Source organism: Bos javanicus, chromosome 1 (assembly GCF_032452875.1).
Source record: "Bos javanicus breed banteng chromosome 1, ARS-OSU_banteng_1.0, whole genome shotgun sequence".
In the NCBI taxonomy this organism is placed as follows: Eukaryota; Metazoa; Chordata; class Mammalia; order Artiodactyla; family Bovidae; genus Bos; species Bos javanicus.
Genome location: NC_083868.1, coordinates 135,804,101 through 136,672,749, shown reverse-complemented (window position 1 = coordinate 136,672,749; position 868,649 = coordinate 135,804,101). Strand labels below are relative to the sequence as shown.

General features: G+C 41.3%; 2 protein-coding genes and 3 pseudogenes across 10 annotated transcripts; all 5 read left to right on the top strand.

Moving 5' to 3' along the window:
* Window positions 1-241,228: 241,228 nt before the first annotated feature.
* Window positions 241,229-242,123, top strand: LOC133254822 (sodium/potassium-transporting ATPase subunit beta-3-like; annotated as a pseudogene).
* A 134,987-nt stretch (window positions 242,124-377,110) lies between these two features.
* Window positions 377,111-761,838, top strand: TMEM108 (transmembrane protein 108). 6 transcript variants are annotated; one of them, XM_061421259.1, is made up of 7 exons: window positions 377,111-377,245; window positions 383,723-383,837; window positions 471,201-471,263; window positions 590,717-590,798; window positions 745,839-747,272; window positions 756,062-756,216; window positions 761,486-761,838. In XM_061421259.1, exons 4-7 carry the CDS (start codon window positions 590,759-590,761, stop codon window positions 761,606-761,608), a joined length of 1,752 nt encoding a protein of 583 aa, XP_061277243.1. In that variant the 5' UTR covers window positions 377,111-377,245; window positions 383,723-383,837; window positions 471,201-471,263; window positions 590,717-590,758; the 3' UTR covers window positions 761,609-761,838. The 6 variants fall into 6 exon arrangements, with proteins under 6 accessions (XP_061277243.1, XP_061277237.1, XP_061277236.1 ...); XM_061421253.1 differs by having other exon boundaries at window positions 590,713-590,798; XM_061421252.1 differs by lacking the exon at window positions 471,201-471,263.
* LOC133254819 (small ribosomal subunit protein uS5-like) lies at window positions 724,616-725,707 on the top strand (annotated as a pseudogene).
* Window positions 761,839-765,282: 3,444 nt separating the features above from the next.
* Window positions 765,283-843,528, top strand: BFSP2 (beaded filament structural protein 2). 4 transcript variants are annotated; one of them, XM_061421250.1, is made up of 7 exons: window positions 765,283-765,975; window positions 814,421-814,503; window positions 820,744-820,900; window positions 821,865-822,026; window positions 838,272-838,403; window positions 840,598-840,818; window positions 843,245-843,528. In XM_061421250.1, the coding sequence occupies exons 1-7, from the start codon at window positions 765,352-765,354 to the stop codon at window positions 843,246-843,248; spliced, it is 1,383 nt and encodes a 460-aa protein (XP_061277234.1). In that variant the 5' UTR covers window positions 765,283-765,351; the 3' UTR covers window positions 843,249-843,528. The 4 variants fall into 4 exon arrangements, with proteins under 4 accessions (XP_061277234.1, XP_061277232.1, XP_061277233.1 ...); XM_061421248.1 differs by lacking the exon at window positions 843,245-843,528 and adding an exon at window positions 842,862-843,216 and having other exon boundaries at window positions 765,384-765,975; window positions 838,278-838,403; XM_061421249.1 differs by having other exon boundaries at window positions 765,386-765,975; window positions 838,278-838,403.
* LOC133254812 (transmembrane protein 254-like) lies at window positions 793,493-793,866 on the top strand (annotated as a pseudogene).
* Window positions 843,529-868,649: the final 25,121 nt, after the last annotated feature.

The following is an 868,649-nucleotide window of genomic DNA, read 5'->3' as shown; positions in this document are numbered from 1 at the left end:
TTATGAGATTGCACCCAAGTTCTGCATTTCAGATTCTTTCTTTGACTATGAGGGCTACTCCGTTTCTCTAAGGGATAAGATATCATGGTCATCTGAGTTAAATTCACTCTTTCTCATCCATTTAGCTCAGTGAATCATAAAATGTTGATTTCACTCTTGCTTTTGCTCCTGTTTGACCACTTCCAATTTACCTTGATTCATGGACTTCACATTCCATGTTCCTATGCAATATTGTTCTTTATGGCATGGGACTTTACTTCACCACCAGACACATCTACAACTGGGCATTGCTTCTGCTTTGGCTCAGCCTCTACATTCCTCCTGGAGCTATTTTTCTGCTCTTCTCCAGTAGCATATTGGACACCTATTGACCTGGGGGCTTCATCTTTCAGTGTAATCCTCATCCATCAGAGGGAAGAATGAAAACCATAATCACAGAAAACTAACCAAAATGATCATGTGGATCACAGCTTTGTGTAACTCAATGAAACTATGAGCCATGCTGTATAGACTCACACAAGACAGACGGGTCATGGTGGAGAGTTCTGATAAAACGTGATCCACTGGAGAAGGGAATGGCAAACCACTTCAGCATTCTTACCTTGAGAACCCCATTAACAGTATGAAAAGGCAAAAAAATATAACACTGCTAGATGAACCCCTAGGTCGGTAGGTGTCCAATATGCTCCTGGAGAAGAGTGGAGAAAAATAAAGGAAGGAAAAGAGGCTAAATTGATTAGCAGGAGAAGTTGAGCTTTGCAACAATCTCAGCAGAGGCCTTAGCCAGTCTACAGGAAGTTCTGAAGCTGGCCCTGCAGAATTTTTCTAATTTTTCTAAACTGGGACTTTATACCCCTATACCAGCTAGTTATCATCTTTCTTCAGCCAAAACAATCCCCAGGAGACTGATGGTGGAGGACTGTCTGCTGGCGTCACTCCCAGTGGTTGGAGAAACAAGTCTTTCAGGCATCACATCTACCACAACAGAAGACACAACCTTCGCCCCCAAGAACTCTGGAAATGCAAGCCAATTCTCAGTCCTTTCATCAAAGTAGCTAGTCATCTTTTCTTTGACCCTTTAGATTTTCTTAAGGTGGGAGTGCAGACACCAGACCCTTATGTTCTTCAAACTCCAAGAGATATATATTAACTTCTTCAAATAATCTCCTTAGATAAGGAATGGGCATCAGCTGGAGACTTCCACTATTATGCTTGAATAATAAAGTAAAAGGCCGTCACTCATTTCCTCCAAACCAATAGCAAACTTCCCATAGCTTGTGAAGTAAATTCAGATTCTGCAGCCTTGAAACAGTGCCCTGGAGCAATGGCTCTCCTCACCTCACCTCCAATTTGTCTTGTAACATTCCTTTACCCATGTTCCTCCACACTGCTGCTGCTAAGTCGCTTCAGTCGTGTCTGACTCTGTGCGACCGCATAGACGGCAGCCCACCAGGCTCCCCCATCCCTGGGGTTCTCCAGGCAAGAACACTGGAGTGGGTTGCCATTTCCTTCTCCAATACATGAAAGTGAAAAATGAAAGTGAAGTCGCTCAGTCGTGTCCGACAGGGCTGATTTTCTTCTGGTCCTTATACCAACATAGTTTCTATTTCTTTTCAGTACTCTGCCAACCCTCATTTCTTTCAAAGTCTAACTTCTTTGCCCAAGAAACTTTCACTGGACAATCATACCTTTCAAGAGTTTATCTTATCAATAATTTCAATTCAATAATCTTCATCTTTGTGCAAAGACCTGTACTTAACTTTTTCTGATCTTGTTCTCCATTAATTGTGTCTCCATTCTATCTATCTTGGTTTTTGGTAGTTGTTACTGTTTTGAGGCAATTTATTGCTTAGATTCATCACCAGCAACCTTACTGGACTCCTGCTGAGAATATAATGTAGCACGATGACCCAAAGAAATGTCAAATGTGGCTGGGGTTCTCCAAAAGCATAGGAGTTGTCACTGCCTTCTCTAGTAACTTTTACATAGTTTTGCCTCCAAAACAAATCCATGTTTGCTGAGACTTCTTTCTATTTAGTGATTACTGGCTACCTTCTCATCAAGGACAATATACTCATCAAGGACAATACATTTCTCATGAAGGACAATACGCATCAGCACAGATACTGACCTTGGATACCTGTTGGTTAATGCCTAAGTGACCTAACTGAATGAGTGGGCCCAGAGGTGATCAGTTAAAAAGTGTTAGCAGATACTCAGTGTGGTTGGTTTCCAACATTTTCTAATCCTAAACTTATCATAGCATCTGTTCCAATTTTCAACCTCATAATTTGTTTCCCTTCTTTATACTGAATTTATGCCACAAACCTCAGTCTGCATTTTGAAAGGATAATTTTGAATACAGAATGATGGTAAGGATTAAGGAAGCTTATGGCCAATTAAAGATGGCCAAAAAATGTTAAATACTCTATCCATTGTAAAGTGAGGTTTATGATGAAGACAGGGTACATAATTTGTGGGTGGCAGTGCAAAATGAAAATCTAGTGACCTTCATTCAAAAATTATAAAGAATTTTAAGATAGCAATAAATGAAGAATGGAGTCCTTTTTTGTGCATGTCCCTATGCAATTGCCCTTGAGTTTTTCCAGAGGGCTGTGTGCCCATTACTCTACCCTGTTTATTGACTCCTCTCCTTGAATCTGGTTGGGCTCTGTAACTGCTTTGACCAATAGACTATGGCAGAAATGACTGTGCCAGTTTCTGAGTCCAGACCTTGAGAGAATGGCAGCTTCCACTTCCTGTGTCCTGAAACATTCTTGAAACTTTGAGCTGCCATGTAAGGAGATCTATTACCTCAGCAAAACTACCAGACTGGCGAGTTTGTGTGTAGGTATTCCAGGCAACAGTTGCCCAGACTCCCAGCCAAGGCATGTGAAGTGAAGCCATCTGGGACTCTTCAGGTCAACCTATTTGCTAGTTGGATACTACTAAGTGACTTGAGTTGGCACCACAAGGAAAGTAGAAAAATCACCCAGTCAACCTCTGCCCAAGTCCTGATCTACAAAATCATGAAATATATATAATTGTTGGTTTAAGCCAATGAATTTGAGGATAATTTCTTCTTATACCTAGAGCAAGAGAAAAATTTCCCCACATTTGGTGAAGGTAGCTTGTAAAATTAATAAATAATGCTGCCATCTTTTAAACAATGTGATTTGTAGAGTAAATATCAGTTGTGTAGGTTAGTATAGGTTTGGTCCCCAGACTATGAATCTCAAAATCACTTGGGATGTTTATTAAGAATTGAGATCCACTGAGGTTTAATTTCTGAGACTGGAGCTTGCAAATCTGCATGTTTAGTTATCTCCCAAGTGACACATACTTTAAGATCTCATAACCACTGAGTTTGCATAAAAATTGTGTCTAGTGGCTAAAGATGATCTAATTCATTCCTACACAGAGTGTGGTCCAGCAGCAACATCACCTTAAAGCAACACCCCCAACCTTTTTGGTACCAGGGACTAATTTCGTGGAAGACGATTTTTCCATGGACCGGAGGTGGGGAGGATGGTTTGGGGTTGATTCAAGTGAATGACATTTATTGTGCACTATATTTCTAATCTAATGCTGGCACTGATCTGACAGGAGGTACCAGTCTGCAGCCTGGAGGTTGGGAACCCCCTGCTCTAAAGCTTATTAGGAATCATTCTCAGGTTTCATCACAGACCCACTGAATCAACGTGCACATCTGAAATATCCCCAGGTGATTTGAATATACCTTAAAATTTGAGAAACTGCTATAGAACAGTAATTCTTAACCTTGCTATGCTATGCTAAGTCACTTCAGTCGTGTTTGACTCTGTGTGACCCCATAGACGGCAGCCACCAGGCTCCCCCATCCCTGGGATTCTCCAGGCAAGAACACTGGAGTGGGTTGCCATTTCCTTCTCCAATGCATGAAAGTGAAAAGTGAAAGCGAAGTCACTCAGTCGTGTCCGAGTCTTAGAGACCCCATGGACTGCAGCCTACCAGGCTCCTCCATCCATGGGATTTTCCAGGCAAGAGTACTGGAGTGGGGTGCCAGTGCCTTCTCCGAATTCTTAACCTTAGTTGCACAGAAAATCACTTGCAGAACTTAAAAAAAAAAAAAGCACTGCTGCCTGTTAGGTCATAATATGTGGGGCGTGGGGAGGAAGGGAGGGGTCGAGGGCCAGGGAGGATTTGGCTGTCATGTTTTTAAAAGCTTCTTGGAGAATTTTAGTCAATAGTCAAGGGGGAAAATCAATGGTTTTATCCTCTGCTAACTCATTATTGCCAACGTGTGTGCAGTCCCCCTTGGAAACCGCTTTGGCATGTTTGTATGCATCCAGATTCCTGGTTAAGCTTCCCTTCCTTTCATCACATAGTGAGTGCTCATGTAATTTTGACCATGTTGATAGCGTTGTTCTTCAGTTGTGGTGATGACCTAGCATCACACACGGCCAAAATGTCCCCAAGAAAATGTACCACCTTGGGATAAATGACTGTCTAATTGCACATACAGAGAGTTAATAGTCTTTGAAGAGAAAAGAATTTCACAAAGGGAAGACATTCTAATTCTTATTAAAATTGCCAGCCTTCTCCGAGGCCATTTAGTTCTACTCAGTTCTACCACGTGAACTGATTCCTAAAGTCCTTGTTACCAAATCTAGAGACTGATTTCAGGAATTGATTAACAATGGGGAACATCTAATCTGATTAAACATCTGTGATTTAACATTTCTACCATCAGGGGGCAGTGTAATTCAGGAAAAAATTTGGCCTGTTACTTGTATATATTAAAAAGAATCATTTTTCCCATGTGAAGATAAAGATTGTAAAGAATTCAGTCCAGGTATTATTGTTTTCAATAGTGATAAAATACATTGCCTTACTTAGTTTCCACCACAAGTAATAACATGACTTCTGGAAATTAGTCATGAAATAGACAACAGCCAAGGGTCTGTGAACTTTTTCTATACAGGACCAGATAACAAATATTTTACATTTTATGGGCTATATGGTTCCTATCTCAACTTGGCCATTACAGCATAAAAACATCCATACACAACACAAAAATGAATGGGCATGTCCACATTCTAATTAAACTTTATTTACAAAAATAGATGGCAGGGGGCTTGAGGCCTATAGTTTGCTGATGCCTGAATTAGAGGGGTAGTTTTCAAACCTGGATAACTTTCAGAAGTACCTGGGGAGCTTGTTAAAAATTTAGAGTCCTGGATTGTACATCGAATCTACCAAATCAAAGTATTTGAGAATGGGGCATAAAATTTAAAGTATCTGAATTTTTTTTCTTCCCTACATGATTCTGAAGCAAGTCCTAATTTAGCAACCATTAGGACTGTGAAGAAAGCTGAGCATTGAAGAATTGATGCTTTTGAACTGTGGTGTTGGAGAAGACTCTTGAGAGTCCCTGCTCTCTTGCATGCTGCGATTCATGGGGTTGCAAAGAGTCGGACATGAGTGAGCGACTGAACTGAACTGAACTGAACTGAGGCCCAAATAGGAGCTTCCCTGGTGGCTCACTTGGTAAAGAATCTGCCTGCAATGCAGGAGACCCGGGCTCATTCCCTGGGTTGGGAATATCCTCTGGAGAAGGGAATGGCTACCCATCCAGTATTCTTGCCTCGAGAGTTTCATGGACAGAGGAGCCTGGGGCTGGCTACAAGGGTTGCAAATACTTGGACATGACTGACCGACTAACACACACACACACACAGGCCAAAATAAAGTTCTCCTTTTAGGGGACTATAAGGTCCTCCTTGGCATATTGTAATTATTTTCTATATACATGGTATAAAAGATATAGATGTAGAGCTTAAGGTTCAAATCATCTCTGTGGGCACTTTCAAAGCATATCAGTGAAGGTCTCATTCCCATATAAATGTTTTAAGCGATTGGTTTGAGGGCTTTTTGTACTGTAGCACATCCCAGCCTGTCCTGATTGATAGAGGACCATACTGAATTAATTTGAACAGGGAAGGGGAAGAGATTGAAGAAATGGAAAAATATAAGGAAGAATGTAGAGAGATGATGGAATGTGCAGTGCTTTCCTGCTCATGGTAAGTTGCTGCTAAGTCGCTTCAGTCGTGTCTGACTCTGTGCGATCCCATAGACGGCAGCCCACCAGGCTCCTCTGTCCCTGGGATTCTCTAGGCAAGCATACTGGAGTGGGTTGCCATTTCCTTCTCCAATGCATGAAAGTGAAAATTGAGAGTGAAGTCGCTCAGTCGTGCCTGACTCTTAGCGACCCCATGGACTCCTACCCTTCCTTCCCCCCTAATTCTCACTTTTGATAGAAAGTTGGTTACAACCTTGTAAGTAATGGAACTTCTCACCAAGAAGGGAAATCCTAACCTAACCACAGAATCCAGCACCCCTGTTCCCCACTCAGTAACCACTCAGAAAAAGTCCTCCCCATCCCTTCACAATGACTGGGCTCTCTGTCTGGAGAGCTATGCCTACTGGACAAACACTCCTGATTAAATGGAGCAGTGCTTTCCTAGATGTCCCAAATCTTCAATAAACTTCCACTTTCACAAAAAACTTAACTGTGACTGGATTTTTTATTTTATTATCATTATTTTGAGGTGGGGGCAGAAATTGGTGAAGGGGAGGGGTTTAATGCTTAAGTAAGTACAAGAGTGAAAGAAAGGCAGGGGAGAACAAGATGGTGGAGGAGTAGGTGGAAGTGGAGTACATCTCTCTCCATGGATACATCAGGAATATACCTCCGGACACAGAGGCGAATGTAGAATACCAGCTGAGAGAGGACAGAAATACCTGACCAATGGAAAAGAATATATAGACCCATGTAAAACTCAGTAGGACAAAGGAACTAGAGGGAAAAACAGTAGTGTTAGTAGGACTGGACCTGCCCAAGGTGGGTCGGGGAACTGAAGCAGGGGTCGGATTCCCACAGCGGGGCAATTGTCTGAGTCAGAGGAGAAACAATTTAAGGCTGACAGTGAAACCGCTGATCTGTGGCAGCCTAAATGGAGTGAGAATCAGCAGTCCTTGTGCAGCCACACATACCCCAGACAGGGACGCAGGTCCCCTGGGAAGGCACAGCAACTGGGAGTTGGAGTTCAGGGATTGTGGGGCAATCCCTGGGTGAGAGCTTCTGATGACTGCGGAGAGACAGATCGAGGGGATGCGAGGGAGGAGACTGTGGTGGGAAATACCTGTCGAGGAAAGCTGGGAAGCCATGAAAGCAAGGCAATACTGCTGAATCATGCATAGCCGGTGAAGCCACTACTATAGCCTCTCTCCCCCGACACACCAGCATTGGCAGCTGAACAATATAGAGAGGCTGGCCCATCGAACGCCTGATGCACTGAACTACAGAGTAGGACCCCAGCCAGGGTGCCCCTTTAAGTGCCTGACTCACTGATCTACAGAGTAGGACCCCAGCAAGGGATACCCTTTATGTGCCTGACATGCAGAACAGAGAAGGACCCCGGGCAAGGGAGCCCATTAACTGTTTGAATGGGCCAAGCTACGGAGAAAGACTGGCCAAAGAGGCCTTCTGTTTGCCAGCTACAAGAGGCTGGAAAAAAGACTCTGATAGAGCCATAACTCCTGTGGTGGAGGCAGTCCGTGTCCCTGCACATTTGGCACCACCAGGGTCACTTCAAGCCAAGCAGCTGTGCTACCTTCATGCTCAACACTCACTGGGGCAGAGCTGCCACAGGCAAAAAAAAAGGCTTGCATGTATGTGCGTAGGGTCGCTTCGGTAGTGTCCGACTCTTTGCAGACCTATAGACTGGTCTGCCAGGCTTCTCTGTCAGGGAGGGATAGGCTATCTCCAGGGAAGGATACTGGAGCGTATTGGCCAATACTGGTTGCCATATCCTTCTAGAGCACTATATTTCCTGCTGCCCTAGCTGCTAACTCCTCTGAGTACCTGGTGCTGCCAGAACCCCTGTGACCCAAGCAGCTGCACCACCTCCACACTTGGCCCTCACAGGGGCAAAACCAAGTCCTCCAGGGCAGCCTCAAGGAGCAAACCCCAGTGGACAACCCACATGCAGAAGTGGAAATAAAATCACAATAGAAATCCAGGGACAGTGTGACTAAGGAAGAAGACCCAAAACCTTCCCACCAGCTGTACAAGCTGCAAATTAAATCCACACGATCAACTAGGCAGATTCTGTGTCTATGGAATATATAAAAGGGCATTGAGAGCTCCTGCAAAAGAAAACGCACTCGTTTTGATAGTTGTGGATCTTCAAGGCAAGAACAAGAGGAGTAGGACCAGATTAGAATCTGATTCTTTTGGATTGTTTTCTCCCCCCACCCCTGCCCCATTGTAGCTGTCAATTTTATTAGCAATGTGAAGTCTAATTAAACTTTTGAGCTTTTCCTTTTCTTTTTTTTCCTCAGTCACATTTTTTATTGTTATAAATTGTTATAAATCCCTGTCTCAACGTGGGCTTTTGCAGTTCTGGGGCATTTTCCTTTTTTCTTTTCTCTTGTTTTAATGTTTTAAACCTATTATTATTTTTTCTACATTTATTCCTTTGTTTGCTTTTCCTATTGTTCTTTTCACCTTGCAGTTAATCTGTAATGTATACAAATCTTCTTTATCTAACTCTATTTAACTTTGCACATCTATTCTTTCTTTCTTTCCTTTCCTCTCAAACGTATTTGTTAATTTTATTTTCATTGCTTCATTCCTCAGTTGGCACCTTGCATTAGTTTTGTTTTCCAGTTTATGCTTTACTTTTGTATTGGTAGACATAAATTTTGTTTTCCTTTGTTCGCTGGGTCGATCTACTGTACTTTATTTCTGTTGGACTGCTTTTATTTTGCTTATGGGTGTGTATGTATATGTGTATATTAAGTCACACTTTTTATTGTTCTTATAAATCTCTGCCTCTATGCTGGGTTTTTAAAGTTCTGGGGTGTTTCCCTTTTTTCTTTCTTCTTCCATTTTTTCCTTTCTTCTTCCATTTTTTTTCTTTCTTTTCTCTTTTTTATAATTTTAACTTTTAATTTTTTTAAACCTATTATATTTTTTCTACATTTATTCCTTTGTTTGCCTTTCTTGATGTTCTTTTCCTCTTGCAGTTAATCTTTAATGTATATAAATCTTCTTCATTTACCTCTATTTAACTTTGCATATATATTCTTTCTTTCTTTTCCTGCTTTCCTTTCCTCTCAACATATTTGTTAGTTTTGTTTTCATTGTTTTATTTCCCCATCTGGCACCTTGCTGTAGTTTTGGTTTTCACTTTCTGCTTTAGTTAGTTTTGTTCTGAACTGGTAAATATAATTTTTGATTTCTTTTGTTCTCCAGGTCAATCTATTGTTCTCCAGGTCAATCTATTGTTCTTTATTTTTGTTGGACTGTTTTGACTTTGCTCATGGGTGTATATGTATATGTGTATATTCCATTATTTTAATTATTATTTACCTGATTTTGTAACTGCCATTTGTCTGGGGTTCGTCTTTGATTTCTTGTTTTTGGATATTTGTTTTAATCTCACTTAATGCCATAACAAACCACTTGTGGAATCTTTTTCATGACCAGAGATCAAGCCCTGAGCCTTTGGAGTGGGAGCACTGACTCCAAGATCCTAGACTACCAGAGAACTAACCCTAGGGTGTATCAAATAGTGAGAACTCACACAAAGGAAACCACTTGAATGCAATACCAGATATCACCCAACCACCAGTAGCACCCTGTGCAGTCTCATCTAAACAACAAACAAAGCAAAAATGCAAACCTAATCATTAGCAGACAGGATTACTACCTCACTCAGCCTTGCCCATCAGAGGAAAAACAAACAAACAAACAAAAAGCTTGGCACAAATCTTACCCTATATGAAGCTTACACAAACCACTGCACCAACCATAGTAGGGCAGAAACCAAAAGGAAGAAAGAATTCAACCGTGAAGCCTGGGGAAAGGAGACCTCAAACACAGTAAGTTTAAATAAAAATAATGAAATGGCAGAGAATACTATACAAATGAAGGAACAAAGTAGAAACATAGACGTCCAAATAAATGAAGAAGAAATAGGCAAACTACCTGAAAAAGAATTTAGAATAATGATAGTAAGATGATCAAAAACCTTGAAAACAGAGTGGAAAAAATGCAAGAACCAATTAACAAAGAACTAGAAGATCTAAAGAGTAAACATACAGAGACAAACAACACAATTACTGAAATTAAAAATACTCTAGGAGGAATCAATAGCAGAATATCTGAAGCAGAAAAGAGAATCAGTGAGCTGGAAAATAAAATGGTGGCAATAACTTCTGAAGAGCAGAATAAAGTAAAAAGAATGAAAAGAACTAAGAAAAGTCTCAGAGACCTTAGGGACAATATCAAACACACCAACATTTGAATTATAGGGGTCCCAGAAGAAGAAGAGAAAGAGAAAGAGTATGAGAAAATTTTTGAAATGATTAGAGTTGAAAATTTCCCCAACATGGAAAATGAAATAGTCAATCAAGTCCAAGAGGCATAACGAGTTCCACACATGATAAACCCAAGGAGAAACATCCCAAGACAATCCTAATCAAACCGACAAAGATTAAACACAAAGAAAAAATATTAAAAACAGCAAGGGAGAAGCAACAAGTAACATATAAGGGAAACCCCATACGTTTAACATCTGATCTTTCAGTATAAACACTGCAGGCCAGAAGGGAATGGAAGGATTATATTTAAAGTACTGAATGGGAAAAACCTATAACCAAGATTACGGTACCTGGCAAGGATCTCCTTCAAAATTGATGGAGAAATCAAAAGCCTTTCAGACAAGCAAAAATTAAGAGAATTCAGTACCACCAAACCAGCTTTATAAAAAATGTTAAAGGGACTTATATAGTTAAGAAATACAAGAGAGGAAAAAGATCTACAAAATCAATCCCAAACAATTAAAATGGCAATAGGAACATCAGTTCAGTTCAGTTCAGTTCAGTCTCTCAGTGGTGTCCGACTCTTTGCAACCCCATGAATCGCAGCACACCAGGCCTCCCTGTCCATCACCAACTCCTGGAGCTCACTCAGACTCACGTCCATCGAGTCGGTGATGCCATCCAGCCATCTCATCCTCTGTCGTCCCCTTCTCCTCCTGCCCCCAATCCCTCCCAGCATCAGAGTCTTTTCCAATGAGTCAAGTCTTTGCATGAGGTGGCCAAAGTACTGGAGTTTCAGCTTTAGCATCATTCCTTCCAAAGAAATCCCAGGGCTGATCTCCTTTAGAATGGACTGGTTGGATCTCCTTGAAGTCATATACATCAATAATTACTTTAAATGTAAATGGATTAATTGCTCCAATCAAAAGACACAGACTGGCTGAATGGATAAAAAAACAAGACCCATGTATATGCGGTCTATAAGAAACCCACTTTGGATCTAAAAACACATATAGACTGAAACTGAGAGGATGGAAAAACATATTCCATGCAAATGGAAAACAAAGCTGGAGTAACAATCCTCATATCAGACAAAATAGAATTTAAAATAAAGAATATTACAAGAGATAAGAAAGGACATTGCATAATGATCAAGGGATCAATCCAAGAGGAAAACATAACAATTGTAAATATCTATGCATCCAGTATAGGTGCACTTCAGTACAAAAGTAAACAAGTGGGACCTGATTAAACTTAAAAGCTTTTGCACAACAAAGGAAATTATAAGCAAGGTGAAAAGACAACCATCAGAATGGGAGAAAATAATAGCAAAGGAAACAACTGACAAAGGATTAATTTCCAAAATATACAAGCAGGTCATACAACTCAACACCAGAAAAACAAACAACACAATCAAAAAGTGGGAAAAAGACCTAAAGAGTCATTTCTCCAAAGAAGACATACATATGGCTATCAAACACATGAAAAGATGCTCAACATCACTCATAATCAGAGAAGAGCAAATCAAAACTACAATGAGATATCACCTCACATGGGTCAGAATAGCCATCATTAAAGTCTACAAACAATAAATGCTGGAGTGGGCATGGAGAAAAGGGAGCACTCTTTCACTGTTGGTGGGAATGTAAATTGATACAGCCACTATGGAAGATAGTATGGAAACTCCTTTAAAAACTAGGAATAAAACCACCATATGACTCAGCAATGCCACTCCTAGGCATAAACCCTGAGGAAACCAAAACTGAAAAAGACACAGGAATCCCATTGTTCATTGCAGCCCTATTTACAATAGCTAGATTATGGAAGCAACCTAGATGTCCACCGACAGATGAATGGATAAAGAAGTTATGGTACATATACACAATGGAATATTACTCAGCCATAAAAAGGAATGCATTTGAGTCAGTTCTGATAAGGTGGATGAACCTAGAACCTATTATACAGAGTGAAGTAAGTCAGAAAGGGGAAGATAAATATTCTAATGCACATATATGGAATCTAGAAAAATGGTACTGAAGAATTTATTTACAATGGAGAAACAGACATAGATAATAGACTTATGGACATGGGGAGAGGGGAGGAGAGGGTGAGATGCATGGAGAGAGTAACAAGGAAACTTACATTACCATATGTAAAATAGACAGCCAACGGGAATTTGCTGTCTGTCTCAGGAAACTCAAACAGGGGCCCTATATCAACCTAGAGAGGTGGAATGGGGAGGGAGAAGGGAGGGAGGTTCAAAATGGAGGGCTTATATGTATACCTGTGGCTGATTCATGTTGAGATTTGACAGAAAGCAACAAAATTCGGTAAAGCAATTATCCTTCAATTAAAAAAGAAATTTAAAAGAAAAAACAATTTAAAAATAGTGAAACTAAGGCAACACACAAAGATGCAGCAGAAGGGGAGTTAGTAAGAGTATTTTAAATATGGAGTGTCCATTCCTTATGAAGTGTGTTCTCTAAAGGTTGGCTCACCCTGGGCCCTTTAGCCTTGGACTAAGGAAATGTAGTGCAACTTTGGAAAACTCAGCAGTGGCCACAGGACTGGAAAAGGTCAGTTTTCATCCCAATCCCAAAGAAAGGCAATGCCAAAGAATGCTCAAACTACCACACAATTGCACTCATCTCACATGCTAGTAAAGTAATGCTCAAAATTCTCCAAGCCAGGCTTCAGCAATACGTGAACCATGAACTTCCTGATGTTCAAGCTGGTTTTAGAAAAGGCAGAGGAACCAGAGATCAAATTGCCAACATCCACTGGATCATGGAAAAAGCAAGAGAGTTCCAGAAAAACATCTATTTCTGCTTTATTGACTATGCCAAAGCCCTTGACTGTGTGGATCACAATAAACTGTGGAAAATTCTGAAAGAGATGGGAATACCAGACCACCTGACCTGCCTCTTGAGAAATCTGTATGCAGGTCAGGAAGCAACATTTAGAATTGGACATGGAACAACAGACTGGTTCCAAATAGGAAAAGGAGTACATCAAGGCTGTATATAGTCACCCTGTTTATTTAACTTATATGCAGAGTACATCATGAGAAATGCTGGACTGGAAGAAACACAAGCTGGAATCAAGATTGCCGGAAGAAATATCAATAACCTCATATATGCAGATGACACAACCCTTATGGCAGAAAGTGAAGAGGAACTTAAAAGCCTCTTGATGAAAGTGGAAGAGGAGAATGAAAAAGTTGGCTTAAAGCTCAACAGTCAGAAAACGAAGATCATGGCATCCGGTCCCATCACTTCATGGGAAATAGATGAGGAAACAGTGGAAACTGTGTCAGACTTTGATTTTTCTGGGCTCCAAAATCACTGCAGATGGTGACTGCAGCCATGAAATTAAAAGAGGCTTACTCCTTGGAAGGAAAATTATGACCAACCTAGATAGCATTTTCAAAAGCAGAGACATTATTTTGCCAACAAAGGTCCGTCTAGTCAAGGCTATGGTTTTTCCTGTGGTCATGTATGGATGTGAGAGTTGGACTGTGAAGAAGGCTGAGCGCCAAAGAATTGATGCTTTTGAACTGTGGTGTTGGAGAAGACTCTTGAGAGTCGCTTGGACTGCAAGGAGATCCAACCAGTCCATTCTGAAGGAGATCAGTCCTGGGATTTCTTTGGAAGGAATGATGCTAAAGCTGAAACTCCAATACTTTGGCCACCTCATGCAAAGACTTGACTCATTGCAAAAGACTCTGATGCTGGGAGGGATTGGGGGCAGGAGGAGAAGGGGACGACAGAGGATGAGATGGCTGGATGGCATCACCGACTCGATGGACGTGAGTCTGAGTGAGCTCCAGGAGTTGGTGATGGACAGGGAGGCCTGGCGTGCTGCGATTCACGGGGTCGCAAAGAGTCGGACATGACTGAGCGACTGAACTGAACTGAACTGAAGGAAATGTGTGGACATATAGATGGCCATGCTTTAAAAAGAGCTGCAGATAATTTTCTGGCAGTCCAGTGGTTAGAACTGTACGCTTCCTCTGCCGAGGGCCCAGGTTCAGTCACTGGTCGAGAAGCTAAGACTCACACAAGCTGCATGGTGTGGTCAAAACAAAAAAATAAAAAGAGCTGCAGTGAGTCTTGTTAAGAATATGCTATCAAGTAGGTCTGCCATTATACTCATCATTAATAAAAATCAATGTGTTCTTCCCTGGTGGTCCAATGGTAAAAAACCCACCTTCCAATGTAGGGGACATGGGTTAGATCATTGATCGAGAACTAAGATCCCACGTTCCTCTGCGCAGCTAAGCCGGCACACTGCAACGAAGAGCTATAGCACAGCCCCCCTCTGCCCAGACAATAATAAATTTAAAAAAAAATTTTTTAAGTCAATGAACATTAGACTGTCATTTCCATGTATCAGTAATTCACTTAAGGGAAACTTCACCTATGAGAAATTCCACCCAAAACCATAAGTGGAAAAGGAGAAAAGTGATGTCTGTAAAAGTCCTTGCACTTTGCATGGCCAACATTCAATAACTCAGAGGAGAGAATCTGAGGTCTCCATGAAGATCCTGTACACTATTATTTTAGATATTGACTCCAAAATTTACAGCAGATTACAGGATGGGAACATTGCAGTACTGAAAACAGCAGCTATGGCCTGAAGTCAAGGAAGAAGCAGGGAAACTAGAAATTAGGAGAATTTTTTTTTAAGTAGGTAGTCTAGAATTTTTAAAAAATGAGTTTACCATTCCTGATGTCCCTTTTCACATTATAATATAATATAATATTTAATGTCAATAATAATTATTCTTTCAGTTCAATTCAGTTGCTCAGTCATGTACGACACTTTGCGACTCCATGGACTGCAGCATTCCAGGCTTCCCTGTCCATCACCAACTCCCAGAACTTGCTCAAACTCGTGTCCATTGAGTCAGTGATGCCATCGAATCATCTCATCCTCTGTTATCCCTTTCTCCTCCTGCCTTCAATTTTTCCCAGCATCAGGGTGTTTTCCAAGGAGTTAGCTCTTCGCATCAGGTGGCCAAAGTATTGGAGTTTCAGCTTCAGCATCAGTTCTTCTGATGAATATTCAGGACTGATTTCCTTTAGGATTGACTGGCTGGATCTCCTTACAGTCCAAGGAACTCTTAAGAATCTTCTGCAGCACTACAGCAGTTCAAAAGCATCAATTCTTTGGCGCTCAGCTTTCTTTATAGTCCAACTCTCACCTCCGTACATGACTACTGGAAAAATGATAGCTTTGACTAGATAGACCTTTGTCAGCAAAGTAATGTCTCTGCTTTTTAATATGCTGTCTAGGCTGGTCATAGTTTTTCTTTCAAGGAGCAAGCATCTTTTAATTTCATGGCTGCACTCACCATCTGCAGTGATTTTGGAGCCCAAGAAAATAGTCTGTCACTGTTTCTATTGTTTCCCCATCTATTTGCCATGAAGTGATGGGACTGGATGCCATTATCTCAGTTTTTTGAATGTTGAGTTTTAAGGCAACTTTGTCACTCTCCTCTTTCACTTTCATCAAGAGACTCTGGTTCCTCTTCACTTTCTGCCATAAGGGTGGTGTCATCTGCATATCTGAGGATATTGATATTTCTCCCGGCAATCTTGATTCCAGCTTGTCATTCATCCAGCCTGGCATTTCACAGGATGTACTCTGCATAGAAATTAAATAAGCAGAGTGACAATATACAGCCTTGACCTGCTCCTTTATCAATTTTGAACCAGTCTGTTGTTCCATATCTGGTTCTAACTGTTGCTTCTTGACCTGCATATAGGTTTCTCAGGAAACAGGTAAGGTGGTCTGGTGTTTTCATCTCTCACAGAGTTTTCCATAGTTTGTTGTGATCCACACAGCCAAAAGCTTTAGCTTAGTCTGTGAAGCAAAATTATATATATATATTTTTAATTTTCTTGCTTTCTCTATAATCCAACGAATGTTGGCAATTTGATCTCTGGTTCCTTTTCCTTTTCTGAATCTAGCTTGTACACCTGGAAGTTCTTGGTTGATGTATTGCTGAAGCCTTTTGAAGGATTTTGAGCATTACCTTTTTAGAATGTGAAAAGAACTCAATTGCATGGTAGTTTGAACATTCTTTGCAATTGCCTTTCTTTGGGATTGGAATGAAAACTGGCCTTTTCCAGTCCTGTGGCCACTGCTGAATTTTCCAAATTTGCTGGCATATTCAATGCAGCAATTTAACAGCATCATATTTTTGGATTTGAAATAGTTCAACTGGAATTCCATTGCCTTCATTAGCTTTGTTCATAGTAATGCTTCCTAACACCTATGACTTAACACTCCTGGATGTCTGGCTCTAGGTGAGTGATCACCCCATTGTGGTATTCTAGGTCATAAAGACCTTTTTTGAACCATTCTTCTATGTATTATTGTCACCTCTTCTTATTCTCTTCTGATTCTGATCACATGTTCAGAGCCTTGTGTAATTCAATGAAGCCCAATAACTAAATGAAGCTATGGTCCATGCCATGCTGTGTGACCCAGGATTGGAGAGTTCTGACAAAATGTGGTCCACTGGAGAAGAGGATGGCAAACCACTTCTGTATTCTTGCCTCTGGAACCCCATGAATAGGATGAAAAGGCCAAAAGATATGATACCTGAAGATGAACCCCCAGGTTGGAAGGTGTCCAATATGCTACTGGAGAAGAGCAGAGAGATAGCTCCAGAAAGAATGAAGAGGCTGCAACAAAGTGAAAATGGTGCTTAGTTGTAGATGTGTCTGGTTGATAGATTCCAGTGAATGGTGTCGGATTTGTGACCTCTGGAGGAGAAAATTTCAACCTGAGGCCAGAGAGAATGCTTGATCACTCAGAGCTTTTGTGTAGCAGAGTTTTATTACAGTGAAAAAGGGATAGAAGAAGCTTCTGACATATACCTCAGAAGGGGGCAGAGAGTGCCCCACTCGCTAGTCTTACCAAGGCCTTATATACTTTTTCTAACAATAGAAAGGTCTTACCAGACCCACTCCCAAAACATGCATCTTAAGATAGCAGGATTAGTCAGAAGGTTCCTATTAAGAAGGAGAAACATGTCCTCGAGCAAGATACATTGTTATTTTATAATCATCAGTACAGAGCTTAAGGAAAAACATAATCTTGAGAAAGATGAGTTGTTTTGTTGTGTAATCAATAGCTCTAGGTTTAAAGAAAGTTAATCTTAGGCAAAATATATTGTTGCTGTAACAACTCAGAGCTTAAGAAAAAAATATATTATGTTACTGAGACAGAAGAATGTAGAAAAAAGGTTTGTCCTTTTCTCTTCCTTGAGGGCCCCAGACCCCTTCCTCCTCTTCGAGGGCCCCAGACTCTGTTTCAACCTACCTAAGAAATAACTCTCTCATGGTGGTCAAAGTAAGGTCTGATGCTATAAAGAACAATATTGCATAGGAACCTGAAATACTAGGTCCATGAATCAAGGTAAATTAGATGTGGTCAAGCAGGAGATGGCAAGAGTGAATATCAAAATTAGGACTCAGTGGACTAAAATGGATGGGAATGTGTAAATTTAATTCAGATGACTATTATAGCTACAACTGTGGTAAGAAATGGAGTAGACCTCATTGTAACAAGAGTGTCTGAAATACAGTACTTGCATGCAATCTCAAAAATGACAGAATGATCTCAGTTTGTTTCCAAGGCAAATCATTCAACATTTTAGTAATTCAACTCTGTGCTCCAATCACTAATGTTGAAGAAGCTGAAGCTGGAAGGTTCTATGAAGACCTATAAGACCTCCTAGAACAAACACCAAAAAGATGTCCTTTCATCATAGGGGATTGGAATGCAAAAGTAGGATATCAAGAGAGACTTAGAGTAACAAGCAGTTTGGCCTTGGAGTACAAAATGAAGCAGGGCAAAGGCTAACAGTTTTGTCAAGAGAACACACTGGTCATAACAAACAACCTTTTCCAACAACACTAGAGATGACTCTACACATGGAAATCACTAGATGGTCAATACCAAAATCAGATTGATAATATACTTTGTGTCCAAAGATGGGGAAGCTCTATACAGTCAGCAAAAACAAGACTGGAGGTAACTGTGGCTCAGATAATCAGCTCCTTATTGCAAAATTCAAGCTCAAAGTGAAGAAAATAGGAAAAACTTCTAGGCCATTCAGGTATGATATAAATCAAATACCTTATGATTATACAGTGGAGGTGACAAATAGATTCAAGGGCCTAGATCTGATAGACAGAGTGCCTGAGGAGCTATGGACGGAGGTTTATAACATTGTACAGGAGGTAGTGACCAAAATCACCCCCAAGAAAAAGAAACGCAAGAAATCAAAGTGGTTTTCTGAGGAGGCCTTACAAACAGCTGAGAGAAGAGAAGCGAAAGGCAAAGGAGGAGGGGAAAGCTATGCCAAACTGAATGCAGAGTTCCAGGCAATAGCTAGGAGATAAAGAAAGCCTTAAGCGAACAATGCAAAGAAATAGAGGAAAGCAACAGAATGGGAAAGACTAGAGATCTCTTTAAGAAACCTGGAGATACCAAGGGAACATTTCATGCAGATAGTTGCTTGTTGTAGCTTCTTATGATCCTTTGTATTTCTATGGTATCAGTTCTTAGTCTCCTTTTTAATTTCTAATTTTATTGAATCGTGTCCTCTTCCATTTTTCTTCATGAGTCTGGCTAAAGGTTTATTAACTTTGTTTATATTCCCAAAGAACCACTTTTATTTTTATTGATTTTTGCTACTATTTTTTCATTTCTCTTTCATTTATTTCTGCTCTGATTTTTGTAATTTCTTTTCTTCTGTTATCATTTTTTCTTCTTTTTTGTCTAGTTGCTTTAGGCATAAGGTTAAGTTGTTTATATGAATTTTTTTTTTTTTTGAGATAGGATTGTATTCTAAAGCTCCCTTTTAGAACTGCTTTTGCTGCATTCCATATATTTTGGGTCATTCTGTTTTCATTGTCATTAGTTTCTAGGTGTTTTTGATTACCTCTTTGATTTCCTCAGTGATCTCTTGGTTATTTCTTCAGCAATCAATGCAAAGAAATAGAGGAAAACAATAGAATGGGAAAGACTAGAGAACTCTTCAAGAAAATTAGAGATACCAAGGGAACATTTCATGCAAAGATAGGCTCAATAAAGGACAGAAATGGTAGGGACCTAAAAGAAGCAGACGATATTAAGAAGAGGTGGCAAGAATACATAAAAGAACTGTACAAAAAAGATCTTCATGACCCAGATAATCACGATGATGTGATCACTTACCTAGAGCCAGACATCTTGGAACATGAAGTCAAGTGGGCTTTAGAAAGCATCACTACGAACAAAGCTAGTGGAGGTGATGAAATTCCAGTTGAGCTATTTCAAATCCTGAAAGATGATGCTGTGAAAGTGCTGCACTCAATATGCCAGCAAATTTGGAAAACTCAGCAGTGGCCACAGGACTGGAAAAGGTCAATTTTCATTCCAGTCCCAAAGAAAGGCAATGCCGAAAAATGTTCAAACTACTGCACAATTGCACTCATCTCACATGCTAGTAAAGTAATGCTCCAAATTCTCCAAGCCAGGCTTCAGCATTATGTGAACCGTGAACTTCCAGATGTTCAAGCTGGTTTTAGAAAAGGCAGAGGAACCAGAGATCAAATTGCCAACATCCTCTGGATCATTGAAAAAGCAAGAGAGTTCCAGAAAAACATCTATTTCTGCTTTATTAACTAGGCCAAAGCCTTTGACTGTGTGGATCACAATAAACTGTGGAAAATTCCTCAGGAGATGGGAATACCAGACCACCTGACCTGCCTCTTGAGAAACCTGTATGCAGGTCAGGAGGCAACAGTTAGAACTGGACATGGAACAACAGACTGGTTCCAAATAGGAAAAGGAGTTCGTCAAGGCTGTATATTGTCACCTTGCTTATTTAACTTATGTGCAGAGTACATCATGAGAAACACTGGGCTGGAGGAAGCACAAGCTGGAATCAAGATTGCTGGGAGAAATATCAATGATCTCACATATGCAGATGACACCACCCTTATGGCAGAAAGTGAAGAAGAACTAAAAGAGCTTGTTGATGAAAGTGAAAGAGGAGAGTGAAAAAGTTGACTTAAAGTTCAACATTCAGAAAACTAAGATCGTGGCATCCGGGCCCATCACTTCATGGGAAATAGAAGGGGAAACAGTGGAAACAATGGCTGACTTTATTTTTCTGGGCTCCAAGATCACTGCAGATGGTGACTGCATCCATAAAATTAAAAGACACTTACTCCTTGGAAGGAAAGTTATGACCAACCTAGATAGCATATTCAAAAGCAGAGACATTACTTTGTCAACAAAGGTCTATCTAGTCAAGGCTATGGTTTTTCCAGTGGTTATGTATGGATATGAGAGTTGGACTATAAAGAAAGCTGAGCACTGAAGAATTGATGCTTTTGAACTGTGGTGTTGGAGAAGACTCTTGAGTGTCTCTTGGACTTCAAGGAGATCCAACCAGTCCATCCTAAAGGAGATCAGTCCTGGGTGTTCATTGGAAGGACTGATGTTGAAGCTGAAACTCCAATACTTTGGCCACCTGATGCGAAGAGCTAACTCACTGGAAAAGACCCTGATGCTGGGAAAGATTGAGGGCAGGAGGAGAAGGGGATGACAGAGGATGAGATGGTTGGATGGCATCACCAACTCAATGGACATGGGTTTGGGTGGACTCTGGGAGTTGGTGATGGACAGGGAGGCCTGGTGGGCTGCAGTTCATGGGGTCTCAAAGAGTCGGACATGACTGAGCCACTGAATTGAACTGAATAGCATATTTTTTATCTTTCATGTGTTTGTGATTTTTACATTTTTTTCCTGTAATAATTATATTTTTAAAGATTTATTTATGTGAACCATTTTAAAATTCTTTATCAAACTTTTTACAATATTGCTTTTGTTTTGTATTTCAGTATTTTGGCCTCAAGGTGTATGTGATCTTAGCTCCCAGACCAGGGACTGAACCCACACTTCCTACATTGAAAGTCAAAGTCTTCACCATTGGACTACCAGGGAAGCCCCCCTGTAATTGATGTCTAACCTCATAGCTTTGTGGTTAGAAAAGATACTTGATATTTGGCAAAACTAATACAATATTGTAAAGTTTAAAAATAAAAGAAAAAAAAAAAGAAAAGATACTTGACAAAATTTCAATTTTCTTAAATTTACTGAGGCTTGATTTGTGGCCCAAGATATAATCTCCCAGAGAATGTTTGTGTGCACTTGAGAAGAATGTGTATTCAGCTGCTTTCAGGTGGAATGTCCAGTTGTTGTTGTTTAGTTGCTAAGTCATGTCTGACTCTCTGTGACTCCATGGACTGCAGCATGCCAGGCTTCCCTGTCCTTCACTGTCTCCCAGAACTTGCTCAAACTCATGTTCAACAAGTTGGCGATGCTATCCAACCATCTCATCCTCTGTTACCCCCTTCTCCTCCTGCCTTCAATCCTAACCAGCATCATGGCCTTTTCCAGTGAGTCAGCTCTTCATATCAGATGGCCAAAGTATTACAGCTTCAGGTTCAGCATCAGTTCTTCTAATGAATATTCAGGGTTGATTTCCTTTGTGACTGACTGGTTTGATCTCCTTGCAGTCCATTGACTGTTCTATAAATACTTATTAAGTCTATCTTGTCTAATGTGTCATGTAAGAATTGTGTTTCCTTATTAATTTTCTGTCTGGATGATCTATTCACTGGTGTAACTGGAGTGCTGAGTCCCCCAGTATTATTGTGTGACTATCAATTTCATCTTTTATGTCTATTAACCTTTGCCTTATGTGGAGCTTCTCTGTTGGATATATAAATATTTACAATTTTTTGATTTTCTTCAAGGATTGATCTTGTAATCTTTATGTAGGGTCCTTTCTTGTATCTTGTAATTGTTTTTATTTTAAAGTTTATTTTTTATGACATGAGTATTGTTATTCCAGCCTTCTTTTGTTTGCCATTTGCAGGATATAACTTTTTCCATCCCCTCCCTTTCAGTCTCTATGTAGGTCTGAAGTGAGTCTAGAATACAGCATATACATGGGTTTTTTTTTTTTTTTTAATCCATTCAGTCAGTCTGGGTCTTTTGGTTGGAGCACTTAATTCACTTTCATTTAATGTAATTATCGATAAGCATGTTCCCATCACCATTTTCATAATTATTTTGTTTTTGTAGGTCTTTTTACCTCTCTTATGTTTCCCACCTAGAGAAATTCCTTTAGCATTTGTTGGAAAAATGGTTTGGTGATGCTGAATTCTTTTAGCTTTTGCTTGGTCTGTAATACTTCTTTTCTCCATTGAATCTGAATGATATCTTTGCTGGGTAGAGTAACCTTGGTTGTAGGTTTTTTCCTTCCCTTCACTTTACATATATCACACCACTCCATTCTGGCCTTCAGAGTTTATGATGAAAAAACAGCTGATAACCTCATGAGGTTTTCCCAGTATGTTATTTGGTGCTTTTCCATTGTTGTTAATATTTTTTCTTTGTATTCAATTTTTGCTGGTTTGATTAATATGTGTCTTGGCATGTTTGTCCTTATGTTTACCCTGTATTGGACTTATTGCATTTCCCAGACTTGGGTGACTATTTCCTTTCCCAGGTTAGGGAAGTTTCCTGCTATAATTTATCCAACTCTTTTCTCAGGTACTTTCTCTTTTTCTTCTTCTGAGACCCCAATAATTTGAGTATGGATGTGTTTAATGTTATCCCAGAGGTCTCTGAAACTCCTCATTTCTTTTCATTCTTTATTCTGTACTCTGCTCTGCAGTAGTTATTTCCAGTATTCTATCTTCTAGCTGTCTTATCCATTCTTCAGGCTCAGTTATTATACTATTGATTCCTTCCAGTGTATTTTTTATTTCAGTTATTGTGTTGTTAATTACACACAATAAACATATTGATTTTTTTGTTCTTCAGTTCTCTAGGTCCTTGTTAAACATTTCTTGTATCTTCTTGACCTGTGCCTTCCTTCTATTTCTGACAGCATGGATCATCTTTACTATCATTACTCTGAATTCTTTTTCAGGTAGAGTTCCTTTTTCCTCTTCATTTATTTGGTCTTATGGGTCTTTACCTTACTCTTTCACTGGTAACATATTTCACTGTTGTTTCATTTTGTCCAACTTACTGTGTTTGTGGTCTCCTTTCTTCAGGCTGCAGGGTTGGAATTTTTCTTTCTCTTCTCTTCCCATGGTGGATAAGGCTGGTCCAGCAGCTTGAGTAGACTTTCTGGTGGGAGAGACTGATGCCTGCACTCTGGTGGTTGGAGCTGAATCTTCTCTCATGACCGGGCCATGTCACGTGGTGTGCTTTGGGGTGTCTGTGAGCTTAGTATCACTTTAGGCAGCTTGTCTGCTGTGTTCCTGTCTAGCTGGTTGTTCCACTAGAGGTATCTTGCACTGGAGCCTGCAGGCAGTTGGTAGAACCAGGTTTTAGTGTTGTGATGGAAACCCTAAAGAAAGCATATACTGATTACTATTCCCTGGGCCCGGGAATTCTCTGGTGGTCTAACATCCTGGACTTGGTGCTGCCATAGAAGGCCCAGGCCCAAGCCCTGGCCAGGGAATGAAGAGCCCACAAGCTATGCAGTGTGGCCAGAGAACAAACAAACAAACAAACAAAAAAAACCCCAAAACAAAAAAAACCACACACACACACACACACAAATAAATATAACTGAGGACAAATAGCAAAAACAAAAACAGATACCAACAACAGCAACCCACAAAAAAGAAAACAAACAGACAAACCAAACCCCAGACAAATGATAAAAACAAAATCATTCTGTTTATAAATAGAAACAAAGAAATAGGATTAAAAAAAAAAAAACCAAGGTAACAAAAATTAGAGAACAAACAAAAGAACTCAAAGATGAAAACAATCAACAAAGAGTAACAAACAAATGCAAAACAAAAACAAAAACCAGAAGCCAAACTTAAAAAAGCTAACATAAACAAACAAAAATGATAAAAATACAAAACATAACACAACAAAATACAAAAGCAAGGAAAAAAACCACAAAATGACAAAAGTAGAAATATAAAAAAATTAAAGCATAAAACAACAACTTTTTTTATTTGCTAATAAAAATAATGGCAATAGGAATAAAATAAAGCTTAACAATAATAGCAGTAAGAATATTTTCCTGGGGCCTCCTCTATCAGTGCCCTTACTTCCACAGTGAGCCAAAACCAACCCTCACCTTCCCAGGAGGCCCTCCAATACCTCTAGGTAGGACTCTGAGCCTATTGAGAGCACTGTGTGGGCAGCTCAGACTCTGACCTGTCCCAATTCCTGTGTGTACTTGCTCCCAAAATCCATTGCTAAAGTTACACGGATCTCAGTTGTGAAAGATTTGTTATCTATTCTGATATTCCACAGATTTACCACAGATTTAATCTGTGGCTTGTGCAGCTGAATGGGGAGATTTCCTTTCCTTTTCCTTGGTTTCACCCTAGGGGTTCAACTTTGGCTTTGGCCCCATCTCTGTGGTACAACAACCTCAGACATCTGTTCCTTGCCCAGGTGACAGGGAGTGAAAGCGGCAGCTAATTGGGGCTGCTCAAGCTGGGGAAGGGTATGGTGGCCACATCTGAGGTGTGTGTGCAGTGGTTGAGGTGGCACAGACTGGCAGCAGTTGTAACAGACAGGGTCGTGCTTGCTCTGGTGGGAGATTCTCCAGCTCATGGAGGCAGGGGCTGCTGTGTGGGTGCAGTGGTAGCCCTGCCCCTGGTGTGCCTAACAGTGGCACCTCATTTCCCAGGCCGACCATGTTACCTCTATGGGCATTCCTGGCTGCAGAGCCTCTTACTCCTGTCCTCTCTGATGTACAGGTTTTTTACTCTGTGCCCATTTCAGAGGTGAATAAGCTTGACTTTGAACAGAGAGTACTCATGAGTTCCTTAGAAGGACAAAAAGGTGTCAGAGTGCTCTGCATCTAGAATTCAATTTCTGGCACCTGGTCCAGGGTTCCCTCAATGACCGAATGCTAAGAAAGTGTTCCATCTGTAGAAACACTATCAAAATTAATACTGGGTGTTTTCATTTTGTCGCATATTTCTTAATGAAAATGGAAAGAGAGATGTTGTTAAATAAATTTAATGGACAGTTCTTTTTCAGGAGTTAATTCAGTAGGTGAAGGGAGAAATATTCCATAGCACTCAGCAGATTTTTGAAGTATGTATCACAACTCCCAAAAGAGAATTATAAAACAAGAAATATGATTGCTTAAATAATAATTAGAGTGAAGAAATGAACTCTATCTTAACATTCTAGTGCATTGCCAATGTGGCTTTGACACTGTTGATATGTGACTCAATTCAGTAGAGTAGATGCCACAGGATTATTTTTTAGCAATATGCTTTAAGATGCTTAAAGAAAAGAATAATGTTGACTGCATCAAGAGTACAATCAAGGGCCTTTGGAGCACAGATCAGTAGAGTGGAATGAGGACACATATGTTCTACAGGGATAAAGATGATCCCTGACAAATGTTGAAATAATGTGACCTCTGCATGGTAATTACTTTGCAAATTTTGCCCCTGAACGGGGCTTCTTGTTAAATTAGGAAAGACAAAATTTTCAAGCATAAGGCTGTTTAAGATTTTAACTAAAACTCCTGTGAGAAATAGAAATGCAAGCAGGATGACAATAATCATTCAGGTTGGTGACTATCTCCTTATTTCTTGATAATTATGTCCATTATGTTGAAATTTTTACTTGTAGTCTTTGAAATTTAGCAACTAGGAAAGACCAGCTGTTGGAACCAAATCTATTTCTAGAGCATTAATCAGAGACCAAGTCAACATTTATTCACAGCAAAGCATTAATTGGTATTTTCTTTTTTTATTTTATTTTATTTTTTAAATTTAATTTTATTTTTAAACTTTACATAATTGTATTAGTTTTGCCAAATATCAAAATGAATCCATCACAGGTATACATGTGCTCCCCATCCTGAACCCTCCTCTCTCCTCCCTCCCCATAGCATCCCTCTGGGTCGTCCCAGTGCACTAGCCCCAAGCATCCAGTATCGTGCATTGAACCTGGACTGACATCTCGTTTCATACATGATATTTTACATGTTTCAATGCCATTCTCCCAAATCTTCCCACCCTCTCCCTCTCCCACAGAGTCCATAAGACTGTTCCATACATCAGCGTCACTTTTGCTGTCTCGTACACAGGGTTATTGTTATCATCTTTCTAAATTCCATATATATGCGTTAGTATACTGTATTGGTATTTTTCCTTCTGGCTTACTTCACTCTGTATAATAGGCTCCAGTTTCATCCACCTCATTAGAACTGATTCAAATGTATTCTTTTTAATGGCTGAGTAATACTCCATTGTGTACTACAGGGTTTTTATTTAACTTCTGAATTATGTGAGTGAGATAAATGAAATCTATATTTGTGATGCAAAGGATGATGTATTGATCATCATCTTGTTTGTTCTGTAGTAGTTTCCTTCTTTCAGTCTTTGATATTTTATTTAATAGGTTATGCCGATGTGTGTATGGGAAGTGTGTATGGGAAAACCAGACCCTCAGCAACTCTACCAAAAGTTGGTTAACAATCAACAATTTAGCTTGTTTATGTATTAATTGTTCCATTTCAGACTAATGTTTTATTTAACCAAGGTTATTGCTATTAATGGATATGACTTTGAGAAATTTGTTTAACCATTAGTATAACTTTTAATATTTTAATCAGTTTTTAAAATGGTAAAAGAGGAACAGAAACATAGCTTGCTCCATAAAATTGTAGTGGGGGGAGGGGATAATATCTGCAAATTGCTCAACCCAACCCTGGCACATAGTAAGCACTCAGTAAATAAGTTATGTTAGTATTACTGATGATTGGTGATACATTGAAACTGTTATGGTATGTATATCTATCTGTGTGGGTGTGTATATGTAAATATGTGCTTTGCCTATAAAAGTGTGTTTACTTTTCAGTAGCCTTGGTGCTTCAAAACAAAAACGTTCAGAATTTCTAAGAACACTTAAGAGCAGACTTTTCATTCAACAGAGAAATATGGATGTTAGAACCATAGTAGTATGGAAGCATATTGTGCGTATTTATTGTGTGTTATTTGAGAATGTTGAGTTGGTATACTTCTCTCCCTCTTCCTTCCTGTAACAAAGATTTGGAACAAAGGACCACTTGTAGCTCAAACAGGCAGGATTTTATTAGGCAGACAGTATGCAAGATTAACAAGAACAAACTAGTTATGGCTCATCTGGGAAGTGAGAAGCAGGCAGACAGTGGGAAACAGGCAGGCAATGGGAAGCAGATAGTATGCAGCAGGCAACAGACTCTTAACACATACTTGAGGTCTCACCCTGGGAGCAATCCTGAGGCCTCTTGGCTTCCCTTTTCAAACTTTTTTCTCCTCCGCCTGGAGCCTGATTGGCTACACTCTATGCAAAATAGGTGATGGTACCAGCATGTACCTGGTTGGTTACACCCAGGACAAATCAGGAAAGAGGATGCATATTTTCCCAGGTTAGGCCCCATGCAAATAGGGGATGGTACCAGCGTTCACCTAATTAGTTACACCCAGGACTAGAGGTTCTCACTCAGGTCCTCAACTTCCTCTTTTATTGGCTTTTTCTCCCTCTGTACCATTCTGTCATCTGGGACTCCGTCTTTTTAAAATTTATTTTTTCTAACTACCTGACAAGAACTCTGCATTCAAATAGGTATATATTTCCTTTTCTTATTTGTCTTTCACTTCTCTTCTTTTCTCAGCTATTTGTAAAGCCTCCTCAGACAACCATTTTGTCTTTTTGCATTTCTTTTTCTTGGGGATGGTTCTGATCACTGCCTCCTGTACAATATCATGAACCTCCATCCATAGTTCTTTAGGCACTCTGTCTAGCATATCTAAGCCCTTGAATCCGTTTATCACTTCCACTGTATAATCATAAGAGATTTTATTTAGGTCATACCTGAGTGACTTCCTACTTTCTTCAATTTAAGTATGAATTTTGCAATAAGGAGTTCATGCTCTGAGCCAGAGTCAGCTCCTGGTCTATTTTTTGCTGACTGTATGGAGCTTCTCCATCTTCGGCTGCAAAGAATATTATTAGTCTGATTTCCATATTGACCATCTGGTGATGTCCATGTGTAGAGGCGTCTCTTCTTTTGTTGGAAGAGGGTGTTTGCTATGACTAGTACGTTCTCTTGACAAAACTCTGTTGTCCTTTGCCCTGCTTCATTTTGTACTCCAAGGCCAAACTGTCTGTTTCTCCAGGTATCTCTTGATTTCCTACTTTTGCATTCCAATCACCTATGATGAAAAGGAAATCTTTTTTTGGTGTTAGTTCTAGAAGGTCTTGTAGGTCTTAATAGAACCATTCAGTTTCTTCAGCATTAGTGGTTGGGGCATAGACTTGGATTACTGTGATACTGAATAGTTTGTCCTGGAAACAAGCTAAGATTGTTCTGTGATTTTTGGGACTGCACCCAAGTAATGCATTTGGGAGTCTTCTGTTGACTTTGAGGGATACTCCATTTCTTCTAAGAAATTCTTGCCCACATAGTGAATATAATGGTCCTCTGAATTAAATTAACCCCTTCTGGTCCATTTTAGTTCACTGATTCTTAAAATGTCGATGTTCACTCTTGCCATCTCGTTTGACAACTTACAGTTTACCTTGATTCATGGACCTAACATTTCAGGTTCCTGTGCAATATTCTTTACAGCATCGGACTTTACTTTCACCACCAGACACATCCACAACTGGGTGTTATTTCTGCTTTGGCTCAACCTTTTCATTCTTTCTGTAGCTATTTCTATGCTCTTCCCCAGTAGCATACTGAACACCTCCTGACCTGGGGAATTCATCTTTCAGTGTCATATCTTTTTGCTTTTTCACACACTTCATGGCATTCTCAAGGCAAGAATACTAAGGTGGTTTGGCATTCCCTTCTCCAGTGGACCACGTTTTGTCAGAACTCTCCATCTTCATCCATCCATCTAGGGTGGCCCTACATGGCGTGATTCATAATTTCATTGTTAGGCAAGGTTCTGATCCATGTGATCAGTTTGTTTGGTTTTCTGTGATTGTGGCTTTCATTTGGTCTGTCCTCTGATAGATGAGGATAAGAGGTTGTGGAAGCTTCCTGATAGGAGGGACTTGCTGTGGGGAAAATTGGGTCTTGTTCTGGTGAACAAGGCCATGCTCAGTTAGTCTTTAATCCAGTTTTATGCTGATGGGTGGAGCTGTGTTCTCTCCCTATAGTTTTTCCTGAGGCCAAACTATGGTGGGGTAATGGCAACCTCCTCCTTATGCCTCATGCTGCACCTCCCAAGACTGTTGTACTCAGTGCCCCTCATCCTGCGGCAGGCCACTGTTGACTCACTCCTCCATCAGAGTCTCCCAAATACACAGAGGTAAGTCTGGCTTAGTCTCTTGTGGGGTCACTGCTCCTTTCTCCTGGGTCCTGCTGTGTGCAAGGTTTTATTTGTGCCCTCCAAGAGTCTCTGCTTCCCCAATCCTATGGAAGTTCTATAATCAAATCCCGCTGACCTTCAAAGTCAGATTTCCTGGGAATACTCAGTCCCTTTGCAGTTTCCCAAGGTTGTGAAGTCTGTTGGGCCTAGAACCTTTGCAACAGTGCGAGAATTTCTTTGGTATAATTGCTCTCCAGTTTTGTGGGTCACCTCCTCGGCAGCTCTATGGTGGGGCTAATTAATGACAACCTCCTTCAAGAGGACTTAGGCCACATGCTGTGCCTCCCAGGACTGCGGCTGCCAGAGCACCTGTCCCCACAGCAGGCCACTGCTGACCCATGCCTCAACAGGAGACCCTCAAACACTCACAGGCAGGTCTGTCTCAGTCTCTTGTGGGGATCACGGCTTCTTTCCCTCAGTCCTGGTGACACAAGGTTTTGTGTGCACTCCCTGAGTGTCTCTGGTGGGTAAGAGGTTTGATTTTAAATGCAATTGCACCCTTCCTACTGTCTTGCTGTAGTTTCTCCTTTGACCTTGGATATGGGGTGTCTTTTTGGGGTGGGTTTCAACATTCTCCTGTTGATGCTTGTTCAGCAGCTAGTTGTAGTTTTGATGTTCTCACAGGAGAAGATGAGTGTACGTGCTTCTACTCTGCCATCTTGAAAATAGATCACTTTCCTTTCCTCGAGTGCTCTGAGAGCTATCAGTTAAGTGTTTGGATATTGGCCCATCCAGGTGTTCCCCGAATTTGGACTACCACTGCATCTGACTTCTTGGGAGAACATTTTAATTTCTTTAACAGAGTTTTAGTAGGAACTTACCTTGAATTTAGATTCTGAAGTTGTATTCTCTGGCCCCACCCTACACCTAATTTCCTCCCTAAAGTTTCCTCCCTCACTGGCCCCTTTGTTACAACAAGGGCTCTCTATTCTTCCCCACACAGAGTTGCCTTGAGCTTCAGCTCACTGGTGGAGTATTATCTCTCTTACACTTCCTTGAGCTAGAGGTAGAGATAACTTCTGGAAGTCCTATCCTCACCTCTGGTCCATTTCTTTCTAACCTATCCAACCTGTCTGAGGCATATTCACTAGCAGGTGACTAGGTGTATTCTATGTATTTTATATTTTATATTTACCTTTGGGTGGAGGCCTAATTGTTTGAGAAAAGTTTTATAGAAACCCCCTATTTTGAGGTGCCTTTCAGTTTTCCATTGCTTCTCAGGTAACTCCAGTACAGACTTTTTGTTTCACTCTTTTTCATCTAGAGCTACTTAGTAAACCTCATGGCAAATTCCTGTTTCATGTCAGGAAGTTCTTAGTTCTCTTATTGGTAGAACTGGGAATATTGATAGGTTTTGAGCTTGCTTATAATCCTAAGTTCTATTTCAGGATGTGTGCCTCGAGTAATTACTTCAAAGTCAATTTCTAGAATGCTGTAACTTCAATTTTATTTCTATAGTTAAATAACTTGAAATGTATAACTGACTCAACAGTATTATATGTTTCAGATGTACAGCATAGTATTCCATATTTTCATACACTAAAAAATAATCACCACGGTAAGTCTAATTGCTATGCAAAGTCTGTCACCATGCAAAAGTATTGCAATATTATTGACTACATTCTGCCTGCTATCCATGTTCATCCCCATGACATTTGTTTTATAGCTCTAAGTTTGTGCTCTTAATCTCCCTCACCTATTTTATTAGTCTCCCTCAACTATTTTATTAATTTCCTTCTCCAGCAATCACCAGTGTGTTCTCTGAATTTATGACTCTGTTTCTGTGTATTATGATTATTTGTTTCATTTTTTAGATTCCACCTTTAAATGAAGTCATGCAGTATTTGTCTTTCTCTGGCTGGCTTATTTTCACAAATGGCAAGATTTCCTTCTTTTTATGACTGAATAATATTCAATTGGCAAAACTTGGCAAAACTCTATTAGCCTTTGCCCTGCTTCATTCTGTATTCCAAGGCCAAATTTGCCTGTTACTCCAGGTGTTTCTTGACTTCCTACTTTTGCATTCCATTCCCTTATAATGAAAAGGACATCTTTTGGGGGTGTTAGTTCTAAAAGGTCTTGTAGGTCTTCATAGAACCATTCAATTTCAGCTTCTTCAGCGTTACTGGTTGGGGCCTAGGCTTGGATTACCGTGATATTGGATGGTTTGCCTTGGAAACAAGCAGAGATCATTCTGTCATTTTTGAGACTGCATCCAAGTACTGCATTTCGGACTCTTTTGTTGATCATGATGGCTACTCCATTTCTTCTAAAGGATCCTTGCCCGTAGTAGTAGATATAATGGTCATCTGAGTTAAATTCACCCATTCCAATCCATTTTAGTTGGCTGATTCCTAGAATGCCAATGTTCACTCTTGCTGTCTCCTGTTTGACCACTTCCAATTTGCCTTGATTCATGGACCTGACATTCCAGGTTCCTATGCAATATTGCTCTTTACAGCATCAGACCTTGCTTCTATCAGCAGTCACATCCACAACTGGGTATTGTTTTGCTTTGGCTCCATCCCTTCATTCTTTCTGGAGTTATTTCTCCACTGATCTCCAGTAGCATACAGGGCACCTACCGACCCGGGGAGTTTCCCTTTCAGTATCCTATCATTTTGCCTTTTCATACTGTTCATGGGGTTCTCAAGACAAGAATACTGAAGTGGTTTGCCATTCCCTTCTCCAGTGGACTACATTCTGTCAGACCTCTCTACTATGACCCTCCCATCTTGGGTGGCCCCACATGGCATGGCTTAGTTTCATCTCGTTAGACAAGGCTATGGTCTGTGTGATCAGATTGGCTACTTTTCTGTGATTATGGTTTCAGTATGTTTTTTCCTCTGATGCCCTCTCGCAACACCTACTGTCTTACTTGGGTTTCTCTTACCTTGGACGTGGGATATCTCTTCACGGCTGCTCCAGCAAAGCGCAGCTGCTGCTCCTTACCTTGGACGAGGGGTATTTCCTCATGGCCACCCTTCCTGAACTTGAACGTGGAGTATCTCCTCTCAGCCCTTTTGCGCCAGTGCAGCCACCACTTCTTGGACATGGGGTTGCTCCTCTTGTCTGCCTCCCCTGACCTCGAGCATGGGATAGCTCCTCTAGGCCGCCGCCCTGACCTCGGATGTTGGGTAGCTCCTCTCAGCTTCAGCAGTACATGAACCATGAACTTCCTGATGTTCAAGCTGGTTTTAGAAAAGGCAGAGGAACCAGAGATCAACTTGCCAACATCCGCTGAATCATCAAAAAAGCAAGAGAGTTCCAGAAAAACATCTATTTCTGCTTTATTAACTAGGCCAAAGCCTTTGACTGTGTGGATCACAATAAACTGTGGAGAATTCTGAAAGAGATGGGAATACCAGACCACCTGACCTGCCTCTTAAGAAACCTGTATGCAGGTCAGGAAGCAACAGTTAGAACTGGACATGGAACAACAGACTGGTTCCAAATAGGAAAAGGAGTACGTCAAGGCTGTGTGTTGTCACCCTGCTTATTTAACTTACATGCAGAGTACATCATGAGAAACGCTGGGCTGGAAGAAGCACAAGCTGGAATCAAGATTGCATGGAGAAATATCAATAACTTCAGATATGCAGATGACACCACCCTTATGGCAGAAAGTGAAGAGGAACTAAAAAGCCTCTTGATGAAAGTGAAAGTGGAGAGTGAAAAAAATTGGCTTAAAGCTCAACATTCAGAAAACGAAGATCATGGCATCTGGTCCCATCACTTCATGGGAAATAGATGGGGAAACAGTGGAAACAGTGTCAGACTTTATTTTTATGGGCTTGCAAATCACTGCAGATGGTGATTGCAGCCACGAAATTAAAAGATGCTTACTCCTTGGAAGGAAAGTTATGACCAACCTAGATGGCATATTGAAAAGCAGAGATGTTACTTTGCCAACAAAGGTCCATCTAGTCAAGGCTATGGTTTTTCCAGTAGTCATGTATGGATGTGAGAGTTGGACTGTGAAGAAAGCTGAGAGCCGAAGAATTGATGCTTTTGAACTGTGGTGTTGAAGAAGACTCTTGAGAGTCCCTTGGACTGTAAGGAGATCCAACCAGTCCATCCTAAAGGAGATCAGTCCTGGGTGTTCATCGGAAGAACTGATGCTGAAGCTGAAACTCCAGTACTTTGGCCACCTCATGTGAAGAGTCATTCAAAAAGACTCTGATGCTGGGAGGGATTGGGGGCAGGAGGAGAAGGGGATGACAGAGGATTCGATGGCTGGATGGCATCACAGACTCCATGGATATGAGTTTGAGTGAACTCCGGGAACTGGTGATGGACAGGGAAGCCTGGTGTGCTGCGATTCATGGGGTTGCAAAGAGTCGGGCACAACTGAGCGACTGAGCCGAACTGAACTGAATATTCAATTGTATACATATACTACATCTTCTTTATCCACTCATCTATTAATGAATACTTTGGTTACTTCCATAACTTGGCTGTTATGAATAATATAGTGAACATGAGGGTGCATATGCCTTTTTGAATTAGGTTGCTTTGATTTTGGGGGGGAAAATATCCAGAAGTGTAATTGCTGGATCATAAGTGATATTTCTATTTTTAATTTTTGAGGGAACTTCATATGTTTTTCATAGTGGTTGTACCAATTTGCCTTCCCACCAACAGTGCTTGGTGGTTCTCCTTTTTAAACATCCGGAGAAACAAATTGTTTGTTATATTTTTGATAATGACCATTCTGACAGGTGTGAGGTGATTATCTCACTGTGGTTTTGATTTGCATTTCCCTGACTTTAGTGATGGGTGATGTTGAGTATCTTTTCTTGTGTCTGTTAGCCATGTGTGTGTCTTCTTCAGAAGAATGTCTATTCAGATTCTCTGACAATTGTTTAATCAGGTTGCTTGCTTCTTTTTGATGTTGAACTATAGTTCCTTGTATATTTTGGATATTAATGAAGTATCAAGTCTATCATTTGCAAATATGTTCTCCTACTCAGTTGGAATTTCCAATTTTGTTGATAGTTTCCTTTATTGTGAAAAAGTTTTTTAATTTGATATAGTCCCACTTGTTCATTTTTGCTTTTGTTTCCCTTGCCTGAGGAGAGAGATCCAAAAAATTGTTGCTAAGACTGATGTCAAAGAGCAGATTTCTTATGTTTTCTTCTAGGAGTTTTATGGTTTCAGCTTTTCATTTAAGTCTTTAATCCATTTTAAGTTTATTTTTCTATATGGTATGAGGAAGTAGTCCAGTTTGATTTCTTTTGCATATAGATGTCAAGTTTTCCTAAAACCATTTATTGAAGAGCTTCTCTTTTCTTTGTTGTATATTCTTACCTCCTTTGTTGTAGATTACTTGACCATATGAATGTGGGTTTATTTCTCGATTCTGTTGTGTTGATTTATGTGTCTGTGTTTGTGCCAGTACTATATTGTTTGGGTTATTGTAACTCTGAAGTATAGTTTGAAATTGAAAAGCATGATACCTCCAGCTTTGTTTTTTCTCAAAATATTTTTGACTATTCAGAGTCTTTTGTATTTCAATACAAATTTTAGAATTCTATTTTCTAGTTCTAGTTCCATTGGTATTTTGATAGGGATTGCATTGAATCAGTAGATTGCCTGGGTAGTATGGTCATATTTTAGCAATATTAATTCTTCCAATCCATGAACACAACATGTCTTTCCATTTGTTTGCATCATCTTCAATTTTTTTCATCAATGTCTTACAGTTTTCCGAGTACAGGTCTTTTACTTCCTTGGTTAGATTTATCCCTAGGTATTTTATTATTTTTGATGCATTTGTAAATGGGATTCTTTTCTTCATTTGTCTTTCTAATAGCTTTTGATAGTATATAGAAACACCACAGATTTCTGTATATTAATTTTGTATCCTGCAATTCATTTATTTTTTCTAATAGTTTTTTTTTTTGTGGTGTATTCAGGATGTTCTATATATAGGATTGTGTAGTCTGCAAATAGTGACAGTTTTACTTCTTCCTTTCCAATTTGGATTTTTAAATTTTATTTTTCTTGTCTGATTGCTGTGACTAGAATTTCCAACACTATGTTGAATTAAAATGGCATGAGTGGGCATCTTAATCTTGTTTCTTAGAAGAAATCCTTTAAGTTTTTCACCACTAAATATAATGTTGGCTGTAGCCTTGTCATATATGGCCTTTATTTTGCTGAGATATGTTTCCTTTATCCTCATTTTATTTTTTATCATGAATGGATGTTCGATTTTGTCAAGAGCTTTTTCTACATCTTGAGATGATCATATAATCTTTGTTCTTCAGTTTGTTAATGTGTTATATCACATTGATTGATTTGTACATATGAATTAATTCTTGCATCTCTAGGATAAACTCTACTTGATCATGGTGTATGATACTTTTAATATATTGTTGAATCCATTTTGTTAATATACTGTTGAAGATTCTTACATTTATGTTCATCAGGATTGTTGTTGTAGTTCACTCTCTAAGTCGTGTCTGACTCTTTGTGACCCTATGATTGCACCAGGCCTTTTTGTCCCTCACCATCTCCTGCAGTTCACCCAAGTTCATGTCCATTGAATCAGTGATGCCACCCAACCATCTGATCCTCTGTCATCCCTTTTTCCTCCTGCTTCAGTCTTTCCCAGCATATCAGAGTATTTTCCAATGAGTTGGCTCTTCCCATCAGGTGGGTCAAAGTATTGGAGCTTCAGCTTCAGCTTTGGTCTGTCCAATGAATATTCAGGGTTGATTTCCTTTGGGATTGACTGGTTTGATCTCCTTGTTGTCCAAGGAACTCTCAAGAGTCTTCTACAACACCACAGTTTGAAAGATCAGTTCTTTGGTGTTCAGCCTTCTTTATGGTCCAGCTCTCACATCTGTACATGACTATTGGAAAAACCATACTTTTGAGTACACAGACCTTTGTCAGTAGAGTGATCTTTGCTTTTTACTACACTGTCTAAGTTTGTCATAGCCTTCCTTCTAAGAAGCAAGCATCTTTTAATTTCATGGCTGCAGTCATCATCTGCAGTGATTTTGGAGCTCAAGAAGAGAAATCTGTCACAACTTCAACTTTTTCCCCATTTGCCATTAAGTAATGGGATTGGCTGCAATGACCTTAGTTTTTTGAATGTTGAGTTTTTCCTTTTCTTTTTTCTTTTTTTTTTAGTATTTGTTCATTTGGCTGCACCCAATCTTAATTGTGTTATGTAGGATCTAGTTCCCTGACCGGGGATCAAGCCTGGGCCCCTTGCATTGGGAGCACAGAGTCTTTAGCCACTGGACCACCAGGAAGTCCCTGAATGTTGAGTTTTAAGCCAGCTTTTTCACTCTTCTCTTTCACCCTCAACAAGAGGCTCTTTAGTTTCTCGTTGCTTTCTACTATTAGAGTGGTATAATCTGCATGTCTTCTGAGGTTGTTAATATTTCTCCCAGCAATCTTGATCCCAGCTTGTGAGTCATCCAGCCTGGCATTTCACATGATAGTGGCAATATACAGTCTTGTCGTACTCCTTTCCCAGTGTTGAAGCAGTCAGTTGTTCCATGTAAGTTTCTACCTTTGCTTCTTGAACCTCATGCAGTTTTCTCAGGAGACAGGTAGGATGGTCTTGTATTCCTATCTCTTGAAGAATTTTCCACAGTGTGTTGTGATCCAAAGAGTCAAAGGCTTTAGCATAGTCAGTGAAGCAGAAGTAGATGTTTTCTGGAATTCTCTTGCTTTTTCTATGATCCAAAAGATGTTCTGTTGTTATTGAGATTGCATACAAGTACTGCATTTCTGACTCTAGTTGATTATGAAGGCTACTCCATTTCTTCTGGGATTCTTGCCCACAGTGGTAGATACAATAGTCATCTGAATTAAATTCACCCATTCCCGTCCATTTTAGTTCACTAATTTCTAATAGGTTGATGTTTCCTCTTGCCATTTCCTGCTTGACCACATCCAATTTACCTTCATTAAATATCACTATCATCAGGGATATTGGCCTGTAATGTTCTTTGTGTGTGTGTGTTGTTTGGGGCTGGTTTTTGTATCAAAGTGATGCTGATCTCATAGAATGAGTTTGGAAATATTCTTTCCTCTTTGATTTTTTGGAAGTCTGAAAAGTATAGGCATTAACTCTTCTTTAAATGTTTGGTATAATTCACTGATGGCATCTGGTCTTGGAGTTTTGTTGGTCGATTTTAAAAAAATTATTAATTCAATTTCTTTACTAACAATCCATCAGTTTAGATTTTCTCTTTATTCCTGATTCAGTCTTGGAAGATTGTACATTGTTAGGAATTTATCCATGTCTTCTAGGTTGTCCATTTTATTGGCATATAATTTACAGTAATCTCTTGTGAGCCTTTGTATTTCTGTGATGTTAGTTGTAACTTTGCCTTCACTTTTAGTTTTGTTCATTCAGGCCCTCTTTCTTTTTTTCTTGATGAGTTTAGATAAAATTTTATCAATTGTATTTTTCTTTTCAAAGAATCAGATCTTAGTTTCATTATTCTTTTTTATTTTTTGAGGGGCCTTTATTTCATTTATTTCTGCTTTGATATTGGTGATCTTTTTCCTTCTACTAACTTTGGGTTTTGTTTGTTCTTTTTCTAGTTCCATTAAGTGTAAAGTTAAATTGTTTCTTTATTTTTCTTATTTCCTGAGGTAGGTTTAAATTGCTATGAACTCTTTCTTAGAACTGCTTTTACTGTGTCCCATAGATTTTCAATTGCTGGGTTTCCATTTTCATTTGTCTCCAGGTATTTTTTTTTCTTCAGTGACTCACTGTTTAGCAGAACTATGTTTAGCCTCCACATTTTTGTGTCTTTGCAGTTTTTTCCTTGTGATTTCCAGTCTTATGCCACTGTGATTGGAAAAGATGCTTGATATGATTTCAATCTTAAATTTATTGAGACCTGTTTCTTGGACTAGTATGTAATCTGTCCTGTAGAATGTTCCACATGCATTTGAATTTGTATTTTGCTGCCTTTGTGCCAGGGTCTAGCTCCGGCTGATCCAGGGTATTCGAAGGGGAGACGGCGTCAGTGGCTATTTAAATATTAATTAGAGATATAAAGAGTAATAGAATGAGGATAGCTCAGTAGGAAAATTCAGTGGAGAAAAGAGGCTGAGTAGCTTGGTTTACGCAGAAGACCAATAAAACTTCAAGACAAGAAGTTTGCACCACTTACGTAGGCCGCAGGCATCCTTCCATTCTCCCGGAGAGGAGACACTGAGGCCTCCCCGGTCGTATTTTAGAAGCCCAGGCAAAATTAGTAAGCTTGGTGGGTTCCATGCTCCAGATGGAGACTCAGCCAGAGTTTGAGAGAGAGAGAGACATGGGGAGACCAGTATTTCGAGGAACTGATCCCAATTCTTTGTTTTCCAGAGTCTGTTTTTATACACTGAGATGTTATACAAAAGTCATGTGGGGACAGCAGTCCTGACTTTTATTAAAGTCAGGTGCTTCACACAAATGTATACAGAGGTCTTAGGGGTGTTACATCATCTTCTGGCCAGGGGGGTCTGCTGACAATTTATGACCCTCTCCTTGTGACAGTGGTCAGTCAACACTTATCAACCAGGGGTGATTATTCTTAAAACAGACGTCACTCAAATAAAGTTACATTCCTATAGGATGTAGTGGGTTTTAGTTAAGGAAAGAATTTACTTGGCCTAAGGTCTAATGTGATTTATATCAAAGGTTAATACTTATTTCTTCTATATATTCATTAACGTGTATAAGGGCAGGGGATGTGGAGACTTAGCAGTAAACATTGGCTCAACAAATGAAAAACCCTTCACCAATACAATTTCTAATCAGCCCACTATACTTATACTAATAGTTTTCTAACTTCTCTAAAGAACCTGTTTTTAGAAGGTTTAAAGCATCTCGTGCCTCTCACGGTTGGGAGACTGTGAGCAATCACATGTGGCGGGACAAGCCTGTCAGGCAGGCTAGAGAACCTTCAGAGAAGTTTGTAGGTTGAAACACTCCTGTCACGCCCAGGAATTATTATTAACTGGAGCTCTAAGTTAACTCCTTCTCCGAAAGAGGTGGTGGGGGACAGCCCCCTGTAAAGTCAGAGGTGTAAGTGAGAGCACAAAGTAGTAAAGTAGGCAGGCTCTGGTTATGGGGGTAGATGCTCGAGGATTTCCAGGGGGACTCCTAGGCTCGATCCCGCCTTTGCATATGTCGAGCCTCCTTCCTCGTGACCTTTGCCATGGGCGGAGTGCCTCACGCTGGCCCCCAACACCTTTGTATATATCTATTAAGTTCATTTGGTCTAATATGTCATTTAAGGCCAGTGTTTCCTTAATGGTTTTATGTCTTGTTGATTGATCTGTCCATTGATGTAAGTGAGTGCTAAATCCCCCCTACTATTATTATGTTACTGTCAGTTTCTCCCTTTATGTCTGTTAATATTTACTTTATGTATTTAGGTGCTCTTATGTTAGTGCATATATATTTACAATTGTCATATCTTATTCTTGAATTGATCCCTTTACATTTTGTAATGTCCTTCTTTGTCTCTTGTTAGTCTTTGTTTTAAAGTATATTTTGTCTGATATAAGTTATGGTACACCAGCTTTCCTTTCATTTTCATTTGCATGGGATATATTTTTCTATCCCCTCACTTTCAATTTATGTGTCTTTAGATTTGAAGTGAGTCTCTTATAGGCAGCATATATGTGGGTCTTCCTTTTGTGTTCATTCAGACACTCTTTGTCTTTTGATTGAAATATTTAGTCCATTTGCATTTAAAGTAATTATTGCTAAGCGTATATTTAGTGCCATTTTGTTTTCTGGTTATTTTTTAGTTCTTTCTTTCTGTTCCTTTCTTCTTCTTTTGTTCTCTTCCTTTGTGATTTCATGAGTATCTTCAGTGTTATGTTTGGCTTCCTTTCTCTATTTTGTCTCTGTGTGTGTATTAATATTATAGATTTTTGGTTTGTGGTTACCATGAGTTTCATATATAACAACCTATACTGAGCGACTGATCTGATCTGATCTGATGTATTACATGTAATATATATCTATATATATTATATCTATAAGGTTTACCAGGTAGAGTATTTTTGGTTGTAGAGTTTCCTCTTCATCATTTTGAAAATATCATGCCACCGCCTTCTGGCCTGCAAAGTCTCTGCTTAACAGTCAGTTGATATAGGAGTTCACTTATATGTAATTAGTTGCTTTTCTCTTGCTGCTTTTAAGATTGTCTCTTTATTTTTTGCCATTTTAACTACAGTGTGTCTTGGTGTGGATCTGTTTGTGTCCATCTTATCTGGGACTCTGTGTTTCCTGCACCTGGATGTATTTTTCCTTCCCATGGCTAGGGAACTTTTCATCAATTATCTCTTCAAATAAGCCCTCTGCCTCTCTTCTTCTGAGATCCTTTTTAATGCAATGCTAGCATGTTTGATGTTGTCTAAAATGTATCTTAAACTGCCCTCGTTTTTAAACCTTTTTTCAGTTCAGCTTGGGTAATTTCCACTTCTCTGTCTTGCAGTCTGCTGATTCATTCGTCTGTATTATCTAATCTATTAATTCATTCTAGTGTATTTTTATTTCAGATATGTATCCATTAGTTTTTAAAGGTTTTTTATATTTTATAACTCCTTGTTAAACTTCTCATTGTGTACATCCATTCTTCTCCTGAGTTTGTACCTTAAACTCTTCATTAGATATTACTTATCAACACTTCATATAGTTCTTCTTTTGAGGTCTTGTCTTGTTCCTTCATTTGGAACGTGTTCCTCTATGTCCTCATTGTACTTAATTCTCTGTGCCTATTTCTGTGTATTAGGTAGGTCATTTCCTTGATCTTAGAGAAATGGCTTTAGGTAGGATACAACATATGGGGCCCAGTAGCTACTCACACTTGGGCTTTCCCTGTGGCTCAGTGGTAAAGAATTCACCTGCAGTGCTGGAGACACAGGAGTCATGGATTTGATCCTTGGGTTTGGAAGATCCCCTGGAGGAGGGAATGGCAACCCACTCCATTATTTTTGCCTGGAAAATCCCATAGACAGTGGGCTACAGTCCATGGGGTTGTAAAGAGTTGAACATGACTGCAAGTATACACACACACACACACACACACACACACAGCTACTCACCTTTGTCACTAGAGCTATGTGCTCTAGGAGTGTTTCCTTTGTAAGTTATGTGGGCCCCTGTTGTGGTGAGGCTGACTTGTGGGTGAGTTGATAGGACCAACTTGGCCTTACTGGCTGCCAGCCCTGCCTTCTGCAGTGGCTACCATCCACTGGTAAGATCCCTGTGTAGCTTGAGAGGGGACGGTCCCAGGTCTGGTGCTGGACTTCTGGTGGGCAGGTTATGGTGCCTGCCAATGTGAGTGTCTTCATGGCAGACAAGACCCCTGAAATGGCTTCTGCCAGCATCTATGTCCTTAGGGGGAATTTTAGTTGCCTTCTGCTTCTCCAAGAGGCTCTCCAAGATCAGCAAATGGGTATGACCCAGGCTCCTTTCAAATTGCTGCCTTTGCCATGGGTCTTGGAGCATGTGATTTTGCATGCATTCTGTCACAGTGGAATCTCTCTTTTCAACAGCCTTCTGGCTCTCATCTATACACACCCCCACTGGCCTTCAAAGTCAGCCATTCAGGGGGCTTATCTCTGTGTAGGACCCTTGAGTTGGGGAGCCAAATGTGGGATTTGGACCCCTCACTTCCTTGAGAAAACCCACACAATTGTGATTATCCTTCTCTTTTTGAGTTACCTCCTGCGAGTGTGGGTTTTGACTATACTGCATCTCCACTGTTTCTACCAATCTTGTGGTAGTTCCTTCTTTGTATTTTTAATTGTGAAAAATCTTTTCTGCTAGTCTTCAGGTCATTCTCATAGATATTTGCCCTTAAAGTAGTTATATTTTTGGTGTGCTTGTGTGAGGAGATGAACTCAGGGCCTTCCTAACTCTGCATTCTTGGCCATACCTCCTGTAATTTTAATTTTAGAGAACAAAAATATTTGAGGAAAAAAAAACAGTACTAGTTACAGATCATTCCTTTAAAAGAGAAGGATCATGTTCAGCCTATAAATGTCTGTTTTTTTCTTTTTTTAAAAAAATTAATTAATTTTGATTGGAGCATAATTACCCTATTGTGATGATTTTTGCCATACATCAACATGAATCATTCAATTACTGATTTATTTATATGACAAATATTTCCTGGGCCACTTCTCATAGGTAGAATTGGATGGAAGAGTTCCTCCTACATCTGTCACTTAGGAATTGACCAAGGAAATCTCTTTTGTCCAGTTAACATAGGGGAAAAATGGTTCAGATGCTCCTGGCAGCAATGGAATTAATTATTTTTGGCCTGATTAAAAAAAAAAAAAAAAGCAAACCTTAATTCTCAGAAAAAAACTCTTATTTCCTTGCAAGGAAATAAGAAGCACTTTACTGATTTATTTCTCAACATCCCACTCCAGGTACATTAAAAATGCTGACTGAAATGTTTAAAAACCTGTAAGCTTCATTCACAATTCTGTGTGAATCTACCTTGTCATAAGATTTTTATTTTTATCTGTCTTAAGTTTAGGCTGCAGAGATAAGCTGACTCACTGGGCTATTTCTTAATTATCAAAAATAAAAAAATAATTATCATAGATGTGTCTATGACATATGATTTAAATTTATCTACATTTTATCTAAAAAATGGGGTATTTCTTAGTTTTCCAACTGTCACCTTGAGATTTATATGAGACAATGAGTATGATTTTCAGTTTCATGAATGAAGAAACTGAGTCACAGAGTAATGAAATGTCTATTAAAGATCAACCATGGCCTGAGGTTGCAGAAACTAATAAATTGTCTGGTAGGAAATAAAATGGCACAGATGGATACAGGTATCTCCAATCAACTTCTCTAAACACTTCCCATTCTCATATTATTTTTGTTCTAGTGCAGTTGATAAATCTTTTAAGTTATTTTTCATGTATGTGTGGTTTTGATTTTAGACTGTGGCTGTTGGAGAGCAAGGACCACAAATTTTATTTATTTTTTAAAATCTCCTTAGTGTATGGAGTGTAGAGATAACCATATATTCAGGGAGGGGAGGGTGGCAGTGGATGTTTAGTCAATTGTCGCTCTGTATATTCCATCCCTGGTGCTTGGGGCTTCCCTGGTGGTTCAGCACTAAAGAATCTGCCTGCCAAAGCAGGAAACGTGGGTTCAATCCCTGGGTCAGGAAAATCCCCTGGAGAAGAAAATGAAAATCCACTCTAGTACTCTTGCCTGGGAAAATCCATGGACAGAGGAGCTTGGCGGGCTACAGTCCATGGGATCACAAAAAGTCAGATAGGACTTAGCAACCCAACAACAACAACAATTTTCTATCTTATATTGCTTTGAGTGAAAATTTCCTAACAAAACTCTTCTTATTGGTGGTCAGTGAAATAACCCAAGATCAAAGAGATCTCCTGCTTGAGTCTTATCACCCTGCCATATCTGTGAGCAGATAATGCAAACAGAAGAAAAAAATACTTTAAACTTGCTGTGTTAAGGTTTAGCCAGCATATTAGAACTCAATACTGGTCTTCTGACTTCAAATTCTATACTTTGTCCACCTGTTTCTTAGTCCTTAAAAACCACAAAGTGGACAGTTTAGGTCCTGTGTAAAACTCTTTATAATTATGGGAATGTATATTTCATATAGAAATATTTCCTAACATTCAAATCAAGAAATAGGAAAGCAAATAATTCTTACCCAATTAAAGCACTTTTATGTTAGTCCATAAACTTAAAAAGACAATTAATGTTGAGATATTCCAACAGTGAAACTGAAAACAACAGTTCAAAACATTGACTTAAAAAGTTCTTGCCATTTTGGAATTTTTTTCTGTTGTTATTTCTGCACGTAAGTATTTCAGTGTATGTTCCAGTTTATGAGCAGCCAGTTGCTGAAATACTAGTCTCAAGTCAAGGTCAAACATCTCATTAAAGAATAGAATTTCTCTAACATGTAATGCTTTGTGCACCTGGAGTATATATTTCATGAGCAGAACTAATTTGATCTGATTTTATCGTATTCACAAAGCTCAGGCTTATTTTGCAGTGGTAGAGATGATATTCTGTAACAAGTATGGAGATACAATTCTTTAGACATAATCTCATTTGGCCCTATTAGTTAGGCAGAAGAATCATCATTATTATTAACATACCCACTAGAAACTGAAAATCTCAAACCATGGTCAAACAAGTTTTGTTACAAGGCACAAGCTGATATGTAACGAGAACGTGAAAGTGTTAGTGGTTCAGTTGTGTCTGACTCTTTCGAACCCCATGGACTGTAGCCCACCAGACTCCTCTGCCCATGGAATTCTCCAAGCAAGAACACTGAAGTGGGTAGTTTTCTCCAAGGGGTCTTCCTGACCCAGGGATTGATTACAAGCCTTCTGCACTGCAGGCAGATTCTTTACCATCTGAGCTACCATGGAAACCCAATATGTAGTGGAGGGGGCATTTAATAAAGTGATTATCATGCATTAGAATGATCAGTGGGTATTAGATTTTTAGGTTAGATTATATGAAATGAAGTATATTGATTAAGAACATGGGTTCTGTGTTCAAATCCCAATTTTATCACTTACTAATTCCATGACTTTAAGCAAATATAAACTTTCTCAGTATCACCTACTACCTAGAAAATTAAATGAGTTAAGGAATACAAAACTCTTGGCACAGCATTTGGTGCATATTAAGCACTCAATAAATAAAGCTCTTATTATTACTCCAACAAACCTCATACACACACACACATCACCAGCATCAACAACCCTATGAGTGGAGCAATATTTTCATATTTCTTTAAAATCACTCTTTGAATTATCTCCTCCAGTTTTAGGACTCTGAATACTACTTATTCATTGGTAACTTCCAAACATTTATCTCTAATCTGCACTTCTTCCCTGAACTTGTATATCCAACTGTCTACTTGACATCTACTTGGGGATCTAAAACATGATGTACCCAAAAGTGAATTCTTGATATTTCTTCTCTTCTGGTACCTCCTGCAGCTTTCCCCATCCTAGGTAACAGCAGCTCCATTCTTCCAGTTGTTCCCTACTTATCCCTGTGTAACATACTATACATTATGCTATTTCATCCTGTTTATTGTCTGCTTCTTGTTGTTCAGTCACTAAGTCGTGTTCTACTCTTTGCGACCCCATGAGCTGCAGCACACTAGACTTCCCTGTCCTTCACTATCTCCCTGAATGTGCTCAAACTCATGTCCGTTGAGTCAGTGATGCCACCAACCATCTCATCCTCTGTCACTCCCTTCTCCTCTTGCCCTCAATCTTTGCCAGCATCGGAGTCTTTTCCAATGAGTTGGTTCTTCACAACAAGTGGCCAAAGCATTGGAGCTTCAGCTTCAGCATCAGTGCTTCCAAAGAATATTCAGGGTTGATTTCCTTGAGGGTTGACTGGTTTGATCTTCTTATTGTCTGTTTACCCTGTTAGAAGGCAAGCTTCATGGGAATAAATAATTTTTATTGGATAGTAATAGTCTCTCGCATATAACAGGCACTCAATAAATATATCTTAATGAATGAATAAATAAATGCTTATTTAATAGACAAGGACAAGGAAACTGAGATTCACAGAAGTTCATGAACTTGCCCAAAGATAGGAGTGGGTAAGTAAAGACACCTAGGTTTATATGACTTCAAAGTCCATATTTAAAATTACTACACATTTTGTCAGGGTTAATTTCTGGATGTTGGTCAAAATCTAGATGTGGCTTCAGATACACATTAATGTAATGATGTCTCAGCACATCCTTGGGAAATGAAGATTTCTTAAACAAATTCAGCAAGTGTTTTAAAAAGTGTTTTTCAAAGGAAAATGCTTACTGGCCTGAGCACAGAGAGGGAAGGGAGGGTTGAGAAGAGTGGGGAAGGGACTTCTGATCTTGTTTCTGTTGCCTTGACTCTAGTCCTGCTCACGTGGTGGGTCCCTGCTTGGCCAGAATGCTGTGATTCCTGAGACAGAGGCAAATTTGCTCAGGCTGGGAAAACATCCCTTCCCTCCTCACCCTCTTTCTTCTCTCTTCTTCTCTCCATCTTGTCTTTCCACATCTCCACATCTTCCTTCACACCTTCCCATCTCTCCTGAGCTCTGTCTCCATACTCTTGTCCCAACACTTCAGCCCTCAAGTATGATATCAGGGCAGTCTACTAGGGTGTAGCACCTAAGATTCATAAAAGCTAAGGTTTATACATTAGAATTAATTAAATAAGAAGGTCTGTTCATTAAAACACACTGAAGAGAATGAAAATGTAAGGCAGAGACTAGGGATATATGTGTTTGTTGTATACATATCTAACAAAGGATTCATATTCAGAATATGTAAATAGCTCTCTTGAGTTCAGTCACTCAGTCGTGTCTGGCTCTTTGCAACCCCATAAACTGCAGCAGTCCAGGCTTTCCTGTCCATCACTAACTACTGAAGCTTGCTCAAACTCAAGCTTGAGCTTGAGGTCGAGTCCATTGAGTCGGTGATGCCATCCAACCATCTCATCCTCTGTTGTCCCCTTCTCCTGCCTTCAATCTTTCCCAGAATCAGGGTCTTTTCCAAGGAGTCAGTTCTTTGCATCAGGTGGCCAAAATAATGGAGTTTGGGCTTCAGCATCAGGCCTTCCAATGAATATTCAGGGTTGATTTCCTTTAGGATTGACTAGTTGGATCTCCTTGCAGTCCAAGGGACTCTTAAGAGTCTTCTCCAATACCACAGTTCAAAAGCATCAATTCTTTGGCAATCAACTTTCTTTATGGCCAAACTGTTACATCCAAACATGACCACTGGAAAAACCATGGCTTTGACTAGACGGACTTTGTTGGCAATGTCTCTGCTTTTTAATATGTTGTCTAGGTTGGTCGTAGCTTTTCTTCCAAGGAGAAAACATCTTTTAATTTCATGGCTGTAGTCACCATCTGCGGTGAGGCCAAGAAAATAAAGTCTCTTACTGTTTCCATTGTTTCCCCATCTATTTGCCATGATGTGATGGAACCAGATGCCATGATCTAAGTTTTTTGAATGTTGAGTTTTAAGCCAGCTTTTTCACTCTCCTCTTTAACTTTCATCAAGAGGACTTCAGTTCCTGTTTGCTTTCTTTCTGCCATAAGGGTTGTGTCACCTGCATATCTGAGGTTATTGATATTTCTCCCAGCAATCTTGATTCCAGCTTGTGCTTCATCCAGCCCAGCGTTTCTCATGATGCACCCTGCATATAAGTTAAACAAACAGGGTGACAATATACAGCCTTGATGTACTCCTTTCCCAATTTGGAACCAGTCTGTTGTTCCATGTCCAGTTCTAACTGTTGCTTCTTGACCTGAATACAGATTTCTCAGAAGGCAGATAAGGTGGTCTGGTATTTCAATCTCTTTCAGAATTGTGATCCACACACTCAAAGCCTTTGGTGCAGTCAGTAAAGCAGAAGTATATGTTTTTCTGGAACTCTCTTGCTTTTTCCATGATCCAATGGATATTGGCAATTTGATCTCTGGTTCCTCTGTCTTTTCTAAATCCAGTTTGAACATCTGGAAGTTTACATTTTACATACTGTTGAAGCCTGGCTTGGAGAATTTTGAGCATTACTTTACTAGCATGTGAGATGAGTGCAGTTGTGCAGTAGTTTGAACATTCTTTAGCATTGCCTTTCTTTGGGATTGGAATGAAGACTGACCTTTTCCAGTCTTGTGGCCACTGATGAGTTTTCCAAATTTGCTGACATATTGAGTGCAGCATCATATTTTAGGATTTGAAAGAGCTCAACTGGAATTCCACCACGCCCACTAGCTTTGTTTGTAGTGATGCTTCCTAAGGCTCACCTGACTCCACAGTCCAGGATGTCTGGCTCTAGCGAGTGATCACACCATCGTGGTTATCTGGGTCATGAATAACTTTTTTGTATAGTTCTTCTGTGTATTATTGCCTTGTCACCTCTTCTTAATATCTTCTGCTTCTGTTAGGTCCATATCATTTCTGTACTTTTTTGTGCCCATCTTTGCCTGAAATGTTCCCTTGGTATTTCTAATTTTCTGGAAGAGATCTCTAGTCTTTCCCATTCTCTTGTTTTCCTTTCTTCCCCGCCCCCCCCCCCCCGCCTCTATTTCTTTGCATTGATCACTGAGGAACCTTTCTTACCTCTCCTTGCTTTTCTTTGGAACTCTGCACTCAGATGGAAATATCTTCCCTTTTTTCCTTTGCCTTTTGCTTCTCTTCCTTTCTCAGCTATTTGTAAGGCCCCCTGAGACAACCATTTTGCCTTTTTGCATTTCTTTTTCTTGGAGATGGTCTTGATCACTGCCTAATGTACAATGTCACAAACCTCCATCCATAGTTCTTCAGGTACTCTATCAGATCTAATCCCTTGAATCTATTTGTCACTTCCCCTGTATAATCATAAGGGGTTTGGCTTAGGTCATACCAGAATGGTCTATTGGTTTTCCTTACTTTCTTTAATTTAAATCTGAATTTGGCAAGATGTTCATTGGAAGAGGTTAGAATTATTAAAACTTGGAAACCCAGACAATGGTCCTGGAGGCTGCAACCCAAACCTCTGAGGAAGTGGTCAGGCCTCCTTGTGCAGGTGTTTCTCAGGCTAGTTTTAAAAGTGTCAAAGAAACTACAAACTAGATTCAACTGTTGCCACAGGAAGAATCTGCTAATGTTGGGGTGAGGGGCATTTCTGGGGTAACAGAGTAGTGGGAAGCAAGCTCAAGAAAGTATGTTCTTCTTAGGACCCCCAATTGGCATTACCTCATAGTGAGCAGCTGGAAAAACCAAAATGTTGATTTGCAGAGTCGAAGCTCCAGTCTCATAAGGCATAGTGAATAAGGGGTGAGGGGGAGAGTGAAGTTGAGATTGGGCCTCGAGCAATTTTGTATTTAAATCCCAGCTTTGCCCCTCACTTGTTGTGTGACTTTGGGCAAGTTACTTCACCTGTTTGAAGCTCAGCTCCACATGAGTAAAATTAAGGTAATATTCCCTTATGAGCTCATGGTAGTGAGCTTTCAATAGATGGACTCCAGTATTTAACTTCTTTGTTGATGTAGCACTAGCTCCCGCCTCACGCACTCCTCTGAATCATTCCTAGTGTTACAGCCCAGTCACTTAGTCCTTGAGATGGCTCTGCTCAGTGGTGCTCTGTGCACTCCAGTTCCCTCATGAAAAACTCCCTTATGATTCAAGATTCCTAGAACTAAGTTGTGGCAGTGTTGGAATGCAGTCTGTTGTATCACTTGGCTCTCAGTTCTCGGGGTGGGGGGGCGGTGGGGGGCAGGGAGAAGTTAAGCAGCTGGCCCATCATCCTTTCTCTCCTGTAACCATGTGGAGACTCCTGGGAGACAAAAAAAGCAAGTGACCCAATGTAATCTCTTCATAAACATGCTGATAATTGGCCTCCTGGTAAATAAACTAATGACACTTACTAGCAGGAGACACCCTGTCTATGGAATGTTTTTACAGAACTGCTCCTGGATTAGGATTGCTTATGGAAAACTAATTTAGAGTCTATGGAGTTATGAACCATGGCTCCCTAGAGGAATCCATTTAAGTCACATAATGATCTGGGTATAAAGTGGGGGTTATTAATAACATAGATAGCATATTCAAAAGCAGAGACATTACTTTGCCAACAAAGGTCCATCTAGTCAAGGCTATGGTTTTTCCAGTGGTCATGTATGGATGTGAGAGTTGGACTGTGAAGAAAGCTGAGCGCTGAAGAATTGATGCTTTTGAACTGTGGTGTTGGAGAAGACTCTTGAGAGTCCCGTGGACTGCAAGGAGATCCAACCAGTCCATTCTGAAGGAGATCAGCCCTGGGATTTCTTTGGAAGGAATGATGCTAAAGCTGAAACTCCAGTACTTTGGCCACCTCATGTGAAGAGTTGACTCATTGGAAAAGACTCTGATGCTGGGAGGGATTGGGGGCAGGAGGAGAAGGGGACGCCAGAGAATGAGATGGCTGGATGGCATCACTGACTCGATGGATGTGAGTCTGGGTGAACTCCGGGAGTTGGTGATGGACAGGGAGGCCTGGTGTGTTGCGATTCATGGGGTCGCAAAGAGTAGGACACGACTGAGCAACTGAACTGAACTGAGCTGAAAGTCTCCTTGTTATGTAAGGTAACCCACACATCTATTTGTAGACACCCCCCCCCCCACCCTGCCCCCAACCATTGCCATGAGCTGCAGAGTACATGTCTGATACAGGAAGAGAGGACCTGGGGAGCCACACTCCAGATCCTGGCCCCCTCCCTACTTCACCTTTTCCTTTTAATTGGTAGTTCTGCTGGTAAAGAATCTGCCTGCAATGCAGGAGACCCTGGTTCAATTCCTAGTCAGGAAGATCTGCTGGAGAAGGGATAAGCTACCCACTCCAGTATTCTTGGGCTTCCCTGGTGGCTCAGCTGGTAAAGAACCTGCCTGCAATGTGGGAGACCTGGATTTCATCCCTGGGTTGGGAAGATCCCCTGAAGATGGGAATGGCTACCCATTCCAGTATTCTGGCCTGGAGAATTCCATGAACTTTATAGTCCATGGTCTTGCAAAGAGCTGGACACCACTGAGTGACTTTCACTTTCACTTTAAAATGATTAGTGAAGCTTGATACTAACAGAAACTCACACTAACCCAGAGAGTTGTTGGCATGGTGCAGCCACTCTGTTTCAGTGAACAAAGTATTGTTTAAACTCTAAAAACAAGGAGCTACAGGCTCTTAGCAACATGTGTCAGATTCACTGGATTTTTAATTCACTAAATAATATCCATATTCTAGAGTCTAACTCAGATATTTCTCTGGCTGTTATAACTTTCTTCTCTCTAAAAGTGTAGAGGTAGAATGAATGCTAAATTTCCTTAGAAAATAAGTGTTCTGGCCCTAGCTCTGCCACAAATGGACTGTGACCTGGGATAGAACCCTCAGCCTTTCTGCACCTGTTTTATCTTTGAGTATCAGGGAGGGGGTGCCCTTCATTGTGCAGTGTACAATGGGGAGGGTGATCATACCCTTCCCCCACAGAGTTGTCATGAGAATCAAATGAAAGATACAGGAAAATTCTAAATAAGCTCTATGAAATATGGCCATATTTCTAGAGCAATGATTTTTAAAGAAGCAATGCTTTTCATCTCTTCCAGGGCTTTTACTAATACTAGCCTAAATATGTAGTTTAAAAAAAAATCTGAATTCTCTTACTTACATTGACACTAACAGATTCACAATTCATCTCTGCTTCTAAAAAATATTTTGTTAAAGTATACTTTACATGAATTAAAGCACAGGAGTCTTAAATATACAGTTCAATCAATTTTGACAAATGCATACAACTATGTAACCTACACTTCCATTATATACATACAATGTACATAACATTTCCAACACCTGCAAAGATTCCACATGCCTTCTTCTAACCTATCACATCCTTCAGAAACAACCATTGTTCTGATTTCTATTGTTGTGTGTAGTTTTTCCTGTTCTAGAAATTCATACTTTCTTATGCTTGGCTTTCTTTCATTCAGGATAATTTTTTTTTTTTTTTTGAAGCTTAGGCACATTGTTGTGGATGTAAGTAGCACATTCTTTTATTGTTTTTCTGTATAGGATTCCACTGTATGAAAATACCATAATTTGTCCATGCTTCTGTCAAAGGCCATTGGGTTGTTTCTAGTTTTTAGCTATTAAAAATGGGTAAGAGGACCTTCCTGGTGGACTAGTGGCTAAGACTCCACATTCCCAGTGCAGGGGGCCCAGGTTTGATCCCTGGTCAGGGAACTAGATCCCACATGCCACAACCAAGACTTGACATAGTCAAATAAATAAATAATTATTTTTTAAAAAAGAATGGACTAAGGACAGTCTCATATAAGATGTTGTACAGATATACCCTTTCATTTCTTTTGGGTAAATACCTAAGAGTAGAATTGCTGAAACTCAGTAGAGTTGCATGTTTAAGTTTTTAAGAAACCACCAAATGGCTTCCCAAAGTACGCAAAAATTCCAGTTTTTTCCATTTCCTTGCTAATATTTGGTGTTGTCAAAGTTTTTTTTTTGTTGTTTTGTTCTGTTTTGTTTTACTATAGCCATGTGTGTGTCATGGTATCTCTGGTTCTTTTTTTAAGTTTTTGTGGATTCTTAAACTTATTTTCAGAACCCTCTTTGGGGTATATTCACGAAATTATATGCAAAAATGTATGCCTGCCTACATTTTCAGGAGGATAGAATCTATATAAATTTCACCTTCTTAAACACAGTCCCTCATTTGCTCAAATGTTAACAATTACACAAACAGCAGTCTCTGAAGATGTGATTTTTGATCAGTCTGATAGACTAGGTCGTAATTAACTATCTGCAGTCAACTATTTATGTTCTCACAGCTCAAAGATTTTGTTTTACTATAATGTGAATTTATGTATGGCAAAACCAATACAGTATTGTAAAGTAATTAACCTCCAATTAAAATAAATAAATTTATATTAAAAAATTCTTATTAGCTCTTAAAGTCTTAAAATACCATTTGACCCAAATTTCTAAAATATCCTCATGTATACAAAGCCCTTTCTATAGTGAAAATCATGTCCTCTGGCTCTGTGCTATTTATTAGGAAAGGAAATGTGCATTCCTGATGTGATTAAGGGAAAATTAGTCATGGAGACATTCACAAGGAATGTCTTTTGGTCTACCTGAAACTTTAGCAAATAAAACAGGTAGGGATAATTGCCATAGACTTTTGGCATGCTCTGAAAGTCCAATTTGTTTTGTGATTAGCCTCATCAATGTATCTTTTAGGAATCTGCTTTCTATATTGCTGTTTATTTTCATGTGCATAATTTAGCAAAAGTTTTCAAAACACCATTTTTGTGTGTGTAACTTAAAAAGACAATGAGCTTCAGAAGACATAAAATTTCCTGTTTGCAACTCTACCACATTTACCTTTAGAATTCACACTGAATGAATTCAAGGATTTAAAGAAAGAGTTGAGAAATATTTGCTCATTTTGTAGATGTTCTGTTTATGTCCAATTCAAAGTGTGCCAGTAATTTGCAAATGGTCACTTCCAGTATAATAATAAAAAGCCAGCTTCTAGCATTTATCTTTGTAAATGCTTTTTCTTAGGAGTTTAGATTTGAATAAAAGTAATAAAATTATCAAGAGGTGGTCAGTCCACACTACATCCAGTACTATTTCTTGAGTATTGAAATAATGAATTAAATAACAATAGGATGGTACTTCTTTCCACACTATTATACTCATAAAGGGATTAGTTTAGTCTCACTGATGGTCATTTGATATGACAAGGGGAGAAATAAAGCAGGAGAGTATGTTCTGATATGCTTTTATTTTTGGTAACAGCTTTATTGAGACATAATTCACCTACCATATGGCTCACCCATTTAAAGAGTTCAATTCAATGGTTTTCTGTATATTCACAGGGCTGTGCAAACAGTAGTACAATCAATTTCCATTTTTTTCATTAACAGTCACCTCCCTCTCTCATTTCCCCTCAGCCTTTCCAGCTCTGCTGCTGCTGCTGCTAAGTCACTTCAGTCGTGTCCGACTCTGTGCGACCCCATAGATGGCAGCCCACCAGGCTCCCCTGTCCCTGGGATTCTCCAGGCAAGAATACTGAAGTGGGTTGCCATTTCCTTCTCTAGTGCATGAAAGTGAAAAGTGAAAGGGAAGTTGCTCAGTCGTGTCCGACCCTCAGCGACCCCATGGACTCCAGCCTTCCAGGCTCCTCCATCCATGGGATTTTCCAGGCAAGAGTACTGGAGTGGGGTGCCATAAACCTACTTTTTGTATCTATGGATTTTTATGGATTTGCCTATTCTGGACATGTCATATACATGAAATCATATAATATACAGTCTTTTATGACTGTCTTCTTTCGATAAATATAATATTTTTGAGGTTCATCTATACTGTTACATGTATCCTTACTTCATTCCTTTTTATTGTTGGAGGATATTCCATTATACAAATTCTTCACATTTTATTTATCCATTCACTGATGGGTGCTTGTATTGTTTCCACTTTTGGCTATTTGGAATAATGCCGCTATAAACATTTGTGTACAACTTTTTGCATAGAGATATGTTTTCAGTTCTCTTGGTATATACCAAAGAGTAGAATTGCTGGGTCATATAAGAAGTCTATGTTTGTCTTTTGAGAAACTGCCAAGCTGTTGCCAAAGCTGCTACACCATTTTACATTCCCACCAGTCATGTGTGAAGTGGTATCTCATTGTAATTGTGAGTTGCATTTCTCTGATGGCAAATAATATCAAGTATCTTTTCATGTGCTTATTGGCTATTTGTATATCTTCTTTGGAGAAATATCTATTCAGATTCTTTGTTCACTTTTTAACTGGGTTGTATTCTTATTATGAGTTCTAAGAGTTTTGATATGCTTTTGAGTAACAGCATGAAGTGGAAAAATATGGGTATCTCTGAAAATGATAATAATATACATATTGATTGAGATGCTTGGAATTACATAAGAGCTGGAGGGCACTGTAAAGATGCCCAAGGTCAAGCCTTCCTTTTATAGATAAGGAAACAAGCTATTATAAAAATTAAATGATTTCCTGAGAAGCACAGCCAGAAGATTAGAGAATGGAGATTCAAGCACAAGTGTTTATACAGAATTTGCCACTCTAGCTGATTCATTTCATTGCTTGGAAATGCAAAATGATGCTCTGTGATGGCAAGAATTCTTAGATCTTTCTTTGCCTCTTGTTCTTGTTTATATTTATTGCTGCGGATCATACCAGGTTTCTGTTTGCCAGGGCAGGACTAATGGAGAATGAGTTCAAGAATGAGTTAGAGCTCAAGTTAGACTTCAGCATTCATCAGAACTTCTTGGAGAGCTTGTGAAAACACAATCGTGCCCAACATACATAATATACAGTAGTCTATAAATATATATATATTTAAAATAATGACATGTGATGCACAAGTGCCAGTGACAAAGGTTAAATATTGTAAAGCACTTATTATATGAACTCCAAATAAACATTTATTAAGTAGGAACTGAAAAACATAGTTTAATGTGTAATCTTATAGTCATGGTTCTGAAATGAGCATGTACCAGAATCACCTGGAGGGCTTATTAACACACATATCGCTGGACCCTACCTACCAAGTTTCAGGTTTAGAAGAGCTGTGGAGGGACCAATAATTTGCATTTCTGACAAGTTCCCAGGTAGTGCTGATGCTTATAGATCCAGGGACCTCACTCTGAGAACCATTGCACTAGAGGGAAGAAAACATTTCAGTATCAGGGGCAGACATACTGTCATGGAGGGGAGGACCAAATTATAATACAATGCCATATACAAGTGTACAATTTTTCCAGATGTTTTAATTTTAATTTTTTTTTCAGTATATACTTTGAAACACCTGATTTGCTTTTTCTTACACTAGCTTGAAAGGGAGCAAAAATGCCAGTTCTGTTGATTTCCATAATCACAAATTGCAGAACTTTGTACCGTCAAACATTTTATGCAATTACATATATATGTATATAATATATACAAAACATTATATATAATTATGTATACATGAAAACATTTGACAAGGCTATTTGGCTTCATTTTTAATATAGAATGTTTGTCCTAAAACAAGACAGCAAGAGGATATCATTATGATACAGCTGGAAAGCTGATCACATTTCTCTGAAGAGGTTAGTCATGGCCAGAGTGCTTAGATTACTTAACACCGATACTTGTACACTATCGGTGCTCTGTAAATAAAAAACCTAGGTTGTTGAATGGATGAATGCTTTCTCTGCCATGGGTTTTACTTTGGTTCAGACATTATAAATTTCAAGTTGAAGAACGTGGCTGATAAATTTAGTTATATTTTTCAGACTTCCGTATCAAGGTGAAAGGCATAGGCATTTTACTGTATTTCTGAATCCTTGTATATCATCTTCTGTTGGGAGTTCTGAACCATGTCTGAACTTAACCTTTAGGCTTTAGGTATTCAACTATATGATTGGCCCAAAAAATTATTAGGGTTTTCCTGTAACATTTCTAAGAGAATTTTAACATGAAGCATTTGAAAGTTACAAATGAATTAGCCTATACTGAGTATCTTTGAAATCTTTATTTACTTAAAATTAAAAAAAAAGTTTTAATTTATTTTTGGTTGTGCTGGGTCTTTGTTGCAGCATGGGTTTTTCTCTAGTTGCTGTGAGCAGGGGCTACTCTGTAGTTGCAGAGTGTGAGCTTCTCATTGAGGTGACTTCACTTGTTGCAGAGCACCAGCTCTAGGGTGTGCAAGCTTTGGTAGCTGCAGCTTCCAGACTCTAGAACACAGGCTTGATAGTTGTGGCACACAGGTTTAGTTGCTTTGTAGCACATGGGATCTTCCTGGACCAGGGATTGAACTTGCATCTCCCACACTGGCAGGTGGACTTCTCATCACTGGGCCACCAAGGAAGCCCTGTCTGAAGTCTTTAGCATACTTATTGTTTTGGTTGAATCTAGTTTAAGAAGTCAGGAAATTTTTGTGTATAACCTTTGTAAAGATATTAATCATTCAAAATAGTGGATCTAAGATCATAGCATTTGGTCCCATCACTTCACGGGAAATAGATGAGGAAACAGTGTAAACAGTGTCAGACTTTATTTTTGGGGGCTCCAAAATCACTGCAGATGGTGGTTGCAGCCATGAAAATAAAAGATGCTTACTCCTTGGAAGGAAAGTTATGACCAACCTAGATAGCATATTCAAAAGCAGAGACATGACTTTGCCAACAAAGGTCTCTCTAGTTAAGGCTATGGTTTTTCCAGTGGTCGTGTATGGATGTGAGAGTTGGACTATAAAGAAAGCTGAGCACCAAAGAATTGATGCTTTTGAACTATGGTTTTGAAGAAGACTCTTGAGAGTCCCTTGGACTGCAAGGAAATCCAACCATTCCATTCTAAAGGAGACCAGTCCTGGGTGTTCTTTGGAAGGAATGATGCTAAAGCTGAATCTCCAATACTTTGGCTACCTCATGCGAAGAGTTGAGTCATTGGAAAAGACCCTGATGCTTGGAGGGATTGGGGGCAGGAGGAGAAGGGGATGATGGAGGATGAGATGGCTGGATGGCATCACCAACTTGATGGACATGAGTTTGAGTGAACTCCGGGAGTTGGTGATGGACAGGGAGGCTTGGCGTGCTGCGATGCATGGGGTCGCAAAGAGTGGACATGACTGAGTGACTGAACTGAACTGAACTGAACTGAAGGGTGAATAAAACTTGGAAAATTCACATGATGTAAAACACCAAGTGGGCTTCCCAGGTGGCTCAGTAGTAATGAATCTGTCTGCCAGTGCAGGAGATACGGGTTCAATCCCTGGGTCAAGAAGATGCCCTGGAGGAGGAAATGGCAACCCCCTCCAGTATTCTTGCCTGGGATATCCCATGGACAGAGGAGTCTGGTGGGCTCTAGTCTATGGAGTTGCAAAGAGTTGGACACAACCGAGCAGCAGCAGCAGTAGCATCCCCCAATATTTATATTATCCTTTTTAACAACAAATCACTTCCCCACAATTTTAACTGGGCATGGTGTCCAAACCAGATAGAGACCACATTTCCCAGCATCACTAGCTGGGAGGCTAAGGAGGTGGCCATGTGAGTGCATTCTGGTCAGTGGGATACACACAACAGTGATGTGTGGTCTCTGGGTCACACCTTAAAAAGGAAGTTCTTTGCCAACAATTATCTCTCTTCTCCTCACTGCTGGCTGAGATATGACCCTTCCACAAATGAAAGCTGTATATTGAGAATGTTCAGTTCAGTCCAGTTGCTCAGTCATGTCTGACTCTTTGCGACCCCATGAACTGCAGCACGCCAGGCCTCCCTGTCCATCGCCAATTCCCAGAGTCCACCCAAACCCATGTCCATTGAATTGGTGATGCCATCCAGCCATCTCATCCTCTGTCGTCCCCTTCTCCTCCTGCTCTCAATCTTTCCCAGCATCAGGGTCTTTTCCAATGAGTCAGCTCTTCGCATTAGGTGGCCAAAGTATTGGAGTTTCAGCTTCAACATCATTCCTTCCAAAGAACACCCAGGACTGATCTCCTTTAGAATGGAATGGTTGGATCTCCTTGCAGTCCAAGGGACTCTCAAGAGTCTTCTCCAACACCACAGTTCAAAAGCATCAATTCTTCAGCGCTCAGCCTTCTTCACAGTCCAACTCTCACAGCCATACATAACCACTGGAAAAACCATAGCCTTGACTAGACGGACCTTTGTTGACAAAGTAATGTCTCTGCTTTTGAATATGCTATCTAGGTTGGTCATAACTTTCCTTCCAAGGAGTAAGTGTCTTTTAATTTTATGGCTGCAATCACCATCTGCAGTGATCTTGGAGCCCAGAAAAATAAAGTCAGCCACTGTTTCCACTGTTTCCCCATCTATTTACCATGAAGTGATGGCCCTGGATGCCATGATCTTAGTTTTCTGAATGTTGAGCTTTAAGCCAACTTTTTCACTCTCCTCTTTCACTTTCATCAAGAAGCTCTTTAGTTCTTCACCTTCTGCCATAAGGGTGGTGTCATCTGCATATATGAGGTTATTGATATTTCTCCTGGCAATCTTTTTTTTTTTTTTTTTACTTTACAGTATTGTATTGGTTTTGCCATACATTGACATGAATCCGCCATGGGTATACATGTCTTGATTCCAGCTTGTGCTTCCTCCAGCCCAGTGTTTCTCATGATGTACTCTGCATATAAGTTAAATAAGCAGGGTGACAACACACAGTCTTGACATGCTCCTTTTCCTATTTGGAACCAGTCTGTTGTTCCAAGTCCAGTTCTAACTATTGCTTTCTGACCTGCATACAGGTTTCTTAAGAGGCAGGTCAGGTGGTCTGATATTCCCATCTCTTTCAGAATTTTCCACAGTTTATTGTGGTCCACACAGTCAAAGGCTTTTGCTAGTCAATAAAGCAGAAATAGATGTTTTTCTGGAACTAGAGACACCTATCAGCCACTAATTCCAAAATAAGAAATAGATTTTTCTTATTTAGTACCCAACATTTTAGGTTCTTCTTAGCTTATCGCCTAATACATGTATTATCTCATTTAATCCTTATAATTAACATGTCAGGTATTTGTTGGTACCCACACTTATAGATGAAGAAAGGAGTGATTAATTTGTCCAAGCAAATGGGAAGACTGAAATTGAAATACAAATAGCCTGTATTCAAGTCTAATTCTTTTTTCCAAATGGATTGTTTTCAGGAGAGAAAGAAAAACATTTTCTAGTCCAGAAAGTAAAATGTCAAGGAGACACGACTGAAAATTCATAAAATTAAGTATCATCTGAACAAGTCTTGTTTATCAAATCTTATCTATTAGAGCTAACCAAGAGAAGTCACTACCCTAAGAAGAAGGAAAGACAATAGAGTCATTTTAGGGAAATTCTGTGGGTGTTTGGCTACATCCTTAACTTGTGGTTTTAAGTTTTCAGAAGGAACTCTGCCTTCCCCACAAAGGGGCCTCCCTCTGCCAGAAATCTCAGATGGACTTGCTAAAACTGCATGGTGTTCCTTAAATTCTCATGCTGGTGCTAGCACAGCACACCAAGCTGTGAGCAGCTATGCTGCCAACAACTCAATGAGCAAGAAACAGACCATATGCTAAGACATGACCTCTATAAACATCCTTAACTTCACAGTGAGGAAAAAGCAGGTGCTTAATAACCATATTTCAAAATTATGTCACAGTTTGGATTTTGGAAGAACATCAACTCATCCTGTATCCACAACCAAAAGCCTGCAAATTATCTTTGAGTTGGTTGCTCTTGGAAGTTTTCGTATGTGAGGACCTTCAGAACGAAAGAGATGCAAGTTATTCTTTGTATTTGAGAAGGCCATGTTCTCCTACATGTGGTCTCAAGTTATCTGCCTCTTTTCCTTTTCTTCTAACAAGTGTGCTTTGGTCCAGGTAATCCTACTTGGGAAGATCCCCTACAGGAGGAAATGGCAACCCACTTCAGTATTCTTGCTAGGGTAATCCCATGGACAGAGGAGCCTGGTAGGTCCATGGGGTCCCAAAGAATGGGACTCAACTGAAGTGACTGAGCTCCCCACTCAAGCCCTACCCTCCCTTTTCCTCTTACCCTGCTTCTTTGTATTTATGCTAGAGAAAGGAATATCCCTCCTTTCTAAGTCCAGACCCCTTGCCTTATTCTTTTGCTAGGATACTGCTCCATCAATAGTCCCTCTTAATTGACTTCCCAACCTTTCTGTCTGGTGATCCCTGTCCCTTCTTAACACACAAACATCCCCCTTGTGGTGGTTTTGTAATGTGTTAACTTGACTAACATACACACATGCCCCTTGTGGTAATTTTGTAATGTGTTAACTTGAACTGCATTTCCAAGAATTCTCCTCCTTGTGTATTTCTAGTTATTTGGGTCAGAGTGAGATTCCTGTGGGAGACTGGGAGGGTGGAAGTGAAGCAGCAACCATTTTGTAGTTTGTACACGTTGCCACTTATTAGCTGGGCTCTGTTGGTTGCTGTGAGGCAGCAGCCAGGTATGCAACTGCCCTACCTTTTCCTGGACCCTCCTTTCATGCTCCCTTTCTAGACCAGGTGTATGAACTTAGCTCCACGAGGATGTCTCCAGAGTCCACAGGACACAACACACTATGCAGAGGCAGCAAGAACTGACAAGGGTCTTGGTTCATCCTTGTGGGGCTCCAGCTCGTGTTTGTGGATTCTGGACTGTTCTTGATCTCCTCCATTTTACAGCCATCTTCCCTTGTGTTTATCCTGTGGACTTCATGCTCCAACTCCAGACCAAAGACAGCTTCACAGAAACTGCTTGACCAGCTCCCATAATTCCATAAGGTCAAATTCCTGTGACAAATCCCTGTGTGTGTGTGTGGGAGTGTGTGCATACACACATCTCCTAGTGGCTGGCTGTTACATATACACCTCTTGACATCTTTGCCTAACACTCTCAAATTATATACTGCTCACATTCTTCCTTTTTTATCTCAACATTCTCTAGAATGTATATTCAATATCTTACTGCAACATATTCAAGTGTTTCTCAAAGTCATAACACTCGTTTAAAATGCAGATTCTGAGACCCACCCTCCCCACCAATCTCCACACTAACTGATCCACAGTCTCTTGTGATGGACCTTGGAATATGCATTTTGAATAAGGAGTCCCCAGAATGTGATGCACAGTAAAGCTTAAGCACAATATAGTGCTTGACTCCTTGTAAACTGGACCTTTTCCCCTCACTGTCTTCTGTACCATCTGTTGTTGTTGTGTCCAGCTCTTTGTGACCCCATGGATGCCAGCATGCCAGGCTTCCCTGTCCTTCACCTTCTTCCAGAGTTTGCTCAAATTCATGTCCATTGGGTCAGTGATGCCATCCAACCATCTCATCCTCTGTTGTCCCCTTCTCCTCCTGCTTTCAATCTTTCCCAGCAACAGGGTCTTTTCTAATGAGTTGACTCTTCCCATCAGGTGGCCAAAGTATTGGAACATCAGCTTCAGCATCAGTCCTAATGAATATCCAGGATTGAATTCCTTTAGGATTGACTGATTTGATCTCCTTGCAGTCCAAGGGACTCTCAAGAATCTTCTCCAACACCACAGCTCAAAAGCATCAATTCTTCAGCGTTCCGTCTTTTTTATGGTCGAACTTTCACATCCTTACATGACTCCTGGAAAAAACATAGCTTTGGCTATATGAACTATTGCACTTGAAGCTGTTCTCTTGAACAGCATGGATGGCTTTCTTGTTTGTCTTTTCTCTGGTTTTGACCTTCAGGAGAAGTTGACATTATTGAAAAATCCTTTCTTTTTATTCTTTATGTCCTTATAACTGTATGTCTGGATGGGTGTCCCCTAAAATTTTCTAATCTGCTCCAGATACTTGGATCTTAGAAATCTACCCTAACTCTCCTTATTACTACTACTCCTTTTTGTTTTCTTAGCTAGCATTTCCCAATGTGTATCTCAATTCATCTAAGGAATGTGTTGAACAATTACTGTGTGCCCTGGGCTGTGCTGGCCCCTGGGAATAATCCTTACACTCTAGGACCTCACAGTTCAATAGTCCAAGAGATGATTATAATTAAAAGATCAATTGTAATTTGGGGTTATAAGTGCTTCCAGAGTGAGTAGTGAGTGCTAAGATGGAAGAGGCCAGGGCAATATGCCTAGAAAAAATTAAAGTGTTAGTTGCCCAGTCATGTCTGACTCTTTGCAATGCCATGGACTATAGCCCACCAGGCTCCTATGTCCATGGAATTCTCCAGGGAAGAATGCTGGAGTAACCATTCCTTTCTCCAGGGGATCTTTCCTAACCAAGGATCAAAACCTGGTCTCCTGAATTGGCAGGCAGATTCTTTACCATCTGAGCCTCTGGGGAGGTCCAATATGCATTAGAGGAAGACTTAGAGAATTGTCACTCCAGCCAGGTACAGAATTGAATGTCACTCCAGCAAAGAAAAGAGCCTGTCCAAAAGGTAGGAGGTGTGAGGGATCAAGGTACATTCTAGGACCTATAAATAATTTGTCTTGTCATGGGAGGGAATGGATAACATGAAGTTGACCAGGTAAATTAACGGTGCTCACAAAGAGCCTTAACCACCTTATTAAGACATTGGTCTTTATTCTAAGATGGCATTAGGGAGTTTTAAGTAGTAGAGAAAAAGGGTGACAGATTCATGCTTTGGAAATACTCTCCTAGTCAGTCAGTCAGTCAGTTCAGTCATTAAGTCGTGTCCGACTCTCTGAGACCCCATGAATCGCAGCACGCCAGGCCTCCCTGTCCATCACCAACTCCCAGAGTTCACTCAGACTCACGTCCATTGAGTCGGTGATGCCATCCAGCCATCTCATCCTCTGTCGTCCCCTTCTCCTCCTGCCCCCAATCCCTCCCAGCATCAGAGCCTTTTCCAGTGAGTCAACTCTTCGCATAAGGTGGCCAAAGTACCGGAGTTTCAGCTTTAGCATCATTCCTTCCAAAGAAATCCCAGGGTTGATCTCCTTCAGAATGGACTGGTTGGCTCTTCTTGCAGTCCAAGGGACTCTCAAGAATCTTCTCCAACACCACAGTTCAAAAGCATCAATTCTTCGGCACTCAGCCTTCTTCACAGTCCAACTCTCACATCCATACATGACCACTGGAAAAACCATAGCCTTGACTAGATGAACCCTTTCCTGGCAAAGTAATATCTTTGCTTTTTAATATACTATCTAGTTGGTCATAACTTTCCTTCCAAGGAGTAAGCGTCTTTTAATTTCACGGCTGCAGTCACCATCTGCAGTGATTTTGGAGCCCCGAAAATAAAGTCTGACACTTTCCACTGTTTCCCCTTTTATTTGCCATGAAGTGATGGGACCAGATGCCATGATCTTCGTTTTCTGAATGTTGAGCTTTAAGCCAACTTTTTCACTCTTCTCTTTCACCTTCCTCAAGAAGTTTTTGAGTTCCTCTTCACTTTCTGCCATAAGGGTGGTGTCATCTGCATATCTGAGGTTACTGAAATTTCTCCCGGCAATCTTGATTCCAGCTTGTGTTTCTTCCATTCCAGTGTTTCTCATGATGTACTCTGCATATAAGTTAAATAAGCAGGGTGACAATATACAGCCTTGATGTACTCCTTTCCCAATTTGGAACCAGTCTGTTGTTCCATGTCCAGTTCTAACTGTTGCTTCCTGACCTGCATACAAATTTCTCAAGAGGAAGGTCAGGTGGTCTGGTATTCCAATCTCTTTCAGAATTCTCCACAGTTTATTGTGATCCACACAGTCAAAGGCTTTGGCATAGTCAATAAAGCTGAAACAGATGTTTTTCTGGAACTCTTGCTTTCTCCATGATCCAGTGGATGTTGGCAATTTGGTCTCTGGTTCCTCTGCCTTTTCTAAACCAGCTTGAACATCTGGAAGTTCACGGTTCATGTATTACTGAAGCCTGGCTTGGAGAATTTGGAGCATTACTTTACTAGCATGTGAGATGACTGCAATTGTGCAGTAGTTTGAGCATTCTTTGGCATTGCCTTTCTTTGGGATTGGAATGAAAACTGACCTTTTCCAGTCCTGTGACCACTGCTGAGTTTTACCAATTTGCTGGCATATTGAGGGCAGCACTTTCACAGCATCATCTTTCAGGATTTGAAATAGCTCCACTGGAATTCCATCACCTCCACTAGCTTTGTTTGTAGTGATGCTTTCTAAGGCCCACTTGACTTCACATTCCAGGATGTCTGGCTCTAGGTCAGTGATCACACCATTGTGATTATCTGGGTCATGAGATCTTTTTCGTACAGTTCTTCTGTGTATTCTTGCCACCTCTTCTTAATATCTTCTGCTTCTGTTAGGCCCATACCGTTTCTGTCCTTTATCGAGCCCATCTCTGCATGAAATGTTCCCTTGATATCTCTAATTTTCTTGAAGAGATCTCTAGTCTTTCCCATTCTCTTGCTTTCCTCTATTTCTCTGCATTGATCGCTGAGGAAGGCTTTCTTATCTCTTCTTGCTATTCTTTGGAACTCTGCATTCAGATGTTTATATCTTTCCTTTTCTCCTTTGCTTTTCACTTCTCTTCTTTTCACAGCTATTTGTAAGGCCTCTCCAGACAGCCATTTTGCTTTTTTTCCATTTCTTTTCCATGGGGATGGTCTCGATCCCTGTCTCCTGTACAATGTCACGAACCTCATTCCATAGCTCATCAGGCACTCTATCTATCAGATCTAGGCCCTTAAATCTATTTCTCACTTCCACTGTATAATCATAAGGGATTTGATTTAGGTCATACCTGAATGGTCTAGTGGTTTTCCCTACTTTCTTCAATTTCAGTCTGAATTTGGCAATAAGGAGTTCATGATCTGACCCACAGTCAGCGCCTGGTCTTGTTTTTGTTGACTGTGTAGAGCTTCTCCATCTTTGGCTGCAAAGAACATAATAAATCTGATTTCGGTGTTGACCACCTGGTGATGTCCATGTGTAGAATCTTCTCTTGTGTTGTTGGAAGAGGGTGTTTGTTATGCCCAGTGCATTTTCTTGGCAAAACTCTATTAGTCTTTGCCCTGTTTCAGTCCATATTCCAAGGCCAAATTTGCCTGTTACTCCAGGTGTTTCTTGACTTCCTACTTTTGCATTCTAGTCCCCTATGATGAAAAGGACATCTTTTTTGGGTGTTAGTTCTAAAAGGTGTTGTAGGTCTTTATAAACTGTTCAACTTCAGCTTCTTCAGCATTACTGGTTGGGGCATAGACTTGGATTACCGTGATATTGAATGGTTTGCCTTGGAAACGAACAGAGATCATTCTGTCGTTTTTGAGATTGCATCCAAGTACTGCATATCAGACTCTTTTGTTGACCATGATGGCTACTCCATTTCTTCTGAGGGATTCCTGCCCTCAGTAGTAGATATAATGGTCTTTGGAGTTAAATTTACCCATTCCAGTCCATTTTAGTTCGCTGATTCCTAGAATGTCAACATTCACTCTTGCCATCTCTTGTTTGACCACTTGCAATTTGCCTTGATTCATGGACCTGACATTCCAGGTTCTTATGCAGTTTTGCTCTTTACAGCATCAGACCTTGCTTCTATCAGCAGTCACATCCACAACTGGGTATTGTTTTTGCTTTGGCTCCATCCCTTCATTCTTTCTGGAGTTATTTCTCCACTGATCTCCAGTAGCGTATTGGGCACCTACTGACCTGGGGAGAGACGTCGGAGGTCAGAGGCAGCAGCTGAGAGGAGCTACCCTGCGTCTGAGACCAGCGGCAGCAGTCGGGAGGAGCTACCCCTAGCCTGAGGCCAGGGGCAGCGGTCAGGAGGAGCAACCCCACCTCCACGGAGCGGTGGCTGAGCGGGCACAGGAGGGCCTAGAGGAGCTATTCCACGTTCAGGGTCAGAAGGGGCGGTGGTGAGGAGATACCCTTCATCCAAGGTAAGGAGCAGTGGCTGCTCTTTGCTGGAGCAGCCATGAAGAGATACCCCACGTCCAAGGTAAAAGAAACCCAAGTAAGATGGTAGGTGTTACAAGAGGGCATCAGAGGGCAGACACACTGAAACCATCCTCACAGAAAACTAGTCAATCTAATCACAGCCTTGTCTAACTCAATGAAACTAAGCCATGCCTGTGGGTCCACCCAAGATGGGCAGGTCATGGTGGAGAGGTCTGACAGAATGTGGTCCACTGGAGAAGGGAATGGCAAACCACTTCAGTATTCTTGCCTTGAGAACCCCATGAACAGTATGAAAAGGCAAAATGATAGGATACTTAAAGAGGAACTCTCCTAGTTGTGGTGATAAAGGTGGCACTCTCAAAGCCAGGGGAGCCAGTTAGGAGGCTCTTGTAAAAACTCAAGGTGAGAAATTGTGTGTCCCTGAGTCAAGCCTGGTTAGGGTGGTGGAAGATGAAGAGAGATATCTGGGAGATGGGTTTGACAGAACTTGGTGGTTGATTTGATTTGAGGTGTCTGGGGTGTGGGGTGGGATTTGGGAGTGAAAGAGAAAGAGGAGCCTAGGATATGGTGTAGATTTCTGGGTTTAGTGAGTAGGTTATACACCTTTGTCTTAGGAACTCAAGGAGGAAAAACAGGTTCGGATGAGGACAGGGACCAGGAATGAAGAGTTTGTTTCTGTGTCTGTTCAGGCGATATCCAGTAGACAGGTGAACATAAGGATAAACAGGCATACTCATCGGGGCTTGGCCTTGCTGACCATTATTGACTCTGCTTTTTTTGGGGCACCCCAAGTCATTCCTGCTTATCGCAGCTTTTATAAGGATAAATGAGTACCCAACATATTGAAACAATCTAAGAGAATTAATTTGTTAGTTCTGTCCTTCTATAAACTCTGTAACTTAATACTTCTTGCTCCCTCCATCTTTCCTGTTCTGTGAGCAGCACTGAAGGGGAAGCTGTGGAAGGCTGAATATTGGTCCCTCAAAGATGTCCATGTCCTAATTCCAGGGACTTCTGAGTATGCCACCTACATGGCAAAAGAGTTTTTTGCAAATGTCATTAAATTAAACATCTTGAGATGGGGAGAGTAACCTGGATAATGTGAGTGGCCCAGTGTAAGTACAAGCATCCTTATAATAAGGTGGTGGGAAGTGTGGAGTTAGAGGAGATATGATGAGGGAAAAAGTGGTCAAGGTGATACAGGGCCATTAGGCAAAGAATGCAAGTGGCCTCTTGAAGCTGGAAAATGTAAGGAAATGAAATTTCCCCCAGCTTCCAGAAGGAAACAGATCTGTATACACTTCAATTTCAGGCCAAAGAGACTGAATTTGTACTTCTAATCTCCAGAACTGAAAGATAATACATTTTGTTTTATGTCACTAGATTTGTTGTAATCTGTTACATCAGCAGTAGGAAACAAAGACAGAAATTATCAAGAATCAAAGCTGGAGAGATACATGATGGCCTTAGATGTTGGCATGACTAAAATCTCAAATCCTGCTTCATAAGGGCTGAGTTGTGTTTGTGCATGCTAAGTCACTTCAGAAGTAGTTTGACTCTGTGTGACCTTCTGGACCGTAGCCTGTCAGACTCCACTGTCCATGGGATTCTCCAGGCAAGAATATTGGAGTGAGTTGCCATGCCCTCCTCCAGGGGATCGTCCTGACACAGGGATCAAACCCATGTTTCTTAAGTCTCCTGCACTGACAGGTGGGTTCTTTACCACTAGCACCACCAAGGTCTGGGTTATTGTTGTTCCGTCACTAGGTCATGTCTGACTCTTTGCAACCCCAAGGACTGCAACACGCCAGGCTTCCTTGTCCTTCATCAGATCCTGGAGTTTGCTCAAACTCATATACATTGAGTTAGTGGTGCCATCCAACCATCTCATTCTCTGTCTCCCCCTTCTCTTCCTGCCTTCAATCTTTCCCCACATCAGAGTCTTTTCTAGTGAGTTAGTTCTTTGCATCAGGTGGCCAAAGTATTGGAGCTTCGGCTTCAGCATCAGTCTTTCCAATCAAAATTCAGGGTTGATTTCCTTTAGGATTGACTGATTTGATCTTCTTGCAGTCCAAGAGACTCTCAAGAGTCTTCTCCAGCACCGCAGTTTGAAGGCATCAATTCTCCAGCCCTCAGTCTTCTTTATGATCCAACTCTCACATCTGTACAGGGTGAATTTAACTCAGATGTTCATTATATCTACTACTGCGGGCAGGAATCCCTCAGAAGAAATGGAGTAGCCATAATGGTCAACAAAAGAGTTCAAAATGCAGTACTTGGATGCAGTCTGAAAAATGACAGAATGATCTCTGTTTGTTTCCAAGGCAAACCATTCAACATCACGGTAATCCAAGTCTATGCCCCAACCAGTAATGCTGAAGAAGCTGAAGTTGAACGGTTTTATGAAGACCTACAACACCTTTTAGAACGAACACCCAAAAAAGATGTCCTTTTCATTATAGGGGACTAGAATGCAAAAGTAGGAAGTCAAGAAACACCTGGAGTAACAGGCAAATTTGGCCTTGGAATATGGACTGAAACAGGGCAAAGACTAATAGAGTTTTGCCAAGAAAATGCACTGGGCATAGCAAACACCCTCTTCCAACAACACAAGAGAAGATTCTACACATGGACATCACCAGGTGGTCAACACCGAAATCAGATTTATTATGTTCTTTGCAGCCAAAGATGGAGAAGCTCTACACAGTCAACAAAAACAAGACCAGGCGCTGACTGTGGGTCAGATCATGAACTCCTTATTGCCAAATTCAGACTGAAATTGAAGAAAGTAGGGAAAACCACTAGACCATTCAGGTATGACCTAAATCAAATCCCTTATGATTATACAGTGGAAGTGAGAAATAGATTTAAGGGCCTAGATCTGATAGATAGAGTGCCTGATGAGCTATGGAATGAGGTTCGTGACATTGTACAGGAGACAGGGATCGAGACCATCCCCATGGAAAAGAAATGCAAAAAAGCAAAATGGCTGTCTGGAGAGGCCTTACAAATAGCTGTGAAAAGAAGAGAAGTGAAAAGCAAAGGAGAAAAGGAAAGATATAAACATCTGAATGCAGAGTTCCAAAGAATAGCAAGAAGAGATAAGAAAGCCTTCCTCAGCGATCAATGCAGAGAAATAGAGGAAAGCAAGAGAATGGGAAAGACTAGAGATCTCTTCAAGAAAATTAGAGATATCAAGGGAACATTTCATGCAGAGATGGGCTCGATAAAGGACAGAAACGGTATGGGCCTAACAGAAGCAGAAGATATTAAGAAGAGATGGCAAGAATACACGGAAGAACTGTACAAAAAAGATGTTCAATCCCCAGATAATCATGATGGTGTAATCACTGACCTAGAGCCAGTCATCCTGGAATGTGAAGTCAAGTGGGCCTTAGAAAGCATCACTACAAACAAAGCTAGCGGAGGTGATGGAATTCCAGTGGAGCTATTTCAAATCCTGAAAGATGATGCTGTGAAAGTGCTGCCCTCAATATGCCAGCAAATTGGTAAAACTCAGCAGTGGTCACAGGACTGGAAAAGGTCAGTTTTCATTCCAATCCCAAAGAAAGGCAATGCCAAAGAATGCTCAAACTACTGCACAATTGCAGTCATCTCACATGCTAGTAAAGTAATGCTCCAAATTCTCCAAGCCAGGCTTCAGTAATACATGAACCGTGAACTTCCAGATGTTGAAGCTGGTTTAGAAAAGGCAGAGGAACCAGAGACCAAATTGCCAACATCCGCTGGATCATGGAAGAAGCAAGAGTTCCAGAAAAACATCTGTTTCAGCTTTATTGACTATGCCAAAGCCTTTGACTGTGTGGATCACAATAAACTGTGGAGAATTCTGAAAGAGATTGGAATACCAGACCACCTGACCTTCCTCTTGAGAAATTTGTATGCAGGTCAGGAAGCAACAGTTAGAACTGGACATGGAACAACAGACTGGTTCCAAATTGGGAAAGGAGTACGTCAAGGCTGTATATTGTCACCCTGCTTATTTAACTTATATGCAGAGTACATCATGAGAAATGCTGGAGTGGAAGAAACACAAGCTGGAATCAAGATTGCTGGGAGAAATTTCAGTAACCTCAGATATGCAGATGACACCACCCTTATGGCAGAAAGTGAAGAGGAACTCAAAAACTTCTTGAGGAAGGTGAAAGAGAAGAGTGAAAAATTTGGCTTAAAGCTCAACATTCAGAAAACGAAGATCATGGCATCTGGTCCCATCACTTCATGGCAAATAAAAGGGGAAACAGTGGAAAGTGTCAGACTTTATTTTGGGGGGCTCCAAAATCACTGCAGATGGTGACTGCAGCCATGAAATTAAAAGACGCTTACTCCTTGGAAGGAAAGTTATGACCAACCTAGATAGCATATTCAAAAGCAGAGACATTACTCTGCCAAAAAAGGCCCGTCTAGTCAAGGCTATGGTTTTTCCAGTGGTCATGTATGGATGTGAGAGTTGGACTGTGAAGAAGGCTGAGTGCTGAAGAATTGATGCTTTTGAACTGTGGTGTTGGAGAAGACTCTTGAGAGTCCCTTGGACTGCAAGGAGATCCAACCAGTCCATTCTGAAGGAGATCAACCCTGGGATTTCTTTGGAAGGAATGATGCTAAAGCTGAAAGTCCAGTACTTTGGCCACCTCATGCGAAGAGTTGACTCATTGAAAAAGACTCTGATGCTGGGAGGGATTGGGGGCAGGAGGAGAAGGGGACGACAGAGGATGAGATGGCTGGATGGCATCACCGACTGGATGGACATGAGTCTGTGTGAACTCCAGGAGTTGGTGATGACAGGGAGGCCTGGCATGCTGCGAGTCATGGGGTAGCAAAGAGTCAGACACGATTGAGCTACTGAACTAGAACTAATATGTATCTTTGTCAGCAAATTGATGTCTCTGCTTTTTAATACAGTGTATTAAAAATTACTTTAAAGATTGTATTAAAGATTACATTACTCCAAAGGACCCCAGTGCCCACATTCATTATTTCTTGGTTGGATACTAGTAATCCATCTAAGCAATTATACTGTATTGTCTTCTGTTTTGCCAAATCAGTCATTTCCAGACATTAGACTGCATCAGAATCACTTGGAGAGTGGTTTCTAGCTGCGCCCCCTCCACAGTAGGTTTCATATAGGGTATGAGAATTTGCATTTCTAACAAGCTTCTCACTGATGCTATTTATCTGAGGATCACAACTTTGAGAACTAGTCTAATATCTATACTGATCTCTTTGTACTCACTCTAAGAGGTGTTGTATAGATCACTCCCTTCTTTATTACACTGTCAATTCTCTTAGATCTCATTCTACTGTTTATCCTCATAATTAGCAACATGCCTGACCTAGTAGACATTTCATGAATATCTGCTAATCCCCTGGGTAGCCCTTACATTCTCTAAAATCTAGGGACCCAGCTTCTTTCAGCAAAATATTATATTGCACAAGGCCTTCTTTAAGATATAACAATTGTTTACAGCTCCAGAAAATTTCACTGAGATATGAGCAATTGGATACAATCTCCAATAGGTTGAGCATAGTTCACTCTCTGGCACTTTTATATGTCTGAAAAACCAAACTAATTATATTTTGACTTTGGCAAATTCTCAATAAGAGATCTGTCAAGTGTAATACTATCACAAGGTACTTGGTGACATAAAGAAGAAAGAAATTAGAGGAGTAAATATTTCCCTCCACTGGGGGCAGGAGAGGTGGTGAAGAGAAGAAAACCACATTAGTAGTTTCAAATGCTCTTTTCTTATGAGCGCATGGAGGAACAGCAATGTTGGTTTTTACCAGTGAGCACTGGGTTCCCAGAGACGATGCAGTTCTGATTCAGTGCAGCCTTTCCCTGACAGCTCAAAGCTTGGCTTTGCCCCAGAACCATTTTTTAGCCTGATATGACTTCCCAGTTGAGTTCTAAAGAGAAGAGGCTCTCCAAGTAGGTTTTTAATCTTTCATAATGTTTTTAGAATTCTTGTGTTAAGGTGTCTAGAGGCCCTTGTATACCAGATTCTTCAAATAATATTCTTTCTAGTTAGTTGGCCTGAAAAATATAATCAACCATTAGAATATGAATATGATATTTTATAAGATTATCAAGTATAATTATAATTTTCTTTTGTTATTCTAAGTTGGATGCAATCCATATTGATTTATCTTTTAGAATAAGGCAGCATGGTTACAATAAGACAGCTAGAGGAGAGAGATTTAAACCTAGCATCTACTTTTATTTAAATAAGATTGATATATTTTGGAGGCATGCAGTGCTGCTACAGAGATGGTAAATACATGACTGACCAGACTGCATCCACCTGACTTTGCCTTCTTCAACACAAATGCATCTTCAAAATCCTTTTCAACATGTTGATGATATGGTTAGAAGCCTAGCTCTGGAAGACAGAGCTGGGTTGGAATATATGTTGCTATAATTAATGAAGACATGGCCTTGGACAAGGTACTAATCTCTAGGCACTAATTTTAGTTAGTAAACAGTGGTAATGATAGCAGGGATCTTACAAAGCTCTAGTGAGCTTAAATGAGAGAACTTAATCCCAGGGACGGGGGAGTCTGGTGGGCTGCCATCTATAGAGTCGCACAGAGTCGGGCACGACTGAAGTGATTTAGCAGCAGCAGCAGCAGCAACACATTCCTAGGAACAGTGTGTGTGTGTGTGAAAGTTGCTCAGTCGTATCCGACTCTTTGCGATCCCATGGACTATATAGCCCATAGAATTCTCTAGGCCAGAATACTGGAGTGGGTAGCCTTCCCCTTCTCCAGGGGATCTTCCAAACATAGGGCTCGAACCCAGGTCTCCCCCATTGTGGTTGGATCTGTTACCAGCTGAGCCACAAGGGAAGCCCTTTGAGGTCAAAATTAACTTATTTCTCTTTCCAAACACAGGAGAAAGAACAGAAGTCAGGAAGTCGTATACTTTAATACAAAGCCACTGTGCTGCTTTGGAACAGGGCCCTGTACGAAGAGCTCCATAATGTTAACTATCCTTCCTCTTATTATTATAAGCTAGTAAGAAGGGGGCTTCCTAGGTGGCACAGTTGGTAAAGAATCTGCTTACCAATGCAGGAGACTCAAGAGATGTGAGTTCACCCCCTGGGTCAGGAAGAACCCCTGGAGGAGGAAATGGCAACCCATTCCAGTATTCTTACCCAGAAAATTCCATGGACAGAGAAGCCCGGGGGTCTGCAGCCCATGGGGTCACAAAGAATCGAACACGGCTGAGCTCATGCACACACACACAAGAATGGGCAAAGGGTGAATTTATTTGAATGGCACTCACCTCCATAGTGCTTAGATCATGTCTGGGCAGAGACCTTATTTGTTAGGTTTCTAAGTTGCTTACCTTAACAGGCTCTATCCATTCAGCATGATGTCACACCTAAATGAGTACACCCAACTGGGCTGCAACCTTCTGATTCCAAGCCCAGCTTTCCCTGCAACCTCAACCAAACCAATCTGCTCAAATTATGGTGCTTCAGACAGGAGAGGCCACTGCTACTGTCATTTTCCACATTCTTTCAACCTTTCGAGGGCCTAGCTGAGAACTGAATTTTGTACCACTTAATGCTGCTCTTACTAGAATTTAAAGATATTGAATGCAAGAGCTGCACTCCATTCAGCTTCCCAAGCATAGACTAAACTCATCTGATTCTCTCCACATACACACTGACACCCTTCTAATTCAGCACACCATCATCTCCTGCCTGGATTGCTTAAATAGCTTCCTACATTGGCCCTTTTCTTTTCCCTCCTTCCCAACAAGTCTCCATCTTGGTCAGTTTGAGATTTTAAAAATGCAGTCCTGACCACAATCCTTGCTTAACATTTTTCAGCACTTTCCCAAGCTCTTGTAATAAAATTCAAAATCAAGATCCAGGTTTCCATGGGGCAGTATGAATTTGCCTCTCCCTACTTCTCCTTTCCTGTATCATATTCTTCTCCTCTTCTGTATGTCACAGCTATATTTCAGATCCTCAAATAAGCCAACCTCTTTCCTTTCTCAGGGCCTTTTTACATTCTATTCCCTTTGCCTGGAATACTATTCCCCTGGCTTTTAACTTGCTTGGCTCTGACTCCCTCTTAGGTTCAACTGTTCCTTCTTCAGAGAAGCCTTCACTCATTCCCACTCCCTAATATAAATTATACCCACACTTATTTTTGCTCCGGACTATTTGTATTTTTCTTTCATAGAGCTCAGCACATAACTCTTCACTTGCTTGTTGCATATTTCTCTCCCCTTCTACACTGTGATGCTCATGTGCTTAATCACTCTCCTTGCTTAGGGAAAATCTTAAGTAGATTTTGTTTAATTTCACAAATATAAGAGCAGGATGTTTTCCTTTCTCACCATTACACCACATGGTAGATTGTGAGGGCCCCAACTTCACTGAGGGGAGATTGCTTACTGTGTCCTGGTATTTTGCAGTGAAGTGCCTGTCTTCATGTACTAATGGGTAAGGAGTGAACTAAATCCAAAGCCTGGGGCTTGCTTGGAATATTTGTTGAGTAAGCTAAAATTTCTGTAACAAACTTCAAACATTTTAGTGACTTAACAAGAAAAATTAACTTCCGTTCACACAACGCAGATGTCTGTGAATTCTGGTCTGTGTGGGACCAGAAACCCAGGGGCTCTTCCAAGTAGGGATGTGGGAACCCAGGCTTCTTCTATCTTTTGGTTCTGCCATTTTCTCTTGCCTTGAAACGTGTCATTTATATCTGACAGAACAGGAAAGAGGGAGCATCGGGGAGCTCTTTGGAAGCTACATTGGAAGCGTTTATGGACAAGATAGAAAATGGTGTGTATCACTTCCTCCCACACTCCTTTGGCCAGAGCTCCCTGGTTTATGATGCAACTTCATCTAGTTGCAAGGGAGGCTGGGAAATAGAGCCTAACTGTGTGCCCAGGAAGAAGAGGCAAGGATGGAGTTTGAACACCTGGTAGATAAAGACCCAGTGCTCCCTTTGTGTTGGTAAATGCAGTCTGTTTGCCATCTGGCTCCTGGATGATCACAGCTTCTCATGCTGGCCCTGGGCTGAGATACAGCTTGTGCTCAGCCATAGCACTTTTTGGTCTGGAGTGTTCCTTCCAGCTCCCTCGCTGGCCTACCTGTGGCCACTCTCTTGCCCTCCATCTCTCTTCCGCCTTTCAGTGAAGATAAATCTTTGCCATTTCATGCAGTGTCTGTGTAGGTTGAGGTCCTGTTCATGCTAACATAGTGTTTACTCCTAAAGTCATTTCTCTGGAGAAGGGAATGACAACCCACTCCAGTATTCTTACCTGGGAAATCCCATGGACAGAGGAGCCGAGCGAGCTATAGGCCATAGGATCACAGAGTCGAACATGACTCAGTGCATAGCACGTCATTTCTATCCCCCTAAAGTACAAGATGTCTTCTTTTTTTCTCTGCTTTCTTCTTATTCCATCTTTCCCCTGAGGCAATGAGCATAGCTTAGCTACTTGATTGGGAACAGAGAAATAAAAAGGAAACTACTGGGGGAAATAACACTGATTTATATTTCAAAAACATTGCCCTACAACAAGTATAAGCTCAATGAAGGTAGAGACCTTGTTTGTGTGTTCACCACAATATTTCCAGAATCTAGAAAATGGACTCAGTAAATGTTTAGTGAGTAAATAAATGCATGAGTAAGCACATGAGTGTTGTAAGAAATATCATTCCTCACAGGTATTCTCTTGCATCTTGATTCTTTCACCCCTTCCCAGGCTTTCCTTCTCAGGGCTGTGGGTGGTGCTCTGATGGCCCTGACAGTGCCCTGCATTCTTCAGGTTTGATATATTGTCTCATACTTTTTCAAGTGTCATCACAGACATTTGAAGAGAGAAATAATCCAAGAAAATAGGACAGGGAACAATAATAAAAGGAAGAATAAAACACCCAGTGCCTGACACACAGAAGCCCTATAGCTGTTTACTGAATGAGAGGAAAGAAGAAATACCCAGTTTTCCCCATTCAGGGCCTGAAAGAGGCAATACATGAACGTGCATTTAATTTCAACATTCTTTCGATGAAAGTTTATTAAAGAGAGCTATGCTGTAGTCATGTTACTCTTGTCTTTCAGCAATAGACTAGATTTGTTTTTCTAGTTTGTGTCTCTGACTCTCACAGCCAGAGAGAGTACTGTAGAATGCTGGGGGAGAGGCAGGATCAGGAGGCATGAAGGTGGTCCTCAAGCAACATTGAGAAGGAAAGTGATGTGGCTTCATTTGGATTCTAAATCACTGGTCTCTTTGCTATATTTTAGGGAGTGAAGAGTTCAATGCAAAAATTTTTTTAAAAACCCCTCTTCAATTCTTGGAGGCCAGCGTCACAGATTAGTACTTCGACTCTCATATCAGACACCTTCTTTCTGGTCTATGTATATTTTATAGGCTGAAAGACAAAAACATTCCACACCCACCCCCTCTTGAAACCAAAAAAGGCATTTGATACAATTTTGGACAAGGAAATATGGTTACTTTTTTTCTGCTGTGAATGAACAAAATGATAGTCGGTGTAGCTAGTATCTTGTGACCATGAGAGAGAGGTCAACAGACCCATAGAGTGTCAGCCCTGACCTTGATGAACTGCTGAATCAATAGTAGCAGACACCAATCTTCAGACTTCTGTTATATGAAGGGAAAGTAAACTCCCTCTTTGTTTAAGGCACTGAAATGATAGATTCAGTTTTAGCCTAAAGTATGCTTTACTGACAGCGCTTCTTTCATTTTCTTTTTTCAGATAAAAATAAACAAAGCAGCTGTATTTAATAAATACAGAAACATTTTCACAAAATATTAAAATAAGATTTAAAAATATGAAATTGCATAATAGGTGAAACAATTATGCAAAAGAATAAGGTTGGAGAATTTACATTGTCTGACTTTAAGACTTATTCTAAAACTAAGTTTTTGTAAAGTCTTTAAATCAAAACAGTGTATATTGGCAAAATGGATCATTGGAACATGATACATAGTCCAGAAAAGATCAAATTGCAAAATAGTCATCATTGTGGAGCATTACCATATAGAGGAAAAATCTAACAACCTAAATTACCTCTTCTGTCTAGAGCTTCAGGTCAGCTTGATCCATAGTGACTAAGCCTGAGATAAATTGTGATTATAATGAATATCAGTTCAGTTCAGTTCAGTTGCTCAGTCGTGTCTGACTCTTTGCAACCCCATGGATTGTAGCACGCCAGGTTTCCCTGTCCATCACCAACTCTTGGAGCTTGCTCAAACTCATGTCCATCAAGTTGGTGATGCCATCCAACCATCTTATTCTCTGTCATCCCCTTCTCCTCCTGCCTTCAATACTTCCCAGCATAATGAATATGATTACAAGTAAATTCTGCACTAGCCTTTTCTTGGCTAGGCTATACATCTCCAATCTGTGGTCGTCTTGCTATCCCACTCTGATACCCCAGAGGTTTAGAAAAACTCCTTAGACCCTCAGGCAAGCCAGTCCTGGCACTGTCCTTTCCCAGTATCAGCTATACCACCTCTAGTCTGGAGCAGGTGCTGAAATCTTTCTTTCTGGTGTTCCTATCCCCCTTTCCTGTCCTTACTAATTTTCTTCTTCAGACACATCAGCAGTGACAGATTTTATTTTCGTGGGCTCCAAAGTCACTGCAGATGGTGACTGCAGCCATGAAATTAAAAGATGGTTGTTCCTTGGAAAGAAAGTTATGACAAACCTAGACTGCATATTAAAAAGCAGAGACATCACTTTGCTGACAAAGATCCATATAGGCAAAGCTATGGTTTTTTCAGTAGTCATATCTGGATGTGAGAGTTGGTCCGTAAAGAAGCCTGAATGCCGAAGAATTGATGCTTTCATACTGGGTGCTGGAGAAGACTCTTGAGAGTTCTTGGACTGCTGCTGCTGCTGCTAAGTCACTTCAGTAGTGTCTGACTCTATGCGACCCCATAGACGGCAGCCCACCAGGCTCCCCCGTCCCTGGGATTCTCCAGGCAAGAACACTGGAGTGGGTTGCCATTTCCTTCTCCAATGCAAGAAAGTGAAAAGTGAGAGTGAAGTCGCTCAGTCGTGTCCAACTCTTAGCGACCCAATGGACTGCAGCCTACCAGCCTCCTCCATGGATTTTCCAGGCAAGAGTACTAGAGTGGGTTGCCACTGCCTTCTCCACCTTGGACTGAAAGGAAGTCAAACCGGTCAACCCTAAAGAAAATCAACCCTGACTATTCATTGAAAGGACTGATGCTGAAGCTGAAGCTCCAATTGTTTGGCTACCTGATGTGAAGAGCTGACTCTTGGAAAAGATCCTGATGTTGGGAAAGATTCAGGGCAAGAGGAGAAGCAGGCAACAGAAGATGAGATAGTTGGATGGCATCACCAACTCAATGGACATGAGTTTGAGCAAACTCTGGGAGATAGTAGAGAACAGAGGAGCCTGGAGCACTACAGTCCTTGGGGTTGAAAAGAATCAAACATGACTTAGTGACTGAACAACAGCAGACACATCATCATCCCCTTCCATCAATTGTCTTTGTCTCCATTTCCTTCTTTCTTGTTCCTTCCCCTAGACAGTGAATCATATCATATCAGACCCTTGATTTACCATCCAATGGATTCCCCTTTCATGCATTCTTTCAACACAACAGATGCCTTGGGGTCATTGCTTACCTGTTTGCCCACATCTTGGCATGCCCAATCCTATCTGGACATTAAGATCTCCAGCCACATGTTTTTTTTCCTGACCATTCTTCCTCCCGACCCTGCACTGATTGCTTAATCCATTAAAATTTTTTTTCAAAGATTTATTAATCTCAGATTGTCTTTTTCATTATTTTGTTTTCTTTATTTTTTCCATCTCCTGTCACCTAAATCTCCATAAAAGCAAGGACTTTATCTGCTAAATGATGACATTTGCCTTTCGTTTATAAGAAAACGAATTAACCTCCAGGGAAAGGCCCAGGTAGGTTGTCCTTGTTTTCTCAGGACAGTCCAGGTTATTTCCATTCTCAAGAATGTGCCCGTGGGATGCTGAGAATATTTTTCTCTGGGTCTCTTGTCTTTGGTGCTGAGCACTAAAAATTGTCTTTTTTTTTTTTTAAATTGAAGTATAGTTGTTTTACCATGTTTGTTAGTTTTAGGTAGAGAGCAAAGTGATTGTATCATACATATATATATATATATATATACATATATATATATATACATTCTTTTTTCTTATAGGTTATTAGAAAATATTGACTATAGTTCCCTGTACTGTATAGTAGGTCCTTGTTGGTTATTTATTTTATATATAATAGTGTGTTTATGTTAATCCCAAACTCCTAATTTACTCCTCTCCCCTCCTTCTCCTTTAGTAACCATAAGTTGTTGTACCTTTGGGTCTATTTTTGTTTTGTATAAGTTCATTTGTATCTTTTTTTTTTTAATATTCTACATGTGATAATCACATGATATTTGTCTTTGGCTTGCTTCACTTAGTATGATAATCTCTAGGTCCATTCATGTTGCTGCAAATGGCATTAGTTCTTTTTGACAGCTGAGTAATATTCCATTGTAATAAATATACCACATCTTTTTCATCCATTCATCGTCCAGTGGACATTTAGGCTGCTTCCATGTCTTGGCTATTATAAATCGTGCTGCTATGAACATTGGGGTATATGTATATTTTCCAATATATGCCCAGCAATGGGATTGCTGGATCATATGATAACTCTGTTTTTAGTTTTTTTAAGGGACCTCCTTACTTTTCTCCATTGTAGCTGTACTAATTTACATTCCCATCAACAGTGTAAGAGGGTTCCCTTTTTCCACACCCTCTCCAGCATTTACTGTTTGTAGACTTTTTGATGATGGCCATTCTGACCTGTGTGAGGAATTATCATTTTGTGGTCAGTGCTCTTTGTAACCAAGCCTCCCTGACACAAGAAATCCTCAGCTTCAACTCGATTTAATTAGAAGCAGAGAATGGATGTGGGGTAAATATGCAAACTGTAAATATCAGCTCCATCAGTTAACATAAAATTTTCTTTTTAGTATAAAAGCAAGTTTGACTATTTTTGGTAATTGTAGAGTATCCTTGTATATGGATGACTGATAAGTTATCTAACTAATCTCTTATTAACAAACATTTCAATTCTTTTCAGCTTTTTTCCTTGTTAACATATTGTGACAATGAACATTCTTATATATTTTTGTATACATGTGAAAATTTTCATCAGGTTAAATTTCTACATGTGAAATTTCTGAGTTAAGCAGTATGCATGTTAACAAAGCTGATGGTTATTGTTTAAGGCCATTTGAAACAGGAAATTAATACAATGATTACCTTCCAATAAAGCAAACATGTGTTTCTGTTTCCATTTGGAGATAATACATATATATTTTACACATACATGCAAACCTGCTCTCCATAAGGAAGACGTTTTAGATATTCAAACTATATAATTATCTTTCGCATTCCCAGCTTTCACTTTAATGATTTTTAATGAATGCACATGGAGTGAATTCATGGATCTTTAGAAGTGATATGCCTTCTGTGTTAATTTTAGGCTATGTCATGGTCACAGATGGATTCCTAATTTACACATCTCTTTTTTTTCAGACAAGAGTTCCAGAGTCTACAAGCTTAAGGAGATAGTTATATGCCAAACTCTGTCTTTGGATTTCATTTTGAATTGTACACTAAAACCACAGCATATTAGAGCTGTAAGTCATCTTATAGATGTGTGACTGGATTGCCTCAGTTCATAGCTTGGGATGCAAATAAAGCACCACTCAGGTAGGGTCCCAAAGTTGAATGTGGGAGTCCTCACCTGCCTCATGAATGGGAAATACAGTGACCTTTCCTGGGAGCCCCTTCTTCTGACAGGCCAGGACTGAAATCCCAACTCAGGCTAGGGGAATTTGCAGTTCCACAGAGGCTGATGGCTCCAGGAGAAGCTGCTAGTGTAGACCCTTTTGGGGTCACTGCTCTTCTTTAAGGGGCCAGAGAGAAGGCCCCAGCAGTGAGGAGTAAGTTCAGCCAGAGGTGGGCTTTGGGCAAATATGGCTTGGATTCCCATCATTATAGTTCCTTACTTACGTGTCCATTTCTCCAGGACTCAAGCCTGCTCCCTGCTCCTGGGTTTGGTCCCAGTGTGCACTATACTTTGGAACTCCTATGTCATTGCAGAAGCTGGGCAGGTGGTCTTATCTGTTCTCCTTGGTGGTGCGTTTACCTAGGCTTCTCATGGATCCCCTTCTACCCTCACCTCCTAGGAGTGTCTTGGGCTCCAAATGTAAATTTGGTTTCTCCCTAACAGTTGTCTTCATATTCCACTTATCAGTATTTTTTTTCTCTTTCTCTCTCTCTTACAGATATTAAATTACATTTTACCTACCTGTTCTATTGGAGATCATGTAAGTCTAGTCCCCTCATTTTAAAATTGAGGAAACTGAGGCACAGAGAAGTTACCCATGTCACAATAGACCAGAGACAAAAATTCTTGCCTTCTAAATCATAATTCAGGGCTCTGTTATTTCCACTTAGATGTTTCCTTTTTGTGGGTTTTCTTGCTGCGTTTTGAAATCCTAGTCATTTTCTTTCTACATTCTTGGTCACATTCCAAGCTGCTCAGCTGAAGTATACCTAAACACGCTGGGTATCTTTTTAATTCCCTTTCCACAGCTCCCCTCAACTCTCTTTTGGGTCAAACCTTTTCAAGGAGTTTCTGATTCTGTTTCTTTCTAAACATATGTCACAAGATGGACAACTGAGGGAGTCAACTAGAAAGCAGTTGGAGAGGCAAGAATACTATGTAAAGAATAATCTCAATCCACTGAGTTTTGGTTAACCCTGAGAGCTGGACTCCTATCCTGTGGTCTGGAATGCTGGGTGTTCATCCATTCCTCAGGCTGACAGGCAGACAGGTCATGGGTGGAGGTCCTTCTCCTGAGGAATTTGATTTCACAAAACCCAGAGTTTTGCTGAGGATTGGCAGAATACGAGGGGTTGATTTGACTAACATTGGATCACACTGGCAGGCAGCATTTGTCAGAATATCATTCTACAAAGACAGCCTCAAGAACTTTCTGAAAAATACCTTTGAAAGAATCATGTTTCCATCTTGATTCATCTTTATGCTTTAACATGTAGTGAAGATGTCCTAGGTTTGCATCCATAAATTTTACTAAAATGTCACAATTCCACTCTGTCATCCACATTGGCTCATATCTCTAGGAGGGAAGCTTTCAGCCTTGTAACACACTGAATCAGCTGGGGAGGGGGTTAGAAATTTCCAGTAACCTAGCCACTACTCATATCAGTTAAATCAGACCCTCTGAGGGTGAGACCTAGGTATCAGTACTTTAAAAAACTTTCTGGTGATTCTGTTGTGTAGTTTGGGTTGAGAATCACTGCCTAAAAACTGCTCTTTACGGGCAATAATTTGCCTAAAGTTCAAACTCTTAGCTTTGTGAGGGCAGAAACTGGTCTATTTACTGTAACTTATCCTGATACTTCTAATAACTCCTGGCCCATAGTTGGTACTTAATAAATATTTACTGAGTGAATGCATGCTTATTTTGAACTTCATAAAGATGTATATAAAGAAATACTTTTTCTTTTGCCCAGGGATAATGTTATACATCTGCAGTCATGGAGCTAGATCAAGGTTAGAGGCATGTAGTTACCCTGAATTCTTAAATTACCGGATCCTGGAAGTTTTATGGCCCTCAGGGAAAACCCTGGCTGGCTAGGGCTGTGGGGATTCTTAGGGACATCAGCATAGTGGCTGTTTACCAGCTGGAATGAAAGTATTTTGCTATTTTACCCATAGGTCCTTCTGTACCCAAGTATAAGCAGGCCGTGGTGATTTGGGCTTTTCCTTCACCAGTTGTCAGGGATTTCTAGTCTCAGAGGCTGCCTGTGATCCGGTGTTGTCCTTTCTCTGACTTCACCTTCCATCATTCCCCAGTCCTTCTCCCTGCACTCCCACCACATTGGCCTTACTTGTGTTTCTTCAGTCCAGTTCAGTTGTTCAGTCATGTCTGACTCTCTGTGAGAGAGATGGACAGCAGCACACCAGTCTTCCGTGTCCATCACCAACTCCTGGAGCTTGCACAAACTCAAGTCCATTGAGTCGGTGATGCCATCCAACCATCTCATCCTCTGTCATCACCTTCTTCTCTCACCTTCAATCTTTCCAAGCATCAGGATCTTTTCCAAAGAGTCAGCTCTTCGCATCAGGTGGCCAAACTATTGGAGTTTCAGCTTCAACATCAGTCCTTCCAATGAATATTCAGGACTGATTTCCTATAGGATGGACTGGTTGGATCTCGTTACAGTCCAAGGGACTCTCAAGAGTCTTTTCCAACACCATAGTTCAAAAGCATCAATTCTTTGGCGCTCAGCTTTCTTTATAGTCCAACTCTCACACCCATACATAACTACTGGAAAAACCATAGCTTTGACTAGCTGGACTTTTGTCTGCAAAGTAACATCTCTGCTTTTTACTATGCTGTCTAGGTTGGTCATAGCTTTTCTTCCAAGAAGCAAGAGTCTTTTAATTTCATGGTTGCAGTCACCATCTGCAGTGATTTTGGAACCCAAGAGAATAGTCTCTCACTGTTTCCCCATCTATTTGCCATGAAGTGATGGGACCGGATGCCATGATCTTAGTTTTCTGAATGTTGAGTGTTAAGCCAACTTTTTCACTCTCCACTTTCACTTTCATCCTGTTTGCTTTCTTCCATAAGGGTGGTGTCATCTGCTCATCTGAGGTTGTTGATATTTCTCCCAGCAATCTTGATTCCACCTTGTGCTTCATCCAGCCTGGCATTTTGCATGATATACTCTGCATATAAGTTAAATAAACACGATGACCATATATAGCCTTGACGTATCCTTTTCCAATTTGGAACCAGTCTGTTGTTCCATGTCTGGTTCTAACTGTCTCTTCTTCACCTGCATACAGATTTCTCAGGAGGCAGGTCAGGTGGCCTAGTATTCCCGTCTCTTTAAGAATTTTCCACAGTTTGTTGTGGTCCACACAGTCAAAGGCTTTGCATTGTCAAAAAACAGAAGTAGATGTTTTTTTGGAACTCTCTTGCTTTTTTGATGATCCAGTGGATGTTGGCAATTTGATCTCTAGTTCTTCTGCCTTTTCTAAAACAAGCTTGAACATTTGGAAGTTCATAGTTCACATATTGCTGAAGCCTGGCTTGGAGAATTTTGAGCATTATTTTACTAGCGTGTGAGATGAGTGCAACTGTGCAGTAGTTTGAGCATTCTTTGGCATTGCCTTTCTTTGGGATTGGAATGAAAACTGACCTTTTCCAGTCCTGTGGCCACTGCTGAGTTTTCCAAATTTGCTGGCATATTGAGTGCAGCACTTCTACAGCATCATCTTTCAGGATTTGAAATAGCTCAACTGGAATTCTATCACCTCCACTAGCATTGTTCCTAGTGTTGCTCCCTAAGGCCCACTTGACTTCTCAGTCCAGGATGTCTGATTCTAGGTGAATGATCCCACCATCATGGTTATTTGGGTCAGGAAGATCTTCATTTTGTATATTCCTTCTGTGTATTCTTAATATCTCTTCTTAATATCTTCTGAGTCTGTTAGGTGCATACCATTTTTGTCCTTTATTGTGCCCATCTTTGCATGAAATATTCCCTTGGTATCTCTAATTTTTTTGAAGAGATCTCTAGCCTTTCCCGTTCTCTTGTTTCCCTCTATTTCTTTGTACTGATCATTGAGGAAAGCTTTCTTATCTCTTCTTAGTATTCTTTGGAACTCTGCATTCAGATGGGTATATCGTTCCTTTTCTCCTTTGCCTTTTGCTTCTCCTCTTTTCCGAGCTATTTGTAAGCCCTCCTGAGATAACCGTTTTGCCTTTTTGTGTTTCTTTTTTGGGGGGCATGGTCTTGATCCCTGCCTCCTGTACAACATCACAAATCTAAGCCCATAGTTCTTCAGGCACTCTGTCTATCAGATCTAAGCCCTTGAATCTATTTGTCACTTCCACTGTATAATCATAAGGGATTTGATTTAGGTCATACCTGAATGGTCTAGTGGTTTTCCCTACTTTCTTCAATTGAAGTCGGAATTTTGCAATAAAGAGTTCATGATCTGAGCCACAGTCAGCTCCTGGTCTTGTTTTTGATGACTGTATAGAGTTTTTTCATCTTCAGCTGCAAAGAATATAATTAATCTGATTTCTGTATTTACCATCTGGTGATGTCCATGTGTAGAGTCATCTCTTGTGTTGTTGGAAGAGGGTGCCTGTTATGACCAGTGCATTCTCTTGGCAAAACTCTATTAGCCTTTGCCTTTCTTCATTTTGTATTCCAAGGCCAAATTTGCCTGTTACTCCACGTATCTCATGACTTCCTGCTTTTGCATTCCAGTCCCCTATGAAGAAAAGGACATCTTTTGTGGGTGTTAGTTCTAAAAGGTCTTGTAGGTCTTCATAGAACTGTTCAACTTCAGCTTCTTCAGCGTTACTGGTTGGGGCATAGACTTGGATTACTGTAATATTGAATGATTTACCTTGGAAACGAACAGAGATCATTCTGTCGTTTTTGAGATTGCATGCAAGTACTGCATTTCAGACTCTTGTTGAATATGAGGGCTACTCTATTTCTTCTGAGGGATTCTTGCCCACAGTAGTAGATATAATGGTCATCTGAGTTAAATTCACCCATTCCAATCCATTTTAGTTCACTGATTCTTAAAATGTCCATGTTCACTCTTTCCATCTCCTGTTTGACCACTTCCAATTTACCTTGATTCATGGACCTAACATTGTAGGTTTGTATGCAATATTGCTCCTTACAGCATTGGACTTTACTTCCATCACCGGTCACATCCACAACTGGGCATTGTTTTTACTTTGGCTCTATCTCTTCATTCTTTCTGAAGTTATTTCTCCACTCTTCTCCAGTAACATATGGGCATCTACTGACCTGGGGAATTCATCTTTTTGCCTTTTCTTAATGTTCATGGGGTTCTCATAGCAAGAATACTGAAGTGGTTTGCTATTCCCTTCTCCAGTCACCACATTTTGTCAGAACTCTCCACCATGACCCGTCCGTCTTCAGTGGCCCTACATGGCATGGCTCATAGTTTCATTGAGCTAGATGAGGCTGTGGTCCATGGCAGAGAAGGCAATGGCACCCGACTCCAGTACTCTTGCCTGGAAAATCCCATGGGTGGAGGAGCCTGGTAGGCTGCAGTCCATGGGGTCTCGAAGAGTCAGGCATGACTGAGCGACTTCCCTTTCACTTTTCACTTTCATGCATTGGAGAAGGAAATGGCAACCCACTCCAGTGTTCTTGGAGAATCCCAGGGACAGGAGAGTATGGTGGGCTGCCGTCTATGGGGCCGCAGAGTCGGACATGACTGAAATGACTTAGCAGCAGTAGCAGCAGCAGTGGTCCATGGAGCCATTTTGATTAGTTTTCTGTGATTGTGATTTTCATTTGGTCTGTCCTCTGATGGATAAGGGAAAGAGGCTTATGGAAGCTTCCTGATGGGAGAGACTGACTGTGGGGAAAACTAGGTCTTGTTCCGATGGGTGGGTATTATATGATTATAATATGCCCTTTCAATTAATTTTAGAATTTTTGAAGGGTATATTACAAATAAATTAATAAAATGACTGCTACATTTGACATCTTGTTTTACCTATCCCTCCTGCTCATGACAGTCAAACTTGTCTTCTTAAAATACAGCTCTGACCTCAAAGCTTTTTGATGGCTACTTATCACTACAAAAAAAGTTCCATAGCATGGCATCCAATGCCTTTTTGTATTTGACTCCACATCTTTTTGGTAGCATCTTTCAGTGCATCTCTCCCTGCCTTTGTCACACATTTGCCCTTCCTTTGACAGGCTGTGCATCCCTGTGTCTGTTATTGCCAGTAATGCTTCCACATTATTACTCCACAGATCATGCATCTTTCAAAATCTAGCTCAAATGCCACCTCTTCCATGATGCCAGTTGCAATATTTCCCATTGACATTGATCTTTATTATTTTTTTGCTTCTGTCATATCTATGATGCACTCTTCTAGGATATTTAGTGACAGATGTATCTAGACAATGTTTTCCTCAACTGTGTATCCTTACATTGGCTCACATAGGGGTGGCCGATAGAAGCTCAGAAAACAAAGTCTCCATTATGGAAAATATTACTAAACAATCACAGCATGATTTCCCACTAAATGCACTTCAAGGCACCTCAAGACATTATTTCTTTATTAAGTTATTATTAATAACTGCTCTATGCAGTTATTAGCAGTTGATTAAATGAAATCTGCATTCCATCTTTAGCTAAATTTATGACCTCCTTCATAACAAAAGCTTAATGCTTTGGTTAGTTGAAGGGAATTTCACCACACAGACTCCACAGGTGGTTTCCACCAAGGACTAAATTCATTTGGGATAGGATAGAAAGTTAGAGGATTATAGTGGATTATAATGCTATAGCATAATAGCATGTGGAGGAGCTGGTCACATGGAAGAAATCTATTAGCAACAGCAATAAGCTCTTACTGAAGAGAAGCTAGGCTGTCAGATCAATTTTATTTTTTTCTCAAGAAGTGCACCAGGAGACTTTGTTATTTTCTTGGTTTAGAATCCAAGATCAGATAAAGGACTACGTCAGTTCTGTGTAAGGCCATGCTCTGGGAATCTCATGGGCCGGGGTTAGGAGTTAGAGTGTTTCCAAATGTCACAATCCATTTCATTGCTGTGAGGCAAACCTTCATCAGACGTGGCTATACGTTTCACCCCTGGGAACAGCAGGTATCTGCAACACATTGAACTCTTTAAGCCATACAGACTGACTAATGTTCACAAGTCAGTTTGGGAAATTACAGAGCCATCAGGGGTTTGTTTAAAGACAAGGTCAGTCTTAAAGGCGTGTCTGTTTCTTTGAAACCATTCTAAGGCTATACTGTCCAGTACGATGCCTGCTAGCCACACTTGGTTATTTAAATTTAAATTAATTAAAATTAAAACTTCAGTTCCTCAGTCACACTAGCCACATTTTAAGTGCTCAACTAGCAACACGTGGCTTGTGACTACCACAATGGACAGAACAGAGAGCATTTCCATCACAACAGAAAATTCTAGTTGACAGCACTGTGTTAACACCTCCTGAAACAGATCTGAACTCCTCTGCTCTGTACTTAGTTTTTGCAAAGGTTTTTGCTTGCGTGCACCAGTTACATTCTTTAGTATTGCCATTATTTATATCATGTAACTATTTTATTTATGTTTCTTTCACGAAAATAAATGCTTTTCTTTTCCAAGGCCTTTCTGTTTAATGTCTTATTTGAGAAAAATATCAAGGAAGTTTTATCTCCTATAATTAGAGGCCTGTGTGGTAAGCAAGATTTTATTATTTATCTTCTGCTGTTTTCTTTATGGTGGTTAATATCGTCCCTGCTTCCTCTGAATTCTTTTTTGTGACTTGCTAAGTTGGCTATGTCCTACATGGTGTTTGAATTTAAATTACCTACCATTTTGCCTTTCTAAGGAAGGTGTAGTGAATTCAGTCATTAAAGGAAGGGGCTTTTGGGAAATAATGTGCCATAAGGCTCCTATCTATTCTGTGACATTTTTATTCTTGCCTCTTCTCCCATGTTAAATCAAAGCTATTGTGTATAAGGAGGTGTGTTAAAAATAGGCCACAGAATACAATGTGGCTAAACCTTCCACATTAGTTTTAAATGGGATTCATTTGAAATAACTTTAATTTTGGTTATGGTGGCTATCCAATATAATGCTTATTCTTTGTTACAATTCAAAGTCATATGCTTATTTTATTCCTATGATGATAAGATTAAAATTTTTTTTTAATTTTAAGTAAGGTGAAATATGAATAAACAGAGATAAGATGTATTGTAGTATGAGACAAAATCTAACCATTCCTATCCCTATGGCTCACAAATTATCATTTTCCTCGCAATTTCCTACTAACATACCTCTTTGAATAAGGTCTGGACTGGCTACTTAGTATTCATATATTCTCTTTTTCCACATGATGCTGAGGCTAAAGACTCGGTATTTATGTGAGGAAAATGAACCCGTACTTCCCTTTTCCAGCTTCATTGTTGTCACAACAAGCTATCTTAAGAGACAGCTTTAGTGGGGGGTTAATTACATCCCACTAGTGTTTGAATCCTAGTTCTACTCATCCTGACTGTGTGAACCACAAAAATTACTTAAGCTTCTTCATCTTGGAGATGAGTTTGATTTCTGAACCGACATCATTGGATTTTCCCAAGGATTAATAAAAGTCCTTAAAACAATGCCTTTATTTTTCACTCAGGTTGAAAGCCTAAAAAACCCCCTAATTTTCTATGATAAAACTTTAAAAATTGCTATGGTTTGAATGGTTTTGTACTCTCCTTCAAGTACATAGAGCCTTTATGAATGAGATTAATGCCATTATAAAAGAGACTATAGAGAGAGTGCCTTTGCCCCTTCTACTACTTGAAGACATAGCCAGAAATCTGGTGCCCATAAGGAGACCTTCACCAGAACCCTACTGTGCTAGCAATGTGGGCTTCTGCCTCTAAAACTGTGATAAATAAATTCCAGTAGTTTATAAGCTGGACTTCCCAGGTAATGCTAGTGGTAAAGAACCCGCCTACCAATGCAAGAGACATGAGACATAGGTTTGATCCCTGGGTTGGGAATATCCCCTGGAGAAGGAAACGGCTACCCACTCCAGTATTCTTGACTGGAGAATTCCATGGACAGAGGAGCCTGGCAGGGTACAGTCCATGGGGTCACAAAGAGTTGGATGCAACTAATGCTTTTATTTTTTCTTTTATAAGCTACCAGCCTTAAAGCAGCTGGTACAGACTAAGACAATTTATGTCCAATGATGCACAGATCTTAAGTATACAGTTTGATGAGTTTTGACAAATGTATTTACCATATAACTCATTATCAAGGTATAAGAGATTTCTATCTCCTTGTTAAGTTCCCATAGTGGAAGTGAAAGTCGTTCAGTCGTGTCCAACTCTTTGTGACCCCATGGACTATACAGTCCATGAAAGTCTCCAGGCCCAGAATATTGGAAAGAGTAGCCTTTCCCTTCTCCAGGGGATCTTCCCAACCCAGGGATCGAACCCAGGTCTCCTGCATTGCAGACAGATCTTTACCAGCTGAGCCACAAGGGAAGCCCATAGCCCCTTCTCAATTAATCCCTGCCCCTGCCCCAACACACACAAGGTAATCACTGTTTTGAATTTATCACCATAGCTTATTTTTGTCTGCTCTAGAATTTTATCTTAATGGAGTCATAGAATATGTATTCTTTTGTATCAAGCTTTTCTCATTTTCTATGAATTTTAATTAGATGTTTCATCTTCTTCTGTTATACCCTTTTCATCCACATTTATGTGGCCCACCTGTCTTTAATACATTTAAGAATCACTGGTGGAGAAGTTTGATTTTTAAAGTCCAAGAGTATGACTTGGTGTTTTGGAAATGGCCTTGTAATTTCTAGCTACCTGACCAGGGTAGTTTTGGTAAGTTACTTAAACTCTCTGAACCTCATTTATCACTTTAATGTGATTTTTGTAATATTAATACTTACCTTCCATGAATTTTTATTAGGATAAAATGAAATAATGTATGTAGATTACCCATCACTTGTGGGTATTAAAAAGTTGCCCAATTCCCTCTCCTTTTAGACCAGTAAGTCTCACATAAGTAACCAACCAGTCATTTTGGCCTTTTCTGTGACTAATCAGGTACCCATCAGTTACACTGAATATGTGACTCTGCTTTAATTACTAAGTAGGCTCAAATCTAAGAACCCTGTATGGAACAACTGACTGGTTCAGGATTGAGGAAGGAAGACAACAAGGCTGTTCATTGTCACTCTGTTTATTTAACTTATATGCAGAGCACATCATGAGAAATGCCAGGTTGGATGAGTGACAAGCTGGTATCAAGATTGCTGGGAGAAACATCAACAGCCTCAGATATGTTAATGATCCTACCCTAACAGCAGAAAGCAAAGCGGAGCTAAAGAACCTTCTAATGAGGGTGAAGGAAGAGAGTGAAAAAGCCAGTTTAGAACTAAATATTAAAAAAACTAAGATCATGGCATCTGGCCCCCATTGCTTCATGGCGAATAGAAGGGGAAAATTTGGAAGAAGTAGCAGATTTCCTCTTTATAGGCTCTAACATTCACTGAAGATGGTGACTACAGTCTTGAAATTAGAAGATGCCTGGTTCTTGGTTGGAAGCTATAACGAGCCTAGACAGTGTGTTAGAAAGCAAAGACATCACTTTGCCGACAAAGGTCCGTGTAGTCTAGGTTGTGATCTTTCTAGTAGTCACCTATGGTTATGAAAGCGGGACCATACAGAAGGCAGAGCACCAAGAATCGATGCTTTCAAACTCTGGTGGTGGAGAAGACTCTTGAGAGTCCCTTGGACAGCAAGGAGACAAAATAAGTCAGTCTTAAAGGAAGTCAACCCTGAATTCTCTTTGGAAGGACTGGTGCTGATTTGGTCAAATGACGTGAACAGTGGACTCATTGGAAAAGACCCTGATGTTGGGAAAGATTGAAGCCAGAAGAAGCGGGTAACAGGATGACATGGCTGGAGAGCATCACCAATGCAATGGACATGGACCTGGGCAAACTCTAGGAGACAGTGAGGGACCAGAAGGCCTGGCGTGCTGCAGTCCATGGGGTCATGAAGAGTCAGACACAACTTAGTGACTCAACACAACAACAGGCTCAAGTCAAGGTTGTTTTCTTACATAATTACAGCTTTTATTTTTATTTGCTCATTTATAATTTATAGACTGGGCTTCCTTGGTGGCTCAGACAGTAAAGAATCTGTCTACAATGCAGGAGATCTGGGTTCAGTCCCTGGGTTGGGAAGATCTCCTGGAGAAGGGAATGGCTACCCACTTCAGTGTTCTTGCCTGGAGAATTCCATGGACAGAGGAGCCTAGCAGGCTACAGTCCACAAGGTCACAAAGAGTTGGACGTGACTGAGTGACTAACACAACAGCAATCATTGTTTCCATTATTAACTCATTTAATCTTTATTACACCAGTTATTAAAAATAACTGCTATTGTTTTATTTTACAGATGAGGAACCCAAGACTCAATGTGGTTAAGTAACTTGTCCAGAATCATCCAAACACTTCATGGATTTTAACACCAGACCTCTGGGTAATAAAGCTTCCACTTTTCATAGAGCAAAGCTGGGCTGAAGACAAGAGTGACCCAAGACCCTCAAGTCTTGCTACCATCACATTGCACTCAGGAGAATTTTCAGAGCACCCTGGGGACCCAGGAGCTGTCTAGGCAGATGTGAGCATTATCCAGAGCTCTCCATGTGCCTTCTGCCTTCAGCACAGGTGGTGCTTGGCTGTGAATTGACTATGGTCCAGTTGTTCCTTTGTTTGTTCATTCATCAACAGGTGTATGGTACTCTTGCCATTTATGTGACCATTATATGCCAGAAACTATTCTGGGCACTGGAAATTCAGTCATATACAAAATAGACTAAAAAAAACTTTGCTTTAATGGAGCTTACATTCTAAATTGGGAAGATAGGCAGTAAGTGAATGAACAAACATATCTGTTTATTTAATTACTTTAATGTTGGGGTGTAGTAAGTTCCTTGAAGATAAAAAAAAGTAGGGAAGAGGAACCTATAAAGCATGATATTTGTTTTTTTAAATATGGTGGTGAGGGAAGGCCTTGCTGATAAGGTGAATGAGGTAGGGAATGAGCCACACAGATATGGTGTGGGGTTGAGGTTTGAGGTGTTCCTGGCAAAGAGCAAACCCAAAAGCACCAAGGTAGGAGAGTGCTTGTTGTCTTCTAGGCACAGTCAGGAGCCTGGTGAGCCTGGATAGGGCAAGAGAGGAGTAATAAGGGACCAATCATGATGGGCCTTATTTGACATTTTAAGGATTTGAGCTTTTATTCTGAATGAGATGCAAAGCCTTTAGAGGAGTCCAAGCTAGGGAAGCACATGATTGGACTTACATTCTTAGAGGATCATTCTGGTTCCTGGGGTGAGAAAACAGCATAGGAAGGAAAGGATGAAGGCAGGGAGACCAGTTAGGAGGTGATGGCAACAATTTTCTAGATGAGAGTTGATGTTGAAGGTCGTGAGACTGTTTAGATTCTGGATATGATCTGAGGCTAGAGCCATCAGAATTTGCTGATAGGAGGGCTGTTGTTTGTGAAAGTGAGGTTAAAGTGATACCATGGTTTTTGTCTTGAGCCATTGGAAGGGTAGAATTTCTATCACTTAAGAGAGAGGAACAGGTTTGGGGAGGGACATCAGGAGTCTGTGGAGAAGTTGAACTAGAGATGAGTATTAGATATCAGGGGGAGATGCTGGGAAGCAGAAGGTTGTGTGAGTCTTGAGTGTAAGGACAAGGTCTGGGATGGATATACAAATTTTGGACTGTGAGAAAACAGGAAGGATTCAAAGCTAGAGGCTAGATGAATACCTGAATGGTGTGGGAGAGTAGACAGAAAAAAGAAGTTCAATTTGAGTTTCCTTGTAACTGACGAAAAACTTAGTTAAAATGAAAACTGTCTCTCAATTACAGAAAGGTTATTGGAAAGGTTTTATCCCTTATTACTATTTAATATTTCCATGACATTTCTCACTTATTCCTCACCCACTCTTTTTCCTTACTAAAGAGGTTCTTACTTATTTTATCATTATAGCAACCAGCCCTGCAGGCCACTTTCTCTGGCTCCCTCTCAGATTAATGGGCACTGAAGTTACTATTGGTCTCTTTGAAACTGCTGTCCTCTCTTTCTGACTTTAGAAATTAAAGGAAGCCAAGGAGACACTAAAATAAATACTATATATTCTATGGACTCAAGGGCCTTATCAATATGAAGAACAGAACAGTTTTAGTTTGAAAAACATTCCCTCTTCCAATGAGAAATAAGGATAAGAAACATTCCAACTGTTTTAATTCTTGACTTTGAAAATTGCCTTCATTTTATAAATGGAGAAACAAAACCCTATTTTACTGAAATGTGGATGGATAGAAATAATCCTTTCACTACTCTAGATGTTATCATGTAATTCTTATATTGTTTGTTAAAGTCACTCTGAGAGTAAAGATGAAATGAGATAAAATATCAGGAAAGATTTTGTTCCAGTTACTATGGCTGCATAACAAATTACCCAAAATTGAGTGGAATAAAATAGACATTTATTATGCTCTCGAATTCTGTGGGTAACAAATTTGGGCAGGACACAGCAGGGCTGGCTTCTCACTCCATGTTGCTTGGGGCATAGCAGGTACAAGACATGAAGCTGGGAGCAGGAATCACAAAGGTTCATGCACTCAACTAGCAGTCAGTACTAGCTGCCTCTCCATTTGTGTTATCTCCATGTGGTCTCTCTGCATGAACTAATTTGGCCCTATTTGCAGCATGGTGGCTGGGTTCTAAGGGTGAGTGTCCTGATAGAGAGAGGCAGGTGGATGTTGTCTATTTTGTCTGGCTTAACCTCAGAAACTTCGTCTGTTGGTAGGGGCAGTCTCAAGCTCACCCAGTTTCAGTGGAAGGAATAGAGGTCCTGCCTCTCAGTAGGGGGAGTGTCAATCACATTGTAAGAGGAGCATATGGAATGGGATATATAAATTGTTGCATCCATCTTTGGGAAAATACAATCTGCCAACGATTTAGTGACTATCAGGAACATGAGCTATTATATTCACAGAATTATTGAGGAGGGAAGTAGAGAAGAGATAAACACCTTTAAGAAGAGATTAGAGGTTAACTTAAGAACTTTGACATAAGAGATTAGAAGTTGACATAAATTCCATCAGTAATTTTAGGAATGTTTCATTCCTTTTTTTTTTCCTTTCTGTTTTGCAGGCTGAAAAATGTTGCTTCAGGAAAAGGTCTGTCTACATCTATATCTCAGGTTTACAGTCTCATTAGGATCATATTGGTACAGTGTGCTGGTGAGAAGCTTCTCAGTAGGGCACAGGGAAGTGACATAATGGTAAGATGCAAACAGTTACTGAAGGCCCTTAGGCGTTTGCAGGCAGCACCCATATGAGAAATGAGAGAAGCTTTCCTATGAGGCTGCTCTACTCCCTGACAAAAGACCAGTGAATTCCCTGACCACTCTGTTCTTAACTTCCACCAATTTCCCTGCAGACATATACAAAAAGAATCAGGCTAAATGATACCCTTTACCTTTGTAGTTTTAGATCTGGGAGAAGTCAGCACCATGAACCAATTTTTAGTAGAAATTGTTGTCTTGATCCAGGTTAGAGGATAGTTTGAAAAGGTTTATAACCTCTAGATAAAGACAGAGAGGGAAATGACATAAATAATTGGTGTTGTGGAAGCTCATGGTAAAGAAAATGCAAATATGTAGGTGAATTTGGGGACTTATTTGGAATGATTTCAGATTTTCAAGCAGTGTATATGCTAGGGGGACAAACATCAGGGTGATGTTTTCTGACTTTGCCCATGTACTATTGAATCAGAGGAAGTTCTAGGTTTCACATCAGCCCTCATGAGTAAGGTGACACAAAGCCAGAAGAAAGCTTAAAAAAAAAAAAAAAAAAACTAAAAAACAACTAGGTCATAAAATACTAGAATTGATCTCAAATCTTAATGCAGTTTAAATGGACCAGATTTTTGCAATTTTCAAAGTACCAGACAGCTGAGACTGAACTTTATTGATTAGTTCTATTTTAATGAGCCCTTGACTGTTGGATGGCATCACTGTCTCAATGGACGTGAGTCTGAGTGAACTCTGGGAGTTGGTGATGGCCAGGGAGGCCTGGCGTGCTGCAGTTCATGGGGTCGCAAAGAGTCGGACATGACTGAGTGACTGAACTGAACTGAACTGACTGTTGGAACCTTGGGATGCTGAACTATTGAAGTCCTACAAATGTTGGGATTTAGCTGCATGGGTGCCGCAGAAGCAGAGGCATCTGTGGGAAGAGTGGGTGCTATGAGAGCATTGCAGGGTCCAAGTGGACTTGGTAAAGATCAGGAAATGTTTGGATATCAAGGGAAAATGAGGGAACAAAGAAAAGAGTTTCCCTAGGAATGGGTAATTTCACGCAGGCACTGTGGAAAGGATTTGGAAGGAAAATAGCAGTGGGAGAGTGGGTTAAGGGTGAAGAAGCTCAGGCCAGTTCTGAGATAAATTTGAGAAAGAAAAGATGACCTGGGTGGATGGGATACTTACATTTTTAATTCTGGTCAGTAACATGAAATTTGGGTAATTTAATCTTTTTAAAAAGTAATTTTTGTATTAGGGTAAGACTATGTGGTAGAGATTTCACTAGCATTAGCTCACCTTCTTCTGTTCACTTCTCTTCTTGGCCCATGGAGATTACTCTTGTCCATCTGTCTTCTGTCTGGATGGGGCCATGTAACTGGTCTGACCTGTGGGCTGTGGGCAAAAGTAACATGTGAATCAAAGTATCTAATTACTGCTATAAGAACCTCTACTTCTCTCTTCTTCTGCCAGAAGAATCCGAAATATTCCAAATGATGGAAGCTTCACTCTTTTGGATTCTGGAGTGAGGATGACATGGACTAGAGACTCCTCAACCATTGATATAAATGGACATGCTGCATGAGCAAGAAATAATTGTGTTAAACTACTGGAACTTGGGGGTTATTACCTCAGCATGATCTAGTCTATCATTAATGACACAAATCAGATGTGCAAATAGTATTATCTACTATAATTTTTTTTTTCATTTTTCTGTCAAGTCTACATCTTATTGGAGGTTGACAAGGGGATTTAAGTGTGTCGATTAATTATAATAGTCTCATTTTTAGAAAAAAAAAATATTACTGAATCGGCCAAAAGTTCATTTGATTTTTTTCTTTAAGATGTCTCTGCGGCTCTTAGCTTTCTTTAATGTCATTCAAAACAATTTTGTTAGATTATATTGTGACAGCTGTCATATCAGCATACATTAAAATTTTTTATCAAAATTGAATTTTTGTGTAGCTATTTTAATATTGAAGATGGAATAAAAAAGCAACATTTTGGCATGCTATCCTTTATTATTTCAAGAAAGGTAAAACAACAATTGAAACACACAAAAAAGATTTGTGCAGTGTATGGAGAAGATGCTCTGACTGATCAAATGACACAAAAGTGGTCTGCAAAGTTTCATGCTAGAGGTTTCTCACTGGAAGATGCTCCATTGTTGGTTAGACCAGTTGAAATTGATAGGGATCAAATCCAGGTATAAATTGAGAACAATCAATGTTATACCACATAGGAGATAGCTGACATACTCAAAGTATCCAAATCAAGCATTGAAAATCATTCATACCAGTTTGGTTTTGTTAATCACTTTGATGTTTGAGTTCCACATAAGTTAAGCAAAAAAAAAAAAAAAGAGCCTTCTTCATTGTGTTTTTGTATGTGATTTTTTACTTAAACATAATGAAAATGTTCTTCTTTTAGAACACATTGTGACAGGTGATGAAAAGTGGGTACTGTACAATAATGTGGAAGGGAAGAGATCATGGGGCAAGTGAAATGAACCACCGACGACCACACCAAAGACCAGTCTTCATCCAAAGAAGGTGGTGTTGTGTACATGATGGGATTGGAAGGGAATCCTCTATCATGATCTCCTTCCAGAAAAACAAATTATTAATTCCAACAAGTACTGTTCCAAATTAAACAGACTGAAAGCACCACTTGAATGAAAAGCATCTGGAATTAGTCAACAGAAAATGCATAATCCTCCATCAAGATAACACAAATGGCATATTTCTTTGATGACCAGACAAAAACAGTCATATTTGGTTGAGAAGTTCTGATTCATCTGCCATATTCATCAGACATTGCACCTACAAATGTCCATTTATTTGTTTTTACAAAACCCTCTTAATGGAAAAATTTCCATTCCTTGAACAAGTGTAAAAGGTACATGGAACAGTTCTTTCCTCAAGAAGATAAAAATTTGGGGGAAGATGAAATTATGAAGTTGCTTGAAAAATGGCAGAAGATAGTGGAACAAGATGGTGAATACATTGTTTCATAAAGATCTTAGTGAAAATGAAAAAAAAAATGTCTTTTTACTTAAAAATCCAAACTTATTCCACCAAACTCAAGTTTATAAAGTAGTCTTCCCCAACCAACATAGTATCTAGATATAGAAGATAGCTCATTCATCTTTATGGCAGAGGGGAAGAAAGAGTTTTATGCTTTTTCTGGTGACTGTGTTGACTTCACTGAAGAAGTTATTGGCTAAGACTCCAGCTGACTCAGTTTTTCCCAGGTTTTCCTAGGTTCTGCAGATTCTCGGGTCTTGACTAAGTCCCACCCAGTAAGTAGCCCAGCCAAGGATATCCACCCCCAACCCAGTCTCTACTGGGGAGTTATGGCCTTTCCATGGAAGGGCCATGCAGACTTGAAAGTCTTTACCCTCAGCTACATTTTTGGGTCCCCACATTGGCCTACTGAGAAATATGTATGCAGGTCAAGAAGCAATAGTTAGAATTGGACATGGAACAACAGACTGGTTCCAAATCAGGAAAGGAGTGTGTCGAGGCTGTATATTGTCACTGTGGTTATATATGCAGAGTACCTCATATGAAATGCCAGATTGGATGAAGCACAAGCTGGAATAAAGATTGCTGGGAGAAATATCAATAACCTCAGATATGCAGATGGCACTACCCTTATAGCAGAAAGCAAAAAAGAACTAAAAAGCCTCCTGATGAAAGTGAAAGAGGAGAGTGAAAAAGTTGGCTTAAAACTCAACATTCAGAAAACTAAGATCATGGCATCTGGTCTCATCACTTCATGGCAAGTAGATGGGGAAACAATGGAAACAGTGACAGACTTTATTTTGGGGGCTCCAAAATCACCACAGATGGTTACTGCAGACATGAAATTAAAAGACGCTTGCTCCTTGGAAGAAAAGCTATGACCAACCTAGACAGCGTATTAAAAAAACAAAGACATTACTTTGCTAACAAAGTTCCATCTAGTCAAAGCTATGGTTTTTCCAGTAGTCATGTATGGATGTGACAACTGGACCATAAAGAAAGCTGAGCACTGAAGAATTGATGCTTTTGAACTGTGGTGTTGGAAAAGATTTTAGAGAGTCCCTTGGACTGCAAGGAGATCCAACCAGTCAATCCCCAAGGAAATCAGTCCTGAGTATTCATTGGAAGGACCGATGCTGAAGCTGAAACTCCAGTACTTTGGCCACCTGATGGGAAGAACTGACTAATTGGAAAAGACCCTGATACTGGGAAAGATTGCAGGTGGGAGGAGAAGGAGATGACAGAGGATGAGATGGTTGCATGTCATCACCGACTCAATGGACTTGAGTTTGTGCAAGCTCCAGGAGTTGGTGATGGACAGGGAGGCTTGGCGTGCTGCAGTGCATCGGGTTGCAAAGAGTTGGACAAGACTGAGTGACTGAAATGAACTGATTAGCCTACAGGCACATCTGAGTCACTTAAAAAAAAATTATTTGTTGGAGGCTAATTACTTTGCAATATTGTGATGGTTTCCACCATACATCGATACTAATCAGCCATGGGTGTACACGTGTCCCCCATCCCAAATCCCCCTCCCACCTTCATCCCCATCCCATCCCTTCAGGTGTCCCAGGGCACCAGCTTTGAGCGCCCTGTTTCATGTGTTGAACTTGGACTGGTCATCTTGCCTCCTCTTTGTCTTAGATTTCTATCCTTTCCTGTCTGTTCCCACTGCCTGAGCTAAAGATCAGAGAGACAGGAATGCTTGGGCCCTTATAGGACCAGAAAATTCTTCCTCCTACACATTCCCCTGCCCCCAGTCTTTTCTTTTTCCCTCCAGATGGGGTATGACTTGCCCTTTCAGTCTGATGGGGACTTCCTCTAAGTCATTTCCTTCTTATCTGTAGGTATCTTTGTTCTAAGTGGCCCTGCCTCCTTCATTAAGGCATTAAGCCTTGTGACTTGGCCTTAATGGTGAACATGATTAATAGGGAGAATAAAAAAAAAAAAAAAGCTTAGGCTTACATTTAAGGTAATTACATTAGCATTCATAAAGCACTTCTTCCTTAGAAATTCTGCCTACTCTCCTGACATTATTGACATTTGCTGGCTCACTTGGAGGAGAATCCAGAGGCCTTCAGTGTGTGGTAAGAGATGTGGACAGCCCTGGTGTCAACCCTCTTGGTTCAGGTTGGTGGACTGACTCAGGGAGCTCCTTCGACTCTGTGAAACACTATATATAAAATTTTTGCCTGCTGCAAAAAATAAACTGAATTTAACCTCCAATTCCCATAGAAACCCTAAGAGAAAGACAGTTTTTCTGGTCTGCCAGCTATCTTGTTTTCCTAAGCACATAGCCTAATTTTCATTAGGGTCTTACTCATCATGGCTTATTTTAATACCAGCAAGGTTTGAATGAATAAATGCAGACTTTAATTTTTTTTTATTTACTTTTTGTCATATCTTTTGTCTATGCATGGAGATTTTGAGTGAATTTTGCCTTATTAAGAGAAATTTTCATTTTTGTCTAATTGTGTACCTCTCTTATGGGATGACCACATAAATATGATACCCAGAGATCATTTTAAGCTGAACTTCAGGGAGTCTTATTGCTTTTGAGCCTCGAGAATGGTTTGTCTTTGAGACTCAGTTATTCTTCATGAAAAATAATGATTAATCATGAGTTTTCACATTCTTTTTTTAGTTTGTTGCTGAATAATTTTAGCCATGCATGATCTTGTATTTGTTGAATTCATGATACTTGTCTTTTATCTCTCCACCAAACAATCAAATCATGCTTCAGGAGTATGACATACGTCTTCCTTGCTGAAAATTTGTGCTAGAAGGAATTGCTACATTTCTCTCTGGTGGCAGGGACAATACAGAGGAAATTCTCTTTCTCTTTTTAGTTGATGTAAGATGTTTGGAGCATGTTCATGAGCAGATGTATAGCATTTGGACAAGTAACGCATCCCTGAAAGTTGCCTCTTGGTTTCAAATCCTATGACCTTATTTATTTGTGGTGGACAGCTTTGTGCATTACTTAAAAAATTTGTCAAGTCTATTTCTTACTTGAGCTACTTATATGGCAGCTAGTTCCTGTAGACTTTAATCTTTTCATGCAGAGGAAATTAGACTGAGACTTTCTCTGGGTTCATGCCGTGATCACACACACCTCTAGTTTCTTACCCTGTGATTTCTCTGATATCACATCATTGAATACTGCTCTGCACTTAAAACCCCCAAATTCAGAGGAATAAATTTGCTCCAGCCACACTTGACCAATGGGAGAGAAGAGCAGATGTACTCACCTGCGTCCTCAGAATGGAAACTTCTGAAATAAGGCTCCTTGGAAGGTCCTAGTAGATCAAGAATTGGCTGCTCATGGTAAAGACCAACCTGGTAACACAGCCTTATGTTGGCCTTGTCTTCTTCTTGTTTGGCTTTTCCTGTCCTGCAGTCTTGCTTTATGGAAATGTATTCCAAGAGAACCTATCTACAAGGAAGTTTTTACCTCGGGTTCTGTTTTTGGGGGGATGCAAGGCTAAGATACTACTCTTCTTTATAAAATAGGAGCTAGTGTTTTCTCATTGAAGCCTACCAATAGAGTCAAACATATAGAGAAGAAGCATATGAGAGTTTGTTGAATGTGTGTGTGTGTGTGTGTTGTTGTTGTTCTTCAGTCTCAGTCACGTCTGACTTTTTGTGACCCCATAGACTGCAGCACGCCAGACTTTCCTGTCCTTCACTGTCTCCCAGAGTTTGCTCAAACTCATGGCCATTGAATCAGTAATGCCATACAACCATCTCATCCTCTGTCATCCCCTTCTCCTCCTGCCTTCAATCTTTCCCAGAATCAGGGTCTTTTTCAATGAGTCAGCTCTTCTATTCAGGTGGCCAAAGTATTGGAACTTCAGCTTCAGCATCAGTCCTTCCAGTGTATATTCAAGGTTTGATTTCCTTTAGGATTGACTGATTTGATTTCCTTGCGGTCCAAAGGATTCTCAAGAGTCTTCTCCAGCACCACAATTCGAAAGCATCAATTCTTTGGTGCTTAGCCTTCTTTATGGTCCAACTCTCACATCTGTACATGACTACTGGAAAAACCACAGCTTTGACTAGACGGATCGTTGTCTGCAAAGTAATGTCTCTGCTTTTCAATATGCTGTCTAGGTTGGTCATAGCTTTTCTTCCAAGGAGCAAGCGTCTTTTAATTTCATGGCAGCAGTTTATATTTTTGTACATATTGTTAGGGGTCAGCCATTTTTAATGATCTCGGATGACCAAACCAGCCTTCGGAGCGTTCTCTGTCCTATTCTGACTTTACTTGTGGTGTGACCATGTTCATTATAATCTCAAAGGAGAAAAAAAAAACCTTGTAAAAAAAGCAAAAACAACAACAACAAAAAAACAATCTTATTCCGAGCATTCCAGTAACTTTTTTTGTGTATGTACTTAGCTGTACTATAAGTAGTTGGTTTGTATGAGATGGTTAAAAAGGCCAAAGATAAAAGGTTTCTTTTTTTTCCTTTTTTTGTCTATGAAGTTGCTGCTTATTTTTTTGGCCTGTTTGATGTATGTGTGAAACAATGTTGTCCAACAATAAACCAGAATTTTATTTTGCTGAGTTGTTCTAACAAAAAAAAAAAAAAAAAAAAAATGAAATCCAGCATGTGATTTTGGAGCCCAAGAAAATAAAATCTGTCACTGTTTCCATTGTTTCCCCATCTATTTGCCATGAAGTGGTGGGACTGGATGCCACAATCTTAGTTTTTTGAATATTGAGTTTTAAGCCAGCTTTTTCACTTTCCTCTTTCATCCTTATCAAGAGGCTCTTTAGTTGCTCTTTGCTTTCTGCCATTAGAGTGGTATTATTTGCATATCTGAGGTTGTTGATATTTCTCCTGGCAATCTTGATTCTAGCTTGAGATTAATCCAACCTGGCATTTCACATGATGTACTCTGCATATACGTTAATAAGCAGGGTGACAATATATAGCCTTGATGTACTCCTTTCCCAAATTTGAACCAGTCTGTTGTTCAATGTATGGTTCTAACTGTTGCTTCTTGACCTGCTTACAGGTTTCTCAGGAAACAGGTAAGGTGGTCTGATATTCTCATCTGTTTTAGAGTTTTCCACAGTTTGTTGTGATCCACACAGTCAAAGGTTTTATCGTAGTCAATGAAGCAGAAGTAGGTATTTTTTCCTGAAATTTCTTTGCTTTTTCTATGATCCAACAGATGTTGGCAATTTGATCACTGGTTCCTCTGCCTTTTCTAAATGCAGCTTATACATCTGAAAGTTCTTGGTCCACATACTGCTGAAGCCTAGTTTGAAGGCTTTTGAGCATTACTTTGCTAGCATGTGAAATGAGTGCAATTGTTTAATTAGCAACTCCTGAAGGATACATTGTCAAAATAATTAACAGATGGATGTTCAGGGTATTAAAAGGAAAGGGAGTTAGAGAAACACCTTCTTAAGTATAAAGTTATGCCCATTCCAAATCTAGAGCCTCATGACTGTGGAGGGGAATCCTGGTAACCATTTATATAATCAATGTCTTGAGAAGGAAACTGTTCCTCTGTTATGATACTGTGATTTATAATAAACATACATTTGGTCTCCATCCCATTCCTAGTATGGAGCTCAGAAAACCCTTTGAATTTACTAAGTGAAGATAGAGAAAGTTATGTTAATGGTGTGATATTTGGAAAACCCCTAAGCAACCTAAGGATGGGGGTCAGTTTCCAGGGGAATCATCTTGTGATTAGAAGGTTGGAACTTTCAATCTCCACTGCTGCTGCTAAGTCGCTCCGTCATGTCTGACTCTGTGCGACCCCAAAGACTGCAGCCCACCAGCCTTCTCCGTCTCTGGGATTCTCCAGGCAAGAACACTGGAGTGGGTTGCTATTTCCTTCTCCAATGCATGCAAGTGAAAAGTGAAAGTGAAGTCACTCAGTCATGTCCGTCAGATCCCACTACCCACCCTCAACCACCGCCCCCCCCCCACCCCCGTACTACCTCACCTCTGGAGAGTGGAGAGGGACTAGATATTGAACTCAGGTCACCAATGGCCATTGATTTAAACAACCATGACTATGTGATGAGGTCCCCATAAAAATCTGAAAGGATGGGGCTTAGAGAGCTTCTTTACTGGTAAACATATAGAAGTGCTGTAATAGTGGTGCCCCCAAGAAAAAGCTAGGAAGCCCTGAACCCCTTTGTGAGTACCTTGCCCTATGTGCTTCTTCATCTGACTGTTCATTTCTATCTTTTACATTATTCTTTATAATCAACTAGTAAAGTAAGTAAATTTCTCTGAGTCTTATGACCTGATTAATCAAAATACCTGAATGCAAAGAGTGGGTGATGGAAATCTCTAATCTAGTGGGGCAGAAGCCCAGGTGACAGCCTGGACTTGCAATTGGTATCTGAGCTGAGGGGAATGAGGTGCAGTCTTATAGGACTGAGCCCTTAACTTGTGAGATCTGACACTATGCTCAGGCAGACAGTGTCAGAATTGAGTTAAATTGTAGGACACCCAGTCAGTGTTTGCTGAGAACTGCTTGATGTTGTTGGAAAGAACACACATTGGACTGGCCCAGTAGAATAGGAAAATAGAATTCCATCAAAATCACAAAGGAATAGACATGTTATAAGAGAGCGTTGGAGAAGGGGATCCCTAAAAATTTGCTGCCTACTAGGATTGTTGAGATTGGGGTGCTAGTCACTTGATTGTAGTCGTTCAGTTGCTTAGTCATGTCCAACTCTTTGTGACCCCATGGACTGCAGCACACCAGGCTTCCCTGTCTTTCACCATCTCATGAAGCATGTTCAAATCCATGTCCATTGAGTCAGTGATGCCATCCAAGCGTCTTGTCCCCTGGTGTCCCCTTGTCCTCCTGCCTTCAATCTTTTCCAGCATCAAGGTCTTTTCCAATGAGTCAACTCTTCACAACAGGTGGCTAAAGTACTGGAGTTTCACTTCAGCATCATTTATTCCAATGAATATTCAGGATTGATTTTGAATGTTGAGTTTTAAGACAGCTTTTTCACTCTCTTCTTTCACTTTCATCAAGAGGTTCTTAAGTCCCTATTCATTTTCTGCTGTAAGGGTGGGGTCATCTGCATATCTGAGGTTATTGATATTTCTCCCAGCAGTTTTGATTTCAGTTTGACCTTCATCCAGCTCGACATTTCACATGATGTACTCTTCATACAAGTTAAACAAGCAGGGTGACAATATACAGCCTTAACGTACTCTTTTCCCAATTTTGAACCAGTCAGTTGTTCCATGTCTGGTTCTAACTGTTACTTCTTGACCTGCATACAGTTTTCTCAGGAGGCAGGTAAGGTGGTCTGGTATTCACATCTCTTTCAGAATATTCCAGTTTGTTGTGGTCAAAAGCTTTAGTGTGGTCAATGAAGCAGAAGTAGATGTTTTTCTGGAATTTGCATTTTCTATGATCCAACAGATGTTGGTAATTTAATCTCTGGTTCCTCTACCTTTTCTAAATCCAGCTTATACATCTGGAAGCACTGTTGAAGCCTAGCTTGGAGATTTTTGAGCATTACTTTGCTAGCACCTGAAATAAGTACAATTGTGGGCTAATTTGAACGTTCTTTGGCATTGCCTTTCTTTGGGATTGGAATGAAAACTGACCTTTTCCAGTCCTGTGGCCGCTAGGTTTTTCAAACTTGCTGGCAAATTGAATGCAGCACTTTAACAGCATCATCTTTTAAAATTTGAAATAGTTCAGCTGGAATTCCATCACCTCCGCCTATCTTTGTTTGTAGTGATGCTTCCTAAGGCCCACTTGACTTCACAGTCCAGAATGTTTGACTCTAGGTGAGTGATCACACCATCATAGTTATCTGGTTCACTAAGATCTTTTTTTTTTGTCTAGTTCTTCTGTGTATTCTTGCTACCTCTTCTTAATATCATCTGCTTCTGTTAGGTCCATACCATTTACATCTTTTATTGTGCCCATTTTTGCATGCAATGTTCCCTTGGTATTTCTAATTTTCTTGAAGAGATCTCTAGTCTTTCCCATTCTATTGTTTTCCTCTATTTCTTTGCATTGTTCACTTAGGAAGGCTTTCTAATCTCTCTTTGCTATTCCTTGATAGTAAGTCACTTGGTAGTCACTGGATAGTATGCTACAAAGGATTTTTGTCTTATTAGTGCTCATTTCTGAGTAACTGGTAGATATTATGTGGCTCTGGTTTCTTTATCATTTTCCTAAGAAAGGGAAAAGTAAGAGAAAAACTTGCCCCCTTTCTTGTGGTTGCTTTATGTGGGTAACTAAATTATTTCCTAAAATCTTTAGTTTTCTGTTCAATTTTGATAATTCTATTTGCTTTGGTGAATCATAAGCAACCATGATTACTTACATGTTCCCTTTTGAGACCTTTCAACAATATACCAGTTGAATAAAGAATTTCAGAAGTCGATCATAGTAATTAGGACTATTTTGGCTACAAACGACAGAAGGTCTAGTGACAGTTGTTGAAGCAAGGATATTGTAGTGTTCACAGATCTCAAGGGCAGGTTTCTCTCTTCATCTTTTGCCTATTAATGTCTTTATTTCTGTATTTCTGTCTTCCTCACTCCTTCCCCTGGGTTGTTGTGCTTGTATGTGAAGAAAAATTGGTGGTTGGTAGCACCTACCTAACCTTTTCATTTAGAGTTTCAGTCACCTGGGATGAGATGGACTCTTTCATTTCAGTTAAGAAATCCCTGGCAAGGGACTTGGAGTGGCCCAGCTTGAATCAAATGCTCACTCTGGAACCAATCTGCTGGCTAGGACAGGTTTTGCTAGGTAATTGGCTCAGATATCTTCTCCTGGACCAGCTAACTCTGGCCAGGGTACATTTTATATAAGACGATTGGTCCAGAGATTATCATGTTGATAAAACAGAGAGGAAGAGGGAGAAGAGGCTATTCCCAGTAGAAAGCAGGGCAGGGGTAGAGGTGGTTCCATGTATTCCATGCAATAGTTGTTCATTACACTGACCCCTTAGAGTCAATTTAAGGTAAATTTCACATAAAGAGGGCTTACCTGGTGGCTCAGACCATAAAAAATCTTCCTGTAATGCAGGAGACCTGGCTTTGATCCCTGGGTTGGGAAGATCCCCTGGAGAATGGCTACCCACTCCAGTATTCTTGCCTGGAGAATTCCATGAGAGGAGCCTGGCAGGCTATACAGCCCATGGGTTTGCAAAGAGTCAGACACAAATGAGCGACTAACACTTTTACTTTTCTCACATAAAATAACAAATATTTTTGGTGCTGGATATATTAAACAGTTCCTTTAAAAAAACAGAAGATGTTTTAAAAATAGATAGTTCTTACCTATGACATGGATAAAGATACTGTAACAATTCAGTCATAATATCTAGCATATTAAAACATATACATATTGGACCTTGAGAACTTGTTTGGAGGTTCTAGAAGGGGAGTGCAGCTACTTGTGTACCCTTGACTGAAGACTGTTTCTCTTCTATTGGGGATGGTTGTCCTTTGACTGAGTGCACAGCTTTGGGAGGGATGCACATTGAGCAGTGAGGGAGGGAAGGGACAACTGCCTAGCCAACCAGATGAGCCAAATCAACAATATTGGAACAATATTGGAATGTTGATGGAGTACTGGAATGCAATGAAAATGAAATATCAAATAATTCCCCCAGCTACTGAAATTTTCCTTCAGTTGAATATGTATTTAGTTTTATTTGTTATTTGTTAATTGTCTAAATAGTAAGTGATGAAGCAGTCTAGCTCTGGGAGTGTTTTGCTTGGTTTTCACTTACTAATTGCATCGCCTTGGAAAAATTACTTAATTTCCCTATGGAACATTCACCTGTAAAGTGGGAATAATAATTGTGGCCTTTTCATAGGTTTCTATGAGTATAAAATTAGTTAATATGTACTATGTGCCTGGCATGTAGTCAGCATTCAGTTAACATTTCCTATTATTATGAGACTACTCTAAGAATTATTACTTTCTTCAAGACTATAAGTGATTGACACAAAGGGACTGTCTTTCATACTTTCAAAAATTTCATTGAAATGATCACTTAAAATGGGCTCTTTGCAGAAATTTTGTGAGTTCTATCTTTCAGAAAAATACAAAGTAGAGGCCACTGGTCATGCTTTGAATACTTGAGAATATTCTGCACAAATGTTTCATTTCTTAGATATTCTGGCACCCTCTTCTTCTGAGTACAAAATAGAATTTTATTTTCCACTTACTGGAAGTTAAGTGACCTGCCCTGGCAGTGATTTCTTGGTGGACAAACTCTGAATCAGGAAGCATGTTGCCTTACTCTCTTTTCCTTCTACCATGACAGCTGGCAACTTCTAAGATGAGGGCGTCTCCATTAGCCTGAATCCCTGATTGACAATGCTCAATGGACATACAGTATGAACAACAAAGAAACTTTTGTTGTTTTAAACAACTGAAATTTTGCTATTCAGATTTCAGTGCAACTCAAGGCTTCCAAATAAGGCCTCTGAAAAGGATGTTATCTTCAGGCATTAGATCCGACCGGGCTCGTTCTTCTTTGGCTATATTTCATCCAAGAATGAACATCTGCATAATTAGGATATAAATTTCAAATAATATCACATTACAAAGAGTGAATGTTTTAGTGCAGTATAAAAACCCCACATTTTTTGCAACGATGCTGTTATTATTTAAAACTCTGACATCAACTGAAAATTTATATTAAAGTAATAAATTTCTAACCCAACCTCTCAAAAGCAGAGCTCATTTTTAAGGCTGCCATCTCTGTTTGCTTGGGAAAGCCCATACACACATCATTACAACAATTCCAAATACTACTACTGATCAACCACCTTTCATTGGTTTTTGTAGTTTGAACTATCTGTTTCATCTATCTTTTTCTTTTACTGCTCTAATTTATGAGAGACCTGATTTTTTTCTATCCAGAAATTCTTTCAAATTAAATCATTTGGTGTTTTGTTATCCATCTTGAATCTTAAGAAGCACAGTTTATTTGACCCTTTAAAATATCATCTCTTATTCCTGGGCTAGAAATGAGTGTACAGTTAGGTTAAGAACCAGATTCAACTTGTGGAGATTTTGTTTTATTGAGGCCTGAGTTTTACTGTACATTTCCTCTACAGTCAACTGGCCAACAAAATCTTTTTTAATGTTTTCCCTCAGAAACATCTCTTAAATCTGCTCACCCTTTTGCACACTGTAAGCAATATATTGTTCAGCTTTTTCTCATCACTTTTTTCAAGCGATGAAATTTCAAGCTTCCTAACTGGTTTTCCTGGCACTGGTCTCATTTACCATCAGAATTACTAATCTAGAAACCAAATCCTCATTATCTACCCAGAGGACAAAAATGGATGCTTAAGAGACAAAATGAATGCTCTTCCACCTTCACTTTTCCTACCTCCTGTACTCCAGTACTCATAATTCTTCAAAACACATTTTCACTATTTACCAGTGTCAAAGCTTTTCATGCCCTGAGGCTCTATGTTGATTTCCCTGATCTAAAATAACATTCTCATCTACCGTGTATTTATTTTCTATGGTTGCTATAACAGAATACCACAGATTGGGGGTTAAAAAACAAGAATTTATTTTCTAATAATTGTGGAGGCTGGAAGTCCAAGATCAAGGTCTTGGAAGGATGGTTTCCTCTGAGGCCTCTCTGCTTGTCTTGCAGACAGCCACCTTATTGCTTTGTTTTCACGTGGTTTTACCTCATGCTGCCATCTGTGTTCAAATCTCCTCTTCTTATTAGGAAAGCAGTCTGTTTGGATTAGGGCCCTGAAGGCCCCATTTTAACTGAATGAGCTCTTTAATAGCACTATCTCCAAATATAGTCACATTTTGCGGTATTGGGAGGGAGTGGAGCTTCAACATATGAATTTTGGGGATGGTGTGGTGTGTGTGTGTGTGTGTGTGTGTGTGTTCAGTCATGTCTGAGACCCCATGGACTGTAGCCCACCAGACTCCTCTGTCCATGGAATCTTTCCAGGCAAGAATACTGAAGCAGATTGCCATTTCCTACTCCAGGGGATCTTCCTGTCCCTGGGATTGAACCCCTTTCTCGTGCATCTCCTGCACTGGCAGTGGATTCTTTGCCTAGGCAGCCTTTGGGGATGGGGAGACACAATTTCATCCATAACATACCATAGTTTCCAACTGCTTATCCTTCAAGATTCAATGTTCTGGGAAAGCTTTCCCTGGACCCTCCAGTTATTAACTCCCTGATGCTCCCATAATACTTTACTTAGCTCAATTTTCACACTAACGGTACTGTAATAATTGATGGCATAGATTGGCAAATTTTTTCTTAAAGGGCTGGGTGTAAATATTTTAGGCTTTGCAGGCCAGACAGTCTTTGTCACAATTTCTCAACTCGTGCCATCATAGTAAATGAAATTCAGAGCTGCCCAGGTGCCAGTCTATGGTGGCATCATAAGTGCTCAGTATGAGAATTTTTCTTTCAATTTTACTGAGTGTAAGAATGGTGAACTACAAGAAAACATCTTCTTTTGCCTTATAATCATTTATTTCTCATAAAAATCTAGTGCAGCCTGCAGAGCAACAGGACAAATAACATTTTACCATCCAGCTGCCATTTGGCCTTTTACGCATGGTCTAGGTAACTTCTTCAGCTATGGAATCCAGAGCAGGTCACTTAATATTTTTGAAAGCAAATTTCTAATTTTTAAAACAAACAGTTGGACAGAAAGTATTTTCAACGGGGAGCAATTGGCATTCAGGCAGTTTAACTCTTCCACATGTGAGACTCTGGTGCACACTGCAGGATGTTTAAAATCTCCGGTCTCTGACTAGGAGAACTTCCTAGTCATTATGACAGCCTCAAATACCCCCAGATATTTCCAAACAATCTGAGTTTTAAACACTTTGCATAACCTCTAACATCTCTTTTAATTCTAGAATTCTATGGCTTTTATGTGTTTTTTGGCAATTAAATATGACAATTTCTGTTTATCTGACATCTAAGCTAATCATAAAGCTCAGGCAGCAAATTTTGTTTAGTGTGTGTTGAGGAGTAGATATTTTGTGTTCTGACTTTATTTTTGTTTTGAAAAGGCAAATGATAAATACTTCATGTTGAATTAATTCTCAAATGTTGCATGCCGAGGTACATCATTGGGTTGCTTCATATTTAACATAATCTCTGATCCTTTTGCAACTCCCAAAATGATAGCCACTAACCACATGTGGCTATTTAAGTTTAAATTCAAATCAATTCAAATTTTTAAAATTAAAAATTCAGTGTCTCAGTTCTAGTAGCCACATTTTGCTATGCATGTGGCTGCACTTGTGGCTAAAGGTTACCATAATAGCACAGATAAAGGATGCCTCCTTCAACAGAAAGTCCTAACAAAGTTCTAACGATCTAGTGTGAGTTATAGCTGATTCAGTTTATTTTATATAACATTTTATATTATTCAGCTCATTTTTCATACTGAGAACGCTATTATATTTCATTTGTTTAATAATCCAGACACAAAAACCTTTCCCTTACCCATTCAGGAAGCTTGAAATCTTACTGTAATAAGTAAAACACACATTGATCAATTAAGATATTTAAAATTTTTATGTGAATGTTATTAGAATCTAGAAGAACTGGCAGAGGAGATTTTTATATATGGAGCCTTAGTGAGACCTGCTTCTCTGTTTCCAAGACCCTTGTGAATATAAGGATTTCCATAGGCTCCTCTTCCTTGTTTTACAAGTTTGGGGTCATTAAAGACCAAAAAAAAAAAAAATGACTCTGATTTGGCACAAGTATTTTGATTGTGTGAGTTCCCTTGCTGAAGGAGGTTCTCTCGCTGCTTGATGTCAGACTGAAAGAGGACATTTATGTTGGAGGAGAGTCTCTCACTTGTTTTTCTGTCCCGGAAACTTACATGTCCATATCTTTTCCCAGAAGGCAGGACAAGGGCTTGAAATCGCAGAGTAAGTAATGTGAGTGTAAGATCACAGGTGGGCTAATGAGTCTCTCATGACTACTTGTGCTATGTTTTAATTAGTGAAGCTTTTCTTATCTCCATGCCTGTATTTTAATTGCCCATGGGGCAGCCTCACTTCCTAGATGAAGGTTTACAGAGTCCCTTGGAGGCCCAAGAATGATTCCTTGCTGCTTATCCAAAGGTTCCAGATGGTGTTCTGTTACTACAGCTTTAACTCAAATCATAGTTGTAGGAAAGAGACCTACAGTGAGAAGCCAATCTGATTGTCAGGCCCTTTACCAACATCTAACCAGGAGAATCCTTTCCTCTTTGGACAGCCCTTTCAATGGGTAAATACTTTCTTGTATGTGGGCAGTAATCAGAGCTGGCACTGATGAAATGAGCTCATTGCACAAGGAAGTGGGCTCAGATCTTTCTTCCCAACTAGATGAGGAGGGTTCTACTAAGCTCTGGTCTCAGAGATGTTAAGTAACCTATTGAAGGTCACACTGTCAGAAAGGTGTAGGGTTGAGATTTGACCCTCGGCAGTCTGATTCCAGAGTATACATGAGTGTGTGTACACTATTCTATTAAATCCTTGGTGGACATTTCTATTCCATCTTCTTCACAATCCTACAAGGTATTAAAGGGACTAAAATAAAGCCAAAATATAAAGATCCCAATACCAGAGAAGAAGATCTGTCTAGTCAAATCTATGGTTTTTCCAGTAGTCACATATGATGTGAGAGTTGGACTATAAAGAAAGCTGAGTGCTGAAGAATTGATGCTTTTGAACTATGGTGTTAGAGAAGACTCTTGAGAGTCCCTTGGACTGCAAGGAGATCCAATCAGTCAATTCTCAAGGAAATCAGTCCTGAATATTCATTGAAAGGACTGATGCTGAAGCTGAAACTTCAATACTTTGGCCACCTGATGTGAAGAACTGACTCCTTGGAAAAAACCCTGATTCTGAGAAAGATTGAAGGCAGGAGGAGAAGGGGATGACAAAGGTTGAGGTGGTTGGATGGCATCACCAACTTGATGGACATGAGTTTGCATAAGTTCTGGGAGTTGGTGATGGACAGGGAATCCTGGTGTGCTGCAGTCCATCGGATCACAAAGAGTTGGACACAACTGAGCAACTGAACTGAACTGAACTAGGTTCACTGTAATATTAAGCAGGAGGTACAAAGATTTCCCACATGCTCCCTGTTCTCACCCTCTACAGACTCCCCCATTACCAAGAACTCCCACCAGAGAGATTTGTTTCATCTGATGAACCTACATTGATACATCATTATCCAACAAAGTCTACAGAGTCGGACACAACTGAGTGACTGAACAGAACTGAACTGAATACCAGAGAAGTTAAATTCACAGCTCCTGAACAAACTGACCTTTTTGTCCTCAGACAAGATCATGCCCATTACATGCTATGACAGCTCCGCCTGGGGAATGGGCATAAATGTGAGGGACAGGGGAGAAGTTCCCTCTCTGAAGGGAAGTCTGTATGTCAGACTACTGCCAACTAGATTGCTCTCTTGGTCAAGAGGAGCAGAGATTCTGGTAACTTAGAAATGTGGTAGTTTTTCTAAACCTACATTTGGGGCAAATGTGGCTATGGAATTTTCTGAAAATACACCTCCTCCAGGAAGGTGTATTTAAAGTAGTTCTTCCCCTATTTCCAATTCCAATAACGAGAGGAACTCGGATTAGTTCAGTAGATATCCACCATGTCTGTTTGGGCAGAATGCCCCAGTGCTATAAGAGGACTTGCTATGGTCACATGATTGGTGCTCACTTTGCCCTAGTCGCTTGGCTAGAGGGGCAGGACAGGGTAAGGGCAGGTGGGGCAAAGTGAGCAGACTACCTTGGTATCAAAACTTCCTCAGAGATAGTTTCCTCAAGAAGAGGCTGGGATTCAGATGCACTGTCATTAATGTACCTTCTACAGAGAGAAAATACTGCACTTAATTAAAATTCTGTCTAGTGGGTGTTTTATGTTTCAGGATGTGATTTGTAAATATTCTCCAGGTTACATAATTCCACAGTAACCAATCCAACCCTCTCTAGCAAATTAGATTAAGGGAAAATTCCTAACATAAAGTTTTTTATTTGGAAACTTCTGAGACTCTTAAGTCTCCCCAAAACATAGCGCCTCATAGATCCCATTAGGGATTTTGGTTGAGTCTTTTAGTCCTCAAATTCTTATTCTTTATTTTCTTTTCTACCACACAATTATTCTCACATGTATTCTGAGAGTTACTAATGTTTTCTGCTGGCATTTACCCTACCTGGTGGTTCTTAGCTCTGGTTACAGGTTGGAATCACCTGGGAACTTAAAAAAAACGCTGTAGCCTGTGGCATTCCTCTGAAAATTATGATTTAATTGTTTTGTGAAGGTCTGGGAATGTTTTAAAAGGTCCCTTGGTGATGCTGATGTGTACCCAGGGGTCATAACCACAGTGCAGTCCCTGACGGGCAGCATTACCAGCATCTGGGAACTTATGAAGAATTCTAACTTTGGGGCCTTTATCCCAGACTTGCTGATGTAGAAACTTTTGAGGTGGAGCTCAGCAATCCATGTTTTAACAAGCCCTTCAGGTGATTCTGCTGAAGGCTCAAGTTTCAGAACCACTGGTCTACATTGAGCTGCTTAATTTACTGTAATTCTTCATAAAACCCTATCTCCAGCCTTTGAACTACGCTTTTGGATGTGGCCTCTTGAATCACATTTGTCACACAACTTAGCTGACTGTCTAAGAGCTGCATGGGCTGTCTATGGCTTGGCAGAAGGTTAATCATTTTGATAATTTTGGCAATCCTCCACTGTTTTATTTAGGATTATTAGTTACAAAAATAAAACAGCTAAGTCTAGTCCTCTCAGTGGGTTCCCTTTATTATTTCTTTTTAAACATGATTGAGTTAGACAAGCCATGCCCGTGGGGCAACCCAAGACGGGCAGCTCATGGTGGAGAGATCTGATAGAATGTGGTCCACTGGAGAAGGGAATAGCACACCACTTCAGTATTCTTGCCTTGAGAACCCCATGAACAGTATGAAAAGGCAAAATGATAGGATACTGAAAGAGGAACTCCCCAGGTCAGTAGGTGCCCAATATGCTACTGGAGATCACTGGAGAAATAACTCCAGAAAGAATGAAGGGATGGAACCAAAGCAAAAAGTATACCCAGCTGTGGATGTGACTGGTGATAGAAGCAAGGTCTGAAGCTGTAAAGAGCAATATTGCATAGGAACCTGGAATGTCAGGTCCACGAATCAAGGCAAATTGGAAGTGGTCAAACAAGAGATGGTAAGAGTGAATGTCGACATTCTAGGAATCAGCAAACTAAAATGGACTGGAATGGGTGAAATTAACTCAGATGACCATTATATCTACTACTGCGGGTAGGAATCCCTCAGAAGAAATGGAGTAGCCATCATGGTCAACAGAAGAGTCCAAAATACAGTACTTGGATGCAATCTCAAAAACAACAGAATGATCTCTTTTCGTTTCCAAGGCAAACCATTCAATATCACAGTAATCCAAGTCTATGCCCCAACCAGTAATGCTGAAGAAGCTGAAGTTGAACGGTTCTATGAATACCTACAAGACCTTTTAGAACTAACACCCAAAAAAGATGTCCTTTTCATTATAGGGGACTGGAATGCAAAAGTAGGAAGTCAAGAAACACCTGGAGTAACAGGCAAATTTGGTCTTGGAATACGGAATGAAGCAGGGCAAAGACTAATGGAGTTTTGCCATGAAAATGCACTGGGCATAACAAACACCCTCTTCCAACAACACAAGAGAAGACTCTATACATGGACATCACCAGATGGTCAACACCGAAATCAGATTGATTATATTCTTTGCAGCCAAAGATGGAGAAGCTCTATATAGTCAACAAAAACAAGACCAGGAGCTGACTGTGGATCAGACCATGAACTCCTTATTGCCAAATTCAGACTTAAATTGAAGAAAGTAGGGAAAACCACTAGACCATTCAGGTATAACCTAAATCAAATCCCTTATGATTATACAGTGGAAGTGAGAAATAGATTTAAGGGCCTAGATCTGATAGATAGAGTGCCTGATGAGCTATGGAATGAGGTTCGTGACATTGTACAGGAGACAGGGATCAAGACCATCCCCATGGAAAAGAAATGCAAAAAAGCAAAATGGCTGTCTGAGGAGGCCTTACAAATAGCTGTGAAAAGAAGAGAAGCGAAAAGCAAAGGAGAAAAGGAAAGATATAAGCATCTGAATGCAGAGTTCCAAAGAATAGCAAGAAGAGATAAGAAAGCCTTCCTCAGTGATCAATGCAAACAAATAGAGGAAAACAAGAGAATGGGAAAGACTAGAGAACTCTTCAAGAAAGTTAGAGATACCAAGGGAACATTTCATGCAAAGATGGGCTCAATAAAGGACAGAAATGGTATGGACCTAACAGAAGCAGAAGATATTAAGAAGAGATGGCAAGAATACACAGAAGAACTGTACAAAAAAGATCTTTACGACCCAGATGATCAGGATGGTGTGATCACTAACCTAGAGCCAGACATCCTGGAATGTGAAGTCAAGTGGGCCTTAGAAAGTATCACTATGAAAAAAGCTAGTGGAGGTGATGGAATTCCAGTGGAGCTATTTCAAATCCTGAAAGATGATGCTGTAAAAGTCCTGCACTCAATATGCCAGTAAATTGGGAAAACTCAGCGGTGGCCACAGGACTGGAAAAGGTCAGTTTTCATTCCAATCCCAAAGAAAGGCAATGCCAAAGAACACTCAAACTACAGCACAATTGCCCTCATCTCACATGCTGGTAAAGTAATGCTCCAAATTCTCCAAGCCAGGCTTCAGCAATACCTGAACCATCAACTTCCAGATGTTCAAGCTGGTTTTAGAAAAGGCAGAGGAACAAGAGATCAAATTGCCAACATCCACTGGATCATGGAAAAAGCAAGGGAGTTCCAGAAAAACATCTATTTCTGCTTTATTGACTATGCCAAAGCCTTTGACTGTGTGGATCACAATAAACTGTGGAAAATTCTGAAAGAGATGGGAATACCAGACCACCTGATCTGCCTCTTGAGAAATTTGTATGCAGGTCAGGAAGCAACAGTTAGAACTGGACATGGAACAACAGACTGGTTCCAAATAGGAAAAGGAGTACGTCAAGGCTGTATATTGTCACCCTGTTTATTTAACTTATATGCAGAGTACATCATGAGAAACGCTGGACTGGAAGAAACACAAGCTGGAATCAAGATTGCCAGGAGAAATATCAATAACCTGAGATATGCAGATGACACCACCCTTATGGCAGAAAGTGAAGAGGAACTAAAAAGTCTCTTGATGAAAGTGAAAGAGAAGAGTGAAAAAGTTGGCTTAAAGCTCAACATTCAGAAAACGAAGATCATGGCATCCGGTCCCATCACTTCATGGAAAATAGATGGGGAAACAGTGGAAACAGTGTCAGACTTTATTTTTCTAGGCTCCAAAATCACTGCAGATGGTGACTGCAGCCATGAAATTAAAAGACACTTACTCCTTGGAAGGAAAGTTATGACCAACCTAGATAGCATATTCAAAAGCAGAGACATTACTTTGCCAACAAAGGTTCATCTAGTCAAGGCTGTGGTTTTTCCTGTGGTCATGTATGGATGAGACAGCTGGACTGTGAAGAAGGCTAGTGCTGAAGAATTGATGCTTTTGAACTGTGGTGTTGGAGAAGACTCTTGAGAGTCCCTTGGACTGCAAGGAGATCCAACCAGTCCATTCTGAAGGAGATCAGCCCTGGGATTTCTTTGGAAGGAATGATGCTAAAGCTGAAACTCCAGTACTTTGGCCACCTCATGTGAAGAGTTGATTCATTGGAAAAGACACTGATGCTGGGAGGGATTGGGGGCAAGAGGAGAAGGGGACGACAGAGGATGAGATGGCTGGATGGCATCACTGACTCTATGGATTCTTTTTTTTTGATTTGATTCTTTTGATTTGATTCTAAGATCTGTGTCTGTTTCCATTTTGTAAGTTCATTCATTTGTATAATATTTTAATTAGGTTCCACATGCAAATGATATCACATGATATTTGTCTTTCCTTGTCTGACTTACTTCACTTAGTATGATAATCTCCAGGTCCATCCATGTTGCTGCATATGGCATTATTTTGTTGTTTCTCATGGCCAAGTGATATTCCATTGTAAAATAATTGGATTATTTAAGATGATATTATGGGAGAAAATACTGCCTCTGGGATAAATCTGCATTTCTGTTTAAACTTGTGAGATATAATGGTGAAGGATAAATGGGATAATACACAAAATACTCAGCATCCTGTCTAGAGCATGGAATGTGCTGAATAAATGGCAGTTCTTACTATGTAAAATCCTCCAAAGTTCCTTTAAAAAAATCATATGAAGGCACTGTCACCAGGAAATAGCCTTATAAATGCACAAAAATATTAGGAAGTGCCTTCATTTTAGGGACGTGTTTATTAAGTAGCTACTCTACCAGAGTTTGATCCCTGGGTTGGGAAGATCGCCTGGAGAAGGCAATGGCAAGCCACTCCAGTATTCTTTCCTGGAGAATTCCATGGACAGAGGAGCCTGGTGGACTACACAGTACATTGGGTCAAAAAGAATTAGACGACTGCCGGGGACCAGCCCCGGCTGATCCAGGGAGTTCAAAGTGGGGACGGCGTCAGCGAGGATCAAGATACAATAGCTTTAATTAGATATTAATTAGAGATATAAATAGTAAAAGAATAAGGATAGCTCGGTAGGAAAATTCAGTGGAGAAAAGAGGCCGAGTAGCTTGGTTTACGCGGGAGACCAATAAAACTTCAAGACAAGAAGTTTGCACCACTTATGTAGGCCGCAGGCATCCTTCCATTCTCCCGAAGGAGAGGAGACACTGAGGCCTCCCCGGTCGGATCTTAGAAGCCCAGGCATAATTAGTAAGCGTGGCGGGTTCCGCGCTCCAGAAGGAGACTCAGCCAGAATTTGAGAGAGAGAGAGAGACATGGGGAGACCAGTCTTTTGAGGAACTGATCCCAATTCTTTATTTTCCATGGTCTACTTTTATACACTGAGATGTTATGCAAAAGTCACACGGGGTCAGCAGTCCTAACTTTTATCAAAGTCAGGTGCTTCATACAAATGTATACAGAGGTCTTAGGGGTGTTACATTATCTTCTGGCCAGGGGGACTGCTGACAATTTATGACCCTCTCCTTGTGACAGCGGTCAGTCAACACTTATTTCTCCAGGGGTGATTATTCTTAAAAAGACTCCACCTTCTGAAGGTACCAGATAAAGTCACATTCCTATAGGGTGAGGGTGTAGTGGGTTTTAATTAAGGAAAGAATTTACTTAGCCTAAGGTCTAACGTGATTAATATCCAAGGTTAATACTTAATTCTTCTATATATTCATTAATGTGTGTAAGGGCAGGGGATGTGGAGACTTAGCAACAAACGTTGGCTCAACAAATGAAAAACCCTTCATCAATACAATTTCTAATCAGCCCACTATACTTATACTAATAGTTTTCTAACTTCTCTAAAGAACCTGTTTTTAGAAGGTTTAAAGCATCTCGTGCCTCTCACGGTTGGGAGACTGTGAGCAATCACATGTGGCCGGACAAGCCTGTCAGGCAGGCTAGAGAACCTTCAGAGGAGTTTGTAGGTTGAAACACTCCTGTCACGCCCAGGAATTATTATTAACTGGAACTCTAAGTTAACTCCTTCTCCGAAAGAGGTGGTGGGGGACAGCCCCCTGTAAAGTCAGAGGTGTAAGTGAGAGCACAAAGTAGTAAAGTAGGCAGGCTCTGGTTATGGGGGTAGATGCTCGAGAATTTCCAGGGGGACTCCTGAGGCTCGATCCCGCCTTTGCGTATGTCGAGCCTCCTTCCTCATGACCTTTGCCACGGGCGGAGTGCCTCCCTACGGCTCCCCGCCCACGACTGATTGTCTAACACTATACCTGGAGAAGCCACTTTTTTTTTTGTTTCATGGCATCTAAGTTTTAACCATTCTGCCATTTTTAAAATAAGCATTTGCCACTGATGTGTTTTCAGAAAAGAGGATAGTGGAAATGTCAGCAACCTTACTAAAGAACACATCAATTCTTCATTTCTTTGCTTATTGACCAGAGTTTTGCACTGGAAATGCCCAGGGAACTGTTGAAAATATTGATGTCTGGCCTCTATCTCCAGAGTTCTGGTTTCAGAGGTCCAGGGTGGTGCTAAAGCTTCCCAGGTGATTCTAATATGCAGCCAGGACTAAGACTATCAGTTAAGAGGCATTCAATACTTGTTCTGAGAGACTAAATATACAAACAGATAGTGGCCAGATCATATATAACAAAAAACTCTGACCCACAGCCTCTGCAGGAACTGACATAGAAGGATCAGGACTTAGTCAATAACTTTCAGCTTCCCAATTTTTGCCTTCTGCCGGGAGCAGGAGCTCCACCCATGACAAAGGTCATGAGGAAGGAGGCTCAGCATATGCAAAGGTGGGATCGAGCCTCAGGAGTCCCACTGGAAATTCTCGAGGATCTACCCCCAAAACCAGAGTCTGCCTACTTTCTGCTTTGTGCTCTCACCTACACCTCTGACTTTACAGGGGGCTGTCCCCCATTACCTCTCTCTGAAAAAAGAGTTAGCTTACAGCTCCAGTTAATAAAGTTCCTGGGTCTGATATTGTTTCAACCTACAAACTCCTTTGGAAGTCCTCTAGCCTGCCTGAATAGGTTTTTCCAGCCACATGTGATTGCTCAGAGTCTTCCAACTGTGAGAGGCATGAGATGTTCTAAACTGTCTAAATACAGATTCTTTTGAACAGTTAAAAGATTGATTAGAAATTGTATTGGTGAAGGGGTTTTCACTTGTTGGGCCAATGTTTGCTGCTAAGTCTCCATATCCCTTACTTGCTGTGTCCCTGGCAGTGTATTGATTAATATGATTGGTGTAAGTAGTAGTTTAATGTTTGTAACCTTGGACCCTTGAGTTAATTCTTTTACTTGTTATAGCCCACCACACCTTTGCCCTATAGGAATGCAATTTTATATAATGCTTTTGAAGGGTGGCTCCTGACTAATCACCTTTAGAGAAAAATAAGTTTTCTGAAGAAAGGGTCTTAAAATGTTAACAGGCCTCCAGGCCAGAAGATGATGCAAATCACCTAAACTTTTGCATATGATAAGTTTGCAGGAAGAAAGCCTGGCTTACTGCATGACTCTACCCCTTCCCCCATTATCCTCTGTGCATAACTTAAGGTATAAAAACTACTTTGGAAAATAAAGTGCGGGCCTTGTTCACCGGAACTTGGTCTCCCCATGTCGTTCTTTCTCTTACCTTCTGGCTGAATTATTCAGCCTCTTTTCTCCAGTGAATTTCCTCACTGAGCTATCCTTATTTAACCACTCTTTATAGCCTTAATTAACGTTTTATTAAGCAGTTGTTTCCTGATCCTCGCCGACGCCATCCCTGCTTCGAATTCCCTGGATCCACCGGGGCTGGACCCCGGCAGCCTTCCCCATCCCACTCCCTGCCCCCAACTCAGGACCAACCAGAGTAAGTCAAATATACTCCCCAAGCAAATTAGGTAGGACACACTGCTTCTAGTTGGCCCTCTAATATTCCCTTGCTGCTGCTGCTGCTAAGTCACTTCAGTCGTGTTCGACTCTGTACAACCCCAGAGACGGCAGCCCACCAGGCTCCCCCATCCCTGGGATTCTCCAGGCAAGAACACTGGAGTGGATTGCCATTTCTTTCTCCAAGGCATGAAAGTGAAAAGTGAAAGTGAAGTTGCAACCCCATGTACTGTAGCTTACCAGGCTCCTCTGCCCATGGGACTTTCCAGGCAAGAGTACTGGAGTGGGTTGCCATTGCCTTCTCCCATTCCCTTGCTAACAACCTCCAAACAGGACAAAGCTGATGTCTCCTCTTTTCTTCACTGTAAAGCTTTCCTGTTTCTCTGCTTGTGTTTGAATTTCTGACAAAATGCAAGTGATAGTGGCTGATTCCCTTGCTATATCAAACTGAGAATAGTCTCTTGGACCTCATTTAGGTGGTCATCATTTATATTCACAATGCTGTTTTTTGTTACTGTAACTAGATCTCCAGGGGATCTTCCTGACCCAGGAATCAAACACAGGTCTCCTGCATTGCAGGCAGATTCTTTACCTACTGAGGAAGCCCTACTGTAACTAGTATTGCAAACGAAAATAGCGTATTTTGGCATCCCTTACAAACAAGTGTGTGCAGTTCAATTCAGTTGCTCAGTCGTGTCCAACTCTTTGCGCAGCACACCAGGCCTCCCTGTCCATCACCAACTCCCGGAGTTCACTCAAACTCATGTCCATCGACTCGGTGATGCCATCCAGCCATCTCATCCTCTGTCGTCCCCTTCTGGATCACAATAAACTGGAAAATTCTGAAAGAGATGGGAATACCAGACCACCTGACCTGCCTCTTGAGAAACCTGTATGCAGGTCAGGAAGCAACAGTTAGAACTGGACATGGAACAACAGACTGATTCCAAATAGGAAAAGGAGTAAGTCAAGGCTGTATATTGTCACCCTGCTTATTTAACTTATATGCAGAGTACATCATGAGAAGCACAAGCTGGAATCAAGATTGGCGGGAGAAATATCAATAACCTCAGATATGCAGATGACACCACCCTTATGGCAGAAAGTGAAGAGGAACTAAAAAGTCTCTTGATGAAAGTGAAAGAGAAGAGTGAAAAAGTTGGCCTAAAACTCAACATTCAGAAAACTAAGATCATGGCATCTGGAACCATCACTTCATGGCAAATAGATGGGGAAACAGTGGAAACAGTGGCTGACTTTATTTTTCTGGGGTCCAAAATCACTGCAGATGGTGATTGCAGCCATGAAATTAAAAGATGCTTACTCCTTGGAAGGAAAGTTATGACCAACCTAAACAGCATATTGAAAAGCAGAGACATTACCTTGCCAACAAAGATCCATCTACTCAAGGCTATGGTTTTTCCAGTGGTCATGTATGGATGTGAGAATTGGAATATAAAGAAAGCTGAATGCCAAAGAATTGATGCTTTTGAACTGTGGTGCTGGAGAAGACTCTTGAGAGTCCCTTGGACTGCAAGGAGATCCAACCAGTCAATCCTAAAAGAGATCAATCCTTAATATTCACTGGAAGGACTTGACCACCTGATGGGAAGAACTGAGTAATTGGAAAAGACCCTGATGCCAGGAAAGATTGAAGGTAGCAGGAGAAGGGGATGACAGAGGATGAAATCGTTGGATGGCATGAGTTTGGGCAAGCTCCAGGAGTTGGTGATGGACAGGGAAGCCTGGCATGCTGCAGTCCATGGGGTTGTAAAGAGTAGGACATGATTGAGCGACTGAACTGAACTTATTCCCATTTTTCTCTGTGCATCTGCTTAATTCTTTCTAGTTGGTTTAGATCACCTGTATCTGTTTTTCTAGCCCATGTGGCAGAATAACCACTATAGCAACTCCCAGATTTATATCTCCTCAACTGGAGACAAGAAAGCTAGACCAATTGGAATCTCTTATTCCATATTTCCCAGGAAGATCTCATTGATCCAAATGGAGAGGTTCTCTTTCCTGCTTCCAAACTCTAACCATGTGCATTGCTGGGAGGAGATGTGGCTGAGGGGAACACTTGAGCAATACAACCTTGATAATACAAAAAACAGTTGCATTTAAATTCTAGACTTGTACTGACCCCTTGGTTCAGCTGTTTCTCAGCTCTCTAGTGAATTCAGTCTCCTCTGGTAAGTCTTCCTTTGTATAACTTGTACCTGCAGCTCCACTCTTGAGCATTTTAGAGTTGTTTGAACATTATTAAGGAAAATTGCTCTTGAGAGACCATGGTGCCTCAGGGGACCCTTATGGATGCCTCTGTATGTGCCCACAGAAATATGCCAGGAGTGTTCATGCTCCTGACATTTCCCAGTGTCCTCTGGAAGTCTTTTTCACCCATTATTTGATGAGGGATGCTTCTGCCTAAGCAACTGCTATGATCCATGCAATACTTGGAGGGGATTTATGTTCTAGAATAATCTTGCCCAGGAGACCTAGGGTTTGGAGCCCCACAACTTCCCACTGCATCTAACTCTACTCATCCAAAATGAAATTCTTCTCCCTCACTTACCCCTTACTTCATAAACTCACAGAGATGCAGAGTCAGCAGGAAAGTCCTAGGAATAGAGCTAGAGAGGATTTCTTGACATCAAATGACATCAGAGCCATCCAGTACTAATCAATTCACATTCTAAATTCTGAGCAACACAAAGAGGCAATTAAGCATAAGTGTGTGCCATTTTGTTTGTATGTGAGTATAAATTGCAGAGACTAGACATTTTGAGACTGTGCTCAAGCCAAAACTAGGGATACTGTGTCTGCATGCTAAGTCGCTTCAGTCATGTCTGACTCTGTGAGACCCTATGGACTGTAGCCTGCCAGGTTCCTTTGTCCATGGGATTCTCCAGGTGAGAATACTGGAGGAATCTCTAGGGGATCTTCCTGACTCAGGGATCGAACACACATCTCTTATATCTTCTGCATTGCAGGTGGATACTTTATTGCTGAGCTACTAGGGAAGCCCTAGGATACTGCGCTTCTTCCATCAAATCACATAGTATAAGTACAGAGGAGCCTATAGGATTAAGTCCAGAATTGATACATCAAAGGAAGCTTGGAGAGAAGTGCTGCTTCAGATGTTCCAGCCACCATAACCATGGAGCTCTGCCCCGAGTCTTGATATTAAAGATTTATTGAAAATCTGACATACTTGTCATTATACAAATAACATATTTTTACTTTTTTCAACTGAAGTTCAATTAAGATTTTATTATGTGAAGTCAAACAGTCGCCTATTTCTTAAACTTCTAGCTTTAAACAAGCAGCAATATTGTCAGTCTGCTTTGATGTCTTTTAAACTTTAAATTGAAAACAGGAACAAAGATATCTTCAAGTTTTGCATTGACTGTGTAATTGCAGGGTTCATTGTCTCTCTGCCCTTTTCAAGGTCTTGGGGACTATCTGATCTGACATATCCCAAGCTAGATATTTGAGGACACTTTGTGAGAGGTTCCCTGGTAGCTCTGCTGGTAAAGAATCTGCCTGCAATGCAGGAGACCCCAGTTTGATTCCTGGGTCAGGAAGATCCACTGAAGAAGGGATAGCTATCCATTCCAGTCTTGGGCTTCCCTGGTGGCTCATATGGTAAAGAATCTGCCTGAAATGCAGAAGACCTGGGTTTGATCCTTAGATTTGGAAGATCCCCTGGAAAAGGGAATGGCTACTCACTCCAGTATTCTGGCCTGGAAAATTCCATGGACTGTATGGTTGAAGGGGTTGCAAAGAGTCAGACATGACTGAGCAACTTTTCCTTTCACACTTTTACTTGTAAGATATTGTCTCTCCCTTTTACTTCCCACTCACATCCTGCAATGTTTTATGTGAGTTTGCAGTGCATCTGACCCTTCACTGTGAAGGCCCTTAGAGCCAGAGGCCACTGAGACCCAGTTGAGAGGGACTGAGTTTCCATTCCTCTACTTACTTATATAGCTGAGCAAGTCACAGATGTTTTTAGCCTCAATTTCTTCTTCAGTCAAATAGGAATAAGGGGGAAAACAGAGTATGTTCTGCCCACCTCATATGGAATCAAATGATAATCAAGAGATATCTCAGTGTGGAAGTCCTACAACCATTCATTGAGCACCTACTGTGAGTCATGTATTAATACTCTACCAGAGCCTGGGGATACAATGATGGAGCAAGTACAGACATCATTTCTTCCCAGATGAGTTTACTTGAGTTGACTGGGGAAATTAGATTTTAAGTTTTGAAAGCCACACAAGCAAATGTAAACTTTAACTGTTTTTAATTTTCCAAGACAGAGGTAAATGGTGCTGAGAGGCTGTATGAGGGAGATCTGACCTAGGTTGCAGGTCAGAGAAGCCTTCCCTGCTGTTGTGATAATGGTTATATCATGAAGGGAAAATAGGGAGTAACAAGAGGCAGAGATGGGGAGAACATTCTAGGCAGTGGGAACAGCAGGTGCAAAGGCCCATAAAAAGAAGATACAGAGTGTACACCAGGGTCTGAAAGGTCACATAAAAGGACCCCTGGCATCTTGCCCTTACATCATTATAGTTAAGGGAACACAACTGCATACATGATCAGAGGGGGAAGTAAAGGCATCTCTGTATCATAAGATGACCACAAAATCAGAAACATCCCATCCAATCCTAGTACTTGAACTGAATAAAGACTTGAGCCCCTTTCTGCGAGTTGAATAAAACTTTATCTCTGACTTTTACAACTTTCATGTCTTCTGAAATCTAATGATCCTTGCAGATATGATAATCACGTGAGGGACATCCTTTTTGAGCAATGAAAATAATAATAGGACTGAGTATAACTTCATGGTCAGTCAGTTCAGTCACTCAGTCATGTCTGACTCTTGCAACCTCATGGACTGCAGCATGCCAGGCCTCCCTGTCCATCATCAACTGCCGGAGCCCACTCAAGCTCCTGCTCATCAAGTCGGTGATGCCATCTGACCACCTCATCTTCTGTCATCCACTGCTCCTTCTGCCTTCAATCTTTCCCAGTATCAGGGTCTTTTCCAAGGAGTCAGTTCTTCACATCAGGTGGCCAAAATGTTGGACCTTCAGCTTCAGCATCAATCCTTCCAATGAATATTCAGGACTGATTTCCTTTAGGATTGACTGGTTTGATATCCTTGCAGTCCAAGGGACTCTCTAGAGTCTTCTCCAACACCACAGTTCAAAATCGTCAATTCTTCCATGCTCAGCTTTCTTTATGGTCGAACTCTCACATCCATACATGACTACTGCAAAAACCATAGCTTTGACTAAATGGAACTTTGTCTGCAAAGTAATGGGGAGGGAGGTGGGATGGGGGTTCAGGATGGGGAACACATGTACACCCGTGGCAGATTTATGTTGTTGTATGGCAAAACCAATACAATATTGTAAAGTAATTGGCCTCCAATTAAAATAAATAAATTTATATTAAAACAAAACAAAACAAAATTGGAACCTAAAAAAAAAGTCTCTGCTTTTTAATATGCTATCTAGGTTTGTCATAGTTTTTCTTCCAAGGAGCAAATGTCTTTTAATTTCATGGATGCAGTCACCATCTGCAGTGATTTTGGAATCCAAGAAAATACAGTCTCTCTGTTTTCATTGTTTCCCATCTATTTGCCATGAAGTGATGGGACCAGATGCCATCATCTTAATTTTCTGAGTGTTGAGTTTTAAGCCAACTTTGTCACTCTCCTCTTTCACTTTCATCAAGATGAAGAGCCTTCGCTTTCTGCCACAGGGTGGTGTCATCTGTATATGTGAGGTTACTGATATTTCTCCCAGCAATCTTGATTCCAGCTTGTGTTTCATCCAGCCTGGCATTTCACATGAGGTACTCTGCATGTAAGTTAAATAAGCAGGGTGACAATATACAGCCTTGACGTACTCCTTTCCCAATTAGGAACCAGTCCCTTGTTCCATGTCCGGTTCTAACTGTTACTTCTTGACCTGCATACAGATTTCTTTTCATGGTGTTTTTCTTTAAATACACACTTAATCCTTTATTCAGGTTGTCACATTCTCTTGACAGTTGGATTCTCTTGATTTAAGACTTGAAACCAAGCGGAAAGCTATGCTGGAAGTAGGGGCATTATCTTGCCTGCAGAGTGATGAGTGCATTAGAGAGACAGAGTAAGAACAGATGGACAAATTTGGAGGCCCCTGTAGTAACCAAGTTGAGAGAAGATAGAGGCTAGTCATAGGATGGTGACGGGGTGGTGGGATGGAGATAAGAGAATGAAATTGCAAGATATTTAGGTGATAAAATGAAGAGGACTTGATTCTGGCCTTTGAAATAGTATGATGATGAAGTCATTTCCTGAACAGGGAAGTGCTAGAAGAGGGACCAGCTTGAGTCTTGCAAAGTTCCATATGCGTGTAAAGTATGCTTCATTCCAAATCATACAGTGCCTTCCCAGCATCCCCGAATTTCAGTATGTAGTCCATTAAACCCTCAGGTGAAATGAGCAGAATTCTGTCCTTGGTCAAAGCCACTATTACATCTCCTTGGAGAATTCATCTAAATATATCTAACCCTCGGGGCCAGGAGAGATGAGGCATTAAGCCACCATCCTTCTCTATTAAAAACCATTATGTTTGCATGACATTAAAAAATTCACAAGGTGTTTTATCACAGTGCTGCTCAAAGTGTGGTCTCCAGAAGGCAGCATCAGCATTACATTGGAGCTTGATGGAAGTCCTGATACTGAAACCTTCTGAATCAGAAACACGGTGTATATGTCTTGGGGGAGGGGAGTTAGCAATCTGTGGTTGACAAGCTCTCCAGGTGATTCTGATCCACACTCACTCAAGTCTGAAAAGCATTGTATATCATACAGTGCTTCCTAGGTGGCTCAGTGGTAAAGCATGCTAATAAAAGAGACACAGGTTTGATTCCTGGGTTGGGAAGATCCCCTGGAGGAGGAAATGGCAACCCACTCCAGTAATCTTGCCTGGGAAATCCCATGGACAGAGGAACCTGGCAGGCTACAGTCCGTGGGGTTGCAAAAGAGTCAGACACAACCGAACACACACACACACACATCATACAAACTATCTTCCTTGCTTAGCAGTAATTGTGGAAGATGGATATTATTACTATCTCTGTTTTACCAAGGAAGAAATGAAGCTCTGAGAGGTTAAGTGTTAAATATGCAGTAGGTGGTGGCAAATGCAGAAAGCCGGTCCACGGATCTTCTGAATCTACATTTAGTGCCTATCACAGGCTTTTTACTTGAAATGAATGCAAAGACCTTGAGGGAACAGAGGTGTAAGTTTTGATGGGGACTGAGAATGGGAAAATGGGTTTGGAAAGAGGGAATGATTTCTTTGTTGTTTAGTCACTAAGCTATGTCTAACTCTTTTGTGATCCCATAGACTGTAGCCTGCCAGGCTGCTCTGTCCCAGACAAGAATACAAATAATTAACCACTAGATTATATTCTGCTTAGGGAGTGTCTCGAAAGCGGGAGCAGGGGTGGGCTGGAGCCAGCTAATACTAGCTCATGAGAGCCAATAATGCACATCTCTTCTAATCTCTGCATTCAGTTGACAACTGAATTAATAGGTTATAATTGACTAGGATGGGAGTATTTATACCATAGAAAATGGCACAGGCTACAAATCAGGGCTCCTTATCCCCACTCTCAAGAACTGGTTGTTAAACATTTACCAGCATACCACTGGGTGAGAGTCAGAAGATCTCAGAGACAAAGCATCACAAAAGAGGGAAGGCATTGATAGAGAAGTGGTGCATGTCACTCTGATGCAGGTAGTGTTGCTGATGGTAATTATAAACCGTGTAGATTAAGTTAATTGGCAACAAATAAACAAATCTTAAATCACATGCTTCTAGCTGAGTTTACCAAAGTAAGATAGGAAAAAACTTATTTAATGCACTTATATTTAAGGCAAAATAATAAACATCTTAAGATAGGAGTCTCTCAGTTCAGTTCAGCTCAGTGGCTCAGTCATGTCTGACTCTTTGCAACCCTATGAATCGCAGCACGCCAGGCCTCCCTGTCCATCACCAACTCCCAGAGTTCACTCAAACTCATGTCCATCAAGTCGGTGATGCCATCCAGCCATCTCATCCTCTGTCGTCCCCTTCTCCTCCTGCCCCCAATCCCTCCCAGCATCAGAGTCTTTTCCAATCAGTTAACTCTTCACATGAGGTGGCCAAAGTACTGGAGTTCAGCTTTAGCATCAGTCCTTCCAAAGAACACCCAGGACTGATCTCCTTCAGAATGGACTGGTTGGATCTCCTTGTAGTCCAAGGGACTCTCAAGAGTCTTCTCCAACACCACAGTTCAAAAGCATCAATTCTCGGTGCTCAGCTTTCTTCACAGTCCAACTCTCACATCCATACATGACCACTGGAAAAACGATAGCCTTGAGTAGACGGACCTTTGTTGGCAAAGTAATGTCTCTGCTTTTTAATATGCTCTAGTTTTCATTAAATACAAAAAGCAACATGAACCAGATTTTGATAACAGAGAACACTTATTCCTTTTCCCCAGCATGGGCTTGAAGTCACTCTTAAGAGCTCTTTAACAAAATGATAATGGGGCGCTAGAGGTAAAGAACCCATCTGTCAATGCAGGAGGAGACATAAGACACTTGGTTTGATCCCTGGGTTGGGAAGATTTCCTGAGGAAGGCATCACAACCCTCTCCAGTATTCTTGCCTGGAGAATTGCATAGACAGAGGAGCCTGGCAAGCCACAGTCCATAGGGTCGCAAAGAGTCAGACATGACTGAAGCAATTTAGTATGCATGCATGCACACTATCAGCAAGACCTGCCAAATCTGAAAAGAAATGAGGTTTTGTCAAGATGAGGTTTCTGTTATATCTCAGAATTCAAGTTGAACAAAATTCTATGAAGTTTTCTAAAAACCTCAGTGAGAGTAAGTGTAATTATATTGAAACATACATTCATTCTGGAGTATTTGTTTTAAATGGAACCTATCATAGCTAAAATTTGAATACATTTTGGTTTAGAAACACAAACTTATGATTTGGGTATTTAACTCATAATGTTATAAAAATTGGCTACTGAAGCCAATTTTAAGAATAGCCTAGAAGCCCTGTAGTTCCATGAGTGTCAACTTGGGTTACACATTAGAATCACTGGACAGCTTCAAAAAATACCGATTCTTCTTTAATAATAATAATAACTAATTTATTTAATTAATTAATATAAATAGTTAATTAAAATTAATTAATAAAAATAAATAATTAAATAATAAATAAATAAAAATATAAAAACCTTCCTGGAAACAAAAGTCCAGAACCAGATGGCTTCACTGGTGAATTCTACCAAAGATACAAAGAAGAACTTATACTGATCCTTCCCAAACTCTTTCAAAAGGCTGAAGAGGAGGAAACACTCCCAAAGTTGCTCTATGAAGCCACCATCCTGATACCAAAATCAAAGACACTACCATTGACTTAAAAAAAATGCACAGGTTGCAACTTAAGTTTTATCTGAAGCAAAATGAGGACTGTAGCCTGGGAGATAGCACTTCAGATAGCTCTGAGAAACTGCTCTGAAGAGGTAGGGGGAAAGGCTATCTGTGATTTTGGTGAAGGGAGAGTACATGCAATCAAGTATATTTTTTTTTCAGAAGGTTTTTGCTAGTTATGAGGAGCAGTCATCACCATGAGGGATTTTAGTGCTTTCTAGATGTGAGGAGATACAAGAATTGGGCTCACAACATCAGCTTCTGAAAATACCTATCTGAAGACCTGTACAGCCATTTCCCCACCCTGCCCCTGAGCACAGAGTACCTAACTTCTGCTCTCCACCCTGAACTCCTTTTAGGGGGTGCTGAAAATCAGCAACTGGAGCAGCACATGATTTAATCTTTGTAGAGGTATATGGTAATTCCCAATGGCAAGTGCCAATTTATGGCTGACACAACCAAAAAAGAAAATTACTGGCCAGTATCTTCGATAAATATAAAAGCAAAAACCCTCAACAAAATATTAGCAAACTGAATCCAAAAACATAGTAAAAGGATCACATGCTACAATCAAATTGATTCATCCTAAGGTCACAAGGATGGTTCAACATGCACATATCAATCAATGTGATACACTACCAAATCAACAAAAACCAAAAATCGCATGAGCATCTCTATGGATGCAGAAAAGCATTCTATAAAATTCAATATTCACACAAAAGTGAATATAGAGGGGAAATATCTCAATGTAATAAAAGCTACTTATGACAAACCCATTGCCAACATAATACTCAATGGTGAAAAGCTGAAAGACTTTTTGTTAAATACTGGAACAAGACAAGGATATCCACTCTCATCCCTTCTCTTCAACATAATACTGGAAGTCCTCGGTTCGGTTCAGTTCAGTTTAGTAGCTCAGTCATGTCCGACTCTTTGCGACCCCATGAATCACAGCACGCCAGCCCTCCCTGTCCATCACCAACTTCCGGAGTTCACTGAAACTCATGTCCATCGAGTCAGTGATGCCATCCAGCCATCTCATCCTCTGTCATCCCCTTCTCCTCTTGCCCCCAATCCCTCCCAGCATCAGAGTCTTTTCCAATCAGTCAACTCTTTGCATGAGATGGCCAAAGTACTGGAGTTTCAGCTTTAGCATCATTTCTTCCAAAGAAATCCCAGGGCTGATCTCCTTTAGAGTGGACTGGTTGGATCTCCTTGCAGCCCAAGGGACTCTCAAGAGTCTTCTCCAACACCACAGTTTAAAAGCATCAATTCTTCGGCGCTCAGCCTTCTTCACAGTCCAACTCTCACATCCATACATGACAACTGGAAAAACCATAGCCTTGACTTGACAGAACTTTGTTGGCAAAGTAATGTCTCTGCTTTTGAATATGCTATCTAGGTTGGTCATAACTTTTCTTCCAAGGAGTAAGCGTCTTTTAATTTCATGGCTGCAGTCACAATCTGCAGTGATTTTGGAGCCCAGAAAAATAAAGTCTGACACTGTTTGCACTGTTTCCCCATCTATTTGCCATGAAGTGATGGGACCAGATGCCATGATCTTCGTTTTCTGAATGTTGAGCTTTAAGCCAACTTTTTCACTCTCCACTTTCACTTTCATCAAGAGGCTTTTGAGTTCCTCTTCACTTTCTGCCATAAGGGTGGTGTCATCTGCATATCTGAGGTTATTGATATTTCTCCCGGCAATCTTGATTCCAGCTTGTGCTTCCTCCAGCCCAGCGTTTCTCATGATGTACTCTGCATGTAAGTTAAATAAGCAGGGTGACAATATATAGCCCTGACATACTCCTTTTCCTATTTGGAACCAGTCTGTTGTTCCATGTCCAGTTCTAACTGTTGCTTCCTGACCTGCATACAGGTTTCTCAAGAGGCAGGTCAGGTGGTCTGGTATTCCCATCTCTTTCAGAATTTTCCACAGTTTCTTGTGATCCACACAGTCAAAGGCTTTGGCTAGTCAATAAAGCAGAAATAGATGTTTTTCTGGAATTCTCTTGCTTTTTCGATGATCCAGTGGATGTTGGCAATTTGATCTCTGGTTCCTCTGCTTTTTCTAAAACCAGCTTGAACATCACTGCAGATGGTGACTGCAGCCATCAAATTAAAAGACGCTTACTCCTTGGAAGGAAAGTTATGACCAACCTAGATAGCATATTGAAAAGCAGAGACACTACTTTGCCAACAAAGGTTCGTCTAGTCAAGGCTATGGTTTTTCCTGTGGTCATGTATGGATGTGAGAGTTGGACTGTGAAGAAGGCTGAGCGCTGAAGAATTGATGCTTTTGAACTGTGGTATTGGAGAAGACTCTTGAGAGTCCCTTGGACTGCAAGGAGATCCAACCAGTCCATTCTGAAGGAGATCAGCCCTGGGATTTCTTTGGAAGGAATGATGCTAAAGCTGAAACTCCAGTACTTTGGCCACCTCATTCGAAGAGTTGACTCATTGGAAAAGACTCTGATGCTGGGAGGGATTGGGGGCAAGAGGAGAAGGGGATGACAGAGGATGAGATGGCTGGATGGCATCACTGACTCTATGGACGTGAGTCTGAGTGAACTCCGGGAGTTGGTGATGGACAGGGAGGCCTGGCGTGCTGCGATTCATGGGGTCGAAAAGATTCGGACACGTCTGAGCGATTGAACTGAACTGAACTGAATATACCATTGTGTGTGTGTGTGTGTGTGCACATATATATATATATGCATGTACCACATCTTTATCCATTCACTTTTTGATGGACACTTAGGTTGCTTCCATATTTTGGCTATTGTGAATAATTCTGCTATGAACATAAGGATGCATGTATCTTTTTGAATTCATGTTTTTGTGGTTTTTTTTAGATCAGTTCTATAAATTTAAAAACATGTATGGATTTGTTTTTTTAAAAGGATATTTTAAAATATAAATTCAATTTGTGTAACAGTTATATAATAGCTATAGGTCTCATCAGGTTATCTATTTCATCTTGGATAAGTTTTAGTAGTTTGTAGTTTTTGAGAAATTAATCCATTTTATTTAAATTGTTGAATTTTTGTTCCTAGTGTTGTTCAGAGTATTTTCTTATGATCCTTTTAATGCCTGTGAGGTCTGTAATAATATCTCCCCTTTTCATCCCTGAAGTTTTCCTTCACCTGAGAATATCTTCATTTTACCTTTATTCCTGAAGGATATTTTCACTGGATATAGATTTCAGTGTTGACAGTTATTTTCTTTTAGCTTGTTAAAATTGTTGTGCTTCCTTTTCCTAGCTTCCATAGTTTCTGGTGAACAGTCTATTGTCCTTTAAATCATTGTTCCCCTATAGATAATATGTCCCTTTCTCTAGCTGCATCCAAGTGTTTCCTTTAATTTTAGTTTACAACATTCTGATTTTTATGTGCCTAGGTATGGATTTATTTGTGTTTGTGTGTGTGTGTTTTTCTGTATTTGTGTGTTTTCTAGCTCCTTGAATCTATAGTTTTATGATTTTTGAAAAACTTGAGAAATATTCAGCCATAATTTCTTTAAATATTTTTTTTTCAGCAGCACTATCCTCTTTACCTTTCCTTATGGGACTTCAATGACATGTCTATTAGACATTTCTTGTTTTTTAATCCCACAAGTCCCCAAGACCCTGAAGTTTTTTAATCTGTTTTCTCATGAATAATTCCTATTGATCTATCTTCAAGACCAGTGACTTTTTTCTCTGTTACCACCTCTATACCAGTATTGACTCTATCCCATGAGGTTTTTATTTTTATTGTATTTTTTGTCCTATAATTTCCACTTGGTTTTTCTGTCTTTCTGTCTTGTTGTGGTTGATACTTTCTATGTTGTTCTGAGTGTTCACAGTTTCTTATTTAAACATTTTTTTATAATATCTTGATTTAAGGATTGTCCAATAATTCAACCTCTGTGGCATCTTATCACTGGTGTCTTTTCCCATGTATGTTGAAGTTGTCAAGGTTCTTTGTGTGTTAGAACTATATCTTGGGCAACTTCAACGTTATAAGATGCTGGGTTTTGTTTAAGTCCTAGAATCTTATTGAGACTTTTGTTTTAGACTTTTGTCTTGACCTCTTTAGATTCAGGCTGCAAATTCCAATCCAGGCTGTGGTTGCAATATCGCCTTAGTTTTTAAAGACTTTACAGTGTTACAAGGGTCTGTCGTAAGTGTGTGCCATTCAGTTTGGAATCTAGATGAGAGCCTCTCTAAGGCCAGATCCAGAATTTTCAGGTCGGGTGAGCCCAGGAGTTCATCAATAGTTGTACGGAATTGCTTTCTGAGGTCCTCTCCCTCCTCTATCTCTGAGAGACTTACTGGTCCCTAGGGCTCCCCTTTTTGGTTCTCTGGCCAGAAATTGCTATTTATCCTATTATGTTAGAAGGGCAGAGAGAAAGGGAAAAAAATCACTGGGGCTTGGATTGGCCTGCTCTCTTGGACTTGTAGTTTCACTGATTTTAAAGGAAGATTCCTCTCCCTTAGGATATGATCTCCTATAGTTTTCCTTTATTGCCATGCACATGCCACTGGATTGCCTGGGATATGAGGTAAGAGGGCAAAGGTAGAGAATAATTGAAGAATTTACCTAGCTATCTCTGAGCTTTAAGAGATCTCTTTTATATTCCTTGCCCCCAAGACAGAGTCTTAAGGTGCTCTCTTGCTGTTTGCATCACAATGCTCACATTTGTGTTTCTGCTGCATTTCCTTTCGGGTTACAATTTCCTTCCAACTTTTAGCCCAAATGCTTCCAGAGAAGTTGGTCTCACTTATGGCTCAGGAAACAGCAAGTAGTTCATGCCTAAAACAATTCACTCAACACATTTTCCTGGCTAAAACTGGACATGAGACCCAAGCAGAGCCAAGGAGATGGGAAAAGATTTCTGCTAGAATTTATAGAAACAGCACTAGGTCTTCCCCATCCCTAGATTTAAGCCTTCAGCCCTTGGAGCTGCTGGCAACTGTGTGGGGACCATAGGAGAGACAGTTCCTAGGAATGTCACCAACACCAAGGATGCAGAGCAGAGGAAAGGAGAGGAAGACAGCAAGAGAGAGAAGCCACATCCTGGTATCACTTAAGCTTTGGATTAATTATCTGAAACCAGTTAGATCTCCCCATGCACTATCTAGTAACTAGAGTCAGTGTATGCCTTTTTATTTCTTATTGCATTATGAGTTGGTCTTTCGGACACTTGCAATGGTAATGTTTCTCACTTTATCAGTACTATCATTCTGTATTTCCTCACATATTGAAAAACTCTAATTAGTTATAACCTGTATTTTCTCTTACAATATTTGCCTTTATCTTTTCTTTGTGGACCTGGGCAATCTTGTTATCCATCTGTCAGTTTAAGTGATGCTACTAAGTCACTTCAGTTGTGTTCGACTCTGTGCAACCACATAGATGGCAGCCCACCAGGCTCCTCAATCCCTGGAATTCTCCAGGCAAGAATACTGGAGTGGGTTGCTATTTTCTTCTCTGATGCATGAAAGTGAAAAGTGAAAGTGAACTTGCTCAGTTGTGTCCGACCCTCAGCGACCCCATGGACTTCAGCCTTCCAGGCTCCTCCGTCCATGGGATTTTCCAGGCAAGAGTACTGGAGAGGGGTGCCATTGCCTTCTCCGGTTTAAGTGATGAGATGTCAGTAAACTCTCCTATGACTGTGAACAGGCGTTGCTGCTGCTGCTGCTAAGTCACGTCAGTCATGTCCGACTCTGTGCGACCCCACAGATGGCAGCCCACCAGACTCCCCTGTCCCTGGGATTCTCCAGTCAAGAGCACTGGAGTGGGTTGCCATTGCCTTCTCTGGAACAGGTGTTAGATATTATCATATACCAAGAGTTCATAAAAAGACATTTCATCTGCTGGCTTCTCCAATGTTCCTGATGTAATGTGTATTGTTATGGGTAGGGAGAGGTTGAAACAGAGATGAGTGTATACAATTGCAATACTGGCAGGGATTGGGGGCAGGAGGAGAAGGGGATGACAGAGGATGAAGTCTGAGTGAACTCCGGGAATTGGTGATGGACAGGGAGGCCTGGCGTGCTGCGATTCATGGGGTCGCAAAAAGTCGGACACGACTGAGGGACTGAACTGAACTGAACTACAAACTTTGGTTAAACTGTATCTGTTCAAGGTAGCCCAAAGACATTTTTAACTTTTCTTTCATGGAGGGATAAGCCTAATGCTGAGAATAAAATTTCCCAAGATGCTGCAAAACCCAACCCTTAGCTCTCATGTACATGCTATCCTGGGCTTATCCTGGTGGCTCAGTGGTAAAGAATTTGCAGGAGATGCAGGTTTGATCCCTGGGTCAGGAAGATTCCTGGGAGGAGGAAATGGCAATCCACTCCATTATTCTTGCCTTGGAAATTCCACGGACAGAGGAGCCTGGTGGGCTATTTAGTCCATGGGATCACCAAAGAGTCAGACATGGCTTAGTGACTAGAAAACAACAATATGCTAGCATGGAGTCCAAGGGATTTGGACCCTCTTGGGGAGGGTTAGCCTGGATTGGTGACAAAGTATGCAACAAATCAATGGAATTACTGGGATTTGAACCTGTCTACTCCAGTGCCCTTTATTCACCCTCAAGGATACATGATCACTCAGAACATCATCATTTAGAGGCACCCATCTGAGCAAGATTTCATGTTTACCTGTTGGGAAATAACCATGTTGTCAGTTCTCATCTCCTCCTATGCTATAGATTATTGCATCAACATCATGGAAATCATTGTCTACTTCATGTTAGTCAAAGAGACAATAATAGATTAAATATGCCTACACCAATATTCCTTGCTATTTCTTCTACAAAGAGGCAGACTGGCTGACCTCAGCTACTTGCTTAGCCAAAGAATGCAACAGAAGTGATCTTCTGGGACTTTGGGGACTAGGTCAGAAAAAGTCTTGCAGCTTTTGAGAAGGATTCTTTTGCAGAAGACTCTCTGAGTGCTCTGAGCTGTCATGTAAAAAGATCATCTACACTGAGACTACCATGCTGGAGGGGCCAATGTATATAGGTGTTCCAGTTGACAATCCCAACTGGACCAGCCACCAAGACACCAGATGTGAGTGAAGTCATCTCTTGGCTGTTTCTTGCTCTTCTGTGAGATATTCCAACACAGGAATCTTCTCACAGATTGAAGTATCTGTTGTGCCCAAGTGTCCTGGACCCTAGGACATACCTCAGTATGAGATATTGGGTTTGTCTACCATTTTCAGAAATCCCCCAAGCTCTCAGGGAAGCTCCTTCTGCCACCCTTCCTCACATTTTACCCAATTCACAGCACCAGACTCTGTCCATTCCCCTCTGGGATAACCCAGCTTCATTCTCTTCAGTAAGACATGTTTGCGTTCTTTCACAGTAGAGGTGCAGGTGGTGGTCCTGTGGTAAAATGCAGACTTCTTGGAAATACAGTGGTTTGGTGAGAGAAGGGGCTGGGTCAGAGGGCTGCTTTGTTCTCCTCTGATGAGTCCACAGGAAGAGGACAAAGCAAAACAAAATAAACACAAGCCACAAGATCGGTTTTCCTCTGATCTCTCAGTTCTTGACATGGGCACCTCAATGTTGTCTCCAAGTCCTTGGAATATTCAGAATTGAATTACATGTTAAAGAAAATGCCACAAATGCCAGAAAACTGTTAGTCATATTGGAGAAATGGGTCTCATACACAAATCAGAATATTTCATCAAGGGAAGAATTTTTCATTCAGGTGAGGCATGGTTAGATCCATGATTAAGGTGCAGTCCAAAATCTCAAAGAAGTTAAAATTGTATTTTGGCTATAAGACATTAATTCAAGAAAATAAAAATGCAGTACACGCCATTGGGTGGTGATTCAATGTTAAAATGTTGTGGGAGAGACAGTTATGTCTGTCCTTGACTTATAGAAAAGCTATTCTGAAAACCACGTCACAAAGGGAATGCACTTTCTACAGCTGTTCTCCAATCACCACTTTGCCCAAATTGACCTCTTTATGATCTAGAGACAATCTGCCCATGAGAATTTGAATGTAAAGTTTTCACTGAGTAGCATGACAGACACCCCTGTGGTGTGAGAGGACAGACTAGCAACTGACAAGGGGGAGAGGATCAAGGTGTAATTCTTGGCTTGGTCTGGCTTTGTCTATTAATTGCGTGATTTTGTTTAACCCCAGCAGGTCCTCTGAAGGGCCTACAAGCTATAAGACGAAAAGTCCTGGGAGCCTTTCAGGGTGGGGAAAGCTTTGTCCCTTTGAGAGGGTGTATAATGAATGGTTGAATATGTAAGCTCTTGTTCAGGCAGCTTGAGTTTGAATTTCTGTTCCTCCTTTTATTAGCTATGTGATTTTAGGCAAGTTAATTAATAGCTCCATATCTCTTCTTCAAAAAAAGTGCATAAACATTCCTCTATCATAGGATTTCTTGAGGATTAATTAATATAAAGGTACTTAGAATAGCACATCAGTTCAGTTCAGTTCAGTCACTCAGTCGTGTCCGACTCTTTGTCATCCCATGAATCGCAGCATGCCAGGCCTCCCTGTCCATCATCAACTCCTAGAATTTACCCAAACTCATGTCCATCAAGTTGGTGATGCCATCCAGCCATCTCATCCTCTGTCGTCCCCTTCTCCTCCTACCCCCCAATCCCTCCCAGCATCAGAGTCTTTTCCAGTGAGTCAACTCTTCACATGAGGTGGCCAAAGTATCGGGAGTTTCAGCTTCAGCATCATTCCTTCCAAAGAACACCCAGGACTGATCTCCTTTAGAATGGACTGGTTGGATCTCCTTGTAGTCCAAGGGACTCTCAAGAGTCTTCTCCAACACCATAGTTCAAAAGCATTAATTTTTCGGTGCTCAGCTTTCTTCACAGTCCAACTCTCACATCCATACATGATCACTGGAAAAACCATAGCACATAGTAATTGCTCAGTGCATTATTCTGGTTATTTCCTCTTCAAGGATATCTCTAAAGAACAAGCAATCTGTGATAGGTTTGGAGGCTAACCTCTAATAAATAACTAATGAAGAGATGAGGTAACTTTTAGAAGCTTAAAGGAAGTAGTATTGATGTGTTATAAAAAAAGTATTTATTAGCTTACCTGGCAAGTATAAAACTTATAGAATTTACTCTCCTAGGAGGTTGTGTAAGTCAGAAATAGATTCATGGAGGGATGAAATAAAGTTGTAAGTGGTAAGGACCTAGATTTAGGACATACTGAACTTCTGAGAGCACAGGAAGCAAATGCTGTTTCCCTAGCATCCCCATTGGTGCCACCATTGGAGAGAGTGGGCTGAATGAAACATGGGCTGGCCTTGTGGGAAAGGAGTTTACGTAGAGCTTGAAGAAGTAAGTGGTCTGATGGCTGAAGCTTTCCAGAGCTCACAGTTGGAGATCCCACATTTGCTTGCCCAGAGGAGATGCTTTCTAAGACTGTTAAACAAAAGAGATCCTCCAACTTTGGGACCCATCCTGGCCCCAAGGCAGTAAAAGAAACTTTTTTTATTTTCAGGAGTTTGGGAGGTGGTAACAGTATTTTGGGTTTTATACCCCACAGTTATCCTCCCTTCTTCCTTGCTGACAAGGCCCTGAATTTGTTCACATTTTGAGACACAGTATATCAATCCCCACAGCTTGCATCTTGATTGTTCTAGACAATTGTGATCATCCCATCCCTCCTCCCAGTGACTAGTTTAATTGTAGTCACTTGATCTAGTTCTGGTCAAGGTGATACAAGAGGAATTCAACTAAGAAGTTTTGGAAAGGATTTTTCTTTCAGATAAAAGAAGGCATACAAGTTACTTTATTCTTTCTTACTTTCAATATTATTATGTGAGGGTGTGATTTGTAGGCCTACTGCAGACTCCTTGTAGCCATGAGGTAAACTAAAGAGGTTCATCCTGAGTCCAGATATTAGTAAGTGACTTAGGAAAGCTTAGGACAGCCTACCTCAAGACTTGGTATGCGAGATTACCAGTCACCCTCTATTGTTTAAGTCACTTTTATTCGGGTGTTCTGTTACTTGCAGACAAAAGCATCCTGATGTGATCACCATGTATGTTTTGTTTACCACCATCAATTGGTGCAGTGCTTGGCACATTGAGCCAGGACCCCATAATATTGGGTTGGCCAAAAATTTCATTTGAGTTTTCTATAACATCTTACGGACCCTGTTACAAGAGACTTGAATTAATTTTTGGCCAAACAGTTCATTGAATTAGTAATGACAGCACTTTTCAACCTTACTGCTGATTCTACTCTGTCCTATTTCTGGTGGTAAGGTCCCAGGAGGCTACCTGAGCCTTTGCTTAGGTAACCTGCCTGGAGCTATAGACACTTGTCCATTGAGTCTTTTTTTCATTTTTGCTTTTCTCAGTTCTTCCAGTGGAGTTATGCCCACAGTCAGTAGTGCCTCTCAGATCTTCTTGAGCTCAACCTCTGCCCAGATTGTGAAAGGATGGCCTGCTTTCACATCTTCTGTTGCTGAGTTCCTTCTGAAGAGGAACTGTGTGTTACCTTCTACTGAACTGCCCAGCCATACAACACTTGCCTGGATTGCCGAATTTTGTCTATTTTTTCTTTTGTCTCTGGAGACCGCTTGCCTGGAGCACTCTCCCTACTCCTACCCCAACTACCATCACCATCCCTTGCATCTTGTCTAGAACTCTAAGCTTCCTGTGGCTCCTGGCAGGTGTGACTTGTTCCCATCACCCAGCATCCCCTGAGTGAGTATGGCCTGTTCAATCAACAGACTTCCTGAAGCCTGAAAGGCTTTCCTCCTGATATACTCAAAAGCTTTTTCTGTCATTTAATAGAGTTTGGTCAGATGTTAATAAACAATGACAATTGCTTCTTCTATAGACTAGAAATCCTCACCTGTGATTGTGAAATATCAGGTAGAAGTTGAGCTAGAAAAAAATTCTCCTCTGCTCACTGTTCACCTGTAGGACTGAAGAAAGAGTCCAGGGACATTCTAACTTACATGAAATCAAAAAAGTAAATATTTTTAATCTTACTAAAATTATTAAGTATTAGAAATGGTGGATATTTTTAGTAAATTATAAAATTACACGAGCAGCCAAAAATGTAACCTAAATACCCATAGAATGGTAATTTAAATGTGGTATATTTACACAACAGAACACTAAACCAATGAGAATGAATGATCTACTATTCAACCATGTGGATGAATTTCAAAACACAATACCAAGTTAAAGAAGTCACATGCATATATACTGCATGATTCTATTTTGTTTACAGTTAAAAAACAGGCAAACCTAACATATGGTATTAAAAGTGAGGATAGTGGTTATTCCTGTGACACTCTCACCAGGGTAACCACTATCCTGACTTATATGGAGACAGTGGCCAGAATGGAGCATGAGGTGGGATGTTCTTCTTTTTGATGTGGGAGCTGGTTATATAAATGTATTCAGCTTGCAAAATTCACTGAGCTGTTCACTTATGATATGTATGTACACTTTTTTATACATGTTACACTTTAATAGCAAGTTCAAAAAAGTTACATTGACATGGAAACAAAGCCTGGATCAAAAACAAAAATTCACAGAGTCCTAGTGCCAAAAATGAAGTTCTTCATTTTACAGAGGGGTGGACTGAGTGCTCAGAAAGTCCAGTGAAAAATCAGTAAGCCAGTGGTCAAGTTAGACATGGCACTCATGTCAGATTCCAGCCTGATGCTCTTTCATTGAATGGGCACAAGGGAACTTAGACTGTAACCAATAGCCTAGTGATATTTCCTTCTGTGCATCTTTATTTCCTTTTGTTGGATTTACTTGAGAATCGGAGTTGGGGGGACATGTTCAGGCATATTTATTGCTAACAGATGCTTTGTTGTTTAACTGAGGTATATACTAAACAGCACAGATGACTAAGGTTGGCAGTTTGCACTGGGTCCCCCATTCAGATGAGTCCCATTCTTTAGGTAATGCTCTACTATTGCCATCTTGAAATTCTGGCTAATTTTTAAACAAAGGCCCAGCATTTTCATTTTAATTGGTTCCCATAGGTTATGTAGTCAGTCCTGCAGATAACTGTTGATTTGTATAATAAGGTGGCATACAGGTCAAGAATTTGTAATCAAGGTTCATCCGTCCTGATGCTGCTGCTAAGTCACTTCGTCAAGTCCGACTCTGTGCGACCCCATAGATGGCAGCCCACCAGGCTCCCCAGTCCCTGGGATTCTCCAGGCAAGAACACTGGAGTGGGTTGCCATTTCATTCTCCAATGCATGAAAGTGAAAAGTGAAAGGGAAGTCGCTCAGTTGTGTCCAACTCTTAGCGACCTCATGGACTGCAGCCTACCAGGCTCCTCTGTCTATGGGATTTTCCAGGCAAGAGTACTGGAGTGGGGTGCCATTGCTGGGAAAGATTAAAGGCGGGAGGAGAAGAGGATGACAGAGGATGAGATGGTTGGATGGTATCACCTACTCAATGGACACAAGTTTGAGTAAACTCGTGGAGTTGGTGATGGACAGGGAGGCCTGGCGTGCTGCAGTCCATGGGGTCACAAAGAATCAGACATGACTGAATGACTGAACTGAACTGAACTGAAGGAAATTTATTATTTAAAGTTAAATCTTACACAAGAACAAATTATTTTTATATGAAGAATAACCCCCTAATTTATGTATATTACTGTTAAATTTCTGTACCATCAGTTGACTTAAAACATGAGATCAAATGGAACATGAAACAATAAATAAGGTTCTTGAAATAGTCCAATTTAAGAACTGGAAAGAAATATTCAGTTCAGTTCAGTTCAGCTCAGTCGCTCAGTCATGTCTGACTCTTTGCAACCCCATGAATCGCAGCACGCCAGGCCTCCCTGTCCATCACCAACTCCCGGAGTCCTCCCAAACTCATGTCCATCAAGTCGGTGATGCCATCCAGCCATCTCATCCTCTGTTGTCCCCTTCTCCTCCTGCCCCCAATCCCTTCCAGCATCAGAGTCTTTTCCAATGAGTCAACTCTTTGCATGAGGTGGCCAAAGTACTGGAGTTTCAGCTTTAGCGTCATTCCATCCAAAGAAAGAAATATTAAGACTCATCTAATCCATTCCTCTTATTTTGCAGATAGAGAAAATGAGGTCTAAAGGCTGGAGTGATTTGCAAAGGAACTGAGTCAACTATGTATGTAGAAGTCAATGGAAATTGATCAGTGTAAGGCAATATTTGAAAACTGAGTGATATTTGGGAATTTTTGGCAAGGTTTCTGGAGCACTTCTTTTCCCATCTAAGAAAAAGCCTCTTAGCCAAGCCAAAACATTAGTTTGCTTTATGCAGAATCATTTGCTGGAGAGAAAGCACACAGGGAAATTGATTACATTTTGTGTAAAATAATTACCTTAAAGTAGCATCTGCTACATGCAATGTGCACTGGGAAAGAGAAATAGCTGTCAGAATGGCTCTCTGTCAAACAGTTTGTTAGCATCAACTTGACCCAACTCAGTATCTACCATAAGTAGATACCAGTGTCCAACAAAGACCCTGGCATCTGTCTGCGCACTGGGCTTGCATCTCAGCCCACTGCTGCTTTGCTTTACTGAACAGATTTAGGTGGCTGGGTAGTGACTGTGTTCTGCTTTAGATCAATGACATTTCTGGGCCCAGAGAAATAATAAATTAGTTAAATTTTTTTGGTAAAGGATCCACCTGCAATGAGGGAGACCTGGGTTCAATCCCTGGGTCGGGAAGGTCCCCTGGAGGTGGGCATGGCAAGTCCCTCCAGTATTCTTGTCTGGAGAATCCCATGGACATGAGAATCAGAGTTGGGGGGACATGTTCAGGCATATTTATTGCTAACAGATGCTTTGTTGTTTAACTGAGCTATATAGTAAACAGCACAGATGACTAAGGTTGGCAGTTGCACAGGGTCCCCCATTCAGAAGAGTCCCATTCTTTATGTAATGCTGTGGCAGGCTACAGTCCATGGGGTCACAAAGAGTTGGACATGACTGAGAAACACAAGTAGCTGGTATGGGCCAGAAGTTCTCTTAGGTGACAGGGATAAAATATACCTCTGTTCTCAGGGAGTCCTCAGCCTAGTTATGGAGGCAGGCACAGTTACAGTCAAGGCAGTGAGTCCTGCAGCACACACAAAGGGAATGAAATAGTGTGGCTATCTGGTAGAGCCTGGCAAAAGGGTGGGGAGCAAAGATGTGCTTTCAGTGTCTAAAAGAATGAGTAGAAGTTATCCTGGTGATGGTCCAGGAGGGAGATCACATGGCAGGTGGGCAAAGATCTCCAAAAGAGTGTGAACACATGTTTTTTTTTTGTTGTTGAGTATGAATGGTTTTGAACAAGGAAGTGATTGGTGTTTCAGAAAGATTGTTTCTGCTTTTATTATCTATAAATCTGTTGCTGTTTTGTAAATAAGTTCGTTTACCAATGGGGAAAGATGGGATGGGAAGAACAAAGCAGGAGCTTGGGAGACACACACACACACACACACACACACACACAACTATATAAAATAGATAAGCAACAAGGACTTACTGTATAGCACAGGGAGTTCTACTTAATATTCCTTGATAACCTATATGAGAAAAGAATCTTAAAAAGAATGAATATATGTGTGTGTGTGTCTGAATATATATGTATATATATATATATATATATATATATATATATATAAAACGGAATCAGTTTGCTGTGCACCTAAAGCTAACACAACATTGCAAATAAACTATTCTAAAATAAAATTAAAATGAGAAAAAAGAAAGAATTTCTACATCAGGGACAATGGTTTAGTGGATGATGGAGGGCAAGACGGCAGGCATGGTCCAGGTAAGCAAAGTGCTCTAACCTGTGAGCTTCCCTTACTCCTTCTTAGGTGCCCCAAAACTGGGGAGGTTAATTTATCGGGACCTGGTAACCTATGAGTGTGGAGGGTAAGAGACAAGACAAAGAGTCTCCATGTTGTAGCCAAGGTGGTACTGGCACAGTGGAGCCATCAGCTGACATAGGTGTTGTGGAAGAAGGACTTAGAGAGAAGAATGATACATTCTTGGGGAAGCTGAGTTGGAGGTGACTGTGAAACATCTAGGTGGATAATTTTAGCATTTTAAGGAGAAACACTTGAACCTTTTCTTAAAAGTTGTCTGAAAATGTGTTTGTGATCATTGGATAAATGAACTCATGTCTCATGTGTGCACACAATATGCAATATCATGCATCTTCATTTCAAGTGAACATATCATTAGGCAATCATTTTAAAACCATGTCTAAATAGCAGAGAGTAGGGAAACTATCTTACAATTTTATTGCTAAAAGGAGCCACAGTGACTACATTCCACACGAATCAATTAGAGCTCAGTGAGACTGCCGTCTCTCAGCTGATGCAATTCACCTATCTGAAGTGGCCCATACCACCCTCCCATTTTAAAGGAGAGCTTTGAAACACTTTATTCTTCCAGCCTCTACATCTGCCTGCCACCTAATTATGGTTTTAATTTTTCCATCCATCTCAGGTCCCAGCTTTATCCCTGGCTTCTCTCCCATTTTCTTTAAAACTTCTTTGAGAAGAGCTTTGGAGAAGCACTTTGGTCATGCTAGTTGATTCCATGGTCTCCAGTGAAGTGGGAAGCCCATGATGCCCTTGGTTGTGGTGGTCTGATTGCCTTCACTTGCCCTAGGCATGATCAGGGTCTTGGATAGTTAGAAGCACAGCAGAATGCAAAGCAGGGAGCTTTGGATCAACTTTTCCTTCTAATGGTTCTTTTCAGTAAGAGAAACAGTATTATAAGAATCTAAGTCAAGCAGGTGTTAGCATCCCTGAGGAGGACTTTTCAACTAATTTTAAGCAATAGTTTTTGAATAATTCTGCCTGGGTCTTTCAAATCACACTCCATTCTAAATTTTAAGAAGGCAAATTATTATGTGTCATTACCAAAGCTTCATTTTACATCAAATTTATGCTTACTGGGGCCCCCTTATACCGTCAATGTGTACAGCAGAGTTGTATCCTAATTATTGAAGTCAGCCCAGACTCTTTCTAAAATTATGACAGTTTGATAGTAGACTATTTGTATGGGGCATCACTTTCTCTGTCAAGACTTTCTTCTGGTGGAGAGAGGAACTTTAAGTATAATACAGAATCAAAGTTAGGCTGTGAGAAGTCATCAATATTGGCAATATGTATCTGTCTTCTTCTGTTCCACTCTGAACAATTAAAGCCTTGAGCAATGAGATTTGTCAGCATAGCAACCATGGAGATTGAAGTAGGTGCCCCGGGCCAGGAGCAGAGGAAAAGGAAAAAGGGTAAGAAAGCAAAACTTCTCACGTGAGCAGACCTTAGAATAAAAAGGGAGTTGTGAAAAAATATTTCAACACCTTGGCTCCCAGTGTTCCAGATTTGTGTTGAGTAAGATGGGACTCCTGGTGAAGGTACTCCCGGTGCCTGCACACTTCACCATGTAACACAGCAGGGTTCTAGTGGCTTTTGTGTTGGTAAGGGCCATGATATTTGGAGATGCTGAGTCCTTGGTCAGGAATGTGTAATAATAATGAAAATTAGACACTATCATTTACTGACCATCTACTGTGTGCGGAACACCAGAGTAGGTATGTAGCCTGAGCAAAGCATCATATCATGGGCATGGTGAGCAGAACAGAACACAGGTTGTAGGCTTGCCTTTTTTTAAAAATTATTTATTTTTTAATTGAAGGATAATTGCTTTACAGAATTTTGGTGTTTTCTGTCAAACCTCAACATGAATCAGCCACAGGTATACATATATCCCCTCACTTTTGAACCTCCCTCCCATTTCCCTTCCCATCCCACCCCTCTAGATTGATACAGAGCTCCTGTTTGAGTTTCCTGAGACATACAGCAAATTCCCATTGGCTATCTATTTTACATATGGTAATGTAAGTTTCCGTTTTACTCTCTATATATATCTTACCCTCTCCTCCCCTTTCTCCATGTCCATAAGTTTATTCTCTATGTTTGTTTCTCCATTCCTGTCCTACAAATAAATTCTTCAGTATCATTTTTCTAGATTCTGTATATATGTGTTAGAATACGATATTTTTCTTTCTCTTTCTGACTTACTCTGTATAATAGGCTCTAGGTTCATCCACCTCATTAGAACTGACTCAAAGGCATTCCTTTTAATGGCTGAGTAATATTCCATTGTGTATATGTACCACACTTCTTTAACCATTCATCTGTCTATGAACATCTAGGTTTCTTCCATGTTTTAGCTATTGTTAGTGCTAATAGTGCTTCAGTGAACAATGGGATACATGTGTCTCTTTCAGTTTTGGTTTCCTCAGGGTTTATGCCTAGGACTGAGATTGCTGGGTCATATGGTGATCTTATTCCTAGCTTTTAAAGGAATCTCCATACTGTCTTCTATAGTGGCTGTATCAATTTACATTCCCACCAATATTGCAAGAGCATTCCCTTTTCTCCACACCCCCTCCAGCATTTATTGTTTGTAGACTTTTTGATGATGGCCATTCTGACTGGTGTGAGGTGACATCTCATTGTAGCTTTGATTTGCATTTCTCTAAAAATGAGCAATGTTGAGCATCTTTTCATGTGTTTGTTAGCCATCTGTATGTCTTCTTTGGAGAAATGTCTGTTTAAGTCTTTTTCCCACTCTTTGATTGGGTTGTTTGTTTTTCTGGTATTGAGTTGTATGAGCTGCTTGTATATTTTGGAAATTAACCCTTTGTCAGTTGTTTCCTTTGCTATTATTTTCTTCCATTCTGAGGGTTGTCTTTTCACCTTCCTTATAGTTGCCTTTGCTGTGCAAAAGTTTTTAAGTTTAATCAGGTCCCACTTGTTTGTTTTTGTTTTTATCTCCATTACTCTAGGAGGTGGGTCATAGAGGATCTTGCTTCGATTTGTGTCATCGAGTGTTGTGGCTAAGTTTTCCTCTAAGAGTTTTATAGTTTCTGGTCTTACATTTAGGTCTTTAATCCATTTTGAGTTTATCTTTGTGTATGGTGTTAGGAAGTATTCTAATTTCATTCTTTCACACGTATCTGTCCAGTTTTCCCAGCACCATTTATTGAAGAGGCTGTCTTTGCCCCATTATATATTCTTACCTCCTTTGTCAAAAATAAGGTACCCATAGGTGCGTGGGTTTATTTCTGGTCTTTCTATCTCGTTCCATTGGTCTGTATTTCTGTTTTTGTCCAGTATCATACTGCCTCGATGATTGTAGTTTTATAGCATAATCTGAAGTCAGGAAGCTTGGTTTCTCCAGCTCCATTCTTTCTCAAGACTGCTTTGGCTATTCAGGATCTTTTGTGTTTTCATATGAATTGTGAAATTTTTTGTTGTAGTTCTGTGAAAAAATGCCATTGATAATTTGATAAGGATTGCATTGAATCTGTAGATTGCATTTGCTAGTACAGTCATTTTCACAATATTGATTCTTCCTACCCAGGAACATGGAATATCTCTCCATCTGTTTATGTCATCTTTGATTTCTTTCATCAGTGTCTTATAATTTTCTGTGTACAGTTCTTTTGTATCCTTAGGTATGTTTATTCCTAGATATTTATTCTTTTTGTTGCAACAGTGAATGGGATTGATTCCTTAATTTCTCTCTCTGATTTTTCATTGTTAGTATATAAAGATGTAAGTGATTTCTGTGTATTGATTTTGTATCCTGTGACTTTGCTAAAGTCACTGGTTAGCTCTAGCTCTGATGGTTTCTTTAGGCTTTTCTATGTACAGTATCAGGTCACCTGTAAACAGTGAGATCTTTACTTCTTCTTTTTCAAACTGGATTCCTTTTACTTGTTTTTTTTTTTTCCTCTGATTGCTGTAGCTAGGACTTTCAGAACTATTTTGAATAATAGTGGTGAAAGCAGACACCCTTGTTTTGTTCCTGATCTTAGGGAGAATGCTTTCAGTTTTTCACCATTGAGAATAATGTTTGCTGTAGGCTTATCATATATGGCCTTTACTATGGTGAAGTAGGTTCCCTCTATGCCCATATTTTGAAGAGTTTTAATAATAAGTGAGTGTTGAATTTTATCAAAGGCTTTTTCTGCATCTATGGAGAAGATCATATGATTTTTATCTTTCAATTTGTTAATATGGTGTATCATATTGATTGATTTGAGTATATTGAAGAATCCTTGCATTCCTGAAATAAACCCAACTTGATCATGGTGTATGAGCTTTTTGATGTGTTGCTGAATTCTGTTTGCTAAAATTTTCTTGAGGATTTCTGCATCTATGTTCATCAGTGATATTGACCTATGGTTTTCTTTTTTGCGTTGTCTTTGTCTTGTTTTGGCATCATGGTGATGGTGGCCTCATAGAATGAGTTTGGAAGTGTTCCTTCCTCTGCAATGTTTTGAAATAATTTCAGAAGTATAGGTATTAGCTCTTCTCTAAATGTTTAATAGAAATCTCCTGTGATGCCATCTGGTCCTGGGCTTTTGTTTTTGGGGAAATTTTTTTTTTTATCACAGCTTCAATTTCAGTGCATGTAATTGGGTTGTTCATAATTTCTATTTCTTCCTGGTTCAGTCTTGGAAGATTGAGCTTTGCTAAGAACCTGTCCATTTCTTCCAGGTGTTCCATTTTATTGCCATATAATTGTTCATAATAGTCTCATAATCCTTTGTATTTCTGCATTATCTGCTGTAACCTCTCCTTTTTCATTTCTAATTTTTCTGATTTGATTCTTCTCTTTTTTTCTTGATGAGTCTGGATAAAGTTTTGTCAATTTTGTTTATCTTCTAAAGAACCAGCTTTTAGTTTTATTAATCTTTACTATTGTTTCTTTCATTTCTTTTTCATTTATTTCTGCTCAGATATTTATTATTTCTTTCCTTCTACTAGTTTATGATTTCTTTCCTTCTACTAGCTGGTTTTTTTTTTTTTTTTTTTTTTGGTTGCTGTTGTTCTTCTTTATCTGGTTGCTTTAGATGTAAAGTTAGACTATCTATTCAATGTTTTTCTTGTTTCTTGAGGTAAGACTGTATTGCTATAAATTTCCCTTAGAACTCCTTTTGCTGCATCCCATAGGTTTTGAGTTGCCCTGTTTTTATTGTCATTGGTTTCTAGAAGTGTTTTGATTTCCCTTTTGATTTCTTCAGTAATCTGTTTGTTATTTAGAAACATGTTGTTTAATTTCCATGTGTTTGTGTTTCTTACAGTTTTTTTCTTTTAATTGATATCTAGTCTCATAGTGTTGTGATTGGAGAAGATGCTTGATGCAATTTCAATTTTCTTAAATTTACTGAGGTTTGATTTGTGACCCAAGATGTGGTCTATCCTGGAGAATGTTCCATGTGCACTTGAGAAGAAGGTGTGTATTCTTCTACGTTTGGATGGAATGTCCTAAAGATATCAAGAGATCCATCTCATCTAATGTATCATGTAAGACTTGTGTTTCTTTATTAATTTTCTGTTTTGATGATCTGTCCATTGGTGTGAGTGGGGTGTTAAAGAATCCTATTGTTATTGTGTTACTGTCAATTTCTCTTTTTATAGCTGTTGGTGTTTGTCCTATGTATTGAGCTTCTCCTGTGTTGGGTGCATGCTGCTGCTACTGCTAAGTCACTTTAGTCGTGTCTGACTCTGTGCCACCCCATGGACTGCAGCCTACCAGGCTCCTCCGTCCATGGGATTTTCCAGGCAAGAGTACTGGAGTGGGTTGCCATTGCCTTCTCCTGTAACTGCATAGTGATACACTAATTCAAACTTACTGCTATGGGGGAAAAACACCATTTAATGAAACATGAAGACAAAGCACAAACCCGACTAAGGGGACACACGCTGTGAACCACAGCACTGCTATGACCAGAGCAAAAGGGAGGATGGGGGAGGGGAGATGGATGGGTAAACTACAGCCTCGGGGGCGGGGGAGGGGTGGGAGGCTGGGGTCTGGATTGAGCAGACAAGAGGATGAGACAGGAAATCAAAACCAGTGACGAAAGCAGACACATCGTCAGAGAACTCCAACAGCAAGGAAAACATATACAGAACTGTTCTTTTACAAATACTCGGAAAGAAATCAAGCATAAAACCACAGAGAATTGTCAAAGAATTTTAAATATCAACTAATTAGCCAATGATGCAAATTTGTCAAAAGACCAGAAAATGGACTAGTTACCACTTCACATGCCACTAAAATGATTCGTGGTTAATTTAATTATATGCTGACTAGCAATGCAGCTAACATGAAATGGGTGGTAACAGAAAAAAGTGATAATACAAGTGCAGTTACAAAGCAGAGTGTTGTACACGTGATTTCATGGGGTTGGGTGCATAGATATTTACAATTGTTATGTCTTCCTCTTGGATTGACCCCTTATCATTATTTAGTGTCCTTCCTTATCTCTTGTAATCTTTATTTCAAGGTCTTTTTTTGGTCTGATATGAGGATTGCTACTATAGCTTTCTTTTGCTTCCCATTTGCATGGAATATATTTTTCCATCCTCTCAGTTTCAGTCTATATGTGTCTTTAGGTCTGAAGTGGGTTTCTTGTAGACAGTATATATATGTATCCATTTAGCCAGGATGGATACATATATATACTGTGTCTTTTGATTGGAGCATTTAATCCATTTACATTTAAAGTAATTATTGATATATATGCTTCTATCGCCATTTTGTTAATTGTTTGATGTTGATTTTGTAGATCTTTTTTCTTCTCTTGTATTTCTTCACTATATAAATCCGTTTAACATTTATTGTAAAGCTGGTTTGGTGGTACTGAATTCTCTTAACTTTTGCTTGTCTGAAAAGCTCTTTATTTCTCCATCAATGTTGAATGAGGTCCTTGCCAGGTACAGTAATCTTGGTTGTAGATTTTTCCCTTTCAATACTTTAAATATATCCTGCCATTCCCTTCTGGCCTGCAGAGTTTCTGCTGAAAGATTAGCTGTTAAATGTGTGGGTTTTCCCTTGTATGTTACTTGTTGCTTCTCCCTTGCTGCTTTTAATAATCTTGTTTTGTGATTAGTCTTTGCTAGTTTGATTAGTATGTGTTTTGGTGTGTTTCTCCTTGGGTTTATCATGTATGGGATTCTTTGTGTCTCTTGGACTTGATTGTATATCTTCTTTTCATACTGGGGAAGTTTTCAATTATAATCTCTTCAAAATTTTTCTAATATCCTTTTTTTTTCTCTTCTTCTTCTGGGACTCCTATAATTCGAATGTTGGTGCATTTGATATCATCCCTGAAGTCGCTGAGACTCTCCTCAGTTCTTCCCATTCTTTTTACTTTATTCTGCTTTTCAGAAGTTATTTCCACAATTTAATCTTCCAGTTCACTGATTCTTTTTTCTGCTTCAGATATTCTGCTATTCATTCCTTCTGGAGTATTTTTCATTTCAGTAATTGTGTTGTTTGTCTTTGTATGTTTATTCTTTAATTCTTCTAGGTCTTTGTTAATTGATTCTTACATTTTCTCCATTCTTTTTTCAAGGTTTTTGATCATCTTTACTATCATTATTCTGAATTCTTTTTCAGGTAGTTTGCCTATATCCTCTTCATTTATTTGGACTTCTGTGTTTCTAGTTTGTTCCTTCATTTGTGCATTATTTCTCTTCCTTTTCATTATTTTTATTTAAACTTACTGTGTTTGAGGTCTCCTTTCCCCAGGCTTCAAGGTTGAATTCTTTCTTCCTTCCTTTTGGTTTCTGCCCCACTATGGTTGGTGCAGTGTTCTGTGTAAGCTTTGTATAGGGTGAGATTTGTGCCACTTTTTTTTGTTTGTTTGTTTTTCCTCTGATGGCTGAGGCTGAGTGAGGTGGTAATCCTGCCTGCTGATGACTGGGTTTGTATTTTTCTTTTTGTTTGTTGTTTGGATGAGGTGTCCTTCATAGGATACTACTGGTAGTTGGGTGATGCTGGGTCTTGTATTCAAGTGGTTTCCTTTGCAGGAGTTCTCGCTGATACTCCAGAGGGTTAGTTCTCTGGTAGTCTAGGGTCTTGGAGTCAGTGCCCCCACTCCAAAGGCTCAGGGTTTGATCTCTGGTCAGAAATGAAGATTCCACAAGTGGTTTGTTATTGCATTAAGTAAGATTACAAACAAATACCCAAAATGAGCAATGAAAGATGAATGCCAGACAAATGGCAGTTACAAAATCAGCAAAAAATGATTAAAATAATGGAATATACATTTACATCCATAAAAAAAATCAAAGCAGTCCAACATAAATAAAGTACAATAGGTCGACCTGGCAAACAAAGGAAATCAAAAATTATATCTACCAGTTAAGAACAAAACTAACTAAAGCACAGACTGGAAAGCAAAACTAAAGCAAGGTGCCAAGTAGGGAATAAAGCAATGAAAACAAAACTAACAAATATGTTGAGAGGAAAGGAAAGAAAGAATAGACATACAAAGTTAAATAGAGGCAGATAAAGAAGATTTATATACAGTAAATGTTAACTGCAAGGGGAAAAAACAGTAGGAAAAGCAAACAAAGGGATAAGTGTAGAAAAAATAATAATAGATTTAAAAAATTAAAATTAAAAAAGAGAAAAGAAAAAAAATAGGAAGAGGAAAGAATTTTAAAAAGGAAAAGAAAAAGAAAGAAAGAAAGAAAGAAGACTCCTCAGAACTATAAAAGACCAATGTAGAGGCAGAGGTTTATAACAACATTGAAAAATGTGATTAAAAAACAAAACAAAACTCAAAAGCTTAATTAGATTTCATGATACCAATAAAATCAATAACTAAACAGAGGAGGGGGGGTGGACAAAAGGGAAAAAAAAAAAGGAAAATAATCCAAAAGAAACTACAGAACAAGTCAAAAAATAATAAATGCTTTACTTGAGTCACTGCTGTCAGGGTCATTTCCCTTGCTGGGAGTCACAGTCCAGCTCTCCTACCTAGGATGCCCTCCAACACTGTGCTGTTCTCTGGACCTGCTGTAGGGGCAGCTCAAATTCTAATCTGGTCCTACTCCTGTGTGTTTTTGCCTCCAAAGTTCACAGCTATCAGAAATAGAGTGTTTTCTTTTGTGGGAGCTCTCAAAGCCTTTTTATGTATTCTGTAAACAGAGTGCCTAGTTGGTCATGTGGATTTAATCGGCAGATTGTACAGCTGGTGGGAAGGTTTTGGGTCTTCTTCGTTAGCCACACTGCCCCTGGGTTTCAATTGTGGTTGTATTTCCACCTCTGCCTGTGGGTCATCCACTGGGGTTTGCTCCTGAGGCTGCCCTGGAGGACTTGAGTCTGCCCCAGAGAGGGACAGGTGCAGAGGTAGTGCAGCTGCTTGGCTTGCAGGGATTCTGGCAGGACCAGGTACTCAGGTGTGTTGGCAGCTAAGGCAGCAGGATATAATGCTCTAGAATGGTATGTCAACCAGAATTGGCCAATACACTCCAGTAGTCTTGCCTGGAGAACCCCCTGACAGAAGTCTGGCAGGCCACAGTCCACAGGGTCGCAAAGAGTTGGACACGACCAAAGGAACTCCACGTGCATAGATGCAAATTTGTTATTTGCCTGTGGCAGCTCTGCCCCAGTGAGTGTTGAGCGTGAAGGTGGCACAGCTGCTTGGGTTGTGGGGACTCTGGTGACACCAAGTGTGCCGAGACATGGGCTGCCTCAGCCGCAGGAGTTATGGACGTATCACTATTTTTTTTTTCTTTTTTTTGAGCCTCTGGTGGCTGGTGATCAGAAGGCCTCTTTGGCTAGTCTTTCTCCATAGCTCCGTCCTTTCAGGCACTTAGAGGGCTCCCTTTTCTGGGGTCCTTCTCTGTGTTTTAGTGCATCAGGCACCTAGGGGGGCCCCCCTGGCTGGGGTACTACTCTATAGATACCTGCGTCAGGCACTTAAAGGTGCATCCCTGGTGGGGTAGTTCAGTGCATCAGGTGCTTGATGGGCCAGCCTCTCTACTGTTCAGCTGCTGATGCTGGCATGTGGGGAAAGAGAGGCTATGGTGATGGCTCCACCCTCTATGAGCAACTCAGCAGTGTCACCTTTCCATGGCTGCCTGGCTTTCCTCCACAGGCATTTCCCACCAGAATCTCCTCCCTCACAGCCCCTTGTTCCATCTCTCCACAGTCAACATTTGCCCTTGCCCTGGGATTGCTCTACAATCATAGGGCTGCCTTTTTTGAATTCTTTCCATTGTACTACATTTCCCAGTGTTCTAGACTAGTATGGAGCTGTGTGTGCACATAGAGATGGAAAAGCTATTAAGACTTTTAAGAATGAATCTCAGGTGGTGAAATTTCAAGCATGCAATAAGAGTGCAACTTTGACTAGCTTTCTGAAAATAGATAAAATGGCTGTTATAGAATGTGGTTGTTGGGAAGGTTCAAGATAACAAGTGATAAAGAGCCTGGCACATGATGATGATTAATAAAATATATACACTGTAGAGGGTTTCTCACACTGAAGCCCTTTTTTAAAATCCTCCTTCCCTACTGCCTCATCCCTGAGAGCCATTAAACAGAGTACTTACTGCTTTTTTTTTTTTTTTTTAATAAATAAAAGGTTTTTATTGCAGTTTTGTGCTGTGCTTAGCTGCTTAGTTGTGTCCGATGCTTTGTGACCCCGTGAACTATAGCTGACCAGGCTCAGACTTCGGAGAGCTCACCTTCCTTGGGAATCCTGGAGAAGCCTTGTTTGAGATCCATGGGGATGGATTTGTGGCTGGCCCAAATCTGCTCAACCCACAAAATACACCAGGTAGGTCCTGAACAACATTTCTTGGTCTTAAGGTCCTATCCTTCCCTAGTGGTATTCCCACCCAAACCTGGGGCAGAAAGCTTGCTACCAGATGCAACTTTTCAATCCCAGACCACAGATGGGGCAAGGTTTTATGAACCCTGGCATTGTGCAGGGAATTGTTCTGGCTGCCTATCTCTGACTCTGCATTCTGATCAGTTCAGTTCAGTTGCTCAGTTGTGTCTGACTTTTTGAAACCCCATGGGCTATACCATGCCAGGATTCTTGGTCCATCACCAACTCGCAGAGCTTGCTCAATCAAACTCATGTCCATTGAGTCAGTGATACCATCCAACCATATCATCCTCTGTCATCCCCTTCTCTTCCTGCCTTCAATCTTTCCCAACATCAGGGTCTTTTCTAATGAGTCAACTCCTTGCATCAGGTAACCAAAGTATTGGAGCTTCAGCTTCAGCCTCAGTCCTTCCAATGAATATTCAGGACTGGTTTCCTTTAGGACTACTTTTTCAATCTTGCACTCCAAAGGACTCTTAAGAATCTTCTCCAATGCTACAGTTCATAAACATCAATTCTTTGGCACTCAGCCATTCTTATGGTCCAACTCTCATATCTATACTTGATTATTGGAAAAACCATAGCTTTGACTATATAAACCTTTGTTTGCAAAGCAATGTTTCTGCTTTTTAATATGCTGTCTGGGTTGGTCATAGTTTTTCTTGCAAGTGTCTTTTAATTTCATGGCTGCAGTCACCATTTGCAGTGATTTTGGAACCCCCCAAAATGAAGTCTGTCACTATTTCCATTATTTCCCCATCTATTTGCCATGAAGTGATGGGACCAGATACCATAATCTTTTTTGGTTTTTTGACTGTTGAGTTTTAAACCAGCTTTTTCACTCCCTTCTTTCACTTTCATCAAGAATGTCTTTGGTTCATCTTCACTCCCTGCCATAAAGGTGGTGTCATCTGCATATGTGAGGTTATTGATATTTCTCCCAGCAATACTGATTCCAGCTTGTGATTCATCCAGCCCAATATTTTGCAAGATGTACTCTGCATATAAGTTAAATAAGCATAGTGACAACACACAGCCTTGATGTACTCCTTTCCCAATTTGGAACCAGTCTATTGTTACATGTTTGGTTATAACTGTTGCTTCTTGACCTGCATACAGATTTCTCAGGAGGAAGATAAGATGGTCTGGTATACCCATCTCTTTAAGATGTTCTACAGTTTTTTTGTTATCCACCCAGTCAAAAGTTTTAGCAGTCAATGAAGCAGAAGTAGATATTTTCCTGAAACTCTCTTGCTTTTTCTATGATCCCATGGATATTGATAATTTAATCTCTGGTTCCTCCACCTTTTCTAAATTCATCTGAAACATCTGGATGTTCTCAGTTCATGTACTGTTAAAGCCTGGCTTGGAGAATTTTGAGCAATTTTTTGCTAGCTATTAGATGAGCGAAATTGTGTGGTAGTGTGAACATTGTTTGGCATTGCCTTTCTTTGGGATTGGAATGAAAACTGACCTTTTCCAGTTCTATGGCCACCGCTGAGTTTACCAAATTTGCTGGCATATTGAGTGCAATACTTTATCAGCGTCATGTTTTAGGATTTGAAATCGTTCAGCTGGTATTCGATCAGCTCCACTGGCTTTGTTCATAGTAATGCTTCCGTTCAGTTCAGTTCAGTCGCTCAATCACGTCCGACTCTATGTGACCCCATGAATCGCAGCACGCCAGGCCTCCCTGTCCATCACCAACTCTCGGAGTTCACTCAAACTCATGTCCATCAAGTCGGTGATGCCATCCAGCCATCTCATCCTCTGTCGTCCCCTTTTCCTCCTGCTCCCAATCCCTCCCAGCAAAAGAGTCTTTTCCAATGAGTCAACTCTTCACAGGAGGTGGCCAAAATATTGGGGTTTCAGCTTTAGCATCAGTCCTTCCAAAGAACACCCAGGACTGATCTCCTTTAAAATGGACTGGTTGGATCTCCTTGCAGTCCAATGGACTCTCAAGAGTCTTCTCCAACACCACAATTCAAAAGAATCAATTCTTTGGCACTCAGCTTTCTTCACAGCCCAACTCTCACATTCGTGCATGACGACTGGAAAAACCATAGCTTTGACTAGATGGAGCTTTGTCAGCAAAGTAATGTCTCTGCTTTTCAACATGCTATCTAGGTTGGTCATAACTTTCCTTCCAAGGAGTAAGTGTCTTTTAATTTCATGGCTGCAGTCACCATCTGCAGTGATTTTGGAGCCCTCAAAAATAAAGTCTGACACTGTTTCCACTGTTTCCCCATCTATTTCCCATGAAGTGATGGGACAAGATACCATGATCTTAGTTTTCTGAATGTTGAGCCTTAAGCCAACTTTTTCACTCTCCTCTTTCATTTTCATCAAGAGGTTTTGAGTTCCTCTTCACTTTCTGCCATAAGGGTGGTGTCATCTGCATATCTGAGGTTATTGATATTTCTCCCGGCAATCTTGACTCCAGCTTGTGCTTCTTCCAGCCTAGTGTTTCTCATGATGTACTCTGCATAGAACTTAAATAAGCAGGGTGACAATATACAGCCTTGACGTACTCCTTTTCCTATTTGCAAGCAGTCTGTTGTTCCATGTCCAGTTCTAACTGTTGCTTCCTGACCTGCATACAGGTTTCTCAAGAGGCAGATCAGGTGGTCTGGTATTCCCATGTCTTTCAGAATTTTCCAGTTTATTGTGATCCACACAGTCAAAGGCATAGTCAATAAAGCAGAAATAGATATTTTTTTGGAACTCTCTTGCTTTTTCCATGATCCAGTGGATGTTGGCAATTTGATCTCTGGTTCCTCTGCCTTTGCTAAAACCAGCTTGAACATCTGGAAGTTCAAGGTTCACGTATTGCTGAAGCCTGGCTTGGAGAATTTTGAGCATTACTTTACTAGCGTGTGAGATGAGTGCAACTGTGTGGTAGTTTGAGCATTCTTTGGCATTGCCTTTCTTTGGGATTGGAATGAAAACTGACCTTTTCCAGTCCTGTGGCCACTGCTGAGTTTTCCAAATTTGCTGGCATATTGAGTGCAGCACTTTCACAGCATCATCTTTCAGGATTTGAAATAGCTCCACTGGAATTCCATCACCTCCACTAGCTTTGTTTGTAGTGATGCTTTCTAAGGTCCACTTGACTTCACATTCCAGGATGTCTGGCTCTAGGTGAGTGATCACACCATCATGATTATCTGGGTCATGAAGATCTTTTTTGTATAGTTCTTCTGTATTTTCTTGCCACCTCTTCTTAATATCTTTTGCTTCCATTAGGTCCATACCCCTCTGTCCTTTATGGTACCCATCTTTCCATGAAATGTTCCCTTGATATCTCTAATTTTCTTGACGAGATCTCTAGTCTTTCCCATTCTATTATTTTCCTCTCTTTCTTTGCATTGATCACTTAGGAAGGCTATCCTGTCTCTCCTTGTTATTCTTTGGAACTCTGCATTCAAATGGAAATATCTTTCCTTTTCTCCTTTGCCATTCACTTCTTTTCTTTTCTCAGCTATTTGTAAGGCCTCTGTGGGTAACCATTTTGACTTTTTGCATTTCTTTTTCTGGGGGATGGTTTTGATCAAGGCCTCCTGTACCATGTTACCAACTTCTGTCCATAGTTCTTCAGGCACTCTGTCTATAAGATTTAATCTTTTGAATCTATTTGTCACTTCCATTGTATGCTCATAAGGAATTTTATTTAGGTCATACCTGAATGGTCAAAGCTTTTGACTGTGTGGATCACAATAAACTGTGGAAAATTCTGAAAGAGATGGGGATACCAGACCACCTGACCTGCCTCTTGAGAAACCTGTATGCAGGTCAGGAAGCAACAGTTAGAACTGGACATGGAACAACAGACTGGGTCCAAATAGGAAAAGGAGTACGTCAAGGCTGTATATTGTCACCCTGCTTATTTAAGTTCTATGCAGAGTACATCATGAGAAACACTAGGCTGGAAGAAGCACAAGCTGGAGTCAAGATTGCCGGGAGAAATATCAATAACCTCAGATATGCAGATGACACCACCCTTATGGCAGAAAGTGAAGAGGAACTAAAAATCCTCTTGATGAAAGTGAAAGTGGAGAGTGAAAAAGTTGGCTTAAAGCTCAACATTCAGGAAACTAAGATCATGGCATCTGGTCCCATCACTTCATGGGAAATAGATGGGGAAACAGTGCAAACAGTATCAGACTTTATTTTTTTTAGGCTCCAAATCACTGCAGATGGTGACTGCAGCCATGAACTTAAAAGACACTTACTCCTTGGAAGGAAAGTTATGACCAACCTAGATAGCATATTCAAAAGCAGAGATATTACTTTGCCAACAAAGGTCCATCTAGTCAAGGCTATGGTTTTTCCAGTTGTCATGTATGGATGTGAAAGTTGGACTGTGAAGAAAGCTGAGCACCGAAGAATTGATGCTTTTGAACTGTGGTGTTGGAGAATACTCTTGAGAGTTCACTGGACTCCAAGGAGATCCAACCAGTCCATTCTAAAGGAGATCAGTCCTGGGTGTTCTTTGGAAGGACTGATGCTGAAGCTGAAACTCCAATACTTTGGCCACCTCATGCGAAGAGTTGACTCATTGGAAAAGACTCTGATGCTGGGAGGGATTGGGGGCAGGAGGAGAAGGGGACAACAGAGGATGAGATGGCTGGATGGCATCACCAACCTGATGGACATGAGTTTGAGTGAACTCCGAGAGTTGGTGATGGACAGGGAGGCCTGCCGTGCTGCAGTTCACGGGGTTGCAAAGAGTCGGACACGACTGAGCGACTGAACTGAACTGAACTGAACTGAATGGTCTAGTGTTTTTCCCTACTTTCTTCAATTTAAGTCTGAATTTGCAATCAAGAGTTCATGATCTGAGCCACAGTCAGCTCCAGGTCTTATTTTTGCTGACTGTATAAAACTTCTCCCTGTATAGTACAGGGTCATGCTCAGTAAATCTTTAATTCAATTTTCTGTTGAAGGTTGGGGCTGTGTTCTCTCTCTCTCTAGTTTGGCCTAAGGCCAAAGTGTGGTAGGGATTATGGTGACCTCCTTCAAAAGGACTTAGGGCAGCATACCCCAGCATGCCCCAGGGCTCCCAGGACTGTTGTATTTGGTGCCCCTGACCCTGGGGCAGGCCACCTACTGTCGACCTTCACCTCCACCCAAGACTTCTAGAGACTCACAGGCAAGTCTGGCTTAGTTTCTTGTGGGGTCACTGCTCCTTTCTCCTGGGTCCTGGTACAGCAAGTTGCTTCCTGACAGGCATTAAAACCCTCTCCTGTCAAGTGTATTTAATAAGGCTCACATCTTGTGGGCTGCATAGCTTCAACTTTCATATTCTTCACTATCTAAAGTCTTCTTCTTTTCTTCTGACTCCTGGCAATTACTCTTTCTTATTTGAATGTGTATTAAAGAGAAACTTTGATGAGAATTCTCAGCTTAAGCCTTCCGCTGAATGACTCCAAGCCCATGGGAAACTTAGGCAACTAATCCCAAACTTGTTTGAAACCAGACTTCCCTGTATCAGAGACACAAAAAGAAAGAATTTACATTCTGCCTCTTGGCCAAATTCTTTTTGTTATATAAGTTCTTTCAATTTCTGCTTAGAGAAACCTGCTTATCTTACACCTGAGTGCAATAGTGTGGCTCTCCCTTCCAGGCAAGTAGTAAGGCTAGCTTTCTTTCCACCATCTTTCCTGGTCTTTTTTTCCTCACTGCCCAACACATATCTATTTTTAATTAAAAAATATGTGGAGGGTCCAGTCTTTCTGCATATTTGGAGAAGAGTTTGGGGTGGAGTTGGCCTACACACTTGTTAAGCCTTCCACCAGGTCTAGAAGTCTGGGTAACTTCTGCAATGTTGACTCACATTGTGATAATGCCACATGAAGGCCCTCAAAGTCAGGGGAATGTAGACACAAGTAACTGAACAAGGAGGGAGCACCAGAAGCATTTTTTCCCTGGGATATAGAAAGGCTCTCAGCTGCTCTGGCCAAGGACAAACCCTGCCCTTCAACCCCAGAGTCTCGGATGCAGGAGGCCACTTTCTGTGTAGTCAGGAATTCGGGTTCTCACCATCAGCAGCCATATGGTTTTGGAAACATTCATCAGCTACAGAACTCGCTGATCTGGAAAAACAGACCTTTCATCAGACAGCCCAAAATATTTATATGGGAAAACGGAAGACTTTCTTTGTGTGCAAGCTGCTGACAAGCATTTTTGTTTGAATATATACCAGGCAGAGGCTTCCCTGGGGGCTCAGTGGTAAAGAATCTGCCTACCAATGCAGAAGACACAGGTTTGATCCCTGGCCCAGGAAGATCCCACATGCCGTGGAGAAACTAAACTTGTGTGTCACGACTACTGAGCCTGTGTCCTAGAGCCCGCAAACCACAACTACTGAAGCCTGCACACTCTAGAGCCTGTACTCTGCAACAAGAGAAGCCACCACAATGAGGAGTGTGAGCATTGCAACTAGAGAGCAGCCCTCACTTGCCGCAGCTAGAGAAAAGCCTGCTCAGAAGTGAAGAACCACCCAGCACAGCCAAAAATAAATAAATAAAATTATGAAAAAATACCAGGTGGAAAAATAGAATGTTTCAAGGTATATTTCAGTGGATAAAGGTTGGCCGTTCAAAGTGTCACTTGAAAGAAAAGTCACCCTCAGTGACTGAGAGATGGGTGCTGCAGCCCAGGAAGAGGGCAGCAACAGTGACTCCTGCATAACTCTATTTCAAAGCCTATTCCATGCACTTTTTTTTTTTTTTTTCAGGTAACTCAGCAGATTCCTTAGACCATAATGCAGTTGATATCTCCATTTGATTCTTAGTCTTGAAACCGGCTCTATGAAATATGCACTGAGGCAGAGCAAGTTTCTCTACCCAGTTTGTGCAACTACATTGGGCCTGATGTCTATCATCCTTCTTTTTGGAATCCAGTGATAATGCAACATAGCACACACATATATTTTCCTATTCCTCAGACTAAGAAACCATGTAAACTAAAGTCTTATGCATCTCCAACATTTGTGGGTTCCTATGCTGTACTGTGCTTAGTTACTCAATCGTGTCTGACTCTTTGTGACCCCATGGACTGTAGCCTGCCAGGCTCCTCTGTCCATGGAATTCTCCAGGCAAGAACACTGGAGTGGGTAGCCTTTCCCTTCTCCAGTGGATCTTCCCAACACAGGGATCAAACCCAGGTCTCCTGCATTGCAGGCAGATTATTTACCATCTGAGCTACCAGGGGAGCCCAAGAACACTGGAGTGGGTAGCTTATCTCTTCTCCAGGGACTCTTCCCAACTCAGGAATTGAACCAGAGTCTCCTGCATTACAGGTGGATTCTTTACCAGCTGAGGTACCAGAGAAGCCCCATGGATTCCTATAAAGAACACACATGGAGGCCTACCTACATACTGTATATCAAAATATTTAGAAGGTATGAATCAAATGAACAAACTGTTAAATAAATTGTATCTTTCTGCATTGCCATATATGTCTTTATAAAATCTTGGGAGGCCAATTTTGAGTTTTATTTTTTGAGTTTCTTGAGGTTCCATGCTGAAGTGAGATGGTGGTGGAGAGTAAGCCACCAACCTGTGTCTCTCCTTCCCTCTTCCTTCCATCCCTTGTTCTAGACTGTTCTGTGAGGGACCTTGTGCACAAGTGTGTGAATCTACTTAGGCTGCCATAAAAAAATACCACAGGCTGGGTGGATTCAGTAGCAGAAATTAATTTTGTCACAGTTCTGGAGGTTGGAAGTCGGGATCAAGGTGCCAGCTAATTTGGTTCTTGGTGAGTTTCCTTCTTGTCTTGCGCATTCTACCATCTTATTGCATCCTCAAGTGGCATTTTCCCTGTGGCACGTGGAGCGAGGGAGTTCTCTCGTCTCTTCCTCTTCTAAGGACATCAGCCCTGCTGGATTAAGGTCCTACCCTTATGGCCTCACTTAATGTGTCCTACCTCCTTCTTCGGCCCTTCTTCAATTGCAGTCACGTCAGGGGTTAGGGTTTTAACATATGAATCTGAGGGGATGCAATTCAGGACATAGCAGCAAGCTTGCTGATATTGCAGCCTGGATATTTAAGCTCTATCTACAAAGCCTGCCAACCATCATTTTGGGTCACCCATCCAGGCCCTGAACTGCTAATATCAAAATATGATCTACATGGATTTTTGAGGTCTCTGAACTTGACCTAGATCAGTGCTATCCAAGGCAGTGATGGAAACATTCTCTATTTGGGCTGTCCAGTATGATAGCCACTAGCCATTTGTGGCTATTGAGTACTCAAAATGTGGTTAGTGAGACTGAGGAAATGGACTCTAAATTTTATTTAATTTTAATTGATTTAAATAGAAAAAAAACACATTTAGATAGTGGCTAACATATTCATTGCAGGCTTAGAAGTTGGGGAGCAGGTTTTATGCAAGCATGTCTCCTAGCCCCACAGACTCCTTGTCCAGAGGGTAGGGAACTGATTGTATTTTTCAAAAATGACCAAACCCACATATTTACCCCATCTAGGATGCTCTTCTTTCATTGTTATTGGCACATCTCTCTACCAAGACAGGTGATCTTTGTTCCCCTTAGGTGAGGGATTGTGACTACCTGCACCAAGGGGGTATGGTGGAAGTGATAATTTGTGACTTCCAAAGCTGGGTCATGAAAAGGACACAGCTTCTGACCACTTCATGCTCTCTCTTTCTCAAACACACATACACAAACACACAAACTTTCAGAATTTCTGAAATTGTGTAAATAAGCAAATACCACCCACATTAGAACAAGAAAAACCTATTTAATTCAGAGTTTGTGTAGTAAGGGAGTCAGCCACCATCATGTCTTTTTGCAGAGATCCAAAAGCAGCAGACTAGGGGCATAGCTCTAGGTAAATAGAAAGCCTCGGGTGTGCCTAATTAGAAGTGTGTGGCCTGGGGAAGCTGCAGGCTGGCAGAATGGAAGTAGGCCATTTTGTGTGATTGGTTGCTGCTGCTGCTAAGTCGCTTCAGTCGTGTCCGACTCTGTGCGACCCAGACACATAGATGGCAGCCCACCAGGCTCCCCCATCCCTGGGATTCTCTAGGCAAGAACACTGGAGTGGGTTGTCATTTCTTTCTCCAAGGCATGAAAGTGAAAAGTGAAAGTGAAGTCACTCAGTCATGTCTGACTCTTCTCGACCCCATGGACTGCAGCCTACCAGGCTCCTGTGTCCATGGGCTTTTCCAGGCAAGAGTACTGGAGTGGGTTGCCATTGCCTTCTCTGGTGTGATTGGTTAGGGAGGGCAGATTTTGCTTTCTTTAGTTAGTTTTAAGTTGGAAATGGAAGCAAAAATCAGAGAAGCTATCAGTAATAGATCAAGTCCTGGCCATTTGGGGCTTATTGATATGGAAGTTGTTGTTGGCTTCACTGATGGGGCACATTGTGGTTCAGGGTTCTATTCTCATGTATGATCTAGCCATTGTCCATTTGTATGTTTGGCTTCAGAACCTAGCCACCGTCTTGTGAGGGAGCTTCCCATGCGGAGAGGACACAAAGTCTTCTGACAGCAGCCAAAATCAAATTCCCAGTTCTGTAAGTGAACACCTTGAAAGCATTAATATATCCTCCAAAGTCAAGCCTTCAAATGACTACAGGCCCAGCTGACTTCTGACTACAACTTCCCATGAGAGACCCTGAACCAGACTCACCTAGCTAAGAGTGCTTGGGCTTAGTTGCTCAATAGGGTCTGATTCTTTGCAACCTCATGGACTGTAACCTGCCAGACTCCTCTGTCCATGGGGTTTTTCCAGGCAAGAATACTGGAGTGGGTTGCCATGCCCTCCTCCAGGGGATTTTCCCAACCCAGGGATTGAACCCAGGTCTCCTGCATTGCAGGCTGATTCTTTATCATCTGAGCCACCCTTTCCTAGCTAAGCTACTTCTTAATTCACAACCTGCAGAAACCATGATAGACGTAAATGATGATTGTCATTTTAACTCACTAAGCTTTGTGATTTTTTACGCACCCTTAGTGAAAGTGAAGTCACTCAGTCATGTCCAACTCTTGGCGACCCCACGGACTGTAGCCTACCAGGCTCCTCTGTCCATGGGATTTTCCAGGCAATAGTACTGGAGTGGATTGCCATTTCCTTCTCCAGGGGATCTTCCCAACCCAGGGATCCAACCCAGGTCTCCTACATTGTAGACAGGTGCTTTACTGTCTGAGCCACCGCACCCTTAGATAACTAATAAAGGACAACAGTGTAGCAGGAAAGGGGCCATCTCAGAACCCTCAAAGCTATGGGGCCTAAGAGAGGGGCGTCTTTCATCTGGATATAAGGGCAGTACTGGTGAAAGTATATGGATTTAGGATTTAGTTAGTTTCAGTCAGTATCTAAGTGTTTCCTAGGGAAGGATGGGTTTATTTATATAAAAGGGAAACTTGAAGGACTGGTTAGGGTGCTTGAGACCAGGATAAGTTTTTATAAGAGCCTTTCATCTGGAGTACAAAAATACACTAAAATGTGATGGTACCATTTATTTGCTTGATGTGTAAACACAAAAAATGTACACATTTTGGAATAGTCACAGTGGAAGGAGAGCTGCTTATACTGATGATGTGGTCTATCACTTTTCAAAAATGCCTGTGAAATCTCTTTCAGAATTGCTACAAAGCTTGATTATGAGCTTCCCAAGAAACCAGACTCATCACTCAAACTGAGACTTGGTTTGTGACCCCAGACAGCATTTCCCAGCTTGATTACCCAACCAACTCTGCAGATGTAGCTCTGAATGATTTAGAACTGTTTCTAAATCTCACATCACCCCCTCTGAGGACACTTATTGTCAGAATTATCTTTCTAAAACACATCTTGGATCATGTGCTTCAGTGGCTCCTGGTTGTATAGAGAATTAAGCCTCAGCTTTTCAGCCAGATTTTCAAAACTTTCTACAATATGCACTCCCCACACAGCCTTTCAGTTCTGTTATCCAAGAACACAGAATTCCCTCTTTCCTTACTGATGGGTACCATTTACTGAGCCCTTATCATGTGCTTAACACTGGGGTAAGAGCCTTACAGAATACTTGAATTTTATCTTTATATGATTTTATAAGGTAAATGTTATCTTTATAGTATAGATAATAATAAAAAGTGACCACTAATGTTGTGTACAATGCTTACTGTGTACAGAGCCACTGTACAATGGAAATAGAATGTAATCCATATATGTATCTTAAATTTCTAATTGCCACATCAAAAAATAAAAAATGGTGAGATTTATCTTAATAAATTTTTTTAATTATGTGTGTATAATCAGTATAAAAACTTACTAATATACTTCATTTTTTGGTATTGTCTTGGAAATCCACAATGCATTTTATACCTATAACACATCTCAATTTGGACCTAACTTTTCACTGCAAATATTTGATCAGTATTTAGATTTCATAAAAAATAAACTGGAAAATTAGAATCACAAACTCAAGTTGATCTAAATTTACTTAAAAGGAGTTTAATACTTGAACTAGTAGCAAAAATTATTTCTTTTTTTATTCCCATTCATTTTAACCAACTACTTCAATTTAAACATTTTAATTTCAACCAATTAAAATGAAATAAAATTTAAAACTTATTTTTTCACTTGCACTAGCCACATACCAAGTGCTCAGTGGTCACATGTGGCCAGTGACTGCATATTAGGCAATACAAGTCAAGCACTTTACTTTCAACATGAATGTATGGGATAGGTGCTGTCGTTATTCTCATTTTACAGGTAAAGAAACAGGCACAGAGGCAGGAAGTTGCACTAGTACACAGCTAACAAGCTGAAGCTCAGAATGGTATTTAGCTAGTAAAAGTTGGAGCCAGGATTTGAACTCGGGGTTAGGTCCAAAGCCTGTTTTCATTCATGCACTAGTTTCCTCACACCCATCTGAATGCAGAGTTCCAGAGAATAGCAAGAAAAGATAAGAAAGTCTTCTTAAGTGAGCAATGTAAAGAAATAGAGGAAAACAATAGAATGGAAAAGACTCGAGATATTTTCAAGGCAATTAGAGATATCAAGGGAACATTTCATGCAAAGATGGGCACAATAAAGGACAGAAGCAGTATGGACCTAATGGAAGCAAAAGATATTAAGAAGTGGTGGCAAGAAAACACAGAAGAAATATACAAAAAAGATCTTAATGACCCAGATAACCAGGATGGTGTGATCACTCATCTAGAGCCAGACATTCTGGAGTGCAAAGTCAAATGGGCCTTAGGAAGCATCACTACAAACAAAGCCAGTGGAGCTGATGGAATATCAGCTGAACTATTTCAAATCCTGAAAGATGATGCTGTTAAAATGCTTCACTCAATATGCCAGCAAATTTGGGAAACTCAGCAGTGGCTACAGGACTGGAAAAGGTCAGTTTTCATTGCCCTTCCCAAAGAAGAGCAATGCCAGAGAATGTTCAAACTACCGCACAATTGCACTCATTTCACGTGCTAGCAAAGTAATGCTCAAAATCCTTCAAGCTAGGCTTCAATATGAACTGAGAACTTCCAGATATACAAGCTGGGTTTAAGAAAGGCAATGGAACCATAGATCAAATTGCCAACATCCATTGGATCATAGAAAAAGCAAGAGAATTCCAGAAAAACATCTACTTCTGCTTCCCTGAGTAGGCTAAAGCCTTTGACTGTGTGGATCATAAAAAAACTGTGGAAAAATTCTTAAAGAGATGGGAAAACCAGACCACCTTGCCTGTCTCCTGAGAAACCTGTGTACAGGTCAAAAAGTGACAGTTGGAACTGGACATGGAACAATGGACTGGTTCAAAATTGGGATAGGAGCGTGTCAAAGTTGTATATTGTCACCCTGCTTATTTAACTTATATGAAGAGCACATCATGCAGAATGCTGGGTTGGATGACTCACAAGCTGAAATCAAAATTGCTGGGAGAAATATCAACAACCTCAGATATGCAGATGATATCACTCTAATGGCAGAAAATGAAGAGGAACTAAAGAGCCTCTTGATGAAGGTGAAAGAGAAGAGTGAAAAAACTGGCTTAAAACTCAGCATTTAAAATGCTAAGATCGTGGCATCCTGCCCCATTACTTTACGGCAAATAGATGGGGAAACAATGCAAACAGTGATAGAATTTTCTTGGGCTCCAAAATTACTGTGGATGGTGAGACTGCAGCCATGAAATTAAAAGACACTTGCTCCTTGGAAGACACTTGCTCCTTAGGGCTTTCCTGGTGGCTCAGGTAGTAAGGAATCCACCTGTCAGTGCAGGAGATCCAGGTTCAATCCCTGGGTTGGGAAAATTCCCTGGAGAAGGGAATGGCTACTCACTCCAGTATTTTTGCTTGGAGAATTCCAAGGACAGAGGAGCCTGGTGGGCTATAGTCCATGGGATCACAAAGAGTTGGATACTACTGAGTGACTAACACACTTCAGTGCTCCTTGGAAGAAAAGCTTTGACAAACCTAGATAGCATATTAAAAAGCAAAGACATCACTTTGCCAACAAAGGTCCTCATAGTCAAGGCTATGGTTTTTCCAGTAGTCATGTACAAACATGAGGGTTGGGCCATAAAGAAGGCCAAGCACCAAGAATTGATGCTTTCAAACTGGGGTGCTGGAGAAGTCTCTTGAGAGTCCCTTGGACTGCAAAGAGATCATACCAGTCAATCATAAATGAAATCAACCCTGAAAATTCATTGGAAGGATTGATGCTGCAGTTGAAGCTCCAATAGTTTGGTCACCTGATGTGAAGTGCGAACTCATTGGAAAGGATCCTGCTACTGGGAAAGATTGAGGGCAGGAGGAGAAGGGGGGTGACAGAGGATGAGATGGTTGGATGGCATCATCAACTGAATGAACATGAGTGTGAGCAAACTCTTGGAGATAGTGAAGGACAGGGAAATCTGGCATGCTTCAGTTCATTGGGTTGCAAAGAGTCAGACACAACTGAGCAATTGAACAATATCAACATTCACCTAAAATTCTTCCTGTTTTATTTCTGTTTTTTTTTTTTTTTAATATCAGACTCTTCCCTCTGTCTTTAATATCTTGCAAGTGTCAATAATTCACTCAGACAGTCATTCAGTCAATCATATTTTCAACAAATACTGGCAGCTATTTTTCAAATGTCTCTGGTGTAGAGCAGAACAGTGCTCAAGAGAGACGTAGCATGCTCTGCCAAAGCTTAGAGTTTACAACAGCAGTTCTCCAGCTTTGATCTTAGGACCCTGTAACACTCTAAAAGTTGAAGACTGAAAAAGACTTTTGATTATGTGGGTTACAGTTGTTGGTATCTATTGTATTAGAGATTAAAACTAGGAAACTTGAAAAGTATTAATTCATTTGAATATAGCACAATGAACCTATTATATGTAAGCATAAATAATATACACCTATGAAAAGATAACTACATTTTTTCAAAACAAAAAATTTAATGAGTGGCATTTGTTTATAATTTCGTTAGTCTCTTTAATTTGTAATATTTTATAATCTGGATTCTCACTTCTGCTTCTTTCTTTAATTTGATGTGATATGTTATTTTGGTTGAGGTATATACAGAATATCTGGCATCACCCAGATAAGTAATTGGAAAAGAGAGAAGTATCTTAAAAGTGTTTTCAGATAATTGTGGAAATTATTCTTTGCTTTAATACTATACCAAAAATCAATAAATGGTAATTTCTTAAAGATTACTACAATATCAAATCTGAAATCACACCAATGATAAATACATGAAATAAACTTTGCATGTTAAAATTCATTAGTTTAGTTTGTACTTTCAGTGGATCTTATTATGATTTTGTAACAACATGCATTGTTTAAGAAACATTGATTCACTGAGTTATACCATTCTTTCAAATGTTGACATATTTCATTACACAATATATAAAAAATCACGTTTATTAGTAGCAGCACTGATCACATCAGAAAAGTCTTTAAGTGTTGGAAATCTGTTGAGCTTGTGGTGACAAATACAATTTTTCCAAAATTCTAACTTGTGTGTGAATGCTTGAATTTTACCATTGGCCATACATAATATGAGTTGTTTTTCTTTAAATGACGGACTTTGTTCATTTTTGAGAGAATGTCTGCCAAATACCCAGGTTGAATAAGCATAGTTTAACTGCCTGTTGTTCTTTCAAGTAAAAATGGTGTTCCATAGAAAATAGCATGTAACTCAGCTTACAGTCCAATCACACAAATGCTTTTTCTTGGGATGACCATCGTATTTCATCATATTTCATCAGAAGAGCTTGCATAGTTCCCATTTTGTCATGGAAAATATAAGACAGATATGTACTCAAGGGACATGATTTAATAAAATTAATCATTTTTATTGCTTAATCAAGAACATTCTTAAGTAAAACTAGCATTTTTTTTTCCCGTGAATGAATGGAGGAAGAATAGAACAGTTAATGCTATAGGTTGTTGTCCCAGCCATGATTCATCTTAAGGCACCAGTAGTTTTACCTCCATTTCTTTTGTACCATCAATGCAAATGTCAATACAGTAAAAAAGATAAAAAACAGTTTTACCTTGAAACTAGTTTTGATCTTGTGAACCCCAAGGGTCTGAAGACCACACTTTGAAGACCAATGGTCTAGAAAGAAAAATAATTACTCAAGTACACATGTAAACTGACCCACCCCAAAGGGTCAAGGATGGCCTCATGAATATCTAACGGTAGACCAGAAATGCACATGCCAGTGACCCAGACAAACCAAGGGCAGAGTAGGGGAAGTGAGTGTCAGGTATAAGCAGTAGGGTGTGTGAAAGCTGGAAAAAACAAGCAGGCTGGAGGAACAAGTGTGTTTGGCTGAAACTCAAAGAATCACAGACAGAGTAGGAGGTGATGAGATCAGATATGTGGGGAGGTCCAGCCTGTGAACAGCCCTACAAATGTGTTGAGGGCATCACATCACCTCTGTTTGCTCCTGAAAATGTTTAACCTGAATCTAATCATGAGCAGACAACCAGAAAAATCCAATTTAAGATGCATTCTGCCAAACACTCTTCCTGGATTCTTAAAAAAAAAATATCAAGGGGTTGAAAGACAGAAAAATATGAAGGAAATGTTCTAAATCAAAGGGAATTAGAGCTATGACACCTAAAAGCATTACATAAGAACTGATGTTGAACCTGAAACTCCAATACTTTGGCCACCTGATGCGAAGAGTTGACTCATTTGAAAAGACCCTGATGCTGGGAAAGATTGAAGGCGAGAAAAGAAGGGGACGACAGAGGATGAGATGGTTGGATGGCATCACTGACTCAATGGACACGAGTTTGAGTAAACTCTGGGAGTCGGTGATGGACAGGGAGGCCTGGCATGCTGCAGTCCATGGGGTCGCAGAGTAGGACACGACTGAGTGACTGACTGACTGAATCCTTAATTAGATCTTGATTTTAAAAAAAAACCTACTACCAACAGCAATAACTATAAATGACATTATTGGGATAATTAGGATAATTTGAATTCAGATTCTATGCTGTATCAAGGCTAAATTTTCTTAATGTGACAATTGTATCATGGTTATATAGGAAAATACCTTTAAAGATATTTAGGGGTGAAATATTAAGATGTCTCTGACTAATTCAGTTCTCAAATTATTTACTCAAAATTATATGTATATAGAAAGAGAAAGAGATAAAACCAATGTAGCAGAGTACTAATAATTGATGAATTTAGATGCAGCCTATTTTATTATTCTGACAAATTTTCACTAGGTTTGCAAACTTTAAAATAAACTGTTGTAGTATAACAAGTTTGGGCTTTATCCTAAAATCAGTGGAAGCCATGGAAAGATGCTAACCAAGGGAATCACATAACTAGGACTCTTAGGTCACAAGGGATCAAAACCCAATTAAAACAGGAAATGTACTGACTCACATGATCAAATATGATGGGTGATGCTGGTCTCTGGATTTCAGAATCTGCGTCTCCTCAGGTCCTACCACTCCACTCCCAAACCTTTCACTCCTTTCTTTTACTCTATAATATTGACCTCATTCTTTGCAACTGTAGACACAGTTTCCTCTGCCAGGAACCATGGCCTCAGGGGAATGTGAGTTTATTGCCTTACTTCCTGGGAATCCTCTGCTCCCACATGTTTGAAATTGACTAATCCCCAGCAAAATATTCTGATTGGTCCTATGCAGGCCAATCAAAGGTTCACCCCTTTGACCAATCACTGAGGCCACAGGTGATAATTGGAACCCCCAGATTCTGTCCTTGCCTCACTTCCTTCTCTTAGAAGCAGATGCCAAGATGAGATTAGATTTCCAAGAGATTTATTGGGGGAAATGCCCATAAAAGATAAACTGAAAGGAAGCAGAAGTAGTTGGGGAGACCCTTTAGGCTGTAACACAGGCCTAATGTCTGTGAAAGAAGAGAAGGAAGGATGGACGATTAGGAAGAGCCTCAGGCCACTGCATGGTTCTGAGAGTCTTCACCAAGCAAATAGAGAATTCCCAAGAAGATTGTCATTGGAAAAGTACTACATCCAGGTAGGACTGTCCCAGCTCTAGATCCCCATCATGCTCAGTCATTGGCTGAAAACAGCCTGGAGGAAGCATGGTCTTGGTTTAAATACAATGGTGGATCCCAAAGAGCAGCCGCTGGAGCCTGTCAGTCAACTATGTGGGCTTTTTAGACAATCTGAACTGTACACCTTATGGTTGCCACATCCTGATGATCAGAAAGGGAATAGGGGAATGGAGGAAGAGATGCTGTGCAGAAAAATGATAAAGCAATAGCTGTTATGCTGGATTTCTCACAAAGGAAAGAATCTTACCTTTTCTCTAAGTCCTCAGTTCTTTTAATCTGTTTGTTCTTATTCAGTAATTGGTGTTTAGTAATTAAATTTAGATTTTTGGAATGATTACAAAAAAAGAGGAATGAAACAGATATTATGAAATAACAGTATGATCTTACTCAGCTGGAATGATTCCTTTGAGGCTAAAAAATGTGCGTTTGATGTGCGAAGTCTGGTGTATTCAAATTTGCTTATTTTATCACTCTAACTTCCTGTGATTTCTAGTTAAACTTCAGGACACCTGTGTGGGTTCTTGTTTCTTGTTTAATAATTGTGTGAATTAGTGGCAGTAGAAATAGAACTAGGTTTCATCCACATTCAACCTTTGTTCCCTACCTCGGTCTCATCACATAGATAACCAGGGCTGGAACATACAAAGGCTGGACTGTCACCAAAAGTGGGATAAGACGTTGAGATGAAGGACCTGATTTTGATTTGGAATAGAAAACTGTTCAAATGAGATGGGATGGTATAGCTGCAATGGAAAAGAGTGAGAGTTCATTCTTAGGTCGGTTGGTGAGGAGTCTGGGACCCTCTAGGAGGAGAAAGTGGTCTGGGGCCCTCGAGGAGGAGAAAGGAGCAACGTTTTTTCCCTACATTCCTTCGTCTTAGTCACATAAGACATTTTTTTCTTAAGCTCTGAGCTGTTATGGCAACAATAAATCCTAAGACCAACTTTATTTAACCCCAGAGCTAATGATTACACAACAAAACAACTAATCTTGCTCAAGGACATGTTTCTCCTTCTTAACAAGAACCTTCTAATACTATTATCTTAAGATGTATGTGAGAGTGAGTCTGGTAAGACCTTTCTATTGTCAGTAACCAACTGAAAAAGTGGAATTTTTAGCTCCACCCAAACTAGTGAGTGGGGCACTCTCTGCCCTCTTCTGTCTAGGTCAGACAGACCTTTTTCACTGTAATAAAACTTTTGCCACATGAAGCTCTGAGTGCCCGAAGCCTCATCTCTGGTCCTGAAGCTAAATTATTTTCTTTAGAGATCACGAATCTAACACCGTTCACTGTAAGCTATCAAGAGTATTGTGGTTCCTCAAAAAATTAAACATAGAGTTACTTTATGATCTGGAAGATCTATTTCTAGACTCCAGAGAATTGAAAGCAGGAACTTAAACAGGTATCTGTACATCCATGTTCATAGCAGCATCATTCATAATAGCGAAAAGGTGGAAGTGTCCATCAGTGGACTGATGAAAGGATAAAGGAAATGTGGTATATACATTTAATAGAATCTTATTTAGCCTTAAAAAGGAAAGAAATTCTGTTTTTCTAAAATAGTATAGTTGATTTACAATATTGTATTAGTTTCAGGTATACATTATAGTAATTCAAGATTTTTATAGATTATACTCCATTTAAAGTTATTATAAAATAAAGGCTTGTTTGTATCTCTCAATTGCCTATCCCTTATTTTGCTCCTCCCCACTTCCTTCTCCCTACTGGTAATCACTAGATTTCTCTGTGTATCGGTGAATCTGTTTCTGTTTTGTTATATTCATTGTTTTATTTTTGTTGTTGTTGTTCAGTCACTAAGCCATGTCCAACTCTTTGTGATCCTATGGACTGCAGCATGCCAGGCTTCCCTGTCCTTCACCATCTCCTGGAGTTTATTCAAACATGTCCATTGAGTCAGTGATGTCATCTAACCATTTCATCCTCTGTTCCCTTCTCCTCCTGCTTTCAATCTCTCCCAGCATCAGGGTCTTTTCCAATGAGTCTGCTCTTTGCATCAGTATTGGAGCTTCAGTTTCAGCATCAGTCCTTCCAATGAATATTCAGGGATTCCACATATAAGTGATAACAGAGTATTTGTCTTTATCTGACTTGTTTCACTGAGCTTAATACCCTCTAGGTCCATCCATATTGTTGCAAATGGTAGAATTTCTTTTTTTAATGGTTAAGTAATATTCTATTCTATATGTATAACAGCTTCTCTATCCATTCATAAGTTGATAGGCACTTGGGTTTCTTGCATATCTTGGCTATTGTCAATAAAGCTACTGTGAACCCTGGGGTTTGTGTATCCTTCTGAATTATTGTTTTTTTGTTTTTTTTTTCAGATATTTATTCAGGAGTGGAATTGCTGGATCATATGGTAATTCTATTTTAGTTTTTTGAAAAGTTTCCACACTGTTTCTCATACTGGTTTCACCAATCTACAATCTCATCAACAAGGTACTAGGGTTCTTTTTTCCATATGCCCCCCAAGATTTGTTATTTGTAGACATATTTGATGATAGCCATTCTGACAGATGTAAAGTGTTATCTCATTGTCATTTTGATTTGCACTCCTCTGAGGATTAGTGCTATGGAGCATTTTTTCTTGTGATTGTATATATTCTTTGGGAAGATGTCTGTTCAGGTCTTCTGCCCATTTTTAATTGAGTTATTTATTTTTGATATTGAGTTGTATGAGATGTTTATATATTTTGGCTATTAACCCCTTATAGCTCAGTCACTCAGGCATGTCTAACACTTTGCGACCCTATGAACTGTAGCTCGAAAGATTTCTCTGTTCATGGAATTTTCCAGGCAAGAATACTAGGGTGGGTTGCCATTTCCTTCTCCAAGGGATCTTCCCAATGCAGGGATTGAACCCACATATCTTGTATCTTCTGCATTGGCAGGTGGATTCTTTACCACTGAGCCACGAGGGAAGACTTGTAGGTTATATTATTTGCAAATATTTTCTCCCATTCAGTGGAGCTATTTTTAAATTTTGTCGATGGTTTCCTTAGTTGTGAAAAAGCTTCTTAACTTAATTTGGTATTGTTTATTTTTGCTTTTGTTTCTTTTGTCTTAGGAGACAGTCCCCGCCCTACACCCCCACAAAAAAAACCCAACCCAAAATACTTCTATGATTTGCAAAGAGTGAACTGCTTATATTCTTTTCTAGGATTTTTATGGTTTCATGTCTAACATTTAGGCTTTGATCCATTTTGAGTTTATTTTTACGTGTGATGTGAGGAAATATTCTACTTTTATTCTTTTTCATATAACTGTCTAGTTTTCCCAGCACGACCTGTTGAAGAGACTGTCTCCATTGTACATTCTTGCCTCCTTAAAAAGGAAGGAATTTCTGACATATATCACCACATTGAAGAATTCTGAGGACATTCTGCTAAGCGAAATAAGCCAGTCACTAAAAGGCAAATGCTATATGATTCCACTTATATTAGTTACCTAAAGTAGTCAAATTCATAGAAACAGGAAGTAGAATGCTAATGTTAGGGATCATGTGGAGGGGATAATAAAAAATGAAGTGGGACCACTTTGGAAAGCCATGAGAGTATATCAAATAAAGATGAGTTTAAGTATATTCTGCTGCTAAGTCGCTTCAGTGATGTCCAACTCTGTGTGACCCCAGAGATGACAGCCCACCAGGCTCCCCCATCCCTGGGATTCTCCAGGCAAGAACACTGGAGTGGGTTGCCATTTCCTTCTCCAATGCATGAAAGTGAAAAGTGAAAGTGAAGTCGTTCAGTGGTGTCCAACTCTTAGCTACCCCATGGACTGCAGCCTACCAGGCTCCTCTGTCCATGGGATTTTCCAGGCAAGAGTACTGGAGTGGGGTGCCATTGCCTTCTCCAAGTATATTCTAGAACCCAGCAATCACAATCATTGGTATATATCCATGATAACTGAATGAATTTGTTCATCAAAAGACAGGTGCAAGGATGTTTATACCAATACTATTCATCTGGTCAGAAACAATCAGATGTCCACCTGTGGGAGGATATGTAATTATCCATATAGTGGAATGCTATATAGCAATGGAAATGAGCATACTACTGCTACACATAACTTCAATGAATCTCAGAAACGTGAAGTTGGGCAAAAGTGATTCCATTACAACGAAGAGAAACTAATCTCTGGTATCAAATGTCAGAATAATGCTTACTTCTGGGGAGGAAGTGGAGGGTCGACTTGGAGGGAGCATGAAGGTGACTCCTGGATACTGGTAGTGACCTATTTTCTGATCTGGATGGTGGTCACATGGGTGTGTTCACCTTGTGAAATTTAATTGAACTCTACATGTATCATACTTTTCTGCATCTTTACCTTCACTTTTGAAAGTTTGTTAAAATAGTGGATCAGGAGTAATTAGGCTTCTAAAGTCACTGTAGAGTTTGAAATTAGTCTTTACGTAATTAGCAATCAGAATTGATATAGTGGAGAGTTTTGGACCCAACTGTGGGAAGACAGAGAGCTTTTCTGCATAAAGAACATATTGGCAAAACCAATACCATATTGTAAAGTTAAAAAATAAAATAAAATAAAAAAAAGAACATGTCAACTGTGTGACTATGTAGGAGTTAGCATTTGAAAAATATGCTTCATGTTAAAAAAAAAAAAAAACGTTTTATGAACATTCACTCTTTATAATAAATCTGAGTAGCAATTGTTACCATTGCTACCTTCCAGGTGAGAAGCCTCGCATTCAGAAAACTTAGTGACCTACAAAAATGTCTCAACCAGTAGGCAGTAGAGTCAGAAGTAAGCCTAGGTAAGCTGCCCCCCCAGCTTGTACAGGCTAATCCTCTCCACTCTGCCTCCAAGTATCTTGTAGTATCTGGCAGTGTCCCCTCATTCATGTGATACTGTGCTTGGGGAGTGTGGTTCTGCCTTTATTATCTATATATTTCTATTGTAGAGAAAGAATTCTGTGATTTCCCTTGGTGCTTACTCTATTTACCAATTAGATTTAAATTATTATTGTTTTAATTTTTAATTGAGTGCCTTATTAGAATTTCAAAACAATAGTTATTTTTATTTAGACTTTCGTATTTCATTCCAATCCCAAAGAAAGGAAATGCCAAACAATGCCCAAACTACTGCACAATTGCACTCTTCTCACACACTAGTAAAGTAATGCTCCAAATTCTCCAAGCCAGGCTTCAGCAATATGTGAACCGTGAACTTCCTGATGTTCAAGCTGGTTTTAGAAAAGGCAGAGGAACCAAAGATCAAATTGCCAACATCCGCTGGATCATCAAAAAAGCAAGAGAGTTCCAGGAAAACATCTATTTCTGCTTTATTGACTATGCCAAAGCCTTTGACTGTGTGGATCACAATAAACTGTGGAAAATTCTGAAAGAGATGGGAATAGCAGACCACATGATCTGCCTCTTGAGAAATTTGTATGCAGGTCAGGAAGCAACAGTTAGAACTGGACACGAACAACAGACTGGTTCCAAATAGGAAAAGGAGTCCATCAAGGCTGTATATTGTCACTCTGTTTCTTTAACTTCTATGCAGAGTACATCATGAGAAACGCTGGACTGGAAGAAACACAAGCTGGAATCAAGATTGCTGGGAGAAATATCAATAACCTGAGATATGCAGATGACACCACCCTTATGGCAGAAAGTGAAGAGGAACTAAAAAGCCTCTGGATGAAAGTGAAAGTGGAGAGTGAAAAAGTTGGCTTAGAGCTCAACATTCAGAAAACGAAGATCATGGCATCTGGTCCCACCACTTCATGGGAAATAGTTGGGGAAACAGTGGAAACAGTGTCAGACTTTATTTTTCTGGGCTCCAAAATCACTGCAGATTGTGACTGCAGCCATGAAATTAAAAGACGCTTACTCCTTGGAAGGAAAGTTATGACCAACCTAGATAGCATATTCAAAAGCAGAGACATTACTTTGCCAACAAAGGTTCGTCTAGACAAGGCTATGGTTTTTCCTATGGTCATGTATGGATGTGAGAGTTGGACTGTGAAGAAGGCTGAGTGCTGAAGAATTGATGCTTTTGAACTGTGGTGTTGGAGAAGACTCTTGAGAGTCCCTTGGACTGCAAGGAGATCCAACCAGTCCATTCTGAAGGAGATCAGCCCTGGGATTTCTTTGGAAGGAATGATGTTAAAGCTGAAACTCCAGTACTTTGGCCACCTCATGTGAAGGGTTGACTGATTGGAAAAGACTCTGATGCTGGGAGGGATTGGGGGCGGGAGGAGAAGGGGATGACAGAGGATGAGATGGCTGGATGGCATCACTGACTCGATGGACATGAGTCTGAGTGAACTCCGGGAGTTGGTGATGGACAGGGAGGCCTGGCATGCTGGGATTCATGGGATCGCAAAGAGTCAGACACGACTGAGCGGCTGATCTGATCTGATTATAAAAAAGTGTAATGACTTGGAAAGGAAATTGAGAAACTAAGAAGTCAACCATAATCCTGCTATCCCATTTAAATGGTAGCATTCCTTCTTAGATCTGCTTTTGTGTATTTATTTTTCCAGCCAGCAATACATATCTTAGAGTCTATAAAACTACATTTATAGAAATAACTTTTAGTGGTGAGAGTAAAATTATTATTAAAAATTGCAAACTGCAAAAACATGAAGAAAAAATGAAAATTAATTTAATTGTACAACTGAACAAGAACAAATACTAACAACTTCTTTCCTATGAATGTATAGTATTCATTTAGAAATTGGAATTGTACTCTACATACAAAATTGTATCCTGCTTTTTGTCTCGCTTACTTTCTCCCAGGCCACCAAATATTCTTTGAAACCACAAATTTAAAAATATCATTGGAATATAGTTGATTTACAAAGTTATGTCAATTTCAGGTGTACAGCAAAGCGAATTAGTTATACATATACATATATCCACTTTTTAAAGATTCTTTTCCAACATAGGTTATTAGATAGTGTTGAATAAGGTTCTTTGTGCTATATGAAAGTGAAAGTGAAGTCGCTCAATCGTGTCCAACTCTTTGCGACCCCATGGACTGTAGCCTATCAGGCTCCTCTGTCCATGGGATTTTCCAGGTGAGGTGCTGGAATGGATTGTTGTTTCTTTCTCCAGGGGATCTTCCCAACCCAGGAATCGAACCCAAGTCCCCCACATTGCAGGCAGACGCTTTACCGTCTGAGCCACCAGGGGACCCAATAAGTAAGTGCAGTCACTCAGTCATGTCCAACTCTTTGCGACCCCATGGACAGTAGCCTGCACCAGGCTCCTCTGTCCATGGGATTTTCTAGGCAAGAGTACTGGAGTGGGTTGCCATTTCCTTCTCCAGGGAATCTTCCCAACTCAGGAATCAAACCCAGGTCTCCTGCATTGTAGACAGACGCTTTACTGTCTGAGCCACCAGGGAGCTATATAGTAGGTTCTTATTAGTTATCTATTTTATTTATAGTAGTGTGTATATGTTAATTCCAATCTTCCAGTTTATCACTCCTTTCCCCTTGGTAGCCATAGGTTTGTTTTCTACATCTATTACTCTATTTCTGGTTTGTAAATAAGTTCATTTGTATCATTTTTTTTAAAATTCCACCTATAAGTATTATCATATTTGTCTTTGTCTGACTGACTTCACTCGGTATGACAATCTCTAGGTCTATCCATGTTGCTGCAAATGGCATTATTTTTATTCTCTTTTAATGACTGAGCAATATTTCATGGTGTATATATATGTATATATGTGTATATATATATATATATAACACCACATCTTCTTTATCTTTGAAGTGAAGTGAAGTTGCTCAGTCATGTCTGACTCTGCGACCCCATAGACTGTAGCCTACCAGGATTCTCCAACCATGGGATTTTCCAGGCAAGAATACTGGAGTGAGTTGCCATTTCCTTCTCCTATGGACATTTAGGTTGCTTCCATGTCTTGGCTATTATAAATAATGCTGCAATGAACATTGGGGTGCATGTATTTTTTCAAATTATAGTTTTCTCTGGGATATGCCCAGAGCAGGATTGCTGAACCAGGTGGTATTTCTGCTGCTGCTGCTAAGTTGCTTAATTTGTGTCCGACTCTATGCGACCCCATAGATGTAGTTTTTTAAAGAAACCTTCATACTATTCTTCATAATGGTTATACCAGTTTACATTCCCACCAATAGTGGAGGAGGGTTCCTTGTTCTCTATAATCTCTCTAGTATTTATTGTTTGTAGATTTTTTGACATTGGCCATTTGGATCAGTGTGAGGTGATACTTCATTATAGTTTTGATTTGCATTTCTCTAATAATTAGTGATGTTTAACATCTTTTCATATGCTTTTTGGCCATCTGTCTTCTTTTAGATGTTCTGCCCATTTTCTGATTGGGTTGTTGTTGTTTTTTTGATATTGAGCTGTAAGAGTTTGTATATTTTGGAGATTAATCACTTGTCAATTGCTTCATTTGCAATTTTTTTCTCCCATTCGGCAGCTGTCTTTGTTTTGTCTATGGTTTCTTTTGCTGTACAAAGTTTTAAAATTTAACTAGGTCCCATTTGTCTATTTTTGTTTTTATTTTCATTAAGGACGTAGATTAAAAAAGATATTGCTGCAATTCATGTCAAAGAATATTCTTCCTATGTTTTCCTCTAAGAATTTATAGTATATGATCTTAAATTTAGGTCTTTAATCCATTTTGAGTTTATTTTTTCTATTACTATTAGAAAAATATTTTTTCTATTACTATTCTATTAGAGAATGTCTTAATTTCATTCTTTTAACATGTAGCTGTCAAACTTTCCCAGCACCAGTTACTGAAGAGGTTGTCTTTATTGCAATGTGTATTCTTGCCTCCTTTGTAATATAGTTCAGTTGACCATATGTGTATGGGTTTATCTTTGGACTTTTTATCCTGTCCCACTGATGTATAATTCTGTTTTTGTGCCAGTACCAACTTGCTTTGATTACTGTAGCTTTATAGTATATTCTGAAATCAGGGAGCCTGATTCCTCCAATAAAGTTTTTCTTTCTGAAGAAATTGCTTTGGCTATTCAGGGTCTTTTCTGTGAAATCGTAATTTTAATGGACCATCACAGCTATTGTATACAAATATTTTAAAGGAATTTTCCTGCATAAGTTTTTCATTATTAATGTTCTCTTCTAGTCTATTACATATATGCAGTGTAGTTTTTATAGAATTTCAAAGATTACAAGCTTACTAAGGGTAGAAAGCACTTGAAATAAAGTATAGAATCTAGCCTGAACCAAAATGATGCTGCATCAAAGGTGTTCACCAAAGTGGGGAACAATCCATGGAGAATTTTGGATTGTGGTTATCTAATAGTTCTAGGCTAAAGAATCTATGGAAACTGATATATATATATATATATACACACATATATATATATATTTATAAAGATAAAAGAATCTTTACATATCAAAGCAAATAGTCTTTGGCTATGTCCCAGTTATTTTCAGATTTACTTATGTACCCATTGGGCTTCCCTAGTGGCTCAGCTAGTAAAGAATCTGCCTGCAATGTGAGAGACCTGGGTTCAATCCCTGGGTTGGGAAGATCCCCTGGAGAAAGGAATGGCTACCCACTCCAGTATTCTTGCCTGGAGAATCCCATGGACTATCCATGGAGTTGCAGAGAGTCGGACACGACTGAGCAACTTTCACTTTCACTTTCGCCCACTGGCCTACTTTGCCAGAAATTTGCCCACCACCAGTTTCTTTGTGGCATCCCATGGTGGATGTGGGTCCTAGTGCTGGCACAATTGCTGGGCTGCCACTGGCATACAGAACTCTCCAGCTCCTGGCTCACCCTGTTCCACTGAAACTGCTTTAAGTTTCCCCAGGGCTCTGAGTCAAAACCAGACAGAAGAGGAATTCCCACTCTTTTCCATTCCAAGAAAAGTCCAATTTCCTCCTTCCCACTTTCCTACCCCTCTTGCTAGGGAGAGGCTTTGTTGTCTTGGCCTCAAGAAAACTCCATCAAATCTTGGTCTACCTCCCATAGTCTGATTCATTCTTTCTCATCTAGGATTTTCATCTAGAGTGACAGATGCCCCATAGTGTAAATAGGTCAAATTGATCTCACCTAAAATTAAAAAACAAAAGTGGGTTGGAACAATGAGCCACAACTTGTGTTCTAATGAGGTTCAGGCTGCTCACTTGGGAATACTGAGGAATAGAGGAAGATAAAAATTGTAAAACCAGGCCAAATAACACTTGAAGTCCAAATAACAATCTCCTTGCCAGTCTCTACTCCTCTAAATTCACCATAACGAGGAATACCTTCCAACTTGAAAGCAAAGATTTAGTTAAAATAGCTGGCTATCCAAACAAGTTACATTCAGCAAGTGGAGCAGTGTTTGGCTTCATTGCTATTTATTTTAGGCCTAAAATGAGTGTTCAGAAACATAAAGACTCTAGAGGGTATTGTATATTCAGTTCCACATTTAACAAATTATGGGTGTTCCGTATGTTGTGGGTTTAGCAGTTAAAGGGAGTTTAGCAGTCTCAACATAAAACTGCATCTTGTTGGTGGCACCAATGGAAATAAACAAATACACAGCTGCTTCATTAAACTTAAATATTATTTATGACTCTGTAAATATAAATAAGATTTTGTTAGAATTGTGTGCCGCTGCGGTTGTAGCTTTCTATAAAAATGACTCAGAACTTCATACCTTCTAAGATTATCCTACCTTTGCCATGTTTGCCTGAAAAATCAAAAAAGGAAATTTTAATTATGGGAATGAGCTCTACTGTGAATGGCAAGAACTCCATACTTGCCTTCAACTACCCACAGTATCCTTTATTTCTTCCCCAGCCCTCCCGCTTCCTCTGAACTCTTTCACTCCCAAGGCCCTGGAATCCATTATTTCCTTGGTATATACTAGAATTACTAGAATTAAGTGCCCTGTAAATATCTGTACAGCAGGGGAGGAAAGAACTGGAGGAAAAAACACAAGGCATGTTAAAAAACAACTTGGAGGAAGTAAAATAAAAGTGTTCCACAGAAATCAATATGGTAATACAAAGGAGAAGCCTGTTCAATAGTGTTTTAAAAATCATAGAGCCTGAGATGTTTGGAGAGAGTAACATGGAAACTTACATTACCATATGTAAAATAGATAACCAATGGGAATTTGCTGTATGGCTCAGGAAACCAAAACAGGGGCTCAACCTAGAGGGGTGGGATGGGGAGGGAAATGGGAGGGAGGCTCAAGAGGGAGGGGATATATGTATACCTATGTCTGATTCATGTTGAGGTTTGACAGAAAACAACAAAATTCTGTAGAGCAATTATCCTTCAATTTAAAAAGAAATAAATTTAAAATTAAAAAATCATAGAGCTTAATTTAATTTAAAAGAGATTAGATCATTGCCAGAATGGCCGCATGATTATAATGTGTGTATCCTCAAATGAAAAATAACCAATGTCTTAGCTTTTTCTGAGTCAAATGTAATTTCTGATTAGACACCTCCTGAACTCGCTAACAAATTATGATCAGAAAAGAAGCCCAATAAATTTGGAGTTTGGTTGAGTTTAAAATCTGATTTTATGATTCATTTATACTTAGAGATGTTGTTGTTATTTCTCTCCTCTGATTTCAAATAGAACAGCAACCAGGGACTGAAACTAATGTTATAAGTAACAGTTAAGTTATAACAGTGAAGTTTCCCTATTAAGAAGCAAGAAGATCCTTCAGTCTTTGAATAGAATATAAATCATGTCAGAATAATAGAGTGAATAATGTCTCTTCTCAATAGCTAAATCGATTGCCGAAATCTTGAAACTTTTCCTGAGATAAAGAATTAAACGTTTGAAATATCTGTCCTAGTTATTATCTCTTAGGTTAGAAGTCCAGTCACCCATCCCTGCTTTTGAGAAATGCACCCCCCGCCCCCATGATCTAATGGCACAGCCGCAGTTGATTAGACTGGGGGCAGCTGGGAGACCTGATCAAACAGGAATTTGGAATTAAGACTGAGAGCAAGTAGGATTAAGGACAGTGAAACTAGTAAGGTGTTGACTCAGAAGTTATTAATAGTAGCTGTTAAACCATGAGGACTACAAAATAGAAAAAGCTGGGAAACAGAATAGAAGAGAATTTGGAGGCTTCACCAGAGCATTCTGGAATAATCTCAGGTTCCAGTGTGTTCCTGAAATCCAGTTACAGTTTTTTTTTTTTGTTGTTCCATTACATAGGTTTTCTTTTTGTTGTTGTTGTTGTTCCATTATGACCACTGTCATCTTTATAATAAACTCTCTTTTCAACTAAAATTAAATCCAAGGGGCTCCTCTTACTTTCAACCAAGAAAGGTCCTAAACAACTTTTGGAAATAAACTTTTATAATTATTTATTTAAAGCTATTTATTTAAGACCATTCCTGCTTTAAATACAGACAGGCTTGATATGAGCATTAATATTAATTTTGAAATTTTTAAATGATGGCAGATAATTAAAAACATTATGTTCCTCTACAAAACAATAAAATAAGCTTATTGAAAACAGGGAAGGAAACTTTATGTCTTTCCTTAAAAACTAATTGATAATTAAAAAAAAATTTCATATTCATCAGTATTTCCTAATGTCTTCAAAAAGACATTAGGAAAAAAGTCTTCTCTACTTGTGTAGCAAAATGTATTGCTATGACTCTATCATAAATATATCATAATACATAGCAAACAGTTATCATTCCACACAGTCTATTTCATCTCTACTCTGAACTCTGACACTGGGGATATGAGGTTGGAGAGACTACAAATGCAGTCCTTGCTGCTGCTGCTAAGTCACTTCAGTCATGTCTGACTCTGCAGCCCACCAGGCTCCCCCGTCCCTGGGAGTCTCCAGGCAAGAACACTGGAGTGGGTTGCCATTTCCTTAAGGGAAGACAAACATAATGTGTCACATTGGACTCTCTCTATTGCTTCCATGAGCCTACATATTAGAGAGAGGGCCAGGGCAGCCTCCACAGGAATTGCTGAGAGACAGCACAGTCAACCCTGTGACTCCTAGTCTTTCATCTAAATTCAACATAAATAAGAGAAGCCTAGATTGATTATTTTATTGAAAAAGAATTCCTTTGATGTTAATTTATAGGAGTAGTGAGTTTTATGGTTATTCCCCTCAATTCCTACTCCTTTCCTTTAAGAAAAGTTGGAGCTGTGAGGACTAGGAAGACAAGAAATATGTCATATTCTCTGTGTGAACACACATAGAGAATATTCTAAGTCTCATTTGGAGGCTGGATGAGGTAACAGCATTGTTCTTCAAAATGAGAGATGGTTGTAATTTGAATGTCCCATAATTCCAGAGTTTGCTGGGGCAAGAGTACAAAAGTGTACTGCTGGGCAAAGCAGCCTCTGCAGAAGGGCAGCCAAGCCAGAGTCATCCTGCAAGGATCCAGTGTCAGAGGGCTGGCCCCACAGCATGAGGGAATCTGAAGTATTCTGCTGGAACACAGAAGTTGAAGAGAGAAAGTGTTCACAGAATAATGAATGTCTGGATAGTGAGGTCCTGTCCAAGAAGTGAGGTCATGTCCACGAAGATTACTGAAGAATCTACCAATGTGGTTATGAAAGAGCCAGCATTTGAAGGTGGGCATTCAATAGTCAAATGAAAGCTACAAATAGCACCAGCTAGATTCACATCCCTCCCCAAGCCCAATCTTGGAGGTGCTATAAGTGGAAACAGAATTGGATGAAAGATGGAAATGCTGACATTGAACGTGACTACCATTGGGCTATCCAACCATCTCATCCTCTGTCATTCCTTTCTCCTGCCTTCAATCTTTCCCAGCATCAGGATCTTTTCTAATGAGTCAATTCTTGAGATGGTTGGATGGCATCACTGACTCAATGGACATGAGTTTGAGCAAGCTCTGGGAGTTGGTGACGGACAGGGAAGCCTGGCGTGCTGCAGTCCATGAGGTCACAAAGAGTTGGACACAACTGAGTAACAGAGCTGAAATGTTGGGCTGCACCTTGCAGATCTGCAAGATTTGTCACTGCTAGCCTTGAGACTGAAGAAAGAGCACAGAGACAGCAACAGAGACATAAAATGTTTATTGGATAGGGAACCTTACAAAAGGGAATCAGCAAAATTCCTGGAGTGACACCCCACCATGTACAGCCAATGGCAAGCAGTATATGGTAGCAACCTTATACTTTGGGGAGAAGGAGGCTACTGTTTATACGGGGGATTGATGTCAGGTTGGTTCACATTTACCAGGCAAACCATCAACTGGGGTAGGTGTCAGGAAGTTACTGATTAAGCCTTATAATTTAGAGGATTGGATAGTCATGTGAGTGAAGCAGGGCCTGGTCAAGCAGGGGATGTACAGAGATCAAGGGAACAGCCATCTTGAATGACCTGACCTTTTAACTGCATTTCTTAATGTCTGAAAGCAAGACTGTTATTTAATACCTGAAGATGTTAAAAGCATATGCCTCAGATGTTACAAGGAAGAAGTGAGATCTACCAGTGTTTAAAAGCATTGGTGGGAGAAAAAGTCAAATTCAGCTAATTCAATAGACCAGTCAAGCAAGTAAAGAGATAATTATGAGAACTGTCTAAGTGTTGCTATCCAGGTGAATATGGGCTGTCATAGAGAAAACATGGGGGCAACTGAGTGAGTTTCAATGAAACAGAAACTTCTTCCCAGAATTACTTCCCAGAACTAGTGAGTTGAAATAACAAATAGGAGTTTGCCAGTAAAAAAATGAAAGATTGGAGGGGAAGGGCAGCTGAGCAAAAGGAGAGGCAGGTACAAATTTCTAAAAGCAAGAGAAACAATGGCTCTTTTGAGAAATTACAATTAATTATGCTTTGAATATAGACTCTGGTGGGGGAGAAGTGCAAGGTGATGAATCATATAATATAGTAAGGAGCTTTCATGTAATCCTGGAGTCTGTGGGAATCCATAAAGTAGCATTTTTAAGTAGGGAAGGAGTATTGTGAAAGATCATTTTAGCTGCTGTGTTCTGAGACACCTGGAGCTGCATCCAACGTGTTAAGGAGCTCTGACAATAATCAGGATGAAGGATGCTGATAGTTTAAACTAGAATTAAGGGAATGGCAATGAGAATGGAGAGGAGGTACCAGATATGAGAGCTCTTCAGGGAATATAATTCGAAAGACTTGGGGATGGACTGAATGAAGGAGTAAGTAGAAGGAAGGGTTAAGGATGCATGTTCACAGCATGGACAACCAGAGTTATTCAATTGTTGGGGTACAGACATTGTAGTAATTGCCAAGGTAATTGGATTGTATGGGAAATTGAAAGAGTGAGTGTAGACAGCTCTTTTTAAATAATTTGAAGGTTGTGAGGGGATAAGAAAAGAGAGTAGTTAGAGAGAAAAGGAAGCTGGGAGCATAAAGAAGGCTGAGCGCCAAAGAATTAATGCTTTTGAACTGTGGTGTTGGAAAGAGTCCCTCTCCAACTTGAGAGTCCCTCTCCAACTCTCCCTCTTGAGAGTCCCTTGGACTGCCAGGAGATCAAACCAGTCAATCCTCAAGGAAATCAGTCCTAAATATTCACTGGAAGGACTGATGCTGAAGCTGAAACTCCAATACTTTGGCCACCTGATGTGAAGAACAGACTCATTGGAAAAGACACTGATGCTGGGGAAGGTGAAGGCAGAAGGAGAAGGGTGTAACAGAGGATGAGATGGTTGGATTGCATCACTGACTCAATGGACATGAGTTTGAGCATGCTCTGGGAGTTGGTGATGAGCAGGGAAGCCTGGTGTGCAGCAGTCTATGGAGTCACAAAGAGTCAGACACAACTGAGTGACTGAAGTGAACTGATGCTTTGACCTAATAATACTACTTCTAAAATTTTATTTAAGGAACTGATTGAATAAAAGCATACAGGCATATATGCAATGATATTCATGGGAGCATTATTTTTAGTAATGAAAAGTAGAAAGGTGAAATGTCTAATGATGAGTACTAATAGTTATCACATATCCATGCAATTATTAAAAATAATGATAAAGAGCTATAGTGATTGACAGGGAAAGATGACCATGGTATATTAAGTGGAAAAGCTGGTTAAAATAAAATAACTTATTTTCCCAGAGTTGAAATATATATGCCTAGAAAAATACTGAAATTAATTATTTCTTGGAGAAAATGTTTTCAATGGCTTTTATTTTCGTCTCTAATTTTTTGGTATTGATGTATTTGTTTTACAGTTAACATTTTTTACTGTTAACTGCTCATGAAACAATAAAACTGATGCCATTTTTGATCTACAAAATTTTAAGAAATTACCACTTAGGGAAACTTTTCAGTTGCACTACTGCTTTGGGCTGAATCACGAAATAACAGTTTAATGTGCATCTTCTGGCTCTCCTATGTACTATGTGCTATAACATGTGGTTGCTAACCTACTGACAGATAATATGGGGCTCTGGCTGGATGAATAAGGAGGGTTTTCATCATTGCAGGATCTGGGTTAGACAGCAGTTTCAAGGAAGGCAAACCCAAACTAAACCCGAGAAATTGTCAAGCCCAACCAAAACCCATATAAAAACTGCCTGGTGGTGTGTGGAAAGGTCCATGGTAGTTGACCTGATGCTGATGTGACTTGTCTTCCCACCAAACATAGATGTGCCAACTACGGTTTCTAAGCTGGACTTGCCTCAGCAATGCAAGAGATTTCATTTGGAGTTGGGAAGTCACTGACATGGATTATGGCTCTTGCCACTCATTTTATAAACCCAGCTTGCTGCCAACTAGGTCTGCATCAATAGTCACAGTTTCCAGTCTCAGGCATTTCTCTTACTTTTGGTGTTATAATTTTGTAAAATAAATAACTGATATACTTTAATAATGTGGTATCTTGGTTGAGCATGAGATTTTGGGAGCTTTTCTGAAAATTCTTTTATTAGGTCAACAACATTCACACTTTTAGCAACTTCATTTTGAATTAATATAATTCAAAGTGACATCAATAACTTGACAAATACAAGATTGCAAACAATTTTTGTATGATTTAGCAACTTAGAAACTAAAACAATGACTCCCTAATCTGTTTTATTGCAATGCCCATTTTGGATGCTTTTATTTTATAATAATTTACTGACAAAGTTTACTGCCTAAGTGTCAGCCGTTCCTGTCATGATGCTTAGTCTGGGAAGTTAACATTTGTGTAGGTGATGTAAAGATGGACAAGTAACCTGTTCCACTGCAAATCCTGGTGCTGCTCCCAAGTGAAACCCCGCCTCTCTTGTGCTGCCACCATCGCTGCTGCTTCTGCCATCACTGCCAACATACTGGGCCCCAGTCTCCTGGCCACGGGTTCTTCTTTGGGGGGGTCCCACAGCAGGTGTGGACACTGGACAGTCAGGCCAATTGATTGCTGCTTGCCACGCTCATGGACCTGAGCTCACACATACACACAAAGATATCTGGTGGATCTCCTCCGCTCTTATACATGTTTCACTGCCTATTAGTTTCACTTAAAAAACACAAGTTCAAAGATCAAATTATTAAGAAGTTCATGATGACAATAGAGCATTAAGCCAAGTATGTGGTCTTTTCAAAGACCTGTGTCCTCTGCAACTAGCCCTGTTCACAATGAAGACCCATGTAGCCCAACAGAGAGGCAGTACCAAGGGATAAGGACCTTGCTATAGATTAATTTTATCTGAATTTCATGTGAATGGAGTCAATCTGTAATTTCAGAGTCACTTTTTAATTGTAAGCTAGCTTTATTGAGGTATAATTTATATACAAGTAAAACCCATCCACTTAACAAAGGCACAGAATTAGGTAACTGACATCACTACAGTTCAGATACAGAACAGTTCTGTTACAACCCCTCCCCCCACCCCTGCAATGTCTCTCATGGAAATCAGAGTTGGTAGAATAGAGATCTGCTGTTTGGGAAAGATGAATTCTGATTAATGCAAGAATCCTCAGCATGATATGAAAATTGATTTGGGAGTTTAATAAAAAAGATGGACAAACTAGTGAGATCTGGCCTGCAGAAGGGGATGTCTGTTAATGGTAAGAGGAAATCTGTGAGGAATTGGTCAAATATTTTTAAAAAATTTAAGGACATTGTATTTTGAATATTCTGACTATATAAGGATCTAGAGTTTTCTGAAATACTAGAGTTGATTTTCATTCAGATTCAAATTAGGACTATTGAATTTACTTCTGACTGTTACCTCTGAAATTACTTCCTTTTGTGTAATTGAAACAAAATAGCATAAGGGGAGAGATGTATGGACAGAATACATGAACACAGACACACACAAACTGCTAGCATGCACCATTTATGTGCCATAGCCTGAGGGAGGTGGGGATAACTTATCATAGAGGAAGTTTGTCATGGGTGCCCTTTTTGCTTCAAACTGGTGGAAGTCCTCCAGGTGTAACAGACTGATTTTCTGTCTTGATTAGATGAAATGCTCACAAGTGCATAGATTGGGTATTTGAAGGCATCACATAGTTTATTAATAACTTCTTCTCTGAAGAACAAAAGAGAGAACAAACATAACTCTACAATATGAAAAAAAGTCAATGTAGGGAATATATGTGGAGCACCAGCTTCAACACTTGATTGCATGAAAAGGCAGGTTGGCAAAGTAAGTCACAAATGTCCAGACCAATTTTTTCCTATTACTCTATCATGTAGGCCAACTGAATGGGGCCCACATTTTACACAGCTGAACCTGAAAACTCTGGCTCTCCAGGCTGCATAATTGGAGTGGGCCAAAACATTTCACATCAGTTCTCTGCAAATTCCCAGAACTGAGTATACTCAAGAAAAAGTTTTGTGTCTATGTGTGCAGAAACCCACACTCCCAATCTGTTATTAAAATAGGCATCCTGTAGATGTTTATAGAGTGTTTGTGAGGTGGTGTGTGAATAAAAATTAAACATGCATATGTTTTTGTTATACAGACCAGAAACTTGATTAAATGATCAAGGCTTTGCTTACTAAACCATCTTATTGACCATCTATTTTTCTTCTCTGTGATGCTTAGATACTGGCTTGCTGAATAGTGAGAGGAAATTTTCAAGGTAAAGAATGTTTGCTTCTAGATACACTGAGATTATCATGAGGGGCATAATTGCAGAAAAAAAAGACACTGGGATTTGAGGGTTGGGAAGGCAGGAAAAGAATGCAACTAGAAGCAGAGTGAGTGCTGGATAAGTGATCATGAGTGATGGCAAGCACAGACAAATATTCACATCAGAAATATTTCTTAGACATTACCTTATAAAAGACTGAATTGAGGTAGGATACATAACATATTAGTTTGATATTCAACATCAAATGCACCTTATTTTTCTTTTAGGGCATACATAAATGTATGCACTATAGCTTCTAATTTGATTTCTGAAAATAACTGAGATACAACCACCCAACCCCTCTTTCCCTTTGTAATTCATGAGTGCATGGCCTGTGAATAATGCCTGGGGCTCTAAGAATGAATTCATCAAGTAATGATATGTCAACCTTAACTTGTTTTTATGGCAGATTTTATAGAGAAGGAAAAAATAACTGTATTTATTAAACTGAGAGCGACTAGAATTATCATTGACTGAGTTTCTTGAAATGCAAGCACTAGCACCACTCTAACACATGTGCCTTTTGTGTAGGATTCTTTTGTTATGATATGATAAGGGTTATATGTTTTTGTAAGTTATTTAGGTTAAATCCAGAGGGTGTGATGCAGCATTCAGCCTGGGTATGACTTCAGTCTAGGGACACTAAACACCAGACCAAAGTAGGATTTATCATAAGGTCTAGTCTGTTCTTGAATGTTCTGGTAAACTCTGCTATTTAAAAAGAGTGGAAAGGAAATACAAAAAGAGGTAATGAAGGAAACCATATATAATGAATACCTATCATGTTTGGTCAGTGGTCCTCAGAGTCAATGCAGTCAGTCCAACACTAAATGGATTGCCATCAGTCAGTTCAGTTCAGTTGCTCAGTCCTGTCCGACTCTTTGCGACCTCATGAATCGAAGCACGCCAGGCCTCCCTGTCCATCACCAACTCCCGGAGTTCACTGAGACTCACGTCCATCGAGTCAGTGATGCCATCCAGCCATCTCATCCTCTGTTGTCCCCTTCTCCTCTTGCCCCCAATCCCTCCCAGCATCAGAGTCTTTTCCAATGAGTCAACTCTTCGCATGACGTGGCCAAAGTACTGGAGTTTCAGCTTTAGCATCATTCCTTCTAAAGAAATTCCAGGGCTGATCTTCAGAATGGACTGGTTGGATCTCCTTGCAGTCCAAGGGACTCTCAAGAGTCTTCTCCAATACCACAGTTCAAAAGCATCAATTCTTCGGCGCTCAGCCTTCTTCACAGTCCAACTCTCACATCCATACATGACCACTGGAAAAACCATAGCCTTGACTAGACAGACCTTTGTTGGCAAAGTAATGTCTCTGCTTCTGAATATGCTATCTAGGTTGGTCATAACTTTCCTTCCAAGGAGTAAGTGTCTTTTAATTTCATGGCTGCAGTCACCATCTGCAGTGATTTTGGAGTCCCCCCAAAATAAAGTCTGACATTGTTTCCACTGTTTCCACATCTATTTCCCATGAAGTGATGGGACCAGATATCATGATCTTTGTATTTTGAATGTTGAATTTTACGCCAACTTTTTCACTCTCCTCTTTCAGTTTGATCAAGAGGCTTTTTAGTTTCTCTTCACTTTCTGCCATAAGGGTGGTGTCATCTGCATATCTGAGGTTATTGATATTTCTCCCGGCAATCTTAATTCCAGCTTGTGCTTCTTCCAGCCCAGAGTTTCTCATGATGTACTCTGCATAGAAGTTAAATAAGCAGGGTGACAATATACAGCCTTGACGTACTCCTTTTCCTATTTGGAACCAGTCTGTTGTTCCATGTCCAGTTCGAACTGTTGCTTCCTGACCTGCATACAGGTTTCTCAAGAGGCAGGTCAGGTGGTTTGGTATTCCCATCTCTTTCAGAATTTTCCACAGTTTATTGTGATCCACACAGTCAAAGGCTTTGGCATAGTCAATAAAGCAGAAATAGATGTTTTTCTGGAACTCTCTTGCTTTTTCCATGATCCAACGGATGTTGGCAATTTGATCTCTGGTTCCTCTGCCTTTTCTAAAACCAGCTTGAACATCTGGAAGTTCACGGTTCATGTATTGCTGAAGCCTGGCTTGGAGAATTTGGAGCATTACTTTACTAGCGTGTGAGATGAGTGCAATTGTGCGGTAGTTTGAGCATTCATTGGCATTGCCTTTCTTTTGGATTGGAATGAAAACTGACCTTTTCCAGTCCTGTGGCCACTGCTGAGTTTTCCAAATTGGCTGGCATATTGAGTGCAGCACTTTTACAGCATCATCTTTCAGGATTTGAAATAGCTCCACTGGAATTCCATCACCTCCACTAGCTTTGTTCGTAGTGATGCTTTCTAAGGCCCACTTGACTTCACATTCCAGGATATCTGGCTCTAGGTGAGTGATCACACCATTGTGATTATCTGGGTCATGAAGATCTTTTTTGTACAGTTTTTCTGTGTATTCTTGCCACCTCTTCTTAATATCTTCCGCTTCTGTTAGGTCCATGCCATTTCTGTCCTTTATCAAGCCCATCTTGCATGAAATGTTCCCTTGGTATCTCCAGTTTTCTTGAAGAGATCTCTAGTCTTTCCCATTCTCTTGTTTCCCTCTATTTCTTTGCACTGATCGCTGAGGAAGGCTTTCTTATCTCATCTTGCTATTCTTTGGAACTCTGCATTCAGATGCTTATATCTTTCCTTTTCTCCTTTGCTTTTCGCTTCTCTTCTTTTCACAGCTATTTGTAAAGCCTCTCCAGACAGCCATTTTGCTTTTTTGCGTTTCTTTTCCATGGGGATGGTCTTGATCCCTGTCTCCTGTACAGTGTCATGAACCTCATTCCGTAGTTCATCAGGCACTCTATCTATCAGATCTAGTCCCTTAAATCTATTTCTCACTTCCACTGTATAATCATAAGGGATTTGATTTAGGTCATACCTGAATGGTCTAGTGGTTTTCCCTACTTTCTTCAATTTAAGTCTGAATTTGGCAATAAGGAGTTTATGATCTGATCCACAGTCAGCTCCTAGTCTTGTGTTTGTTGACTGTATAGAGCTTCTCCATCTTTGGCTGCAAAGAATATAATCAATCTGATTTCAGTGTTGACCATCTGGTGATGTCCATGTGTAGAGTCTTCTCTTGTGTTGTTGGAAGAGGGTGTTTGCTATGACCAGTGCATTTTCTTGGCAAAACTCTATTAATCTTTGATCTGCTTCATTCCATATTCCAAGGCCAAATTTGCCTGTTACTCCAGGTATTTCTTGACTTTCTACTTTTGCATTCCAGTCCTCTATAATGAAAAGGACATCTTTTGGGGGTGTTAGTTCTAAAAGGTCTTGTAGGTTTTCATAGAACCATTCAACTTCAGCTTCTTCAGCATTACTGGTTGGGGCATAGACTTGGATTACTGTGATATTGAATGGTTTGCCTTGGAAACGAACAGAGATCATTCTGTCATTTTTGAGATTGCATCCAAGTATTGCATTTTGAACTCTTGTTGACCATGATGGCTACTCCATTTCTTCTGAGGGATTCCTGCCCGCAGTAGTAGATATAATGGTCATCTGAGTTAAATTCACCCATTCCAGTCCATTTTAGTTTGCTGTTTCCTAGAATGTCAACATTCACTCTTGCCATCTGTTGTTTGACCACTTCCAATTTGCCTTGATTCATGGACCTGACATTCCAGGTTCCTATGCAATATTGCTCTTTACAGCATCGGACCTTGCTTCTATCACCAGTCACACCCACAACTGGGTGTTGTTTTTGCTTTGGCTCCATGCCTTCATTCTTTCTGGAGTTATTTCTCCACTGATCTCCAGTAGCATATTGGGCACCTACTGACCTGGGGAGTTCCTCTTTCAGTATCCTATCATTTTGCCTTTTCATACTGTTCATGGGGTTCTCAAGGCAAGAATACTGAAGTGGTTTGCTATTCCCTTCTCCAGTGGACCACATTCTGTCAGCCCTCTCCACCATGACCCGCCCATCTTGGGTGGCCCCACAGGCATGGCTTAGTTTCATTGAGTTAGACAAGGCTCTGGTCCTAGTGTGATTAGATTGACTAGTTTTCTGTAAGGATGGTTTCAGTGTGTCTGCCCTCTGATGCCCTCTTGCAACACCTACCGTCTTACTTGGATTTCTCTTACCTTGGATGTGGGGTATCTCTTCACGGATGCTCCAGCAAAACGCAGCCATCGCTCCTTACCTTGGACGAGGGGTATCTCCTCACCGCCATCCCTTCTGACCCTGAACGTGGAATAGCTCCTCTAGGCCCTCCTGCGCCTGCTCAGCCACCACTCCTTAGAGGTGGGGTTGCTCCTCCGGGCCGCTGCCTCTGGCCTTGGACGTGGGGTAGCTCCTCTCGGCCACCGCCCCTGACCTCGGACGTAGGGTAGCTCCTCTTGGCTATTCCTGCACCTTGGCAGCCTGGCACTCTCAGCTGCTTCCCCTGACCTATGACATGGGGTAACTCCTCTTGGCCGCCTCCTCTCGGGCATGGGTTCCTCCCAGCTTCTGCCCCTCGGACGTGGGGTAGCCGCCAGCGCTGAATGAATGATAGTAAAACAAGAGAGTATCCCTGTGAGTCTAGGAGGCTTGGAAACACCAAAAACAGCAATCACAGTTATCCAGCAGTCATCTCAAAGTGATAAAGGTACAACGTGATTGGATATTTTTTAGCAAAAATTATTTACTTTGTATAGCCTCTATTAGAGAGAGATTAGAGTGAACAGAAAGGAACATTTTTAAAAGGAAAGCAAGAGGCAAACACTGTTAGGGCACATGTAAGCACCATAGCAGAAGTAGAACCTTGAAGATCACATAGGGTTTTTTTTTTTTTTTTTTTTTTAAGAGGAAAGGAGTTCTTAGCTAAGTGGCTGTGAACTGTACTGCGTCCAGAGCAAGAGTTGCCCACAATGAATTTGGTACACATGAAAATGTGACATCCAGCTTCTTCAGGTCTACCTCCATGGCAGAGAGTAGCCAGTCCATGGTCTTGGCCTTCTTGGGCAGGGCATGCTCAGTGATGTGTGAGACAGGAATCAAAAGCATGCTATCTTGACACAATGGTGACAATGTAGATGGGTAGGATTTGTTCCAAATTCCTTGTTCAATGGGCTAGGGTTTTGCTAGGTCTACTTCATAGTTTACCTTCTCCATTTAGCTTTCCCCCTTCCTTTCAAAGGTTTGATCTCTAACAAGTGCAGAGCATCCTGAATTGGCTCAGCATAACTTCCTGAGAACCCAACCTGCAACAGTCCAATTATATAATAGTATCTCAGATTACTTTAGTGGAGAGACAGCTTAGAATGTCTAAATAGTCAAGATACATAGTACTTGAAACACTTCTCAGAGAATACCTTCATGCTCAAAAATTAATTTTCTACTACCATGTTCAGTTCAGTTCAGTTGCTCAGTCGTGTCCGACTCTTTGCAACCCCATGAACCGCAGCATGCCAGGCCTCCCTGTCCATCACCAACTCCTGGAGTTTACCCAAACTCATGTCCATTGAGTCGGTAATGCCATCCAACCATCTCATCCTTTGTTGTCCTCTTTTCCTCCTGCCCTCAATCTTTCCCAACATCAGGGTCTTTTCAAATGAGTCAGCTCTTTGCATCAGGTGGCCAAAGTATTAGAGTTTCAGCTTAAACATCAGTCCTTCCAATGAACTGATCTCCTTTAGGATGGACTAGTTGGATCTTCTTGCAGTCCAAGAGACTCTCAAGAGTCTTCTCCAACACCACAGTTCAAAAGCATCAATTCTCTGGTGCTCAGCTTTCTTTATAGTCCAACTCTCATATCCATACATGACCACTGGAAAAACCATAGCCTTGACTAGATGGACCTTTGTTGACAAAGTAATGTCTCTGCTTTTTAATATGCTGTCTTAGATTGGCCATAACTGTCCTTCCAAGGAGTAAGCATCTTTTAATTTCATGTGGATTCCCTAAAAGGAAAGAATGTACTAGTCAGGCCATTTTAAGCATCTAGTTTACTTGACAGTTATATTTTTTTTTATTATAAATGAGTAAATTAGCTTTCTGTTAAGCTCAATCTCTGAGAACGTTATTAATATGAGTCTGCTCCTGGGACATGTTCTCAGTCTCAAAGCACCCACAAAATCAGGATTTGAAATAGTTCAGCTGGAATTCCATCACTTTCACTAGCTTTGTTTGTAGCGATGCTTCCTAAGGCCCACTTGACTTCCCCTCCCAGATGGCTGGCTCTAGGTGAGTGATCACACCATTGTGGTTATCTGGGTCATTAAGATCTTTTTTTTTTTTTTTTTTGTATAGTTCTTCTGTGTATTCTTGCCACCTCTTCTTAATATCTTCTGCTTCTGTTAGGTCCATACCTTTTCTGTCTATTGTGCCCATCTTTGCATGAAATGGTCCCTTGGTATCTCTAATTTTCTTGAAGAGATCTCTAGTCTTCCCATTCTATTGTTTTCTTCTATTTCTTTGCATTGTTCTTAGGAAGGCTTTCTTATATCTCCTTACTATTCTTTCAGATGGATATGTTTTTCCTTTTCTTCTTTGCCTTTCACTTCTCCTTTCTCAGCTATTTGTAAGGCCTCCTCTGACAACCATCTTGCTTTTTTGCATTTCTTCTTGGGGATGGTTTTGATCACTGCCTCTTGTACAGGGGTGGATCTCCACTTCTAGCTTGACTGATGAAGTTCCTTCTCCTGGAAATTCGAATCTCCAGTGAAGGTGTGCATGGAGCAGAAGGTACTTGGAACTGAGTCATATGATGGCAATGCTCAAGAGATTGTCCTTGAATTTCTAGTGCTATATTTCCTAAAACTGTCCTAGTTTGTATACTCCCAAGCTTTCTTTGTTCAGTTCTCCATTCCTTTTGTAAGTGACTCTAGCAATCATCTATCAAATGCCTTTTACTGTATCATGCTAGTCAATGTACTAGCCACATCTAAGAAAACAGAAACTACTTAAGTGTTCTACAATCAGATGCTTGTGGTCATTCAGTCGCTAAGTCATATCTGACTCTTTGTGACCCCGTGGACTGTAGCACATCAGGATCCTCTGTCTTCCACTATCTCTTTGAGTTTGCTCAAATTCATGTCCACTGAGTCAGTGATTCTATCCTCTACCACCTCCTTCTCTTTTTGCCTTCAATATTTCCTAGTATCAGGGTCTTTTCCAGAGTTGGCTCTTTGCGTCACGTGGCCAAAGTATTGGAGCTTCACCTTCCACTTAAGTCCTTCCAATGAATATTCAGGGTTGGTTTCCTTTAGGATTGACTGGTTTGACCTCCTTGCTGTCAAGGTACTCTCAAGAGTCTTCCCCAGCACCACAATTAGAAAACATCAATTCTTCAGCACTCAGCCTTTTTATGGACCAACACTCACATACATACACGACTACTGAAAAGACCATAGCTTCAACTATATGGACCTTTGTTGGCAAAATGATTTCTTGGCTTTTAAATATGCTCTTGAGATTCATCATAGTTTTCCTTCCAAGGAGTAAGTATCTTTTAATTTAATTTCATGGCTGCAGTCACCATCCACAGTGATTTTGGAACCCATGAAAATAAAATCTGTCATTGTTTCCACTTTTCCCCCTTCTATTTGCAATGAAATGATGGGACCAGATGCCATGATCTTAGTTTTTTTGAATGTTGAGTTTTAAGACAGCTTTTTCACTCTCCTCTTTCACCTTCTTCAAGAGGCTCTTTAGTTCCGCTTCACTTTCTGCCATTAAAGTGGTATCATCTGCATACCTGAGGTTGTTGATATTTCTCCTGCAATCTTGATTCCAGCTTGTGCTTCATCCAGCCTGGCATTTCAGATGATGTATTCTGCATAGAAGTTAAGTAACCAGGGTGACAATATATAGCCTTGTTGTTAGATTCAGGGGTTAGATGCACTTGTTAAAAAGTGAGCGATCTGTGAAGACAACCCTAAACTAGGAAACAGTCCAGAGATTAACTATAGTAAGCAGTTACTCTCACCCTTAGGCTGGCGGGACCACAGTTCATATCAGAGCCCAGGGGCCTGAATTACCTGAAAGAAACTAATACCATAGTAGACCTGTTTAACGTGAACTAGAGCAATGAAGGATACCCAGCTGCACTAGGAGAGGCTATTGGATATAGAGAGGAAGGGGAGAAATATCCTGGCTTTTTGCTTCTTGCTGCCCTCTTAACGCCTACCAATACTTTCCATTAGCCAAATCCAGCTGACTTGGAGCCTAGGAATTGAAGCCTAGGAGGGTACCCCAACCACGATACTGAGCCCAGGGCCATTGCTGTCAGGATACCCTTTAGTCACCTCCATGAGAAACCTCCAGCTGATACAGCCATTTGGTGAACCTTCAAGAGAAGACAGGCTATATTTCTTAGCTGGCCATTTAGACATGAATTATGCACCTTATTGGAATGCTAATTATATAAACCAAGTACTGTTTGCATTCTTTATTATAAAACATTTCTGAATATCCAATATAAACCCACTTAGCTCGAGGGAATTGGCATTAAGAGGGATTGATTTTAAATCATATCCATTTAAGACTTTTCATATACCACCCAATAAAAGTGAATTTAATAAAGGTGAATTTATTCTGTTAATAATTTCAAACTGAGGATACATGCTCCATATGAAAAAGGTATACAAGACCTTGTTAATTAAGTTTCAGAAATGGAGAATGAAGAACCAACTGTCAAAACCTCAAGGAGTACATTTATTTGTGGTGTTTTGTAGGGGAAAAAAATAAAGCTGAAAAGTTACTGAATAAACATTCATTTTTCTAATAGTATGTTTGAAAAATGTCAATTACTCTGCACAGATCCCTCCAGAAAATGGAATGAATTGAATTTCTGTTTTCATTGTTGTTGTTTTACCTCTAATGCATGCTTCCTTTGTGCTTCATGAAAAGAGACTGTCTCACTGTAGGGCATGTGTTCACTTATTTTTGTAAATATCCAGCAGAGAAATTATACTTTTTATGGCAAAAATATTTTTAGCAGGTGTTCCAAAGCAAGCTGCTTGTATGGTTTTTTCCCTGGCGTGTTGGCATAACTATACAACTTTTTTAAATTGCTGAGGCCAATAGATTTCCAATTTCATTTTTGCCTATGGAAAATTACAAAAGACAATAGATACTTTTAAAAGAAAAGCAAGTCTAACCCTCAGGTTTGATTTGTGGGAAAAAAATTAGAATAAATCTTTTAACAGTAACAGGGACTTAAAATATGCTATAAAGGAAATTTGGCTCAAACACCAACTTTGATTCAAGGCTATCTCTTAAAGAGTAAATAATTTGAGGGTACTATGGCATAACACCACACTCCACTGAGAACTAAATAAACATGATTTTCTACTAAAAATTTATAAAAAGTGATAAGATTTAGCTTGGATCAAATGATCAAAATTACCTAATGGTAAACCCAACCAAAATGGTGGTGATTTAATTTAGTGCACCTAAGACATCCAAATAGTCAGTGACTTCCATGTACCTCTGGTTTCCAGCTTTACCAAAAGAAAATCTGAGAAGAATTTAAAGTTTCAGAGATTTATAACTGTTCCAGTTTCCAAATATAGGATTATTGGAAAGGAAACAAAAGTTTGCATAAGATTAAGACTTTTCCTGAAGGTTGTGGAGATACTTGTACTGCAAATAAAGTTAGAAAAATTGCAAATTTGAAAAAAAAAAAACAAAAAACCTCTTATGACTAAATTAAGATCTCAAAGTATCCTAGTAGTTTATCAAGTCAGTCACAATGGTCCAGTTTCCAAAGTAATGGACTGCAAGAGATGAGTTTCAAGAAAGTAAAGATATTGAGATATATCTCAAGCCCTCTCTTGTCTCTTACAACATTGTTGTTATTCATTTCACTCATCCATATCTTATAATCACTCGGTACATTTTTCCCCCAATACTACTTCAAAGAATTACCTATTAGATCAACTAAGAATAGGAAAAATAAATCATGCTATTTTACCTTCACTTATTCCTTCTCCAATGTTCTTTCTTTCTTTCCTTAGTAAATCCAAGTTTTTGACTCATACCATATTCAGCTTTCTGAAGAACTTCTTTTAATAATTTCTTGCAGTGTAGGTGATCTGGCAATAAATTCCTAAATAACTTTGTATGAGAAAGTATTTATTTCTCTTTTGCTTTTGAAGGATAATTTTACTGGATGTGGACTTCTACAAGGGTTATTTTTTTTCTTTCAATACTTTAAATATTCTATTTCACTCATTTTTGCTTGCATAGTTTCTGAGAAAAAGTCCCCCGTAATTCTTATACTTGTTTCTCTGTAGGTAAGGTGTTTTCCTCCTTTGGCTTCTTTAAATATTTTTAATTTTTCTGAAGTTTAAATATGATATGCATAGGAGGAGTTTTTAAAATTTGTTGACAGTAAAATTTTAATGAATCCCTTATAGAATTTTGTTTTTGAACTCTTGAAAAATTTTTACTTATATTATTTGTTGCTAACATTCAAAACCTGGCATGAATTTTAATTATCCTCAGGTGTAGATAAGCATTTTAGAAAATCATTAACTTATTTTATGTTATTTCATTATATTATCATATGTGAGTATGAAGAAAAAGTATCAGTAGTTTGCTTTATTAATCTTGGCAATAAATTTTTTGTTATTTTAATTTTTATTTTATATTGGGGGCTGGAAGAAGCACAAGCTGGAATCAAGATTACAAGGAGAAATGACAGTAACCTCAGATATGCAGATGACACCACCCTTATGGCAGAAAGTGAAGAGAAACTAAAAAGCCTCTTGATCAAAGTGAAAGAGGAGAGTGAAAAAGTTGGCTTAAAGTTCAACATTCAGAAAACAAAGATCATGGCATCTGGTCCCATCACTTCATGGGAAATAGATGGGGAAACAGCAGAAACAGTGGCTGACTTTATTTTGGGGGGCTCCAAAATCACTGCAGATGGTGATTGCAGCCATGAAATTAAAAGACATTTATTCCTTGGAAGGAAAGTTATGACCAACCTAGATAGCATATTGAAAAGTAGAGACATTACTTTGCCAACAAAGGTCCGTCTAGTCAAGGCCATGGTTTTTCCAGTGGTCATGTGTGGGTGTGAGAGCTGGACTCTGAAGAAGGCTGAGTGCCAAAGAATTGGTGCTTTTGAACTGTGGTGTTGGAGAAGACTCTTGAGAGTCCCTTGGACTGCAAGGAGATCAGCCCTGGGATTTCTTTGGAAGGAATGATGTTAAAGCTGAAACTCCAGTACTTTGGCCACCTCATGCAAAGAGTTGACTCATTGGAAAAGACTCTGATGCTGGGAGGGAATGAGGGCAGGAGGAGAAGGGGACAACAGAGGATGAGATGGCTGGATGGCATCACTGACTCAATGAACATGACTCTGAGTGAACTCCGGGAGTTGGTGATGGACAGGGAGGCCTGGCATGCTGTGATTCATGGGGTTGCAGAATCGGACACAACTGAGAGACTGAACTGAATTGATAGTTGATTTACAATGTTGTGTTAGCCTCAGGTGTACAACAAAGTGATTCAATTATCAGATCAGATCAGTTGCTCAGTCATGTCCGACTCTTTGCGACCCCATGAATCACAGCATGCATACACATATATCCATTATTTTTCAGATTCTTTTCCCATATAGGTTATTGCAGAATGCTGAGATCCGTATGCCATACAGTAGGTCTTTGTTGATTATCTATTTTACATGTGATATTGTGTATATGTTAGTCCCAAGCTCCTTATTTCCCCCAGCCTTTCACCTTTGATAACCATAAGCTTGTTTTAAAAGTCAGTGTGTCTGTTTCTATTTTGTGAGTAAGTTCATTTGTATCATTTTTTTAGATTCCATATATAAATTATACCATATAATATTTGTCTTTTTATTTTTATTTATTTATTTATTTTAATTGAAGGCTAATTACTTTACCGTATTGTAGTGGTTTTTGCCATACATTGACATGCATCAGCCATGGGTGTACATGTGTTCCTCATCCTGAACCTCCCACCTACCTTCCTCCCCATCCCGTCCCTCAGGGTCATCTCAGTGCACCAGCCCTGAGCACCCTGTCTCATGCATTGAACCTGGACTGGCAATCTATTTCACATATGATAATATACATGTTTCAATGCTATTATCTCAAATCATCCCACCCTCACCTTCTCCCACAGAGTCCAAAAGTCTGTTCTTTACATCTGTGTCTCTTTTGCTGTCTCGCATATAAGGTCATCATTACCATCTTCCTAAATTCCATATATATGCATTAATATACTGTGTTGGTGTTTTTCTTTCTGACATACTTCACTCTGTAAAATAGGCTCCAGTTTCATCCACCTCATTAGAACTGATTCAAATGCATTCTTTTTAATAGCTGAGTAATCCATTGTGTATATGTACCACTGCTTTCTTACCCATTCATCTGCTAATGGACATCTAGGTTGCTTCCATGTCTTGGCTATTATAAACAGTGCTGCGATGAACATTGGGGTACACGTGTCTCTTTCAGTTCTGGTTTCCTCGGTGTGTATGCCCAGCCATGGGATTGCTGGGTCATAAGGCAGTTCTATTTCCAGTTTTTTAAGGAATCTCCACACTGTTCTCCATAGTGGCTGTACTAGTTTGCATTCCCACCAACTGTGTAAGAGGGTTCCCTTTCCTCCACACCCTCTCCAGCGTTCATTGTTGTAGACTTCTGAGTAGCAGCCATTCTGACTGGTGTGAATGGTACCTCACTGTGGTTTTGATTTGCATTTCTCTGATAATGAGTGATGTTGAGCATCTTTTCATGTGTTTGTTAGCCATCTGTATGTTTTCTTTGGAGAAATGTCTGTTTAGTTCTTTGGTCCATTTTTTGATTGCATCATTTATTTTTCTGGAATTGAGCTGCAGGAGTTGCTTGTATATTTTTGAGATTAGTTCTTTGTCAGTTGCTTCATTTGCTATTATTTTCTCCCATTCTGAAGGCTGTATTTTCACCTTGCTTATAGTTTCCTTTGTTGTGCAGAAGCTTTTAAGTTTAATTAGGTCCCATTTGTTTAATTTTCCTTTTATTTCCAATATTCTGCGAGGTGGGTCATAGAGGATCCTGCTGTGATTTATGTTGGAGAGTGTTTTGCCTATGTTCTCCTCTAAGAGTTTTATACTTTCTGGTCTTACATTTAGATCTTTAATCCATTTTCAGTTTATTTCCGTGTATGGCATTAGAAGGTGTTCTAGTTTCATTCTTTTACAAGTGGTTGACCAGTTTTCCCAGCATCACTTGTTAAAGAGATTGTCTTTAATCCATTGTATATTTTTGCCTCCTTTGTCAAAGATAAGGTGTCCATAGGTGCGTGGATTTATCTCTGGGCTTTCTATTTTGTTCCATTGATCTATATTTCTGTCTTTGTGCCAGTACCATACTGTCTTAATGACTGTGGCTTTGTAGTAGAGCCTGAAGTGAGTCAGGTTGATTCCTCCAGTTCCATTCTTCTTTCTCAAGACTGTTTTGGCTTTTCGAGGTGTATTTCCATACAAATTATGAAATTATTTGCTTGATTTCTCTGAAAAATACCGTTGGTAGCTTGATAGGGATTGCATTGAATCTATAGATTGCTTTGGGTAGTATACTCATTTTCACTATATTGATTATTCCAGTCCATGAACATGGTATATTTCTCCATCTATTTGTGTCCTCTTTGATTTTTATCATCAGTGTTTTATAGCTTTCTGTAGATAGGTCTTTTCTTTCCTTAGGTAGATTTATTCCTAAGTATTTTATTCTTTTCATTGCAATGGTGAATGGAATTGTTTCTTTAATTTCTCTTTCTGTTTTCTCATTGTTAGTGTATAGGAATGGAAGGGGTTTTCGTGTGTTGATTTTATATCCTGCAGCTTTACTATATTCATTGATTAGCTCTAGTAATTTTCTGGTGGAGACTTTAGGGTTTTCTATGTAGAGAATCATGTCGTCTGCAAACAGTGAGAGTTTTACTTCTTTTTTTCCAATTTGGGTTCCTTTCATTTCTTTTTCTTCTCTGCTGTGGCTAAAACTTCCAAAACTATGTTGAATAGTAGTGGTAAGAGTGGGCACCCTTGTCTTGTTCCTAACTTTAGGGGAGATGCTTTCAATTTTTTCACCATTGAGGATAATGTTTGCTGTGGGTTTATCATATATGACTTTTATTATGTTGAGGTATGTTCCTTCTATGCCTACTTTCTGGAGGTTTTTTTTTTTATCATAAATGGATGTTGAATTTCGTCAAAGGCTTTCTCTGCATCTATTGAGATAATCGTATGGCTTTTATTTTTCAATTTGTTAATGTGGTGTATCACATTGATTGACTTGCAAATATTGAAGAATCCTTGCATCCCTGGGATAAAGCCACTTGTCATGATGTATGATCTTTTTAATATGTTGTTGGATTCTGTTTGCTAGAATTTTGTTAAGGATTTTTACATCTATGTTCATCAGTGATATTGGCCTGTAGTTTTCTTTTTTTGTGGAATCTTTGTCAGGTTTTGCTATTAGGGTGATGGTGGCCTCATACAATGAATTTGGAAGTTTACCTGCCTCTGCAATTTTCTGGAAGAATTTGAGTAGGATACGTGTTAGCTCTTCTCTAAATTTTTGGTAGAATTCAGCTGTGAAGCTGTCTGGTCCTGGGCTTTTGTTTGTTGGAAGGTTTCTGATTACATTTTCGATTTCTGTGCTTGTGATGGGTCAGTTAAGATTTTCTATTGCTTCCTGGTTCAGTTTTGAAAAGTTTTACTTTTCTAAGAATTTGCCCATTTCTTCCAAGTTGTCCATTTTATTGGCATATAGTTGCTAATAGTAGTCTCTTATAATCCTTTGTATTTCTGTGTTGTCTGTTGTGATTTCTCCATTTTCATTTCTAATTCTGTTGATTTGATTCTTCTCCCTTTTTTTCTTGATGAGTCTGGCTAATGGTTTGTCTATTTTATTTATCTCCTCAAAGAGCCAGCTTTTAGCTTTGTTGATTTTTGTTATGGTCTCCTTTGTTTCTTTTTCACTTATTTCTGCCCTAATTTTTATGATTTATTTCCTTCTGATAACCCTGGTGTTCTTTATTTCCTCTTTTTCTAGTTGCTTTAGGTGTAGAGTTAGTTTATTTATTTGATTTTTCTCTTCTTTCTTGAGATAAGCTTGTATTGCTATGAACCTTCCCCTTAGCACTGCTTTTACTGAATCCCATAGGTTTTGGGTTGTTGTGTTTTCATTTTCATTCTTTTCTATGCATATTTTTATTTCTTTTTTGATTTCCTCTGTGATTTGTTGGTTATTCAGAAGCGTGTTGTTTAGTCTCCATATGTTTGTATTTTTAATATTTTTTTTCCTGTAGTTGACATCTAATCTTACCACATTGTGATCAGAAAAGACCTTGAAATGATTTCATTTTTTTTTTTTAATTTACCAAGGCTAGATTTATGACCCAGGATGTGATCTATCCCGGAGAATGTTCTGTATGCACTTGAGAAAAAGGTGAAATTCATTGTTTTGGGATGAAGTGTCCCATAGATATGAATTAGGCCTAACCAGTCCATTGTATCATTTAAAGTTTGTGTTTCCTTGCTAATTTTCTGTTTAGTTGATCTATCCATAGGTGTGAGTGGGGTATTAAATTGTCTCACTATTATTGTGTTACTGTTAATTTCCCCTTTCATACTTGTTAGCATTTGCCTTACATATTGCGGTGCTCCTATATTGGGTGCATATATATTTACAATTGTTATATCTTCTTCTTGGACTGATCCTTTGATCATTATGTAGTGTCCTTCTTTGTCTCTTTCATGGCCTTTATCTCAAAGTCTATTTTATCTGATATGAGTATTGCTACTCCTGCTTTCTTTTGGTCTCTATTTGCATGGAAAATCTTTTTCCAGCCCTTCACTTTCAGTCTGTATGTGTCCCTTGGTTGGAGGTGGGTCTCTTGTAGACAGCATGTATAAGGGTCTTATTTTTGTATCCATTCAGCCAGTCTTTGTCTTTTGGTTGGGGCAGTCAACTCATTTACATTTAAGGTAATTATTGGTATGACCTTGTTGCCATTAACTTTGTTGTTTTGGGTTCGAGTTTATAAACCTTTTCTGTGTTTCCTGTCTAGAGAAGATCCTTTAGCATTTGTTGAAGAGCTGGTTTGGTTGTGCTGAGTTCTCTCAGCTTTTGCTTGTCTGTAAAGCTTTTGATTTCTTCTTCATATTTGAATGAGTAATGTCTCTGCTTTTGAATATGCTATCTAGGTTGGTCATAACTTTCCTTCCAAGGAGTAAGCGTCTTTTAATTTCATGGCTGCAGTCACCATCTGCAGTGATTTTGGAGCCCAGAAAAATAAAGTCTGACACTGTTTCCACTGTTTCCCCATATCATTTTTTAATGTAAAATTTTTTTAAATTTTTAAGTTCTTTATTACTCCTTTAATTTTCATTTTTATAATCTACTATTACCTTGCCAAAAAGACCTTATTTTTAAAGCAAATTTCATATATACACTTTTTTATATTTTTTGTGATTTTGCTTTGATTTTTTAATATTGTATTTTTGAGAGTCTAACCTTTACTCTAGATTTTTAATCTTTGATTTTTGGCATTTGTTATCAATTTTGTACCTTTACGAATCCAATATTCAGTACCCATTTTTCCTTAGGAGTGTAATTACTGGCTTGATTGGTGTCTCCCCTTTTGAGTCTCCTATTTCTCCCCCAGGTCACCTCTATCTCCTCCCTCCCCCTTCTCTTCTCTCCCTAACTCTGTGAATCTATTTGGGTGTCCAGGCTGTGGAGAACACTTAGGGAACTGATTATTGGCTAGATCTCTCTCTCTCCTTTTGACTCCCCCTCTTCTCCTCCTTTTAAATGCAAAGAAATAGAGGAAAGCAACAGAATGGGAAAGACTAGAGACCTCTCCAAGAAAATTAGAGATACCAAGGGAACATTTCATGCAAAGATGGGCTCGATAAAGGACAGAAATGGTATGGACCTAACAAAAACAGAAGATATTAAGAAGAGGTGGCAAGAATACACAGAAGAACTGTACAAAAAATATCTTCACAACCAAGATAATCACGATGGTGTGATCACTCACCTAGAGCCAGACATCCTGGAATGTGAAGTCAAGTGGGCCAAAGTTAGTAGAGGTGATGGAATTCCAGTTGAGCTATTTCAAATCCTGAAAGATGATGCTGTGAAAGTGCTGCACTCAATATGCCAGCAAATTTGGAAAACTCAGCAGTGGCTAAAGGACTGGAAAAGAGCAATTTTCATTCCAATCCAAAAGAAAGGCAATACCAATGAATGATCAAACTACTGCACAATTGCACTCATCTCACACGCTAGTAAAGTAATACTCAAAATTCTCCAAGCCAGGCTTCAGCAATACGTGAATCATGAACTTCCAGATGTTCAATCTGGTTTTAGAAAAGGCAGAGGAACCAGAGATCAAATTGCCAACATCCGTTGGATCATCGAAAAAACAAGAGTTCCAGAAAAACATCTATTTCTGCTTTATTGACTATGCCAAAGCCTTTGACTGTGTGGATCACAATAAACTGTGGAAAATTCTGAAAGAGATGGGAATACCAAACCACCTGACCTGCCTCTTGAGAAACCTGTATGCAGGTCAGGAAGCAACAGTTCGAACTGGACATGGAACAACAGACTGGTTCCAAATAGGAAAAGGAGTACGTCAAGGCTGTATATTGTCACCCTGCTTATTTAACTTCTATGCAGAGTACATCATGAGAAACGCTGGGCTGGAAGAAGCACAAGCTGGAATCAAGATTGCCGGGAGAAATATCAATAACCTCAGATATGCAGATGACACCACCCTTATGGCAGAAAGTGAAGAGGAACTCAAAAGTCTCTTGACAAAAGTGAAAAAGGAGAGTGAAAAAGTTGGCTTAAAGCTCAACATTCTGAAAACTAAGATCAGCGAATCTGGTCCCATCACTTTATGGGAAATAGATGGGGAAACAGTGTCAGACTTTATTTTTTTGGGCTCCAAAATCATTGCAGATGGTGACTGTAGCCATGAAATTAAAAGACATTTACTCCTTGGAAGGAAAGTTATGACCAACCTAGATAGCATATTCCAAAGCAGAGACATTACTTTGCCAACAAAGGTCCGTCCAGTCAAGGCTATGGTTTTTCCAGTAGTCATGTATGGATGTGAGAGTTGGACTGTGAAGAAGGCTGAGTGCCGAAGAATTGATGCTTTTGAACTGTGGTGTTGGAGAAGACTCTTGAGAGTCCCTTGGACTGCAAGGAGATCCAACCAGTCCATTCTGAAGGAGATCAGCCCTGGGATTTCTTTGGAAGGTATGATGCTAAAGCTGAAACTCCAGTATTTTGGCCACCTCATGCGAAGTGTTGACTCATTGGAAAAGACTCTGATGCTGGAAGGGATTGGGGGCAAGAGGAGAAGGGGACGACAGAGGATGAGATGGCTGGATGGCATCACTGACTCGATGGACGTGAGTCTGAGTGAACTCCGGGAGTTGGTGATGGACAGGGAGGCCTGGCGTGCTGCGATTCATGGGGTCCCAAAGAGTCGGACACGACTGAGCGACTGATCTGATCTGATCTGATCTGAATAGTAAAATATATCTAGGAATTTCTCTGGAGCTGTGGAGGGCAGTGTGGGGTCAGTTCAGTTTCAGATAGTTTTTCGTTCCAGCTTATACTTCTTCTCAAGGTCTATAGGCACCTTCCAATGTAGTCCATGCTAACTACTGGGTTTTAATCTGTTACACCTGTCACTTCCAAAGCTATTCTCTCATTATTTTGGCTTCTTCTGTTTGCAAGTCTCTTCAGTGTCTAATTCTCATCCTGATATACAGGGGTGAAGTGGTCACTTATGTAGGTTAGCTTGCTCAGTTGTGTTTTGTTGGGGTGGGGGGGAGGAACACTGCAAATAAATATCACTGGTGTGTGTGGGGAGTTCTCACAGTTTCTGGGCCACACTGGGTTTGCCCCTGCTCATGGCATGTGTGTTTTCCCTGTCTACACTGCTCAGGCTCCAGGTTGCTCTGCAGGGGAACTGTCTAAAGCCGGCCCTGGGTTGTGTGCACTCCCAGGTCTAAGCCACTCAGGTTCAGGTTCTTGGGTACTACTCAAAGGCACAGACTCGGTTGGGTCTGTGTTTTGTGCCCTTCCCAGGTGCAAGCAGCTCAGGTGACCAGGTGCTTGGTGAATGCACTCTCCCAGGTGTGCAGTGTGTCTTATCACCTCCCTGGTCGCAGCCGCTCGGTTTCCTGGGTGTGCAGTGACAGTGTCGTCTCAGGTCTGCCGTGTGTCTCCTCTGGGGAGCTGATCTTTGACTGCAACCCTCCTGGCAGATGTCAACTGTCCAGGATCCCAGGAAGACTTGGTTAGCAACTGGGAGCCTGCTCACAGTTTGGTAAAGGATGCCATCTCTGGGGCCAAGATTGCCCCTCACCTTCCTGCTCTGGCTGTCGCCTGCCTCTCTGCTTCTAGCGCAGGGAGGGGCCAGTCCTCAGTTGGCTAGCTCTCCTCTAGTATTCGCTCAGTCCTTTGTTCTGTGAACAGTCCTGGCAGTTCCTTAGGTTAGAGCTTTTCACAGGAAAGTTTCTCTCTCTCTCCCCTCTCTCTCTCTCTCTCTCTCCCCTCTCTCTGGCTATCCCACAGTTTGGGTTGCTATCTCATGTTAGGTCCCTCAGATTGTCCTCAGGGCATTCAGGCCTGGTCCTAACCCTAAATGTGCAGCACACTCACCTCCCTGTTCAGCCCCCGCTCACTGCTGGTAGACAGGAGCATCTGGGCTACTTCTCCGCTGGGAGTTGCGGTTAGCAGAGTATTCTGTGGGTTTTGTTTTTTTTTTTAATTTTTCCCTCCCGGTTAAGTTGCCCTCTGAGATGCCAAAACTCTCCACAGACCTGCCGGTGAGAGGGCTCCCTGGTTCTTGGAAACTTCTCTCCTTCATGACTCCCTCCCTGGGATGAGTCTCTCTCCCTTACTCTTTTGTCTCTCTTTTTATCTTTTATATTCTGTCCTACCTCCTTTTGAAGAGAATGGCCTGCCTTTCTGGATCCCTGGTGTCCTCCGCCAGCATTCAGAAGTTGTTTTGTGGAATTTGCTCAGTGTTCAATTGATCTTTTGATGAATTTGTGGGGAAGAAAGTGATCTCCCCATCCTATTCCTCTGCCATCCTAGGACCGCCACCAATATTTGTCTTTTTCTGACTGACTTTAGTTCGCTTAGTATAATAATCTCCAGGTTTATCCATGTTGCTGAAAATGGCATTATCTTGTTCTTTTTTAAGGCAAAGTAATATTCCATTGTATATATTTACCACATCTCTATCTATACATTTGTTGATGGACATTTAGGTTGCTTTCAGGTGTTGGCTACTGTAAATAGTGTAAATGAATTTTAAGGTGTATGTATATTTTTAAATTATGGTTTCCTTCAGATTGGTTGGCCCAGGAATGAGATTGCTGGATCATATGGTAGTTTTATTAAAGTTTTCTAAGGAACCTAATACTGTTCTTCAGAATGGTTGTATCAGTTTGCATTTTTACCAACAGTGTAAGACAGTTCTCAGTCCTCCACATGCTCTCCAGCATTTACTGTTTGTAGACATCTTCATGATGGCTAATCTGACCAGTGTGAGGTGATACCTCACTGTAGTTTTGTTTTGTATTTCTCTAATAATTAGTGATGTTAAGCATCTTTTCATGTGTGTTTTAGCCACCAGTCTGTCTTTTTGGGAGGGATGTCTATTAAGATCTTCTGTTCATTTTTGATTCAGTTTGTTTTTTTCTGATATTGAGCTGCATGAGTTTTTGTATATTTTGGAGATTAGTCCCTCGTTGGTCACCTCATTTGCAAATATTTTCTCCCATTCTGTGAGTCGTCTTTCTGTTTCATTTATGGTTTCCTATGCAGTGCAAAAGTTTTAATTAGGTCCTATATGCTTAATTTTGTTTTTATTTTCATTACTCTAGGAGGTGGATCAAAGAAGATTATTGCTGTGATTTATGTCAAAGAGTGTTCTGCCTATATTTTCCTCTAAGAATTTTATAGGCTCTTGTCTTACATTTATGTCTTTAATCCATTTTGAATTTATTTTGTGTATGGTGTTTGAAAACATTCTAATTTATTTCTTTTACATGTAGCTGTCCAGTATTCCCAGCACCACTTATTGAAGAAAGTGTGTTTTTGCCATTGTATACTCTTGCCTCCTTTGGCATAGATTAATTGACCATAGGTGCATGGGATTATTTTTGGACTTTATATCTTGTTCCATTGATCTGTAGTTTTGTTTTCATGCTAGTGCCATGTTATTTTGATAACTGGAGCTTTGTGGTATAGTCTGAAGTCAGGGAACCTGATTCCTCCAGCTCAGTTTTTCTTTCTCAAGACTGCTTTGGCTATTTAAGGTCATTTGTGTTTCCATACACATTTTTTAAAAATTGTGTTCTAATTTTGTGAAAAAGTACCATTAGTTATTTGATAGGGATTGCATTTAATTTGCAGTTTACCTTGGGTAGTATAGTCATTTTGACAATATTGATTCTTCCAACGCAAGAATGTGGTATATCTTTTCATCTATTTGTGTCATCTTTGATTTCTTCCATCAGTTCCTTATAGTTTTCAGAATAGAGATCTTCTGCTTCCCTGGGTAGGTTTGTTCCTAGGAATTTTATTCTTTTGATGCAATAGGAAATGAGCTTGTTTCCTTAATTTTTCTTTCTGAACTTTTGTTGTTAGTGTATAGAAATGCAAGAGAGTTATGTGTATTAATTTTTTATCCTGAAACCACACTGAATTCATGAATACAGTCAAGTAGTTTTCTGGTGGCATCTTTAGGATTTTCTATGCATAGTATCATGTCATCTGCAAACAGTGAGAGCTTTACTTCTTTTCCAATTTGGATTCCTTTTATTTCTTTTTCCCTTCTGAATGCTGTGGCTAGCACTCCCCAAACTATGTTTAATAAAAGTGGCAAGAGTAAACATCCTTGTCTTGTTCATAATATTAGAGGAAATGGTTTCAGTTTTTCACAGTTGAAAATGTTTGCTATGGGTTTGTCAGATATGGCCCTTGTTATGTTGAGGTAGGTTCAGCTTGATATCTTTGATTTAAATTCAGATAACATATTAGTATATGTGTTCCTACACTTCCTTCCCATCAGCCCTTGCAATGTGATTGAACATATAAGTAAAATGATTATTCCCTAATTGAACTTAATTTTTGCATATTCATGGTAGCGTTTTGTTAAAATTTTACGAGGAATCTGAGTTTTTGCAGATGTTAACTCCTTATCCACAGACTTACTGTATAGTGTTAACTAACACTTATGTGACAGTGCAAGAGTCAGTCACTGCTCTAAGTATTTTACAAACATTAGGATATTTAATCCTTACAGCATACCTTGAAGATACTCTTATCTCCATTTACAAATGAGAAAACTGAAGAGCTAGAGATTAATTTACATAACCAAAATTCAAGCATTTCAGATGTCAATGTTATTGCAGATTTGGTTCCCCAGACAGTAGATCTAGAGATGAAGCTTAGCACGAAGAAAGTTTAATAAGAAGTACTCTCAGGAAAACACCAGTAGAAGGCAAAAGAAGAAAGGGACATTGGGCAGAAAGAGAATTTGGACCAAGTGCAATCTTAGCAACAGTTTCTGTCAACACAGGGGAACTTTGAAAATGTGGTGGCCTTCAGAGTAGTTCCAAGTAGGGTCAGGAGCAAAGACCTTCACAATGACCAGTCATTGGATGAAGGCTGCCTTTGGAAAAGGGGTAATGACCCTGGTAAAGCAGCTCTCACCATCAATAGCATTTTTCAGATAAGGACAGCCTCCTCAGTCACTGGGGGAGTAAGCATCTCAGTCCTAAAGAGGGAACTGGGAAGTTCATCCAGCAGCCACTATATAATCTGCCTATTCAAGTATCTTGAAATGCGGATTCTGGGCCAGGGTTGAGAGTCTGCATTTCTAACAAGGTCCCAGGTGATGGCAGTGCTGCTGGTTTATGATTACAAGATCCTGGTTATGCAGCTCCAATGCTTTAAAGTTAGGAATAGAACCTAGGCTCTTTGGTTATGAGTCTGTGATATTACCACTTTGTGGCACTGCTGCTTAGAGAAATTTTAACAACCAAAATTTTAATTCTAAAGAATTAACTTGATATTCCATGCCAGATGACTAGCTTTAAAGCTGTACAAATCTCCTGGCCTACAGGAGACATGTGTGTGTCTCTAGAGGACATGTTATCCCCTGCATGTGTTAATTGCTGCAGTTTATCATTGCTGGCTTTCCTAGTGACATTTCATCACTAGGAAGAGAAGGAAATTTTCTTCAGCTAGCCTGACAGTTTTTCAGGACCGACCTTTAAGCAAGTGTATCAAATATGAGAATGACCTTAGCTACTTGGTATTCATAATTTGTGGCATAGATTAGCTGTTATTATTTTTATCAGAAAATTACCATTTTCTATTTAAATGGTTTATTATAGTCTTAGGTATGCCTTTATTATGTGTTAGAGCCATTCCCCACCCTCCCCCAAAGGAGCCTATGTTTAATTCTATGATGAGAACTAGTAAGAGAATTGGATTTGACATCAGGTTCATCTATACTTAATTTTTTTAGAACCACATTTATTATATAAAGTCAAACCTACACTAAGAATTTCCCAGGTTACAATATCTTGTTAATTATATGATGATATTTTTCTCACCATGTACTCCCCACAAGCACAAAGGGAAGAAGATAAAATGTTATGCAATTTTAAAATGTCCACACAAAGGACAAATGTGAGAATCAGTAACATATGTGTGTCAGCCTTTACCTTGTTTTAAATTCTTATATAAACCATGATTTAATTATTTTACTTTTCATCTTTTAAAAAGAGGAATGTGATAAGAAATATACATATACTCCTGTATAGAAATTAAGTAGCAGAGACCTGGAAAAGAGAAGTGATCTACTTGAAGATATGTATTGGTTTATAGGAAATAAAATCTTGAACTGGGGAACACTTTGGTTAAGAAACCTCTTCCAGCTCAATCTGTTCCCTAGGCAACAAAAATCTGTGTTAAAAAAGAAACAGCAAAAAAAGGATAACACTTAGAGTAGTAAAGGTTTCAGAGTTCTTCATTCAGAAGATTCACAATGGAAAATCATTTGTTTGAATACTGCAGTTTAAAATGGTGACTCTAAGAATTTGGGTCAGCAGATAGAGTAGTCATTCTTCTAGAATGATGGTTCTCAAAGTGTAGTCTCTGGACCAGTATCATGGACATGAGCTAGGAACTTGTTGGAAATGTAATTTCTCTGTCTCCATCCTAGATCTGCTAAATCAGAAACTGGGGAGGGGAAGGAGGCGGGTAGCAATCTGTTTCACAAGTCCTTCATGTGTTTCTCAAGCCACAAAAGTTTGAGAAATACTATGATGCTTCAAATCTGTTTAGAACTGATTCTGTTCCAGAACATTTTTCTATACACACAGAAGCACACATGTAATATACATAAAATCTTTAAACCATTAGTTTGAAGGAACTCTTACTAAAACAGTTGCATCAGAAGCAAATTCCTTACTTGAAAGGATTAGAATAGAAGAGTCTCTAAAGTTCATTTTAGTGTCTTTTTCTATGCCTAAACTATAGAAGTTGCAAGTTCCATGGGCAATTTCAACAGTAAATATGCCTCCCATTGAATTTAATTTCAAGCAACATCTGGAAGAGCAGTTAGCAGCAGGAAGCATCTTTCAGGAGGAAAAAGATGTCTTTATTCTTTAAATTAAGTAGACAATGACTTCCGTCAGGTTTGTGGAAAGCAGCCTTCCTGTTGAGGAGGAGCTTCACTTTGCAGACCTCACTCCTACCTCTCTGCGGCTGGGAGAGGTCAGGGAAGATGGGAGCAGTGAACAGCGGAGGAAATACTGTATTTTGTCCCTGGTTTTCTTCCTTTTGCTGTTGATATAGGAAAGAGAGCTGTAAGATCAGTAACCACTTTTTGAGAAGAAAAGACTATTTTTAGAACTATAGAAGAGATAATCTAGAGTATTCACAGTCAAAAACCACGAAAAGAATTGAAAATTTCTGATAGCATGCTTATCCCAAATCCTATAGTTATCTATCTTAGCCCTAGAAACAACTGAGTACAAATGAATCAGTTAAAAAAGAAAAAAAAAAAAAAAGCATATCTAATATGATTTGGAGACAAGAAAAAGTTGGATTAAGCTTTAATTTATATATATTAAGACAATGTGGCAAGAGTTATATGGGCTTTTAAAATTTTGCTAACATTTACTGAGTGTCTATTAAGCACTGAAATACAAAATCCATATTTAAAGTTTTAGACATTTTTTTACTTTTATTTGCATTTATTATTATTTGCTTCATTTATTCCTGAGCCATAAGTTTTTGTTTCTTCAATTTCTTCTGGGATATCTTTTTCTTCTGTGAAATATTCTCTTCTGGTTTAGGAACGATCTTCTTTTTCAGTAAGGATCATCTCAATGTGGTGAGGAGAGCTCATGTATGGGTTTATTTGACCATGAGCTCTGTAAGTTCTGCACCACATCTTGGAGGCTTTGTCATCTGGCTGTGTTCAATGACCAGAGACTCTACATTTACATCTACATTAAGTTCAGCTTTGCATGCTAAGTTGCTTCAGTTGTGTCTAACTCTTTGCAACCCTATGGACTGTATAGCCTGCCAGACTTCTCTGTCCATGAGATTCTCCAGGCAAGAATACTGGAGTGGGTTGCCATTTCCTCCTCCAGGGGATCTTCCTGCCTCAAGGATCAAACTTGTGTCTCTTATGTCTCCTGCACTGTCAGGCAAGTTCTTTACTACTAGCACCACCAAGTTCAGCATTACTCTCTGCACTTTTGAGCATGTTCAGTAATAATTCAGTAGTCTTTTTGGGCCACCAACCCTGTGTCCAGCCCCACTAGTTGGCCTGTATACACCTACCAACTCCACCACTGTAACAACGAAATGGCACATATTGCTTCTATGAAGGGACATCCTTCAGATACGTGGTGGCTTTTCGGATATGCATACCCTTGATGGCCTGGATGGTTTCATGAGTGTTCTAAAAGTGAACACGAAGATTCAAAGCTCTAGATTTGCATGATTTGGTGGGGTTTTCTGGGTCAAGTGAATAGTGAACCATTTCTAGAGGTCACCTCAGGCTGTTTACCAGGAAAAACAAAAAACAACCTCTAAAACATATTTTTAATAAATGGGGAAATTACTTTTATATCACTCAGTAATGGTTCATAGCTAGCATTTATATGTGTTTCCAAAACATGGTCTCATTTAATTCTGACAATCCTTTGAGGTTTGCTTAATCTTCATTTTGTATGTGAACAAACTGTCATCTAGAAATTTAGTCAATTTTACCCATCAAGTAATGGAAATGGAGGCAAGGTTTGATCCTTAGTATATCTGACTCCAAACCCTGCTCTTAATCTCTGCATTCATTGGCCTCAATCAATTAGTCATGATCAACTGCCAGCCAGCATGCACATTATTCTCTTGTGGTCTCGTAAGTCTAGTTCTTTGACAGAATAAATATATCTTTCTAAAGTTCACTCTATATGTGTTGCATATTCAGAAATCAAGATCAGTTCAGAAAAAGTAAAATAAAAATGAAGAAAAATTTGAATTTATTCTTTTCAAAAATAAATTTATTTTTGTAACCAATAGAAGCAAGTTTTATATAGTATATAAACTGCCCATTTTAAGTATATTTCAATGATTTTCAGAATAAATTCACCAAGTGGTGCAGCCATCTTCATAAATCGGTTTTAAAACATTTCTTTTACCCTGATAAAATTCCTTATGCCTATTTACTCTTAATTCTCCTTACTACCCATCCACCCAGGCAACAAATAACTGCTTTTAGTCTTCATAGATTTGCCTTTTCTGGAAATTCCATTTAAGTAGAGCCATGTAATACGTGGTCTCATATTAAGTGGCTTCTTTCACGTAATGATTTTTAGGCTTAATCCATGTCATAGCATTTATCAGTAGTCCATTTCTTTTAAATGTTGAAGTAAATCAGAAAGAGAAAGATAAATGCCATATTCTAACACATATATACAGAATCTAGAAAAAACGGTATTGAAGAATTTATTTACAGAGCAACAATGGAGAAAGAGACATAGAAATTGACTTATGGACATGGGGAGACGGGAAGAGAGGGTGAGATGTATGGAAAGAGTAACATGGAAACTTACATTACCATATGTAAAATAGATAGCCAATGGGTATGGCTCAGGAGACTCAAACAGAGGCTCTGTATCAACCTAGAGGGATGGGATGGGGTGGGAGATGGGAGGGAGATTCAAATATATGTATATATATGTATACCTATGGCTGATTCATGTTGAGGTTGAACTGAAAACACCAAAATTCTGTAGAGCAATTATTATTAAATCAAAAAAAATTTTTTCAAGTGTTGAATAGTATTTCATTATATGACTGTATCACCTTTTATTTATCCACTCACTTGTTGATGGATATTTAGATTGCTTTCAATATTTGGCTATTTTTGAATAATTTTGCTAAGAAAAATCATGTCCAAATCTGTGTTTTTGTTTCACTTGGGAAGATACATAAGAGTCTACAAAAAATGGAATATGGTAAATTCATAGTTAACTTTTTAAGATACCACCAAGCTGTTTTCCAAAGCAGCTACATCATTTTACATTCCCACCAGTAATACATGAAGGCTAGGTTTCCCCATGTCCTCACCAACATTTGTTATTATCTGTCTTTATTACTATAGCCATTCTAGAGTGTATGAAGTATAAGGTCGCATTTCTCTAATGACTAATGATAACTATCTTTTTGTGTGCTATTAGCCATCAGTATATCTCCTTTGATGAGGTGTCTATTTATATCTATTTTATTAGGTTATTTGTGTTCTTTTTATTGAAGTATTTGAGTTATTTGTACATTATAAGCCAACATAAATTATGTTAGTCCTAATCCCATATCTCAATAAATTCTGGCAAGACTGAATATTACCCCAACCTCTGTACACTTCAAGAATACTGAAATCACACCATATCATTTCTATAGTGATTAACAGATTCAGTAGATTGAAGTGTAAGATACTTGCAAACACCCTATTTTCTCTTTATTGTGTGTGAGGTCTTATTCTTCACAGCTGGAATCAGTGAACACAGCCTGCTCTTGAAAAGAAGCCCATTATTAGCACATTGTGATGATTTTAAAGCATGGTGTCAAATTCTTTGACATTCCTCCCATAAAGAGATGTGTTCTATCTCTCCTCCCCTGTATTCTGTGCTGGCTTGTAAGTGCTTTAATGAATAAGGTACCATGGAAGTAGTGTGACTTCCAAGCCTAGGTTGTAAAAGGTTGTACATATTCTGCCTAAATTGTTGGAATACTTGCTCTTGAAGCCCTGAACTATCACATAAAATGTATGTTTATTCTGAGGCTGCTATGTTGTGAAGTGGCCCAAATCATTTGGAGAGGTTGTGTGTAGGCATTTCAATTGACAATCTCAACCAAGGCAACATATTATGTGAGTGAAGAAGCTTCCAGATCTTTCCAAGCCTTCAGATATTCACAGCTGAGGTCCAATACTTCAAGGAGCATGAAAAGGAGACAGGTCATTCCTGCTGAGCCAAATCCTAATTCCTCACCCACAGAATCTATGGTATAACAACACGGTGGTTGTTTTGTGCCACTACTTACTCATTTAGTCGTGTCCAACTCTGTGGCTCCATGGACTAGCCTGCCAGGGTCTTCTGCCCATGGGATTTCCCAGGCAAGAACACTAGAATAGGTTGCTACTTCCTTCTACAGGGGATCTTCCTGACCCAGGGATGAAACCCATGTCTCTTGTATCTCCTGCATTGGCAGCCCGATTCTTTACAACCAGCACCACCTGGGAAGCCAGTGCCACGACTTGGAAGCTTGTGAATGAATATTGTGAATGAATATTCACTGCTCCAGTGACTACAAGAGAACGAAGGACCTCACAAGTACTCAAATAAAATGAAGTTTATAATGTTTAAAAATTGTCTCATAAACTTGAAAGACAGTAGAATAACCATTAGAAACTGCAGTCACATTCCACCTCTCAAGAAGATCTCCCTGTTCTCCTCTGCACACCTGCCTTTCTCCCCTCTCATGGAAGATAGGATTCCTTGCTGTACTTGTGAGTCATTTATGACCCCATGGATTCTTCACCTTGGCCCCATGTATGTCACCACTCTGTTGCTTTATGTCCGACTGCAAATCGATGGTCAATTTGATGTCTCAGTCCAAATTCTCAAGGAGGAGAATCTAGAATAGTCTAACTATTTATTTGAACTAGACCACTCAAGTTATGAGTGAGCTTGTATTGGCTGCTTTGGGGTGAGGTCTGCACTCCTGGTGAGCAGGCATCTCTACTTATAGAGATCTCTACTTGTAGAGAGATGCTCTTTTAGGAACTGTGGGCAAGGAAGAAACCATGAAATTTGTGTATATCACCAATAACCATATAATATGATGAAGACTATGGGGAAAATATATACAACACACTATAAAATGACAAAAGGAGAGTGATTAGTTCTGCTGGAGAGGTCAGATAAGCCACCCCAGAGTTGCTGGAATTTGAACTTGGTCTTAAAGGGCAAGGAAGATTTATTAATTTTTTAGGCAAAGGCAATAACTCAGGGCACAGAAGCTGGCATAATTAGGAAATGGCAAGTACTTTCATGAGATTAAGTTGCCAGAGAGCTTGGAGACACGAGGTCAGAAAGTTAATATGACATACCTGGAATGTCCCTTTTCATTGTAATCCTACTCAGAGTAAGAGTAATCAGTGTGACAAGTTATGTAAGATTTAGATTTTTATATATAGCTCTGAAACTAAAGTTTGTAGCAGCATCACCTAAAGGCTTAAAAAAAAAAAAAAAAAACAGTTTAACGGCCCCCTTGCTGAATTTCTAATTTAGTAAGTCTGAGGCAGACTCTGAGAATTTACATTTCTAACAATTTCCCAAGTGATGCTGGTGCTGGTCCAGGGGCCATGCTTTGAGAAACCACTGCTCACTTCAGATGTCCTTTAGGGCTCATGCTAATTTAAGACCAGGATTTATAATCCACAAATTTCTGTCTGGCTCTGATGTAGACTCACATTTCTGAAAGACTGAAATTTCCCCCTACTTCCCTCTACATCTACTAGTTGATGAATGGCCCGGATCTGTGAATGTTTTACAACAGGAAGTAAATAGTTGCCATAGTGATTATGTCTTATTGTAGGGATATATTTGTACAGAACTTGGGATTAGGGTTGAAATGAAATCAATCACTTGATAACTAAAATGAGTAATCACAATGGTGTCTGCCAATCTGACTGCACTCATGAGGGCATATGAGCCAGAGGGCATGATTAGTACTAAGGATGTAGAAATGTCACTCCCTGTTTTTCTCCACCACAGAAGCATGTTTTTTCCTTCTTGGTACTCATTATACTTGATAATTATTTATTTTTTGTTTGTTTGTTTATTTCTTGGGTACTTGATTATAAGCTCCACAAAGACTGAGATCAAGTGTGCCTTGTTTATAAATTTGTCTCCAACCTCATTGTAGTTGAATAAATGAATGTATGATGACATATGGCCTTGTTTTCACAGTCTGGTAGATACATGGTTACATTACAACTGATATGCAGCTAAATAGCTGAATATTGAATGAGCTGTAGGATACTGTAGTGGTAGAAAGTAATTTTGCCCCAGGGGTGTCAGGGGAGTCAGAGAAGATGTCACCGACAAGAGGATACTTTAGATGGAGGCTGCAGGATAAGTAGGAATTTAGAAAGTAGACAGGAGTATTGTAGGCTGACATTCAAGACAGAGTAAATTTTTTATGAGAAAACATGGCTGTGATAGAATGTGGCATGCAGGAGTAGTTGGGGCACAAGTGATGGGAGAAGGGTGACTTGAGATGAGACTGGAAAAGTTCTGGGACCAAAGTGTAAAAGTCCTGAGATACCATGCCATGGGTTTGAACCTTGCCAACTTTGATAGGAGAGCCACTAGAGTCATGAGAGTGGTGTCATAAGATTGTAAGAATATGATCCTGGTAGTCAGTAGGAGGGTAGAAGGATGTCTAATTGATCTGGATTATAGTCATCCAGGCAAGAAGTGATGAAGTCTCAGACAAAACAAGAACCGTGGGAGTCAGAAGGACAGATTTGGAAGGCATTTAGAAAGCAAAATCACTGTGGCTCAGACAGTAAAGAATATGCCTGCCAATGCAGGAGACATAAGAGACAAGGGTTCAATCCCTGGGTCAGAAAGATCCTCTGGAGAAGGAAATGGCTACTCACTCCAGTATGAATGAGGAGCCTAATGGACTACAGTCCATAGAGTCAGACACAACTGAGTGACTAACACTAGAGCAGCAAACTATAAAATAAACAACAAAAAACAGACAAAACCAGAACCCTGGGAATCAAAAGAAAGGGACAGATTTGGAAGGTATTTAGAAAGCAAAATCAATAAGACTTGGTAACTGATAGACAATGATGAATTTCTGTGAGGGCAGAGTAAGGATTTATTTTATACAACAGTTATTATGTGCCATGTAAATATTTGTTGAATACTGTTCTAACTACTTTATAGATAATAACTCATTTAATCTTAGAAACCTTGTGAGGTAGACACTATTGAATATCATTAGCCCAATTTTACAGGATTTCTCTGGTGACTCAGTGGTGAAGAATCCACCTGCAATGCAGGAGACACAGGTTCAATCCCTGGGTTGGGAAGATGCCCTGGAGAAGATACTGGCAACCCAGTCCAGTATTCTTGCCTGGAAAATCCCATGGACAGAGGAGCCTAGTGGTCTACAGTCCATGGTGCTACAAGAGTTGAACAAATTTAGTGACTAAATTACCACCAGCCCAATTTTACAGTTGGGGAAACCTAGGTACAAATGTATGAGATTAACTTGCTCACCATCACACAGTTATGAAGTGGTAGAGAGAGGATTTGAACCTAGAAACCCTGGCTCCAGGTTCATGCCGCTTAACTCTAAATGAACAACCTCATAGTTGCTGTGGCTCTAAGGACTTCAGGGTACTGGGAGCAGTGCAAAGCATACAAAAGGAGTAAATTCAATTCCTGAAATTTTTGAATGATTTGGTTCTTCTTTTGTCTTCCAAACACTAACAATACAAACTTCTCTTTCCAATATTAATGATTTCAGTGATTTTCTGAATGAAGTCAATGGAGTTGAAAGGAGAAACCATTGGTCCTGAACACATGCCAAAGGGCAGAACAAGAGCCTGATTTCCAGAGCTTCACAATGAATGGTGGCTGATGGGTTACAGAGAAGTGTCTCTGCATCTGAGGGAAGACCCAGTCAAGCTTGTGATGATGGGACTTCAGATAGTGACCAGAGCCTCTGAAGACCATCTCTGCCTGCCAGAAACCTACTAAGCATATAACAGTGGATTGTTGTTTTCCTGTAATAATAATAATAACTTTCCTTAAGTCAAGCTTTTTATATGAATTGCAGTGTTGTTGTTCAGTCACAAAGTTGTGTCCAACTATTCACAACCGCATGGACTACAGCACCTCAGGATTCTCTGTCCCTCACCATCACCCAGAGTTTGCCCAAGTTCATGTCCAATGAATCAGTGATGCCATCCAACCATCTCATCCTCTTTCATCCTCTTCTCCCTCTGCCTTCAATCTTTCCCAGCATCAGGGTCTTTTCCAACGAGTCAGCTGTTCACATAGGTGGCCAAAGTATTGGAGCTTCAGCTTTAGCACCAGTCCTTCCGAAGAGTATTCAGGGCTGATTTCCTTTAAGATTGACCAGTTTGATCTCCTTACTTTCCAAAGGACTCTCAAGCACCACAGTGAGAAAACATCAATTCTTCAGTGCTCTATCTTCTTTATTGTCCAGTTCTCACATCTGTACATGACCACTGGAAAGACCAGAGCCTTGACTATACGAACCTTTGTCAGCAAAGAGATGTCTTTGCTTTTTAACACACTGTCTAGCTTTGTCATGGCTTTCCTGCCAAGAAGCAATTGTCTTCTAATTTCATGGAGTCACCATCCACAGTGATTTTAGAGCCCAAGAAGAGGAAATCTGTCACTGCTTCCACCTTTTCCTCTACTATTTGCCATGAAGTGATGGGACCAGATGCCGCGATCATAGTTTTTTTAATATTGAGTTTTAAGCTGTCTTTTTCACTCTCTTCCTTCACCCTCATCAAGAAGCTCTTTAGTTCCTCTTCACTTTCTGCCATTTGAGTGGTATAATCTGCATATCTGAGGTTGCTGATATTTCTCCCAGCAATCTTGATTCCAGCTTGTAACTCATCTAACCCAGCATTTCACATGATGTGCTCTATGTGTAAGTTAAATAAACATAGTGACAATAAACAACCTTGTAATATTCCTTTCTCAATTCTGAATCAGTCAGTTGTTCTATACAGGGTTCTAACTGTTGCTTCTTGAGATTCATATATATTTCTCAGGAGACAGATAAGACGGTCTGGTATTACCATCACTTTAAAGAGTTTTCCACAGTTTGTTATGATCCACACTGTCAAAGGCTTTAGCGTAGTCAATGAAACAGAGGTAGATGTTTTCCTGGAATTCCCTTGCTTTCTCTATGATCCAGTGAATGCTTGTAATTTGATCTCTGGATCCTCTGCCCTTTTCTAAACCCAGCTTGAACATCAGGAAGTTCTCAGTTCATGTAATACTGAAGCCCAGCTTGGAGGATTTTGAGCATTTCTTTTTCTTTGGGATGGTTTTGTTTGTTGCCTCCTATACAATTATTATAGGCCTCCATCCATATTCTTCAGGCATTCTGTTTACTAGATCATATCCCTTGAATCTATTCATCACCTCCATTGTATATTTATAAAGGGTTTGATTTAAGTCATACCTGACAAGCCTAGTGGTTTTCCCCCACTTTCTTTAGTTAAGCCTGGATTTTGCTATGAGGATCTGATGACCTAAGCCATACTCAGCTTCAGGTCTTGTTTTTTCTAACTGTATACAGCTTCTCCAGCCTCAGCACGAAATAATGTAATCAACCTGATTTCAATACTGATCATTTGGTAGTGTCCATGTGTAAAGTCATCTCTTGTGTTCTTGAAAAAGAGTGTTTGCTATGATAAGTATGTTCTCTTGGCAGAATTATTTTAGCCTTTGCCCTACTTCATTTTGTACTCCAAGGCCAAACTTGCCTGTTACTCCAGGTATCTCTTGACTTCCTACTTTGGCATTTCAATCCCCTATGATGAATAGAGCATCATTTTTGGTGTTAGTTCTAGGAGGTCTTCTAGGTTTTCATGGAACTGATCAACTTCAGCTTCTTTGGCATTGATGGTTGGGTCATAGACTTGGATTACTGTGATGTTGAATTGTTTTCCTTGGAAAGAAACCAAGATCATTCTGTCATTTTTAAGGTTAAAAAATGCATTTTTAATGCAAGTACTGCATTTCAGACTCTTTTGTTGATTATGGGGGCTACTCCATTTGTTCTATGAGGTTCTTGCCCACAGTAGCAGATATAATGGTCATCTGAATTAAATTCACCCATTTTCATCCATTTCAGTTGAGTGATTTCTAAAGTGTCAATGTTTACATTTGCCATCTCCTGCTTAACCACTTCCAGTTTACCTTGATTCATGGATCTAAGATTCCAGGGTCCTACACAATACTGTTCTTTATAGCATCAGATTTTACTATCATCACCAGACACATCCACAATGGAGGGTCATTTCTGCTTTGGCCCAGCTGCTTCATTCTTTCTGGAGCTATTAGTAGTTGTCCTCCACTCTTCCCCAATAGCATATTGGACAACTTTAGACCTGAGGGGCTCATCTTTCGGTGTCAGATCTTTTTGCCTTTTTATACAGTTCATTGGGTTCTCACAGCTAGTATACTGGAGTGGTTTGCCATTCCCTTCACCAGTAGATCACATTTTGTCAGAGATTTCCACTATCACCTGTCCATCTTGGGTGGCCCTACATGGCATGGCCCATAGCTTCATTGAGTTACACAAGCTCCTTTGTCTTGACAAGGCAATGATCCATGAGGGGAAAATACAGTGTAGCTCTTCAATAAATCTAGAAGTTAAACCACATGGATGTGAAGTCACCTTTCAAATCCACATGCTATTAGGAGGGAAAAGACAACTTTTTAAGGAATAACCTAAAATATGACTTTTCCAGTCTTTCATCCATATAATTTCCTTAAAATCTGGCCTAATTTTTCTAAACAAGGAAGAGGGGATGTGGCCCTGGCCCAGTGAATTTGAAGCAGTGCCACCAGGAAGTACAAGAGTTAAGGAAAATAGTCCTGAGATGTACTTGAGTAGTGGCAAGTAGGTGATTATTGGAGAAATGTTTGAGCCCTTACTGTGTGCCTTCAGTGTACTGTTCCACTGATGGAATCTGAATCTTAGTGCAGCCTCTGTTCTGTTATGTGGGCAAACTTTTATAGTAAGTCTGTGAATAGAAGTTATTTACTAGTAGTTCCAAGGACTACTGAGAGGATCACTGCTTGTGCTGGGTGATTTTAAATAGAAATCCCTAGTTGTCTTATATTAACACAAATATGAATTCTTTGGTTAAAAATTACAGTTTGTTAATGAGAGTAGTACATTTGGCAAGTGTAGTTGATGTACAGGTGAGGAGTTGAGCAGCAGCTACAATGTCCTTTCTGTAGCCTGGAGTCATTATAATCTCTATTCTGTTGTAGAGGGCTGACTTGACTTGTAAAACCTAAATTTACTGATATCATTGCATGACTAAGTGCACACACACACACATTGCCAGGGGATGATAAATATTTCACTCATATTTTAAAAGTACCTGCTAATTTTCATGCTCAACATAATTGAGAAATGACATTTTTCCTTGTAAAATTTGTTTTGTTTTGTGATGGAGGGCTATTGCCTTAGTGTCAATTTTTTTTTTTTCTTATGTGAATGTCAGAGGCAATACCTGAAGTTAAGAAAGGAAAAATAAATATTAATTTTTAAAATTGTAATGAGATATAAAGAATGTAAAATTTATCATTTGAGCCATTTTAAATTTACGTCTTGGCAATATTAAGTATGCTGACATTGTTGTGCCACCATGATGACCATCCATCTCCAGAACTTTAATTTTCTAAAGTATAAACAGCAATAACCTTATCATATGTATTATTCATTATATTCAAAGGGCCCTCAGGGTAGACTGCACTCCCCAGCCTCCTTGTGCTATAGGAGGCCTCACCATCCTGGAATTCTGTTACAGAGTTAGGTAGGTTGTAAATTTGAATGAATGAAGACATGAATAAATTCTTATCAACCTCTCCATCCCGTCTCTTCTGGGAAAATGTGGATGATGCCTATTGTTCAGTTCTGTTTGGTCCTAGTGAATAGCTTCTTAGTATTTAGAATTCTTTAGTGCTCTGGTATAAACTTCAATTGTAGCACCAGAGTATGTAGGACTCAGTCACCTACCAAGGACCTTCAACATTAGGTCTCATGGTAACAAGGTGCATTTGTTTACATACTCCCCTTAGTCTGTGGTCCATATGAATAGAAATGTAAAAAATATGAAGAGACTATATTTCTTCTCTGTCTGCCCTGGAGGTTTTGCTATTTTTATTAGACTTGGCCCAGTCTCATTTCTTAGTAACTCGGGGTTTTGAAATTGGTCATCTGCATTCCTGTTAGAAGTAGCTCACCTTACCCACTTCCAGATGAGTAAGGACATAAAAATTCAATGAGAATAATAATCATCATATAATATTATGAACATTTACCATGTGCCAGACTCTGTGATATGTGTCTTAGATGTGCTATTTCAAATAATCTCCCAAATCACCCTCTAAGACAAGGGTAAGGTTTCCATGTACAACTTCTGAGTTTCTGTCTATGAATACATGCCATCTCACTTAATCCTTAAAGCCACTTTGTAATGTACTTCATTTCACTAATGAAGAGACTGAGGTTCAAAGAGGTTAGAAATTCTTGCCAGTTACTTAATTCTAAGTGATAAAGCTGGGATTCAAATTCAGACCTGTCTGACTCCTAAGTCTATTATTTCTCTCAACCCTCTTTAGATTTCCTCTTCAAGTCATCTGATTTTGATTCCTGCTTGGACAGCTGATCTTTTGCAGGCTGTTTTTGTTGTTGTTGTTGTTGTTTTTATGCATCTTGTCTCCTTCTTGCCATCCATTAATCATGAAGATGGTGAATCAGATATTCAGAGTCGAGTCTTTCAGGAGAGATTGAAGAGATAATTTGCTTCTGTGAAAAACAGTCTTGTCAAGGCTTATGGATTGTTTAAAGCCCTGTAATTACAAAAGGCTTTACATCAAGACCAGGGACTGGCCAAATGGACTCAAACATATGAATTGACCTTCATTAACCCTAACCCACTCCAGTATTCTTTCCTGGAGAATCCCAGAGAGAGAGGAGCCTGTTGGGCTGCTGTCTATGGGGTCGCACAGAGTCAGACATGACTGACGTGACTTAGCAGCAGCAGCAGCAACACGATTTGAGAAGAGATGGGGGATGCTGACAGTAAGGAAGAATACCTCAAGTTCTCCCTGAAGTGTTCTTTCATCTTAAATGAACAGAAGGAGATCAGATATGGCATAGCTGTAGTTGTTTTATCACATTAAAAAATCAACATTAACTTTTAGCAACTGGTTTTTGACACTGTTTATATTTTGGGTTTTAAGAGACTTTACTAAAATAATTCCATAGTCCTGTCCTTTTCTTGCCTGTCCCCCCACCCCCCGCCCCATTTTCATTGTTGAAAAATTGTAAAACATAGACAAGCAAAAGAAGAAATGAAAAATGACCCTTGGTTGGCCTCCTTGCTTGATGTCACAGGAGAAAAGACCTTTAATTTGGCATCCTGCTATAAAATGTTCTTAAGGTTAAACTTCTCCCTCTGATTTAAGTGTAACATATAGATTTCCAAAAATTCAATCCAAGAATAAACTCATGTTGTATAAAAGAATGAATGTACTTGTTAACAGACCTCTTATAGTTTGCAACTAGGTCTGATTCTGTTGTTTCTATATCTTAGGGATAATTGATCACAGAAAATTAGTAAGCCTCTTGTTGAAATTTTATTTGTATTTGCAAAACAAACATTTACCTCCTTGATAGAACAGAGAGACCTCTATGGCATGTTTTCAATTATTCACAAGGCTGAAAAAAGTGCATCTTAGAGAGAATGAGATAGCGTTCATAAAGCGCCCAACACAGTCTTGTATCTTGAAAGTTCTCAGTGTATATCAAATGCTGATAACATGTACATCTCATTCAAACGTTGCTTATGCTGCTTGTGAATTTTCTCTTCTGTTTTTGTGACTGAAAAGACTGAAGTAGGAATCACAGCTCATTCCCTCCCTCTGTTCATTGCATGTTCTTTGTGCTGCCTTACAGGGCTCCTGAGGGCAGAAAGCACATATATTTTTAACAGTAGATTAAGAGGGAGTGCTTTAATAAGGGGACAACTGTTAAACTGTAAGGCTTGTTCAAGAAGTAAATTTACAAGAGTAATTTAAAGTGTATTGCTCATGTGGTTCTGTCTGCCTGAGGGCCATTTGTGAATTTTTCAGGTGACTCTGGCCAGATATTCCATTGCACTGTAATCTGGACAGGTAAAAATAAAAATTATCTTTGTTCATTTCTCTGTTCCCAGAGCGTAAAATAGAGCTAGGCATGGTGAGCACACAATAATTTATTCTACCCCTCTTTCCATTTTCTTTCTTTATGAATGAACTCAACACCACAATCATCTTTGATTTCATCTTCTCCTTCACACCTATCTTAGTCTGTCTATGGTTGGTTTATAAGCAGTGGAAATTTATGTCTGACAGTTCTGGAGGCTGGGAATACCAGTATTAAGGCACTGGCAGATTTGATGTTTAGTGAGAGCCTGATTCCTGGTTCAAGACAATCATCGTTTCACTGGTGGTAGAAAGGTCAAGGGAGTTCTCTGAGGTCCTTTTTCAAAGGGCACTGATCCTATTCATGAGTATGTTACCCTCTTGACCTAATCACTTCCCAAATTTCCCACCTCTAAGTACCATCACATTGGGGATTAGGTTTCCACATATGAATTTTGGGGAACGTAAATAACCTACATCAACCCTATATCCATTTTGTTACTATGTCTATCAATTCTGCCAGTTCTATGCTTAGAGAGTCATTCCCTCATCTCTAGTATCACTGGCTGAGAATAAATATACTCATCTGGTTAACATAATGTGGAATTCCTTTTCAGAGTTGGGGGTACGGGAATATCCGGGGAAAGAGTGGGAGAGATAAGACAGCAAGTCCTTTGGAGCCAGCTCTTACTCATTGGTATCTCTTGCACAAAGGAAGGGAGCCCATGGCTCTCAGATATTTTTATGAAATCAAAGGCAAGATTATGACATATTATCTTGGTCCCCAAGGTAAGTATCACAGAACTCCAGTTCCGTGAGGTACAGTAGGTATTTTTTGAAGAGCAGGAGTCAGAAATAAGTTTGGGAAGTTTGGGGTTAGATGATGTTAAGCCAAAGATTTCTTACTGTTTTTAATGTGCTTACATTGGATTGTAAAATAGTAAAGGGAGTGACGGTGCACACACTGTCCAGAATTACTTGACAATACAGCCCTCTATCCCCATACTTGGTTGAGAAACCCTGGCAGGAAGACAGCATGGACTTTTCAAGGCACCAAAATACAGGAGAACAAGATGGAGGAGGAGTAGGTGGACATGGAGTACATCTCTCTCTGCAGATACATCAGGAATACACCTCAGACCCAGAATTGCTTGCATAACACCAGTTGAGAGCAGGCAGGAGTACCTGACCACTGGGAAATAATATATAGAACCACCCAAAACTCTGTAGGATGAAGGAAGTAGAGGGGAAAAGAGGAGAGTTAGTAGGACTGGACCTGCCCCCAGCAGGTAAGGGAACTGAAGCAGGGGTCCGATCCCCACATCAGGGCAATTGTTTAGAACAGAGGAGAAGCATTTGAGGCTGAGAGTGAAGCAGCTGATCTGTGACTTCCTAAATGGAATGAGAATCACACAGACAATCCTTGTCACAGCCATACGTACCCCAGACAGGGACATGGGTCCCTTAGAAGGCACAGTGGCTGGGAACTGGAGCATAGGGATTGTGGAGCAATCCCAGGGCAAGGTCTGCTGTTGACTATGGGGAGACAGCCCAAGGGGAAGTGAAAAGGGATATTATGGTAGGAAATGCCTGTGGAGGAAAACTAGGCAGCATGGAGGCAAGGCAATATGGCTGAGTCATGCGTAGGGGGTGGAGCCATCATCATAGCCTCTGTCTCTCTCCATACGCTAGCACCAGCAAGTGAACAATAGAGAGGCTGACCCTTCAAGCACCTGACATGCCTGAACAACAGAAAAGGACCCCAGCCAGTGGAACCCTTTTAGTGCCTGATGTTCTGACATCAGAGCAGGACCCCAGTGGGGTGGGGGTGGGGGGTGGCACCTTTATGTGCCTGGTGTGCTGAACAATACAGGACCCCAGCCAGGGGAGTCTTCTAAATGTCTGAATGGGTGGAGCAATGCAGAGAACCAGTCAAAGAGGCCTTCTGATTGCCAGTTGCCTGAAGCTAGAGAAAGACTGACAGGGCCATAGCTCCTGTGGCTGAGGCAGTCTGTGTCGCTGGACACTTGGTGCCTCCAGAGGACTAATCCCTGCCTACCCACCCGCACCCCCTCCAAGCAGCTGCATCACCTTCATGCTCAATTCTCACTGGGGAAGAGCTGCCACAGGCTAGAAAAAGCCTTAGTAGTACCATATCTCCTGTGACACTAGCCGCCGGCCCTCCTGTGTTAGCAGGTGTTGGGAGGCACAGTGCAAAATAGCCTTGAAGGAGAAGGTCTTTGGGAAAATGGCGAAGGGCCAGAAGTACCCAGGCATTGTGTACTGATAGCTGAAAAACATTTCCTGCCTTTGGCTATGCTCGGCACCAGAATTTAACGATTAAACTTTAAAAACATTGCTTGAGAAAATGGGTCAAGGGATAAACACATGGGTCATTAAGAATGCACTGGTTCTTGAAATATCTTTTACTGATTATATCTTAGCCTTGTACGTGCTCTGCTGGCCGTATGCTCTGAGCTCTTTGTTCCTTGCTCCTATAAAAAGGCTTGACTGCAGAAATAAACTTGTCAGTCCTTGCAGAGACTGTCCGAGTGTTGTTCTTTCAGGTTCGCCATTTCCGAGTCCCGAGAGAAAACTCCCACAGCAGACGTTGCCAGGGTCCCTGTGATCCAAGCAACCGTGCCAACTCCATGCATGATCCCCACTGGAACAGAGCTGCCAGGGGCTAGAAAAAGTCCTGTGTATGTGCACATGGGGTCATTTCAGTCGTGTCCAGCTCTTTGTGATCCTGTGGACTGTGGCCTGCCAGGCTTCTCTGGGAGATTCTCCAGGCAAGAATGCTAGAGTGGGTTGTCATACCCTTCTAGAGCACCGTATTTCCTGCTGCCCAAGCCACAGGCTCTCCTAAGTACCTGGTGCTGCCAGGGTCCCTTTGATCTAGGCAGTGTGGCTAAGGAAGAGGACCCAAAACATTCCCACCAGCTGTATAAGCTGCAGATTAAATCCACACGATCAACTAGGCAGACTCCGTGTCTATGGAATATACAAAAAGACAATGGGAGTTCTCAAAAAAGAAAATGCACTAATTCTGACAGCTTTGGACCTTGTAGGCAAGAACGCACAGGAATAGGACCAGATTAGAGTCTGAGCTGCTCCCAGAGCAGGTCCAGAGACCAGCCCAGTGTTGGAGGGCATTGTAGGGAGGTGAGGTGGACTGTGACTCCCAACTAGGGAAAGAATGCTGACAGCAGAGACTCAAGAAAAACATTTATTTTTCTTATATTTTGACTTGTTCTGTAGTTGCTTCTGGATTTTTTCTTTCTTTTTTTTCTACTTTTTTCCCCTCCTCCCCGCCCCCCCCCATTGTTGTAGTTGTCGATTTTATTAGTACTATTAAATCTATTTAAGCTTTTGAGAATTTTTTTTTCAATCACAGTTTTTATTTCTACTATATACTTCTGCCTCTACATTGGCCTTTTGCTGTTCTGTGGAGTTTTTGCTTTTCTTTCTTTTTTATATCTTTTTTTATTTTAATGTTTAAAACATTATTTTTTCTATATTTATTTCTTTGTTTTTCTGGCTGTTCTTTTCCCATTGCAGTTAATCTTTAATATATACAAATCTTCATCTACCTGTATTTAACTTTGATTTTCTATTCTTCCTTTTTCTCACCATATTTGTTAGTTTTGTTTTTGTTGCTTTATTCCCCAGTTTGCACCTTCTTTAGTTTTGTCTTCCAGTTTGTGCTTTAGTTAGTTTTGTTCTTAACTGGTAGATATCATTTTGGTTTCCTTTGTTTCCCAGGTTAATCCATTGTACTTCATTTTTTATTTTTTTGACTGTTTTGGTTTTGCTTACATGTGTCTGTGTATATTTCATTATTTTAGTTATTATTTGCCTGATTTTGTAATTGTCATTTGTCTGGTGTGCATCTTCTGTTTCTCATTTTTGTGTGTTTGTTTCAATCCCATTCATTTATTAATGCCATAATAAACCACTCATGGAATCTCCATTCCTGGCCAAAGATCAAGCCCTGAGTCTTTGGAGTAGGAGTGTTGACTCCAAAACCCTAGACTACCAGAGAACTCCTAATCCTAGGGAATATCAAATAGAACTCCTACAAAGGCAACCACTTGCATACAAGACCCAGTATCACTGAACTACCAGTAGCATCCTGTGCAGGACGCCTCATCCAAACAACAAACAAAACAAAAATACAAACCCAGTCATCTGCATAAGGATTACCACCTGACTCAGCCCTGACAGTCAGAGGAAGAAAAACAATTCATCTCTTCCTACCAGAACACAAGCACAAGGCACACCCTACAAGAAGCTTATGCAAACCACTGGACCAAACTTATGAAGGCAGAAACCAAAGAAGAAATAATTCAACCTCAAAGCCTGGGGAAAGGATACCTCAAATATAATAAGTTAAAAGAAAATAATAAAAAGGCAAAGAAATACTGTTCAAATGAAGGAACAACCTAGACACCCACAAGTCCAAATAAATGAAGAGGAAATAGGCAATCTACCAGAAAAAGAATTCAGAATAATGATAGTAAAGTTGATCCAAAACCTTGAAAATAAAATGGAGAAAATGCAAGAATCAATTCACAAAGACCTAGAAGAAATAAAAAATAAATATACAGAGACAAACACACAATTACTGAAATTTAAAATACTCTAGAGAGAATCAGTAACAGAATATCTTAGGTAGAAGAATGGATAAGTGAGATGGATGATGAAATGGTGGAAATAACTTCTGAAGAGCAGAATAAAGTAAAAAGAATGGAAATAACTAAGGATAATCTCAGAGACCTCTGTGACAATATTAAATGTACCAGCATTCAAATTATAGGGGTCCCAGAAGAAGAAGAGAAAAAGAAAGGGCACAAGAAAATTATTGAAGAGATTATAGTTGAAATTTTCCCCAATATGGGAAAGGAAAGAATCAATCAAGTCCAAGAAGTGCAAAGAGTCTCATACAGGATAAACCCAAGGAGAAATACACCAAGACACATACTAATCAAACTAACAAATACTAAACATAAAAAAGAATATTAAAAACAGCAAGGAAAGGCAACAAGTAACATACAAGAGAAACCCCATACATTTAACAGCTAATCTTTCAGCAGAACCTGCAGGCCAGACGAGAATGGCAGGATATATTTAAAGTACTGAAAGAGAAAAATCTAAAACCAAGATTACTCTACCTGGCAAGGATCTCATTCAAAATTCATGGAGAAATCAAAAGTTTTACAGACAAGCAAAAGTTAAGAGAATTTAGTACCACTAAACCAGCTTTACAACAAATGTTAAAGGGACTTATATAGTCAAGAAATGCAAGAGAAGAAAAAGATCTACAAAATCAAACCCCAAATAACTAAGAAAATGGCAATAGGAACATATATATCAATAATTACTTTAAATGTAAATGGATTAAATGCACCAACCAAAAGACACAGACTGGCTGAATGGATTAAAAAAAAAAAAACAAGACCCATATATATGCTGTCTACCAGAAACCCACTTCAGACCTAAAAACACATATAGACTGAAACTGAGAGGATGGAAAAATATATTCCATGAAAATGGAAAGCAAAAGAAATCTGGAGTAACAGTCCTCATATCAGACAAAATAGACCTTAAAGTAAAGACTATTACAAGAGATAAGGAAGGATACTTCATGAATGATCAAGGGAGCAATCCAAGAGGAAGACATAACAATTGTAAATATCTATGCACCCAACGTAAGAGCACCTCAGTACATAAAACAAACACTTACAGACATAAAAGGAGAAATTAACAGTAACACAATAATAGTAGGAGACTTTAACCCCCCCATTCACACCAATGGACAGATCATCAAAACAGAAAATTAATAAAGAAACACAAGTCTTAAATGATACATTAGATGAGATGGATCTTCTTGATGTCTTCAGGACGTTCCATCCAAATGCAGAATACACCTTCTTCTCAAGTGCACATGGAACATTCTCCATGATAGATCACATCTTGGGTCACAAATCAAACATCAGTAAATTTAGGAAAATTGAAATCATGTCAAGTATCTTCTCTGACCACAATAATCATTTTAGAGTATAAATGATTATGTTTAGAATAATTATATTACTACCCAAAAATATTTTCCTTATGGTTTTTTATAATGTGAGATTCTGTATTCTCCATTTTAAGAATACAAATTAAGAGACTTTATTTTATCTTTAAAATTTTTATTGGTGTATAGTTGATTTACAATGTTGTGTTAGTTTCAAATATACAGCGAAATTAAACACTTACGTATATACATATCTCCACTTTATTTTAGATTCTTTCCCCATATAGGCCACTACAGAGTACTGAATAGTTTCCAGCAGGTTCTTGTTAGTTACCTATTTTATGTATTTAGTTCAGTTCAGTTGCTCAGTCGTGTCCGACTCTTTGCAACCCCATGAATCGCAGCACGCCAGGCCTCCCTGCCCATCACCAACTCTCGGAGTTCACTCAAACTCATGTCCATCAAGTCGGTGATGCCATCCAGCCATCTCATCCTCTGTTGTCCCCTTCTCCTCCTGCCCCCAATCCCTCCCAGCATCAGAGTCTTTTCCAATGAGTCAACTCTTCACATCAGGTGGCCAAAGTACTGGAGTTTCAGCTTTAGCATCAGACCTTCAGACTTCCCTGGTGGCTCAGATGGTAAAGCGTCTGTCTACAAGGCGGGAGACCCAGGTTTGATCCCTGGGTCAGGAAGTTCCCTGGAGAAAGAAAAGGCAACCCACTCCAGTACTCTTGCCTAGAAAATCCCATGGACGGAGGAGCCTGGTGTCCATGGGGTCACAAAGAGTCGGACATGACTGAGTGACTTCATTTCCAATGAACACCCAGGACTGATCTCCTTTAGAATGGACTGGTTGGAGCTCCTTGCAGTCCAAGGGACTCTCAAGAGTCTTCTCTAACACCACAGTTCAAAAGCATATAGTAGTGTGCATGTCAGTTCCAATCTCCCAATTTATCCCTTCACCCCTTACCCCTGGTAACCATAAATTAGTTTTCCACATCTGTAACTCAATTCCTGTTTTGTCAAATAAGCTCATTTGTACCCTTTTTTATTTTAGATTCCACATACAAATGCTATCATATGATATTGTCTTTCTCTGTCTGACTTACTTCAATCACCAATGATTTCTAAGTCCATCCATGCTGCTGTCAATGGCATTAAATAATTCCTTTTTTATGCCTAAGTAATATTCCATTGTATATACATACCCCATCTTCTTATCTAGTCCTCTGTTGATATACATTTGGTTGCTTCCAAGTTCTGGCTATGGTAAATAGTGCTGCAATGAATATTTGGATACATGTATCTTTTTGAATTATGATTTTCTCTGGATATATGACTAGGAGTGGTATTTCTGAATCATATGTTAGCTTATTTTTATTTTCTTATTCTCCATAGTGGCTATACCAATTTATATTCCCACCAGCAGTGTAGGAGGGCTCCCTTTTGTTCATGTCCTCTCCATATTTATTGTTTGAAACTTTTCTGATGATGCCATTCTGACCAGTATGAGGTGATACCCCATTATTGATTTGATTTGCATTTCTCTAATAATTAGTGCATGCATGAGTGCTAAGTCACTTTAGTTGTGTCTGACTCTTTGAAACCCCATGGACTGTAGCCCACTAGGCTCCTCTGTCCATGGGATTAACCTGGCAATAATATTAGAGTAGGTTGCCATTTCCTACGCATCTCTTACATGTCCTGAATTGGCAGACATGTTCTTTAGCACTAGTGTCACCTGGGAAGTCCCAGTAATTAGTGACCTAAATCAAATCTCTTACAATTATACAGTGGAAGTGACAAATAGATTCAAGGGATTAGATATGATGGAGAGTGCCTGAAGATCTATGGACAGAGTTTTATAACACTGCACAGGAGACGGTGATCAAAACCATTCCAAAGAAAAAGAAAAGCAAAAAAGCAAAATGGTTGTCTGAGGAGGCCTTACAAATAGCTCAGAAAAGAAGAGAAGTGAAAGGCAAAGGAAAAAAAGAAAGATAGACCCATCTGAATGCAGAGTTCCAAACAATAGCAAGGAGAGATAAGAAAGCCATCCTAAGTGAACAATGCAAAGAAATACATGAAAACAGTAGAATAGAAAAGACTAGAGATCTCTTCAAGAAAATTAGAGATACCAAGGGAACATTTCATTAAAAAGGTAGGCACAATAAAAGACAAACAATATGGACCTAACAGAAGCAGAAGATATTAAGAAAAGGTGGTAAAAATACACAGAAGAACTATACAAAAAAAGTCTTGGGGGCCTGAACAGCGCAGGGATTGGCTCCGGAGGACGGAGCTGTAGTCCAGTAGCAGCCCAACTGGGCGCAGTTCAGCACAGGCGGTTTGACTGCTCTCCACAGCCAGGAGGTTTCCTCAGCCCCGTTGTCTTCCGCTGCTGGCGCTGGGCTGTGTGGCTGGAGACTGGACGTGTCTCTGCGCTCCTCGCTGCTCCACCCCCACGGCCGCAGCTCCGCTTGTCAACAGCACACACACCATGATGAAGAAAGACAAGAAATCCTTCTACCAGAGCCTGGCCGAATGGAAGCTCTTCGTCTCCAACTGGACCACCAAGAGCTGAGGTTTGATCGTACTCTTCCACCTAGTCTGTTATGGGTTCCTGGCTGCACTCTTTTCATTCACAATGTGGACCATGCTTCAGACTCTGAACGATGAGGTTCCAAAATACCATGACCAGATTCCTAGTCCAGGATTTACAGTTTTTCCAAAAGCAGTGTCGGCGTTGGATTTTTCATTCACTCTGTCTGATTCAGAATCCTATCAAGGGTACATTGATGACCTTAAGAAATTTCTAAAGCCATATGGCTTAGAAGAATAAAACAATCTCACAGACTGGAACCTTTTTTGAGCAGAAGATTCCAGAATACACAACATGTCAGTTTCTTCTCGCCTTATTTGAAGGATGCAGTGGTGTGGATGATCCCACGTTTGGCTACCAAGCAGGAAACACTTGTGTTCTTATGAAAATTAACAGAACAATTGGATTACAGCCTCAAGGAGAACCAAGGATAGACGGTATTGCAAAGAGTGAAAGCACAGCAGTTCTATCAACTTATTCTCCCAATGGAAAGATAGATTTAAAATATTTTCCATATTATGGAAAAAAAACTGCATGGGAGCTACCTGCAGCCACTAGTTGCCATCCAGCTCAGCTTTGGTAGTGATGCTGAAGTAAAAGAAGCAATGGTTGAGTGCAAGATTGATGGATCACCCAACCTAAAAACCCAGAATGACCATGACAAGTTTTTAGGACGAGTTACATTCAAGATCACCATGCATGCATAGTAGGAGTTAGGATGTCTCCACAGAGTAAACGTTGTGTTGTCTGGCTTCATTTTGTATCAGCCAAACCTGTCATTCCAGAATTATGAGGCCACCTTGGAGAAAGGTGGAGTGGGACATGACACTGGGGTAACATAATGTGCTTCCAGATGATAGTGGTCCATGTCTTTCCAAGTAACTGTGTGTTGCCTCTGTTGCTTTTTGAACCATGTACAGTCACTAGATAGCAACTGTGAACTCCTGATTCTGAACATGTAGGTTGGGAATCTTCTCCAATTTTTATGTGGTTTAGTTGCCAAGTGTCTAAAGCTTAATGTGCTGTGTTATGTAAATACTTTATAGATTTAACACTGGCTAACTGTCATATTTTGATGCTAGCAAAGTTTTAGGGGATAAAATGGTATCTGACCAAAATCAAATGACTTTATACCTGCAAGAAAATCAGCTTGTGGAAAACTTCTGTGCATGAGGAGGAAAAAGGAAAATAAAAGTGGATTTGAAAGGTGTAAAAAAAAAAAATTCTAATGACCAGATAATCACAATTACTCACCTAGAGTCAGACCTCCTGAAGAGCGAAATAAAGTGGCCCTTAGGAAGCATCACTACGAACAAAGTTAGTAGAGGTGATGGAATTCCAGCTGAGCAATTTCAAATCCTGAAAGATAATGCTGTTAAAGTGGTGCACTCAATATGTCAGCAAATTTGGAAAACTTAGCAGTTGCCACAGAACTGGAAAAGGTCGTTTTCATTCCAAAACCAAAGAAGGGCAATGCCAAAGAATGTTCAAACTATGGCACAATGACACTCATTTCACACGCTAGCAAGGTAATGCTCAAAATCCTCCAAGCTAGGCTTCAACAGTACATGAAACTGAGAACTTACAGGTGTACAAGCTGGGTTTAGAAAATGCAAAGGAACCAGAGATCAAATTGCCAACATCTGCTAGATCATATAAAAAGCAAGAGAATTCCAGAAAAACATCTGCTTCATTGACTATGCTAAAGCCTTTGACTGTGTGGATCTCAAAAAACTGTGGAATATTCTTAAAGATTTGGGAATACCAGGCTACCTTACCTGCCTCCTGAGAAACTTCTATGCATATCAAGAAGAAACAGTTAGAACTGGACATGAAACAATGGACTAGTTCCAAATTTGGAAAGGAGTATGTCAAGGCTGTATATTGTCACCCTGCTTATTTAACTTCTCTGCAGGGTACATAATACAAAATGCCGGGCTGGATGAAGAAGCACAAACTGGACTCAAGATTTCCAGGAGAAATATCAATAACCTCAGATATGCAGATGACACCACTCTTATGGCAAAGAGGAATTAAAGAGCCTCTGGATGAAGGTGAACGAAGAGAGTGAAAAATTTGGCTTAAAACTCAACATTCATAAAACCAAGATCATGGCATCCAGTCTTATCACTTCATAGCAAATAGATGGGGAAACAATGGAAACTGTGACAGACTTTATTTTCTTGGGCTCCAAAATCACTGCAGATGGTGACTACAGCCATGAAATTAAAATATGCTTGCTTCTTGGAAGAAGAGCTGTGATCAACCTAGACAGCACATTAAAAAGCAGAGATATCACTTTGCAGACAAAGGTACATCTAGTCAAGGCTATGGTTTTTCCAGTAATCAAGTATGGATGTCAGAGTTGGACCATAAGGAAGGCTGAGTGCCGAAGAATTGATGCTTTTGAACTGTGGTGTTGGAGAAGATTCTTGACAGTCCCTTGGACAGCAAGGAGATCCAACCAGTCATTCCTAAAGAAAGTGAACCCTGAGTATTCATTGGAAGGACTGATGCTAAAGCTGAAGCTCCAATACTTTGGCCATCTGATGTGAAGAGCCAACTCATTGGAAAAAAAAAACCCTGAATTTTGGAAAGATTGAGGGTGAGAAAAGGATGGGACAACAGAGGATGAGACGGTTGGATGATATCGCCAGCTCAATGGACATGAATTTGAGCAAGCTTTGAGAGATGGTGAAGGACAGGGAAACCTGGAATGCTGCAGTCCATGGGGTCGCAAAGAGTAGATCATGACTGAATGACTTAAGAACAACAACAAATATTTAGTGAGCATCTCTTCATCTACTTTTTAGACATCTGTCTCTTTGGAGAAATGTCTATTTAGTTCTTCCGCCCATTTTTCAATTGGGTTGTTTGTTTCTCTGTTATTGAGCCACATGAGCTGTTTGTATAGTGTGAAGATCAACCCTTCTTTTCTCTTCTTTTCCTAGCTATCTATAAGGTCTCCTCAGACAACTTTTTTGCTTGTCTTTTCTTCCTAACACCATACACAAAAATGAGCTCAAAATGAATTAAAACTTAAATGTAAGGTCAGAAAGTATAAAGCTCTTCAGGGAACACATAGGCAGAACATTTCTTGACATGAACACAGCAAGATCCTCTTTGACACACTGCCTGGAGTAATGGAAATAAAAAAATAAAAATAAATGAATGGGACCTAATCAAACTTAAAAGCTTTTACACAGCAAAGAAGAAGTGGAGTAGCCCTCGTGTAGTCAACAAAAGTCTGAAATGCAGTACTTGGATACAATCTCAAAAATGACAGAATGATCTTTGTTCATTTCCAATGCAAATAATTCAATATCACAGTAATCCAAGTATGCCCCAACCACTAATGCCAAAGAAGCTGAAATTGAATAGTTCTCTGAAAACCTACAAGACCTAGAACTAACACCAAAAAAAAAAAAAAGATGTACTTTTCATCATGCTATGCTATGCTATGCTATGCTATGCTAAGTCACTTCAGTCGTGTCCGACTCTGTGTGACCCCATAGACGGCAGCCCACCAGGCTCCCCCATCCCTGGGATTCTCCAGGCAAGAACACTGGAGTGGGTTGCCATTTCCTTCTCCAATGAATGAAAGTGAAAAGAGAAAGTGAAGTCGCTCAGTCGCGTCCGACTCTTAGCGACCCCATGGACTACAGCCTACCAGGCTCCTCCATCCATGGGATTTTCCAGGCAAGAGTACTGGAGTGAGGTGCCATTGCCTTCTCCACTTTTCATCATAGGGGACTGGAATGCAAAAGTAGGAAATCAAGACATACCCAGAATAACATGCACGTTTGGCTTCGGAGTACACAGTGAAGCAGGGCAAAGGGTAACAGAATTTTGCCAAGAAAATGCACCGTTCATAGCAAACACCCACTTCCACCAACACAAAAGATGATTCTACACATGGACATCACCAGATGGTCAATAGAAAAATCAGATTGATTATATTCTTTGCAGGCAAAGATGGAGAAGTGATATACAGTCAGCAAAAACAAGACCAGGAGCTTACTGTGGCTTAGATCATGAACTCCTTATTGAAAAATTCAGACTTAAATTGAGGACAGTAGGGAAAACCACTAGGCAAACAGATATGACCTAAATCAAAACCCTTAAAATTTACAGTGCAAATAACAAATAGATTCAAGGGATTAGATTTGATAGACAGAGAGCCTGAAGACCTGTGGGTGGAGATTTGTAACATTGTACAGGAGGTTGTGATCAAAACCTTCCACAAGAAAAAGAAATTCAAAAAGACAAAATTGTCTTTTTGTCGTCTGAGGAGGCCTTAAAAAGAGCTGGGGAAAACAGAGAAGCAAAAGGCAAGAAGTAAAGGAAAGATATACCCATCTGAATGCAGAGTTCCAAGAACAGCAAGGAGAAATAAGAATGCCTTCCTAAGTGAACAATGCAAAGAAATAGAGGAAAAGAGTAGACTGGGAAAGATTAGAGATCTCTTCAAGAAAATTAGAGATACCAAGGGAATATTTCATGCAAATATGGGCACAATAAATGACAGAAATGATATGGACATAACAGAAGCAGAAGACAAGAAGAGGTGGCAAGAAAGAATACACAGAAGGACTATACAAAAAAGATCTTTAAAAAAAAAAATCTTAATGACCCGATAACCACGATGGTGTGATTACTTAGCTAGAGCCAGGTATCTTGGAATGTGAAGTCAAGCAGGCTTTAGGAAGCATCACTACAAACAAAGCTAATGGAGGTGATGGAATTCCAGCTGAGCTATTTCAAATCCTAAAAGATGATGCCATGAAAGTGTCACATTCAATATGCCAACAAATTTGGAAAACTCAGCAATGGCTACAAGACTGGAAAAGGTCAGTTTTCATTCCAATCCCAAAGAAGTGCAATGCCAAAGGATGTTCATACTATGGCACAATTGCACTCGTTTCACACTCTAACAACAACAACAACAAAAATGCTCAAAATTCTCAAGCTAGGCTTCAACAATATATGAACTGAGAACTTTCAGATGTTCAAGCTGGATTTAGAAAAGGCAGAGCTCAGAGATCAAATTGCCAACATCCCTTGGATCACAGGAACAGCAAGAGAATTGCACAAAAACATCTACTTTTGTTTCATTGACTACGCTAAAACCTTTTACTGTGTTTATCTCAACAAACTGTGGAAAGTTCTTAAAGAGATGGGATTTAAGGTCTGGTCTAGACCAGACCACCTTACCTGCCTTACCTGCCAGACCACCTTACCTGCCTCCTGGGAAATCTGTATACAAGTCAAGAAGCAATAGTTAGAACTGGACATGGAACAATGGACTGGTTCCAAATTGGGAAAGGAGTATGTCAAGGCTGTATATTGTCACTCTGCTTATTTAACTTATGTGCAGAGTCCATCATGCAAAATGCCAAGCCTGATGAAGAAGCACAAGCACAAGAAGAAGATTTCCAGGAGAAATATCAATAACCTCAGATATGCCGAGGCCATCACCCTTATGGCAGAAAGCAAAGAGGAACTAAAGAGCCTCTTGATGAAAGTGAAAGAGGAGAGCAAAAAGGAGCTGGTTTAAAATTCAACATTCAAAAAAGTAATGACTGGATCATAGCATCCAGTCCAATCTCGCCATGGCAAATAGATGGGGAAACAATGGAAACAGTGATTGACTTTATTTTCTTGGGCTCCAAAATCACTGCAGATGGTGACTGCAGCCATGAAATTAAAATATGCTTGCTCCTTGGAAGAAAAGCTGTGACAAACCTAGACAGCATATTAAAAGGCAGAGACATTACTTTGCCAACAAAGGTCTGCATAGTCGTAGCTATGGTTTTTCCTGTAGTCATGAGTGGATTTGACAGTTGGACTGTAAAGAAACGTCTTCAGTTCAGTTCAGTTGAGTCACTTAGTCATGTCCAACCCTTGCGACCCCATGGACTGCAGCATGCAAGGCCTCCCTGTCAATCACCAACTCCCAGAGCCTATTCAAACTGATGTCCATTGAGTCGGTGATCCATCCAACCATCTCATCTTCTCCTCCCACCTTCAATCTTTTCCAGCATTGGGGTCTTTCCTAAGGAGTCATTTCTTCGTATCAGGTGGCCAAAGTATTGGAGTTTCAGCTTCAGCTGAAATACTTCCAATAAGTATTCAGCACTGATTTTCTTTAGGATGGACTGGTTGGATCGCTTTGCTGTCCAAGGGATTGTCAAGAATCTTGTCCAAAACCACAGTTCAAAAGCATCAATTCTTCAGCACTCAGCTTTCTTTATAGTCCAACTCTTACAACTATACAAGACTATTGGAAAAACCATAGCTTTGACTAGATGGACCTTTGTTGGCAAAGTAATGTCCCTGCTTTTTAATATGCTATCTAGGTTGGTCATAGCTTTTCTTCCAAGGAGCAAGTGTCTTTAATTTTATGGCTGTAGTCAGCATCTGCAGTGATTTTGGAGGCCCCCCAAATCTGTTTCCATTGTTTTCCCATCTATTTGACATGAGGTGATGGGACCAGATACCATGATCTTAGTTTTCTGAATGTCGGGTTTTAAACCAACTTTTTCACTCTCCTCCTTCACTTTCATTAAGAGGCTCTTTAGTTCTTGTTCACTTTCTGTCATAAGGGTGGTATCACCTGCATATCTGAGGTTATTGATATTTCTCCTGGCAATCTTGATTCCAGCTTGTGCTTCTTCCAGCCCAGCATTTCTCATGAGGTGCTCTGCATATAAGTTAAGTAACAAGGTGACAGTATAGAGCCTTGACATACTCCTTTCCCGATTTGGAACGAGTCTGTAGAAGAGGTTGCAAGAATACACAAAACTATACAAAAAGATCTTCATGACCCAGATAATCATGATGGTGTGATCAATCACCTAGAGCCAGACATCCTGGAATGCAAAGTCAAGTGGGCCTTAGGAAGCATCACTACGAACAAAGCTAGTGGAAGTTATAGAATTCCAGTTGAGGTATTTCAAATCCCAAAAGATGATGCTGTGAAAGTGCTGCACTCAATATGTCAGCAAATTTGGAAAACTCAGCAGTGGCCAAAGGACTGGAAAAGGTCAGTTACATTCCAATCCCAAAGAAAGGCAATGCCAAAGAATGCTCAAACTACCACACAATTACACTCATCTCACATGCTAGTAAAGTAATGCTCAAAATTCTCTAAGCCAGGCTTCAACAGTATGTAAACTGTGAACTTCTAGATGTTCAAGCTGGATTTAGAAAAGGCAGAAGAACTAGAGATCAAATTGCCAACATCTGTTGGATCATCGAAAAAGCAAGAGAGCTCCAGAAAAAAACATCTTCTTCTGCTTTATTGACTCTGCCAAAGCCTTTTACTGTGTGGATCACAACAAACTGTGGAAAACTCTTCAAGAGATGGGAATACCAGACCATATGACCTGCCTTCTGAGAAACCTGTATGCAGGTCAGGAAATAACAGTTAGAACTGGACATGGAACAACAGACTGTTTCCAAATCAGAAAAGAGTACATCAAGGCTGTTTATTGTCACCCTACTTATTTAACTTATATGCAGAGTACATCATAAGAAATGCTGGGCTGGATGAAGCACAAGGTGGAATCAAGATTTCTGGAAGAAATATCATTAACCTCAGATATGCAGATGACACCACCCTTGTGGCAGAAAGCAAAGAAGAACTACAGAGCCTCTTGATTAAAGTGAAAGTGGAGAGTGAAAAAGTTGGCTTAAAACTCAACATTCAAAAAACTAAGATCATGGCATCTGGTTCCATCACTTCTTGGCAAATAGATGGGGAACAGTGGCAGGCTTTATTTTTTTGGGCTCCAAAATCACTGCAGGTGGTGACTGCAGCCATTAATTTAAAAGATACTTGTTCCTTGGAAGAAAAGTTATGACCAACCTAGACAGCATATTAAAAAACAGAGACATTACTTTGCAGACAAAGGTCCATCTAGTCAAAGCTTTGGTTTTTCCAGTAATGAAGTATGATGTGAGAATTGGACTATAAAGAAAGCTGAGCACCAAAGAATCGATGCTTTTGAACTGTGGTGTTGGAGAAGACTCTTGAGAGTCCCTTGGACTGCAAGGAGATCCAACCAGTCCATCCTAAAGGAGATCATTCCTGGGTGTTCATTGGAAGGACTGATGCTGAAGCTGAAACTCCAATACTTTGGTCACCTGATGCAAGGAGCCAACTCATTAGAAAAGACCCTAATGCTGGGAAATGTTGAAGGCAGGACAAATGAGAAGGGGACAACAGAGGACAAGATGGTTGGATGGCATCACCGCTCAATGAACATTAGTTTGAGCATCTCTAAGAGATGGTGAAGGATAGGGAAGCCTAGTGTGCTGTAGTTCATGGGGTCGCACAGACTTGGGCACAATTCAATGACCGAAAAACAACAACAAATGAAACAATAAACAAGATGGAAAGCAACCCTCCAAATTGAAGAAAATAATTGCAAATGAAATAACAGCTCGTACAGCTCAATATCAGGAAAAGAAAAAGTTCAATTAGAAAATGAGCAGAAGACCTGAACCGACATTTCTCCAGAATCATATAGATGGCCAATAAACACATGAAATGATGCTCCACATTGCTTATAATTGGAGAAATGCAAATCAAAATTACAGTAAGGTGTCACTTCACACCAGTTAGAATCAGATCAGATCAGATCAGATTAGTCGCTCAGTCGTGTCTGACTCTTTGCAACCCCATGAATCGCAGCACGCCAGGCCTCCCTGTCCATCACCAACTCCCAGAGTTCACTCAGACTCACGTCCATTGAGTCAGTGATGCCATCCAGCCATCTCATCCTCTGTCATCCCCTTCTCCTCCTACCCCCCAATCCCTCCCAGCATCAGAGTCTTTTCCAATGAGTCAACTCTTCGCATGAGGTAGCCAAAGTACTGGAGTTTCAGCTTTAGCATCATTCCTTCCAAAGAAATCCCAGGGCTGATCTCCTTCAGAATGGACTGGTTGGATCTCCTTGTAGTCCAAGGGACTCTCAAGAGTCTTCTCCAACACCACAGTTCAAAATCATCAATTCTTCAGTGCTCAGCCTTCTTCATAGTCCAACTCTCACATCCATACATGACCACAGGAAAAACCATAGCGTTGACTAGATACCCATCATCAAAAAATCTACAAACAATAAATGTTGGAGAGGATATGGAGGAAAGGGAACCCTCCTACACTGCTGGTGGGAATGTAAACTGATACAGCCATTATGAAGAACAGTATGGAGTTTCCTCACAAAGCTAAGAATAAATCTGCCATATGGCCTAGCAACCTCACTATTGGACATACATCATCAGAAAACCACAATTCTAAAAGACATATGTACCCCAATGTTCATTGTAGCACTATTTATAATAGCCAGGACATGGAAGCAACCTAGATATCCACTGACAGATGAATGGATAAAGAATCTGTGGTACATATATACAATCGAACATTAACAGCCATAAAAAAATGCATTTGAATCAGTTCTAGTGAGGCAGATGAACCTAGAGCCTATACAGAGTGAAGTCAGAAAGAAAAAAACAAATATCTTATATTAACACATATACATGGAATCTAGAAAAATGGTATTGATGAACCTATTTGAAGGGAATGAATGGAGACACAGATGTAGAGAATGGATATGTGGACACAGCTGGGGATGGAGAGACATCGAGGGACAAATCGAGAATGTAGCATCAAAATATAGGCACCACTATGTGTAGAATGGATAGCTGGTGAGAAGTTGCTGCATAACACAGGTGCTCTGTGGTCACCTAGAGGAGTAGGATGGGAGGGGATGGAAGTTCAAGAGGGAGGGAATATATTTATAATTATGGGTCATTCACGTTGTTGTATGGCAGAGACCAATACAGCACTGTAAAATTAAAAAACAAAAAAAACTAAAAGATTTTATTATAGATTTCATTATGTATTTTCAGGACAGAATTGTGCAGGAGGAAAACATCATTTGGGATATAACAAATCTTTGAACAAATTGCTGGCTGCAGTTTGAGGATGGTTTTTCAGTGCCTGTGTAAAGAATACAGTGAGAGATTCTCCCAGAACATAGACAGCATCAGTGACCAGGAATTCATTTAACATCTCCACATACTTAAAATGACTTCACTCTTGATAAACCTGTTTCAAAAATTACTCATAAGTATAGATTTAATATTTTGATTCTCAGAGTTTTCTAGACTTGTTTATAAGGTCCATGAGGTCAGGGACTGTTTAAATTCATCCACTTGGTAGTGATGCAGGGCCTGTTAGCAAAAGGTATAGACTTCTTACCAGATCCCACCACTGCATAAGCCCAAATTCCCACAATGAATTCCTCCTTCCCATCATTAATAGTGGTTCTACTTCCCTGACTGGATTCTGACTGACACATTTCCTATACAACTTTGTACCTAGGAACTTTTAAAGAATTCATTTTACTGCATGATCTTACCCAGGGATAAATTACCAGTTCTTTGCCCTCACACGAGATCAGATCCAGAGGTGAGGTCAAATTTACAGCAGTATAGAACAGTTGTAGTTAACAGACACAGCTTCAAATGTCAAGAAGATCCAAGTTTAAATCCAAGATCAGCTACTTCCTGGCACATATGGGCCTGTTAAAGTCAAGGAGGCTTAGTTCTCTCATTTGTAAAATAGACACAGTAACATGTATATCCCATGGTGGTTGTAAGATTTAAAGAACCCAAGGTACATTAACCTTGGTGACTCAGATGGTAAAGAATCTGCCTGCAATGTAGGAGTCCTGGTTTGATCCCTGGGTTGGGAAGATCCCCTGGAAAGGGAATGACAATCCACTTTGTATGCCTGCCTGCAGAATTCTGTGGATAGAGGACCCTGTTGGGCTGAAATCAATGAACTCTCCAAAGAGTTGGATACAACTGAGCAACTAACATTTTCACTTTTTCAAGGTACATTAAGCACTTAGTTAGCATTGTAAGGGGCACAAAGTAAATAAATAAATTCTAACTATTAAACCAGAAACACATCAATGTAATCATTTTCCATCTAGAAATAAAGAGATATCTTTTGTGGGGTCATGAAATAGAAATATTAGCCAAGTCTTCCACCAGTAAATCTATTTTAAAAAATCTTTTTATCCTTAGGATAATGTAAGGATCAAGTAACCTTCTCAGCATTCATTATGATTTAAAAACATCTCTATGAAGAACACTGTGGAGAGGGGGCTGCTGAGGAGAGCATGCAGAGCAGAGGAGGTAAAGAGCTAAAGGACCTGTTTTCGACTGCCATCAGCATGGTTGATGAAATGGACCCAGACTAAGAGAAACGTTGTCGCCCACACAATTTCTTATTCAGTTATATGACAGATGAAGCTGGGAACCCCCCTCATGAAAGATAAATGCCTCTGATTTATTTGATTTGTTGAGCTCAATGGAGAAAAATTTCCGCATGCTTGCATAGTTTTCACTTGTTGTTTCCTTCTTGTTTTGTAGAATTCTGTCTGTACTTATCCAAGCTGTAGATTGCTTATTAAAGGCATAAGGTAGAGGAAATCCCTCTATGTGAGACATACCAACCTAACCTTCAGCACCAGGAGAAAGGTGTTGCACAATGCATTGCCCTGACATTTGGTTGAAGGACACTGGTGGCTCTCTACAACACCCCAGGGTACTATTGTGCTGTACAGAGCTGAAGCTGAGCGGTTTCCTTCAGACAAGGAGAGAAGAGATTTCAGGCCAAGTTTAGACTTTGGTACAAACTAATTAAAAAATTACCATAAGAAAGAGAGGGTGGAATCCTAATCAATATGGCTATAAGGGAATTCATTCACTTCTTAAAATTGTGTTCCGATGTGACTGGTTCTCTAGAAGAAATCATATTTCATAATTTAAATATCATGAAATTTTATCAAATGCTCATGTGCATTTTGGGGGTGAAAAAAGTCATTTTAATAGTATAGTCTAATGATGGAATTAAATAATGGCTCTGACTCCAAAATGCAATTGCCTTAGGTTATCATAAGAAAGATGATAATTTTCTTTGTAATTAGTCTGAGTTAGAGGTAAAATTGGAGAAGGAAATGGCAACCCACTCCAGTATTCTTGCCTAGAGAATCCTGTGGACAGAGGAGCCTGGTGGGCTGCTGTCCATAGGGTCTCACAGAGTCGGACATGACTTAGCAGCAGCAGCAGCAGCAAAGGTAAAATTTAAAAAAAAAAAAAAAAAATGGCCTGTAGCTTTGAAATAATGGTTTAAGAAGGATGCCTTCAACAAAGGTGAAAAATGCACTCTGTTGAATAAAGACCACAAAGTAATGAAACATGGCTACTTCACTAACTTGGTCTCCAAGTTTCAATTTGTCTGCAAGCAAAAATTGCCAATTAGGGCTCACACTGTTTAATCACTATCCTATGTTTATTTTAGCTTTCACATAGCCAGCAGTTCGAAGCCAGAAATTAAACTGCTATCTGATTCCATTGATTATTTCCCAAAAAGTAGATGGTTATTTCAAACTTGGAGAGGGTATGGGAAGTTGAGTGGAGATTCAAGATGAGGAAGAAATCAAAAGACTTAAATTTTTTCTGGATTTAAATATTTACAGGTTGGTTTAAAATGAATTTCTAGGACACTAAACATATCCAAACCCAAATATGATTTTTCAGGGATGATTTCTTGGTACCATGTCTCTAAAGGGCAAATTGGTGATATGTATCAACAGCCTTAATAATGTTCATAGATTTTGATGTAGCCATTCCAATTTCAATTGGAATATTGAAATATTCAGGAAATATTCAGAGATGTAGACAAAGATCTATGTCCAAGGAAGCATTGACAGTATTATTTATGAAAACAAGAATTTAGAAATAGCTTAGGTGTTTAGGGGGGAAAAAGTGATGGGTAATTAAATTAATTGCATCCATGCAGTGAATTATTTGAAACTATCAAAATTTATGTTTACAAACAAACAAACTCATAGAAAAAGAGTTCAGATTTGGAGTTACCAGAGGCATGAACTGGGTGTGTGTGGGGCGTGTGGGGCAGGGGGGGTGCTCGGGGAGGGAGAAACTGGATGAAGGCAAAAAAAGAAAACTTCATTATGATATAACCTCTTATAGGGTAGAAGATTCCATTTAACCTACATTTATTGGGTATTATTTTGTGTTCAGCACTGTTCTAGGCACTGAACTTATTTAGCACTTTTAAAATTCTCAGCACTACTCAAAACCCTGCACAGTGCTTTGTAAATTCCTGTTGAATTATATTTTAATGCCAAAGAGAAATACATTTGGACTTTGGTATCAACTGAATGACATCAGTCCTAGCTCTTCCTCTTAATAATTTTGAGATAATGATAAAAAGGAGCTAGTACTACCTACCTCAAATTGCTGATAGGGAAATTAAGTATTGCACATAAAATGTCCACCATAGTATCAAGCAAATAGATGACCTTAATAAGAGGTTTTTTCCCATTCCTTATCTACAGGTTGAACTATATGTACTTAGTGCTATTCAAACTTTTTTTTTTTTAAAGTATAACTGCTTTATAATGTTGTGTTAGTTTCTGCTATACAATGAAGTGAATTGGCTATATGCATATATATGTCCCCTCCCTCTTGAACCTTCCTTGCATCCCCACCCCATCCCATCCTTCTAGGTCATTACAGAGCACCGAGCTGAGCTCCCTGTGCTATACAGAAGCTTCCCACTAGCTATCTATTTTACACAAATAGGGTACATATGACTCAGACATATGTAAAGAATGGATAATGACCCAGTGGGGAGAGGGAGGGCGAGACAAATTGGGAGAGTAAGATTGACATGGGCTTCCCTGGTGTCTCAGATGGTAAAGAATCTTCCCATAATGCAGCAGATGCAGGTTCTATCCCTGGGTCAGGAAGATCCCCTGGAGTAGGAAATGACAACCCACTCCTGTATTCTTGCCTGGAGAATTCCATGGACAGAACCTGGAGGGCTATAGTTCATGGGGTCACAAAGAGTTGGACAAGACTAAGTGATTAACACAATGCTATATGATAGGGCCTTTGATGAATTATATATAAAAGCTATAACTGCAGATTAGAACAGAGAGAAAGGGCTTGATATAATTATGAAATAGTTCAATGAAATTCTGAGAACTTAAGATGTAACTTAACTTTAGTCTGGAGATAGCATCATAACAGCCACATTTTAAAAACAGAAAGATCAATAGTATCTAGGAAACCATATCAGAGAAGGCAATGGCTACGCACTCCAGTAGTCTTGCCTGGAAAATCCCATGGACGGAGGAGCCTGGTAGGCTCCAGTTCATGGGGTCTCGAAGAGTCGGACACGACTGAGCGACTTCACTTTCACTTTTCACTTTCATACATTGGAGAAGGACATGGCAACCCACTCCAGTGTTCTTGCCTGGAGAATCCCAAGGACGGGGGAGCCTGGTGGGCTGCCGTCTATGGGGTCGCACAGAGTCGGACACGACTGAAGCGACTTAGCAGCAGCAGCAGCAGGAAACCATATGCATTTCTTTTTTTTTTTTCTAATTTTATTTTATTTTTAAACTTTACATAATTGTATTAGTTTTGCCAAATATCAAAATGAATCCGCTACAGGTATACATGTGTTCCCCATCCCGAACCCTCCTCCCTCCTCCCTCCCCATACCATCCCTCTGGGCCCTCCCAGTGCACCATATGCATTTCTGACGGGTTCAGTTCAGTTCGTTCAGTCGCTCAATTGTGTCGAACTCTTTGCAACCCCATGAATTGCAGCACGCCAGGCCTCCCTGTCCATCACCAACTCCCGGAGTTCACTGAAACTCATGTCCATCGAGTCAGTGATGCCATCCAGCCATCTCATCCTCTGTCGTCCCCTCCTCCTCCTGCCCCCAATCCCTCCCAGCATCAGAGTCTTTTCCAATGAGTCACCTCTTCGCATGAGGTAGCCAAAGTACTGGAGTTTCAGCTTTAGCATCATTCCTTCCAAAGAACACCTAGGACTGATCTCCTTTAGAATGGACTGGTTGGATCTCCTTGTAGTCCAAGGGACTCTCAAGAGTCTTCTCCAACACCACAGTTCAAAAGCATCAATTCTTCGGCGCTCAGCCTTCTTCACAGTCCAACTTTCACATCCATACATACTGACGGGTAGGAGAGGTCTTAACTCAGATTGGAAACCCAAAAGTGCTATAAGAAAAGTCAGACCTATGTGACCACATAAACTTTAAAATACCATGAATAACATGAATTTATTTATTGCTTGCATTTCATCCCTGGAATGTAGGATTCTAGAGGGAAGGAATTTTTGTCTATTTTGTTCACTGTTAAATCCTCAGCATATAGAATAATGTGTGGTGCATAGTAGGTATCATTACAAAAAAAATACTATAAGCTAAATCAACAATTTCTTCCAAATCTAAGTAAGATATGTGGAAGAAATATTTGCCATAAGAGAACAGACAGACAGTTACTATTTCAAATGCAAAAGAATCCTGAAAAAGTAACAAGATGAGGTCTTAAAACTCATAGGAAAATAGAGGTTCCAACATTAAAGGACTACATTACTACTTCAGAATGGCAAAAGTTAAAAGCACTGACAACCTATATTGTTGATAGGAATGTGGGGCAAGTGTACTACCACATAGAGCTAGTGAAAAAATAATGAATTCTGTTAAAACTTAAAATGCATACACATTTTGAGCCATAAATGCTTCTTTCTGGTCATCTGTTCCATTGAAATGAAAGCAAAAGTATCATTATAGTGTATATACAGAGATGTTTATTGCATAATTATTTTAGAAGCCCAAAAGAAAAAAACTGAAACAAAGTGATGGTTCGTCAGTAATAGAATGTTTGAAATTACAACACACTGGAATATAAAATTCTAGGCAGCCATAAGGAAGAAAGTCATTGTTCACAAAATGCAAGATTCAAAAATACGTGCTTCAGTTTTTGCAAAATAATGACAAAACCTCTCTTTGTGTGTTTCTATATATTATGAATACATATGTATGTTATGTGTAGTTATTTATGAACACATGAACATAAGGAAAAATATGAAAGCATATACAGTAGGTTGTTACCATGGGTAGCTTTGTGTCTATGAGGAGATAATGTAGATTGAGAAAGGGGTATATGGAAATGAAGAGCTAAACCAAAACAAAAACTACCTTCAAAAAACAGGGTGTATTATATGATCACATATCTTGAGTTTATATAAAATTATATGTGACTACATATACCAATATTAAAAATAAAAAAGTATCAGAATAATGGAAATGAGTTCCATGGAGTCTCTGGGCATTTCAATGCAGCCTACATGTTTTGGTGCCACCTTAAACAGCACTGTAAGTTGACATTGACATGGAAAATAACACAAGGCAACACTGCCAAGCCCACTGTGAAAACAACCGAAAAGAAGATAATAAAGACCACCTCTGTAAAGCACATTTCTTAGAGGCCAGATGCCATACTCTAGTTAAACTCAGTAACAAGAGAGAAGCCCTGAAAAGTAGTGAAGACTTGAACTATGTCTTCCACTGGCGGATTCCTAAGGTACATTCAAGCTTGGTAAGTCTGTGATTGCAGAACTGTAATGAGAATGATCTAACACTTAAGATACATACATAGAATTTAGAGCTGGATGGGCTTTGAAGGATTGTCTAATAGTAGGTCCTAAAGACAGGAGGAGAAGGAGACAACAGAGGATGGGATGGCTGGATGGCATCACTGACTCGATGGACGTGAGTCTGGGTGAACTCCGGGAGTTGGTGATGGACAGGGAGGTCTGGCGTGCTGCGATTCATGGAGTCGCAAAGAGTCGGACACGACTGAGTGACTGAACTGAACTGAACTGAACTGAAAGGTTCTTTAATTAAAAAAATTTTTTTATTGTGGTAAAGTATATCTGACATTAAATTTAGCATTTTTATCATTTTTAAGTGTACGGACGAGTGGTGTTACATTCATTCACATTGTTGTGCCAAATGTCTCATTTCAACAGGCCTGTTAGGGGACACTGGGTGAGCAGACAAGACCTTTCTGTGTTAACTGTGAAACTCCCCCATACATTTATAATTATTTCAAGATTTTAAATGTTTTTAAATGGGGTGCCTGTGTCTTCTTTAGGAGCTTCCTTGTAGGTGTGGGAGAGGCAGCACAAGGAAGATTCCAGGTATGGTCTCTACATCTCACCTTCACTTGGGATGCCACCACTTCATCTCCTTCGTGTGCTGTGCTTCTACAGATTTCTGAAATTTCATGTTAAAAAGCATTTCCAGCATAAAAAAAAAAAAAGTAGTTTTGGAAACTACTGACATCATTTTACAAATAAAAACAGATTAATTTAGTTTTCCAATGTTTCTAAGCTAATATATGATGGCTAGGACATCATTTCAGATCTGCTGACTCCTGTCTGTTCCTCCCTACACTGCACTATCATCTCCATTGAAAAGTAAAGATTTCTGATTCCCTTCCAAGCTCTGTCAACATTTATAAGAAGCAAAAATTAACATCTTCAGATAGCAACACAGGTGATATGTGTATAATAGACCTGGAGGAAACTATGTCGCTATTGTTTAGTTGCTCAGTCATGTCGACTCTTTGCAACCCCATGGACTGGAGCCCACGAGGCTCCTCTGTTCCCAGGCAAGAACACTGGAGTGCGTTGCCATTTCCTTCTCCAGGGGATCTTCCCAATCCAGGGATCAAACTCACGTCTCCTGCATTGGCAGGTGGATTCTCTACAGCTGAGCCACCAGGGAAGCCCGGAGGAAACTATAGTTGAGAACAAATCTAGAGACTCATAAACTTAGCATATCAAACAGCAACATCTCCAAGTTTGTAACCTGCAACAGGTGGGTGTGTACACACATGCCCTTAGTCTCCTGAAAGTTTGTGCAATGAAAGATAACATATCTGACATGAGTCTCAGAGAAATTTAAGAGAAAAAGAAATGAATGCCCACTTTTCAATTCATTTAGCAACTGTTTATAAACGTCTACTAAATGCCAGGAACTGTAAGAGACATTTGGGATGTGATGGTAACAAAGCAAGACAGGGCCTTTGCTCTCATGAACTCGCTGCCTGAAAGGGTGGAATACAGTTATTAAACCACTAATAAAACTAATGAATAGATGCTTCAACTGACTTGGAGGAAAGAAAGGGATGAAATGTAGTACAATGAACATGTATAAATAGAAAATGACCCAAAAACAGTCAGAGGAAGCTTCCCTGAAGTGGTTTGACCTGAGTCCACAAGTAAGAGTTAACTGGATGTGTTTGTGAAAAGCTACTTGTAAATAAAATAACTTGAGTTTTCTTTGTTGTTGTTCAGTCACTAAGTCATGTCCAACTTTTCTGATGCCAGGTTCTCCTGTCCATGGGATTTCCCAGGAAAGAATACTGGAGTGGGTTGCCATTTCCTTCTCCAGGGGATCTTCCTGACCCAGGGACTGAACCCACAGGTCACAAAGAGTTGGACACGACTGAGAGATTGAACTGAATCCTGTATCAGCAAGCAGGTTCTTTAGCACTGAGCCACCAGGGAAGCCCATTTGCTATCTTATGTATAGTGAGAAAATATCTTTGGCCTCACATTTGAAAGTTCTGAGTTGTAACTGCATGGCTTCAACTAATGATATAAGGGGACCAGTCAACCTACAGACCATTCACCTCAGTTTCTGTGGGGGTTAGCTTCATGTGTCAGCTTATCTGGGCTAAGGGATGCCCAGATAGCTGGTAAAACATTATGTTTCTATGTCTGTGATGGTGTCTCCAGAAAAGCTTAGTATTTGAATTGGTGAGTTGGCATCATTCAATCCACCTAAAGCCTGAGTGAAACAAAAAGGCTGGAAAAAGAATGAACTTTCCCTATTGGCTTGAGCTGTGACACACATTTTCTCCTGCCCTCAAACATCAGCACTTCTGGCTCTTGCACTCCGATTGGGACTTAAACCATCAACCCCCCAGTTCTTAGATGTTTGGACCTTGAATTCAGTTACATCACCTGTAATTGATGTAATTAATTGTTTTGGTTCTCCAGCTTGCAGATAGCAGATTGTGGGACTTCTTGGTCTCCATAACCATGTGAACCAATTTCTATAATTAATACAAATTTCTTACTGGTTATATTTCTTTGAAAAACCCTGACTAATGCAGTCCCCAGAGAAACAAATACTGCTTCCCCATCTTATAAACTGCATGAAAGAGTCTATGAGGTGAACTCTTGCAATTCCAATCCTCAATTTATGAATAGGAGTGTTAGCTCAGAAAATGTGTTCTTGGGCAGTACCATTTGTGAATTTACCTGGGGAATTACAAAAGTGTTTTGCTGAGACTTCTAAAACTAAAACCAAGAAGACTTACAGTATCAAAGGCATTAAATTTCCAGCCAGAAGACCTGATATTAAAAGTTTACAGAGATGTTGACTGCACATAACTTAAAATTTGTGGGCACTATCACCTCTTTGGTGTAGTCAGTGAAGCAGAAGTAGAAGTTTTTCTGGAACTCTCTTGTTTTTTTGATGATCCAATGGATGCTGGCAATTTGATCTCTGGTTCCTCTGCCTTTTCTAAATCCAGGTTGAACATCTGGAAGTTCTCAGTTCATGTACTCTTTATGAGTGGGAAGTTTAGCTCAGATTTTGTTGGATCATCAAAAAAGCAAGACAGCTCCAGAAAAACATCTACTCCAGCTTTATTGACTACGCCAAAGCCTTTGACTGTGTGAATCACAACAAGCTGTGGAAAATTCTTAGAGCGACGGGAATGCCGGACTACCTTACCTGCCTCCTGAGAAATCTGTATGTAGGTCAAGAAGCAGCAGTTAGAACTAGACATGGAACAACAGACTGGTTCCAAATTGGGAAAGGGGTATATCAAGGCTATATATTGTCACACTGCTTATTTAACTTATATGCAGAGTACATCATGTGAAATGCTGGGCTGGATGAAGCACAAGCTGGAATCAAGATTGCTGGGAGAAATATCAATAACCTCAGATACACAGATGACACCACCATTATGGCAGAAAGCGAAGAACTAAAGAGCCGCTTGATGAAAGTGGAAGAGGAGAGTTCAAAAACTGGCTTAAAACTCAACATTCAGAAAACGAGGATCATGGCATCCAGTCCCACCACTTCATGGCAAATAGATGGGGAAACAATGGAAACAGTGAGAGACTTTATTTTGGGGGGCTCCAAAATCACTGCAGATCATGACTGCAACCATGAAATTAAAAGATGCTTGCTCCTTGGAAGAAAGACTATGACCAACCCAGACGGCATATTAAAAAGCAGAGACATCACTTTGCCAACAAAGGTCTGTCTAGTCCAGTAGTCACGGATGTATGTGAGAGCTGGACTATAAAAATGCTGAACACCGAAGAATTGATGCTTTTGAACTGTGGTGTTGGAGAAGACTCTTGAGAGTCACTTGAACAGCAAGGAGATCCAACCAGTCAATCCTAAAGGAAATCAGTCCTGAATATTCACTGGAAGAACTGAAGCTGAAGCTGAAATTCCAATACTTTGGCCACCTGATATGAAAAACTGACTCACTGGAAAAGACCCTGATGCTGGGAAAGACTGAAGGCAGGAGGAGAAGGGAAAGACAAAGGATGAGATGGTTGAATGGCATCACCAACTAGATGGACATGAGCTTCAGCAAGCTTCGGGAGTTGGTGATGGACAGGGAAGCCTGGTGTGCTGCAGTCCATGGGGTTGCAAAGAGTTAGACACAACTGAGTGACTGAACTGACCACCTCTTCAGGTCACAGCACAGTAGCAACGTTCTCAAAAATGGCAAAGAACTGATTATACCTCAAACTCTGGTTGATTTGAAGTATGGCTGCTTTTAATAACTTCTGTTTATTTCAACTTTTTGAAAATGGGTATTAACTCCAATTTTACAGTTTTTCTCCTAACCCCTACTATCTGTAAGAATGTGTACTTGCCAACTTAAGTTTTGCCAATCATAATACTCCAGTGGCTGGCAGAGGATTATTAGATTTCAAAAAATTTTTTTCTTTTTAAAATTTTTATTCAACACACGGTAATATTTTTAACACTGGCTGTGTATCATTGAAAAAGAAAAAAAATGAAAGAGTCTGAAAACTTAAAAAAAAATAAAGGATCTTGCTATGATTTATGTCAAAAAAAAAAAAAAAGATGCTTTGCATATCCCATGCTCTCTTTAGAGCCACCCTAGTACACTTTCACCTTAATACCTTTGTTACCATCAGCATACGCCTAGTAAGATGATCTGTGAGCTCCAGAATGAACTTGTCTTCAGTTAGTCTAGTTGAAGAGACAGACACGTGATTCAGGATGAAATCTTGTGCTTTTCACTTCTATAATCTTATGATAGATAATTGGAATTATGCTAATAATAATGTTTTTAGCATTTGATTATAAACCTTACTCAGTTACACATTCTTTGACTGCAGTTTTTCATATCAGTGCCAAACTTTATGAGAGTACATAGGGGATTTCAATTTAATAAGTGTAAAGGATGCTAATCTTAATTTCACTATTTAAGTATGTTGGCAACTGAGTCAAAATGACACAAGGAACTCTGGATGTTGGCAGTTTCATTTACTCCAAAGAAAAATGAAGGCTGTATCTTCTGTTTACCTTTTGCTCTTCTTATGTTTCTCTCCTCCCTTAAGCTCTCAGTTTGAGAGGTGTAGAGGGGTGGAAAGACAAAAGTTAGATAGTGGTGCTCATCAGCTTTTGGACGTGAATATATTAATAGTATTGCTTTAGGTGCATACATCAGGAGTGCCAATGCACAGAGGCAGAGCTGAACTACTCCTGTGGCTTACATACTTGGGAAGCTATATCTGCATATGTGTGTTTGTGTGTGGTGAGTATATATAAGTGTGTGTGTGTATGTGGTGGCTATGTGTATGTGTGGTTGGTATGTATATGTATGAGAGTGTGTGTGTGGTGGGTATGTGTGAGTGTGGTGTGTGTGTGTAATGAGTGTGTGTTGGTATGTGAGTGTGCGCTATGTGTGTGGTGGGTATGTGTGTATATGGTGGGTATATGTTTAAGTGTGTATGTGGTGAGTATGTATGAGTGTATGTGTATGTGTGTGTTGGGTATGTGTATGTGTGTGTGTGTGGTGAGTATGTGTGAATGCATGTATGTGTGTGTGGTGCTCTTTGATCTGATCACTTCTGCTTGCTGATCCATCTGTCGTATTCCCTGCTTTGCTGTCACTGTAGCTTAGGCTACAGAAGTGTAGGGAAGAGTTGTTTCGCCTCTTCTGTCCGTTGCTGCTCCCATTAGCTCACGACTGATCAAACCTTAGGGATGTGAAAACATGTATTCCTAGGGCATTCTCAGCTCCCTATGGTAACATGTTGCAATGAGAGACTCATCAATTGAAACCTCAGACAGCTCTGCCCCTGTGAGAGGCAACCCTCCAAAGTCCCCACGGATGCCTTTGTATAGATTCTTCTACTTCCCTTCCGTTTCAGGTTTGGAATGTATAAAGATCCCTGGGAAGGAAAGGCCGTGGTGATAGTACCCTGGCTCTACAGTAAGTTATTCTGCCTTCTGTTGGGAGTATCTGGTATCTCTGTGAGAGCTTCTTTGGGTGACTGGTAGGATTTACATTTTTGAAAATCAGTGGTTTTATAAAGTACATCTTTAAGAAAGAGACAAAATAGTTTTAGATTTTAAGCACTCTAGAAAACACATTTCTATGGTGTTTTAACAACCTCCTGCTTTCAGGTCTATTTTTAATGCCAGGTGTGTGACTTGGGAATGCTCTCTGGACCTCAGATTCAACTATAAAATGAAGGATTTTAACCACTTCAGTAGTTTCCACTCAGGGGCCACCTTGGAGGTCAGAGAAAGGTTCCTATACTCCACCATCCACCTGAGCAGCTCAACTTCTACTTGGATTATGCTTTGAGATTCCTCATAAGATTTAAATTGAGAGAGAGTGAGAAAAGAAGGAGGAGGAGGAAAGGCAAGAAGAAGAAGAGGAAGATGAAGGAGAGAAAGAGAAGAAAATAAAGAAAGTGGAGGAAGATAAAGGAAGAGAAGAAAGTAGAAGCGAAGAAGGAGAAAGAAGAAGGAAGGGGTGAAAGAGGAAGAAGAAAAAGCTTTCTGTGGCTTAAGGTTGTTTGAGAAAGCAACTGAATAGCTTCTAAAAGGTGTCTGTCATAACTTGATGGAAATTGATAGGAGATATGAGGAGTATTGTTTCTCAATTATTAAAATCCTATCTTCTAGGGCTTTCTCTGTATCCTTTGACCTTTTGATTGCCTTCTTCTCTGTTGTTTTCTTGACCTTCACCCAAAGATTTCAAAGGAAATATGAAGGAACTCCAGCCACATGGGGTCCCACTAAGCAGGCAGAGACGCAAGGATGAAGACTAAAACAGTATTCTCCCATGCCTAGTAGGCAGACTCCAAGAGGTGGGTTAGCTGAGAATTATTTGAAAGGGCAGAATCCCTCGAGAGTCCTCCCTCTAAGCCTCTCTCCCAGAGTCTCCTTGTAGTCTGGCAAGGCCCCTTGGAATCCCCATACCGTCCCCATGAAGCACATACCAAGCATGGCACTCCAGCTCTTACCCCTAGTCACTGAATATATCCTAAATTTTTCAAAGAAATCTAGATCTAATCCTTGTGACTAAAAATAAGAAAATTATTTAAAAGTATATTATGTTAAGCAAGATGGTTAACTTGCACTTAATTTCCAAATAACTATCATTTTATTTCATATAATTTTTTCCAGCTCTTAAAAATGTCAGAAATTGGGTGGGATAATAAAACAAAGGACTTCCCTGGTGGCTCAGTAGTAAAGAATCTGCCTGCCAATGCAGGAGATGCAAAACACATGGGTTCAGTCCCTGGGTTGGAAAGATCCCCAGGAGGAGGGCATGGTAATCCACTTCAGTATTCTTGCCAAGAAAATCCCATGGACAGAGGAGATTGGCAGACTACAGTCCATGAAGTGGCAAAGAGTTGGACATGACTAAAGTGACTGAGCATGCACACAATAAAACAAAATGGACAAAATATTAATAATTATTGACAGTGGGTGGTATGTATATGCTGCTGCTGCTGCTGCTGCTGCTAAGTCGCTTCAGTCATGTCCGACTCTGTGCAACCCCATAGATGGCAGCCCACCAGGCTCCCCTGTCCCTGAGATTCTCCAGGCAAGAATACTGGAGTGGGTTGCCATTTCCTTATCCAATGCATGAAGGTGAAGAGTGAAAGTGAAGTCGCCCAGTCCTGTCCGACTCTGAGCAACCCCACGGACTGCAGCCTACCGGGCTCCTCCATCCATGGGATTTTCCAGGCAAGAGTACTGGAGTGGGGTGCCATCGCCTTCTCCGGTATGTATATGGGAATTCACTAAACTATTTTCTCTACTTTGGGATATAGTTGAAGTTTTCTATAATATGAAGTTTTTTGAAAGTGTTATGGAGTCTGCTGGAAGGAGCATTGGGCCAGGAGTAGATCTCATTAGCAGGAGAAGTGCTGGGCTTGTCAGAGGAGGAGCTGGATGAAAGCAGGGTGTGGAAAGTCTTTGGAATCTCCTTATGGTGGGGAATTGGGAACCAGGAGGTAACCTTCCATGGATGGAGGCCCCCAAAGAAAGCCTTGGAAGGCTGAGTGGACAGATGTGTGCACCTCTGAAACCATGCTGCCAAGGGTGGGGAGTACAGATAGGAGTGGGAGAAGGGGCCATGCTCTTTCTGATGTTTCTTCTCCTCATATCCCTTTTTTCCCCTCCTCCCTGGAACCTCTTCCCACTTGAGGTCCCATTTCTATGCCCAGCTCCTGGCTTGTTCTCACCTTCTTTACACCCACTTCCCCTTCCTCATCTCTGATTCTTGACATCTCCTTCTGCAGATCTGGGTGGCCAGGTCTGGATATACACCAGACAGATACAAGACTGTTGAATGCTGCTTGGCTATACACAGGATAAATACTCTGAGATTTCACAAAAGAAGGTACTTGCTTTATAAAATTTAAATAAGAGAAAGATGTCTATAACGAATATGAAAAAAAACTCACCAACTTGTTAGCATGCTGATTTATAAAAAATCTCTCTACTCTAGCAATCAAAAATAATGTGTTTAAAACTGCATGTCACCACACCATCAGTACTTTATTAAATCAATTGGTAAGTCCAACCAGCAATTTTGTTATTTTGTTTTGTCGCTAAGTTGTGTCTGACTTTTTGAAACCACATGAACTGCAGTACACCAGGCTTCCCTGTCCTTTACTATCTCTCAGAGTTTGCTCAAACTCATGTCCATCGAGTGGGTGATGCCATCCAACCATCTCATCCTCAGTCATCCCCTTTCTCCTCCTGCCCTCAGTCTTTCCCAGCATCAGAGTCTTTTCCAATAAGTTCACCACTCTTTCCCATTCAGGGTTTTTTCCCAATGAGTTGGCTTTTCACATCAGGTGACCAAAGTATTGGAGCTTCAGCTTCAGCATCAGCCCTTCCAATGAATTCAGGGTTGATTTCCTTTAGGATTGATTGGCTTGACCTTCTTACTGTCCGAGGGAGTCTCAAGAGTTTTCTCTAACACCACAATTCAAAAGCATCATTTCTTTGATGCTCAGCCTTCTTTATGATCCAACTCTTACATCTGTACACGACTACTGGAAAAACCATAGCTTTGTCTATATGGACCTTTGTTGATAAAGTGATGTCTCTGCTTTTAATACACTGTCTAGTTTTGTCATAGCTTTTCTTCCAAGGAACAGGCATCTTTTAATTTCATGGCTGCAGTCACTGTCTGCAGTGATTTGGGGGCCCAAGAAAATAAAATCTGTCATTGTTTCCACTTTTCCTCCTTTTATTTGATATGAAGTAAGCTTGGAAGAAAAGTTATGACCAACCTAGATAGCATATTCAAAAGCAGAGACATTACTTTGCCAACAAAGGTCCATCTAGTCAAGGCTATGGTTTTTCCAGTGGTCATGTATGGATGTGAGAGTTGGACTATAAAGAAGGCTGAGCACCAAAGAATTGATGCTTTTGAACTGTGGTGTTGGAGAAGACTCTTGAGAGTCCCTTGGACTGCAAGGAGATCCAACCAGTCCATCCTAAAGGAGATCAGTCCTGGGTGTTCATTAGAAGGACTGATGTTGAAGCTGAAACTCCAATACTTTGGCCACCTCATGCGAAGAGTCGACTCATTGGAAAAGACCTGAGGCTGGGAGGGATTGGGGGCCGGAGGAGAAGGGGACAACAGAGGATGAGGTGGTTGGATGGCATCACTGACTCGATGGACATGAGTTTGGGTAAACTCCAGGAATTGGTCTGTGCTGTGCTGTGATTGATGGTTGCAAAGAGTCAGACACGACTGAGTGACTGAACTGAACTGACCTGATGGGACTAGATACCATGATCTTAGTTTTCTTAAATGCTGAGTTTTAAGCCAGCATTTTTACTCTCCTCTTTCACCCTCATCAAGAGGCTCTTTAGTCCCTCCTCATTTTCTGCCATTATAGTGTTATCATCTGCATATCTGAAGTTGTTGATATATCTCCCAGCAACTTGATTCCAGCTTGTGAGTCATCCATCCTGGCATTTTGTATGATGTAGCCTACATATAAGTTAAATAAGCAGGGTGACAAATACTTTGTGAAATCAATTAATAAGTCCAAACAGCAATTTTATTATACAATATAATTAAATAGGACCAAACAAAAAATACAAGGAGCATCACACATAGTAAGAAAAATATTATTACCTGAAAAATTTGATTCACTTAAATGTATACAAAGGTATGAATGTTTAGACAAGGATGCAAAGTATCCTACAAAGGCAAGGATGTATTTTCAGTGCTTAGCAACTATGAGTTGTTGGTATTTTTATTCCTTTGTATTACTTTCATCATCCCTGACAAGGTCTACTTCAGATGTATAGTTCTTATCATGAGAGGGAATTATGATCATGGATGGTTTAGTACAAAATCTCTCCCATTTAAGAACTAAATATCTCAGTCTGTGTTTTCTACTACTGGGTTATCAATGCCATTATTTAAAAATTTTCAGTGTATTACATCAAAAAGAAGGAAGTGATGTTGTAAATGCGGCATAGATAGTGAAGCCTTCCCAGGTCCACCTCTGTCCCCCAAATCCTGAGTAACTTGGATTCTCTGAGGAACATTGAGTAAATTTACTGTTTCAGAGCATAGGCATTTTAGCATCTTCCCCTAGAGCCAAATTTTCTCACAATCTTTTCATCAAGCATTCCAGCAATAATCTTTTTTATTTCTCTCCTTCCCACCTTCTAAGACTTCTTGAAAGAAAGATTTCTAGTCACAACCTCACCTCCTGTGTTAGTTAGGGCACAGGCTAAGTAAGCTTCTGTGACAAAGATATCCAAAAATACAGTGGCTTATGTAATTTAGAACTCCTTTCTGGTCATGTAACATTCCGGCAGTAGGTGGTCCAGACTGTACGACAGCTCTAGTCCATTTAGGAACAGAGGTTCCTTTTATCCTGTGGCTCCACCATGCTCTGGAGTTTTGTCTTTATCTGAGTGATGAGAGCAAGGATGATGTCAGGGATTTGACCTGCCATCAACAGACTGGTGTTGCCATTAGCTGAAATGGAAGTTGGTTTAGGAGACAAACATGAGGACCTCACTTAGGCTTGTTAAGTTGTGCATCCAAGTGAAAATATAAGTAGATAGTTGGATACACTGAGTGAGAATTGAAAGAAGAGGTCTAGGCTGTAGACATGACTTGAAGAGTCACCCATCATGGACCTTGATGAAATCAACAAGGGAGTGAGTATGTATAAAGAAAAAAGGATTAAATACTAAACCCAGGGTTACAAAAATGTGGAGGTTAGAAGCATGAAGGATCAGCCTGTGAATGAAAAGGAGAAAATGGTCAGAGAGGGAAACCAGGAGAGTACAGTGTCCTCAAAGCTAAGAGAGGAACATGTGTCAAGGAGGAGGGGACAATCTCTTGTCAAATGCTGCTTATGAGTCAAGTAATGTGAGGACAGTGATATGACAATTTGATTTAGCTTCAAGTGGCAGGAAACACATCTGCAGAGCAGAGGAAATGGAAGAAGGGCTCCTGCTTTATTGAGTCATTTATTTTTTTATTCATTAATCCAAGAAAAATTGAATACATAAAATACTCCTATGTTCATGACATGTACCTTTAGCTGGATATTCAAAAAGGACTGTTCATAAATTATGCCACATGTCTTAGATTCAAATCTCTAAGTACTGCTTTTTTCTCTCTAAAGCTCTCCTCTCCTCCTCCTCCATAATCAGCTGCCTGGGTGACCAGCCTGTGGCAAAAATGGTCACTCTGCAAGAGGAAGACCCTAAAGATAAACCATAAAATACAACAGTCACAGTAGAGATAAACCACTACAGGAATCTGGCTGAATGTTGAAAGGGAAAATGTGCAAAACTCTGGGAGCACCTGGGCTGCAGCCGAAGTCCTCTCCAGGGTCATGGGTCAGAGACTTCCAAGAGGATGTCATCCCAATGAATGCGCGCAAGTGCTCACTCCTGGAATGCTTTAATGAAGTGGAACAAGGGCTTAAATGAGCCAAATCAGCTTTGAAATCATGACATGTGCTTATGTTTGTACTAAAACAAGTTCACTTATTTGAAAACATATCCCCATGGAGGGTGGGCCTGTAGTCAGGGAGGGTGTCAGGGAGATGATAACAATGCAGGACATTGAAATCCACCAGAGAAAATCCACAGCACAAAAGTTAAAGAAGGGGGTATAATCATCTAGCTGGTATTAGGAAGGCTGCTCTAGAGTAAACAGGTACACTGACTGAGGGCACAGAAGCTCCTGGCTCAGAAAAAAACCACCACTATTTATGGAGCTTCCTCAGTAAAATGAGGGAGTTGGACAAGATTGTCTCTGAGATCTCTTCCACCTCTTACATTTTGAAACCAAAGTCTCCCAAATGTGTGAAAAGATTCACTTTGTTGATAATTAGGAAGTGACATTCCAGTCTCACTGTGAGTTTTGACCCAGATACATGCATTACTAGAAGTGTTAGTGATTTTCTTCTTGTAAGAAGCCACATATGTACACAACTTTTCAGACTCAGAGGCCTGAAGGTGTGATGGGGATAGGAGGGGGCATTTGCTGCCTGGAGCCTACAGGCTCAGAATTTGTCTCCTATGTAAAGGGCCAGAGCAACACAGTGGACTGGCTGTTTCTGAGAAGTGAAACATTGTTACTCAACACACACAAAAAGATGACAGCAGATGTTTAGAACCAGCCCTGTGGCAGGGATCTGACAGGATGATGCTCCTACCAAGCGCAGGCAAACAGCTTCCTTTTTCCCTCTGTGATTTCTTGCACAACCTTCCAAACTCCTTCTTGGCATGCTGTGTGGACAAATGCGTTATTCTGTGCTGGGCTCCATGTCCACTGCCTGATTTATATACAGCACAGTGGAATTGTTCTTTGTTAATCAAGTTTATTACACAAAGCTATTCTAGCACATCTTTCTATTGTGGAAACTAAATGTGCCTAGGGAAGATACAGTCTTGAATATTAAATGAGGAGATATATATCTTTCCTAAATGACAGTCACAGCCTGTTAGTTTATCTCATGTCCAAATGGGGTGGAGAAGTGATCATATGATGACATGGATCTCAGGCCCTTTGCAGGGGACTGTCCCCCAAATTCTCAAAAACAGACATTGCTCCCCCAAATTTACACATTGACAAGTGGTAAAATTTGAATTTGAGACCTGTTTTATTAACTTTAACTCTTTCACACATCTCAAACCACAATTATGAAACAACAATGGCCCAATTCTTAGGCAGCTAGCATTGACACCATTTGAACTTTGTATGTAACCAGGCTCAAGGTGAGCTCAACCTTTGGGTTCCCCCGTTAAATGAGCTGATAAATTGCCTTCTTTGCTCCAGCTACTTGACATTGGTTTCTGTCACTTGTCAATAAATTTTCATAGTGATTTACGAGCTTTCCTATTCTGGAAACAAGTCTGTGTGCTTATTTAGGACCGATGACTACACGTGCCGTTGGTAACCCACATGTACAATGCTGTGCTGAAAGTTTTGTATGTGTATTCATTTACCCTCAAAACAGATAGATATTTTTAATCTTCTAGATAAAGAAACTGAGGCACAGAGGGGTTAGATATATTTCCTAGGACCATGTGTCTAGTAAGATTCAGAGTCAAGATTTAAACCCTGGTAGTCAGATGCCGCAATCCCCACCCAAAACCGTGTTGCCATACAACCCCTGTGTGTGTGTGTGTGTGTGTGTGTGTGTGTGTGTGTGTTTTAATTGTGGTGTTAACCTGTGTGTGTGTGTACACATGTGTCTTAACTGTGGTGTGAAGAGGTAGGCTAATGGGGAAGAAGTAAAGCTTCTAGCTTGCTAGTCGTTTTCTGCAGAGCAGACTCTGACTTCAGGATGCCTGGCCACACAGAACACTTAGAACACCTTCTGGGGAGAAATCAGCAAGTTGAGATAAAGCCACTGGACAGTGGATCACAGTAAGGGCATGTAGGGGCTTTAGGAAAATGGTGGCTCATAGCATATGGACGGAACAGGAAGTTGAACACGAAGTTTGAGTGAAGTGAAGGAACTTCTGGAAGCAGAATCCAGCCCAAGGAAGGCAAAAAGGATTAAACTGACAGAAGGGTCAGTCAAGTCCCCTTGTCCACACACCACCCTCCATATGCACCTAAAACTTAAGCAATATTTAATTTTACACCTTTTCAGTACTTATCAACCCTTTTAATCTTTGAAAATGTGAAAAAAAAACATATTACTATCTGATGTTAAATTGTTTTTTTCCCCTCTGAGATAGTTCTCATGGTTGGGAATTGGGCCACTAGCCATTTAAAATTTTTTCTTTCGTGGCTTGTTAATCAACAAATATATTAAGCTATACTCCTGGGTTGGTGCTAGGGCTTCCCCTGTGGCTCTGCCAGTAAAGAACCAGCCTGCAATGCAGGAGGGTGGTAGGAGCCATGGGTTTGATTCCTGGATCAGGAAGATCCCCTGGAAAAGGAAATGGCAATGGCAACCCACTCCAATATTCTTGCCTGGGAAATCCCATGGACAGAGGAGCCCAGCAGGCTACTGTCCATGGGTTGCAAGGGTCAGACACGACTTAGAGACTAAACAACATTGCTGCTGCTGCTACTAAGTCGCTTCAGTTGTGTCCAACTCTGTGCAACCCCATAGATGGCAGCCCACTAGGCTCCTCTGTCCCTGGGATTCTCCAGGCAAGAATAATGGAGTGGGTTGCCATTTCCTTTTCCAATGCTTGAAAGTGAAAAGTGAAAGTAAAGTTGATCAGTTGTGCCGACTCTTAGCGACCCCATGGACTGCAGCCTACCAGGCTCCTCCGTCCATGGGATTTTCCAGGCAAGAGTACTGGAGTGGCTTGCCATACATTAGGTTAGTGCAAAAGTAATTGCAGTTTTGCATTGCTGAAGTTTGTCATTTGATAATGGAATGCATTCTTAAATAAATGTGGTTATGTTATATATCATAAAAATGCACATTTCTTGCTTTATGTTTTTTGCTAATGGATTATTACTTGCTGTTTATTTTACATGTATTTTAGACTATGGAAATGATGTTAGACAAAAAGCAAATTCAAGTAATTTTCTTATTTGAGTTCAAAAATGGGTTGTAAAGCAGCAGGGGCAACTTGCAACATCAACAATGCATTTGACCCAGGAATGCTAATGAACTTACAATGCTGTGGTGGCTCAAGAAGTTTTGCAAAGGAGACAAGAGCCTTGAAAATGAGGAGCACAGTGGCTGGCCACCGGAAGTTGACAACGACAACTGTGAACATCATCAAAGATGATCCTCTTACAACTACATAAGGAGTTTCCCAAGAACTCAAGGTTGACCATTCTGCAGTCATTTGGAACTTGAAGCAAATTAAAAAATGAAAAAGCTCAATAAGTCAGTGCCTCATGCTGCTGCTGCTGCTGCTGCTGCTAAGTCGCTTCAGTCATGTCCCACTCTGTGCAACCCCATAGACAGCAGCCCACCAGACTCCTTCATCCCTGGGATTCTCCAGGCAAGAACACTGGAATGGGTTGCCATTTCCTTCTCCAATGCATGAAAGTGAAAAGTGAAAGTAAATTTGCTCAGTCGTGTCTGACTGTTCAAGACCCCATGGACGGTAGCTTACCAGTGCCTCATGAGCTAACTGCAAATCAAAAAAATTGTCATTTTGAAGTGTCATCTTCTCTTATTCTACTCAACAACAACAAACTATTTCTGTACTGGATTGTGATGTGAAACACACAATGGATGGGGAAACATTCAGGCATCAGTGTTTCCCCATCTGGAAAATAGATTTTATATGACAATCAGTGATGACCAGCTCAGTGATTGGACTGAGAAGAAGCTCCAAAGCACTTCCCAAAACCAAATTTGCACCAAAAAAAGAGTCATAGTCACTGATTGGTGATCTGATGCCAATCTGATCAATTATAGCTTTCTGAATCCTGGTAAAACCATTACATCTTAGAAGTATGCTCAGCAAATCAATGAGATGCACTGAAAACTGCAAAACCTACAGCCAACATTCGTCATCAGAAAGGGTCCAATTCTTCTTCACAACAATGCCGGACCACATGTAGCACAACCAATGCTTCAAAACTTGAATGAATTTGGCTGTGAAGTTTTCCCTCATCTGCTGTATTCACCTGCCTTTTTATCAACTGACTACCACTTCTTCAAGCATCTTGACAATGTTTTGAAGGGAAAATAGTTCCACAGCCGGCAGGATACAGAAAATGCTTTCCAAGAGTTTGTTGAATCTAGATTCAAAAACGAAAGGATTTTTATGCTAGAGGAATAAACAAACTTATTTCTCATTGGCAGAAATGTGTTGATTGTAATGGTTCCTATTTTGATTAATAAAGGTGTGTTTGAGGCTAATTATAATGATTTAAAATTAAGGGTATGAAACCACTATTACTTTTGCACCAATCTAATATTTGATGGCAAATTACAGAAACCTAACAAAGGAGTTATTAAACCTATTGAGGAGTTATTAGATTTTATAACTGGGAAACAGGTGCAGCTACTTTTATGCAAGTCTAGATCCAAGACCTCAAACCATATAATCATGAAATCACCTCTTTCTCTCCCCCTCTCTCTTCTACTGTCCCTCTCTGAAAGTTTGTCTTCTTAGAAGGAGGGGTTCCTTTTATATTATAGCATATGTAACAGCCTCTACACCTGCAAAAGATTGACTTATTGGGAACGTACCAACCCCTGAACTATCAGCACACCTGAGGGGTGAGGTAGTTTGATTGGTTACATGTCAGTTCTTGAGGTGGGGAAGGTGAAAACAAGCTCTTGACAGTTTTAGGAGATAGTAAACGGCATTTTTGGAGAAGGCAATGGCACCCCACTCCAGTACTCTTGCCTGGAAAATCCCATGGACGGAGGAGCCTGGTAGGCTACAGTCCAAGGGGTGGTGAAGAGTCGGACACGACTGAGCAAATTCACTTTCACTTTCACTTTTCACTTTCATGCATTGGAGAAGGAAATGGCAACCCACTCCAGTGTTCTTGCCTGGAGAATCCCAGGGAAGGGGCGGGGGCTGGTGGGGCGAGGGGAGGCGGGGGGAGGCGGGAGGGGGGGAAGGGGGAAGGAGGGGAGGGGGGGAGAGGGGGAGGGGGGAGGGAGGAGGGGGGATGCGGTGGGGCCGGGCCTGGTGGGCTGCCGTCTATGGGGTCGCACAGAGTCGGACATGACTGAAGTGACTTAGCAGCAGCAGCAGCAGCAAAGGGCATTTTCCCAAAGCAAAATTGTGCAAAGTAGAAGGAAAGGCTGGCAAAACAAATCATCATTAAAATACTCTTTTCTATTTCAAAATGAGGTATTTAAGTTTTGATTTGAAAGAGCTCTTTATATATTAAGAATGTTAACATTTGATTTTTACTATATAAACTGTATGTTTTTCACAGTTCGTCACTTGTCTTTTCACTTTGTTTATGGTGTACTTTTTCTTTTTATAGTAATGAAAGATTTTTACATAAGCCCCCACAGTTCAGTGAGTTTCCTCAGAGCTGCCACTTGAAGGGATACTCACCCATGTCTCAGGACCACTCACCACCTTACTCTACAGCCTTGCACAGTTAGTGTGCTAAAGCTCCAGCTCCCTACCTTCTTCAAAGAGATTTTCAGTGTTTCCCCATCTGTAAAATGGGAAACAATACTACCAGCAGGATATACAGTTATGCAGCAGAATGTCTTTATTTTTTGGAATTGCATGCCAAAGTGTCCAGATGTCAATGGTTTATTTTGAAGTGATTCACTTACAAAAATAAATAATGAGAGAGAGAGAGGTAGGTGAGGCAAATAGTATAAACTGTTAATAGTGTTATATCTAGGTGGTGGCTAAACGGATGTTCATTGTATAATATTTCTACTTTTCTTTATCTGAATTTTTTCTAATTAAAAAGTTACAAAGGAGAGTGAGAATAGGGAGTTGTGGAGCATGTGTGTTCTTTATTATAAACATCCTCTGCTCCACTGATGGTGCATCCCAGTGGCAATGTGTGGGATCCAACTGCAACTCTATGGAGTGTGCACTGCAGTTTACACTCTAATACAGCCTTTGTTGTGAAGGTAGATTTGGGTGGGGGAATGTTGGTGCCACAGAGGGGCTGTGAACCTCTAAGAAACCTTACTCCCAGCTAATCTTTGGAAATCTGTGCAAGGCAGTGGCCTTGCTGACTGATGACTTTGTCTAGACTTTGAATTGTACAGCTTCTTGTGGGAGCTAGACTCACATTTTTTTTTTACAAGTCCTATATTTTATTCCTAATATCAGATCCTATAATTTGACCCAAAGAACCTCGAGTCTTCAAATACAGTCCTTTCAAAGTATACACTATTTGGTATTCAGTAGTGACTGAAGCTATTGGGCCTGGTAGGCTCTGTTCATGGAATTCTCCAGGCAAGAATACTGGAGTGGGTAGTCATTCCCTTCTCCAGGGGATCTTCCCAATCCAGGGATCAAATCCAGGTCTCCTGCATTACAGGCAGATTCTTTACAGCCTGAGCCATCAGGGAAGCCTCAGTTTATTAGGCAGAATTCCCAGGTGGCACAGTTGTAAAGAACCTGCCTGCCAATGGAGAAGCTGCAAGAGATGAAAGTTTGATAACTGGGTTAGGAAGATCACCTGGAGTAGGAAATGGCAACCCACTCCAATATTCTTGCCTGGAAAATTCTATGGACAGAGGAGCCTGGAAGACTACAGTCCATGAGATTTCAGAGTCAGACACAACGGAGCATGCAGCACATATTTTGTTCAGAATATTTAGGTCAAACAAAAGCTGGCTTTTTATTTAAAAGAAAAAACTTGCCCCAGAGCATGCTAGCATTGATTCAGAAAATACATGAACTCCTTGATGGCTTAGCTCTGTTCAAAAAGAATAAGAAAAGATGGAGTCATTTTTGAAGACTTCTAGCCTAGAGAAAGAGTCATCAGAAATCTGAAGCCTGGAGGAAATTGAAAGTTTAAGAATGAAGTAATTTCCTGAAAATAAGACTTGAAAGAAGAAAGCCCTACATGCACAGAACAAGTGAAGTTGGTGGCTGAACTTATAACATTGATCCATTCAATAGAAAATGAATTGAGTAATCATTCCACAAGCAGTTTTCCAACAGAATATGAGGCCAAGAGCAAATCCCCACCTAATCCTGCACCAGCAGCTAGAGCTTCCTGTTGAAATCAGAGCTTTCCTCTCTCCGCCACTAGCATCTCATGTTTGCTATTAGACTATGTCCATCTATCCAAATTCATTATTGCCAAGGGGATATATATTGATCCAAGGGGACAATTTCTGCAAGAACGACCTTTTCACCTTCTTCCCTTTCTCTGTTTCCTTCTCCATTTTCACCTCACCCCTCTACCATCCTAATATCCTGAAAATAAAAGAGGATTCATTCTAGATTAACTCAACTTTCAAACAAACCAAATATTTCAGAACTGTGCTGATATCCAGACTATACTGAAAAACTTTTGTCTCTTTTAAAAGAAATAGTTTGGGATTATTTATCTTTTGCCATTAGTTTAAAAAACTGCTATTACTTAAGAGACAAAATTTTTGCTTGAATTACATTTTGATAGGACTCTGGTTCTTAATGTTTTGAAGATAATATTATCTTCAACTTGTGGGGCTTCCCTGATAGCTCAGCTGGTAAAGAATCTGCCTGCAATGCAGGAGACCCCGGTTCGATTCCTGGGTCAGGAAGATCCCTTGGAGGAGGGCATGGTAACCCATTTCAGTGTTCTTGCTTGGAGAATCCCCATGGACAAAGGTGCCTAGCAGGCTACAGTCCATGTGGTCACAAAGAGTCAGACACGACTGAGTGACCAAGCACAGTACATCAATTTATGAGTAATATTTCTATTTATCTTTTGCATGCATGTGCATGCACTTGTCTGCCTCTTTGCAATCTTATGGACTGTAACCTACCAAGTTTCTCTGTCCATGCAATTTTCCGGGCAAGAATACTGGAGTGGGTTGCCATTTCCTCCTCCAGGGAATCTTCCCACCCCAGGGATCGAATCTTCATCTCCTGCCTTGCTGGTAGATTCTTTACCGCTGAGCCACCTAGTTAGTAAGTAAACTGGTACTTTAATTTTTAATTACCATCATTATAACCTGAACAGCAACAGGAGCAATATATGTGTAGCTCAGATACAGGAGTTGTTTTAAACTGCAAATACAGTTTTTGTTTGCTCAGAGGTGTGTTGACTATAGTTATAAATCAAATATAACAGTTTATTTTTACCTAAATAAATAGTGGTTAGTGGTCAATTTTGAAGAGATAACTGCACTCCCATGTTTACTGCATCATTATTCACAATAGCCAAGATATGGAAACAACCTAAATGTCTGTCAATGAAAGGATATGAACGTGGAATATACAGAATGAATAAACAAAATGTGGTATAATTATTATAAAATATAATGTAAATAATATATATGTATAGTGTGCATAACATAATCTTATTCAGCCTTAAAAAAGAAGGAAATCCTGATGTATGTGACGAAAAGGATGAACCTGGAGAGCATTATGCTAAGTGAAAGAAGCCAGTCATAGAAGAATAAATATTGCAGGATCCCACTTCTACGAGGCAATAAAAATAATCAAATTCATAGAGACAGAGTGGAAAGTCAGTTGCCAAGGGCTGGGGAGAGGGGGAAATAGAAAACTTCTGCTCCGTGGGTATAAAATTTCAGTTGTGAAAGATGAGTAAATTCTAGAACTCTGCTGTATAACATTGCATCTATAGGTAACAACACTGTTCTGTACACTTAAAAATTTATTAAGGGGGTAGATCTCATCATAAGTGTACTTACCACAATTAAATAGTCATTGGTTTAAAAGAATTGTACGTAATGAAATCTATTAAACATTAATGTATGCTTTTGTCTCTTTTTCCATGCTTAGAAACTTCTTTTCCATCTCTACATCATAAAATCTTTCTTGTAAATTGTGTTCTAGAGCATTTATAATTTTATATTTTAATCCATGATGTTGCCATTTTTGTTAGTTAAGGTGACACTAACCACAGTAACAATAGCCCTCCAAATCTCAGAGGCTCAACACACTAAGTTTTGTGTTTTTTTTCCCACAGAATAGTCCAAAGCAGGTGTTAGCTATGCGGCCTTCTGTATGGACATGCAAGGACCCAGACTTCTTGCATCTTGAGTCTGTGCTCCCAGTTAGGTCAGTACAGTACTGGCCAAGAACCTATAGGGAAGAACATGGCAGAATGTTATATTTATAGCTATATGGGCCAGTCCTGGAAGTAGCATACATCATTTATACCTACATTCCACTGGTCAGGATTCAGTCCATGGACACAGAAAACTGCAAAAGAATCTGTGTAATAGGAGGGACTCATCTTTTGGTTTCATATCTTTTTGTCTTTTTATACAGTTCATGAGGTTCTCATAGCAAGTATACTGGGGTGGTTTGCTATTCCCTCCTCCAGTGGATCACTTTTTGTCGGAACTCTCCACTATGACCTGTCCATCTTGGATGGCCCTATATGGCATGGCTCATAGCTTCTTTGAGCTACACAACCCCCTTTGCCATGACAAGGCAGTGATCCACGAAGGGGGTGTGAGCTAGACCATAAAGAATGCAGGGCATCAAAGAATTAATGCCTTCAAACTTTGTTGCTGGAGAAGAGTCCTGAGAGTCTCTTAGACAGCAAGGAGATCAAACCAGTCAATCTTAAGGGAAATCAACCCTGAAAACTCATTGGAAGGACTGATGCTGAAGCTGAAGTGCCAGCAATTTGATCACCTGATGCAAACAGTCAACTCATTGGAAAAGTCCCTAATGCTGGGAACGATTGAAGGCAGAAGGGGAAGAGGGCATCAGAGGATGAGATGGCTAGATGGCATGACTAATGCAATGGACGTGAACTTGGGCAAACTCCAGGAGTTGGTGAAGGACAGGAATGCCTGTCATGCTGCAGTCCATGGCGTCTTAAAGAGTTGGACACTACTGAGCAACTGAACAACAACAGGAGGGGAAGAAAAGAGGCTTTGAGAAGCACAGAGAAGTTTCTGCTGCAGTTTTGCACAATTTTGTTGTAAGATTAGAAATAGAGCCCCTTATCATTTGAAAATTTGGGGTCATGTTGAATTCTGAGCACTGTCCACTTCCATTGTCCACTTCCTCCATTATCTCCATCTTCAATTTGCTTTAGCTGTACAATTTTACCTTTCACACTAGATCTTTGTTTTTAATTTTTGTATATCTTTGCTTTCTTTTTCTTGTAGTGTGAAGTACAAATCCAACTTTACTTTTCTCTATTTGGTGAACTCAGTTTTTCCAGCACCATCTATCTATACAAAATAAGTTATAATTTTAAAAGCTTATTTAAAAACTGAGATGCCAACACATATCAAGTTCCCACATGTACAAGGCCTCTCTGTGCTCCTCCTGTGGCCTATTTGTCTGGGTTTCTGTTCAGAAACACGCTGTTTTTATTGCGATAACTCTTGTTACTATAATAACATGTCCTACAGGTCTAGGTCTGGGGAGAGCTACTAGCAGCCTAGGTTACTCCATTATTGTTTCTGGATTGAAAAATCTCTAAACTTGGTCTTAAATTATGACACCATTCCATTAGTAGAGGAAGATGAAGGCAGGTGAGATCTAACCATAAGGTTTGTAAGCTATATTGTGATTATATGTCCTCTAAGGCAAAAGACAGTTATCCTTGTTAAGTCTAGACCATGACAGCCAGGATAAGGATGTGCTTATGCCAATAGTATGGAATAACATCTCTCTTGTCAATTAATAGAATCCAGAATTCTCAGTAAATTTTCCTTTGCCATCTATCTCCAGCCAATTATTCTACTCTCACTGACAGAGATAGCATTGTGCTTATTTCATCCAGTTCCTTACTTTATCCTTGTGAAAGACAAAACATTGTATTTTTTATTTTTTTAATTTATTTTTAATTGGATGATGATTGCTTTACATGCGCTGGTTTCTGCTGTCCAATGTGAATCAGCTATAAGCTTACATATATCCTCTTCCTTTTGAGCCTCCTTCCCACCACCCCCATTCCCCATCTAGGTCATCAGAGAGCACGGAGCTGAGCTCCCTGTGGTATGCAGCCTCTTCCTGCTAGCTATCTATTTTACACATGGTAGTGTAAATATGTCAATGGTACTCTCTCAATTTGTCCCACACTCTCCTGCTCCCACTGTACCCATAAGTCTGTTCTCTATGTCTGAGTCTCTATTCCTGTCCTGCAAATAGGTTCATCAGTACCATTTTTCCAGATTTCATATATATGTGTTAATTATGATATTTGTTTTTGTCTTTCTGACTTACTCTGTGTAACAAGCTCTAGGTTTATCCACCTTACTGTAAGTGTCTCACATTCATTCCTATCTATGGCTGAGTAATGTCCCATTGTATGTATGTGTCACAACTTCTTTATCCATTCATCCGTCAGTGGATATCTAGGTTGCATCCATGTTTTGGCATTGTAAACAGTTCTGCAAAGATGCATAGGTATATATGTCTTTTTCAATTATGATAATCTCAGGGTATATGCCCAATAGTGGGATTGCTGGGTCATATGGTAGTTTTATTCTTAGTTTTTTAGGAATCTCCATACTGTTTAAAGAACCTACCTCAACATAGTAAAGGCCATATACAGCAAACCCACACAAACTTTATTCTCAGTGGTGGAAAACTGAAAGCATTTCCTCTAAGATCAGGAATAAGACAAGGGTGCCCATGCCTGCCACTATTATTCAATATAGTTCTGGAAGTCCTAGACACAGCAATCAGAGAAGAAAAAGAAATAAAAGATTCAAAAAGAAGTAAAATTCTCAGTTTGCAGATGACATGATACTATATGTAGAAAACCCTAAAGATGCTGCCAGAAAATTACTATAGCTAATCAATGAATTTAGTAAAGTCATGAAATACAAAATTAATACAGAGAAATATCTTAGTGTGTTAGTGTGTTAGAGAACACACTAACAATGAAAAATCAGAAAGATAAATTAAGGAAACAATCCCATTCACCATCACAACAACAACAAAAAAAACCACAATACATAGGAATAAATCTACCCAAGGACACAAAAGGGCTTCCCTGGTGGCTTAGCTGGTAAAGAACCTGCCTGCAATGTGGGAGAACTGGGTTAGATCTCTGGGTCTGAAAGATTCCCTGGAGAAGGGAATGGCTACCCACTCCAGTATTCTAGCCTGGAGAATTCCAGGGACTGTATAGTCCATGCAGTTGCAAAGAGTCGGACACAACTGAGCAACTTTCACTAAGGACACAAAGACCTATATGCAGAAAACTATAAAAAACTGATGAAAGAAATCAAAGATGACATAAACAGATGGAGAAATATACCACGTTCCTAGATTGGAAGAACCAATATTGTGAGAATGACTGTACTACCCAAAGCAATCTACTGATTCAGTGCAATCCCTACCAAATTACCAATGGCATTTTTCACAGAATTAGAAAAAAAATGTCATAATTCATATGGAAACACAAAAGACCCCGAATAGCCAAAGCAATCTTGAGAAAGAAAAACAGAGCTGGAGGAATCAACCTTCAGACTATACTATAAAGCTGTAGTCATCAAAATAGCATGGTATTGGCACAAAAACAGAAATATAGATAAAAACAACAGGATAGAAAGCCCAGAGATAAATCTACACACCTATGGGCACCTTGTCTTTGACAAAGGAGGCAAGAATATACAATGAAGAAAAGACAGCCTCTTCAACAAGTGGTGCTAGGAAATCTGAACAGCTACATATAAAAGAATTAAAGTAGAACACTTCCTAACACCATACACAAAAATAAGTTCAAAATACATTAAAGACATAAACATAAGACCAGACACTATAAAACTCTTGGAGGAAAACATAGGTAGAACACTCTTAGACATAAATCGCAATAAGTTTCTCTCTGAACCACCTCCTAAAGTAATGGTAATATTATAAACACAAAAATAAACAAATGGGTCCAAATTAAACTTAAAAGCCAAAACACTTTAAGTCATTTACTCTCAGATTATTCATCAAGTTTTAGGAAATGCCAGAACAAGAACTCAAATCTCCCTTACTGTGCTTCCCAACACTGTCAACATGGATTCTGCAGGGAAGCTGTCTCTATAATCTCATTCCTCTTCCTAAACACTTGAGAAATATTGCATCAGCTGATCATAGATGCTGAGATCAGGGAACAGGGCCTATTTTTCTTCTCCTTCCTCCCTCTGAGTGATTTTCAATTGTTGGGGGCCAGAGTGAGGTACTCCGCCCATGGCAAAGGTCATGAGGAAGGAGGCTCGACATACGCAAAGGCGGGATCGAGCCTCAGGAGTCCCCCTGGAAATCCTCGAGCGTCTACCCCCATAACCAGAGCCTGCCTACTTTACTACTTTGTGCTCTTACCTACACCTCTGACTTTACGGGGGGCTGTCCCCCACCACCTCTTTCGGAGAAGGAGTTAACCTAGAGCTCCAGTTAATAATAATTCCTGGGTGTGACAAGAGTGTTTTAACCTACAAACTCCTCTGAAGGTTCTCTAGCCTGCCTGACAGGCTCCTCCGGCCACATGTGATTGCTCACAGCCTCCCAACCGTGAGAGGCACAAGATGCTTTAAACCCTCTAAAAACAGGTTCTTTAGAGAAGTTAGAAAACTATTAGTATAAGTATAATGGGCTGATTAGAAATTGTGTTGGTGAAGGGTTTTTCATTTGTTGAGCCAATGTTTGTTGCTAAGTCTCCATATCCCCTGCCCTTACACACATTAATGAATATATAGAATTAACCTTTGATATTAATCACGTTAGACCTTAGGCTAAGTAAATTCTTTCCTTAACTAAAACCCACTACACCCTCACCCTGTAGGAATGTAACTTTAATCAGCCCTGGAGAAATAAGTGTCCTGGTTGACTGACCGCTGTCACAAGGAGAGGGTCGTAAATTGTCAGCAGGCCCCCCTGGCCAGAAGATGATGTAACACCCCTAAGACCTCTGTATACATTTGTATGAAGCACCTGACTTTGATAAAAGTCAGGACTGCTGACCCCGTGTGACTTTTGTATAACATCTCAGTGTATAAAAACAGACTCTGGAAAATAAAGAATTGGGATCAGTTTCTCGAAATACTGGTCTCCCCATGTCGCTCTCTCTCTCACTCTGGTTGAGTCTCCATCTGGAGCGAGGAACCCACCATGCTTACTAATTATGCCTGGGCTTCTAAGATCCGACCGGGGAGGCCTCAGTGTCTCCTCTCCTTCGGGAGAACGGAAGGACGCCTGCGGCCTACGTAAGTGGTGCAAGCTTCTTGTCTTGAAGTTTTATTGGTCCCCCGCGTAAACCAAGCTACTCAGCCTCTTTTCTCCACTGAATTTTCCTACTGAGCTATCCTCATCCTATTACTCTTTATATCTTTGATAAAATATTTAAATAAATAGGTCGCCGACGCCGTCCCCGCTTCGAATACCCTGGATCAGCCGGGGCAGGACCCCGGCACTCAATTATAGGAAAGAGGTGGATGAACGCATGCAATATTCCTCATCTCTGCTTCCTCCACTACGCATGGAAGTGAGGTTGAAGGCCAGCTGAATGTGAAAGTCTGTGAAATCTGCATGTCTTTACTCCAAAAATACAATGGGAGGTCTCATGATCACATCAGTGAAAATCAGGTGCTTAACCCCTTTATTCCTCTATCTTATCACCATTCCTCTGTATATGGCTTGGAAAAGTGGGTACTGAGGTGGAATGTATTATACTCAGGATCCATGTGAATGATATGCCAGTTGAGAACATGGTGTCCTCTTTGGAATAGCATTAGTGTGTAACTATGAGTGGTCTGGAACTCCTAGGGTTGAGTAAGACTGGGATGGAAGGTCTATGTGATGCCTACATCCTCTTACCCCTTAGAAATTTTTGAAAATTCCCTGTCTAATCATTTGAAAAAGGAGGTACACATTGAGATCTAAGAAATATATTGTCCACTTAAATTCTCTCTGATAATCCCAAGTAGAGTTAGATAAGAATTAAATCTTGCCCCAGGTATTAGATGGGTAAAAAATTTAGGCATGAAAAATGGAAGCAGAGAGGCAGTGACATGTCCATAGCTATATGAAAATGGAATTTTTGAGAACTTTTTCACTCTGGTATAATTTTTGTTAAAGCCAGAAGCTTCAAGTCTTTATATCTTGTTTCCAAAATGTAAGGTCTGTTTGGGGGGAAATGTAGTCAGGATGGAGAGTCCCCATACTGCTCCTAATGCCAGCATATATTGCATATATTTCTTGAGACATTATTTAACCTTCTCAGGTGAGAAGGAAAGTGATTTTGTAGCAGTTACAGTTGCTGACATTCAAGTGCTCTTCTTTGCAGATTTACATTAAGCATCTTTCAACTAAGGAGCCTTAAAACTCCTTCTAGCCATGAATCTGCTAGATTATGGTCTCTGAAAGCTTTGGCCTGTTTAAGGAGGATTCTGAGGAAAAATGACACAGAGAAACATGTGGGTCAGCAATCTTGGGCTTTACAGAGGGGTGTGTCACCAGCATCTGACACTATTTTTAGGAATTTCAGCCTTCTAAATATTCCTCCACATATGATAGCCATCTCTGCATCTGTGCACATTCCTCTGATGTGACTTAAAAGTCTAAAATGAAATCCATCTCCTTTTGTACTCACTGCTCTTCTGATTCTACTACTGTTACTGCAAAAAAAAAAAAAAAAGCAATGTTATGCAAATTCATTTTTAATAATTCCCTTAAAAGGGAGGTCAAGGGAGTTTTCCTAGGCAGCTCCTTGAAAGTTGCCATGGATAATGCTTTATCTTTCTCAGACAACAGCAAGAATGTGGAGGCTACTCTGTCAAGTTTTATGAAGTGAATGATTGTCCCCATTCCAGAATATCTGTAACAGGAATAGACTCCCCATCTTTCAAAAGTATGGTGGGTACCATTCATAAGAAAGATCACTTAAGTCAAGGGTCAGACATCCCACCTTTTTTTCTTTTATACCAACAAGCAATTTCCTCCAATTCTGAGAAATGTCAAGGAATATAATAGTGAGATCATAGACTTTTAAGTCAGAAAATTGGAGTTTGAATCTTGAAATTGCCATCCATTATCTGCGGGTGCTTAGACGAGCTAATTTTTCTGAACTTCCCTTTTTCATCATAAAATGGAGTTGCTGGGAGAATAAAGTAACTGGGTGTTCAATGAGTAGATGATAGGGCTTTATAAACTGTATTTTCTCCCTACTTTCCAGACCAAATTTAAGAAGTGCCAAATAACAAAGTCAGAAGTGGAAGTCAATGTAAGTGGTGGAACAAAAAAACTCAGTTGAAATAATCTACACATTAATTCATTTAATTATTCATTCAGTCAATACACATTGATTGTGTGCTGTCTTGGTATTGTCCTGAGCGATGGGAATTTGACGTGAGGGGGAGTGAGACTTGGACACTGACACCCGATCTCCAGCCGCAGCCCTGGAGAAAGTGAGCAGCAGGGACAGATGCTCCTCAGCAGTCCCAGACATCAAGTTAAGTGCTGAACAGATTCAAAGCTAAACTCGAGCTCATGCCCCAAGGCCATTTGTGCTGGTCAGCTTCCTCAGAGCCCCTCTGTCCAGGTTCTTCCGTCTCCGGGTGATGACACAGGACCACTGTTTTGCTGACTGACACACATAGGGTTCATAAGATGAAAGTGGTTTAATACTGCTCTGGTTTATTGAATGGACCGTGGACACTGCTGAGACTTTCTTCTCTTTTTCCCTTCTCTTTTCAAAAGCTTTAGAGGGCAACTAAGATGACTTCAGACTAAAGATGGGAGACCTGCTGGGTCTACATGAAATATGTTTGTCTTCTTTGGCAGACTGGGAATCAGTGGAGCAGGCATACATATGGACTGTGCTTTTGCCTGTGATATGGAAAAAAAGCAAACTTTCCCTTTGACTCTGAAATCCTTAATTCAGAGCATTCTTTAAACTGTCTGTTTTTAGAGTAATAATTTTTGTTTCAAACCATTTAAAATGTACACGAAGTAAATAGCATCATGAATTGTTTGTAAAGGAAAGGCTTTCATCATAATGATAGCAGCAATTTTTGAATATTTATTTAGCTACTCATTGTTTCACTATTTACCTCGATCCTCAATACAAGTGTATGAGGTAGGCATGTAAGTTAAAATAGGATTTGAGAGGCAATACTTTGTTCAAGGTCGCATACCTAGTAAATGGCAAACCCAGGTCTGATTTTGGAAACTTATAACCTACACAGTGCTTTCTGCCATGGCACTGGCTCTGTATAGCGTGAATAAAATATGTGTGTAATATAAGTGATATTTACAAAATGACTGTGTACAAAGTGCTGCAGAAACTCCGCCACGTGCCTATGCTCAGTTCCTCAGTTGTGTCCAGCTCTTTGTGACCCACACACTATAGCCTGCCAGGCTCCTTTGTCCATGAAATTTTCCAGGCAAGAATACTGGAGTGGGTTGTCACTTCCTATCCCAGGGTATCTTCTCAACCCTGGAATCAAACCTGCGTTTCTTTCATCTCCTACATTGACAGGGGGATTCTTTATCACTAGTGCCACCTCCACAGAAATCCCACCATACAAACAAATTATTCCCCTAAGGAGGGCAAAAGAAACGCTTCACAAAACAATCATCTCATTTTAGAAGAATGAAAATGAAGCAATGAAACTCAGAGAGATTGTGACTTGCCCACAGTGGCAAAGTAACAAAGTTAAAGCAGAACCAAATGCTTAAGCAGTGCTTTTCATACAAATAAGAACATGCAATCTAACTATGCCCAGGTTAGTAAGGTTTGGGGGCCCAGTAGCAGATCAAATAATTTATAAGGTAACCAAGAGTTAAAAGGCAGAAGTTTAGATGTGCTGGGGGGAAACTGGTCCCCAAGTTATTTTGTTAACCCAAGACTGATCCCTAATGATAGTCCTCCCTGCCCTGGATCAGGTGTCCAGTTAGAACTTAAAGGTGGCTATGACTGAGTGATGTTCAAAGAAGAGTTCATCTGTTCTCAGCTCCAAGACTAGGGTGAGAAAGTTTGAAAAGCAGGTGGAATGATATGGTGGGTGCTAGATAGAGGGTAGACTAGTTCCTCTGTGCTAATACAGATGTTTTCTGCACCATCGGATGTGTCTGGCTGTTCAAGTTATTTATGCATGACCAAAATACTCTAAAACTTCATTGTATAAAAACCACTTTTTATGACCATGGATTTTGTGGATCAAAAATTCAGACAAAGCACAGGAGGGATGGATGGATCATCTCTGCTCCTTTATGTCTGAAGATTCAACCAGGACAACTCAAAAGGGTGCTGCCTCATTGGACACCTCTGTCTCCACATGACCTCTCCTTGTGGCTAGCCTGGGCTTTGTCAAGGGCCAGCATTCTCAGCGTAGTGGAATTTCTTATATGACAGCTCAGGACTTCAAAAGATCCAGGCAAAAGCTACCAGCCCTTTAAAAAATCTAGTCGCAGATCACATTTGTCTTAGCACTCAGTACACACATTTGTCACACAGTCATGGGTCAGCCCTGATTCAAAGGGAGGGTATACAGACTCCAGCCTTCAGTGGAAGGACTGTCAAATAAGTTAGGTCTATCTTTAGTCTATTACAGTATCTCAGGAGAAGGGAATGAAGTAGACTGTCTTCACCTCATTCACTGCTTTGATAAAAACCTAGATTTGGAAAACATAGCAAGAGAAAATAATAGGAATATCAATTCTTTACTTTAGTTGAAAAAATTCAGTGTATTTCTTCTAAGTGAAGCAATTCAGGAAATCCAAAGGCAATTAAGAGGTGAAAAAGAAATAAGACAAGTTGTTTCTTTGAGGCAATATAATATAGCAGAGAGAAGACTGGTTTGAAAGTTGAGTTAGGTAGTTAGTAGTGTTAGTCACTCAGTCGTGTCCAACTGTTTGCAAACCCATGGACTGTAGTCTGCTAAGCTCCTCTGTTCATGAAATTCTCTAGGCAAGAATACTGGGGTGGTAGTCATTGCCTTCTCCAGGGGATTTTTTCAACCCAGGGATTGAATCTGGATCTCCTGAATTGCAGGCAGATTCTTTACCATCTCAGCCACCAGGGAAGACAAGTACAATTATGATGTGATTGGGGGCAGTCCTTTCAAAGCCAGAGTTTCCATAGTTGTCCTCCCTGCCTTGGAGAAGTGGTTGTGAAGGTTAGATAAGATGGTGTCTTAGACTGGACCCCTGAAACTAATCTTGAAATTAGAATGTGAAAATCATTTACTAGGAATTAATATCAGTAAAAACTAGCAGTAGAGAAATGGGAGGGCTTCCCAGGTGGCATTAGTAGTAAAGAATCCACCTACCAATGCAGGAGTCACAAGAGACGTGGGTTCAAGCCACGGGTCAGGTAGATCCCCTGGAGGAGGGCACGACAACGCACTCCAGTATTCTTGCTTGGAGAATCCCATGAAAGAGGAACCTGGCGGGCTACAGTTCATGGGGCTGCAAAGATTCAGACACAACTGAGTGGCTTAAGACACACACACACACACAGAAGTGGGAAATTGAGACAGGTAGGAGAAGGGGGCCACATAAGAGTGAGTTATCATGTATCACCGAGAGCAATTTTGACTCAGTCCCACAGTTTCTTTACAGGAGAGTGTAGGTATTGAGTCAGAGGAGGGGGAGAAGCAGGGAATTTATTTGTTGTTGTTTAGTCGCTAAGTCATGTCTGACTGCTTTTTGAACCCATGAACTGTAGCCCACCATGTTACTCTGTTCATGGGATTTCCAAAATAAAAATACTCGAGTGGGTTACCATTTCTTTCTCCAGGGGATCTCCTCAACCCAGGGATCGAACACTTGTCTCCTGCCTGAGCAGGCAGATTTTTACTGCTGAGCCACCAGGGATGCCCAGGGAATTTATACCCCTTTGCTATACACTACCATGTGTGTGCTAAGTTGCTTCAGTTGTGTCCAACTCTTTGTGACCCTATGGACTACAGCCCACCAGGCTCCTATGTCCATGGGATTCTCCAGGGAAGAATGCTGAAGTGGATTGCTGTGCCCTCCTCCAGGGGATCTTCCCAACCCAGGGATCAAACCCACATCCCTTACATCTCCTGCATTGGCAGGTGGGTGCTTTACCACTGGCACCACCCGGGAAGCCCCCATACACTACCATATCTGTGCCATTAGATAAAGGATACCCAAGGGAGTGTAAATTCCAAAGCACTTCCAGTTCCCACTGTGGCCCGAAAAGCCAGTTATAGCAAACTGGGGGCAGCCAGCCAACAAAAGGATGCAGTTTTAGGGGCAAAACTCTACCAGACGTCAGTGTGCTAGGAAACAATAATGGAATTGCCAGGGATATAAGCAAAAAACTGTAGCAAAGCTATAGATGGCCTAGATAAACTGCCCCTCAATAAGTAGTAACAATTCTTGTTTTTTTCTGATGCTGTTATTGGTAAACAATGTAAAATGCTTTGTATCCCCCTAAATTCTGGAGGAAAGGACACTGGTAGATAAGGTAGAGTATAGTTTTCCTCCAATCTAGGGCTCCGTCTAGCTTTGCAGAAGTCCACAGTCTCTTCTATCTCTGCCTGAATCATCTGCTTCACAACACTGTTTTGGTGGAAGGGAAAGCTACCTTTCATGATTTGAAGCTATTACTAAAAGAGTGTGTGTGGGTCTGGATACTTACTGCTCAAAAGCCAATAAACAGACCATGTTGGTAGAAAGAAAAATTTGCTTTATTTCAGATGCTGGCAACTGGAGGGAGAGGGTGGTGGACATCTGGCCAAAGGCAGATTTTCCCCAACTAGCAATCAGTGGGGCAAGAGCTTTCATAGACGTAAGTGAGAGGCAGGGGACTACATGTAGAAACAGTACAGTCATCTCTGACAGTCTTCTTCACATTGATCATCGGTGGTCTGACCAGCATCATCTTGATTGTTTTAGATACAGTTAATCATCAGTTCCAGGGTCCATTTTTTCCCATTTCTTAGAGGTGAATTCTCAGAACTGTGGCAGTTCATGTCCTGGGTACAGTCTGGTCATCTTGTTGTTAATTTCTCCACCTGGGGTTTTAGTAGCTATAAGACAGCTCGCAGAATGTGGCTCAGATTATTATCTGTAGCCCTTGAGAAAGAACTAAAGGTCCTTACCTATGCTTCATGACTGTATTATTATTTAGTCTCCTGTTCTCCTTTGTTTCTACATTTCTTGCTTCTCTGATTAAACTTATTCTTTTATTAAAGTTTTTTCCACAGACAAAAGACAGGCAGAAGATATGGTGGTGAAGGGCGAGTTCAGAACCATAGGGTTCTGCCCCATTTCAAAGCCAGGGTTCATATCCCACTGCTGGGCATACACACCGAGGAAACCAGAATTGAAACAGACACATGTACCCCAATGTTCATCGCAGCACTGTTTATAATAGCCAGGACATGGAAACAACCTAGATGTCCATCAGCAGATGAATGGATAAAGAAAGCTGTGGTACATATACACAATGGAGTATTACTCAGCCATTAAAAAGAATACATTTGAATCAGTTCTAACGAGGTGGATGAAACTGGAGCCTATTATACAAAATGAAGCAAGCCAGAAAGAAAAACACCAATACAGTAAAATAACACACATATATGGAATTTAGAAAGATGGTAACAATAACCCTGTATGCAAGACAGCAAAAGAGACACAGATGTACAGAGCAGTCTTTTGGCTTCTGTGAGAGAGGGTAAGGGTGGGATGATTTGGGAGAATGGCATTGAAACATGTATATTATCATATGTGAAATGAATCACCAGTCCAGGTTTGATGCATGATACAGGATGCTCAGGGCTGGTGCACTGAGACCACCCAGAGGGATGGGATTGGGAGGGAGGTGGGAGGGGGGTTCAGGATGGGGAACACATGTACACCTGTGGTGGATTCATGTCAATGTATGGCAAAACCAATACAATATTGCAATTAGCTTCCAATTAAAATAAATAAATTTATATTAAAAAATTAAAAAATAAAACAAGCCAGGGTTGAAAGAATAGCTTTTCTGTTCAGCTATTCATCTCCTCTACAAACCACCTCTGTTTTTCAGTGGATTGTATCAGTTTCACTTAAGTTCAGTTGCTCAGTTGTGTCCGACTCTTTGCAACCCCATGGACTGCAGCACGCCAGGCCTCCTTGTCCATTACCAACTCCTGGAGTCCACCCAAACTCATGTCCATCGAGTTGGTAATGCCATCCAACCATCTCATCCTCTGTCATCCCCTTCTCCTCCTGCCCTCAATCTTTCCCAGCATCAGGGTCTTTTCCAATGAGTCAGCTCTTCACATCAGGTGGCCAAAGTATTGGAGTTTCAGTTTCAACATCAGTCCTTCCAATAAACACCCAGGACTGATCTCCTTTAGGATGGACTGGTTGGATCTCCTTGCAGTCCAAGGGACTCTCAAGAGTCTTCTCCAACACCACAGTTCAAAAGCATCAATTCTTCTGTGCTCAGCTTTCTTTATAGTCCAACTCTCACATCCATACATGACCACTGGAAAAACCATAGCCTTGACTAAATGGACCTTTGTTGGCCAAGTAATGTCTCTGCTTTTTAATATACTGTCTAGGTTGGTCATAACTTTCCTTCCAAGGAATAAGCATCTTTTAATTTCATGGCTGCAGTCACCATACCATCTGCAGTGATTTTGGAGCCCAGAAAAATAAAGTCAGCCACTGTTTCCACTGTTTCCCCATCTATTTCCCATGAAGTGATGGGACTGGATGCCATGATCTTCGTTTTCTGAATGTTGAGCTTTAAGCCAACTTTTTCACTCTCCTCTTTCACTTTCATTGTGTCAGGTACTGGGGCCCAAATTGCTTATGAAGTTTAATCATCACCCTTCAGACATGAGAGAGGGGGAATCTAATCTCTGTGAAGTCTCCAGCATCTAATCTCTGTGAAGTCACTGAGATCCTTTCTGATAGCACCCACTGATCCCCATTTATGTTTGTCATGAAAATGTTTATAACATAAACATTTTCAATGTGTTTCAACAATCCCAGTCCATTTTTCTCTTAGAACACCTTCAGCACTTTGGCCCAGGCTTGCTGGCCAGAGAAATTCCCTCAGCATGGCTGTTGTATGTGCTTCTAAATTTACCTTAGAGTAAGTCTCTAAGTTCTCTTCCCATGGGTTTCATAAAAGATGGTGCTCTGGGTTGAATTGTGTCCCCCCCTCCCCAAAATAAAAACTTCCCTGGTGACTCAGATGGTAAGCGTCTGTCTACAATGTGAGAGACCTGGGTTCGATCCCTGGGTTGTGAAGATTCCCTGGAGGAGGAAATGGCAACCCACCCCAGTACTTCTTGCCTTGAAAATCCCATGGACGGAGGAGCCTGGTGCAGGCTACTATCCATGGGGTCACAAAGAGTCAGGCACGACTGAGCGACTTCACTTTCCCCAAAATATATGTTGATGACCTAAACTCCTCCTGAAAAGTAAAAAGTAAAAATCTCTCAGTCGTGTCCAACTCTTTGCAACCCAATGGACTACATCCTCTGTCCATGGGATTCTCCAGGCAAGAATACTGAAGTGGGTTGCCATTCCCTCCTCCAGGGAATCTTTCCAACCCATGTATCAAACCCATGTCTTTAAGTCTCCTGCACTGGCAGGCAGATTTTTTATCACTAGTGACAGCTGGGAAGCACTACTCCCTTGCCACCAGTTCCCCCCACCCCCTGCATTGCCTACTGTGACCTTACTTGGGAATAAGGAGCAGAAGGATTCCTTCCTTTGCAGAAGGAATAGGGTTAAAGTAAGGACATTACAGTGCAACTTAATCCAATATAATTGGCATCCTTGTGAAAAGGGGAAATTTGGACACAGAGCTAGACATGCACAGAGGGAAGACATTGTGCAGATATACAGCGAGGATGCCAAGCTGAGGATGAGGCAGAGATTGGAGTGAAGGGTCTACAAGTTGAGGAACCCCAGGAAGATTTCTGAGAACCGCCAGAAACTAGGAAGAGGTCAGAAAGAATCCTCTCCTAGAGCAGTTGGAAAGAGCATGGCCCTAACTGAAACCTAGCCTCTGGAAGAGTGAGAGAATAAATTATTGCTATTTAAAGCCATTCAGTATGTGGAATTTGTTACAGCAGCCATGGCAAAATTGGGTTCTCTAAGCATTCTGAGAACTAACTGCAGGGTCTTTGCAAGCCACTTCCCAGGTTCTTAGAACTTGGTGTCCTCATCCCAAAAATGTGAAGAATAAGTTTAACAGCTGTGGCAGACTGTGTTTTCCCAGAACATCTGCAACTATATTTCTTATCCCATATACTTTTCTACAGTTGATCATGTTGACACTCATTCAGATGAGGTTCATATCCTCTACCCTTAAATATGAGTGAGCTCATGACTCAGTTATAACCAACAGAACGAGGCAAAAGCAGTACTGCATGACTTCTGTTTTAAATTTTTATACAAATTTTAACATTTTTCACTTATGGTTATTACAAAATACTGGCTGTATTCCCTGTGCTGTACAATACATCCTTGAACCTACCTTGCAAGCCGTGGTTTGTATCTCCCCCTCCCCAGTCCCTACACTGCCTTTCCACCTCCTCCTTGTGGGTGACCACTAGTTTGTGATCTATATCTGAGTCTGTTTCTTTTTTGTTACATTCACAAGTATTGTCTGGTATTTTTTAGATTCCACATGTTGTTGTTGTCCACTTGCTAAGTTGCGTCCAATTCCTTGAAGTCCCATGAACTGCAGCACACCAGGCTCCTCTGTCTACTGTCTCCCAGAGTTTGCTTAAATTCATGTCCACTGAGTCAGTGATGCTATCTAACCATCCTCTGCCACCCCCTTCACCTTTTGCCTTCAATCCTTCCCAGCATCAGGGGCTTTTCCAGTGAGTTGGCTTTTTGCATCGGTGGCCCAAAGTATTGGAGCTTCAGCTTCAGCATCAGTCCTTCCAATGAATATTCAGGGTTAATTTCCTTTAGGATTGACTGGATTGATCTCCTTGCTGTCCAATGGACTGTAGCCCACCAGGCTCCTCCATCCATGGGATTTTCCAGGCAAGAGTACTGGAGTGGGGTGCCATTGCCTTCTCCTAGCTTTTACTATATGCAAATTTGTAAGCAAGGTGATGTCTTTGCTTTTAAATACACTGTCTAGGTTTGTCATAGCTTTCCTTCCAATGAGCAAGCGACTTGTAATTTCATGGCTGCAGTCACCTTCCACAGTGATTTTAGAGCCCAAGAAAATAAAATCTGTCACCATTTCCACTTTTTCCCCCATTTCACATGAAGTGATGGGACCAGATGCCATGAGCTTAGTTTTTTCAATGTTGAGTTTCAAGCCATCGTTTTCCCTCTCCTTTTTCAGCCTCAAAAAAAAAAAAAAAAAAAAAAAAAAGGAAATAGAACTGCCTTATGATCCAGCAATCCCACTGCTGGGCATACACACTGAGGAAACCAGAAGGGAAAGAGACACGTGTACCCCAATGTTCATCGCAGCACTGTTTATAATAGCCAGGACATGGAAGCAACCTAGATGTCCATCAGCAGATGAATGGATAAAGAAAGCTGTGGTACATATACACAATGGAGTATTACTCAGCCATTAAAAAGAATACATTTGAATCAGTTCTAATGAGGTGGATGAAACTGGAGCCTATTATACAGAGTGAAGTAAGCCAGAAGGAAAAACACCAATACAGTATACTAACGCATATATATGGAATTTAGAAAGATGCTAACAATAACCCTGTGTACGAGACAGCAAAAGTGACGCTGATGTATGGAACAGTCTTATGGACTCTGTGGGAGAGGGAGAGGGTGGGAAGATTTGGGAGAATGGCATTGAAACATGTAAAATATCATGTATGAAACGAGATGCCAGTCCAGGTTCAATGCACGATACTGGATGCTTGGGGCTAGTGCACTGGGACGACCCAGAGGGATGGTATGGGGAGGGAGGAGGGTTCAGGATGGGGAGCACATGTATACATGTGATGGATTCATTTTGATATTTGGCAAAACTAATACAATTATGTAAAGTTTAAAAATAAAATTAAATTTAAAAAAAAACATACAAAGAAAAAGAAAAAAAAAAAAAGAGGATCTTTCATTGCTCTTTGCTTTCTGCCATTAGAGTGGTATCATCTACATATCTGAGGTTGTTGATATTTCTCCCATCAGTCTTGATTCCTGCTTGTGATTCATCCAGCCTGGCATTTCCCTTTATGTACTCTGCATACAAGTTAAATAAGCAAAGTGACAATTTACAGCTTTGTCATATTCCTTTTTCAATTTTGAACAAGTAAGTTGTTCCATGTACTGTTCTAACTGTTGCTTCTCAACCCTCATATAGGTTTCTCAGGAGACAGGTAACGTGGTCTAGTATTCCCATCTCTTTAAGAATTTTCCAGTTTGTTGTGATACACACAGTCAAAGTTTAGCATAGTCAATGAAGCAGAAGTAGACATTTTTCTGTAATTCCCCTGTTTTCTCTATGTTCCAGTGAATGTTGGTAAGTTGATCTCCAGTTTCTCTCCTTTTCTAAATCCAGCTTGTATATCTGGAAGTTCTCAGTTCATGTACCTCTGAATTTTGAGCACAATCTTACTAGCATGAGAAATGAGCCCAATTGTATGGTAGTTTGAACATTCTTTGGCATTACTTTTGAGGAGCCTGGTGGGCTACAGTCCATGGCGTCGCAGAGAGTCAGACATGACTGAACAACTTCTCTCTTCTTTGAGATTGAAGTGAAAACTGACCTTTTCCAGTCCTGTGCCCACTGCTGAGTGAGCCCCGTGCAGCATTTTAACAGCATCATCTTTTAGGATTTGAAATAACTCAGCTGGAATCCCATCACTTCCATTGATCTTGTTTGTAGTAACATTTCCTAAATCCCACTTGACTTCACATTCCAGGATGTCTGGCTCTAGGGGATTGACCTCACTATCCTGATTAACCAGATCATTAAGACCTCTTTTGTATAGTTCTTCTGTGTACTCTTGCCACCTCTCCTTAATTTCTTCTGCTTCTGTTAGGTCCTTAACAATTACATCCTATATTGTGCCCATCCTTGCATGAAATGTTCCCTTGATATCTCCAATTTCCTTGATGAGATTTCTAGTCTTTCTCATTCTATTGTTTTCTTCTTCTTCTTCTTCTTCTTTTTTTTTTTTTTGCATTGCTTATTTAAGAAGGTTTTCTTATCTCTCATTGCTAGTCTTTGGAAATCTACATTCAGTTGGGTATATCTTTTCTCTTTTCTCTTGTCTTTTGTTTCTCTTCTTTCCTCAGCTATTTGTAAAGCCTCCTCAGACAACCATTTTGCCTTCTTGCATTTCTCTTTCTTGGGGATGGTTTTGGTCACCATCTTCTGTACAATGTTACAAATCTCTGTCCTTTGTTCTTCAGGCACTCTGTTTACCATATCTAATCCCTTGAATCTATTTGTCACCTCTACTGTGTAATCATAAAGTATTTGATTCAGGCCTTACCTGAATGGTCTAGTGGTTTTTCCCACTTTCTTCCATTTGAGCCTGAATTTTGCAATAAGGAGCAGATGATCTGAGCCACAGTCAGTTCCTGGTCTTGTTTTTACTGACTGTATAGAGCTTCTCCATCTTTGGCTGCAAAGAACATAATCTATCTGATGTTAGTATTGATCATCTGGTGATGTCTATGTGTATAGTTATCTCTTGGGTCTTTGAAAATGGTGTTTGCCATGAGCAGCATGTTTTGGGGACAAAACTCTGTTAACTTTTGCCTTGATTCATTTTGTACTCCAAGACAAACTTGCCTGTTTTCTGGGTATGTCTTGACTTCCTATTTTTGTATTACAATTCCCTATGATGAAAAGGACACCTTTTTTTTTTTTTTTTTGGTATTAGTTCTAGAAGGTGTCACAAGTCTTCATAGAACCAGTCTACTTCAGCTTCCTTGGCATTAGTGGTTGGAGCATAGACTTGGATTACTATGATGTTGAATGTCTTCCTTGGAAACAAACCAAGATCCTCCTGTCGTTTTTGAGATTTCACCCAAGTACTGCATTTTGGACTCTTTTGTTGACTATGAGGGCTATTCAATTTCTTTTAAGGGATTCTTGCCCTTGGTAGTAGATATAATGGTCATCTGAGCTAAATTCACCCATTCCCATCCATTTTAGTTCATTGATTCCTAAGATGTTGAGGTTCAATCTTGCCATCTCCTGCGTGACCATGTCCAGTTTACCTTGATTCACGGACCTAACATTCCAGGTTCCTATGCAATATTGTTCTTTACAGCAGCAGGCTTCCCTTTCACCACCAGACATATCCACAACTGAGCATCATTTCCACTTTGGCCCAGACATTCCTCTCTTAGGAACTATTAGTGATTTCCCTCCACTCTTCCCCAGTGGCATATTGGACACTTTCTGACTTTGAGGGGGCTCATGTCCTGGTGTCATAACTTTTTGCCTATTCCTACTGTTCATGGGGTTCTTGCAGCAAGAATCCTGGAGTGGTTTGCCATTTCCTCATCCAGTGGACCATGATTGATTGGAACTCTTCACTACAACCCGTCAGTCTTGTGTGTCCCTGCACACATGGCTCATAGCTTCATTGAATTAACCAACCCCTTTGTCACCACAAGGTTGTGATCCATGGAGTGGACTCCACATATAAGTGATATCATACAATATTTATCTTTCTCTGATTTATTTCACTTAGCATAATGCCCTCCAAGTCCAACCATGTTGCTTCAAACAGCAAAATTTCATTCCTTTTCATGGCTGAATTATATTCCATTGTATATATACCATATTTTCTTCATCCATTCATCTACTGATGGACACTTAGGTTATTTCCATGTCTTGGCTATTGTAAATAATGATGCTCTAAACATTGGGGTGCATTTGCCTTTTGGAATTGATGTTTTTGGCTTTTTCACATATATAGAATCATAGGTAGGTCATATGGTAGCTCTAGCTTTTTGAGAAACCTCCATATTGTTTTCCACAATGGCTATACCAATTTACTCAGGTGACGCTAATGGCACTTGTGGTAAAGAACCCACCTACCAATGCAGAAGACATAAGAGACGTGGGTTTGATCCATGAATCAGGAAGATCCCCTGGAGAAGGAAATGTCAACCCACTCTAGTATTCTTGCCTGGAGAATCCCTTGGACAGTAGGGCTTGATGGGCTACAGTTCATAGTGTTGCAAAGAGTTTGACACAACCAAAGTGACTTAGCATGCATGCAACAGTGTACAAGAGTTCCCTTTTCCCCACTTTGTGATGCTGAGACATGAAAGTTTCCACTCTGTCTCCTGGGATACTTGCTATAGACCCCTAAGTCACCATATAATAAACTTATTCTGAAGCTGTTGTGCCAGGAGGAAACCCCAGCCACATGTGGAGGCCATAGAACTCTGGTCAACATCAGCAGGTAGTCAGCATCAATCTCCAGACATGTAAGTGAGGATGTCCCCAGAGTACAGTCATATCTTATTTTATTGTGGTTCACAGATACTATGTTTTTTTATGAATGGAAACTTTGTGGCAACCCTGTGTTTTCAGATGATGGTTGCATTTTTTAGCAATAAAGCATTTTTAAATTAATTAATTTATTTTAATTAGAGGCTAATTACTTTACAATTTGTGGTGGTTTTTGCCATACACTGTCATGAATCAGCCATGGGTGTATAAGCATTTTTAAATTAAAGCATGCATATTTTTAGACATAATATTATTAAACATGTTTGACTACAGTATACTGTAAACATAACTTTTATATGCTCCAGAAAAAAAAATTGTGTAACTCACTTTATTACAATATTTGCTTTACTGTAGTGGTCTGGATAGAACCTGCAATATCTCCCATGTGTGCCTGCATTCTAGATCTCACCCAAGAAGTCTCCTCCTGTCATGGAGTCTTCCTAGCTGAGAGTCCAGACATCCACAAACAAAAGCAAGTCATTTCCACTGAGTTCTTTCTGAGTTTCTGACACACAGAACCCATGAATATGATAAAATGTTTGTTGTTTTATGTCACTAAGTCTGAAGATAATTTGTTGAGCAGAAATAATAATTGGGACACTAGCTTTTCAATATTTCTGCCTGGTGTTACTGCTTAGAGTCTAAGTACTAATCCAAAGTATTCTGAGAAGAGGAGGAAGAGGCTCTGGACAGACCAGGCTATCTGTAAAGAGACGGCCCTGGGACAGGCCCTCTTCTCCTGCTTTCACCTCTCTATTGCCCAAGTTGAGGAGCCAATACCAAATAAGTGCAGCTTTTCAGGGCACCTCCAGTTAAGTCTTAAAGCATTTGCACAAAGTTGGTGTGAGTCTGCTTCTCACCAGCCTTTACAAATATCTCAGCCCAAATTCCAGTCAATCCACAGATCTGCAATGACTTTCATGGTGGTTGGGCTCCCTCTGTGCTACTTTCTAACCCCTGCCCTTTTACCCATTGAAGATCATTCATTTGACAAAATTACTGTATGTCATTTATGTATAACCATTGTGCTAGGCTTTGGGAACATCAGAAAGGTATACGGAGATGAATCAGCCACTTAATCAGCAAGATGACCTTGCTCTTAAAGGACTTTATATAAGAATCAGAGAGTTAAGACATAGCCAAAGAACTCCCATTCAAGGTAGCGGTGGTACGAAGACATACAAGAAAGCAGGCAAAATGCTGAGAGTACTGTGCAGAGACAGGTCACTACCTGGTGGGCAGGTTGTTTGAGTTACTGTCTCTCAGTTCCAAATATGCCCTTCCATAGTCTGCTTTTTGGCACTGAGGTTGCTGCTGCTGCTGCTGCTGCTGCTGCTGCTACTAAGTAGCTTCAGTCATGTTGGGACTCTGCAAACTATACATACATTTCTGCTCTATTAGGCTCTGCCATAGGGGGCGCCAGGGGAAGATTGCAGGGCTGGAGAAAAAACGGGCTCACTCCACCAGTTCACTCTCTCTTCCCGAGAGTACCACTTTAGCAGTGCTTCTTCACCCTGGCAGCAGCACTTTGGCAATGGCAGTGCATTCCTGTAACAGCAGCTGAATCCAGTTTGCAGTCTCTTCAACACCGTTGAACCAGCCTCACTGTTACCTCTCAGAGGGACCAGAACCAAACAGCTTGTGACCACTTCCCAGGGATCTGGATCCCTGCCCAACAGAACTCTCCTCTGTTTTTATATTTTAATAAATTCTACCTCTTTCCTTTGTACACTCAGCCCGAGAAATGTTAGTTGCCACATGTGTTGTTACTTCCTTCACTTCAGTTCAGTTCAGTCGCTCGGTGGTGTCCAACTCTGTGACCCCGTGAACTGCAGCACACCAGGCCTCCCTGTCCATCACCAACTCCTGGAGTCCACCCAAACTCATGTCATCGAGTCGGTGATGCCATCCAGCCATCTCATCCTCTGTCGTCCCCTTCTCCTCCTGCCCTCAATCCTTCCCAGCATCAGGGTCTTTTCCAATGAGTCAGCTCTTCACATCAGGTGGCCAAAGTATTGGCGCTTCAGCTTCAACATCAGTCCTTCCAATAAACACCCAGGACAGATCTCCTTTAGGATGGACTGGTTGGATCTCCTTGCAGTCCAAGGGATTCTCAAGAGTCTTCTCCAACACCACAGTTCAAAAGCATCAATTCTTCAGCACTCAGCTTTATTTATAGTCCAGCTCTCACATCCATACATGACTACTGGAAAAACCATAACCTTGACTAGATGGACCTTTGTTGACAAAGTAATGTCTCTGCTTTTTAATATGCTGTCTAGGTTGGTCATAACTTTCCTTCCAAGGAGTAAGCATCTTTTAATTTCATGGCTGCATTCACCATCTGCAGTGATTTTGGAGCCCCCCAAAATAAAGTCAGCCACTGTTTCCACTGTTTCCCCATCTATTTGCCATGAAGTGATGGGACGGGTTGCCATGATCTTAGTTTTCTGAATGTTAAGCTTTATGCCAACTTTTTCACTCTCCTCTTTCACTTTCATCAAGAGGCTCTTTAGTTTTTCTTCACTTTCTGCCATTAAGGGTTGTGTCATCTACATATCTGAGGCTATTGATATTTCTCCCGCCAATCTTGATTCCAGCTTGTGCTTCTTCCACCCCAGGGTTTCTCATGATGTACTCTGCATGTAAGTTAAATAAGCAGGGGGACAATATACAGCCTTGACATACTCCTTTTCCTATTTGGAACCAGTCTGCTGTTCCATGTCCAATTCTAACTGTTGTTTCCTGACCTGCATACAGATTTCTCAAGAGGCAGGTCAGGTGGTCTGGTTTGCCCATCTCTTTCAGAATTGTCTACAGTTTATTGTGATCCACACAGTCAAAGGATTTGGCATAGTCAATAAACTTCCTTAATAAAACTTCACTATTTCCTTTTTACCCTTTCAGTTACCTAGTAAGTGATTCTTTATATTAGATTTCCTCTGTTCAAAAGCATGCATGGTAAGACTACTGAGGATGTGAAATTGGACCCCTTGTGCACTGCTGGTGAGAATGTAAAATGGTGCACCTATTAGGGAAGATGATATGAAGGTTTCTCAAAAAAATAAATAAATAAATAAAAATAGAGCTATCATTGTGTGTGAAAGTTGCTCAGTCATGTCTGACCCTTTGCGACCCCATGGACTATCCATGGAATTCTCCAGGCCAGAATACTGGAGTGGGTAGCCGTTCCCTTCTCCATGGGATCTTCCCAACCCAGGGATCGAACTCAGGTCTCCCACATTGCAGGTGGATTCTTTACCCACTGAGCCACCAGGGAAGCCCAAGAATACTGGAGTGGGTAGGCTATCCCTTCTCCAGGGAATCCTCCTGACCCAGGAATCGAACGGGAGTCTCCTGCATTGCAGGCTGATTCTTTACCAGCTGAGCTACCAGGGAAGCCCTAGAACTACCATGTGATCCAACAATTCTACTTCTGGATATAAATTCACGTAAATCAAAAGCAAGGCCTCAAAGAGACATTCGTACACCAGTGTTCATAGCAACATTGTTCACAATAGCCAAGAGGTGAAATCAACACTTTATGCATATAATGAAATGCTATTTCACCTTTAACAAGTGAAATTCTGACACAGTTTGCAATATAAATGAACCTTAAGGACATTATGCTGCAAAATAGGTCAATCACAAAAAGACAAATATTATACGATTCCATTTACATGAGCTAGTTAGAATAGTCAAACTCAGAAACAGAAAGTAGTATGGTGGTTTCCAGGGGCTGGAGAGATGAAAATGGGAGTTGTTTAGTGAATATAGATTTCAGCTTTGTAAGATGAAAAACTTATGGAGATCGGTTGCACAACAAAGTGAACATACTTAGCAATACCAAACCGTACACTTTTAAGCAGTTATGATGGCAAATTTTATGAGTATTTTACCAAAATTCTTTAAAATGTTATGCTTTCTGCCTCCTGAGCAACCCTGAATAATGTGGCAATTAAAACTTTCTATTAGTTTTTGGGCAGTTGCAGGGAGTAAGTGAGTAACTAAAGGAACAAACAACTTAAATCCTAGTGGTTTCACACAATAAAAGTTAATTGATTTTGTCATGTTTCAATGTGGCCAACAGGGTGGCTTTCCTCCATGGGGCCACTCAAGGACTCAGACTCTTTCCATCAAGTGAACTCAGCATCTTGGTCATATGGTCCCTGCAGCCACCACAGAAGGTAACAGAGTATGTAGAGAATGTCCCAGAGGGTTTATGGCCAGGGTGATCATTCAGATATCACATTTGCCAGATCTCTCATTGGCTAGAATTTATTCACATGGCTCAAATTTAACAACAAAGGAAGCTGAGAAGTTAGTTTTCCAGACAGCACAGAAGGAAAATAACATGAATTGGGTGGCTACACAGCACTGTTCCTACCACAGTTTTACAGAGAGAATGGTATTTGGGCTGAGTCTTGAAAAATGAGTCTTGTCCAGTCTTCATTTCTATATTTCTTGCCCTTAGCACAGAGCCTGGTGTAGATTGGTCTCTTGATAAATGTTTATTGGATGGATAAATAGACATGCAGCTTTCTATAACCATTGAATTACAAGAGGACTATAAAGAATCTATTCTAGAGAATTCTATTTCTAGCAGAATGATTGCTAAATTTCCTTTGGGCCCTGAGAACACAGGACAGTGCTGATTGCCAACATTCAGTAAATTTTTTCCTCTTATTTCAGCATGAAAAATAGACTCAGAAGTTGGTAGCTTACTACCATGGCTCAGGGATGGAAGATGAGCCAAGAATTATGATACCAAACTGGAACATAGCCTGGAAGAGGATCTTGAATCCATACACTGCTCATCAATCAGTGTGAACCCTTAGTCCCTCCCAATTTCAACACAAGTACTGAGTATGTGAAGAGTAAACCATGCCTATCTTGAGACACACCTAGTTTGTTTCATTGAGCCTGTGGAAGCTTGCCCATGTATGAAGGCATGTATTCTTTTTTTTGGCTTGTTTGAGGAGATATTAATAAAAATAAAGCCAATAAAAACAAAATGATCATAATTAATGCTAATAAAGGGAAGAACCAGATTGCTGACTGCATCTGTTCAATCTAGCTTTTCAAGTAGTTGGCAGTGGTTTTATTATTGGTAAGTGGGAGATAGTTAATTCAGGGCCATTACCCATTCCTAATATGCTTACACAGATAATGATGGCACAGTTTCTCTTGCTAGACCTTGGACAGCTTCCCAGTGGGTTTTGTATAACAGTGCGACTGAGTGTGATCTGGGTGAGGAGATTATTCTTGATGTTCTGTACTGCAGATATCCCATGTGGAATCTGTGTTTTGGCTATCTACCCCAATGTGACACACTTGCTAAACTTGGTGACTTACAAGTTGTTTATGCTCATAGATTCTCTGGGTCGGGAACTCAGAAGGGCACAGTGGACATACTTATCTCCTCTCTGTGATGTTTGATGCCTCAGCTGGGAAGACTTAAACGATTTAGTGAAATCTTCAGCAAGCTTCTTCTCCCTGGTACCTGGGTTGGGCTCATTTGAAGGCTGGGCTCAGCTGGGACTGTCAGTTGGCACGCCCACCTTAATTTCTCTATATTCGTGGACTTCTTACAGCATGAAAGCTGGGGTCCAAGAAGGAGGCAGGCATTCCTAAAGACCAAGGATAAAAATGAGTGGCCTATACCAACCCACGCCTCCACTGGACACTCCTGGGCAAGTCTGGGTCAGTCTCTTGTGGCTCACTGCTCCTTTCTCCTGGGTCCTGCTGCAGGGTTTGGGGCACTAAGTGCAACAGTACATGCATGGGAACTTCTGTAGGAGGTCAGCATTATCTTCATTACCTTCACCAGAGTTTTAGATCAGATCAGATCAGATTAGTCGCTCAGTCGTGTCCGACTCTTTGCGACCCCATGAATTGCAGCACGCCAGGCCTTGCTGTCCATCACCAACTCCCGGAGTTCACTGAAACTCACGTCCATCGAGTCAGTGATGCCATCCAGCCATCTCATCCTCTGTCGTCCCCTTCTCCTCCTGCCCCCAATCCCTCCCAGCATCAGAGTCTTTTCCAATGACTCAACTCTTCGCATTCAGGTGGCCAAAGTACTGGAGTTTCAGCTTTAGCATCATTCCTTCCAAAGAAATCCCAGGGCTCATTTCCTTCAGAATGTACTGGTTGGATCTCCTTGCAGTCCAAGGGACTCTCAAGAGTCTTCTCCAACACCACAGTTCAAAAGCATCAATTCTTCGGCGCTCAGCCTTCTTCACAGTCCAACTCTCACATCCATACATGACCACAGGAAAAACCATAGCCTTGACTAGATGAACCTTTGTTGGCAAAGTAATGTCTCTGCTTTTCAATATGCTATCTAGGTTGGTCATAACTTTCCTTCCAAGGAGTAAGCGTCTTTTAATTTCATGGCTGCAGTCACCATCTGTAGTGATTTTGGAGCCCAGAAAAATAAAGTCTGACACTGTTTCCACTGTTTCCCCATCTATTTCCCATAAAGTGGTGGGACTGGATGCCATGATCTTCGTTTTCTGAATGTTGAGCTTTAAGCCAACTATTTCACTCTCCACTTTCACCTTCATCAAGAGGCTTTTGAGTTCCTCTTCACTTTCTGCCATAAGGGTGGTGTCATCTGCATATCTGAGGTTATTGATATTTCTCCCGCCAATCTTGATTCCAGCTTGTGTTTCTTCCAGTCCAGCGTTTCTCATGAGGTACTCTGCATAGAAGTTAAATAAACAGGGTGACAATATACAGCCTTGACGAACTCCTTTTCCTATTTGGAACCAGTCTGTTGTTCCATGTCCAGTTCTAACTGTTGCTTCCTGACCTGCATACATATTTCTCAAGAGGCAGATCAGGTGTTCTGGTATTCCCATCTCTTTCAGAATTTTCCACAGTTTATTGTGATCCACACAGTCAAAGGCTTTGGCATAGTCAATAAAGCAGAAATAGATGTTTTTCTGGAGCTCTCTTGCTTTTTCCATGATCCAGCGGATGTTGGCAATTTGATCTCTGGTTCCTCTGCCCTTTCACCATAGTTTGGTCCCAGGTAAATAGCAGGGAGGGAACACAGCCCAGCCCATCAACAGAAAATTGGATTAAAGATTTACTGAGCATGGCCCTGCCCATCAGAACAAGACCCATTTTCCTGCTCAGGCAGTCTCTCCCATCAGGAAGCTTCCACAAGCCTCTTATGCTTCTCCATCAGAGGGCAGACAGACTGAAAACCACAATCACAGAAAACTAAGTAATCTGATCACATGAACCACAGCCTTGTCTAACTCAATGAAACTATGAACCAGGCCATGTAGGGCCAACCAAGATGGACAGGACATGGTAGAGAGTTCTGACAAAATGTGGTCCACTGGAGAAGGGAATTGGTAAATCACTTCAGTACTCTCAACTTGAGAACCCCATGAACAGTATGAAAAGGCAAAAAGATAGAACACTGAAAGCTGAACTCCCCAGGTTGGTAGGTGCCCAATATGCTACTAGAGATCAGTGGAGAAATAACTTCAGAAAAAATGGAGATGGAGCCAAAGCAAAAACAACACCCAGTTGTAACTGGTGATAGAAGCAAAGTCTGATGCTTTAAACAGCAATATTGTACAGGAACCTGGAGTGTTAGGTCTATGAACCAAGGAAAATTGGAAATGGTCAAGCAGGAGATGGCAAGAGTGAATGTCGACATTTTAGGAATCTGAGAACTAAAATGGACTGGAATGGGTGAATTTAACTCAGATGACCATTATATCTACTAGTGTGGGCAAGAATCCCTTAGAAGAAATGGAGTAGCCTTCACAGTCAACAAAAATTCCGAAATGCAGTACTTGGATGCCATCTCAAAAATGACAGAATGATCTCTGTTCATTTCCAAGACAAACCATTTAATATCACAGTAATCCAAGTCTATGCCCCGACCAGTAATGCTGAAGAACCTGAAGTTCTATGAAGACCTACAAGACTTTCTAGAACTAACACCCACAAAAGATGTTCCTTTTCATTATAGGGACTGGAAGGCAAAAGTAGGAAGTTAAGAAACACCTGGAGTAACAGGCAAATTTGGCCATGGAGTACAGAATGAAGCAGGGCAAAGGCTAATAGAGTTTTGTCAAGAGAATGCACTGGTCATAGGAAACACCGTCATCCAACAACACAAGAGAAGACTCTACACATGGACATCACCAGATGGTCAACACCAAAGTCAGATTGATTATATTCTTTGCAGCCAAAGATGGAGAAGCTCTATACAGTCAGCAAAAACAAGACTTGGAGCTGACTGTGGCTCAGATAATGATCTCCTTATTACCAAATTCAGAGATAAATTGAAGAAAATAAGGAAAACCACTAGACCATTCAGGTACGACCTAAATCAAATCCCTTATGATTATACAGTGGAAGTGACAAATAGATTCAAGGGATTAGACCTGATAGAGTGCCTGAAGAACTATGGATGGAGGTTGATAACACTGTACAGGAGACAGGGATAAAGACCATCCCCAAGAAAAAGAAATGCAAGAAAAAGCAAAATGGCTGGAGACTTCCCTGGTGGCTCAGATGGTAAAGCGCTTGTCTACGATGCGGGAGACCTGGGTTCGATCCCTGGGTTGGGAAGATCCCCTAGAGAAGGAAATGGCAATCCACTCCAGTACTATTGCCTGGAAAATCCCATGGACAGAGGAGCCTGGTAGGCTACAGTCCATGGGGTCGCAAAGAGTCGGACACGACTGAGCGACTTCACTTTCACTTTCACTTTACAAATAGCTGTGAAAAGAAGAGAAGCAAAAAGCGAAGGAGAAAAGGAAAGATGTACCCATTTGAATGCAGAGTTCCAAAGGATAGCAAGGAGAGATAAGAAAGCCTTCCTCAGCCATCAATGCAAAGAAATAGAGGAAAACAATAGAATGGGAAAGACTAGAGATCTCTTCAAGAAAATTAGAGATGCCAAGGGAACATTTCATGCAAAGATGGGCTCAATAAAGGACAGAAATGGTATGGACCTAACAGAAGCAGAAGATATTAAGAAGAGGTGGCAAGAATACACAGAAGACCTATACAAAAAAGATCATCACCCAGATAATCATGATGGTATCATCACTCACCTAGAGCCAGGCATCCTGGAATGTGAAGTCAAGTGGGCCTTAGGAAACATCACTACGAACAAAGCTAGTGGAGGTGATGGAATTCCAGTTGAGCTATTTCAAATCCTAAAAGATGATGTTGTGAAAGTGCTGCACTCAATATGCCAGCAAATTTGGAAAACTCAGCAGTGGCCACAGGACTGGAAAAGGTCAGTTTTAATTCCAATCCCAAAGAAAGACAATGCCAAAGAATGCTCAAACTACTACACAATTGCACTCATCTCACATACTAGTAAAGTAATGCTCAAAATTCTCCAAACCAGGCTTCAACAATACATGAACTGTGAACTTCCACATATTCAAGTTGGATTTAGAAAATGCAGAGGAACCAGAGCAAATTGCCAACATCCTCTGGATCATGGAAAAAGCAAGAGAGTTCCAGAAAAACATCTATTTCTGCTTTATTGACTATGTCAAAGCCTTTGACTGTGTGGATCACAAAAAACTGTGGGAAACTCTTCAAGAGATGGGAATACCAGACCACCTGACCCTCCTCTTGAGAAATCTGTATGCAGGTCAGGAAGCAACAGTTAGAACCGGACATAGAACAACAGACTGGTTCCAAATTGGGAAAGGAGTACGTCAAGGCTGTGTATTGTCACCCTGGTTATTTAATTTATATGCAGAGTACATCATGCAAAATGCTGGGCTGGATGAAGCACAAGCGGAATCAAGATTGCCGGGAGAACTATCAATAACCCCAGGTATGCAGATGACACCACCCTATGGCAGAAAGCGAAGAAGAACTAAAGAGCCTCTTGATGAAAGTGAAAGAGGAGAAGGAAAAAACTGGCTTCAGGTTCAACATTCAGAAAACTAAGATCATGGCATCTGGTCCCATCACTTCATGGCAAATAGATGGGGAAACAATGAAAATTGACAGACTTTATTTTTCTGGGCTCCAAAATCACTGCAGATGGTGACTGCAGTCATGAAATTAAAAGACACTTGCTCCTTGGAAGAAAAGTTATGACCAACTTAGACAGCATATTAAAAAGCAGAGACATTACTTTACCAACAAAGGTCCATCTAGTCAAAGCTATGCTTTTTCCAGTAGTCATGCATGGTTGTGACAGTTGGAGTATAAAGAAAGCTGAGCACCGAAGAATTGATGCTCTTGAACTGTGGTGTTGGAGAAGACTCTTAAGAGTCCCTTGGACAGCAAAGAGATCCAACCAGTCTATCCTAAAGGAAATCAGTGCTGAATATTCATTGGAAGAACTGAGGCTGAAGCTGAAACTCCAATTTTTGGCCCCCTCATGTGAAGAACTGACTCATTTGAAAAGACCCTGATGCTGGGAAAGATTGAAGGCGAGAGGAGAGGGGGACAACAGAGGATGAGATGATTGGATGGCATCACTGACTCAATGGACATGGGTTTGAAAGGACTCCAGGAGTTGGTGATGGACAGGAAAGCCTGGCTTGCTGCAGTCCATGGAGTGGCAAAGAGTCAGACACAACTGAGCAACTGATCCGGACTGGTATGACCTAGCCTCAGAGGTCACCAAACACCACTCTGTTGATCAGAAATAGTCACAAGCCCATGTGGATTCAAGGAGCGGAGATATTGACCCTCAAGATGGATAGAATATCACAGGATTTTCAGCTTTTTTTTTTTTTTTAATACCACCACACTTAGGTTCACTCTTTTTGTGGGAACCAAATTCTCTTTGTTGTAACTTTAAAACATATCTTAAATCCTATCACTTCTCACCACCTCCATTGTCATCACACTGGTCCCAAGACTCTTCCCCCAAGAATAGTCTAAGAATCCTTGCCTCCATCTGACCTGCATAAAGACTATTTTCAACAGAGCTATCAGAGTGATCCTATTAGTCATTAGTCATATCATAGCATTCTTGACCCAAACCTTAAGGGAATCCCCATTGTTCTCAGAGTATAATTAAGTTCTATGGTTGCACCTATAGCACCTCTCTTCCCTCCTCCCCCATTACTCATCCCTTTGCTGCTTCTGCTGTAGCTGCACTGGTTTCTTGCTAGTCCTTGAACATACTAAACAGAGTCCCAACTCAGGGCCTTTGCACTTGTTTTTTCCTCTGCCAAGAATGACTTCCACCTAGATATCTGCATGTTTACTCCTTCACCTCCTATAGGAGTTGGCAGTGAAAACTTTGCTCACCTATCTCAAAAGAACACCTCATCTCACCTCATGCTCTGCTTTTTCCATAACACCACCATCATCTAACACAATGTATTTTCTTACTTGTCTTGTTTCTTGACTGCCTCCCCCAGTAGAATGTAACCTCTATGAAGACAAGGATTTTCTCTTTTTTGTTCACCATTGTATCTCTAGAACATAAGCATACTTGGTACGTAACAGATATTCAACATATATTTATTAAGTGAATGAGGGAATGAATTAATGAGGGGGAAAGTTATGCACTGTCAAATTCTGCTCAAAAATTGTTCTTTTTAAAATTTAAATTTATTTCTTTTAATTGGAGGCTAATTACTTTACAATATTGTATTGGTTCTGCCACATATCAACATGAATCCGCCACGGGCGTATACGTGTTCCCCATCCTGAACCCCCCTCCCACCTCCCTCCCCGTACCATCCCTCTGGGTCATCCCAGTGCACCAGCCCCAAGGATCCTGTATCAAACCTGGACTGGCGATTCATTTCTTATATGATATTATACATGTTTCCATGCCATTCCCCCAAATCATCCCACCCTCTCCCTCTCCCACAGTGTCCAAAAGACTATTCTATACATCTATGTCTCTTTTGCTGTCTCACATACAGGGTTATCATTACCATCTTTCTAAATTCCATTTATATGCATTAGTAGACTATATTGGTGTTTTTCTTTCTGGCTTACTTGATTCTGTATAATAAGCTCCAGTTTCATCCACCTCATTAGAACTGATAGTTGTTCTGATATAATAAAATGTTTTAAATAGGCTGATAAAGGAACAGGATTTGACTCTATGGAGAAAGTATGGGAGGTTTGCTTCCCTTTTATAGGGACAGTGTGTCAATGTTTCAACATAGCTGGGTTTTCTCCTCATCCTTAGATATGTGTGTTGGAAGGGCAGAGGGGAGGCACTGCTGTGTAGCAGAAAGAGGTATGCTGCTGCTGCTGCTAAGTCACTTCAGTCGTGTCCGACTCTGTGTGACCCCATAGACGGCAGCCCACCAGGCTTCCCCATCCCTGGGATTCTCCAGGCAAGAACACTGGAGTGGGTTGCCATTTCCTTCTCCAATGCATGAAAGTGAAAAGTGAAAGTGAAGTCGCTCAGTCCTGGCTGACTCCTAGCGACCCCATGGACTGCAGCCTACCAGGCTCCTCCGTCCACGGGATTTTCCAGGCAAGAGTACTGGAGTGGGGTGCCATCGCCTTCTCCAATTAATTAGTGGTATGATCAAATATAACTCACTTTATCTCCTTAGCTGATTTCAGTTGTGGTTATATGGTGTGTTCTGTATATTTTTATATCTTTATATGAATCTCTCACTTATGGTTACTGTATGTTTCCATATTTATGTTACACTTCAATTTAAAAGTTCACTGAAAAGTTTCCACCTAAAGAATTTATATAGATCCCCTGGAGGAGGAAACGGCAACCTACTCCAGTATTCTTGCCTGAAAAATTCCATGTACAGAGGAGCTTGGCAGGCTACAGTACATGGGGTGGCAAAGAGTCAGACACAACTGAAAGAGTAATACAAAGCCTTTTATATATCTATACATCTAAATATATATATATATATATATTTAGCCTAAGGAGAATTTGGACATTTAACCTGACTAATGACCTGGATAAATATGAGAGGAAAGAGGCAAGGTAAGTGATAGGAACTGGCAGGGGGAGTTCAACTCATGCCTTGAAACAAAATTAGGATGATGAGCTTCAAAGTGGTTGAAATTTGACACAGGGGAGCCCTCAAATATGAATTCTTCTTGTTTTTCCTAGACCTCTCTAAACTCTCTGGTCTATGCCAAAGGGTGAACCCAGAATGTTTCTGGAATTCCGAATAAACTACTGGATTCATTCTTCTTCTAATTTCTCACAGCATCATTTCCAATCTACTCCAGAAGGTGCTTTCTTTCATACAGTCTATTTTTGTGACTTTTTTTTAATCTGTCAAAAGCCTTCAGGACTCTAAAGGGCCATGTGAAAAATCAAGGGAGGACCATTTACAGATGGTGAGAGAGGCTGCATACCATATTTCAGAAGAAGTCCCACAAGTTGAAAATCATAGCTAGTCTTTTTGAAATGGTTGTCCAGGCAGGATTTCATGACTAAGAGTGAAGTGTTTGAAGAAGGTAGTTTTATTTCCCGCTGTGAGGCACTCTGAACAAAATAAAGACATTCTAAGCTCAGGGCTGACATTCTACACCTCACCTATTATCCATAGCAGAGAGAAATCCCTTTCACAGAGTTCCCAGGTATAGAAGCTAATTGCAGTAGTTCCCCTGCACTTCCTTTTATGATTGAAACTTGGAGCAGTACAGTGTGCTGATTATTGATAATCACACAGTGGTTGGGTCTGCTTTAAGAATGGAAGATCTATGAAAAATAGATCTCATTCGTGTTACTCAGTAAGATGCCTCACCCTAATTCTCACAGCTCATCTTTGGTGCTGCTGATTTTAAGGTTTATATTAGTTAATTATCACATCAGTTATCTATTGCTATGTAACAAACTACCCTTTCCCCTTTTATTTTGCTCATGAATTTGAACTTTGGACAGAGCTTGACAAGGATCATCAGTGGGGCAACTTGGGGGAAAGCTGGGTGATGCACTGTCAAGCTGACCCACTCAGCTGACCCACTCACATGACAGGCATGTGATGCTGGTTGTTGGGTGGGAATTCAGCCAGGGCTATAAGTCAGAGGGCCTGTTCCTCTCCACATGGACTCTCCATAAGCTGCTTGGGTCTTGATCTTGGGTATTTAAGACGGACTGTCCCCAAAAGACAAGATGAAGTACATGACATTTTTATTATCTATCTTTGGAAGTTAGAATGCCACCCTGCCATACCCTACTCATTAGGGTAATTGAAAGGCCATGCAGATTCAAGAGGAAGAGACATGGACTCCTCATTTCTTGATGAAGGAATGACAGGGTTCTGAAGGAACATGTACATGGACATATTATTGTGGCCATCTTTGGTAAACAGGATGTGCTGCAGATGTTGAAACAGTAGCTAACCCAGAGGAGTGACAAGATGCTTATGAAACAAACATGTATGTACAAGTGTTTGTGACATGTGTATGTGGAAAAGAACCTTTGGGCCCTCTTCTACATACATCCATGAGAGACTGTCTAAGCTGATCATCCAAAAGAGGTAGAATCAAAGGACTACCTGTGATCTCTCACTCTACTCTCCACTGTCCTTTCCTCCTCAAGGAACAAAGTATGGGTAATTTCTAGGGCCATTGCACTGAAACTCAGACAGGTCTGAGTTTTTCTTCTTTAAAAGAAAGCCTAAGGCAAAATATGTATAATAGTTGGAGTTTGTGTTTTTTGTCTTAATTAGAAAAAAAAAAAATCAAGTAGAGCTTCCATCAGCCAGATTACCATCTTCTAAATTCTCTATTTATATCTGGATTGATAAATTGGGTTTTGTAAATCCCTAGATAAAGGGAAGAGAAAGAGGAGGATTTGCCAGGTTCTTTAATCCAATCTATAGTTCAGTGATAAAGAATCTGCCTGCCAAGCAGGAGACTCGAATTTGATCCCTGGGTCAGGAAGATACCCTGGAGAAGGAAATGGAAACCCACTCCAGTAATTTTACCTGGGAAATCCCATGGACAGAGGAGCCTGGAGGGGTTACAGTCCACAGGGTTGCAAAGAGTCAGACACAATTTAGTGATCAAACAACAACAATGAGTAAAGAGGCAGATGTTGTTCAACGGTTTACTTAGCTCCTTGCCTTATCAACTGATTAAGAACCCAAATTCATAAAGGGTGTAACTAGTATCCCAAAACTTCAAAAATATATGTAAGTAGAGTTTAACCTATGGTTCAAAATTAGTAACTCATTTAAAGACAATAGAGTTTGGAATAGGCTGCAAGGCACAGATTGGAGCTCTTGAGTTAATATTGAAGAGGAGGAAAGGCAAGTTAAGAAGAGGATGACTGGTTTTGTCTGGGGGCTTTGAAGAAATTGGCCAGTTTGAACTTTTCTTTTAGCCCTGTCACATCTATTGGCAAGTAGACTCCAGACACCTGCAGACTTGCTGCCACTCATTCTCAGAACCCCCAATAGGTTGCCTGAGCTAGATGTCCAGAGTACTAACCCCACCTCCTTTATGGTTTCACAGTCCAGGATTGATGTACCCAGGGAATTCAGCCTTCTTCTTTGGCTCCATTTTTCCTGGAACATTTCTGCATCAAAGATTTTTTCCAGCTCACCGGGCTGAAGTTATAGCTTTTAGAGTAAGTCTGACCTATACCAATGGGCATTCAGCCAGTCAACATTATGTATTGAGTATTGAATTTCACTATGCCAGACATGGTACTAGACACTGGCTATAGTTTGTGAGCAAAACAGACCTAGTCCTTGGATTAACAGAGTAAAAACTTAGTGGAGGAAGCAGACAATAAACCATAAATAGACAACATTCCCAAATAATATGTACTTACAAATTGTGACAAGTGCCTTGAAAGAACTAAACAGGTTGCACAGCCATAGGATAGAGCTAATGAAGCATCAATCTGAATAGGCCCAGCATCTTGACTTTTTCTTGCAAACATTTTTCTATGTGATTACATCCATATTTGCCCTAAGCAATAAGATGTGTATGCAGGTCAAGAAGCAACAGTTAGAACTGGACATGGAACAACAGACTGGTTCCAAATCGGGAAAGGAGTACGTCAAGCCTGTATATTGTCACCCTGTTTATTTAACTTATATGCAGAGTACATCATGCAAAATGCTGGGCTGGATGAAGCACAAGCTGGAATCAAGATTGCTGGGAGAAATATCAATAACCTCAGATATGCAGATGACACCACCCTTATGGCAGAAAGCAAAGAAGAACTAAAGAGCCTCTTGATGAAAGTGAGAGGGGAGGGAAAAAACTGGCTTCACGTTCAACATTCAGAAAACTAAGATCATGGCATCTGGTCCCATCATGGCAAATAGATGGGGAAAAAATGGAAATAGTGTCAGACTGTGTTTTGGGGGGCTCCAAAATCACTGCAGATGGTGACTGCAGCCATGAAATTAAAAGACACTTGCTCCTTGGAAGAAAAGCTATGACCAACCTAGACAGTGTATTAAAAAGCAGAGACATCACTTTGCTGACAAAGGTCTGTCTAGTCAAAGGTATGGTTCTTCCAGTAGTCATGTATGGATGTGAGGGCTGGACTATAAAGAAAGCTGAGTGCCAAAGAATTGATGCTTTTGAATTGTGGTGTTGGAGAAGACTCTTGAGAGTCCCTTGGACTGCAAAGAGATCCAACCAGTCCATCCTAAAGGAAATCAGTCTTGAATATTCATTGGAAGGACTGATTCTGAAGCTGAAACTCCAATACTTTGGCCACCTGATGCAAAGAACTGACTCCTTAGAAAAGACCCTGATGCTGGGAAAGATTGAAGGCAGGAGGAGAAGGGGATGACAGAAGATGAGATGGTTGGATGGCATCACCAACTCGACGGACATGACTTTGAACAGGTTCCAGAAGCTGGTAATGGACAGGGAAGCCTGGCATGCTGCAGTCCATGGGGTCACAAAGAGTTGGACAGGACTGAGTGACTGAACTGAACTGATGCTGAATAATAACAGCAACAGTGGTAGTATTGCAATAATAACAATACTTGACACTTGTATACCCCTGACTAAGTCCAAGGCACGTTTGTAAGTGACTTACATGTATTGACTCATTTAATATAATATTGGGTAATGGCTCAACTTGTACCAGAATGTAAGGTCTGCTATTACCCTTATCTCTCAAATCCATGAATCACTGTCTTGCTCCTTTCATCCTATCTCACACACACACATCCCTGCCCTTCTCCTTCAGCTTCTTGCAGCTGAGATGTGTGAATGAAGGATGGAGCAGCATACCTGTTTGGTGCATGGTTTGTCTTGGCTGACCTCCTCCTGGGGCCGAGCTACTGTTCCCATGTATGTTCTGCACCATTTCCCCACTCCCTGTTGCCTTCTTCTCACTCAGTGTTCCCAAAATACTGCACAGTTGCAGCACTGATCAACCCTTTCAAAGAGGCAATGCTATCAATATCCAACTGGAAAGAAAGATGACTACTGCAAAAATATGGGAGACAATGTTGGGTCTGGAGATTTCAAAATCACTCATAGAGATAAACTTGTGCATATTAATTTTCCAACACACTTTTAGGAGCTAGGTTCCTTTTAAAATGAAATATTTGGAAATTCCAATATATAAGACAGAATTGGTGGGAGCTCCATAGTCTAGGTTTACCCTTTTTTATCCTTATGGAACCCAAGTCAGCCACGTGAAACTTGATAACTCTGTAGAACTCAGTTTTAAAACATTGCACTTAGCAATTACAAGGACCAATTATGAGTAATTGAGTAGAGGATTACATTTTTTAAAGTGCAGTTTTAGGAAATTAGTTGGCAGTAATATACAGCAATAATTGGATGAGGAAAATGGAGCTGAAGAGATTAACAGATTGCTCCTGATCTCCTGATTTGAGATATATTAATAATGTCTCATCTTCACATAGAATGTTCTGATAATTAGAAACTTATCATACACATTATCTTACTTGCCTCCACAACACTGCCATGTGACATGCAAGAGGACTGTCATTATCTCCATTTTATAATTGAGGAAGACTCATTCATTAAGACCATATGAAAATATGTAAACTGAGAAATACAGTTCTTGGTTTGTAAGATAAGATTTTTCTTTAATTTCCAAGGCAGTAACTTCATAGATGTGAAGAAATGGAATGCAGGACAGATATATTTCAATAGGGAAAGGAGATGAGTTGACCCAAAGCAGTATTTCCCAGGATGTGTTTTTGGGATGTTATAGGTATATTCATGGATGTTATTTGGAGAAACTGAATCTATCTTCAAATGAAGTTGGGTAACACCAGGTGCAACTTATGTTTTTAAGTTATAGTATTGCTCAGATATTTAATAATCTGAAGTGCATTAGCTCCCTCTAAATGGAGGATATAATATAAAGAATCTCCCACTTTTTTTTTTTTTTTTGACACAGTACTGTCTATTCTTAAAAAGACGGAGTACCAGACCACCTTACTTGTCTTCTGAGAAACCTGTATGAGGGTCGAGGAGTAACAGTTAGAACGGAACATGGAACAACTCATTGGTTCAAAATTGGAAAAAGAGTATATTGTTCTCTTAATTATTTAATTTATGTGCAGATCACATCATGAGAAATGCTGGGCTGGATGAATCACAAGCTGAATCAAGATTTCTGGGAGAAATATCAACAACCTCAAATATACAGATGATACCACTCTAATATTTTGGCCACCTGATGCAAAGAACTGACTCATTGGGAAAGACCCTGATGCTGGGAAAGATTGAAGGCAGGAGGAGAAAGGGACGACAGAGGATAAGTTGGTTGGATGACATCACAGACTCCATGGATATGAGTTTGAGAAAGCTCCTGGAGTTGGTGATGGACAGGGAAGCCTGGTGTGCTGCAGTCCATGGGGTCACAAAGAGTCAGACATGACTGAGTGACTGAACTGAACTGATTACTCTAATGACAGAAAGTGAAGAGGAACTAAAGAGCCTCTTGATAAGGGTGAAAGAGGAGAGAGAAAAAGTTGCCTTAAAATTCAACATTCAAGAAACTAAGATCGTGGCATCCAGTCCCACCACTTCATGGTAAATAGAAGGGGGAAAGTGGAAACAGTGACAGATTTTATTTTCTTGGGCTCCAAAATCACTGTGGATGGTGACTGAAGTCATGAAATTAAAAGACACTTGCTCCTTGGAAGGAAAGCTATGATAAACCTAGACATCTGCGTATTAAAAAGCAGAGACATCACTTTGCCAACAAAGGTCCTCATTAGCCAAAAGCTGTGGTTTTTCCAGTAGTCATGTATGGATGCGAGAATCAGACCATAAAGAAGGCTGAGTGCCAAAGAATCAATGCTTTTGAATTGTGGTGCTGGAGAAGACTTTTGAGAGTCCCTTGGACAGCAAGGATCAAACCAGTCAGTCCTAAAGGAAATCAATCCTGAATATTCATTGAAAGGACTGTTGCTAAAGCTGAAGCTCCAATACTTTGGCCACCTGATGCAAAAGAGCTGACTCATTGGAAAGACTCTGATGCTGGGAAAGCTTGAAGCCAAAAGGAGAAGAGGGCAGCAGAGGATGATATGGTTAGATAGCATCACTGACTCAATGGGCATGAATTTGAGCAAACTCTTTGAGACAGTGGAGGACAGAGGAGCCTGGCATACTACAGTCCATGGAGTCACGAAGAATTGGACACAACTTAGCGACTAAACAAAAGCAGCAACGTTTTGTCTTTAGGGGCGTTTCATAGAGTTTGATAAGTTTCTATGAAATGAATTTTGGGAACTGTGGTCTAGACAATGGATTTGATATACACTTTATGTAAAGAGCTTGATAGTAAATGGTTTAGGCTCTGCAGGCTCTATGATCTATGTTGCAACTACTCAACTCCACCATTATAGCAGTAACAAGCACACAAATGAGCATGGCTGTGTTCCTTTAGGGATACTGAAATTTGAATTCCATATAATTTTCATGTGTTATGAAATATCCTTCTTTTGATTGTTTCAAACTATTTGAAAGTGTAAAGTCCATTCTTAGGTCTTAGGCTGTAAAAAAAAAAAAAAAATAGCCAGCAGGTTGGATTCTAGAACTGAGGGCACTACCTGTGGAGGACTGGCTTCAGGATGGAAGAATGCATGCAGAGACAGCTGTGTTGAGACATCTGTGGTATATGGGAAAGAGAGCGGATGGTGGTGAAGGCTGGCCTTAATGCCCTCAGAATTCTGCCCAGGACTTGGCACTGTTGTGAAGTGTAGCTTGGTGAGAACTTCAGTTCATCTCAGCTTCTTGTTTAGCCTGGGCCATTTATCTGTGGCAACGATATTTGGGGTAAATTCACCACGTATGTCTTAGTCAAAAACAATGACTGAAACAACAGTAGCAAGACAGCTCATTGACTCTCATGTCTGAAGAAATTTTGTTAACCTTTGTTTGCCATCTTGCTCCTTGGTGAGCACTAATTTTTCCTGTCAAATCCCCTCCTCGATGGCAGACAATTGTATTTTGGCCCTCTCTTGGGATTATCACGCTGTAAATACCACAAATACCACTCATTTATCTCAAGGCAGTGTTTGAAATGAAGTGATTCTTTTGTTAGACATAATTTCTATTCCTTCTGTCTGACTGAAAAGAAAAAAGCATAATGTGAGAGTTGTGAGTTAAGGTTTATTTGGGGCCAAATGAGGACTACAGCCTTTGAGTCAGCTTCTCAGATAGCTCTGAGGAACTGCTCTGAAGAGGTAAGAGGGGATGTCAGTACATACATAATTTTGGTAAAGGGAAGTATATGCCACCAAGCACATATTTTTTCAGAAGATTGCTGCTGGTCATGAGGAGCAGATGTCTCCATTAATGATTTTAGTATTTTTAAGATATGAGACTATGCAAGAAATTTGGCTCAAAAAAATCTCCTGAAAATATCTAACTATGTGAAGACCTGTTATGCTAGCTTTTCTAAGACCACAGAGTGCCTCATTCCTGATCTTCACCCTGAATTCATTTCAGGGCATATTGAAAATCAGAAATTACAGTGGCTAACCTAATCCTCATAGAGGCAGGTCACAAGTGACAATTTTTAATTGGTGGGGTTCCCTCATGTCATATATTTGATCATGGTTTGGGAAGCACTTCATCACCATTTTGTCTTATGGTACTAGGAATGCCCATTCCTAGGTCAGTTAAGGATTTCTTTGATGGGACTTTCAATGTGCTATTAGTGGACTAGGCCTTATTAACCGTAGCCAAAACTCTCTGGACCCCCTATGTTACTAGTCTGTTTTGGTTCAGGAAAGTATTCCCTCTTGTTGTTTCTTCCCTTATCTAGAGTTATGGCACCCCACTCCAGTACTTTTGCCTGGAAAATCCCATGGACGGAGGAGCCTGGTGGGCTGCAGTCCATGGGGTCGCTAGAGTCGGACACAACTGAGCGACTTCACTTTCACTTTTCACTTTCTTGCATTGGAGAAGGAAATGGCAACCCACTCCAGTGTTCTTGCCTGGAGAATCCCAGGAACGGGAAGCCTGGTGGGCTGCCGTCTATGGGGTCGCACAGAGTCGGACACGACTGAACCGACTTAGCAGCAGCAGAGTTACACTATTATTAATCTCATCCCATTATCTAATCATTAATCTCATGTAGAACTATATATCAAGTCAACTGCTTCAAGTAACCTAGTCATCATTTTTTTGAAGGCTCAACCACACATTTGGTAATGTAAGAAACAATAATTTTGTTAAACAGGCAAAACACAAATAACATAGCTAGTGATATTAACAAGATTAAGAACACTGGTAAAGTTTCCCTGCCCTCCTTCAGGGGATCTTCCCAACTCCTGGATCAAGCCCACATTTCTTATGTCTCCTGCACTGACAGGCCAGTTCTTTACCACTAGCATCAGCTGGGAAACCCAATAGTAATATCATAAGTAAGAATTTTAGCCAAGAACTTCTAGTAGGTGCAGCTCAGAATATCCACAGGTTGTCTGACTTTGTTCTGCACCAATCCTTCTCTTTAAGAGAGATTATATTTTGGGATTGTTAATAAGGCATCCAGCTCAATTTCACAGATTTTAGTCTGAATATCCTTAGTATGGTTTAATTGTTCCTAAAATAAAGAAGACTTTAAACTTAAAGGACAGTAGCTTGGTGTTAACCACATAAATTCATTCCATAATGTGAGAGGCTTCATTTTTTTATTGAAATAATATTTATTTCTTTTAATATTGTTTATTATAATACTCATTCACATTTACATAATGTTACTGCATTATATGCAGAGTACATCATGCGAAATGTGGAGCTGGATAAAGCACAAGCTGGAATCAAGATGGCAGGGAGAAATATCAGTAATCTCAGATATGCAGAAGACACCACTGAACTACAGAGTAGGACTCCACCCAGGGTCCCCCTTTAAGTGCCTGCCTCACCAATCTACAGAATAAGACCCCAGCCAGGGGGGCCCTCTATGTGCCTAATGTGCTGAACAACAGAGAAGGACCCCAGGTAAGGAAGCCCTCTAAATGCCTGAACAGGCAGAGCTACGGAGAAAGACTGGCCAATGAGGCCTTCTGATTGCCAGCTACAAGAGATTCGACAAAAGACTCTGACAGGGCCATAACTCCTTCAGTGGAGGCAGTTCATGTCCTGAACACTTGGCACCGCCAGGGTCCCCGCAAGCCAAGCAGCTATGCCACCTTCATGCTCAACTCTCACTGGGGCAGAGCTGCCACAGGCCAAAAAATCTCACATCTATGCATACAGGGTGGCTTCGGTCATGTCTGACTCTTTGTGACCCTGTAGACTGTAACCTGCCAGGCTTTTCTGTCAGGAAGGGGTGTTCTCCAGGCATGAATACTGGAGTGTATTGGCCAATACTGGTTGCCATACCCTTCTAGAGCACTATATTTCCTGATGCCCTAGCCACCAACTCCCCTGAGTACCTGGTGCTGCCAGAACCCCTGTGACCCAAGCAGCTGCACTCCATACCTGGCCCTCACAGGCTCAAACCCAACTTCTCCAGGGCAGTCTCAGGAGCAAATCTCAGTGAACAACCCTCATACAGAGATGGAAATAAAACCACAATTGAAACCCAGGGGCAGTGTGGCTAAGGAAGAAGACTCAAAACCTTCCCGCCAGCTTTAAAAGCTTCAGATTAAATCCACATGATCAACTAGGCAGACTCTGTGTCTATGGAATATAAAAAGGGCATTGAGAGCTCTCACAAAAGAAAATGCACTAGCTCTGACAGCTGTGGACATTGGAGGCAAGAACACAGAGGAGTAAGACCATATTACACTCTGAGCTGCCCCCACAGCAGGTCCAGAGTTCAGCACAGTGTTAGAGGACATACTAGGGAGGTGAGGTGGACTGTGACTCCCAGAGAGGGAAAGAACTCTGACAGCAGTGACTCAAAAAGAAATTTATTATTCTTATGTTTTGACTTGTTCTGTAGATTTTTTTGGAATTTATTTTTCTTTTGTTTCCTCCCCCTCCCTTTTGTAGTTGTCAAGTTTATTGGCACTATGAAACCTAATTAAGGTTTTGAGCTTTTATTTTTTTTTCTTCTGCTTCTTTTTTTCCTCAGTCACATTCTTTATTGTTGTTATAAACCTCTACCTCTATGTTGGAGTTTTTCGGTTCTGGGGAGTTTTCCTTTTTTTTTTTTCGTTTCTCTTTTTTTAATTTTAATTTTTAATTATGTAAACCTATTATTTTTCTACATTTATTCCTTTGTTTGCTTTTCCTACTGTTCTTTTCCCCTCACAGTTAATCTTTAATATACATAAATCTTCTTTATCTACCTCTACTTAACTATTCTTTCTTTCCTTTCCTCTCAACATATTTGTTAATTTTATTTTCATTGCTTTATACCCAACTGGCACCTTGCTTTATTTTTGTTTTCCAGTTTGTGTTTTAGTTAGTTTTGTTCAGGTAGATATAATTTTTGGTTTCCTTTGTTCACCAGGTCACTCTATTGTACTTTATTTTTGTTGGACTGTTTTGATTTTATGTATATGTGTATATTCAGTCACAATTTTTATTGTTGTTATAAACCTCTGCACCAATGTTGGGCTTTTGCAGTTCTGTGCAGTTTTCCCTTATGTTTTTTCCTTTTCTCTTTCTTCCATTTTTTTTCTTTTCTCTTTTTTATAATGTTAACTTTTAATTTTTTAAACCTATTATATTTTTTCTACATCTATTATTTAGTTTGCCTTTCCTACTACTCTTTTCCAATTGAAGTTAACCTTTAATGTATGTAAATCTTCTTTGTCTACCTCTGTTTAACATTGCTTTACTATTCTTTCTTTCTTTCCTTTCCTCTCAACATATTTGTTAGTTTTGTTTTCATTGCTTTATTCCCCACGTGGCACCTTGCCTTAGTTTTGTTCTCCAGTTTGTGCTTTAGCTAGTTTTGTTCTTAACTGGTAAATATAATTTTTGATTTCCTTTGTTCACTGGGTTGATCTATTGTACTTTATTTATTTGACTTTGCTGGACTGTTTTGACTTTGTTCATGGGTGTATATCCATGTGTGTATATTCCATTATTTTAATTATTATTTGCCTGATTTTATAACTGCCATTTGTCTAGAGTTCTTCTTTGGTTTCTCGTTTTGGGATATTTGTTTTAATCTCACTTAATGCCATAACAAACGACTTGTGAAACCTTCATTCCTGACCAGAGATCAAGCCTTGAGCCTTTGTAGTGGGAGCACTGACTCCAAGACACTTGACTACCAGAGAACTAACCCTGCTGCTGCTGCTGCTAAGTCGATTCAGTTGTGTCCAACTCTGTGCAGCCGCATAGATGGCAGCCTATGAGGCTCCCCCATCCCTGGGATTCTCCAGGCAAGAACACTGGAATGCGTTGCCATTTCCTTCTCCAATGTATGAAAGTGAAAAGGGAAAGTGAAGTCGCTCAGTCGTGTCTGACCCTTAGCAACCCCATGGACTGCAGCCTACCAGGCTCCTCCACCCATGGGATTTTCCAGGCAAGAGTACTGGAGTGGGGTGCAATTGCCTTAGCAGGTATCAAATAGTGAGAACTCACAAAGAGGAAACCACTGGAATACAAGACCCTGCATCACCCAATCACCAGTGGCACCCTGTGCAGGACTCCTCATCTAAACAACAAACAAAACAAAAATACAAACCCAATCATCAGCAGACAGGATTACCACCTCACTCAGCCTTGCCCATCAGAGGAAAAACAAACAAACAAATAAACAAAAACTCAGCACAAATCTCACCCTATAGGAAGCTTTCACAAACTGCTGGACCAACCTTAGGAGGGCAGAAACCAAAAGGAAGAAAGAATTCAACCTTGAAGCCTGAGAAAAGAAGATGTCAAATACAATAAGTTAAAAAAAATAATGAAATGACAAAGAAATAGTGCACAAATGAAGGAACACAGAAGTCCAAATGAATGAAGAGGAAACAGGCAAACTACCTGGAAAAAAATCCAGAATAATGATAGTGAAAATGATCAAAAACCTTGGGGAAAAAAGGGGAAAAAATGCAAGAATCAATTAGCAAAGACCTACAAGAATGAAAGAATAAACATACAAAGACAAATGACATGATTACTGAAATTAAAAATACTCTAGAAGGAGTCAATAGCAGAATATCCGAAGCAGAATAACGAATGAGTGACCTGGAAGATAAAATGGTGGAAATAACTTCTGAAGAGCAGAATAAAGTAAAAAGAATGAAAAGAACTGAGGATAGTCTCAGAGACCTCTGGGACAATATCAAATGCACCAACATTTGAATTATAGGGGTCCCAGAAGAAGAAGAGGAAAAGAAAGTGTATGAGAAAATGTTTGAAGAGATTATAGTTGAAAATTTCAGCAGCATGGAAAACACAATAGTTAATCTAGTCCAAGAGGCACAAAGAGTCCCATACAGGATAAACCCAAGGAGAAACACACCAAAACACATACTAATAAAACAAACAAAGACTAAACACAAAGAAAGAATATTAAAAGCAGCAAGGGAGAAGCAACAAGTAACATACAAGGGAAACCCCATACACTTAACAGCTGATCTTTCAGCAGAAACTCTGCAAGTCAGAAGGGAATGGCAGGATATATTTAAAGTACTGAAAGGGAAAAAATCTACAACCAAGATTACTGTATCTGGCAAGGGTCTTATTCAAAATTGATGGAGAAATCAAAAGCTTTTCAGACAAGCAAAATTTAAGAGAATTCAGTACCACCAAGCCAGCTTTACAACAAATGTTAAATGGACTTATATAGTCAAGAAATACAAGAGAAGAAAAAAGATCTAAAAAAATCAACATCAAACAATTAAGAAAATGGCTATAGAAACATATATATCAATAATTACTTTAAATGTAAATGGATTAAATGCTCCAACCAAAAGACATACACTGGATGAATATATGCTGTCTACAAGAAACCCACTTCAGACCTCAAGACACATATAGACTGAAAGTGAGAGGATGGAAAAATATATTCCATGCAAATGGGAATCAAAAGAAAGCTATAGTAGCAATCCTCATATCAGACAAAATAGACCTTAAAACAAAGAAGATTACAAGAGATAAGGAAGGACACTACATAATGATTAAGGGATCAATCCAAGAGGAAGACACACCATTGTAAATATCTATGCACCCAATAGAGGAACACTTCAGTACATAAGACAAACACTAACAAACATAAAAAGAGAAATGGACAGTAACACAATAATAGCATGAGATATTAACACCCCACTCACAGTAATGTACAGATCATCAAAACAGAAAATTAATAAGGAAACACAAGTCTTATATGATGCATTAGATGAGATGGATCTCATTGATATCTTCAGGACATTCCATCCAAATGTAGACTACACACCTTCTTCTCAAGAGCACATGGAACATTCTCCACTATACCACATCTTGGATCACAAATCAAACCTCAGTAAATTTAAGAAAATTAAAATCATATCAAGCATCTTCTCTGACCACAACACTATGAGATACTAGATACAATTACAAGAAAATTACAATTACACTAGATACAATTACAAGAAAAAATTGTAAGAAACACAAACATAAGGAGATTAAACAACAACACATTTCTAAATAACCAACAGGTTACTGAAGAAATCACAAAGGGAAATGAAAAAACTAGAAACAAATGACAATGAAAACACAACAACTCAAAACCTATGAGATGCAGCAAAAGCAGTTCTAGGAGGGAAGTTTACAGCAGTACAATCCTACCTCAAGAGACAAGAAAAGCATTGAATAGACAGCCTAACTTTACACCTAAAACAACTAGAAAAAGAAGAACAAAATAACTCCAAAATTAGTAAAAGGAAAGAAATCATGAAGATCTGAGCAGAAATAATTGAAAAAGAAATGAAAGAAACAATAGTAAAGATTAATAATACAAAGGAGTATAAGAGACTATTATGAACAACTATAAGGCAATAAAACGGATAACCTGGAAGAAATGGACAGATCCTTCAAAAAGTTCAACCTTCCAAGACTGAACCAGGAAGAAATATAAATATGAACAACCCAATTACAAACACTGAAATTGAAGCTGTGATAAAAAATCTCCCAAAAAACAAAAGCCCAGAACCAGATACCTTCACAGGAGAATTCTATCAAACATTTAGAGAAGTGCTAATACCTATTCTTCTAAGACTCTTTCAAAAAAATTGCAGAGGAAGGAACACTTCCAAAGTCATTCAACCATCACCTTTATACCAAAATTAGATAAAGACAACACACACAAAAAAAGAAAACTACAAGCCAATATCACTGATGAACATAGATGCAAAAATTCTCAACAAATTTTAGTAAACAGAATTCAGCAACACATCAAAAAGCTCATACACCATGATCAAGTTGGGTTTATTCCAGGAATGCAAGGATTCTTCAATATATGCAAATCAATCAATGTGATACACCGTATTAACAAATTGAAATATAAAAACCATATGATCATTTTAACAGATGTGGAAAAAGCCTTTGACAAAATTCAGCACCCACTTACGATTAAAACTCTTTAAAAAATGGGAACAGAAGAAACCTACTTCAACATAGTGAAGGCCATATATGATAAGCCTACAGAAAACATTATTCCCAATGGTGAAAAACTGAAATCATTTCCCCTAAAATCAGGAACGATACAAGGGTGTTGACTTCCACCACTATTATTCAACATAGTTCTAGAAGTCCTAGCTAGAGCAATCAGAGAAGAAAAAGAAAGGAAAAAAAATCCAGATTGGAAAAGAAGAAGTAAATTTCTCAGTGTTTGCCGATGACATGATACTGTACATAGAAACCCTAAAGATACTATCAGACAATTACTAAAGCTAATCAGTGAATTTAGCAAAGTTGCAGAATACAAAATTGATACACAGAAATCACTTGCATTTCTATATATTATCAATGAAAAATCAGAAAGAGAAATTAAGGAATCAATCCCATTCACCATTGCAACAAAAAGAATTAAATATCTAGGAGAAACTTACCTAAGGAGACAAAAGAACTGCACACAGAAACTTATAAGACACTGATGAAAGAAATCAAAGACGACATAAACAGATGGAGAGATATTCCATGTTCCCGTGTAGGAAGAATCAATATTGTGAAAATGACTATACTACCAACTGCAATCTACAGATTCAATGTGATCTCTATCAAATTACCAAGGTATTTTTCACAGAACTAGAACAAAAAATTTCACAATTCATATGGAAACACAAAAGACCCCAGTAGCTGAAGCAGTCTTGAGAAAGAAGAATGGAGCTGGAGGAATCAACCTTCCTGGCTTCAGGTTATACTACAAAGTCACCAAGACAGTATAGTACTGGCACAAAAGCAGAAATACAGACCAATGGAACAAGAAAGAAAGCCCAGAAATAAACCCATGAACCTATGGGTACCTTATTTTTGACAAAGGAGGCAAGAATATACAATGGGGCAAAGACAGCCTCTTCAATAAATGGTGCTGGGAAAACTGGACAGCTACATGTAAAAGAATGAAACTAGAATACTTCCTAACACCATACATAAAGAAAAACTCAAAATGGATTAGAAACCTAGATGTAAGACCAGAAACTATAAAACTCTTGGAGGAAAACATAGCCACAACACTCGAATGCCATAAATCAAAGCAAGAACCTCTATGACCTACCTCCTAGAGTAACGGAAATTAAAACAAAAGTAACTAAGTGGGACCTGATTAAACTTAAAGGCTTTTGCACAGCAAAGGAAACTATGAGCAAGGTAAAAAGACAACTCTCAGAATGGGAGGAAATAATAGCAAAGGAAACAACTGAAAAAGGATTAATTTCCAAAATATACAAGCAGCTCATACAACTCAATGCCAGAAAAACAAACAACCCAATCAAAAAGTGGGGGAAAGATCTAAACTGACATTTCTACAAAGAAGACATACAGATGGCTAACAAACACATGAAAAGATGCTCAACATCACTCATTACTAGAGAAATGCTAATCAAAGTCACAATATGGTATCAACTCACACCAGTCAGAATGGCCATCATCAAAAAGTCTACAAACAATAAATGCTGGAGCGGGTTTGGAGAAAAGGGAATGCTCTTGCATTATTGGTGGGAATGTAAACTGATACAGCCACTATGGAAGACAGTATGGAGATTCCTTAAAAAACTAGGAATAAAGCCACCATATGACCCAACAATCCCACTCCTAGGCATATACCCTGAAGAAGTCAAAACCGAAAAAGACATATGTATCCTGTTGTTCACTGCAGCACTATTTACAATAGCTAGAACATGAAAGCAACCTAGATGTCCACTGACAGATGAATGGATAAAAAAGTTGTGGTACACATACACAATGGAATATTACTCAGCCATAAAAAGGAACACATTTGAGCCAGTTCTGATGAGGTAGATGAACCTAGAACCTATTATATAGTGTGAAGTGAGTCAGAAACAGAAAGATAAATATCATATTCTAATGCACATATATGGAATTTAGAAAAATGGTACTGAAGAAATTATTTACAGGGCTGCAATGGAGAAACAGACATAGAGAATAGACTCATGGACATGGGGAGAGGGTGAGATGTATGCAAAGAGTAAGATGAAAACTTACAGTATCATATGCAAAATAGATAGCCATCAGGAATTTGCTGTATGGCTCAGAAAACTCAAACAGGGGCTCTGTATCAACCTAGAGGGGTCAGATGGGGAGGGAGAAAGGAGGGAGGTTCAAAAGGGAGGGGATATATATATACCTACGACTGATTTATGTTGGGGTTTGACAGAAAAAAACAGGGTTCTGTAAAGCAATTATCCTTCAATAAAAAAACTAGATTTAAAAAAAAAAGATCATGGCTTCTGGTCCCATCACTTCATGCAAATTGATGGGGAAACAAAGGAAACAGAGACAGACTTGATTTTCTTGGGCTCCAGAATCACAGTGGACAGTGACTGCAGCCATGAAATTAAGACACTTGCTCCTTGAAAGAAAAGCAATGACAAACTTAGACAGTGTATTAAAAAGTAGAGACATTACTTTGCCTACAAAGGTCTGTAGAGTCAACGCTATGGTTTTTCCAGTAGTCATGTACAGATGTGAGAGTTGGACCATAAAGAAGGCTGAGCACCGAAGAATTGATGCTTTTTAACTGTGGTGTTGGAGAAGACTCTTCAGAGTCCCTTGGAAAGTGAGGAGATCAAACTAATCAACCTGAAAGGAAATAAACACTGAATATTCACTGGGAGGACTGATGCTGAATCTGAAGTTCCAATACTTGGCCACTTGATGCAAAGAGCTGACTCATTGGAAAAAAACCCTGATGTTGGGAAAGATTGAAGGCAGGAAGAGTAGGGGACAACAGAGGATGAGATGGTTGGATGGCATCACTGACCCAATGGACATGAGTTTGCGCAAACTCTGTGAGATGGTGAAGGACAGGGAAGCCTGGCATGCTGTTAGTCCATGGGGTTGCAAAGAGTCAGACGACCTGAGCAACTGAACAGCAACAATAACAACTGTTTTATGAAGTTGATCTGTATTCAATTTTTACTTTTTAAAGTTTTTCTTTATTTTTTATTGGAATATAATTGCTTTATAATATGGTGGTCTCTGCTGAAAATCAACATAATCACTCATAATTTTATATATATATATATGGCTTTTATATGGCTATATATATATTATGGCTATTATATATAAATAAGACTCCATCATAAGCGCTACCCAGTTCTACCCTCTAGGTCATCACAGAGTGCCAGACTAAGCTTCCCGTGTTATACAGCAACTTCCTATTAGCTATCTGTTTTACACATGATAGTGTATATGTCAATACTACTTTCTCAATTTGTCCTAGCCTCTTTCCCCCATTGTGTCCACAAGTCTGTTCTCTTTGTCTGCATTTCCATTCCTTCTCTCTAAATAGGTTCATTAGTACTATTTTTTCTAGATTCCATATATATGCACTAATTTATGATATTTGTTTTTCTCTTTCTGACAATTCACTCTGTGTAACAGGCTCTAGGTTCATTTGTCTCAGTACAACTGACACAAATTTGTTCCTTTTAATGGCTAAGTAATATTCCATTGTATTTATGTACCATATCTTCCTTATCCATTCTTTGTCAATGAATATCTACATTGCCTCCAAGTCCTGGTTTTTGTAAATAGCATTGCAGTGAACATTAGGGTACATGTGTCTTTTGAATTGTGGTTTTCTCAGGGCATATCTCCAGCAGTGGGATTGCTGGGTCATTAAAATAAATAAATTTAAATTTAAAAAGATAAAAAATAAAAGAATTGCCATACTGTTCTCATTATGGCTGTATCAATTTACATTCCCACCAACAGTGCAAGAGGGTTCCTTTTATTCCACATCCTCTTCAGGATTTATTGTTTGTAGTTTTTTGATGATGGCCATTTTGATTGGTGTGAGGTGATATCTCATGGTAGTTTTGATTTGCATTTTTCTCATAGTAAGTGATGTTGAGCATGTGTTTATTGGCCAGTGTATGTCTTATTTGGAGAAATGTCTGTTTTGCTCTTTTCCCCATTTTTTGAATTAGCTGTTTGTTTTTCTGATATTGATCTGTATGAACTGCTTATATATTTTGGAGATTAATCCTTTGTCAGTTGTTTCATTTAAAATTATTTTCTCCCATTCTGAATATTATCTTTTAATCTTGTTTATTGTTTCCTTTGCTGTGCAAAAGCTTTTAAGTTTAATTAGATCTCATTTGTTTATTTTTTTATTTATTACATTACTCTAGAAGGTCGATCAAAGAGGATCTTGCTGAGATTTATGTCAAAGAGTGTACCGCCTATATTTTCCTCTAAGAGCTTTATAGTTTCTGGACTTACATTTAAGTCTTTGATCCATTTAGAATTTATTTTTGTGTGTGGTGTTAGGAAGTGTTCTAATTTCATTGTTTTACATGTAGCTGTGCAGTTTCCCTGCATCATTTATTGAAGAGGGTGTCTTTTCTTCATTGCATATTCTTGCCTCCTTTGTCAAAGATAAGGTGTCCATAGGTGTGTGGGTTTATCTCTGGGTTTATTTATTTTGTTCTATTGATTTATATTTCTGTGCCAGTGCCATACTATCCTGATGACTGTGGCTTTGTAGTATAGTTTGAGGGAAGTTTTGTTCTAATAAATGAGAAGTATTATTTTTGACTGAGATTCACCTCATTGTTTTGGTGAGTTTGCTGCTGCTGCTAAGTCGCTTCAGTCGTGTCCAACTCTGTGCGACCCCATAGACGGCAGCCCACCAGGCTCCCCTGTCCCTGGGATTCTCCAGGCAAAAACACTGGAGTGGGTTGCCAATTCCTTCTCCAATGCATGAAAGTGAAAAGTGAAAGTGAAGTCGCTCAGTCGTGTCCGACTCTTCGAGACCCCATGGACTGTAGCCTACCAGGCTCCTCTGTACATGGGATTTTCCAGGCAAGAGTACTGGAGTGGGGTGCCATCGCCTTCTCCTTGGTGAGTTTGAGTGACTCTAAAAGAAAATTCAGATTTATGGCTAGGGAAGATATTATATTCATAGTACAGCAGATATTATTAATTGGCCAGGGCAAAGGATTCCACCTAGTAATATCAATAGTGACCTGAACAGGACCATAATTTCTTCTCAAAGAAGTTTTCTAAGGGCTATACAATGAGAGCTTTGCAGTGGAGAAAGCAACCAAGGTAATGCATAAGTACTGTCTACAGGTAACTGATAATAAACCTAACAACTGTATTAACTTTAACTCTGCATAAGATTGTGAAATACATTTGGTTCATAAGCATGAATGTGAGCACTTATCAAAGTGATTGGTATACAGGCTTGGTCTAGCATCAGGTCAGCTGTCTCCTTCAGATATCTTCTTCTCATCCTGGTCTGGTAGTTTCTCCTCTATGTAAACATTGTTTTAAGATTATTTTAAGGTCAGAAATCCTCTCTGTAGGCCAAACCAGTGCAGAGGGCCTTTCTAAGTGGAAATATTAATCCAAGAATCAATTCCCTTCCATTTCACTGCGCATGAGCCAATTAAGATTTCCTTCCATTTAGGTAAGAGGTATTTCTTTTTCAAATTGAAGTATAGGTGATTTACAGTGCTTTGTGAATCTTTGCTGTACAGCAAACTGATGCAGTTTTACACGTATATATTCTCTTTTTAAATATTTATTTCCATTATGGTTTATCCCAGGAGATTATACATAGTCCCCTGTGATATACAGTAGGAACTTGTTGTTTATTCATTCTAAGTGTAATAGTTTACACATACCAACCCCAAATTCCCAGTCTATCTCCCTCCTTTCCCCTTGGCAACAACATTCTGATCTCTATGTCTGTGAGTCTGTTTCTGTTTTGTAGACAGGTTCATTTGTGCCATATTTTAAATTCCACATCTAAGTGATATCATATAGTATCAATATTTGTCTTTCTTTTTCCTGACAATTCATTTAGTATGATGACCTCTAGTTGCATCTATGTTGCTACAAATGGCATTATTTTGTTCTTTATATGGCTATTATTCCATTGTGTATGTGTGCATCTCTTCTTTATCTATTCATCTGTCAATGGATATATAGGTTGCTTCCATGTCTTGGCTATCGTGAATAGTGCTGTTATGAACATAGGGGTCCATGTATCTTTTTGAATTGGAATTTTGCCTGGGCATATGTGCAGAAATGGGACTACTGGACTATACGGTTATTCTAATTTCAGTTTGCTAAAGAAACTTTGTGTTTTTCATAATGACTGCACTAACTTACATCCTTACATCCCACCAAGGGTGTAGGAGGGTTCCTTTTTCTCCACACCTCTCCAGCACTTATTATTTGTAGACTTTTTAATGATAGACATTCTTACCAGGGTGAAGTAGTATCTCATTGTAGCTTGATTTGCATTTCTCTGAATTATCAGAGCTAGTCCCTTAAATGATGTATTTTCCAGTATGCATAATGCCCTGGTTGTAGGTCATGGGGTATCTGATCTTCATCCAAAGATAGATTACTGAGATAAGCTTCAGAAACAAGCTTAATGGATCCTTCTAATAGTTCAATTAAACTTATAATAATATAAGATTACAGCAAGTAACTATCCGGGAAGTGATTCTCAGTAAAAACAGACTTCAAGTAACAAAACTAAAAATTACTATCCACTGAAATACAACCTTTTTTCTCTCTAAAATTACTCTCATTTCTACCAAATATAGCTAAACTAATTTGTTTGCAAAATAAGTCTGGTTTCAATACAATTGGCCTGATGATTTATATAAATGTAATTGATCATACAGTCTTTTTTAAAATTGGCCTTGCTGGAACATTTTATAAGACATTTCAGATTGAATTTTTGAAACGTCTCTGAGGGGAATTTCCTGGTTGTCTAATGGTTAGGACTCTGTACTTCCACTGCAGGGGACACAGGTTTGACACCTAGTCAGGGAATTAAGATTCTGTATGCCATGCAGTGTGGTCAAAAAGAAAAATATAAAAGTATAAATACATAAAAAATTTAAAAAGCTTCTAAGGCCAGTAAAGTCACACTTAGGGCTTGTCACAAATTTCATCTGTGATATCTACAGATTTGGGGGAATTTCTTCCTTTTCAAAACCCCCCCGGATTCCTGAGATTCCTGCACCTGTTAGGAGATGGCCTTTCTAATATACCTGACAAAACTGTGAGGAACTTAAAAGTCTTCAGCCTCTGGAGAGATCAGACTGAGAGAAAAGACAAAGGTTTCAACTCTGCATAGCGAGTGAAGTCTCTCAGTCGTGTCCAACTCTTTGCGACCCCATGGACTGTATCCTACCAGGCTCCTCCGTCCATGGAATTTTCCAGGCAAGAGTACTGGAGTGTGTTGCCATTTCCTTATCCAGGGGATCTTCCCAAACCAGGAATTGAACCCAGGTCTCCCGCACTGCAGGCAGACGCTTTACCATCTGAGTCACCAGGGAAGCCCAGGGTGCTGCTCTGCATACAAAGGTATAATTTAACAAATTCCTCTAAGGTATAAGTACCTTGAGGGGAAGGGTTTCTTTATATCTGGTAAACACAGATTAAAAGCTAGTAATGCTTCAGACAAAGCCCATAAAAATTATAACCATATTCATTAGTCCTATATAACTAATACTTTTTGTTAACAGTTTTTGAAGCCATCAGGTTTTCCATTAGAACTCTTTAGTTTCTAATCCAGTCCTCCAGAATGATCTGAAAGTTACCAGAAACCTGTAACTTGCTATGAGTCTTCTTGAAGAGAAAGCGTTTTTGCAAAAGCATCAGAGTAAAAATAATAACTGTCTATGAATGATGAAAGACTTAAGAAGATGTGGTTAAAGGCCTGATTACAATGCAATTGATAAAGAAATTTGGTTACTACTGTAATGATAGCTTATAGTGATAGCTTATGTTGGATTTGCGATCTCTGAAGAAGATTTAGCTTCAGGACAAGGGACCAGACTTGATCACTCAGAGCTTTTGTGTGGCAGAATTTTTATTACAATAATAAAGGACAGAGAAAGCTTCTGACACAAACATCAGAAGGGGGATGGAGAGTGCCCCCCACTAGTCTTATCAAGGCCTTATATACTTTTACCAGACCCACTCCCACAACACACATCTTAAATTAATAAGATTAGAACTAACAATAGAAAGGTCTTACCAGACCTACTCCCACAGCAAGATAAGGTTAGTCAGGAGGTACTTGTTGAGAAGGAGAAACATGTCCTTGAGCAAGATACATTGCTGTTATATAATCATCAGTAGAGAAAAACATAAGGAAAAACTTAAGGAAAAGCATACCCTTGAACAAGATGAATTGTTTTGTTGTGTAATCATTAGCTCTGGGCTTAAAGAAAGTTAGTCTTAAAGATTGTTGTCATGACAAATCAGAATTTAAGAAAAAAATGTCTTATGTGACTAAGACAAAGCAATGTAGGAAAAAAAATGTTTGTCCCTTTCACCTCCTTGAGAGCTTGAGAGCCCGAGAGCCCTGGATTCTTTTTTCCTCTTCAAGGGCCCTGGGCCCCTTCTTCCTTGAGGGCCCTGGACTCCTTATCAAACCACCTAAGAATTAACTCAGTAACATATAATAGTTTAAGATAATAGCTAGAATTATGACTGGTAACATTTTATCAGGACATAGCAGATTTTTAGAAATTTCATATAATTTCTAGAATATCTGTATTAATAATATTTATGCATAAAATATAACCTAAGAAGATTTATTACTCTTTGATAATGTTTCCCATGTAATTTAATATATCAAATCAACCTAATTAGTTTAAGATCTCTCTTTGGGATGTTCCAGGAAGCATCCCAAGTTTAGCTAAGGGTCAAAATAAATTCATTAGGATTTGATTTGGGAAGTTTGTCAAAAACATCAAAAAGGTTTCAAATGCTTGGTCAAATAGAATCATAGTCACTGTGAAACAATACTTACCCACTTAACCAAATTGACAATAAAAGATTTCAAAGGAAAATATAGGCATTTATAACAGATTACCAGTTAAAGGTAAAAGAAAATTTATCTGTTATCCAAAGCAGATCAACATTTTAAGAAAATGTTTTCCTCTGAAGAGAGAGAGAAACCAAATTCAGGTTTTGTACCAGCTTATTTTAAAATTTATTTCTTCAACTAAATATTTTCTAAACTTAGCCGATCTTGACCATACACAAAACTCTCCTCTTTTTGTTCTTTTGCCACAAACCTTCCATAAATTTATGTATTCCTATTAGTTTTTCCATCTAGAAACAACCAGCTCTAGGACAAAATTGCTTTTTTTTCCCTTAACAAAATTCAGTTCCATTCCTCATATCTTCTTTTATGGAAACACATGTCCTGTTTTCGTGGTATACTGAAATGTTTCCTTTATTATTTCTAGTAACTTTAATTACAAGTTTGAATTAGGATCTTCAACTCTTAAAAAACTTACTTTCCAGTGTATACTAAGAAGTAAGCAATTATGAACTGCCTTTCACATTAGCATTCTAGAGATTGGCAAGCATAAGTACCAATAATAATTTCTAAAAATAAGTTCTTTCTTATAGAAAATATCTCAGTGTGGCACAAAATGTATTTATTAACAGTCCTAAATGCCTTTAGTTTCCTGTTTCCTGAAACAATGTTCAGTACTTAATGTTTTGGCATCTTGTTTTATTTGAAAATGACCTAACTGTTCAATAAACTTCCATCATTTAACTTAATTTAGCACAATTCTAAAATTTCAAGTTAAAAAATATCAAGTGAGATTATTTATAAGTAGACACTACTAAAACAATTATTCCATAAACAGTTCAAAAAATCTCATCTCATTTACATTTATTTATAAAATATTTCATCTACCAAGTTCTGTTTGCTTGCTGACAAATTTGCAACAAATATAACAAGATCTTATTTGATTTTTATTAATCCTAGGTACAATAAAGATATGATACTTAATATTGATGACTCTAAAGATATGTCTATATTAATTAAATCAACAAACTTTAATACCATATATTAATTTAATATTGAATATTTCCCAGTTCCCACATGAACCTGAAATTCATTCTGGCTAGTTTACCTTTATATTTCTGAGCATTTGTATAAATGCTTAATTTCCTTTAAGTCAATTTAAAGCTTATTTACAAATTAATTTTAATAATACCATACTCACAGATATGTAGATAGACACAGCCAGAAATCTCATGCTTTATTTTAAAACTTAGTCATGAATCAGGTATTACAAATATAAAACCTACTAGTTTATAAATAACAGTTGGAATAAGTTAAATTTTAAAAGGCTTCTTTCCCACCTGTTTTTACTTCTGGTTCTCAGGAATTAGAGATGGTCTAGATAAAATAAGTGTTCCTGAGAGCCTTGATCTCTAGGCACAGGGAGAAAAAACTAAGTTCTCCTAGAGGGACTTGTTCTCTCAGGGTCAGAATTCTGAAAAGATGTTTTATCAAGCCAGGTTTCTCTAACAACTGTGTATGCAATAAAAGAACCCATCTTGGCCATTTTCATGGCAAGATTTTCCTTTAATTCCTGGTTAAGTAAGTGCTTGTATGTATAAGTTTTGGACATACATCAAATTGACTGAGTTGGAGGTTGACTTTCTGATGCCTCTCATTTCTCTGTTCGAGAGGCTCTATTTCCCACTTTAAAGTTGAATTTGCAAGGATAAAATCTGCTAATGAAATTGTGTGGTGGCCAGCGTGCTTCTTGTGAGCTTAACTCCTCTAGGCATCACCCTAGAGTCATTTCAGCCCTCTTACATGTCTTGTTACTCCCTTTGGTGGTCTAAGACCACCATGGATGGTTGGATCACTGAATGGCCAATTCTTACACGTGATCCCTGGATGATCAAGTCTTTTAATTAAAGAGTGGGTCTATGGAACCACTCCATAGTACAAGGACTCTGTCTTCAGCATTTCTGGTAAAATTTTTAGTCTCCTGAGAAATCCAGTATTGACTGGGAGAAGTCTTGTCCTTCTTCTTTAGTGCAAAGCTTTTGTGTAATATATTTATTTTTATCTCAACAAATTCTATTAAAGCAGTTGAATTGAAGTAAGGCAGCAGATCATCCTTTCACTCACTCACTCAGTCCAGACCACTCAGTGTCATTCAACTGAACAAACCCCAGTGTCTTCCAACCAGCAATCCCCAGTATCTTTCAACTGAGGGGAGCAGACAACCTAAGAGCTGTTTTAGGTTCATAGCTAAATTGAGAGAAAGGCACTGAGATTTCCTATATACCTCCTGCATCGACACCTGTGTAGCCTCTCTCATTACAAGAATGATAAACTTGTCATCACTGATGAACCTGCACTGATGTAGTAGAATCACCAGCATAACATTTTAAAAACTTTTGGTAACGCTTGCTTACATTGTGCTTCTCAGCACGTCTATTCTGTGTAGCACTAATGTTCATAGGCATCATATTCAGAACGTATCAACAATATGACAAATTCTAGTCTCAAACTTACCGTTGACTCACTACTGGTGTATAGTGGTCCACAGCACAAAATTTTATTTTCATATTATCCTAGCTTCATAGGTATATACTTGGGGTTATTTTTACATAGTGTCATGAGACCGTTGGGCAAAATGGAGGACAGGACAAATATCAGAAGATTGGCCATTCCCAGCCTCCTTCTGAGACACTTCTTCTAAGTCAAAGGTAGTCAAAGCCAATTAGCTCAGAGGAGAGATGCTGACCCTAAGAGATACCCTCTACAAGGACAATGATCACCTGAAGGAATCAGATTCGGAAAGCTGGACTGTAATGCAGAGTCAGTGAGCTGATGATATGAGTAGACGCACAGGCCAAAATGCAGGTAAAGAGACTAGTAGAGTTGCACAAGCGGGAGCAAAGCTGAGGGAAAATACGCAGGTATGTGTTTTTGGAGATTTCTGAGGCCTAAATGAACTCCAGGGCCCCATTGCTCTAGAGCTTCAGATCTTTAGTTGAAGGGTTGCAATAGGTGGATGGGCTTCAGCGTATCTGTGAATCCTCTGACAGTGTATGTAATATTTTTTGCCTATGCACATTTTTATTGGGTGATGTACCATTCATAACTTTCCATAGACTCTCAAAGGTGTCTCTAATGCAAAAATGGTTATAGATAGAAAGAAAAATCTAGGCCTGTTTGTTTTGGAATTTTTCTATAGATCAAATATCTTGATTCTCTATATTAAAATATTAGGGTTTCTTATAATGTCTCTGAATCCATTCTGCATAGCTATTTTCCTTGGATCTCTCCCAGCTTGACAGTAATACTTTAATCTTGAAAGAAATGGAAAAGTGTCTCTGTCTAATGCATAAATAGCACTGGAAAAAAATATAGAAAGAGTCAAAAATCTCATTTTAATTTGTAAAGTGACAACTTTTTATGGTCTTCTGTTGTCCTTTCAAGTTGACAGTACATCGACCTATAAAACTGTTCTCTGTGCTGGTTTTGTCTCCTTCACTCTTGCTCTGGTTTATACTCTCTTTCACCCACCAAATGTAATTCCAAATTCCATGGGGTGTAGGAAGAAAAGGGAGAGATCATTATCACTTTGATAATGAATGAAATAATGAAAGTCTTTGAAAAAGTGCCAAAACCCAGCTAAAGCTAAAAAACAAAACTGTTTCATTATAGTGTTGAAATCTACCCATAAGGAGAAAGGAGAAAGCCAGTGAAGTCAGTTTCTTTAAATGAATACAAGAATAAAAATCCTTGAAAAATGCCAGAAACACAAAAGCTGAAAAATAAAACTCTCTCATGAATGTGTTAAAATCTACCCATAAAAGAAGACATTTTCAACTGAAATTAATTTTTTTTGGACCTTCAAATATTGTTTCCATATACTGAGATAGCTGCTGCTGCTGTTAAGTAGCTTCAGTCGTGTCCGACTCTGTGCGACCCCATAGATGGCAGCCCACCAGGCTCTCCTATCCCTGGGATTCTCCAGGCAAGAATACCGGAGTGGGTTGCCATTTCTTTCTCCAATGCATGGAAGTGAAAAGTGAAAGTGAAGTTGCTCAGTCATGTCCGACTCCTAGCAACGCTATGGACTGCAGCCTACCAGGCTCCTCCGTCCATGGGATTTACCAGGCAAGAGTACTGGAGTAGGGTGCCATTGCCTTCTCCGACTGAGACAGCAAAGCAGACTAAAATCATCACCTCGATTTATTGGAGAGAAAAAGAAAATATGAAGTCAATGTAACCCATGGGTGCTCGGTAAGGTGGTAGCTCTCCTGGGTCTGGGACTCAGAATGTTCCTTTCCAAGGCCCGTGATTAGATCAATAATCCATATACCCTCATGCTGGGTGCCCACAAGACAAAGGGCAAATAGTGGATTAGGTGATTTGAGATGAATGATCAACTAAAGAAGGTCATACACAAGAGCTCATGATCTCACAGGTTGGTCCCTGTTGAATAGTCTAGAAATGTAAATCCTTGGAATGCTCCAGTGACAACTTCCAAACATTATTTTCACTTTTTTTCCCCATTTGGCTCAAAGACAGCGCTAGTTTTCTTTTTTTTTTTTATTCATATTTTAATTCTGGCCTATTAATTCTTGTTTGGAAAATGTAATCACTTAGAGAATAGGAGTAAATAGAAATTTTCAGTGAGAATTGACAAAGTGTGCAGTGTTTCAATTTTAAAAATACACACACATATTAAATCCAGCAATAGATTTATTGTTGAATTCCCTTGACAATGTATAGGGCAAAAATAATCTTGTCAAGAAACCTAAAACATATTATTCCCATTTTTCTTGCTTAAAAAAAAATTAAATGTAACAAACATACTAAAATGTGTCTAAAATATCTTTCTTGTGTGGTATTCCATTGTGAGACTATGTCACAGGTTATTTATCCATTTCCCTGTTAATGGACTGTTTCCATAAAAGTTATTACAAGAAATGCTGCTTGCTATGAAGATTCTTATATTAAGTCTTTTGGTGCACATAGCATGTGTTTCTGCAGAGTTTATGCCTGGGGATGGATTGCTGGATCATTTAAGTATGTGTATCTTTAGCTTTATTCAATACTGCCAAACTTTTTCCAAGTAGCTATACCACACTTTGACATTTCTATTTTTAATTATTATAATGATATGCCCAAGTTATGTGCTTAAGGACCGCACCTGGTTTTCCTGGCAAGAATAGGTTGGTAAATTGGTTTGGGAACAATTCTGTTTGCCATCTCTTGTTTTCCTTGATTAAATTTCTCCCATTGATACACTACTTCAGACACTGTTTTTCTTGCATTTGCCATGATAATACAGTCATTTTTAAATCAACCTTTGACCTACATCAATATAGCTATATAAGATGAGATTAAGAGACCCAAAAGAAAGCCAATACCAGGGAAACAATTTGCAGAGGACATAATTTCCCTTGGGCTTAGAGCATTTGTATTAAAGCTGCTGTGATATGTAATACAATCTATTTTTTAATTCCTTTTTAAGGCTATTTAAGTGATGCCAGTGTAACAGAATGATTTAACACAGTTAAATGCCAAACTGGGATTTTAAATACCAATGTTTTCTTCTTTAAAGTTGGATCCGTCCAGGATATTATGAGAATGCAGGCATCTTCATGGCAGTCTGTCACCTTGTGGCTCCAGAAATTGAAAGCTCATCATCTTCATGGATCTGCACCAGTTTTACTTATTAATATTTTTAGTGTCTGCCTATAAATCAGGCACAAAGTAAAGGGTGTTTAAAAATAGCCTTCTCAGTCTACTCAGGTTTGATACACTCTGCTAAAAGGAATTGTTGAAATCAGCATCTCCCTTCTTTCCCTTGCTGACTTTTCCCTGACTATGGGATGCACCTGTGTTGGATCTGGGCCCATCAGGATCTCCAAAGGTTTACATCACTGACCTTTGTTTCTGAAAAACTCTTCTGAAAATCATCATCTTATTATTTCATCCAAGGGCAGGTTTCAATAATTCAAAACTGGGAGCCAGAGTTTGGCTTGTGGCTTAAGTTTTGGTTCAGTTTACCTAAGCACTGAGCAATAAAGAGATCTCACATTAAATGAAGTAAATCGTTTGCATGATCAAAGTGAAGTCAAAGACAGTTTGGTTTGTGACAATTATGACAATTATACAGTATTAAGAGTTTAGGAGGACATACAGGGACCAAGATATTTTACAAATTTGTCATTTTGTTTTTGTAAAGGGAGATCAAACTATAATTCAGGAGATTATACAGATACAAGGGAAATAAGTGAAGAGTGAGTGTTAGAATTACAGAATAACATAATAGGATTTTAGGAATTCAGTAAGGACTAACTCCACAAAGTCAGATGCTAAAGTGAGGACGAGAAGAGAGTTTGAAGGAAGTTAGGAAGGGTAAGAGCAGAGTCAGGAAAAGCACCTATGAGACATTGTGAAGATGGCAGAGAGGCTGGATCATGTCTGAGAGCTATGAGAAATGTGTTGGCTTCCTCGTGTGGAGACCCATCCATGGAGAGTTTTACATGCAGGTGGAGAACTGGCAAGGGGTGCCAGTGAATTTTCTTAAACATGACAGAATAATGATGGGAGTGACTTCTGAAAAGATGAAGTCATCATGATTAATATCAGGGAATGGACAGGCAAGAGGAAATATTCTGGCCTCACTGAAAAGGAACTGGTTAAAGACATTCATTGCCACACACAGTTGAGCAGATGGTGCATCATGATATAAATGGCACCAGCAGAGCCGTGTGTGTACAATCTGAAAGATATTTTGTCTGGGGACAGAGGAATCTGGGAGAGTAAAAAGCCATCTCATATTTCATGGAAATCATAGTATTAGAGGCTTATAAAATGCCCCTCCCAAATCAACAGAACTATATTTGTGCATTAGAGCTTGATATATACACTAACATTAACATCTGAAAAGTATATTGTTTATTTTTTGTACAAGTGCTAGTCCCAGAGTATTCACAGAAGTATTACTCACAGCAGCCCAAGACTGGAAACAACTGCAAAATTTATCAGGTAAATGGGAAAAGAAACTAGAGCACACCCACCAGTGGAGTAGCTCTCTGCAATAAAGGAGAATATGTTTCACAGACATTATGCTGAGTAAAATGAAGCCACAAGAAACAGTACACACTGTATCATTTCATTCATACAAATCTATAGAGACAGGAAGCAGGTCGGAAGGGGCCTGGAGGCCAGGGACTGCAAAGTTGCATAAGGAAACTTTGGGAAATGAGGGAGTTCTTTATCATGATTGTGGTGATTTCAGGAGTGTATCTGTTAAAAAGTCATTGAATTAAACACTTTAAATGTTTGCAATATACTGTACATAAATCATAAGAGAATAAATTCAATTAAAGAAAGAAGCTAAGTTCCAAATATTTTCTTTAAAATATTATAGAGTTAGTTAGTAGTGATTTCTTTGTTTTTAATCCTTCAATGTATTTTTAAAAGATCTCTATGTTTTAATCATTGCTATTAACAATTTTTTAAAATGTAATCTGGTTCTTTTGGAGAATGGGAGAAAACAGACATTAGTATGAGTCTAGAAATCAAAAGCAACTAAATTACGAGAATTAAAAAATTCTTTTCTCACTCACATTATCTGATTTTGCATTTTTAAATGCAAATACATTTATAAATTTTATAAAAGAGTTACTGTTACTACTTTTCCTGATCTTTCCTGATATCATAGAAAATTCAAGTTGAATCAATAAACTGGATCATTTCCTAGACAGTTTTTCTCCTATTAGGTATTTGCTGGTTTAGCTCTAGTGAAAGCAAAGACAGCTTCTGACACACTTGTCACAGGAACCAGGGAAGCTGAAGAGTGACAAGTAAACTTTAAAGGGCCTTCTTCACAGGAGGTGGCGGTGGCTTTCTTTCTTTATGATAATCTTTTCTTTTTCTCCATGGATGGTGAGCCAATTACAGTCATAACTCAACAGGAAGGTGTTCTTACACCTTTGATCATAAAGATATTAATCACCATTCTGCTAGTGAGTCTCTGTGGTTTGGTCACATCAATTACTAATTTGTGAAGTGTGAGTTTGTCATTTCCTACTGAAATACTGGCTATACAGATTGGTATACAGTGAAATGGAGGCTGAGCAAGGAGGCTGTCCCTTCACCATTAGGAATATCAGACCCTGTTTGAAAAAAAAGTGCAGTTTAGAAAATGTTTTGCTTTTATACATTCAGCTATTACCATCCAGGACTTGAGCCTTAAACCTTTTAAACATGGCATTTGTAAAGTCCATTATAATACATTTAGAGCAGTGGTGTTCAACCTTGGTTGTGCTTGTGAATCATGTGAGAAGCTTTTTAAAAATGTCAAAGCTGGGCCCCACTCCCAGAGATTCTGACTTCATTGGTCTAGGATAAGGCCCAGGCAAAGGTTTTTTTAAAAGCAACCCAGGTGTTTCAAGTGTGCAGTCAAGATGGCACACCACTGATTTAGAGACAGGACAGTGCTTTTTAAATGTTCTAAAGAAATGGAATACATATAGGTTTTTATAGGCCATATTAATTCAAAAAGGCATTAAAATAGGTTCTAGAAATAGATTCATCTAAAGATTTTTTAAATAAATTAAAATTATAATTATAATCTGAAAATATAATTAAATAAATGGAAATTAAGACAAGAGGTACCATTTTCCCCTATTGGTAAAAATTTAAATGATTGATGATATCCAATGATAATGAGAATACATGGAAATGGAAACGCTGATAAAATACATATAGGAGTATTAATTTGCTGCTAGTTTCCTGGAGGACAATTTAGCAACATCTATCAAATCCTTCAAGTCTTATACCAACTTGTCTCTCAATTTCAATCCTAGGAATTTACTTGCAAAATTTCACCAAGATATAGGTTTGTGGACATTCATTGCAAAATTTTTTGTAATAGTGAAAGCCTGTAGAAAACCAAAGTGTTCATTCTTTAGAGGACCAGTTAATTATGTACATTAACAAGCTAGACTATTAGGGAGATATTTAAAAAGAAGTGCTTCTATATGTGCTCAGACGCTCAGTAGTGTCTGACTCTTCGCAATCCCATGGACTGTGGCCCACCGGGCTCCTCTGTCCATGGAATTCTCCAGGCAAGAACACTGGAGTGGGTTGCCATTTCCTTCTGTACCCTCTATATATGCTGATATCAAAAGATCTCTTAGACATATTATTAGGTAAAAAAAAAAAAGGGGGGGTACAGAAAATTATGTACAGCATGATATCTTTTGTGTAAATGTAAGCAAATGTAATCTTAAATGCTCACAGATGCACTTTTTTTCCTTGAAGGAAATGTAGTTATCTTTGGGAGAATGAGCTTTAGTAAAGGCAAGAAGCTTTTATTTTCATTTTGTACCTTTCTGTACAGTTTGAAATTTCTCACCAGTTACATATAGATATAGGGTTTCTCAGGTAGCTCAGTGGTAAAGAATTTGCCTGCCAAGCAGAAGACGCAATTTCAATCCCTGGGTCAGAAAGATCCCCTGGAAAAGGAAATGGCAACCCCACTCCAGTATTCTTATCTGGGAAATCTAATGGACAGAGCAGCTTGGTAAGTTACAGTCCGTGGGGTCGCAAAGAGTCAGACAGGACTTAGCAACTAAAGAACAACAACAAGTTATATACATACATACATATATATATATGGAGAAGGCAATGGCACCCCACTCCAGTACTCTTTTGCCTGGAAAATCCCATGGACAGCGCAGCTTGGTAGGCTTCAGTCCATGGAGTCGCTAGGAGTCGGACACGACTGAGCAACTTCACTTTCACTTTTCACTTTCATGAATTGGAGAAGGAAATGGCAACCCACTCCAGTGTTCTTGCCTGGAGAATTCCAGGGATGGGGGAGCCTGGTGGGCTGCTGTCTCGGGTCACATAGAGTCAGACACGACTGAAGTGACTTAGCAGCATATATATATATGTGTGTATATATACATATATATATATATATATGTGTGTGTGTGTGTGTGTGTGTGTGCTTTGCTCAGTCACTTTAGTCATGTCTGACTCTATGGATTGTATACACAGAGAAAGAGATAGGTAGACCACAGAGCTATTGCAGATTTGGTCCCTGACCACCTCAATAAAGCAAATATTTCAATAAAGTGAGTCACAAAAATATTTTGGTTTTCCAGTACGTGTTAAAGTAATGTTTCAGATCAGATCAGATCAGTTGCTCAGTCGTGTCCGACTCTTTGCGACCCCATGAACCGCAGCATGCCAGGCCTCCCTGTCCATCACCAACTCCCGGAGTTCACCCAGACTCATGTCCATTGAGTCAGTGATGCCATCCAGCCATCTCATCCTCTGTCGTCCCCTTCTCCTCCTGCCCCCAATCCCTCCCAGCATCAGAGTCTTTTCCAATGAGTCAACCCTTCGCACGAGGTGGCCAAAGTACTGGAGTTTCAGCTTTAGCATCATTCCTTCCAAAGAAATCCCAGGGCTGATCTCCTTCAGAATGGACTGGTTGGATCTCCTTGCAGTCCAAGGGACTCTCAAGAGTCTTCTCCAACACCACAGTTCAAAAGCATCAATTCTTTGGCGCTCAGCCTTCTTCACAGTCCAACTCTCACATCCACACATGACCACGGGAAAAACCATAGCCTTGACTAGACAAACCTTTGTTGGCAAAGTAATGTCTCTGCTTTTGAATATGCTATCAAGGTTGGTCATAACTTTCCTTCCAAGGAGTAAGCGTCTTTTAATTTCATGGCTGCAATCACCATCTGCAGTGATTTTGGAGCCCAGAAAAAGTCTGACACTGTTTCCACTGTTTCCCCATCTATTTGCCATGAAGTGATGGGACTGGATGCCATGATCTTCGTTTTCTGAATGTTGAGCTTTAGGCCAACTTTTTCATTCTCGACTTTCACTTTCATCAAGCGGCTTTTTAGTTCCTCTTCACTTTCTCCCATAAGGGTGGTGTCATCTGCATATCTGAGGTGATTGATATTTCTCCTGGCAATCTTGATTCCAGTTTGTGTTTCTTCCAGTCCAGCGTTTCTCATGATGTACTCTGCATATAAGTTAAATAAACAGGGTGACAATATACAGCCTTGACAAACTCCTTTTCCTATTTGGAACCAGTCTATTGTTCCATGTCCAGTTCTAACTGTTGCTTCCTGACCTGCATACAAATTTCTCAAGAGGCAGATCAGGTGGTCTGGTATTCCCATCTCTTTCAGAATTTTCCACAGTTTATTGTGATCCACATAGTCAAAGGCTTTGGCATAGTCAATAAAGCAGAAATAGATGTTTTTCTGGAACTCTCTTGCTTTTTCCATGATCCAGCGGATGTTGGCAATTTGATCTCTGGTTCCTCTGCCTTTTCTAAAACCAGCTTGAACATCAGGAAGTTCACGGTTCACATATTGCTGAAGCCTGGAGTAACAATATATACTGTAGTCTAGTAAGTGTGCAATAACATTACATCTCAAAAACAATGTACATGTCTTAATTTAAAAATTCTTTATTGCTAAAAATGCCAACCATCATCCAAGCCTTCAACAATTCATATTGTAACACAGCAGTAACATTAAAAGTCATTAATTCACCATAACAATTGTAATAATTGTTATGTATATCACCATAACAATTGTAATAATAATTAGAATGTTTGAAAGATTGTGCAAATTACCAAAATGTGACATAGAGACAAAAAGTGAGCAAATGCTGATGAAAAAACTGCACCAGTAGATTTGTTTTGATGCAGGGTTATCACAAACCTTCAATTTGTGAACAATGCAAAATCTGCAAAATACAACAAAACAAGGCATGCCTGTATATACATGGCATATAATTGAGTTTTCTGGGAGCTTAGATAGTGCTCCATTTTTCCTTATCGCATAAACTTTTAAAAGTGAGGAAACCAGAAACAAGAGTTTTTCGAAAGTTTAAAAATAAAAGTACAAGTAATTTAGAATAAAAAATACATGTCTTAAGGTCTCTGTGACTGCCGACTGCCACACATTTGGCTCTGATCTAACAGCCTATAAGATAACCACCACCAAATCAACTGCTTGACTCATGATGCCTGTAAGATAAAAAATGCATTTGTAGGGGAAGCCTAGCAATTCACAAAACGTAAGTGCAAGTTTTTAGGTGAATCTTAAAAAAAAGAGAGAGAGACTGCTGCTACTGCTAAGTCACTTCAGTCATTTCCGACTCTGTGTGACCCCATAGATGGCAGCCCACCAGGCTCCCCCATCCTTGGGATTCTCCAGGCAAGAACACTGGAGTGGGGTGCCATTTCCTTCTCCAATGCATGAAAGTGAAAAGTGAAAGTGAAGTCAGTCATGTCCGACTCTTAGTGACCCCATGGACTGCAGCCTACCAGGCTCCTCCATCCATGGGATTTTCCAGGCAAAAGAGTACTGGAGTGGGGTGCCATTGCCTTCTCTGGAGAGAGACTACTGTGTGCAATTACAGGGAAATATCCTCAACAGTTATTCACAAATAGGTGGGAAATTTTTATCTATTTTGTAGAAGAGAAAGCTCAGTTACTGGCCCTCTCTACTGAGATAGTAGTGCTCTTAGTTGCAACAAATGGCCTCTTTAGGCAGTGTTGCTACCAGCCACAGACACCATAGATAGCATTGGCCATGCTGAGCATTGGTGCTAGAATGCCATCTTACTGCTCCCAGAAACCAAACATCTTCACTGCCACCCTCCCCAAAAAACAGACCCCCTTTGTTCTTTTACAAACCAAAGTGTCCTGCATGACATTTGATTGGTGGACCTGAAGTCATCTGACTTGCCATGGCCACAAAGATAGTTGGAAAGTGGGCAGGTCTGATAACGTGGTGTTTCTCCCAGTATGAGGGCAGGATATTCCCATTCACAAGAGGCAAGTTGGTCAGAAAAATGATAAACACTCACCAAGATTCCAAAGTTGATACAGGATGAGGGCCAAACAGCTCTCAGGATCTGCGATTATGCTTTGCATTATGTCTCTTGTTTTGCTATCAGGAAGCTCTACTTACACTTGGTCTTAACTCTAATGTCTTTACCAGTTCCAACACATATCACAACAAACATGTAAACTAATATGAGCTAAAGGTTTGAGGATGCCTTCTTCTCATCGCTCCAGATGCTTGATAGACACTTAAATAAAAACAAATTAAAGTTCAATGCATAATGAAATCTGGAACCACCCAAATACCTTTCAATTGGGAGATGGATAAGCTACGATAATATATACTGTGATACAACATACAGCAGGAATGAGCTGCTGTTGCAGCTCATATGCATCAACATAAAAGAACCTACAGAACATTGTGCTAAGTGAAGCAAGCCACAGTCAAAAGGCTACATAATATATGATTTCATTTATAACATTCTTGCATAAATGAGAGGGCAGGGGAAGGGCTTGACTATAAAAGGGCAAGGGTGAAGTTAGAGGATGGCAAAATGGCAACCCACTCCAGTGTTCTTGCCTGGAGAATCCCAGGGACGGGGAGCCTGGTGGGCTGCCGTCTATGGGGTCACACAGAATCGGACATGACTGAAGTGACTTAGCAGCAGCAGCAGCAGCAGACCTATTATATATCTTGATTGTTGTAGTGGTTACATGACTGTAAATGCTTGTCTTATCTCTCAGAACTGTATACTAAAAGGATAAGTTTTCCTGCATATAAATTATACCTTAATTGTTAAGTGGAGGAAAAAACCCAATGAAAAATACCTGCATTCACTTTTCAACAAATACTTACTCATCACCTACTGTGTGCCAGACACTTTTAAATGACCATATTTTTAAGCAAACTAATTTCAGTGTCTATAGTACATTGGAAATGACCTAAATTATGCTTCCGATTCCTTAAACTTGATTTACAGCCAAAAACAATGCATGAAGAACTTTAGCAGTGATGGGAAAGCATGGCAAGTAGTTTCTTTAATCCATAACTGACAAACTACTGAAGTCTGGTGTGAAGACATATTGCAGCCAATGGATTTGACGCCCCCAAGTACCAATTTAGAAAATTGTTTTAGGTGATAATTGGCCGTGAGAAACTCACATTTTTGGTGCAAGAAGGCTTGGAATTCCTGGTTGAAAGAAGTGGGGAAGGAAAATGGTGAGGGCGGCCTGAAGTAGGGAGGTGGAGGAAGCAGAGCACTAACCTGGAGATCTCACTAGTCCTACTTCTGACTTGGGTAAGATTACTCTGCCTTTCTGCATTCAGTTCCCTTACCCATAAAATGAATGAACTGGAAAAGTGGGAAAGCACTGACTCCTCAATGCAGGGCTCTTTCAGGAACCACCTGTGTGACCATGGACAAGTCAGTTTTAATTTCTTACTACATCAAATGAGAGTTTAATGGTTGCACAAGAATGTTGATACCACTAAACTGTACACTTTAAAATGGTAAATTTTATGTTATATTTATTTTACTACAATAAAAAAAGTTTTAATTGAAAAAGATTTAGACAAAAGGATCTTTGCGGTAATACTGTTTGATCTTTCCTCTTTCTTTTGGCATTAAGTCCAAATTCCTTAACAAAGCTGCCCATAGAGTGTGCAGACTCTGGGCAAATATCTCTTCTGGGATCTCTATCTATATAAACAGTTTGAGTCATCCAAAATCAGTTTGTCATCACCATTCTGATGACCTAAGCTCACGTGATCTCACACAAGAAATACTGCATCTTCTAGCAGGAGCAATCTGCTTGCCAGACTGACATTCTGAAGCCATTACTTGGCTCTTGGGCTCCAGGAAAATCCCATAGTATGAGTCCTGGGGCATCTGGTCAACCCCCCAAAAATGGGGTAGAAGATTAAGAGCCACACAAAGGAGAGACACGGAGAGTCTGTGCAGGTCCCAGTCTGGGCTCTGATACTGTCATACTCAACTAGTTCAAAACACTAGACAGGGACTTGGAAATTTTTGGAAAAGGCCCTCCAAAGCACAGGCTCTTGAGTCATGGGTCCAGGTTGGGCTCAGGGTGATAGGGATAGGAGTAGGGGTGCTTAAGGAATTGCCCATGTCTAAGTGTGGTACTTCTTAATTTGGCTTATAAACCCTCTCTCTTCTATGTCAAATGTGCCAAGGAGCCTCTCATCCTTAGACTATACACCTGTATAGGGTTTCTCTGCTCGGAACACAGATTTCACCTTCTGCTCCTATACTAGTTATCCTGTTTATTTAAACCTATCCATCTGGGAGCCTCCCAGAAGTCTTTTCTGATCCTTGATCCTGAGTTAGTGACCCTGACGGGCTATGTTTTTAGGTAGATCTAGGATTTTGGAAACTGTCTTCTCTTTTTCTTTCCAAAATCAATTCACCAGAATCTTCAAAATAAAAGATAACAAAATTGCTCAGGAGTAGAATACAAATTTTAAATATGCTTCATCTTTCCAGAGGCTGGAGAGGAATGAAATAATTCTGTGTTGACTCCTCAGGGGAGAAACCTGCATTTAGAACAGGGAGATTGATATTAGCCCTTCCCAAAGGTATCTGAGAGAAATTCCCAGTGGCTTGGTGGTAAAGAATCTGTGGGCAATGCAGGAGGCACAAGAGACACAGGTTCAATCCCCTGGTTGGGAAGATCCCCTGGAGAAGGAAATGGCAAACCACTCAAGTATTCTTGCCTGGGAAATTCCATAGACAGAAAGCCTGGCAGGGCTACAGTCCATGGGGTTGCAAAGAGTCAGACACAACTGAACATGCTTGCATGTATATAAGGTATCTGAAGCCTGTTTCTTGTAGACTTATACAGCTTTCACTCATTCATTAATTTATGCATCCATCCATCCTTCATTCAATAAGTAAACAAGCATTTGTGTCTCCTTGCTTTATTTATGGCACTAAACTAGATCCGGGGTTAGGTAGGAGTTGGGGGAGAGTCAAATAAGACATGGTTCCTTCAAGATGCTCATAGTATACTGGACATAACCCACTCTGGGATGTAGTTAATAGTGGTATGCCAGGGACCATTGGAGAATCCTGAAGATGTGTCTGGGGGCTTTCCTGACAATTTGCCATGGTACAGGGAATATGTCACTTATGAGCACATGAATTCAGGAAACTTGTTAGGAGAGAACAAGACTTCAAGGATTAGACCATGCCATGCCCTGGAAGCTGAAGGGAGCATGAAGAAGCATGGAATACTCTGCTTTTAGACATTAGATTCCAAGACTGTCTCTATGCTTGCTAGTTTGTAGCATATCCTATAAACAAAAACAAAAACAAAAACAGAAACCCAAATAAGAAGCCAAGAATCATAATAGGAGGTCTTCACTGTCAAGCACTCTGAATAGATAAGACACTGAAGAGAAAGAAGTAATGACAAAGTCATGTCTACAGGACTTAACCACAAATAAACTCCTTAATTTGCTCCTCCAAAGACCAGGGGTCAATCAGGAAGTGCGGTGGCTCCTAATATCTATCCTTTGCAACAGCTTGACAGTTAAAGGAGAGAAACTTCACCCACAGAGGTGCTGAGAAACCAGTGTGGGTGATTTCTGAAATTAAGAGGCTTTGCTGAAAAATCTTTCTGACTAATGTCCAACTCTGTAATTGATTTTGGACTGATAAAGAAATGGAAATTTCTCCTATTTGCCCCATATTTCCCTATCCAGAAAAGTTCTAATGCATTTGTTCCATGACTGATATTTCTTCTGTCCCTAAATAGAATAAGCAGGAAAGATTAACAGACTGCCTGGTGTTTTCTCAGTGCCCTCTGCTTGGGAATGAACTATTTTGAGTCTATAGCTCCTTTTAGAGTGAGATGAAAGCTATGGGCCTCCTCCCCAGAAAAATGTACATAAGCCTAAACACAAAATTTTCCATATAATTTCAGTGGATTCAGAGACCCACTTGAAAAATATCCATATAGTCTAGGGAATCTGTGCTCCAAGAAATATTAAAAATGTAATTTGTTGCAAAATAGAGCTTCCATTTAACAGCATTAATTAACAAGTCTCCAGAGATACTGGACAGTGCTTCTAAGGTTAGAGGTTTGTGGGATAGTTCCAAGTGAGGAGTAAAGTCAGTGGCTTGGAAGTCAGTATGGAAATGGGCACAGTGACAGACTCTAACCATGTGACAGTGACACTACTCCTCCTAGTTAGGGTGGCCTGATAAAATTCAGGATATCCAGTTAAATTTGAGTTTCAGATAAACAGTAAACAAACTTTTAGTATGTCAAACATATTAGGGATATTGTTTTTGTTTGGACTACTATAACAGAATATCATAGATTAAGTGGCTTAAACAACAGACACTTATTTTTCACAATTCTGGAGACTGCAAAGTCTAAGATCAAGACACTGGCAGAATCAGTGACTAGTGATAGCCCACTTCCTGGTTCAGGTATGAACATCTTCTCATTGTAACCCCATTTGGCAGAAGGAGCAAGGGAGCTCTCTGGAGTCTAGCTCAGTTGGTAAATCATCTGCCTGAAATGCAGGAGACCTGGGTTCGATTCCTGGGTCAGGAAAATCCCCTGGAGAAGGAAATGGCAACCCACTCCAGTATTCTTGCCTGGAGAATCTCATGGACAGAGGATCCTGGTGGGCTACAGTCCATGGGGTCACAAGAGTCAGACACAACTTAGCAACTGAACCCGCACCACCACAACCTCATTCATGAGGTGAGCTCTATCCTTGTAACCTAATCACCTCCAAAGACCCCCACCTCTAAATCCCATCACATTGGTCATCAGGATTTAACATACACATTTCAGGCGGATACAAACATTGCTTATACTAAAACTTATTCTCTGTTTATTTGAAATTCAAATTTAACTGAGTATCTTCTATTTTGATTTGCTAAATCTGGCAGTCCTAGTCCTGATAAATTCTTCTTTGGCAGGTTTTCCTATCTTGCACTTGTTATATCTCTGTTGTTTGTGTGTTTCTTTTGACAAGGTCTTTCTTCTTCCTTATCTCTAGATGTACCTTAATTTGATGCAGCTCTGACAAGAAGCTAAAGATGATTGTTTGTTACCATCTCTCCCAACAGCACAGAAATAGTGAAATTGTGTATGTCTGTATACACGGATGCATAAGAGAGAGAAAGTGTAAAAGAGAAAAGTGATGGAGCATACAGAAAGAAGTTTAAGAGTTAGTATTTTGAGGTAAACATGACTATTAGAAAAAGAAGTCAAACCTCCAGTGACTACAGAGAGAGGTATTAGAATATAACTAGTACACGATTAAGATAGAGAAGTGAGTTCTTGTAACAAAATATGAAAAAATTCCTTGAGGAGTCATGAACCGCTTGACGATAGAAGTTAAGTCTTCTTGAAAATCAAATAGTTTAGGAGAACTGTTAGTTGCTAATGTCAGTATCTATTTTCTTCTTTTCCTTAAAAAACCTCTGATCTCTGATTTTGGTCAAAGCAGTAGTGTGTCTGGCTAAAACACATCTTTCAGCATTGTTTGCAGCTAGAATAGTCATATGACAACAGTTTCCAGTGAGACAGAAGATTGTTGAACATTTCTGGGAAATAGTTGCTTTTCTGATATAGGTGCTACCTTTTCCTCCTTTTGGCTTCCTTCTTGCTCCTACCCAGAGAACAGAAATAAGACTAGGGGTGAAGTAGCTATCTTGAGATCATGAACCGATCATGAACCAATCATGAACGTAAAAGGACATGCTTAGAATGGCAGAGCAGAAAGGAAAAAGGAGCCTGGGCCATTGACATCTGCGGTGGATATTGTGCTGTAACAGCATAAACTCCCCTCAGAACTGGTCTTTGATCCCCACTGCCGAGACTCTTGATAGCAGGTGTCCCTCACCTGTTAGCCCTCACTGGAAATTGTCCTTACCTGGAGACAGACCCCACACCGCATCTCAGGCCCTTCTGATGGTCAGCCAGCATCCAACGATGCTGGTTGAGAGGAGGGTATAAAGCCCTGCTCTCTTGTTCCAGCACAGAAAACTCTGAAGGGCCAGCTTTAGAGCTCCCTATATGATGGTCAGAGATCTGTTGTGACCACATCATGGCCCAGCTTCTTCCTTTTACCTAATTCTGTTGCCTTTCCTTACCCCAAAGATGTTAATCCCAATAGAACTCCTCAACATTCAGTCTCCATTGCAGAGTCTTCTTTCCAGAAGACCCTGACCTGCTGCAATGATCTTGCACAGCTGCTATGTCAGCCTACTGCTGAACTTCTGGTGGCATGAGAAGTTTTTTACACACTATTGGATAAACCCCAGAAGCTGTTTATATATATCCAGCCCAAATCAATGCCTGTCCAAAATGGAGGGGTGTTTTATATCTTGAACCATGAGCTTAAAAGTCTACAAAAAGGATTGAGTCACAAGATTAGCACGTGTTTCTGAAGGCTGATGTAATATAAGTGAGACTTCCGGATTGACAAAGAAAAAATAATTCTCATCTGATTTCTGCTTTGGAAAATGGAGATGAGGAAAAGTCATCCCCTAAAACTGTAGGAAAAGGCAGGGCCTTGACAGCTCTTACTGGAAGGCTAATGAAGGATGAACTCCTAAGAGACTTGGCTAGATTGAAACACAAATATTGGCTCTACAAAAGCTGGCAGCCCTCTTTGACAAAAACAGATGAAGGCACAGGAAGAGTTGGTCGTATGGCCCAGAGTAAACAATTTTAGCACCAAAGATTTAATGTTCAAATGCAGATTTGTGTTGTTATTGAGAAACTCCTCAGACATCACTAGTACTTGAAAATCTTGATAACTAGAGATGTTAAATCAATAAGACTTCACAAAGGTATCCAAAAAAAGCCCCACAAAATTAAAAAGTAAACAAATCTAGAAATTAATAAAAAATGGAAGCAAATGACTTCTCTTTCTTCCCAGTGAATGGCATAAAAAGATAAGTACACATTTGAGTATCATAAAATCTAAAGAAAATGAATTCTAGGTGAAATAAACAGTGAATCCAAGATCTCTTGAAAGTATAGAAAGCCTGAAATTGGTATTTTTCTTAGTGTCTCAGTTAGATGCATTATGATTATGTTGTTTAAGGTGAAGTTAGAAAATCTAAAATCAGGAAAAAGTAAAGTAGTCCTGAGAGCTTAATCAATCCTTACCCAAGATCACTGCATCATTACTAATAGATCACTGCCTTTTCTTTCTGGGTTTTAAAATTAGCACAATAGACTCTTCAAATAAGATAGTCATTGACATGAAAATGAGAAATGTGTACTTGGTGCATATAGGTTTTGACTGCAAAGATATTTCCCAAAGTAATTTAAATCTAATGACTTCTCAGACATTTGCTTGCCTTGAAACTGGGGCAATGACAGAGAAGTACATCTGTCATCTCAAGAAAGTCCCAGCAAAAGCAGGGATTCAAGTTTTAATTTGTGTGCCTGGAATTTTTAGCATAGCTTTTCTTTCCCATTTCTCTACTTTACAAAAATCTGTACTATATTGAAAATGGCCACATTTGGCACAATAATTTCAGTCCTTTAATTTAATTTAGTTCTATAAAACAGTTCAAGTCACTTTATACTCAGGCTAACAGATTGACCTAGAGACCTCCAAAGATCATTCAAGAGCTGGGAGAATATCTCTGGAATTCTCCTGACCTAGTGTTTCAAAGTATAGCACATATTTCCTCTTAGGATATGTGGCCTCCTTTCTTTTTTAGTCATGGAATCCAGATTTTATCCATGACAACAATGTACTCTGCTAAAAAAAAAAACAACCCTACTGTTCCCAGCTTCCCTTGCACTTCACAGTGATCACATAGCACAGTTCTGAGAAGGTGTTGGGGAGATTTCAGGATGGGAATTGACCATGTTAGCCAAGGGATATATCTGTGGCCCATATCTGATTTACAGATATGTTTAGCTTTGTCCATACAGATTTATTTTAAAAATGATAAATTCTCATAAAAAATCAGATTTCTAGATTATTAAAAATTTATGAGATATGATCTATTTGCATTCCCACATTGCAGTAATGGGTTGCAACTCAGTAACAACATGGCCCCTATGTCTTTCTATTGCCTGCTATATTCCTTTCTACATTCAACCCACTCCAATATTTTTGCCTGGAGAATTCCATGAATAGAAGAGCCTGGCAGGCTACAGTCCATGGGGTTGCAAAGAGTTGGACATGACTAAGTGACTAACACACATAACACATACACCTGCCTCACTGCCAGCATTTGCTTTGTAAACTTGCTTTAAACCATAGTCTGTCTCTCTCGTTCTTTTTCCCTTCTGTGTCTTATGTTTTATCTGTCTGTGCCTTGGCCCTGGATGACAGATCTGTCCTAAAATTCACACAGGGATCATGCCTAGGGAAAACTTTCTCAAATCTGCCACATGCATGAATGAATAAATGGGATTATTATTCACTCACTTTAATATTTTAGTTACTGGTCTTAAACTTGGATCACAGGCCATATTCCAAGGTGAAGTGGATCACATGAAGTCTAAAGGTCTCAAATCACTTAGGTGGCCTTAAGGATTAGAACTGAATTATAAGATCAACCTCAGGGAGTTTTTACCATATCAGATCAGATCAGATCAGTCGCTCAGTCTTGTCTGACTCTTTGCGACCTCGTGAATTGCAGCACGCCAGGCCTCCCTGTCCATCACCAACTCCCGGAGTTCACTCAGACTCACATCCATCAAGTCAGTGATGCCATCCAGCCATCTCATCCTCTGTCGTCCCCTTCTCCTCCTGCCCCCAATCCTTCCCAGCATCAGAGTCTTTTCCAATGAGTCAACCCTTCGCATGAGGTGGCCAAAGTACTGGAGTTTCAGCTTTAGCATCATTCCTTCCAAAGAAATCCCAGGGCTGATCTCCTTCAGAATGGACTGGTTGGATCTCCTTGCAGTCCAAGGGACTCTCAAGAGTCTTCTCCAACACCACAGTTCAAAAGCATCAATTCTTCGTGCTCAGCTTTCTTCACAGTCCAACTCTCACATCCATACATGATCACAGGAAAAACCATAGCCTTGACTAGACGAACCTTTGTTGGCAAAGTAATGTCTCTGCTTTTGAATATGCTATCTAGGTTGGTCATAACTTTCCTTCCAAGGAGTAAGCGTCCTTTAATTGCATGGCTGCAGTTTTACCATATACTTTTTACCAAAGGCAGCACCAGGGATATGTGATAAGGGAGGTAAGTGGTCCTCCCTTCTATAAACAATGAAAAACTAACAATTTATGGTTTTATTCACCCACTTGCCAAAAACACATTTTGATTATCTTTATTTTCCTTACTCATATCATTCTCAGGGGTTGTGGTGGTGGTGGTTTAATCACTAAGTCTTGTCTGACTCCTGCAACCCCATGGACTATAGCCTGCCAAGCTCCTCTGTCCATGGGATTTCCCAGACAAGAATTCTACAGTGGGTTGCTATTTCCTTCTCCATGGGATTTTCCTGATCCAGGGATCAAACCTACTTCTCCTGCATTGCAGACAGATTCTTTACCTCTGAGCCAGGGAAGCCCCCTCAGGAGTTGTGCTGTGCTGTGCTGTGCTAAGTCACTTCAGTTGTGTCTGACTCTTTGTGATCCCATGGACTGTAGCCTGCCAGACTCCTCTGTCCATGGGATTCTCCAGGCAAGAATACTGGAGTGGGTTGTCGTGCCCTTCTCCAGGTGATCTTCCCGACCTAGGGATTGAACTCTTGTCTCTTAATCTCCTGCAATGGCAAGTGGGTTCTTTACCACTAGCGCCACCTGGGAAGCCCCCTCAGGAGTTGAGGGTACCACAAATTACACTCATTGAATAAAGTAGTACCTTTTTCATAAACTTCCCCAAGCTCAAGTTTCACAGGACCTTCTGCATTCCAATATTTCAAGATTGAGTGATCACTCTATGTATACAGTTCTTGATATTAGAGGTTAGTATTGTCCTACTTCTTAGCTTCTACCATTCTGAAATGAAAAAAAAAAAAAACTCCCCCTTTCATTTGGCCTTAGAAGGCAACTTTCTGTCTGGTGAAACTCCTGCTTGCAATCAGGCTAGCTGTTCTTTCTTGAAATTTTTTCCATTGTAACTTTCTTGAATTTCAGTAACAAAAGATACATAAAGTTTTATGGAATGAAAAAATACATTTCTTTTGAATTATATTCAACAACTGGCTGATCATTTGAGTTGCAGTGCCACACTGAATTGACATCCTGGAATGATGTTACTCCTTTGGTCATAACCAATCACAGCAAGTAATTACTTTCATACATGGAATACTTATTAATTACATTTTCTTATATTGTTTGGGGGTTTGTTATTTAATGACATAGTAGCAATTCTAAATTGTGGTCCTTAGGCAAAAGCATCAGCATCCTCCTCGACCCTGTTTAAAATGTACATTCCCAGCATTCACAGCAAACTTACTGAATCAGATACTCTTGGGGTAAGATCCAAGAATTTTGTTGTCTTGTATTGATTACAAGCCTTCTAAGTGATTTTAATGCACACTCTAGTTGGAGACCCACTGGCATAGTGTTCTGTAAGTGACTATGACATAGTGACAGAGAAATTAATAAGAAAGGAACTTTCTGAGAAAAACTGGAATGTAAAGGAGTGGTAGAAAATGAAGAACAACCAAAGAGCCTCTTGATGAAAGTAAAAGAGGAGAGTGAAAAAGTTGGCTTAAAGCTCAAAATTCAGAAAACAAAGATCATGGCATCCAGTCCCATCACTTCATGGCAAATAGATGGACAAACAGTGGAAACAGTGGCAGAATTTTGGCAACCCACTCCAGTGTTCTTGCCTGGAGAATCCCATGGATGGAGAAGCCTGGTAGGCTGCAGTCCACGGGGTCGCACAGAGTCAGATACGACTGAAGCGACTTAGCAGCAGCTTAGCAGCAAAATCACTGCAGATGGTGACAGCAGCCATGAAATTAAAAGATGCTTATTCCTTGGGAGAAAAGCTTTGACCAAACTAGACAGCATATTAAAAAGCAGAGACAATACTTTGCTGACAAAGGTTCATCTAATCAAGGCTATGGTTTTTCCAGTAGTCATGTATGGATGTGAGAGTTGGACTGTGAAGAAGGCTGAGTGCCGAAGAATTGATGCTTTTGAACTATGGTGTTGGAGAAGACTCTTGAGAGTCCCTTGGACTGCAAGGAGATCCAGCCAGTCCATCCTAAAGGAAATCAGTCCTGAATATTCATTGCAAGGACTGATGTTGAAGCTGAAACTCCAATACTTTGGCCACCTGATTCAAGGAGCTGACTCATTTGAAAAGACCCTGATGCTGGGAAAGACTGAAGGTGGGAGAAGAAGGGGACAACAGAGGATGAGATGGTTGGATGGCATCAATTACTCAATGGACATGAGTTTGAGTAAACTCTGGGAGTTGGTGATGGACAGGGAGGTCTGGTGTGCTGCAGTCCATGGGTTCGCAAAGAGTCAGATACAACTGAGCGACTGAACTGAACTGAAAGGAGTGGAATATCAAAAGTATTGTTTTGTAATTTTTTGTTTGTTTGTTAGGATTTATGGCTATTGAAGCAATCACTGGAAATGTGTATGAGGTGCCCATGCATCATAATTGAAGTAATACTATCTAGATTTGACGATCTTACTATAATTAGCAAGGGGAAAGGAAGAAATTCAAGAATGGAGAAAAGTGTTTAACCTGAGAGGAACTTAAATGTTTATACACACTCTTATTAGCAGAGAGAATACAAAACCTGGAAAGGAAATGAAACATAAATGAACGGTAATAATAAACCCTGCTAATAGGTAATGGCAATTGCCCAGTTTAGAGTAAAATCGTCAGAGATGCTCACAGAAGTAGAGGGAGAATTCTAAGATTGAGAGCTTCCATTCACTTCATAAATGATTCAGTTCAGTTCAGTCGCTCAGTCGTGTCCGACTCTTTGCGACCCCATGAATTGCAGCACGCCAGGCCTCCCTGTCCATCACCAACTCCTGGAGTTCACTCAGACTCATGTCCATCAAGTCAGTGATGCCATCCAGCCATCTCATCCTCTGTCGTCCCCTTCTCCTCCTACCCCCCAATCCCTCCCAGCATCAGAGTCTTTTCCAATGAGTCAACCCTTCGCATGAGGTGGCCAAAGTACTGGAGTTTCAGCTTTAGCATCATTCTCTCCAAAGAAATCCCAGGGCTGATCTCCTTCAGAATGGACTGGTTGGATCTCCTTGCAGTCCAAGGGACTCTCAAGAGACTTCTCCAACACCGCAGTTCAAAAGCATCAATTCTTCGTGCTCAGCTTTCTTCACAGTCCAACTCTCACATCCATACATGATCACAGGAAAAACCATAGCCTTGACTAGATGAACCTTTGTTGGCAAAGTAATGTCTCTGCTTTTGAATATGCTATCTAGGTTGCTCATAACTTTCCTTCCAAGGAGTAAGTGTCTTTTAAGTTCATGGCTGCAGTCACCATCTGCAGCAATTTTGGAGCCCCCCAAATAAAGTCTGACACTGTTTCCCCTGTTTCCCCATCTATTTTCATGAAGTGATGGGACCAGATGCCATAATCTTCATTTTCTGAATGTTGAGCTTTAAGCCAACTTTTTCACTCTCCTCTTTCACTTTCATCAAGAGGCTTTTTAGTTCCTTTTCACTTTCTGCCATAAGGGTGGTGTCATCTGCATATCTGAGGTTATTGATATTTCTCCTGGAAATCTTGATTCCAGCTTGTGCTTCTTCCAGCCCAGCGTTTCTCATGATGTATTCTGCATATAAGTTAAATAAGCAGGGTGACAATATACAGCCTTGACGTACTCCTTTTCCTATTTGGAACCAGTCTGTTGTTCCATGTCCAGTTCTAACTGTTGCTTCCTGACCTGCATATAGGTTTCTCAAAAGGCAGGTCAGGTGGTCTGGTATTCCCATCTTTTGAAGAATTTTCCACAGTTTATTGTGATCCACATAGTCAAAGGCTTTGACATAGTCAATAAAGCAGAAATAGATGTTTTTCTGGAACTCTCTTTCTATAATAATAAATAACTCTCTTGAAATAATAATAAATGATTATTGAGTACTTATTCTATTTCAGGCATTGTTCTAAGGGCAATTGTCTTGTCCAATGAAGGACAAGATAGAAATAAGTTGCCCTCACAGAACTTAGTCTAGTAGGGGTCATGAGATACTGAATGGCCAAGTTTGATACATTTTGATTGAAGCCATATTAGCGGATGTGCCAAGTAGCTGTGGGGGCTCAGAGAAGAGGCTCTGAATTTAGATAGGAGAGGGGAGTCTTGGTAATGGCCATTACCTAGAGCAGAAGCATAGCATAGGAGCAAATTGAAGGAGATTAGTAAAGCACTTTTCTGCAGCTCATTTCAAATGATCTCTCTGAGGTGGAAAGCATTAGTCCCAGCTTGAGGTTTTAATAGAAAATGTGTGTTAAAATGATATGTGACAGAGAAGAGAGATTTAGGACTATGGATATCAAAATCCTTGGCAGAAGCACAGGACTGGGTCCAGATTCCTCTTTGAAATGATTTCTAACCTTAGGAAGGTAATCGTCACACTGCAGGGAGGGCTCTAGCCAAGAGGAAATGAATCTGTTTAAAAAAAAAAAAAGTCTTTGAAAACAGAAGACCTGAATAGCAACCCTAATGGTTTGAGATCTCAGAAGTTTGAGCCATATAAGCTCTTTAGCAAAAATAGTTATAAGAATATATGAGGGTCACGTTTGGGGACCCTTTATTAGTAGTAACTTTTGTCAGAGGACTGTTGCTGATGGAGCAGGAAATGGCTGATGGAATTCCAGGGAAATCTCAGTATTAAAAAAAAAAAAAAAAGGCAAATAAAGGCAGGAGAGAGGGAGAAACAAACAAGTCTTATTTTATTTTTATGTTTATATTTTCATTTATCTACTGAAAAAAATTTCATTTTAAAGCAGGTAACACTTACTGAATGTTTATTATGTGCCAGGTTTTCAGTTTGTTTTAAAGTTGTAACTTTAGGTGTAATTGGCCAAGAAAGTCACAAGTGGTAGTTAATGTCAGTGTATGCAATACGGGAGACCTGGGTTCAATCCCTGGGTTGGGAAGATCCCCGGAGGAGGACATGGCAACCCACTCCAGTATTCTTGCCTGGAGAATCCCCATGGACAGAGGTTCCTGGCGGGTTACAATTCACCGGGTTGCAAAGAGTCAGACACGACTGAGCGACTAAGCACAGCACAGCACAGTTGATGTCAAAAGAGATAAGAAACAACAGAAAGAACAGGGTTATATATAATTCTTATCAGCTTTAATCAAATAGCCATTTCATTAAGTTATTTTAAGTCAGGCAAAGTCAGGAGACTATAATTGAGGTTCAAAGTATTTGAATATTTAAGCCAAAGTAAATTTTGTTTGGGATTATCTTTTTTCAGGTCTCTTCTGAGTTTTTTTGTAAGAATGGGTAACAGTTACATATTTCACCCCTTCAGTTATACAAGTCAGCGCTTTCAGTGAGCAGATTCTCTCTCAGTCCTTATGGTTTGTGCACATTGATTTTGTTCAACTTCGTGCAGTGTTTTGTTTACATGGTCACTGTTACAGTCGAATAATTCTAACTTGCCTGTCTTTGTGGATAGTCTAGTGAAGGAAGTCACTATATTACTCTTTCAGTATCTTAATTTGCAGCAAATAATTCAGCCTATGAAATAATGCTCCATTCCATTCTTGAACAAATCCTTTATCTCACCAAGATCAAAGGATTCCACTTATTCTTGAGTGACTTCCTCCCTTGACATGTTAAAATAAGCTCCTTTTATTGGTTTCAGAGACATTTGTAAGGTGCTCGTCAAAGTGTTTTTGTTGTAGTTATTATTCTAATTTATAATTGATTGGTTTCTTTATTTACTTTACACTAATGCCCTTACCAATTTAGGGGAAGCGCCCTATTTTATCTCTGATAATTTATATGGAACTAGAAGTTCTCTTTTTAGCTCTTACCTCTAATTCTTATTTTGGTTCCTTGGTTAAATGCTTTTCATGAAAAGCAAACAGCAACAAAAGAGTATAGTCTTTCTTGTGGGTTATTGACTTTTTAAAGTCCTTCCTTTCAACTGTCTCTTAAATGGGGCCTGCATTTATCACATTTCCCTTTAAAAAAAAATCTAGAGTGTATGGAATGGGATTCTTGGTTTTCACCTGTCCCATGAGGATGTGAAATTTAATTATGTTATTAATTTTTGCCAAGTGTCTCACCCACAGCAATCTCTAGGGTCCATTTCTGATCCTGTTTAGGATGAAAGTTCTCTCCATTTCCCTTCCTTGTGGCATTTAGAAAGCGGTCCTCAATTTATTAACATCCAGCCTTCTACCCTCACCCCCATCTCCCATCCTGATTGAGCAGTTGGTTACTTTGTGTTTTGATAACTCAGCTGGTAAAGAATCTGTCTGCAATTCAGGAGACCCTAGTTTGATTCCTGGGTTGGGAAGATCCACTGGAGAAGAGATAGGCTATCCACTCAGCATTCTTGGGCTTCCCTAGTGGCTCAGCTGGTAAAGAATCCACCTGCAATGTAGGAGACCTGGGTTCAATGCCTGGGTTGGGAGATTCCCTGGAGAAGGAACCAGCTACCCACTCTAGTATCCTGGCCTGGAGAATTCCATGGACTGGAGAATCGGACATGACTGAGTGACTTTCATTACTTTGTGTTTGGATGATTAAAGCCTCCCATTATTATTATTTAGATAAATTCTTCAGCTTCCTCATTTAACTTCTCAACATTTCACCTGTTGCTGTTCTTCAGTTGACTTAGTCATGTCCAACTCTGTGATCCTGTGGGCTGCAGCACTCCAGGCTTCCCTGGCCCTCACTGTCTCCCAGAGTTTGCTCAAACTCAAGTCCATTGATCGATGATGCCATCCAACCATCTCATCCTCTGTATACTATTCTCCTCATGTCAATCTTTTCCAGCATCAGAGTCTTTTCCAATGAGTTGGCACTTCACATCAGATGGTGAAAGTATTGGAGCTTCAGCTTCAGTATCAGTCCCTCCAATGAATATTTAGGATTGATTTCCTTTAGGATTGACTGGTTTGATCTCCTTGCTGTCCAAGGGACTCTCAAGAGCACCACAGTTCAAAAGCATTAATTCTTCAGTGCTCAGCCTTCTTTGTAGTCCAACTCTCACATCTGTACTGAAAAAACCATAGGTTTGACTCTAAGGACCTTTGCTGGCAAAGTAACATCTCTGCTTTTTAATATGCTGTCTAGGTTTGTCATAGCTTTTCTTCCAAGGAGCAAGCATCTTTTAATTTTATGGCTGCAGTCACCATCTGCAGTGATTTTGGAGCCCAAGAAAATAAAGTTTCTCACTGTTTCCATTTTCCCCCATTTACCATGAAGTGATGGGACCAGATGCAACAATCCAAGTTTTTTAAATTAATTAATTTTAATTGGAGGCTAATTACTTTACAATATTGTGTTTTTTTGCCATACATTGACATGAATCAGCCATAGGTGTACATGTGTCCCCCATCCCAAACCCCTCTCCCACCTTCTTCCCCATCCCATCCCTCCGGGTTGTCCAAGTGCACTGGCTTGGACTGGTGCATCAGACTTGGACTGGTGATCTATTTTACATATGATAATATACATGTTTCAATGCTATTCTCTCAAATCATCCCATCCTTGCCTTCTCCCACAGAGTCCAAAACTCTGTTCTTTATATCTTTTTGAATGTTGAGTTTTAAGCCAGTTTTTTCACTCTGCTCTTTCACCGTCATCAAGAGGCTCTTTCATCCCTCTTCATTTTCTGTCATGAGGGTGGTATCAGCTGCATATCTGAGGTTATTGATATTTCTCCTGGCAATCTTGATTCTAGCTCATGATTCATCAAGCTCAGGATTTTGCATTATTTACTCTGCATATAAGTTAAATAAATTTAATAGGCAATATACAGCCTTGAAGTACTCCTTTGGAACTGGTTTGTTGTTCCATGTCTGGTTCTAACTGTTGCTTCTTGAGCTGCATACAGGTTTCTTAGGAGGCAGGTAACATGATTGGGTATTCCCATCTCTCAAAGAATTTTCCACAGTTTGTTGTGATTCACACAGTCAAAGGCTTTAGTGCAGTCAATAAAATAGAAGTAGATGTTTTTCTGGAATTTCCTTGCTTTTCCTATGATCCAATGGATATTGGCAATTTGATCTCTGGTTCCTCTGCCTTTTCTAAATTCAGCTTGTACATCTGGATGTCCTTGGTTCATGTACTGTTGAAGCCTGGCTTGAAGGATTTTGAGCATTAGTTTACTAGCATGTGAAATAAGATCAATTGTGTAGTAGTTTGAGCATTCTTTGGCATTGCCCTTCTTTGGGACTGGAATGAAAACTGACCTTTTCCAGTCCTGTGGCCACTGCTAAGTTTTCCAAATTTGCTGGCACACTAAGTGCAGCACTTTAACAGCATCATCTTTCAGGATTTGAAATAGCTCAGCTGAAATTCCACCACCTCCACTAGCTTTGTTTGTAGTAATGCTTCTTATGGTTCACTTGGCTTCACAGCCCAGGATGTCCGGCTCTAGGTAAGCAATCACACCATCATGGTTATGTGAGTCATTAAGACCTTTTTTTGTACAGTTCTTCTGTATATTCTCATCATTTCACTTGAGTAATCTATAAAATACATTTTTTCAACATGGGGAAGTTTAAACATGAAATCCTTTTACTATGGAAAGTTTTCATATGAAAAGTTATAACACAAATCTATCCTGTGAAACTGGGCTTCCCTGGTGGCTCAGCAGTAAGGAATCTGCCTGCAATGCAGTAGCCACAGAAGATGCAGGTTCAATCTCTGGATGGGGAAGATTCCCTGGAATAGGGCATGGCAACTCATTCCAGTAGTCTTGCCTGGAGAATCCTTTGGACAGAGGAGCCTGGTGGGCTATAGTCTCTAGGTTTGCAAAGAATTGGATACGACTGAAGTGATAGCACACAGGCATGCACACATCCTGTGAAGTTTATTCAAATAATGCTTTTTGTGTGTCTGTTATATACCAGTTCTAGGCACTTGTGATAAACAGAGACTGAATCAAAATCCATGTCCTTATATTCTAGTGAGGGGTAAGGTAGGGAGACAAAGAAATAATTTGTCAGCTGTTGATAAGAGCTAAAAAGAAAATGTGTGTGTGTGTGTGTGTGTGTGTGTGTGTGTAGGGCACTAGTTTAGAACAGCCCTTTTCTACCACTTCCACCAGAGGATTAAGCTCTGGTGCCCAAAGGTACCCTTTAAATACGATGAATTAACTTCTCCCCTATGTAAGTAGAATGATACCAGCTGGTACCATCCTTGGGAGATGGGAGAAAACAGTCACTGAATTCATTTTCTATGGGGCTTAATACCTTCATGGAATGCTGGTAGAGAAAGTCGGCATTAGAGAGTCACAGTTGTGATAGGGAGTGGGTGCTTTGGATCATCTGACCAGGGAAGGCCTCTCTGACAAGAAGTCTCTTGAGCAGAGACCTGAATTTAGTGAGGGAGGAGGGCCCTGCAGAGGCAAGGTGAGGGTGAGGGGTAGGGGGTCGTGGCCAAGTATTCCAATCAGAGACAAGAGTGGATTTCATATATTTGCGGAACAATTAAGAAGGCCAGTGTGGCTGGAGATGAGTTATCAAGAGACAGAAAGGTAGGGATAAGATCAGAGAAATGGCTGGTGAAGGGTGGAGATGGGGTGGTGAGACATGCCAGAGGCATTTCAACTTGAGTTAGTTCACCAGAAATTTACTGAGCTCCAACTGTGTGTGATGACCCGGGGGTTTCAAAGATGAATGAATCATGGTTTCCATCCTCTTGCAACTGGCAATATAGATTATATCACTTGACTCACACTAAGTAAAATAGTGTGATAAATGCTATAGCTTAACAATAAGCAGACAGGTGGCTATAGGTTGAGTCCTTCCAGAAGCAGAGCCTGAACCAGGCACTCAGGTGTTAGTGATTTATAAAGGAAATATCCATAAGGAAGAACTAATAAGAGCCAAGCAAGGGTGGGATTTCAAGCAACAGACTCAGCCCCATCTATGGGGAATACTGTACTGTAAATTACACTGCAGAGTTTGTCACATTTTAAAGCAAAGGAGTTGTTAGTCATTGACTATGGGCTTCCCAACAGGGTGGTGTCACTCTCAGGCATTTTGGATTTTATATAAGTGAGATGGCTCCAGTTTCAAAATAATCTCTGAAGATTATTACAGAGGGAGTGGAGGCTGGGGATGGGAGTGGGAACACAGAGCTAGTGAAAGGGATCCAGGGGTATCTTGGGGCACCAACAGTCTCCATTCTAGGGCTAACAAAGTTTCTCAGCCTAGAGGGTAGGGCTTGAAAGATGGGCAGAGGATAGCAAGTTTTTCTCTGGTGGAAACCATGCCTGCTTGCTTGGTGTTATGTCCTTAGCATCCAGTTGTTGAGAACCTCAGAGGTGTTTCTAAGTGGGAATGAATGCATGCATGAAGAGCATCCCTGGCTCAGGATTTGGTCTTGAGAATTTTTAAGAATTATTTGGTGGAAACCACATATGCCAATATTACATCTTCATAAAGGATGCTAAGCTCTTCTGCCTAGGAATGGAAAGGTGGTAGACATATAGTTCAGCAACTTGGGAGATAAAGTCATAAAAATGTCATATACTTGAGTGTGAGTAAGAAGTAATCCATCAGAGGGACAAAAGTCCAAACTACTTAGAGTATGATGTGTTTTATTTAAAGTTACAAAGAAAAAATCAATGAAAACAATCTCTAAATCATCAAGAAAATATTTTATGTGTGCCAGCAGCTAGTTTTTTGTGTGTGTGACTTGGTGTTGGGGACTGAGAGGGTCTTTTAAATCACAGAAAACTTGCTTAAATGTAATTAAGAATCAGTATAGGTGAGTGGCACAAGGATGCAGAGCTCGAAATCGGAGTTGTGTCAGGTACCAGAGAGAGATGAAAGGTTCCCCCAGGTGCCAATTCTGATTGGCTGAAGTACCATTGTTTTTGTTCAGCCACTCAGTTCTGTCTGACTCTGTGACCCCATGGACTGTAGCACACCAGGCTTCCCTGTCCTTCACTGTCTCTAAGAGTTTGCTCAAACTTATGTCCATTGATGATGCTGTCCAACCATCTCATTCTCTGTCATCATTCCATTCTCCTCTTGCTGTCAATCTTTCCCAGCATCAGGGTCTTTTCCAATGAGTTGGCACTTTGCATCAGGTGGCCAAAGTATTGGAGCTTCAGCGTCAGTCCTTCCAATGAATAGTCAGGGTTGATTTCCTTTAGGATTGACTGGTTTGATCTCCTTGTTTTTCAAGGGACTCTCAGGAGTCTTTTACAGCACCACAATTCAAAAGCATCAATTCTTCAGTGTTCAGACTTCTTTATGATCCAACTCTCAACTGTACACGACTACTGGAAAAATCACAGCTTTGACTATAAGGACCTTTGTCGGCAAAGTGATGTTTCTGCTTTTTAATACACTGTCTAGATATGTCATAGCTTTTTTTCCAAGGAGCAATCATCTATTAATTTCATGGCTGCAGTCACCATCCACAATGATTTTGGAGCCCAAGAAAATAATATCTGCCACTATTTCCACTTTTTCCCTATCTATTTGCCATGAAGTGATGGAATCAGATGTCATGATCTTAATTTTTTGAATGTTGAGTTTTAAGACAGCTTTGTCACTCTCCTCTTTCGTCTAAATCAAGAGGCTCTTGAGTTCCTCTTCACTTTCTGCCATAAGTGTGGTGTCACCTGAATATCTGAGGTTGACATTTCTCCCAGCAATTGATTCCAGTTTGTGATTCATCCAGCCCAGCATTTTCCATGATGAACTATGCATACAAGTTAAATAAAAAGGGTGACAACATATAGTCTTGAAATACTCCTTTTCCAATTTTGAACCAGTTCACTGTTCCGTGTCTGGTTCTAACTGTTGCATCTTGACCTGCATATAGGTTTCTCAGGAGACAGATAAAGTGGTCTGGTATTCCTTTAAGAATTTTATCCATGTTTAGAAGAATACTGTTAATAATGGCTAACATTTATTTAGCATTTCTTACATGACAAACATTCTTTAAACACTTTGAAAGCTTGCTTGCTTAGTTGCTCAGTTATGGCCTAGTCTGTGTGATCCCATGAGCTGTAGCCCACCAGTCTCCTCTGTCCATGGGATTTTTCAGGCAAGAATACCCGAGTGGGTTTCCATTTCCTCCTTCAAGGGATCTTCCTGACTCAGGGGTCGAACCCGTGTCTACTGTGCCTCCCTCTTGGCAGGTTCTTTACCTGCTGAACCATTGAGAAAGTCTGCTTAAACACTTTATATTGTTTAATTAGCTATTAATAGCTGTAAGAGGCAAGTAGTTGTATTGCCATTGTATTTCCATTTTACAGATGAGAACACTGTGCAATCATTTATTCAGTACCTTCCAAGAGATAAACTCTCCAGGTTTCTACAGCTGGTAAGTGGAGGAACTGGGATTTGGTCTTGATTCTTCTCACAAGGATAGAGTTGAATCCCATGACTGACTAGAAAAGAGAGGAAGGTCATTTGCCATCCTTGCATTCTGATCTTTTCCCCATCTTTCAGTCACCTTCCTTCTCCTTTCACAGCCAGTCAAATTAAACACCTTTATGCTCACCCTCTGCTGGCTTTTACTGGTGCTCTGAAATTCAGTTCAGGAATTGCTTCTTGCAGAAAGTTTTCTCTGATCTCATCAAGAATTGGTGTTCCTTCTTTCTTACAGTGAACATGCCTCACTTGTAACATAAAACTTTTTATTTTGAATTGTGATGCCTTAAATTTAACTTAAAATGAGTTAAAAGCCAGGTTTCACATAGTATTTTTGTTGAATGAATGAGACTTGATTCCTTTCCTTATTTCTGTTGCACAATACTTATGTAGTCTTCTAAAAGTTACCTGCATAGGAGTTGTTGCTGTTGTTGTTCAGTTGCCCAGTCATGTCTGACTCTTTGTGGGATAGGAGTTGAACCACATGGAATGGAATCACAGAAGTTGAACACATGGGATTTCCAGCCCTGTTATTCTTTTATCAGTTTGGAACTTCTAAACATTTTATTTAGTAAAAATTATGCTTGTGTTTTCTATTATATGCATACATACGGTGTTTTCCTCCATAAATCATTCTCTCTCCTTTGTGCCTAAGCTTGCTAAGTGTGGTATCTCCATCTAAAGAATTAACTTGTTGGAAGGGGTCCATGGCGTCTGTATTAATAATGTTTTATTTCTTAAGGTGGGGAGGTATAGATGGGCATATCACATTTTAAGTATGAAATACTAAATAGAACATTAAAAGGAATACTTATAAATCTTTATAGATAATATTATAGATAATATATTTGTCACCCTGCTTATTTAACTTATATGCAGAGTACAGTATACAAAATGCCAGGCTGGATGAATCACAAGCTGGACTCAAGATTAGAAAGTGAAAGGAAAGTTGCTCAGTCATGTCCTACTCTTTGCAACTCCATGGACTGTAGCCTACCAGGCTCTTCCCTCCATGGAATTCTCCAGGCAAGAGTACTAGAGTGAGTTGCCATTTCCTTCTCCTGGGGATCTTCCTGACCCAGGGATCAAACCCAGGTCTTCTGCATTCCAGGCAGACGCTTTAACCTCTGAGCCACCAGGGAAGCCCAATCAAGATTGATGGGAGAAATATCAATAATCTCAGATACACAGATGACACCACCCTTATGGCAGAAAGCAAAGAAGAATTAAAGAGCCTCTTGATAAAAGTGAAAGAGGAGAGTGAAAAAGCTGACTTAAAGCTCAACATTCAGAAAACGAAGATCATGGTATCTGGTCCCATCACTTCATGGCAAATAGAAGGGGAAACAATGGGAACAGTGACAGACTTTATTTTCTGGGTTCCAAAATCACTGCAGATGGTGACTGCAGCCATGAAATTAAAAGACACTTGCTCCTTGGAAGAAAAGCTATGACCAACCTAGACAGCACATTAAAAAGCAGAGATATTACTTTGCCAAGAAAGGTTCATCTAGTCAAAGCTATGCTTTTTCCACTAGTCATGTATGGTTGTGAGAGTCGGACTATATGATCCAGCAATCCCACTGCTGGGCATACACACTGAGGAAACCAGAAGGGAAAGAGACACGTGTACCCCAATGTTCATCTCAGCACTGTTTATAATAGCCAGGACTTGGAAGCAACCTAGATGTCCATCAGCAGATGAATGGATAAGAAAGCTATGGTACATATACACAATGGAGTATTACTCAGCCATTAAAAAGAAAACATTTGAATCAGTTCTAATGAGGTGGATGAAACTGGAACCTATTATACAGAGTGAAGTAAGCCAGAAGGAAAAACACCAATACAGTATAGTAACGCATATATATGGAATTTAGAAAGATGGTAACAATAACCCTGTGTACGAGACAGCAAAAGAGACACTGATGTATAGAACAGTCTTTTGGACTCTGTGGGAGAGGGAGAGGGTGGAATGATTTGGGAGAATGGCATTGAAACATGTATAATATCATATATGAAATGAGATGCCAGTCCAGGTTCGATGCACGATACTGGATGCTTGGGGCTAGTGCATTGGGACAACCCAGAGGGATGGTATGGGGAGGGAGGAGGGAGGAGGGTTCAGGATGGGGAACACATGTATACCTGTGGCGGATTCATTTTGATATTTGGCAAAACTAATACAATTATGTAAAGTTTAAAAATAAAATAAAATTTAAAAAAATAAAAATTAAAAAAAAAAGAAAAAAAAAAGAAAGCTGAGTGCTGAAGAATTGATGCTTTTGAACTGTGGTGTTGGAGAAGACTCTTGAGAGTCCCTTGGACTGCAGGGAGATCAAACCAGTCAATCCTAAAGGAAATTAGTCCTTAATATTCATTGGAAGGACTGATGCCTGGCATACTGCAGTCCACGGGGTCGCAAAGAGTCAGACATGACTGAGCGACTAAACTGAACTGAACTGACAGGTAATATAAAGAACGTAAAGAATGTAAACTTATCTTAAAATGTCCAGTGTTTTAGGCTAAATCTACACACGTTTACACTGTAAAGTGGAGAAAAGATAGCAGCTATTAAAACAAAGATACAGACAGAAAATCGTTATCCTGGCTAGATTTATACGATAGACAGGGACTAGAATCTTGGGTAATCAGTGGGTCTTCATGAATGAAATAAATGAAGTTTAGAGAAGCTATTTATTGCTAGAGAGATGAAAACATAATTAGCAATCATAAAACAGTCCTGTGGAGGTTCTGATTATCATGGAGCAATGGGTGGATTTTTTGGAGACTTGGCTATTTATATCTTATCTTCTTCTTTTCTTTTCAAATATACCTAAATCTCTTACTAAGCAATTTCGGGTTGGGGAAATGGGGAAGGGGGATTGCATAAGCTAACGCCTGATTTATATCAGATACTAACATTTCCATTTCCTGAGACAGAATAGCCAGGTTATACCTGTGAGGCGAGCAGACAGAAACAGAAAATGAATGACAGCCTGGATGTTCCTTTTTTTTTTTTTTTTCCAATTTTTATCCTCCAGCAAGAATTTCTTTTGTTTCTTGATGCATCTTTTTGTAATGATGATATTCACAAGATAAAATAAATGCTTTTTTTCTAGTTAAAAATTTAAATTACTGATGCTAGTTAAATATCAGTGAAAATTGTCCTTATTTTACCCAGTGGATAAAGCTACAAGTTTATGAGGTGATAAAATTTTCTCCTCCATTTAATGCTGTGAAATATATTTTTAAAAGTGTCAGAGCAGAAGGAAGTTAGATTTCAGACTTACACATCGGATTCCATATTTCTAATGTGGCAAATCAAGTCATTTTTGAGCAAGATGGCTGTTGTTGGCAGAGTGTTCTGAGGGTACCTCACTAATTCAGTTAAAAACGAGGTCATATTCCACTACAGCAAATATCACCCCATAGAAAAACTCTGTGCAACAACAGTTTTCCAAGGTCCAGGCACTAATCATTTTATGTCACAAAATATAAGAATTTGGTAAAATCTCAATAAAGAGAATTGAGACTCTTTCAGAATACCTTAAAATGGACTCAGCTTCATTTAGCTATCATGGCAAACTGAACTAATAGCAGAGCTTGAGAGTTTGAGATGTTCTGTAACAGCAGATACAACGTAGTTTCAAGTGTAACTAGCACTGGCTTCAGAATTGTTACAGGAGGGAGCCTAGAGGAAGTTTGGGGTGTGACCCGGGAATCTGTGTTTTCACCAGGACTCCAGGTGATTCTGTTGCAAGTCTTGGGGAAAGCCTCAGAGAATAACTTCTCAATAATGCTCAAATAGAAATCTGCTTTTAGTTAAGAAGGACACAAAACAAGTCAAGATAGCACCAGAGATTTCATTAGTTTGGAGTGGTTGTCAAAAGGTAATAGGTTTTTTGGGCAATATTTACTTAATCAACTGGAATTAAACCTAGTTGTGAACCTGGCTTTTAAATTTAGTCTACTAAATAGTTTTTGGAATATTTATTACCCATGAATTATTTTTTGGCTTTAAAAAAATCTGTTCTCACAAATTATATGGAAGCTTTCCCTCTGTTTCCAGTCTTTGTATCGTTAGTGATTTGTGTTGCAGAGTTGATTTCCCCTGTTAAAAAATGAGTGCCTCAATCTAGCAGCTTGTATAGGTATTCTCAAGCATGGCTGGATACAAATCACTGGTGGAACTTTTTAAACCTATTGGTGCCCAGGCTCCACTCCTCACTCCAATCAGAATCTCTAGGCACAGGAACCCCAAAATCTATTTCCTTAAAAGCACTACTGTCTTTTCATTTTGTTTTTAGCTTTCTTTGCTGTGCAAAAACTTTTAAGTTTAATTAGGTCGCATTTGTTTATTTTTGTTTTTATTTCCATTTTGACAGATGAATGGATAAAGAAGTAGTACAGGTATGTACAATGGAATATTATGTAGCTGTAAAAAGGAATTAATTTGAGTCAGTTCTAGTGAGATGGATGAGTCTATTACACAGAGTGAAATGAGTCAGAAAGATAAAAACAAATATCATATATTAATGCATATATATGGAATCTAGAAAAATAGTACTGAGGAGCTTATTTGCAGGGCAGGGATAGAGAGGCAGACAGAGAGAACAAACTTGTGGCCACAGCAGGGAAAGGAGAGGGTGGGATGAACTGAGAGAGTAGGACTGAAACATTTATATTACCATATATAAAACAGATAGCTAGTGGGAAGTTGCTGTATAACACACGGAGCTCAACCCAGTGCTCTGTGACAGCCTAGAGTGGTGGGATGGGGTGGGGAGTGGGACGGAGATTCAAGAGGGAGGGGACATATGGATACTTAACGACTGATTGACATTGTTGTATGGCAGAAACTAACAAAACATTGTAAAGCAATTATCCTCCAATTACAAAAAAAAAGTGTTACTGTATACCCAAGCTTGAGAACCACTGGTTTAAAGATAGCAAAATAAACTTTGTCTGAGATTTTCAAACATATTCTTCTTGCTTAGACATTTCTTTACTCTTGCTGCAGCCAGAACCATTGCTGTGCTAGATTCAGTGCATTCTTATAACTCTTGAGTTTTGTGCTATGCTACCTCTGATAGAGTTACTGGTGAACAGTAGCTGAGATTATTAAGCAGGCTTTCACTTCTGGGGCTGATAAGCCAGAGGCCCAAGATACACTGACAAGGATAGAAGTTTTCTCTAAGTGACATTTTGATCACCTTGAGGAATAGTGAGAGAAAACTGCTGAAGCAGTGTCACACCACCTGGCCTGAAGTAGGAAGGTTTTGCAGACTGTAGCACTTAGACCTTAGAATCACACCGGTACACTATTGCGTAATAGGACTATGCTGAACAATAGTCTAGCCAGTCTGAAAATACTCAGATTTAGGTCAAGTTTGAGAGATGACAGAGGCACTGGGCTTCCTGATTTCCAGACTCTGGAATTACTGACAGAAGTCTATCTGGGCAATTTCAAAGATTCCTAAAATAGGATATTACAAACTCTGTCTTATATTGGATAGTTCTGACCTGAATTGTCCAAGGAGCTGCAGCAATTATGTCCCTGGATTTTATTCCTATAATGCTTCTTCCCGAGTTTGCCTGTGTAGTTCTGTGACAGACAAATTTCCAAAAAGCAGGAACCACTTATGCTGCTTCTCTGGCCAAGAATACAGCACAGTGACACGTCCAATATTTCAGGATGACTTAGTGTTCTCAATGAGGAGCGTCCACCAAATTAGTTACTGCCCCATGAACAAAGATGCTAAGTCACTTCAGTCGTGTGCGACTCTTTGCGACCCCATAGACGGCAGCCCACCAGGCTCCCCCGTCCCTGGGATTCTCCAGGCAAGAACACTGGAGTGGGTTGCCATTTCCTTCTCCAGTGCATGAAAGTGAAAAGTGAAAGTGAAGTCGCTCAGTCGTATCCGACCCTCAGCGACCCCATGGACTGCAGCTTTCCAGGCTCCTCCATCCATGGGATTTTCCAGGCAAGAGTACTGGAGTGGGGTGCCATTGCTTTCTCCGCAACAAAGATGGGTGATATTCAAATCAAACACGCCTTCCCTCAGCCTGTGCCCAAACTACAAACGTCACCAGAACACCCCTTGTTCAGTCAGTCACTGGAATACTTTATCAGTTGAGGAAGGAAGAGGTTTTGAAACTTCTAAATAACATGGAGTAGGGGGTTATAACCATCATTTTTAGACAAGTGCCTTTAAAATCTTGCTACCCAAAGCGTGGTCCTCAGACCAGGAGCATCATCACTGTCTAAGAGATTGTTGGGCAGAATTTCAAGTCTCCGTCTCAGGCTTACTGGATCAGAATCTGCTTTTGAATAAGATGCCAGGTCATTCTAGTTCATATTTAGAATTTGAGATATCAATAGATCTAGTAATTGATCAATCTAGCACCAATCAGAGCCCAAAACAGAGATTCAACCCTTTGTACACGCCTCTCACCAGATCCACTCTGTAGCAACCGAATCCCCGGAGACATCGGAACCGGTGCAGCCGAGGGCAGCTTGGTGATTGGCTAGTCCGACCACGTGACCGGCGCTGGCCCTCCCGTGCTTGTGGATTGGCTCTCGCGGACGCTGACGGACAGGGCCGGGGCGGGCCAAAGCCAGGTCGGAGGGGCGCGCGCGGTGGCGCGGAGAGGCGAGGACGCGAATGCGCGTGCGCGAGCGGCGGGGCTCTTTCCCCGAGCCGTCGGAGGGAGCGGGAGCGCTTCTCCCGAGGTAAGAGCTGCCGCGGGGCGGACTCCCTGCCCCTCCGCGGCCGATTGCGGGCGAGCGGGGCGGGGGCAAGTCTGAGGTCCGCCCGCCCGGGGAGCCTCACTTGGGAGAGGATGCCGACCCAGGCTCAGTCATCCCCCTCGGTGCCTCGGTTTCCCTTTTCTGCCCGCTAATGCATCTCCGCATCCTCTTCACCGCGGTGACGGGTCCACCCGAGGGGAGTTGCCTACCTGGTAGCCTCGCCTCCGCCTTTGTTTCTCTCCCGGAGGGATGCTGGTACCGACCCCCTCCCCAGGTAGAGGGTGAAGGGTGGTGGGGCAGGGACGTCTCCGGCGCTAGACCTGGCCTAGAGCCGGGGAGAAAATGGCTTTAATGCAGTGGGATCTGTCACATGTGAGAAAGAAGAAAAAAATGTAGTGTCACTTTGGCCAAGCCACGGGACTCGAACTAATCCGGCGGCGGCGGCGGCGACCAAAGCCATATTCCTGGCGCAGCCGTGCGGGCAGGGGTGGGGGCAGGACCCTCGGGCCAGCCCAGGTGCGCCGGTGCAAGGCTTCTCCGGACCTGCCTGGAGCTCTCACCCCAGAGTTGCACCGAAACGCTTTCAGCCTGCCGAAGGGATCAAGAAATAAGGGGAAAAAATTATTTTAAAAGCCGCTGGGCACTGGCGGAGAAGGTCTAAGTGAGAGGCTACAGTGAGAAATTACAGCGAAACTGATGGCTGGTAGTTGTGAGGGGGAAGATCCCTGCAGTGAACTGCAGAGCAGACCATCACACGGATATTCTCCTTCAAGAAAATCTGATTTTTTTTTTTTTTTTTGCGGGTTTGGGGGGTGGCTGGTTATCTCTGTAAACTGAGGTTTTTCTGGGCTGCCGAATCAAGTAATGACTTATTTTTAGCATGTTAATGGGTGCTAGGGAGAAGGGAAGGCAGGTTACACCCGTTTAGATCTCCTTAATTCTTTCAAAAGTGCGTGTTAAAAGAAGGCCTTTGGATGTCAAAAGCTGCGTGTGTGTGTGTGTCTGTGTCTGTGTCTGTGTGTCTGTGTCTGTGTGATTATGGTTTGGGGGTTGGGGGTGACTCCTTGAAGTCATACTTTACAAAAGGCATCCTCTGCCTCTTTCCTTCTCAATTTCCCTAGACCTGAAATAGCAAGAGCTATTATATACTGTACAGCTCATAACAAAGTATAAAAAGCCCCTTCAGTTTTCCACTAGTTAATTTATTAGCTATACCTGTTAGTCTGCTTGGTTCGGAACGGTTTAAACGATCATTAGGAAGATTTTACTGTATTCTGGAATTCCACTATAATTCATTTACAACTTATCCTGGTAGGAAATGGACAGGAATCTCTCTACCTGGTTCCTCAGAGACATCCTGACAGGGTTCCAAGGCTTTTTATTACTCTTACCTTCCCCATACAAAGTTTTGTTTCTTTAGGAAATGATGTGATTTTTTTTTCAAACATCTAAGACACACCGCATGCCTGTGAAATGCCCAAACTTGTTAAGAAATCAATTTACTTGGCAGGTTCAAACTAACTAAAGAAGGAACACTTAAATTTGTTAGGGGGAATCAGAATTAACATCAACTGTAGCAGATCAACTTTTGGTGGTTTTCTGGGGTGAGCCAAAGTAAAAGAAAAGGTGTTGCAAAGCTTGTTGGGAATGTAACAGATGACCTCATAAAGTAAAATATAGATTGTCACCTGACAGATTGGTACATAAAGCAAATTAGAGTAATTTTAGAACTTGTCAGTGATTTGTTTCTAGCTGGTATCAGTGGGGAGAGGAAGGAATTCTGAGGCTGGGGTAGGGAGTGTAGTTTGAAAAGGTATATGCTTTTGTGTTTAGAGAGAAAACGTCGATTTTGTTATATAAACTACACAAAGGACATGCAGTGTTTATGTTTAGTCTTTGAAAGGGAGGCAAGGGTTTTGGAAAGGTTGAAAAACACTTATTAGGTTAAACAAGGGAAAGCAGAAAGATTGGCAGGCTTAGTTCATCTTAAGGGAAGCAATGTACCTCAGTGACCTACAGGACAAGGTTTGTTCTCTGATTCAGTAAAAGCCCACTAATGTTGCTTCCAAAGCAAAAACAAAATCATTTCCTTTCTGTCGTTTCTGTCCCCTGGGTCAGGGAGGGAAGAGTGAATGAGAGATTAGAGTCTGACCTGCATGCCTAAGCAGTACTGTCCTTTGAGCAGGATCTGTGTCACACTGTGTAAATCTAAGAGCTGTCACGTTGATAGAGGTCTGAGCACCTTCCCTGGACTCTTGCTGTAAGATAGAGTGGGATAACATTGCCACAGGTGGAAGCAAAGTGAGAACATCTGATACGGAAGCCCTAGGGTGAGGAGAGCCAGGAAGTGTTTAATTCACTGAGGCTCTGCCTTTGGAGCTTTGAGAAGGCAGAGCTGCCTCTCTACTGGCTTGACTGGCTGGGTTTTATACGGCTTCCCAAGGACCTGCCCTTCACGATGGGGTCTCCTGTGGATTTCTGTGTCTCAGGTTGTAAGCATCAGTTACGCTTGTAATGTGCTCTAGAAAAGAAAGGCTCACAAAAGCACAAATCTAGGCTGCCATTCTTTCAGGCATGTCAACCGCAGGCTTCCAGAAAACAAGTTATGCCCTCCCTACCAGTAGATGGCACTGCTGTCTCTGGGAATTCCTGGAGGAGATTAAACAGGAGCTGGCAAACCAGTGATGTATAGCCTCTGGTCTAGAAGATTTTGAAAGGCTGTGTCAATTCCCAAAGAAAATCATTAAAAAAAAAAAGAAAGAAAGAAAAAAGTTACGAAAGCCAGAAATATTGATACAAAGTAGGAATGATGGTTGTAGGGGTTGAGAATGGGTGCCATTACTTTGCTGATTGTGTGTGGGAAATGGAGAGGGTAAGCTGACAAGCGTTGAAACACAGGTTTTGAAAGCCCTTGCATACATATTGTTGGCTAATTGAAAATGAGGTTGAATTCATGATTCAATCAAATTTCCCAACAACTTCTAGCGTCTACGTCTTTGCTTATAAAACTCATCTGTATACAGGGACGGAACTATGGAAATACACATATAACTTTGAAGCCTAATCAATATCCAATAATTATGTATCTGAAGATAGTGGTGAGAGTATTAGTAAAAATAATGCTCATGCTTACTATATTTTAGGGCTGTCCATAATATTCTAAAACTTAAAAATTCCTAACAAGTATTCTACAATTTTAAGATTTTATTAGCAATTCACATCCTGAACTTTGGTTTTATTGACCTTATTAGCCAGGGTTTGTTCATTTATTTCCCTCTTTTGAACTACCTTTTCTTTCATTTTTTAAAAAAAATAATTGACTGTTTTGATATGAATTTTGTAGCCATATATTTGAAGGAGATGATACTGTTGCTAGTGAGGTTACTGTGCATAGCATATGAGCTTTGATCTTTCTGGAGGCATAGAACTCTGCTCCTGGGAGTCATTACCCGAATCACCTGCTTCCTCATGCAGTCCCTGTGCTATGGCTCAGCTTTTTGGAGTTTATTTCCATTTCTTTTCAAGTGAACTCATGAGCTGATTTTTATTACCAATGCCAAATCCTAAAATCTTGCTGACGCTAGACAGCAGTAGTCACAACAGTTTGCTAACATTACCTCATTATGTGACCTCAAATACATTTCTTTGCCTTTGTGAAACTCACTTTTCTCACCTGGGTCATTGGAATTGGGTGAGATGTGATGCATGTCTCTTGAAAAAAATCCTAAGTCAAAAATTCTACGCCCAGCTGATTCTCATAAAGGGTCAACATTTCTGAAGCCCCTGAAAAATTCTCATCTGAAAGGTATTTTCATGCAGTGAACCTAGAGCAAAAAGAAATCTCACTCATATTTCTTCTCAGAGAATCCTAATAATTCAGAGTTGTAAGAAACCTTAGGGATGGTTTAGCTTGACCTTCTCATTTTATAGACACAGAGTTTCACCTCAGAGCTGAGTGATTTGCCCAAGCTAACAGAACTAGAGAGTGGTAGAAAACTGGGACCCAAGCTCAGGTCAGTCCTGCCTTTTCCAGTGTTGAATTTCTTCACCTGCCATCAGTACGAAGAAGATGCTGTGTCTACAGGGCTGGAGCCGAGAAAATTCTGAGTAATTCCTTAAAGTAGGGTTTTTAAACCATAGCGTGAATAGTATCGTGTTGGGCAGAAATTCAAGGTCTGACTTCTTTTTTGCACCTCATTCTTTTCTTCACTGACTGTTCTTGAATAGTATTCTTTACTATACATCCTTGTGTTTTTTAAAACTTTCCTGCAGGAGAAAAAAAACTTTCTTTACCCTGGAAGAGTCACTCCCCAATCAGATGTTTTTAAATTGGGTCCATGAACTCTCTGAAGGCTATGTGACTAGAATAATTTCCATATAACTGATTTCCTTTTTATTCTTATATATATATATTTTTCTCTGCATTTAAGAGATTATTCTGAGGAGTTCCTTAGGCTTCAGTAGATTGCCAAAAGTACGGGAGGGTCCATGGCACAAGAATAGGTAAAACTTCTAGGGTCGAGAAGAGGTTCTGGGAAATTGCCAGGATGGGAGAGTTTTGAGGTGCTAGTGACACTATGGGAGAAGCGAGTTGGGGGTGGAGTACAGAAGTAAACCTGTAGCAGTTCTTAGAACATTTTACCTTTATTAAAATGCTTAAAATTACTCACTAAATGAAGATGCTGATAATAGCATTTTACTCAACGATGGATATGCAAGTACTGATTTCCATTTATCATTTCTTGTTCATTAAGTAGCACCTCCTAATTTTGCCAAAACACTTTCAAATTTATATCTCTTTATCGGAGACATGCATATTAAGAGATTCCATTCTTCCCTTCCTGATTTAGGACTTTGAATTTGGACTCCTGTCTTTCATTGCTGAGGCCCTATATTTTTACTTTCTGCTCTTAACTTCGAGGACTCACCATGATCTCAGAGATGCAAAATAATTTAAGTATCATGGATAAAAAAATCTTGAGATTCCTTTATTTGTCCCCAGGATTGGCTATGGAAACCTCTGTGCCCCCTCAGCTAATTATTAATATTTCCTTTCCCTTTTTTATTTGCAATCTCAAATTCTCTTTTTCTAATTGTTCCCTAATAGCAATGACTCAGTGTGTATGTATGGAAAATAAAAATTCTTGTTTTTGCCAGAAGGTATACAGAAGTTAATTTGTGTTCAGGTCACATTTTGGACTTGTGAGATATAACTTTGGTGGTGATCACTGTTTCAAAGAACATTTGCTTGAAAAACTTGGTCTGCCCTGTGACCCCCTTCCCTTACTTTCGGTATGATGGTGGTCCACGCTGGTGAATGCTACCTTCTGGTGCCTTTTTAGATTTGGGCCAGAGTAGCCATTTACTCTCACTTTAGCAGAAGAATAAGAATTACCGTTTCTTCTTCAGCAGCTTATCGATTTAATTTATGTAATAACAGAAGAAAAAGTCCAATTTCTGTACTCTGATTCCAGCACACTGAGTTAGTATGAGATGAGATTTGAGGGACATTGTTGACTTCTGAGTTTGTTTCCTTGTCTGGAAAATAAGAGGGGAAAGCAGTGACCACTTAAATTCTTTCTAGTTCCGAAATTTTGTGACTCTTTGAAATTTTACCTGGTATCCTGAAAATGGGGAATTTATGTATAATCGAAGTTGGTGCCGGTTCTTTATATCTGCAGATCACTTTGTGGAATACAAAAATATTCTCTAATTTTTAAAATCTCTTTTCTACTTCAAGTGTGGTCAAAGAACAACATCTGGGAGTTTGCAGCTCAGCATTTTGTCAAGATACCCAGGAGCTATGCATGCTGTTTTGTCTCATTTCTGAGTCTCACATTGACGCATAGGTCAGTGAGGGAAGCAGAGTATTTCACAGATGAGGAAACCAGATCTCAGAGTCATTAAGTAACTAAGTTAGATTTGCTATTAGCGTCTCACCCAGAACCCCATACCTTAAAGCTAACATCATCTTTGTTGGGCTGGAGTCAGGCTTGTATGATACTGATTATTAGCTACCCAGCAACCCACGGATTTAGGTGTGGCTGTGTAACTAAGTGGAAGTAGAAAAGTATTGTGGTCCATTTCTAGGGAAAAAAGAAACAAAAAGAGAGCGCCCACGCAAATTCCTCCATGCTGTTTTATACTCCTTGTAGGCTGGAGTGGAGAGGGTCCCTACGAGATCTTGGGATGCTATGTTAAAGGATGGCAGGACTTTTGTCAGCCTGGTTGCCTGGATTACTGTTAAGGGAGACTGTTCAATTGTGCAGTATGTATACAGGAACAAGAAATAAGCTTTTATTGAGCTTAAACCATTATATATGTTTGGGTTTATGTGTTAAGTAAGTACTGATAGTTAGCCTATGCTAGCAAATTCACCTAAGGAGCGGTGGCTTGGAACTTGAAGTTATGGATCTTCTGGCCTAACGTATTCATTCATTCATTTTTCATCTTTGGTAGTTGGTGATCGATTGGTTGTGATCCACCATGCAGAAGTGAGCGATGAAAGGCAACAGAGCTGATGGGTCATGAGGATGTAAGTGCATTTGAAGGCTCTCACACCCTCTACTCCAGGGTAAGTCAAAGGCATTCTTTGCCGTTGTTGTTCTGGTTTTACTCTTGTCTTAACAGCCTCTTGGCATCACAGACAGGGTGCCCTGTCTGTGAAAGCTTCCCAAAGCCTTTAGTGATTCAGGTCATAAACATTGTTAAGGTCAGCACTTACAAAGCTAAAACCATGATCAAGGTGATGGGATAGAATCTGCATGGGCATATCTCAACATAAGAATTTTTTAGTGAGTTTGTATGGGGTTTGATTTACATAGGGGGTGAGGGTGTTGCTGGGCCTTCCTGAGAAGGGAACTAGGCCTGAGTGTTGTTTTCCTGTAGCCATATCATATTGTTGTCTCTGCTGACACAAATTCCCCTCTCTCAGCACTCTACTCTTCCATGGATCACTATGCTTCACTTTTCCTGCGTTAATCACTTTTTTTGGCGGGGGTTGGGGGGGGTGTTGGGGGGGGAGGGGGATGGGAAACTGCTTACCAGAGAGTTGATGATTTCCAATTTGGTAGATAATAGTGGTAGCAAAGCACATGGTTCTGCCCATTCCATTTTATTTTATCCAGTGTCACTGGAAGTCACACGTCCATTCCCTCCTCATTTGTTTGCAGTCCTTAGTGCAATGGATGTAGTCACTGGGAGCATTATAACTAAAGCTGCTTTGCATTTTCATCTGTCGTGAAGACTTTGAGACCAAAAGGAGATTTGGTGTGCCCTTCTCAGAGGCAGTGGAGGGCTGAGAGGGAGGAGTGGAAAGGACATCCCATCCTTTCTGAGGTCTCTGGCTTTTAGAGCTTAAACTAAAACCAGACTCACTACAGAGAAAATAATAATACAAATCTAAGCAGAGCTAAGACGGGTTAGGAAAAAGGGGGACAGGAGGTTATATTTAGAAAAAAAAAAAAAGTACTCAGCTGAGAAACTGAATGGAGGATTGTTTTTAAGCGTCTTGGTTCAATACTGTGGAGTCCTTGCTGATTATGTCCCATTACCCACGCGCTGACAGAGGGCACCCAGTAAGGCTGATGTCCTTCTGTGCCTCACATGGCTCAGTAATGAGTACAATTTACTGAACAAAATAGACAATTAGGAGCTGTAGATCTCTGGAGATTCCCATAAGCATGCATCATTACAGCTCTGGAGTGATGCATGTGCTTAGAGATAAGCAAAGCAGAGGACAGGGAGCTGTAGGGCACAGCAACAACTGAAGGGTCTAGGTGAGCAGCCAGACACAGACCCCGGCTCGGCGCCTGGGGGTCACTAAGGAAAGGACCTGGTCTCTGCTAAGCTATCTCATTAGAGGAAAGGAGCCAGACTTTGCCAGCTTTTCCTCATTTTCCTCTGTGGCGCCAAAAAGTATAGCATGACAGAAATAGCACTCAACTGGTATGTTTCCGTGTAAATGCTGTATGAGGATCAAATTACAGAGGGAGCCATTCTTTATTGATTAGGAGCCAAAGAAGCTAGTGCTGGATGCCAGAGGATCAGGGGTTCTCATCCTCAGCACCAGTGGCATGCTGAGCCTGGTGCTTCTTTGTTGTGGGCTATCCTGTGCATTGAAGCATGTTCAGCAGCAGCATCCTTGGCCTCTACCCTCTAGATGCCTGTAGTTCCCCCGACCCCTACCACAATCGCGACAATCAAGTGTCTCCAGACATTGCCAAATGTGCCCTGGGGAAAAAACTGCCCCTGGTTGAGAACCACTGCTGGAGGTGATTTAATTTTGCTCTTGAGTTTCTCTGGGATGGCATGTCAGTAACTTGGTCTCATTATGCTTGTTTCCCTACCTGTGAAATAGACACAGCATTTGTAAGTCAGTAGCCTAAAGAAGGGATGTACAAAGCACGGTGTGATTACTTGAGAGCTCTATAATGCTAAGAAATACCTGTATCCTCAAATATCCAGGACCCAGGGATCACTCTTAATCCTTATGAAGGCAGTAGCTGAGGAGCAAGGGAGTTTGAAGGGTCAGTGGTGTGGGAAATGATGCATAGTGCCAGACTCTGATTTCACTTGGCTTCATATTCAATTCATTTCAACAATATACTCTTGAATAAAGGCTTTTTTTTTTTGTAAAGGGAAAAAATGGGAGAGTAGAGGAGAGAGAAATAAGCCTGTTATAAGAGCAGTCAAGGAAATTGCTTTTAAGTAGGGATGGGAGATTGTGGTAATTTCTTAAAGTGACTTGTATAATTAGTGCTAAGTTGCTTCAGTCATGTCTGATTCTTTTCGACCCTATGCACTGTAGCCCACCAAGATCTTCTGTCCATGGGGATTCTCCAGGCAAGAATATTGGAGTGGGTTGCCATGCCCTCCTTCAGGGGATTTTCCGGACCTAGGGATTGAACTTGAGTCTCTAAGTCTTCTGCATTGGCAGCTGGGGTCTTTGTCACTAGCGCCACCTAATAATGAAGGTAAGTCACTAGGACATAAAGTCACCAAAGGACATAAAGAAGTAACCCTCCCAAAGAAAAATATCCTCCCAAATTACTATGGATCCTAGAGCAGATTTTTTGAGTAATACAACAAATACCAGAGAATGTTTGGAGAAATCTGTTTTTATTCTATAGCTTTTCCATCTATTTCTTCTCTCCTTTGAAAGTATAGAAAAGGGGTTGTCTTCAACCCATGCCCTTTGAATGATACATAAAATGTTTTAGGATCTCAGTTTTACTTCTGCTCATCTTCTAGAACTGTGCTGGAATGGTGAAAAGGGCTATCACCCTGGCTTGGGCCTGAAGCAGTCATGTTATTTTACTAGAAAACCTCAGTTTAGGAAGAGCAAGTGCAGGGATTAGATGTAAACTGTCCTGGCAGGTTTGAGTTCAGCCTTGCTGAGGTGTTGGTCTCTGTACCTATTAGATACACTCACCAAACTTACACCAAGACCATACTGACACAGGCACAGTGTGGACAGAGAGTGTGGCCATCATCAGGAAGTTCTTTTGGACAGCACTGCTTTAGTCTGTAAAGACTATGTGTCAGAAATCCGTACTTGTAGTGACAGTGTGTGTGTGCTTGTTATAACAAGACCTTACCTCATTTAAAACAGAATTGTGTTTTGGATTTCTCCATCCTGGTCACTTTTCAGTCTGTGAGAGAATCTTGCTGAACTTTTTAGCTGCTGAAGCACCTGTCACAGAAAGTGCCATGAACCTGTCTCTCTGACATAACTGAGTGCACTGCCTCAAAAATATCTGTGCTTTAATCCAAGACTGCTGAGTTGTCTCTTTCCATTTGGTATCTCCACACCCTGACCCTCGGTGGTGAAGCTTGTTTGTGCAGGATGTCTCTTTTGATACTGCCTAGAGCAGCAGAGCTTCACAAAGCGTCTGGGACAGGTGGTGAGACAGTTTTCACCTTCCTTCCTTCCAAACCCCAGCATGGCTCAGAAAAGTGTTTCATAAGAAGGTATTAGTTCACAAGCTTAAGCTCTGAGGCGTTATCCCCTAAAGGATTAGTTTGTAAAGTAGTATAGGACATATTTAGTAGTTAAGCCCTTGAGCAACATGAAAGAATTTTCAGGTGATATTATCTCTTTCTAGTACCAATATTAGTTGCTCTGAAACTATCATAATTAGAACAAATGAAAAGATGTAGAAATAAAGACACATATTTTAAAAGATGCAATTTAAGTCTAACTGAGCCCAAGACTGTTTTGCATGGTAGAAGGAATGAGAGCAGAGGGTTTGCATGCTGTGAGCAGTGTTGCAGGAGACAAGGCATGGAGATGGCTGGGCTGAGATGATTCTTTGACGGCCTTCATGGACTGCCTCTCTCCTGACTGTGGTACCAATCCTTGTATTGCCCTCTTCTCTTCACTTTGTGTTTCTGTTCTGCTTGGGGTGTTGGAGGGGTCTTAGTGTTTCTCAAGGGAGGTGCTCTTAGCATTTTGATAGAATGACTCATCCCTGTGTGAAACTTTGCTGCCCATTATAAGACATATAGCAACCCTGGTCATTGAATGTTTGTATTACTCTAACCAAGTCATCAAGTCAACCAACAAAGCCCCCTGTATTTCTAAAGATGGCCTCTGATTGAGAATCACTGGCTGCTAGAGCGTTGGGGGGTTTTAGAAAGGGGGAGTATTAGAGTTGCAGAAGGTGCAGGTGCTCGGAGGGGCTGGCTCATTAATTTCTGATATGACCTCACCTATTCCCAGTGCTGGAACTGCTTTGGGAGCCAATATTATTCTATAGAGACTAGAAGAATCAGGTTTTGCCAGTGGAAAACTTGGTCCCTGAACCTTGAAATCAACCCAGAAGTCACAGGGGGAAGTCTGTTAGGGCCACAGAGGGTGGAGAGATTACTGAGGCTCCCAGAGCATGCTGGTTTTTATTCTTGACTGGGAGAAAGAATGCAGCAAGGGAGATTTAAAGACAATCCAAGAGAAAGGGATTTTGCCAGCCATTTCTTTTCTTTCTCTGTGATTACAAAAACTGGCAAAGTAGCCCTAAATTTGTGAGGTTATGTGTAGACTCTCAGATGGGAAATCTGAGGTTGTTTTATAGTTAGTAAAGAGAAAAAGAACACTTTTAGACGTCTTGCTGTGGGGCATCTATAAATGTCTCTGATTACAAGAACAGAAGCTCATTCAAGTTACTTTAAGAAATGGAAGGCTTAAGTAAGAATACATGGGAAAATAAATGTCAGGCGTGTGGCAAGTTGTGGGTAATCCCAGAGGTCTTTCAGGATGAGAAAGAGCCATCATGTGGCCAGACCTCACAGTGACAGGACCTAACTCAGGACCAGGAGGATTATTGCCTGATCTGTTGCAACTCCAGGATGTGTCTGCACCAACAGTGCTTGATCAGTCATTTACATGGCTCAAGATTCCTGTTTTGGCTTCTCTACTCATGTCTTCCTGTCCCCACAACCTAACTGGTGGTCTATGTATGGACCAAGAAGGAAAAGAATATGATAATTCTGTAGTAACTATCAGCCCTCTGGTTATAGAGAGCTTTCTTCCAGGCAGTCTCAGAGGTACTGATGTCCTCTTTTGGTCCACACAGTGGTGGCCTGGGTCTTCTTGGTTCAATAAAGACTGTGGTTTTTCTGGAAGGGAGCAGTGGTAGGGTCGACAGAATGTGAGACCTCTCTTGTGTAAGGACACTGAATTCTTAACTCTTAGAATCAACATAAACAGTATTTATGGGTTATGTGTATAATAAAGAATTGGAAGATGAAGCCTCTGCATTCAGTAGCAATTATGAAAAAGCCTGAATCTGTTTTTTTAGGAGACTAGCTGCATCATGCATTGGGGAAGGAAATGGCAACCCACTCCAGTGTTCTTGCCTGGAGAATCCCAGGGACAGGGGAGCCTGGTGGGCTGCCGTCTATGGGGTCGCACAGTGTCGGACACTACTGAAGCGACTTAGCAGCAGCAGCTGCATCCCAGAGCAGAATGGTAGGGAAATTGCTGGGCTAGATGATTGGGAAATCAGCAGTTATATTTTCCATATGGATATTTTATTTTTTTGCATCTGTCAAACGTGATTCTCTCAACCACCCATGCATCTTGTAGGAATAATGGCTAGGTAGCTGTCTAAATGTTGAAAGACATTTTGATATCTCTGACAAGTGTTATTCAACGGCTGGGTGTGTAAGATTCCAGTTCTGACAAAGTAAAATAATTTGGCTTATTACTCCAGAAATAAATTCCATATAGATGGTGTCATTTTGGGAATTACTACCTTAAAGGCAGACTTTAAAATGTTTTGTGTTGTAGTGTGTTCTGTTTATTTACCCCCAATCTTGGAGAGCTAGTTTCATTTGAACCAGTGATTGAATATGACTTTACAAGGGAGTGCATCCTCATATTTGCAGAAGGCTCTGTCCTTATTTATGATTCTGTGATAGGGTAAGATGATGGTCCTGGCTTCATGGGCCATCACAGCTGTGAAGGGCCTGCTCTGTGACGTCACACACAGCCCAATGGCTCGCTGAATTCATTTAAGGCTCTTACTCTTTTCAAGCAGCTGGAGCATGGGAGTGACACACGCAGAGTTAGTTAGTATTTCCTTAGCTGCAGCTTCTGTTGAAGGCGGCAGAAGAGAAGTTCAGTGGGGCTTCTTCAACTGCTAGTTGAGGAAAGAATGTAGTCTGTTACTGAAAGATGATTGGGATCAGCTTTCTCACTCAGCTGCTCAAAGGAGCAGAGATGAATCTTTTGCTTCAGTTTCTCTTCTTACTCTAGGAAGATCCCTATCCCTTCTATGGAATTTTTTTAACAAGAAGGGAAAAATAGAGAATTGTATCCAATACATTTTAACATACAAGATTATATTTCTTCTGAAGAAGGTTTGTATATAGTAACCATATATCACCAGATTAAAATCCTCAATTTTAGTTTTAAAGAAAATCTAATCTTACAGTATAAACCAAACATAAAGTCAAATTTTTGCATATATAATTTATTTTTTATAAAAATAAAACATAGAATTCCTGTTCTCATAGAATCAGGAACTAATTTGCAGCCCTTGCATGAAGATTCTGTAGCAATGGTAAAGACATCTGCTCTCTCCAAGGTGTAAAGAGATGAAAGATGATGCCTGAAAGATGCCTGAGAGTCCCAGGTCCTGAATCCTGGGATTTTGTCCTACTCTAGGCCACTTCCTAGATAAGTGTTGGGGGATAAGTGTGATAAATGGACATAGATGCTTGAGGGGAGGGCTGAAACCTCCAGCTTTGATGAAGTGTCCTGTGCTTCCCATGAGCCACAGGAAGGAATAGATCCTACTCAGGCCTTTCCCTCCTGAGCCCATTGTTGAATCCTGGCCTTAGCCTTTCTAGGAAACAAAGATATGGCTGAAGTAATATCCTCAGACTTGATTTCTTATTAGCACATCCCTTTTAAAAGAAGCTTCCTGGACGAGGACGAAGGCAGGCAGATGCATGCTTCCCTTAGCTATCAAGCTATCCCCTTTCTATTGGAAAGTAAAAGAGAAAGTTGATCTGTCCTGTCTGACTCTTTGTGACCCCATGGACTATATAGTCCATGGAATTCTCCAGGCCAGAATGCTGGAGTGGGTAGCCTTTCCCTTCTGCACGGGATTTTCCCAACCCAGGAATTGAACCCAGGTCTCCCACATTGCAGGCAGATTCTTTACCAGCTGAGCCAGAACGCTTATTAGATCACTTCTGAAATTTTTAATTATTGACATTAGTAAAACATTTGCCAGACATTAAACAATAGAACATTAATAGAGACCCTCAATTAGTGTCTTTTAATTTGAGAGCCCCAAATCCCATGTTAATATGGTACTAGACTTAAGCTTCTTGTTCCTTCTGGTGTTTCTCTAAATGTGTTTCCATCTTTTCCCTCCTCCCACTAACCCTGTTATCTAGTTTAGATCCTTTGTCTGTTTACCCTCTTTCTTACGTCTTTCTTGATTTCCAAAGTTCTGTGATTCCCAGCAGTCTGAAGGACAATGTGCTTCTTAACTAGGCATAACGACAGTCTGCAGTATGACTCCAACTTACTGTCTGACTTTCTACTCTTTCTGTTCACAAACTGCTCCTTACTCAGACTGGGCCTTGGTCCAGTTGTCTATTCTGTGCATAGAATGCCCTTTCTTCCAGTGACCATATCTGTTTGGTAGCATTGAAAACCTTTGTCCCATTAGCCAGATGTGCATTTCTATCTTGTCTCTATCAGATTTTAGAAAGGTGACTTTGGGAAAAATATTTAATTTCTCTCAACCTCAATTTTATTATTTGTAAGAAGGGACTCAAAACAGCCCCCTTATAAGATGCTTGTGAACACGGTACCATGTCCTTGCTTCTGACTGCCCAGCACCAAGCTGTGTATGTAGGCTTATCATCTGCACTTGCTGACGAAGTTACTGGTCAGATTTGTCCAGCTGATCTGAATCACATTTTTTGATTAGCCATCCTCTGCCTACAATTGCTGCACCTTCTGTAAACACATGTTTCTTCTCCAGTACCCCTAACTTGATCAGTAAGCACCTGAAAATATACACTCCTAGGGCATGATGGAAAGGGGACCCTCCCACACTATTGGTGGAAATGTAAATTGGTGCAGACACTGTGTAAAACAGTACTGGAGCTTCTTTAAACTATATGACCCAGTAATCTCACTCCCAGGCATGTATCCAGAAAAGACAAAAACTCTAATTGGGCTTCTCTGGTGACTCAGCGGTAAAGAATGTGCCTGCAGTGCAGGAGACATGAGAGACACAGGTTTAATCCCTGGGTCGGGAAGATCCCCTGGAGAAGGAAATGGCTACCCACTCCAGTCTTCTTGCCTGGAGAACTCCATGGACAGAGGAGCCTGGTGGGCTACAGTCCATGGGATCGTAAAGAGTCAGACGTGACTAAGCGATTAACACTTTTTCTTTCTTTCTTTCTAATTTGAAAAGATAACATGCACCCAAGTGTTCATAGCAGCACTGTTTACAATAGCCAAGACATGGAAACAACCTAAGTGTCCATCAACAGATGAATGGGTAAAGACAGTGTAGTGTCTTTACTACACACACACAGACACACACACACAGACACACACACACAGTGGAATATTATTCAGCCATAAAAAGAATGAAGTAATACCATTTGCAGCACTGTGGGTAGACCTAGAGACTGTCATACTGAATGAAGTAAGTCAGAGAAGACACATATCATTTGATATTGTATGTGGAATCTAGAAAAAAATACAAACGAACCAATTTACAAAACAGAAATAGACTCACAAACATAGATAACAAACTTACAGTTATCAAAGAGAAAATGGGGAAGAGGGATAAATTGGGAATTTGGGATTAACAGATACTCACTACTATATATAAAATAGATAAACAAGATGTTGCTGTGATTTATGTCAGAGAGTGTTCTGCCTATGTTTTCCTCTAGGAGTTTTATAGAGTCCAGTCTCATATATAGGTCTTTAATCCATTTTGAGCATGTTTTTGTATATAGAGTTAAAGAATGATCTAATTTCATTTTTTTTAACATGTGGCTGTCCAGTTTTCCCAGTACCATTTGCTGAAGACATTGTCTTTCTAACATTGTATAGTCTTGCTTTATTTGTCTTAGATTAGTTGGCCATAGGTGCATGGGCCTATTTCTGGGCTTTCTACCCTATTCTATTGATCTATATTTCTATTTTTGTGCCAGTACCATACTGTTTTGATGAAAGTAGCTTCGTAGTATAGTCTGAAGTCAGACAGCCTGATTTTTCCAGCTGCATTTTTCTTTTCTCAAGATTGCTTTGGCTGTTTGGGGGTCTTTTGATCCATCTCCCAGAATAATGAAAAGAAAAACAAACAAATGGGACCTACTTAAACTCAAAAGCTTTTTCATAGCAAAGGAAACAATAAACAGAACGAAAAGACAATTCACAGATTAGGAGAAAATATTTGAAAATGATATGATCAATTAGGGATTAGTCTCCAAAATTTATAAACAGCTATTATGTCACTTAACACATCAAAACAAACAACACACTCAAAAAATGGACAAGAGACCTAAATAGATATTTCTCCAAAGAAATAGATGGCCAATAGGCACATGAGAAGATGTTCAGCATCATTAATTATTTGAGAAATGCAAATCAAAACTACAATGAGATATCACCTCACACCTGCCAGAATAGTTATCATCACAAAATCCACAAACAATAAATGCTGGAGAGGGTGTGAATAGAAGGGAACCCTCCTACACTGTTGGTGGGAATGTAAATTGGTACAGCCACTATGGAGAACAATATGGAGGTTCCTTAAATGGCGCTAGTGGTAAAGAACCCCTCTGCCAATGCAGGTGATGTAAGAGACTCAGGTTTGATCCCTGGGTTGGGAAGATCCCCTGGAGAAGGGTATGGCAACCCACTCCAGTATTCTTGCCTGGAGAACCCCATGGACAGAGGAGACTGGCAGGCTACAGTCCATGGGGTCACATAGAGTCAGACATGACTGAAGTGACTGAGCACAATACACATAAACTAAAAACAGAGCTACCATATGACCCTGCAATCCCACTCCTGGACAAAAGCATGGAGAAAAGCATGGTCGGAAAGGATACATGCACCCCAATGTTTATGGCAGCACTGTTTACAATTGCTAAAGCATGGGAGCAACCTAAATGACCATCAACATATGAATGGATAAATAAAATGTGGTACGTAAATAAAATGGAATTTTGCTGCTGCTGCTAAGTCACTTCAGTCGTGTCCAACTCTGTGCAACCCCAGAGATGGCAGCCCACCAGGCTCCCCTGTCCCTGGGATTCTCCAGGCAAGAACACTGGAGTGGGTTGCCATTTCCTTCTCCAATGCATGAAAGTGAAAAGTGAAAGTGAAGTTGCTCAGTCGTGTCCGACTCTTCGCGACCCCATGGACTGCAGCCTACCAGGCTCCTCTGTCCATGGGATTTTCCAGGCAAGAGTGCTGGAGTGGGGTGCCATTGCCTTCTCCGCAATGGAATTTTACTCAGCCATTAACAAGAATGAAAGAATGCCCTTTGCAGCAGCGTGGATAGACCTAGAGAGTGTCATACTGAGTGAAGTAAGTCAGAGAAGGAGAAATATTGTATGACATCCCTTATACGTGGAAACTAAAAAGAAAGGGTACAAATGAACTTACAAAACAAAAAGAGACTCACAGACTTATAAAACTTATGGTTGCCAGGGGAAAGGGATAGTTAGGGAGTTTGGGATGATCATGTGCACACTGCTATATTTAAAATGGATAACCAACATGGCCCTATTGCATGGCACATGGAACTCTGCTCAATGTTATGTGGCAACCTAGATAGGAGGAAAGTTTGTGAGAGAATGGATGCCTGTATATGTATGGCTGAATCCCTTCATTGTTCCCCTGAAATGATTACAATATCGGCTACACCCCAATACAAAATAAAAAATTCAAAAGTAAAACAAAATAAACAATAAGGACTTATTGTATAGCACAGGAGACTATGTACAGTATCTTGTAATAGCCTATAATAGAAAAGAATCTAAAAAATAGTATGTGTGTATGTGTGTTAGTGTGCTCAGTCGCATCCAATTCTTTGTCACCCCATGAAGAGGCTCCTCCGTGGGATTTCCCAGACAAGTATATTGGAGTAGGTTGCCTTTTCCTCCTCTAGGGGATCGAACCTGCATCTCCTGCATTGCGGGTGGATTCTTTACCACTGAATCACTTCTGTATGTATAGCTGAATCACTTTGCTGAACACCTTCAACACTGTGAATCAAGTCTACATCAATAAAAATAAATAAATGAAAAAAAATGATTGAATAAACTTGTTACTTTGGGAAAAAAAGGATACTGTTCTCCCTGCATCTGTTATGGTGAAAATTATCCTGGGTCTTCATAATGTCCTGATTTATCTCCCATATTAGAAATTGAAGGCAGTTTTAGGGTCACTCCGTACAACCTGAGCACTGGTTCATTATCTTCACAGTTGATTCTTTTATGTATAGTGAGATTATCATGAAGATCAATGGTATGAGTATAGCTGTCATGAGAAGTTATACCTCTTTAAAACAAAGTTTTCTCGGGCCCAACTGACAGGCTTTTTATTCCAAACATCATTTAATAAAATGCAACATGACATTAACAGGATTGCTTGTACAAACCTTGTACAAACCCTCGGAGTTCATTTAAGCACACTCTGCCCCATATTGACTCTCAATTATAGCATGTTTAGCATGAATAAACCTGCTGGTGTTCTCAAACAATGGTAATGCTGTCCTGGCAGTTCTGCCCTCCTGACTGTGGAGCTGAAAGCATATCAGTGTTTCTTTTGTTCACTCTTTAAATTATGGTTTTCCACGTCTTGCTCAAATGATTTAAGCCATACTTTAGGCTTATAAATTGTAGTTTTTAAAACGTATCTCCTTCTGGCCCTTCTCACTCTTCCTTTATGTCTCCATTTTTCTTACTGTATCATGGAGAAAATAAGACTTAAAAAATTTTTTTCTACTCAAGGTGAGAAAAATTTAAATACTTGTATTGCTTTTCTGGTTTGAGCTTCCTTTTTTTAGTTATTAGCATTGGCTGCAATTTCATATATACTTGTGGGTCTCTCACTGCATTAATTTTGTCTCTTGCTTGTTTTTTTAAAAAATTTTATTGGTGTATAGTTGATTTGCAATGATGTGTTACTTTCAGGGGTACAGCAAAGTGATTCAATCATTCTTTTCAAATTCTTTTCCCATATAGGTTATTATATAAACTTGATTAGAGTTCCCTATTCTATATAGTTGTTGTTGCTGCTCAGTTGCTCAGTCCTGTCAATTCTTTGTGACTCCATGGACGCCAGGCTTCCCTGTGCTTCACCATCTCCTGGAGTTTGCTCAGACTCATGTCCATTGAGTTGATGATGCCATCCAACCATCTCACCCTCTGGCACCTCCTTCTCCTCTTCCCCTTAATCTTTCACAGCATCAGGATCTTTTCCAGTGTGTCAGCTCTCTGCATCAGGTGGCTGAAGTGCTGGAGCTTCAGCATCAGTCTTTCCAGTGAATATTCAGGGTTGGTTTCCTTTAAGATTGACTAGTTTGATCTCCTTGCTGTCCAAGGGTCTCTCAAGAGCCTTCTCCAGTACCACAGTTTGAAAGCATCAATTATTCACTTCTCTACCTTCTTTATGGTCCAACTCTCACATGTATACGTGACTACTGGAAAAATTGTAGCTCTGACTATACAGACTTTTGTCTCTGTTTTTTAATATGCTATCTAGGTTTGTCACTGCTTTTCTTCCAAGGAGCAAGCGTCTTTTAATACTACATAGTAGCATTAATGCTATATAGTAGGTCCTTGTTAGTTATCTAGTTTACATATAGTAGTATGTATATATTAATCCCAGTCTCCTAATTTGTTATTTCCCCCATATTCCCCCTTTGGTAACCATAAATTTAATTTAATTTTGAGGCCTGTGAATCTGTCTCTGTTTTGTAAATAAGTTCATTTGTATCATTTTTTTTAGATATAACCAATGTCATATGACATTTGTCTTTCTCTATCTGACTTATTTCACTTAGTATGATAATCTCCAGGTCCATCCATGTTGCTGCAGGTGGTATTATTTCATTCTTTTGATGGCTGAATACTATTGCATTGTGTGTGTATATATATCCCAAACCTTCTTTGTGGACATTTAGGTTGCTTCCATGTCTTGGCTATTGCTGCCATGAACACTGGGGTGGATGTATCCTTTTGAAGCATGTTTTTCTCTGGATATATGCCCAGGAATGGGATTGCAGGGTCATATGGCAGTTCTATTTTTAATTTCTTAAGGAACCTCCATACTGTTCCCATAGTGGCTATTACCAATTTACATTCCCACCAACAGTGTAGGAGGGTTCCCTTTTCTCCACACCCTCTCCAGCATTTATTTATTTATTTATTTTTGTGGATTTTTTTGATGATAGCCATCTGACCAGTGTAAGGTAATAGCTCACTGTAGTTTTGATTTGCATTTCTATAATTATTAGTTGGGGCTTCTCAGGGGGCTCAGGGGGCTCCTGCCAATGCAGGAGATGCAGGTTTGATCCCTGGTTTGGAAAGATCCCCTAGTGTAGGAAATGGCAATCTACTGCAGTATTCTTGCCTGGAAATTCCATGGACAGAGGAGTCTGGTGGGCTACAATCCATAGGGTTGCAAAGAGTCGGACAAGACTGAGCATGCACGCAGGCAGGCAATAATTAGTGATGTTAAGCATCTTCTGATGTGCTTTTTGGCCACCTGTCTGTTTTCTTTACAGAAGTGTCTATTTAGATCTTCCCCCTTTTTTTTTTTTTTGATTGGGTTGCTTGATTTTGAGCTGCATGAGCCATATGGGAGAAAATATTTGCTTGAATTTATTGATGAGAGGTATAAGTACAACTGCATGGATTTTTCTGCATTCTTTGGTGGTATGAGCAGTATCTCACTGAACCCTTAACAATTGTCTAAATTTTGTGGGCTTTCTCTCTTTTTAGACTTCTGAGGGAAATATATAAAAATCCATGAGATTTGTGGTATGAAAGGATCCATTACAGTATACAGTCAGCCCTTCATATCTATGGTTCTGCATTCATGATTCAATAAACTGTAGATAGAAGGTATTTGAGAAAAGAAGTTACACAAAGTTCCAAAAAAGGGAAAACTTGAATTTGCTGCACTAGCAACTATTTACATGGCATTTACATTGTATTTATAACAATTTAGATAGTATTTTGGAGAAGGCAGTGGCAACCCACTCCAGTACTCTTGCCTGGAAAATCCCATGAAGGAAGGAACCTGATGGGCTATAGTCCATGGGGCTATGATGAGTCGGACAAGACTGAGTGACTTCACTTTCACTTTTCACTTTCATGCATTGGAGAAGGAAATGGCAACCCACTCCAGTGTTCTTACCTGGAGAATCCCAGGGACGGCAGGGCCTGGTGGGCTGCCATCTATGGGGTCTCACAGAGTCGGACACAACGGAAGTGACTTAGCAGCAGCAGCAGATAGTATTTACATTAGTTTAGGTAACATAAGTAATCTAGAGATTACTTCGACACTGATGTTTTATATAAGGGGCTGGAGCACCTGCAACTTTTGGTATCTACTGGGGAATTAACTGGGTCCAGTTCCCCAGCAGATACCTATGGATGATTGAATTTTTCTTTCCAGATCCTCTTTTTGGAGAAGATTTGTGATAGAATTATTTGTTTGTTTGGGGTTTTGGGGGGCTTATAACCCGAAAGATTATCTAGTGTAACTTCTTTGAGTGGAGAGATATTATAGGCATGCAGCAGGAGCCTCCCACCCTCTTCTCTCCATGAGCACTGATGGAGGAAGTGCCTATGTGTGTGTTTAGGGTGACAGAAAGGGAGGGTGGTAACAATAAACTGGGAGACTCTATTGTATGAAGTTGCTTGTTAATCCTCCTGAAGGGGAAAAACCAGTGTTTTCGGCCATGTGTTCTTCCTCACAGAGTTATTCATAGTAGGAGGAAGCAAGAAATATGTAGCCTCTAATCAAGCTGGATTTTCTTTTAAACTGTTGATTTTTAGTTTTTTAAATTATGGGCACTGGGATGAGAACAGCAACGGGAAGATGAGGTGTACAGCAGCTGATACGTGGCCACTTTGCACCTTGTGTTAGGTTGAGTCTCATACTCTTTCTTCAGTTTTAAAAAAGCCTCTCAATTTCCTGCCTGTGAGCTAATGAGAACTTTCTCCTACTGGAAGCTCTCCCCTGTTCTCTCAGAATATAGGAAGAAGAGCAGATGGGATTAGATCTTGCCTTGGGAGGATGATAGCCCCACTGTGGGTTTGTTGCTGAGGAAGGAAAAAGAACTCACGTCTTAAATTATTTCCAGGCACATCCTGCGCAGCCCTCAGAATCACCACTCGCAGGTGTGCCCTCCGTGCCACAGCCTGTCTGCCTGGGTTTCTTCCCTTTGCAGCTGGGCAGACCACTAAATGTTGGGGCTACTCCCTTGTGCCCACCACGTTTCTTCCCAGGGTGGAGAAGATGCGAGAGGGATAATCCTCAGGGGTGAGAGGCCCAACAAGAAGAGACCAAGAAGTACCAAGGGCAAAGCCCTGTTTCCCAGCTCCACTTCAGGCCTTCTGCTCATCTAGCTTTGCTGCTTTGGGCATTATAATTTGAGGCCACATTTTGGAACTAGGAGACTTTGTTACTAATTGGAATTGTTTTCCTCATTTACTTATTTGTCTCTGGAGTTAGACAGTGAGGTCTCCTCAAGCGTGGACCCTGCCAGGAACGTCTTGTGCATTCTTTGCATGACCTACCCTACAGGAGGCACATGGGTAGGGTCTCAAAGAAGGGGGATTGCATGGCGTTAGTAGTTTGTAGCCTATCTTATTCATTCCCGTGTGTGTGTATGTGTTAGGCGCTCAGCTGTGTCTGACTCTTTGTGACCCCATGGACTGTATGCCACCAGCCTCCTCTATCCAAAAAATTCTCTGAGCAAAAATACTGGAGTGGGTAGAAATTCCCTTCTCCAGGGGATCTTTATGACCCAGGAATTGAATCTGGGTCTTCTGCATTGCAGGCAGATTCTTTACTGTCTGAGCCACCAGGGGAGCTTCATTACCATTTTAATGTATTTTCTCAATGTCCACTTGCTTGTTTCTCCCTGGAATGGCATTTATTTTTCCAGGTGGGTGAAACTGTGAATGCCTCCAAAGCTGTCTGCAGTAGGATTGATTTGGTCATATCAGACTTCATGTGTTGTTGAGCTGAATCTTACTTCTCTCTTGTAACCCTGTTTCAGGAACATGAGCCTCACTTTTAACGTAAGAGATTTCCTTAACTACCAGAAGATGGAATTGTCTGTGTGGTTACAGAGGACTCAGTTCACTTCTGTGTCATGTACTTTAATAATTAAGAGTCCATCCAGCTCCTCTTAGTCATATCTTACTCTGTTATTTTTGTTTTCATTTAAGTTGTCCTATTCCTTTGTCCTTTGTTGTTTAATGTAGTCTTTTTTCCTTAGCCAAACCCATTTCTTTGAAGGGCAGGGACAAGACCTATTTCTCATGCATCCTTGGCTACCCTTTTTCTCCCTATAGACCAAATATAAGACTCTATTCAAATTAGGTGATCCATAAATGTTTTAACCTAATTAAACCCAAGCATTTATAGCATTCAACAGGAAGAAATGCCTTTAATACATTAAGATCTAAGCACACCTTAGAGGTCTTCTGGTCTACCTCTTTTTTGGATCAGTTTATTGATTCAGTTATTTCTTAATTCTTCCCTCTATTTTGTGCCAGGCCCTGTATAAGGAGCAGGAGATCTGAGGTGAATATAGAGGTGGAGCTTACTGTCAAGTGGAGAGGATAGGCAATGAACAGATGATTAAATCTGAAAGCTGTAAGTACTGGGAACTCCAGAAGCCCACCACTGGGAAGCTGCCTTAGGGTCCAGGGAAGCTTTTGTGAGAATGTAAGGTTTAAACTGGAGATTATCAATCCAGAGAAAGGAAGTACTTGCCCAAAGCCAGTCAGTAGCTCCTGTGTAGCAGAGCTCAGCCTGTAACCCAGGTTTCTACCCAGATTTCTTAGCAGAGGTTTGCCTGTAACCCAGGTTTATTCCTCTGAATTTTGTGACAATTATGTGAAAGCCCTAATTGTTAAAGTACTTTAATCTTCTGAATTTCATTGAGTACATACCATTTAGCTATTATATAAATAGCTTACATTTTGATGAGAAAGCCTTGTGTATTTTTTCCTTCCTTGCCATGTGTGAAACAATATACAGTGGAGGAGCCTGGTAGGCTGCAGTCCATGGGGTCGCTAAGAGTCGGACATGACTGAGCGACTTCACTTTCACTTTTCACTTTCATGCATTGGAGAAGGAAATGGCAACCCACTCCAGTGTTCTTGCCTGGAGAATCCCAGGGACAGGGGAGCCTGGTGGCTGCCTGGTGGGTTCACACAGAGTCGGACACAACTGAAGCGACTTTTGATCCTGTGATAACTTATCTCCTTCATAACTTTTAAGTTTTATTTAATTTCCCCTAACTTATTAGGAGATTTTAAAATTTATTCTACAGGGTGGTAAAAATTAATACAGGAATTATAAAAATTGAGAATAGCTAAACGATAAGTGATAATAAGAATTTAATAAAAATTTCAAAATAAACTTCGGAGGCTCTCTGAGATGATCCCAAGAAGTTGGAAAGGGATCTTTTTACCAGTTTTTCTTAACTCTTCAAAGCTCATTACATATGTGGGCTTGGCCAGAGATGGCAACTGGCAAATCCTAAAGAGAACTCTTCACATATTTACTCACAAGTATTTTTGTTTAAGATGCATGGGAAGAAGACCAAGGTAGTGGGAATGAAGCCCTTAAGAAGAAAGATATTAGAAAGGGGCCCACTTAACCTATAGATATAGTGAGTATTTTGAAAATTTATCATTCCATGTTAGTTTGCAGAGAAATGCATAAAATATGATTACCACAAGATCACATATCAGGTTAATGAAGGCTTAAACTGTGTGCAATTATCTGCAAAATGTTTACATTTAAAAGCTTTTTTTCTGGGTGGTTCTGGTTTCATTAGATTCTCCAACAGGGTTCTCATCACAAAATGGTTAAGAATAATGGTACTAGCAGAAAATACTGATTTTAAAAAGTTTGGAGTGATAGAATCTTTCCATATGTGTCATGAAAATCAGAAATTGTTTAAAAAATTATTCTTTCATAGTATAATAAAACTTATACATGACAAAAAATCACTATAAACAAGATTGAAAGATGTGACTAACTGAAATAGTTAGAGCATGTTTATTGTTAATGTCTCTTACATGTAAGTAGAAACACATTGGCAATGTGTTTCAACAGCATAATGGTGTTGGCAAGAGTGAGGACTTCTGGAGGGCTTGGGTCAGTGTTGTTATAACCAGTTGGTTGGTTGGGTCTCTGTTGTTACAACCTTTGTTTCATAGCATAGATGCATTCACAGGGATACCCACTGTAGGTTTGTATTTGATAAGAAAAAACTAGAAATAACCTATACCATGGAATACTATACAGCCATTAAAAATAACACAGTTCTGAACAGAAAGCCCAGAAATGAAGCCACATGTATATGGTCACTTAATCTTTGGCAAAAGAGGCAAGGATATATAATGGGGAAAAGAAAGCCTCTTCAAAAAACAATGTCAAGAAAAATGGACAGGTTTTTTGACATGCTAAAGAGTCAAACTGGACTTTTTTCTCATACTGTGTGCAAAAATAAACTGAAATGAATTAAAGACTGAAATATGAGACCTGAAGCCAAAAACTTCTAGAAGAAAACATAGGCAATATTACCAATATGTCTTTTGATCTGCCTCCTCAGGCAAGAGAAACAAAAGCCATAGTAAACAAATTGGTCTAGATCAAACTCATGGCTTTCTTGGTGGCTCACGTGGTAGAGAATCCTCCTGCAGTGCGGAAAACCCAGATTCGATCCTTGGGTTGGGAAAATCCCCTGGAGAAGGGAATGGCAATCCACTCCAATATTCTTGCCTAGAGAATTCCATGAACAGAGGAGCCTGGAAGGCTACAGTCCATGGCGTTACAAAGAGTCAGACATGACTGAGTGACTAACACAACACAACAACAAAACTCGAAAGCTTTTCTCTGTGGAGGAAACTATTAACAAAATGAAAAGACAGACTGCTGAATGGGAGAAGATGTTTGTAAGTAATATATCCTATAATGGGATTCATATCCAAAATATACAGAGAACTTATACAACTCAACATAAAAAAACCAAAAACCTGTCTTAAAAAATGGACAGATCTGATTGGAGACTTTTCCAAAAAAGTCATGTAGATGGCCAACAGAAATATGAAAAGATGCTCAACATCACTAATCATAAGGGAAATGAAAATGGAAATCACAAAACCTCATACCTGTCAGAGTGACTGTCATCAAAAAGGCAGCAAGGAACAAATATTGGCCAGGATGTGGAGAAAGGGGAACCCTTGTACACTGTTGATAAGACTATAAATTGGTACAATCACTATGAAAAATAGTATGAAGGTTTCTTTAAAATCTATACTTATCATATGATCCAGAAATTCTACTCATGAATATATATCCAAAGGAAACAAAAACATTAATTCAAAAAGATACACGCACCCTGATGTTCATAGCAACATTATTTACGATAGCCAAGACATGGAAGTAATTGAAATGTCCATTAATAGATGAATGGATAAAAAAGACACATATACATACACACAATGGAATATTACTCAGCCATAAAAATGGAATCTTGTCATTTGTGATAAAAGGAATGGACCTAGAGGATGTTATGCTAAGTGAAATAGGTGAGAGAAAGACAAATACTATGTGATTTCACTAAATATTTAGAATCAAAAAAAAAATTACCAAATCATTTGGAAACAGAGTCATAGATACAGAGAATAAACTTTATGAGCCCCAATGGGAGGAAGGTAGCAGGGTAACTGAAATAGGTGAGGGAGATTAAGAGGTCCAAACTTCCAATTATAAAATGAGTCATGGGGATGAAATGTACAGCATGGGGAATATTGTCAATAAAATTGTAATCACTTTGTATGGTGACAGAGGGTAACTAGTCTCATTGTGGAGATAATTTTGTAATGTATAAAAATATCAAATCACTATGTTCTAACATAACTAATGTAGTGTAGTATGTAAATTACACTTCAATTAAAAAATACTTTATTTTTATGGGAAGCTATCTGGCAAATTAGTAAGTTAAATTTAGGTTAAAATAATTATGATCACAGGAAAGCTTAAGTAATATGAGTCCCTTTATATAAAATTGTTTTTATATATGTACTTGAGCAGAAGGGGCTTCCCCAATGGTTCAGTGGGTAAAGAATCTGCCTGCAGTGCAGGAAATACAGGAGACACAAATTTGATCCCTGGGTCAGGAAGATGCCTGGAGGAGCAAATGGCGACCCACTTCAGTATTCTTGCCTGAAAAATCCTATCGACAGAAGAGCCTGATGGGCTACAGTCCCAGGGGTTGCAAAGACACAACTGAGCGACTAAGCACTTGGGCAGAAGGACTATTGAATAACATCTTAGTAGTGTCAGAGAAGGCGATGGCACCCCACTCCAGTACTCTTGCCTGGAAAATCCCATGGACGGAGGAGCTTGGTAGGCTGCAGTCCATGGGGTTTCGAAGAGTTGGACACGACTGAGCAACTTCACTTTCATTTTTCACTTCATGCATTGGAGAAGGAAATGGCAACCCACTCCAGTGTTCTTGCCTGGAGAATCCTAGAGACGGCGGAGCCTGGTGGGCTGCCATCTATGGGGTTGCACAGAGTTGGACATGACTGAAGCAACTTAGCAGCGGCAGCAGTGTTTTTTCCAAGTGATTTTATTTTGTAGTTTTTCTGTGTGATTTATATGGTTATACAATGAGCGTGCCTCATTAAAATTCCTAACAATATTTAAAACCTGCTTGATCCTACTGATCAAGTGTTTGTAGCACCATCCAAACAACGTAGCATGTTAGTGGGCGGAAAGGATTGTTTTTATAGAACATCTATTAAGTTCAACTTTATATACACCCAGACATTAAGTGTTAAGGATACAAATGAGTGTCTTTGTGCCTAGGAACTTAAAGTCTAGCATAATTCTTAAATGACATGTTATTCTGTAGGTATGCAGTTCATTGGCCTGGAATACATAAGTATCTGCAAAGGAGAGCTTTTACGATGGATGGCATGTGTATTCAAATTCGTCATTTTACCTTGAATGTTTACCCACACGTGAAAGGAAAATCAGTGAGTGTTTCACTTTGAAAGAGATATTTTGACACAATTTTATGGACCTCCAGAATCATTTAAGTGAATGTTGCTACTAGTTTTGACACTTACTTTTAAAAGGAACTAGCAATTTCTTTCATTGGCTTTGTTAGGTATTGTAACCACCTACAATTTAAATCATGGACCCTGATTCTTCTTCATGGCAGTGCTGGAAAATCAGGATGCATATTCTAGGTGAAAAGGTCATTTATTCACTTTGCAAGTAAAATGAGTGCTTAGTCATTCCTTCATCCGATTTTTATGTCTCTGAGATGGATGGTTTGCTCTAGCATCGTCATATTATTTTTCCATATTGGAAAATCATAGACTCTTGAGTGAAGGCAGAAATAATAGCCATGAAACTTTTTTAGAGTTTTTGGTAATTTTATTAATTCTCCATTAACATCTCATTATTTAAAACTTTTAATTTTCTGTGGGCTTAGAAAGTAAAAACATCTCTCTGCTACTAATGGACATTCTTTTGGGCCAAAAGCTAGGAGAGTTTCAAAGAATCTGTTTTAAGGGAAGTTGGTTAACGTCCTCTGCCATCCAGTCTCCTCTTTTACTTTTATGGAAATTTGTGCTGAGGGAAATCTTTGTGAGCATTTTCTAACTCAGGATGTGTATATTGCCTGGGAAACTTAAAACAAGTCTCATGGCACCCCACTCCAGTACTCTTGCCTGGAAAATCCCACGGACGGAGGAGCCTGGTGGGCTGTAGTCCATGGGGTCGCTAAGAGTCGGACTCGACTGAGCGACTTCACTTTGACTTTTCACTTTCATGCATTGGAGAAGGAAACGTCAACCCACTCCAGTATTCTTGCCTGGAGAATCCCAGGGATGGCGGAGCCTGGTGGGCTGCCGTCTATGGGGTCGCACAGAGTCGGACACGACTGAAGTGACTTAGCAGCAGCAGCAGCAGCAGCAGCATGTGAAACTTACTTTCACAGAATTAAATTTGTTTCATTCTAAATTCTGGTGACATTAATGCCAGTTCATTTTTGCAAAGATATACCAAGCCCCTATGGATTCAGGGAGAAGAAGGATGAGACAGAACACTTTTGAGGACTTTAGCCAGTCCCTTGAGCCATGCTGAGGGCTCACTGGAGATCTTAGATTTAGAGTAATAGCATTTAGCAGAATTAGAATTTTGTGACTTTATTCTCTGGGCCTGTGTGTGAAAGAGTGGAGAGAGGAAGTCAACCAGGGTGTGGCTTTACCAAGTGAGCAGGTCCCTGTGAGAGCAGGAGGAGTTTTCACTCAGGGAGGGAATGGTTCTGACAATTGAATGTGGAATTTACGCTGGTGAAGGAGGTGAAGCCAGACAAGAGGAGGCTGATGGAAAGTGAGAAGTGGGAGGATCGGTGGTTATCAGGTCTCATTGAGGTTGCTGGAGTTGGGGTACCAGAAGTGGAAAACTGACAGGATGGTGGTGGTTGGAGATGAATGTGGAGGAATTTCAGTTAAGAACTGGTGTGTGTCCTTGGAGTTAGGGTGGAGGACAGAGAAGTGGGGGATAAGAAAGTTTATCTGTGTGGACACTGAATTCACCTAGAATCGTGGCCACCATAGTGGTGGAGTGTGACAGGATGCCAGGAAACCATTTCTTCCTCGACTTTGGGGGAGTGGATGGTACAGTCTGATTTTGTATGATTCAGAACTCAGGAGTTTTTATGGAAGAGGAGAGGAAGGACTGGGCCAGATGTGGTAAAGAGAAGCAGTAGGACCTCCACCCTACCTCTAAGCCCTGTGGTTTGAGAATGTGGGAGAAAATAGACACCACTTGAGAGGGCTGGAGTGGGGGAGTAGTGTCCTCAGGGAACAGCCAGGTAGAAAGACAGAGGAGCATTCAGAAGGAAGGGGGGTCTTCCTGATGGCTGCCTGTGAGTCCCAGAGAGCACAGGAAAAGGGCATCAGACACTGAGAAGGAGGGGAGATAGAAGGTCAAGAAAAAAGTATGAAAGAGGCTGTTTGGGTATAAAAATTGGAGGAATGAGAGGTGACCTGGGCATCTCATTGTGTCTACTGTCAATAGGAGTAACAGGTGTAATGAAATGAGTCCTGATAGTCCAGAGGCTTTAAGTGTAGGGAGTGGGTTGGGAGGCAGGTAGTGTGGATATTAGAGCATCTGGGGTTCTGGGTCTCCAGACAGATTCCTGCTTGAGGGGTCTTACACCAAACACAGAGGGCTCCCGTTTAACCCCAGCTAGACAAGTGTGTGCATGCTAAGTCACTTCATTTGTGTATGACTCTGTGACCCCGTGGACTGTAGTCCTCCAGGGCCTCTGTCCATGGTATTCTTTAGGCAAGACTATCAGTGTGGGTTGCCATGCTCTCCTCCTGGAGATCCTCCTGACCCAGGGATCAAACCCATGTCCCTTAGGTCTCCTGCATTCACAGGCGGATTCTTTACCACTAGACTAGAGGAGGGACGATCTTAATTCTGAGCACTCAGCTCATCCTTATTCCTGCCTTGGGAAGGGTAAAGAGCTGCAGAGGAACATGAAGGCTGTTCTGCTTTATTCAGCTTTGTGAATCACTTATTTCACACATAACATCCCTTTGGCTATGACATATTTCTGCTAATCACTTTGTGCCTGATAAAGAGCCCTCATTCTTTTCTTTTTTCTTTCCTTTCCACTTACCCATTTGCACTGCTATGTCTGGACAGATGAGGCTGTAGTGGGTGCTAGTCTGAGGGCAAAGCATTGAGATGTGCCTATAGGACTCTGCTCAGATACTGTCTGCAAGAAGGCATTTGGTTTAAAACCAGGGATCACTTTTGCTAACCTCAAGGGTATCAGTTCTGTCTTCTGGGCAATCCAAAAATATTCCATAGTACAAGCCAAAAGAAACTAAACAACTAAATGTATGAACTGACCTTTAAGTAATCTATTTTGGGAAAATTAATTTGTGTTTAACTCTTTTAAGCACTGGATTTAAAATTCAAAATGAACTCCTTGATAAGTCCTGATTGTCTTACCTGTGGACATATGGTAGTGTCTTAATTCTCACAGGAAGAGATCCAAGAGAGATTTATCAAAAGGACCTAATTTTAATTCTAACTCCTCTTTCTAGAATCCTGCTACGTTTACAAGGATATCACACAGAAATGACATTTCATGAAACATTTGAGTTGTTTTAACATTTCTCTTCTAAAGGTCTACTTTGTATGTAAGGGGACTTCCCATAAATTAATCATAGATTTCAAAACAAAGGGAGGGAACAAACATGAATATAAAGTTTGATTAGAGAAGGAAACTAATTTTTCTTGTGGAAAATTACAGTATATGGTAGCGGTTTCGACAATGGACTGAAGCAGGGGAAGATGGCACTAATGAAATCATGATTTTAAAGGTACCCCTGCCCTCCTTAAAAAGAAATCTCTCCTACAGATCCATTAGATGATATGTAAATAGTAAACACAACGCAAGCTGATTTTCTGGCATTTTTTTCCAACTTTGCATTGACACTTCCTTATATCTGCAATAGTCTTGATCATAGTTTAGTCCCTGAAAGATTCTGGAAGTCCTGAAATAGCAAACTTAAATCAGATCCCTGCCAGGCAGTAAACATTTAGAAAGCAGGACAAGACCTTTTATGTCTCACACACTGACTTTGGGAAAATGATCTCACCCTTTGAGGCGTGCTAGATGCTAAAGCCACAATGATATGATGTTTAAATGAATGTAAATGTGTTCAATGTATATTTATTGAATAAATTAAACTATGGTCAGTGTATTATTTAGTATTGTATATTCTTTTCTAATTCTGTGTTTGCTAGCAATCCAAATCCAAATGTGTAAGGAAATGTACAAATATATATATATGTACAGGTACACACAGGCATGTTCCTACACAGGATATACCTGCATATACAAAGAGAACCCTGACTCTTTTTTAAAATTAATTAATTTATTTTAATTGGAGGCTAGTTACTTTACGGTATTGTGATTTTTGCCATACATTGATATGAATCAGCCATGGAGACACCCTGACTCTTAGCTAACAGATTTTTCAATTAGCCAGAATGTTGCATTTTCCAACTAGGTATGTACATTAAGCTTACTGTAAATGTAGTTGCATTTTGCCAGTTTTAAATCTTTTTCCTCATAGAGAGAACAACCATGTTTAGGAAACCATGTCTTAGGAAATAAAAATAAGCTCAGGGAAGGGAATGTGTAATTTTGTCATCTCTTGGTGGCTTAAGCCTAATCTCTCCACCTCTGACCTAGTTTTGACATTTTCTAAGCTCTAGTTTATACAGATGAAATCCATTTTTTAAAACATGGTCTGTAAACAAACCATTCTTTATGAAAAAAGTGAAAGGGCCTCAACACAGGGTTATATTCCTTAATTGAGAGCTTCTATGATGGCAGGGAAGATCAAGATTGGTGGGATAGGAGGATGTGGAATTCACTTCCCCCGACAAACACATAAAAAATACATCTACATATGGAACAGTTGTTACTGAAAACCAACTGGATCCTGAAAGAAAAATTCCTATACAACCAAGGTTGTAAGAAAGATCCACATGGAGTTGGGTAAGACAGGAAGAGAAATGTGCCCCAGGGAGGGGACTCTGAGGAAAAGGAAGATTTTAAGGGCAGAGGTACTCCTTGGGGAGTAAATGATTTGAGCAACATATTGGACGCTCCAGTCCTGCGGTCCAACACAGGGAAGACAAATGCTCTTCATTCGTCGGAGGACCAGTGAGACTAACAGGAGGGCTGTTGGAAGCCTGGCCTCCACTCCTGGAGGAGTGCACACCCACTTGGTTGCTCCCAAGGCAGGGCAAGGATGGCAGATTGAAACTGCCTGAGCAGAACAAGTGCTCCAGCACCATTTATTATATCATGTCACAGCTCCACAGTGGAGTGATGGTTATTATGGCCAAGGAAAGAGCTTGACTGTTAGTTCCAGAGGTGGCCCAGACCCAAAGTGACGTCTCAGCAGGTCAGGGACAGCCATCACTGGCATTTGCACAGGCAGTGTATCAGAAGAGCCCAAACTCTATGACTGGACCTCCACAGCCTGCACCGCATCACATGCCAAGAACTTCACATGCTGAGAGCCTGCTTGGGTCCTTCTTGTAACAGACTGCTTCCCTCTGGGGCAAGGTGCCGTTGCTAGGATGTGGGAGAGCTCACACTTAAAGCTAACAGAAACAGCTCAAATCCGAGCCTCAGGGCTTCTACTACAGCAACCTGGGACCCAACCCTGCCCCTTGATAGGGCAGTGATGGCCACTAAGCAGAGGGGAAGCTCTGGCTCACACCTAGTTCAAGCCCTAGCCCCTCCTTCTCCAGCATTACCTCCTACCTAGGTGGTAGCTGCTCACACACTCTGAGGAAAGATGTGACTCCTGTTCACATCAGATCCAAATCTCCCACCAAAGCCACAGAGCACATGCTTTGTGCCCACAAGAGAGCACATGTTCCTAGAAGACACGCCTTCAAGACCTCAATAGGTAACTGTTTCACCTAATTTCACAGGGAAAGTTAAGCAAAATGAGAAGACAGAGGAATTGATCTCAATTAAAAGTAAGAGAAAACTCTTAAACAACAACAAAGAAAACCACAATGAAACAGAAATAAACAACTTACCAGATAGAGAATTCAAAGCATTAGTAATAAGAATGTCAACTGAGTTAGGGGGAAAAGTAGATGAACATGGTGAGAATTTTAACAAGGAACTAGAAAGTATAAAAGAACCAGTCAGAACTGAAGAATACAAAAACAAATCAAGAAAACATGAGAAGGATGGCAGAGAAATAAGACAGGGAGATCACATCTCTCCCACAAATACATCAAGAATTCATGTGCATTTGGAACAACTCCTACAGTACAGCTTCTGAACACTGGCAGAAGACTTCCAAAAAGGCAAGCCAGTCTCCTTAGAACAAGGTAGGGCAAAAGATAGATACAGGATTTCAGGGCACCTGTGAGCTGGGGAGGGAGTCATAAAGGCAGAGAAGTTTCTGCACACTCAGAAACCCACTCATGGGCAGAATCAGGGGTGAGCCTCAGAACTTCAGAGGGAAATGTAGCATCAGGTGCTCAAAAGGCAAAAAAAGAGAGAATTCACAACAGAGATTGTTGCTGACCAGAACTTCCCAGCTGAGAAGCAGGTTGCACGCCTGCATCCGCAGCCTGAGTTTGCTGAGGCTCAGGCTCAGGGATCAGGCCCCAGGTAGGAGACTGGGGTTGGCTGCCATGAGGGCTAATACAATGCAGCTAAGGGAGTCCAGGAAAAAGGCTGGGTGTCCTTGCTGGGACACTAACCTCGCACATTCGCAGACAGCATCTGTGTGCCTGGTGGCAGCTGCCAAAACTGGCAAAACCAGCAGAATTAGACATGACTGCAGTCTATGATCCCAGAGTGGGAAACATAAGCCACTGGCAACTGCCAAAGCCAGGAAGAGTGCCTGAGGCAGTGGATAAAACGCTGCAATGGCCCTGACCCAGAGGTGGCAGCAGCTATCAGGCTGTGAGCAGGCACAGGTTACTGCCCACACCTTGCTGGGACCCCAAGCAGCTTGGCTCTTCCTAGGGACCCAAGACCCTGGTCCAATTTCTCTGGGAGAGGTCAAGACCCTCCTCAGACTGTAACAACATTTGGCAGGTCTCTATTATAGCAGGCATTCCCTGGTACATCCCAGTTGTGTCGCCAAACCCCTCTTCACATTCCCATTGAGCAAGTGAGCCCTCATACTCCTTGGCCTTCACCCCCTCTTGTCTGGGTGGGGAACAGACATCAAAGGGCGGCCTGCAAGCAGAGGCAGGGCCAAAACCAAAGCTGTGCCGCCAAAGAAAAGGAAGGGAATTAACCCCTGCAGCTTCAGGTGCAGTGGGTTAAATCCCTGCAGTTAGCCTGAGATTATGGACTTTGGTAGGAAGTACAATCTGGAGTAAGGCCAAACCTGAGACAGAGCAGATCCCATAATACCCACAACAGGTCCAGAGACCTTCCTAGAAATATTGGAGGGCTTTCTGAGTAAGCAGATTGACTGGAACGTGTGGAGTGGAAAATGGAGGAATCATGAAGGTGTTCCTTTCACTACCACTCTATATATAATTTTCTCTTTTTTTCGTTTTTTGTATTCTTTCTATATTATTCCTTTAATCTTTATTTTTCATAACCTACTTTTTCCTTTTTAAAACACTTTATTTTTAATAAATTCATTTCATTTTATTTCCCTATATTTATAGTACCCTTTAGTTCTATTGCATTTTCCCCAGGTTTTTGATTTTGTATTCTTGCTAGTCTAGTCTTTAGTATTCATTTTCACTTATGGGTTTGTTTATTGACTTGATTGCTCTCTTCTTTTTTGACTCCTGTTTTTATCCTTTTCTTTTTTCTCTTCTCTTTTTGTAAGACTGTGAGTCTCTGCATTTTCTCAGCTGTTGAATGTTGCTTTCACCAATGGAGTCTTGTCTTCTGTGCTATGTGGCATGTAGTCTTGGTGCTATAGTAAGGGATTTAGCCTGAACTCCCGAGGTGGGAGACCTGAGTCCAGGACTTTGGACCACCAGAGTACTCCCAACCCCATGAAACATTAATCAGTGAGAGATCTCCCAAAGGCCTCAATTTAAACACTAGGACCAAGCACCATCCAAAGATGAGCAAGCTTCAGTGCTGGATGCCCCATGCCGGTCCTTCAGCAAAGCAGGAAAAGAACCCTAAACATTATCAGACAAGCTGACCAAAGCCATACCAAACCTATAGACACCCCAAAATACACTACTGGACATGGCACTGCCCTTCAGAGACACACGATCCAGCTCCATCCACCAGGACACAGACACAGTTCCCCTCAACCAGGAAACCTTCATAGGGCACTGGTCTAATCCCACCCACTGAGGGCAGACTCCACAATTAAGAGGAACTATGACCTTCATCCTGGAGAAAGGAGACCCCAGACTCAGTAAATTAAACAAAATGAAAAAACAGACAAACATGCAGCAAGTGAAAGAACATGGTAAAAACCCACAAGACTAAACAAATGAAGAGGAAATAGGCAATCTACCTGACAAAGAATTCAGAGTTTCGATAGTAAAGATGATCCAAAATCTTGGAAATGAAATGGAGGCACAGATACATAGACTGGAAGCACGGATCTAGAAGACACAAGAAATGTTTAACAAGGACCTAGATGAAATAAACAATAGACAACCAGCAATGAACAACATAATAACTGAGGTTAAAAATAACACTAAGGGGAACCAGTAGCAGAGTAATTGAGGCAGAAAAATGAATAATTGAACTGGAAGAGAGAATGGTGGAAATAAATGAAGCAGAGCAGAATAAGAAAAAAAGAATTAAAAAGTGAGGACAGTCCCAGAGACCTCTTGGACGATATTAAGTGTGTCAACATTCAAATTATAGGGGTCCCAGAAGAAGACAAAATGGCATGAGAAAATATTTGAGGAGACTATAGTCAAAAGCTTCCCTAACATGGGAAAGGAAATAGCCACCCAAATTCAGGAAGCACAGAGTCCCATACAAGATAAACCCAAGGAGAAACACACCAAGATATATTAATCAAACTAATAAAAATTAAACACAAAGAACATATTAAAAGCAGAAAGGGAAAAGCAACAAATAAATTACAAGGGGATCCCCAAAAGACTAACAGCTAATCTTTCAACAGAAACTCGGCAGGCCAGAAGAGAGTGGCAGGATATACTTAAAGTGATGAAACAAAAAAACCTGCAAGGAAGTTTACTCTATCCAGCAACGATCTTGTTCAGATTTGAAGGAGAAATCAAAAGCTTTACAGACAAGCAAAAGTTAGGAGAATTCAGCGCACCAAACCAGCTTTACAACAAATACTAAAGTAACTTCTCTAGACAGGAAACACAAGAGAAAGAAAAGGCCTACAAAAACAAGTACAGAACAATAAGATAAATGGTAATGTTGTTGTTCAGTAGCCAAGTCATGTCTGACTCTTGGGGACCCCATGGACTGCAGCACACCAGGCTTCGCTGTCCCTCACTATCTCCCAGAGTTTGCCCACATTCATGTCCATTGATTCTGTAAGGCCATTCAACCAACTCATCCTCTGTCACCATCGTCTCCTTCTGCCTTTAGTCTTTCCCAGCATCAGGGTCTTTTTCAATGAGTTATCTGTTCACATCAGATGGTCAAATTATTGGAGCTTCAGAAGGTGTCCAATAATATCATGTGTAACAATAATTACCTAAAATGTAGATAAATGCTCCAACCAAAAGGCAGATTGACTAAATGGATACAAAAACAAGACCCCTATACAAGCTGTCTACAAGAGACCTCCCTCAGACCTAGAGACTCATATAGACTGAGGGTGAGGGGCTCAAAAGAGATACTCCATGCAAATGGAAATTAAAGCGGGAGTAACAATTCTCATATCAGATAAAATAGACTTTAAAATAAAGATTGTCAGAAGAGACAAGGAAGGGCACTACATAGTGATCAAGGGATCATTCCAAGAAGGAGACATAACAATTATAAATGTATATGTACCCAACATGCTGCTGCTGCTGCTAAGTCGCTTCAGTCATGCTCGACTCTATGTGACCCCATAGACGGCAGCCCACCAGGCTCCCCCGTCCCTGGGATTAGGAGTACCTCAATATACAAGACAAATGCCAACAACTATTAAAGAGGAAATTGACACACAATAATAGTGGGGGACTTTAGCAACCCCCTCATACCAATGGACAGATCATCCAGACAGAAAGTGAATAAAGAAACACAAGATCTGAATGGTACATTAGACCAATTGGATCTAATTGATATCTACAGGCATTTCATCCCCAAACAGTGGATTTCACTTTTTTTCCCCGAGTGCACAGGAAACATTCTCTAGGATAGATCACATCATGGGTCACAAATCAAGCCATGGTAAATTTTGAAAAAAATTGAAATCATTTCAAGCATATTTTATGACCACAACTCTTTAGGATTAGATATCAAATACAGGAAGAAAACTATAAAACACAACAGATGGAGGCTAAACACCATGCTTCTCAATAACTAAGAGGTCACTAAAGAAATCAAAGAGTAGATAAAAAAAAAATACCTAGAAGCAAATGACAATGAAAACATGATAACTCAAAATTAATGGGATGCCCTAAAACCAGTGCTATGAGGGAAGTTTATAGCAATATGAGCCTACCTCAAGAAACAAGAAAAACATCAAATAAACAACCTAACCTTACACCTAAATCAACTAGAAAAAGAAGAAGAAGAAGAAGAAAAAAAAAAAACATAGTAGAAGGAAAGAAATCACAAAGATCAGAGTAGAAAAAATTGAAAAAGAAATGAAGGAGACAATAGCAAAGATCAGTAAAACTAAAAATCTGGTTCTTTGAGAAGATAAACAAAACTGACAAACCATTAGCCAGAATCATCAAGAAACTATGGGAGAAGACTCAAGTCAATAAAATTAGAAATGAAAAGGAGGAGTTACAACAGACAATGCAAAAACAAAAGGATCATAATAGACTACTACATGCAACTATATGCCAATAAAATGGACAATCTCATAGAGGTGGGCAAATTCTTAGAAAAGTATAATCTTTCAGAGCCAAACCAGAAAGAAAGAGAAGATATGGACAGGTCAATCATAAGCACGGGAATTGAAATTATAATAAAAAAATCTTCCAACAACAAAAGCTCAGGGCCAGATGGCCTCATAGGTAAATTCTAACAAAATTTTAGAGAGTATAGGGCTAACAGTATAGGGCTAGCACCTATACTGTTCCAGCTCTCCCAGAAAATTGCAGAGGAAGGAAATCTCACAAACTCATTCTGTGAAGCCACCATCACCCTGGTACCAAAATAGGACAAAGATGCCACACACAAAAAAGATAAATACAGGGCAATTTCACTGATGAATATAGATGCAAAAGTCCTCAACAAAAGTTTAGCAAATAGAATCCAACAATACATTGAAAGGATCATGCATCATGATCAAATGAGCCTCATCCCAAGGATGCTAGGATTCTTCAGTATATGCAAATCAAACAATGTGATACACCATATTAACAAATTGAAAGATAAAATCCACATAGTCATATAAATAGATACAGAGAAAGCTTTTGACAAAATTCAACACCAATTTATAATAAAAACTCTCCAGAAAGTAGGCACAGAAGGAACCTACCTCAACATAATTAAGACCATATATGATAAAACCACAGCAAACGTTATTCTCAACAGTGAAAAATAAAAAGCATTTCCTTTAAGATCAGGAATATGACAGGGGTACCCACTCTCACCACTGTTATTCACCATAGTTTTGAAAGCCCTAGTCACATCATTCAGAGAAGAAAAAGAAATAAATCCATTTTGGAAAAGAAGAAGTAAAACTCACTGTTTGCAAATGGCAAGATACTATACAGAGAAAACCCTGAAGATTCCACTGGAAAATTGCTAGAGCTAATAAATGAATATAGTAAAGTTGGAGAATATAAAATTAATACACAGAAATCACTTGTATGCCTATACACTAACAATGAAAAATGAGCAAAATTAAGGATACAATTCGATTTACTATTGCAACAACAACAACAAAAATACCTGGGAATAAACCTACCTAAAAAGACAAAAGACCTGTATGAATAAAACTATAAGATACTGCTGAAAAAACTTAAAGATGACACGGATGGAGAGATATACCATGTTTGTGGATTGGAAGAATCAATTTTGTGAAAATGACTATTTTATCCAAAGCAATCTATAGATTCAATGTAATCTCTATTAAACTACCAGTGTTATTTTTCACATAACTAAATAAAAAAATTTTACAGTTCATGTAGAAACACTAAAGACCCTGAATAGAACTTGAAAAAGAAAACAGGAGCTGAAGGAATCAACCTTCCTGACTTCAGACTATACTACAAAGCTACAGTTATCAAAACAGTATGGTATTGGCTCAAAAACAGAAATACAGACCAATGGAGCGAGATAGAAAGACCACAGATAAAACCACGTACCTATGAACACCTTGTCTTTGACAAAGGAGGCAAGAATATACAATGGATAAAAGACAGCCTCTTCAATACACAGTGCTGGGAAGACTGGACAGCTACATGTTAAAAAATGAAACTAGAATAACTCCTAACACCATACACAAAGATAAATTGTAAAAATGGATCCAAAGCTTAATGTAAGGCCTAAAGCTCCTAGAGGAAAACAGGCAGTACATTCCTTGACATAAATCACAGCAAGATCCTCTATGACCCACTTCATAGATTAATGGAAATAAAAATAAGTGGGGTCTAATTAAACTTAAAAGCTTTTGTACAGCAAAGGAAACTACAAACAAGGTGAAAAGACAACCCTCAGAATGGGAGGAAATAATACCAAGTGAAACAATTGGCAAAGGATTAATCTCAAAAATATATAAGCAGCTCATGAAGCTCAATACCAGAAAAACAAACAACCCAATAAAAAAGTGGGAAAGAAACCTAAACAGACATTTCTCCAAAGAAGACATACAGATAGCTAAAAAACACATGAAAAGATTCTCAACATCACTCATTAGAAAAATGCAAATTAAAACTACAATGAGATATCTCCTCATACCAGTCAGAATGGCCATTATTAAAACAATCTACAAACAATAAATGCTGGTGAGGATTTGGAGAAAAGGGAACCCACTTGCACTCTTGCTGGAAATGTAAACTGTTACAGCCACTATGGAGAACAGTATGGGATTCCTTACAAAGAAAAAAAAAAAAAGACAACTAGGAATAAAGCTACCATATGACCCAACAATCCAACTACTGGGCATATACACTGAGAAAACCATAATTGAAAAAGACACAGGTACCCCAGTGTTTATTACAGCACTATTTATAATTGCTGGGACATGGAAGCTACCTAGATGTTCATCAACAGATGAATGAATAAAGACGTTCTGGTACATATATATAATGGAGTATTGTTGGTGGCTGTGATTTAGTCATTAAGTTGTGTCCAACTCTTGCCACCCATGGACTGTTCAGCCAAAAAAAGGAACACATTTAAGTCAGTTATAACAAGGTAGATGAACCTAGAGCCTATTATACAGAGTAAAGTTAGAGAAAAACAGATATCATATACTAACACATATATATGGAATCTAGAAGGATGGTACTTATGAACCTATTTGCAGGGCAGCAGTGGAGGTGCAGAATTAGCAAACAGATTTGTGGACACAGTGGGGGAAGGAAAAAGAGGGACATGTTGAGAGAGTAACATTGAAACCTATAATACCATATGTAAAATAGACAGCCAGTAGGAATTTGCTGTATGATACAGGGAGCTCAAACTCTGTGCTCTGTGACAACCTGGAGGGATCAGATGGGATGGGAGGTGGGAAAAGGGTTCAAGAGAAGGGACATATGTATACCTATGGCTCATTCATGTTGATTTACGGCAGAAAGTAACACAATACTGTAAAGCAATCATCCTCTAATTACAAATAAATTTATTTTTAAAAGCACATAAGAAGGATCAAGAACAGACCAGATAATACAGAAAAACGCATAAGTAATCTAGAAGATAGAGTGATGGAAATCACCCAATCAAAATTGCAATAAGAAAAACAAATTTTAAAACATGAGCCCTGTTTAAGAGATCTCTGGGATAAATGAGACATGCCAAAATTTGCATTATAGGAGTCCCCAAAGGAAGAGAGGGAGAGATGGAGATTAAAAATGTATTTGATGAAATTATGGCTGAAAAATTCACAAACCTGAAGAAAGATTCAGGTATACAGGTACAGAAAGCACAGAGGATCCCCAAAAAGATGAATACAAACAGATGCACACCAAAACATGTCAAAATGGCAAAAGCTGAGGGGGGAATTCTAAAGGCAACAAATGAAAATGCCATATAAAAGCCTGTAAGGCTATCAGCTGATTTTCTTTTTTTTTAATTTTTGGGCCAGAAGGGCATGGCGTAATATATTCAAAGTGCTGAAAGAGAAAAAAAAAACCTGCAACCTAGGATACTCTTACTTATCAAGATTATTTAAGGAGAGATAAGGAACTTCTCAGACAAGCAAAAACCTACCCTAACAAATGTTAAAGGGTGTTCTCTTAGTGGAAAAGGCTGTATCAAGAAGTAAGGATCTAAAAAAAAAAAAAAGAAGTAAGGATCTATAGCAAAAGAAAATATCCTACTAGTAAAGGCAAATATATAGTAAAGACTGAGGATCAACCACTTCAGTAATCTGGCACCAAGGTTAAATGGCAAAAAAAAAAAAAAAAAAATGTGGAAGCAACTCTAATGAATAATGAATAGGTATTTACACACAAAGATGTGAAATATGATATCAAAAAATAGTGAATAGATATTTACACAGGAAGATGTGAAATACGGTATCAAAAAACAAAATGTTGGGGAAGGGAGTAAACATTTCCTTGGAATGTGTAAATGACTGCCAATTTAGAACAAGTAGATATAAGTTTAGGTCAACATGGTACTTCCTTGTGAAACCATTGTGGTTACCCAATGGTAACCACAAATCAAAAACCCACAGTAGATACACATAAACTGGAGAAAAGGGAAAATAAACATACCACTAATGAAGATCATCAAACTACAAGGGAAGAAATTGAAAGAAGAAGAAAACACAGAACTGGAAAACACTTAATAAATTGGCAATAAGTACATGCCTATTGCTAACTACTTTGGATGTCAGTGGACCAAATGTACAATTAAAAACATAGGGTGGCTGATCGAATTAAAAGAGAAAAATAATACTCATCTATATGCTGCTTACTTAGCTCACTTCAGAGCTAAGACACACACAGAGTGAAGGTGAGGGATTTCCATCCCTCATGCCACAAAGGATGAAAAGTTCATCTATTTCATGCAATAAGGAAGTGACAGGAAAGTGGAGGTAGCTATGCTCATATGAGATAAAAAAATTACTTAAAGACAAAGGCCAAAAGAAAAGACAAAAGAAGGGTGTTATATGATGATAAAGGGATCAATACAAGAAGAAGATATTACACTCATTAATATATATGACCCAATACAGGCACATCTAAATATATAAAGCAGTTGTTAACAAACATACATGGAGAAGTTGACAATAATACAAGGAGACTTTGACACCCCACTGACATCAATGGATAGATTATCCATACAGGAAGTCAACAAGTCAGCAGAGGTTCTAAATGATACAGTATATCTGTTGAACTTAATAGAGATCTACCAAACATTGCATCCCCAAAAAGCAGAATACACATTCTTCTCAAGTGCACATGGAATGACCTGCAGGATAGACTACTTGCTAGACCACAAAACAAGTCTCAGTAAATTTAATACTAAAGAAAGTATATTAAGAAATGTCTTCTAATGACAACAGTATGAAACTGGAGATCAATTAAAGAAAAATGAGAAAAGCACAACCATTGTGGAGACTAAATAACATGCTAGTAAAAAATCAATAGGTTGATGAAGAAATCAGGGGGACAATCAGAAAATACCTCAAGACAAATTAAAATGGAATACATTTCAAAATCTATAGGATGCAGCAAAAACAGGTCTAAGGGAAAACTTTATAGCAATGAAGGTCTACCTTAGGAAACAAGAAAGATCTCAAATAAGCAACCTAACCTACCATCCTAAAAAAAAAAAAAAATATATATATATATATATATATATATATGAAAAGAACAACAACAAAGCCCAAAGAGAAATAATAAAATAGAGACCAAAAAGCAAACAAATGAAAACAATAGAAGAATAGAAACCGAGATCTGCTTTTTTTAAAGGCAAAATTGATAAAACTTTAGCCAGGATCATCACAAAGAAAAAAGAGAGGACTCAAAATAAGAACAAAAGAAGGGAAATAACACCGCAATACCAAGAAGCAATTACATGCCAGCAAATTGGACAACCTAGAAGAATAGGGCAAATTTCTAGAAACCTACTATCAAGCAAAACTGAATCAAAAAGATATAGACAATATGAACATGGCATTTATTCCAGGGATACAAGAATGGTTCAATATCCAAAAATTGATCAATGTGACCACTTTTACAAAAGGAAAGATAAAAATCACATGATCATCTCAATAGATGCATAAAAAAACATTTGACAAAATCCAACATCACATTCTGTGATATATTTGATTACTCCTCCATCTTATTTCTAACAAATTGTGTTATTCATCACGCAGCCAGTTTTTTAAGTGAGAGGGTTTTTTTTGTGTGTGTGTCCCTATGGTATTCATGTGGTTATAAGTATTTGTTTGTAGCATTCTAAGGATAAAAATAAATTTTAAAATGAAAATTTCAGTACTAGCATGTCACTATTTCTACATAGTTGAGCCACTTTCAAGGCTTAAAGTGAGTAGGATCCCATAAATGAGTTTGTCAGTGTAATTAGAATGTTAATAATGCTTGACAGTTTTGGGTCTTTGAATAAGGAATGTACTCTTCTGGAGGTTCTTCTGTATATTCTCTAAGTTAAGTGTAGAAATCCTCAACTACCATAGTAGCTATGAAAAGCTACTCATTTACTTCATTAATGTGGTTTCTGTGAGTTTTTACTGTGATTATAATTCTTCACATGTACTTACACTCCCATTACTTTACTGTGCTTGGCAACCCAAGCATGACATTCCTCACTGAATTTTCATTGAGTTACTTACACTCATATTTTATGTGAAGTAAGTATTTTCCTGAACTTGTATTTTAATTGGTATTATATTGTCATAACCACCAAATTTATTGCTATTTCCATGTAGAACAAGCCCCTTTAATGTTTTGTTGGCCTGATTGCAGGATGATCCCTTTAATTTGCTTTATATTATGATATTATTTCAATGTATGTCTCATTTCATACCATATCTTGCTGTACAAAGGATTTAGAATGTTGTCAAAAGATGCATTAAAATATAACAAGTTAAAATTTAAGACTGAATGTGAAATAAGGGGAAAAAAAAGGTAAGGTAATAAAAAGATAGAACCTTGAGTGAAGCTAAGGAAATTGCAGTTTTAGGCACTGTTTTTCTTGTTTTTAAAGGGACAGATACATGGCCTTGGGCTTTGTAGCACCCATTTTGCAGGAGTCTGTGCTACATTACACAGTATCCTTAATATAAGAGCAAACCATCTACTTCTCTTCTGTACTTTGGTCAGTGTTTATTAATTGTTTGAAAAGAGTCAGTTGATCATATATAGAAGAGTAGTTATAATGTATATGTAAGTTATGAAAAGTACCTCTTGTACCTCCTGTGTACTTTGTGCATAGTCAAAAAATAGAACATTACCATTTCCTTTGAAGCCCCCAATATGCTCTTTTCCAACTGCATTCTTCTCCTTTCCCCTCATTAGATGTAATCAGTATCTTAAACTTCACAGTTATTCCTTGAGGTTTTAAGGTTTTTATATTATTTACATACAAAGTAAAAAATACTGAAAGCATCATGTGCATGTTTTTTGTGACCTTGCTTCTTGTCCACAGCATTGTTTGAGCTTCCTCCATGTTGAAGTTTGTACCATAGCTCCTTTGTTTTCCCTTATGTGAGCATGCACTCTTTATTCCCTTTGCTATCAATGTTCCAATTTGTGTCTCCAGGTTCATGTCCTCCTTATGTATGTCTTACATAAGTCCCGACATGTGAGACTTTCTCTAGGCTCTATAATTATCAAACAGTTGTGTCATATGTGCATATTCAGCTTTGCTAGACAATGTGAAATTATTTTCCAAAATTGTCATACTATTTTATAGTCCAGCTAGTATAATTGGAACTCTCAAGCTTCATATCCTGATAATACTTGGTCTGACTCTTTAATATTTGCCCATCTATGGTGGATGATTTATGCATTCTTTATAAAGGTATTGTGAGGCTAGAAGAGGTGAATTTCCTGCTCACTGGATCAAAATCACTAATGTTGATAACCTGCTTAGATAAAGAATTTAGAACATTTTTCAAACGTTTTCAGTTATTATTTTCTCAGTTAACACAGAAATCAGTAATTACTTGGCACTGTACCTAGTATGTGCCGAGATACGTGGTCTGCTCTTGGAGACCTTGTGTGTCCTATTAGGGTGTGGGCCAGCTGGGCTGCAAATGCTGTGCAGGAGGTGTCAGGTGCTGAGATGGGGATTAATACAGGAAACACACTTCAGGAGGTGTGTCAGAGACAGTGTCTCACACAAGTGAATTTAGTTGAGACATAATGAGTAGGAAGAGATTAGCTGGGAGATGTAACTACAGTTGACTCTTGAATAGCACAAGGGTTCATTTGCATTCACCTTATAGTCAGCCCTCTGTATCCATGGATCCTCTGCATCTATGAATTCAACAAACTAAGAAAGTGTAGTACTGAAGTATTTGCTGTTGAAAAAGTCTTCATGAAAGTGGACTCATGCAGTTCAAACCTGTGTGTCCAGGGTCAACTGTACTGTGTGTGGGGTGGTTGGCAGAAGGAGAAGGGACATTTCAGGCCAGAAGGGAACTGCGTGCACAAGGAACTTGAGGCAGAGTAAAAACCCACATGTTTATGAATTGTAAGAAGCCCTATATGGTGGACGGCAGAGGCTGGGTTTGGAATATTGTGGTAAGAGATGAGGTTGGAGATTAAGAGCAAGCCAGACCATATAGAACCTTCAAGGAGGGTAAAAAGTGTAAATTCACACTTAACTGCAATGAAAGGCTGGTGAAGGGTTTGAAATGGAGGGGGTGGGGGAGGGTGACATGATATAGTTGAGCTGTTAAGAAGACTTTTGCTGATATCTGAAGAATGAACTGAATGACCTCCTGTTGAAGCATGTAAGAAAATTGATCATACTAACTGCCAGGTTTGCTGTACAAGGAAAATAGGCCTTAGAAACTCAGAAAAGGGAGAGATCACTGTGGAGGGAGCCACCAGCAAAGGCTTCCAGGGGCAGCTGTCAGTTCAGTGTGGACCTGGAAGCATGGGTAGAAGTTAGACAGCAGAGAATAGGGAAAGCATTCCAAGCAGAACAGAACAGCGTAGACCTCTGGATAGAACAGAGAAGGGCTGGAAGGTGAATTTAGAGAGAGGGAAAGCTGTTCTCGAATATCTTCCTTACTAGTGGAGTAGTAAACTGATAGGCTTTGTGGCTTCATGAAGATGTAGCTGAGACAGCTCTAGTTTAGAAGATTTCACTAGGAATACAGTTTCTTTATGAATAGCACCACTTCATCTTTGATTGTGGACTGACTTTGTTGGCCCTGGATTACTATCTTATGGCACTTCACTAAGTCACATGGTTGATTTTAGTTTGTCACTGGGTTTTTGTATAGAAGAACCAATTCTGTTTATATAACCTAAGAAGTAATTGGGCTTCCCTGGTGACTCAGACCGTAAAGAATGTGTCTGTAATGCAGAAGACCCAGGTTCTATCGCTGGATCAGGAAGATCCCCTGGAGAAGGGATCTTCTCCACTCCAGTTTTCTTGCTTGGGGAATTCCGTGGACAGAGGAGCCTGGTGGGCTACAATCATGGGGTCACAAAGAGTTACACACGTGAGTGACTAACACTTAAGAAGTAATTAGACAAGTGCAGGTTTAGCTAATAAAGGCACTTCTTTTACTCCCTCAAGGTTTTCATCTTTTTTACAATAGTGGGAGGAAGTGGTTGAGCCAACATGCATCAGCAGGGTCAAGTCAAGTCTGTTGTTTTGAAGGATTGTAAGGTTCTATTCAGTACAAATCCTTCTGTTTATCATCCAAAACCCTTCCCCTCCATATCTCACCTTTTATTCAATGTCCATACTCCTTCCTAGATCTGCTCCTAAGTTGGAAATAGCCGGACCACCTGGTATTTCATCCTGGATTCTGTCTTCATTCATTTATGCGAAGAGCTGGGAGTGGTGTGTGGTCCGTTCAGTCTTTTGTCAAAGTCCAGCTGTATAACAATGTGTGCTTTCTTCAGTCTCCTTAACTTACCCGCTTTTTCCTCAGCGTCTTTATACCTGTATAATCTCTTGAATTTAACAATTTAATATATATTACTTTTACTCGCAAAACCTGATAGCTATCTCTCCTCCAGAATGATAAATTTCTCTTTGACTGATGCTCCTCAGCCCCTTCCACCTTTAACAAGTGCTTCTAAATTTACTCCTGTAAAAGCCCACTGCTGCATTTTTGCCCATCTTCTGATTTGGCTCAGTACCCCCATCATACCTCGTTAAGTTATCCTCCTGGGGCACGGAGTGGTGCCGCCCGTATAACAGCTGTCATCAGTCCTTGCTTAGCTTCCCATACCTCTTCTCAGGTGACCCAAGCTATTTTGGTACCTGCCAGAGTCAGCAATTCAGAGGGACCCTTTAAGTGCCCAGTGTATGCCCAGTGTAACACTGTGCCTGGCTTCTGGGAGGCCTGCACTCTTGGGAGAAGAGGGTTTATACATGTGAGGAGTGAGCCAATAATGCAAGACTGGCTTCACCAAGTGGTCAGTCATCTGTGTTGAGCAGCCCAGCCTGGGCATTTGCAGGACTGTGGTTCTTGCTACCACCATCCCCCATCCTCATAGCTTATGGGCAGTGAGCTGCAAAAACTGAAGAAATTTAAAGTGAGTTTTCCACTGGAAAGGGTTTTAGACTCTGATGTGGCTTATGAGGAACTGCTATGAATACAGATGTAAAGCAAAAATATAGTAAACCGTGAAGACTGATTATTAAGAAGAGAGGAGGATTTAATCTCATTATAACATTTTATTATAAGGACTCATTCTCTATAATGAAGCAGTATCTGTGATGACCTGTAGAAAAAGCTTTTTGCTGTTCTGATTACAATAAACTTTGCAGTGAATACTTCCTCTGATTCTTTTTCATTTAACAGCCTTTTGTCATTAGAAGTAACTTGTGTTCTGAGCTACAGATGGGTTTCTGGGAGACAGGCTACTACAGTGACTCAGAATGTTCTAGTGCACCTTCCCTTTTAAACTCAATATTTACTGCCCTCAGGGAACTCTCAGTGGGGAGGTGGGGACCCTGGACTGCAGGTCTGATGTCCTTGAGGCAGGAGCCCAGTACCTTGTACAGTGCCTGATACGCAAAAAGTGCTCAGTAAGAATTCACCTTTTTGTTGTTGTTTGGAAATAATTTCAACTTCTATAAAAGTTGAAATGCAGTACAGAGATCACCCGGGTACTTACTACCCTGGTTCAGATGCACTTACTGTTTTGTTGCATGTGCATGCTCATGTACAAGTCTCTCCCTGCCTCTCTCTGTATACAGGCGGGTTGTTTCCACTTTGGGGTTATTATAAACAATGATGCTGTGCACATTCACATACAAGTCTGTGCATGTGTATACTTTTTCACTTCTCTTGGATAGATACTTAGCAATGGAATCATGATGCATTTATGTTTCTTTGTGCTGCTGCTGCTGCTAAGTCACTTCAGTAGTGTCCGACTCTGTGAGACCCCATAGATGGCAGCCCATCAGGCTCCCCTGTCCCTGGGATTCTCCAAGCAAGAACACTGGAGTGGGTTGCCATTTCCTTCTCCAGTGTGTGAAAGTGAAAAGTGAAAGTGAAGTCGCTCAGTCGTGTCTGACTCTTAGCGACCCCATGAACTGCAGCCTACCAGGCTCCTCCGTCCGTGGGATTTTCCAGGCAAGAGTACTGGAGTGGGGTGCCATTGCCTTCTCTGTGTTTCTTTGTAAGAAGCTCCTAAATTCTTTTCTAAAGTAGCTGTACTGTTTTACTTTCCTACTGGCAATGTATGAGGGTTCCAATTCCTCTATGTTCTCACTAAAGTGTTACTGTCTGTCTTTTTAATGACAGACATCCTAATGGGTAAAGAAGTATGTCATTATTTTAATTCATATTTCCGTAATGACTAATGATGTTGAACTTTTTTTTTTCCATGTGTTTATTGACCGTTTGTATATCTTCTTTGTTAAAATGTCTATTCAAGTATTTTGCCCATTTTCCTTTGGGTTTTTTGTTATTTTCTTTTTAAAGTTATTTTTATATTCTAGATGTGAGTCCTTGTTAGATATATGATTTTCAGGTATTTTTTTGTGACTTTTCATTTTCTTAATGCTTTCTTTTGATGTACAAAAGTTTTAAAGTTTGATGAAGTGCAATTTATCATTTTTTTCTTTTATGTTTCATACTTTTGATGATTCTAAGAAAACTTTGAATAAACAAGACCATAGAGATATTTTCTGATGTTTTCTTACATAGTTTATATTTATGATCCATCTTAAGTTAATTTTTGTGTAAAATGTGAGGCAAGGGTCCAAATTAATCTTTCTGTAAGTGGTTATCCAATTGTCCAAGCGCCACTTGCTGAAAACAATATTCTTTCCACATTAAATTGCCTTGACACCTTTGAAAAGAATCAGTTTAACTATAAGAATTTATTTGTATACGTTCAGTTGACATTCACCTTTTTGAAGAAAACTGTGTTTCCCCACAGCTTTTTTTTGTAAATAAACAAATCCAAAATGAAGAACACTATTATGTTTTTTCATAATTAGATTCAGGTTGTGGCTCAGATGGTAAAGCATCTGCCTACAATGCAGGAGACCCATGTTCAATCCCTGGGTTGGGAAGATCCTCTGGAGAAGGAAATGGCAACCCACTCCAGTACTCTTGCCTGGAAAATCCCATGAATGGAGGAGCATGGTAGGCTACAGTCCATGGGGTCACAAAGAGTCAGACACGACTGAGCAATTTCACTTGGTCACTTGGCTGGGACCAGATGCCATGATCATGATCTTAGTTTATACATTCCTGGCCAGGGTACTAAATAAGCTATATTGGATCCTTCTGAGATCATTACATTTAGAAGTACTTGATGTCCACCTGTCCTACATTGGTGGGGTAATTTTGGTCACCTGGTCAAGATGTCCAATTTCTCCACTGTATAGTTACTATTGGAAAAATCTTGCTTCTCATAAAATACTTTCCTGTACACATAGCATCCATTGATAATTCTTGCCTAAATCAGTCTTTCCTGGAATGGTTGCAAAATGATTTTTCCAGACCTACCCACCTGCACTTTGCACGTTGAACAGTCATCACTAGACATTCTGCTGTTGTTAAGAGCTCTCCCTTTTCTACCATTTATATACTTCTCCATCTGTTTATGATTGGTGTGGACTGAAGGATTACTGTTTTTTTCAGTAGTTTATAATTCATTACAATCCTTAATTATTTTGGTGCTCAAATGAGCAGATTTGGCTAAATGGACATTATTTGTGTTGAAGGTTTATATAAGTTGCATGAAACTGAGTAGACTCTTGTTGAGTCACAGTACAGTTTCATATCCAGAAATAGTCTAACATCCAGTAGTCAGAAATCATCTGATATTTAAACACTGATACCAGTGAAAATAATTTAAACCTTTGCTGAAGTTTCTTAAACAAGAACCAAAGGAAAATTCCTACCATGATACACAGTGCCACTTACCATATGCTGCTTCCCTGTCTGTCTTCACTTGCCCCACAGATCATGTCTCACCAACTGATCCCCCATCTCTTCCCTGTCAAAGCTCATGCTTTCGTGTCTTCTGTCTCTATGTCCTTTTTACCTTGAACTTCTCTGTCTTCAAGACTCTGCCCATTTTTTATTTGGTGGCTTGTGTTTTGATGTTAAGTTGTGTGAGTTCTTTGTACATCTTGGATAGTAACCCCTTGTTAGATATACTGTTTGCAGATATCTTCTTTCATATGATAGGCTGCCTTTTCATTTTGTTGATGGTTTCTTTCACTGTGTGAAAACTTTCTGACTTCATGCAGTCCTATTTGTTCACTGTTCCTTTTGTTTTCCTTGGCTGAGAAGACAGATCCAAAAAAACAAAATTGCTAAGATTGATGTCAAAAAGTGTACTAAAGCCTCTTTTTTAAAATAACAGCTTTATTTAGATACAATTTACATATTACTCCATTCAGTCTTTTAAAATATATAATTCAGTAGTTTGTAGTAAATGCAGAGTTGTATAGCCATCCCCATTCTATAGTTTCAGAATATTTTCATCATCTCTAGGAGAAACCTCATATTCTTTAGCAGCCACACCCTACCCTCTTGACCCCAGCCCCTGCCAACCACTAAATTTGTCTTCTGTTTCTATGGATTTACCTGTTCTAGACATTTCATATAAATGAATTCATTAAATATATAAACTTTTGTGCCTGGCTTCATTTACTCAGCATAATGTATTAAAGGTTCATGTTCTTAGTACTTCATGTTGTTATTACTTTTTATGTCTATGTAATATTCCATTGTTGGCATATACTGGATTTTGATTATCCATTGATCAGTAGATGGACATTTGGGGTTTTTTTTTTACTTCTTTGGATATTATGAATAATGCTATTTGTGTACAAGCTCTTGTGTGTGTATATGTTTTCATTTTTCTTGAGTATATGCCTAAGAGTGGAATTGCTGAGTTGAGTGGTAACTCTCTGTTTAATCATTTGAGAAATTGCCAGGCTGTTTTCCACAGTGGCGTTACACTTTGACAGCAGTGTATGAGGATTCCAGTTTCTCCACATACCTGCCAATACTGTTATTATCTGACACTTTAATTCTAGCCACCTTTGTGCCTAGAATTTTTGATTTGCATTTCCTTAACGACTAATAATGTTGCTTTGTATGGTGGTTGTCCTTGTTACACATAGACACTTTAAGTTCAGAACTTTGAGAGCATAGCAAAAGTAACAACTAATTTTGACTGATCTATCATGAAGGTTATTTCAAATCGTAAAAGATGATGCTGTTAAAGTACTGTACTCACTATGCCAGCAAATTTGGAAAACTCAGCAGTGGTCACAGGACTGGAAAAGGTCAGTTTTCATTCCAATTTCAAAGAAAGGCAATGCCAAAAAATGTTCAAACTATCGCACAATTGCATTCACCTCACACACTAGCAAAGTAATGCTCAAAATTCTCCAACCCAGGCTTCAACAGTACACAAACCATGAACTTCCAGATGTTCAAGCTGGATTTAGAAAAGGCAGAGGAATCAGAGATCAAATTGCCAACAGCCACTGGATCATCAAAAATACAAGAGAGTTCAAGAAAAACATCTACTTCTGCTTTATTGACTATGCCAAAGCCTTTGACTGTGTAGATAATAACAAACTGTGGAAAATTCTTAAAGAGATGGGAATACCAGACCACCTTACCTGCCTCCTGAGAAATCTGTATGCAGGTCAAGAAGCAACAGTTAGAACTGGACATGGAATGACAGACTGGTTCCAAATTGGGAAAGGAGTACATCAAGGCTATATATTGTCACCCTGCTTATTTAACTTATATGCAGAGTACATCATGTAAAATGCTGGACTGGATGAAGCACAAGCTGGAATCAAGATTACCAGGAGAAATATAAATAACCTCAGGTATGCAGATGATACCACCCTTATGGCAGAAAATGAAGAAGAACTAAAGAGCCTCTTGATTAAAGTGAAATAGAGTGAAAAAACTGGTTTAAAACTCAACATTCAAAAAACAAAGATCATGACATCTGGTCCCATCACTTCATGGCAAATAGATGGGGAAACAATGGAAACAGTGACAGACTTTGTTTTCTTGGGCTCTAAAACCACTGCAGATGGTGACCACAGCCAGAAATGAAAAGAAGCTTGCTTATTAGAAGAAAAGCCATGACCAACCTCAACAGTGTATTAAAATGCAGAGACATTACTTTGGCAACAAAGGTCCGTCTATTCAGAGCTATGGTTTTTCCAATAGTCATGTATGGATGTGAGAGTTGAACCATAAAGAAAGCTGAGTGCTGAAGAATTGATGCTTTTGACCTGTGGTGTTGGAGAAGACTCTTGAGAGTCCCTTGGATTGCAAGGAGATCAAACCAGTCAATCTTAAAGGAAATCAGTCCTGAATATTCACTGGAAGGAGTGATGCTGAAGCTCAAGCTCCAATACTTTGGCCACCTAATGTTAAGAACTGACTTATTGGAAAAGACCCTGATTCTTGGAAAAATGGAAGGCAGGAGGAGAAGGGGACAACAGAGGATGAGATGGTCGGATGACATCACTGAATTGATGGATATGAGTTTGAGCATGTTGGTGCTTGGAGTTGGTAATGGACAGGGAAGCCTGGCATGCTGCAATGCTTGGGGTCACAAAGAGTTGGACACAGCTGAACTGACTAACTGATCAGGAAGGCCTAAAAGGTGAGGGAGGTGCTTTTCAATTTTTCTATCATTGTAGAGTACTACTGCTTTCTCCATCCGCACTCCATACCACCTGACTACCCAACACATACTCTTCCTGAGTGCCTATCTGCATTAAGTTCCATAGTTCATAAGTATATCAAACTCAAGCCTGTCCTCTTGGAGCTCATATACCAACAGCCTAAATCCAGTCACCCATATAAATGGCACATGCATGAGGCAGGATAGAGTGTGCATGGTTCCGCCTGCCTGGATATCTCAAGACTTTTGTTTCTTTTCTTTTACTAATTCATAGTAGAGGTGACCGAGAAGGCAATGGCACTCCACTCCAGTACTCTTGCCTGGAAAATCCCATGGACAGAGGAGCCTGGTAGGCTGCAGTCCATGGGGTCACAAGGAGTCAGACACGACTGAGCGGCTTCCCTTTCACTTTTCGCTTTCATGCATTGGAGAAGGAAATAGTAACCCACTCCAGTGTTCTTGCCTGGAGAATCCCAGGGACAGGGGAGCCTGGTGGGCTGCCATCTCTGGGGTCGCACAGAGTCGGACACGACTGAAGCGACCTAGCAGCAGCAGCAGTAGAGGTGACAAGTATCAGCTGATTAGCTGTTATCTCTCTAGACTGTCTGAAAACAGTACTGCCATCAAAGTGTCTTTTGACTGTGTATGAGTATTTCTCTGGGTTATATATATATATATATATATATATATATATATATACATACAAAGAGAGTAAAACTGCTGGGTTGTACTTAATTTTACTAAGTAGTATTTAATTGCTGTTCAGAATAGCTGTATCAAATGGCTGAGCAAAACTGCTGGGTCATACTTAATTTTACTAAGTAGTATTTAATTGCTGTTCAGAATGGCTGTATCAAATGGCTTCCCTACCAGCACTTCTTGGAGGTACTAGTGGCTTCTTTGAGATTTCCTCAAGTCCCCAGCAATGCTTGGCTTTATCCAGCTTTCTAATCTTTGCTGGGCTAGTATGTGTGAAGTAAAATCTCACTGTTTTTTGCATTTCTTTGATCATCAGTGATTTGAACATTTCTTGCTGTTTTGCTGTGGTTTCTAGCAATATAAAGCACCCTGAAAGTGAAGAAGTGAAAGTTAGTCACTCAGTTGTGTCTGACTCTTTGTGACCCCATGGACTATAGCCCCCAGGCTCCTCTGTCCATGGAATTCTCCAGGCAAGAATTCTAGAGTGAGTTGCCATTTGCTTCTCCAGGGGATCTTTCCAACCCAGAATCAAACCCAGGTCACCCACATTGCAGGCAGACTCTTTACCAACTGAGCCACCATGGAAGCCTTATAAAGAACCCTATTGAATAGTAATCTTAATTTTCAAGGAGTCTTAATTCTTATGATAATCTTTAATCATTATCCTTGCCTTCATCACTCTTCATAACTAGCACATCCCTGTGGTTTTAACTTCTCCCTTCTCTGTATCCTTCTCCCTTGTATGTTATTCTTTATGAGGTTATAGGAAAGATAGGATATTATTTAGTCCACTCTGTGTTTTGTTTCTGGGGTATACAGGGAACTTTCTCCTGCTTTGTACCAGCAGTGAATCACAGAGGAAGAAACAGATGGCTTGAAGGGTGAGAAAAAACCCACATGGGAATAATGCCTCCTTAAAAACCAGCATTCAACAGGAACCAAGGAAGGAGGTTGAAAGAGTGAGGAAGACTGAGACAGGTGTCTAAGGAAGGGGTTGGTATCTGGAGATTCTGTGGTCCAAAGGAAGGAGGAGATGATCTATAAGGGAATACAGCTTTGGATGATGAAAGACATTATTTTTCTTTAAGTCTTTTTTTTTTCTTATACTTACAAAGTATTAGAAAGAACACATCTGAGTATCATTCTATTGTTGATGACAGTTCAACAATACTCATAAACTGTAACTGTTCTTGCTGCTAAGTCGCTTCAGTCGTTTCCGACTCTGTGCGACCCCATAGACGGCAGCCCACCAGGCTCCCCCGTCCCTGGGATTCTCCAGGCAAGAACACTGGAGTGGGTTGCCATTTCCTTCTCCAGTAACTGTTCTTACATAATAGTAAAAATAGTAACTGTTCTTACATACTATTAGAATAACTAATAATTATCAAAGTTTCTAATTTACAGTACTGAGAAGTATAGAGCAAAATACAATTTTTGGAGGACAGTTGCTCTACAATATTGTGTTGGCCTCTGCCACCTATCAATACAAATCAGTTCAGTTGCTCAGTCATGTCCAACTCTTTGCAACCCCATCGTTTGCAGCACACCAGGCTTCCCTGTCCATCACCAACTCCCGAAGCTTACTCAAACTCATGTCCATTGAGTTGGTGATGCCATCCAACCATCTCATCCTCTGTCATCCCCTTCTCCTCCTGCTTTCGATCTTTCCCAGGATCAAGGTCTTTCCCATTGAGTCAGTTCTTCGCATCAGGTGGCCAAATTATTGGAGTTTCAGCTTCAGCATCCACCCTTCCGATGAATATTCAGGACTGATTTCCTTTAGGATTAACTGGTTGGGATATCCTTGCAATCCAAGGGACTCTCAAGAGTCTTCTCCAACACCACATAATTCAAAAGCATCAATTCTTCAGTGCCCAGCTTTCCTTATAGTCCAAATCTCATGTCCATACATGACTACTGAAAAAACCATAGCTTTGACCAGATGGACCTTTGTCGGCAAAGTAATGGCTCTACTTTTCAATATGCTGTCTAGGTTGGTCATAGCTTTTCTTACAAGGAGCAAGCATGTAATTTCATGGCTGTGGTCACCGTCTGCAGTGATTTTGGAGCCCTCCCAAATAAAATCTGTTGCTGATTCCATTGTTTCCCCATCTATTTGCCATGAAGTAATGGGACCAGATGTCATGATCTTTGTTTTCTGAATGTTGAGTTTTAAGCCAACTTTTTTACTCTCCTCTTTCACTTTCATCAAGAGGCTCTTTTGTTCTTCTTTGCTTTCTGCCGTAAGGGTGGTGTCATCTGCATATCTGAGGTTATTGATATTCCTCCCAGAAATCTTGATTCCAGCTTGTGCTTCATCCAGCCTGGCATTTCGCATGATGTACTCTGCATGTAAGTTAAATAAGCAGGGTGACAATATACAACCTTGATGTACTCCTTTCCGAATTTGGAGCCAAACTGTTGTTCCATGTCCAATTCTAACTGTTGCTTTTTGAACTACATACGGATTTCTCAGGAGACAGGTAAGGTAGTCTGGTGTTCCCATCTCTTTAAGAATTTCCACAGTTTGTTGTGATCCACATAGTCAAAGGCTTTGGCATAGTCAATAAAGCAGAGGTAGATGTTTTTTTTGGAACTCTCTTGCTTTTTTGATGATCCAGCAGATGTTAGCAATTTGATCTCTGATTCCTCTGCCTTTTCTAAATCCAGCTTGAACATCTGGAAGTTCATGGTTCGTGTACTGTTGAAGCCTGGCTTGGAGAATTTTGAGCATTACGTTGCTAGTGTGTGAGATGAGTGCAGTTGTGCAGTATTTTGAGCATTCTTTGGCAACACAAATCAGCCATAGATATACATATGTCCCCTTCCTCCTTGAAGCCCCCTCCCATCTCCTACCCCCTTTGCCCCTCTAGGTTGCCACAGAACACTGGATTGAGCTCCGTTTCATACACCACATTCTCACTTGCTATCTATTTTACATATGGTAATGTATATCTTTCCATGCTGTTCTCTCAATTTGTCCCACTCTCTCCTTCTGCCATTGTGTCCACAAGTCTGTTCTCTGTGTTTGCATCTCCACTGCTGCCCAGCAAATAGGTTCATCAGTACCATCGTTCTAGATTCCATAGGCATGCATTAATATACAGTATCTGTCTTTCTCTTTCTCACTTACTCCACTTTGTACAATATTCTCTAGGTTCATCCACCTCATTAGGACTAACTCTAATGCATTCTTTTTTATAGCTGAGTAATATTCCATTAAATATATATATATGTACCGCAGTGGTCTTCCCTCGTAGCTCAGTCAGTAAAGAATCTGCCTGCAGTGCGGGAGATCTGGGTTTGATTCCTGGGTTGGGAAGATCCCCTGGAGAATGAAATGGCAACCCACTCCAGTATTCTTGCCTGGAGAATTCCATGGACAAAGGAGCCTGGCAGGCTACAGTCCATGGGGGTCACAAGAGTTGGACACAACTTAGCGACTAAACCACCACTACCACCACAATGTCTGAATCCATTCATCTTTTGATGGATTTCTAGGTTGCTTCCAAGTCCTACCTATTGTGAAAAGTGCTGCAGTGAATATTGTGGTACATGTGTCTCTTTCAGTTATGGTTTTCTAAGGGCATATGCCCAGTAGTGGGATTGTTGGGTCACATGGTAGTTCTAGTCCTAGTTTTTTAAGGTTCTTTTTAAAGAATCTTGATCATTTCAGTTCAGTCTTTCAGTTGTGTCCGACTCTGTGACCCCACAGGCTGCAGCACGCCTCCCTGTCCATCACCAACTCCCAGAGACCGCTCAAACTCATGTCCATCAAGTCGGTGATGCCATCCAACCATCTCATCCTCTATTGTCCCCTTCTCCTCCTGCCTTCAATCTTCTCCAGCATCAGGGTCTTTTCTGATGAGTCAGTTCTTTGTATCATGTGGCCAAAGTATCAGAGCTTCAGCTTCAGCATCACTCCTTCCAGTGAATATTCAGGACTGATTTCCTTTAGGATTGACTGGTTCTCCATAGTTGCTGTATCGATTTACATTCCCCCCAACAGTGCATGAGGGTTCCCTTTTCTCCACATCCTCTCCAGAATTTATTATTTGTAGGTTTTTTGATGATGGCCATTCTGATCAGTGTTAGGTGATAGCTTGTTGTAGTTTTGATATGTATTTCTTTAATAATGAGTGATGTTGAACATCTTTTCATGTATTTGTTGGCCATCTGTATGTCTTCTTTGGAGAAATGTCTGTTTAGATCTTCTGCCCATTTTTTGACTAGGTTGTTTTTCTGATATCGAGTTGCATGAGCTGCTTGTATATTTTGGAAATTAATCCTTTGTCAGTTGTTTCATTTGCTATTATTTTCTCCCATTTGGAGGGTTGTCCTTTAATTTTATTTATTGTTTCCTTTGCTGTACAAAAGCTTTCAAGTTTAATTAAGCCCCACTTGTTTAACTTGTTTTTATTTCCATTGCCCTAGAAGGTGGGTCAAAGAGAATCTTGTTGTGATTTATGTCATAGAATATACTACCTATAGTTTCTGGCCTTACATTTAAATTTTTTATTCACTTGAGTTCATTTTTGTATATGGTGTTAGAAAGTGTTCTAGTTTCATTCTTCTACATGTAGCTGTTCAGTTTTCCCAGGACCCCTTATTGAAGAAGCTGTCTTTTCTCCATTGTATATTCTTGCCTCCTTTATCAAAGATTAGATGCCCATGGGTACGTGGGTTTATCTCTTAGCTATCTCGTTCCATTGGTCTGTGTTTCAGTTTTTTTTTTGGTTAATACCACATTGTCTTAATGACTGTAGCTTTGTAGTATAATTTATAAAGTCAGGAAGGTTTATTCCTCTAGCTCCATTCTTCTTTTTTAAAATTGCTTTGACTATGTGGGGTCTTTTGTATTTCCATAAAAGTTGTGAATTTTTTGTTGTTGTTGTTGTTGTTTTAGTAGGGGAAAGCTTTAGATGTGATGCTGGTCTGACACTGAAAAAGAAAGCAGGGAGGAAGGAAAACTGGGTAGGAAGAACCTCACACTTCGGTACAGCTCTGAGAAAGTCTTGCCTGACCCAAGAAGAAACTTTGAGTCAAAAATCACCTATAGGGTGTCCCTGCTGGTGAGGAATGGTAAGCCTTGCTCAGTCATTAGCTGATACTGCCTGAAGAGAGTGTAGCCTCAGCTTGAAAGTCGAGGCGGATCCTTAGGACACACACAGCTGGGAGCTATTGGTTCACTGTGCTCCTTGCAGCAGATTCTTCCTGGAAAATAAATCTGAGCAGCACACCTGTGACCACCACAGGCTACTTTGTATTCCCACCTCTACCATGCCACATTTGTGTAACCATCATTCAACACATAGGAGTGCCTTCTTAGTGCTGGTGACCAAGCTTGCTGAGCAAAGCCAGGCTTGTCTGGGCCTGTGGTCTAATGCGGGAAACTGTGCAAGTCAGATGTTCACACTGGCAGGGGCATGACTACCAACCACAACTGGAAGAAATGAAGACCTTTCCATGGGAGCAGGTGACAGATTTTGCCAAGAATTTCCACTCAAATTTGCGAAGAATTTGCACTGTTCTTGACATTTATATAAAATATGTGTTTTATACTCATATGCCTTTTGGAGAAGGAAATGGCAACCCACTCCAGTGTTCTTGCCTGGAGAATCCCAGGGACGGGAAGCCTGGTGAGCTGCCGTCTATGGGGTTGCACAGAGTTGGACACGACTGAAGCGACGCAGCAGCATATGCCTTTAAAACAGTAACTTAAAAATTTTTTTTTCACTGTGGAACTGAAACACAGGTTAAATTACTCCACCAAAATCACAGAGCCAGTGATGCTGAGATTTGTACTGAGGGAGTGTAACCCTGAGTCTGTGCCAGACAGGCTGTTTTGCCTTTTTCATAGCTTTACTTGGGAAGCCCTCCTCTGATGCTCTTTTGCACCCCTCAGCCTGGCCTAGCTGTTTGTGTATAAGTCTCTGTTGTAGTACATTGTAAGGGCCCTGGAGACTGCCTCTCACTTCTCACCCCCTCACCCCGAACACCTCACACACTCAAGGCCTTTGGAAGTCTGTTGAATGACTGGATGGAGACAGTGAGTCGTTGATGTGTGCCATGTGGACTATTAACTGGAACAGGCTCCTGGATGAGTAACTTTGCTCCTTTTCAGATGTTTTTTTCTCTTTACTCAACCTTCAAACATTATTTACCTTCTCTTCCTGGCTGAATATTATCCCCAGACCTACCCACTTTAGAGCACTGGGGACTAAAAAGGGGCTTCTTTGAAAGAAGTATATTCCAGAGATCTTTGTTTTCTTTGTTTTAATTCTTCTTGTGGTGTCACATTCGTTGGGGAATTTATATTTCTTTTCATGTCCTTGAAGTAATGCTTTATTTTTAGATAGTTCTCATCCAGAGAGCATTCTGAAGACAGTGATATTTCTGGGTTTGTTATAAAGGAATATATAATTAAAACTCATGTTTTGCATTGTGCTAAGAGACTTTCAAAGAGATGAAACAGTAAAACAATTGGGAGATGAAGGTGTTGGCTTTATTACTTTTCCTCTCACCTTTCACAAGGGCTAGTCCTGGGGTAGTATAGAAAGGGGACATATAGTAATTCTAAAAAGCTTCATGTTCCCTTTGTGTTCATAGCTAAGACCTTCCAAGATAATAAAATTTCTTAACATGTTGAAGTTCTGAAGTTCCTGACATGGTTGCAGAAAGCAGAGAAAATACATCCAAGAGATCACTCTTTGTAATGGCCTTTCCAGGAAGACCCCTCCCTTATACCCTCTGATGTAGTGATTCTCTGAAGTACCCAGATAATAGGATCTGGTATATATTCCCTGAGGTTTTCAAATGCTAAAAACCACCACCAAATGAAAAAAATTAATGATGATGATCATGAGCATGTAGCCCCTAGACTTTATGACACCTAAGGATTGATCAGTTGTGTCCTACTCTTTGAGACCCTGTAGCCCACCAGGCTCCTCTGTCCATGAAATTCTCCAGGGAAGAATACTGGAGTGGGTAGCCATTCCCTTCTCTAGGAGAGCTTCCTGACCCAGGGATCAAATCCAGGTCTCCTGCATTGCAGGCAGATTCTTTACCATCTGAGCCAGTAGGGAAGCCCAAGGATTGATCACCATCAGCCAATCAGAGGATTGTGCACAAGTTAATCACAGACCCTGGGACCCCGTGCCCTCACCTTGCCTTTAAAATTGCTTTGATGAAACCCTTCAGGGGGTTCGGGGTTTGGGGAACACAAATCACCTGTTCTGCTTACTTGGCCCTATAATAAGCCTTTGTCTGCTCCACATTCTGGCATTTCAGTTTGTTTGGCCTCATTGTATTGGATACAGGAACACAGTTCTATAATATCTTCAGTCAGGAAGTTGTCAGTCAACTGTGCATTGCATACCCCAATATCATGGAGGATGAGATTTATTTCCATTAGGTTTTTAAAAGTTTCATAGATTGAAAAATCATTAGGAATTTTCAACTGATAAAATCTGGAGAGAACAGTGTCGTGAACTGCATGCCCCCGACTTCAGCGTTCATCTGCCCTCTGTCGCCCTTATCACCAGACTTGCTGCCTGAGTCATGAATGCCATGCTCTCTGGTCTGTCAGTTTTCTCCCAGTGCTTAGTTTCCCTTTGGTTAGGCTCCGTTTACTCTCACTGAAGAAATCAATCTGTTAGACCTATTCCAGTTACTCTTCCCTTCTCTTCCTACTCTAGATAAAAAAAATGATCTTACAGCATGGTTTGGAGCAGGATGTTGTAAAGTTAACTCATCCCCAAATGATATAGACTTCCAGGAGTTATTGAAAGAGCCACAGTGGCAGAGAAGAACAAGGGAGGCAGATGGGGCAAATCCTGCTAGAATGATGAAAGCCTCAGAACTGGTTTTTGAAGTATTATTAACTTTTGGAGAAGACTTTGGATGGATAACAAAAGAAATAATACTTGTGATTTTTTATTACCATAATGACAATAGTAGATACCTTGTTTGGGATGCATACTACATGCCAAGCACTCTTCCAGGCACTTGACGTATATTATCCCATTAATTCTCACAGCAACAAACTGAGGTGCAAGAACTGTTAATGTTACCATTTTACAGATGAGGAACCTGAGGCACAGGGGAGCTAGTTCACTCCAGGGTGCACACAGCACGTGGAAATGGAAGTTCAGACATCCATGGGCTCAGAGTGTGAGTGAAGGTCATGAAGACTAACTCCTTTGTGAAGGAAGCCATGACTTGAGGAGTAGGAAGCTTCTCCAGGACACATGGCTGGTGGGTGAGCAGGGCTGAGACTCTTCTCCAGGAACCAGACTTGGGCCGGGTGTGTTTCACTGGTACCACACAGCTATCTCTGCTGCAAGAAGCTCCCCAGGAGGCCTCATGATACCAGTCTCTAACTTTCAGCATTTTGGGGATTGACTCTTCTCTTTCTGTCTTTTCTTTCCAGGAATGTTTCTTGCTTTAGATAATTTTTTATCTTGACTCTGCAAAATACTAAACCTTGGAAACATTTAGAGATACAACTTATTCAGGGTCCATAGTACAAAGTCAGTGTAAAGTTGGGGGAGGAATCTCTTGCATCCTTATATGAAACTGTAAGCATAATGAATTATTTCTGTTCCTTTTTTCCATTTCCTCCACCTCACAGTCTCAAAAATGTCTGGAGGATAATTTTTTCTTCCTCTGCCACAAAAAGCATTGCCTACTGTATGCTTATTCACTTTATTTTCCTTTTAGAATGGAAAAGGGCTATACAAAGCAAAAATACAATGGGAAAGGAATACAGAAGCACAGAACTGATTCTTAATCAGAGGCTACAACAAGAGATGGGAATATAATTGAAATATAAGGGTTTGCCTTTTTCTTTCTATTTTTTAATGCTTTATACTCATGAGTTGTATCTATTCACTATATTACAGTAATAGCCTTTTCCCCCTAAATTTGTCTTCTAAAAGTCTCTTTAATCTTGTTTCTGTGTCATTTTGACATAACCCTATTAATCTTTGAGTTATTGTTGCTTGCTATTTGTGGCAATAAGATGTCCCAATAAGATGTCTTGTTGAATGTTCTTGCTAGATTTTTTCTTTTTTGTAATTATTTTAATTTTTTATTTTGTGGCAGAATAGAAGGAATGGTGTAGATTATGTGGATTTTAGAACTCCTTGGAAAAGTTTGAAAGCCATTAGTTAGATCAGTGTGCCATTTGTGTGTGTGTGTTTTTTAAAGAATTTCAGTCTCCATCAGAGCAATATTTTTGGAGTGGAACATTACTTTGGAAGTAGAATTTATAAGTTTTCTAAATCAAGTGTTTCTATTTTTAACTAATTTCATCTTTTCTCTTTTTCAACTCTTTCACTCGTCTCTTTGCTGAGCTACATTTTTAAACGAGAGAAGAAGAGAAAGAATACACTGATAATTGCTTACTGAGGACATTTTACATGAAAAGAGACAGAAAGAATTCTCAAATGCTAATCCTGCCCAAGAGCAGTGAAAGGGATGACATACCAAATATTTGCTGTCCTTGGAAACAATCTCTGTTCCCTGCTCCTTGAGGCTGTTCCTCTGTCCTGGTCCCCACTGGCCTGGCCAGGGTTGGCTAGAGGTAAAAACAACTTACTTCAGAGCCAGATGTGCCTAGAATCACATTTTAGCTGTCTTCTTAGTTAATTTCTGGAGCATTCAAGTCGCCCGACCACCCCTCGCCAAGTATAAGGTGAAGCCAAACCACCCTTGTAAGCTGGAGGTGAGGATTAAATGAGAAATTCTATACATTGTAAGTGCAAGATCTGAAGCATTGCAAGGGTTCAGCAGCTGTTGAATTCTATCTACCTTGCATTCTATTTATACATGAGGGGTGTGTATCTGCCTAATTTCTCTAAAGGTTTTTATTGTTAAATATAAGATGACTACATCAACAGTATAAAATAGTTACAGTTTAAAGAACTGTCATAAGATGAGCACCCTTTGACATCATCCATGTGAAACAGGTCTCGTCTTCCTCCATTGGACAAGGTACATGCCAGAGTTCAGGACGCAGTCTTGCTTCCACAGAACGGATGAGTCTAATAGCACCTTGCACTGCCAGAGGTCAGACATGGTAAATAGAGAGAACATTTCATTTAGCTAAATTAAGTTGGCCCAAATCCAGCAAAGATCATGTTAGCAGAAGGGAGAGCTCTTTATCCAGTACACTGTGGTCTGGGGATTACTGTGGGTCAGCTGCTTGATTCCACACTCCACATATATGTCTGTGGAAAGAGTGGCCTGCTTTGGAGTATTAAAATTACAAAATGACTAGGAAAAATCTAGATGTGTAGAAATCCTTATACTCATCCCAGGAATCTCAAGTTCCCACTTGTAAAAGGCAGTTAAGAACATTGGGATTCCCTGAGGAGGAAGACTCAACTTTAGGATCTTGGCTTTCTCAACCTTCACTCAGTGGTGACCTTCACTCACCAGTGTTTGGCTGCAATCCTAATAAAGATATGCCTGAATCACCCTACCTACCTCCCTCTTCTCTGGGTTTCTCCCTGTTGTACCCTCTGCCTGTGACTCTGCTTTATATATATATATATATATATATATCCCTGACCTGCTCTCCACTCTACAGGACTCTGGGTTGGATAGAAAGTCGTGTTGAGTTATGAACACTGCATTTAGTAGTCCCTCTTACCATGCCGTCCCACCATGACTCATCTTTCAAATTCTGTCCAGTTTGGATCTGGTAACCCTGTGAGGTACATATTCTAGAATGTGTCCCAGGCTCCGTACCTTTTAACCACAGAATGTGGCCACTTGCCAACTTGCTCTGTTGCCTAGTCCTCATCTGAGATCCGATCAGACATTGGTGGTTAGGGGTTAACCAAGGGAATGTCTTTTTGTTTTTGTTTTATGCTGGCCCTTAAAAGATGTGGTAAAGCTGTGGCATTGTGACAATTAGCTCTTGGCATTGTCTTTTGGAACCAGATGAGGGAAACTTTCTTCTGTCATTAAGACTTCTTGTGCCAGGCTCACACTGTCCACCTCAAAGCACCCTTCTTACACTCCCTGGCCTTGCTAATTAACTTGCTTTTGACCTTGTATTTCTAACAAGATTGTAGATATCTTGAGAGCAGGGACCATGTTCCTCACACCTGAGCACTTGGTGTTATCCATATTCCATGTGTGGTGGCGGCAGCCAGAGAAGAGCCTTGGATTTACCATTTTGTTTTGTCCAGTCATCACGTAGAAGATCAGGTCATTGCCTGTTATGTCATTAAAGTCAAGATGGAACTAGTGCCTTTGAGAAATAAAGCCTTCATTAGAAAAATGGTCTCCTCCCATTAGAAAGCTTTCAGAAAGCTGGAGAAAAATATCATAATCTTGGTAGTGTACCTTTTTGGTGAAGGAAATCAGATTGTTACTGGAGTGTTGAAATTGACTTCAGGATTTTCTTTCTTAATCAGGGCCCAAATATTTTAGATAGGCATTTGGAACAGTACAAGAATGGCCATGGTCATTGCTCTCATGTTGTCGGTACCCTTGTTGGAGAGACAAGATCCAAAGTAAGTTAACCAGCAATGCGAGGGCATCTGAGAAGGGTGCTGTGGGACAGACAGCATGTGCTACAAGGTTGACAGTGCAGAAAAGACAAAGGTGGTAGAACCTGAAGGTCTTTAAGTTGGAGTTTCACAGATGGGATGATTCCTAAGAGCAGAGAGGCTGAGAGGGGGTGACCCAGTTGTGAACAAACTAATGTGCAGGAGGTATCTGAAGGAACTGATGTGTCAATTAGCTGGAGTAGAAAGACGATGGGCTTCCCAGGTGGCTCAGCAGTAAAGAATCTCCTGCAGTGCAGGAGACCTGGGTTCAATCCCTGGGTTGGGAAGATCACCTGGAAGAGAGCATGGCAACCCACTCCAGTACTCTTGCCTGGAGAATACCATGGACAGAGGAGCCTGGCGGGCTGCAGTCCATAGTGTTGCACAGAGTCGGACATGACTGAAGCGACTGAACAGCAGCAGCAGCAGAAAAAGGATAAAACAAAGAAGTAATGGTAGGTAAATTGAACAGGGTTCATCATAAATCACAGGGGCAAAAATGCCAGCCCAAAGGGTTTGGAGGTGAGAAAAGGTGTTTTAGTGGAAGTGATGTTCTCAGATTAGCCTTGGAAGAGCCTGTGGGTTAGTAGGGATGGAGTGATGCTGAGAATAGGGTAATTGTGGGGATACATTGCTTTTGGGGCTGTTTTTTTGAGTATCAAAGCTTAGGCCACTGTGTTCTCCTCCTAAACTACTTCCAAACCATTTTTATAGATCTGTGCTAGCAGTTCATCACACAGAGAGTTCTTGCATGATTTATGGTGTCAAGCAGTATGTTAACACTATATTGAAGTGTTTGGCTTTGAATAAATGTTGATATTAATAATTCTTGTTAAGGACATTTCTGACTGATAATAGACATGTCAATAGCTGCTTACTAGATTGAACCCAGAGTTATTTTGCTGTGGCATTATGACAGCCCTTGACATTGCTGTTTGGGACTAATGAGGAACGATTACTCTGTCATTAATATTGGTTGTTCCATGGCCACAAGTACCAGGAGATACCATCAGAAGTGTGCAGAGCCCTGCTCATTGTACACATTGATGCTTAGAAAATCAGAATGATGTCAGTTTTTTGGTAAATTTACCAGTTTACATTCTGTGCCTTTTCAGTAATTTCAACATATTATATTTTGAATTTTTATTGAAAAGAGATTTTAGTTTGTTTTTTTAATAAAATGCATATGAATCCTATTTTGGGACTGTAATTCATTCATTTTTATAGCTTTTTGGTCCAATTTAATCTGAATGTGCCTCGTGACCTTTTATGGTGTCAGACTGAGCAACTTCACTTTCACTTTTCACTTTCATGCGTTGGAGAAGGAAATGGCAACCCACTCCAGTGTTCTTGCCTGGAGAATCCCAGGACAAGGCAGCCTGGTGGGCTGCCATCTATGGGGTCGCACAGAGTCGGACATGACTGAAGTGACTTAGCAGTAGCAGTAGCATGGTTAGATGAGGGCTTTCCTGATATCTCAGCTGGTAAAGAACCCACCTGCAGTTCAAGAGACCCCGGTTCAATTCCTGGGTTGAGAAGATCTCCTGGAGAAGGGATAGGCCACCCACTCCAGTATTCTTGGGCTTCCCTGGTGACTCAGATAGTAAAGAATTCTCCTGCAGTATGGGAGACCTGGGTTTGACCGTTGGATTAGGAAGGTCCCCTGGAGGAGGGCATGACAACCCACTTTAGTATTCTTGCTTGGAGAATCCCCGTGGACAGAGATGCCTGGCGGGCTACAGTCCATGGGATTGCAAAGGATATGAGTGACCAAGCACAGCATGTGGTTAGATAAACTTGATGACACTAATATAGGCTGTCATTTCATATGGAAAGTGACTGAGTAACCAATCAACTTGACAAGGAAAGAGAAGAGAAAAGTTTCAGGGGCCACAGAGAGCCTACCTTCTTTAATCTCAGATTTGTACTAGACCTCATGGTTCAGAGGTGCAAATTAGCTTTCATTTCCTGACTCTTCAGGGGAAAAAGGCGAACAGCCTGGTTAGAAATCTTGTTCTTTCATAAACTAACCTGCTGAAGGTAGGTCTGAGTATCTTGAAGAGATGGAAAACAGGTCAGTTGACTGGCTGCATACCAACATTGGGTAAACATTCCAAGATCAACCAAATGTCAGTTTAGCATGTGTTCAATATGTAGATTAAATCCCAAACCAAAATGCAGAAAAATGAAGGGTTCAACCTAATGGAATTTAAAGGCAAGTTCACACTCTGCCAGCTTTGTAGGCTGAGCATAAGCAGAAGATTAAAATGACACCAACAAAGATGAAGGACATGGTAGGGATGGAAGAAGTCACCAGTGGGTCTTACTTTATTTTATTATGTTACTGAAACCCTGGAGAGCTTGTAGCAAGTGCCTAATTAGAAAATGAAACATTCATTACTTGAGAAGGAGATTACTGCTTTTAGAAAAAACATACAGAGCCCTTTTATCCTTTCTATCAAACCTCAGGAGCCAAACAAAAAATTTGTCATTGAGTATTTCTGAACTCTCTGGCATCTCAAGGCAACGATATGATTCTCATTGCTTGATAAATACAGCAATTCTTCAGGAGAACCTTTTCCCCTGACTTAATTTTAAAAGGAAATTTCACATACCTGCTGCTTTGTTAGGGTCCAGTCTATAAAAGTTTATAAGGGTTTTGAAGTCCATCTACCATTGGCTCCTTCCTGTGTCAGCTCTGGGCAGGACCACTTTGGGAAAAAGCTGTCAATATGCATCAATAAGTCACTTCCCAACATTATAAAGATATTATATACTCATGTATTGCCAAATAAAGCTTGATAAATCAATGCATCACCTCTCTTGTACTGATTCTGTAAGAAATTTCAGTTTCATTGTAAGAGTGAGATGAAGCAATCTTCCATGCAGCCAGCATCCAGAGAAATCCAATGATTAACAGTTTGGAATTTTTCCTTTCAGTATAATTTACATGCATATAGAAATGTACTTTTTATTTTATAAAATTGGAATCATACTGTTTATAATAATATGTCCCCTAAATTTTGGAGAAGGCGATGGCACCCTGCTCCAGTACTCTTGCCTGGAAAATCCCATGGACAGAGGAGCCTGGTTGGCTGCAGTCCATGGGGTCGAGAAGAGTCGGACACGACTGAGTGACTTCACTTTCACTTTTCACTTTCATGCATTGGAGAAGGAAATGGCAAACCACTCCAGTGTTCTTGCCTGGAGAATCCCAGGGACGGGGGAGCCCTGTAGGCTGCAGTCCATGGGGTCGAGAAGAGTCGAACACGACTGAGTGACTTCACTTTCACTTTTCACTTTCATGCATTGGAGAAGGAAATGGCAAACCACTCCAGTGTTCTTGCCTGGAGAATCCCAGGGACGGGGAGCCTGGTAGGCTGCCGTCTATGGGGTCGCACAGAGTCGGACACGACTGAAGCGACGTAGCAGCAGCAGCAGCCCTAAATTTCTACATGTCATATAATTTACCATGTCATTAAATGTTCTTTGAGAACATGAGCATTTAAGGCTGAATAGTTTCCTATGGAAGTCCCAGAATTTACTTGCTATTTTTCTCCTTTAGTTAAATGAGCATTGTCTACTGTATTTTACTTACATAAAACAATGATGATTATCCTTGCAAATTCAACTAGTGTTTGTGAATTTTTAGAATTCAGTTCAGTTCAGTTGCTCAGTCGTGTCCAACTCTTTGTGACCCCATGAACCACAGCACGCCAGGCCTCCCTGTCCATCACCAACTTCCAGAATCTACCCAAACCCATGTCCATTGAGTCGGTGATGCCATCCAACCGTCTCATCCTCTGTCATCCCCCTCTCCTCCTGCCCTCAATCTTTCCCAGCATCAGGTCTTTTCAAATGAGTCAGCTCTTTGTGTTAGCTGGCTTCAACATCAGTCCTTCCAATGAATACCCAGGACTCTTCTCCTTTAGGATGGACTGGTTGGATCTCCTAGCAGTCCAAAGGACTCTCAAGAGTCTTCTCCAGCACCACAGTTCAAAAGCACCAATTCTTCAGCACTCAGCTTTCTTTATAGTCCAACTCTCACATCCATACATGACTACTGGAAAAACCATAGCCTTGACTAGACAGAACTTTGTTGACAAAGTAATGTCTCTGCTTTTTAATATGCTATCTAGGTTGGTCATAACTTTCCTTCCAAGGAGTAAGCCTCTTAATTTCATGGCTGCAATCACCATCTGCAGTGATTTTGGAGGCCCCAAAATTAGAGTCAGCCACTGTTTCCCCATCTATTTGCCATGAAGTGATGGGACCAGATGCTATGATCTTAGTTTTCTGAATGTTGAGCTTTAAGCCAACTTTTTCACTCTCCTCTTTCACTTTCATCAAGAGGTTCTTTAGTTCTTCACTTTCTGCCATTAAAGTGGTGTCATCTGCATATCTGCTGCTGCTGCTAAGTCACTTCAGTCGTGTCCGACTCTGTGTGACCCCATAAATGACAGCCCATCAGGCTCCACCGTCCCTGGGATTCTCCAGGCAAGAACACTGGAGTGGGTTGCCATTTCCTTCTTCAATGCATCATAGTGAAAAGTAAAAGTGAAGTCACTCAGTCGTATCCAACTCTTAGTGACCCCATAGACTGCAGCCCACCAGGCTCCTCCATCCATGGGATTTTCCAGGCAAGAGTCCTGGAGTGGGGTCCCATTGCCTTCTCAGCTGCATATCTGAGATTATAGATATTTCTTCTGGCAATCTTGATTCCAGCTTGTGCTTCCTCCAGCGCAGTGTTTCTCATGATGTACTCTGCATATAAGTTAAATAAGCAGGGTGACAATATACAGCCCTGACGTACTCTTTTTCCTATTTGGAACCAGTCTGTTGTTCCATGTCCAGTTCTAACTGTTGCTTCCTGACCTGCATACAGGTTTCTCAAGAGGCAGGTCAGGTGGTCTGATATTCCCATCTCTTGAAGAATTTTCCACAGTTTATTGTGCTCCACACAGGCAAAGGCTTTGGCATAGTCAATAAAGCAGTAATGTTTTTCTGGAACTCTCTTGCTTTTTCGATGATCCAGCAGATGTTGGCTATCTGATGTCTGGTTCCTCTGCCTTTTCTAAAACCAGCTTGAACATCTGAAAGTAAATTAATGTAAATAAAGTTATTGGTTAAATACATACATTTTAAATAAATATTACCAGAATGCACTGACTTTAGTTTATATTTCATCTATGAGAGGTTGTCTGTTTCAATATGCTCCACCAATGCCAAGTATTACTGTTAAAAATTATTTTGCAGATTCATAGGTAAACATGGTATCTTAGTTTTAATTTGTATTTCTTTGTACAAGATGTTGGATTTTTCCATATATTTGTATACATGTATTTATTATTGTTTTGGCTTATTCTGCACTCTAGAGAGTGTTCCTCTTTGCATATTGGCTTCCATATGAGATGAGTGATGGGGCACTTATAATTTATAACTTACCACAAACCTAGGCAAAGGACAGCCATTTTTATGGATTGGTTGATTAGATCAGTCAGTGTATCTACTTTTATAATAATCTACTTAACGCACATCTGTCGTAACTTTCTGTTCCTTATTCTTTCCCTGACATTTATTGATTATGGTGCATAATGTAGTAAGTCATTTTAAAAACTATCTGATGAGTGGTATAGTCTTTTTTATTACAAATTTATGAATTTATTAGTATCATACCTTTAAAACTGCCTATTTTGTTAACTACTACTCTTAGCTTATTCACCACCAACCTGATCAAATTCTTTGGCTTGAAGAAGACTATAAGATTATCAAGATCATTTTCTCCTCTTATGTGTGTGCTAAGTTGCTTCAGTCATGTCGACTCTTTGTGACCCTGTAGACTATAGCCTGCCAGGCATCTCTGTCCATGGGATTCTCCAGGCAGGAATACTGGACCGGGTTGCCATTTCCTCCTCTAGGAGATCTTCCAGACCCAGGAATCAAACCCACATCTCTTACTTCTCCTGTATTTCCAGGCGGATTCTTTACCACTGGCTCCACCTGGGGAGCCCTTGCCCTCAGGCAAAGCCTAATCAAATTAGGCTGAAAAAGGCAGTAGAAAGAAAGCACCATGTTAAATCTGAAGGTTTAATTTTGAACTCTGGCCTTTTGAGTGACCTTGGTCAAGCCAGCTTCTCTGAGCCTTGGAGTTTCCATCTGTAAAATACAAATAATAATTGCAGCTTTATTGGCCATAAAAAATATTCATTAAAAAATATATAATACATAAAATAGTTTGTAAACTTTTATAAAATGTGGAAATATAAGGAATTATATAACTTATTCTTTTTATTTCATTAAGGAGTAGGCTTCCCTGGTGGCTCAGACAGTAAAGAATCTGCCTGTAATGCAGGAGACCTGGATTTGATCCCTGGGTCAGGAAGATCCTCTGGAGAAGGGAATGGCTACCCAGTCTAGTATTCTTGCCTGGGGTACAGACCATGGGGTAGTGAAGAGTCAGATATGACTGAGCAACTAGCCCTTTCTTTTTATTTCATTAATAAGTTCAAATTCATGGGCCCAGCATGCTTCTGCTGTGCTGCTCTGCTACCTGGATTCAAATTCATGAACTGTATAAACATTGACTGTTTTTTACATGGCCTTCTGGTTTACAGGCCCCAGTTTTATATGAAGTTTGGCTCATACCTGAAAGAGCATACTACCTAATTCTCTATACCTATTAATCTTGCTTCTGAAAGCTCTGATAAAGTGCTACTTCTTTGGTTTGAGAGTCATCTAAGAACTATCATGGTAGCATAAGAACACAAATGTTTGTTTTGATCTTCTCTGAAAATACACATTATTTGGTGCCTTCACTTGCTGTTTCAACTGGTCTGTCCCTATCTAATAATAAAATACTAGTCTATTAAGTATGGTGACTTCAGCAATACTTAGAGCTTCAATATTACAAGGCTTGCCTTAGGAGGAGGCTTGCAGGTTTTTTCCTCTGATGCTAAACTAATGCATTCTTCTTGATGACTGTTGAAGTGGCACAGAGGGGAGTCCATCATTTGAGCCTTAAATTTATCAACAATTAAGTGGTATAAATAAATCAACTTCATTTCAGATCCAGACTGATAAGAAACCAGCGATGAGAAGTCAGCAGATTTCTTTCTCATTGATTAGTTGACACACTCAGAGGGCTGTGAAACATCTCCATTATTACCTGAACTCCAGGGTATGGGACCTGCAACTGATAGAATTCTGAAGTCTCTTTTACCCATTTCAGTTTAGTCGCTCAATCGTGTTCAACTCTTTGTGACTCCATGAACCGCAGCACACCAGGCCTCCCTGTTCATCACCAACTCCCAGAGTCCACCCAAACCCATGTCCATTGAGTCGTTGATGGCATCCAACCATCTCATCCTCTGTCATCCCCTTCTCCTCCTGCCCTCAATCTTTCCCAGCATCAGGGTCTTTTCCAGTAAGTCAATTCTTTGCATCAGGGGGCCAAAGTATTGGAGCTTCAGCTTCAGCATCAGTCCTTCCAGTGAATATTCAGGACTGATTTCCTTTAGGATTGACTGGTTTGATCTCCTTGCAGTCCAAGGGACTCTCACTTGTCTTCTTCAACACCACAGTTCAGAAGCATCAATGATTAGTCCCTTGTCAGATACATAATTTGCAAAATTTTCCTTTCATTCTATGGGTTTTCTTTTCATTTTTTGGTGGTTTCCTTTGCTGTGCAGAAACATTTTACATTGATGTATTCCCACTCATTTATTTTTGCCCTTATTCTTTTGCATTTGATGAAGATTCAAAAAATCATCACCAACACCTTTGTCAAGAAGTTTACCACCTATCTTTTCTTCTAGGAGTTGTATGGTGTGACGTCTTACATTCCAGTATTTTATCCATTTGGGGTCAGTTTTTGTATGTTATGAGATAGTTGTCCAGTTTTATTCTTTTGCATATAGTTGTCCAGTTTTTCCAGCATCTTTTATTAAAGAAATTGTCCTTTCTGCATTGTGTATTCTTGGGTCCTTTGTCACAGATTAATTTACCATCTATGTGTGGATTAATTTCTGGGCCCTCTATTTTGTTCCATAGATCTATGTGTCCTTTTTACACAAATACCATATTGTTTTAGTTACTACAGCTTTGTAATACAGTTTGAAATCAGAGAGTGTGATACTTCCAGCTTTATTATTCTTAAACTTACTTTGTCTATTTGAGGTCTTTTGTGTTTCCATACAAATTTTAAGACTATATTATTTCTGTGAAAAATGCCTTTGGGATTTTAATAGAGGTTAGATTGAATCTGTATGATCCTTTTGGTAGTATGAACAGTTTAACAATACTAATTCTTTCAGTTCATGAGTATGGAATATCTTTCCATTTATTTGTATCTTCTTCAATTTGTTTCATCAGTGTCTTGTGGTTTTCAGTATAGAGATCTTTCACCTCCTTGGTTTATTTCCTTCCTTGGTATTTTATTGTTGGATACAATTGTAATTGGGATTATTTTTCTAATTTCTCTTTCTGATAGTTTATTATTACTGTATAGACGTGCAGCTGACTTTTGTGTATTGATTTTTTATCCTGTCTTTACTGAATTTGCTTAGTAGTTATAATAATTTTTTTATATAGTTGCTAGAGTTTTCTATATACAGTATCATGGCATCTGCAAATAGAAACAAATAGAAAAGAAGTTTTACTTCTTCCTTTCCAATTTGGATGCCTTTTTTTTCTTGCCTAATTTCTCTGGCTAAAATGTCCAGACACATTTATTAAAATGTGTTTAATAAAAATGACTGGAGTGGAATCCTTGTCTTGTTCCTGATCTTAGAGGAAACACTTTCAGCTCTTCACTGTTGAGTATGGTGTGGTGTTAGTTTTGGGCTTGCTAGATATGGCCTTTATTATGTTTGGGTATGTCAGAAGATCAAACAATTCAATCCTAAAGGAAAGCAATCCTGAATATTCATTGCAGGGACTGATGCCAAAGCTGAAATTCCAATACTTTGGCCACCTGATGCGAAGAGCTGACTCATTGGAAAAGACCCTGATGCTGGGAAAGATAGAAGGCAGGAAAAGAAGGGCACAACAGAGGATGAGATGGTTGGATGGCATCATCAACTCAATGGACATAAGTTTGAGCAAGTTCCAGGAGATGGTGAAGGACAGGGAAGCCTGGCATGCTGCAGTCCAGTGGGTCACAAAGAGTTGGATGTGACTGAGTGACTGAACAGCAACAAATGTTCCTTCTATACCTGCTTTGTTGATAGTTTTGTTTATTTTTTATCATAAATGGATGTTTAACTTTTTCAAATGCTTTTTCCTGCATCTAGTAAAATGATCATATGATTTTTATCCTGCCCTTTTTTAATGTGGTGAATCACAATAACTGACCTGCAGATGTTGAACCATTCTTGTATTGCTGTCATAAATCCCATTTGATTATGGTGTGTGATCCTTTTAATGTATTGTTTAATTCAGTTTGATAATATTTTCTTGAGGATTTTTCATCTATGTTTTTCATGGATTTGGGCCTGTAGTTTTCTTTTTCTTATGCCATCCTCATTTGGTTTTGATATCAGGGTAATGCAGACCTTGTAAAATGTATTGGTATTAATTCTTTAAATATTTGGTAGAATTCACAAGTGAAGCCATCTTGCCCTGGACTTATATTTTTTGGAAGGTTTTTTTAATTACCAATTTAGTGTCCTTGCTAGTAATTGATCTGTTCAGAGTTCCTATTTCATCATGATTCAGTCTTGGTAGATTATATGTTTTTAGGAGTTTGTCTGTCTTCTAGGTTGTCCAATTTATTGGCACATAAATGGGACTTCCCAGGTGTCTCAGTGGTAAAGAATCTACCTGCCAAACAGGAGACATGGGTTCAGTCCTTAGGTCAGGAAAATCCCCTGGAGAAGGATATGGCAACTCACTCCAATGTGTTCATACCCGGGAAATTCCATGGACAGAGGAGCATCATGGCCTGCAGTCCATGGGGGTCTCAAAAAAGTTGGACACAACTTAGCAAACAAACAGCAACAATTGTTTATAATAGTCTCCTAAGATTCTTTGTATTTCTGTGGTATCAGTTGTGACATCTCTCCTTTATTTTTTTATTTCTTTGAGTCCTCTCTTTCCCTTTTGTTGAGTGTCACTAAAAGATTGTCATGTTTTCTTATCTTTTCAGTGAACCACCTCTTAGTTTTATTGTTCTTTTCTTGTCTTTCAGTTTCTATTTCATTTATTTCTACTCTTATCTTTGTTATTTCTTTCCTTCTACTAATTTTGGGCTTCTTTGGTTCTTCTTTTTCTAGTTCCTTGGGGTATAAAATTAGGTTGTTTATTTGAAACTTCTCTTGTTTCTTGAGATAGGCATTTATTACTATGAACTTCTTCTCTTAGAAATGTTTTTCCCACATCCCATAGATTTTGGATTGTTGAGTGTCCATTTTCATTTGTCTCCAGGTATGTTTTGATTTCTTCTTTGATTTTTTCACTGACCCATTAGTTGTTTAGTAGCATATTGTTTAGCCTGTGCATGTTTCTGGTTTTTGTTTTTTTTTTTGCAGTTTTTTCTTGTAGTTGATTTCTAGTTTCATATTGTTGTGGTCAGAAAAGATGTTTAATATGATTTAAATCTTCTTGAATTTATTGATACTTGTTTTGAGACCTAGCATGCTATCTATCCTGGAGAATGTTCCATGTGCACTTGAAGAGAATGTATTCTGCTGCATTTGGATGAATTGTTTTATTTCTATTGATTGTCTGTTTGGTCTAATGTGTCATTTAAGGCCAATATTTCCTTATTGACTTTTTGTCTATGTAACGTATCTATTGATGTAATTGAGGTGTTAAAGTCTCCTGGTAGCACTGAGTTGCTGTCCATTTCCCCCTTTCAGTTCAGTTCAGTTCAGTTGCTCAGTCATGTCCAACTCTTTGCGACCCCATAAATTGCAGCACGCCAGGCCTCCCTGTCCATCACCAACTCCTGGAGTTCACTCAAACTCACGTCCATCGAGTCGGTGATGCCATCCAGCCATCTCATCCTTTGTTGTCCAATTTTCCTCCTGCCCCCAATCCCTCCCAGCATCAGAGTCTTTTCCAATGAGTCAACTCTTCGCATGATGTGGCCAAAGTACTGAAGTTTCAGCTTTAACATCATTCCTTCCAAAGAACACCTGGGGCTGATCTCCTTTAGAATGGACTGGTTGGATCTCCTTGCAATCCAAAGGACTCTCAGGAGTCTTCTCCAACACCACAGTTCAAAAGCATCAATTCTTCAGCGCTCAGCTTTCTTCACAGTCCAACTCTCACATCCATACATGACCACTGGAAAAACCATAGCCTTGACTATACGGACCTTTGTTGGCAAAGTAATGTCTCTGCTTTTCAATATGCTATCTAGGTTGGTCATAACTTTCCTTCCAAGGAGTAAGTGTCTTTTAATTTCATGGCTGCAGTCACCATCTGCAGCAATTTTGGAGCCCCCAAAAATAAAGTCTAACACTGTTTCCACTGTTTCCCCATTTATTTTCCATGAAGTGATGGAACCAGATGCCATGATCTTCGTTTTCTGAGTGTTGAGCTTTAAGCCAACTTTTTCACTCTCCTCTTTCACTTTCATCAAGAGGCTTTTTAGTTCCTCTTCACTTTCTGCCATGAGCGTGGTGTCATCTGCATATCTGAGGTTACTGATATTTCTCCCAGCAATCTTGATTCCAGCTTGTGCTTCTTCCAGTCCAGTGTTTCTCATGATGTACTCTGCATATAAGTTAAATAAGCAGGGTGACAGTATACCGCCTTGATGTACTCCTTTTCCTATTTGGAACCAGTCTGTTGTTCCATGTCCAGTTCTAACTGTTGCTTCCTGACCTGCATATAGGTTTCTCAAGAGCCAGGTCAGGTACTTATCAGTAATGGGTAACAATGTTATGGGATTTATCCCTCCCCTCCAGGTTTCCCTTTTGGAAACCATAAGTTTTTTTCATCCTGTAAATCTGTTTCTTTTTTGTAAATAGTTCACTTCTATCTTTTTTAAAAGTTAGATTTCACATATGAGTGATATTATATGATATTTGTATTTCTTTATCTGACTTCACTTAGTTTGATAATCTCTGAGTCCATCTTTGTTGCTACAAATGCCACTATTTCATTCTTTTTTTAATGACTGAGTAATATTCCATTGTATATGTGTACCACATCTTCCTTGTGTGTTCCTCTGTTGATGGACATTTTGATTGCTTCTGTGTTTTGGCTTTTGTAAACTGCGCTGCCATGAACACATTGAGGTGCATATATCCTTTCAGTTTATGTTTTTTTCCTGGTGTATGCCCAGGAGTGGGATTGCAGAGTCATATGGTAGCTCTGTTACCATATAGTAATATATGTGAAGCCACTTTGTTTATTATCAGCTACTTTATAAATTTATTTTATTATAAAGTGAAAATATCATTTCATGTGCAGTTTTGTCACTTTGCCTTTCTGTTTATTGAGTAATGACGTATGTATATAGGTGGCACTGAAGAGGTTGCTTTAAAATTACTTACATTGTTTTCTTAACATGGATTACATTTACTATTACCTATTTTATTGTTTTACTTCTGTCTAAATGTTAGATTTCTATGTAGCTTTATTTGTAGTTTGGCATCATTTAGTAATTATCCAATGAAACAGACATGCGGCTTACTATTATTTTCTAATGAATAGATCTGTTAATAAAGGAAGATAAGCCTTATCATATCCATTACTCTGTATGGATGCTGCAATGATCTCATCCATGACTTTATAAAGAACTAGCTGTGGAGTTCCCATTGTAAGAATATTTAATTTAGGTTTCTTACCAAACCTTCTGGTTAGAGTTAGAGTCAATCTGAGAAAGACCAAGTAAATCAAGGATAGAGCAGGATTGCTCTGTGAGGATGGACTGAAAAAAGTGAGAATTTCAGCCTGCTGCTGCTGCTGCTAAGTCACTTCAGTCAGGTCCGACTCTGTGCGACCCCAGAGACAGCAGCCTACCAGGCTCCTCTGTCCCTGGGATTCTCCAAGCAAGAACACTGGAGTGGGTTGCCATTTCCTTCTCCAATGTATGAAAGGAAAAATGAAAGTGAAGTTGCTCAGTTGTGACCGACACTTCTCGATCCCAGGGACTGTAGCCCACCAGGCTCCTCCATCCATGGGATTTTCCAGGCAAGAGTACTAGAGTGGGGTGCCATTGCCTTCTCCGAATTTCAGCCTAGATAGACACTTATCAATGGGGCCATGTGATGTAATCAATAAAATGGTGAAGCATTAGGATTTGCTTAAAACCCTCAAAAGAGTCCTTTTGAAAATTATAAATATGCAGAGTTCGAGTCCCCTATGCCAGATATTGTCCGTAAGATTGCAGTGACAGCTCCCATTGCCATAGCACTTCACCATTGTTTTACCAGCTCACCAGGTACTTTACCTCATGCACTGACTGCAAAGTTTGTTCCTCTCACTATATCAGCCTCAGTTAAAGCTTCATCATTTCTTCACAGATTTACTTCAACAGCATCTAGTCTTGATTCCCCAAAGCATTCTCCATGTTTCCCGTATGATCTTTATCAACCAGGAATCTTATCACATCAGTGTCTCTTCTATGTTCTATATGTGAAGCTACATGTTCTTGCACGTGTGCAGAGCTTGCAGTTATATTGCCAACTTCTCTAGCCTCATCTGTTGATACTTGCCTATTTATAATCCTGGCTTCAGTCTTCTTAAATTACAGTGGAAACCTTCTGATCTGAGACATAATTTTTAATACAAATATTGGTTAAAATAGAGACCTAAAAATGATACATTAAAATTTTTTATTTTAACTTAAAACATGTGTTCACATTTGTTCAGCAGTCTTTTGATATAGGGCCAAAGCCTTTGCCTTGAATGTGGCTCTACTTGTCAAAGTACCTCATCAGTTTTCTTGTGTAACCACACCCATAATATCTCTCTTGATTTCAATTGAGTTTCTTTCAAGTAGAGTGAATGAAAGAGCAGAATCTTCTAGGTTGCTATGTTATATTTTCCAGTCTTTTATAGCCATCTCACTCACTTGTAATTTGACAGTAACTTTTTGGCAGCTAGTCTTTTTGACTTGTTTTGAAAGAGTCAACCTAGTTTTCTTAGAAACAGTAACTTTTTTTTTTCACACTCATATTTCACTGACTTATATAATATTTAATTAAATAATATAATGTTTAATTAATTTGATTATAAAGCCAAGCACAACTGGCATACACAACATATGGTTCCCATATGTTGGGAACCAATACAAGTGACTCTTACAAACATTTCCCTCACCTGGGTGAGACATCAAGTGCCCTGGCCCACTGGAGAGAATCCATTAGTATTTGGCTTGAGTGTCAAGATGTCTTTCAGAGAGAATGGAGAGTGTTAATTCAGAAGTTAGTTCAGTAGAAGTCAGTGAAAGGAGTTTTTCAACTGTGTTTACAGCCCCTTAAATAAGTCGTAGCCTCCTCTTTTTAAAATCTTGGCCACCTCTTTGCTCTCAGATCCTTACAGATTGAATTCTGATAGCATGGCTTCTTCCAGAAAGCTTTTCCTCATAGCCCGTCCCCTTCCAGCTAGTTGCTCCTCCAGTTTGCTCACTTAGTGTCACATGCTATTGGCTAAAGTGTCCCTGTGAGTCCAGTGAAACCAGGACTGTGTCATTTATCTCTGACTCCATAGTCTTGGCTTTTAGAAAGTATTGGATAAATGAACTTGAATTTGTTTTTTCAGGAGGTGGTACAAACTGGAAAATATAAATACGTATCCTTATTATTGACACTCTTAATATTTCTGAACTTTGAATAGGACTTATAATAAATGTGTTTGCTTATAACCTCAGTAGCTATTATTGAATTGATGGTGTATCTTAAGCATCAAAGCAATGAAGTAGGTAAGAAAAGCAAGATAGATCACTTCAGGGACAGCTAAACCTTAATAAGCGTAGTCATAGAGTGTAACAATGCTTTTCTATAAACACCCCTCCATGCTGCTTCCAGAATCTCTCTTCTGGGCCAGTGCAGCATTTCTTGTTGACTCCTAGGTCTTAAGGGTGACTCAAGGTAGGAATGCTGTGCAGCCCATGGGTAAACATGAAGACTGGAGTCAGAGTGCCTGGGTTCAGATCTTGGCCCTGCCTCTTACTCTGTGTATTCAGAGAAGTCAGGGCCTCACTTTTCTCATCTACAAAAAGGAGAAAATCATAATTTTTAAATGATCCACAAAAGCCACTTAGAGCTGCTTGGCACGTCTGTGCTTTCAAGATAAGTTAACAGATGCTATTGCTATTATTGAGATACCAAAGAATTCATAAAAGTCGTCTTATAGATAGTATAATTACAGATGAATTTATAAATGCTTTCATAAATAGTAGCATCCCTTCTGCACACTCACTGAAAGGAATTCAAAGAGGAAATACTAGGTGGGTAGATATTTGAATCTGGAATCTACCATTTGCCAGTTGTCACGTTCTGGACTATTTTCTTCATGTCTCTTAGTCTTGGTTTCTCTACTTATGAAATAGAGATGATAGCAGTGCAAGGCTTGGAGGGTTATTATGGATATTAAATTACAGGATGAATGTGAAGTATGGCTTTTGGAAGATAATAACTTTGATAAATGGCGTCTGTCTCTGGCAATTATCATCAGTCACAGACTTGGTATACAAAATAAAACTTTGTTTATAACCGAATTTTACCTCTTGAGTCTCCATTTTTCTCTTTTGGCTGAAAATGAAATCTTGACAACTTAATGGTAAATTCAGAAACTTCCAGACACTTCCCCTCATTCTCTAGTTTGAGCAAACACTCAGTTGATTTTGGGTTTCTTTCCTTCTGCTTTCCACTTTGCTTCTCCCTCAGGGTAAGCTTCTTGGGATTAGGTGTTATTCTGAGATCTGTGACACTTCCATTCAGATGTAGGGTTTCCAGTGGTCTTTGGGTCTGCCGAGTGCACAGCTGAAAGTTTTCATTCTGTCTTCCAGGCCCCAGACCCTGCTGATACCTCAGGCCTTCCTCTCTGATACTATGAGGGAAACTCTTGGTTTTCTCTCTCATCTCGCTAGAAAGCACAGACCTGTATGGTGGCCCCCATGCATGTCCCTGCTCTCCTTGTGCTGCTGGCTCTTCCATCCTTCCGGATCCTGCTAGGTGCTAAGCTTCTCTCAGCTTCTGAACTCACCTGAGGTTTCTTTTGCTTTATCCCCCATCCACATAGACTTGGTTCAAAGTGCAGATAGGGAGAGAAGGCTGTTTTATTTTCAGAAACCCTCTTACTCTTTGGATTAGTTTTCCATTGCTGCCATAACAAATTACTGGACATTTAGCAGCTCAAATAACATGCATTTTATTATCTCACAGTGTGTGTTAGGAGTCTGGGGTGACTTAACTGACCTCACAGACTTGGATTTTATAAGACTGAAATCAAGGTTCACTTCAGGCTTACTAGGTTGTTAGAAGTTCCTAGTTTCTTGCCTTTGTATGCCTGAGACTCCCATTTCTTTGCTGCATGTCAACTGGGGGTTGTTCTTAGCTTCATGTGGCTCGCCACTTTCCTTGGCTCATGGCTCCCTTCTTCCGTCTTCAAAGGCAGCAATGGTGGGTTGAGTCCTCACATTTTTAATCTCTCTGACCTTTCCTCCTTTCTCATCTTTTCTGCCTTCCTTTTCCTGTGCCTCTCCCTGACTTCTCTGACTGAGGTAATTACATTGGACCCACCCAGATAATACCTCTGTCTTAAGGTCAGCTTATGAATAACCTTAATATCATCTGTGAAGTCCCTAAAGAGCAATACCTAGATTAATGGCTGGATTAGTAGCCAGGAACAGGAAATGTCAGGGGAGGTACATCTTTAGAATTCTGCCTGTTGCACTCTTATCCCAAAACTCCTCTGACTCTCCTCTGTCAGTGGAGGGATAAACTGGCTGGGCATGTATTCCCCAGTTCTCCAAAAATCATCATTTATCCTAGGAGCTCAGCTTTTGATATCTGAGACATGTTCCAAAGTGCCAAACTATTTTCTCCATCGTAGGTGTCAAGATGCCCTGACTGTCTAGAATTAAAATTAACCTTTCTCCCTTCTATCATGTGTATCCCATGGACTGTGTGTGCAGAAAGGCCTTCCTGTCTCTTTGGATGGTGATTAAAGGATAAAGGCATGCTAGTTTGATTAATCAAACATTTATTGACTATTTTGTAATAGACAGTGATATGAGAGATTTTGACCTGAAGAAATGTATAAGCTAGTAGGAGTGAATTTCATGTAAACAAGTACTTATAATAAATGCACAATGTGAGAAGACTGTGTAGGAATACATATGGTGCTGTCAGAACTGAGAAGAGGACACTGGGCCTTTCAATGGAGAGGAGAACGTTTAAGAAACAGTGGTGTACAGGCAGGCCCAGAAGGAAAGTGGTGGTTGAGAAACAATTTTACTTATCTGCAGTCTACAAAGTAGTTTTCTATACTGAACTTCATTTAGTAACCACACTTACTTTTTTCAGTAGGGATTATAGTATTTCTGTTACAGATATAGGAGGTAAAACTAGGAGATTTGCTCATAATCAGACTCCAGGCTTTGACTGACTGAGATTGAACCCAGTTTCACTAACTCTAGATCATGTGCTTTTTTTACTAACCATTTTAATATGAGCAGGAGGCAGAGGGGCCAACTTTGTGGCAAAATGGCAGAGTGTGGTGGCTGGTATGGTGCATACAGTAGCTAGCCTCCAATAGCCTCCTACAATCCCCACCTACTGGTATTGACACTTTTGTATAGTCCCCTACCAAATGGGATTGGGCTGGCCAGTGTTACCAATAGGATATTACAGAAATGATGATGTCTGATTTTGAGGCTAGGTCAAAGCAGACCTTGTAGCTTGAAGCTGGCTTTCCTGAGTCTCTGTTTTTGAAGGGAAATAGCTGCCATGCCCTAAGAGACCAGCATTTCTTTGGGGAGGTGCCCTCAGCAAGGCTATGGGAAAGCCATCTTGGCAGCAGATCTTCCACTTCTAGTCAAGCTTTCAGGTGACTGCAGCCTCGTGGCAGATCCTGAACTAGAAGCAGCCATAAAGCTACTCTCAGATTCCTGACCCACAGAATCTCTGTGAGGTATTTATCGTTGTCCTAAGCCACTAAGTTTTGGGCTAATTTGTTTCACAGTAATAGGTAGTTAATACAGCATGGGTTTTACAAGAGCAAGTAATATAGTAGTATTTAAATGGTGTTAAACAGATTATAAAAAACCTACTGTGCAGTCTAAGAACTTTAGTTTTTATTCTGTGTAAGGGAGACACTGTAGGGTTTTGAACAGCAGAGCCCTTAGAAAAATAGATTATTGGTGAGCCTCTTGAATATGGAACATTTACAGATTAACTGACTTTCATGCCGTTTGGGCCTGGAAGGCAGTCACTGAGGAATTAAATATCTTATAAATACTTCTGTCTCATCTTTTTCTGAGTTTGAAAATCTTAAAATCTGTATCTGACTCTTTGAATCCTAGGAATCATAGTTTATTTTTATTTTTCTAATTGGTAGAGAGCTTCCTCCTTGCAGCATCCCTACAAGGCTAGTACAAGCCCCTGAAAGAAAAATGTCTTGTCCTAAGAGTATGCTCAAGGCAGATCTGTGAGTCACCACCTGAAGAAGTGTACATAGTTTAAGTGTGTGATGATTAGATTTCAGCCAAACACAGACACAGAGAGAAGTATGTAGTGGGAAAACTCTGATCAGGAGCTTCTATTCTCTGGCCTTCTGGTGCAGTCAGGTCCTTGGTTAGCTCTATCTGAAGGCTAGGGGCAGAATGATACAGTGGAAAGAACAATATATTAGAGTCAAAGGGAAAGTGCTAATTCTCACTGAGCCATTGGCAAGCTGTGTAATCCTGGGCAAATATTAAATCTCCTGAGTCTCAATATCTTTGCTCATAAAATGAGAAAGGGTTGGATTAGATGATTCCCAATGTTCATTCTCATTACAATGTTCCATGACATATGATTCCTTTTACGTGATATTTCTGTCAAAATTGAGATAATATGTATCTCTGGGGAGAGTTTAGAGTGATAATCTAACTGTTCTAAAGGGACTAAGACAAATATTATAACCAAAAATATTCTTTGGAAATTTTTGTATTGTTATTAGACACAATGTATATCCATTTGCTTGGTTTTATGTGTAACATGAGTATTCCTCTGTAATTATAAGAATTACTTAATTTCTAAAACTCATAAAGATTATGGTGGAAAAAATTAGAGATGCTGCTTGCTGTTGAATGAGTTTATACATAAGTCAGTAAGTCTGTGCCATAGGTATTTTTCAGTGTGTTTTATGTTCTGTCTGGTAAATGCAGTTTTAATTGATTGTTGTGACTTTTACAATCATCTTAACACCTTGCAGGAGGAGCAGCCTTCTGCCGGTGAATATAGAGTGATCTTAGCTTTGGTGCAACATTAGCATACAATAGGAGCTCTTAGGCATTGCGATTTGTAGTTATTACGGATTTTCTTTCCAGGTTGGTAAGTGGAGATGGCACTCCTTATAGAACAGTACAGGATAATGAAATCTGCCCATTAGTCACAAATACTGTATTTTAGCTTCCATTGTAATTGTAGCTCTTCTTCACCAAGCCTATTTTGCCCACTTTTTTTTTTCTTTCTCCTTTTTCTCCCATCCATCTCTCAGAAAACTGGGGGGAATTCAGTCAGATAAACAAGCAAATAAATGAAAAGGAAGAAAATCAAGGGGCCTAGATGTTGCAAGAGCTTCATAAACTCAAACTCTGGTAATTCTGGAGTTGATTTGAGTGTAGGGCAGGAGGTTGGGGAGAAGGTCACCAGGTAAAGTAGCTTGCCCTATTTGAGTACGTAACCCCAATTTCAGACACTGGCAGACAGGAAGACAAGCAGAAATAAGTATTTGGTGCTGGATATGTAAAAGGATGCATTTTCACGTCATCCTTCCACTGTGGACCTTATTTACACACTCCAATAGGGGATTTTTTCTTTCTCCACACTCCTTTCATTCTAAGAGGATTACACCATCCATTGCTTTCTGTCCACAAATCCTCCCACGTGATTTGATCAGCATGTTTGTGACATTTTTGGTTGTATCAGGAATTGAGCATACCTCTAATGGTCTGTGGAGAAGGCAATGGCACCCCACTCCAGTACTCTTGCCTGGAAAATCCCATGGACAGAGGAGCCTGGTAGGCTGCAGACCATGGGGTCGTGAAGAGTTGGACATGACTGAGCGACTTCACTTTCACTTTTCCCTTTCATGCATTGGAGAAGGAAATGGCAACCCACTCCAGTGTTCTTGCCTGGAGAATCCCAGGGATGGGGGACCCTGGTGGGCCGCTGTCTATGGGGTCGCAGAGTCGGACACGACTGAAGCGACTTAGCAGCAGCAGCAGCTAACGGTCTGAGGAGGCAGCAAGCATTGCCGGAGGGCCAGAATAGCCAAAGGGTGTGAATTCATTACTAACTTATAGAGCAGGGCCAGATGGATACTGGTATTCTTTTTTTATTCTTTTCAAAACTCTGACTTGAAACAGATATTATGCAAATTCTTGAACTTAATGAAGCAAAACTCTTATCTCCTAAGGCTTTGTTTCTTAAACTTGAGTTGCCAACCCAGACACTCAGACTTCCTGATTCAAGGTACATGAAATAAGGCCTGATAATTTGTATTTCTGACAAGTTTCTAGATGGTGTGGATTCTGCTGGTCCCATTTTGCAAACTGCTGTCCTAATGGTTCTTCCAACCTGGAGCGATTGGAAATCAGGTTACAGAGCCCTGGGGTTTCTCAATTCTTTCACTCCTTTGAGGCCAGCTTGTGTCTGTCCCACTGCTGCTTGGGTATGGGGTCATGGGTGTGTGCCCATATTCTGTCCTTCAGAGCCAGAGTGCTGAGAACTCTGGGATGCCCGACCATTGGAATTTCTGAACATGGTATAAAACCAGAGCTCTGGTGCAGAAGTTGTGATCCCCTTGTGACCTTAGGAACATTGTCATTTAATCTGGAAAATAACACTCTAGGTGGGAAGTATTCTCACTTTTATCTGTGAGGAACTGAAACTTGAAAAGTGGAAATTACTTGCCCAGAAGTAAATGGCAGAACTGGTATTTGAACCCAGGATTAGGACTTCACTGCCTGATTTTCCTTCACCTAATCTCTGTTTCTCCTGTGTTCCATTTTGATCTCTTTCCTCATTATTATGTAACCAAGATTACACATTACACAGATTCTCTTTAATTAGGGTTTGAATTATGACTTACATATACATATGTGTGTATTCATATATATATATCATATATATATGGTATATATACATACACACATGCTCCTTGGCTTCATTTTTATTATTTTGCATGTGTATCTAGTATAGTATGTAATATGTGTCCTTGAAGTTGTCCTAAAGCAGATTAGAACAGGGCAAGAAATACATATATGCCTAGTGCACATACATGTTACTATCCGCACACAAACTAGCTTTTCCTCTATGCCTCACATTAAGTCTAAGAAAATCTGCCTCTTTGATTGCCATTGATTTACACTAAGTTCCAGCCACACCCTTGACTGCCATCAGTAAATAAATGGAGATGAAACTTTCTTTGCTGCCCTTCCCTCCCCATGTTCTCCCCAGTACTTCACCAAAAAGGAAGAAATTTAGGGCATCGTTTAATTCTGGGGAGATGGTTGGCAGGTCTGTATCGACAGATCCACTCTGTTGGAAAACAAGAACAAGACCTGAGGGCTTTGGAGAGTATGTCTGCAGTGAGAGTTTATATACTTTGTTCACATTAATAGCAGTGCAGGTATTTTCCTTTCCTGTAGAAAACAGCTCTTTTTCCACTGAGAGGTGGAGCAGGGGAACAAACCAAAAAAACAAAAAATGCTGGTGTCTGCTGTTGAAGGCTGTAGGGAACAAGGAACTGGGTTACAGGAAGAATGGTTATAGGGAGGAAAGATTGATCATCGTAGGTACCCCCCCAGGAACTAAATGACTGGGAAATATAAAATCACTTGTTTTTTAAGTTTACTTGTGGAAGTGGGTGTTGGAAAGGTTGCAGCTTGTAAGTTATTGTGAGTAGTGAAGGAGGGTTGTTTGGAAACTGAAAGGAAATTGTAACAGCAGATGTGGCTGGGTGGTACGTTATCACCGGGTGAGCCAGGTAGCTGGTGGGTGTTGGAGGTACATGCATGCTTGTGAGGGTACTTGGGTTCAGCTGTGTGTGGTTTTCTGTACTCTCCTAGTGTTTCTCATGGTTGAAATTGTTCACAAGCAAACACAAGATTTGCAGTATGCTCTAATGGTTCCCTAGTATATCACTTGCATTGAAACAAATTTTTTGTTTTCAAAGAAGCATTATAGCACAACTGACTTTAGGTCAGTTCTCAGATGATTCCCTGTTTCCCTTATTAGAATACTTCATGGCCATCTGTGAGACGAAGGGCATGTGAAAATGCCTCTTTTGTACATATTTTCTTTCCTATCTCTTATAAAATTTTGTTGTTGTTGTTCAGTCCCTAAGTCACGTCCTACTCTGTGACTCCATGAACTGCGGCATGCCAGGCTTCCATGTCCTTCACTTTCTCTGGAGTTTGCTCAAATTCATTGAGTTGGTGATGCCATCCAACCATCTCATCCTCTGTCACCCCCTTCTTCTTTTGCCCTCAATCTTTCCCAGCATCAGGGTCTTTTCTAAGGAGTCAGTTCTTTGCATCAGGTGGCCAAAGTATTTGAGCTTCAGCTTCAGCACCAGTCCATCCAATGACCAGAAGCCATGATCTTTGTTTATTGAATGTTGAGTTTTAAACCAGCTTTTTCACTCTCCTCTTTCACCTTCATCAAGAAGCTCTTTAGTTCCTCTTCACTTTTGGCCATTAAAGTGGTATCATCTGCATATCTGAGGTTGTTGATATTTCTCTTGGCAATCTTGATTCTAGCTTGTGAGTCATCCAGCCCAGCATTTTGTATATTGTACTCTGCATATAAGTTAAATAAGCCGGGTGACAATATACAGCCTTGATGTACTCCTTTTCCAATTTGAACCAATCCGTTGTTCCATATCCAGTTCTAACTGAATATTAAAAAAATTAAGTAATGAGTAAATCCCCCTCATTTTGTGTAACATCACAAAAAGGATGTTAAATTTTGGGGGGAGCCACATAAAAATTTCCCATGTAGCAAAATGGCTTTGTTAAGGTGATCTGTTCTCACTCCATCTCCATCCCGACCACAACCTTTGAGCCAAGCCACGTGGGGCTGAGTCACTGATGACTGAATGTTTGTTTTCTCCCTGATGATTTTCTTTGACTGATAGCCCAGAGAGGTGCCTGTTGAAGTGGCCCTGTGTTTTTTGGTGAAGTGTGTGTACTCATTTGTTCTAGCTCTCAGAGCATTCCCCAGGGTCACATTTATTGGTTTCAGGATATGGCTGTGTGTATTAGACACTTCTTGACAATTGCATGCACAGTATTTGTGATGGTTAATTCTGGGGTACACTGGGTGTTTTATCCTTTTCAGGTCCATCTTGGGAAAAAGGGAAAATTCACATGGAGAAAGAAGCAGCTTCACATCTTTGAGCCTACATTTGCAGGGGAGTCATGTCTGGCAAAAATATAGATAAGACAGTGCTTTTGGAAGGAGTATCTGGTCATTTTCTTCAAGTTCAACATCTCTCATCCAATTAGATGTAGCAGCTGGATCCTCGTTTGTGCATTCCAATTACAGAGAGAGAAGAGTTGAACCACTTGTGGTGGCTCAGATGGTAAAGAATCTGCCTGCAGTGCAGGAGATCCAGGTTCAATCCCTGGGTCAGGAAGATCTCCTGGAGAAGGGAATGGCAATCCACTCCAGTATTCTTGCCTGGAAAATTCCATGGACACAGGAGCCTGGTGTACTACAGTCCATGGGGTTGCAAAGAGTCAGACACGACTAACTAACTAACACTTTCACTTTCACTAACATAGTGTTATATCTGCTGGGAAAGGTAGTATCATTATAAACATGTAGGAAATTTTAAAAAATTTAAATATAGGTCCTAGAATTTAGGGTTAGAAGGAAATGGGAAGAGAAAGGATTTTTTTGTGCTATGCTTCACCTTACAATAAGGAATTTGAGTCTCATAGAAGAGGCATAATAAGCCATCAGATCCTGTCTTGCTATAACATAAAGGAACCAGGACTTAAGACACTAGCTCTTCTTGTACCATGATGCTGATTTTTGTAATTCAGTGAGTTCTGACCACTTACGTAAGAATCCAGGAGCTCTCATTCTGTTGTTGCTGTTCCCTTAACCCTAGTGTTTGTAACACATGCTTGATTTGATTCCCCTGCTTTACCCACTTCAATTTTACTTTATATTTTAAAGCTGAGAAAAATGAGGGTTGCTTTTATTTAGGCCATGGCTACCACTAGTTGCTTTGCTTTGGTTGACATCCTTTCTTACCTCAGCGGATAGAAATATGAGTAAGAATATCCTTGTACAAGGAGGACAGAAGTGCTAGCCTTCTCCTTATGGAGGCCTATTTTCCAACAGTTCTGTTTTATCTAGTCAATCCTTGAATGTGTTACTAGAGATATGAAGACCTAAAAAAAGAAACCCCCCAGAAAATTTCTAACAAAAATGTTTACCTCCTCAGGATAATTTTTTAAAGCCAAATTGGAAAAAGGTGTATTATGAAAAATGTTTAGAATGAAATGCAGTATTTCAGATATAAAGTGTTCATATGCTATGTTGCCTTTAATCCTTCAAAATGAATTCTTACAAGCTTATAATTGGAGGGTGTTTATGAAAGACCATTTATGGTGTCAGTTTAGTATAGTCTCCATACTCCAAAGACAAGCTAACGTTCACTAAGTACTCATATTCACTAAGCACTTACTGGGTGTCATGCACTATTCTGCATGGCTCACAGGAAATCATTCATTTAATCCTCAGTACAACATCTTGAGGAAAATGCCGTCATTAGTCATTTGACTAATGACTAATGGCGTAAACTGAAGTTCAAACAGTGGCTTGACTTGCTAAGGCCACATGCCGGTAAGTTGAGGAGATGGAAGCCTCCACTTGTGTCCAGGCTTTCAAGCTTACTCTCCTAGTAGAAATGAGAGGAGAAGCTGGAAGCACCTGCGTTACTCATGCTTCTCACACTTATCAGGGCATCCGCCCAGGCAGTTTTGTTCTCCATTAAAGGGGACTAAAAATAACACACAATTCTCCTGTTCACAGATTTGTTGTGGTAATCCAAGAAGATAAGGGAGAGAAGTCAGGTTTAATGAACATATACTATGAGCCAGGGACCACAGGAATGGATGTGTTTCACATAACATCAGCCATTGCTGCTGTCCCTGTTATCACTGTTGTGCAGTTATCAAATTCTCTGTTGACTACTGAGTCACTGCTATTTTCAGAAGATGGATTAACTGCCATCTGTTCTCACGTTTGGGTCTTCTAGTTGCCTCTCATGCCTGTCTTATTCAGCCGATTTCACTGGAGGCAGGAGATTATTTTTAAAGTGATACATGTTATTTGTAGAAAATTTGGGCAAAGGATTAGAAAAGGCAGTTAATGAGGAGGAAACTCAAAAGGCTATCAAAGTATTAGAAAAGATACTCCAAGTCACTAGTGCTGAGAGAAATGCAAATTAAATTGATAATGGCATGTATAGTGTTTTAGAGATCTCAGTTATGCCCTGTGTTTCTGGGACTTTGGGGACCTTCATGCATTGTTAATAGGAGATAGACTGATGCTACCATTTTGGAGAGCCTGTGACACTACCTGTTTGAATTAGGGCCACTCACACCCATAACCCAGATATTCTACTCTGGAGATATATGAAAATGTCTTTGTCTTATATATATATATATATATATACACACACACACACACACACACACGTATATATACATATAATATATATGTATGTATATTTAAACACATGCATATATATATGCATATACACGTGCATATACACACATATATATATATATATATATGTGTGTGTGTGTGTGTGTGTGTGTGTGTGGAGAAGGCAATGGCATCCCACCCCAGTACTGTGGAAAATCTCATGGACGGAGGAGCCTGGTGGGCTGCAGTCCATGGGGTCACTAAGAGTCAGACACGACTGAGCAACTTCACTTTCACTTTTCACTTTCATGCATTGTGAAGGAAATGTCAACCCACTCCAGTATTCTTGCCTGGAGAATCCCAGGGACAGGGGAGCCTGGTGGGCTGCAGTCCATGGGGTCACTAAGAGTCAGACACGACTGAGCAACTTCACTTTCACTTTTCACTTTCATGCATTGTGAAGGAAATGTCAACCCACTCCAGTATTCTTGCCTGGAGAATCCCAGGGACAGGGGAGCCTGGTGGGCTGCCGTCTATGGGGTCTCACAGAGTCGGACACGACTGAAGCGACTTAGCAGCAGCAGCATATATGTGTGTATGTATGCGTCTGTGCATGCTAAGTTGCTTCAGTCATGTCCAACTCTGTGCAACCCTATAGACCGTAGCCTGCCAGGCTCTTCCAGTATTCCCAGGCAAGAATGCTAGAGTGGGTTGCCATGCCCTCCTCCAGGTTATTTTCTCAACCCAGTGATTGAACCTGCGTCTCTTATCTCTTCTGCATTGTGTGTATGTAAAGCACCATACTAGGACGTGAGTGTATTCACGCAAGGTTATTGTGATGGTAAGAGGGAGTCTTACCGCTGAAGAATTGATGCTTTTGAACTGTGGTGTTGGAGAAGACTCATAAAAGTCCCTTGGACTGCATGGAGATCCAACCAGTGAATCCTAAAGGAAATCAGTCCTGAATATTCATTGGACAGACAGATGCTGAAGCTGAAACTCCAATACTTTGGCCACCTGATGTGAAGAGCCAACTCATTAGAAAAGACCCTGATACTGGAAAAGATTGAAGGCAGGAGGAGAAGGGACGACAGAGGATGAGATGGTTGGATGGCATCACTGACTCGATGGACATGAGTTTGAGTAAGCTCTGGGAGTTGGTGATGGACAGGGAAGCCTGTCATGCTGCAGTCCATGTGGTTACAAAGAGTCAGATACTATTGAGTTACTGAACTGAACTGAACTAAAGAGGGACTTGGAGGTAAACTGGTTGTCCTTTACTAACAAAGTGGTTAGTTCAAATTTAGTTCAAAGAGCATAAAGGAGTATGGTGCATTGATAAGATGAACATTTATCAACATGACTGGATCTTAAGGGCATAGTGCCAAATGTAAATAGTAAGAAAAATGAGATGCAGTACAAGTTAAATTACATGCCCACAAAATGATACTCATTTCTGTAAGTGCACAAAATGAGGCTATCTGCTTTCAAGCTTATAGTCTTAGTAGAAATGAAGGGAGATACTGAAGAAGTACCAGTTCAACCTGTCAGAGTTGGTTGTGTGAGGGATGAGGGCTAGAAGTGGGGAGATAAAAAGGGAAATAATAAATAAAGCAAAAGAGAACCTTGCAAGAACAATGATAATAATATGCCATAAACAGGGTAACAATAAATTCAACTCCTTGTAAAGGAAGAAAGTCAGAAAATACAAGTCAAAACACGAAAATAAAATTATGTGTAATTCTGTTTACAGATAACTGTTAAAACTTCAGTGAACATTCTTTTAGTATTTTGTATGTGTATATGTATATGTGTATTTTATGTTTATCACACATATATTTGTCTACTCAGTAAGTGAAATGTATATATTTTTTTTCATATCCTAGCTATGAAGATGTACTAAGTTATCTCTAAAATGCCTTCTAATTCTAAGACATTCTGTCTTCAGGGTGAATACCATATCATCAAATTCAAATTTTAAACTGACTTATGTTCAGCATATTTACTAAACATTCTTAGTATTCAACCATGAGATGCTAGTACATTCAAAGGAAAATATATCTGCATATGCTTTTAACTCAAATAGTACTTATTTTGGCTTGATTGTTAGAGATCATTTAAGTGCATTCAGATCATTTCACAGTTTGCTGACAGTTTGCTCTAAGTTTGGATCACAGTATCAGATGAGCATTGATTCCAAATGGAACAACTTGGTCTAATGTAGCAGAGAACCTTCCCAGTGAGTGACTGGATGGCTTTTAATAGGCTAGAGCTGAACACATGCCTTGCAGGATCTGAGTTCCCCAACATGGATCAAACCTAGGCCGTGGGAGTGACAGTGTTGAATCCTAACCACTAGACCACCAGGGAACTCCCTGAACAATTTCTGTTCAAAAACAAGCAAATTAGTGAATAATAGAGTCCTGAACTTTTAGTTTCAGTTTTATATGTGGACAATGAGCAACCTTTAATAAAGAGTTCATTCTTCTCTGCCAGGGACAAAAGCAGACCAAAGTCTATCCTGGCCTCTTAAAACAAGCCAACAGAAACCTCCCACAGGAGACTGAGATCTCAAATCATTGCACTCGTAACAATGATGGAGTTTCCATTGGCTGTTGTTGCTATGGTAATCATTGCTGACCTCACAGATCCTTTCCTAATGATGTTCTCAACAGGCTCACTTGTAGCATTTGCTCTGTGTGTATGTATCTATGTCTGTTTGCTTGTGACTAAGTTGTCCAGTCTTACTCTGAATCCAGAGTCAGAAGGTAGCAGGCACCATTGCCTTGCCATTAATAATAAATGCTAAACAAAGATTTGTGAGGCTGGATTCAGTGCACTGGATTTGGAAAAACAACCAAAGTTATAAGGAGTTTCAACAAATCTCTACAGTTCTCAAAGTGTAGTCTTGGAAATCCATGTTGCTGGCTATTTTCTCACTTGAACAGTTTCGGCTGCTCATTAGAGTAATCAGTAAACATATGAAGTTTGCAACTCTCGGCCTGCAGAAGTTCCCCCATCCTGCCCCCCAGCTAGGAGGGAGTAGTTATTTTAAAACTACCCTTCTTTAGAATTTATCATTAAACTTTTCTGGGAGAAGAGCAGCATGGACTTAACAGGCTACTGGCTACTCACCAGGTTTCTTAGTCTCTGGGGTTGGTTGATAGTGGTTCTCACAGCCTGCTGAGTATAAGCCCTTCTTGAGACTCTGGTGCCGTCCAAATGTGGGAAACACTCAATGTTATAATATCAAGACTGTTTAAAGACTTCCCAATTCTGACATTTCCCCAAACCTAAATTGATAAAATTTTATCAGATTTTTGCTCTGCCTCCAATGAAAAAATAATCCTCCCATGATAATATAGTATTTGTGGTTATAGAGTACCATGAATATTAAATGGAATCAGTTTTTCCAAAAAGAAGGGATTGTTGTTGTTCAGTCGCTCAGTCCTGTCTGACTCTCTGTGACTTTATGGACTACAACATGCCAGGCTTCCCTGCCCTTCACCGTTTCCCAGAGCTTGCTAACCTCATGTCGATTCAGTCAGTGATGCCATCCAAACATTTCATCCTCTGTCGTCCCCTTCTCCACCTGCCTTCAATCTTTCGCAGCATCAGGGTCTTTTCTAGTGAGTCAACTCTGAATCCGGTGGCCAAAGTTTTAGAGCTTCAGCATCAGCATCAGTCCTTCCAATGACTCTTCAGGATTGATTACCTTTAGGATTGACTGGTTTGATTTCCTTGCAGTCCAAGGAACTCTTAAGAGCCTTCTCCAACACCACAGCTTAAAAGCATCAATTCTTTGGTGTTCAGCCTTCTTTATGGTCCAACTGTCACATCCATACATGACTACTGGAAAAACCATAGCTTTGTTTGGATGGAGTTTGTGGGCAAAGTAATGTCTCTGTTTTTTAATATGCTGTCTAGGTTTGTCATAGCTTTTCTTCCAAGGAGCAAGCACCTCTTAATTTCATGGCTTCCATCACCATCTGCAATGGTTTTGGAGCCCAAGAAAATAAAATCTGTCACTGTTTCCATTGTTTCCCCATCTATTTGCCATGAAGTGATGGGACCGGTTGCCATTATCTTCATTTTTTGTTCTCGGTTTACATACTGTTGAAGCCTGGCTTGGAGAATTTTGAGCATTACTTTGCTAGCGTGTGAAATGAGTGCAATGGTGCAGTAGTTTGAACGTTCTTTGACCCCTTTGTTGGGGTTGGAATGAAAACTGACCTTTTCTAGTCCTGTGGCCACTGCTGAATTTTCTAAATTTGCTGGCATATTGAGTGCAGCATTTTAAGAGCATCTTTTAGGATTTAAATAACTCAACTGGAATTCCATCACTTCCACTACCTTTGTAGTGATGCTTCCTAAGACCTGCTTGACTTTGGACTCCATGATTTCTGGCTCTAGGTGAGTGATCACACCATCGTGGTTATCTGGGTCATTAAGATCATTTTTGTATAGTTCTTCTGTGTATTCTTGCCACCTCTTCTTAATATCTTCTGCTTCTGTTAGGTCCATACCATTTCTGTCCTTTGTTGTACCCATCTTTGCATGAAGTGTTCCCTTGCTATCTCTAACTTTCCTGAAGAGGTCTCTAGTCTTTCCCATGCTATTGTTTTCCTCTAGTTCTTTCCATTGATCACTTAGGAGGGCTTTCTTATCTCCCCTTGCTGTCTTTGGAACTCTTTATTCACATGGGTTTATCTTTCCTTTTCTCCTTTGCCTTTCGCTTCTCTTCTTTTCTCAGCTATTTATAAGGACCCCTCAAACAACCATTTGCAAAAAGGCAAATGGTTATTTTGCCTTTTTGCATTTCTTTTTCTTGGGGATGATTTTGATCACCACCTCTTATACACTGTCACAAACCTCTGTCCATAGTTCTTCAGGCACTCTGTCTATCAGATCTAATTCCTTGAATCTATTTCTTACTTCCATTGGTAGTCATAAGGGATTTGATTTAGGTCATACCTTAATTGCCTAGTGGTTTCCCTACTTTCTTCAATTTAAGTCTGAATTTGGCAATAAGGAGTTCATGATCTGAGCCACAGTCAACTTCCAGTCTTGTTTTTGCTGACTGTATAGAACTTTTTCCTCTTTGGCGCAAAGCATGTAATCAATCTGATTTTGGTATTGACCATCTGGTGATGTTCATGTGTAGAGTCATCTTTTGTGTTGTTGGAAAAGGGTGTTTGCTATGACCAGTGCATTCTCTTGGCAAAACTCTGTTAGCCTTTGCCCTGCTTCATTTTGTACTCAAGGCCAAACTTGCCTTTCATTCCAGGTATCTCTTGACTTCCTGCTTTTGCATTTCAGTCCCCTGTGATAAAAAGGACATCTTTTTTTTGTTGTTCTAGAAAGTCTTGTAGATCTTCATAGAACCATTCAACTTCAGCTTCTTTGACATTAGTGGTTGGGGCATAGTCTTGGATTACAGTGATATTGAATGGGTTGCCTTGGAAACAAACAGAGATCATTCTGTTGTTTTTGAGACTGCACCCAAGAACTGCATTTTGGACTCTTTTGTTAACTGTGAGTGCTACTCCATTTCTTCTAAGGGATTCTTGTCCACAGTAGTAGATATAATGGTCATCTGAATTAAATTCACCCATTCTGGTCCATTTTAGTTCACTGATTCCTAGAAGTTTGATGTTCACTCTTGCCATCTCCTTTTGATCACTTCTGATTCACCTTGATTCATAGACCTAACACTCCAGGTTCCTATGCAGTATTGTTCATTACAGCATCGGACTTTACTTTCACCACCAGATATATCCACAACTGGGCATTGTTTCCAGTTTGGCTCAGCCTCTTATTTCCTTCTGGAACTGTTTCTCTACTCTTCTCCAGTAGGATGTTGGGCACCTACCAACCTAGGGAGTTCATCTTTCAGTGTCATATCTTTTAGCCTTTTTGTACTGTTCATGGGGTTCTCAAGGCAAGAATACTGAAGTGGTTTGCCATTCCCGTCTCCAGTGGACCATGTATTGTCAGAACTCTCCACCATGACCTGTCCATCTTGGGTGGCCCTATATTGCATGGCGCATAGTTTCATTGAGCTACACAAGGCTGTGATCCATGTGATCAGTTTGGTTAGTTTTCTGTGATTGTGGTTTTCATTCTGTCTGGCCTCTGATAGATGAGGATAAGAGGCTTGTGGAAGTTTTTTGGTGGGAGTGACTGGCTGTGTATTCAACTGGTTTTTGGTCTGCTCTAGCCGGCTGGGCCATTTTCAGTAAATCTTTAATCCAATTTTCTTCTGATGTGTTATGTTCCCTCCCTGTAGTTTGGCCTGAGACCAAACTATGGTAGGAGTAATGGCAGTAATGGCAACCTCTTTCAAAGGACTTATGCCAGCATGCCGTGGCTCCCAGGACTGTTGTAGTCAGTGCCCCTGACCCCACAGCAGGCCACTATGGACCCATGCCTCCACTGGAGACTCCTGGACACTCACAGGCAAATCTGGCTCAGTCTCTTGTGGGGTCACTGCTCCTTTCTCCTGAACCTTGTGCCTACAAGGTTTGTTTTGTCCTCCAAGAATCTGTTTTTCTGGGGGGGCTCAGTCCCTTGCCAGATCTCCAGCTCGGGAAATCTTTTGTGGGCCCTAGAACTTTTGCAACAGTGCAAGAACTCCTTTGGTATAATTGTTCTCTGTTTTGTGGGTCGTCTGCTTGGTGGCTCTGTGGTGGCACTTAATGGCGGCCTCCTCCAATGAACTTATACTATATATCACATTTCCTAGATCTGCTGAAACCAGAGCCCAAGTTCCCATGGTAGGTCACTGCTGACCTGTGCCTCTGTAGGAGACATTCAGACACTCAAAGGCAGGTCTGAGTCAGTCTCTTCTGAGGGTCACTGCTCCTTTCCCTGAGTTCTTGTGTGCACAAGATATCATTCGCACCCTCCGAGCATCTCTGGTGGATCTGAGGTTTGATTCTAAACAGTTTCACCCCTAGTACTGTCTTGTTGGGGTTTATCCTTTGTCCTTGGATGCAGGGTATCTTTTTTTGGTGGGATCCATCATTCTTCTGTCTCTGGTTGTTCAGCAGCTAGTTGTGATCTTGATATTGCTGGAGAAGATGAGCGCATGTCTTTCTACTCCGCCATCTTGGAGGTAATTTATAAGCATTTATGTTAAATTTTATGTTTGCAAAATACATTTTAGTTGCCTCTCAAATTAGAGACCTACAAACCTAAGCCACTCCTGCCCCCATTTGATATCTCAGCTTTAGTAAGAAGGGCTCTCCAGGTGGCACTAGTAGTAAAGAACCTGCCTGCCAATGCAGGAGACATAAGAGATGGGGTTCAATCCCTGGGTCAGAAACATCCCCTGGAGAAGGGGATGGCATCCCACTACAGTATTTTTGCCTGGAGAATCCCATGGACAGAGGAGCCTAGCAGGCTCCTCCATGGGATCTCAAAGAGCTAGACATGACTCAAGAGACTTAGCACAGATGCAAACTTTAGAACAGTAGGTAATTTTCTTTGGACATTGCCCCCAAACCATGTTTTTCACTAACAGAAGAACACATTTTAACTTTAACATAAGTTAAAACTGCTTAACATCTGAAAAGTGGCTGTTTCAGAACATAATAAGTCCCGTGTGAAATCACAGTGAGGCTGAGGGCTATGAATCCTTCCCCACCCAGGATTCTGTTTCCTCTGGATATAACAGATGGATGCTAGGTGTTGTCAGTTTACCATAGGGATGTGCAAAAAGAAAAAAGGTTTGTTACGTTCTAGGCAGTGTGGTGTGGGGCTGTTGCCGCAGACCAAGAGTGAGAGGATTGGACTTGACAGTGGAATCTATCATTTCTAACAGTGTGGCCTTGATTGCATCAGTAACCTCTCCTACTTGTAAAATGAAGACATCTGCCTTTCTTGTCTCACCAGTGGTTGTATCAGATGAGTAACATGGATCATTCTTTGCAGCTTCTGGAGTGCTTTGGACATGTACTAACTCATTCACCAAAGTCTGATCATTCTGCACAGGCTGCAAAACATGTTTGCACGTGTGCCTTTCCTGAGTCTAGGCTGTCAGTTTGCACAAGCTGACAGAGTGTATCCAAGAGTACCAGATAGGGGAGGAAAGGAAAATAACAGAGAAAAGAAGAGGAAAAGGATAGGTACTCCCCTCCACCTACTCTCCTGTTCCATTCAGCACACTGATTTAATTCAGTTCTTTCCTGCTTTGTATGCATGGACAGAGCCTCTTGTGATAATGTGCATGAACAGAGGAGTCGTTTTTTAAAAATAACTTGAGATGTAGTTGGCTGCAGCCATCTGACAGAGCCCTGGATCTCTCTCCAGCAGTATCATGCATTTGTAGCCCATTGATTCATGATCTTTAATAATTTTTTTGAGGCAAATCTGAAGTTTACTTTATCTATCAAGAAGGGACCCACCAAGCAAATGAAAGTGTAAATAAGTTTGCTAGGAAACATACTAACCTGCTTAAGAGAACGGGCTGTTTTCATATGCCTTACTTGCATCTATTTGTATCCTAACTACATACTGATTATGAGTGATTCTAGTCATTAAAGTAGTCCTATGAGGATTTCTACTTGGCAATATTTTATAAGCATTTAATTTGAATTACTCTAATAAAACTCCTCTTCTTTAAAACTCATCCGTAATTCAATATTGTCACCCAGATCTTCCTCCAACAGGATGAATTTGTTGTAAGGTATTATTGTAATTAATTACATGCTTCTAAATCCCTTGGAAACTGTCTGGTACAATTATATCCTTTGAATAAGACTTTCAGTTTCCTTTGGTTTCCTTAGATATTAATGCAAATGTCTTGACACTTAAATGGCATTGCTGAAGTTTGGGTACCGAGAAGAGTGTCCTGTAGAAGCCAATTAGAGAGATTGATAATTATTTATGTCCTCTATGACTAAACTCTAGTCCAAATAGGAGGCCAGCTTCTTCCTGTGAAAAGTTGGTTAGATTTCTGTAATTACATACACAAACCTTTATTCATAAAACAGCTTCTGCATTGTGCCTTACCTATAGTGAACATTGAATAAATACTTAAGGAATGAAGGTATAAGAATACATACATCTTTGGGACTTTGCTTTTTCTTTCATATAGACTGTCTTAATGTTGACCAGCCTATATTATGATAGACACTCTGTAAGAGGATTGTGTTGAAAGCACTACCTGTTCATCCCATCCCCCCTTTTGCCCATCTTTCAAATATTTGGGGGGAACCTATTGTGGAACCACATTAAAAAGCAGACACATTACTTTGCTGAGGTTCATATAGTACTTTACTAAAGGTTCATATAGTCAAAGCTATGGTTTTTCCAGTAGTCATGTATGGATGTGAGAGTTGGACCATAAAGAAGTCTGAACGCTAAAGAATTCATGCTTTTGAACTGTGGTGTTGGAAAAGACTCTTGAGAGTCCCTTGAACTGCAAGGAGATCAAACCAGTCATTCCTAAAGGAAATCAATCCTGAATATTCATTAGAAGGACTGATGCTGAAACTGAAGCTCCAATAGTTTGGCCATCTGATGTGAAGAGCCGACTTATTAGAAAAGACCCTGTTGCTGGAAAAGATTGAAGACAGAAGAAGAAGGGATGACAAAAGATGAGATGGTTGGATGGAATCCCTGATTCAGTGGACATGAATTTGAGCAAGTTCTGGGAGATGGTGAAGGACAGGGAAGCCTGGCATGCTGCAGTCCATGGGGTCACCAAGAGTCGGACACAGCTGAGCAACTGAACAATAACAAGAACTTTGGAGCCAGTCAGGCACAGAGAAGAGACAGACTCTCTGCCCCCATGCATGTCATATTTAGTGTACAAACTATTTAACCTTTAGTGGAGAGATTTGCCTTTCATTGTACTCAGAGCTGCTGTGTGCTTGGTCCAAGTCCAATCTCAGCCATCCTTCTGTGGTTATTGCTTTGAGCCTAACTGCACCACTGGTTACAAGGCAGATGCTATGAGCAACGGCTTATTCCTTCTTAATATATCCCAATTTTTCACTTTATGCTATGATTATGTAACCTCTAGGGACTCTCCAGTACTAGGGATCCACAGTTCTAAATAAATAAAGTAGTTTTGTACTAAAGATTATAGCTAATGTTTTTGAGCATTTACTCTGTCTATGCCAGACACTCTTTTAAGAATATCTCATATGTTCTCTCATTTAATTCTCAGAGTATCTATGGAGTGTTATTTTCATTTTACAGATAAGGAAACTTGAGTCATGCAGGAACACATTTGTATTTGACAGTTTCACACAAAGGAACCCTTGCTCTTTCTAACAGTAAGACCATTTGGCATCTTGCCCAATTTTTTCAGCTTGTTTCCACCTCACTTGATCTGTTACAGCTGTCCCCATTTATTTACATGGGAGAGTGAGGCATATGAGACTGTCTCTGAAGTTGGCTTAAAACTCAGCATTCAGAAAACGAAGATCATGGCATCTGGTCCCATCACTTCATGGGAAATAGATGTGGAAACAGTGGAAACAATGTCAGACTTTATTTTTGGGGGGCTCCAAAATCACTGCAGATGGTGACTGCCCCATGAAATTAAAAGATGCTTATTCCTTGGAAGAAAAGTTATGACCAACCTAGATAGCATATTCAAAAGCAGAAACATTACTTTGCCAACAAAGGTCCATCTAGTCAAGGCTATGGTTTTTCCAGTGGTCATGTATGGATGCAAGAGTTGGAGTGTGAAGAAAGCTGAGCACCGAAGAATTGATGCTTTTGAACTGTGGTGTTGGAGAAGACTCTTGAGAGTCCCTTGGACTGCAAGGAGATCCAACCAGTCTATTCTGAAGGAGATCAGCCCTGGGATTTCTTTGAAAGGAATGATGCTAAAGCTGAAAGTCCAGTACTTCGGCCACCTCATGCGAAGAGTTGACTCATTGGAAAAGACTCTGATGCTGGGAGGGATTGGGGGCAGGAGGAGAAGGGGACGCCAGAGGATGAGATGGCTGGATGGCATCACTGACTCAATGGATGTGAGTCTGAGTGAACTCCAGGAGTTGGGGCTGGACAGGGAGGCCTGGCGTGCTGCGATTCATGGGGTTGCAAAGAGTCGCACACGACTGAGCGACTGAACTGAACTGAACTGAACTGCTTTCTGTGCTTCTACAGGTCCAGGACTGTCGTACTTAACCAGGTCTTCTGAATCCTGGGTCAAGACACGTCCTCCTCCTTTCTGCTCATCTGACCAGAGCCCTACTGAAGACCTCTCACTTGTCATGGGAGATTTGGATTCTTGATGACTTTAAGCAGTTATTGGGATAGCATTATAATGTAATGCGTTTCATATCCCCTGCATTTAGTTGAGGCGCTAGTACCAACTCCCAGCTTTTTTTTCCTGCTCCTTTGTTGAATTAACATCTGGAACCTACCTTTAACAGTTCTAGAATGAAAGTGAAAAAGTGAAGTCGCTCAGTCGTGTCCGACTTTTTGCAACCCCTGACTGTAGCCTATCAGACTCCTCCGTCCATGGGGTTTTCCAGGCAAGAGTGCTGGAGTGGATTGCCATTTCCTTCTCCAGGGGATCTTCCCAACCCAGGAATCAAACCCGGGTCTCCGGCATTGCAGGCAGATGTTTTACCATCTGAGCCACCAGGGAAGCCCAATAAAAAACCACTTCTATGCCCAGAAAATCAGTACTACTTGGGAAATAAATCACATTACTCTAGCTGAAAGGAAAAAACTCCCACAAATTTATCTGTCATTTTGATTTTGATCCATTCTTTCACTATTGTAGTACATTTTCAGGGTCTCAGAGAATCTGCTCTTTCCGTGAAAGTGCTTGTTGAAGCATCTTCTTTAACATATGATCAAAATGGAGAGAGCCCTTCTTTTGACAGGAAACTTCACTTCTTGTTACTGAAAACTGTCACAACAGTCATTATGTCTGGCTTTCAGAGACTTCCTGGAGTTAGGAGAACAATAGACAGTTAAAATGGCAGTGTCAAGAACATTCTAGGGTTTTAATAATGAGTACCACAGGAAATTTTTCTCTTGAGTTTGTAAGAAAAAGGTAGGAATATTTGGGAGACTGGCATAGTGCGAAAATGAACTTTAATGCTATATTTTCTTAATGAAGTATTCTTTCTAGCCTTTGGAAGTTGAAAATATTAATTTTATGCCATGGTCTTCATTTTCTTGTTACTGATGTGAAAGTGACTAAGGGAAATTTCTCTTCAGCTGTCCCTCTCTGCATTTTAAGTACTCTCCCCATTTTAAGTACTCTTCCCGAAAAGATGCATTTGCAGCTTTTTGACTTTTTGTTTGATGAAACATCATTTAGAGTTCTTAGATCCAGTTTATTGGCTCTTAATTTTTATGTATATTCAGGGCTTCTGAGGCTTATGATTTCTGATTTAGTAGCAGTACTTATTTATCTGCTTCTTCCACCTTCTCTAAGTCGAAAAAAATAATAACAAAAGACTCAAGTATTAGGAAGAGATGTTTATTTGGGGGGGTGGTTCTCAGATGGTGCTAGTAGTAAAATAATCTGCCTGCTGATACAGGAGATGGGAGAAATGCAGGTTCAATACCTGGGTGGGGAAGATTCCGTGGAGTAGGAAATGGCAACCCACTCCAGTATTCTTGCCTGGAAAATTCCGTGGACAGAGGAGCCTGCTGCGCTATAGTCCATGGGGTACCAAAGAGTCAGACATGACTGAGCTCGCGCGTGTGCACACACACACCACACACACATGCTTTTTTGTGTGTGCACTGCAATGTGTTTTTCCAATTTTTTACCTTAATTTACATAGCTCTAATATGATTTCTTAATTTCTAATAGTTTTGATATATTTACCATGTTCAGCATGTTGAAAGTACAGAGTTTGTGAACAATTTATATGAACTGCTGATTCCACTTCTGCAGTTTCTCACTTACCACAATAGCTGTGGATGGTTTAAGAGACTCCTGTATTAGTTACAAGGTATGCTTAAATGGTAAAAATAAGCTGCAGGCTTTATTTAAAAAAAAACAAAAAAAAAACTAAATGATGGAAACTATATGAAAGCAATAACAAATTATTAACATTTTTAAAGTGTAAGTAAGGCTTACTTTGTTTTAAAATTGATCAAAATTTTAAAAAAACTATAAAGAGAATAAGTCTTCCTGTTCTCTGATTCTAAAGTGTTATTTAAAGGTAACTAGGTTAAAGTGGTGACTGCAGCGATGAAATTAAAAGACGCTTACTCCTTGGAAGGAAAGTTATGACCAACCTAGATAGCATATTGAAAAGCAGAGACATTATTTTGCCAACAAAGGTCCGTCTAGTCAAGGCTATGGTTTTTCCAGTGGTCATGTATGGATGTGAGAATTGGACTGTGAAGAAAGCTGAGCACCGAAGAATTGATGCTTTTGAACTGTGGTGTTGGAGAAGACTCTTGAGAGTCCCTTGGACTGCAAGGAGATCCAACCAGTCCATCCTAAAGGAGATCAGCCCTGGGATTTCTTTGAAAGGAATGATGCTAAAGCTGAAAGTCCAGTACTTTGGCCACCTCATGCGAAGAGTTGATTCATTGGAAGAGATCCTGATGCTGGGAGGGATTGGGGGCAGGAGGAGAAGGGGACAACAGAGGATGAGATGGTTGGATGGCATTACTGACTTGATGGACATGAGTTTGAGTGAACTCCAGGAGTTGGTGATGGACAGGGAGGCCTGGCCTGCTGCAATTCATGGGGTCGCAAAGAGTCAGACACGACTGAGCGACTGAACTGAACTGAGGTTAAAGTTTCTGTAGAACCTTCCAGAAATGATCTAATGTTCTACACACACACACTCACACCCACATCCATGCATAAATATACATAAGTACATTGTTGTTGCTTAGTCAATAAGTCATGCCTAACTCTTTGTGACCCATGGACTGTAGCCTGCGAGGCTCCTCTGTCTGTGGGATTTCCCAGGCAAGAATACTAGAGTGGATTTCCATTTCCTTCTCCAGAGGATCTTCCTGACCCAGGAATTGAATCCATTCTCCTGCATTGGCAGGTGGATTACTGCCGAGCCACCAGGAAACCTACGTATATACATATACATACACATCTGTACTTATATATGTACATATATAGATATCAGTTCAGTTCAGTTCAGTCGCTCAGTCGTGTGCGACTCTTTTCGACCCCATGAATCGCAGCACGCCAGGCCTCCCTGTCCATCACCAACTCCCAGAGTTCACTCAGACTCACATCCACATGCACATAACACACATATGTACTTACCTATGGGTTCTATTGTGCAATACGTTTTTCTTAATATTGTATCTTAGAAATCTGCCCATATCAATACATATATTCTACCTTACTTTATTGGCTATATAGTAGTGGTGGCATGTCATAATTTAAATTACCTTCTATTTATTAACATTTGGGTTATTTCTAGATTTATCCTGTCACAAACAATGCTGCAATAAATATCCTTGGACGTACCTTTTCACCTTTCTTTTTTTGGTGAAAGTGAAGTGAAAGTCACTCAGTTGTTTCTGACTCTTTGCAACCCTATGGACTATATAGGCCATGAGTTCTCCAGGCCAGAACTGGAGTGGATAGCCTTTCCCTTCACCAGGGGATCTTCCCAGCCCAGCGATCGAACCCAGGTCTCTCACATTGCAGGCAGATTCTTTACCAGCTGAGCCACAAGGAAAGCCAAAGCAGGGGAATTAACTAGTGAAGGTGTGTGCATTTTTAGATAATGCCAAATTGTCCTCCAGAATGACTGTATCAGTTCCAGCAACAGTGTTTATATGTTTATATGTGTTACAGTATATACAGTATATGTTTCACTTCAGTATATACTTATTGAGTACTTACTATGTGTCTTCTCTGAAATGGGATCTCAGGATCAAAAACCGTCCTTGTCAAATCATAAAAGTGAATATAAAGAAAGCATTTCCAGGATCGACTTCTAGTTCTATTCCTAGCCTAAATTGACAACTTCCCCTACATCCCCCTTCCTGCATCAGTGGCTTGCTTTCCTTGTGGGGGAAAAAAAAGTAGCTTTTTTTCCCCCTCTAGTACCTACCTTGATGTCAGTTGCTTTTAGGAGCTAGGATGCACTGTTGGCCTCTCTTTGGAAAGGGAAGCATGGAATTCTATCAGCAGAACAGCACAAAGGCAGGAGAAACACAGTTTATTTATTATTGAAACTCCTTCACCTCTGTGGGTTCTCAGAGAAAGTATTTCACTTTAGGGCACTAAAATTATGTTAAAGACACTGAGGGCTTCTTCAGAATTCATTGAGGGGGGAAATGTGGATAGTAGCATTAGTCATTTGGGACCACGTTGGTTTCTGATACCAAAATTACCTAAATGAGTAAAATACAATCTGTAAGTTAAAATATCTGGTTGCTACTATGGCTGATTCATGTTGATGTTTGGCAAAAACCAACACAATACTGTAAAGCAATTATCCCTCAATTAAAAATAAGTTAAAATATCTGGTTGCTAGTCTGTTTAGTAAATGAATAAATAGGAGGGTCCTTAGTACACAACATTGTGGATGGATAAACCTGGTTTTCTAAGTGGAAGCATATATACTGATAATTCAACTCTTATAGCTGAGGATGAACAAGATCTCTGGTTCTCTAAGAACTGAAATTTCCCTGGAGGAAGCTCAGAATGAACACTTTAGAGCTGCCCAGTCTTGGGCCATTACCTTGAGCCTGTGGGCATTATTTTATCCTGGGGTGAAAGGAGGCTGCAATTTGCCCAACAGCTATGTGTGCTCCAGGCCACTACCAAGGGAGGCTGACTCGGCAGCTGCTGTTCCACAGCCAACCCACCAGCCTCTGAGTGTGTTCTAAAAGATAAAGAGAAAAAAGTAAGCCCCTTAGAGAGGCTGGAACAGGCTAGTAGTTGCTAGGCAAGTTATTCGTGGGTCCTTGCCAAATGTCTGCAATGCAAATAGGAAACTTTCTGGGAAGAGGAGTGAGATGGTGGCGCATGTTGGTTGCCATAGGAATGTTTCTCTGATTGGAACAAGACCACAAAGTAGAGACAGCAAGACGGCTGTATCTATGGTTCTTTCTGCTTGGGCATGGGAGCCCAGGGTGGGCCATGGAGCAGAGGTAAGCCATGGGGAGGAAGGGGCTAAACCCAAGAAACGTTCTGTGAGGCTAAGTGTGTGGAAAAGGCAGAAGGATGCTGCATCCTGTGAAGGGAAGAAGGGCCTCAGCAGATGAGTCCCTAGATGCCCTGTGAAACTAATGGTTTCTGAAGCTAAAAACAGGCAAGAGAATTAAGAACAGTTTAACTCTGGGAAATTACATGATGAACCCCTATCCTGTTCTGAAGGTCTGAGACTTGGAGAAGCTACCATCTAGAATTAAGTAAGGGAAAATTCTGATTTGACTCTGGAAAAAACCCAGGTTTAAATTAGATGTAGATTTAAAATAGTGAGATTTAGTTGGAAGAAATATTTAATTTGAAGTTATTTTTTAAGTAAATATGCTAGATTATATCTTTATTTTAATTCATTAAACAAAGGTAGTGATAAAGATTTGTTAATTAATTATGCTGCTATATTAAGTTCTCTTTTTATAGAGGGGGAAGCACAATTGACCAAATTGTGTGTTACTGATGTCAAACCTTAAAAAGACCCTCTAAGATGGGCTTAGTGCTCTGTTAATAAGCACCTTACGTATCTGGTGGCAGCTTCTGGAATGACAGCTCAGGGTCCAAGCAGAAATAAGCAGCTTTTAGCTTTTTCAAGTGTTGAACCTTTATGCTATTTAACTTCTCTGTCATTGATCAATTATCAGCTCTTAAAATGGAAGTGAGAGCTAATCCTTGCCTTTCTGGAATGTTGTGAGCATGGATGCTGCTGTCATTGAATACAATTTCTGGAGATAGTAGATCCTGAGGCGCCTATGATGATAATGACAGGCTTAGTTTGTCATAAGGATTTAGGTCAAAGATTTTGTGTTTCAGGTTTTTTTCTTTAACTTAAAGGAAACTTTGTTTAGCTGATAGTTTTACTTATACATATGAAGTATTTATATATATATATAATTATTATTATCATTTGTGCCATAGATTTGATTTGTGTTCAGAGGGTATTTAAAATAGTCTCATTAGGGTGTATATGTGTGTGTATTAAAAAAAGTTGCTTCTTTTTTAACATATTTATTTATTTCCTTACTTGGCTGTGTCGGGTCCTAGGTGCTGCATGCAGGATCTTTCTTTGTGGTGCACAGGCTCTCTAGTTGTGACCCACAACCCCTCTTCCATGGGTAGAGGGGACAATGAGGCTTCTTGACCCAGTCAGTCTAGAAGTCTGGAGCAAGGGGCTGAGGAGGAACATTTTCTAATTCAAATTAACGTAAATAAAACTATGACCTTAATTAGGAAACACATTGAAATGTGGACATTTGAATCTTCCACTGAAACAGAAACTAGAGCCAAATGTGAAGAATGAAACAATAAGAAAGACAAAGGAGGGCCTATAAGCAGGAAACACACTGACGTAAGTGTGTAAGCAGCCGCGCTGTCGCCTCTGCTCCAGAGAATGTGCTCAGCAGTTGCGGCATACAGTGGAAGTGCTTCTTTTCGTGTGGTTTCTTCTTGGGTCATGTAAAGAAGACTAATAGAACATGATATTTATTATCAAGTATTTGAATTATAGTGATGCATAAATACAAAGGATGGCATAAGACCCAGATTAGAGGTTACTGTATTCTGTTTCAGAATTCACTCCTTCATCAGTGTTTTGGTCTGCACCTTTAGCATCGTTTTTACTTTAATTGATCAGATAATGGTTGATTGACAAATTAATCTGAGGTAAATTTGTAAACCAAATGTCAAATTTTAATTTACCGGAAGAGTATAATTAGAAAAACAATCTTTGGACTCTTCAGATGGTATAATCTTTCTCTAGTTTGATCTTGACAAAGAAACTAAAATGTGTATTGGTTATAATGTTTTTTAAAAAGTGATATTCTTATCCAGACCTACTAGAATTTAAGCAACACTAATAAAAATATAATGTGCACCTCAAATGTGCACTTTCTATGTAATTTTAAATCTTTTAGTAGCCACTTAAGAGTAAAAGGAAACAGGTAAAATTAGATTACCATTTTAACAGTAATTAATATAATTATTAATGAGATATTTTACATTTTTTCATATTAAATCTTGAAATCCAGTGTACATTTTTCACTTGTAGCTGATCTAAATTTGGACAGTACGTTTTCACAGAAAACACATGATCTGTATTTAGATTAAAATTTACAGTTAAAACGGTAGATTCACATACCCAAGTCATTCCACAGTGCATATCAACTTTGCAATAATTGAATCAGTATCTATTTCTAAATTTAAAGCTGAATAAAATTTAAAATAAAATTCAGTTCCTCTGTCTCACTAGCCACGTTTCAGGCACTCAGTAGCGACACTTGGCTGGTAGTGGCTGCCATGTTGGACAGCATAGACAGGCCTGCTTTTCTCCAGCTTCTGTTCTTCACTCCCACATACCTCAGTTGTGAGTCCTGTCTGAGAACTCTAATGGAGAAAGGACCTCACTTTGTAAGCAGGGAACTACAGACAAAGAGTTTACATTTTTAAAAGAGATTTCCATTTAAACTATTAGAACCTGCCTGGCAAGGTTATCTGTTTGGTTTACTATACTGTCCCCACCTTGCTCCCAGACATACCCTCAACAGGTAAAACCATGCCAGTGTACCTCCCTCGGGCTTCTCCGGTCAGCCTCCGCACTGGCCCGGTGCCTTTACATCAGTGTGTTTCCTGCTTATAGGCCCTCCTTTGTCTTTCTTACTGTTTCATTCTTCACATTTGGCTCTAGTTTCTGTTTTAGTGGAGGATTCAAATGTTCACCTTTTAGCATGGTTCTTAATTAAGGTCACAGTGTTTGATTTATATTAATTTGAATTAGAAAATCTTCCTTCTCAGCCCCTTGCTTCAGACTTCTAGAGTGACTGGGCCAAGAAGCCTCACAGTCCCTTCTACCCATGGAAATATTTTTCTTTGGGCAAATCAGGGTTCTTCACTATGGTCACCTGTGATTAGACCTGTTAACCTTTAAGAACCTCTCTTTTTTCCCTAGGCAGGAGGAATTAAGAAATACGTAGGTAGGTAGGTTATGATTTGGAAGATAACCGCCGCCTCCGCCCCCTTAGCCTTGCTATAGATTTTTGCTTTGCATTTTGCTTGGGTCTGAACCTTGTTTGGCATATAGCATGATCACCGAGAGGTTATAGAGCACAGAGTTCATCAGTTCCTATTGGATACTTGCCACTTTCAAGGGACATCATCAATTACAGTGTTGAAATTCACTCTGTGCATTCTGGGACATATAAGGTAAAAAGTACTTCCAGAGCCTTTCCAGGTCTACGGAATAATGTGTTATCCAAGACAGTATACAAGTCCTCCCTTGGTAAGAAAACTAGCTCAGAAATTCAGTCTATTGAGTCATTTTGAACTAATTTGAGTAGGAATGCACATAGTGTGCCTTCCTCATTACCATCAGAATCAAATACTTTTTAAATAGGACTTTGTGGAATGATTATCAATGACAGAAGGAAAACCTTGTATGCTAATTCCTAGTCCATGAGCTGTGAAGGGTGTGATATCAGAAAAGCCATTGGCTTGCTTTGGGCCTCACTTCTCACCTGTCAAATGTTAGACCAGGTGGTCTTGAGGCCCATTTCAACCATCACATGTTTTGACCATCTTGACTGATCCCTCAGCTTCCCAGATAACCAGAGGCCTGTGAAGTCACTTCCTGAGAACATGTAGCAAGTGGGAGGCAGGTCTCTGGTTCTCAGTCATGTGCTTTGTCCACCCCAGAAGCTTCGTCAGGCTCTTAGAGGCTGAGCATGAACCAGATGAAGATATTCAAAAGAATGGCTGGTTCTATCTATCCGCATGGAGAAGGCAATGGCACCCCACTCCAGTACTCTTGCCTGGAAAATCCCATGGATGGAGGAGCCTGATAGGTTACAGTCCATGGGGTCGCCAAGAGTCGGACACGACTGAGCGACTTCACTTTCACTTTTCACTTTCATGCTTTGGAGAAGGAAATGGCAACCCACTCCAATATTCTTGCCTGGAGAATCCCAGGGATGGGGGAGCCTGTTGGGCTGCCGTCTATGGGGTCGCACAGAGTTGGACACGACTGAAGCGACTTAGCAGCGGCAGCAGCATCTATCCGCATAACATCATTCATTTTGTCTGCTGATATTTTGAGGTTGCTGGCCAAAACCTCTAAAACCTCCAGGTTGCCTGTTTTCTGCTACCTTCAGTAATTCAGCTCAGGCATCTCTATGGCATAAAGTCCACCAGTGACCTCTAAACAAAAAATATGTATCAGTTCTTTGTTGCTGAAGAGATATGATGACAAAGGAAAAAGCAGCAGCTGGAATGCAGTTAACTTTGCTCAAATATTTACCATTTAAACAACTATAACAAAGCAAAGCAGAATAGAAGACCCCAGTACAGTACTGCTGTTGAAGTTCCCAGAGTGGGCTGGCGGCCTGCTTCAAGTGTTGAGGTGGCGCTCACAGATAGGAGGCTGAGCCTGACTTTCTCAGGAGGGCAGCTTTTTGCCAGCAAACGCAGGAGCCTTTGTACTCCTGTCATTCAGTTGTTTAAAAAAGACAGAGGTGTCAAGGAAAGTAAGCTTATTAATTGCCTATTAGGTGTACAAGGCATACTAAGTATTTTTTGTGTATTGGCTCATTTAATTCTATAACCACTCTACAAGATAGATAGGTATTATTTCCATTTTACAAATCAATATAAGTACTCAGGAAAGTAATATAGCTTGGTTAGGGTCACAAAGTAAGTGAGAAGGGATTTTATTTGGCTCTGAAATCTAATTATTTTCCACTAATTTCAGTAATATCCAATAGTGGTGATTTCAGTTTGGTTCCACTGAGTTTGAGGAGGATGCTTGATGCCAAATCTGAAGATGCCAACATAAATGGACCAGAATGAAAGGGAAATACATAAATAGAGTAATTCATTTATAAGCAGAGGTTGTTAAACTGCATCTCAGAGATCCTTTGAAGATATAACAAGCAAAAATATTAAATAAGTTTTTAAAATAATAGGACTATAAAGATACTCACTGATAGGATCATTGATCAGTGGCAAAAAGTTTAATCCTAAATCAAATTTAACCTTCAGAGGTGGTGCTTGCTGCTTTTGGGGTGAAATATCGTGCTATCATTTTGGTTTTTAAGAAACTGTGTTGTTTGGGTTGGTGGTTCCTTTGGGGACATGAGAGGATGACATTTACATTCAATGTCCTTCCCACAGATATGAATGACAACAGTTATCTAATGCTGCACAATAAAGTTAGTATCTTAAAGCAACAGCCATGTTTATTTTGCCCAGACATCTGCAGTTTGGGCAGGGTTCAATGGGGACCATTCATCTCTGCTCACTCAGCATCAGCTGGGTTGGCCTGAAGGCTTTAATCATCTGAGCTCACTCTCTCATATGTCTGAAGCCTGGTCTGGAAAGACTGGAAGAGCTGGGCTCCTCTGGCATCTCTCTTTCTTGGTGGCCTCTCCAGCATGAATTGCTGCAGGGTAGCCAGACTTCTGTGCTAGCTCAGTGCTCTTAAAGAAGTGACTCAAAATTCATTTTGATATTTGGCAAAACTAATACAATTATGTAAAGTTAAAAAAAAAAAAAAGAAATGATTTTACAAACAACAAGAAAAAAAAAGATAAAGTCAGGCTGTAACCTTATCTTTTATGACCCACCCTAGGAAATCACACAGCATCCCTACAGTGCATTCTGTTCATTGAAGCAGTTACAAAAGCCGCTCAGGTTCAGTGGGAATGGAAATAGATTCCCTCTCTTGATAGGGAAGTGGAAAGTTTCTGGAAGAGCATGTGGAACTGGAAATATTACAGTGGCCATTTTTTGAAAATACAGTCTGCTGTACAGATAAGCCAGGATATGGGTTATATGCTGATGCCTAAGCCAGATATATCTCTGGGCATTTCTTGCCCATCCAAGGGAGCATATTGGTATGCAAATGAAATATAATTTATTTCCCTATAATTTAACCCGCCATAATTTACACTCTTCAAAAAAGTAAATCATCTGCAAAATTTTGGCACTTTGTCTACCATTAGAAACAAATCACTTGTAAAACATGAGTGGATTAGGCTAATGAGATAGCTAGTATGCTCTTCCTGAATTTTCCATCATTGTTGAGCCCATGCCTGTTTAATGTTCTTGAATTGTCGTCATATTTCTGCTTTTCTACATTGTGTGCAGAAATAAACAGCTGAATATTTATGTAAACATTTTGCATAGAAACCTTTCCACTTAAAACTAAAAAGTGAAGAAGACCGTTACACTTAAAATTGAATGTTTCTGGTAGGGGTTCATTCTAGTGTTTTAAAACATCTGCTGCCTCCTCTTTTGAAGATGAAATGATTATTCAAGACACATTTCTTAAAGTTTACAAAATTAGTATCTTCTTTCAAGTGCTACTTGTAAAATGTAGGAATCCTGGGGCGTGGCACACAACAGACTTAGGTACATTTTGCATTAATTGGGCTTAGTTTGTTCTAGACCTTTTTTAAAACAGTAAAATATTCCATCCATATTAAGAAATATAAAATTTATAGGTACAGTTTAAAGAAAAACATGAATACTTGTGTATACACCCTGCAAGTTAGAAAGTAGACTGTTACCTACCTTATCCCCTGGAGGCTAAACCCTTTCTTTCCTTTATAGTATTACCATATCTGTAGCAAGACTTCCCTGGTGACTCAGTAGGTAAATCGTCTGCCTACAGTGTGGGAGACCTGGGTTCGATCCGTGGGTCGCGAAGATCCTCTGGAGAAGGAAATGGCAACCCACTCCAGTACGCTTGCTTGGAAAATCCCAGGGACAGAGGAGCCCGGTAGGCTACGGTCCATGGGGTCGCAAAGAGTCAGACACGAACTGAGCGATTTCACTTTCACTTTCTTGAAGTCGCTCAGTCGGGTCGACTCTTTGCGACCCCATGGACCGTAGCATACCGGGCTCCTCCGTCCCTGGGATTTTCCAGGCAAGTGTACTGGAGTGGGTTGCCATTTCCTTATGGATCGAACCCAGGTCTCCCACACTGTAGGCCTGAGCCAAGTAAAATCCTTTATTTGTTTGAATCATCACATAATGCTTTTCACTTTAATTAAAAGTGTTTTATATTAAAAAAAAAAAACTTGTACATCTTTCATTAGTTTTACAGTTGACCCTTGAGCAACAATGGGTTTGAACTGTACAGATACACTTATACATGGATTTTTTTCCTAGTAAATATGTACTCCAGTGCTACTCAATTTGTAGTTGATTGAATTTGAAGATGCAGAGCTATGAATACAGAGGGCCAACCACAGAGTTACATTGAAATTTTTGACTGAGTTGCTCAGGGGTCAATTCCCCTGATTCTTGTGTTGCTCAGGGTCAACTGGATTCTTAGGTACTTTATATTTTTGTTGCTGTTGTTAATGGTATCATTCTGATTATTGCCAAGTATGAACCTGCAGTTGATTTCTGCATATTAGTTTTATGAAAATCAAATTTGCTAAATCTCACTACAGGCGTACTTGTTTTTTTCTTTTTGCACTTCAGTTTATTGCACTTCACAGGTATTGCATTTTTTAAAAATTGAAGGTGCATGTAAGCCTGTTTCAAGCATTTTTCCAGCAGCATTTGCCTACTTGGTGTTTTTGTGTCACATTTTGGTAGTCCTGGCATATTTCATACTTTCATATTATTATTGATACTCTGTTTTATATGGTAATCTATGGTCTTTCATGCTACTACTGTAACTGCTTTGGGGCATCACAAACTGCACCCTTATTAGATGGTGAACTTAAGTGATAAATGTTGTGTGTGTTCTGACTGCTCCACCAGCCAGCTAGCTGTTCTCACATCCATCTCCCTCTCCCTGGGGCTCCATGAGACACAGCAATACTGAAATTAGGCCAGTTAATAGCCCTACAATGGCCTCTAAGTGTTCAAGTTAAAGGAACAGTTGCTCATCTCTCATTTTAAATCAAAAACTAGAGATGATTAAGCTTAATGAGGAAGGCATGTCAAAAGCTGATAGCTAGGCCTTTTCCACAAAACATCTGTTTTGAAAGCAAAGGAAGAGGAAAAGTTCTTGAAGGAAATTAAAAGTGAACACATGAGTGATGAGAAAGCAAAGCTGCCTTATTGTGAATGTAGAGAAAGTTCTAGTGGTCTGGATAGAAGTTCAAACCAGCCACAATATTCCTTTAACCCAAAGCCTAATCCAGAGCAAAGCCTTAATTCTCTTCAATTCTATGACAGCTGAGAGAATTGACAAAGCTGCAAGAGAAAAGTTTGGAGGTAATAGAAGTTTAAAGAAAGAAGCTGTCTCTAACAGAGAAGTGCAAAGTGAAGCAGCAAGTGGCTTTGCTAAACAGCAGATTTTCCATGTAGACAAAACGGCATTCTACTGGAAGAAGATGCCATCTGGGACGTTCATAGCTTGAGAGTACGAGTCAGTGCTTGGCTTCAAAGCTTCGAAGGACCGGCTGACTCTTGTTAGGAGCTAATGCAATGCGAGTGGTGACCTTAAGTTGAAACTGGTGCTCTTTGACTATTCCAAAAATCCTAGAGCCCTTAAGAAGTGCTCAATGTACTCTGTGTGTGTTCTAGAAATGGAACAACAAAGCCTAGATGACAGCACCTGTTTAAAACATGTTTTAGTGAATATTTTGCAGAAGGAAATGGCAATCCACTCCAGTATTCTTGCCTGGAGAATCCCATGGACAGAGGAGCCTGGAGGGCTTTAGTCCATGGGGTCACACAGAGTCGAACATGACTGAAGCGACTAAGCTGCAGCAGCAGTGAATATTTTAAGCCCACTGTGGAGACCTACTGCTCAGCAAAGATTCCTTTCAAAATATGACTGTTCATTTACAATGTACCCGGTCATCCAAGAATTCTTATGGAGATATACACTAAAATTAATGTTATTTCCATACTTGCTAACACATTATCCATTCTGTAGCCCTCGAATCACGGAGTAACTTCAGGTCTTATTATTTAAGAAATATATTTCGTAAGGTTGTAGCTTCCATAAATAGTGATTCCCCTGATAGATTTGGGTAAAATAAATGGAAAACCTCTGAAGAAGAGTCATCATTGTAACTGCCATTAAGACATTTGTGATTCATGAGATTTCAGAATATCAACATTACAGAAGCTTAGAAGAAGTTGATTCCAACCCACATGAATGACTTTGAGGGGTTCAGGACTTTAGTGGAGGAAGTAACTGCAGATGTAGAAATAGCAAGAGATGTAGAATTAAAAATGGAGCCTGGAAATGTGACTGAGTTCCTGTTACTCTCATGATAAAAACTTCACAGATGAGAAATTGCTTCTGATGGATGAACAAAGTTCTTGAGGAGGAACCCACTTCTGGTGAAGATGCTATGAAGACTGTTGAAATGAAATCAAAGGATTTAGAATTTTATATAAACTTAGTTGATAAAGCAGCCACAGAGTTTGAGAGGATTGACTTCAGTTTTGAAAGTTATGTGGGTAAAATCTATCAAACAGCATTACATGCTACAGGGAAATTGTGAGTGGAAGCATCGATCGATGCAGTAACTCAGCTGTCTCATTTTAAGAAGTTTCCACAGCCACCCCAACCTTCAGCAACGCACCACCCTGATCAGTCAGTAGCTATCAACATTAAGGGAACATCGTCCACCAACAAATAGATTAGGACTCACTGAAGGGTCAGATGATGGTAGCATTTTTTTAACAATAAAAATATTTTAAAATTAAGGTATGTACGGAGAAGGCAATGGCACCCCACTCCAGTACTCTTGCCTGGAAAATCCCATGGACAGAGGAGCCTGATAGGCTACAGTCCATGGGGTTGCGAAGAGTCAGACACGACTGAGCGACTTCACTTTCACTTTTCACTTTTATGCACTGGAGAAGGAAATGGCAACCCACTCCAGTGTTCTTGCCTGGAGAATCCCAGGGACGGGGAAGCCTGGTGGGCTGCCGTCCATTGGGTTGCACAGAGTCGGACACGACTGAAGCGACTTAGCAGCATGTACATTGTAATTTTAGACATAATGTTATTATGCACTTAGACCGCAGTATGGTGTAAACATAACTTTCTGTTGTGGATCAGTCACTAAGTCCTGCCCAACTCTTTGCGACCCCATAGACCATAGCCCGCCAGGCTCCTCTGTCCATGGAATTTCCCAGGCAAGAATACTGGAGTGGTTAGCCATTGCCTTCTCCAGGAAATCTTCCCAACCCAGGGATCGAACCTGTGTCTCAGCATTGCAGTCAGATTTTTTACCGATTGAGCCAACGGGGAAGCCTTTTTATATGCACAAGAAAACCAAAAAATTCATGTGACTCACTTTATTGTAATATTGATTTTGTTTAAATCTTATCTATCCTTATTGACTTTTATCTGCTGAAGCTGTCAATTACTAAAGCTGTCAATTACTAAAAATATTGCAATTTCTCTCTCTGGTGATTTGCTCATTTCTCTAGTTATCATGTCAGTTTTTTGCTTTGAAAGTTTTCAGGTAATATTAATAGATATACACAATTTATAATTCTTTGTGTGTTTTTCCATGTTTTAGATGTGTCTTTTACAATCAATGCATAGCTAGATTTTTATTTATTGTCTAAAAATATTAATTAGAAAGTGGGTCTTTTGCGTTTATTGCAATTAATTGTATGTTTACTTTTATTTCTATCACTGTTTTATGTCTTTTTATTTGTGAATGTTTTCTATTTCTCCCACCCCCCACACATTTCTTGCGATCTTTTGAACCAATCATTTTTTTCCTCAGTCTGAGTTTTTCCTCCTACTTCTTTTTAGGTTATATGCTTAGTGTCTGCCCCCTTAGTAGCTGTTCTTGCTATTTCTGCAAATATATTCTAAATTAAAGTTTCTATTTGATGAGTATGTTATAACTCATGCTCCCAAACTCAAAAGACTTACCTCTCCTCAGCTTCCTTATTTTTCTTCCACAAATTACGTGTTTTTCTTATAGTTTTAAATAAAGATTACTTGGTTTTATCCGTCTACTTGTCATTATTTTCCCTTGTTACTTTCTTCCATTTCAGTTTCATCTGTAGTCTTTTTCCTTCTTTCTGAAGTACAGCCTTTAGAATTTCATTTAGTGACTTTTTTAATAGTAAACTCTATACTATATGTCAGTAATACAGAGATGAATAAGTAACACTCACATAAATATATAGTTGCAGTGTAAGTACAGAATTCAAGATTAGGACCATGTGTTGTGAGCACAGAGAGGGAAAGCTAAATTTAAGGAGCAGGGGGTGGGGGCATCTCAGGATAGGAAATGTGAAGTGTGGAGGGCTCTGGATGCTTTCATGGAACATTCATCAGCACAGCAGGCTGGAGCTTAGGAGCAGGTTAGTGCCAGATGGAGCTAGAGAGGTTAGCTAGTTAGCGAGTGGATTATGGAGAGCCTTAAATGCCAAACTGATGGCAGCAGAGAGTTGGGGGAGGTTTAAAGCAGTGGGGTGGCATGAGTAGATGCATTATTTAGGAGTGATATGTGTGACGTGGTGGGTCCTGATCTGGGAGGAGGCTGGTAACTAAACCAAGGCAAGCAAAGGTAATGAAGAGGAGAGACAAAATTTTAAGGGACATTGACAAGGTAAAGCTCTGAAAAGAAGATTTAAGGAAGAGAGATTAGGTGATGCACTCCAAAGAGTATAATCTAGAGGGCTAGCAGGATCGAGAGCACGGAGGCGGTGTGCATGTTGGGGGTGTAGTGAGACACCACTGCAAGGAGAAGATGAGGTGAGTCTGTCACTTAAATGATTTGACATCTTTTCAGGAAGATAATGAGTCAGTCTTAGAAGATCAGTGTTTAATAAATTAGGGATATCTCTGTGTTGAGAACTCAGCAACATTTGATTTTGGTGGTTCTGGTCATTACTGTTTTTCCTTCTTTCATTTCCTGAGTTAGAATATAGATCTCTGCTGCAGGATGCAAAGTCTGTTTCTAGCAATAAATAACATATAATTAAATAATCGTTGGATTTCAGTGAAATTTTAGGTCGAGAATTTGACATGTAGAACTATCTTCTCTGCTGTTTGCAAAATGATTGCTGCCATGCAGTGCTTGCTCTTGGCTGATGGGACCTCTTGTTGGGTATCTATTTTTAACCTTAACACTGTCCACAGGCTGGCAGATGTGATCCAAAGTGTCTAAGAGCATCTGGTAAGACAGGAAGGAGTGGAAGGGAAGGAAGACAGAGGCAGAGCAAGGGAAAGGGGAAAAAAAAAACCCTCCATTTAGTTAAAAAAGTATTTGCAACACTTATACTTCCTACCTGCTGTTTTTAGCTGGCAAGATCAGATTGCTCCCTGGAGATTGGCGCCTGGCCTATGAGCCCAAATGCGGGCTTTCTTTTTAATGCATGAGTCATTACAGTGATTCAGTGACTTATTCGTCACTCACACGTAATGATTGCAGTGGACACTGCTGAGAGTTCAAAGGAACTTCTCCCTGTCACGATGCTAAGTAGCTTTAATAGCAGATGTGATGTGTCAGTCCAGAACATGAGCAACTTCTTGCCTTCTACCTGGTGCTATCCTGGAGTGCTCTGGACTTGGGCATGCATCCGTCAGTTCAGTTTAGTCTCTCAGTTGTGTCTGACTCTTTATGACCCCATAGACTGCAGGCCCCATCAAATCCAGGCATTTCTTGTTAGAGGAGGGAGCTGGGAGTTAGGGGGAGAAAATCATGTGCTATAAAATGTTTTCTTTGGGGAGCTCTACTCCATCTGGCAGCATCATGATCTAAAATATTCCTGGCCTTTTTACATTGGTGGCGGTGGCTGACCCATGGGATCCTGATGTGTGAACTGGGTGCTGTTAAAATATCTCATCTTTTAGAAGTGACTCAGGAGGAAAAGTGTCAAGTAAAAGTTACTCATTTCAACCTGGCTGGAAAAAAATTTTGAGTTGTGAAGTTGCAGAATGATTCTTATAGTTCTTGTTGTTGCTATTGAAAACTACAAATATAGATTCTAAAATCCGCTTAGAAATGAGTTTGTCACTATTAACACTTGCCTTTGAATGACGTTGGTAAAGTAGAAAGTTGTTGACGTAGATGAGCTCATGAGAGCAGTATTTTATTGAATTTATCTAAATTTTACCTAAATTGTCTCATTTAATCAATCATGCAGTTAAGGAAACGCAGAGAGTGAGGGAACTGTCCAAGGTACTGTCCAACTGAGCAAATACATGGTGGACACAGTTCAAACCCAGGAATAATTAATTGGTGGCAAAATTTATACCACACTGCCTCTGGGCATATTTTGGTATTTACTTTCGCTCATTTAAGAGAACAGATGTGTTTTCTGTGATAAATTCGACTTACCCAGGTGTTTCCCCTTTATGGAGACACCATTCCTCTCTACCTGCCCTGAGTTCCAGCCTTCAATCCCTGGATGTTGTCTTCAAGTAACAAAAATAGGAAAAAAAAAAAAAAAGCCTAAATAAGGGATTTAGTCCACAGTGCAATGGTTCACCCTACTGTAGTCTTTTCTTTGTACCCTTTTTTGAATGTCCATCACTCTATTTATGATGGTTAAACTATTAAAATTTCTGACTGTCCTTATAAATACAGATTATACGAAGTTTTGAGAAGCAAAGATGTCAGCTGTATAAACACAGGGATTTGTTTCTTTTTTCAAGTGATTTAAACTTGACTAAATGCCAGGGATGAACCAAATGTCAAGCCATCAAGAACAACAGGAACATACAAAGGTTGTCTTGGGAGCAGGTTTCCTTGATACCAAACTGAAGTAACTTCCTGTATCCTACCATGCTTCGGGGAAACAGCCTTTAATGCACATGAGTGTTCTATTGCCTTCGAGAGAACTTATAATCACTTGCTTGAATAAGCAGAATTTACAATAAAAAAAGCTTAAGGACATGCATGGATAGCATTTCATTATGAAAAAAGGCAGTGTTACACAGACAAAAACGTTTGAGATGAGATAATAGTTTGAGGTGAGTCATTTTCCCTGAGAATTACAGGTACCCAGCCAAAAGACTTCAGTGTTTTTAGCGTGGGTTGTCACCCACAAAACGCACAAAATGAAGACCTAGATCCAGGAGTCAGAAGTTACGACAACATGAAACAACAGAAGGTAAGAGGATTGATTAAGAGCAATAACTGTGATAGATCATCACTCATAGGACAGGCATCATCTGTTCCCCAGTGCAGTTTACCACCTGAGAGCCCACAAGGAGTGACTCCTGAGGAGCCCCTTCTAGTCTCTCAAAAGAAAATAAAACAAAGAGAAAGGAGACTGTATGTAGGATAAAGATTGAGGACGATCTTTATGTATATTTGATACAGGTAGACCGAACTTACCTGACTAGCAAGGTAAATTTATTTTTAACTTTATGCCAACTTGTGGCAGGTAAGTGAATTTCTGAAAAGTCCTGTGGAGCCATTTGTACTAACCTCTGTTGATTTTCTATTAACTTCATGGAAACTCGCGTTCTTAAACTGCTCAGAGGCTTTGGTTTTACCACCTGTATAATAAAGGAGGCAATGCAGATGGTCTGTAATGTATGATTTGTGACCACAGTGGGTGGATTTAAATGAGTTTAGTTATCAATTGATGTGCTAGACACATGATGAATGACTTAAGGAAAATCAGCCAAGGACAGGTAGCAAGTAGCTCATCCTGTCTGATCTCAGCAGAGCATGTACAGCTTTCCAGACCACCAGAGAAAAGGGGGCTCTCAGCCAGGCTCTATTTGATTGTTCCTTCCCTGGATCTCCTTATTAAATATCTGGCTTGTCTGCCATGTTATGCTTGTCCCAACCTGTCAAGACCTCAGGCAACTCATGATGTTAGCCTTTCCTGATTGTTTGCCACTGAGATAACTATTGTTACCAACAGTGCCCAGGCAGGAATTTTTCCATAAAATCAACCCCCTGTAGCAGGGAGGTAGAACTGCCAATTCCCACAGCCCTCTCCATCTGCTGAGGCTTGGGTAGAATTTTCAGTAGCATGAAGCTGAGGTGGGAGGTGGCAAGGAATAGGAGCAATCTCTGGCTATAATGTCACAGAATCCTACTCTTCTTACTGAGATTCAGTAGGTGTACTTGAATAAATCTTAATTTATTATATGCCTTTGGTCAATTTCCAGAATTTTTAAATGGTCATTTTGTTTTGTTTTTATTTTTATTGAGATAAAATTGACACATTAGAGTAGTTTCAGGTATGCAATGTAATTTGATATATGTATATATTTTGAAATGATTACCACAATGCTTATTTAATATCCATCACCATACATAGCTATAGTTTTTTCTTATAATGGAATTTTTAAGATTTACTCTATTATCTGCTTTCAAATATACAATAGTGTATTGTTAACTATAGTCATCATTCTGTACATTATATCCCCAGGATGTTTTTATCTTATACCTGGAAGTTTATTCCTTTTCATCACTGTGATTCATTTCTCCCATTCCTACCCCACGCATATACCCTGCCTTTGGTAACCACAAATATTTTCTCTGAATTCATGAGTTCATTTCTTTCTTCAACTTCCATATTGGAGTGATCATACAGAATTTGTCTTTCTCTAATTTCACTTAGCATAATGCCCTCAAGTTTTATTCATGTTGTCACAAATGGCAAGGTTTCTTTTTTTATAGCTGAATAATAATCCGTTATGTGTGTGTGACAACTTCTTTACTCACTCATCCATCGATGGACTAGGTTATTTCCATGCCTTCGGTATTATAGATAATGCTGCAATGAATATGGACATGCAGATATCTTTTTAAGGTAGTGTTTTCATTATCTGCAGATAAGTATTCAGAAGTGAAATTGCCAGATTATATGGTAATTCTATTTTTAATTTTTTGAACAATCTTCACATTATTTTCTATAGTGGCTGCACCAATTAACATTCTCACCAACAATACACATCCTTGCCAACACTTGTTATTTGTTGTCTTTTGATGGTAGCCATTCTAACAGGTGTTAAGTGATGCCTCATAATGGTTTTAATTTTCATTTCCCTTATGATTAATGTGATGTTCAGCATTTTTTAATGTTATCTGTTGGCTATCTGTATGTTTTCTTTGGAAAAATGTCTATCCAGACCTACCCATTTTTTAAAATCAGATTATTTGTCTTTTACTATGGATTTATATGAGTTATTTTATATTTTGGGATAGTAGTTCCTTAAAGATATGATTTGCAAATATTTTCTCCCATTCTGTATGTTGCCCTTTCATTCTCTTGATGGTTTCCTTTGCTGTGCAGAAGCATTTTGACTTTCTGTAGTCCCACTTATTTATTTTTTCTTTCATTGATTTACATTTGGTGTCAAATTAAAAAAAAAAAACAACCATTGCCAAGACCAATGTCTGGAAGCTTTCCCCCTGTGTTTTCTTCTAGCTTTATGGTTTCAGGTCTTACATTTAAATCCTTAATTCATTTTGTGTATGGTATAAGATAGTGATATTGTTTCATCCTTTTTCATGTGGCTGTCCAGTTTTTCCAACATTATTTATTGAAGAGACTGTTCTTTCCCCATTGTTTCATCCTTTGTCATGAATTAATTGACCACGTAAACATTTTTTCCTGGGCTCTCTATTTTGTTCCATTGGCATGTATATCTGTTTTTAATGCCATTTAACACCAGTATTATACTGGCATTTTATTACTATAGCTTTGTAATATAATTTGAAATCAGGAAATATGATATCTCCAGCTTTCTTCTCTCTCTGATTGCCTTAACTATTTGGAATCTTTGATGGTTCCATATCAATTTTAAGACTATTCTGTTCCTGTGGGGGAGGGGAAAATCCCATTGGAATTTTGATAGGGATTGCATTGAATCTGTATATTAATTTGAGTAGTTTGAACATTTAATATTCTTCCAGTCCATGAGTACAGACCCTCTTTCTATTTGTTTCTATATTCTTCGATGGCTAGGGTTTTCAGTATATAGGTCTTTTACTTCCTTGCTGAAATTTATTCCTAGGTATTTTATTCTTTTTGATGCAATTATAAGTGGGACTTTTTAAAAATGTCTCTCTGAAAGTTTGTTATTAATTTGTAGAAGCACAATAGAATTTTGTGTGCTGATTTTGTATCCTACAACATTAATGAATTCATTCATTTTCTCTAACACGTTTTTGGTAGAGCTCAGGATTTTCTATATGTAATATCATGTTATCTGCAAATAGAGAAAAGTATTACTTTTTTCTTTCTGATTTGAATCCCTTTAATTTCTTTTTCTTTTCTCATTGCTATGGCTAGGACTTTCAGTAATATATTGAATAAAAGTGGCAAGAGTGAATATCTTTGCCTTGTTCTTAATCTTATAGGAAAAGCTTTCAGCTTTTCATGATTATGATACTACCTGTGGAAATGGCAACCCACTCCAGTTCTCTTGCCTGAAAAATTTCATGGATGGGGGAGTCTCGTAGGCTACAGTCCATGGGGTCACAAAGAGTCGGACATGACTGAGCCATTTAACTTTCACTTTTGTCATATATAGTCTTTTCTATGTTGAGATACATCCTTCTGTATCTGCTTTGTTGAGAGTTTTTATCATAAATGGATGTTATATTTTTCAAATTCTTTTTCTGTAGCTATTAAAGTGATTATCTGATTTTTATTCTTCATTTTGTTAATGTGGTGAATGACATTGGTTGAATTGTGACTGTTGAACCATTCTTGCATCTCCGGATTAAATTCCACTTAATCATGGTGTGCAATCATCTTAATGTATTGTTCAATTAAGTTTGCTAATATTTTGTTAAGGATTTTTACATTTATGTTCATCAGGACACTGGTCTATAATTTTCTTGTGTCTTTGCCTCGTTTTGGTAACAGTGTAATGCTGGCCTCATAAAATGAGTTTGGATGCATTTCCTTCTCTTCCATTTTTTGAAAGCATTTGAAAAAAATTGTATTAACTTTTCTTTAAATGTTTGGTGGAATTCACCAGTGAAGCCATCTGGTCCTAGACTTCTGTTTGATGGAGGATTTTTGATTATTGACTCAGTATTCTTGATAGTAATAAGTGTGTTTATATTTTCTATTTCTTCATGATTCAGGCTTGGTAGGTTGTATATTTCTAAGAATTTATCCATTTCTTATAGGTTATCTAATTTCTTATTGTATAATTGTTCATAATAGTTTCCTTTGATCCTTTGTATTTTACATCTGTGGTATCAGTTGTAAAATCTCCATTTTCATTTGTCATTCAGTGTATTTGAATCCTCTTTTTATTTGGTGAGTCTAGCAAAAGGTTTCTCTACTTTTTAAAATCTTTTTTAAAAAACACCTTAGTTTCATTGATCTTTTCTATTGTCTTTTTACTCTCTATTTCATTTATTTCCACTCTAATTTTGTTATTTTAAAGTTTCAACAAATTTGGTTGTTTTCAACAAATGTGTCCAGGTTTATCACTGCTCAAAGATTTGCTGAGCTCCTCACTCAAGCATTCAAAAAACCCCATATTTTCTTCATTTATTATACAGTTTTTCTCAAAACCTATTTTAAACAGTTATGTAACTTGAAATTAGAGATACAAAAAGAACATTTCATACAAATATGGGCAAAATAAAGGACAGAAATGATATGAACCTAACAGAAGCAGAAGATATTAAGAGGTGGCAAGAATACACAGAAGAACTATACAAGAAAGACCCTAATGATCCAGATAACCATGATGGTGTGATCACTCACCTAGAGACAGACATCCTGGAATGCAAAGTCAAGTGGGCTTTAGGAAGCATCACTACAAACAAAGCTAATGGAGGTGATGGAATTCCAGTTGAGCTATTTCAAATCCTAAAAGATGATGCTGTGAAAGTGCTGCACTCAGTATGCCAGCAAATTTGGAAAACTCTGCAGTGGTCATAGGACTGGAAAAGATCAGTTTTCATTCCAATCCCAAAATCAGGCAATGCCAAAGAATGTTCAAATTACTCAGTAGTTCAAACTATTGCACTCATCTCACATGCTGCTGCTGCTGCTGCTGCTGCTGCTAAGTCATGTCAGTCGTGTCCAACTCTGTGTGACCCCATAGAAGGCGGCCCACCAGGCTCCTGTCCCTGGGATTCTCCAGGCAAGCATACTGGAGTGGGTTGCCATTTCCTTCTCCAGTGCATGAAAGTGAAAAGTGAAAGTGAAGTTGCTCAGTTGTGTCCAACTTTTCACAACCCCATGGACTGTAGCCTACCAGGCTCCTCCATGGGAGGAAATCCATGGGATTTCCCAGGCAAGAGTACTGGAGTGGGTTGCCATTGCCTTCTCCTCACATGCTAGCAAAGTAATATTCAAAATTCTCCAAGCTAGGCTTCAACAGTATGTGAACTGAAAATTTCCAGGTGTTCAAACTGGGCTTAGAAAAGGCAGAGGAACCAGAGATCAAATTACCAACTTCTGTTGGATCATCAAAAAAGCAGGAGAATTCCAGAGAAACATCTACTTCTGTTTCATTGACTATGCTAAAGTCTTTGACTGTGTGGATCACAACAAACTGTGGAGAATTCTTCACGAGATGGGAATGCCAGACCAGCTTACCTGCCTGCTAAGAAATCTGTGTGCAGGTCAAGAAGCAACAATTAGAACCAAACATGGAACAAACTGGTTCTAAATTGAGAAAGGAGTATGTCAAGGCTGTATACTGTCACCCTGCTTATTTAACTTACATGCAGAGTTAACTTATCATGGGAAGTAGCAGGCTGGATGAAGCACAAGCTGCAATCAAGATAACTAGGAGAAATATCAATAACCTCAGATATGCAGATGACATCACCCTTATGGCAGAAAGCTAAAGGAACTAAAGAGCCTCTTGATGAAAGTGAAAGAGGAAAGTGAAAAATCTGGCTTAAAACGCAACATTCAAAAAACTAAGATCACATGGCATCCAGTCCCATCACTTCATGGCAAATAGATGGGGAAACAATGGAAATAGTGGCAGATTTTATTTTCTTGGGTGCCAAAATCACTGCAGATGGTGACCACAGCCATGAAATTAAAAGATGCTTGCTCTTTGGAAGAAAACCTATGACCAACCTAGACAGCATATTAAAAGTCAGAGACATTATTTTGCCGACAAAGGTCCATCTAGTCAAAGCTATGGTTTTTCCAGTGGTCATGTATGGATGTGAGTTGGACCATAAAGAAAGCTGAAAGAAAGAAAGTGCAGTCGCTCAGTCATGACCGACTCTTTGCAACCCCATGAACTGTAGCCTACCAGCCTCCTCCATCCATGGGATTTTCCAGACAAGAGTACTGGAGTGGGTTGCCATTTCCTTCTCCAGGGGATCTCCCCGACCCAGGGATTGAACTTGAGTCTCCCTCATTTCAGGCAGATGCTTTAACGTCTGAGTGGCTAGGGAAGCTGAACACCGAAGAATTGATGCTTTTGAACTGTGGTGTTGGAGAAGACTCTTGAGAGTCCCTTGGATTGCAAGGAGATCAAACCAGTCAATCCTAAAGGAAATTAGTCCTGGACATTCATTAGATAGACTGATGTTGAAGCTGAAGCTCCAATACTTTGGCCACCTGATGTGATGAATTGACTCATTACAAAAGACCCTGATTCTGGGAAAGAATGAAGGCAGGAGGAGAAGGGGACGACAGAGGATGAGATGGTTGGATGGCATCACTGACTCGATGGACATCAGTTTGAACATGCTCTGGGAGTTGGTGATGGACAGGGAAGCTTGGCATCCTGCAGTCCACAGGGTCATAAAGAGTCGGACTCGACTGAACTGAACTTGAAATTAGCACATGTACACTCTAGTTGTAAACATCTTGAGTCCATTCAGTTACCTCTGTGAGCCTTGCAGGTGCAGTTGATCATGACTTGACCATAAACCATGCTGATTTAATAATATAGTACAGTTTTATAGTTAGTTAGTCGCTCAGTCATGTCCAACTCTTTGTGACCCCATGGACTGTAGCCCACCAGGCTCAACTGTCCTTGGGATCCTCCAAGGAAGGATACTGGAATGGGTTGTCATTCCCTTCTCCAGGGGATCTTCTCAACCCAGGAATCAATCCCAGGTCTCCTGCATTGTAGGCGAATTCTTTACCGTCTGAGCTACCAGGGAAAGGACAAGCAATCAATTATATATATTACCTCATGCTCTATTGGTAAAGTGAAAAATTGTGTCAACAGGCATTATCCTGTAAATGGTAGAATATCTGTGAATTTTTAAATCAGAGGCTAAGTTGATTGAAAAAAAGATATTATTAGCTGGGCAATTTTGTACTTAGTAACTCCAACAAGTTTATAAGTTTTTTGTTTTTGAGAAAAAAGTCTGAGCAGTGAAGAGATGGTAAAGAATTTTAAAAACACCTTTACAAATAGAAATCAAGTGCAAAATTGATTGTTCCTATCTCAGTCTATTCCTTTCGTTTATCCACATGCATTTTCTGCACTGCATAAAGAGTCTTGAGCTATAATCACATTTGAGTGATAGAAACACATTACAGTACCAGATGAAATAAGGCTTTGAGAATGAGATAGCAACTTATCATGATTCATTTATTTTCTTTAATCCTTATGTATTTTGATTATTAAACTTTCCAGAATATTTGTGATATGTACCTTTTCATTCACGAAAATTTTGCATGTTCCGTCTTGAGCTCCACCTCAGTACGTGAAGTGGACTGTGCCTGTCAGAGTGTATTAGAGGAGAGGCACGCACTGTGGAGGTTCACTTAAAGGAGCCAGCTTACCACTACAAGAGTATTGCTCAAAGCTTTTGGAATCAAATAGAATTAAATCACACCATCTATAAGGGAAAGGTCAGTATCCAGGAGGACTTTGAGGACAGGTGGTTTAAGCTGTTGAGGGAAGTAGGCACAAGTCTCTCTGATGGTCAGGCTAGTTTCAGCAGCTCTGATACCAACAGGGCCATTGTTGTTGAAATAGACTTATGCTCAGTGACTGAGGTCCTGAGAGCAGAGCTCATCTCCTGGATAGCTGAGCCTGCGGAGAGTCAGAGGGAAAGGATAGGACCTAAATTTTAGGGTTGAGCCGGAACTCACTTAAGAATCTAGAGCTAAAGGTCATTCATGGGGACTGGGCAAGTCTGGTGGTTAGTAAGAAAAAACTGCAATGAAGTGGGAATGTGGGTGCCCTAGAGTCTTCTCTAGTCCCATAGGTATAGCTGGGTGAGAGCAACAATATCAATCTCAGACCCTACCCTGCTCAGGGAACAAGCTGATAATATCCAGGTTTCTAATCTGGGCTAAGGCTGCTGATAAAAGACTTCAGAGGCTGTAGCTGAGCAGAGATTAGAGACAAGGACTGACCTATATGGTTATCTTTTCAGTGCCAAGGAGATGTCATTGCCATTGTTCAACTCTCACTGTGAAAAATCACTCATGCTTCTGCTACCAAGGTAGCCACAAGGCCCAAACAATATAAATACAAAATATTCCCTCTTGTTTTCCTGGTCATTATTGCTGGTTATAAGGAACCCCATGTCACTGGATATGACCCTGGAATGGAAGTTGAGTTAGTGCTTAGCTCATTGAGATATTATGGAAAAAATCATGAAATTGTTCAGTTCAGTTCAGTCGCTCAGTCGTGTCTGACCCTTTGCGACCCCATGAATCGCAGCACGCCAGGCCTCCCTGTCCATCACCAACTCCCGGACTTCACCCAAACCCATGTCCTTCGAGTCGGTGATGCCATCCAACCATCTCATCCTCTGTTGTCCCCTTCTCCTCCTGCCCTCAATCTTTCCCAGCATCAGGGTCTTTTCAAATGGGTCAGCTCTTCGAATCAGTTAGCCAAAGTATTGGAGCTTCAGCTTCAATATCAGTCCTTCCAATGAACACCCAGGACTGATCTCCTTTAGGATGGACTGGTTGGATCTCCTTGCAGTCTAAGGGACTCTCAAGAGTCTTCTCCAACACCACAGTTCAAAAGCATCAATTCTTCGGTGCTCAACTTTCTTTATAGTCCAACTCTCACATCCACACATGACTACTGGAAAAACCATAGCCTTGACTAGACAGACCTTTGTTAGCAAAGTAATGGGAATGATTCTTATTTTACTGCTGTCTTGCATACTGTTGGGCAAAGTTTCTCATCTGTGGTACAATGAGAAACCAGGTAATTTGAACCGGGTAACACTTGGTTATAAGGGAGGGCAGGCTGTCCTGTGCATTGTAGGTTGTTTTGTGGCATCTCTGGTCTCTACCCATTAGATGCAAGTAGTACCTCACTTTCCTAGTGGTGTAACCAAAAATGCCTCCAGATATTACCAAACGGTACCTGAGGACAAAACCGTCCCTAGGTGAGAACCACTGCTGAAGTCTTCAAAAGAAGCCTGTGTAAGTCATGGCTCTGTTCTCAAGAAATCCAGCTGGGTTCACACATCTAATCTATATGTATAATGTGGTAAAAAGTCGGTTTGGAGTGGTGTGCTTCTTGGCATACATATGAAAAGAGTTAGAAACACAGATCAAGATGGACTGACATGAGGAAATATGTTGAAGGGGAGCCAGAAGTGGAGCCATTCATTTAAGGATGGATGGCATATAACATGTGCAGGGGAAAAGTGCAGCTGGTGAGCAAGGGCGAGCATGTTGGGAAACTGATAACACTGCCCTACTTGGGTGGGGGAGGGTGGGGGCAGGGAGGAGGGGATGGGTTGGGACGTAGAGGGAGGGAGGCTGAGTTAGGAGCTGCTGCCCTGAAACAATCTCATACTCCATGCTTCTCTGCGGCTCCTTAAAAACCACATCCTGGTCATGGAGTTAGTTCTAAGAAATGGATTTTACATGTACTCAATGTGAAGCTACTTTTCCTCTTTCCTCATGTGATTAAATATGATAATAAAACAATTTCTAGTACTTTGAACTAATAACCCATGTCCCCTCATTAGGAACTATACCTGATAAAATTATTAGTGGAATATATTTGTAGCTGACACTAAGCTTTCACTATGTTCCAGGCAGTCTTCTAAGTGCTTTACATATGTAACTTCATTTGTTTTCACAACAGTGCTAGTTGTATTATGTTGTCATTTTCTTGACTACATTTGAGGGGACTGAGGCATGAAGAAGTTACACAAATATCAATAGTAAGATGAATAAACGGGAATTGAATAAAACTGACCTGGCTTCAGGTTCTGTGCTTTTATTCCACACTACACTCCCTTCTCTACCCAAGCTAATAACTTGCCATAGTGTGACAGAGATAGCGAAAAACTATATAGATAGAATAAAAAAGTATATGGCACTTGTGCCCATAGTCTCTGGCCTGTTGGAAATCCAAAAGTGTTGACTAAAGGCTTTGACTGTGTGGATCACAAAAAACTGAAAAATTCTTAAAGAGATGGGAAGACCAGAACACCTCACCTGTCTCCTGAGAAGCCTGTATGCAGATCAAGAAGCAACAGTTAGAACTGGGAATGCAACAACGGACTGGTTCCAAATTGGGAAAGGATTATTTCAAGGCTATATATTGTCACATGCTTATTTAACTTATATGCAGAGTACATCATGCAAAATGCTGGGCTGAATGAAGCTCAAGCTGGAATCAAGATTGCTTAGAGAAATATCAATAACCTCAGATATGCAGATAACACCACCCTTATGGCAGAAAGTCAAGAAGAACTAAAGAGCTTCTTGATGAAGGTGAAAGATGAAAAAGCTGGCTTAAAACTCAACATTCAAAAAACTAAGACCATAGCATATGGTCCTATCACTTCATGGCAAATAGATGGGGAAACAATGGAAACAGTAACAGAATTTATTTTCTTGGGCTCGAAAATCACTGCAGATGGTGACTGCAGCCATGAAATTAAAAGATGCTTGCTCCTTGGAAGAAAATCTTTGACAGACCTAGACAGTGTATTAAAAAGCAGATACATCACTTTGCTGACAAAGGCTTGTATAATGAAGGCTGTAGTGAAATGGTTTTTCCAGTAGTCATGTATGGATGTGAGAGCTGGACCTTAAAGAAGGCTGAGTGCCGAAGAAGTGATGTTTTTGAACTGTGGTTCTGGAGAAGACTCTTGAGAGTCCCTTAGACAGAAAAGATAGCAAACCAGTCAATCCTGAAGGAAATCAACCTAAAATATTCATTGAAAGGACTGATGCTGAAGCTGAAGCTTCAGCACTTTTGCTACCTGTTGCAAAGAGCTGACCCATTGGAAATGACTCTGATGCTGGGAAAGATTGAAGGAAGGAGGAGAGTATGATGACAGAGGATGAGATGGTTGGATGGCTCATGGACTCAATGTACATGAGTTTGAGCAAATTCCAGGAGATAGTGAAGGACAGGAAAGCCTGGCATGCTGCAGTCCATGGAGTCGCAAAGAGTTGGACACAATTGAGTGACTGAACAACAGAAACAACAACTAGAAACATATCTTGCTTTAGTCATTTTTTTCAATGAGATCTTTTGAATTTGTTTCCAAATTTTATAGACTAATATATTCAATTAACACTTCCTGTAATATTAAAGTATGTTATATTCATCTAGACCTGTTATAAAGTAATACCTTGTGTTTATAAAAGCCATTTTCAGTTGCATTATTTTATCATCAGGACAGCTCCAGAAGCAAAATCATTTATGACGCAGAAGAGTTTACACTGATATTTTCATTCCTTTGCCTTTTATTATTGCTTGGTATTGTAAAAAGATGTTGTAAATTGCTTTCCTGATGAGGAAACAGGGCTACAGAGAGAAGCAGAAGTGGGGTTTAGGTTTGGAATTCCCTTCAGCCCCGGGTAGATCCTGTGCTACACTGAGCTAGGAGTAGAGACTCCATGCTCTACCTCAGCCAGATTGGTGCCCTGCCAGCCCAGTGGGTGTTCCTGTCTGCCCACACTCGTATTTCCCAGCCTTTAGTGTTCCTTCTCCTCCATTTGATATGCTCCCAGTTATGAACATTCACAGGGAGGGGAAGGCTTATCTCTTACCAGTATGTTAGATACTGGCCAAGTTCTTGACTTCTCTGACGCCTCATTTTCTGATCTATAAAATGTCCTCAGTATAATCTACTACCACCTGCTTAGAAGATTTTATTCAAAGAAACTCAGTAGACATTTCAGTGTTTTCACCTCTCAGCCTGGCTTGAGACTCACCTATTTTGAGATCTTTCTTTGACTGAAACCTTTCTCTGATTAGAATACCCTCTGCTGTGAGTGTTTGTTGTTGGATTAAAGCTGGATGTAACAATATGAACTCATGTTTATTTTAATGTGTACATGGAAATTGAGTTATCTATGTAGCATGCATGCACGCTCAGTTTCTCAGTCATGTCTAACTCTTTGCAACCCCTTGGTCTGTAGGCTCCTCTGTCCATGGAATTTTCCAGGCAAGAATACCGGAGTAGGTTGCCGTTTCCTATTCCAGGGGATCTTCCTGACCCAGGGATTGAACCTGCCTCTCTTGCATCTCCTGCATTGGCAGGTGGGTTCTTTAACACTGCACCACCTGGGAAGCCCCTTATCTGTGTGTACATGTGTATATTTTCTAGTTCTAATCCCTGAGAGGCCCTAGGGACAGTAATACTCCTATAGCAATGAGCATACCTCATTGCTAACACATGATGCCCAGATCTTGGTTGCTAAATACCATTTTCTAGTAAAATGAACCAGTACCACTTTGGGAAATGGCTGAATCTTGGGCCGATAGAGGAAAATACCAGATGAATCTGGAGTATCCTGTAATGCCAAAAAGTAAGTAAATGTTCAAGAAAAAAAAAAAAGGAGGCCATGTTAAAAAGATACATGATTAGATATATCTAAAAGAAGCTCCAAAGGTCAGTGCTGAAGCAATTTTAGGAAATATCAATGATACCATACTAATATAAATAAATAGGGAGAGGGGATAAATATTTTTTCTGAAAGAATTCTAGGTATTAAATTTAAAAAATATAGAGAGAAATAGAAAATTGTGATTCAAATACCACAATAAATTGCTGTAGGCAGGATTTATCAGTGAATACTAAATTTAGGCAAAACCCTGAGAGAATATTTGGCATAGATTCAAAGTATCTCTCGCAAAATAGTTATTACTGTAGTGGTTTTAATATAAGTTGACAAGTCGTTTGAGACTTCTTCCTCCAACAAATGAAACTTGAATCCTCTCCCCTGGAGGAGGCTGAGCTTAGTGACTCACATCTCACGAGTAGAGAGTGGAAAGGGAACATGACTAATTTTCCAGTGTCTAAGCCTGGCAGACACCACCTCAACCAGGTGATCTAGGTGAACACCACCAGGAAAAAGTTGCCTTGACATCAGGTACACCCTGATTTGATGTGATGAAAAGAATGCTTCACATCTGTGGTATTCTTCCCTGAAATTCACAGGCCCAAATCAAGGAGGATTCGACAAAATACCTGACCAGTACTTTTCTGAAGTATCAAGGTCATGAAAAAGTGAAGGCTAGGAAAGACTGAGAAACTGTAATGGAAGGAAGGAACTAAGGAGGTGACAACTAAATGAAATGTGGGATCCTGAGTTGGAGGCAGGAACAGAAAAGGGATATGGGGTGGGGGGGGCAGAATTCTCCTTTAGGATCTCCATCTGGGCTTAAGAACAACACTGACCTAAGACCATTAGCAGAAGAAAAAGCATACACCCTTTACTAAATTTCTGCCTGTACATGGGGGCATTCAAAAGAGAATGAAGACCTTGAGGAAGTGACCAAAGCAGGAAGCTTTTATATTTTAGACCAAGAAATGATAGATTTGTGAAGAAATGGCAAAAGGGTTTGGGCTAGGGGCAACAAATTATGGGGAAGGCAATAGGACATAAACGGGGTAGGAGGGAAACCAGTGGAAGATAATATCACATCATTAGAGTAAGTTTGTTTGTACAGATCCACTTCAACATTAATTCCCAGTCTCTGGGAAACCAGGATGTTCTTTTCTTCCTGGTACAGAGGATCACCTTTCTCATGAGAAATTTTATGACCTGTTTTTGGGTACAAAAGGAGAGGTCAGAGAGCTCTTCCTGAATCTGCTCCTTCTCAAGTGCCTTTAGTTCATAATAATCAATATGCCAAAGTGGCATATTTTGGAGTCCCATGTCCAGAACTCCTTCAAAGACATTAGTGGGGAAAAAATGAGTAAATTCAAATGACATTGTAGTTTGCATGCATGCATGCTTAATCACTTCAGTCGTGTCCGACTCTTTGCGACCCCATGGACTGTAGCCTAGCAGGCTCCTCCATCCATGGGATTTTCCAGGCAAGAATGCTGGAGTGGGTTGCCATTTGGGGAGTTTAGTCAGTAATATTTTTCCAATTTTAATTGCTTAGTTTATAATTGTACCATGGTTGCATAAGACGTTAACATTAGGGGAATTTGGGTGAAAGGTATACAGGAACTCAGTGCTATCTTTGCAGCTGTTTTGTAAATCTAAAATTATTTCAAAATTAAAAGTTTAAAATTTTTTCTCCTATATTTTTCCTGTTTTGCATATCTTCAGCACCTGCATTTACAGACTTCACGGGGCCACAGTTCACTAACACATCTTAATTAGGAATTCTGTTCTTTTTAAATATGTATGTTGCCCCCATTTTTATATAAACTCTACAAAAATTAACTTTTTGTAACCTCCTTGGTTCCAAGAGAAGGTTATATTTTCTTAAAATTTCTTTAATGAATGGATAAATAAATGAACAGAAACTGAGAAAACTGAAAGATTATTGAAATACACTCAATAAATATCCAGTGTAGGCTAGTTTGTTACCTTTTTTAAAAAAGATATTTGTTAGCCATGCTTCTCTTCGAGCATCAGGTCGGCTCTTTGAAGATATTTTTAAACAAACGGGGCTCAGTTTTCTCAACTATGCTCATAGAATAAACTGTAGAACAATGTCCTCAAGAACTGGGTCTTGGAAGGATACAGGCCACAGTTTATATGTGTTATTTCACTACAGAAAAAAAAAAAAAAAGCACAGCAGCTAACATTTGCCTATGTTTTCCTAATTTTAAAAATATTCAGGGTCTTTTAATTTAAGATGAGCAGAAGCCATGACCTGGTCTATTTGAATTCCTAGCCAAATGTTTCCCCAAGATAGAAAACTCAGCCTCATATTCTGTAATTAAGTTGTGGGGCATACATTGCCTGAAAAGTTTATGGCTACTGCTTTTGTTTTCAGGGCATCTTTAAAAGCAGTAATTTAAGTTTGTAATAAATAGCTGTTTTTCTCTGGGCATTTGGGAAATGCATAGGATAACTTTGGAGCCAGAGTCTGGTTTTTCTGAATTGACAGTTCTGTCCTTTTGTTCCTAGGGGCGTTTGTTGTTTTTGTTTGTTTTATCTTCCATGAAGGTACTGCTTGTGTCATATGATTATGCTTCTAAAGAGATGATCCTAACACTGGACAGAGACCTGAGGCTTCATTTAAAGGTCTTCCATGCATTCAAAATATGAATCTACATTATTAACAGGGCAGGGCTTCACCATCATATTTCTTAGAGTATTACATTCCTAATGAAAATCATTCAAGAAAGCTCCTCAGCTTTCAAAGGTACTGGTAGGGTTAAAAAAATTCACTTAACCCCGCTTATATAGTAATAAAATATGTCTAAATCAGTCAGATAGACTTCACATCTGATATTGTGTAGAGGAATGTCCAATAGGAGCTTGAGTTTTAGGCCTTGCTCACCCTTCAGCACCCACAGACCCTCAGATTACACAGTTCACTTTTCTTAATCTTGGTTTTTCTGTCTAAAAAGTGAGAAGAGTTAGAATGTATGATCTTTAAATTCCCTTCTAGATCAAGAACATGATCAACTAATAGCTTTTCCATTTTAACAAAGATGTTATTTTTTATCAAAGAAAAGTTCATTCAGTGGTTATAAAATGTCTATAATAGTTTATAAAGTGGGGTGGTACTACCGATGTAATGTACAACATGATAAATATAATTAACAGTTATGTATTATACATGAAAGTTGTTACGAGAGTGGATCTGAGTTCTTACCATAAGGAAAGTTTTTTCAATTTAATTTTTATCTATATTAGATGATGAATGTTCACTAAACTTAAATAGTAATCATTTCATGATGTATTAAATCAAATTGTTATACTGTACATCTTAAACTTATACAGTGCTGTAGGTAGCACTAGCAGTAAAGAACCCTCTTGCCAATGCAGGAGACATAAGAGACAAGGTTCAATCACTCCCTGGGTCTGGAAGATCCCCTGTAGAAAGAAATGGCCACCCAGTCTAGCATTCTTGCCTAGAAAATTCCATGGACAGTGGAGCCTGGCGGGCTCCTCCATGGGGTCACAAAGGATTGGACACACTGAAGTGACTTAGGATGCATGTCAATTATATATCAATAAAAATGGAAGAAAAAGAAAACTGAAATGAAACAAGAAATGAAGTCCTGACAAAAAAAATTTTAATGGAAAAAAAAATAGCTGGGCAGGGAGGGTCGAGTGGCATTGTGTTTGAGGAAAGGCTGAAGGCTACATACAGACACATATTCTTAAAGTCAAACACCTTCATTTGGCTTCTACAGCCTTTCGTAATCTGGTCCCAGTTTACCTCTCTTGACCTCATTATCCCAACTCAACTGTATCAACAGTGAATTTTTCTTCTTTTTCTTTCATTTGCCGTGTTCTCTTTCTTCCTAACCTGTATACCTGATACTCCCTCTTCCCAGAACACTTTTCTACTGCTTCTTTAGCTCTTCTGTTTTATCACCATTACTTCCAAGAATTCTTTCCTGAACCCACTCTGGGTCTGGATAAGTGAACCTTCTGGGTGCTCCTTTAGCATGGACCCTCCTCTGTCATTAGCACTTGGCAGGGAACTTGTTTATCTTGTCCACATCCCCCGGTGCCTACCTCAGTTGCTGATGCCAAGATGCTCAATAAATACTTGTTAGGTTCATTAATAAATGAGAAATAATGAATCTGGACCAGATTACTGGGAAGACTTTCCAAAATTCACTTAAGATATATTCAGTGGGAAAACCACCATGGAAATCAAATTATAATCTACCTGTGAATATCATACATCTGTATGATCTTCATATTATATCACTTGTCACTTACATTCCAAGAAGAATCTGCTGGACACTTGGGGTAGGGGAGGATCATAGACATTATTAAGCCCAGGATTTTAAGCAGTGAAATAAATAACGGTAACAAAGAGCCTATTGTACTGCAGTAAAACTAGTCTTATAGTTTGAGCTACTTTAATGAAGTAAGTGCCAAATCTTTTGTGTTTTATGTTTAAATAACAATAGAGTGACTATATAGCAGTTCCTAAATATTTTTAATTGCAGATTGTCATTAAATTTTCTGTTATTCAAAATAGAAAGCCCAGAGATAAATCCATGCGCCTGTGGACACCTTGTCTTTGACAGAGGAGGCAAAAATATGCAATGGAGAAAAGACAATCTCTTTAACAAGTGTTTCTGAGAAAATTGTTCAACCACATGTAAAAGAATGAAACTAGAACACTTTCTAACACCATACACAAAAATAACCTCAAAATGGATTAAAGATCTAAATGTAACACCAGAAACTATAAAACTCTTAGAGGAAAACATAAGCAGAACACTCTGACATAAATCACAGCAAGATCCTCTATGATCCACCTCCCAGAGTAAGGGAAATAAAAACAAAAATTAAAAAATGGGACCTAATTAAACTTAAAAGCTTTTGCACAACGAAGGAAACTATAAGCAAGGTGAAAAGGCAGCCTTCAGAATGGGAGAAAATAATAGCAAATGAAACAACTGACAAAGAATCTCCAAAATATACAAGCAGCTCATACAACTCAATACCAGAAAAATGAACAATGCAATCAAAAAGGGGGCAAAAGAACTAAACAGATAGTTCTCCAAAGAAGACATACAGATGGCTAATAAACACATGAAAAGATGCTCAACATCACCCATTATTAGAAAAATGCAAATCAAAACCAGAATGAGGTATCATCTCACTTTGGTCAGAATGGCTGCCATCAAAAAGTCTACAGATAATAATTTCTGGAGAGGGTCTGGAGAAAAGGGAGCCCTCTTACACTGTTGGTGGAAATACAAAGTGGTAGAGCCACTGTGGAAGACAGTGTGGTGATTCCTTGCTGCTGCTGCTGCTAAGTCACTTCAGTCGTGTCTGACTCTGTGCGACCCCATAGACGGCAGCCCAGCAGGCTCCCCCATCTGTGGAATTCTCCAGGCAAGAACACTGGAGTGGGTTGCCATTTCCTTCTCCAGTGCGTGAAAGTGAAAAGTGAAAGTGAAGTTGCTCAGTCGTGCCCGACTCTCCTTAAAAAACTGCAAATAAAACTGCCATATGACCCAGCAATCCCACTGCTGGGCATGCACACGGAGGAAGCCAGAATTGAAAGAGACACATGCACCCCAATGTTCATTGCAGCACTGTTTACAATAGCTAGGACATGGAAGCAACCTAGATGTCCATCAGCAGATGAATGGATAAAGAAGTTGTGGTACATATACACAATGGAATATTATTCAGCTATAAGAAGGAACACATTTGGTGAGTTCTAATGAGGTGGATGAAACTGGAGACTATTGTACAGAGTGAAGTAAGTCAGAAAGAGAAACACAAATACTGTATATTAACACATATATATGGAGTTTAGAAAGATGGTAATCATGATCCTATATGCAAGGCAGCAAAAGAGACACAGATGTAAAGAGCAGACTTATGGACTCCATTGGAGAAGGCGGGGTGGAATGATTTGAGAGAATAGCATCGAAACATGTATATTACCATAGGTAAAATAGATGACCAGTGCAAGTTCAGTGCATGAAACAGGGCACCCAAAGCCAGTGCTCTGGGACAACCCAGAGGGATAGGGTGGGGAGGGAGGTGAGAAGGGGGTTCAGGATGGGGGGATACATGTGCACCTATGGCTGATTCATATCGATGTATGGCAAAAGCCATCATAATATTGTAATTATCCTCCAATTAAAATAAAGTAATTTTAAAAATTTTGTGTTATTATCTCATTTTGTTTGTTTGTTTAACCATTCAGTGGTATATTGGTTGCCTCACGCATGTTACCTCTTTGAGTGCTAGTGCCAGAGTAGAACATGAGACTGGGTAAGAGAATGGAATGTTGAATGCCATGGTAGATGCCAACAAGAGTAGAACAGACACAATTATTCATATACAGGTGAATGGAAGAAAGAGAGTGAAGGGGCATTTATTTGGTTATTGGAGACTTCCATTGATCAAAACCATATCTGACTTCTCAACTCCATGGGCAAACTTGGTCAGTTGCCTGAGTCCTTCCAAGATACCAGTAGAGTGTTCATTTTAATTAGAGGTTTGTTCAAGTCATACTCCAGATACAAGAGACAGAACAAAATAATTCTCCATTCATTGTCCCTTTGAAGAATAACATTGGTTGCTGAGGAACAACAATAGCATATTCTTGTGCAAACAGCTGGTTTGCTGGGAATTCACATTACTGCTTCAACCAGGTTCTTACCCTAGAAAGAGACAATATCTCTTTTTGGCTTCCCAATGTAATAGCAACATGCTGACGTCACTTAATCTGTTTTGGCCAAGAGGTATCCCAAGTGAACCTTCAAAAGGGCAAAGGAGAAGCTATAATGGCACATCTGTTCTCTATTGAAAACTGATTTGATTCTGAAAAGAAAAAATAGAGGACACCCATCTTTATAGTTGTTTTGGAAATTGCCACCATTTATTTGGGTAATGGCTTTGTCGCATGGCTCCACTCTCTCTCCCCTGGGTTACAAAGGTCATGATTTCTATTTCACAGAAATAAAGAAATTTCAGTGACTTACTTTGGAGGAATTGGAATTTAACTATCAAGTCTGGAAAGCCTGGAAACTTGCAGACATTTCCAGACTCATTACCTGGAAAAATACTTTTAAGTTGTTTTCTGAAATGCCCTTATCTAAGCCTTTTAAAAGAGAGCCAATTCAAATTATTTCACTTTAAAGTGTATTGAAGCACAGCAAGCACTTCTGTTAGCTTTTAAAATCCATGCAGTGTAGCAGTTAAGGGCAACTTAATTAAAAAACAACTGACAATATCGTTAAACTGGTGAGCAAAATAGAACTAATTTCAGACTGGAGTCCTAGCCCTAGGCTGGAAAGAGCTTTGACTTAATATTTGGGTTAGTTTCCTTTTGTTCTTAGGACACAATTTAACAGTGATAGGGATTGATTGTGTTCTATGTACTTATTAAATAAATGGACTTTTAAGAAGAAATGAAAACTAACCAAAGTAAATCAACTTTGGTTCATGTAGAATCAAATAGACAGCTTCTTTACTGTGTCAAACACTGTTCTAAATAAGACAATCCTCCTAAATGTAAAATCACAGTCAAGAGACCCAGATCCTATTTTGGCTCCACCATAAATTCTGTGATCCTGGACAGATCTCTTCAGTTTCTCTGGAGCAGATGGATTCCAAAGTTCCTTCCAGCCCTAAAATTTTCTTATACGTTAATATCTGAGCCCAACTGGCTCAAGTGGAAGCATTTGGCAAAATTCAAAGGCAAGTACTGCAATAAGTGAGACATTTAGTGAGAAACTACTATGCATTAAGCTTGTTCTAAATGTTTGTTGCATTACCTCATTTAATCCCACAGGAACCCTATGAAGTAAGTACCATTATTTCCCACAAACAAGGAAATTGAGGAAACCGTGTCCTAGGGCAGTTCCTTCTGTGGTTATATTAAGGCACATTAGATAAGCTAATGGAGAATTGCTTTCAATATTAGCACCTCTGCTTGTTATTCAGACCCGGGTTCTAATCAGGCAGTTGGTTTTTGAGTCTTCCAATCTTACCCCATTTGCAGGAGCATGGCATTCATTCCAGTGTTTCAGGACACATTCTGCCTATGAGTATCCATGGAAATGGCATTATGACAGCAAAATGGCTCCTAGTGAATTCACAAAGAGAGGAGCTTTCAGTATCAAAATAAAGGTAAACAAGTCTGTGCAAATCTGTGGAGACTGCTCTAAGAGTGATGCACTGTCAGGAGCATGTGGTGTGATTTGATGTGATGAAAATGGGAAGCACGTGCATGTCAAGTTTCATCCCTATGAAACCTGTACCTGTAAAGGCAGGTAGCATCTGGAGGACATCTCTGAATTGAGCAGACTTAAGTTCTCCCTAACAATGAAGTTCTTGATTTAATTTATCTAGTTGGCATCTTTCTTCTCTAATGCCCAAAGCATGGCCTCGGTGTTCAGAAAATAGTGATTCTGTTACAAATTAACCAAGACAAACTTAGAAATATACTGCCTTTTATAAAGTGGGACAAGATGAGATAAGATGTGGTAAGATTCTGTGAAGAACACAGAGTATATGACAATATGTTCTCAGAAAACATAAATTTAGCAATCTGGTACATGTATAATATACATGAAGGGAAGAGTAATATCCAATAATGTAATGAATAAATAGTGCAAATAAATGGCAAATTGGAATGCACTGCTTATTATGGGTGCAGAGATTGTACCATAGTAGTTTTCTAACTAAAAGATTAAGATTTGGAGTTCCAAACTGTTTGATTTACTATCTGTGCGATTTAAATAAGTTTTAATCTCTGCGAGCTTTAGTTATTTCATTTGTAAAAAAAAGAATGCTGGTAGAACCCACACTGTAAAGGTGCCGTGCATGTGTATGCTAAGTCGCTTCAGTCGTGTCCCACTCTTTGCAACCCTATAGACTGTAGCCCGCCAGGCTCCCCTGTCCATGGGATTCTCCAGGCAAAATTACTGGAGTGGGTTGCCATGCCCTCCTCCAGGGAATCTTCCTGGCCCAGGAGTCACACCTGTATTGACAGGCAAGTTCTTTACCACTAGTGCCACCTGGAAAGCCCTTGTAAGGCTTGAGTAAAAATCAAATGAGGTAATGAATGTGGAAGAACTTTGCAAAGTTCTTCAATAATAAGCTTGTCATTTGGTAATAGCAGTCAGTAATGTTCACTGGAAGTGTCCAGCTTAGTGCTTTTCAGACATATGATAGAATTGTACAGCCTCGCCACCTATGAAGTTAGGTAGGGCCGTGTGACCTACTCTGGCCGATCAGGTGGACATTTGTTACTCAAGCGGACATTTGTTACTTTCAGGTTGAAGTTTTAACAGCCTGTGTGTGATTCACTGCTTTCTCCCTTCTTGTTCTTTCACTGTGATTGTGGAAGCATCATTGGGTCTTAAATCAACCTACAGTCCCTTGGGCGGCTATGATGAGCAGAGCCCCCAGACAACTAATGTTGAGCATAGAGCATGGGCAAGAGCATGAGCAAGAAGTATGTTCCTGCCATGTTAAAGTAGTAAGAATCGGGGTTGTTACTGCAGCATAGTTTTTTAGCACGCTGATTAGACTGTGTATCACTCATCTTTAATATTACTTGAGTACCTGTAGTATTGAGAACTCCATGAACAGTATAAAAGTATATTGAGTACCTGTAACGTTGAGAACCCCATGAACAGTATGAAAAGGCAAAAAGATATGACACTGGAAGATGAACTCTCAGGTTGGTAGCTGACCAATATGCTACTGGAGAAGAGTGGAGAAATAACTCCGAAAAGAATGAAGAGATGGAGCCAAAGCAAAAACAATGCCCAGTTGTGGATGTGACTGGTGATGGAAGTAAAGTCCGATGCTGTAAAGAACAATATTGCATAGAAACCTGGAATGTTTGGTCCATGAATCTAGGTTAATTGGAAGCAGTCAAACAGGGGATGGCAAGAATGGACATCGACATTTTAGGAATTGGTGAACTAAAATGGACTGGAATGGGCGAATTTAGTTTAATGGGCAATGACCATTACATCTACTATTGTGTCAAGAATCCCTTAGAAGAATTGGAGTAGCCCTCATAGTCAACAAAAGAATCCAAAATGAGCGCAATCTCAAAAATGACAGAATGATCTCTGTTCGTTTCCCAGGCAAACCATTCAGTATCACAGTAATCCAAGTCTATGCCCCAACCACTAATGCTGAAGAAGCTGAAGTTGAATGATTCTATGATGACCTAAAAGACCTTCTAGAACTAACACTAAAAAAAAAGATGTCCTTTTCATCATAGTTCCCTGGCCAGGGATTGAACCCAAGCCCGCTGCATTGACAACATGGAGGCTTAGCCACTGGATCACCAGAAAAGTTCCCAAGAGTACTTTTAAATCTTGAGGAAGACTTTTGGATAGTGCCTAAGACAACACCACTTTATATTGCACTTTTTCTGCATGATAAAATATCCCAAGCCCTAAGGATATCACTAGCCCTAAGGATAGAATGCTCAAACTACCACACAATTGCACTCATCTCACATGCTAGTAAAGTAATGCTCAAAATTCTCCAAGCCAGGCTTCAGCAATACATGAACCGTGAACTTCCAGATGTTCAAGCTGGTTTTAGAAAAGGCAGAGGAATCAGACATCAAATTGCCAACATCCTCTGGATCATCGAAAAAGCAAGAGAGTTCCAGAAAAACATCTATTTCTGCTTTATTGACTATGCCAAAGCCTTTGACTGTGTGGATCACAATAAACTGTGGAAAATTCTGGAAGAGATAGGAATACCAGACCACCTGACCTGTCTCTTGAGAAACCTATATGCAGATCAAGAAGCAACAGTTAGAACTGGACATGGAACAACAGACGGGTTCCAAATAGGAAAAGGAATACGTCAAGGCTGTATATTATCACCCTGCTTATTTAACTTATGTGCAGAGTACATCATGAGAAACGCTGGCCTGGAAGAAGCACAAGCTGGAATCAAGATTGCCAGGAGAAATATCAATAACCTCACATATGCAGATGACACCACCCTAATGGCAGAAAGTGAAGAGGAACTTAAAAGCCTCTTGATGAAAGTGAAAGAGGAGAGTAAAAAAGTTCGCTTAAAGCTTAACATTCAGAAAACTAAGATCATGGCATCTGGTCCCATCACTTCATGAAAATAGAGGAGGAAACAGTGGAAACAGTGTCAGACTTTATTTTTGGGGCTCCAAAATCACTGCAGATGGTGATTGCAGCCATGAAATTAAAAGACGCTTACTCCTTGGAAGGAAAGTTATGACCAACCTAGACAGCATATTGAAAAGCAGAGACATTACTTTGCCAACAAAGGTCCATCTAGTCAAGGCTATGGTTTTTCCAGTGGTCATGTATGGATGTGAGAGTTGAACTGTGAAGAAAACTGAGCACCGAAGAATTGATGCTTTTGAACTGTGGTGTTGGAGAAGACTCTTGAGAGTCCCTTGGACTGCAAGGAGATCCAACCTGTCCATTCTGAAGGAGATCAGTCCTAGGTGTTCATTGGAAGGAATGATGCTAAAGCTGAAAGTCCAGTACTTTGGCCACCTCATGCAAAGAGTTGACTCATTGGAAAAGACTCTGATGCTGGGAGGGATTGAGGGCAGGAGGAGAAGGGGATGACAGAGGATGAGATGACTAGATGGCATCACTGACTCGATGGACATGAGTTTGGGTAAGCTCCGGGAGTTGGTGCTGGACAGGGAGGCCTGGCGTGCTGCAATTCATGGAGTTCGCAAAGAGTTGTATACGACTGAGCATCTGAACTGAACTGAAGGATCTGAGCCATCAACTAGAATGAGGATTCAAGTGTATCCCTCTAGGTGCAGGTGAGTTGAGTAAATAAGCCCCTCTTAGTTCTTAAATGAATAATTAGCCCATCCTCAGGCAGCAGGAGTCTATTGGAAGACCGGTCAGTGCCAGCACTGGAGGTAGTGAGATGGGCTTTTTAAGGGATTAGTCTTCTTAGACTGAATAGATTAACCCATTTTGGGGAGCAGATTCTACATGCCATATGTCAAGTACTGGAGCAGTCATTTTCAAATGGGTTATCTCCTTTAATCCTTTTGACAGTCCTGTGAGTCTTAGTCAACTTCCTTTATTTATAGATTAAAACAAACACAAAAAACAGAAGTAAGTTCTGCCTTCCACATTTCTCTCTGTTGTGCCTCGTGTATCTTAGAGACTGGTTAGATGCAAAGTAAGTTGGACAAAGGAAGGAAAATTTTGTTCTTTTTTTTAACATCACAAAAATGATGCATTTTTAATAGATAATTAAAAATGCCAAAGAGTCACTAGGAGAATAATTCAACCATGCATGAAGAGTTTTTGTTGAGACTTTGAACAGCCAGCCCCAAGTGTGTGTGTGTATGGAAGAAGAGGAGAGATACCACATCCCTCTTTCAGCAGGGTCATGAGCACTGAGTGTCTCAAGCATGCAGGGCAGGAGAATTGGCTCAGTAAATGGGCAATTGAGAGATGCTATCACAGGGGTGATGTTCCTGGTTACTGTCTCCTGATGACCTTTCCTATGGATGGCTAGTGTCAGCCAGCTGCTAATCAAAGCATGTGAAAAGTTAGCTAACACAGCAGAGTTGAGCTCAGCCCATGGATAGCTTAGCAGGCTGTAAACACCACCAGCATTTCCCCTGCAGGGAGAGTGTGACTGTCATGCTGTATCTGTTGGATCACGTGATGAATCATTTGGGAAAGTACAGCAAAAATGCAGGCTTGCAATACACAAAGGAAAAATGTATTTCTCCCCAGGTTGTATTCACCTCCTCCCCAGATCTTCACTGTGACATCCTGCTTTTTCTGACAGGCTGCCCTCCTAAGTTATCTCTCCTGTAAACCAGTGGTGAGGCCCTCCACATGGCAGAGGTTATCATCCATTTGACAAGACGTGTAGAATCCATCACTCTGGTTATTTTGTGGTCTTCACCTGTTCATTAGTTTTTATTCTGGTTTTCTTAGTTAAGCTAGGTAAATCCCCACGGCCCATTTTCCTGGAATTTAGACATTTAAAAGCATTTATACACCTGTAGTTCTCTTGGGAAGACCCACTGGAGAAGGAAATGGCAACCCACTCCAATATTCTTGCTTGGAAAATTCCATGGACAGAGGAGCCTGGCGGCCTACAGTCTGTGGAGTCACAGAAGAGCTGGACGTGATTTAACGACTAAGCAACAACAGACAGTTCTCCTTGGCTGCATTCATCCATACTCTAAATGGCAATTTTATTTTTCTCTGTCTGTTCAAGAGGATCCATCCGTCTGACTACTTTGAGGATTCTTGTGCGTTACTTTGTGTATTTCTGGTATAATTCTTTCCAAGAGTAGAACCACAAGCTTACATTCACAAGGATGATGATGTGATGGTGATGAGCACTTATATGTTTAACTCTGGCCCAGACGCTGCTCCACATGTTCTTGTTAATTTAATCCTCACAACAACCCTATGAGTGAGTACTGTTGCTATCTGCAGTTTATAGATGGGGAAACTAAGTCACAGAGAGGTTAATTGAATTATCCAGTGTCATACAGCTACCACTGGCGGAGCTGGGGTTCAGACCCAGGCAGTATGACTCTAGGGCATCTCTCCTTTCACTGCTCCTCTGTACTCTTTCATTCTGCTTCCACTTTTCCCTTTTTATGAATGCTTTCTCAGTCTAGATGAGGCCTCTCTCTGTTTTGTTTGGCAGAAGGCATCCTCCAGGACAAGTGGACTTGCCTTAGGGCTTACTTCACTTTAATGGAAGTTAAAGTCCTCAAGCTCGTGAGGGCCTAACCTGCAGGGAAATCAGTATTTGCTGGCTGGAGTCAGGAGTGGCCAGCACTCTATGATGGAGGGGCTGGTTCTGGAAAGTGGAGCTGGTGGGAGAAGAGGAACTGACAGCATTCACTGGAATCATAGGAGGAAACAATTGTGTGTGCTTGGTGGGTAGGTCCTGGGTGGAAGGTTGCAAGAATATATATAGAGTTCCAGTTCTCAAACCCTAGAGAAGAGTTGAAGTCGGGTCTAAACCAAGACTGCACTTTGATTCTAGTTTGTTAATGCAGTCTTAGCAAACAAGAACGCATTTTGCTTAGTAGTTTAGTATCTTTTCATTTCTGTTATGCAGATCCCTGGCACTTGTAGGGCAAGAGGGAGTAGTAACTTTACCACCCTTCCATTGGATGTGTCATCCCTTCCCCCTGCCACCTGCCACCTGGCTTTATGATGTTGTGGAAGAACCTGTGTTAGTGTATGGTCAGGCCGCCCAGGGTGGCTATTTTCTCTCTTTCTGTGCCTGCCTTGTTTGAGGAGTCCCTGCTTCACTTAGACCCTACTCACCTGATTGACCTTCCTTCTTAATCATAGAGCCCCGTCAGTACATGCCTACATACCTGCCTGGGCCCCAGCTAGTAACTGTTGTAATCTTCAGATGAGAACACCTCCACCACGATAGCATAGCAAAGGGGCAGTGAAGGACCGTGCTGCTGGTTTCCTTGGTAACCAGTGAGCCAACCTGACACCAGTTCCCTGTATAACTGATAACTTCCCTCTCCCCTGCCACCCCCAGAACAAAGACTGTTGCTGTGTCCTGCCCACCATCTGCTACACACAGTGGGTTATTACTCCAGGACCCTGCTTCAGACATGGAAGCTCCCCCACCCATAAAAGCACTGGTGTCTCTGTTGCTGACTCTGGGCTCTTTCTTCAGGCTGGGCAAGTGCAGGACTTGCTGGCCTGCATAGTATGTACAGCCCAATAGTTAGAAACTTAAAGCTTAAATAGGAGTGGCTTTACATATGACATATCAAGTCATCTGTCATCTATAATCTTTGTTAAGGTGTTCTTTGACTTTGAAAGAATGCTCAAATCCTTTTGCAGCTGGATTTAAATTTAGGGACCACCCTGGCCTTGGCTCCCTTGTTACATAAACCAGGAAACAAAGGTCTGGAGAGAATTGCTCAATTGTCAGAGCTGCAGCCCTGCTCTTTGGCCTGCCAGCCTTGTGTTCTCTTCTGCTATTTCATTTCTAACTTCTGCTTCTTGCGGGAGGGAACAGATATTACTTGGAATGCTTTGAAAGTTGACAGATACCATTTGCTAGAATTTTTTAAACCTGTATTATATTTTAGCATGGCTGTCTTATTGTGGACAATTTATCCAACCCCTATCCCTTCATTTCTCCACACCCATTTAAACAAGTGTATCTGGAATCCTAGATTGAAAGGTACCTTTTCCTAGAATGCTTGACATTTACTTACTGTTGTCTTAAGGAGAGTGAGAGGAGAGCAAAGAGAAGGTGGCTGAGAGAGAGAGATGGAGACTGGGGAGGGAGGAAGGAGGAGAGAGAAAAGAAAGAAGCAAACTAATAGGTACTTCCAACTTTGTGACTTGAGGAATCTGGTAACTTATCTCAACATCAAATTAACATGCTAGACTTGGGCTACCTCAGTAATTAACTTTTGTTTCATTTACTTGGTGTCACTCATTTAACACTGAAACATGAGCCTCAGCAGGAAGCTGAGATTTTGAGAAAATTGAAGCAATGAAAAGAGAAAGTACCTGAAAGCTGTGCCATGGCCTTTAATCATAGATTTTAGGTTTTTATTAAGTTTTAGGAAGTTACTTGGAAAAAGGGCTGCCACTGGGTACTCTGTTCTGCCATCAAGAACCAAATAAAGCCTCGTTTGTACACTGAGGTTCTAGAAGTCCCTTAGCCCTGAGACTCATTCCAGAGTGTGAACACTGCCCCTTGAGACAAGGTTAAAAATATTTTAGCCCTGGAGCCTCAATCAGAGCAGGGTTGCCTTGGGCTGCCACCTTTGAATGCTTTCCTGTATAGAAAAACTGACAGCTTCTCCCAAGTGGGATCTTCTTAGTTGACCACACCTTGCTGTCACTGCTCACCTGGCCCTGCCTTCAAATCTCGATAACCTTGAAGATGTGCTAATGGCACCCCACTCCAGTACTCCTGCCTGGAAAACCCCATGGATGGAGGAGCCTGGAAGGCTGCAGTCCATGGGGTCACTGAGGGTCGGACACGACTGAGCGACTTCACTTTCAGTTTTCACTTTCATGAATTGGAGAAGGAAATGGCAACCCACTCCAGTGTTCTTGCCTGGAGAATCCCAGGGATGGGGGAGCCTGGTGGGCTGCCGTCTGTGGGGTCACACAGAGTCGGACACGACTGAAGTGACTCAGCAGCAGCAGCAGCCCAGCCATCCCACCCCACTTGTGCACCTAGTCAGTGCAGTACTGTCCTTACACCAAGCCCTAGTCCTTGTGTTTCATTTCGCTCCCTGGGGGGTTGTTTGAGGACTAATGAAAACATGGCATCTGACATTAAGGCTGTACTGTCTCCTGGGTCCCTGTAATGGTCTTCCACCTGGCCTTCCTGCTTTCACCCTGCCTGCCCCCGCCACCCCCAACCCCCACCAAAGCTATTTTCTGTATAAAAACCAATTTGATCTTTTAAAAATGAAGATTCCATCTCATCACTTTCTTGTCTAAAGTCCTCCAGTGACTTCTTGATCCTGCCACGCTGCTCCACTTGCAAGCCTGTGTCGCCCTGTGCCTCAGCTCCGTTCCTCCATCTCGGATGTCAGTTTGTACCATCTCTCCCCATTGATTCAGCCACCCTGACCTGCCTCTTTTACCACTCCAAGTATCTGCTGACATTGGCCCTCATGTAGAAGCTGTTTCTGCTACCTGATATGCTCGCCCATTGATCTTTGTGTGACTAGCTTCCTCACACCATCAGATCCCGGCTTAACATCTTCAAAGAGGCAGTCTTGAATTGTCTAGTCTGAAGTAGCCACACAAATAGATTCTTTGTGTCTCTTGCTTATGTACTTGTTCGTTATCTCTTTATTTCCTTTAGGAAATCATTTCATGAAGACAGGGACCTTTCATGGCCTGATCTTGTTGTTTTCCCAGTGCCAGGACTAGTGTTGAAAACATAGTAGGTGGGCAATTAATAATGAATGACACCTGATAAGTGTTCTATAAATGTTCACTGTTCATATTAATTACATTATCAAAAACCAAAAAGGTGAAACCTTAATATAACTGGAGTTCTATTTTGTCCTGATTCTATGCAGTAACATGTTCAGAAAAATAGGTGTCCAGCAGAAACATATGACTGAAAGAAACTAAAATCTCTGCTCACACCCTCAAGAATATGCCCAAGATGGAAGGGTGTATTTTTCATCTATAGCAAAACTTGTTAAAAATCCCATCTCACCATCTCTTTTGCCCACATTATCCAACACTCATGGCAGCCAGTCAGTCAATTTTCTCTTTCTATCTCCCCGCCAAGTCCCAACCGAAGAACTCTGCTCAAAAACCCATGGCCTGGCTGCACACCTCCAGGAGCTGGACCCATTTTCTAAATCGATATAACAAAAAGTCACAAATCCAAAAGGCAGGCTTGATACATGGGGTTGGAGAGGTGGAGGTAAGGCTGGGGATATCCACAGGTTAACACACACACAGCAAAAAAGGGAAACTCAGTAACAATCTGAGTGAATTCTGAACTGAATGGTGTTGAAGAAGCACTATGGTGGCTCAGTGGTAAAAAAAAAAATCTGCTTGCCAATGCAGCAGACTAGGGTTCAATCCCTGGGTTGGAAAGATCTTCTGGAGAAGGAAATGGCACCCTGTTCCAGTATTCTTGCCTGGTAAATTCCCATGGACAGAGGAGCCTGGCAAGCTACAGTTCATGGGGTCACCAAGAGTCAGATGTGACTGAGCACTACTACCACTACTATACTAAAAAGCTCTACTTGGAGCCTTGACTCTTAGGAACTTTTTATTAGGACCCAAGTACACAGAAGGTATATGTCTTCGTTCTTGGTTTCCTGCTATGGAGCGTTGAACCCAGGACAGGAGGGGAGGTCTCCTATCCCAGAGCTCTTTCTCTCTTAGAATCTTCCTGACTCTGACTGGATGTAGTTATTAACTTGCTGTATTATTTCATTTTTAACTATTGTGTATTAAAAGCTTTAATCTTAAAGGGAAGAGGAACAGTTAGTGGCAGAGAAAAGAATATGATGCCCAGCAGCCTGACGTGAGCAGACCAGGATGAAGCGTGATTTCATTCCCCTGGTCTGACAGCAATCCTGATCTCTCAAGTCCGGCCAGATTCCACTTCACCTCTGAGTTTTTTCTCCAGTAGTGGATTCTGGCTTCGAGAGCCATCTGTTAGGCTCCCTCAGAGCCAGCACACGTTGCAAGACCAACTCTTGAGAAGACAGGCTACAATCAGGGAGGCAGGGCCCTACCCTGCACATTGCCAGGCCTGTCAGAGCAGCTTCCCTGAGCTTACTGTTCCCACCAGCTGACCTCAAGTGACTCATCAGGTTAGGAGAGAGTGGGAATAGAAATCATTTCCCTGGGGGATCCTGGCTATATAATTGCTATCATTTGTATGCAGTTGAGTGATTTGCAGAGGAGCATGGCTCAGAGCTCCCAGCTGCATTCTGCCTGTTTATATCTGGCACCATATGAAACACTTCAGAAGGTGGTTTCCAAAAGGTGATGTGGGCATTATGGTAACATCTGGGGCTGGGGTTTTCTCCCACCCCATCTAGATTCTGGTCAGAGGCCTGCGTACAAAGAACCTAGGTTTAATAGCTGTGACTTGCTTTCCAATCACATGCATGTCAGTTCTCCCTGTTTCTGCCACAGTCCTGAGCCTCTCAGTTGCCCTGCCCCAGAGAGTACCAAGGGAGGCAGTTAGACATAAATATTCATGAGAGAAAGAGAGAGGCTCAGAAGCCAGAGGTCAGGGAACCGTTTTTTCTGAAATGGGCTATTGGCTTCTTACCTTGCTTTCCTTTTTTCCCAATCCATCTTCTTAGAGTAAATTGACATTTAAAGTGGCCATTGTCTCCCGTCCAGTGGGGAAGAGCCAGACAATGAAGGTGACAGAGCCTGGAGTGGTATAGGAACCACACACGATCTCCTGCAGCGGCACTGTGTTTCACAGCACAGCTTATACCAGTCACGGGTAAATTGCCCCACACGTCCTCATTCATGCCAGGAGTCAAGAAGGATGGGATGAGGAGGGCAGAGAATTACAGGTGGCAATGGCTGTCATGCGTGACAGTGGAGGGGTGAGTTGGGAAGACCTGGTCACCTATTTCCCTCGGACTCTGCCTGGGGACAGGCATTCAGGAGCTCACACTGCCACCTGCCCCCAAGGCTTTCTATACCAGGATAATTGGATTAAGAGGATGGAAGGCTTCAGTCTTGAAGGCTGTGGGAGAGGGAGGGTATTCCAGGCCTTTGCTTTCAGGAGGGTGGGGGGTGATGCTCAGTGGCCTGAATCTGTGAGCCTTTGGAGAATTTTGCCCACAGTGGTGCATCCTCCTCTACTCACCCTTCTCCCAGCTCTGGTCACCAGATTTCTAAAGCTTGGGCTGCTGGCCAGGGCCCCACTTTGCCATATACCTGGGATCTCTTCTCTGACAGCTGTTTTAGCCTCAAGTTTCGATTTTTAGTTGTCTCAGTATCCTAAGCTAGGATTTTGCCTATTTCTAGCTACCCTTACTTAAGTTTCCTCTTGTAATTTGCAATCAGAGATGCACAGTTTGATTAACTATCTCTTCATAATGTTCCTTTCCTTTTCCTTGCATTAGAGTTGGCCTCTTGAGTTTATTAGCCATCACAACTATCTGTATGTGCCTGCTTTTGTATGAACTATATTTAATGCCTTTTTCTGTTAATACTGTGTGGCAAGAATAATTTTATTAATCTCAACAGATAAGACTGAGTGTCGAGTCACAGGAAGGGCTGTGGATTTCTCCCTGACTCGATCTAACACTGTGAAGTGTTTCTCGACTCCTCCAAAGGCACACCAGTGGCTTAACACAGTCCTTAACCCACCCAGTCCCATGAGCCATGTATGGAAAAAGCCTGACACCTTGACAGAGGAGGGTCCCTGAGCTTGTTGCAGAAACCGCTAATCGAGAAACCAAGCACCACACACGGAGAGTTGGAGGACTCAGGTTTATTACACCAGTGGGCCCAGAGGAGTTAACACTCCAAGCTCTGAGCCCCGAACAAAGGGGTTACAGAGTTTTTATAAACTTACTATAGTGGGCAACACTAGCTGCTAATACGCTGGTTTAAACTAAGGGATTTTGTGTGTACGGGAACAGTAGTCGAGATGGGGAGGGGGATGCCTGACCTTTACACGCACAAGCATGATTAAGCAGATTTGCAGGGGCTGGGCAATTGCAAAGATCAGGACAAGGATGAGTGAGATAAGCTTCAGTTCCTAGTATTGTAAGTCCCCACTTTCTGAGACTATGTGACCTACGTGATCCAGACTTTGCAAATAGTAAGCTGACTTACAGAGGCAGAAGGTTATGTAAAATTTTAACTTTTCCTCTTCATTCCCCTCTCTTGTTGCTTCTATCACTCATTGTAGAAAGCATCATCTCATGTTTTGGTAGGACATTCAGAGCTCCCTATTGTTTAGGGGTCTATATTGAAGTATTACCATCTGTAACTTTATGGATTCAATTCGAGAGGTTATGAACTGGGTAACAGCATTGAGAATACAAGGGCCAAACAAGAGCGCAGCAAAGAGCATGACCAGAGGACCTGTTAAAGGGAGAAGCCATGATGCCCAGCTCCAGATACTGTTCCAGTTATCCCAGGAATTAGCTAGTTGCTCTTTCCTTTTTATGATTTGTTCCTTTAGCTGTTGGGCCATGTCCCTGACTGTTTTTGATTGGTTTACATAAAAGCAGCATTCTTCATTCAAGAAGAGGCAGAGTCCTCTCTTTTCAGCTGTCAGTAGGTCTGCTGCTACTGCTACTGCTAAGTCCCTTCAGTCGTGTCCAACTCTGTGCGACCCCATAGACGGCAGCCCACCAGGCTCCCCCATCCCTTGGATTCTCTAGGCAAGAACACTGGAGTGGGTTGCCATTTCCTTCTCCAGTGCATGAAAGTGAAAAGTGAAAGTGAAGTCACTCAGTCATGTCCAACTCTTAGCGACACTATGGACCGAAGCCTACCAGACTCCTCCGTCCATGGGATTTTCCAGGCAAGAGTACTGGAGTGGGGTGCCATTGCCTTCTCCAGTCAGTAGGTCTAGCCCTCTCCTATTCTGTAAAACCACCTCAGCCAGGGTGTCTAGTTGGTCCTGTAACAACAGAAGAGCACAGTCGTAATACTGATTAGGGATAGAGGCTGAGGTTGACAGTGAAAATCCATCGATATTTTGATAGCCAGAGCCTCAAGCTTCCGCTGTGTGTTGACCAGCCAGCTACTGGAGTGTGGCTGGAGCAAGGCTGAAGAATCCTCAAACTTCTGCCGTGCATTGACTGGTCAGCTTCCGGAGTGACTAGAGCAGGGCTCAGTGTCCTTTGTGGGTGAGGGCCGTTGTCTTTGGAACCAGACCTTGAGGAGGTTTTTGGGGTCCTAAACTGCTTTCCAGGTGTCCTCATCACAGGAAGTCACTGCCTTCTTGACTCTGGTGTGGTGGATCCAAGGGAATGACACCTATAACTCTAATAGCAGTAGGGGTTGCCAGGACAACCGTGTGAGGGTCTGTCCAAACTGGCTAAAGTGTTGTTTTTTTTTCTAATCTTTAACCCATATCTCATCTCCTGATAGGATGAACCCAGTTGCCCAAAGGAATGGGTGTCCTTTCTAAGGTTTATCAGGTGATATGGTGGAATACCTTTTCCAGGACCTGGAGGTGTTGGGACATCTCCAGTTCAGCTAGTTGTTGGTGGTCTCCCTTGAGCTTTTCTATCAGCTGGGGGTGGTCTCCTGTATAAGATCTCAAAGGGAGAAAGCCTGAGGTCCTCGGGGTGCATTTACAGAGGGAAATGAGAGTACACAGAAAGATATGACAGCTTGTTCCAGCACTGTCTGGGTGTTGGTTGGGGGATATTCTTGTCGTACTACTACTTGGAGAAGCAGACTTAACAAGGAAGTTAAAGATATATGACCCAAAGATTAATAGAAGTAGGAAAGCTGTTGTGGGGCTAGCCAGGAGAACCAGGTCCAGACACTGGTTTGTGACAGTAGTGTTCTCTAGGTATGAGAAGATGCAAGAATTTGCATTTGTAAAAATCTTTACCTGAAAACATCTGACTATCTGAAGGCCTGTTTTCCTGGGTTTTTTCCAGAGCACAGAGTGCCTTATTTTTTTGTCTCCACCCTGAACTCCTTTCAAGGGGGTGTTGAAGTTCAGCATCTTGTGGCAGTCATGATTTAATCTTTGTAGTGGCAATTGGCAAGGGCCAACTTCCAGTCAGCAGGGCCCTTTCAAAGCCACATATTTGACCATGTTTTGGGGGCATTTCATGGCCATTGCTGGAGAAGGCAATGGCACCCCACTCCAGTACTCTTGCCTGGAAAATCCCATGGACGGAGGAGCCTGGTAGGCTGCAGTCCATGGGGTCACTAAGAGTAGGACACGGGTGAGCAACTTCACTTTCACTTTTCACTTTCCTGCATTGGAGAAGGAAACGGCAACCCACTCCAGTGTTCTTACCTGGAGAATCCCAGGGATGGGGGAGCCTGGTGGGCTGCCGGCTATGGGGTCACACAGAGTCGGACACGACTGAAGCGACTTAGCAGCAGCAGCATGGTCATTGTGTCCCATGGTGCTGGGAAGGCTCATTCCCAGGTCTAACAAAGGTTCCACTGACAGGCTACTCAATGTGTTGTCACTGGACCAGGCCTTGTAAGTAGCTAAAGTCTCTGTCTTACTAGCCTCTTGGTCCAGGAAAATATTTCCTCTTGTTCTTTCTCTCCATATATAGAGTTACATTATTACAATTATTGATCTCACATGGAACTGCATATCAGCATTTTATCACAGGCTCAGATAAGAAATTTGGTAACATAAGAAATAATCTTCTGAAGCAGGCTACATAGGAAATAACATAGCTAGCAGTTATTAGTAACAGCACAAGCAAGAATTTAAGTCAAGAACTTTCATTGGGTATAACCCAGTATACCCCAGGTCATCTGACTCAGATAAATGATTATCAGTCAGTTCAATTGGCTATAAATGATTATAGCCAATTGTTAATCTCCTGGTTGTACATCATGGAGCATCTGACCTTTATACAAAGATTGGTTACTGAGATAAGCTTTAGAAGCAATCTTAGAGTGTCTTTTTAATAACTTAATTAAAACTTTTAGCAATATAATATAACAAGGAACTATCTCAGAAGTGAGTCTTAGTAAGCACAGACTTTAATTAACAAAACTAGAACTTAATATTCAATGAAATGTAATTTTTTCCTTTTTGGGAGAACTCATTGTGAGGGCATTAACACTGTAGCCAGGGAAGGCTTTAACCCATCAGATAAAAATGAGGTCTGTCAGGGAGCTGGGAAAGGCAAGCAGCTGTCTTGGATTTCCCAAAGCCCTGGCTCTTTGATTTTCAGCTGTTGTTTATCCATTTTTAATTTCCTGATTTAGGAGCAGACTATTGCCATGTTTTAAGGACATCAGGATAGCAAAAGTCGAACCATAAGGGGTTATTTTTTGTAGAAGCAGAATGAGCTTTGTCTGCATGTACCGTAATCTGAAATAATGTTTATTTACTTTACCAAAGTAACAAAAAGATTTTAAAAACAAATATAAATCACTTAAAGGCAAAGAAATTCATAATCTGTTATCAAAAGTTGCATTCTAAGAAAACTGTTCTCTAAATAGAGAGAAGACCAAATTCCAATCTGGTTCCAGCTTGCTGTTAATAGCATTTGTTTATCTGTTTAATCTTAGAAAGTCTTTTTCATAAATCTTGAAGAACTAGCAGTATTCTTCCAGAGGCATGAGAGTAAAACCATAGAAAGCATGTTTAAAATCTGATTCTTTTGCAGTTGACAGAGAAACCTGGTCATTGTTGTGATATGTAACACTTTAATATGATAACTAGAATTATAATTGACCATATTTTATCAGGGCATATCAGATCCATATGAATTTTACATAATTTTAGGATGTCTATATTAGTAACATCAACCATACGGTATAACCTGAAAAGATTTATCACTCCTTTAACAGTACTTCTCATGTAATTTAACATGTCCAATGAACCAAGGTAGCGTTAATAGCTCTTTGGGATGTCTCGGGGGCCCTCTCAAGCATCCCAAAGTTAGCTCGAGATCAAGTTATTTAGGAAGTTTTGTCAATAAATGTCAAAAGAGTTTGTAACAGTCAGGATCATAGAAGTTACTGTGAAATAATAGTAATCAGATCAGATCAGATCAGTCGCTCAGTCATGTCCGACTCTTTGTGACCCCATGAACCACAGCACGCCAGGCCTCCCTGTCCATCACCAACTCCCGGAGTTCACTCAGACTCATGTCCATTGAGTCAGTGATGCCATCCAGCCATCTCATCCTCTGTCGTCCCCTTCTCCTCCTGCCCCCAATCCCTCCCAGCATCAGAGTCTTTTCCAATGAGTCAACTCTTCGCATGAGGTGGCCAAAGTACTGGAGTTTCAGCTTTAGCATCATTCCTTCCAAAGAAATCCCAGGGCTGATCTCCTTCAGAATAGACTGGTTGGATCTCCTTGCAGTCCAAGGGACTCTCAAGACTCTTCTCCAACACCACAGTTCAAAAGCATCAATTCTTCGGCACTCAGCCTTCTTCACAGTCCAACTCTCACATCCATACATGACCACAGGAAAAACCATAGCCTTGACTAGACGAACCTTTGTTGGCAAAGTAATGTATCTGCTTTTGAATATGCTATCTAGGTTGGTCATAACTTTCCTTCCAAGGAGTAAGCGTCTTTTAATTTCATGGCTGCAGTCACCATCTGTAGTGATTTTGGAGCCCAGAAAAATAAAGTCAGCCACTGTTTCCACTGTTTCCCCATCTATTTCCCATGAAGTGGTGGGACCGGATAGTCCCACCACTTCATGGGATAATAGTTATACATTTAGCCAAAGTTAGAAGATTTCAAAGGTAAATATAGAACAGATCAATTAAGAGGTAAAGAAACTTAAATCTATTATTAAAAGCAGTTCATCATCTGAGGAAGGTATGTCCTCTTAACAGAGAGAAAGGCCAAATTCAAGTTTTTGCACCAGCTTACTTTAAACTCATTTGGGTAAACTTAATTAAATTTATTTTAAACTTAGTCCTAACCATGCACAAAACCTTTTTTTAGGGTCCACTTTCCACAGACTTTTTAATCACTTTCTGTAACAGCCACCTGTAAGTCTGACCCACTTTCTTTTCCCTTTGTAAAATGTAATGTTTTATATCTTCTTTGTTAAAAACATACATCCTACTTCCTTATTAGATTAGCAAACAAACATTAATACTAGATATTTAGTATTGAATATTTCCCAGTTTACATGAATCTGAAATTTATTTAGGTTAATTTTTCTTGTATTTAGAATTGTTTGATTTGCAAGCACATACTTTCTTAGGCCAATTAAATTAGAATTCATTTACAACTTCAACATTATTATCAGAAAAAAACAAAAGACGTACACTGAAACATACATAAATCCAGACAGACAGACAGAGATCTTATAGTTTTCTCTTTGACATTTAAAATACCTCTTTGAGCCCTTTTGTTTTATTCTTTGCTTCAAGTTCTAATTTGCCCAAGGCTGAGGTCTCAGGCAAGGTTGGCTGTGTATTTCAAGGACATGGAAAGGGTTAACTTCAAGCTTTTTCCTAGGCCTTTTAACAAGCTAGTTGTTTGTGTGGATCACAATAAACAGTGGAAAATTCTGAAAGAGATAGGAATACCAGACCACCTGACCTGCCTCTTGAGAAACCTATATGCAGGTCAGGAAGCAACAGTTAGAACTGGACATGGAAAAACAGACTGGTTCAGATAGGAAAAGGAGTACGTCAAGGCTGCATATTGTCAGTCTGCTTATTTAACTTATATACAGAGTACATCATGAGAAACGCTGGCCTGGAAGAAGCACAAGCTGGAATCAAAAATGCCGGGAGAAATATCAGTAACCTCAGATATGCAGATGACACCACCCTTATGGCAGAAAGTGAAGAGGAACTAAAAAACCTCTTGATGAAAGTGAAAGAGGAGAGTGGAAAAGTTGGTTTAAAACTCAACATTCAGAAAACTAAGATCATGGCATCAAGTCCCATCACTTCATAGAAATAGATGGGGAAACAGTGGAAACAGTGGCTGACTTAATTTTTCTGGGCTCCAAAATCATTGCAGGTTGTGATTGCAGCCATGAAATTAAAAGACATTTACTCCTTGGAAGGGAAGTTATGACCAACCTAGACAACATATTAAAAAGCAGAGACATTACTTCGCCAATGAAGGTCCATCTAGTCAAGGCTATGGTTTTTCTAGTGGTCATGTATGGATGTGAGAGCTGGACTATAAAGAAAGCTGAGCGCAGAAGAATTAATGCTTTTGAACTGTTGTGTTGGAGAAGACTCTTGAGAGTCCCTTGGACTGCAAGGAGATCCAACCAGTCCATCCTAAAGGAGATCAGCCCTGGATGTTCATTGGAGGGACTCATGTTGCAGCTGAAACTCCAGTACTTTGGCCACCTGATGTGAAGAGCTGACTCATTTGAAAAGACCCTGATGCTGGGAAAGATTGAAGGCAGGAGAAGAAGGGGACAACAGAGGATAAGATGGTTGGATGGCATCACCAACTCAATGGACATGGGTTTTTGTGGACTCCAGGAGTTGGTGATGGACAAGGAGGCCTGGCATGCTGCGGTTTATGGGGTCACAAAGAGTCGGACACAACTGAGAGAATGAACTGAACTGAACTGAAAAAAGAATTGGTTTTGCAGTTTCCGAAAAGAAAAATTTTTCTCATTCCATTTAGTTATCAGTCATGCACTCACAATCATTCAGAGGCTATTACAATGCCTCCCTTCTCCCAAGTCCCCAGGTTTCCTTAACTGTTGCTCACTTCCTGGGAGCTCCAAGGAGGTGATCCATCTCCTCTTCTATCCGTTGGGACCTGACTGGGGACTGGCCCTGGAGCCTTACCTTATCCTGTGGCCATTCCTGGTGAGTTGGTCTGTCCCTCCAATGAGTCCAGTCAGGGCTCCACCAACCAGAGATTCGGAACACTGGTCCAAAAGAAAACCTAAAATACCATCAGGTGGCATGCCTTCTTGTTTGTCTTGCGGTTCCTTCGCTCCAGCCCAGCTGAGCCACCAGTCCAAAGGCTCAAGGGGCCAGCATGTTTGGAATCTCACTGGGGCCCCCAGAAATATTGCAGAAACCAGTCATCAAGAAACCAAGCACCACACGTGGAGAGTTGGAGAACTCAGGCTTATTACACCAGAAGGCCCAGAGGAGTTAACACTCTAAGCTCTGAGCCCCAAACAAAGGGGTTACAGAGTTTTTATAAACTTACTATAGTGGCAACACTAGCTGCTAATACGCTGGTCTAAACTAAGGGATTTTGTGTGTATGGGAACAGTAGTCAAGATGGGGAGGGGGATGCCTGATTTACACGGACAGGCATGATTAAGCAGGTTTGCAGGGGCTGGACAATTGCAAAGAGCAGGACAAGGGTGAGTGAGATAAACTCCAGTTCCTAGTATTGTAAGTCCCCACTTTCTGAGACTATGTGATCTGGACTTTGCAAGGAGCAAGCTGAGTTACAGAGGCAAAAGGAACAGGAGGTTATGTAAAATTTTAACTTTTCCTCTTCATGCTGAACAGTGAAAACCCAGTAGGCTGTCATTGGTGAGGGTGGATGAAAAGCTTTGTATGTATTGGAGCTTAAGAGGTCAGCAGGAAGCAGTGTGATATAAAAGGAATACTGAACTTGTAGTGAGAGTCCTAGGTTTGGGAGCATCCTCACTCTGCCAGCTTACCGGCCAGACACATGGTCAAGGCCTTTAACCTGGTACCGTTTGGGTATGACTGCTGTGTACCCGGCACCACGTTTGACACTGCTGATACAGTTGTGGGTGTGACAGGATTTGCAGCTAAATGTGACCACCCTGGTTTATTTTTTAGTGGGTTCTTTTGTGAGTGACTTCTTTTGTTAACTCTGTCTTCATATTAGAAGTATTTTCAGCAACAACATTATTTTCAGTAACAAATATATTTTAAAGTTCATGTGGAGATAGCGTTAATATATTCATCCAGGATACCAAATTGAAAAAATAAATAAAAATGAAATAAATAAATAAAAAGAAAAATGTACACAGCAATGTAGATGGAGAATACACTTTATCTTGTGGGAAAAGTTTTTTTATGCATTTATTCCCATAAATAGAAAAATGTAAAAAACACTACTGCCATTGATATAAGGGATATAAGTTGCTTATTAAAGATAATTTTCATGAAAATACATGCAGCCCAGTGCTCATAGCAGAATTATTTACACAAACACATATACATACACACATACATACACATATATACAATGGAGTACTATTCACCCAGAAAAAAAGAATGAAAAAGTGAAATAAGTCAGAGAAGAACAAATACTGTATGATATTACATATATGTGTAATCTAAAAAATACAACAAAGCAGTGGATATAACAAAAGAGAATCAGACTTATAGAGAACAAACTAGTGGTTACCAATGGGGAGAGGGAAGAGGGGAAAGGCAAGATAGGGGTAGGGGATTAAGAGGTCCAAACTATTAGGTATAAAATAAGCTACTAGAATTTATAAGTACCACACAGGGAATACAGCCAATATTTTATAATAATTATAAAAGAAGTAAGGACTTCCCTGGTGGCTCAGATGGTACAGCATCTGTCTACAATTCGGGAGACCCGGGTTCAATCCCTGGGTTGGGAAGATCCCCTGGAGAAGGAAATGGCAATCCACTCCAGGACTATTGCCTGGAAAACCCCATGGACAGAGGAGCCTGGTAGGCTACAGTCCATGGGGTTGCAAAGAGTCAGACACGACTGAGCAACTTCACTCACTTCACTCATAAAAGAAGTAACACCTTTAAAAATTGTGAATCACTATATGATACACCTATAACTTATATAATGTTGTACATCAGCTCTACTTTGATAAAAATAATAAAATAAATTTTTAAAGTAAGTTTTATGAAACTCCACCTGATCCTCTAAAAAGCCATTTTTCTGTGTTCTTATTGAATACTTGGGAATACAGCAGGCTCATAAAGAATAGCCTCTATTTACATAGCTTATTTCCATATCAACTCCTAAAAGTGTCAAAAGCAGCAGAGTAGAGTGGCCGGAAGGCATGGACTGAGGACAGTCGTCAGATCACCCTTTGATGATAGGTGATAAAGAGATATCACCCTCTGGAGATAAAGAGGCTCCAGGGGCTTCTTTGCTTGTTTGGAGCCTGAAGAAGAGCCCCTGGGATCCTCTTGAGAGATAAATACCAAAGGGACATTGGGCCTGGGGAGACTTAGATGAGTATGCAGTGGGTGATTCAGAGTAACTGAGAAGAACATTTTAGAATCACTAACTGTAAAGAGAGTTTACAAATTGGTAAAAAGACAATATCACGTTAAAAACTCCTCATGACGTACTGCTGCTGCTGCTGCTAAGTCACTTCAGTCGTGTCCGACTCTGTGCGACCCCAGAGACGGCAGCCCATCAGGCTCCCCCATCCCTGGGATTCTCCAGGCAAGAATACTGGAGTGGGTTGCCATTTCCTTCTCCAATGGATGAAAGTGAAAAGTGAAAGTGAAGTCGCTCAGTCGTGCCCGACTCTTAGCAACCCCATGGACTACAGCCTACCAAGCTCCTCCATCCATGGGATTTTCCAGGCAAGAGTACCGGAGTGGGGTGCCATTGCCTTCTCCGCATGACATACTAGTAAGTGGAAAAAAAAAGAGTAGACACTGTCTTGTACATATAATCTTATTAAATTTTGGAAAAGAAATATTTACAGGTGTGTCATTGGATGATATTTTTCTGGGCCTACCTTTAGGCTTTTTTGTGTTTTCCAACCTTTCCACAATAAGCATGTATCTCTTTTATACTCTTAAAAAAAATGGTGATTATAAACAAAACCCTGAAGTATTATCTATGCAGGAAGGGGACTATCTGCTGCTCACCATTTCATCCCCAGTGTCAGGGCTGTACATTAGAATCACCTTAGAAAGTGTGTGAACTATGCAGCTTTCTGAGCCTCATTGCTGGAGATACTGACTCAGTTGAACTGGTAGGAGACAAGGCTGCCAAGGAAAGTGGAAGCAGATTCTAGACTAAGTCATACTAAAGAATGTTATCAGAGCTGTCATTTCCCCTGTAAACTACAGGTTCATTGTAACATTGGGTAAAATCTGTACTCCAGTTGGAGACTAACACTCTAACCGTCTGTCCATGTTAGCTCCAAGATCTAGTTCAGTTTTCCCCCCAGATGCCTCATGGGCTTCTGGGACTTGGAAAAGGTAATTATCTCTGAAGTGCCAGATGGCTGTGTAGATTAGCTCTGATAAGTAGAAACAGTGATGTAAACGAAGGATGTGATTAGCTGGTTGAATAACAACAGATCATCTCAAGGCAGATGTACTGGAAACAAGGGTGGGGTTGGATACTAAAGTTTTCATTTTCTTGGGTTCATTAGCAATACATTCATTATTTCAGTGGACATAAAGAGTGGGATAACTTTATACCACAGCATTCTCATTTTTATTAAGGTAACACTTTCCTTAAAACTTTGTGGTAAGAGATGACAATGTTATTTTCCATCCACTTGTAAAGAATAGTAATGTTTTCTTCCTGGGACATCTATCTATTTATTCATTTATTTAAGAATTTCAAACAAAGCATTTTCAGCTCCATTTATGACTGCTATGGAAAACTAATATTCATACTGTCTACCTATACAAACACAGACCTATATTTTATATATAAAAAAAAAGACAAATGAAGCTACCCAAATATTTTAGGCCACCATTCCATTTCTCTTAGTTAAAAGCAACAACAACAAATTGAAAGTTTTCTGGTTGCTGCCTACGGAAAACCATGCTATAGACTCCAGGATCTCCCAGCTCTCAATTCCCTGATGTATAAATGGAGAGAGAGGAAAAATCACAGACAGTTTAAAGCGTGGTTGAGCCAAAACTAGTTGAAATGTGGTACCAAAATTTTCGTTGTAAACATATTTAGTTCAAAGCATGTTTAATATTCAGAAACACATTAACATTCTAAAACATCATCTAAAAGCATAAATAATGTAGGTATTGATTTAGTGCAAGCAACTAAACATTTACTTCCTCAACAAAGAAATGGTCAGAATATTAAAAAATATTTAAAATCAGAGTTTTAAAAAGATCAAAATATTTTAAAATATACTGCTTGGTTTTTGGGTTTTGTTAACTTGTTTTATTCCTGGGTCGGGAAGATCCACTGGAGAAGGGATAGACTACCCACTTTAGTATTTTCGGGCTTCCCTTGTGGCTAAGCTGGTAAAGAATCCCCGTGCAATGCGGGAGACCTGGGTTTGATCCTTGGGTTGGGAAGATCCCCTGGAGAAGGGAAAGGCTACCCACTCCAATATTCTGGCCTGGAGAATTCAGATATGACTGAGCGACTTTCACTTTCAATTTGTTTTATCGAGAAAGAGAGATGTCCCCAAGCTATGATAGGAAATCACATCTATTCATTAGTGTGTTGTTTCCGATAAAGACACAAAGATGAAAATATTCATGCTGAATTGTGATGATTTTATTTTTTGACAGTTTATGTATACCTTTTGGACATGGTTAATCTTCAGACTGATTTATTTTCCAGCCCTAGATAATGAATAGTTAAACCTCATATCACTCTGACCCATTTTCCTAACACTTAGGTAAGTAGTGAAGGTTAGGCAAGTAAAAGTAGTAGGTGTTACCAGCAGATGCAGCTCTGTGAGGTGAGTTGGTCGTCAGTGGATATTTTTTCATTATCTTACTTACTTGTAAGCCTGATGTCACTGGTTCTGGCTTTCTCCTTTCCCTAACATCTGGATAATTTAACACCAGGCAGTGGCACCCCACTCCAGTACTCTTGCCTGGAAAATCCCATGGACAGAGGAGCCTGATGGGCTGCAGTCCATGGGGTAGCGAAGAGTCGGACATGACTGAGCGACTTCACTTTCACTTTTCACTTTCATGCATTGGAGAAGGAAATGGCAACCCACTCCAGTGTTCTTGCCTGGAGAATCCCAGGGATGGGGGAGCCTGGTGGGCTGCCGTCTCTGGGGTCGCACAGAGTCGGACACGCCTGAAGCGACTTAGCAGCAGCAGCAGGTGATGCTGGTTGTGGCTGGCTTTCCATTAATCTGTGCCTCCATGTTGCATTTTATCCACACTTACTAGGAACACACAAGAAATTAACAAAACTGTGGGATAAACAGGTAAATGCTATGTGCTTTTAGAGTTACAATTTTATTTGAGGATGTTGGGGACAAAATAATGTAAACATTTTATTAATGGTAAATAACTTTAAAATTATTTTATATTAAATAAATTGTACATATTACAGAATATAAAGCAAAATGTGGTTTGGTTTTTAAAATGAAACAAGAGACTTGAAGGAAATTTCCTGCTTAGAATACTTTCTACTATACCCTGAGGGTCCAGAATGTAGGGTTAGCGTGGAGGTGGGTGGTATATATATTTTTTCTTATATTAAATGTTCTTCTGTGAAAACATTGAGGAGCACTGCATGAGGTCATCAAGAACAATAGCATAAAATTTATTTAAGTCAATGTCCATTTAGTTATAGTTATGAAAGAATTCCATTCAGTTACTATACTTTCTCTGAAAAAGCCTACCTCTTAAATGCTGCTGCTGCTAAGTCACTTCAGCCGTGTCCGACTCTGTGCTACCCCATAGACAGCAGCCCACCAGGCTCCCCTGTCCCTGGGATTCTCCAGGCAAGAACACTGTTGTGGGTTGCCATTTCCTTCTCCAGTGCATGAAAGTGAAAAGTGAAAGGGAAGTCGCTCAGTCGTGTCCGACCCTCAGCGACCCCATGGACTGCAGCTTTCCAGGCTCCTCCATCCATGGGATTTTTTCCAGGCAAGAGTACTGGAGTCGGGTGCCATTGCCTTCTCCTACCTCTTAAATGAGCCAAGTATAAATCACTTATTATCCAGTTTATGAGGACTCAACATATAGAAAACAGTTTAAAGAAATACAAATGGATAAATTCTCACAATTACCTGATAGAGAAGCAGTAGTTTCCTCATTTACCTGCTGTAATGTCTTGATTACCACTTTGCATGTCAGAAGTCCCCATGACTTGTGCATACCTAGACACTTGCTGCTGAAGATTTCCTGCAGACTCTGATGATGATAAAGATGATGGTGAAAGTATTAGTAGCTGAGTGGCATCCAGCTCTTTGCAACCCCATGGACTATAGCCTATCAGGCTCCTCTGTCCATGGAATTCTCCAGGCAAGAATACTTGGAGTGGGTTGTCATTCCCTTCTCCAGGAGATCCTCCCGACCCAGGGATCGAACCTGAGTCTCCCTTATTGCAGACAGATTCATTACCATCTGAGCCACCCGGGAACCCCCGGAGATGATGGTAGTCAGCACCTAATAGTGTTTACTGTGTGCCAGGCACTGCTCTACGTGTTTTTCATTTAACTCTCACTAGCAGGGATTGGTGGAGAAGGAAATGGCAACCCACTCCAGTGTTCTTGCCTGGAGAATCCCAGGGACGGCGGAGCCTGGTGGGTTGTCATCTCTGGGGTCGCACAGAGTCGGACACGACTGAAGTGACTTAGCAGCAGCAGCAGCAGGGATTGGGGGCAGGAGGGGAAGGGGACGACAGAGGATGAGATGGCTGGATGGCATCACTGACTTGATGGACATGAGTCTGAGTGAACTCCAGGAGTTGGTGATGGACAGGGAGGCCTGGCGTGCTGCAATTCATGGGGTCGCAAAGAGTTGGACACGACTGAGGGACTGAACTGAACTGAACTGAACTGAAGCAACCCTATGAGATACAATTATCCTCCTTTTCCCATTTTACATATAAGGAAACTGAGGCCTGGACGGTTCAAAAAATCTCCCAAGGGCATGTGGCTTAGAAATCGCAGAACCAAGGTTGGCCCTGGGTTATCTGGCTCTAGAATCCAGCTTGTAAACATTAACTTGTCCTGCTTCTCATTATAGAAATTATTAAATATGTACTGTTTACCGGATTAGAATTCATGAAGTTGTTGCAAGTAATGTTGGAGAACAGCTTGAGTCACGTGAACAGCATTAACAAATGAGGAGCTGGTAGGATTGCGCAACCATGATGCAGCTGATGTTTCCAAAGAGAATCATTTGGCTAACAAAGGAAAGAAAATGAAGCCCTGAAATAGATTTTGAAAAATTGCTTTCATTATATTTGTTCTGTGAGCATCTTGTGTGAAGTAAAGAGTGTCATATGGTACTATTGGGCCATTCTGTCTACAAAACACTCCAAAAAACAATTTATTCTTTATTCAAAGAATGTGGTCTTTTTCCAGTTGTTTTCAGATAAAGACAGTCTGTACTAAAGTGTATGCTTGAAAGTTGTCTTCAGGACACTAGGCAGTTATAGGAAGTTGATGGTGCCAAGTGCCAGTAAAGGTTTAAAGGAGTCTCCTCTGTGCTGTCCAGAAAAGAAGAGCCTGGTTGGCCACACCTATGCTCCATCACCCCACATTTCTTTAGTTTTCTTTTATTACAAGAAAAGAGAGAGGCCATCTAGCAGCCATTCAGGGGATACTGTTTCTTACCACTGGTCTGAACTTGGAAGGCATGCACACGCATGTTTAATTTCAATCTAGTTGCCGGCGTCCTTGCTTAGTTCTTGTGCCTTTTGAGGGCAAGATCTGTGTTCTTTCTAAATACCAAATGCTTAAGATCACTTCCTCATCACTGAAGTTGCCCCTCCCACAGCCTGGATTCAGTCAAAGATTGTCGTCTAATGAAGAGACCTCATTGCAGAGAGAGAAACATTTTGAGGCACATTTATGTAGAACATATAAAAGTTTTCAAGGAGTGATTTTGTTCCAAGAAAAGATTTTAGCAGATTCAATCCAGAAGCACAAATTTGAGCTAAGCAGACAATTTAGTTTGCTAAAAGCTTAAGCAGTAAGCTTTTGCCTCTGAACCCCCAGTCTACCTAACCTAGTCCTCCGTCTGGTAGATCTCGCCCTGTCTAGGCAACCCCAGTTGGCTTTGGTTTTCCACCATTTATCTGTCACATGTGTCAATGTCTAATAGTTTCTGCATGTGCTTGACTGCTGGCTTTTTATTCCAGTTTTAATGGAAGCAGATTCCTTTCTTCCCACAGTGGTAGATCAATTAACCACACTGCATTGAGGACAGGAAAGGTTAACTTTTCTTTTCAGGACTGATAGTGCTAAGCAGAATATAAAAGGCTAGATTTTGCTTTTATCTAGGAAAACGCATAGATTGGAGTCTTCCCAGAGAGCTTGTGAGAGTGGGCTCTTTAAAAAGACCTGCTGGGGGTCAACCTTTGGGGAGAACAGCCTGAGATTTCCACATGGATTTACAACTGGGCACATCTGAGCATTAGCAGACCGTGAGAAGGGGAACCTGGGAACCCCACGGTCATTAGATAATGGTATGATCTTATGACGTGGTTTTTATTTCTGCTACTTTGAAGTTTCATGATAATGCATTTCTTTCCATATTTTAATAGTCTTGTAGCCTTAAATATATGCCTTCTGCCTTTATTCACCTATGTGTATGGGAGAAGCTACTTCAGCCAGCAAGCCTCATTACTGTCTTGTCTGGAAGCACAGGCCCTGTTGGAGGTGTGCTGATGCACCTGTCCTTTCAGTGAAGGTTTCTGGAGTCCAGGGAGAATTGTTGTTTTTTGTTGTCATTTAGTCACTCAGTTGTGTCCAACTCTTTGTGACCCCATGGACTGTAGCCTACTAGGCTTCTCTGTCCATGGGATTTCCTAGGCAAGAATTCTGGAGTGGGTTGCCACTTCCTTCTCCAGGGGATCTTCCTGAGCCAGGGATCAAACATGTGTCTCCTGCATTCACAGGCAGATTCTTTTACCACTGAGCCACCAGAGAAGCCCTCCCAGGGAGGATACCTCTTGTGAAATAGCATCTAAACCAAATAAGTCTGATAAGAAGGTGTTTCTGTAGAAGGTACACCTGACTGAGTTGTGGCCTCTCTGGCACCAGGTACTGACTGTAGTATTCAGTCCAGACATCTATGCACAGCAATAGCAGGTGTTAATCCATAGCTAGAGGTAGAGGAGACTTTATAATAATAATAAAAGTATTAGTTGGCAGTGTTTGAACCCTCATTCTGGAATTATAATATATAAATAAAAACAAATGTTTATGTGTTCACAGATATTAAACCAATGCATCTTCCCCTCCTTCCCTTAGAGTCTTGTTTCATTGTAGCTCATCATTTGTAAGGCACAGTGAGCTTATAGAATTGGTGCAGGAGACTGGCAGGATGCTGGGCTTGAGAGCAGGCAGTGAGGAGTGAGAAGTCCCATTAAATTCCCCTACCTGATTCTTAGGTAAATGAAGACCCAGTTCACAGGATTCTCCCACTGTGGAGACTGCAGTCAGGAAGCAAAAAATGTGACATAAGAGAAATAAAAGGCCTGCTGCTATCCCGGCCAAGGTAAGAATGAAGCATTCAGGGAAGTGCCCGGGATTCTATCCCAGTGCTCCTGTTGGGACTGGATTCTATCCCAGTGCTCCTGTTGGGACTGGGGAGCAGAAAGAAGCATAGTGCAGATGCCTCCCAAACCAATATGGAGCAGTTCAGTCCCCATACACCAAGGATGTTCAGGTGAGAACCAGAAGCATCACAGCAGATGTAGGGTGGACATGCAGCCCAGGGCCATGTGGTGCTGGGGCTGCAGCCAGCTTGGAAAAGCTAAATAAACAATAGGGAAATGGCTAGATCTGGCTGGGAGCATTGCTGGAGGTAAAAGAACGGGACTGCCTCATACTTTACTATCAGATGCCAGAGGGCACATGTGACCAGGAAACAAGGTCATTACTACAGACCAGTAGGTGCCAGGCAGTGCACACGTCAGGACTAGTACAATGCTTATGACACTGGGAGGGCCGGTGCTATTACAGGAGAAGAGGAAGCTCTCAGAGAACCTGAATGTTTTCTAAAAGAACTTTTATGATTTTTGTATTGGACTAAGTTTTAAGCTTGACTGGGCATTCAGTTACAATAGAAGATGTTATATCAGACGTGATCAGAACTAATTTTTTACTAAGTGGTTAAAACAGAGAATCATAAAAAATTTATATATGTATCTATCTTAAATATTTTAATTTAATGTAAATTTGCATTCATACAGATATCTTTTAATGGTGACCTAAGACCTTTTCTTAGAGTCCTGCTGCTTATTTCTGGCATAACCCCTTGCCCCATAATGCTTTGTCTACAATTTGTAGTTATATTTTCTATATTGTGTCAATTACTGTTTGACTCTTGCAATGAAATGTGAGCATAGAATCTTTGAGTTTTTATAGGTAAAAAAATATTTTACAGTTGCCTTGACACCGAATTGAAGGCATTGTTAGAGGAAACATATCAGTTACGTCTATTCAAAGCACTTGATTTAGTTTGCATACAGACAGCTGTCTCTTCAGTCCCTTTTTTCTCCTTTCACAGTGTGTTATGCAACTATGTTACTAGTAACTATGTTACTAGTTATTAAGTAACTAACATAACACATAAACTGGACGTAAGCATATTTGGAGACACAACTTATTCTTGAAAGCAGACAATGTGGAGACACCCCAGAAACCTGTTACCTGTGAGTTCTTGGTGTTGCAAGGGAATCAGTCAGTGTGACATGGAGTGGAATGGAGGGTACTGGTTCATTTGCAGGTCAGTTAACTAAGGGTTGTGTAAGAGTGTGAATAGCGTAACATTTTGTCTCTATAACATTTTCAAAGTTTTCTCCCCCACACTTCCAAGTTGCAGGCAGTGTTGGTTACACTTTCAAAGTCCACTGCATACACTCTGCGATAATTTAACCAAACCATAAATGTATGTAGCTAATTTATAAAAGGATAATCAATATAACACTCATTTTTTTCCTGCTGATTCTTTTCCATGATATTCTTGACTCCATGATAGTAAAAACCAGTATGGAGAAGGAAATGGCCAGTATTCTTCCCTGGGAAATCTAATGGACAGAGGAGACTGGCAGGCTACAATCCATGGGATGGCAAAAGAGTTGGACACAACTTAGTGACAAAATAACAACAACAAATAAGGTTTTTCTTTATTGTCTATAAAATTTATTAGGTTGACATAAATGTACTTGGGGATTCAGACTATGAATTTTAAATCATTATAACTACACTCAAACACATCTTTGTCAAAATAGGAACCATTACAGTCAACACATTTTTGCCAATGAGAAATAAATTTATTCCTGTAGTGTAAAAATCTGTACCTCAGGATTCTATGAACTCTTGGAAAGCATTTTCTGCCTCCTGCTGGTTGTGGAAGCATTTTCCCTGCAAAAAGTTTTCGAGATGCTTGAAAAAGCAATAGTCGGTTGGCAAGAGGTCAGGTGAACTTGGTGAATGAGACAAAACTTTGTAGCCCAATTCATTCAACTTTGAAGTGTTGGTTGTGCGACGTGTGGTCAGAAAATGTCGTGGAGAAGAATTGGGCCCTTTCTGTTGATCATTGCCAGCTGCAGGCATTGCATTTCTCGGTGTGTCTCATTGATTTGCTGAACATACTTCTCAGATGTAATGGTTTCGCCAGAATTCAGAAAGCTGTAGTGGATCATATGGACAGCAGACCACCAAACAACAACCTTGACCTTTTTTGGGTGGGAGTCTGGCTTTAGGAAGTGCTTTGACCTTCTTCTTGGTCTAACCACTGAGCTGGTCATCACTGTTTGTTATATAAAAAACACTTGTTGTCATATGTCACAATCTGATTGAGAAATGGTTTTTGTTTCATAGAAAAAGAGAAGATGACCCTTCAAAACGACAGTTTTTTGGAATTTTGGTCAGCTCGTGAGGCACCCACTTATCGAGCTTTTTCACCTTTCCGATTTGCTTCAAATGCCAAATGACCATAGAATGGCTGGTGTTGAGTTCTTCAGCAACTTCTCCTGTAGTTATAAGAGGATCAGCTTCAATAATGCTCTCAGTTGGTCATTGTCAACTTCTGATGGCTGGCCACCGTGCTCCTCATCTTCAAAGCTCTTGTCTCCATTGCAAAACTTCTCAAACCACCACTGCCTGTATGTTCATTAGCAGTTCCTGGGCTAAATGTGTTGTTGATGTTAGGAGTTGTCTCCACTGCTTTACCACCCATTTTGAACTCAAATAAGAAAATTGCTCAAATTAGCTTTTTGTCTAACATCATTTCCATAGTCTAAAATAAATATGAAATGCACAGCAAGTAATAAGTCATTAGCAAAAAAAAAAAGCAAGAAATGTGCATTAAAATGTATAACATAACCATGTTTATTTAAAAATGTATTGCAACATCAAATAGCAAGCTCCAACAATGCCAAACCGCAGTTACTTTTTGTACCAACCTAATAGTTTCTGCTTACCCACCTCATCTAAGGTCTCTTCAAATATGAGCTTCATAGTTGTATTTGGAAGGAAGTTTACTTCCTGCCAGAAATTCTCCAGAATTACAGCTTCCTGATCTACCACTTAATTCAAGTTTGACTTGGCTTTGTTGCCCTGACTCTGTGTATTTCTCTACTCTACATCCTCTCTCAATGCGATGGCCTCATTAACTCTGACTACTGACTAAATAGGAGAGGATATTCTCAGCTGCTTTTGGTTGGAAAAGTAACTTCCTGCTTGAGGGTCCAAACTATTGCCCAAACTCAGTCTCTGTTCACTGGTGCCAAATAGAAATGCGGAGACAGAGTTGGATGAAGTAGAAAAGAGTAGCTTTATTGCTTCATCAGGCAAAGGTGGAAACAGTGGGCTAATGCCCCCAAGACTGTGTGATCCACCCTGGAGGGGTAGTGAGGAGTTTTATAGGTTCAAGGAGCAGGGCATGATCAGCTCATGGACCGTTCTTGGATTGGCTGGCATCAAGATGAAGTTTCAGGCATGAACAACCTTCTTGTTTGAACCAGTCTAGGGTCTGTGTTCTTGTGGTCAGCACTTTTCATCTGGAGGGGGGTCTGCTTCCTATAAGCGCAACTTAGGAATGTGTGTCAGGTGTTTATCTATATCTTTCTGGGAACTAGGAGTTCAGTGATTCTGCTATGTGGCACAATTATAGTCTAAATGATTACCAGTTCCCTAGACCAACAGCTATTCTGTTTCCACGTCTTCACATTTACCAATCCTTAACTCTTGAGTCAGCCCTTTACTTCAAAAGACAAGGACACAGGGCCTTGTACACAGTTTCAAAGCCAGAAACATTTCTTCCCCTGCATTGAATGGACATATGGGTACTTTCTGCTTAACTCTTACATCTCACTCTGCCCTTCCTCCTGCCTGCATTGCTCCCTGTCTCCAAAGGGGTTCCTGATTAACTGTTTCATGTCCAGTGCCAAGCAGGTTTCTCTTGTTCCCTGCTCAGGCACTATTTCCCTGTGCAGTGGTCTAAGGCCCCCTGAGCCTGCAGTAGAAAGGTTAAAAGGAGAGTTGGCGAGCTCTTCCTTGGCATTGTGCCTGAATGTGTGCGCCACTTCTTGTTTGCAGAGCTAGAGATCCTACAGGTGAATCCCTAGCTGTGAATCAGGGGCCAGAATTTCAGCACCTGCTCAGCAATTTCTCCAGCTATAGGAAAATTCTCACCCAAGAGTGAGCAGGTGCCTCGCTGCCTTTGGCAAATGAACTGAGGGCCTTCCCAGTCTGTCAGAGGATGCAGTCTCCAGAATGGGGTTGACCTCCTTCTCAGGCTGGAGAGTCTACAGTAATATCCATTTTGGGGGTTTCATTTGTTACTGTTTTCTCTAGAGCCAATACTGTCCACTCTATTACAAACTGTTTAGGGTTGCTTCACACTGTTGGTAACTATTTATGATCCATTTGTGGCACAATTTTGAACCTTACTTTCAAAACATTGGAGGTGGATGTTAGTTAGCTCCCCTCGAACTGTTTGAGTTGATATTACTGTCCTGTTTCTGCTATTAACACAGTTACTTCTTACTGTCCTACATGCCTGCAAAGCCATGTTGAATAAAATGAGTTTTAAGAGCATCAACTGCAATGCTGGGGTCAATTTTTCATACTCTGAAAAGGCTTAGGAATCAAAACCCAGTTGAAAACTTAGTCTGTCCTGTTTGTGAGTAGAAATAGAAGTGTCAGTCAAGATATTGTGACAAATCTCTGGGAAATGTGTCATCCATTGATTGGTGCAGTTATCCCTGGAAACAGCATGTAAAGAAATAAGTCTTCCCAATCCAAATTTCCTTTTGATAAAACCGTGGCAAGAAGGTTGGCAACAGCTTTTGTAATCCTAGGTTTCAAGATGTTAAGAATAATTTTGCTGGATGATGCATGCTTTGAGGATATAATACTTTAAATATCATCATACTGCTTCCAGACATCTCAGATTTTAATGTGCAAACTGGTATATCATTTTTCCTTTCTCTCTCTCTCTGTGTATGTGTATCCTGTCATATCAAGTCAATCAGTCATATCAGAGAAACAGACCTTGGACAAGTCAGTTAGCCCTTCCGGGCTGTATTGTCACAGTGCAGAGTGAAGGAGTTGCACTATGTTTTAATTTTAAGCGTTCTATTTTTATAACATGTTTTTACTTTAATGGGAAAGCACCTTGTGATCACATGCTTATGTATGTCGTCCATATGCAGATAACATATATTAAGGTTTTATCTCTGAGAGCCTGGACTGATATGATTCACATATGTACGAGGGACTGTTCTCTTAGCCTTTGTCTCATATTTTAATATATGTGAACTGTAAGGAAGGGTTAAAAAAAAAAAAAAGACTAAAATATTTTTTGGCTAAATACTAGATCCACCCCAAACCAGTCTTCACCGGTCAACCTGTGCTCGAAGCCATGTAATAGAATAGTGCTACATGGGGCTACTGTAGGGATGAGAGATGCAGGGAGGAATTCTGGGCCTGGGTCTCCCAAGGCTCACTAACTCACTAACAGGCAGGAGTAGTCTTGAGTGTGGTCTCATAGGCAAACATGGGTTTCCCAGCAACATCCTATCTACATTCAGGTGAGGGTTCTAGTATACATTAAATTTTGCATCTATCAGGGTGCTGACCTCTGGAAAACGAAAAAGATGGAAAAAAATAATCAATAGACTTTAGAAAAAATCTGGTGTCTCTTGTGCCATTTCTTCCTCAGAGCCGTTAAAGTCTGTCTTTTGGACTTAATTCTCTATTAATTGTCTAACGTGCTAACATGAGCACCATAGCTAGTCCTCTTCTCCTTTCTCGATTCTCACACCCCATTAAGACTGAAGCTAATTTGTCACATTGACACTGAGGAATGTTATTATTTAAAGCTGAACTTAAAAGGGAATTTATACAGAATGAAACCAATAAGCCAAGCAGCCTTGACATTTAATTTTCTTGGAAACCTTCCCCATCAAACCAGGAAAGTCTGCACACTACACATTTGCAAAATGGAAAGTGATGTTGGAGGAGGATAATCTCCCCATGGAAATGATGAGTGAATAATCTGAAAGAGGTTGGATGGTATAAATGGTCCTGTCTCCTTCCCTCATCCTCCCTGTCCCCGCCCTGAAGTGACATTTGTGAGCTCCAGCTTCTGGAGCTATTTGTATTATTACTTTTTTCATGGACATGGAGAGTTTGGGGAAGTAACAAGAATGAGGAATTTTATATTAGTTTTTGGCTATGAGTTCTAGGTTTGCACTAAATATTCAGATTTCTTCTTGGTCCTTAAGTTCAGAGGATCAATGAACAGTGTCCCTGTATCAAGAGTTGCCTCAAAATTCTAATATGGATTATTGAAAATTAGTTCAGGACACTGAACTAGGTGGTCTAAACATATAAGAGGAACCATGTTTCAGGATCCACTTACTGCCTTTTTTAATCCAGGTAGGTAATACAGATTGTATTAACAAAAAACCCAAATCTCAGTGTTTTGACATAAAAATTTATCACTCATATCCTGATCCAATGTAGGTTGGCATGAGTTGGGGTGAAGAAGGACCCTTAGCTCCATTTGTGTGCTAAGTTGCTTCAGTCATGTCCAACTCTTTGTGACCATATGGACTGTAGCCCACCAGGCTCCTCTGTCTATGGGATTCCCCAGGCAAGAATACTAGAGTAGGGTGCCATTTCCTTCTTCAGAGGATCTTCCCGACCCTGGGATTGAACATGCATTGCTTACATCTCCTGTGTTGGCAAGTGGGTTCTTTATTACTAGCACCACCTTGGAAGCCCCTGTTCCATTTAGGGACCTAGAAGTTCTCTATAATGCATCTTAGATTCAGCATCCGTCTCCTGCATTCTCTGCATCAACCTGGCAACTAAGTGAGAAAGAGAATAGAGGATCATGCAGTTTAGACATTAGAATTTCGCTACGTGGTCCTACCTAACTGCAGGGGAGCTTTGAAAATGGAGTTGAGCCCGTGACCTGCAGGAGGAAGAAGCAAGTTTGGTGAACCCATAGTACTGACTCCACCTTGGTTTCCTTTCCTTTTCTACCCACATTCTCCTAGTCCTAGGGAGTAACTGTGTAACGACACCATAGCATCTAAATAGACAGATCTAGTGGTTAGGCATGTATCTATTTGATCCCATTTTATTCAATTTACTTTTCTCTGGAAAGAGAAGACTGTTATACATAGAGGATTTTTCTCCTGCCAGGAATAAGCATGTATAAATAGAGACCCTGCTTGAATCACCATATTTTTAAAGTGGAGTGACTGCCGACTTTTGATATACACACATGGAAAGTAAGAGGAGATATCATCCATCCATCTGTTATGTTAGGAAAATCTTTAAAAGATTGTTCCTTTCTACCAAGGTGTTCCTCTGAAGGAAAGAGGAAAACATAGAACTTCAAGAAGGCCAAATGACCAAAAGAAAAACAAAGCCAGAGAGATTTCAGATTAAATGATAATGGAATGGTGTAACACCAAGATATCTAGTAACAGAAGATTACATGATTACAAATTTGAGACATACTGTTCTAGAGAGATACATTTACACCCTTTAAAATTATTCCAAAATTCAAGGTCTAAGAGATTCTCAACTCAACTTGGTTCTTTATTAAGAACCAGTTCAGACATCTGAAGGACTTATTAGATGAGACCCAAAGCACTAGAGAAACATTTGACAAGAAACAGATAGAAATCAGGAACTGGCCTGTATACTCTGACTTTTAGTGAATCCTTCAGCAGAACATGGTAAAGGGATTTTATTTGAGCATTCTGGTATTTTACAGGGGAAATTTCTATGCATTGACATTTAAGACCCATCAAATACGGTTCTATGTGCCTTTGCTTAGAATCCATTCCCCAAGAGGAAAGTATGAAAGTACTATTCCCTTATTGATTATATACAACATCTTCCAGCAAAAGGCCAGCACTGCAAGAAAAATCCCATCTCCATGGCAACAAAGATCTCAACTTTTAACTTGATATCACATGATAAAAAAAATTTTTTTTTTTCTCTCTAGCCTTAAAGATTGCAGTTTCGTGAATGTGGGGAGTTATCTGTGGAAAAAGGATTTTGTTAGAGCATCTGGGCCAATGGGCTAATGTCCAGAGTGAAGGCCTTTTGGACTTTTAATATATCAAGCCTGATTTTATTTACATCAGGTCAAGAAGTGTTACTTTAGCCATGTTAGATATCATTTTCCTACCCAGGAACAATGAGATTTTTTTTTAAAAAAATCAGGAGCTATATCAACAGTGGAAGAATAAGAAATTTAACTTGTTAAACTTCCCTTGATTATTGCCAGACCCCCAAAAATAAGGGAAGGAGGAACTAATTAAATTGGCCTCACTGGATGCAACTGCCTTTTTTTCTTGCTAAGTTCTTCTTAAACCCCTTATGACAGTGGAGCCAGTCCTGTAAGGGAGGGACACCTGGTCACCCTGGTCTAGAAAACTGAGCTTCCCTACAAGCTGTGCTGTAGACAAATTTCCTGCCACCTCTGTTTTAAAGGCTTCCCTGATAACTCAGTAGGTAAAGAATCCACATGCAATGCAGGAGACCCCAGTTCAATTCCAGGGTCAAGAAGATCCGCTGAAGAAGGGATCAGTTCAGTTCAGTCGCTCAGTCATGTCCGACTCTTTGCGACCCCATGAATCGCAGCACGCCAGGCCTCCCTGTCCATCACCAACTCCTGGAGTTCACTCAAATTCACGTCCATTGAGTCATTGATGCCATCCAGCCATCTCATCCACTGTCGTCCCCTTTTCCTCCTGCCCCCAATCCCTCCCAGCATCAGAGTCTTTTCCAATGAGTCAACTCTTCTCATGAAGTGGCCAAAGTGCTGGAGTTTCAGCTTTAGCATCATTCCTTCCAAAGAACACCCAGAACTGATATCCTTCAGAATGGACTGGTTGGATCTCCTTGCAGTCCAGGGACTCTCAGGAGTCTTCTCCAACACCACAGTTCAAAAGCATCAATTCTTCAGCGCTCAGCTTTCTTTACAGTCCAACTCTCACATCCATACATGACTACTGGAAAAACCATAGCTTTGATTAGACAGACCTTTGTTGGCAAAGTAATGTCTCTGCTTTTTAATATACTGTCTAGGTTGGTCATGGAGAAGGCAATGGCAACCTACTCCAGTACTCTTGTCTAGAAAATCCCATGGACGGAGGAGCCTGGTGGGCTGCAATCCATGGGGTCACTAGGAGTCGGACACGACTGAGCGACTTCACTTTCACTTTTCACTTTCATGCATTGGAGAAGGAAATGGCAACCCACTCCAGTGTTCTTGCCTGGAGAATCTGAGGGCTGGGGGAGCCTGGTGGGCTGCCATCTATGGGGTCGCACAAAGTTGAACATGACTGAAGTGACTTAGCAGCAGCAGCAGCAGCAGATGTTTTTCTGGGACTCGATTTTTTGATGATCTAACAGATATTGTCAATTTGATCTCTGGTTCCTCTGCCTTTTCTAAATCCAGCTTGGACATCTGGAAGTTCACGGTTCACATAATGTTGAAGCCTGGCTTGGAGAATTTTGACCATTACTTTGCTAGCGTGTGAGATGAGTGCAATTATGTGGTAGTTTTAACATTCTGTAGCATTGCCTTTCTTTGGAATTGAAATGAAAATTGACCTTTTCCAGTCCTGTGGCCACTGCTGAGTTTTTCAAATTTGCTGGCATATTGAGTGCAGCACTTTCACAGCATCATCTTTTAGGATTTGAAATAGCTCAACTGGAATTCCATCACCTCCACTAGCTTTGTTCATAGGGATGCTTTCTAAGGCCCACTTGCCTTTCACATTCTAGGATGTCTGGCTCTAGGTGAGTGATCATCACACCATCTTTTTTGTATAGTTCTTCCGTGCATTCTTGCCACCTCTTCTTAATATCTTTTGCTTCTTTTAGGTCCATAACGTTTCTGTCCTTTATTGTGCCCATCTTTGCATGAAATGTTCCTCTGATATCTCTAATTTTTATGAAGAAATCTCAAGTCTTTCCCATTCTATTGTTTTCCTCTATTTTTTTGCATTGATCACTGAGGAAGGCTTTCTTATTGCTTCTTGCTGTTTTTTGGAACTCTGCATTCATCTGCTTATATCTTTCCTTTTCTCCTTTGCCTTTAGCTTCTCTTCTTTTCCCAGCTATTTGTAAGGCCTCCTCAGGCAACCATTTTGCCTTTTTGCATTTCTTTTTCTTGGGGATGGCCTTGATCACCACCAGGATGATCTCTGTTCATTTCCAAGGCAAACCATTCAATATCACAGTAATCGAAGTCTATGCCCCAACCAGTAATGCTGAAGAAGGTGAAGTTGAACGGGTCTATGAAGACCTACAAGACCTTCTAGAACTAACATCAAAAAAAGATATTCTTTTCATTATAGGTGACTGGAATGCAAAAGTAGGAAGCCAAGAGGTATGTGGAGTAACAGGCAAATTTTGTCCTTGAAGTACAAAATGAAGCATATCAAAGGCTAACAGAGTTTAGCCAAGAGAGTGCACTGGTCATAGCAAATACCCTTTTCCTGCAACACAAGAGAAGACTCTACATGTGGACATCACCAGATGGTCAATCCTGAAATCAGATTGATTATATTCTTTGCAGCTAAAGATGAAGCAGCTCTATACGATCAGCAAAAACAAGACTGGGAGCTGACTGTGGCTCAGATCATGAACTCCTTACTGCAAAATTCAGACTTAAATTGAAAAAAGTATGGAAAACCAGTAGACCATTCAGGTATGACCTAAATCAAATCCCTTACAATTATACCGTGGAAGTGACCAATAGATTCAAGGGTTTAGATCTGATAGAGTGCCTGAAGAGCTATGGACAGAGGTTCATGACATTATACAGGAGGGATGGGCCACCCACTCCAGTGTTCTTGGGCTTCCCTTGTGGCTCAACTGGTAAAGAATCTGCCTGCAATGTGGGAGACCTGGTTTGATCCCTGGGTTGGGAAGATCCCCTGGAGAAGGGAAAGGCTACCCACTCCAGTATTCTGGCCTGGAGAATTCCATGGACTGTATAGTCCATGGGGTCACAAAGAGTCGGACATGACTGAGTGACTTTCACTTTCTGTTTTAAGACATTAAAGTGACAGTGAGTCTGATCAGACAGATGTCTTCAGTAAAGAGGCAGGAAGGAGACTGGGCACAAGAGGAACTTGACATTCCTTGATCACAGGCTCTGTCCCAGGCTCTGTGCTGGCTGCTTCTGGCACTCAGATCAAAGTGTGTGCAGCCCTCATTGCTCTTGTGAGCAAAAATGAACTTAGGCCCCTGCTGGTTATCACTGGAGGCAGTAACTTCCATATGAGGATCTAAATTAAGAGTTCACCCCAACATTTATTAGCCATTGGTGTCAACGTTTGATTCCATCAGAGTTGTTGATGGAGCTGGTATGTCAATTAAACAGTGATTCACTGCAAAGAACAAAAATATCGTAAATATGCCAATCTGGCTCATTTTCACCCCTAATGAATGAAAAACATTAAATCCTTTTTCATTTAGAATTAATTGGAGGAAGCAGCAGAGTATATTAGTGAGTAGTGCCATTGTGAATAGAATTTGAGAATTGGGAGGGGAGAGCCATAAGCAGTTTTTTTTTTGTTTTTTTGTTTTTAAGAAACATATGGGGCATTGAAGAGGCAGAACCAGAGAAGGCAGTCAGTTTAATGAAGCATAGTCCCCAGCAGAGCCTTAATAACTCGGTTTTAAATGTGCTAATTTTCTCTTCTGCTGTTCACTTTTGTTTAGTGAGCAAACTTTTACCTCTGTTATTATGAAATAGGCCTCTGCTCCTTTGGAGTTGCGAGAGATGTTTTTAAAAGTCATCATGTCTGTCTAGGTAGATAGGCTGATTTATGCTGTGGTGACGAACAATCATGGCAGTTTATTTCTCATTCACACTGTGACAAGGCAACAAGGATGGGCTGCAGCTCTGCTTACTGTCCTTTTTACTCTGAGTTCTAGGCTGATGATGTAGCCTCTGTCGGGAACATTGCCAATTTTGTGGTCAGTGTTTTAATCAAACACTGGCTGTTAAAGCTTCGGTCCAGAATCAACACACATCAAGCCTGCTCATATCTCATTAGCCAAACAAATCACATCACCAGGCCTGGGCCAGGAAGGGAGTCCTTCTTCTCTAAACTTAATCTTATGTACCGTGAACTTAAGGGGAGATACCCTTAGTCTCTTATTCCTAGGTTATTTTGTCCTCATGGGGGCTACCTGAAGCCATTCAGGGGCTTTTTAAAGGTTATGAAGGCCAATCTTTAATTTGGTCCTTGCCCTGAAACTGAGATTTAATTAGCCTTCATTGCTTAAAGGTCTCGTTAGTTTTGTCTGTTGTTGTTGTCCATTCAGTCATATCCGACTCTGCGACCCCAAGGACTGTAGCACGCCAGGCTTCCCTGTCCTTCACCATCTCCTGTAGCCTGCTCAAACTCGTGCCCATCAAGTCGGTGATGCCATGCAGCCATCTCCTCTGTCATCCACTTCTCCTGCCTTCAGTCTTTCCCAGCATCAGGGTCTTTTCTAATGAGTCAGCTCTTTGCATCAGGCAGCCAAAGTATTGGAGCTTCAGCTTCAGCATCAGTCCTTCCAATGAATATTCAGGACTGATTTCCTTTAGGATTGACTGGTTTGATCTCCTTGCAATCCAAGGGACTCTCAAGCGTCTTCTCCAGCACCACAGTTCAAATGCATCAATTCTTCAGGTCTCAACCTTCTTTATGGTCCAACTTTCACCTCCATCCTTGACTACTGGAAAAACCAGAGCTTTGACTATACGGACCTTTATTGGCAAAGAACTATCTCTGCTTTTTAATACACTGTCTTGGTTTGTCATAACCTTTCTTCCAAAAAGGAAGCATCTTTTAATTTCATGGCTGCAGTCACAATCTGCAGTAACTTTGGAGCCCAAGAAAATAAAATCTGTCACTGCTTCCATTGTTTCCTTATCTATTTGCCATGAAGTGATGGGAACAAATGCTATGATCTTCTTTTTTAAATGTTGAATGTTAAGCCAGCTTTTTCACTCTCCTCTTTCACTTTCATCAAGAAGCTCTTTAGTTCCTCTTCGCTTTCTGCATATCTGAGGTTATTGATATTTTCTGTTACAGTTTGGATTATAAAGAAATTGCCTCTTCTAATCCTATAAGACTTGGAATTTCTGGGCTCTCAGTCCTTTTTATTTCTGCTTAATAAAGTTTTCACTTTAAAAAAAAATCATCTCTTTCTCATGGTAGCTTGTCAGACACAGCCAGCAGCAATCAGAGGATGCTATTAGCATTCCATTTTTCACTCTTCACCTAGAGCAACAAGCTCATTAGGTGCATTATGTGTGTTCTAAGTTGTCACAAGTGACAGTTTTAGCAAATATTTTCCTTCTGCAGAATGGATTGCCATCCTTCTACGCTCCATTAAAAGAATTTCTGCATGGGACTACTGCCTGGCCCTAAGCCAATGCCTTTGTTTTAGGGCTTTTTGTTGTTACTGGAGCACCCCATTTCTCATAACAATTATTTTATATATATATAGTCAGGATATATTAAGTTATACTGCAGTAACAAAAGATGTCCAGATCTTAGTAACTTCAAATAAAAAAGGTTTACTGTTCCCTAACATACATCCCCATCACAGATCAATTGTATCTTTATTCCTCTAACAAGGGCTATACTAGATGCCAAAATATGTGAAGCTATATCAAAATTTTGAGTAAATATAAATTAGAAACCTAGCATTGTATTTATACGAAGTCAAGCAAGTGGAATCTAAATGTTATGTATATTTTTAGCTAGGCAAAAAATTCATTAATTTTCATATATATATATATATATATATATATATATACACACATACACACACATACACACAGTGTGTATATATATACACACACACACGCGCACACAAAAGCTTTTCTTTGCCATCTGAGCCAGCTTATATACAGAGTACATCATGCAAAATGCCAGGCTGGATGAAGCTCAAGCTGGAGTCAAGTTTGCCAGGAAAAATATCAATAACCTTAGATAAGCAGATGACACTACCCTAATGGCATAAAGTGAAGAGGAACTAAAGAACTTCTTGTTGAAGGTCAAAGAGGATAGTGGAAAAGGTGGCTTAAGACTCAGCATTCAAAAAACAAAGATCATGGCATCTGGTCTCATCACTTCATGGCAAATAGGTGGGGAAAAATGGAAACAGTGACAGATTTCAGTTTCCTGGGCTCCAAAATCACTGCAGATGATGACTGAAGCCTTGAAATTAAAAGATACTTTCTGTGGAAGAAAAGCTATGACAAACCTAGACAGCATATTAAAAAGCAACGACATCACTGTGCCCACAAAGGTCCATAGAGTCAAAGCTCTGGTTTTTCCAGTAGTCGTGTATGGATGTGAGAGTTGGACCAAAAGGGAAGCTAAGCACCAAAACATTGATCCTTTCAAACTGTAGTGCTGGAGAAGGCTCTTGAGAGTCACTTGGACTGCAAGGAGATCCAACCAGTCCATCCTAAAGTAGATCAGTCCTGAATATTCATTGGAAAGACTGATGCTGAAGCTGAAACTCCAATACTTTGGCCACATGATGTGAAGAACCGACTCATTGGAAAAGACCCTGATGCTGGGAAAGATTGAAGGCAGGAGGAGAAGGGGACAACAGAGGATGAAATGGTTGGATGGCATCACCAACTCAATGGACATGAGTTTGAGTAAACTCTGGGAGTTGGTGATGGACAGGGAGGACAGGGATGCTGCAGTCCATTGGGTCGTGAGGAGTCGGACACAACTGAGCGACTGAACTGAACTGAGTAATATAAGTAATTTCACTGGACATTTCCTTGAGCCTGTTTATGCCAGTTTTGCTGTAAGTGGTTTTCTGTGTTTATTAACATTTTTTTTCAAATTATTTCTCTTTTCTACTGACTAGACTCTCAATCCAGACTAGACAAAGAAATAAATAAGTTCCCTCCTGCTGTATTTTTTACAGCAACTTTCTGAATGTTCAGACTTATCAGCATCAAAAAGGGACATAAAAGCTCCATGATATTTTTGTCAGTGTAAAATCTCATAACTTCATTTTCCAATCAGCATGGAAGCTAATGCTTTCTCTGCAAGTTCATCTATTCTTACTGGCCAGAAAGCTGCCTAGGTATAATGAGAAACAAAATGCAGGTTGGATACAACTTTCGTTTGATGCCAAACTGTGCCAGGGTCCAGTCCCAGTGGATCCAGGGAAATTTGAAGGAGAGACGGCGTTGGCGAATACACTGGCTTTAATTAGATATTAATTAGAGATATAAAGAGTAATAGAATGAGGATAGCTCAGCAAGAAAATTCAGTGGAGAAAAGAGGCTGAGTAGCTTGGTTTATGCGGAAAACCAATAAAACTTCAAGACAAGAAGTTTGCACCACTTACGTAGGCCGCAGGCATCCTTCTGTTCTCCCGAAGGAGAGGAGACACTGAGGCCTCCCCAGTTGGATCTTAGAAGCCCAGGCAAAATTAGTAAGCTTGGCGGGCTCTGCGCTCCAGATGGAAACTCAGCCAGAGTTTGAGAGAAAGAATGACATGAGGAGACCAGTATTTCGAGGAACTGATCCCATTTTTTATTTTTCCAGGGTCTGTTTTTATACACTGAGATGTTATACAAAAGTCACGTGGGGTCAGCAGTCCTGACTTTTATTAAAGTCAGGTTCTTCATACAAATGTATACAGAGGTCTTAGGGGTGTTACATCATCTTCTGGCCAGGGGGCCTGCTGACAATTTATGACCCTCTCCTTGTGACAGTGGTCAGTCAACCAGAACACTTATTTCTCCAGGGGTGATTATTCTTAAAACAGATGCCACCTTCCAAAGGTACCAGATAAAGTTACATTCCTATAGGGTGAGGGTGTAGTGGGTCTTAATTAAGGAAAGAATTTGCTTAGCCTAAGGTCTAACGTGATTAATATCAAAGGTTAATACTTATTTCTTATATATATCCATTAATGTGTATAAGGGCAGGGGATGTGGAGACTTAGCAGCAAACATTGGCTCAACAAATAAAAAACCCTTCACCAATACAGTTTCTAATCAGCCCACTATACTATACTAATAGTTTTCTAACTTCTCTAAAGAACCTGTTTTTAGAAGGTTTAAAGCATCTCGTGCCTCTCACAGTTGGGAGGCTGTGAGCAATCACATGTGGCCGGACAAGCCTGTCAGGCAGGCTAGAGAACCTTCAGAGGAGTTTCTAGGTTGAAACACTCCTATCACGCCCAGGAATTATTATTAACTGGAGCTCTAAGTTAACTCCTTTTCTGAAAGAGGTGGTGGGGGACAGCCCCCCATAAAGTCAGAGGTGTAGGTGAGAGCACAAAGTAGTAAAGTACGCGGACTCTGGTTTTGGGGGTAGATGCTCGAGAATTTCCAGGGGGACTCCTGAGGCTTGATCCCGCCTTTGCGTATGTCGAGCCTCCTTCCTCATGACCTTTGCCACGGGCGGAGGTCCTCACGCCGGCTCCCGGCAGAACTACTTTCTTATATTGAAGGCTTCAGATTTCCTTTCTGGTTATAAACTCAATCTCATGAAATTGTAACATCTTTAACCCTATTCAACATAGCCAAAATCTTGAGAATATAAAAATTTTCATTACAAAGGCCTGTATGTTCACATGACAGTTACCATGAACACTAACACAGTTAAAAAAAAAAAAAAATCCAGCGTCAGACTTCAGTGAACTAGTACTTAGGGTGTGCATGTCTGTATGTGTCAGACAACTATTTAACAGTTTATTATACAAATCGTATATGATCTTGAGTCTGGAAAGAGAAAAACTTGTCTCATTCATACCCAAAAAATTTCCATGTTTGAACATTTTGATCCTGTTTGCTATACATGGAAGAATAAGAAACACGATGATAATAATAAGTTAATTATATTTCTATCTCTATCATTTATAAGAAAGTTCCCCCATGTACTATCTAATTTAATACTTTCAATAAGCAGCCTCTGAATGGTGGTGGTTATTGTTCAGTCACAAAGTCATGTCTGACTCTTTGCAACCCCAAGGACTCTAGCACTCCAGACACCCCTGTCCTTCACTATCTCCTGGAGTTTGCTCAAACTCATGTCCGTTGAATCAGTGATGCCATTCAACCATCTCATCCTCCGTTACCACCTTCTCCTCTTGCCCTCAATCCTTCCCAGCATCAGGATCTTTTCCAATGAGTAGGCTCTTCACATGAGGTGGCCAAAGTATTAGAGCTTCAGCATCAGTCCTCCCAATGAATATTTAGGGTTGATTTCTTTTAGGATTGACTGGTTTGATCTCCTTGCAGTCCAAGGGACTCTCAAGAGTCTTCTCCAGCACCACAGTTTAAAAGCATCAATTCTTTGGTGCTCAGCCTTCTTTATGGTCCAACTCTTATATCGGAAAAGCCATAACTTTGATTCTATGGATCTTTGTTGGCAAAGTGATGTATGGTTTTTAATTCATTATCTAGGTTTGTCATAGCTTTTTCATGGCTGCAGTCACCATCCACAGTGATTTTGGAGCCCATGAAAAAGAAATCTGCCACTGTTACCATTTTTTCCCCATCTGTCACAAAATTTCAATAGATCTAAAAATCCTAAGAGAATGGGGCAAAATCCAAGATTTCTTGTTTACACCCTATTCTTTTCCCCTCACATTGATTGCTTTTTAATCTAAACATTCCTTTTGACATCCTGCCTACCTGTTGAGGTGCAACTGGGTTGTCATCTCCAAGTAGGATTCTCCAGTCTTCCCAACTGGAGGAAATTCTTCATACTCTCAACTCCCACAACCTCACATATTTCCGTTGTTGTTCTTAACCTACAGAGCCTTTGTGTTGTCATTATTACTATAGTATCATAACTACTACAAGATAATGAGCTCCTTCAGTCCAGGGGGTATTTTCTTTATTATCACTTACTAGTGGCAGGCATGCAGGAAAAGTGTGACTGAGTGAGTGAATGAGCATACATGAATGAGTGACATCCCAAGAGTCTGCCATAAAGCAGTGTTGTGATTACTGACCTCACCAAGGGTCTTTCTTCTTAGATCTGCAGATAAGCAGGGGAAATGGCTCAGATATAAGATGAGGCTGAGCTTTGAACCCAGAGCATAGTGCATAGCGAGCCATGGAGGACACACCAGTTTGGCCTGGTCTTCTCTTTACAATTTTTTTTTTAATTTCTCTTTTCAAGCTAGTATTGCTTTTGAGCCACAATAACTCTGGAGCGATCAGCTAGAAGGGCTTCCCAGGTGGCTCAGTGATAAATAATCTGCCTGCCAATGCAAGAGACACAGGTTTGATCCCTGGGTCAGAAAGATCCCCTGGAGAAGGAAATGACAACACACTCCAGTATTATTACCTGGGAAAGCCCATGGGTAGGGTAACTCAGTGAGCTACAGTCCATGGATTCACAAAAGAGTCGGACAAGACTTAGTGGCTAAACAACAATAATCAGCTAGAAATGCCCCACCTTTGTCTTTTGGTATCTAACAGCTCTTCTTTCAATTAGAGCAGTGCAGGGACTTTCCACCTTTTCCTCTACCTTTTGCCCATGGAAGCAGATCTCTTAGCTGTTGGTAAGCCATTACCACACTGGTTTTCTTGCCATCCTCTCATTGTTTTGCCTTTTTTCACCTCTATGTCTTCCTTGACCACTGGAGTCACTTTGGAGCATTTGGGGAAAATTCTTTTCAAAGAAAGTCACACTGGCTGTCTTAACAGTCAGCCTGTAATGAAATCACTGTAGAGACAACATTGTATGTGCTGTTTTTTTTAATGGGCAACATGCTTAGAGTTGATTTGACTAGGGCTCCCACAGCTTTTTCTCACCATGTAGCCTATGAGCCTGAACCCTACCAGTAGTATGAAGTGAAGAAGAAGTGAAGTCGTTCAGTCGTGTCCAACTCTTTGCGACCCCATGGACTGTAGCCCACCAGGCTCCTCCATCCATGGAATTTTCTAGGCAAGAGCACTGGAGTGGGCTGCCATTTCCTTCTCCAGGGGATCTTTCTGACCCAGGGATCGAAGCCTGGTCCCCCTGCATTGCAGGCAGACACTTTACCGTCTGAGCCACCAGGGAATCCCCACCAGTATATTAGACTGCTAATCAAAGTGGAAATGAATTAGCAAGGTAGTTACAAAACAATGTACCTTTCCAGAATATACAGCTTCAAATTTTAAGAGTAGCCATGTATTTTGATGTATTCCTTTTGTAAAATAATTTAACAGTATGAATTATAAATTTATGTATGTTTAATACATTTTTTTTGACCTGGGAATTTCCTTCTGGTTGTCTAGTTAAAGGAAATAATTCATAGAAATATGAATACAGTATACCAGGTATGGGATTGTACTCAGCAGTGTTAGAGAAACCATTATGACAGCTTAACAAAATAGTCTTTTTTTTTTTTTTTCATGTAATAAGAAGTAAGAAGACCAACACTCAGAGCTGCTGGGGCATCTCCATGATCCTGTTGCCAAAAGCTCAGCTTCTCTGTACACTGGTAGTGAGTCAAATCTTGGAGACAGAGGTTTGGGTCAAGTAAAAAAGGATAGCTTTATTGCTTTGCCAGGCAAAGGGGGACACAGAGTGTTCCTGCTTAGAAAAACTATGTGTCTTAACCCCAGAGGATTTGATGAGGGGGTTTATAACAATGATTCAAGGGTGGGGGTCTCTGACAGAATTATGGTGTGTGCAAGATTTGTACTCCCTTAATCTCATCTCTTCCCCTGGTGGCTCAGATGGTAAGTCTGCCTACAATGCGGGAGACCCGAGTTCGATCCCTGGGTTGGGAAGATCCTCGGGAGAAGGAAATGGCAACCCACTCCAGTACTCTTGCCTGGAAAATCCCATGGATGGAGGAGCCTGGTAGGCTACAGTCCATAGGGTCGCAAAGAGTCGGACACTGAGCGACTTCACTTCACTTCAATCACATCTCAGGTGCTCAGTCTCCTAATCTTGATGAGCTTCTCTGCTCCCTTTGATTTTGCCTCAGGGAGTTTCTTGGCTGCTCTTCCCTTGATTAGCACGTGTTGAATCTGCCCCTTGGAACTCAGGGAAGGTCTTGGAGGGTACCTACAAGAAATGGGAAAAAGAAGGGCCTCTGTGCCTGGTAGCTCAGCTGGCAAAGAATCTGTCTACAATTCAGGAGACTCCGGTTCATATTCCTGGGTCAGGAAGATACCCTGGAGAAGGGATACCTACTCCTGTATTCTTTGCCTTCTCTGGTGTCTCAGATGGTAAAGAATCTGCCTGCAATGTGGGAGACCAAAGATCCCCTGGAAGAGAGCATGGCAACCCACTCCAGTATGTTTGCCTGGAGAATCCTCATGGACAGAGAACCCTGGCGGACTACAGTCCGTGGGGTCGTGAAGAGTCTGCACAGCTGAGCAACTAAGCACAGCACAGCCCTACAGGCCCCCTCTCAGTTTTAATATGATTGGATCACAGGCTTCTTAAATGGCGTTTCTCCTCGCTGTCCCGTGTGGTTGTAGGATGGCAAGTTACTCTCATGTCATTGTTCCAGGTAAGAATAGAAAAAGGACAAGAGGACAGGTAAATCTTTCCTAGAAATCTCTGATGGACTTCTGTTTATTTCTCATTAGCTAGAACTATGTCTCCTCTAGCTGTAGGGAGATTGTGATAATTTCCCAGGTTTGGGTTTGGTACATTGTCAGGTTAACCCAAATTGGGTTTTCTTAGTAAGGGAAATGGAGAGAATGGCTATTGGTAAACAACTAACAATGTTTTCCATAGTAATCAATGTACTGAAGATACTAAGTAAAATAATAGAGGCACACTTAATATCCATTTGCAGATCAATGGATAAATAAAATGATCAAATGTGATAGAATATTCTGTAACTATATTAATTATAGTTAGGTCATGAAAACAAAAGCTGGTCTAGGTAGGAGGACTAGGAAATGTTTCATTACAGGGAATTAGAAGCTATACAATCTTTGGACAGCCAGAGGAGTGAATATCAGGAAGACCCCTATCTTAGCTTGGATTCCTCACAAAGCAGAGCCTGAGAAAAGGACTGTGACCAGATAGTTTACTTGAGAAGTGAGGCCAGGGATCAGCAGTTGGAGAGTAAGGGAAAGAAGAATAGCCAACCTAGGTAGGGGTGTGTTGTGGAGGTTGCATTATGATGGGTAGGAGCTTGATTCTGTCAGAACCTACTGAGATACAGGATACCATCCAGAATTGTCTCTCCAAAGATTAGAAGGCAGGGGGATTTATCCACTGGATCCCAAGAATTGTCCCCAGAGATACTGACTTCCTATATTTATGAGCTGCCCATGTGTATGTGAGCCAGCTATCTCTTGTGACTTCTGAAATGTTGGAGGAACAGAAAATGGATATGTGTATCCTGTACTTGAGGCAGGATGCTGCTAGCATGAAGCGAGTTAAAGCTTGTGTGGAACTGTGCAACCATGGCTGAAATCAGAGGTAAAGCTAAGAGGATATGAACCATGGTGCAGAGGCATCTGCTACAACAATATCAGGAAATTTCACATAAAACAGTCCTAGGAGGGTAGTCCCCCATAGAGGTGGTTCTCTGGGAGACACTCAGAAGTCTCTGGCAATGCCTTCCATCTCTTGTCTACCACTCTCCCACAGCTGCTACTGGGGAGGTAGCTTCTCTTTACCTTTATAATGTCATGCAAGTGCTTCTAATTGGTGGGATCTAATGGGAAACCTGATGGCAAGGGCCTCTGAGAAATGCAGTTTCCAGGCTTCATGCCCATGAGGTAAAAAGGAGCGGTCAGAAGGGTGAAGTTTGTCCTGAATATCAGTGAATGATGTCTGGCCCAGCAGCAACTGATGAATTATGTATGAGGAGTTTACAAAACTGGTTTTAATCACTTCTATTCTCTTCACTTATGAAGGAGGGATCCTGCACTAGTGGCTTGGAGATGGCCAAACATACAACATGGGACAGATGAGATCAACAGCAGCTGATTAGTCACATGGACTCATAGCTGGAGGCTGAGGACAGGAGTGCCATGCAGGGCACGTGGGACCTGTCCTCAGAAACAGCATGAAAAACCAAAGGCTGTGGGAAGCAGGCTTTGTAATATCAAGAGGCTGAGGAGCCTCTGATTCATGTGGAGGATGAGATTGGCTTGTCTGAAAAATTCCACTTGCTTGGAGGGAACTGAAACCTCCTACTCAGGGTTAAGTAGGACCTGTGCCTGGTCCTTTTGATAAGGAGAGTTGCTTGGCTAGGAGAATTTGATGACTGGAGCAAAGAGGGAAGCGAAGAAGCAGGCCATTCAAGGCCTTCCCGGCTTTACCAGATGTCAAGGCAGACATATTAATGCACATAAGCCTTATTTGTGGCCTTATACCACATAAATGGACTTCCCAGTTGGCACTAGTGGTAAAAAACCCACCTGCCAGCGAAGGAGACATAAGAGCTATAGCTTTGATCCCTGGGTCAGGAAGATCCCCTGGAGGAGGAAATAGTAACCCATTCTAGTATTCTTGGAAAATCCCATGGAGAAAGCTACAGTCCATAGGACCACAAAGTGTTGAACACATTTTACCCCATGGAGTGCTGCTGTCCATGGGGTCACAAAGAGTCAGACATGACTGAGCGACTGAACTGAACTAAAGCAACTTAATATGCACCCACCACATTTATTTTTCAGTCTCTCAGTCATGTCTGACATTTTGCAACCCCATGGACTGCAGCACACCATGGGGTCAGTCGTGTGCTCCACTTTCCCCTGGAGTTTGCTCAAACTCATATCATTCAGTTGGTGATGCCATCCAACCATCTCATCCTCTGTCACCTCCTCCTCCTCCTGGTCTCAGTCTTTCCCAGCATCAGGATCTTTTCCAGTGAGTCAGCTCTTTGCATCAGGTGGCCAAAGTATTAGAACTTCAGCTTCAGCATCAGTCCTTCCAGTGAATATTCAGGACTGATTTCCTTTAGGATTGACTGGTTTGATTTCCTTGCTGTCCAAGGGACTCTCAAGCATCTTCACCAGCACCACAGTTCGAAAGCATCAATTCTTTGGTGCTCAGCCTTCTTTATGGTGTAACCCTTGCATCCGTACATGATGACTGGAAAAACCATAGCTTTGACTAGATGGACCTTTGTTGGTAAAGTAATATCTCTGCTTTTTAGTACGATGTCTAGGTTGGGCATGGCTTTTCTTCCAAGGAGCAAGCGTCTTTTAATTTCATGGCTGCAGTCACCATCTGCAGTGATTTTGGAGCTCAATAATATAAAGTCTGTCACTGTTTCTGTTTTTCCCCCATCTATTTGCCATGAAGTGATGGGACTGAATGCTGTGGTCTTAGTTTTTTGAATGTTGAGTTTTAAGACAGATTTTTTTTACTTTCCTCTTACCCCTTCCCTCAAGAGGCTCTTTAGTTCCTCTTGGCTTTCTGCTATTAGGGTGGTGTCTTCTGCATATCTGAGGTTACGGATATTTCTCTCAGCAATCTTGACTCTAGCTTGTGATTCATTCAGCCCAGCATTTCACATAATGTACTCTGTATAGAAGTTAAATGAGCAGGGTAACAATATACAGCCTTGATGTACTCCATTCCCAGTTTTGAATTAGTTCATTGTTCCATGTCCAGTTCTAACTGTTGCTTCTTAACTTACATACAGGTTTCTCAGGAGGCAGATAAGCTGGTCTGGTATTCCCAGCTCTTTAAGAATTTTCCACAGTTTACTGTGCTCCACATAGTCAAAGACTTTAGCATCATCAATGAAGCAGAAGTAGATGTTTTTCTGGAATTCTTTTGCTTTTTTTTAATGATCAAGTGGGTGTTGGCAGTTTGATCTCTGGTTCCTCTGCTTTTTCTAAATCCAGCTTGGACATCTGGAAGTTTTCAGTTCATGTACCATTGAAGCCCAGCTTGAAGGCTTTTGAGCATGACCTTACTAGCATGTGAGATGAGTACAATTGTGCGGTAGTTTGATCACTCTTTGGCATCGCCCTTCTTTGGGATTAGAATGAAAACCGACCTTTTCCAGTCCTGTGGCCACCGCTGTTTTCCAAATTTGCTGGCATGTTGAGTGCAGTACTTTAACAGCATCATCTTTTAGGATTTGAAATAGCTCTGCTGGAATTCCATCACCTCCACTAGTTTTGTTCATATTCGTGCTTCCTAAGGCTTACTACAGAGAAGGCAATGGCAACCCACTCCAGTACTCTTGCCTGGAAAATCCCATGGATGGAGGAGCCTGGTGGGCTGCCATCTATGGGTCGCAGAGAGTCGGACACGACTAAAGCAACTTAGCAGCAGCAAGGCCTACTAATTTGGGCAGAAAAAGAAAAGGGCATATCTTTTTTAAAATAGTAAGATTAAATGACTTTTATTTAATCATCTCATTTTGTAAGACAGCCCATTCTTCCCAGGATTTCCTCTGTGACAAGCCCAAGAACCTCAAAGGATCAGACCTTTGTATAGTGTCACCTAACAAAGGATATTGAGAAAAGAGGGCCTGTGTATTAATGAAGATATTGGAAGATCCTTGAATGAGTAAAAATAATCAAATGAATAAACTCATGAACCAGAAAGCAAACTGAGCCAAGAGAAAGACCCAGAACTCATCACTGCCTTTGCTTCTGCAGACGCTAAGTATCATTTGCCGTCCAGTGGTCACTCTCATCTGTTGGGGTGCCCATCGGTTCAGCACCACCTTGTCCCTGATGGGAGAGGAATGCAGTCTCTCCTCCTTAAATCTGAAACCCAGCCTTCCTTGCCTCAACAGCTGCTGCCACAGCCTTTAGTGGTTGAAGGGAAAGTGGGAAGAATCTGAAAACCAGCGACCACCCTACCCAACCTGCCCTTATCTGCACCACCTCCCAGGTCAGAATTCATAAGTAACAAGTTCCCTGCACTACATACTTTTCTTCTGTTTTTTCCTCCACACGTCTGTAGCCTCTATAACTGTGCTGTCCAATATAGTAGCCACTTAGATTTAAGATTTATGTCCCCAGCTACATGAGCCACATTTTAAGCCACCAGCTACAGGTGGCTACTGTATTGGACACTACAACTTACACAACACTTCTGTCATCACAGAATATTCTGTGACAGTGCCACAGTTTTGTGTACAGTACAGTCATTTGTAGGATCGTTCATGCATTTAGTCAATATGCTGGATACCAACCTTGTGCTTGACCCATTTCTAAAGACTGAGGATACAGCAATGGGTAAGATAAGCAAAATTTCTGCTTTCCCGGGACTTACACTTCAACTTACAAAGCCTGCATCCAACTGTCAGTGTGTAGCAATAGCTTGAAGAAGGACAGCCTGGGGAAACAGAGAGTTAATTGTTTTATTTATTTATTTTTTAATCTTGGCTCATCACCATTCTGATTCCTTTAAGGTGTAGCTCTCTGTTTTCTTCTGCTTTTAGACCTCTGAATTTTAGACATCTGATTTGAGCTGATTTGCACAGCACAGATGGCTTACACATTTGATTTACCTTTAAGTGTTGGCTGCCACTATTAAGTTTTTTAGATTCTAAGTGAGAGATTTATTTGAAAGTAGTCGTTCTAGGATTTGATCATTTAAATCAATTCTGGCTGCCTGTGTTTAGAATTTTAATTCAGTGAAAGGTCTCGTTCTTACTGATGGTATATAACTACAGCAGAGACAAACATGGCAATCATTTTGTCGGTTTTCCTACCACAAAGCCCATGTTTTAATACACACACCCCCTATACAGGGGTTACTCACAGAGCATTAATAATACCAGCCTAATAAGTTGAATCATGAAAATGGGTGGTATTTCTAATTTAGCCATTAGAATTCAGACACTGCTAAATGCTCTCAACAAGAGCTGTGAATGCCAACACCAACATTCTGGTTGAACTAAAGAACTGTAAATGTCTTCCCCGCTGATGAACTGATGACTTAGAGTCTGTTGCAGAAGAAAGAGATGCTTGAAATGAGTCTTTCTGCTCCAAATCCCTCTTTCCTCACTATTGCTTCTTTGAAGAGTAATAATTTGTCCAAGCAAGAGTTGAAGAGTAAAACTCAGCTATAGCATGATAAAGGCATCCACAAACTCATCCATGCAAAGCAGAGCTTCTCAGACTTATGTGTGCATCCTGGAGGGTTTGTTGAAGCAAAAACTGCTGAACCCCCTCCCCAGAGGTGCTGATTCAAGGAGTCTAGGTTAGAGCCTGATAATTTGTATTTCTAACAACTTCTTGGATGCTGCTGGTGATCTGAGGTCCACGTTTTGAAAACCCCACTTTGTAAACCCCATGATTATAAAACTGTGGAGTTGATGATGAGCGCCTACACAGCTAGCCTAGAGACCTGAGGATCCAGCTACATGCTCAGCTCTATCCAGGTGTGGACCTATGTTTGGCACCAGCTGGTGGTGACCATCTAGTCCTGGGCAGACATGATGGGAGAAGTTCTGGGTCCTGGGACTCCCAGGACAGTGAGATGCCAGCTATCTCATGGAGTAAGCACTTATTTTGTTGTTCAGATCTGGGAAGACTGGGCCTTGGAGGCCCAGCTTCTGACTCTCTGCTTCCTGACCACTACCTGCTGCTTCCCTGTCGGTCTGTCTTCTCTGTATTTCCTTCGCACCCCTAGAAGATGGAATCTTTGACTCAACCCTACCTAAGAAGCTGGAGAGACAGTTACGCTATATCAAAAACTGCATTGTTTAGGAGTTTTAAAGCAGCCAATAGTAGGTCTTCTATTGTTTAATTTACTCATCCAAACTCCTGCCTCACTGTCCTCTCTCTGCAGCTTTGAGATTTTCCACCTTTACTAGTCAAAATGCTTCTTCACCTTGAAAGTTAGTGTAGATTCCATCTCCAAACACCTTGTCTGGTGCTCTCCAGAAGACATCATTTGTCCTTCCTCTGAAAGGATAGGGATATTATTTTATTCTCAAAACAACCTTGTAGTGTAGGTGTGATACTTGTTTACAGATGAGACAAGAAGAGTAACACATTTTCTACTTTGTAATAATTTGCTATAGTAAAATAACTTGTCTGATAGAGCTGGTAAGGCAAAATCTGGCTGTAGAGTGATTTTTGATCTATTAATCTCTCATCATATATTAATGATGAGTGTAGGCACACATTATTTCATCAACTCCACAGTAGTATAACCATGTGGTTTACAAAGTGGGGTTCTCAAAATGTGGTCAGACTTAATCTCTGACAAAACATAGTCCACTGTAGAAGGGAATGGAAAACCACTTCAATATTCTTGCCTTGAGAGCCCCATGAACAGTATGAAAAGGCAAAAAGAGATGACACTGGAAGATGAACTGCCCAGGTTGGTAGGTGCCCAATATGCTACTGGAGATCAGTGGAGAAATAACTCCAGAAAGATTGAAAAGGCAGAGCCAAGGCAAAAACAATGCCCAGGTGTGGATGTGATTGGTGATGGAAGTATGGTCCGATGCTGTAAAGAACAATATTGCATAGGACCTGGAGTTCTAGGTCCATGAATCAAGGTTAATTGAAAGTGGCCAAATAGGAGATGGCAAGAGTGAACATCAATGTTTTAGCAATCAGAGAACTAAAATGGACCGGAATAGGTGAATTTGATTAAGATGACCATTATATCTATGATGGTGGGCAAGAATCCCTTAGAAGAAAGTGAATAACCCTCATAGTCAACAAGAGTCTGAAATGCAGTTCTTGCGTGCAATCTCAAAAACGAAAGAATGATCTCTATTTGTTTCCAAGGCAAACTATTCAATATCACAGTAATCCAAGTCTGTGCCTCAACCAGTAATGAGGAAGAACCTGAAATTGAATGTTCTATGAAGATTTACAAGACCTTCTAGAACTAACATCAAAAAAAGATGTCCTTTTCATCATAGGGACTAGAATGCAAAAGTAAGAAGTCAAGAGATACCTGGAATAACAGACAAATTTGGCCTTGGAGTGAAAAATGAAGCAGGGCAAAGGCTAACAGAGTTTTGTCAAGAGAACACACTGGTCATAGCAAACACTGTCTTCCAACAACACAAGAGAAGACTCTACACATGGACATCACCAGATGGTCAATACCGAAATCAGACTGATTATATTCTTTGCAGCCAAATATAAAGCAGCTCTATACAGTCAGCAAAAACAAGACCAGGAGCTGACTGTGGCTCAGATCATGAACTTCTTATTGCCAAATTCAGACTTAAATTGAAGAAAGTAGGGGAAACCACTAGACCATTCATTCAGTTCAATTCAGTCGCTCAGCCATGTCCAACTCTTTGCAACCCCATGGACTGCAGCAGGCCAGGCCTGGGTGTCCACCACCAACTTGTGGAGTTCACCCAAACCTATGTCCATTGAGTCGGTGATGCCATTCAGCCATCTCATCCTCTGTCGTCCCCTTCTCCTCCCACCTCCTCCCACCTAGACCATTCAGGTATGACCTAAATCAAATCCCTCACAGTTACACAGTGGAAGTGACAAATAGATTCAAGGAATTAGATCTGACAGACAGAGTGCCTGAAGAACTATGGACAGAGGTTTGTGACATTGTATAGGAAGCAGTGATCAAGACCATCCCCAAGAAAAAGAAATACAAAAGGGCAAAATGGTTGTCTGAGGAGGCCTTACAAATAGTTGAGAAAAGGAGAGAAGCTAAAGGCAAAGGAGAAAAGGAAAGATATACCCATCTGAATGCAGAATTTCAAAGAATAGCACAGAGAGATAAGAAAGCCTTCCTCAGTGACCAATGCAAAGAAATAGAGGAAAACAGTAGAACGGGAAAGAAGAGATCTCTTCAAGAGAATTAGAGATATCAAGGGAACATTTCATGCAAAGATGGACACAATAAAGGACAGAAGTGGTATGGACCTAACAGAAGAGGTGGCAAGAATACACAGAGGAACTATACAAAAAAGATCATCATGACCCAGATAACCACGATGGTGTGATCACTCACCTAGAGCCAGACATCCTGGAATGTGAAATCAAGTGGGCCTTAGGAAGCATCACTATGAACAAAGCTAGTGGGGGTGATGGAATTCTATCAGAGCTTTTTAAAATTTTAAAAGATGATGCTATTAAAGTGCTGCACTTGATATTTCAGCAAATTTGGAAAGCCCAGCAATGGCCACAGGACTGGAAAAGGTCAATCCTCATTCCAGTTCCCAAGAAGAGCAATAACTAAAAAATGTTCAAGCCACCAAACAATTGCATTCATCTGCCATGATTGTAAGTGATGCTCAAAATCCTGCATACTAAACCATAAACTGCATGACATGAACTGAGAACTTCCAGATGTCCAAGCTAGGTTTAGAAAAGGTAGAGAACTCAGGATCAAAATGCCAACATTTGCTGAATCATGGAGAAAGCAAGGGAATTCCAGAAAAACATTTAGTGTAGTTTTTTGACTGTGTGCTAAAGCCTTTGAATGTGTGGATCATAACTGGAAGAATCTTAAAGAGATGGGAACTCCAAACCATCTTACGTGTCTCCTGGGCAACCTGTGCGCCAGTCAAGAAGCAACAGTTAGAGCCTTATATGAAATAACTGATTGGTTTAAGATTGAGAAAGGAGTACAACAAGGCTATTTATTGTCACCCTGTTTATTTAACTTATACTTAGAGCACATCATGAGAAATGCCAGGCTGGATGAGTTATAAGATGGAATCAAGATTGCCTAGAGAAATATCAATAACCTCATATATGCAGATGATACTACTCTAATGGTAGAAAGTGAAGAGGAACTAAAGAACCTCTTCTTGAGAATGAAGGAGAATGAAAAAGCTGGCTTAAAACACTAAGCTCATTGCATCTGGCCCTATCACTTCATGGGAAATAGAAGGGGAGAAGGTGGAAGCAGTGACAGATTTCCTCTTCTTGGGCTCTAAAATCACTGTGCATGGTGAGTGAAGCCATGAAATTAGAAAACGATTTTTTCTTGGCAGGAAAGCTATGGCAAAACTAGACAGTATGTTAAAAAGTAAAGACATCACTTTGCCAGCAAAGGTCTGTATAGTCAAGGCTATGGTCCTTCCAGTAGTCACCTACAGTTATAAGAACTGGACCATAAAGAAGGCAGAGCACCAAAGAACTGATGCTTTTGAACTGTGGAGCTAGAGAAGACTCTTGAGAGTCCTTTGGACAGCAAGGAATTCAAACCAGTCAATCTTAAAAGAAATCAACCCTGAATGAATACTCATTGGAAGGACTGATGCTGAAGCTGAAGCTCCAACACTGTGGCCACGTGATGCGAACAGCCAACTCATTGGAAAAGACCTTATGCTGGGAAAGATAGAAGGCAGAAGGAGAAGAGAGCGACAAAAGATGAGATGGCTGGATGGCATCACAGATGCAATGGACATGAGCTTGGGCAAAGTCCAGGAAATGGTAAGGGACAGGGAGGCCTGGCATGCGACATTCCATGGGGTTGGAAAAGAGTTGGACACGACTTGGCAACTGAACAGCAACAAGGATCCCTGGTTCTCCTGGAAGCTTCTCACGGTCCCTGGGGAGTTTGCTTGATTGATCTCTTATGTTCCTCCATAGTTCTAATGTGCTATTAGAGTCGGGGTTAGAGCAGCTAGATTCAGTCTTGGTCTCCATCCCTGGCTTATCATGAGAGTCAGCTTGAGAACCTTTTAAAATTGTCCCATCTAAGAACCTGGAATTAGAATTCCTGAGGGAAACACCTAGGAATTTATTTTAAAATAGATGCTGACTATCAGCTTGTTTGGGAAACAGCAGTCTTGGTTCTTCTGGATATTTATTCTGGCCTTTGTGGTCATCAAAGCAAGACAGAATTATCAACACAGTTAAATGATCTGTTTAGCATTTTAGGCCCTCACAAGTGAGATTAACTGTATTACTTAATTCATGCTTCCTGAAGCAAAGTGTAAAGTTGAGGAAAAAATTGAGGTATAAAGTTCATCAGAAATGCTTGGGATGCCATGGCTTCCCTGTGGACTGAGCTTGTCTGCACAGGCCTTACCTGTGACCTTGATCCATACTCTTCAAGTGATGGCTTCAGCTTTTGGGATTGACCCATCCCACTCTTGCCCACATAATTTTTCATGTCATTATAATTGTTATTCAAACTGCACATTCAACAGACTGTATCCTGTGGAATCACTTGATATAAATTATGTATTTTCAAAGATTAAATGAAACCACAAATTAAAATGTCTTCATACAAGCTCAAGCATTAAAGAAGGCTTTATGCGGATGGAGGTGGGATGGGAGGAGCTAAGGAAGCGGAAGAGAGTTTGAGGTTAAAGGTTTATAAATGAAAAATATTGCCTCCTGTATCAGTAAACAAAGGATGACACAGCCATCAAGCCACTACAGCTCCAAAGGAGCTCAGAGACTTCCCTGGTGGCTCAGATGGTAAAGCGTCTGCCCACAATCTGGGAGACCCAGGTTCAATCCCTGGGTTGGGAAGATCCTCTGAAGAAGGAAATGGCAACCCACTCCAGTACTCCTGCCTGGAAAATCCCATGGACAGAGGAGCGTGTTAGGCTGCAGTCCATGGGGTCGCAAAGAGTCGGACACGACTAAGCGACTTCACTTCACTTCAGAATAGAGACAAATGAGTTAGCTTGCCAGGCTACCAAGCCCTCAGCTACTGCAGCTGCCCCAGTGGTACGCCTGAGGGGTCAAAGGATGGGAAAGAAAAGTATTCTGGCCCCAGATAGCTGAGTTGCATATCAAAGGAATGTTTTCAATGAGCTGAAACTCTTGTGTCTTCCCATTCATGAAGTGAAGTGAAGTGGAAGTGAAGTCGCTTAGTCGTGTCCGACTCTTTGTGACCCCATGGACTGCGGCCTACCACACTCCTCTGTCCATAGGATTTTCCAGGCAAGAGTACTGGAGTGGGTTGCCATTTCCTTCTCCAGAGGATCTTCCCAACCCAGGGATTGAACCTGGGTCTGCTGCATTGTAGGCAGACACTTTACCATCTGAGCCACCAGGGAAGTCCTCTTCCCATTCATGGAGAAGCACTAAATCTCCTTAACCTGAGATATCTGGTTTTCTTTAATTAACAGTAATCTTTTGATGTTCTTGCTATCTCCCCTTTGTTGCAAAAATCATGACTCCTCCCTTATCTCTTTGAACTCAGAGCTATCTGAGAGGCTGCTTCCCAGGCTTGATGTCCTCAGCAAGTCTGCCAAATAAAACATAATTCTCAACTGTTTGATCATACATTTTTTTTTTCAGCCAACAAGTCAAAATTAAAATTTAGCAATTGCTATGCTATTATGAATAATTTCACATGCTGAAATATACTGCCCATTCAAATTGTGCATCGTGGGTTTAAATAGTCTTTCCACATGTAAACATTCAGATGACAATTTTGCCTGTTTCATAAGGCCTTGCCTCTCTTTCCATTATAAAAATGTGGTGCATCTTTCAGAACAAATGCCTGCTACCCAAAAGAAATACACATTTTTTTAGATCCCCAAATTCAATATCTGAGAATGTTTCTCAAACACTGCAAAAGATAAAAAGAAAAATGCTTGAGTTTACTGTGGATGAGAAATAATCTTTTTCATAAGCTGGTGCAAATGATAGAACATGCTCCTTTAGTATTTGGCATTGCTACAGTATCATATAATTCCTTGACTTTGGTATTCAGTCTTTAATATCAAAACTATAAAAAGGGATGTGTAATACATATTCTTCACCTCGCACAAGCACCTTTCTGTCTCCTCAAATGAGATAAGTGGTCTCAATACACTTTAATGCCAGAAGGAGAAGGTCTGTGTCATTCTAATATGCCTCAAACTTCTGGTCCTATTTTTATCCTTCTGCTGACTTCAGTGTCTGTGGAGAGCAGAATACCCACCCACAACAGATGCAAATAAAGTCCAGTTGGTCTTGAAGAACATTCAGGCAGTCACCTCTCAGTCCTCCAAGCAGAATCCACATCTTATCAATCAATCCCCTTTTGTAGGCTTTTCCTTAGCAGATGAATAATTTTTGCCCTTTTGTTTTAAATTCTACTGAAATTAAATCTCAGTGGGTCTGTAAACTCCCAGTAGTTTCTTTTCTTTTTCAGAGAAGGAAATATGAAGGGGAGGAGAGGGAAGGAGCTCTACTGAAGGTGTGTTTCATCCTTTGAAGTTTATTGGGCCCCAGGGCTCCTGGAGGACAGAGCTTGGGTGGAAGGTAGAGCTGCATGTCCTCTCTGTCTTCCCAGCCGCCAACAGTCACTGTGCAGGCTCTGCTGCAGGAGAACCCTTATAAGTCAGAAATTCCACAGCCTTGGCCCATATGAATTCATTGCTAATATTTTTTTTTCTTCCATTCTTTTTTTTTTATTTTATTTTTTAACTTTACAATATTGTATTGGTTTTGCCATATATCAACATGAATCTGCCACAGGTATACATGTGTTCCCCATCCTGAACCCTCCTCCCTCCTCCCTCCTCGTACCATCCCTCTGGGTCGTCCCAGTGCACCAGCCCCAAGCATCCAGTATCATGCATCGAACCTGGACTGGTGACTCATTTCATCTAAAATTTCTAACCTCTGTTGAAAATTTAGGGAAAAAATTTTGAGAGGATTTTCAGTTTCTTTAAGATAAAAGAAACAAAGAGCTGTTTTTCTGCTGACAAATGGCTGGAGACAAAAAAAAAAAAAAACACTTTTTTTTCTGCTTTCAAGTTCACCATAGTCCCCACTACTTCCTATAAACTAAACTCCCAGACCTGAGGCAAAGCAACAGTCATTGTAATCATGCTCACACTGTTGATCCCAGAGTAGGGTGAGCTAGTTCTTGTGCAAAAATGAGAAAATTTGGAAGAAAGAGTAGGAGGGCTATAAGTTTCAAGAAAAGTGAGAGAGAATATTTCTTTATGGAAGTGAAGGATATTCCTGTGTTTAAAATGCAAACTGTCTCTATCAAAAGAACTTCATATTCTGAAAACACCATTATGACCCAGACCCAACGCTGTGGACACATACACTCATTTGTGACTTTTGGTGTAAGTGAACCTGAGAAACCATCACACTTGCCTTCCTGGGGTAACACAGCAGCTCAGGCCCTGGCCTGACTTACTGAACGTCAGTCCCCGCTATTTTCCTAGTTCTCTCTAACCGCACACGACCGGAAGCAGCATATCTGTACACTAGTAGCTTGACAGAAAAGAAGAGATGCATACAATATATCAAGTACACAGTAACTTCTTTACTTAATTCTCTCAGCAATTCTTTGATTTAGGTGTCAGCCCCATTTACAGATGAGAAAGCTGTGTCTCAGAGAAGTAAAGTAACTTGCCCAAGTTCATGTAGCAAAGCTACTCGGGGGCAGGCCTGCCTCACTCTGTCTCTGAAGCATGGTGCTCCTGCTGCTCATCAAAAAACTTTCCCTGAATTCCTACTTAACACAGAGACATTAGTGTTTATTGTGGATTGATAAGGAGCAGCCTGGCTTCCCAGGTGGCACAGTGATAAAGAACCTGCCTGTCAGTGCAAGAGACCCAAGAGACAAGTGTTTGATCCCTAGGTCAGAAAGATTCCCTGGAGTAGGAAATGGCAACCCACTCCTGTATTCTTGGCTGGGAAGTCCCATGGACAGAGGAGCCTGGCAGGCTACAGTCGCAGTGAGTCAGACACAACTGAGCAACCGAGCCCACACAGCATAAGAAGCAGTCATGGCAAGAATGTTCTATTTGTATGCTTATCAAGAGATTTGTCTAATGATCTTTTCTTAGATTTTAATGGCAGAATAGGTTTGTATTTCTGAACAAACTAGAGAATGTACTTCTATTTACTCAGCCAAAAAAAAAAAAAAAAGCCATGGTACTAGCTGTCCTTTTTGCCTTTATTTTCAAGAAACTCCAAGGCAGGTGTATGGCCCCAGTGCACCTTGTGGTAAAATGAATTGCCCCCTTTCTCCCTGTAATTCTGGATCTGTCTTTCTGATGCCATTAATGTGCTTTGATTTGTTAGTATTTCTACTGTACAAGTTGTATCTGATAGTGAACTTCCTCAGATCCTTTTTAAGGAAGACAAATGTATAAGTTCTAAATAAGAATCTTAAAGTTCAACTTATCCCCATATAAGTAATCTCTAAAGTCAATTTAAATAAGACACTGGATTTACAGAAGAGGCCCTTTGGGGAATAGCCCAAAAGCTTTTGTTTTATGGCTTAAGAGAAGCAAAATTAAGATGGTTGGTGAGCTCTGGCCTGATTTGTTATCTTGCCTTTTGCATGGGTTGTCTCAGTCTTTGCCACAAGCATATCATATAGGACTATTCTTATACCTTACAAGAAATGCAAGGATCAGGGAAGTCAAGAATCCAGCTCAAGGTCCCATAGTTGGTAGGTTTGATCTTGAATAAAGACTGATTTCTTGACCAAACAAAAAAACAAAAACACTACTAGGCACATGGAAGACATGAGATGAATTGTTAAATGGCTAAATCAAGGAGTGACCATAATTGATGTGATTATTCCATGAGGACTTTTTAGAAAAGGAAAGTCTTTCTTTTTCATCATCACTCTATTATAATTTTTGTGATGAGAAATATAATGTCTAGAAAGGCCATGAATCTTAGATATCATATAAACTTCAGGGAGACCTGAGTTCAATCCCTAGGTCGGGAAGATCTCCTGGAGAAGGAAATGGCAACCCACTCCAGTATCCTTGCCTAGAACATCCCATGAATGGAGGAGCCTGGTAGGCTACAGTCCATGGGGTTGCAAAGAGTCAGACGTGGCTGAGTGACTTCACTTTCACTTCACTTTCACTTTCAGCTACCTAATTTTAGAGTATCAGAAATCATGTGCAGAACAAAGTCATTATTTCTACTTATAAAAAGACTATGACTTGGTGTCTGTGTCCCTACCTGGAGGAGAATGCTCCATTCCAAACTTCACAGGCCTGTGATATTAATTGATATATCAGTTCTGCTATTCCTTTTCCCCTCTTTCCCAGAGAGCAAGTATTAGCCATCAGCTTAATCAAATCTTTCTCCGTCCCAAAGAGATGGTGAACTATTATCCTGTTTTATTCAAACTCTACTGTTGGCATGGATTGCTCATCATATTCATTCTTTGCTCCACAAAATATTTTAAAGCTGGACTCAAATACCATTGATTTTCATTGCTCATAATAGTTACATTCTATAAAGTTGTCATGAATATTGAAGGACTAAATGAGTAAAGACTGAATCTGTGCTCCTAAGGGAAATGTAGGGTTAGGTTCCTATTAGATCTGGTCACATTTTTGTCAACTGATCCATATATAGTCTTGTTTTATATGTGTTTCTGTCTAAAGATGCCTTGTGTAATAGGCACTGTTCATTCATTAACTTTGCACTCACAGTCGTAGCACTATAACTCATGCCTGAACAAAGCTTATCTAAGACAAGTGTTTTCTCTGTAAAGCTCATCACGGTCTTCCTGCACTTAGGAACACTAGACACCTCAGCACTATGCTTGGGGGCCATTTCAAACAGAGATGTCAATAAAAAGCACAAAATGCTAAAAAGCATGGCACTAAATTGCCTGCTGAAAGGACACTGTTCACAGTATGAGAGCCGAAACACAAAGACAGAGCACTGCCTTGCTCAGCCTCAGTTTGGAGCAGGTGTGTTGGGCGGTTCAGATTTTTGCCATTCTGCCCATGTATGCAGACAACTGCTAAAGCACCATGAAGATTGATTTCGGGAAAAATTTAGGGACTTTAAATCTTTCTTTCTTATAAGTTGAACATTTTTATAGTTTTTAACTTATATTTTACTTAATTATAGTTTTTACTGAGTAATTTTTTTATGTAATAAAGTTTATCTTTTTCCTTATTACTTCAAACTTTGACTGAGTTAGCAAACCTTCTCTACCTCCAAGTAATAGAAGAATTACTCATATTTCCTTCTAGTATTTGTATTCTTTACTTTTTTTACAGTTAAATGTCTACCTTATTTGGAGTTTATGCTGGTATGTGATATTTGGAATGAGTATAATTTTAACTTTATCCATATTGCTCTGCCATTATCTCAAAATGTTTATTTAAAAGCTCATCTTTTTGCTTGCTGATTTAATACTACTGTCCTGATTGTATCATAAATATCCATATATAATTTGGTATATTCATGTGCCAGTTTCAAATTATTTTAAATATAGAGGCTTTTGAGGATGTTTTAATGTCTAGTAGGCCTGGCAGTCCCTCTCTCCCTGGCCCCATCTTCTTGGAATTTTTTTCCCCCAGAATTTTCTTGGGTATTCTTTCTCATTTGTTCTCTATGAACTTGTCTTTTCAAGTCAATTTACATATCAAATGTCAAGAGGTTTTCATTTGGTTCTTTATTACTTCTTCCCTGGGTACATGGACATTTCTAAAGAGATTTCCCTCCCAAGTCAATAAAACTGATAGAACTGTTTCGTTTAACCCAAAAGGAGAGGCAGGGTTCTCTGAGGCTCGCACTTGCTAAGGAGTGATTTGGGTTACTTGCACTCTCTCATCTCCCTGAGCTAATGATCAGCCAGGTCCCCACCTGTGCCTCTGTCTCTGTATGTTTGGTCAGGTGTTTTCGTCTTCCTCCTCTCATTTTTCTTCAGCCTTTTGGCTATAAAACTCTGTACATTCTTAGGATTCGCTGTCATCATTGGAGCTCCTAAATTATTCCCTGAGGAACCAGATACAATTAATGTTAATATGGTTAAAGGTTAATACAATTAATACAGTTAAAAAGAAGCTTTTGATGGAATCTCACCATGCCTCTCCATCCAGCCAAAGGAGTGCAAGTGACCCAAGAGACTCAGCTGAGAAACCATCATTAGAACTCTAAGTGAGTTCAGTTAGGTCACAAAGTAAATATACAAACTCAGTCATTTCCATGTAGAAGCAATTTAGAAAATATAATGGAAATGGAAATTCCATCACCGTGGCAAGACTACATATAGGTGTAAAATGCCTAGGGATTAACTCGACAAGACTATAGAACTTAAATGAAGAAAAACATAACAAAACTCCACAGAAGGACCTAAAGATTAGTTTTGAGTAAATAGTAGGTCATATGGTGCTTGTAGTTAGAATAGCCCTGGGTAACCCAGAGGACTCAAGTGTCCCATATTTATGTGCTCAGTTGTTTCTTTGATATTCGAATGACATGACTCTATTCCATCTATTGTGAGAAGTCTAACAGTTTCTTGAAAATCTCCAAGCATTTCCAGAGATGATTGAGGGACTTATGTTCCTCTTGATCAACATCAACTACAAATATTTCTGTTCTCCTATTACTTGATTATTCATTTATCCATTCATTTATTTCTTTATTTGCAGCACATTTGTTGCATGCTTACTGGGTCCTGAGCACTCCGAAGATGCCTACCAATCATTGCTTATGGTCCTTGTGGCTCCTATCTCCATTTCCAGTCACTCTTGTCTTAAGACATAGTCTCTTTCATTGCCCAGCTGAGCATCACTAACACAAGGCTGTTTCGTGCAAGACTTTCTGAGGCTTTTGAGGGTCCTAGTGGTGGATAACTGTTGTGGCATAGAGAAGGAGGACAGATGTGGTGTCTAAGTACAAATAGCATAAAACAAAAAGCAATGGAAAATTAAATATTACACATATTAAAGTTTGTGGGGAATTTCTCATTCTATCCTTTATTCTTGTGTCTTACCTACTGCTGTCTTTTGGAATTGCCTGTTCTGCCTCACAGTATCTCTTGTTTATCTCCTCAGCCTCTCTGATTTCTAGACCACTTAATCCCTCTTTTCTAGCCTTTGGGAACTTCAACCTCCTCTTATGTTATCAAAGTCAAAAGTTAAAGTTAGTTGCACAGTCATGTAGTCTGCTCGGCTCCTCTGTCCATGGAATTCTCCAGAAAAGAGTACTGGAGTGGGTTGCCATTTCCTTCTCCAGGGGATCTTCCCAACCCGGGATTGAACCTGGGTCTCCTGCATTGCAGGCAGATTCTTTACCAACTGAACCACTAGGGAAGCCCCCTCTTATATTATAATGGAGAGCAATTTAACTCTCTCTTTCTCTCCCTCTTACTCAGCTAGGTCACACTGGGGGTGGGTTAGCCAAAGAAGTCATTGAGCTATTGTTCCCCCACCCCCTACCCCACCCCACAAAACAAGAGCTCTTCTCTTCCTCTAAAAGGGATTCTTCTGATCTCCAGAGCTACAATCTTTTAAAAAATTTAATTCCCTCAGCACACTTAAATCAAGTCTCTCCCAGATTAATAAACAAATAGAAGATATTTTAATTATAATCCCAATGATTTTTTTTCTGAAATTTAATAAAATTATCTTAAAGTTAATTTGGGGGAGAACAAGCTCAAAGAACAACATCCATCCATGTGTGTTCATTTGTGTCCAACTCTTCGCAGCCCCATGGACTGGAGCCCACCAGGCTCCTCTGTCCATGGAATTCTCCAGGCAAGAATACTGGAGTGGGTTGCCATTTCCTACTCCAGGAGATCTTGTCAACCCAGGGATCAAACCTGGGTCTCTAAAAGGGAAAGTAATGCAGAACTAGTTCTACTAAGAATTTGAGTTAAACAATACATATTGTTTAATGGGAGAATGAGCAGACAGAGAAGTAAAACATAACACAAAGTTCAGAAACAGATCTAAATGAAATTTTAAAAAATAGCAGAAGAAAATATAGGCAACTATTTATAACTTTTTATGTAATCCTTAATTAAGTAAGGAAGGCCTTTCTAACCATGGTTTTGTGTGTGTGTGTGTATGCATAATTCTTACCAAAAAATAAGAAAAAAACAGCATGCTTTACAACATGAATGAACCTTAAAAACACTATGCTAATTGAAAGAGCCAGGCACAAAAGGCCATATATTCTGTGTGAAAGTTACAGAATTGGCAAACCCATAGTGCAGTAGATTAGTGGTTGCCAGGGACTGGAGAGAGAGGATATTAGGAAATAACTGCTAATAAACATGGGAATTTCTTTTTAGAGTGATGAAAATGTTCTGGAATTAGGTATTGGTGATGGTTGCACAACTTTTAATATGCTGGTAACCACTAAATTGTCTACTTTCAAGGCTGAATTTTATGATACATTAATTATACTTGAGAAAAAATTTAAGGATAGATCATTTCTACTTGGGGTATCGTAAGAAAAAACAAAACAAAACAGCATGCCAGTAGAGAATGGTTAAGGAATGTCTTTAAAAAACATTCAGTGACATTTGTTAAAGGTGGCAAGACATACATTATTCAAGACCATATGAATGGATGCAGGGACCATTGCAATGGGCTTTTACAGTAAGGGTGAGAGACTGGGCTCCACCCTGAATAAAGCATGGTCAAGTGGGAATAGATAGTCAAGGAGCAGAATGGGAGTCATTGGGTGGAAAATTACTAAGAGGAAGCACCAGGGTAAGGGGTTTGGCTAAATTGACCAACCAAGCTTATGCTGAAGGTAGGATGGTAGAGTAAATCTGATCAAATATTGAGGGTTTGGGGTGCTGGTTAAATTAATTTAGCAGGGTTCTTGCTAAAACCAGTGTTACCAAATTCAGGTTTGGCTCCTCACCACTCAAAAGCCAGTAATTCGAGAGGCAAGTGTCAGTAGAAAGCAAAGACGCTTTAATCAGAAAATTTGGCAGCCTTGGGGAGGAGGTGGACTCATGTCCAGAGACCAACTCCAAGGATTCTGCTCAGCCATGACAGTTTTTAAAGGGAAAAATGGGGAAAAGAATCTCAGAATTGTCGAGGCTGGAGGTTGGGTTCTGCATCATCTCTACTGAGTGCAGACTGGCTGACTCTCTCTCTCCAGATATTACCTTGCCCCCTTGATCTGCCGACAGGATTCCTTAGAGGGCCATTGCAGGGTAGAGAGCTAACCATTCTTTAACTAGTTAATTCTTCACTCTTCTTTTTATCTTGGAGAAGAATTCGCAGGTTAGGCAAGGCATGGTGTGCATTCAGGAGGGCATAAGTCAGGAGTTAAGTTAAATTGCCTAATGATCTTATTCCTACATTAGGTTCTTTAAAGGTTAAAAAGGGAGGAGAAATGGGCAAACAGGAAAGAGGCAAAAGAGCTGCCTTCGCTCGGTTTTACAAGGAAGTGCACAGATAGGTCTACGGGAGAAGGCTCAGCACCTAACTAGAGAATCTTTGCCAAATGTGAATTTACAGTCTTTAAAAAGACTAATAAACCTGTAAAATGCAAAAGCAATGAGATGAAATATGTGCCTATTTGCTTGGCAATGATGGTAGGAAAATACAAGTTTCTTTCATTGAGTAGGTTGTAGTCTAATGGAGATTTTCATAATATGGTGTTGGTGAAGGGCATCTCAGCAATGTATTTCAAAAGCCTTAGATTGTGTCCTAGTGATTCTGTTTCTAGGACCTTATCTTGAAAAAAATACTGTGTGCCATTTAGAATAAAGTTGTAAAGTGCGAATTCGCTGGTGGTCCAGTGCTTAGAACTCCACACTTTCACTGCCGAGAGCCTTGAGTTCAAATCCTGGCCAGGGAACTAATATACCATAAGCCAAGAGGTATGGCCAAAAGAAAAAAAAAATGTAGTAAAGTGTAATAATAACAGAGGAAGATGTTTCTACTGCTAGGGAGAAAAATTAGAATGTATAGCAAAAGAGACCAACAGAAGTGCACACAGGAAAAGCTGAAGAGATAGGTAATTTGTAATTCCTTGTACATTCTTAACTGTATTTTGTTTAGCTATATTTTTCAGATATTCTACACTGGAGGTATCTTTTGTAATCAGAAAATAATAGAAAAGTTGTTTAATGTAATACAATTTGAAATTGGTGAAGCTTTCAGGGGAGTGTTTTGTTTGGTGAGCAGGATTACAGAAATGAGATTACAAGTTCCTTGTTTCTCCTGTTTCAAAACTAGAGATGCAGGAAAGATGTTTTGGAAGTCCTCAAAATCCCAAGGCCTGATTCTCACCCTCTAGTTGCCCATATGAGTGATGTGTAGTTTCAAAAGCTAATTGATTAATTGATAGTTTTATAACATAGACTATATTGTGGTAAAGTCACTCCAAGAATTTTTCTCTTCAAGTAAGTTATTTTGGGCTTTAACACCAGAGTCATATTGAGTGGAGTTCTTTATGATTATTGACTTGAATTCTGTTTCCCAGATGTAATGATTTTCTTCTCCCATTTCCTAGACAGAATCATGAATAAACTGGAGGACAAGCAGGACCAGATGATACCATGAAGAGAAGTTTACAGGCCCTCTATTGCCAACTGTTAAGTAAGTCGATGTCACTTTTCTTCTGGCCTAGAATAGACCAATGTTATTATTTCACTGGTGCCAGAAGCTCACCCACCTTCTGGAGGAAGACCAGTGTTTGGCTGGTGAAGGAGAACAGTACATTTCCCTCTGCTTCGTCTAGGTACTTGAGTAGCAAGCATTAAGTCATTCTGTTGCCTCAGGCATCAGTTACTGTACGTAATTATTGTAGGCTTTTATATGATTATTCTAAATTGGCATGTTAAGCACAGTCAATTTGAAAATGAGTATCAAAAGTGTTAATACTCTTGGTTATGTGGCAGAATTTAAAGGGGTTCTGGTATGATCCACTCTGGACTCCTCATGAAGAGGGAATGGTCGGCTGTTAGGATTTAGTTACATAGAACCTATTACCATTCAGTGACTGTACAGCCTTTATTTGGAATAGTTTTGCATAGTTCCATGTGTTCTTGAACAATGAGTGGTGAAGTGTAACTTGTTTAGGTTTGGTGGTGGAATGGCGAGTGTTCGATCATGATTTTCTTGGCACATTGCTCATGTGTTTTGTGGATTGTACCATAAAAGTGCCAGTTGTCACATAGGGATTGTGTGATCTTTGGGACTGGATTGTTACTGAATGAATGTAAAATCTAACACCAGCTGGTGGGTTTGATGTTCAGATTGACACATTTGGGACAACAGTCATTACCCACTCCAGGTCAAACCAAAGCCATTGAATTGGGAAAACTTGAAATTCATTGTGCTTATCTGTTTCTTGCTGAGGTAAATAGAGGACCTAGCTTTCCTAGGCTGAGTACTCCTTGTTAACTTTTGCCAAGAAAATAACATGAAAAGAGATTGAGACGCAAATCACCAGTCAGCCCTTAGGATTTAGCAGTTCAGGTTATGTTGTATCCCCAATGCAAAGCACTTAATCTACAGGCAGCATTCTGACTGGGTGTTTTAACTGACTCATTTTTGCTATTAAATTCTAATCCCTGAAGCACAGATCACGTCAGCCTGATTTCAGCCTGGTGGAGCGTCACCAAGAGTTATAGGGACTCTCATGTTTTTTCTCCATGTATTTTATAAAGTTTGTTGCTTTTTTTTTTAATGATAAGCTTGCTTATTAGAGAAAGGGCTTTATGGATTGAATTAGCAGTGTCATCAAGGAGTGATTAATTCTGCCTTGATGAGAGAGGGAACATTTGAAAGATAAATAGGATTACACACACACTCAAGAAGGCGAGGCAGTTTTTTATAGTAAAAAGAAACCAGAAGTGAAAAAGACCATAGTTGATTTAGAAGGCAGCAGGTTTGTGGAATTCACCTATGCTGATTATATGCCCCAAAGTTTTCATGGTATTATACGGTCATGATTATACACAGTGGAGGTGATGAATAAATTCGGGGGATTAGACCTGGTAGATAGAATTCCTCAAGAACTATGGACAGAGGTTCATAACACTGTACAGGAGGCAGTGACCAAAACCATTCCAGAGAAAAAGAAATGCAAGAAGACAAAGTGGTTGTCTAAAGAGGCTTTACAAGTGGCTGAGGAAAGAAGAGAAGCAAAAGGCAAGAGAGAAAGGCAAAGACATACACAATTGAACGCAGAGTACAGAGAATAGCAAGGAAAGATAAGAAGGCCTTCTTAAATGAACAATACCAAGAAATAGAGGAAAACAGTAGAATGGGAAAGACTAGAGATCTATTCAAGAAAATTGGAGATATCAAGGGAACATTTCATGCAAGAATGGGCATGACAAAGAACAGAACCAATAAGAACCATACAGAAGCAGAAGAGATTAAGAAGAGGTGGCAAGAATACACAGAAGACCTATACAAAAAATGACTTAATGACCTGGATAACCATGACTTAACTTCCATGTACCTCAAATGTAAAATGGGATATGACCACCCACTACATAAGATGGTATTCAGTGAGGTAATATGACATATAGAACACCTACAATAAATGCCTCTTCCCTTATTGGGCCATCCTGTCTGCATGAAAAGGATACAGCCTCCCTAGGAGCTCCTCTGTAACTAACATTTGCATGGGACTTTTTGGTTCACAAAAATGTTTACAGGATTTAATCCTTACAAACCTTATATGGCAAGTGGAACATTGACTATCATTGATCTCATTCTACAGAAGAGAGAGTTGACATGATCAAGGCTGCCTTTCCCAGGTCATGTCACAATTCTTTTTAAAAAAGTAACAATAGAAAGTAAGGAGCATCATCACAAACATTTAAGAATGTGACATTACTGGGGAGGCGCTGAGTTCTGAAGTGACAGATTTGGTCTTTGCCTGGGTGCTGTGTCCTGGAAATTTACTTCATTTTTAAGAAGACCAAGACAATCCTTTTGAGCTTATGAAAGTAAGTTTTTATATACCAATATCTGTTCAAATCAAAGTCATTTGGATACTTACTCAGAGTTAAGGAGTAATGATATTTAGTAAGTTAAGCATTTGCTCTATACACAGGAATCTGTATTTCTTAAATCATACTCTGTACTATTGGTACATCTTGCTTATTCTTGCATCCTCTGAATATACTAACTGTGCTGACCATACAAAAAGTAATCCTTTGCTCAACCCAGAGAACTGTCCACAGGGCCCTATTACTCAAATGGTGGAAGATAAAGAGAATTCCTGTAGTAGATTTGGGTTCCTAATCTGTAGCATTTAGAAGGTAAGAAGTATCAACTTTTCTGCCCTCTACCTGGACCATGGAGATTGCATCTGTCTCAGCCTCAAATTATGCACACAGACACACACACCCCAAAATCCATATTACCAAACTCTCTAGGCTCTTTGAGGCATAATGAGAAGCTGCTTGAGAACAGAGTTCATTTCTGTTGGGATGATCTGCCTCTCTTCTGATCTCTGGAACTGGGCAGAAAGCCATAAATATACTTTACAATGAGCAAAATGTCTTTTGTGTTTTTTCAGTGCTAACTAGCGATTTTTGCCAACCAGCTACCCAGTGATTTTATTTACTTCTTAATGGCATCACCGACTCGATGCACGTGAGTTTGGGTGAACTCCAGGAGTTGGTGATGGACAGGGAGGCCTGGCGTGCTGCGGTTCATGGGGTTGCAAAGAGTCAGACATGACTGAGCTACTGAACTGAACTGAATAATCACTTAACAATCATCCCTCTAATCACTTCTTAAACTAAAAATATCCAGATAGTAATATCTTCCACAGGGAGTTAACATTCTCCATCTCTTTTCCCTTTTATCCCATAGTATACCCAGAGCCCCACCATGGTACCTACTAGGCCAGTTGCTCTAATGTGATCTGTGATCTGAAGCTCTCCTGTGCTCATTAAGAAAGAAAACAATCTGACTAAATTAACTAATGCCAAGGTATGCTTAATTGGCTAAGGAGAGTTGGGAGCTTTTCCATAACCTTCAGGGATATTTGCATTAATAAAGAAATTAATTTTACCTTCTTAAGGCAAATGCTGTCAGTGTTGTGGGTTTTTTTTTTTTTAATATTTGTTTATTTTTGGCTGCACTGGGTCTTTGTTGCTGTGTGAGGGCTTTCTCTAGTTGTGGTGAGTAGTGGCTACTCTCCAGCTGCAGAGCATGGGCTCTAGGGCATGTGGGCTTCAGGAGTTGTGGCTTACAGGCTTAGTTGCTCTGTGGCATGTGGACTCTTCCCTGCTAAGTCGCTTCAGTAGTGTCCGACTCTGTGCGACCCCATAGACGGCAGCCCACCAGGCTCCTCTGTCCCTGGGATTCTCCAGGCAAGAATACTGGAGTGGGTTGCCATTTTGTTCTCCAATGCATGAAAGTGAAAAGTGAAAGTGAAGTCACTCAGTCATGCCCGACTCTTAGCGACTCCATGGACTGGAGCCTACCAGGCTCCTCCATCCATGGGATTTTCCAAGCAAGAGTACTGGAGTGGGGTGCCATTGCCTTCTCCCTGGAATCTTCCCAGAGCAGGGATTGAATCCAAGTCTCCAGCATTGGCAGGTGGATTCTTAACCATTGGACCACCAGGGAAATCCTCAGTGTCATTTTAAACCATACTGAGTATAGCAGTTTAAACAGGTAAGTTTGCCAGGGCCTGTCCATTTATTTGGATCTCTTTGAGTCAGTGGTCTTGAATTTTCATATTATTTCTCTTTCTGGCTTATCCCTTGCCTCTTTGGCCAACTGAAAGCAGAAATAATCTGCTTATGCCTTATTGTCACCATCCTTCTGGATTTCCAGTACTGAATACCTGAAGTTACGCATTTGGATATCAGTTCCCACAGACTCTTAACTTGTGAATCCATTTCTCTGCATCTGCGTTGTCTCTGCTTAAAGAAGGGCTTCCTATGGTCTTACCTGAGCCCTTTTAATCATCTCCCTTCCTGCTTCCCTTATCTAAGGCCTCCTCCTTCTAATCCACTTTCACATTGCCACCAAACAGCAGCCTGTCCGCTGCTGATGATCTTTCGATGGCTTTGCATTACCAGGAACAGCAGTTCTCATAGTGTGGTCCAGGAAGCTCTGGGGACCCCTGAGACCTTTCCAGGAAGTCTGTGAGGCTCTCCTTTTCCAACCATATTATCTTTATGAAGCCAGATTGTCTTTATATTCTTCAGCTATACTGCAACAGATTAAATGCAGAAGCTAATGTGAGAGCCAGCTCGCTGTCTTTCATAAGCCAGATCTTAAGGAGATTTACAAAAATATAAAATAATGGTACAAACCTAAACAGCGTACTAAAAAGCAGAGACATTACTTTGTCAACAAAGGTCCATCTAGTCAAGGCTATGGTTTTTCCAGTAGTCATATATGAATGTGAGAGTTGGACTATAAAGAAAGCTGAGCACAGAAGAATTGATGCTTTTGAACTGTAGTGTTGGAGAAGACTCTTGAGAGTCCCTTGGACTGCAAGGATATCCAACCAGTCCATCCTAAAGGAGATTAGTCCTGGGTGTTCATTGGAGTGACTGATGTTGAAGCTGAAACTCCAATACTTTGGCCACCTGATGTGGAAAGCTGACTCATTTTAAAAGACCCTGATGCTGGAAAAGATTGAGGGCAGCAGAAGGGGACGACAGAGAATGAGATAGTTGGATGGCATCACCAACACAATGGATATGGGTTTGGGTGAACTCCGGGAGTTGGTGATGGACAGGGAGGCCTGGAGTGCTGTGGTTCAGGGGGTCACAAAGAGTCGGACATGACTGAGCGACTGAACTAAACTGAATCCTTCTCATAATTTTTTTGTTTTAGCAAATATGGTTGTATTTTATTTAAAATGTTATATATTAACATGTACTGAGTTTATTGTTATTTTAATGGGTTAATATTTTTTGTTTCTCAGTTCTAATAGCTGGTAAAGAATCCACCTGCAATGCAGGAGACTACAGTTGAATTCCTGAGTCAGGAAGATCCCCTGGAGAAGGGATAGGCTACCCACTCTAGTATTCATGGGCTTCCCTGGTGGCTCAGATGGTAAAGAATCCAACTGCAATGCGGGAGACCTGGGTTTGACCCTTGGGTTGGGAAGATTCCCTGGAAGAGGACATGGCAACCCACTCCAGTATTCTTGCCTGGAGAATCCCTGTGAACAAAGGAGCCTGGTGGGCTACAGTCCATGGGGTCACAAAGAGTCAGACATGACTGAGCAACTAAGCACAGTACAGCACATAGTAAATATTAGTAGATATAACCCATATAAACAAAGGTTCTCTTTTAAGAGTATAAAGAGGTCATGAGACCAAAATGTTTGAGGATCACTGAGGGATTAAGCCCAAATTTCTTAGGTTAGCACTGAAGACTGGTTAATACTCTGGTCCCAGATTGCCTTCTTCTTCCACCTCATCTCTCACTGATTCTCTCCATGTACATGGGTGCATGCATGCACATGCACACATGTGTGTGCATGTGTGCACACACACACACATGTGCACACACACAGTACTCCACCCAGGGACATCCACAGTATGCTGACATTTCATCCCTCACAAAGTACAGTAACCCATCAGTATCTGAGGGGGATTGGTTCCAGGCCCCCCTGTGGATCCCACTTCCATAGGTGTTTGGGTTCCTTACAGTCAGTCTGTGCATACTTACAGTGGGGTAAGACGGTATTTATTGAAAAAAAAAATCTGTGTATGAACAGACCCATGCAGTTCAAACCTGTGTTTTTGGAGGATCAGCTTGTATTCACCTTTCTGTGTGCATATGCTTGTTTGCTTGTGCTTCCAGTTCTTCAATGTGGGGACTCCATTCACTCCCCTATCTCCAGTCTAATCTAGAACTTGACTCTTAATGGGGCTTGAAATGTAATTACCACATTTCTGCAAATCTAGAATGTCAAGAATGTCATTAACTGTAAAATGCACTATTACTTTAATGAACCACTGAGAAAGAATTAATGAGTCAACTGTAAAACTATCACAAGCCATCAATTATACATTACAATACAGAAGTGCATGTATGGATAAAATACAGAATTACTAGAGTAGATTGTGGCTAACTGGGCAACATGTCCCTGGGTTTCTGCCACTAAATTCTCCTTTAAGACCAAGTCTCAGCAAACCCACCTGTATTCTAGCTCCCACCCGTATTCTAGCTCCCACCCTAGGTCAGCCCCATATTGCAAAGGAATTTCCTTTGGAAGCTAGAGAAAGATCCAAGTAAGTGGGCTACCCCTAACTGACATTGATGAGCATATGCAGTCTTCATGGTTTGTTTTTCTAAGAAGTAAGAGTAAGTTTTCCTTTACGTAAAGGAGGGAGAGCTGATATAAATCATAACTGAATGATGTGGAATTAATGTCCAAACAAGTATTAACCCCAGAAATGTAGGCTCTTTTAAATGTTACAGGCAGTCATAAAGATATTGCATTAGTTATACAGTGGAAGTGAAAAATAGACTCAAGAGGTAAGAACTGATAGAGTGCCTGAAAAACTGTGGACAGAGGTTCGTGACATTGTACAGGAGGCAGTGACCAAGACCATCCCCCCAAAAAAGAATGCAAAAGGGCATAATGGTTGTCTGAGGATGCCTTACAAATATCTGAGAGAAGTGAAAGGCAAAGGAGAAAAGGAAAGATATACCCATCTGAATGCAGAGTTCCAAGGAAGAGCAAGGAGAGATAAGAAAGCCTTCTTAAGTGATCAGTGCAAAGAAATAGAGGAAAGCAATAGAATGGGAAAAACTAGAGAACTCTTCACAAAAATTAGAGATACCAAAGGAACATTTCATGCAAAGATGGGCACAATAAAGGACAGAAATGGTATGGACCTAACAGAAGCAGAAGATACTAAGAAGAGATGACAATACACAGAAGAACTATACAAAAAAGATCTTAATGACCCAGATAACCATGATGGTATGATCACTCACCTAGAGTCAGACATCCTGGAATGCGAAGTCAAGTGGGCCTTAGGAAGCATCACTGTGAACAAAGCTAGTGGAGGTAATGGAATTTCAGATGACCTGTTTCAAATCCTGAAAGATGATGCTGTGAAAGTGCTGCACTCAATATGCCAGCAAATTTGGAAAACTCAGCAGTGACCACAGGACTGGAAAAGGTCAGTTTTCATTCTAATCCCAAAGAAAGACAATGCCAAAAAATGTTCAAACTACCAGACAAATGCACTAATCTCACAGGCTATCAAAGTAATGCTCAAAATTCTCCAAGCCAGTCTTCAACAGTACATGAATCAAGAACTTCCTGGTGTTAAAGCTGGATTTAGAAAAGTCAGAGGTACCAGACATCAAATTGTCAACACTGGATTACAGAAAAAGCAAGAGAGTTCCAGAAAAATAGCTGCTTCTGCTTTATTAACTACACCACAGCCTTTGACTGCATGGATCACAACAAACTGTGGAAAATTCTTTAAGAGATGGGAATACCAGACCACCTTACCTGCCTCCTGAGAAATCTGTATGCAGGTCAAGAAGCAACAGTTAGAACTGGACATGGAACAACAGACTGGTTCCAAATTGGGAAAGGAGTATGTCAAGGCTGTATATTGTCACCCTGCTTATTTAACTTATATGTAGAGTACATCATATGAAATACCAGCCTGGATGAAGCACAAGCTGGAATCAAGATTGCCGGGAGAAATATCAATAAACTCAGATATGCAGACGACACCACCCTTATGGCAGAAAATGAAGAGGAACTAAAGAACTTCTTGATGAAAGTGAAATAAGAGAGTGAAAAAATTGGCTTAAAACTCAACATTCAAAAAACAAAGATTATGACATCTGGTCCCATCACTTCATGGCAAATAGATGGGGAAACAGTGACAGACATTATTTTGTGGGGCTCCAAAATCACTGTAGATGGTGACTGCAGCCATGAAATTAAAAGATGCTTGCTCCTTGGAAGAAAAGTCATGACCAACCTAGGCAGGATTTTAAAAAGCAGAGACATTACTTTGCCAACAAAGGTCTGTCTAGTCAAAGCTATGGTTTTTCTAGTAGTCATGTATGGATATGAGAGTTGGACCATAATGAAAGCTGAGCACCAAAGAATTGATGCTTTTGAACTGTGGTGTTGGAGAAAACTCTTGAGAGTTCCTTGGATTTCAAGGAGATCTAACTGGTCAATCCTAAAGGAAATCAACCCAGAATATTCATTGGAAGCACTGATGCTGAAGCTCCAATACTTTGACTACCTGATGGGAAGACATTAGTCCCTGGAAAAGACCCTGATGCTGGGAAATATTGAAGTGGGGAGTAGAAGGGGATGACAGAGGATGAAATGGTTGGATGGCATCACCAACTCGATGGACATGAGTTTGAACAGGCTCCAGGAGGTGGTGATGGACAGGGAATCCTGGCGTGCTGCAGTCCATAGGGTCGCAAAGAGTCAGATATGACTGAGCGGCTGAACTGAACTGAACTTGCCTCAGAAATGAAGAGTTTTCACTTCTTCCACCCACCAATGAAGGTGCTTCCCTTTCTCACTGGAGGTGCCTGACTATACCATCCATGGAGGATAACATGTGCCAGCCACAGTTAAGGACTCAGGTTGTGGATTAAGACTGCATGCGTGCTTGCTAAATTGCTTCAGTCTATAGCCCACCAGGCTCCTCTCTCCATGGGATTCTTTTGGCAAGAATGCTGGAGTGGGTTGCCATGCCCTCCTCCAGGAAATCTTCGTGACCCAGGGATTGAACTGGTGTCTCTTATGTCTTCTGCATTGGCAGGCAAGTTCTTTACCACTAACGCCACTTGGGAAGCCCCAGGTTAAGACTACTTGGGCTCAAATCCTGGTTTGCTACAAATTATTATCCAAATGATTTTTTCCTCTTTAGGTACCAAATCTGCCAGTTAAGCATGCCTCCAAATAGCTGTTGGAGCGTCTGCCCTCCACCCCTTGCAGATCTATCACCCCAGAGGCCATGAAAGTAAAAAAGCAAAGTGCTACCACCAGTAGCTATAATAATGGTAGTGACACAATCTGTTCTCCAGTAAGCATAGAAATTGGAGGTGTCCATTTCATCAGCACCACAATTCAGTATTTCAGACTGGATTATTCCAATTGGCTTTCGTTGCTGGTTCTCAAACCTAGATATACATTAGAATCACCTGGAGAACTTTTAGTAAATCTCCTTGCCCAGACCCCACACCAGATCAATTAGAATCTTTGGGAGACAGGGTGGAGAGTATGGGGCCTGGGTATCCAGTGATTCTAAAATGCCACAGGGTTGAGAATCACTGGCTTAGAGCAGTGATAACCATGCAACAGAATTACCTGGAAAGCTTATTTAAATACAGATTGCTGGGCACCACCCCTGGAATTTCTGACTCAATATATGGGGATAGTAATTTGCACTGCTAAATTTTCTCTGATGCTGAAGAAGCTTTGGTCCAGGGACCACACTTTGAAAATCACTGTCTTAGACAAAAGAAGTGCTGTCTCCTGGAGCCAAAGATGCTTTCAGTTTCCCTGCATCACTTGAGCAGGGTGAAGTGGTGAAATGAATCTTGGAGCAGAACCAGGGTCAGTTAGGAAAGAAGAGGAAGAAAGTTAGAAAGGAAGGAAGAGGAGGAAAACCAAAAGAATCAGTGTTGTAAGGTTAGGAACTGTTAGAAATTGAGGTTTCAGTTACTCCTCGGGATACACTGGAAATAAGTTTTCACTCTGTTTTAAAAAAGGGCACCAGGAATGGATTAGCTGAGCTTATGTTGTTGTTGTTCAGTTCTCAGTCATGTCTGACTCTTTGTGACCCTATGGACTGCAGCACCCAGGCCTCCCTGTCCTTCACCATCTCCTGGAGTTTACTCAAACTCATGACCATTGAGTCGGTGATGCCATCCAACGACCTCTTCCTCTGTCATCCCCTTCTCCTCCTGCCTTCAGTCTTTCCCAGCATCAGGGTCATTTCCAATGAGTCTGCTCTTCGCATCAGGTGGCCAAAGTATTGGAGCTTCAGCTAAGGTTATAAACAAAGACAAAACAGAAAAATGGCCCTCAACTCTGGCTGTTCACTGCATCAGGCCCACTTTAGAACTTGATTTTATAAGACTATTTCTTCATTTCATGCTGTATAATTCTTTTGCAAATCAGGAAATTGAGGCTGAAATTTTTTTATTATGAAAAAAATTTTTCTAATGTTTTCTACGAAGAACAGATCTCCTTGATTCTTTGAAGGTTAATTCATTTACACAGAAAAATTGAGGATATAACACTTTGGAGTCCAACATTAACCCAGGAAGCTTGTGCATACTGGGCCTTTAAAGGTGTCATGTTGATTTAATGTCTTTTATATTTTAGACTGTGATTTTTTTTTTTAATTTGCCTAAATCAACAATTCTCTTATGCAGATTAAACAAACCTTAGTAGACATTCTCATTGTAAGCAATGCCGGTAAAGACTGAGGAACAAAATATTTTAAAGAAACTCAATTTTATGACTTTAGAGTGTAAGGCAATGGTACCCCACTCCAGTACTCTTGCCTGGAAACTCCCATGGACAGAGGAGCCTGGTGGGCTGCAGTCCATGCGGTCGTGAAGAGTCGGACACGACTGAGCGACTTCACTTTCACTTTTCACTTTCACGCATTGGAGAAGGAAATGGCAACCCACTCCAGTGTTCTTGCCTGGAGAATCCCAGAGACGAGGGAGCCTGGTGGGCTGCCGTCTATGGGGTCACACAGAGTTGGCCACAACTGAAACGACTTGGCAGCAGCAGCAGCAGCAGCCATTACACACACAGCAGAAGCATAGGTGAGGGAAGTCATGCTCACACCTAGAGCTGTTGACTTAGGTAAATTTAAATGTTAACTCTTAATGAATTTTAATGAACCATCTAGAACATTCAATTTCTATATCAAAATTCTATATGAATTTTCAATATGAAAGTACTTTTGCTGAAACATAAAGTGGGAGAGAGCATAGAATTTGGATTTGAAGGATGTACTTTGTGCTCTCATGTCTTCTCTTAGCAGTTTTGTCATTTTGCACAGAGCACTTACCTGCCCAGAGCTGCCTCATTTTCCTTAACTATAGGATACAAATGATGAGTATATCCCCTTGAGGATTGCTGTGAGAGTTAAATGATCAGGGGATAAAAACATTTCATAAGTTGTAAAATGCCTTCTAAACATGGGTTGTTCTTTGACTATTGTCCTTAAATAACTTAGGGCCTCCCTTGTGGCTCAGGTGGTAAGCAATTCAGGAGACCTGGGTTTGATTCCTGGGTTGGGAAGATCCCCTGGAGAAGGAAAAGGCTACCCACTCCAGTATTCTGGCATGGAGAATTCCATGGACTATATAGGCTATAAGGTTGCAAAGAGTCAGACAAGACTGACCAACTTTCACTTTTCACTTTAAATAACTTAAGCATTTCTTTTGTTGTTAAATTGTGCTATTGTTTAGTAAATCTCATTTAAAAATTTTAAAAGGGAAATGTGAGAGACAGTCCAGTATGTCCCTACCCAGCTTCCAATTCAGTAGAACACTCATTCATGCACATGAAACTCAAGGGAGCTATTCTAACAGGGCGTTTTCTGGCTTATCGGGATCTGATAAAATTCTGGAAAATTGTTCTAAATGAGAGAGGTTGGAGAAGAATTTTTTTAATGAATAAAAGGAATTTTTCCTCAGCAGATTCATACTGACTTGTAATAAATCTTCCCTGGAAGTTTTCTAGATGGTTCAATCATTTTCTTTACAAATGTGAGGGACACTGGAGGTTGTCCAGCTAGAATCCAAGAAGCTTCCCAGACCTAAGCCACGTTGCCTTTGCCAGCTCTCCTTCTTAATCTCCCTCCTGTTCACCCATTTCCCTTCCTTTCCTTTGGGTTATCTTGCTCACCAGGTTCTCTGTTCTCTTTGATTTTCCCCTTTAGAAGTTTCTGAAACTTTCTCCTGCAAGGCATAAGTCATTTATCTGTTGCAGGTGTTCTGACAGCCCCTCAAAAGTAGATTTCTTGCCTTTGTCCTGGCCGTACCAGCATGTCACTTAGGGTATCAGGGTGCCCTGTGAGCTGTGGCCAGTCGTGTTACTCATCCCCCTGTCTATGCATCTTCATCAGTTTCCTCTACAAAAAGCTCCCTATGGCTGCCATATGGCATTAGCACAAACTTGGTGGCTTAAAACAGCAGAACTTTTTTTTTCTCACAGTTATGGGGGCCAGAAGTCTGAATTCAGGGTGTCAACAGAGCTGCACTCCCTGCAAAGCCTCCAAGAGAGAATCCTTCCTTGACTCTTCCATTCTGGTGGCTCCAAGATGTTCCTTGGTTTGTGGCTGCATCACTCTAGGTTCTGCCTTTGTCTTCACATGGCCTTCCCTCTTATCCCTGTGTCTCTCCTCTGTGTGTCTCTTATAAGGACATTTGTCAATGGATTAGGGCCTACTGGATAATCAAGCATGATCTCAAGATCCTTGATTACACCTGCAGAACTATTTTTTCCAAATAAGGTCTCATTAACAGGTTTCCAGGATGACTGCAGTCCATGGGATTGCAAAGAGTCAGATAAGACTAAGTGACTAACACTTTCAACAGGTTTGTAGGTTAGGAGATATATAGGCCTTTTGAGGGACCACATCTCAACCAATCAGAGAATGATCTTGCTGTACTTCATAGAGTTGGTAATACAAGTATATCAAGCACTTAGCACAGTGCCGAATGGGTGCTCAGGCCGTGGTGAGTGTGGGTGGAGGAGTAGGGTGTAAGGAAATGGAACCAGTGTGCTTATGAGTTTATACAGCTTTCTGAAGAAGTTTTACCACAAAGTGAGGGCAGGAGAGCACCAAGTGCTTAAAAAAACAAAACAGTGAACCCAACCCACCTGGTGTAAAAGTTCCCAGGAAAGATTTGCAGAGACTGAGTGCTGTAGGGCTATGAGCTTCAGGGACGGGAGGTGCACACAGGCTGAGCCTCTAGGCAGGAACGGCTCTAGCCGAGATTGCCAGGCCCATGTGTAGTTGGTGCACAGGCTGCGTCTCCTGACCTTGCCAGGGACTGCAGTGCTGGGTGTTTGATGAGAAGAGACAAGAATTAGATTCCCTTGAACTGTGATGAGTGAGTCTGGTTAACACTGAGCATAAGGGCTTTAAAGATTTCCCTGGGATATTCTCTCAGACAACTGTCTCCCACAGGGCAGAGCCCAGGCTCTGTGCTGGCAGCTGCAGGGTCTGCTAATTATAACATGGCTTGGGAGGGAGCCTGAAACCCTCTGAGATGAAAGGATGCTACAGTTTACTTTGAAATTCCTTGGTTAGGTGAAGAAATGAGAGTGTAACCACTCTCCCCCAAAGCCAGAGTCCAAATGTCACCTGGATGGGGGACCAAGTATTGTGCCCCAAGTCCCTGCTGGGTCATGCCCCAGCACCCAGGGTTGCAGAGGAAGGTGCATAGGAAGGTAATAGGTGGAGACGGTTGGAAGCTCTCAGTCAGGGCATTTAAAGAGGGGTGGTGATTATTAAGACTCCAGCTCAGGCCTGGAGGCCACTAGGAGGTTGGAGGAGTGCCAGCCTGCAAGAAACCTGAGTGGCTGGGCAACTTCTTTGTCTAAACACAGGGGGTCTCATCTAAGTACTTGGAGCAGAGCCAAAAATGTTGAGTCATAATTATTTCCACCATTATTACCATCCCTTCCCCTACTTATCCCATTTCTGTGGATTTAAAAGTGAAACCTCATCTCTCTTTTATCTCTGGGACCTGTTCTCATTCTCATACACTGTGTTACAAGTCCAAGCTATTACATCTCTGCCCTTTCCCCTATGAGTCCCCTTCCTAAGTCTCCTTCTTTGAGAGCCTGTCTGGAGTCCCAGCTGAGTACCAGAGGTGACTGGAGAAGGACTGGTGATGAAAGTGTCTGTGGTTAGAGATGTAATTGAAATCCCTCCAGATGTGGCCCTGTGAGTGTCTCCTGTGTATTATTAACTTGGGATGATAAATGAGGAGGCAAGGTTTTTTCATCTTTCCCTGAAGATGTGACTCTTACAGATGTGGTCTCCTTGGGAGTTCTTCCTCATAGGTGGAACTTCAGCACGTCATTGCCAGTCTGGGAATCCAGATTTCCCCAATCAATGGGTACTTCAAAAATAAAAAGTTCCAAAACTTAGGAATTATTTATAAACTTCTGAGGGATTTATAGTATAATTATTAAGGAAGGACGGCAGTCTTTATACAGGACACCTAATTGTTCTTGTGAGAAAAACATTCTTGTGTGTACAGCAGGGAATTGAGAGATTTACCTTCTGATGTTACATGAGAATAGACTTTATATCAAATAAATTTCATTTTCTTAAAAAAAAAAAAAAGGAAAGAGGAGAGGAAGAGAAAGAGGAGGCATCAAATAAGCAGTTGCTAAATCTTGAAAGTGATTAATGGTCAGGATTTTTCCACTTGCTTCCTCTTTCTTTCATTTTCCATGACAGGATTTTATTCCCTGGAATACATGGAAGAGTCAGATAGTTTCAGAGCTGAATGGAAGATCCTTTAGTAATTGCCACTCTGTCTAACAGATGAAGAAACTGATTCCATCCTGAAAGGATAAGTGGATTTGAGGCCAGAGGCGCAAACATGGGTCCCCAGAGCCAGGTGCAGGGCTCCCTGCAGGCTCTCCGTCCACCACCCTCCACCCTCCATCTTCCCTTCGGCTCCAGTCTCACTGCTTTTCTCTTCCTTTCTCAAGTATTCCAACAACCTGGCGTGCCTGGCTCCCTGCTGCTCAGGATTGGCCCCCTGACCTCAGCCCAGCAACTTCCTCCCCACCCAGACTCTGTCCATGACATTACCTTGGTATAAGTTCTGCTAGCACACAGAGCTGTCTGACATTTTTCTTTGCCCTTTTTTCTGCACTGCCTTCATCTCCTCTTGGAATGTCAGCTGTGAGCCAACATACTATATTCCCAGCATTGAACAGCACCTGGCTCATGGAAATCCCCCAACAAAAGAATGGATGAAGAAGTTGTGGTATATATACAAAATGGAATATTACTCAGCCATAAAAAGGAACATGTTTGAGTCAGTTCTAATGAGGTGGATGAACCTGGAACCTATTATACAGAGTGAAGTGAGTCAGAAAGAGAAAGATAAATACCGTATTCTAACACATATATACGGAATCTAGAAAAAATGGTACTGAAGAATTTATTTACAGGGCAACAAAGGAGAATCAGACATAGAGAATAGACTTATGGACATGGGGAGAGGGGAGGACAGGGTGAGATGTATGGAAAGAATGACATGGAAACTTACATTACCATATCTAAAATAGATAGCCCACAGGAATTTGCCGTATGGCTCAGGAAACTCAAACAGGGCCTCTGTATCAACCTAGAGGGGTGGGATGGGGGGAGATGGGAGGGAGTTTCAAAAGGGAGGGAATGTATGTATACCTATGGCTGATTCATGTTGAGGTTTGACAGAAAGTAGCAAAATTCTGTAAAGCAGTTATCCTTAAATAGAAAAATTTTTTAAAAAGCAACATTAAAATAGAATGAAGCAGACAGAGGACAAATGGGCAGGTTTTTTGGGTGGTTCACATTGTCAGAAAGGGGTATAGAAAGGGGTGGAATTATGGTCTAGATCATCACTGTCTGATAGACATAAAGAATGCAAGTCCCAATTTAATATTTTCCAATAGCCGTATTAGAAAAAAATGGGCAGAAATAGGTGAAATTAATTTCAGTAATAGAGTGATATTTTATTTAATATAATATATTTAAAATATTCTTGTTTCAACATGTAATCAATATTTTAAAAATTATTAGTGACATATTTTGCTTCTTTCTTTCATACCAGCTCTTTGAAATCCCATATATAATTTGCACTTATACCACATCTCAATTTGGACATTGAATTTTTATCAGAAATACTTGACTGGCACCTAGATTTCATAAAACATATAGGTGAAGAATTAGATTCACATAAAATTTTTTCTAGCACTTGAATTTGATATCAGTTTTTAAGTTTAGTTAAAAATGAATAAAATTTTAAAACTCAGTTCCTTAGCCACTAGCAGCATTTCAAGTGCTAGGTGCCACCTGTGGCTGCACAGGGATGTATTACTGACACCTCAGTGTTGGTTTTGACGTTCCTCTGCCCTTCCTGCCCTCCATCCGCCCCGTGGTACAGAGCCCGGTGGGCAGGACACACTGAGGCAGAACACCAGGGCCTTGGCCATGATAGATGACTGTGCCTCTAACCCACCCGTCTCTGGGCATCATGTTAAGAGATAGTAGTTGGCAAATCCCTTTAAGTAAAGTGGTTTTGAGTTGTTTTAGAGGAAGGGCAAGATCAGGGATTCTCACACTGCCTACACAGACTGTATAGTCCAGCAATGAATCAAAGCTCACATTGGAGCCTCTCTTGCAGTGGTGGCATCAGGCTCAGGGCTTAGAAAACACAGAGAGCATCATGCAGAGCAGAGGCCCTGACTTTGGAGCAACCTGCTTGCATGTCTCTGACTGGGTGAGCCACAGAGGCATTGAGAGTTTCTGTCCAGGAAGGCTTCTTCCTCAGATCCTCTGCAGGTCCTGAACATCCCTCTCACAAAGCATGTTTTGAGATCCGCAGCCCCTCTGTGTACATCTCATCCTGACCTCTGCTGTAGTTGGGCCGGGCAGTACTGTGTCTCCCTCGGTCCCTGAGGAGCTTAATGATGCAGTGGCAGACATGCTATTTCTCACAGCTTTCTTACACTTGTCTGGGAGGCCTGGCTCTCATGCCATGAGCTGACTCCACCAGCAGTCCCAAAGGAAACTTTCATGTTGCATGCATCCCTTGGGAGAACAAGTGTGAGTGTTGTAATGTGAAACATCAGATGTCATAGGCTTCTGTCATAGATCTAACTTAATTACCAAGTCCTCTAAGAGCATTAGCAGAGTAACTCTAATTGAGATACACAGAACACAGATGCCCAGATAGGCAAGGGGCCTGATGAGTAGACAAAGACTAAAGTTTGTCTTGTGGAAAACTATCTCACAGAAATTCTTAAGTCATAAACAATTTGCAGGTAGAGCTCTTCACAAATGAATGAGCTACCAAGAATGGAATTTTTATTAGACATCCCTACTTTAACCCCCTCCCTACAACCTGTAGGTGGATCATTTGATATCCTCCTATTTTCATTATGTTTCAATTCACTTTCATAAAGGACCAGGCATTGTGCTAGGTACTAGGAATGGAAAAATGTACACACTTCCTTCCATGAGCTCCAGGCTAGTGGAGAGAGAGGCTTCAAAAGAGAACGAGAGTACAAACATGGGTTCATCATGATCAGACAGAGCGCCAGCTGCATGTATGGTTCTGGGAAAAATTCTGTGAATACAGAGATATATAAGACATAATCTACTATCCAGAAGCTTATAGTGTAATCAAAAAGACAAGTATGGACGATAAAAAGAAAATAGTGCATTTTAGAATATGATAAGAAGCCACAGGTCAAGCCATGTTCTTAAGTCCAGCTTAATAGTAATGAAGATGACATTTTGATTTAATTTCTGAGTCCTCGGTGTGTGTTTTAGTGGCTCCAGACTTGGAGCAAGGCAGTGATTAGTCCCTGAGACCAGCACTACAACCAAAGGAGACTAATGAAAACCAGCCATTTGTGCTTCACAAAGTGTTTTCTCATCTGGTGTGCCTTTCATCATCCTGACAACCCTGTTGATGGGCATGATTTTTATCACATTAGCACAGAAAAAAATGGAAACCCAAAGAAGCTAAGTGTTGTAGTTAAGATCCTACAAGGTCCTACAACTTGGACCCAGGTCTTTTCTTGCTCCGAGTCCTGTATCTTAGCCACAGTCTCTCATACTTTATCTAAACCACAGTCATTGTACTAGGAATACTGTACAACTCACTGAGGACAGTTGTGCCATCTGATTGTGTGTTTTCTTCTTGGAGTTTTTCAACTTGAGTCAATGAACTCCTCCAGCCTTTCCCGTGCAATATGCCTCATTTTGTTTTAGCAGATTTGGTAGTTGGTCTTTTTGTCATCCATCCTCTGCCCCTAGTCTGTTTAAAGAAATAAAGTAAACAGTAGCAGGGTAAAGATACTGGCTCCCAGATATTGGCTAGATTATATTTGGGAAAATAAGTGTTGTAACCCATCAAGGCAGTGGGCCATTCCTTTTATAAGCCAATGAATCTGGAGTTCACTTAGCCTCATTATTTCTTAGTTAGCAAACTCTGCGTGTGCCATCCTTATGGCTATATTTTTAGAAGTCTTAGATTATTATAACAACTGAGAAAAAGGATGGGAAAAGAAATCTGGCTCCCAATATACATTCACTTAATTGTTTCTTGAATTAGATGTGTCTTCATCCAGCCCTCAAAGGATACTGTGCCCTTCCTTGTGTAGTTGCTGATGGGGCTGCCAGCAGATGAGAGGTATTTCAGGGTGCTGCAGGTCTTCTTCATCATCATCCAGTTGTTTATTCTGGGTACCAGCTGGACCTGGGAGGATCAAGGTGAAAATGTCATATAGGAAGAGTGCATTACAGTGACATGACATCTCCCGTGTGGTGCCAAGTGAAACATTAACAATTTGTGTTGAGTCTGATATTCTAGTCATGGCACTTAAGCCTCATTCAAGCTGATGTGACAAGAGGAAGAGACTGTAAGGGGACAGCCCCATTGTGCATTGAAGAATGACAAGGGACTCAAGAAGTAAATAAATGTGTCAAGCTATTGGGCTGCACTGGGCTTCCCCCGTGGCTCAGTGGTAAAGAATCAGGCAGCAGTGCAGGAGCTGCAGTAGACATGGATTCCATCCTTGGGTCAGGAAGATCACCTGGAGGAAGGCATAGCAACCCACTCTAGTTTTCTTGCCTGGAGAATCCTATGGACAGAGGAGCCTGGTGGGCTCCATAAGGTTGCAAAGAGTCAGGCATGACTGAAGTGACTTAGCAGCAGCATTGGGCTACATCAGAGCAGCTAAGGGCAGGGAATGTTAGCCCTTAAACAGTTTCTCTCACATTGTGGTTGATTATAGACAAGCTCTGAAGGGGCTGTATGGGGGAAACCAGAGTAGGGAATATCTGAGCAGGAAGTATGTGAACTGACATTCCACTCCACCTCCTGAGTCTACAGCAGCATCGGCCACCGCTGCCCTGCTGCTGTCCTGAGGGCCTCACCTGCAGGCTCCTCACCCTCTGAGCTCCCGTCAGCATCTTCCCCTAGGGAGCTGGATTCTATCTTCCGTTAAGTTCTCAGCACTGAGGGCCTGTCCAAACAGACTGGTCAGCCAGCACTATGAGAGGGAAACCAACTTGGCCTGGGATCTCTGGGTGTTCCTGAACTCCACAGCTGAGCTCTCGTGGCCTGTCCAGGGTAAGGCCAGATATGACATGTCCGTGTAGTCAACAGCAACACTGTCTGTAGCTGCTTGGCTTTTTCCAGCTCCACCTCCTATTGGGTCTTGGCTCTTCTTTCATATCCTCATTAGTTTATTGCTGAGAGGCTACTGTGTGTCACCACCAAGCCCATCCAACATAGATCTTTTTCCTTCAACATTTATATATTTCAAGAGAAAAAATACAAGATACGGTTGCGGGACCAATGAAATAATCTGTTCTGCCTTTTGTTTCCCCAGAGGAAGGATGATACAGTCCAGTGAAGAGAAGGCAGATGATAAAATATTGTGAAGAAGCTTAGAATCCCAAAATAATAAAGAATGAAGAAATGCAGAGAGCAGAGTACAAGGAATTAGAAAAGCGGTCATAGTTGAGTCCAGAGTTATTATGAAGATATGAGGAAATGAGTTCACGCTAGGAAAAGAGATGAGAAAGAAGAAGAAAAATAGGAGACAGAAAATTAGAATTGAGAGACTGGAGAAATTTTTTTAAGCAACCCCTAATCCTGCAGTTACAGTCGTAATGATGTGGACAGTTTAAAGTCATTATATTTTATTTGCTATTTAATACAATTTTCATAGTAGAGTAAAAGTTCCCCAAAGCCCAGCAATGCTACTGTGAAAATCTCATTAATTTGCAAATATCTTGCAAAATTCTATTGTTTAGTTCTTAGGCCTGTCTACTTACTAACTGCGCAAGTGGACTGTTAGGGTGAATTTCAACAGTTTTGAGGTAGTGAGTGTATCAAAAGCCAAAGAAGCTCTAAGAAATGGAAGAAGAAAATAAAAAGCCTAAAGTGAATCAGGAGGGCACCAGGCTGCTGATTGAATAACAAAGTGCATTACATTTGTTGAGTCCAAAAGTCAAAACACTGTGTATCTGCTCATTTTCGTAAATTATTTATATCAATAAAACATAATCAACAAAACATCCAGATGTTAGTGATGAGTTTTCAGGTTCTTTGGAGACGCCTACAGTAGTGACATCAACTATAGATGCTTAATCGTTACCATGGCTACCTAGATGCCACTAAAATAACCCTGATCATCTTTATTCTACAACTGATGACATTTCAGAAGTGTGTTTATCTGACCAGGAACACAGTTATAGGAAGCACCATCATTTTAAATTAATTTTGTAGTGATTGATTTTCTTCACATTAAGGAATAACGATTTTTAAAGTTTTTTTAATGAATTAATTTAATTGGAGGATTAAATTAATTTACAACATTGTCGTTGTTTTTGCCATACACTGACATGAATCAGCCGTGGGTGTATATGTGTCCCCCATCTCAAACTCCCTTACCACCTCCCTCCCCACCCCATCCCTCTGAGTTGTCCCAGTGCACTGGCTTTGAGTGCCCTGATTCATGCGTTGAACTTGGACTGGTCATCTATTTCATATATGGTAATATACATGTTTCAATGCTATTCTCTCAAATCATCCCACTCTCGCCTTCTCCCACAGACAAAAGTCTGTTCTTTATATCTGTGCCTCTTTTGCTCTCTTGTGTATAGGGTTGTAGTTACCATCTTTCTAAATTCCATATGTATGCGTTAATATACTGTATTGGTGTTTTTCTTTCTGACTTAGTTTACTCTGTATAATAGGCTTCAGTTTCAGCTGCCTCATTAGAACTGATTCAAATGTGTTCTTTTTAATAGCTGAGTAATACTCCATTGTGTATATATACCATAACTTTCTTATCCATTTGTCTGCTGATGGGCATCTAGGTTGCTTCCATGTCCTAGCTATTGTAAACAGTGCTGCGATGAATATTGGGGTACACGTCTCTTTCAATTCTGCTTTCCTCGGTGTGTATGCCCAGCAGTGGGATCACTGGATCGATTGGCAGTTCTATTTCCAGTTTTTAAATTCTTTGAACAGTATAGCAAAGTGATATGTGTACAGTAGGAAACTTTTTAAAAATAAAAGAAATTTTTATTTTATGAAAAATGTAGTTGCATATATTCTCCCAGATTTATTAAGATATAATTGACATATAACTGTGTAAGTTTAAGGTGTACAATCTGTTAATTTGATACACTTACATATTGCAAAATGATTACCACCCATTGACTTTAAAAACTGCACAATGTAAGAGTTGCAAGTTAAGTTTTATTTAGGGCAGTATCAGGACTGCAGGCCAGGAGCCAGCACATCAAATAGCTCTGAGAAACTGCTCCAAAGAGGTAAGGGGGAAGGACAGTATATATGTGATTTTGGTAAAGGGCGAGTACATGCAATCAAACACATTTATTTTTTAGAAAGTTTCTGCTGGTCTTGTGAAGCTTCTGCTAGTCACGGGAAACAGTCAGCACCCTGAAGGATTTAGTGCTGTTTTAGATATGAGGAGATACGAGAACTGAGCTCATAAAATCAGCACCTGAGAATATCTAACTATCTGAAGCCCCATCCTGCCAGTTTTCCCAGAGCACAGAGTGCCTCATTTTTGCTCTCCACCCTCCTGAACTCCTTAGGAGGTATTGGAGGTGAGCAGTTGCCACAGCGAATGATTTAATCCTCGTGGTGATAGATAGCAAGCACCCATAGCAAATGCCAATTTGTGGTTCACACACCATAGTATCATCATGAATAATGCTATTCACAGTTCATCTTTGTCAGTAATGCTGCAGTGAACATGGCAATGCAGGTTTCTCTTTGAGGTCCTGGCTTTATTTCCTTTAGATATGCCCAGGAGTGGGATTGCTGGGTCATATGGTAGTTCTGTTTTTAATTCTCTAAGGAGCCTCCATTCTGTTTTCCACAGTGGCTGCACCAGTACTTACATCCTCACCAACAATGCCCAAGCGTTCCCTTTTCCCCATATCCTAGCCAGTACTTGTTCTTTCTTGTGTTTTTGATGATAGCCATGCTTCCCTGGTAGCTTAGCTGGTACAGAATCCGCCTGTAATGCAGGAGACCCCGGTTCGATTCCTGGGTTGGGAGGATCCACTGGAGGAGGGATAGGCTACCTGCTCCAGTGTGCTTGGGCTTCCCTTGTGGCTCAGCTGGTAAAGAATCCACCTGCAATGCAGGAGGACCTGGGTTCGATCCCTGGGTTGGGAAGATCCCCTGGAGAAGGGAAAGGCTACCCACTCCAGTTTTCTGGCCTGGAGAATCCCATGAACTGTACAGTCCATGAGGTCACAAAGAGTCGGACACGGCTAAGCAACTTTTACTTTCACAAATTCTGATTGGTGTGAGTGATACCTTCCTGTGGTTTTGATTTGCATTTCCCTGGTGATTAGTAATGTTGAACATCTTTTCATGTACCTGCTGGACATCTTTTCATGTACCTCCTGACCATTTGTAGTTCTTTGAAAAAATGTCTGTTCAATTCCTCTCCCTATGTTTTTTTTTTTTTTTCTCTGCCTATGTTTTACTCAGATTGCTTGGTGTTGTTTATGTTTCTTGTTTCATTTGTTTTTTGCTATGGAGTTATTAATATTTGAATTCTTTATGTATTTTGAATAATATATGAATTGCAAATATTTTCTCCCATATGGTAGACTGCCTTTTCATTTTGTTGTGGTTTTCTTTACCGTGCAGAAGCTTTTTGGTTTGATCTAGTCCTACTTGTTTATTTTTGCTTTTGTTACCTTCACTTTTGGTCCAAATAATTTTAAAAAGTCATTTCCAAGACTGGTGTCAAAAGTCTTTTTCCCTATGTTTTATTCTAGGAGTTTGATGATTTCATGTCTTATGTTCAAGTCTTTAATTTACTTTGAGTTGGTTCTTGTATATGGTATAGTATAGTTATATGGTTTTTTTTTAATGTGTATTTTTAAACTTCAAAAAGTATGCTTCCTTGGGGTATCAGATCATCATTATTATCTCTACCTATAGGGGTGAAGTGGCTTTAAGAAAATTCTCTATTCTCTCAACTCTAATTTGTCCCCTGCTTTTCTTCTTTCTTCTCTCATCTCACAAATCATAATTCTTTGGCATTGAGCCAGTTGCCTAAAATCATAGTGTATCACTGCAACAAGAATCCCTTGGATTTTGTTTGTTTGTTTTACTTTATAAGAGGTCTAGTCTGACTTGTATACTTCTGCTGGCATATCTGGTGGGTGGGTCAGTGAGGTTCCCTAGGATCTTAGTCAGTTCATAGCCAGCCATTCTGTGACTCAAACAGGCACTGAAAGAGATTAATAGTCAGGTACCCAGGCACTGTGCTAGATCCTGGATGTATTCCTTAAAAGGCAAGTTCAGTTACTCAGTCATGTCCAACTCTTTGTGACCCCATGGACTGCAGCACACTAGGCTTCCCTGTCCATCACCAATTCCCAGAGCTTGTTCAAGCTAATGCCCATCGAGTTGGTAATGCCATCCAACCATCTCATTCTCTGTTGTCCCCTTCTCCTTCTGCCTTCAATCTTTCCCAACATGAGGCTCTTTTCCAATGAGTCAGTTCTTTGCATCAGGTGGCCAAAGTATTGGAGATTCAACTTCAGCTCAGTCCTTCCAATGAAGATTCAGGACTGATTTCCTTTAGGATTGACTGGTTTGATGTCCTTGCAGTCCAAGGGACTCTCAAGAATCTTCTCTAACACCACAGTTCAAAATCAATTCTTCAGTGCTCAGCTTTCTTTATGGTCCAGCTCTCACATCCATATGACTACTGGAGAAACCAGAGCTTTGACCAGATGGACCTCTGTCAGCAAAGTCATGCCTTTGATTTTTAATACACTGTCTAGGTTGGTCATAGCTTTTCTTCCAAGGAGCATGTGTCTTTTAATTTCAAGACTGCAGTCACCATCTGCAGTGATTTTTGGTACCCAAGAAAATAAAATATGTCCCTGTTTCCATTGTTTCCCCATCTATTTGTCATGAAGTGATGAGACCAGATGCCATGATCTTTGTTTTTTGAATGTTGAATTTTAAGCCAGCTTTTTCAATCTCCTCGTTCACTTTCATCAAGAGGCTCTTTAGTTCCTCTTCACTTTCTGCCATGAGGGTGGTGTCTTCTGCATATCTGAGGTTATTGATATTTCTCCCAGCAATTGATTCCAGCTTGTGCGTCATTCAGACCAGCATTTTGCATAGTGTACTGTATTTAAGTTAAATAAGCAGGGAGATAATATACAGCCTTGACATACTCCTTTCTCATTAAAAGGCAAACAAAATATTAAAAATCTTATGTTCCCTGAGACAGTAAGATGAAAGTTATCCTTTCTCAGAACAAATTTTCTTCGACATTCACTAAGTACTTGTTATGACGGCACTGCAGAGGATGTAACCTAATGAAGACAGGGTCCCTTCTCTTTAAAGGAATTTTATGCAGCCAACCAACCAACCAATAGTTATTGTTTTGATCAGTGTAGATTGTCTGCTGTAACAAACAACTGCAAGATCATAATGACCTAGCCCAGCGAAGATTTATCTTTCACTTACCCGAAGTTCCCAAGTAGATGTTTCTGGTTGGGTGGCTTTCCTCCAAGCTTTGATCAGGAACCCAGTTTTTTCCATCTCATGATCCCATTATCTTCATTGCTGGCCTCCAAGACCATCACAGATGGGAGATAGTTATTGTCTACATGTCCTTCTCTGACTAGAGGTAATACACATGAATTTCTGTTCCTATCCCATTAGCTTGATTTAGTCATATGGCCCCATCTAGATGCAAGGGGACTGGAAAATGCAGCCACTTCCCAGAAACCTATACACTGTGGGAGGGAAACATGAATCTTGGGTAGCCAACTAGGCACCTCTGTTTCTGGCTCTACACTTAAAACTCGAGGTGAAAAGTTAACGAATGAAACGAGACAACCTGTCAAGCACTCGAGTCTTCTGACAGCCTGTAATATTGAGTAAAATAAAGGCCATAAGCATGGTTTTGAGAAAGAATTAGTCCTAACCCCTGTTGCTGTATAACTCCTGCAGCATTGTTTCATAGCAGTTTTTGTTATGGAGCACTGTTACCATCACTGCCATCATCTGTTGATGTGAGTGCCCTTGAAATAAATGAGTGAGTGACCAGAACCACATTAATTTCAGGTTTTGATAGCCTCTTGGGAGTAAATATTGCTGTTCACAGATTGAGAAGGATGAAAGGAAAGTAAAACGTGATTCATTTCAGCTCCCTGTTATGGTAGTATTAAAAAAGCTGAAAAAGTCTGGGTATGTGAAATGAATGGAAATAGGGCCATTATCTAAGGTTATTCAGGCTGTGAAGTGCACAGCGGTAGGGGCACCATTCACATGCAGACTGTGTTAATGTTTTCCTTCTGGAATTATATGGCTTTCTTGTAAAGGGCTGAAAGAAAATTTTAGCAATGGGATAGTAAGGAAAAATACTGTTTTAAACACAGTTTATGATGCTTTTACTTAAAGTTCACGTTGGGACCCAGCAGATACTTTCCTTTTAGTTTTTTCTGACATAAGTTCTGTTTTTTCTCAAAATAGTATATAAGGAAATCTTGTTTCAATAAGCAGGTATTTCATGTTTCTGTGAAGAAATGGAAAGTAAAATCAAGAGGAAGAGAATTGAGAATATGATGAAAGGTAGAGAAACAGAAGATGGAAGGATCAAGGAGCTGTGACGTTTGAGTGGATAGGGAGACCTCTCTGAGCCTCTGATCATCCATCTGTGAAATGATGCTTAAACTAGGAAGTCTCCAGCACCATGTCTGTGTAGAGTGTTCAAAGAAACATAGAATGTAGAGCAATCTATTGCAGGGGTTTCTGTCTGACCTGACAAATATCACATAAATCAAGAGGGGTAGTTCTATGACAGAAACATTGGTCTGTGAGTCAGAAAAGCTGAATTCTAATGCTGGCTCAGCTACTAATACAGCCTTGAAGTCAGTTATTTCCTTGTCCTGCGTGAGCCTCAGTTTACCTATTCCTGAGTGTCAGTTTCCCCATTCCTGAGTCTCAGTTTATCCACCTATAAAAAGAACATTTAAAAAAGAACATCAAGTGTTCTACAAGATTGTTCCTACTCTTTAATATTCTGATTCTAGAATTTAAACATGATGGGTGTTCTTGCCCTAAAACAAAGAAAAAGATCTCAGTGTCATGGGATCTCCACACTGGAGTCAGACTTCATGGCAGAAGCTCATCAAGGAAGAAACATAAGGGCATAAGTAGTCTCTTCACCTAGTCCATTCCATGTGTTACAGCCGATTAAACATGAGCTAAGCTATTTAACTCTTCAGATGTGATCTAATATATATTGAAAACTGAAACACATGCCACCCTTCTGATAGGCTTTTTGAATCTTAAATCTACCTGTAGGAAGATTTCTTTTGCCAGTGGTCAGTTTAATTTCACCTGTTTTCATTATTTACCAAGCTTCTGTTGATTGGCTAGTAGTCATCTTTAAAAATATGTTTTGTATATTTGAAATTTGCTAAGAGAGTAGATCTTAAATGTTCTCACCACAAAGTAAAAAAGGTGACAGTTTGAGGTGATGAATGGGTTAATTAACTTGACTGTGGTGGTTATTTCACAATTTATCAAAGCATCACGGTGTATAATGTAAATACATACAATTTTTGTATGTCAGTTACAGCTCAGTACAGCCAGGGAAAAAACAAAAAGCATCTCCTGTGCATATTGAGCTTTGGTAGTCACTGTGAGTTTTAAAGAAAAGAAAAAGATAATAGGCCTGATGTCATAGAGTTTCTGATTAATCCCAGTAGGTGTGGGCAGTAGGTAATTGGAGAGGTAATTTTAAAAACTAAACTGTAAACCTGGCTGCAGCACTACTGTGGGTGCTAAACATGTCATGTAAAGGAACGTGAGCCATATTCTGTAAAGGAACATATAAAGCATGTTTAATGAGTACTTGTAGGTTGAATGAATGTGCCTAGGAAATATCCACCTGCGACAAAGGCAGCCAGTGAACAAACTTATCAGTCACAGTTACAGCTATTAGTGGAGAAAAACAATAATAACATTAGCCTTTCTTGAGAATTTCTAAACATAGTCCTGCTTTCTTGTGGTTTGGATTTTGAAACCATATTACATATTCTATGGTAACTCTGAAAGGAGATATAAATAAAAGTAATTCCACTGATAGCACCTTCTGGAAGCCAGCCAGAACAAATGGGAATTCTCTTGGTCTGAAAGCATCTTCAACCAAAGGGTCTCAATGAACAGTTTCCAAACACGTAAGGAAGCGAGCTGTGGTAGTGGGAGTCAGCAAGAGAGAGGAGAGAACAGAAAGAGTGGGGAAGGGGGAGAGAGAGCTTGGTTTTAGACCGCCAAGAACTTTAGCTGTTGGAATTATCAGATACTGAATGTGAACCATTTAGGATTCTCATAGGGTAGCTCAGTGGTAAAGAATCCACCTGCCAATGCTGGGACATGGGTTTGATCCCTGGGTTGGGAAGGTCCCATGGAGAGGGAAATGGCAACCCACTCCAGTATTCTTGCCTGGGAAATCCCATGGACAGAGGAGCCAGGCAGGCTACAGTCAATGAGGTGCAGAGAGTCAGACACGACTTAGCGACTAAACAACAAGAGACTTCTCATTATCTATCAATGTTTAATAAATTACCACAGAATTTAGTGGCATAAAACAACCATTTGTTATGCTTGTGGAGTCTTGGGGTCAGGAATTCAGGGTCCTGAGGAAGTGGTTTGTGTCCACTCCACACTGTCAGTGTCTGTGGCTGGAAGGCTGGAGCGCCTCAGCTGCGGGCTGCTGCAGCACTCGGAATGCTCTTGCACTCACATTTCCGGTGGTCCCTGCTGGCTGTGACTGAGACCTTGGCTGGAGTTGCCAGCCAGGACATCCAAATGTGGCCTCACGTCCTGGCCTGGGCTTCCTCACAGCGTGATGGCTGGTTTCCAGAGCATCTGTGGAGAGAGCCAGGCAGAAGCCATATCAGCGTTTCTCAACTAGCCCGGAGACTTGACGTGTGACTTCCACAGCGTTATTTGTCAAGGAAATCACAAAGGCCGGCCAGGCTTGAGGGAAAGGAAAAAGACTTCACCTCTTGATGAGGGTATTCAGGGTTCTAAGGGGGAATTTAGCAGTAGAAATATTGTTGCAGCCATTTTCTAAAAACTGTCAGATTAGGTAAAAATATTTGAACAAATGAGAGAAGAATATAATGAAGGGAAATCATGAGATAATAGACTATTCAAAGTGACTAGTTAGATTTGAAGGAAGAACAAGCTAGAACCTACAGAATTACAGAATATGTAATCATTGGAATTTGAAACTCCATATATGGATTAAACAGCAGATTTAATCTTTTTAAAAGAGTTAATGTACTAGAACACAGAGCTTAAGAAAGTACCTGGAATATGTTATGGAGAAATAAGAAGGTGAAAAATTTGAAAGTGATTGAGACATGGAAGGTTGTTTGAGAGGGCCTAGTAGGTATAAGAGGGGAGCTCAGGAAGGAAGAATAGAGACAATGAAGAGGAAGAAATATTTGAAGACTTAAATTCTCAGAATATTTTCCAGGATGTAAGAAAGATGGGAACATTCAGATTCTGGGAGTACTGTGAGTCTGAAAAAAGAGTAAAAAGGAACACCAAACCTGAATATACAAACAATGACATTGCCCATAATGAGATAATCTTTTTTAAAATTGGAGAATAATTGCTTTACGATGTTGTGGTGGTCTCTACTGTGCATAAACTTGAATCAGTCATAATTATACATATATATGCCCTCCCTCTTGAACCTCCCTCCCATGCCACCCCTCTAGGTGGTTACAGAGCCCCAGGCAGCATGCTCTGTGTTATAAGCAGCTTCCTGCTAGTTATCTGTTTTACACGATAGTGTATATATGTCAGTGCTACTTTCTCAATTTGCCCACCCTCTCCTTCCCCTGCTGTGTCCACAAGTCCATTCTTCATGTCTACATCTTCATGCTGCAATGAACACTGGGGTACATGTGTCTTTTTGAGTTGTGTGTTTTTTAGGGTATATGCAGGCAGAAGAAAAGGTTACTTATAAAGGAATAGCACTTAATATGGCTTCTCTATAGCCTCTATGGCACTCAGGAGGCAGTGAAATAATGTCTTTAAAATGTTGATAGTTGATAACTGTCAAATTAGAATTATGGATCCAGTGAAACCATCTTTAAAGCATGAGAGCAAAATAAAAACATTTTCAGATTTTTTAAAAAATAGAGCATTTCACAGATACTCTCATTACAAAATTTCTAAAAGATATGCTTTAGGAAAAAGAAAATTTTCCCAGAAGGAAGGTCTTAAATGTAAGAAGGAATAGTCACCAAAGAAATTGGCAAATAAATAAATAATAATAAAAAAAGAAATTGGCAAATAATATTCTGTATTAAACATTTTGTGTGCACACTAGGTCTCTTCAGTCATGTCTGACTCTGTGCAACCCTATGACTGTAGCCTGCCAGGCTCCTCTGTCCGTGGGATTCTCCAAACAAGAATACTGGAGTCGTTTGCCTTGGCCTCCTCCAGGGGATCTTTCCGATCCAGGGATTGAACCCGTGTCTCTTGCAGCTTCTGCATTGGAAGGCAAGGTCTTTACCACTAGTGGCACCTGGGAAGTCCCAATAAAGAGTATAATGTCTAATTTGTCAGGTCAAACAAAAACAAAACTAAAAAATATGCTGGACAATAGTAGCATTTAAGTTGGGAGGAGTTGAAAAAAATCAACGTGTTCTAACTTCCTTACCGTGTCTGAGAGGAGGGAAAATACATCAGTTAACTTAGACCTTGTCAAGGTAAATAGGCATGGCAAACTTTTAAGAACCCCACTAAAAGAGTAGAAATAGGAATCCCCAGTGGTTCAGCAGTAAAGAATCCATCTGCGATGCGGAGATGTGGGTTAGATCCCTGGGTTGGGAAGATCCCCTGGAGTAGGAAATGGCAAACTACTCCAGTATTCCTGCCTGGGAAATCCTTTGGACAGAGGAGCCTATTAGGCTGCAGATCCATGGGGTTGCAAAGAATCAGACGTGACTGAGCATGCATACACACACGGTTCAAACAAGCACAACAACAGCAATGACAACAACAACAAAAAAAACACTGTTGTAATTAGAAAAAGGCAACGGGCATAAAAAATGGGCATGGAGAAGTTGGATGAATAGGAAAAGGTAGAAATAAGTACAAATATCAGTAAGCACAGTAAATGTCAGTAGATCGAGATTACTATACATTTACTGCAAAACTCAGAAAAGGATAACATGAGAAAGGAAAATTACTGTGTCAACCTTATGCTCATCAACATGACTGTAAAGTCATGGCTTGGTGGGAGGGATGGCAACCATGAAAGCTGAAAAGAGCACAGTGCCTGCACCTGTCAGCCCTGCTTTCTGGATGCCTCCAAGGACAAGATCGTGCCTTCTTCTGGTTTATTTCTTGGGTGGAGGTTGGCAAGAGGTCTTTATTGATATCAATTCATTTGAGGCTGTCTCTTAATATTCATGACCTGAGGCTGCCACACAATGCCTGTGTTATACCACAGCACCTCTTTTACAACCCAAGATGTCACAGTCTGATGAGTAATGAGGTGCTTGTGGGAGTTATTGAAGGATTAACTGTAGACTCTTAACCAATCCAGGAGGTGCAGGAGATGAGGCGCCATCATAAAGAATTTATCAAAGTCATTTGTCTCTGTTGCTGTGGACAGATTACATTCTCATTCTGTCTCTGAAAGTTTATAACCAGTCTCTGAGTAGTTACAAATGTATTATTAATAATCCTTAGAAAAGCAATACATTTTAGTATGATTTAAGCATTGCTCAAGTCCAGAAATTTTCAACAATTAGACCTGACCTCATAATATCACTGCCTCTTAGACTTCCCTGGTGGTCCATTGGTTAAGACTACCTGCTTCCACTGTCGGGGGGCATGGGTTTGATCCCTGGCTGGGGAAGTTCTGTATGCTGAGTTGTGCAACCAAAAAAAAAAAAATTTTGACCCTCCTGAAACAAAACCTAAAGCACTATAGTATCTCTCCCTTTGAGTGCCAAGGGTCTGCTGCTGCTAAGTCACTTCAGTCGTGTCCAACTCTATGAGACCCCATAGACTGCAGCCCACCAGGCTCCCCTGTCCCTGGGATTCTCCAGGCAAGAACACTGGAGTGGGTTGCCATTTCCTTCTCCAATGCATGAAAATGAAAAGTGAAAGTGAAGTCCCTCAGTCGTGTCCGACTTTTCGTGACCCCATGGACTGCAGCCTACCAGGCTCCTCCGTCCATGGGATTTTCCAGGCAAGAGTACTGGAGTGGGGTGCCATTGTCTTCTCTGGCCAAGGATCTACCTGTCATCTATTCAGGGATATGTTAAAGCATAAATTGGCAAATTAGGTTAAAGTTACAGGCATGGATTTACCTCTCCACCCTCCCTTCTCTGAGAGTTGTCAGTGAGGAAAGGGTGAATGAAAAGGGATGCAAACCATTCATAGGACTAGACTGGACATCTGAACTGGGCAGAATAGAGGCTGCTTAGTTGTAAACTGGTCAGCTCCTGATGATGAAGGAAAGTGCAAAGACTTTTCTTCCAGGCACTGATCTACTTACTGCGCAGCCCTGAGCTCTGCCTGTTGTGAAGTCAGAGACCAGGCAATCTTTACTAGAGGAAAGGATCTCCCCAGCATGAAAGGTTCCAGGAGGAGTTGTTTTATGTGTTTCCTTCAGGGACCTTGAGGGAAGGGTAGGACAGGAATCAGATGCCCTGAGTCCCATGCTGAGAATACCATTCAGAGTCCACCCTTTTCTCCATCCAGCTATAAGAGGGCAGTTTGTGAAGGCAGGAAAACGCACTCAGTGTTTCTCCAGAAACTGGTTTGGAAGGCCATGTGGTGGGTCCAGGCCAGGGGCAGCTGGCTGCCGGGCCTGCTCCCTCTTGGTAAGAGTAGATGCACTAGTGGTAGGGTCCAGAGGAGCCCCTCAGGCACAATGTGCCACATCCTTGTTTCTGGGGCAGCTGTCCATCCCACCTCTGATTCCCTGCAGCTCAGGGGGGCAGAGGTGTAGCCGCAGGAGGCACTCACCCTCTCCAGCATGGTCAGTGTCGCTGCTGCATTGTCCATCCTCGTCAGCCCTGCCCCTCAGCAGTCCCTTCCTCAGTGGTTTGAGGAAAGGACCTCCTCATCCAGAGTGGTAGGTCGAGGGGGCAGGGGTGAGGCAGTGCGAGAGACAGACAGAACAAGGAATTGGAAAACATCTTCTCATGCTGTGAACAAAGGGCAAAACATTGTGTAGGGACACTTTTTTCCCTTGAGGACGGGTAGGGTTTCTTTTTTGTCTTGGAGTGACATCTCCTTTGAAAATAAAAAGATGGTGTCCTATAACTCTCTTGAACTAAATTTAGCATATGAAGAGCAGTTTCAGGATAAGCTGATTGTCAGTGCAACTGAGAAAGCATTAAAACAGGCCCTTTCTGTGCCAGCAAACCTGTGGACATGACTGGAAATAATAGGAGATTTTACCTTTTTTGCTATTTTTGTATTTACGGGTAAATGTGAAATGCTAAGTTACTCGTTTGCTGTTTTCAGAATTCTCCTGCCTGATTGTTAGATTGCAAATGCTGGTGGTTAGAAGTATCAACTGCATTTTAAAAAGAGTTGTATGGAATTTTTCTAGCAATATCATTATTCTACATGTCTACCTGTTTTAGCATGACAACAGGAGGTGAGAAACAAATCCAAGCTCTAATATTATGCTAAGTCAATTTGACTTTTAATATTGCTGTTTATGCTTTATTGTTAAGTATCCAAGATGTCAGTTATTTTGGTTTGATATGAACTGCTGCTGCTGCTGCTAAGTCACTTCAGTCATTTCTGACTCTGTGCGACCGCATAGACGGCAACCCACCAGGCTCCCCCGTCCCTGGGATTCTCCAGGCAAGAACACTGGAGTGGGTTGCCATTTCCTTCTCCAATGCATGAAAGTAAAAAGTGAAAATGAAGTTGCTTAGTCATGCCCGACTCCTAGCGACCCCATGGACTGCAGCCTACCAGGCTCCTCCGCCCATGGGATTTTCCAGGCAAGAGTTTTGGAGTGGGGTGCCATTGCCTTCTCCGTGATATGAACTGGTTGTGTTGTTGCTGTTAAGTCGCTTCAGTCATGTCCAACTCTGTGCGACCCCATAGATGGCAGCCCAATAGGCTCCTCCGCCCATGGGATTTTCCAGGCAAGAGTACTGGAGTGGGGTGCCATTGCCTTCTCCATGATATGAACTGGTTGTGAACTAAATTAAATAGCAACAAGACTTTACCATTTGAACTTTGACAACCTTAGATTCAAATATAGGTTCTGTCATTTACTATCTACCTCAGTCTCTCCATCTGTCTAGGAGTAATATAACCCATGATTCTGGAGTTGTGAGAATTAAGGGAGATTACTTATCACCAGTTCTATGCACAGTACCTGGTAGTTAATAGATGCCAAATAAATAGAAATCATTCATTATTCACATAGCCCTCTAGTTATGGACTCTGGGCTTGATGACTGTTATTTAAAGTTGAATGAGAAACTTTGAGTGGGAGGGAAAAAGTAATTCTCACTCAGACAGAAGTCTTAGGTACCTGGTGAGGTTCCCAGCCACAGCCTGCAAGGTCTAGAACTGCCAGTGAGAATTAAATTCCTCTCCCTTTCTTTTTTCCTTCAGACTCCTAATAAATTGTACTGGAAATATGAGAAATCTGAGCTACATGAGGCCATAGGATATAGGAGAAGAGCATAAACTTTCCAGTCCTGGCTTTGCTCTTTGCCAAATTTAGTTTGTCTCTTCCCTTATTAGAGTAGTCCATTGAGGTAGTGTATGTGGAAATGACTGAGGGTAATGGGTACACAAGCTGGACTCAAGATTGCTGGGAGAAATATCAGTAACCTCAGATATGCAGATAACACCACCCTTATGGCAGAAGGCAAAGAGGAACTAAAGAGCTTCTTGATGAAAGTGAAAGAGGAGAGTGAAAAACTTGTCTTAAAACTCAACACTGAAAAAATTAAGATCATGGCCTCCAGTCCCATCACTTCATGGCAAATAGATGGGGAAACAATGGAAATAGTGACAGACTTTATTTTCTTGGGCTCCAAAATCACTGCAGATGATGACTGCAGCTATGAAATTAAAAGATGCTTGCTGCTTGGAAGAAAAGCTATGACCAAACTAGACAGCATATTAAAAGGCAGAGACATTACTTTGCCAACAAAGGTCCATCTAGTCAAAGTTATGGATTTTCCAGTAGTCATGTATGGATGTGAGAGTTGGACCATAAAGAAAGCTGAGTGCCAAAGAATTGATGCTTTTGAAATGTGGTGTTGGCGAAGACTCTTGAGAGTCACTTGGACTGCAAGCTCCAACCAGTCCATCCTAAAGGAAATCAGTCCTGAATATTCACTGGAAAGACTGATGCTAAAGCTGAAACCCCAATAGTTTGATCACTTGATGTGAAGAACTGACTTAGTAGAAAAGACCCTGATACTCGGAAAGATTGAAGGCAGGAGGAGAGAAGGGGATGACAGAGGATGAGATGGTTGGATGGTGTCACCGACTCTATGGACATGAGTTTGAGCAGGCTCCGGGAGTTGGTGATGGACAGGGAAGCCTGGTGTGCTGCACTCCATGGGGTCACAAAGAGTCAGACATGACTGAGCAACTGAACTGAGCTGAACTGAACTGAACGGGTACACAGAGCCTGGTGTCCACATTCCTTGTCTCATTCACTCTGCCTCCCACACTCGCTGTTGGCTCCGCTTCCGTGTTGGAAAATCTGCCACTATCCATCAGGCCATCTACCACATCTAGCTTCTTAGTGGCATCTGGGCATATTTATCGAGCACCGCTGGAGTAGGGAGTTCCACCATCCACAGACATGTCTTATGGATGACCAGGGAACCCATTCCATAGCCCAGAGGATGATTTCCAGAAAAGAAGGTTTATTCTTACAGCTGGTACATAGGAAACAATGAGTTGATCTCTGCCTCAAAGGGCTGAAAATTCATTGACAAAATGTAGAAAAATTTATGGAGAAGGAAATGGCAACCCACTCCAGTATTCTTGCCTGGAGAATCCTATGGATGGAGGAGCCTAGTGGGCTGCTGTCCACAGGGTCGCACAGAGTTCGACACGACTGAAGCAACTTAGCATGCATGCATGCATTGGAGAAGGAAATGGCAACCCACTCCAGTATTCTTGCCTGAAGAATCCCAAGGACAGAGGAGCCTGGTGGCCTGCCATCTATGGGGTCGCACAAAGTTGGACACGACTTAGCAGCAGCAGCAGAAAATTTTAAATGTAAGATTGGGAAAAGAAAACTTTGCACTCATAAATAATAGTTAAGAGATTCTTATTCATGATTTGAGGATAATTATTTTGTTATTTTAGTATTTACAAACCCATGCAGAATCATCCTTGAGTTTTCCTTTGGTTTAGTCGTCAGTTTCTGCATGTCCTGTGTGAATTCAGCAACTGCATCTTTGATCAATTGGACAATTCAAAGGACTGATCTACCAAAGTCCAGATAGGTGGATGCCTTGTGGAGACAGATCCCAGAGCCAAGGATACTAAGAATTGGTTTTGTGGGTTTAAGGGGTGAGTGAAAGTCTCATCAGATGTGGAAGAACTATGCCAACTCACCAACTCAGATAGACCTTATGCCAGGTGTTGTGTTTTTACTTAGCACCTGGCTTGGTTGAGGAACCTGCATTCAGTAAAGCAGTTTCTTGCTTGCAGAGCTACTTACCTGTGACCATTTTCAGTTCAGTTCAGTTCAGTCGCTCAGTCGTGTCTGACTCTTTGTGACCCCATGGGCTGAAGCACACCAGGCCTGCCTGTCCATCACCAACTCCCGGAGTTTACCCAAACGCATGTCCATTGGGTCGGTGATGCCATCCAACCATCTCATGCTCTGTAGTCCCCTTCTCCTCCTCCCTCAATCTTTCCCAGCATCAAATGAGTCTTTTCAAATGAGTCAGCTCTTCTCATCAGGAGGCCAAAGTATTGGAGTTTCAGCTTCAACATCAGTCCTTCCAATGAACACCCAGGACTGATCTCCTTTAGGATGGACTGGTTGGGTCTCCTTAGGACTCTCAAGAGTCTTCTCTAACACCATGGTTCAAAAGCATCAATTCTTTGGCACTCAGCTTTCTTTAGAGTCCAACTCTCACATCCATACATGACCACTGGAAAAACCATGGCCTTGACTAGACGGACCTTTGTTGACAAAGTAATGTCTCTGCTTTTAAATATGCCGTCTAGGTTGGTCATAACTTTCCTTCCAAGGAGTAAGTGTCTTTTAATTTCATGGCTGCAATCATATCTGCAGTGATTTTGGAGCCCCAAAAAATAAAGTCAGCCACTGTTTCCACTGTTTCCCCATCTATTTGCCATGAAGTGATGGGACCAGATGCCATGATCTTCGTTTTCTGAATGTTGAGCTTTAAGCCGACTTTTTCACTCTCCTCTTTCACTTTCATCAAGAGTCTTTTTAGTTCTTCTTTACTTTTGCCATAAGGGTGGTGTCATCTGCTTATCTGAGGTTATTGATATTTCTCCCGGCAATCTTGATTCCAGCTTGTTCTTCACCCAGCCTGGTATTTCACATGATGTACTCTGCATATAAGTTAAATAAGCTGGGTAACAGTATACAGCCTTGACGTACTCCTTTTCCTATTTGGAACCAGTCTGTTGTTCCATGTCCAGTTCTGACTGTTGCTTCCTGACCTGCATGCAGATTTCTCAAGAGGCAAGTCAGATGGTCTGGTATTCCCATCTCTTTCAGAATTTTCCACAGTTTATTGTGACCCACACAGTCAAAGGCTTTGGCATAGTCAATAAAGCATAAATAGATGTTTTTCTGGTGACCATTTTAGGCTTGCTTTTTGCTTTAATAAGATTATGAGGCTTCTACTATGTGCTGGGCATCATTCTTGATAGTGAATAAGGTAAATAAGATCCCTAGAACATATAGTTGGGCAACCCAAACAATAAGGAAATGTTTAAAACCTGAAAGAGACCTCTACTATGCAGAGATCTAACAAGGTTATTTTGATAGTGCTTGCCCAGGTATCTCATTTGGTTAAGTGATCAAGAAAAGCATCTCAGAGTAGGTTAACACTGGACTGAAATCTGAATGGAAAGAAGCACCCTGCCCTGCAAAGATGAATAAAAAAGAACAAGGTAGTAAAGCACAACATGGGCAAAGGCCCTGAGGGGAGACATGCTCATAATTGTTGAGGAACAGAAAGAGGCCAACTGTGTCTGAAGGACAGCGGGTGAGAGGACCAGTGGAATGAGACAAGGTGTTCAGATGAACAAAAGCAAGAAGCTTGGGTTAAACTCCCACTATGTGTTTGAGCTACTTGTCCACACTTGAATTTATTTCAAAAAGGGATAAGTGAGACTTTGTTAACTTGATTCTGATGGCAGTAACTGCATCATCTCTAGGTACTGGGATAGTTTGAACAAATGGATAGCAAGAAACCACAAGGAAGAATCAGGGCTCTCTTTGGAAGTGGTAGCTGCTACATTCACTTATTCATCAAATATTTAATATGTGCTAGACATAGCTTGGAGAAGGCAATGGCACCCCACTCCAGTACTCTTGCCTGGAAAATCTCATGGACGGAGGAGCCTGGTAGGCTGCAGTCCATGGGGTCGCTAAGAGTCGGACACGGCTGAGCGACTTCACTTTCACTTGTCACTTTCATGCACTGGAGAAGGAAATGGCAACCCACTCCAGTGTTCTTGCCTAGAGAATCCCAGGGATGGGGGAGCCTGGTGGGCTGCCGTCTATGGGGTCGCACACAGTCGGACATGACTGAAGTGACTTAGCAGCAGCAGCAGCAGCAGCAGTAGCAGACATAGCTAGGCGACCCAGGTGGCTAACTGGAAAAGAATCAGCCTGCCAGTGCAGGAGATGCCAGAGATACAGGTTTGATCCCTGGGTCAGGAAGATCCCCTGGGGAAGGAAATGGCAATTCACTCCAGTATTCTTGCCTGGAAAATCCCATGGACAGAGGATCCTGGTGGGCTACAGTTCATCAGATTGCATGAGTTGGACAAGACTTAATGACTGAGTACACACACATGTAGCTAAGTGCTATGAATATAAAAAAATAAGTTAGAGCTGCCTAGGAAGGAATGATGCTAAAGCTGAAACTCCAGTACTTTGGCCACCTCATGCGAAGAGTTGACTCATTGGAAAAGACTCTGATGCTGGGAGGGATTGGGGGCAGGAGGAGAAGGGGATGACAGAGGATGAGATGGCTGAATGGCATCACTGACTCGATGGACGTGAGTCTGAGTGAACTCCGGGAGTTGGTGATGGACAGGGAGGCCTGGCATGCTGCAATTCATGGGATCACAAAGAGTCAGACACAACTGAGTGACTGATCTGAGGAAGCTCAAAATCCTGTGTCCTTGTGAGAATCTTCACAAAAAGCCCATCTCAAAGTTATATCTTTAAATTGAGATCTCTGTGAATACCAAGTCAGTGAATATCTGTAATAGACATAGCGGCCTTTTGATTTCTGAGTTGGTTGCGGTCTTTCTAAGCAGGAACAATTTAGACCTTTTCCTTAATGCATTTCTGAAAGACTGCTGGCAGCCGTGCTCTTCTTGGCTGAGAATCAGTGATTGTTCTCTTCATGCTCTCACTTACATCTTCTCACTGACTCATTCTTGAGACTTACTAGTATACAACAGCAGAAAACATTGCCCTGTACCTGGAGGAATATAAAGGGTACCTAGAGAGCTCTTGGAGAAGGAAATGACAACCCACTCCAGTGTTCTTGCCTGGAGAATCCCAGGGATGGGGGAGCCTGGTGGGCTGCCATCTATGGGGTTGCACAGAGTCGGACACGACTGAAGCGACTTAGCAGCAGCAGCAGCAGAGTGCTCTATTTTCCCCTCTCATAAGATGCAAGCTGCATTCATTTATCACTGAGTATTTCTGTTTTAAGAAGCTGTTAATTTCAGTAAGCTTTGATGGAGGTTTGAAGCACAAACATTTTAATGAAGTCATAAATCAAGAAGCCAAAGCAGCTTTCTTCCTATGTCCTCAAACAAAATTAGTGGTGGTGGGCATCCTTAGGTGTTACAGTGCCTACTTTGGCCAGGCAGGAGCATTCCCAGCTTGGGTTTTAATAAGCTACAGTCAGCAGCGTCCAAAAGTAGTACTGAGAAATTTGACTGCATGGCTCAAGTGTCAGATACCACAGGCCGTTTTCTCATCCCCATCTCAGAGTCCAGATTCGATCATATCAGCTGTGAAGTTACACATGTCAAAGGGCAAATATCAATAACAGACGTCTTCGTTTCTTTAGTTTACCCCTGCCCTTTTAACTGCCGTAACCAGTGTATTCACCATTCAGATAAGGTCCCAGACTAATATCCAGCCTCCACTCAGGATAGCCTGGTGTACTCATCTCTGGAATTCCACAGCTATTACCTTTATGTGTTGAAATGAATCTTATATATGGACTGAATCCCCTCTGGTATTTTTTTTCAAATGTCTTAAAATATTCAGTTACTTATAATCTCATACTCAATGCAGTTTTCCTGGGCCCAATGGATCTCTATTTCAACATATTGTGTCTGTTTTATATGGTGTCATGTATTATTTAAATGCATTTATTATAAAATGGGACATGCACAAGCTTTTCAGATTGGCAAAGAGGTTGCCCTCTGGGCAGATTTTTCTATGAACTACATCACTCATGATCTCTTCCTCCTTCCCAAATGAAAATTTACAGAGCATCCTGATATTAGGCATTACCATAGTAATGTAGAAAGATTGTTCAAACAAAAATGAAAGAAACAGAGACAGCACTGAGCTTTTACTTTCGAGGCTTTAGGTTTCTGTGAGCCCACCAACTCAGACAGAGGGCCTAGAGAAGGCAGGGAGCCCATCCCCAAGATTACTGATGGTAATTAGAGATAAGAATGTTGTAGTACTTGTGGGTTCTGAGCATTCAGTTCATTGGATATTTAGTAAGTATGCACAATGTATCATGCAAGCAGCAGATGTGGGGTTACCTTCAAAGAACCTGTAATCTAGTAATCATGCGTCTTTCCCACAATAAGGATTGTTTTCCAAGAATCTTAACAAAATTTTCAGATACGACCCCTTTATTACTAGGCATCTTTGTTTTCTAAACCTCTTGAGAATGGGCTCTTGGTTTATGACTATAACACAAAAGTTTGTCCTGAATACCCTGCTAATAGGATATGATCCTCCATTCAAAATACTTAAGCAAGCCTTCTGTGTTTTTTGGAAGTTCTCTGCTCCCATAGATCATAAGTGATAGTTTAAAAAACTTTGCAAGCCAGTTGCTTTGTTCCCTTGCAAAGATCCTAACCTGTTGGGAATACCACAGGTGAGGTAGAGGGCACAGTGGTTACAGGAAAGCCAGAGAGCAATAAAGTGAAAATGCTTGTAGTTTCTTGGATAAAAATAATCAAAATACCATAGTGGTAAATTAGCAGTAATGAAGTGAAAATTAGCTGAATTCCATTTTGTGCATAACCAAGTAGAAGGGAGCATATATGTCATTCAGAGCTAAGTTATTTCTCAAACGTTTGCTACCTTTGAAAGCTGTATCAGTCCTTTGGGTATTCTATATATGTTACTGTTTACAACATTATTATTCTATCCTAATTGCAGTCAGGTTGAGTGGGTTTTTTCAGTGCTTGGAGAATCTGACTTAAAAGTAAAACAGTGAAATTTCTTCATGGATCTAAAAGAAGTTCAGAGATGAGCTCACAATGTTGAGTTATTAAAAGATAAACATCAAAGAGTACTCACTGGTAGTAACTGATGACTTACTGGTTTTAATGAGTAGCTGACAGTCTCATTTTACCTCCCTCAAAGTATTTATGCATAATAATTTCTCTCATTTAAATTTGAAATGACTCAATTCCATACAGTATTTTTGTGGTGAAAAAGAATAAGCTAAACAAACGTTGTTTAGTCACTAACATGTCCAACTCTTTGTGACCCCATGGATTGCAGCATGCCAGGCTTCCCTGTCCTTCACTGTCTCCCAGAATTTGCTCAAATTCATGTCCATTGAGTCAGTTTTACTATCTAACCATCACAACCTCTGTTGGCCCCTTCTCCTTTTCCTTCAATCTTTTCCAGCTTCAGAGCCTTTTCCAGTGAGTCAGCTCTTCACATCAGGTGGCCAAAGTACTGGAGCTTCAGCTTCAACAACAGCCCTTCCAATGAATATTCAGGGTTGATTTCCTGATTTGATCTCTTTGCAGTCAAAGGGACTCTCAAAAGTCTTCTCCAGCCCCACAATTCAAAGCATCAATTCTTCAGTACTTAACTTTCTTTATGGTCCAACTCTCACATCCATACATGACTACTGGAAAAACCATAGCTTTGACTTTACGGACCTTTGATGGCAAAGTGATGTCTCTGCTTTTTAAGATGCTGTCTATATTTGTCATAACCTTCCTTCCAAGGAGTAAGTGGCTTTTAACTTTATGGCTGCCGTCACTGTCCATAGTGATTTTGGAGCCTGAGAAAATAAAACCTGTAACTGCTTCCACTTTTTCCCCTGAATGGCATCCCCAGATGCCATGATCTTAGTTTTTTTAATATTGAGTTTTAAGCTGGCTTTTTCACTCTACTTCTTCACCCTCATCAAGAGGCTCTTTAGTTCCTCTTCACTTTCTGTCATTAGAGTGGTATCATCTGCATATCTGAGGTTGTTGATATTTCTCCTGGCAATCTTGATTCCAGCTTGTGATTCATCCAGCCTGGCATTTCACGTGATATACTCTGTGTATAAGTTAAATAAGCAAATAAATAAAATAAAAAGCAAATAAATAAAAATAAAAAATAGACCATTCTAAATGTTTGAAATTTGACCTTCTCCGATGCCCTGAATAGTCCATCTTTACTCTTTGATTCATCGGAAGGGCGAAAAGAAGCTCTTGGTGTGATACTTCTCATAGACTCTAATGATATAAAGAAGTCAAATTCACTGACTTGAGTTTTAACTGTCATAAATTTCAGCTTCTAGAAGAATGGACTTTTACGTAATTAAATGGCTCAAAATTAGCATCAGAAGTGTGAGAAAGACACAGATAATCCACAAACCGTGGAGGCAAAGCTCACAGGCAACATTCGGACAAGTTGACGAGGTCAGTCTATTGTGCTGTCTTTTTGTAGCTCACACAGCCGCTGCTGGAGGGTGAGGCGGAGACCCCTTGCCCAAGTCACAACCAGTCTAGTGATGAGTGTTTTTTTTTCTTCCTCTCTAGCTTGAGAGAAACTATTTCAGAGCAGTTATTTGATATGTCTATGGAGCGGTCAATAGTTCATCTGACAAAGAGAATAATTCGTGGGTTATTGAATATTGGGGATCTGGAGGTGAAAATACGTAGAATTCAGATACCTGACTTAATAGAAGGAGACAGATAACAGTATCAATTTCCCCAAAGAAGGCTGTCCTGTAGGGCTGTTCTGCAGGGCTGTTCTGCAAGTGCCACTAGGTCACTTCAGTCACTCACATCTCTTGTCCAGTTTCTCTTGATCAAGAACTTCATGTGTAGCTGCTTGTTTGTGGCTATATCTTTTTGCCTTGTCATTCTGTTCATGGGGTTCTCAAGGCAAGAATACTGAAGTGGTTTGCCATGCCTTTCTCCAGTGGACCACGTTTTGTCAGAACTCTCCACCATGACCCTTCTGTCCCGGGTGGCCCTACATAGCATGGTTCATAAATTTCATTGAGTTTGACAAGGCTGTGGTCCATGTAATCAGTTTGGTTAGTTTTCTGTGATTGTGGTTTTCATTCTGTTTATGGTTATAGATTCATTCTATGAACCCAGAACTATGACTTTCTCAGCAAGAACATAGCTAATTTAGGATTGAAATTATGTCCACAAGTGTCAACACTATTTTCTAGCAAAGATAACATCACTCTCAGCAAGTTGTCATTACAACTTGCTTTCTGCTTTGGGTACAAATTCATCACACACATACATACAAATACACCCTGGCTTTTGAAACAATTCATGATATAGGTCTAGATTTGTTTAGAGGAAAAGATGTGGCCATGAATGTACTAAGTACTTACCATAAACAGAACTGGACTTGATGATTATCTGTAAAACAAGCAATGGTAAAATTACCCACCTTAGAGGGTTTCTAAGGGGACTAAATGAGATAATGCAAGGGTGTTGATCAGGAAAACAGTGCAGGAAGCAGTAATCACTCTAATAGTTTGAGTAGAAAGAGGTTGCATATAGATGATTAAGTGCTTACTAAACTGTTAGAAAGCTGGGACAGTAATAGAAGTCAGGAATGGTCAGGTCCAAGCACACACCCCTGTAGAAGCAATCCAGATGTCAGGAACCACCTCAGTGACCACTATAGCTGCCTCTTATCTCTGAGAACACTGCGGCCAGGATATAGGAATGCTGAATACAGATGTCTCACCACCTCTCATTCTGATCAGAACTGACCTGCGGAGAGTGACCTTTTGCTGGCTTGGGCCTCCAGGTCCCCCACAGCCTGCAGTGCACATTGAGAACACTGCCACACACAGGAGTCAAGGAAACATGTTTTAGGCTCCTCAACCCCTCCAGCTAGGAGGAAGGTGGAATTCAGGTTGGGAAAACCAGGTCTCATTATTTACCACAACAGGAAAGTGCTGACTGCAGTGCCTACTAAAGTTTAGTTACATTCCTCCTGCTTTTGCTATTCTGATGTGAGATAGTATCTTTAACTCTCTTGTCTCCCTCCTCATTTCCTAGAGCTCTTTGGACAAGTTGATATCTAATGGCACCCAGAGACCCAGAATGATGGAGTTGTTCTCCTAAAAGAGTACTGTATGCCAAGGCTTGAACTTGACACTCTGAGCTTAGGAGGCCCTCTTGATCTGGTTGAGGCTGCTGGCAAAGCCCTTAGGGCACACAACCAGCTGTCCCATGGAACATACAGCTTTACTTGGGGATAACCCCTTGCTAGCAGATGAAGTCAGAAGCCTCAATTAGCAGTTACAGAGGAGAAGCAGTTTGGTTCAGATCCTAGAGAACTGTGCTGTCCAGTAGGATAACCACTTAAAACACATCAGATCAGATCAGATCAGTTGCTCAGTCGTGTCTGACTCTTTGCGACCCCATGAATCACAGCACGCCAGAGTGATCGAAATTTAAATTATCTGTAATTAAACAAAACTTGGAATTCTCAATTGCTATATGTAACTAGTGGCCATCATATTGGAGAGTGCAGACATAGAACAGTCCCATCAGTTTTAGCAAATTCTGTTGGATGGCACTGCTGGAATGTCTCTTCATGTGTCAATCAGAACTTGCGAACATAGCTGAAATCTACAACTTTGGCGAGTTTTCTGAAATATTAATGGCACAGAGTATCCTTTTAGGGCCCCAGCCCTTTCCCAGTCTGCACCTATACTCCTGGGGCTTTTCCATGACCCCCAAAACTGCCCTTGGTGTTGGGCAAGGAGAGCCAGGAGTATGGTGATAGCTGTTTGATACCTCACTGACTGATTGATCATTAATCAAAGGTCAAATATTCCTGATGGACTAGTTTGGCATGGATCCACTAGGAATCATCACAGCCAGACAGGCAAGGCAGGATTCTTTGAATTCCATGCTCTTTTCTTAACTTATTCCCTCCAGATATCTGTTTCTTCTGCCTCGAACATTCTGTGTACCTTTGAGGTTTGATATTCTACCTTGAAGCTTTGAAATAATTCATTAAAAAGTGTGACCTTGAGCTCCCAACCTGTTGATAGACAAAACACATGCTTTGAATTAGGTGTGATCACTCTGTCCTTCACTGCTGTGCTACGCTCACTGCACGGAGCTTACAGGTAAAATGTACCTTCCCTACATCATTTGCTGGCACTCCAGTCCAGTGATTCTGAACCCTGTGGGCAGGAGCCTTTGTTAGCCAATGTAGCTAGCATTCATTCCACACCTGCACATATTCTGGCACCACCCTCCATCCTTGACAGCAGAGCTGCATTGGGAGAATATCCCAAATTTGGACTTGGAGAGTGGAGGGATGGCTACTGTTGAGCTCCAGCAAGAAGTCTGAGACCACTGAAAATGAACGGAATATTCATGATATTTTCTCCTCCAGGTCCTATCAGTTTCTTGTATCAAACCAGATGCAATGAAGGTACATACTTTATTTTTTGACTCTCCATAGAAATACCTTTACCACCCTAGAATTTAATATGCTTTTGACTTTTGTTGAAAAGTAGCTGTATGTAAAAGTTTCCTACACTTTTTTTTGTGTGTGTGTGTGTATCAAAAACATCATTCATTGTGTTTGAGTGCCTCATATAAAGAGTTATGAGATAGTTCCTCTTATAATTCATACTAGAGCAGAAGCTATATTTACTGACAAACTTACATGCTATCTCTTTCAAATGTTGAAAGCAGCATAATTCATTCAAATCGCTTCTTGTCTTGGCTCCAAGGAAGCTCTAGAAAAATTTGTAGTAGCTTCCCTAGCCTAGATCTTCTCTTATAAAAATTATCCCTTACTAAGACTTACCATCACTTGTTCTTATTATTATACTTTCCTATATTTAAGAGTTTTGGGGGGGTTGGTTATTCTCATTTTGTTTTAGTAATCATATGTTCTTATAAACTTCCTATGCTTTTTGGACATAAACATCGGTAAATCAATGAATATCAATTTAGGGATGAAAAGTTACCTATGGAAACCTTTAAAATGTACATGTCTAGAGTGCACAACTAGTGAGTTAGCATTTCTGGGGGCAGGACTGAAATATGTATGTAAGTATGTGTGTGTTTATTTATATATATATATATATATATATATGTGTGTGTATATATATATATGTATACACACACACACACACACACAGATGTATATGTTAGTTGCTCAGTTGTGTCTGACTCTTTGCAACCCCATGGACTGTAGACTACCAGGTTCTTCTGTCCATGGGATTTCCCAGGCAAGAATACTTGAGTGGGTTGCCATTGCCTTCTCTAAGGGATCTTCTTGACCCAGGGATTAAACCCCGATCTCCTGCATTGGCAGGCAGATTCTTACCATCTGAGCCACCAGGGAAGCCTGTGTGTGTGTGTGTGTGTGTGTGTGTGTGTGTATATCAGTTCACTTCAGTTGCTCAGTCATATCCGACTCTGCAAACCTGTGGACTGCAGCATGCCAGGCTTCCTTGTCCATCACCAGCTCCCGGAACTTACTCAAACTCATGTCCATCGAGTCAGTGATGCCATCCAACCATCTCATACTCACTCTGTCATCCCCTTCTCCCCTTGCCTTCAATCTTTCCCAGCATCACGGTCTTTTCAAATGAGTCAGTTCTTTGCATCAGGTGGCCAAAGTATTGGAGCTTCAGCTTCAGCATCAGTCCTTCCAATGAATATTCAGGACTGATTTCCTTTACAATTGACTGGTGTGATCTTCTTGCAGTCCAAGGGACTCTCAGGAGTCTACTCTAACACCACAGTGCAAAAACATCAGTTCTTTGGTGCTCAGCTTTCTTTATTGTCCAATTCTCACATCCATACATGACTACTGGAAAAACCATAGCTTTGACTAGACAGACCTTTGTCAGCAAAGTAAATACCTGTATATGTATGTGTGTGTATATGTGTGTGTGTGTGCACATCTTCTTTTAAATCTCACAGATGATTATGATGTGTTCTGTTTAAGAGCCACTGAGGTAACTCAGTGGATGAGTGGTGTGATAAAAAATTGAAAATTCAGCAGTCAACAGATTACATCATAGCTGGCCCTTGTGAGATGGCAGGTCTAATAAGTAGTGGCAGGTGCTTAAAGAACTTCCTGGCTAAAGGGATATAGTTACTGTAAAGTCATGATTCCAGGGCAGTTGAATTCATTCACTTGTTCATTCATTCCAACATATATAAGTGCCTACTATGTTCCAGGTACTTTGATTAGCATTCAGGTTATCCAAATGGTACTGTCCCTTGCCTTGAAGGAGTTCACAGCCTCATGGGACTGTCAGAAATATAGATAATGACTAGACATTGTAATAAAGATAGGGATACAGACACACCCAGGGCATCATGGCAGCCCAAGGAAGAGGCATCTGGTTAAATCTTGAGGGACGAGGTTAGTGAAGGCTTCCTGGAGGAAACATCTGGAGATCTGGGTCTCAAAGGATGGCTAGAAGTTACCCAGATGAAAAGTTTTCCCAGAAGAGATGCCAGCGTCAATAGCTACACAACAAATAACCCCAAAACTTGATGACTTCAAGCAACAAACACTTATCCCACCGTTCCTATAGGCCAGGAATTTGAAAGTGGCTCAGCCTGAAGGGTTCTAGCTCAAGGTCTCTCGGTTGGTTGTAGTCGAGGCATCAGCTGGCGTTACAGGTATCTGAAGGCTTTACTGCAGCTGGAGGATCTGCTTCTGAAATGGTTCACTAATGTGGCTGCTGGCAGGAGGCCTCGGTTCCTTACCATGTAGGTTTTTTGATAGGCCTGCCCGTGTGTTCCTATGGCATGACAACTGGCTTCTCCCAGGGTAAATGATCCAAGAGAAAGCAAAACAAAAGCCTAAATATCTTTTATGATCTAATCTTTTTTTAACTTTTTATTTTATATTGCTATAGCCAATTAGCAATGTTGTGATAGTTTCAGGTGGAGGGCAGAGGGACTCAGCCATACATATACATGTATCCATTCTCCCCCAAACTCCCCTCCAATTCAGGCTGCCGTATAAAACTGAACAGAGTTCCATGTGCTGTTTAAGAGGTCCTTATCGGTTATCCATTTTAAATGTAGCAGTGTGTACATGTCCATCCCAAACTCCCTAACTGTCCCTTCCCCACATCATTCCCCCGGGCAGCCATAAATTCATTCTCCAAGTCTGTGAGTCTGTTTCTATTTTGTGGGTAAGTTCATTTGTATCATTTCTTTTTAGATTCCACGTAAAAGGGATGTCATATGCTATTTTTCCTTCTCTGCCTGACTTACTTCACTCAGTGTGACAACTTCTAGGTTATGACCTAATCTTAGAAGTCACACAAAATTCTATTGATTAGATGGGAGGGGACTACCCAGGGGGTGTGAGACAGAGATCACTGAGAAGATCTTGGAAGGTGGCCGCCACACAAGGATATCAAGATTAAGACACCAAATGGCAGAAGAAGCTGTGAGGTGCAGGACCTAATCATGAAGACCAGCAGCCAACATTAACAGGCTGACACTTCATCTCTAGGCAGCATGGAGCCACTGGAGGAAGTGGTAAGAAGAGAAGACTGGTGCCAGATCTGTATTTTAGAAAGTCCTCTTGGAAACTGTGGAGAAAGTGTGAAACGGAAGGGACAATGAGCTGTCACCAAAGTCCAGCAAGATAACACCTAGATCAGGCAGTGTGGTATGGGATGTAGAACTCTGCTACTCAAAAGGTGGTCCATGGAGCACAGTCTCAGCAGCTCTGGCATCGTCTGAGAGCTTGTAAAACTGCCGAATCCTAGACATCACCTTGGACACAACAGACTCTGAGTCATATGGACCTAAAAGTTTGAGAAGTGTGACTACAAGGGATGCAGTAGAAATAATTAGGAATATGAGTGCTAAGGGGAGGAGAGGGCAGAAGATTGGCTCCTAAGTCACATTTGCTCCACTTCAAAGCTAGAGAGCACACTGTAAGCATTTTTACCTGAATCTACAGAATGAGTCCATAGAGCTATGGATTTTCACAGTGCTGTTAATGGTGTGATAAGACCTAAGAACAAGAAGGCAATTCTTTCTCTATGAAATGTAGTCATGTAAAATGTGCCAACAAAGGAAACCTACTGAATACTGCTGTATTGTAGTTTCACAATATTTTTCAACCAGTATATTTGTTTTATCTCAGTCTGAAGAACAGATATCTACATTTTCAGAGTAGAGGCAATGAGGAATGGAATCATATGATAAACAGGGATTTGGGAAGATAATGCATATTCTGGAAAATGTCCTAATTTCCAGATGACCTTTCCAAGCATTGTCTTTTCTGGGATCAAGTTTGGGAACCAGTTAACTACTGGGCCTCACACAGGAGATGTCTGCCAGGAAATCCATTACTTGCCTTCTGGACACCGGCTGACACCCCCAAGTGGGGTTTGCACTTGTTGAGTGCAAGTGCATCCTGTGAGTCTGCCGGCCAGGAAGCACCCGCTGTCATGTGTCGCGTGCCAGTCTTTGCTTTCTGCCTTCCTTCCTCTACCCAGATCTTTACAATTAGAAAAATTCTGTAAATGAATTCATTCTGGATCTCAGAACTCAAATAAATATATTAGCCACTTCTGTAAAGAAAGAAGGAGCAAGGAAATGAATATATATCAATCAGTCAAATGAACAAACCTCTATAAAACCTATAACCAAGCATTGGCATCATAAGAGTATTTTATTCTTGGAGGAAGGAGAATTTCCAGTGAGTTATTGATCATTTTTTCAGTAGTTTTTAGTTGGCTTCTCACAGTGATATGAAGTTATCTGTTGCCATTTAGGATAATTAGACAGGCTGCTGACCAGTAAATTTGAGGCTTCCAGTGAGTACAGAGCCTTGCTAGTAGATCTCTAACTGCCTATCACCTGCAACCTCATCCTGTGGCATTTCCAAGTATCCCAAGTTGTGAGGAGGAAGCTTGCAATAGTACTGCCCTGTCCTGAGCTTTGGGACTTCCATATCCTTACTCCCAACCTAAACCCTTAGTGAGCGTTGAAAATAAGACCCACCTTCTCCTCATGGAAATGAACTAGAGTAGAGTTAAGAGCTGCCAATTGGATCATTCTGAAATCTTGTGAAAGATAAACCTCATTTTCCTCTCTTTGATTGTGTCATCTCAACAGGCATCATGTTCCTACTCAGAAAGTTTACTTAGGAGGCATTTTTGAGATTCCAGAAAAGCATCAATCAGAGAATTTGCTACTTGCACTCTCCCCCAGCCCCTGACTTCACCTTTCCTGGTCCTCCTTAACCTACTGGGCTTTATTTCATCCCACAATATTGATCACCTTCTAAATGACAGTATAATATACATACTTATCTTCATTATCAAGCTCCCTCCACTAGAACATGAGCTGCATGAGGACAGGGATTTTAGTGTTTTGTGTTTTATGTTGTATCCCAAGCACCTTGAAACTACCTAGGACATAGTAGGTACTTGACAAATATTATTTGAATAAATATAAGATCCTAAAAGACCTAGAAACCTGTAGCACCTTTGTTTAGAGATGACACTCAATCCCTGAGAGTTTGTGACTTGCCCAAGAACACACAGCTAGTTTGCAGAGTCAGATATAAACCTTGAACCCAGATCTTCCTCTCAAGCCTGTGTCCTTTTCACTACCCCTGCCACTTTTGGCTCATGAAGCTGGGTTGGAGAGTGGAGGCTATTGGTCCTAGTCCACAAGAAGAACTTTCTAAAGGCTGTCCAGACATAGGCAGGTGTCCTGGACATGCTCTCAAGAAGACCTTGGTGGTCAAATGTGGCTGAAGCCATTTATTTTTTGGTCATATTAGCCAATTTCTCCCTGCTTGAAGAATGGCCCTACATAAGCACACACAATTCTCCCGCCTCCCCAAATCACCACACAGCTCTGTCAGGAAGAGTCATACCCTCCACCCCCACCCTCTTTGGTCAGAGGGGCTGGTGATAGTCACTGAAGAACTGAAGCCCCCTGGAAGCCATCCTCTTGAAGCCAGCACTGTTCTTTGACTTTTGACTTTTGACCTTTGACTTTCTGGTGGCTCTTTGGTCTTTACCACTTCAGGTACTTGAGATATCACTCAGTCCAGCTCTGGACCCAACATCTGGGCAGGCTTTCTTGCCTCTTCCTCTACTCTGTACCACCCTCACCATCATCAAGAGGCCAAGAAGGAGACTTGGGGAAACCAGGAAAGACTGAGCTCACTGATTGAGGGAAAGGGTCAAGAGTTCCACAGTAGAAGGGGAAGAGCCAGGAAAGAGGAAGAGACCAGGAAACAGGCAGGGCTCACAGCCTTCAGGGGAACATTGTCTGGGAATTTGAATCAACCACATCACTTTGTCATTAGAAAATATTAACTTTTTACCCAGTGACAACTATGTTCAAAACCTCTCTCACAAGGCCCATAAACTTCCTTATTACAGGGCTGTCAGTTTTCAGTAGGAATACACAAATTCAGCAGTTCAAAAGTGATTACTCAGAAATAATTTCCTACATGGTATTAAATCTCTAGAGAAAATGTAGAAGGTGTTTCTGCATTCAGATATTCACTAGAGAGATGGGGGAAGGGGAGAGAGAGAGAGCAGGAATTAACAGCATGGTTCCTTTGGCTTCACAGGACTGTCTAGCTAGTGTGTGAATTCAGAAAGTGTCTCATTTGCAGGGAAAGAGTGATTAACACCAGGCGCTGCTCTGGCTCCCCTGGAAGAGAGAAGAGACAAAGCTGAAAGGTGGCATCCTCAGGCCATCATGAGCAGCCCCACTGGAAGCTAGCCCAGCTTGTTTTATCATTTCTTCCATCAAGTGCACAACCCAGCCTTATTCCTGCACCTGTTTTATTCATCTGAATCCCTACTGTGTGTCGGGCTCTGATGAGTCCTATGCAGCCTGTCTTCAAAGACCTCAGTTGCTCAGTAAAGATATGAGTAGGTGAGCAAATAATCAACAGCTGTGGTAAAATTAATGTATCATAATAAAAATGCACTGACACTAGGTTGTGGGTTCTTAACTGCTTCAGGAGCTAAAACAGGCCTCTGAGAGGACGTAGCGTCTGAACTCGGTGCCTTGCAATTTCCCTTAAGGTCATCAAATTCCCAGATTCTCATCAATAAGCCCAACCAGGATATCCCCTCCCCTAGGACTGTTTGTTTTTTTTCCTTATTAGACATTTGATTTGTGTGGTCTAACACTTAGGGCATTGAAGGAGCATTCCGGGTCCTTTGCCTGCTAGGAGCATTATTCACTTTTTTTTTTTTTTCCCATAGAGGGGTTTGTTACAATATCTGAAAGATTTCTTAGCAATTTTCTTGAGGTGCAGGGAATCCCATAGAACCTACTCTCATTACTGCATAGAATCATCCAACTCTAGAGCTGAACTGACCCTCCAAGTCTCTTCAGCCTGATTATAGTCGATGGGCATCAGCCTAGGAAGGCCACAGGACTGCCCAGGAGGGCCACATCTAGGCCAGGCCATGGTTCTGCACTCTTGGGGATACCTTTCTTGTCCCTCCAACAACACACATCTGTTGGCATAGTGGGGTGAACAGGAACAAACGTGACACTCAAAGAAGGGGGGACGTATGTGAGGTGTCACTGAATCACAGAGCTGGAAGGGCATCTTGCCCACCTCCCACATTTTCCTCGTGAAGAAAGAGAAGTGGGGGAAGATAAGCTTAATTGTCTCAAGCAGGGGAGGCCCTGCCCTCTAAGGCGGTGTGGAAATACGCGTGACCATCTTTGGTTGTCAAAACGACTAGGAGTGATACTGGCATTCGGTGTGCAGATGCCAGGCGTGCTAAGCATAGTGAAGTAAGTGGAATAGTCCTACCCAGTGAGGACTCATGCAGTCCCAGATGGCAGCAGCACACTGAGCACCACAGGATTAAAGTGACTTTGCTTACGGCAGCAAGAGCCCATCAGGAGCAGAGAGGACTGGCTCTGTGAGCATTTACAGAGCAGCAGCTTATCATTGAGTGCGTATGTGAGAGTGGCTCACTAACCCCTCTGAGAACTAATTAGAAATCTCCTCTTCGGGGAAACTTTCACATACACATGAACTTTGCACTTAATTTTAATGGATTATAAGCCCCTTTAAGCCCATCCCTGAACCCCAGGTTAATAACTCTGAACTGGAAAGAGACATAAAGGTAGAAGAAATTAAATATGTGTATATTTTCTTATGGATAAAGGGTTATCTGCCTAATGGAATGAATAATGGAATGAATAATAGGTGTCTTTTTCCCCTATCAAATAGGCATAGTGCTATCCAGACTATTAGACTTTTTTTTTTCCCCCACTCACCAGAAGCCCTGGAAAATTCACTTGAAAACTGTAGCTATTGTTTCCTAGTGAGAGCCAACCGAACACCAAATCTGCTTCCAGCACCTGTCTTCCCTTTGCTGTCCCCACATTACAAGTGCGGGGGCCACAACAAAGATGGGAGTGGGTCACAGGCTCCTGCGATCCTGTGTGTCCTGGCTGAGGTAGAAGGAACACAGGTTTAAATGCTAGTCAAGCTGTAAATCATATGCTGCATTTTATAAATTTTCCAAGAGGGCAATTTCTGACTCATTAAATTAGTTAGGTGGCAAAATGCTCCATTTCAGGGTGTTTTGTTCCTGCCATTTGCAGCAGGCAGTGGATTGTCAAGCCTCTGTGGGGCTGTTTTGGAGAGGAGGGTTGGGGGGATGAGGAGGAGAGGGAAGATGGCCAACCCACTACCAACCCGTGAGAGAGGACTTTGGGCCAAGTGTAAAAGTAGAGCCAGACAGACCTTGCGAATGGTCACTCTGCAAGAACTTTGACTCACTCCACCTGACAGAACCCTCTGGGACATATTTTCTTGTCCATTTTACTAATGAAGAAACTGGCTCAGAGACATGAGGTAACTTTTTCACAGTTATATAAAATTCCCACCCAGCCCTCTGTGACACCTAGACCAAGTTCTCCCTATCCCAGGGCTTCCCAGACACCCAGCTAGTTTGTGTAAATGAGCAAACACAGCTAATGGTACTTTCAAACTGCTGAAATTACCTGCGTAGCAGGGAGCTCCATACCTGCAAATGACGGCAGCTCCCCAGCTGCAGGACCCTTCTCAGGTTGCTCTGGGTGCAAGATGCTGGGGACGAGCCTGCCAACTGTCATTCAGATTTCTGGTGATCCATCAGGGCAACCTAGAATCCTGTCAAGGCAATGTCTCTCATGGGCTTCTTCCTTCTTTCTCTAGATTAGGAACCTTTCCTTCTAGACTGATGGGAGAGGCAAGGCCCTGCTGATGCAAGTGCCTAAGAACGCAGCCCCTGAGAGCCTCCCGAGCCTGTCTGGACACAGCGCGAGGGAACTGCATCTGCTCTCACTTTGTGATGGCTTTGTTCTGCTCCCCATGGAGATTTGTTTTTCCCTCAGTTCAGTTCAGTCACTCAGTTGTGTCCAACTCTTTGTAAGCCCATGGACTGCAGCATGCCAGGCTTCCCTGTCCTTCACCATCTCCCAGAGCTTGTTCAAACTCACATCTGCTGTGTCAGTGGTGCCATCTAACCATCTCATCCTCTGTCATCCCCTTCTCCTGCCTTCAATCTTTCCCAGCATCAGGGTCTTTTCAAATAAGTCAGTTCTTTGCATCAGGTGGCCAAAGTATTGGAATTTCAGCTTTAGCATCAGTCCTTCCAATGAATATTCAGGACTGATTTTCTTTAGGATGCACTGGTTGGATTTCCTCACAGTTCAAAAGCATCCCTCAGTTCAGCCAAGCATAACTGTGTGCTGATGGGCAAGAGTCCCTTCCCACTGCCTCCTGTCAGGGAGTCTTAACTACAGCTGAACAAGTGATTCCCTGCCCCTGTGACCAGGCTTACCATCCACTCAGGCCCATCTTATTAATGAACATCTTCTGTCTAGAAGGTGAACTTTCTGAAGGTAGTGGATCCCTGTACCATTTGTCAGAGAGTAAGAGACACTCCCACCCTCCCTACTGGGTGTGGATTTCCAGCCTGACCATCTCCAGCGGAGCTGATGAAGGGGCAGGTCTGATCAGAGTCTGAGTGAAATTCCACTGCCTCTGGTGCAAGGCACTCAGGGCTGAGATCTCCTCTTCTGAATCTGTTGAAAACTAGCACATCAAATGGAACCAGTGAGCTACAAATCTTTCTCATTTGCTTCTTCAAGTCTGATTCTGTTATGCCTGAAACCATTGATTACAAGTCAGTGTTTGATTTTCCTACTTCAATCAGCAAGAACCACCAACACTCAGTCAGGCTCTAAAATTGGTCTTAGAATTCCAGAACCAAGTACAGAGCCCAGAGGCTGTTGAGAGACTCATCCTTTGAGAATTTTCATTCTGGAATCAGGTCTTTTGAAGGGAAAATGGAAAGAGCATTAACACAGGAGTCAGAAGACCAAAGGTTTAGTTCAGACTCAGCGACTAATTGCCCATACTACCCAAGTCACTTTCTCATCTAGTTTTCCCAACCGTAAAAATGTTTTACGCCTAGATATTCTCTCTAAAGCAGTACCTCCACTAGAAATATAACAGGAGCCACACAAGTAGTTCTAAATTTCTAGTAACTACGTTAAAAAGTTAAAAGACGCTTGCTCCTGGGAAAAAAAGTTATAACCAACCTAGACAGCATATTAAAAAACAGAGACATTATTTTGCCAACAAAGTTCCGTCTAATCAAGGCTATGGTTTTTCCAGTAGTCATATGTGAATGTGAGAGTGGGACTATAAAGAAAGCTGAGTGCTGAGTTTCAGCTTCAGCATCAGTCCTTCCAAAAATATTCAGGACTGATCTCCTTCAGAATGGACTGGTTGGATCTTGCAGTCCAAGGGACTCTCAAGAGTCTTCTCCAACACCACAGTTCAAAAGCATCAATTCTTCGGCATTCAGCTTTCTTTATAGTCCAACTCTCACATTCACATATAACTACTGGAAAAACCATAGCCTTGGTTAGACGGAACTTTGTTGGCAAAGTAATGTCTCTGCTTTTTAATATGTAACCCCTGATTTAGGAGCTTCTTAATCTCCACTAAGGATTCCAGAAAGAAAGCCAAGGAGGGTGAATTAGGAACAATCTCTGTTTTTTAAATGAGGGGTACAGTGGCTAGTGATGAGCCTTTGTTGAGAGCATAACTCCCTTTCTAAATGCCTCCGAAATTAAGAGGTACTAAGAGGAAGTGCTTAAGAACCACCTGGCTCACCAGGTCCAGGGATGGAGAGGCTTGAAGTTGCATCAAAAGTGGGCTTTGACTGTGGAGAATAGTATGGAAATTCCTTAAAAAACTAGGAATAAAACTACCATATGACCCCAAAATCCCACTACTGGGCATATACCCTGAGGAAACCATAATTAATGAAGACATGTACTTCAGTGTTCATTGCAGCACTATTTATAATAGCTAGGACATGGAAGCAACCTAGATGTCCATCAACAGATGAATGGATAAAGAAGTGGTACATATATACAGTGGAATATTCAGTTCAGTTCAGTTCAGTTGCTCAGTCATTTCCGACACTTTGTGACCCCATGGACTACAGCAGGCCTCCATGTCCATCACCAACTCCCAGAGTTCACTCAAACCCATGTCCATTGAGTCAGTGATGCCATCCAGCCATCTCATCCTCTGTTGTCCCCCTCTCCTCCTGCCTTCAATCTTTCCCAGAATTAGCATCTTTTCAAATGAGTCAGCACTCGGCCATAAAAAGGAACACATTTGAGTCAGTTCTAATGAGGTGGATGAACCTAGAGCCTATTATATAGAGTGAAGTAAGTCAGAAAGAGGAAAACAATTATTATATATTAATGCATATATAGAGAATCTAGAAAGATGGCACTGATGAACCCATTTGCAGGGCAGCAGTGGAGACGCAGGCATGGAGAACAGACCTGTGGACACAGTGGGCAAAGGAGAGGGTGGGGTAAACTGAGAGAGCAGCGTTGAAACATGTATATTACCATGTGTAAGATAAACAGCCAGTGAGAATGTGCTGTATGACACAGGGAGCTCAAACCCGCTGCTCTGTCACAACCTAGAGTGGTGGGATGGGAAGGAGGGTCAAGAGGGAGGGGACATATGTATGCTTATACCTGATTCACACTGTTGTGTGGCAAGAAACACAACATTGTAAAGTAATTATCCTCCAAGAAAAAAATGACTCAGGAATATATATATATATATATATATATATATATATATATTCACTATTGGTGAATCTATGTGGAAAACAGAGGTTTGTTGTACCAGTCTTTATAACTTTTAGTAAGAATTTTTTTACAATAAAAAACAAGAAAAGGATGGCAGCCTGGCAAAACCTAGATACAGATGTTCCAAGAAGATAGCCGTGGGAAGGGTGAGGACCCGGCCTCCACTGAGACAGGAGCCGCTGGAGTTAGAGCAGGTTCAGTCTCTTGCCCTTGAACTTCACTGACTCTCCATTTCAGAGGTAGTCTGGTGTGGTGGTAAGAGCCTGCACATCAGACACACTCAGCCCTGGTGTCCGTGGGCTGCAGGGCCCTAGCTATTTAACCTTTCGAGGCTCAGTTTCCTACCCTGTAAAAATGGGATATGGCAACTTACCTCACAGCCTTGCTGTCAGGATTGGAAGTGACATTTACAAAGTACCTGGCTCAGCATCTGGCATGTAATAGGTACCTTCCCCAAATTAAATATATCTTTGTTTCCACAGAAAGACCATGGCTGGCTTGCTCCAGTTTTTTTTAATTACTTTCAGGCACAGAAAGCAACAAGTCTGTTGCCAAGTCTGTGGGCCTGAGGCTCAGGCTCTGCCACTCTGGAAACCTCTAACTGCAAGCCCTGATGGAAATCCTATTGGCTTAACTGCTCCAGGCAATGCTTCCAAGGATGACTGGTTTCTTTGCAGGTGTAATCACTCCAGGCATAACCACTGCAAGCCCTTTCTAGTCCGCTTTTGGAACTCTTTCCTTCCCTAGCTGCCACATAGTATGAGAAGTGAGATCAGGTTATCAGCTCAGAAGTTTGAAAGGATGAAATTACCTCTGGACTTTTACCTTGAGACAAATGACCTCACAAGACATGGGAGGTAAAAGTGAAAAGAACTGTCTGGGACCATGGGTGAATAGCAGTGATGCTGAGCTAGAGGCCAGAAGACAGATTAGAACTCACTCTGCTGTTTACTAGTGGGGGGGTGGGGGTGGGGGTGGAGGCGGGTGTTCCAGGTGAGCCACTCTGAGTCCGTGACGTTATCTGTGAGATGTAGATGCTAAGGCTTCAGAGTTGATAAATTAATAAAAGAGATAAAGTCTGTGGAGGGCTATATGAGCCTTGCTCAAAGTGCAATTAAGCATTGATTTCATGGGGAGAAAAAAGCAGACTCTTGGGCCCCACCCCAGCCCTACTGCATCAGAATTTACATTTTAACACCATTCCCAGGGCACTCAAATGCACAGGAAAGTTGAGAAGCTGAGCTAAAACATCACCCTTGCTTGAGTTGATTCTTATAGTATTAATAGTGCCTTTGAAGAGGTCTGAGAGATCTTGAAATCAGGACCTTAAAAACAGGATCCCTGTTTGCTGGAACATGAGACCTACTTGATTTTCAGTGTTTTGCCTATTGAGGCTATAAAGAGTGTCATTCAAGGGCCTGGGAAACCAGCACAGTCTCTGATGAACACTAAAAGCACACTGAGAACCCTGATAGAGCTTTTGCCTCAACACAGGGCTAAGCCCTATGGTGAACAGTGAACTTCCTGATGTTCAAGCTGGTTTTAGAAAAGGCAGAAGAACCAGAGATCAAATTGCCAACATCCGCTGGATCATAGAAAAAGCAAGAGAGTTCCAGAAAAACATCTATTTTTGCTTTATTGACTATGCCAAAGCCTTTGACTGTGTGGATCACAATAAATTGTGGAAAATTCTGAAAGAGATGGGAATACCAGACCACCTGATCTGCCTCTTGAGAAATTTGTATGCAGGTCAGGAAGCAACAGTTAGAACTGGACATGGAACAACAGACTGGTTCCAAATAGGAAAAGGAGTTCGTCAAGGCTGTGTATTGTCACCCTGTTTATTTAACTTATACGCAGAGTACATCATGAGAAACGCTGGACTGGAAGAAACACAAACTGGAATCAAGATTACCGGGAGAAATATCAATAACCTCAGATATGCAGATGACACCACCCTTAGGGCAGAAAGTGAAGAGGAACTTAAAAGCCTCTTGATGAAAATGAAAGTGGAGAGTGAAAAAGTTGGCTTAAAGCTCAACATTCAGAAAACGAAGATCATGGCATCCGGTCCCACCACTTCATGGGAAATAGACAGGGAAACAGTGGAAACAGTGTCAGACTTTATTTCTGTGGGCTCCAAAATCACTGCAGATGGTGACTGCCCCATGAAATTAAAAGACGCTTACTCCTTGGAAGGAAAGTTATGACCAACCTAGATAGCATATTCAAAAGCAGAGACATTACTTTGCCAACAAAGATAAGTCTAGTCAAGGCTATGGTTTTTCCTGTGGTCATGTATGGATGTGAGAGTTGGACTGTGAAGAAGGGTAAGCGTCGAAGAATTGATGCTTTTGAACTGTGGTGTTGGAAAAGACTCTTGAGAGTCCCTTGAACTGCAAGGAGATCCAGCCAGTCCATTCTGAAGGACATCGGCCCTGAGATTTCTTTGGAAGGAATGATGCTAAAGCTGAAACTCCAGTACTTTGGCCACCTCATGCGAAGAGTTGACTCATTGGAAAAGACTCTGATGCTGGGAGGGATTGGGGGCAGGAGGAGAAGGGGACGACAGAGGATGAGATGGCTGGATGGCATCACTGACTCGGTGGACATGAGTCTGGGTGAACTCCGGGAGTTGGTGATGGACAGGGAGGCCTGGCGTGCTGCGGTTCATGGGGTTGCAAAGAGTCGGACACGACTGAGCGACTGATCTGATCTGAGGGCTAAGCCAGTCCTCTGTGCCACCCCAACCATGACCCCTGAAGTCAGCTCTGAGGGACCTGTTACTTCCAGGTCCGGCCTTTGTTCTGGAGACTGCCATGTTCCTCATGAGACCATCCTGGCTTTCAGAGGGAAGGACTGTAAGGGTTTAGCCCAAAGTCAGCTGCAGGTAGGAATCAGGACTATCTGTCAAGTCTCCTTTTGCTGACAGAGGTGGAAGGTGGTGTCGAAAACAACTGCACAGCCTGAAAGCTGAGAGTTGTTTTATCTGGCAGGACTTCAACCCAGGAGGCAGCATCTTAAGTAACCCTCAGAGAACTGCTACAAGGAGTTGAGGGGAGAGCTAGGATATATAGGCATTTTGCAGCAAAAAGAACAAAAGATTACTGTTAATAAAATAAAACTATATATCTTAAGGAATTTAGTGCTTTTCTGTGTGTGGGAAGATGCAAGAGTCTGGGCTCACTGCAGTTATTCCTTTGATACATACTTCAGCTAAGTGGGGCCAGTATCCTGTGTTTTCACATCGTGAGTTTCCTCAGGCTTTACCACTGGGCAGCTGCAATCGCTAATGACTGTGACATCCTTTGTTTACTGATATCAACTTTTAAAAAAAATTGCACAACATGTGAGAGTTGTGAGTCAGATTTTATATGGGGTAAAATGAGGGCTATAGCCTGGGAGACAGCACCTCAGATAGCTCTGAGAAGCTGCTCCAAAGAGGTAGAGTCGAGTACATATATTTTTGCAGAATGTTTCTGCTAGTCATGAGGAGCAGTTGTCACCACAAAGGACTTGAGTGCTTTTCTAGATATGAGGAGATACGAGAACTGGGCTCATAAAATCAGCTCCTTAGAATATCTTAACTATCTGAAGACCTGTCTTGCCAGTTTTTCCCTGAGCATGGCGTGCCTCATTTCTGCTGTCCTCAGACTTCTGCTGTTTGAAGTCCTTTCAGGCAGTGTTGAAGATAAGCAGCTGCAGCAGCACCTGATTTAATCCTTGTAGAGGTAGGTGGCAAGGGGCAATGGCGATTGCCAATTTGTAGTTGACACTGACTATAGTAAGCAATATTCTACTTCCCAGTGATAGTGACCCAAATGAACTCTGTTCACCCTTCCAGTGGAGTAAAGGAAAGACCCCAGATGTAGATCATAAGTTCACAGTTCTTTTCTTCTGCTTTACTTTGAACCTAGGCCTGGCTAACTCAGAACCCTTGATGGCAGAAACTGAGGGGCCTCTATCCTGGTTCTCAGCACTTAGCTCAGTGGCTGGATATGGCAAATAGCTGCCCAGTGAATGAGTTTGATGAAGACCTCAGTAAAATGCTTTATAAGTATTAGGTGCTCAAGAAATAGCTATTGGTTGATTGACTAGGCCAGGGTGACTTTCCTGTTAGACACCTATATGCACAGAGCCCAGAACCTGTGAGTTCTTCAAGAGACTATGAAAATGTTTCAGGCCTGAAGATCAACAATGGAGAAAGAAGTCAAAATACAGAAAGAAAACTACAAAGTAAACATTAAAATGTGTAATTAGGGGAATATCATACATAGTATTAGCTAGCCAAGTGCAACTCCACCCTGAGGGTTCTGTACAAATTATATTAAATTGTAGGATGTGGGTACATTTTAACATGTTAAATGTGGCATGAGTGGAGCTTCTGAAAGTTAATGTAGGGCCCACTGCTTCTGCTGTTTAGTCGCTAAGTCATGTCCAACTCTTTTGCAATCCCATGGACTGTAACCCACCAGGCCCCTCTATCCATGGGATTTCCCAGAGAAGAATACTGGAGTGGGGTTGCCATTTTCTACTCCAGGGGATCTTCCTGACCCGGGGATCAAACCCATGTCTCCTGCATTGGCAAGCGGATTCTTTACTACTGAGCCACCAGGGAAGCCCATGTAAGCCTCAAGAAGGACTTGAAACAGCACAGTCACAGCAGTCAGGTGTGAGTCAGGTGGTGTACTCCCCATCCCTCCCTGCGAGAGAGCCTGGAGCAGAGGCAAAAGTTTCTGTCTTTCGGAAGGAACTGAGATGGGCTCAGAGGTCAAACCCAGGACAGTGGCAAAGAAGTGGCACAGCAAAAGTCACGGCAGTCAAGATGTTTGAAAAATTACAGGGTTTTCACCCTGTCCCCAGACAGTTTTCCTAGTCTATTCTTTGGTAAGGAGAAAATCTTTTGTAAGGAGAGAATTTTCTGCTGCTTGTCTTACTACCATAGTATTGATTAATGACATGCCCTGTATCCTGTGGATTTCTATTTATTTCCTTAATCACAGGCTGTAGAGAGTGGGGTGGGCTGAATGTAGGAAGAAACTGGGAATCACATTTTCATCATTCTTTACCATTTCCCTATTCTCTTCAAGAAAACAATTTTTGTTCTAAATTTCTATTAAGTTACTCATTGAGGTACGTACAGAACCAAGTGGGAAAGTCTCTTTGATCTGAGAGGCACAATTTTAAACATTCGTGCAGACAGTAATAAAGGAATTGGCTTTTGCTGCATAACAACAACCCTTCCCCCTAAAAAAACTTAGTGGCTTAAAATGACTATCACTTATTTAGCCTATAATCCTAACAGTTATCTATGTAGGCTGTCCTCAGCTGGTTGGTTCTAGTTTGGGCCGGACTCACTCATGCCTTTGTGCTCAGCTGCCAAGTGGGTTGAGGGAGGCTGGCTGATCTGGGACAGCCTCATTTGGAACTGTTCATCTCTGCTTCACATGGTCTCACTTGCTCCTGCAGGCTAGCTCTGGCTTGTTCACATGGATACTGAGCAGGTATCTAAGAGAACAGACAGAAATACACAAGACTTATTGAAGTCCACCCTCAGAGCTGGCATACTGCCACTCCCACCTCATTCTGTAGGCCAAAGCAAGTCACACAGCATCCTAGATTAAAGAGATGGGGAAGTAAACTTTACCTCCTGATGGGAAGAACTTTAGAGTCACATACAAGGTGGGGTCAGATACTGTGAAGGGAATAATGGCAGTCATTTTTGTAATCTACCAGAGTCACATCAAAAGAAATAGAGCCCTGAATGAAATTAGTAAGTAAGGCTTAACCTATCAGGACAAAAGAAGAGGAGGGGTCAGAGGAGTCACATATTTAAATAAGTCAGACTGAGGGGGGCAGGAAATGAGAGCCAGAGCCTCTTCATTGCACTGAAGTTTGCAAATTTGGGTTTGATGGAGAAATTGAATTCTGCTTTAGGAAAGGTTTGTGTGTGGATAGGGTTCTGCCAGATAGCTGTGCCTCAAAGGTATGCAAAAAGCATAGCATCAGATAAGAATGAACCTTGCTGTAGACACCATGGGTAGTTGGAAACAACCACGGCTAACTGAGCCTCTTTCTCTGTGCTCTGTACCAAGGACAGAGAAGCTTAAACAGACAAACAAACAAAAAATGTGTGTCACTTGGCTAAGAAAGTGACAAGCAGAGGTAGCACTTCCAGACAGAAGCTCTGGAGCAGTAGGCACACTGGGTGTGATGGAGGGATACTGTGACGAGCAGCAGGAGGCTAGTTCAAAATAACTCTGCTCATGGCCCAGGCTTTGCCACTAACCAGCTCTGTGATGAGGTCCCAGTCACCTTCTCTTCTTGGGCTTTGGTTACATTCTCTACCAAATAGGATGAATTTGATTGTCTCTGTAGTTCCTTCCAGTAGTGGAATTAGGATTTGGGGGCTGAGTACTTTATTTTTTTAATTAATTCATTTAATTGGAGGCTAATTACTTTACAATATTGTAGTGGTTTTTGCCATACATTGACATGAATCAGCCATGGGTGTACATGTGTTCCCCATCCTGAACCCCTCTACCACCTCCCTCCCCATCTCATCCCTCAGGGTCATCCCAGTGCACCAGCCCTGAGCACCCTGTCTCATGCATCGAACTGGCATGAGAAATAGATCACCAGGCAATCTATTTCACATATGGTAATATACATGTTTCAATCTATTCTCTCAAATCATCCCACCCTCACCTTCTACCACAGAGTCCAAAAGTCTGTTCTTTATATCTGTGCCTCTTTTGCTGTCTCACGTATAAGGTCGTCGTTACCATCTTTCTAAATTCCCTATGTATGCGTTAATATTCTCTATTGGTGTTTTTCTTTCTGACTAACTTCACTCTGTATAATAGGCTGAGTACTTTTATACATAATGGCTTATCCCAAGAAACTATACAGAAGGAAAAGAGTATTATTAGACTACTCTCGCCCTGGGCTTTAGTTCAGTTTTCCTGGCCATGGACCTCTCTGCCAAACCCAGTTTGCTTATTTTCCTTGAGACAAAAGGATGATGCAAATAAGAATCAGGAGAGACTCCATGGAGATTTAGAAGGTTTTCTCCCCAGTTTCAGTGCCATTTTAGGCAGCACAGGGCTCCCTGCTGGAGTCCAGAGATTCAGGATCTTAACACAGTCATGTTGTTGCTTACCTCCGTGCATGAACTATTCGAATCTGGCATGCCTTGAAAACTTTCTTTGACTCCACATTTCAATTTCCAGATTCACTGATGAATTGGGTCGCCAAGAAGTCTCCAGATAGTGTCAAAGAAGGCTCTCCTGGCTCTGATTAAAACCACACACCCTTGTCCTGTTGTGCATTTCCATTTGCCCATCATTATTTCATTTCTCTTTCTCTACTGGTGTGACGTTAAGTATGTGTTTCCTGTCCCCATCTCCATTCAGGTTTTTAGTAAAGGGTGAAATTCTTTTGCAGCGGTGTTTATAAAAGTGAAAAGTGGGACAAACCTAATCTCCCATAGAGGGAGGAAAGAAAGAAAGAAAGTGAAGTCGCTCAGTCGTGTCCGACTCTTTGCGACCCCGTGGACTGTAGCCCTCCAGGCTCCTCTGTCCGTGGGATTCTCCAGGCAAGAATACTGGAGTGGGTTGCCATTTCCTTCTCCAGGGGATCTTCCCAACCCAGGGAATCGAACCCGGGTCTCCTGCATTGCAGGCAGATGCTTTATCCTCTGAGCCAGGGAGGAATGGTTTAATAAAATAGGGCAATGCTATTTGAGGGAATAGAGTACAGCAGTGAAAAGGAGCAAGGTTTATTGGTATTAACATCAAACATTTTTCAAAAGATTTGGAGAAATGGGGAAAATGTGGTATTTATGGAAAAGTCAATTTGAACAATTATTTCAAGGGAGGTGTATTCATGTGTACACAGGTGAATTTGCTCAGGAAGGACACATTAATAGGTCACGACAGTTTCTGGAGTCAGCAGAATAGAAGAGGGAAGGAGAGTAATGGGAATGTTTGCTTATCTGCATTACTTACATTTTGAACATTGGACACATAGAATCATATGATTTATGACATTTTAAAAAAATGTTAAATGGAATTTTTGTAAAGAGGTGATCAATGCATGATTGATCTCTGGGTTGGGAAGATCCCCTGGAGAAGGGAATGGCTACCCACTCCAGTATTCCCGCCTGGAGAATTCCATGTAGCCTAGTGGGCTACAGTCCATGGGGTCACAAAGAGTTGGACACGACTGAGTGACTAATACTTTCAACTGTTTTTTCAGTTTGTATTTACCTCTGGATATAAGAAATGTGGGGAAAACGTACTTGTTCTCAGATTAATAACCCAGCATCCTTATGTGGAGATGTAATAAACTTTTTGACCTGTCAGTGTGAAGGAAAAGAACACAACAGAGGTTGCAGGAAATAGAAAGGCCATGTATCCCAACCTGGACAAGAACCATCTGCAAAGATCTGCATTTCAGGTTTTGATTGCTCTGTTATTTCAGAGCTAATTCCAAGAAGGGACAGCTTTTTCCAAACATGGTGACATTTAATTTCAATTAACTCCTTACAATTTAATTATAGAAGAGTAGTATTGATATTTCTTCATAATCTGGACAACCAGATACTCACATAATCATTACTTTCCTCTGCTCTTTGAAAATGAGACAAATAAGCCCAAATTGCGGAACTTTTCCAAAAGCCTTTCAGGTTCTGTCATACAGTCAATCCAGATGATGCTTAATTTCTTACACCAGCGGTTATAGTACCATATGCTGATAACTTTTGTTTATAACAATGGCAGTAAGATACTGCATGTCAAGAAAGCTCAAATGTGGTGGTATCCGCTGTTGCTTTCCGTGTTTTCAAAAATTATAATCTATGTGCCATGTATCGGGTACCTGTCAGGTACCCAGAAAACTCAGCAGTGGCCTCTCCACATTGAGAAATGTGGGAGAAAAGACCTGTGTGGTGTCTCCAGGTATCAGATGTGGACTAGCCACTTGGGCCTGGAGGCTGCTGTATTGAGCAGCAAGATTCTAGAGCATTCTGACAGAGAGTCTTCCTGGCCAGGGGGCTGTAGGGTTGCCTGGTACTCAGGGTTGGAGGAGGGCCTTGTCCTCCCCAGAGCCACTTCTTCCTCCCCCAGACTGGTCTCCTGTGTAGTGCTCAGCTCCCAGGCAGCCAGAGGAAGAGGCATCTAGCCCCCTTCAGAGCTCGTGTGTCCCTTGGGCCCCAGCCTCTCTCTGTCAGCAGGTTAGAATCACTCCACTCGGGAGTCAGCCCTTTCTTCCACCCTCCGCCCCACTCCCCCAGCCACACGTGGCTCTCCTGGCTCCCACCCCTTCCCAGAGCCCTATCAGTGCAGGCACAGAAGAGGCTGTTTGTCCAAGGGGCTAGCCCAGCTTGGCCCCCTGCCACTCTCAGGCAAGTTATTCTTTCTTTCTCTTAAAAACTGATTTGAAGTATAGTTGATTTACAATGCTGTATTTAATTTCTGTGTGCAGCAGGGTGTCTCACTTAAGTTCAGTTCAGTTATTCAGTCGTGTCCGACTCTTTGTGACCCCATGAACTGCAGCACACCAGGCCTCCCTGTCCATCACCAACTCCCAGAGTTCACTCAAACTCATGTCCATTGAGTCGGTGATGCCATCCAGCCATCTCATCCTCTGTCATCCCCTTCTCCTCCTGCCTTCAATCTTTCCCAGCATCAGGGTCTTTTCAAATGAGTCAGCTCTTCGCATCAGGTGGCCAAAGTATTGGAGTTTCAGCTTCAGCATCAGTCCTTCCAATGAATATTCAGGACTGATTTCCTTTAGGATGGACTGGTTTGATCTTCTTGGAATCCAAGGAACTCTCAAGAGTCTTCTCCAACACAACAGTTCAAAAGCATCAATTGTTTGGCGTTCAGCTTTCTTCGTAGTCCAACTCTCAACATCCATACGTGGCTACTGGAAAAGCCACAGCCTTGACTATACGGACCTTTGTTGACAAAGTAATGTCTCTGCTGTCTAGATTGGTCATAACTTTCCTTCCAAAGAGTAAACGTCTTTTAATTTCATGGCTGCAGTCACCATCTGTAGTGATTTTGGAGCCCAGAAAAATAAAGTCAGCCACTCTTTCCACTGTTTCCCCATCTATTTGCCATGAAGTGATGGGACCGGATGCGACAATATTCGTTTTCTGAATGTTGAGCTTTAAGCCAACATTTCCCCTCTCCACTTTCACTTTCATCAAGAGGCTCTTTTGTTCTTCTTCACTTTCTGCCATTAGGGTGGTGTCATCTGCATATTTGAGGTTATTGATATTTCTCCCGGCAATCTTAATTCCATCTTTTGCTTCTTCTAGCCCAGCGTTTCTCATGATATCCTCTGCATATAAGTTAAATAAGCAGGGTGACAATATACAGCCTTGACGTACTCCTTTTCCTATTTGGAACCAGTCTGTTGTTCCATATCCAGTTCTAACTATTGCTTCCTGACCTGCATATAGGTTTCTCAAAAGGCAGGTCAGGTGGTCTGGGATTCCCATTTCTTTCAAAATTTTCCAGTTTATTGTGTTCCACACAGTCAAAGGCTTTGGCATAGTCAATAAAGCAGAAATAGATGTTTCTCTTGATTTTTCAATGATCCAGCAGATGTTGGCAATTTGATCTCTGGTTCCTCTGCCTTTTCTAAAACCAGCTTGAACATCTGAAATTTTACGGTTCACATATTGCTGAAACCTGGCTTGGAGAATTTTGAGCATTACTTTACTAGCATTATGAGATGAGTACAATTGTGTGGTAGTTTGAGCATTCTTTGGCATTGCCTTTCTTAGGGATTGGAATGAAGACTGACCTTTTCCAGTCCTGTGGCCACTGCTGAGTTTTCCAAATTTGCTGGCATATTGACTGAAGCACTTTCACAGCATCATCGTTTAGGATTTGAAATAGCTCAACTGGAATTCCATCACCTCCACTAGCTTTGTTAGTAGTGATGCTTCCTAAGGCCCACTTGACTTCACATTCCAGGATGTCTGGCTCTAGATGAGTGATCATACCACCGTAATTATCTGGGTCATGAAGATCTTTTTTGTATAGTTATTCTGTGTATTCTTGCCACCTCTTCTTAATATCTTCTGCTTCTGTCAGTTACATATATATATATATATATATATATATATATTCTTTTTTATATTCTTTTCTGTTCTAGTTTATCACAGGATGTTGAATATAGTTCCCTGGGTGATACAGTAGGACCTTGTTGTTTCTCCATCCTATATATACCATATACATCCAGTATATACTGCATCTGCTAATTCCAAACTCCCAGTCCTTCCTCCCCTCACCCCTGTCTTGACAATCACAAGTCTGTTCTCTATATTTGTGAGTCTGTTTCTGTTTGTAGATATGTTCATTTGTGTCATATTTTAGATTCCACATACAAGTGATATCATGATATTTGTCTTTCTATGACTTACTTCACTTAGTGTGTGATAATCTCTAGGTTCATCCATGTGGCTGCACATGGCATTATTTCTTGCTTTTTAATGGCTGAGTAGTACTCCATTGATTACTATACATGCACCACATCTAGTCATCTGTTGATGCACATTTAGGTTGTCTCCAGGTCTTGGCTATTGTGACAACAGGTTCTTCTCGTCCCTTCAGTCAGATGGCCACCTTCCCTCGGTGATGGCCCTACTCGTCCCTCTTCTCATTGCCTTTGCCTTCTGCTCCAGTGGCTGCTGACACCCTTGGTTGGTTGCCTAGCAACTGGCCAACATTTTGAGTTTACCTCTTTCAAAAAATGGTTTTTGTCCTTCCCATGTTATTTTTCTGAATTGCTGCCTGTGCTGTTCAGACCATCCCAGATTAATGCCAAAACCCTGACTTATTCAAGCCAAGAATGACCTGCAACCCTCTTTTTCTACTGGTTTTTGCAAGAACATTTCATTTTGTCTTTTGTGCTCCACCTGGCTTTAGGCCTCAGTTTTGTCTTCCAGTTCACTAATTACCAAATCACTGTATCACTGTCTAAGGTTATTCCAAGCTTTAACATTTTTTAATTTGATGAATGTAAATTTAATTACCAACATTTTAATTGGTAAATGTTCTTATCTTTTGCATTCTTTGCTTTATAATTTCTCTCTCTGTTTTTCAAGTGGAAGGTACTACTTCATTTAGGATTTTTATGTTTTTCTGATACCATGCAGGAATGGAATAGGTGGGTTTTATGATGGTAGAACTGTCTTAAGTAACAAATATGTTTTGAGAAATGTGTATTGAGGCACCTGCTCCAGAGTGAGTTGCTTAATGTGGAGAGACCTGTGAGTGGCTTGGTTCAGTTCCCAATCAGACCATAACTTTGATCTTCCTCTTCCTTGGACTTTCCACCTGCTAAAACTGTAGCCCCAAGTGGTAGCTAGAAATGACTGGATTTTTCACTTTCACAAGTGAAACCCTACCTCAACCCCAACCTCAAGCTATGAACCTGATTCCCACCCCTAGATCCTATGCCATTATTCCCTTTTTCCTGCCAGAGCTAGACTCCATCGCTGCCTGCACTGAAGCCTGTGGCTTCAGCAGTCTTCACTGTTCTACCTTTCTGTTCCAATTCTGGCCCAAGTATGTTAATCTTGCTTTTTAGTTTAGCTGTGTCTTTTTAGTTTTCTAATTTTATGTTCTAACTGGCATTGCTCTGTGCTTGAGGCAGGGGGCAAAGGGGGGATACATCAAAACACAAGTTTACAAAGCTGTCTTGACCAGTGGTGTCCCCTCCAAGGCATATCTAATCACAACACACTCCTACATTCATTGATTCCCTAAGCATCTGGTCACAACTGTTAAAGAATACAGTACAATAGGCTCTCATTAAATATTTGCTGAGTGGATATATGAAATATCAAATCTAAAGGCAAACATTACTCTAGAGAAGAACCCCACAAACTTTTAATAAGGTCCTTCTGTGTTGTCTTAATGGGATGATGGGAAGTTGTTCAAAACTCTATTCCACTGAGCCACACAGGCCCCTACAAATAGGGCAGGCACGTAAATTATAATTTATTGTGACAGACTTTATTTTCTTGGGCTCCAAAATCACTGCAGATGGTGACTGCAGCCATGAAATTAAGACACTTGCTCCTTGGAAGAAAAGCTGGACAAACCTAGAAAAGGTGTTAGTCACTCAGTAGTGTCCAACTCTTTGTGATCCCATGGACTGTAATCTGCCAGTCTTCTCTGTCCATGGAATTCTCCAGGCAAGAATACTGGAGTGGGTTGCCATTTCCTTAAGCAGAGAGAGACATTACTTTGCTGACAAAGGTCCCTATAGTCAAAGCTATGATTTTTTGCCAGAGGGTAAGATAGAGAAAGGAACAATGGGCAAAGCAGAGAGGAATTTAAACGCAGTGAGACTACTCTGCACAATACTGTAATGAGGGATATTATTCATTATACATTTGTCTAAACTCATAGAATACAAAATCAAGAGTAAATCCTAATGAAAATTATGAACTTTTGGCAATAAAAAAAAAAAGCTATGATTTTTCCAGTAGTCATGTATGGATGTGAGAGTTGGACCATAAAGAAGGCTGCATATTGAAGAATTGATGCTTTTGAACTATGGTGTTGGAGAAGACTCTTGAGAGTCCCTTGGACTGCAAGATCAAACCAGTCAATCATACAGGAAATCAACCCTGAATATTCATTGGAAGGTCTGGTGCTGAAACTGAATCTCCAATACTCAGCCACCTGATGTGAAGAGCTGACTCATTAGAAAAGACCCTGATGCTGAGAAAAACTGAAGGCAGGAGAAGGGGATGACAGAGGATGAGATTGGCTAATCCAGCTCACTAGTGGTTCGACAGCACATCAGCCTTTCTACCCCAGGTTCTGGGCTGTGGCTCTCGAAGTGGCAGTCAGTCTGTGGTATAGCCAGGCAGTGTACCTTGTGTTCCTGTTATCCACTGCTATGTAACAAACTACCCTGAGACTTGACAGCTTCAAACTACAACCATTGTGTTATAATATACCTAATAGTTTACATTGATAGGAAGTGGAGGACAGGGTTCAGCCAGGGGATTCTTCTGCTCCATGGTTCATTGACTGACTAAGAAAGCTTGATGGTATTTGGCTGGTGGGTAGGTTGGCCTGGAGGCTGTCAGACAACTTTATAAGACAAGTTTATATCTTAGCAAGGATGGCTGGAAGGCTGAGCATGGCTGCACTGACTGTCAGCTGGAGCACCCACATCTGGCCTCACCTGCAGAGCAGTCTCTGGGTAGTTGGCTTTCTTGCATGGCAGCTCATGGGCGCCAGAGAGACTGTCTCAAGACAGCCAAGCGGAAGCTGCAAAGTTTCTTATGACCTAGACTTGGGGATGACAGAAGTCACTTAAATTGCATTTTACTGGTCAAGCAAGTCACTAAAGCAGTGTGTGTGCATGCTCAGTCACTTCAGTCATGTCCAACTCTGCCATCCTTACTGGCTCTTTGGTCCGTGGTATTTTTTCAGGCAAGAATACTGGAGTGGGTTGCCCTTTCCTCCTCCAGGGGATCTCCCCAACCCAGAGATCAAACCCATGTCTCCTGCATTGCAGGTAGATTCATTACCGCTGAGCCACCTGAGAAGGCCACTAAAGCAGACCCAAATTTAAATTTCCCAAATGGGAAATGGGTGGAAATTAAGCTCCACCTTCCAATGGAATGGTATCACCCATGACTTTTTAACGATCCAGAAAGCGACTCCAAAATGTGATCCACATGTTGTACCTGTATCAGCCTAGTGCTACAATAGGACAGCAGCATTGAAACCTCTGGCCTTGGCCACTGAGCGTGCCTGGGCACCAGTGAATGCAGAGGCAGGTCTTGTGGCTCTATGCCCACGGCCTTAGTAACTGGAAAAGCTGCTTTCATCAGGAAATTAGGAAACAGACCAAATACAAAAAGGGTTGATTCTTCATGTAGATTCTGTTATCTGCTTCTCTGATCCTGTTTTCTTAGATTTTCATCTAATTACTACTTATATTCTTTATTTTTCCAGATTTATTATTGAACCCTTTGTTCTTCTTTGCTTTCAGAGTAGACAGGGAGGCTGGATAAGTAAGAAGCTCAGGTCCCTCAAAGTCCTGCCTAGCTGACACAGGAATTGAGCATGTGGTTGGCAAGAAGTTTCTTGGTATTTTTAAAAATTCACCTCTTCAGACAGTTTTATGTAATGAGATTCAGGAGATAATGAGCAGATCACTGACAAAGAAAATGGATTAAAATTCTTGCAAAGCCTTGTTTATAAAACCTTTTTAGAAGTAAATCAGGGCTGAGTATATTTATGGGTATGAGTGACCTCTGTCAATTATTTTTTTAATATAAATTTATTTATTGTAATTGGAGGTTAATTACTTTACAATATTGTATTGGTTTTGCCATATATCAACATGAATCCGCCACGGATATACACGTGTTCCGCATCCTGAACCCCCCTCCCACCTCCCTCCCCATACCATTATTTTATCAATTTAGGAAAAACTGTTTGAATGAAGCACCATGCAGTATTAAAGAATATTATACAAAACTTCACATGTTATTTACTCCCTGAACAAAAACTGACAAATACGATTATACTGAGTTCCTACCTTCCTAAGTTGCATGGAGATTAATAGAGTTACTTCTAGACAATTCACCCGGTTTTTCAGAATGACTTTATTTGCTCCTTTGTTTGAGATTGCTGGTTGTCTTTGATGGGAGCTAGATTGAAATTGTGATGTAGCATCAATGGCAAATTATAATAAAATGAATGTTGTGGGAGAGGGTATGCTGGTAAGATTCCAACAGAGCTTCCCAGTCTAAGGTATGCTCAGTGCCTAAAAGAAGTGGATGCCGGTTGCAGATGGTTTCGTTGTATATTTTGCCCCTGGCCTCAGTAAAACCACTCCACTATTCCCTGGGCTTCCCTGGTGGCTCAGCTGGTAAAGAATCCACCTGCAATGTGGGAGATCTGGGCTTGATCCCTCAGTTGGGAAGATCCCCTGGAGAAGGGAAAGGCTATGCACTCTAGTATTCTGGCCTGGAGAAGTCCATGGACTGTATAGTCCATGGGGTCTCAAAAAGTTGGACACAACTGAGTGACTTTGGGCTTCCCTGATAGCTCAGTTGGTAAAGAATCTGCCTGCAGTGCATGAGACCCCAGTTCAATTCCTGGGTCGGGAAGATCTGCTGGAGAAGGGATAGACTACCCACTCCAGTATTCTTCGGCTTCCCTGGTGGCTCAGCTGGTAAAGAATCCTCCTGCAATGAGGGAGACCTGGGTTCGATCCCTGGGTTGGGAAGATCCCCTGGAGAAGGGAAAGGCTACCCACTCCAGTATTCTGACCTGGCGAATTCCATGGACTGCATAGTCCATGGGGTCATAAGAAGTCAGACATGACTGAGTGCCTTTCACTAAGTAAAACCTGAAGAATTTTAGTTAGGGCCTCTCTCAGATCAGTAAACCAAACAGACTGTAAATCAAACAGAACAGATCAATAATTTGTTCAGCTTTGTTGAACACAGATAATCACTTAGGTTCCACAACAAATCCAGGAGAGCCAAGTGGAGAATTTTGCTGCTGCAGCATTGAAGTCAGAGGAGTGCTTCACGTTCCTGTCATCACCCCTCACTCACTAGGCTGGGTACAGAATAATGGGCCCAGAGACCCCAAGATGGGAACAATTTAAATTACATTTTAATTGAGCCCCAGGAGGGAAGGGAGAATTATGAGTGTCATTCAGAGAAAATAGCAATTGTTTCTTGTCTTCATAACCATTTACATACCTCGTGCCTCAACAGCTAGATTGAGTAGCAGCTGTGCCCCTCACAATCAAATGTGTGTGTGGGCAGTTACATGAAGCTGGGACCTCTCCATAAACTGATTTTTTCCTAGTTCTTTCAAAATTGTGCTATACTAGATTAGCAGCATTCTGATATGCTTAGTTTAGCAAAACCCCACTGCATCTGAAGTGCAAGGAGGTAGAAAAGAACTTAATCTTCTCAGAGAAGATTTCTACCCAGAACCAAGAAATCAAACCAGACTCTATGTGGCTCTGTGTGTCTATAAAAAGCATCTGATGCCATTTGAATGCCATGTATTCTCTAAAGTGGGCACAAGAAGAGAAACATTTACTGAATCCTATGTGGAAGGTGGTTAGTGCATCTGCCACAGCCCTATTCTCTGTGATCATGGGATTGAGGAGTATCACAGGAAGCACACTACATTTTACCAGTATGACACATCCCAGGAGCGGAGCAGAGTGCTTGCGTGTGGTAGAGCTGCTGTTGCTGAGATGACAGTGGTAACAATACCCTACACTTTGGGAAGATCAGCAGTCTGATGAAACAATACCCTACACTTTGGGAAGATCAGCAGTCTGATGAATACATCATGGTTATTAATTCACTTAATTCTCATGAGAAACCTAGGAGGTGCTAAAATACAGATGAAACTCAGGATTTATGTCTCAGTTATGAGGAGCGAAGTATACAGGGCAGGGCTGGGGCAGAGTTGGTCATAATTGAATGGTTTGGGGTCTTAGTGATGGCATATGTTTTGTTCTGTTTGCTTTTATGTAGGTTTGATATTTCTTCATCATAAAAAGCAAAACAAAATCTCTGAGGTAGATACTATTATTTGCTCTTTCTTCTAGATAGGAAACCTTGCCCAAGTGTTTGCTTGCATCCAGGCACTCTGTCCATGGTTCTGAAACTGCACCACAGTTCCCCAGGGCACAGCAGTAGGGCGGAGGGAGTGGATATGGTGGCCCAGTGCCCCATACCTGTCAGGCACCACCTGTACTAAGAGCTCAAATTCATGGTGTGCACATTAGAGCACCCTGCTTTCCTCTGATGATAGCATATCTTTGTGAAGCTGGCTTTTCAGCACTTGTGATAAAAAGCAAGTACCACATTAAAAATCAATGTGGAACCAGAACTGAAGGTTCTTGTGTCCCATCTGATTCTGAAAAGTTTGCCATCCCTAATAGGTGCATACATCCCATTACTAACTAATTATAATATTAAAGAATAAAATTAAAATATTTTTCTTTCAATGTATGTGCTTTTCTTTTCAAATGGCTATTAAGTTGTTCTGACATAAATGCTTCTTAATTTTTTTGATCCAACTAAGTGCCCTGTGAACTAAAGTTCTGGGAATCTGTTCACTAGCCTACACTATCTCAAACGTGGGGCTAAAAAACATGGAGCATCTAAATGTTCACAGGTTCACAAAAGTCTCCAAGTAGCCAAAGCAATTCTCAGAAAGAACAAAGCCAGAAGCATCACACTTCCTGACTTCTAACTGTACTACAAAGCTATAGTAATTTAAACAGATATCACTGACATAAAAACAAGACACATAGATCAATGAAACAGAATCAAGAGCTCTACATATACAGTCAGGATTTGACAAAGAAGTCAAGAACTCCCTCAATGGGGAAAGGATAGTTTTTTCAACAAATGGTGTTGGAAAAACTGGATAACAACATACCAAAACAAAAAAGAAATTGGACCTTTCTTATACCACTCATAAAAACTAGTTCAAAATGGATTTTAAAAAGTGGATTAAAGAGCTAAATATAAGACCAAAGTTTTTACCCATATGTTAAAAGACTCCTAGAAGAAACCATAAAGAAAAAGCTCCTTGACATTGGCCTTGGCAATAATGTTTTAGATGCAACACCAAAAGCACAAACAAGAAAAGCAAAAATCAAAGGTGACTACATCAAGTTAAATAGCTTCCACACAGCAAAAGAAACAGTAAACAAAATAAAAAGGCAACCTATTGAATGGGAGAAGATATTTGCAGACCATATGGTGGCTCAGGGAAAGAATCTGCCTGCAATGTAGGAGACCTGGGTTCAATCCCTGGGTCAGGGAGATCCCCTGGAGGAAGGAATGGCAACCCACTCCAGTATTCTTGCCAGGAAAATCCCATGGATAGTGGAGCCTGGAAGGCTATATATAGTCCATAGGGTTGCAAAGAGTCAGACACAACTGAGCACAGCACAGCAACAACAACATACAGTGGATATAGGGCTTATATCCAAAATATACAAGAACACATACAACCTCAATAGCAATAACATCAACAGTAAAAACAAGCAATCGAATTTTTAAAATGAAAAGAAGAACTGGATAGACATTTTTCCAAAGGAAATATTCAAATAGCCAACAAGTACATGAAAAGGTGCTCGATATCACTAGTCACAGAGAATCAAAACCAAAAATGGAGATCACTGTCTGTTAGAATGCCAACGTCAAGAAAACGGGGAAAAAAGCGAATGTTGGGGAGATATGGAATATTATTCAGAAAGAAAATTCTGTCACATGCTATGACATGGATGAAACCTGAAGACATTATGTTAAGTGAAATCAGCCAGACACAAAAGAACAAATACTTACTGTACCATGCCACTTATATGTGGTACCTGGAGTTAATCAGGTTCACAGAGACATAGGATGGTTGTTGCCTGGAGTTACAGTTAACTAGCTGTTGCCCAGTTGTTGGGGAGTTAGTGTTTTAAGGGCACAGAGTTTCAGTTTGAGAAGATGAAAAAGCTCCAGAGGTAAGACGATGACAATGGTTTCACAACAATGCGAATGAGCTTAATGCCACTGAAATGCACACTTTAAAACGAAAACAGGTTAAAATGGTAAGTTTTATGTATATGTTGTCATGATAAAAAAATAATCCTCAGAAGGAAGGAAGGAGGGAGGGAAGGATGGTTCATTCACTTATTCACCCATACTTACAGAACACCTCCTACTTGCCGGGTGCGGAGCTAGGCACGGGGGTTACAACAGTGAACAAACAGACAAAACGCCTCCCTGATGAGAAGACAAACAATAACCACAATACCGAACAATAAGTGTGCGTTCTGTTAGATTTGCTAACAGTGCTAAGAAGGGAACAAGGCAGGCCAAGAGCATAGAAAAGGTTGTGGGGCAGGAAGGAGGTGACAGGAAGGGCCTCACTAAGGTGGCAGTTTGATAAAGTCTTAAAAGAGGTAAGAGAACTATCAGCCACTTAACTTTGTTGGCTATCTCTCTCTCTTGTTTTTGGCCACACTGTGCAGTATGTGGGATCTTAATTCCCTAACCAGGGATCGAACCTGTGCCCCCTGCATTGCAAGCATGGAGTCTTAACCACAGGACCACCAGGGAAGTCCCTGTCAGTTGTCTCTTAACAAAAAGAATAAACTAATTCAGAAATAAAGCCCTGAAATTACGTTATACAACAAACAGAAAACTAATGAGAACTGGCCTACATCAGATAGAATAACTCAGGAAAGAACAAAAGAAAACTGGTCTGTAACCTCTGGATTACCTCACCAGTGTTTTCAGTAGAACCTGAACTTGGAGAAAGAGGAAACAGAGGTGATAATCACACAAACCCTGTACTGTACCTCACTCACAATGCAAAATGAAGAACGGCCCAGAGATTTTACCCAAATAAGAAATCACATTCTCTGGAGAAGGAAGTGGCAACCCACTCCAGTATTCTTGCCTGGGAAATCCCATGGACAGAGGCGCCTGGTGGGCTAGAGCCCATGGGGTCTCAAACGTGTCAGACATGACTTAGCAACTGAAAAAGTTCATTTTTTAAAACAGCTGAAATACCCTATACAATAAATTTAACACTGTGTAAAGAAATGTCTTTCATGCTAGTATTGTTTTAGTAAGTTGCAGGGCTGTCTGAATTTATGTTTTGTATGAGAGTCCTAAATGTTCTTCACTACCCTTTTTCTTCCCAGTAGCAACATGACGTAGAGGTTAAGAGTGTGGCCTCTGGACTTCTACTGCCCAGGCTCAGGTTCTAGCATGAGGCATGCACTTAACCTCTCTGTGCCTCAGTTTTATTTTCTGTAAAAAGAAGTGATAATAATAATATGTTAGGATTGCTTTGAAGTGTAAATGAGTTATTATTTTTAAAGCACTTAGAATAGTGTCTGAAACACAGGAAGAGCTATATGTTAGATACTACCATCATTATAGTTTGTATTTCTTGAATTATGCTGCGAAATGAATAACTATAAGGTTAGCTAAGAGCATTCACCCCTTACTTTACTGCTGCAGTGCCTTGCTTTGGTTTGGTTTTACATTTTTCCACAAGTGATTCAGATCTGGCCCACTGCCTGCAATGTTTTACATTTCTAAATGGTTGAAAAACATTTTTTTAAATATCTTGTGACATGAAAATTATATTACATTCAAACTTGTGTCTATAAATTCACATTTTATTAGAACAATAATAAAGAAAAACATTCATTTGTTTTGCCTGTGGCCACCTTCACATTACTGTGACAGAGTTGAGTGGTCTGAAGAAGACCCCAGGCCCCACAGAGCCTGAGATAGTTACTATCTGGTTCTTTACAAGCTTAAGTTTTCTTAGAGCTGAAAGCATCACAGCCATTATAGAGGTGTACTTTTAGATATGGTATATATTTCAGAAATGATGCATGTAGCAATTTGTGGGTAGGTGGAGGTTTTTTGTAGTATCTTTATGTGCATTATATTTATATGTTACAAGACTAAGCATTAGGAGTTTTTTCAAAGATAAATGTTTTAGCTGCTGGACTGTCATAACATGAAAACAAATACCCTGATGGAATGTAGCAGTAAATTATGAAATAAACAGTGTCTAAATTCAATTGTTAATTGATCCCTAAAAAAAGAAAGAAAGAAATCACATTCTGGTGATTTGAGATGCTAAATAACGGTAGCTAAAATTTCATGCATGTGTGCTCAGTCACTTCAGTCATGTCCGACTCTTTGTGATCCCATGGACCATAGCCTGCCAGGCTCCTCTGTCAATGGGATTTTCCTGGCAAGAATACTGGAGTGGATTGCCATGCCCTCCTCCAGGGGATCTTTTGGACCCAGGGATCAGCTGTTTTAAATGGGATCTCCACTGTTTAAATGGGATCTCCAGCTGCTCACATAATAACAACGTAACAATATTTTGCTCTTGTATGTAGATGTTTATGAATTTGGGAGTGGAGGGCCCTGGGAGGATGTTTTTCCTTGAACTGTGGGTAACAAGTAAAGTCAATACTGAAAATGCTAATAGCAATTAGAACCTTCAGTCATTCAAGAGGTCGGTTATTTTCATTCTGGCACTCTTTAAAAAATCTTGTAAATGGAACTGTCAGAAGGAAAAACATTTAAATTACCACCACTGGATTTCTTTATGGGACAGGTGCAAGCTTCCTGGAGCTGTGGGATTTCCCTGAGCCTTGCACAAGAGAAAATTGCAGATTTATTGATTCTAAGCCCCTGATGTCCTGTGTTCCTCAGCTTGCCCGCCCTCTGGCTTCTGTCTCCTTAAGGCAGCCCTCATCCACAGAAGCAGGGCATGCAGCCCTTCACTTTCCTCCTGGCCTTGCTCACCTCTGGACGGTAAACAAGCTTCAGCTTCTCTCTCTGCCACCTCCTCCCCTTCCCAGAAAGTTTGGAATTAATTCTTCTATAAATCATCTCTTGTTAAAACCATTTTACAGAGCAGGATCTGCTGTGGTTTCCAGACCTGACTGCACACCTGGGTCCCACCAGGAGCTCGATAAGAACAGAAGTCTGTATTTAGTACATATGAGAAGAGACCCACGAGTTATCTAAGTGCCTCAGATGATTCTGTTAGAAAACACTTCATGAGAATCTTGAAGGGTAAATGGAAGTTTACCAGATTGACAAAGGGAAAAGAATTCTTTTCACTTGGATATAAAATTCCATGTGTACAGATATGGGTGAAGGTGTGTACATAGCAAGTTAAAGAAAATGCAGGTTTTCAAACTACAAAAAAAGTGTTCAGGTGGTAAGGAAACTCTTTTGTAAACATCAGAGTTCTTGACATGATTTCTTTTAATAAGGATCTCACTGCCAAGCTGTTTCAGGCTTCCAGTGGTGGGTTCCTAGCCCTGTCCTCATAGGCCCAGAGCCAGGGTCTGGGTTGCTTCAAGCTTTCTTTGACCCTGCCACGACTGCCTCTCGCTTGTCCTTTGCTCTGCCATTGATCGTCATCGTAAGAGAGGGAAACAGCATGGCTGGGACTTGGAACTTGGCTGTTTGTAAAATAGCTCAGGCAGGAACAGCCCACCCCAAAGTGCTCTGCAGTTGGCAGAGAGTTTGAATGGTTTTAGGGTTTAGAGTTTGAATGGGAACCCCAGAGACAGTTTTCATCGAGTTTTTCCCAAGCATCTCTCCCATACTCTCAAGTACAAGATCCTGTCTTCCTTTGCCAGAACAGACAGACAGATGCCCTAGCCACAATTTTCTTATAGTAGAATTCTGGATTTAGTATTATCAATTTGATGGAATGGAGCTCTGTGAAGAGCTCGGGGCTTGAGATAGAACACCTGGCTTCCCGTTCTGTTTCATAAGCTACTTACTTGTCTAACTTAAGCCAAATCACTTGGCCAAATGAAACGTTCTTTCCTGTCTCAGTTCCCCTTTCTATAAAATTGGTATTTTAGCATGCATTATATACTTTTTGTGGCCTGGAATAATGGAGGAGATCTCATGTGAATAGGTTTTGAGGAAAGGGATGTATGTTACAAATGAGGGGCTATTTCTTAAGAACGACAGGGAACAGAACCTTGTATAATTCAACCTTGTAAGGCAGGTTGCTTTTTCTGAGACACAAAGAAGAATCAATTTACCAGTAGGTACCATTCAGGAAATGTTAGCTTTCACTGATAGTGTTTCCATGTAGACAGTCTGCCATTCATCATAGGATCTGGCCCCAGCTTTCTTCACCACTGACCCCGCAGCTGGAGTCAGTCACGCCTTCCCTTGGGTTCCCACTAAAATTAGCACTTCCCTCCCTGAAAGCCTTTATCACACTCCTCAAAGGCAGAAACCTTCTTTGTATCTGTCCTCAAGGCTAATACAGGTCTTCACACATAGTAAGCCCTTAACAAATGTTGGCTATTAAATGAATGAGCTTGGACATTGTCCAGCATTGGATTAGATGTACTTCAAGCCAAAGATTAGCACAATATACATTACTGGGTTGGAATGGATCTTAAGGGTTCATCTTACCAACTTCCTGCACTTAGCCAGAGCCAACTTTCCAGCACCTAACAAATTAGGATCCTTTATTTTCAGTTCCTTCCTGAGAAGGACGTTGAGTGGTTTTGCTGGCTAAATAGTGGTTTAGCTTCCTTTGTACAGCAAAGTCCATTTCCTCTTTAGCTGAGGAATGAAAGGGGTTGAACATGCCCAAATTTTATGTATAGGAGGGATTTTTTTAATATATAATTGAAGATTTTTCTTATATCAGAGTCTGATCTAATTTACATTGGAAGCAGAGACCATCATCTCAACAGAAGAACTAAGAAGCTATCAACTTGAATTTTAGAATTACTTCCAATAGCAGCTGGTATCATGGGAATCTGCTTCAGCACACAGAGCGGAGATGCTGCGGCTTGGAACACCGCCATCCTTTTGCCAAAGATAGACTAGTATACAGAAGATCTTGCATTTGTCAAGTCTGATATTAATTCCCTACTCTCTGAAGTGTTTAGTCCCCCTGTGATGAATTTAATTCAGTGAATTTAATTTACTAGAATTGCTTTTATTTGGATAATGAACATTTGTATTTCTCTTCTTTATACAAATACAGGGCATCTTCAGGCACAAGGAAAGTGATAGTATTAAACAGAAAGAAGAAAGTTTTATTGTCCAGTAAAAATCTCTCAACCATAGAGCTGTTTTGAGCTGATAGCAACAAGGCTCTAAAATTCTTTGAACTTCTAGAAGAATGTGGTAATAAAAAAGCAACTATCCTTTTTGCTATTTGTTTTACTTTTTAAAACAAATTCTAATTTAGAATTGAGAGATCAAAGAAAACTATAAAACCATAAAAACATACAGCATTATGTCACAGAGCCATCACTTCATGATGACTGATCTCAAGATATTTTCTCTACTTCCTTCAAATATGATTATTTCTGGGCAATTTACTTTAAATACTGGTGTAGGGATGATTTCCGGAGATCGGGGCTTTGCCTCTTGTGATAATTCTCTCATCTACAGAAGGATAGAATCAATTTGATTCTCAAGTAGCGATATTGAGATGTATTTTTTATTTGTTTGCTTGATTATTTTTTAAACTTCTAACATTATTGATGGAAACTAATTAAAACTAAATGCACATTGTTTTTATTAAATGGCTGCTACTGAGATGGTGAAGTTCAGGAAATGATAGGCCAGCCCATGATAATGATAGGCCAGCTAATGATATTAGCTGATTCACAATTGGGATAATTTCAGATTTATGAGATTTCAAGCATCCATATGTCCTTACTGTTTCCTGAAAAAAAGATTTTTAAGGAAATTAATGTATGTGCCATTTCAATCTAGTTAGAGCAGAACCACCAACAGAATAATGTACATTCCTTGCCTGAAGTAAAATTTTACCAATGCTAGGAGGGTTGCTGTGGGCAAAACCATTTGAGGTTTATCAAGTTAAAGCCTATTTTTCAGCTACTCCCCACTATGTACTTTTATAACAACAAATCATGAGAAAATAATGAATTTAGATAAAACTTGTAATCCTAACATCATAATATGTCATAATTTTCTTTTTTCATGTTTGTTTCATTAAAAGGACAAGTTTAGAGATTAGTGTAAGTTATCCAAAATTTTTTATGCAGAAGCTAGGCAAAGTTTGCCCCGAACCCTAAGAATCATAGCATTTAAGATCTGAAAGAAGGCTTTTAGAGCAACTCACCAAGGAGATGGGGGAGTGGGCAAAGCAGAGCTCTGGCCCCATACCTGCTTGCCATGGTCTAGCCATGTGGCCTTAGACCGTTAAGTAACCCCGTGACCCACAGTTTCCTTATCTTTAAATGAAAATAATGATTAACACCTCTGCCTACCTGCAAAGTTGTGAGCATGAAATGAAATCTCCTGGAAGCATGTGAACTATAAAGCTCAATGTCAGGGTCAGTTTTGTTACTGCTTAGAAAACTCTCTTACTTTTCCATTGAAGAGCAGAAGTGTGCATGACATGCCTGAGAGCTTTCTTTGGCAAAACCAGGTCTGGAATCCAGAAGGTCCCTACATACAGACCAGGCTCTTTGTATCCCCGAGGAACACTGAGAGAGCTGGGAGGGAGGTAATGAGTGCTAGGTTAGGGCCACTGCTGGCTGCCGGGCCACCAGTTACAACTGCTTCACCTCTTCTGCTACAGAAGGGTACAGAGTTCTAGGCCAGAGGCAATGCTCCTGGATAAGCAACACCAACCAGCATGGCAGCTGGCCCACTGAAGAGAGAAAACCATAGAGTCGGGAGAACACGGCTCATCAAGACCCTCTGGATGAAAACATTCTCTAGCCAACAAAGGGTAATGGAGCTGTCTTTCGGGGAACAGCCTCTCCTACTAAAATGAAAGAACAAGACAGAGTGCTTTAAGACTGGAAAGAGCTTCTGTGCCAACTGACTATTTCTCCAAAATTCACACTTATTTCTATTCCAGCTGCTCCTAGTCTGTCTAATGACTGAGCATGTGTCCAAGCTTAACACTCTGGTTCAAATATTAACAGAAGTCCCCTCTTTATTGGTTTTCTCTTGGTCACATTTAAGTTTTTTAAAAAAAAATTTTACTAAATACTAAAGGCAGGAAAAAAACAAACTAAGCCAAAATAATAGAAGAAGCATTAAAGCTATGAAAGCAGTGAAGTTGGAATTTAAGTCTCAGAGTCTCTGCCCCCAAAGCCCTTGCTTTTTTGAATTCATTAAACATAAAACAACCATTACATTGTTAAAACAGGAATTACACCCAGGAAGCAAAGTACTTAGAACTCACAGGGATATATACATACAAAGTGCACAAAAAATCTGTTACACAAAGAAATCATATTTCTGCCGATATTTCCAGAACTCAAATTATCATGTAGCCAGGCTAACCAACAAGTAGCATGTGAGCATCAACTGTTACTACCAGGTTACTAAGCTGCTCAAAAACACTAACAAAAAGCAATAATCTGACATTTCCACTGAACTTCATGCTTATCCAGATCCCTGTCCCACTCCTCAAGGATAGATGGATAGGCTGGAGGAGGCACCTGCCTGAACCAATGTGGCAGGGCCAGTGCACCTCACAAGGGGTTTTTGGGGCTACTTGTGGACAGTGAGGCTGCAGTCCAGCACAGAAAAGTCAGGAACAAACTTGGGGAAGTGTCAGGAGGACCCCCAGAAGCCAGGTTTGAATTAAAGTGTGTCTCATTCAAAGATATAGACTCTAAGCAGACAGCTTTCTTATTAGATGGAAGGAAGAATAGAGAGTATGAACCAGTGAGGATGATGGATCCCTGGTGATGTCAACTGTCCCCACTTTATTGGGGAGTCTGGTCCTCAGATATCTGATCAAGACAATAGCACAAGGCCCAGGTCTGAGCTAAGTCTCACACCCTTTTTCTGATGGAAGTCAGAACAGCACAGGGCTAACAATGGCTTTTCCTTAAATGCATGCAGATGCACTAATAATACTCATTAGGCATAGAGCTCACTCATTTAATTTAGCACGTCTCATTGTGTCACTGCCTCATTGCCAGGACAGATGGGTGCACTGCTCAGGGATACTTCTCTCTTCCTGAGACAGATGTTAGGATGTTGGGGCCATGCTGGAACAATGCCAGTGTGTTTATTAGTAACAAAAGATTGTCAGCCTCCCTTCCCCCAGTTGAGGTTTTCATTCTTGTAGTTAAAATGCCAATCCCAACCCAGGAAAAGAAAGATTTTGAAAGAGAGGGAAAAGTAGGGTGAAGGTAGAAAAGAAAATAGTAAATGACCAACAGGTAGAAGAAAAAGAGAAAGTTTGGGTCAGTTGTTTCCTATCACTAAGATAAACTAGGAGACTTATAATTCCCACAGTGAATTGATTCATCTCAGGGGAAGTTAAAATGCAGAATTCTTACCCCACCCCAGAGCTGCTGCTGCTGCTGCTGCTAAGTCGCTTCAGTCGTGTCCGACTCTGTGCGACCCCAGAGACGGCAGCCCACCAGGCTTCCCCGTCCCTGGGATTCTCCAGGAAAGAACACTGTAGTGGGTTGCCATTTCCTTCTCCAATGTATGAAAGTGAAAAGTGAAAGTGAAGTCACTCAGTCGTGTCCAACTCTAGTGACCCCATCGACTGCAACCTACCAGGCTCCTCCATCCATGGGATTTTCAGGCAAAAAGTACTGGAGTGGGTTGCCATTGCCTTCTCCACACCTCAGAGCTACTACTTCTTAAAGCCTGGGACCTGTATATATTAATTCCCTAGGAGTGGACTATGGGCCAGACTTCAAAGCCACTGGCTGAGACAATCTTTAAGGTTTCCTTGTATACTTGAGAGTCTTATGAGAAGCGGGGAAAGGGAGATGTGGGTAAACACAGAGGGCAAGACTGCTGTATCCAAGCTGCTTTATCCTGGGGAAGCAGCTGCCCTCCTAGGAAGGGCTGATAAGATATCCAGGTCAGAAGAGGAGAGGGAGGCATGCTTGATGCTGGTGTTTATTTCTTTTGTTGGAGTTTATTTCAGTGGCTGTGGACAACTCCCTGACAAATGAGGGTATTCTACCCCTACCTTGTAAGTCTCAAATGCTTTGATCTCTTTGCTGTCTTTGTCCATCTTGCCGAGATGTTCTGAGCTCCCTCCTCCCAACGTGGACTGCACCACTTGCGAATCAGAGAGCAGGAAGCAAGGAAGTGCCTGCCCACTGACTTTGGTCCCTCTTCCCTCTCCTGGCTGCTGCATCCTCTTTCCCCAGTTATCTCCCTCTTTGAGGGTATTCTTATGAGTAGGTTTCTATTTACTCTTGGTAGAGCAGACAACCCTCCCAGCTCTGCCAGAAGGATGAGGTGATTCGTTCCAGCCAGTGGCCCAGGAATAATGTTGCCTTTCCACTGCTGCCTCATGAACTTCCTTAAAACTTAATACGAAAGCTACACAGAATGTCTGAAAAACAGAAGATGCCCCTGAATCTCAGTACAACTGTTTTCATTTTATATAGTCCCTTGATGAATTTTCATATTCATATTTTTGAAAGTTACCTTTAATTGAAGGATAATTGCTTTACAATGTTGCATTGGTTTCTGCTGTACATCATGAATCAGCCATCAGTTCAGTTCAGTCACTCAGTCATGTCTGACTCTGCAACCCCATGAATCGCAGCACTCCAGACCTCCCTGTCCATCACCAACTCCCGGAGTTCACTCAGACTCATGTCCATCGAGTCAGTGATACCATCGAGCCATCTCATCCTCTGGCGTCCCCTTCTCCTCCTGCCCCCAATCCCTCCCAGCATCAGAGTCTTTTCCAATGAGTCAACTCTTCGCATGAGGTGGCCAAAGTACTGGAGTTTCAGCTTTAGCATCATTCCTTCCAAAGAAATCCCAGGGCTGATCTCCTTCAGAATGGACTGGTTGGATCTCCTTGCAGTCCAAGGGACTCTCAAGAGTCTTCTCCAACACCACAGTTCAAAAGCATCAATTCTTTGGTGCTCAGCCTTCATCACAGTCCAACTCTCACATCCATACATGACCACAGGAAAAACCATAGCCTTGACTAGACGGACCTTTGTTGGCAAAGTAATGTCTCTGCTTTTGAATATGCTATCTAGGTTGGTCATAACTTTCCTTCCAGCCATAAGTATACATATATCCTCTCCCTCTTGAACTTCCCTCCCACCCCGCAACCTAGAGCCTGTTATACAGAGTAAAGCAAGTCAAAAAGAGAAAAACAAATAGCGTATGTTAATGCATATAAATGGAATCTAGAAAAATAGTACCGATAAACATATTCATATTTTATACAGAGTACTTATGATTTTTGTAGGACCTTTTCTATTATAACCCCTTTCCTCACTGCTGAATAATCTTGATAATGATCTTTGTAATAGCTATAAAATTCCCCATCTAGAAAAGGTACCACTTTGTCTAATACTTACATTATGCTTTGTATGTACCAGGCTCATAAATATTACAGTAAATATTAACTCATTTCACTGACAAATGTTTATAAATTCATTCACACTCCTAACAAATATCATACTCACGTTATTGATTAGAAAATCGAGACTTAGAGAGACTAGGTAACTTGTACAAGATCACATAGTAGTGAGTGGCAGAGACAGGCATATGCTAATCTATGCTCATAACCACTGTGCAACGCTGATATTTTAGTTAACTGTCTTCTCTTCAGAATTATAAATAACTGCAAAGAACATCTTATTGCTCGTGACTTTTCATCCTTTCAGATTATGTGTTTAGGCTAGGTTTCCAGGAGAGCTGCCTGCTCCACTTCCTGCTTTGAACTGACAGAGGTGGCAGTCCTACACAAGTTCCCATTGGGGAAACCTGCACTGGGGGGAAAAGGACACTTTTTTGTGAGGCTGTTAATACTTGATTCATGGCAAGTGTCATCTAGGAACAATCCGGGAAAATTATAAAGCTTGCAGCCTAGCAAAATGAAGCCTGCAGAAGTTGAATGACACTGTGCAGCCTGCTGATGCTCACTGCCTCCCAGGTGACCTGGAGGCCAGAAAGCCACTCTTCAAACAAGAGGAGTAAACTGCCTCTATTTCAATGGGAGAAATAAAAGAGTAACTTTTCAATGGCAAATATATTTAACCAACCAGTTGGTGAGTCTCATCTTACTCTTTTAATCTAGACTTTTGGACAAGCCATGAACACAAGTCAATTTGGAGATCAAGCCCAAATATCCAGAATTTCTGTAGAGCTGGAGATGAGGTTGGCAGTCTTTTTGGAACGGAGTGCTAAGGAGACTTGCTTGAAGCTACATTTGTATAGCAAGCAGGATTGTTCTTTCTGCAGCACATTTGTTTATGTGGTGGCTTAGCATGAAGGAGCTCATGGAAATTGCACTCCCCTCCTTCCGTGGACCCACCACAGACTCAGACAACTCATGCTTAAGATTTTTGAATGATGTTGGACCAAAACCATCAGAGATCTTAGTGAAAAAGCACTTCTTTGCTTTTTTCTCCCTTATGACACAGGCCCACTGTTCTCTGCCTGGGATGCTACTATAAATAACAAAAACTGAAACTGTTCCCATTCCTCCAGGCCAATATATATCTTCGACCACACACACACACACACACGCACACACACACACTCTTCTCCTGAGCCACCCTAACGATAACAATCATACATCTGTTCCCAGATCTCCCCAGTTATGAACGTGATTATCTTACGTCATTAGCACATTTTATTAAAATGGTCTTCCTATCACATAGAAGTGATAAATCTGAAAACCAGAGTTAAGAATAAGGAAAGGTCAGAGTGGGAAGAAAATAGGACTAGCTGATTTTTCACCCTAAGTTTTCAGGAAATTACAGTGAGCCAAAGAGGTCTGAGTGCCAAAGAATTGATGATTTTGAACTGTGGTGTTGGAGAAGACTATTGAAAGTCCCGTGGACTGCAATGAAATCAAACCAGTCAATCCTAAAAGAAATCAGTCTTGAATATTCATTGAAAGGACTGATGCTGAAGCTCCAATACTTTGGCTACCTGATGCGAAGAGCCGACTCACTGATGCTGGGAAAAATTGAAGGCAGGAGGAGAAGGGCACAACAGAGGACGAGACATTTGGATGGCATCAGCGACTCAATGGACATGAGTTTAAGCAAGCTCCAGAGATGGTGAAGGACGGGAAAGCATGGTGTGCTGCAGTTCATGAGGTTGCAAAGAGTCAGACACAACTGAGCGACTGAACAACAACAACAAAGAGTTGTAAGTGAGGTACTTTCATGGCATAGTTAGGATTCATAGTTTACCTGACAGGTCCTTGCCTCTCTTGCTCCATATTTCTCTGTATCATTTATCACCATTGGAAGTCTCAAAAGTGTTTGTTTAAAAGATAAAGGATTGTGTGTGTGTGTGTGTGTGTGTGTGAGGAAAAAGGAAGAGGAAGTAGATCCTGACCACATTTAAGAACATAAAGACCAAAGTAAATAAGTCCTGAAGGAGAGTGCTTAATGTCCAGGGACTGTAGGCAGCGTACCTGATGGTGTTGCCTGGCAACCTCAGCTGTTCCTGGAGCAATAGAGTCCCAGGCAAAGAGAGAAATTGGTGATGTGTTCAGAGAGCTAATTTACCATTCCTACCCTCTTTGCTGGCCCAGCTGGCAAAGAATCCACCTGCAATACAGGAGACCTGAGTTTGATCCTTGGGTTGGGAAGATCCCCTAAGGAAGGGAAAGGCTACCCACTCCAGTATTCCGGCCTGGAGAATTCCATGGACTATATAGTCTATGAGGTCGCAAAGAATTGGACACAACTGAACACCTTTCACTTCATCCCTTTTTACTGACTATGAATAAAATTGGGTAAAGGTTTCTGTTTTAAAGTGTACCCAGGGTTTGTTTCAATCAGGTATGGTAAGACATATAGATACGGAAATCACTGTCATGAAGGCATGTCTCAAAAATCCCTAGAAACAGCAGGCATCGTGTGCCACACAAGGTCACCCAGAAAGCACCAGGGTCAGACAGGAGGCAAAAGGGTAGCATGGGCGAGAACCTATATTATAGTTTTCATGGGAAGGAGAGGGCAAGACTGGGTAAGCAGGGTAGACAGACTTAGAATTGGCTAATTTAAATAAGTTTAGTGCTATCTATGGAGAAGGCAATGGCACCCCACTCCAGTACTTTAGCCTGGAAAATCTCATGAACAGAAGAGCCTGGTAGGCTGCAGTCCATGGGGTTGCTAAGAGTCAGACATGACTGAGCGACTTCACTTTTCACTTTCATGCATTGGAGAAGGAAATGGCAACCCACTCCAATGTTCTTGCCTGGAGAATCCCGGGGACGGTGGAGCTGCCGTCTATGGGGTCACACAGAGTTGGACACAACTGAAGCGACTTAGCAGCAGCAGCAGTGCTATCTAAACCATAAATTGCTCATTTCCTGGCCGTAGCATAATTAGGGCAGAAGGATGGTATCCATACTGCAGGGCCCTCATGAAGTGAAGTGAAGTCAAGTCAAGTCGAGTCGCTCAGTTGTGTCCAATTCTTTGCAACCCCATAGACTGTAGACTGCCAGTCTCCTCCATCCATGGGATTCTTCAGGCAAGAATACTGGAGTGGGTTGCCATTTCATTCTCCAGGGGATCTTCCCAACCCAGGGATCAAACCCAGGTCTCCCACATTGTAGGCAGACTCTTTACCATCTGAATCACCAGGGAATCCTTGTGTTTTCTAGTTTACTGTCTCTAAGAATCAGTGCACCCTGGGAGGGGTAGCCCTCCCGCAGGTCTGCAAGGCCCAGATGCCAGAGCATTAGAATATAGAAGATAAGAAAGTATAGTTAATACTGGCCTTAATACACACATAAGCAAAAGGTCTACTGTCTGTTTTGTGATGTAAGAGGTATCTGTGTTTTCCAGGACTGATATTCCCAGAGTAGGGAATTTCTGGTGGCTCAGCAGTAAAGAATCTGTCTGCAATGCAAAAGATGTTGGTTCAATCCCTGGGTCAGGAAGACACCCTGGAGAAGGAAATGGCTGCCCACTCCAGTATTCTTGCCTGGGAAATCCCACGGGCAGAGGAGCCTGGCTACAGTCCATGGGGTCACAAAAAGTCAGACATGACTTAGGGACTAAACCACCACCCTTCCCAGAGTAAGAAAGGAGCCCTAAAAAGCAGTGTGAGAACCATCTCCTGTTCCTTCCCTGTCCCTGTGTCCCAAGAACACAATGTGCACACCTACTAATGCCAAGCAGGTGCCTCGGGAAAAGCCATTCTTTGAAGACGAGCACTGAAGCCTTTTCCGCAGTACTGGTGTGTAGTCCCTGAGGTGCAGACTTGAAAGAACAACTGCGAACAGGGCAGGACTCAGGTCTGGTCGTTTTGATGATCTCAACACAGAAAAGGGGAGAATGTGCTTTCCTCAGCTCACCTACCAGCTTTAACCAGGGTTGAGGCATTATGCACTGTGAGCATTGCTAAGAAGGAGTTTCTATATTATGCCATTATTGAATGGGGTTCAGTAATGAGAATAAACATTTGCAGAACCTTTTGTGTTTGTAAAATGGTTTACAAGCAGCGGCTGACTCACTTGTTAATAATTACTTTGGGGGATTCTTAACAATGCATATTTAGGAGATAGAAGTGATGATTTGGATGGGGTTAAGGGAAAAGCCAAGTAATAGAAAAGCATTTAACACAGTCATTTTTAGTTCCATAGTCTCCACAAGCCTCTACTGACTAACCATTTTCCTTGCATTTGGTTACACATTCCCGGGCTTCCCTGTTGGCTCAGATGGTAAAGAATCTGCCTGCATTGTGGGAAACCCAGGTTCAATCCCTGGGTTGGGAAAACCCCCTGGAGAAGGGGATGGCAACTCATTCCAGTGTTCTTGCCTAGAGATTTCCATGGACAGGGGAGCCTGGCAGACTACAGTCCATGGGGTTGCAAAGAGTCGGACACGACTGAGCGAGTAACACTTTCACTGTCACACATTCCCAATGTGCAAAGCCCAGCACAAATGCACACACTGGGTAAAACCATGTTTTAGCTTTATGTTATCTGCCTTCCCTTATTGCCACAGAACAGGGGCACAACCCCGGAAGTACTCCGTGAATGTCCTTCCACCTCCTCTGCCTCTGCCTCCATGATGAACCATCCCTACAACTGTATAAGCCTTAGTGTTCTCAGCTGTGAGATGGCTGAGCGAGGGAGGTACAAAGGGCACAAGGGGCTGTAAGGTCTCAGCTCTTATATCCAGTGAATCCACGATCTTCCCACTTTTTGTTGTTATCCACTCCAGTGTGTGACTCCAGGTATCTCCTGCTCATCACTTACTAAACCTTAAGCTGACACATTAATGAAACCACATCCGTACACATACACATGTACACACACACCCAGTTACCACACTTTACATACTGGGGAATTTGTACCCTTGGTAGACTGAAGACATATTCCAAACTGAAATGTAAAATTTCAATTTACATTTTGAAAATATAAAATTTAAAATATACAGTTTCGTGGATCTTCTGAAATTTCTGTTCTACATTTAATATTGCAGTGTTTTTACTCTAATCCTTGAGTAATATTGGCCCTGCAGCATGATCCTGTAGCATCTGGCATCCCTGAGCCTGCCCCCCATGTGTCCTGTCAGCCCTCGAGCATGAGAGGAACAGCAGTCAGCCTCACACAGCTCTGACTTCATTCCTTGCTAGGCCCTCAAGCCTGAAGTCAGGTGGGACATAGGACATAGGACAGTGGACCTCCTACCTGCTGCCTGTTTTTTAATTGTCTCTTGATGAGTTCTGCTGATAAAGATTAAAGTGGTCCAGGAAATATTTTCAGAACCAGAGGCCTGTTTGATGATAAAGCTGTTCTATGGGAATTTTTTCTATGACACTCATCTCTAATTTTATAATATAGCTCTAGTTATAGAAACAGGTGTTCTTTAGAGCTAACAGTAGCAGCAAACTTCTCAAGGATAATCAGTGCCTGGAGTATTTGCATATTAGAGCTATCATTTAGAAAACACTTTTACATACATTTCAATGGTAACCACTGTATTTGGAGGATGTACATGCCACGCACTTTGCCTAACATCAGCAGCGTCAGTCAGGGTCCCCATAGAGAACAGATGCCCTACAACAGGGAAGTGGGTGAGTTTTGGATCTTTCAAAGGAAATGTTTCATAATAGTGACAAATCTTATAGACAATGAACTTTATCAGAGTTTACCAAAGACAACTCTCTTCTGGGTACCTTCTTAAACATTCCACAATATATAGAAAATCAGTCAGAATACTTTTGAAAATAACTTCCTAATATCCTTCTCATAAAATCAAACTTAAGCAGTGAAGAAATTTGGTCATTATTTATTCATTTATTATGCAGTCTTAATGAAACATGAAAGCCTGCCTTAGTCATTAAAAAACCAAATATACTCTTAAAGTGAATACCATTAATTTACTAACCCAAGGTTGGTTTATGAAGGTTAAATCATATGTAATTATGTGACAATTCACTTTGCAAAACTTTACTGTTACCATGATGAAATATCAAGGAATTCCAATTTCAGTTGATTACCCTGTTATAGTTTGTTTTGTTTTTTTTTAATGTCTATTGAAAAGACAAATGGTTATATAGTTACGTGGTTTACGTGGTTGCTATTTCCTTTCTGGCTAAGCAGGAAATTGAAGTCTCTTTTTGCTAATGTAGTTTCTGACTTTATTCCTGGCTCAGCGCTCTATGTTTCCCATGTCTTACTATATAAGCCAACATAGCCATGTGGCAGCTACTACATGCAGAGGTGGAAATAAAACCACAGTTGAAACCCAGGGGCAGGGTGGCTAAGGAAGAAGACCCAAAACCTTCCCACCACTTCAGAGAAAATCCACACAATCAACTACACAGACTCTGTCTATGAAATATATAAAAGGGCACTGAGAGCTCCCACAAAAGAAAACGCACTAGTTCTGATAGCTGTGGACATTGGAGGTAAGAACACACAGGAGTAAGACCAGAGCTACAGAGAAAGACTGGCCAAAGAGGCCTTCTGATCGCCAGCTACAAGAGGCTCAAAAAAGACTCTGATAGGGCCATAACTCCTATTGTGAAGGCAGTCCATGTCCCTGCACACTTGGTACCGCCAGGGTCCCCGCAAGCCAAGCAGCTGCACCACCTTTATGCTCAGCTCTCACTGGCGCAGAGCTGTCACGGGCAAAAAAGTCTTGCATCTATGCGCACAGGGTCACCTCGATCATATCCGACTCTTTGCAACCCTGTAGACTGTGGACTGCCAGGCTTCTCTGTCAGGGAGGGAGGGGGGTTCTCCGGGAAAGAATACTGGAACATATTACCCAATACTGGTTGCCATACCCTTCTAAAGCACTATATTTCCTGCTGCCCTAACCGTCAGCTCCCCTGAGTACCTGGTGCTGCCAGAACCCCTGTGACCCAAGCAACTGCAACACCTCCACACCTGGCCCTCACAGGGGCAGACCCAAGTCTTTCAAGGCAGCCTCAGGAGCAAACCTTGGTGGACGAACCATATGCAGAGGTGGAAATAAAACCACAGTTGAAACCCAGGGGCAGGGTGGCTAAGGAAGAAGACCTAAAACCTTCCCACCACTTCAGAGAAAATCCACACAATCAACTAGGCAGACTCTGTCTATGAAATATATAAAAGGGCGCTGAGAGCTCCCACGAAAGAAAACGCACTAGTTCTGATAGCTGTGGACATTGGAGGTAAGAACACACAGGAGCAAGACCAGATCAGAATCTGAGCTGCCCCCACAGCAGGTCCAGAGATCAGCACAGTGTTGGAGGGCATTGTAGGGAGACGAGGTGGACAGTGACTCCCAGCGAGGGAAAGGACTCTGACAGCAGTGACTCAAGAAAAAACATTTATTATTCCTGTTATGACTTGTTCTGTAGATTCTTTTGGATTTTTCCTTTTTTTTTTATCTCCCCCACTGCCCACCTTTCCCCCCCACCCCTGTTGTAGCTGTTGATTTTATTGGGACTATGAAACCTAATTAAACTCTTGAGCTTTTTTTTCCTCAGTCACATTTTTATTGTTGTTATAAATGTCTGCCTCTATGTTGGGCTTTCTGCAGTTCTGTGGAGTTTTCCTTTTTCTTTTTGGAGGGGTGGTTCTCTTTTTTTATTGTTAATTTTTCAAACCTATTTTTTTTTCTATATTTATTCCTTTGTTTTCTTTTCCCACTGTTCTTTTCCCTTTGCAGTTAATCTTTACTGTATATAAATCTTCTTCATCTACCTCTATTTAACTTTGCATTTCTATTCGTTCTTTCCTTCTCTCTCAACATATTGTTAGTTTTGTTTTCATTGCTTTATTCTCCACTTGGCAACTTGCTTTAGTTTTGTTTTCCAGTTTGTGCTTTTGTTAGCTTTGTTCTTAACTGCGAAATATAATTTTTGAATTCCTTTGTTCACCGGGCCAATCTACTGTACTTTATTTTAGTTGGACTGTTTTGACTTTGCTTACGGTTGTATATTGGAGAAGGCAATGGCACCCCACTCCAGTACTCTTGCCTGGAAAATCCCATGGACTGAGGAGCCTGGTGGGCTGCAGTCCATGGGGTCGCTACGAGTCGGGCACGACTGAGCGACTTCAGTTTCACTTTTCATTTTCATCCATTGGAGAAGGAAATGGCAACCCGCTCCAATGTTCTTGCCTGGAGAATCCCGGGGACGGGGAGCCTGGTGGGCTGCCGTCTATGGGGTCGCACAGAGTCGGAAACGACTGAAGCGACTTAGTAGCAGCAGCAGCAGCAGCAAGAGTTCTTTATTCTAGATACAAGTCTTTTTCCAATATGTTATGCAGATCTTTTCTCCTGTAGCTTACATTTATATTTTTGTGTGTGACTTTTGCTTTCTTTTCTTAATGGTATCTTTGAAGCATGGAATTTTTTAAATTTTGATGAACTTGGTATTATTTTTAAGAACTCTGCCCAACCAAAAGTAACAAAGACTTTCTCCTATATTTTCTTCCAGAAATATTACAGTTTTAATTCTTACATATCGGTTTACATGCCACGTTGAGTTAATTTTTGTGTACAGTATAAGGATCTAAGTTCATTATTTTTGCATGTGGCTATCCAATTGTGTCAGCATCATTGAAAAAATTCTCTGCCATCCCCATTGAATAGTCCTGATCCCTTTATCAAAAATCAAGTAACCATAAGTATAAGGATTTATTCCTAAACTCATTTCTGTTCCATTTGGTTTATATTACTATCCACATGCCAATACCACATTGTCTTAATTACTGTGATTGTACAGTAAGTTCTGAAATCAAGTAGTATAAGCCCATCAACACTGTTCTTTTTCAGAATTGTTTTGACTGTTCTAGGCCCTTTACATTTCCATGTAAGTATCAGGATCATCTTGTTAATTTCTAAGAACCTACTAGAATTTTGATAGAATGCATCAAATGTATACATCAGTCTCGGGAGAACTGACATCTTAGCATAGTTTAGTGACTTTAAAACAGCTTTTTATTTGTAAGAAAATTCAAACTTAAAGAAAAGTTTATAGGAATAGTATGAAGAAAACACAGGTACCCATTATTCATATTCACTAAATGTTAACAGTTTGCCTGTTTGCTTTGTGGATCTCTTCTGTATGTATGCAATTATCTCCTGGCCACTTGAGGTTTAGTTACGTATATCATGCCCTTTTCCCCAAGGACTTCAGTGTGCATTTCCCAAGAATGACATTCTCTTACATAACCACAGTGAAAATACCGAGTTCCCTAGATATGCTTTCATCTCTTCATCAATTACCTATATTCCAATTTCACCAATTGGAATGTGCTTCATAGCCTGTTTTCCTCCTGAATAGGATCCAAGCTAGAATCATACAGTTCATTTAGGTGTCACGTCTCTTTAATCTGAAAAACTCCTCAGCCTTTCTTTGCATTTTATAATATTAACAGTTTTGAAAATACACTTTCAAAAAACATTAGATAATACATATATATTCACACTTTTGAAAATTATTTTTACATCATTTAAAAAATACATTTAAAGTAGATATTCTTTGTTTTTTCTTGTCTGATGTTTCCACCTGATTCCCTTCATGTTGTGCTTCTCAAGTCAGGACACCACTCAGACAGTGGCGTGTCCTTCTCAGAGAAGGAAGAGAACACTGATAATGGCATTAAAGGCAGAAGGCCTTTTTAATGTGTATTTAAGGCTTTTTCCTAATGCATGGATGATGAGAATTAGAGAAAGATGCTACCAAATGAATGACAGTTTTCTTATCCACCGTGATCTAATACAAGATTAACTCCTTTCTGCTGTTCTATTAATATCTCCAAAGACTTCCCTGATTTGATCGCTGCCATGCCTGTTTGTGAATAAATGGATGGAGCTGTGTTCCTTTAGGGATTCTTAAGGCTGTTTTTTTCTTTTTTTTTTTCTGTTCCATTAAATCAAGAAAAATGAACAACTCAAAAGAAAAGTAATGGCTCAGATTTTATTGGAAAGGGTAGTACATGGAGAAAAAAATATTTTTAATAGCTTGGGAAAATAAAAAGGATGATGACAAATCCAAAGCATGTGCCACCTCTCATCCGTATCTCAGCATCTGTTTAATAGGAGAGGATGACAGCTTTGTTATTAAATTATGTTGATGCTAATTGAAGGCACAACTGAATAGGAGGTTCAGTTGCTTTCAGAAGCACTTTCAACTTACTAGCTGTGATTTCAGAGATGTAACTCTAGAGCCATTTCTAGTTCTCAAACTGATACTGCTCCTAAGAACATTCATGCTTTGTGAAAGAATGGTTGTACAGCTAGTAGAAGATGTATAAAGTCACTTTTTCACCTGAAGATATAAGCTTCCTCCCATTATATATTACGGGCTTCCTTGGTGGCTCAGATGGTAAAGAATCTGCCTGCAATGCAGGAGACCCAGGTTTGATCCCTGGGTGGGGAAGATCCCCTAGAGAAGGGCATGGCAACCCACTCCAGTATTCTTGCCTGGAGAATTCCATGGACAGAGGAGCCTGGCGGGCTACAGTCCATGGGGTCACAAAGAATTGGACACATCTGAGTGACTAACATATATTATAGCCAAGGTCCTTTAAGAGCCGTAAGCTGCACACTAAAGCCATGTCTCCACCTACTCACACAGAGGTCTAGGGCTGGAGCTTTGTAGCATGGACTCTATCATGGGGGTTGGTGGGTGGATTAGACTTTGCCTAAAGGTCTGGAGCAAGGACGGGTAGCATCAGTTTAGGATTTGGAATTACTCGGTCCCAACCCCAAGAGCTTATTACTGTTGATACACCTCTCTGAGAGAAGTACAATGGCAGTGACCACCTAATTTGCATGGCCCTTTCAAAGCACTCAGCAGTTTCTCCTTTCAGGCAATATAGCCAAAATGCTTTGGTGTAAATGTTGGCCTCACCATCTTCTTAAAGTTGTCTCACCTTGTTGGGTCTCAATTTCTTCATGTGTAATATGGAGATAATAGTGGTTCCTTGCTCTTAGCTGGTTGTGGGAACTAAATAAGATAATATTAATCAAGTGCTAAGAATGGTGCCCAACTCACAGGAAATGCATGATACAAGTCCTCATCCTTATATTCTGCTAGAGAACACAAAGGCATGGACTGATACCCTGTGTGTTTATTTTTGTAATGTGATTTTTGTTTATTTTTGGCTGTGCTGGTTTTCGTTGCTGTGTGGGCTTTTTCTCTAGTTTTGGGGCAAATGGAGGCTGCTCTCTAGTTGCAGTGCAAGACTTCTCTTTGCAGTGGCTTCTTTTGTTGCAGAGCACACAAGCTCTAGAGTGCAGGCTCAGTAGTTGAGGTACACAGGCTTCATTGCTCCACGGAATATGGGATCCTCCCAGATCAGGGATCAAATCTGTGTTTCCTGCATTGGCAGGCAGATTCTTTACCACTGAGCCAGGGAAGGGAAGCCCTCCTGTTTTTAACAGGTGAAGAAGTAGGAGCCAGAAGTTCAATGACTTGCCTACAATCCCACAATAATTGAAAATTAAAAGAGAGGCCATACTCCTGAGTATATGAAACAGGCCTGGGCCAGTCTGGATCCCCACAGAAACGCGTGACCCCTTCCCCAGCCCCCAGGCCCATCAGAGCCTGGATCTATGGCAACTGCCAGACACAGAGGCGGTGAGGAGCCGATCAAGTGGGGGCATGAGCAACACAAACCCCATCCCGCCCCTGCCAGGCGCCCAGATACCCCAACAGGAAATCTCACCGACCTGCTGGTTCCATGTAAGCCCAGCAGTCACAGTCACATATATAGAGAGTTAGGTCTCCCTCAGAAATGAAGACCATGGAAATATCTGAGATATGGCTTTTATAACTTCTGATCTTTAGGGAATGAAAATTAAATTTGACACAACTTTGACAGTGGACACCACAGAAGCACTTGTTTGCAAAGCTCACTTTCATCTTTGCATGACACAGTAACAGTAAAAGAAAAAGCAGAATACATAATTGAGTGAGCACTTGTATCATCCAGTTATTAAGAGAGATAGAAAAGCATATACACACACTCTACAGCTTTAGCAAGCACCTGCTCTTAAAGTAATCCTCCTGCACCTAAGATCCAGGGACAGCTAGAAGCCGTGAAAGTAGGGAGGGGCCTATACAAACATTCCAGTAATCAGCTATTCTGGGGTCCCCATGACATTAGTTATTCCATTAATCACAGGAGACAAGAAAGATAAAAGTAAACACGTATATAGGGCAGGAGGAGAAAAGGAAATATACTCCTCACATTCTTTAAAAAAAAAAAAAAAGACTGGAAGAAATACGCCAGTGTGTTGAGTGATTCCCACTGGGTGGTGAGATTGTGGGTGTTCAGTTTGGATCTTCCTTCTCTAGGTATCCTCCGAATTTGTAAGAATCTATTTTATAATGGAAATTGAAGAAAGCACTCTCTTTAAAAGAAAATCAGTATCCGTTGGGCACCAGCTGTAAAGGTCTGTTCTGCAGAGCCCGTGTCTCCGGCATCATCACTTAGGGAGCTGTGGGATCGCTAGGTTTGTTTCTATCCTGTGTGCTAACTGTGAACTGAACAGCACTTTGCCTGGTACTTAGTTGAAGAGATCTGAACCTTAGAAAGTGAGAGCTTGCCATTACAAGAACAGGTAGGGCATATAAAGACATGGGTGAATATCTTTTCTTTGTCGGTAAAGAGATGTACCAAACCCTGTATCTCATTGGTACCAAAGGAATGACTGAAAATGAGCCATATTGTCAAATTCCTCCTCTTACCCAAACAGGGCCCAGCTGGCAAGGTCCCCAGGTACCTGAGTCAGAACTAAGGTGGGCAGATTTGGCCCTCAGTTTATAATATGCAAGACCAAGGGGGAAGCTAAAAAACAGGGTCTTGGGGAGGTAAATAATCAAAGAGTCAGAAGAGTGAGTTGGTATAGCTGGAGGAGGAAAAGCTGGGTAGCCAAGGATGAAGCTGAGGGTGGGAGAAAGTTCTGTGAGGAAAGGGGATCCACAGCAGTATCTATCTGTAAACATCAATGGGGAGAGGAGAACCACTGAGTATGCCAGTGAGGCCTGATGGGGTGGTTTGTAAACTCTTTTGAGCTTGTCAGAGTGAGCACTGATTCAAAAGTGAACTGCAACTGTGTTTCTGTGAGCAGCTGAAAAGCACTCCAAGTTCCTGGGCTGACAGTCTCTGTTTTCACAGCCCTATTGTTGCCCATCTCAATCTGACGGCCTGCAAATCGAAAGGGATTTCTATCCCCCGAGGAAATGTGTGTGTTGCTGTTACCATATTACTGTGATGGCTTTAAAAAAGGATGCTATTCCCTTGACACCATATGTGTGACAAGCTCAGTAAAAATTCTTGAGTTTTTACTACCTTTGCTAAGGAAGTAATTCTTTGCAGCCAAAGATGGAGAAGCTCTATACAGTCAGCAAAAACAAGACCAGGAGCTGACTGGCTCAGATCATGAACTCCTTATTGCAAAATTCAGACTTAAATTGAAGAAAGTAGGGAAAACCACTAGACCATTCAGGTATGACCTAAATCAAATCCCTTACAATTATACAGTGGAAATGACAAGTATATTCAAGGGATTAGATCTGATAGACAGAGTGCCTGAAGAACTATGAATGGAAGTTCGTGACATTGTACAGGAGGCAGTGATCAAGACCATCCCCGAGAAAAAGAAACACAAAATGGTTGTCTGAGGAGGCCTTACAAATAGCTGAGAAAAGAAGAGAAGCTAAAGGCAAAGGAGAAAAGGAAAGGTATACCCATTTGAATGCAGAGTTCCAATGAATAGCAAGGGGAGATAAGAAAGTCTTCCTCAGTGATCAATGCAAAGAAGTAGAGGAAAGCAATAGAATGGGAAAGACTACAGATCTCTTCAAGAAAATTACAGATACCAAGGGAACATTTCATGCAAAGATAGAACAGTAAAGGACAGAAATATTATGAACCTGACAGAAGCAGAAGATATTAAGAAGAGGTGGCAAGAATACACAGAAGAATTATACAAAAAACTATCTTCATGACCCAGATAACCATGATGGTATGATCACTCACCTAGAGCCAGACATCCTGGAATGAGAAGTCAAGTGGGCCTTAGGAAGAATCACTATGAACAAAGCTAGTGGAGGTGATGGAATTCCAGTTGAGCTCTTTCAAATCCTAAAGATGATGCTATGAAAGTGCTGCACTCAATATGCCAGCAAATCTGGAAAACTCAGCAGTGGTCACATGACTGGAAAAGGTCTGTTTTCATTCCAGTCCCAAAGAAAGGCATTGCCAAAGAATTGCCACACAATTGCAGTCATCTCACATGCTAACAAAGAAATGCTCAAAATTCTCCAAACCAGGCTTTAACAGTATGTGAACCTAGAAATTCCAGATGTTCAAGCTGGATTTAGAAAAGGCTAAGGAAGCGGAGATCAAATTGCAAACATCTCTTGGATCATAGAAAAATCAGGAGAGTTCCAAAAAAAACACCTACTTAAGCTTTATTGGTTATGCTAAAGCATTTGACTGTGTGGATCACAACAAACTGTGGAAAATTCTGAAAGAGATGGGAATACCAGACCCACCATACCTGCCTCCTGATAAATCTATATGCAGGTCAAGAAGCAACTCTTAGAACTGGACATGAAACAACAGACTGGTTCCAAATCGGGAAAGGAGTATGTCAAGGTTGTATATTGTCATCCTGCTTATTTAACTTATATGCAGAGTACATCATGTGAAATGCTGAGCTGGAAGAAGCGCAAGCTGGAATCAAGATTGCCAGGAGAAATATCAATAACCTCAGATATGCGGATGACACCACACTTATGGCAGAAAGCAAAGAGAAACTGAAGAGCCTCTTGATGAAAGTGAAAGAGGAAAGTGAAAAAGTTGGCTTAAAGCTCAACATTCAGAAAACTTAAGATCGTGGCATCTGGTCCCATCACTCCATGGCAAATAGATGGGGAAACAATGGAAACAGTGACAGACTTGATTTTCTTGGGCTCCAAAATTACCGCAGATAATGACTGCAGCCATGAAATTAAAAAACACTTGCTCCTTGGCAGAAAACCTCTGACCAACCTAGAGAGTATATTAAAAATCAGAGACATTACTTTGCCAACAAAGGTCCATCTAGTCAAAGCTATGGTTTTTCCAGTAGTCATGTATGGATGTAAGAGTTGGACTAAAAGAAAACCGAGCACCGGAGAATTGATACTTTTGAACTGTAGTGTTGGAGAAGACTCTTGAGAGTTCCCTTGGACAACAAGGAGATCAAACCAGTCAATCCTAAACGAAATCAGTCCTGAATATTCATTGGAAGGACTGATGCTGAAGCTGAAACTCCAATACTTCGGCCACCTGATGCAGAGAACTGACTCCTTAGAAAAGACCCTGATGTTGGGAAAGATTGAAGGTAGAAGGAGAAGGGGACAACAGAAGATGAGATGGTTGAATGGCATCACCAACTCAATGAACATGAGTTTGAGCAAGCTCCAGGAGTTGGTGATGGACAGGGAAGCCTGCGTTCTGCAGTCCACGGGGTCACAGAGTCAGACATGACTGAGCAACTGAACTGAACAGAAAGAAGTAATAAACATCATCTCAAAGAGAAGGGAAAAAAGATGTTTGCCAAATCTTGAAGATCTTGGCAGATACCAATAGTATGATTTTTATAAGAAATTAGTTTCTCCAAATTGTGAGTAATGGATTTACAGATTGCCCAGATGGCTTAGTAAATAAGAGGTTGGAAACAGAACATAAATTATAAGCAAGAACATAAACACCAAGCCAAACTTTGAAAATAAGCAGAATAGAAACCTGAAGAGCATTAACAAATAGTAATTGCTCATAACCTTTTTTTAAAGCCTGTTTATTTATTGGCCACACCACGTAGCTTACAGGATCTTAATTCCCTGACCAGGGATCGAACCTGGGCCCCTGGTAGTGAGAATGCCAATTCCTAACCACTGGACCACCAGAAAATTCTCTGCTTATAACCTTTAATGTCTTCTTGGTTAGAAATGTTATTTGGTGTGGATGCCCCCAAATAGCAACTGAAAAGGCTTTTTTTCAACATGGTTCAATCTAGCAGGTATGAGTTGAGTGGCTTCTGTGTGCCAGACACCATTCCAGGAGTTGGGGACACAACAGCAAACGAAACAGCCCAAGTTCCTGCCCTTGTGATGCTGACAACTCTATTAGGGAAAGATTAGTAAACAGGAATAAATAAGCAAAACATATGGTGTGTTAGATGCGGATACATGCAGTGAAGAAATCTAAGGCCTGAAAGGGGAGTAGATGTGTTGAAGGGTGGTGCTTCGGCTTGGAAAGGGGAGCAGTGTGCCAGAGGCCCTGATTTCAGGAAAGAATTGGTTTCCAGAGTGGAGATGGGGGCTCCAGCCAGGCACCTTACTCCCTGGATCTCCTTTTGTCCAGTGATTGAGTGGTGCAGCCAGACTGGGATCATTGTCACCTCACAGCTGTAGTCAGTGGTGGCACTTTGATATGCAACACAAGGGAAATTAAGAAAAAGGTTGGATTTCAACCTTGCAAAGTGATTCACCAAGTCATGTTCTTTTGTGCCAAGAAAACAAAGCCACACCTCACCCAGAGGGAGCTTCTGCTCTAGTGGGGCACTCCCATTACTGGCCTCAGTGGTGCCCCCTCTCCAGTGATGGCAGATGGGAGGGAAATGGGGAGAACCGTTCAACACTTTGAGCATATTACAGACTTGTACAGTTGCCTCTTTAACATTCACCACTTAGTAGGCCCTGTCATTTTTCAAGACCATTTTATAGGCTAAAAAATGGAAAATAAAGATTAAGTAACTTGCTCGATTTTATACAGTTAATTCCAGTTTGAGGATTTAAACCCATGCCTGTCTGAGTCCTGAGTGTGTCACCTTTCACTCCACCTGGCCACGTTCTTACTAGCGCCTCACTCTTCACGCTTAAAAACCTTTCCCAGATGTAGATGCACTCAGCAAAATCCAGAATGTGGGTCACATACAGGACAAGTTATCTGGTTTGTTCAGCAGATTAATACAGGGAAAAGAGTGGGAAAGAAACCTATAAATTAAAAGTGACTTAAGAGACAACCAGTTTCAAAGCTTGGACCTTATTTAGATCTTTATTCGTATAAACTTTTTTTTTTAAGAAATTGCTCTAAACTTTTTTTTTTGCAGTTTTTTGTATATAAATTTATTTATTTTAATTGGAGGCTAATTACTTTACAATATTGTATTGATTTTGCCGTACATCAACATGAATCCATCACGGGTGTACACGCGTTCCCCATCCTGAACTCCCGTCCCACTTCCCTCCCCATACCATCCCTCTAGGTCATCCCAGTGCACCAGCCCTGAGCGTCCTGAAAAAATAAAAATAATTCTTCAATATTATCAATACCCTGCTAGTGTTCAAATTCCTGAATGCATGTCATTGATTTTAAATAGTTTATATGGATTGACCATATTTTTTCAGGTGTGATAAAAGAGTAATTTTTTAAATGAGTAAATTTAAAGGTACATGCTTACGTATTGCCAGAGGAAATGATATGATGCCTGAGTTTACTTTAGAGTAATGTATTTGAACTTGCACTGGTCATCTGTTTTACAAATGGTAATATACATGTTTCAAAGCCATGTTTCAAAGCTCTGAGACAACCCAGAGGGATAGGGTGGGGTGGGGGTGGGGAGGGGGGTTCAGATTGAGGAGAACACATATATACCTGTGGCCGATTCATGTTGATGTATGGCAAAAACCATCACAATATTGTAAAGTAATTATTCTCTAATTAAAGTAATTAATTTTTAAAAAAGAATGATGTATTGGAGGGATCATAAATAAGACTGACCATGTGTTGATCACCATTGTAGCAGTTTGTTATACTATTCTCTTTAGTTCTGTATATGCTTAAATTTTTCCACAATAAAAAGTAAAACCAAACACCCCTGCCATGGTGAATGTGGAATTGGTTGCACTGACCACCTGCCAGAGCTGGCTAAATGCTGGACTTCCTCCCCATGGTATACTACCCTGTCTTGGGGCTATGGCTTTTCTGCAACCAGCTCATGGGTCATCTCACCCAAGGAAAAAGGGGGTATGTGGTATAATGAAAAGAAGTCTGGCCTTACTTTTAGGAGCTGCAGACCTAGAGCAAAGCCCTTCACCTTGCTGAGCCTTGGGGAGTTGTGGTGATCAAATGGAATAGCATTAAACCATAGAATAATATCAACCCTGAAGATCCCTCCCAAGAAGATGGGCTCCCAAATTCCTGGTCAGCTTAGACCCAGCAATTAATGAATAGGGGGAGAAGTGGTCTCTATAAGGGGAGTGACTCACATTTTCTGGATCTTCTTTCTCCCACTTTAGACCATGCCCCCTGAGAGAAGGAGCCCGTCTTGTGCTTCTCTGTGTTCCCAAGATAGTAAGGTGGGAAGAACATGGCTTTGGCATCAGAAAGTCCTGGGTTTTAATTCTATATCTATCACTTACCTACCACAGAGCCATTGGCAAAGCTTTTAATCTCCTTATCTGTGAAATAGCAATAATGAAGTCCACCTAGAAGATTTAACAGAAGACAATCAACGCCCAGTGCATAGTTGGTGCTCGGGGAGTGTTAGTTTCCCACTGCCCTCAGGTGCTTTCTTGACAGTGAATGAACAAGTGTAACTAGATGTGTCTGTGAATGTGGGCGCCTCAGCAGCAGAGTCACCAGGTACAGCTGCACAGGCTTGTCACTGCACAAGAGCACCTGGCTGGGCTCAGCTGTTCACCCAAGTGCAGGACGTCTGCCTGAAGGAAGAGTGTATTTGTCCACTTTGCGCAGAGCTGCTGAGTGAGTGCTCTGTGTTCCTGCTCAGAAGGGAAATGCCAGTCACCTAGAGGAAGGGATTTGTTTTTATAATGTATGACTCCAACTAGTGCCAAGAGTCAAGAAGAAAAATAACTCCAATTCATATTGTCAGAGCACTGGGCCTTCTTTGAAACGAACCACATTTTGAGACCATGTTAAGATTTTTTGTTGGTTATTCAGGTTCTCTAGCTTGGGCGTTATGGGACCAGGGTCATTAAAAAGACCGAAGCATGGAAGTGCTAGTTTTCCAAATGGGCTGTCTGAGGAAGGTGGCCACCGTGGGCCTGGCTGCATGTTAGGACTGACTTCCCCAGGGCCACCCTCCAGACACAGTCAACCCTGCATCCCAGGTGGATGCCCGGTGAATCTTAACTAGTGATAGGAGTCCTCCGGCAAATGTCCATCTGCAGAAGGGCCCCTAGGGCTGTTGCTTCCTTTGAACCATTTAAAGAGGTGCTGCCTCTCCAAAGAGGTGTCAGGGTCATTGTGGTCAGCTGACCCAGGGTCAGCTCTGGGTGAGCACACACATCTCTGCCCCACCACACTACTTCATCTCAGAAGCTCAGGAGCAGGGATCCCACCCTTCTAAAAGGAAAGAGCAGAGGCCAGGCCTACTGCTGTAGATGTGTTTGCGGTGGAGGTCAAAATGATTCTAAAGTCTGTCAGGACAAGCAAAGGCAAAAGGAGAGCCAAGAAAGTTATGAAAAGAAGAGCAATGAGGTTCAGTGAAGGAAGAAGGGAAGGCAAGAGGGAGGTGGGCGTAACAGGTGGACAGTGTGAAGTCCAGATATACATCATTTTTTTCTAAATGTTTAACTGGTTGTCCCAGTACTATTTGTTGAAATTCCTCCTTTCTATTCTTTCCCCAAACCACCTTTGTAGACTCATTTTTTACCTTTGGGGGATTTTCAGTTTAGTCCCATTCATCTGTCTGGTCTCTAGTTGGTATCTAGGAACATTTAGTGGTCCAGAAGGGATTTGGAACCACATTCAGAACTGAAGCTAGATGTATGCTTCCCTAAATGGGGATTGCTATCATTTTGCATTTGAGAGCCTAACATCATGAGGTGATGTGTATGTAATAGAGGATCAATCATTTGTGCCTGACTAAGATCATGCCATGACTTCTGACCACAAGGGAATAAAGGGATGTTGGTACCAAAATCTCTGAGCTCGTCATCTGTAGTTAAAAATCTGGTAGAACTCAATAAAAGTCCCTATAATTTGATCAGTTTTTCCTTTTTCTACAATTAACACAACCATGTGCGCTCCTACTGCGTGCTTACTGTCTGCAGTGCCCAGCCTGAGTCAGCAGGTGTCTTCTTCCCTCTATGACCCTGTGAGAAGCAGAGGGATTCTGGGTTCTACTCAGGCAAGTAAGAACAGTGTTACCAGTATTTCCAGGCAGAGAGCAGTGGTTGGTTTTTCCTAATCCTGTCCTACCCTCCTCACCTCTTGCTGTCAGGCTATCTCACAATAGCACACAGAGCCAGTCCACGCTCGCAGAGCAGTGGACAGAGGAAGCCAGGGTGTGTTTTAGTGTCCAAGTAGCAAGGCATGTGTAACATAGGACTGAATGCAGAACGACACTCTGCACCTTCTATGCCACAGGTTCCCAAAATAGTCAGGGGATGGGAGGAAGGAAAAAAGAAGGGAGGTGGCTATAGATGATGTTTACACCTCCCTTTCTAGTCTCACTATGTTAAACCCATACCTCTGTTTTAACCCTTGTCAGATTTTGAGGCTGTTTGTTTATTTACTTATATATATGTCCCCTACCTACCTTCCTTGAGCTGCCTAAGAGTGTCATGACTGTTTTAACCATTTTCATAATCTAGTCTGTTGTCTGGAGTATATTAGGTAGTAAATAAGTGTTTGAAAATTTATTAAGTGAGAGAATCTTGGAGTATATATGACAACACTATTAATAGTATTTTGTGGGTGGGAAAAAAAAAAACATTATTCAATCTAAGCACATTGTGCGAGGGCAGGAAAGCATCTCCTTTTAAAAAATTAACAGCCCCACTGTTGCCTGATGTCTTGGAACATGTTCCAGGTCTGTGTAATTAAAACCAGAGAAGGAATCTGGGAAATGAGATTGGGCTCTTTGCTGAGGAAGATAAATATTCTCTAAGCAGGTGACATGTGAGTTCATCAATGCCTAGAGCCCGTGACAGCCTGGCAGTGACTGGCAGAGCTTTTCTGGGTCTTGTGTCTGTAGACAGGATCACAAGGCCTCACAGAAAAGCTCCAGGGAAAAAAGAGGAGGAAAATTCTGAAAGTGGTGGAAGCTCTTCTTCCAATCGCTCCCTCACTCTGCACCTTCAAGTCTGGGCAGCTGTGCTAACCACATAGGAAAGTCATGGGGGGAGATTTTATTTTCCCTTTCCTTTGCTTGGTTACCCTCCATTTTTATTTATTGTTGTCTTTTAAAGCAAAGATAAAGTTCAAATAATGCTTATCATAGCTCACAGGCACAGGAAGTGAAGGTCCTGGGCCCTCTGTTCAACCCCACCCAAAACTACACACACAGCATCAGTAATCTCAAAACCTCTGAGAGAGAGTGGTTATTTTCTAATTAAACATGCTTCCAGGCTGTGACCTATTACCTTTTCTGGGAGAAGGTTATAGGGCAGTGTGTGGTTACATCCCCTCCACAGAAAGAAGATTAAAGTTCCCCATAAAAAGGAACTTGATGCTGGGGAGATGCAATTTGGGTTTCCTTCTCTTTTCATCCTTTGTACCTGGAAGTTTTGCTTTGAAAAGAAACAATCACAACCATGGCAAGGAGAGAAAGGAACATTAATAATGTCATAAACACAGCTATTTTCCTGCCCTGAAAAGTGTTGGGTACACACAATTCCTTTCATGAAGACAAGAGATCCAACCAGTCCATCCTAAAGGAGATCAGTCCTGGGTGTTCACTGGAAGGACTGATGCTGAAGCTGAAACTCCAGTACTTTGGCCACCTCATGCAAAGAGTTGACTCATGGAAAAGACCCTGATGCTGGGAGGGATTGGGGGCAGGAGGAGAAGGGGACGACAGAGGATGAGATGGCTGGATGGCATCACCGACTCGATGGACATGACTTTGGGTAAACTCCGGGAGTTGGTGATGAATAGGGAGGCCTGGCATGCTACTATTCATGGGGTCACAAAGAGTCAGACACGACTGAGCAACTGAACTGAACTGAACTGAAGTTGCCTTTTGATGAGAAACTCTCTTGGCCAGCTCCACTTCCCTGCCTTGCCACGTGTGTATCTGTGTTGCTCTAGATAGCAGCTGAGCCCGGAGACCCCACAGGGAGGTGGGAGGCAGGGGCAGGGTGCGGTGGGGAAGGAAGCTGACTTCTAAGCTTAAAGTCTCTGTCAGGAAAGGTTAGGCAGGGGAAACCATGTCCAAGTGTGAGTGTGTGAGAGAGAGAAGTACAGAGAGACAGATGTTATATTGATATGTGGCTTATAGTTAGTTTTCTTGGGAAAGTTCTTTTCTAGAATGACATTGGTGAAAACCTTGGGCAATAGAACCACCTGGTTTTATAGGAAAGTATCTCATCAGATAGAGTAGACCTTGTGTTTTTCTTTTTTGCTGTTGTTGCTGTGGCTTTTGCTAAGATTAAATACAGTACTGTGTCTTCCAACTACATTCAGCCCATTCTAGAGAATGGAGCTTGCTTTGTGGACTGGATTCTAAATCATGCTTTCTCTGCTGACAGATTGCTTCTGTTTTTTAAATGTATTCAGTTTATTAAAAGTAATAAACAAAAAACTTTATAACATATCAGGCTGGGTAAAGAAATGGATCCCTGAAAAGTATGATATTTGTAATTCACTTCAAAATAGCAAAACATTAGAGGTAAGAAGTAGACAACATAACATATCAGGCAAGGGGAATAAAAGAGATCCCTAAAAAGCAGTTATCATTATACAGTGTTCAGAAATTTACCTCATAGCAATGCAAGAAAGGAGGGAAGTGAGTGGGGGATTAGATAAGCAGGACTGGCCAGAAGTTGATACTTGTTGGCACATGGAAGTTTCCTAATACTCTTTTGCCTACTTTTACGTAGATTTATGTTTATCTGTGATAAAAGGTAAAAAGTTGTACCCATGTCCCTTAGTCCAAAGATATGGAAGCAATCACAGGAAAAGAAATCAGGCTACAGGCTACCAAGACATTTTACTAAGAAAGATACTGACATTCACTGTGGGTGGTTGCCTTATTTGGGAATACTGACTGTCATCAAATGTCTCAGTACTGAAAAAAATAATGCTGGAATAAAAAAACTCCTGGTTATGGATTTGATCCAGACTTAATAGGTCTCTCCCAGTGCTGAATATTTTATGGGGCAATTTACCATCCTAATGAAACATTCCTCTGATGGAACATTCTAATAGAGGCAGAGAAACCAGACAAATGACTCTCTTTCCTAAAACCAACAACAAAACATCCAGTGCAGACTGCAGTGTGGATTAAACAGTCAAAATATTGCCTTTCTTCATCTGTTAGAACCCCTGGGAGCAGAAGGCATGTGGACTCCTCCCTTAGCTGCTATATCAGTGCCATTTATAGACTGCAAGCTGCATATCCACAGAACCCCCCCAGGGACCCATATTGATTATCATCTTTCTCTTCTGGTTTCCCTAGAAGCATGGCCCCCTGTGTTCCATGATGCACACATTTCCCTGGGGACAAACCTAATTAAATCTCAAGAATCAGAGGAAGGAATCTTATTAATACTTGTCAGGGGAATTCTGGTGATGGAGGGTAGGGAAGTCTGAAGAACAGATAGCCCAGACTAGAAGTCAGTTTGTTTTACAAATACATACTGAAACTTATGGCTGAGGTCTTGAATTGATCTGCCTAGATAAGTCAGAATCTTTAGAGGGGGCTGAGGTGTCCAATTTGCTACTGAAATAGCCATTTTTTGTATTGGGAAGGCAGTGTATAAAACGAAAATGGTTTCTCCCCTGAATCATCTCATGTTTTAGAGGTTTGAGGATGCCACAGATCCAACCTAGGTTAGAGAGTGACTAGGAGTAACTCTGTCAAAGGGGGATGCTGAATATCTGGAGACATCTCTGTGTGACTCCCACTGTAGCCATGCCAAAAGCTGACAAGAGAGAGCTTCTTGGAATCCAGGTACCAAATGTGAATCAATACATCTCATTCCCACCAGCTCTGGAGGATGGTTACCACGTTCAGCAAACAGGAAATGATGAAAGAGTTGGAATATGTGGCAAAAGATACCAATAGTGAGGCCTAGAGACCAGAGACCTCCATCGCAACTTGGACACTGCCTAGAGGTGGGCAGATGCAGCAGGGCTAGAACAAGATCCTTCCGCTGCATGGTCATCAGCCTGCTTGGGAAATGCTTTTGGCCCCAGAATTAAATATAGAGCCAGGTTCTGGTGTGTTTCAAGACTTTCTAAAGATGGGGGAGGAGGAGGAACTAACCTTAAAACCCTTCGATTATAGCCTTTATCAAGCATCTAGATTCAGTCTTCTTCCTGTCGTTTTGGCTAATTGGTCACATTGCACCAGCGTGTTCCTCTAACCAAGGAACCACTAGGGAAGTGGGTGACCATTAGTGTCATGTTTATGAACTATCTCAGGCAGATAAATTGGGAGAAGAGAGTCTACCCCCTGTAGTGCTCCGAGTGCCAGAGCATTTGTCATAAAACCAGACCACCTCCTCGGTTCCTGACACTAACCCATCAAGACCTTGTCTAAAGTAAGGTTTGAATAACTGCATGAGCCATGATGGCAAAGCCCTAGGGAGTTCTCTCCGTGTGCAACACCTCTCTTTGCAGGGTGAGGTCCTCTTCTCTGGGAGCCTGTGGCTTATTTACATTGCCTCTAATTCTGTGATGAAAGTTCTAGACCTGTACCTTCCTGTATGGTAAGACAATATGTGGCAATTAAATTTAAATTTTAATTAATCAAAAACTCAACTCCCAAGTAGTACTAGCTGCATTTCAAGTGTTCAATAGCCATATTATGTTTAGTGGCTACCATATTGGACAACACAGACTGGCTACCATATTGGACAGTACCAATAAATAAAAAAATGGGACAGTACCAATAATGACATTTTCATTATGATGGAGAGTTCTTGTGGCTAGCACTGCACTATACCATGGATCAGCAAACTATGGCTCGTGGGCCAAGTTCAATCCTCCTCCTATGAGAGTAGATGAAGTTTTATTGAATGACCGTCATGCCCATTCTTTTATATATCATCTATTGCTACTTCCACACTATATGGGCTCGGTTGACTGGTTTGCAGCAGAGACCATTTGGTCCACAAAGTCCAAACATTTACTGTCTAGACCTCTATAGAAAATGTTTGCCAACCCTACTATATACCCTTTTCCCAGAAAAATGTACATGGCTGCATAAAAATTTTATACCTAATCTTAGGACCCCCTTACTTCCATCCATGTAAACCAAGCTCAGCTTACAAATTTCTTTACTAGTTCCATTTTTCTAGACTTTTCAGGCCTCAGTTTCATACAACTGATATCTACAAATGCTAGATTTATATGACTTCAAAATATTTTAAAAATCTTAAATAACTAATGTCACCAGAGAGTTTACGGTTATGCTTAACTGTATGTACACTTTCATAAAGTATCACTGACAAGCTTACCATCACTTAAGAATCAGGCCATTGACTCTGCTGAATATAAACCCTCTTCCTACTGTTCTTTATTGGAGTATAATTGCTTTACAATGTTGTTTTAGTTTCCACTGTACAACAAAATGTATCAGCTATAAGTATACATTTATCCCCTCCCTCTTGGGTCTCCCTGCCACCCTGCTCCCATCCCACCCCTCTAGGTCATCATGGAGCACTGAGCTAGAGCTCCCTGTGCTCTACAGCAGTTTCCCACTAATTTTCTGGTTTACACATGGTAGTCTATATATGTCAATCCTAATCTCTCAATTCCTCCCACCTTTCCCTTCCCTGCCCCACACCCCGTGTCCAAATGTCCATTCAGTATGTCTGTGTTTCTGTTCCTGCTCTGGAAATAGGCTCATCTGTATCATTTTTCTAGACTCCATATATATGTGTTAATATATGATATATGTTTTTCTCTTTCTGACTTACTTCACTCTGTGTGACAGACTCTCGGTTCATCCACAGCTCTACAAATGCCCCAATACATGTAAAAGAATGAAATTAGAACACTACCTAATACCATACACAAAAATAAACTCAAAATAGATTAAAGACCTACTATAAGACTGGACACTGTAAAACTCTTAGAGGAAAACATAGGAAAGACACTCTTTGACATAAACCACAGCAAGATCTTTTTTGAGTAATGAAAATAAAAACAAAAATAAACAAATGGGACCTAATTAAACTTAAAAGGTTTTGCACAGCAAAGGAAATCATAAGCAAGATAAAAAGACGGTTCACAGAATGGGAGAAAATATTTGCAAATGAAGCAATAGACAGAGGATTAGTCTCCAAAATATACAAACAGCTCATGGAGCTCAATATCAAAAACAAAGAAATAACCCAATCAAAAAATGGAAGGAGGACCTAAATAGACACTTCTCCAAAGAAGACATATGGATGGCCAAGAGGCACGTGAAACGATGCTCTACAGCACTAATTATTAGAGAAATGCAAATCAAAACTACTACTTGTAACTCTTTTTCTGAGATTATTTTTCATACAAAGTTAAAAGCACATTGTATTTCCTTCCTGACCACTTGTCCAGTCCACATCTCTTCGAGAGAGATAAGCTTCATCTAAATTATTTCATCTGATTGATAATTGTCATTTATAACTTTATGGCTACTTCTGTCTCGGGTATTCCTTTGGAAAAGCTATATGGATTCATTACATATTCTAATATATTGTCTATTGATTATAAGATAAAGTCAAGCACGTATCTGCTGATACTTTTTCAGTTGACCTGTCTTTATACTTAGAAATGTCTCTTAATACCTGCAGTGCAGGAGACCTGTGTTCAATCCTTGAGTTGGGAAGATCCCCTGGAGAAGGAAATGGCAACCCACTCCAGTACTCTTGCCTGGAGAATTCCATGCACAGAGGAGCTGGGCAGGCTTTAGTCTATGGGGTCACAAAGAGTCAGACATGACTGAGAAACTACCACTCACTCACTCTGAGAGTCTAGATTCAGTAAACTCTGTTGTTAGGTTCACTAGCTAAGCTATATTAAAAAGTTAGTAGAAATTTGTCCAAAAATTCTACGTATTTCACATCTCTTCTGATTCTTGAGATTTTTATCACTAATACAACTTCATTTGGCCTTCTCCTTCCTCTAGCTATTCTGTTCATCCTCAAATATGTATACATCATGCTGCCATAGTTACATTTAGAGGCTGTCACCTTAAGGTTCAACAACATTTCTTTCCCGGATTTTTTGAGTTGCATATTGGTTGAAAGAGCATTTGCTTGTGCACATTTAAGCGTGTAAATACACACCACACACACACTTACCTAGACTTTCTCTAAGTTTAGCTTAAGTACCTGGTTTAATTAGCCAAGAGGACAAATATGAAGTCACAGGATGCGAGGGCACACCAGGTGATATAGGGGCAGAAGGTTATATAGTTGTTGCAACATATTCCAAAATGCCTCCTTTTAACCCAAGAGTCCACAGCAGTAACACACAAACGCTGGTGACACTGTGTACACACTGGTCTTTCGAGGTCCAAAAAACTCCCATCTTTCTACATCACAAGCAAGGTCCATCACCATCTAGATAGGACATAATCAATCCATGTTTTTGTTTTGATTTAGGGCCTTTTAACAAATGGTAGATCCCTCCTGTCTATTTTTAAACAAACTCAGCATCAGCAAGACATGTGCATCTTCATTCATTCAACCTGTCACTCATTTTTTCTTTAATTTATCAAGTACTTGCTATTTACAGGAACTGTTCTAAATGTTGGAAACATGCCAATGAACAAACCAAAACACATATGTTACGTTGGTGGTACTTACATTCCAGTGGAGCATACTAAAATAAATTTATTTTATTTTTAGTATTGCATTTATGGAGAAAAATCAACAATTGATTCAAAACTCAAATAGCCTTTAAACTACTTCATGAAATTTAATTAGCATAAATTTCTAATGGAGTTGTAGTATGCCTGTATATTTACAGGCATACCTCATTTTATTGTGCTTCACATATTTTTCAGGTTTTTTTTTTCTTTTTTTAAAATTTTTTAGAAATTTAAGGTTTGTGGCAACTCTGAGTTGAGCAAATCTGTTGGTGCCAGGAAATAAATTATTTTAAAAAGACACCAAAAGTGGGCCAAGAGGGAACATATCTCAACATAATAAAGGTTATATATGACAAACCTACAGCCAACATCATACTCAGTGATGAAAAGCTAAAAGTATTTCCTCTAAGATCAGGAACAAGACAGGGATGTCCACTTTCCTCACTTTTATTCAATAGTCTTAGAAGTTTTAGCCACGACAGTCAGAGAAGAAAAAGAAATAAAAGGAATCCAAAGTGAAAAGGAAGAAGTAAAATTGTCACCGTTCGCAGATGACATAGTACTATATACATAGGAAAACCTAAAGATGCTACCAGAAATCTACTAGAGCTCATCAGTGAGTTCGGTAAAGTTGCAGGAAACAAAATTATACAGAAATTTGTTGCATTTCCATATACTAACAATGAACAATCAGAAAAAGAAATTAAGGAACCAATGCCACTTAACCATCACATCCAAAAGAATAAAATACCTAGGAATAAATCTACTTAAGGAGGCAAAAGACATGCATTCCACAAACTATAAGGTGATGAAAGATATTGAAGATGACACAAACAGTTGGAAAAATATACCATATTCTTGGACTTGAAGAATCAATATTGTTAAAATGACCATCCTACCCAAGGCAATCTACAGATTCAGTGCAATCCCTATCAAAATACCAATGGCATTTTTCACAGAACTAGAGCAAAAAAATTTTAACTTTGTATGGAAACACAAAAGACCCTGAATACCTAAAGCGATCTTGAGAAAGAAGAGCAGAAATAGAGAAGTCAGGCTCTCTGATTTCAGCCTATGGCACTGGCACAAAAACAGACACATAGATCAGTGGGACAGGACAGAGAACCCAGAAGTAAACCCGCGCACTTACAGTCAATTCATCTATGAAGAGTTCAGTTCAGTTCAGTTGCTCAGTCATGTCCGACTCTTTGAGACCCCATGAACCACAACATGCCAGGCCTCCCTGTCCATCACCAACTCCCGGAGCCCACCCAAACCCATGTCCATCGAGTCGATGATGCCATCCAACCATCTCATCCTCTGTCGTCCCCTTCTCCTCCTGCCTTCAATCTTTTCCAGCCTCAGGGTCTTTTCAAATGAGTCAGCTCTTTGCATCAGGTGGCCAAAGTATTGGAGTTTCAGCTTCAGCATCAGTCCTTCCAAAGAACACCCAGGACTGATGTCCTTCAGAATGGACTGGTTGGATCTCCTTGCAGTCCAAGGGACTCTCAAGAGTCTTCTCCAACACCACAGTTCAAAAGCATCAATTCTCTGGCGCTCAGCTTTCTTTATAGTCCAACTCTCACATCCATACATGACCACTGGAAAAACCATAGCCTTGACTAGACGGACCTTTGTTGGCAAAGTAATGTCTCTGCTTTTCAATATGCTGTCTAGGTTGGTCATAACTTTCCTTCCAAGGAGTAAGTGTCTTTTAATTTCATGACTGCAGTCACCATCTGCAGTGATTTTGGAGCCCAGAAAAATAAAGTCAGCCACTGTTTCCACTGTTTCCCCATCTATTTGCTATGAAGTGATGGGACCGGATGCCATGATCTTCGTTTTCTGAATGTTGAGCTTTAAGCCAACTTTTTCACTCTCCTCTTTCACTTTCATCAAGAGGCTCTTTAGTTCTTCACTTTCTGCCATAAGGGTGGTGTCATCTGCATATCTGAGGTTATTGATGTTTCTCCCAGCAATCTTGATTCCAGCTTGTGCTTCCTCCAACCCAGCGTTTCTCATGGTGTACTCTGCATATAAGTTAAATAAGCAGGGTGACAATATACAGCCTTCATGTACTCCTTTTCCTATTTGGAACCAGTCTGTTGTTCCATGTCCAGTTCATAGCCTTTACGAATATCTCTTATTTGCTATAACAGTTTAGAATTTTTCAGGAAAACAATATTTCCATGAATAATAGTTTTGTATTACTTTTTTATACATTTATTATTCTTACTTTTATTTTATTGTATTGTATTGATTTGAATGTCCAGAATAAGGTTAACTAAATCTAACATGATGTTAGTGGGGATCTTTGTTTAATCCTGGTTTTAATGGAAATGACTATATATAATAACAGCTATTAAGTTAAGGAAATATGCTTCTGAATCTAATTATGAGGCTTTTTTTTAAGGAGTGGATATTCAGTTCAGTTCAGTTGCTCAGTCGTGTCCAACTCTTTGCGACCCCATGAATTGTAGTATGCCAGGCCTCGCTGTCCATCACCAACTCCCGGAGTTCACTCAGACTCAAGTCCATTGAGTCAGTGATGCCATCCAGCCATCTCATCCTCTGTCGTCCCTTCTCCTCCTGCCCTCAATCCCTCCCAGCATCAGAGTCTTTTCCAGTGAGTCAACTCTTCGCATGAGGTAGCCAAAGTACTGGAGTTTCAGCTTTAGCATCATTCCTTCCAAAGAAATCCCAGGGCTGATCTCCTTCAGAATGGACTGGTTGGATCTCCTTGCAGTCCAAGGGACTCTCAAGAGTCTTCTCCAACAATACTGTCAAATATTTTTTATGTAATCTATTGAGCTTGTCATTCAACTATTCTTCTTAAGACTTCATGGCCTATATTAATAGATACTAAGAGCAATTCACAGAGAAGGCAATGGCACCCCACTCCAGTACTCTTGCCTGGAAAATCCCATGGACAGAGGAGCCTGGTAGGCTATAGTCCATGGGGTTGCTAAGAGTTGGACACGACTGAGCAACTTCACTTCAACCTTTCACTTTCATGCATTGGAGAAGGAAATGGCAACCCACTCCAGTGTTCTTGCCTGGAGAATCCCAGGGACGGGGAGCCTGGTGGGCTGCCATCTATGGGGTCACGCAGAGTTGGACACAACTGAACCGACTTAGCAGCAACAGCAAGAGCAATTCATCTGTGCATTCTTTGAATAACCTTCATTTGATCTTGATAGAATTTTGTTTCAGATTGTTATATCTGTATTTATTATTAATATTGGCCTATAAGTTTGAGATGGTGGTTTTAAGGTAACAGGTTAGGTTTTGGTAACTGGGTTTCATGAGCTATGTAATATAAAAGGAGAGTCTTTAAGTGTTTTCTGTGATCTGGACAACTTTATACAGCATGTAAGATATTCATTAAACTTTTTTTTTTACTATTTATAAAATGTAAATAGTCTTTTTTGGAGATAATTCTTTCACACCTTAAAAACTTTAAAATTTGACAGTTTAAAAATACTTCCTATGCTTGCAGTTCAACCTGCTTTGCTATATAATTTTGATTACTGTATGTTTCTAGAAACTTGTAAATTTTGTTAAAATTTTCACACTAAACATATAGTACAAAGTGTAGCCGTGTTTAAAAATTTCCTCATCTATTACATATTTTTCTCATACCAAATTTTTATTGTTTTAATATACTTGTCAAAGGCATGTGTGTGTGCTAAGTTGCTTCAGTTGTATCTGACTCCTTACAACCCTGTGGACTGTAGCCCAGCAGCCTCCTCTGTCCATGGGATTCTCCGGGCAAGAATACTGGAGTGGGTTGCCGTACCCTCCTCCAAGGGATCTTCCTGATCCAGGGATTGAACCCGTGTCTCTTATGTCTCCTGCATTGGCAGGCAGGTTCTTTACCACTAGCGTCACCTGGAAAGCCAGTCAGAGGCATACATTTTATTTTTTCAAGAAATTGGCTTTTGTACCTGAATTTGCTGTCTGGAACATAAAAAAAAAAAAAAGAAAGAAATTAACGTTTGAATATATGTATGATTGTTTTTCTAATTTACAATTTTACTTACTTTTTTATTTTCCTCTTTTTGCTTTAATTATATTTTGTTGTTTTAAAAAAAATTTTAACTGGATTCACAGATAATTTATCTTCATTCTTCCTCATTAAATGATGAAAACATTTAAGGTTATGAATTTGTCTGAATTGAGCTTTGAATAAAATATATTTCTACTTGAGTTTTGCTGATTTTCCTCTATCCTTGTATTTACCAATCTTTTGTGTCATGTTTTAGGTTAATGGAGCACATCAGCTATATTTTATTTTAGATGAACATCTCTGTCACCTAATAAGAGACTTTGGTTACATTTATTCATATAAATTTAGGTCTTATTTTTCTCACTTTCTTTTATGATTTCTATTCTATTTTTAGATGGCTCCTGACTTGTTTCTTTGTTTTTAAAGTATACAAACTTTTATTGTCCTTCAATAATTATCTCTAATTATCCATGCCAAACACAAAATCGAATCTCTCCCTCACCTTTCCACCAATTCCACTCAAAACAGGAATTTATCAAGTTGAATGGGCCTCATCCATCTCTGTTTCTAAACAGTTGTACTCATTTAAATGATCTTCCAAAGAACTATCAGCAAAAAATACCAATTTTTCTTCATTATTCTACTGAGTTTTCTAACTAGTCCTTGTGCCAAGGACACTGTGTATCAATTATGCTTAAAATGTCACTTAAAAATATAACTGCTTAAGGACAAAACAGAAATTAGCAGTTTTAACTATTTGTTTAATTATTACAAGAGATCTTGGTCACAGTTTCCACATTTTACTTCCTTCTGCTATAGATTGAGATAAGTCCAATCTTCTCAAATAATCTTAGAGTCAGAAAAACCTTTAGAGAACATTCATTTCCACAACTTTTGTTTACAGGTAAGGAAACAGAAGTCTAAAGAGATTCATATGCCTCTGCTATAACTTGTCTTTGTGAAAAAGATAAGAGCAAGTGGAAAATCAAAAACATGTCCGGGACAGCAGAGCTTGTCAGACAGTTCCAAAGTTAAGAATAAGACTTTATTAATAGAGAGACATGAAAGCTAACCTTTGGCATGGCATAAAAGGAATCAGTGCCTAGAAATTGAAATGGAGAAGTAATGTACAATTCTGTGATAAGTAATAAGTGTTTAAGAATATTCAAAGATTGTGGTCAGTTGCATCTTTCTGGAGAGTTTAGTTTCTTAGTAAGTCAATCTGTATGTTTTCATTGAGCATTTTCTTGAGGTTCATAGTGGTGTTGTAGGAGAGTCAAAGGGCTTTCCAAAATAGCTCCCAGCAGGCCAGAGATCAAGAGATTGAACTTCTAATTATATTTTGGCCATTGAGTCTATGAACCTGAGAAGGTCATTTTCTCTCTTTGGGCTGTTTGTTGGTTCCTTCTTTGTTAAAATGACTATTTGTCTTTTCACCAAATCATGAAATGGTTGACTTTTGAAGTGGCTTGGAGTTCATCCTCATTCTGCAGGTCCAAAGAAATGAAGTGAGTCTCTGAAAGTCATGAAGTTAGAATCAGATATGGCATCGTAATCCTGGTCCTCTATGAATGAGTTTTGAGATTCTTCCCAACCATGAAGTCTTATAATTCCATGATTAAAATGTAAGATGGTGTTTCTTCCCTGAAGGATCCCATAATCAAGTTGAAAGGACACTTAACACACAACAATAGTTATTATAAGACAGCAGATGAGATCTCACAAGCAGAACAACAACTTCCACTTTAGCCATTTAGAGAAGCAAGCTGTTAGGAAAATCACTGAGGTTTGAACTGATCTTTGAAAAAATGGTTGAAAGGAAAAAATTATTATGGATGTAGGAAAGTAGCCAGAGAAAAGTTGTGGACCTGAGATCAGCCAAGACAGTGGCTGGGTCTGTCCAGCAGGAGTGGGTGGGGTATGGTCTTGCTAGAGAAGGGGTTATTGGTGTTCGTCTTCTGTTCCTTGAGGCTGAAGCTGACATGAAATTTTTTGAAAGAAGCAGGAGCAGAGTAAGGTGAAAGGAGAGGGATGTTTTAACCCTGTTTTTTTCTCCCCAAAGTAAGCTGACATATGGCTTAAATTTTGGAGAGTCGTTTCAGGGAACTCGTGTAGGCGACTGAAAAGAGTGAAAAAGTGAAAGGGAGAAAGAACATATGTTACTGAGCTGATCACCACTGTGGACAACTGGGATGCAGTCTCACTAAGAATCCTTGGAGGAGCAAAGTAGGATCTTATGTCCCTGCAGGGGACAGGAGAGGGAAAAATCTGGCTCCATCCCTCATTAGTCAAAAGGTGCCTGCCTCTTGGGATGTTATCCTGCTCACATGGCAGGAGTGTGCATGTAACAGGAGGGCTGTGTGCTGCTCACAATCTTTTCATGTGGCTGTGGCAGGGAAGGTGGGGTTAGAATGAGAAAAATGTGGCGTGCAGGTGCTGTCTGCTTGCTTTTCTATGTGCCTAATTTCTGTAGCAACTGCTAGAGTAAAATGTGGGCTATGAGGAGATGAGGCTGCTGGCCCAGGGGAAATGGATTTGGGATTGAAGTCCTCAGACCTAACTCTGCCTGGGTGGCTCAGAAAAAAAGAGCATTAAATCAGAGTCTGGAGTGGACTGAGACATAATGGAATTTCCCAGAAGGCTTAAAAGTGGGGGGCAGAAATACTGTTCAGAGAAAATGACATTAAACATGATAAACATGTAATAGTTATTACATGATAAACACGTAATAGTTATTACTTGATAAACACATAATAGTTATTACATGTTATTTCTATGCTCAAAACTCTCTAGGATTTCCAGTTCACTTAGAGCAAAAGCCCAAGTCTTAACAATGCCATTGACCTTTGCTCTGACCTCATTTATTGCCTGCCCCACCCCCACTCTGGTTCAGCCACACTGACTTCCATGTTGCGATTTCAAAAATTATCCCTCAGGGCCTCTCCACTCAATGGAGGCTCCTCCTGACTGTCCCACATCACACCCTTCATCCTCTGACCCTACTTAATTTTTCCATACACTTATTCTACCTCAGTTCACATTCATGTCTTTTTATTAGAGCATAGATGATTTAAAATGTTGTCTTAGTTTCAGATGTACACATTCAGGGGTACAGCAAAATGATTCAGTGTCTACATCTATCAATCTACCTGTTTTTCAGATTCTTTTCCAGTATAGGTTGTACAAGAAATTGAGTATATTATAATACTCAGTTCAGTTCAGTCACTGAGTCCTGTCCAACACTTTGCGACCCCATGAATCACAGCACAGCAGGCCTCCCTGTCCATCACCAATTCCCAAAGTTTACCCAAACTCCTGTCCATCAACTTGGTGATGCCATCCAGCCATCTCATCCTCTGTCGTCCCCTTCTCGTCCTGCCCCCAATCCCTCCCAGCATCACAGTCATTTCCAATGAGTCAACTCTTCACATGAAGTGACCAAAGTATTGGAGTTTCAGCCTCAGCATCAGTCCTTCCAATGAACACCCAGGACTGATCTCCTTTAGGATGGACTGGTTGGATATCCTTGCAGTCCAAGGGAATCTCAAGAGTCTTCTCCAACACCACAGTTAAAAAGCTTCAATTCTTCAGCACTCAGCTTTCTTTATAGTCCAACTCTCACATCCATACATGACCACTGGAGAAACCATAGCCTTGACTGGACGGACCTTTGTTGACAAAGTAATGTCTCTGCTTTTTAATATGCTGTCTAGGTTGGTCATAACTTTCCTTCCAAAGAGTAAGCATCTTTTAATTTCATGGCTGCAGTCACCATCTGCAGTGATTTTGGAGCCCAAAAAAATAAAGTCTGACACTGTTTCCACTGTTTCCCCATCTTTTTGCCACGAAGTGATGGGACCAGATGCCATGATCTTAGTTTCTTAGCTTTAAGCCAACTTTTTCACTCTCCTCTTTCACTTTCATCAAGAGGCTCTTTAGTTCTTCTTCACTTTCTGCCATAAAGGTGGTGTCATCTGCATATCTGAGGTTATTGATGTTTCTCCCAGCAATCTTGAGTCCAGCTTGTGCTTCCTCCAGCCCAGCGTTTCTCATGATGTACTCTGCATATAAGTTAAATAAGCAGGGTGACAATATACAGCCTTGACGTACTCCTTTTCCTATTTGGAACCAGTCTGTTGTTCCATGTCCAGTTCTAACTGTTGCTTCCTGACCTGCATACAGGTTTCTCAAGAGGCAGGTCAGGTGGTCTGGTATTCCCATCTCTTTCAGAATTTCCCACAGTTTATTGTGATCCACACAGTCAAAGGCTTTGGCATAGTCAACAAAGCAGAAATAGATGTTTTTCTGGAACTCTCTTGCTTTTTCAATGATCCAGCGGATGTTGGCAGTTTGATCTCTGGTTCCTCTGCCTTTTCTAAAACCAGCTTGAACATCTGGAAGTTCACGGTTCACATATTGCTGAAGCCTGGCTTGGAGAATTTTAAGCATTACTTTACTAGCGTGAGAGATGAGTGCTATTGTGCCGTAGTTTGACTTGTATTATTTTTTTAAGATTCTATATGTAAATGACGTTATATGACCTTTGTCTTTCTCTGTCTTACTTCACTTAGTATGATCATCTTTAGTTCCAACAACGTTGCTGCAAATGGCATTATTTAATTCTTTCTTATGGCTGAGTAGTAGTCAATTGTACATGTGTACCACATTTTCTTTATCCATTCATATGTTGATGGATATTTAGGTTGCTTCCATGTCCTGGCTATTGTAAATAAGTGCTGCTATGACACTGGAGTGCATGAATCTTCTCTGATTAGAGTTTTTCCAGATATATGCCCAGGAGTGAGAATGTTGGATCATATGGCAACTCTGTTTTTAGTTTTTTTGAAGAACCTTCATACTGTTCTCCACAGTGGCATCACCAATTTACATCCCAGTGTAAATAGTGTGGGCTTCCCAGACGGTGCTAGTGGTAAAGAATCTGCTTACCAATGCAGGAAAGGCAGGAGATGCGGGTTCTATCGCTGGGTGGGGAACATCCCCTGGAGGAGGGCATGGCAAACCACTGCAGTATTCTTGCCTGGAAAATTCCATGGACAGAGGAGCCTGGCAGAATACAGTCCATAGGGTCACACAGAGTTGGACACGACTGAAGTGACTTAGCACACACACACACTTAAATAGTGTAGGAGGGTTCCCTTTTCTCCACACACTCCCCAGCATTTATTTGTAGATTTTTTTTGATGATGACCATTCTGATTGCCCTGGTGGCTCAGATGGTAAAGAATCTGCCTGCAATGTGGGAGCCCTGGGTTCAGTCCCTGGGTCAGGAAGATCCCTGGAGAAGGGAATAGCTACCCACTCCAGTATTCTTGTCTGGAAAATTCCATGGACAGAAGAGCCTGGCAGGCTATAGTCCACGGGGTGGCAAAGAGTCAGATACTGAGTGACTAACACTTTCACTTTCGACTGATCAATGTTAGGTATGCTTTATAGTTTTGATTTGCATTTCTCTAATAATTGCATTTTTGATTTGCATTTCTCTAATAATTATGATGTTTAGTATATTTTCATAAGCCTGCTGTTTGATTGCATTGCTCATTTTTTGTTTTTGTTTTTTTATATTGGGCTGTATAGGCTATCTGTTTATTTTGGAAATTAATCCCTTATCAGTCACATTATCTGCAAATATTTTATCTCATTCTGTAGGTTATCCTTCTGTTTTGCTGATGGTTTCTTTCCTTCACTGCGTAAAAGCTTTTAAGTATAATTAGGTCCAATTTGTTCTTTTGTTTTTGTTTTTACTTTCATGACTCTAGGAGATGGATCCAAAAATGATACTGTTGTGATTTATGCCCAAGAGTTCTGCCTGTGTTTTCCTCTAGGAGTTTTAAAGTATCTGGTCTTACATTTAGGTCTTTAATTCATTTTAAGTTTGTTTTTGGTTTTAGAGAATGTTCTAGTTTCATTCTTTCACACATAGCTGTCCAGTTTTCCCAACACCCCTTATTGAAAAGACTGTCTTTTCTCCGTTGTATATTCTTGCCTCCTTTGTCATAGATTTCCTACTTTTGCATTCCAGTCCCCTGTAATGAAAAGGACATCTTTTTGGGGTGTTAGTTCTAGAAGGTCTTATAGGTCTTCATAGAACTGTTCAACTTCAGCTACTTCAGTGTTACCTGTTGGGCATAGACTTGGATTACCGTGATATTGAATGGTTTGCCTTGGAAATGGACAGAGATCATTCTGTCATTTTTGAGATTGCATCCAAGTACGGCCTTTTGGACTCTTTTGTTGACCATGATGGCTACTCCGTTTCTTCTAAGGGATTCCTGTCCACAGTAGTAGACATAGTGGTCATCTGAGTTAAATGCACCTATTCCAGTCCATCTTAGTTCGCTGATTCCTAGAATGTCGATGTTCACTCTTGTCATCTCCTGTTTGACCACTTCCAATTTGCCTTGATTCATGGACTTAACATTCCAGATTCCTCTGCAATATTGCTCTTTACAGCATTGAACCTTGTTTCTATCACAAGTCTCATCCTCAACTGGATGTTGTTTTTGCTTTGGCTCCATCCCTTCATTCTTTCTGGAGTTAATTCCCCACTAATCTCCAGTAGCATATTGGGCACCTACCGACCTGGGGAGTTCATCTTTCAGCTCCTATCTTTTTGCCTTTTCATACTGTTCATGGGGTTCTCAAGGCAAGAATACTGAAGTGGTATTTGCAGGGAGTTGTGGTTGAGCATGAGGGCCTTGTGGAAATGTGGCTGACCCTGAAACCAGATGCCAAGCTCCAGCCCCCTTTCCCTCAATTTCTGGCTCAGGGGTCCTGGGCAAGTTACCTAAAGCTTTCTGGGCCTTAGTTTCCTTACTTGTAAAATGAGATTAATAACACTGTTTACCCCCTATGGTTATCATGAGGGGCTAGAGTTAATATACAAGGTTAAATATATATTAAATGAATTAAAGGGTTTACAACACTCTCTGGTACACGGTGAGCATGACCTCAGGCTGTCCCACCCAGTGTGGTAGCCACTGACCACATGTGGCCATGGAGCACTCCACATGTGCTTAGTTCAAACTGAAATGTGCTCTAGGTATAAAATATATACCTAATTTTGATTACTTAGTACAAAAAATATAGGATATCTGATTAATATTTATTTTGGTATTGGTTACATGTTGAAGTGATAATATTTTGGGTATATTTGATTATTAATAAAATGTATTGTTAAAATTAATTGTATCATGTTTATTAATATATTACTAGCTACTATAAAATTTAAAATTATATACATAGGTTACGTTTCTATGAGACAGTACTGATCTAAGTCCTTCCTACAAAAGGAACAATGAAAGCAGAATATAACAGATACCATGATAGAGGTATATGTACCGTGAGAAGAGCTACTCTGAGTGTGGGTCACCAGGAGCATCAGCATCACCTGGGAACTTGCTAGAGAGACTCTTGGATCCCAATTCCAAACCTACTGAATCAGGAACTCAGGGAACAGACTAGGCAGTGTGTGTGTGTGTGTGTGTTTTAAAAAACCTCCAGGTGATTCTAATTTCACCAAATTTTGAAAGGTACTGCCCAAAGGGAATGCAGAGGAATCAGCGACCTGTTCTATTGGAGGAGGAGACTATGTCATCCACAGGATAATAATGGAGAAAATGTAGTTGCAGAGGCCACAAAGAAAATGGTCCAGGCAGTTAGTAAATTTGAAATAAAAATAGGTGAGCTACAGCAATACTCCATCCTGCTCTGCCTGGCTCCTTCAGATGCTGAATTTTCTGCAAATGATGCCCTCCAGCTCTGGCTAGGTTTTTTGGTCTCTGTACCTTTTTAAGCTAAAGTGAGCCAAGAACAAATGGAATTTGAGCTGTCTGCCAGCAGTGAACTTAATTTGCATTTGTAAAGCACAACCTTAGAAAGGTGTGGTTATTATTCCGTGGGTTGTGGATGTGGTGCCAACTGGGCAGCTCAGGTCCTGAAACAGACTGCAAGAGAGAAGCAGCAACTCCTGAGCCAGCCCGTGACAAGAGGGTCAGCCTGTAAATATAGTCCTTTCTGAGAGCACTGTGAGCCAGTGGAGGATTACAGGGTGGTGGTGGGGGGAAATGCAAGGATCCTCCTCCATTAGGAAAAGACTCTACACTTGACTCCATGATTTTGCCCTTTGGATTTGTGGTCTTTATTTTCTCCTGTGCTCTTACCAAATGGATGCTTTTCGATTGATAAAGTCCAAATTCTGCCATTAGTCTTCAATGGGATCATACAGAGGGATGCCAGTCCACAGAAGGCCATGCACGTGGTGTGGGTAGAAACCACTGTGAATGTGCCAAACTCATGCCACATTTCTTTCTAGGGAAGTGGTATGAGAGAGCTGGGAAGAAGGGGCTCTGTGGGGCAGTGTCACAATGGAGGAGGCTGCAGGTACATAACCAACACATCTTTATATGGAAGCCTGTCTCTGCTCTCCCATCATTTTATTTACAGTATGTGTATGCATGCACATATGTTTACATTTCTCTTCTGTAAATACCTAGGAGAAGAACTGCTGAGACATACAGTATGTATATATTTAACTTTGTTAAAAACTGGCAAACTGTTTTCCAAAGTGTTTTATCATTTTACATTTTTGTTTTAAAATTTAATTATGTTGATGGACAGACTGTTTAGATAATGAAGTACATTGGCATGATCCCAAAGTCAAAATGCAGATAATCAATACAGTGAAAAGCCTATCTCCCAGCTTCAACACACCTCGAAGTGAGTGGTACTACCAATTCACTATGGATCTTTCAAAAGATGATTGAAACATTTACAAGCAAACACTTAACCACAGTTTCCTTCTTCATGCTTTACACTGATGGGTGTGTAATGGATACATCTTGCTTTTCTCACTTAATATTAATAATATATCTTGGATACTGAATGAGAACCATTTTCCATAGTGTCTTTTGAGGAACTCTATACCCATAAGGCTCTGTAAGAAAAGGGTTCCCAAATTAACTTGGGAAAATGCTGTATACTTCAGCTACCTCTCAGAAATTCACAGTGCCTGTTAGCGTATTAAAGGATCTAAGAAATCCTCTGATTAAAAAGCAGAGTTTCCAAAAGTATTTGACCCAAGAAGCTTTTTCTTTCCAGAGATACCTCTCTAACATTTTGCACAAGGAGACGTCTGCAGACTACTCTTGGGGAAGCAGTTGTCTACACCAAACTGTAAACATTTTGGGCTATGTGGACACCCAATCCTGCCATCACTGTGTAGAAACAGATACATACAAGATGTAAATGAATGCATGCTGCTGTAATTCAATAAAACTTTATTTACAAGAAGAGTCAGAAGACTGTAGTTTGCCAACTCCTGCTCTAGAGTAGGGTAGGATCTGAGATGGAAAAATTTCCAGTTAACTTTCTTTTTTTTTTTTTTTGCCTCACTTGTGGGATCTTAGTTCCTCAATTGAACCCAGGCCCTCAGCAGTGAAAAAGTGGAATCCTAACCACTGGACCGCTAGGGAATTTCCCCAGTTAATTTTTTTAAAACAGTAATTAATTAGTTATTTTTGGCTGTGCTGAGTCTTTAGCACAGCCAAATATCAATAACTTTTTTGATATTTCACACTCAGGAGAAATATCAATAACCTCAGATATGCAGATGACACCACCCTTAGGGCAGAAAGTGAAGAGGAACTAAAAAGCCTCTTGATGAAGGTGAAAGTGGAGAGTGAAAAAGTTGGCTTAAAGCTCAACATTCAGAAAACGAAGATCATGGCATCCGGTCCCATCACTTCATGGGAAATAGATGGGGAAACAGTGGAAACAGTGTCAGACTTTATTTTTCTGGGCTCCAAAATCACTACAGATGGTGACTGCAGCCATGAAATTAAAAGACGCTTACTCCTTGGAAGGAAAGTTCTGACCAAGCTAGATAGCATATTGAAAAGCAGAGACATTACTTTGCCAACAAAGGTCCGTCTAGTCAAGGCTATGGTTTTTCCTGTGGTCATGTATGGATGTGAGATTTGGACTGTGAAGAAGGCTGAGCACCGAAGAATTGATGCTTTTGAACTGTGGTGTTGGAGAAGACTCTTGAGAGTCCCTTGGACTGCAAGGAGATCCAACCAGTCCATTCTGAAGATCAGCCCTGGGATTTCTTTGGAAGGAATGGTGCTAAAGCTGAGACTCCAGTACTTTGGCCACCTCATGCGAAGAATTGACTGATTGGAAAAGACTCTGATGCTGGGGGGAATTGGGGGCAAGAGGAGAAGAGGACGACAGAGGATGAGATGGCTGGATGGCATCACTGACTCAATGGACGTGAGTCTGGGTGAACTCCGGGAGTTGATGATGGACAGGGAGACCTGGTGTGCTGCAATTCATGGGGTCGCAAAGAGTTGGACACGACTGAGCGACTGAACTGAACTGAACTGAGTCTTTATTGCTGCATGTGGGCTTCCTTTGGCTGTGGTGAGCGGGGACTACTCTCCATTGCTGTGCGTGGGCTTCTCATTGCAGTGCCTTCTCTTGTTGCAGAGCACAGGCTCTAGAGAGTGGGCTCAATAGTTATGGTGCATGGGCTTAGTTGCTCTGCAGGACATGAAATCTTCCCAGACCACGTATTGAACTCATGTCCCCTGCGTTGGCAGGTAAATTCTTACTCACTGGATTACCAGGGAAGTACCTCAGTTAAATTTTTAAAGGGTTTCTTCGATGCCTCTTGTCTGTGTTGCTTTCTTCACATATGTCTTCCTATTCCCTCCCCCACTTCAACTGATCTGCCACTTCAAGGCTTAGAAGATGGGTGAGAAGGGAGGAGAATAGTGGACAAAAGCAAAGAACAAATCACAGGGTTGTTGGGGGGCAGTGGTGAGGGGCACAGTGGAGGGATAAGGGAAATGTAAGGAGGGGAACTGTAGAGAAGGCATCCACAGAAAACAAATCGTTAAATAAGGGACAAATGAACAGCTGCCCAACCTTAAACTCCATCCCTTCCCATTTCTCCCCTCTCCTGTCCATGCCCCTCGAAGCCAAAATGTCCACTGGGAGCACTGGGAAAAGGGCATCCATGCCTCACATTCTCATGATCCACTGGTTAAATATGTGTCCAGTGACTGAAGAGAGCCTTCTGAATTCTGGGCTCCAGCAGCTCCATCTGTAAGACCATAGAATCCCTAAGACTCCTTTACAGATTACTCATTCTAGGATTCCATGAAATCTTTGTTGTTCACACTCAAACCATCTGAGGTTGCATCAGCTTGTGGTCAGATTCTGGGAGTGAATTTTATAAGTTATCCTGTGCTAACTGTGCTATCTATCCAGGCAATAGATAGAATATTTACCTAAGGAAATTCAAGCTCTTCTGTTTTAAGTACATTTCATCAAACATAAGAGACAACATACTATTGTTTTATGTCCCAGTAAGAAAGAAAACATACTGCCAATTACACTATAACACAATGCTTTCTTACATTTACAATTTTTATTCTATGCTACTGAGGGAGTGCCTTTAGACTTATCTAGACACTTTCATCATGCATCCCTTCACTTACATCATGTGCTACATAATTGCCAACTCTTTTGCAAATATTTCAGCAACAAAACACAACCCAGTTTCAACTGTTTTGTAAGGGTCATCTTTCCTTTAGTCCCATTTAGAACTTGACCGTTGCTCTGGTATATGGAATGGAGACCATTCTTAAATGATGAACACTTGTTTCACAAATATCAAATTTCTGCTCTGATGCTCTGCTTCTATGCCCTCTGCACACAACACAACCTTTGGAGGCTGAGCCACAATAAATCTTTTTGAAGAATTTAAGATAGCAGTTAAAGATGCTCAGTACCAATGATGCATATGCCTCAAATAGAGATGCTGAGGTAAATAACTTCAGCTGACACTCACCACTTGGGCTGTGATCACTGTCTGACTGACAGGAAAGAAAGGTGTGTGCTTAAACAAAGTCCTACTTTCCTACCGTAGGAGGTAAAGAAAAAACAAAGTGCCTTGAAGCAGCATGTTGTAGCATCTTTCTTTTTTGCAACCATTTCCAAATGCTAAGCAGGGATATTCAGATACTTCGGCTGAATATCTGTGCCATGAAAGTCACCTGGATCAAAACAGGTCTAACCATGGAATTCTTGATATGACCCACAAAAAGTATATCTTCACACTTGCCCTCCCTCCCATGAGCTAAAAAAAAAAAAACAAAAAAACTTTGGTTTACTTAATGAATTATGCACTAGAGTGTGAAATGCTGATTGTTTTAAAGGGAGAAAATCAGAATTAAACTAGTTTTTTTTCCCCAAGCATGTGCTTAGCACATATGTCAAAGAAATGTGTAAACGAAAAAGCCGAATTAGAAATTTATATCTGTGTAAAAAATGGTTATATGACATTTAAAGTAAGATCTGACAACTACAACTACAGTTAAGGAGGCTGCTTGGCTCCTTTAAGCCCCTTTCTGAGCTGGGCCTGCCAGGCTCTGTTTGGCGAGGTGGGGGTGCAGGGATCTTGGGAGGTATGGTTATGTGTTGGCATGGCAAAGAAAGCACACACCTTCTCTTGGTGATGGATTTTGTGTCTCTGTCCTGTCTGAGGTTCAGACTCTGGTCTCTCTAACCTTGATCCCCCATTCTCTCCACCTTATGCTGTTTCACAAAAGTGCTGCTAGGATCCACTATCAAAACCCTAATACTTCTATTCTGTACAACTCGTAGTAAACAAGTGTCCTGGCCACGCTCCCCTGAAGATGAGGCTGAGTGACATGATGTTCTGGGTACCAGCTCACCCTCTGTGCTCCTTTAGCATGGTAGGAGTCTGTCAGATGCCTGACCAGGTTTGTTGGGTGCCTCCACGTCAGTCAGCCTCCAGATGTGTCCACAGCTCAGACCCTCACTCAGGCACACACCTGACTGGTGGCTGCCAGTCTCCTGCCACAGACGTGGAGGTCCAAAGTGACAAAACTGTTTCTGACATATGCCTTTCATGCTCTCAGAACGGATTTAAGGTGGTTTACAATGGGATGGGCACAAACACAAGCTTTGTAACATAAAAATTGAGACCAACACTTTACAGAAGACTAAAATGAGGTGAAAAGAGGGTGGAAACAAAGACAACAGGGAGAAGCAAGAGTCACCTGTGAAATCCTCAGCTGCTCGCCCTGCCTCCTGTGGTCTCATTGCTAAGCCGCCTTAAAGGACACAAGCACACTGGCGTTTCTCCAGAATGTGGAGGAGCCAGATCTGGCAGAAATCACGAGCCTGCCTGATGCTTGTGAAGGAAAGTTTGCAAAGGGGGCTGTATGATTAAAATGGAGAGTAGGCAGGACACAAGACTATTCTTTTTTTCTGACAGGGAACCAGAACATAGCAACTGGGTAGCAGTGAGGTTCTTGGCTCTTAAACTGCCTCCATGTATGTGAGAGGTGATTATTTCTTCCCACTGCACCACCTTTCTCCCAGTTGACATCTCACATCTAGTACTTCTCTGTCAATCTAGGAGCAGGGGGGCAGTAGAGTTGGGGTGACCTCACATGCACACTCTGAATTAAAGTCTGTATTTATTGTCAGAGACGAGGAGACTGAACAGGGAAGAAGCAGATCAGCAGTCCTTGGCAAAGGAGTCCTGGCTTTCGGTTCCCTGATGGATAGGATCCTTAGGATGCTTGAAGTTACGCAGGTTCTTGCTATGTCACTGCCCTGGTAGGCTTGCGTCTTGCATCTTCATTTTGAAAGAACTAAGACTAACAATGTATGTGGTTCCATTTAAGGAACTGTTAAAAAAACAGGCTCTTCTAACTTTTGAGCCAAAATCAGCATCAGATTGCTTCCCTTAACTTTAATTTCACAAAGGTGGGTGGTAAAGGCAGAATTATCAGTACCCTCATAACCCTTGAACAACATCTTTGTCTCCAACCTCTGGTATTTTAGAAAGAGGTTCTCCCCACCCCCACCCCAGCATGTCATTCTGCTGCTCAAAAATCTAGTTGGCTTCCTTCAGATTAAGGAGGAATTTCAAGATCAAGTCACATAGGTGGTAAGTGGCAGGACTATAACTTGAACTTAGGTTTTCTAACTCTGTTCAGAGTGATGACTTTCCACCACATGAGGATTCCTAAGCTTACTGAAGCTGCTATGTTCTATTTACGTTTAGTTACCATTTCTGTTAGGTCAATATGAATATCAAGTTGTAAATAAAATGCTCAAAATAGTCACCAGATCATCCATGATGAAATCTCCTTAAAGCATAAGGAGGAGGTAACACTAGCTTTTAAGATGACACCAACTCTGTATTCTAGGATACTTTGGGGGTGCATCTAATAAGTGGTTCTCAACCTTAGCTTCTCACTGGAACCAATGAGATTTTAAGCCACTCCCTGGGTGAATCTAATGTGAAGCCAAGACTGAGAATCAATGATGTAATAAAAGCTGCACACTAAGTCTCCCGCCCCCGGTCTCCATAGCCTATCTTGCTCAATGAAACCTGAGAGGAACTGAGGGGACAGAAACAATGAGGTCTTTGGAATCAGGTAGATCCTCATTCACATCCAAGTGTCTTAGGAAAGTGTTTTTAGTTGTGTAATCTTGGGCAGTTGATCACTCTAAGCCTCATTTCCTCCATATGTAAAATAGAGACTTAAGAAGGTTTGGTGAGGCTTCTTTGTAAAAATACCAAATGAAGGCTGACCCTGGTGCTGTGGGAGGGCCTGGAGGCCCTGGAATAGGAGGCTGTGGTGGCATCCACAGAGACTTTGGCAGTGGTGTCCAGGGCCATTGGGCCAGGGTCAGGGCTGGGGCCATGGCACTCTTGGAGGTAAGGCCGAGGACAAGGAGTGGCTCCTCAATACCAAGCTGGGCCCTCTGGTCAAGGACATGGAGATCAAGTTCATGGAGGAGATCTACCTCTTCTCTTTGCCCATCAAGGAATCTGAGATCATTGTCTTTTTCCTGGGGACATCCCTCAAGGACGAGGTTTTGAAGACTATGCCTGTGCAAAAAGCAGGTCCGTGCTGGCTAGCGGACCAGGTTCAAGGCATTTGCTGCCACTGGGGATCACAACAGACATGTCAGTTTGGGTGTCAAGTGCTCTAAGAAGGTAGCCACTGCTCTCCTGGTCATAGGGGCCATCATCCTGGCCAAGCTCTCCATTGTCCCATGTGACAATGGGCTACTGGGGAAACAAGATCAGCAAGCCCCACACTGTCCCTTGCAAGGTGACTGGCTGCTGTGGCTCAGTGCTGGTGTACCTCATCCCTGCCCTCAGGGGCACTGGCATCGTCTTGGCCCCTGTGCCCAAGATGCTCCTGATGATGGCTGGCACTGATGACTGTTACACCTCTGCCAGGGGCTGCACCGCCACCCTGGGCAACTCCACTAAGGCCACTTTTGATGCCTTTTCCAACTGATCTCTGGAAAGAGACGGTGTTCCCCAAGTCTCTGTATCAGGAATTCACTGACCATCTTGCAAGGACCCACACCAGTCTCCATGCAAGGATCCAGGCTCCAGTGGTAGCTACCACGTAATTTTATATGAGAAAAAAAAAGTGAATGAAACTGGTTAAAAAAAAAAGAAGGTTTGGTGAGATAATATATGAGAGGGCTTCTCACAGTGTCTGGTACAGTCACTGTGGCTGCTATTATCATAATATTAACTCAGAAGGTTTCTTTTTCCTTCCTAAAGTGTCATAATCTCTAACCATTGATCAGCCTTCCAATGGGTTCAGAATAAAGCAGCAAGTGAGAACACGGGATGTCCAGAAAAAGCCCACATGCTGGATGTTCAGCAGCTTCTATGGCCTTGACTTTCTGTAACAGGCATGCAAAGGTGGGGTGAGGTCTCAGGGAAGGGCAAGTTGCTGGGGGAGGTTGGAGCCAGTGGGAGAATATCCCCTGGAGACTATGCTTTCTTACAAGCATGTTGAGTTTGAAATAGGCAGGACCCTCTGGGTGACTCAAAATCAGCCCCTCCCCACCATACACGAATGTGAAGTAATGCTGTAAACCAAGGCTGATGTGCAAGCTATTTGTCAGGGATTTGAGTAAAGTAGCACTGGAAGGAAACGTTGTCCTCCAGATGTTCAGCATTTGAGGCAAGAGAGGTCCTTCCTGGACCACGGTGATGCTGGTGGCTTTTCTTACTGCTGTCCCTTTCCACCTACACTCCCCACCTTGATAAAACCTACTGTCAGTATAGATGCTCTACGTCTCTTTTTATCTGATTTGGGAAATATCACAAAAAGAAAATCCTTTTCAATCTCATTTTTGGACTATTTGATATTTTCTTCCATTTTTTAAATTAAAAAAAATTTTTTTTAATATTTGAAATTTATTTTTTATTTTTTTAAATATAAATTTATTTATTTTAATTGGAGGTTAATTACTTTACAATATTGTATTGGTTTAATTTCATCTTTTACATTTAACCATGTAGAAAATGTTGTGTGTCACTCAGCTCTCTCTTCAGGACTGAGGCTGTCTTCCCCCAGAAAGGAATGTTGGTTGCTCACAGCAGAATCCCTCCCCTGGAATTTCCCTGGCCAAAGGAAGGCACAAAAGGCTATATGATTCCATTTGTATATAATAACACACATTTCATTTTTTAAGCTGAAGTATAGTTGATTTACAATGTAACCACTGGTTTGTTTCCTATGTGAATCAGTTTGTTTTGCATATACATTAATTTGTATTATTTTTTAGATTTCACATGTAAGTGATAATCATATAGTATTTGTCTTTCTTACTTCAGTAAGCATAATATTCTCTAGGCCGACCCACTTTGCTGAAAATGGCAGAACTCCATTTTTTAATGATTGAGTAATGTTCCATTACGTGTGTGTTTATGTATGTATGTGTATATATCTCTGTCTCTCATACCTTTCTTATCCATTCATCTGTTGATGGACCTTTGGGTTGCTTCCATATCTTGTCGATTGTAAATAATGCTGCTATGAACATTGGTGTGCATGTATCTTTTCAAATTAATGTTTTTGTTTTCTTTGGATGTATACCCAGGAGTGGAATTGTTAGACCACATGCCAGTTTTATTTATAGTGTTTTGAAGACCTTCCATACACTTTTCCACTGTGGCTGTACCAATTTACATTTCCACCAACAGCATACAAAGATTCTCTTTTTTTCACATCCTCTCCTTGCTTGTAATATGTAGACTTTTTGATAGTAGCCATTCTCATAAGTGTGAGGTGGTATCTTGTTGTTTTGATTTACTTTTCTCAACAGTTAGCAATGCTGAGCATCTTTTCATGGGTCTGTAGCCATCTGTCGGAGAAGGCAATGGCAACCCACTCCAGTACTCTTGCCTGGAAAATCCCATTGGTGGAGGAGCCTGGTAGGCTGCGGTCCATGGGGTCGCTAAGAGTTGGACACGACTGAGCGACTTCACTTTCACTTTTTACTTTCATGCATTGGAGAAGGAAATGGCAGCCCACTCCAGTGTTCTTGCCTGGAGAATCCCAGGGACGGGGAGCCTGGTGGGCTGCTGTCTAGGGTCACACAGAGTCGGACACGACTGAAGTGACTTAGCAGCAGCAGTAGCCATCTGTATATCTTATTCAAAAAATGTCTATTCTGTCCGTTTTTTGATTGGGTTTTTGTTCTTTTGATATTGAGTAATAATGACTGTTTACATATTTTGGATATTAATTCCTTGTTGGCCATATCATTTATTCCCATTCTGTAGGTTGTCTTTTTGTTTTTGCTGACAGTTTCCTTTGCTGTGCAAACATTCTTAAGTTTAATTAGGCTCCATTTGTTTATTTTTGCTTTTATTTCTTTTGCCTTAAGACAGTCAAAAGTATTGCTATGATTTATGTCAATGAATATGCTGCCTATGTTCTCTCATAGGAAGGAGTTTAATGGTTTCAGGTGTCACCGTGAGGTCTTTAATCAATTTTGAGTTTATTTTTGTATATGGTATAAAGTAAGTTCTAATCTCATTGCTTTACATTTAACTGTCCAGTTTTCCCAGTACTACTTGTTGAAAAGACTGTCTTTTCTTCATTGCATATTCTTGCCTCCACTGTTGTAGATTAATTGACCATATGTGTGTGGGTTTATTTCTGGGCTCTCTATTCCATTCCATTGGTCTGTGTATTTGTGCCAGTACTATGCTATTTTGATTACTGTAGCCTTGCAGTATAGTCTGAGGTCTGGGTGGGTAATATCTCCAGTTTTTTCCTTCTTATTTAAGACTGCTTTGTCAGTTTGGGGTCTTTTGTTGTTCCACATGGATTTTAGGATTATTTTCTAGTTCTGTGAAAAATGTCATGGGTATTTTGGTAGGGATTGCATTGAACCTCTAGATTGCCTTGGGTAGTATAGTCATTTTAACAATATTAATTCTTCCAATCCAAGAGTATGGGATATCTTTCCATTTCCTTGTATCATCTTCAGTTTCCTTCAACAATGTTATATAGTTTTCAGAGTATAGGTCTTTCACCTCCTTGGTTAAGTTTATTCCTCGGTATTTTATTCCTGTTGATGTGATTTTAAACAGGATTTTTTTTTTTAATCCCCTACTGATAGTTGATTGAGAAATGTAGTGGATTTTTCTAATCTTGTAGCTTGCTATCTTGATGAATTCATTTATTCTAATACTTTTTGTGTGGAGACTTTAGGGTTTTCTATATAGAGTACCATGTCATCTGCAAACAGTGACAGTTTTACTTCTTCCCTTCCAATTTGGATTCCTTTTTTTTTCTGTTTCTCATATAATTGCTGTGGCTACGACTTCCAATATTACATTAAGTATAGGCAGCAAGAGTAGAGATCCTTATCTTGTTCCTGGATAAAAGTAAGTAAAAGTAAAAGCTGTCAGCTTTTCCCCATTGAGTATGATGCTGGCTGTGGGTTTGTGATACATGGTCTTTATTATGTTAAGATGTGTTCCCTCTATACCCACTTTGATGAGGGTTTTTTTTTGTCATGAATGGATGTTGAATTTTGTGAAATGCTTTTTCTGTGACTATTGAGATGATCATGTAGTTTTTAATCCTTCCTTTTATTAATTTAGTATATCACATTGATTTTCAAATGTTGAGACATCCTTGTGCCCTTGGAATAAATTCTACTTGGCTCATGGTATATGATCCTTTTTATATATTGCTGGATTTAGTTTGCTAATATTTTTTTGAGAATTTTTGCATTTATATTAATCATAGATATTGGCCTACAATTGTATTTTCCTTGTAGTATCTGTCTGGTTTTGGTATCAGGGAAACGGTGGCTTCATAGAATGAATCTGAAAGTGTCCTGTCTTCTCCAATTTTTAAAAATAGTTTGAGCAAGATAGGTATTAGTTCTTCTTTACATGGTCCGTAAGATTCCCCTATGAAGTCACCTGATCCTGAACTTTTGTTTTCTGGAAACTTTTTAAAAAAATAACAAATTCAATTTCACTACCTGTGATTAGTCTATTCAAATTATCTATTTCTTCTTGATTACATCTTGGCAGGCTGTATGTTTCTAAAAATCTGTCCATTTCTTCTACGTTGTCCAATTTGTTGGCATACAACTGTTCATGGTATTTTTCTTTTTTTTTTTAATTTTATTTTATTTTTAAACTTTACATAATTGTATTAGTTTTGCCAAATATCAAAATGAATCCGCCACAGGTATACATGTGTTCCCCATCCTGAACCCTCCTATGGTTTTTTTCTGTATCTCTGTGGCATAAATTATTATTTCTCCTCTTTCATTTCTTATTTTGCTTATTTTAGCCCTCTTTTCTCCTTGGTGAGCCTGGTTAAAATTTACCTGTTTCTTTTTTTTTTTTTTTTTAACAAAACAAAACTGTTCTTGGTTTCCTTGATCTTTTCCTATATATTTTTATTTGTATTTTATTTATTTCCTCTCTGATCTTTATTTTCTTTCTTTGGCCAATTTTGAGCTTTGTTCATTTTCCTAATTCTTTTAGGTGGTAAATTAGGTTGTTTGAGACTTTTCTTGTTTCCTAAGGAAGGCCTGTATTGCTATAAACTTCTCTCTTGGGACTCTTTTGCTTCATCCCATTAATTTTGAAGTGTTGTGTTTCCATTTTTCATTTGCCTTAAATAGTTTTCTAATTCCCCCTTTGATTTCTTCATCAACCCACTGGTTTTTCAAGCAGTATATTGTTTAGTTATCACATTTCTCATTTTCCCATTTTTCTTTCTGTAGTTGATTTCTGGTTTCATACCATTGTAGTTGGGAAAAATGCTTGATATAATTTCTATTCTCTTAAATTTGTTGAGACTTGTTTTGTGGTCTAGCCTGTAATCTCTTCTGGAGGACATTCCATGTGTACTTGAAAAGAATGTGTATTCTCCTGTTTTTGGATGGAATATCCTATGATCTGGTCTATTCTGTCTTAGAATCCTGGTCTATTATGTCATTTAAAGCCATTAGTGCCTTACTGATTTTATTAAAGTCCCTTACTATTATTATATCATTGCTCATTTCTCTCTTTATGAATGTTAGTATTTGCTTTATATATTTAGGTGCTTCTGTTTTGGGTGCATATGTGTCAGTGAGTGTAATATCCTCTTCCCTTTATCATTATATAGTGTCCCTCTTTGTGTTTGTTATAGCCTTTATTTTAAAGTCTACTTTGTCTGACATGAGTATTGCTACCCTCATTTTCTTGTCATTTCTATTTGGATGTGGTACTGTTTCCTGTCCTCTCATTTTCAATCTGTGTGTGTGTTTAGCCCTGAAGTAAGTCTCTTGTAGGGAGCATATTGAGAGGTCCTTTTTTAAAATCCAATCAGTGAACACTCACACTTTAAATGTGCAGTATACCTCTGTTAGTCACTACTCTAACCAAGATATAGAACCTCTCTATACCCTAAGAAACTTGATACTCCTTTTCAGCCAATATTCCCCTCTCAGAACAACAATTTGTTCTGATTTCTACCACTAGAGATTAGTTTTGTCTGTTTTGAACCTCATATAAATAAAATAATTATTTATTAATTTTTTTGTATGTTGACTTTATAACTATTAGTTAGGTCAGTGGCTCAGTCACGTCTGACTCTTTGTGACCCCATGAACTGCAGCGAGCCAGGCCTCCCTGTCCATCACCAACTCCCAGAGCCCACCCAAACCCATGTCCATCGAGATGGTGATACCATCCAACCATCTCATCTTCTGTCGTCCCATTCTCCTCCTGCTCTCAATCTTTCCCAGCATCAGGGTCTTTTCAAATGAGTCAGCTCTTCACACCAGGTGGCCAAAGTACTGGAGTTTCAGCTTCAGCACCAGTCCTTCCAATGAACACCCAGGACCGGTCTCTTTCAGGATGGACTGATTGGATCTCCTTGTAGTCCAAGGGACTCTCAAGAGTCTTCTCCAACACCACAGTTCAAAAGCATCAATTCTTCAGCGCTCAGCTTTCTTTATAGTCCAATTCTTACATCCATACATGACCACTGGGAAAACCATAGCCTTGACTAGATGGACCTTTGTTGACAAAGTAATGTCTCTGCTTTTTAATATGTTGTCTAGGTTGGTCATAACTTTCCTTCCAAGGAGTAAGCGTCCTTTAATTTCATGGCTGCAGTCACCATCTGCAGGGATTTTGGAGCCCAAAAAAATGAAGTCAGCCACTGTTTCCACTGTTTCCCCATCTATTTGCTATGAAATGATGGGACCAGATGCCATGATCTTCGTTTTCTGAATTTGAGCTTTAAGCCAACTTTTTCAGTGTCCTCTTTCACTTTCATCAAGAGGCTCTTTAGTTCTTCTTCACTTTCTGCCATAAGGGTGGTGTCATCTGCATATATGAGGTTACTGATATTTCTCCCGGCAATCTTGATTCCAGGAAGCAATCTTGTGCTTCCTCCAGCCCAGCATTTCTCATAATGTACTCTGCATATAAGTTAAATAAGCAGGGTGACAATATACATCCTCGATGTACTGCTTTTCCTATTTGGAACCAGTGTGTTGTTCCATTTCCAGTTCTAACTGTTGCTTCCTGACCTGCATACAGGTTTCTCAAGAGGGACGTCAGGTGGTCTGATATGCCCATCTCTTTCAGAATTTCCCACAGTTTATTGTGATCCACACAGTCAAAGGCTTTGGCATAGTCAACAAAGCAGAAATAGATGTTTTTCTGGAACTCTCTTGCTTTTTCAGTGATCCAGCGGATGTTGGCAATTTGATCTGATACAATGTGGTCCACTGGAGAAGGGAATGGCAAATGACGCCAGAGGATGAGATGGCTGGATGGCATCACTGACTCGATGGACATGAGTCTGAGTGAACTCCGGGAGTTGGTGATGGACAGGGAGGCCTGGCGTGCTGCGATTCATGGGGTCGCAAAGAGTCGGACACGACTGAGTGACTGATCTGATCTGAATGAGACATAAGCTTTGGTTTCCATGCAGCCTCCTTCCTTGGTCAAGAGTATTTATATTACACATGTAGCATGTATATAAACTGATCCCCCAGTTGGAATTTGAACAGGTTAGAAAAAACTATGTGTTCAGGCTGTTAGTCTCCCTGACCATTTCCCCTCCAAACTCCACACTCTGTGTGAGAACACTTTAAATGGTGAGAAGCAGGGGAGATAGATAGATGTGACAATAGTTACTCCCCTCTGTAAGTGGGCTCCAAAATGCATCTGTGGACACATGATCTAACACCAAGGCTCTGGGAAAGTTGCCTGCAAACCTCCCTTCAGCTAACTTTCCTTCCAGGACACACTCTCACATTGTCCCTGCTGTCTTACCTCCGTGGAACGTTTTTTTAAATCTCAGGCTAGATTTTTGTTTTGGGTTTTTGTTGTTGTTGTTGTTGTTGTTTTTTCCCCATAATTTTTATTTATTTATTTTTGGCTGCACTGTCTCTTCGTTGCTATGTGCAGGCTTTTCTCTAGTTGCGGTGAGCCAGGACTACTCTTTGTTGCAGTATTCAGGCTTGTCATTGCAATAGCTTCTCTTGTTGCAGAGCACAGGCTCTAGAGCACAGGCTCAGTAGTCATGGCGCACAGGCCTAGTTGCTCTGCGGCATGTGGAATCTTCCTGGACCAGGGATCGAACCCATGTCCCCTGCATTGGCTGATGGATTCTTATCCACTACACCATCAGAGAAGTCCCAGAGTAGTTTTGAACCTAACAGAAAAATTGCAGAGTAAAACAGAGAGATTCTATATAGCCTGCAGCCAGTTCCCACTGTAATCAGTGTCTTACAATACTGGTGTACATCTGTCACAATTAATGAGACAGTATTGATACATTATTATTAACTGAAGTCCAAACTTTTACTCACATCTCCTTCATTTCCCCCCAGTGTCCTTCTTCTGTTCCAGGAACCCAGCCAGGATTCCACATTACGTTTAGTTGTCGTGTCTCCTTAGACACCATTCGGCTGTGAGTTTCTCAGACTTTCCTTATTTTTGATGACCTTGGTGAGGAGTACTGGTCAGATATTTTGTAGCATGTCCCTCATTTGGGATTTTCAGATGTTTTTCTTATCATTAGACCTGGGATATAGGTTTGGGAAAGGAGAGCTACAGAGGTAAAGTGCTGTCTTCATATCCAGGGTGCATATTATCACCATGACCTTGATCACTTGGCTGAGGTAGTGTCTGTCAGGTCCTCTACTGTAAAGCATAGAACATTTTTATGAGTCTTTTGCTTTTAGTTTAGGAGAGTACAAAGCAGTCTGGACTGATGCGGTTGTGTTCTTTCCCATGATGTCAGCGAGATGTTTCCTGAATATTAACGATCCTGTTCTTTTATTAGAAACTGAGCTGACCTTTTCATTCCTCTAACTTTGACTCCTGTTGTTTGGAGAAGGCCTTTGAGAAAACATCTTTGATGTGTAGGTTTGTTCCCCTGTCACAGATTATTCTCTTCCCTTCCAGAATGACAGCCCCTTGAAGCAAATGGTCATGTATGTCTTCAATATGTAGGCACCATATATACATACATATACTCTTTGAACTCATGTCTTCAATGTGTGGTCACCTTATGCTAGCTTCCACCTCATTCCATCTGTGCCCTGGTCCACAAGGTACCTAGATGCCAGGAACTTCATGCCCCTGTTAGTACACATTTGTTCCTTCTTTTCTTTGATGTTAAGTTAAAGTATTAGTCACTCAGTCGTGTTTGACTCTGTGACTATGGACTGTAGCCTGCCAGGCTCCTCTGTCCATGGAATTCTCCAGGCAAGAATACTGGAGTGGGTAACCATTCCCTTCTCCGGAGGCGGGGGGGGAATTGTAACTATAGATTAGAGAAATCATGATGCTGAAGAAGGAGCCCAGAAGTGAGCTATTTCCCTTTCCTTGCATCTGGGCAGGAGACAAAAGTAAGGGACCCACGACAAGATCAGCTTGTTGAGCCCCAGCACTTAAAACCCCTGATGTTTAAATCCAGGAGTTTTTTAATGAAAGAACTTTAATTTCACTTCTACAAAGATAATATTCAAGTTATTATTACTGCCTAACAAACTGCCTCAAAACTTCAACATTAATCATTCATTTGCTCATAAATCTAGTTAGGGGGCATCACTTGTCTCTACTCTACCTGGACTCAGCTGGGGTAGCCCACATAGGGCTGAGGATGACTCACTGCCCTGGCTGGCAGTAGTCAGTCGGTGCTGACTTCATCTAGAAGTTCAAGCTGGGACTGAAGGCCAGGGCCTCAGCCCCTTTCCAGATGGGCTCCTTCATGGACTGCTCAGGCTTCCTCACAGCATGGTGGCTGACTTCTGAGAGGAATACCCAAGAGTAAGGACTCGGAGGAAGCAATACCATCTCTTATAACCTGGCCTCAGAAATCATGTAGCACCACTTCAGCCATAGTCACAAACCCACCCAGATTCCAGGGAATGGAACAGACTTCACCTTTCAGTAGGAGTGCTGAAGTCACATTTAGGAAGAGAAAGCTGGTTGGGGTGTGTTACAGTGGTTATTTTTGGAAAATAAAAGCTGGCTAGTGATTGATTTAGAAGAGTTTTCTTTTTTCCCAGTTTTATTTCAATATAATTGACATATAACATTGTATTACATCATAATGATTTTAAATGTGAATATATTGTGGAATGATTACTGCAATAAGTTTAGTTAACATCAATCACCCCACATAGTTACAAATTTTTATATGATGAGAACTTTTAAGATTTAGTCTCTTGAAAGAGAAAGTGCGTGAAAGTGCATAATTTTTTTTACATGATGAGAATATTTATGAAATGCACATATGTAACATTTATGAAAATGTACACATGTAAAGTGACCTATAATCCCCCTCAACAGAAAACTGGATTAAAGATTTACTGCACATGGGCCCCCTCCCCCATCAGAACAAGACCCAGTTTCCCCATCAGTCAGACTCTCCCATCAGGAAGCTTCCATAAGCCTCATCCTTATCTATCAGAGGGCAGACAGAATGAAAACTACAATCACAGAAAACTAACCAAACTGATCACATGGACCACAGCCTTGTCTAGCTCAGTGAAACTATGAGCCATGCCATGTAGGGTCACCTAAGATGGACGGGTGATAGCAGAGGGTTCTGACAAAACGTGGTTCACTGGAGAAGGGAACTCCAGCAATCCACTTCAATATTCTAGCTTTGAAAACCCTATGAACAGTATGAAAAGGCAAAAAGGTATGACACTGAAAGATGAACTCTCTAGGTCAATAGGTGCCCAATAGGCTACTGGAGAAGAGTGGAGAAATAACTCCAGAAAGAATGAAGAGACAGAGTCAAAGAGAAAACAGTGCCCAGTTGTGGATGTGATATGTGGTGGAAGTAAAGTCCAATGCTGTAAAGAACAATATTGCATAGGAACCTGGAATGTTAGCTCTGTGAATCAAGGCAAATTGGAAGTGGTCAAACAGGAGAGGGAAAGAGTGAACATTGACATTTTAGGAATCAGTGAACTAGAATGGACTGGAATAGGTAAATTTAAAATGGTTGTCTGAGGAGGCCTTACAAATAGCTGTGAAAAGAAGAGAAGCTAAAGGCAAGGGAGAAAAGGAAAGATATACCCATTTGAATGCAGAGTTCCAAAGAATAGCAAGAAGAGATAGAAAGCCTTCCTCAGTAATTGATGCAAAGAAATAGAGTAAAACAATAGAATGGGAAAGACTACAGATCTCTTCAAGAAAATTACAGATACCAAGGGAACACGTCATACAAAGATGAGCACAATAAAGGACAAAAACAGTATGGACCTAACAGAAGCCGAAAATATTAAGAAGAGGTGGAAAGAATATACAGAAGAACTAAACAAAAAATATCTTCATGACCCAGATTACCACGATGGCATGATCACTTATCCAGAGCCAGACATCCTGGAATGTGAAATCAAGTGGGCTTTAGGAAACATCACTATGGTGGAGGTCATAGAATTCCAGTTGAGCTATTTCAAATCCTAAAAGATGATACTGTGAAAGTGCACTCAATATGCCAGCAAATTTGGAAAACTCAGCAGTGGCAACAGGACTGGAAAAGGTCAGTTTTCATTCCAATCCCAAAGAAAGGCAATGCCAAAGAATGCTCAAACTACCACACAATTGCACTCATCTCACATGCTAGCAAAGAAATGCTCAATATTCTCCAAGCCAAGCTTCAACAGTACATGAACCAAGAAATTCCAGATGTTCAAGCTGGATTTAGAAAAGGCAGAGGTACCAGACATCAAATTGCCAACATCTGTTGGATCATCGAAAAAGCAAGAAAGTTCCAGAAAAAAATTTTCTTTCGCTTTATTGACTACAACGAAGCCTTTGAGTGTGTGGATCACAACAAACTGGAATATTCTGAAGGAGATGGGAATACCAGACCACCTGACCTGCCTCCTGAGAAATCTGTAGGCAGGTCAAGAAGTAGCAGTTAGAACCGGACATGGAACAACAGACTCGTTCCAAATTGGGAAAGGAGTACGTTAAGGCTGTATATTGTCACCCTGCTTATTTAACTTATATGCAGAGTACATCATGTGAAATGCCAGGTTGGATGAAGCACAAGCTGTAATCAAGATCGCTGGGAGAAATATCAATAACCTCAGATACACAGATGACACCACCCTTATGGCAGAAAGCGAAGAAGAACTAAGGAGCCTCTTGATGAAAATGAAAAAGAAGAGTGAAAAAGTTGACTTAAAGCTCAGCATTCAGAAAACTAAGATCATGGCATCCAGTTCCATTACTTCATGGCAAATAGATGGTGAAACAATGAAAACAGTGAAAGACTTTATTGTTTTGGACTCCAAAATCACTGCAGATGGTTACTGAAGCCATGAAATTAAAAGATGCTTGCTCCTTGGAAGAAAAGCTATGACCAACCTAGGCAGCATATTAAAAAGCAGAGACATTACTTTATCAACAAAGGTCCATCTACTCAAAGCTATGGTTTTTCCCAGTCATGTATGGATGTGAGAATTGGACTATAAAGAAAGCTGAGTGCCGAAGAATTGATGCTTTTGAACTGTGGTGTTGGAGAAGACTCTTGAGAGTCCCTTGGACTGCATGGAGATCCAACCAGTCAATCCTAAAAGAAATAAGTCCTGAATATTCATTGGAAGGACTGATGCTGAAACTGATACTCTAATACTTTGGCCAACTAATGTGAAGAACTGACTCATTGGGAAAGACCCTGATGCTGGAAAAGATTGAAGGCAGGAGGAGAAGGGGACAACAGAGGATGAGATGGTTGGATGGCATCACCGACGCAATGGACATGAGTTTGAGAAAGCTCCGAAAGTTGGTGATGAACAGGAAGCCTGTCATGCTGCAGTCCATGGGGTCACAAAAGAGTCAGACACGGCTGAGTGACTGAACTGTACTGAACATTTAAGATTTACTCTCTTAACAACTTTCAAATGTACAATAAGTACTGTAGCCCACTAGCCTCCTCTGTCTGTGAGATTTTCCAGGAAAGAATACTGGAGTGGGTAACCATTCCCTTCTCCATGGATTATGAACTATAAATACTATGCTATACATTATACCCAAAATTTATTTACTATAACTGGAATTTTGCCTGCCTTCCCCCATTTCCCCTGTTCTCTGTTCCCCACCTATGGTAACCACCAACGTGTTCTGTATTTCTATGAGTTTAATTTTTATTTTATTATAATTTTATTTAATTATTTATTTTTGGCTGTGCTGGGTCTGCATCGCTGTATGGGCTTTTCCCTAGTTTGCGGTGAGCAGGGGCTACTCTCTAGTTGCCATGCATGGGCCTCAGTAGTTGCGGAGCATGGGCTCAGTAATTATGGTTCCCAGGCTCTAGAGCATAGGCTCAACAGTTGTAGCACACAGGCTTAGCTGCATGTGGGATTTTCCTAGACCAGGGTTCAAACCTGCGTCACCTGCATTGGCAGGCAGATTCTTTACCACTGAGCCACTAGGAAAGCCCTGATTTTTATTTTAGATTCCACACATAAGTGAGATCATATGGTACTGGTCTTTCTCTGTCGGAGTTATTTCGGTTAGCATAATGCCCTCAAGGTCCATCCATGTTGTTGCAAATAGCAGCATTTACTTCTTTTTGTGGCTGAGTAATCTTGTGTGTGTGTGTGTGTGTGTGTGTGTGTGTGTGTGTGTAATACTACACTTCCTTTATCCGTTCATCCATTAGTAGACACTGTGGTTGTTTCCATGTCTTGGCTATTGTACATAAGGCTGGAGTGAACTTGGAGGTGCAAATATCTCTTCAAGATAGTGATTTTTGTTCCCTTCAGATATGTACTCAGAAGTGGAATTGCTAGATAATATATTAGTTCCATTTTAATATTTTGAGAAAACTCCATCCTATTTCCCATGTGGGCTCTAACCAGTTTACATTCCCACCAACAGTGCACAAAGATTCCCTTTTTTCCACATCCGTAAAACACTTGTTATCTCTTATCCTTTTGATTATAGTCATTCTAACGGGTGTGAAGAGATATTTCATTTGTTTTTTTATTGTGATTTTGATTTGTGTTTCTCTGATGATTAGTGATACTGAGTGCCTTTTCACGTACCTGTTGGCCATCTGAATGTCTTCTTTGGAAAAATGTCTATTCAGACCCTCCAAGCATTTTTTTTATCGGATTATTTGGAGTTTTTTGCTAATTGAGTTGTATGAGTTCTTATATTTTGGATATTTAGGAGAGTTTCTCATTCTTCAGCAAAGATTTGTTGTGGCTAAGGTACCTAAGGTATTGACCAACTTAGATAGCATATTCAAAAGCAGAGACATTAATTTGCCAACAAAGGTCCGTCTAGTCAAGGCTATGGTTTTTCCTGTGGTCATGTATGGATGTGAGAGTTGGACTGTGAAGAAGGCTGAGCGCCGAAGAATTGATGCTTTTGAACTGTAGTGTTGGAAAAGACTCTTGAGAGTCCCTTGGACTGCAAGGAGATCCAACCAGTCCATTGTGAAGGAGATCAGCCCTGGGATTTCTTTGGAGGGAATGATGCTGAAGCTGAAACTCCAGTACTTTGGCCACCTCTTTCGAAGAGCTGACTCATTGGAAAAGACTCTGATGCTGGGAGGGATTGGGGGCAGGAGGAGAAGGGGACGACAGAGGATGAGATGGCTGGATGGCATCACTGACTCAATGGACATGAGTCTGAGTGAACTCCGGGAGTTGGTGATGGACAGCGAGGCCTGGCATGATGCGATTCATGGGGTCACAAAGAGTTGGACACGACTAAGCGATTGAACTGAACTGAACTGAAGGTACTGGACTAGATATGGGGAAATATCATTGATGCAGACACAGTCTCTGCACTCTGGCAGCTTAGAGTTCAGACAGTGGGCATTTGAAACAGGACACTGGGCATTTCCATTTAGAGAGATGGGGGTTGGATCAGTGGTAGGAATGGTGGTTACAGGCACACAGGAGGGGCTTCTAGCAATGGCTTCAAGACCCAAGAGGAGTTCTAGTTAGAAAATGCTTGTCCCCAAATAAACTGAGTGACTAAGGCAGAGGAGCAAAAGCTGAAGATGAAAGGTGGTGTGGTTGCCGAGTGTTTCTGCTTGGAGGGAAATGTTTGTTTTGTAGCTGTGGTCACTCCTATTGTTATATCATTGCCTGTCTTCATAAAGCGTAGGGCATTTTCCTGGATCAAAACTTTCTCAGTACCTAGGGTTTCGAGCAGCCAGGATCAGAGAAACTGTTTAAATCCTGACACTGCTACATGATGGCCGTTTTGACTTCGGATGAATGACTTAACTGTTTATTGCCATGGAGATGACTGGAGTTCTCACGCTTGTCATTCTTCTTATTTCCTGCTACCAGGAGAGGAGCTTGTGTGTGTGTGTGCTCACATGTGAGTACACATGTTTTTGATAGAAAGCTGTGATCTGTTAGCTTCAGAGTTGCAGCACGAAGTGAATTCATGTTAGCTGGAGGCCGTAGGGGTGTCTGGGTCACCTAGGCCCATCTCATGTGGTTTTCTTGCTCACATGTGTTCTAGAGATTGTACTCGGAGCAATAATTCTCAGTGGAGTCATGGATCTGATCAGTGCAACTGTTGAATCAGTGATCCCCAGACATTTCTGGAACCCACCAGGTGATGGCCTCAGGTGTCTCTCAGAACTAAGCAGAACCCTCTGTGCTTTAAGTTCTGTGACGTGAAGCATGTCACCAGCAGGACTTGAGAGGAGGAAACATTTGGAAAGTGTCTGCCTGAGAAGGGAGTAGCAGCAAAGATACACACCCCCAAACTCCTTTTTGTCTTTATGAAAAAAAAAAAGTCTCTTTCATAAAGAAGCCCAAGGTCACAGGCATGAGTACCTCTTCAGAGCAGTCACCCAGCTTACCCTAAAGTCAGTGGTGCGCATTTATTTCTGAGCATGGACAGAAACCATGCTCTTAGGAATGACAAGCTTTTTGATCTTTAAAACAAAAGGATTTTGTTTTTAAAAGAAGTCCAGGGGATGAAGCACTAGAATACCAGACCCATAGTAATGTGGAGAAAGCCCTGTGGGCTGGTGCATCATAGTATGTGGCCCAGAGTGAGGATTCCACTTCACTGGGCCTCAGCCTTCTCATCTGTCAGTGAAGGAGTTAGATAGCAGGGAGCCTTAGCACCCCTTCCAATTAAAAGACAATAGTACTGAAATGAGAAGAGCCTGTTTCCTGGCAAGATGTATGTTATTGCCCATGTAGAAAACAGACTTCATGATGGTCAAACTTGGTGAGCATGGATTCTCTTTTTTTGTTGTTGTTGAAACATCTGATGCAGAAGCTAAATTGCAAAATAAAGTTAACTAACTTGTTAAAAATGTTAACACAGAGCCCTGAAATGGAGCTAGAAGAAAATAAGCAGGAAGAAAGAAAAGTCAAAAAATCAGTAATAGAAAATCAACTCCCAAAAGATTTTGAACCATTGCTTTTGAATATGCAGAGCAGAATGGTGAGGGAACATGGTTGAGCATGTGGACTCTGGGGCCAGGCTGCCAGGTTCAAATCACAGCTCACTATCCCAGGCTGTGTGGAAGGAGGCAGCTTCCTGTGCCTCTCTGTGCTGCTTTTCGTCGGCTGCAATGGGGAGCTAATGATAATACCTGCCTCATCAGGTTGTTATGAAGATTAAATGTGTCAGGAACACACTCAGCCCTTCAAATGGCACGTGGCAGGCAGGAAGCACTCAGCACAGATTAGTCATTTCTCTCTTCACCAATTCCCTCCTTGCCTTTACCAGATGCAAATATCATGCCCAATATGGGCTGTCGGCAGCCAACCAAATAAACAGAAGGAGGAAGGCCTTTCCTTCCCTTGGGTCCTGGGATCACTGGGCACTGGAATTGCAGGTAGGAGGAGGCCTTCCTGCCACATCTGAGCACCCATCAATCTTTGGTTCCCACCCTCTACACTTGTCCTTATTCTGGCATCCTTTAAAAATTGGTTCTACATTTAAAACACGTCAAGTAGGATTTTAGTTATAGTCTCGCCTACATATTTGGAATTAGAGCCGGCAAAGTCTATTATGCAAATCTATGCAAATTATATTCAAAGAGGCAGTAGCCCCAGATTGTGGGGAGGAGAATTAGCAGGCCAGCACAAAGGGCCTGAAGTGGAAATTTGCATCTGTTAGGGGAGCCCTGGGTTGAAGGCCTTGAGCAGTAATTGTGATGGTGTAAGCCTTTACATTCAGTGCTTAACCTTTTGTGCCAGAGAGGAGAGGCGATTTCCATAGTGAGGATGACTGGATGTTGAAGGAGGCATTTGGGCATTGCGATGCTCTAGCAGTTTTATGATACAAATGAAAAGTTGCTTTGAAATGATGGCTGTAATCCAGGCTGTGTCCCGACCAGCTGTGTTCTTGGACAAGTCACTTCACTCCTTCCGTTGCCCCTTCTGTGAAATGAGGGGACTGGACTAAGTTGTTTCGAGTGCCCTTCTCACTGTGACAGCTAAATGTCATCCTCTAGGTGGAAACCCTGTGCACCCAGGATGGCAGTATCCATTCATTGTACCGAAGCTTTCAAATCTGAAGAAAAAAGGGCCCTAACAGTCCTCCTAGAGTGAAAATACCTTCAGGCAATGCTGGCATCTAGAAAGAGCTGCAGCAAGGGCACACCTGTTTACTTCCCTGAAAGTCTTGCAGGAAGGAGAACTCCAGTCAGTTGTATACTTCCCACCTGGGAGGATTTTAGCCCCAGGGACGTTCATGGTGGGAAAGTCAAGGGAATTTCTTTCCCTGAGTATTTTGAAGACCAGGGTGCATTAAGCCCTCTGCCTCTAGAGGCTGCAGAAGTTCCCCCTGGAGGCCGAGCTACCCCTCTCCTACCTCTGGCCTGTCCCTGGGGTCCCTGGGGGCCTCTCTGAAAACTCTGGGCTGCCCTTGATGCTGCTGCTGGAAGGCAACAGTGTCCTTGTCCTTGGTGATGGGCCTCAGGTTGTATGGAGCACATCTGTGCTCCACCCTAGGAATCCTCTGGGCCCTTAATTTAATTAACTCCAGCTGTTGTGGCAGCCACCAGCCGGGTACAGGTGTGAGCAGACAGCCCCTGCCCAGAGCCTCGCTGACTCACTCAGGTGGGCCTCGTGGAGGAGTGAGGAGGTGGGTGAGCAGCTCTGGCAGTGGGAAGGGGAGCTGCTGGCAAGAGGTGCTCAGCTCCTCAGAGACCCCCAGCAGATTTGAGTTGCACCCTGATCAGTTTAAACCTACCCTAGGATTGACTTTCCCTGTTTCACTCATCTCAGGCCCCCACGGCTGTCCCCTAGGGCCACTTCCCAAAATAAACTCCCTGTACACAAGCCCCAGTCTCCACTTCTCATTTTTCAGAAATCTCTAAAGTATGACACGGATATCAGTCTGTTGGGTCTGCCACACAAGGTATCACCGGCCGGGGGGGGGGGGGGGGGGGGTTAAACCACAGAAAGTTATCATCTCACAGTTTTGGAGGCTGGAACCCCAAGATCTAGGTGCCAGCAGGGTTGGAGTACTCTGACTCCTTTCTTGGCTTTCAGGCAGCTGGCCTCTCACTGCCTGTCTGTGTGCGGGCCTTCTTTGCATCTGTGTCCTGGGCTCCTTTTCTTATAAGGACACCCTTCAGATTGGGTTAGGACCTACCCCATAAGCTTCATTTTGCCTTAATCAGCTCTTCAAAGGCCCTAACACACAGTTCCACCCTCAGGTGCTAGGGCCAGGGTGTCCACATATGGCTTTGAGGGGAATGTGTTCAGCACATATTGCTCATGAGCCAACAGAGGCCTATTAGGGAATGTCCCTTAAAACCTCAGCAGTCACAACCACCAGCTCTAGGAATAGGTTGTCCCTGTGGTGCTAAACTGCCAGAGAGGGGCTGCAGCAACCCTGAGCACATGGTTCCTTCTGTAGCTGCAATTTCCTGTCCTTTTCTCCTGCCTCGTATGTGCTGGGTGACCAGGAACTCTGTGCATTTTGGATATGCCCGGGTGTCACATACTTCTCTACTGAGGGGCTTTGAACACGTTATTTAATCGCCTTCAGCCTCAACTTCCTGCCCCATCAGGTGGTTAAATCGAGGGTTCAGTCAAGCATGAGAGACAGGGCCAGAGTGATGCTCAGTAGCCAGATTTTAGGATTGACCCAGATAAGGAGAAAACACTGTTGGTATATGGGCTAAACTATGAATGAAAGTGTGGAGAAATTCTGTCGTTTAGGGAGAACTGTTGGTCCTGGAGATGTGACTGCTATAGGCTCTACTCCATCTGCCGTCCCTCAGCCTCCCCCACCCACTAAGTTAGATGTGCAGGGTGAGGGAGCACTGACCCAAACCCCATCCCCTCCCCTAAGTTGGAGGAGGCCTCAGTGGTGACCCTGAACCTTGCTTTGAAGCCATGTCAGGAGGTCTCCTCCCCATCTCTGTTTCCAGAAACTCACCAGAGCCCCTGTCTTCCCCTGCCAGCTTTGCTGACCACCCCAGGTTCCCCAGCATCACCACCAGGGCCCCTGCTTTGACCATTCATCCTGCTGGAATCTGTGGGGGAGGGAGGCCCCGAGAGGGTGACCAGTCAGAGGCTCATCTCTACCTGGGCTGGTCTTGGCGGCTAGCAGCGCTGAAGGAAGGGCATGAGTGTGACTGAGCAGGGGGCTCCTGTGAACGGGGGAGGTCTCAGATCAGAATTGGACCGTAGAGGTCTGTCAAGCTCTCCCTGGTGGTAGGAAGCAGCTCTTCCTAGCCTGTGGGTAGTACAGGGTGGCCAGTCTTCACGTTTATAATCCGAATAGATCCTACATATCCCATTGATCTGAGGTATTATTTTTAAAGATGGACACATGCTGTTGTGATTAATAAAATCCACACATCTTTAGAAGCGTTTTTACGTGTATAGATTTTTGTCCTTGTGCATTTTTCTCAGTGAACAAAAAGCACACACACTCACCATCATGCAAAGTCCATAGTTTTCTGTCAATGCTCAGAAGGGCTCCTCCTACTCTGGAAGGCCAGGCACCACCAGTGGCCTTCCAGAGTTCAGCCTCGTGAGTACATAGGACAAGCAGTTAACCATACAACCAGCTGGTGTTTATGCACTGCACCTTGTCCTGCAGGCTCTGTGCTAAGTACTTTATGGGCAACAGATCTGGTCACCCTCTGAATCCCGTCCGCTTCTGCCTGTTGGTCACCCAGGCCCTCACCTCATGACCTCACCCAGGCCCTGTTCATTTTTGTGTCTCCAGGGTCAAGGAGGGGGTAGACCCTCCTTAACTCTTTGGTGGGTGGGCGTGAACAAGCACTGTGTCTAGTTCATAAATGGAGGAGTCTGAAAAGGCGTGGGTGCTGGTCAGCTCTGCCCACCCAGCCCTGCTCAGTGACTCAGGGCGGCTCACACAGAGCTGCTGGCTTCCTTGTGGTCACACTTTGGACGGCTCCCTGGTGCAGAAGGTCCACAGGCACTCAGAGGCCACAAGGCTTCCTCCCCCAGCCCGTCTGAGCATCTGCCCTTGGGCAGAGGGCAGAGGCATTTCAGAGGCACTTGGGAAAGGACAGGCCTGGCTGGTTTGGCTGTCTCTGGTTCCCCTGTGGGTGGGTTCTCTCTTGGAGGGGTGCTGGGTGGAACCAACCTGATAGATACCCCCGTCCCCATGGTCCTGTGTGGGATGCACAGGGACCTCAGGGATCCTCCCACCATTTCCCTGGAGTTCCCAGGTGCTTCAGGTTCATGGGTAAGGAAGGCACAGGGCTGAGCTGCTCCCAGGATTTCACCTCTGCTCTCTGTCTCCCTCTCAAGGCTTCCTCCTGACCTTGGCGCTGACTGAAGCACTGGTATTTGCTGCCCAGGAACCATCTCCCAGGGAATCTCTTCAAGTCTCCCCCTCAGGCACCATCCCAGGCACCATGGTGATAGCATCCCTCAGTTCTACCAGACACTCCTCCATGGTGGCCACCCCTGCCTCTGTGGTGACACCGACCCCTCATCCTGATGGACCCTCCTCACAGGCCACAGCTCCCATGGCAACGACAACACCCCATCTAGATGGACACCCTCCTACAAACACCATCTCCACCGTCATGGCGACAGCATCCACCCCCCATTCTGAAGGCTCCCTGTCCACAGGGCCACTTCCTGCTGCTGTGGCAACCACATCCTCCCATTCAGAGGGCCGCTCCCCAGGCGAAACTGCGCCCACCATCCTGCTGACAAAGCCAGGGGAAGCCACCAGCCGTCCCCCCACAGCCCCCTCCAGAGCTACCACACGCAGGCCCCCCAGGCCCCCTGGCTCTTCCCGAAAGGGAGCCGGCAGTTCACCACGCCCTATCCCTGCTGCACCCAGTGGTCATGCCGGGAGGAAGGACAGCCAGCGGGGAAGAAACCAGAGCTCCACACATCTGGGGCAGAAGCGGCCGCTGGGGAAAATCTTTCAGATTTACAAAGGCAACTTCACAGGGTCTGTGGAGCCTGACCCCTCCACCTTCACCCCCAGGAACCCGCTCTGGGGTTACTCCTCCTCGCCACAGCCCCAGACAGTGGCTGCAACCTCAGCGCCCAGCAGGACCTCGTGGGTACCACCCACCACCCCCCTAGTGCCTGTGGAGGACAAGCCCAGCCTTAGCAGGGCAGACCAAGGGGGTGGTTCCACCTTCACCAGCCAAGGAGGGGAGCCAGATGCCACAGCAGCCTCAGGCACCCCTGCCAGTCAACAGCGTGCTCCAGTGCCTTCTCAGCACCCCCATGGTGACCCGCAGGACGGCTCCAGCCACAGTGACTCCTGGCTTACTGTCACCCCCGGCACCAGCAGACCTCCGTCTACCAACTCTGGGGTCTTCGCAGCCACCACGGGGCCCATCCAGGCTGCCTTTGATGCCAGTGTCTCAGTCCCTTCCGAGGGGCTTCCTCAGGGAACATCCTTAGCCCCGCAGGCCCCAGCCCGCCCAACATGGGCTTCAGAAAGCACTGTTTCCCAAGCCGAGGAGAAAGCTGTGGCCACCCCCACACCCACCATGATGGGCAGGGTGCCCAGTCCTCTCTCCACAGTGGTGTCCACAGCCACAGGAAACTTCCTCAACCGTTTAGTCCCCGCTGGGACCTGGAAGCCTGGAACAGCGGGGAACATTTCCCATGTGGCCGAAGGGGACAAACCCCAGCACAGAGCCACCATCTGCCTGAGCAAGATGGACATCGCCTGGGTGATCCTCGCCATCAGCGTGCCCATCTCCTCCTGCTGTAAGTGCCTCACACGCTCCCTTCTCCCCTCACCCACCACCACAGCAGCGTGCCCATCCCCACAATTCTTTTGCCCCACACTTGGGCAGTCCCCACCAAGTGGTCTGCAGAGTTCCCAGAACCCCAGGAGAGAAGGCAGCAGAACAAGAATCCCAGGTTATCCCACTCCTGGCCCCTAGCTCATCAGGCCATGGCTCAGATGCCCACTGATCATAAAGGCACAACTCCTAGGAGCTGGGAGTCAAGTCCAACTCGGCATTTTGCAGAAAGAAACACCAGGCTGGGGAAGGGACATGGTTTCCCCAGGACCCCAGAGCTCATGAGAGTCAGGGTTAGAATGTGAGCTCAGAGCACCCATCTTCCAGCCCAGGGCTCATGTCATGACACTACCCTGCCTGCTCTCTTCTCTAGCCACGTGACACCAACACCCCGCAAGGTGAGAGCTGGTGCTTCCAAACCGACAGCCTCCAAGTGGCCGAGCCCTTGGAGCCTTCCCCCCAACCTCTCTTCCGTCGCCCTTACTGCTGCTCTCTTCTCCTCCTCCTGTCTTCCCTCATGAAAGAAGAAAAGATGAAGTTTTTATTTTGCAGGAAGTTCTAGTAGCCTTGACAAAAACAGTTCTTATAACTAAATTGAGGCTTACAAGTTACATGTGAATTTAGCTGTTTTGTGGCTCCTCCCCATTTTGCTTGTCCATAAGTGGTGTGAAGTGGTGCTTTGTGGACCTTGTCATTGCCTTTGCTCCCACTGGGTACATGGAGAAGGGCTCCCCTAGACCACAACAATAGCGGGCCACCAGCGCCCCCTTGCTGCCACCATCACTCCCACCATCACTCCTATATTGAAAACTCTAGGGGCTTCTTCCTCCCTGAAAAAAGTGTAGTGAAAGTGTTAGTTGCTCAGTCGTGTCTGACTCTTTGCAACCCCCTGGACTGTAGCTCACCCGGCTCCTCTGTCCAAGGAATTCTCCAGAAAGAATACTGGAGTGGGTAGCCATTTCCTTTCTCCAGGGATCTTCCCAACCCAGGATTGAACCCAGGTCTCCTGCATTGCAGGCAGATTCTTTACTGGCTGAGCCACTGGGGAAGCCCTCTTCCTCCCTGACGTCTCCACAAAGAGCCTGATGCAATCACTTGGGACCCAGGGCTGCCTTCATGTCTCCCCCATGCACCTGATCTCAATTCTTAAGAGTTCTTCTGATGGCCTCACAGGAATCCTTACTGTGCCTGCCCTCCCCCCAGTCCCACCCCACACACAGACATCATCCAGGTGCCCCCTCAGTCCTTTCAGGGGTGAGACCCCTGTGCTGCCCACGTAGCCCCTTTGTCCTGTGGCTGTTTCCAGCTCTCTTGGGGGCCTTGTAATTTTCCTGTTGTAAGTTACACTCTTTGGTTCTAACCTCTGCCCTCTGAAACCACACAAAACAAGTCCATCCACCAACCCCTGAGATACAGGAAACCACTCTCAAGGGCAAGCTTTTCTTTTCCAAGCTGTCGTCCCTGTCCCTTTGAGTCTCTTCACAGGGCCACCTGGCCCTGGTCCTGCCCCTATCTACCCCTCCAATGGCCTCAGTTCATGCCTGCCCCAGAAGAAGCACCGCATTGCCCGTGCCCGGCCAAGGCAGAGAAGCGTGCATGGCAGTTCCTCTGTTTGGACACTTTAGTCACATTCAGGCAACCTGCTCTGGCATCAGGTCCTCACGTCACACCATGGGCTCAGCCTGATCTCAAGGGGAATGAAGCCCCAGAAACTTTTTCAGAGGAGGCTATGCGGCCACGTCTCCCAGCCTGTCTTCATGTTATGGGTCAATCAAACATCAGCACAGGAGGTGTGTGCCTTTAACATTAACCTGATGTCTGCTTGGCATTGTATTCTGACAAAATCCTTTTTAATCTGGAGTCTGGATTCTTTCCAGGAGCTGCCTCTCCCAGCTCTCTGTCTCTTTCCAGTTGATAAGCAAAGCCAACTTTCCATGTTGAGGAAAGTCCAGTCTGCTCAAGGAACCAGTGCAGGAAAAGTGAAAATGTTTACAGGTTGCATATTTCATTCTTTCCTTAAGCATATTTATTGTCACTCATGGGTGCACACAGATATTCTTAAAGCTGTGATTGCTCACTTCTAAAACAGAAGAATGATAATGAGAAAATGTAGCACTATTAGCCCATAAATTATTAATAATGGTCATATTTGAGAAGTAACCACATTAGAGACAGCTTTCTAATTTTCCATTCTTTCCATGTGTCTAGAGGCTGTAGTTTACAAAGGGAATTCCTACTATTTTTAATCATTCATCCTTAAAGCAGACTAGCTAGAGCAATAAAATAAAAAGACAAAGCAGATGCACCATACAGGTAGGGCGTATGTCACCACGTGAAGTGACTTGCCCAGGGTTCCAATCACACCTGAGCCAGCCCAGACCTGGTGACATGATCCATTCGCCTCAACGGCATCTCCCAAGTGCTCACTGTGTGCCAAGCACTGTTTCAAGCACGAGGGACCCAGAAATGTGTGACACAGCTTCCCCCACCCAGCTGCCAGGGCCCTGTCCCTACCTGCACTCCCACAGCCCACACCCACCTGGGGCTGCAGGTCTAAAAAGATGTCTCCAGCCCTTCTGCTATATATGAGTTTGAAATTAGATCAAATTTTACTGCAAAGCAGAAAACCCATGGGCTGCCTAAACCATGCATAATAACATCAGCCAAGACAGAAGCGAGGACAAGCCTGGAACTGCACCGTGAGAATGCTTCTGGCACTGACAGGAGCCTTCAGCCGCTGGGCGAGAGCATATTACTTCAGAAAGGAAGATTTCCCCTGGGACCCACAGCCCCTGCTTCCTTTGGTGTCTGTCTCGCATCTCCACCATCCTCAGGCCAAGCCCTCACTCAGCAGGGTTCCAGCCTGGCCGCCTCCACATACATACAGCTCCCTGTCCTGTGGGACCATCACTGACCCTGTGAAGGTCCTGATGAGAGGGGCACTGAGAAAGAAGATGCTTGTCCAGCTTTAAAATGCTGTGCTGTTTGAAAGCTCATAGCCTGGCCAGGTCTAGGGGCCCCACAGTCAGACCTTCTCAGCAGCTACATTTATCCTAAAGCACACTCTCCAGCCCTCAAAGAAGAGTTTCCTCTTTGGCTGGTTTGCCAGATATTTCAGGCAATCTGCATTGGTGACAAAGTGCATGCGTAGATTTTCTCATCTGGCTTTTCTGAGTAGTCCGGGCCCTGGTCCAGCTTCTCAGGGACTGCTGGGCAGGCCAGCAAGTCCCCTGTTTCTGGTGGAAGCAGAGGGTGATTGTAGCAAGTCTCAGGTCTGCTCAAGAGGAGCTGTCACCACCCACACCTGCGCTTCAGATCATGAGCCCTTTCTACCAGCTGGAAGGATGTATGTTGCGCCAGGTCTGAGAAATGCTTTGTCTCCTGAGCCACACTGGAAACAGCCACACTTAGTTTCAGATGTACTGAGAACTGAAACTGATTGGATCCAGGCCACCTTTGGTCAGGCGCTGGGAGCTGGGTGGCTCCTGAGATGGTCTCTGCTGCCACCATCAGGACGCACAGGCCACCACCTCCTCCTGGAAGCCTCTGGGTCTGGTGCTGAAGTGGTCCCTGCTCTTGGCTGTCAGTACTCTGGGTTTCCATCAGGAGGTCGGTTATGTGGCTCTGTCAGTCTCTCTGGCCTGGCCTGCACATACCACATTCATTGTTGAGACTGTCTTCATCCAGCCTCCCTGGAAGCGATGGGAGTTACATGGGGCGAAAGCAGGAAACAAGGCCAGTTACAGATAGTTTTCATCATCAATCCAAGCTGAGCCATCCAAAGCAGAGCAACCTCTCACTGACCCAGGATTCGTGACAGTTCACACGCACGTTACCCAGGACAGGCTGGCCTCCTTCCAGACGTACAGAAATGCCATTGGAGCAGCAGAGAGAACGCATCCTTATGCCAGGTGGCTCGTGGCTATATTACCAGTTGTTCTGTGAATGTTACTCAAATCCGAATGTGTCTGTGTACCTTTACTCACAGACCCCAGTGACTTTGTAGTTATTATATTTTAAAAAAGAAAGAAAGAAACCTGGGTCAGAAGTACTCTTTCCAGTTAAAAGAATAGATTAGGACGGGACGTAAGCGTGACCAGGTTTGTCTCCTTGGGGTTTATGAACCAACTGAAGGAGGTGGGGCAGCCTTTGAAAAAGGCAGGCTTACCCGGGGATGTTCCCGAGGCTGGACTAGAGTGTCCTGGCCACACTCACAGCTCTTCCCTGTGCTTCCCAACCAGCACCTGCGGCAGGAACCTTCTGGAGCTTCCTCAGGCACATCTCCATCCACCAGGCCAGAAAGTCCATGAGCCCCCAAACCTGCTTTCCCCAGGCCCGTCACCCGGTCCAGCCCGGCCTCCTCCCACACCCTGAGGCCTCCCTTGACCTCCCCCAACCTCCAGAGTGAGGAAATGATTGTCCACACATGGGCTGGCACCGCTCGACTAATCCTTTCCTCCAGGGTTTTCGGTTTCTAATCTACCTAATGAGGGGCCAGACTGAGACGTCAGAGCTCCCTGCCCTCTGTCATTTGCCTAACTTTAAACCCGTGTGAATAGCTTGAGAGGGACCCTGCTGTAACAAGAAGCCTTGACTTGGGATCCAGACACACCTGGATGTAAACCCAGCTCTCCCACTAAGTCGCCCCTGGGACTTGGACAGGTTAACCCTTGGGCCACTGTTTTCTCACCTGCTAAAATAGGACTAATGTCCACTGTGTTCATTCAAGGCCTTCAGGAGGCAGATACCAAAACAGAATTAGGCCTGAAAGAGATTTATTGGGGAAACACCTTTGAATTATTGATATAAAGGAAGAAGAAAGAGGTGGAGGGCTGGGAAGGAAAAGACTGGATGGTCGTCCTGAGGAAGCTTCCACGAGTGAGGGGAGTCCTCAGACCATTAGAGGAGTTTCCTGTCCTTCGGGAACAGACCTGCTCCGTCAGTGATGGCTGGGAGCAGCCTGGGTAGGGTGGCCTCGGCACACCCGTGGTGGCGAGTCAGGGGGCGGAGGCGGGGGTGGTCCCTTGGCTGCCCCGTGCAGCAGGAGAGCTGCTCAGGCACTTGCAGGGCTGCAGCTGCCGCTCCAAAGCCTTGTCGGGGACAGCAGATGCATCTGAAGTCCTATCACAGCATCTACCATGGAGAGGTGCCCGGTGAGGACACGGTCAGAGGGTGATGATACTCATCTCATTGTCAGGACTTGCCACACATCCTCCAGCCACCCGTGGAGAGCACCCTCAGCAGGCGTTTTCAAAGCACCTCCCTCGGGGTCCTGTAGGCTTTCGTGTCCATTTCCCATCGTATAGCAGGTCCCAGCCCTGAAATGAGATCCCTTCCAGAAACACAGCACAGTACCCAGGCTCCATCTTCACGTCAGCGACCCTCCTCCTTCCCGTCATACATCCGACAAGCTGTGGCTGATTCCCTATTGATGTGCTGGAGAAGCTGGGAGAACTTGCTTCACTCTCATTTCAGTTTCAAAACTAGAGGAAATAGGGATCCTATTGACCTCCTCGAGGGTCTTGACAGCCTTTCCCTTTGGAGAAACAGAGCAGTTGAAGCTTTCGGTGACATGGGAGGGGGCGCGGCTCGCACCTGAGTGTGCAGAATTGTGTGGTTTAGAAGTTTAGGTGACTTCAGTTGCCTCTTCTGTGAATGGGAGGAGTGCCAGCACCTTCCTCAGGCAGCCATATTGTGAGTTAAATCAGACGGTAGAGCACCTGGGGATAAAATAGAGACTCCATAAATTTGATTGAACTTTTCTTTCTGAGATGAAAGCTCAGACCCCAAAATAATGGAAGTACTAATCTAACCCTTGGCCTTGAACCACGCAACAGGCATGCAGCCCAATTTTTCCTTCAGGGTCTCCCTTTAAGGATGATGAGGTGAGAACAAGAAGGAAACTCATATTAGTGAAGCGCCTATTGTGTGTCAGGCAGTGCTCTCAGCATTTGGCATTCATGATCCTTACAACCCTGCCGGGTCTATAGTGATCAGCATGAGGAAGTGACGCCTAGTGTAACACACAGCCGAGTCAGACTTGAACTCAGGTCTTTTGGAGTCTAAGCCCATGCTCTTCCTGTAGCCGGGCTGGCTTCTGGTGTGTAAGTGAAATGGTGTTTGAGAGGCACCAAGAACTCCCCGATTGACGTGTAGTCAGGCTGGGAGTGCTAACAACATGGGAGGAGGAAGAGAAAGTGAGGAACAGAACTCCCCCTTCCGACCCCCAGCCCTTCCCACAGGGCAGGACCCTGGTCATGCGTCCTAACCAGGCCCAGTCCCTGGGGCAGGGGCAGTATGGGCTCAGAGGGCACTGGCCCAGGATCCAGAGGACCTGGATTCTGCAACCTGCACACACCTAGGTTAGCGGGCAGGGGTGGGGTGGGGTGGGAGGGAGTGGTTCATGCAGCCTAGCCCTCATCCTATGGCTTAGGTTTCCCCAACTTGAATTCCCCTGGGCTGCTTCCCCATTCCAGTCCCAGGAGTAGGGTGAAAAGTAGTCGTGACAATGAAGAATAAAAATTCCGGAAAAGAGAAGGGACCAGGGCCTTGCCCCAGCCTTGCCACTTGCTGTGTCCGGTGGCAAGCTGGGTTCTGCATCAGAGTCTTCTCCTCTATAGAACAGGCAGGTGTGCCCTAAATTAGCAGATTTTCAGGCTGACTCTGCAGCCTCCCTCCTCACCCCTTATTCCTGCAACCAGTTGAAGAAAGGGCTCTTTGGAAGGAAGGGAGGAAACCCACAAAGCTTGAAAGAATCTCTACCAGCCAGTCTAAAATGTCTTTGAGCTCAAGTATTCAGAAACTGGCTTTCTATTTTTAAAACTTTTTTGAGAGGACCTGGAAGAATGGTAAGAAAAGTAGAAGTCTTTTTGATCAAAGCAGATTGGATGGAATGGAAACTTGCCCAATCTCTTGATCTTGCCTGGAAGCCTTTTCAGGTAGAGGTGCCAGCAAGGCCAGCAGCAGGAAAGAGCTACAGAATTCCTCAGTCAGCCTGCAAGGCTCTGGGCTCTGGGCACTGAGGTCTCAGCCTGTGTGGATGCCAACTTTTGCAGTTCCCCCATACCCTGGCAGGCATAGGCCCCCAAAACCACCAAGCCTGCTGGCCGCTGTGGGCAGAGATGGGCCTCCACTGCCCCCTGGTGGCCACTGCCACCACGGTACCAGCCTCTATGGACAGCTCAGCCTGCCCTCCACCCCCCAGCACAGATGATGGGCACCACCAGGATGTTGAGTGCAACCATGCCTACCCCTGATCCAGAGTTTCAGCCACCCCATGGGCTCTGGGGATGGCTAGCCTAGGCAGGAGGTGCTCAGTCTTCATTGACTGGCTTCTCCCCAAGATGGCTCCTGTCTCCCTGGGCCACTGCATCTCCTGTTCCCCTGTAAGACCCCGGACAGGCCACCCCACCTCTCTGACCTTGGAAGCCTTCCCTGTCAGCATGTCCAAGCCACTCTGTTCACACGTGGTTCAGCAGCAGCCTCCAAACATGCTCCTTCCTCCCGTGCCCCCGAGGGTCCGAGACTGAACAAACAGGGTGGCACGTCGAGCTGTGTGGAGGAGGGATCAGACCTCTCTGTGCAGCGAGGTTTCCGTGTCAGCATTTGTCTTGTCTTTGTGAGGCAGAACCATGGATGGTTAACAGCATGGACTTTGGAGCCATCTGGATTTGCGCTTGGGCAAGTCACTTCACCTCTCTAAGTCTCCATTTTCCTGTCTGTAAAATAGTGACCCTCATAGTACTGACCTCATGGAGTCACATGGAGGATTAAATGAATTCATGTTTCTAGAGTGCTGGAGCCCTACATACACGCTATAGGACTGCTAGCAGCTATTTGTTTTTGATGATGATGGTGATAATGAGACCGGAGCAACAGTTTTTTCAGGGTCCAAGACCTCTGCCCAGAGATTTTGCTCTGAGCCTCTGCCCTCTGCGGAAGTCAAGGCTCATTTGTAAGGTTCCTTGGGCTCTGCCCATCTCTATGCCACACTCCCACTTCAGGAACACTCCTCCTCAGTTTTGAGGTGCAGCTTGGCACATACGTGTCACTTCCTGCAGCTGAGCTCTGGGGACCCCTCCCAGTGAGAGCGCAAGGCCTTTACTTGGAGCAAACTCCCTGGCACTGCAACATGCACAGGCATCCGAAATTCCATCCAAACTTCCTGCCCCTGGGCCTCACCTCCCACCTCACTCTCTCCCACACCAACCGCACTCCAGCCATGCTGCTATTTCCTCACGTACATGCAGCTCGTCCCCACCTCAGGACCCTTGGACGTACTGTTCCCTAGACTTGGGACACAATGCCCCTGTTCCACCCATGGCCAGCTCCTTCCCCACATGCCAGTCTCAGCCATAAGGTCACTGCTCAGGGAAGTTTTTCACGATGGAACCCTTCCCGCAGCTCCCCTCGGCTGTCTCCCTCACTTCCCCGTGTTTCCTTTTCCCTGAACAGTTATCTTCCTATACTGTCTAACCCCCGTGAACCCTCCACACCACGCAAGGAGGAAAGCTTATGAGAGCAGGGCGGTCCTGTCTTTTTCTTCTCTCCCCCGTCCCCAGCACCTGGCACAAAGCAGGTGCTCCACGTTTATAGATACTTGTTGAGCTAATGAACAAGCGAATCAATGAGCGGGGCAAGTGGTTGGATGTGTGACTGTCACGGTCCCACCTGGAGGCTTGCCTCCCTCCCTCCGCAATGCTGGCCCGGCTCGCCGCCCCTCCCTCTCTCTAACCGGGACTCTGTCTGCAGCGGTCCTGCTGACCGTGTGCTGCCTGCGGAGGAAGAAGAAGCCGGCCAATCCCGAGAACAGTCTGAGCTACTGGAACAACGCCATCACCATGGACTACTTCAGCAAGCATGCCGTGGAGCTTCCCAGGGAGATCCAGTCCCTGGAAACCTCTGAGGTAACGAGCCCCAAACCAAGGGCTGCCCCCAGGAGGACTGCCATTGGGGGAGGAGCACCCACTCGCCTCTCCAGCCTCCTCCTGGCGGCAAGAACCGGCAGGGTCCTGAGCTGCGGGGCCCCGCCCCAGCCCCGCCAAATGGGCATCTGCTTGGCGAAGCACGTTTCTTGGGACTTTGGGTTTCTGGGAAGAGGCCAACAACTGTTCATTGAGGACAGTTTGGTGGCAGGCATTCAGGGGGCTGTGAAGGTGGGAGCTTGCTCTGAAGGGGTCCAGGCTCCGAGATGTGGTTAAGGTACTGGACCTTGGCATCATTCAGATAATACGGGGAGAGTAGGATACGAGGGGGATATGGGGAAAGTTAGAGGGCTGTGAAACCCATGGAGGAGAGCCTCGCAGAGCAAGTGCTGGCAGGGTGAATGAGTGCAGGAAACCCCAGCCTGGCCAGTAAGGGAGCTGGGCTTTGAACCCCATGTTCTGACTACAGAGACCACTGCTCTTTCCACTCTCACAGAAGGGTGGGGTAGGGGTCAGGGTGCGCCAGGAGAGATAGATGGATTAGGCACAGCCTTGGATGAAGTTGGATGGAGTTTGTGCATTAGTCTTGGACAGCGGAGAGTCAATGAAAGTTAAGCTTTTTGTGACCCAGTTGTAGAAAGATTGTGCTGATGGTCATTATCAGTGAATGGATAAGAAGGATAAGAAGGAAAGGAAGGATGGTTTAGTGAATGGCTGAATGGATGAGAGGACAGAAAGATAGGTGAGAAATAAGTAAGGGATGCAGTTGAGATGGCCCGGGAGAAGGGTGGTGGACAGCTAAGTAAAAGTGGGGGTGGGGCTGAGCGTGCTTCTGGTGGAACAGTTCCCTCCCCTCCTGCAGACCCATCCCCCCAGCATCCAGATGAGCTTTTATAGACATGCCTGTGATCACATCACACCTGTGCTCAAAACTCTTCCGTAGCTTCCCATTGCTGGTAAGTCAAAGTTCAAAGTCTTTTCAGGGCCTGTGAGGTGAACCTGTCCCCACCCAACCCTCCAGCCTCATGTCGTACCCTCTCCCTCATCTGCGAAGCTCAGATGACATTGGATTTCTTTTCATTTCATTATGGCACCAAGTTATATCACACTGTAGGGCTGTGCATAAGCTCTTCCCTCTCCTGATGTGTCTCCTAGCATGTCCCTTCTCCCTCCTGGGCATCCCCCTCACTGTCCACTCAGTGACTCCAGTCACTGTCCACTCAGTGACTCAGTGACGCACCACTCAGGGTGCAGTCCAACAGTCACTTCCTCAGAGAAGCCTCCCCTGACTACCGAGCTGGGCACCCTCTCCTATCATTGGGTCTCAGCTCCTGTGCTTTTTCCACTGTGGCACGTACCAGGGTTGTAATTACATAGCCACAGGTCTGACATGACAATTTTGAGTCTCTCGCCCCCACACTGCTAACCCCAAGGGGAAGTTCTAAGGCACTGATTTTACTCGCCTACCAGCAGTATTGGCACGTTCAATCATCTCCTCCTTAAACCATTTCTTCACTGGCATCCCAGCCCCATCCTGTCCTGTTCCCTCCCACCGCCAGCAGCTCCTCCTTAATCTCTATCATGGCCCCCTGTCCTTTCCCCAAGCTCCAGTTACAGGAGGGCCCAGGCTCAGTGCTCCCACTGCTTCTCTTCTCTGTGAAAGAGTTCCATGACTTTAAGTCCCATTTCTCACCATGACTACCAAGTTCGGCTCTAGCCTGGCCATCTCGCCTGAGCCCCAGACCCATGTGCCCAGCTACCGATGCACACATTTCACGGGCATCTCATAGTGAACAGCCTGAGACTGATCTCTCAGCGTTTCCCTGCCACCTCAACACCCGGAAGCCCCCTGGTGTTTCTCATGATTAGACGGCACTGCTGGCCACCTTCTCCTCTGACACACCCCACATCCCATCCGTCAACAGCCCCTAGTCCATTGGCTTTTCCTCCACATGGGCAGGTCTCACTACCAGCACTGTGACCACCCCCTACCCCAATGACACCCGCCTGGGCTGCCATCATCCCTCGAACCCAGGATTGTTGCCATCGCTCTGCAAACAGCTCTCCCAGCCGCTGTCTGCCCCCAGTCCCCGCTTGCAGTCTATCCTCCACACAGCAACCAGACCAGGCTTTCAAGGGAGGACCTCATGTCAGTCACAACTTCCAAGCCTCACAGGGCTCCTCCTCACACTCTAGACAAAGTCCAGATTCCTCCTAGCTGGTTTTTTCTCAGGCTGGCCCCGCCTACCTCCTCCCCACTCTGCCAGGCCCCCCAGGAGTACAGGTCTCAGTCCCTAGAGTAAGCTCATCCTGGCACCTCTGAAATGCTTTTCTCCCAGCTGCCTCCATCTCTCACTTCCTCCAAGCCTCTGCTGCAGTGCCACCTCCTCAGAAAGGCCTTCCCTGACTGCTCTACACAGGTTAGAACCCCACCTTCCCCCTATCCACGGTGCTCTGTCCCCACCCTGCTTCGTTTTTCTTCAGGACTTCTCTCCACCTGGCATTGTACCCTTCTCTCTCTGTTGACTGCTGAGTATACATCTCACCTACTGGAACACATGCTGCCCCAGGGCAGGAGGCTTCCTCACACCCTATGCCCAGCTCCTAGAACAGTGCTGAGCATGTGGTAGGTACTCAGTAAATGGTCATCACATGAGTGAACTTTGCTCACAATCTACCCATCATCCACCCCAAAGCCTGACACACAGTGGACACTCAGAAAAAAAAAAAAAATTAGCTGAAGGACAAACAGAGGGACAGGCCTTACAATGGCATTGATCTTTAGCATGGCCAGGGTACAATTTGGTGGCAGAAGTGTTCCTGAAAACTGTCACAGTGAGTAAAAAAAAAACAGGTAACTTGGCCCAAGGGCTGGCCCACTTTGAGTGTGGGCTCTGTTCCCCTGGACCGTAAACTGCTTACAAATTGGTAAATGAAAACCAAAAGCCAGAGGACAGTGCTGGTGAGCACAGCACCCACAGCCCCAGGCCACCATGGGACACAGGCCAGAGACCCTGCTAGGACCCAGGGTTGGGGTCTGCAGCAGCGCCAAGCTTGGCTGGCTTCAGAGTGGGTTTCTCACCCTCTCCCAGTCGGCCTGCTCCCCTCATCCTGCTGTATTCCCAGTAACAGCAGTTGTGCCCTGTCCCCCAGGCACAGAGGCCCTGCCCACCCACACAGCCACCGCAGTCATAGGGCCATGAGCTCACTGCCAGGCTGCCAGCTTTGGAGGCTGCCAAGTGCTTCGCCTAAGCAAGTTTCCCTGGCACCCTGCTCCCCTGCTGGGCTGATGAAAACAGCAAAACAGAACTGTGTGGGCAGAATTGTGGTGCCCAGAAGCGTTTGGAAACTTTTTCATGCTTTCTCCTCTTTTTCCTTCCCCTCCTTCCTTTTTTCTTCCTTCCTGCCTTAGTTATTTTCTACATAACTTTCTCTTTTTTTTTTTTAACACAGAATAACTTCCCCCATGTGGTTTGCCCTTAAACTCTTGTGAGGACTGTAAAACCACAGCACATCTCAGGCTCCAAACTCCCCGTCAGCTTAACTCCAAAGCCCAGTGGAGAAAGAGGATTTCTGTCCCCTCGCTGACACGCTGCCTTGGTCTCCTCTCTTAGACAGCTGGCCCCACATCCACCCCTAAGATGAGCGAAGGACATTCTTGGCTTCTGAAGACATTTTACAACAAATGGCCTTTCTTCCTTTCTCTCCTTATTACCCATAAATAATATATACTCATCAAAAATTGCATGCTTTTTATTCATTTTGGGGGGAATATTGTGCAGTGAAAACAAAAACAAAAAAGTCTGCACGTTTTGTTTAAAAATAAATTTCAGAGTATTGATCATGACATCTTAAATTGAAGCCATTTCTAAGCCGCCGCTGCTGCTGCTAAGTTGCATCAGTCGTGTCCGACTCTGTGCGACCCCATAGACGGCAGCCCACCAGGCTCCCCCATCCCTGGGATTCTCCAGGCAAGAACACTGGAGTGGGATGCCATTTCCTTCTCCAGTGCATGAAAGTGAAAAGTGCAAGTGAAGTCGCTCAGTCGTGTCTGACCTCTAGCGACCCCATGGACTGCAGCCTACCAGGCTCCTCCACCCATGGGATTTTCCAGGCAAGAGTACTGGAGTGGGGTGCCATTGCCTTCTCCATTTCTAAGCTGGTCTGGCCTAAACCAGTTACACCCAAGTCTGCCACTGAGTCTTTGCCCTACAATAGCCTGCAGGCTCTGAGCCTTCCGTTGTGTGGAACTGGAAAAAACTGTGGCTTTTTTTCTCTATGTCAACACCTGGGCTGGAGTCTGAGAACTGCTATTGCATAGCCCCCATCTGCCTCCATGGCTGAGGCCGAAGTCATTCAGATGACCTGAGCGGGTTGTCTGTTTCTAGGCTTTCCCCTCCTGGGGCTGTGTAGATGGACTGAATTTTTCAGTCACCTATCGTGCAGTCACACAGAAATTCAGATCCATTCAGCTCAGCACATCCAGTGCTATAAGAAGCAGCTTAGAATTCTGACCAGGCTCTGGGAGGACTCGGGAGGGTGGAATGGACTCTGCAGGTTCTGGTAGGTGGGTCTCAGGAGAAGAAAGAGGAGAGCAAGTGCTGGGTGTGTTCAGGAAAGAAAAGTGGCGAGGCCTCCTGGAGGTCTGTGGGGAAAAGGTGGAAGGAGAGTCTGGGGCCCAAGGGGACCAGGTTTTGCCCACTAGGGCAGCGAGCTGTACACCATGGACAGCTGTACACGCATGGACAGCAATGCTACCTCTTGCAGCCTAGAGTGGAGATGATTCAGGAAGCAGGAACCCTTCTTTGGAAGCTGCTGTGAAGATCTGAAAAAAGAGCAGACAGATCTCTGAACCCCAGCATCAGCAGTGAGGATGATGACAGGTGGTTAAGATGAAGAGAAGATAGGTAAAGGGGATTAGGAGGTACAAACCTCCAGTTATATAATAAAGAAGCCTCACGGATGTAATGGTACAGCGTAAGGGATATGGTCGATAATATTGTAATAAGTTTGTTTGAGGGCACAGGTTATTGGGCTTATCATGGTGACCATCTCATAATATATGTAAATGTCAAATCACTGTGCAGTCCACTGGAAATTCATGTAACTTTGTATGTCAACTACATTTCAATAACTTTTTTTATGTTTACCAAGCACTCCCAAGTGGAAGTAAATGTTCCAGTAGGTATGTAAGAATGGCCACCTGATGACCCCTCCCCAGCTCACCCTGTCTCCTCCCTCTGTCCTCCAGGACCAGCTATCAGAGCCCCGCTCCCCAGCCAATGGCGACTACAGAGACACCGGGATGGTCCTCGTTAACCCCTTCTGCCAAGAAACGCTGTTTGTGGGAAATGATCAAGTGTCGGAGATCTAACTAAGCAGCAGCCCTCGCTTTACCGGTCCCTACCTTCCATCTCTAACTTATCAATATACAAATATATATTATAAATATAATCTTTGTGTAACCCTGACTTGATGAGAAACATTTTCAGCAGCTTTTTTTTCCTAAGAATTGTCAACATCTTTTTTATAAGTGTGGTTTAAAAAAAAAATCTTGGCGGAACAATCCATGGCCTTTATAAAATAAAGGTATTTCTAAGCAAAGCAGTTGCATTGATTGCTTCTCTTAATAACTGTCCTTGTACGTGGGGGTCCCAGCAGCCCCAGGCAGGTGAGAGAAGAGACTGGCCTGTACAAGTGGATATTAAAATGGCCAAGTGCAAGGCCTGTGAGGCTTCCTACAGCTCTACTTCCTCTTGATTCAATGTGAAGGACCCCATTTCCGTCCCCTTATCTGCACCTCAGTGACGGGAACTGGGCACTTGGAAGGACGCTGGCGGACAAGGAAGAGGGAGCCCTGAGCCCTGTGACAGCACCAATGGCTGTCGAGGGTAATTCCATGCAAGGTGTGGACAAAGGCTGGAGTGTGGAGGCGGAAAGGACCGCAGTGTCCTCGGGCCACGCCCCCTGACAGCCCCCTCAGGGAGCCCCCACTGTGCTAACATCAGAACTACTTTCCCCTCCGCCAGCAGGAGGCTCCCCTTCAAGTGTATCCCCACATTCTCCCACCACCCGCAAATGCATTAGACACGGTGCCTTTCTCTGGAGACAGTTTGAATGTGGATCCCAGCCCTGGAGCTTTGAAATGCTTGCCCTTCCTCAAGGATCCAATGTTTGGGGGTTCACCTTTGTTTTCTCGAAAGACCATCACATCACACCCCTGAGGAACGTGTTTGTGGAAGAAGCCTTGGAGTGTGGAGCTGTAGTTTTCTAAACCTTCCTCCCAGGATCTTAAAATAACAAGATTGCCAAAGCGGATCTCTCAGAAGACATCACTGTATCTGTGCTGGGCGCTGCAGACCTGCCTGGGGGTCACCAGGGGTCTTCACCTCTCACTGGTCTCTCCGTCCGTCGGTGGTCTCCCGCTGCCCCACCCCCACCCCGGGGTCCACAAACCAACAAGGTTCAGACCCCTGGAGACAGGAGAAGGGCTTCCAGAGATGGCTGCTTATCCATTTTTTCCCCTAATATATAGTGGCTAATAGAGAAGATAACTGCTTTGGCACTTCCTTTCTCTAAATGAAAGATAGTTTGATAGTATATTTTGATTATAGATGTTCTTATAGTCAGATTGGGACCCGAACTTGAATGTTGAGTCATATGTTTGTGTTATTGCTGTGGTCTTTTTATCATACCTTTTTCCTTTCCTACATTTTCCTTTTTGAAAAATGGCCTTTAAACTTGTGTGTTCTCAATGTCTTATGAATGTACTTAACATGAGTTTGGTGATTGTCTCTCTTCAAAGACTCTTCAACCCACAAGGAAGCAGGTTACATGTTGCTCTGAGACTCATTTCCCAGTGCATTGCTGTCTGATCTTTCAAACTTGTCATAATATTTCTGTCAGTGATTGCATTTAAAATATCAGTGTGTGTGTATATAGAGAAAGAAATCTGTTTGTAAAGTAGAATTTATATATAATATATGTAATCAGAGATACATATGTTATATATACATATGTGGGATGTATGACTTATTTTTCCTTATACACAGAATTCAGCTATCATGTATATATAAATAAACTTATTTTATTAGCCAGAGGATTAAGTTGCTAATACATTTTGCATTCTTTTCATTTTTAGATAACTTTTAAGTCTTCCTTAAGTACCAACACCATGTATCCATCTGTATCTATTTTAACAGTAAGTTGGATTTTTATCAGTGTGATGAGCTAATAGCCATTTATCATTTGTTAAAACAAATTCTTTAGGCCATGCTTGGGATTTCTCCCCCAAAAGTCATTTGTCTATGGGTCTTTGAAGATATTGGTGTCAAGATACATCCTCCTCATCTGCCCCTCCCTGGACTCCAGACCATATTGTAAATATCTTCAGTCAGAGGAATATGAAGTTAACCTGACCACAGAGTGTCACCATTTCATAGAGTAACGGTGCCTAAACATGGCACTATTGCAAACAATTTTTGTGGCTTGCGCCCTCCGTTCATTCTTGAATGATCCATCCTGGAATTCCTGCAGCTCCTGGGGCCCATTAGCATCACCTGTTTTAGGAGGATGTCAGTATAATGCAGACTAGTGGGAGCCATGGGCCTTCAGGTACACCAAGAAAGGGTGCTTTCCGTTCACAGCAAGAAAGCCTCATCTAAATAAACAAGGGGCACCGTCAGCCTTTACTTGATCTGATTGGTTACTTAACCTGATAATCATAAATTCAACATTGATATTCATAAAGTACTTTCCATGTCATTTCAAATAGAAAAAGTAGAAGGGGGGAAAAAAAGGAAAGAGCACCTAGAATGTTCCAGTAAGTGACCAGCTTTTTTAACTCTGTGTGTGTGACCTTGGGCAGGTACCCTGTTTTCTGGGTGTTAGGAGACAGGGGGATTCTAGATAAGTCACTGGACTTGGAGTCAGAAGAAGACTTCTCATCCCAGGTCTGCCACTTCTTGGACAGGAAACTTCAGGTAAGTCACGCAGCTCTCAGGACTGTCATCACGCAAGGGAGAACAGGTGGTCCTAGGCCGTGTGATGATACTCCTGGAGTTGTGCAGTGCACAGCCCTAATGGTAGTGCATGTCAACCTTGATCCTGCTTCCTGAGGTCAAATTGACGACTCAGTGTAGTAAGCATGGGAATGTGCACAGTCCTGGCTACATTCAGCTCACCACCTCCCCTTCTCTCCTCAAGGTGCATCCCCACATTGCAGGATCTGGGTTTTGGTTACTTCTTTTCTCTAGGGTTAAACTTAAATGCAGTGGATTTCAGGTCCATTTTGTTACACTGGGGACTGCAAGAGCCTTTCTGGATACTGAGGGCATAAGTTAAAGCCCAGAGGGTGGCATCCAATACCAGCTTGGAGCACCCTTTAAGATTTTTAACCAGAAAACCTCTTTTTATATGTACTAGCTTTCTGGCAGATGGGGAAGCCAAGGCACAGGGAACATCCAGAGCACGTATGGCCAACATGTGTAAGAACCAAATTTGCCCACAGTCCCTTTCTAGTGCATCAGCGAGTTAGAGCCCAGGCCAGTGCCTGGAGAATAAGGTGCAGAGAAGGCAAGCAATGTGGTCAAGGTCAAGCAACTGACAAACACCATGCTCGGGGGCAGAAAGGCGCCAGGCAGGGACCTGATCTGCTGCTGGGTCTGAGGGAGCCTGAAAGAAGCAACAGGCTTAGTCTGTTTCTTTTGAGTCCCTGGGGCTGCTTCCCACCAAGGCTGGTTCACAGTCATCTCCGGGCACATGTCCACAGTCACATACGCAGCACAGGTAGAGCTGGAGAGCACTGACGTTAGCCCTGAAGCACCTGGAGTCAGTCCTGGCTCAGCCACTCTCTCTACTTCTGATCTAATGGCCTTGAGCTTCAGTTTTCTCATCTGTGAAATGGGACTGCTGGGTGCCAGCCTTGCCCTCCTAGGTAGTGAAATACACAGGCCCAGATGAGCCACCCCCACAGCCTACACAGATCCAGCCTCCCCACCACCCACAGAAAAATCTAGGAGGTCAGGCACATGATCCTGCTGAAAACGCCTGAGTGCCTCTCTGCACACAGCCCTGGGCGGGCCATTTCCCTTTCAGCTTGGTGAATGGTGGAAACTCATGGAAAACAGCAGACAAAGCAGCCCTGGCACAGGGAAGCTTCCAGAGAGGCCCAGTCACGGGGATGCTGGGGCTGGAAACCAAAAACCACTGTGCTCTGTAAGTCCCCTAGGCACAGCAGAGGCAGAAGGGGAGATGAGCACCAGGCGAGTGGTGGTGGACGCGCCCGCAGGGGCCAGCTCCAGCATGCCTCTGCAGAGGCACAAGGCATCCTTCAGGGCAGCTCAGTCACCTTCCTCCCTGGACGGCCTCCCAGCTTCCAGGACCGTTGCCGTGAGTGGTCTTGTCCGAACACCCAGAGTCTATGTAGGGATGGCACCCAGTGGGCCCACAGGTGGCCTGGGTGCCCGCGTGACCCGCAGGGCCCTGGGCATCAGTAGCGTCTTCCTGCAAGGCCTGCGGAGCTCAGGCCTGGCCACGGCACCCGCTCCCAGCCTGGAGAGGGACCTCGGTGCCGTCGAGGACCTGGGGGGTTGCCTGGTGGAATACATGGCCAAGGTACATGCCCTGGAGAAAGTCAGCCAGGAGCTGGAGGCACAGCTGCGCATGCATCTGGAGAGCAAAGCTACGCGCTCAGAGAACTGGGGTGCCCTCCGGGCCTCATGGGCCAGCAGCTGCCAGCAGGTGAGTGCCTGAGAGAGGGTGCTGAATGGCTGCCTGCTGCCCCGTCTCTGGGGGTCATTAAAGAGAGCAAGGGTGCTGAGGCGGGGTGGGGGGTGGAGGGGGCAAGGAAGTGAGTGGCCTGAGGCCAGAGAGACTGACCATACATAACTCCTTACACTTCCATGCTAAAAACATTAATGACAGTGATAAAAAGAATAAAAGGGGGCACCATTTCTTAAGGTGCCCTCAGGGCCGGGCCCATGCCAGACCCTCTGCAGACACTGTCTCCTCTAGGATTCAAAGCAGTACTGTGCAGAGGATCATTCACTGGTTGCATTTTTAGATGAGAAAACCAAGGCACAAAGAAGTTATGTGCCCCAAATCACACAGCCGATGGGGAAACAGAGCTGAGATTTGAACCTAAATTTTTCCATCTCCAAAGCTTGTATTTCTCCCCTCAGCCTAGGCTGACTCTGTAACTTTGTGTTAAGAAAGGGTTTTTACAGCCATCATCAAGCAGAATGGTTTTTACAGCCATCATCAAGCCATCATCACCACCAAATGGCTGTGGCATTAAAGACGATGGCTAAATGGAGGCGTGTTCCTGCTTGCATCAATTCAGGGCTATCCTGTAGAAATCTGAGCCATGCAGGTAATTGACAAATTTACTACCCACAGTAATAAAAGTAAAAAGAAACATGTGAGGTTCATATTAGTGTATTTTATTTAACTCATTATATTTTAAATGTTATTTCAACATATAATCAATACTAAAATTATTACTGAGATAATTTACATTTGGATAGAAGTTCTGCAATGATGGAAAAGTACTATATCCATACCATCTAGTTATCTCTGGCTATTGAGCACTTGATGCGTGGCTAATGAGAATGAGGAAATGACATTTTTCTTTTATTTCATTTTCATTCCTTTAAATTTATACATTCACAAGTGGCCAGTGGCTACCTTACTGACCAGGGCAGGGCACAGAGGTTTCCTCCTTGCTTGGTCAGGACCTGCTCTCCAGGGTGGTTCTGCAGGACGCTGAGATCATCAGTCACGTCTGCTTGCAGCCTGTGGTTCTGACACTGGGCCCGCAGCTAGCTTTGCACATTTCATCTATCTCTTTGTGGGTGGCTGGCTTCTCTGTTCCCCTCCTCCCACAAATGCTGGCCTTGGCATCCCTCTGAGCTAAATCAGCCTTTAGCCCAGCCAGGAACTGCCAGCTCAGACCCCTTGCACCCTGGGGCTCAGCACACAGCCCCCAGGGGGACGTCACAGACCTTCATTCGTGTGTGACTGGGTGATGCTGGCAGACACACTCAGGGGCTTCCCATTTGCCCCTCTTGCCTCCCACTTCACCCCCTGGAGGCTTCTCCACTGCCAGCTGGTGCCCAGCAGACAGCACAGTACACATGACACCCAACACTGTCCTCTCGGCTCTTCCTCAGAGCTGCTGCTCTGCTCACATTCATCTGTGTTGGGAGGAGAGCCATCTCAGAGCAGCCTGGGGCCTTGAAGCTGACAAATCTCGGCCAGCCATTCCTCCAGGGTTCTCTCCAACAGTAATAATTCCAAATTTTTGTGTCCTACAAGCCACCAGAATACCCCTATTCCAATATTTCTTTATTTCATTGGAAAAGACTCTGATGCTGGGAGGGATTGGGGGCAGGAGGAGAAGGGGACGACAGAGGATGAGGTGGCTGGATGGCATCACTGACTTGATGGACGTGAGTCTGAGTGAACTCCGGGAGTTGGTGATGGACAGGGAGGCCTGGCATGCTGCGATTCATGGGGTCTCAAAGAGTCGGACATGACTGAGCGACTGAACTGAACTGAACATTTCTTTATTGGAATATTCCAATATTTCTTTATTGGAATATTCCAATATTTCAGCTCCTGCCAGATAATTTCTTACACTCAGCTGCCACACAGACTTTTCATAAGTCAAATGTCCCAATTCCTAAGTCAAAAAGTACAGTGACAAAACTTAGTCCATACTCAACAGAGACTGACTTAATCTGGCTTCAGAGGCTTCAGCAGCTGCCCAACTTCTTTGAGCCTCAGTTTCCCTATCTGTAAAATGGGTATACTAATGCCATGGGTATTCCAACAAGTCCATAGGTAAATAAGTTGCATAGGTCCTGCCCGCAGGTAGACTACAGACCAGAAAAGTGCATAGTGAGAGTGGTACAGGTAGAGTGCTGTGGGCTGGACACCGAGACAGTCAGCCCCCAGATAGGGCACATTTTCATTTTAAGTGACTTGAGATTCTAGCTATGAATACAGAGTTCCCTTTTTCCTCCTTTATGAAACACGGACTTGAAGATTCAGTTAGAACAACCTGTAAAATGGAATTATTTCTGTTTCACATGGCCCAGTCCTCCCGCCATATCTAGCTCTGTTTCATCCAAGAAAATAAATAAATAAGAAAATCCTACATATCTGAGAAAGACACAGTTTTTCCTCTGTTGCTGTTGCAAAACTGACTCATGTGGGCTATCCGCCTCCCCCTTCAGCTTTACTAACACCTTCTCTCCACCTGGTATTCTCCACCCAGTCACCAGAGTGATCTTTTGGACACAGGCAATCCATAATGCAAATTCTGCATTATAACCCTGCCCGAACCCTCTGGGCTTCTCCTCACCGACAGGACTAAATCCGCAACCCTGAGCTCAGTCCACAGGGCCCTCCCAAAGTCACCTCTGTCCCGGCCACACCACCCACCTAGGAGGCCACGAACACACCGCGTGCCCTTGGCCTGCTGTTCCTCTGTGGCCTCGTGACAGCCTGCACACACATCCACCGCGGCGGTTGCCATGTCATCCTGCGCCATTTGTGTGTCTAGGCCCTCACATACTAGGCTCACTTAGGCACATGGACAGGTCAGGAGAACCTGAATTTGGATGTTGGCTCTGCTACCTTCCAGCTAGGTGGCTTTGAGTCGGTTATGTAACTTCTCTGAGCTTGTTTCCTCATTTGCAATTTGGGCGTCACTATATCTACTGTGTGGAGCTGTTAGGGGGTTAACTGAATGTCATGTACTTGGTAAAATCAGCAGCTAACAGCCTAGAAAGACAGTTTCATTCCTGGCACTGCAGATACCTAGAGCCACATACACGATCGATGGTCAACACTGAGAGAGACCTGTTCCCTTCAAATCCTGGCTCTGCCCCTCACATGGACCAACCATGTGAGGAGCACATCCACCCCACACCTCCCTTTCCCTGTCTTTGAGGTGGATGAACACCTCACCAGTGGAAAGGGGCCACTATGAGCATGAACTGAAATAAGATGTGAAGGGGGGCTGCATGGACTATGAAGGGCTGTGTGCATGCAGCATGGTGTCCTCGAAGAGGACCCACCACCCTGGGAGCTGGGCCACAGGCCCTGGGGTTGCTATTGGGACCATGGCCCCCTTCAGGGCCTTAAAAGGACCCCTTACTCCCCGATCCCCAAGCAGTGTCCTCATCACCAAGGGCCGCGGGAGATAGCTCCCTCCTAAGCCCTATCTATCCCCAAACAGCAGGCCCAGCTTCTGGGCACTGAGAAATGATGCCTTTCCCTCAGGGAGTGGGGCCCACTGCCTCCCTGGGTGCAGGTTATGGAGCCCTAGACTCCCACCCGCCAGTCCCCATAGGGCTCAGAAGGGGCCCGCCCCCCAGGCACTCTCCCTCTTTTGGCCTAGAGATCAGCCCCCTGCACCTCCACAGTCCATTTGTTTCAGAATGTGCCTCCTTCTCCTCATGGGGGCTCAGAGGCAGCCACGCATGCCGAGTGCTCCTGGGCTCCTTTGCCCTCACTTGGATTTCTTGGCCTGGAGCTTCCTGCCTGTCTCTCCAAACACCTGTCCCCAGCATTCCTGACACTTCACAACACTCCCGTACCCTCTCCCCTTGGCCGCCCAGTCTCCTCCACCTGCAGCCACTTCCTCCCCTCTGTGCACCTCCTCCTCATCCTTCAAGTCTATTTCAATGGCACTTCTGCTGTGAAGTCCTCCCTGATCTTCTTTGGCCCCTCAGGACCTGCACTGTGCTTGAGGCCTGGGGTCAAGCTCTCAGTAACTGACCCCTAAAGTGGCTGAATGGTGGTTGGACACCTAGAGAAAAATGTCACCTTCTCCCTAGCCTGGACCCCCAGTAGAACCCAACATGGACCCCTGTCACCCACGAGTAGGTTGGGCTGGAAAGTCCATTTCAGTGACACTTTCTCAGACTCAGCTCTAGGAGCAATGGAGACGTTCAGAGCAAGTACCAAGCATGATTTCATGTCCAACACTTCTGTAGCTGTTTGAGAAGGAAAAAGAAAAAAGATTGAGAGGGGATAGTTTTAATAGAGAGCTCCCAGAACTTCCCTGGGAAAAGGCCCCTCTGCCCCGGAGCCTCCCACAGCCTCTCCACCTCCACCAAGAGTTTTCACCACCAGCCTCGAGGAGACACAGGCGTACTTTCAGAAGAACAAGGAAGAGGGCGAGAGGGGGAAAGAGTGTGCTGTCCCTGTGGACAAAGCCCCAGCATGGGACGTGACCCAGGACGGGGCTCAGGAGTTCACAGCACAGCAGTCCAGTGAGCAGCCTGGGGAGATCGTCTCCCTCCCGCTTCACTGTGTAAGTTTATCAGCCTTGGAAGAACTGGGGTCAGAGTCAGAGCCAGCTTCATGGGGGCAGACCCACTGCCACACTATAGAGCCCAAACTCTAATAGGCCCCAAAGTTGGGGTTTAAGTCTCAGTAGCTGCCTGCAAAATCCATGGACAGAGGAGCCTGGTAGGCTGCAGTCCATGGGTCACTACGAGTTGGACACGACTGAGCGACTTCACTTTCACTTTTCACTTTTCACTTTCATGCATTGGAGAAGGAAATGGCAACCCACTCCAGTGTTCTTGCCTGGAGAATCCCAGGGATGGGGAAGCCTGGTGGGCTCCCGTCTGTGGGGTCACACAGAGTCGAACACAACTGAAGTGACTTAGCAGCAGCAGCAGCTGCCATATTGAAACTTTCACTAGCTGTTTCTTTGAATTCGTGTTTTCTAAGTAAAGTCCAATGGCACAGTGAAGCGTGTGTCAGGGACTTGGAGCCTAGGCTCCCCTGTCTCTCTGGGACAGCTAGGTCCTGTGACCCCTTGCAACTCAAGGCCTCTCCTGACCTCCCCTCCTTGCCCCACCCCCAGCAAAGGCCTGGTCACAGGGGCAGGGAGGGTCAGGGTGGTGTCTCAGGGGGGCAGATCCGAGAATGGCAGCACCACAGTGCATTCAACAGGCAACTGACAGGAGAAAGGTGAGCCTTTCACCCACCCTCGATCCAGGTGCCTACAGAGTAGTACTGAGGTTCAGTACTCTTAGGGGTCCGCTGTCCTCCATGTTAGGGTGGCCAGTCTGTAGAAAGGGAGATGCCTGGCCGGACTTCCCCGCCCCTGGCCAGGACCTAGCACATCAGTCCAGTAGCTGGCAGGAAGGGTAACCCCATAGTAGCGGGCCTCACAGCTCCCCCAAATCACAGGGCACAGCCCCCCTGGGTGCCTGTGGGTTGCATCTGTGCCTTGATTGCCCCTGTACTCAAAGGACTACAAGATTAAACAGCAAAAATGAGTAGGACAGGTCAAGAGAAAAGATAGAAAGAAAGGAAAATTCTAATACCTTTCAAGGCACCCCTTTTCCTGCTTTTTGAAAGCAGGAAAGCACAAGGAGCTCTGTGCTTTCATTTTGCACTGGGACTCACAAAGTATGAAGCCTGTCCTAGTTAGAGTTAAATGTATATGAAGTTCTTTTTCATGTCCAAACGTCTCTCTCAGCGACTCAGCTGTGTTAGAATAGAAACTCTCAGCTACTTCTGCTCAGCAGTAAAACAGATGGAAGAACTCCCAGATGGTGGCCAAGAGGTCAAGGAGGACCCGGGTACCAGCTCAGGCAGAAGGTGGTCCTTTCCCTCTCTGGCTTTGCTTAGTGCTCTGACTTTTTTTGCCAAGTGAGTAACGCTGATAATAAGTTCTGGCGGTAACATCAGGCCCTTTCATCCTCAAATATGCCAACCTCAAGCTTGGAATTGGGCAATATCCCTGCCTCAGAGCTGCTCATGAAAGAAGAGTAGGAACAGAGGTGGAGCAGCCACAGAGTCAAAGCACCGGGAGTGAGCAGAGGCCAGCGCTGTGGAGAGGCTGCAGGTGGAAGAAAGGGGACCGTGGAGGCTTAAGTCTCCACTGAAATTAGTGGTCTCCACGGGAGAAAACAGCAGCTTATACCTCCAATGGCGAGGGCTGTCAACTGGAGGCAAGGAGAAGTCAAAACTATTGAAAGGCAAAAGGATTCAAATTTCAAATGGGCCTGATTTTAATATTTCCCCTACTCTCACAGTCTCTCTTTCTGTCCCTTGCAGAGAAGGAGTCCATACTCTGAGGATCTACCTATTTGGGGAAACTACCAGAAACAGGGAATCTGGATCCAGACCAGGTTTCTCTCCGCACAGCACTTGGGGTCCTAGCAGTTTTTCGTTTTGTTTAAAAAAAAAAAAAAGATATGAGAAGAACCCTCCCCACTGAATACATGAAAGGCCACAGGGTCACTGTTGTGATTCACAACCTGGTATCCCTGAAAGGCGGAGAGAGGAAGAACCTGAGCAGTTTTAGAACCTGTAAAAGCTTGAATACATTTACCCAAGACAAACCACTCAGTCTGTTTCTCGATAAATACAATGAAGTGAGAGCAGGCCCGTGAGGTAATCACTCTGTTAGCAGATCTATAAGGGACACTGAAGGATCATTAGAAATGTAACTAAAGAGAGAAAGATACATTGAGAGTTCCTCTGAGGGAGAGTGATGTGTAAGATTGGAAAACTTTCTTGGATGCAACAGGCGAGGGGAAGGAGGCCTGAGGCTCTTGATTGAGTAATATAGGTGGTCAGTAAGCTGCTTTCTAAGAAAAGTTGTTTTTTATTTCTTGGGGGCTCTTCTTTTGCTACATAGAGTCTCTGAGAGGGAGCAGAATTGCTGAAGAAAATAAGGGAGAGACTGAGTCCTGTCACTTGGGGCCTCTAGGCCCTTCCCACACGCTAAGTTTAGTCACTCTTAAATCTCTTAAGATCTGTTAAAACGTCAGGTCCATGTTGAGGAAGCGGGCAGAGGAGTCTAGATAATAGGGGTGTCCTGCAAAGACTGGGGATTATTAAGCCGGGGAGACTGAGGCCCCACAGACCTGAAGACAAGTTCTTCCTTGATGGCTCTACATCTCGATTCCTCATCTGGATAATGAGGATACTTGGACACTTTCTTCAATGATAAATTGTCTCTAAGAATAAAACACTGGTAGCCTTCCTGCAGAAATTAAAAAGAAAAGGATGAGTACTGTCTCTACTACTGTGTAACACTGGGCAGAGGTAGTAGTCAATGCGATCAGAAAACAATTGGAAAGCACCAAGAATTTGAATACAAGAGGGAAAATGGTGGTCTTCCTGGAGTATCCGAAAGGTTCCATGTGAAAACTTTACCACAAACAATAACATAATTTTAGTGAAGTACCAGGTTACTTAGAAAATTAAAAGTCAATGCCATTATATCTATAAATAACAAAAAAGATACAATGAAAGAGAAAAATCTTACTTATGATAGCAAAAAATAAAATGAAATGCCTTTACATAAATTTAACAAGAAATGTCCAAAATTTATATGAGACCACCATAAAACTCTCCTGAAAGACCCAAATGGAAAGAAATACCATGCACTGAAATATAAAGACTTGAAAGCATAAAGATCCCAGTTCTCCCTATTGATTTATAAATGTAATGCAATTCTAATTTTTAAAATAGTAACATTGCTTTTTTAGAGCTAGATGGGTTCATTATAAATTTCATTTGTAAGAGGAAAAAGGCAAGAAGAGCCAAGAAGAAAAACTAAAAAAGAAGAGAAAGCTCTTCCAGATAATAAAACATACTAGAAAGTCTCAATCACTAAAGTAAACTAAGGATAGAAAGGCCACTGAAACATAAGACAAAATTTAAAAGTAAGCCCCACTGCATATGGAAATTAGTATTGATCAAGGCAGCCTTTGCAACCAAGCCTTTTCAGTGAGTGGTATTCAGGAAACTGGATAGTCATAAGGAAAATAATAAAATCATACCCATTCCTCACTATATTTTAGGATCAATTCCAAATTCATTCTAGATTTAAATATAAAAGAGGAAGCCACGCAAGGCTAAATTCTTTATAACTTGGCTGTGGGGACATTTTTTTCTTGATATCATTCAAAATCTAAAAGCAAACTTACTGATCTTTTAAAATATTGATAAATTTGATTACCAAAATTTTTTAAATTTTGCATTCTCAAACAACAACATAAGCATAACTGAAAAATAGATGGCAAACTAAAAAATAAGTATTTGAAACTTAGAATATAAAGGGTTAATATCTCCATTATACAGACAGCATTTAAAATTTAAGGATTAAAAAAAGTCAGCAACACTCTTATTTTTAAGTGGGCTAGAGATATGAATAGACCGTTTACATAAAAAAATTAAAAGAAAAAAATTTACAATCAACTAATTTCTTTTAATTGGAGGATAATTACTTTACAATATTTTGATGGTTTTTGCCATACATCGACATGAATCAGCCACGGGTGCATAGGTGTTCCCCCATCTTGAACTCTCCTCTCTAAAGTTAAAATGTTTTTTAACCACATAAAAGAATGCTCAATTTCAGTCATAATAGTAAAATACAAAAAATAAAACAAAATGAAAACCTACCTGAGACCATTTATATCTATCAGATTGGCAAAGCTCCACAAATGTGTCAGTCTGTTTTGTTGGTGAAGCTCTGTGCTCTGCTGTGCTCAGTCGCTCAGTCATGTCCGACTCTTTGCGACCCCATGGACTATAGTCCGCCAGTCTCCTCTGCCCATGAGATTTTCCTGGCAAGAATACTGAAGTGTGTTGCCATTTCCTGCTCCAGGGGATCTTCCCAGCCCAGGGATTGAACCCACATCTCTACGTCTCCCACATTGTCCTGAGGATTCTTTACCACTGTGCCACCTGGGAAGCCCAGGTGAAGCTCTAGGGAAGTTCATATAATACTGATGGGAATCGAAAATATTGCAATCACTTGTGAAGAAGAATTTGGCAATATCTATACAAATGTATATGCATTTATGTATATTGAAGTTGATCCAGCAATCCCACTTCTAAGACTCTCTCCCAGTGACACACTGGCAAGAACATGAACAAGAAGTATGCATAAGACTATTTATTTCGATTCTATGAATAATGGCAAAAAATTGGAAGCAACCCAACTACCTATCAGTAGGGACTAGTTGAATAAGCTATGAATTATATATCCACAAAAGAAATGAGAAATAACTCTGTAAACTATTACGGAAAATCTCCAGGATATGTTGTTGGGTTAAAAAGCAAGGTGGAGAGAATATGTATGTTACTGACCACTTATCTAAGAAAGAGGAAGGGATATGAGTACATGCATACATATTGCCTTATAACTGAAAAAAAATTTTTAACATGTTTTTAAATGATCACTTACAGGAAGCAGGTAGAGGGAAAAGAAATAGACACTAGAGTTGTTTTAATTTATCTTGTTATGTGGAGATGACTTTGGGACCATGCAAATATTTTAGAGAATTATAAAACAAAATTAAATCTTAAAGAGAAAGCTCTAAAAACCAAAAAGAAAAAAGAAACAAATGAATCCAACTATGTTTCAAACTTATGGTATAATCACAAAGAGAAGAACTATTCCAAGTGACTTTTAAAATCACAGTAATCCCTAGTGGGGATGCAGAAGAGTACTGCAAAAAGAATTTCAAATTATTTCAGTAATCATGTTGTTGGTTGTAGGTCAACATAAAATAAATATATATCCATTTCCTAACTCTAATCAGTGAAAAGACTTAGAAACTATGGCCAACCCAGTGGTACTGAGCATTTTTAGCCTCTGGTTTTGGTCTCTAACCACCATCTTTCACTATAAGAACAGAAGCTCCTTGGAGAAATGGCTAGATCCAGGTTTGGGGGCAATGAATCTGAGAAACCAAGGAAACTATAAAGAACTACTAGAGTCACATTAAAAGACTTAATAGTCAATTTGAATAAACCCCCATTAATCAAAGATGGCAAAATACCAATAAGAATATTAACTATAGTAGATTGAAATACATAAAAATGTTTAAATCTATATATTCAGTATTGTACTCTTCCCCTCCAAAATCCACCTTGGAGTCTGCTGAGGAACCAACTCAGTTTTTTGAAAACTGGTAGATAATGAGCCAGATGTTTTTCCTGACTTTCCTATAAAAACTGTAGGTATATCATGGTTACAGTTTTAAAAAAAAAGAGAAGAAAAAGAAGAGAGGAAGCATCATTTTGTAGAAGTATTACAGTTAAAAAGCAAATAAGAATGTAATTATTAATTTTATTTGTATATCATAAAAGTAATTCTTAAAACAGCATTTGAATATCACCACTTTGCAAATAATGTATCTAGGCAATAACAAGTATCAAATAGCTACTAATCTCACAAAAAAAGACCAGCAGACTTGTACCTTTTGATGGAGCACGCAACACCACCTATGAAGTAGCCTTGCCAAAAAAAGAAAGAAACCAACAAAAAAGAAAATTGCAAGTGATTAAGTCTCAAGAAAAAACTACGGGAAATACAGAGGTCAGATGAACATGTTAACTGACACCATGGGGATGAAGTCAGCAAATCCAGGCAGTAGGAAATTACAGGGTTAACCATCCAATTTTTTCAGCAAGCAAAAATTACCAGGGGAAAAAGGAGAGATGGGGGATCTATAAGTTAAAAGAGATTAAATTGACATATCAGCCCATTGAGATGGACTTTATTTGGACCACTCTTCAAAGAAACTGTAAAAAATATATCAAACAAGTGAAGAAAGAGGAACTGGATATTTGGTGCTATTGAAGAATTGTATTTACTTTTTAGATGCTATGTATTTTTAGATTTGTAGAAGTTATGTGGTTTTTTTAAAATGCATGTTTATAATTTAGCAATACCGTACTGAAATATCTGAAGAAGAAATAATATCTAGGACTTGTTTAAAATAATCTGGGACAGGATGGAAATGTGAGGGGATATTGGTATAACAAAAGAAGAAAAGAAAAAGCCATGTATTTATAATCATACTGGTGATGGGTATACGGGGATCCATTACACCATTCTCTTTTTATGTATGTTTGACATTTTCATAATAAAAATGATTGGCCCGTAGGTATAACATGAAATAATATATGTACATTGCTGGGAGCACACTTAATACCCAATTAAGCTTGTAGAATTGAATAAATGAGAAGATAGCGACATTAAGTGGGTGGTAACATAAACAACTATGTTTACATGAGAGGTTCAAACCACAGACACTGCAGGAGTTGAGAGAGGAGCGGGGTACTGACTAGCCCTCAGAGGTACCCCCAAGAAATGGAGACCAAATGTGAGACCCAAAGAACCTGCCAGAGGGTAACCCTTCAACCCGGGCCCAGTGTGGACCAAGCCGGGAGTTAGGACCAGGTGTGACCGCCTGCAGGGCAATCTGCACTTGGAGCTGACCTCCCAACTGTCAAAGGGAAGGTCTGTATTGGACATTTGTTAAAAGTCAGCAAAACAGGTTTTATTAATATTCAGACTACGGCAGTAGGAGAGAGAGACTTCAGAATAGAACTGAGCTCAACTCCACTGAAACAAAAGGTAGGAGGCTTTTTAAATGCTGGTGTGCTACAGGAGAACGCTGAAGGAGGCTGAGGAGGGTGGTCCAGGCGATCCAGCCATCCATGTTTGCTAACTGGCACTTATCCAGAGGAGAAACACACATCTCACATCTTTATGATGGGCACAGACTGGAGCAAGGAGCCCCCCGAAATTAGCATCATACCAGGAACTGGGAGAGGGGGAACTATGTCCCCAAATGTTTGCATTTCACAGAGACGGCTCCCAGGTCCTAGAGGAAACATTCTGGGTTGTAGGAGATTCATATCTCAAAACAATAGAGAAAAGATTTACAGTTCCATGTTTCCCAAAGTAATTGTCTAAGAAAAGGTAGAGCAGGGGCCTGTTATCAGGCTGGAACAGTAAACTCTTTGGGGAGCTTGAGCTCCCTCAGGAAGGCATTTTAAGTGGGCTGAGTGGGAATGCAAACTGGTACAGCCACTATGGAGAACAGTGTGGAGATTCCTTAAAAAACTGGAAATAGAACTGCCTTATGATCCAGCAATCCCACTGCTGGGCATACACACTGAGGAAACCAGAAGGGAAAGAGACACGTGTACCCCAATGTTCATCGCAGCACTGTTTATAATAGCCAGGACATGGAAGCAACCTAGATGCCCATCAGCAGATGAATGGATAAGAAAGCTGTGGTACATATACACAATGGAGTATTACTCAGCCATTAAAAAGAATTCATTTGAATCAGTTCTAATGAGGTGGATGAAACTGGAGCCCATTATACAGAGTGAAGTAAGCCAGAAGGAAAAACACCAATACAGTATACTAACGCATATATATGGAATTTAGAAAGATGGTAACAATAACCCTGGGTACGAGACAGCAAAAGAGACACTGATGTATAGAACAGTCTTATGGACTCTTTGGGAGAGGGAGAGGGTGGGATGATTTGGGAGAACGGCATTGAAACATGTAAAATATCATGTATGAAACGAGATGCTAGTCCAGGTTCGATACACGATACTGGATGCTTGGGGCTAGAGCACTGGGACGACCCAGAGGGATGGTATGGGGAGGGAGGAGGGAGGAGGGTTCAGGATGGGGAACATATGTATACCGGTGGTGGATTCATTTTGATATTTGGCAAAACTAATACAATTATGTAAAGTTTAAAAATAAAATAAAATTAAAAAAAAAAATAAGTGGGCTGAGGTCAGCCTAGAGACATGCTCGGATGCAGACGGAAGCCATGCGAGAGTTTTGTCAGGTCCCCTAGTTGGAGGGCGGTGGGGGGTGGAGAGTGCCGTGCAGTTTGCAGGTCTCCCCTCCAAGTGCCAAGCTCTCCCAGTCGTGCCCTGCTCTCTATTCCGAGAGTGGTGCAACACAGCACACAAAAGGCAGCCCATGAACGGCTGGGCAGTGAGGGCTAAATACAGGAGCAGGCAGTCTAAGGTTTCAAATCAGAACCCTGAAGTGAAACACTAGAAACAGCCCAAATGCCCCATAAAGCTAAATAATGCAGCAGACTCCTCTGTAGTTATAAGAAAGAAGGAAGCTTGTTATGTCCCAGTGAGAAACTATGGTGCATGCTCAGTAGCTTAGTCGTGTCTGACTCTTTGTCACTCTATGGACTGTAGCCTGCCAGGCTCCTCTGTCCATGGGATTTTCCTAGCAAAAATACTGGAGTGGGTTGCCATTTACTTCTCTAGGGGATCTTCCCAACCCAGGGATTGAACCTGCATCTCCTGCTTGGCAGGTAGCTTCTTTACCACTGAACCACCTGTGAAACTAAATATATATATTTTTTAAAAATCAAAAGGCAGACTGCAAAACCTATCTATGCTATGCTACCATTTGCATTTAAGGCAAAAGAAAGAGAGAGAGGAAGAAAGAGAGAGGGGTCCTTAAGGAAGGAAAAAGAAAGAAAGAGGGGAAGGGAAGAAGGAAAGAAGGGCAGGAGGGAGGGGGAGAGGAAGAAAGGTGGAGTGCAGCCTGTCCCTGGAAGGATACACACGTGGTGGCAATGGCTGCTTCTACTGTGGAGCTGGGTGACCGGAGACACGGTGGGAACAGGCTTACTTTGGGCTCTTGCACCATTTGAATGATCTATCTTAAAAGAAAATAAAGTTATAAATAAAACTGCTACCAATGACTTGGGGTGAGCTCCAGTCAGGTCCAGTGCTGGTGAAGCCCCGACAGCCTCAGAGAAGTACCAAACCAGGTGTGAGGAAAGAAGACTTTTCCCAACAGCCTTCTCTCAGAACAAAACCCCAAGAGCAATAGGAGAGACCCTCCACCGACCTACACTTTTCAGAAGAACTAAATTACAACAATCCAGGCAAGTGCCAAGGACAAATGTGATGCCTCTTTCCAGGGAGTTATTGAAAAAATGGTTGAACCCAGCAGAATGTAATCCATACCCACCCCCACGGCCCTAAAAGGTTTATGCTGATCTACCAAAGTTGACGACTCAATTTAGGAAAATAAAATCTAGTTTATCATTGTCTGGCTGGAAAAAAGCACACAAAGACTCATTTACCTGGTTGTAAACGAGATGGTAGAGCAGAGTGTCACAAATACATTATTTAGCAGAAATGAGAAGTTATGTCAGCCATTATCAGTAAGTAACAAAAAGCAGTGTGCACAGAGTGGAAAACTCCATCACAAAACCAACCAACTGGTAGTTTTTATTTATCTATTTTAGGGACCAATGAGGAAAACATGGGGAGAGAAGTAAAGTTTAAAAGGCCCCCTTCTCAGCAGATGCTGGGCAAAGTTTCACCCGAGGCAAAGAACCCTCGCCGCCCACACCTGCTGGAGCTGTGTCTCCCAGCACCAAGGACAGAGGCCCCTCTCCCGGCACCCAGGCCCCACCCTCCCTTGCCCTCCCTGGCTGAGCAAAGTACTTCCAGGCCTCACCCCCAGCCTTTAATTGTGTTATTTCTTCATCATCTCTGACCACTTCAGGTAAGGGCCCACTGCTCAGGCCTGTTCCCAGCTAACTCTGAGGAGGAAGGTTATTTGATAAACAAATTGATTGTTACTTAGGGAGGATGTGACTCTTAACTTACTAGCGCTGGTTTATGTTCCTAATAAAGGTGGAAAGGCTCTTTGCCCATGTGTGGCTGTGAAGTGTGAATGAGACAAGGAAGACAGGTTCCTGGCCTGTCCCCAGAAGCACTGCCTGCAGAGTGAATTGCACCTGATGGGATTTTAGCTCCCATAGGTACCTGGCAGCTCACCCAGAGCCAGCCAGGCCAGGCCTTCACTGCAGGGGGCACCCCTGGGCAACCCCCACTTGCCAGGTGGTTCACCAGGTACCAGCTGCCCTCTGGAGCGGGCATAGGTGCCCTGGGAGTTCTATACGATTCCCTCCCAAGAACCCTGCTCTCTGATAAAACCCATGGAGATGAACTGTGTGCTCCGTCACTCTGTGCTGCTCACGTAGCGCCTTCATCAGTGTGACACCGCCAGATACTACCAGGAGCTTTATTCACTGTCAGTGGATTCTCTCAACAGTGTCTGTGTCACCCAGAAAAATGGAGGCATGCCCACTTGATCAGTCTGCCAGGGCCGCCATAGAAAATTACCACAGACTGGGTGATACTGGGTGGCTTAAACGACAGAAACTTGTTTTCTAACAGTACTGCAGGCTGAAAGTCCGAGGTCAAGGTGTCTGCAGGATTGTTCCCTCTGAAGCCTCACTCCTTGCCTGACAGGTGGCTGTCTTCTCCCTGCGTCTTCACATGGTCTTCCCTCTATAGTAAAGTAAAGTAAAAAGTCACTCAGTCGTGTCCGACTCTTTGCGACCCCATGGACTATAGCCTATCAGGCTCCCCCGTCCCTGGGATTCTCCAGGCAAGTACACTGGAGTGGGTTGCCATTTCCTTCTCCAATGCATGAAACTGAAAAGTGAAAGTGAAGTCACTCAGTCGTGTCTGACTCTTAGCGACCCCATGGACTGCAGCCTACTAGGCTCCTCCATCCATGGGATTTTCCAGGCAAGAGTACTGGAGACCTGTGTCCAAATTTCCTCTTCCTATAAGGACCCACTTATATCAGACTACCACCACCTCATTTTAACTTAATCTCCTTTTTAAAAGCCCTTTTCAAATGCAGTCACATTCTGAGGTGCTAGGGGTTGGGACTTCAACATGCACGTTGGAGAGGGGGGCACAATTCAGGCCATTAACACCCACTTTACAGACAAAGAAACTGAGGCCCACAGAGATGCAGTTTCTCTGTGAGTTAGTGTTCTAGTCAGGACCAACTCAGTGTTGGCTGCCCCCCAAAATTATGAAAAGCCTCCTATTAAACTCATTTAAAAGACCCCAGGGCTTCCCTGGTGGTCCAGTGGTTAAGACTTCACCTTCCAATGCATGGGGTGAAGGTTCGATCCCTCATGGGGGAGCTAAGTTCCCACAGGCCTCACAGCCAAAAAACCAAAACATAAGACAGAAGTAATAGTGTAACAAATTCAATAAAGACTTTTAAAAAAAAGAATAAATAAGAGACCCAAGATCCTGAAGGGTAGACGGGCCAGTGATCCCCTGAGTGCCTACTGTTTGATAAGATGGAGTCATAGTCAGTGAGAGCCCTTCTCTGAGAGGAGATTAAACTCTGGGATATGCCTCCTTTTTCTCTGCTTTTCTTCCTCTTCTAATTTGGGAGGAACTGCCAGAAACAGTGATTGATCCTTACCCAAGCTTGCTCTAACTGGAACGAACTGCTTTAGCGAGGACACATTAGGCTGGGCGCCTTTCAGCTGTCAGGCCGCTCAGTACTGGGACTTGAAAGTTTAATAGCTTGGCTGTCGGGGAATGGTGCGGCCCCCCAGGGATTTCTATTTTTCTTCTTCAGTGATTTTTTAATGCTTAGAAAAATGTGCTGAGCAGTCGGCCCTGAAGGCAGAACCTCTTTATCTGAATGGAGCTGAGGAGCTCCGGTGGGAGCCTATGGGGGAGGAGAGAGGGGTTCTCCTTGGAAAACGCTCTCCTACATCAGAGGCTTCCACAGACTGCAGGGTGGAGCCACAGTCTCCCTTGCAGGGGTGATGGCTGCCACCACACCTAGGTCCACGGGGCCCCTTGAAGTGCTGAGGGTTCTTCCTGGGAGGAGAGGCCACGCCCAGTGGGAGGAGCCCCCTGTGCTGACCCCGAAGGACCTGGGTCTGAGAGCGAGGCAGGCACCAGTTACAGCCAGGCTGACCACTAAGAGTACACAGACAGGGGGACAAAGTCAGGTGTATCGCTTGCTGAAGCAGGAGAGAAACACTCTGAGGGAACCTGGGACATCTCAGGAAGAGGGATTGCAAGGAGCTTGTTGTGAGGTGTAGGCTTGTACTGGGCAATTTGGAGGAAGTTAAGAGTAAGGACTTGTTCTGTATCTGATGCTGTCAGGAACCAGGGGCTCTTGGATGATGGGGTAGCTTACAGTTTGGACCCAGAGGACAGGGTGCAGCAGGCCTAGAGCCGTTGTGAGTAAACAGCAGTCCCTCACAGCACTGGCTGGAAGGAGCCCATTGAGTTTATGTGGTTGGAGAGCATTGACCTTGCCTCTTGGTTCAGATGCGATCATGCGGAGGCCTTGTCTCTGTCCGCCCCCCACCAGGATCGCAGAGCAACACTGGTGGTCGCTGATACACTGGGAACGTTTGTATTCAGGTGACCGTACCACGGCCCAGCTCTTAACTGCAGCTGCCTGCTGTTAGGCCCAGGGTTTTCCATCCTCTGCCCAAACTGGGCCTCCTGAGCAGCCTGACCTCAGTGGGGGAAGACGGGACTTGGAGACAGAGCTGGCAAGTCGAGATCTCTGCCTCACATGTGGCTACGCAGGGCTCTCCAGGCTGGGCCAAGGCATGGTTTGTTTGGGAAGCAGGACTCTGATCTCAGAAATGCTGGGGTCCCACACCCCTGCCTGTCTCACCTTCTCCCCCCAGGAATCAGTCGTGTACCTCTCTGTAAATGAGTGGAACAGAGTGACAGAGACCAGGCCCGACTTTGTCCTTCCCTAATATGAGGCCCTTATCTCAAGGTGAGGGGGATGACCCTATTTCACAGAATTGTGAGAATTCTGGGAGATAACGCAGGGAACTAGAAGCTTCCAGAAGGCAGGGACTTCCTGCCTCTCTACTCCCTGATCTTTCTCTGGCACCCTAGACAGTGCCTAGCACATAGTAGATACACAATGAATATTGATTAAATCGACAGAGAGACATGACCCGCAAAGTAACTACTTAATAAGAGGTTTTTCCATTATACTTGTTTGCTGGCTGCCATAAGGAAGCACCACAGAGAGGGTGGCTTAAACAACAGAAAGGGACTCTCTCCCACTTCTGGGGCTGGAGTTGGAAATCTAGGTGTCAGGGGAGTTGGTTCCTCCTAAGGTCTCAATGGCAACCCACTCCAGTGTTCTTGCCCGGAGAATCCCAGGGACGGGAAGCCTGGTGGGCTGCCGTCTATGGGGTCTCACAGAGCCGGACACGACTGAAGCGACTTAGCAGCAGCAGCAAGAGCAAGGTCTCTAAGGGAGGATCTGTTTCAAGTCTTCTTCTACCTTCTGGTGGAGGCCTGCAGTCCTTGACCTTCCTTGGCTTGTAGATGTATTATTTCAGTCTCTAACTTCCTTTTCCCTGTGTTTCTGTGTCCAATATTCCCTCTTATAAGGACACCACGTCACACTGGCCTAGGGTCCACCCTAATGACCTCATCTTGATTGCATCCATAAAAACCTCATATTTACAAATAAGGTTGCATTTACAGGTACTTCAGCATATCTTTTGGCTGGTACACAGTTCAACCCATAACATCAGCTATTGTTTTTATCACATTACAGTCTTAATTTCCAACATTTTATCCTGTTTCCTCAAATGTCATTTAAAGGTCCCAGAAATGTCAATATTTCTGCACCTAATTCACTTCACCCTCACTTCCTTTTGCACTTGAAATCAGATTCCAAATCTGTGTGGTGTATGAAACCACACACATGGTACAGAGAACCCAGGAGAGTACTATTTATAATTAGAAACACAGTAAATGTCACTAAGTTGCTGTATGATCTTGGACAAGTTATTCCACATCTCTGAACCTCAGTTTCCTCAACTGTTAAATGAGATTGGATCAAACTGACATCTTGCAGACACACAGGTAATAGGTCAGATTCTACTTCATTCCATGGACACCAAGTACGGGTGACTCCCACGTCTGTCTTCACTTCAGAGCTAACGGGCTGTGTGCCCTGCAGCAAACCCATTTCACTCCAAGTGAAATCACACTTACAACATGAGAGGGTGAAATTCTCTGATCTCCCAAGCCTTGGCCCTAGACCTTCTGTCACTGTTCCTCATTATCCCCAAGCCATGGAGGATGCCTAAGAGAAGAAACTGCCCTCCCATCAGCCTGGTTCCCTAATCTTTTGTGGCTCTGCTAGTTGGCCAGCTGGGATAGGACTGTTCAGCATATGTTGGCCACCTGCTTCATTTTCAAGGGTCAAGTGGTGCCTGTGCTCCAGTACTGATGAATCAGTTTTACTGACCCGCCCGCCCCCCTCCCCCCACACACACCTGCCAGAATATATTGAAGGTCTTGCTAACTGGCAGTGAAGGGAGAAATTGGCTTACTGAGAGAGCACAGAGCCCACACCTGATCCATGATCACAAAAACCCAGATTAAATGTAACCAATAGACACCTGGAATTTCCAGCTTGAACACCCCCCAGCATCATGCCTGACCTAAAGGTGGTCCTGGATACAAGTGAATATTTTTTCCTGTTCTCAGATGGGAATCACGCTCCCATGGCCCACTGCTGTCATTCATCCCCAAGAGCAGAGGTTTAGTCCAACAGGTCCTGAATCTAACCCCTGGGACAATGCCAGGCACAGAGAGAGTGGAGGAGAGAGGGAGGAGGACAGAAGGAGACAGTGCCTCACAGTGATTCACGGTACAAGCTACAGAGTCCAAAAAGAACTGCATTCAAATTTGACTTTGCAATTGACTGGACTTGTGATGGAAAACAAATTTATTGGCCTCTCTGAATTTCAACACATCCTCATCTGTAACATGTGGATAATAATATATACCCTACAGGATTGTCATGGGAATTAAATAATTCACTGAAAGCATTTAGCTTAGTGTCTAGCCAGGCACGTGCTCAATTAACTGTAGTGGTAATTTATGTCACTGTGTGTAGTGATTAAAATGATAATAACTGCTTGGATTGTAAGGCCTTCCCAGTACCATCTGCTCAGCCAACTCTTCAGTACTGCAGGATGAAGGAATTAGCAGTTGTGCAGGGGCAATCAGAGAGGGATATCTTTTATGGGTGTCAGTTCTAGAAGGTCTTTAGGTCTTCATAGAACCATTCAACTTCAGCTTCTTCAGCATTACTGGTCGGGGCACAGACTTGGATTACTGTGATATTGAATGGTTTGCCTTGGAAACGAACAAAGGTCATTCTGTCATTTTTGAGATTGCACCCAAGAACTGCATTTCAGACTCTCTTGTTGACTATGAGGGCTACTCCATTTCTTCTAAGTGATTCTTGCCCAAGTAGTAGATATAATGGCCATCTGAGTTAAATTCACCCATTCCAGTCCATTTTAGTTCACTGATTCCTAAAATGTTGATGTTCACTCTTGCCATCTCCTGTTTGACCACTTACAATTTACCTTGATTCATGGAGCTTACATTCCAGGTTTCCATGCAATATTGCTCTTTATAGCATCGGACTTTATTTACATCAGTAGTTACATTCACAACTGAGCGTTGTTTTTGCTTTGGCTCCATCTCTTCATTCTTTCTGGAGTTATTTCTCCACTCCTCTACAATAGCATATTGGGAACCTATCCAGGGTGTTCATCCTTCAGTGTCATATCTTTTTACCTTATCATACTGTTCATGGGGTTCTCAAGGCAAGAATACTTAAGTGGTTTGCCATTCCCTTCCCCAGTGGACCACGTTTTGTCAGAACTCTCCACCATGATCCATTTGTCTTGGATGGCCCTACTTGGCATGGCTCATAGTTTCTTTGAGTTAGACAAGACTGTGGTCCATGTGATCAGTTTGATTAGTTTTCTGTGATTGTGCTTTTCATTCTATCTGCCCTCTGATGGATAAGGATAAGAGGCTTATGGAAGCTTCCTGATTGGGGGGGGGGGGGGGTGTTGTTCTGATGGGCGGGGCCTTGTTCAGTAAATCTTTAATCCAATTTTCTGTTGATGGGCAGGGCTGTGTTCCCTCCCTGTTGTCTGACCTGAGACCAAACTATGGTGTTTGGAGATAATGAAGATAATAGCGACCTCCTTCAAAAGGTCCCAGGCACCCGCTACCACTCTCAGTACCCCTGACCCTGCAGCAGGCCACCACTGACCCACGCCTCCTTTCTGAGACTCCTGGACACTCACAGGCAAGTCTGGGTCAGTCTCTTGTGGGGTCACTGCTCCTCTTCCTGGGTCCTGGTGCACACAAGATTTTATTAGTGCCCTCCAAGAGTCTGTTTCCCCAGTCTTGTGTAAGTTCTGGCAGCTCTATGGTGGGGTTGATGGCAACCTCCTCCAAGAGGGCTTATGCCACAGCCAGATCTGCTGTACCCAGAACCCCTGCCCACTGCGGCAGGCCACTGCTGACCCATACCTCCACAGGAGACACTCAAGCACTCAAAGGCAGGTCTGGCTCAATCTCTGTGGGGTCTCCTGGTATGTACAAGGCTTTGTTTGAGTCCTCCGAGTGTCTCTGGCAGGTATGGGACTTGATTCTAAACGTGATTTTTGCCCCTCCTACTGTTCTGCTGGGGCTTCTCCTTTGCCATTGGACATGGGGTATCTGTTTTTGGTGGGATCCAACATTCTCCTGTCAATGGTTGTTCAGCAGCGAGTTGTAATTTTGGAGTTCTCGCAGGAGAAGGTGAGCTCACATCCTTCTACTCTAGAACTAACACCCAAGAAAGATGTCCTTTTCATTATAGGGGACTAGAATGCAAAAGTAGGAGGTCAAGAGATACCTGGAATAACAGGCAAATTTGTCCTTGTAGTACAAAATGAAGCAGGTCAAAGGTTAACAGTTTTGCCAAAAGAACGCACTGATCATAGCAAACACCCTCTTCCAACAACACAAGAAAAGACTCTACATGTGGACATCACCAGGTGGTCAATACCAAAATCAGATTGATTATATTCTTTGCAGCCAAAGAAGGAGAAGTTCTATACAGAAAAAAACAAGACCAGGAGCTGACTGTGGCTCAGATCATGAACTCTTTATTGCCAAATTCAGATTTAAATTGAAGAAAGTAGGGAAAACCACTAGGCCATTGAGGTATGACCTAAATCAAATCCCTTACAATTACACAGTGGAAGTGACAAATAGATTCAAGGGATTATGTCTGATAGACAGAGTGCATGAAGAACTATGGATGGAGATTCATGACATTGTACAGGAGGCAGTGATCAAGACCATCCTCAAGAAAAAGAAATGCAAAAAGGCAAAATGGTTGTCTGAGGAGGCCTTACAAATAGCTGAGAAAAGAAGAGAAGCTAAAGGCAAAGGGGAAAAGGAAAGATATACCCATTTGAATGCAGAGATAAGAAAGACTTCCTCAGTGATCAATGCAAAGAAATAGAGGGAAACACTAGAATGGGAAAGACTAGAGATCTCTTCAAGAAAATTGTAGATACCAAGGGAACATTTCATGCAAATATGGGCACAATAAAGGATATGAACAGTATGCACCTAACAGAAGCAGAAGATATTAAGAAGAGGTGGCAAGAATACAGAACTGTACAAAAAAGATCTTCATGACCAAAATAACCACGCTGGTGTGATCACTCACCTAGAGCCAGACATCCTGGAATGTGAAGTCAAGTGGGCCTTAGGAAGCATCACTACAAACAAAGCTAGTGGAGATGATGGAATTCCAGTTGAGCTACTTCAAATCCTAAAAGATGATGCTGTGAAAGTGTTACATTCAATATGCCAGCAAATTTGGAAAACTCAGCAGTGGCCACAGGACTGGAAAAAGTCAGTTTTCATTCCAATCCCAAAGAAAGGCAATGCCAAAGAATTTACAAACTACCACACAATTGCACTCATCTCACACGCTAGAAAGTAATGCTCAAAATTCTCCAAGCCAGGCTTCAACAGTACATGAACTGTGAACTTCCAGATGTTCAAGCTGGATTTAGAAAAGGCAGAGGTAGCAGAGATCAAATTGCCAACATCCGTGGGGGCATCGGAAAAGCAAGAGAGTTCTGGAAAAACATCTACTTCTGCTTTATTGACTATGCCAAAGCCTTTGACTGTGTGGATCACAACAAACTGTGGAAAATTCTTAAAGAGATGGGAATACCAGACCACCTGACCTGCCTCTTGAGAAATCTGTATGCAGGTCAAGAAGCAACAGTTAGAACTGGACATGGAACAACAGACTGGTTCCAAATCGGGAAAGGAGTACATCAAGGCTGTATATTGTCACCCTGCTTATTTAACTTATATACAGAGTACATCATGCGAAATGCTGGGCTGGATGAAGCACAAGCTGTAATCAAGATTGCTGGGAGAAATATCAATAACCTCAGATATGCAGATGACACCACCCTATAGCAGAAAGGGAAGAGGAACTGAAGAGCCTCTTGAAGAAAGTGAAAGAGGAGAGTGAAAAAGTTGGCTTAAAACTCAACATTCAGAAAACTAAGATCATGGCATCCGGACCCATCACTCCATGGCAAACAGATGGGGAAACAATGGAAACAGTTACAGACTTTATTTTTCTGGCTCCAAAATCAGTGAAGATGGTGACTGCAGCCATGACATTAAAAGATGCTTGCTTCTTGGAAGAAAAGCTATGACCAACCTAGACAGTACATTAAAAAACAGTGACACTACTTTGCTGACAAAGGTCAGTCTAGTCAAAGCTATGGTTTTTCCAGTGGTCATGTATGGATGTGAGAGTTGGACTATAAAGAAAGCTGAGCACCAAAAAATTGATGCTTTTGAACCATGGTGTTGGAGAAGACTCTTGAGAGTCCCTTAGACTGCAAGGAAATCCAATCAGTCCATCCTAAAGGAAATCAGTCCTGAATATTCATTGGAAGGACTAATGCTGAAGCTGAAACTGCAATCCTTTGGCAATACTGGGAAAGATTGAAGGCAAAAGGAGAAGGGGGCGACAGAGGATGAGATGGTTGATGGCATCACCGACTGGATGGATATGAGTTTGAGCGAGCTCTGGGAGTTGGTGATGGACAGGGAAGCCTGGCGTGCTGCAGTTCATGGGGTCGCAAAGAGTTGGACACAACTGAGCGACTGAACTGAATTGAATCAGAGATGTACCCTTGGTGTCTGAAAAGCATCTCACTCTGTGATAGAAATCCAACAGTAGACTCTAGGCCAAATTAGAGCGGCTAGGGACTCCCTTGTAGGCGGGGCTGGGGGCGGAGGGCGGGCGGGGTCTCAGGCTGCTGTCTTTGACCAGATTATCTTGGCAAGTGGCGCCACCTTCTGGACCGTCTAGGAACTGGCTGGAACTCCTAGTCACCCAGCTGCAAAATCTGATTTGTGCCAAGTTCTGGATGCCTATAATCATCCCTTCATTGCTAGAGCCACCCTGATCCAGAGAGGCCAGCCACACACTTCATACCGCCCCTCAGTCAGTCCGTTCATGTCAGGATTTTCATGACAGCTCCCAATTTCCTGAGGATTATAAATCAACCATAAAATTGCACTTTGCCCCAAGACTTTGCATATTATTATCTAGCAAGTCTGTTCTTATTCTCTCCTGCTTCCATTTGTGGTGGGAGAAACCACCTCCTCCTTTTCTCTTTCAGTTGCATTTTCTGTGGCTTTGGGTTTTAGATGAGAGCTTGAGTTTGCAGTAGGTGTCCTGAGTCCCATCTGCTCTCAGCTCACCAAAGACTTTGCCTGGGTCCCCAGTCTCTCCACCTTCATCTTCTCATCTACAAAAGGACAGACAGAATTACACCTGCCATCATGGCCCCAACTCTTTTGAAACTGAAGGAGAATAATATGAGTGGGGAAAACGCCCTGTCAGTGTCAGAGATTAGGCTGCAGCTCCTCAGCCTGCGGGTATAATTAGTGTCACATGTAAGTACAGAATCTTAGCAATAACGGCGTGTGCTGGCCCCACCCCCTTCCTCAGCAGCAGGCTCCACAGTGTAACCTTTGTCATGGTGGCTGCTGTGGAGCTGGCACAGAACTCACTTTTATTCTGTTCATTCATCAGGCATTGATGGGTCTACTCTGCACCAGGCACTATGGAGTTCGGATATTAAAGGGTCAAAATTCTTGGCCTCTAGGACCTGGAGAGCCAAGAGGGATGAGGAGGGAATAAATGAATCCACACATTGTTGAGAGCCTGCCGTGTGCCGAAGCATAGTGCAGGGTGTGTGATGGGTGTCAACTGTGTGTTAAACAGGAGGGCCTCTTGAGGTCCGCTTACAAAAGCAGCTTTGGTTTGAAAGGGACCTCTTCCAAGGTCCCTTTCAATGTATTCAGTGGGAGGTACATGCTGTCTCCTGCCCCTTGTTGAAAACATGAATGGTCTCAGGATTTTTCTGATCACTTATAGGTAATTAAAAATTCCATGCTTATTTTAAGTCCCAAAACACTGTCTCAATCCAGTAAACAACATGACTGGTCAATATATTATTCAACCCATGGACCCACGTTTTCCCTCCTCCCAGGTAGGCAACCCCCGGCCCCGCCCTGCCCTCCCCGCTGCTGTTTCTAATGCAGTCAGTGTGTAAGCAGGAAGGAAGGAGAGGAAAGGAAGGCAGAAAGGTTCTTCCTTGAGAGACACTGTTATAAGGTGGCTTCACAATGTCTGGGTGTGGCTGGAGTTTAAACCAGGTTTCTTCTCCTGAGGACGTTTCTCTTAGCTCTTCTGAGACGCCCCTCCCCCTCTGCAGGACTAGCTGCAGGGAGAGGCCTCTCCTCTGCTGGTGCCCCCACGGCAACCCCACCCCCAAAGGTGCCCTCTGGTAAACCCCTCTCAGTGGAGCCCAGGCTGTCACACCTGTCACAGGGTCTTGCCTTTGCTGCGGGGGCAGGTGAACCTCCGGGCACTGAAAGAGGAGTGAGCAGCTTCCCATCTGGGCTCAGACAATTTAACATTCTGTTACACATGCACGTGGTTTAGTCCTCTTGGTACTCTGGGGAGAAAGTTGCCTTATTCCCATTCTACAAACAGGGGCCTTTAGAACATGGCACATCCACAGGTGACAAAGCCAGGGTTTGAAGTCCTGTCTCTCTGATCAAGGCCATGTTTCTCCCATGAGTCCTTGCTGTGGTCACTAAAGAGCAGAGGGACCAGCCATCACACCTCTCTGTGCCTTGGTTCTTCATCTTGCGTGATCTCCAAGAGCCCTTTGCATTCTAAAACTGCAACATGAAATGTCTGAGTTGAGGTTTCCTGCAAGCCATAGGCAAAGCAATCTGCAGGGCCTCGGCCTCCAGTGTGAGAGGCAGCAGAGCTCAGCGCTCCACTTCCTGCCCTAAGGCCCCACGTGTCCTGCACCTTAATCAGTGCAGGGAGAGACAAACCCCTTTTAACTGGTGCTGGCCTTCTTCTCCCTCCATGAGGATGTGCCCTGTACTGAGCAGGAGACGAATTTGCTTCCTCTTCCGCAGGCTTAGTTCCCACCACAGCTCCTGCTGAGAGGGTTCTACCTTGCTGAGCAGGATGCGGTATTTCAAGAGAGGAACTTTCCAGATAGCATAGCTCTTCTTCTAAATCAGCTATCTCATCTGGAGAAAAACCCTGGCTGTCCTGGATGTGTTGGTTGTCAGTTGCCCCAAATAGAGCCCTCCTAAGGGATTTCCAAAGATAATCTGGGCTGTGCAATGGCCCTGCTCTCCTAACACTTGCTTTGGCGCCATCTGTAGGAATCAGTGCACAGCAGTTCTCTGCTGTCTCCATAGATCCTCACAGCCTCTCTGTGGAGTCAGATCCAGCGTAATTACCTCCTGTTACTGATGGGGAAACTGAGACTTCGAGGTGAGAAATACGTGCCTGGTAAAGGCCAGAGCCAGGACTGGAACCTTGATTTCCTATTTCAAATGTAATACTTTGAGTTCTGTCCTCTCTTTTTTGCTGGTGCCCTTCTCTAATTGTCTCCCTATCAAATCCCATTCCTGGACATGGAATCCAAACCCACCTTCCTGCTCCTCAACCAGCCCCGGGGTTAGAAGGTAAGGTGGGATCTCAGGCAAAGGAAGGGTGAGGATTCTTCTATAGTTCTTTCAATAGACTATTAGCCACATCCACCCTGCCAATCTACTGACCTGCCCATCCTACACCATCGTAATAAATTGAGATTTTATGTCCATATAACAGAGAAGGGTTTATCTCCTTCATTAAATTAGCCTGGGTGTTCAGACCCAGGTTCAGGGGCAAAGCATATTAATTCCTGATTGCCCTTAAGTTCTAGTGGAGGGTAACAAAGCTAATGTTTATTGAGCATTTACCATATGGCTTCCCTTGTGGCTCAGATGGTAAAGCGTCTGCCTACAATGTGGGAGACCTGGGTTTGATCCCTGGGTCAGGAAGTTCCCCTGGAGAAGGAAATGGCAACCCACTCCAGTATTCTTGCCTGGAAAATCCCATGGACGGAGGAGCCCGGTAGGCTACAGTCCATGGGGTCGCAAAGAGTAGGACAGACTCAGTGACTTCACTTCACTTACCATATGCCAGAATTTGTTCTGAGGTTCTTGCATCTCTCAAGCCATTTGACCTGACAACAACTCTATGTGGCCCACACTTTTATAATCCCCCTTTTAAAGATAAGGCAACTCACAGCTTTATCTCCCCGCACACTGCCAGTGGCCTGCCAGGCATCCCATGATGTGCGCTGCAGCAATGGGGAAGTCGAGAGGAGATGAGGCCTACTTCCAGAGGAGCCGTCTGTTCTGGGTTACTGTCATCATCCTTTCTTTTGGCTATTACACGTGGATGGTCTTCTGGCCTGAGAGTACTCCTTATCAGAGCCTGGGACCCCTGGGCCCTTCACTCAGTACTCGCTGAAGCATCATCACACCCTCGTGCATGGTTGGTGTTGGCTTGCCTGGATGATTCTCATGGGAATGTCCTTGTATGCCATTGTATTGCGCAAGTCTAAAGGCATCACGAATACGTGGACCCAACTGCTCTGGTTCCTACAGACGTTCCTTTTCGGGATGGCATCTCTCTATTACTTGATTACTTTTAGACCAAAATGCCAAAAACAAACTTAAGATACCCAAAAAAAACTGAATCACTTTATTGTACACTTGAAACTAATATAATGTTTTTAACCAACTATACTTCAGTTTTAAAAAAAATTAAAAATAAATTAATTAATTAAAAAGAGAGAGAAAATATAGCATATAAAGTTCCTAGGGGGAGAAAAGAAGATATTCAAAAGCTTTCTCTATACTTTGATATTCAGCCTCATCTTTTTTGAGGGGTGCTGTGTTTACTTGATGTTCCTAGTTTCTAGAAAGTTAAGGCCCTCTAGTTATTCATGATTCCCTCGTCAGCTCTAGTTAAAGTTAAGTAGATAGTAGAAAAAGATTTTAGCTTTCTAATTATGCAGACTAACGTATTTGGCAAAGCGCTCCCAGCTACCTTCCTGTGGTCCTTGGCTGCACTGACATTCTCCCTGTCACCTGCTTTAAGCCACATACTAAGTTTGAGATACCCTTGAGATACCTTCTGATTAAAACACCTTACCCTTAACCAGCACCATCTTATCAGCTCGCCTTTCCTCCAATTTTTTTCTACCCACTTGATCCAAAATAGAGTGAGGCCTCCACAGCACACAATTCCACCCAGTTATTGGACACCTGTGAGGCAGGATCTTCTCTCAGGCTTCCATTTCACATTACAGAGAAAGATAAGGAAGACAAACAAGTGCCTGGAATGGGGTGGGCTGAGCAGTGACACAGAGGACATGTTAGGAATCCAGAAGAAAGGATTGGAGAATGCCCTTTCTGCCCTCCCAGCCGGAAGTGGTGTCTCCTTTCACTCGGGCCTCCAACACAGTGCTCTGTGGTGTGCAGGTCTGACGGCCACTTTCAGGTCAGGACGGCAACTTAGACAGCTTCGTTTTCAACCCTAACACCTGTCCCATCGCCTCACACAGTGTTTACTCTGACTTCACTTTGCACTAGTTCAGCAGCATTCCAGTTTTTATTTGAAAACTGCAGGACTGGTACAGTGTACACCTGTCTCAGAGAAAAGCACAGGACTGCCCTTGGCTCCCATCTTTCTGTGGGTCTCCTACAGGGTGGGAAACCTGTGTCTTTCCACCCTTTCCTATTCTTAATTACTTTTCTCCAGCCTCTGTAGATGTGTCCCTCCCGTTCTGACTCACTCAGCCATTCCTGTTCTAGAGAGTCTAGCTCATGGTCCTCCAGCTAATGACTACCTCTCTCATTCACCTGGCTTACCTTACCTCTCTTACGATTACTAACTGGCTGGGGCAGAAGGGTTATTGACTGTCACCTCTAGGAGACTGCAGGGATCCTTTCCTGAAGGCCGCCCTGGTTGCAGTTTCACCAGGAACTAGGCCTTGTTGTTTTTTTCCCATGATACAGTACGTCATGTTATTTGTTTTAAACTAATATTTGTGAGAAACAGATCCCTCTCCCCGCTCCCCTCAGAAAAGAAGCTCCAGGGAAAACCACAGCCATGAAACATGGTAGACTATGAATTGCTTTTGGTGGAGAGTGACTTCTGCACAAAAATCCGCATCTTTCCCCCTGCTTCTTTTGTGATTGAGGGGTTATTAATGGTTTCAAGGATAATATGGCAGATAACTGAATAAAATGTGAACTGTATCTCCAATTTAAAAAATAATAATAATAAAGATAAGGCAACTCACAGACTTAGAAAACAAATTTATGGTTACCAAAGGGGATAGGGAGGGGAGGGATAAATTAGTAATTTGTGATTAACATATACATACTATTATATATAAAATAGATAACAAAGTAGAACTATGATATAGCACAAGGAATTCTACTCAGTATTTTGTAATAACCTATAAGGGAAAAGAATCTGAAAGATAATATGTATGTAAGAGAATATATATAAAAAAGACTATATGTAAAAGAATATAAACATATATACAACTGAAATACTGTGCTGTCCAGCTGAAACAACACTTCATAAATCAGCTATACTTCAATGAAAAAATAAAACTTAAAAAATAAAATAAAGATGAGTAAACTGAAGCACAGAACAGTTAAGTAACTTTTGCAAGGTCACACAGCTAATAGGTGATAGAGACAAGTCTTTCAACTTGGGTAGTTTGATTCTACGGCCTATGTGCCCAACAGCCCACGAGACAGCTTGAGGTATCCTGACCCCAGAGAGTTTCTGGGATGAGAAGAACGCTTGTCTTAGATGGATGCCCTAGAGGCAGAGCCCAAGTCTAGGACTCCTTAGCAGGTGGCATATTATAGAGGTGTTCCTGGAAAACCTGTGAGGGAGAAACAAGCAAGCAAATCATCTCAGCTTCAGGGGAACTCAGGAGGGGAATTTCCACTCAAAGTTGTCCTAATCCCAAGTGAGGGAGCTGGGCTTCCGCACCCCATGCTTGTCAGTCATTCCCAAAGGACTAGCCCAGGGAACTGAACAGTGGGCTCTGCTGGCCTGAGGGCCCTGCTCCAAAAAGAGTCCCAAGTGCAGACTATGGGAAGCGAAAGCACAGGAAACCCACAGGCACAGAAAATGGTGGAAAAAACAATCCAAGAGGATGTGGTCGAGCGCCGACAATATCTGCTCCAGCAGCCACACTGAAATAGGGAAGAACTTGCAATTCAGTTTAAGCCTCAACAAGTCCCCAGTGTATTTCAGAGCAGCACAAATTCCTCTGATGTTGGCAAGCTCTCAGGAACAACTCTTGTCAAAGGGAAGTAGAGGATAACTATTAATATTTCTGCAAAGCCTCCTCCAGGTGAGCACAAAGTGCCCCTCGGAGAGCCCATGCACCTGTGACCATACCCAAGTGGCCGACCCAAGCCTCTGCAGCCACCTACGGCAACCTCGCCCGCACAGACCGCACTGCTCTGCCCCACTCTCCCAAGCCAAGTCTGCCTTATCTTCATCCTTGCTGCCCAGAGGCCTCTTCTGGAGCTCTAGAGGTCCCCACTGCCCTCTACCTGGTCATCTCCCACCACCCCTGATCTGCTTCCTCTGCCCAGTTGTCCCAGCCACTCTTGCTCTACACTTCAGGAGCATGGGCATGCCAGCCACTGCACTGACTTTCTTTCCCTTGTTGTTGAGTGGTGTTGTCTCATTCTTCTTAATTTATAAAATATGTCAAATATATAAAATGGATACCCAGCATCTGAAATTGTCCGCCTTAATGTTATTTGTTACAGACTTTTTTTTAAAAACGCACAAAGATTTCAGATACAGCTGAAACCCCTTTGTGCTTTGTCCTGATTCCATTCTCCTCTCCAGAGGCTACCACTCCTCTACATTTGGCATTTATCATTCCCACCATGCTTTTATCAGTTTTACTATGTGTGTATATATATATATCATTTGTAGGATTATCTGCATGATTTTAGACTTTATATTCAATTGTATTACATTGTGCATTAGGGTTCTCCAGAGAAACAGAATCAACAGGATGTTTCAGGGAAACATTTTAAGGAATTGGCTCACACTATAATGAAGCTAGAAGTCCAAAATCAAGATGTCAACAGGTTAGACACCTGCTGCTGCTGCTGCTGCTGCTGCTGCTAAGTCGCTTCAGTCGTGTCCGACCTCTAACGACCCCATGGACTGCAGCCCACCAGGTTCCTCTGTCCATGGGATTTTCCAGGCAAGAGTACTGAAGTGGGTTGCCATTGCCTTCTCCAGGTTAGACACCTAGGAAAGAGCTTTTGTTCCAGTTCAAGTCCAGAGGCCATCTGCTGGTAGAATCCTTTCTTCCTCTCGGGACCTCAGTCTTTGTTCTATTCAGGTCTTCAACTAATTGAATGAGGTCCTCTCACTTTACTCAAAGTCACCAATTAAAATGTTAATCTCATCTAGAGTAATGTTGGACCAAATATCTGGGCACCATATTAGTCGCTCAGTCATGTCCAACTTTTTGTGACCCCATGGACTGGAGCCTGCCAGGCTTCTCTATCCATGGAATTTTCCAGACAAAAGAATACTGGGGTGAGAAGCCATTCCCATCTTCAGGGGATCTTCCCAACCCAGAGATTGAACCTGGGTCTCCTGCATTGCAAGCATATTCTTTACCATCTGTGCATCTTGGCACCATTTGTTGCTGTTGTTAGGTTGCTATGTCCAACTCTTTGTGACCCCACGGACTGCAGCACACCAGGCTTCCCTGTCTTCCACTATCTCCCAGAGTTTACAAAACTCATGTCTATTGATTCAGTGATGCCATTCAACCATCTCATTCTCTGTCGCTCCCTTCTCCTCCTGCCCTCCGTCTTTCCTACCATCAGGGTCTTTTCCAATGAGTCCCATCAGGTGGCCAAAGTATTGGAGCTTCAACTTCCGCATCAGTCCTTTCAAAGAGTATTCAGGGTTGATTTCCTTTAAGACTGACTGGTTTGATCTCCTCACTATCCAAGGGACTCTCTCAAGAGTCTTCTCCAGCACCACGGTATCAATTCTTTAGTGCTCAGCCTTTTTTATGGTCCAAATTTTACAACCATACATGACTAATGGAAAAACCACAGCTTTGACTATATACTCCTTTATCAGCAAAGCAATATCTCTGTTTTTTAATACGCAGTCTAGGTTTTTCATAGCTTTTCTTCCAAAGAGCAAGCATTTAAAAAAAATTAACTTATTTATTTTAATTGGAGGCTAATTACTTTACAATATTATAGTGGTTTTTGCCATACATTGACATGAATCAGCCATTTCGTGGCTGCAGTCACCATCCACAGTGATTTTCGAGCCTAAGAAAATAAAATCTGCCACTGTTTCCATTTTTCCCCCATCTATTTGCCATGAATTGATGAACCTGGATGCCAAGATCTTAGTTTTTTGAAGGTTGAGTTTTAAGCCAGCTTTTCCACTCTCCTCTTTCACCATTATCAAGAGGTTCTTTAGTTCCTCTTAGCTTTCTGCCATTAGGATGGTATCATCTGCATATGTGAGGTTGTTGATATTTCTCCCATCAATCTTGATTCCAGCTTGTGCTTCATCCAGCCCAGCATTTCACAGCTCAACTTTGCATACAAATTAAATAAGCAAGGTGATAATATACAGCCTTCATGTACTCCTTTCCCAAATTTGAACCAGTCCATTTTTCCATGTCCACTTAGAACTGTTGCTTCTTGACCTGCATACAGGTTTATCAGGAAGCAGGTAAGGTGGTCTGATATTCCCATCTCTTTATGAATTTTCCACAGTTTGTTGTGATCCACAAAATCAAAGGCTTTAGTATAGTCAATGAAGCAGAAGTAGATGTTTTTCTGGAATTCCCTTGCTTTTTCTATGATCCAATGCATGTTGGCAATTTGTTCTCTTTTCTAAACCCAGCTTGTACATTTGAAATTTCTCAGTTCCCATACTACTGAAGCCTAGCTTGAAGGATTTTGAGCATTACCTTGATAGCATGTGAAATGAACGCAATTGTACAGTAGTTTGAACATTCTTTGCCATTGCCCTTCTTTGGAATTGGAATGAAAACTGACATTTTCTAGTCCTGTGACCACTGCTGAGTTTTCCAAATTTTCTGACATATTGAGTGCAGCATTTTAACAACATCTTTTAGGATTTGAAATAGCTCAGCTGGAATTCCATCACTTCCACTAGCTTTGTTCATAGTAAAGCTTCCTAAGGCCCACTTAACTTCACACTCCAGGATGTCTAGTTCTAGGTAAGTGACTGCTGCTGCTGCTGCCGCCTGCTGCTGCTGCTGCAGCTAAGTCACTTCAGTCGTGTCCGACTCTGTGCGACCCCAGAGACGGCAGCCCACCAGGCTCCCCCGTCCCTGGGATTCTCCAGGCACAAACACTGGAGTGGGTTGCCATTTCCTTCTCCAATGCATGAAAGTGAAAAGTGAAAGTGAAGTCACTCAGTCGTGCCCGACTCTTAGCGACCCCATGGACTGCAGCCCTCCTGGCTCCTCCATCCATGGGATTTTCCAGGCAAGAGTACTGGAGTGGGGTGCCATTGCCTTCTCCATGGTTATCCAGGTCATTAAGACCTTTGAACAATTCTTCTGTGTATTCTTGCCACCGCTTCTTAATCTCTTCTGCTTCTCTTAGGTCCTTGCTGTTTCTGTCCTTTATTGTGCCCATCTTTGCATGAAATGGCCTAGTCCAATTGACACAAGAAATTAACTGTTATATACTGTTTCCTTAAGCAACTTGCTTTCTTAACTCTCCATTTTGATTTTGAGATTTGTCCTTGTTGATGCATGTTGCATTTCATTGTATTTACATCATAGGTTATGAATTTTTCTGTCGATGGACAGAGGTTGCTTCACTGTCAAACCAAAGAGGTTGCTTCGGTTGACTGTCACAAACAAGAGGGGCACAAACTTCATGTACACGGGAGAGATTCTTTCTAGGTCTGAGTTGGGCAAACTACAGGCAGGCCAAGTCCAGCCAAGCATCTATTCTGTAAATAAAGTCTTACTGGAGCACAGTCACACCTGTTCATGTGCTAATTGTATACTAATTGGCTGCTTTCACACTCCCAGGCAGAGTTGTGGATTTGCAACAAAGACCACAAAGCCTAAAGTATTTCCTCCCTGTCCCACTAGAGAAAAGGTCTCTGGGAATTCCCTGGTTGCCCAGTGGTTATGATTCTTCCCTGTCCCCGCTGAGAGCCCCGGTTCAATCCCTGGTCAGGAAACTAGGATCCCACAAGCAGCCACAGAACACCCCCCAAAAAAGAAAGGGTTTCCTACTGGGCTCCAGGCTGGTACCTAGAAACAGCATGGGCTCTGCCTATCATCAGCTTTTAGCCAACATTGCCAAATGCCTCCCCAGAGTGGCCACACAAACTTACCCTCCCAGAAACAGAATATGAGGCCCCCCTCCTTCATATCCTCTACTTCCAAAGGTCTGCCAGTCTGATGCTTGTGAACTGGTTTCTCATTGCTTTTTCATGTTTGGCTCTTTAAACATGTATCACTTATTCATTCAACAAACATCTATTAAGGGATTATTGTGTGCCTGGTACTATCTAGATAAAGCTGCTCCCTTTGACAAGAGAAAAAACTAAGCTACTCAGTGTTAGAATCACAATTCAAACATGGTGGGTGGTGAGGCAAGATGGTTGCGTGTGGGTGGTGCAGGCATACCCTGGAGAGGTTAGCACCATGAAAAATGATCAAACAGCTGACTATTCTGGAGGCCTGAGGATGCTCGGTTGAGAAATAAAGCAACAATTTGGCTCTCTGCCCACAGCTTCTCACAATCAGGGGCACTTCCATCGTAATTCTTAGCAAAAAGGATCTGTATTTCACACAGGCATCATTAGAGTCGTTGAGTAATTAAACTGGTTTCCTATCTTCTCTTTTGACCTTAGAATATAAAACATCTGCAATTATAAGAGAAAAAGTGAATGTGAGAAAGAAACTGTCCATAAATGATACAGCAAGACATACAGCTTTATTATTTAAAGTTATCAAGAGAGCCAATAAATAAAGGGAAAGGGAGGTGGAGTGTCAGAGCAGTAAATCTTCATATGTCCACCAGGAAGTCAATAAATAATGCCTATGGCTGTAGGCAATCAAAAAATCTGTAGAAAGATGGGGCAAGCTCTGAACAGACAAACAGCTGGGGACTAGGACATGAGGTTACAAAAATGTGGGCCTGGGAGTGCTTTTTCTTTACAAACCTTTATAAGCATTTCTTTTTAGTACTGTCTAATTTTTAAACTAGACATGTATGCATGGCTTTATTAATTTTTAAGTTGAAGTACAAGAAGTACAAAAGAGAGTTTCTGAAATAATTACAGATGAAGTGACATGTGTATAACAATCTGAGATAAGGAGTAGAGGTCAGTGGAAATGGAGGTTTTTTTCATTAGCCATGAGATTTTAATTGTTGAAGTGAGGAGATATGTCTCTTTCTACCTTTATATGTAATTTTATGTAGTTGAAATTTTCCATAATAAAAAATTTTTTAAAAAGAAAAACGGGCAACGAGCTATGAGTCAGACATATGAGGATTAAATTCAGCTTGGATGCCTAGTCCTGTAGGCAAGTTCCTGTACTCTCTGGGCCTCAGTTTCCCCACTGGGAGGCTGGGTGGCCGGGTTTGGTCATGGCATGCAGAGGTAGCAATCTGAGTCAAGGGCTGGAACCTGGAAAGGCCCTCATCTGTTCAGGAAAATAGTTCAGCCCACAGCGGGGGAGAGGAGAAAGAAAGCCAGAGTGAAGAGCAGGGTCAAGTTGTCAGGGTTTAAATAAGAGCACACCCCTGAATAAATTCAAATTTGCTCTTAGTAAGTTCATGCCAGCAGAAAGGGAAATGGGAAGTTGGAAAGCATTTGTTTCAAATGTAGAAAGTGGAGAGACGCAGAGAGAAGTCCCAGAGGGAGACCAGCTGGCTGCCCAAACAGAGCCTCCCAGAGTCACCATATCTTGAAATGCTTGCGCTCAAAACTCTGATTTTATTAGGGCATCTGTAGAAATTAGGGCCAGCTCATGACAAAGAAACCCTTCTGACATGTATAGCCAGGATTACATCTGCCATACTGTGGCGGTTAAACTCTTTGTTCAAAGCAAGTCCAAGGTAACTGAGGCAGGATGCTGGGGGCTGTGGAATGAAGGAGGCCTCCAGGGAGGGTGAAGACACGGGAATTCTGTCCTCCCATGACAGAGGGCAGCCTCTAGGGACTAGGACCTCCTGATTGCCCAGCACTGTGAACACCAGCACCCACACCAGCCTCTTGCTCCACACTCCTCCGACCTCTCCTACTAAGACTTCTTCTCTCAGATGGACTGCAGTGTAATGATGAGGTCAAAACTCATATGCAGTACGGACTCAGGAGGGTTTCCCCAACCTCAACTTCCCCAGAAAGACCGAAATTAGCCTTCAGTGTCCCTGATTCTCCCTGGATGCCCAGTGGCTGTGACTATGCTTGAGATGAGCTGTCCGGGAGGTGACACCTTCTTCACTACCTGATGACATGTCCCCTGACTCCACCTGCGGGTGCTACCTTAACTCATTCCATGGGCTTCATATTTTCCATCTACAGGTAACAACTAGCAGGTTGAACTAGAAAAGAGATGATTAGGACTCAAACCAAGCTGGATAAGGGATGGGAATGGAGTGAAGCATGTCAATGTAGGGAACTGTTATGTTTGATTTGGGAGTGAGGGGAAGGGCCAAAGGTGATTCTCAGGTTGGAAGTAGGTACAACACTGGCTGTGCCTTTAGGGGCTCCCCTGTCTGGTTGTCCCTGAAGAAGCAGCACCATTTCTGGGCCCATGTATCCATCTCATCCTGTACCACACACTGTGCTGGGGATGGGACAACAGCAGAACAGAAAAGCAGAAAAGCCTGACCTCAATGAGTATATATTCTGGCAGCAAGTAAATCAAGAAACAAAAATTGGTAATAATTATAAGCTGTGATGGGCTCCTCTGGTAGCTCAGGTGGTACAGAATTCACTGCAATGCAGGAGACCCCAGTTCAATTCCGAGGTTGGGAAGATCTCCTGGAGAAGGGATAGGCTACCCACTCCAGCATTCATGGGCCTCCCTGGTGGCTCAGACAGTAAAGCATCTGTCTGCAGTGCAGGAGACTTGGGTTCAATCCCTGTGTTGGGAAGATCCCCTGGAGGAGGGCATGGCAACCCACTCCAGTATTCTCCTGGAGAATTCCCATGGACAGAGGAGCCTAGTGGGTTGTGGTTAATGGGGTCACAAGGAGCCGGACATGACTGAGGAACTAAGCACATATAGCTGGGATAAGTGTTTCAAAGAAAGGGAACAAGGCAGAGAGAGGAAGAGTGGAAGAAGATCCTGCCTTAGGAGAGGAGATCACGAGAATGGAGCCACCCACACAAAGAGGAGAGAGCAGTCCAAGCTGAGGAGTCACTGCCCACCAAGGCCTCAAGGCAGGAGGGAGGCCCGCATGGCCCACAGGCTTTAACCTGTGAGCAGTGGGAAGACCATCACACCTGCAGGGCCTTGAGGGCTGCTGTCAGGAGTTTGGGTTTTATTCTAACCAAAAGAAACACTGCAGAAGAGTTTTTATTTAATCACAGCAACATGATCTGATGTGAAGGGTTGAAGAAAATCTCCCTGGAAGCAGGATGCAGCACGGACTCAAGGAGAGGAGGACACATGGATTAGGAGGATGGTGTCTTGGGGTCAGACAGCATGACGGGATGTACACCAGGGTGCGGGTGGAAATGTGAGATACAGATGGATTTGAGGTACACTGGGGCAGGAGTGGGCGTAAAGCTGACTAACCTTGGTGTTGGATTAGATGTGGCAGATGAGAGAAAATGTGATGTCAAGACTCTGGTCTTTGGGTAGGTGTTGGTACTGTTTACTGGCATGGAGAAGTGGGGGGGCGGTATTTGAGGGAAAAGAAATTCCGTTTTAGTCAAGTTAAGTTTGTTAAGTAGAGAAGATGTCAAGGGGAGAATGGTACACAAGCCTGGAATAGAAAGGAACGTTCTGGGCTAGAGACAAAAATACAGAAGTCGTCGCATATACATTTCAATCCATGCAAATGAATCAGATCACTTATGACTATAAAGAACAAACCCAAAGACCCAATCCTGAGAAACTCTAGCATTTAGAGGTCAGAGAAGAGAGAAAGATTTCACAAAGGAAAAAGTCAAAAGCTGGCCAAAAAGTAGAAGGAAGAGTGGGGGAGAGTGGCTCATGGGAGCCAAGAGAGGAAAGCATGTCTTGTGACAAACGCAATAGGCAGGTCAGGATGAGCACAGAGATGCATCTGTTTGGCTTGGAGATATGGTGGCCTTCGCCATCTTGATGAAATTGCAGTAAGAGTCGGGTAGGGACAGATGATGATTTCTTGTTCATTTATTGCTGAAAACAAGTCATTGTTGCTGTTGTTCAGTCACTAGGTCTTGTCTGACTCATGATCCCATGGACTGGAGCACAACAGGCTCCTCTGTCCCCCATTATCTCACAGAATTTGTTCAAATTCATGTCCACTGAGTCAGTAATGCCATCTAACCATCTCATCCTCTGTCGTCCCCTTCTCCTTTTGTCTTCAGTCTTTCCTGGAATCAGGTTCTTTTCCAGCGAGTCAGCTCTTCACAGCAGGTGGCCAAAATATTGGAGTTTCAGCTTCAGCATCACTCCTTCCAATGAATATTCAGGGTTGGTTTCCTTTAGTGTCAACTGGTTTGATCTCCTTGCTGTCTAAGGGACTCTCAAGAGTCTTCTCCAGCACCACAATTTGAAAGCATCAATTCTTAGGCTCTCAGCCAACTCACATCCATACATGACTACTACAAAAACCATAGCTCTGACTCTGTAGACCTTTGTCAGCAAAGTGATGTCTCTGCTTTTTAATAATGCTGTCTAGGTTTGTCATAGCTTTCCTTCCAAGGAGCAAGGTCTTTTAATTTTATGGCTGCAGTCACTATACACAGTGATTTTGGAGCCCAAGAAAATAAAATATGTAACTGCTTCCACTTTTACCCCAGCTATTTGCCATGAAGTGGTGGGACTGGATGCCATGATCTGAGTTTTTTAATGTTGACTTACAAGTCAGCTTTTTCACTCTCCTCTTTCACCCTCATCAAGGGGCTCTTTAGTTCCTCTTCACTTTCTGCCTTTAGAGTGGTATTATCTGCATATCCGAGGTTGTTGATATTTCTCCCAGCAATCTTGATTCCAGCTTGTGACCAACCCTGACATTTCACATGATCTACTCTGCATAGAAGTTAAATAAGCAGAGTGACAATATACAGCCTCGTCATACTCCTTTCCCAATTTTGAACTAGTCAGTTGTTCCATGTCCGGTTCTAACTGTTGCTTCTTGACCCACATACAGGTTTCTCAGGAGACAGGTGAGCATTTATTCTAAACTTGAAAGTCAAACAAATGTGAGAAGTGTTTCCAGGGTTCTTACATCTGCCAGTGTACCAGCTGAGTCTCATTTCCCAAAGCCCAGTCTTACCCACTTCCTCCCCTTCTGCAGCTCTGTCTGCTGGGATGTCAATATCATTAACTCCGAATAAAGCATTCATTATACCCTTGAGCCAAAACAATAAACCCTTTTGAAAATGCTGCTCATCCTTGCCCTTTTTGAAACACAGTGATAGTCAAATCCCTCACCTGCCCTGCTTCACATGCATCAGCTCACGTGATTCTCACAACTACCCCAGGAGGCAGAGCATGGCATTATCCACATTTAATGGATGAGGAAACTGAATCTTAGATAACTTATCCCAGCAACTGGCCCAAACTGGTGAGGGAGGGGCTGGGGTCAAGAAAAGGCCAACATGTTCATTGCCTACACACCATTTACACTGTGTGGAGAGTTGCAGACGTGGTCACCAGAGAGGAGGGGAAGGGGATTGACTTAGATGTAGGATAACCCAAGGAGGAAGGAAGGGAGGCATCAAGGGCCAGTTTGTTTTTTTGTTTGTTTGTTTTTTGTTAGTCGCTCAGTCGTGTCCAACTCTTTATGATCCCATGGACTGTAGCCTGCCAGGCTCCTCTGTCCATGGAATTCTCCAGGCAAGAATACTGGAGTGGGTAGCCATTCCCTTCCCCAGGGGGATCTTCCTGACACAGGAATTGAGCCTGGGTCTCCTACATTGCAGGCAGATTCTTTACTGTCTGAGCCACCAGGGAAGCCCCCAGTAGCTCCACCTGAAAGCCTAGGGTTCGTCCTTAATTCCTCTCTCTCATGTCCCCTGAAACTGCTCCATCCCCACCTCCTCCCTAGTCAAAGCGCCATCACCTCTCCTGGGTGAATGCAGAAGCCCTTCAGCTGGGCCCTCAGCATGGCCCCCAGTGTCCTACAGCTTCCTTCCTGCAGGAGTCAGAGGGGTCCACTTACCATGGGGGTCACCCCTGTGCCTGTTCACAAGCTTCCAGTGACTTCCCAGCAGAGGCCATCTCCTTTCCACTCTTCCCAAGACCTTGACCCTGAGGTCTGTCCTCTGCCTGCCTTTCTAACCATGTCTCCTACCATACCTGCTAATTCCCCAAAACCAGCTCATAGCCAGCACAGAGGAAATCATCATCACCTGCTGGAGACATGGAGGCAGGAATGAGTGAGTGAATAAAGCAGCTTCATAGACAAAGCCATGTTCAAGATGAGCGCTAAAGTGGGGAAGAATTTCTCAGGTGGCCAGGTTCGGGGTAGAAGACCAAGTGTTCTGGGTAGAGACCACAGTGTGGGCCAGGACAGCAAGGAGGGCCAGGAGCAGCTTGGGGGCAGCCTGAGAAGGACTGGAGGCAGGTCTGTGCAAAGCAGAGGCTCTTAAAGTCCAACGTGCATTGTAATCCCCTGGAAAGCTGGTTAAAACAGAGATCATTAGGACCCACTCCAGAGATTCTGACTCAGACATGGGAGGTAGGGTCTGAGAATTTGCATTCTCTCAAGTTTCAGGTGATGCTGATCCTGCTGGTCCAGAGGGACCAACCACACTTTGAGAACCACTGGGGAAAAGTCCGCTAAGGAAGCCTCCACGTGGAGGCACAGATGAAGATAGGTCCAGGGATGTCAGATGAGACAACTGCAGGCCACCCCCGGAGCAGCTTGAACTCACACAGCCAGTGGGCAGCCCCTCCCACCAGTACCACCCCCCACAGAACACACCCCTGCCCACCTGGACCTCTGACTGCCATTTCCCTGCTAGTCAACCCCAGCTACTCTCATCCACAGCATTTTAGGCTTTGCAGGTGACTTTTGTTTTTGCTTCTAGCAAAACCAATGGGTCCTAATCCCTCAAAACCAGCGAATCTCACATAGCAATTTGTCCTATTGCTGCTATGACGGTGTTTCTTTTTAACAGAAGTCGTATTAAGTTACATGGCCTTGATGGTAGGGGCAGCTCTGGGCAGCTTTGGCCAGTGGGACAGAGAGAAAGAAAGGATGTCACCTGCTGGTGTCTCCAGCATACCTGGGGACAAGCTGCCAGCCTGCCCTCCCTTAAGTCTGTCCTTGAGAGCAACTGTTACATCAGTTTATGTTATACTTTTCTCCTACTAGAAAAGTGCACGGGTGTGGCCCCAGGGTCATGAATAAGCATGTTTGCATTCCCAGCATCAGTCAGGGACTGCACATCTTAGTGTGTGGTATTTTTATTGCCTTCTCCCCAGAAAGAAAAGGTGATTGGCGAAGTGAGGTCAATTTGCATCCACTCTAGCCATAAATCCAGATAGCTAACACATGCCTCTTGCAGTCTTAAATACAAATGACCTCTGCTGTCTAGGGCCTGACAGCAAAGCATGCAGCCGCACGAGCCCTCTGATCCTTCAGAGTCGGACCACAGATCTGCCTCAGCTCTTCCCAGCTTACAGAGCTCAGAAATGAAAGCTCGGGGACTTAAAGTGGGAGATGGCTTGGGCTGATGGTTAGCATTCTCACACACAGTAGGAAAGATGTCTCTTTGTCTTCATGATGGAGTCCAAATAGGAACCGGGAATCCTGACTCTTCTGTGTTACAGCAAAGACAGAAAACAGTCCTCCACAACACAGTCTCTCTTGATTCTGATGTGTCTTTTGGTTTCCAAAACTGATGACAAAGATTTGCACACTTTCAAGTCACATTAACCTGGCTTAGCCTTCTGGCTCTGCCACATTCCAGCTGTGGCATTGCTAAGGTTAATTGCTAAGGCAATTAACATATGCCTTAGCATCCTCATCCGTAAAATGGGTGTGTTGATATCAGTATAGGGGGGATTGGAGGAGGGCATGAGCATTTAGTGAAGTTGTGGATGTAAGTACTGAGTGGGAGGTGGGGTACTGTTGGTAAGCTGAGATCTGTTTAACAGCTGGCTCTCCATGAATAAAAGGTTCTGTGGTACAATATTTGCCAGTCTCCCTAGTGGAGCTACTCTCACCCAATGACATCAAGCTACCCACACAGATGCAGAGCTGGGAAGAGATGCATGCAGGACAGTGGTACACAGTTTCACCTGTCTATTAAAGAAAAATGCACAACCTAAGGGTTGAGAATTAAGTTTTATTTGGGGTCCTACTGAGGACTATAGCCCAGAAGACTGCCTCTCGGATAGCTCTGAGGAACTGCTTGGAAGAGGTAAGGTAAGCTGCAGGATATAGGAGCTTTATGCTAGAAAACAAACATCAAAAGATTACTGCTAATCATAAGAAACTGACATCTCAAGCTGATGATTTCAGTGCTTTTATATATAAAGGGAGATGAAGAGTCTGAGCTCATTGAAATTATTCCTTCAATATGCATCTTAACTATCTAAGGCCAGTATCCAAAGCACAGAATGCTTCCTATTTTCCTCCATCCTAGGTTCTTAGGGTGCACCATGGGGGTAGGGGGCAGCTGCAGTGGCTAATGGCTTGGTCCTTGTAGAACTATTAATAGAATGGCAGGCAACATTCTTTGTTTACTGGAATGGCAAGCAATGTTCCCTGTCCACACATCACTATAGATATAATAGAAACAAATAACCTCAAAAGCAGAGATGACAGTCAAACATAGTAAAACAATTTGGAACTGATGAGTATTCATTACTTTTTTATTCTGAGTATTTATTACTTTTGCTTTTAATATAATTTATGTAATTGCAGGGCTTCCCTGGTGGCCTAGATGGTAAAGAATCTGCCTGCAATGCAGGAGACCTGGATTCAACCCCTGGGTGGGGAAGATCCCCTAGAGGAGGGCATGGCAATCCACTCCAGTATTCTTGCCTGGAGAATCCCCATGGCAGAGAAGCTGGGGGGCTACAGTCCATGGGGTTTCAAAGAGTTGGACATGACTGAGTGACTAAGCACAACACAGCACATGTAATTGTAAGTTCACATAATTAAAATTTTCGTGATGGCTATGTTTAACAACCAGCTCACAAAACTCCTGAAATAGTTAACAGTCTGCCCTGGCAAGCCAGTACAAGCCAGTCCAAGCCAGCGCCAGCACAGGGGGCGGGCAGCACACGTGTGGATGGGCAGTAAGTCCGACTTCCCTTCCTCTTCCTTTTCTGTCCTCAGCCCCAGAGAAGATGGTTTTCCCAGATATAGAGACAAAGATGGTCCCTGTTCCACTGCAGGCTCTGTGCTTACTTTTGGCCTCGGCCACAATCCCAGTCCTCAGCCTGTGCTAAACCTCATTTGAGTCCCAGCCCTGGACCGGCCTCCCGGCCCTTTCCTGGCTGCGGGCGCTGAGCCACCACTGACATCCAGAGGCCGTGGCCTCTGCGGGGCTGAGGGACCACAGGAGGACAGAGGAAGGCTTTCCATGGCTCAGCCCTGGCTGGAGGTCTATTTTAGGATCCCATCTGTGGACATGGGGTAGTACCGCCAGCCAATTGTGCTTTGGCAAGTTGGGACCTATAATTAGCCTCTGCCTGAGGCTCGAATAAACCCCTTGTTGTTACTAAACAACAGTGAAAGCAGGAAGGTCCCCAGCTTCCCGGAGCCCAGCGCTGCCCAGCCTCCTCGGACAGAACCACTTCATCTGCTGGGCAGCGTCCAAACGGTCCCAGGCCGCCTCCAGTCCTCATCCGGGGTGAGGAGGAGAAGCAAGGGCAGGGTCCCAGCCTTGCCTCCCATCAGCCGGCACCTTCTACCGACTCCTGCGCCGGGGCTCCTGGCAGCGTCCTACTTAGAGTCTGCGGTCCACCAGGTAGATGTCACTGATTCCCACAAGCCACGCCCCAGCCGTAACGCAGCACATGTAAGCACTAGTGTGTTTATTCTGGACAACCAGACATAGGTGACTGCATCCCCAAGCATCTTTCTGCTTTTCCAGATTTGTGTGCCTCTGAACATGGTACACACATACCGCCACTCATGCCCCAGGGCTGGGTTTTGTTTTTAACTTTTTCTGTCCAACCCCTCGGTCCCCAGTTTTAAAAGCAGACACAAAATGGAGCTGTACCCAAGAGAATAGTTTAAACCTGGAGCTCCCTCACTGGCTCACCCCACCTTAGTCTTTATATATATATATACTTATTTATTTATGGCTGCACTGGGTCTCCCTTGCTGCCCAAGGGCTTCAGTAGTTGCACATCCGCCCTAGAGCATGTGGGCTTCAGTAGTTGTGGTGCACAGGCCCAGTTTCCCTACAGCATGTAGGATTTTCCCAGACCAGGGATCGAACCAGTGTCCCTTGCATTGGCAGGTGGATGCTTAACCACTGGACCACCAGGGAAGTCCTGCAGTAGTCATTGTTTTATTCCTTGTCTTAAAGGTGGTCTTCCAGATGGTACAAGCTACAGCCTGTTCTGCCCACATCGGCCCCACATGGCCATATAGTTTAGAGCACTTCTGAAGCCATCTTCTCTGTATCAGGGCTTCTGAGCCCACAATCTGGACACCTTCTATGCCTCGAGGTCCCATACCAGGGTGTAATATTTGCCAGGGGTACAATTGTGAGAAAATGAGCAGAGTGAGTGCCCTGAGCTTCAAATTCATCATCTGCAAGGTGGCATCACTGAGCACCCAGAGACAAGGAAAGGGGCTCCTGATGTGGGAGTGGCAGTGTGTGAAGAGGACGAAGAGAGGGCTGGGTCAGAGCTGCCAGAGATAGTGCTCAGAGGCCTCACTTAGCCAGAGCCCTTGAATGAACTATATTCAACAACATAATTATGTCTTCTTATTGTCTGTATTCTTGATGCTCTGACATCTGGGGCCTCATTAACAGGCACAGACTGCGCTTTCACGGGGCTAGCAAATCCTAGAGATAGTAACCACTTACCTGGGACAATGCCTTTGAGATGCAAATCAGCCCTTTCTGAGTCGGTACCCCAACCTGATTCCCATTGCTGGCTCGCACCTTCCAGGAGGCAATATTCCTCTGCTCCGACCACCCAGGGCTAGGTACCAGAAAACTGGGGACCACCACTATAGCATAGAGACCACTGAAATTATTTAAACCAGCCAGTCCCAGCTGCTTACCTTGCCATGCCCATTTCTTCCCATGAAAACCACAATAAAACCTTTACCCATGCTTTCCCCTCACCCCTTCCTGACCAACCCTGGTGCTTCTCCAGATGTTGATGGAATGGCCACCACAAGCCAGAGCTTAGGGACACAGCAGTGAACAAGGGGCTGACCTGGAGAGGGCCACTTCAGCACGATGAGATGAGACTTTGCTGGGGAAACAGGAAACACAGTGTGGACCAAGTCCCAGCTCCAGGTGGAAAGAATGGTGCTCTTCTGATCCAGTAGGGCCGTCCTGTGTGGTTTGTCCACTCCATTGATTTTCCCAACAGCAACCTCATCTTCTCGCTGCTCCAGCCCCACCCTGACACACCCAGGGGAGAAGGAACCTGGGGTCTCCTTCTCCCCATTCTTTCTCATCTCACTCTAGTCTCTGACCTCTGGTGCTGGAAGTCCTCCACCAAGTCAGCAAAGAACTCATTAATTGCAACTCATTAATTTTTAAGAGCAAAGGACTGATAAGAGCTTAAAACAGTCGTTTGCATCATTTTATTTTTTCAATTTTACATATTTTTATTAAAGATAACTTGTGCTGTGCTTAGTCGCTCAGCCATGTCCAACTCTTTGTGACCCCATGGACTGTATCCCTCCAGGCTCCTCTGTCCGTGGGATTCTCCAGGCAAGAATACTGGAATGGGTTGTCATGCCCTCCTCCAGGGGATCTTCCCAACCCAGGGATTGAACCCATGTCTCCTGCATTGCAGGCAGATTCTTTACTATCTAAGCCACCAGGGAAGCCAAAAACATAACTTACATATAATAAAATACACAAATCTGTTAGGTACAACTTAACAAATCTTTACCTATTATGTGTGTTAATCACTCAGTTGTGTTCAGACACAACTCTTCATGACTCCATGAAGTCAAGAACACTAGTATTCTAGTTAAGAATACTGGAGTGGGTAGCCATTCCCTTCTCCAGGGTATCTTCCCAACCCTCGGATCAAACTCAGGTCTCCTGCATTGCAGGCAGGTTCTTTACCATCTGAGCCACCAGGGAAGTCCCTTTACTTACTATATATCTGTGTAATCATCAGATCCAGATATGGGACTTCTGGTTTCTTTACATTTTACTTACTTATTTTTGGCTACGCTGGGTCTTTGATGCTTTGCGCAGGCTTTCTCTAGGTGTGGCGAGTGGGGGCTACTGCTCACTGCAGTGCAAGGGCTTCTCGCTGTAGTGGCTCCTCTTGTTGTGGAGCACAGGCTCTAGGCACCCTGGCTTTGGTATTTGCAGCACACGGGCTCAGTAGTTGTGACATGTGGGCTCTGCAAAGTGCAGGCTCAGTAGTCGTGGTGCACGGGCTTAGTTGTTCCGTAACGTGCGGAGTCTTCCCGGATCAGGGATCAAACTCACGTCCCCTGCATTGGCAGGTGGGTTCTTTACCGCTGGGCCATCAGAGAAGTCCCTGGAACATCTTCATCACTCCAGAAAGTTTTCTCAGGTTTGCTTCCATTTTTAAAAAATTGTATTATTTATTTTTATTTTTGGCTGTGCTGGGTCTTCATTGCTGTGTGAGCTTTTCTCTAGTTGTGGCAAGCAGGGGCTTCTCTGTTGCAGTGTACAGGCTTCTCATTGTGAGGGCGTTCTTGTTTCAGAGCACGGGGCTCTAGGGCATACAGATTTCAGTAATTGCAGCTCCCTTGCTGTAGAGCATGGGCTCAGTAATTGTGGCACATGGGCTTAATTGCTCCGGGACATGTGGATCTTCCTGACTTAGGAATCAAACCTGTGTCTCCTGAACTGGCAGGCAGATTCTTTACCACTGAGTCACCAAGAGAGCCTCTTGCCTCCTTCTTAACATGTGTACACCCATAGCGGATTCATGTTGATGTATGGCAAAACCAATACAATATTGTAAAGTAATTAGCCTCTAATTAAAATAAATAAATTTATATTAAAAAAATAAAATACCAGTTAGTTTGTCCCCCAGCCCAAACTGAAGATTATATAGAAGTCAATATGTAAAAAATATATATGTTTTTTAAAAGAAGCTTCTCAGGTTAAAAAGAGGACCATCCCCCCTAATTCCCACCTATGGGGATCTTGAGAGGTGTTATGGTCCAAGTGTGGAAAACCATTCTTCTCCATGAAACCTCTGAACTGTATGTGCAGTGTTTATGTTCACATGTATGTTTTCAGAGTGGACAGAATTCTAGTGCTGTCCAGCATAAATTTAAATGTAAATAGTTAACTTTAAATAAAATTGAATGCTCCCCCTCTGCAGTTGCCTTTACCACATTTTGAGTGTTCCATAGCCACATGGGGCCACTTGTTGGCCCGCGCAGTATACAACAGTTCCATCATCACAGAAAATTCTGTTGGACAGCACTGGTCTGGAGAGTTTATCAGCTTCTCAAGACGTCCATGACCAGAAAATGTTAAGAGACACTAGGCTGAACCAGTGAAACTTTGTTTAAGGAGCCAGAAATTTCTCTGGAGAGCCAAAAGCTCATCGTTGTGAAAGAGGCTATGGACAAGTCTGCCTTAAGTAATCTTTTTGCTCCAAAATCCAACCCTAAAAGCCCTTAAAATACATCCAGATTTTATACTTTAGTGTCTATCTCCTCCTCTCTTAAAGAGGGACACTTGAATTCTAAAAATACTTGGCATGAGAAAAGTTCTCGCAGTGCCCCAAAGCCTCTGTGCCCAGCATGAGGGCCCAGTGGGAAGTGGGAAGACGTGACAGTGACCTTGTCCTATGGTGTGTGGTCGTTCTAGGTGGGCGAGGCGGTCCTGGAAAATGCACGGCTCATGCTCCAGACAGAGAATATCCAGGCGGGCGCGGACGACTTTAAGGAGAGGTAACATTCTGCAGCAGAGGGGACTGTCCCTCCACACCCAGGACTCCTGGGCCACTTGGGTAATGTGTCTGCAGCAGGCACCTCAGTGTCACAGAAGGCTGGGTGGGATAACAGTGGTCCTGGGAGAATCCAGAGCCAAGACCACCCTGCTCAAGCGCTCCTTGTAGACACAAATAGGTCTAAGACCTCAGAGATTTCACGAGTGTCACTTGGTTTAGAGCAGGGTTCTCAAAACTCATTGTACATTAGAATCACCTGAGAGGCTGATAGAACACACAGATGGCTGTGCCCACACTCAGAATTTCTGATTCAGTAGGTGGTACCTAAAATTCACATTTCTAACAAGGTCCCAATGATGCTGATACTCTGGTCCTGGGAACACACTGTGAGAACTACTGGTTTGGATCTATGCTTCTCAATTCCAGCTGCATATGAGAATTACCTGGACACTTGAAAGTGCCAGTACACAAGCCCCACAGGCTAATTAAACAGAGTCCCAGGGATGGGGCCAGGCCTCTGTATCTTTAAAGTTCCCCAGCCTTTCTTGATGTCCATCCAGCCTTGAGAACCACCTCTTTGGAGTCTAATACAGTATTTCCTAAAATGTGGCTGATGAAGATCATTTTAAGTGGTATGAAGATTAACATTTTGTTTTTAGTGCTCATTGATCTTTATGTTACCTTCTGTTTAGGGCCCATGAAACTGTCTTTCCACTATAGTACTACCATTTATAGTATCAATTTAAAATTTATTTAATATAAAGAGCTTTTAAAGTTTGTTGATTTAATGTTTGCTCTTTAAGTAGACAAATTTGAGGAACAATAAAAAGTAAATAATGATAAAGGAGATAAACATTTAGGGCAAAATCCTGAAGGAGAGTGAGTTTTGCAAAACACTGGCCTAATGGAAAAGCAAAATGAAGATGCCCTTTTATGGATGAGCACAGTGATTTTGAGACTATTTTGTGGGGAAGGTGTCCTGGGAGTTGAGCAAATGGGTGAGTCATGGGCTTGTTATTCCCTAAACTGTCAAAGATGAAGAAGAAAGGCATATAGTTGGGAGACTGTAGGGAAGACCGTGATCCCACAGTCATTCTTATCTTAAGGAATGAGAAGGGTATTGTGATGAATCTCCACTACTTTGACCATCTGATGTGAAGCACTGACTCCTTGGAAAAGACCCTGATGGTGGGAAAGATTTAAGGCAGAAGGAGAAGGGGATGACAGAGGATGAGATGGTTGGATGGCATCACCAATTTGATGGACATGAGTTTGAGCAAGCTCTAGGGGTTGGTGATGGACAGGGAAGCCTGGCATGCTGCAGTCCATGGGGTCGAAAAGAGTTGGACATGACTGAGGGACTGAACTGTGATGAAAAAGGGAATCCCCACCATCTCCTCAGATCCCTAGTCTTTTCCTTTCTCTGACACCAAGCTATTCTACCTGCTAAAAGGCCTCCATTAGTGGCACTCTGGAGTCAAAGAGACTTTCAATCAGCCAGGGTTGCCGTTTACCCAGCACAGTAGCCAATGTTACAGGTACACAAGGAAGCAGATCCATCATCCAGTCATGACAGCTCAGTGCACAATTAAAGACAAACACCAGTAAATAGCAAACCATTCACACTAAATTTAAGGTGGAATTTAATTAAGTGTGATGAAACAGGATCTGACTGAAATGTCTTTCATTCATTTATTCCTTTTGGCATTAATTCATACATTCATACATACCTTTGTCCTGCCATTCAACAGAATAGAATGTAAACTCACTGAAAGCAGAGATTGGATCTATTTTGTACCCCATTGTATCACCAGCTCCTAAAACAGAGAACATGAGATAGATGCTCAACAAACATTTGTTGAATGAGTGAATAAATGAGTTCAACATGTGTTTGAATGTCTGCTTATCCCAGGCCCCTTGCCAGATGCTGGGAGTGAAGTGAATCAGGCATGGTTCCTGACCTCAATGAGCCCACAGTTTAATGTCAAAGACAGAGGAGTGAGCAGACAGTGGTCTCACCGAGCATAGATGCCATCACTGAGATGAGCCCAAATGAGGGAGTGTTGGCAAAAGAGGTGATACCTGATTTGGATCCTGAACTTATGTAGAAGTTGACCAGGCAAATAAAGGATGCATGACTTCCCAGGCAGAATAAGCAGCATGTGGCAAGTTGGGAGGACATGAGAAGACATGGTGTGTTATTGCAATTCCAAGCAGCTTGGGAGACTGGGGCATGTAGAGCAAATGATCCTGGAGGACCACGTCAGCCATTCCAAAGGGCTCAGACATTATCTGAGAGCAGAGGAGACCCTCAGAAGGGGTCTGAGCAGTGGCCCATCATGACCAGACTTGAGCTTTAAAGGAAGCTTTGTAGTGGTAGAGAGAAGAGGCAGGCAAATGAGTAGGAAACAATGGGAGTTAAGGGTCTGGATTGGGACAGTGGTTGGAAAGTCACTTTATCAGATTATTGAGGAGCCAGAGGATGTGACAAGACATCAGAGCAGAGAGATGACTCAGTGTGCTTAAGTACAGTCACTCTGCAGGCAATACTGTGAGTCTGGGAAGACACTAGAAGGCAAGTGTAGTTTAGGGCTGGCCTGGGATGGTAGTAGTGGGCAGACTTGAGGGCTGGGTTGAAGAACTAACTGGCTGGATTTGAAAATTATCTACTTAGACAACCTGAAGAGAGAAGGTTAAAGGTAAATCCCAGGCTTTGAACTTGAGTAATTTAGAACACTGGTGATTCTTTGAATGAAATGGGAAATTGGAGAGGGAAAGCTTGTCTAAAATTCAGGCATTGATAATGAGTTTGGTTTTGAGGAAGCTGAGTTGAGTTGATGGTAGAGCAGTCAAGCAGAAGTGATGAGATGCCATGGACACCGTCATGTCAGGGAGGCCTGCAGGTCAAGGCAAGACAGTTCTGGGTGCCATGAGCACCCAGGGGTTCTAACTGAAGCACCACTCAAAGAAGGGTGGTAAAAAAAAAAAAAAAGGCTAAAAGTTTAACAGCAGCCTTGGGGGATGTCATGGAGATATTTCAAATCCTCAGAGGACTTCCCAAAAAATGGTCCTTAGGGAACCAAAACATCCAGTAATGCTGAATGGATCATGTGCTGGAAGGGACCAGGCTCCCTGGACAGGTGAGCAAAACAGGACTGCAGAGGCAGTGAAGGAGTCTTCCAACCTGGGTCAAAAAGGAACAATCCCCATTATATGAGTGGCTTTCCATTTCAGCTGGAGGGACAGGATTTGTCTCCAAAGGGACTAAATGTCAATAAGAATAAATCCTTCAGAAAAGAATACATTTGGGTATAAAATGTGATCCCACATATAGAACACAGAAATAATGCTTCAGAAACCACCCTTGAGTGCTGATCCAAAGACACAGGTCCAGCTCTCAGGGAAGTCTCTGGTGGTATGTCACAGGGCTCTGTCCTCAGTCTCCTCATTTACTGTTTTTAACTGCAAGGTGCTTGAAAGCAGATGTGACCAAATGACCCACGATCCAAAGCCAGTGGGGGTGGTGAAGAGTAGACTGACAGAATCATGATTCTGCTCCCAACACATTGGAATAATAGGCCAATGAAACTGTAAGAGGATAAGCATGAACTCCTATTTTGGGATTCAAATAATAGGTACACTTAGAGAAGACAGGAAAACTGGGTTTCAAGCAGTTCTTATGAAAAATGTTCAGGGGTTCTCCTTGATTAGTCCAGCAAATACAGCTGGTCAAACTGAAACAAACAAACACAAACAAAAACTCACAATGCAAATCTTAGGGTTTGTGATGAATAGAATTAAAGGGTTTAAACAAAGGGGCAGACATTCCCACAGGACTGTGAACTGATCAGGCAATATCTGGAGTTTTACATTTTGTTCTCTGTATCACATTTTAAGAAGGATGTAGACCAGTGAGTATTTCTAATCATTCCACAAATATATCTTAAACCTGGTGCTGGGAAAACAAAACGGAAAGGGTCATAGACCCCACCCTCAATAATGATGGATATGAAAACTGATTTACGTGAAGAATGGAGGAAGGAAGGGGAATGTTTAACCTGAAGAAGAAAGGTCTTGGAGGGGTCGAGGGGATGGACACGGGATGAAAGAGTGAGTAAGGGAATATCTCCAAATATTTGGGGACAGCCAGTGAAGGATTTGGGGACAGCCAGTGAAGGATTTAGACTGACTTCAAGTGTTGCAGAGGATGGAACTCAGACTCTTACAGGAATGGAAACTAAAGTTCTTGAAGGAGGCAATTTGCAATAGTTAGAATCATTCAAAAATGGCCTGGTGGCCTTGGGCAATGAGGTCCCATTGCTGGAAGTTTTGAAGCCGAGCCTGCATGATCACCTATCAATAACACCATCAGGGTACTGTCACCTGCAATCAGTTCAGTTCAGTTTAGTTCAGTCGCTCAGTCGTGTCCGACTCTTTGAGACCCCATGAATTGCAGCACGCCAGGCCTCCCTGTCCATCACCAACTCAAGGAGTTCACCCAGACTCACGTCCATCGAGTCAGTGATGCCATCCAGCCATCTCATCCTGTGTCGTCCCCTTCTCCTCTTGCCCCCAATCCCTCCCAGCATCAGAGTCTTTTCCAATGAGTCAACTCTTCGCATGAGGGGGCCAAAGTACTGGAGTTTCAGCTTTAGCATCATTCCTTCCAAAGTAATCCCAGGGCTGATCTCCTTCAGAATGGACTGGTTGGATCTCTTTGCAGTCCAAGGGACTCTCAAGAGTCTTTCCAACACCACAGTTCAAAAGCATCAATTCTTCTGCACTCAGCCTTCTTCACAGTCCAACTCTCACATCCATACATGACCACAGGAAAAACCATAGCCTTGACTAGACGGACCTTTATTGGCAAAGTAATGTCTCTGCTTTTCAATATGCGGTCTAGGTTGGTCATAACTTTTCTTCCACTGCAATAGTCAAATGCTAAAGTTCCTTAAAATTCTAAGACCTTAAGATGCTTTCTGGAATGAGAGGTATGAGACATCTCCCTTCTGTGGATAGATGAAGGTAACATGTGAAATGTGACTGAGTGGATGGTGGTGGAAGAGAGGAGCGACACTGGAAGAAATTGGAAAAAATGTTGGATAGTTGTTAGGAAAAAAGGCCTGTGCAAACCAGTGATTGAAGTGACTCAGAGGTGATGGTTTCACACTTGTGTCTGTGCATGTATGTGTGTCTGTGTTAGTCACTCAGTAGTGTCTGACTCTTTTCGACCCCATGGACTGTAGCCCACCAAGCTCCTTTATCCATGAAATTCTCTAGGCAAGAATACTGGAGTGGGTAGCCATGCCCTCCTCCAGTGGATCTTCCTGACCCAGTTATCAAACCTGGGTCTCCTGCAGGCAGATTCTTTACCATCTGAGCTGCCAGGCAAGCCCTGTGTTATTGCATAGTTCACATATAAATCCAGGTCTCCAGTTGCTATAGAAGAGAAAGGCACACCCCTTCTGATGCTGCAGTGCTGGGGAGGGGATGGGCACCAGGGCCCCTGTTGCTGAAGCATGTGTGTTCCTAGGCGCGTCAATCCCCACCTCTCAGTTTGGCCCGGACCTGGCCTTCATCACTTGTCTATATCCCCCTCTTGGCCTCTGAAGACATCTGGGTTTGCAGCCACAGTCCTGAAATTTTACCTGGGCTCTTTGGAGAGAGGAACACGTTCTTCATTTTGAGATTATTAACACATAGCCTGGTAATTAGCAGATTCTCAGTAGTGTTTGTTAAAGCATCCTCAGGTTAAAAGGATGACAAATTAGAACAATGATGACAGTACTGGTCCCCTTACCTGGATATGGTCTCTTGGAGAAGCTTTCTCTAGAGCTCCTTGCTTCCAGTGCTCCATGAGGCTCATACTTTGTTAGCCCAGGTGCCCTGTTTTCAGCAGTTGGCTGCAATCATTTTCATTTTAATAAATCAATATGTAACAATTGCATTAACAGTGTCCTCAAACCCACTGAGGTGCAGGAAATGATAACCCACTCCAGTACTCTTGTCTGGAAAATCCTGTGGACGGAGGAGTATGGTAGGCTACAGACCATGGGGTTGCAGAGAGTCAGACACGACTGAGTGACTTCACTTTCTTTTCTTTCTTTCAAACCCACTGAAACACTGAATTTTAATATTCATTTCCTGACTATCCCATAATTAGCCTGTTGGTCACATTTATAATCTTCTTGTTTTGCTTTGAGGTTATCCAGTCTTGCTGATTGGGTTCTTTTACCTACAGGTACGAAAATGAGCAGCCATTTAGGAAGGCAGCAGAAGAGGAAATTAACTCTCTGTATAAAGTCATTGATGAAGCGAATTCATCAAAAATGGATCTGGAGAGTCAAATAGAAAGTCTGAAAGAAGAACTCGGCTTTCTGTCCAGGAGCTATGAAGAGGTAGGTGGGGACTGGGCTGTCTACAGGTCCAGAAGCCCGCACCTGCCTGGCTGAGCTTCACAGCATAAGTGACAACAGCCTTTCTGTGTCAATTGCTCTGGGCTGTGGGTAAAACACCAATTAAATATGATCAGATTCTTATAGTGGGTGAGGTTATCTGGGGTCTCAAACTCCAATTGCTTCAGGGACCAGGCAGGTACAAAAATGGGGAGGCAGCAGGTCCAGGCAGCAGTGTATGATGGAATGTGCATTGAATTAAATGGAGCATCTCCCAAGGTTTCTAGCTCGGACCTTCATTCAACACTGGACAGAACAAACGAAATAACTCTGAGAGTAGATCCAGGCTGTGGCTTAGTCACACTTTATAATAAAATTAGGTCAGATCGGAGTGACAAGACCAAAGGGGCCCCCCAACGGTGATGTGGTCCAGTGTCCTGCAGAACTGTGCTGATTCTAAACTACGTTGCACCTGTCACTGGTCCAAGATCTAAAATGCTTGCAGTTGAAAAAGTGAAAACCCACTTTACCATGTTCACATTGGGAAGTTACTTCTTTTGTCCAACCTTGAGCTAACCACTTCCTCCTGTTCTTAGTTCCGTATTTGTCACCCTTTTTAAAAGGTACCCCTTTTTAAAAATGTCACAGCTATCTTTAACTTTCTTTCCGCCTACTCTGACTTGATGAAATTCATAAGTTTCATCTTGCTTTTGTTGCTTACTCTGTGTTGTGATTTATTTTGAGTTTTGCTTTGGGTGGGTCTGGGATTGTGAAGACCAACTTAAGAAACGCATCCTAGGGAAAAGAGAATATGGTGCCCAAGCTGCCTTTCTCTGTGAAGCCCCACGATTGGCAGCAGCAGACTGAGAAGCCAAGTTTCGCTTATGGAGCTGGGCTTTGGCCGCTAGAACGTCATGTCTTTTCTTTCTCCTCTTGAACTCACTGAGGTGTATGTTGTCATTTTCAGGATGTGAAAATGCTGTACAAACAGCTGGCAGGGTCTGAGCTGGAACAACTGAACGTTCCCATTGGCACTGGGCTGGATGACATCCTTGAGACGATCAGAATTCACTGGGAAAGAGATGTTGAAAAGAACCGGCTGCAGGCAGGAGCCTTGCTCCAAGCTAAGGTGAGAGGCAAGATCAGCACCCTCACTCTGCCCTCTGCAGAAGGAGGCCAAGCAAAGATGAATAGCAGCCAACATGTGAAAGAAGAAAAGCAACCATTTCAATCTCACTAGACAGAAAAAGACATGCAATTTACAGCAATAGTTTTTTGTTCACCTGTCTAAATGCAGAAAATGTTTAAAATGTTAATACTCAATGTTGGCAAGCATGTGGGTGCTCCCCTGAGTTCTTGGGAAGCACAAACCAGTCTGACGTCTTTGAGGAAGGGATTTGATGGTATGTATTGAGAGTCTTAAAATGCCCATACCTACCAATTGAATAATCTAGACTCCATTAAAGATATAATTGAAAATATAAAGTTTACATCCATATATACCCACTGAAGCATTTATTATTACAAGGGTGAAAAAAAGCATTTATTATTACAAGGGTGAAAAGGGAGGAAAAACAGATAAATGTTTAACAACAGGAGAAAGAGTAAGCCACAACCTGAGCATGCAATAGAATATCAGGCAATTATTAGAAATTAGATTTATGAAGCATTGACAGAAGTATGGGGACTGCTCAGGCAATAAGGTAAAACGGGGGTAATAAGGAGAGTAGAGACTGGTACGTACCAAAGGCCAGCAAACTTGCTCTAGAACAAGATAGTAAATACTGAGGCTTCCTGGGCCAGAGGTCCTCTGTTGCAGTACTCAGCTCTGCCACTGGTGTGAAAACTGCTGTGGACAAAGCACCAGTGAGCATGGCTGTGTTCCAATAACACTTTATTTTCAGAAACAGGAAGTGAGTGGGCCTGATTTGGCCTTTGGACTGTAATCGCTGACCCCTGCTATACACAGTGGGTAAAGCATTCAAACAAAGAAGCTAAGCCTCAAGAAAAAGTCAGAAGGAAGTTTATTATACTTCAATTATACCTTTATAATTATATAATTTAGGCCTTCCTTGGTAGTTCAACTGGTAAAGAATCTACCTGCAATGCAGGAGACCCTGGTTCAATTCCTGGGTCGGGAAGATCCCCTGGAGAAGGGATAGGCTACCCACTCCAATATTCCTGGGCTTCCCTGGTGGCTCAGATGCTAAAGAATCCTCCTGCAATGTGGGACACCTGAGTTCAATCCCTGGATTGGGAAGATCCCATGGAGGAGGGCATGACAACCCACTCCAGTATTCCTGCCTGGCAAATCCCCGTGGACAGAGGAGCAAGGTGGGCTACAGTCCATGGGGTTGCAAAGAGTTGGACATGACTGAGTGACTTAAGCACAATTATACCTTAATTAAGCTATAAAGAAAAGGTCTCCCTTTTTAAAAAAAATCAGAAAGAAAAAACCCTGTAATGTAAAGGTATTAGTGTTAGCGGTGGTTGTCTTTAAGCGAGGGACCCATTTCACGTTGTGGTGTGTTTTCTTTCTTGTTTTTTCATATTTCTCAAACTTTTCTTAAATAGTATGATTTATATTTGTGGAGGGAAAGCATCTTTTCTTAGACCTCAGAAATAAGGAAGGACTTAACCAGAAAATAGAGAGCCCAGGGTGTGCTCTCCCCTTCTGCATCTCCCACCAATTCATGACTCTAGAATTCTGAGCCGGAGGATGAAAGAGCAGAAGAGGAAGGGAAGCAGAAAGGAAGTGAGAAAAATTAGAATTTGAAAGAAGTCAAGAGGGTTGCTCTGAAGTCTTGGTGACCATTGAGTGGGTCTCAATCCTGATTGCACAGCAAAATTATTTCAGGGCACTTTCAAAAATACCCAGGTCAGAGACCAATTAAATCAGAGGGAGGAGAGGGACTTCCTGGCTTTTAAGCTCACTGATGGTTCTAACACATAGCCAAGGTTGGGGACCATGGGTTGATCAAATCGACCAAAAGGAAATGAGCAAGGCCTTTTCTGTTCTTTCTTTTCTCAGCCCTCCTCAACCCCTGCCCCCACATATCAACAGGAAACTTCCCCACAGGGTCTTCGCAAATGTGGATCCTCCCAAATTCTCCAGTCCAGAAAGTGTCTTCCACTCCCCAATTCTCTACCCTCTACCCCTTTCCAACACCTCTTCTTTCAATTCTTTGGGCCGGGTCACTACAAACAATTTCCACAGCAAATAGTGCCTAGTAACTCCATTGAAATACAGCCTCCACAACCGCGAGAAGTGAAACAGCACAGAGAGAAAGTGAAACCAAAACACAGATTTGGTTTGGGTCCATTGTTTCTTAGGGGACTCATGAATATTTACAATGAATGACCCTGGAGACCATCTGTCCCATACCCTCATTTTAGAGGTGAGGAAATTAAGACCCACAGAGGGTAGTTGATGTCCTGAGGTCACACAGCTGGATGTAACACCACTGTTAAGCTCTCCTGACTCTGGGTCCAGGGACCCTTTCTCTGCGCTGGGCTGTCACTTCTCTTTGGCCCTGTTCCCAAAGCTAAATCATACTGACCCAGCAGTCTGCAAACTTGCTTCTGTCCTAACACCCCCAGGGTCCTTACCACACCATAGTGATGATCTCTCCGGGAAAGGGTGGAGGGGCTCTGTAATTAACAGAAATAAATTGTGCATCGCATGAAAAAGAAAAAATTTGTTAGTTATTATTCTTCCCTTACCCTCTTGAGAATCATCATCAGCCCAACAGTCATTCAAACGTTAATTCTAAACAGATCCATTAGAGTTGTTGTTGTTGTTGTTTTAATTTTAAATAGAGTAATCTGAAAGCTCCATCTCAGAGAATACAGACAGTATTTGTTTCAGTTTGGCCAATGCTTCCAGTGGGCCTCTTGCAGAGAGGCGGAGCTCAGAAAATATTTGCAGAATGAGTGAATTCTTCTAATCATCCACAGCAATCAGAACTGACAGCCAAAAGTCCTCCAATAAATAGTTTTGTCAGTTGCCATCATGCCCTCGGGGGCTGACTTTTGTCCAGCCGGAACATCTCTCGTCTGTTTCTTGGCAGCAAAGCATAAATGTGAAATAGCTTAGCACACACTGCTTTCAAAACCTTTTGCAGAGAGAATATAGACATGTGTTTAATTACCTCTCAGTCTGGAGAGGCTAAAAGTTAATTGACATGATTAATTTGTCTTCATTTACATTCCCCCAGAAACTGATCCTGAGACAAATGTTGAAGTGTAGGTAGTTTCTTTGGAAGTTGCAGGAAGCAGAGAAGTGAACCAACGAACACACTATCCAGCCAGCTCCCACTGTGAGAGACTGGAGCATCCCCACGATGGATCTGGGGGACAGTAAAGAATATAAGAGAGATCAGGAAGCTGGGGTAGTAATACCCTCTCCTGACAGTCATCTGACATCTGCTAGCTGAGTGACCTTTCAGAGTCTTCAGAGAGAGCTCCCAGCTGCAGAATCTGGCAGTGGGAAGGAAGCTGGGGAGAACTAACGGGTCACCTAGGAGTCAAGGTGGACGCTGTCTACCTTGTTCCGTGGCTAACCAGGTAGTCTGGAGGGTGGTGTGGCATCTGCTACACTTTCCTCCCAACTCTTAATCGGTAAAAGCTTGTAAAGAAGTTCCTGATAGGTTCTCTCTAGTCATGGTGTTATAGATGTTGGGAACCTCAGCGGCCCAGTTTTTTTTTTCTTTATTTACTTTTAATTGAAGAATAATTACAATATTGTGTTGGTTTCTGCCATACATCAACATGGATCAGCCATAGGTATTCATATGTCCCTCCCTCTTGAGCTTCCCTCCCACTTCCCACCCCATCCAGCCCCTCTAGGTTATCACAGAGCCCCAGTTTCAGTTCTTTGAGTCATACAGCAAATTCCCACTGGCTATCTATTTTACATATGTTAGTGTATTTGTTTCCATGCTACACCCTCCATTCATCCCCATTCTCCCCTTCCTACCCACCCCCCAGCCCCACATCATAAGTCTGTCATAAGCAATGGAGATGCTGCCCTGCAAATAGGCTCATCAGTACCATCTTTCTAGATTCCATATATATGCGTTAATATACCATATTTGTTTTTCTCTTTGTGACTTGTTTCACTCTGTTTAATAGGCTCTAGGTTTATCCACCTCATTGGAACTGACTCAAATGTGTTCCTTTCTATGGCTGAGTAATATTCCACTGCATTTATGTACCACAGCTTCTTTTTCCATTCATCTGTTGATGGACATCTAGGTTGCTTCCATATCCTGGCTATTGTAAATAGTGCTGCAATGAACATTGGGGTACATGTGTCTTTTTCAACTATGGTTTCTCAGGATATATGCCCAGTGGTGGCATTTCTGGGTCATAAGGTAGTTTTATTCCTAGTTTTTTAGTAAATCTCCATCCTGTCTACCATAGTGGATGTATCAATTTACATTCCCACCTTGGTCCAGTTTTTGGAGTTTCTCAAGTTGCAGGATTCAGTGACTGGGGCATCAGGTTGGTCCAGAGAAGTTCTAGAGTGTTTTAAAGTCTGGCCCTTTCTTTTCTGTTTGATGTGGTTACCCAACTCAGGATATCTGGGTATACTTTGAGAACCTCCAACAGCATGCCATACCACCCTCCAGACCACCTGGTTAGCCATGGAACACATTACCCAACTGCTGCTGCTGCTGCTAAGTTGCTTCAGTCGTGTCCGACTCTATGCAACCCCATAGACGGCAGCCCAGCAGGCTCCTCCATCCCTGAGATTCTCCAGGCAAGAACACTGGAGTGGGTTGCCATTTCCTTCTCCAATGCATGAAAGTGAAAAGTGAAAATGAAGTCACTCAATCATGTCCAACTCGTAGTGACCCCATGGACTGCAGCCCACCAGGCTCCTCCATCCATGGGATTTTCCAGGCAAGAGTACTAGAGTGGGGTGCCATTGCCTTCTCCGACTCAGTCTGCAACTACCACCTTAAAAGACCACCTTGGGAAATCCAGTAGAGTCGCTATTATTTGCCTGTTTCCTAGATTCATGTGCTGAGATATTTCCACTCTGTAGAGTAACAAACAAAACAGAGAGTCCTAAGTGCAAATACCTTGGCTAGGTTAAGATCTTACAGTGCTCTTCTTCCTAAAACTTTTGCAGAACTTACGGGTGCATTGAAGTCATCTGTCCATCATTGTTAGAAGACTATTAATAGAATTCAAAAATTAAACCGATAACCATGTGAGGCCATTTGTGCTGGCTAGACCTCTGACATCCTTTCTGTTCATTCAAACAGCCTCAAAAGTAGGAACTATTGTTATTCCCACTTCACAGATGTGTTTTCTGCAACCAGGAAGGAAGAAAGGAAAGCAAGTAGAAAGGGAGAAAAGGAGGAGAAAGAGCTGGGAGCTTCTAGTTTCCCTGCAACCAGGCTGTTTCTACTAAGTTTTTCTTTCACAGGTGCAAAAATTCAAGCATCATATCATCAACAGGAGAATGATGTTCTGGGTAGCCAAAAAGACACTTTCAGGAATGTAATCCTAAATGCCTGTTACAGTCTTTTGTGGTCTTTCCCTGTGGCTCAGTGATAAAGAATCTACCTGCAGTGCAGGAGACGGGGGTTCGGTCCCTGAGTCAGGAAGGTCTTCTGGAGGAGAGCATGGCAATCCACTCCAGTATTCTTGCCTGGAGAATCCCATGGACAGAGGAACCTGGCAGGCTACAGTCCATAGTATCACAAAGAGTCGGACACAACTGAAGAGATTTAGCACACACCCATCCATAGCCTTTTATGTCAGTGTCAGTCCATCATGATATATATAATCCCATGTTTCTTCCACCTGATCTTTTCCTTACCAGTGTGCGGTTCTCCTAGAAATGGGGCCACTCTGCAGACTAAGGGCTCCCAAAGTTTCTGAATCAGGCTGCTTAGGGATTGAAAGGTTGGCCTTAACCACTTCAGTTTGCCCTTGGTGGAATTGGAGGCCCTCCCCCCAATTCCTAGAAGTTGCATCTCTGTCCTTGTTCACTGCAGGTGGGTGATGTGCACAATAATCACAGGCTTGTTTAATGTTGGGCAGGGGGTGGCACTCTGATGAATCTCTCAGGGGCAGGGGCTCCCCAACAAATAGATTGCTCCCATGCCTCCTGCCCTGACAATAGGCCACACTTGCCTCAGATCAGTTTAAGGCATTTGTGGTCAGAAACTTTGTCTGTGCTGTAACCATCATGCCTCAAATAGTCAGGATGACAGATTGTGGAGACGGTTAAGAATGAAGAAAGCTGAACAGATGGAGATGAATTGTGAGGTTTCTGGTTGCTGCTAACTTAGAGCTGGAGAAGACACTGAGACTGACTGGAGTGGTGCCCTCTGATGAAAGTGTCCGTGGGCAGGTGGGGGGAGGGGCTGTTCTGTGACCTGTGCAGCAGTCCAGTGAGGCAGCTCAGTCGTGGTTATTGAGCACCAGAAATGTGCCTGATACGACTGAGAACCTGAACTCTTGATTTCTTTTTTATAACTTCTTACATAATCACTATGTGTTGGCTAGTTGGCTACCATACTGGACAGCATGGATCTAGATCTACCCGTGAGCAACTAGAAGCTTTGGATAACATGTCACCATGTCATCTATATTCACAAACAGTAGCTTGCCCTGTGGGGTATATATTTTATACAGGCTGCTGTGTCTGTGCCTTTTCTTTACTTGCTTTTACCTGGAAGAGTCAATTTTTTCTAGGGTATTTGAACTTGGATTAAATGCATTTCTGGCACTCAACTGTAAGATGGGAAATTAGAAGCTCCATATGGTCCTGCCATGATAGTCAACTGGGGGAGTTCCTTTGGGAAAGCAGACTCCGAGAGTATCTGTAATCTGGGGGTCCCTGTGTGCTGATGAGTTGGCTATAATCTCAATGGCTCTTCCGTGAAATAAGTCCTCACAGCAAGCACTGAAGAGGAATCATGTAGCATTTCTAAACCTCATAAAAACACCACAGAGTCAGCTTTGAAAACAGCCCCAGCTTACTTTTATTTCTTATTTTATTTATTCATTTTAATATCTAGTACCTTCACTTGGTTCAAAATTCAAGATGTACAAAATAACAAACAGTGAAAAGTGTCACCTCACCCATGTCCCAGGCACCCAGGCTTTGTTGTTGGGTCAATAAATGTTACTCTTTTCCTATGTCCCCTTTCAGAGACATTTTTTATGCATATACAAGAAAATATGTACATATTTTCTCTCTTCTTACACAAATAGTATTATTTGGAACATGCTGCTTCTTAGCTGCACAATATTGTACTCCAGAGGGCAACAAAGCTAAATCTGGCCCACAAGCAATATCTGACCTGCTGCCTGTTTTTCCGCAAATAAAGTTTTATTGGAATGTAGCCATGCTCATCATTTACATATTGTCTACAGCTGTATTTGCATTGTACCAGCAGAGTTGAGTAGTTGCAACAGAGACCATATGGTCTGCCAAGCCTAAAACATTTACTATCTGGCTCTTTACAGAAAAGTTGCCAACCTTTGTTCCAGCTAATGTGTATCCTAGGGTTTATTTAACCTGTACCCTGTTGATGAATGGTGGCTTCCAATCTTTCCTATAATATTATAAATGATTAGTCACTAACTCTGTATGTCCCTCCTTTGCCAATATAAAAATGTATCTGTTGGATAAATTTATAGACATGGAATTGCTGGAGCAAAAATTATGTCCAATCAGTAATTTTGATAAACATTGCCAAATTACCTTCCATAAAGGTTATAACAATTCTCATTAGAAATGTTTGAGAATATATATTCCCTGCATCCTCATTGAGACTGAGTTCTCACACTGTGATCTCTTTCTGATCTTTGCCAATATTATAGGTAAAAATGGTTTTTCAGTATATTTTTATTTTGCCTTTGTCGTATTATGAGGAAGGTGGAACATCATGGCTGAATTTCATCCATATTTGCTTTTGTGTATTCTATCAGATCATATCTTTTGCCCATTTTTATTAGGTCTTGGACTCTATTACTGGTTTGTAGTGGCTGTTTGTACGTTAGAGAAATAATTAATTCTCCATGATATCTTCCTAGCTTGTCACTTGTCTTTTTTTTTTTTTTTTTTTTTTTAGCCACACTGCATGGCTTGCGGGATCCTAATTTCCTGACCGGGGAATAAACCAAGCCTTGGCAGTGAAAGCACAGAGTCCTAACCACTGGACCACCAGGGACCTCCCTGTCACTGGTCTTTTTACTTACTTTATGGTGGTTCCAGCTAGCTTTCAAAAGTTGTTGTTAGCCTGTAAGGAAGTGTTAGTATAGGAGCCAAGGGCCAGAATTTGGTTCCTGTAGCTGTGTGCTGCGGTGGTGTGACCCAGCTGGTGCAGCTGGGGGCAGGTGTGGAGAATCAAGAGTAGGAAATATGAAGAGGCTGTCACACCCTCTTCTTTATCTGACTACCCAGCACAATCACAGGTGTTGTAAGGGCGCACCCAGGTCCTCACCTCCTATATTGGGTTTTCAACCCCACGACTGGTCAACACCCAGTTGGCTATCAGGGGATCACTCACCATTGCAACCTTGTCCTCACACCTTCTACCAAGAAATCTTCACTCGCTCACTCATTCAGACACAGCCTGTCAAGGACAAACCAGGCTCCAGGCCCTGAGCTTGGTGCTGTGAACACAAAGTCCTTGGCTTCAATTCTTGGTCATTCCTGGCACCTGATTCTGCGGATCTCAAATCTGTCTTGGATATTTCTTAACAGTAGCTCTTTCCCAAGAAAAGCATAGGAATCTTACTTCTAAACCAAGAGATCTGCAAAAACAAGACAACACAAGTCTCTGAGACATTAAGGTATTCAACATTTGGTCTCCTGGCAGGGGCAGAGCAGAGGTGAGCCTTCTTAGAAATGGGGTGATCTCCATGAACCAGAGCAAAAATGCTGTCATTTCAACTTTTTCAATAATTACTTTAGGAAGAAAAATCTATTTTTATCCTCAGAATACTCCTCCTTCCTGAGCTTCTTCTGCTTCTTTCATCAGCGGGCACACTTGCACACTACCAAGAAGGCAGGGGTCTGCCAGACCACGTGCTCCCATGGGTTTCCTTTGGCAGCTTCAACTGAGGCTGTGAATTGTTCCTATACCCTAAAGAAAGCACCTTCAGCAGCCAAACAGCTCTCATGTAAATTCAAGAAGAGACTTGGCTCAGCCAGGCCAGGCCAGCTCTTCTGCCAGTGTTGATGTTTCACTGAGGGAGACAAGAACTTCTTTTTAATTCCCACTAAGGCGAACCCAAATCCTCCTGGGTGGCATCCAGCCTTCTCCCTACTAAATCCTACATCTGGCTGGGGTAGCTGCCTGGCAAAAGCTTTCCTCAGCTAAATAGCATTTATATGACACTTGTGACTATGAAGTACCTTATAATCATAATAATGACAGCTAGTCCTCCTAATGAAAAGGAGATTTGATTTAATTCCATGGTAGATGTTCCTCTACTGTAGTCCCAAACCTGTGCCTGGGATACTTTGTTGACCTTAAATAAAGGTCGTTGGGTATGTTCTAGGGGTAAAAACCAGTTTAGGTGCCTGGGATGGAAGTTGAGGGGTGAGTACGAAGTTGTTCCTGCACACAAGGTGCCACACCCTAGTGTGAGGTTCGGTGGGGAGCAGGTGGGAGGCAGCGGACAGAAAGACCACTCTTTCGCAGGACAGAGTGAACTGAGCCAGGAAAGCAGGAGCTTATTAAGGGTTTACCAAGTGCCAAACAGTGTCCAGAGCACTTGACAGGCCTGTTCTTAGTTCATCTTTCTAACCTGAGATAGCTACTGTGATTTCAACCATCATATAGAGAAGGAAACTGAGGCACAGACAGGTTAGATAAATTACCCAAGATCACAAAGTTAGGACATGGCAGAGCTAGGATTCAAACCATGTGTTCTAACTATAGAATCAACATTCTTCACTGCTAGGCTGACCCAGAGAGATCACGTGGAGTGGGTGGGGAGCTGGGGAGCAGGGAGACCTTGATTCATCCTCTTTTCTAAGGATGAGCACAAGTGACGTCATGTGTGAGGCTGGGAGGGCTTTGTCTTGAGGAACCAAAAGGTTATGCCAGGCTTCTGTCAGGATCTTTCCAGACCACAATTCTGTGCCTTCTATGTGGATGTGAAAATGAAAGTGTTTGTTGCTCAGTCATGTCTGACTCTTTGAGAGCCCCATGGAGTGTAGCCCAACAGGCGTAAGATTCCTCTGTGAAGCAAGATCAGAAACTCCTGCTTCTCCAAGGAACCCATTGCTTTCCCTTTCTCCATGAACGTGACCATAATGAGGTCAGTGTAATCCTGCGAGATCTGAGAAGCTTAAGAGCAAGGACGTGAGCAAGGATGTTGGCAGAGCGATGCTCTTGTAAAGCTGTTCCCCAGCTGCAAAACCCAGAGAGCTTGTGAGACTCTGGAGCCCATGCAGCAACTGCTCAGGGAAAGGCAGACTGCACATGTCCACCCCTGAGTGCTCAGCTTGGACTCATGTTCAGTGCTCAGCTTGGACCCACGTCACTGCTGTCCATACTCTGCCTCCTCTTAAACTCTCACTCTCCCCTCACACCACACAATCACCACTTCCAAGTCACCTTTCCAAGTGCCCAGGGTGTTTGGAGGAATGGCTGCACTAATCAGCAAAGTGGGTGGGGTGTGGAGATGGCTCTTTTCCCCTCCAATTGGATGGCTCTTTACCATCCAATTCTTCATTCTGACTTCCTTGAGAGTCTGCTGCTCTTTTTCTCTCACATCCATCCTTCATGTGCAACACCATGCCAATTTGTAAAAATTAATTTGAAAATGTTTACCATATTTCAAAATGCCAATATGCTCTTCTGCCCCAGAAATATTACTGGAGTGCAAACCTGAGTAGCCCAGCTCCTGCACAGTGGAGCCAAGGTTTCAAGCTGATCTGCAAGCCTAGGGACCAACATATTTGAATCTCAGGACACATCCCAGCAATGGCACTGAATCGCAGATCAAGGTCCTCCCTTCCCATGCTCAGGGGCTAGAAACACAAAGCTGCTGTTTGGTGTATGAGGAGAAATCTGGAGGTGTTGGGTCAACATAAATCTAAAAGCCACTGGAGAAGAACATGTTATACTTTTAGGTGAGTTAAAACAATTGACTGTCTCCATATGAAGGGCAAGTATCATTTGTGGCAAGCTGATTTAAGAAGGTTGTCATTATTGTTCAGTCACCAAGTCGTGTCCAACTCTTTGTGACCCCATGGAGTGCAGCACAGCAGGCTTCCCTGTCCTTCACTGTTTCCTGGGGTTTGTTCAAACTCATGTACTTTGAGTCAGTGATGCCATCCAACCATCTCATCCTCTGTCACCGCCTTCTCCTCTTGAAAATGTTGGAGATGTCATATAAAACAATATTTACACCCATAGGGATCAAATTAGTTTCTTTTTCTTTCCACCTTAATTTAAAAAATGGTGCAAGAAAGTTTCCATTTAGTGATGGGACGTCACTAACACTTCTCTTATATTTATTAACTCCACCTTTCAACAAAGAGAAAGCCAACTTTGAGATTCAGCAGCTTTGCAAGCAGCGTGTGTTAAAATACAATACAGTGGCTTGTTTTCATTTTATTGACTTTTCAGTTATCTTTTATCTTTGGCAAGTAACACAGTTTTATCAGTTTTCGTAACAACCTAGAACTTTGCTTCCATGGACCAGGCATCACATGGAAGTTTTAAATGCACATTCCTGGGCCCCACTCAGGATCTCTTGACTCAGAATCTGCATTTTTACAAGGTCTCCCAGATGATGCGGCCACACATTAATATTTGAGAACTTAACTGCAGATCACATTTTTAAAGACATTTATTTACAAAGAAAAAGTGAATTGATTCAAATAAAAACAGTTTGAATAAGTATTCATATATGCAACAAACCATGCTCGTTGTCTAAGAATACTTGGAAAATATTTGGGTACAGCATTTTGCTAATAAAACTGAGACATGGAGATTCATCTCTCTGGAGACCAGTGTGTACCACTGAACCACAGACTACATTATCTGAATGCAGTAGAGGGACAGTTCATTCCTTGGCCAGCAGCTTTACCCCAGGCCTGCCCACCAAGGAACTGAAGTGTGCCTCCATGGGACTGGACTTCCCTTCGTGCCCAGCTCTAACTCATGCTGTGCTGGTGACATTCTCTCTGCAGGGAAATGTAAACACATGTATTTATGTGCCAGTCATATTCACATTACTACTTCAGTTCAGTTCAGTCGCTCAGTCGTGTCCGACTCTTTGCAACCCCATGAATCGCAGCACGCCAGGCCTCCCTGTCCATCACCAACTCCCAGAGTTTACCCAAACTCATATCCATCGAGTTGGTGATGCCATCCAGCCATCTCATCCTCTGTCATCCTCTTCTCCTCCTGCCCCCAATCCCTCCCAGCATCAGGGTCTTTTCCAATGAGTCAACTCTTTGCATGAGGTGGCCAAAGTATTGGAGTTTCAGCTTCAACATCAGTCCTTCCAATGAACACCCAGGACTGATTTCCTTTAGGATGGACTGGTTGGATCTCCTTGCAGTCCAAGGGACTCTCAAGAGTCTTCTCCAATACCACAGTTCAAAAGCATCAATTCTTGGACACTCAGCTTTCTTCACAGTCCAACTCTCACATCCATACATGACCACTGGAAAAACCATAGCCTTGACTAGACGGACCTTTGTTGGCAAAGAATGTCTCTGCTTTTCAATATGCTGTCTAGGTTGGTCATAACTTTCCTTCCAAGGAGTAACCATATTTTAATTTCATGGCTGCAGTCGCCATCTGCAGTGATTTTGGAGCCCAAAAAAATAAAGTCAGCCACTGTTTCCACTGTTTCCCCATCTATTTCCCATGAAGTGATGGGACCAGATGACATGATCTTCATTTTCTGAATGTTGAGCTTTAAGCCAACTTTTTCACTCTCCTCTTTCACTTTCATCAAGAGACTTTTTAGTTGCTCTTCACTTTCTGCCATAAGGGTGGTGTCGTCTGCATATCTGAGGTTATTGATATTTCTCCTGGCAATCTTGATTCCAGCTTGTGCTTCTTCCAGCCCAGCGTTTCCCATGATGTACTCTGCCTATACTACTTAGAGGTAACATAAAAGTTTCTGTTGATATTTTCTTATATTATTTTAGAAATAACAAATTTTAAGATAAAACACTTTGTTTTTCCATTAGAACCTATAGCTTCAGTGTGACTTGCTATTTCTTACAAAATCTGCCAGCCATTTTAATAATTCTGTCATCAACTGTAGTGTCACAAAATCAGAAAAGTGCTTGATTATTAATATCAAATTAAACAAAAAGTCACTCACATCATAGGAATGAGGACAACTCTGCTGTGAGTTTTGGTTGATATTTTCGTTGACTTTAATGAGTTCATTCATCAGTGCTATGAGTGGCTTCTTTGTGAATCACATAGTAATTTTCAAATACTTGAAGAATAACCCCTCTAACTTTTGTGACATTATCAATGCAATAGCTATAGACATGACCCACTTTTAAGTTTAATCTGCATTATTAACACTTTCTGCATCCCTTTCTTAAGTCTGCACAATCAACAAAACAATAATTCAGTCCCTGATTTGTAGTGTTTGCCAGTTTCCATGGTGTAAGTACTCTCACCAGGGCTGATTTAAAACTACTGTATAGCTCAGTCATGTCTGACTCTTTGTGACCCCATGGACTGTAGCCCACAAGGCTCCTCTGTACATGGAATTTTCCGGGCAAGTATACTGCATTGAATTGCCATTTCCTCCTCCAGGGAAGCTTCCCAATCTAAGGATCGAACCCACATCTCTTGTGTCTTCTGCATTGGCAGGTAGATTCTTTACCACTGAGCCACCTGGGAAGCCCATTAGTTATCATTAGGAGTATTCAACTATAGTGAGTTTTGCAAACTCATTTGTTAGCTACTATTCCTTGTTACATATAGAAAATATACAGAGCCAATATTTGCACACTTTTAAGGTTCCTAAAACCTCCACATGCATAACTGATGGGAGCCTCACAGTGACCCCAGGAGGCAGTCATCATATGATTATCATTCCCCACTCAACATCATCTAAGGGTACAGACTGGAACTAGAGAGGCTGAATAATGGGCCAGAGACACACAGCCATGGGCCAACCAGTCAGAGCTGAGCCCATGGGTTCTGCTGTCCTTCAGCTGCTCCCTGGCATTTAATGGACATTTTAGTTGAGCTCTTAATAGACCTCAAACAGCAAGAATTGGCAGAACTGATACTGAGATGTGAGCCTTTTGATTTGGGATTTTTTTAGCCAGTCAATTAGGTGGACTATTTGGGCGTAATTCTATAAATAAGTATTCATATGTGGTAAAGATGGGAAACTCAGAAAGCCAGTAACCTAGGAGAGAAAGCAGTTTATTTTCTCCTACATCATTGACTTGGAGACCTTTCATCGGGCTGCACTGAAGAAACACGAGGGAGAACTCTGGTGTTTTCCCTTTTCTCCAGCAAAGAGGAGTAGCAGTGACCCGCTCTTGTGAATGTAGGAGGAATCAGAATATGTCCATCTTGCTCTGGGGAGAAGCACAGATCTTCCCCTTGTATTCACAGTGGTGGTCAGATGGATCTTTACAGGAAAACAGCAGCTTTCAGGTCGAGCTGGTTCACCCCTTGTTGGAGGAAGATGTGGGACAATTGCAACGCTGGAGGGAGTTCAAATTTCCAAAGTTTATCATGGTTACAACGCCTACTTTTTTTTTATAATCCTTCCTGATGACTTAGCACTGGGTTTTTTATTATTAATTAATTAATTTTGGGGGGTTGCACTGGGTCTTCATTGCTGCACACAGGCTTTCTCTAATTGTGGCAAGTTATGGCTACTCTTTGCTGCGGTGCATGACCTTATCTTTGCAGTGGCATCTCTTGTTGCTAAGCATGGGCTCTAGGCACACAGACCTCAGCAGTTGCAGCATGTGGACTCAGTAGTCGTGACTCGCAGGCCCTAGAGCACAAGGGCTCCAGTAGTTACGGTACATAGGCTTGGCTGCTCCCCAGCATGTGGAATCTTCCCAGACCAGGAACTGAACCTGTGTCCCCTGCACTGGCAGGCGGATTGTTAATCACTGAGCCACCAGAGAAGTCTGAAATGCCTATGTTTTTGACTCAGCAGTTTCACTACAGCAATTTACCCCTCAGAGATCCCCCCATGTATGGAAATTGAGGGATTGCGTCATTGTTCATAACAGGCCAAGACTGGAAACAAGGTAAGTGTCAATCATTGGGAAACTTCCAAATAATCACAGTATCTCCAAGCAAGGTAATATCATGCAACACTTAAAAAGAATGTAATTGATCTACATGTACTGCTATAGAATAGTTTCTAAAAATGTATTAAGTGCCAAAGCAAGGAGGGATGTTCATACGCATCTGTTAATTGATGCTTTTGAACTGTGGTGTTGGAAAGACTCTTGAGAGTCCCTTGGACTGCAAGGAGATCCAACCAGTCCATTCTGAAGGAGATCAGCCCTGGGATTTCTTTGGAAGGAATGATGCTGAAGCTGAAACTCCAGTACTTTCGCCACCTCATGCAAAGAGTTGACTCATTGGAAAAGACTCTGATGCTGGGAGGGATTGGGGGCAGGAGGAGAAGGGGACGACACAGGATGAGATGGCTGGATGGCATCACTGACTTGATGGACGTGAGTCTGAGTGAACTCCAGGAGTTGGTGATGGACAGGGAGGCCTGGCGTGCTGCGATTCATGGGGTTGCAAAGAGTCGGACACGACTGAGCGACTGATCTGATCTGATAAATGAATGAAATAGCTCTGGTAGGAGATAAAAGAAACTAGAAACAGAATGAAGTAATTAGGGCACAGGAAGAATAGGTGACTTTATACTATATATCCTTTAGAAGATCTTTTGTATTTTATTCTATTTGCATGCATTATATGTTCAAATTACTTAAGTGTTGGAATACAGGTTCATGTGCTGCTGCTACTGCTAAGTCGCTTCAGTCGTGTCCGACTCTGTGTGACCCCAGAGACGGCAGCCCACCAGGCTCCCCCATCCCTGGGATTCTCCAGGCAAGAACACTGGAGTGGGTTGCCATTTCCTTCTCCAAAGCATGAAAGTGAAAAGTGAAAGGGAAGTCGTTCAGTCGTGTCCAACTCTTCGAAACCCCATGGACTGCAGCCTACCAGGCTCCTCCGTCCAGGCAAGAGTGCTGGAGTGGGGTGCCATTGCCTTCTCCAACAAGTTCATGTGGGCACCTATTTAAAAAAAAAAAAAAAAAGTGATTTTTAAATCAAATGGCTGTTTCCAAGAGGGTGAGAGGAAATGACGGGTTCAGGCCATGGCTCCTCTTCTCACTTCTGACTCTCCACAGCAACAGGCGGAACTGGCTCGCAGGGCCCAGACCCAGGAAGAGAAGCTGGCTGCAGCCCTCAGGGTGGAGTTGCACAACACTTCCTGCCAAATCCAGAGCCTGCAGGCTGAGACGGAATCCTTACGAGCTCTGGTGAGTGGGCCAGGAACAGTCCTGCCCTTTCCTGTGTCAAGTTTAACTCTCAAGTGTCTAACTGTAGTCATATGGCTTTCCCATCTCACAGCACGTGAGAGGTTTGAGGCCTGCAAAGGATCATCTGATACTGAATGCCAAGTGTAGTAGGTAGAGTTAGCACCCCAGATCTTACCAGCAAATAATAACCAGAGCAGACACTGATCTACGTTTATTTCTACTAATCACATTTTGCCACCTGTAGACATACCTAGGATGGGAGTCTGACTCAACATTCTCATATCCTGTAAAGTTAGGAAGATTTAAATAAGATAATATGATGGCCTTTGCTTGACAGTAGTCATGATTCAAGATGACATCTTGAGCAAGAGTCTTCCATTTCAGTCACAATGGTCAAAAGAGAGTACAGAAACTTGTTTCAACAAGTCTCAGTCCAATTTAGAAGGATATTTGTTTTTTATGTGTCATATAAAAGGCCAGATTCTAAATTATAGAACTACATAATTAGAAGTACTAAAAACTGTTAAAGATGCATACCATTTTTTAAAGGTGTTTACTGGTCAGTAAAGCCCTACAGTTTGCAGGGCTTGGTATATGGGAAGATGAGAAGAAAGTTTCAGTCTAGTGGGGAGACAGGGCAGTAAGTTTAACCATAATACAAGTGCTGTCATTTAGGCAACACACACACACACACACACACACCCCTGCTCTGTATCAGGTCCTGTCTTATCTCTGGGGTTATAGAAACCAGGTTCCTTCTCTCAAGGAGCTCAGCATCTGCTAGAGGAGACATGCCCTAAGAAGCTCAGCCCACTTCAAGGGCATGTGTGTGCTTGGGAAGCTGTGAAACCCAGAGAAGGGACACCCTAATCCAGCCTGGTGGTGGCAGGCACAAGAGGTTTCCTAAGAAAGGTGACCCCTGATCTTGGACATGGGGTGAATAGGAGTCAGCCAGGTGAGGAGGAGGGGGATACAAGCAGATTTGGGCTTTAGACAGCACACGGTGGCTGCTGTTAGCAGCAGGGTAGGGTGGGGGGAGGGGGTGCTGTGGTGCAGAGGAGGAGGAACTACAGTCAGAGGAAATGAGCTGGGAGGCCACAGAGTTTCCTCCAGATGAGAGGCGATAAGCAGTCATCCAGGGTATTGGTGGCTGGAGCACAGGGGGCACAAATGGGAAAATGTTTCAGAATATAGAAGAGGCAGGACTCTGATAACTGAATTTGGGAGGGAAGCAGGATCAGGGGCATATCTTTCCCTGGCTTCTAGCTCCTGTTGAGTTCACCAGCTGGAGCACAGGAGAGAAGGGGCCAGCAGGTTTGGAAGGAAGCCAATGGCTTCACTTTGAACACCTTGATTTGAGGTGCCCACAACCTGTGTATATGTCTAGGAAGAACCTCAGTAGCAAGTCTGCATGGGTGGGGAGACGTCTGTGCTGGACACATCAACACAGGAGTCAGCCACAGAGATGACCAAATCGTGAGTCTGGTAGAGACCAACCGGTGTGGCTCAGCTCAGAGAGAGACGGGCTAAGGGTAGGGCGAAGGGGCAGCTGGGGAAGAGGAACTAGCACAGAGTGCTACCGAGACACTAAGGAAAGACATGCCGAGGGTATAGGGACCAGAGACGTTATTTCTGACTGTGGAATGTGGGAAGCGTGCAGGAGACAGCATCCCAGCAGGACGGTGAGTGGGGGTTCACAGAGGAAGGAAGGGGCCCAGGGCGGGAGCAGTCAGGAGCAAAAAGGCTTGGAGGCAGTTCAGGGAGAAGACTGCAAAATTTCTTTGAAGAAACACCTGCAGACTGCCTCCTGTGTGTGTGTGTGTGTGTGTGTGTGTATTTCTGTCTCCTTTTATCTCTCTCCTTCTCTCACTCATCTCCCTCTCATTTTCTCTCATCATTCTGTCTCATAGGCTCTCCCTTCTGGTCTCCTCCTCTCTTTTTCTTCCTCGTCTCCCTCTCCACCTCCACCCCCACCCCCATAGGAAGGATCAGTGAATTAGACTAAACAAGACTCTGGCCTCCCCAGGAGGATTCATTACTTCCCCACTGAGCCACCTCAGTCGGTCAAGGTAATAGTCATGGGAGAAACGGACAGACCAGGCCGAGGCCAGCCCCTCCCACTGCTCTGCCCACCTCCCTCTTCCCAGGGCCTGTCCCTCGGCCTCAGGCTTGGCCCGCGTTCCCTCTCTTGTAGAAGCGAGGCCTGGAGAACACCTTGCACGATGCCAAGCACTGGCATGACATCGAGCTGCAGAACCTGGGAGCGGTGGTCAGCAGGCTGGAGGCGGAGCTCAGGGAGATGCGCGCGGAGGCGGAGCAGCAGCTGCAGGCCCGGGAGCACCTGCTGTCGCACAAATGCCAGCTGCAGCGGGACGTGGCGTCCTACCACGCGCTGCTGGACCGCGAGGAGAGCAGGTGCGTCTCTGCTAGCTTTGTTAGGAGAGGGGTAGGTACTCATAGGTTTCCATTACACATTTTCTCAAATACTATAAAAGTAATTAATATAAAAAGGAGAAACCACCGCCCAACACACCCCCTCAACTCCCACAGCCTGACTGACCTCCCAGGACTTTTCCATTCATATGTACATAGTATTTGTCTTCCCTGGTGGCTCAGTAGTAAAGAATTCACCTGCCAAGGAGGAGACAAGCGTTGGATCCCTGGGTGGGGAAGATCTCCTGGAGGAGGAAATGGCAACCAACTCCAGAATTCTTGCCTGGAAAATCCCATGGACAGAGGAGCCTGGGGCTACAGTCCATGGGTTTGCAAAGAGTCAGACACGACTTAGCAACTAAACAACAACAATATATAGATGAATATATAGTATATACTTACATGTGTATACATATATGTGTGGATGTCAGTATATATTCATGTATACAGACATATGGACACACACCTATAGACACACCTATATGGTTCACACTTACCTCATACTACATGGTAGCTGTTAGCAATGCTTTCTGCTGCATGTTGCTGCTGCTGCTGCTAAGTCGCTTCAGTCATGTCCAACTCTGTGCGACCCCATAGATAGCAGCCCACCAGGCTCCCCCATCCCTGGAATTCTCCAAGCAAGAACACTGGAGTGGGTTGCCATTTCCTTCTCCAATGCATGAAAGTGAAAAGTGAAAGTGAAGTCACTCAGCCGCGTCTGACTTGTAGCAACCCCATGGACTGCAGCCCACCAGGCTTCTCCATCCATGGGAGTTTCCAGGCAAGAGTACTGGAGTGGGGTGCCATTGCATGTAGTAAGTCCTTATTACTGAAGCTATAAATCAACACTCCTGAAACATGCCAAGCCTGGGCATCTTTTTAAAAATGCAAATTCTGCTTCTATAAGTCTGAGACAGGACCTGAGACTCTGCATTTCTGACAGAACTCTCAGGGGATGCCTGTACTGCTGGTCCACAGACCACACTTTGAGCAGCAAGGGCATAAACCATGTTCACCTGAAAGTTTCAGAAATGAGAGAGGCTAGGCTGCTCGTGATGTCAGTCAGGTCCCCAGCTCATTTCATCCCTCTGATTTACCATTCCTGTCTTCATCTTTGTCACCCATGGTTGCCAAATGCCTATCACAGCTCCAGAGAGCATAACTTCATGCATGGCAAGAAGAGGGAGGGAAGAGGGGACAGAAGAAAGGATTTTCCCTGCATGACTCACTCCTTTTTCCAGTAAAGGGAAAATGTTTTGAGAAGGCCTCCAATCGACTTTCTCTTTTATCTTATTAACCAGAGTCTGCTCACATGATTAGACCTACCTGCAAGGGAAGCTGGGAAAGCAACTATTTAGCTTTTCCAGCCTCCATAGTGGACAGAGGTGAGAGGTTGGGAATGACATGTGTACGTCAATGAACATACATGTGTGTATGTGGTATATATACATTTATGTGTGTGGTACATATACATATATAACACATTTATATACATATGTGTGGTATATATACACCATGCACATATATATACACGTAGCAGTACTTTTTTAATGGGTAAGGACACCCTGAAGCATAGGCGTGAGGCTTGGGGCTCAGCTTCCTTGCCAATTCTTTAAGGAAATTCAAGCCTTTCTTTCATCATAATTCTGTATCTCCGTGCCCTCCAAGGTCCAGTCTATGGCACACATTGAATTAGAAATAGAATAGCAGGGCTAAGAGACGACTTGTTGATTATGTAGTACAACGGCTCATGATTCCAGAGAGAATAAGAAGTCCAGAGCAGAAAAAGATTTTCCCATGGTCCCACGGGGAGGCAGAGCTGGACTGGATCCCAGGCGTCTGGACTCTCACTGTGCTCTGCGCCATCCCCTTCTTAGAAGGTGAGAAGGCCAGGAAGCAACCTAACGCTCACTCCTTTCAAACGAAAACCATGGCATCCAGCTCCTGTTTCCAGCTGCCTTTTTATTGGATTGATTTCTGTTGGTTATAAAAGCTAGACGTTTGTAACAACACTAATTTTTTCAGGTGTGTATGAATAACTGAAACACAAAAGTAACAAGACTGGTTAAATTTACTTCAAGAACTCCATTCAGTGAGTGCCTGCTATGTGCCAGCAGTCTCAAACTCTATGCTATCTTCATTTCCGCCAGAACCACATCATTATCCCCATTTTACAGGCAGGAAACAAAATCAAAGAGATCTTAAGTCATTTACCCAAGGTCATACAGCTAATAACCGTGGAGGTAGGAGTTGAAACTCAAACTGTCTTGTTCCAAAGGCCAAATTCTTTCTGTGAAACATCTACCTTTCCTGTAATCCTATTGTGATGTCTTTACTAATTTTCATCATCCATGGCTTTTCTCACTCAAATGTGTTTTGGGTTTTTTTTTTTTTTTTTTTTTTTTCAGCTAATGGAGAAATACCCTCTTTTCATGAAGAAAATGCTGGCTTCCTCACCAAGTGACCAATGAAGTTCCCTGAGGAATTCCCATCCCTACTCCCTTACACCCCCAACCCTCATCTCCCCTCACCCTTCCCACTCCCCACCCCAAGCTGGATTTCCTGGTTGGTTCAGCTTGAGCTGAAAAGCTTCCTGGAAGTGGAGAGGGTCCTGCTGCCTTAATTCAAGTAGTCTACAGCTCGAGCAATCTCCCTTGCCCCTCTCAAATAAATGCTTTGTGTGTGGCTTCCAGTCTGCCCACCTTGTTCAACCCACTATCAGATAGAGATGGATATCACTTTACCTACCTGGCCTTCCCTTATGGGGCCATTCTTAAAAGGCTTCTGGAAGTGTCCTGGAGCATGATGCCATCTTCCTCATTATTCAAGAGTCAGCTGCTCATGGGTTTATCAACATAAATGTGCTTCTGGGGTGAGAGTTGTGCTCAGCATACCAGATTGCCACCATTGGGGAAAAAAAACAATGTTCTTGCTAGAGGGGTCAGCATGTAGCGTGATCACAGAGCATTCAGGTGTCTTTAGTGTGCTCTGCATGAATAGTTATGCGCAGACACCCACATTTCACTGCTGTTGGCAGAGCACCTCTCTCAATCAGTTTAAAGGGAACTTCAGTTTAAATCTGTGGGAGATGAATTAGGTTGTGATTGTGGCTGCCTACACTTGTAGCCTCAGAACATTCTTCCAGGGTCCTTCCCCAGCCCTCTCAGGGCCCAGGCCAGCCAAATATAGTTCATGAATCTGCCGCCTACCCATTCGAGAGGCCCCTGCCTTCTGATTAAAACTGAAACCACCACCTGTGTCCTACCACAGGCTTTCAGTGCCTCCAAAACCACACACACCCAGCCCAGACTTCATTTCTTAATTCCTCCCCCAAGCTCCTATCAACACACCTGTCACACAGAATTACAGACCAAAATTTAAAAATGATCCAAGCTGAGTGTCTGTCCTCACATAAGCAGCTAATCCAGACAGGGCAGTGTGTCCAATATGGGCACATTCGAAGACCCCCTCCTTCAGTTCCTGGGCTTCCAAATAGCCAAGGTCAACATAAACAAATGGAATCTTATTTACTTTTAAGAAAGTTAGAAAGAAAAGCGAGGCAAGACATGGGGATCGCCTGGTTGAAATCGCTCCAACTGGTTTCGCTTGTGGCTTCCAGAATCAAAGGAATTGTATTAATAAGTCAGGTGGGCAGGACAGCTTTTTAGTTTGCATGGCACCTTTGCATGATTCCCTTTGTTGTCTGAAGCATAGAAATAGTCAAGACACCACCTACGGCTGCATTTCAGAAAACACCAATCCCCTCCATAGCTGCACACCCAGGGGTGCCCGTGACTGAAACTATGGGTACCAGGGCCTCCCCAGAAGAATGTGCAGCCAACTTTGTAGAATGCCCGTTCACTGGGGTCTGCTTCTTTTCTTTTTTACTTATTATGGTGAATTTTTGTTCCCCAGCCACGATCTAAATCCCTAACTTAAACACAGCTGGAGAGCCTCAGAAGGCCAGCCATCAGAATGAGATACTTCTGGATCTGAATGGCTATGCATTCCCCAGAACCTGGAAGCTAGGGGAGAATGGATTTGTACACCCTCCTGAGCTTCCACCAGACAGCACACTGTGCTGGCCGCACACACTCAGTCTCCTCGGCTCTGTAACCTCAAAGAGCAGCTGCCGTAAATCATTAAGTTAATCATCCTTTGGCAAGGAGAGCCCAGCAGACTGGTGCTTCCAGCTCTCAGCACGGTTTCTTGCTGTCTCTAATGAGGCTTCATTAACAGGTAAGAAAAGGCACTGTTGGCCCTGCTGAAGCCTCATTTAATTCAGGCTTCCTCTCACAGCATCCGGTACAATTACAGTCTGGCAGCAGTTCACTGACAGGTGGCAGGGAAGCTATTGCTTGTGTTGGCCTCAAGGATGGAGCACTTGTTCTGGGGCAAACCAGAGAAGGGCTTTCGACAGACTCCTCTGAAAGCACAGACGGGCTCTATTTCCAGACCAGGTTACTCCACTGACCTCTGGCCTGGCGCCTGAGGCACAAAACTCCCTCTGAGATTGTTAGAATACCCACTGGATTTCAGACCAAGGTAAGTCTCCCTTTCATTATCATGTATCACACTTCCAAGCATCTGCAGGTACCCAGACAATTTCTTGGAGTTTGGGGATCCCAGTAAAAAGAAGACACAGTTTCTGCCCTGTTGGGTTTACAATCTCATTGAGGAGTTCATATGGGCACATAAAAGGGAAAACAAAGCAAAGTAGGCAGAGCAGCACATTACAATTTGCATGACCCCTTCAACATAGTTCAGTTATAGAAAACGTGAACACAGACTCTCAGATCTGACCTCTGTTGGTCTCAGTAAGATGATTCAGCAGGAATCATCAAACACCATGCTGGTCTCTGATTATCTCCATATAGCACACAAATATATTTTCCAGATTTTTTGAGATAAAACTGATGTGCAACACCATGTAAGTTTAAAGCATATAGCATAATGATTTGATATATTATGAATGATTACCACAATAAGTTAACATACATTATCTTACATCAGTTCAGTTCAGTCACTCAGTCGTTTGGCGACTCCATGGACTATAGCATGCCAAGCCTCCCTGTCCATCACCAACTCCAGGAATTTACTCAAACTCATGTCCATCCAATTGCTGATGCCATCCAACCATCTCATCCTTGTTGCCCCCTTCTCCTCCTGCCTTCAATCTTTCCCAGCATCAGGGTCTTTTCAAAAGAGTCAGTTCTTTGCATCAGGTGGCCAAAGTATTGGAGTTTCAGCTTTAGCATAAGTCCTTCCAATGAATATTCAGGGCTGATTTCCTTTAGGATGGACTGGTTGGATCTCCTTGCAGTCCAAGGGACTCTCAAGAGTCTTCTCCAACACCACAGTTCAAAAGCATCAATTCTTTGGCACTCAGCTTTCTTTATAGTCCAACTCTAACATCCATACATGACTACTGGAAAAACCATAGCTTTGACTAGACCAATCTTTGTTGGCAAAGTAATGTCTCTGCTTTTTAATATGCTGTCTAGGTTGGTAATAACTTTTCTTCCAAGGAGCAAACATCTTTTAATTTCATAGCTGCAGTCAGCATCTGCAGTGATTCTGGAACCCCCAAAAATAAAGTCTGTCACTGTTTCCACTGTTTCCCCATCTATTTGCCATGAAGAGATGGGACCGGATGCCATGATCTTCATTTTCTGAATTTTGAGTTTTAAGCCAATTTTCACTCTCCCCTTTCACTTTCATCAAGAAGCTCTTTAGTTCTTCTTCACTTTCTGCCATAAGGGTGGTGTCATCTGCATATCTGAGATTATTGATATTTCTTCTGGCAATCTTGATTCGAGCTTGTGCTTCATCCAGCCTGGCATTTTGCATGATGTACTCTGCATATAAATTAAATAAGCTGGGTGACAATATATAGCCTTGACATCCTCCTTTCCTGATTTGGAACCAGTCTGTTGTTCCATGTCCAGTTCTAACTGTTGCTTCCTGACCTGCATACAGATTTCTCAGGAGGCAGATCAGGTGGTCTGGTATTCCCATCTCTTGAAGAATTTTCCACAGTTTATTGTGATCCACACAAAGACTTTGGTAGAGTCAGTAAAACAGAAATAGAGGTTTATCTGGAACTCTCTTGCTTTTTCAATGATCCAACGGATGTTGCCAATTTGATTTCTGGTTCCTCTGCCTTTTCTAAATCTTGCTTGAACATCTGGAAGTTCTCAGTTCACGTACTGTTTAAGCCTGACTTGGAGAATTTTGAGCATTACTTTGCTAATGTGTCAGGTGAGTGCAATTGTGTGATAGTTTAAACATTCTTTGGCATTGCCTTTCTTTGGGATTGGAATGAAAACTGAACTTTTCCAGTTCTGTGGCTAGAAAAAAATATCTTCATGACTCAAGATAACCATGATGGTATGATCACCTGCCTAGAGCCAGGCATCCTGGAATGCGAAGTCAAGTGGGCCTTAGGAAGCATCACTCCGAACAAAGCTAATGGAGATGATGGAATTTCAGTTGAGCTATTTCAAATCCTAAAAGATGATGCTGTGAAAGTGCTGCACTCAATATGCCAGCAAATTTGGAAAACTCAGCAGTGACCCCAGGACTGGAAAAGGTCAGTTTTCTTCATTATAATTTGGATATTAACCCCTTAGTAGATGTATAGTGTGCAAGTATGTTTTCCCGATCCATAGGTTGTCTTTTGTTGGTTTTTGTTTGTTTTTGCTGGGCAGAATCTCGTTAGTTTGATGTCATCTAACTTGTTTACTTTTTATTTTGTTGCTTGTGCTTTAGGTGTCATATCCAAAAAATCGTTTGTCAAGACCCATGTCAAAGAGCTTTTTTCCTATGTTTTCTTCAAGGAGTTGTATGACTTCTCATCTTACATTTAGGTCTTTAATCCATTTTGAGTTCATTTTTGTCAGTAGTATAAGATAAGGGGTCAAGTTTCATTCTTTATGTGATATCCAATTTTCTCAGTTATTGAAGAGACTGTGTTTTCTTCACTGAATATTCTTGGCTCCCTTGTCAAATATTAATTGATCATATATGCCTGAGTTTATTTCCGGGCTCTCAGTTCTGTTCCATTGATCTGTGTAACTCGTTTATGCCAATATGATACAATTTAATTACTATAATTTTATAATATAGCTTGGAATCAGGAAGTGTTATGCTTCTCTCTTTGTTCTTCTTTCTCAGGATTGTTTTTGCAATTCATGGTCTTTTGTGGGCCCATGTAAGTTTTAGAACTGTTTTTTCTACTTCTGTTAAAAATACCATTGGAATCTTGATAGAAACTGCATTAAATTTCTAGATGGCTTTGAGTAGAATAGACATTTTAACAATATTAATTCTTCCAATCCACGAACACAGAATACCTTTCCATTTATTTGTGTCTTGTTTGATTTCTTTCATCAATGTCTTATGGTTTTCAGTGTAGAGATCTTTCCCCTCCCTGGCTAAACTCATTCCTAACTATTTGTTTCTGATACTATTGTGCTACAGATATCCTTTCTTAAACACATCATCTTTTTGTTTGAGAAATGGTGAAAGAAAGTGGTGCCTCTTTGGGGCCATTCTAGCATCTTATCTGGAGTTGCTGGACTTAGCAAATAAAAATATAGGATGCCTAGGTAAATCTGAATTTCATACAAATAATGAATAATTTTTAATAGATGTATGATATGTCCCACATATTGAATGAGACATACTTCTACCAAAAAATTATCTGGCAGCCCTAACCATACCAGACAAAAACACTCCATACTTCATATTCCCCACATAGTATCTGACCTTAAATGATATATGAAGGTTTGTCCAGCATTTCTAGCTTGGATATTGCAACACAGGAGAAGGGGAAAAGGTGATCCAGGCCATGTCCTTGCCCAGTCTTGATTGAAAACTCAGTCTCCTGACACAGCAGCACAGCAGTTCCAGTCATGTTCAAGAAATTAATCTGCTCATTGAGTGATGAAATAAAGCGAACTATTTTCTCTGCTGAAGCGACTGGCTTAATTAGATCATATAGACTGGTTATTTTGAACAATAGGTTGAGCAGGAACCGGAGCAGATCCCACCATAGATGTGCTGTGTTGCAGAGTCAACAGAAAACCCACTTGTTCCTGTCAAGCATAAGAGAAAATATTCCATTTTCTCCAGCTCCTCTTGAAAGGGAAAGGTAATTCACATCACAGAGAGTCAGGCTTTCAGTGCAATACTAGGATTGGACAAAAAAACCATGTTGATAACTTCCCTGGTGGTTTCAGTTCAGTTCAGTCACTCAGTCGTGTTCGACTCTTTGCGACCCCATGAACTGCAGCACACCAGGCCTTCTTGTCCATCACCAACTTCCGGAGTTCACTCAAACTCATGTCCATCAAGTCAGTGATGCCATCCAGCCATCTCATCCTTTGTCGTCCCCTTCTCCTCATGCCCCCAATCCCTCCCAGCATCAGAGTCTTTTTCAATGAGTCAACTCTTTGCATGAGGTGGCCAAAGTACTGGAGTTTCAGCTTTAGCATCACTCCTTCCAAAGAACACCCAGGACTAATCTCCTTCAGAAAGGACTGGTTGGATCTCCTTGCAGTCCAAGGGACTCTCAAGAGTCTTCTCCAACACCACAGTTCAAAAGCATCAATTCTTCGGCACTCAGCCTTCTTCAAAGTCCAACTCTCACATCCATACATGACCACAGGAAAAACCCTAGCCTTGACTAGACGGACCTTTGTTGGCAAAGTAATATCTCTGCTTTTTAATATGCTATCTAGGTTGGTCATAACTTTCCTTCCAAGGAGTAAGCGTCTTTAAATTTCATGGCTGCAGTCACCATCTGCAGTGATTTTGGAGCCCCCCAAAATTAAGTCTGACACTGTTTCCACTGTTTCCCCATCCATTTCCCATGAAGTGATGGGACCAGATGCCATGATCTTCGTTTTCTGAATGTTGAGCTTTAAACCAACTTTTTCACTCTCCTCTTTCACTTTCATCAAGAGACTTTTTAGTTCCTCTTCCCTTTCTGCCATAAGGGTGGTGTCATCTGCATATCTGAGGGTTATTGATATTTCTCCTGGCAGTCTTGATTCCAGCTTGTGCTTCTTCCAGCCCAGCGTCTCTCATGATGAACTCTGCATATAAATTAAATAAGCAGGGTGACCGTATACAGCCTTGACATACTCCTTTTCCTATTTGGAACCATTCTGTTGTTCCATATCCAGTTCTAACTATTGCTTCCTGACCTGTATACAGGTTTTTCAAGAGGCAGGTCAGGTGGTCTGGTATTCCCATCTCTTTCAGAATTTTCCACAGTTTATTGTGATCCACACAGTCAAAGGCTTTGGCATAGTCAATAAAGCAGAAATAGATGTTTTCCTGGAAATCTCTTGCTTTTTCCATGATTCAGCGGATGTTGGCAGTTTGATCTCTGGTTCCTCTGCCTTTTCTAAAACCAGCTTGAACATCTGGAAGTTCACGGTTCACGCATTGCTGAAGCCTGGCTTGGAGAATTTTGAGCATTACTTTACTAGGTGTGTGAGATGAGTGCAAGTGTGCAGTAGTTTGAGCATTCTTTGGCATTGCCTTTCCTTGGGATTGGAATGAAAACTGACCTTTTCCAGTCCTGTGGCCACTGCTGAATTTTCCAAATTTGCTGGCATATTGAGTGCAGCACTTTCAAAGCATCATCTTTCAGGATTTGGAATAGCTCAACTGGAATTCCATTACCTCCACTAGCTTTGTTCATAGTGATGCTTTCTAAGGCCCATTTGACTTCACATTCCAGGATGTCTGGCTCTAGGTGAGTGATCACACCATCGTGATTATCTGGGTCATGAAGATTTTTTTTATACAGTTCTTCTGTGTATTCTTGCCATCTCTTCTTAATATCTTCTGCTTCTGTTAGGTCCATACCATTTCTGTCCTTTATCGAGCCCATTTTTGCATGAAAAGTTCACTACGTATCTCTAATTGTCTTGAAGAGATCTCTAGTCTTTCCCATTCTCTTGTTTTCCTCTATTTCTTTGCATTGATCGCTGAAGAAGGCTTTCTTATCTCTTCTTGCTGTTCTTTGGAACTCTGCATTCAGATGCTTATATCTTTCCTTTTCTCCTTTGCTTTTCACTTCTCTTCTTTTCTCGGCTATTTGCAAGGCCTCCCCAGACAGCCATTTTGCTTTTTTGCATTTCTTTTCCATGGGGATGGTCTTGATCCCTGTCTCCTGTACAATGTCACGAACCTCCATCCATAGTTCATCAGGCACTCTATCTATAAAATCTAGTCCCTTAAATCTATTTCTCACTTCCACTGTATAATCATAAGGAATTTGATTTAGGTCATACCTTAATGGTCTAGTGGTTTTCCCTACTTTCTTCAATTCAAGTCTGAATTTGGCAATAAAGAGGTCATGATCTGAACCACAGTCAGCTCCCAGTCTGTTAGTAGACTCACAAACCCAAGTTATTCCAAACATTCTTAGAAGTTTTCCAGTAACCAAATTGAGGGCCAAAAAAATTGTTTTCCTTTGATGTTTACAACTATAGTGACCATTTATATTCACCTTTTTCAGAAGAATTCATATAAATTTGAAGCAAAAGCATGTCAACTTCAAAATCACACCTAATCAAGTTAAGTAAATCCACTCACTCTTACGTCTAATTATTAATATTACATTTAAGGAGGTATTCCACAAATTGAAAATCAATTCTAAATCTATAAATATAAAAAATGAAATGTTTCAAAATTTTCTTGTAAGTTTTACAGGACAAATATTCTATATAGCTTCCATTTTTCAATTAAAATTAAATAATATTTCAAATTTAGTTCCACACCCACACTATCCATATTTCAAGAGCTCAATAGACACACATGACTAGTGGCTACCATATAAGAGAGTGCAGATTAAAGTTGAGTAGAGGTGTATGGGATGTACCATGGGCTTAACTACCTTTTGAAAACAACTAAGGTCATATTTGCAAGCTTATTTGTGAGAAGTCCTGCTTAATTTTACCAAGTACGTCTGAAGTGCCTGGCAGGGGGGTATCCCTGAGTATAGTAAGTGAGCATAAATTGAGTGACTGTCATTCCAACAGTTTCACAGGCTTCCTCCAAGTAATCCTTCTACTCCACTATACTGCTTCACCACTCCACTACTGGCTTCTCCACTACAGCCAGCTCTTTTGGAAGGAGTTCCCTAGCAGAGTGCTTGGCCTCCTGTGACACGGGTCTTTCGTTTTATGCCACATCCCTCTCCTCCTTACTGCACAGGCCCTGGACGGGGTAATAAATCAAAAGAGTCTCATATCTGGCCCCTACTTGCTCAGCTGAGCCATTCTGCGAGTTCTCACTCCCTCATAGAGGTCCCATAGCCTCTCCCTCAGTCTAGTTACATCCGGACTCACCTCCAACCGTTTCAGCTCCTCAGACAGATTTGAACCCCACCTCTGGGCTGAATTCATATCCTTTCCTCAGCCCCACACAAACCAGAATATGTGACCAGGCACTTGTTTCAATGTCCCCAGATATTTCTTGAGTTTTAAGAAACTCCTGAACTGTCAGTTGTAGTTGAGGGAGGGGAAGCTAATGTCCCCAGACCACAAAAGGAACCTCTAGGGAACAGTGCTGTCCAACTTCACAGCTGGCCTCCTGGATCTCAGCTGGCCCCGGCCTGGGTGTCCTGTTACATACTATGTTCATGGAACTTAAGGCATCATTGATTATAAACCACATCATTATTGAATTTAACACTAAGAAATAAAGCCACTCCCAGTGGAAGTCTGCTACAAGACCCCCAGATAAAGGTGAGACATTAAAGACTATAGTTTAGGGGTAAATGAGAAATATACAAAATAGACATAGCAAGAAAAAAGACAAGCAGAATGACACAAGAGAAGCTTCAGCCAGAGCCTGAAGCTTATGCAATTTGGGCCATCTTTAAGAAAATGAATATGAAATATCTTATTCTTAAACATTTTACAAAACCAGATCATCATGTGAAACTGCAACTCAGGCCCCTTGCAGGGTCTTGCAAGAACCACACAAGAGAGGGCCCTTGAAGTTTTAGTTTCATTGGTTTTGGGTACACCTACTTCTGCCCACAAGGGACTGGCAGAAGCAAACAGAAAGCCTCTGTGAAGGCACTCAGTTTTAATCCAACTGAATAGCAGTAACACATCATCAACTGTTATCATATCTTGATTTTAGAGACTTTAAAGTATAAAACAATGTGCTCCTTAGAACCAGTGAAATATGGTCCTTATAAAGGAAAGTGGTAATCTGAACGTTGGCCCTGCTTTGCCTTGAACAATAACAATGACAGTATGACAACAATGATGATGATGGCTACCATTTGTCAAGCTCCTTCAGTGTGCCATCCTTCTCATAACGCTTTTCTCTTTCCCCATGAGAGCTTAATGCTACCACCAAAGACTTGAAGATGCAGGGTAGTGGTTCCCTCCTTATCCGCAACTAACCCAGCTGTGTGGTCAGCACACAGTCAGGTGGGTCATAGAGAAGGATCAGAGAGGAAGCAAATGGTGAGGTGACTCACAGCATGATTGCTGCTGCTGCTGCTAAGTCGCTTCAGTCATGTCCGACTCCGAGCGACCCCAGAGACGGCAGCCCATCAGGCTCCGCCGTCCCTGGGATTCTCCAGGCAAGAACACTGGAATGGGTTGTCATTTCCTTCTCCAATGTATGAAAGTGAAAAGTGAAAGTGAAGTCTCTCCGTCGTGTCCGACTCCTATGACCCCATGGACTGCAGCCTACCAGGCTCCTCCGTCCATGGGATTTTCCAGGCAAGAGTACTGGAGTGGGGTGCCATTGCCTTCTCCAGCATGATTGCAGGGGTGGTATTTTCCCTGGAGCAAATCCACACAGCCCTGGCACCTGGTGTGTCACTATTGACCCAGCAAATGCTTTTCTCCCCATCCTATCCTGTCCCTCTGGCAGGAACAATGAAATACCTTTCCTGTCTTGCTTCAGGCCATGTCTTCTCCCCTGTACATGGTCATAATGTATTCTAGAAGGACCAAAGAATACCAAGATCATCCATTACAGGTTTTCATCATGCTAACTAGACTTGGTGGGCCCAAGGAGCCAGCATGTAGGTCCCTCTGTAAGCCAGATGGGGGAGATAATCCCTGAGAACATAGGTGGAGCCTCTAAGGATCCAGTGGTCTAGAGTTGTCGGTACAGACCTTCGAAAGTGAGATACATATTGTACTTTACACACCAGCCACCACAAGGAAAGACGGGCCAAGCTAGATTTTCAGAAGCAGCACACAAATAGTTATTTGGCTATGAACTAAATGCAGTAACACATAAGGCTGCAAGGTCTGACGTTTGAGGATTTTTTTTTTTTTTTTAGTTTTTATTTTGACATAATTGCAGGCATACAGGAGTCAAAAGAATAAATTTCAAAGAATTCCCATGTACCCTTCACTCAGATTCCACAATATTATCATTTTAGATCAATAAACCATCCCAAATTATTAATACAGCTTTAAGCTATATTAACTTCAGAAGTATAAATGCTATAAACTTTAAAAAATTATTATTTTAAAGTTTTAATTTCTTATATACTTATCTATTAATTACTTGTATACTTATCTATTGTAATATATTAATAACTTGAAAATTTTGACTGGCAAACATTGAGACAAAAGCTTTACATTTTGGATTTTTTATTTAAAATTTATAAAATTTTGTAAAAATTTCTAATTAGTAGGCTTTATTTTTTACAGTGGTTTTAGATTTACAGAAAAACTAAGCAGATTGTACAGAGAGTTCCTGTATACTGTCTCTCCCACAGAGTTTTCTCTAGAGAGACAGTAAAAAGATCAGTGGTTGCCAGGGGTTCCAGGAGAGGGAAAGGATGAATGGGTAGAGCACAGAGGGTCTTCAGGGTGGTGACACTATTCTCTATGGTACTTTTATGGTGGATACATGTCATTATACATCTGTCAACCAAAAGAATGTACAACACAAAGAGCAAGTCATAATGTAAATTATGGACTTCAGCTAATAATGATGCATTAACACTGGTTTAATTAAACTCTGGTTGGGTCAAACCCAGGTCTCCCACATTGCAGGTGGACTCTTTACTAGCTGAGCCATAAGGGAAGCCCAAGAATGCTGGAGTGTGTATCCTATCTCTTCTCCAGCAGATCTTCCTGACCCAGGAATTGAACCAGGGTCTCCTGCATTGCAGGCGAATTCTTTACCAACTGAGATATCAGGGAAGCCCCCATGTATTATTAACAACTTGCATTAGTGTGGTATATTTGTTACAACTGGTGAACCAATATTCTGGTCAGTCACTCAGTCCTGTCCGACTCTTGATGATCCCATGGACTGTAGCATGCCAGTCTACCCTGTCCATCACCAACTCCCAGAGATTGCTCAAATTCATGTCCATCGAGTCGTTGATGCCATCCAACTATCTCATCCTCTGTTGTCCTCCTCTCCTCCTGCCTTCAATCTTCCCCAGCATTGGGGTTTTTTCCAGTGAGTCACTTCTTCACACCAGGTGGCCAAAGTATTGGAGTTTCAGCTTCAGCATCAGTCCTTCCAATGAATATTCAGGATTTATTTTCTTCAGGATGGACTGGTTGCACCTCCTTGCTGTCCAAGGGACTTTCAAGAGTCTTCTCCAACACTACAGTTCAAAAGCATTGATTCTTTAGCACTCAGCTTTTTTTATAGTCCAACTCTCACATCCACACATGACTACTGGAAAACCATAGTTTGACTAGATGGACCTTTCTTGGAAAAGTAATGTCTGCTTTTTAATATGCTGTCTAGGCTGGTCATAGCTTTTCTTCCAAGGAGCAAGCATCTTTTAATTTCATGGCTGCAGTCACCATCTGCAGTGATTTTGGAGCCCCCCAAAATAAAGTCTATCACGGTTTCCATTGTTTCCCTATCTATTTGCCATGAAGTGACGGGACCAGAGGCCATGATTTTAGTTTTCTGAATGTTGAGATTTAAGCCAGCTTTTCCACTCTCCTCTTTCACTTTCATCAAGAGGCTATTCCGTTCCTCTTCACTTTCTGCTATAAGTGTGGTGTCATCTGCATATCTGAGGTTACTGATATTTCTCCTGGCAATCTTGATTCCAGCTTGTGCTTCAACCAGCCCAGCATTTTGCATGATGTACTCTGCACCAGGGCTTCCCTGGTGGCTCAGACGGTAAAGTGTCTGCCTGCAATGTGGGAGACCTGGGTTCAATTCTTGGGTCGGGAAGATCCCCTGGAGAAGGAAATGGCAATCCACTCCAGCACTTTGCCTGGAAAATCCCATGGACAGAGGAGCCTGATAGGCTACAGTCCATGGGGCCACAAAGAGTCGGACACAACTGAGAGACTTCACTTTCACTCTGCATATAAGTAAGCAGGGTGACAATATACAGCCTGACATCCTCCTTTTCTGATTTGGAATCAGTCTGTTGTTCCACGTCCAGTTCTAACTGTTGCTTCTTGACCTGCATACAGATTTCTCAGGAGGCAGGTAATGTGGTCTGGTATTCCCATCTCTAGAAGAATTTTCCACAGTTTGTTGTGATCTACACAGTTAAAGGCTTTGGCATAATCAATAAAGCAGCAGTAGATGTTTTTCTGGAATTCTCTTGCTTTTTCAATGATCCAGTGAATGGTGGCAGTTTGATCTCTGGTCCCTCTGCTTTTCTAAATCCAGCTTGAACATCTAAAAGTTCACAATTCATGTACTATTGAAGCTTGGCTTGGAGAATATTGAGCATTACTTTGCAAGCGCATGAGATGAGTGCAATTGTGTGGTAGTTTGAACATACTTCAGCATTGCCCTTCTTATTAATGCCTCCCTATTCACTGAAGTCCACAATTTACATTATGACTTGCTCTTTGTGTTGTACATTCTTTGGGTTTTGACAAATGTATAATGACATGTATCCACCATAGCAGTACCATAGAGAATAGTGTCACCGCCTAAAGACCCTCTGTGCTCTACCCATTCATCCTTTCCCCCTCCAGGAACCCCTGCCAACTACTGATCTTTTTACTGTTTTTGCTTTTTCCAGAATGTTCTATAGTTGGAATCATATAGCGTGTAACATTTTCAGATTGCTTTCTTTCACTTAGCACTATAAATTTAACGTTTCTGCATGTCTTTTCATGGTTTGATAGATCATTTCTTTTTATTACAGAATACTGAATACTATTCCACTGTACAAATGAAATATGGAACACCAATTTGTGTATCCACTCATCCATTGAAAGAATCTTGGTTGCTTTCAGTTTAGGGCTATGAATGAAGCTGCTCTAGACTTCCATGTGCAAGTTTTGTATAGACATAAGTTTTCAACTCATTTGGTTACAATATTATGTATTACTTTAAAATACATGTTTTGGCGACTTCCCTGACAATTAGGAAGTCAAGAAATATCTGTAGTAACAGGCAAGTTTGGCCTCGGAGCACAGCATGAAGCAGGGCAAAGGCTAATAGAGTTTTCCCACCATAACATGCTGGTCATAGCAAACACCCTCTTCCAACAACACAAGAGAAGATTCTAACACATGGACATCACCAGATGGTCAATACTGAAATCAGATTGATTATATTCTTTGCAACCAAAGATGGAGAAGCTCTATACAGTCAGAAGAAAACAAGACCAGGAGCTGACTGTGGCTCAGATCATGAACTCCTTATTGCAAAATTCAGACTTAAATTGAAGAAAGTAGGGAAAACCACTACATCATTCAGGTATGACCTAAACCAAATCCCTTATGATTATACAGTGGAAGTGACAAATAGATTCAAGGGATTATATCTGATAGACAGAGTGCCTGAAGAAACTATGGACAGAGATTGATAACATTGTAAAGGAGGCAGTGATCAAGACCATCCCCAAGAAAAAGAAATGCAAAAAGGCAAAATGGTTGCCTGAGGAGGCCTTACAAATAGCTGAGAAAAGAAGGCAAATAGCTGAGAAAAGAAGGCAAAAACGCTAAAGGCAAAGGAGAAAAGAAAAGATATACCCATTTGAATGCAGAGTTCCAAAGAATAGCAAGGAGAGATAAGAAAGCCTTCCTTAGTGATCAATGCAAAGAAATAGAGGAAAGCAATAGAATGGGAAAGACTAGAGATCTCTTCAAGAAAATTAGAGATACCTAGGGAGCTTTTCATGCAAAGATGGGCACAATAAAGGACAGAAACGGTATGGACTTAACAGAAGCAGAAGATATTAAGAAGAGATGGCAAGAATACACAGAAGAACTATACAAAAAGGATCTTCATGACCCAGGTAAACACGACGTGTTGTGATCACTCACCTAGAACCAAACATCCTGGAATGCGAAGTCAAGTGGGCCTTAGAAAGCATCATTACAAACAAAGCTGGTGGAGGTGATGGAATTCCAGTTGAGCTATTTCAAATCCTAAAAGATGATGCTGTGAAAGTGCTGCACTGAATATGCCAGCAAATTTGGAAAACTCAGCAGTGGCCACAGGACTGGAAAAGGTCAGTTTTCATTCCAGTCCCAAAGAAAGGCAGTGCCAATTGCACTCATCTCACAGGCTATCAAAGTAATGTTCAAAATTCTCCAAGCCAGGTTTCAACAGTACATGAACTGTGAACTTCCAGATGTTCAAGCTGGATTTAGAAAAAGCAGAGGAACCAGAGGTCAATTTGCCACCATCCATTGGATCATCGAAAAGGCAAGAGAATTCCAGAAAAACATCTACTGCTGTTTTATTGACTATGCCAAACCTTTGACTGTATAGATCACAATAGACTATGGAAAATTTTCAAGAGACAGGAATATCAAACCACCTGACCTGCCTCCTGAGAAATACGTATGCAGGTCAAGAGGCAACAGTTAGAACTGGACACGGAACAACAGACTGATTCCAAATCAGGAAAGGAGTACGCCAAGGCTGTATATTGTCACTCTGCTTATTTAACTTATATGCAGAGTACATTATGAGAAATGCTGGACTAGATGAAGCACAAGCTGGAATCAAGATTGCCAGGAGAAACACTAATAACTTCAGATATGCAGGTGACACCACACTTATGGCAGAAAGTGAAATGGAACTGAATAGCTTCTTGATGAAAGTGAAAGAGGAGAGTGAAAAAGTTGGCTTAAAGCTCAACATTCAGAAAACTAAGCTCATGGCATCAGGTCCCACCCCTTCATGGCAAATAGATGGGAAAACAGTGGAAACAGTGACAGACTTTATATTTTGAGGGGCTCCAAAATCACTGCAGATGTTGACTGCAGCCATGAAATTAAAAGATGCTTGCTCCTTGGAAGAAGAAAAGCTATGACCAACCTAGACAGCATATTAAAAAGCAGAGACATTAGTTTTCCAAGAAAGGTCCATCTAGTTAAAGCTATGGTTTTCCAGTAGTCATGTGTGGATGTGAGAGTTGGACTATAAAGAAAGCTGAGTGCTAAAGAATTGATGCTTTTGAACTGTAGTGTTGGAGAAGACTCTTGAGAGTCCCTTGTAGAGCAAGGAGATCCAACCAATTCATCCTGAAGGACATCAGTGCTGAATATTCATTGGAAGGACTGATGCTGAAGCTGAAACTCCAATACTTTGGCCACCTGATGCAAAGAACTGACTCACTGGAAAATACCCTGATGTTGGGAAAGATTGAAGGTGGGAGGAGAAGGGAATGACAGAGGATGAGATGGTTGGATGGCATCACCGACTCAATAAACATGAGTTTGAGTGAGCTCCAGGAGTTGGTAATGGATAGGGTGACTTGCCGTGGTGCAGTCCATGAGGTCACAAAGAGTTGGACACGACTGAGTGACTTAACTGAACTGAACTGGCAGTCCAGTGTTTAAATCAGTGCTCTCAGTGCAGGGGGCACAGGTTTGATCCTTGGTAGGGGAACAAAGATCCCATATGCTGCACAGTGTGGCCAAAAATAAATAAATACAATGCATTTCAGTTTTTATATAGTATCAGTTTGTTACACTAGAAAACACGCACTTGTTAGCACAGCTACACCTTTTCCCTTTTTCCTTCTCTTGCTCTCTTAGTATCATTTTTTTTTTTTTTTTGCTCACATCATTTTTATTTAATCAAGATTTGCTGTGTTCACATTTTTTTCTGAAAATGTAAATCCTTTTGTTGTCAGCCTTTGTCCATATTTAGCTATGAGTACTTTAACCACAGCTTTTTCATTCTTAGATTCTTTATTATGTTTCCTTTCTTGTTTAAATCAATTTATCTCTAGTGAATTTTCTAAGTGCTGGTCGCTGATGGGTACTGGACTTCTTCCTTCATGTTTGAGCATGTCTCACTGGTTCTGTTACATTTGGATAAGAATTGACTATGTACAGTGTTCCCAGGTCACATTTTGTTTCCCTCAGAACTTGGCAGACTTGACTTCAGAGTCTTTGGCTTGGACTGTTGTGGAAAAGTCTGAGGCCAGTCTACCTCTCACTGCTTCTTCCTGGACACTTGAATAATTTGTCTTCATTTTTCAAGGTCTTAAATCAGACTGCAGATCTGCTCTGATTACCATCATTTTAAATCACTTTTTACATGTGATATGCCCTATATGCCTAAAAATTTTATTCTTCTTTCATTTTAAGGTAAATTTTTTTATATTAAATCTCTGAATACATGTTCTATTCCATTTGTGAGAGTCTCTACCTCAAAGCCATCAAAGAGTCACCTTTGCCCTCTTCATGTCTATCATCTCCTGTCTAATTTTTTTATTTTTTTCCCTTTTCTCCACATTCATTCTGATTATCTCAAGACTCTCCACCAAAATTTGACTTTCAGCTATATCTATTCATCAGTTCAGTTCAGTCAGTCGCTCAGTCGTGCCCAACTCTTTGTGACCCCATGAATCACAGCACGCCAGGCCTCCCTGTCCATCACCAACTCCCAGAGTTCACTCAAACTCATGTCCAGCTATTAATATATCAGGTTTATTTGTTATATATCAAATAGTACTAACTTTTATTTAGTTCTGCAATATCCTCTTCAACCCATTCTGCTGGTCTTAGCTTATTCTCTTGTAGATATTATTATATTAAATTAAGAATCTATATGTTCTCTTAGTGCAAAACACTTATGGAGAATATGCCCCTGTCTAAGGGTGCATGCTGGTATCTTTCTATGTTATTTATATTTGAATAATTTATTTGACATAGATTTGGGTACCTACTACTGTAAGACCGTGTTTTGGTCTCCGGGAATACCACAAAACAGAAAAAGTTCTTGCTTTAAAGGTACTTATGTTGTGTGGGTGTGCTTGCATGTGTACACAGAGTCTGTCTGTGTATTTGAGTTTGCTATGATACGTTTATGTATCAACTACATCATTTTTTGCCATTTTACTGATGGTTAACCTGGTCTTTGCTACACAGATCCTTCATTTCTCTAATGAAGTGAGATTGAATTTTCCTTGACATTTATTGTTTTCTTATTCTCTGAAACCAGATTGAATTCCCTTCAGGGCTTCAGATTAAATTACCCATGTTGATTTTATCTACTTTTCTGTAGCCTGAGGATAGGATTGTTGTGATTAAATTTATGGACTTCAACCTTACAAAAGGGAATTCACTTTGTTGTCATAACAAACTTTTCTTTATAAATTTAATTTTAATTACAAATCATATAACTACAGTTTCAAAAAGTTGGAAAAGAATAAAGTCACCTGTACATGTTTCTACTTGACAACAATTTATATGATTTTTGCTTTTTAGTAACTGGACCATTACCTAAAAATGAGTAAGCTGAAGAACCAAGAGAAGGAACCCAAGGGCTCCGTGGTAACCTGTGCATCATATGAGTCTTAAAACTCCTCACTGACTATTTAGGAGAAAACCACTAAGATTTTTTCCACACAGATGAGGACCTGAAGGTGTTCCGTATCTTGGTTGCATCTCATGACAAAAATCACCATATACATAGATACGATCCACGCGCGAGTGCAATTTCATTTCTATCCAAACTGGAAATACAGCTTTCACCTTCTTTGTGTTCCTCCCAGTCAAGAATTACATTTGTCTCTTGGGTGGAATAGGAAGGAATGGTGCCAAGTTACCAGAAATGAAATATGCCCTCTCTAGGTTGTCTCCAAAACAAGAAAAAAAAAAAAAAGAAGGCAAGAGGAAGGAACTTTGGCAAATTCAACAAACACAAAATTGCCTTAAGCATTCACAAAGAAACTTTTCAAGGACTGACACTAAAGGGAACTAAGTACAGAAAGATAGAACTTAGACTAAAGAGCACTCTTTCCTACAATCATAAAATGTATATCTGAGTTTCCTGGCAACCAGGACAAGAAGAAAAATAAAAATATCATACTTCTTTTTGCCTTATAAATGAATGGCAAGACTCCAGATTTTTCCCACTTTTGCACTTTTAAAGGACAATTTTTACATGGATCTTTATGTATAGAATCATGAACAATGGGATAGACAACATTCTCAAAATATAAAGAGAGATCTACTTATGTTACCTATGATCCCAGATATAAGGACAATAAAGAAGGATGTAGTTTTATAAAGTCAGTGCCACAAAAGGAATTCTTCAAAGTCCTGTCCAGACTAATGAATCCCTTGTGTGACTTTCTTCTTACTCAGTGTTCTATTTTCCACTGCTCTTGCCTTTGTATATATTTTTTTAAATTCTGTTTCTCTCTCGGGCATGAAAGAGTCATCTGTTAAACAACCATTCTGAAAGCCAGAAGAGAATGAGCAAGCTACTGTCAGTGGCAGGTCGTGCTGAAAGCAGGAAGTGGGAACCATCCTTCACTGTTGCTCTCTCCCCTCTGCACAGCCCTCTATCCCTTGCCCACGGCTTGGGGGCCTGCCGGGGAGGGGGGCGCCTCACTGCTTTCTGGGCTTACAACCTCCCACTGCCATGTCCTGTCCAGGCTCATCTCTCAAATATTGTCACAGCTTAAAGATTACCTCCTGTCTCTTTTTTAATTAGTTTATTTTATTGGCTGTATATTGTCACCCTGCTTATTTAACTTCTATGCAGAGTACATCATGAGAAACGCTGGGCTGGAAGAAGCACAAGCTGGAATCAAGATTGCTGGGGGAAATATCAATAACCCTCAGATATGCAGATGACACCACCCTTATGGCAGAAAGGGAAGAGGACTAAAAAGCCTCTTGATGAAAGTGAAAGTGGAGAGTGAAAAAGTTGGCTTAAAGCTCAACATTCAGATAACGAAGATCATGGCATCTGGTCCCATCACTTCTTGGGAAATAGATGGGGAAACAGTGGAAATAGATGGGGAAACAGTGGAAACAGTGTCAGACTTAATTTGGGGGGGCTCCAAAATCACTGCAGATGGTGACTGCAGCCATGAAATTAAAAGACGCTTACTCCTTGGAAGGAAAGTTATGACCAACCTAGATAGCATATTCAAAAGCAGAGACATTACTTTGCCAACAAAGGTCCGTCTAGTCAAGGCTAGGGTTTTTCCTGTGGTCATGTATGGATGTGAGAGTTGGACTGTGAAGAGGGCTGAGCGCCGAAGAATTGATGCTTTTGAACTGTGGTGTTGGAGAAGACTCTTGAGAGTCCCTTGGACTGCAAGGAGATCCAACCAGACCATTCTGAAGGAGATCAACCCTGGGTGTTCTTTGGAGAGAATGATGCTAAAGCTGAAACTCCAGTACTTTGGCCACCTCATGCGAAGAGCTGACTCATTGGAAAAGACTCTGATGCTGGGAGGGATTGGGGGCAGGAGGAGAAGAGGACGACAGAGAATGAGATGGCTGAATGGCATCACTGACTCGATGGACATCAGTCTGAGTGAACTCCAGGTGTTGGTGATGGACAGGGAGGCCTGGCATGCTGCGATTCATGGGGTTGCAAAGAGTCGGACACGACTGAGCGACTGAACTGACTGAGTATAGTTGATTTACAAATTTGTGTTAGTTTCAGGTGTAGAGGAAAGTCATTCAGTTATATATACATACATATTTTTTTCAGACTCTTTTCCCTTGTAAGTTGTTACCAAATATAGAACAGTGTTTAGTTCCCTGCACTATGCAGTTAGTCCCTGCTAGAGATTACCTCCTCACTTTATTTTCCATTAAAACCGCTCTGTCCTCAGGCCTGAGTGAAACATCAAAAGGAAATTATGTATATCAATCGGGTCCAATCAGGGAAGCAGAACTGAAGTGAGCTCTGGGATAAAGAATTTGGAATTAAACCTTATGTAATCATAAGAGGAGCATGGAAGAGGAAGTCAGAAAGGAAGAGTGAGATGAGAAAGTTGCCAGCCTATCAATCAGAGAAGCACATCCCAGTGGAGTGCAATGCGGAAACTGATAGAGAAGCTGTGTGGGCTGTGGGCCCACAGCATCTGGTGATGGGCTTGCTGTTGGTCATCAGGGACACCACTTGAATAGAAGAGCTGGTTTCAGAGCACAGGAGGACTAGGGCTAGCCTGAATGCACTGGCACCTCTTCGTATGGCATTGCATCTAACCATAATGACATCCAGAGAGTAATGGCTGCTGCTTCTCTCTCACCTCCCCAGTTTGGTGCAAGTTCCTCTTTCAGGCAACTCTAACCTGAAACCAAACAGGAAAGGGATTGTGGAAACATAGTTCCCATTTAACAGGTTTGACAATAGAACTATCCAGTAGAGTATGCTTAGATAAATTCACACTGAGTTACAAAGCTCCTGATACTGTCTGTGAACTTGTCTGAAAAGGATACTTTCCAAGGAAACATTCCTTCAGAGAGATCTTGGGCAGATAAAGAACATATTGCCAGCAGGGTTAAGATAGTTTCCTGCTGCCCTCCGTACTGGCTCCAGGGCTCTGCAACTGTTCCACCACCAATCACCTGATTATGTTGCTGCTGCTGCTGCTAAGTTGCGTCAGTCGTGTCCGACTCTGTGCGACCCCATAGACGGCAGCCCACCAGGCTCCCCCGTCCCTGGGATTCTCCAGGCAAGAACACTGGAGTGGGTTGCCATTTCCGTCTCCAATGCATGAAGGTGAAAACTGAAAGTGAAGTCGCTCAGTCGTGTCCGACTCTTATCGACTCCATGGACTGCAGCCTACCAGGCTCCTACACCCATGGGATTTTCCAGGCAAGAGTACTGGAGTGGGGTGCCATTGCCTTCTCCAACCTGATTATCAGATCAGATCAGATCAGATCAGTCGCTCAGTCGCGTCTGACTCTTTGCAACCCCATGAATTGCAGCACGCCAGGTCTCCCTGTCCATCACCAACTCCTGGAGTTCACTCAGACTCACGTCCATCGAGTCAGTGATGCCATCCAGCCATCTCATCCTCTGTCATCCCCTTCTCCTCTTGCCCCCAATCCCTCCCAGCATCAGAGTCTTTTCCAATGAGTCAACTCTTTGCATGAGATGGCCAAAGTACTGGAGTTTCAGCTTTAGCATCATTCCTTCCAAAGAAATCCCAGGGCTGATCTCCTTCAGAATGGACTGGTTGGATCTCCATGCAGTCCAAGGGACTCAGATGACACTAAATATAGGCTTTGGAGGACTAAGATCATAGCCCAAAGAAGTCCACCACAAACTCATAATTTCTTTAAAGTCTTCTCTTTTATCTTCATTATTCTTGAAAATCCTGTGTCTTACTTTGCTCATTTCAGTATCAAAATAAAATTCTAAGTTGCTTACTGGGAATAAGTTTATTTTTTATTCTCAATCCAGTCACTTACATGTGAGGAGATGCACTCATTCATTCTGTAGCTTCAAAAGCCCCAACCACACCACCACGTATGCCCTGGGAAGCGTACATGCAAGACTGAGAAACATAGGCTTTCCCTTGAAAAGTAGTTCAGCTCATCAGCCGCTTCCTGGCTTCAAACATCCAAAGGGTTCCGACCACTCTCAGGATCAAGTCCAGCCTCTCGAGCCCACCATTCAATGCCTCCATGATCTGGGATCACCCACTTCTCCTGCCTCTCTTCTAATCTGAGCACGCACTCCTGCCTCCTAAAGTGTCCCTTCCAGCCCATTCCTGACCACCCTGTGCTCCTGATGCTTCCACACCCTTCCCTGTGCTATTTCCTCTCCTCTGCCCACGTCTTCAGCTGAAGAAATCCTTCTCAGGCCTGCAAGACCCCACTCACCTGTCACATGCCTGAAGCACCCCCCACCCCCACATCTTTGCACCATTAGGGCCACAGCTGCATACCATTAGCTGTTATTGTTTTGTCTGGCTTCCCAGGTGGCCTGTGAACGCCCAGGGCAGACGCTGTCAGAAGCCTACTCGACAGCCATGCTCCTCTTCCGCCTTGCTGACGGAAGACCAGCCCTATTTGGAGGAAACGTAATTAAGCTTAACTAGTATGGCAACCCACTCCAGTGTTCTTGCCTGGAGAATCCCAGGGATGGGGGAGCCTGGTGGGCTGCCGTCATGGAGTCGCACAGAGTCAGACACAACTGAAGCGACTTAGCAGCAGCAGCAGCAGCAGTATGGCTATCCTATAGTATTTCTCCACCAGTGAGGGACATAAGTGTGGGCCCATGACTCATTTCTGGTTATCAGGGTGCCAAGACGAGATACAAGGGCCCTCTTTCACTGTGTCTCACTCTCTCTCTCTCTCTCTCCCATGTAGGACACAGCAGAAGGTAGCCATTTGTCAGCCAGGAAAAGAGCTCTCACCAGAAACTAAACCCTGCCAAATGTTGACCTTGAACATTCAGTCTTCAGAACTATGAGAAAAGGAATTTCTGTTGGTAAAGTCATCAAGTCTATGGCATCTGTTACAGCAACCCCAGCTGCTAGTTGATTCACGCTTAAATAGCTGAGATTTGCAAAGTGCTTGTCATATACTAAACTCTGTGCTTGTACTTAGCCTCTCAGTGGAGTCCGACTCTTTGTAACCCCATGAACAGTAACCCTTCAGTTTCCTCTGTCCATGGGATCTTCAGGCAAGAAGACTGAAGGGTTGTCATTTCCTTCTCCAAAACACTGTTCCAAGTATTTTTTAAGCACCAACTCATTTAATATTTACTACTTTCCAGTGAAGTAGATACAATTACGATCTTATCCACTGTACAGATAAGAATCTGAGGCACAGAAAGTCTAAGTACTTAGCTCTAAATCATAAAGCTAAGAAGTAGCAGAGTTGGGATTGGAACAGTTGCCATTTGGCTCCACATTCACTCTCACCCACTGTAATATTCTACTGCTTCTCAAGGGCTAGCCTTGTCTGATTCACCTTACAATTCTTCAAGGCCAGCATAGTGCCTGACCCTTGGTAAGGCATTTACTGAGTGCTGATGTACTAGGCAATCTGCCAAGCTTTGTCAATAATCATCTAATTTCAGCTTTACAACAAGTCTATCAGCATGGTAGCTGAGAGTCCTGTTTGCTTACGGCTGAGGGGGTTCATGGGATGCAGGACTTTCTATTTAAAACTGGGGTGAATTGGTCACCTTACCTATTCAGGATGTGTTATGATTCTCATTGGCCCAGGAATTTTTGCTTTTGAGGGCCCCTCCCACAAAGTAGACTTTGGTGGACTCTTAAAAATTTGTCTTTTTATTACCTGAGAAAAAAATGTAAAATATCTTCTTCAGCCCTAAAGGTTTATTTTTTTTTCTTCTGGTTTTAAAAGAAATCAAACATTTTAGTAGGCTCCAAAAAATATCATGTGTGGCTTCCCAGGTGCCAAGCAAATGTGAGTTTGATCCCCTGGGCCAGGAAGATCCCCTGTAGAAGGAAATGGTAACCTACTCTAGTATCGTTGCCTGGAAAATTCCATGGACAGAGGAGCCTGGTGGGCTACAGTCCATGGAGTCGCAAAAGAGTCAGACATGACTTAGTGACTAAACACCAATAGCAAAAATATCATGGACCTTGTGCTTGCGCCCAGGTCCTCCTAGGCTTAACGGATCTGTCATAATTCCCATTTCACAGAGAGTTTAAGTAATTGCCCAATAATCATACGTCTAGAAAAGTGATGGAGCCAGGATTTTAATTCATTCTAACTCCAGAGTCTGTGCTTTTTTTAACTGTTCTATCAATGTTTTCCAACATTTTTGATGGTGACTCACAATAAGAAATAAGTTTAAAAGTACAATGTAATATTCACTCAACATTTATACACACACATACATTGACCCAGAGAGGAATCAAAAGATGCATGTAACAATATTTACCCTCACTGCACATAATTCTTGCTGACATTTCCTGTTTTATTTGGTTCTATTTCATTTTTAAAAATGCCAACAGCAGCCCAACACCATTCATGACCCATCAGTATGTTGTGACTCACAGCTTGAACCCTGTACTCTAATATCATCAATAAATACTTGTAGAATGAATGTCTTGGGTGTAGAGACAGGATAGGGACATCACCCAACACAAATATTTTCAGCCAAGTAACTATCAGTTTCATCTGTCTCTTTAACAACTGAAATAACATGAAAAGGAAACGTGTTATTTTAGAAACACAATGCCAGTGGTTGAACATTTTAAAATATCTGCTTCCTAGAAAGAATGTGATGAGAACTTTGATTTTGCATGGTTTTGTCTTGAATACGTCTTAACTCTCTGCATTCCATTCTTAAGACAGGGCACGTGCCTTCCAAAACTCATGAACTCAGGAGTAAAATGAGACAGCTCACTCTCCTGGGTCTGTGTGTGCCTGAACAGGGATCTTGGTCACATCCAACATGAGTGTTTCACCAGTTTCCTTAACTGTGTGCTAGGGGAAAATGTGAATTACAAAGCTGGCTAGGTAGATAAATAGTGGTTACTAAACTAGATAAAAAATGATCAGGCCATATCAAGAAGCTACTAGGCAAATTTTAAATCATTCTGAAGCCTTAAGACTTCTGAACTCCCAAACAAAGATGTTAATACTACTGATATTAACT

Bases quoted from the DNA above. Each gene is read 5' to 3' on its own strand.
- TMEM108 (XM_061421252.1), top strand. From the start codon at position 590,759: ATGAAGAGAAGTTTACAGGCCCTCTATTGCCAACTGTTAA. The intron at 590,799-745,838 runs GTAAGTCGATGT...CTCCCTCTCAAG, and splicing joins CCTCTATTGCCAACTGTTAA to GCTTCCTCCTGACCTTGGCG. The intron at 756,217-761,485 runs GTAACGAGCCCC...TCTGTCCTCCAG, and splicing joins AGTCCCTGGAAACCTCTGAG to GACCAGCTATCAGAGCCCCG.
- BFSP2 (XM_061421250.1), top strand. From the start codon at position 765,352: ATGGAAAACAGCAGACAAAGCAGCCCTGGCACAGGGAAGCTTCCAGAG. The intron at 820,901-821,864 runs GTAGGTGGGGAC...TGTCATTTTCAG, and splicing joins TGTCCAGGAGCTATGAAGAG to GATGTGAAAATGCTGTACAA. The intron at 838,404-840,597 runs GTGAGTGGGCCA...CCTCTCTTGTAG, and splicing joins CGGAATCCTTACGAGCTCTG to AAGCGAGGCCTGGAGAACAC.